Source organism: Callithrix jacchus, chromosome 11 (genome assembly GCF_049354715.1).
Source record: "Callithrix jacchus isolate 240 chromosome 11, calJac240_pri, whole genome shotgun sequence".
Taxonomy (NCBI): Eukaryota; Metazoa; Chordata; class Mammalia; order Primates; family Cebidae; genus Callithrix; species Callithrix jacchus.
The window spans coordinates 46522667-47676099 of record NC_133512.1 but is presented as its reverse complement, the minus strand read 5'-3'; the positions used below and the strand labels follow the sequence as shown (position 1 = coordinate 47676099).

The following is a 1153433-nucleotide window of genomic DNA, read 5'->3' as shown; positions in this document are numbered from 1 at the left end:
AAAGTGATACTGGTGATCAACTTGAATTTACAGAGGTCACTGATAACCTTAACAGAAGCATTTTTAGTGGAGTGGTAAGGATAAAATCTGACCAGATTTGGGTAAAAAACTTGAAAGAAGTAAAATTCAGTACAATTATTTTTATTTTTTAATACTGCTCTATTTTGAATGTATGCCCCCCGCAAACCTCATGAAATTTGATCTCCACTGGGCACAGTGGCATGTGTCTGTAATCCCAGCTACTAGGAAGGCTCCGTGTGGAGGGTCACTTGAGGCCAGGAGGCTGCTACTTACTACATTTGTGCCTTTGAATAGCCACCGCACTCCAGCCTGGGCAACATAGGAGGACTTCATGTCTAAAAGTGGCAGGGAAAAGAAAAAAGAAATTTGATTCTTAAAGATGATGCTTAATAGGAGGTGTTTGGGTAATGAAAACAAATCCCTCATGAATGGCTTCATGTAGCCCTCTCAGTAATTAGTGAGTTCTCACTCCTATTTGCTCCCAGAAGCTGGTCATTAAAAAGAATCTGCCACTTGCCCCTTCTCTTGTTGTTGTCTGTGTGATTTCTGCAAACACCAGCTACCCTTGCCTTCTGTCATGAGTGGAAGCAGCCTGAGACTTTCGCCAAATGTCCAATCTTCCAGCCAGCAGAATCATGTGCCAAATAACCCTTTTTTCTGTATAAATTACCCAGTTTCAGGTATTCATTTATAGCAACATAGACTAACACAAGTACCTACTGGGAAGCATCTGTAAATTCGGAAAACTGCAAATTTTCAAATACATGTAAATGCTACCTGATGACATCTGTATTTAAATGCAGCTTTGCCTGCTGACTTCATTAACATGAGTAACCAACAAGGCAGTTCTGTTTTCTAAATAAATACGCACAGTAGGGCAAGGTTCGGTGGTTCATGACTGTAATCCCAGCACTTGGAAAGGACAAGACAGGCAGATTGTTTCTGGTCAGGAGTTCAAGACCATCCTGGCCAACGTGGTGAAACTGTCTCTACTAAAAATACAAAAATTTGCCAGGCACCTGTAATCCCAGCTACTCAGGTGGCTGAGGCAGAATAGCTTGAACTCAGGAGGCAGAGGTTGCAGTAAGCAGTCAGCCGAGATCATGCCACTGCACTCCAGCCTGGGTGACAGAACAAGACTCAAAAAGCATAGCAAAAGCACAATTCTAAACATTCAAAGTAAAAAAGAGCATGTTATCTTTCTTGGCAGCATTGATATCTGATGCATTTCTAAATGACAATTTCTTTGGATTGCCATTGAAGTTTCTTAAATAGCAGTAATAGTTTCTTCATTAAGACATACCATAGTTCATGCTAAATTTAATATTTATCCTTACATTGCAAAGTCCAAGCACAGACACAAAACAGAAGATACTACTCTAAGAATCTTTAAGGATCCATAAAATGATCCTCAATACTAGAAAATGTTATTACTAATTTCTTTTTTTTTTTTTTTGAGATGGAGTTTCGCACTTGTTACCCAGGTTGGAGTGCAATGGTGCGATCTTGGCTCACTGCAACCTCTGCCTCCTGGGTTCAGGCAATTCTCCTGCCTCAGCCTCCTGAGTAGCTGGGATTACAGGTGCACACCACCATGCCCAGCTAATTTTTTGTATTTTTAGTAGAGACGGGGTTTCACCATATTGACCAGGATGGTCTTAATCTCTTGACCTTGTGATCCACCTGCCTCGGCCTCCCAAAGTGCTGGGATTACAGGCTTGAGCCACCATGCCTGGCCCTAATTTCTTAATGTAGCATTTATTTGGAGTTGCTTAATAAAATGTTTTTCAATTACGTGAAAAACATAACACTGTTTCTTTACACAATTTTAAACTTTAAGGTCAGCAATCTGTGCCTGAGCATCTAGAATAATTCTCAATAGAGGTAGGAATGATGCAATTTTGCCCACCAATGAACATTTGGTAATGTCTACATTTTTTTCATGGCCTATGGGATTAGAGGGGAGTGCTTCTGGTCTGTAGTGGCAGAGCCCAGGTTAGCTGCTACACGTTAAAACGCATGGGATGGTCCACTAAACAAAACTGCCTTTTAGAAAGTCAATAGTGGCAAGGTTGAGAAACCCTGCTCTTAATATACTGAAATTATGCATGACACATAGGAGCTAAAAGTATGGAATCTGGTAACTGAAAACACTCTACACATGCTAAATTCAGGACTACATGGGTTCAAATATCCACCATTTGACTAACAGAATAAATCCAAATAGTTCAACCCAAGCATAAACATTTCAAAATTTTTGAGATAATCCACGTAATTCAAATACTTAGTTCAATTCCCAACATTTAAAATGTGTTCCGACTACATTGTAAACATTTAACTGTATACTTATATATTAAAATCCAGTATCAATGTCACTGAATTCCTCAGGTTTCTATGATGTGATGACTTACATACACCTATGTGAAAACTTGCTATATTCCCCACCTTAAAATTATGAATATACTTCCTGGTCTTTGAAAACCTACACCAGGATTCAGCGCAATGGCTCACACCTGTAATCCCAGCACTTTGGGAGGCTGAGGAGAGCAGATTGCTTAAGCTCAGGAGTTCGAGACCAGCCTGGGCCACATGGCAAAACCCTGCCTCTACCAAAATAAAAAAGAGAGAAATTAGCTGGGCATGGTGGCACATATCTGCAGTCTCAGCTACTTATGGGACTGAAGCAGGAGGATCACTTGAGCCAAGGAGGTTGAGGCTGCAGTGATCCATGTTTGTACTTCTGCACTCCAGCCTGGGTAACAGACTGTCTCAAAAATTAAAAAATAAAAATAAAAAAAATGAAATCTGCACTAAGACTCAGCAGCAGAAATTCTCAAGATCTCTTGACCACAGCACCACGGTTAACAGTGATAGACTCAGATCTTCAATCCTAGGAAACGAACAACTAATGACCTTGAAAATCACAACAAAGAGAATGTCAAGCAAAAACCATTGTTAAAAACTGCACACACTTTAACAACAGTAAGAGAAATTCAAAGGTTTCCATTTTGCCAGAGGCTTGAGTGTCCTTCCCAATTTACTTTTAATTTCCAGTTCCAGTTGTTATGTATGCTCTAGTGAAGTTACCAATGGTCAATACGCAAAATGGAAGCTTTTTTTTTTGAGACAGAGTTTCGCTCTTGTTACCCAGGCTGGAGTGCAATGGCACGATCTCGGCTCACGGAAACCTCCGCCTCCTGGGTTCAGGCAATTCTCCTGCCTCAGCCTCCTAAGTAGCTGGGATTACAGGCATGCGCCACCATGCCCAGCTAATTTTTTTTTGTATTTTTAGTAGAGACAGGGTTTCACCATGTTGACCAGGATGGTCTCGATCTCTTGACCTCGTGATCCACCTGCCCCGGCCTCCCAAAGTGCTGGGATTACAGGCGTAAGCCACCGCGTCCGGCCAGAAGCATTTTATTAAAACAGCTTAAAGTCATATTTTCAAACTACAGAAATTCAAGAAATTCTTATAATTTCCTGTTCTCTAGTAATTAAGTTCAGCGCAGATTTTCAGCATAAAAAAGTGACACATATCAAGTTTCAGTTATTTATTAATCAGTGTAATCACCAATAGATTACATTAACATGATTTCATGCATTTAGAGAAGAAATATTTCCTGGTTCAGTAGAAAATTGTGCGGATGGCTTCTGGAAGACCTTCATTTTAAAGCAGCTTTACATTCCATTTAGAAATCTGGACGTTCTTTCTTCAGTTTGCTGTAATCCACATTCACTGAGTAGAACTTGGAACAGAAAAAAAAGATACGTTAGGTAATCTCAAATACACAGAGATGGTACAAAGGTTTTCGAATTCTTTGTATTCGGTTTTCTATAGTAACAATTACAAATATAAATTTCTAAAAGAATATTTAACAACATAAAAGTCATTCACAGAAAAATACTATACCTAAAATTCCAGCTTTCAAAGATAGTTTTAGCAAGGTAAAAATATTCAATTTACTTAAGAAGAGCAGTGTTCGTACAGTCTACTACTTGGAACCTATATGGAAAATTTTCCTATTTCAAAGTGAGTAAGAATTCCTTCTCATACATATTTCCAATTTGGTAAGTTTTCATCTTAACTCTACTAAGTACATAGAAGAATTGCCAACAAAATAGAGGAATAACAAGAATTAAATTCCCTACTTGCTGAATGAACTGCTGTAATTTAGAGGGAGAGATATTGCAAAAAAAGAGGCTAGTAATATAAGATACTGCTTTGTTTTGTGGCTTATGTCACTTTTCAGATATTTTCACTCTCTCAGTAATTTCCTAACCCACGCTGTATTCAATATCAAACTGACACTTCACCTCTGGCAATGGCTTTAAATAATATGGTACTTTTGCTGTTTAAAGTTTCCCAAAATTTCTTTATACTCAAAATTAATTTTAGAAATAAATCTTACTGTGATTGCTTAAGAAAAAAACTGTCTCTTATTCCCAGTAACTTTAAAAACAAAAATGATGTATTTGAAACTGGTCCAGAATTTCTAAGGACACATTAATTCTTGCACACAAGCCCAAATAAGGGTAAAAATCTGGGGTTTACTCATTCTTGTGCCAAAGAATGCTAAAGAGGTTGTGCTATAATTTCTCAAAGACTATGTTATTTATCTCCAGAAGAACCACAATTTCAGAATGATACACAACTTCAGGGTTTTTAAGCAAGACGTTCACAAATCTATATTCATTATTTCTTCGAATGCTTTTATTTCTTCAAATATATCCTAACTTATTTATTTCTAATTGAAAAACTCATTTTATTCATTAAAAAAATTCTCAGGTTGTAAAGCTTATTACCAAGTTATCCTTGAGATACAGACAGATACAGGCTTTTATGGACAGAAAATTATACATAAGCCATAAAGCAGTGTTCTTTGTTCTGACAGAGTTCTCTTAAGAAGCAATTAACCTAGACAATGAGATTTAAAATAAACTACTTGTGCTATCCTCTAACATATTAACAAAATATTAGAAATAATTTACAGAAGGGTCTGCAGATACATATAAAGGAAAGGAAAATAAACATTTTTGGGCTCCTGCCCAGGTACTGGGCTAGATGCTTCATGTATATCTTAATTATCACAATAACTCTTCTCATTCTTAATTTATAAAAGAGGTAATTAAGATCAAGTTCTACAACTTGCCAAACACTAAATAAAAAGCAGGATCAAGGCCCTACACCCAAGCAGAGTCGAAAGCACATATATGGTATTTTTGCCAAGTTTCTTAAAACTAAGCAGGCTTCTGATTTATTTGCTTTATATTCAAAATTCTCTCTAGAATTTTAAAGCCTGCTTTCAATTTCTCTGCCTCTATTCTTTTTCTCAGTTTAATGCTGGCTACCTTGAGTCTCTGAAACAATAGTTGGGAAGGCACAACATATTCTGATCTTAGCTTTGAGGCACTTCAACTGTTATTCAGTTGCGAAGTGTTGCTGGGCCCTTAAAGCTCAAGTCTTACTTTGGTCCTGTCTCTTGATGTTTTATTCATTAGCTTTTGCTAGATTATAGCATGGCAACAAATAACCCGCTGCTATGGACTGAATGTTTATGTCCTCCCAAAATTCATGTTGTAACCCTAAATGCCAATGTGATGGTATTTGGTAGCTGGGCCTTTGAGGGGTAATTAGTTCATGAAGGTGGAATACTCATGATTAAGGCCTTTACAGGAGGGTTGACTCCTGTCTTTCCATCTTGTAAGGACGTAACTGGGTTGGGCCCTCATCAGGAACAGAAGGGTTGCCACCTTGATGTAGACTTCCCTGCCTCCAGACTGTGAGAAATAAATTGGTTGTTTAAACCACCTGGTCGATGGTAACTCGTTATGGCAGCCCAAATTAACACACTCAAATCTTAGTGGCTTACAATAAAAGTTTACTTTTCACTCACATTATATGCCATTTGTATGTTGATTGCTTCATATTTTTCCATTCCAATTCTAAGGTGAATGGGTAGCCCTTTGTCAATTTTGGTCTCATGAGATGTAAAGGAACAGAGGAACCACACAATGGTTTAAGGGTGGTAAGTATCATTTCCTCCAACTCATAATTTCCCAGAACAAGTCACAAATCAAATCTGATGTCAGTGGGCCAGAAAAACAAATTCTCCGAGGTGAGACATTGTGAATGATGGAGATAATCTAGTCTACCTCACTGAATGGTTTTAGGAAAAGTAGTAGGTAGGTTTCATTCACTCCAGGTTCTCAAGTTTCTGGATTTGCTTCCTCTTCATTTCTGTCATTATATAAATGACACTCTACATCTTTCTGGACTCCGATATCAGTGTCATAGCTATTAACAGCCCAGGTTAAACCACACACATTAGGTTTTTGTTGCAGTAACATTTTCAGTTTCAGTTCCCAAGACCTCATAGTGGCATGTGTTGTGATATTTCAGAACATTAGCAAACTGGCTGCGTTATCAGAGTCATCTTTTTTACTTTTTGAACTACACATACCCACAGACTCCAATACATTCTTTGGTGGAAGGACCAAAGCATGTTAGTTTTTTTGTTTACTTTTTAAAAGTTTCTTGTGTGTGGAATTATTTTCTCTCGAATGGACTGAATTTAAATAAATTCTTAAGACAAGAATAAATGAGGATATCCGTTTATCTTTTTTGAGGCAAAATGTAACACACAGATGAGACAGCTGTTTCAGCTTAGCCAGCACATTTTTATTTTCTTCTTGTAAGGAGATTGATTTAGGGATTTAGAAGCCAAATTATAATCAGGTCAAGTGGAAAACCTGCATCAGCAAGTGGTGATCTTAAAAGTTCCTATCAGGCTGTGGGAACAGTGGCTCACACTAGTAATGCCAGCACTGGGAGGCTGAGGCAGGCAGATCAACTTGAGGCCAGGAGTTCAGCCTGGTCAACATGGCAAAACGCCATCTCTACTAAAAATACAAAAAATCAGCATGTCTGTAGTCCCAGCTACTTGGGTGAGTAAGGCACGAGAATTGCTTCAGTATGGAAAGCGGAGGTTGCAGTGAGCCAAGATCACATCAATGTGCTCCAGCCTGAGCAACAGATTAAGACTCTGTCTCCAAAAAAACCAAGCTGCTATGAGTAATGATAGTCCATCACAGATGTATATATGCCAAGGAGTGCTGGACATACTGACTGGGGACCCTGTTCTTGAGAGTGATAAATCAAATAACCACATACACTTTTTTTGATGAAGCAGGTTGATATTGTGGAAAGTGCATGAGTTAGTGAGTTATAAACTTTAAGCACGTAAACTGTGTGGTATGTGAATGGTACAGTATCTTAATGAAGTTGCCCTTGGTTTTTTGGGGTTTTTTTTTTAGAGTCTTGCTCTGTTGCCCGAGCTGGAGTACCGTGGCATGATCTTGGCTCACTGCAACCTCCACCTCCCAGGTTCAAGTGATTCTCCTGTCTCAGCCTCCCTAGTAGCTGAGATTACAGGTCCCTACTATCATGCCCAGCTAATTTTTGTATTTTCAGTAGTGATGGGGTTTCACCATATTGGCCAGGTTGATTTCGAACTCCTGATCTCAAGTGATCCTCCTGCCTCAGCCTCCCAAAGTGCTGGGATTACAGGCATGAGCTTCCACCCTGACTTGGCTTTGGTTTTGACACCATGCAGGGTCTTTGTATGCAAAAGCTTTTACACATAAGGAAGGTTATGTTTGGGAAAATCAATAAATGGTCTCAGTCCATGAAATCATTCTCTGGAAGGGTAGTTCCACAGATCACTCTAAATTCTCATTTTCCACAAGGGACCAGCTGAATCAGAATCTCTGGGGATAAGTGTGAAGAATCTGTGTTTCAAGCTCTATGTACAATGAAGTTTGAGAACACTGTGTTAGACTATCTAAGAACTAAGAAAAAGGTAAATAATATCTATACTAGTTTTCCTTCTTTTCTTATACTAGCAATACAATACCTAGGAAAAGGTATTTATTACAGCAATATAGCATTTTCACTTCACAGACTACCTAACAGCTCTTCAAAGTTCAATATTATAGAATTTTACTCATATATCCAGTTTCAAGAAAACCCATGACAAAACTTATTACAACACAATTTTCAACAATTTTAAATCGATTTTGTAGTTTACCTTGTATTGATCATTGGGACCCAGTTTGTTCCAGGGCTCTGGGTTATTCTTTTTGTCCCAACTAAAATAAACAAAACATTATGATTATTATAGTAATAAATCACTATTTAAAATAGTGTTTTGCAGTTAAGAATACATTTTTTAATAGATCGATGTTATTTTCTGTTAGACGAGTATGGTGTCATTTCATTACAAAGTTGAAACAAGAAAAGGATCTATAAGGGGCCGGGCGCGGTGGCTCATGCCTGTAATCCCAGCACTTTGGGAGGCCAAGGCGGGTGGATCACGAGGTCAAGAGATTGAGACCATCCTGGTCAACATGGTGAAACCACGTCTCTACTAAAAATACAAAAAAAAAAAAATTAGCTGGGCATGATGGCGCATGCCTGTAATCCCAGCTACTCAGGAGGCTGAGGCAGGAGAACTGCCTGAACCCAGGAGGCGGAGGTTGCAGTGAGCCGAGATCGCGCCATTGCACTCCAGCCTGGGTAAGAAGCACGAAACTCCGTCTCAAAAAGAAAAAAAAGAATAGGATCTATAATAAACAATTTCATATAATCAATTAGAAAAAAGGTAGCACACAGAACCTCTTGGAGCATTTCTTCTTATCCCTCTCCCTATCACAAGATACTTTTTACCTGGCTTTCACAAAAGCTTTCCATTTCAGTAATAAAGTGATAAGTAGAAAAGTACATAGAATAATAATGAATCAATCTTTTAATTGTCTATTGTTTTTAACTACAAATGTGGAAGTGCAGGCAAAAAGCATTTACATGTGCCGAGAACCAAGATTTTATAAAAACTATTATTATGTCAATCCTCAAAACATTACAAGATTTGGTATTAGAAGTTCTACTTTACCAAAGAAAAAAATGAGACTCAGAGAAATTAGATAATTTCATGAAGAAAAAAGTAAATGAAAACAGCAGAGTTGAGATGTGAACTTATTATATGACTATAAATGTTTCTTTCTACTATCTGATGTTATCTTCCTGCAATGACTGTGGCTCCTACACTGTCTTGATAAGTAATCAAAGTTTTAAACATCTTTTTATTTTTTACTTTTATTTTTTTTTTTTTTAGAGGTGGGTTTCACCATATTGACCAGGCTGGTCTCGAACTCCTGACCTCATGTTCCACCCACCTCGGCCTCCCAAAGTGCTGGTATTACAGGCATGAGCCACTGCCCCGGCCAGTTTTAAACATTCTTAAGTACTTACCAAACATCTGGATTGAACAATGCCAAACGCAAGAGATACAGGGCTGCTCCACCACCTCCAGCTCCAATAAATACAAACAGGGGGATCAACTAGAACCAAACACAAAATAGAGTTAATAACCATCTTCAAATGGTTATTAACATTAAGACACTGGCCAAAGCGAGATTACAGTAGTTTCCACAAATTGATTTCCAAGTCTCAAACTGCTATTGTGCTATTTTGTATTAAAATTTAAATAAAGGTAGATCTCACATTGAGGTAAGATTTCCCATAAGCGTGTTCTAAAAAAAAGTAATGGAACTTGGAAAGCATATTAAGAGGATTATGGTTTAATTGTCTTATTTTTTTAATGTGGAGTAAATTTTAGGCACATTTTTAAATTTCTAAGAAAACGTATCAAGTCTTCACCTCTCTAATATTTACACGCCATTCCCATTAAATTTTCTGGCTTCCTTTATCATGAGGCTTGAAAAACAAATTCTTTGCAAATACTTAAGGGTGCCTCCATAAAGATGTATGAAAAATAGAGTCTGAATAAGCAAACATAGCTATTACAAATACTGGCTTTAAGCATTATCTCTGAAAACGTATTGCTGCCAATGCTTGCTGCGTATTTAGGGAACTGGATTTAAGACCGATTAAAGATTACATAGACTTTCAGCTCTACTATACGTTGGTGTGCTGGGGGGAAAATGAGATGCGAAAAAACTTAACTGCAATTAAATTCCGCACTACGACACTTCCCCAGATGCAACGACGTACAGACAAAGTGAGGATCCCAAGATTACGGACCCCTCTTATTTACCAAAGGGCCTGGTGGTGCAATAGGGTAAATACAAGACCCTTAAGAAATGGTATAACACATAGGGAACCTGACCTATGCTAGTCTCTGACCCACACAGCGAACATCTATCTCTCCTGGACCGCACAACCCGTCAAAGAGCGCGGCTACCAGACTGTTCCAATATTCACTAGCTTTTTTTTTCCTGGCAGTGTCCCTCACCTTCTGCCTACCAGACAAAACCCCACCATGTATGGCAGAGGTCACAGCTCAGAGGCCTGGGGCAACTAAGATGACACTAGGAGAGGCAGGATCTGGTCTGACGGACGGTAAGTTACTGTAAATGAGGACGCTCCCAGGGGACAGAAGGAGGCGCACCCCCACACGAGAAGGATAAGACATTAGAAGAGAGGTCAAGAACTTACGCTCGGATGCTTCTTGGCCTGACCTAAGATGTGGCGGAGCATGTTTGTGGCAGAGACCTCAGATTGGAAAGAAGAAAATGAGCCCAGCCACCAGGCCCCGGACTAAGTAGTATCTGCACTGACACTGTGCGGACTTCCAAAGTCACCTAGGACCTCCTACCTGAAGGACCCTTGGCTGGGAGGGCAGCCTGCGACAGGAGGGCCCGGATGCGACTGTCCTTAATAGTGCCTGCTTAGATCCAACTACTCATATGTCCGTCCTGACCTGGTCGGACTATCATCATTCCACTTCCTGGAGAAAAAAGCCTTCCGTGCCGTGCTATGCATATTTCTGAGGGGAACGTTTTTGTTAAAACGAGGACCCTTCCATTGACGAGACAGGCACTTTCCAAGGGGGCCATGTATTGAAAAATGCGGCCGACGCCAGGGCTCACGGGCCGCGCGCTCAGCGTGTGGGGTTTTCTACCGCGGCGCCTGAGCGCCCGGTCCGCGCGCCGAGACCCTGGGGGCGCGCGTGCTGGGCGCGCGCCGGCCGGCTGTGACTGCCGCTGAGGGAGCTGCGCGGCGCCTCTGGGAGCCGAGCGCCGGTCGCCTGGAGGGCAGGTCGGGTCTCTTCCCTCTAAGGTCAGCGGCTGCGGTTTGATAGACTGCAGCTGCTTCCTGTCTTAGGCTGTCGCAGACCAGCAGAAATTAAAAACTAGTAAATGACTTAAAGATGATAATAGTCCTGGCAGTGTAATTTCTAAACCCTAAGATCCTTGCCCTCAGGTGCAAGTTCGTAGCCACAAAGACCTTTGCAACACGCCACTATCCCCTCTCCCTGGTCCCAAATTGTATCCTTAAAATGTGTTTTCAGTGATCCTATACCTACAGATAATCTTTCCCACCACCCCAATCCAATTTTCATTTGTCTTTTTGTTTGTTTTCTTTGTTTTGTTTTTTTTTTTAACCCGAAGGTCTTCCATAGGACAGGCTTTATGGGGGGCCCTTGGGATAAAACGTACACTCTGAACCCTCTCCAATCTCATACCTAGCTAAAAGCCTTAATCAAATAATCAAGCAAGTATTAATAATTGGGACTAGAAATTACAGGAGAAGACTCCACCGGAACTTACAGTAGATCTGAAGGAGGAGTAAACATTAAACAGGTGAAAATGGAGGATGCAGGTGTACAGGGCGGAGGTAGTACACGTGAAGGTCTGAAGCTAGTGAAAACTTCCAAGGAGCTGTATGAGGTCTGGTGTGGCTGTAAGAGGGAGAGCAAGGTGGGGATCAGATCTGCTGGACCAATAACCGCTTACACATCATGGGTTTTATGTTGAGAACTTGGGAAAGTTGTGGTTTGAAATGATCGCTTTGTCTATGAAGAATGGATTAGAAGGCATAAGCATGAAAGGAGAGGGACCTATCAAGGGGCCATTGCAATAGTCCATAGTCTGTGTGAGAGATAATAGTAGCTTGAACTAGTGTAGAGAATGTAATGATGAGCAAAAAAGATTCCACAGATATTTAGAAGGTGGCACCAGCAGGACCTGGTGGTTGGTCATCAGGGAGTGAGGAGAAGGGAGTTAATAATTTCAGAGGTTCAGTTTTGAGAAGCTCTGTGGTTGTTGATGCCAGTTACTGAAATAAGAAGCCATAGAAAATGATGTGTAAGGGCCTATGTAAAAATTCAAGTGGATTTCTATGGGGCTGAAGAGATCCACACGCGAAGTATCAATTTGGGACTCAGTTTATTCATAAGAAATGAAGCTACATGACTGAATGCAATTACTTAGGGAGAGAAGGTTGAGTGAGAATTTAGAGGACATGGAGCCAAGGAATTTCAACTTGTAATCCTTAGAAGAGGAGGTGTGACCAGTAGGTAGAAAAAAACAAATAGATGGTGGCTGTTGAGGTGATATGTCAGGAAGCTTATCAAGACTGGTGTCTTTTTTCATTCATTCAGCAAATCTTCCTTAAGTACTTACTCCCCACTAGGTACTGTTCTAGCCACTAGAGTTACAGCAGTGAAGGACAAAGTTATTCTGCCCTAATGGAGCTTACATACTAATTGAGGAAGACAAACAATAAGCAAATGAGGTAATTTTTAGTTAGTGACAAGCCAATAAAACAGAATAATGAGGCAGAAAATGACATGAAAGAGGTGGAGGAGAGAAGGTTACTTTTGGTAGAGAGGACAGGGAAGGTCCTTCTGAAGATATCTGAGATGAATCTTAAATGAAAAGAAGGAGGTAACCTGGTAAAGATCTGGGAAGAACACTTCACTTGGCAAGATAAATGATTTTAAAATTTAAAAAGGAAGAAGAAAAGAGTGCTCAAAAAAGTATCAGTGTGGCTGATCCATAACTAAGGAGACCAAGAGAGAAATGAGAGCAAAAAGTAGAGTCTGAAGGTCCATGTCCAATTCTCGGACATGCACCTTATAGGCTATAGTAAGGAGCATTACAGTGTTAAAAGATCAGCACAAAAACATGGCAAATACTTAGACATGAACAAAGAAACCTTAGCGAGTGTAGATAGGCTTTCAGCAAATAAATTGGGAGAAGAGAGATCTCTTCTTCCAATATTTTATTTTGAGTAATAATGATAATAAAATAGGCATGTAGAAATGCCATTATTAAGACAGTAAAATCCAGTGACTTACTTTTTTTTTGTAATGACTAAAAATTCAAAACTTACCTGGGTGTAGTGGCATGGGCCTGTACTCCCAGCTGCTGAGGAGGCTGAGGCAGAAGAATCGCTTGACCTCAGGAGGTGGGGTTGCAGTGACCCAAGATTGCACCACTGTTCTCCAGCCTGGGCAACAGAAGAAGACTCTGTCTCAAAATAATAATAATAATCCTAAAATATGAGCCAGGCACATGTGCTTACACCTGTACACCTGTAATCCCAGCACTTTAGGAGGCCAAGCCAGCCTGGCCACATGGCATACCCCATCTGTACTAAAAATGTAAAAATTAGCTGGACACAGTGGTGCATGCCTATAATCCCAGCTACTTGGGAAGCTGAAGCATGAGAATCGCTTGAACCCGGGAGGCGAAGGTTGCAGTGAGCAGAGATCGCACGTGAGTAATAGAGTGAGACTCTGTCTCAAAAAAAAAAAAAAAATCCTAAATATATGGTATAGGATTTAGGTCCTGGCAATAGGTGACAAAATAACTATTACCAGAGACTAGAAGGATGGCTATCTATATATAATGCAGTATTGGAACATTGTAAAACACTTATTTCAATTAATTGGAAGACAGTTAATGTTTCCAGTGAGCTGGTAGCTTTCAGTGAAACAGCACTGGCAAAGAGTATGTTAGCAGCACGTATCAGTTACTATTGGCTACAGTTGACAAGTTAGTACAATAAAGAGATGGACTCAAAATAATTGGTCCGTTTGTAAACTGCAATGATGGAATAAAACATTCATAAATTTAGGGACATGCAGAGTTAAAAGATCTGATTAATTCTCATCTCTAGCTATCTAAAATAAAGATGGGAAAGTATTTGGGCTACACGAGTCAATTCATAGGAAGATAATGGCCCAATCAAGAATGTGGCTATCATACCTTTGTTAAAACATCTTAGTAAAATAAGATGCCTTCAGTAAATGCTTTCAGCTGAACAATTTTAAAGTCTGGATAAATAGGTAAGGATGTAGCTCTCCTACCAAAATGTGATAGGATTGGGGTGACTGACATTAAGTCTAGAGAAAGACAGAGGTATGTCTCAAAAAGAATTGTGGCTGTGGCACTGGTGCATGAAGTTGACTGAAATCAAATAGAAGTAGAGTAAGCACTGTGAAAAGAATGATCAGCGTTGGATTAAAGAAAATGTAATGGTTTGAGAGGTGAAGAGACACAGGCTCCTCCATCTTTTGCAGCTAGGAAGCAGGTAGAGAAACATACTCATTTAATGTCTTCCTTAGATGGCTCTCTAAGACAAGACCTCCTAGAGCTTGGGGCAAGAACCACAGCGAAGATTGGACTAGAACTAATCTCAAAATGGCAAAATCAGGGCCTAGGAAAAGAATATTCCCCACTTTAAGTTGGCAGCAACTTGAAGGCAGTGAAATTTCAGGACCATTCTTCACTTTCCGAATAGTATCATTTATTGTAGTTACCCAGTTCCTGTTCCACCATTGTATTTTGGGTGTTGTGGGGCAAATAACTTGTCTTTGTTCTTCATGGATCTCCACATCAAGAGGAGATACATCGAGAACAAACATAAAGACTATGGCATTATTCATATATTATCGGCTCTGAGCAGGAAATAGTAATAACAATATAGGGCTTTTAACTTATCTCCACTTTGGCAAGTGTATTTTGAGGGAGGAAAAAATATCTGAATGATTGTAATCAGAAGGACAGACTGTGGTAGATTTTCTTTTGCTTGCAAATATGTAATGTTTTTACTGGTAAAAATTCTATTTTCTCTCTCTTTTGACACCAGGCTTAATCAAGGTGATTTGATTTGAATAATAAAAAAAAGTAAAAATATTGATAATACAGAGGCCAGGTGCGGTGGCTCATACCTATAATTCCAGCACATAGGGAGGCCAAGGTGGGTGGATTACCTGAAGTCAAGACCAGTCTCGCCAACATAGTGAAACCCCATCTCTACTGAAAATATAAAAACTAGACAAGCATGGTGATGTGCACCTGTAGTCTCAGCTACTTGGGATTCTGAGGCAGGAGCATCACTTAAACCTGTGAGAGAGAGGTTGCAGTGAGCCGAGATCATGCTACTGCACTCCAGCCTGGATGACAGAGCAAGACTTTGTCACAGAAAAAAAAAGACAAATACAAAAATTGATAATACAGAAAGAAGTAAGACTATGGGGCCTGTGAAGAGTTTAATGAAGACTGTGGCATTGTACTGGACTGTGTAGAGTGATGAGGCCAAAAAAGAACGAGAATTGCATTTCATACAGATTAAATAGTCTGAACAAGGCAGAAAAATGAAAGTTCATAATATAAGTGCATAGTGTGCGGAAGAAATTGAGGTGAGTTCAGTGTGATGGGAGCGTGGATTCCATAGGAAGTAGTTGTAAGAAATGAAACTGAAGCCATGCACAGTGGCTCACGCCTGTAATCCCAGCACTTAGGGAGGTTGAGGCAGGCAGATTCCATGAGGTCAGGAGTTCAAGACCAGCCTGACTAACATAGTGAATCCCTGTCTCTACTAAAAATATAAAAATTGGCCAGGTGTGGTGGCACATGGCTGTAGTTCTAGCTACTCGGGAGGATGAAGCAGGAGAATTGCTTGAATTCGGGAGGCAGAGGTTGCAGTGAGCCGAGGTTGTGCTACTATGGTCTAGCCTGGACAACAGAGCAAGACTCCATGTCAAAAAAAAAAAATAGATTTGGGGCTTTATCCATTAGGCAGTGAAGACTCGTAAAACATTTTTATCTAAGCACAGAGTAAAACAACTGCAGGATATAAATTGGAGATATCTTTGCCCCATCTCACTCTGAGACTTGTGCTCTCTGGATTTATTCTTCTTGTGTTTGATTTACTTTTGTCAATAATTTTAAGATACAAAAAATATGTAAATATTAGTTGTTCAAATTAAATGTAAGATGTGGTGAATAACTCTAAAAATCTTGTGCAGTATATCAATAGCACCCAAGGTAAAGTATTTTTCTTACATACTTTTCCTCATGTTTCAGGTCTAGAAAATTCTACAAGGTATAGTGATTATGTGTTGTTATCAGTGTGTGACAGTAAGGAAATAGTTTCTGTAGAAAGAAGTAATTTGATAAGTGAGCCATGGTGTATAATTATATTAATGCAAATTAAGGACAGAATCTTATATTTTTATTCTGTTTGCATTTAAGCATTTAATTATTTTTCTAGTAGATAAATTGACAACTGGTTGTTTTACTGATAACACAAATACAAATTATACCTTCACTTGTTAATAAAGATTCTACAGCTATCCTTAATCTAAAAACAAATATGTTCTTCCACTAGTATTATGGTTATTTAGCATAAACTGCATTTAATTATAAAATTTCTCTTAGAAAAATGAAAACATTTTTTGGTCTGTGAAAGTTTACTTCCACCATCATAAATCTCAAAGCTTCACATACTGTCATCAGTTTTTGAATTAAATACCTGAAGCACTTTATGTATAAAATTCAATGAATACTAAAAAGCAGAGAGACTCTAGCAATTTTAAATAATGCTTACTTCTTTCACTGAAACCTTCTGGTTAAATAATATTTTAGGAAAACAATGTTTATGAATTTTGGAGTATTATACCAAAGACCTAGGTCTTCAATTTATAGCCTTTTTAGATTATCTATATCCTATTCCTCTTCTATGATGCCATTTATTTCTCTGCAATCTTTATCTTTTTTAAAAAAATTCATTCATTAGATTATTTGTTCACTAATTTATTCATGAAACATATGTTGAGTGCCTACTATATACTGTTCATTATGTTGAGTGCTCAGGATAAGGAGATTAACTCACTGTTGTCTTCCTTCAACACTTTTAGTGGAGAGGTACATAAATATTGCAAAGGTTTATGATAAGCCCTGCAATAGACACTTGTATATGACTTAGATTATGGGTATATAGTGGTGCTACTTACCAAGATCAGGAATATGAAGTCATTTTTTGAAATCTTGAGTCTATGAGAGCTGTGGAATATCCTCAATTAGAGATACTCTGAAGGCAGGCAGAAGCGTCACTGGAGCTCATGAGAGAAATTTAGGCTGGCGGTACAATTTAAACATAAACAGCATATAAGTGAGAGTTAATCCAATGGAAATTCATGAGCATGTCTGTAAAGAATGTGTGAAATGGAAGGTAAGAAGGGAAGAGGCTGAATGCTCAAACTCTAGATAGAACATGAACAAATGAGACCCAGGCTAGGAGGGAAGAGTCAGTAAAGAAAAGTTAGAACAAGTCAGAACTGTAAGCACTTATGTTAGTTAGGACTCAACCAGAGAAGCAGAACTCCTAGCATGTATACATATATAATAAGAGATTTACTATAAGGGATTCATGTTATGCAATTGTGGAAGAAGTGTTTCCTTTACAGCCGGCAGTCATTAGGGGACATAGTCAAAAAGGGAAGAGGCACATAAAACAAAGGATCAAAAACACATGAGAACCTGTGAGGATGCTGGAACACATTAAGACATGAAGACTCCATGAGTCTCTTGTTACTTTCACACTCCCAACCTTCTCCTGAAGGATACCTAAAATTGACTGGCTTGAGGAACCCAAAGTCATCAGTCTCAACTTCCAGTTAAATGGAATAAATGATGTATCTCCTAATAAAAGCATTTCTTCCTTAAAACTGAGATTTCTAGACCAGCAAAGCCCAAAGTTGCTGGGTTGGGAATTCCACAAGTGAATCACTAGGAGTAATAGTAAGAAGTGCACTGCTATATATACTCCTTGATTCTCCTGCTATTTTCATTGAAAGTAGCAGCATACATTGCTTACAGATTTACAGTATACACCATATACTAGAAGTTACTATTCTGACTCTCCAAGATGTTGCTCTCAACTGGCACTGTAACTGAGCCTTCTCAAGGCCATATCACCTATTCTGTTAGGTCAATTGTTTCAGAGTGGTGGAGCGTGTGGTAAGACCAGTGAATGAGTATAAGTCCATCACCATATTACATCTGCTAGAAATTGAGTTTGTTAGTCAGAAGAAATACTATGTAGAATATTATTATAGTAAATCATTTTATAAGTCAATGGATGCATTGCAGGCAAGGAAGGCAAATTCATTCCTGAAGTGTCTATGCCATCGACAGCAAAACATTTTGCCTTCAATGATTACTCATATCTTCTCTACTGCAGCAGCTCTTTGATGAGCATCCATTTGGAATACAAATATCCTCACATACTGTGCCAATTCAGAAACATCAATCCATGTATCTCTTTCTCAGATCTTCTTGTTACCAATTTTCCAGTTATATTCCTTCCGAATCCCTGGTCATCCAATGGAAATATTAGCCGCCTACAAATAAATGTAGAGCCATACCTCTGGCCATCCTTCCTTCCAAACAAAATGAATACCGAGGTGAACTGCTAAAAGTTCCACCTCTGGGATGATTGTCTTTTGTTACTATCTTTCAGCGCCAATCCAGAGTTGGACTATAGTGCTACAGCTGTCTACTTTGGGGTATTGATAACATTTCATACAAAACCATCTGTAAACCAAGTTTATATATTGGTTCTTCAATTAAATGGAAATGGAGAACACTCCATGGAATCCTCATGCAGGCTGAGAGGGGAGCAGGCACTACTGCAGGAATCTGGACCATAGGCATTTGTGACACTTGCTCTTGCAACTTATGCCTTCAGGACCTGCTCAAATCCTCATTTCTGCTATTTCTAATTGGTGATATAGTGTGGCTGTTCACATGCAGTCTTAAACGGTTTTGTCAGAAAAGACCCTGTTCCTGATGAATGGTAACTTGCTTTAAGCACCAACATATATGCTCTGTTATGTATCACAGTTGAAGAGCAATTTGCATGGCAGCCTAGACTTGTTGCAGATCTTTGTTTTGTTCTGGGTCCCATCCAAAACCAGCAACTTTTCAGGTTGCTCAGTAAATGGGTAAGAGTAGCACACTCAATGAAGTAAATGTTGCCTCCCTAATCCAAAGAAGCCTAAATAGCACTATGCCCCTTCATAGTTAATAGAAGCCAGGTGCAATAACTTGCCCTTTACTTTAAAAATATATAAATACATATATATATTGGGCCAGATGCAGTGGCTCACACCTGCAATCCTAGTACTTTGGGAGGCCGAGGCAGGCAGATCACTTGGGGTCAGGAGTTAGAGAACAGCCTGGTCAACATGGTGAAACCCTGTCTCTAGTAAAAATACAAAAATTAGTCGAGCGTCTTGGCACCCACCATAATCCCAGCTACTTAAGAGGAGACAGAAGAATCACTTGAACCTGGGAGACGGAGGTTGCAGTGAGCCAAAAATCATGCCACTGCACTCTAGTCTAGGTGACCGAGCAAGACTCTGTCTCAAAAATAAATAAATAAAATAAAAATAGTAAGGACATATTGACATGTTCCAGTGAAGCAGGTCAGGGTCACTGGTCTTGTCTAAGGTGTTATCTGAGCAGGTCATCTCCTGATCAAGAGAATTAAGAAGGTGGACACAAAGGGTTAGGTTGGAGTAAAAGTTTAATAAGTAAAAGAAGAAAGCTCTCTACAGTGGGGGAACCCAAGAGGGTTGCTATTTTTACAGTTGAATTCAAAAGCTTTTAAAAGAAACTCTTCTCTCTGTAGCTGTTTAACTTTTCTTATATGAAAATCTATCTGCACAATTCCTCCTTATCTATATAGTTGTGGGTATGCCTCTAGGCAAGCACAAAGTGCTGTGTCTCTTGTTTGTATAACTGCAGGTTTGTTTTAGGTGAGTGCTCCGCTCCCTGTGCAAGTTCCCATTAGAACCCATGATGGGGGCAGGGCGCGGTGGCTCAAGCCTGTAATCCCAGCACTTTGGGAAACCGAGGCGGGTGGATCATGAGGTTAAGAGATTGAGACCATCCCGGTCAACATGGTGAAACCCCGTCTCTACTAAAAATACAAAAAAAACGTTGGGCATGGTGGCGTGTGCCTGTAATCTCAGCTACTCGGGAGGCTGAGGCAGGAGAATTGCCTGAATCCAGGAGGTGGAGGTTGCGGTGAGCCGAGATCGCGCCATTGCACTCCAACCTCAGTAACAAGAGTGAAACTCTGTCTCAGAAAAAAAAAAAAAAAAAGAACCCATGATGTATATGCCTCAGAAGGGGAGGAAGCTCCTTCTGGGAACCCGCTAATCACACAAAGAACAAAAGGCCACTATGTTGGACTTGTCTGCCCTGCCTGCTTATATTTGCAGGTGCAGTCTGAGTTTGCCTCAGGCTGCTCTATTTTTGCCTGTAACTGTGATTTTTCAGGCAGGCTGCTTCTCCAAGGACCAGGCTTAACTGATTTTTCCTTTTCTTCTCCCTCACTAGGCCAGTGGGACTGTAGACATTTCATTGAGAAGACAGAAACCTGATTTTTTGTTAGACTTGTTTCCCATCTCCTGGCCCCCATGTATTTTACCAACATGTCTACAGTAGTTGTTAATGTCTTTCTTACTAGGTTCTATTAATGTCATAAAGACATACCCGTGACTGGGCAATTTACAAAAGAAAGAGTTTTAATGAACTTACAGTTCCAGATGGCTGGGCAAGCCTCACAATCATGGTAGAAGGCAAGGAGGAGCAAGTCATATCCTACATGGATGGCAGTAGGCAAAGAGAGAGAACTTGTGCAGGGAAACTCCCTCTTATGAAACCATCAGATCTCATGAAACTTACTTACTATCATGAGAACAGCTTAAGAAAGAGCTGCCCCCATGATTCAGTTACCTCCCTCTGGGTCCCTCCCACAACATGTGGGAATTCAGGATGAGATTTGGGTGGAGACACAGCCAAGCCATATCAATGATGTCATCCATGTAACTGGCCAGCATGATTTCCTGTGGAATAAAGAAACAATGAAGGCTCTGCAAGAGAGCCTGATTGGCATAGTGCTGACGCTAGACGGTCAAGGTATGTTACTAATCAACAGCAAGCAAACTACTTTTGATGGACCTTAATGACAGCTATAGATAAAAGTCTTTGCCGGTGAAATTATTAAACACCAGGAGCCAGGGTGTGTGTTGATTTTCTCTAGCAATGAAACCATATCTAGAATTGCAGCTGTAGGCCTGGGCATAGTGGCTCATATCTATAATCCCAGCACTTTGGGTGGAGGCAGGTGGATCACCTGAAGTCAAGAGTTTGAGACCAGCCTGACCAAGATGGTGAAACCGGGTCTCTACTAAAAATACAAAAATTAGCTGGACATGGTGGTGGGTGCCTGTAATCCCAGTTACTCAGGAGGCTGAGGCAGGAAAATTGCTTGAATCTGGGAGGCGGAGATTGCAGTGAGCTGAGATCATGCCGTTGCACTCCAGCCTGGGTGACAGCAAGACATCATTTCAAAATAACAACAACAACAACAAAACAGAATTGCAGCTGCAATGAAAATTGTCACCTGATTAAGCTTACAGTAATTCACTGTCATTCTCCAAGATCTATATTTCTTTTCCACAGCCCCAATAAGAAAGTTAAATGTGGTCAGCCGAAGAATTGCCACCCAGTGTCTTTTATATTAATGATGGCAGCAGCAGTCCTTTCAATCTTCCAGTATTAAAACTTTCTGTCTATACATCAAGACTTTCATAGGTTTACCACAAATTTTGGTTCTAGAAACTCCACAATCAATTAGCCAATGCCATACATTTTGCAGCTACTATTCTTATTACTGCTTTGGTTCTGTTGCCTAATACAATAACCATGCCTAGCTTGTATTTAATAATTTTTGTGTCACCACGTGGTACCTACCACCATCTGATCTCATCAATGGGAGTGATTCCTCCACTGAATTCAGAGAGCCTAGTCCAGGGCTTCTTTCACAAATCATATTTCTCAAAACTTTGAGTGCCCTCTGGATCCTCACAGGGGAAATATTCAGTGGATGGGCCAGCAATTTTTACATGTCCTGCATGATTAATCCAATTTATCATTCTAGTATTCCTGAGTCTTTTGGTTTGTTTGTTTTTATAGATTGAGAGGGGTACAAGTGCAGTTTTGTTATGTAACAGCAAAGTTGAGGCTTCTAGTGTACCCATCATCCAAATAGTGAACATTGTATTCAATAGGTGATTTTTTAACCTTCATTCCCCCACTCCTTTACCTTCCCATCCTTGAGTCTCCAGAGTCTATTATTTCACTCTCTATGTCCATGTATGCATTTATTTAGCTCCTACTTATTAGAAAAAGCATGTGGTATTTGAGTTTCTGTTTCTGAGTTACTTCACTTAAGATAATGACCTCTAGTTCCATCCATGTTGCTGTAAAACATTAATACATGAGTTCATTATTTTTAGGGCTGAGTAGAATTATATTTTCTTTTCTATAATTCCTATGGCTAAAAGATATAAAGATTCCATGGAGACACACACACACACATATATATTTCACATTTCTTTATCAAAGTATCTTTTGTTGGACACTTAGGTTGATTCCATATCTTTCCTATTATGAATAGTGCTGCAATAAACATGTAAGTGCAGGTATCTTTTTTTTTGAGGTGGCATTTCATTTTTGTCAGGGTGAAGTGGAATAGCATGATCTTAGCTCCATGTAAGCTCCACCTCTGGGGTTCAAGCAATTCTCCTGCCTCAGACTCCCAAGGAGCTGGGATTACAGGCACCTGCCAGCATGCCTGGATAATTTTTGTATTTTTAGTAGAGATGAGGTTTCACTATGTTGGCCAGGTAGGTCTCAAATGCTTAACCTCAGGTGATCTGCCTGCCTTGGCCTCCCAAAGTGCTGGGATCAGTGTACCTTGGCCTCTCATGAGCCACCGCATCCAGCCACAGGTATCATTTTGAGGTAATGATGTATTTTCCTTTGGGTAAATACCCAGTAGTAAGACTACTAGATTGAGTTGTAATTCTATGTTTAGTTCTTTGAGAAATCTCCATACTCTTTTCCATAGAGGTTATACTAATTTATATTCCTTCTAACAGTGTATAAGTGTTCCTTTTTCTCCTCTTTGCCAATGTCTCTTATTTTTTGACTTTCTATTAATAGCCATTCTGGCTGGTATAAGATGATATCTCATTGTGGTTTTAATTCTGATTTCTTTGATGATTAATGGTGTTATTTTTTTCATATAGTTGTTAGCCATTTGTATGTCTTCTTTTGAAAAATGTCTGTTCGTGTTTATTGGCCACTTTTTAATGGTACTATTTGTTTCTTTTGTTGTTGAGTGCCTTGTAGATTCTAAGTAGTGTTCCTTAGCCTTCTCATAATGTCCTTTCTGTAGCACCAGGAAAGTTTTGGCAGTTCAACTCCCTTAAGTGTAGGCTACCATTTGGCCCAGGTTTTAGTTAATCAACAAATAAACTGTTAGAGTCACTCCGAACCCCCTAGACAAACACACTAAATCTGGACTCTCTGCTAGAGAAGCCATCTTAATAAATTCAGTTTAATCCAGCTTTATATTCCCTCCAACCTGATACCACACTTTTAAGATCCATTCCCATACAGGTTCACCAGTTTTTGTCCCCATAAGTTGGCAAAATCAATTATTTTAGTGTGTACTGATGCTCCTAACTTTGTGTCTCACACATTGGAGTCTACTTTGACCTGAGTCTGATAATAGATTTAGAAGTAATGATTGTCAGAATGAACAGTAGTCCCTTGTAAAGCAACTACCTCAGGGGAGGCTATTATAGTTCTTCAGGCAGGGATAGACTGACAACCTGCCAGAATTTTGAGTTCAAAATTATCACCTTCATCAGAATCTGCTTGTATGTCCCCATCCCAATTTTCAGGGATATCTTAATTTTATTAGGTTGATGCAAAAGTAATGGCCATTTTTGCCCTTTAAAATAAGGTCTACAAGGCTGGGAATTTAATTTGCAATGTTTGAGCCATCCATAGAATTTAATTTTGGTTTGGTTAGATTTTCAGTTTGGTTTTCTATAATATAATTCCTTTGGCTATAAGATATAAATATTTCTTTTAGAAAAGTGTACAAAGATTTCACTTATGGAGCCCTTGAGCCCATTATTTCTTACTTCTGAGTACTGGCAAACACATAAGCAATTCCATCATAGCCTTTTATCCTCTAAAATGTTCTATGACAGCATATAGTTGGTCATTCAATTAAGGGTAAGGAAGACACCACAATAAGGTAAGGGTAATAAAAAATAAAGCTACAGATAAATCCTCATAAAAACTGAGTGGCTGGGCATGGTGGCACTTGCCTGTAGCCTAGTAAACTCAGGAGGCTCAGGTGGAAGGATTGCCTAAGACTAGAAATTCAAATCCAACCTGGGCAACATAGCAAGACCCTATCTTAAAAAAAAAAGTAAGTAAATGAGTCTAACTAACTTATCTTAAAAAAAAAAACAACTAAGGAAGGGATGGTATAATAAAAGGTACAGAATACATTTTTAAAAATTATGATGCATCTAATGACATTTTTATAAAATAACACTTTTATAAGAAAATACACATAAACATAATTGGTCCATGGTGAGGTTAGATAAATTAAATCAATAATGGAAGAAATTGAGAACACTGTCAAATAATAATGTTTCTTAAGAGTATTTGTCAAAATGGTTTTATAAGCAAAGTGCTGTATCTTCAAGGTATAATTTCTATGCTATTAAATCTATTTTAAAACATTGAAAAAGTAACTTTCCAAATTCACCTTACAAAGGTCATAACAAAACTTGACAAGAATAGACAATATATGTTTTTCTACTTTCAACCAGATTAGTTGTAGCAGTTTTATCAAAGAAATACCAGATCCCTCAAAATGTGAGGCCCTATGAAATACTGTGATTTATAATTACTTGATTTGAAAATGCTGCACAGACTTTCACTTTCAGAATTGGCAGACTTGTTTATTCAAATGGTTCAGACCATGTTTTTCTGTTCAAAGACATGGGAAAGTATAATAAGTTGAATAGTGTCCCTCCTATATTTATGAACTCCTAGAACGTCGGAATGTGAACTTATTTGGAGATAGGGTCTTTGCATACATAATTAATCTGGTAAATTCAACTAGATTAGCTTGGGCCCTACATTAAATCACTTGGGATTCTTATAAGAAGAGGAAGGGACACACAGACACAGAGACACATGGAGTGAAGTGAAGGCAGAGGTAGAGACTAGAGTTCTGCTACCACAGCCCAGGAACACCAGAAGCCACTAAGAACTGGAAGTTACAAAAAGGGTTCTCCTCTAGAGCCTTAGGAGGGAATGTGCTCCTGTTCATGCCTTTGTTTCAGATTTTTGACTTCCAGAACTGTGGGAAAATAAATTCCTGCTGTTTTAAGCCACTCGGTTTACAATAATTCTTATAGCAATTTGTCCTAGAAAACAAATGTAGATTTTGGTATCAGAAGTGAGATGCTGCTGTTAACAGATATCTAAAAATGTGTTGGGAGAAATATAAATGTTAATGTGCTTCTGGGAAGGTCTCAGAAATAAATGGACATGTTGTTGGATGCAAATTTGAAAATAGGCTTAGAGTCAAGATAATGACTACCTTTAGGCAAGAGGGGGCTTGACAGGCTTCTTTGGTGTTGGTGTGGATAGTGTTTATAAGGGTATTTGCTTCATGATTATCATTTTTTAAAATTATTATTATTATTATTTTCCCAGAGTTTTGTTCTTGTCACCCAGGATGGAGTAGTGGTGCCATCTCGGCTCACTGCAATCTTTACCTCCCAGGTTCAAGCAATTCTCCTGCCTCAGCCTCCTGAGTAGCTGGGATTACAGGTGCATGCCCTCACACCTGTGTAATTTTTGTGTTTTTAGTAGAGATGGGATTTCATCATGTTAGTCAGGCTGGTCTTAAACTCCTGACCTCAGGTAATCCACCCATCTCAGCCTCCCAAAGTGTTGGGCTTACAAGCTTGAGCCACTGTGCTCAGCTGATGATGATTATTTGATCTGTACATTTACTTGTTTTTCATTTTTTTCTCTGTTATATTTTCCAATAAATTTTTAAAACTGTGTCGTGTAGGTTTAGAACAATGTTAATGACTTTGCTTATGAGTTGTCACTTAGAGATCTGATTGATTTAAAAGAGCCGAAGGTATTACTATGCATTTTTGTTTGTTTGAAAGCTTCACCACCTTTTGAGTTGATGGCATGAAACCTCCTGTTCCTAACTAAACTTATTTGTCTGTCTAACATATAATATTGTATGCTTTATGACGTTGCTCTACTGATGCTGTCTTTGCCCATCTGTTTTGCTTTCTTGGGACTTGCCCCTGTGAAAAATAGCTCCTAAACCTGCCATTCATATGCACTGAAACATGAGTAAATACCTCAGCTTGTCTAAAAGAGCTGTCTAATAAACAGCTATTGTGACAAACTTTGAAGTACTCACTTCCCACTTTTGTTTTTCCTCGATGCAGAACAAATACTGATGCCATCTGACAGCATTGTGTTCATTTAAAAACAAGTTATATTACAACATGGATGATACATGGAAACATTATGCTAAGTGAAAGAAACCAGACATGTAAGACCACAAATTTTTTATTTCATTTATATGAAATGCCTAGAATAGGCAAATTCCTCGAGACAGAAAATAGATTGGTGATTACCAAGATCTACGTGTAGGGGAAATGAGGAGTAACTGCTAATGGATATGGGGTTTCTTTTGAGGTTGATTCAAGTGTTCTGGAATTAGATAGTGGTGATGGCTGTACAACTTTTTTTATATACGAAAAACCACTGAATTGTATACCACAAATGGGTAAATTTTATGATATGTGAATTATATCTCCATAAAGCTATTATGAAAATTCAGCCGTGAGCCAAGCATCTTAAAAAATAAGCCAATCTTGTTATATCTATAGAGATGACTTACTGGCTAGGGCACAAAGGTTGAATGAAAATTTAGTTTTCATGGTACTCTTTTATGCATTTAAAATTTTTATACCATGGGTACATATTATCTATAAAAATTAATTAAAACATTTTTCAATATTATCCATTTGTTAAATATATGGAAAATTTTTACTCATATAATACCAAAGTCAATCCATGTTACCTAAATATTGAAGAAAATTCTGTAGTCAGTATTTTTTTTTTCTTTTTCCATCTTTTTTTTTTTTTTTTTGCACTGGGTGTGAAAAGCAAATGAGAGGAGAAACTTGCAAATGGGGATAAAGGATGCCTAATGGTTCAGAGCGCTCCCTCCTGCCAATGATGTTGCAGCTGCATTTTTTTTTTTTTTTTAGGTGAGGAACTAGGATGTTGAAAAGTTAAAAAGGGAGAGAAGAAGAGGAAGAAAGAGGAAGAAAAAGAGGGAGAGAGAACAGGAATATTGCTTCATTCTAAAAATGGGTATTAATAATGGCTGATCAATATTTTGTGTATTTAAAATGGAGAACTCTATAAATATTTATTGAGTTTACTTGTTCCGGATCTGAGTTGAAGTCCTGGATATCCTTATTAATTTTCTGTCTTGTCGAGTCTAAATCTCGTTATGGGTCTTATGTATCTGGGTATTAAGATTTCTTATTGTTGCACTGATCCTTTTACCACTGTATCTTTGTCGCTTTGAAATCTATTTTATCAAATGTGAGAATTGCAACTCCTGCTTTTTGTTTATTTATTTATTTTTGCTCTCCATTTGGTTGGTAAATTTTTCTCCAACCCTTTGTTTTGAGTCTTTGTGTATCTTTGAATATACCGTTAGGTTTTGGCTGTATCTTTTGATTGGGGGATTTAGTTGATTTAAATTGAGGGTACTGCCATTTGATGTTAACTGGCTATTTTATCCATTCGTTGATGTACATTCTTCTTTATGTTGATGCTCTTTACTTTTTGAGAGAGATCCAAGATGGCTGATCACTAACAGCTCAGGATTGTAGCTCCCAGTGAAAGCTCAGAGAACGAGAAGACGCCACACTTTCAGATGAACTTTCGTCACTCACGGACCAGCAGATTTCTAGTGGAGGAGCCCCACAGGTCGCCAGCGTGACTCCTGTGGCCAGCGCGGCAGCTCTTCATGCAGAGTAAATGGGACTGGTTCCCTTACTGACCGGTGTTGGAGCTCCGGGAAGGCAGAACCGCTTGTTGCGGACTCAAGAAGGAATCCAGACCAGAGATTCCCGGGCAGAAGAGCACCATCAGTCTTATCGCTGCTATTTTGGCCGGCGCAGTGGGTTGCTTGAATCCCAGCACTGGGAATCAATAAATTGGACGTCGACTCAGAAACCTAATTAGAAAGATGGTAATTGTAAAGACGACAGATGGATAAATTTATACTAAAGGGAAAAAACCAGCCTAAGAAGGCCGAGCATACCCAAAATCAGAACCCCTCTCCCTCTACAGGGGATTGCAGTTCCTCATCAGCAATGGAACAAGCCCTGATGGAAAAGGACTGTGTTTCATTATCTGAAGTAGGCTTCAGAAGGTGGATGATAAGAAACTTCTGGGAATTAAAAGAACTTGTTCTAACCCAATGTAAAGAAACTAAGAACTTTGAAAAAAGGTTTGAAGAAATGCTGAAAAGAATAGACAATATAGAGAGGAATATAAATGAACTAAAGGAGTTGAAAAATACAACACAAGAACTTAGTGAAATATGTGCAAGTTTAAATAGCAGAATGGATCAAGCAGAAGAAAGGATATCAGAGGTCGAAGACCAACTTAATGAAATAAAACGACAAGACAAGAATAGAGAAAAAAGGATGAAAAGGAATGAGCAAAGTCTCCAAGAAATATGGGACTGTGTGAAAAGACCCAATCTATGTTTGATTGGTGTACCTGAATGTGATGGAGAGAATGAATCCAAGCTGGAAAATACTTTTCAGGATATTATCGAGGAAAATTTTCCCAATCTAGCAAAGCAGGACACTATTCAACCCCAGGTAATACAGAGAACACCACAAAGATATTCCTCAAGAAGAGCAACCCCAAGGCACATAATCATTAGATTCACCAGGATCGAAACGAAGGAGAAAATACTAAGGGCAGCCAGAGAGAAAGGCCAGGTTACCCATAAAAGGAAGCCTAATTAGACTTACAGCAGATCTCTCAGCAGAAACCCTACAAGCCAGAAGAGAGTAGGAATTATCAATGATTCTTTATTAGAAATTATTATTATTCTAATAATAATTCTTTATTAGAAAATATTGAAATGATTTTAGAAGCTGCCAGGCATCCAGAGTTGCAGTTGAGAATTCTGATTCCTATTCCTTTGTAAATATCCTGATTTTTCTTTCTGGGAGTATTTTGGATATTCTTAAAGTTCAGAAATTTCAGCACAATGTTTTCTTTTTTTTTTGAGATGGAGTTTTGCTCTTGTTACCCAGGCTGGTTTTCTTATTTTATCGATATTGTTTTCTCTTGGGTATCTCTGAAAATATTATCTACAGCAAGATAAAATGAGCCATTCTCCATAACAAAGGATTTATGATCTCTTTAAGTAATCATAGTGACAGCTGTTTGGCTAACTGCTTACTTCCGTAGTTTTGTTTTATTTTCTAGAGACAGGGTCTCATTTTGTCATCCAGTACGGAGTTAAGTGGTACCATTGTAGCTTACTGCAGCATCAAACTCCTGGGCTCAAGTCATCTTCTCACCTCAGCCTCCTGAGATTTCAGGTAACATGCCTGAAATTAAAATTTTTTTTTTTTTTTGGTAGACACAGGTTCTTGCTATGTTGCCCAGGATTGCTGCCATACTTTTGGATTGCCAGGTTAACTCTGCAAGGTAAGAAGGAATTCTTCCGGATAATGCAGGAGTCTTTTTAAAATGTATATCAGTCAAAGTACAGTGTAGTAGAAACAAAAATCACTGTTTTTGAACAGAAAAAAATTTAGTAGATGGAGTTAGATATAAACTCAATAGAAGGCCTGGAGAAGTTAGGAAGCTGCTTCCTGAATTTTGGCTCTAAGGCTTCACAACTGTATTTGCAATCCAGATGTCAGGAAGCTGATACCGTTATTGTTTTTGTGGCTGCCCATACCATCACCAGCTAACAGCCACAACACTCATATATAGACACTGAAAAAAGTTAACTGGTCACTCCATATTGGAACTCAGGCCTATTGGAGTTTGTTTGTCCACATCTACAACTGCAGCAAGTTTGCTATTACCTCCCTTCTACTCTCTCAATGTCACAGGTTCCATTTGTATTACCTCACCAGCTGGAATCCTCTATGGCCAGCAGCAAGGCAACTTTGCTTTAGTTTTGCTTATGCCTGCTGGGCTTACTCTGCCCATTTGGCCTGGCAGACTGCACTCAGCTTGTGCTACTGGCTCAGATCCCATGCCCATCAAGGGTGAGCCAGGCACAGAGTTGTGAGAGGTATGTGAGGGAGTAAGTGCAGGGTCTGGCCACTGCACACAGCCAGGCATACCAACTGCAGCATGTGGGGCAGGCAGCTCCAGGTGCAGGTACAGGCGCCAGCTCTGTGTTAGGTTGTAGATGGACCAGGCATACTGCAAGTGGCTTCTGCTGTAGGCACCAGCATCTGGGCATGGGGAATGCAATGGTGCTCCAAAACTCAGAGATGCCAGTAATCCCAGAGGCCCAAGGAGTTGGGAGGGAACGTTAAGATCTCTCATTCCCATCATCCACGGCATGGTGAGTCAGCCAGGAAAGTGTTACCGCCATTCGGTGAGTTCCGAATTCTTGTCTCACATCCAGGTAGAATGAGGTTATGTGGACAACTGGAGGGTAAGCAAAGCAGAGAAGAGCTTTATGGAGAGACAGAACAGCTCTTAGTGAAAAGCAGACCTACAATGGGTAACTCTCATCCTTAGGCAGATAGTTCTGAGATCTGGCTGAGTCTGGGGTTTTTATGGGCTCAGAATGTAGAAAAAGCATGCTGATGGGTCTATGGTTGGGCCCAGAATAAAGCACCATCTGATTGTCTGAAAGGCATCAAGGATGTTCTCACTCCTAGTCATGGACTCTACCAGGAACGGGCAGCCCGGCCTCCAGGCTTCAGGCCATCCCTGGCTTGAAGGTTGGGCCTCCCTGGGGGCCCACCCTTTCCCACCTGGGAACTTGTCTGCCTCCTGCCACCATCAAAACCTTGAAATCCCATCATATTGGTGGAAGCTAAATCATATCTATATTCCTAGTTTTAAGTGAGACTGAGAAGTGTACTTTTTATTCTAACAGGATCTGTAATACAGAGGAAGAGGTGAGAATGAAAGTCACCTGCTATTGGACAATATCCAGCCCAACTTTATGCTTTGTCTACTCAGCAGCCATATCTACCCTTCTACACATAAACCTCCCCACAACAACAATAGCAACAAAACCGCTACCACCAAATATAAGGTAACTCTTCCTAATATAAATAATAACATCATCTCCTTCTAGATCAGAATTTGTCCTTGCCTCTTGGAACATACTGGGCTCTGATTTCATTAGTAGGGATGTAGTGAGGGGATGCAATAGAGATGGACATGAGGAGAATTAGCATCCCTTTGCAAAGTAATGAACTCAGGTGAGTCCATTCATTACAGTGTCTTCAACAAGGCAGGTAGCTTCATCAAGACAGAAGGATCTAATTCTGCTGAAAAAACGAGGCTCTGAGATTCTGAGGCTTGATTTTTAATTCTTAAGGTACCATTCTATACCAGTAAATATCCTAAACTCTTATAAAGCTGCCTAAAATCTGCCACTTGTGTATTCTGATTTATCAGTTATTAATTCAAGTAAGTATATTACCACTGCATGTCTTGTATTATTAATGATAAATTATTAATATTAATGATATCAGCCCTATGATGACATGAGATGAAATTAATTTATAGCAGGTGAGTAGTAGTGGTGCCATTGTTGGTGGTGATTTTACTCCTCAAGGGATATTTGGCAATGAACAGATACATTTTGGGTTGTCACAATTTGAGTTAGGGAGAGCTGTTAGTGACATCTAGCAGATAGAGTCCAGAGTTACTGAGATATCCTACAATGCACAGGACAGCCTTCCTCACCCTTTTGCCACAGGGTCAAAAAAGTGTCTGCCTCATCAGTAGTGACAAAGATAAGAAATCACTGAAGCTCTCTGTGTGTTGGAACAAGTTTTTAGTCAAGAAGTTAAAGCCAGCTGGATGTAGTCACTCATACCTGTACCCCAGCACTTTGAGAGGCTGAGGCAGGAGGATCACTTGAACTCAGGAGTTCAAGCACAGCCTAAGGAATATAGAGAGATGTCATATCAAATTTAAAAATTAAAAAAAGTTCAAACCCTGTGCTTGTCGTCATTTTTCTCTAATTTTTCAAAGGCTGTCAAAACTGCCATGTTAGCCAACCCCAGCCCATTTATTTCTTATTTCTGTTTTAGTATTCTGTCATAACAAACAATTGCTAGCAGGTCTTATGTTCAACAGGCCCCTTATTTCAGGTGATGACATATGATAATTCAAGTAAGTCTATTACCATGGCATGTCTTAGACTACCAATATCTTACTTTCCACTGATAATCAAGACATTATTGCCTTTAAATCCAAACTGGGTCAAATAATAAATATCAAATTCCCAGTGTTAAAGTTTCCTTTATTTTTTGAACATCTTTATATACCAACTACTGTATCAGATTAAATTAGTATAGCAAATAGAAAACACTGTATATATTTGATGCTGAAAAAAATTTGGTATGTACAAAATCATTTGAAAGACTAGAGGAGTGAAAGTCAGGGATTCAAGGAAATTTTCAGTTTTAAAATCATATAACTCTAGCTGTGATCTAGAGGTCAGAAAATTAGTGTAGCTGTTGCTGCAAACCCTCTCTGCAACTGCTCTTCCTCCTGGTCCTTATACCTTTGAATGAAGCTAATGAATATGGATTCCATTCTTATAGATGATGGAGCTGATTTTGCTGCTGTTACAGCTGCACAAAGATGGCCTCTGCCTCCCTTCCATTTTCTAAATATCAAGATGCCCATGAGAGACCTAATACATCTGAATTAAGTTATTGTTTAAAGTTTTAAAAAATTTAGTTCCTCCAATGTTATTAGTTTATTTAAATATTTAATGATTTTTGGTGGTCTCTGTATATATTTGTGTTCATAGTATACAATATGTGGTGTTGGTGGCCAGAATTGATATACTTCATCCAAATAAGAAGCCCTGTTCATCTGGCAGAGAATAAATGCAAGTTTTCATTATAGGTAGACTGGTTCCCATGGTTGTATGTTTGTAGGCTTAATGAGGAAGTTGGTGGTATAGTGAGGGTACATGTGAATATGTTCTTCTGTATGATTTATGAGTATTTTCTATGCTGGATCTTCCTATTTCAGCTTTTAAGACAGCTGAAAGTCAGTGGGGTTACTATCAGTTTCCTTCCTATAAACCTACTTCCCATTCTGCTAATCCTTAGTAGAGCTGTACTTTAAGTTTTATTCAAGAGAGAAACTGTTTTCAGCTCCTCTGACAACAGAATTACTATGTGGCTCTTTTCCTTCTAATGAATTATCCAGCTTACTGTCCAATTCTCAGCCCTTCTCACAACCCTCATTGTCTCTTACCTAAGTGTGATGCAGAGACTGTATTGGAAAAACTCACTTTAGTGATTCTTCTCTTTGATGATTCATCACCTGGATGAATTTACTAGCTCCTTAGTCTGTTGGATTTTGTTGGCAATTTGAACCTACTTTCAGAACCGTCAAAATTCCTCCATAGCCCTCAAAAGTCTGCTGGTGACATTCCTCCTAGGTTCATAGCATTGCTATGGTTTTATGGATTTATTTCTATTTGTATATTTCTTCTGTGATTTCTGTGTATTTTGGGGAGGGTAGTGAGGTAATTCACATGTTCAATTAAATTAGTTCAATTAGTTGTGAACTAGCACTACTATCCTTAGATTTATAGCAAGCTAAATTTTACTTTCTTGGCTTTTTTTTTTTTTTTTTTTTTTGTATTTTTAGTAGAGACAGAGTTTCACCATGTTGGCCAGGATGGTCTCAATCTCTTGACCTCATGATCTGCCTGCCTCGGCCTCCCAAAGTACTGGGATTACATGCTTGAGTCACCGTGTGCAGCCCTTTCTTGGCTTCTTAAAAAAATTAATCAGGATCTGCAGTTTCTCTCTTCATTTCTTAATTTCTCTTATTTTACTTTCCCCAAGCACTCCTTCTCTTTACCCCCACCTCTTGGATTTGGTTATAATCATTCATAATTATGACCCCTCTAGGTTGCATATCGTCGCTTAATAAAATTGTGTTAAATTCCACAATCTCAGTATCAACAATTATTCACAATTAATTATAACTGTTATTTTCTTTTTCTCTTTTATATTTTTTTCATTGCATGTCCTCTAATTTCTTGGATTAAAAATTTTTTTATATTAGAGTAATTTTGGAGATACTGCAGATGTTATCTGCTTCTCAAGACGGGTTATTAATATTATTTCCAGATTCTGGGTGAAGAATTGGAGGCTCAATGTTGACTTTTTTAAGGTAACACAAATTCATTGGCAAAGCCTAGACTCAGATTCAGATCCTCAGACTCTAAGTTTACTATCTTTTATATACATATTTATTTCATTATAGTAAGTGTCTACAACAAGCTGTTTATTTCACTATCTTTTCTTTTGGAGTAGTTTGAAAGACCATTTCTAAATATAAATCTTCTGCTTTGTATAATTCCTGCTGATGCTTTTACAGTCATATTCAGCTTGCTTAGTTAGATAGAATTGTGGACATTAAGAGTGAGTACCATTCGGCAAAATCCTACATTAAAGCTGTTAGTGGTTGCTGTTATTTGGAAGTAATTATGATTATAACATATGATTCTTCTTCGTGTAGTCATGCACAAATATCTTGAATTTGAATACCTGACAATTAGAATAAAAAGAGAAACATGATGGATTACATAACACAAATATTCTAGTAAGAAGATGGCAGAACATTAGGAGACTCCCGTGGTGGCTCATATCTGTAATCGCAGCACTTTGAGAGGCTGAGGTGGGCAGATCACTTGAGGTCAGGAGTTGAAGACAAGCCTGATCAACATGATGAAACCCCATCTCTACTAAAAATATAAAAATTAGCCAGGCATGGTGGCAGGCACCTGTAATCCCAGCTACTCAGGAGGCTGAGGCAGGAGAATCATTTGAACTTAGGAGGCACAGGTTGCAGTTAGCCGAGATCGCCGACATGCACACTCCATCCTCGGCAACAGAGCAAGAGTGTCTCAAAAAAAACAAAAACCTGACTTAAAAATGCCAACAGTAATTTATCATGCATGCCTTAAAGACGTTCAGAAGAATATTATTGGAGCTGTTATTATAGCCAGTTCATAACTAATAAAGACACATTCTTTATATGACATAAAATACAATTTCCTTTATGAATATGGGTGCAAAAATGAACAAAATACTAGCAAACTGAATCTAGCAACTATAAAAAGGTTTATACATCATGACTAAGTAGAATTTATAGCAGAAATGCAAGGTTTATTCAACAAATAAAAATCAAGCAACGTTAACAATAGACCATATAGAAAAAATTAAGTACAAAAATCACACAATCATCTCAAAAGACACAGAAAGAGTATTTAACAAAATTCAAAGCTCTTTCATGATAAAAACAATGTGCAAACTAGGAACAAAAAGAAAAGTTCCTCCACCTGAAAAAGGAAGGAAGAAGGAAATTGGCTGTCTGTAACAAATCAGGCTGATTGCAGGCTAGTCTTCCTTTGCATAGAGATATAACTTTGTAACTTCACCCTAGCCTCTGATTGCATGCTTTTTGCATCAATGTTTGCACAGGAGCCTGACCTCGTAACTTCACTTCAGTCTTTGGTTGGCTGCTTTCTGCAAACAATCAGCTTGATTGCGGGTTACCGCTTCATTTAAGCGAGGTGAGCCTGAAGTGGCCAATGGGAAGCTTCTAGAGGGTATTTGGACCCCAAAAGATTCTGTACTCGGGCCTTGAGTCGCTGCTCATGTCCTCCCACATAGAGCGTACTTTCATTTTCAATAAATCCCTGCCTTTGTTCTTTTGTTGCTTCATTCTTTTTTTACTTTGCTGGGCGTTTTGTCCAATTTGTTCAAAACGCCAAGAACCTGGACAACTTTCAGTCATGACTCTATACCGGTGACAATATCATTTAGTTATTGGTAGTGGCTTAAGGTAGCAAACGTCCCTTTGTGGTACGTTTACTCCGTGAAAATCCTTAAAAAACAAATCAGAAACAAAAACTGGCGTCCCAGGGATTTGGATTCTGGAGCAGAATTAGGCGCGGAAAAGGCGGAGCCTTTGGGGTTTGTGGGCGGAGCTGCACAGGATTTGGCAGGGATCTCTGCTCCCGCTTGGCACTACGCGGCTCCCCTCGGCTCCCTGTCGGCTTCCACTCGTCTCTGTTCGGCTCCTGCTCCGGAAGGGTGCGCGGGGGCGAGTCCTGCGCATGCGCCCTCAACTCCTACTGCTCTCAGGGCTGCTTTTAGCTTCGTGTTTTCACTTCCTTCTCCTCAGAGCTGTATCCGGGTCGCTGCTTTCTCTATTGTCTGAGGAAGGCGGCCTCGCGCTGTGCAATTTCTGGGTATTTTGTTGCTTTTGGTGCAGGCTAATAAAGTTTTTCTTTCTTTAATTTTTTTCTTCTAGTTTTAACGGGAGAAATTAACTCCCTAGAGCCGCCGGGGATTGGCCGCGCTGCCTGAGCCGGAGAGCTTCTCCGGCCGGGGAGCGCCGTGGGAAGGGGCTCGAGCGACCAGGGCCTGGCGAGGCCGGGAGTGTGGGATGGGGAGGGGGCGGGGGACTTAGGGGACGGCGGGGCTACTCTTGGGAGCGCCCCTGTCCCGCTGGCGGCGCGCGGGTTTTAAATAGCGTCTTTCGGACTTGTCTCCGCGGCCGCAGTCCCCGACCTCGGCGCTGCCTGGGCTCCCGCAGCCTCTCCCTAAGTCTCCAAACGACCACCTCACGGATTCCTTAGTAAGTGTGTACGAGGCCTCTGCGGCGAGAGGGATCCATTTCTGCCATTCTAGAAGTTAGGGCCGCGGGGAGCAGGGCAGGGGTGGGAGAGCCCTGCGGGAAAGGTGGACCCTTGGTGGATGCTCCCTCTACACTGTCCGCCGGAATGAACCCCGCTTCTTTTATTCCTTGGGATTTGCGTTTTTTATTGACTGTTACCATGTTTAAGTGGGGGATTAAAAGGAAGGTGCAGAAACATCTGGAAAAGATGCCCAAGGGGGTCGGCTTCGATTTTAGCTGATCTCATTTGTCGTCGGCATCATCAGGGCTGGAGCTGCCTCTGAAACTGCCCATGGAGCTGTCCGGCCCTCCCCAGACCACTTCTGAACCCCACTTCTCCTGACCCCTTTTGCTGATAATTAGGCAAAAATTCCTTGCGTGAGGTCATCTTTATGTTCTCTTAGCACCACAACTCTCTCCTGTGTTTGGTGTGATTATGAGTGACAATGTAATTTTTTTCTTAACAGTGGATCGCAGCTCCAAGAGGAGGCAGGTGAAGCCTTTGGCAGCTTCTCTGCTGGAAGCTCTGGATTATGATAGTTCAGATGACAGTGATTTTAAAGTTGGAGATGCCTCAGGTAAATATTTCCTTCTCTCTTCCCCTTTCCCGGCTTTCTGGAGTTGGGTTTGTTTTTAGACATTTCTTTTTTTAATCGGTTTTGATTAAAATGCCAATTTTAAGTGAAAGCACATATACTTCATTTATTTTGTCCGTTTGATTTCCCATTTGCCTTTATATCCTGTCACTAGACCTATAATTGCTTCTGTTTTCCTCAGAGATAATTAGCAGTCAGGGGAAGAACTTTTTCCAAAGATATAGAAGTATTTTCTCTATTGTACACCTTAAAAAATGTTTATGTTATAGAGAAAAAAACTGAAAGATATCCTGAAGTAGAAAAGTATCCTGAGAGGTGTGTGGACCATGAATAGTTCTTGAGCAGGGTTCTTCTGTTTTCCGTTCACTTGGCATTCTCTGAGGGGAGTTTTCCTTTTTTGTTTATTAGCTCTTTTACTAGAATAAAATTGACCAGAGTAAGAGTTGCACTTTAAATTATAGTAGGTGGTGGACCTTGTGGATTGGGCTTTTCAGAAATATCTGAAGTTTATGTCATGCATGCTTGCTCACTGTATTTAGTAATTTTTAAAACTTTTTTTAAAGGTCTTATAATCACATTTTACTAAATAGGAAAACAGAAAATTATGGTTTTCCTTTGTATCTTCTGTTCAATGCACCTGATGTGTATAATATATACAGTTTCAATTGAAGGAATCTGAGAAACATAAGAATTATGTTTAAGTGTTTATGGGAAAAAATACTGATATATGAACAATAAAAATTATTTGTAATTCCACTTATTGTGAAAATTTAAAGTGAGATGAAAATTTAAATAAAGTGATAAAAGCCTTTCCAATTTCATCTCTTCATCAGTTTTTAAATATCTTTCCAGAGAGTTTGCTGTGCTTAGTCACATCTCTCCTTCCTCTGGTTTTCCCTACTCTTTTTCCTGCCAGGGATGGTAGGAAGGGTGAATTAAATTGTGTTGTATTACTGTTGCTACTTTTAGTAGCATCAACAGCAGAATTTGCATTGTGATTTACTGATAACTTTGTTTGCATAGTCTCATTTAATTTTCACAGTAAATAAGTGAAGGAGATACTATTTTTTCAGGTAACAGGGGTATTGAGTTTACAGAACTGGCTTGAGGTCACTAAGTCAGATCCAATGGACTTGTCTTCAGAATTTAGTCTGTTTATCTGCTTAGATGCTAAGAGTTGACTGATTGAATCTTAAACAGAAACTTTGGATATTTGGTTACCAATTGAATTCATCCCTAGCAATCTAAAATTGATAAGTTTATCTTGATTAACTGTTTTTTTTTTAACCTTTGCTTCTCAGCTCTTTATCTCCCATTTAGTTGGTTTGCTGATGTTTGGTATTTCCAAAGAAGGGAAGGGGAAAGGAGAGGAGGTAAAATTTAAATCTTAGTTCTCTTGGTAAAGACCTTGGCCGATAAGAATATTCTTGGCTAGGAGGTAGTTTTGGTTTGTTATCGTTGTGGTTGTAAACTTTGACGAACATAGTTGGATCTCGGAAGTTATGAACTCTTTGAATATCATTGTGGGAACAATTCTAAAACTTATATTAAGTGTTACATATTTATGTGACAATATTGACTTTATGGACAGTTTGTTTTTAAGATTTGTTTGTTGAGATGGAGTATTCACAGGTATCACTTTTTCAAGTGGGAAAACAATCTGACATAAACATGAAGTATTTTCTGAAAATATTTTACGATATCAAGCTAAGTATTGACCTTTTTGAATCCTAATTATACTTGAAGAGAACTGTTATTTGTGAAAAATGATAGGATGAGTTTTGTTAGGTTGATATATCTCTGTATCCCCTAAATACACTAACATTATTTGCTTCCTCGTCCCTCATACAACATCTAGTATGCTGCACTTAAAATTTACCTTCCTGGCCCCTGGGGAGCTTCAATTTGCGACCTGTGGTCTCAGGTCACAAATTTATATGTATAGTTCTTGGTATTTATTGTAAAAGTGAATTTAGAAAAAAATTTTATTTAAAATGATTAGTAGTCAACAGAAATTGAATCATATTTTTGACTCGTTTTAGGTGCATTGATCTCCTCATAGCTGAGATATTGGCTTACTCTAGATTACCATTGTTTTCCATTTGAATCTTTTCTGTGCCTGAGATAGTATATATGTAATCGGAGTCTTATAGAAGATAAGACACTGGTTTTCAAACAAGTTGAAGTGAAGTCCTATTACTGGTTTTCAAACATGTTGAAGTGAAGTCCTATCACTGGTTTTCAAACATGTTGAAGTTGTGCATTCCCAGCCCTACTTATGAATAGGAGATTAAATTGGAAGTAGAGACATGGTAACTAAACATTTGTCTGATCATATCTTCTTTCAAAACAACTTCTAGAAATGACTTACTGAATGAACTATAGACTTCCTTAGAAGTTAATATTAAAGTGGTTAGATTGGTTGGCCTTAATTTTGGCTAACTGGATTCTGTGGATTAATTTCATCTTACCTTCATCTTGAAATCTGAAATTCTGACTATAAAACTTTTTGTATTGGTTTGGTTTTAAGAATATAGAAAACATTTAAAGATAAACATAATTTAACTCTATTGTAAAATGGAAACAAATCAACATTGCTAAAGAATGACCCACCAATAAGATTGGCACGTGATTATTGACAAAGTTAATAATTATGATCCTCTACCTTTAGAAAATTATGAAATAAAATGTAAACAAAAATAGTTTATATTTTATTTTTAATGCAAAAGTAAAAGTAAGTTTCTCATTTCTGATTGAAAGCAATCAATAAAGTTTGAAATGAGTAAGTCCTAAAATAGGGTATATATGTATTAGAATTATGGTGATAACCACCAGAAGAACCATATGTAGAAATGTTAGGTTGAACCATATGGAATTACCAGTTTTGTAGGTCCAAAACATTCAAATATTGGCAATTTTGTGGTTTGACCTAGTTAAAGTGTTTGTTTACATTTGAGGACTGGGGGTAGGGTAGGAAACTTATTTACATTTAGTTATCTGCTACATCAATTGAATATTTTAAAGAATGTTTACGTCTTTTTAAAGATGCAGACATGTATTACTTTTATTAAGCAGATGATTAGCCATGCCCTCTACCCCATCCCCCACTAGCCAGAATAAAATGGGGTTGGTTTTAGATCTTGATCAATGGTTTAGTTAGGTCATATTGCCAGGAAATAATTTAATGAGAAGAGTCAGCCTGAGACTTTGGTGGTATTTTATGCTTAATCTGACTTTGCATAAATGGACCAAGATGTGTTCATTGACTATCTGTAGTTTAACCCTTTGCTAGATGTTATGGTGAATTTACAAAACAATAGTAATAATACTAGAATAAATAAGTAAAATAACATGTAAGTAAAATAAAAATTAGAATAATTAACTAAAATAATTGATACAAAGGATGATTGATCGCTTGTATAGTTCAGGTCTTTCATGGGAAATGGGATTAGTTTAGATTGATGTAGAACAGTTTCATTGAGGACATAAGAGGAACTATGAACAGAAAGAGATTTAGATAAACAGCAATCTTGGTAAAGGAAAAATTAAAACTATTGAGACTTGGAAATGTTTTTTATATTTGGGGATCAGGGTTGAGTTAAAGTAGAAGAAATAAGCCTGGAAAAGTAGAATAAGGTCAAATTGAGGCCTTGTGTACGAGTTGAGGATTTCTCAACTGTGGCACTATTGGCATTTTGTGTTGGATACTTTTTTGTTGTGGAGGCTTGTCCTGTATGCCAGTAGCATCTTTCCTACCTGCCCCAGCCTCACCTCTAACCCCACTGCCACTCTTTTGGCAACTGTTGTTTCCAGACATTGCCAGATGTCCTCTGGGGAAAAAATGTCCCCATTTGAGAAGCACTGGCTTAGATTTACCCATAAAAACCTAAGTTGACATAGCTGGAACTAGATTCAGAAGTAGAGGATGAGTTGTGTTGACTGATTATCTGTCTTCAAGACATACACAATTTTAATCAAACATAGCCCCAAGATAGCCCTTAGTAACTAGGAGAATAGTGATTGGTCTGTTATCTATTGTGTATATTTATAGTATTAATACTGTTGTACCAGATCAATGAACAGAATTAGATTGATGAAATTGATGAGCAAATTTATATTGCATATGTTGTATATTAACATAAAACAATTAAATTACATTGAGTTTGTTATGGGGAGAATATTGGATATAATGGTATTGATGGTTGATATTAATTTTTATTTTATTATTTATTGTAAAGGGATTCTTGAAGATTGGTTTTTTAAATTCTTATTTTAAAGTGTATTTTATTTTTGGCCATTACCACTCAAAGGAGTTTTTAAAAATTCTGTAACTAAAAAATTTCTTAAGTGTTAGTTGAAATAGCTATTGCTTGGAGAGATTCTGATTTATTGTATGTTTGTAAAAGGTTATTTTTTATTTAAACAAATGGGAAGTAGGATTTAAATTTTAAAGATCTTTTTCAAATATAAGAAAGGTTTATTGTAGACTTGAAATTAACTCTGTCTTTCTGCCTGAGATAGCTTTATTTGAAGTATCTGGCCCATTTCTCCAGTCTATTATTTTTTTTTTTGTTTATTTATTTTTATTATTTTGGAACATGGCACAGAGTCATTCTTTGATTTTATAGTAATAGGAATTATTTTGTATGCCTCTTGTGAAAAAAATAGCCAAGGACCTTGATTTTTCTCAGTTTCGTTATTAACCAGCTATGCTTATAATAACTAAATGTGGTTTTTATCTTCATCCCTCCAGTGCACATGTACAAAAAAGAAATAATGACTAATCAGATGAAGAAGTTATTTTTCAGAGATCAGAGAAAGATAAAATTTGATGTATTGCTGATCCCTGTAGTTGGAGTCTAAGTAATGTACTGTATTTGGAGAATGAGGGGTTAGGTAAGCTATTCGGACTTGGTTTTGCAGAAAAATGTCCATTTTTCTAATAATAGTTAACAAACATGAAACATTGAAATATTAAAAATTGCTTTTTATTCAGCAGTATTATAAATCAAAAACAAATCAAGGAGTCTCAATTTACCTCTCATTTGAAAAAATAATTAATTAATTGGCATTGGCAACAATCAAAACAAAATTATAAAAATTTCTGACATTTTGTAAAATTTATCAAGTAATAGCAAATTTGGATTGGTCTGAATTTTGATCAGCTACCTATTTTTACCCCAGTTAATCTTGTGTCTATCATCAAGTTTTGATTGTTAAAAAGCCTTCTAGAAGGTTGATCCAGAAGAAAAGTACCTTTTCTTTCATCTTGATTTTCTAGCTCTTTTAATTACGGCATTGCTTCCATTCTAGATCCTAAGGTGTTTCAGTTTTCTTCAGTCAGTGTGCATAAGAGATCCTTCTGTGTCTTAGACGTGTTTAGTCAACTCTGGTTATTGTTTATTAAATCATAATTTTAAAATGTCTAGAGGTTATTATTATGTTATTTTTACCAGATGTGATTTTTCTTGGTAGGTTGGGTTAAATTGCTTGAATGGTTTACAAAGTCATAATTTTCTTAATGCTCTGGAGACTGGAAAGAAGTCAGTCGTTTGTGAGTAACACTGGGTCTGCACTCTTGAAATTCAAGAAGCTCAAAAATCTAAGTGTTTTGTAAGGTTGACACAAAGTTACTTGATGGCAAAACCTAACAGAAACTGATAGGAGTTTATTTGTATTATTTATTTCTCATACTCTGTAAATATTTGTATTTTTCTTTGCAGAAATAGTGTGTTTGATTATAATACCATAGACTTCACTGAGGGTATTAGTGTGACATATGGTGCATGTGCCATGTTACCCTTTGAAAATCTGAGAAATTATGAATTCTGAAACACATCTGGCTCTTAAAGCTTCAGATAGGGAATTGCTGACCTGTGTGATACTGCTCTTATGTCCCGTGCAAGGTTGTTGAGGATGGGTGTTTTTTTTCAGAACGATCCCAAATAAGCTATGGATACCTACATGAGAGTTGCGAGATTGGTAATGATTTCTTAGAGTGAGTCAGTATCTGTTAAATGTTAGTGTTTATTTTTTATGTAATTTTACTTGCAGGATATTTTTGTTATCAGTCATTTGTATATGACTTGTGAGGTTCACTAGATACCAGATACTAAGTACAGACAGCTTCTTTTAGTTTTAATGCTCAGTTAATTACAGAGGTTAAGCCTAGTTGAGTTAATAGAAATCAAAATTATGTGGAAACACTACTTACTTCACCATTTTATCATTACCTTTTTCTTGGCTTTAAGTACAAAAAAGTTAATCATCATGTGGATTTAACTATTGGTATTGGCTAAGACTTGACATGTTTCTTCTCCACCTCTTCCTGCTCCCTGCCCTCTTTCCCTCCTCCCATTTATTTCTCTCTCCAAATATTTTAGATTGTTACTTATTTGATTGGGTACAAAGAGAATGATTAGAAGGTTACTGAGTAGTGTTAGGTTGAGAGGGACTGGGCTGCCTTAGGTAGGAATGGAAGAAACTTGCTAGAAAGTTTATAGTCCTGTGTGAGCTCTTTAATGTCCTCAGCCTGACTTTTCAGTAACCTCTTTGACTACTCATTTTCAGGATGGATTGCTTTATTCATCAATTTCTTCCATTCTAGAGCCTATAGTAGTTACTGTCTAGAATTTTTGAAAGTGTAGTGACCCTTATTGATATGAAGAGTGTTCTAATAAACAGGAAAATTGATAATTTCTCTTGCAACTTCCTTTTTCTGTGCCATTGCTATTGTCTGTTTTCTCTTTGGGCCTGTGTTCTTGGTATTCCTAAAATCTGTTTGGTATATTAAGGATCTGGTATAAGTTGACTTTCATAAATAACTATGCTCATTTTGCTGGGTAGAATAAAATAAATGAAGCAGTTTAATGGGTGAGATTTACCTTGTTTTGGTTGTGTCTCAATACTTGTAAGTCCATATAGTTTATAAAAGATGTTTAAGGGAGGAAGAATTTTGTCTGTATTATATCAGTAAAATTAAAATCAAGTGCCCAATCTTAAAAGAAGCACGTTTACATTAAAAAATAATTGCCTCTTCAGTACCAAGCATTGCCATATGACACAAAATAGTGCTTCTCTTTTTAAAGCATATTTTAATTTAGGGTTATATATATATTCATCTTCATTAATGCTATACTGAACTAAAACCATTGTATCAACTTCATTGATTTATTATTTGATCAGGTTGGGAATGTCTACCATTCTTTGACTTAAATTTGTTTATATTGTTTTACAAGTTATTCACAAATTTTGGTGGTTTCATTTGTGTCAGCGTTGTGTGTGTGTGTGTGTATGTATATACATATGTGTGGTTTTTTTTTTCTCATATTTTCAACAGATTCTGAAGGGAGTGGTAATGGAAGTGAAGATGCTTCAAAGGACAGTGGAGAAGGTTCCTGTAGTGATTCTGAAGAAAATATTTTAGAAGAAGAACTGAATGAAGATATTAAAGTAAAAGAAGAACAACTTAAAAATTCTGCAGAGGAAGAAGTACTATTATCAGAAAAACAATTAATTAAAATGGAAAAGAAGGAGGAAGAAGATAATGGAGAAAGACCTAGAAAGAAAAAGGAGAAAGAGAAGGAAAAAGAAAAGGAAAAGGAGAAAGAGAAGGAAAGAGAGAAGGAAAAAGAAAAAGCAACAGTATCTGAGAATGTGGCTGTTTCTGCTACTGCCACCACACTAGCCACAAGTCCTCCTGCTGTTAACACATCCCCTTCTGTTCCTACTACAACAACTGCTACAGAGGAACAAGTCAGCGAGCCAAAAAAATGGAACCTGCGACGAAACCGACCACTTCTGGATTTTGTGTCCATGGAAGAACTGAATGACATGGATGACTATGACAGTGAGGATGACAATGATTGGCGACCTACTGTAGTGAAGAGAAAAGGGAGATCTGCATCTCAGAAAGAGGGAAGTGATGGAGACAATGAGGACGATGAAGATGAGGGAAGTGGGAGTGATGAAGATGAGAATGATGAAGGCAATGATGAAGATCATAGTAGCCCTGCCAGTGAAGGGGGTTGCAAAAAGAAGAAGAGTAAAGTTCTTAGCAGAAACAGTGCTGATGATGAGGAACTGACCAATGATAGCCTGACCCTATCTCAAAGCAAGAGTAATGAGGTAGATCAACCCAATTTTTATATCTGTCTGTCTGGGGAAAAGGGAATTCTTCTCTAAATCACTCTACACATTGTATTAAGTGGCTTCCTTGAACTCCTATTTATAGACGGCTGTGGGAGTGAATGAGCACCCTAACTGTAACACTTTTTCATTTGGTCAACAGACTTTTATTAAAAATCTACTATTTGTCACCGTTCTCAAGGAGTTCACAATCTTTGTCCTCAAGGAGAAATATTTAGAGAAATATTTTTATATCCTTAGACTTGGGAAATGACAGTTTTCCATTCTCCTTTTTATCCCTTTACTCCTTTGTTCACAGGACTGCTGAATGGTGCTGAGTGGATTATGAAAACAAAGGACACCTTTCTTTCAACTTGGTTAGGTCCATATCCACATTAAAATGTAGGCCTTCAGAATACCTTAGAGCAGGGCAACAAACAGCCTGATGATTTTCTCAAATTTGTAGAGATTCATTTTAAAGATTAATTCCTTTACCAGTTGTAGTGCTCATCATCTTTTTGCTCACTAAATCTTTGCTTTATGTGTATGGGACATACACATAAGTATGAACTATTTTTACATATGTTTAGTAATTAAGTTCTCTCTACAAAGAAATGGAAAAAAAAACCCAAACATTTCCATCATAAAACAGACATTTTTATAATAAAACTACAGTAATGACTCAGTGTTTCTACTTGAAGTTCTGCTACTGAAAGTTAGGTATATCCATTGATCTCAGAGATGCATCTTTCAAGACTCTTCAGTCAAACACATTTGTGTCTCTTTGTCTATGTGTTTTTGTATATGTTTTTCTTCAAAAGAAAGATTGAGTTGTTGTCTTACATGTAGATGTATCTGTTACATCACATGTAGAACTGTAATTATTAGTTGTCATTTCTGTTAATGTGTTTATAGTCACCAAAATTTATTTCTTTACCAAACACTTACTTTTTTCCATATCATTGAAGTAAGTTAAACTGATATAAATTTTTTTTTCTCTTATGCTTTATTTGTTCTTTCACATTTTTCTACCTACAAATTTTATATAGCAGTGATTATCTCTTTTGTTTTGCTTAAAAATACGGCGATCTTCTTACCAGAGTTATCTATAGCAGGCTGTGAGGTTATCAGTGGAGATGAGACAGCAGTTTATATTTGGATTATAAACATTGCTTAACTTCTCAAACCGATATATTATATGAAAAATGTTGCCTGCCTTCAGTGCCATTCTAATTCTTATCTTTAAAGGAAAGTTGTCATTTGGGAAATAGTATAATATTTTTAATGAGATAGGACAGGCACTTCCATTATTGTCAGTGCTGTCTTAAAGAACCAGGCATGGAAAAATCTAATTGTTTGGATTTAATTTAGGCATGCATTCAGTTTATTTTACAGCACTTAGTACTCTATAGCTAATGAATAAGTTTACTTTTGACAACTTCACTTCTTCATTTTTATTAGGTTGATACTCTTAGAAGTAGTCTAGCTAATGATGGAGGCAGCGTGGATTAGATTAACGTCAAAGTGTGGGGAACATCTGCATATATTTAGAAATTTGCCATGTAAAATGTGTACAGTATTTGTTTATTAAACCTATACTTCGTTAGTACTGCTGAAGAGGTTGTAGACTAATGTTTATGATGCATTTAAAGTCTACATGTTGTTTAGTTTTTTTTCTCATTAGAAGACACTTTAGTAAATAATGGGACCTTTTTTTTTTTTTTTTTTTTTTTAAGATTAAGTCTTGTTCTGTAGCCCAGGCTGGGAGTGCAGTGGTGTGATCTCGGCTCACGGCAACTTCTGTGTCCCAAGTACTGGTTCAAGCAATTCTCTTATCTCAGCCTCCCCAGTAGCTGGGATTACAGGCATATGCCACCATGCTCAGCTAAATGTTGTATTTTTAGTAGAGATGGGGTTTCACCATGTTGGCCAGGCTGGTCTTGAACTCCTGATGTCGTGGTCTGCCCACCTCAGCCTCTGGGATTACAGCTGTGAGCAACCATGCCTGTCAATAATGGAACCTTTTATGTTTAGGTTAGTAGTCACAAACACAAACACATTCCAGAAATGAGATTCCAAAGCACTTAAAAGTGCACATGTAGAAGAGATCATAAAAAGTTAATTTTTCTCTTAATTTTCTACTTAAAAGCTTGAGTCATTTTCCCCACAACTCTATTATTTAAGCTCTACGGTAATTTTTTGGTGATTTTAGTTATTTAAATTATGTCCCTCAAATTAGATAATTACATTTTAATTAAACTAATTGTGACTATTATATATTTAGATTTCTTATTTTTATGATCTTGATTTTGTAAAAAGATGATTAAAGCTAGTCCTTGTTGCTTGTGGCCAGTGTTTGGGTTTTAATCTTCCTGGTTATTTTAGCTAGTTATAATTTCTGTATCTATACATAGTTAAGTATATATTTGATTATATTTGAAGTTTGATTTTTCCCTTTTTGTTTTCAGAAACTACTTTGTAGAGATAGCTGAAAATGTAGTTTTAGAAGTTCATAATAGAAATATATAATTATATATTATATATTATATCTATATAATTACACCATATTTAGTTTATAAGCAGGCAGACATTTTTCTTGGCTGCTAAGTTTATTTGTAGCGAAATGATGACCTGAAACTTTCATAATTTTGAAGTTTATTTTGAAGATATTTATTTTAGCAGGGCCCTCTTATAATTATTGCTCTTAATTGCTTTAACATACCTATGCTGCAGACTCTGAAATACTCTAGAGCAGTGATTCTCAAATTGTTGGTTTTTTCTTTTTTTTTTTTTTTTTTTTTGAGACACGGTCTCACTTCATTGCCCAGGCTGGAGTATAGTAGTATGATCTTGGCTCACTGCAACCTCCACCTCCTGGGTTCAAGCAGTTCTCCTGCCTCAGTCTCCTGAGTAGCTGGGACTACAGGTGCATGCCAGAATGCTCAGCTAATTTTTGTATTTTTAGTAGAGATGGGGTTTCACCATGTTGGCCAGGCTGTTCTCCCAACTCCTGACCTCAAGTGATTCACCCGCCTTGGACTTCCAAAGTGCTGGGATTACAGGCATGAGCTACCACAGCTGACTTCATTTTAAAATTATAAAAAAAGTTTTTTTTTTTGAAACAGAGTCTTGCTTTGTTGCCCAGACTGATGTGCAGTGGCGTGATCATGGCTAACTGCAACTTTGACCTCCCAGCCTCAAGCAATTCTCTCACCTCAGCCTTTGGAGTAGCTGGGCCTACAGGTGTATAATCACATCTGGGTAATGCTTTTATTTTTATTTATTTATTTTTTTTGTAGAGAAAGATCTCACTATGTTGCCAAGGTTGGTGTCAAATTCTTGACCACAAGTCATCCTGCTTCAGCCTTCCAAAATGTTGCGATTATAGGTGTGAGCCACCACACGTAGCCCCTTTACAGTTTTAAAAACTATTGAGGACAACCATTAACATTTATGTAGATTATATCTGGTGATATTTACCATTTCAAATTAAAACTGAGGAAGCACACAGATTGTCAAATCCCATTTCATGTAGTGTCTAGAAAACTTCACGTTACTCCCATAAGAGAAAGAGTGAAAAAAACAATGTCTTAGTATCATGAAAGTAGCCTTTACCTTGTATACCTGCTGAAAGAGAGTTCACTGGACCACATCTTCAGAACCGCTGCTCTAGAACTGGGCATTAGATAAACTGCATTTTCTGCAAATGGCCACCTGTTTTTGTCAATGGCCTTATGGTATTTTTTGAATTTAGTACAGTCTGAAGAATCCCCTTGAAATACGGTTATATGTCTTTTTCAGCCATTAATCTTGCAGCTTTGAGATTCCTTAACATCATCTTGCCCTTTAGTTTTCTGAGGTATGTTTTTTTGGGGAAGGCAGTATAGTATTTTTAGAAATGGTTCCCATTTTCAAGATTTTGAAACTAAACTTTCGGATGAGAATTAATACATGACAAAATTATGTCAATAGAAGTGGCATTTTGATTTGTAAAAGAAGAGCTCTTTTCTCACAGAAAATATTTAGTATCAGAGACAGTTTGGATTTTGGATTACTGCCTTTTAAATGTCACTTTATGTTCTTTGCTGAGTAGAATTTTATTTTCCATTAAAGCCTCCATTAAAAGTATTAGATGTCATTGCCATTAAGAAATTCACCTGATTTTTGTGAATTAAAATGCACAGATTTTACCAAAATTTATAAATGTCCACATCTATTTGGGACTTCAGACTTATTAATCAGTTGCCTTTTTACACATTGCAAAGTGAAACAAATTGCTCTGAGTCCTAAAAAGAAGTCAGTTCTGTAACATTGTGTAAATATTGAGATTCATGAGTAATAATCTTTTCTCAGAACTTAGAGAAAGCATAATTGGTCAAGCTTTTTGGTATAATTTTTTCTTTAGGACAATAGGATTCTTTTAATTTTGATTTTACAGGAAGCATGCTGGAATTTTCTTGTATTAAACATGAGATTTAGATAAAATTTAGCCTCTTGTATATATCATTTACAGTCATACATGGAATATATATATAAATGAACAGTAAGCATATTTTAGAGCCTGTGGAGAACATCGATCAGTATTATCATTTTTAGGGGAAGTTTTAAATCCTGATGGAAAGAATAAAATAATTTACTTTAAGTAACGATTGGTTTATTCATGTAGTATCATTTATTCTGATAATTTTATTGATTATGTTAAATTATTCCATTATATTAAAGTTATTTTCTAGGTGGTACTTTTTACCATTCAAAACCAATTTTTCTGATTTCTATTTTTACCTAAAACCGTATTTTAGAAATTTTGTTAAAAACTTCAGCTTAACTACTTCCTCTAAAACCTTGAAAGATTATATGTGTCTTCAGAAATATACTAACAACAGCTGATAATAAATCAGTTTTGTACTGATATTATAAGTGTGCTTAAACCTATGTTTGATCTGTTAAAAGAAAAGTGAGATCATTTTTTTTAAGGAGGGTACATTAGATTTTCCCATTGAAACACTGTCTGCCAGCAGTTTGGTTAGGGAAATATCGTAACTAACTTCCCCTATTTCCCTGTTTGCCTTACATTTCTTTCTTTTTTTTTTTTTTTTTTTTTTTGAGATGGTGTTTCGCTCTTGTTACCCAGGCTGGAGTGCAATGACGCGATCTCGGCTCACCGCAACCTCCGCCTCCTGGGTTCAGGCAATTCTCCTGCCTCAGCCTCCTGAGTAGCTGGGATTACAGGCACATGCCACCATGCCCAGCTAATTTTTTGTATTTTTAGTAGAGACTGGGGTTTCACCATGTTGACCAGGATGGTCTCCATCTGTTGACCTCGTGATCCATCCGCCTCGGCCGCGAGTACAGGCTTGAGCCACCGCGCCTGGCCTTTGCCTTACATTTCTATTAAGAGTCTCAAGTCATGAGGATCAGAGGGCCAGAAACATTAGTTAATGTTGTTTTCTTTGCCTCTAAATGATAATAGATTTGGAGAGAAATTGCCGTAGAGATATGATTTAGTAATTTCTGGTTTTTCTGACCCAAATGGAAAAATAGGAAAATGGAATTAGAACTGTATCTTGATACAACTTTTTCTGACACTTAGAAATTTACTTGTTTCCCATATGGGTAAACATTTTTTCCAGGGCTGATTAGTTATAATTCCACCGGGGAAATTATTGCACAGTCCACAAAGACATGTAGCATCCTAACTTTCAAGCTCAGATTGTTTGCTGTGTCATTTTCTAGTCTGTAATTTTTTTCTTCAACCTAGATGTGATATTCTAAGGAAAGACTCTTTTGGACTTAGCATGGGGGTAATATTTGAAGTAGCAGTGCTCATTGAGGCTCACAACTTTTCTTTGGGGAATCCAAGGAATTATCAGTTGATGTTCCTTTTTTTGGACCACCGTAATAAGAGGTACAGAGGAAAGGAAAAGGGAATGAACGTTTATTGAGTATCTTGTTTGTGCCAGGAACATTCTTGCCATGTATTGTTAATTCTTATAACCTCATGAGGTAGATACTATTTTTATCATTGCCATTTTGCAGATAAAGAAATTACATCTTCGAGGTTTAGTAGCAAATAAGCAAGAGGTGAGAAAGAAACTTAAGAATGTTTGATTTTAAGTAAACTTTGAAACATGACTAGCAGTATGAAAATCTGGACAGTTTTTTGTTTGCTTACTCTGGTACTATAAAACCAGATGACTTTTTTTTTAGGATGTCTTCAGTTTTATTTGCAAGCCATTTGTGAGCCCCAAAGCTATTTTGTTTGGTTTTATAACAAAGAGAAGCAAAATATAGGACTTTAAAATACTAGAATTCTTAAGAGAAATGATACTGTATTCTTGTTGACTTCTGCATTCTTTTCTGATTTGTTTCACAAATCTGCTGTTGTACACAAAATATATTGAAGGGATTATTGTGACCTTCAAGTGTGTTCAAGTGTCACTTATAAATTGCTGTTGAAATGATGTCTCCAAATGTTATTTTTGGATATTGATTGAGTTTAAAAGAATCTAAAAATATAAAAATAATAAAATATATGAAATATATTGTGAAACAAAATAAATTTAATGAGTATGGTATGAAACTAATTTATTAAATTTATTTCTGAATATTGTTAGGTTCATAAATAAAAACGTATGGCCACAAGTACCATCTTTTATTATATGTAATGTTAAACATAATCTATTAAATATGCAAGAATCATTTTCTGGTTAACTTATTTAAAGTTAAAATCCATAATGCAGGTTTAAATTAAAACAAGCAGATCCTCTTTTTCTGAAAGTTTATCTTTAAATATTTGTTTATTAATATATCTTTTTGTTTCTTTCTTTCTTTTTGAGACAGGGTCTTGCTGTGTGCCTCAGGCTGGAGTGCAGTGGCACGATAATAGCTCGCTGCAGCATTGAATTCTCCCACCTCAGCCTCCTGAGGATTTGGGACTAAAGGCATGAATCACCATGCCCAGCTAATTTTAAAATATTTTGTAGAGACAGGATCTCACTGTGTTGCTGAGGTTGGTTTCAAGCTACTGGCCTCAAGTGGTCCTGCCTCAGCCTCCCACAGTATTTGGGATTACCAGTGTGAGCTACTGTGCCCATCCTCTCTTTTTATAGTATCACTAGCTAATGTCTATATTACCAGTTTACACTACATATTTCTTAATAGAAACCTAATTAATAGAGTACTCTGACCCTCCTAGCAGCTAGTCAATCTGGATTCTTTTTCAGATTATTTTCTGTATCTGTGTATATTCATATACTTAGGCAGGCTCTCATGGATCTTACAGTAGTTTGATAACCCTGTAATTTCTGAATTCCCCAGAATTTAAAGGAGTATAGAGTACTTAAGTCTGCCATCACATACACACTTGCTTGTATGTTATTTTGAATTGATTTCTTCCTATTTTGTATATGTGTGTCTTGTCTCCTCTAGGTAGGATTGTTAAGTTTCTAAAGTGTAAGAACCATGTCTTATAGTTTTAAAACAAATGTATAGGATCAATGATTACTTTGATTACTTGTGGATTCATTTTTCCTTTCTCCTAGTTTTTTTTTTTTTTTTTTTTTGACACGGAGTTTCACTCTTGTTACCCAGGCTGGAGTGCGATGGCGCGATCTCAGCTCACCGCAACCTCCACCTCCTGGGTTCAGGCAATTCTCCTACCTCAGCCTCCTGAGTAGCTGGGATTACAGGCACGCGCCACCGTGCCCAGCTAATTTTTTGTATTTTTTAGTAGAGATGGGATTTCACCATGTTGACCAGGATGGTCTCGATCTGTTGACCTCGTGATCCACCCGCCTCGGCCTCCCAAAGTGCTGGGATTACAGGCATGAGCCATTGCGCCCGGCCCCTTTTCTCCTAGTTTAAGGAGAAAAGCACAATGGCAAAGCAGATGAATGGTTGTTAGTTGCATGCCTGCTTTTTCAGATCCTAGAGGATAGATAGAGAGTATGGAACTTGCAGAGAAGTGAAAAATTAAATAAGAGGGTGTCATAGGGTTCTTTGACAAAGAGGTCAAATATGTATTTCTTAATAAAAATGTACTTTGAAGTTAGTAAAATAATGGAAAACAAGGCATAAATTTGGAAGTGCAGAAAATAATGTTTAAGAAAATTTTAGTGATTAATTTTTTTTACTTTAAAAGTGATTTTCTGATGTATGTTAATATTTTAATATTAGGACTCGCTGATTCTTGAGAAGAGTCAAAACTGGAGTTCTCAAAAAATGGACCATATTCTGATTTGCTGTGTTTGTCTGGGAGATAATAGTGAGGATGCTGATGAAATAATTCAGTGTGACAATTGTGGCATTACAGTCCATGAAGGTAATGTTGCTTTGTTTTCTCTCTTTTTAGAAATGGCTGATTGTGGCTCTTTTGCCTTTGAGCTAAGGTTTTTCTGCTGTATTTCATGGTGTTTCAGTTGAAATACTAAGTTATGAAATTATGGGTGCCATTTTTAGGTTATCTTTTGTTTTGTTTTTTTTTGAGACGGAGTCTCATTCTGTTACCCAGGCAGGAGTGCCATGGCACAATCTTAGTTCAGTACAACCTCCACCTTCTGGGTTCAAGCGATTCTGCTGCCTCAACCTTCTGAGGAGATGGGACTATAGGTGCCCTCCACCACACCTGACTAATTTTTGTGTTCTTTTTTATTTTGATTTATTTATTTATTTTTCGAGATGCAGTCACGCTCTGTCGCCCAGGCTAGAGTGCAGTGGCGTGTTCTCGGCTCACTGCAACCTCCGCCTCCCAGGTACAAACTCTTCTCCCGTCTTAGCCACCATGCCTGGCACTGGCACTAGTGCGCACCACCATGCCTGGCTAATTTTTGTATTTTTAGTAGAGATGGGATTTTACCATGATGGTTGGGCTGGTCTCGAACTCCTGACCCCATGATCCACCCACCTTGGCCTCCCAAAGTGCTGGGATTATTTTTAGTAGAGACAAGATTTTACCATGTTGGCCAGGCTGGTCTCAAACTCCTGACTTCAAGTGATATGCCTGCCCCAGCCTCCCAAAGTGCTGAGATTACAGGCGTGATCTGTAATCTACACCTACCTAGCCCCCAGGTCATCTTAATTAAAAAAATATTTTACACTGCACGTACCTAGCCCCCAGGTTATCTTAATTAAAAAAAAATTTTAAATAAGAAAATAGAAATATTGTATGGAAGTCAGTATTTCTTTGAAGGTCAGTGTTATGATATTGTATTTTATGGTACTATTTAGTTCTTTTTTTTCAGTTTTTGAATTTTTTTTTTTTTTTTTTTTGTAGAGACAGGGTGTTGCTATGTTGCCCAGGTGGTTCTGGAACTTTTGGGCTCAAGCAATCTGCCTGCCTCTGCCTCTCAAAGTGCTGAGATTACGGGCATGAGTCAGTGTGCCAGGCCTTATTTCCAGTTTTTAAAAATTATTTCTAGTTTTTAAATAAAATTCAGAAGTAGGAAAAATTTGACTATTTTAGTCTGATAGAAAATATTCTTTAAAAACTTCTATCAGTTTTTTTTATAGCTTCTTCTTTTGTAGTTATACTTTTTTTCTTTTTGAGACAGAGTCTTGCTCTGTTGCTCCAGCTGGAGTACAGCCACATATTCTCAGGTCACTGCCACCTCTGCCTCTCAGGTTCAAGTGATTCTCCTGCTTCAGCTTCCCGAGTAGCTGGGATTACAGGTGCCCGCCACCAAGCCCAGCTAGTTTTTGTAATTTTAGTAGAGATGGGGTTTCCGCATTGGCCAGGCTGGTCTTGAATTCCCGGTCTCAAGTGATCCATCCAACTCAGCCTCCCAAATTGCTGAGTTTACAGGTGTGATTGACTGTGTCTGGTTGACAGTGTGTATTTCTTAAGAACAGGGGACTGGGCGTGGTAGCTCATACCTGTAATCCCACCACTTTGGGAGGCCAAGGCAGGTGGATCACCTGACATCAGGAGTTCAAGACCAGCCTGGCCAACATGGTGAAAACCCATTTCTACTGAAAACACAAAACTTAGCTGAGTGTGGTGGCTCATGTCTGTAATCCCAGGTACTCAGGAGGCTAAGGCAGGAGAATCACTTGAACCTGGTAGGTGGAGATTGCAGTGAGCCAAGATTACCTCTGCACTCCAGCCTGGGCAACAGAGGGAGACTCTGTCTCAAAAAAAAAAAAAAAAAAAAACCAAACCAAAAAAGCCAAAAACAAACAAAACCAAAAAAAGGGCATTCTCTTATATAACCACAAAATTACCAAAGTCAAGAAGTTAGCATTGATGAAATACTGTTAACCTAATCTACAGATTGTATTCAGATTTTGCCAATTGTCTCAACAATGTCATTTCTAACAAAATAAAATCCAGGATTATGTATTGCATTTAACGGTTATGTCTATTTAATGGTCATGTTTCTTTAATGTGAAACAATTTGAGTGTCTGTGTTTTATGTTACTGACATTTTTTAATATAGACCAATTTTTTTGTTTTGTTGTTACATATGATTAGATTTGGGTTATATGTTTTTGGCAGGAATACCATAGAAGTTATGTAGTATTCTTGGTGCATTGTATTAGGAAGCACATGATATTTATTTTTGCAGTTACTGGTGATATTACTATTACTTTTCTCAGTTTTGTTGGCATAAGCCTACCAATTTAGAATACTGGTAATACTATTTTGATCACTTGTTTGAGACAGTGTCTTTCTGTTTTGTCTGTGGTAAAGTCATTATTTTTTCTTACCAATTAATTATTATTATTTTTTAAAATTAGGGTTGTGACTACCAAAGAACAGTATTTGTATGGCTTTTCTCTCACCTGCCTTTCTGGTATTATAGCTCTTGTCCCAAGTAATTCTGGGAGTCTGCTGGGCTTGTGGGACTTGGCAGGATATGTGATTCTCTAGCTAATCCTCTTGTCTTCATGTGGAGCTGTCCTTTCTTGCTGCTAACACTTGCTGTGGGAATATCTCCTGTTATTGTTATTAATTAATTTATTTATTTAGTCATGCTTGTTGAGTACCTTCTATGTGCTTGGTATTCTGTAAACTTTATGCACAGGAGATAGAATGTACGAATTGCTGACCTGGTGGAACTTAATGTCTGGACAGACAGGCAGTAAACAAACCAATTAATGTCTCTCAGGTGGTGGCCCAGATTCTGAAGAAAAATGAAGTAGGACAAGGAGTATAGGAATGCTAAGCCTGAGGGTGGTTGGGTGAGTTGCCAGAAGTTTGTATTTATAAAAGTTGATAAGGAACTTGGCATGGTGGCTTATGCCTATAAATTCTAGCACTGTGGGAGGCTGAGGTGAGCAGATCACCTGAAATCAGGAGTTTGAGATCACCCTGGCCAACATGGTGAAACCATGTCTGTACTAAAAATATAAAAATTAACTGGGTGTGGTGGCATGTGCCTGTCATCCCAGCTACTCGGGAGGCTAAGGCAGGAGATTCACTGGAACCCAGGAAGAGGAGGCTGCAGTGAGCCAAGATTGCACCAGTGCACTTTGGCCTGTGTGACAGAGGGAGACTGTCTCAAAAAGTTGATAAGGGAAGTCCAGTCCGCTCTGATAAGAGGATATTTGAGCAGTGAGCTGAAAATAAGGAGTAAGTCATATAAATCTATCAGGAAAGAGCACTGCAAGCAGAGGGAGTTGTGAATGTAAAGATCTTGGCCAAGCAGAGTGGCCCACACCTGTAATCCTAGCACTTTGGGTGGCTGAGGCGGTGGATCACTTGAGGTCAGGAGTTCAAGGTCAGTCTGCCCAACATGGCGAAACCCCGTCTCTACTAAAAATACAAAAAATTATCTGAGCATGGTGGTACGTGTCTGTAGTCCTAGTTATTCAGGATACTGAGGCAGAATAGCTTGAACCCAGGAGGTAGAGGTTGCAGTGAGCTGAGATTGAGCCTCTGCACTCGAGTCTGGGCAACAGAGTGAGACTCTGTCTTCAAAAAAAAAAAGATCTTGAAGTGGTAACATGTTTAGAGTGTTTGTATAATGTTACAGAGGTTTGTATGGCTAGAACTGGGTGAGAAAGCTGCTTAATGGTGGGAGTAGAGATTGGAGTAATTCAGCTGGGGTTTTGCAGATTATGGTACAGATTTTAGATTTTATTATGATGCATATAGAAAGCCATAACATGGATTTTGAGCAGAGGATTAATATGGTTTGATTCATGTTTTGGAAGGATCACTCAGAGTGCTGGGTGGGAGCAGACTGAAGTGGCTCTAAGGTGGGAAACCAGGAAACTATTTAGGAGGCCATTGCAGTTATCTAAGAGAGGAATTGGTTTTGAGGAGATAGTAAAAGTTTGGTTTTAAACTGTGTTTATGTGAGATGTTAGGACTGGAAATATAAATTTGGGACTTACCAGCCTGAAGATGTTATGAAAAGATGTAAGGCTAAATGTTTGTAACAAACATCATCCTAGGGCCATAGAGGACATGGAGAACACATAGCCAGTGAGATATGAGAACCATGGGTGATGACCCAGAGAAAAATGTTTCGAAAAGGTAAAGTCAGTAATGTGTCAAATAGTGTTTTGAAGAGTGGGAAATCACCCTAATTCAATGCTGGACTTCAAAAGCACCACCAAGCAAGCTATCCCAAAGGTTATTGGGAAAAAAGCTAACTGATAAAATGTTTATATCACATGGTTCATTAAATAAATATACACAGAAGCAAAGGAAATGATAGAGGATAAGTTAATACATTTACGCTGGGGTTTAAGTAGGATAGAAGGACCGTACTGCCTAAATTCTGGGGTACATTGTGTTTACATCTTTTGCCTTATCAGCATTCTTTGCCAGTGATGCGGTTGTGAGAGCTAGAGCCCACATGGTAAGTGCCATGGGCCAAAGATACACACACTTTTAGGAAGATACAGGAACAAGTATGCCTGGTCATGGCGTTAGCTTTCCATCTGCTGGACAGTCATAGGTGTTATTTGTATTTGTTAGTCAGTGCACAGACTAGGTATCACTAATGTGTAGCCACATTAAGGTCTCACAAATACTGAGTTCTAAGTATCTCATGTATATTTAATGTATTCTGACTCTTTGGTGCCTTTTGCATATTTGCCTCAAGAATATTAGATAACTCTTGGTCCCTTTTTGTCTGTATTTAATGTATACATGCTTTGCTTACTTTTTATCTGTACCTAACACATACAAGCTTAATCTCATTTAGTTTCTCTTTAGTGGAATTTAATATCCTTGAGCAGAGCAAATTGAGAATATATCATTGAATTCAGTAATATGATACACATTTTAATTGAGAATATATCATTGAATTCAGTAATATAAGAGTCATTGGCCTTCTTGAACTGAGAGAGTTCAAGTGAGAATAAAAGAAGGGAAAGTGCAAAAAGTGATTAAATGGAATTCCTATGATGAGTGTTTATATAAAGAGAAGCCAGGAGATGGAACCTTAGCTAAAAGGGATATGAAATTGTTGGAGGATTTTTCTTCTTCTTTTAGATGCTGTATTAGTTATCTGCTGTTTTGGAACAAATTATCTCAAAACATAGCAGCTTAAAGCAACAAACGTTTATGATTTCACATGATTTCTAAGGGTTAAGAATCTGGGAGCAGTTGGTTGGGTTGTTCTGGCTTAGAGTCTCATGAAATTGCAGATCAAAGCCATAGCCTGGGCTGTAGTCACTGCAAGGTTTGGCCTGACCTGGAGGATTTACTTCTAAGCTAAGTCAAATAGTTGTTGGTAGGCTTCAGTTCTTTGGTGGCTGTTGACCAGAGACCTCAGTTTCTTACTACATGAACCTCTCTTATAGGCTGCATAAATGTCTTCATGACAGGGCATCTGGCTTCAGAACAAAGAGAAAGAGATGGAAGTAATTGTATCAGAATGCTAGTATATTTTATAATCTAATATTGGTAGTGCATATAACCATTTCTGCCATATTCCGCTGTTCAACCCTAGTCAGATGTAGGTGGGGACAATCTAAGAATGTAAATACCAGGAGGCACTGATTATTAAGGGCTATCTTAGAGGCTGCCTAACACAAGTGCAGAGATTATATAGCATGTTGTATGCTGATGGAAGTGACTCAGTGGAATGGGAGAATTGATGATATAAGGAAAATAAATAAGGAAAGAAAAGGGAACAATTGCAGGAACAGAGGCTTTGAGTGCAATATTTGAGGGAATGAGATCCAATATCAAGTGGAGAGATTCAGTAGATAAGAGTAACCATAGTAATTAGCGAAAAAAGGATATATGGTTCCAGATGTAGGCAGGTTGTTAGATGTGGTGGTTGGAGCATGTGTAAGTTATATTTAAAATGCTTCGTCTTTTCTCAGTGAAATAGGAAGCAAAGCCATTAGCAGAGAGTGGGGACAGGGAGGAGTTAGAGATTTGGCGAGAGAGAGGTATGTAAAATTTATTCATATGAATGAATACGATATTAGTGGTAATGAGAAAAGTAAACATGGTTGTATGTATGTGTATTTTTCTTCTCCAGGTGTGGTTCAGATTCCTGGGAGCAGGTAAAGAATATATTAACTCAGGAGTAGCAGCTGCTCTGGCATAGTTTGTTATATGGATCACTGATGATCACAAATATGTTACTACTGCTGCTTATATCCATGAATATTGCTGATGTGTGATACAGTCATGATGGGTTCTGTTAGTTTTGGTGATTCTCTACTGATGCTGAAGGCACTGTCTCTATTTTTCCCTGCTTCATTGTAATGCTGAGTACCATCTCTACTGCTTAGATCATTCTTAGGTCTACTTGTTAGGTTGTGGTCATTGACTAGGGATGTATTCTTTGAGGCCAGGCAGTAGTTTTAAGTAATTGAATTGGTTGCTAACATTTAGACATTGGGAAATCTTACACATTCAGTATTTCAAGCTTCTTTTGTAAAGTTCTGGCAGCACTAGGATTTGTTGTTGTTGTTGATGATGATGATGTTTTCAAAGTGATGGAGTGTCCCAGGCTTGCCTCAAACTCGTGGGCTCAAACAGTCTTCTTGTTTCAGCTTTCTGAGTAGCTGCGGGTAAAGGTATTAAAGGCATATGCCTGGCCTTGCAGTAGTTTTCACTTTCTTCTAGCACAATCTGCTGGAGCTTAATAAGGCTGCCCCCTGCTAGTAAGGCCTGTGGTCTCCAGTTCACCATAGTCCTCTGTCAACCCACTTACTCGTTTTTATTAGTTGCCTAGTCCCTGGAGGTATTTGAATATATAGTTCCTCATCTGCTTTGAGTGTACTGTCTCTTCTTGTTGATACTTGGGGCTTCTGATGCCTTGCGGTCTCAATGTCTCACATGTATAATAGTAAGCTACTCTTTTACTGTAGCTTTTACTTTAGGGCACAAGATTGAGTCCACTGGGGACCAGTTCCATGTAAATTTCAAAATGAACCTTGCTCTCTGTTCTGTTGTTTTTGAGTTGTGTTTTGCTCCTTGGACTCTTAATTTAGGATGAATTCATTACCAGTAGATTCATTGTTCAGATGAACATAAATTTCTGGAAGAGTACAACATTAGTCTCACTGACGTGCTTACAGCTATTACAAGTTCATAATAGGACCCCTGCTTCAGAGGCATATCCTCAGTAATAGAAAATCTACGTTCTTTCTAAGATAGCTTTGATTTTCAGAAATATTTAAAAAGTCTGAGTCAAGGCAGACAAATAAGATGATCAAGCTGAGTGGTAATGCCAATTAAGTCAACAGGATGTTGTATCTATATAAAGTCATGTAACAGCTCTTCTTGTGTAATTGATTTAACTGGCTCTGATGGCAGTCCAAGTTATAAATGTTTTGAGATTTTGGTAATGAATACTCATTTAATTCCTAAAACTAATTTATCAGAATTGGAGACCTATTTTATTATAGAGAAGGAAGAAAGTTAGATAAGGAGAGGGAATTGTTGCTCGGGCGTATGAGGCTTTGTAAGCTTTTGGAAAGCTAGCCTATATATGACTCACAAATAGGGAACCTGAATAGTTTTTCACCTCTAAAGAGGTGAATCTTTATGTTGTATAATTAATTCGTTGGTAGTAATTTGAATTCTGTGAACTTTATATATGTTCAGAGTAAAGATGCAAATTATAAAACAAGGTCAAAAATAAATGTTGACTTAAAAAAATTATGCTCCTATTTTCATTCTTTTGTATAAATCATTTCCCATTTCCCTTTTTAATTTTGGAGTTTCTGCTGTATTATTGATTTTGTATGTTGTATGATTGGAGTTTCTGTTGTATAATGTGGAGTATCTTTTCATATGTTTATTTGCCTTTCTTTTTTTTTGAGATGGAGTCTTGCTCTGTTGTTCCCGCTAGAGTGCAGTAGTGCGATCTTGGCTCACTGCAACCTCCGTCTCTCAGGTTCAAGTGATTCTTGTGCCTCAGCCTCTTGAGTAGCTGGGAATAAAGACACACACCACCACACCCAGCTAATTTTTTATTTTTAGTAGAGAGAGGGTTTCGCCATGTTGGCCAGGCTGGTCTCGAACTCCTGACCTCAAGTGCACTTTGGGATTACAGGCGTGAGTCCCTACACCCAGTTTCATTTGCCTTTCGTATATCTTCATGGATGAGGTGCCTCTTCAGATCTTTTGCCCATTTTTAAAAATTGGATTGTTTTGTTAAGTTTTAAGAGTTCTTGTATATTTTGGGTAACAGTTCTTTATCAGATAGGTCTTTTGCAAATATTTTCTCGCAGTCCATAGCTTTTCTTTTTATTCTCTTTATATAGTGTCTCTCACAGAGTAGTTTTATATTTTAATAGAGTCCAGCTTATAAATTATTTTTTTCTGGTTGATTATACTTTTGGTCTTATACCTAAAAAGTTGTTGCTATGCCCAAGGTTATCTAGATTTTCTCCCATGTTATTTTCTAGTTTTATAATTTTTTTAATTATAAATTTTCTTAATTAAAAATTTAAAAATTTTTATAATTTGCATTTCACATTTGGGTCTATCAACCATTATGAATTAATTTTTTTGAAGAGTATAAGGTCTGTCTCTGAATTCATTTTTTGCATGTATGTGTTTAGTTGTTCTGTCACCACTTGTAAAAAAAACTTTCCTGTACCATTGTATTACCTTTGCTCCTTTGTCAAAGATTAGTTGACGGTATTTATGTGGGTCTTTTTCTGGGCTCAGTTCATTCATTGACTGACCTATTTGTCTCTTCTTTGATTACTACATTGTCTTGATTACTGCAGCTTCATAGTAAGTCTTGAAGTTGAGTAGTGTCACTCCTTTGACTTTTTTTTCTTTCCTTCAATATTATGTTGGCGCTTCTGGATTTTTTGCCTTTCTCTGTAAACTTTACAATTAGTTTCCAATATCTACAAAATTACATGCTGGATTTTTGAGCGGGATTGTGTTGAATAGATCAAGTTGGAGAGAAATGACTTCTTGACGACATTGAGCTGTTTTATTCATGAATATAATAAACATTTATTTAGGTCTTTGATTTTTTTTATCAGAGTGTTGGAGTTTTCTTCATAGAGATCTTGGCAATATTTTGTTAGATTTATATCTAAGTATTTTGTTTTTTTGGGGGGTGCTAATGTAAGTAGAATTTTGTTTTTAATTTCAATTTCTACTTATTGATTGCCACTATATAAGAATGAAATTGGCTTTTATATATTCACTTTGTATGCTACAGTCTTGCTATAATTGCTTCTTAGTTCCAGGAGGGTTTTTGTCCTTTCTTCCAGATTTTTTGTGTAGACAGTCATGTTATCTGAAGCAAAGATAATTTTATTTCTTCCTTTCCAATGTGTATATTTTTATTTCCCTTTCTTGTCTTATTACCTGTTGTTGAAAGCAGTAGTGACAGAGGATATCCTTGCCTCATACCTCATATTTGTGGACAAGCTTCTAGTTTCTTACCATTATGATGTTAGCCATAGGTTTTTTGTGGAGTTTATGCAGTTGAGGAAATTACTAGTTATTTCTGTTTGTTTTTTTGTGTGTGCTTGTTTTGAAACAGTCTCACTCTGTTGCCCAGGCTGGAGTGCAGTAGCAAAATATCAGCTTACTGCAACCTCCACTTCCTGAGTTCAAGTGATTCTCCTGCCTCAACCTCCCCTAATGTGTATCATTTTAAAAGGTACCTCAAGATTCCCATGCAAGAGATGGGGATGATCATCCTTTGAGAGACATTGGTTTAGAAGAAAGCAAACATGGGGAGACACAGAGAACTCTACAGTGTGGATGATGTCATGCTGGAGCTTAGACAGCCACAGGCATAGGTCATGGGAGGAGCCAGAGCAATGTAGAATAAAGTATGGTTTCTGGTATAAGGCAAGTATCAGATTCACAGTGAGATTTCTAAAAATTAAGACTTTTTATTCCTCTTAATAATGGTGAGGGCAAGCACAGGAAAGAAGAGGAAAAAATGAAATGCTGATGACAAAGGTAATGGTGTGAGCGCCAGTAGAAGGTTAGTGGTCCATGCAGATGGAAGCTTGGGTAGTATTGCTAAATAGATGTGCCTCTTCTTACTCCAGCTCCTCTAGTGTCTTCAGGGGTGATTTTTCTGAAGTGCCTATCTGTTTATATTATTCTCTGCTTAAAATCATTCTGTCCCTTAAAAATGAAGTTCAATAATAGCAAGACTCTCTGAGATCCCATACCCTGATCATTTGAATGACTTGTCTTTTTCTCCGGTGTCTGGGGACTTTCATATATGCTTTTTCATTTACCTGGATTCCTTATGTTCCACAAGTATGACCTAACTACATAGGCATTAAGCCAGTGTTTACCAGTTTTCTTTCTATTATTTGGAGATTTGAAAAACCTTTTTTAAAATTTGATTTAAGATTTTGTTGTGTATATATTAAGGTATACAGTGTGTTGTTGTAGGATAAATACAGATAGTAAAAAGGTTACTGTAGTGAAGGAAATGAACATATCCATCATCTTACATAATTACCCAATTTTAAAAGTTTACTGAGTCTATCCTTCTGCAGAAATTACCCATTTTTTTGTTATTGTGACAAGAACAGCTAAAATCTACATTGAGCGTGAATCCCATACACAGTACAAGTTTATTACCTTGAAAAATCTTGATTAAATTTTAAAAAAAATTATTAGTAACATATAAGTAGATGTGTAAAATAGTTATGCTGTCTGTCTCAACTCTACTTCTCTTTGCATAGGGAAAGAGAAGTGATGGTTAATTACTGTTAACAACTTGGTATGTATCTACCCCATCTGCCCCTCGTATTTTTCCGCCTTGTGTACAGGGTTTTTTTTTGAGATGGAGTTTCGCTCTTGTTACCCAGGCTGGAGTGCAATGGCGCGATCTAGGCTCACTGCAACCTCTGCCTCCTGGGTTCAGGCAATTCTCCTGCCTCAGCCTCTTTAGTAGCTGGGATTACAGGCACGCACCACCATGCCCAGCTAATTTTTTTGTATTTTTAGTAGAGATGGGGTTTCACCATGTTGACCAAGATGGTCTTGATCTGTTGACCTCGTGATCCACCCGCCTCGTCCTCCCAAAGTGCTGGGATTACAGGCGTGAGCCACCGCGCCCGGCGTGTACAGGGGTTTTTAAACTTTATTTTATTATGTAGATATATGTCCATTGTAGAAAACATCAGTATAAATAAGCTAAAAAAACATCAGTCTAAATAAGCTAAAAAAACATCTCCCGGTTGGGTGCAGTGAGTGGCTCACGCCTGTAATACAAGCACTCTGGGAGGCTGAGGTGGGTGGATCGCTTGAGCTCAGGAGTTTGAGACCAGCCTAGGCAGGGTGGTGAAACCCTATCTCTACAAAAAATAAAAAAATTAGCCAGGTGTGGTGTCTCGTGCCTGTATTCCCAACTACTTGGGGGGCTGAGGCAGAGGATCGTTGAGCCAAGGAGGCCAAGGCTGCAGTGAGCCAAGATTGCGCCACTGTACCCCAGTGTGGGCTATAGAGTAAGGCTGTCTCAGAAAAAGAAAAAGAAAGAAAAGAGAAAGAAAACATCTCTTATAAGCATACTACCTAGAGGTAAATATGTTTAAAACTTTAGTGTTCGTTATTCCAGGCTTTTTTTTTTTTTTTTGGCTTGCTCTTACACATACACAAATAGATATTTTAAATTTAATAACCAATATTATGCACACTCTTCTTCAAATCCCTATACCTCTATTATCACTATGGTTTCTCCACACCCCACAGGATCCATTTAGGTACCATGAGTTGCACTTGTGTTATAGCTCTTTTGTCTTTATTAATCTAGAACAATTTTTCTGCCTTTTTGTGGCATTCATGATATTGACATATTGAAGAATCTTAGTTTTTATAATGCCATGTTGAATGTCTCTCAGTCTGGATGTATTTGATTGTTTTCTTGTGATTAGATTTAGTTTAAAACTTTTTTTTTTCTTTTGGTAAGAGTACCGTATTAGTGCTAGTGTTTACTTCCCATTATATCACATCAAAAGATGTATAACGTGGCTGGGCATGGTGGCTCATTCCTGTAATCCCAGCACATTGGGAGGCCAAGGTGGGCGGGTCACTTGAGGTCAGGAGTTCGAGACCAGCCTTGCCAACATGGCAAAACCCTGTCTCTACTAAAAATACAAAAATTAGCTTGTAATCCCAGCTACTTGGGAGGCTGAAGGGCAGGAATCACTTGAACCTGGGAGGTAGAGGTTACAGTAAGCTGAGATTGTGCCACTGCACTCCAGCCTGGGCAACAGAGCGAGATTCCATCTCAAAAAAAATAATGTATAATGTCAGTTTATTGCATTATTGGTGATAATTTAGGTGGTGTCAACCACAAACCTTTTACTTTTGAGGGTTTTTTTTCTTTTTGTAGTTAATGAGAAATCTGTGGGGTACTAACTTTGAGACTTTACATATGCTATTCTCTGGGAACTTTCCACTTAATAGTTCTAGCATCCTTGTCAAAGTCACTGATTAAAGTTACACTGATTGCATATGTGGGCTGTAGGATGGAGATTTTCTAATTCTGTGATTCCTCCTACATTTATTAGGAAGCATTTACTGTGCAAAGAAATTCTCTTGCCCTTTTTTTCCTTTTCAGTATTACTGTGAGATGTGTTATAATCTATTATCTGATTGCTCTTTCTGATAGTTACCTTGTCCAAATTTGACCAGTGAGAGTCCTTTAAGCAGGCTCTTGTATATACACAAACACTTCTCTCTCTCACACTCCTTCTCTGTATCTCTCTCTCTGTTCTATCCACCATTTTTCTCTCTCCACCTTTAAATAAATGGGATAAACCCCAAAAATATTTTTCTACAACTTGCTTTATTTCACTCATCTGTTAATTCTATAATTCTTTTCATGTCAGTGTATGTAGGACATTTTATTCTTATATGTAATGGCTCAACCATAATGTATTTTTTTGTTTCAAGTTCTTCACTTATATATAGTGCTGACAAACATGTGCCATGTATATTTATGCAATAATTTCTGTGAGATAGATACCTAGGAGTAAAATTTCTGAGTCAAAAAATAAGTGTATTTAAACTTTTAAAAACCATTTCTAGATTGAGTACCAAAAAGGCTGAACTAATTACCAATAATGCACAAACTGCTTGATAACATTGCATATTTGTAAACTTTCTTTTATTCTTTTGGATATGATCTCTTTATTATGATGTGCATTGACCTTTTTATGACTGAAGTTTAGTATCTTGTGGCCATTTGCATTTTATTTTCTGTTACTTGCCTGTCATTTTCTTAGTCATTTCTCTTCTTTTTTCTTTTCTGGTGAAAACATATACATATATTTTGAATTAGCCAGCTGAACTGTTTAGATGATCCCGATTTTATTGGCAACATCCAAAGCATTGTAATCAGGAGCCAGTTGAACCTATGCCTTCTTCTCTCCATCAGGCTGAGTCAAGGTGTTGAACTTGGCCACATCACTGTCATAGAGCTCCTACACAGCCTGTTTGATCCAGTGCTTGTTGGCTTTAATGTTCACAATGAATACAAGTATGTTGTTGTCTTCTGTCTTCTTCGTGGCAGACTCAGTGGTCAGTGGAATCTTGATGATAACATAGTGGTCAAGCTTGTTTCTCCTGGGGGAGCTCTTCCGAGAATATCTGGGCTACCTCCAGAGTCTCAGTATCTTGGGCTGCTGGAAGGTGGGTGATGTATGGATCTTTTTTTTTTGTGGCTGTGGACACCTTTCAACACAGCCTTCTTAGCCTTCAAAGCCTTTGCTTTGGCTTTGCCTTTAGTAGGTGCAGGAGCTTCCTTCACTTTTGGCGCCATCTCCTGAAAAGCATATTTATTTCTTGGCCAGGTAGGTGGCTCATGCATGTAATCACATTACTTTGGGGGACCAAGACATATGGATCACTTAAGGTTAAGAGTTTGAAACCAGCCTGGCTAACATGGTGAAACCTTGTCTGTACTAAAAATACAAAATATTAGCTAGGTGTGCTGGCAGGCGCCTATAATCCCAGCTACTCAGGAGGCTGAATCAGGAGAATCGCTTGAACCCAGGAGGCTGAGGTTGCAGTGAGCTGAGATTGCACACCATTGCACTCCAGCCTGGGCAACAAGAAAGAAACTCTGTCTCAAAAAAAAAAAAAAAAAAGTAAAAGAAAAGCTTAGTCATTTCTTAATAGATTCTTTTTGTTTTTTTCTCATTGACTTACTGAAATTCTTTTTTTAATGTTCTTTGTTATATGTGTTGCAAATATTTTCCATTCTTGCAAATATTTTTTATGTTTTCCATCCTGTTTCCTTTAACTTTGTGCTTTTTTTATTGTTTATAATTTTCTATACAGTTAATATCTTTAGATTTTTTTTCCCCTAACTCTTTTGGAACAAGTTTTTAAGTTTCAAAATGAATTTTTATCTAAAACTCAATCCAAACAAAGGGAAATTTTTTTTTTTTTTTCCCCAATCAGTTTGAGCTTATGAGGTTGCTCAGGTTAGCCTTGAACTGATGACCTCGCCTTCGTGAGCGCCATGACCTCCGGCGGGAGCCACTTTGGACCCCCACAAAGAGAAATTTTTAAAAGTGTACTAAGAAGCTAGTGTTGCTAGAGTCTTCCATTTTTAAATTCAGGTGCTTAGAGTCACAGACTTCCGTATTGTAATTCAGCTGTTCAATTTTTAAAAAACATCTCATGGTTAAATGTGAACTCCATGAATAGTTTATTTAGAGAAAACTATTTGTCCCTCGTAATACATGAATGTTAAATAAAATGTGGAAAACAGAACAGAGAGAAGAAAAAAACATTTCTAATTGTCCTGATATCCAGACAGTCATAGTATTTTGTTGGATTTTCTTTTTATCTTCTTCTTTTTTTTCTTTTTTTTTTTTTGGAGAAATATGCTTATTCTCAAGTAATGGCATATGTAAAGTTTTTAAGATTTTGCTAAAAGGTTGTTTGCCAAATTTTGCTTATTGAATTTATAGTTGTATACTGTAATTACTTTTCAGAATGCTCATGTCATCTAAATCTCTTTTCATTTTGAAATTTGAGAGCTATAATGTGTCACCTAGTATAAATATCTTTGTGGCAAGATCTTCTAATATTAGGGTACTTCTGATGCTGTATCACTTATCCTGACATCCTGATTGCAGTGTGTCTGAAGGAAAATATCAGCTATATGTTAGTACGTGTCAGAAGTTAGGTAGTGTACTTACTAGTAGTTGCCCTCAGGTTTAGTTGCTAGTCATTAAATGACAGAAGGCTTATTAAGAGATGTTCCCCTCCTATTTATTTTTCAGTTTACTGTTAGCCTAGCCTAAGGCCATTTTTTGTTTTTTAGTGTATACAAAAAGACATCCTTAGGAGAGTTTATTGGATAGTAAAATATGTTCAAGTTATAACCATTCGGTACTTTACTTCTTTCATGCTTTAGGACAGGGGTCCCCAACCAGGTGGTACTGGTCCTTGGCCTATGAGGAACCAGGCCTCACAGCAGAGAGTGAGTGGCTCGTGAGCAAAGCATTACAGCCTGAGCTCCACCTCCCATCAGATCAGTGGCAGCATTGGATTCTCATAGAAGCGTGTGCACTATTGTGAACTGCACATGTGAGGGATCTAAGTTTCATACTTCTTAATGAGAATCTGATGCCTGATGATCTGAGGTAGAACAGTTTCATCTAAAACCATTTCCCTGTTCCATCTGTGGAAAAAATGTTTTCTGTGATACTAGTCCTTGGTGCCAAAAAGGTTGGGGATCACTGCTTTAGGATATATTTCTGACATGTATCATGCATGTTGTAAGTACTTTATTTCTCTTATTACTGATTTTAAAATCTTTTTTATTGATAAATTTCATAGTCATAGGTCTATGACAATAATAGTGATATATTAAGTACAGAAAAAGTGTTTTAAGTTTTTAAAAGGCAACATTTATATACCTGTTTTATAAATACTGAAATATAATTAGGGTAGATATAATTAAACACATACTGCAGATGAAGTAACTAAGCTTTAGAGATTTGGTGTGTTCAAAGTTACATAGCTAGAAGGTGGAAGACTGAAAATGCACTGGCTCTTGTGTGAAAAGCTGAATTTCCACTGGTTTGAATTGTCCATACCTTTGGACAACTCAAAACAATTGTGAGCACATACTGTTTTTTTTTCTTAATTATGATTTGTGTACATTGCATATGTTAGTAAAAAAGATCAATCCTAATTAAATAGCCATTGAAATGTGTCTTCTATAATACCCATTGGAAATACATTGAGCACTTATGAAATGAGTTTTTCTTTTTGAGACAGAGTCTTCCTCCGTTGTCAGACGCCAGGCTTGGAGTGCAGTGGCGCGATCTTGGCTCACTGCAACCTCCACCTCCCGGGTTCAAGCAATTCTGCCTCAGCATCCCGAGTAGCTGGGACTACAGGCATGCGCCACCATGCCTAGCTAATTTTTGTATTTTTAGTGGAGACAGGTTTCACCATTTTGGCCAGGATGGTCTCGATCTGTCGACCTCGTGATCCGCCCTCCTTGGCCTCCCAAAGTGCTGTGATTACAGGTATGAGCCATTGCGCCTGGCCATGAAATGAGTTTTATATGTTTATACCTTGTTTATTTTGTTTATCTATCTGAAAAAGAAAATATATTTCCCCATATTCATGTTTAATATGGAAGAAAGAAAGATTTTAGAACATATTTAGTCATCAATTAAAATGAATTGAAGCAGATATACAGTGCTAGAACTTTGGTCTAGAGCTCAGTAAACCCAATGGGTATGACAGAGAAATATGGGATAAGTGACAGTTAAAAGTGGCAAGTAAAGAACTCTATAACGGTAATGACACAGTATGGATCATTTTTTAGGGATAGTGAAGCTGAAGAAGAAATACCCACTTGCTGGTTGTTGTTTGAGCTTGCACACCAATCTTCCAGATTACAAAGGAAGAATTTCCTGGGAATGGGTCTCAGAAATCTTTCCTAAGCCTACTTGTAGGAGGTTTAAAACTCTGTGCACATGTGCACATTTGCCACGTGTGTGTGGAATACTCTTTAAAAATATAATTGAAAATTGTCTTTATTCTAAAAATGTGAACTGTAAATTTATAAATAAATTGGATAGCTCCTTAAGGGCTTTATTCTCTTGGTAATTGCCTACTTGTGTGAAGGCAGATTTTATCTAGTTTGAATTTGTTTCAAAGGAACATTGTTTTGTAAAGAAAATATATTTTTTTCCAGTGTGGTATTGCATAGCACATTGAGAAAATAGATTGATGATATATATTGTTTCATTTTATGATTTTTCTTTTATTGGAAATAAAACTGCTCCCAAGAAGAAAATTGTATTTCCTTTTAATTTTGTGATAGTGCATTTAAACTAATGTATATCTTGACAAGGTGATGAAGATGATTGACAACCACAATTTAATAACACTAAAGAAATTAATGAGTTTTGATTCCTTTGCTTATCTTGTGTGCTATGGTCTAGATCCTTTTTTTGTTGAGATGAAGTCTTACTCTGTCACCCAGCCTGGAGTGCAGTTGTGATCTTGGCTCACTGCAACCTCTGCCTCCCAGGTTCAAGCAATTCTCCTGCCTTAGCCTCCTGAGTAACTGGGATTACAGATGTGTACCACCACATCTGGGAAATTTTTGTATTTTTAGTAGAGACGGGGTTTCATCATGTTAGTCAGACTGGTCTCGAACTCTTGACCTTGTGATCCGCCTGCCTCTGCCTCCCAAAGGGCTGGGATTAAAGGCGTGAACCACTGTGCCCAGCCATGTTTAGTTCCTTTTAAGTCTTTTCTTTGATGTTTTATATGACTTTCAGACTGTGTGTGTATATATATGATATAAATAATTATGTATTAAAGAATATTAAAATATTAATTACATAAAATTAAGTTATAACTTAATATTAACTATAATTAGCATAACTATTAATATGGTATATATAAAATAAATCTATATATTATATATATATACATGCACATGCATAATCTGAAAATACATGCATACTTTTTAGAGATGAGATTTTGCTCTGTTGCACAGGCTGATTCACTGCACTCTCCACATCTCAGGCTCAAGCAATTATCCCACCCTAGCCTCTCTAGCAGCTTAGACTATGATGTGTGCCAGCGTACTTGGCTAAACTCTTTTTTGTATTTTTTGTAGAGACAGGGTGTCACTATGTTGCCTAGGTTGGTCTCAAATTCCTGGGCTCAAGTAATCATCCTGCCTCAGCCTCCCAAAGTGTTGGGATTGCAGGCATGAACCACAAGGCCTAGTTGACTTTCAGATTATATTAAAATTCACTGTTATAAAAACTTTGAATAGCATAAGGATAGCAAACAGTTGCTTGAAGCAGCTTGTGTAAGTCATAGTTGCAAACCAACATTTTAGGTTTTTTTTTTTTTGCTTACTATTTTTTTTTTTTTTTTGAGACAGAGTCTCACTGTGTCACCCAGGCTGGAGTGCAATGGCACAATCTTGGCTCACTGCAACCTCCACCTCCTAGGTTCAAGCACTTTTCTTACCTCATCCTCCTGAGTAGCTGGGATTACAGGCACGTGCCTCCACACCCAGCTAATTTTTGTATTTTTAGTAGAGATGGGTTTCAACATCTTGGCCCGGCTGGTCTTGAACTCCTGACCTTGTGATCTATCTGCCTTGGCCTCCCAAAGTGCTGGGATTACTGGCATGAGCCACTGTGCCTGGCCTTTTTGCTTACTATTAGGCTATTTTAACTATGATCTATATTAAGTCAATAGTATATGAATAAAATACTTAAATGGAACTGTTCACATGTAATGACATCTAGGTAATTAACGTTGATGATTTAAAATTATTTACTAATTGTATATGGCTGTTTTTCTTTCTCGGGTGATTTGTTTAACTCAGTATTTATTCATTCAATTATTTATGTACTGTAGTTATTTATTTATTTTAGTTTTGAGATGGTTTTGAGAGGTCACGTTCCAATTTAGCATCCTAGTTGTCTGGTTAGTGTTTACCAGTTCAAATAATCATGTGATCTTACAATGGTTTTATATATATATATATAAACTTACTTGTGAATATGTATATGTGGTGAAGTCTTTTAGTCATCATTAGTGATATATGTTTCTCAGCATGGCTTATTTAATGTAATCAGTTTCCTGGGGGTTACTTTGTTGGGTGCCCCTCAGAATTTGATACCAAGACCTACCCTCTTAGAATAAACCTGGTCAAAATTATGTTGGGATGATTGTTATTTTATCTTTAGAAATGACCCGTCTTGAGATGTGTCTTAGAAGACTGGAGAAATGGCCAGACCTAAAGGTGATACATTAAGACTAGAATTAAGTTATGGTGTATTCATTATTATATATGCTTTCAATTGTTTCTTTGAAGGATGTTTTACATAAGGGCAGTGCTTACTTTTTAAAGGAAGGGAAATTTGATAATGAGAAGTTAGTGCGTGTCCATCGCTGTTTGGGAAAAAGAAATCTATTTAGGAGTCATGACTATCATCAGTAGAGAAATGTTCTTTATTGTTGGGTATTGTCAGTAAGTAGTTCAGCATGGTTTTTTATAGTCTGAATGAAATACTCTCAGAACTTTTCAATTTCCATTGATCAGATTCGATGTTTATTATGCTTTGTTGGTAGTAATACAAACTTGTAGGCATCTTGATGCTGAGAAAGAGTTATTTATGATTATGAATGTGACATTGCTTACTAACAGATTTTGTTGGTTTCTCAGGTACTGACGGCCTTATCAATGCTGAGTTTGTAGGCAAAATTGAGTTTTAGGGAATTTTAATGATCAAAACCTGATTTACCAAGATATTGTCAGTGAAGTCCTGCCTGAATTTCTTACTGCAGCTTTGATAAATAATCCACTCTTTTAAATTCAAAATCAAGGAAAATATTTCAACTTAAGAAGAATTTTAGGTGGATCTGAAAGCCTAAATAGTAACTTTAAATATACGTTATTCCTCAATATACCTAGGGGATTGGTTCCAGGACCCCTGCAGATACCAAAATTAGCACATATTCAAGTCCCACAGTCGGATGTGGGAAACTTGCGAATATGAAAACTTGGTGCTTCATATATCTGAGTTTTGTATCCCATAGCTGTATTTTCACTCTGTGTTGCATTGAAAGAAATCCGCATGTAAGTGCATCTGACTCGTTCAAACCTGTGTCCCATTGTCAGCTGTAACTTTTAATTCCAGACATGTATATAAGGAAACTTTGCCTTTGATAATTGGAGTGCAGTTGAATTGAAGTATGACATGTCCTACTCTAAAATGTAAAGAACAGTGCCAAGTTATCTTGTTTGTTTTAAGGATTTTTATTACATTAGCTGCCTAAATAGAATGACAAAATCCTCCCAGAATATTGAGTTTTGTGAATAAGAAGAGGAAAAGGATAATGACCGATTATTTTTGTTCATTTCAGTAATCAACAAATTTTCACAGAAGACAGAATAATTTAAAATTTTTAAACAGATTAGATACATCATATAGTTAGAGATTGGCTTAGCTGTGCCTGGAACTCAGTCTAATGTTACTCTGAACTTTTCAAACTGTTCTATAGCTTTAGGTGTGTAACTTTGCCTTTACAGTTGTATTATACCTGTTTGTGTAATCTGCCACCTCTAAAATTAGATCAGAGACTTTTTTGTTTGTATGTTGTTTTGCATGAGTTTGGTCTTTTATATATATATATTTTAGTACCTGGTACAAAGGGAGCTCAATAAGTATTTACCAATCAATAATTAATCTGAATTCTTTAATGACAGCTTGTATTTTTTATATTTTTTATTTTTAATTGTTTATGAAATGGAGTTTCACTCTTGTCACCCAGGCAGGAGTGCAATGGCATGATCTTGGCTCACTGGAACCTCTGCCTCCTAGGTTCAACCTGTTCTCCTGCCTCAGCCTCTTGAGTAGCTGGTGTTACAGGCACCTGCCACCATGCTTTGCTAATTTTTGTGTTTTTAGTAGAAATGAGGTTTCACCTGTTGGCCAGGCTGGTCTCTAACTCCTGACCTCAGGTGATCCACCTACCTCAGCCTCCCAAAGTGCTGGAAATACAGGCATGAGCCACCGTGCCCCGCCCATTTTTTATTTTTTAAGTTAAAAATGTATTAAGTGTTTTCCTACCGTTAATGCTTTTGCAGTAGGACTAAAACTATTTTTAAAATGTCATGTGTCATTATATATACTACATTAGGTGAAAAAGGATATAAAATAAGTTTATTTCTGTATTTTAATACATTTCTTATAAATCACTGGTTTTTCAGATCTTTTTCCTCATCTCTTCCCTTTGGTATTGTTTTTCTTTTGTGATTTTATGTGACATTAACAAAATAAACAAAATTTAATTATATTGTTTTTCTCTGTTTTTAGGTTGTTACGGAGTTGATGGAGAGAGTGACTCTATTATGAGTTCAGCTTCTGAAAACTCCACTGAACCTTGGTTTTGTGATGCCTGTAAATGTGGTGTTTCTCCTAGCTGTGAACTATGTCCTAACCAGGATGGAATTTTCAAGGAGACAGATGCTGGAAGGTTGATGTCCTAATTATGTTGGTTCATGTGTTTGCTTTATAATGTGTTTGCTTTTGACTACTTTGTTCTTCTGTTTATGATACTTCGGGTTTCACACATTCATTTGATTGCTTCTTTGTATCTTCTTGGCATAGACTAAATGACCAGTGGGATACAGATGGAGAAGGACGAGAGGAAAGACCAGTTATCGAGTACCTGCATTGGCTTTTATATCCATAATCTTATTTAATCTTAATAATTGACCCTATGATGAGGCAGGTGGTAAAGTTTCCTGTTTTATAGGCGTAATACCAAGGGCTCAGATTATTTAAATAACTTACTAGTTTAAGAGCACAAACTGGTGAATGGTCAATTTTGAACCTAGGTCTGTGTGACTTTTTATCAAGAGATAGAACTTAATAAGGTGATTTAAAAAGGAGAAATTTAGTGCAAAGAATTATTAAGATATGATAAAAGAGTCGCTATAAGGTATTAAAAAACTCTAAAGGGTGCTCTGGGGTGGAGGGAGATTATCCAAGGAATGACAAAATTGGAAGGATGACCTCTTACCCTAGGTAGGGTTCAGGCTTTGTTGGAGAAACTATAGTTAAACCCTACTGGATGGAGAGAAGTATGCAGGTTATAGCCTAAGCCACATTTTGTCTTCAGTTTGTGGCAAGTAGGTGACTGGTATAGTCTGCAGGGAGAACTGGGGCACTGGTTTGAAACCTGGGGAGTATGCTATCTGCACTTAGAGGGCCAGGGAAAACTGATACTCAGTTTGAGCCAGGGCTGTATGGTCCCTGAGGGACTATGTATATGGTTGGACAGAGCACAGGAGGATGTACTCTACCAATCCCTGCCGAAAAGCCCCCTCCCTTCTACATGACTCTACCACTGAGTTTATAGTTCCCTCTACCATTGAGTTTAGTGTCATACTCACTATAAGAAGAAATGCTGAATAAATTCTGTCCATTATTGCAAAGTAGATATGGAAGCATGCATGAGAGGCAATTAAATTGATAAGTGGCACAAAGACCTGTGTTCTTTTTAATACATCCACACTCATGTTTGTTAACACATTTGAGCAGTTGTCATCATAATTGTGTTGACATCTTTCATATTTATTTATTTATTTATTATTACAGGAGATTACCATCTAGGGTTGGTGACTAAAATTAAGAATGATTTTCAACCTTTTGTATTTTGTGGCGATCACTCTCTGCCTCTTCCTCTCCAGTATAAGATGGGGGATACTTAAATTTTTATTCTGTCACATAAGGATATTTCAGTATTTTATTAAGCATTGTTTATAGTAAAACCAAAAATAACAATAAAGCAACCTATATACATTATCACCATCATTTCCCATATTTTAATATCAAAAAGGTAGGCTATATTATGTCCTAAAATAAAGGATAGACTTTAAAATTTAATAAAATTTACTCTAGTAAAAAATATTTGTCTTATTTTTCTCATTTTCACCTCAATTGGTAGACTGATCCTTGGGAAATGTTGCCATAGAAGATTGCTGGGATAGCATAGAATCTACCATGGAATCTTGGAGAATCCCATGTGTTGTTGTTCAGGACAAATGACTAAAGAATCTTACCTCTCATTCTTTGTCATCTATCCAAAAATAAAATATATAACAAATGATTTGATGTATTGACATGAATCTGTGGTCTATATCTTTGGTGTAGGTATTTAAGTTTGGCCTGACACTGGTCTAGTATTAGGAAGTTTAGTAAGCATTAAAAGTGTGTACTTTCAAGTTGGACTGCCTGTTTTTGGATTCTGGTCTTTTTTTGTTTGTTTTTACTAGCTATAATTTTAGGCAAGTGATATAATTTGATATAATTTTAGGTAACCTTTTTATGCCTCAGTTTCTTTAGCAGTGTTGAGAGGACTAAATGAGATGATTCATGAGAAACAATAGCAGGTTTCTATAACACAATAAGTAGTCAGTAAATGTCTCCTTACTTTTACTCTGCTGTTACAGCTACTACTAGTGCTTTCTTACTACTATTTGCTCTAGGTAATCAGGGAGTATTAGCTGATCCATATATATAGTGTGTGTGTGTGTGTGTGTGTGTGTGTATATATATACATATTTTGATAACTCTTCCAGTCCTGAGAATTGAAATTTTTAGTTATAAATTGTAGTGAATAAGTAAGGCAGCTTTGGAAAGACAGAACTTCCTTTTAGGGAAGAGAATTTATTTTGTTGTTTTTCTTGTTAATAATTTAAAAGTTCTGTTAGAACACTGTCAAGTAGTAGTAGTTACTTCATGCTGTCATAATAGACAAAGCAACTGGCAAAGTTGTTTCTGAATGAAGAAAACCAAGGCCTCTTTACCATTTAGGTTTACTGAGTGATATTTGTTTTGCCTTCTATGACACTCCATAAATAAGACACCTCCTGTGATGGTACAACCTGGCAAAATTCTTTTATGTACTATTTGAACACCTTACTTGTGCTAATGTCTACACTCACCTGTAGGCTGTACTGGGAATTATAGGCCTTGATAATATTTCTAAGAACATAAACTAGTTTGATTCAAGGTATAAAAGGCCAAGAAAATTTGACAAGCCTTTTAGTATGTGAGCTTTAAATGGAAAACAGGAGAAAAGAAAGAATAATGTATATAAAGAATAAATAAGGTTTTGAAGTTCCCTATCATATGAGATCATTTAGACTTTTTCCTTCTTTCTTGTTAGGAGCCGCAAGTTCTATGTAGAAAATGATGTGACTTAATGTAACAAAACCATCAGTATGTTCTTGTCATTAAATTTTTATTTTATATCTTACAGAGAGTAAGACTACTTATTGAGTAGTCTTATAAACTTGACTGTGGGAAATTTTTATGCATGATCTCCTTTTTCATTTTTTTATTTATATTTTTACTCTTTTTGAGTACGTAGTAGATAATATATATTCGTGAGGCACATGAGATGTTTTAATATAGGCATGCAGTGTGAAATAAGCACATCATGGAGAATGGGGTATTCTTGTCTCAAACATTTATCTTTTGAGTTACAAACAATCCAGTTACACTCTTGAAGTTATTTTTAAATGTGCAATTTAGTTATTATCGACTGTAGTCACCCTGTTGTGTTATCAGACAGTTGGTCTTACTCTTTCTATTTTTTGTACTCTACCCTTCTCCCACCTCCCCCCACCATTTCACCCTTCCCCTGCACTAGCCTTCCCAACCTTTAATAACCATTTTTCTACTGTCTGTCTCTATGAGTTCAATTGTTTTGATTTTCAGATCCCACAAATAAGTGAGAACATGTGATGTTTGTCTCACTGTGTCTGGCTTCTTTCACCTCACATAATGATGTCTAGTTCCACCCCATTTGTTGCAAATGACTGGCTGTCATTGTTTTTTATGGATGAATAGTACTCCATTGTGTATATGTACCACATTTTCTTTATCCGATCCATCTGTTGGTGGAAACTTTGGTTGATGCCAAATCCTAGCTATTGTAAACAGTGCTGCAACAAATAGAGAAGTGCAGATATCTCTTCAATATACTGGATTTCTTTTTTTGGGGGTGTATACCCAGCAGTGGGATTGCTGGATTATATGGCAACTTAATTTTTAGGAGCCTCCACACTTTTCTTTATTATGGTTGTACTAATTTACATTTTCTGCAACAGTGTGCAAGGGTTCCCTTTTCTCCACATCCTTGCCAACATTTGTTATTGCGTGTCTTTGGGATATAAGCCCAGTTAAAATGGCTTATATCCAAAAGACAGGCAATAACAAATGTTGGCAAGGATGTGGAGAAAAGGGAATTCTGACATATTATTTCATTGTAGTTTTGATTTGTGTTTCTCTGACGATCAAAGATTTTGAGCTCCTTTTAATGTGCCTGTTTTGCCATATGAGAAATGTCTGTTCAACTCTTTTGTCTATTTTTAATCAGATTATTAGATTTTTTTCCTATAGAGTTGTTTGAGCTCCTTATATGTTCTGGTTATTTATCCCTTGTTAGTTGGGTAATTTGCACATATTTTCTCCCATTCTGTGGGTTTTCTCTTCAGTTGGATGATTGTATCCTTTGTCCATGTTGTTGTGATCCCACTTTTTAAAAAATCTGATATGTTGTCTTTTGTCTGTTTTTGCTTTGGTTGCTTGTGCTTGTGGAGTTTTTCTCAAGAAATGGTGTCCAGAGCACTGTCCTGGAGATTTTCCCCAGTGTTTCCTGTAGTATTTTCGTAGCTTGAGGTCTTACATTTAAGTCTTTAAGCCGTTTTGATTTGATTTTTGTATATGGTGAGAGTTGGGGTGTAGTTTCCTTCTTTTGCCTACAGATACCCAGTTTTACCAGCACCGTTTACTGAAGAGACTGTCTTTTCCCTGATATATGTTCTTGGGACCTTTTTCAAATTAAGTTCACGTAGGTGTGTGGATTTGTTTGTGGATTTGTTTCTGAATTCTCTATTCTGTTCCATTGTTCTATGTATCTGTTTTATGACAGTATCATGCTGTTTTGGTTACTATAGGTATGTGGTATAATTTGAAGTCAGGTAGTTTGATTCTTTTTGCTTAGGATAGCTTTGACTCTTCTGGGTCTTTTGTGGTTCCATATACATTTTAAAATGTTTTTTCTATTTCTGTGAAGAATGTCATTGGTATTTTGATAGAGATTGCATTGAATCTGTAGATTGCTTTTTGTAGTATGGACATTTTAACAATATTGATTCTTCCAGTTAATGAACATGGAATGTTTTTCCATTTTTGGTGCCTTCAATTTCTTTCATCAGTGTTTTATAATTGTTGTTACAATAGCGATCTTTTACTTCTTTAAGTTAATTCATAGGTATTTAATCTTACGTGTGGCTATTGTAAATGGGACTATTTTTAAAATTTCTTTTTCACATTATTCACTGCTGTCATATAGACATTTTTGTATGTTGCTTTTGTCTTCTGCAACTTTACTGAATTTATTGGTTCTAATAGTTTTCTTGTGGAGTCTTTAGTTTTTTCCAAATATAACATTACATCATCTGCAAACAAGAATAATTTGACTTCTTCCTTTCCAATCTGGATGCCCTCTATATCTTTCTGTTGTTTGATTGCTGGAAGACAGGGCTTCCAGTATTGTGTTCAGTAACAGTGATGAGAGTGGGCATCCTTCTTGTCCAGATCTTAGAGGAAAAACTGAAAGTTTTTCCATTCAGTGTGATACAGCTCTGGGTCTATCATATATGGCTTTTATTATGTTGAGGTATGTATTTCTGTCCCCTGTCTTTGGGGGCTTTTATGATGAAGGGATGTTGAATTTTATCAAATGCTTTTTCAGCATCAGTTGAAATGATCATAGGGGTTTTATCCTTCTTTCTGTTGATGTGATGTATCATGTTGATTGACTTGCTTGTGTTGAACCATCCTTGCATCCCAGGGATAAATCCTACTTGGTCATAATGAATGATCTTTCTAATGTATTGTTAAATTTGGTGTGTTAGTATTTTGTTGAGGATTTTTACGTCAATGTTTACCAGAGATTCTGGCCTGTAGTTTTTTTTTTTTTTTTGATGTGTCTTTGTCTGGTTTTGGTATCAGAGTAACACCGGCCTCATAGAAGGTGTCTATTTTTTTGGAGTAGGTTAAGTAAGATTGGTATTAGTTCTTTAAGTGTTTGGTAAAATTCAGCAGTGAAGCCATTAGGTCCCAGGCTTTTCTTTACTGGGAGACTTTATTATATCTCCATTCTCACTACTTGTTATTGGTATATACAGGCTTTGGATTTCTTCATGGTTCAATCAAGTTAGGTTGTATGTGTCTGGGAATTTATCCATTTCTTCTAGATTTTCTACTTTATTGGCATATAGTTGCGCATAGCAGCTGCTTTGAAATGATCCTTTGAAATTCTGCAATATCAGTTATAATGTTTCCTTTTTTATTTCTAATTTCATGTATATCTTCTCTCTTTTTTTCCTCAGCCTGGCTAAAGGTTTGTCAGTTTTATTTACCTTTTCAAAATACCAACATTTTGTTTCATTGATCTTTTGTATATATTTTTTCATTTCAAATTTATTTATTTCTGCTCTGATCATTACTAATTATTTTCTTCTAATTTTGGGTTTGGTTTGCTCTTGCTTTTCTAGTTCTTTAAGATGCATCATTGGATTGCTCATTTGAAATTTTTTATTTTCTTTTTGGACTAGGCACTAACAGCTATAAACTTCCCTCTTTCTACTGCTTTTGCTCTACATCGGTTTTGGTATGTTGTGTTTCCATTATCATTTCTCAAACTCTTCTTATTTATGTCATTTGTTGGGTATTCTCCCAGCTATTGTGAAATGAAATATGGCTCTGAACTAAATTCCTTAATTTCTAAAAACAAGCTTTATGTTGTAATAAAAGGCAGCATCAAAATGTTTATGTCTCAGTTCTTTCTTTTTTTTCCCCTTGAGACAGAGTCTGGCTCTGTTGCCCAGGCTAAAGTGCAGTGGCACGATATTGGCTCACTGCAACCTCTGCCTCCTGGGCTCAAGTGATCCTCAGTGGAGTGATCCTCCCACTGAAGCCTCCCGAGTACTTGGATGTACCACCACACCCAGCTAATGTTTGTATGTTTCTGTAGAGACAAGGTTTTAGCCTGTTGCCTAGGCTGGTCTTGAACTCCTGTGCTCAAGCAGTCCTTCCATCTCACCCTCCCAAAGTGTTAGGACTACAGGCCTGAGCCACTGTACCTGGCCAGTTTTTTCTTTTTCTTTTTCTTGAGATAGGTCTGGCTTTGTTGCCCAGACTGGAGTGCAGTGGCATGATGTTGGCCCATTGTAAACATCCACCTCCTAAGCTCCAGCAATCCTACCTCAGCCTCCCAAGTAGCTGGCACTACAAGGGCCTGCCATGACACCTGGCTAATTTTTGTATTTTTTGTAGAGATGTGGGTTCACCATATTGCCCAGGCTGGTCTTGAACTCCTGAGCTTAAGTGATCCTCCTGCCTCTGCCTCCCAAAGTTCTGGGAGTACAGGCATGAGCTACTGTGCCTGACCAGTTCTTTATTTTTTTCCTTTAAATTTCTAGACTTGGTAAGTCTTAGTTCTGTCCCTTGCTAGCCTTGTTATATTTGGAATCGGTTAATCTTTCTGAAACTAATTCTTCACATGCAAATGAAAAATCTCCCATTCAACAAAAGCTTTTAGGCTTTTGTTTTCCTTGTAGTTAACATTTCTTGAGTGAAGACATTGAGCCACATTCTGCTGTAAGCACTTCACATACATCTTTATAACTACCTTTATGGTGCTCTACCCCTAGCATACACTTAAATTGATTACTGAATGAAAGAATGAAAATAACATACTTGATATGAATTTGTTTTACATGCTGTAAAGGCATTACTGATACAGAGCAGCACTTCAGACTCCAATTTTATTGATTAATATAGTTTTCAGTCTTTTTTTTTTGAGACGGAGTTTCGTTCTTATTACCCAGGCTGGAGTGCAATGGCGCGATCTCGGCTCACCGCAATCTCCGCCTCCTGGGTTCAGGCAATTCTCCTGCCTTAACCTCCTGAGTAGCTGGGATTACAAGCACACGCCACTATGCCCAGATAATTTTTTGTATTTTTAGTAGAGGCAGGGTTTCACCATGTTGACCAGGATGGTCTCGATGTCTTGACCTCGTGATCCACCCGCCTTGGCTTCTCAAAGTGCTGGGATTACAGGCTTGAGCCACTGTGTCTGGCCAGTTTTCAATCTTAAATGAGTCTTTTGAGAAGTATCATTCTGCTTAGTCTGCTTTATTAAAATATATGAATTTAAAATAATCTGTTAATAGTTTGTGCTAGGATGACAGTTCTGACTCTGTTTTCTGGTGGCTTTATGTGGTGCTTGTTTGGTGTTCCTTTCACCAATCCATATCTGTCATAATGCTCCAAGCAAAATCAGTGGTAAGGTAACAAGGAAGATGATTATTATTTTTTAATTTTCAGGTTTTATTAATTGCAAAGTTATTAATTATATGCATCTAAAAAAAATGAACATAAAACTACTTACAAATGGCATTAAAAGGTACCATAATGGTCTCAGCCATGATTTTCATTGACTTTGATAGGTATTGTAATAAGGATTCAAATTGGTATCCTCACATGAGTGGGAGAAATGATATACTTATGTGCCAGTCAAACTGTAATGGCAGTTTAAATATGTAGTACTTGTGTACTGCATTTTAAGAAGGTCAGTATGAAGCAAGCAGCCAGCTGTTAGGTTTATCAAAGATAAACTGCTACAGAGTATAGCGACATTTAATACATCAGTGGAGCATGAAAAAACTGAACAAATTAAATTGAGAAAGCAGCTGCTTGTCGAAGATGTGTATTTTTATATTGAACTCCACAGGATGCATTTGGGAGGTTGGATTAAAACGTTCTATCAAGAAAATCTCAAAACCTTGGCTTTTTCCCCAATAAAAAAGACAATTTTTAAAAAGATTTGGAACTATTTTTCCCAGTTCCTCAACAGAATGATTTTTAGTCTTAGTTCTTTAAAACTCACAATGCACCACAAAACCAGAACCAAATAGCATGGCATAGCCTCTTAAATTGTGATAAAGCAGAATTTGTTGTTAATATAGTCACAGGGTTAATTGAGATTTGCTGTCGCATTTTTATCCTCTTTCTTAAAAAAGTGATAAGATCTACTTTTAAATTTTGAAGTTAGTAATCCCACATTTTGTTTTGTTGTAAGCAAGCTGAAAGGGTACCTAATATATTAAAAATGGCTCAGAGTAGATTTTAAAAAATGAAATTAGAACTCCAATTTTTTTATCAGTGTACTGAAACTGTGAGCATTCTTTACGTCTTATAGCATCATTCAGACTTTAACAAATATTTATATTTGGAGCATATAAATTTTAGTATGTAGGATGTACAATAAACAAATAAGATGAATGAAAATGTGACTTACTTATTCTGTATGTTTTCCCAGAAGTTTTAACCTGGAAAATAAGTTAAAACTGTATACAAAAATTGTTGTAAAATATGTCCTTAAAGATTATCCCAGCAGCTTTTGGAAAAGAGTAACAAGAAAGAGAAATTTTACTTAATTACAGCAGAATGACTTCACAGTTATTAAATTAGGATCCTTAATTCTCAAAGGGCTTAAAATAATGAATGTGACTACCTTTCCTTGCGTATGAAAGTGATGTTTTGTTTCATTTGAATAGTAGTTTTATGTAAATATTTAAGAATAGTAGATGGCCGGGCGCCGTGGCTCACGCCTGTAGTCCCAGCACTTTGGGAGGCCGAAGCGGGTGGATCACGAGGTCAAGAGATCGAGACCATCCTGGTCAACATGGTGAAACCCCGTCTCTACTAAAAATACAAAAAATTAGCTGGGCATGGTGGCGCGTGCCTATAATCCCAGCTACTCAGGAGGCTGAGGCAGGAGAATTGCCTGAGCCCAGGAGTCGGAGATTGCGGTGAACCGAGATTGCACCATTGCACTCCAGCCTGGGTAACAAAAGTGAAACTCCGTCTCAAAAAAAAAAAGAAAAAAGAATAGTAGATAAGTGCAAAGGGCAGTAAGTGAATTTTAAATGAAAGACAATTATAGTTGTTAGCTCTCAGTTTTGGCTAAGCTGCTGGAAAAGTAATTTCAGTCCCTTTTTTGTAACTAAGTGTTATTCTGTAGGGGGTTCATTTTTTTTTTTTCTTTTTTGAGACGGAGTTTTGCTCTTGTTACCCAGGCTGGAGTGCAATGGCGCATTCTCGGCTCACCACAATCTCCGCCTTCTAAGTTCAGGCAATTCTCCTGCCTCAGCCTCCCGAGTAGCTGGGATTACAGGCACAAGCCACCATGCCCAGCTAATCTTTTGTATTTTTAGTAGAGACGGGGTTTCACCATGTTAACCAGGATGGTCTTGATCTGTTGACCTCGTGATCCACCCGCCTCAGCCTCCCAAAGTGCTGGGATTACAGGCGTGAGCCACCGCATCTGGCCCCTCATTTTTTTTAATGATGTGCCTGAGATTAGGAGATTTTAACATTTGATCACAGAATTCTCTCAGTAGTATTTTGAGATGGCATGTGTTTTATATATTTGTTTTTTGTGTGGGAATTTTGTGAAAATATTTGATAGAAAAATCATATATTCTCTCCTTAGATGGGTTCATATTGTTTGTGCCCTGTATGTTCCTGGAGTAGCTTTTGGAGATATTGACAAATTACGACCAGTAACACTAACGGAAATGAACTATTCCAAATATGGTGCCAAGGTAAGACACAGCATTTTTGATTGCTTAAAAGATAAAGTTTGTGCTTGTTAGTTTACATGGCTTTTTATTTGCATTATTGTTGACTGCAGAAATGCTTACTAGGAATTATTCCATTTAGCACTAAATCATTTATTATTGATAGTAGTTTTCCTAGAAAGCCAATAATGTATAAATTCTTCTATACATTCTTAATTTAGAATTATATATGAGGTAAAATGATAATTGGTACTACTACCATTTCCCTGGCACTGTTCACTATGCCTAACATGTAGACCAAAACCGTATTTACAATTAGTCGGATCAAATATAAGCCTAATTTCTGCTTTACTTTTGAAGTGGAATTTGTCAAAATTATGAAAAAGAATGTTAGAAGTGATTTTTGACACTGTTATTGTAATTGTTTTGTGGTGCTGTTAACATTCTCTCTTAAGATGATAAACTTATTTAAGTTATGTGTGTTCTGACTGCTTCACCAACCTAGTTTCTCCCTGACTTGGAGGCCTCTCTGTTCACTGAAACCCAGTGATATTGAAATTTGGCTAATTAGGGATGGGTGCGGTGGCTCACACCTGTTATCCCAGCACTTTTGGAGGCCGAGGGGGGCAGATCACCTGAGGTCAGGAGTTCGAGACCTGCGTAGCCAACATGGTGAAACCCCGTCTCTACTAAAAATACAAAAAATTAACCGAGCATGGTGGTGCCTGCCTGAAATCCCAGCTACTCATGAGGCTGAGGCAGGAGAATAACTTGAACCTGGAAGGCGGAGGTTGCAGTGCACCACAGCACTCTGGCCTGGGCAAGAAAGTAAGACTCCATCTCAAAAAAAAAAAAAGAGAATTTGGCCAATTAATAATTTACAATGGCTTCTTAGTGTTCAAGTTGAAGGAATAGTCATACATTTCTCACTTTAAATTAAAAGCTAGAAATGATTAAGCTTAGTGAGGAAGGCATATCAAAAGCCGAGCTAGGCCAAAAGCTGGGCCTCTTCTGCCAAATACCCAATATGTCAATGCAAAGGAAAAGTTATTGAAGGAAATTAAAAGTGCTGCTCCAGTGAACACATGAATGATAAGAAAGTAAAATAGCCTTGTTGATATGGAGAAAATTTTAGTAGTCTAGATAGATCATAGCAGCCACAACATTCCCTTAAGCTGAAACCTCATCCAGAGCATGGCCTTAACTGTTCAATATTGTGAAGGCTGAGAGAGGTGAGGAAGCTTCACAAGAAAAGTTGGAAGGTAGCAGAGATTGGTTCATGAGGTTTAAGGAAAGAAGCCATCTCTGTAATATAAAAGATGAAGATGGTGTAGCAGGTAGTGATGAGAAGCTGCAGCAAGTTATCCAGAAGATTTAGCTAAGACAAATGATGAAGATTGCTATACTCAGCACAGATTTTCAGTGTAGGTGAAACAGCCTTCTTTTGGAAGAAGATGCCATCTAGGACTTCCATAGCTAGAGAGGAGAAGTCACTTTCTGGCTTTAAAGGGCAGGCTATCTCTCTTCTTTAGGGGCCAGTGCAACTGGTAACTTTAAGTTGAAGCCAGTGCTCCTTTACTATTGTGAAAATATTAGAGCTCTTAAGAATTATGTTAAATCTACTCTGCCTGTGCTCTGTAAATGGAAGAACAAAGCATTGATGACAGCACATCTGTGTACAGCATGGTTTACTGAATATTTTAAGCCCCTTGTTGAGACCTACTGCTCAGGAAAAAAGATTCCTTTCAAAACAGTACTGCTTATTGACAGTGCACCTGGTCACCCCAAGAGCTCTGATGAAGTACAGGGAGATTAATGTGTTTTCATGCCTGCTATTGCGACAGCTACTCTGAAGTCCATAGATCAAGAAGTCATTTAGACTTTAAAGTCTTACTTTTTTAAGAAATACATTTCATAAGACTATAGCTGCCATACATAGTGATTCCTCTGATTGATGTGGGGAAACTAAATTGAAAACCTTCTAGAAAGGACCACTTTTCTAGATGTCATTAAGAATGTTTGTGATTCTCGGGAGGAAGTCAACATAGCCATATGAACAGGAGTTTGGAAGAAGCTGATTGCAGCCCTCACGGATACCTTTGAGGGACTGAAGACTTCAGTGAAGGATGTTACTGCTGATGTGGTAGAAATAGCAAGAGAACTGGAATTAGAAGTGTAGCCAGAGATGACTGGATTGCTGCAATCTTATGATAAAATTTGAACAGATAAGGAGTTACTTCTCATGGATGAACAAAGGAAGTGGTTTCTTGAGTCTACTCCCAGTAAAGATGCTGTGAACATTGTTGAAATTACAGCAAAAGACTTGAAATATTACATAAACTGTATTGATTAAGCAGCAGGAAGGTTTGAGAGGATTGACTCCAATTTTGAAGGAAGTTCAGCCCTTGGTAAAATGCTGTCAAACAGCATCACATGCAACGAAGAAATCTTTCATAAAAGGAAGAAAGAATCTTTGCAGCAAACTTCATTGTTGTTTTATTTTAAGAAATTGTCATTCCAGGGGTGGTGACTCACACCTGTAAACCCAACACTTTAGGAGGCCGAGGTGGGCAGATCACCTGAGGTCAGGAGTTTGAAATCAGACTGGCTAACATGGCAAAACCCTGTCTCTACTAAAAATACAAAAATTTGCTGGATGTGGTGGCACACACCTGTAATCCCAGCTACTTGGGAGGCCAAGGCAGGAGAATTGATTGAACCTGGGAGGCAGAAGTTGCAATGAGCTGAGGTTGTGCCACTGCACTCCAGCCTGGTGACAGAGTGAGACTCTGTCTCAAAAAAAAAAAAGAGACATCCACTTTAATATCGTGAGCATCGGGCTTTTATTGGCTGAATATGGAACCAAAGTAAAGTAATTACTTAAATGGCTACAACTGTGTATTTCTATACAGTTATGATTTAATAGAAAGTTTCCAGTTATATTGTCTAATGTCTACTTGGCTGTTGTTGAAGCTTGTTTTTTGATTTTTTTTGTTTTGTTTTTTTAAAATTTGGTTTATTATAAGGAGTTTTTCTAAATTAAATTTCATTTGTGTAAGGTTCTGTGTACAGAAACAGGTCCATGCTAATTTCCTCTTGTTTATTTTGCTTTACGAAAATATCACTGGGAGATGGAATTGAAAATTAGGTACTCTCTGGCTCCTCAGCAAAATCAGATACAATGTTGTGAATTATGACTGGGATAGCCTTCTAGACCACATTGTCTACTCGTTTTACAATCTGAATTATGTTCTCTCTCTGTGTTCTCAGTTGCTTGGTTCACTAGCATTTTAAATGATTCAGGCAATTGAGGAAGATTCTGTTGTATTTGATAGATTGTTTTATAGTCTAATATGACTGTCAGGAAATTTTTCCTTGTATTCACTCTGAAATCCTTTGTGCAATTTTAACAATTTACATGAAATTACCCGCTCAGAGAATTATCCTAAACAATATCTTTGTTCACAGTGTTGACATCCTTTAAATAATTTAATTTCTTTTTCGCTCTTAATTTCATATTTAGATTGTTTGCCAGTATATTATACCTTTTATGTTCTACTGTTACTGAAAAAATTCTTTTAACTAGGCAGTAGAATGCCAGGATTTGACTACGGAAATTTTTAAATTTTCCTTTTATTTGTTTCCTTTTATGTTGTTCACTTTGAATACTTAAACAATTTTTTAATTGTCCACTGTCAGTCTTTTATAATTTAATGTTTTTCTTTTATGAAGATTTCTGTTACCAGAGTTGTTTAAATTTTTAGACTAGCTTTTCTGCCCTTTTAAGAGATAGTTAAAAGAATAAAAAATAAATCTGAGAGGATTTGGAGTAATTTCAACATTTCGTACCTTGGTTTTATAAATTTTCCCTTTTTATACAGAAAAGAATGTTAATAATTGGCTGTATTGTATATCACAACTAGTTGCACCGAATTGTTTACCTAGAATTACTTTTAGTTGTCTTAAAGATATTTAAAACATGTATGATTTCTAGGTTGTAATGCCTAGATTATTTATTGGATGTTCTCTGGTCTCTTGTTTCATTTACCAAGCAATTTTTTAATTGTTTAAGAATTAGTGTAGCTTAATGGTGGGTTTAAAGTAAGACGGTCCTGATTTGAATCCTTTCATTTATTATCTTTGTTATTTTTGGCAAGCAGATATCTTGTCTTTACCTCAGTTTTCTCATGTGTAAAATGTGAATAGTTATAGTACCTCTTCTTCATGGTAGTTGTATTTAATGATTATATATATTTATACACATAGTCCTTGACTTGTAATGGGTTTACATTCCTGATAAATCCATTGTAAGTTCAAAATATTTTAAGTTGAAGTTAATTTAATACACCTAACCTACTGAGCATAGCTTAGTACAGCCTACCTTAAATATACTTGGAAAACTTACATTAGTCTACACTTGAACATAGTTATCTAACACAAAATTTTATTTTATAATAAAATGTTAACTATCTCATGTAATTTATTGAATACTATACTAAAAATGGAATACAGAATGGTTGAATGGGTACTGAAAGTGTGGTTTCTGCTGGGTGCGTATCGCTTTTGCAACCTTGTAAGGTCAAAAAATTACAAGTGGAGCCATTGTAAATTGGGGACTGTCTGTATGTGTGTAGAGCTTAGAATAGTGACTGGCACATAGTAAGTCCTCGAATAATTTTAATTATGATTATTATTTGTTATTAAATTAGTTGAATTTTTATTTATTAGAACCTTATAGGTAAAATTACCTTTTTTCATATAAACTCTTGGCTTGCCTACAATTATTATTGGTACATAATTGGGTCACTGTTTCTATTTAGCATTTTAATATTTAGTGAATTCTTTGTATGAGAATGCAGTCTTTAGTCTGGAAATGTTTGCTTTGAGAAGTTTTCTGTTGTTTTGTTGCAGGAGTGTAGCTTTTGTGAAGATCCTCGCTTTGCTAGAACTGGAGTTTGCATTAGCTGTGATGCAGGGATGTGCAGAGCCTATTTCCATGTGACCTGTGCTCAGAAGGAAGGCCTGCTTTCAGAGGCAGCGGCAGAAGAGGTAGGTTTATTTAAACCCATAGTTGTTGAACATGTTCACAAGACATGTTTTGATTCTATTATCCTGTAACAGGTATAAATAATAAAAGAAATTTTAACATTTATTCTTAAAGTGTTGCAAGATCACTGTTGTAAAACTTTAAGAGTAAATATCTTTGAGTTTTTTCAGTCTTAAAGCTAGTCAGACATTTGGAATACATTAAAATTTTTATAGTGAGATCTGACAGATCAAATGAAAGAAAATCCAAGTTGTCTTAAATCATTAAAATGCCAGCATTTCAGCCTCATCAATTATGGTTTAAAAAATAACATATTTTATATGAGAATCTGAAACTGTATTTGAGTAACCTTGCTCTATATTTCTTTAAGTAAAATCATTACTGTGTCTTCAATATCTCTATTACTATCTCTTTACTGTTATTTTAAATTCCATAATATTCCTTTCAAATCTATTGGCTTTACATTAAACAGTCAGTTGTATTCAATGTTTGGGGGACTTGTTACGATTCATACAAGTAGTCTGAATTTAAAACTATTTTTATTACAGTATAAAAATGTTACTTACTTTTCTGAACTCTGTTCTTTCACAAGTATTAGTGGAGACTTCCAGAGATTACATACAGTAGAACCCATTGAATATAGAAACAATTTTGAGAATCCGGCTACCTTTTTTTTTAATGTCGGTTATCTAGACATTAAAGATATTTGCAAAAATGTAAAACAGTGCCACTCTCGTCACTTAAATTTTTTTGTGTGTGTGAATTGTATTTATTTTAGTAGAAGAGTTTACTTCTTTAATGGGCCCATTATTTAAATTAAATTTAGGAATATTACAAAAAAATTCCAATTTTAATTTCTAATGTGTAGATCCAAGATGGCTGATTGCTAGCAGCTCAGGATTGTAGCTACCAGTAAAAGTGCGGAGAATGAGAGGACACCACACTTTCAGACGAATTTTTGTTACTCACCGATCAGGAGATTCCCAGCAGAGGAGCCCCACGGGTCGTCACCGTGACTCTGGTGGCCGGCATGGCAGTTTTGCCGGCGCCTCGGCCTGGTGGTTCTTGGTGCAGAGTAAACGGTACTGGCTCCCATTTTGGTCGATATTTGGAGCTCTGGGAAGGCAGAGTCACCTATTCAGCTGATTAAAAAATGGACTCAAGAAGGAAGCCAGACCGGAGATTCTCGGGCAGAAAAGCACCGTGAATCTTAACACCACTCTTTTAGCTGGCGCAGTGGGTTGCTCAGATTCCGGCACTGGGAATCAACAAGTTGGACGTCCACTCAGAGACCTAATTTGAAAGTCGGTAATTACAAAGACGACAGGTGGATAAATTTACAATGATGGGAAGAAACCAGTGTAAAAAGGCTGAGAATACCCAAAATCAGAATGCCTCTCCCTCTACAGGGGATCACAGTTCCTCATCATCAAGGGAACAAGGCCCGATGGAGAACAAGTATGTTCCATTAACAGAATTAGGCTTCTAATTCTGGATAATAAGAACCTTCTGTGAGTTAAAACAGTATGTTCTAGCTCAATGTAAAGAAACTAAGAACCTTGAAAAAAGGTTTGACAAAATTCTAAAGAGAATAGACAATTTAGAGAAGAATGTAAGTGAATTAATGGAACTGAAGAATACAATACAAGAACTTTGTGAAGTATGCACAGGTTTTAACATTCATATTGATCAAGCAGAAGAAAGGATATCAAAGGTGGAAGACCAACTTAGTGAAATGAAACAAGAAGACAAGATTAGAGAAGAAAGAGTAAAAAGGAATGAGCAAAGTCTCCCAGAAATATGGGACTATGTGAAAAGACCTAATTTACATTTGATAGGTGTACCTGAATGTCATAAAGAGAATGAATCCAAGCTGGAAGATATTGTTTAGGATATTATTCAGGAAAACTTTCCTAATCTAGTAAGGCAGGACAATACTCAACTCCAGGTAATACAGAGAACACCACAAAGATATTCCTCAAGTAGAGCAATCCCAAGACACATAATCGTTAGATTCACCAGGATTGAAATAAAGGAGAAAATTCTAAGGGCAGCTAGAGAGAAAGGTCAGGTTACCCATAAAGGGAAGCCTATCAGTCTTGCAGCAGATCTCTCAGCAGAAACCCTACAAAGTAGAAGAGAGTGGGGGTCAATATTTAATATCCTCAAAGAAAAGAATCTTCAACCCAGAATCTCATATCCAGCCAAACTAAGCTTCATAAATGAAGGAAAAATAAATTTTTTTGCGAACAAGCAAGCACTCAGAGATTTTGTCACCACCAGGCCTGCTTTACAAGAGCTTCTAAAAGAAGCACTATACACAGAAAGAAACAACCAGTATCAGTCATCCCAAAAACTAACCAAAAGGTAAAGAGTATCTCCATAATGAAGAATCTGTATCACCTAATGGGCAAAATAACCAGTTAGCATTGAACAACAATATTAAACTCACAAATATCAATATTAATCCTAAATTTAAATGGATTAAATGCCCTAATCAAAGACACAGACAGGCAAATTGAATAAAAAGTCAAAACCCATTGGTATGCTGTATCCAGATCTATCTCACAAGCAAGGGCATACAAAGACTCAAAACAAAGGGTTGGTGGAAGACTTACCAATCAAATGGAGAGCAAAAAAAAACCAGGAGTCATAACTTTCGTCTCTGACAAAATATATTCCAAAATATATCTCACATATGGTAACTGTCTAAAATATAACTCACATAAACTCTTTAGAGTCCTCAGTAATTTTTAAGAATGTTAAGGAATTGTGAGCAAGTTCAGTTGATTCTTTAAGCTCATATAGTAATGAGTGTTTATTTAGTAATTTTTATTGTATATTCATGATGGCTTTAGGGTAGTAATCTAAGCCTCTCCTTGTTTTTTTTTTTTTTTCTTTCTTTTATTGGGTAAATTTTGTTTGTTGTCCTGGGATTTTATCTTATTCCATTTATTTCATTTCTGGAAAACAAGCAAAGATACTCTGATGAAGAAAATTTGTAGAAAAAAATTTGAAGGATGTATTTTATTAATAAACAGATATTACAGGAGTTGTGTTTTGATACATGTAGCTGTTTTTGACAGATATAGCTGTTACAGTCTCTTCATTTATATGGATGTTTCAGTCTCTTGATTTTGAGGAGTTGTACTTTGATTAAGGCTACTAGATGAACAGTGAGGGTCTTCTCAGCTACTAGGTAGACATAGAGTTACAATTATACAGTAGGGTAGTATGGATTCCTTATAGCTACAACTCAGGATGGTGGACAGAAATACAAGAGGGCAATACAGGAAAAACTTAGAGGACCAGATACATACTAGGTAAATACTTGGATTAGGTAATCTATAGGGAAAGGTTAGTTGTCTACTTCTGGAAAACTTTGAGCTTTGTGGTCAGTAGGGTTCCTTTGCAGCTAGTAGATAGCTTTCTTTCTTTACTGTGGTGGTTTGGATTCCTTTGCACAGCATCATACACCATGATTTTTGGAAAGATAGCAGTTAATTAACAAAAATGTGTTAAGCTGCCACATATGGGACAGTGGGGTATAATGGAGTTTGTGGGATTTGGAGAGTGCATCTCCATCTAAAGGCATTCAGATTAAGTGAGACTAAATATAATATTAAGCTAAATAGTTTACAGTTTGTGGTCTGCATATCTTATCTGTGAGCCAATTTGGGGAAATGTACAGGGAAACATACATTAGGATGTGAGAACTGGCCCTGAGGCATCTTCCTTGCCTTGCTGTGACTCTTGATTAATTAGGTGGGAGCCCTGAATGCTGGAATAATAAAGTGGAACTTTTCTCCCTATTCACTACCTTACTCAGTGTGCTGTTGTTTTGTGGGGGAAATCACTTAAAGCATATTTACATATATATGTTCCTGGTTTCTTGTTATAAGCAGGGAATTAGAAAATTCTAAATTTTTCTGAACAATGTTTCAAAACCCAGGATATTACATGAATCAATGTTAATGAAGTTTGCATTTGACAGTAATAATTCTATTAAAATGAAGGTCTTCTCTATTTCTAGATGATTGTACTTGTGTGTATGAGGCTTTATATAATGTAATAGCTTTTAAAATTAAGAAACACATTTTAAACTAAAATAGATCTATGTTTGTGAGCATATCTTGCCTTCTATTTCCATTTTATTCTCTTTAGGCATTCTAGGAAACTTTTTTGAAGACTATGTTAAATTGAATTTACTACTTTTTCATGGTTGTTTTATATAGGCTGTAAAAAAATGTTGAAAAATAGAATAAACATCTCAGTTTCATCTAATGACATTGTATACCTTTCTGTATTTTTTATGACTTTTTATAGCTTTCTGTGATATATTGCTTTATCTGATTGGTGAGAATCCATATGAAGTTTCTATTCTTTTTCATCTCCTTTGTGGTTATTCCAGATTTATTTAGAAAAGTCAAAGCATGTTATGACACAACATGCTTTATTAGAAGGATATTTAAAACCATGTTATGATACAACATCTTGTTTTTAAAACTGAGCTGTAGAGCTGGGAACAGTGGCTTATGCCTGTAATTCCAACACTTTGGGAGGCCAAGGCCAGAGGATTGCTTGAGGCCAGGAGTTTGAGACCAGCTTGGGCAACATAGCAAGAACCTATCTCTTAAAAAAAAAGTTAGCTGGGTATGATGGTGCTTGTAGTCTCAGCTACTGGAGAGGCTGAGGCAGGAGGATCATATATACCCGGGAATTCGAGGCTACATTGAGCTATCTTCTTACCACTGCACTCAGCCTGGGGAACGGAGAGAGACCCTACCTCTAAAAAGTTTAAATAAATAAATATTTTAAAAAACTGAGCTATTGCACAGGCTCAGTTATGCTGACTAAAACTTATGTTACTATGTTTTACATTATATGGTCTGAAGTTGCTTATAGTCCAAGTAAGCCATATGGTAGTTCCTTCTGTAATTAAGGTATAATTTGGTACTATTGGACATTGCTATACTCTGTTATATAGAAAATTATATTTGAAACAACATAAAACCAGGTGCAGTGGCACACACCTGTAATCCCAGTGCTTTGAGAGGCCAAGCCAAGGAGGATCTCTTGAAGCCAGGATTTTGAGATGACCCTGGGCAACATAGCAAGACCCTATCTCTACAAAGAATGTAAAAATTACCCATATGTGGTGGTGTGTGCCTATAGTCCTAATTGCTCAGGAGGTTGAGGCAGGAGGATGCTGACCCCAGAAGTTCAAGGTTTCATTCTGAACTTGAATGAAAATATCTGTGGGGTGAATAAGACTATTGATAGTGCATAATTGAAAAGGCAAGTTTGATAGGCCGTTAGGTTATTATTGTCCTTAAATGTTTCTGGTTTCAGTAAATACATTGATTTTATTATTAAGATACCAATAAAGCATATGTACATTCTTCAAATACACGGTTTTTACAAGTGTGAGGTGGTTCTCAATGTACAAGACTGAAGTGGCTTCTTTCAGTTTATATAACTTTGATCTACTATGTCAGTTTTACCCAGGGGGTTTTGTTTACAAAAAAAAAAAAAAGTATTTTAAGATTCTAGACCAAATCATGCCATCTAGAAGCCCATAAGCTAGACTTAATCCACAGATGCATTTTGTTGTTTAAAAATAGGGTTAAAAAAGACAACCTTGAATTTGAATGCCTTTATGAGGCATTCCAGTTTTCCATAAGCTCTGAGTTCTCACAGATCCCACCATTTACTAACTGCCCCTCATCATTCATTTTTGTCTTAATGTTTTTCTAGCATCTTTTAGGTCTCCTTTACCCACTTATATTGCCTGTTACTGTTTCTCAAGACATTTGCATTTCAGGCCCTTGCCTTAGATCTGCTGAATCAGAATTTGCAGAGTTGGGCTTTAGTAACCTCAATTTAGAAACCTCCTAAATGAATCTGATGACAGGTAGTGGTTACGGAAGATGGATCTTACATACTGGATATAGGTCTTGGTTCAGCAACTTAACCTCTCTGGTTTTTGGTTTTCTATCCATAAAATTGTCATTAAAATGGTAGAACCCACCTCCTGTGGTAGTGGTGAAGGTTAAAGAGATAGTATATAAAAAAGGACGTGTGCTTATTTCATGGTAAATATTCAGAAATCTGTTTTTCTCTTTCCATTTTCCATTGGGAGTAGGATTTTGAAAGCTCCCTTTCTCTAAGCAGGTTGAAGGTATATTCCATGTCAACCTATGTATTAATTAGGATACTATTTTGACTGGTTAAAAAAAAACAAATAACAAGTTGTTTAAACTAGGAAGAACTGAGTTCACTCTAATATATGATTCCAGGCTGACTGGATACTGAGGGGAGTTTGGTTCCAGGATTAGTCCCCTTCTTCTTGCTTCACTTTTCTTTAGTCTGTTGCACTCTTCTACACAATCAAAGATGGTTTGTCACCATCTTGACTGGATTCTACCTCATTGGAAGTAGGAAAGAGGAGGTTAAGAGTAGACAGCTACTTTTCAAGTGCATGGTCTGGGAATTTCATACAACTCATTGGCCAGAACTTAATCACATGGCCACTTCTAGCTGTGAGGAGGCTGGATCAGATAGTTTCTAGGGAGTAGCCATGTGCCTGGTAAAAACTCATAGGGTTCTGGTACTAATGGGAAGAAAAGATACTGTAAGACAGTTAGTAGTTTCTGCCATGGTGAGTATTGATGTTTTTCTTAAACCAGAATCTTGGTCTAAATGCTTAACTCATCTACTTAAGCATGGACCTATCTCTAATAACTCAATTTCAACCTCATTTACTTTGAAACTGGAATAATTATCTAGATCTGGGCATTTGGGCTGAGGTTCAGTATATTCTTTATTTCCATTAAACATTTCTGTCACTAAGATTTAGAGCATGTCATGAGAAAGCAGATGTTTGTATGTGTTAATGTAGTCGCCTAAATTTTTTTGTATTTTATTTTGAAAGCTATATGAAGTAATTATAAGTAAACGCTGTTTTACTGATGAGGTATCTAAGGCTCAGAGATGTTAAGCAGTTTTCTGAAGTCGCATAGCCAGTAAATGGGAGAGCCAAGATTTGTATCCAGGTTTTTATGTCTCCAAATTCTGTGATACACAGTGCTATACTGTGACATCTATAGATACCACACTACAGAATTGCCTCATATGCTTTTTTTTTTTAATACTAAGGACACATTAGATTTCTTTTTCTTTCTATTCTTAGATGTCTCTCCTTGGTAGTGTGTCATTTCTCTTCATGTTGTAAAACTCTGCTTTACTAAGAGACACTTTTATTTATTTATTTATTTATTTATTTTTAAATTTTTTATTGCATTTTAGGTTTTGGGGTACATGAGCAGAACATGCAAGACAGTTGTGTAGGTACACACATGGCAGTGTGTTTTGCTTCCTTTCTCCCCTTCACCCACATTTGGCATTTCTACCCAGGCTATCCCTCCTCACCTCCCCCTCCCACTGGCCCTCCCCTTTTCCCCCCAATAGACCCCAGTGTTTAGTACTCCCCTCCCTGTGTCCATGTGTTCTCATTTTTCATCACCCGCCTATGAGTGAGAATATGTGGTGGTTCATTTTCTGTTCTTGTGTCAGTTTGCTGAGAATGATGTTCTCCAGATTCATCCATGTCCCTACAAATGACACAAACTCATCATTTCTGATTGCTGCATAATATTCCATGGTGTATATGTGCCACATTTTCCCAATCCAGTCTATCATCAATGGGCATTTGGGTTGATTCCAGGTCTTTGCAATTGTAAACAGTGCTGCAATGAACATTCGTGTACATGTGTCCTTATAGTAGAACGATTTATAGTCCTTTGGATATATACCCAGTAATGGGATTGCTGGGTCAAGAGGAATTTCTATTTCTAAGGCCTTGAGGAATCGCCACACTGTCTTCCACAATGGTTGAACTAATTTACACTCCCACCAACAGTGTAAAAGTGTTCCTTTTTCTCCACATCCTCTCCAGCATCTGTTGTCTCCAGATTTTTTAATGATCGCCATTCTAACTGGCGTGAGATGGTATCTCAATGTGGTTTTGATTTGCATCTCTCTAATGACCAGTGATGATGAGCATTTTTTCATGTGATTGTTGGCCTCATATATGTCTTCTTTTGTAAAGTGTCTGTTCATATCCTTTGCCCACTTTTGAATGGGCTTGTTTTTTTCTTGTAAATCTGTTTGAGTTCTTTGTAAATTCTGGATATCAGCCCTTTGTCAGATGGGTAAACTGCAAAAATTTTTTTCCATTCTGTTGGTTGCTGATTCACTCTAGTGACTGTTTCTTTTGCCATGCAGAAGCTGTGGAGTTTCATTAGGTCCCATTTGTCTATTTTGGCTTTTGTTGCCAATGCTTTTGGTGTTTTGTTCATGAAGTCCTTGCCTACTCCTATGTCCTGGATAATTTTGCCTAGATTTCCTTCTAGGGTTTTTATGGTGCCAGGTCTTATGTTTAAGTCTTTAATCCATCTGGAGTTAATTTTAGTGTAAGGTGTCAGGAAGGGGTCCAGTTTTTGCTTTCTGCACATGGCTAGCCAGTTTTCCCAACACCATTTGTTAAACAGGGAATCCTTTCCCCATTGCTTGTTTTTGTCAGGTTTATCAAAGACTGTATGGTTGTAGATATGTTGTGTTGCCTCCGGTGCCTCTGTTCTGTTCCATTGGTCTATATCTCTGTTTTGGTACCAGTACTCTGCTGTTTTGATTACTGTAGCCTTGTAGTATAGTTTGAAATCCGGTAGTGTGATGCCCCCCGCTGTGTTCTTTTTGCTTAGAATTGACTTGGCTATGCGGGCTCTCTTTTGGTTCCATATGAAGTTCATGGTGGTTTTTTCCAGTTCTGTGAAGAAAGTCAATGGTAGCTTGATGGGGATAGCGTTGATTCTGTAAATTACTTTGGGCAGTATAGCCATTTTCACGATATTAATTCTTCCTAACCATGAACATGGAATGTTTCTCCATCTGTTTGTGTCCTCTCTGATTTCGTTGAGCAGTGGTTTGTAGTTCTCCTTGAAGAGGTCCCTTACGTTCCTTGTGATTTGTATTCCAAGGTATTTTATTCTTTTTGTAGCAATTGTGAATGGCAGTTCGTTCTTGATTTGGCTTTCTTTAAGTCTGTTATTGGTGTAGACGAATGCTTGTGATTTTTGCACATTGATTTTATATCCTGAGACTTTGCTGAAGTTGCTTATCAGTTTCAGGAGTTTTTGGGCTGAGGCGATGGGGTCTTCTAGGTATACTATCATGTGGTCTGCAAATAGAGACAATTTGGCTTCCACCTTTCCTATTTGAATACCCTTTATTTCTTTTTCTTGCCTGATTGCTCTGGCTAGAACTTCCAGAAATATATTGAATAGGAGTGGTGAAAGAGGGCATCCTTGTCTAGTGCCGGATTTCAAAGGGAATGCTTCCAGTTTTTGCCCATTCAGTATGATATTGGCTGTTGGTTTGTCATAAATAGCTTTTATTACTTTGAGATACGTTCCATCAATACCGAGTTTATTGAGGGGTTTTAGCATAAAGGGCTGTTGAATTTTGTCAAATGCCTTCTCTGCGTCAATTGAGATAATCATGTGGTTTTTGTTTTTGGTTCTGTTTATGTGGTGAATTACGTTTATAGACTTGCGTATGTTGAACCAGCCTTGCATCCCCGGGATGAATCCTACTTGATCATGATGAATAAGTTTTTTGATTTGCTGTTGCAATCGGCTTGCCAATATTTTATTGAAGATTTTTGCATCTATGTTCATCATGGATATTGGCCTGAAGTTTTCTTTTCTTGTTGGGTCTCTGCCGGGTTTTGGTATCAGGATGATGTTGGTCTCGTAAAATGATCTGGGAAGGATTCCTTCGTTTTGGATTATTTGGAATAGTTTTAGAAGGAATGGTACCAGCTCCTCTTTGTGTGTCTTGTAGAATTTGGCTGTGAACCCGTCTGGACCTGGGCTTTTTTTGTGTGGTAGGCTCTTAATTGCTGCCTCGACTTCTGCCCTTGTTATTGGTCTATTCATAGTTTCAGCTTCCTCCTGGTTTAGGCTTGGAGGAGGACACAGGAGTCCAGGAATTTATCCATTTCTTCCAGATTTACTAGTTTATGTGCATAGAGTTGTTTGTAATATTCTCTGAAGATGGTTTGAATTTCTGTGGAATCTGTGGTGATTTCCCCTTTATCATTTTTTATTACATCTATTTGGTTGAGAGACACTTTTAACATAACTTAGAGAAAAACTAATAGCTTATGTTTACTGTTCCACCTTGGGATAGACATGAAGAATGAACAACTTGTTGTTTTTTAGCAATTACATTGAAAATTACTTTTTTGGACTACATCTTTACAAGTTGTTTTTGATAGAATAAATCCTCTTTCTGTACACTACTTTTTATGAATGAAAAATGTACTACTATTAGGCTATGATAGAACTGTGTTTCCGTTTGAGTTTTTAGGGAAAGAGTTAACGGATATAATGTAAACTTTTTAATCGACAGGGCTTGGACTTCTTAATTCTGTTTTTTTTTTTTTTTTTTTTGACAGAGTCTCACTCTGTCACCAAGGCTGGAGTGCAATGGTACGACCTCAGGGCTGCTATATAAGTACACCCAAATAATACAACATCTGCCTTTTGTGTTAAAGTGATTCTCTTCCCTCAGTCTCCCGTGTAGCTGGAATTACAGGTGCATGCCACTGTGCCTGGCTAATTTTGTACTTTTAGTAGAGACTGGGTTTTGCCATGTTGGCCAGGCTACTTTTGAACTCCCAACCTCAAATGATCTGCTTGCCTTGGTCTCCCAAAGTTTTGGGATTACAGGCATGAGCCACCACTTCTGGCCCTTAATTCTGTTTTTATCCTCTGTAAAATCTGTCCATTGTTAGCCAGTTGGAAATGCCACACTTACCTTGTTGGCTAGTCCAACATTGTTTTGCATAACTTTAATATTTAATGATTATTTCTAAGATAATTAAAATCCTTTTTGTTTTAAACAGTGATCTTTTGAAAAATATAGCCAGCCCTTCATGGTTCATGGATTCCACATTCTTAGATTCAGCCAACTGCAGATTGAAAATATTTGGGAAAAAAAAGCATGATTAAAAAAAATAAATAAAAAACTAATACAGTATAACAACTATTTGTACAACATTTACATGTTTCGTATTATAAGTAATGTAGAGATTACTTAAGATATTTGGGAGAATGTATGTAGACTAGATGCAAATAGCATACCATTTAACATGAGACACTTGAGCATACACAGATTTTGGTATCCTTGGGGGGTCCTGGAACCCATCTGCTATGGATATTGAAGGGCTGCTATGTAAGTACACCCAAATAATACAATATATTTGATTTCAGTATCTTTAAGCCCACAAGCCCTTAAAAAAAAAAGCTGTTGGTAATTTGAAGTTGATATACAAGATCAAGTTTCTAAAGCAGTAATTTTTATCATTATGTATAAAAATTATTTTTGTAATTTATTAGACATAACTAGCACTAGTAGATTCTTTGAAAAGAAAGTAATATTCTTTTGTATTAGGTTTTTTATGACTCTTTAGAGTACAAATGTTAACTATTTTTCCCTGCTTTTTTTTGTATAGGACATAGCAGATCCGTTCTTTGCTTATTGTAAGCAACATGCAGATAGATTAGACAGAAAGTGGAAGAGAAAAAACTACTTGGCTCTACAATCCTATTGTAAAGTGTCTTTGCAAGAGAGAGAGAAGCAACTATCACCAGAAGCGCAGGTATAGGATTCATGTCAAAACCCACATGTTTTTCTTTTAAGGTTATATATGGATTTTACATCTCATGTGTGTTTTCTAGTGACATCTGAAGTATAATAAGAAGTTCCGTTAGTTGCCTAGGAGGTGGATTGTGATTAAGGTTAATAATAGTGAGTATAATTTTTGGCTGAGTACGGTATTCCTCATTTAGTCAACAGAGCAGTCCTTATAAAGTATAATTTCACATTGAAAAATGTGGCTGTGAGGAAATTACTCTATCAGTACAATATAGTTGCTACATCTTGTTTCAGTCTATTCAAAAGATTTGGTCGGTTTGCCTATATTTAAAATATAATTTTATATATGTTTAATCTATGGAAACAATAGCAGCTATTAAGAAGAGAAACTTCAGCTTAATGAAATTAGATTCTCAAAATACTGATTATAAGTTAGGACAATTGTTGATGGGGTAGATCTAGTTTATTGTAACTCAAGAATTACACAGTATACCTTAAGGATCATTCACACATATAATTTGCCTTGATATAAGAAGTTTCGATTATCTTTCTGTAAACATGGGAATAAAAATCAATGTAAAAATCATAAGGAATATGTTCTATTTTATTATCTTTTAAAATTTGAATACATTTCTTTTATAGGCAAGGATCAATGCCCGACTTCAGCAATATCGTGCCAAAGCGGAGCTAGCTCGATCCACCAGACCCCAGGCCTGGGTTCCAAGGGAAAAATTGCCCAGACCACTCACCAGCAGTGCTTCAGCTATTCGTAAACTTATGCGGAAAGCAGAACTGATGGGGATCAGTACAGATATCTTTCCAGTGGACAATTCAGATACTAGTTCTAGTGTGGATGGAAGGAGAAAACATAAGCAACCAGCTCTCACTGCAGATTTTGTGAATTATTATTTTGGTCAGTATAGACATTGATACATGCACACTTTTACTGAGAACAATTTGTGAATGAAAATATTGGTAATACTGTTAATATTTAGAAATGTATTAGCCATGTTACATATATCATAGAGGAATGTTTATTTTCCTAATATGTTGTGAATTTTTACAAAATGCTAGGTTCATTTCTTTGTGAATATACTTTAAAGTTTTAAACTATGTAGGTTTATCAATGTGGGCATCTCTATGGCTAGTTTCTTCCTATGTCAGCTCTTACTTCTACTAAAGTAAATTTGGATATTTCATTTAAATAGAGAGAAATATGCGCATGATTCAAATTCAGGAAAATATGGCTGAACAAAAAAATATAAAAGATAAATTAGAGAATGAGCAAGAAAAGCTTCATGTGGAATATAATAAGGTAAGTTGGCTACAAAATATGCAACATAAAATAGATCTTACTGATGATTTTTTTGTGATTGTATGGCATTTTTTATGTGTTATTTTTAAATTCTTCTAGAGCTTTTAGGCTCTTCCCTATAGCTCCTACTCCTCATTAGCTTCATTATCATCACTGTCTCTTACTGAGTACTTTATGTGCCAGGCATAATTATGATCTCTTTACATGCATTACCTCATTTAATTGCCATCTTAATATGTAGGTTATAAACATTGCTTCCATTTCCAATGGAAACTGAATCCTGAAGAGGTTAAATAATTTGCCCAGGTTCACACAAGTAATCAAGTCACAGAATGGGGGTGTGAGGCCAACTCATCTGACTCTATTCTTTATTTCTAACCAATAAACATTACTATAGAGCTTCACTTTCTGAGTTTGTAGAAAGTTTAGAAAATTTTATTATTTATTTTGAATTATATTTTAATATTTGATTTAAAAATTTCCAAATTTGAATTTTCATGTACCTCTTCATCCTAAAGATAAGAAAAATCAAAAAGAAATATCTTACAAAAGCACAATGTGGTAAAAATATGCCAAGTATAACTTGAGCACATAAAACAGGTACTGACTTATTGTTAGAAAACATTTTAAGTCATAAAATATTACTAGGAAGTAAGTTTCCAATAATAAGCTACATTGTGTAGTAAAAAGAGTACTTGGAATTAAATTCAAAAGACCTGGGGATTCTTGCTAGTTCTGTGATCTTGGCCAACTCACAAAGACTCTATGATCCTTAGTTTTTTTCATTGGAAAAATAGTAGAAATATATCTTGATGGAGTCATAAGGATTAATTAGCAGAATGTTTATGATGTTATGTAGCAAACTCTAACAGAAGGTATAAACGTAATCACTGTTAACAGCAGAAAACAAAATGCTTACAGCAGCAAATACTGCTGAGTAATTGGATAGCCTTGTCTCTCAGTGGTATTGTGGCTTGAATATATTAAAAATATATGGAGGCTGGGCGTAGTGGCTCACACCTGTAATCCCAGTACTTTGGGAGGCCGAGGCGGGTGGATCACGAGATCAAGAGATGGAAACCACCCTGGTCAACATGGTCAAACCCCATCTCTACTAAAAATCCAAGAATTAGCTAGACGTGGTGGCAAGTGCCTGTAGTCCCAGCTACTTGGGAGGCTGAGGCAGGAGAATAGCTTGAACCCAGGAGGCAGGGGTGGTAGTGAACCGAGATCATGCCACTACACTGTAGCCTGGAGACAGAGTGAGACTCCATCTCAAACAAAACAAGACTCTGTGTGTGTGTGTGTGTGTGTGTGTGTGTGTGTGTGTGTGTGTGTGTTTGCGTATATGTATGTATATATAGAGAAAATAGAAATGTAGATATTCTTGGATACTTATTGATAAATTACTTAAATTGTCAGATATTTTAATGAAGTTTACTAATTTGACTTACTTTGTAGTTATGCGAATCTTTAGAAGAACTACAAAACCTGAATGGAAAACTTCGAAGTGAAGGACAAGGAATATGGGCCTTACTAGGCAGAATCACAGGGCAGGTTAGTTTCTTTCCAATTGTTATCTCCGTCAGTTCTTGCTCTCTATATGATTTTTGAAGAATAGATTTTTGATAACACTGTTGCTTTACTAATTGAAGAATTCTGTTTGATCAGGGCCTAATCCTTTGGGATAATGATTTCTGCTTGAACCACATCTAGAGCATTCAAAGTTGCCTACTGAGAACCTCTAGTTTAATTTGGTTGTTTAAACAGCTCTCTTGTGTGCACATTTTTTTCATTTGCTCTAACTGATTGACCTGTCATTTGTGATGAAGCTAAGACTTAAAGCATGAGTTTTTCCTACTACATTCTTCTTTTAATTTAGCAGTTTTAGATTCCTTGCCACATTTTTTTTTTCTTTCCTATTCTTATGCTGTTTTACTTTTTCTGTTCTTTGGATGTGTAATTTGAAATTTAAAAGGCAAACTAGAGAAATTTGTTTTCATGTTAATTTTGTTTTCAGCTAAGAGATGGTTTTTAAAGCTTTAATGTTAAAATGCATTTTTTTCCCCTTCAACAGTTGCTATGATTGTAGTTATTAAAAAAAGGAAAAAAAACTTTATTCATGAAGACCATTAGTCTATTAAAGTTTTTGGTGTTGAAAAGAATATTATTGTTAAATGGATTTCTTTGAATGACTTTTTTAGTACTGTGTATGTAATTGATAAATTAAGATTTTTTACAAATAATTTTTATTATTTTTTTTAAGGATGCTGGATACCCACTGTTAGTGGTCCTTTCACATAAATAAGTAGTTTTATTTGCGAAGGTGCTTTTCAGAGAACAGATTTTTTTTTATCACACTTGTTTTAGATGTTTATGGAGAGTCCAATTCATCACAGAACTTGTAAAGATATTTTATGAAGTGATACATACTGATTTGTACTGTGCCATACTAGCTTTGAAGATGCTTTATGTGATCAGAATGCCTGTGGCTTATATCATAAAGAATATTTTAAGAGGTGAGAATTAGTAATTGCCTCTGGAAGGATCAGCCTTTGTTCCTGTTAATAGGTTGGTTGATGGATTTTTGGAAGATTATGGTGTTTTATACTTAATATTTAGAGAGTTAATGTTGACTATAAGGCTTTAGTTTATTTGCCAAGTTAGCGTTATCTTTTGGCTTGATTTGCAAGTTTCTCTCAAAAGAATCTCCTGTTTAGTGTAAAATATTATCTACTGTAAAAGGCATTTTCATTTATTAAAAGACCTTTAACAGAGGTTTGCAAATTCCTTTTGCAAATGTAAAATACACCGCAGAAGTAGAATTCATTTATATTGTTTGTATGATACTTTTTTCAGTTGGTTGAACAGATGTGGGCCCACCAGGCTATTGAGAAGTGACTTTGATAGATGGTTGCTGTCTGAGAAGCCAGCATACTACAGATTAGTAGAAATGCAAAGAGAATCTCACTTGCTTTGTTGGAGAGTTCGGTTCAATAAGATAATTTTTCTAATTAACCTATGGAGCACCAATATAGCTGGGGTGCTGAAGAAAATAAATGGACTCAATATTCTTTTTGTCAAGTGTACTGTGTTATTTTTTTTCAAACCTCCTACATATGTGTCTTTGTCTTTCAAAGCTGAAGTAGTTTAATTTTCATAATGTTTTAGTTTACCACAGAAAATTGATGAAAGTCTGTAATTATAGATTTGTAATGGAAATAGAACTATTAGAAAAAAGCTCCCTTTAATCCTTTTTGCCAATGTAATAACTGGTAAAGCAGATTTTTCCCTAATAATTCTACTATATTTTGTTGGCTTGAGTGGCAGTTAGAGGAAAATGTTGCTTTTATTTCTTCCTTAAAACCATATATACTACATTTGTTCAAATCAATAGAAGTTGAATATACCAGCAATTTTGCGAGCACCCAAGGAGAGAAAACCAAGTAAAAAAGAAGGAGGCACACAAAAGACATCTACTCTTCCTGCAGTACTTTATAGGCAAGTAACAAAATTAATAATGATAGAATAATACTGTGTATTTTTTTAACTGATACTTATTAGAAAGAAGATACCGCAAATATTTGAGAATAAATTATGTCTATACTCGAATTTAAGTGCATTTGAAGTTGATTTTATCAAAGGTATATTCCAGTTTGAATGATAGAGGAGATTTTTTGTTGCTGTTATAATAAGATAAATGACTTTTTGTGTTCTTTAAGTTTAGGCAGATATGTCTGCCTAAACTCTGTGGAAATGAGCAGTTCTCTTTGGGGAGCTGGAAAATTACTGTAGATAATATTACGATTATTGTCTTAAATAATTAAAATAATATAACAGATGAGTGTTTATACTTTATTTTACTTGAATAAATTGTAGAGTTTCTATTTTAGATAGTGATGGTTATCATATACTTACATAGAATGAATCTCTTGCCTTTGGATAGTGGATAATAAAGATAAGTTTTAGATTAGAGTTTCTACACTTCTTTCTCTTGCTGCTGAGTTGCAGTCACTTTGTTTGCCTAAGTATTTTTGTCTTTTAATTTCTTTGCTCAGTATTTTTAGTGTTCACCATTACAGTAATTTTATTGTTGTAAGGACTTCTTTCAGTAAATAAATAGGTTGCGATCTCACTTTTTCCTGCATAATTTATATTGATTAAGTGAGAGAAGTTTAGAAGATGCTGGTGTTTTTGTGTGTGTATGTATGTGTGTGTATATATATGTATCTGTGTATATGAAGACATATATGTTATAGATGTGTAAATACATAAATATTCTTCTCAAAACCTTTTTCTCAGAAATAGTAGCAATAACAGCAATATCAGTCTCCATAACTTCTTGTGGTTTTTTTGTTGGAGACTCCCTCTACAAGTAATAGCAAATAACTTCCTTGAAATGTGGGAAAACCCCACATTGTCTTAGTGTGCAATGTGAACATTAGCATATTCTCAGGCCAGCTTTTTCAAAAAGCACTGTTGGTTCATTTGGAACTATCATACATTACCACTGTGCTTCTGACTTTTATGACTATAATTCATTTTTATTTCAGAATATATTTTAAGTGATTTTCCTTTTTTACTGAGACCAGGCACTATTTAGTTATTTATTTATTTAAGCTTTTTAAGTGTATGTGTGTATACAACTTTTTTTTTTAGGAGTTAAAAAAAAAAGCCTAACCATCATTGCTTTCTGTATATTCTCAATATAAATATGCTTTAGATTTTCAGGTAATGGTACTTATTATGTATGTAGGTATGGTTGAATTACCTTTTTGCACAAGAGAAGTTAGATTTCTGAGAAACAAACCAAAAAATCCTGAAATACTAGTAACAATCACAAAACTCCGCAATCTTTGCAATAACTGTCAATTGGGGTGTGTGTGTGTGTGCGTGCGCGTGTATGCGTCTGTGTGTTTTTTGTCTATCTCAACAGAAGAAATATTAAGTTAAATCAAGACGAAATTTTATAATTTGAAAAATATGCTGTAAGTAAACTGCATATTTTTGAAATCTTTATTTGCTCCCTTTATTAAAAGTTGTGGGATTTGTAAGAAGAACCATGATCAGCATCTTCTTTTATTGTGTGATACCTGTAAACTACATTACCATCTTGGATGTCTGGATCCTCCTCTTACAAGGATGCCAAGAAAGACCAAAAACAGTTATTGGTGAGTAAAATCAGGAGATTTAAATGTTTGGATTGATTTACTCTTAGTTTCATCAGTAAAAGCTGAAGTATTATATTTGTTCATAATTAAGTATTTGGCATGTTTTAAAATTCACTGTCATCAATATTTTATTATAGCATTATTTGACTAAATCTATAATAGCTTTTTGAGAAATGAATTTTTTATTAACTGTGGCTATTGTCTTAGCAATAGATTGTTTTTTAAGGCATGAATTGTGTCCATTGTTTATAATTCTCTTGTTTTATTGTTAAGAATTTCTCAAATGCTTTATTGTTATTTTGGAATTGAATTAATTTGTCTAAAATTTGCTATCATATTTATGGTTTTACTTGCAATTTAGTATTTTCGGATTAGTACCAAAGGCTTTACTTGGTATTTGTGCTAGTTATTTAAATTCTACCATTCTTTGAAATCTAAAAACATTTGACACACATTTCTGAATTTTTTTTAATTTGGCATATCAAATCACTACAGATAATTTGATAAAGGTTACGGTATCTATAATGAGTTTTATTCTTTTCTTAATTTTACTCCAAGAAAGGGATAGATGTTCAAATTTCAGTAGAGTGATTTCTTATAGGAAGGAGAATATAGGAAATGGAAAACTTTGGAATGAACATGAATATTCTTTTTCTACAAGTTACCTTTCCAGTTTCAGAAAAGAGTGAACCTTGAATTTTTAAATGGTAATCTCTACAAGAGGTTGTGTGTGTTCCTCAAATACATTAGGCATATATTTCAACCTCATTGTCTTATTGCTTAAGACTACCTCTGTTCATTTGATCAGGAAGCTAAAATATTTTTACAATTTTCACAGGATTCCTTTTTTGTAGCTTTCTTTTATCAATTTGTTTTGAGATATTCACACTGGCCTGTTCTTTTGAAATGCTTCAGAAACTGCTATAGCATATCCAAATGCCAACAATGTTAATAAGCATCCTGGGTGGATTTTAAGTAGAAAGCTAGTTTGGTAGTCTCCAGAACCAGGATGTTTTGCCATGAACTTATATGGAGATAGGCAGTTTTCTCCTTAAATGAGGTTATGGACCCTCCTGATACTGATCTGCCTGCAGAGCTCTCATTTCCAGTGTGTGAGAGTTTCTGGATGTACTTCAGATGGAAGTCCATATCCCATGCACTCAAAAAAAAAAAAAAGAAAGCACGTTTTTGTTAGCCACAAGGAGGGAGCTGAAGGCCATTATCCTCAGTGAATTAACCCAGGAACAGAAAACCAGATTCTGCATGGTCTCACTTATAGGTGGAAGCTAAATACTGGTTACTCATGGATATTAAAGTTGGGGCCTACTAGACTGGGGAGGGAAGGAGGGATACTCATGGATATAAAGATGGTGCCTACTAGAGGAAGGGGAACAAGGGTTGAAAAACTGTTGGGCACTATACTCTCACTACCTGGGTGACCATTCATATCTCAAACCTCAGTATCATGCAGTATGCCCATGAAAGAAACCTGTACGTGTACCTCCTAAATCTAAAATAAAAGTTGAAATTATTAAAAACAAAATAAAAGAAATAATGTACATAGCCTGAGGTGTTTAAGTGAGAGCCCTCCTAAAAGAGCCTAAGCAATTTAGAGCCTTTTCATTGGTGTTAGTGGTTTTTAAATAAAAGTAGAAGTTAATGTTGGAGCATAGTGATGTCTTTAATTTCTCCTTGTTTCTAGTGATCACATTTCCTTTGGCCTCTAACATCAACTTAGCTTTGGTTAGCAGTTAACTGGGTGTATTAATTTTGGAGTGTGTAAGATTCAGAGAATTCTATTTTTTCTTTAGTGTGCCTCAGATGTAGGAGAGTTTTTACTCTTTGCTTTTTAAGATGTTCCATTTATTACTGAAGTTACATTACAGATCATAAATATTCAAAACTTAACACTTCCAAATGTTTTGCTACATTTTACTGTTACCTATGCTTTCGAAGTTAGTGAAGTCTGTTGTATCTGGATGGTTGAAAAAAAATGATGTGCAGGTTGAGTATCCCTTATTCAAAATGCTTGGGACCAGAAGTGATTTGGATTTTCTGTTTTTGTTTTTATTTTGGAATATTTGCCTTGTATTTACTGGTCGAGCATCCCAAATCTGAAAATCTGAAATCTGAAATGTTCCAGTGAACATTTTCTTTGACTGTAATGTCAGTGTTCAAAAAATATTTGGATTTTGGAACACTTAAGATTTTGGATTTTTGGAATTGGGATGCTCAACCTGTAATAGTTGCTACTACGCACCCTTTTCCCATCCTACATTCTGTGATGCCATGTTAGTAATTTGAAATTGCCATGGTTAGGAGTATTTGTACTATAGAAATTAGTAAATAATTAGTACATAGTAGGGCTTTCCTCACAGAGGGTCAAGTGTTAGACATTTACTAGCATATTGCTGACTGACTTCTGCTTTAGACTCTACCTTGTTCTTACTAGTCCTTTTATTTGGGAAAAGGTCCTTTAATTTCTCTTGGTTTCTGGTGATCAAATTTCCTTTGATCACTAGCGGCCTGTTACTGGACCCTTATTTGATGACTGTACTTAAACTTCCACAGGTCCCTCTGGTATATAATTTCTAAATGGCCAATTTATTTTTTCTATCTTTATGTTCTGCACGCCTGTGGTAATACCCTTACTACTAAATACCCTTTAAGCAAACTGTATGTAAATTAATATACAATCCGTTGCCTTTTCAGATATCATTTCTACTTGAATGACTATTTTAAGCACTTGCTATCCAGCCTTTTCTTCCAGTACCAGTACTGTTTTCATGGAGACACTAGTTCTAGATTGGGATGTTTTCTGTTCACTCCATCCCAGAGGTCATTGGGCTGTGCTGGGCAGGTTAAGACATGTGACAGTAAAGAAAAGATGGATACAGATACAGAAATAATTATTGGTGGAGGGTAGGGAAATTGAGTAAATTCACCTTGGACAGGCTTAGACATTTCAGTGAAATAGAAGGAGTCTATTGAGAAGGAAAAGACCTGGGATGAAGATGGACACTTGAAAAGATAGCAGATGGTTGATAACAACTTACTGTGGAAAAATCAAACTTACTTACTGAGGCCGTGTAGCAGTAATGTTTAGTGCATAAGTAAATGTGATTATTTGATTTTTCTTGAATTACGCTCTGCTGCCCAGGAGAATGAGAGGGGAAAACCTAGGGGCTTCTTAAGTTGGGCTAGGGATGTGAAAAGCTAGTAAAGAATATTAACAGGTGAGTGAAGAATTCTACAGGGAATAGAGGCTAGTGATGGTGTGATCTAGGCTCTATTTTGTTTGTATTTCTTTAAAAGTATTTAAAATGCATTTTGTCTTATTTTTAGTTTATGTTATATTGGTTTTTGTCATTGTTGTTTTTAAACATCTTCACACTGCCTTAAATTCTAAGACATGTTTGGTAGGATACTAATGGTAAGTGCTTGATTTATTAGAGTAGCTTAAATAGTTAATATCGCTTAACTTTTGAAGATTAATGTTGTGTTTTTTTCCTGCACTCATTTGACTGGAACTTGTGTTGCCTTTTCAATTGTTTGAAGAATATTCTGAAACACATTATTTGACAGAGAATTGAGTAATATTATTATATCCTTTTATTCCTTGGATATGTCATTGTTTATTTTGTGACGGAAAGAAAACATAAACCCTTCTGGGAATAGTTTACAGAGGTTTATTTTCCTTTATTATTCTTGATAATTTATTAATTAAAATTTTTTTATTGCCTCCTCTTGCCATTAACTGCTGGTAGGAATTCCAGCATTAGAATGGAGCATTTTTACTGTACATGAAATAACAGATATAGATTTGTTATTAAAGTTTTATGCAGGTGTTACAACTACAAAAAGAATAACATTTACTAATTTAGTTAAATGTTGTTCTCTGCTCTTCAGAGAGACACCCATAATGCAGAAGTAGGGGTGCACTGAGGTGTTACTTAACTGAGAAGAATGATATTTGAACCACCCGTTAAACTTTTATATAGGCGCTTGTCAAGCCTGTCCTCTAAATACAGGAGGAAACATGGCCAACAGCTTAGATAAATCTGGTGTGGGATTCTGAGTTCTTGGTGACTGAAAAGGATAATTTTTGGAGGAGAAAAAAGTAAATCATGAATTATTTGGAATACAGAATGTTACTAGATTTATTGCATTTAAAGATTCATAAAATCTTTTTCTTTAACTTACACAAATAAAATTCTCTAAATTAGTACACTTTCTTGTCTAAGCACTATTATACATTTTTCTTTAGTAACTAAGATTTTGAAATTCCCATTGGGTCATCATTCTGATTATAGGTTGTATTTGTATGGTGCTAGAGATGAAAAAGGTATAGAAAATTGAGAAAAGGCCAGACGCGGTAGCTCAGGCCTGTAATCCCAGCTCTTTTGGAGGCTGAGGAGGGCTGATCACTTTAGGTCAGAAGTTCAAGACCAACATGATGTAACCTTGTCTTTACTAAAATCATGAAAATTAGCTAGGAATGGTGGCAGGCACCTGTAATCCCAGCTACTCAGGAGGCTGAAGCAGAGAATCACTTGAACGTGGGCGGTTCAGGCAGTGAGCTGGCATTGTGCCACTACGCTCCAGTCTGGGTGACAGAGTGAGATTCTGTCTCAAAAAAAAAAAAAAAGGAAAGAAAGAAAAAGGAGGGAGAGAGAGTGGAAGGGTGGGAGGGAGGGAAGAAAGGAAGGTAAGGAGGGAGGAGGGAGGGAAAAAGGAAAGGAGGGAGGGCCTTTCTGTAATATAATTTGATAACTTTTGTAGCCATCTCTGTTTTGAAGGCTGTTGTATTTATTACAAGTTACTAATAATATCTAACATTTCTGGAGTTTCCACAGTTTAGTTATGTTAATAAATTCAGAATATACTTAACATTTCAATTCTGAGATCCTGTAAGGTGTGTATTTCTCTTACCAGTCCTTGATGTTTTCTTATAGGACAAATACAGGAGCAATTTAGTATATTCATTTGGTTGTATTTTTGTTTGATGGTAATCTAACAATCTAGGGAATAAAGTGCTGGCTATACTTACATGAAGTGTACCAATAGATACATAAAAGTTTTCTGAGTAATACATTATTATCTACATTTTTATTTTGCTTTCACACATCAGTTTTTTTGGTGCTAAAATTTTTGCTAACCTATTATTAAATAATTAGGAATTCTGAGATACTTAATTTAATTTTTATCTTGGGAATAATATCTTTGCATTAACAAAACAAGTGGTACTTTGTATTTAACTCTTGTTGGAGTTCAAAATTTAAAACTGTCACTTTGACAATTAAATATTAGTTTAATAAGTTGACAGTTTTAGTGAATGAAAGATGTGAATTTTGATGGAGCATGAAATCAAATCAAATCTTTGAAAATACTTGCTATGAGAATTATAAGCTACTTTTAAAGGTACTGATATAAACATATATAAACTAAATATAAAATACAAGTTTACAGATTATAATCATTTTTATTAAGAGAATACTGTCAAACTTTTGGAGAATTCGCTTTTGATTGTTCTTTTACGTTTGAATAAAATATAAATAAAAAAATAACAATGGTTTTAACTTTTTGAAATGGGCCCTGACTGGCAATATGAAGATTTCCAGCAGTCATTGTTTAGATTTCTGCTGTCTAAATGTTAGCCACTAGCCACATATGGCTATTTAAATTTAAATCAATTAATATTAACATTTGAATTTTTCTCAGTGGTATTTGCCCCATTTCAAGTGCTCAGTAACCATCTATGACTAGTGGCTACTGTTCTGGACAACGCAGATACGTAGGTAATCCTACTATAGAAAAGGTTCTATTGGATATCACTTGTCTAAAGTTTTAGTTTCAATTAATTTTTAGTATTACGCATATTAAAATTCTTTATAAATGCTGCTTTAACAAATTTCTTTAGTAAATAAATGTATATTTCTTTTTTTAGAAGTAGTAGGGGCCACCAACTAACATGACCTTTTTTTCCCCCAACAATTCTTAGAATCTGTTTCTATAGTTCCTTTTAGTATATTCAGCACAACTTGTCGTTGACTACAGTTAAAAGATATGATAACTGTGACAACGAGTAGTGTTAGGGTCCATGAAGGGCTTCAATTTTTGGATATCACAGTATATGTTATTTAAAGAGAAGTCATGCTTTCTAAAGGTAAACTGTTATTATTATTATTATTATTATTATTTGAGACAAGGTCTTGGTCTGTCACCCCGGCTGTAGTGCAGTGTTGCGATCATGGATCACTGCATCCTCGACCCCCTGGGCTCAAGTGACCCTTTCACCTCACCTTCCTACTCAGAAGCTGAAGTGAAAGGGTCACTTGAGCCCAGGGCGGGGATACCACCATGCCTGGCTAATTTTGTATTTTTTTTTTGTAAAAATAGGGATTCATTATGTTGTGAGCAATCTTCCTGCCTCAGTCTCCTGAAGTGCTGGGATTATGGTTGTGAGCCACTGCAGCTGGCAAAATCACCTTTTTAATCAGTGTTGAATCTCATCTTTGTTCACTTATATAGCATTGTTAAATGTGTTCTTATACTTACAAGGATACAGTAATTTGCCTTAAATATTATATTCACAGTAGTCATTCTTAGAGGAGTATTTCTGAATGTTTATTCATTAGGTACCCTGTAATCACATTACCTGTGTATATTTTTATATATTCTTCTTACATACCTGGATTTTGTATTTATAAAAACATAGCTAAAGCTGGAAGATAATAATAAATACATGATTTTAATTTTTCCCCTTTATGTAGGCAGTGCTCAGAATGTGACCAGGCAGGGAGTAGTGACATGGAAGCAGATATGGCCATGGAAACCTTACCAGATGGAACCAAACGATCAAGGAGGCAGATTAAGGAACCAGTGAAATTTGTTCCACAGGATGTGCCACCAGAACCCAAGAAGATTCCAATAAGAAACACGGTAATTTATTTTTTATTTATCATAAGCATCACATAATTCTGAGGCCAAAATGTAAGAGATAATGGCCTCAGAATTCAAACATATACTCAGGGCAAACATATAGTCAGCAGTTAAAGAAAAAGACATGTATATTATATGTAATATAGAAAAATTTATCTTTCTATATTATGAAAATATACCACATGCTTGCCTGAGTGTTTGTAGTTTATATGTTGTTGAAGGCATAATAATAATGAACACACCAGCACATCCACCACCCACCTTAAAAAATGGAATATTCCCAAAGCTCTAGAAGTTTCCTTTAAGTCCCTCAACAATCTCATCTTTATCTGTCTAGTCCAGAGGCCACTTCTTTTCTCAGCTTTATATTTCTCATTCACTACTTTTTCTTTATAGAAGATATTTACACTCCAAATTTATGTATTTATAAATAATACATGGTTTATTTTTGCAGTTTTTGAATTTCACGTGAATAGCATCAAATGTTTTTCTCTGATAATTTGATATTTTGACCAAAATTATGTTGATTTGATTCAGACATGCTGATTCATGTAGTAGTAGTTTACTTCTTTACTCATGTATAGTTTTCTATTGAAAAAAATAGATCATTACCTGGTTTTTCTTTTGCTTTGTTGTTGGGCAATTAGATTGTTTTCATGTTTTTCTGTTCTACACAACTTTGGTGTATTTTTTATTTTTATTTTATTATTATTTTTTTTTGAAAGAGAAAGAAAAAGAGGGAAAAAGAGGAAAAAAGAGGGAAAAAGAAAAAGAGGGAAAAAGAAATATTACTTCATTCCTAAAACAGGTATCAATAATGGCCGATCAATATTTTGTGTGTTTAAAGTGGATAATGTATATTTTGTGTGTTTAAAATGGAGAGCTCTATTGAGTTTATTGTTCTGGATCTGAGTTCAAGTCCTGGATATCGTTATCAATTTTCTGTCTCATGGAATCTAAATCTCATTATGGGTCTTATGTATCTGGGTATTAAGATCTCTTATTATTACATTAATCCTTTTACCACTGTATCTTTGTTGCTTTGAAATCTATTTTATCAAATGTGAGAATTGCAACTCCTACTTTTTATTTATTTACTTTTGCTCTCCATTTGGTTGGTAAGTTTTTTTCCAACCCTTTATTTTGAGTCTGTGTATATCTTTAGATATACCGTTAGATTTTGTCTGTATCTTTTGATTGGGGGATTTGGTCGATTTAAATTTAGGGTTACTGGCATATGATATTAACTGGCTATTTTATCCTTTTGCTGATGTAAATACTTCTTTATGTTAATGCTCTTTACTTTTTGGTGTATTTTTAGAAAGGCTCATACTGGTTGTTCCTTTCTATATATAATGCTTCTTTTAGAAGTTCTTGTAAAGGAGGCCTGGTAGTAATAAAATCTCTGAGTACATGCTTGTTCCTAAAAGATTTTATTTTTCCTTCAATTGTAAAGCTTAAATTGGCAGTATATGAAATTCTGGGCTGAAAGTTCTGTTCTTTAAGTATATTGAATATTGGCCCCCACTCTTCTTCTAGCTTGTAGGGTTTCCGCTGAGAGATCTGCTGTAAGCCTGATAGGCTTCCCTTTATGGGTAACCTGATCTTTCCCTCTGGCTGCCCTTAATATTTTCTCCTTCGTTTCGATCCTGGTGAATCTAACGATTATGTGCCTTGGGGTTGGTCTTCTTGAGAAATATCTTTGTGGTGGTCTCTGTATTGCCTGGGGTTGAATAGTGTCCTGCTTTGCTAAGTTAGGAAAATTTTCCTGGATAATGTCCTGAAAAGTATTTTCCAGCTTGAATTCATTCTCTCCATCACATTCAGGTACACCAATCAAACGTATATTAGGTCTTTTCACATAGTCCCATATTTCTTGGAGACTTTGCTCATTCCTTTTTATCCTTTTTTCTCTATTCTTGTCTTGTCGTTTTATTTCATTAAGTTGGTCTTCGACCTCTGATATCCTTTCTTCTGCTTGATCCATTCGGCTATTTAAGCTTGTACATATTTCACTAAGTTCTCGTGTTGTATTTTTCAACTCCATAAGTTCATTTGTATTCCTCTCTATATTGTCTATTCTTTTCATCATTTCATCGAACCTTTTTTCAAAGTTCTTAGTTTCTTTACATTGGGTTGGAACAAGTTCCTTTAACTCCCAGAAGTTTCTTATCATCCACCTTTTAAAGCCTACTTCAGATAATGGAACACAGTCCTTTTCCATCAGGACTTGTTCTGTTGCTGATGAGTCCTTTTCCATCAGGGCTTGTTCCGTTGCTGAGTCCTTTTGCATCAGGGCTTGTTCCGTTGCTGATGGATTCTGATTTGGGGTATACTCGGCCTTCTTAGGCTGTTTTTCCCTTCATTGTAGATGAACCGCCTTTCCAATTAGGTTTCTGAGTCGATGTCCGATTTATTGATTCCCAGTGCTGGGATCCGAGCAACCCACTGTGGCCGCCTAAATAGCAGCAATAGGACTAATGGTGCTCTTCTGCCCGGGAATCTCTGGTCTGGCTTCCCTCTTGAGTCCGCAACAAGCGGCTCTGACTTCCCGGAGCTCCAATCTCCGGTCAGTAGGGGAAGCAGTCCCGTTTGCTCTGCATGAAGAGCTGCTGCCTGGCAAAACCGCTGTGGCGGCCACGAGAGTCGAGCTGGCGACCCGTGGGGCTCCTCCACTGGGAATCGGCTGATCTGTAAGTGACGAAAATTCGTCTAAAAGTGTGGCGTCGTCTCGTTCTCTGAGCTTTCACTGGGAGCTACAATCCCGAGCTGTTAGTGATCGGCCATCTTGGATCTCGTCTCTTATTTTATTTTTTAAACCAATTTTGTGATTTTTATTGATGGATGACAACTTTATACTCCTAGGCATCACTGATCTGTGTACAATTAGGGATGCACCATTAGAGAAGAGCAGACAGCAGGATTAAACAGACCAGACTGAAGAAGAGATCAGTCTTCATTATTTGCCCATTTTTCATTATGTGTACACAGAAGCATGTATGCGATTTGAAACCTTTTAATGGCAATAAAGTAACAATCACCCATCTATGTAGACTAACATTTTAACTCCAAATATCTGATCTGCAATGTGTATATAAGCAGTTTCTTTTCACACAGTAATTAAAATTTTTCCCTGTTAGGGACCAGCAACTTATTTTTTATGTTTATTTTTCTTTTGAAGTAAGTATTAGTTCTTTGATAACTGGCTAATTTTTCTCATTTATCAAAAACGAAAGGTCAGGGAAAGAAAAGTGTGATGGACTAAAAAAATTCTTTTTTAAGGAAAGGTAAAATTCATTTTCACAAATTTACAAGTGTTACTGGTGCAGGATTTATTCTACTAAGCAATGAGACTGGGAATCAAATGCAAGACTGGGACTCTATTCTACACAATTTTGTTTTAAATATTCTTATAAATGTCTCCTGCAGCATGGTAACAAGGTGTTTGTGTATGTATTAAGGTATAGATTTGCTAAGTTAGAGACTATCTGCATCTTCAGTTTCGCTAGATAACTACAGTTGTTTTCCAAACCAGTTCACACTCATACCAGCAATGGATAATGTTTCTGTTGCTTCACAAACTTGTTGTCCAGTGTTTTAATGCTTTCAAATGTGATGCAGAGAAAATAGTATGTTGACATTTTATGTTGCATTTCTCTCAGTATTAACGATTTTGTGCATCTGGTTATATATTTTTGGTAATTTATATTTCCTTTTCTGGAAAATATGTATGCAAGTGTTTAACCAATTTTTCTTTAAGGGTGTTTACCTTTTTCTCATTGCGAATTCTTTGAGGCCAAGTTTTAAAGAGTTTCTTCCGGAAATCATTTATGTTCATTTTTACCAGGTACTTTGGAAGGGTCTCTACCAACTTGAGAATTTTTTTTTTTTTTTTTTTGAGATGGGAGTTTCGCTCTTGTTACCCAGGCTGGAGTGCAATGGCGCAATCTTGGCTCACCACAGCTTCCACCTCCTGGGTTCAGGCAATTCTCCTGCCTCAGCCTCCTAAGTAGCTGGGATTACAGGCGTGCGCCACCATGCTTGGCTAATTTTTTATATTTTTAGTAGAGATGGGGTTTCACTGTGTTGACCAGGATGGTCTCGAAGTCTTGACCTCATGATCCACCCGCCTCGGCCTCCTCCCACAGTGCTGGGATTACAGGTGTGAGCCACCGTGCCCGGCCGAGAATATTTTAAATAAAAGTTTGGTGTGTATGTTTTCCATTACTTTCGGAGTGTAAATTTTAAACCTTTAAGTACTGGCTTATAGTTATGAATTCTTAGGACAGACATATTTTACTTTCCTGGCTTGAGCTGAGGCAGGCACTTTTCAAAACTCTTTCTTTCCACAAGGGAGATGTAAAGATATTTTTAGGGTTAGTTGTCATCATTTGTTTTGTTACCTGTTTCATTTTAAAGAGTCTTCAATTTTTTTCCTTAAAGTAACAGTTTTCTCAAAAAAAATTTTTTTATCTGTATTAACCTCCTATATTATAGTCACTTAACAGATCTCATTTAGGAGAATTCACCTTGATTTTTTTATTCAGTTTTGTGTTATGGGCTCATATAAAATTGATGAGGCAAATGTGGGAATTGTTATATCTTAGATAATTGAAATAGTTTATTTTGGGTGTGCTAAGTAGATAGACTTGAAATAGTTTTTATTTGTAGTTTCCACTATTTACAACTCTTTTTTAGGCTTCAAAATATATTTTGTTTATAAGGGAACTAGAGAAAATTTTTCTTTGTTAAACAAGTCTGCTAGTTTCTGTTTCTGAAATATTTTCTATAATTGTTTGAAAATGGTAACTACTGTTATTCTTAAGATCTTAGAGAAGAGTTATTATTTCATATGTCTGTGTCTACAAAGATTATCCCCTTATGAAACCCTGTTTTTCCAGTTTCTTTATTGTTTCAAGAAAGCCTTGTCACCAGTATTATCATCCTTAACGTTGGAGTTATCATATAGAGGAAAATTATGTATATTATGGTAATATTTATGTGCCCCTATTTCAGTATTACTTGAGATAAAAGAGAACTCTTTAATATTAAAGGATCCTTCTATATTTTTCTCTCCTTTACCGGTCTGCATTTTTTATCCTAGAATTATGAGGAAGCTTTAAAATTTGCTAGTATAATCCCATTCCTTTCATCTTGCTCTTTGTCTCTAGTTTTCTTGTTTAAAAGTTTTTGGTTTATTTCAGATTTTAGTGAGTGAAATACCTGGAAAAGAGTCCATAATGGAGCCAGTAATTTTAGGAAATGTGGTGTGATTGTTTTTTTACTTGTAGAAATTCAAATGCATACTGAAGCTCCAAGATAAAAATCTTTAATATTTGGAAAAATGATTACTTTTATCTATTCCTTTTCTTAACTTGTTTTTGTCAAAAAAGCATTTTTTAAAACTTTTTTTTTTTTGGTAGCATAGAATACTGTGAGGTACCAAGTTTGGAAACGATGCTCCAGAGTCCATGATTACTTGCATTAGTATTTGTTGAAATGTAGACTTTGGACCCACCCTACAGCTATTTTTGGACCATTCTAGAATTAATGAATTCGAATTTAAGGGGTTTGACTAAGCAGATTTCTTAGCACTACACTTATACTAAATAAAAGTTGAAAATAACTACTAATGGTGATTACCTTCCCTCTTTCCCTCTCAACTTTTCTGCCTGCCTTCCAAAAATCCATTCAGAAAACAAGACAATTGGTGTAAGGTATTATACTAAACTGTTCAAGGAATGTAGGAATAAGAGATACAGAAGAAAGTGATCAGTTCTTTTGATCTTCATCTTATCCTTTATGCTGAGTTCCTATTGTTACCTTAAGTTTTTTCATTTCTATTTCAGAGTTGTGTTTATCTTTTTTAATTAATAGGTGGTATGTTAAAAAATGAGGTGTTGTAGTTGTGTTTCTTAGCACAGTGTTAATTATGAGAGTCCAGGCATACAGCAGTCTACTAAATACCTTTTGTATAAATACCTTTTGAAATATGTAACTGATTTTTCTCTCTCATTGTTACATTTTTAAGTCATTGCTCCTAATGTCCTCCTACTTACACTTTTTATTTTAGCACATATATTACAGTTGGGAATATTCTGTCTTGAAATACATTATTATAGTATTTTATTTTTGTCAGTTTTTCATTTTTCCTGCCATTAATTGATCAAAGTATAATTTGTTTTAATGTTAGTCTTATTCTATCATGATTCTGAAGAAAATTTTACCTTCATCACATATATAGGGCAATCATGACATACCCCGAGGTCATGGACCTGCACTCCTGGCAGACAGCAACTTCCCTGCTTACCACAGAGGAATGGGTCCCATTCTTATCGTATTTCATCAGTAAAACTATAGAATTATTGTAAAGGCAGCCTTAGATAGCTCTGTTTAAGTACTTTGTTATTTAGAAATTTTTTCTGTATTATTTTCTATGTGGAAACTTTTTACTTCCTTTTAGGCAAGGAAATTAATTTTGAAGAAAATAAAAATGAGCTTACCCATATCCCTTTTGAAGTTACTGTAAAATTGATGTTCATACTTTGGGCATATTTTCTAGAAACTCTAATGTAACTTGAAAGCTTTCAGATTTTCTTTTGCTTTCTTTGCACTTTATGTCATATAGTGACTTTTCATCTTTTACAGAATTGCCAAAGGACTTATTGGGACCTGTCTTTCCATAGTTTTCACACACATGCATCATCATCTACTCTCTTTGAAGTTCAGAGATCTTTTCTTCTGACTTACAAATTCTGGTTTTGTTTAATGTATTTTCTTTTTTGTAAAATAATACAATAAATAGTCAAAGTACTTTTTAGCAGCTTTAAATGAAAACCATACTGTTTTTCAGGATGTATTATTTCTTTCAGATCATTTTTTTAGAAGGGGATTTAAACACGTTTAATTGTTTTTCCATCTCACTTAATGTAGCCGCTAGCCTGTTCTAAGCGGCAGTCTTTATTTGAGAGATAATCAAATATCTTAGAGCCTACTTTTATTACATTTATGGTTTTTTTTTTTTTCGAGACGGAGTTTCGCTCTTGTTACCCAGGCTGGAGTGCAATGGCGCGATCTCGGCTCACCGCAACCTCTGCCTCCTGGGTTCAGGCAATTCTTCTGCCTCAGCCTCCTGAGTAGCTAGGATTACAGGCATGCGCCACCATGCCCAGCTAATTTTTTGTATTTTTAGTAGAGACGGGGTTTCACCATGTTGACCAGGATGGTCTCGATCTTTTGACCTCATGGTCCACCCGCCTCGGCCTCCCAAAGTGCTGGGATTACATACATTTATGTTTTAACTAATTTTACACATATAAAAAGTACCTATTTAATAAAGTTTAAGCTTAAGTCTTGAGAATCTGAAAATATGAAATATGTTTCATATAAATATTTTTTAGATGCTAGTTTAGCAAAAATGTTGAAGCATTTGGATTCAGTTCTGTTAAAATCACTAAAGGTTATTATACGTTATGTCCATATTTATTTTACTTATACTAACTGTTTGAATTATGACAGTTTGGGAAAGAAGGTTATCTGTGAGGGCTTTAGATACCAGAATGTTCTATTATCAGACTCAAGGTGACCTCTCAGGTACTAGTCACATTTTATAAAACCTCTGTCTGTCATAGATTCTTAGAAGAAACCCTTGCAAACAGTTTTTGTAGTGAATTAGAATATACTTAATCACTTTGGCTACTTGGAAGAGATCCACTGTGGGTGCCCTTAGCTCAAGTAATCTCTTTTTTTGAGACAGAGTCTTACTCTGTTGCCAGGCTAGAGTGCAGTGGTGCAATCTCAGCTCACTGCAGCCTCCACCTCCCATGTTCAGGTGATTCTCCTGCCTTGGCCTCCTGAGTAGATGGAACTACAGGCGTGCTCCACCATGCCCAGCTAGAGACGGGGTTTAACCATGTTGGCCAGGATGGTGGTCTCAATCTCTCAACCTTGTGATCCTCCCGCCTTGGTCTCCCAAATTGCTGGGGTTATAGCCTCACTCAGCTGCTCAAGTAATCTTATTCATAACCCCGAGACTCCCATTTTGCTTTTTGCCTCTTGGAAATCCATCACTTTTATTTATTCCTGGGAGTATGAAATAAAGATAATAAAGAATAGGTGGAGCTTCAAGGTTTTACTTATTTTTGTATATACCATTATGAATACATATTTTATTATAAATTGTTAGACCCCTAGTTATTTCCATTTATAGTGGTAAAGACAAATTGGTAATGATTTTCTTTTCATCCTCATATATATTTTCATAACCCTGTTAAGGTAAACTAAATTAGATAGAAACTCTACAGCCAATGGACTAAAGGGGAAACACTCACTTTTGGTGACCACCATTCCATCTGTTGTTTATTGATACCCAACAGAAACAGATGACACCTTGTTCATAACTTGTTTTTTGTATATAGCAATTTTCTTTGAATATTTCATGAACTTTAACTTGTTTTCAATATAGTTTCATAATTGAAAGACAAATATTTTTAGGGATTCTATATATGTATAATTTTATATTTTTGGAAATTATATATATTATTTTATATATAATAGATACTATACTATAATTTTATATTTTTAGGAATTAAATATATATCTATATATATTAGAATAAATTTTATACTGGAGCATTTTTGAATAGCTGCCAGAAAGCGACTGGCATTCTTCTCCAGCATAAATCTAATGCTATTTAGCTTAACAGAAGTTTTCAAAGTTTGACTTAATTGCCCTAATTAACATTGATTTTGGAATTTTGCTTATGAATAAGCATGTTCTCTTTTTACATATAAATTACAGAGGAAGGCATTTCTTAATGATTCATCTAAGCATATGTGACTTACTTTAAATTAATCATTATTTGTATAAATGTTGATTTGTCAACAAAAACCTAAGTGTTAAATTTAGTGACGTGGCCACAAGTGAATATATGAAGCGCAGTTTAGTGATATCAGAAATGTTAAGGTACTCACTCTTTTTTTAGTTTTAAATTTAGTTTATTTGCCCAATGAATTATACATTTGACTTACTTGCAAATTAAAATAACCTCATCTTTAAAGAATAATTAAAATACATTACATGTTTTTTAGTCCAAATGAGAGAGAAGTTAGAGAAATATTTAATTATATGTGTTAGATTAATAAACTATTTATTTATTTTTATTTTTATTTTTGAGATGGAGTCTCACTCTGTCACCCAGACTGGAGTGCTGTGGCATGATCTTGGCTCACTGCAACCTCTGCCTCCGAGGTTCCAGTGATTCTCATGCCTTAGCCTCCTAGGTAGCTGGGATTACAGGCGTGCGCCACCACGCTCACACCCAGCTAAGTTTTGTGTTTTCAGTGGAGGTGAAGTTTGTCTACTAACCTTGTCTCTACTAAAAACGATGAGGCTGTTGGCCAGGCTGGTTTCGAACTCCTGACCTCAGGAATGCCATGCCAATCTCTTCTGTGGATGTTTTTAATCACCTCTTTTCAAGTACGTTTATCATAGACAGATTAAGAGCAAGGTGATGTAAGCAGCTCAGGTTGTAATTGTCCTCTAGGCAAATCAAGTTCCTAAAAAAATAACAAAACAAAAAAATTGGAAGGCGTCAACATTTGGAATGAGTTTTAAACTTTCATTTACTTCTAATAGCTTAACTACTGTCAAAATGAATCACAGTTTGGAATTGCACCCTTTATTCATCGTGGAATTTCCAAGTAACGTATCTGTGTTGCATTCTAAAGCACATACTAAAAAAGTAAAATTCTTACTTCTTCCACTTATTATTTTTACCCCACTGTTTTATTGTTGCTAAAGTAGTTTCAGCCTCAAAATATATTATAAAAAGACCACCCAGTTATGTATACTTCTATTTAACTGAGATGGGACAAGCTCTTGGATAATTGAAATTTATCAGAGGGCCCAAACTTGTTTTTGTTTTTCTTCGTGCTTTTTTGTATCATTTCTCCCTCTTTTAAGCTCTGCTTATGTTTTGGGATTTATTCAGGGACACTACTTTTAAGATACCTTGTCTGTTGTAATATTAGGCAGTTATGAATTTTCATAGTTGCTGCCACTTCATTAATACAAAGAAAAAAAAGCCCATAGCTTTTAACATTTTCTTGGTTAGAGGACTTGGTATTTTGTATAGTTACATTTGGATCAAATTCTTATTTTTTTCTTTGGAAATATTAGTAATGTGATAAATGCTAAATAAGAGTGCTGTAATTACTTTGGTAATGGATCAAGTTAGTATGTAGTATAGAGCTACCAAATTAGGGAGACTGTAGTGCCAGTTTGAGTTTCTTCTTTATTGGGTATATATAATTCTCCAACATTATTTGAAATGTAAGAAATCTTCATTGGGCATCACAGTGTTACAGTTTAGTTTAAATATATTCAAGCACAGTAAGAGATTTGCATTCTTAATGATTGTGCTCATCTTTATTTGGGATTAAATTATTAATCTTGGATTAGCCATGCAAGAAAAGTCACAGAAGTTGAGATAATTGAGTTTAAGGTAAAGGTTTACCTCAGAAACTTACCAGCTGTGTGATTATCAGCAAGTCATTTTTTCTGGATTGCTTTTTCAGAGCTCTAAGATGATACTATTTTACATTTTTATAGCAAGATTGTTTTTATAGATGGAAATTGTTTATATGTCTTGTGTTATTCAAAATTATTACATGAATACATCAGCAATTACTGTTTGGTAATAAATATACTTAATTTAAAGTGACTATTTTAGATAATTAAAAATATACCTAACACATGAGAAGAAATTTATAAATATAGAGAAATGCAGCCATACCATTGTGTGATAATTGGCATTATACCATGTGATGTTAATTGCTCTCTGGGTATGAAGACAGTTTAAATTGATGGAGTCATAACAGATGTTTGAAGATTTAAATTATTATCAAAATGGTAAATAATTAAACACCTTTAAAAGAGTTAAAAATATGAACTTACAGTATTAATATATATACTTGAAAAATTAATTCAAAACTAGATGAAACATTTTTTAATTACCTAAAAGATGAGTGGAATGAAGAATATGTGGAAATGTATGGAAGTCTTTTGCACATTGTTTAGAAGTTTATAGAACGCAAATGAGTAATTTGAATATTTTCCACTTGATATTGATTACTAATTTGTAGTACCTTATTGAAATGCCCTGTAGGCCAGGTACAGTGGTTCATGCCTGTAATCCCAGCACTTTGGGAGGCCAAGGCGGGCAGATTGCTTTAAGTCAAGAGTTTGAGATCAGCCTAGCCAACATGGTAAAACCCCTTCTCTATAAAAATGCAAAGATTAGCCAGGCATGTTGGTGCACACCTGTAATTCAAGCCACTTGGGAGGCTGAGGTATGAGAATCACTTGAACCTGGGAGGTTGCAAATACTAATGTAGTTACAGTTCTTTTAAACATTTGTATGCATTCTGTCTAATGATAAATGTATTCTGAATTATAGGATGTGAATTTTAGCTAAATTCGTTTAAAATGTCATTTTAGATGGCATTTTAATTAGTTTTATGTTAACTAGGACTTTGGATTGTGAGACCTTTTCTTGTGCTCTTTTTGGCTGCTTAAAAATTATTTCTTTAAATAAACATGAATGCACATGCATACATGTAGGCAAACAATGTATGTAATATGATCCCAGGTTTAGCATTTCAGCTATAAAAGTCATACATGATAAGTTATAAAATTTTAAATACTGAGTGACAGAGGGAGATTCTGTCTAAAAAAAGTAAAAAGCCCTGTAAATATGCATTATGCAAATTAGATAATAGATTACCAAGTTAGGGAAAAATAGGTTAAACTTTTTGTCAAATTTTTATTTTTTGAGACAAAGTCTCATTCTGTTGCCCAGGCTTGGAATGCAGTGGCTCTATCATGGCTCACTGTATCCTAGATCTCCTGGGCTCAAGTTATCTTCCCACCACAGCCTCCTGAGTAGCTGGGCTATAAACACTCACAACCATGCCTAACTGATTTTTTAATTTTAATTTTTAGTAGAGATGTGGTCTAACTGTGTTGCCCAGACTGGTCTTAAACTTCTAAGTTCAAACAGTCCTCCCACCTTAGCCTCTCTAAGTGTTGAGATTATGGTCATGAGCCATGGTGCCTGGCCCATCAGTCAAATCTTTTAATTTGTGTTATATAGAGTCATCATTTATTAGTTTTGATTTAACCACTTATTTTATTAAAACAAGTTAATTGAGTCTTTATGTCATAAGCATTGTGTTAAGTTTAATTTAATAAAATAAGTTGGGTGTAGAAAGATGAATTAGATATGGTCCTTACCAATTTGGTGATGAATTTTTTAAGAGGACAGAAGATAAAGCATTAGGCACAGAAGGAAAAAACATGAATGTAGAAAGTACTAGCCGTAAGTTTTCAGTTAGAACTTGAATAAGTGTTGTTAAGGACCTTACTACACTGGTGTCCTTAAACCTATGTGTATGTGACCTACTTGGGATTCTTGTTAAAAGACAGATTATAATTCGTGTGTCAGAGTAAGCCTGAGATTCTGCATTTCTAGTAGGCATTCAGGGCATGCCAATGCTCATGGATCATGATTGATATTTAGAGGAGCAAGTCTCAATACTGTTCTTTGGAAGTAAGAATTGTAAATGTAGGATCTGCATTTAAAGACGTTTCCTGGATATAGTCTTCATTTTTCATCCTAATTACTTCCAAAATGTAATTAAAACACACTGGCAATTTAAATTTAAATAGATAGTTCATAAATTTACTTGTTTTGAATGACCAATTTAGTTGACTTTTGGTTATCTAGGGACAGATTAAATGGTATGCAGTTAGCCATGGTATTAAATAAGGGTGGGTTTGGTATCATGAAGAATTTAAATTACAGTAATGTAAGAAAACATTAATATATTTATACCATATTCTGTTTAGAATTACTTGGTACCTACTCTAGCTTGGGAATCTTCCTTGATCTCAGCTGTCCAAGTAATATTTGGGAGCAGTGCCTGCTTTCTAAAACTTCCAGTCTCTAAGGAACAGTGGGAATTACATATGGGAATTACAGAATCTACACAGAGGCTGTGTTGTGGTTGGTGGAGATTTCTAACATATTGGCTGCAAATACAAATGTAGTTACAGTTCTTTTCAACATTTGTATGTGTTCTTTCAAATGGTAAATGTATTCTAAAATATAGGATGTGAATTACAGCTGAATTAGTTTAAAATGTCATTTTATATGGCATTTTAATTAGTTTTACGTTAACTAGGACTTTGGATATGTGAGACCTTTTCCTTCTGCTCTTTTTTGCTGCTTAAAAATTATTTCTTTACCTAAACATGAATGCACATGCATACATGTGGGCAAACAATGTATGTAGTATGATCCCAGCTTTAGCTATAGAAGTCATATGTGATACGTTTTGAAAACTTACTGAGTAAATCATCATTATGGACAATTATGAAATGTTGAGAAAATCCTTTAAAATAATTTTGTAGAGTGCATTTTTTTCTATCAGATACATGTTTATTTAAAAGTAAAGTACTATAAAGTACATTTAATCTTTTACTTTTTATTTCCTATGGCATAAATGGTAATAAAATGCAGTGGTCCAATACAGTATTAATTAGAAATAGCTGATTTTTCAAGTACCTAACTTAAGCAATAACATTTAACATAGGAAATTTATTTTTATCATTCATTAAACATTATATATTGTGTGGATTTTTTTTTTTTTCCAGAGAACCAGAGGACGAAAACGAAGCTTCATTCCTGAGGAAGAAAAACATGAGGTTGGAATAAGTTAAGCACTTTTACACAGTCTTAACTTTGAGAAATTTTCTTGCTTAAAATTGTTTCCCTCATATCTTTATTTTGTTTTGTTATGTTTTATTTTATTATCCCTTGTATGGCAGGAAAGAGTTCCTAGAGAGAGAAGGCAAAGACAGTCTGTGCTGCAAAAGAAGCCCAAGGCTGAAGATTTAAGAACTGAATGTGCAACTTGCAAGGGAACTGGAGACAATGAAAATCTTGTCAGGTAAGTTGTATGCTAAAACCTTGTCTTTAGGGGATTAAGGTTCCGTGTTTATTATTTTCTCATCACAGAAAAAATGTAAAAAAAATTGCAGGGTAGGACCTTTCTTAAAATATTGTTTAGTGGAAACAGTACTTCAGAAACAGATTTCATCTACTTATTAACCTCCCACGCATGGTTATACTCTGGATTTAAATGTAAATAAGAGTGATAATCTGCATTTTTAACACAGGAAATTATTTTTCTCTTCACAAGAGAAGTTGACAATGGTCTCTATTTAGAGGCCATAAAAGTAATTTGATCTAAACACTTTGTACTAAGATTATTATATTTTATGTCAAAACAATTAAGTTACTAAGCTCTGTTAGCATATTCTAAATGTTGAAATTAATAAGCAATGGTGAGAAGACAGACTTTTTGTTGACAAGAATTTAATTAGCACTTTCTTATTGCTTATTAAAACAAATGTGTTAAATGCTTCTCCCTGACGAAATAAAGAAAGGTGAAAAGATGGCCTAGGTAGATTTTATTTTTTGTTTTGTCCTTGTTTCTTTGTTTCGTTTTGTGACTTTTTTTTTTTTTAAATCAGACATAATGCTAATCAGGAATCTTGGCTGATGCTCCACATTGGGTCTTCCCAGCAGTCCAGAGATTGCTAATTTTAGCTGAAATGAAGAAATTGATCAAAGTTCTGGGTGAGATGGGGGAGTGAGTAGGTGAACAAAAAGAGAGCTGATTTAAAAGAGGCATCAGACTTCCAAAGGACGGTGGCACAAAGGTTCCTACAATTCTTATAGGGACTTTGTAAGGGAACCCGTTCTGATTTCTTTAAAAAATTGTCTTCTGGTTAAGCCCTGTTAAATTAACTGAGGACATAGAAATTAAACATTTCAAAAAGAATAAGCATATTGATAAAACAAATATGTTAGTATTATGTTTTTAAATATTTATTTCCACATGTAATCTATTTCTGTCATTAAGAATATAATTTGTCTTCTTTCTCTAAGAAACACATGAAGGCTTAAATTTTATACCACCAATGAGAAAGATAAAGTAAAAATTACAGTAAAGACAAAGTCCTTCAACAAAGTTAAGAAAGTTTATAGTAATTGGCTAATGTTTTTGAGGCAGTTCATAGGAGCTATCCTGAAGATTAAGTTTACTAAAATTTAGGGTGAAGTAGTAAGTAGTTCCAAGTTCAGGAGATACATGTGCATAATTCTGACTGCAGTAAGATTTTTGCAGTATGTCAGAAATGAAACCCCAAGCATAAGCATAACATAATGGAGTAAAGGAAACAACAAAAATAAAAAAAAAAATAACAATCTTACGTAATGAACAATTTAATTCAGGAAAATTCCCTTGGGGTTGAAGATGGAGTTGAGGGCTATGATTAATTTGAAACAGTAATTAAAAACTTAGAGAGCTTGTGATCCTCTTATTAATTATTTGAACCTATATAAGTATCTAGTGTATCTTACTGATTTTTTTTTTTAAATACAAGATTGATTGAGGCCTTTTCACTGGAGGACCTATAAGTTTTTGTTGTGATTTTGTCATATGTTTGAAATTAGGAACCCGAAAAATAAAATTTTTATTTTAAAAACCAGTTTATGATACATATCTAGCCTGTCATATTTTAGTTGTTTAATAGAAAAAGTACCTTCTAATTTTGATATTTGATTAGTATTACTCTATATTATTTATTTCTTTAGTTTCTGTTATAAAATTTTTATTTCTAATTGAGTTATTACAATATACCAATGTCTGGAATTTTATGAAAGTCTTCTGTAAGGTAAAGATATTTTTATTACTCTGAAATAATGGATATACAAAGTCCCCTTCCTTAGTTTTGTTTTATTAAGAAGATAGCATCATATATTTTCTGCAAAGTTTTAAAGAAGTAATGTAGAGGAAATTAAATGTTTTATTGATACCATATTTTAATATTTTTAGGACAAGATAAACTGGATATAAAGCAATGTCATAAAATATTTTTGGACATAATGTGATCTTTAAAACAAAATACATTGTTTAAGTACTATTCGTCTTGGGTTAAAGAATTTTATATAAAATAACCTATGTTTAATAAAAGCAATCTTATAAGCCAATATCTGCCATTTTCCTTGGCATCTCATATTTTGAAATTGGCACTGTTACTGTTTGAAAATCACCCCCAAAAGTCTACACTTTTTTATTACATCTTAAATATTATTTATACATACTATTTTTTAAACTTTCAAATAAGGTATTTTAAATAAGGATTTTTTTTTTCTCTAAAGATATATTTCAGTGCTTATTCAGAGATATGTGTATGTCTGTTAGGTTCTCTTTTAAAATTAAACTTCATGGGTCACAGTCTTTTATTTAATATACTGTGTTTACTTTCTCAAGTTCTTTTAAACTAATGTTTACATCTCACTAGAACCTGCTCTTCAGCAGTTTTGATTTTTGAAACCACACTTCTCTATGTAATTCAGGCTATATAGAAAATTCCTTCTTAATTTTCCTTGCTTTTTAAGTTATTTGTACAAGTTTATTTGTGAATATACATGTATCCTTTTTTATAACATTGAAGAATTGCATGCAATTTGTTAGTAAACTGTAATTAGTAGGTTTTGACTCTTATTTTCTGCTTTGCCTGTTTTTCTGGGGACTTCGGCAAATATTTAGCATTTCTGTGCCTTGGTTTTCTCCCTGTTGCACATGATCACAATCATACTGTGCTTCATTAGGTACCTTATGAAGAACTGCTGAGTGATAGTAAGGTTCTTTTCATATGAAATGTTAGAACAGTAGTATTATTTAGTGACACATAATACATGTATATGTGTCACAATTGGTAAATATGTTTCCAGTTATAATAAATATTTATTTTTTATGTCAGAAATGTACATGTCCTGTTTTTGTATATAATTTTGTCTAGAATCTAGGAGACAAAAAGAAATTTGTCATTATATGTTTTCTAAAATGATTAGATTGAAGGTTTACAGCATCTCAGGGAATTTTATTTCATTTTTTTAAGTGCGCACTTTTGCCATCTGCTTTTAAAATTTAATTAGAAATTATCTGAGAAGTTTTCAACTAAATATATATTTCTTTAGGTTATTTAATGCAATCTAAATGCTAAAGGCCAAATTGAAACTATTTCATGCAAGGTCTTTTTAGGCTCTGTGATAGGTCATTGTTGGACGTATTTATGGAACTACTTAGTCATACCTTATTTATTTTTGTTTCCACAGTTCATGGCACATTCAGTACTCAGAAAATGCTTGATAAACGAACCCTACATGAGTAATGACTGAGTATTCTTTTGCTGAATTTAAAAACACCTGTCACTATTATAATTCAATTCTAGAGCAAATTGAGTCATAAAATAAAATGTTTGATGAAGATATCTAAGGGCTTAATAAAGGATAATTGACTTTTGCTGCTAAAATGTAGTGGATAGTTTTTCCTCCCCTGTATTTTAAGTAAATACATAGATTTGAGATTAGTTGATGCATCTGTGAAAAGTAGAAATGAAGTGATTCCTTGAAAGGGAAGAGGGCCTTTATTCTCCCTCAGTCTTTATCCAACTACCAAATTAGGAATAACACCAGACTTCTAAACCTCAAATTTTATCTTAACTATATAAACTCAGTGTGGCACATTTTATTACTTAATCAGAGATAGGAGAGAGAGAGAGAAGAAAAGTTTCCTAAAGCTAAGAACCCTGTAATCCATGAGCCCTGTTAAATAGCATCTTTAATTTTATTTTGTATTGTGGCCATAATTCAGAAGCATTGAGGGTAGAAAATGATCTATTAAGCTATTTCACTTTTATAGCTAATTCTACACTATTAAATGCTTGCCACAGACTCCCCTTTATTTGAGTATATTGCAAATTATATAGGTATTTAACCATTTTGGTTACAAGGGTAGGTTGTCAATTTGGTCTCTAAATGTTGTTGTTAACACTTTTATTTATTTCACATTTAAAAATCTGGCTTGTCAGTGCATCCTCACAAACTAAATTTGATTTTATTATAAATTATTAAGATGACCAGCGAAAATTTATGTATATTACAGTTTAATTTCAAATACTAGTCTCTTATTTTTCTGAACCTAGAGTTTTCATTGTGGAAAAGTTTTTGATAATAAATTCAATATTTAGAACAAATATTTTCTTTCATTTTGTGTTATTTTTGGTAATCTGTTTGTTTTTGTTTGAGACAGGGTCTTGCTCAGCTGCTTAGACTGGCATGCAGTGGCACGATGACAGCTCACTGCAGCCTGAACTCTTAGGCTCAGGTGATCTTCTTTTCTCAGTCTCCTTAGTATTTGGGACTACAAGTGCCTGCCACCATGCCCAGCTAATTTTTTTTAATCTTTTGTAAAAATGGGGTTCTCACTATGTTGCCCAGGCTGGTGTAGAACTTGTGAACTTAAGCAGTTCTCCATCCTCAGCCTCCCAAAGTGCTGGGATTACAGGCATGAGCGACTGTACTCAGCTAAACTGTGTTTTTCAAGGAATGTATTGATGTCATGTCATTTGCTAGTTGCTTCTTTCTTGTGTGTCAGCACCATGGTTTTTTCTTTAGTCATCCTGGTCTTTTCGGTGTTCACTGTAACTATTTGCGTGGGACTTTTCTGCTGTCTGTAATGTATTTCAGCATATTTTCTTCTTCCTTCTAAGCCTACGTCAGTGTTTAGTTCCTTCATGTAGTCTTCCTGACTTAAATGGCTTCATATTGATTGTCTTGCATTGATTGTCCTTGGAACCCTCATAAAGTCCCATGTCATGCTGTGATCCATTTTGCTTGTAAGTTGTGTTGTTATTTCTGTCAATTAATTTACTTTTCCATGAGATGAGTCTAGCATCTGTGCCTTCCGTTTATTTCTAATGACCCTGATAGTCTAATACAATATGGCTCAGGCAGTTAATTCAGAATAAATGCCTGTTAATTTACTGATTACACTGCCATATGTACACCTTTGCAACTCTATATAATTAGAATAGTTTATAATTTCTTTTTGGGCAGGGACATTTTTTAAAATAGTTCCTGATTGATTTGTTTTATTTTTGAAAATTTAAAACTTTAAAAATTACTGAGTACAAAGTTAAAAAGAGTGTATGTTTCTTGAAACAAAAATAATAGGTGACAAATAATGGTTTTTGCTTAACTGATAACCTTTATTTTTGTGGTAGTTGTTTACTGCACTGAGAGTTAGGAAATCTCAACTAGTTTAAGCTTGTCACCTGCCCGTTTTGTAATTTTAAGCAAGTCACTTAATCTCTTTGAGTTTCACTTTTCTTATTTTAGGAGAAGACCTTAGGCTGTAACCTCTCTGAAGCCTAGTACACTATGTCTGATATTCAAAGATTATATAATATTCCATGTTCTCTAGTCCATGCTACCTCTTTATTTACTTTTGGTCACAGTCTCCTGTGTAAAAACATATTCTCAGTAGCATCTTCTTCCAGGCTACTCTTTGATTATGTATTATATGATTATTCTTATTGATTAAATATCTTAGAATGGAAGCCAGTTTTCCAGTTGCATTTTCTCTCATTTACCTAGAGTAGTAGAAAATAAGTCAGTTTAAAACACATTGATAAATAGCACATATTTCCTTTTTTAAAAACAACTCTAGTGGAATCTAATTTTCATTCCATTAAATTTTACGCATGCTTAGTGTAGCGCTTAATGGTTTTTAGTACATTTTTTATTGTTCAACGATCATTACAGTCCAGTGTTTAGATTATTTCATCACCTCAAAACTACTATGCCTGTTTATAGTCAGTCATAGCCTCCATCTCCAGCATCAGGCAACCACTGCAAATGTTCTTTTGTCACTGGTTTTTCATAGTCCTGAGAAATACTTCTCGTTATATATGTTAGATTTTGTTTCCACAAATAATTTAATGTAATAAGAAAACTTCTAATTAAAGAAATATTAAAGTGTCTCTAATATGAAAAAATTACACTATTTTATTCATTTTTCAACTCAGTACTTTTAATTTTGGATATTAAAAAAGTGAGCCTGCTAAATTTATATTAAGAACCTAGATTCTATTAAATTTTAAAGTGTCTATTATTTTGGGAGGTGGTACTCTAAAATGAATGCTTAAGTATGAGGATTTATAACTGTTCTGCTGAGTTGTATTAGTCCATTCTTGCACAGCTATAAAGATATTCCCAAGAATGGTAATTTATAAAGAAAAGAGGTTTAACTGACTTATGGTTCTGCAGGCTGTAAGGGAAGTATAGCGGCTTTTGCTTCTGGGGAGGCCCCAGAAAACTTCCAGTCATGGCAGAAGGCAAAGGGGGACAAGGCGTATTATGTGACAGGGGCCAGAGGCAAGAGAGAGATGCGAGAGATGCTGTGTACTTTAAACAACCAGGTCCTTAGAGAACTCATCATCATGAGAACAGCACCAAGAGGATGATATAAAGCATTCATGAGAAATCTACCCCTGTGATCTAGTTACCTCCCATCAGGTCCCATCACCAACACTGGGGATTATAATTCAACATGAGATTTGAGTGGGACACATATCCAAACTATATCATGGTTTTAAACCTTCTTTTGTTATTTGTGAACTCTGCTTTTATCTTCCCTGTGCTTTACCTTCCTTATCTATAAAATAGCAATAAATAGTACCTACGCCATAGGTTGTCTGGATGATTAAATGATACTGTACAAGTAAAGGGCTTGGCACGGTGGACAAAAAATGGTAAAGGCCAGATACAGCAAATAACATATAAAACATATATAGTTTTATAGTGTATGTAAGTCTGTTTACATTGTTATAAAGAAATACCTGAGGCTAGCCAATTTATAAAAAAATAAGTTTATTTGGCTCAGAGTTCTGCAGGCTGTTCAAGCTGCATGGAACTGGCATCTGCTTCTGGTGAGGTCTCAGGAAACTTACAGTCATGATGGAATGTAAAGGGTGAACTAGTATATTGCATAAAGTGCACAACAGAAAAAAGAGGAGAGGCCAGATTCCTTTAAACCACCATCTTTCATGTGATTTAACAACAAGAATTTGCTTATTCCCATGGGTTGAGTGCCAAGCATTCATGAGGGATCTGCCCTATGGCCCAAACACCTCCCACCAGGCCCACCTCAAACATTGGAGATCACATTTCAGCATGTTATTTGAAGGGGACAAACATCTCAACTGTATACCTTCACCCCTGCCCCCCCAATTTTATGTCCTCCACATTGCAAAATACAATCATCCTTTTTTAATAGTCCTCCAGCATTAACTCAAAAGTCCACAATCCAGTGTCTCACTGGGGACTCAAGGCAAGTTCCTTCTATCAGTGAGCCTGTAAAATCAAAAACAAGGGCCAGGCTCAGTGGCTCATGCCTGTAATCCCAGCACTTTGAGAGGCTGAGGCGGGTGGATCACAAGGTCAGGAGATAGAGACCATCCTGGCCAACATGGTGAAACCCTATCTCTACTAAAAATACAAAAATTAGTCAGGTGTGGTGCCACATGCCTGTAATCCAGCTACTCGGGAGGTAGAGGTAGGAGAATCACTTGAACCCAGGAGTCGGAGGTTGCAGTGAGCCAAGATTGCACCACTGCATTATAGCCTGGCAACGAAGCGAGACTCCGTCTCAAAAAAATAAAGAAAAGAAAATCAAAAAAAGTTATTTACTTCCAAGATACAATGGTGGTATAGACATTGGGCAAACATTCCCATGTCAAAAAGGAGAAATTAGCCAAGAGAAACAGGCAGTAGGCCCCACACAATTCCAAAACCCAGCCAGGAAGACATTAAACTTTAAAGCTTCAAAGCAATGTCCTTTGATACCATATCTTGCATCTCAGGCACACTTAATGCGATGGGTGGTCTCCCAGTGCCTTGGGGAGCTCTGCCGCATGGCTTTCCAGGGTTCAGCATTCTTGGCTGTTCTCATGGATTGGAGTTGAGTACCTGTGGCTTTTCCAGGCTCAGGATGAAAGCTGCTGGGGGCTCTACCATTCTTAGGTCTGGAAGCCAACAGCCTCCTTCCCACAGCTCCACTAGGTAGTGTCCCAGTGATCATTTTGTGTGACGGTTTCAACTCCACATTTCTTTTCCACACTGCACTGGTAGAGGCTTTCTGTGAAAACTCTGTCTCTGTGACAGGCTTCTGCCTGGACACCAGGGTTTTCTCATATATCCTCTGAAATCTAGGTGGAGGCTGCCGAGCCTTTTCACTCTCCATTCTGTGCACCTGCAGGCTTAACAGCATGTGGAAAACACCAAGGCTCCTAGAGTGGTGGGCTGAATTGTACCTGGTGTTGTGAACTGTACCTGGGGCTCTTTGGGCAGCAGCTGGAGCTGGAGCAGCCAGGATTCAGGGAGCAGTGTCCTGATGCTGAGCAGGGAAGCAGGGCCACAGGCCTGGCTTCTGAATCCATTATTTTCTCCTAAACCTCTGGGCCTGTGATGGGCTGAGCTGCCTGGAAGATCTCCAGAATGCATTCAAGGCCTTCTTTCCCTCGTTGTCTTGGCTATTATAATTTGTCTCTTTTTTAGTCATGCTAATTTCTTTAGCAAATGGTTGCTCCACAACCACCTTGAATTCCTCTTCTGAAAATGCCTTTTCCTTCTTTACCACACAGCCTGCTACAAATTTTCCAGATTTTTGTGTTTTGCTTTCCTTTTGTTTTTATTTTTGTTAATGATCAGCAGTTGAACATGGATGCTTCCCTTTTAAACATTAGTTCCAACTTTAAGTCATTTTAAGTCCACAATCCAGTGTCTCATTGTATCTAATCATAGGCTGTTATAAGCAGCCATGCCATACCTTAAATGCTTCACTGCTTACAAATTTCTTCTACCAGAAAACTGTGTTATCAGTCTTAACGTCAAAATTAAGATCCCAAGAGCGTGGACAAAATATAGCCAAGTTCTTTGCTGGGGAATAATACGGGTAACCTTTACTCTAATTCCCAGTAAGTTCTTCATTTCTATCTGAGACCTCATCATCCTGGGCTTCAGTGTCCATATCTATCAGCATTTGGTCACAACCACTTAACAATACTCTAAGAAGTTCTAAACGTTTGCTTGTTCTATCTTCTTCTGAGTCCTCCAAACTTCCAGCCTCTGCCCATTACCCAGTTCCCAAGCTGCTTTCATATTGTCAGATATCTTGTGTTTTTTTGGAGACTGAGTCTCACTCTGTCGCCCATGTTGTAGTGCAGTGGTGCAGTCTTGGCTTACTGCAACCTCTGTCTTCCAGGTTCAAGTGATTCTTCTGCCTCAGCCTCCTGAGTAACTGGGACTATAGGCACATGCCACCATGCCCAGCTAATTTTTTGTACTTTTAGTAGAGACAGGATTTCACCGTGTTACGCAGGCAGGTCTCAAACTCCTAAGCTCAGGTAATCTGCCCCGCTTGGGGATCCCGCAGTGCTGGGATTCTAGGCATGAGCCACCGTGCCTAGCGTTTCAGACATCTTTATAGCAACACCCCACTTCTTGGTACCAATTTTCTGTTAGTTGGTGTTGCCATAAAGAAGCACCCAAGGCTGGCTAATATAAAGAGAAAAGGTTTATCCATCATTCTCAGCAAACTGACACAAGAACAGAAAACCAAACACTGCGTAGTGAGTGTTGAACAATGAGAACACGTCGATATTGGGGTCTGGGGATGGGGTGGGGGACTAGGGGAGGAGTAGCAGGGATTGGGGGGATTAGGGAGGGATAACTTTAGGAGAAATACCTAATGTGGATGACAGGGTGATGGATGCCGTAAACCACCAACATGGCACGTGTATACCTATGTAACCTGCATAATCTGCACATGTACCCCAGAACTTAAAGCATAATAACAAATTCAAAACAAAAAAGAAAAGAGGTTTATTTGGCCCACAAATCTGCAGGCTGTATAAGCAGCATAGCACCAGCATCTGCTTTTGACAAGGCCTCAGTAAACTTACAATCACAGCAGAAGGCAGTGGGGAGCTGGCATATCACGTAGTGAAAGCAAGCAAGAGAAAAGAGGAGAAAGCACCAGATTCTTAACCAGCTTTTGCTTTGAATTAACAAGAACTCACTGATTCCCATGGAGAGGAAAGAGGTTATTTTTATTACTATTATTATTATTATTACTATGTCATTCATGAGGGCTCTGTTCCCATGACCAAACACCACCTACCTTCTTCCAACATTGGAGGTCACATTTCAACATGAGATTTGGAGGAGACAAACATCTAAACTATGTCTGTATATATCAGGCATTTTATGTGCATGTATTAAGTCATTTAGATACCCTATGAAATAAGAAATGTTAATATCTCCTTTGAATTGATGAGGAAACTAAAGTATAGAGCTTAAGTAACTGCCTAAAAGTTGTGTAGCTAGAACATGTTGGAACTGAGATTCAAATTTAGTCAGTCTGGTTACAGAGTCAATGGTTTTAACCTCTACAGTCTCAGCATAATTTACATTTGAACAGTATGGTTGGTAAAAATTTATTTAATACATCTAATTTGTTAAAGGCTAAATGATGGCATCCCTTTCATGATCATACCTGATGTTTTATTTTCTTTATTTTGTGGTTTTCAATAATACGTTTGATGTTATTTGAGGCTTCAGTGCTACAATCTCTTTTTTTTTTTTTTTTTTTTTTTTGAGACGGAGTTTTGCTGTTGTTACCCAGGCTGGAGTGCAATGGTGCGATCTCGGCTCACCGCAACCTCCGCCTCCTGGGTTCAAGCAATTCTCCTGCCTCAGCCTCCCGAGTAGCTGGGACTACAGGCACGCACCACCATGCCCAGCTAATTTTTTGTATTTTTAGTAGAGACGGGGTTTCACCATGTTGACCAGGATGGTCTCGATCTGTTGGCCTCGTGATCCATCGGCCTCGGCCTCCCAAAGTGCTGGGATTATAGGCGTGAGCCACCGCGCCTGGCCCAGTGCTACAATCTCTCTTCTCTTAAGCTTGCTGTTTAGTTTTATTTATTCTTAAATGGTTTTATTAAAATGCACCGACTGCTTTTTAACTTTAGATGTCACTGGATTTTTTTTTTTTTTTAGATGGAGTGTTACTCTGTCATCCAGGCTGGAGTGCAGTGATGTGATCTCAGCTCACTGCAGTTTCTACCTCCTGGTTTCAAGTGATTCTCCTGCCTCAGCCTTGCCTCAGCCTCCTGAGTAGCTGGGATTACAGCTGGACACCACCACACCTGGGTCTCATTTTTGTATTTTTGGTAGAGATGGGGTTTTGCTATGTTGTCCCAGGCTGGTCTTGAACTCCTGGTCTCAAGCAGTCTACGTGCCTTTGCCTCCCAAAGTGCTGGGATTGCAGGCATGAGCCACTATGCCCAGGCTTCAGAGATATATATATATATTTTTTTGGCGGGGGAAAGACTTTATCTTTTTCAGATAATTCTAAGATACATTATTATCTCAGTGGTATATAAATATAATAATAAATTTAATATAATAATAAATAATATAATAAATAATAAATATAATAAATAATAAATATAATAAATATATAGTTGTACTTACGTTGTGTGTGCACAGGTTAAAATGCCATGTGTCATATTTAATTCATATATACTACATTTAATACTATATATTTATTGAAGTTGCTGTTTGCGAAATTTATAGTGTGTTACCATCTATACTTTCACTCTTTTGGTCATTAGTAATTTCATTATGGTCATCTGTTTACTAAATACTTTTGTATTCACTTTTTCTTGTCTTAAAGATCAACACACATTAATGCTCTATTTGTAAATTGAAGAAACCTCTGAATATACAGGCATAATTATGTAAAATATTAGAAAGGTAAGTATTTGAATTAACCAGTAGGGTAAAAAAAAAAAAAAAAAAAAAAACAGATTAGGCCAGACGTGGTGGCTCATGCCTGTAATCCCAGCACTTTGGGGGGTCGAGGTGGGTAGATCACTGGGTCAGGAGATTGAGACCATCCTGCCAGACACTGTGTCTCTCGTCTGTAATCCCAGCACTGTGGGAGGCTGAGGCAGGCAGATCATGAGGTCAGGAGTTTGAGACCAGCCTGGCCAACATGGTGAAACTCGTCTCTACTAAATATACAAAAATTAGCCAGACATGGTGGCAGGCACCTGTAATCCCAGCTACTCCGGAGGCCGAGGCAGGAAAATCACTTGAACCCGGGAGGTGGAGGTTACAGTGAGCTTAGATTGTACCACTGCACTCCAGCTTGGCAATAGTGCGAGACTCTGTCTCAAAAAAAAAAAAAAAGGAAAGAAAAGAAAAGAAAAGCCAGATTCAAGCACATTGTATTTGCATTTTGTGAATATGATTTGGAGAACAGATATAACTCATACATAGCCTCTTGTTTGCCCGTGATCTTAGAGATTTTTTAAAATTATTATTACTATGTTTTGAGAGGAGGGATCATTTAAATGAGTGGAGTAATACAAGGTAATAGAGAAAGAATTGCAGTCCCTTGAAATTTAGTAAGCTTAGCAAGTAAGAACATCGTCTATTTCAGAATCTTCATAAAATAAATGTGTTTTATCCTCATTTGAGAAGTTTTGTACACTAAGTTGTTTCTCTATACAGTATGCATGAAACTGAGGCTTAAATTTCAGGAAGACATAACCTCAGAATTACATAACCTTAGAGTGATCTTTCCAAGTATAAAAATGCCTGGGTGTATGTGGCATGTGGGTATTTTAGTTAAGGCTGTGATATTTGAATAGAAATGCTTTCACATTTTTGTTTTCTGATGAAGGAGAAGAAAAGCAACCTCATTTTTTCCCTCATATATCCTTCTTCACTTATTCTCTAGATGGGATGTTTGTCATTTATTTCACCTTAATATTGCTGACATACATGGAGAGGTTTGTTAACTAGGAAAACCAGGATGATTATCCTGCCTCTTTTCTGGGCAGTGGTAATGCATTTAATATTTTAGTGAATAACAAAAAATGAACCTCACTTGAAAATTCATTCAATAACTAGGAAGAATGGTGGGGAGAGGGCATAGAGCTAAAATTAAGAGGTTGAAATTTTGGTTTAGTTTCTGCTAGGGAGAGGCTGTATAACCACAAGAAATGCAAATAACCTTTCTGGGAGCCAGTTATCTTATTCATAGAATGAGCAATGCATTAGGTTGATTTAAAAATCCCTTTTCATTTTCAAATTTCATGATTTTGTAATGCTTCACAAGTGAGGCAGAGAAATTCAGAAATGCAAAATATTCAGGTGTAAGGAATTCTGAGTTATTTATAGAATTTGCCTCACCCAACAGTGCTGTTTTTAATTGTATTGTTGACCCATCATATTTTTAAAGTTTCGATCTTTCTTATGTATTTTTTAGAATATAGCTATCAAAAATTAATTATAAGGCAGTCACTTTTCATTTATTACTAATTGAGATAAGTTTATAAGAAACATTTTGTAGTAGAAAATGTTTTATTTTAATCTGAAAAGTTTGTCCTTTTCTTTCTATAAAACAAAATAAATTGAGCTTTTAAATGGAATAAAATATATAGCTTAATATGAGTTATATTATCTGCATGTGCTTTTAGCATTTCTCATTTATTCTCTGTGTAGCTACTAATGTATGATAGATGATTGCTTTTTAATTCTTAAGTGCCTAAATTCTTTCTGTGAAACAGTTTCAAGGAGCAATTATATTTATCCTAAACTGAGATGATTTAAGTTTATCATTTTTTGAATTAGCTCTTCCTATTACAATGAAGTTAAAAGGATTTAATTTAATTTATATATATATATTTAATATATATTTAATATGCTTCCTTTCAAAAGGAATTTTTTCTAATTCTTCTCTCTCTCTCTCTCCCCCTCTACTGACCTCATGAATTATTAATCAGATATCAAGAATTAGGTTATCTTTGTGAGATGGCTCGGTAGCTGGCTTTTACCATTGCATATAAGCTGAACAGTTATTCTAAATCACAGCATTACTTTCAGCCAGATAACTGCTAAAATTATCACACTGTGGTTTCCTGAAAATGCCATAATCTTTCAAATGCCACATTAAACCTAGAGGAAAAAGCCATTCATAGTGCCTGCACAGTTATGTAGAAGGATGAACCATACACCAAGTGAAAAGATGTTCTGGAGGAATAGTAACCTTTCCCTTGATGTGTGTATTTCCTATTACATTTTTTGACATAAAATTTTGCAAAATGATTTAATGGTGGCATTTTGTTTTGCTGACTTTCTTTTTCTTCATTAAAAAGAATCTGAAGTTAGGATAGGAGTGTAGGGGAAGAGTGACCAAACATTAAATTTTGTAATTGAACTCTCTGTTTTCAAAATAAATTAATAAAGTGTGTTAGGAACATGGGCTTTTCCCCTTTTACATTGTATGCAAATTGTGATTAAAAATTATTTAACTCTCCTATATTGTCAAAAATGATCTTGTTTGTTCTTTATAATTAATTTTTTTCTCCATTGTCATCATCTTCTTTTTTTTTCTTAGAAACCATTGATCATAAATGACATATCAATAATCCAGAAAGTTTTATGACATAGAAATTATCAATTGCATGTAACTCAGAAAGTATCCTACTTTTGATTTTCACTTTTGTTGAATATTACTAGAGCTAATTATACAAAGAAAATAATCTCAATAGACTCAGTGGCCTAAAAGATTAATTCTTGTCATTTAAGAGGATACATTTTTATTACGAATCAGTGTCATAAAGTTATTCCATGCAAAATTTATTTGCACCTATGAGCTTATACCAAGTGCAGTTGGATAGAGGAAGTAACTTGTCCAAATAGACTTTCTAAGAATTTTGTAGCATTAGGTTTTCAGTTTTAGTGTTGATGTGGATGGAGTACCTGTTATTTAAAAATTATCACATCATTATTTAAAAAACAGTAAATTTTTTCAAAAACCTGATAACTTATATTGCACATGCGTATTTGTTAGCATCTCACTAAAAATGTATTGGGGACTGACTAAATGCGACTTTGGCTTTTATTTTCCTCAGAATTAGAGGATTTTTCATAAAAGTTGCAATTTCAATTAAGGGAATGGAAACTAGGCTTGAAGTTTCTCAGACAGTATGGTATCAGTAGCTCCTTTTCCCCCAACTAAGTTAACTTTTTCAGTAGATTTTATTGTTCTTTATGGAACTCTGTGAGTGTAGATTAGATTTAGTTTTTAAATTAAGATTAACTCTGCTGGTTTTTCTCCCTGATGTCTTAAAATAGAAGGGTTTACATTTAGTTCAACAATTCTTTGTCTTCATTTTATCTTATTTAATTTTTTGCAAACAACTCTTGTCTGGATCAAAAGAACTATTCAGGACATTCATCGGTGTGGATATATATCCTAATGGTTTCAACTAAGAATGACTAAAGGACTTTGTTAGTGATGTGATTGAAGCATGTCCAATGAGCAGGTGCATTAGAGGGCCGTCAAGCATAAAGTCTTGAATTTTGAATATAGCAGAAATAGCTACTTAATATTACTAATCCATGTATTTATTGTGCTACAGCAGTAATGAAGATAATGTCTAACAAACCGTTGTCATTTTAGAGTATTGATGGTGATTTGGCCTAAGGTGATAGACTAAAATCTAAGACTTCACCATTATAGTTTATTTATGTAACCAAAAGCCACTTATACCACAAAAACAAATGAAATTACATATGTAAATGTGTGTGTGTTTTTATTTATATGTATATATTTATGTGAATGTGTGTGTATACATACATATATACATATATATGTGTGTATATATATATTTATATGAAACTATAAAAGAAGTAATTGCAAGAAATGTGTCATTCTAGTTTGGAAAATGAGATGAGCACAGAGAAAGTTCTAATACCCTTTTACCCCAGTAGCAGAACATTAAAGTAGTAAAACTTTTCTGGGGAATAATTTAGCAATGTGAATCAAAGGCATTAAGCATGACAGTACTATTTGTAAAGTAAGAGCACTTGTAGGACTCTTTCCAGAGGAATATTCTGAAATTAGTACAATTTTTATCTAAGAATATTCTTTATGGTACTTATTATAATAGTGATAAATATTTGGAACAACACAAATGCCTGGTATTAGGAGAATGGTTAAATAAAAATATACCATAAATTTTTTTCCTCTTATTTAACCTCTTATTCAGCCCTTTAAAAAGAGTATTTCCTGTATGGGAAAACCATCATTTAAGTTAAAATTATCCCATATTTCTTTAAGATTTGTGATCTTTATTTTTTATAAATATTTTTATTTTATTTTAAAGCTTTTCTCTATAGGTTTTTGATAGTGAAAGTATCTTTTATAACCAGAAAACTGGTTTTTAAAAATGGTATACATAGAATTCTAATAGGAGACTTTGGATACTAGATAGCCTTGACTGCCTTTAAAAAATCAATTTGGCTGACTGCAGTGGCTCATACTTGTAATCTCAGCACTTCGGGAGGCCAAGATGGGAGGATTGCTTGAACTCAGGAGTTAAAGAGCAGCCTAGGCAACGTATCAAGACCTCATCTCTTCTAAAGTTTTTTAAAAAATCAGCTGGGCATAGTGGCATGTGCCTATAGGCCCAGCTACTCAGGAGGCTGAGGTGGGAAGAAAGATTGATTGAGCTTGGGAGATACCAAGGCTGCAGTGAGCCATGGTCATGCTACTGTGTACTCCAGCCTGGGTGACAGTGAGAGTTCATCTCAAAACAAAACAAAACATCCATTTAATAAAACCATAATGGAAGGGCATGAAATAAAATGAATTCTGTTTTAGTTTGTCCATTCTAAATTAGCATAACAAGTTTATAAATTTTCTACCCTCACAGTTTCAGTGTTTATTTTGCATTATTTGCAGATAAGCTGCATTTTCCTTTGATATTTAACTGTTTATGGTTTCTGATTTATAAACTGAGTTCAGTGCCTTTCTGATTTAATGACATTGAATTGTTCACTTATACTTCCCAGTGTTCCTTATATCACAATTACTAGGAGATAAAGAGTTGGAGATCACTAAATATACTCAATTTATCCTGATCAAATAGGTATTTCCTCATTTCCTTTTTTATTACACATAGTATTTCCACTTAGTGATGTCGCTCTTTCTCCCTGCACCCCATCCCATAGCGTCATGACTAGAAAGCCACAGAAAGTTGTTATATAGAAATAATCTGCTTTTCCTAATTTTTTTTTTTTTTTTTTTGAGATGAAGTCTTGCTCTGTTGCCAACTGCACTGCAGTGGCACCATCTCGGCTCACTGCAACCTCTGCCTCCCAGGTTCAGGAAATTCTTCTGCCTCAGCCTTCTCAGTAGCTGGGATTACAAGTGCTTGCTACTGCGCCGGGCCAATTTTTGTATTTTTTGTAGAGATGGGGTTTCACCTTCTTGGCAGGCTGGTCTCAAACTCCTGACCTTGTGATCCACCCGCTTTGGCCTACCAAAGTGCTGGGATTACAGGCATGAGCCACTGCACCTGGCCTGCTTTCCCGAATTTTACCTAATGGGAATTCTTATGTGGGATATAATCACTTAGCAAGATAATTATAAAAATGAGTGGTTGCCAATAAAAACCAGTGGGGCTGTATAAAAATGGGCTAGATTTAAGCTAGGAGAAAATAATGGAGGAAGGCATTTCAGAGGAGGAGAAGATACGACATCTGTTTGGAGCAATAGGTAGATTCAAGCAGAGGTTTATGGAGAACTTGATCTGAAACAGCACAATTTGTGGTGGTTTTCAATGGAGTATAACATTACATAAGTAGGATATGAAAAGATATGTTGAAAGATACTATTTTTACAGGCATTAATATCTGTTTATAGTAAAAATAATTACAGAATTTCAAAGTATTTACAGTCATTACTATTTGTTTAAAATAGAGTTAAAATAATTTTAGAATGTAAACTTCAAAATACATACACACACATATTCTGAAAAAATACTAGAAAAGCAAATGTTTCAGCATATACAGCCTTTTATTTTGAAGATAATGGTGACTAGAACATAAGTATTAACTTACTGGATTTATTTGTAAAGGACCAAGTGTTATTCTTATATCCTCTAAACCTGTACCTTTGAGGGCACAGGATTACTATATCATCATCCATGCTTCTTTCCTCTAAGTACAAATAAAATATTCAGAGCCTACTGGCTGGTCTCCTCTTTCCATCCCATTCTAGCTATTATAGGGTTTACTCATGTTTTTTTTTTTTTAACTTCACAATGCATAATGGACTGTTTTTCAGTAAATATAGAACTAAGCCAGTTTTTAAGCTACAAAATATATCCTAATTTACTGTAATATTTCCTGAATTTACTGAAAATTCAGGAATTTACTGAAATAAAAAAATTTATTTTTTTCTATTTCTATCTCAAAGTAAGTATGCTAGGCCAAAGTTATATTCATATTTTACATTTTAATGGATAATATTATTTTGTTACCCCCTGAATATGAATGTGTAATGATGTCATAGCAGAGATTTTTGTCAATTTGATGGATGAAAATTCGCATTTTTGTTGTATTTTGTAACAATGAGGTTGAACATATATTGATGAACAGTTTGGATTTTCATATCTGTGAATTACCTTTACATATCCTGTGCCACTTTATCTTTGGAGATTTTTTTTCTCTTTTAAAAATGAGTTTATTACATATCTTTGTATAAGTTGCAGATATTTTCTTTGAGGTTGTCAGGGTTTTTGTTTTTGCTTTATTGCTAATGGTATGTTTCCAAATTGAAATTTATCTTTTTCTGTGTTGTGATATTTATGTCTGAATGAATAAAAACAAATTTCATATGTTACGAAATAGGCAACAGGTACATTAGCCAGGAAAGGCAAATTGTCTGTCTTAGCCCTGTAGCCGATTTATGTACAGGTTTTCTTGATGTGTTTTAAAGATTTACTGAGATACTGTGTCATCTAAAAATTATTTTTAATTACACTGTGATATAAGCTTAATATAAAAATACTGTTTGCTTTACCAGAATGTCATAATCTTCCATTGATTTAAAACAATTGATTAGTTTTCAGAGGTTCTATTTTGTTAATTTTTGAATATCAGGACTGAAAACATGTTGAAGCTATCATTGATGTAACTTTTTGTGTCATGTGTTAGATCTTGAGGTTGTTGTATACTTGTTTGGTGATTAGTTTTAAAGGCAAAAATCATTGTTTCTGTTGTAGACATCAGTGGTGAATAATGAATTGCTAAATTTAATCGTTTGTTAGTTTTCTAAATACTCATCCTATTTGGCCCAATTTCAACATTAAATATTGGTGACCAACCTTCCTCCTTAAAACACTACTTTTTCTTTTCTTTTCTTTTTTTTTTTTTTGAGATAGGGTCTCACTGCCATCAGCCAGGCTGGAGTGTGGGAACTGCAGATGTATGTCTGGCTAATTTTTGTGTGTTTCTTTTTTTAAGAGACAGAGTCTCACTGTATTGCCCAGGCTAGTCTTTAACTCCTAGATTCAAGCAGTCCTTCTAGAGTACTGGGATTTGCTACTGATTAGTAGTTTTTTACCCTGGTTCTTATCAGTAGCCGTGATAGTTTTAAAAAAATAGTGGTTAAATGCTTGAATTCTGGAGCCTAGTTATTTGGGGTCAGATTTTCACCGAGCACTTACTAGTTGTAACTTTTCTAGTTACATAATCTTTGTGCTTTATTTTCCTCAAATGTAAACTGAGGACAATAATCATTTTTACCTGTAGAATTGCTGTGAGGATTAAATGAATAAAAATATATAGTGCTTATTCTTCTTCATCAATTCTCTCCTAGACTGTTGCAATAACCAACACCTTCTCTAGTTTGAGTACCTCTAGTCTGTATCCGGTTGTCTTACTAAAGCATGAATTTGGTACTATTGTACTTAAATTTGTCCAGAGGCTTCCCATTTCTTGCAAGGTAAATCTAGACTTTATAGCATGGCTTATAAGGCCCTCCAAACTCAGCTTGAGTCTGTCTTTTTTCCTTTCTAAAACTATCCTGTTACTTTTATGCCATCTTGTTTTTATTATACTTTGTGTTATACCTTCTGTCTGAAATAACCTCATCTTATTCTCTGGGATGAGGGCTTCTCAGTCACTTACAACTGTAAGTTGTATGTCCCAGTCAGTCTACAATTCTTAGTATATAAGCACTAATTTTTAATAGTTAAATTAATTTTAATGTTCCAGGTCCCAAGCCAATGCTTATCACATAGTATCCCCCCAGTACATAACCAAGTTGAAACAAGAATCTTTGGATTTAATTAGTGCTACTTATTTAATATTTTAAGAGTTAGAATGATCAGCTATTAATGGGATCTTGGCTTAGCTATGTTATTTTTATATATAAAACATTGAAACTTTGGTTCGATTGGAATGGTAGTTTTTGTCATCCATCATTTTAATATAATATGTATAGTAATTTAATTCATTGTGTTCATGGCTTTGTTCTACATGTACGATACATTTTAAATTCTTATTTGAGTTTTATTACCCTTAATTGTCAATCCTCTTGGGTTTCGAAGAATAGTACCTATTTCATTGAAATCTCTGAGTTATCTTTAGTCTAAAAATATGTATGTACTATTAGTTTTTGCTAATTTTCACTGTTTGGGTAATATCAAGTCAGTTAAATTAGATCTCACTACATCTTAATCCAGTTTTGGGCAGCATAAAAGAAATAAGGGTATACTTTACTTTGTTAAGTGCCTGAGTCCCCTTTTCACTCTATTCTGAAAGAAATGTGTTAACTCCTAACTTAGCTTTCTGGGATGATTTTATGGTAATAGAAAACACTGCCCTTCTTTCTTGACCTCGTTTGTTGTTGTTTTAGATATAGGTACTATGATATTGGGCCATAATCTTTGGCTTTGTTCAGATGATTGACTTCTAAGGAGTCTTTACCCATGCAATTACTCTTTTTACTGACTATTGCTGATTATATTATGGATTATAACCACAACTACTTATTTGACTCCCAGTGGTCTTCTCACTTAATAATCTCTATGTGATTTTATTTGGCTCTTACTTCATATATGTGTGTTGCGTGTGTGTGATACACAGGGACACATGTATGAGACTGTCGCTTTTCTGGCATCGAGTAAACATTTGGAAATATGTAATAATAAAGAAATAATGTAGGAAAATTATGATTTTTTTAAGAAGTTGAATGGGGGCACAAAGATTTAAAAATGTATAACTTGAAACTAACAAATAAAAGTTACCCAAGGCAATTATTGTTTATAAAACATAATTTTACAAGTTCTGATTTGTAGAACAGTCTACTTTGTTTCAATCAGTATAAAATATAACTTTGCAGAGTTATCGTTATTACAGTCCTCCCTCCACATCTGTGGGGCATTGGTTCCAGGACCTCTCCTGGATATCAAAATCTGAAGATGCTCAAGTCCCTTCTGTAAAATGCCATCATGTTTGCATATATCCAATGCACATCTTCCTGTATGCTTTAAATTATCTCTAGATACTTATTATACTACCTAATACAATGTAAATGCTATGTAAATAGTTGTTATACTATATTTTTATTTGTATTATTTTTTATTGTTGAATTGCTATTTTTTATTGGATTTTTTTTTTTTTCAAATGTTTTCCATTCATGGTTGGTTGAATCCATTGCTGCAGAACCCACAGATATGGAGGGCAAAATTAACTTCAGAAGATAATGTGTATTGTTCACATACACACACATGCTCATAAACACTCTCTGGCCTATTTCCCAACATGAGAACTTGTCAAATTTTTATACATTAATAACTAACGAAAATAACAGAGTATTTTTCGTTTTCAGCCATTTCGAAATGTCTTTCATACATTTAATGTATTTCATTTATAATCCTGCTTTTTCATTTTAAGGAAGATTTCAGTTTTCTTACTGTTTTGGTCGTGAACATTTTTTTTTAACTCATAATAACCCTCCACCTGGGAATTTATCATGAAGAAGTAGTCAAAGAAAGAAATGCTAATATAAAAAGACATTTATAGCTATAGTTATAGTAGGAAAATTATCCCCACCAAAAACATGTAACTGCCCAGATAAAAACAACTGAAAATATTGTATAGGAGAGAGTGATGAACTATAGCAAATCAGTATTACAAATTATGTAAGTTTTATAGATTTATAGGTTATAAGATATTTACATAGGAATGAATCGGTTTTATGTCATAAATATATGCCACTAAACTGTTACATATTAAGTGGCTAGAGATTAGAAGGGAGCAAAAATGAGCATGGTATTTTAGGATGGTAGGAGTCTGAATAAAATGAAATTCTTTAACAAAATTTTAAGTACGTTAATCTCATGAATGTAACATCTAAGTAGAGCTTCATTTTGACCACAGACATATGCAAGGGTTAATTAATTAGATATAAATAACTTTTAGCCAACTACAGCCGATAAAAACCCAAGACAAACCTTTTATCAGGAACAACCACTGAGTAGGGCAACTCATATTCAAATGAAATAAACATCAAATCTCTTTCTCAAAACAACATTAAAGTTATCAGCTTTTTGTGTATGTAATTTCAACTAGTTATGCATTATACTAAATAAGGTATAAGGATATGTTCACTGAGGCACAAACAATTCATTGACATTTGTATATGTATTTCCCTTTTTTTTTTTTTTTTTTTGAGACAAGAGTCTCACTCCATCACCAGGCACCAGGCTGGAGTGCAGTGGCATGACCTTGGCTCACTGCAACCTCCGCCTCCTGGATTTAGGCAATTCTTCTGCCACAGCCTCCCGAGTAGCTGGGATTACAGGCCGCGCCACCATGCCCAGCTAATTTTTTGTATTTTTAGTAGAGACGGGGTTTCACCATGTTGACCATGATGGTCTCGATCTCTTGATGTCGTGATCCACCCGCCTCGGCCTCCCAAAGTGCTGGGATTACAAGTGTGAGCCACCACACCCAGCCCGACCCCATCACTTCTTCTCTTCTTCCTTCATGCTTAACAAATGACCTTAGCAACTTCACATAGGAAACAGAGGTCAGCAGATAGAAATGTATACTCTTTGTGACATCCATAGGCATCTGTCTTCCACCACCCTTCCCTCTCCTTTCTTGGTGATCCTGTTTTCTTTGTAAAGCTAATCTTTCTACTAGACCTCTGGATTCTATCCTACTTTTTTTTTCTTTTTTTTTGCCTTATCATAATATATTTGGTTTTTTTGTTTGTTTTGAGACAGAGTTTCACTCTTGTCGCCCAGGCTGGAGTCCAGTGGCACCATCTCAACTCACTGCAACTTCCGCCTCCTAGGTTCAAGCAGTTCTCCCGCCTCAGCCTCCCTAGTGCCTGAGATTACAGGTGCCTGCCACCATGCTCGGCTTATTTTTGTATTTTTAGCAGCGACAAGGTTTCTCTATGTTGGCAAGGCTTGTCTCAAACTCCTGACCTGAGGTGATCTCCCTACCACAGTCTCCCAAAGAGCTGGGATTACAGGCATGAGCCACTGCGCTCGGCCATTTCTTTGTTTTTATGAATGTTTTTTATACTGGTTAGCAGTCTACTTGTTTCATTTAATTAACACGAAACTGCTTTTAAATGCAATAGCAGCCATTAAAATATTCTTTGAAAGTACACCACATTTAGAAAAACAGATAGATAGGTTAGGTAGGTAGGTAAGTAGAGAGGGAGATAGGGAGATAGAAAGATAGATATACAAAATGATACTTTTAAAATGCTTCCTTGCTTAACCTGCAGATCTCTAGAATAAGGAAGAATAGATTTGGAATTAGATTGTCACTGCCTATGATTATTGTTTTTATCACTACGATTTTGGATTACACTAAATTTATTAAAATTACACTGATTTTATTAGTGTAACACAAATGATTTACCAGAAATTTTATAAGATTTATTTAGTGTCACCGGGATGTTTTTCCTTAAAATCCTATAAATTTTCAACAAAAAAAAAAGTTCTTCTTAAATTTGTTTTCTTGGATGTATTATCTGAAAATTAAACTACCAAGTCCAGAATTTATCTCTTCCCAATGCAATTCCTTTTTCATTTATCCATATTGATTATTATAATAATCATTTTATTAAATACATAAATGATATGGATGTCATTTTTCCGTGTAATTGTCATAATATTTAATTCTATCCAAAGCAAAGATAGAAATAAAGAATCTCATGCTCTTATTTAACCAAAATTTGTTTTTGCATCCTACCTTTAGTTCTTTGGTAAAAGCAAGAGAAAAAATTTAGGGACAAAAAAGTGAATAATCCAGTTTTCTCTGCCTTTCATAGATCCTGTGTTCTTAATTCTTACGGTTTTCCTTTGGATTGTATTTCAACACATCATGGTTTCTCTAAAAGGTGAAATTCAGCTGGGCATGGTGGCTCATACCTGTAATCCCACCACTTAGAGGGAGGCAGAGGTGGGAGGACAGCTTGAGCCCAGGAGTTAAAGACTGCCTGAGCAACATAGGGAGACCCCATTCTTCACAAAAAAGAAAAAAAAAAGGACATAAAAAGTAAAAAGTACAATTCAGAACTCTGGAAACTTTTTTAATGAGGTACTTAACATGTCTATATTCTTAAAATATAGACAAGTTTGAGAAAAGTATTATGAGTAGAAGAGGAAAATATTAGAATGGTTGATAATTGCCTCATGAATATACTATTAAAATTGTGACTTTAGTGTAGAATTGTTCATGCATTCTTTTTTTTTTTTTTTTTTTGAGATGGAGTTTTACTTTTGTTGCCCGGGCTGGAGTGCAAAGGTATGATCTTGGCTCACCTCAGCCTCCGCCTCCCGGGTTCAAACAGTTCTCCTGCCTCAGCCTCCTGAGTAGCTGGGATTATAGGTATGCAACACCACACCCAGCTAATTTTGTATATTTAGTAGAGATGGGGTTTCTCCATGTCGGCCAGGCTGGTCTCGAACTCGTAACCTTAGGTGATCTGCCCACCTCAGCCTTCAAAAGTGCTGAGATTACTGTTGTGAGCTGTCATGCCTGGCCTGTTCATGCATTCTTTATGTGTGTGTCATTTTTTTGTACTTAAGATTATGCATGAAGCCGTGGACCTTAAGTATGATTTAATTCATAAATAATTAAATCATACTTTAATTATTTATGGTGTTTGTTTCTTCTCACCAGATTTACTATTGAATCTATTTCATATTAAAGATACAAAAAGACATTCACTTACTCACTAAATTGTTATGTAGAGGGTCTATAAGAGACAGAAGAATTCAGAAGATCATGGAGTCATTCCTAAAAGGATGAAGGAGAAGTCTTCATATAAACCAAGGTGACAGGTGAATGAATCTTGAAGTGTGAGTAGGTTTTACGAGATTGAGTTAGGAGGTAGCAAATGCTTCAAGGGAATAAACAAATGTGAATAAAGATACAAGGTGGGCCCATACGAATCATGTGTGATGTAGGTTTAAGAAAACAGGTAGACTGGGGCCTTGAGTACAAGCTAATGATCTTAAGAGGTCTAATGGAAAAGGAAATCATGTTCTGTAAGAACTGAACACCTGAAAGAATTAAGTACTTGTCCTTGGTTTATTTGAGTCACAGGCCAACTCAGAGAAATTTAATTATCATGTAGCAGAGCCTAAAGATGAGATTTTAATACTCTGCCATTTTTAAGCTTTGTTTTGCTGACCGTAATATGTGTGTATGAGTAATACTTATCTCTGCTTAGTTGTATATCAACTGATTCACTTTAAAGTTGTGTAATAATTGTGATTAGTCTTTTACCCTCTTTATCTGTTTTGTATTTATTTCTATTCCTTTTCCTTTGTGGTTACCTTCATCCCAACAGAATTTGCTCTATTTTAAGACAGTAGTCCTTGAACATTAGGGTACATTTGAATCACCTGAAAGTCTTGTTAAAAGGGTTTCTGTTTTAAAATTCTGAAGTGGTGACCAAGAATTTGTATTTCCAACAGTTTCCCAAGTGATACAGATATTGCTGGTCTGGAAACTATACTATGACAATCACTGCTTTATGCATAAAGCCCTTTAAGTTAAAGTCCTAAGAGTGGTTCTCAGCTTGGCTAGAGATGCAAAAATATCACCTGTAGAAGGAGTTACAGAAAAATAAGCAAAAACATGCCTGGATCTCATTCTTGAGGATTCCGAATCAGTAGGTGAACAATTTAGAAATGCTACCTCAGAGTTTTTAAGTATCCTGTGCCGTTTTTGCATGTGCCCCACATATAACTCATCTAAACCCAACAAATTGCTTTTTGAAGTCTCTTTTTGTTGTCCTGATATGAAGATGTCATGAGACCAAGAGCTCCATTCTTTACTAGCTGAACCTGATCATTGACTCTCAGAGCCTTTAGAGAGGAGATACAGTTGTCTTTGCCAAAATGATATTATAAAATGTTGAAGCCTAGGTTGCTGATAAACTGAAAATTATTAAAAGCTCTACATGTAAAATAACAGACCAGTTAAAGGGTGTTTTTTCCCCCCAGTAGTGACCCGTGAACCAGATTGGCATAGCAACATTCTAGATTGCTCTGAAATAGCACTGTATCTATTATCTCCCTGAGACAGTGATCTCTGTTTTCACTATAGTCAGAAAGTGTGATACAGCCCTGCCAAGCAAAACTAGTTTTCCGGCTTACTTCTCATTTTCCTTATGACTTTCTATTTAACTCATAGGTTATTTAGAAGTATATTTCATATCCAAATATTGGAGGATTTTCCATGTATATTTTTGTTAATGATTTATAGTTTAATTGCAACTCTAGTATCTCCACCATCCCAGAGTTTGTTCTGCTGATTGCTTTGTTTCTTGACAGTGGACTTTCTTTCTTTTTCATTTTATGTCCCTCATAACTTTTGTTTGAATGTTGTATATCATGAGTTGAATAGAATACTTATGCCTGAAAAGGCCACACCTGTTCTTTTTCAAGGCTTTTAGTGTGGAGGAGTTGAGTCAATTTAATCTAAAGTTGAGCTAGGCTTATATTTTCTTGTTGCTCTGCTTACCTCAGGGTACCACAAGGCTTCAGATTTCTTTACTCTTGCCTTTGTGAGGTTGTAATGCCAGAGTGCTTTTTGTTATTTGTATTCCCCTGTTAAATTTCATCTTTTGGCTGGGCGCGGTGGCTCACGCCTATAATCCCAGCACTTTGGGAGGCCCAGGCTGGTGGATCACGAGGTCAAGAGATTGAGACCATCCTGATCAACATGGTGAAACCCCGTCTCTACTAAAAATACAAAAATTAGCTGGGCACGGTGGCGTGTGCCTGTAGTCCCACCTACTCGGGAGGCTGAGGCAGGAGAATTGCTTGAACTCAGGAGGCGGAGGTTGCGGTGAGCCGAGATCACGCCATTGCATTCCAGCCTGGGTAACGAGCGAAACTCTGTCTCAAAAAACAAAAAGACCTCATTTCTACCAAATTTCACCTTTATCTGTATGCCTGTGCTACTGAAGAAGCCCCATTCCACTATCTTTCCTCTTACTTAGCGGTAGACTGCTGTCACATGTTACTCAGTGCTTACTGGTCTGGTGGTATTAGCCAAGGGTGTTCTTAGTTTTCCTCATTCAAACTCAGTCTTCAGCCTCCAAAGAATGACAACCGTGGTTCTTGAGTTAGGCATTTTTCAGTGTTCCTGGCCCATTTTCCTGTGGCAGCCTTATTCTGGCTTGTGTCTGGCAAATCTTGTTAGAGAGTTCCCTTCTGACTGTCATGGGTAGGATGCCTTTAAAGGATATAGGTGTAGTATACTGGGCCCAGAAATTGTTTCCTGTCGTTCCTCTAGGAGTAGAGGATTTTTTTTCCTCTTATATATTTTTTTTCTGTTCAAAGTGAGATTGCTCTGTGCCCTGTGTGGCAACAAGGTTTACAGCCTTTCTTTTAATGACATAATGGCTTTTATTTCTTAAAGGAGAAGGGTCTGGGTGAGAGTTTGGGTCTTTCCCACTATAGTGGCTGCTCCCCTTCTCCAGGTCTATACCACCGGCCAGTGAATGCTCTTTCTAATAACCCACCTTGTCTGAATCTTTTTCTTGAGTACCTGGTGGAGATGTCTGTTAGTTTTCTATGACTGTTGTAACAGATTACCACAAGTTTGGTAGCTTAACACAAAATTTTTTCATAATTCTGGAAGACATAAGTCCAAAACCAGTTTCAATGGGTCAAGGTGTCAGCAACGCTGGTTTCTTCTAGAGTATTTGAGGGTATAACCCATATTCTTGCCTTTTCTAGCATTGGATGTGTTGAGCACTCCATGGTTCATGATCCCTTCCTTGCATCACTCCAACCTCTTGCAGCTATATAGTCACATCTGTTTATCTCTCTGATTCTGACTCCTACTTCTGTCTTATAAGGACTCTCTTCCTGTGAGTATATCAGGCCCACTGGATAATAGAGAATAATCCCCTCATCTCAAAATCCTTAATCATATTTGCAAAATCTCTTTTACCATACAAGGTAACATAATCATAGGTTCAGGGCATATAGAACATGAACTCTTGGGGATTGTTATTCAACCTACCACAAGGTTCATGGGAAAAAGTTTGTGAGTGAAGGTAACCATCCTAGGGGCTGTGGCTCCCTAGGCTTCTGTACTCTGATATTAGCCAAAATTTGATCTTGAGGAAACCTTTAAAATTTATAACTGAATTATTCTGACTCACTTGTATAGTGCTGAGCATCTCTTCCTCTCATGCTCTGCCACAGGTGATGCAGAGCTTGGATCCATCTCTCGTTTATGGAACCTATCTTTCCTTGGATTTCAGGCCACTTGGTTGGCCTGGGACCTCAGCTCCCTGATGGCTTCAGAAGTTACAGTTGTGTAGTTTATCATGTTTTTTTCTTGTTTGGATAGAAGCATTGTTATTTCCAGTTGTTTTTGTCGTTATTGTTTTTCCATTCTAGCCAGAATCTGGTTAAAGAAACTTCAGAAAATCTACTGAGCCTGAGGGAACACAAGTCAACTGCCAGTAATCACTGTCTTCAGCTTTATAGTAATAGCTGTAGTAGTAAAGTAGAAAAAATTATAGTGATAGTAAGAGTAGTTGTACTTGAACTCATAGTGAATATAAGTGTTTATACTAAGCACTTACCACAACCATATGCCAAACATTGTTTTAATTATTTTATATACTTATTTAATCCTTAAACTTTATGAGGTAGTTACTATTTTTATTTACATTTATAAGTGAGACAACTGAGGCACATGGAGGTTAAGTCATTTTCCTAAGGTCTCAGGCCGATACTAAAAGAGCTGGGATTTTAGTGTAGGAACTACTTCTCCAGAATCTGTACTCTTAAGCATGAGGCTGTGCTGCTTCTCCAAAAATAATTTGCCCTAAAGATATGATGGCTCATTATTCTGTAGTTAATTCAGTTTCCTCTGTGAACTTTTGCCGAAATATTTCCCAGTTTTTTTTTTGAGAGTCAGGGGCATTCCATTTAATCCTATATCCCTAGAAGTGGATGGAAATTAAGATAAGCTTTTCTCAACCTGGATTTCCTGGGAGAATTAATTCCTAATACTCTCAGGCATCCATTGAATGTAATGAATAAATGTGTTTTCAGTTCATCTTAAATTGTATTTGTTATCTACTAAATTGGGAGAAGTGAAAAAAATTGTCAAATAATTTTCTATTTTCTGTGTTTCAAATGAGGCATTCCTCTAATAACCTGCAAATGATAATCCCTATATAATGTAAATATCAAGCATCATCCTGGACATCTCAACTGGAGTTTGAGATAAAACCTCACCTTGAGTCTGTAGATTTTTTTTTTTTCATCCTACTCCCATCACCTTTGAAATTGGAGACTCATCTTTTTCTAGTTGTTCTTTAGTCAGGGGATATATCTCTGCCTGTATATAGAAGGTTAGCTTTGGGGCTATACCCTGAATTCATAACTTGGAATTCTATTTCAGAGTGCTGTGATGTTTAGCCCACTGAGAATCCCAAGAGATTTATATCTTTGTCAGAATGCTAACTTTTAAATGTGTATTTTAAATAAGGAATAAAGAATTCTTCCTTCATTACATGGTCTTCCCAGTCATGCAAAGTTCATTGAGCTTTTATTCTTTTTCTGCGTCTGAGTGTATGAATGCATGGATATTTGCATGTAAACTTCAACTGGGATTAAAACCATTTAGGGCCGTCCATGTATTTTATAAAGAAGATCATCCTGCATAATTGGTCCTCATTAATAACTATCATCAAATATATTTTCACTTTAGGATATTCTTAACCTAAAGTTTTTTAATGCTCATATGGACCTGACAGTTTCACTTATAGGAGAAAGAGAATTTTGTAAAGAAGATCATCCTGCATAATTACTCCTCATCAGTAACTATCATCAAATATACTTGCGCTTTAAGATATTCTTACCCTAAAGTTTTTGAATGCTCATGTGGACCTCAGAGCTCCACTTACAGGAGAAAGGTGAATGGATACCATTTCCCAGTTCATTTACAGGTATTTCATATTGTATATTGTTTTAGCATGGGACAGAGCCCAGCACCCTATTAACACTTTATTAAAAGCTCTATTTGGTTGTTGCCAATTATAAAGCAGATTTGGAAAAAAAAAAAATGAAAATGATAAAGCAGATTTGAAACGTAGTTTTTTTTTTTTGTTTTTTTTTTTTTGAGACAGAGTCTTGCTCTGTCACCCAGGCTAGAGTGCAATGGCACCATCAGGGCTCACTGCAACCTCCACCTCCTGGGTTCAGGCCATCTCCTGCCTCAGCCTTCTGAATAAGTACGATTACAGGCACCTGCCACCATTCCCGGCTAATTTTTGTATTTTTAGTAGAGATGGAGTTTCACCATTTTGGCCATACTGGTCTGATCTACCCACCTTAGCCTCCCAAAATGCTGGGATTAAAGTAATGAGCCACTGCGCCCAGCCGAAAAGTGGATTTTTAAGAATTGTTTGGATATATGGGGCTTTTACAGTCATTCAAAAAGAACTCACGATAATCTTCCCACAGGATAGTCATGGTGATTAATAAGGAACTACATAGGAAGTAAAGTTGTTTCTTGAGTTTCCTACTTTCTGCTGGTGTTTTCATCAAAAGATTTTTCTGGAATTTTGACTTATCACTGTATTGTTGGCGGTGGGTGGGAGAGGGAAACCTTATCTTCAGATGATTTCACCCAATTCAGTAGATTTAATCTTAGTACCTATTTACTTCATTGATCTTGCCCCAACGATAGTAGATTAGAAATTTTTTAATGTGTTTTATTCATATTGCCACAATGGAGAATTATTTTGACACCTAAAATAGATAATTTATCAAAAAAAGCTAGTGTTGATGACTATTCTGTCATAGGTATTGATATCAGAATCTCCTCAGTTTTCTAAATCATGACCAGGGATAACCATTAGGCATAGTAGTAGGCCTTTATTATTTGAAATCACAATTTAATTTATTTGTGAATTAGAATTCAAGGGTAGGAGAAATTCGAGATACTCAGCTATTCAAAGATTTGCCTAGCTTTTGAACTTCATCAGCAGTATCCCCACCATGTTATTATGCAGCTATTGTTTGAATACTTCCCTTACCACAGTTAATGCTAGAGGCAGGGTTCAGGCTAGTTCAATACTCATCTGAAAGTTTGCCTTCACTTCCCATTCTCAGAGTTCATTGTCTAACTCAGCAACTTGTTTAACATCATTGTACTGCATGCGAATCAATCAAGTGCACACAGTCCCAAATCTTGTTTGTTCCTTCTTCTATCTTCTCCTTCATCTGTCTCTAGCTCTGAGCTGTCAAACTGCCCATGGTTGGAATATGAAGACTTCAACATTTAAATTTAATGGAAGGGGTATGTGTGTGTAGGTAGGAGGGAGTGTATCTGAATCTATGTATTACTTGATTTTTTTCTGTAAATCTAAAATATTCATTTAAAGAAGTCTTTTTTTTAAAAGTTAAAGGACTGTGAGTAGAAATTTTTTTATTTTAGAAGTTTTTGTTCATTATAAAAATTTATATACAAAAATATAAAAAGTTTAAATCACCTATAATCTTACAGTATATCAATGTATTTACTTCAGTTCAAACATTTTTAAAGATTCTGTTGAACACATTTAAACTTTATATACAAAAATATAAAAAGTAAGTTTAAATCACCTGTAGTCTTACAGTATCTCAATGTATTTACTTCAAAAATTTTTAATGATTCTCTTCAAAACATTTCTAAAAATTTAGCCTTGGATATAATTTGAAAGCTGAAAATATCAGAAAATTTTGGGAACAGTTTTCTATTACAACATTTCTTGACCCATTCTCTTCTTTTCTCATTCCTGTGGCTTCCCTGAGACCTTTTACAGTATCTGGCCTCTATTTTCTGCCATATTATTTTGTTTACCTTAGCTTCTTTGCTGTTTTCTCTTGCCTTCTTTCTGTTTCTCACTTCTGATTATCTCTCCCTGGGTTCCCACTCTATCTGCCTTGCCTCTCCTCATTTTTATTGCTAGTGTATAACGGTTCTGCAGCTCTACTATGTCTCACTTCCTCCAACCTTGTGGCTTGTTCTCTCGCCTGATAAAATAAATGGCCAGAACTTGGACTCCTGTCATTGTGGAAAGTCCACCATTGTCCTCACTAATATCCAGAGCAGGGCATGTGTTCTCTTTCTTCTTTATTCCCCACAGCACCCTACTGTTCTTCACTTCGTTCTCTAAATACCGTTATTCCAAGGCTGTCTTAGATATTTTCTGAACAATTTAACAGAGGCCTTATACACAGAACAGTCTAAGATTGAAAATTAAATGCTTTGCATTCTTGTTCATAAAAGTTACTTGGCCATCTCTGTCACTGTTTCCTTTTTGCGTTAGACCTCGCTTTATGAAAAGCAGTGATCAGTGATTTAAGATAAATATCTTTAGACTTAAAATGCTTCATTGTATGTCATGAAAATATTAGATACTAAGGAAGGAATTAGAAAATTGTCAATTTTGTGCTATAACTTTTAAAAGTTCTTTTCAGAAATGCTTTTCTATTAGTAAAAATTGGGGAAGAGAAGTTTAATTTTCAAAATATTCATTTTTGGATAATGAGTGTAGCTCAGCTACCACTGAATTTTTATTATTAAAGTAGTATTCTGATAAAATTTAAATTAAAAAATGTTTACCGCTGGTATATTTTTTCTATAATTAAGTTGATTTGCTGATTTTGTTAGACATGTAGAATGGCTAACCTGCCTAACATGTTTAGTATTTATTGTATCACATTCTTTGACGTTAAAATCTGTATTAGAACATCAAACCTTTAAGTGCCTTTGTATTATTCATAAATATTTTTGGTTTATGTTTCTAATGTTTGGATTTTTAAATTTTGAAAAAAAGTTTTTAAGAGATGTAGTATATGCAAGTAATTTGTATTAAAAGAAAACAGAAGCCTGAATGTCATGTATATTACATAGTGAAGTGTGGTATTTATGGGGTACATAAATAAATTTTAGAGTAATAAACATAATTTCCAGCACCTATAGCAGTGAAATATTTTTCGTTTTATACATGTGTTTCTGTAAGATTTGTTTTTGCAGTTTTAACTCATCTTCCATTGCAGTGTGTTAATATTGTTAAATTATACAAGGGAAGCATTATATATTACATACATACCTAAGCATTTGGAAAGACTGAGACTCTCACCACAGTTCCGCTATTGACTAGATTAATGACCTTGAATCAAGTTACCTCTAAGGTCATTGTCTTTAACGTGAAGGCACTAATTTTATTTTTTCTCAAATTATATAACTGAGATTTCAAAACAAATATACAGTTTCAAAAAAATTATAAAGTCTGTAATCTCACCATTCATCTAACACTTGATTTATCTGCCTAGACTCACTACTAAGCAGCAGGGAACGAGCTTTGTCAGGGATAGAGCTTTCTCCCTCTTGGCAGGAATTATTGGCAATTGACTATTGACAATTTCTTTAAGTGAGCTGATGATGTCTTTACTTAAAAATTTCAACCCTTGAAGTCATACAAAACAAGTATAATCCAACTACTAGTTGAGAAGCCAGCTATATTGTTTTTGATTTTTCTTTTATTTTTAAATTAAGTATTCTGTTTCATCTGTTACTTTTATAGCAAGGTTTTTATTTGTATTGATTTTATATTTTTTGGACATGTGAAATAGACATTTGAAATAGGCATAATAATGAAATGAGGCGAAATGAATTTGAAAGTAAGACTGGATACAAATTTTGGAATTTGACAGATTTCCCCAGTGAAATGTTATTTTAAAGTCATTTTGGCCTGGGAATTATATGTCCCAGGCTATGTTTTCTGATCTTTGGCTCTATTATCACATTCAGTTCTTACAACAATCCTATGAGGTATACATATCTCCATTTTAGAAGTGAGGTAACTGGGGTACATAGACGCTAAGCAACATGAAATAGAAATTGATCCAATTATATATTTAAATCATATAATGTAAATTAAGCTTTGTATTAGAATATAATTTTTTTCCCTCCATAAAAATACTACCATAGTGTATGATAAAATCTACTGGTCTTCACATTAGTTGCCAAGATTTGTTGAGGGCTTATATGCCAGTCAGTGTGCTAGTGCTTTCCACATTTTATCTCATTTAATCCTCACAACTGCATAAAATAGATGATTTCATTACTATTTTATAGGTGAGGAAAATGAGAAGAATTATTTACCCAAGATTATACAACTAGAAAATGGTGGAATTGGAATTTGAGTCTAGGCAGTCTTAACCGTACAGTTCATGCACTAATCATTAGGCATACTGCCTCACTGCACTGCACTGCTTTAGCATACTCCGACTTTGTTGGGGCAAGAGAAGTAGATACTTCCTGTTGACAGGTAATTCCAACTATATAAGATATAAAATATATTGATAGTTTCTGGTATGTGCATCAGTGAAGCCCTTAGAAAACAATTTTTTTTCTGCAATAATTTGCTTACTACCTGCATATGAAATAAATACAAAGCCCAAACTTGATCTTTGATTTGAAATACTGTGCAGTTTTTTGTCCTGGGAAGATAAGAGCCAAGACAAGTCATGCTACTTATTCTAGCTTTAAGGGAAATTTGGAATATTAAATAAAATTTAGGATATTTAGGGATATTAGCAGTAGCTCTTTAGCTTTTGTCAAATTTCACTTATCAACTTGTATTTAATTGGGGTTTAAAGCAGATTTCCATGATATCTAATGTGTCTATATTCAGATGCATTTGAAAGTCAAATATAAATATGTATTTTCAGTTGTCTTCTCCTCTCCATTATTTGTGTATGTAATTTAGAGTTAATTGTATTACTATTATAAATGATATGGTTGCTTCCTCTTGCATTATACTTTTCCAGTAGTAAACTACAGGCAGAATATCTCAGAATATCAGATTCAGAATGTGCTCAAAAGCTCTTCACTTAGAGACTGAAGCACTGAAAAAAGTTAGCATGTGTGACCTTACTATTTAACAAGTGAATTCAATTCTATTGTTTCTTATATGTTAATAAATACATCATTTCTTTGAAAACTATGTTTCATATTTGTATTCTTTTATGGGGGGATGGGTTACAATTTTGTTTTTACTTTCTTTGGAAGTTATTCAATTTGGCATGATGGCTCTCCTCAGTAATGCCTTATTTGTCTGTGTGCCACTTTTCACTTTCTTTTTCTCAATGGAACCTGGAAGCATTAAACACATCTCTCTAATTGTTAATATTAAAAAATGAACTTTTTCTGTGGTGCGTGACTCCTTGGCATTTTTACCTCATCTTCACAGATCTAAATGTTTGAAGGAAATGATTAATTTTTATGTTTACCCCAGTCAAAAAATTTTAGTTCTAATTACCAAAATTTGTTCTCTAAAAACAAAGACACAACGGTAACAAATAATTGTAACCTAACATATTTCAAAATAGTCTTTTTAAAAGAAAGTCAGCATAGGTACAAAGGATAACAATTATTTGAAAATTTCCTCCCTGAGACTCTGTATTTGAGTATAACCATCACTGTCACATACTGATTAGATGTGCTTGTTTTCAGCACAGTTGCATGCTTTCTTAAGCAGTGTTAAATTGCCATATTTGATGAAAAAATAGCAAATTGCAATTTTAAAAAAACATTTATTGATCAAATGTTTCCTTTTATAAGTGCTTCATCATTTTAATATGTATATTTTTTGCTTTAGAAATATAGTTTTATTTTGACAACCCAAAATAATAATAATAATAATAATACAAGAGGAGGCAACTCAGTGTTTCAAATGATAAAAATAGTTCAATTTTAACCAATAGGAACCTACACAAGATCATGGCATTTAGGTTTAGGGTATCTGTCTCTTTGGACCAGATCATATGTTATTTGAATCTACTGTGGTTTGTTAGTATGTTTCATAAGACATAGTGCAGAGCTGCTATGATCTTTAAATGTTAATGTTCTTTTCTTATCACTTTACTGTGTAGATACCCTTCATGAGACCCAACTCTGCCACAGCTCATCCACGGAGGCAATCCCGGAAACCTCTTTTATAAGTGTGATTTTAAAAATGTGGATTAAACTCTCGATAGAGTACATAAAGTAAAGGAGAACAGCTATCTTGTCCTTTCTATAAGCTTATCACTGCAAAAAGTTGCCTTTTGCTTGTCAGGTTTGGATAGCATATAATTGATTGGTTTGTTACTTGGACTAACAAGGCGATAGATTTGCCTGTGTGGATTTTTTCCCCTATTTTTCTTCTTTTTGTGCACTAATCAGAAATATTTGATATGTGCATTGTTGAAAAAAACTGGATACATGACTTACCAGAATTGTCCTATAAAGTAATGTCTTTCCCTCTTGCTTCTTTGGCAAATGATGATACACAGTGTTTGGACTTACTCAAGAGTCACTAAAGCCTGTGGGACTTAATAAATACAATATGCTACTCCCTGTTGTTGAACAATACAAATAACAAACAAGAAAGACGATACATTCCATTAATCTGCTATTCTGTTTCCTTCAACTTAATACATAGATTCATGTATGAAGCCCTGCATTGTAAAACAACTATAGACTCTTATATTGGATGTTATTTCTATTTATAGTATTCAGCAAAAGTGAAAGACTTATGAAACATATGACATTCTATTTTTGACTTATTAGTCCTAGTGTGAAATCATTAATATTATTAGCATGAAATTTTTACAATTTCAGATTTTAAGCTCATGAATAAAAATATATCTGTGTTAATCTCTAGATATTTTCTAGTAATTCCCAAATATATTCAGTCCTTATTGTTTTAATATAAACTTTCTGTGTTCAGTATAATTTTATTTTTCTCAACGTTACATATGAACTTAGGAAATAAGGAGGGAGATACAAAGATTATTGACTATACAACCTACCAGCCGAAAGAAAGATCTTCATCAACATCTGTATCTTTCCAGAGGTATACTGAATTAAAATTTGATCTTCAAGCTTTAATGATCCAGTTTTAAGTCAACGGCAGAAATATGTTGAATATTTCATCACTCAATCTTGAACTGACTTAGAAGAGACTCTGCTGAAATTGAAATGCACATATACATGTAAATTGTCAACATGTAATTTGGAATTTTCTGATTAATAAATGTGGTTTTGGACTTTTTTTTGGGTACAGTGACAGTGGAAAATAGTTTAAACTTTAGGAATAGAGTAGGTGATGTTATTATCAAAAGCAATTATAATTGTAAAGCAGCTGTAATCCAGTAATCTCTGGTTACAGTGAGGAACCCTATGATTAGATGAAATGTTTGATAAAAATAAAATGTGTATGAAATTACATATAAACAGATTATTAATTTACTGAAAGATCTCCTATCATTGGGGGAAAATATTCATAATCTTTAGCAAAACTAGTAGACTTTTTTTTAAAGAATAAGATAGGACTAGTTATCACTATATAAGCTTAAGGAAATGTTGGTAATTATTACTTTTGCTGAACTCTGACTGATTTTAAGTAAATCGACAGATTGCCACTTTCTAAGTGGAATATACTAATATATTAGACCATGGCCCTTTTTAAATATTTAGTGAGAAATTACTAGCAGTTGCTTTGTTTTAGGTTTTTTGAGAAATTGTTAGGCCTTGTTTTGGTATCACTGTTAATCAAAATCCTTTTCACTTTGATTCTAATTAGAATACTGTATTATTCTCCATCTTGCGTTTTTGGTAGTGGTGGATATGCTGTTCCACATTTGGTGCTAGTGCTAGTCTTAAGAATCTTTGTCACATGTTTTACATAAAAACTGCAAAATTCATAAGATATAGGTCCTGCAAAAAGTAAGTTGAAATAAGAGAACTTTTGAAGTAACTAGAATAGAGTGCTTTCTCCTAATTAATCTCTTAAATGCGCTCATAGCCACAGTATAAAGTTATTCCCTGTCCATAATTGCTCCAACTCTTATAAGGAGAAAATTGATATGTGCTTAAGAAAATGTGTACTAAGTGATTCATATTTCATAGTTGAACGTAAGAGAAAACGGCACATCAGGTAAACGATGGTTGTTTATCACACAGTAGGGAAAGGAAGAAACATTAACATATCAGGAAGGAAATGAATGTCTCTGAAATACAAGAAGAATGACATAATAGTAAGTAGTCGTTCTCAAACTTTGTGCATCAGAATCACAGGAAAATTTGTATCCTATTCCTCTCCTCATCCTCCCTCCACCCACATTACTCCCTCCTCATTCCCCCTGAGTTTCTGATTTAGTAGAAAATTTGCAGTTCTAGCAAATTCCCAGGTGATGGTGTTGCTGCTGGCCTGTAACACCACATTAAGAATTATTTTTAGGTAGTATTTTTATTTGTTGTGTTCAACATTGATTGACAAAGAATGTGCTTTTTAAATCTCCTTAAAAGGGCCCTTAGATTTCCTCTAGATTCCTCTAATTTCTTCTAGAAATTGGTAATTCCATCTTCAACCCGTGCTTTTTTTTATTTTATAAATTTAAATAAATGTTTGTTTTACACTGACTATGGAAACAGCAGTATTTTAGATACAGAAAGAAATCCATAAACGTAGCTTGTGTTCACAATTCACTAATCCTTTTGTTATAAAGACTTGAAATTAAGATTATGTGTGAACGTGAAAACAAAACTTAGCCTTTATCCATCTTAATTTTAGAAATTATATTTATGCATTTTTTACAGATCATTGTCATTCATTGTTGCTTGAGTGTTCATCCGATTTTATATTTATGATGTTAAAAATAGACTGCTGACCAATAAATAATAAAAATATTTACACTCTATCCTATTTCCCTGTATTCACATCCTATTACTTAATGAAAACCACTGTTTTTAAACGAAGTTACTTATTTCATAAAACTCACCAATATTTTACTTGATTCTCAATATGAGAATATTTTATGAATATTTCACTAAAATCTATTCGAGGAATTCAGAAGGACTCTCCTGCAGAGCAGAATATTTACATTATTAATTTTTTTTATATTTTAACATGGCAATTGAAACTTGTTTAAGAGACTCAACTTGGAACTTGATGACATATGAAGGCAGAATCATTTTTCTACCTGTCTGAATCAGCACTTTGTAAGTTTACATAAAATTAAGGATTGTAATTTCTAAGATAGGCATGCTTTGCAAACATTTCTCTATAAAAATGGAAGTCTCTTTCCCATAGTGCTAACTGTAAGGCCTTCTGTAGGCCTGCTGATAAGATTCACTGCTGTTCAGTACATAAGATGTAATGAAATTGGAGGCGCATGCTGGGCTTTGTAAATAAAATGAGATTGACCCCCAGCAATTATCTCATTTATCTGATTTACATTGTAAAATCAGGATCTACGCTATTGATTAGAACATAATTAGTTAATTATGAACAAGGAAATACAAAGTTACTTGGAGCTTGAGCACAGCAGGTTATACTGCTGAAAAATTTCCAAGGGCATGAACAGATGGAGATCAGTTTATTAAAGAACAAAGCAGACATGTTTCAGGTATGGAAATGTCTAATCCTCTCATGCTGTGGATAGGTACTTGACCTGACTGGGTATTTTTATATGAATTATTTTGTCTCATCTTTCATTTTTTTGTTTCCTATTTAATCTTGTAATTTGGCTGCTGCAGACCTAGCTAACTGAATTGATCCTACTCTTGAAGTGACTATTAAATATAGATTTGGATTCCGATACATTTCCAATTTTTTAAAATTAATTTTTATGTGTACTTTTATGTGTAAAGAATATTTGTGTCTTTCTTACTACTCATTCATTTATTATTGGCTGATAGAGAAATCTATAGTGGTATTAATGAAACAGGTTCAAGTCCTCCACGTTAGTCTTATATTTGTGAAATGATTAAAAAACATTTTCTAATTATTTTGTATAGAAACTGCTCATGTAGGTAATTTGCACTAAAATTGTTATAAATTATAAGGAATAGTATATTGTACTTATTGATACTAAATGTTATTCAATATCAGTAGAATACAGAATTTTGTGCAAGCTTGTATTATTTGTAAAGTGATTTAAATCATTGACCACAATTTGTATTTTCTCCATCTTTTAAGATGTTTAATTGAAATAATTGGCCACTATTCAATGAAATAATCACTACCTGTTAATAGATTTGCATAGATGTTTGAGATGTTAGTGTGATTTTTATTTAAGTAATGATAATATTCAAGACTAATATTCTTGAATGTTCTTGTGTGGAATTTTTACACAGAAGTGAAAAAGTTGGGAAATTCAACACAGTAATTATCTGGATAATTTTTTTAAGTGGAAAGACGTAATAGTCTATATTTTCAGAGTCCATTTATTGTTTTGCTTTATGTAAGCTTAAGGGGCTATAAGTAAAATGTTCCATTGGCGTAAAAAATAGTTAGATTATCACAATCAACTTGATTATAAAAATGTATTCCCTTGTTCAAGTCAATGTTATGGATTTTGCTTCTTTCTCAAGTTTAGCTTATAAGTGGCTATAAATTATTTGCATAGGAGGTGCACTTAATTTTTTCAGTTAGGTTTTAAAAAGTAGTTTCAGTTTACTCCTCTAATGCAATTATCCATTAGAAATTAGATATGTTAAAGAAACCCTTTGGAACACTGACTTTTGGCCTGTCTCTTAGGCATAAGATGAAATAAATCAGCTATTGCTTTTTACTTGTTTGCATATTCTCAGTAGGCAGGTAAACACCTGACTTAATTGCTTGTTATATGGATCATAGCACATATAAAGATAAATCATTTTTCCCTCTTCTTTGTTTAGGGTGCTATTCTTAATCATGTACTAAGTAAGTATTTACATGCATATAGACTATGTTTATTTGGTCACTGCATTTTAATTAATGTGTAAAAGACCATATATAAACTACCTGTTATTTACATCTATATTCATTATTAATCTGATGTCTAGGAAGTTGCATTTAGTAAGAATCTAATTAATCAGGTTTGCCTTTATCTTATAGTTGGGATTCCTTTATGCCCTGTAGTGTTACTGTGTACAGTGTTTACTAGAGACTTAAATGATACTTCTTTAAGCATCCAGTTTTCATTTTATTAAAAAATATTAGTGTTTCTTTACAGGTTAGTTTTATATTCTCTTTTAATATTTTAAGACATTGCTTTCCTATTTAATAATGTGCTGTTGCCATAATAGTCTGTTTTTATTACATAGACATTTGTGTTATTTAATAAAGTATATTGTCTTATATCACTATATTTTTGTGGGTCAATGATTGCTTTTGCAAAAGTTTTTTAAAACATTGTATTCACTATTTATTTTGATAAGTTAACTATGTCCTGTATTATGTGCTGCATGTATTTCCAAGTTTATGTAAGAAATAAAGGTAGAAACCTTAAATAAAATTGGTCAATAACTACTTTAACTCCATTGCAGCTTTTCAGTAGCAGATGATTATAGACGCTTATAAGTTTTGGGTGTTAGAGTTTTTTAAATTGTCTAAATTTGCAACATAGCCAGAGTTTGTTGTGTGACAGAATTCGATAAAGATTACAAAGTGGTATGTGTGCATAAAATTAATAAGCTACTATTTTGGCCATCCACATTGTTCTTTGATTTCTTGGGTTCTTAATAGTATCTCTTACATTTGTCTGTAGTTTATTAATTCTTGCAAGTTCTGCTAGAGTTCACTTGTGTTTATCATTTTGTTTCTGTGATTAGCACATAAAGCTATAGATTGTTTCAATTCAATATTCTAACATAGAAGCAACCAGATTTTTTCACATTGAAATAATTTGAGACCTCTTTACAAAGAGCTTATATTTGTATATTTATTTATCAACAAAACTATCGACTTCATGATTGGCTCATTTTTTTCCTCTTTTTTGGATTTTGGCAGTTCCTAAGCTTACTACTTCTTTTTGCTACTTAGTCTTGAAGCTGCAGCTTTTATTTACTATTGAGTTAACTAGAACTTCAGGGAGCTTCCCTATTATCCCTGATTCTGACAAGCAAATTCTTTTTCCTTTGGAATGCATTACAAATACATGAGAGTTGCACATGTTGACTAAGTAATTCTGAAAGGTATCACTAATGAAGGACTCAGTCAGCAAGGAATAAGTCATTTCTAAATAGCGTATATTTGTTATTGTCTTCTGATAAGCTAGTATATAAAAACTTTCTCTTCCTCTTTTCATTAGTTCTGGAGCTGAAAGATAATTTGATTTTACAAGTAGTTGAAATCAGCAACAGATTGGAACTGGATCAGTGTAGCAAACTTGTTCTTAGTTTATCAGCTGGAGTTTCATAGCTATAGAAACCAGAATTATTTATGTACATTAAGGTGACAAATAATGAATTATGATTCATATTCATTATATTTGCCTCAAGTTGTACACTAGAAATCATAATTTGAAAATTATTACGACACAAAGTTATAAAGAAAATGCGCAATAATTAGGTAGTAAATAGATATGAACTAGGAAGACGCTAATACTTCATCAAGAACTTTGATTATTCGCAGTATGACCTAAATAGCGCACTACCCAAAAACCTAAAGTTAAGGAAAAAGACTATAGTTAACAAACAAAATTGAGCCCATTTACTTAGTAGAAATTCTCATTTTCATGTATTTCTACTGTCCTTTTACATAGCCTCATAAGTTTTAGTGGTCTGGTTTTTGAATCCATAACAGATTGTTTTTGGGGAATTTATGCTTAGCCAAACACACTTACAATATCAGAAAGCAGTGGCTGATAGTTTTCAAGCAAGTGAGGACTCTGAAAATCTATGAAAATTGAATACAAGAATTCAAATAGATCAGCAGACCTACTGGTCTACATACCAAGGACAAAAGGCTGACACACTGTTAGACGTGTAGCAGCATATGTTATTCTTACTGATGACCTGAGGTGACAAATATAGATTATATTAAATACGTTTATTTGATGAAATAAGCAATGTGATTAGTTTTAAACTTCTTATCAAAGATGATTAAAACACAGGTTTTTATGTATGAAGGAGTACATTCTCAGTTATTTACAAGTCTCAATCTTCTCATGAACTCAGGAATACTTTGAAGGTTTCTATATTCATATGTTTAGTTGAAATTTTGACTAATGAAAGGTAAATATGTTGTATTGAGAAAAAAGAGCATAAAATTATGTGGGCTTGCCAGTTAGTCCCTTGATGTCACATTTAAAGTTATATTATTTGTTATTCTTACTTAATGCCAGAACAACAGATATTTGAACATTTAAATTGCTTTCAAATATATTTTTAGTTATGTGATAAGGTCATCATAAGTAAAGTACTGTTGGTCCTATTTGACTTTATCTGTTCCTGTAGCTAGAACTGTCGTCGTAAGCATTTTTTAAAGTCTTGAGTCTAAAAAGTCTTTGGAAAAGTACTTAAGCTTATTTTATTCATAAAGAGAAAGTTGTAGAGGAAGAAATACATAAACTTAGGGCATTCAATTGCATTTTAAACTTCTTTATACCTGAATAACTTAGCTAAGTTGCTTAACTTTTCTGAAACTCTCAGTCCCCAAAGGAGTTTTTGGGAGATTGAATTTTTGTAGCATAATATGAAATTTCTACTAAAAAATGTAGATTTACATTCCCTTTTATTATGACGGTTTCTCTAAGTTAATTGTTTTTCTTTGTGTGTTGTTTATGTAAGAAGAGCTTCTGCCTCTTTTTTCCTAAAAGGTTATTGAGTAGTAATTTTCAACTTTATTTGAGTAATATATTTCTATAAATTTTTCCTCTTCGTTTTTTAATCATAGATTTCTTGACATTTGAAGTTTTAAATTGGTGAAACATAAATAATAAAGAAAATCTGACAGATTGGTTGAGAAAGTGTTATTGTTTAATTTTTTTTTCAAGTACTGTGAAATGAGGAATGCAATCCCTTTTATTAGGTGTATACTCTTTGTTATTTGTTGTTAAATTTTGGTCTTGTTATTCCAACTGATGCAGAATTCTTTTTACAAAGCACTGAAATAATACAGATTTTTCTTCATTGTCAGCAGGATGAGATTGTCTGAAACGAAGAATAGGTATGGTAGTTTTCTTAGATTTTGTACATCATAGGTGGCAAATATACCATCAAAACATTTATTAAGTTTTTACATGCACTAGGAAGTACTTTGTAAAACCAAATGGTCTGAAGAAAGTGACAGGTAAATTGAGACAATAAAACTCAATTATTGGGGTAGTTTCTTACCTCTTTGTATATTTAAATGTTCTGTGATTTAACATGTAAAGGTTATTTTTATTTGCTATAGATTGTGTTAGCATGCTATAAATGTTAGAAAGTTCATTTACAATCTACTTTAACTGGGAGAAAGAGAAAAATTGGTGTAAATTGTATAGCATTAATTGCAACCTAGCGTAGCCTAGTAGAATTTCTGAGTTTTACAATATTTTAAATAATCGAAATGTATATTATTGGATTCATTTCCTTGAATTATCTGTATATCTTATTAAACATTTTTAAAGTATTTAATGGGCAAATGATAAAGTTCACAATTGAAATTGTTGCAGTTGTTTTGAATACATATGATTATATATGTTGATTAATATGCTCTTAATAGTTCTACTAAGTGTTCTAAATATTTGTTGCATTTGTTGATTTTATTGTTTCTGTATTTTGTTTTTGCTAAAACATTTATTTCAGGTTTAGTTTGCCTTTATCATAATCATTAATTTGATGATCTTGTGAGCCAAGGATAAAGTTAACAATGTTGAAGTTGAAATATACAATAGTTTGTATTATTGTCTTTGAAGTGTTTGAAGTTGAAATATTCAATAGTTTGTCTTTATGTCTTTGAAGGTTTATATGTTATTTAGATACACCTACCTATAAATCTGTTTACCCTACAGGTGTGATGAATGCAGACTCTGCTACCATTTTGGCTGTTTGGATCCTCCTTTGAAAAAGTCTCCTAAACAAACAGGCTATGGATGGATATGTCAGGAGTGTGATTCTTCATCTTCTAAGGTAAGGGGAGGAGTCTATAAGAAAAGGAATTGTTTCCCTTCTTTTTGATAGCTTTTCCATGTCACCCAATCAGCTTCTTAACTTTAAAGATAATTGGATTATGAAAGACCAACATTTCAACAAATACATCTTAAGAATATATTGCTATGGTGATTTTCTTGCCATGGTGAAATGCCATCTCTACTAAAGGTACAAAAAGTTAGCCGGGTATGGTGGTGGATTCCTATAAGCTTAGCTACATGTGTGGCTGGGGCAGGAGAATCACTTGAACCCAGGAGGCAGAGGTTGCTGTGAGCCAAGACCATGCCATTGCACTCCAGCCTGGGCAACAGGCCAAGTCTCCGTCTCAAAAAAAAAAAAAAAAATATATATATATATACACACACACACACACACACACACATTTGTAAAATGATTATTAAAATATAATTGTGTATATTTTATTTAATAATCAAGCATTTTAACCTAAAATTATAAACTATATAGTAGCAAGAATTATTTTACAGGCATTTTATTAAGGCCCAGATTTTAGAGAGAACATACTTAGTTTTAAAAATTTTATTGTATAGTTCAAAAATAGTTCAAAAATGTATTCCCAAAATTTCATTTAAATGTAAAAACAATGAAGCACTATAGAGTTTAAATTGTTGTCTTATGAGTCTCTTTAATAAGTTTTTTTAAGTGTATTTTTTAGTTTGGGATTTTCTCCTACCTTCAACAAACAAGTTAGGAAGGCAATTTTTGAAATAGGATTTCCACCTTTTTAAAATATACCTTTTTGCACATATTCTTTTGAGAAGGCTCAATACTATAAATATGTAGTATCATATGAAATGTTAAGTTATATAGTAATCTTGTTAATGAATTGAAAAGGCAAGGGGGCATATTTCAGATTTGTTTGAAATCGAGCATACATTTTGTACATGCCATAGGTGCCAGTAGCCATTGGATAAGCTTTTAGTTTTATTTTCTCCTCTACTACAGAATGGGTGTTTGGACTCTGAGTGGAAATAAATTAGGAAGGCACATTGTTAAAAACTTGCACTGTATTTGCTGTTACGGTTTGACCTGTAGTTGAATATCAACATAAACACCTAACATTTTCAAAATTTCATCAAATATGGTTTCTAATTTTGGAATATCACAGCAGTTTACTGTAAGGAATGAAACAACAGTGAAATGGATTTGTATTTTCGTTATAACTATATACTATTAATGTATTACTATTTTCCAATGAAAATTAAACAATATAATATTTAAGCTGGAACTTATAGAGACTTAATTCATTCCCTTGAATATTTGTGCCACATCAGTTGTTTTTCTTACTTTAGAAGAATTCCATTCATGACCAGTGGGTAGTAAATTTCTGTTTACATTCTCTACTGAAAGATGTTTGCTAGTATTAGATCCTAAGAGTAAAGCATTGATAGATAATGTCATGCTTTATAATTTAGTGAATGCTGCAGAAGCTTTTACATTCAGGAAGCTGTATGTTATTAACATCCAAGTCAAGAAAATTAGTAACGTCTTAGGACTTAAAAGAATCTAGAATGAAAGTTCACATGCATTGCCTATCCCTTGTTCTCCTACATTTGCTTTGGTAGAATATTATTTGCTAGGTAGCACTGTGTATGTTTGCCATATTCATATATTTTAATGAAATGAAAAGCTAAAAGAGAAATATTTATTGCCATAAGAAAGTAATCAGTTGCAAATAAATTTGTATGGTAAAATTTCTTCAGCGTCTTTCTCTGCGCTAGTTATGTTGTTAAGCCTAGCAAGTCGTCACTTTTATTTGAAATTTTGACTTGTATATAGAAATTATTTGTTTTGCCTAGAAGTTTAGATAATACAAAGCAAGTATTTGTATTCAACTATACAAAGTGTGTATAGTTGAATATTTGCTTGAAAAATGAATTGCACTTTAACATTTTGTCTAAATTCTGTGGACCAGGGGAAACTCTAAAATATTGCTATTTATACTGTCAGCAGCTATTTATTTATTACTTTGTCTTTCAAGTAACTGGTTGTTGATCTGGGGTTGTATGAGGGCAAAAATTTCTATCTTTATCCCTGCCTATTATTTTTATAGAAATTTCATAAGAGTCTAATAAGATTCATCATATCTAAATTTATAATATTTTGTTTTAGCACATGAAAGCTGAAATGCACCTATTTAGTTTTAATAATATTGATTTAATAACAATTTGCCTAAAAGTAGAAGAATGTCATTTTATTCTACTCAAACCCATGAAGTATGGCATGTTAAGACTTTCTGTGTCTCATCAACTCTTCATAAACCTAGATAGTCATTTTGAGTTTCATAAAAAATGGCCAGTTACATGGACACAAACATATCTACGTGTATGTACATACATGGAGGCACAAATATATACACATACAGATACACGGAGACACACACACTCATACACAAAACACATCTTCTCCCACAGACTATGCTTCAAAGCCATTGACTAAGACAGCAGCCATCCGTATAGTACACTATGCTTTTATTCACTGGAGCTAGTTCATTGCTACCTGTCACAATGCATTAAGGCTTTTTTTTCTTGCTCTTTACTGTGTTGTGAAAATCTTAATGTTAATAAATGCTACATGCCTGGAAAAGAAATGTATTTTCTTCTTTCTTAACCCCACTTTTATTTTCTTTCGTTTCTGCTTCCATCCATTTATCCAAGTTCCATAACTGAAATCATCCTCAAGCCTTCCTATCCTTATCTCAAATAGCAAACCACTTCCTGAGTCCTATAAAAGTTTTCTTCCTTAAATATTTCTCCAACCTGCTCTTTGCTTCGTTTCTCCACTCATAATAGAATGAGAAAGAGTTAGGCACTCCTGTCTTGAGATAGTGCCTAACTCTTTCCCAATCTATTATGGTTCTTCCTGTTTTAGAAGCTATCTAAATAGGTGTGCCAGACTTAGCCCTTTTTATCCATTCTGCTCACTAGAGGCCTCTAAATGAAGTGTTTGCAACACAGTAGATACACAAAATGACTCATTAAATTAACTTAATTCTGTATAACATCTATTTTAATTTTCATGTCTGAGTCTATTTCATGATTTAAATATGCTAGTACTTTAGAACAGGTACTAAAAGTTCACATATATATATATTTATGTTGAAGTGCATATTTAAAATGTTTTTACTAATGAGATGTATCATCAAAAATAACTTTCTGAAAATGTAGTTGTCATATCTCTGCTTTAAATCTCTCAGTGTTTTTTCATTTATTTTTAAAAATCAACCAGATTAGAAAACTAACATTGATATATTATTACTATCTAATCCTCAGATTTCATTCAGGTTTGGCCATTAATTTCAGTAAGGTTTGGCCATTAATTTTAGTAAGGTAAGGTCATTTATGGCAAAAGGATTCAGTATAGAATCACAGGTTACATTTAGTTTTCATGTTTCTTTTGTCTTTAATCTGGACAGTTCCTTAGTCTTTCCTTAACTTTGATTAGCTTGTGACTTTTGACAATTACAGAGCAGTTACTTTGTAGAACGTACTTCACTGTGCATTTTCCAAATATTTTCTTGTGGCTTAAATTCATCGTAAATCTTTGATAAGAGTACCACAGATGTGATGCTGTGTTCATTCTACACAAAATTTTTATTTGAATTGTAGATAATGATGTTATATCTTAGGAGTTGTCTGCCAGTTTTCTAACTAATTAGTGATTTGTGGGGCAAAACCTTGAGACTATGTAAAAATATTCTATTCCTTACCAAACCTTAATTTCCTGTTTTATTCAATGGTGTTATATTGAATGTTACTGTTTATTTGTTTTTTAAATTGCTCCGAATTTGGCTAATGAAAACCACTTCAAGCTGTCTTCTATATCCTTTGACATGATTCCACTAATCTTAAAGAAATTTCTTGCTGAAGGTCTTCCAGGCAGAAACCAAGATCTGGTGTGATCGTTGCTACTGGGATTTGTTCTTCCTGGTTCTCTGAGTAGACAAAGCCAAGGACTAGGCTTAAGTAGGCATACGTAGTCATACCATAGCCACACTTACATATATTTTTTTGTTTTTATAGATATTGAAAACTAATTTTCTTCCTTTTTATTTTTGTAAATAACTCCTTGGTAAATCTCCAATAGAAAACTGGCTCCCATTTTCCTTAATATATATATATATATATTCTCTTATATCATTACTCTCCTGACATGAAACCAATCTCTTATCACCCTCTACTCCTACCCACATGGATACCTGCTTTGCTTATCATCTGGTAACTTTTAAACTGAATTGTTCAGGAAGAGGAGAGAGAAGGGATAAGGACAGACATTTGTGTTTTTTACAAGTTCTACAGGTGATTTTAGGAGCAGTTAGGAATAAGAACTACTGTTATATCTAGTTTTTAGAAACTTCAGTTTTTACAAAGTTTTGAACCCAAAAATTAACTTTTTGGAATTTTAAAACAAGTACACAATGTGTATAACCCAAGTCAAATGTCAACAAATTGACATTGTAATACTATGTTGTATATAAGATATAAAGTAGACAGTATTGTAGTTAAACAAATAGGACATAGTTCATGCATCAGTCTTTTCCATTATATTCTTGATAAAGATCTCAACAACTTGTATCTGCTGAAACACTTAAAATGAAGGTAATTTGTCTTAACATTGTTAAATGAACATGTATAAATATTTCTTTTAAAAGTGCTTCCTCCAAGTCATATGTATTCAGAAATGTCACTGAGGATATAAATATCCATTATGTACGTCACAGTGACTATGTCAGTTACTATTCTAGCTTTTCATCTTTGTTTAAGCTCTGTTTCTGACTACTATAACATGAGCTGTCTTAGCTTGGAGACTTCTATTTGGTTCACTCTTACTTGATTTTTCTAGTATGCTACACTTTTTGAGTAGTAATAATTCATGAATTCATATGCACAGGAATGTTATCCAAGTCCTTATGGGAGATTTTCTAGAACTCCAAATGTGCGACAGATGAGCTAAGGCAAGTCATATTTCTCCATAATCATTTGTATTAAAAAATATTTAAGTAGAGGACATACAGTATTTTTAAATTTTGGTGTTTTTTTATATTTTTTGCATTGAGGAAATACTATACCTATGTCAAAACCACATTTAAATACATATTTTCAAGTAAAATAGTCATTAAGAATTGTGGCTCTTTAAGAACAGAACAGTCTTTTCAGGAGTATCTTGCCACAATACATTAAACAAGCACATTTAATTGAACTTGGTAATATTGGAAATTGAATGTCTGAATTTTATGCATTGAGAAGATTTATGAAAAATATAAAATTAAAATGAATTATCCTTTAAAGATCTTTAAAATTTGAAGCATATAACTGATCCATAAAAAAGGGACTTCTGAATATTTTAACTATTCATTTGACCTCTGGGATTTTTTCTGACATTAGATTGAATTTTAAGTTTCTGGATTTTACATGGCTGACAAAGACGTAATTTTTAGGTAAAATATATATCACTCGGGTATGTAAAAAGTGTGGAAAAAAGTTGTTTGTATTATGTACCATATTAGAATTAAATAGAACAAATCTGTAGTGTTTTGTAGACTTACTAAAAGTATGAGAATTAAAACTGTGGTGTGTGATTATCCTTAAAGATGGTTTAGTTTTGTATTAAACCTTAGATTTCCTCTTTGTTGGAGGGTAGGATAAAGCCCACAGATTTCCAGTTGATCTTCTACTGTAGAACAAGGTCCTCAACTAAATTCAGGCTGTTTCCAATTACTTCTAGCATGTTACCTGGCAAACAAAACTGTTCGTATAAATGTCTTTTAATCCCTTAGTTTCTAATTGAGTACTGTGCTTTGGGGCTATTAATAATGACTTGCTTAGCAATCCCACTAATTATAGTTGGTACTTGGCTTAAAAAAAAAAAAAAAAAAAAAAAAGAGAGTGTGTTATTATTTATACTGAACATTTATGTCCTGAATTGAAATTATTCATTATTGCCTGGTCAAATAGGTAGTTTTATTAATACGTGATTGTGCTAGACTTGTTTTCTGAAACCTCTTTGTAGACAATGCTTAAAAATGCTTAAAAATCAGGTAATCATTTTTAGTAAAACATAGGTTGTTTACTAGTCATTTTTAATAATATTAATATAATTGGAATCAGCACTGATCTGTTTAGTTCTATAACCTAGGGCAGTTTTCATAGGAACCATATAATACACATTAAGCATATCTACTTCAGTAAATTATTTCTTAAGAATCTTTTTGAAAATATGATTTATTAAGATAATTTGTCAGTGTTTATGATACACATATTTTGATATATTTAAATATCAAATTCAAAGAGGAAGGCAGATAATTAGAACTTCTAAAAATAGACCATCTTTTTTTATACTAATAATTTACAAAATTGAAAAACTAAGCCACTTTCTAAATTATGCTTACTACAAGCTTGAAAAACTAAGCCATTTTCTAAGTGGCATGTAGCCTGTGCATTTACATACCATACTGTGCAATACCATATGTGATGAGAAACTAAATGATAACTGAGATAATTAATCAAAGTACAGTAGGGTACCATACATATAAATGTCTTTCAGAAATCACAAACCTCATATTGTCCTTTAGTTTAAAATTTCTTTGAGTTTTTATATTTTGATATTTTGTTATTTCAGCTACTAAAAAGATGAGAGGAGAGTTAAGATAAAGGATATTTTATTAAAGCTTTAAAAAAGTTAATGAAAGTATTTCTGCCTTATTAAATCAGTATTTGAAATACTAAATTGGGTTATATAATCAACCAATAGATCATAGATCATACTGTTATGAAATTCAGAAGTGGTGTGGAATATATTAATTATGTAAGTTTTTATTCTAATTTTTATTTATAGTGTGAGTGTGAGAGACATGTTCATTGTGAAAAGTTAGTCCTTGTGGAATTAAACTAGTCTGTTCTCACAACTGGGAAGTATCACCTAAATAATAGAAAAGGCTTAAATACTGGCTTCAAAAAAACAAAGTGAGAGTGCATGCATTGTAGATGTAGATATAGTGAGAGTAATTTGGTTCCTGTAAATTACTCAAATAAATGTCTAATAAATTAAACATTAAAATTAGTTCTAATTTTGTAAAATTACTTATCTGTTAAAAAATGTTCCTTCTAACCTACATATTGTGGCTTAGGAAGTGCTCTTTCGCTGATGACTAAGAGACTTCTTCAAGACAACCTTCAAATCTAAGCCAAGAAAATTCGAAGAATGAACTCTGATAGTTAATGGAATTGAGTTCTTTGAAATCAAATATAGTTAAGCATTCTAGTTTTGATTTTCTGATGGAATCTTTATTAGGCATAAGAAGTTGTAGATTAGAGGTTAGAAACATCAAGTGCATTATGCTATGTTACTTGCATTTTAATATATTTATTTTTTGACATTTCTGAAATTAGATTGTTTATCTATAAGCAGTTTTTGTCTTTAACTGATAATAGTGATTTTTCTCAAAAAAAATTACCATTAAATTGATAATTTTATGGCAGTTCTTATAATCTGAAGATGAAAGCACTTTTGTGAGTTTTGAAAAGAAACAAACTGGGTTCAAGTCTTAACTATTTACATTACTTGTCAACTTCAGCACGTTGTTTCACTTGAACTTTAGGTTGCTCATTTGTAGAAGGTTGAATGGCAATAATGGGAAGTGTAGAGGTGCTTAGTAAGAGAGGAGCATTTTAAGCACAGAAAGAAACAAAATCAGTGATGATATTCTGATTTTCAAATGCTAAGAAATGTTTCTTAAAAGTAACCTCAAGAGTAATTTTCTGTTTCATTTTCTGCCTTCACACACATCAAATGTTTCTGTCTTATCAAATCTTTCCTGTCTCAGAGTTTCACATAAAACAGCAGAAGGTCATGTCAAACATTTTCATGCAGAAAAAAGTCCATTTGTTACAATTTCTTGGTAGAGTTAAGAGGCAATGAAAGCTATCTTTATAATTAATGTATTTTTAAACTTAATGAATTTTAAAATTTAATGAATTTAGAGGTGTTCATGGCTCTCTAAATTTTTTCAATTACATGCTATTCTATCATATTTTTTAAATGTAGTCTAGATAATTAGCAAATAGTACTTTTAATATCGATGGAAATTCATATTTCACTTTAAACATAGAATTATGGTCCTCTGTGAATCATGCAGAAGATCATGCACTAATATATTTATTTCCTAAGTAGAGCATGTGATATTTAGAAACAAAAGGTTTGTTTTGTTTAAGCCATATTTAAGCCACTGGCTCTGCCTTGTATGAATAAGAAAAGACCGAACTCATATGGAGACTTGTTTTTAACTAAAGACATGTTTTAGTAACAAGTGAAGAAATATCCCAAGATATTTTTTTAGACTATAAAAAGGCATATTTTTTCTTTGTCAAGGTCATTAAAACTGTAAACTTGAAACTGAAATGAAAATACAAAGTAAATAAAATAAAATATAAACATAACAAACCACTGAAGACAGTTGTAAGACAATTTATAAATCCACTCTGTCAAGGTGTATGCAGAACATATATACACCTATGTTCATTTCCAAGTCTAGTGAATGCCTTTTAACAGGTAAATATCAGTGACACATCCTTTTTATTATATATACATGTGGATTCTTTTAAGGATGGAAATGTTGGAAAATCTGTGCTAGCACTTTCACATGCTAGTGGAGCCTGGAAGTTAAGGTTTTTAACTTTTAGAGCATATTGTGTAAACACATTTAGAATTTCAGAACGTAATTATGTGCCATCAATATGCCTTATAGCATTTATGCCAAAAGAAAATCTTTCTTAATTAAGGACATTTGTATTAATTCTCAGATGCTACTAATTCTTTTATTTATGAAAAGTAGAATCTCAGTACAGTAGCCCCCTCCTTAATTGCAGGGGACATGTTCCAGGACCCCTAGAAGATGGCTTAAGCCATTTATTTTTTCCTATACATGTCTTTTCAGTGAAAGGAAACATGGTTTCTCTTTGGCATATCAAAATTGTTAGCATCACTGCTTTTGCACTTCAGGGTTGTTATTAAGTAAAATAAGGGTTACTTGAACACAAGCCCTGCAATACTGTGGTGGTTAATCTGGTCACTGAGATGCCTAAGTGACTAATGAGCAAGTAGCATATACAGTGTGGACATATTCTGGGCAAAGAGATGATTCATGTCCCAAGTGGAATCTAGTAGGACAGCATGAGATTTCATCATGCTGTTCAGAATGGTATGCAATTTAAAACTTACAAATGTTTATTTCTGGAATATAAATATATATATATTTTTTACTATAAGTTCTGGGATACATGTACAGAACGTGCAGGTTTGTTCCATAGGTATATATATGCCACAGTGGTTTGCTGCACCTGTCAACCTGTCAAGGATTTTAAGCCCTGCATGCATTAGGTATTTGTCCTAATGCTCTTCCTCCCCACCTCCTGGGAGGCCTCGGTATGTGTTGTTCCCCTTTCTGTGTCCATGTGTTCTCATTAACATGTGGTGTTTGGTTTTCTGTTCCTGTGTTGGTTTGCTGAGAATGATGGTTTCCAGCTTCATCCTCCCTGTTAAGGATATAAACTCTTTCTTTTTTATGGCTGCATAGTATTCCATGGTATTTCTGGAATTTTATGTTTAATATTTTCAGATCATAGTTTACTATGGGTAACTGAGACCTGGGAAAGCGAAACTACAGTTAAGGGGAGACTACTGATTGTACTTTATATATGTTTGAGTGTGTGTGTGTGTGTGTGTGTGTGTCATTGTCAGACAAAGGGTAGTGATTCATACATGTAAATTCTTCAAAACCTTTTCTTTATGCCCTACAATTCTTTCCCTTTCTACCACCTGCTGGCCTGATTCCCAGTAGAGGGAACCTTAATCATAGCATATGTTTTGTTATTTGTTTCCCATCACATTACTTAAAAATTGAATTATCTTTTTCTGGGAATACCAGATATGCTGTTGTTAACACATTTTTCACTGGCAAAATGTCGTTAACAAATAAGGCAGATTATAAGAGTATGGTCCGCGTTGTCCTTTCACTGCCCCGTAGTTCCAGCTTAGTCCAGTCCTGCTGTATCTTAAATTAGTAGTAGCTTCAGTAGTCACCAATAAAACATATTCCTTGGTCACCAAGAAAACATATTCACTTTCTCTTTCCAAGTTCTGAAATTGCCCAGCTGCATGTCCAGTAACTTCTCTGAGCTGTAAATTCAGTTTGTCTGCATCAAGAATCTTCCTTTATTATTCTGTGTTATGTTTCATTCGCCTTGTTGGTAATTTCCCCCTTTTGAAAATACTTCTTTCTTGCCTTCAATGAACTATGTCTCTCCTGCTTTCTCTTTTTCTTAGCCAACCATTTCTTTGTTTTTTTTTTTTGATAGGCTTCCCTAGGTTGGTTTCACAGTCTTTTTTTTTTTCTCACTGCAGTTGATAGCATCTATACGCAAAGCTCAATATCCACCCATTTTGCAACAGGAGATCTTGGGATTTAGGATTTAAGTGATCCATCTACTTTCTCCAAGTTAATGTTCCTCGAGAGAGACTTTTTGCCTTTTAAAATATCCTTTTGTCTAATAAGACAATTAACAATAAGTTTACACATAAGGTGTAATTGGCTGTTTCTCTAGTAGTCCCCTTTTCTAAGTAGTTTATATTTACTTAAGTAGAAGAATCTGTATTAATTCACTCTTCAAACTAAATATTACTCTGAAGATATAATTAAATGTGCTGTAATTAAAGTTTTGGACTCTTGAGTTTTGATTAACTTTAAGCTAGAAAGTGATAATCCAAAATAGGAATTTTGTTTTATAAGACAAAATTGATATCCTTTATATAAAATATTGCTTTTAAAAAAATACATGCTTCTCACTGTTTTTCTCCTTTTTCTTTTCTTTTTTCTAATTCCACTTTTCTGAAAAATGTTGATATCAGGAAAAAATACACTTTGGGGTTTTAAAAGTATTGTAAAGATAATACATGGTCATTGTTGAATATTGGGAAAAAAATTTAAACATAAAGAAGAAAAATATTTTAAATTATCTGCAGTTTAGCACATAATGATACTACCTTTCTGCTCATTGTTTTTAGAATGTCCTACTATAACCTGCTTTAAAAAATTACAGTTATATCATATTTCTGGTTATATAATGGCCTTTTAAAAAATATAATTGTATGTATGGCAGTTTACCGTGTTGTTAAATACTCTTAAATAATCTATTTTTAAGTGCTGTACAATTGTTTTATATAAATATACTTTCAATGTAATGACTAGCTCAAACAATACAAACATTTTTAAAATAAGGAAGTACCATAGTACTACTAATAATAGAAGTTAACAAATTATTGAGCATCACTATGTGCCTGGCATTATCTAAGCACTTAAAATGTATAATCCTATTTAATCCTCACCACAGCCTTTAAGGTGGTTATTGTTTTTTTGTCTCCTTTCCACAGATGAAAGAAAGAAATGAGGTTCGGAGAACTTAAGGATTACACAGCTAAAAAGTGATGTAACTGACCTCCCTGACTCTAGAGCCTGTGTTATAGAAAATAGATTTTATATATTAAAATAGGTATTTTCTATTACTCATTGCAAGAGATTCTCAAATTAGATTTTGTCGTAAAGTCATTTAAGATTTTCATGATGTGGAAACTCAGATAATTTTTCTATCATAAATAAACATGACTTGTAATGGGAAAGGGAAAAATATTATTAAGTGGGATCTGTTTTTGTCTTTCTAATGAATAGGGGAATAAAACACAAAAATACTGTAAAACAAATAAGTTGACAAAGATGGTGCTGTGGTACTGTGTGCGAAGATGAATGTGGAAGATGATATAACTCTTCAGGGCCCTTTCTTCATGAAATTCAATGAAATAAGATCTGTGTTAAGGGAGGTACCATTTGACAATATGGTTAGTTTCTGTAGACCCAGCAGAAACTAATCTATTGAACTTGGAGGGAGGTAAGGGAGAAGGATCTAAACGTGAATTTTTTTTTTGTCAGACACTAAGCACCATATTTTAGCTGAATCAAACCTTACTTTTTAATGTTTGCCATGAGTTGTGAAGTTTGAAAACCTGTATTGTGAAAAGTAACTACAGCCAGCCATGCTCAATCTCCTTGCAAGGAGAATATTCTCATTTGTGTAGTGTCAGCTATCATACTTTGTGTAAACTGGCAGTTTTTGTATGTTTTTATCCTAGTATCAGCATGCTTTGCAGTAAAAGTTTCTCTTTTTCAAAAAGAATACTTGCTTGTAAGTAAAGTATAAATGAGTTTAGTTTACATTCATTTGTGTTAATTTTTTTGCTGTCAGTACTTTTTTAAAAATTCTTTTGTTGTTAAACAAGGAGTACAAAGTTATTACCTCACCTATAAAAATTTTAGAAATGGTTCTTGCCTTATTAACAGATAAAGGTCTTTATGTAATTGTTTTTATTTTACTATATTTCTACCTGTGACCTAGCTCTGCCATCTCTTTTTGTGATTTCAGCCTTCTTCTACAAGTTGTTATAGGTTTAATATATTGTTCTCTTTTTTTCCTCTGGACTGTGTTCTTATGTTAAATCTAATCTCTGGTCACCTAAGATACAACGTATTTTAATGTTTTCTCTGAAGGTTTCTTAAAGGTTTATGTTGCAGTGTTATACCTTTCATTGAAGTTAAGTTGGTTTTTTGTTAAATGTACCTTCAATAATGGTTGCAAATGATTATGTGCTTCACTGGTTTGAAAACTCTTTAAAGTATGCTTATAGAGGTTAATATTTTTAAGAATCACTTTGAAAAGTTCAAGCTATATCAAAACACTTTTGTCAGCAATATGTTCACTTTTGTGTTCTTGAGGGCTGGATCATTCTCTAAGTTTTTTAAAGATTAGGTAGTTTTTATATTCTGTTTCTAAGATCAGATGTCAAAATTTAGATGGCTAGGTATTTGTAAAGCATTTTTGTAAAGTACAAGTGTGTTGGTAGATTAATGCAGATAATGAGTATAAGGCATTTCAGCATTATTTCTTTATTTTAATGCAGCAATTTCAACAACCAACAACAAATTATTACTTAATGACTGAATTTAAAATTTATCCTATTGTCTAATCATTTGCTTAATTATTAATTTTTACCACTTAAAGCAATTTTCAGAGTGTGAGTGAAGTACGTATTTATAGAATACATTATTTAGTCTTTTATAAGCAGGCTATGTGCTGTAAATGATAGATATTTCTTTACCTTTCCTCATGACAATGTTGAAGCTTTAATTACAGCATGAAGACTGTATTAAGTACAATCTTAATCTTTAATTTATTTTTGAGTATTATCAAATTTACTACATATGAACCTAATTTTTGCAGTAAAATAAAGTATCTTTCTTCGCTATTTTGCTGTTTCAAAATCCCTAACTTTTCTCTTCCTGTCTACTCCTTTTCTCCTTCACATATCCAGGCAATATTTGGAAACAAGACAGTATATTTGTCAAGTATGTTTATGTTCCTTTTTAAATAAAAAGCTTCCTTAAGATAGCAATATCCCTAATAGGGTAAAATATAGTTCATTATATTTTTTTTAACCTCCTAATAGCAGTATGAAAAAAAGAAGTGCTACAGTCTGAGTTTGACATCATTAAACAAAAACTCTTCAAATTAAACAGTGTAAAAAGAGACAAAAAGTGATTTTATTTATTCTTCATATTAAATGCCTTAAGGATTCTCCAGTGAGCTATTTTTAAAAAGCCTAATCTTCCATTTTCCAATTTAAGTAACTTTTGCTCTTGATTCCAAGACACAGTACAAACAGAAATCAGCTCGATTCTTTACATTCCAGTGCCTTTAAACATGTTCTCTTGGAGCTTCCTTTTTACCTCAGTGACTCTCAGACAGATCTTATGGCTTTTCTCATCCAGCTGAGAGCTTCTCCTCTCACCAGCTCAGACCTCCTTTAAAGTGGGAAACCGGAAACCTGTAGTTTGGAAGTGGGGCATTCTAGATTGTGATTCTTGTCTCTCACTCGGGTGTTTGTTTGTTTGTTCATTGTTTTATTTGTTGTTGTTGTTTTTGATTTTTAATGACTCATTGCTAGAGATTTTCTATGTACAGGTTCCTTGATATGAGGGATGCCTTCTGTGGGTTACATGTGACATCCTTTTCAGAACTTAGGTTTTTTTTATTTCTTTGATTGGCAATATTCCTATCCCACCAACGATGTTTTCTCTTTGGCTAGATTCTTTTCTAGAATGTTGCTCTTTTTTTTTAATTTCATTTTAGGTTTTGGGGTACATGTGCAGAACATGTAAGATAGTTGCATAGGTACACACGTGGCAGTGTGATTTGCTGCCTTCCTCCCCTTCACCCACATCTGGCATTTCTCCCCATGCTATCCCTCCCCAGATCCGCCCCCCTCGCTGTCCCTCCTCTATTCCCCCCAATAGAGCCCAGTGTGTAGTGCTCCCCTCCCTGTGTATTTTGTCCTAGGGGAAACACACAACCCCTTGCCATGGCAAGCTCAGAAGGAACAGTCATTCCCACTGCAACCATGCATCTTTGCTTTGCTCCTACAGACAGACAGGCATGTATCGTCACCTAGTCTTTGTCCTCCAAACTCCCAGGGGACAAACTCTGAGTAATTTTTAGAAAATTCCTCTTCTGAGAGGGACTTCCTTTAACGTATGTGTTCTAAAGAAATCCTTACTCTTCAGTTTCACCTTTCCTCATTCTTCAGACTTCTCCTTTAATGAGTTACCATATCAAATTTCATGTGATACTGAAGAAAGTATTTTCTGAAGTATTTTGTCAGTTCATGTCTTTTAAATGAATATCTTAGACCATTTATGAGAGATTAAGAGAGAAAATTTCACTCACTCATGAGTCCTAAATCAAATATCCTATTACCATGACTTTTTTCGTAATTACCACTTCTTTCAACACTTTATACCAGACCCTGAACTCTTCTCAAGACTTTTAGGCCACCGTTTACTCTCCACCTTCTTAAAGTTATCACTTGGCATTTTAATATGCACTTTGTAAAACTACTAGAGTCCTCCATTATAACTTCCCAACTTCTCTAGATCCACTGTGTTCATTTATCTCAACTGTTTCTTTTTTGGCCAGAAATAACAGAAATTTATGGACTTGAGTTCACTACAAATTCATGCGTTCTAATTTAAACCAGACCTCATTGCTATCTTTTGTGAGCTCCTTATCAGATTTCTTATAGCAATTATTTCAAATGTTTGACACATAGATCAAGTCTTCAGTTTGATTCCCAGCACACTTACTTTTTCAAGATGACCTTTTCTCAGGATCACTGAGGAGGGTGATAATTTTATCTTTCTCCTCCCAACCTTAAAAAAAGACTTTGTTACTTTCCCTACTTCAGTCTATTTCCTGTCTCAGAAAATAAAAGTGCCACTACCTCCTCTGTTCTTTATTCCAAACATCTCCTTTCTCTTCAGTACCTGTTTCTGTTATCATAAGCCATTCTACACGTTATCTTGTCACTCTTCTGGAAAGATCACTTTTCAGATTTCTAGGTCAGAAGATCCAAGAAAGAAAGGAAGAAGCTTTCCATTGTCTATACTATAGGATAGACATCAGGGTTTTATTCCTGACATTCAAGGCTGGTTATAATCTAGTCTCATTCTAGTATTTTAGATATAAATGAGTCTCCCCTCCTCACATTGCCTCCCTCCTGTTCTTCCGTCTCTCCCATTCTCCCTTCTCTCTTTCTCTCTCCCTCTTCTCTCAGTACTGTTTTGCAGAAAGCCTCATATATTGTCAGGTTTTTTTCTTTTTTAATTAAATGTCCAGTTTAAATTCTAGTTTTCTAGTTTCCCTATAATCCTTAGGCCTAGATTAAATTTCTTTTGTACTTTTTTACTATTCATTTGACATTTGGTAGAGATTTTTTGTCCTGCTATTGATCTTGTTATATCTGGGTTACTTTTACCAGCTAGATTACCAACCCTCTTATAACAGAGGATATTGCTGTCATACTTTCTTAAAGACAAGGTACCTGGATGTTGTACATTTTTTCTAAGATAGATTTAAGATTGTTCCTAGTAGTTCTCCCCTGCTAGCCTATTTTCTATTAGTTGTTATTGAAATTATTTTTTAAACCTTTATTTTGCTAAATGGCAGTAGAGGTGGTACAGGTTCTAGTTTTTGCCTTAGAGGCCCAAGGCTATTTATTGAAACATCAAATGATGTTTGGAATGTAAATTTCTGGCAGCCATGACCCAAATATGCAAAAAAGAGTAAGAGACTTAAGAAAATACCTGTTCAGCAAGTTTCAAATAATATTCTTTCTTAGAACAAATTATTTTCTTATCTAGTTCACTCAGCATTTCTGTTAACATTTATTAGTACCTGTTAATTATAGCAGCTTTCTTTGGAATAGAGATAGTTTTAAAAGGAAAGTAAGTTATCTCCTTCTGAATAAAGAACACTGTGATTGCCTAAGAGTGTAAAATGAATCTGAATGAAAATGCTTATTCTTTGCCTTTTTTTCTTTACATAAAATTTAAGAGACAGTAAACCTTTTATTTATCAAGATATTTTTTTTCTCTTCATGGACCAACCAATATATTAGCAATAGGAGTCTTATTTTTATTGGATAAAAATCTGTATAGTATTCAGACATATTCCAGTAGGTGCTTTAGATGTAGTAAAATAAGAGATAAATCTTGCCCTTAAAAAACTTAGATTCTAGTGGGATAGATAAAGCGTGCTTTCAATTATGATACCAAATGTAAAGTGTTAAATGCCATTAGGAAGTATAGATAAGGTATTCTGGGAATTTTGAGAATAGGAGGATTGCTTTCAGGACCAAGCAAAAAGAGATTGGCAAATAATATGATGTTTCAATAGAATTATAAAGCCTAGTGGGGTTTGATAGAAATGTTAATTAGGATATGCTAGATTATGCAGCAAACAAAAAGAATCCCACATTACTAGTCGATTAACACAAATTGATTTCTCATTCATTTTACATATCAGTACAGGTTGACAGAGCAACTCTGCTCATTATAGTCACTTGGGGACCCAAGCTGATGGAGGTTTTATTTCAACATATGTGGTACACAGCATAGTAGCAGAAAATGCCACAAATGGCACTGACTTTTAAAATCGAATCTGGAATTTGATACATACCACTCAAGACCACAATCCTCAGATGACATAGTCACACCTAACTTTTAAGAAGTCAGGTAAGTGTAATGCTACCACCATATGCTACCATACTTCCCAGGCCTTTCTGGGATTCATACCAGGATTCATGGAAATCCTTGGAGAGAGACAGAACATACGTACAATTTATATAGAGGAAATTAAATAATAGTTTGAAACATAGTAATTGTTGTAGTAATAGCTGCTAATGTGTTGTCTTCATTTTTTTCTCTTTTTAAAAAATAGCCTTTTGGGGATATTTTTGATTATTTTGTTTTTGAGCAGTTTTAGGTTTATAGAAAAATGGAGTTAAAACTACAGATTTCCCGTATGTCCCCTCCTCCCTACTTCCTTCCTCTAGTTTCCCCGTTACCATCTTGCATTGGTGTGGTACATTTGTTAAAAATTGCTGAGCTAGTATTGATACATTATTATTAACTAAAGTTTGTACTTGACATTAGACCTTATTTTTTGTCTCACACATTCTGTGGATTTTGACAGTTGTATAATGACACGTCCACCATTACAGTGTCATACAGAATAGTTCACTGCTGTAAAGATCTACTGTGCTCTGCCTATTCACCACTCCCTCTCTACTGTCAAACCACTGGCAACCTCAGATCTTTTTGCTGTCTCCATGGTTTTGCCTTTTATAGAATGTCATATAGGTAGAATCATATAGTATGTAGCCTGTTCAGTTTGGTTTATTTCCTTAAAATATGCATTTAGGGTTTGTTTATGTCTTTTCATGGCTTGAGAGCTCTTTTTCTTTTTAATCAATGAGTAATATTCTGTTGTATGAATATGCTCCTATTAAAGATGAGAGAGTATGTATAAAATTTGTTTTGTACACAACAGTCTTGTTTCCAAGTTTTGACAACTACGTATAAAGCTACTGTAAACATTCAGGTGCAAGTTTTTAAGTGGATACCAGTCAACTTAGTTGGGAAGTACTAAGGAGTTCTATTACGGGATTATTATGTTAAGACTATGTTTAGTTTAGTAAGAAACTGCCAAACTGTCTTCCAAAATGGCGGCACCATTTTGCATTTCATCTCACAACAATGAGAGTTGTCGTTTCATATCTTTGCCAGCATTGGTGCTGTCAGTGTTTTAGATTTTAGCCTTTCTTACGTGGGAAATGATATCTTGTCATTTTCATTTGCAATTTTGTAAGGACATGTAGTGTAGAACATCTTTTCATATTCGTATTTGCCATACATATATCTTTCATGAGGAATCTATTCAGATCTTTTGCCTATTTTTTAAATTGGGTTATAAAATTGTTTAATTTTAAATAGTTATTTGTATATTTTGAATGCTAGTCTTTTATCAGATATGTGTTTTGCAAATATTTTCTCCAATTTGCAAAATATTACCACTGTTTTTTGCAGAGTAGAAATTTTTTATTTTAATGAAGTCCAGCTTAATTTTTTTTCTCTTAGTGAATTATGCTTATCAAAACTGTGGTCACCTAGATTTTCTCCTGTGTTATCTTCTAGAAGTTTTATAGTTTAGCATTTTACGTTTATGTCTGTGATTCATTTTGAGTTAATTTTCATGAAAGGTGTTAGGTCTGTGCCTAGGTATTCTTTCTTTCTCTCTCTCTCTCTCTCAGCCTCCCTCTTTTTAACATTTGGAGGACCATATGGTCCAGCACTGTTTGTTAATATTGAAAAGTCAGTTGCTGTCTTATGTTACAGCAGTGGACTACCGGAATTTTTTTCTTGTTGGGTTTTTTGGGTTCTTTTAAAAAAAATTTTTATTGTGTATATTTAAGGTATACAACATGATGTTATGGGATATGTATAGATGGCAAAAAGGTTACTGAAGTGCAAGTTAGCATATCCATCATCTCACATAATTACCAATTTTTTAGGGGAGGATTGTGACAAGAATAGCTGAAATTTAAATCTATTCATTTTGCATGAATTCCAAATACAGTACAATTCTATACCTGTAGCCCTCAGGTTATACATTTTATCCCTAGACTTTTCAATCTTATCTATCTGCTGCTTTACATCCTCTGACCTCTACTTCCCCATTTTCTTCCCACTAATAACTGCCATTGTATTCTCTGTCTCTATATAATTGAGATTTTTTTGTTTAGATTCCACATAAAAGTGAGATCGTTAAATATTTTTCTTTTTGTGACTGGCTTGTTTCACTTAGCCTTGTGTCCTCCAGGTTCATCTGTGTTGTGGCAGATGGCAAGATCTCATTCTTTTTTAGGGATAAATAATACCCCATTTATTATACCACAATATTTTAATCTGTTCATCTGTTAATGGGCAGTTAGGTTGTTTTTGTATCTCGGCTATTGCAAATAATGCTGCAGTGAACATGAGAGTGCAAGAATCTTTATGAGGTAGTGATTTCATTTCCTTTGAGTATATTCCCAGAAGAGGGATTCTAGGTCATATGGTTACTCTATTTTTAATTTCTTTAGAAACCTTTATAGTGTTTTTTTATAATGGTATAATGGTAATACCAACTTATGTTCCTACTAATGGTGTACATGAGTTCCCCTTTTCTCCACACGCTCACCAACATTTGTTATCTTTTTACTTATTAATAATTAGCCATCCTAATGAGCATGAGATGGTATCTCATAGTGGCTTGTATTTGCATATCCCTGATAATTAGTGATGTTGAGCACCTTTTCATATACCTGTTGATGATGTTTATCTCTTCTTTGGAGAAATGGCTATTCAAGGCTGAAACTTAAAACATAATACCATTTGATTTGGACCCAAAAAACACATGAAATTCTTAGGTATGAATCTAACAAAATATACACAAAATCTGTATAAGAGAAACTACAAAATTCTAATAAAAGAAATCAAGAACTAAATAAGTAGAAAGCTATTCCATATTCATGGATAGGATAAATTAACATTGTCAAGATGTCAGTTCTTTTCAACTTAAACTATAGATTCAGTGCAATCCCAATCAAACTCTTAGCAAGTTATTTTGTGGATTTTGATAAACTGATTCTAAAGTTTATATGGAAAGGTAGAAAACCCAGAATAGCCAACATCATATTGAAGGAGAACAGTCAGAGGACTGACACTACTCAACCACAGCTACAGTAATCAAGACAGTGTTGTATTTGTGAAGGAATAGACAAATAGGTCAATTAAACAGAATAGAGAGCCCAGAAATAGACCCACAAAAGTATAGTTAACTGATATTTGACAATAAAGCAAAGGCAATTTAGTAAGGAAAATATAGTCGGCCGGGCGCGGTGGCTCAAGCCTGTAATCCCAGCACTTTGGGAGGACGAGGCGGGTGGATCACGAGGTCAACAGATCGAGACCATCCTGGTCAACATGGTGAAACCCCGTCTCTACTAAAAATACAAAAAATTAGCTGGGCACGGTAGAGCGTGCCTGTAATCCCAGCTACTCAGAAGGCTGAGGCAGGAGAATTGCCTAAACCCAGGGGGCGGAGGTTGCGGTGAGCCGAGATCGCGCCATTGCACTCCATCCTGGGTAATGAGCGAAACTCCGTCTCAAAAAAAAAAAAAAAAAAGGAAAATATAGTCTTTTCAGTTATATTTTTATTGCAAAATGGTTGGGCATTAGATTAAGACCATATCATAAAGGGTTGTAAATATCATGTAATTAGTTTTAAAACACTGAAAATCTGTTTGGGGCCCTTTAGTGGATGTTAGGGATCAAAAGAGGACAGGAAAAACTAATATTCATAGTACTTCCCCTAGGAAGGCACTCCTTTTTCAAAATAGAACATGCAATATGAAGTTCAGGGTAGTGTCTCTACTTTAAACTTTTCATCTCCCCACAGTTCTGCTAATTATACACTTGGATCTCCTCAACAGCAAACACATCTTTATATTATATTGCACATATTATATCATAAAACAATTCCTCCTGGATGCTTATCTACAAAACGCAACAATTGCAGCGTGTTAGAAAACGTTTTAGTTTATGGAGGAGTTTGTGGGAAATAATTTTGGAGTTTGAACTTTTTTTAAGGGAAGGAGTAACCTGGATCAGGAACCAAGTGAGGGATTTAAGGATATTAATCACTTAAGTAGAAAGCTACTAAGTAGTAAGAGGTGTTGACAAATTAGTCTTCCCACTTTAATTCCTTATCAAAGAGTTATCTAGTTCCCACTTTAATTCCTTATCAAAGAGTTATCTAGTTCCCACTTTAATTCCTTATCAAAGACTGTCTAGTGCCTGGGAAATTTCTCTTGTCAAGAGTCAGAATTTGAAATAGTCCTTGTGGTGGGGCTTTAACTCATTTAAAAGATTTTTTGGGGCAATGTTTTAAGTTTAAAATCATGAACTTTCCAGTAGACTTGTAAAATGTAAGTTGATTAGAAACCGAGCACCGCCTATATTTTCAATTCAGGAAAGACCCTAAAATCTAGTTTATTAGTGAACATTTAGCTATTTTTTAAAAGTCGTATCTTTAAATCTATCAGAATTATAGAATTGAATAGCTAATATGGACCTGAAATATCATCTAGAGACTTGCAGACTTTTTAAACAAAACATTCCTTTTATATTGTTTGCTTGTATAACTTTAAGATTTCATGGAGTAAAGCATGCTGATAATTTTTTCTCTTTTATTTTTAGATTTAAAGAGTTAATCAGTATCCACTAAATTGATTTTACTGACCCTTACATGGTTAGATAATTTGAAAAATACTGATCTAGTTCAAGTGCTTTATTTTACAGATGAGGAAAGTGAGACCCAGAGAGATGACCTCAGAGTAGCCACGGGTTACACAGCTTTTTAACAGCTAGTTAATGACAGAGCTGTGACCAGGTCAGTTCTGGTCAGTGTTGTTTCTGCCATCATTTATTGGTTTGATCTATCATTAAGCACTTCAGAAATTATCATAATCTTGTCATTAAATCTATTCAGTAAATAAAAACAAATTTAGTGCTGAAAAGTAATATGTAAAATCATTTTGCAAAAAATTGTGAGTAAACTCTAAAGGATACACAATGAATAATGAAGTAGAGAGCAACACATAGATCACCAAGTGAACATTTTGTCAAAAGAGTGAACACATTCTTATATGTGTGTAATATGAATACTTGCACATAAACATGCTGATATATTTGTCCTCTGGCAATGAAACCCACCCCTTTCTTCACTGGACAGACTCTTCTAAGGTCTCTAACTTCCCGTCAGCAATATCCCTCATTGCGTCTGATACAAGATGTTTTCCTGGGAAGTTAGTTTCTTAGATGTATTCAGTGTCCCTGTATTTTAGTCAGATAGTCTCCTTCAAGAATGCAGACATGGAATCAAATTATTTAGGTAACTGTGTAAACTGGAGCAAGTGACTTACATGCTCTGTGCCTCAGTTTCCTCTTGTTAAAATGGAGACAATAATACTTATTAGGGCTTGGGGGTGGGGTGGGTTCGTTTGTCTGTTTATTGTAATCTAGTGATGATGACAGTAAACCTGACCAATACCTAATTCGCTTTTCTGTTTAGTTGCACATGTCCACAGGGAAAATAAATGAAATGATATTCATTAAGATAAAGGTAAAAAATATGTTTGTAAATAGTTTAATACTTCTGAAGCACTGGAAATAGCACATCTATTGTGTTTTTATTTCTTTCTTTAAAGACCATTTAAAATTTTTTTGATATGCTGGCTTAACTATAATTTTTGGAGATGCTCTGTATTTTAAATTTAATTTTAATCAACGTTAATTTTTCCATATGTTTTTTTACAGTAAAGGAGTGTCCTTTTTTTCCCATTGAAATTCCATCTTCGTTAAGAAGCAACGATTTCCTGCATTGGCAATGTTCAATGTAACTATAGCTTTCAATTCACTGTAGCTTTCAATTCATTGTAGCTTTCAATTCATTGCCTCGGTTATGTTTTCAGAGCCTGGTGTAGGAGATAAACCCATTACAAATGAAGACAGTATTCATTTTCCTTCTACCTTGGGCCACACAGAATTGATTGGGGTAATAAAATGACAGTACCTTGTAATATACTGAAGGCTCTTTAATTCGAAAACCTGTTCTAACCTGATTCAAAGCTTGTTTAAAGCTAATTTATAGCTTACATAATTTTCAGCTGGCTGACCAAGGTAAAGGATGATGTATGAAAACTGATAAAGAATTAACATTCAGACATTTCTCGTTTAAGTCAACTGGTATTTAAAAAGGACAGAGAGAGAGAAGAAAAGGTAGAAAAAAAATTGGTAAGCTTTTGCTTTACATAAGTGACATTGTTGAAAATAGTTTACACATCTGTCTTCTTTCAAACCTAGCTTCTTGTCCTTTCTTCCTAAGATGAGTTCTATTTGCATTTCTTACATGGTAAAATCCTTCATTTCTCATCACATATTAAGGTCAGTATAAAGCTGGATGCAGTTAGCAGCTGTTGTAACTTCCACACTACCATATCTATTGTATGCCATATTGGCAGTGATGCTGTTAAATAGTTCTGGTCTGTCAGATTTTAACTGTAATTTTTTTTTCAAGATGCAAACTGAAGGTATTCAGAACGTTTCCTTTTTATTTGAGCTAAAACATCAGCATTAGGTCTTTTGCCTTTGGCTGTTTTTATCTCTTTATTTTAGCATAGTTAATCATTTAACGCACAAATAATATAATTACCAGAGTAAGTATTCTGTACTATGAATGAATACAGATTTTCAGAAATTTTATTTCAGCATTCACAAGTAAGAAATGAATTACATGGCTGGGTGTGATGGCTCACACCTTGTAATCCCAGCACTTTGGGAGGGCAAGGCTGGCAGATCACAAGGTTAGGAGTTCAAGACCATCCTGACCAACGTGGTGAAACCCCATGTCTACTAAAAATACAAAAAAGTACCTGGCAGTGGTGGTGAGTTCTTGTAATTCCAGCTACTTGGGAGGCTGAGGCAGGAGAATTACTTGAACCTGGGAGGTGGAGGTTGCAGTCAGCCAAAATCACCACACTGCACTCAAGCCTGGGCAACAGAGTGAGACCCTGTCTCAAAAAAAAAAAAAAAAAAAAAAGAAGTACATTTTCCTTTTTTATGTTTAAGTCTTTTGCGTAGTTACTCCTTTTCTACCTTAAAAGAAGTGGAGTATCGGCATGTCTTTTGCCATATTCTATTCTAACATCCTAGAAAGTGTCAAAATTTTCAGAAATTCATTTGTAGTTCTTAATCATGTGTATTTTACTTTGTATACTATGAATGTTTTAGATATGTAGGCTAAAGAAAAAAGTGAATAAACAAATGTATAGAAACATAAAGTTAGTTATACCAAGAAATTCTGTAGTTTTAAAAAGACTTCTCTAGATAGTTAGATATTAAGACCAATCATTTGTGGTCTAATTATGATGTCTACAGTCAACATGGTCATAATTATTTTAATTACTTTAAAAAAATTATAAAGTAGCACATGCTTATTTTAGAAAATTGGAGAACAATTAATATGTAAAGATAAAAATATTCAAGAAATAACCACTACTAACATTTTGTTAAGAACTTAATATTATAAGACATATGCTGTGCATTTTCAATGGGGGCAAACACTGGTTCTTACAGGGGCAAAAATGCAAAATTACAATGGCTTGTGACTCCACAGCTAAACCCTTCCCAAGAAAATGTTATTCTTAATATTTAATCTCTCAGAATTTTTTGTGTATTACACAAGCATTACTGACTTTGAATCCATGGAAAATACACAAAATATATACAAAATTAATGCTACAAAACATGACAAATGACTGTGAGGGGAGGACTTTTTATCAATTGCTTTGTTTAAAATTATTTTAGAAGAGGTGGTTAGTGCCTGCCAATTGGCTGCCATGTGAATACTTCTTATGCTTGATCTTAAGTACTTTTGTGTCTGACAACTTCACATGTTACTCTAGTTAAGAGTTACTCTGTCTTACCATCCAAAAGTTTAAAAAGTTGAAATTCAGCAAGAATGATTTTTAAGACAATAATTCAGTTTTTTTCATTTACTTTAGCTGGAACTACAGTTTTATTGGTTTGAATGATTTTTTAAAACTTGATTTTACTTTATTATTCTTATGTTTACATAAATTGATAATGTGTATATGTAATTTGACATATCAATTTATATAAATAAATCATATTTAAAGTTATTCAGCAAATTTGGTTCTAAAGTGAAATAGTAATCTCTTTTACATTTTAACTTAAAAATTGCATTGAGTTATTCTTTTTTGGGGGGGACAGAGTTTTGCTCATTGCCCAGGCTGAAATGCAGTGGCACAATTGTGGCTCACTGCAGCCTTTGTCTCCTGGTTTCAAGCAATTCTCCTGCCTCAGCCTCCTGAGTAGTTAGTGTTACAGGTGCCCACCACCATGCCTGGCTCATTTTTGTATTTTTAGTAGAGATGGAGTTTTGCCATGTTGGCCAGTCTAGTCTCAAACTCCTGACCTGAGGTGATCTGCCCACCTCAGCCTCCCACAGTGCTGGGATTACATAGGCATGGGCCACCATGCCTGGCCCTATTGAGTCATTCCTAATATTGTATTAAACAAAAAGTTAACCTTTATACTTAGCTCTTTCCGTGTATAGAGTACAACTATCCATATAAACATAAACAGATCAGCAATATACCTGTGGCATTAAAATTTCATGAGGAGACAGTCAGGGAAAAATAGACTTCTTGGAAAATGACAATGAAACTAAAAACAGTTGAGAAACAATGGCATAATCAGCTTTTACATTACTTTATCCCTTATTATTACATAGTAAACATTAAAAATTATTTTTAAGCAAAGCCAGTTTGTGCCCTGCACACAACGAGCATACTACTACATTAAGAAGTAAACAGTAGATTCACTTGTGTTAACAGCATCAATTGTGATAATTAAACTAGGCAAGAAAATATTTGGCAGAATAAAGTAAAACAGTAACATAATATGTAAATCATATACTTAACATATTATAACAAATAATATTTTAATTTCTAAAGTTTATTTCACTTGCATGTCATTTGTGCAAGTTCTTTGAAGAGAAAAAAGATCGTGAAGATAAGTACTCAAAGTCTTAACATGAGGAGTGGGAATAGTGGATTTTTCATTGTATTTTCCTTGTTACAATTTGAAGACTTCTGTTATTTTATACTCAGCTTCATTGTCATTTGCTTCTCAGTCAGTAAAATTTAAACTCATTGACTTGAATCATAAAATATTTACAAATATTTTTAAATTTTTACTTTTTTTTAAATTTAGAACCCACATAGCTTAGGTGAACTTGGAACTCAAGTAACCTATCCAAACATGAACAGATGGTTGTTACATTTTTTACCTGTGTTGGTAGCTTGGGGAAGAAGATGTTTCTAAAAACATTGTCTTTTTTCTTTTTTCCCCCTAAATGAGTCTTAAAATAGCTAATAAAAGCTAAGGCCATGGAGATATTGTAAAAATCTCAGGGAGCAGGGAGGTCTGCAAATGGCATTATTATTGTTTTCATATTCACAATATTCACATTCATATGACAAATTTTTACAGCAGAAAATTTAAAAAATATCTTATAGTTTCACTGAAATTGACAGTAGTACGCAATTTTGAGTAATTTAACTCAAAATTTGTCAGTATCATAGAAGTAAATTATTTATAATTTGTTTTAAAATTTACAGATTTATTGAGAGAAAACGTTTAAATAATTTTGGTTGTTGTTTCGAAAAAGTAGGCATTTATCTATCTTTCACCATCCAGAATCACTATTTATTTCAATGTATTCTCACCTGTTTCTTCGGATATTTGGGAGAGTTTAATACATGACTTAGTGTCATTTATATTATATAAGAAGATTAATTTTACAAGTTCTGTTGTCAGTTTGAATTACTTTACATATTGACATATGTAGGAACATAATCAAGTTAGCCTAATGGAGTTAACTAATTGCCACATTTTGATGAATTTTATATTGTGAGAAATTAAAGACAAACAAATAATCAGCCTTTGCTTTGAAATCACATTTAAAGGATTTTACCAAGTTATATTATATTTTAATGAAGAGTATATCTATTTCGCATTAATCCTAAAGTATTGGAGGTTTAAAAGGGAAGTCAAGTATGTATTATGTGTCAGTAATTTACCTTGGTTTCTGAAATAAATGAAAAATAAATAACAAAAACTAGAAAATACAGACAGGTAACTTTTGATACTTTCTAATGTACAAAAAGTAAAACTTAAGGTAAATGTTTATAGAATTGATGAGAATTGAGTAAAATTTTCCATAGGGTATGACTACTATTTCTAATAATGTATTAATCCATCATTGTGATCAGCAAGTTCATATAATAATGACATTGACTTTGAGATTCTTGTCAGAGTAGTGGGAATAACCCAGCCGAACAGGCTGGTTGGTTGGAACAGTTACTTCCAGAGATCTTTGACTAGAATACACAGTAAGAAATACATGTTACCCCATCACGTCCTACATGTTTCTACACAGTATTCTGTACACATGCCTAAATACACCTTTATACACATTTCTATACATGACTACACATAATTCTATGCACAAACCTTCTCATACCCCTGCACACACCTGTACATATGTCTCTACAAACAACTCTACACATATTCAGAGACAAACTCCTACATAGCCCATTATACAACCCTACCATATACACATATGCATACCCCCCCTACACTGAAAGAAAACTTTTTTTATCCTTACTCTGTCTGATATATCCTGTTTTATTCTACCTATTCAGTTTCACCTTTAAAACAAATGTTTTTCAAAACTCAGTAAATCTACACTTCGTTTAGGCTAGTGTGTACTGGCCATTGTAGTACATTATGACTGATATGTAGGTCTATGTCTTTTTTGCTAGGTATCTAGGTATATGAATGCATTTATAGAAGCAAATATACACAGTATAGGAGAAAGTAATGTTTTGCCTATATTGCTAATTTTGTGTAGGGTTTTTTTTTTTTTAGGCTTTTGCGATAAGATCTTTCATTGTTCAACAATAATGAGCTATGGATTTATAAATTTCTTGGTTTTCTTATACAAAGAAATATAACTGCAAGAATTTACAATGCAGAAATATTTAAAGAGGCTAGCATTTCAAGCAAAGAAGTTGAAATAGGACTTTAACATGGTCAAATAGTAGGATTGAAATTTCTATACTAATGCCAGTACAATGCTGGCTTTATCTGAAATTGTTCACAAGTACTTACTGACATTGAGAAATGTTTAATTCCTGCGAGGTATCTTTGATATATGATCAGTTTCTTCATATAAATATCAAAAAACCAATACTGTTTCCTGTTTGTTAAATTTATTATATCTTAGTTAACTTCCTTTTTTATGTCTGTTTCCATGAAATTAAATTTAAGTAAAATATGTTCTGAGGAACATGAAGTTTATAGTAAGACAGACTGGATTTGAATATCTACTTCTCCACTTACTCTGGGAAAATTCCTTTACCCTCCTGAGTTTACATTTCCTCATCAGGAATGAGTTGGTTCTCCATGGTTGGTTGAGGAAAATACCAATCCATTTACATCTTAAGTTTTACTTGTATTTCTCATTCATTTAGCATAGTTGAGATTGTATAATTTAAATTTAGATCAACTGGCCAAATTCTGTTAGATCTTGTTTCCCTCAGTGTTATCTCTGTAATTGAGAAATCCAGAGTTCAGAGGAATTGTAAATGAATTGTCTGGACATACATAATAAGTAGACGCAGGCCTAGATAAGGACTTTGATTTTCTGTCTCCAAGTCTAATGGTCTTTCCCCTGTATGGTACAGAAGTCTAGTGCTCATTTTGTGATTAAATCTCTCTTTTTTTTTTTTTTTGAGACGGAGTTTCGCTCTTGTTACCCAGGCTGGAGTGCAATGGCACGATCTCGGCTCACCGCAACCTCCGCCTCCAGGGTTCAGGCAATTCTCCTGCCTCAGCCTTCTGAGTAGCTGGGACTACAGGCGCACGCCACCATGCCCAGCTAATTTTTTGTATTTTTAGTATAGTCGGGGTTTCACCCTGTTGACCAGGATGGTCTCGATCTCTTGACCTCATGATCCACCCGCCTCGTCCTCCCAAAGTGCTGGGATTACAGGTTTGAGCCACCGCGCCCAGCCTAAATCTCTTACAGTGCCCACACAATTCCGCAGAAGTATATATATCTTAGTGTGATTATGCTAGTTGGGTTTATTGTTTGTTATATGCAGAAAAAGTAAAAATATTTTCTCATTGTTTGATATAAAGTAAGTTATTTTAAACTGTTCTTGGCATTGTGTTATATAATAGGCCAAGTTTCATCAAGAGTGTAATTTGGTAGACGTTCCCCACAGGGAAGTTTTATCTTATGTACAGATATCATTCCTTGAAATTATTAATAGTTTTATGTTACATCAGTGACAGTGTGTAACTCTCTACCTGATTATTGATATTTTGTGTTTCATTTTTTAAACCTAGTCTGAACTTGTAACAGCTGTAAGTTTTTAATACTTACATGGTTTTATTATTGATATAGATGTTTTTAATTCCTACTTGATACTGCCTTTTTCTTACTGTTTCATCTATCACAATTGAAAATAAATACTGCTTGGTGAGAGAAAAGAAATACTAGCTTATCTTCCTCAAATTATTAAAATATGAAAAGTATTATTTACAGAGAAAATTTCAAATGGCCATATTTTGAATACCTACAAATCAGAAAATTAAATAAATAAGCAAATAGCTACACAGTTTAGATTAGGATATCTTAAATTTCTTAGGGGTTTTTGTTGTTAGTTTTGCTGTTGCATATGCTTTTCAGTTAAAGCAAATAGTTTTACTGAGTTTTCTCCAAAATGTAGACAACAGTGTTGAATTTATTATCAGTGAAAAATTATGAACCACAAACACATATTATTCCAAACATCTAAAATTACAGATTTTTTATTTTCTCGGTAAACTTGGGTATCTTAAAATTTAAAGCTGGTAGAAATATTTGATGCCCTTTTCTGTTTTTATAATGATACACCTAGCAATTATTCACTGCTGCATTATGGATCATTTTTATCTGCATCTTGTGCCTGTTCTGTTTATATAGAATAAATATTTATGTTTTCTCACTTTTCTGGACTAGGAGATACAAATAGAGTAAGTTTGAAGTACCAGCTATAATTCATTGCTTGAAAAGAAGTGCCTTACTCTGATACTGTGTAGGAAAGAAAACTATCTAAATCATTTCAGCAACAAGCTTATAACAAAGATAACATCCTATTTTCCTTCTTGAAAATGTCTTCCATATATTAAAGTAAAAAAGCAGTATTTTATTAAAAATGTTTGTGACAAGTTTAACCTCTTATCATCACAAACTTTAGCATAAAGAAGATCCTGTTAGATTTGATAGGGGAAAAAATGATGGTAAGATTTTGCTTTAGTCACATGTTCACTATGCAAGATTTTCACAAAACTCCTAAAATGCAATAAAATATAAATGAAATAGTTCTTATATTACTAGTTTACAGTCTTCTCCCGTGAGTTTTTAAAAACTAATTGTTATTCTAAGTATACAGGGATAACACTCCTTTAATGACTTAATGGTTAATTGGCTAATGTCATACAAGATACCAGTCTAAAGAATCTAGAATTTTCTGCCCACACAGCAATTGTAGCCCTATAATTTCTTGCTTGGATCTTGTTGTACAGTGAAATATTTATATAGAATAGGAAAATATAATCTGTTATTTAATCCACATCACTTAAAAATTAGGAATATAAAGCATAAATAATATAAAGTTTTGTCAGAATTATTTGCCTTGATTTGGGAATCTATATTTCTTTAATTTTGCTTGGTAATTGGCCTTTACAACAATGAAAAACAAAATTATATTGAACTATGGTTTATAGTACTAAAATGTGTACTTAGATAATTGTTTAAAGATAATAGGCTATAATAATTTGTAAATAAAATATATAAATGTCATTTAGCATAAATGTTTTCTATAAATAACCATGAAGGATTAATTTATTTTTATTTTCTTAGAGACTAGGTCTCATATGTTGTCCAGGCTGGTCTCAAACCCCTGGACTCAAGTGATTCTCCCAACCTCTGCCTCCCGAAGTGCTAGGATTATAGGCATGAGCCACCATTCCCAGCCAATTATTTTTTTATATTGTTCCTTATCTATGATTTATTTAATAAGGATTTAAATGACAGATTAAGATATAGTACACTTTTGACTGTATTATTTTCATTATATATGTGATGCATGTTTATTGTAGATTATTTGGAAATGCAGAAAAATAAAGATAAATAAAAGTCATGACCTACCTTGCATAGATTACTGCTGTTTGCACATTGGTATATGTTTTTCTAGCTTTTCTTTTTACCATTATTTAACAAATGTCTACTAAGCTTCTTATAAGTGTAATGTGCACTAATAGTTTGGGGAAGTACCCTGGTATTCTTGCAGTTCCTAACCTCTATCCTCTTGATGTTTATGGTCTATAAAATGTATCTAAACAAGTGACATGAAAACTATGGAAAAAGAACCCAAGGTGCTCTTAAAACAGGTACCAAAACCAAAAATAGGCCAATGGGACTATTTGAAACTAAAAACCTTCTGTACAGCAAAGGAAACAATCAATAAAGTGAAGAGACAACCTAAAACTGGGGGAAAAAAGTAATTGCACAGTATTCACCCCTTAAATGTTCTGTAGAACATAGCAGGAACTCAAATCAAAAGCAAAAAACAAACAAAAAAAACCCAATTCGTTTGATTTTAAAAATTATCTGAATAGAAATTTCTCAAAAGACATACAATCAATAAGTATATGAAAAAATGCTCAACATCACTAATCATCAGGGAATTACAAATCAAACCATGAAGAGATATCTCATCCCAGTTAGAATGGCCATAATAAAACAGATGAAAAATAGCCAATGCTAGCAAAGATGCAGAGGAAAGGGAAATCTTGCATACTGTTGGTGGTAATGTAACTTCATGCAGCCATTATGGAAAACAGTATGGATGTTTCTCAAAACCTAAAAGTAGAACTAACTTATAACCCAACAGTCACACTACTGGGTATTTATCTAAAGGAAAGGAAGTTAGTATATTGAAGAGATACCTGCACCTCCATGTTTATTACAGAGATACCTTACCCCCATGCTTACTGCAGCATTAAAATTTATAAATTAGCATCTGTACCCCATGTTTACTGCAGCACTATAATTATATGATATAATTAAATGTAATATATATTTATATAATAATGTATAATTATATTTCCTAATGTTCCTGATATATTACAGCACTGTAGGTTGAATATGGTTAACAGTAATTTAGATTTTTAAAAAGCTAAAAGAGGATTTTGAATGTTCATAACACAGAAATGATAAATGTTTATGGTGATGTTGGTGATGTGGCAGAAAAAAGGAAGGAAAATCTGAGATGTACTACAACATAAGTGAACCTTAAGAACATTATGCTCAGTAAAATAAGCCAGTCACAAACAGATACTGTATAATTCTAGTATGTGAGGCAGTGAGAGTAGTCAAAAGTCATAGAGACGGAGTAGAATCATGGTTGCTACGGGGTAGAGGAAGGAGGGAATGAGATATTTTGTGTGATACAAACATAGATACATAGTTTTAGTTTTGCAAGATAGCATTATGGAGATGAATGATGATGATGGTTTTACAATAATATAAATGCATTTAATACCACTGAACTGTATACTTAAAATGGTTAAGATGGTAAATTTTTATGTTATATATATATTATGCCACAATTTAAAAAATGATAAAAAGAAAAAACCCTCAGAGGAAGGGTGCAAATGGCACGGGAACTAACCTGGTTTGAAGGATCCCAGCAAAATATTCTCAATATTTTTAGAATGTGGTAGAAGTCTGACTTCATTTCAGTACTATTATGGGCGTATGTCCTCACTTGCTCTCTTTTTCTCTCTTATTTTTTAAAATTCCATTGGCCATTTCATTGAGGCTGTAGGAAGACAAACAGTTCCTCTTAGAATGCGCGTATGTCCTTCATATCTGAAAAATTCACATTTTAAAAAAAGTCACTATGATACAATTATTGCTGCTAAAACTTTATAGACTGAAGATGAGCAAATCTCCAAATTCTTCATTAGTCAGTTACTTCACTATGGGCGGAAAAGAATTGAGAATTTCTAAATTATTTTTATAATAGAAAGTTGCTGATTCACTTGTTACAATTATGAAGCATTTTTCCAGTTTTAGCACTATCATTGCCCTAAAGCAGCAATTTGACAGCAACTTTTTAAAAAAATTATATTAATATATTTAACTTCATCAAAGTATTTAAGGAACTACTTTTCTAATCAAATAACTGCATTGTACCATAAGGAAATATACTAACAAGCATGAAAAGTAACATGCATTATAGATATATGGAATATTCTTATAATCTTATTTTACAGTAAATTAACATCATAGATGCCTAAGCCTTTTAATTTTTTGCTCTTTTACTTCTATGCATTGCACATTGTCATATATTATACTTGTTGGATTAGTATTGGAAAGTAAACTGAGGAAAATGTAAAAGCATAATTTATATTCTCATTAATTTTTTTAAAAAGCAATGGCAGGTAACTTGAGTATGTTGAGCTAAATTTATTACAAACTTATTAATTAAATTACATTATTAAATGTTTTATTGGAAAAATCTATGCTGAAGACATTCTGTTCTATGAGTTTCTGGTGCTTAACAATGAAAATGTGAAAATTCCTTTAACAGAATATTTCACATATATTTACATATATTACAAATATATTCACATATACTTAGAAATTCCAAATTTTATTTTGAAATAAAATAATTTTAGTAATATCTAAGACTTTATTTTTGAGACTAATACTACAGGAATATCAGATGGGAAATATCTTTGTTCGTTCAAGAGGAATTTCTCCTTCAGTATTTTCTTTGACAAATATTTTAATAGTTTCCATTCTTCTGAGACTCTAACCTTGTCCTTATTCCTTCTCCAGCTGTTGTCCCACTTCCAGACTATGGCAAAATTTCTAAATAGTTGTCTGTACTCAGGACCTGCATTTCCTCACCTTCATGTCTCTTTTTTTTCATCAGAATTGGAAATGTTTTAAGAAATAAGTGAAAGACTACGAAGTGTTATACACATCCTGATTGCAATCATGTAGAGATAATTCTCAGGACACTAAATTGAAATTGAGAGATTTGAATTTGAGTATCTATGGTTGGGGGTATAAGGCAATATAGATGTACATTTTTACAAAAGCATTTAGAGAACTCTACTATGTTTGAGATTTTCCTTTCATACATACATTCAGCTTTATATGGTCATTTCCAGCATAACTAGAGCATGTAAATATAAAATCACATCATGAAACATGTTCTGTTTACAATAAATGCAATAGACTCACTTTTGTGCAAATCAATGATACAGCTTTTTTGCTTTTTATTTACTTATTTAGAGACAGAATCTTGCTCTGATACCCAGGCTGGAGTCCAGTGGTGCGATTGCACCTCACTGCAGCCTCAACTTCCTGGGCTCAAGCAATTCTCCCTCCTCAGCCTTCTGAGTAGCTAGGAATACAGGTGTGTGCCATGGCACCTGGCTCATTTTTTTTTTTTTTTTTTTTTTTTCAGTAGAGACTGTGTTTCACCATGTTGCCCAGGCTGGTCTTGAACTTCTGAGCCCAAGGGATCTGCCCACCTCAGTTTCTCAAAGTGCTGGGATTACAGGCATATGCCATCACACTCAGCCTATTTTTTATTCAAACTGAAAGCTGAGAAACTAGGATAAAGAACCATATGTGTTTGTGGAGGATGTATTTTTATGCTGCAGGAAAGGTTTGACTAAATATAGGACTTGTAAAATGTAACTTTAGAAGTTCAGAGATAGCAGTTCAAGGCTATCAGGAGTGATTTTTACTGTGATTCTTTTAGTCTTTCCATTATGGTTCAAAGATGGCTGCTACAGTTCCAGTTAGTATCCATGTTTCTGAAATTAAAGAGGAAGGGTGAAGTGCAAAATAGCATCTCTCATTCCCTCTTTAAGCTGTTTTGACCAGTCTTTGGTCCCCATTACTCTACTACAATGGCTCTTGTTAATGTCACCTACCATCTCTTTCTTGTCAGACTCAATAGTTAATAAGCCTTTGTCTAAATCTTACTTGACTTCTCAGTGTCATTTAACAAAGTCGACCATTCCCTCTTTCTTGAAACATTTTCTTTTCTTGGTTTTGTAACTTCTGATTTTCTCTTTGTAACCAACAGACCCTTCTCAGTCTTCTTAGCTCAATTCTCCATTGGTGCTCAAGTTGTGTTACTAAGGCTTGGTCATTGCGGCTCTTCTCTATTTGTATGTTCCTGGGCAATTGCATGCAATTTTATTTGTATCTGGGGGACTTTTAAATGTGTAATACTATCCCCAAACTCTTCTCCCAAGATCTAAATTAATATATGCAAATGTTTGCCTGACATTCCTACTAGATACATAAAGATTGGCTCAAACTTAATGTTACCAAAATAGAATTATTGGTTTCTTGATTCTTCTCTATTCCCATCACAATTTAGTTCTCCCACAGTCTTTCCCACCTCAGTTTCATCATTTTTGAGAATCAAAAGCAGAGTAGTCATTCCTAATTACTTTCTTTTGCTTACGTCCAAAGCCTATTATACTTCTTTCTATTGTGACTATATTAAGTACTCGAAGTACCATCATTTCTGATCTGTTGGCAATTGCCTACTTCCTTATCTCTGTATTTGTGTTTTTTCCTAATTTTTACCCATCTTTCTCTATACTACAGCCATAATAAGCTCAAAACCCAAAAGCAAACATGTTATTTAAATTCTTAAACCCTCCAGTGGCTTCTCACTGCAAATCAAATAACCATTATGGGCTATGTCGTCATCAACTTCACTTTTCATCTTATGCTAGATTTCCCAACCTTTCTGCTGCTCATACATGCTTTTTTATTTCTACTTTAGGGCCCTTGCCGTTGTCCCCTGTCCCTGTACCTTCTCTTCTCACAGATCAGTACATGACTGGTTCCTTCAAATCATTCAGATCTCTGCTCAAATGTCAGCTCTTTTGTAGAGGGGCTTCCTTGACTACCTTACCTAAGAAAACATGTGTTCCCATACTTTCTGTTCCTTTACCCTATTTTTTTCACTGTATCAAAATATGAAATTCTTTTTATGTTAACAGTTCTTTGCCTGTTTCTTTCTATTGAAATTTAAGGGCCATGAGGATGATATGTGGTTTTTCACCACTATTTCTGCATCTCCTGAACAGAACCTGACACATAACAAACACATATATGTAGGTTCATAAACAAATAGGAACATTTATGTAAACTTAATTCTTAAAGTAATTCTTTTCTAAACTTTTAGAAAAGGAAGCAAAAATGTTTATCTTAATTTTAGTTAGAAGAAAAAGCACTTTCACCAACTGTGCATCTGAGCTCAACTTTGAAGCACAATTTTTGGAAATATATTTTAAATTTTATAATAACTATAGCTAACATTAGGGTATCTACTTTTACTGTGTTATAAATATTTTACTAGCATAATTTGCCTACATCATCATTTTTGTTTTTTTAAACCCAAAGTCATTCTTTGAAATAGGGTTTTTTTTTTTTTCTTTTTTCATTTTACAGGTAAGAAAACTGAGACTGGGGTCATGTGCCTTTCACAAAGTCAAACCAATAGTAAGTGCCAAAGCAGGATTCAAAAAAGATTTGTCTGACACCAAAGGCTGTACATTTTCTGCTGTGCTCATGTAGATGTTTTAGGTAAGGCCATCACAGTTGTTTTTAAAAGACATAGGGTGCATACACACACACTTTTTTAAATACATGCTTGATTTGTCATCATTTGATCTAAAGTCATATTGACTCATTATGGTCAGTACTGACTCATCATGGCAGACAATTCCTGACTACAACTTAGGAGACATAAATTCAGATTCTATCAATTGGCTATGGGACTCTGGGGAAATTCATTATGTATTCTGGGAATGGCTTTTCTATCTACAGAATTTGTTTTAAATGGATTGAGTAATTTTTAAATAAAATACCTTCTAGCTCTCAACTCTTACGGCTCTTTAAAGAAAAATAGTCTAGAAATCTGTTGACAATCTGTTGCAACTTACCTTGGCGTCTAATTTATCTTTTGAATGCAAATTACTTATATATCAATTTGCTCTTCTTAGAACTATACTTGGTGGCCAGTATTCCTTTTAATCAGTCTTGAAATTTAGGCAGATAAATAAAAGAATGCTGATATGGAATTTAAAAGTTGTCTTGAATAATCTGTAGTTTTATTTTTTGTTATCTATTGATGATTTTCCTCATGTGTGAATAGAGATCCTCACTGAATTATCTTGTTTATAATAGTGTTTCTATTGATTTTCTTGATATTTCTAAGTATACAACAGATAAGGATAGTTTCACCTCTTATTTTACAATTTTTATACTTCTTTCTCTTTTCTGCTTGTCTTGGCTAACACTCTAAAACAAGATCAAATGATAGTGATATATTTATTGTTTCTTTAACTGGAATGTTTCTAGTGTGTGATGCTAGCTTATGAGATGAAAAACATACTAAGTATAACCTGGATAAATATATACATGTAATGGTGAAAATAAATTACAAGTTACAGAAGATTTACATGGCATCATACATTCATATGAAGTGTTGACGTATAGCAATATGCCAGGGAGTCATTAATATTCAGTTTATTGTATTGGTCACATCTGGTAAGAAGGAAGGGAAGACGATGGGATGGGGAAAAAACATCCAGGAGAGTTACAATAAGCATTAGAATGCTTGTGGTTATTGTTATTGTTTATAGTTAGGGTTATTGTTGTGCAGGAAGCATTTTTCTTTTTGAGATGGAATCTTGCTCTGTCACCCAGGCTAGAGTGCAGTGGCACAGTATCGGCTCACTGAAACCTCTGCCTCCCATGTTCAAGTGGTTCTCCAGAGTAGCAGGGATTGTAGGTACCCGACACTGTTGCTGGCTAAGTTTTGTATTTTTAGTAGAGAAAGGGTTTCACCGTCTTGGCCAGGCTGGTCTCAAACTCCTGACCTCGTGATTCACTTGCCTTGGCCTCCCAAAGTGATGGGATTACAGGCGTGAGCCACCGCACCCGGCCTGTGCAGGAAACATTTTATAACAAAATAATTTGATATGCTAAAGAAACATAAAGGGTTCTTTCTAAGTTTGCTGGTTATGAAGAAGAGAGGCATAAACTGAACACAGGTTTGCCTTTCAAATGTATCATTTTCTTGAGAATGGATATCACCTCTGTTTGTTCTCCTCCCTGTCCTAAACATATGGTGCATCATACGAATTCACTACATTACTATCAAATGAATAAAAAGAAGAAAGAAGGAAAGGAAGGAGCTAGGAAGGGGCATTTTTAAATTTCTTATTCTTTCATTTGCATCATTAAATTTTTAAGTAAAGCTTAGTTTAAATACTGCATAAAGATTTATTTGTACATTAAAATCCTGTTTTTTCCAGAGAACATGTTACCAAGTTTTCTGTACAGCTTTCTAGAAATCGGCATCTTGTTCAATATTTATTGTGCTTTTTGTGGTATGTGTGAAACGTAACAAATTAATTATGGGGTGTATCATTTCCGTACTGAGTCCTCTGACAGTTATTTAGACTACCTAGATTCTAAGAGTTCAGACTGGTATCAAAGTCTCAAATGTCTGCTGTGGTTCACCTGTATTCCTGCTTTCATCAGTATTTTGAAATTCAGTATGTCAGGATTTCAAACAATCCTGAAAGTTTGAATGTACAAAGATTCAAGTACAGTTTATTTTCTACTTTAAAAGAAAATTAAAAGAACTACACTGTCTTTATGGGTTTTCTCTTTACAATAAAAGATTATACAAGTAATTTTAAAAATAAGAAAAGCAAAATAGAATTTTAGACCAGAAAAAAAAAAACCTGTCATCATGCAATGGAGAAATATAAATTTAAATTTTCTGAGAAATCGTTGAACGTCTATATTATGAAAAATAGCACTTTCTAAACATTTAAAATATTTTTATTGAACAATGTGTTTGCCACATAATGTCATTATGAAGTCATTAACTTTTAGGTATTTTCTCATTTTTATATATTTTAATTTATAACTTCAGGCCAGGCACAGTGGTTCATGCCTATAATCCCAACACTTAGGGAAGCCGAGGCGGAAGGATCGCTTGAGGCCAGGAGTTTGAGACCAGCCTAGGCAACATAGTGAGAACCCCATCTTTACAAAAACTAAAAACAAATTAGCTGGTTGTGGTGGTGCACACATATAGTTTCAACTACTTGGGTGACTGAGGCCAGAGAATCATTTGAGCCTAGGAGGTTGAGGCTGCAGTGAGCCATGATTGCACCACTGTCTGTCTTATTATTATATAACATTATTATATACTTACTATATACCATTTTTTTTTAATCCTGTAACTGCCCAATTTTCCCAATTTCAAATATACAGAATATGAAATGTTAAAAGTAGGTGGCTTTTCTGTTACTTAAAGAATCCTTATCAATTACAGTATTGGCATCTTTCTTAAATTTCTCCTAGGTCTATGAGTTTTTCCCCCTGTTTCTTTTAAATTCTTTTTAATGCTGTCCTTAGAACTCTGCTATCCTTTGAGAACATTGTCTGGAGATGGCTTTAAAGGACCGTAAATGCCAACTACTTTATGATGACTTCCCATTTATATCTTCAGCCCTTAATCTATACCATGCTCTAAACTCACATATCCAACTGCTATTTGTCTTCACTAAACTTTTAATAAGGACCTTTAAACATACCATGTATGAAGCCAAATTCTTGATTCCCATCCCTCAACTTCCCGTACCCCGACTAAAATAGCCTTATACCTCTCTTGGTGGTTATAGGATTAATTAAAGAAGGTTTTTGTTGTTGTTTTCTCACATTATCAGTGTGTAGCCTTTTAACCTTAGACTTATCCCCATGGCCACAAGATGGCTACGGGGTCTCCAAGTATTGTATCCTCACATTATAATGCATAGTGACAAGCCTGTGAAAGTGATCTCTGGTGTGTGTGTGTGTGTGTGTGTGTGTGTGTGTGTGTGTGTGGTTTTTTGTTTGTTTTTAAGAATCAGGAATATTTTCCCAGAGGCTCTCCTATAAGCTTCCATACATGTCTCACCCAGATTGTTTATGTCTCCAGTAGGGTCTACCATGATGATAATAGACAAACACATTTGAAAGAAACTGATGGATTTAACCAGGTTATTTATGTGGAATCTTCATTGCAGTGAAATTTCATTTCTGTGACTTGGAATATTTATTAAATAATTACTATTGTATTTGTATTAAAGAATAGTGATATTTACCATTTATGTATACAGAGCTGCTCAATTTAAAACCATATCCACTTGAGTATATGTGTGTTTATCTGTACACTTACATATATAAAAGAAAAACAAAATGTAAACATCATTTCAAGAAGTTGAATTAAATCACTTTTAATTTCTCTTCCAATTCCAATAGTCAGTATATCTAAAAATCAAAGATTCAAAGATCAAAATGCTTTGTATTTGTAAGAATATGGCCTGCTTTTTTTTTTTAAGGAACTATATGCCTAAAAAGGTCAAGTCAATTTAATAAACTATATTTGTCTAATTTCTGTGGTAATTAGACAAAATGTATATAATTGTTTATATACCTTTGTTTTAAGCAACTAGCACAGTGCCTGACACATGCTCAATCAGGGAGGAATGGATAGATAGATGGCTTGTATAGCTTGCTGGAGATCTGTTTTCAAGTAAGATATTTTAAAATTTCATTGTATAAAATAATTTTGTTCTTAGGTGTTATAGCTTAAATTATGAAATATTGGGAAATATTTTATAATTACAGAGTAATTAATAGGTCATAGAAACCATTGGCTAAATGAATGCATTTTCAGGCAAGCTTTGTAATTGATTTGATACTTGCCAAGTAGTCTGTTTTGTGAATCATTTAAGTACGTATCAGTGGTGGTTTTCATTATGGTAACAGTTCAAAACAATCTTAAACATTTAATCATTCTTTAATAAAAGCGAAGTAGTAGCTAAGAGATACAACCAGTAAATTTAAGGTGTGGAAATAGTGAAAATAGGGATGTTATTTTTTATACTGATTATAAAGTGCCACTATTGAGGAAATTTTTTGTGTGGAATTTTCTAAAATAGCATTTTAAATTTTTCTTGAAGCAAATTCAACTTCTTTTTCATCCATGAAAAATTAATGTGCCATAGGAGATGTGTTACTTAGATGTCTAATGAGCTATTAAGTTCCAATAAAACTGCGAAGATTAATGAGTTCACTCTGGGGAAAATAACATTCAATTTGAAATAAGGATATTTGAGGCAACGTAATCTGTTCACTTGGTAGTAAAGTTTTAGAAATTCACTTTCTACACATAAGTTTATTTCCAAACTATATAGTCATTGATGTTGAGTTTACATTGAAAGACGAGTATAAGTTACATTGAGAAGTATTTGTTTTAAAGATTCACAATACTCATTTTTGGGCATGAGGAAGTGTATACTTGATGTCATAACCCAACTCTGTAGCATATTAATCATAAAAATATTGTGCTTATATATTGTCATGATTCACTTATCTTTATCACCTCACCTTTCTCAGTATCTGGCACACAATCATTGTTCAATAAATTTTTGTAGGAGGAAGAAAGGAAGGATTCCAGGAATGGAAGTGACTTCAAGAGTTAATATCATCTTAAAAAGATAAAATGTCTAATATATATTCCAAACTCTTCTAATATGAGAACAGTACAACAAAGGCTATGAGTGGGTTACCAAAAAAAAAAAAAAGGTGTGAATTGCCATATATTTTCACTTTGTTTTGACGGTTTTTTTGTTTTTGTTTTGTTTTTGTTTTTTTGAGACGGAGTTTCGCTCTTGTTACCCAGGCTGGAGTGCAATGGTACGATCTCGGCTCACTGCAACCTCTGCCTCCTGGGTTCAAGCAATTCTCCTGCCTCAGCCTCCTGAGTAGCTGGGATTACAGGCACGCGCCACCATGCCCAGATAATTTTTTGTATTTTTAGTAGAGACGGGGTTTCACCATGTTGACCAGGTTGATCTCGATCTCTTGACCTCGTGATCTACCCGCCTCGTCCTCCCAAAGTGCTGGGATTACAGGCTTGAGCCACGGCGCCTGGCCTGTTTTGACATTTTTTTTTAAATTTTTAATTTTTTATTGTGTTTTAGGATTTGGGGTACATGTGCAGAACATGTAAGATAGTTGCATAGGTACACACATCGCAGTGTGTTTTGCTGCCTTCCGCCCCTTCACCCACATTTGACATTTCTCCCAGTGCTATCCCTCTCCAGCTCCCCCCACCGCTGCCCCTCCCCTATTCCCCCAAATAGACCCCAGTGTGTAGTACTGCCTTCCCTGTGTCCATGTGTTCTCATTGTTTATCACCCGCCTATGAGTGAGAATATGCGGTGTTTCATTTTCTGTTCTTGTGTCAGTTTGCTGAGAATGATGTTCTCCAGATTCATCCATGTCCCTACAAAGGACACGGACTCATCATTTTTGATTGCTGCATAATATTCCATGGTGTATATATGCCACATTTTCCCAGACCAGTCTATCATCGATGGGCATTTGGGTTGGTTCCAGGTCTTTGCTATAGTAAACAGTGCTGCAGTGAACATTCTTGTGCATGTGTCCTTATAGTAGAATGATTTATAGTCCTTTGGATATATACCCAGTAATGGGATTGCTGGGTCAAATGGAATTTCTATTTCTAGGTCCTTGAGGACTCACCACACTGTCTTCCACAATGGTTGAACTAATTTACACTCCCACCATCAGTGTGAAAGTGTTCCTATTTCTCCACATCCTCTCCAGCATCTGTTGTCTCCAGATTTTTTAATAATCGCCATTCTAACTGGAATGAGATGGTATCTCAATGTGGTTTTGATTTGCATCTCTCTAATGACCAGTGATGATGAGCATTTTTTCATATGTTTGTTGGCCTCATGTATGTCTTCTTTTGTAAAGTGTCTGTTCATATCCTTTGCCCACTTTTGGATGGGTTTTTTTGTTTTTTTCTTGTAAATCTGTTTTAGTTCTTTGTAAATTCTGGATATCAGCCCTTTGTCAGATGGGTAAATTGCAAAAATTTTTTCCCATTCTGTTTGTTGCCGATTCACTCTAGTGACTGTTTCTTTTGCCATGCAGAAGCTGTGGAGTTTGATTAGGTCCCATTTGTCTATTTTGGCTTTTGTTGCCAATGCTTTTGGTGTTTTGATCATGAAGTCCTTGCCTACTCCTATGTCCTGAATGGTGTTGCCTAGAGTTTCTTCTAGGGTTTGTATGGTGCCAGGTCTTATGTTTAAGTCTTTAATCCATCTGGATTTAATTTTAGTGTAAGGTCTCAGGAAGGGGTCCAGTTTCTGCTTTCTGCACATGGCTAGCCAGTTTTCCCAACACCATTTATTAAACAGGGAGTCCTTTCCCCATTGCTTGTTTTTGTCAGGTTTATCAAAGATTGTATGGTTGTAGATATGCTGTGTTGCCTCTGATGTTTCTCTTCTGTTCCGTTGGTCTATATCTCTGTTTTGGCACCAGTACCATGCTGTTTTGATTACTATAGCCTTGTAGTATAGTTTGAAGTCCAGTAATGTGATGCCTCCTGCTGTGTTCTTTTTGCTTAGGATTGACTTGGCTCTGCTGGCTCTTTTGGTTCCATATGAAGTTCAAAGTGGTTTTTTCCAGTTCTGTGAAGAAAGTCAGTGGTAGCTTGATGGGGATAGTGTTGAATTTGTAAATTACTTTGGGCAGTATAGCCATTTTCCTGATATTGATTCTTCCTAACCATGAACATGGAGTCACAACATACAAGAATCTCTGGGACACATTTAAAGCAGTCTCCAGAGGAAAATATATAGCAATAAGTTGCCATATGAGAAGAGTGGAGAGATCCAAAATTGACACCCTGTCATCAAAATTGAAAGAGCTAGAGGAGCAAGATCAAAAACACTCAAAACCTAGCAGAAGACAAGAAATAACTAAGATCAGAGCAGAACTGAAGGAGATAGACATGAAAAAACCTGCAAAAAATCAATAAATCCAAGAGCTGATTTTTTGAAAAGATCAACAAAATAGACCACAAGCCAGACTGATAAAAAAGAAAAGAGAGAACAACCAAATAGATGCAATAAAAAATGATAAAGGGGAAATCACCACAGATTTCACAGAAATTCAAACCATCATCATAGAATATTATAAACAACTCTATGCACGTAAACTAGTCGACCTGGAAGAAATGGATAAATTCCTGGACTCCTGTGTCCTCCCAAGCCTAAACCAGGAGGAAGCTGAAACTATGAATAGACCAATAACAAGGTCAGAAGTCAAGGCAGCAATTAAAAGCCTACCACACAAAAAAAGCCCAGGTCCAGATGGGTTCACAGGCGAATTCTACCAGACACACAAAGAGGAACTCTTACCATTCCTTCTGAAACTATTCCAAATAATCCAAAAAGAGGGAATCCTTCCCAATTCATTTTATGAGACCAACATCATCCTGATACCAAAACCTGGCAGAGACTCAACAAGAAAAGAAAACTTCAGGCCAATATCCATGATGAACATAGATGCAAAAATCTTCAAGAAAGTATTGGCAAGTCGATTGCAACAGCACATCAAAAAGCTTATCCATCATGATCAAGTAAGCTTCATCCCGGGGATGCAAGGCTGGTTCAACATAAGCAGGTCTATAAACGTAATTCACCACAGAAACAGAACCAAAAACAAAAACCACATGATTATCTCAATTGATGCAGAGAAGGCCTTTGACAAAATTCAACAGCCCTTTATGCTAAAAACCCTCAATAAACTCAGTATTGATGGAACGTATCTCAAAATAATAAAAGCTATTTATGACAAACCAACAGCCAATATCATACTGAATAAGCAAAAACTGGAAGCATTCCCTTTGAAATCTGGCACTAGACATGGATGCCCTCTCTCACCACCTCTATTCAATATAGTACTGGAAGTTCTAGCCAGAGCAATCAGGCAAGAAAAAGAAATAAATGGTATTCAAATAGGAAAGGAGGAAGCCAAATTGTCTCTATTTGCAGACAACATGATAGTATACCTAGAAGACCCCATCAGCTCAGCCCAAAAACTCCTGAAACTGATAAGCAACTTCAGCAAAGTCTCAGGATATAAAATCAATGTGCAAAAATCACAAGCATTCCTCTACACCAATAACAGGCTTAACAAGAGCCAAATCAAGAACGAACTGCCATTCACAATTGCTACAAAGAGAATAAAATACCTAGGAATACAACTTACAAGGAACGTAAGGGACCTCTTCAAGGAAAGCTACAAACCACTGTTTTGACATTTTAGACTTAATTCAGTTAGTCCTGGATCAAATAATGCTCATATGGAAAAATTTCTTAAGCACCTCTTTTTTCCTTATATAATAGACATTATTTTGAAACCCCTGATTAAACTTTGAGATAAAATGCTGGTATTAATACGGACATCTACCTCCCAAAGAAACCATGGCTGAAGAAATAGAAACTGATTATATTACATTTTACCATATTACAGTTGAATCATTCTCTAATGGTTCTTAAAATGCATGAATTTAAAAACATGACAGTGAATTTCATGTGTTAGACATCACTCAGTGTTACTGAATGACTTTATGATTCTACGAGCTGGCAGTGAATACTCATTTATAGTGTAGAGTCTGTCATGAACTGTCCATATCATGGAAATGCTGAACCCCGTTTTCCGTAACTCTGCCTTTCCATATTATTTTGGCAGGTAGCTTTATAGTATTTGAAATCAAATGTACTTCTAAATCATCTAACAAAAATTAGACGTTTCTCTGTTTTTATTTTTTGTTGAGACAACTTTAGAAGAATTGTAAAAGTAGTATGGAGTGTTCTGATATACCTTTTACCCATCTCCTCAGGTTAACATCTTACATAAGCATAGAACAATTCTCAAACCTAAGGAATTAATCTTAATATGATACTGTCAAATAAACTATAGAACTTATTTGTATTTTACCAGTTTTGCCACCAGTATTCTTTTTCTGGACCAAGATTCAATCTAGGTTCTCCTGTTTCATTTTGTCAGTATGTCTCCTCAGTCTCTTCCAGTCTGTGGCAATTCTTTACTTTTTCCTTGCCTTTCATGATCTTGATACTTTTGAAGAGTACTATAGAGTTATTTTGTAGAATGTCCCACTATTTGAGTTTGCTTAATATTTTCTCATGATTAGATTGAGTTTGTGCCTTAATGGGAAAGCTACAATAGATCATAGGTGATGTCGCTTCTCTGTGAATCACATCAGGGGAACATGATTTCACTATATATACTATACATTACTAGTGATGTCAGCCTTGGTCGATCAGTCAAGGTAGTATTTGACAGTTTTCTTCACTATGAAGTTACTTTTTTTATTTTGCCTCAACAAAGCAGTTTTAAATTATTTGAGTTTGGAAGATAGTTTGGGGAGTTGTCGGATTTTTAAGTTACTAAGCAGTTTTAAAAGTCTGGTGAAATTGACTTCATATTTTTGTCAATCTTGTGGTATTTTCATTCATACAATGGGGATTTAAATAAGATATCTTAGGACTCTGTCACCTTTCATACTCTATGACTTGGTATCTCTAAGGAGAAGTATAACACAATACGAGAGATGTCCCCTTTATATCAAAGCGGCTTACAGATTAGCCTGAAGTCCATCTTTGAATTTGATTGGCTTTTGAAATGAATGCTTTTACACTATTCTGCTTAACAAGGGTATTGTACATTGAAGACATCTTATATTAAAATAGTTTTTGAATTTCCTAACTGAAAATCTATTATCTAGACATTTTATTATTTAGATACTAAGTTGTTTCTTAGTCTCAAAATTGTCAGTTTATCTGGCCTCAGAAGTAATAATATTGAAAGATTTTTAAGTATTGAAATATTTAAATCAGGCTATTTTATATCTTAATGCAAATTCAAGTTTTCACTCTGAATCTTATGAACTTGAGTTAGTGAAATCAAGTTCTTATGTAAGTAATACTATTTTCCTTCAGAGAATTTGTGTTATCTTTCATTTTTTGAATATCTCTTCTTATTATAGAGTGACATTAAGATAGTTATAATGCCATTTATATAAATTCTATTTGTTTTTAGTTTTTGACAGTGATATGATCTGAAACTATTTTTTTTTAAGTTCTGGGGTACAGTATGTACAGGTTTATTATATATGAAAATGTGTGCCATGGTTTGCTTAGAACATCAAGACTCAGCAAAGGAAATATAAAATATACTTAAAATCTTTTATACTAAAAATATAAAAAATGTATTTTTAATATTTTCTACTGCTTTTTATTGTGATGTCAGTTAAAATGGCCAAAGATGATAATTAGTATTTTTTTAGTTTTTTTCTGAAAGAAAAAAATATATATTTAATACCTATGAAATGATAATTTTCTTAATTTTCAAAGAAAATATTCAAACCAATCATAATAGAGACAATTACCACAATAGAAAAGTGGGCAAAAATTAGGAAAACTACATTCTTGACTATATCAATGTGGGTATCTTGGTTACGATGTTACACTACAGTTATGCAAGATCTTACCATTGGGGGAAACAGAGTAAAAGGTATAAGGGATTGCTGTATTATTTCTTACAACTTCATGTGAACTACAATGATCTCAAAATTAAAAGTTAAATTTAATTTTTGAAAGTGCAGAAAACTGGCCAGGTGTGGTGCCTTACACCTGTAATTGCAGCACTTTGGGAGGCCAGTGTGGGCAGATCATGAGGTCAGGAGTTCGAGACCAGCCTGGCCGATATGGTGAAATCACATCTCTACTAAAAAATACAAAAATTAGCTGGGTATGGTGTTGTACACTTGTAATCCTAGCTACTCAGGAGGCTGAGGCAGGAGAATCAGCCTGGGTGACAGAGCAAGACGTCATTCAAAAAGAAAAATACAGAAAATTTAGGAAAGGCAATTTATAGAAAGAAAAAAATTCTAATACCTAATAAACAGATGAAAATATATTTATTTTTATTCAAAATGCAAATAAAAAGGGAATAAGAAGCCTCACAAGTAGTTGGGATTACAGGTGCATGCCAACACACTTGGCTAATTTTTGTATTTTAAGTAGAAACAGGCTTTCACCATGTTGGCCAGGATGGTTTTGATCTCTTGACCTCGTGATCCACCTGCCTCAGCCTCCCAAAATGCTGGGATTACAGGCATGAGCCACCACACCAGGATGATTTTTTTTTTTTTTTTAAATAATGGCAGGATAGAAGTTAGTTTTGGTAAAATTTAATTTTAGAGTCTGACTAAGCAAAAAAATGTTTTTCTCTCAATAGTTTTAAGTTTCATATAATGAGCTGAATGTTGTATTAAAATTTTCATTGTCCAGTGAGAAGGATAAACAAAATGCTGTCATGTGTTATTAAGGAAAGCATTGCTTTCACAATGGCCAATCTTAAACAATTCATGGTTATTGTTTATATTAATGAATAAGTAATGTTGTGCTGTATATACTTTTTTCCATGTGTATGACAAACTTAGTTATTGCTGAGTAATTTCTAGTCATTTATGTCTGAAAATTTTAATGGGCCAATCATTGATTTTTATTCAATCTGAAAATCTCCTGAGTATGGAACTGTAATTTGACTAGTGATCTTGCCTCTCTTGAACATTTTTAGATATTATTTTGGCCTCATTTTAATTCAGTAGATTTTTTTAATTTCTGGGAATTTAAACTTGTGTGCATATTTAGGTATAAAGTAAAACAACCTAAATTTAGAAATATCGTTTCTCATTAAGTACCTATTTGTAACGTATAAGCTTAGGTGTACCATCTTTAAATATTGGCTCTTTTTGATTTTTTAAATGCTACATTTAATGCATAAGAGATGATTTATGTAAAAATATTTTCTGAAGACCCCTTTAAATATCATGTCTTAGTACACCATAAACTTTTAATTAGTATATATTGGACATGTGTTGTTTTCATTTGAAAATATATTTGTGTTGGCCCATTATGGAATTTGAGGGGGCTTTCTGGTTTTTTTCTATAATCACTGCTGACTGTCTACTATTTTATCAACCGAAACACTTCAAAAGCAGGTAATAACTTTGAAATAAAAAATACATAAATGAAGGAAAGTTACCAATGTGGGAGCCTGTAGTATAGATTTCTAGCATTATACTTCCATGCATATTCCCAAATATTATTAGTTTACTACAGAAGGAAAATTTTATGTCATCAAGACTGAGTTTGTCAGTTATCAAACATACTCATCATAAGAGAATTCACCTGTAAGAAAAGGCTATTACAGTATTCTTAGCCCCTTCAGATTAGCACCATATCTTAAATATGTCTCTCTCTCTCTCTCTCTCTCTCTCTCTCTCTCTCTCTCTGTGTGTGTGTGTGTGTGTGTGTGTGTGTGTGTGTGTGTGTGTATGGGGGAGAGAGAAAGAGAGAACCGGAGTCTTGCACTGTCACCCAGGCTGGAATGCAGAGTGGTGGCTTGATCCCGGCTCTCTGCAACCTCTACCTCCCGGGTTCAAGTGATTCTCACGCCTTAGCCTCCCGAGTAGCTAGGACTGCAGGCATGAGCCACCACACCTGGCTAATTTTTTTGTTTTTTTAGTGGAGACAGTGTTTCCATACTGGCCAGCCTGTCTCAAATGCCTGGCCTCAAGTGATCCACCCAGCTTGGACTCCTAAAGTGCTGGGATTACAGGCCTGAGCCACCACACCTGGCCAGATATGTCTTAAACACCTAAAAATTTCCATTATAAAAGTTCTAGCTTTTCATGTTTATGGAATATGTAAATTTATAGAATTGGGATTGTGCCCATTAAGAGTCTACCCTAACTCATTCTTATCATCCATCATTTATTTCCTTTCCTTATCCTATTTTGCCACTTCCACTTTTCACACTGATCTTTATTGCCTTTAGTGTAAATATTCACTCTTCAGATGGCTATGCCAATCCTTAGGGCCTTTTTTCCCAGATCAGAGGGAGCTCCTCTTGATCCTAAGTCATACATGAGAAATTCATTCTTTCTCTGGGGGGCGGGGCAGGGGAGGAGTTTCACTTTTACCGCCCAGGCTGGAGTGCAGTGGCGAGACCTCAGGTCACTGCAACCTCTGCTTCCCGAGTTCAAGTGATTCTTCTGCCTTAGCCTCCTAAGTAGCTGGGTTTACAGGCGCCCACCACCACTGACTCATTTCTTTGCTACCAAAAGCTGCCACAAAGAAGTAAAAAGTGACAGAAGATGCTAAAAACTTTACTCGATCTGCTCCTTAATCATGTAGAGAGAAGTGGTTACTCAAGAAAAAAAATAGTTATTTATGTATTCTCATACATGAAATTAGATATTTGTTACTGTCCTTTTTCTATCTTATTTGCTATTAAAAATGAAGAATGTGGTGTTGTAGTATTTAATAAAGGGAGATTTCTTTGATTAACTATCTTTGAATCACTAAATAGAGAAAAAAGGTAAGGTTTTAAACAGCTCTATTCTACTTAATGATATATGTGTTTGAGCTGAGTTTACTAAGAACACCGCAAGTTACTTTAATTTTATAATATAGCCTTAGAATTTCTAATTAAATATGTAACTTGTGTCATAAGAAAAAAATTCTTATGCTTTTTACAGTAAATTTAATTAACCATTTCTTGTAAGTTCATTTCAGTATCTATCATGGCTCACTAAAGTTGGAATTCAGTTGTAAAATGGTATATTAATTGCCTTTTGTATTAAGTGAAATAAGAATCTCAAATATGCAAAGTCAGGAGATTTAATTGTGGTCTTCAATTGCTTATTCAATGCATTGGAAAACTGAATGCAGAAGTATCGAAAAAAAGGCCACAGGTTGTTAAATGTAGCACATCCACACATTTTGCACTTTACTTAATGATCCAAGTGTTTATTACTATGAAGTAAATGCACCATTTAAAGAATTATGGTGGAATTGTAAAACGTTAAAAACTCTAATTAATTTCAGTCTGAAGCATGCAGTGTGCTCATTTTGCCTAGAACATTTTCATTATCGTCAGTATTTTTCAGTTATTAAGATAAATTTTTTCTTCATTGTGCAGCACTAGCATATTTTCTGTTTTAAAAACACAGTTTTATGTGCTGTTGAGACTTATATATCTAGCATGTTTTTAGATGAATGAAAGATTGTAGTTTTTGACCACAGATTGAAACGATGTAGTATATTTGCTTTTCTACACTTGTTCCATAGCTACCAACAGTTAGAACAGGTTGAGTGTGTCCACATGTTTTTTTCCTAAAGGCTATATATATACTTATATTTTTAAAAGAACCATTATTAAGGTATAGAGATAATACTGACTTAATTTGGATCCAGCTATAATAACTGTTCCCTTCTCTGATTAGGAACGTGAATATTTAAAATCTAAAGAAAATATCATAAGAATATAGAAACATTTTAAGTGAGTGCCTGTCTGTGCCTTCTCACTTCATTTTACTGTTGCACCACCATGTATGTTTGCTTGATGTGAATAACATACTTGGTAAAATAAAAATAACTGACATCTTCTTTTTGTAATCATAGTGTCTTGTAACTTTTACTTATTTCTGGAAATAGTGTGTTCATATGGCCAAATTATAAAGAGACTTAGCAAACAAAAGCTCTGTTTTCTGATTGCGAAAGTAATCTATACTCACAATGGGAAAGCAAGAAAATGTGGCAAAGCGCAGATAAAAAAATAAAAACAGTATCACCATTATGAACATTTTAGGTACTTAGGAATTTGGAGTAGAACAGTGGAAAGCAAACTATCAATTATAGCTGTAGCTTTCAGTGTAGAGGCTACAGGTGCCTTGCACCCCTTTCCTCATAAAATCTTTGCCAATACATTTTACTAACTTTATTTGAATTTAGGAAAATTTCATTAAGTAGCCATTTTTATTTTCTGTTTCTTTAGTCATTTTACTTTGAAATAACTTTAAATATATAGAAAAGTTGCAAACATAATATAGAAATTTCCCATTTGCCTTTTATCCAGTTTCCTGTAGTGTTACCATTTTATATAACCATCGTACAATTACTGAAACCAAGACATTGACTTTGAGAAGCTACCACTAAGTACCCTATGAACCGTTTCAGATTTGACCAGTTTTCTCACTAATGTTCATTTTATAGTCCAGGATTCCTCAGTGCTTCAATCATCATGTCCTCTTAGTCTCCTCCAAGCTGTGACAGCTCCAAGTCTTGTCATTCATGACCTTAAAAAAAAATTTTTTTTTTTTGAGACGGAGTCTCCCTCTGTCACCAGGCTGGACTGCAGTGGCACAGCCTGGGCTCAGTGCAACCTCTGCCTTTTGGGTTCAAGCGGTTCTCCTGCCTCAGCCTCCCAAGTAGCTGGGTCTACAGGTGCATACCATCATGCCCAATTTTTGTATTCTTGGTTGAGACTGAGTTTCACCATGTTGGCTAGGATGGTCTCAATCTCTTGACCTCATCATCCTCCTGCCTTGGCCTCCCAAAGTGCTGTAATTACAGGCATGAGCCACCATGCCCAGCTGACCTTGACACTTTTGAGGACTACTGTTCACTTGTTTTATAGTGTTTATCTGATGTTTGCTCATACTTAGAATTAGGAAAGTTCCACACTGTTGGAAAAGGTGCCACAAACCAGAGGTGATGTGTCCCTTTTAGTATATCATTTCAGGGTATTAATATATATTATTGGGGATATTAACCTTGACCATTTGGTTAAGGTGGTGTTTGCCATGTTTCTCCATTATAAATGTACTTACATTAACATCTATAAAGATATAAATAAGTAATAGGGAGAGTTGCCCCTTTGTACAATCCTTTTATATAAAGGATTATAAGATTTTAAGAAATCTTTTAAACTTGGCAGTCTACAAAGTATATATAAAGTTATTTGTATTCATAGAGTGTCATTTGTATTCAGTTATTACCTGAGCGATATAAATTCCAGATGCTAAAATAGTTGGCCATCAACTCCTAAGAGGAAGGAAAAGAATGGATAGGTTTTATTTATTAGCATCAATGCTTTGAACTACGATCTAGAACTAAGTCGCATTTATAAATAAAGAAAAGCAGTGGGGCTCCTCTGTCACAAATGGATAGTGCAAGCTAACATTTAAACAAAATCTTGCAAGTTTTATTTAGTGATAAGATAAACATGGCAGTGTTTTTACTTAATTTCGCTGTTAGAATAACTCTTAGTCTCATATTGCCACCTGGAGTATCAGGCCATTATTACATGGTCCGTCTGTGCCTAGAAATTACCATTCTCACTGCAGCCTCTGTCAACGCAGAAAGAACAAAGCTAAGGCACCAAATTTTGTTATTTGATATTATGGGTGTTACTGTTAATTGAGTGCACATTCTTGAAATTCCACATATAACTAGCAGATGTACAAGGTTGTTAGTCAATGAGTGTTTTAGAGTATGAATTAACAAGTGTAAATATTAAGAGGTAAGCCTGTCTACTTTCCAGTAGCCTCAAAGGGTACATTTTCTTCATGACTGTTTCAGAACATTGCATGAAACAAATGTCAAACTTATCAGGGTTGTCACTAAGAAAATGATCCGTGTAGCTAGGGTCTTCTTTCATTGGGAAACAAACAGATGTCTTATCTCAGCAGAGAGAAGAAAACTTCTGCTATATATCAGAAGAAATTTTTGCTTGCGGATAGTATCCAGTAGTAAAGAAATGCTTTGGTAAAAAGCTTCCTTTGCAATTTTATTTATTATGCAGTCATTTTTCAATGATACTTGATTTGCTGTCTAAGTAACTTTAGTGATTTAATTAATCTGGAACTGCATGTAAAGTTCTTACAAAAATTGACCTGCAGTGTTAAAAAACACAAATTAGCACTTCTGAAGAGACTTTCTTAGAGCTTTATTAGATCAAATTTTAATGCTTTTATTTATGATAAAATCTATTATTATTATTTTGATGATGTTACAGCAATTTTAATATTATACTCTAGCAATTAGAGTTGAATGCCTTTTTCACCCCTTCATAGTCATTTTCTGCATCTGGGTCACATCTATCCTTGTAAAAGGAAGAAAGAGAATGGCTCTTATTTGTTATAAAAGTGACTTAGCATAAAAGGCAAGATATTTTAAGACAAATCCTCAACATAAAGAAAGGTGTAAAACAGTTATTTACCTGTCCTGAGCAGCAGGCAGTCTTAGAAGGCATGCGTTTATAAACGACACTTTATGACTAAGAAAAATTCAGTAACAAAAGACCAACATTATATTAAGAATGTTACTTAACTGGCATATATATATATATATATATCTTATACATATATTAAAACATATTCAAATTAATGGAAGTTGCAAATTTTTATTTCACTTAACTGTGTTCCAGTAGCTCATATACATAGTTAAATATGAAAGCAAAGTATTTAAGTACTTCCTAGTCCTCGGGGTTATTATTGAGTCTTTACATTTCTGTTTTGACTTAGTGTAGTGTTGAAGGTTGCTAGAGAAAACTAGATAAACCAAGCTTGTTAAACCAGGAAGTTATATGGTGCAGAAACTTAGTAGACTGTTTGTGTGATTAAGGCTCCATCCTTCTCTTAAATTAAAGGACATGAGCTTGATAATTGCTGTTTTGGCTCATGTTGCTTCAAACAGTTTGGCTTATTTTATTTTCAATGCTATTATAGTAAGTCAAGATTTCTAGAAGTGTGAGTACTAGCAATCTTAACTTACTATGGTTAAATAAGAACAACATTATGCTTTTCCAAATTATGTAATAATGCAGGCATGCCTTTTATTCATTATTCCACTGTTTCACATAGTTCAGAAAACATTGATTGGACTACAACTGTATACTAAGTCCTGTTAGATGGTAGGACTTTTTTTTTTTTTTTTTATTGCAATGTAGTTAAAATGTAATCTCTAGGAAACTTTGTCTAAAAGTGGAAAGTACGTGTTCATTAATAAATTTTCAAGAGTCAAACTTAATTGAATTTATCTATTCACTGGAGATAAAATAGGGAAAAAATGAAATGACACAAAGTGGCCATCATACTTGGAAAAATGTATCAAAGTTACATTGCCAAAATGATACTCAAAACCCCATTCTTGGTGTTCTACATATCCATAATGATTCAGATTGGTTGATAATATTGATAATTTCTCTACTTTCCCAGTGTTAACAAAGTCTAAATCACAGATTCTGTTGAGTTTAGAGAGACAAAGTATATAAAAGAAGCTTTTTTCTTTCACCTTAATGATTATTGGCAAGTGTGTAGTTTCTCATAGAAAACAAATATGTACCCTTTGGTTTGCTTTTACTTAATAAGTCAATTCATGAAGTAGGGCTCAACAATTATTTAATTCAATTTAATTTGGTTTCATTAGGTACAGAGTGGTATGTTTGATGATACTGATATTTATTACTGTTGTCTAGAAATACTTAAAAAAATTGATGTTTATGCTTTAATTAACTCAGAAAAGAACGAGTACCTTTATGCCAGTTAATAGAAGTAAATAATCTTATGTGATAAGTCAGAAATATTAGGAAAATAAGACTGTTTTGCAATTGGGTATTGTTGAGGGAACATGTCTGATGAGATGGGTTATAAATTATAAGATGAAATATTTTTCCTGACTCTCATTATTTATACTTTGAAGGTTACCATTTAATATTGAACACAAGATGCACTTCATTTCTGTGGAAGCAGACATTATGATGTCACTTCATCTATTCACCATGTTCCACAGGAACCTGCTTTGAATTATGAGGCCACCACTTAGAATCGAAACTGTAGAAGATTGTAAGCATTCTACAGCCTGACATGCATGTGCTTCCTATTTTAGACCTCACTGATCTTCAGATAACATATGGTGGTACAAGTAATTGGAAAATTGGCACAGCTATCAAGAAAATATACTAGATGGGACAAAAAATGCCATACTGGAGCACATGAAGTGTCTTAGAAATTAAATTTATTGTTTTTTATAAAGCAGTGAAGTAAAAATATCTGTTTCATCCCCTGCAAAGAACACTTTTCAGTGGCAAGTGTTTCCAAAGTAATTTTTAGGGCATTGATAAAATTGGTTGCTTTTAAAAACATACAGCAAATTTTAATGTGTACTATAAAACAAAACCTGTAAATATTTAAATGTTATATTATTTTATCATTTGTGTTTAGGATTAATGGAATCATAGTAGTTCATAGTTCTACAGATACAGTTAAACTGTGTTAAGTATAGCTGATAAATGCCCTAAAGTTTATATTTTAATGTTTTTTAAAATTTATTTCACAGGAAGATGAAAATGAACCTGAAAGAAAAAATATATCTCAGGAGCTCAGCATGGAACAGAAAAACCCAAAGAAATAAAAGATTTTCTGTAGTGTTTTTGAAATGTTTGCAGCTTATGTAATAACAGATAAAATTTCTAATTGTAAAATGTTAAATTGTAAAGTCTAATTTGCAAAATGTTCTCAATAAAGTCATTCAAAATGAAATAGGAGCTTGTGTTTGAAATTCATATATTTTAGAGTAATTTTGACTTTTTTATTTAAAAGCTGGACCTTTAAAAGTTTTTAAAAGGAGAAAAATTCTTAACTCAAATTTGAGAAGAGAGAAAGAATTTTATTTTTCTGTAACCTAACTGTTAACACATCTAAATGACCTAAAAGAAAACTCTGAAAGTATTTTTTCTCCCTACTAGACTCTGTGTTCTTCTTTAAGGTCCTTAACAGAATTCTTTTTATTAATATAAATTAAAACCAACATAGTTCAAAAATAAACAGGGAATGCTTACACATGAAAATGTTAAAACCAGTGAGAAGTAATGCCATGGTTTATAATTTATAAAATATTTACTAAGGACCTGCTGTATGCAAGGTCTCATACACTTTTCCTGGACATTTCAAGGATAGTTCTTCTATGTATTTCTTTGGCTTAGGAATTTTTCAAAATTCCTCTGACCCCTGTCTTTATCAGAGTTCTCAATAACCAGTTCTAATTTCCACGCTGCTGTTTGTCAGTGACAGGAAGAGCAGTGAATCTGCTTGCTATTTGCCAAACCAAATGGTTTTGGTAGATGTCTTTGTTTGATTATTTAAGGCAGCGTTCCTTAAAATGAAAGGGAGAACTTTGGGAGGCTTTTAAGAGAATGTGAGAATAGAATCAGTGTATTTGCCTTGGAGTCATATAATCATATGCATTCAACAAGCCCAATAAATGTGTGACAGTAGGACACACTGGCAGCTATGATGCAGTGGACTAAGATGGAGGAAACAGAGTAGTTAAGTCTCAAAAATCAGAAAGATAGTCTCAAATAGATCAGTATGTATGTCAGGAAAACATCTAGAGCCTACATATGGGCTCTCTAGACTAATGGATTCCCTGGATGAATTTTGGAGCAAAGACTTTAAGCCAAAGAGAAGGTTGAGATGGCAGTTCAGAGTCTGCAGGGAGCCTTTGCAATAAGCAAATATGAAAATTAATTTGACATTTTCCCCACATCAATTTATTTCAAAATACCCACATTCACTTAGATTTGGGTTATATCAGTAGTTTCACTTTCAAAAAGAAGAAATAATACATGAGTTACGTAAAGGCTAACATATTGAATGGGCACAGTGGCTCATGCCTGTAATCCCAGCGCTTTCGGAGGTCGAGGTAGGAGGATCATGAGGTCAAAATACCGAGGCCATCTTGGCCGACACAATGAAACCCTGTCTCTACTAAAATTACAAAAATTAGCTGGGCATGGTGGCACACACCTGTAGTCCCAGCTACTTGGGAAGCTGAGGCAGGAGGATCACTTGAACCCGGGAGGTGGAGGTTGCAGTGAGCTGAGATCGCACCACTGCACTCCAGCCTGGTGGAGAGGGAGACTCGGTCTCAAAAACAAAACAAAAAAAACCCTAAGATTATGTTTCAAGCACTATGCTAAATGTTTAAGATGTATCATGCCTCTTAATTAGGAACTTAGAGGATAGGGACTATTGCTCTTGCCGTTTTACCAAAGTTCAATTGGAGGCTTAGGCAGGGGAAATAGATTAACCAAGGTTATGTAACTTTAAATTGGCAGAGTAAGAGTTCAGACTCAAGCAATGTTACCACTAAGAATCACACTTAATCATTGTGTAATACTAATACCATACCTCATTTGTTCCACTGTCTTTCCTAAAAATGTGCAGTCTTATTAGCACTCCATTCATCACCTGCTGCATCTTCTTTAGTTCTCTTCTCCAGTCTCTTAGCTATGCTTTAATTCATTTCGAAGACTTTGATTTAAGTGAAGTAAATGAAACGATTATACCCACTATTCTATGTGCTCCATATCATGCTAATCCTGCTTTATTGTTTGTTTGTTTGTTTTTTTGTTTGTTTTGTTTTTACATCAAGTTATGATGGAACAAGTATGAAAGCACCTATTGCTTCTCTAAGATTTTTCAAGAAATTTTTGGCTGGGTGCGGTGGCTCACTCCTATAATCCCAGCACTTTGGGAGGCCGTAGTGGGTGGATCACAAGGTCAAGAGATTGAGACCATCCTGGTCAACATGGTGAAACCCCGTCTCCACTAAAAATACAAAAAAAAAATTAGCTGGGCATGGTGGCACGTGCCTGTAATCCCACCTATTCGGGAGGCTGAGGCAGGAGAATTGACTGAACCCAGGAGGCGGAGGTTGTGGTGAGCCAAGATCATGCCATTGTACTCCTGCCTGGGTAACAAGAGTGAAACTCCGTCTCAATACAAAAATAAATAAATAAAATAAAATAATTAGCTGGGCATGGTGGCACATGCCTGTAATCCTAGCTACTCAGGAGGCCGAGGCAGAAGGATTGTCTGAACCCAGGAGGCAGAGGTTGCGGTGAGCCGAGATCGTGCCATCACACTCCAACCTGGGTAACAAGAGCGAAACTCTGTCTCAAAAAAAAAAAAAAGAAATTTTTGGCCATATTTTTCAGTAGATTGATCAGATTATAGTATGCTGTTATCTCATCATTCAACACTTGCATTTATGAAATAAAACTATTCATGTGAATCACAGTGACACTTAGCCACCGTGCACACATTTCTTTTTAAAATCTATTTTATTGATGTTTAGGTTCTGGGGTACATGTGCAGAACATGCAAGATTGTTGCATAGGTACATACATGGAAATGTGGTTTGCTACTTCCATCCCTGTCGCCTATATCAGGCATTTCTCCCCATGTTATCCCTCCCCAACTCCCTACCCTCTGCTGTCCCTCCCCTAGTCCCCCACAACAGACCCCAGTGTGTGATGCTCCCCTCCCTGTGTCCATGTGTTCTCATTGTTCAACACCCATCTGTGAGTGAGAACATGTGGTGTTTGATTTTCTGTTCTTCTGTCAGTTTGCTGAGAATGATGGTTTCCAGATTCATCCATGTCCCTACAAAGGACACGAACACATCGTTTTTTATGGCTGCATAGTATTCCATGGTGTATATGTGCCACATTTTCCTTGTCCAGTCTATCACCGACAGGCATTTGGGTTAATTCTAGGTCTTTGCTATTGTAAACAGTGCTGTAATGAACATACATGTGCATGTGTTTTTATGATAGAATGATTCATAATGCTTTGGATATATACACAGTAATGGGATTGCTGAGTCAAATGGAGTTTCTATTTCTAGGCCCTTGAGGATTCACCACACTGTCTTCTACGATGATTTTTTTTTTTTTTTTGGCTTGATTTGGGTTTTTTTTTTGCATTTTTGGTTTTGGGCTACATGTGAAGAACATGCAAGATTGTTGCATAGGTACACACTTGGCAGTGTGATTTGCTGCCTTCCTCCCCTTCACCTATATCTGGCATTTCCCCCCATCTATCTCTTCCCAAATCCCCACCCTGCACTGTCCTTCCCCTGTTTCCCCCCAACAGACCCCAGTGTGTAGTGCTCCCCTCCCTTTGTCCATGTGTTCTCATTGTTCAACACCTGCCTATGAGCGAGAACGTGTGGTGTTTGATTTTCTGTTCTTGTGTCAGTTTGCTGAGAATGATGGTTTCCAGGTTCATCCATGTCCCTACAAAGGCCACAAACTCACTGTTTTTGATGGCTGTGTAATATTCCATGGTGTATATGTGCCACATTTTCCCTGTCCAGTCTATCATTGATGGGCATTTGGGTTGGTTTCAGGTCTTTGCTATCGTAAACTGTGCTGCAATGAACATTCATGTGAATGTGTCCTTATAGTAGAACTATTTATAGTCCTTTGGATATATACCCAGTAATGGGATTGCTGGGTCAAATGGAATTTCTATTTCTAGGTCCTTGAGGAATCGCCACACTGTCTTCCACAATGGTTGAACTAATTTACACTCCCATCAGCAGTGTAAAAGTGTTCCTATTTCTCCACATCCTCTCCAACTTCTGTTGCCTCCAGATTTTTTTAATGATTGCCATTCTAACTAGTATGAGATGATATCTCAATGTAGTTTTGCTTTGCATTTCTCTAAATACCAGTGGTGATGAGCATTTTTTCATGTTTGTTGGCCTCATGTATGTCTTCTTTAGTAAAGTGCCTGTTCATATTCTTTGCCCACTTTTGAATGGGCTTGTTTGTTTTTTTCTTGTAAATCTGTTTTAATTATTTGTAAATTCTGGATATCAGCCCTTTGTCAGATGGGTAAACTGCAAAAATTTTTCCCATTCTGTTGGTTGGTGATTCACTCTAATGACTTTTTCTTTTGCTGTGCAGAAGCTGTGGAGTTTGATTAGGTCCCATTTGTCTATTTTGGCTTTTGTTGCCAATGCTTTTGGTGTTTTAGTCATGAAGTCCTTGCCTATGCCCATGTCCTGAATTGTTTTGCCTAGATTTTCTTCTAGGGTTTTATGGTGTTAGGTCTTATGTTTAAGTCATTAATCCATCTGGAGTTAATTTTAGTGTAAGGTGTCAGGAAGGGGTCCAGTTTCTGCTTTCTGCACATGGCTAGCCAATTTTCCCAACATCATTTATTAAACAGGGAATCCTTTCCCCATTGCTTGTTTTCATCAGATTTGTAAAAGATTGGATGGTTGTAGATATGTTGTGTTGCCTCCAAGGCCTCTGTTCTATTCCATTGGTCTATATCTCTGTTTTGGTACCAATACCATGCTGTTTTGATTACTGTAGCCTTGTAATAGTTTGAAGTCCAGTAGTGTGATGCCTCCTGCTTTCTTCTTTTTGCTTAAAATTGACTTGGCTCTGCAGGCTCTCTTTTGGGTCCATATGAAGTTTAAGGTGTTTTTTTCCAGTTCTGTGAAGAAGGTCATTGGTAGCTTGATGGGGATAGCACTGAATTTGTAAATAACTTTGGGCAGTATGGCCATTTTCACGATATTGATTCTTCCTAACCATGAACATGGAATGTTTCTCCATCTGTTTGTGTCCTCTCTTATTTCGTTGAGCAGTGGTTTGTAGTTCTCTTTGAAGAGGTCCTTTACGTTCCTTGTTAGTTGTATTCCTAGGTATTTTATTCTCTTTGTAGCAATTGTGAATGGCAGTTCGTTCTTGATGTGGCTCTCTTTAAGTCTGTTATTGGTGTATAGGAATGCTTATTATTTTTGCACATTGATTTTGTATCCTGAGACTTTGCTGAAGTTGCTTGTCAGTTTAAGGAGATTGGGGGATGAGCCAATGGGATCTTCTAAATATACAATCATGTCTTCTGCAAGTAGAGACAATTTGACTTTCTCCTTTCCTAATTTAACAGTCTTTATTTCTTTTTCTTGCCTTATTGCTGGCTAGAACTTCCAGTACTATATTGAATAGGAGTGATGAGAGGGCATCCTTGTCTAATGCCAGATTTCAAAGGGAATGCTTCCAGTTTTTGCCCATTCAGTATGATATTAGCTGTGGGTTTGTTGTAAATAACTTTTATTATTTTGAGTTATGTTCCGTCGATACCTAGTTTATTGAGAATTTTTAGCATAAAGGGCTGTTGAGTTTTGTCAAAGGCCTTTTCTGCATCTATTGAGATAATCATGTGGTTTTTGTCTTTGTTCTGTTTATGTGGTGGATTACATTTATAGACTTGCATAGGTTGAACCAGCCTTGCATCCCTGGGATGAAGCCTACTTGATCGTGATGGATAAGCTTTTTGATGTGCTGTTGCAGTCGGTTTGCCAGTATTTTATTGAAGATTTTTGCATCTATGTTCATCATGGATATTGGCTTGAAGTTTTCTTTTCTTGTTGAGTCTCTGCCAGGTTTTGGTATCAGTATGATGTTGGTCTCATACAATGATTTGGGAAGGATTTCCTCTTTTTGGATTGTTTGGATTAGTTTCAGAAGGAGTGGTACCAGCTCCTCTTTGTATGTCTGGTAGAATTCAGCTCTGAACCCATTTGGACCTGGACTTTTTTTTGGTTGGTAGGCTATTAATTGCTGCCTCAACTTTAGACCTTGTTATTAGTCTATTCAGGATTTCCATTTCTTCCTGGTTTAGGCTTGGGAAGGTGGAAGTGTCCAGGAATTTTTCCGTTTTTTCCAGGTTTACTGGTTTATGTGCATAGGGTTGTTTATAGTAATCTCTGATGGTAGTTTGTATTTCTGTGGAATCTGTGGTGATATTCCCTTTATCATTTTTTATTCCATCTATTTCATTCTTCTCTCTTTTCTTTTTTATTAATCTGGCTAGTGGTCTATTTTGTTAATCTTTTCAAAAAACCTGCTCCTGGATTTATTACTTTTTTGAAGGGTTTTTTGTGTCTCTGTCTCCTTTAGTTCTGCTCTGATCTTAATTATTTCTTGTCTTCCACTACCTTTTGAATTTGTTTTATCTTCCTTCTCTAGCTCTTTCAATTTTGATGAGATGGTGTGGATTTTAGATCTTTCCTTGCTTCTCATGTGGGCATTTATTGCCATAAATTTTCCTCTAGTCACTGCTTTAAATATATCCAAGAGATTCTGGTACATTGTGGCTTCGATCTTGATGATTTCGAAGAACATCTTTATTTCTGCCTTCATTTCATTGTTTATCCAGTCAACATTCAAGAGCCAGTTGTTCAGTTTCCATGAAGTTGTGTGGTTCTGCATGAGTTTCTTAATCCTGAGTTCTAATTTGATTGCACTGTGGTCTGAGAGACTGTTATGATTTCTGTTCTTTGCATTTGCTGAGGAGTGATTTACTTCCAATTATGTGGCCAATTTTAGAGTAGGTGTGATATGATGCTGAAAAGAATATATATTCTCTGGATTTTGGGTGGAGAGTTCTGTAAATATCTATTAGGATTGCTTGGTCCAGATATGAGTTCAAGTCCTGGATGTCCTTGTTAATTTTCTGTCTCATTGATCTGTCTAATATTGACAGTAGAGTGTTAAAGTCTCCTACTATTATTGTGTGGGAGTCTAAGTCTCCTTGTAGGTCATTAAGAACTTGCTTTATGTATCTGGGTGCTCCTGTATTGGGTGCATATATATTTAGGATCATTAGGTCTTCTTGTTTCATTTATCCTTCTACCATTATGTAATGCCCTTCTTTGTCTCTTTCAATTTTTGTTGCTTTAAAGCCTATTTTATCAGAGACTAGGATTGCAACTCCTGCCTTTTTTTGCTCTCCATTTGCTTGGTAAATCTTCCTCCATCCTTTTATTTTGAGCCTACATGTATCCTTGCACATGAGATGGGTTTCCTGGATACAGTACACCAATGGGTTTTGACTTTTTATCTGATTTGCCAGTCTGTGTCTTTTGATTGGGGCATTTAGCCCATTTACATTTAAGGTTAATATTATTATGTGTGAATTTGATCCAATTTGATGCTAGCTGGTTGTTTTGCCCATTAGTTGATGCAATTTCTTCATTGTGTCAATATGCTTTACCATTTGGTACATTTTTGGAGTGGCTGGTACTGGTTGTTCCTTTCTGTGTTTACTGCTTCTTTCAGGAGGTGTTGTAAGGCAGGCCTGGTGGTGATGAAAACTCTGAGCAATTGCTTGTTTGTAAAGGATTTTATTTCTCCTTTGCTTATGAAGCTTAGTTTGGCTTGATATGAAATTCTGGTCTGGAAAGTTCTTTTCTTTAACGATGTTGAATATTGGCCCCCACTCTCTTCTGGCTAGTAGGGTTTCTGCTGAGAGGTCCACTGTGAGTCTCATGGGCTTTCCTTTGGGGGTAACCCGACCTTTCTTTCTCTCTGGCTGCCCTTAGAATTTTTTCCTTCATTTCCACCCTGGCAAATCTGATGATTATATGCCTTGGTATTGGTCTTCTTGAGGAATATCTTTGTGGTGTTCTCTCTATTTCCTGTACTTGAATATTGGCCTGCCTTGCTAGGTTAGGGAAGTTCTCCTGGACAATATTCTGAAGAGAGTTTTCCAGCTTGGATTCATTCTCTCCATCACATTCAGGTACACCTATCAAATGTGGATTAGGTCTTTTCACATAATCCCATATTTCTTGGAGGCTTTGTTCATTCCTTTTTACCCTTTTTTCCCTAATCTTGCCTTCTCATTTTCTTTCTTTTAGTTTATCTTCAATCTCTGATATCCTTTCTTCTGCTTGGTTGATTTGGCTATTGAAACTTGTGTCTGCTTTGCAAAGTTCTTGTGTTGTGTTTTTCAGCTTCATCAATTCATTTATATTCTTCCCTAAGCTGTTTATTCTCATTAGCTTTTCATTAAACCTTTTTTCAAGGTTCTTAGTTTATTTGCATTGGGTTAGAACATGTTCTTTTAGGTCAGAGACATTTGTTATTACCCACTTTCTGAAGCCTGTTTCATGTAGCCTTTTTCCCTTGCTAATGAGAAGTTGTGATCCCTTGGAGGAGGAGAAGCATTCTGGTTTTGAGTATTTTCATCTTTTTTGGGCTGGTTTCTTCCCATCTTTGTGGATTTCTTTACCTGTGGTCTTTGCAGTTGGTGACTTTCGGATGGGATCTCTGAGTGGATGTCCTTTATGTTGATGATGAAGTTATTTCTTTTTTTTTTTTAGTTTTCCTTCTAACAGTCAGGCCCCCCTGCTGTAGGACTGCTGAGGTTCACTCCACACCCTGCTTGCCTGGGGATCACCTGCGCCGGCTACAGAACTGTAAGCGTTGCTGTCAGTTTCTTCTTCTGTTATCTTTGTCGCCAAAGGATACCTGCCAGATGTCATCCTGTGTTCTCCTTTATGAGGTGTCTCTTTGGATATATGGGGGTTGGGGAGCTGCTTGAGGAGAAAGTCTGTCCCTTATAGGAGCTCAAGTGTGGAGCTGTGTGCTCTGTTTTTCCATTCAGAGTCTGCTGCAGTGGAATTCATGACCGCCTTTTTTTCCCCCGGTGCTCTGTCCTGGGAAGGTGGGACTTTATTTTTGAGTTTCCAATGTGCTGCTGCCTTTATTCAGAGATGCCCTGCCCAGCCAGGAGGTAGCCTAGTCACTGTCTGCCAGCAGAGGTATTGCTGAGCTTTTGTGGCCTCTGCCCAGCTCCTGTGTGAACTTCCATGCAGTTTTGTTTATAGAGGTGTAGTTAGAACTGTCTCGATAATGGCAGTCTGCTTCAGTAATGCCGGACTGTCTCTGTAATGGTGGACTGCCTCAGTAATGGCAGACTGCCTTGGTAATGGCAGATGCCCATCCCCCTACAGAGCTGGACAGTCCCAGTCCATGCTTGCTGTGAAACTCTCAATCCAGAGCATTTGAGATTGTTGGTCTTTGTGGGGGTGGGACCCGCTGAGCCAGATCACATGGCTCCCTGTTTCAGCCCCCTCTTTTCAGTTAAATGGGTGACTGTGTCCAAGGCATTCCAGGCGCCAGTTGAAATGGCTGCCCAGATTTGTGTGTTTGTGTAGAGACCCACTGCACCAGCTGAAAAAGCTGTGCTGGAGATTTATTGTGCTTTTTCCCCTGGAATTTTTTGGTCTGTGCGCAGTAAAAATTAGTTTGGAAATGTAGTGATCACTCACCTTTTTCATTCTCACTGGGAACTGCACTCCAGAGCTGTTCCTATTCAGCCATCTTGGATCCCACACATTTTAAATATTAAATTTAAATGGTATCTTTGATCATTTAAAACCCAGTTTTCATTTTCAAAAAGTTTCAAAACTACATACCCTTGGTTTAGGATGATGGGTAATAAAGTAAAATCAATTTACATTTCCTTTAGGAAAAATCTGTTTATGAATCACTCCGATTTTTAGGGCTCATACCTTTATGTTTTATGTATATACATAAAAGCCCTATAATGCTACAAGATTATATGACTGTGATTAAGCCAGTCACTTCAAGTCAAATTATGCATATTTTATATTACATAGGATGTTTTACATATTTTTTTATTTTTATTTTTTAGGAAGGGAGGAAGGCAGGAAGGGAGGAAAGGAAGAAGGGAGGAAGGAAGGGAGGGAGAGAGGGAGGGAGGGAGGGAGGAAGGGAGGAAGGGAGGTAGAGAAGGGAAGGAAGGAAATCAAGCAATGAGAGAGACTAGAGGTCTACAGTTGATTTTTTTTTTGTTTTTTTGAGAGAAGGAAAGAAAAAAGGAGTGAAGGAGAGGAAGAAAGAGGAAGAAAAAGAGGGAGAGAGAATGGAAATGTTGCTTTATTCTAAAAAAAAATGGGTATTAATAATGGCCAATCAATGTTTCATTTGAACCTATGAGTAGGTATAATGTGGTATTGACAAGAATGTATATTTTGTGTATTTAAAGTGGAGAGCTCTATAAATATTTATTAAGTTTACTTGTTCCGGATCTGAGTTTGAGTCCTTGATATCCTTATTAATTTTCTGTCTCATTGAGTCTAAGTCTCTATGTATCTGGGTGTTAGGATCGTTAGCTCTTGTTGTTGCATTGATCCTTTTACCACTATATCTTTGTTGCTTTTACATCTATTTTATCAGATACAAGAATTGCAACTCCTGCTTTTTATTTATTTATTTTTGCTCTCCATTTGGTTGGTAACTCTCCATCCCTTTGTTTTGAGTCTTTGTGTATCCTTGCATATGAAATGGGTCTGGATGTAACATGCCGTTGGGTTTTGGCTGTATCTTTTGATTGGGGGATTTAGTCGATTTAAATTTAGGATTACTGTCATTTGATGTTAACTGGCTGTTTTATCCATTCATTGATGTAAATTCTTCTTTATGTTGATGCTCTTTACTTTTTGGTATATTTTTAGAAAGGCTAATACTGGTTGTTTCTTTCTATGTGTAATGCTTCTTTCAGAAGCTCTTGTAAAGCAGGCCTGGTGGTAATAAAATCTCTGAGTACTTGCTTGTTCGTAAAAGATTTTATTTTTCCTTCAATTGTGAAGCTTAGTTTGGCTGGATATGAAATTCTGGGCTGAAGGTTCTGTTCTTTGAGGATGTTGAATATTGGCTTCCACTCTCTTCTGGCTTGTGGAGTTTCTGCTGAGAGATCTGCTATAAGTCTAATAGGCTTCCCTTTATGGGTAACCTGGCCTTTCTCTCTGGCTGCCCTTAGTATTTTCTCCTTCGTTTCGATCCTGATGAATCTAACGATTATGTGCCTTGGGGTTGCTCTTCTTGAGGAATATCTTTGTGGTGTTCTCTGTATTACCTGGGGTTAAATAGTGTCCTGTTTGCTAGTTTAGGAAAATTTTCCTGAAGAATATTTTCCAGCTTGGATGCGTTCTCTCCGTCGCATTCAGGTACACCTATCAAACGTAAATTTGGTCCTTTCACATAGTCCCACATTTCTTGGAGACTTTGCTCACTCCTTTTTATCCTTTTTTTCTCTAATCTTATCTTCTTGTTTTATTTCATTAAGTTGGACTTCGACCTCTGATATCCTTTCTTCTACTTGAACAATTCGAGTGTTTAAACCTGTGCATACTTCTCGGCGTTCCTGCATTGTACCCTTCAGTTCCATTAATCCACTTATATTCCTCTCTAAGTTGTCTATTCTCATTAGGATTTTGTCAAACCTTTTATCAAAGTTCTTAGTTTCTTTCATTGGGCTACAACATGTTCTTTTAACTCACTGAAGTTTCTTATTATCCATCTTCTGAAGCCTGATTCTGTTAATGGGATGTGCTCATTCTCCATCAAGTCTTGTTCCCTTGTTGATGAGGAACTGTGATCCTCTTTAGAGGGAGAGGCATTCTGATTTTGAGTATTCTCAGCCTTTTTACGCTGGTTTCTTCCCATCATTGTAAATTTATCCACCTGTCGTCTTTGTAATTACCAACTTTCAGATTAGATCTCTGAGTGGACTTCCAAGTTGTTAATTCCCAGGGCCAAAATATGAGCAACCCACTGCGCCAGCCAAAACAGCAGCGCTAAGACTGATGGTGCTTTTCTGCCTGGGAATCTCCAGTCTGGCTTCCTTCTTGAGTCCGTAATAGGCGACTCTGCCTTCCCGGAGCTCCCAACCTCGGTCAGAAGGGGAACCAGTCATGTTTACTCTGCACCAAGAGCTGCCATGCTGAGGTGCCAGCAAAACCACTGTGCTGGCCTCAAGAGTCACACTGGTGACCCGTGTGGCCCCTCTAAACTTCGGTCAGAAGGGGAACCAGTCCCGTTTTCTCTGCACTGAAAGCTGCTGCGCCGAGGTGCCGGTGAAACTGCTGCACTGGCCACAAGAGTCGTGCTGGCAACCCGTGGAGCTCCTCCACTGGGATTCTTCTGCTCCATGAGCAACCAAAATTTGTCTGAAAGTGTGGCGTCCTCTCATTCTCTGAGCTTTCACTGGGAGCTGCAATCCCAAGATGTTAGCAATCAGCCATCTTGGATCGTTCCCCCTGTTTTACATATTAATCAGCTCAGGCTGCCATAACAAAATGCCCGAGTGGGCGACTTAAACAACAGGAAGTTCTTTTCTCACAGTGCTGGATGGTGGAAGTTCCAGATCAAAATCCAGCTGGGTTCAGTTTCTGTTGAGGGCTCTCTTCCAACTTACAGATGGCCTGCATCCAACATGGCCTTTCCTTTGTGCATGCACAGAGAGAGGGAGGTCTTCCTATAGGGGCATTGATCCTATCAGATCCGGGTCCCATTCTTATCATCTCTTTGCCTTAATTCCATCCTTACTGCAAATACAGCTTTATTGAGAGTTACGGCTTCAATGTAGGAATTTCTGTGGGGTGGTGAAGGAGGAAGACATGCAGTTCATAATACATTTAAATAAAGTTCAAGTACCTCTGTTATAATAATTCTGAGCTATGTTAAGGAGTACTGGAGCAAAATCCTAGTAAAATGTCTATGGCAGTATAGATAATATGTATTCAGGGAAAGCCCTTGTAAATGTTAATAAACTGAGCTGTCTATACATTGGTTTCTAAAAAAGACAAGCCACTAAACAAATATGGCTGTTTTGTTTGCCTCTTTATCCCTATTACATAGCTTATTCTTTGGCCTTTACTAGGTTTAACACACAACTGTAAGTTAGCCTGTAACTTCCAATGTAGAATGCCCAAAGAACAAGAATTCCTTTATATGTTATGATGCCTGTATAATTTTTACCTACTGAACCAAAATATCTTCTCTTCATGCTAGTTATAGGAGTTGTATTTCTTCGTGGCTTCCAAGAATTTAAAAATGAAAGAACTTTAAATGAGTATTGGTTTCTATAATATTTAGGAAAAATGTTTTTTAAAAATTGTATCTGGTATTATACTCTCCAGTCTAGAGAACAAATAGCAGAAGCAGGAAGGGATATTATGCTATTCTTGAATGGAAGTTGCTGGGTACTAAGATGCTCAAATTTTAAAAATCATTCAACAAAGCTTTACTAGGACCTACTATAAGTTATATACTGTTCTGCTTATCACTGAGGACTCAATGACAGACAAGCTTACTCTGCTGTTACAGTCTTGAAATTCTTAACTTTTGAAAGAGAGACCCCATGTTTTTACTTTTCACTGACCTCGCAGATTGCATAGTAGGTACCACTAATGTTTATACTCTTTAAATCAATTTTATTGGAGTATATAATTTACATAAATTGCACTCATTTTGAATGTATAATTCAATAAATTTCAACAAATATATATATCCATGTAACCACCTCTCCAAGATTATAAAGCATTTCCATCACCCTAAAAAGTTCTGTCCTTCAGTTTTGCAATCATTTACTCACCTCTACGATAACCACTGATCTACTTTCTTTATTCGTTTTTCCTGTTCTAAGACTTTATACAAATGGAATTATACCATACACATCTTTTGTGTCTGCCTTTCTTCATTCAGAATAAAGTTTTGAGATTCAGCCAAGTCATTTCATGACTTTATTCCTTTTTACTGTTGAGTACTTTTTCATCTTGTAAATATACTGCACATTTTAGTGAATATTGCTACAATGGAATATATACAAATGGCCAACAAGCACATGAAAATATATTCAGCATCATTAGATATCAGGAAAATGCAAATTAGAACCACAATGAGTTACCACTGTATACCCACTAAAATGTCTATAGCTCTGTTATCCAGTAGAGAAGCTATTAAAAATATGTAGCTATTGAATACTTGACATATGACTAGTCCCAATTGAGATGTATAGTTAACATAAAATATACATCAGATTTTGGAGCTAGAGTAAAAAATAAATGGACAATATCTCCATAGTTTTTATTCTGATTGTGTGTTGAAATGGTAATAGTAATATTTTGAATAGATTTGATTAAAATATTAAAATAAATTTTACTCTTTTTTTTAAAATGGTGGCTACTAGAAAATTTGAATTTATATGTTATGGTTTCCATTGTTTTCCCACTGGACGGGCCTCCTGGGCTATAATTTGAAGGCTGGTAATGAAATATTGGTAAGATTATGAAGGAACTGGAGCTCTTATACGTTGTTGGTGGAAGTCTAAAATGGTAAATTATTTTGGAAAAGAGTTTGGAAATGTTTTATGAAGTTAAACATACCCTTAATACATGACCTAATAATTCCACTGATAGATATAACAAAAGAAATGAAAACATGTGTCCACACAAAGATGTGTATTTGAATTTTTTTTAAGATCTCTCTGTGTTGCCCAGGCTGGATTTCAATGCCTGATTCTCCTATCTTGGCCTCCCAAAATGCTGGGCGTACAGGCGTGAGCCACTGTACTCAGCCTTTTACATGAATAGTTTTAACAGTTTTATGTATAATAGCCCAACACTGGAGCAAATTTTTTTTCTTTTCAAGTAAAAGTCACACTTGATATTGGTTATTCTTTTCAGAAACCATCTGTCACACTAAGCTGTGTAATGTGGTTTGCAAAATTCGAGATTAATCCTTGATCTTTTAGGATGGAAATTTGATGTGTTGTGTAATAATATTTATAGCAACAGTATAAACGTTAGAAGGAATCACTGTCTATAAAACATGCTAATGAAAGACTAAAAGAAGTGCAAATAATATACAATTTTTTTTTACAAATTCAACATTAAAAAACTAATCAGTTCATATCTAGAGGCAAAAAAATAAGAATAAAAATAGTTGGCATAATATATTATTTGAAAACATTGAATGAGTTAAAGTTTTTAAATGATTTCACATTGTTTTAAATGTTTTTGAATGACCTTTGCAGTCAGAAATACATTTAAACTTAATTTTAAAATTATAAAATTATAGTTACATCTTCTGATAAATTCTATCCACTTTCCTTGGGGTTAGAAAGCTTGAATGAGAGGAAAAGCAGAGATGTGTTCCCTGTTGCTCCAATTTTAAGCCTATGAACAATTTTGAGTCTATGAACGGCTTTAAGGTTCATTTTTATATATATTATACCAAATAGAACATGCTCTTCTCAGGATATAGTCATTTCATTTATGACTTCCTAATCATCCAGAAGGAATGAGGTGAGTCTGAGTAGTTTTGTTCCTCTAATGTTTTTGAAAGGAGATAATGACATTCTTATTGTTCATTTTGTATATGTATATTCTTTTGGTAAAATAATCTGTTCAAAGATTTTTAAACAAATGACATTATTTTATACATACCTTTTGTATTTGGCTTTCTTCACTCAGCGTAAAGTTTTGAGATTCATCCAAGTTATTGCATGACTGTAATTATTCCTTACACTAATGATTTTCCTCTAAGCTTAAACAATTGAAGGCATTTGATATGTCTGTACTCTCCTACATTCATTATAATTTGTCTAGTTTTTCCCAGATTCCCAGATGCAACGAACTATTCCTTTTTTTTTTTGAGGCAGAGTTTTGCTCTTTGTTGCCCAGGTTGGAGTCCAGTGGTGTGATCTTGGCTCATTGCAACCTCTGCCTCCTGAGTTCAAGCGATTCTCCTGCCTTAGCCTCCAGAGTAGCTGGCATTACAGGTGCCTGCCACCACACCCTGCTAATTTTTGTATTTTTAGTAGAGACGGGTTTCACCATGTTGGCCAGGCTGGTCTTGAGCTCCTGAGCTCAGGTGATCTGCCAGCCTCAGCCTCACAAAGTGATTACAGGCATGAGCCACCATGCCTGGCCCAAACTATTTCTCTTTAAATTGAATGTATATTAAACAAAAAAAGGGGGAATCTTTCCTGCAAGTGCTTCTTACACATGGCTGCATCAGATTTATTTTGAAGCCCATTGAGAAAGAAGAAATAAGTTCATTTAATTGCTTTGGCATTTCCCCAGTGCCTTGAGTCCTTGAGGCTTGCACATATTTCTGTTGGTTGTGTGCAAACACTGCTTGGGACTGAAACAACATACTTCTGATATTAGGCTAAATAAGATTCACTTTGAATAGCGAAAGTTGATTAGAAAACTTCTCCGTTTCTCATTACCTCGAGAAAACAATTTTTACATAGCCATGAATGAGCAAATTTCATCCCATCCCAGACTATCCTGAGCATTTATAGCAGGTAATAAATGTCTCCCCATGGTGAATTCAATGTGAAGTCCAAGGCTTTGTTATCTAGAGAGGAAGTTAAGTGCTAACAGCAACAGCATGAAAACGCATGCAGCTATGGTGTAATTCTGATTTGTTTTAGAAAAACTGTGAATTTCCTTGTTACAAAGCCAAGTAAGAACAACCCTTTAAAACTGTTGAACCATGAAAGCCATTTTCCTAAAGGGTTTTAAATTTGGGAACAGAGTCATGAAATTTATAGCTTTGATGAGATATTCTTTGCCTGCAGTCAAGATGAGAGCTAGATCATTGGTTTCCCAGCATGACACCTATGTGTTCTTGTGTGCACTAGATATCATTAAGCTCATAATAACACAGCCAACATCACATTTAACGTTTGAAAGATTCACTTTTGTCTCGTAGTTTACGTCTTTCATTTACACCTACTGCATGCTAAATATCTCACTCTAGAAAATGAGATACACTCTACCTATATTGTTACTGTCGATGGAGTAAAAAAAAAATTACTATTTTCATATCCATGGCTTTCAAGCTGCAAAGAGTCAGCAGGTAATGACTTCCAGAAACAACAGATAATTGAATCAGATGTTACATGTGTAAATATGAATATGAAAATCTTCCTTGACATATAAGGAACAGAAAATGTGAATCGCCATGACGCATGTCTGTTCCTACTGTTATCATTTTTAATATTATGTCTAATTCTAAAGGTAATGCAACATTACTGTTTCTTTTAAAATAGATGAGCACTTTCAGGATATTCAGATTTCAAGGCAATGAGGAAGGCAGCTTATTTAGTACCTGATGATCAGAAACAGATAATAAACACTGCAGGAATCTGTCATTGTATGTTATATGATGAAATAACATGTAAAAAAAACTCTGAAGAAAAGAAAACTATTGTTTTCAAAATATAATTATTATTTTTTGACATTAGGCAATGAAATTGTGATTAAGGAACCTATTTCTGCAAGCTGTTTTCTTACCTTTGTGCAAATGATTGAAGGCATTTTATCCATAAATTTACAATTCCTTTACCATTTATTATCAACAATTTCAAATATGTACAAGGCTAGAGAGAAGATTACGATGAATCCCCATGTGCTCAGGACAGAGATGAACAGCTATTAAGATTTGTGTCATGCCTGCCTTATCTGTTCTTTCTTTCCCTCTCTTTCTACCAGGTTATCTTAAAGCAGATCCCAGACTGCCATACTTTTTAACATGCGTGTTTTTGTCAATCCTTTATTGTTAAAGATATTTAATATATACACTTTTTTCCAAGGCAGATGTGTATTTTGTTTTTTAATAATGTAATGCAATCAATAGATTAATATATAATGGAAGATTGGATGACAGTATATTCTGCCTCATGTACTTCAGACTACGTTTTTAGTGAGATTCAAAAGATTTTTGTTTTGATATTTTTAATGGTGATGATGTACGAAGCAGAAATTATACAGACTCTTAGTTCACATTGGCATTTTTTGCACCTTAGGCAGAAAAGCAGAACTAATCAGAGCTACAAATCATAAAGGAGAACACATTTCAAGCTCCAGAGCATTGTGGAACTGAGATATGTAACTTACTGATTATACTAACAAGGGGCAAAAGTAGTACATTCAGCAACGCCTTCAAAAATGTTCCCCTCTTAGTCAAAATCAAATTAACAAATAGAGCATCTGTTTGGGGTTAGGATTCTTTCTCTTAGGGATTGGGTTTTTTGAGACTATATACTTTTGGCAAGTATTGATTTGGGATTTATATATTTGATTAGGTCTAACTCTCGAAGTCAGGAATAGTCGTACAGAAAATGTTGAAGTAGGTTTCCTTCCTTGTTCCTAGACACATCACATTTGGGAGTTTCTTTTTTTTTTTATTGTATTTTAGGTTTTGGGGTACATGTGAAGAACATGCAAGATTGTTGCCTAGGTACACACATAGCAGTGTGATTTGCTGCCTTCCTCCCCTTCACCTATATCTGGTATTTCTCCCCATGCTATCTCTCCCCAACTCCCCATCCCCACTGTCCCTCCCCTATTCCCCATCAACAGACCCCAGTGTGTGATGCTCCCCTCCCTGTGTCCATGTGTTCTCATTGTTCAACACCCACCGGGAGTTTCTTATTTCCTCATCCCAGCTCTGGTCTACCTTCCCTGGGGAACCATTTCTGATCAAGACCTTCCTTCACAACTGCATCTTTTCTAGACCCCTCTAACATCAACTTCTTTTTCCTTCTCCCTTCAAAACCCAGAATCTCTTTCCCACGGATTCCACATCCTACTTTGAGTTATGACCCAAAATAGCTGAAAAATATGGTGAGTAAATTCTTCATGAGTGTATTGGTCAGGCTAGACTAGGATATGCTATGAAAACAATCCCTGGCATCTCAGTGGCTTAAGCCAACAAAAATTTACTTCTCACTCACTTCACTGCCTCATGCGAATCAGCAGGCTCTTTCTGGAGAAGAACTGCCTTAAGGATTCATATGTTCATATTGCAACTTTGCCGTTTCAGTGTTTGTGGAGAGCAGTAGGGCAGGACTGGGGTGAGATTGAGAGAATGAAGAATCAACTCAGACTTCATTCCTCAGACTCTGCTGCGTCACTTCCATTCACACATCTAGTGGCAAGAACTGAGTTCCATGGTTCCAACCTTCCTAAGGATAAGGGAAGCTAAAAAAGGTAAGGTGGTCTTGGCTGTGTGCCCGGCAAGAGGCAACACTGCTAAACACAGAGCACTGATCTTATTTGTCATTTGAAAACTGTTTTAAAATATTTTCCCCTCTACCCAGAAGCACTGTAATATACGGCAAGACTTTTAAGAACATAGGCTTCTTTTTTAAAATTTTTTAATTTTTTTGAGACTGAAAGTCTCACTCTGTTGACCAGATTAGAGTACAATGGCATGATCTCAGCTCACTGCAACCTCCGCCTCCTGAGTTCAAGTGATTCTCCCGCCTCAGCCTCCCGAGTAGCTGGGACTAGAAGCACCTGCCATCACGCCTGGCTAATTTTTTTATTTTTAGTAGAATAAAATAAAATGTTGGCCAGGCTGGTCTTGAACTCCTGACCTCAGGTGATCTTCCCCCCTTGGCCTCCCAAAGTGCTGGGATTACAGATATGAGTCACCACACCCAACCTAGAGCATAGGTTTTGAATTAGAGCAGCCTGATTTTCAATCCCAACTTCAACACTTCTTGTGTTACCCTGTGCAAGTGACTCAACCTATCTGAGCTGTAGTTTTCTGGACTGTGAAACAGAGATAATATCCAGGTTTCATGCTTTTCTATTTTCACTGTGGTAAAAACACATAACATAACATTTACCATCTTTACCATTTTTAAGTGTTCAGTACAGTCATGTTAACTCTATGCACATTATTCTACAACATATCTCTGTAACTTTTCATTCTGCAAAACTGAAACTTTGTGGCCACTGAACAAAAGTCTGTTTTCCTCCCACCCCCCAGTTCCTGGCTACCACCATTCTCCTTTCTGTTTCTAAAAGTTTGACTACTTTAAATACCTCACATAATGAAATCATACAATGTTTGCCTTTTGTGACTGGCTTATTTCACTTAGTGTAATGTCTTCAAGGTTCATCCATGTTATAGCATATGATAGTATTCTCTTTTATAGGCTGAAAAATATTCCATTTCACACAAACACACACGCTCCTTTTTTTATTCATTCGTCAACAGACATTTAGTTTGTTTCTACCTTTCGGCTATTGTGAGTTGTGAATAATGCTGCAATGAACATGAGTGTGAAAATGCCTATTCAATTATTTTAGCTTCAAACCCAGAAGTGACATTGCTGGATTATATAGTAATTTAACTTTTAATTTTTTGATGAACCTCCATGCTGTTTTTTATAGCAGCTGCATCATTTACATTCCCATTAACAGTGGATTCGAGTTACAATATTTCCACATCCTTGTCAACACTTACTGTTTTCTGTTTCTTTGGGTAGTGGCCATCCTAACAGGTGTGAGATGATATCTCATTGTGGGTTATGTTTGAAAACCACATACCTGATTTACATATAATTGTAATATATAATAATCTATCATATATTATCATACATAATATACTATGTCATACATAATCACATATAATATAGTATGTCATAGATATGATATGTTACATATTTATTCCATTCTGAAGGTTGTCTTTCACTCTGTTGTTTCCTTCGATGTGCAGAAGTTCCTAAGTTTGAAGTAGTCCCATGTAGCTCTCTTTGCTTTTGTTGCCTGTGCTTTTGGTGTCATATCCAGAAAAGCATAACCTAATTCAGTGGCATAAAGATTTTCTCCCATGTTGCTTCTAGGAGTTTTATAGTTTCGGGTCTTGTGTTTGAATCTTGGGTTCATTTTTACTTGATTTTATATGTGTTATAAGGCAACGTTTTTGCATGTAGATATTTCAATATATTTTTTTTTTTGCCTGCATCATTTGTTTAAAAACATGCTTTTCTTCTTTATCCTGTTTTTCTATCTTGGTTCATGAAGCAGGAACTTCTTTCAGAACTTTAAAACTCTCACCCTCTTGGGCAATAATTAAGGAAAGGACTCCGGCCTTTCTCTTTGCCTATTTCTAGCTGCATTCCATCGTAAAAGAGATTTTTTGGATTACCGTTTACATTTCACACTGCTTACTTCACTCCTCAGCCATCTGATAGCCTTATATCAGAACTCATGTGAGTGAGACAGTATAATTTAGTGGCAAAATTGTACGTAGCCTATTTTCAAGTACAATCCAGCTTTAACAGAAATAGGCTGATGTCATATTCTAAATTTCCACTTGGCTTCTTTGTATGCTTCTCAGTTGGTTCAGAACCCAGGGAGAATAGGCAGTAAAGCAGTAACCAGGGTGCTCGAACCTCAAACAAAATTTTTAATAACGATTTAAAAAGATGATATTTATAAAGCACTTAGCACTGTTTGTTCCATCATGTATACTCAATAAGGGCCCTGACTATTTGGGCGTCTGTCAACTCTACTTCTTCTTTCACTGACACATTCTTGGATCACTACTCTGGCTTTATTACTGTTCCCCAAATGATACCATCCATTGCAACCATTCTTCTGCTTTTTTTTTTTTTTTGAGACGAAGTTTCACTCTTGTCACCCAGGCTGGAGTGCAATGGCGTGATCTCAGCTCACCGCAACCTCCGCCTTCTGGGTTCAGGCAATTCTCCTGCCTCAGCCTCCTGAGTAGCTGGGATTACAGGCATGCACCACCATGCCCAGCTAATTGTTTGTATTTTTAGTAGAGATGGGGTTTCACCATGTTGACCAGGATGGTCTCGATCTCCTTGACCTCGTGATCCACCCGCTTCCGCCTCCCAAAGTGCTGGGATTACAGTTGTTAGCCACTGCGCCTGGCTTCTTCTGCTTTAATATTAATGATTGTTTCTTAACTCACTCATCAAACAGTCTCTATCATGAGATACACACTGTGTGGGGCACTGTCTCCGCCCTCAAACAGCTCCTAGTCTGGTAGGAGAGACATAACTACACAAAGTTGTTACAAGCAAGCACTCGATAGAGCTTGATAAAGGGTGCCATAAAACATAGAGGTGAGGGAGCTACATAAACCTGGGGGTGGGAAAAACATTCCATATGAAGGATACTTGAGTCTACCTTTGAATGAAGGAATTTCATCAGATGTAGAAGTGGGAATACTGTTTTAAATACTGTTTCAAAAACACTGTTTCAAAATATCAACACGCAGTGGTAAAGAGTTTTCAAAGGTGAAAGATACTTATGTGCCGGGATCCAAGAAACTGCCAGGCAGAAAGCACTAGGGGCAGAGTCTGGAAATAGAGATTGGGACTTTCTTGTGACAGGCTTTGGGTTTCAGGCGTGGTGTGGTGTGCCTGTAGTCCCAGCTACTTGAATTTAGTTCTGCAGAATTGGATACATATTATAATCACCCAGGGCTGAGCAACTAGCTATGATGGCCACATAATATTGTAAACGTAATTAATGCCACGGAATTGTACACATAAAATGATTAAAATGGCAAGTTTTATGTTGCATATATTTTACTACAATTTTAAAAATCGATAATGGAATATGCCAAAACACACTGAATTGTGTACTTCAAATAGGTGAATTATATGATATGTGAATTACATCTCGATGCCGTTTGAAAAAAAGATTTGGCCGGGCGTGGTGGCTCAAGCCTAAATCCCAGCACTTTGGGAGGCCAAGGCGGGCGGATCACGAAGTCAAGAGATCGAGAGCATCCTGGCCAACATGGTGAAGCCCCATCTCTACTAAAAATACCAAAAGAAATTAGCTGGGTGTGGTGGCACGCGCCTGTAGTCCCAGCTACCTGGGAGGCTGAGGCAGGAGAATTACTTGAACCTGGGAGGCGGAGGTTGCAGTGAGCCAAGATCGTGCCACTGCACTCCAGCCTGGCACCTGGAGACAGAGTAAGTCTCAAAAAAAGATGTATAGCCTGGACAGTGTAGTGACACCCCATCTCTACCAAAAATTAATTTAAAAAAAAATTAGCTGGACGTGGTGGTGCGTGCCTATTGTTCCAGCTGTTGGAGAGGCTGAGATGAGACGATCCCTTGAGCTCAGGAGTTCGAGGCTCCAGTGGATTGTGATTGCACTACTGCACTCCAGCCTAAGTGACAGAAGATTCTGTCTTGGAAAAATGATTTAAAAAATTAAATTTTAAAATAATAAAATTGCATGAAGAGCTTAAAAAAAAAACAAAAAAAAAACAGCAAACCTGACACTTGATTTCCACCCTCTGACACTTGAGCTAATTACATTAGCTCCCTCAAGGTGGGCAGAGCACCTGGCACCTTGAAAAGTATTCCAGGTGGTTTTAATGTGCAGTCTTGACGCAGAATCACTCCAATAGGCAATGGTAAACCAGTGACAAATTTTAATCCAGAGAACAAGATGATCAGGTTTGCATTTTGAGCAATCTAGTCTGTCAATTGTGTGAATAAGAGTTCCCGGGCCTTGTTGCTCAGACCTTTCAGAAGCCACGTGAATGCTTACAGAGACGTTACGCATAGCAGCCAAAGCATAGAAACAACTCAAATGTTGCTCAGCTGGCAAGTAGACAAATAGACTGTGGGATAGTCATACAACAGAATGCTGCTCATCAATAAAAAGCTCCCACTACCTTGGCCATATTAACCCTGTGTATTTCTAGTGCCTCAAACTATTTGCCGAGGCAGAATCTGCCTTGTTTTTTTTGGCTGCCCTGCCAAGCCTATGTCTATTATTGTTATTATCATTATTATTATTTGTGATCGTAACTTGTTTTGTTGCCCAGGCTGGAGTGCAGTAATGCAATCATAGGTCACTGCAGCTTTAAACTCCTGGGCTCAAACAGTCCTCCCACCTCAGCCTCCTGAGTAGCTGGGACTACAGGCACACATCACCACACCTGACTCATTTTGTATTTTTTTTTTTTTGTACAGATGAGGTCTCACTATGTTGCCAAGGCTGGTCTCAAACTCCTGACCTCAAGTGACCCTCCTGCGTTGGCCTCCCAAAACGCTAGGGTTAGAGGCATAAGCCACAGCTTCTGGCCCCAAGCTTTTCTATTCACCTCAGCAATATCGCTCTCCAGTTGTCACCCAAGGCAGAATCCTCATTCATGTTTCTTTAATTTATAAGTTATGATTTACATATAATAAAATGTATACTTCTAATGTGTAGTTCTGTGTGTTTTTGCAAAATGCACAGTTGTGTAATCATTACCACAATTAAGACAAAGAAGGGTTCCATCATGTTCAGAATTTCCCTCGTGCACCTGTGTAGTCAGCTGTCAACGCCTCCTTGGTGCCCCAACCTCAGACAACTACTAGTCCATTTCCTGTCCCACACTTTTGCCTTTTTCAAAATAGGGTATAAATGAAATCATACAATATGTAGCCTTTTGAGTGGGCTTCCTTCACTTAAACTAAATCATTCACATTGTTACATCAGGCATTCATTCCTTTTTATTGCTGAGTAATGATCCATTGTATGGAGGTACCACATTTTGTTTACCCATTCACCGGCTGAGAGGCATTTGAGTGGTTTCCAGTTTTTAGTGATTATGAATAAAATTGCTATAAACATTTGTGTAAGGATCTTTGTAAGGGCATCATTTCTGTTTCTCTTGTAAGAAGTATATATTTAAATTCATGAGATTCTGTAACAGCTTACATTCCCACCAGCAAGGAAAAGTGGGCCGGGCGCAGTGGCTCACGCCTGTAATCCCAGCACTTTGGGAGGCCGAGGCGGGTGGATCACGAGGTCAAGAGATTGAGACCATCCTGGTCACCATGGTGAAACCCTGTCTCTACTAAAAATACAAAATATTAGCTGGGCATAGTGGCATGTGCCTGTAATCCCAGCTACTCAGGAGGCTGAGGCAGGAGAATTGCCTGAACCCAGGAGGCGGAGGTTACGGTGAGCCGAGATCGCGCCATTGCACTCCAGCCTGGGTAACGAGAGCGAAACTCCGCCTAAAAAAAAAGGAAAAGTGGTTACAGTTGCTTCCCATCTCTAGCACCTGGGATTGCCAGTTCTTTGGTTTCAATTTGCTTTGCTTTGTCTTGTCTTTATTCATTCAAAAGAGTTTGTGGTGGTAATTGATTGTGGTTATAATTTGTATTTCCCTGATGACTAATGATATTGAATAGCATTTATGCACCTATTTGCCATCTCTATATAGTCTCTGCTGAAGCACTTGCTCAAATATTTTGTCCATTTTTCTATTGCGTTGTTTGCTTTCAGAGTCATTTTTTAATGTCCTTGAGTCCTTTTGTCTATGACTGAGGCAGCCAGTTGTTTTTTCATGGTAATAATCTAATTTTTTTTTCCCCCTCAGGTTTCTAGAACTAGTAGCATCCTCTTGTTATATTCAGTTGCCTTTCTTTCTTTCTTTGAGGCTATTCTCTCACAAAGTCGATGTTTCTAAACACCATCTAATGAAGCTTTGAACTCTGGCCTTTAACTTCTTCCTCTGGATAATTCAGACTTCCTCATTAATACACAAGGCTCCAACCCTGCATTTAACTGAGGTTATCTTGCAGTGTCTTCTCTCCCCTATTCTCCCAAATATACTTTTCTCCTCTTTCTTGCCTTTTGAAAGGCTCCAGTAGGGAGTAATGGTGTATTATTCAACTCCAGCTATTTCTCTCTTCCAGAAAATCTGAGATTTTTTTTCTGCTAACCTGCCTCAAGGTAACCTCATCTCACCACCAAAGGAATTCATGTCTACCAACTAACAACCCAGGCTAGTCTATTCAACAGGGCCAGACCCACAACGTGGACTGTGGTTCCTTGCCTGTAATCCTCCATCTGTGATTCTTTTCAATAGCAGAGTCCCCTAGTGCTTTACTCTTATTTAATTTATTTAAAAATATATAAGACTCTTCAGGAACATGTCCATTATGAGAGAGAAATCCCCAAACAGAAGTGATTATGATAAAGATGAAAGGATGAACATAAATCACATATGTAATTATGTCACATAAGATGGTAATGCCTGGCTGGGTGTGGTGGCTCATGCCTGTAATCCCAGCACTTTGGGAAGCCCAGGCGGGTGGATCACTTGAGGTCAGGAGTTTGAGACCAGCCTGGCCAACAGGGTGAAATCCTGTCTCTATTAAAAATACCAAAATATTAGCTGTGCATGGTGGCGCATTCCTGTAGTCACAGCTACTCAGGAGGATGGGGCAAAAGAATCGTTCGAACCCAGGAGCCAGAGGTTGCAGTGAGCTGAGATCGAACCACTGCATTCCAGCCCGGATGACAGAGTGAGACTCTGTCTCAAAAAAAAAAAAAAAAAAAAAAGATGGCAATGCCTGTTTTGTGAAGACACTTGTTATGGTCTGAATATTTGTGCCCTCCCCAAATTCATAGGTTGAAATCCTGACCCCCAGGGTGATAGTATTAGGAAGTGGGGACTTTGGGAGATGATTAAGTCATGAGAATGGAGCCCTCATAAATGGGATTATTATCCTTGTAAAACAGACCCAGAACGCTGTATCATCTCTTCTACTTTGTGAGGACACAGCAAGAAGGCACCATGTGTGAACTAGAAAGTAGGCCCTCTCCAGACACTGAATCTGCAGGAACCTCAATCCTCATCTTCCCAGCTTCCAGAACTGTGAGAAGTACCTTGCTGTTGTTTATAAGCCACGAATTTATAATATTTTGTTGTAACAGGTTGAAAAATCTAAGCCAAGACTCTCTGCTCATTTACTGACTTTAATGAAAGGACACCCAAGTGGCAAGAACTGAAGGAGGCTTGTAGGAACTGGGGATGGCCTCCAGCCAGCAACCTGCAAGATCATGAGGCTGTCAGTCCTACAACTACAAGGAAGCAAATCCTACTGACAACCTGAGTGAGTTTGGAATGCATCCTTTCCCAGTGGAACAGTCAGATGAGATGCATCCTTGGACAATATTTTGATTACAGTCTTGTAGATGACCGAGCTAAGTTGTGCCCAGACTCCTGACTCACAGAAACGATAAGTCAATAAATGTGTGTTGTGTTTAGCTAAGTCTGTGGTAATTTGTTACACAGCAACAAATAGCTGAAACAGTTGATGTTCCAAAAGCAGGTTCAGCTGAATGCATTCCCATATCATCATGAACTATGAGAGGAAAAAAAAGTTTTCACATCTTTCCATATCCACATCAGTTTGGGAAATATTGCATTCTATATTCTTTACCCCCTTAGAGAGGTGCAGTGTATTCTGAGAAATACAATAAAGAAACCTCATTACAATGGAGTTGCTCCAATATTTTTCCATTATGAAGCCCTATTCAGTTTTTTTTTTTAAACTTCTAGTAATATCCTATAAAACTAGTTTTCAAATTAACTCACCACAAAGTGGTGGTTGGAAAAAGTAAGTGTTCAAGCTGGAGAGAGCATTTCCCCGAGGTACAATAAGACCTGCAAAACACACTTGCCCATTGTAGTTTTAAGGGAATCAATTTCCAGATTCTCAACTTTCTTACATTTCCTTTCCAAACTGATCTGCCAAGAAAACTCCTGGAAGGAGTCTTCAAACAAGTTTTTCATTTCTACTTTACAAAAGCATCTTCCCTCCCTTCCATCCCCAATAAACCTATAAATGACAATCAAAAGGACAATTTGAAACACTGCTTCCGTACTGAGAAAGTGAATGACTTGAAGCCTGGGCATTGAATCCTTTCACAAACCAGGTTCTCTCTCTCTCTCTCTCTCTCTCTCCCTCCCCCCGCTTGTTTAAAAATCCATTTTTATTTTAGAATCAGTGGGTACATGTACAGGCTTGTTACAAGGGTAACAGACTATAATGCTGAGTTTGGGCTTTTGTGATCCGGTCACCTGGATAGTGAACGTCCTACCTGTTGGTGTCCCCAGTGTCTACTATTCCCATCTTTATGTTCACGTGTACCCAGTATTTAACCCTCCCTTATAAGTGAGAAAATGCAATATTTGGTTTTCTGTTCCTGCGTTAATTCACTTTGGATAGTGGCCTCCAGCTACATCCATATTTCTGCAAAGGACATTATTTCTTTCTTTTTCATGACTTTTTAGTATTCCATGGCACATATGTACTACATTTTCTTTATCCATACACCTTGTTGGTTCTATGTCTGCTACTGTGAATAGTGTTGTGATGAACATGTGAGTGCATGTGTCTTTTGGAAGGACAATTTGTTGTATTTTCCTTTGAGTATATATATCCAGGAGTGAGATGGCTGTGTCAAATGGTGGTTTTCTTAAAGTTCTTTCACAAATCTCCAACTGCTTTCCACAGTGGCTAAACAAATCCCATCAATAGTGTATAAGCATTTATTTTTTGCAGTCTTGCCAAAATCTGTCATTTTTTGATTTTGTAATAATATCCATTTAGACTGATGTGAGATGGTGGCTTATGGTGGTTTTGATTTTCATTTTTCTGATGATTAGTGATGTTCAGCATTTTTCCATGTTTATGGTTTGCTTGTATGTCTTCTTTTGAGAAGTGCCTGTTCATGTCCTTTGCCCACTTTTTAATGGGGCTATTCTTTTTCCTTATTTGATTAAATTCCTTATAAATTCTGTATATTAGTCCTTCTTTGAAAACATAGATGAACCAGATTTCCTCTTCTTTACTTATAGGATGGGAGGAAGTGATGTGTCTCCTCATAGATAGTTAAGGTAAAATGAACTGTGTCCAAGGATATATCTAGGCACATCATTCACAACAGAGTAAAACTGAAAGCTCTGAGCTTCTCTTGCTGAAGGCTGCCTGAGTGTGGCCATCAGTCATGAGTAAAGAAAGAAGCTGAATAAGTGCTGGGGTTCGTGTATACCCTGAGTTAACTCTACTGCAAAGCAGGGAGGGAGCAGGTAATGAGGGAGCCTAGCTCCATGCCAAACCTCTTGACGTTGAATCCTCACAGCCACTGTAAGTGTTAGGTGGACTATTATCCACAGTTTTTTTTTTTTTTTTTTTTTTTTGAGACAGAGTCTTGCTCTGTTGTCCAGGCTGGGGTGCAGGGGCACTATCTCGGCTCACTGCAACCTCTACCTCCCTGGTCGTGTTCAAGCAATTCTCTGCCTCAGCCTCTTGAGTAGCTGGGATTACAGGCCCGTGCCACCATACCCAGCTAATTTTTGTATTTTTAGTAGAGATGGGGTTTTACCATATTAGTCAGGCTGGTCTTGAACTCCTGACGTCATGATCCACCTGCCTCAGCCTCCCAAAGTGCTGGGATTACAGTCATGAGCCACTGTGCCCGGCCTATTACCCATGTTTTATAAGTGTAGGATATTACATTTTGGTGATTTGCAAAACTAGAACTTGAACCCAGATTTGGGGCTCTGTGTCCAGTGTGCTTTTAATATCGTCAAGTGAGCTTTCCCTACTACAGCAGGCAGGCAGCAAACCAACCCATTTTCTTTTCCTTTGTAAGGCAACACCTTAGGTTCCTTTTAGGAAGGTTTTCCTTCTCCAAGAGATCTGGAAAGCACTGGGCGCCCAGAGTGATTTAGTTGCAACTTAAGTCTCTGAGGTGTAAATCTGTTCAATTACATACTTAACCTGGAAGAATAATGGCAAGGTGTTTTTTTTTCTTTTTTTTTTTTTTAACCCCATGAGAAGTTTATAGAAAGAATGATGGGATTTTGGTGATCAAAAAGTATTTTTCTTTTTCTTTTTCTTTTCTTTTCTTTTTTTTTTTTTTTTTTCAGACAGAATCTTGCTCTGTCACCAGGCTGGAGGGCAGTGGTGCAATTTCGGCTCACTGCACCCTCCGCCTCCTGGGTTCAAGTGATTTTCCTGACTCAGCCTCCCAAGTAGCTGGGACTACAGGCATGCACCACCATGCCTAGCTAGGTTTTTTTTTTTTTTGTATTTTAGTAGAGATGGGGTTTTACCATGTTGGCCAGGATGGTCTCGATCTCCTGACCTTGTGATCCACTTGCCTCAGCCTCCCAATGTGCTGGGATTACAGACATGAGCCACCTCAGTAGGCATTTTTTTTTTTTGGATATGGAATCTCATTCTGTTGCCCAGGGTGAATGCCGTATTGTGATCTTGGCTCACTGCAACCTTCACCTCCCAGGTTCAAGCAATTCTTCTGTTTCAGCCTCCCGAGGAGCTGGGAATACAGGTGCACCACCATGCTGGACTGGTTTTTGTGTTTAGTAGAGATGGAATTTCACCATATTGGCCAGGCTGGTCTCAAACTCCTGACCTCGCAATCTGCCTGCCTTTGCCTCCTAAATTGTTGGGATGACAGGCGTGAGTTATTGCACCCTGCCAGAAAATATTTTTCTAATAAACGATGATGTAGCTGAGAAATATTTACAGAAACTGAAAAATACAATGTTATTTAAATAATGTAAGTCACTATAAGGACTGAGACACACCAGCTTAATTTATTATGACTTTGTTTATCCATGCCTAAAGTATATTCAGTATTTACATAGCACATGAACAAGTTAAATAAGATACCCAAGTGCAGGTGCTTCATTGCCTCTGAATGAAATATACCAGAAAAAAACAATGAAAAGAGACATTGTGATTTTCTCTGGAATTTCTCATATAAGATGAAATATAGGGGCATATATAATTTACCTATATAAATTTATCTCTCTATAGCTGGCCTATTCTGCAAGGAAGGATAAATGGCTTATAAAATGCACATAACACAATAGAAGAAAATAAAAACAAATAAGTAAAATCAGGAACAGATAAAATAAAAATTTGAATCCAAGGTTAAGACTGGAGAAACATAGAATGCAGACTGGTAAGTCCTACTGAGTTATTAAAGTCGAGTTGTAAATTTGGCTCTGGGCTTCCTGGAGGCTAAGCAGCTAGAAATTAATGGATAGGCTAACAGATTTTGATATGTTATCAGTGGGAAAAATGTATTTTCCATTAGCCGTCTAATTCTTTAATACTTCACACTAAATATGCTTTGCAGATAAAGTTTAAAAATGGAAATTTTGTGCAAAATAAAGGGTTTGCTAATTAAAAGGAAATGTATAAAGAAACATGTTTACAGAAGTGTTTCTCATTATGAAAACCGATGGTTTCAAAAAACATATTGTGATAAGGAGGAGAGTTTCAAAGTGTTCCCAGGTTAATCGGGAGAAAAGTAACCAAAAGCCTGCTGCTTTGAAGGTTTAATCCAAGATGCTTATCCAACCTCTTTGTTGAACAAAAAGGCCTTCTCAGAAGATTCCAGCATATTCTGTGGGAGCTTGAAATGTCAGCAGAACAGCTTCTCTGATGATATAATGCAGGCATAACATCCTAACAGTTGGGGTGAGGGTGGAAGCGGAAGATAGCAAAATCGTTTCATTGCCTGGTTCTTCTGCTCTACTACAAATCAGCTTTTCTGGCAATGATGATAGGCGTAACTTAAAGGGAAAACAAAATAAATAAACAAAAGAAAGAAAACAACAAAGCTTGACAAGAGCCAGCCACACAAATCCTTAACAATTATGGGTGTTAACGAAACATTTCAAAAGATGATAGAATTATGACTCTCATACAGATAAAAGCCAAATGCATGTTAAAGATTTTATTTAACTCCTTGTTAAAGAAAGAACTAGAGAGATGTTACAATCAGTTCGAAGGAGAATCCAATGAGCAGATACATTTATAGATCAGTAATACTGAAATGAATTTTAAGATGGACCTGTAAGTGGCTTTTCCACGGAAGAGGACTGTTCCTCCACCAGGCAATTCGGTTGTATGTTCATTGACATTATGATTTGCTTTGTCATCAGTTATACAATATCTCTAAGGTAATGAAAGACCAGAATTAGATAACCCAGGAAAGATATCTATAAATGAGGCACCATTTTCCACTGGAAGTACCTAGTAATGTCAAATGTTTGCTCTGAATCTCCTTGTTCTGGTAAGTAAATCTGAACTCCATCCTGGACACTCCATTGGTACTAGTGAGACAGCCAGTGGGGTGGGGCATGTCCCTGGAGAAATTCCAACCAGCCTGCCCACTGGGTGCAGCCTCCGGAAGTTCCTTCCCTTTGCAGCAGGGAAGAGCCTGTCCCCTCCTCTTCCTGCGTGGAACTTGGGATTCAAACTGCTGGGCGGGAAGCATTTTAGCAGAGGGACTCAGGCCTTGTGAGAGTCCTTGTTTTCCCATTTTTTCCCTTTTCACCCAATAGAGTCCTGCTTTACGTACCCTTTAAACCATCTGCAAGCCTAAATTTTCATGGCTGTGGGACAGACAAGAACCCCAGCTTTAGCGGAACTAAGGAAAAGTCCTGCAACATTTCTGGTGCCCAACGTGGGGCTCAAGAAGTGATGAGTAAAATGGGGTATCAAAACTGTTGATTCTAAGCCTTTGCATCCTCTGACTTCTAAGGGAGGGGAAACCATGCCCTTGCCCACCCCCCATGGCTCCCAGGGCTGTTCATAGCCTTCCATTTTCAGGACCCACGGGTGAGCAGCAACTTCCTACTGCTCCCCACTCCCTGCCGGGACTGGGACACATGGCCCAAGGGTCCCACAAGGCAGGCGGGCTCGTTTCCAGCCACCGGTAGCTGCACGGTCTTCCCCTTCCCTGGCCAAGGGGTTTAACTCTATTGGACACTAATTAAGCTTAAACTTTTCTCCCTGGTGGTGGAACCACTTGCATAAGAATAAGAGGTTTTCCCCCAGGTATTTTTATACCTTTTTTTGGTCCTCTTCACCCCATCAGCAGAAAAACCTTTTAAGTTTTTTTTCCCCTTTTACTAGGCTAGGCCCCCAACTATCACTGTTTATAGTTTCTGTAAAACTTGAATTGTGAAAAAGGATTTGTGCGGCTAGTTGGGCTGTGGCTGATCTGGTTTGCTTTGCAAGTCTTTCGGTTTGCGCTGCCAGCCTCCAGCTTGTTTTACATCCAGGGGACATGTCCAGTAACCACCTGGCAAGGCTTTGCTTAGCAACCCGCCTTAAGGAGTGAGCCCTCTCTGGTTTGATAGCAGCCTGTTTTTCTAGCCCTGTCTCTTAAAGGGCTCCTGTCTGTGTGTGTTGTGTGTAATGAAGAGACGGCATTAGAGAGGCTGTGCCTTGCTCAAGAGTGACACAGGCGGGAAAGGGGATTTGGGTCTGCGGATGTCCATTGCATTTTTCATTATGTTTCTAGCCTCACTTTCAAAAGTGTATTATTAGCCATGCTTCGAACTGCTCTTAATTTAACAACTTTATTAATAGGCTGTTTTTGACCTGCATAAGTAGTCCTTAGTTTAATTTAGGCTGAAAGGAATCATTCATCATTGTAAAACCATTGACCTTCGCAGCTGTGAGTACTGCAAGTTCCTGTGCTGTTTTGAAAGCAATGCTGAGCTTCGTGGGTAGGGGTAAGGGAAGGCCGGCTCCCTAGGCTGAGATGTGGAGAATGACTGTGTTTTAGGCCATTTTTTTTTTGAGACGGAGTTTCGCTCTTGTTACCCAGGCTGGAGTGCAATGGCGCGATCTCGGCTCACCGCAACCTCCACCTCCTGGGTCCAGGCAATTCTCCTGTCTCAGCCTCCTGAGTAGCTGGGATTACAGGCACGCGCCACCAAGCCCGGCTAATTTTTTGTATTTTTAGTAGAGACGGGGTTTCACCATGTTGACCAGGTTGGTCTCGATCTATCGACGTCGTGATCCACCTGCCTCGGCCTCCCAAAGTGCTGGGATTACAGGCTTGAGCCACCGTGCCCGACCTAGGCCATTCTTGAATTGCTACCCAAAAAAAATTACCTAAGGCTGGGTAATTTATAAGAAAAGAAGTTTAATTGGCTCATCGTTCCGCAGGCTGTGCAGGAAGCATAGTGCTAGAGTCTGCTTCTGGGAAAGCCTCAGGAAACTTGTAACTCATGGAGGAAGGTGAGGCAGGAGCAGGCACTTCACATGGCAAAAGGCAGGAGCAAGAGAGTGTGGGCAGGGAGGTGCCACACACTTTGAAATGACCAGATCTCATGTGAACTCAGATGGAGAGCTCACTTATCACCAAGGGGATGGTCCAAGCCGTTCATGTGGGATCTGCCCCCATGATCTAAACACCTCCCACCAGGCCCACCTCTAGCTTTGGGGGATTACATTTCAACAAGAGGTTTGGGTGGGGACGAATATCTAAACTCTATCAGACTGCATCGGCTTTGAGCATGCCACTCCTCTTTCTACTGTTTTCCCTGAACTTCTACAATTACTGATTCCAAAGCTTTTGTGTCAACGTTGCAGAGCATGTGAGTGCATCCCCAAGAAAGCAAAATAGATAAAGACACCCATTTTTTGTTATCCTTTCATGCTCAGCCAGATTTTTCCACCCCTGTGTAAATTTAATATCCCACTCACAGCATTGACCTGTACAGACTTACTCCATGACCTGTCAGAAAGCTTGTTCAACTTGCATTATCACAAATAATGACATTAAAAAAAGGCAGTGCCAGAGGTAAAGTTGTGGGTCTGCTCCATCCTTAGGAGAAGGAGGGAGGCAGGGAGGCAGATCCCTGTGTAGTTCTCCACTTTGTAGGTTCAGACCCAATTTCAGTCATTATCTTTGGGACCATTGGGCATTAGCATAATTAGTTCTAGGTAAACAAAGGCAGGGATGCTGATTTTCTCTGTCGAAGGATGTACCCGCATCCTCCGAAACTTTGGAACAGGATTCTTACCCGTCTCTGACCACGTGAGCCCACACTAGACCAATCATTGTATTTCCTCCCTTTGGCATCTCTCACAAATGAGCATAGAATCTCAATCTGAAGAATAAGAAGTATGCTTTAGTATTTCCTCTGCTGGAATGAGCAAAATCACTTTTTTTTTTTCCATCTTCCTTCCGAACTATAAACTGTGACCTCAGAGCTGCCAGCAGCTTTTCACACATAGAAAAGCCCCAAATAATAAGAGCAGTATGTGGAGTGCTGGCTTCCATAGCCTGCAGGCCCCAAGGCAGCTCTGGTTCCTGATATTCCTCCTTTGCAAGCCAAACTAATCATGTTCCAGAAAACTTCTTTGTTTAGTGTAGGTTGGGTTCATGTAAAATAAAGAGTCCTGACTATGCACTGTGTTCCCAAGAGTTTGTTTTATAAACTAGACTGTCAATTTAAAAATGTATGCTAAGAAATAACTGCTAAGAAGAGAGGGGTATTACTGTAGGCTGGGTACCTCATTCTCTTCCCTAGAGGACAGTCTATGTGGGAAACCAAATTAGGATGAAAGGTTGCTTTGCAAGCGCACTGTCGGGATAAAAGGAGTAGGACAATCTCAAGGGGCACTTTAGACAATCTGTGGCACTTTAGGGACATAATGCCTGCTAAGTAGGGCAGAACAATTCTGCCAACGGAACAAGGCCCTGCTCCCTTGCTTAGTTCTTAGAGGCACACTGATGCTTCCTTCCAACTTTCCACTTTAATATTTCTCATCAGTCATGAAATGATGTATACCTCTGGGACTTTGCCCATTGCCCTCACCACCCTCCCCTCACCCAAAGCCCCTTACTGCCACCCACCTCTTTTCTCTTCTCTGGAGAAATTCACCTTAGTTTTTGAACCTGACAGACTACACCAACTCCTCTGTGAGGCATTCCTGTTTCTGCCCAAATAGGAGTTTAATCCCACCCTCTCCTATGCTTACCTTTAGGAGCAAATTGTGGGCATTTTGCAGTATTGCAAGCAGTGGACGTGTTGTGTCTTCTAGAATATGAATTCTTTGAGGACTGGGATAATGAGTTTAATCTTACACATTTCTCTGTGATCCCCAGTTTCTAATATAATTCACTGTAAATAGTAGATGCACAAAATACATGTTGAGTGTTTCATGTTGTAACATAAATTAGTGTAGTTTATTATTTGTTTCATTCATTACAGAGTGTTGGGTTGCTCAGGACGTTTTGAGTAACAAGTGACAGAAAATCAAACTAACTTAAGAGTTTGGGGTGAAGACCTCAGAAGCAGGCTTGAGCAGCCAAATGACAGGAAGGGCAGGGACACGGTTGAGGCTTGAGGACAGCTGGTCCCAGGATTGTGGACACGCTGAGACTTTCTGTCTTTTGTCTCCGTATCTCTCCATGTACTGGGAAGACTGTCTTCCTGCTCACATGGGGAAACGTGGATGCTGACAGGCTTAGAACTTAACGTCTGTTAATGTTTGCTACCCACAAGGAACAGAAAACTTTCCCAGCTTGAGATGAGAAATCCTGAAGGATTAGAGGGAATACAAAGTAGATTGTGGCATTGGCCCCAAATCTTTATTTCTCCCTGAATCTTTATTCTTTGATTTTCACTGTGAAAGTTCTCCCCACAAGACAGGCTACATGTCCCACCTCTTGACTTCATGTTTGGATCAAGTGCAGGCCACAGAGTGTCTGGCCTCAAAGACCTCTTCTGCTTCTGCCTTGCTTTTGTTCTTTGGCTATTTCATGAGAAGGACATGCCCAGGCCAGCTCTCAGGTCCCAGGATGGGATAAGAGGCATGTGGAGCAGAGCCATCTAGCTTGGTCCAGGCTGCAGATGCTGACCCGAGCTCACCTAATTGCATGAGCGAGCTCAGCCAAGATCATCAGAGCTGCACAGCTGAGTCCAGCTGCCACTCATATGACCCCCAGACCAGGGAAAAGAAATGATTGTTGTTTTTAGCCACTGAATTGTAAACCTAGAATTTTTGAGGGAATAATTAACTGATATAAACTGATTCTCAGGTTTGTGATTTCCTAGGTACCTGGCATTGGGCCAGGTGCCTACCCATCTATATTTCACTCTCTACCTCTGTAAAATGGGGATGGTAACAGCATAGAATTGTGAGAATAAAAGTTGTTGCCGGGCTCGGTGGTGCACACCTGTGATTCCAGCACTTTGGGAGGCCAGGGTGGGTGGATCATGAGGTCAAGAGATCGAGACCATCCTGGCCAACATAGTGAAACACTGTCTCTACTAAAAAATACCAAAATTAGCTGGGCGTGGTGTGCACCTGTAGTCCCAGCTACTAGGGAGGCTGAGGCAGAAGAATTGCTTGAACCCGGGAGGCGGAGGTTGCAGTGTGCTGAGATTGTGCCACTGTACTCCAGCCTGGCAGCTGGCAACAGAGCAAGACTCTGTTTTTTTAAAAAAAAAAAAAAAGTTGTTAAATGTATAGCATCTGGCACATAAAAAACACTAAGGTATTTTAGTGATGATGATGATGATGATGATTACTCTTTCACATGCCCACTCACAAACAGTTGTTGCCAGGGAGGTAGGAGGAGTCCTAGGAACTGACTTTGCTTGGGCAGGTGTCATCGCTGGGTGAATCCAGTGAGGACAGAGGAGTTGAGTTCTGCAGAAAGATTGCAGCTGGTTGGATGTGGTGGAAGAAACACTCCCCTGAAGATGTGAATGCAGATGCTACATTAAGGAGAGAGGAAGTTTGGGCAGACAAAACAAACCAAAACATGCACTTTGAACATTTTAGTTATTTCTAAAATCATAGTTTTGTTGGAAACTCTGGATCACGACAAATGACTTCAGACACCTAACATAGAGCAAGGAGCCTGAGTGCATCCCATGTCCTCTGTTTACTAGGCGTTTAGTCTTAGGGAAGCTTGGATGAAAATAATCCCCGCCTGTAATCCCAGCACTTTGGGAGGCCAAGGAGGGCGGATCACGAGGTCAGGAGTTCAAGATCAGCATGACCAACATGGTGAAATCCTGTCTCTACTAAAAAAAAGAAAAATACAAAAATTAGCCGGACATGATGACACATGCCTGTAATCCCAGCTAATGCTACTCAGGAGGCTGAGGCAGGAGAATTGCTTGAACCTGGAGGTAAATGTTGCAGTGAGCTGAGATTATGCCACTATACTCCAGCCTGAGCAACAGAGCAAAACTCTATCTCAAAAGAAGGAAAAATAAAAAAGGAAAATAATAATTCCCATCTCCCATTAGGAATTAAGTGAGATGGTGTATGTAAAACAAGTGGTCTAGTCCATGACGTATAGCAGGCACCCAGTAAGTGGTAGCTGTTGTTGTGGCTGGTATTTGCCCCTCTGTGATAGGTTGTTTCTCATTAGCTTCCATTAAAGGAGGGGAGCCTTCCTGACCTTGCCTCTTGCATTTCTGGGGTTCTTTCCATTGACTGCAGCCTAAAGCACATGATGTTAAAATTATGTTTATGAAGCCCTAACATGAGCAATGTGCATCAGTTCTAGCACAATTAATGTTGAACATGTCCACGTCTCTAGCTTTTCAAAGATGACAGGCTCAGAAGAAACCCTGTGATATCTGACCTGGAAATCCTTTTTGGTGCAGAATCTGAATTGCAAATCTGTTATTAAAACCTGCAAATGATCAGCAATGGTAAATGGGAGACATTAACTGCCTCTAACTCTCTTTGTCTCTCCTTGGCTGACACTCCTGACTGATGCTGGGAAAATGGCAAGCAGCTCGCTATGCTGGGCTGTAATTAGTGTATGCCTGGAAGTGCAGACATTTTCATAAACAGAACTTTGCAGGGAATTGCTCATTGTTCCCATGATTTTAGGAAATAAAGACCCCAGTTAGTTTTCAGTCTCAAGAAAGAAAAAGAAGCAACAAGCAGTTTTCCTCTGGCAACAAAGAGAGAGAGACAGAGAAACCCTGGTCATACCCAGGGTTAAGTCTACAGGAATCACAGTCTCATGGAGTGGATTTTTCCCTTCTCAGCCCCATGCAAGGCAGCAAATAGACACAATCTCCATCTTGCCCAGAAAAAGATGAAGATGTGTCTTAATAGGCTGGCATTTCTGAGCACTAAAAGTGATTGCCTTTTGTGCTGTTACCAGGAAACTGGAGAGGAGAACCGTTAATAGTGTTTGAATGAAAGGCTTTACCTTGAAGAGGAGATGAACAAAGAAAATGTCTTATGTCATTATGTGGAGTTAAACAAACTGCCATTCATAATTGTAGATACATTCTTTGGATAAATTAAAAAGTTTTCACCATGGTAGGTATATGTTTGAACATGGGGAGTTATAAGTGGAGCCCAGTGGGCTAGAATGTTCTATTGTGTTGCTGAATTTCAGGAAAGTGGAATTGTGCACAATGGGTTGTTCTGGTACTTGGCCACTAGTTCATCAGAGGCGACAGAAAGACATCAGCAGGCTCACGCATCTCAGCGTGTCCATAGAAATGCCACTGCACTTGCTGTCCTTCAGATTAATTGGTTAATTCTCAGCCTGGGAAGGGGCTTCAGTGAACTATAGAGATGTTGTGATCACACAGCACCAGTGGTCCCTGCACACAGGAGTTTATTCCAGTGGCTCTGCAGGGAAGACGTGATCAATGGCAGTTTTTGAAAGATCTTGATTTTAAGTAAATTTACTTTCCCATCATGAGTGCCATGCTATCAGAAAGACAAATTAATTTAACATGAGTGACTTGCTGCTCCCTTATGAATTACTTTCCAATTGTTTTTAATAGCATCTCTTTATCTCTAGCTCAAGAAAACACAGTTGACCTTTAACAGCCTCTTTTATAAATGAACCCAATTGCAGTTCAGCTTTTCTGCTTTCAGATCTTTATCTCCTGGCACCTTGGATCCAAACTCATCTGGATGCAGGTCCAGCTGTCTCTCTAATGGTATCTATCCATTAATTAAACACTCTGTGCTTAACAGCTTGCACACCAGCAGCTGTAGAGGATGAGAAGGCAATTCTCCTTTAATCTACAAATATTTACTTTCTTTGGGAAGACTGATTGGGAAAAGATTAAGTGTATAGGAGGATGACCAGCTTATGGAAAATGTGTGTGTTTTGGTGGAAGTTTCCTGCCGAGTCACATCAGGTGCAGTTTGTAAGTAGGGAGGCTGGCTTCTAATCCCTGCAATCGTAAATTATGAAATACTAGTTAAAACAGGCATCTGGACTGAGGAATGTGTCTTTGTTCTCTCAGTATTTTAATGAATGCATGTGAATGAGTTTACAGGGAAGAGCGAATATAACTCAAATGGAATTGGACTCTGATATTTATGGGCTCCTGTCTGCACAGGAGCCGGGTCATGGCTTGTATATTCTTATCCTGCCACAGTGCATTATGGGGGCTTCCTTAGTTCGTTTACCTTTTCCTGTGTTTCTCAGATTCATTCATCACTGAATTGTATGGAAACTTCCCTGGAATAGCCAAATAACAAGCTGAAAGTTAGGCATGACATTAGCTTTTTAAAAATATAATTTTTAATACAGAAGGAGTATATGTGTATGGTAGAATATTAGAAAACACAGAAAAGTAAAACAGAATAAATAGATTATATTGCAAACGCCTGAAGACTGAACAATGGATACATCTTCCCAGATCACTTTTTGTGTCTTTGGGATATATATATGTATATTATGTTGGGGATAATCTGTTTTTTCAGTTAACAATGTCTATTTTTCAATTCAGTATTATTTTACCTCATTGATACCAGGCCATATTCACATTTTTATAATTGTCTCAAAAATGTTGCTTGTTGCATTTAATTGATATGTCTCTTAGACTCTAAGATCTCTTTCAGTCTGGCGTGATACATTGTTTCATGCACTAATATGTCAGAGAGAATGGACCAGTCATGCAGGAGGATGAGTAAACTAAACTAGGCCCCGTGGCTTTTAGTTTCCCTGGAAAGCTGAGCCTGAGATAAGGACTTGGCAGCAAGTAGTTTTGGGAATGTGATCCCATGAAGTAGAAGTCAAGGAGCAGGAAAACAAACAGAAAGAAGGAAATGTTCATGGGGAGATGTGTTATTAAAGTTGCCATTGTATGCAGTGGGGTTCAGTTCTGCCAGGATCTCTGCCCACCCAGACTGAGTCTGGGAAGGAAGATATGAACTATTCTCTGCTTTGAGCTGTGCTTGTACAGGCCTAGAGCTTACAGGGTATCAGAGAACATCTTGAGCAAGAACATGGAAATGCTCACCCAGCATCTCTCCACTCTAGCTGCAATTAGGGGTGGGCCAAGGGCATGTGATGTGGGCACTGGAGCCCGTGTTATAGATTTGTCTGAATTTTTTCCTTCATTGTTCTTGGTTTATTGCAGTATTCAGCTTATTTCTCAATGGAGGACTTTCCTAAAAACAAAAATTTATCTAAGCCTTGATATAAATTAACCATTTCTGAAAACAGAACGGTTTTGATGACTATTATTAACATATCCCTACAAAGATGTGCTGATACTTTTGATTTTATTTTCAAGACATTAATTCATCAAATAAACTTTTACTGAATACCACTGATATGGTTTGGCTGTGTCCCCACCCAAATCTCATCATGAATTGTAGCTCCCATAATTCCCATGTGTTGTGGGAGGAAACCAGTGGGAGGTAACTGAATCACAAGGGCGGTTTCCTCCATACTGTTCTAGTAGTTGTGAATAAGTCTCACGGGATCTGATGGTTTTATGAGGGGAAACCCCTTTTGCTTTGCTTTCATTCTCTTTCTTACCTGCTGCCATGTAAGATGTGCCTTTCACCTTTTGCTGTGATTGTGAGGCCTCTCCAACCACATGGAACTGTGAGTCCACTAATCCTCCTTTTCTTATAAATTACCCAGTCTTGGGTTTGTCTTTATCAGCAGCATGAAAACAGACTAATCCAACCATTTATTGAGGTTTGAGGTAGGCGCTGATGAAATAACCCCACCTTTAAGTTTGACACGTTTTGTAAAATAAACTGTGGTGGTGCTGTTGTAGAAGTCCCTGTGGGGAGTGGGGTTGGGTCAGTGGAGGAAGTGACCAATTCTGCCAGGGTAGAGAGGGAGAGAGGCAAGTCTGCATTGACGTAGTGATGCTTGCCTGGGTTTGGAACTGCAGTTAAATAGGGAGAAATGTTTTCAAGGCTGGGTTATATTATGGCAGGATTATAAGCATGTAAAACAAAAACATATTTGGGGAACTGAAAGTCATTCAGTGTGACTGGTCAGTGAGTAGGCACAGGTGTAGCCAGAGCTGGAAAAAGAGGAAGAGAGAGATCATGAGCTCTTGTACCTCATGCTAGATATTGAATATTGTCTTCATTGCTGAATTTACAGGGAAGATTCCTGTTAGGAACACAGCATGCTCAACTGTGTTCACATTTGTGAATTTTAGAATACACAAAACTGCGATTAGAAACAACTCTGCCTAGAAGGCAAATCCAGAAGGTTGTTACAATTTAGTAAAGACTTTCTGCATAAGTCTATCTTTCACATGATTTACAGAATGCAGCTATGCATGTAACTTTTTTTTTGGCATCATAGCATTGTATCAGACATTAAATGAGTGATATAGAAGCAACTTAGGGGCCGAGTGTGGTGGCTCACACATGTAATCCTAGCACTTTGTGAGGCTGAGGCGGTGAATCATGAGGTCAGGAGTTTGAGACCACCCTGGCCAATATGGTGAAACCATGTCTCTACTAAAAATACAAAAATAAGCCAGATGTGGTGGTGCATACCTGCAGTTCCAGCTACTCAGGAGGCTGAGGGAGGAGAATCACTTAAACCCAGGAGGTGGAAGTTGCAGTGAGCTGAGATCACGCCGCTGCACTCCAGCTTGGCCGACAGAGCGAGACTCCGTCTCAAAAAAAAACAAAAGGAAGCAACTTAGGAGAAGGACTGATGAGCCAGGAGGGTTGGAGCCCCCTCAGCCTCTGTTTGCAAGAGTTGATGGGCCTGAGTGGATGTGAACTTCAGGAAAGCCTGGAACAAGGGCGGAGAGGTCCAAGTCAGGTTTGCTGCTTTGGGTGGCCCAGTTCCAGCCACTTAACTCTGAGTTCTGTAAAGAGGGATTAGGGACTGAGACTGATGGAGCTGTTTCAAAGGGAGGGAATGTGGGGCAAGAAGCATGGGCAAAGCTGCTCTTGTACCCAGGTGCTGCAGGGAGGGGAGCATGCTTCTGCTTCCTCAAGGAACACAGGGCCACACTAGCTCCTTAAAGGTTAGGAAAAAATCAGGAAATTGATCCTGGAAAGAGACCTTCAAGTTCTTATAGACAACGTGGCTAGGAGGGCATCACCTTCGAGTGCCTTTGCAGGTAGCAGTTACAAAGAAGCAGACTGAAGAGAGCATGGCAGGTACTGCAGTGTAACTTGGGAATGACATGACAACTGGGTGTGGGAGCGCATTAGGATGATCCCCTGCAGACTCCCCAAAATAATTCAGTCAGACTTTTTAGGGGATTGTATAAATAGGTGAAATTAATGCCATTGAAATTAGGGTTCATGTAGATATTGTGAATCTCATTTCTTTCCACATAAGAGTAAGGCCTAGAAGATTTGAGTTACAAATAAATCATGATAGAGCCAGAATCACATCTTGCTGGGCCTGGTGGTTCAGGGCTCTTAGCCTGTACCGCAAAGCCTCTCTGGCATGTGTTTATAACACCGTCACAATACTGTCTATCTTGTGGTCATATCCTCCTAAAATGTGGAGTATTATTACGGGTTACACTGTGGAGGTTAGAAACCCCTCAAATGTGACACATAATTATGGGAAGAGCCAGTCCTATTGCTCTCGCCCACCCTTTGCTGGCTGGCTTATCTCTGTGTAGGGATTGATCACCTCTGGGAGAAAGGTTGTATATTCAACCCCTCTGCCAAAGTGAAGAGATTTATCTGAGTAGAAGTAATGGAAGGTGGCAGGAAGAGGGAAAATATGGCCAGGAATCAGCTACATTCGATGAGACAGTGATGTCTAGAGGAGGCTGTGACAAAAAAAGAGGAATATCAGAGCATTGTCACTCTTTGGAGCACAGCCAGCAGCACCTGCAGGTGATGTATGATGATACAGGCCCCCGTGTGCTGCCTTCCTAAACTGGGCTATGTCAGCCTCTCATGAACAAGCAGATTTATTGTATTGTCATTGGTGCATCAGCAAGCAAGGAAGTTGCGAGGAATTGTGGGTAATAGAGTTTTGTTTTTTTCTGGTTAAAGCCAACAGCCTATATCTCCTTTGTCTCAGCAAGCAGGGGATTCACAGACAGAACAAATTGGAATTTGTACATACATTGATGATATTCCTATCCTTCCATGTTTTGTTATCATATGTTTTTGATTTTTGTTGTTACAAAATCAAGGAAAATGACACAAATTATAGTAATCTGTAATATGTGAAGAATCAGCTTTATCTTCTGTCTTTTCTATATTTCTACAAATTATCCATGATTTTTATATTTTTAATAATTGTGAGCTAATAATAAAATACTCCTGGGGAGAGTTTGTGAAGGTGGAGAGGGAGTGTTTGTGTACTCTTGGTGGCAAAGTCGTTGGGTGCATTGTTTTAGGAGGCAGTTTGGAAATACGGAGTAGAATTTAAAATGTGAATTCTCTTTGTTCATGCAGTTTCACTACAAGGAAAACTCTTCTACTGATATGCTTATGTAATCATGCAAAGAAAGATGAAGGATGATCACAGAAGTGCCCTTTAGAAATGAGAAACTGAAAACAAACATTGATCAGTAGAATTGATTACATAAATTATAGGGCAACTTCATAACAAAATATGACTCAGCACTAAAACAAGTGGTGTGCATTGAAAAAAGCAAGTCTTAGAACAGTTTGTGGTAGACAGTTCCATTCTAAAAATATATACATGAGTGGAGCCCAGTAGAGAACACCTGCAGTCCCGGCTGCTAGGGAGGCTGAGACGAGAGGATTCCTTGAGCTCAGGCATTCGAATCCAGCCTTGGCAACATAGTGAGACTCTGTCTCTAAAGAAGAAAAACAAATTATGCACACACACACGTATGTATGTATATATGATTATATATACCTGCAATATTTCTGGAAAGGAATAAAATGTTGGAACAATCACTCTGGGAAATGTAACTGAGGGGTGGTTGTGGAGGTGAAAATTAGATACTATCGTACAAGGTGAAAATATATTACCAGCATCTTTAACTTATGTAAATTGTAAACACACTAAAAAATAAAAAGTGAAAGGGGGTTTAATTACCGTCAGGATTTATTTTTTTGAGACGGAATTTTGCTCTTGTTACCCAGGCTGGAGTGCAATGGCGCGATCTCGGCTCACCGTAACCTCCGCCTCCTGGGTTCAGGCAATTCTCCTGCCTCAGCCTCCTGAGGAGCTGGGAATACAGGCACACGCCACCATGCCCAGCTAATTTTTTGTATTTTTAATAGAGACGGGGTTTCACCATGTTGACCAGGATGGTCTCGATCTCTTGACCTCGTGATCCACCCGCCTCGGCCTCCCGAAGTGCTGGGATTACAGGCTTGAGCCACCGCGCCCGGCCACCTTCAGGATTTTCTTTGAACGCAGACTGCCTCAGATAGGTAGGTGGCCCAGATGACGCATGAGGAACACCCTGTCGTGTGATCTTATCCCCACTGAGTAGGTGTTTCCTTTCCTCTTTTTACATTCAGTATGATCCTCAGCAACTGCAAAATATGTCAAAAGGGGGAAGAATAAATTGAGTAAAAACAGTTGTATGGAATTAGGAGAAAACACCTATAAATGGTAGGAAAAACATCCTTGTTGGCAGTCATCTACCAAGAAGAGCGTACCATCTACTTTGCATTTTTTTGATTTAATTTTTAATTTTTAAAATTTGTTTTGAATGGCTGGAGTTCTGGCAGCCAACTTTCTACTCTTAACTGCCCTTTGTGACTGACTGGGTTTGTATGAAGCTGCTGACAAGGCTATTTTGAATGAACTCATGGTTATTTCAACCACATTTAGTTCTCAAGAAGTAGAAGTTCTTGCCAGGCGCGGTGGCTCACGCCTGTAATCCCAGCACTTTGGGAGGCCGAGGCGGGTGGATCACGAGGTCAAGAGATCGAGACCATAATGGTCAACATGGTGAAACCGTCTCTACTAAAAATACAAAAATTAGCTGGGAATGGTGGTGTGTGCCTGTAGTCCCAGCTACTCGGGAGGCTGAGGCAGGAGAATTGCTTGAACCCAGAAGGCGGAGGTTGCGGTGAGCCGAGATAGTGCCATTGCACTCCAGTCTGGGTAACAACAGCGAAACTCCGTCTCAAAAAAAAAAAAAAAAAAAAAAGTAGAAGTTCTTGTAAATATTCTTTCCCATGTAAAGCTGTTGCTGATGTTCTTGCGGGTGAAGGGGAGCCGGATTGTTGAGAAAGAAGACTATCTCTAGTTCTTGGAAGAAGTTTGAGCTGTCACCACTGTTTGATATTACTTAAAAAAAAAAAACTGTTCAAGAAGCCTATACATAACTGGTTAAAGTGAACTTTTTGATTGAATATTTTATTAAAATGACTACTTCACTGGCATTGTGAAGCATTTTCTATGTGTTAGGGCCTGCTAGACACTGGAGGTATAAAGATAAAAGTGCTTATTCTTATGAACGTTACAGTCTAGTTGGAGAAGTAAAGATATGATCCACAAATTACAATACAGCATGCTAATTGCAAGGAAGTGAGTAGGTACAAGATACAGTTAGCAGGAAACACACATGCTGATAGTTATAACTGAAAAACACATGGTCACTTCAGCTTATTAATTAGGCTGGAAAGAATCTACTGTATAGAAATCATCTTAAGCATTTCCTAGGAGGAGCGATATGGTGTTGTAAAATCAAAACCTAATGTTGGGGATGATGATCCTGGAGAAGAAAAATAAAACATAGGATTTCATGACTGTCCGTTTATGTGGAAGTTCCTCTGTTTTTCCAAATAATGTTGCTATTAAAAACTCAGTGTCGTTTTGAGTAGTTTTACAACTTAGATAATTGAGAAAAATGTTCTTTCTGAATTTTTTACAAGAAACAGACAATTAGATTTGCATTGTTCACAAAAACTTAGGAAATTTTGAGGCAAAAGTTTTAGTTACCAATGAGTAAACAAGAGAGCTTTTGACATCATTAAAGACCACTGGATTCCTCCTTTCCATTTTAAAGCCTTCCACACTTGTCAATTCGATTTACTTTTAATCACATCATTGTGAATAAATCACACGAAAAAATAATAGGTCTGGGTACGTTAATTACATATTGAAAGACAAGTAGCTCTAGCCGATGAAACGGAATAGAGTAAGTGTTTAGTGATTTTTGTTTGGCTGTCTGCTCTAAGAAGAACCACCTAGATTTACTGTAGCCTGCAGAATTAAGAGAGGAAAAGGAATGTGATAGGTAATTCTAGGACTGTGTTGAACTGGAAAAAAAAAAAAAGATCTCCAAGGTGTACTGTCTAACAGTTCTTAGTTCTCTAGTTTGGTGTTTGGGGCCTTTCAGAATGAGTGCGTTCTAGCTTTCTAGAAGGCTTCAGAGTTAGCCTTGCGCCATCTGCTGGATCGTGTTAGTGTTTGCATCTGCACTAACGGTGTTGGAAAGACATTCAGATTCACACTTAATGTCTCTTGCTACTGGCCATGGCAGAGGACCCTTTGCTTTTTTTTCCAGCTTATAGCATTTTCCTCTGAATGTGCTTTATCTTCTCTCTGTCTTTGCTGCCAGAAAGATGCACCTAATTAAGTGAATTCCATTTATTTTTCAGGCACGATGGGTCTAAAATATGGCTTCTGCAAACAAATGAGATGTAGAGGACAGTGGGTGAGTGCACGGATGTGAGCTCCCCACAAATGCTTGCTTGCATGCTTATGTCTGTAGGCAGGGGCCAAAAAATACAGTCAGATAAGCTGAACTACTCATGTCGTATTCTTTCTGTTTTTATAAAACATCGTGTAAATAAAGGTGTCCTCATTAGGTTTTATTCTGGCAAATGAACTCTGTCCGATATAAGAAACAGGGAAATGTTCTGGTAAAGAAAAAAGGAATTGCTAAAACAATGAGCATTTAAGATACTAGGTTTACGGAAAGATCAACACTTGAAATTGTGACTGATAATTTCTTTATTATTCTCATATAACTAGACTGCTTTTGAAAAGGAATCATTGCCTAAACAATTAATGAAATTCTGGCACAGAGTGGGATGAATTCCAAGACAGCTTCGTTGTTATATGTAAACAAAAGCAAATAAGCAATGCTACAGAAAAATGCTCAAAGGACATCTTCTCATTGGATAAACACATGTAGTCTGATTGATCAGAGGTTAACTATTTCATGTATTTTAGTTTTTAAATTGCTGGAGCGCTCACATGGGAAACAAGTATAGCCACTGATTTAATGATGAAGATTTTGCCGTCATTTCTTTCTTGATTCTTGTGTCATTTTGTGTGCATTGTGGTACTTGTGGTTGAGTGTTACTGGTATTTCTAAGTGTGCTGTAAGCCCCCAAAACAGCAGTGTTTCCCTCTGACTCACCAGTCCCCATTTAACATGTTAGGAAAAGAAGTGAATTTGAGGCACTGAGATCCTGTCTTACAAATTGTGGGATCTCATAGAAAATAGCAAGTCAGACAGCAAGTTAGCATTTTATTCTTTTAGGATAACAGCTCAGCAGGAATGCAGCACAGGAGAAGGTGCAGAGGTCCAGAGACGAGGGACATGAAGAACTGACAGCTTGCTGCAGGCTTGTTATGCAAGATCAGTTGTTCAAGAGCAGATCTGTTAAATCTCACATTTAATTCTTGTCTGTCACTGGGGTTGGCCACTCAGCAGATGCAGATGACAAGAGGAAGGCAACTGTAACAGAACAGAGCCTTGCATGTCATGGAAACTTCTGTCATGGCCCATTTTCATTTAACCTCCGCCCTGGGTCCCATTAGAGGAGCCCTCTAAACACCTCTCTCTCTGTGAGCCGCTTTGATCTGGAAAGATTGAGTTTCATGTAACTTGGGGAAGAAATAGAAAGTATGTATTTGAATAATTATGGGTGAAAAGTCTTGAATGAGGCCACTTCCAAAAGACATCTGTTACGCCAGTGATGTTTGACTTATGCAGGAGACTAATAGAATAGAGTAACAGCAATGGAAATATACCGGAAGTAAATTCCATTATTACTAAGTAAACAGCTGCCATCGGCAACTTTTTCTATATAGTCACAGTACCTTTGAAGGCTCTCTATTTGCAGCAACAAATGACAGGAATGGAAATTTGTCCCTTCCTTCACCATATATGTGCTGGTGATCCTTGTTATTTCTGGATTCTGTATGTATGAATGTTACATATTTGTGACCGTTGGGGAACATGGAAAACTATAGTTTAAATGAAGTTCCAGGTGATTCCTGCATTACAACATTTGCAAACCTAATTGCAGACTCCAAAAGCAGAAGTTTGTGTGTGGACAAGCTGTGGTCGCCTGGGAAGCGCACTACAGCCCCCTGTGTCTTCCCCGACCTCTCATTCAAATGGGAGACCCTTGTAATGGCTGGAACTTGGCAGGTTTATGGACCTCTGAGTCAAAAAACAGACAAAACACTGGTGAGTTCTCTTCTTAGAAGTCGTTTTGGATGTTCTAGATCTCGTCTTTGGAAAGGCCTAAAAAGTCACAGGTCTGAAGCAGACAGAGTTAAGTCACTAACAGCTACAGTCCCTTGGGGTCATGGTCTTTATGCCTCCAGGGCTCTGCTTCATGAAGACAGATGGAGAACAATTTAGCACATTCAGTTCAACCATCACCCCGTACCTGGCCCTTCCAGATGTAGCCTCTAGCCTTCACCTCTAGCCTTCTCTGCCACCACTTTCCTCTCACTTCGCTCCAGCTGGACAGGCCTGCTAATTGATCCTTGAATACAGCGCACTCATTCCTGCCACAGATCCTTTGCACTTTTACTTCTCTGCAGCTTCACATGCCTGGTGAGACTCTGAGACTCTCCCTTGGTTTAGCTCTCTGCTCATACGTTACCATTCAAGAGGCATTTCCTGAATGCTCTGTCATTCTCCTATTACGTCGTTTTATCCTTTTTGTTCCTATCTCTTACTAATATTACATGGTTATTTTAACATTTCTTTCTGCCCCACCACCCTTCTCTTCAGAATGTAAACTTCATGAAGAAACTCTCATTTAATTCCTTATTCTTTACCTGCTCCCAAAATGCTTGGCATATTGTAAATCCTCAATAAAATAACAGACTGACTGAATAAATATCTGTCCATAAAGTGTTCTTTGGAAATCCCTTGGCCCATTATCATTCCTGTTCTCTTGGAAAAAGGAACCCAGAATTTGATTAAACAAATCAGTTTATGTTACATTAACACATGTTCACATTTAGAACACATTATATTTAAAATTAATAGGAAGATTCTAACACAGAATAAAAACAGTGCAGAGCACATCCGTGAATGCCTCCTGGGAAAACATCCTGTTATAGGGGGTCTTGTAGAATGTACAGTAGCTCCATATATCAATTTGGGGGTTCTGTAAAGGGTCGCAGGGCACCAGGAAGCAGGAACAATATGAACAAAAGCGGTATGTTTTAGAAAACTGGGAGTACTGCCGGCGATGAGAGATAAGGATGCATGGGGAGAAGTGGCAAGAGATGAAGGTCCAAAGGCAGAGGAGAGTTATGAATAGTTTTGCCTGTTGTGCAAAGTACTCTGTTTAATTTTGAAGAAATGAAAAACGACAAAGGATTTTAAATGCAGAAAGCATAATCATGCCTGTGTTTTAGAACGATAGTGCCAGCAGTGGGTGGTAATGGATCAAAACAGTTAACGTTGGAATTAGTGAGGAGAGTTAGGAAGCATCAGGGAAATACCCACAGAGTGCGGGGGCGGTGGCAATGAAGGAGGAGAAGGAGAAACGCTGAAGCAGAATCAGTGGGATTTGGAGATAGTTTGGATGTAAAAAGAATGGACAAAGGCAGCTATTCAATAGTCGTCCTTTCCTTTGGGTATGAGATGAGTGGAGGGCCCCATGAAACAAGGAAATGTTTTAGAATCACCAAAGAAAGGAGAAACCATAGTTTTCAGTCTTGAAGGGTAAAAGTGGAAGTACAGAAAACTAGTTGTTAACATATCACTGCCAAAGCCACAGAACATATGATTATTCAGGTACCTGATTGTTTCTCTGGAAGAGATCCATGATAAAATGTGTATTGAGCAGACATTTATAAAAAAAAGACAGATGATAATTAAATACAATGAGAAAGATATGAAACAAATAAAAACTAACAGGAAAAGCTGATTTAAAATATGCATTTATGTTATAATAAAAGTACCTTAGAGAAAGAAATAAAATATGCATTTATACCAATTACCAATATATACCCATTCCACTTTCATTAAGTTAATTATTGTTAAGAATACCTCCACTCATCTAGCCAGAGTTTTTTAGTTTCTTCCTTACTCACTCAGATGTAGCAATAGAACTGAGCATTCAATTCTAGGTACTTGCAAAATAAAAAACGAAGAGAGACTTATTTGGTACATAGTGGCTAATAGGGGTAGCAACTACCTCCTTCACTCCCTGTCCCTTGGCCAGACATTCTGCATTCAAGGCAGTTTCCACTGGAATGAATGAGGCTCATTCATTCATGTGAAGGATGCAGGCTTAAAAGTACCTCCTTGACTGAGACTCTACAGCAGTAGGTGCTAAGGATCCTGTTCATGAGGGAAAGGGAGGGGCACAGAGGAGCAGAGCTGGGTTTCTGGACACTTGTATATAGCATGTTAGTTGCAATAAACTCAGCCTTCAATCTTCTAAAAGCTTGCCTTCTCAGCTTCTGAATATCAGACATATGGGTTTATCTCTCAATAGTTTATTCACTCTTAAGAGCTACTCAGAGAAAAGAAGATTCTACTGATTTATCTTCCTAAGGAGGACAAAGACGTAGGTACCTGTGCTCACCATTTTTTTATGGCTAGGTTGTGCTCATCATTCCAAACTATCTGAGGTTCACCATATATTTTTTTTTTCACTTTTCTTTTAAATTGCATTTTAGGTTTTGGTGTACATGTGAAGAACATGCAAGATAGTTGCACAGATACACACATGGCAGTGTGATTTGCTGCCTTCCTCCCCTTCACCTATATCTGGCATTTCTCCCCATGCTATCTCTCCCCAACTCCCCAGCCCCTGCTGTCCCTCCCCTATTTCCCCCTGATGTGTGACGCTCTTCTCCCTGTGTCCATGTGTTCTCATTTTTCAACACCCACCTATGAGTGAGAACATGCGGTGTTTGATTTTCTGTTCTTGTGTCAGTTTGCTGAGAATGATGGTTTCCAGGTTCATCCATGTCCCTACAAAGGACATGAACTCATCGTTTTTTATGGCTGCATAGTATTCCATGGTGTATATGTGCCACATTTTCCCTGTCCAGTCTATGATCGATGGGCATTTGGGTTGGTTCCAGGTCTTTGTTATTGTAAACAGTGCTGCAATGAACATTCATGTGTATGTGTCCTTATAGTAGAATGATTTATAATCCTTTGGATATATACCCAGTAATGGAATTGCTGGGTCAAATGGAATTTCTATTTCTAGGTCCAACCATATATTTTAAACAAAAATAAGCTCAATATCCAGAACAAAATATGTTTAATATGACCTTCCTTTGTCTCTTGTATCTTTCCTGGTGAGGTAATTGCATCAATTCTTTAGAAAGTTCTTCTCCATAATTAGACTGATTTCACCTTTCCTTTTCTCACTTTCCCAGTTGAGATCATCACCAGTAAAATCCTGAGAATCTCCCTGTATGATGATTAACTGTTACTTGCATCTTTGAGAGGCCAAATACAGTGTGTGGAGTGTGAACTGGAGCTTTCAACTTCAGTTTTTACATCAAAGTTTTCTCAGAAGACTTGTTTGTTCATATCACCTGACCTTTACAAAGTACATGCATACTCAATTGACTCTTAGGTTCAGTGATTTCCAAGCCAATCTCCTTCATCTTTGGCTTCATAAAAATATGCTCAAGTTGCCAGATAGCAATCAAATAAATCTTTTGGAATTGCTCTTCTTTATTTGATTGTTTCAATAATTAAGGTTTAAGCTTCTACTCTGAAACATTAGTTTAGAAACACTGAAAAACCTTCTACCTGCATGCATTAAGAGCTATCTATAGTTCCCCATTTTCATAATGATTTAGTGCCTACTTTACTCAGTATAATCACAATTGCTAACAGAATTCCAAATGTATGAACATAAATTTAGCTTCAAATTATATAGGAAGGTTGTGTTGAGGGGTTTGGGAAACATTAGATTGACTATAGAACTATAGCTTAGAAAATAAAGGATTGAGTTAGGTCAATCCTAACATAACCTAGGATGTATATCAACATAACTTGGGATGATAGGTTACATTTGTCTAATTGAAGTCTGATCATATTGGTAAATCAAAACCATTTTATAAATTATTCTATTGCTAGAAGTCTTAAATTATAGAGAATTTAGAACAATGAATACCATGTGCCAGAGGCAAAGTGGGAAAAGGCCCATTTGCTACCTTGTGAATCTTACTATTCAGAGGGACAAGAGACTTAGACATAACAGACTCTAGTAAGAATTGGGGGGTTGTTATTATTCCCAAAGGAGGGATGAACAAAGGGCTATGAAAAGGTAATAGCAATTCTGAGCAGGGTCATTAGGAAAGGCTTTATGGAGAAAGTGGCATTGGAACAAGGCTTTGAAAGACAAAGTAAGAACGGAGAATGAAGGAGCAGCACAGCTATTATATCACGTCAGAGGTAATGAAGGGCAATCATCAAAAGTGTACTCAGGGAATATTCGTAGTTTTATGGGGTTGGAGTATGGGGTATCGATGACTAGATGTTTTATCTTATTTGAGAGGAAATTAGAAGCCACTTCTGGGTGCCAAGAATGGCAAAGACAGGATCAAAAGCATGACTTTCTGTAAATCTATTTAGCTTTATATTTTACAGTTTCATGTCAACACACGAGGTTTTGCTTGACGACACTGAATAATTTTCTGACCCCCAGCGATTCTGTAGGAAAGTATCATTTCACATAATTGTGTGGCATTTATTATCAACATCCATCTCCTTCACATTTTTTTAATTGAGTGGCTGTTAATTGCTCTTTTCACACCAAGGTCCCAGGTATAACCACGAATGATTGTTCTCAGTCATCAGTAATGCTCACTGTATTGCAGTGAATTCGTCCACGAACATTTTCTGAAGCTCTTTATTTATTTCTGTATTGCACTGGGAAGACCAAAACCAAAAATAGGTGTTTTGCCTGAACAGCAATCATTAATTTTTTCTTATTGCTAGATTTCTGACTCTGACTTTGTAAATTCCCTACATATTACCTTCGACTTAACCATGGTCTGAGAAGACATTAGAAAGATCAAGATCCACAATGTGGGGGGATCCATATGCTCTCACTGTTATTCTTTGTACGATTGATAGACAGGATGGTCATCCCTTACTATCAGACATCAGGTTCTGTTTAATAAATATGTTGAAATTATATATGGCAGTGGGAGTAGAAATAGAAAATAAAACTGTTCCTCACCAAAGCCATGTGGCCATTGTGATATAGCATCAGGGAAAAGAACTCATTTGGGGTATTGCTAAAAAAGACACTCAGGGCCAAGACTAAGGGTAAAGGTAAAGACGAAGTCAGAATGGGTTGAAAGGCCTTTAGCTAAGCCTTTTGAAACAATTAAGGTGCCTACTATGTACACAAAAGGATTTCTAGAAAGATTAAAAGCTTGATTTTATAGAACCTGGAAATGTCCAGTGTATCTGTGATTGAGTATCTAAAGACAGATATCTCAAAAGTAAGGATGAGTGTGGCTTTGGGGGCCTACCATATTTGGAACTTAAAATGTTTTGGAAAAAGCCATATTAGAGAAAGCATTGCCAGGCTGTCTTAAAAGACTGAAATCATTTGAGGTAAGAAAAAGTCTCAGGACTCCCAGCTTTCCTCCAGCAGGGATCAAGCTGGGAAAACTGCTCAATGTCCAAAAATGGTGTATTCTCCAAGGCTATCTCCTGCAGTAGCCAAGGAGGATGACAGAAAAGGAGGACATTTCCAGAAGGCAGTGGTGTGGAAACCAACAAGATCACTTCCAGGAGCAGAATCAGAGCCGCATCAAGAAACATTTCCTACCCGCAGAGGAGTGGGGCCTGGCAACCTTTGACCAGCAGGATCTCATCTTATCTACAAGGCAGTCACTGTGGTGTGACTCCCAGACTTCCCCTTTTGCTAATGGGACTATTTATCACTTTTATCCTCTTCCTGTTCCACCTTTGTATGTTCAATTTGTGTTGGGCAGATAACTTCTTCTTTAATTAAGAGGTCTCTGGATTAAGATGAATTACATTTGGACCTGATGTAAATCACAAGATCCTAAAACATGAGGCTATGATTAGATGAGACTTTGGTGGGTCTTTGGCTGGGGATGAATGAGTTTTGCATATGAGGAGGATATGAATAAATATAAACAAGGGAATAGTCTGTAATAGGTTGCATGATTATTTAGCAGATACTCCTTTCCCCTTCCCACTTCTCTGTCCCATTGATGCCTGACTTGGTCATGTGATTTGCTCTGGCCAATAGGGTATTAGTGGACATAACAAGCAAATACTTGCAAGGTGCTTGTATGGTGGTGCTTGTATCATTGCCCCGAGAAGAACACACGCCAGGGACCCTGCTGGTCCCAGGATAAAAAGATGCATAGGTCAGCTTCCCTACACACCTGCAGCTTGAAATTTTCACCCTATAAGTATGAGAATAAAATCTTATTGCTGTCATGCCAGTGAATTTTGGGGTTGTTTGCTGTATACCTCAATAGCTGTCTGATATAATGCTATATCCTAAGCACTATGCTCTGTACTTAATTATTCTGTCAGCCTTGTGAAGTATATTATTAGCTCCATTTTGCAGGAAACTGAGGTTTAGAGCTGCAGAGTAATAGCACATAGCTTATAGCCAGGACTTTCCGATTGCATGCCTTTCCATGTTCTGGAAAATTTAGTTTTGATTTTCTTCACCCACTCCCTCTGACCCTGCTTGTAACAGAGTTCCTGCTTCTGGATGGATATACTCAGTGCATAGGACAAGAAGTCTCTCTCTTCTGAAGAATGGCACAAGCCAGGCGTGGCTGAGGGCTCTTTTGTGAAGCTGGCTAAAGGTCATCTGGGGCTTTGCAACTGCCTACTTTATATTGATTTTTTTTTCTAGTGACATGGACTACCCTTACCCTTCAAGTACAAGTTTTTTTTCTGAGTCCTCAAATCAAAAAGAAAAAATGTGAAATATTTACTTGGTGAAAGAAATTCATGAGCACTGAGTGTTCTTGATCCTAGTGTCTTAGTCCATTTAAGCTGGTATAACAAAATACCAGAAACGGGTGGCTTATCAACTACAAATATTTCTTTCTCACAGTTCTGGAAGCTGGGAAGTCCCCCAGCAAGGCACCGGCAAGTTCAATGTCTGGTGAGTGCCTGCCTCCTTACAGATGGCCGTCTCCTCACTGCTTTCTCACATGGCAGAAAGGGCAAGGAATCTCTCTGGGGTTTCTTTCATGAGACCACTAACCCCATCCGTGAAGGCTCTGTTCCCATGACCTAATCACCTTCCAAAGGCCCCACTTCCAAATACCCTCATAATTGGGGATTTGGTTTCAACATGTGAATTTAGGGGACACAAGCATTAATACCCCAGCATCTAGATACTTGCTTTTAATCTTCAAATGTGAAATTTTGGCTGGCTGCAGTGGCTCAATTACGAGTGCTGTAATTCCAGTACTTTGGAAGGCCAAGGCAAGAGGATGGTTTGAGACCAGCCTGGGCAACATGGTGAAACCCTGTCTCTAGAGAAATACGAAAATTAGCCCAGCATGGTGGCATGCGCCTGCAGTCCCAGTTACTGGGAGGCTGAGGTGGGAGGATTGCCTGCGCATGGCAAGTCGAGGCTGCAGTAAGCTGAGATCACATCACTGCACTCCAGCCTGGGTGACAGAATGGAAAAAAAATGTGGACTTTTTAGGTTTGTATTCTCTTAAATACATTTGAGGCTGATGAGAGAAGCTTAGGAAGACTGTAGGAGCCTGTAGATTCCTGAAATACTGTCATAAATAAGTCTAGCTCTAATGGGCAGGAAGGAAAGACAAGAAAGGCGGGGATAGATAAAACAAAAGAAAGAACGAAATGTGGATATCAGCTTACTGTAAGTGACAGACACTTCACATATGCTCTGGTGTAGCGTGTAGCCCACTCACACAGAAAACATCCCGCTAAAAGATCTTAAGAGGTAGCACAAACCCATTTCAACTACTTTGGAAAGTTGAATTTTGGCTGAAATTGTCAGACAGGGCTCTCTCTCATGCAACCCCCTTTAAGAGGAGAAAATAGCTTGCAGCCATTCTTGAATAAAGTTTTTTAATTTGTTACATAGCAAACTATGCCTTATATTAAATAAATTTTAAATTTCTGGGTTTTTCTTCATCAAGGAAATGTAAAAATCATTACCCAAGGAAAAAATTTCTCCGAACTTTGTTTGGGACAGAATCTTTTTGTGCAATTTTAATTCATGACCTCCTTCTAGGAAGATATTAGCAGAGCTGACCAGGCATGGTGGCTCAAGCCTGTAATCCCAGCACTTTGGGAGGCCGAGGTGGGTGGATCACGAGGTCAAGAGATCGAGACCATCTTGGTCAACATGGTGAAACCCTGTCTCTACTACAAATACAAAAAATTAGCTGGGCATGGTGGTACACGCTTGTAATCCCAGCTACTTAGGAGGCTGAGGCAGGATAATTGCCTGAACCCAGGAGGTGGAGGTTGAGGTTAGCCGAGATCGTGCCATTGCACTCCAGCCTGGGTAACAAGAGTGAAACTCTGTCTCAAAAAAAAAAAGATATTAGCAGAGCTAAAAAATGCTAAGCAATTTTCAAGTAAATTTCATGGGAAGTAGCAGGACTAAAATTTGTTATTGGAAAATTTGTTATCCATTCTTTCAAGAATCTAGTGATTTTTTGCAGTTTTTTCTTTTTGTATTTGGTTTAACAAGGGTTAGTCAACCTTTCTCTGTTTCTAAAAATGTCATTACCAAGACTAAAATTTTCAGCTGGCCTCTGAACGGTGAAATAGTGAAATAGTAACCAAACATTTTCTTGTATGTGTCAACAGCAAGATTATAACCAAAAATGTACATATAACTAAATTTTTAAAATCAGAAGATTTTTAACATTCATCTGGACCAGTTCCTCCTCCCGTTGTGCTGTGTAAGGCCCCTCCCCTCTTCCGTGGTTCACACTCTTTTCGCAGGCTGGCATCTTGGGGTGGGGTGTGCTCAGTTCAGCCTTAATGGACCCAGTGTTACATGATATTTGCAAAATGCCTGGCATGAAAGAGTTACTCAGTTGATGTTGATTTTCTTCCTTATTTTCTCTTCCTTTCATTTCTTCCTTTTTCACTCCCTCTGTTCAGAGCTAACACGTGTCAAATGGTTTCAGATCAAGAAGTTTTCCCCCAAACATCAGGCATATCCTCATTCTCTGCTCATGACTTCCCATGATTTCCACTTTAGAATTGCCTTTACAAATTGTTTCTTAACAGAAATTTACACCTCCAACATATATGCTAATCACAGCATGACTTACTTTCTCTCTGTCCATGTGGCGGACACTGCAGGTTGTTCTTTGTTGAAATGCAGCATGCTTTTTCCTATTCTATGGGTGGAGCGTGCATCTGTGTGGGGATGAGACAGGTGTGGGTGTTTTTGTTCTAATGCCTTCATCTCAAAGAACTTAATGGCTGAGGTCAAAGCTGAGAATAGAGCCCTCCCTACTGGGCAGAGACGTGGGGGCCAGGACACTTCCTGCCCCACATCATTAAAGCTTACCCCTGACAGCAGAGGCCCAGGGTTGTCCTTTTTGCTTCATGCCTCCTATGGTCTGTGCAGGCTAAAAATCACACTAATCACTGCAGGAAATCAGAAACATGGGGACTAAGATTTCTATTTTGTTGAAAGAAAAGCTGGTTCTCAAAGAGAATAGGTCAGTTTTCCCAAGGACATGTGCCCAGTGAGTGGTGGAGGAAGACTCCCACAGTCACTGGCTTTGGAGAACATGTGCTCGCCACCATTCATCTCTGTACCTCCATGCCTAATGTGCTACCTAGGACCTTGCTCTGCAAAGTACTGTCTGCAGACCAGCAGCACTGGCATCTCCTGGAAACTTGTTAGCAATATGGAGCTCAGGTCCCACCCCATAATACTGTATCAGAATTTTATTTTTAATAAGATGTCCAGGTGATTTGTATGCACATTAAAATTTGAGAAGCATAGAGATAGGACATACTCTGTAGTTAATAAATAAAGGCATGGAGAATATAAAAGAAAATAAAAAATGTAAGGATATCTCAGGAAGTTCCAATACTAGTCAATTAGGAGATCTAGAAAAGACCAGAGAGAACAGAGGGATGGCAACATGCAAAGAATAAAAGAACAATTTCTTGGCATTCAATGTCACATTGAAAGGGCTCACCGAGGATTAAGCAGGGTAAAGGGAACAATAGCAGCAACTCATACCTAGATCAATGGCAGAACATTTCAGAACACTTAGATAGGATAAGGAAAAAATCTGCAAAAACTTCTAGAGAGAAGGGATAGATTAACACTGCAATGAGGAACAGATCTATAAGTGCAAGAAAAAAAATGGAATGATATGAAAATCCTGAAGGAAAATGTATCTGAATCTCTTATTTCAATCCAGTGAATCTGTTATTCACAGACAAGGGCAATGTAAATGTTTTCAAATATTAAAGTTGATTCAGTCAGGATTCTTAGTGACAGAGCATAGATAACCTTGTATTTATCAAGGTTAAGCACAAAGGGACTTAGAAGGCCAGGTACAGTGGCTCATGCTTGTAATCCCAGCACTTTGGGAGGCGAGTCAGGTGGATTACTGTGTCAGGAGATCGATACCATCCTGGCTAACATAAGGAAACACTGTGTCTACTAAAAATACAAAAAATTAGCTGGGCATGGTGGCACAGGCCTGTAGTCCCAGCTACTTGGAAGGTTGAGGAAAGAGAATCACTCGAACCCAGGAGGCAGAGGTTGCAGTGAGTCAAGTTGGCACCACTGCACTCCAGCCTCAGTGACAGAGCGAGACTCTGTCTCAAAAAAAGAGAAAGGGACTTATAGAAAGACTCAGAAAGCTCACAGAACCTTTTGGAGGGCCAGAGAATGAGGTTAGCAGGCTCTACAGCAGGAACAACACCATTAGAAGCAGGGGACTCACCCAAACCACTGGCAGAGCCATCAAAGTCCCATGATTGTGGCCATTTGGTGCTTATCGCCTATGATGCCAAGAACTACATACACTGAATTCTGCCACAGCCCCCAGAGGAATTAGGTACCCCGATCATTGTTCTTGCCCAAACGTCAGCTCTCTCTGCACTTGGCCTTCCCTTGTGGTTGCACATTGCTGTCCTGAGCATCATGTGGTGCATCTGCTTGGTAGAGTTGAGGTCCCATGTAACCATCCAGTTTCTGGGAGGTTGGAAATACAGTTTGGTAATACAATTTCTAGGGTGACAAACTCAATAGAGCAGGAAGACAAGCTAGAGAAGGGGTGGAATTAGAGTTCAGTGAGTGAGACAGTAGTATCTAGAGCAATCCAACAAAAGATCATTGATTAAAATGATTAAAAAGAATCATTGAAAATTGGATGCATAAGAGAGGAATAAATCTAAACATATTGGTAATCACAATACATGTTAGTATATTAAGTTATTGACTATTTATTTATCCAGTAATGGCTATAAGCAAAAGTTTATTTATTGAACAACAGACTTGCAGACTTAAAAAATTAGCCTCAGAAGTTTCCAAAAAAGGAGCTATTTAAAGAAGTATGAGGCAACTGGTTACAAAAAGAAAGCATGTATAGTAATTGAAATAATAGATAAAATAAATTCAAGGCGGAAATCACTAAAAGTGGAAAAAAGGACAGCTCATATTAATAACAGAAATAATCTACCAAAAAATATCTAAGCCTTTATATTCTATATCGTTAATTACTTATCTAACTAGTTCTTAAACTAGGAAGCATCTGTAGAAAATTATAGCACTGAGGGCTCAAATGAAAAAACGGAACTTAGTCTAGAATGGCAGAATTCTTTTTTCTGTTTAGAGAAATATGTAATTATTGGGCAGACAGGCAGAGCAGGAAGTCAGGAGGAAAAAGGCATAAAGCAGACGGAACAAGATCACATATCGAAACTGACTGTGGACTCTTAACAAAAAAGCTCAAACTGCAGCTGACCTGAGCCAAGCAAACCGAGTTTTCCAGAAGAGATCAACATAACTTGAGCAGAAAAAGAAGCAGCAGGATCATGCAGTGAAGAGAACAAGACATTTATACAAAAACTTTGTTGTGTGGCATTTATGCCGTACTGTCTCTATTTGTGCTTTAAGCTACTGTATGGAAAATGTATTTAGTTTGTATTCCAGAATGTAACTTCATTTTCCTTAATCAGTAAATAAAGCTATCATTAAAATTGAACAGTGCCTTTTTAACCCATCCAAATACTAATTACCAATTACATGATTAAATAAAAATTTTTTTTCTACAAAAAAGGATGTAGTGTAGTCAGACTTAATTTTCTTTTTATTTAAAACTTCTTGCTTCACAAATGTAGCTAAACACCCCTAGGGTCAAACTGGAATTGGCAATCATTTTAGCAGTTTGATATTTTGATAGGAAAAATAACATTTCTCAAATATCATGTTATACTTGAGAAGTTCAGAGACTGTTTCTGTGCTTCTGGTTCTCAGAGCACCCTTGTCACCTAGTGGAATGTTCTGCTTACTGTTGATAAAAGGGATTGGTTCAGGCTGCAGGGCTTCATTTGAGCCTCTTCCTTTAGGTTACTGTTTGAAGGTCTGCCTTTTAGGGAGTCACTGTGATCAAGGGTCACAATTTAGCATCTGCTAAAAATCAGAGCTAGGTAAAAGTTCCAATTTCCATTCCCTTCATTTGAGGGCAACTGTGTTTTACAAGTCCCTTGTAAGATGTGGCAGGTAGCAGTTGAAAGGATGCCTTCCCTTCTTGATGCCAGTTTTACTAAGGTAGAGTTGACAAATAATTATTTCTCAATGTATACATATATCAAAATATCACACTGTATGTATGCTCTAAACATACATACAGTGTGATATTTTGATATATGTATACATTGAGAAATAATTTAATCAAGCTAATGAACACATCCATCACCCCACATACTTATTTCTAAAGATCTAGTCTTCTAGCAAATTTCAAGTATTCAGTCCACTGCCATTAATGATAGTCATCATGCCAAATAATAAGTCTCCAGAATTTTTTGTCAAGAGAATGGGTTTTAAAATAACATACACTAGCATTTTAATCTAGGCTCTGGTACTTTGTGGCTGTATACATTTAATCAAGTCATTTACTTTCTCTGAGCCTCAGCTCCTAGTCTGTAAAGTAGACGTAATAACAAGAGTTCAATTGGCAGGATCAGATAATGAGATAATGAGTGTAGAGTACTGGACACAGTAGCTATTAAAATGAAATAGCTATAGATGTCCTTGAAAATAATTTCTTAAAAAGTTAGCTGGGAGATCTCCTAAATATCTTTATAGTTGTTTATCTGTTGATGGTGAATGTGGAGCCTCAGGGATCCAATGAGAGAAAAAATAAAATTGAGGATTAGAGAAGTAAATTGGAGCCATTCACGGTAAGGACCTTCCTACTGATTGTAGATTTCACCCTGAGTATTTTGACAATATGAATTTAAGCTTTAAAGCTGAGCCTTTAGAGGTAGCAATTCCCCTTCCAAGAACTTTTTCAAATGAGTTAATTATTTGCTATGAACCAGGTACCCTCTACACTCTTGGGACATATCAATATATAAATTAAGCCAGCTAAATTGCAAAGATGGATTACAGACATCCTTGTAGTATAATTTATGAGTCCAGCCTGAAGTACAAATAAAAGAGAGCTTTTATTTTTCAAATACAGTCTAATTTGATCACTTCTATGATTAGATTAGCAGCAAATGCAGTAAATCTTTAGTGGGGAGGAGGCTGGTGGGAGAGTTTCTCTTTCTTCTAAAATGTTTAAGAAATTCATAGGTTTAGTCAGTCAAAAACGGCTTTTATTAACTTCCCAAAACCTTGTAGAGAAAGAACCTGAAAACATGATCTGTTTACAGAGATTTTTTTAGCTGCTATTGTTACTGTTTGTCTCCTGTGGTGATTCCCGACTCATCTCCTAAAAGGCATAGTATCAATCCGCACAGCTGCGGTGATGATGATGACGTCGGCGGTGTCAGTTCACATCCTTGTGTATTCCTCATGGTTCTTCATACAGGGCATCAGTTCACACAGCCTTATTCACAGTGAATAGTGCTCCATTAATACCGCTTTATCTCTAGGTCCTAGGATTATGGATAGCTTCATTTTTTTCTCTTTGCTTATCTGAAATTTCTAATTTTTCTCTAAGAGCATGGATTACTTGTATTAATATTTTAAGTCAAGAAAAGCCTATTTGAAAGTGAACTTTATCAGTTACATTTAATGTGAAATTCCTCTTCTAGAGCTGATCAAGGAAAGGAGATTAGACATGGATATTCAGTTTAAAATGGTGAGATTAAACTTTTCCTTTCTGCACTAGTCTTTTATTCAATAAGTAATTTAAAGCACAACTTTTGTCAGTGTGAAAATAGCTGATGGGGAGACCTGGATATAAAAGGGACATGACCCTATACTCATAGATTTATAGACTGGTCACTGGGTGCTGGTGAAACATGAGGACATTTCATTTGCTAACGCAAGGTGGAATGATGACTTTAAACTCTGGTCATGGTGGCTCTGCCATTAGACACTAAGTTCCAAATGGCAGTAAGTCAGGCAAGGAGGAATCCCTGAACATTCATGGGTGTTACGGAGAGAAAGAGAGGCCTGGTGGAAGATGCAAGATGAGAGTCAGGCCTTCCTGGGCCCTGATTCTCTGCTCCTTCTGTCTGTTAATTGCCGAGTGACCTTGGATTAGTTACTTAATTCTCTCTTCATGGCTCTGTTTTCTCATCCTCAGGTAGAGAACCCTAATAATACCTACCTTGAAGTGATGATATAAACTATGTGACAGAGTAGGTGCTTCACACAGAGGGTTAGAACCCACATAGCTGCCACCTGGAACTCCCTGCTCATCTAAGGGTTGAATCTAGACTCTGGGTGATTTGGGAAGGGTGGGTTATGTCCATTCCCGAGCTGGCCTGTGCCACCGCAAGTTTCTATTGTCTCCTGACAATTGGTCGTCTTGCTGTTATCTCCAGAAAGCTTCACACAGAACCCTCCTCTCACTTCTCAAACCATCTTTCACGTAAGACTGCTCTGTCTAACAGACATGTACACATGATGGGAGTAGCATATGGGGAACCCAGCAATGCAGCAGAATTTAAATACATGACATCACTTTTGTTAAAAATTCCCAGGTCTCACTGGTAGCAGGGATTTCTCTCTGTGACCTTTCTCCATGGATTTCTTTGCTCCCATGTTCCTAGGCTTCTTTTCAGCCAGTACGTTTTTCCTATTTCCCCAGCGGTCTCGCAGCAAATTCGGTTTCTTTATTATACAAAACAATTTGCTCTTAATTGAGATTAAGCTCTTTACATGTCTAAAAAACCCTAATGACTTTTACTCAACAAAATAGTCAATCCTTAAGTCAATCCTTCATTTCTCCCAGAATGTGAAAGTGGAGGCAGAAATTCTTTTCCTTTTTTAATCTAATTTCTCTCGTCTGTTCAACCAGCTATTGCTGTTGTTAGTTCTGACACCAATGAAACTGGATTCTCAGAGCAGGCAACTCGAAAACAAGTTGGTAAACTGGCTGCACTCCTCCTAAGCCATTTCTCTAACTGTGCTTACACTTTGAGGTGAAACTCTAAACTGCTTAATTTAATTGAGCTTAAACATTTGTTTCCCCATTATTTATTTCTCCATTGATTTTTGTCCAGTGGCTTGCAGTGTTTTCACAAAAGAACTTCATAAATTTGGTTTGATTAATAACTTCCATAGTCCTCATAGGCATCAGGGCTGGAAGATAAATAAACCTCAACACAGAATGGAAGCTGTGTTTCAAAGGACAATGGTGGTGGGAAGAGGAGTGACAGATTACTTTGAATGGTAGTGCCAAGATTATTTCAACAGCTTGAAAACAGCTGATAAACACTGTAGAAAAAAAAAAATGGAAGTCCTTCATTTAGTGAGAACTGCTTGTCCAGATAGGGTTGGGTGGCTGCCAGCTGGTGAATCAAATGTCAGTTGGGTTTACACCATAGGAGACAATCTGTTCTAGCAGTGCTTGGACTGGAAGAAGGGAATGAATTGGTAAAGAGCTGTTCTACAGGATGCCGATCTTGCAAGGAGCTGAGGAAAGCCCGTGGAACACCACATTATTACAGGGTCAGGATTGTGCCATTTATCTGTTTGCAGGCAGAAGAGTAATTATTCTCTCAGCATTAGGGATAAGCTTCTCAGAAGAAGACTGTCAGGATGAAAAAATGTATGAAACAGATACATGTGTTGGAAACTCGGTGACAAGATTTGTGTAAAACTCATTGCTTCTGGGTTTCTGGTATGAACCTAGGGGAATACTGGAAAATAACCAGTAGATTCCTTAGCTTACTTATTTCAGATTATTTTTGAGGCCTTAAAGATTCTCATTTCTTTGTGAATGAAACTTTCCAATTGTAACAACTTCAAAAATGAACATAACTTGATATTTTGTTAATATCCAAATAAATGCTCATATTTGAAAAAAGTTTTCACAAGAAAAAACATTAAAATACAAAGAAAAATTACTTATAACTTGTTATCCAGTAAAATTACTTCCAGTTTTACTTTATAATGTGTATCTTTCCAAGTGTGTGTGTGTGTGTGTGTGTGTGTATAGTGAGGTGTCTGTGTGTGCACTTTACTTACCAAATGAGATCCCATCATACATGTTGCTTTGAAACATGTATTTTTCTCTCACTGTATCATGTCATCTTTTGATGTGAATAAACGTGTGTAAGTACTTTAATGACTGAATAACATCCCATGTATGAATGTACAGTAATTTAATTAGTTAATTTCCTATTGGCACATATTTGGGTTATTTCTAATTTTTGCCCATTATAAACAATGTAAAGACATTTTGTTGTGGAAACATTTATGTCTTTGGGTGATGATTTCATAAGGAGAAATCCCATAAACATAAGATAAATACACATTAAGAATTTTTTAAAAATTATAGTCAAATCCATGTAACATAAAATTTACCACTTAATAATTTTTAAGTGTATAGTTCAGTGGCCCTAAATAAATTTTTGTGCTACCATCACCACCATCCATCCACAGGACCCTTCATCTCACCATACTGAACGTCTGTCTCCATTAAACACTAACTGCCCCTCCCCCCTTCCACTCCCTGACTACCATCGTTCTGCTTTCTGCCTCTATGACTTTGACTGTTCTAGGTACCTCATATAAATGGAATCATACAATTTATGTCCTTTTGTATGACTGGCTTATGCATCTTAGCATAACATCCTCAAGGTTTATCCATGTTGCAGCATGTGTTAGAAATTCTTGTCTTTCAAAAGCTGAAATAATATTCTATTTGATGTATGTGCTACCTTTCATTTGTCTATTAGAGGACACCTGGGTTGCTTCCACCTTTAGGCTATTGCCAGTTATGCCACTGTAAACATGGATGAACACTATTGCTTCCGGTTTCTTCTTTTAATTCTTTTGGATATATCTGGAAATAAAATCACTGGATCATATGATAATTCTATTTTTAATTTTTTGAAGAATTACCATACTGTTTTCCACAGTGGCTCTGCATTCTCACCAACATTGTACAAGTTTTCTAATTTCTCTACATCCTCACCAATACTTGTTATTAATGGTAGCCATTCTAATGAATGTGAGGTGGTATAATGTCCTGGTTTTGATTAGCATTTTCCCAATGATTAATGATGTTGAGCATCTAATACACAGATTTTTAACGCTTTTGATTTGCATTGCCAAATGGTTCTCCGGAAATAGTCTACCAATTGAATGTCAGCAAATAGTGCTCATTTGCCTTCTCTGACATCCAGTGGTAATGTTTATTATGTAACTTTTAAACAACACTGTTCATAGACATAAAAAATGTTGCTGTAAGTTCTTTAAGTTAGATGGTGCTATATTTCTTCAAGATTACACACAGCGTTAGCAGGCTAGGCACTAAAAATACATTTACTGACTTGAAAGCTGTGTTTTTCAACATATAATTGGTCCTTAGGAAGCTTACATAAGGTTAAATAACTGGTTTGATTCTTTTATATCTCTGTTCTCTCCTGCTCCTTAGCTGGACTCCCATGCTAAGTCCTGCCACCTCTAGTTGCAGCTTCCCGTTTCCCTAAGGATTCCTTGATGATATTTCAGTTTATTTATCTAATCCCTGGTTTATTTTACTATCCTTCTGTCACCATAACCAATAAACAGCAATTATCCTCTTATGAAAAAGAAAGAATAGGAAAGTGCATTCTTCTTGAGTAAGCTCGCATTTCTTGAACAGTGGCCCAAGAATTAATTGACACAGCACCCTTTCATCATATTTCACATTTCCCTTTTTCTAGCCCATTGACTCTAAGGGTGTCAAATCTACTAATAAAAATGCTTCCCTACTAATATACCTTTCAGTTACGGGGGAGATGCAGCTGAGCTTCTTGCTTGTATATTATCTCCTCAATATCAGATTTTAGTGACTCTTTTGCTATTTCTGTGGCTTGTTGATGAACACAATTGATAGAGGAGGCAAACATCCAGATTCAGACCTTACCTGAGAAAATGTCTTCGTTTGTGTGGAAATTGGAGATTTCCTTTTCACTGAACCCTATGTCCCACCCTGACATTTTGTGTTTTTCTAATCAAAACAAGGAATACTCATTGAATTTCTTCCGTTTTCAGGAATATAAAATAAATTAAAAGTACACATGTTTTACTGGGACAAATAGGAAGCCATAAAATTGCTTAGCCTGCAGTCAAACATAAAACCATAAAAAATAGAACAGCAAACAAATATAAGCCTTAGAGAGGGCATTTAGAGAATAATCCTGTCCACTTTCCTATAAGAAAGAAAAGGAAAACGTTCAGAAAGAAACTCGGTGGGTGTATATATGTATATATATGTATATATACACACACACACACACACATATAAACTCCTACATTAGGTATAGTATCAACAGGTACTATATACTATTTGTGTGTATATATATATATATATATATATGCATGTATATAAATTAGATAAGTATCAACAGGTACTGTATACTATTTGTAAAAAATATATATGCATATATATACACACATATATATATACATATATATGCATATATATTCCTTACAAATAGTATAGAAATATATATGCATATATATTTACAAATAGTATATAGTACCTGTTGATACTATATCTAATTATTTGCTAAATACAATATAATTTCAGTTGTTAATATATCAGTAATATTAATATATACTTGTAGTAGTACAATATATATTCAGCATCAATGAACATATATTGATATTGCAACCAGGGACAAATAAAACACATTTCTTGTCAGTAAAGAACTCCTGATTTAGTAATGGAAACAGGTACATAAAGAGATCAGTTTAATATGATGTCAGAAGCACAGACAGAAAGTTGTACTGGGTGTCGTTAGGAGAGGCTTTGCCGAGAGGCTTTACTGCAGGGGTGATGTCAAATGATGGAATAGTGTCAGGCAGAGGCCCAGTGGGAGCAAAAAGCACGGGACTATAGCATTGTGTGTGGAGGGGCAACCACAAACTACAGTTGGATGTTGTTTATTGATTATGTGAAAACAGACAAGGAGTAAGTCAGCAGAAGCAGGATCACCTTCGGTGCGTGGGCACTTCTGAACCACATTATGGAGCTTGGCTTTTGTAATACAGGCATGGATGGTCCCTAAAGCCATTTAATCTGGGCAGCACCACAGTCATTTCTGGTATCACACACATCACTTGGTGGGATTTGAGGGAATGGATTTGCAGGGGTGGGATGAGAGCTGAAGATAGATATCCTGCTAAGAGCCCATGGCACTGGTCCAGGAGAGAGAACATGAGGGCATGAGCAGAGCCCATGGAAGAAAGATGGAGAAAAGGTACAGCTGAAAAATTTTTAGAAAGAATTGCATATTAAAGAGCAGGTGGAGGAGGGGAGTCTGTTGGCTTTTATTTTTGCAATTAATTCCTATATCCCTCTGGAGGACATTGAAAAATGTAGGTGTTTTCTCATGTAACTCTGGGTTTCCCCCTTTTGGAAGCTTGGTGGTAGGGCTACATCTCTAGACTATTCCCATGCCAGGATGATTCACACCTTCAAGACGTCTATTTTCTGGCATACATACCAGAAATACAGCACAGATCTTCATTGCTCTTATATTCAATTTTGTTGTATCATTCTCCCTCTCCCCTCCTGAGGAAGCTGGGGTGCCTGGCTTCTTCTCAGCAAACCACACTACCAAGGAGTTCCCAGGAGCCATGGGCAACACTTATGATTGGCAACTTTCAGAGGATGACATGTACAAGGACCTAGGCGAACTAGTTTTCCAGAAACCAGAAATTCTAGAATCTTAAAAGGAGGATTAACAAAAGTTGCAGTTTGCCCAGGACAGTTGTAGTTAATGGCTATCATCCTCGTTTAATTGTTTATATTTCACCTTGTCATTCTAGAAGATTTCCTCATTCAAACAATATATACATGGTCGATCTGTTTATAGAAAGAAATATGATCACACTTGTAGATTGTTTAAGCCTTCCTTCTCTAAGGTTTCTTCCACAAATTGATGACAAGAAACAGGCCTGGGAGGCACCGTGGAACTGTAAAAACTTGTTTCTACTTAAGAGTTGATAGATTAGGTTTGTGGGAAAGTTGATAGGCAGGTACTAAACAGATATTCTTGAATTCATGGGCTCAGTGTTTCTTAAAATGTGTATAGAATAAACTCTTTCCTTTCCTGTATGAGCTCATTGTCCTTTCCAGAAATTATGCCTTAACTACATGTCCCTTGCTGACCAAAACATTGCTTGCTTTCTGAATCGTATTTATCTAGTTATATTTACTTAATTTGATAATGCTCAGGACATGCTACCCCAAATATGACATGTTGGCATTTGAGAAAAGAGCAGAACCAGCAAAGTCTCTCTGACTCCCCATCGTGTCTCTTCTGGTGCACACCATAGAAGACTTCTCTGACCTTCCTCTAACTAAAGTAGGTCATTCCAGAGGCACTCTCCCTACACCTGGAGTAAAGGAACATTCTTATCTCTGAAGACCCTGGGAGGCAGAAAAGAATCTGAACACACAGGCCTTGGTAAGTTCCTCCAAGTTTATTACAATTAGATCTTACATTGTTTAATTATACTTCTGCATTACTGTCCACGTTATCAGATTTAGCATAAAAATATACAGGTTGTCCTGATTCTTTAGGTCTGTATTTTTGAAAGCTCTTGTGTCAAGTTCATATTGTCGATGAAAAGAGTCAACTGTTTAGTCAAATATTTATTCTGAGACAAATCTGAGCGACCCTGGCCCATGACAAAACCCCAGGGGATCCTGACAACATGTGCCCAGGGTGGTCAAGCTACAACTTGGTTTTATGCCTTATTGGGAGACGTAAGACATCAGTCGAAACATGTAAGATGTACGTTGGTTTGGTCAAAAACTAAAAGCCCCACTCGAAGTAGGGGCTTCGAAGTTCTAGGTGGATTCAAAGACTTTTCTGATTGGTAACTGGTTGAAAGAGTTTAACTAAAGACCTGGAATCAATAGAAGGCAGTGTTTGCCTTAAGATAAGGTGTTGTGGAGACCAAGGTCCTTATTATGCAGGTGAAGGCTTCAGTTAGCAGGTTTCAAAAAGAATAGATTGTAAAGGTTTCTTATCAGACTTTAAAAGGCACCAGATTCTTGGTCAATTCTCTCCTGGATCTGAAAAAGACCTGGAAGGGGAAGGAATTTTCTAAAGAACGTAGATTTTCCCCACAAGAGACAGCTTTGCAGGGCCATTTCAAAATATGTAAAATATTTTGGGTTAAAATATTTTGATTTCTTTTAGGGCCTGCTGTCTGTCATGTTGGTGTCCTACTGCTACGAAGAGTCTGTTAGTCTGAAGGTCTCTGTTTTAATGGTAATGCTGGTCAGCTGTGCCAAATTGCAAAGGGAGGAGGGTTTATTGAGGTGTGTTGACCAATCTTTTACACAATAGTCTGAATTAGTGTTTCAGGTTTACTTTGGAATTCCCTTGCCAGAAAGGAGGGCTGGTTGGAGGCTTAGAATTTTATTTTTGGTTTATATTCATAAATATCTCAGTTATGAATCCAGCAGTGAGTGAGAAAATGAGTTTCTTTCCTTCTAAATTCATCTGTCCCTACCACAGAGCATATTCTCCAACAATATATTACTCATTCTGTTAGCCGTGGTAAACCAGTACAGGCAACCTCAATTCTTGGGCATAAGTTATCAGGTAAGACTGAGGCAACTTTTAGAGCAGGAGTGAAAGCTTATTAAAAAGCTTTAGAGAGGAGTGAAAGGAAGGAAAGTACACTTGCAAGAGGGCCAAGTGGGTGACTTGAGAGATCAAGCGCACAGTGTGACCTTTGACTTGGGGTTCCACATGTAGGCATGCTTCCAGGGTCTTGCCTCCCTTCTCCCCTGATTCTTCCCTTAGGGTAGGCTGTTTGCATGAGCAGTGGCCTGTTAGTATTTGGGAAGGAACACGCACAGTGTGTTTACTGGAGTTGTAGGCATGCTGACTTGAGGCATTCTTCCCTTACCAGCCAAATGTTCCTAGAAGGTTACACACCAGTTAATCTCCACAATTTTGCCTCTTAATGTGCATACTTGAGTTCATCTGTCCAACTCCAGAGATCATATCGAGAAGTGCTGACCACCAGTTTTAGGTTTTTTCTATCAGTTGGGAGGCTGCCCTTCCTCGATGCTGGTGGAGACCAATTACTATTTTAGAGAGATAGTTAACATCTGCCTGCCCCGTCACCTGATGGTTGCCTCACATTTCTGGTGTGTGCGTAAATGAGATAAATGCAGGGGTTGGGGGTTTTTGGGGGATTGGAGGGAGAGTAGTCTTCTGACTTGCTCATGTCTGGCTAGCTGCTGTTAACTCCTGATACGAAAAACTTTCCTCCTGATAGTGAGGAAGGAGACCCAGGTATTTGGGATCAACTGCATTTCAACAGAAGAAAAGGCTGGGCTGCCAGTGCCTCCTGACTCACTTCCTGTAAACAACAGGCTTGGTATTGGGGAAACTCTCCAGAAGACACTGTTTTTACTTAAAACAAGATCAAACCCCCACCCCACTTCTCCATCTGGAGACCAAACTTTTTCACACGTGATTTCTAAAACTAAACTGAAAACCTTTTCACTGTAGACCGGAAACCTTTTCACATGGTAATTCCTAAAACTAAACTGAAAACCTTTACACTGTAAGCCAGAAACCTTTTCACATGTGATTCCTAAAACTAAACTGAAAACCTTTTCACATGTGATTCCTAAAACTGTAAACCCGAAGCTTTTTCACTGTAAACCAGAAACCTTTTCATGTGTGATTCCTAAAACTGTAAACGAGAAACCCTTTCATATGTGATTTCTAAGGCTGTAAACTTAAGATTCTTCCACGTGTAATCTCTAGAGTATAAGCCAGTATAAAGGCAGAACCTTCCTTTGTTGGATGAGTTGAGTTTAGACAAATTACAGCTCCGCTCCCGGCCATAATTGTAATAAACCCTTTCCTTCTACATTCAATGGTCAAGAGCTCTGTTTCTCGAGGCCGTTCCTGCTACAATAGTACCATCCACCCCCTCCTCAGCATGTGTTATATGTGTCTTTCTACAACGTTATCTTACTATAGATGGAACTAACATGTGAATCTTTCTATATCCTTCTCTCCTGACTAGTATTATCCATGAACACCAACATGCATATACCATTACCACTGCAAATGCTACTGAAATTCTAACAGTCTATTGCCTGGTTTGACAGTTGATAAGATTTGGCTATGCTCCCCCACCCAAAATCTCATCTTCAATTGTAATTGCCATAATCTCCATGATTCCCACCTGTCAAGGGAGAGACCAGGTGGAAGTAATTGAATCAAGGGGGCGGTTCCGCCATACTGTTCTCATGATAGCCAGTGAGCTCTCCCTAGGTCTGATGGTTTCGTAAGTGTTAGGAAGTTACTCCAGCATTCTCTTCTCTTTCCCGCCACCTTGTGAAGAAAGTGCCTTGCTTCCTCTTTGCCTTCTGCCATGATTGTAAGTTATTTGAGGCCTCCCCAGCCATGTCAAACTGTTGGTCAGTTGAACTTCCTTCCTTTGTAAATTACCCTGTCTTGAGCAGTTCTTTATAGCAGTATAAAAACAGACTCATATGTAGTTACTCTTGCTTACGGTCGATATCATTGGCAGTTTTTACTAAGTTAAAATTTCCCTGTGACGTGTCTCTTTGAAAAAACAAGAAGACAAAAATGGAAAAAAAAAAAAATTGTGGCAGTGAGCTGTAGGAGAACAGTGGAAGGGGTCAGAGAGTCTCAACTAGTTTGATAGAACAGACCTAACAACAGCAAATTCAAAATGGCATGAATGTGTATTAGATGTTGTTCAGGAGAAGAAAGAGGCCAAGGAAACAATCTAGAGGGAAAATATGTTTCTGAGGGATGCAGGTGAGTTGGGACAATAAGCAAACCTTAGTTTATCAATATTGGCAGGTGGTAGATATAGAAGGGCAATCTGTAGTTTTTTTTTAAAAGAAAAGTTGAATACTTCAGGTACCTTATGCTGTTGTGTACAGTTTCTTATAGTACTAATCTATTTTACTTAATAGTCAGATTTTATGAAATATGAAAGTTAGATGTTTGAACTAAAAAAAATTGTCTCTGCAACAGATTTATAGAGTATCAAGCTAAAATGATTTGCAATGAGGTATATTTAGCTGTATTATTGGAAACAATATCATTATTGGATTGTTGGTTGCTATATAGGAATGTTCATAATGAGTTGAAGCTGCTGGCAGCATTTAATGAGGCTTCCTCTTTTTCTTTCATTTGTTCAGCGTTTAGTAATAGCAATAAGGCTCATTAGATTTTCCAGGAGAAACCTGTTTCGGGGGCTGGAAACAGTTGTTAGGAAGGAGGAATGCTGCAAGGCAGCTCCGGTCCTAAAGTGCTGCTACAAATTGTCATAAGCATTTTAGGAGCATTTCTTTATTCATTCCAATTTTTTTTTCTCTTTATCCTGGTGTGTTCTTGGTCATAAATGATAACATTGAATTTCTTGTTGTTTGCTGACAACTTGCCAGCTAAGCACTATGTAGTGTTCCAGGGAAACCATGTACTTTCTTTGAAGTATTTGCTTCACAATTTTTCAAAGCTTAATTTTCTTTCTGGCTGCCTCTTCCACCTCTCAACTTTGTATATATAGAGTCTAGGATTAGAGAATTAATAAAAACATGATTACTATCTGGGCACCAATTTAATTCCATGTATCCGTCTATCCTGCTAAGACAGTAAACTAAGTTTATAAAACATTTTCATTATCCTTTAAGATTTCTGAGCCATGTGTTCACAGGAGCATGTATAGGTTCTCAGTTATTGAGTACATTAAGTACAAGGTCAAGAAAATGGTGTTTCCTGTTGACATACAAGAGTTTAACGTTTCATGGAAATTATATGCTAAGCCTAATGGATTTAAAGCAACATTCTGAGTAAAATGTGTAATTATTGCAAATGAACTCTGAGAACCCTGTGATTGTTTGCTGTGGTTAACACCATAAAGCAAATTACCCTATCTTTTGTTGTATATAGTTTGCATCACAAATTATGAGGTAATTGCATGCTATAGTCTCTCCCTAGAACAATTAATATCACCACTAATAGTAGCAGTTAACATTGCTCTGATTGTCTCCAGCTTTTATACAGTTTCTCCTTATTAAATATTTTGATCATGACTTCACCAATTTTAGTCTTTTGTTGAAGATGAGAGGAAAATTAAGTTGTTTCCTTTGGCATTCCTTAGAGCCTTTCGGGATTTGATTTCTCTGCTATGTTAAAGATAGTTTGTTTTAAATTCCATGATTTGCATGTACAAGTTTTCCCTCAGCCCCTTTTGAAATTTGCATTAGATTTTCCAGGAAAAAATTGAGGTAAATGCTATCAGTAAAATGATACTTTTAAGTAATTTTCTCCCATGCTGTAAATCTGTCTTGTTTTTTTTTTTGAGATGGGGTCTTGCTCTGTCACCCAGCCTGAAGTGCGGTGGCACAGTCTCAGCTCACTGTAGCTTCCGCCTCCTGGGTACAAGTGATTTTCCTGCCTCAGCCTCCCAAGTAGCTGGGACTACAAGTGCAATGCCACGACACCTAGCTAATGTAAATCTGCCTTGATCCCCACTTTGCCCCCCTGTCTTTCCACACTACATCTGCCAATGGGTCAGCAGATACTTCTGCCAGGGCCGTGACTACAGGCTCCTTCCTGGTTTTGCTCCCTATGTTTCACTCTCCTTTATTCAGTTATCTGTTCGAATGTCACTTCTTCAGAGAGGAATTCCCTAGTCTCCCAATGGAAAACAGCACCCCATGACTCTTCCCCATTACCTTGCCTTATTTTTCTTTGGAATACATATCTGTCAGTATTTGAAAATATGTTTATTGATTCTTTCCCCCTTAGAATATAAACTACATTGGTTCATGGTTTGTTCTTTTTTTTTTTTTTTTTTTGTATCTAGAAAAGTCCCTGGCATATAACAGTCAATTAATAGACACTTGTAATTAAAATAAATACTGGTAGTTATCAATGGCTTAACACATTTTTATTTTTAGGTGAAAATTTAAATTGTGTATAGTTCTAATCACACACAAAACAAGAAAACTTTGGTTAGATAGTTGATTTATCTATGTTATCAAATGACAGAGGCCCACGTAGTAAAAGGCATATTTACAAAATAGGTAATAATTTTCATTTTAGTAAACATTTTTATTAGTCCAGACAAGAGTGTTTTATATGTAGGTTTATGCCTGTAGTTCTATATTAATTTTCTTGGTAATGAAATATTTATTGAGCTTGCTAATTCATATAGTGCTCTGCTAAGTATATGGCACAGTATCTTACATTGTTCACCAACTTCATTGTCATGAATGAAGGGAGTGATCATACATATTTTTTATTTCTTTTAGAGAGAGGATCTTGCTCTGTTGCCCAGGCTGGAGCTCACTGCAGCTTTGAACTGCTGAGCTCTCAGGCCCTCCTGCTTCAGCCTCCCAAATAGTGTGATTATAGGCATCCATTACCATGCCCAGCTAATTTCTGTTTTTTATTAATAGAATTTAAATTTTTTCTGTTTAAGATATTTATGAAAATAATTCTTCTGGATTATCACAATTTGGCTGAATCCCTACCTGTTGTTTCACTTCACTTCTCTACTAAATTATATGACACTTTTTACCATAACACTTGATAATTTATCTTTTATATGAATTTTCCCATCCATAGGCCTCTTGATGTTTTATGCTTAGGTCTGTGAGATTTCTCACAAAGATTATTAGGCATTATGATTTAGTTTATTTAGCATCCTTTACTGATAATTCAAATATAATATTTGGTGAAAAACTTTTAAGTTTTAAGAAAAATTACTCTATTTTCTAGTTACAATTTATTGTAGTTTTTAACTTATAGCTGCCCTTAGAATTTCTGACAACTTTATTTTTTTTCTTTAAAGGATGTCTACTCAAATAGATGTTTTTGTAAGTTGAATCTAACTCAGTGTAAAAGCTTACTCGGGAAAATATAAATATAAGCACTTTCCATTAGGAATTCACCTAAAACGTTTTTCCAACCAATAAAATCTAGTGAAGAGATACTGTAAGGAAGAAACCGCAGATACTGCAATACATTCTTCCCGTGAATGATTTAATTACTTAGTTATAAATGTATTGTATTTCTCAGCCTTTAAAGACTTTATTTGTGGTGTTATCTTGCCAAATTAAAGTATTTTTTTTTTGGAGATAAAGTTTCATTCATGTTGCCCAGACTGGGTGCAATGGCGTGATACTGGCTCACTGCAACCTCCACCTCTTGGGTTCAGGCAATTCTCCTGTCTCAGCCTTCCTGAGCAGCCCAGATTACAGGTGCCTGCCACCAGGCCTGGCTAATTTTTGTGTTTTTAGTAGAGATGGGGTTTTACCATGTTGGCCAGGCTGGTCTCAATGGAGTGTATGAACATCAGATGATCTGCCCACTTTGCCACTTGGGTCTTCCAAAGTGCTGGGATTATAGGCGTGAGCCACCCCACCCAACCCCAAATTAAGGTTTTAGTGAGATATGATGTGATTATTTCTGTACTTGGCACTGTCATTTGCCCTGTCGTTCAGTCCTCCATTTCAATATGAGTCAAATCATGACTTCCACTTTTTGCCAAAGTAATGCAAATTGAGTTACTGGAACAAAAGGCCACCCTACACAAGTATCTTCTAATATTGCAACTGTGGGTGACAGAGAGTTTTCTTGGTCATTCACCCATAATCGTAAATCTGAAGTTAGCATCATAGGAGTTCGGTACTCTGAATTCAATACTTTTGTGTAAATCAACTTGTAGCTAGATATTTAACAATAAAATAAAACCCCAAATCATTTTGTGTTTATCAAATGAAGCAAAGGCAACACTATTGTGAATTCACAGATGCTTGTTTACAGTTCAGTTTTCTCCCCAGTTTTCAACTCTTGGCCTGCTTTGTCCCCAGTTATTCTGCTTTGTCCTACAAAAATCAATGAGGATATTTTCTGCTTACAATTCAATTGACTTTTGGGATGACAGCAATGCTTTTCTGAGAAAAGTGATCTGATGACAGTTTTACTAGCCTGGTTTTATTTGTGAAACAGAAAAATAGCCCGTTTCCATCCTCCTTTAATTTTTCTTTGGATAGGTGAGAATGCTACATGATAGCTGTCTGGACTAGGTTCAGCTTTTCACATTGAGAAAAATGACTAATGGACCCTCAGACGAAAGCGCTGCTACCATTTCAATATCACAATAGTTTCCCTCCTGCAAAAAGCACCAAAGCAAGCATGAGCCACAAGAAACTGGGAACAAAAGGAAATTTGGTTATTTTATTTAACAGGTAAAATTAACTTCAAAGTTTAAAATATTTTTTAATGACTGAAATAAAAAAGGAGAGTATCAGAATCTAAAAGGGAGACTTGGCAATGGAGTGTATGAACAACTGTAGCTGGAATCAAAGGTATTGTTCATGTCCTCAGTTTCATAATTTTTCTCAATATATCCTGTTATCAATGATGACTAGTAATAGTAAAAAGTAATAATTCTTAAATATCTACCTTGTACCAGATATATTTTAGAACACTCTTAAAAACACACTTAAATGAAACCTATGCAACAGATATTATCCCCCCTGCCTTTTTTTTATATCATCCCTTTTTACTGATGAATGTGCTGGGTCTTAGAGAAGTTAAGAAACTTTGCCTCTGATGACACAGCTAGTAGTAGTAGAGCTGATGACTCAACTATGGTCAATCTGAGATAATTTAACAATTACATATATCAAGCTAATATTTATTTTGTACTAAATAGCTGTCTGAAACTTAAAATCTATAAAATCAGGTTGGGGTTTTCTCTTATTGATAATATATTTATTTTTAGCTCCATTAATTAAGTTTTGTTGTATCTGTTTCAATGATAATCTTTGATGATTCAAGGGAATTATATAAAAGAGAATTACAAGCTGAATTGCAAGTGAAATTTGTTTTTTTAGATCATGACAAGCATTAAAAGACAATCTGATATTCTTTGTGGTAACAAAGGCAAGATATGTCATTGAGCCCATGAAGCAAAAGTCCATTCCTGTACTCGGGGTCTATGTTAGCATTGGAAATGAGTGATTCAGTGGAGCATATAAGGGTCTTTTGTCCACTGTATAGCCACTCAATGAAGTGGTCACAGGAGCACTGATCACTCTGTATCTGTCTCTAAAATCTCAATTGTCTTTCTTAGAGATGTCCAATTGCCTTCTAGAACATAGACATCAGTTGTCTCTTTCTAGTAGGGTGGAGGAACAATGCCAAAATCATTCACCAAAATAAATATAAATGTTATGTTAACCACACTTTTACTATTTGTTTTAAAGTTGTGATCAAATGACTGTGGTTCTAGAACAGTAAACTAAAAAGACTGCGAGATCCACAGAGATCTTGTTCTAATCACATGAAAGCTTATATTTAAGGATATACATGAATATGGTTTGGCCCATGGTAATTAGGCATAAATGTAAGACAGTTTGCATAAATAAATAAGTCTCGTGCTTCTTTCATGTAACCAAATCAAGATTTCTGAGTCTATGAAGCCAACTTTTCAGCGTATATATTTAATGTTTTCAGTGTTGATGGTTTCTTTGCATATTGTTATACTAGTTAACAATCTCTGACCACCTGGGACACCTGTTCACTTTAGAACACTAGAGGTCAGCCTCCAAGAGTGAGAATTTCTTTTCCCTAACTTTGAAGCTCTTTGTGGTCTATTATTGAACATATCAACTCTTCCACTTGTATTTTTCCTACCTCAGAGTTCCAAAATCTCACGTTCTGAAGTGATATATGCACAGTTTCTGCATAAGCATCAGTGTCACCTGAGGAATTGTGTAGAAACATGAAGGCTTGGGTCCCTTTCCTGAACTACAGAATTAAAATCTGTATGTGTGGGAGAAATGTTAAACCAGTTTTTGGGTGTGTCTGACCAGAGCTTCTGAGTCAACTGTGTTGTGTTGGAGGTCTTGAATGCACAGACAAATTATAACATGGACCTGAGATTTTGAATGTAATATAAGATATTATAAAACCCAGACCAATGAGGAAAATAGTGAAAAACTTCAGAATTTAACATTCTGTAAATCACACATTCTCAAATTTGTAATAAAGAAATATGAGGGCTGTTGGGTATCAAGTGTGGTAGTGGACACAAAGCATATAACATGTATTACCAGTAGGAAGTGCTTATTAGTTATGCCTTTTATATTCATTTATTAATTCAACTAATTTTAAGTGCCTACAATGGTCAAGCCCTATGTTAAGCAGTAGGAATACCAAGATGAGCAAAAACAACCATGGCTTTCCCTCAAGGGGCGCGCAATGCCACGGCAAGGAAAAACATTAAATGTATAAATACAAAACGAATATAAAAATAACATCCAAGACAAACACTGGAAAGAAAGGGAAGAGAGGTAGAGTTATGGGAACAGGCATACAAGGGAAATTTGTCCTAAGCAAAGAAAAGGAACAGAAAACGTTTTCCAGGGAAATATGAAGGAAGAGTAGAAGGGTTGGAGAATTGAAATATTATAGGCAAAGAACATTGTGTGCGTTAGAACCCAGTGTTTACTATGAATGCCTACTATGTTCAATGACTTTTGCCTCTTAAGTCTATAGATAAGGTATCAATCATCCTTTCATAGAAGAGAAAAACTGAAGCTTAGAAAAATTAAGTAATGTGGGCAAAGTCTCACAGGATTCAGCAAGTGATAGGTTTACAATTAGAAATTCCATTGGTTATATTGGAAGGCTATGATCTTTTTTAATTTGGACATTAAAATATTTCAAAGGGCAAATGACAGAACTCAGGATTTGCTTATAGAAAGGTGTTAGAAATCAGGCATTAAGTCTATAAAGTTTGGAGTAAGGTTCAGAAGGGAAAGAAAAGAAAACTACAAAGATATTTTATTGCATCCCAATTTTGTTGTAGGTTGAGAACCACTGGGTGTAAATCCCATTATGGTAGAAATGCTAAACTGGAAGTCTTTGGAATTTCCTTTTTCTTCCATAGAGTAAGTCAAAATCGGCTCTGTTTCCTTGCAGAAATTATATACGTTAATATTGCCATGAAAGGCTTGAAAGATGAAGATTAATGATTCTTATCACATCCCTAGTTAGATTAATGCAGAAGACAGATGTATTTTGGAGAATGGTGGTGGATTATTATAAGCTTAATCAGGTGGTGAATTCAATTATATTTGATTTTCTTGATAAGGTCTCTTCACTAGAGAAAAATCATTACAGTCCTTTGAATCTGTTATGTAGCTCTTTAACTGATGAATATTTCCCTCCTTTATTCTGTAAATAAGACATAGCAGAAGCAGTTTGTTCTTACCTGGAAGGGAAAACAGTACACCCTTACTGTTCTGCCTCAGGATCTAATCAGTTGTCCAACTTTGTATCATCATTTTGTCTAAAGGAAATTTGTCCATATCACTATTTCACAGAAAGTCATGTTGGTTCACCACATGTATTGCATCCTGATAATATGAAGAGAAAAAGAAATAAAGCCTGGAAGCCTTTGTAAGATGACTGTGTCAGAGGAGGAAGATAAATATCTCAATACTATGGAGGCCTGTCAGCTCTTTGAAATATCTGGGCAATATCAAGATTTCTACTTCAGATGAAAAAACAGATAGCTATTCACTGACCCTGTATACAATCCTTTGGATTTTTTTTTTTGATATATGTCTGCTTTAGAGTTGACATATTTCATTTCTGTGTGTGTTTCATGACCCCAAAGGTTTCCAGAATGAGAAGAGAGCTCTTTAGCTGGGCCAGGCAAGCAGCTGTGCCACTCCGCTTTAATGACCTGGCACATCTAGTGATGATGAAGGCATCTGTGGCAGACTGGGAGGCTGATAAAACCTACATCAAGCTACAAGAGGAGACTGTAACAGAGGGCCCTGAATGTTAGAAAAAAAATAATTCTTTCTTTGGCAAGTAACTATACCATTTTGAAAAGCAGCTCTTGTTTGTAACTGGTTCAGTAGAGACCGTAGGACTGGGGGAAGAAGTGAGCTGAGTCACCCCTCAAAAATGCTATCTTAGCTGTCTGGCAATTAAATTGAGGGTAAAAAGCAATAAGGTGATATTTTAGATACTGTTTAGGGAATCCGACAACAATACAGGGTCATTGCATTGCAGGCAGTTTGGAATAGATGGCAGAAGCACACTTGGTCTGTTCAAGAAGCAGCAAGGAGGCAAATTTGACAGCAAGCAGGGGAACAAGTGGAGGAGGCAGAGGCCCAGTCATGGAGGGTCCTAGAGACCATGGTAAAGATGGGATTTCATTCTCGCTGAAATGGGAAGTAAGTTTTGTTGGAAGAGTGACGTGATAGAACTTATTTCTGAAAAGGGTCACTTGGAATGCTGTGTTGGGGAACAGACTATAGCGAGTGACTGGGAAAGAAGAAAACAGGCTAGGAAACCATTCATTGCTTCAGGAAAAGTAATGATGGATGAGGCTATAGTGGTCATGGGGAAAGTGGTGAGAAGTGGTTGAATTCTGGATATGCTTTGCAGGTAGAACTGACACAATTTGCTAACAGATTGGATATGGATATGGGGAAAAGATTGGTGTCAAGGTCTGAGCAATGGGAAGGATAAAGTGGGCATTTGCTGAGATGGGGAACACTTTATGAGAAGGAGACTGTGGGATAAGACATAATTTTGGGGATATATTTGTTTTGAGAGTCCAGTTAAATAAATGGAGATATTGAGTAGGTAGTTACATGGGTATGGAGTTTAGGGAGGAGGTCTGGAGTGGCAATATAAAGGTGAGAATCCCTAGCATAGAGGACATTTAGAGCCAAGAGATTAGATAATATCATCTCTAAAGGGAATTAGGGAGGGAAGAAATATCTAAGGACAGACCCCTTGGGAACTACAGTGATTAGAATTTGGAAGTGGAGGAAGATCTAACAAAAGGACAGGAGGAGTGAAGTAGGGAGAAATGGGAGAAACAGGGTTCCCAGAGGCCAAAATAAGAAAAGTTTCACAGGTAGTTGAGGAGGGTTCACTAGGATGTGGATTGATTACTGACCATTGGATCTGGCCAAATGGAGGTTTTTAATTACCTTAAAAAGGGTTCTTTAAGACCAGACATGAGTGTGAATGCCAGACTGGATCAGAGTAAATTGGAGGCAAGGAAGTGAAAATAACTAATACTGAAAGCTTTTCTGAAGAGAATAAATAGGCTAACGAAGACAGTGATGATGTGATGATAGGGATGGGGCTTAGGTATCAGTTCAACAACATGTATTCTTTTCTTTCTTTTCTTTCCTATTCTCTCTTCTCTGCTGTGCCCTCCCCTCCCCTCCTTTCCCCTCTTGAAATGGAGTGTGGTCTTGCTCTGTCATCCAGGCTGCAGTGCAGTGGTGTGATCTCGGCTCACTGCAACCTCCACCTCCCAGATTCGAGCAATTCTCTGCATCACCCTCCCAAGTAGCTGGGATTATAGGCACCTACCACCACACCCAGCTACTTTTTGTATTTTAGGTAGACACGGGTTTCACCATCTTGGCCAGGATGGTCTTGAACTCCTGACCTCTTGATCCACCCTCCTTGGCTTCCCAAAGTGCTGGAATTACAGGTGTGAGCCCCCTTGTCCTGCCCAATATGTACTTTTTCTTACTGTAATTAGGAATCTGACTACCAAAATTATTTAGTGCCCTCTTGTCATTAGAGGGTCCAACATGAAGTCCCTGATTTGATACTAAACGAGAAGAGACCTGGCATTTACCTTATAGCAGTCTGATTTTCTTGGAAACCTTCCATCTTGGAGAAGGCAGCAGTTTGCCCTCATTGGGATAGATACGTATTCTATATTCTGGGTTCCGGTGAATTTTTCTCCTGCATCAAGCTCTTGCCAGCACCATACCCACCATACCTCCTTCTCCCCCTGAACACTTCCAAGAAATGACTGAATGTGGTTTATAGTATCATATTCTACACAACATTATTTCTTCCTAAGGAATTCATATTAGAGTGAAAGAAGTAAGGAGAGGGGACGCTGCCCTGGGATTTGCTGGTATTATTACGTACCCTATCACCCATAAGCAACTGGCGTACTAAAAACAGTAGGATGCCTTGTAGGATAAAATTCTTTCTCACACTATACAACATACTTTCTGAATCAACAACCAGCATACGGTGCTGCTTCTTACATAACTGAGATTGATGGATCCAGTCCCAAACATGTAGCTGCTTTCACATTTTAACGGACTCACAAAATTTTTACTTTCTTTTTTTCAGACTAGTTTCTGAGTTTAGCTTGAAGTAGGACAATGCTTCTAGAGATACCGACTGATTTATTTAATTGGAAGTAGATTTGGTCACCTGCACATTTCATGCTGCTCAGGTAATGAGGAGAAGGGCTACAATATTTGGCTAGGGTGATTGATTGTGATCAGGAAGAGGAAAGAAGGTTGTTGCCTCTCAGTGTGGAAATCCTATGGGGTACTCCTGGTATGAGCAATTTCAGCTCAAATTAACATGACGATGAGAGCAACCCTATATGGGCAGAATTATAAACTTTTTCTGGAATAAACATTTAGGTTATGCCACTGGGTAAATCATAAAGTGAAAATTATTTTTTTCTTTGAGACACATTTTGATTAAAAATCCCAATTTGAAAGCATTATATATAGCCTAAATTCGTTGAACACAACATATTTTCTACTGCTTAAGAAGGAAGAATATTAATAATTTTTTAAATTATAATTTAGGGAGCAATGATACTTTTTAAAAATTAAATTGTTTTTCTCATGGATAATGAAAAAGGGTTTTCTGAAATTGTACGTGTAATATATCACAAAGCAAGGGAGAAATTATAAAAAAAAACTATGATTTTTCTATGTTGGAGTTAGAGAAATGTCTGATTTGTTGAGTTGAAGCAGACAGACCAGAATTTTCATCCTGAGTCAGTTTTTAAAAAATGTTTTGGTATGGAGACACAGTCTGAATGAGATCTCAAAACTGAAGCATGTACTTTTTTTGTGCTTTAATTTTTCACAATCCAAATAAGGATAAAGCTTATCTTCCTTATTTATCATGCCCACAATTACATGCATTAGCTTAAATAGTTTATTTAATCCTAATTTCACAATTGAAAGAATGTTTTAATATTATGACAAGGAATATCTAACACAAAATCTATAATCTACAGGTTTTCTTTAAGATAGTGATAAACACATAAGTCAACAACATTAAACATTCTCTTTTCAAATTTCACATTAAAAGGCTTTTTGTAGGCTTTTTATGCAACACTTTCAGTGGCAGGAATGTTGCATCTTTTGCTATGGTTGGAAAGATTAGAATAGAGATGACTCGATAGGTAGACCCAACCGTGGCATGATTGTATCATTGGCTTTCCCTTCTAATTTCACTGCCTCTTAAGAGAACTTCACTATACCAGTTAGATAGACAATTTAGAACTGATTTAGCATACAAAGTATACTTTGGAATATTTTATTTTTTAGCAAAATATTTAGAGATACTTGATGGTGAGGTAGAAGGGAGGTGAGGATGAAGTGACGGAGTAAAGGGAAGTAGCATCTGTGGAGTGCTTCCTGTTCATGAGTTGTCCTAGCTCTGTATTACAAATGTTCTCATTCGATCTGGTGAGAACTCTGCAAGAGAACTATTGCTGCTTTCAGTTTATAGGTGAGGGAATGGAGACTAACTAATGTTAAATAAGTTGCACAACTTACAAAGTAAGTGGTAACTGTAGAAGTTGAATTTAGCTCTCTAAAATAATCAAAGGGAAAGAAAGATGATGAAAGAAGGCATGAGTTTTAAGCACACTATGGAATCTTACAGAACTGATTAACTGTCCAGCTAGTAATTCTTGGTGTATTAATTAGGTGAAAGGTGAGCCCCCAACTCACAGAAAGATCCCGCCAAGTAAGGTACTGCAAAATACTGAATGACTAATTCTCCAAACAAGATCTATAAAGTTTATTGATCTACGTGTGTGTGTGTGTGCTTAAAAGAACTGAGTATTAAAATGCGTGCTTATTTGACACATGGTTCCTCAACTATAAGGGCTTTGGGAATGTTTAAGTCACCAGCCATGGATTTGAATGAAAGACTTTACTTGTCAAGTATGATTCTACAGAGATACATTTTCTATAGAAGAATAGATATTCAAAAGCATAGCCTATTTCATCATTGTCATGTACAAAGATGGGAAAATAAGACGAACATAAGATACCTTAGAAGTTTCTATTTATATAGTTGTATGCATTGAAAAGTATCTGAGCAGTCTGACCAAAGAAACTGATTTAATTATCCTGGATTCATTCTTTTTTTCTAGTTTATTTGATCAAAGAACCGTTTAACATTAAGAATATATAAGCATTTCAGAAAAAGCAAATCAATGAAGTGCAGTTCAAGGAATACTCTCCTAGGCTTGTGACTTATTTCAAATGCTTTTAAGAACGTCCTGTTAGTACGTAAAGCAAAGCTCATATAGGAAACTAGGTACTTAATGTAACAGCCAGAAAGGCAATCCTGACACAGTCTGTTTTCCAATATAGACTACAGTCTTTAGGGTATAGTAGTTTATTTTGCAGTCATTAATTTTCCCCACTTCTCTCTCCTTATGTCTCACTTCTGCTTATTTTGTTGCAGTAATGAATACATGAAAGGAAAAAAGAAATTTCAGTGTACATGTCTACATAAAATGGTGAGTTTTGTGAATATTAGGTATCAGATTTCTCTGACCTGTTTTTGTTATCTCCAAGTCTGGATTTTGGACAGGGAGGAAGACATGAGGGGTTGGTGGGGGATTCACGTGTAATAGGCAACTGAATTTCTTCCTGTGCACTCAGGGAGAGCCTTCTGCTCAGGATGCTGGAGGGTACTCATGTAGGCTACAGGACATGGCAGCAAATGGTTAAACAGCATGGGGGAGATCAGAAGAATATTCGTGCAATTGATGATACCAACCAGTGATTTCTTGGTCAAAATACATGGCCAGAATTTTGAGAGTATGTTGACAAAAATTAACCATTGATAAAGACTATGTTTAAACTTTGCAGACCCAGAACTCAAAGGTTTTTAAAATATGTATTAACATAAAAAAACACACTTTCTAGTTTAGATGTTATGAATCAGATTGATAAATCAGAAGAAATAGAAAACTTGGATTTTATTCTTTTGCTCTACAAATATTTATTAAGCATTAATTATGTTGCTGCCATGTTTCTGGATATTAGTCTGATCTCTGTCCCACAGGAACTTACCAGGAATAACAGACAAAATATGAAAGATCAGATAGGCCAGGAGCATTTTCTTCAAGCCGCACATTACTGAAGGAACTGGAAATGAAAACTAGACAGGAATTGTAGAATTGTAGATTGTTGTATATATTTATTCATACAAATATTTAACCGATGAAGTCTTCACATGTAGGGCAATGGTTTAGATTAACAGAGGTTAGGTGTACAGATGCTGTAGCCAGAATGCCTAGTTCCCATCTCTTGTTTACTGCTTAACAGCCATGTCGCCTTGGGCAGCACCTTGTCAGTCAAATGGAGACAGTACTCACACCTACCTTGAAAGGCTATCCTGAGGATTAAACGAGCTAGTGCCTGTTAAATGTCAGAATGATACCTGGTACACAGGACACGGATGATACATTTTGCTACCATTGCAATTTTAACATATTGTATTTGCTATTGGACAGCCCAGTTACTTTAAATTCTTTGTTGTCATTTTAATAATGTTATTTAAAGAACTTTCTAAGTTCCATCATATGCTCAATTTTTTGGGTGGTTTTGAGGTGTGAAGGGATTTTTGAAGTGCTGTGTGTCTTTTTTAGGCAGAAGCCTTTACAAACCAGTGTCCTAGTTGTCATTGTCACATCCTTTCTCCTGAATTGTGGATTGTGGATACAAGGGTTCACATGGTGTCGTGTCAGCCCCAGCTGGCCCCCACTGGCCATATATCATGAGCCAGAAATAAATCTTTGCTGTTTGATTGAAGTGTCTGAGATTTCAGGGCTATATTTGTAACATTGACTCATATATCCTGACTAATACATGTGGTATAGGCCAGCACAGAGGCAATGTATATAACATGATAATGATAATATATAGTGCATTGTAAGTGTCTAAAATTGTATTATTTTATGGTTATTATCAGGATTCTGTTATTTGATCTGAGGAATTTCTCATGAAGATAAAATGGCTCAAATTTGCTTATATGATTAATTAGTAAAATATTCAGCCCAATTTTTGTTGTATTCGATTAAGTACGGTCTCTCTCTTTTTCCCTGCAGAATTGATCGGTCAGTGTCTATCAGGCCCTGTGCCTGTGTTATAAAATGTTTGTGAACCCCAATATCTTCACTCTTGATCTACTGAAAATTGTCAATTAGTTCGGTTAAAAAGCCCTTGATTGAGCACATGTTATGTACCAGGAACTAGGTTAGGTGGCAGTTAGAAAAACCTGGTATTAACAGAAATCATTCTTAGGAAGCTTGTGATGAGGTATATTTTGCTTAGACTCAGAAGAATAATGTGCACAATGCTTGATGTTTTCCCCATACCATGGCATTATTAATTATGGGGTGTGGCTACACCCTGGAAGTCTGGGGTAGAGGACTGGAGAGGAAGCACAAAGACCTGGAGAATCCACCTGGGTAAATTGTGAAGTATCCGCAGAAAAAGAGGAGCTTGGGGATGAGAGTGTGCCTGAGGTTGGGAATGAAGCGAGCAAGATACACTTTGCTGATTTTCAGTTGCAAGCCTCGTTGACGGGAAGAGAAAAAAAAAAACCCTGTAGAGTATGTATATTATAAACTTGTTATTTTAGTCACCGTTTATACTGCAGTTATAGGTTTTAAGATGAAGGGCTTAAGAATATAGGAAAACTATCATGGTGCAATGCTTTCCATTCTGCCATTTTTGGTCCCATTTGGAAGTCATGATGGTCCATTTCTAAAAGCTGGTACATCCTTTAAAAATGTTTAAATTGCAGTTGATTGCACTGACCTAGGAATCTCCTAATATCTAATTCTTGCATGAAAATGTAACTAGCAAGATGACTCCTGCTGGCTTATAATATGCTTATTACAAAAAAGCCCACTTGTCAGACACAGAGCCTTGATGTGGATATTTGAACATTATGAAAATGAATTCATATGCCAAATCCGTCTGTTAGATGTGTTTAATTTAAATGTTCTGATGGGTGATGAGACTCAGCATGAAGGCATCCAAAATTGTCTTGTAAAAGAAAAAAAAAAAAGTCAGGGAAGAAGAAGGCTAGAAGAAATTTGACATTTAGTTCAAATTAGTTCATTTGACATTTGGAATTTAAAGTTTCTGGTCAAGAACAGTTTTGATTTTCAAATTTGGACTTTACCACTTACGATTCAAGTGTCATTCATTCCATTGGTGTTTTTTTCTTAAATGACTGAGGTTATGTATTTTAGCACAGATCACCTGTGGAATGCTGGACAGGTCAATTCAGTAATGATAGAAATACTCTTTCCAGAGCTTCTGGGGTGAACAGTGCTACAAATTGCACTTTCTAAATAAATACAGGTAGCTAGAGGTCATTCTAAGTGGAATATTAAGCACAGTTCTTTCCCGGTGAACTTCTTGTGTGGCACGATGCTCTAGTGTGCGATCTTCTACTTGACAGCCGTGCTTTACTGTAGCTCCTGCGTAGACTCATATCCAGGCTTCTTGCTCATGTTGAGTGGCCCAAAGCTGTTAGGAGGCCCACAGCCAGATGACTGTAAACTCTGGCCCACCTGCCTCAGTTCAAGGCTTAGAGGAGCTCACTGTTGCTGCTTTTCTAATTCCTGCAGCTCAGCTGCCCTGTCATCATGACAGTGACATCCTTCTTAAGACCATCAAGTATGTGCAATAGAGAAGTAAGTAATTTGTTTGAGGAAGTGAGGATGATAATGGTGCAGGTTGCATTTCAAATTAGGCAGTGTCAATGTATAGCACAGATTTAGAAATCAGTTCTGCACATGGGTTCTTGGTGCTTCTTTACTTTGGATCTTTGTCAGCCCTCTGAGTTTAGCCTTATTCGTAACTTTGACATTGCCCAATTTCTCAAGAAGCCTTTCCTTGATCATAGGCTTTCCTGAACATTTTCTATAACCTCTTTCTCCCACTTTTTTTTTGTTTTACTTCTCAAAATATGTTAAAGTATTATTCAATGCGTTTTTTTTTTTTTTTGTAGAGCTGTTACTCTGCAAAACTAGGCACTGAATGAAAGGTAGGATTAATGAAGCATAAACTAGTTGGGGCTATTAGATTTACATGTGTGGAACATAGAAGTAGCATGGCAGCATCAAGAACTGTGAAGGGTTTATATTTTACCTTATGTGTAAACTTACAAGTAGGCTTGTCAGTTTCACATAGCCTGGCAGAAGACACAGACAGCTCAGCTTTTGTTACTTACAGAACAGCATGCTACATAAGCATTAGCATGTTTAAGTCATTTCCCCTTGCCTCTGAGTTCCACAGAAGAGATGCAGGGAGGCCAGGCAAATGGAGAGAACACCATGCATAGGGAACCTGAATTTTTTGTAATAGGCAGTAAGCATGCCTGCCTTTTGGCCTAGAAGGAGACATTATATCTTCCAGGGCTGTTTATTATAAAAACATCCTTGAAAAGATAGTGTTGAACAAAGGGCAGTTCTGCTTATAAGACGTGGAGAAATGCAAAAGACCGATGAAGAGTTGTCTTCTAATAGGTAGCATCTTGCAAGGTAGGTTGCTAGAGAAATTCAGTTAAAGGAAATATAAACTTGATTTTCAATTCCAGACTCACACTACTATAGTTATTTAAGAAAGATTTTTATAGAGAATTTTAACATTAAGAAGTCTTTGGAAGATGGGAAATATTTGAAGGGATGAAGAAGATGTTAATGGGTATTTTGTGAAAGGTAGTATGAATTGGGGTATACTCATGGCTGTGATGTTATGAGGATGCACTGGTTCAGCCTCTAACTTCTTAAGCATCTTCATCCATGCTGGTCAGTGTCCTTGTACTGATTGTTTAGGTTTTTGAATGGTAATTATGGCATTTGTATGGCTTGAAAGTAGTATGGTGGTGGTTTTTCTTTTTCTTTTGTGAGACAGTCTAGCTCTGTTGCCAGGCTGGAGTACAGTGCAACCTCGGTCTCCTGATTCAAGTGATTCTCCTCAGCTTCCCAAGTAGCTGGGCTTATAGGCACGCACCACCACACTCAGCAATTTTTTGTATATTTAGTAAAGACAGGGTTTCACCATGTTGGCCAGGATGGTCTCGACCTCCTGACCTCCCGATCCACCCATCTTGGTTTCCCAAAGTGCTGGGATTACAGGAGTGAGCCACTGCGCCCACCTGAAAGTAGTATGGTGTTACTGTTGCAGGTGGTTACTCTTCAGTCAAGGTTGCCAGGTAAAGTCCTTTATTTTTATTTGCTAAGTCAGGCAACTTTATCTTCGGTACGGTTGGGCTAGGTCTCCACAGTGAAAGAGCCTGAATCTGACTGGCATCCATTCTCGTAGGTAAGGGGAAACCATTAAAGGCAGTTGAGCAGAGTTATGTAAAAAGAATTTAGGTCGGGCGCAGTGCCTCATGCCTGTAATCCCAGCACTTTGGGAGGCTGAGGTGGGCGGATCACAAGGTCAAGAGATTGAGACCATCCTGGCCAACATAGTGAAACCCCGTCTCTACTAAACAATACAAAAATTAGCTGGGCATAGTGGTGTGCACCTGTAGTCCCAGCTGCTCGGGAGGCTGAGGCAGGAGAATTGCTTGAACTCGGGAGGCAGAGGTTGCACTGAGCCGAGATCACACCACTATACTCCAGCCTGGTGCCTGGCGACAGAGCAAGACTCTGTCTCAAAAAAAAAAAAAAAAAATGTGTTTTAGCAGAATAAAAATGATAATGGTGTGCTGGGATAGATGATGAATCAAATCTTTCTGATCATCAGGATGATTTCCATATCTCTGGCTTTGAGAAGCAGTGGAGAAAATTTAAAAGATAAGCTTACATTTAGAAGATAAGCAACTTGGTTGGGCTCGGTGGTTCACACCTGTAATTCCAGCACTTTGGGAGACTAAATCTGCTTTCTGTACTAAACTAAAACTGTGTTGGTTACATATAAGTCAGTCATAGTAAAAGGATTAAAAAAATTCAAAAAAGAAAGTGAAAGGGGCCAGGTGTGGTGGCTTATGCCTATAATCCGACCACTTTGAGAGGCCAAGGCAGATGGATCACTTGAGGTCAGGAGTTCAAAACCAGCCTGGCCAACATAGTGAAACCTCATCTCTACTAAAAACAAAAAACAAAACACAAAACAGCCAGGCATGGTGTCATGCACCTGTAGTCCAAGCTACAGAGGAGATTGAGGCAAGGAAATTGCTTGAATTTGGGAGGTGGAAGTTGCAGTGAGCCAAGATCATGCCACTGCTCTCCAGCCTGGGCGACAGAGTAAGACTCTGTCTCAAAAATAAACAACAACAAACAAAGGAAGATAAGCAACTTAAGATTGGGCTTCATGAAGACAGAGAGTGGATTCTATGGATATGGTATAAATAATATGGGCATCTGTGACTCAGAACATGTGTATGACATGAGTGATACATAATTGTTTGGTGTGGACTGCATGCACTAGTGACCCAGCTATGCAGTGGAGAAAGAGATACCTGGCTCTCTCTCACTCACTAGTCTCTGAGTCAAAACAGTCAGAGGAAGAGAAAACTTTATTAGAGCGGCCAGTAAGGACTAAATGATGTGAATGCATTGTTTAATATATGTTAAAAGATGAAGGAAAAATTGGGGTAGGGAGGCATTTTCACATATTAGGATGCAGATTAGGATGAGATTTCATTAATATAAAAGAGTAGTGGACTTTGGTGCCATGGGATTGATGAGGGCAAGTCCGATGGATAAAGCAGTGGGTTGGCTACTGGAAAGGGGGATGTATTAACAGAGGGAGTGTTAGGGTCAGGAGAAGAGTGTTGAGAAATCAGGATGTCTGATCTGGTGAGAGCAATTTACAGAGCAGTGGGTCAGGAATGCTGAGGGGATGAGGAATCAGAAGGCAAGTAGGCAGGCCCTCCTTGATAATCTCAAAGGAAAGTTGGCACGGCTTCACTGAAACAAAATTGTCATATCTGGGTTTCAGTGAGGACACTTGGATGGAATTTAGGCTCTTCGTGGACACCATTTGGAGAAAGTAGATGATTCTGGGTAGTAAGTAGAAGATCAAACCAATATTAAGTCAATGTTGTTTTTTTCTGATTTGGTTTATTTTTCCCTTGACAGAGAGAGCAGGTGCTATAAATTACACTAATGGCTGACACTGGGGAATTCTAATGGACCCTCTAAAGGTCATGGGCATAAAAAGAGGAAGGGAAACATTTGAAAAGGGTGTTGTTATGGAAGCTTTAGTTGAAATGCTGAGAAAATTGATAACATTTCAGAGTGAGATACACAATCATGATACAAAACTTTGAGAGGAGATATCTGTTCTAAATTTAATGCAAGATTGAATTTTGACCATTACACAGGGCCGAATAATCTAATTACTGAGATTATGTCATGAGACTTGAATGAATTATGGGTGTTTTTATTACCCTAGAAGTACCAGAAACATCAAGGATGCCAAGAAAGATCTAGTCTATTAGGGTGGATTTTAAGAGATAGTGGGAGATACAAATAAATTTGGGAGATAAAATGTGGGCTAGAAATAACTTTTGCAGAGACGAGCTCATCTAGAAGTAGATTAAGAGGAAAGCACCAATTTCCAAGGACTGCAATACTCTCTGCAATGTACTGAATGTTTACGTCCCCTCCCCTACAAAGTTATATGATCAAATCTTAACTCCTGAAGTGAAGGTATTAGGAGACAGAAACTTTGAGAGGTAGATAGCTAATTAGGATGGAACTCTCCTAAATGGGATGAATACTTAAAAAAGACACTCCAGAGAGCTCTCTCATCTTCTTTCTGCCATACAATTAAAGATATCCATCTGCACCAGTACCCAGTCATGCTGGCACCTTGATCTTAGACTCCTTGTCTCCAGAAATATGAGAAATAAATTTGTGTTGTTCATGAGCCACCCAGCATATGACAGTTTGATATAGCACGAACTGACTCCAACACTCTCCAAAGATATCAATAGGTGAAGCTTAATTTTTATAAAGAAAAATGATTTATAAAATTGGCTGTTGTGTATGACATTGGCATTCAGGGTTTAAAATATGCTAGACTGAACTCAAAAATATCGTTAAGCAAAATGAAAAATATAAAAGTATTAGTGGCCACCATTTACTCCAGGCATATAAGGTATAAACTTAAGGCAAAATTGTACTTCTTTCTCTGTGCATAATACGTACTGAGGACTTCTACCAAATATAGGGCATGGAGAATTCTTTAAAAGGAATTCATTGAACAGAATGGAAATGAATGGAAATGGCACTCTAGCCTGGGTGACAGAGTGAGGCCGTCTCAAAAGAAAAAAAAAATGTTCTGTATTTTTAACTTTTCCAAGATGCAAATGTATTGCTTTTAAATTAAACCTGAAAATATTCTAGATTTCTTTTTCAGCATGAGGAATGAGGGGATTTGTGGTGAGCTAGGAGCATGGGCTGACATGATGGCTGGTCACTTTTGAAGCCACGACTGATCCCAAAGAGGTAAATGACTCTCTGTGCATGGTCAGCGCTTTCTTTGTCTGAAGAAATACATTGCTGGGCTTCTCGAAAAAGGAGTGCAGGAAAAATGATCTGGTATGGATCCCCTTTCTCCTGTATGTCTTGACGGGTGGTGACAAATAAGACTGTGCTTCAGCTACAGGGAAAGAAGGAGAAGACCAGCAAGAGGAACGGCAAGCTGGGGAAATCAGAAAACTAGGCTAAGTCACAGTGGTTTGCCCAAACAGGTGGCAAGCAAGCCACCCAGCAAGTAATGTGGCCTCCGCTGTGGTGGAATCTTTAGAGTGGAACACCAGCACCATGCCCGGAACACAGAGGCTTTTTCAGTTGGAGTCCAAAATGAGAGCATCTGTCACTGAGTCGCTTATAATTAATTCTGCCTTTAAATTAGCAGCTGTCTCAGGACATGTTGCTGGTGGGAGGGTTGGGGACAAACATAGATTTAGAGTGTAATGGATTTGAGCTTGTCAGCTTTAGGATGGCCATAGCATCCAAGGTTGCTCCCTTCTGAGGGCTGTTCATGTTGATAGCAGTGGTAATGATCCACTTTTGACATCTTTAATATTTCCTTGTCAAAGACAAGAGAGATAGCTATTTCATTTCAGAATTTGCACCATCAAATTCTCTTGATTCCTCTTTCCTTTTTTTCTTACAGCTTGCATTCATATAATGTGACAGAACCTGATTTGATTTACAAACGTTGTCCAATAATTCTACCAGTTTTGGAAGTAATAGATGCTTATTTTTTTTTTCACATATACCATTTGATCTACCGTAAAGCAGAGATAGTCGAGCACTGTTTAATTCAGGGGTTTGCAGTTGCAGAGTGGAAGAATCTGGTGGTCATGGTGAAAAAGGGCCACCTTTAAATTCTTATTTATATTATTAAAATACTGGTTTATTTCACATGGATATTTTTGTCTTCCCATCATTTGCATGTCTGATGACCGCTACTTTATCTATAACATTCCATATGTACTTAAAACCATGCAAAGGCTGGAGTTTTATCTTTAAAAACCATCATTTTGGACAACACATTTTTGGCAATGGAAGCTAGACAACATTTATCAACACAGTAGGGAAAGTTCTCACTCTGCGTTATAAAAAGGACAGCCAGATATCAACTGTTACAGAAATGAAATAAGTCAGAAAATTTTAACAAACTGTTTAAACTACTTTCCTTAAAGAGACTTCATCTACTGTCAGAGACCTCAAATAGCCTCCTGGTCAGTCATCCAGAAGCAGTTCTTCTCATAATTGCTGCACTTGGCTTCCACTTTGGGAAGAGAAGCCCCTTTTATATAGTCGCTTGCATTTTTGCTCTTTCTACAGAACAAGATCCTTTTGGTGTTTAAAAAATTTTTTTTTTCCTGCTTTTTTTTTTTTTTTTTTTTTGAAGGGTTCTTGACCTTCTGATCTTGGTGTTGATGGTGTTGAGTGTTTTCCCTTCTAGTTTGATGTTTGTGCATTTGTGGCTACAGTATCTCACAGAGATTTCTTCACTGAAGACTTTTCTTCAGTTTCCTCATAACTAAAATCATCATCATCTTCAACTTTAGTATCATCTCTGTTGTCATCTTCATCAGCAACATGTTTTATTTTTTTCTGTGAAACCTCACTACTACCTCTAGGGGCAGATTGCTTTCCAGATATATTTAAGAGCTTCATATTCTCCTCCTCCTCATCTTCTGACTCTGCATCTTCATCCGCAGCTACTAAGTGCTGTCTGCTAGTAGGCACCGGCTCTGAACCACGCTGCAACCATAAGACCACGGGTGGTGGTTTTTCTTTTTTTTTTTTTTTTGAGATGGAGTTTCGCTTTTGTTACCCAGGCTGGAGTGCAATGGCATGATCTCGGCTCACTGCAACCTCTGCCTCCTGGGTTCAGGCAATTCTCCTGCCTCAGCCTCCTTAGTAGCTGGGATTACAGGCATGAGCTACCATGCCCAGCTAATTTTTTTTGTATTTTTAGTAGAGAAGGGGTTTCACCATGTTGACCAGGATGGTCTCGATCTCTTGACCTCGTGATCCACCCGCCTTGGCCTCCCAAAGTGCTGGGATTATAGGCGTGAGCCACTGCGCCTGGCTGGGTGGTGGTTTTTCAAAACCCCCAAGGGAAACCATTGGCTATACAGCCATTTTCGAAGTGCCAGTGTTATTTTAATTGGATGACTTTTAGAATTCATTGCCTCTGCTTCAGCAGTGTGCAGTTCATCCTATGTACCAGCCCCTAAACTGACTATTCTTAAAGATAAATGTAGCTTTTTTTATCTTTATTCATATTCAAGTGACAAACTTGGTCAGCATTTAGTTCATAAGCAAAAAGATAGTTCTGGGGCATTGGGGGTTCATGTTCATGTCCATTGAATCTTCCACTGGGATGGGGGCAACCACATAGGTGGGAGAAAAGGTAGACAGAGGTAAATTACTACTACTACAGAGAACAGTCGTGTAGGGTGGAATCACACTTGCACGAGAGGGCCGTTTTTGCAAACTTCATAGTAAAGAGGCAATGTAATAGTTTCCATTGCCCTTTGCTTCTGACGGTCCCTCCTATTCCGATATAAATTATTTCCAATATTATGTGTTTAGATATAATTTGCTGGATTAATATTTGGTGGCTTGAGTTTCATCATTGGGTATATCTCATTTTATTTATTCTTTAGAACATGATTTGAAGCTTGAACACAGTAATACCTCATTTATTCAGTGATAATAAATAGTCGTTTTGCAAATTTTCCCAATGATAGTAATGCAATTGTAGTCAGGATTTTCTAAGATGGCCCCCAAGACCTCCACCTTGTGCAATTCATGCCTTGTGTAATCCTACCCCCTGGAGTGTTGGCTGGATTTAGTGACTGTGAGATGATAAATGTTTCCTCTTTTCAACCACTAACTTGTGGGGCAATTTTTTACGCAGCAATTAACAATGAGTACAACTTTAGATACAACTTCAAATACAACTTTATCGTTTCATTCACACAACAATCCAAATGAAGTAGGTATTACTGTGTTCTCATGGGCTTCCATGGCATTGCCTCAACTTTCAGGCCCTCTGCTTCTCTCTCTGCCTCCTCCCAAGGCTACATACTTAAGGTGGCCCTTCCTATTTCTGACTGTTCTTAGGACTACTTGACCTTCCTCTCTCTGTCTCTATCCAACTGCCTCTTCTAAATTAGCCCCTTTTTGCTGTTGATTCTCCCTAGCACTCAGAAATGTAGCAGAAATCATTTTCTCCCTCTTGCTGAGTTGTAAAATAACCAACTCCTCTTTATGATGATGCCAGCTTAAGATGTTCCCTGGAGGTATCTCTATGCTTCAAGCTGTATTTTCCCCACAACAAAGGCATTAGACAGTTACTCTTAGAATAGTTTTCTGCTTTCATGTGTTTTTAAAAAATTCTCCTGCTGTTGAACCATTTTTCTTACAACTTGGGGTGGATTGCATGATTTGTATGCAAAATGAAAATCAATAGACTCTGAGTCAAGGCTGAGGGCCACTTTCTGTGCCTGTGCATTGTGGCCATTTTTTCCTAGCACAGGTTCACAGCTTTGTTTTGGGTAACTAGGGCTGCTAAAAGTTAATTTCTACCTAAGTTAGGTATTATTCTAGCTTTTCATTTCATATTATTTGCAAAAAATGGACACATTCTTATTTTATTCCCAGTTAACTCCAGCAACCTTATAACTCACTCATTCTGCCAACATTCTCTTCCTCTCCCATCTAGCCCCTCCTTGGCTGCTGATGAGCGTTTCTAAAACCCCGCTTACATTGGGGTGTGATTGATGATTGGCTTCAGCATATCTCCATTAAGTACTCTGGGGACTCTTTCTGGGATTAAATACTGATTGTTTCAAAAGATGAAAACTGAATGTTTAGAGTGAGGAACTGGCTAATGAAAGCTGGACTTTGCCTATTAAAAATTATGAAATAAGTTTATGATGATTAAACCACTAATCCTGATTTATATTAAATTACATTCAAGTGTGAATATGAGTAGGAAAAAAAAAGCATGATTTCTAATTGAATGGTAACCTCTAAAATAATGAAAGTCATTTAAATGGAACATAGATACTTCTAATTAATATATTATATTGCTTGAGGTGTATTAGTAGCGATGGAAGCCACACTGGTGGTGGTGATAGTAGGATACTGACAAGCGCCTTAAACACATTGTTTCTTTCAATCCTCAAAACCCCCCATACTATAGGTACTAATACCATCCCACAATGTATAGCCTTATCTTCATTTCACAAATTAGCTTGCTCCTTTTCTCCTCCCAAATTCTAACTTTTGGTCCTGTTTTTATCAGTCAATAAAATTTCATGTTTCTTGTTCTTCTCTTATAAGCATGTATAATACAGCAGTTTAGGGAAATGAAATATTTTCTATCATGAAATATTATATTTCTCTAAATCAAAATTTATTATAGCTGTTTGAAGCATCCACCTGGGGGAATTTTCTGTCATACAAGTCAGATAGCTTCTATTTGTTCTGCCCAGTTTAGCTTTTCTCTCTACTTTGCTGGATAAAATAAAAAGATGTGACAAAAGGAGACATTAATATCCACAAATCCATCTCCTCACAAGTGAAAATCGGTAGCTTTTATGATTCCTTCGGCAAGGAGCTCCTTTTGGAAAAGGGTAGTAATTATAAATAATACTAATAGCTGCTGGCTGTAGTGATAGTAGTCCATTTGTCTTAGAACTCTTTTATGCACTTTTATTTTTCCAAGTGAATCAAGCTAGAATAAAGTTTGTAGTGTCTCTATTAGGAAGAAAAAAAGATGTAAGTAATTTTCTTGTCTATTATAATGTACCATAAGGAATTATCAAGCATCACTCCAGTTGTAATGCTCTTAAAATTCCTAAGTCTCTCTTTTTTTCAAACTTGTTTAATTTAGAGGAATGACCTTGGTGAGCAGGGTGGCTCATGCCAGCTACTTGGGAGGTTGAGGTGGGAAGATCACTTGAGGCCAGGAGTTCGAGACCAGCCTGGACAATATAGTGATACTTCATCTCTAAGAAAGTTAAAAAAACAGAAAACAAAAAAGAATGATCTTAGTAGGCAATTTTAGATAACAAACAGAAAAAGAGAAAAAAGGTAAGTAGGCTTCAAGCTGTTACAGTGATTACTTTTGAAAATGTGGTCAAGTAAAAGCCAGTCCTCCCAAAGCATCCTTAAAAAACAAGTCCTTATGTATTTCTTATTGGAGGATTATGTGTTTAAAATAATTTAAAGAAAGCTCAACAATTGTAGTGTGACAAGTCTCCCACCAGGTTACTTAAGAGTGTATGTCCACTGTTTGAACCCTAGAGACTGGGCAGTGAGCCATGGCCAGGTGCCCAGCCTAAGAGTGGGTGTCTCTGAGAACCCAAACATCCTGGAGCATAGCAGGGAACAAACCAATGAAAACAGTCTCATTACACATACACAGTAAGCAAAGAGCCAGAAAGTTAGCTTAAAGGTGGCTTAGAGACAAGGTGAATCTTAGAGCTGTCCTGCTGCCATCAGGGAGCACCCTGAATAAGTCCTAATAAACTCATCTACTGGTCAAGCTGGACATGTCTGACTTTGGTCTCTTGGCTCCTTCCCAGCTTGTTAGGGGGGTGGAGGGATGCTACAGTCCCAGGATTTTCTTTCTTTCTAATTTTTTTTGAAAAGGAGTTTTGGTCTTGTCACCCAGTGGTGTGATCTCGGCTCACTGCAACCTCTGCCTCCTGGGTTCAAGTGATTTTCCTTCCTCAGCCTCTCAAGTAGCTGGGATTGCAGGTGCCCACCAGCATGCCCAGAGATTTTTGTGTTTTTAGTAGAGATGGGGTTTTGCCATCTTGGCCAGGCTGGTCTCAAACTCCTGACCTTAGGTAATCCACCCGCCTCAGCCTCCCAAAGCACTGGGCTTACAGGCATGAGCCACTGCACCCAGCCCAGGTTTTTCTCATAACAATAATTTTGGTTAAATATATACATTATTTTAAAGGAACCAACAAATTCTGTACCAGTCAGTATGCTGTTGGTTCAGTCACTTTCTTTGTTTGGGTATACTATATAAAAATAACATGGGTGTTCACTTCGGCAGCACATATGCTAAAATTGGAACAATACAGAGAAGATTAGCATGGCCCCTGTGCAAGGATGACACGCAAATTCGTGAAGCGTTCCATTAAAAATATAACATGGAATAAGAATGGAGTTTTGGAGAACTGCTGATTACATTTTTAAAAAGTTAAGATCAAGGTTAATCATACATATTGTAAGAAATTATATCTAATCAAAGGATGCATTCCAATGAAAACCAAACAAGTAGTTCATGTGTTTTGTCACAAAAATAAAAATGCGTATCTTCTAAGGATAAATGCCTTTAGTAATCTCTTTGCTTCTACATATTTACATTTGCCCAATTACTTGGAATATTTGTGATCACCTCTGAATAATCACTTCATAGTAAGTTATTTAAACTAAAAGCGGACATTGATTCAAGCTAATAGATAAATATTTCCAATAAATAGCAACTTTTCAGGGATTTTGACTGTGCATACTGCTCTAATGCACTTAATACATGTGGTGAAGTTAGCAAATAAGAAAACTCGGACTCCACAACCCTTTACACAGTCTTGATATCTTGTTAATACTGTTGTTGACTTAGCAATGGAATTTAGCATTTTACTCTTTCAAATTGGCTTTCTCTGCAATATCTGTATTAATGGTATTTTTAGAAGGTAATTTAGAAGGACTTCATATAGAAGTGATAAAATCTGGCCCTTCCTATTTCTGGCTGTCCTTAGGAATACTTGGCCTTCTTCTCTCTGTCTCTATCCAGCTGCCCTCTTGTAAATTAGACCCTTTTTGCTGTTGATTCTCCCTAGCACTGAATGTGCTATGGAGAATCCCAATGTCTATGGAGAAATCCCAATGTCTATGCCTGTTGAAGGCCTCTTCACCTCCTCAGATCATTTCAGTTCATAAGAATCTTTCCTGCACTTGAAGTCAGAGTGTCTCATTATCAACCTCATTGTCTATGCTCTGCTTTAGGATATATGTGTCTCATGTCTCTCCTTTGAGCATATTTTAGAGCCCTTTAGACGGCATCTAGTTTTTTTTTAAAGTAGTCAAATGAAGCTACTTAGAAGAATTGAATACACTAAATTTTATTATGTCAAGAGATGTGCTGTGACACTACTTCTGCCTTTCTCAGACTCAAGTTCTCTCAACTTTCTGAGCTATATGGGTTATGGCACTCAGGTTCTGAAGATTTTTGTTAAAAGAACATTTCAACAGAGACCTTGGTTCTACAGGTCTCTCTCTCTCTTGCTTCTTTAGTCACCACAGTATGAATAGCAAGGACAATACTGTTTTGAATAAATGTCTATGGAGCAGATTAATCTAAAATTGGCAAAAGATCAGAGGCTATAAAGAACCAGATTTGGGGGGAAAATCTGTTATGAAAGCTAAATTAATGAACCTATTTTGTTTATTTTGCAGCTGTAAGTAGTAGCATTAATTTTTTTCCTGGACTTTTATGGTTTCATTTGCTCTGGGCATTTTATTTACTAAAAAAAAATCTTTCAGATGGTCTCATAAATTATCAATATGTTCCAGAAATTTCAATATATCAGAAATTAAAATTATATTCCTTAAGTGTAAATCACTTCAGCCATTGTGAAAGACAGTGTGGCAATTCCTTAAAGACCAAGAGGCAGAGAAATACCATTTGATCCAGCAATACCATTACTGAATATATTGTCAAAGGATTATAAATCTTTCTATTATAAAGATATGTGAATGCATATGCTCACTGCAGCATTATTTTCAATAGCAAAGACATGGAATCAACCCAAATGTTCGTCAGTGATGAACTGGATTAAGAAAATGGGGTACATATACACTATGGAATACTATGCAGTCATAAAAAGGAATGAGGTCATGTCCTTTGCAGGGACATGGATGGAGCTGGAAGCTGTTATTCTCAGCAAACTAACACAGGAACAGAAAACCAAATACTGCATATTCTAATTTCTAAGTGGAAGCTGAACAATGAGAACACATGAACACATGGGGGGAGCTATGCACACTGGGACCTATTGGTAAGACTTAGGGTAGGGAGAGCATGGGAAAAAATAGCTAATGGATGCCAGGCTTAATACCTAGGTGATGGGATGATCTGTGTAGCAAACACCATAGCACACATTTGCTTAGGTAAGACATTGCACTTCCTACCATGTACCCCTGAACTTAAAAAGTTGAAGAAAAAAATACGTATCTTGTAGATAACTACTTACATGTGGAAAATATTTGATCATCTGCATATATTCTTTAAATAAAAAAATATTGTCTATACTGGTCCAAAGGGCTCCAAACGGACCAGATAATCAGTTGATTAAAATACAGACTTAAAAATACGTGTTTTAAAATAGCTCTGAATTCACTTGGAGCTGAGGACCTAGACCTCAAACAAAGATGTAATAGAGAATTGCTTTCAGTTTAGAAATTGTATTGGCTAAAAATGTCTCATTCCAATAAGTTTAAGCTCCCATTAGTTTTGGAATTGGGACAGTCTGAAACAGTAAACCATAAAATAACATGGAACATATCATTTTCTGAGAGAAAAATAGAGATAATGTGATATACATATTAAAACAAAGAGTTTTTGTTGCTTCACTGGCTGTCAATTTATTTTGAAAGCTTTCCTCTGAATGGCTAGTGGGATGAGGGCAGGAGGGAAAGAGGTGTCATCATACAGGGTAATGGAAACGAGCTTCTGGAAGATAAACTAATCTATGTTCCTGGCCTGGTCTTGCCATGTAACAGATACATCACCTTGGGAAAGCTACCCAACTTCTTAGCATATCTCCTCATTTACATCTCCTCATTTTAATATTTCCTTCAGTGAGATAATGAGGATTAGGTAAATTACATAGCATGGTGCCTGGCACCTGCACACTTAATAACCATTAGCGCCTTTCCCTTCTATTGGTAATAAAATATAATCTAGTTATAAAATCATATTGTGGAAAATAAGAATTTTATTTTTTAAGAACTAGGTATTAGTAACAGAATAATAATGTAATATAATATATAAATGTATGACCACTTGCTCCCTCATATTTTTCCAATAGAAGTATAACATAAACCATATTTGTAATTTTTAAGTTTCTAGTAGCTGTATTAAAGTAAAAAGAAACAAGAAATTAATTTTAATAATTCTTATTTAACTCACTGTTTCCAAAATATCATTTCAACATGTAATTAATATGAAACATTACTAAGGAGATATTCCACATTCTTTCATTTTTTTGCACTAGGTCTTTGAAATTCAGCATGTGTTTCACACTTAGACCACATCTCAATTCAGAATAGCCATATTTAGAGTGCTCAATAGCAACCTATGATTAGTAGCTATTTTAATAGACTCTGGAGACCTAGATAGATTTTGTGGAAGTAAAAAAAGGAGGGCAGAACTATGAAAGACTGAGGACCTACCTGAAAGGCCTTGTTTTTCTTTTTGAGTTTTTATTTTAGAATTGAGGTATATGTACAGGTTTGTTATAAGGATATATTACATGATGCCGAGGCTGGGGGTATGAATGAACTCAGGTAGTGAGCGTAGTACCCAATAGCAATTTTCCAGTCCTCTTTTGCCGCAGTAGTTCATAGTGTCTATTGTTTCCATCTTTATGTCTGTGTTTACCCAATGTTTACCTCACACTTAAAAGTGAGAACCTGCAGTATTTGGTTTTTCATTCCTGTGTTGTTTGCTTAGAATTACTGCCTTTAGCTGTATCCATGTTGCAGCTAAGGAGATGCTTTTGTTCTTTTTTTATGGCTGTGTAATATTCTAGGATGTATATGTACCACATTTTATTTATCTAAACCATTGATGGGCACCTGGTTTGATTCCATGTCATTACTATTTTGGATAGTGCTGTGGTGAACATATGCATGCATGTTGGTACAATGCACAATGATTCATTCTCCTTTAAGTATATACCCAGTAATGGAATGGGTAGTTCGAATGTTAGTTCAACTCACTTCTTTGAGAAATCGCCAAACTACTCTCCACAGTGGATAACCTAATTTACGTTCTCACCAGCAATGTGTAAGTGTCCCTTTTTCTTGACAGCCTTACTAACATCTGTTATTTTTGGACATTTTAACAAAAACGATTCTGACCAGTGTAAGATGGTATCTCACTGTGATTTCGATTTGCATTTGTCTGATGCTTAATAATGATGAGCATTTTTTCACATGTTTCTGGGCCATGTGTACATCTTATTTTGAAAAGTCTCTGTTCATGTCCTTTGCTCTCATTTTAATAGAGTTATTTTCTTTTTCCTTGTTGATTTGTTAAAATTTCTTATAGATTCTGCATATTAGACCTGTTAGATGGATAGTTTGGAAATACTGTCTCCCATTCTGTAGGTTGTCTGTTTATTCTCTAGATGGTTTCTTTTGCTGTGCAGATGCTCTTTAACTTAACTTTTGTTTTTGTTGCAATTGCTTTTGAGGTCTTAGCCATAAATTCTTTGTCAAGGCTGATATTCAGAAGGCTATTTCCTAAGTTTTCTTCTAGGATTTTTATAGTCAGAAGACTTACATTTAAATCTTTAGTCCATTTTGAGTTAATTTTTGTAGATAATGATAAGAGTGATAGGTAGGGCTCCAGCTTCATTCTGCTGCACATGGTTAGCCAGTTATGCCAGTATCATATATTGAAGAGGAAGTCTCTTCCCCATTGCTTGTTTTTGTTGAGTTTGTTGAAGATCAGGTGGCTGTAGATGTGTGGCTTTTTTAGTGTTGTGTTAAACTGACAGGAGGGTATTCATGCTGACGGAAGCCAAGACAGTGTTATTAAACAACGTATTCATCAAGATTCTTACCTTCAAGCAATAAAATGTTTGGTTAATTTAAGCAGAAATGAGATTTTAAAAGGCCATTACATGGTTCACAATCTCTGAGACTGCTGGAAAACTGGACTTGGAGGCTACATAGGCAGAGACAAAGTACAAATCATTCTGCAGAGCTTGTCCATTAAGACAGCAGTACTGAGAATGTGTATTGCCCCTGGAGGTGCCCCAGAGCTCAACGGTGGACAGTAGAGACAAGGCCAGAACTCTTTCACTTGTTGCCACCTTTGAAAAATGGATGCAACCATTTCCCTTATGGCCGATGTTGACAGACTGTATTCTGCACACCTCCTGCTTCTTTGCATCCCGGCTTCCAAGCCCAGGCTAGTGTAGGTGCATCTTACTAAACGAATGTAGGTCATGTGATGTAGCTACAGGAAACCTCCAAAAACAAACAATGACAACAGCAAAAAACAAAAACAAAAACAAAAAACAACAAAAAAACAGGGCTGGGGGTGGGGTGGAATTTTACTTCTAAGAATGGGTAATAATGAGAGGCAGAGCCTCTCATCAAGATTCATGGAGTAGGGAATTCCCCACATATGGAGCTGGCTAGGGAGTTTGTTATAGTCCAAAAAGAAGACAGCCTTCAACTAAGAAGCATGGGTTTTCCAACTATCCAGTGGAATGGAATGGGGCTCCTAATAATTTAAACATCTAAAAAAAATTAGTTTAAAAATTTAATTTATGTATATGTAATGTTTCCTTCCCAACATAAGTATAATACCCATGAAATAGTGACTATGTTTCATGCCAGAAATATAACAAGCTTTTTATAAAAGCTTTGAAAGGATGTTTAGTTGACCTTCATCGTTTCTGGAAAGATAAAGTTCTAAAATAGCATTTAGAAACCAAAGGATATTCCAAGAGCAAGTACATAAGTGTTGAATGTTCCCATTTTGATATTTAAAATAATTTCAGTACCAGGACGATTGCAATGTATAGGAATTTGAGTAGGCTAATAAATAACACCCTTATTTTCTGCCTGAGTGTAGAACCATTTGAGAAATAGTTACATAAGTCAGGCAGATGAAGATGAAAATACCATTTCTTTTATTGCTGGTTTGAAGAATGTGGCTTAAATAAGAGGAACAAATGAGGTTGCTGATGTTGCTCTACCCGGTATCACTGCCTCCCACTTACTGGTTTGGATGGCTAGGGAAGACTAGGTCCTCATTGTTTAAGAGACATATAAGGAAGCTCCATCTGGTTTGGAAATCTGATCTAATAGTTTCTCCCACCAAATAGTGGGTGAGTAGGGGTTGGTGAGCAGTGATGAAATAGTGGTGCAAAAGTGATATGGTTTGGGTCTGTGTCCCTACCCAAATCTCATCTTGAACTGTAACCACCCCACATGTCAAGGGAAGGAGGTGATTGGATCATGAGGGTGGTTTCCCCTATGCTGTTCTTGTGATTGTGAGTGAGTTCTCACGAGATCTGATGATTTTATAAGGCGGTTTTCCCTACTGTCATTCGCACACTCTCTCTCTCTCTCACCACCGTGTAATATGTACCTGTTCCCCTGTCCACCATGAATGTGTGTTTCCTGAGGCCTCTCCAGCCATGTGAAACTGAGTCAATTAAACCTCTTCCCTTTATACATGGCCCTGTCTTGGGTATTTCTTTATAGCAGTGTGTGAAGGAACTAATAAAAAAAGCCTTGCCCTACTTGGAACCTCTCCACAGGGAATCATGCAGAGTTCCTTATCACATACCCAACTTTTTGTTTTGTAAATTGGCCTAAAAATTGGTGTCTGGCTCTGCAGGCCTGTGGGTATAGCTCCCATGTATTATGCTAGTACTCTTACCCTCATGGCACCATTCTCTTAATTCCAATGAGGCACTGATGTGGAGCCTTCCCAGTGTGCTGGTGAGCTGTGTAGGCTTTGATATGTAAGGCTTTAAAAATGAGTGAAAATGGCATGTTACTTAAATTAATTCCAGGATTTTGCTTAGAGGTCACTGTATTCTATTCTCTTCTCACATTAGATTGAGACATGTGGTCTCTTACAGCTCACCAGAGGATATGCAGTGAGATTAGATGACAACAGAAAGCTATTCCAATAAAAAAAAATGCCACCAATATAGAGGTGGGCCACATCCGAATATCTGTACTGTTATCAAATTGTCAGAGAAAAACTAAAGTTCAAAGATTAAAATCACAAAGAAATTAAATTCCAGAAATCTTAAGTTAAACACCAAGACATTTAAAGTCCCAAATCAAATTATCTTATGCCTGTGAGTTATAAATCTAAATAATTAAATTTTTTTTTCTCAACCAGTTTGTATACAATAGAATTCTTTTAAAAAACATAACCTTAAGGCCCAGTTGGTGGATATCTCTTTATACATCTGTTCCAGGTCCAGAAACACTGGCCCAACACAAAGTCATGAACTTCTTTCAGGGGAGAACCTGTGGTCAGTGACATGATGAACAGTAAGTGAGAGCAAGCAACTTCCAGTCACTCCTTGTGAATAAGTCTTGTAAATGGCACATCGTTCTATGTTTCTGAGGAACTGGGAATCTCTTCCCAGTTAAAGTGAGAGAAGTCAGTCTATCATCTAAAACAATGACTGTGCCACCATTCTAGGATAGCCTCATGCTCCAGAATTTGCCTCCAATATCCAAGGGTGCTTGAGCCACTCACAGTACAACTGGTGCAGCAAATACCAGCTGCTAGACTGAAATTCTGGCCTGAGCTTTCTTGAGCAATAGTTATGTTACAGGCAATATCACGCACAAAAAATGGTACAAACCCAGTAAAATTTCCCAGGCTCTATGTTTGGTAAATTGCTCTCCTCAAATTCTAGGTCTTCTTTTATGTATCCTAATATCTACCACTGAATTTAAGGGGTTATTCAGATTAACTCTTCTCATTGCAGTAATCTTGTCCCTTTGGATCAAATTCTTACATGACATTAAAAGCATCCCATTGCATCTCCGTGCAGGCTCACACACTTAAAGGAAACCAAAAATATTTACCCTGAAATATACCTCTTTGGCATCTTTTGAGACAGCTATTCAGAGGGCCTGCAGACCGGACTAGTGTTGCCAGGCTGCCTTTTGTGGAGCATATTTGCATCTGTAGAGCAAAATCCAAGTTAAGGAAATAAACAGGCATTCTTTTCGGCCCCTCACTTGTCCAGATATAGGAAAGATTAACTTAACCACAGGCTACCATCTATTCTTTCTGAGAGCTGCTACTGGTGAGATTTTGTCTATCATAAGACTGCCCTTGCTAGCTAGGCCTTTCCTCTTCTCTCCTGCCCATAACCTGCCTTGCCACACTCCAAGCCCCTATTCTTTCTATAATCTCAAGATGCTATAAAATAGTCAACCATCTGGCCCACCCTTTGAGTTTTCACATTTTGTATGACTCCCGTGCATACATGTGGATATTAACAAATTTGTATGCTTTATTTCCTATGAATCTGCCTTTTGTCAGTTAATTTTCAGCAAACCTTCAGAGGATGAAGGGGAAGGTCTCCCTTGGCCTCTGTATGCCCCAAGCCACGCATAAATCTCATGGAGTGCTCTGATGTAAGACGCATACTGGATTATTTGAGTGGCTCCTATACTTTATGTAATTGTACATTCTTGTACCTTTATTTTGCAGTTCAATAAATTTTCACAGCCACAGTTCAACATATGATCAAGCTGTTCTTGAAAAATTCATTTCATAATATTTATATGTTCCCTTTTCCCTTTTAGTAGTGGTAGAGATCAAACTGTGCAGTACTTGAAATATTAATTTAATGATCAAACTAATGAACATTACAGAACTTATTTCCCACTTAGTTACAGTTCTCTCTTTTTAAAGACAGAAAGCAATGTCAGTTACAGTTTTTCCCCATATATTTGATACAAAAACAGCTGATGAGCTCACAGTACACATAAGATCAAGAAGTGTACCTATCTCCAGAGGAGACCAAGTTTAAGGCCCTGAAGATTTGAATCTCTTCTCTGAACAGGTGTCACCCAATCTGGGGGCACATTTACAAATGGCATCCTGCTGTCAGCTCATGACGCCTGGTTGTTTTTTCTAATCTTCATGGGAAAGGTTTCATCCATTGGGATAATTGTAGCTTTTTAACACATTTCACTATAATTAGTGAATCTGCATGTCAGTGTTTTCTAGCATATTCCCTGATTGAATTGGAGACCGTTTTACTTCTCCCCATGACCCGTCAAAGATAAAGAATTTGTTTACTGTAAATTGCACACCATTCACTCCTATATGCCATCTGCCGCACTTAACTGCACACTGCTACGATTTTCTAATAATGTCTCTTTGAACTTAAGAAAAATAGTCAGAGGTGTTAATCGTATCTGCTAAGGGATGATTATTTACCTCTTTATACCAACATTTTACATCTTAAGGGGATTTTCATTTTAGTGTATTAAGATGGCATGTACTTATGTCAAATAGTGTACAGCCAAGCAGGGTTTGGAGATTTCCCCTAGTGGCTGTCATCTTGCAAGAAAAGATAGAAAGTTTGATTATACTTCAGAGAGTTTAGATTTTTAACATGGCCTTTGTGGTCATGTCACAGGTTATTTCTGTGCAGTTTACCTCTGGACCCCTCTCATCTCCTTGTTTACTGTTTTCTCCCCTTTCCTTCCTCTTTTATAAAAACTGTAGGTAAAGAGAAAGTCAGTATGCAATGTTCTTGACTTCTTCCTCACATCGTTTGTTATTCCAAATGCTTGTCCTTAGCTGCCATATTGGAAAGGGTAATAAAGTTACTTTAATGAGTTATTAAGCAATAGACCTTGAATGTTAATAGAATGTTCCTATAGCACAAGGCCTTCCTTCAAAGAAAAGAATTGCTGACTTTTACCTACCAGTGGTGACTCTGGATGGGTGGTAGATGGCTTCATTGGTTAGAAGTGCTCTGTGTCCCTAATACTGTAAGAGCTGCCTCAAATGAGGTATCTGTTCTTGTAGAGTCAGAACGATTCATTTTTTCTTTATAAGATAAAATAAAACAGTAACAACAAAACCACTCCCCTTCAACAAAGGACTGCATTCCATTGCTTCTTGAGAGTTTTGTTCTTTTCGTTAGGATAATCTTGCAGAGGACACTGCATGATGGAGGAAAGCCAGCTGGCTAGACTTGAAGGACAGGTTGAAGCTCTTTTTCAACATTTAATATTTATGTTCTCACATATATACCCAAACATTTGAGGATATCGATGTTACAACTTTCGGGTGTTATCTCTGAGTCATTGCACTGCCAGAGCCCTCATTTAACTAACTGTGATGAAAGAGCATCATAGATCGTCTGCCCTGCAGAGGACAAGCTGTAAACTTTTCCTTTGAAATTTATCTTTTGTACTTTGATATTTTCGTTACCAAATGTCTCCTGTGCTTTATAAGCCTGTGGATAGAATGGAATTGCATTTGTATTTATGACCAAATTTCAATGACTTTAAAACCTCAGCCATTTTACTTGCAAGGTTTCTATTTCCACTGACTTGCTGGGACTGCTTACACATAACCGTGAGTCAGTTATTTTAGAAGAAACAGAAATTCATAGCTTTGGTGTGAATCCTACTAAAGCTGATACCCAGATAACTTTATCTGTCAGGTATATCCCATCAGGTACTTACCAGTTCGTTGGAGCCCAGTCTCCTTAAGTGACTGTAAGCAGCCTCAAGTGCCCCAGGAGATTCACAGAGATATGACTTATTTAAAATTTCTGTTTCTCCCAGTCCATTTGCTTCCCTTGCTGATTTCATCACTATCACTGCTATTTTTTGCACTGGTTTTGTCCACCCATGAGGTTTCATCTCAGTGACGAGGAGAACATGTCTTTCCTCTGTATAACACTCAGAAGGAAGAGACCTAGGATAACATTACTTGGGCCCTCATTTTTATCAGTTACAATAGTTTAACTCTCTGAATGCTACTGTAGTTAGTTCAGGATTCTATAACAAAGTACCATAGATGGATGGCTTGTAAACAACAGAAATTTGTTTCTTATGCTCCTGGAGGCTGGAATTTCAAGTTCAGGGTTCCAGCATGGTTGAGTTCTGTTGAGGGTCCTCTTCAGGTATGCAAGTGTACTTCCAACTTCTTGATCTATCCTCATGTGGTGGAAAGAGGACTAGAGAGCTCTCTGGGGTCCCTTTTATCACTAATCCTACTCATGAGGGCTCTACCCGCATAACCAAATTACCTCCCGAAGGTCCCACCTCCTAATACCATTGCCTTGGTGGTTAGAACTTCAGCATATGAATTTTGAGGGAACACTAACATTCAATCTATTTCAAATGCACGTATATAAAGCTATTTCTCCAGACATGCTCAGAGTGCAAGAGTGATTTAATAAGGATGAGTTTCAAGTCTGACCAAATATGGGATCCAGAAGCAACATTCCTATCTGGAACACAGGTCAAAACCCCTTCTTTATTATGGTAAATTTTCAGCTGGAAGCCCTCATTGTCCTTTGTGGTAAAAAGACACAGTTACATAATTTTTTAAAAATTATACTCTTAAGTTCTGGGATAAATGTACAGAATGTGCAGATTTGTTACATAGGTATACACATGCCATGGTGGTTGGCTGCATCCATCACCCTGTCATCTACCTTAGGTATTTTTCCAAATACCCTCCCCTAGCCCCCCACCCACTGACAGGCTCCTGGAGTGTGATGTTTTCCTCCCTGTGTCTGTGTATTCTCATTGTTCAACTCCCACTTATGAGTGGGAACATGTGGTGTTTGGTTTTCTGTTCTTGTGTCAGTTTGCTGAGAATGATGGCTTCCAACTTCTTCCACATCCCTGCAAAGGACGTGAACTCATCCTTTTTATGACTGCATAGTATTTCATGGTGTATATGTGCCACATTTTCTTTTTCCAGTCTACCACTGTTGGGCATTTGGGTTGGTTCCAAGTCTTTGCTATTGTGGACAGTGCTGCAATAAATGTGCATGTGCATGTGTGTAATTAGCACTCTCTTTTTAAAATTGCCCTATTTTCCTTCTTTCTCAAGCATTTTGATTGCTTGTTTGTTTCAAATGGGGTGTGCAGAAATGAGAACAACAGCCACTTTCCTTCGGTTGTTCACAGAATGGTGGAGATGAAGAGAAATATTCAGTCAATTACAATTTACAAGGATAAGTTCTAAGACAGAAGAAACTGCAAGGTGCTGTGGTTAGCAAACCTGATTCAGATAAGCTTATTGTTAGTGAATTTTCAGAGAAGATAATTATTAATTTGGGTCTTGAAGAGTGAGCATGGGGTACCTAGGAAAAGAATCGGTAGAAAGGAGGTGGTGTAAGTCAGACCAATCAGGGGCTTTATGTGCATGCTACAGAGTCTGGATTTTATTCCACTTGGTAACACAGAACTTCTGAAGGAAGTTTATCAAGAAATGATATCACTAGATTTGCATTTTGAAATGATGACTTTGGCAGCAATGTTGAGAATAGATTGAAAGGAGAAACGCTGGAGACAAAGAGGTCAATGAAGACATTGTTACCGTGACCTAAGGAGGAGATTGATGAGGCTCTGCCACATCATTAGCCTACAGACAAAAGAAGTGCCTGGATAACAGCAGGGAAATCAATAGTGTTGGTGAAAGATGGGGAAAAGTAGGAGTGAACATGGATGCAAAAATGACTCTCAGATTTGTGGTTGGACAACTGGGTAGATGAGCTGTCATAAAACAAGATCCAAAGAAATAAAATTTGGTAACAGGATTGAGATGAATTCAGGTGTTGACACGCTGTGACTTAATTATCTCTGGATCATCTATGCAGGCATGATACCTGGATTTGGACATATAGATATGGGAACTCTATTTGGCCTTTTCATTGCTAAATCAGTATTTATTTTAATTTTCCATTTCTTTCTGTGGCCCCTTTTGAAGTCATCATGCTCTGGTGATGGAGAGAAAACTGCAAAGCATTTTGGGCTCTCTACTTCACCGAGCACATCTTTCTCAACTGAATGCTCATACACCTAATGTTAGTTCTTTCATGTAAATCTTTGCTTTGTATTGAATGTGACTTGAAATTATTGTAAGGTTCACATATTTATTTGCAAAGCATTTAATTCAATGGTTCTATATCATGAAAATGTTTCTTTAATACATCTGCTTTTCTCTTCTCTGTTGGAAGTGGTTTGATGGTTTGGCAAATGTGAATGGCATTCTCAGAACTCTATTCAGTTTGCTCAGTCTGTTATACCTGAAAATTGTCGATTCGTATGATGACAGAAAAAATAGTTTCGTTCTTTATTACTACTTTCTGTTTGCAGAATTTGGTTTCTATGTTATTTTTATTCAGTATGAATTATTTAAGAATAGGATGTATCAGTGAAAGCATTTTGTATACTTAGAGAAAAGAATGATTTTTGCTTTTCATTTGATATTCACCCTTTGCTCCATGCTGTACAATTAAGCTTTAACAATTGTACCTTAATGTTACTGGTAACTTAGGTTCTTCTTCGTCCCTTATAGTATGCTGACTAGTGAGTACAGATTTATTTATTTACTTATTTTCATCTTTTTGCAAACAGAGTGACTCTAAGTAGATATAGAAAAATGATTTATTTCCATCAAAGAAATGAAACTTGATGCCTCAGTTTTGATTTTGAATCAAGTAAAACATAAGTCACTGTTGATAGAAAGTCAGGACTGAGAGGGATTATGAAATCAAATTACCTCTATTTACACAGGAAAAGTTTAGGAAATTTAAGCCTCCTCCTCAAGACCCCAGGATTAACTATTTTATCTTACCTTATTATATCATCTCATTTGGGTAAGCTATCTCCTTTCTGTTTCTGTACCTTTTTGCAAATCACATTAAGTACAGATCAAGTGGCCAATATATGCAATGCCCAATTCTCACAAAGCACCAACCATTAATACCTTTTATATTTGCCTTGGGGATAAATCTAGCCATCATCTTCCCTCCTATTACTTCCAAGTCTTAAAAAGCTTGAAAAGCTCCACTTATTTTCTGATGGTTGGAAAACACATGTTCTACACAGTTAAACAAGTCTTCTCTAAGACAATTTTCTCATCTGGATACATGAAACATCTCTCTATTTATTTAGTTTTTTATGTTTTAAATTTTTCTTCATCTAGGTCCTATACTTCTAGTTGTATTTTCCCTAGGTTATTGATAATTATTATTGTAAATGGGATAATTTGGGGGTCAAATTTCAAAGTGGTTTTGCTAATACATGAGAAAACGATAGTTTTGTAGTTTGATCTGCCCCTGTAAAAAAAAAAAACCTTACTTTATTACTTACTAAAATTTATTCTCTTAAATTTTTGAGGTAGCAAATCATATTGTTTTGACTAGGTGTATTGGTTCGTTTTCATGATGCCAGTAAAGGCATACCCAAGACTGGGTAATTATAAAGAAAATGAGGTTTAATGGACTCACAGTTCCACATGCCTGGGAAGGCCTCACAATTATGGTTGAAGGCAAAGGAGGAGCAAAGGCACGTCTTACATGGTGGCAGGCAAGAGAGCATTTGCAGGGTAATTGACTTTTTATCAAATAATCAAGTCTTGTGAGACTTACTCACTATCACCAGAACAGCATGGGGAAAACCTGCCCCCATGATTCAGTTATCTCCTACCAGGTTTCTCCCGTGACATGTGGGGATTGTTATAATTCAAGGTGAGATTTTGGTGGGAAATGGCACCAAACTGTATCACAAGGAGAGTTTGAGTTTTTCTTTACATTTTTAATTTCTAGTCCACTGTTGTAGGGCAGCAATGGTAATTGGTCTCCTTGTCTTTTCCCTGATGTTAGTAGAAATGTTTCTAATGTTTCACATGTAGTGTGTATGATATCTTCTCTGTGATTCTAATTGATACTTTTTATCATGTAAAGAAATATTTGTCATTCTAAATAATTTGCCACTATCTGAAATGCTCTGCCTTGATCATTTTACTTAAAAAAAATTTGTCTTTGTTATTGAATAAAATTTCTTTGAGGTCAAGAACATTATCTTACTGACTACTTTATCCCTAGCTCTAGAATAATAGATAATTTTGGTCTTCAAAGTGAAGTAAAAATAGTCCACAGGGGACATAAACATTGACAGTTTTAAGAGATACTCACTTCCAGTTAAGCTTCCATTACATACTCTTTTCTAAAATTGATCCAGTTGAGAATCCATCATTGAGATTATTCCCCATTCCCCTTTAACAATAGTTTCTATGGCTTAAAAAAAAAATCAAACCCCGTTTCCTGCTTAATACCATGCATTTCTCTAAGGTATAAAAACTTCTGGTGGACCAAAAAAAGGATCAACTGGAAATATTAGTAATAAAATTGAGAAAGTGAAACACCCTTATCTGGATAACAGTTAGTCCTGTGAATCAATTGGTTTGCAATTAAAAGCTTTCAATGTAAAAAAAGACTGATTGCAATTAAGAATTATGAATCCATATGCAATTTTTTCTTGCCACGTAACTCAGACACCATTCAAAGAGTTGGATGGCTTTGTCATAACTCATACTTTCTATTTACCTCTACCCTTTGACTTTGGGATCATGTGTTAGTTCTGCCATCATTTTAGAAACAAGACTGAATCAATTTTTAAAATCCCTAAAATTGAAAACAAATGGAAACCAGTGGATTTAAAAGTAGATCTTGTTTGTGAGAAGTATGTATCTAGCTAATTTACTTAGTTAATGACTTTGGGCAATGCCATTTGCTGATGTATGTGGCAGCACAGACATCTTGTTAAGTGGGAAGTGGGTCTCAATTTTTAGAGTCTGAGGGTAGCATATGTCTAAAACACAGGCTAAGTACGAGAGGGAAAGAAAGTTTAGAAAGCAGAATTGAATAGGACAAGTAAAACAGAAAGTTTGTATAAAAGTGAATTTTTGCAAACTCAGATATACAATAATGCATTACTTAATTGTATCTTAATATCTGTTTTGAACCCACCCTGCCTAAAACCAGGAGATTTTACCTGTCATTCTCAAGTTAACTGAATAAAGCTCAGAGATGTTTACATCTTTTCTGGTAGTGAGGATGTATTTACAGTTTCAGCCCTCCTTCTCTTGAGTTATATTTATACTTCAAGGGGCTTGGATTTATTTTACATCTTGGGGTTGGAGTTTGGAGAGGAATATCTAGTTTCCACTGTCCTCTGTCCGTTCAGACCTGTTTGTTTGTTGGAATCTGGCATCTATCCCACTACCATCTGCTGCTGCTGCTTGCATTCCCAGCCTCTGTCATTACCTATACCACCTTTGCTGACAGTACTCCTTTGTGGAAACCATAGGATCCCTTTATGTTTTTCTGTCTTCTCTGAGTCTTTGTGTTCATCTTGGGTAAACAGTAATAGCAGATGCTCTCATACCCGTCTGTGGCCACGGCTACTTAGGAAGCTGCTTCAGTTATCATGTTTTGGGACCTTACCTGCCATCATTTCTGCTTCTGGCTGCAACACTGTGTTGGTGCAGGAAAGAATTCAGAATCCCTTGTGTTCAGTTTTTAGATCGCTCAAAATTTAAATAGAGTTTCTATGTATGCCAGGCTTCCAATACATTGAGATGAGTATGTGTGTGTGCTGATTCTTCCTGATCAATAGAAAATAAAGTTCTACTGGTTAAGGGATTGCATAGCAGGTGGAGAAGAGAGCAATGAAATAAACTGCCAGTGGGAACTTCAGCATAGGGAACACACACATGCACATGCAATGGAAAGCCCTGACTTTCAATAGTTCTGTGACTTTCAAGATCCAGGAATGTGATTCTTTATTCTTGTATGTATTCCATAGTGAGAGATGGTCTCTAGAATTCAGCACCCTGACTGATGGAGAAAGATAGAGTCCAAGGAAATGAGTACAGAGTATCCATTAATTATCAACAAGAGGGCAGAGGACTGGCCAGTCTCTGACAGGCAAGGAGAAGTTTCCAAATGAAATTGCTAGGTTTAGTTACAAGAAATGTAGACCAGGTAGAAAAGGTCATATGCAAAGAAGAGTGACCTAAGTTTTCAAAAGAAGGCTGACAGGTGTGGCATGCATTTTGGAAGAATAAGGTATAGAATGAAAGGTGGAGAGGGCAGAGAGCCTAGAACAGTGCCACTGGGTTTTGAATGTTGACACCGTGGTAGGCGTGTATTGTCCTCAGCCCTGCTTTGATCCCCCTTCTTCTTTGAGCAGGTAGGAAGACGTTTGATCAGAGTAAATCCTGTAGGTGCCTAGGGCTGGGAATTGCAGTCCAGGCAGAGAACCAGGGTCTCACAAAGTTCTTGCTTTCACTTTCCTTGTATCAAAGAGAATTTGAGTCCCCTGAACACACATGGAGCAAAATGGGTCCCTAAATGAACTCTCTGCTACAGTTTATTCTTCTTATCTGAGTTGTTATTTTTTATGCTAACTCAGAGCCCAGGGATACTCATTGAGAGTTCAGCCACACTAAGGACTTACCACATCTATCCTAAACTAAAGATTACATGATATGATTTGGGGCTGGTAACCTCTAGGTAATACACTTTTTTACCCTGTTGTTAAGGGTAAAATATCTCCATAGATATATGTGTATATATCTATATATATACATATATATATATATAAAATATCTCCATAGATATATGTGTATATATATATATCTCATATATATCCATATATATCTATCTCATATATATCCATATATATCTCTCTCATATATATATATCATATATATGGATAGATATATATAAGAGAGCTATGTATATATCCCATATATATCTATCATATATATCCAATATATATGGTATATATATATATATATATATATATTTCATATGGATATATATCTCAAATATATGGTTATATGTATAAGATTGTATACCTGTATATTGGATGTGTATATTAGCAGAAAAAGCTGAATCTATAATCTTCCCCTACTTTTTGACCCTCTCTTTTATCATCTGACTTCCCAAATGTTTGTAAAGACTTCTCTTCTGCTTTCATCTCTATGGTTTGCAAGAGACAAGAAGAATTAAGACTTGGCACAGCATGTTGGAAAAGCTGTAACCAGTCCCTGGCCCTCTTAAAGGTGCATTGTAAGTTTTCATCTGTTATATCCATATGTCTTGTCTATATTTTTAAATAGTGCCTGGCTTATTTTTTCTACACTGAAGTTAAGCATTCTGTTGTTCACTCTGACATTATATAATTTTTTCATGTGATGTGAGTTGTCTGCTCTTGGATGACTGTAATTTTAAAAAACCTCAGAAGGAAAAAATATAGGTGTGTATGTTACATCAAATGGTTTGGGATTTTTTAGTAGTAACTGAAAATAAAATTTGGATAATTTTAGTTATTGACAGTCTAAGTAGATGTTTATGTCCCCAGAGTAGGGCCATGATTGCTGAATACTTCGTAAATATCTATGCACATGCTTAAACCTTTAGGATAAATCATAACCTCTATGTTGTAGAAGTGGGGGCACAGCAGATACACTACTTGTATTCTGTCTTACTAAGAAGTATTTCCTTCCTCAGCCCCTATGTTTATGTGACATGCCATCTTCTGACTACTTTCCTAACCACCCACATCAGTGTGTTATATTTAATTCTTCCAGGGACATTTAACACTATTCATTTTTCCTAATTTCCTCCACTCACCAGGAATTATTCATTGTTCTCCTTCTCTCCCCTGTTCAGGCATGTGTCCCATGTTACCCCAGGGGTGGCTGTCATGTCACAAGATGTTGTTCCTGATGATCTTGAAATTATTTCCTTGCCCCCAATCTGGGCCTAATGTAGTGAATTTTTCAATGTGCTTTTTCTTAAGCAATAGGAATGCAGTTTATCTTCAACATTGTCTTTTCTTTTTTTTTTTTTTTTTTTTTTTGAGACGGTGTTTTGCTCTTGTTACCCAGGCTGGAGTGCAATGGCGCAATCTCGGCCATTGCTAGTTGTATTCCTAGGTATTTTATTCTCTTTGTAGCAATTCTGAATGCCAGTTTGTTCTCGATTTGGCTCTCTTTAAGTCTGTTATTTGTGTATAGGAATGCTTGTGATTTTTGCACATTGATTTTGTATCCTGAGACTTTGCTGAAGTTGCTTATCAGTTTCAGGAGATTTTGGGCTGAGATGATAGGCTCTTCTAGATATACAATCATGTTGTCTGCAAATAAAGACAATTTGACTTCCTACTTTCCTATTTGAATACTCTTTATTTCTTTTTCTTGCTGATTTCTCTGGCTAGAACTTCCAATACTATATTGAATAGGAGTGGTGAGAGAGGGCATCCTTGTCTAGTGCCAGATTTCAAAGGGAATGCTTCCAGTTTTTGCCCATTCAGTATGATACTGGCTGTTGGTTTGTCGTAAATAGCTTTTATTTTTTTGAGATACGTTCCATCAATACCTAGTTTATTGAGGATTTTTAGCATAAAGCGCTGTTGAATTTTGTCAAAGGCCTTCTCTGCATCAATTGAGATAATCATGTGGTTTTTGTCTTTGGTTCTGTTTATGTGGTGAGTTACATTTATAGACTTGTGTATGTTGAACCAGCCTTGCATCCCCGGGATGAATTCTACTTGATCATGGTGGATAAGCTTTATGATGTACTTTTCCAATCGGCTTGCCAGTATTTTATTGAAGATTTTTGCATCTGTGTTCATCATGGATATTGGCCTGAAGTTTCCTTTTCTTTCTCAGTCTCTGCCAGGTTTTGGTATCAGGATGATATTGGTCTCATAAAATGATTTGGGAAGGATTCCCTCTTTTTGGATTGTTTGGTATAGTTTCAGCTCCTTTCTGTATGTCTGGTAGAATTTGGCTGTGAACCCATCTGGACCTGGGCTTTTTTGGTGTGGTAGGCTTTTAATCACTTCCTAATCTTCAGCTCTTGTTATTGGTCTATTCAGGGTTTTGACTTCTTCCTGGTTTAGGCTTGGGAGGGTGCAAGTGTCCAGGAATTTATCCATTTCTTCCACATTTACTAGTTTATGTGCATAGAGTTGTTTGTAATAATCTCTGATGATGGTTTGCATTTCTGTGGAATCTGTGGTGATAACCCCTTTATCATTTTTTATTGCGTCTATTTGGTTATTCTCTCTTTTCTTTTTTATTAATCTGCTAGTGGTCTATTTTGTTGATCTTTTCAAAAAGCGTGCTCTTGGATTTATTGATTTTTTGAAAGGTTTTTTTGTGTCTCTATCTCCTTCAGTTCTACTCTGATCTTCGTTATTTCTTGTCTTCTGCTATTTCTTGAGTTTTTTTTTTTTTATCTTACTCCTCTAGCTCTTTCAATTTTGATGATAGAGTATCGATTTTAGATCTTTCCTTGCTTCTCATGTGGGCATTTATTGCTATATATTTTCCTCTAGAGACTGCTTTAAATGTGTCCCAGTGATTCTTGTATATTGTGTCTTTGTTCTCATTGGTTTCGAAGAAGATTTTTATTTCTGTCTTCATTTTATTGTTTATCCAGTCAACATTCAAGAGCCAGTTGTTCAGTTTCCATGAAGCTATGCGGTTCTGAGTTAGTTTCTGAATTCTGAGTTCTAACTTGATTGCACTGTGGTCTGAGAGACTGTTTGTTATGATTTCCATTCTTTAGCATTTGCTGAGGAGTGATTTACTTCCAATTATGTGGTCAGTTTTAGAGTAGGTGTGATGTGGTGCTGAGAAGAATGTATATTCTGTGGATTTGGGGTGGAGAGTTCTGTAAATGTCTATTAGGTTTGCTTGTTCCAGGTCTGAGTTCAAGACCTGGATATCCTTGTTAATTTTCTGTCTCATTGATCTGTCTAATATTGACAGTGGAGTGTTAACGTCTCCCACTATTATTGTGTGGGAGTCTAATTCTATTTGTAGGTCATTAAGAACTCGCTTTATGTATCTGGGTGCTCCTGTATTGGGTGTATACATTTTGGATCATTAGTCTTCTTGTTGCATTTATCCTTTTAGCATTATGTAATGCCTTTCTTTGTCTCTTTTGATTTTTGTTGCTTTAAAGTCTATTTTATCAGAGACGAGAATTGCCACTCCTGCTTCTTTTTGCTCTCCATTTGCTTGGTAAATCTTCCTCCATCCCTTTATTTGAGCCTTTGTGTATTCTTGCATGTGAGATGGGTTTCCTGGATACAGCACACTGATGGAGTTTGGCTTTTTATCCAATTTGCCAGTCTGTGTCTTTTGATTGGGGTGTTTAGCCCATTTACATTTAGGGTTAATATTGTTATGTGTGAATTTGATCCTGCCATTTTGATGCTAGTTGGCTGTTTGCCCATTAGTTGATGCAGTTTCTTCATTGTGTTGATGGTCTTTACCATTTGGTATGTTTTTGGAGTGGCTGGTACTGGTGGTTCCTTTCGATATTTAATGCTTTATTCAGGAGCTCTTGTAAAGCAGGCCTGGTGGTGATGAAATATGTGAGTACTTGTTTGTTTGTAAAGGATTTCATTTTTCCCACACTTATGAAGCTTAGTTTGGCTGGATATGAAATTCTGGGTTGAAAGTTCTTTTCTTTAAGGGTGTTGAATATTGGCCCCCACTATTTTCTGACTTGTAGGGTTTCTGCTGAGAGATCTGCTGTGAGTCTGATTGGTTTCTCTTTCTCTCTGACTGCCCTTAGCATTTTCTCCTTTTCAACCCTGGTGAATCTGACGATTGTGTGCCTTGGGGTTGCTTTTCTTGAGATATATCTTTGTGGTGTTCTCTGTGTTTTCTGGACTTGAATATTGGTCTGCCTTGCTAGGTTGGCAAAGTTTTCCTGGATAATATCCTGAAGAGTATTTTCCAGCTTGGATTCATTCTCTCCCTCACATTCAGGTACACCTATCAAATGTAGATTAGGTCTTTTTACATAGTCTCATATTTCTTGGAGACTTTTCTTATTCCTTTTTATGCTTTTTTCTCTAATCTTGCCTTCTCGTTTTATTACGCTGAGTTGGTCTTCCACCTCTGATATCCTTTCTTCTGCTTGGTCAATTCAGCCGTTCAAACTTGTATATGCTTCACGAAGTTCTCATACTGTGTTTTTCAGCTCCATCAATTCACTTATATTTCTCTCTAAGTTGTTCATTCTCATTAGCATTTCATCAAATATTTTTTCAAGGTTCTTAGTTTCTTTGAATTGGGTTAGAACATGTTCTTTTAGCTCAGAGAAATTTCTTATTACCCACTTTCTAAAGCCTGATTCTGTCAATTCATCAGACTTATTCTCCATTCAGCCTTTTTCCCTTGCTGGTCAGGAGTTGTGATCCCTTGTAGGAGGAGAGGCCTTCTGGTTTCGGGTGTTTTCCTCCTTTTTGCGCTGGTTTATTCCTATCTTTGTGGATTTATCCACCTGTCGTCTTTGTAGTTGTTGACTTTCAGATTGGGTCTCTGAGTGGATGTCCAGTTTGTTGATGATAAAGTTATTTCTTTCTTTTTCTTAGTTTTCCTTCTAACAGTCAGGCCCCTGTGCTGTGTGATTGCTGAGTTCCACTCCAGGTCCTGCTTGCTTGGGGATCATCTGCAGCAGCTGCAGAACAGTAAGGGTTGCTGCCAGTTTCTTATTCTGCTATTTTTTTCCCAGAAGGATACCTGCCAGATATCAGTCTGAGCTCTCCTTTATAAGGTGATTCATTGGATATATGGGGGTCAGGGAGCTGCTTGAGGAGTCTGTCCTTTATAGGAGCTCAAGTGCTGAGCTGTGAGCTCTGTTGTTCATTCAGAGCTGCTGGGCAGGTAAGTTTAAGTCTGCTGTAGCAGAACTCATAACCCACCCCCCCCCATTTTTTTTGTTTCCCAGGTGTTCTGTCCCAGGGAGTTAGGACTGTATTTATGAGTTTTTGTTGTGCTGCTACCTTTTTTCAGGGCTGCCTTGCCCAGCTAGGAGGCAGCCTAATCACTGTCTGCCTGCAGAGGCTTTGCTGAGCTGCTGTGGGCTCTGCCCAGCTGCCCTGTGAACTTCTCTGAAGTCCTGTTTATACAGGTATAGTAAGAACTGCTTTGACAATGGCAGCCTACCTTTGCAATGGCGGACTCTCTCTGCAATGGCAGGCTGCCTCTGCAATGGCGGGCTGCCTCAGCAGTGGCAGACTACCTCCGTAGTGGTGGAGTGCCTGGATAATGGCAGACGCCCCTCCCCATAGAGCTGGACGGTCACAGGTTCAGCTGTGCTTGCTGTGAAACTCAATCAAGAGCATTTCTGATTGCTGTTTTTTTGTGGGGGTGGGACCAGCTGAGCCTGATCACCTGTCTCCCAGGTGTTCCAGTCGCCTGTTGAAAAGGCACTGGGATCTGTGTGATTTCCTGTGCTGCGACCCACTGTGCTGGCTGAAACAGCCGCGCTCAGATTTGTGGCGCTTTTTTGCCCGGGAATCTCCTGGCCTGGCTCACTGTTTCAGTCCCCCTTTTTTTTTTATCAGTTAAATGCGTGACTCTCTCCCAGGAGCTCCAATCACCAGCTATAAGGGCGCCTGGACCCGTGTATTTTGTATGGATAACTGCTGTGCTGGGATGCTGGCAAAACAGCCGTGCCAGTGAAAACAGTCGTGCCAGCCAATCAGCTGCACAGGCCAAAACAGCCTTGCTAGTGACCCGTGGGGCTCCTCCGCCTGGGAATCCCTTGGTCTATGGCCCGTAAAAATCCATCTGGAAATGCAGCGTCCACTCACCCTCATGCTTTCACTGGGAGCTGCAACCCTGAATTGCTCCTAATTAGCCATCTTGGATTCGTCCCCCAATTTCATCCTTTTAAAATGAATAATAAGAAAAACAAATGAGTTTATAAGTAAACAAGACTATGTCAAAAAAATTAATTGTATTAATACTATTGGTAGTATCCTTACTTTCCAAGTGTTACATCCTCTGTTGCAAGGACAGGTTTCTATTTAACTACTTAAACATTTCCAAACCTTAGTTCTTAAGGTTAATTAACTCTGAAGTCTTAAATTTAATTAAGAGACTTAAAATACAATTTAAGCTGACACTAAAGAACAATAAATCTACTTGGTATTAAATACTTATCCCTAAAATTTTACTCACATAAAGGTAATTCTGTGAGTTTAGTAATTTGTAGCATTGGTTGAAGTTTACAGTAATGTTTAAAGATGTTCATTGTTTTAACTCAATATAGTTCTATATTGAGTTCTATATTTATATCTCTGCAATCTTAATATTTTAGTATAATTAATTATCACTTATCCATAAGACAAATGTGAGTTGTCTCCCATTAGTTAGGCTTCTTGTCAGAACATAAAGTGATACATGAATTAAAATGTTTTCATTTTCTCCCACACTATGAAAATGTTTAAGTATTTACTATAATTAGGAGTGTTAAATATTGTAGCTTTATATAAAGTATTATATATATAATATTTCTTTATGAGTGATTAAACTATATACTAGAATAAAAAAAATTTCTTTGAATAATGTTAAAATCCCAGTAAAAAAAGGGTTTTAAAGGATGGCTGGACACCAAATTTTTATCTTTTTATTTTTTTTATGTTAATGACCAAGATTCTATCCATTAACTGAAATTCTGTTCTTTCCTCTTTGGAGACTTTTTTTTTCTGTGAGAAGAACATAATTATTGTTAGAAACAACTGGGGAAAACTACCCTTAGAAATAGAATTAATGTAGAAATTGTTATTTCCATATAAGCATTCATTTTTTTCAGTGATCTATTTCTTTGCAAATATTAAAGTGAATGTAAAAGGTCTGAAATGTATTGAGGATTATGAAATGAATTTGGACAAATTCAGGCATCTCTGAGATCTCCGTATTTGCATGTGTTTTCTCCTCGTTTATTTTTGTAGATTTCTTACTGTCTTTAAGATGTTATGTTGGCAATGTTCTGATGTAGCCTGAATCCCCTCCAAAATGGTGCCAATTAGCTTCAACTTTTGACTAAGCTTTCAATTTCAGAATTCAGGTCATTAAAAAGTAGTGGCTAAAATGCTGCTCTCATTTTATTAGGATCTCTGAACCACAATGTTATGTAAATAACTAATAAAGCCAAACTTGGTAATTTGCTGTTGCTTCTCCAGATTTTTTTGTACCATTTTATATTTTGGTTCATGATAAGATAACTTAGAGTCTATTTTTAATAGCAATTTACAAAATGATTTTATTGAATCTTTATTTTAAAATTATTTGTCTTGCAGAAATGCTATAAAAATTTTATGAAGATTCTTTATGTACCTTTCACACAGGTACTGCAAATATTAACATTTCAATCATATTTGCATTATTACTCTTTCTATATATAAAAATATATCTAAGCGTTATTTTTTTGAAGCATTTGAGAACAAGCTGAGGATGTGTTACCTGATTGCCCATAAATACTTAAGTGTATATTGCATATAAATGACATTCATTTATATAAGCAAAGCACGAATATCAAAATGAAGAAATTAACACCAGTACAACTTTATTAACTAATCCACAGACCTTATTCAAATTTCACTAGTTTTCCCACTGTCCTTCAGACAGCATAATAAAATAGCACTTTTGTTTTTTTCTAGTACAGGATCTGATCCAGGAACACGTGTTGTGTTTAGTTGTCACAAATTTTTAGTCTCCTTTAATCTGAAAAAGTTCCTTAGTCATTCTTTTTCTTTTACCCTCTTGATATTTTTGAAGAGAGCAGTCCAGTTATTTGGTAGAATCTTCCTTAATTTAAGATTATCTGAGGTTTCATCTTGATTAAATTTGGACTGTGCCATTTTGTCAGGAATGCCAAGGAAGTGACATTGTTTGTGTTATTCTCAGTGCTTGATATCAGGAGCCACGTGATATTTAGTTTTCCTTTTACTGGAAAAGTTTATTTTGATCACTTGGATAAACAAGTTTAACCAAGTTTACTTGTAAACATGTTTGCCAGATTTCTTCCCTTAAAACTTTCCGTTTCCTTTCTGTAGTTAAAAAAGTCTTTGAGGGGAATTTACCCTGAGATGATATAAATATATTTTTTCCCATCAAGCTTACACTCACTCGTTTTAGCACGTAAAGATGGTTTTGACTGAAGGAATTACTAATAGGGGGCTGCCAAATGATGATTTTCCAATTCCAATATTTCTTCTATTTTTGTTACTTGGCATTCTCCTGTAAGGGAGAGCAGTTTTCCCCTCACCCACATTCGTTTATGAATAGCAGTATAAACTCATGTGTTCTTATTTAGTGCTTCATGATCCATTACTGTCATTATTTATTTTTGATACTCAAATTGTCCCTTATTTGGCTAGTGGGAACTCTTATGCTCTTTTGCTATGTCTCCATTCTTCTTTGAGCACTTGCTTATAAGACAATTGAATTAAAGTATTTTAAACAGACTTTATGAGAGACTTGTGCCATCTTACGGAGAATATCTTATCCCCAACCTATAGGGTAGACACTATGAGAAATTTTTTGACTGTTTGAATCTAAGATGATTTATTTTGTTCATATTAAAAAATACTTTCAGTGACCATTTGTGATGGATTAAATGTGGACACAGAGCATTTGCAGGCCCTTCCATTAAGCTTTGTGACTTGTCTTGATTGATAGAATGGGCATCTTCTACTTTCACCTTCTTGGAATTTTGCCCTGAGATTGCCAGGTAAATAAGCCAGGCTAGCCTATTGAAGGATGAAAGTCTACCTACAGGAATACCAAGGTACCCAGTGACAACAAGTTCCAACTGTTCTGCATGACAGTAGAGCCATTCTTGATCTTCCAGCATAGCTGCCCTCCAACTGAGTGCACCGCATGAGTGAGCTCAGGCAAAATCAGACGAAGAACCCTTTGGCAAACAGACTGCACTGCAAAAAAGGCTAATTAATCTTCTAAAAAAATCCTTTAAATTTTGGAATCACTTGTTACCCAGCAATAGTTAACTAATGCACCATTGTAAATTCAAATTATTTCTAGTTTAATGGTTCCATATTCTTAAGTTATTGAGAGCTTTTCTGAACAATGCATGAATTGTTAGAATATTCTCTTGCGTCTCCTGAGGTGGTCAGTCTATTTGTTTTGAGTTAGATAGCCTTATGGTTACAAAAAGGATAAACCCTGAAGTGTGACTCTTGACTTTTGGAGATGTTCTAGGCTAAATGATTTCAATGTGGGTGAGAGATCTCTGGAGTTCCTGAGAGATCTAAAAGGGCAAAACTATTTTAAAAATAATATTAAGATACTGTTTGCCTTTTTCACTGAGGTGGCATAAGGCAGAAGCAGTGGTGGGTAAAATTGCTCCACCAAACTGTTCTAGTATTTGTGTTGCTAGATTTTATTCATAGTAAAAAAAAAAATCTTAAGAATATTCTTAATGAGGCAGTACAAATGATAGCTATCATTAAATATCGACCTTGAATATTCATCTTTTTAATACTATATGTGTCAAAATGGGAAATATGTGTATAGCACTTCTGTTGCATATGAAAATATGATGGCTGTCTTAGCAAGAAGCACATTAGAAATTGTTTGAAAGGTAAGCTCAACTAGTAGTATTTTTTATGGAACAGTATTTTTACTTGAAATAATAATGAAGGTTATTTAGAATTGGGCAGGTGACCAACACTTCTTTGAATATGATGAAGCATATCTTTCACTTCAAGAAAAACATCTGCTGGTATTTGTTGCCAAAAATATATTTGAACTTTCAAGTAAAAGATTAGAATTTTGGAAAACTTGTATCTGCCAACGGGAGGTTCATAGGTTCATAATACTCATTTGATGAGATCAGTGATGACATTGGGTAGTTTTTTTGTTGTTGTTTTATGAATGAAATTTGTCAGCATTTGGAATGTCCTCATAACTCAGTAAATCAGCATTTTCTAAATGCTAAATGCATCATGTTACAAAATCAGGTGTCTAAAAAACTTATTCAAGCAAATTAGAACAATGGATTTTAACATAATAGTATACATATGGTGTTAGATTCCACATGCCAACTAACCTCTCAAAAACTGCCACTTGTTGAATTTTGGTGTGACTAAAGAATATCCACAGTGATCTGAACGAATATTTTAATATTTCTCTGTGTTTCAACTATATATCTTTGTGAGGGCAGATTTTCTTCATTTCTTAAACCAAACAACATGTTCAACTGATTGAATGCAGAGGCAGGATGAGAATATAGCTATCTACTATTTAGTCAGAAGAGTTAATCAAGAGTTTTGAGTTAATAAAGAGTTAATGAAGAGTTTTGTAAAAAAGTAAAACAATGCTGTTCCTTTTATTAAATAGAATTTTGTTTAGAACATTTTAGTTATTTTTAAATAAACATTTGATGTTAATGACATTTTTATTGCTTTAAAAGAATAAATATAATTTTTCTTAGTTTTAATTTGAAATATGTTAAATATCAATGGGGATACTCCCAAAAAATGCCAAATGGAGTCCTCAACTATTGTTAACACTCATAAAGGAATCCTAAGACCAGTAGCTTGAAAACTGCTGCTCTGAGTAAATGGGCAGCAGTGTTTATTCAAGGTTCTAATAGACTCTATGTGTAAACACAAAGGCCTACAAGCAGCTTTTTTTTTTTTAATGTTTTTTTTTCCTAAATTTTGTTTTTGTATTTTTTATAGAGGTGGGGGTCTCTCTATGTTGCCCAGGCTGGTTTTGAACTCCTGGCCTCAAGCAGTCCTCCCTTGTCAGTCTCCCAAAGTGCTGGGATTACAGGTGTGAGTCACAGTCCCTGACCAGCAGCTTCTTAAATTTATACACAAACATACAGAAAATCCTGAAGGAACTATATTCTAGCCAATGTGACAAATGTGTCCCAAAATACACACTACGGGCAGAAGACAATATATAGTCACGATTCCTCAAACATTCCTAGAATTCCTTAACATAAAGGATTGACCAGAACCATATGGTACCATTTCTAGTTCTCCTTCCTGGGAGAATCTGACACCCCTACATATCAAATCACCTTTGCAGATGCTTTCTCTGAAGGAGGTCCCTGAGGACCCAAACTGCAGACCCAAACTTCCTCTCTGACCTTTACCTTGGATAGAAAGATGTCTCAAAAGCAATCATCTTTTAAAATGGCTGATGCACAATCATCTTTTAAAATGGCCATATAATAACCCCTAAAAGATGCCTACTCCCTAGTACCTGGAATCTGTGAATATGTAAAAGGAAAAAGGCACTTTGCAGATGTAATCAAGATTATAGCCCTTAAAATGAAGATTATTCTGGCTTTCCTGGATGATAGAATCCAATAAACTCTTAAAGGCAGAGAGTTTTCTCAGACTGGAGATAGAAGAGATGTGGTTGAAATGGAACCCAGAGAGATTAAAGTGTAAGAAGGACTTGGTAGACTGTTGCTGGTTTCAAGGTACAGGGAGCAATAGAATGGAAGAGGTGCAAGCAGAATTAAAGAGCTGAGAGAAGCTTCCAGCTGACAGCTAGCCAAGACAGCCAGTCCCATAACCACAATGAACTGAATCTGGCCAGCAATCTAAATGAGCTGAGAAGGGGATTCATCCCTAAAACCTCCAGAAAAGAATGCGGCCTGGCTGGCGCCTTGATTTTGGTCTTGTGAGCAGAGCAACTGGCTGAGCCACACTGTGATACAGGAGGTAAGAATAAATTATGCAGGCAGATAATAAGAGTATGGGACTCCTCAGTAAGGCTTTTCTTCTTGATGAAAAGCAGCCCCACATCATTTTCTAACAAAGAGCTGCCTGTAAAGTCGAGCTGCAGACATAGACAAGCAAGCTGTGAGCTTGCATGTGTGAATGCCAGCAGGAACTAAGGACTAGACATGATCAAGATGGTGGCTCCATCTTTCCTTCTCTTTGTCAGCCACTTGTACAGTAAGAAGCAGACAAGATGGTACCCATCAACTGGAAAGGTCATTTGCATAATAAGATCAGGGTGGGGCAACCTGCCTTCCCGTGCCCTACATAAATGTCATACCTGATAGAACCAATCTGTGAGCCCTGTGTAAATCAGACACTGCCTCCTCAAACCTGACTATAAAATTCGACACATCTGCCACCTCCAGTCTTTTCTCCTCAGAGCCTCTTTCTCTATAGAGATAGTTGTTTCTCTTTCTCTTCTGCCTCTTAAAGCTCAGCTCCTAAACTCCTCATGTGTGTCCGTGTCCTAAATTTTCCTGGTGTAGGATGATGAACCCCACATAGCTGCTTCAATTGGACCTGGACTTCTGATACAAAGAACCCTAAAATAGTAAATTTGTGTTAAGAGGTGAATTTATGATCATTTGTGATGGTAGCACTAGAAAACTAATACAGTGGCCATTGGCTTTTGACATAAGAACCCTCTGAGAATGAAACCCATATTTCACATGTCTGTGAAGACTTCCAGGAAAAGCTCAGGTACTAGAAGACTGGGGTTACACAAAGCATCTCAGTGTGTTACTGTCCTGCTCTTTAATCCCCTCCACTCTGGTGGATCCTTGTGAAAAGCTAATCCTGATGAGTCTTCCAAAACTGCTATGTAAACTTTCCTGACAATGATTGTGAGTTTATATCAATATTTTAATGTAATTTTGTTACAACTGAGATACCTCTCACAGGCAATTCAGAGATTTCTCTCAGTAGTGGTATTTATAGAAAAAACAGGTGATTCAATAATTATGGATGGACAAGACAGAAAGAGAAATGAACATCTGGTTAAAGGTCGACTGACAGTCACTTGGCTTACAAGTTTCCCAAAGAACCCCCAAAACAAATAAAATCTATCAGAATATTGCTTAAGTATTTTACTAGGCATGCTATTCCTTTCCTGACATTATTGTGAATTATATTACACTAAAAGTTCTGTGTAAGCCAATCAAGTATGGGACTTTATTTTCAATGTTTCTCCCTTTCATGAATTAACTCCTATTCATACTTTTTATCTCATAGGATGTGCTACCTCCCCACAGACACCTTATGTGACTTTTCTAATAATTCCTTGCTCTCTATTATGCACCTACAATGTACTGAAATTCCCCTTATCGCTCAATAACTCTTATCACACTTGCAGCTTTCCATTTGTTTCATTGGTTATGTAAATAATGCGTCTCTCACTTACTAGACTTTAAGCTCCCTATGGACAAGGATCATGACTGTTTTTGTTGATTATTAGCTTCTCAGAGTTTAGTAGTCTGAACAGTAAGTGTGCGGTAAATATTTTTAAATAAATAGGTGAGTACTATATCATTTAAATAAGGTAAAATACACGAATATTCTTAATAGAAAAATTGTAGAGCTTTCTTTTTTTTTGAGACGAAGTTTCACTGTTGTTACCCAGGCTGGAGTGCAATGGCACGATCTCCACTCACCGCAACCTCCGCCTCCTGGGTTCAAGCAATTCTCCTGCCTCAGCCTCCCAAGTAGCTGGGACTACAGGCGTGCACCACCATGCCCAGGTAATTTTTGTATTTTTAGTAGAGACAGGGTTTCACCTTGTTGACCAGGATGGTCTTGATCTCTTGACCTCATGATCAACCCGCCTCAGCCTCCCAAAGTGCTGGGATTATAGGTGTGAGCCACCGCGCTTTCACAATGGTTGACAGCCATATGGGAGGGCTGGTGAGAGGTACAGTGTCAACATTTGAGAACCATTGCTCTAGTCATAGTATTAAAATGAAATATTGACTGGATTTAGAGAAATTTCGTTCTGGTTAGAAACCGGCTCATTTTATAGTTGAAGAAAATTTGGCCTTCAGCAGGTTTACTAAAATCAGATAGAAAATTCAAGGTGAGAGAATATTCTTAGGTTTTTCATCTATTATTTTAATGAAAGAAAAACATCCCTAGGGAAAGACATAATTTTTGACAGCAAGTAGCAACTGCAGGATGATAATAGCAATGGGAGTATGTCTGTAAACTGAAAATTTATTTTTTGTGACTACAAATAAGATAACATACCTAGCAGTTCTACAAAACTCATATAGGCAGGGAGGATTTTCTGAAGTTCTTTGTTTCAGTGGGTTTCTATTCAGGATATGAAATATTCATCAAGCCCACCATGACTTCTTCCTTTCTTCACCACACTCCATTCTCCTGTATACCTAGTGTCTTTTAGTGAATAGCTGTAAAATATCATGGTGCTTAGAAAAACCTCTTTGTAAATGCTTTTCATTGCTTCTTTAGCCAGAAGCCAAAAATATCATGTGCTTCTGTTTTCAGAGTATAACAAAAAGGGCTTGTGAAAATATGGATGGTGTTGCTGAGATAGGATGGCAGTATTTTTTAGAAACACGTTTTTATAGTACCAGATGGTCTAGCATATTCTCAAACAAATATGTCACCTATAATTTGATGAATACCTTCCAAGGTAAAATAATTTTTTTCAGTAGATAACAGATGGCATCAGTCAAAAGCATATCAAGACACTTTAAGAAAAAGTTGATGGCTCGAGTGATTTAACCAACAAGAATTTCTCCAATGTACCGTGCATGTTTTAAGGTCTAAAATTTGTCATCTGCAGATATTTCAGCCTCATTTCCATACGTCACTCCATAGAGAATTGAATGCAACATGTTTTATATGCTGCCTATAAAAATAATAAGAATTCCAAAGTTGTTTTCTGGCTCTGGTTTTTTCAAGTATCTTTTATATTATGCTTCAAGAAAAGTGAATTTCTAAATGTCTTTAAACAATAAACCATATATGTTAAAATATAAAAATATTTGGATGGAATTAAACCAAATTTTACCAATAATGGTGTAAGGTTATATCAGCAGTGAACTTTTGTTAGTGCTTTTCTTAAAGCTGCCAACAGATGAACATAATAGAAAAAAAAAAGTATTCTGAAGCTGGAGTGTGAGTTATTAAGAAATATTTAAAATATGAGTCATTATTTTTGCTCTTGTTTTTGGAAAATGATATTGTAACACAGCCATGGGTTAGAAACCCCAGCATAGTGTTATATTGATAGTAAATCTAATGATATACACAAGCATGAGTAGTGAGAAGTTACAAGAAAAAAAGAAAAAAAAGGTTATCTTTCTGCATGCATTCATATTCATTTATAAACTGTGTTAGAACCCTATAATTAGCCATTTAACCTGGGATATGTTTATAAAAGGGGGCACTGCTTGTAATTATAGAATAATTGTAGATATAGACTCAGAGTGTTCTGGGAAAATTGGAATAAATGTTCACCCCAGGTATACACAACCAGTGCCATGATAAAGGCATACAATGCTTTCTAAATGGCATGTTTTGGAAAGTGACCACATCTTGGCCACTTTGGACATGAGTTAGTAGGTAATGTCAATGATTTTGTGTTTTCTAGAGTATCATTATTGCTTTCAGACTTTTGTTCCAATATGATAGACTAAGGACTTGTTTTAAAGATTATTTACAATTCCCTTTCTTAACACAGACCTCAAATAATTAAATATATGTTAGTTTAAATGTAATGGGATTGAAATTCTGCCTGCAAGTATGATATAATAGGTCATGGGAAGGCACTGAGCTCACAGTCCCCCTGTAACAGATTTAAAAACAAGATGAGTGGAGAGATAGCATGGGGAGAAATGCCAGATATAGTTGAAGGGGAGGAAAGTAGCAAATCACACTGCCATGTGTGTACCTATGCAACTATCTTGCATGTTCTTCACATGTACCCCAAAACCTAAAATGCAATTAAAAAAAATAAAAATAAAAAAGATGAATTGAAAACTCATGTTTTAAAAGATATTTGAGAGCTATGTAAATAAGAATAGATGAAATAAAATTCCAGAAACCAAAGAGTCTTTCTTAGATGAGTTCATGTTTACTAGCTATATTCTTCTCAGGAAGCTTTTACCTGCATAGTCTGGAAAAAGATGGGCCTTCGTCTAAAAAAAGAATCCTACTTAAAAAAAAAGTTAGAGCTTTTGATAATTGTACAGGCTAGTATGATTGACTGAATCCAGAGAAAAGTCAAAAGTACAGTTCATTTTTCCTATAAGAAAGGTTGGGGACTGGTCCAACTTTAAAAGGTAGGCTGAAGTTACTTTGTTTCTTTCTGCCTACAGACAAGGTTCTGCTAGAGGGATGAGGCTAGACATTGCCCAATTTTCCCATTAAAATATTTGACACATTAATGTATTTGTATTTAAAAGAGGAAACTCAAAATCTTAAATAACTAAAGGACCTAAACTCAAAATCTATCAAGAAAAGAAATGAATCACCCACAGTTTTTAAAAAATGAAGAGAAACGATGCTCTTAAATGTCCCCATACTGGAAGAAGGGAAGATGGCGCTGTAGGACCAGCTCAGGATTGCAGCTGCCAGTGAAAGTGCAGAGGGTGAGTGGACACTGCACTTACAGATGGATCTTAATTGCCCACAGACCAGGCAATTCCCAGGTGGAGGAGCCCCACGGGTTGCCAGCATGGCTCTTTTTGCCGGTCAGCTGTTTCGGCCGGTGGCGCAGCTGTTTCGGCCGGTGCCACAGCGCAGCAGCTATCCCTACAAAATACACTGGTCTGGTTGCCCTGTTAAACTGGCAATTAGAGATCCGGGAAGGCAGATTAGCACATTCATCTTATTAAATGGGACTGAAACACAAAGCAGGCCAGGAGATTCCTGGGCAGTGACATTGTTTCAGCCGGCGCAGTGTGTCGCCACTGCATGGGAAATCACACAGATCCCAATGCCCTTTCAGCAGGTGACTGGGACACCTGGGAGAGAGTCAGCTGTTCAACTTATTAAAAAAAGGTCTTTGAGGCAGGGAGCCAGTTGATCAGGCTCAGCGGGTCCCACCCCCACAAAAACAAACAAACAAACAAACAAACAAAAACTGCAATTGGAAACACTCGGGGTTGAGAGTTTCATGGCAAGCACAGCTGAACCCAGAATGGTGCAGCTTGGTGGGGGAGGGGCATCTGCCATTACCAAGGCACTCCACCCCTATGGAGGTAGTCTGCCATTGCTGACGCAGTCTGCCATTGCTGACGCAGCCTGCCATTGCTGAGGCAACCTGCCATAACAGAGAGAGTCCGCCATTACAGAGGTGGGTCACCATCACCATGGCAGTTCTAATCACACCCATATAAACAGGACTGCAGGGAAATCCACACGGCAGCAGGGTGGAGCCCACGGCAGCAGGGTGGAGCCCAGAGCAGCTCAGCAAAGCCTCTGCAGGCAGGTAGTGACAAGGCTGCCTCCTTACTGGGCAGGACAGTGCAATGGATACTCATAAATAAAGCCCTAACTCTCCGGGACAGAGCACCTGGGGAAAAAAAGGGGTTTTATGAGTTCTGCTGCAGCAGACTTAAATGTACCTGCCTAGCAGCTCTGAATGAACAATGGAGCTCACAGCTCAACACTTGAGCTTCTAAAAAGTACAGACTGTCTCCTCAAGCAGTTCCCTGACCCCCGTATATCCAAAGAGTAACCTCACACAGGACTGATCAGACAGACATTTGGCGGGCATCATTCTAGACAAAGATAACAGAAGAAAAAACTGGTAACAAACCTTACTGTTCTGCAGCTGCTGCAGGTGTTCCCCAGGCAAGCAGGACCTGGAGTGGACCTCAGCAGTCCTACAGCAGAGGGGCCAGACTGTTAGAAGGAAAACTAAGAAACAGAAATAACTTCATCATCAACAATCTGGACGTGCACTCAGAGACCCAGTCGGAAAATCAGCAACTACACAGACGACAGGTGGATAAATCCACAAAGATGGGAAGAAACCAGCACAAAAAGGAGGAAAACACATGAAACCAGAACACCTCGCCTCCTACAAGGGATCAAAACTCCTCACCAGCAAGAGAACAAAGCTGGATGGAGAATGAGTGTGATGAAATGAGAGAATCAGAATTCAGAAGGTGGGTAATGAGAAACTTCTGTGAGCTAAAAGAACATGTTCTAACTCAATGCAAAGAAACTAAGAACCTTGAAAAAAGATCTGAGGAAATGTTAACAAGAATGGACAACTTAGAGAGGAATATGAGTGAATTGATGGAGCTGAAAAACACAACATGAGAACTTTGTGAAGCATGCACAAGTCTCAACAGCCGAATTGACCAAGCAGAAGAAAGGATATCAGAGGCCGAAGATCAACTCAATGAAATAAAATGAGAAAGCAAGATTAGAGGAAAAAGTGCAAAAAGGAATGAACAAAGTTTCCAAGAAATGTGGGACTATGTGAAGAGACCTAACCTACGTTTGATAGGTGTACCAGAATGTGACGAAGAGAATGAATCCAAGCTGGAAAATACTATTCAGGATATTATCCAGGAAAACTTCCCCAACCTAGCAAGGCAAGCCAATATTCAAGTTCAGGAAATAAAGAGAACAGCACAAAGATATTCCTCAGGAAGAGCAACAACAAGGCACATAATCATCAGATTCACCAGGGTTGAAATGAAGGAGAAAATGCTAAGGGCAGCCAGAGAGAAAGGTCGGGTCACCCACAAAGGGAAGCCCATCAGACTCACAGCAGATCTCTCGGCAGAAACACTACAAGCCAGAAGAGAGTGGGGGCCAATTTTCAACATCCTTAAAGAAAAGAACTTTCAACACAAAATTTCATATCCAGCCAAACTAAGCTTCATAAGTGATGAAAAAATAAAATCCTTTGTGAACAAGCAAGTACTCAGAGATTTTATTACCACCAGGTCTGCTTTACAAGAGCTCCTGAAAGAGGCACTACACATAGAAAGGAACAACCAGTACCAGCCACTCCAAAAATATGCCAAATGGTAAAGACCATCAACAAAATGAAGAATCTCCATCAACTAATGGGCAAAACAGCCAGTTAGCATCAAAATGGCAGTATCGAATTCACACATAACAATACCCTAAGTGTAAATGGGCAAAATGCACCAATCAAAAGACACAGACTGGCAAATTGGATAAAAAGCCACAACCCATCAGTGTGCTGTATCCAGGAAACCCATGTCACATGCAAGGATACACAAAGGCTCAAAATAAAGGGATGGAGGAAGATTTACCAAGCAAATGAAGAGCAAAAAAAAAAAAAAAAAAAAAAAAGCAGGAGTTGCAATTCTCATCTCTGATAAAATAGACTTTGAAGCAACAAAGATCAAAAGAGACAAAGAAGGACATTACATAATGATAATAGGATCGATACAACAAGAAGTGCTAACGATCCTAAATATATATGGACCCAATACAGGAGCACCCATATATATAAGGCAAGTTCTTAATGACTTACAAAGAGACTTAGACTCCCACACAATAGTAGTGGGAGACTTTAACACTCCACTGTCAATATTAGACAGATCAACCAGACAGAAAATCAACAAGGATATTCAGGACTCGAACGCAGACCTGGAACTAGCAAACCTGATAGACATTTACAGAACTCTCCACCCCAAATCCACAGAATATACATTCTTCTCAACACCACATCACACCTACTCTAAAATTGACCACATAATTGGAAGTAAAGCACTCCGCAGCAAATGCAAAACAACTGAAATTATAACAAACAGTCTCTCAGACCATAGTGCAATCAAGTTAGAACTCAGAATTCAGAAACAAACTCAGAACTGCACAGCTTCATGGAAACCGAACAACTGGCTCTTGAATGTCGACTGGATAAACAATGAAATGAAGGCAGAAATAAAGAAGTTCTTTGAAACCAATGAGAACAAATACACAACTTACCAGAATCTCTGGGACACATTTAAAGCAGTCTCTAGAAGAAAATATATAGCAATAAGTGCCCACATGAGAAGAGTGGAGAGATCCAAAATTGACACCCTATCATCAAAATTGAAAGAGCTGGAGGAGCAAGATCAAAAAAACTCAAGAAATAGCTGAAGACAAGAAATAACTAAGATCAGAGCGGAACTGAAGGAGATAGAGACACAAAAAAACCCTTCAAAGGAATCAATAAATCCAAGAGCTGGATTTTTGAAAAGATCAACAAAATAGACAGACCACTAGCCAGACTGATAAAAAAGAAAAGAGAATAACCAAATAGATGCAGTAAAAAATGATAAAGGGGAAATCACCACAGATTCCATAGAAATTCAGACCATTATCAGAGAATATTACAAACAACTCTATGCACATAAACTAGTAAACCTGGAAGAAAGGAATAAATTTCTGGACAATTGTGTCCTCCCAAGCCTAAACCAGGAGGAAGTAAAAACTATGAATAGACCAATAACAAGGTCTGAAGTCGAGGCAGCAATTAAGAGCCTACCACACACAAAAAAACCCAGGTCCAGATGGGTTCACAGCCAATTTCTACCAGACACACAAAGAGGAACTGGTACCATTTCTTCTGAAACTATTCCAAATTATCCAAAAAGAGGGAATCCTTCCCAAATCATTTTATGAGACCAACATCATCCTGATACCAAAACCCGGCAGAGACTCAACAAGAAAAGAAAACTTCAGGCCAATATCCATGCTGAACATAGACACAAAAATCTTCAATAAAATACTAGCAAGCCAATTGCAACAGCACATGAAAAAGCTTATCCACCATGATCAAGTAGGATTCATCCCGGAGACGCAAGGCTGTTTCAACATACGCAAGTCTATAAACATAATTCACCACATAAACGGAACCAAAAACAAAAACCACATGATTATCTCAATTGATGCAGGGAAGGCCTTTGACAAAATTCAACAGCCCTTTATGCTAAAAACCCTCAATAAACTCGGTATTGGTGGAACGTATCTCAAAATAATAAAAGCTATTTATGACAAACCAACAGCCAGTATCATACTGAATGGGCAAAAACTGGAAGCATTTCCTTTGAAATCTGGCACTCGACAAGGATACCCTCTCTCACCACTGCTATTCAATATAGTACTGGAAGTTCTAGCTAGAGCAATCAGGCAAGAAAAAAAAAATAAAGGGTATTCAAATAGGAAAGGAGGAAGCCAAATTGTCTCTATTTGCAGACGACATGATAGTATATCTAGAAGACCCCATTGTCTCTTCCCCAAAACTCCTGAAACTGATAAGCAACTTCAGCAAAGTCTCAGAATACAAAATCAATGTGCAAAAATCACAAGCATTCGTCTACACCAATAACAGACTTAAAGAGAGCCAAATCAAGTATGATCTGCCATTCACAATTGCTACAAAGAGAATAAAGTACCTAGGAATTCAACTAACAAGGAACTTAAAGGACCTCTTCAAGGAGAACTACAAACCACTGCTCAATGAACTAAGAGAGGACACAAACAAATGGAGAAACATTCCATGTTCATGGTTAGGAAGAATCAATATCGTGAAAATGGCCATACTGGCCAAAGTAATTTACAGATTCAATGCTATCCCCATCAAGCTACCAATGACCTTCTTCACAGAACTGGAAAAAAACACCTTAAACTTCATATGGAACCAAAAGAGAGCCCACATAGCCAAGTCAATTCTAAGCAAAAAGAACACAGCGGGAGGCATCACACTACTGGACTTCAAACTATACTACAAGGCTACAGTAATCAAAACAGCATGGTATTGGTACCAAAACAGAGATATAGACCAATGGACCAGAACAGAAGCATCAGAGGCAACACAACATATCTACAACCATACAATCTTGGATAAACCTGACAAAAACAAGCAATGGGGAAAAGATTCCCTGTTTAGTAAATGGTGTTGGGAAAACTGGCTAGTCATGTGCAGAAAGCAGAAACTGGACCCCTTCCTGACACATTACAATAAAATTAAATCCAGATGGATTAAAGACTTAAACATAAGACCTAACACCACGAAAACCCTAGAAGAAAATCTAGGCAAAACCATTCAGGACATAGGAGTAGGCAAGGACTTCATGATCAAAACACCAAAATTATTGGCAACAAAAGCCAAAATAGACAAATGGGACCTAATCAAACTCCACACCTTCTGCACAGCAAAAGAAACAGTCACTAGCATGAATCGGCAACCAACAGAATGGGAAAAAATATTTGCAGTTTACCCATCTGACAAAGGGCTGATATTCAGAATTTACAAAGAACTCAAACAGATTTACAAGAAAGGAACAAACAAGCCCATTCAAAATTCGGCGAAGGATATGAACAGACACTGTACAAAAAAAGACATACATGAGGTCAACAAACATATGAAAAAATGCTCATCATCACTGGTCATTAGAGAAATGCAAATCAAAACTACATTGTGATACCATCTCACACCAGTTAGAATGGCGATCATTAAAAAATCTGGAGACAGCAGATGCTGGAGAGGATGTGGAGAAAAAGGAACACTTTTACACTGCGGGTGGGAGTGTAAGTTAGTCCAACCATTGTGGAAGACAGTGTGGTGATTCCTCAAGGCTTTAGAAATAGAAATTCCATTTGACCCAGTAATCCCATTACTGGATATGTATCCAAAGGACTATAAATCATTCTACTATAAGGACACATGCACACGAATGTTCATTGCAGCACTGTTTACAATAGCAAAGACCTGGAACCAACCCTAATGCCCATCGATGATAGACTGGACTGGGAAAATGTGGCACATATACACCATGGAATATTATGCAGTCATCAGAAACGATGAGTTCGTGTCCTTTGTAGGGACATGGATAAATCTGGAGAACATCATTCTCAGCAAACTGACACAAGAACAGAAAATCAAGTACCGCATGTTCTCACTCGTAGGCGGGTGATGAATAATGAGAACACATGGACACAGGGAGGGGAACACTACCCACTGGGGTCTGTTGGGTGGAATAGGGGAGGGACCACGGTGGGGGAGTTGGGGAGAGACAATATGCGGAGAAATGCCAGATATGGGTGAAGGGGAGGAAGGCAGCAAATCACACAGCCATGTGTGTACCTATGCAACTATCTTGCATGTTCTTCACATGTACCCCCAAATTTTAAATGCAATAAAAAAAAAAAAATAAATGAAAAAAAAAAAGAGAAAGATCTTTCAGGGTCTACAGCAAAAGACCAAGATGCCCATGCCGAAGAAACTTTGGAACAAGTGGTGAGCTACCTTTTATTAAAACTGCAGTCTAGAGCTGACTTGGTTAAATCTATGATTGGACTGAAGTAATCAACTTTTCACTTTAACTGCCTAAGGGGGAAAAGAATAACCTTTATTTCAGGAAAATAATACCACAAGCAGGTGTTATAATTATTTTTTGCACAACGTCTAACATGTAGTGCATGTTAAATGTAATATAGAAATATAGGAAATATGAAATGCAAAATACTGTGAAAAATAAGAGCCAAAACAGCCAATGTAAGTAGACTTCCAAATAATTCAGGTATTGGACATAAGAAATACTTTAAAATAAATATTTAAAACATATTAAAACATTTTTAAAGAAGATATGTTAAAAAATTTTACTAGTTTTTTTTAAAACCACAAATTCCAAATTTAAATTTAAAAATGTAAAAATACTGGTAAAAAGACTCAGTAGTTTGACATGGGATTAGTATCCATTAAAGAAAATAATATTGACATTTATAAGTAAAAATATAAAATCTGACATTAAGAATACTTTGGGAGACTTACCAGCAAAATGGGTGAAATGGAAGACAGTATTAGTGAACTTGAAGAGGGGCCAATAAAAGCTACTAAAACTGAAGTGAAGAGAGGAAAAAAAAAATGGAAAGAACAGATCACAACACAAGAAACAAGACAAAAGAAAAGCTCTCACGTATATATGCGTGGTATCAGAAACAGGGAATTGAGAAAATTGGGCAGAAGCAGCATTTGTAGACATAACACTTGGGGCTTTTCCAAAATGAAAGGGAGATATCCACTCAAGACACAAGAAACTTGATGAACTCCAATGAAGATATGTATAAAGAAAGCTATCTAGGTACATGATATTAAACAGCTTAAAACCACGGTAAAAGAAAAAAGCATCTTAAAAATCAGTCAGAAGTAGAAAACATACGTTATCTTTAAAGGAGCAGCCAGCAATGAGGCTGATGGCTAAACTTTCAGGAACTATGGAATCCTGAAGACAATTGAATGATATCTTTAAAGTGCTGAAAGGAAAACAATTATCAATAGAGAATTTTATGCACAGTAAAAATCTTTAAAAAATGAAGATGCTAGGTGCAGTGCATTATCTCAGATTGGATCCTGGAACAGAAAAAGAACATCACTAGAAAATATGGTAAAATGTGAGTCAACTCCATAGTTTAGTCAATAGCAGTGTTCGTGTTTTAGTTTTGAAGTATACCATGGGTATATACAATGTTAACATTAGGGGACTCTGGGTGAAGCTATACAGAAACTTTCAGTACTTTCTTTGTAAGTTTGATTTAAATCTAAAATTATTCAAGAAAAGGTTTGTTTGAAAAATAAAGTGACATAAAGGATTTATCATAGTTGTCACCAGTAGAAGCAGATTATAGAGTATGCTAAAGGAAATTCTTATCACAAGAAAAATGATGCCAGATGAAGCTTAGAATTACAGGAAGAAATAAAAGACAATGGAAAGTATAAATATATGAGCAAACATGAAAGTATACCGGTGTTTTAAAAAACAATGGAAATATTTTGGGGTTTATACATGGGTAGGTGTGAAATATGTGACTAAAATGGCACAAATGTCAAGAGATCTGTAAATGGAATTGTAAGATTTTTGTGCTATAAAATAATAAACATACTTAATTTTAGGAGCATTGTATGATGGTAGAAATGCATGTGATGATTTACAGGGTAATCACTAAAATTAATACAAAAAAGTATAACAAACAAGTTAAATAAAAAAGAGTACATTTTAAAAATTGATTAATTCTAAAGAAGGCAGAGGCAGATGAAAATAGGAACAAGCCAGGTGCAGTGGCTTATGCCTGTAATCCCAGCACTTTGGGAGGCTGAGGTTGGAGGATCATCTGAGGCTAGGAGTTCAAGACCAGCCTGATTAACATGGTGGAACTCTGTCTCTACTAAAAGTACAAAAATTAGCTGGGCGTGGTGCTAGGCTCCTGTATTCCCAGCTACTCTGGAGGCTGAGGCAAGAGAATTACTTGAGCCCAGGATGTAGAGGTTGCAGTGAGCCAAGATTGTGCCACTGTACTTTAGCCTGGGTAACAGAGCAAGACTGTCTGGAAAAAAAAAAAAAGAAAAACCAGATGGTGCAAAGAGAAACAGTTATTGAGAAGTTGTTAAGTGCAGCTACATTAGGTATTACATAAAAATGGATAAAACATGATTTAAAAGACAAATTGGATTTTTAGAAAATCAAATATATACTCTTGAAAGAGACATACTTTATAGATAGAGACTGCAAATAAAAAGATGAAAGAAGATAGACCATACAAATACTAACACAAAAAATTCATGGAGGGCAGGGTGGCGCAGACCTGTCATCCCAGCACTTTGGGAGGCCGAGGTGGGTGGATCACTTGAGTCCAGGAGTTCAAGATCAGCCCTGACAATGTTGTGAAACCCCATCTCTAAAAAAAAAAAAATACAAAAATTATCCAGGTGTTGTGGCACACATCTGTGGGCCCAGCTATTCAGGGGGTTGAGGTGGGATGATCATCTGACCCTCAGGAGGTCGAATTTGTATGCTTACTTCTGTCTAGAATTCAGAAGAGCTTAAGATTGGCATTAATAGTTTGAGCCCTTGCTCAAAATATCTGAAAATTCAGTATCTGTTTGGTTATAATCTTATTTTTCTGGAAGTATGCCATGGGAAATTATTCTTTCTCAAGAAAAATAGAGAGACATAGAGTTGGTATCTTCTCATTTTGAAGGGACATGTTGAGGCCATATGATTCCTGAAAGTCATTGCTTAGGAAGTTGTCTTGGTTATAAGCCTACCAACTTCCTTGGTGCTGTGTCACACTGAGATTTGCAAGTCAATGGTTTTGGTCTGGACTCCTACAGAGCTTAGTGTTTCAGCTAAGGAGAGCTCTCCATCCTCTCCTCCAAGATGCTGATTCCTACTCTTGAAATCTCTTTTCTTTTTATTGTTTTGTCTCTAAAGGACTATCCCTCTGGTAGCAGTAGAATTAAACATTTTTGGTACATTTAGTTTTATAAGAATCTACTGAGCTGTCTTCAATTCTCTAGAGAAAGAAGGTTCTGTATGTCCCACTGTGTTATGTACATTGGGTGCTATATCAAAATTCTAGGCTACTCACTTTTCGTAGCTCAGGATGGCTTTAAAGGCTATATTCTACTATTATATTCTGGAAGTCTTCTGAGTTTAGTATCTTGTTGGCTTGACAGTCACCGCCTAATAGTTTTCTATTGTTCATTGAAGGAAATACATATGTATTGAAATCTAGGAATAAGCCTAAGCATCCCATTTTTTTCTAGGTGAAATGTGCAACCTGAAATACAGGATAAAAAGGAAATCTACCTTACTGATTATAATCAGAATATCTTGAGCACTTTAAACAGCATAGGGCCGGTTATGGTGGCTTACGCCTATAATCCCAGCACTTTTGGAGGCTAAACAGGTGGATCACCTGTGGTGAGGAGTTCGAGACCAGCCTGGCCAACATGGTGAAACCTCATATCTACTAAAAAATGCAAAAAATTAGCCAGGCGTGGTGGTGTGTGCCAGTAGTCCCAGCTACTCAGGAGGGTGAGGCAGGAGAATTGCTTGAGCCCAGGTGGTGGAGGTTTCAGTGAGCGTAGATCATGCCACTGAACTCCAACCTCGGCAACAGAGTGAGACTCCATCTCAAAAAAAGTAAAAGAAAAAAACCAAAGAAAAAAACCAAAAAACAACTTAAGATAAATTTGTAAGCTTATTTGCTTTTTCGCATTACTTCAATAATATCTTAACTTTTTTGTAGTTTCTTGTCCATGATTCCTAGTGTAGGATCATTCTCCTGGTAGTCAATAATTTCCACATTTCCTTGAGGAGAAATAAAATTATTAGAATGCAAAAAAGGAAGAATCAGTAGCTGTTCAGTTTTTGACTTGCAAAATAGACTCTTGAAACTCACATCAAAATCACTATTTACAAAGCCAAAGATTTTGCTTTTTAAGAACAAATTAGGCACATACTTCAGGGCTACAATCATAAAATAGAAAGAGAACAGAAAGATCCAACTCTTCTTTTCTGTCTCCTCCCTCTAGGACATTAGATGAGCCACAATTGGTATATTAGTTGAGAATTACATTTGCATGCAACAGTAACCAGCCGTAAGTGCCTTAACCAAGCTCAGGTTAATTTAAGAAGAAGCCTAGAAAAAGGCATTCCAGGCTGGCATAGCAATTCCATGGTGGCACTATTCTAGACTTGGTCTTTCTGCTCAGTTATCCAGTTATCTCTCTTTGGTTCTCACTGGCATGACATGATTGCGTGATCACAAGATGGCTGCTCCAGCCTCATGTCTGTGTTCTGGGTAGCCAGAAAGAGAAGAGGAGGCAAGCAAGAAGGAGGACGTGGGAAAGTAAAACACATCTAAAAGTATACCAAGTTTTTGTAATCAGCGTTGGCTTTGCCATACTTAGTTACAGAGGAGTCTGGGAAATGTTTTGTTTTATTTTAGTTTGTTTTAGTGTGGCTTTCCCAAGGAAAGAAAAAGCAACATCAGCTTGGAGGTGGAGGGACAGAGGGTTAGATGGATTGCTACTTGACCTTTTGGCTAAGATCAAATGCGAGGGTTAGATGGAAAATAAATTAAGAGGAGGTTGGTGAGACTTGAGACATGTGGTACCCTCTCTCTGAGGGTAGGTATCACATGGAAAGAAGGTGACTGAATGTCATTGCGCTAGTGCCTTGAGCTCCATGTAGTCTTTGTAAGGAGTCCTCATGGCTTGCTCTTTTTAGGCCAAGGGAGGGCCTTCCGTTGACACCTGCCTGACGTTTTAATGGATTGTATTTGAATTGTCCCTTCTTTTCTTCCTCTTCTACTTTTACTTTAGGTTCTAGGGGTACATGTGCAGGTTTTTTACATGGGTAAATTGCATATCACTGAGGCTTGGTGTATGAATGATCCCAACACCCAGATAGTGAGCATAGTGTACAGTAGGTGGCCTTCCATCCCACGCCTCTCATGCAGTCTCCAGTGTCTATTGTTCTCATCTTTGTGTACATGTGTATTCAGTGTTTTCCTGCCACTCATAAGTGAGAACATGCAGTATTTGGTTTTCTCTTCCTGTGTTAGTTTGCTTAGAATAACAGCCTGTAGCTCCATCCCTGTAGCTGCAAAGAACATGATTTCCTTCTTTTTTATGGCTGTGTAGTATTCTGTGGTGTATAGGTACCATGTTTTCTTCATCCAATCTGGTATGATTGTGCATCTTGTTGATCCCATGCATTTGCTATTATGAATAGCACTGCTGTGAACATGCATGCATGTGTCTTTTTGGTAGAATGCTTTAGTTTCCTTTTGGTATATACCCGGTAGTAGGATTGTGGGGTCAAATGGTAGTTCTATTTTAAGTTCTTTGAGAAATCTCCACAATGCTTTCCATAGTGACTTAGCTAATTCACTTTCCCCTCAGCAGTGTGTAAGTGTTCCTTTTTCTCCACACCTTCACTGGCATCTGTTGTTTTTTGACTTTTTAGTAATAGCCATTCTGACTGGTATCTCATTGTGGTTTTGATTTTGAATTTCACCCTTTGGAATTGGCCTTTTCAATGGTCAAACACTCACAATCAGTGGGTTTCATGGCACTGAAAGATGGAGGAAACAGTAGAGGAAACAGTAGAAAGGAGAACTCTTAACCCTTGAGCAAGTGTTGTAAGGGTAAAATCTCCTCAAATTCACCTCTCTGCTAACAACCTATGCACAAATGTTAATATCTCTTCTGTGATTAAACATGTTTTCTTAAATTCTTTTTATCTTCAATTTCACTTTTTAGAAAATTTCAGAGATAAAACAATTTGGGGAAGAAATGGGTAAGAAAAACACAAAGAAAATTTCAAATAAAGCTGTGCTTGAGCTAAATATGGCAGTAAATTCAAGAGACTTCCACCAACTTATCTCACTATGAAAGCACTTAGAAATATTTTCAACTTTTAGGAATGACCTTCATCATTGCTTTTAACCTGTGTGTCTGTGTGTGTGTTTCCCATTACCCTTGTTTGATTTGTATTGTTACCAAAGTTATTGCCCTTCTATTGCAGGGGCATGCAATAATTGATGTTTGTGGCCTTACCATTTCTTTGACTGTGGGCAAGCAAGGTGTTGCCTGTCCCAGACTTTCCTAGGGAGAGCACATTGTAAATGAGTTATGCCCCTACAAAGAGAAGGGAAGAAAAGAAGTACAGATTTGTATAAATAAAAATGCTTTTTATTTTACATGCATAGTTTCAGAAGAGAGAGACTAGATATTCTTTCTCCCCCTAAAATGCATTAGATGGATACTTCCAGAGGTGTGAGCTTTTATTATGCTATTCATTTGATTCATGATTCATAAAGCACCTTTGTAACGAAAGCTGGCCAGCGTCTAAGCCAACATACTGACTTTAAAGATAGGCTTCAGCCATAATTCTCTGTGCTCTGGCTAGAGCAGCAGGGAATGCCAACAGAATTTAAACTCACAGTCTTTCAAAGTAGAATTTGATAAAGAGAGGCTTACTTAAAATATTGTTGGTAAAAATAAAAGGAAGGCAGTAACTAGAGAAAAAAAAAGGAAACAGAATTGTTCCCTTTGGAGCTGTATTTTCAAAGAAAAACTGTTAGTCTTTTCATTCATGCCATTAAAGTATTTTCCTCCACCTTCAGAAAAAAATAGCGTTATCACTACAGAAGAAAGGGGTAGAGGGATGTTTTATTTTTAGGTAGAACCAAATAGAGTGATTCTGATTAGTTGTCGCAAGTTTCAAATTCTGAGAAACTCATTTGAACCAGGGACTCATGTGGGCTTTGGTGGATGGGGAATCTGCCTGTTTATATTCTTCTTGACACAATCTGCGAATGCTGGATTCCAACAATCACAGGAAATTCTGCTCTCCATTTATTTTGATGAGTAGAGCCATTTATACAATGGCAATAAATTCTACAGATAGTTTTTCTTACATAATGTGCTTTTACTGTTTTTGGTGACATAATCAGAGAGGTAAATAACAGCGGTTAGAGTAGAATGAAATGGTGTAGCCAAGGGCTGAACTTACTATCACTCTTAGCATTCTATCCCACTAGAGTTAAAAAACCTTAAAACAAGTGTTTATTTTTTCTGTTAACCACTTATTTAAATTTTTTCTAGTAACAAAAACAGTCATCTTAAGGTGTGTAAGTTTTATGTTTCACGTATATTGAAGAGCTTTAAATATGTACTAAGAGATGAATGAGGGAGAGAATATTTTGTGTTTAAGATAAGCAAAATTCTTAGTGTTCTATATCCGGAGTCTTGGTTAGCAGTTGACATTACTGATGAAGGACAGGAAATTGGAAATAATAGATCTACTGTACTTTGCTACAACCTGTTAGGAAATGTTGCCTCAGCCAATCTGTCTGTCTTCTGTTTTTCTCTCCCTGACTTGGGGATTAGGTATATGTAAATCATATAATCTGAGGCCCTTCTTAATAATGTGGCAATGGCTCTTTTCTTTACTCATGTTTTTCTTCAAAATAATAACCACTTTTCTTTTTTTCTTATTTTTTTGAGATAGGGTCACTTTGTCACCCAAGCTGGAATACAGTGGCATGATCTTGGCTCACTGCAACCTCTGCCTCCTGGGTTCAAGCGATTCTCCCACCTCAGCCTCTGAGTAGCTGGCATTACAGGCATGCACCACCACGCCTGGCTAATTTTTGTATTCTTAGTAGCGATGAGGTTGGCCTCGTCTGTGTTGGCCAGGCTGTTCTCAAACTCCTGACCTCAAATGATCCGCCTGCCTCTGCCTCCCAAAGTGCTGGGATTACAGGCATGAGCCATGGCACCTGGCTCACTTTTCAATACACAACACTTTTGTCCTTTAATTCTCACAACAGTAGCTTATGATGATCATTGTATGTGGTACAGTCATCCTTCCTTATCTCTGGGGGATGTGTTCTGAGTCCCCCAGTGGGGTGGATACCTGAAACTGCCAATAATACCTAACCCTTTTCTCATCTTCACAACTTCATGTATAGAAGACTGGTTCTTTCCATAAATCTTAGCCACCTCAGCATACAATTTTTGTCTTTCCTTGTTAAGTTGAGAACATTTACCTTTTAGCTTAAAGGAAGCATTCTATGGCTTCTCTTTGACAGATCCAAACGGCCAGCATCACTACTCCCGTGCTTTGGGACCATTACGAAGTAAAATGAGGGTGACTTGAACACAGGCACTGCAACACTGAGACAGTGGATCTGATCACCAACAGGGCTAGTAAGTAACTAACAGCTGGGCAGGGTACACAGTGAGGAGATGCTGCACACGGTGATGATTCACATCCCCAGTGTGGTGGAGTGGGAGCCATCATGATACTCAGAAGACAGACAAAATACAACTTAGAAGTTATTTCTGAAATTTTCCATTTATTATTTTTGGGCCATGAGTATTGTCCACAAAAGTTAACCACAAGTAACTAAAACTGCAGAAAGGGAAATGCTGGATAAGGAGAGCCCACTGTATTATTCCTGTTTTGCAGATGTTTAGGAACTCTTAAGATTTGAATCCTAGAATGTCTAACACTAGAGTGCCCTAAAATCTGTAAGCTCTTTTTGCTGTTGTTAATATTGCATAGCTCCCTGTGCCAGCCAGATTGAATGACCTCCAGAAATGAAGTGAGCCAATGCCCAAGATGCCAGGCCAGTTGGCTTGGTTTCCAGACTTGGTTGAGCCCAGCTGCTCACTCTCCGCCCTGGGGGTGGGGGACAATAACTAAAAGGGAAACATCTGACTCCTATCTGGAGCTCTGTCCCTCTTTCCTGTAGCATTGGCTGTTGAAGAATAGGGATCCTGTGTTCTGGTGTAGTTTTATGTCTGACACAGCGTTTGGGTAACTATTGAATGCAAGGTCTGTAGAAAAAGAGGAGGAACAACTCACGTATCTCTGCAGTGCTCAGATCATTCTGCCAAGAGTAAGTGATGCCTAATTGCATGAAGACTGCTACAAGGAATAACTAAATTACATTCACACATGATGCCAAAGAGTGAAGATAGTAGCTACGTATAATATTCAATTAAATGCACCATTCAGTGTTTTTACCTTCCCTGTCCTAAAGTTCCTGTGTTGATAAAAATGACTTTGTGATATTGGGGGCCCATTTCAGAAAGAAATGCTCTATATATTGAGAATATTTTCTATTTGGTTAATGAGGTGCTAATACATGTAAAAGAAATTAAGAAAACTGTTAAGTGGGCACTCTGAATGAAGAGACTCCCTAAACAGGCTTTGTGTGAGCAACATGGCTGTTTGTTCATCTGGGTGTGGGTGGGCTGGGTCCAAAAAGAGAGTCAGTGGAGGCCGGTGGGATAGGAGCTGGTTTTATAGGTTTGAGGTAGGCAGTGGAAAGTTACAGAAATTATAATTCAAGGTGGTTTTTGCAAGCTGGGAGGGGGTTGTAGTGTCTGGAGTCACTAAGTTGACCTATCAATTGAGCAAGGTGGGTTTACTAAGTCCAGTTGTCTTATCAGTTGAGGCAGGAATAGGGAACAATTAATCAAAGTTAATTAGGCCCTGCAGGGGTTGGTCATTCTTCTCCTTTTTGTGGTTTTCCAGTTACTTCAGACTTTCTAGTTCCAGGAACTCATCTGAAGGTGTATGTGCAGGTCATAGAGGTAACCATGTGGTCCATGGTATAGTGTCAGCCTGGAAGACCTTACAAAAACCTCATTAAGGAATCCAAAAGAGTACTATTTTACAAGTAGTAATACCATCAAATAGTATCATCTCAGTGTTGAAAGAACATCCTTGGATGTTTCCAGCATCCTCCCCATGTGTGAATTCCCTCTACAACATCCTGAATGCACTGTCTGCAGCCTCTACTCAGATTCAAACATGGACAAAAACACTTTTTTTTAAAACCACTGATTAGAGTCTTGGACAGCTATAATTCTTATACTCTTTTCTAATACTGAATTGAAATAAACTTTCTCTAGTTTTCACCATGCTGGTTGTCCTTTTTTTCTTTTCTTTCTCTACCCTTCTCTCTCTCTCTCTCTCTCTCTCTCTCTCTCTCTCTCTCTCTCTCTCTCTCTCTCTCTCTCTCTCTCTCTCTCTCCCTCTCTCTCTCCCTCTCTCCCTCTCTCCCTCTTTTCTCTCTCTCTCATAAAACTGCTCAAAATTTGCTGGGTTGGATCTAAAGTTAAGTTGAAAAGCTGGTATGTAGTGTAAGACATAGTATTTAATTTAAACATACTCTGAATGGTTTTTTAAATTGGATCTTTTAAAAGATGCAAAGAGGTAAAAAAGAATAAATACACTTCATTCTCTCCTTATTTGTTCTATTTTTGAGCACCTCTATCACACTATTTCACTCACCTAAGTGAAATCAAGATCTTAGTTTTGGACTAAACTGGAATTCAGATGTGTATGAGCATGTTTGTTATTTAGTTGGGTGGGTTCATGAGGCGTTTATTTTGATTTTTTAAAAATTGAAGGGCTCTGGATTTTTTGGTGCACCTGAGACACGAATTGAGATGAAGACGGCAGCGTGTGTCTGTCCACCAGTGTCTCTGCTTGAGACTACACACTTGCAGCCGGAAAGCAGAGGAATACTTCACAAAGAACTCCAAGAGATATGAGAAAAGTGGGAGTCCTCTGGCTTTACTGTAGGTTATAAGCTATAGTTCAGTCAGGGAGAGAGGCACTCTCCCAGGAGTTTCTGTTGAGTCTCTGAGGGTTTGTGGTCCTGGGAAGATTTTGGCAGTGAGGATGTGAAAAATTTGCACTGCAGGAAGGAAAACAGGCAAGGAAGACTTCATTTAAGACTCTTGCAATAGGGAAGACAGAACGCAAATCTGCTGAAACGAGGTGAGAAGGCTTTTAAATGCTGGGCTAGACTTGTAGAAAAGTTCTAAAGGACAGGAGGGGAGAGGCTGGTCGTGTGATTAGGCCATCTGTTTTGGCTAATCGGCACTAAAGGAAGTTAGGTTCCTATCCTCCCACAGAGACTGGGAGAAAAGAGTGCTATCTTTCTTGATGATTGCATTTCAAAGGGATGGCTCTCAGGTCTTTGAGAAGGACATCCCTGGACTGTGAAGCAGGAGACTAGAAGATTTACATCTCAAAGGGAAAGAGTAAAAAATTGCAATTGTAAGCTTGTAAAGCTTCTGAAAAAGGGGAGGCCAGGGGCTTATACCTTCAAGAAGTCTCTCACAAGTTTTGTCAAGCTTAAGGGCACCTTAAGACTGTCTTGTTCACACATCGGTGTTCTCCCATGGCTGTAGCAGTGGCACTGAGAGGCACTGTCTTCAAGTGTTTTCAAAGTGATGGTGTCACTGAAAAGCTAAAACATTCTGAGAAAATACCTCATGAGAACTCAATGAGATACTTCTGGATCTCCTGGAGGCTCTCTGAGAGGTTTGCAAAACTCTGAAAGTGTGTGCAATATAGTTAGGGGCAAGACCAGTGGAATTTGAGTCATCACCATTAATGTGATCCCACAGACAGCCAGTGACTGGCATGACTGGGAAAGTATAGAGAACAGAGGTGAAATGTTTCAACCTGACTTTGAACGTGTTATACCCTTCAGTCGAGGGATGCATGCACTGTGACATTTTGCTGCTTTGTCCTTCATAAACTGAGTGCTGTGGTAGAGTGAAAATAACACTAGACAGGCAGCTAAAAGACCTAAGTTTGTTTTTCATTCTACCAGTTACTAGCTAAACTGACTTGGATGAGCCACCCATCCCTCATGGACTTCCTTATGAGGAATTGGGATAATATATCTACTTCACAGGGTTGTTATCAGGATTAAATCAATATATATGCCATCCTTTGCAAAGTACTGTGAATGACAAATCAGAGGCTTTTCTTTTGAATTTTAATGTCTCATCCATTACTTAACTGGTAGCCTTAATGTGACCTCAGTTGTACTCTCTTTGGGGTGGTGGTAACTTTTCATATTCAGATTATTCTTTCTGTGTACTTTTTGGGAAACTTTATTCCAGTTCTCATTCATTTAAATGGCATACAATGTTTTACATTAAACTTTTATCTGTATTACATCTGTCGTGTTTTTCTGTGTTGTAGCTCTTCAAGTCTTAGACTTGGACTTCCTTTCTACAGCTCTATCTCTTGGGAGAACTTTTGTGATAAAATGGAGGCCAGTAGAAATCTCGTCCCCACACTATCGAAATTCACATGTAACAGCTGCATTGCTTACAACCACCAAAATGCTTCAGTGTTTGGTCCAGTGGTTTTTGAGTTCTAAATTTATACATCTGTTCAAATCTGTGTAAATTGTACTCTCTAACCATAAGTTGCTTGATATCAATATCTAGACATAATAAACCAATTAAGTTTGTAGAATATCTGAAGAAGATGCCAGAAAAATTTTGTACTCTTTGATAGAAATTGTGGGTGTTGATTAAAAGAGAGAAAGAAATCAGCATTTAATGGGATAGTCAAACATTTGTTTACCAGAAAAAAAAAATAAATTTCTAAGTTAGAAGGAATTGCTTATTTTTCCATTAAATATTCAGAACAAAAAAAAAAAAAACAATTTTGAGAGGGCAATCTAAAGATGCAATAGTGATTACTTTGGTATTTGGCCCTTGTTCCGTAGTAATTTAGTCTGAACAAGACCCAAGTGTGTGCTATTGTTTGGCTTTATAGCCCTCTAACCATAGGTGCTGATGGAATTCATGATTTTGAATTAAATAGGGCCAACCCTTGTCAGTAATTTGTTAGAAAATTCCAACAGAGATACCTATGGTGCTGCTGAACAATGATGTTGGTAGCGTGTTATTTTGCTTTAGGAAAAGCTACTGCATTCCAACATGGGGTTTAATGGCTGGTTCTGGAAGCCTCTTCTCTATTTGATATAAATTAAATCTTCTGTACAACTGCCTGGTATTGAAGTTAGCATCTGGGTCCTGACCAAATTCTAACTTGTGAAATTGCAGATTACTTTACCACTGGATAAGAAATGTACTCCATCATATCTCAGCTTTGTTATATAATTTTTGCCTGTGGATGTTAAATCACTGTTGTATTTTGTGACTGTGTGCAACCAGTGGGCTTTAGAAATTTTAGCATGAAAGGCTCTCAAGAAAACATGAAAATCTAAACATAAGGTTATCTCCAGGAGGCTACATTTTTGGTTTACTTACATGATTGTATTTGAACAAATGCATTTTCTTTAGTTCTACTTAGTGTTCTTTTCTCAATTGATGGACTTTCACAATAGGTTTTCGGGTTTTGTGCTTTCAATATTATTTTTGGGGATGTGGAAGTTTCAGAGTGAGATATAAAGTGATTTGTGAGATTAAAAATATGGTCATTGACCGTAATTTGGTGATCTGAATTTTTTCTGGAAATAGCAAGAGAAAGCTAATATTAAGTAACAGAAAATAAAATTTTTGAAGACAGCTACTGGATAGTTGAATATTTTATTTATTAATGATATTGTTTAGATTTTGAAGAGAGTATTAACTGTGGTGCAATTGGGTTAGTTGTGAGATGGCAGTAAAAAACTTCTTGGTTTACACCAGGGGCAGCGAACTACACCTTGCAGGCCAAATCAGGTCTACCACTTGTTTTATAAAGAAAGTTTTACGGGGGCATAGTCATGCCCATTTGTTTATGTGTTTTCTATGCCTGCTTTTGTAAGAGACGATGTGGACTGTAAAGCCTACAACATTTACTAACGTGACCCTTTCCAGAAAAAGTTTGCTTACATCTGCTTTACATCATTAACTTTACCCTGTGGAGTCAGAGCTGGCTGTGTACATCCTCTAAACCAAGGGAGAATCAAACTACATACTTGAGAAATGGTTAATCCTAAGATTTTCCCATCTCTTGGATTCTAGCTAGACATCTGTGGCAACCACAAGCTTCACTTTCTCTTTTCTTCCTTTTTCAAGGTGCTTTTATCTGTAACTGTGGCACCCACAGTTTGGTTTTGTAGACTATAATATTGGATTGATGGTATTATATTTTTTACCCAAAGCCTTGGAGTGAGTTTGTTGTTGTTTTTGCAGCTTCACATTTTAGACTATCTGTTTATAACAGCCCTTGTGCAACATGTGCTCTTATACTATAAAGCGTGACACTATTGGCCCAATCTAGTCATATAACCATTACTAAACAATTATTGTAGATTAATAAGAATCTGTATCTAGATTTAAAAATATATTTTTTTGTGATGGGATCTTTGTATGTTCCCTGGGCTGGTATTGACTTCCTGGGTTCCTGCAATCCTTTTGCCTAAGCCTTTCTAGTAGTTGGGATTACAGGTCTGCTCCACAATGCCTAGTTTACACCTGGAATTTGAAATAGAGTTTTTACTCTTGCATTGCTTGGGAGAAGGATGGACACCAGGATTGGTTACTCTCCTTTTGCTACTGTAGAGCTAACCATTGTCTGCCTATTTTATTATGGGTTTCCCCCAAAAGAAGAGCCTGAGAAAAGGGATGGATGCAGATAAATAGCTTATTTGAGGAAGTGATCTCAGGGAACAGGAGTCAGAGGATTGAACATGGAAGCTGGTAGTGTGTTATTTTGCTTTAGGAAAAGTTATGGCATTCTAACTTGGGGTTCAGTGGCTGGTATTAGAAGCCTCTTCTCTTTTGATACAAATTAAACCTTGAGTACTAGGACTAGTGAAATGGAGAAGAGATAAAGATAATCCAGGAGTGGAGTTATTAAGACTGAATGTTAGTTGCTACTATGGGCAATTGGGGTTCAGTTACATTGAAAACCCTCCGAAGAACGGTATAGATCCTCCCTCAGACTTGTTTGCTCATGACATGGAAAAGGGTATATTTATCTACTTGCTTCTAACTCCAGTTGGTCAAGGCTTGCCCCTGGGGCTGCTGTCTTCCTTGCATGTACAGTCAGAGTATGCTGCAGAATAAGTAAGCAGTCTAGTCTTGTCTAGGTCTCTCATGCAGTGGAAACAAAGAATTTCTGAAGCACAAGACTCATTTCTGCAGCTAAGGTTAAGATTCTATTGCTTCAGCTGGTTGCTAAAGCAATAATAGTCAGAACAAATTGGTGAGCCAAGAGGATGTGAGACAGGGCATTGAAAATATATGTCTCCCGGCCGGGCGCGGTGGCTCACGCCTGTAATCCTAGCACTTTGGGAGGCCGAGGTGGGTGGATCATGAGGTCAAGAGATCAAGACCATCTTGGTCAACATGGTGAGACCCCGTCTCTACTAAAGATACAAAAAATTAGCTGGGCATGGTGGCGCGTGCCTGTAATCCCAGCTACTCGGGAGGCTGAGGCAGGAGAATTGCCTGAACCCAGGAGGCGGAGGTTGGGGTGAGCCGAGATTGCGCCATTGCACTCCGGCCTGGGTCACAAGAGCGAAACTCTGTCTCAAAAAAAAAAAAAAAAAAAAGAAAATATATGTCTCCCTGTCCTCGATTTGCTCCGTACCTCAGGGGGCTGACCTTTGTAGCATAGATCATCTGAGCTTCCTTTCCATCTGGCTTCTCAGTGAGTCTTGGTACCAAAAGAAATGGTAAGAAATCTGGAGACAGGGGAATAGAATGGTTTCAAGTACTTTCCCCTATCTTCTGTCCTTCCTGCATTGCCACAGTGTTCCCCCTGGCTGCAGCTCCTACGGGGTGATTCTGCTTCCACGACTTCACCATTCTCTCTCTACCAAAGGGCACAGTTCCTTCTAGGAGGCCTTTTCCTGTAGTTATAGCTCTGCCTTAGATTGAGTAACTGCTTATTTCTCTTTTCTTCCAGACCTGGAGTAGGTTGTGGTTTTCTGCTGTTGCTAATTTTTGGACCCTGTTCAAACCTTTTGCTGAGCTTTTATCTATTAAATCTTTTGATTGTGGCTTAATTTACTGCCCAAATGAACTGGTGTTGTGTTAGCAGTGAATATGGGAAAACATTTTGGGGTTAACATATAAGGTGTCTGCTATTCCTGTTATGGGGCCAGGACCAAGTGAAAGCTTACCACCAGTGGAATGGCTTCAACACACTTAGAAAAATGGCATAGAAATGAAGTTCCTCTTCTGAATAACATTCAGCTTTAGTGGCCTACTAACCCCATATTTTGGGTTGCTGCACTGGTAATGCTATATTTTAAAGTTACATTGCATTTTTTTTCTTTAAAAAGTTTTCAGTTACAGGATTTAAGCAATATAAAAGGCATAAACACAGAAGTGAAAATCTTTCTTGATTAAACTCCTCAAAGATAAATATTGTTAACATGTTGTTCTTCAGACTATAGATTAAAGGCAATCAGCATGTTGATTGTGTTTGGATGGAAGACACTCAGTGTAACAAGGTGGATGGGATGAGAGGAAAGAAAGATAATTAAGTGTAAGGTTGGCACAAAGTCTGGATATATATCCTATTATTTAAAGATGATATTCAAATGAGATTAAAAATAAATGTAAATAGAAGAAAAATAGAAAATGAAAAAACAAAAGTCTGTAACCAAACCACCCCTAAAAATAACTAAATAACCAAAGGAATACCAGGCTTTTTAACAATTCCCCGTGGTTAAGTACTTGTAATAACTTAAGTGTCTATTATGAGGTAGTAGAAAAATATATCATCATTAATTCAGTTAGCAGAATTCTCTGTTGTTAGTAGAATGTATAGAATATTATATGCTAATATAAACTTATCTTCAAGATATTTTAAGAAGAATCAAGGCCTCTGTGGTACCATTTATATTAAAACCAGCACAGATACACATTTACATGCTCGAGTATAAATAAAATGTTTCTGGAAGGAAATGAGTAACTATTAGCAATGTTTGATTACAGAAAACAGTTGTATATTTGGCCATAAGAAGGAGATTTGCTTTTCATTTACATTTGTTTTTATCATATTTAATTTTTTTTTGTCCACGTATTACTTATTCAACTAGAAAAGATTTACTAGAGGGAAGGTCATTACATCTTAATTGTGCACTCAACTTTAAAACAACATCAGAATCCCTGAAATAAGGGAAGAAAAATGACATTTAAAAAGTCAAAAGTGGTTTTCTACATAGTTGCAAGTACAAAGTGAATTGGCAAGAAAAATTTACATTGTAAAGGAATTAAAATGTAATGAGGAAATCAAAGTCTGTACTGGAAGCAGTTACTGATAAGAGTCATCTCTTTAGAGATGTAACCAATAACTTGGAAGACACTTTTCAACAATTCTTTTAGAATTCATAGCATAATAACAAATAGAAGAAATTAATGAAAAGAAGTAGATAGAAATAAAAGGCAAAGAACTGTTCAGCCTACAGAAAATTGATCAAGAGGAGAGAACAAATTGAACAGAGCAAGCGTCAGGAACTAATAGTAGAAAACTTTCCTGAAATGAATAATATCCTTAGGCAGCACATGAGACAAACTGGTTAACAGGAAAACAACACCTAAACACGTTCTAGTGAAATTTTTGAATTTCAATAGTAAATAGAGAATCCTCTGAGCATCTAGAAAAACAAAGTAAAGAGATCAGGCTGATCTCAGTCTTTTCCTACATAATGTTGAACATTAGATGCTAGTAAAGCAACATTTGTAGAATTTTGAAGTAAGTTAAAATAATTTAAGATCTAACCAGAAATTCTGTTTATTCACATTATTATTCTTGTGTAAAGGAATCAGAGAAGCTTTGTGTTTACGATCTACTCATAGATTTATATAAGCTATAAAATATATATATTCCACATATTAGTCTATGAAAAATTTCTCAAAGATACACTTTAATAACACTTTTTATTTTTGTTATTAAAGAAACTCAGAAATTCTGCTCTTAGGAAGATGAATTAAATGTATTGTTCTTTACTCTTCCCACTGAGTACAACTAAAACCTCAGACTTACATATAAAAGAAGCATAAGAATACTCTGAAAGGCGAAGAGAAGAAGATGGACTTGCTGGAGATTTTAAGACTCAAGGAATAATGCAGTAGTAAGTTCCTTAGATTTTCTTTTTGCCTAATATACCCCAGACTTGTAGCTGAAGAAGTTGGCAGCCCAGAAAAACCAACAGGTACACATTTTCAAAAGTCTCAATAAAAAACTCCTTCCTCTAGCCAAAGGAAGAAAGGGGCAGGCTAGAAAGACAAAACACAACAACAGAAAAACCCTCTTGATGAAGAAACAGCACTATAGGCAAACACCACAGAAAGTTTGTGATTCCCACCCTCATCTACAATAACAAAGACTGAATGTGAATCTAGACTTCTGTCCTCACCAGAATGTGACAGGGTGCATCATCATCCCTCGTAGGGTCATGTTAGGGAAGGGGAAGGTCATACCTACCAGGAAGTTAGGAGGAACCACCCACTCTGTGGGGATCTTGAACTCCCAGTCTCACCTGGGAGTAATCAGGCATCTCTGTTTCTCCTGGATAGTGGCCTAGAGGGGTGTCAGGACTTTCTTGACTTCCCATTTGTGGAAAGACCACTCACTCTCCCCATATGTTAGTAGAGGCCACAGAAATGATTTCACACATAAATTTGACACCTTAGATGAATGAGTCAATTCTTCAAAAAACACAAATTACTACAACTCAGCCAATATGAAACAAATAATTCAAATAGCCCTGTAACTATTAAAAAAAATTGAACTTATTACTTAAAAACTCTCAAAATAGTGATATCCAAGCCCAGATGGTTTTCCTTGAGGTAATTCTAGCAAGCATGTAAAAAAGAATTAACATCAACTGTATACCAAGTCATCCAGAAATTAGAAGAGAAGGAAATACTTCTGAATTCATTTTATGATGCTAGTATTACTCTGGTACCAGAAAATTAGACAAAGTATAAAAAAGATGACTATAGACCAATATTCTCCATAAACTTGGATGTAAAAATCCTCAAGAAAACACCATCAAATATAATTCAGCTAAAAAGAATTAGACACCATGAACAAATGGGACTTATTCAAGGAAGGTAAGGCTAGCTCAGTATTTGAAAATAAATTAATGCAATCTACTGTTTTAGCCTGGTAGAGAAAACAGTATTACGTTCATAGCAAGCAATGCAGAAGAAAGCATTTTACATTTACCCATTCATCACAAAGACTTTCAGAACAAATAGAAATAAAGGGGAATGTTCTCAATCTGTTAAAGATTATCTATAAAAACTTCACAGTTAATATTTTACTTAACAGTGAAAGATTAAGTGTTTTCCCCTAGGACTGACAACAAGTTAAGGCTGTTTGCTCTGATTATTCAACATAGTGCTAGAAGTTCTAGTCAGAACAATAAGACAAGACAGGGAACTAAGGCATATTGGTTGCAAAAGAAGAAGAAAACCTGTTCCTACTTTCAGATGGCATAATTGTCCAAATATACATTCCAAAGAATCTATACAAAAATTCTTGGAATGAATAAGTAAGTTCAGTAAAGTTGCAAGATTCAAGATAGGCATATAAAAATCTATTTTATTTCTACACATCAGCAATAAGCATGTAGAAAAGCCACAATTTAAAATACCATTTAAATATGCTCCAAAAAAGAGAAATACTGAGGTGTAACTATATCAGAACATAAGAAAACTACAAATAGTGATGAAACTACAAATACTGATGTAAGAAATCAAAGACAATCTAAATAATTAGAGAGACATACCATGTTCATAGATTGGAAGAATCAACATAGTAAAGATGTTAGTTCTCCAAAAATTGATATATAGGCTGACTGCAACTCCTATAATTCCAGAAAGATTTTTTTGTGTATACATACAGAAGATTATTCTAATGTTTAAGTAGAAAGTCAAAGAAACTAGAGTAGCTAAAACTATTTGAAGAAGAATAAATCTACCTAACTACTACAGTAACTGAGACTGTGTTATTAGCAGAAGGGTAGACACATAGATCAGTGGACAGGATAGAAAATCTAGAAGTAGACCCGCAAAATTATGCCTAATGAATTTCCTTCAAGGATGCAAAAGCAATTCAATAGATGAAAGCTAGCATTTTCAACAAATTATATTGAAGCATATGGATATCCATAGACAAAAACTGACCTCATATAAAAATTAACTCAAATTGGACCATGGACTTAAATGTAAAACTATAAAATTTTGGAAAACAAATATAGAAGAAAATCTTTGAGGTCTAGGCTTAAACTTAATACCAAAAGCAGGATCCTGAAAGGAAAATTGATAAATTGAACTTCATAAAATTAAAAAACCAACCTTTTTCTCTGTGGAAAACCCCTTTAAGTGGATGACAAGGTGAGATACTGACTAGGAGAAAATATTTATAAATTACATGTCTGATGAAGGATTAGTGCCTAGAATATGCAAAAAACACTCAAAACTCAACAGTAGAACAAAAACAAGAAAATAGGCAAGTGTCAAGAAGAGATATTTTACTGAATGAAAAAAGCATACAGCAAATAAATGTGAAAATATTTCCAACATCATAAGCATTAGGAAAACCAAATTAAAACATTAGTATTCACCTATCAGAATGGATAAAATAAGAAACAATGGCCAATACCAAATTAACTATGAATTTGTATCTCATTACAGCTTTAATAATATGCCATTAATTTTCATACTTAATATTTTCCTTGCTATTGTTTTTCTTCATAACCGACTTGAATTTTGTTTTCTTAAGAATTTATGAGAAGCTGGTTTCTGTATTTGTTTAATATAGAATGTTTAGAGATATTTTGCTTCTTTAAAAAAATTAATGAATTGGCTCAAGAAATGATTAAAGGTATAATCAAATAACATGAAGTTAAGCAGAGAATTAAATTTATACATGAGAACGTAAACCTTGTCTGCACTTTTCAGAACTGTGAGCCCAGGGCTGTGTCATGAGTCTAGACCAGGCAGTCAGTAAACTTATATTAAATTGATATGTGAATGATCAAATAAGGGAACGAATAAAAACAGAACTTTTGGAATAAGAATAATATTAATATCAGTACCATGCTGTTTTGATTATACTAGCCTTGCAATATAGTTTGAAGTCAGGTAGTGTGATGCCTCCAGCTTTGATTTTTGCTTAGGATTGTCTTGTCTATGCAGGCTCTTTTTTGGTTCCATACGAAGTTTAAGGTGTTTTTTTTTTTTCCAATTCTGTGAAGAAAGTCATTGGTAGCTTGATGGCGATAGCACTGAATCTATAAATACCTTTGGGCAATATGGCCATTTTGATGATACTGATTCTTCCTAACCATGAGTATGAAATGTTTTTCCATCTGTTTGTGTCCTCTCTTATTTCCTTGAGCAGTGGTTTGTAGTTTTCATTGAAGAGGTCCTTCACATCTCTTGTTAGTGGTATTCTTAGGTATTTTATTGTTTTTATAGCAGTTGTGAATGGGAGTTCACTCATGATTTGGCTCTCTGTTTGTCTATTATTGGTGTATAGGAATGCTTGTGATTTTTGCACATTGATTTTGTATCCTGAAACTTTACTGAAGTTGCTCATCAGGTTAAGTAGATTTTAGGCTAAGATGATCGATGGGGTTTTCTAAATATATAATCATGTCATCTGCAAATAGAAAAAATTTGATGTCCTCTCATCCTATTTGAATACTCTTTATTTCTTTCTCTTGCCTGATGGCCCTAGCCAGAACTTCCAGTACTGTGTGGAATAGGAGTGGTGAGAGAGGGCATCCTTGTCTGGCACCTGTTTTCAAAGGGAATGCTTCCAGTTTTTGCCCATTCAGTATTATATTGGCCATGGGTTTGCCATAAATAGCTCTTATTATTTTGAGATACCATCCATGGATACCTAGTTTATTGAGAGTTTTTAGCTTAAAGGGCTGTTGAATTTTGTCGAAGGCCTTTTCTGCATCTGTTGAGATAATCATGTGGTTTTTGTCTTTGGTTCTGTTTATGTGGTGGATTACGTTTATAGATATGTGGATGTTGAACCAGCCTTGTATCCCTGGGATGAAGCCTACTTGGTCGTGATGGATAAACTTGTTGATGTACTGTTGGATTCAGTTAGCCAGTATTTTATTGAAGATTTTTGTGTCAATGTTCATCATGGATATTCGCCTAAAATTTTCTTATTTAGTTGCGCCTCTGCCAGGTTTTGGTATAAGGATGATGTGGGTCTCATAAAATGAGTTAGGGAGGATTCCCTCTTTTTGTATTGTTTGGAATAGTTTCAGAAGGAAGGGCACCAGCTCCTCTTTGTATCTCTGGTACTTGTACCAAAACAGAGATAAAGATCAATGGAACAGAATAGAGGCTTCAGAAGGAATATCACACAACTTATACTGTCTGTTGATGTTTGACAAACCTGACAAAAACAAGTCACGGAGAAAACATTCCCTGTTTAATAAATGGTGTTGGGAAAATTGGCTAGCCATATGCAGAAAGCTAAAACTGGACCCCTTCCTTATACCTTATACAAAAATTAACTCAAGATGGATTAAAAATTTAAACATGAGGCCTAACATAAAAACTCTAGAAGAAAACCTTGACAATACCATCCAGGACATAGGCATGGCCAATAACTTTATCACTAAAACACCAAAAGCAATGCCAATAAAAGCCAAAAGAGACAAGTGGGATCTAATTAAACTTAAGAGCTTCTGCACAGCAAAAGAAATTGTCAATAGAGTGAACCAGCAACTAACAGAATGGGAAAAAATTTTTGCAATCTACCCACCTGACAAAGGGTTAATATCCAGAATCTACAGAGAATTTAAACAAATTTACAAGAAAAAAAAGAACAACCCCATCAAAAAGTGGGAAAAGGATGTGAACAGACACTTTTCAAAGGAAGACAGTTATGCAGCGAACAAATATATGAAGAAAAGCTCATCATCACTGGTCATTAGAGAAATGCAAATCAAAATCACATTGCGATGCCATCTCATGACAATTAGAATGGCGATCATTAAAAAGTCAGGAGACGACAGATGCTGGAGAGGATGTGGAGAAATAGGAACGCTTTTACATTGTTGGTGGGAGTGTAAATTAATTCAACCATTGTGGGAGACAGTGTGGCCATTCCTCAAGGATCTAGAAATAGGAATTCCATTTGACCCAGCAATCCCATTTCTGGGTAAATACCTCAAGGAGTATAAATCATTCTGTTTTAAAGACACATGCACATGTATGTTTATTGTGGCACTGTTCACAATAGCAAAGACTTGGAACAAACCCAAATGTCCATCAATGATAGACTGGATAAAGAAAATGTGGCACATATATACCATGGAATATTATGCAGCCATAAAAATAAGTTCTTGTCCTTTGCAGGGACATGGATGAAACTGGAAACCATTATTCTTATTGCATGAAATAAGAGGGAAGCTTGCCACTGTGACAGGCTAGTAGCACTGCAAAATGAACAAACAAACAAAAAACTCTTACTGTTTATCCTGGAAATCCTTTTAACATGTGCCAAAGCCTTCCATTTCAACACCAAAATAAAACCTTTGCAGTAAAAAGTGATATAGGTTTATTTTGAGGTTTGTTACAGGCAGCAGACCTTTTCCTGAATGCACAGTTTTATATAGGAAAGGATTGCTGTGCTGCTGGGGACTGAGAAACTGAGGAGACGGAGGGTTTCACTGCACAGGGAAGAATGTGGGATTGTTAAAGACTCATTTTGGTGACTTCATACATTTTTCCCAATATTGATTTTTTGGAAAAGAGAGTAATAATTAGAATCTCAAGCTAGGGACACAGTACTGGATAGATGGACTGTAGAAAAAATCATTTTTTGTGAGCCCTGTTTCAGGTGGTTTTGACCGGCATCCTTCACTTCTGTGTGTGCTATAATCTGAATGTTTGCACCTCTCCAAAATTCATGTATTGTAACCTAATCAGCAATGAGATACTATTAGAAGGTGGGGCTTGGGAAGGTGATTAGATCATTAGAATGGGACTAGTGTCTTTATAATAGAGGCTCCGGGAACCTGCCTTGTCCCTTCTACAATGTGAGGACACATTGAGAAGGCACCATCTGTGACCCAAAAGCGAGGGCTTACTAGACATCAAATCTACTGAGACCTTGATCTTAGACTTTCCAGCTTCCAGAACTGTGAGAAATTATTTTCTGTTGTTTATAAACCACCCAGTTTCTACTATTTGGTTATAGCAGCCCAAACAGACTAAAACAATGTGCAACGTCCCTGAGTCTTCTGATGCTGAAATGAAATGATACTTCTTTCTCCATTGTCAGTCTTCAGTCCGCAGAGTACTTCCATTTTTTATGACCTGTGGAGAGATTAATCAAATTGAAATAGAAGCTTTCAAATTTTATCTGTTGAATACAGCAGATAATTAATGTTTCCTGTCATGGCTTAGGCTAAAGTCCTACACACTCTGGCCTTCCACTTACAACAATCCAGCATGCTTCTTTTTAATCAGATAGTAATTCCCAAGATGCTGTTAAGAATCCTAGCCAAACCTCCTTACCATTCAGGTGCCTCACACAAAAGACTGATTTGCTTTTTTGCTTTTGTTTGGAAGGTCACCTTTGTCAGGGCTGTAATTAATTCTTGCCAGGCTAATAGTGTTCCCTGTGAATCACACAGGTCTTGTGGGGAGAAAATTGATAATCTAATAACCATGGCAAAGTGAGACATCGTTACCTTCCAGACCATGTATCTGGCTCCCCACTCCCCTTTTTGGTGGACACAAGTTGGTCTGTAGTTATGGTTGCTGCTTACTATAGAGAAAATTCAAAACACAAAACCCAGTTTCTTTGACTTTCCTTCGGTTAGTTGTATCTTCTGCCCCTGGTTTCAAGTACAAAGGCAGATTCTGGGCCCATCCCCTCACCTGGAAGCAGACTTTTCATGCAATAAGATACAACAGCTTAGCTTGCATGAGGTTTTGGGAAAAGGCCAAATATTCAAAAAACCATCTGCTTGCACTGCTCATAAATCACAGAAATGATTGCCCTTGATCTGCAGCCATTCTCCATTATAGAGGATATTGGTTTCCAAAAGATGTCACAGCATATTGAAATGAGATGGTCTCTTCCAAGCAGAAAATTCCTCTTCACCATTACATTATAATAGTTGAGTAGAATTATGTCATGTTAGTCCTCAAAGGCAGATAAGATCTCAGAGAAGATGCAAGTGGAGGGGTGGTTGTAAATTTTGCAACTAGCATAAAGGACAAGCTGCTAAAACTTTTTTATGCTTTGCTCCAATCAAATGCTGTGAGAGTTTGACATGATTGGGAGCAGGGAGTTCTGTTTCTGAAGATGTCTTTTGACTAGATGTCCATCTTCTCACCCGTAACACTTTTTCTCACCAAGAGCCGAGACAATGGCAGTTAATAGAATGAATATAAAGAATGACTGTACAGCAAATAGCCCATGAAAATTAGACACTGTTATTATTTAGCACTTGTGGAACTATCAGCAGTATACTTGGCATTGTACAAAGTACAGGGCATGACAGGATGTCTGGCCAATGGCTTTTATGATCTAAGTGAGACACAACCTTCTGAGGAGCTAGCCTGGCAAATGCAGACTCTGCTCAGTTACACTCTGTTGTAAGACCCAGTGAAGTGTCAGGTCTGAAATTCACAAAGCACTGGGAAATTCCCAGAACATTCTTTGACACCCAGGGTTCATTCCAGCTGGGTTGATCTGACAGCATGTTGCCGGCTGACCTATAGGGAGTTGGTTGCAATTACAGGCTCATATGCGGTGTCTTTGTTCAGAGAATGATTACAATAAGGGCTCTTTCATTCTGAGTTTACATTACCATCTGTTTGAAATCACAGAAGGGCAGACTGGGTGAGGGGTGGACAGGAGCTCTCTGTACTGTGTTTGCAAATGTTCTACAAATCTAAAACTTTTCTAAAACAAAACACTTATTAAAAACACAGTGACAGTGTGCTATCTGGCAGGTTCTTCTCTAGGTAAAATTTGTACTTATTAAGTTATATTTTTGCTAACATGTAGCCATGAAATAGTGTGCATCACATGATTAAAGCCCTGCACCGCTATTATTAGGTGGATGGATGGTGGGATGATGGCAGGGAGGGTAGGGAATAAAGGAGAATATAGTAATTAAGTAAAATATTTTGGTATTTTACAGACCTGGGTTTGTATTCCAGTTCTACTTTCCAAATGTATTACTTTGGGCACATTATGTAACTTCACTCAGACTAATTTCTTTGTTGATAATAATACTGCTATGTCATGAGAATCTTGTTAGAACCAAAAATGTATATATTTTCATGTATATGCATGCAAACATGTTTGTATATGTGTATATATGTGTGTATGTTTGTATATATGTATATATGTTTGTATATGTCTATGACTGTATCTACAAATTGATGGATACTTGCTCAGGACAAAGTGTGAAAGATCACGCTCAATAAAACATAGCTTTTATTACTCCCACTCAAGAAACTAACAATTCCAAAACACTTTGGTAGAATAAAGAAGTTAGTGCTGATACAGCAGTGAACAACTGAAGTGAAGGGTGATCCCGTAAGACTGGGCAGGCCGTTTCCCTTAGCCTCAACTGGTTGTGTGTTTCACCAGATTCTGGGAGGGACAGATGGAAAGTACACGTTGAATCAACACCAAGCATTGTGTGTATGTGTGTGCCTGCATGTGTGTGTGTGCGCGCATATTTTGGTTTGCAAGAAAAAGAAATAGGCTCACTTACCTCAGGGATGATGATTTATTTCAAGGAAACATAAGAAATATAGAAATATAAGGATCTCTTTGCAGCTGCATTGGGCTTCAAAGCTTAGAGTGAGGTTCTCATCTGCTTAGGTTACAGCAGTAGCTCAGTGACTGCTGCATAGATGAAGACTCAAACATCTTCTTACCCCTCAGAAAGAGATGCCCATTACTGACTCCCATCCCTACTCTAGTGAACACAATGGTCTCAGCTAAAGTTTGACTTTGCTTGCTTCAGTTGACTTTTGAATTACCTTGTTTTCTGGATTCTATTGCTTCTCTCCAAAGGCTGCATCTCCAGTGTGTATGGCATGGTCTTGCCTCCCTGGTATAGCTGATTGATCCAGGGGTGGATACGTAGCCTTAGTCAGAGCAATATTGTTTTTTCTCGCATTAATTATAAAATCAGACCAGATAGCGAAGGAGGAGCAACTGGGTTTTGCTAATGGCCACGTTCCAGAGCAAGGTTTCTCAGCCTTGGCACTATTGACATTTTTGGCTGGATAATTCCTGGTTGTGGAAGGCTGTCCTGTGTGTTATAGAAGGGTTAGCTCTATCTCTGGCCTCTACACACTAGATGCCAGTAGCATTCTCCATCTGTCCTCCTCTCTCATTTGCCCCAGTGTGACAATAAAAAATGTATCCAGATCTTTCCAGATGTCCCCTCAAGGGAAAAATCTTTTCTGGTTTAGGTCCAGTACTCTAGTGTGGTGCTATAAAAAGTCTGGTTTATGGACCGGCAGCATCAATATCATCTAGGAGCTGCTTGAATCAGAATCTGGTGATGGAATTCAGGAATCTGTGTTTTCACACAGTTTGCAATGACTACTATGCGCATATGCTAAAGTTTGAGGGCCACTGCTGTAGAATTTTGCTAGTCTATATGTGACTTCAGGATCAGCAGCCACAGAACACACGAGAGTGTTAGGATGGCAGTAGCTCAGGCCTCACCCAGACCCAGGTGCAGCGTCACCTGGAACTTTTTATAAATGCAAATTATTTCTCACTGATTTTATATAAATCAGAAATACGGAGATTTAATAAGCTGTCCAGGTGATGCTAATGCAGCTTAAGTTTCAACCGTGCTACTAACTGGAATCACCTCTGAGATTTTAAAGGCTATTGAGTTCTTGGTCCCATTTCAAAAGATTTTTGTTTTAGATTATCTAGGGTTAAGAACTGTACGTTAGCAACAGGACTTTCATAATGCCTGTGTGATTCTAATGTGCGGCCAAACTTGGGAAACTCTGCCAGAGTTAACATCTAGAATCTCTGCTATAAATGTCCCTGGAGGTTTTGTGATTTCTTCACATTTCAGACCTTCACTGTTCAACTCCTATTTTAATTGTGAGCCACTCCTATCATCTTATAATGATGTTTTAAAGTAGGCTAACCAGAGTTCATTTCTGCTGCTCATAACCCTAATAACCTAAACAAATACAGTCATTATATTGGGGAGAGATTTCAGGCAGTAGACGTGCAGGAAATGTGGGAAGCGAGGTATTTGAAATTGGTTTTGGAGTGTGTGTTTGTGTATGTGTAGGTAAGGGGCACTCCTCTATATTCCAGAATGAAAAACTAGCAGCCTGTTGGTCCCTAAATTTGCCATTAGGAACCCTGCTCAAAAAGGCTCTTCCTCATGTAGCCTTGAGCAAAAGACTATAGCTATGAGTCATTAATACATAACACTTAAAGCATCTGGAGGCTGGTGCAGTTTGAGCAAACCCCCAAGAGTCTGTATTATGTGGGTTCTATTGTACTATTGATGATGTCAACATGACGGACCTGGAAGAACAGGAACTATGAACAGGAGTTACCCTAGACGTTTCGGTTCAAGGGGTAGCACAAAAATTCTAAAATAATTCTGAGGTTTGATACTCTGAAGTTTCCAAGATTTTAATGGTTTAGAGTATGTTGAGATATTATTTCCAAATTAAAAGATGAACTAATCTACCTGGTGTCCCTTAAGAAAAAGGAGGCACAACACATGGCAAAGTGGTCCTCTTCAGATTTCAGAGACAGTTTATAACACACTTTGAAGAAGCATGTCCGGCAGTGTCTCCGACCCATATACTTTCACATATTTGTCTGCTTCCATTGGGTTTTGCTGTAAAAACCTCGATAATCTCAGTAGCTTACAAAAACAAACATTTATTTCTCCTTTAGTTGCATTGCACATTGCCCCTGGAGCTCTAATTCAGGCTGCAGGCAGGGTTCAGGTCTGCTCCAGGTGTCTTGTCTTTCCAGAGTCCAAGTTGAAGCAGTTCCACCTACTCGAGATATGAGTTTCTCTCCGTGGAAGGCAGGGATGCAAGAGGGCAGCCAGGAATTGGAATACTGGCATATTCTCCCACACTTCATTGATCAAAGCAAGTCATATGCTGGTGAAGCCCAAAGTCTATGGGACAGGGAAATAGACTGTATCCACAGTGAACCTTGCCAAGAGAAAGGAGGAAGATAATTATGAAACTATCACCTCTGGGTATCTGATAATCTCCCAGAGCAACAGAAGCATCTTTAGTTCTTCCGTAAGAAAAACAAAAACAGGAGAGATCCAAGATGGCTGATCACTAACAGCTCAGGATTGTCGCTCCCAGTGAAAGCTCATAGAACGAGAAGACACCACACTTTCAGATGAATTTTCGTCGCTCATAGACCAGCAGATTTCTAGTGGAGGAGCCCCACGGGTCACCAGTGTGACTCTTGTGGCTGGCTCAGTGGTTTTGCCAGCACCTTGGCGCGGCAGCTCTTCATGCAGAGTAAACGGGACTGGTTCCCTCACTGACTGGTGTTGGAGCTCCGGGAAGGCAGAGCCGCTTGTTGCGGACTCAAGAAGGAAGCCAGACCGGAGATTCCCGGGCAGAAGAGCACCATCAGTCTTATTGCTGCTATTTTGGCCGGCGCAGTGGGTTGCTTGAATCCCAGCACTGGGAATCAATAAATTGGACGTTGACTCAGAAACCTAATTAGAAAGGTGGTAATTGTAAAGATGACAGATGGATAAATTTATAATAAAGGGAAAAAACCAGCCTAAGGAGGCCGAGCATACCCAAAATCAGAACCCCTCTCCCTCTACAGGGGATTGCAGTTCCTCATCAGCAACGGAACAAGCCCTGATGGAAAAGGACTGTGTTCCATTATCTGAAGTAGGCTTCAGAAGGTGGATGATAAGAAACTTCTGGGAATTAAAAGAACTTGTTCTAACCCAATGTAAAGAAACTAAGAACTTTGAAAAAAGGTTTGACGAAATGCTGAAAAGAATAGACAATATAGAGAGGAATATAAATGAACTAACGGAGTTGAAAAATACAACACGAGAACTTAGTGAAATATGCATGTTTAAGTAGCAGAATGGATCAAGCAGAAGAAAGAATATCAGAGGTCGAAGACCAACTTAATGAAATAAAATGACAAGACAAGAATAGAGAAAAAAGGATGAAAAGGAATGAGCAAAGTCTCCAAGAAATATGGGACTATGTGAAAAGACCCAATCTACGTTTGATTGGTGTACCTGAATGTGATGGAGAGAATGAATCCAAGCTGGAAAATACTTTTCAGGATATTATCGAGGAAAATTTTCCCAATCTAGCAAAGCAGGACACTTTTCAACTCCAGGTAATACAGAGAACACCACAAAGATATTCCTCAAGAAGAGCAACCCCAAGGCACATAATCATTAGATTCACCAGGATCAAAACAAAGGAGAAAATACTAAGGGCAGTCAGAGAGAAAGGCCAGGTTACCCATAAAGGGAAGCCTATTAGACTTACAGCAGATCTCTCAGTGGAAACCCTACAAGCCAGAAGAGAGTGGAAGCCAATATTCAACATACTTAAAGAACAGAACTTTCAGCCTAGAATCTCATATCCTGCCAAACTAAGCTTCACAATTGAAGGAAAAATAAAATATTTTATGAACAAGCAAGTACTCAGAGATTTTATTACCACCAGGCCTGCTTTACAAGAACTTCTGAAAGAAGCATTATACATAGAAAGGAACAACCAGTATGAGTCTTTCTAAAAATATACCAAAAAGTAAAGAGCATCAACATAAAGAAGAATTTATATCAACGAATGGATAAAATAACCAGTTAACATCAAATGGCAGTAACCCTAAATTTAAATCGACTAAATCCCCCAATCAAAAGATACAGCCAAACCTAATGGTATATCCAAAGATACACAAAGACTCAAAACAAAGAGTTGGAGAAAAATTTACCAACCAAATGGAGAGCAAAAATAAATAAATAAACAAAAAGCAGGAGTTGCAGTTCTTACATTTGACAAAATAGATTTCAAAGCAACAAAGATACAGTGGTAAAAGAATCAATGCAACAATAAGAGATCTTAATACCCAGATACATAAGCCCCATAATGAGATTTAGACTCAACGAGACAAAATTAATAAGGATATCCAGGACTTCAACTCAGATCTGGAACAAGTAAACTCAATAAATATTTATAGAGTTCTCCATTTTTAAATACACAAAATATTGATTGGCCATTATTAATACTCATTTTTAGAATGAAGCAATATTCCTGTTCTCTCTCCCTCTTTTTCTTCCTCTCCTTCTCTCCTTTTTTTACTTTTCAACATCCTAGTTCCTCACCTCTACTCAATACATTCCTCTGAACACCTGATTCCTTGTGATTCTCCCGTCCCACTGAAACCTCCAATCAAAAATAAATAAATAAATAAAACTAAAAATAAAAACAAAAACAGATAGTTCTATTAGACCAGTACTGCCTAAGTACTTGATTGTCTAGAATATAATTATAAGATTAGGATCCAAGGTATGGTGTAAGTGGGCTCAGATTGTCCTCAGATTACTGAACATTCAGCTGGGGTTTAATAAGCATCCAACTGGTCAGACAGAAAGTAACTTTACTGTGTTGTTCTTTTATATAGTAATAGAACAGAGTATTCTCAAATCTTTTAAAATTATTGTGGAAATATCTTCACTTTTTGCTAGTAATTAATTTTCTGTTTGGTTCTCCACTAAAAATATATATAAAAAGAAAAGAAAAGAAAATTTACATTACTCTTTACTCAGCTCTTATGACCCAGAAGTTTTGAAGGTGCTGTATGGAGAATAGAATGTACTGTGGAGTCTGTGACAAACCCTCATGGGACAATTGAGTGGAGTCAGAGTTTCAGCAGAGTCATCCTCTTTTTCCGTATAACTCTCTTTCACCTTAGAATCAGTCTCAGCTTTTTAACTGACTCTGGTGAAGATAGAACATCTGGTCTTGGACAGCTACAGGCTCTGAGCTACTCAAAAGCAACTCACGCTATGTGATATGTTATTATTATTATTATTTTTTGAGACAGAGTTTCACTCTTGTTACCCAGGCTGGAGTGCAATGGCACGATCTCGACTCACTGCAACCTCCACCTCCTGGGTTCAGGCAATTCCCCTGCCTCAGCCTCCTGAGTAGCTGGGATTACAGGCACACGCCACTATGCCCAGCTAATTTTTAAAATATTTTTAGTAGGGATGGGGTTTCACCATGTTGACCAAGATGGTGTCGATCTCTTGACCTCATGATCCACCCGCCTCGGCCCCCCAAAGTTCTGGGATTACAGGCTTGAGCCACCGTGCCCGGCCTGATATGTTATTTTTAAAGCTACATATAACTAGTAATATTCTCTCATTAAACTATATCATAAATATATCAATTATTTGCTTAATCAGGTCACATTCACTTCCATTGTTTATTTTGAAATAAATTCCTCAATTCACACCTCAGATGGCCTCATGGGTAGTTTCCTATGGCCACTTAACTAAAGAGGAAGCACTTAGGCCTGGCTCTCTGTGAAATGCTGACATGAACTGGAAATGGTCTCCAGTGCTACAGTTCCAGATATGAGTGGCCCTGAAAGATAGTAGAGAAGGTTAAGTCTCTTTGTGACCAGAACACAGAGCATAACAATTTACTGTTTATTTTGCTAAAAGGAAACTTAGCCTTAAATCATAACATATACTAATTACTAGGTAACAGTTAGTGTGGGGAAGATCAAAATTGGAATATTGGTGACAAAAAGGTTAAGGGATTGGTTGGTGTGGATGGATCTCTCAGAATGCATTTAGAGGATGAAAAGAGTTGTATCTTATGTATGCTTTTCAGAAGACTTTTGCTATAGAAGAGGCCCTTAGTAGACCAGGTAGGCAAAATGACCCATAGTTGTGAGTCATTTCCCTTTATTAGACAGTAAGGTATTTAATCAGTGGGCTCATGAACAAGGCAGGCATGGTACAGAGATGTTAGGCTCAACTGCATCAATGTCTCCTCACTGGGCCTGACTTGCCTAGTACCATTGCTAAGTGCCCAATTTTTCAAGTAAAAGAACCCAATTCTAAATGCCAATCTAACACCAAACCTCAAAGGTGCTTTCTAGATGCCAGGTAATTAAATCAACGAAATTGGGTCATTCTCATCAGTGAGGAAATCAGAATTTTTTTCGCTATTGGAATAGTTACGCATAGTCTGATTTGGATTTTCTTATCTTCTCTTTATTCCTCTGTATTGCCATGTATGAGTTTACTGAAGTTCATATACTCTGTCAGAATAAACATATTACCTCCAAATTCACTTTACAGCAGAAGTGGCAAGGCAATGGAATGATACCCAAAGGATTAATGGACACAATCATATACCCCATCATTCAGAAAATGCTGGCCTTATAGGATGATTCGGTGACCTAATAAAAATCCAGCTGTGACATGAGCTGGCAGTTATCACCTTCAATTTTAGAGTGCTATTTTATGAAATGTACTGTGTGGTCGGTACCTGTTATTGGCAGATTTGTAGAGAAAAAGTCCAAAATGTCTCTGGAGCAGCCCTACTTTCTTTTCTTTCTGAGAGAAGTTATTCAAACTTTTCTTCATTTTATAAAATTCCTTAGTTATATGGTGAAGATCTCCCCTTTTCTGCTGGAGTTTGTCATTTGGTTTAGTTGCTATAACCAAAAGAATCCTAATTCATGTCCTTTGTCTGCTTTTTAATGTGGTTGTTTTTTTCTTATAAATTTGCTTATGTTCCTTATAGATATTGGATATTAGACTTTTGTCAGATACATAGTATGCAAAAATTTTATCCCATTTGTAGGTTGTCTCTATTGATAGTTTCCTTTGCTGTGAAAAAGTTCTTTAATTAGATTGCATTTGTCAATTTTTCCTTTTGTTGCAATTGCTTTTGGCATCTTTGTCATGAAATCTTTGCCTGTGCCCTGAGTGCTATTGCATGCATTGTCTTCCACGGTTTTTATAGTTTTAGGTTTCATATTTAAGTGCTTAATCCATTTTGAGTTAATTTTTGTATAGGGTATGAGGAAGGGGTCCAGTTTCGATACTCTGCTTATGGCTAGTGAGTTATCCCAGCACCATTTATTAAATAGAGTATCCTTTCCACATTGCTTGTTTTTGTCAGATTTGTTGAAGATCAGATACCTGTAGTTGTCCAGTCATATTTCTGGGTTCTCTGTTCTGTTCCATTGGTTTATTTGCCTGTTCTTGTAACAGGACCATGCTGTTCTGGTTAATGTAGCTCTGTAGTATAGTTTGAAGTCAGGTAGCATGATACCTCCAGCTTTGTTCTTTTTGCTTAGAATTACCTTCACTCTTTGGGCTCTTTTTTGATTCTATATAATTCTGTGAAGAATGTCAATGGCAGGTTTAATGGGAATAGCATTGAATGTATAAATTGCTTTGGGCACTATGGCCATTTTATTTTTTAATTTTTTATTGGATTTTAGGTTTTGGGGTACATGAGCAGAGCATGCAAGACAGTTGCGTAGGAACACACATGGCAGTGTGCTTTTCTTTCCTTCTCCCCTTCACCCACATTTGGCATTTCTCCCCAGGCTATCCCTCCCCACCTCCCCCTCCCACTGGCCCTCCCCTTTTCCCCCCAATAGACCCCAGTGTTTAGTACTCCCCTTTCTGTGTCCAGGTGTTCTCATTTTTCATCACCCGCCTATGAGTGAGAATATGTGGTGTTTCATTTTCTGTTCTTGTGTCAGTTTGCTGAGGATGACGTTCTCCAGATTCATCCATGTCCCTACAAACGACACAAACTCATCATTTCTGATTGCTGCATAATATTCCATGGTGTATATGTGCCACATTTTTCCAATCCAGTCTATTATCAATGGGCATTTTGGTTGATTGCAGGTCTTTGCTATTGTAAACAGTGCTGCAATGAACATTCGTGTACATGTGTCCTTATAGTAGAACGATTTATAGTCTTTTGGATATATACCCAGTAATGGGATTGCTGGGTCAAATGGAATTTCTATTTCTAAGGCCTTGAGGAATCGCCACACTGTCTTCCACAACGGTTGAACTAATTTACACTCCCACCAACAATGTAAAAGTGTTCCTTTTTCTCCACATCCTCTCCAGCATCTGTTGTCTCCAGATTTTTTAATGATCGCCATTCTAACTGGTGTGAGATGGTATCTCAGTGTGGTTTTGATTTGCGTCTCTCTGATGACCAGTGACGATGAGCATTTTTTCATATGATTGTTGGCCTCATATATGTCTTCTTTCGTAAAGTGTCTGTTCATATCCTTTGCCCACTTTTGAATGGGCTTGTTTGTTTTTTTCCTGTAAATCTGTTTGAGTTCTTTGTAAATTCTGGATATCAGCCCTTTGTCAGATGGGTAAACTGCAAAAATTTTTTCCCATTCTGTTGGTTGCCGATCTAGTGACTGTTTCTTTTGCCATGCAGAAGCTGTGGAGTTTGATTAGGTCCCATTTGTCTATTTTGGCTTTTGTTGCCAATGCTTTTGGTGTTTTGTTCATGAAGTCCTTGCCTACTCCTATGTCCTGGATAGTTTTGCCTAGATTTCCTTCTAGGGTTTTTATGGTGCCAGGTCTTATGTTTAAGTCTTTAATCCATCTGGAGTTAATTTTAGTGTAAGGTGTCAGGAAGGGGTCCAGTTTCTGCTTTCTGCACATGGCTAGCCAGTTTTCCCAACACCATTTGTTAAACAGGGAATCCTTTCCCCCTTGCTTGTTTTTGTCAGGTTTATCAAAGATTGTATAGTTGTAGATATGTTGTGTTGCCTCCGGTGCCTCTGTTTTGTTCCATTGGTCTATATCTCTGTTTTGGTACCAGTACCATGCTGTTTTGATTACTGTAGCCTTGTAGTATAGTTTGAAATCCGGTAGTGTGATGCCCCCCGCTGTGTTCTTTTTGCTTAGAATTGACTTGGCTATGCGGGCTCTCTTTTGGTTCCATATGAAGTTCATGGTGGTTTTTTCCAGTTCTGAGAAGAAAGTCGATGGTAGCTTGATGGGGATAGCATTGATTCTGTAAATTACTTTGGGCAGTATAGCCATTTTCACGATATTAATTCTTCCTAACCATGAACATGGAATGTTTCTCCATCTGTTTGTGTCCTCTCTGATTTCGTTGAGCAGTGGTTTGTAGTTTTCCTTGAAGAGGTCCCTTACGTTCCTTGTGAGTTGTATTCCAAGGTATTTTATTCTTTTTGTAGCAATTGTGAATGGCAGTTCGTTCTTGATTTGGCTCTCTTTAAGTCTGTTATTGGTGTATAGGAATGCTTGTGATTTTTGCACATTGATTTTATATCCTGAGACTTTGCTGAAGTTGCTTATCAGTTTCAGGAGTTTTTGGGCTGAGGTGATGGGGTCTTCTAGGCATACTATCATGTCGTCTGCAAATAGAGACAATTTGGCTTCCACCTTTCCTATTTGAATACCCTTTATTTCTTTTTCTTGCCTGATTGCTCTGGCTAGAATTTCCAGAACTATATTGAATAGGAGTGGTGAAAGAGGGCATCCTTGTCTAGTGCCAGATTTCAAAGGGAATGCTTCCAGTTTTTGCCCATTCAGTATGATATTGGCTGTTGGTTTGTCATAAATAGCTTTTATTACTTTGAGATACGTTCCATCAATACCGAGTTTATTGAGGGTTTTTAGCATAAAGGGCTGTTGAATTTTGTCAAATGCCTTCTCTGCGTCAATTGAGATAATCATGTGGTTTTTGTTTTTGGTTCTGTTTATGTGGTGAATTACGTTGATAGCCTTGCATATGTTGAACCAGCCTTGCATCCCTGGGATGAATCCTACTTGATCATGATGAATAAGTTTTTTGATTTGCTCTTGCAATCGGCTTGCCAATATTTTATTGAAGATTTTTGCATCTATGTTCATCATGGATATTGGCCTGAAGTTTTCTTTTCTCGATGGGTCTCTGCCGGGTTTTGGTATCAGAATGATGTTGGTCTCATAAAATGATTTGGGAAGTATTCCCTCTTTTTGGATTGTTTGAAATAGTTTTAGAAGGAATGGTACCAGCTCCTCTTTGTGTGTCTGGTAGAATTCGGCTGTGAACCCATCTGGACCTGGGCTTTTTTTGTGTGGTAGGCTCTTAATTGCTGCCTCGACTTCTGACCTTGTTATTGGTCTATTTATAGTTTCAGCTTCCTCCTGGTTTAGGCTTGGGAGGACACAGGAGTCCAGGAATTTATCCATTTCTTCCAGGTTTACTAGTTTATGTGCATAGAGTTATTTGTAATATTCTTTGATGATGGTTTGAATTTCTGTGGAATATGTGGTGGTTTCCCCTTTATCATTTTTTATTGCATCTATTTGGTTGTTCTCTCTTTTCTTTTTAATCAATCTGGCTAGTGGTCTGTCTATTTTGTTGATGTTTTCAAAAAACCAGCTCTTGGATTTATTGATTTTTTGAAGGGTTTTTCGTGTCTCAATCTCCTTCAGTTCAGCTCTGATCTTAGTTATTTCTTGTCTTCTGCTGGGTTTTGAGTTTTTTTGATCTTGCTCCTCTAGCTCTTTCAATTTTGACGATAGGGTGTCAATTTTGGATCTCTCCATTCTCCTCATATGGGCACTTATTGCTATATACTTTCCTCTAGAGACTGCTTTAAATGTGTCCCAGTGGTTCTGGCATGTTGTGTTTTCGTTCTCATTGGTTTCGAAGAACTTCTTTATTTCTGCCTTCATTTCGTTGTTTACCCAGTCAACATTCAAGAGCCAGTTGTTCAGTTTCCATGAAGCTGTGCGGTTCTGGGTTGGTTTCCGTATTCTGAGTTCTAACTTGATTGCACTATGGTCTGAGAGGCTGTTTGTTATGATTTCAGTTGTTTTGCATTTGTTGAGCAGTGCTTTACTTCCAATTATGTGGTCAATTTTTGAGTAGGTGTGATGTGGTGTTGAGAAGAATGTGTATTCTGTGGATTTGGGGTGGAGAGTTCTGTAATTGTCTATCAGGTTTGCTAGTTCCAGGTCTGAGTTCAAGCCCTGGATATCCTTGTTGATTTTCTGTCTGGTTGATCTGTCTAATATTGACAGTGGAGTGTTAAAGTCTCCGACTATTATTGTGTGGGAGTCTAAGTCTCTTTGTAAGTCATTTAGAACTTGCCTTATGTATCTGGGTGCTCCTGCATTGGGTCCATATATGTTTAGGATCGTTAGCTCTTCTTGTTTTATTGATCCTTTTACCATTATGTAATGGCCTTCTTTGTCTCTTTTGATCTTTGTTGCTTTAACGTCTATTTTATCAGAGATGAGAATTGCAACTCCTGCTTTTTTTTGCTCTCCATTTGCTTGGTAAATCTTCCTCCATCCCTTTATTTTGAGCCTTTGTGTATCCTTGCATGTGAGATGGGTTTCCTGGATACAGCACACTGATGGGTTTTGAATTTTTATCCAATTTGCCAGTCTGTGTCTTTTGATTGGTGCATTTAGTCCATTTACATTTAGGGTTAATATTGTTATGTGTGAATTTGATACTGCCATTTTGATGCTAAATGGCGGTTTTGCCTGTTAGTTGTTGTAGATTCTTCATTATGTTGATGCTCTTTAGCATTTAGTGTGATTTTGGAATGGCTGGTACTGGTTGTTCCTTTCGATGTGTAGTGCCTCTTTTAGGAGCTCTTGTAAAGCAGGCCTGGTGGTGACAAAATCTCTGAGTACTTGCTTGTTCGCAAAGGGTTTTATTTTTCCTTCACTTCTGAAGCTCAGTTTGGCTGGATATGAAATTCTGGGTTGAAAGTTCTTTTCTTTAAGAATGTTGAATATTGGCCCCCACTCTCTTCTGGCTTGTAGTGTTTCTGCCAAGAGATCTGCTGTGAGTCTGATGGGCTTCCCTTTGTGGGTAACTCGACCTTTCTTTCTGGCTGCCCTTAGTATTTTCTCCTTTATTTCAACCTTGTTGAATCTGACGATCATGTGCCTTGGGGTTGCTCTTCTTGCAGAATATCTCTGTGGTGTTCTCTGTATTTCCTGCATTTTAGTGTTGGCCTGTCTTGCTAGGTGGGGGAAGTTTTCCTGTATGATGTCCTGAAGAGTATTTTCCAGCTTGGATTCATTCTCTTCGTCCCCTTCTGGTACACCTATCAAACATAGGTTAGGTCTTTTCACATAGTCCCACATTTCTTGGAGACTTTGTTCATTCCTTTTTGTGCTTTTTTCTCTAATCTTGGTATCTCGTTTAATTTCATTGAGTTGGTCTTTGACTTCAGATATTCTTTCTTCTGCTTGGTCAATTTTGCTATTGAATCTTGTGCATGCTTCGCGAAGTTCTCGTATTGTGTTTTTCAGCTCCTTTAATTCATTCATATTCCTCTCTAAGTTATCCATTCTTGTTATCATTTCCTCATATCTTTTTTTAAGTTCCTTAGTTTCTTTGCATTGATTTAATACATGTTCTTTTAGCTCACAAAAGTTTCTCATTATCCACCTTCTGAAGTCTAATTCCATCATTTCGTCACAGTCATTCTCCGTCCAGCTTTGCTCCCTTGCTGGTGAGGAGTTTTGGTCCTTTCTAGGAGGCGAGGTGTTCTGGTTTCGGGTGTTTTCCTCCTTTTTTTGCTGGTTTCTTCCCATCTTTGTGGGTTTATCTGCTTGTCGTCTGCGTAGTTGCTGACTTTTCGATTGGGTCTCTGAGTGGACACCCAGATTGTTGATGATGAAGTATTTCTGTTACTTGGTTTTCCTTCTACCAGCCTAGCCCCTTCGCTGTACGACTGCTGAGGTCCGCTCCAGACCCTGCTTGTCTGGGGTGCACCTCTAGCAGCTGTGGCACAGTGAGGGATGCTACCAGTTTCTTTTTCTGCTATCTTTGTCCCAGGATGATGCCTGCCAAATGTCAGTCTTTTGGATATAGAGGGGTCAGGGAGCTGCTTGAGGAGACAGTCTGTACTTTTTTGGAGCTCAATTGCTGAGCTCTGAGCTCTGTTGTTCATTCAAGGCTGTTAGGCTGCTATGTTTGATTCTGCTGCAACAGAGCTCATTAAAAAAACCCTTTTTTTCTCAAATGCTCTGTGTTGGGGGGTTCGGGCTTTATTTTTTGATGTCTGTTGAGGTGTTCTGCCCAGCTAGAAGGCAGACTAGCCACTGTTTGCCTGCCGAGGCTCCGCCCTGCTGTTGTGTGATTCGCCCTGTTCCTGCAGGCTCTGCTGTGGTCTCCGCCACGCCCTGCGGTGGAGTCTCTTCGTTGTAGCATGTTGCCTCAGCAACGGCAGGCTGTGTCAGCAGTGGGCGTGTATCTCAGTAGGGATGGGTTGCCTTGGCAACGGCATGCTGCATCAGCAGTGGGCGTGTATCTCAGTAGGGACGGGTTGCCTCGGCAACGGCTGGCTGCGTCAGTAGTGGGCATGTATCTCAGTTGGGGCGGGTTGCCTCGGTAGTGGTGGACGCCCCTCCCCCACAGAGCGTCTCGGACCATCTGCTCAGGATAGTTTGAAATCGCGGTTTTGTTCGTCCCACTGGGTCCCCCAAATGCTCTGTCCCTGCAATCCCCTGGGCTGGCCTACTGTCCAAGTCTCATTCAGTCTCAAGTCCAGCCCTCTCAAGTCTCAGGTTGCCGGTTCAACAGGGCACCCGGACAAGCGCACCCTGTGGGGATTGCTGGGTAGGGCCGGCCGCTGCCGACCCTGCTGCCGGCTTCACCAGGCAGACCTACTGCCTGGCGTCCCATGTCTTTTTTATGCTTGGGAGTGTCCCTGTTCTGTGGGCAACAAAGATCAGTCTGGAAATGCAGCTCAGACTCACCTCTTTGTGGATTCAACGAGAGCTCCAATCCTGGGTTGTTCTCACAGCGCCATCTTGAGTCCTCCCCTATGGCCATTTTAATGATACTAATTCTTCTTATACATGCACATGGAAAGTTTTTCCATTTATTTGTTTTATTTCTGATTTTTAATTTTTATTTTTTGAGCAGTATTTTGTAGTTCTTGTAGAGATCTTTCATTTACCTTGTTGTATTTCTAGGTATTTTGTTCTGTTTTGGCAATTGTGACAGGGAGACATGCATGAGGCCAACAAGCATGTGAAAAAAAAAGCTCAACATCACTAATTATTAGAGAAATGCAAACCAAAACTACAATGAAATACCATCTCACACCAGTGAGAATGGTTATTATTTAAAAGTCAAAAAATAACACACTGGCGAGGTTGTAGAGAAAAAGGAACACTTATACACTGCTGGTGGGAGTGTAAATTAGTTAAACCATTGTGGAAGGCAGTGTGATGATTCCTCAAGACAGAAATACCATTTGGCCAAACAACCCCATTACTGGGCATATACCCAAAGGATTAGAAATCATTTTGTTTTAAAGACACATGCATGCGTATGTTCATTGCAGCATTATTCACAATAGCAAAGACATGGAATCAATCCAAATGCTAATCAGTGGTGGACTGGATAAAGCAAATGTGGTACAGATACACCATGGAATACTATGCATCCACAAAAAAGAACAAGATCATGTTCTTTGCAGGGACAGGGATGGAACTGGAGGCCATTATCCTTAGCAAACTAATGCAAAAACAGAAAACCAAATATGGCATGCTCTCATAGGTAAGAGCTAGATGATGAGAACACATGGACACACAGAGGAGAACAACACACACTGGGACCTACCAGAGAGTGGAAAGTGGGAGGAGGAAGATGATCGGGAAAAATAACTAATGGATACTAGGCTTAATACCTGGGTGATGAAATGATCTGTAAAATAAACTCCCATGACGTAATCTGCATATCCTGCATGGGTACCCCTGACCTTAAAAGTTAAAAAATAATCTTCAAATCTAAAGTTTTCTTTAAAAGTCTGCTTAAAGTGAAGGTTATACAAGAAGCCCTAATGATCACTTCATTGAGGCGAAGAAAATGGTTAACAGTTTTTCCAAGTGTTTGACAGACATTTGAGTTGTCTCCCTAATATTCATGATCCTGTGCTTTGTTTCTAAAAGAAATTCTGATGTTTTTTAAGAAAGCAAGTAATCAGTTTTTTTTTTTTTTTTTTTAAGATGGAGTCTGGCACTGTTGCCTACGCTGAAGTGCAGTGGCGCAATCTTGACTCGTTGCAACTTCTGCTTCCTGGGTTTAAGCAATTCTCCTGCCTTAGCCTCCCAAGTAGCTGGGATTACAGGCACACGCCATCACGCCCAGCTAATTTTGTATTTTTACGAGAGATTGGGTCTCACTATGCTGGCCAGGCTGGTCTTGAACTCCTGACCTCATGATCCACCTGCCTAGTCCTCCCAAAAAGCTGAGATTACAGGCATGAGCCATCATGCTGGCCTTTTTTTTTTTTTTTTTTTTTTTTAATACTACCTTGGCCAGCCTCTTTTGCAGCTGGAGATATCTAAAGAGGGACATAGTTCTAGCAATGTAATGTGAGTACATGTTGCTTTGAGGAAAGCCTTTGAAAGGGATTAATGAACGTTTGCCCTTTGCGTTCATCTCTTTTTCCTGGTTAGAATGCAGAGTGAGTTGAAGCTAGAACTGCTATCTCATGCTATGGATCAGCAAAGTAAAGGAGAGCCATTTGTGAGGATGACACAGCAGAAGAATAGGAGTTGAGACTTACGTCATTGTGAAATCCTTGCACTAACCCCGGATTGCCTACATCTGGACTTACTCTAATCAAGGAAGAGTTTACCCTCTTTCATTAAATGATTACAGCTTGAGTTGTGTTACACTCAGCTGAATGCAATACCGAACTGACACACAGCTTGTCTTCTATTTATTATGGTTTCAAAACAGAACAAACATCTTTGCATTTCCATATGATGACAGAACTAAGCAGATGATTTGAAGATTTTTAAAGCACAATTTATGGCCATACTTACAAGGATTCAAATATCTAGCAACTTGTTAGAATTGCTATGATTTTAGCCAACAAAAGGAACACAGATGAGGAATTTAGGGCAAAATAAGTTTTGATGTACCGATTGTAGGCACATTTGTTTATCTTTAAATTATTTCCCCAAACATAAACATTACTTTATTCTTTTAAAGTGCTATTTTTCTCTATACCAGCAAATTCTGTCATCACCAGGGAATGTTTTTCTCTCCAGTGGTGCTGATAGATTTGTGTTTTACTTTCAGCTTTGCAGAACTGTCTCCAGATTTCCTTGACAAGACCCTTATTCTCCTTCTTATTAAATAATCTCAGAGATTTTGTACATGGTCACCTGGGATTTTCCATTTTAGTAGTTGTGGATTTTGTGTCGATGTATCTACCATATCTAAACTAGAAACGTACACTGCAAAGTCCCAGGAGTTAACACTGCAAAATCTAGGCCGACACCAAGACAGAGGTTTGAGCATAATGGACTCCTAAAGCTGGAGGGACCTTTGGGATTGTCACGTACACCCTTGTGTCAAGGTGTCTAGACAAAAGCTAAGAAGGTAGAGGGCCTGTTCCACACTATAATCTGAGGAGCGAGCTGGGAACAGAACCTTAATTTCCAGTTTAGTGCTCTTTCTAGGCCTTTGTACTTCTTTCTTTCCTCTGGATAGGTCTTCCCCTCTGATACTTGGTTTTTCTTTGAACTTCCTCTCAAGTGACCATTTATAGTCTTCTTTTGTATTGAGGTCTCAGAGTCCTAATAACAATTCCCTTTCTGGCATTGCTACCCCTTCTTGTATTTGATTTCATTTATTTTACATATTTTATTATTACTATTTTGGAGATGGAATCTCACTCTTTTGCCCAGGCTGGAGTGCAGTGGCACAATCTTGGCTCACTGCAACATCTGCCTTCCAGATTCAAGTGATTCTTCTGCCTCCGCCTCCCGAGTAACTGGGATTACAGGCACCCACCACAACGCCCAGCTAATTTTTAGTAGAGACAGGGGTTTCACAATATTGGCCAGGCTGGTCTTGAACTCTTGACCTCAGGTAATCTACCTACCTCGGCTTGCCACAATGCTGGGATTACAGGTGTGAACTACCACACCCCATCCCCTTCTTGTATTTTAAATAATTACTAAATTAGATTCCTGTGTCTTCTGTAATAGAATGCCACAAACTTGATAGCCTAATTATGCTCTTACAGTAATGGAGGACAGGAGTCAGAAATGGCTTTTACATGAAAAAATAACAACAAACTCCCAAAAAAACAAACAAACAAAATGGCTTCACTAAACTAAAGTCAGTATCAGTAGGTCTGTGGACTCTCAGGAGCTCCTGGGAATATGTTTCCTTGTGCATTTCAGTCTCCCCTGTTGCTTGTCTTGTCCTTTCGTCCTCCATCTTCAAAGCATGTCCTTCCAATTTCGGCTTTTATCTCGTCTAAAACTGAATTTCACTCTGCCTGTCTCTTATAAGGACACTTGTGATTATCTTTAGGGCCCAGTGGATAGTCCAGGACCCTCTTCCCATCTCCAGAGCCTTAACCTAATCACATCTGCAGTTACTTTTGCCAAATAAGGTAACAGCCACAAGTTCCAAAGATCAGGGCCTGAATATCTTTGTCAATTATTATTCAGCTGATGACCAGTTCTCATTCTGTGTTTTGACCTTGTCTTGGTCACCATGTTCCCATGTGCACTGACATGTGAGTACATCTTCTGAACACATTTTGTGTCCCCAAATTAAGATATTTGTATAGGCCAAAGTATTTGTCTGCATTTTAAAACTTGTTCTGAGGATAATTCTGTCTTCGTCAAGATGACAGAACCTATACTGTATAAAATTTAGACCACGTAGGGATTGCGTTTTTCTGCCATAGGAATAGAGAAAATAATGTCAGCCGAGAGAGAAGCAGGGAGATAGAGATAGAGAGAGGAGGGGAATATGATTGAAGAACATGCAGCAGAGATGAGGCGGGAGTCCCACCATGATCCTGGTTCCGTTCTTGAGGGCCATCTGCCATCTGAGTTTCTGCCCTTACCTTGGTCTGCTGGTCAACTCTTCTTTAGTTTCTGTAAGATGTTTTCATATCTTAACAAAGAAATTTTTTTTTTTTCTCTCTTGAGCTTGATTTTGTTCCTCTCAATTAAGAGCCTTAGCAAATCTAAGAATAAAGATACTGAGAGAGAACATGGCTGTTACCAGTTTAGGAAGGCCAAGACTGGTAGGTAAGCATCAAACTTTGCATCCCTTGACACTGGGTATTGGGCAGGCTTGGGGCTGACAACTGAGAGGCGAGACAAAGCTTCCAGGATGCTTTGTGAATGTAATAGTTTGGCTCTTGTAAATTGTTTAGAAAAGTCTAGGTGTTATCTGGTAAGAGCAGGTGATTTTGACAACCAAAAAGTTGGGAGGGAAATACTGTGGCATTAACAGAATAGTTTTTTTTCTGTTCCTTAAAGCATTGTGACTTAATCAATGTCTCAGTTAAAGGTATTTTAGCAAAAGGACAGGTATTTCATTAGGAAAAGCCTGTTAAAGAGGAAAACATGCAGAAGCTCCTAGCCTCCCTGAAAGTCCTTAATCGCAAACAACATCCTTGGGGTTGCTTGGGAGATTTTATTTAGAACTCGGGTAAGCAGGCTTCCAAAGGCCATATGGCAGAACTTTCTTGATTCTCACTTTTCAGTTGCAAACCTGTCTGAAAATGTTTCCAATTTAAAATGATGTTTATAATCCCTTCACTGGCAACAGATGGCCAGCCAGAGGAAGAATGGGGAAGAAAAGGTGCCTCAGGGAGAAGGGGCTGACAAAGGTGCCTCAGGTGGTGGAGGGGGCAGTGACAGGATTCCCATTCCTATGGTTTTGTCTAGGGTAGACTGCCCCACTTATAACCATTTCATATGTCTCATGCCCAAGGATGGAAACCTGTATTCTTTCAAACTTGATGAATAGCAATCAAGTTTTGTTTATAGTGCATAGAGTCTACCACTTTAGTGGGACCTGAAAGACTTCTGAATTGAAGAGGAAAACTTAGCATAGCTAGTATCAAGTCTGGGAGTACGTATGACATCCTTCTTAATGCAAGAGCTACCTGATTTATCAATGTCTAACTTTTCAGATTTCTCAGGAGTCAATAATCCCCACCGAATGCAGAATGAATTATAGCATCTAGGACACTGGGAAAAGAAAATAAATGCTCTCTTATGAATACAAAGGGTGGAGAAGATGGCCAAAGGGGTTGGGGGCCATGCCTGTGCAATGGGGATGCTGGTGGTGCAGGGTGAGGGGAGGGGCTGTGACAAAGAGCTCAGGGCAGTGAGAAGAGGGAACATCCTTTGAACGAAATGGCATGACAGCACACTACATTTTCCCTGGGAGAAGGCTGATCCTCCTTGCCGCATAGAGCAATTTAAGAGTTCCACTTTTCTTCTTGTTTCCTGTGAGGGATGAAGACTGCTCATTGCTGGGGTTACATTATAAGTGTTAGCTCCGCTGACATGGCATCTTTTAATAAGGGGCAAGTCCTTCATGTATTTTTGATAGTGCACCAGTGACAAAATCCCTCCCAGTTTAGCAGAAAAATACCACCAGAGTAAATTGTCAATGACAATATCAGTGTACTCACTGGGCTTCAGGGATTAAGTGAATAGCAGCCACGGCCAGACCCTGACGTGGCTTCGGGCACTTAAAAAAAAAAGCAGTCAAATTAAAGCCACATATATGAGGGGAGGGAAGCCCTCCTACCCCAGCAGGGAGATACCTTGATTAAAGCTCAGTCTGACCTTCCTGCTTCATCTCCACAGAAATTGAGACACATTTCCTAAATGGCAGGACTTTACGGAATCATAATGAGCAAGGACCAGGATGCTTTGCGTTAAATTTCCATCTTCATTCCTGGAGCAGGCAAAGGAGAAAATAAGAGAAGGTCTCTATTATTTGTTATCAAAGGAACAATGCAGCCCTCCCCTGATTCTTTTGTGCAGAGATAGAATCATCTGTGAAACAAGTAATTCGTTCCTGGCCCCTTTAGATAGCTTTTTTTTTTGCACAGCTGAATTCTTAGGTTATTACTACTTCGTGGATGCCAATAGTTTGATGGGAAATCTCCTTTTTCTAGGGTAATAGGTATTAGTAAATAATTCACCCTGGAAAACAACCCAAGCTTCGGGGAATTTAAAACAAAAACAAAACCCAACAAAACAAATCTGTTTTTAGGTAATAAGGGTCAAAAACAGGATTTTACTTTTAGGTTCTTTGATGTTTCATTAAGTTAAAATTACTTAAATTACAAAATGCTTAGGTCATCTGTGCAATCAATAAGATTTGGGGTTAAATGATTTTTACCAATTTGGAAAATATGTTCACGGCAAAATTTTTCTTTTTGTGTGTTAAAAACACTAAAAACTGAATTTTTGTATTATTAATACCCTCCTAACTTTATTTCCATATGAACTATAGAACCTGGGACCTTTTTTGTACTCAGTAAAGATGAAAACATTGTAATGTAATATTTTCATGGAAGCAATATCCTAAATTGTATAAATATATTTATTTTTATGTTGAAAACAGTACCTCCATTCATCATATGAAACTCACACAAGAAAGGAAGATAAATTTTCTAAAGGTAAACAATGCTTAATAAAGAGAAAAATCCTACCAGCTTGTATAGAATAAGATTACATAATCTCAAACAGCTCTTCACTGTCCCATTGTCATTTAACACATTCTTTATGCCGCGTCAGGTCTGTGTTCTTGCAAATAGTGAGCATGTGTCCAGGAGAATCTCCCCCGTGCCTAGATAGACGAGGAATGTCTTATGTTCACCCCAGTGTTCCCAGGTGAAGCCAGACATATTTGTGTTTAGCAGCCACTGGTATGAAAGGAAAAAAAGAAATCTAGAGTGGAGAATGGAAGCAAAACACGCCAGTGTACTTTTCAAAACTGAGGACACGCTGCTCTCTTGTGGAAATCTGTAGTGCTAACCTGTCAAGCCTGGGCTGGGAGGCTTCTGATTTTCCTAGACAAGACCTGGTTGAAAGCGGTCTACTTTGTCAGAATCTCAGAACAATATCAGAAAATTTGAGTGGCATCCATACACAGGATTTCAGTCACCATCTTGATGCAGAATCAGATCTCCACCTAAAGGCTAGACTTGACCATCGTTCTTTGTCTACAAGAGAGTGTCTGTTCTTTTCCTTAAACCAGCTCCTCTTTTACCTGGCGTTGGAGTTTTTGAGTTATTGCGAATGGAGTTTAAGGTCAATGCAATAAACTAGGGAAATCTGGACTTTTTTTTTTTTTTTTTTTTAAAAAAAACATGGTTAACTCGTGTACAAAAATCAAAATAAATGGTAGGCAAGTAAAGTTTAAGAAAATTGTAGCCAACAGCTGAGGAGATGCAAAGAAAATGAAATGACCTTCTTAGATTCCCCCCATTCCCGCCCGTGCCTTCAACTGTTCTCTTTGACCTTTGCCTTCCTCTCGGCTCACAGAAGAGCTGTGGTTATATTTATATGCTTTGCCCTAACCTGAGACTTGCTGTGTATGTTCTTTGCCAATTTTTCTTTTTTTGTTGTTGGATAATTTGTGTTCTTTGTATATATTCTGGATTCTAATCCTTTGTCTTGTAGGCACAATGGAAATACTTTCAATCTCTCACTTATATTTTAATTTTGTTATGATGCTTTTTGCAACAAAGTTGTAAATTTTAGTATTGCCAAAATAACATTTTCCTCTATGCCTTTTAAGAAGACCTACCAAGTCCTTAAGAAGATATCTATTGTCTTATATTTTCCATATCAAATTTCTTAATCCAATATTTTCATTCATTCTGTTCATATTGTCCCAATATTTGCTTGTATGAGCACCTCTGTTTAAGTACGTATGTATTTATTTTATAGATTTATTGTACAGTGGATTTATCGTACACTGAATTTCAAAACGTAATACATACAGATTCTTGAAGAGGAAATTTTCAGGTACAAATTCAGTACAATATAGAAGGACAATTTGGATGGTAAAATAGGTTATTAACGTTCCTTTGAAATGAATAAAAATGTTTGATTAGGTAAAAATAGTCACTAAGTTTTTGTAATAGGCTATGTGATGATGCTGGTCTTCTATTCTGCATTATTTCTCATGATGGCTTTTTTCTTTTAGCATTTTGGCATTTGAGGATGATCTACATTTTTATCATCCCAGGTCACTCTTTGGTAAAGTTAGAAATTCATCTCCTAAAATTCGGTCTGACATTCATAACGAGACAGTCACCTGACACCATTCTCCTTCTACACCTGTGGAGTCATCCCGGTTTACTAATCAGGATTACAGACAAATACTGTGCTTGAAGAATTCTTGAAAGGGCAGACTAAAGAATTAACAGTGTTTGTAAGAAAAAAATAAAGAGCCACTATCCTTCTTGACCCAGTAAATGAATGCCATTAGGTGATTTCTACTCAGTCTTTCCACCAGCAAGTCAGTCTCATTAGTGATGATTTTAGTGGAAGGATAAGGACCAATTATTAGAGACTCAGTAATAGTTCTTTCTCCTTGGGTTCTCAGGTGGTTTCGTGCTGCTGAGTTCATCTGTGGCATTCCTGAAATAACTGAAGGCTTAATTCCATTTCAGAACCAGCACTGAAAAGAGTAAGGGTCCAAAGAAGCAAAAGTGTAGAAAGCCACATTAAGCAGTTACCTGCAATGCCACTGCCTTATGAGAGGCGTGAGGTACTGTTACATGTTCTCTCCATTCTGGGCAAAAAGTGTTTTTCAGTTTCAACGCTTTGCAGGGCTACACTTCCAGCTTTTACTGCAGTCAAAAGAATCAGTGACATGGTCTCAAACTGTTGGGATTCTGAAATGGCCTAATTTTAATTCAAAGTAGTTTTCTTTGGTATAAAAAAGCCGAATCATTCAGTTAGCATAAAGTGGCATCGTGGGAGGGATAGGAACATGGTCCATCTTCCATCTTGCATTGCTGACTTGTGTCTATTTATCTTCCCTTCCTCTTCCATTGCAGAGGGGCAAAGCAGTTCTGTTCTCTTTAAGATCCCAAATTTTGCTTGCCATGCACGGGAGCCATAAGCCAGAGATGATTATCACAAGGCCACATTGAATCTGGTCCACCCACTGGTGGGGATTGGCTTCGTGAGGACTTGATTAATGAAAGCAAAGCAAGAAAGGGAGTGAGCTATCTGAAAAATGCATGCTTAATAAAGATAGGAGAGTCGAGTCATTTTTTGTTTCCCCTTATCAGTCTCAGCTGTGATTCCTAAATCTTTCCACTTTGCTTGCTTATATTTCCATATTGTAGCATTTTAAAGCTCGTTTTACCCACCCATGGCCTTGTTTTTTCTTAGTCTTTTGGTTAATGTTCAGAAATACACAATTTTGTTACATGTAGCGTCTTAAGACTGCCATCTAGTGGAACAAATTGGTCACGACAACTTTTTAAATAGTGATTGTTCCCAAAGTTTAAATTGGGCACGGTGTTGCTTGAAATAGAAGTTACTCCTTTCATCAGAGTTCAAAGCAATGTCTGGACTCCAATTTATCAAATTTGTGTAGTGAAACTGAAAATTGCGTTTAATTGTCTAAAATGACTGCTGGATATATAATCATGTTTGCTGTTTTATTAAGTTCTGCAGAGCTTCTGAAGAGTTGTAATATTTGCTGTGAAAAGTGAGATGGTGAAACTAATGGAAGAAATGATTTTAGAAGAAAGGCTGAAATTAAGTGCAGCTGTCTTTCCTGGGAATCATTAAAGATCACAAAGCCATTTTGTCCCAGGAAAAATTTTCAAAAATATGCCGTTAACCTCCTCATTAACTGTATTACATGGTGTATTTTCGCTGTGACAGATGCTTTTTGAAAAGACTAAGGGAACATGTAGCTGTTCCTAATATATAATATGGTATCAGATGATTTTATTTATGTCATTCACTCATTTTTTGCGTAGATGAATATATATAATTATACAAGGGGATATTTGTTTTTTTTTTGATCATCAATTAGTGGGGTTTTTTTTTTTTTTTGGAAGAAATTCATCCTGATTGAATTCTCTGATTTTAAAAATATAATTCTTGATTATAAAAGTAGCACAAATTCATTATAGACAATTTGAAAAAATTCAGAAATATTTAAAGGATAAACAAGACACCTATAAATTGTTCTCTGAAAAACACTTTTTTAAAAAAAATCAGCTTTATTTATTTTCCTTCTTCAGCCTTTAACCTCTTCATAAATGTAATATATTTGCAGTTTTTCTTTGACAAAATTTTAATCAGTTTGGTTCTAATTTTAAAAATTGATATTTCAGGATAGATATTTTCTCTACGTGATTCAAGAACTAAATTTTTATTGAGTCTAAAATAGTTTTTATAGTTATATATGAGATTTCTTTAACCAATTCTAGTTACTAAAAGTAGAGTTATTTCTAAATATTTTTCTCTTGCAAATACTACCACCTTGCACTGATGTGTATTTTCATGAGAATTTGATTATTTTCTGGTGAAAAATTCCCTTGAAATTTAAGGCTTCGACATTAAGTATTTTAAAGCTTTTTATTTAAATAACAAAGTTATCTTTATAAAGTGTAATAATTTTTATTCAGGCTAGCATTGTATGAGAGGATTTCTTTCATCTCATCCTTGCCAATGTTGCTATTTTCATTTGATTAAATTAAAGTGTAAAGTATATCTCACTGAATAATAATTTGCATTTCTTTGATTATTAAACAGACTGAATTCTTTTATGTTTACCAGAAATTGCATTTTTTATGTAATTGTTTGTACTTTTTTGTTTTTTCTTGTGGCGTTTTTTTTTCTTGATTGTTAGAGTTACTTATGAAGTTAAGCATTAATTATTTTTGATCCTATGTACTGCTAATCATTTTCCCAGTTTCCTTTGTGTTTGTGAGGTTTTAACTTTGTGTGTGTACTAAAGTACACCAATCTTCTCCCTCCATTTTCAGCTTTTATGTTTAGAAATGGCCCTTTCATTCTCCACCATTACCTGTTTTTGCTTATGCTTTTCTGTTTCCATTTCCTAGAAGCTATGGCTTTTTTGTACCTTTTTGAAGATATACTTTAGAAATAAGAATCATTTTTGGTTCTTTTATTAAATCATTTCTCCGGGTAATTTTTTTCTTCATCTTTGGGAGAAAGGAAACAGCATCTTCTATAGGTCATAATTAGTGAAAATTTCTTTGTTTGTAGAAAAATGTTATTACAGTTAATTTACAGTATTATTATTAGAGTTTTCTTTTTTTTTTTTTTCAAGTTAGAATTTTGATGGAACACTGGGAGACACTGGGTCATAAATTCTTTGCCAGATGCCATACTAAGCCATACATCTGTTTTATATCTTTTCTTCAGTAAGGATCAGGAGAGAGGGAGAAATGAATGAAAGCTAGGATTTGAATGTGCGATAGTAACAACACAGATATGTATGACTTTTTGGTGGGATCCTAGTTCAGGACAATTCCTTTGATCACTCAAATATAGATCCCAAGGAAATGCAGAAAGTCAGAATGGCTTATGTTTTGACCACTTAAATATTTGTCTCATTCACATCTTCCTCAGCGATTACTAAAGCATGACATCTGATTTTTCTTTAACCCCTACTTATGAAAGTGACAGGTAAATGAAATTGAGCAGTACAACATTGCAATAATACATGTATGGTAAAGCAAAAAAAGTCTTTAATCCATCTTGAGTTAATTTTTGTATAAGGTGTAAGGAAGGGGTCCAGTTTCAGTTTTCTGTGTATGGCTAGCCAGTTTTCCCAATTATCGAACAGGGAATCCTTTTTCTATTGCTTGTTTTTGTCAGGTTTGTGAAAGATCAGATGGCTATAGATTTGCGGTGTTATTTCTGAGGCCTCTGCTCTGTTCCATTAGGCTATGTATCTGTTTTGGTGCCAGTACTATGCAGTTTTGATTACTCTAGTTTTGTAGTATAGGTTGAAGTCAGGCAGTGTGATACTTTGAGCTTTGCTCTTTGTGCTTAGGATCGTCTTGGCTGTATGGGTTCTTTGTTGGTTTCATATGAAATTTAAATTATTTTTTTTCCAATTCTGTGAAGAAGGTCAATGGTAGCTTGATGGGATAGCATTGAATCTATAAATTACTTTGGACAGTATGGCCATTTTCACAATGTTGATTCTTCTTATCCTTGAGCATCGAATGCTTTTCAATTTGTTTGTATCCTCTCTTATTTCCTTGAGCAGTGGTTTGTAGTTCTCCTTGAAGATGTCCTTACTATTCCTTGTACATTGTATTCCTAGGTATTTTATTCTCTTTGTAGCAATTGTGAATGGGAGTTCACTCATGATTTGCTCTCTGTTTTTCTATTATTGGTGTATAGGAATGCTTGTGATCTTTGCACATTGATTTTATATCCTGAAACTTTGCTGAAGTTGCTTATCAGGTTAAGTAGGTTTGGGGCTGAGAAGATGGTTTTCTAAATATACAATCATGTCGTCTACAAATAGAGACAATATGACTTCCTCTCTTGCTATTTGAATACGCTTTATTTCTTTCTCTTACCTGATTGCCCTGGTCAGAACTTCCAATACCATTTTGAATAGGAGTGGTGAGAGAGGGCATCCTTGTCTTGTGAAGGTTTTCAAAGGGAATGCTTCCAGCTTTTGCCCATTCAATATGGTATTGGCTGTGGGCTTGTCATAAATAGCACTTATTATTTTGAGATATGTTCCATCAATACCTAGTTAATTGAGATAAATAAACTGCATCTGTTGAGATAATCATGTGGTTTTTGTCATTGGTTCTGTATGTGATGGATTACGATTATTGATTTGCGTATGTTGAATCAGCCTTGCATCCCAGGGATGCAGCCGACTTGATTGTTTTGGATAAGCTTTTTGAAGTGCTGCTGGATTTAAATTTGCCAGTATTTTATTGAGGATTTTCACATCGATGTTCATCAGGAATATTGGCCGGAAATTTTCTTTTTTTTGTTGTGTCTCTGCCAAGTTTTTGTATCAGGATGATGCTGGCCTCATAAAATGAGTTAGGGAGGAGTGCTTCTTTTTCTATTGTTTGGAATAGTTTGAGAAGGCATGATACCATGATAACAGCTCCTCTTTGTACCTTTGGTAGAATTTGGCTGTGAATCCGTCTGGGTCTGGGCTTTTTTTTTTTTATTGGTAGGCTATTCAATTTCAGAACTTGTTATTGGTCTATTCAGGGATTTGACTTCTTCCTGATTTAGTCTTAGGAGGGTGTTTGTGTCCAGGAATTTATCCATTTCTTCTAGATTTTCTAGTATATTTGAGTAGAGGTGTTTATAGTGTGCTCTGATGGTAGCTCCTATTTCTGTGGAATCAGCGGTAATATCCCTTCTATTATATTTTATTGTGCCCAATTCATTCTTCTCTCTTTTCTTCTTTATCTGGCTAGCATTCCATCTATTTTGTTGATCTTTACAAAAAACGAGCTCCTAGACTTATTGGTTTTTGAAGAATTTTTTGTGTCTCGATATCCTTCATTTCTGCTCTAATCTTAGTTATTTCCTGACTTTTCTGCTAGCTTTTGAATTTCCTTGCTCTTACTTCTCTAGTTCTTTTGGTTGTGATGTTAGGGTGTCGATTTTAGATCTTTCCTGCTTTCTCCTGTGGGCATTTAATGCTATAAATTTCCCTCTAATCACTGCTTTAGCTGTGTGCCAGATATTCTGGTATGTTAGGTCTTTGTTCTTATTGGTTTCAGAGAACTTATTTATTTCTGCCTTAACTTCATCATTAACCCAGTAGTCATTCAGGAGCAGGTTGTTCAGTTTCTATGTAGTTGTGTGGTTTTGTGTGAGTTTCTTAATCCTGAGTTCTGATTTGGTTGCACTGTGGACTGAGAGAATGTTTGTTATGATTTTCATTCTTTTGCATTTGCTGAGGAATGTTTTACCTGCAATTTTGTGGTGAATTTTAGAATAAGTGTGATGTGGTGCTGAGAAGAATGTGGAATTGGGGATTTGGGGATTTGGGGTGGAGAGTTCTGTAGATGTGTATTAGGTCTGCTTGGTCCAGAGCTGAGTTCAAGTCCTAAGTATCCTTGTTAATTTTCTGTCTCATTGATCTGGCTTATATTGACAGTGGGGTATTAAATTCTCCCACTATTAATGTATGGGAGAATACATTAATACATAAAGGACTTGATTTATGTATCTGGGTGCTCCTGTATTGGGTGCATATATATTTAGGATCGTTAGCTCTTATTGTTGCATTGATATCTTTATCATTATGTAAGCCATTTTTTTGTCTTTTTTAATCTTAGTTGGTTTAATGTCTATATTCTCAGAGACTAGCATTACGGCCCAGCTTTTTTGCTGTTTTTGATTTTTTTTTTTATCTTTTGCTTTTCATTAGCTTAGTGAATCTTCCTCCATCCCTTTATTTTGAGCCTATGTGTGTCTCTGCATGTGAGATGGTTCTCCCAAATACAGCACACCAGTGGGTCTTGACTCTTTATCCAATTTGCCAGTTCGTGTCTTTTAATTGGGGCATTTATCCAATTTACATTTAAGGTTAATAATGTTATGTGTGAATTTGATCCTGTCATGACACTAGCTGGTTATTTCGCCTGTTAGTTGATATAGTTTCTTCATAGCATCGATGGTCTTACAATTAGGTGTGTTTTTGCAGTGGCTGGTACTGGTTGTCCCTTTCCATGTTTAATGCTTTCTTCAGGAGCTCTTGTAAGGCAGATGTGGTGGTGACAAAATCTCTCAGCATTTGCTTGTCTGTAAAGGATTTTATTTTTCCTTCGCTTATAAAGCTTAGTTTGGCTGGATATGAAATTCTGGGTTGAAAATCTTTTCTTTAAGAATGTTGAATATTGTTCCCCACTCTCTTAGCTTGTAGGGTTTCTGCAGAGTGATATGTTAGGCTTCTATTTGTGGGTGACCTGACCTTTCTGTCTGGCTGCCCTTAACATTTTCCTTCATTTCAACCTTGATAAATCTGACAATTGTGTGTCTTGGGGTTGCTCTTCTAGAGGAGTGTTCTCTTTATTTTGTGGCATTCTCTGTATTTCCTGAATTTGAATGTTGGCCTGACTTGCTAGGTTGGGGAAGTTCTCTTGAATAATATCTGAAGAGTATTTTTCATCTTGGTTTCATTCTCCCTGTCACTTTCAGGTACACCAATCAAACATAGGTTTGGTCTTTTCACATAGTCATATTTCTTGGAGGCTTTGTTCATTCCTTTCATTCTTTTGTCTCTATTTTCTCACTTTATTTTATTAAGTTGATCATCAGTCTCTGATATCCTTTCTTCTGTATGATCAATTCAGCAATTGATCCTTGTGTATGCTTCACAAAGTTCTTGTGCTGTGTTTTTAGCTTCATCAGGTCATTTATGTTCTTCTCTGAACTAGTTATTCTAGTTAGCATTTCCTCTAACCTTTTTTCAAAGTTCTTAGCTTTCTTGCATTGTGTCAGAACATGTTCCTTTAGCTAGGAGAAGAGTGTTATTACCCACTTTCTGAAGCCTACTTCTGTCAATTTGTCAAACTCATTCTCTTACCAGTTTTGTTTTCTTGCTGGTGAGGAGTTGTGATCCTCTGGAAGAGAAGAGCCATTCTGGATTTTGGAATTTTCAGCCTTTTTGTACTGGTTTTTCCCCATCTTCATGGATTTATCGACTTTGGTCTTTGATGTTGGTGAACTTCTGATGGGGTTTCTGTGTTGACATCTTTTTTGTTGATGTTGATGCTATTCCTTTCTGTTTGTTAGTTTTCCTTCTAACAGTTGGGTCCCTCTGCTTCACATCTGCTGGAGTTTGCTGGAGGTTCACTCTACACCCTGTTTGCCTGGGTATCACCAGTGGAGGCTGCAGATCAGTCAAGATTGCTGTCTTTCCTTCCTCTGGAAGCTTCATCCCAGAAGAACATTTGCTGATGCCAGCTGGAGCTCTCCTGTATGAGGTGTCTGTCGACCCCTGCTGGGAGGTGTCTCCCAGTCAGGCAGCATGGGGGTCAGGGATCCATTTGCGGAGGGAGTCTGCCCCTTAGCACCAGTGGGAGATCCACTGGTGCTCTCTTGAGAGCTGGCATGAAAGAATGTTTATGTTTGCTGATGCTGTACTCCCAGCTGCCTTTTCTCCCAGGTTCTGTGTCCCAGGGAGATGAGAGTTTGATCTATAAGCCCCAGACTGGGGCTGCTGCCTTTCTTTTAGAGATGACATGCCTGGAGAGGAGGAATCTAGAGAAGCCGTCTGGCTACAGTGCCTTTGCCAAGCTGTGGTGGGCTCCGCCTGGTTTGAACTTTCTGGGGTCAGGCCTTTCTCCTGCTCAGGGCTTAGTATTGGTAGATGCCCCCCTGCCCCACCAAGCTCCAGCCTGCCAGGTCAACTTTAGACTGCTGGGCTGGCAGTGAGAATTTCAAGCCAGTGGATCTTAGCTTGCTGGGTTCCATAGCGGTAGGAGCTGCTGAGCTAGACCACTTGCCTCCCTGGTTTGAGCCCCCTTTCCAGGGTAGTGAACTGTTTGTTCTGTCTCACTGGTGTTTCAGGCACCACTCAGTTGGAATTGCAGAAATCACCTGCCTTCTGTGTTGATCTCACTGGGAGCAGCAGACCAGAGCTGTTCCTATTTGGCCATCTTGCCAGCCATCCAGTTCTTTGTATTTCTATATAAATTTTATAATCAACTTGTCAGCTTATTAAAAAAAAAAAGCCTGGTGGGCTTTTAATTGATATTAGGTTAACTTTATGAATCAGTTTGGAAAAAATTGACATCTTAATAAGTAATATTGATTTTTCTAATCCATAAACATAGTATATATGTTCATATATTTTGATCTGTAAAAATTTCTCTTAGCAATATATTGCCGTTTTCAGTGTAGATAACTTAAATTCTTTCATTAAGTTTATTCTTAAGTATTTTATTTTTTGATACTATTATCACTGATATGGTTTCTACATTTAATTTTCTATTTGCTTGTTGCTTATATATAGAAATGCAATTAAATTTTATAATTACATGTGTATTCTTTGACCTTGTCAAATTTACTGATTATTCCTATAATCATTTACATTGATTCCCTAGGAATTCCTATGTAAACAATTTTATCATCTGAAAACAGACAACTTCACCTCTTCCTTTCTGACCTTTATGAATTTTATTTTTTTCTTATCTTATTGCAATGTCTAAAATATCTAATACATGTTAATAGAAGTAATGATTTCAGATATCCTAGCCTTGTGCTTTATCTTAGGAGGAAACTATTCACCGTTAAGTGGAGGTTTTTTAAGGAAGTCCCTTTATCAGTTTGAGGAGGCTTCCTTGTATTATTTTTAATTTGGTTTAATGCTTTTTCTGCATCTATTGAGATAATTTTGTAATTTATCTTTTTTAGTCTGCTAGTATGGTGAATTGTGTTGATAAATCAACCCATGTTGAATAACCAACATTGCTTGTTTGATATCTTTTAATCATGGTATAAACCTGATTTTTCCATGCTGTATTATCCTTTTTATATGTTTTGGGTTTGATTTTCAATTAATTTTAAAGGATGTTTACATCTACATCATAAAATATAGTGATACTGATTTTGAACTTTATTTGCTTTTAATATTCTCAGATTTTTATGTTGGCTTAAGATGGTCTTATAAAAATTAGTTTAATGTATCCTATCCTCTGATATTTTCTGAAAGAGTTAGTGTAAGATTGGTATTATTTCCTCCTTAAATATTTTATAGAATTTAGTGATGCCATCTGGGCATTCAGTTCTCTTTTTGAGAATGTTTAATTTAAAAGTCACTTTAGGTGCAGTGGCTCATGCCTGTAATCCCAGTACTTTGGGAAGCTGAGGTGGGCAGATTGCTTGAGCCCAGGAGTTCGATATCAGCCTTGGCAGCATGGCAAAACCCTGCCTGTACAAAAAGTACAAGAACAAAAATTACCTGTGTGTGGTGGCACACGCCCATAGTCCTATAACTGGGTGTCCCAGGTTCTTGGCCTCCCCTGCCCCAGGAATGGGGAAAGAGGCCCTGAAGTTGCAGTGGGCTTACTGTTAGTATAAATATCATTCATGTTCTTGTCCAATGAGAAGATTGCCCTCCAGCCTGGGTGACAGAGGGAAAACAAAAAACAAAAAAAATAACAACAGCAAAAAAACAAGAGTCACTTTCTTTAATATATAAAGGAATTTTAAGATTTTCTATTTATTTTCCTGTAAATTTTATCAGCAACCTAGATAAATGTGTTCATTTATTCATGGTATAAACCTAGATAAAATGTATTCATTTATTCATAGTATAAACCTAGATAAAATGTATTCATTTTATGTAGGTTGCTGAGGTTACTGGCATAATGTTGTTTATTATATTCCCCTGATTATCTTTTACCATCTAGAGGCCCTGCAGTGAAGTTTCCCCTTTCATTTCTGATATGGAAAATTCATATTTTTCTTTTTAAAAAAAGTTTGATAATTCTGGCTAGGCTTTAAAAACTTGTTTTTGATTGTACTGCCTTTATTGTTTGTCCATTTCTATTGCTGTCTGCACTATTTTTTTAAATTACTTGTGATTTAGTTTACTCTTTACTACTTTTAAGTTCTTTACTATTTTTAACTTCTTATTGTTGTAGTTGAGATCATTGTAAGAATTCTTTCTTATTTCCTAATATTAGCATTTAAACCATAACATTTTCCCTAGGCTCTGCCTTAGCTGAATGTTGTGAGTTTTGGCATGCTGAAGTTACTTTGATTCTCTCCCTACCTTACTGTGAGCTGTTTGGGAGGAGAGGCCATATCATATTCATTATATCTCCAGCACCTACTGCAGTGCTTGATAAATATACTTAATAACTACTATAATAATCAATATCTTTTTTTCGGTCTGTGTACTCTGCTCGCAGGACCCTTCTAATAGCTGCTTTGTCAGGGAATCATTTTCGATAACATTGGTAGCATTTACAGTTCTCTCTGTGCACAAAGGGCCTAGATTAATTTTAGCTCATATCTCCTGTCAATTATTCAAGGGATTCTTATTCTTCATTTGCCCTGTCAATTATAAAAGACAAGATAACTAAGACCCCTTTTTAATCAGCAATGCAAAGTCACTCTTAGGAAACATCCACAGCTGTACAAATGAAAAATTAAAAGCAGACAATAACATAAATTGATTGCTCTTATGGGGTTTTTTTTTTAGGCCTTTGTCCTAAGAAAATATACAACCTCCTCATGATCCAGGTGATTTCATTGACCGTCATAGTGAACAGACTTATTTCTATACTGTGGAGACGTAATTCACCTCTCTGAAAAAGTGGAGCAGAGAAATATATTACTCTCCATTGAGATTTATCCGAATTAAGAACAATAGACAGAAACAAAGAATTCACATTATGTGATTAATGTTTTTCTTAACATTTTATGAAATCTCCTTCTAGCCTTACTTCACATTTCACTGTTAGAAAAGCTCAGCGTTGTGTTGTTAGATCATGAATTCCCTAAGAACTGTGCACAGAACAGGCTCCTTAATTTCTAGATGTACATGATATATCTGCAGCTTCTCAAACATCAACTAACAAAGGCCCCGTGGCAGTTTTATTATGAAGACCCCAAATGGATCCTCTGGTTTTTCATTTAAGTCAATTGCCCATTTTTCTGTTAGAGCTGTTAGGCAAAACAGGCTTGGCAAGTTTATCCTCAAAACCATTTAGAGTAATTTGTGAGAGAGATTGGAGACACTTCAGTTGCTTCTTTGCAGTCAGCCTCCATGGTGGAGGCAAATTAATTCCATGGCTTTCTCTCTGGAGAAAGCTTTGTGCAAACAGCCTTGTCCAAGAGAAATGTGATGGCTCTGAGTTATATTAAATAGAAGTGTAAGCAGTTTTAAACTAGACAAAACTCTATTGCTTCTTACAGGTGATTGCCAAACTCGCCTTGAGATCTGGAAATACTGAGTCATCTAGCTCTTAAAGGCTTGGAATTTGGACTATGTCCACACAAAATATTTGGGGTGTGATAATGCCAATTATAATGTTGCAGTTTGCTAAAGAAGTTCTTGACATTTTATGTGCAAAAACACAATTTTTAGTAACTCAGGCAACTAAGAGAGGCTTAAGATTAAGTCAATTGACTCTATCATATGAATAAGCATATTTTACAATGCAGTGGTTTTATCTCAGAAAACAGGAAGGAGCTCAAATTTCACAGTTCAGTCCATCCCAACCTGAAATACATATTTATTATTTATTGGTGATTTTCCATTGTTCTTTGAAAACTTGACAAAAATTTTTGGACGTGGAAGAAATACAGCTGGAATAGGCCAATTTAGCTCACAAATTCTCTGAGTTGTACTCCCAGATAAGTCCTCGTTAAGTCTGTACATGGCACAGACATCTTTGTTTCTTAAATAACACTTTTTACTTTTAGAATGATCCTTCTTATCCCCCCCAGAAGGCTTTATGTGAAGACAGTAGGAATTTTAGATTCAGTGCACCATGCTTTGTGTTCGAGGAAAATAGCTCAATGAAGATCAGACTGCAAGCTTTTCTTCTTGTGATCTTAATGACAAGTAGGGCATGAGCAGTTTAAATTCCTCATCCTGCAGGATGATGATAATAGCCTGAGTTTGTAAGTATCTCATTTGATCCTTGCCCCAGCTGGTAGGAAAGGCAAGGCAGAAAGTAATAGGCCCAGTTTCATATAAGATGGCATGATGAGGTCACATGACTAATACGTGACAAAAGAACTCTCACTTAGACTTTGGTGTTTTGCTTCTCCCAAACTGCATTTTTGTCTTGTCTTTTCTTCTCTTTCTTTTCTCGTTTCCTTCCTCTCTTCTCTTCTTCACCTCTGCTACCTTCTTGTCCCCTCTCCTCCTTTCCCCTTCGCTCCCCTCCCCATCCCTTCCCTTCCCTTCTAGGAAAAGAACAGGTGCAGAGATTTACTGGAGAGACTATAGAATCTCTGGACTAAGTGTTTCTATAAAGGCATAATTAGGAATGGTTATGTTTCAAAAATTGATCATAAACATATTTACAACTCTTCTTACTATGTCTATACATGACATAGTAAGAACTAACCTCTCATCTGAAGTTAATTTTTCAAAGAATTCAAGATATAAAATCAAAAAATTATGTAAGCCTTTAAAATAAACAATTTCTATAGATTTTTCCATTTTGGGATTTGTAAATATATTGGCAATATCTCTATAGCTACTTAATAAGAGCATATTTTAAATATGCTGGATGTAATAGACTGAATATGTCCCTCCCCCAAAAAGATCCTGTTCTAATCACTAGAATCACCAGAGATATTATGTTACATGGTAAAAGGAACTTTGCAAGTATGATTAAGTTACAGATTTTAAGATGGGGAAGTTGTTCTGAATTTTCAGAGTTGGCCCAGTGAAATCACGTGGGAGGCAGGAGGATCAGAGATAATAGCAGGAAATGTGACAAGGGAAGAAAGAGACTAAAGTGATGAAGGGAAGGGGCCACAGAGTAAGCCAAGGAGGGAATGCAGGTGGCCTCTAGAAAGTGAAAAAGGCAGAGAAACAAATTCTCCCCATGAAGCGCTAGAAGAACTGCAGCCTGATGTTGATTTTAGACTTTTGTTCTGCAGTGTTTGTGTTGTTTTAAGCCACTAAGTTTGTGGCTTAAATAAGAATTTTTAAAATAAATCATTAAAATTTATTAAAATAAGATAATTTGTTACGGTAGTATTAGAAAACAAAAACAGTGACACTTTGTCTTTGTTTTCAATCCAGAGCATCTTTTTTTTTTTTTAATTTTTTATTGCATTTTAGGTTTTGGGGTACATGAGCAGAACATGCAAGACAGTTGCATAGGTACACACATGGCAGTATGTTTTGCTTCCTTTCTCCCCTTCACCCACATTTGGCATCTTAGTCAAGCAAGTGAGTATCTAGTTTGTTAAATTAAAGACAACACTCTCCTTTGCTACATTGTTTTATATAAATTTATGATATCTTAATTACTTGCCGAGGTTCAAGTTTTATTTAGTTGATATTAATCTTTTCAAAGGAACATTTCATTTTTGTTGTGAAAAAACCTCCATCACAACAAACATTACTCAGAAATGAGTTTATTATTTTTAAATGAAAATGTTCAGTTTTCTCGTTATAAAAATAATGTTTATTCTCTATATACATTCAAGTAAATAAAAAGGCATAAATAAGAAAGTGAAAGTTGTCTGTGATCCTCTCATAACCAGGAAATGCTGTGATGTCAAATGCAATGTGATTACCTTGTTGGGGGTTCCCTGAAAGGGGTAGGTGCTTCCCCAGCTGCTCAGAGAATGAAGCCTGCAGAAGTAGGCTTTGCACTAGAAGGTGAGCTTGGGGATTGAGGGAAGGAGCACTAACAAGTATCAAGGATCTGGGTGGAATTGCTCTAAACTGTCCTGGTGAGCAATGGACCAGGAAAGGGGACTCTGATAAGAAACCCTGAAGATACAGCTGAGCTTATGCCTGCTCTGTGTAGCCATAAATAATGCTGCTTATAAACATTGCTGTTTCCCTCCTTTGCCTCAGAACCTTCTGTAAAGTCTTGGTGAAATGTATAGACTGGTTTCTTTTGTTTTCTGGGTAATTAATTGAAAATGTGCCATTGGGATGAAGTCATGGAGGTGAGCGTACTTTCCATTCCCTGGAAACCTGGGTGTTACTTGTAGTTGAAGTAGGAGACACTTGGTGTTAAGAGGCTTCTCCTAACACTGGGAAATGGTCCTGCTGCTGCAGAAGCACCAAGATGCTCTGCTAATCAGCCATTCAGCTTCAGTTCTCAAACCTCGTTTCTACACGGTCATTTCTCTTCCAGGGTACAGTCTCCAGAGTCCTCAGAGATGAACTGTAGGGACCTCCCAGCACTGGAAAGGCTTCATGCTTGCTGTGTAGGTAGTACAGAGGCAAATACAGTGGGAGAGCGGCTGGATGCTACGTGGACCCCAGCACTCCAATTAGAGAGAAAAATCATATTCTTTTTTGGGTTTCCTGTTATGAAATTACTTAACTGTCTTCAGTGCTTTCCAGGAAAGAGAGGCAGAAGGAAGCCCGCGTGGATCTAAGTCCCATGGCATTTACCTTGTCTTGTATCTCATCAGTGGAGAAACGCATGGGCAGTAGGCACTTCAGAGGTACTTGCCTGACCCGAGTTTCTGTTATCCTACCCAAACTCACAATGGTGACCAGCTGAGGAGGCAGCAGCAGGATGGCCTGGTGGAGAAGCCAGAGCTAAAGCCTGTGAGGCACTTGTGTCTAAACTATCTGTGATAGTGTCCTGGAGATTTAGAAGTAGCTGGTGTTCACGGCGAGGAGGGGTTAATTTCCGACAGGCGATGGAAGCTCAGGTGCGTTCACTAGGACATCAAATATAAAGTGATGCCATTTGGAAGTCGGGGGTTTGCATTTTATCCTGGCAAGTATAATTTTTATATTGGCGGGTTGTCATCCCCAAGGGCAGCAGTGGAAAATCCCTGTGTCAGGTATAGTTGTAAGTTTAGAGGGAGAAAGGAAACACCTGCTGGACTGCCTTGTATGGCTGCTTAGGGTTTGCTCTGTACAGTTTCTGTCTGTGATGTACACAACATTCCCTGGAGTTTCACAGTGCAGCTGCCCTGCCGCCTCACTTCTCTGTGTTCAGGTATTTGAAGTTCAGTGTTGTATGAGAATTAATTTGCTTGTCTGACATGATGTATCACACACTTCAGTGTTAAAGCCCTCAGGGGCTTGCCATTGTCTTAAAAGACATTTGATGTCAATCTGTGTAAAGATGAGACAGCTATGAAATGTGTGTGTTTATATGTGTGTGTCTGTCTCTGTGTGTGTGAGACAACATGACCAGCTTTGTTTTAAGAGACTTTCCTGGAACTCAAATCAAGACACAATAGTAAACACATGTATAATCAGTTAGATTCCCTTCTACTGTTTTTGAAAAGGGCCAGGCACGGAAATGAACAATTAAGAGGTGCTAGATATGGCTCTTTTGTAGATGGTTGGGGTGAGAGAAGGGGTTATATGGCCCTAATTAATCTTTTCAAAATTTAAGGCATTTCATTATGTGTTTTGGGAAATACACATTGAAGTTCCATGGCTCTTAAAATTTCTGGATGTTGATAACCTCTTGCATTATATAGTACTCAACCATTGATTTAGAAAGGAATGGTAGTAAAATTAATCCAAAACATAAAATAATCCAAAACAGTCTTTATTTAATGCTGGAGTGCAAAGTAGCAGTTTGGTGTAGTGGCTCTAAGATAGAAAGCTGACTTCTTCAGAAGCTGGGCTGTGAAGACCTCTTGCAGGTGTCACACATGGCCAGTTTCCCTTCAACTCTTAACACTGAATGTCTCCTGTGATTTCACTCCAGGCTGAGAATCGGTAATCCTGACTCTGAAGTGGGTGGAGAGCATTGTGCAGCTGAGAGAAGACAGGTTGCCAAGGCCTGGTCATGGCTTCAAGAATGCCATTTTTTTCTTGGCTTATATGATTTCTCAGGTTCTACCCCAGGCAGTGCAAATAACTAGGTAAGGAAAAAAGAAGGTGGATTTAGCTCCCGGTTGTTTCTCTTGTTCTTCAACAATATCCACCTAAAATTTGGCCAGTGTGGTCTATGTGGAATTGAGAATCCTCTAGGTCACAGGAGCTTAGAGCAGGAGCACCCTGCTTCTTTATTAGGCTGAGACAGTGTGTGAGAATGTCGGCATTTATGGGCCTGCCTACTACCGTATGAAGGATTCCCAGCTGGGCACTAGTCCTGTGTTCTCATCCCCGCAACTATGCCTGCCAAAAAAGTAAATCTAGTATTCAACTTACTAGGGGAACAAGATTTACCAGTGAGTTTCAGCGGCCTTTGTTTTTGACTCTCCAGCTAACAGAAGTGAGCACTATTCCCATAGAGCCTGCAAAGCAAATAGCAGCTGAGTTTAGTGTTGCTTGCTGTTGCCACACATTCTTTGTGCCAGACTCTGGTTGTTCCCATAATATGTTTTTTCCTTCATCCAGAGACATGGCTGATCAATCAGACACTATATTCCCAGCCTGCCTTGTGGCTGGGTATAGTCACATGAATGAATTCTTACTGACAACTTATGGGCAGTACCAACAGGTACCAGGAAGCCAGATCCTTGATGATGTAAGTGAGCCAGTGAGCCAGTCAGTCCTTAAGTGGTCTTGGTTTCCCTGCCATACACAGTAATATATGGCTTCACTCCTTAAGCAATTTGAGTTAAGTTTACTTGCAGCTGAAAGCACACAAATGAAAACCAAGGTCAACAAGTTTGTCTCTGAACTTCTTGTCAGGATTTCCCCCTGAGCAACTGTAACATTTATGCAAGCTTCTCAGAACTTCCCAGTTTAACTTTCTTGCCAAATGTGTTTTAAATTTATCCTGTCTCATTCCTGCTGCTGTTTAAGCATGTGTTTTATTGTCCTATCAGAGGAGAAAAACTCTGGGTGATTTAGAATTATTTGGCAAAGCACAGCCACTTCTATTTCAATGTTAATTAATCTCTAGAACTTTAAGACTTTCTTGACAGATCTCATTTTATAACCCTGTAAATTGGACCCAAAGCAGCTAATTATATTCTAGTCTAATTGATCTCTTTTTCTCTTCCTTACATTATTTTCACTTAGAGATTCTATGTTTCAAAAACATGGGGGAAAATCATGGTGCTAACATGACTTACAAGGTCCACAATTAGCATTATCTGAAGATAGAAAAAGTCCACTTTAGCTTCATCAGCAAATATCCCAAGACCCTGCGAGCTTCCACCTGCTGCCTTGTGCCAAAGCTAGTGCCACATGTTTTAGGTGTTTGTAACTTCTAGGAATCAAATTTTGTTTCAGTTCTTTATTGCTGCATGATAAACTGTATACATCTTTGTGGCTTAAAACAACAGTCATTTATTTGGCACACAAACCTGTGATGTGGCATAGTTTGGTGAGGTCAGCTCATCTCTGAAGTTTGTTAAGATGGGTGGGGTGTCTTAACTTTTAAGACAACTTACTCATCTTGTCTGTTTCATTAGTTTTGGCTTTTGGCTGGTAGCTCAGCCACTGTCTGTGGTTGGAGACTTGGTACTTTTCCATGTGGTGCCTCCACGGAGCTACTTGAGACCTTACAGCATGGTGGCTGGATTCCGAGAATAAATGCTCTCAGAGGGAGAAAGTGGAAGCTATCAGTCTCTTAAAAAACACGGAATCCTTCTGCCATATGCCATTGATCAAGTGGTCACAGTTTCTGCCCACTTTAAAAGGGTAGGAAATAGCAGGAGTAGAAAGACTTTATTGGATTGCTAGTATGTGGTGGGGCATCCTTCAAAGCAGTCCTGACTAAAGGCGAGGAGTAGTTGGAGTTCTTAGGAAACAACCCAAGGAAGAGGACTGCTTTTATTTTCTAAGGTTGTAGAAACAGGTAACCTGGTCGGTATGTGAAAGCAGTTATTTTCTTCACTTTGGGAAAATATCAATTTTAGTTTACTTAAAAGAAATTAATGCTTTTTAAAAGTTTATTACTTTTCCTACTATCTTCTTGAACCAAAAATACATTTTAAGTTTTTAACTCTTTTGATTTTCCCAATTGATTTTATAAAAAAATGAATATTTTATTAATTTTCTTTATTTTTAACATTAAGCATCAACATTTAATCAGAGAACAATTCTTCTATTTTGTCTCAAGTAATCTTTCTCTTGACAAAGTATGGATCTTGAGTCCCATTAAGAGAGGGATTATGAGTCCCCAAATCCACGGTATCATTCTTATGCCTTTGTATCCACATAGCTTTGCTCCCACCTTGGAGACGTAGGCAAAAGGGTAAGACGGGGGTGAGAGATAAAAGACTACAAATATGGTTTAGTATATACTGCTCAGATGATAGTTTCACCACAATCTCACAAATTGCCACTAAAGAACTTACTCATGTTACCAAATTCCACCTGTGACTCAAAAACCTACAGAAATAAAAAGTCTTCTAAAAAAGGATCATAGTTTTCCATCGCTGGTGTCTCATTGTGCATCTAACATATGCCAGCACATGGCTTGCCATATGTTAGATGCACAATGAATCTGTGAATGAATGAATGAGTAAAGGAATGTGCTGTCTGTGGTTGTAAAGCCAGATTTTTGAATTAACATTTCTGCTAGGAATCAGTGTATTTGACTATGACATTTCTTTTTTTTAGAAAAGTTGTTTAAGTATGAAGAAATGTTTGTTTTAAAATTAGGAAGGGAAATAAAAAGTAAGCAAATGACAATGCCATTGAAATATTTGTTCAAATCACAAAAGGCAAAACTATGTTGCAACATTATAATATTAGAGGCAAAAGTTTCTGCCACATGCAGACTAGAATCACAAACTGATAAAGGAAAAATAAACACTAAAATAAAACTGTAAAAATAAACCTTAAAATTATTCAGGGTTTTTTCCTCCAGATGATTGTTAGTTGTCTTTATACCACTACTTATTAAATAATTACTATTTTCCTTACTTATTTGAATTAACACCTTTATTATAAACTAAATGTGTCTGGATTTTTGAACTGTGTTCTGTTCTGCTGTACAAATTATACATATTTAGCTCAATGTGTAATCCTAATGTGAACCTCTCATTTAAGCACCAGTAAGATAATGAAACAGAACATTACCACTACCCTAGAAGCCTTGTTTTTTTTTTGGTAGAAATGAGATCCCACTATGTTGTCCAGGCTGGTCTCAAACTTGCCTCAGGTGATCCTCTGGCCTTGGCCTCCCAAAGTGCTGGGATTATAGGCATGAGCCACTGTGCCTGGCGTAGAAGCCTTTTCTTGATAAATATTTACTGAATGAATGAATGAACTAATGAATGACAGTCTCTGAAAGGCATTCAGAATCTGTTGTCTACTTTCAAATAGCATGAATGTATTGGATGAAGACATAAAGGTGCTCATTAAACCCACAAAGGGCACAAAGATGGGAGACAAATAATACAATGGATTATAGACAAGTCTCCAAAATTTCTTAAAAGTCAGAGACTAGAAAATGAAATAGATTGTGTAATAGATAAATGGAAATGATGGTATATGATTAAAAATTAATGAACTCTGTAATATTGTAATAATATAATGTAATATGGAAAAGAATCTATAACTTTCCTTCATGAGAATAGGACAATTTAGGAGTTTTAGTTTGAAAGAAGACTATGTACCAAAAAGTATGAATATAATCTTAGTGAGCTTTTATTGGTATTTTGTATCCAGAACGAGGATGGTTCGACATCATCTGGTGTGTCATTTTTAGTTCTGGGCATTTCATCTGATGCCTGGAATTATAGGAAGTTTGTGAACCTCAAATCTTTGTGTATAAAAGGTAAGCTTAGATAGTAATAAAAGTTGTATGAAGAACCATGATGGAATCAGGGATATTTTTTTTGAAAAGAAGGTGTGGGATATCTTGGGAACTTTTCTTTAAATATTTAAAGATTAATAGAGTTTGAGTATTCCTTATCTGAAATGCCTGTGACTAGAAATGTTTTGGATTTTTGATTTTTTTAAAATTTTGGAATATTGATATTATAGAATTGCCAGTTGGGTGTATCTGATTTGAAATGTTCCAGTATGCATCACATTGACATGCAAAATATTTTGGATTTTTGAACATTCCAAATTTCAGATTTTCAGATTAGCACTACTGAACCTGTAATACAGAAAAAGATGTATGAATTATTCTCTTTATTTCTAGAAGAGAAACTGAGACTCATGTAATATTTTTTAGGCTGTAGACTTCAGCTCAATAAACTCATAATTGGCACAGTCCAGTGGTTAAGAGGACAGGCCCTGGAGCTGACAGGCATGTCTGCTTTGACATCCAAGTCTCAATATTACCATTTTACAATTGATGTTATCTTACCTCATTGAAGCATTGTGACAATGAGATGATGATGATGCATGTTAAACGCTTAGTTCAGTTAATGGAGTAAACTCAAAACAAATCATCGTACCTTTAATAGCAACGGTCTCCTCCTACCTTCTATACTGAACCACATGGATTTTCTATTGCTCTCTCATGTATTTCAGTTATTTAGGGAGACATCCTATCTGTCCCACGAGCCAACACTCTCAAAAGAACTATTTTTAAAATGTCTTCACTTCCTGACCTACACCTTTCCCTTCCACAAACTTCTGTATTCACCCAGTCTACTCACCCAGTTCTGAAAAAAGTCAGCAATGACTCAAATGCCCAGTATAATACATTCTAGTCTTCATCTCATTTCGCCTTGTCTACAATATTTTGACAAATTCTTTATTTTTGGCCTTTATATCACTCCTTGTTCTCTTCCATTTCTGCATGAACATTATGCTTTGCAGATTCATCTCTCTGCTTTCATCCATTAAATATTGGTGTTTCTCAGGGTTGGCTCTACACAGCACTCTGAGTGATCTTATTGAGCTGAGAGCTGGTGACTTACAAATTCTGAATCTAAATTTTGAACTTCTTTATTGAATTAATGTTTATTATTTTTTTGAGACAGGGTCTCACTCTGTCACCCAAGCTGGAGTGCAGTGGCACATTCTCGGCTCAGTCAACCTCTGCCTCCGGGGTTCAAGTGATTCTTGCACCTCAGCCTCCTGAGTAGCTGGGATTACAGGCGGGTACCACCATGCCCAGCTAGTTTTTATTTTTTGTGTTTTTAGTGGAGACAGGGTTTCGCCATGTTGGCCAGGCTGGTCTTGAACTCCTGACCTCAAATGATTCGCCTGCCTTGGCCTCTCAGAATACTGGGATGACAGGTGTAAGCCACCGCACCTGGCCTTCTACTGCATTTAGACTCCAGTGTATAGTTTACTCCTTACATAGGTCCACTTGGTTGTCTCACAGTCACCTGAAACTTAACAATTGCTCCCAAATGCAATCTTTATTCTACACCCTCAGTCTTCGTAAATGCATAAGTAAGCTGGCACCTGGGAATTACCTTTTTATCAGTCTCTTTATCCAAAAGGTTATCAAGTGCTACCAATTCAAACTCATTAACATATCCTGATGAAATCCTCTTCTCATATCTATTACTCTTTCCTTTATTCAGCCCTCATTTTATTTTTTCTGACCAATGCAGTAGTCTTCTAATTAGTTTCCAACCTTGCCCTGATGGCAGCCAGAGTGATTTTTCTATGTAATTTTCAGCATAAAATGCTTTAATTTCAAACTCTGTGGTGTAATATTAACACTCTCTAAAAATGTTTAAAGGAAGATTACACCGATCATAGCATTTATAAAACATATTAAATGTATTCATATTATTTTGTTTTTATTTATAATTTTACAAGGAAGGCAGAAGTGGCATTATTCTCTTCCCATTATATAGAAGAGAAAACCAAAGTATAGGGAGGCTCAATGACTTGCTGTCAGACACCAAGCTGATAAGTGATGAGCATGAGCTGGAACCCAGGCCTTCTCTTTCCAAGCTCCTGTTTACATTACATTATGGCGTGGGCCATGCTGAAGTATATTTTTACCGTGTGCAATGTTTTGTATCCTGCTTCTTTCCCATGAACATTATAAACCTTTTCTATGTCAAAAATTCTTCACTAACATAAAACTGAAAATTAGCATAGAATTTAGAATTTTCATTGTTTCAGTATGAATGTAACATATTTCCTCTAACATTCCCTAAGGTTGAACACACACACACACACACACACACACACACACACACACTTCATAGTTTTCTCTTTTTAATTCAAAGGGAACTATCCAAATAACAGAAAGATATAGTCACAAAGGATAAAGTACAAAAATAATTGATTCAAAACTATACATTAAACTTTATATATTTATAATTTGATACCAATTCTATTAGCAAAGAGTATAGAATAAAATTCTTTGTGACAAAGAAGAGCAATTTTTTTTTAAAAATGAGGAGTATATATAATGGATGAAGGATAGCCAAAACTTGCCATATACAGTTAGTAGGGAAATCTCAATGATTAATACTTATTTAATCACAGAAGATTAAAAAGTTATATAAAATCAATCTTACCTATATATTAAAATTGATTTCAATTTACCCATGGGTCCAACACCTTTTTAGATGGAAAAATTTTTATTAACTGACGTATGAAAAAAACACTACCTATTAAATTTATGTACTATTGCTTAAAGATACCTACAGAATTCTTACCTGAATGTTTCCTTGCAATAGAAGTAGAAAACTATAGACTAGAGACCCTGGTAAGCAGAATATGTTTATGACTTACATAACATTTCATCCATGTGCTTTTTTGAGCATTATACAATATTTAATTTACATCAGGCTTTCCAAGTTACTTACATTTATGAGATTTCTTTCCAGTGGGTGTTTCCATATGACTTTTAAAATAACTGTTAAAATTAAAACTTTTCTGTTTTTGCAAACTACCAGGTTTTCAATCAAGAGTATATTCTTGTATTTATGAGACCCACCTTAAGTGTACATTATCATCTCCTTTAGAGCATCTGAAATAAATGTATTACCACATTTTATACATTTATAGATTTTATTCTCAGAAATACGTTCTTTGAGGTATTCAAGAACTAAAAACACAGAGGCTATTCCCCCATTTTTTACACTCATTCGGTTTTCCCTCCAGTATGAATTCTATAATATTTTCCAAAAGAATTGGAAAAATTGCATACTTTCCCACATTCCTTAAATTCATAGGTTTCTCTTAAATATGACTTTTTTATGTGTATGATTGAACATATACTTTCAACCAATATCTGTGATGTTGCAATCAATTGCATAAAAGTTTGCCAGTATTGATGAATTAGGATCGCTACACTGGAATTACCTGGTTAAAGGGCACTGACATTTTAAGACTCGATATATATTGCCAGATTTCTTGTATGTCAATATCTTTTCCTTATTAACAAATCTGCATACTAGAATTAAAAATATTTCTCAAACACTTTATTGCCTCTGATTTCTAAGAGGATAGATACAATTTGTTTTTCTTTTAACATTTACAGCATTTTCCCAGACATGCCAAGAACATTTTGATATATTTAGAATAGATACAGAGATGTTTCATTATGGTAATAGAAAGTTGAGATGGTTCTGACTCTGGAATCTCAGTTTTCTCAGACTAGCTTCTCTCTCTCCATGAAGTTTCTGAGGATGATCATGTTGCATAATATCTAAGGAGATGATGGAGGAGGTTTTGCTGTTGAGCAATCCACTATTCTTAGGCAGAATTTTCTCATCCAGTTAGGATTTGTTGTATAATTCTATAAAGAGAAAATCATGAACCCCCTTCAGAGGCTTTTGCACATGTCCTCACTGCCTGACACCTCTGTTCCCTCTCAATTGTCACATCCTTTATATTTCTTCTTAATGCACCCAGATCAGCATGACTTCTTCTTTCATGTTCTAGCACTCCTTATCATTTTTACTCTACTTAATTTTTCTCAATGGCATTTTCCCACCACAGTATATTTCTTTATTCTCTTTCCCCTCATTAGAATGTATGCTCCATAAACACAAGTTTTGTCATTTTTCATTTCATCTATGTCTTCACAGCCTAGGATGGTGTCTGGCGTATAATAGATACTCAGTAATTATTATGAAATGAATGAATGGGTAGAGATGCATACCACATGCCACTGCCTGTATTCAGTAAATACTTACACCACATCTTTTCATTTGAGAGGAGATAGTTTTCTCAGACTCCTCACTTTAATTGTCTGCAATTCCCTCCACACTGTAGTAGAAATGTAGTTTGCCAGAAGTTTATCAACATTAGTGAAACAATTAAGGAATGTTAGAAACTAAGTCTTTTTATGTGATGAATAACCTTCTCATTATACCTGTCCTTGGATTGACCACTGATACTAGGTTTCCCGTATTTTTCAACTTCCTCCAACTATCCCTGGATGAAAGATGAAAGCTTCTGATGTGTTCATTGTTCTTGTTCTGAATAGCCAAGTTCTAACAGGATGTTTTGGGAGATACGTAGCAATGATGCAATTAGGCAAGCATTTGTTCTATTTCCCACCCCCAGAGGTCTTTGATGTACATTTTCCCCCTCCTTACTTACTAGCTTCAAAAGTTGAGGCTGGATATATAATCAGAAAGACAATTACCAGTTCTCTGAGCTTCCAAGTTGATGTTTTATGGTTTTCTAAGTCCACATAAGCTGCAAAAGTTTTGTTCATTATTTGGTAAGCACCGACCAGAAAAGGAACTTTTTTTTTTAGCTGTTCTCACTAATGTTGCAGAAACCTTTTCTTTCTTTTTTTTTTTTTTTCATTTCATTAAATTTAACTTCAGGCAATTGCTAAAATGTAAGATAACTCCTTTTTTTATTATTCTTTGGCACATCCAAAGTACAGTTTCACATTAGCAACAATGAGCCAGAGGGTTAAAAAAAAAATTAGTTACTTTGGAAAGGGACTTAGGCAGAAAAAAGGTCCATTCCAAAAGGACAAATATTTAGCTTCATTTTTACTTTTATTTTTACAGAAGGACCCTCATTTATAATTGCTTTTTAAATTGGCTTTGTAAGTGCATGGTTAGGAGGAAACATTTTGAGTTTTATATTACATTAAAGACCCTGACTCTCAACTTCCAGTCAATAGTTTGTTTCAGGCAGGGTGTGGTCGCTCATGCCTGTAATCCCAGCATTTTGGGGGACCAGGGTGGGTGGATGGCTTGAGCCCAGGAGCTCAAGACCAGCCTTGGAAACATAGAAGGACCCTGTCTCTACCAACAACAACAACAAAACATTACCCGGGTGTGGTGGTGTGCATCTATAGTCCCAGTTACTTGGGAGGCTGAGGTAGGAGGACTCCTTGAGTCTAGGAGGTCAAGGCTGTAGTGAGCTTTTTAAGCCATTGCACTGGGCACATGGTAAGACCTTGTGCTGATGTAAGACATTAAAGATAAACAGCTTGAGGACCATTTAAAAAAGATAACTAAGAAATATTTTGTGAATATGTGTGCTGAGATTTCTTACCAATGTTAGCAGTCCCCAATTCTGACAAATTAAAGACAGAAATAAGATCCTATAGACAAGATCTTGTGTTACTTAGTTTACCTTCCCATCCACAAAACACAGTGGACAGTGTTTCTGTCTACTTATATTGTTTTCATACTTTAGCAAATGCTTCAAATATCCTTGTACTATATTATTGTGCATATTTTATATTAATCATTTATCTGTCACTCCTCTATTCACACATACACACATGTACATATAATACACAAAATCTTTATCATCTGTCATTCATCTGTCTACTTCTAGATATTGGAGTCAGTTTTAGAAGTGGAATTACTAGGTTAAAGAGTATTTTTATTTATAATTAAAAATAGTTTTACATTGCCCTTTATTGACTTGTTTGTCAATTAATACTTCCTCTATTAGAAATAAAAAACAACAAAACTTTTGTTTTTCTTACATACTTGATAAGATAGCGGATTGTCACATTTTAATTTCCCCATCTATTGTATCATTGTTTTAAATAACATTTCTTTAATTATAAATGCTCATGAGAATCTTTTTGGTAAGTTAAAAGCTGCTTATATTTTCTTCTTTGTTCTTCTGGCCCTCTTCCATATCCTGACAGAAAATGAAACAGAACTTTCAATAGAGGTGTTTAGTCCTTTCTTGGTTTCCTTTTCTTAACAAGCTTTGTAAAATATGCAGGATCTGACCATTGTCAGAGGTAGGTACTGCTCTTAATACTTGTATAGCAATGGACCGTGCCTATACTTGGCATTATAATCTAAGTAAGATAATATACCAGTTTATTGCTCCATCTACTTTCATTATAAACCCATAATTACATTGAAATGTTTCTGGCTAGGAATTGTTGATTTCTGAAAGCAATATGATGCCTGTTCTGAAGAGAATAGCATCAAAGTCCTCTTTAGTTTTTATGACTGAACAAATATTGCCATCATGTTTTTGCAACATGCATTTCTATCACAATCACTTCCAGACATGGCCTCAGTCTATCATTGCAGGAGACATTTTAATTTGATTTTCCTGTAGATATTACATATAAAGATTAGAATTCATGACTATATCAAAATTAACTTTAAGGATCATTTATATGTCTCAGATTATAATTCTGTCTACTATACCTCCTTCTATAGCCAGGATACTTTTCTATTCAACTTATTTTATGAACCAGTTTTTCCCCATAGATAGCAAGGTGGTGCCATCAAAAGAAAAGACATATCCTTTGGCAAACAAATTGTACAAAGTGATAAACATTAAAATAACCACTCCCCAACAGACAAATATTGTAAATGAGTGAACCTTTCATAAAGATACATTGTGAAAGGCACAGTTATACTTCAGCTGTTAGCATGGCTGCTGGAGGGTCACTGGGGATGTGGCTTGACAGGATTGTCACTAAACTCCCTGTGTTTATAAAAGACTGGGACACAGGTCCACACTGTCTCCTAAGATGTTTGCTTTCCCCTCTGTAGTACTTTCTGGACTTACTGGCTGATTACAATTTTGAAATTCCTTTTACCTCTCTAGGAAATCAAGACATTGTTTTTGACAAGAAAAGGATTTTAAATGGTCTATTAATGTATTAATATAGTTGCTGAATGTCCTCCTCTATCGTTCCAAAGCAAATTATGAGAATTTGGGAAGCACTTTGAATTGTTACTCTTTTCTGTTTTTTTTTTTCCATTTTATTTCTGCTCAGAAGGAAATAGTATATAATTTGATTATTACTGACATCATAAAATCAATTAATGTCATTTAGGATTGAATAGTATAATCAGACTGCTTTTATATCCTGGATCAAAGGCTTTTCAGGAATTTGAAATTGTCCTTTGCTTAATGTTCCAGTATTCCAACCTCTCTCACCTACTCCCCCTGGAATAATTTCCCATTAATTTAATTTAATTCACTTAAATTCCAATTGAGTGAAAACTACAATAGGATTCTGTCTTTTACAGACCCTGTTTTTCATATAGTATTGTAAATCTCATTGCCCACATCTTACTCCAGTATCCTTAGCTATTTAATATCACGCCTCTCTGATGCCAACCTCAGTTACTGTTGTTCTGTTTCTCTTTATTTAACTGCTCGGTCACTGTTCTGTTCTTGTCAGCATTGGGCATTATCAGTGTTTAGGGTAACATCTATCTGGCTAGTGTAATGAATGTAAGATGTATTTATGAGAGTACAGTACCGACCGCTTTAACTAAGGATGAATTAGTTGCTTTCTTAACCCTAGTGGCCTCTTCATAATTGATGTGCTATTTATTACTATCTACTCTTTAGTCATAAACCTTGCGGTTCACTAATTCTTTTGGCCATTTATCCACCCAACAAGAAATCATAATTCTTACTATGTGTTGGGTACTATTCCAGGCAATGAACAAAACAGATAAAGACCTGGCCTCTTTCATTGTCTGGGAGAGAGGAAAAAACTAACAATAGAAAGATATGTATGTTGGGCGCCATAAAGAAAACAAAAGAAGGGCAGGATAACGGAGAGTGATGAGATGGTCAAGGAAGGCTTCTCAGAGGGTGGCGTGTGAGCAGAGACCTACACGAAGTGGGGGAGCTGCCGTGCCTATATCAAGGGGAAGAGTTTCTAGGCAGAGGTGGTAAAAATGGCAAAGCTCTGAGGAGACTGTGTAGTTTAATGCAGGGTTGGGCTCCAGCTTCATTACTTCCATTAACACTGTGCTCAAGGGTGAGCTTGAGTGGGAATGAGTGGGCATAGGGGCTCGCTAGGATAGAGAAAGAATATCCAGCCTCCCAGCAGGGAGTGGGGCAGTGGGGCAGTGAAGTAGATACGGCCATGGCCAGGGAACCTCTGCCTGAGATAAAAAAAAAAAAAAAAAAAAAAAAAAAAAAAAAAAAAAAAAAAAAAAAAAAAAAAGATTGTGGAGAAATAGAATCCCCAAAAATATTTTTCATTCTTTACTGAAAAGTTAAAATTTAGGGTTGAGTATGGTGGCGCATTCCTGTAATCCCAGGCATGGGATTACGTGAGAATTTGGGAGGCTGAGGCAGGTGGATCACAAGGTCAGGAGATCAAGACCATCCTGGCTAACACAGTGAGAACCCGTCTCTACTAAAAGTACAAAAAAATTAGCTGGGCGTGGTGGCACACACCTGTAGGCCCAGCTACTCGGGAGGCTGAGGCAGGAGAATCACTTGAACTCAGCGGGTGGAGGTTGCAGCAAGGCGAGATGGCACCACTACACTCCAGCCTGGGTGACAGTGCGAGGCTCCAACTCAAAATGAAAAACAACAACAACAACAATATTTAGGTGATGGTCTAAAATTAACAACCATATTGGTATCATCAGAACTGCTTTTGAAAATTACATGTAATAGAAGGTCAAATCTAAATAGCCACACCTAAATGAAAAGATGAAAAGTTGCTCAAGTTTGCTATTAGTCAAGGAAGTGAAAGCAATGAGAGGGACTGATGTTTGATTAGCTTGGATTGGAACTCTGATAACTCTTACTGTTACCAAAAAGCTATAGAATTTGCCTTAGGTATTGCCAGAGACAGGATGAAGGACATTTTACAGTGTTTGAAAACAGTAATGGAAAAAAATGAAGTTGTTTCTCAATTGTATCTACCAGATTCACCCCATTTCTCTCTTACTCTCTCACTCTCTCCCATCTCACTCCCCACTACCATCATATTTATAATGTCATATGATCAAGGAGAAAAATATGACAGGACACATATCAGATTGTTAACTTGAGTTAACTTGGCTGGGAGATGCTATGGAAAAAGGTGAAAGGAGAACAGGAAGTCACATAAAAATACTACAGTATCAGAAAGCCTGAGTACATTTATGCCTTTTTGTATGTGTACACTATCTTTTCAGAGTAACTGGCACTGATGGAGGTATAAATTGAAGTTTGCATTATAGAATATATACAGACTTTAATGAAAGAATCACTAGGGACACGGCAGCTACAAAAAGAAAAAGTAGACTAGTCATGTTCATATTTGTGTTTGTAGGGCATGAATTGGAATTGTAAAATAAATGAAGTTAGATATTTGACTATGAAAGTCCAGATAGCTAGAAAAAAATCTGTGTGATACACTGAAACATTTTTTCACCTAGTTTCACTTGTAGTGAGTATACAGGAAATAAAAGGACTAGAAATCACCATTTTTCCATCAAGCATGGGAGGCTAGCTACATGTTCTGAGTGGTTCACAGATTGAGGGCTTAAACAGCTCCCTATTTACTCATATTTTAGCAAATGGCTATTTCAGGAAATGCTTTAACTGCAAACTACCCTGAAGTAACTTGTCTTAAGCTGTGCATCCCTTCCTGAATTTGTTCAAGTGTGAGCTTCTGCCTTGACTTTTCGGTTTGTTTTCTTGTGGGTAGACACAGGGATAAGAGACAGTGGGGGTGGTGGGGGGCCTTGCCTTGTGATTGACTGGGTGAGAAGAGCTGTACTCTGTTGTAGAGGGTTTCACCATCCTCTGCTGCTGCCCTTTTTGAATTGACTGGAAACTAGGAAATCCTTTATCCATGATTCACCTGGAGGCCTCAGTCAACTTTCAAAGTAAAAGTTAGCATTTCTTGAACTTTCTAAATCCGAGTTGTTACAAGACCCAGAAAAGGGCAATACAGTAGTAAAAGGATTTAGATATTCACTGTAAAAAGATTTTAATCCATATTTAAGAAGCAACTGATGCAAATCAAAACACCGATACACATGATTAGAATGAAAATGATTTCCATGTTTATGTTTGTCAGCAATATATTTACAAATAACCCATATGAAAATGTAAAAAAGCATATTACATCTTCACATGCCATCTGTATTGACTGAATAAAGCTTAGTGACATTATTTGCAAATCTGTAGTTAATTGTACATAAACATTTTGTGCGTTAAAAAGAAAATGTACATAATTTAAAATAAATTACATTACACAATTTACAAAGTAATATTAACAAAAATTCTTAGACAGCTGCCTCCTTATTTGAACAAAATAAATATTCAGGTAGTTAAATTAACATAAAATACACATTTAGGGAATAATTTATAGAAAGACAGATTGCAAATTTAATAAAGTTATATTTTACAGTGATAGATACTGATCTCTTCAAATCTCTGTGATACAAATGGGAGAAAAAAGTACTAGAAAGAGGGAATCTAAATGTTTGCTTTCTAAAAATAAACACAAACAGATTTCTGAAAAATAGTTGGGGAAAGTTTAATAGTAGCTAATCTAGAAACTATGTGTTAAAAACAATAAATCTACAAAACACAACAATAAGACTGACAGTTATATTAAATAATGTAGAGATTTTTGATCACTGAGAGATCTGACTTGGTAGAAACAAAAAAATTAAAAATACAAAATTAACTGTTTAGTATGTTTTATTCATTTAATAATCTAGACATAACCATTTTTCAGTGTCCCTGCTAGATATAGGATTATCATAACACACTGCAAGTCATCCTTTTTATAAAAGAATAACTGTTTGCTTGGCCCACACACCAGTTTCTGATGCCTGAAATCCTGTCTTGCAGCCAGGGCTGCCTGAGGGCAGAACTGGCGGAGACTCTTATTCCCAGAACAAAATGTGGTTCTCACAACAAAACTAGTCCCAGGAAAGATTACATTGCAACAGGATTCCTCACAGATTTGCTCAAGGACTACTTTTTTCAACACCCTCAATCTTAGAGCAGAAATAGAAGAGGAACCCACACTAGAATTAGGTAGTATTTTTATAAATAGTGAGACCAGATCATTGGGGAATCGTGCTTTGCATGCACTATCCAGACCCACTTCAGCGTTAGAACACTCGCCCTTCTGTTTGGTACGGAAAGGTACAGGCCTCCCTCACTGTCTTGTGGTGTGGAATGTGAACGAAGACTCGAGGTGGAGACAGGAGGATATGGGGTGATTTAAAGCAAGTGTAGGTGTGGACATTTTTACAGAAAAGGGCTTTTTTTTTCTTGCATGTCTTCCACATTTTTCCTTCCCCCTTTATTCATTTCCTTGACTAGTGAGTTTGGTGTGTGTCAGGATATTCACACTCTGAGTGAGTGACACTTTGATTCTAATAGGGAAGGAAATACAGGAATTCTCTTCTTTTTTTTAAATTGGACATATTGAGAGGAAAGTGATTCTGAGGGAAATAGGTAAGAATAGCTGTTGAGAGTACAATGAGACCAAGCAGAGAAAAATAATCAGAAAGGATGAAAGATAGAGGTTGTTGGGGGAGGTAAATAAGTATGTGAGAGGTGTACTCAATTCCTGTAGAAGTAAGACGTTAATTTCTCTTGAAATGCCCAGGAACTGAACAGGGGTCTGATTAAGCTACAATGTGACCACTGCCACCTACCTGAGGGTAGCGTAGGGAAAAATCAAACTCCTAACACTATGGCCTAAAGACATGTATGTTACATATGGAAAAATATAAACCCCATCTAAAACCAAACCTAGAGTAAAAGTCAACATGTTTAAGTGCTATCTTTACTCATTAAGCATTTTTTCCTTCTTTTGGACTCTTAAGTATCTATGTATACAAAAGCCATTACTAACTTTTTTTTTACAGTGCTTAGCAGAGTGTCTTACATGTGAATACATATTTGCCTTGTTATAAGTAATTTGTGCTTTGTTATAAGTAATTAAAAACATGCTTTTATGCACTCTTTTTCAATTGACTTAAGCCACACCATAGTGTGCTCAAAAAAAGCTTTGAACTAGAGATTATAGTTAATATATTGGATGAGGTACTGATGAATAAGCAAATCAGCCCCTTTTGAAAGAGATCAGTTAGTCTTCATCTATATGGTTTCTATTGAAATAGTCAAGCAAAATCATATAATACTGTGTTAAACTTGTTCCGCTCTTTTCTTTTTAAAACCAGTAAGACCTTCATACTAGGGAACAGCAGTTCTACATCTTTTTAGCCTCACAGACCATTTCCATAAGGCAGAAGTGTCAATAGAGAAGTTACTACTATATTCCTCTCCCAAATTTTTAGAAGGAACAGGAAGAATAAGATTTTGATGAAATTCCAGTAGAATATTTAACTCATTATTGACTCATGCCAGAAACAAAAATAAGGGCATTTTCATGTTATAAACATAAATATAATAAACTTCCATTTGTCCAAAATAGCCAGATTGCTACATTCTTTTCACCTTTCTACCAAGAGGTTGTCCAGTATTTATTTATCCTAACAGTGATCTTCCATTATGTTCTCTAATGTTAGGTCATGTTAAACCTAATTTCTTCTGTCTCGTGTGTGTGTGTGTGTGTGTGTGTGTGTGTGTGTGTGTGTGTTGTAAAATCCAATCAATTTATGAATAAAATGTCTTGTATTTTTCATAACATTCTGTAATTTGGATTTTCTAATTCTTATAGGTGGGATGATACTAATTTTTTCTGAATTAGTGACATTTTGTAATATCTTAAGTATACCTTTAGTAGGAACAGTATTTGAATTCACATTTTAAAATTATAAGGTGTTGCAAACATTTCATAAGAGGGTTAGTTGAATTTTTCAAGTAACCACAATAGATTCTTTCTTAATCATTTTGGACAAATGGAGTTTATATTATTCAAAGACATCAACTTGAGGATTATCTGGAAGACCCCTGAGTATAAACATTGACAATCACAGTTATAGAGTAACAATATTATTTTTTCTTCCTCTTTAATAAGACAGATAAAATGGATTTTGAATTTATATTTTTTGTTTGTTTAAATCCTTGGTTTAAAGTAAAATTCTATCTTCCTGACTACCTGTTCTCTTTGAAATGATTTACATTGGCTAATATAGTGAATATTGAGTAAGAAATTAGTGCTTACTGCATTTAGTTCTTATTGAAAGACAAATATTTTCATTTTGGGGACAACGACATTCTAACATGATGTCTTTTGTAAGCTTTGCAAATACTCTAATGAACAGCAGGGGGAGTTCACACTCCAGTAAGAAGGTAAAATACCTTCTAAATCCAAACCGCTTTTACAGAACACTGCTGTTTAAAATAAAATAGCATGTTATGCTGTTTTTCAAAAAACCTGAAAAGCTAGTGTCCTCCTCTCTTGCAGAGGTTGTTGCAATAATGTTGCCTGAAAAATGGTATTGCTTTTTAATGGCACCTTCTGAATTTTCATATGAAAGAAGTCTGCTGAGTTAAGTATTGTTCCACTCCCGGGGCTACATCTTTAAAAAACATAGCTACTTCTGATACAGTGGCAAATGTGATGACTGCAAATTCTCACATCTGAAATTAAACACTGAGCATAGTCAGTGAGTAAATGAATGAAAAAAGAAAGATGACACCATGGAGAGTTAGCATTAAAAAACATCCAGACCAGGGGTCAGCCAAATTTGACCTGCAGAGGTGGCCTACTGGCAGTTTTTGTAAAGAAAGTAATATGGGAAAACAGTCATGTTCATTTTTTTTTATTTATTATGGTTGCATTAGCAGAATGGAAAAGTTGAGAAATTGCAACATAGACCTTGCTGAAAATAGTTTCTATATAGTCCTTTACAGAAAAAGTTTGCCACTCTTGGTCTAGAGATGTAATGAAGTCTTGGACAAGATATTTATTCTTCTCTTTTAAAAATTTGAAATCATACATTCAAAAGATGACTTCAGATTTTGTCAGTGAGAAAGACAAAAGACTATGGATTTAAAAATACTGCCTGCAAGACAGACATTCAATCTGAAACTGAAAAATCAAATTAGAGAGAAAGAAAAATCAACATATAATTTTAGTTACAAAAGTCATCGATACATTATTTTCTCCATCTGCTCAAAATTACAAAGACATCCAGTTCCTTTTTTTCTTTTCTTTTCTTTTCTTAACAAAGATAATAAATATAAAAATCTAGTCATAAACAGCCTTCAAAGAACAATTACAAACCAACTAGAAGAATCCACCTTATAGAGGGTTAAGGGGTAAGGACTTCAACACTTAAATTACCACCATGTTGTCAATTTCACAATGGCTGCAGTGATGAGGAAGTGTGTGTACAGCAGGTATAATAGCTGATTTCATCTTGCTGCCATCCAAACTGAACTTTACTCTCTTCAGGATACAAGAACTTGCTAATGTCTTCATGACACTCTTGGCACAGATGTCTTCATCCCATATGAAAAGAGGCAGTTTATATTGGCAATACTGGTTAAGTGCCTATCATGCTGCACTAATATAGTGCAAAAATGTGCCTTCCATGTTACAAAAAAGATGCAGGCAACCAGTTTGAAAATCAGGGAAAGTAGAAACTTATTAACACAAGTAAATTAGTTTTCCAGACAATAACCACTATAAAATACTGAACTTGAGGACTCTTTCTTCTAAGACACTAGTACTTGTCCAGCATTCTTACTTTGGAGAGAGACAAGAATGGAGTCTTAAAAAAGAGTCCTTGTCTCTTAAATGCAGGTCAATAAAATCTACCATTGACCACCAGGATGCTGAATTTATTCAATGGGTTTTCTGCTTAGCTTAGAGCTTGTTAGGCATTGTTAAAATTGCTTATTAACAAGTACATAATCTGACATAATGTGTATCTTTCAACTGAGTACACATGTTGTTAATTTAACTATAGTATTGTTGAGATCTTGGTAGAAGCTCATCATGCTAGAAAGTTTTATGGATTAACACTGCAGACAGTCTTGTGTCAGGCATCCTACCAGGTCAATCCCACCATTATTTTTTAGAGATGAAGGTGGTTTTTCGGTTGGTAGACTTCAGAAAAGATGACATAAAACTTTCAGAATGCAGCATGTATTCAACTAAATCTCCTATAATTCTCACAGTTGATGTATGTTAAGTGGTACTGTCTTGAGTATCTCCAGTGGCAGTATGATTTTCACTCTTGTCTTTATGACGCCCTTTTTAAAAGTTAAAATGTATTTTAATCCACACAATTTGGACATGTTGTGGCCTCTGGACATCTACTATGAAGTCAGAAAGCCGAAACTGGTTGTTGCCAGGAGAAGTTATATGTTACATGTCAGCATCTCCATCATAGGCTAAGGTTAAAGGTTTCAGTCGGTTGTTTTGCCTTCGTTGGGGTTTCTTTGGCTTTTTGCTGCAAAACAATTAATTAAAATTGGGAGAAAGAAAATCAGTCTCTAATTGTAAATTTGACTGCTTTAAGTGAAAAAACGTAAAAATAAATTGATAAACCGAAATTGCCTCATTGGCTACACTGCCTAAAGTGCACTGTGGAATTTGATTTTCTGATCTCCCTGAATTTCAGTTTTATGCTTTGAATAAACTCTAAGTAAACTTCAAGTGTTTAGCTATCCTACAAAAGATAAATTATCCAAGTGGAATTATTTTAGTATTAATAACAGAAATAATATAATAATCTAGTCATTTTCCTTTGGCAAGAAACCTTTATAAATAATACATAATTTGTAAATAATACATGTTTTAAAAGATAGTTGAATATGATTAGGTATTACTATAATATCTTTCTCCGTTAGTAATTCAATTTAAAAATCAACAGTTCACCATAACCAGTACAAAGCAATTCTCTTAAAAGTATGCAAGAGAATATACTTGAGAAGATGACCTGCAGCAAGTTCTTGCTCATCTTTAGATATGAAATGGCTCACATTTGGTAGCTTTTAGCTCATCTAAGACTAAAGCCATGTTTATTTCGAAATCATGTGAACACTAGATAAATGTAGAGTACTTATTTGAGAAATTAGTTTGCTGTTTCTCTGTTAGGATTAACTGAAAGTGTTTGCTCTGAAATTGAGATGTTATGTATCTCTTTGGGTTTTTAAATATTTAAACACTCACCAAGCAAGATAAATCATGGAGACAATAAAGAGGAGTAACACAAATGCCCCAGCTGCTACACCGTAAACCCAGGTCTTTAGTCTCCCATCTAAGAAGAATGATATTAGTTATTAATTTACATTAGTCTGGTATACATGAGGCAGTCTTTAACTATGAACAGTGACCAATCACATATGACCAATTTCTTTCAAAACTCAAGAGAGTTATCACTTCAACAGTTACTGATTAATGCAAAGCTGCTGCTATGAGTTAGATATTTACTGCTTCATTAAAGATAAGTTATCAAAGAAAATTGAATTGAAAAGTTATAATGTTTGACTTCATATTTCAAGTTTCTTTGTCTGAACTTCAGCTACCTTTCATCTCAGTTTTACTTCAAACTCAATACATATGTAATGCTATATAAACATTTTCTTCGGATTTTCAATCTATTTTGAGAATTGCAATCATAAGAAAAGATGAAAAATGCCATTTTTAGAAAGTTCTACAACCACAAGTTAATGCAGATAGGTATTTAGACAAAAGCTTCATCATTTTCATTCCAGGAAAAATGAAAGTGAGTATATTTAACATCTTATGGAATTAATAATCTTTTATCTATTCTGCACTGACAGTGTGTTTTAAAATTGGCTTGACAATGTCATTTACAAAAACAACTAGTTTGGTTAACATCTAAAAGGATCTATAAGTCATTTTTTTCCTTTTCTATTATATGGAGTCAGATGTAACAGAAACTTTAGTAATTCGGGTTTCTGCTCTCATTTTCTTTGAACTCCTCAGTTTTATGCTCTGAATAAACTTCAAACAAAAGATGTTATTTATGACATGGCTAAAATAATTTTATCCTCACATCAACATATATTTTCTGTTGCAATTAAATATTTGATCTTAGTGTCAAAATTATAGATTAGGCAAAATTGACCTCATGTGAACTCTGGTTTATTCAATATTTGAAAGGCATCAAATGCAAATTGGTACTGTGGAATATTTTTGCCTGGAGCCAGATCAAGTGAGAGGTTCATTTGCTGGAAACAAACTAAATTAATATTCTAAATATCTTTTCTTTCTAATCCTAAGGATTTTTTTTTATTTGAGCTGAGTTTAGAATCGAAAGAGCAGTTCCATGATTGAGCTTCTCTACACTTTGAGTTTCTTCAACAAATTTTTTTTTGGGGTTTTCAAAATCAAAGAATATCCAACTATAAGTTTTCAGAACATGCACCTCTTAAATATATTATCATTTTCACTTTGGGGAAACTATATATAAAATTAAAAATAATGACAATTTTTTTTTTTGAAAAGGACTGATTCTGATGTGAGGAGATCTGCTTCATTTGTTAGTAAAGATCAAAATTGCTACTGGCAGATATGCTAGTCCGTTGTCTTGAACACTGAGGGAAGAGCTTCCCATGCTTACACAGACAAGTCAGCTTTGCAAAATAACTCGTACTTTCAGCTAAAAAGCCAATTTAAGTGGGAATAATGTGATTAAAAGCAAATCACCCAAACATTTAAAATATCCTAAAAATCCAATATTTATTCTCCAGTAAGGGAAGTGTTCAGACTTAATGCATTAGCAGCGGAGACATGCTAGCTGTGCAGATTTCTTCTGTCTTTTCTCATGCTTCTAATGGCGTTTTTAAGTAGACTATGCCTGGTTCTGCCTAGAGAGTTCCTTTGCCTCATGGACTAGGAGTTCCTCCAGGGAGTGAGAAAATGTGGCATGATACGAGCTGTTTTATAACCATGTAGCGCATTTTCAAGCACCAGGTTAGTTCTAGGGATGAGCACATGATTAAATCCAACAGAGGAGAGAAAGCGTGCAGAGTAGAGGATAGCATTTCATGAGGTCTTCAAGCAGTTGCCTGTATGGGCTTTGTGTTTATTACTAGATACGTTAAGAGCTATCTGTTTAATGTGAAAAAAAATTGGGTTCATCCCATCCAGAGGGGAAGACTCCATTGTTGCCCCTGTGTATCTGACACTAGTACAGATTCTCAGTATTTGAGTATGCTGACTTGTAGGGCTAATACAAATTGGTCTAGCTACCAAGTGTTCCCTGGCACAGAACTGCGTGACTCATGTTATGATTAAATTACAAATTCTGGAATGTCTTTATAGTCTCCTTTATCCTAGTTCTGAATGACAACACATTTTTAAAAATTCATATTCTCATCTTTGTTCAATTTGAAATTATACTTGTAATTTTTGGACTGGAATTGAATTGAATCATATTGATACTAAAATTTTCTCAGAAGAAAGTAATTTCATTTCTGTGAACTTCAAACATGAGTTATTTTCCATAATGATAGTAAAAATTTGGGAATAGATGGCATTGTCAGAATAAAGACATGTAGATAAAACAATCAATAACTCATATAACAATGCTTGCTCATTCTTTTAATCCTTTGGCATTGCCTAAATGCATAACTAAAGGTTTCGACTTCAACACTAGTCTAGTCAGTTCACCTGGCCCAAACGGCTGTAGAAACCAGGTCCTTCCCCGTCCTGCTTGGTTACTGGAGGGCTGGGTTGGATGGACAGCCCGACTGGTTTTCACATCTCCTCTTTTGTCCTCCATGGTGGGTATTACCACCACGGGGATAAGTGTGCATTGCTCAAGGGTGCTGTTAGAAGACATGACTTCAGTGTACCCTTCTTCACAATGGCATGTTTTTGTCTGCAGGAGAACAAGAAGATTTATACTAGCCATGTAAGGAATCTTTGAAAGTCTAACAGACCTGACTTGAAGAGAAGGCTTTAAACAAGAATTTTTTTTTTGGGGGGGGTGGGGGGAGGGAATTAATATACATAATTCCTGTAATATTTTTAGCTACATAAAAATATACTTTTGGTATCACATATAAATGTGTTCTCAAGGTGAAAGCAAGTGAATTCAGGACTTTTTAGATTGATAAAAGGAGATTTATCTAAAATGGGATTTGTCTAAAATGGGATTTTTATGCCTCAAGACATACTTTCTTTGGAGGGAGATAAACTGCAAGAGACAGTGGGGTGACAAATGATGGAGCTGGCTTGTCTGCCCTGATGAATTTGCACATACCTCGCTACAGTACGAGTGGGGTTGGCTACACGGTGGGTTACAAGACCTGTCGGCATCAGGCTGGCTCATCATCAAGCAACCCCCTGTAGAACAGAAAATCATGTTTTGACAAATAATGTATCTTGCTATGATGAAAATACACTGTTAGTGACTTGTGTTTGAATCTTGAACTACTTTTGGAATCCCAGGAATTTTTCTGTCAGTGGTTGACTGTGAAATATTTGGTTAACCTTGAGCACGTGTAGTGACTCCAGGACCTTCTTACGCAGGGGAGGTAGCACAGTGCCTGCTTCTCAGCAGGTATTCAACAAGCATTTGAAAGAATGATTCTGTAGCTGCTATTTTGAAAATACTAATTGCACAAAAACTTTTACTATCAGGAGCGCCAGAAGCCAAGTCCAGCAATTAAAAAGCTGATTTAATTTTTTTTCTAAGGGTAAAATTCTTTCTTGGAGATTCAAAACAATAGTTTTCATGTCCTTTGAAATAACTCTTTAGCTCTTTATGTTAAATAATTTTTTAAAAATAATGCATTTTTCTTTTTGAGAAAAATTACAATTTCTGCTAATTCAGGGTGTTTTTTGGATATAGAGAAGAAAACAAATGTATCTACTAAATCATTTGTTTTGAACTATGGTTTTAACTTGATATTACAGCTGTTTATCTCTCTCTTGTTTATTTTCCAGTGTAGTACTAACTGTCCCTAAGTTGTTTCAAATGAGGTTTTAAGATGGAAATAGAGGTCATAGAAAACATTGGTGATACAAAAGGAACCCATATATTCAAACTATACTTGTTCAGTTTAACAGAATTTTAGCAAAGCAAAATTTTTTCTTTATTGAAAGAATTGACGATCCTCAGGAATGTAATCACATGTGCCTATTGCTAATTCTCTGTTTTTCTCTCAATACTACAATCTCAAAATACTCATGGAAAAATTGTTACAGAAAAGCAGTTAGTCATTGCAAGGCAATTGCAGTTAATTGGCCATATTGAAGTTATTATCATTAAACAAATACATACACGAAAGGAAAGCAGTATTTTGAGTTCCTTAAAAGGACAATTTAGAAATTAAAGCAATTGATCAAGATAGGTAATATACTTTACATGCTTGTCTATTTGTCATAAAGAATGTCATCTCTCCTAAAAGATGAAAGAAGAATGCATATAGAGTTTATCACAGATGATTTATACATTGGCTTTTTGGTACTGAATAGCATTAGAAATAATCCATTGCACACTTCGCTGAATTAAAAATACGATTTTACAGGTAAGTCTTTTAAAGTTTGACTTACCTTTGCATTGGGGTAAGAGCCCTACATGCAGTAGAAAAAGAGTTTTTAATATGTAGAAGAAAAGTCAGGCAAACATTATTTGCATCCATTATTGGAAAAAAAACTGCAAATTTATAGGATCATTTAGAGAAGTGGTTAAATTTTCTTTGAATAGTTTGGCAATAAATGTATCCATTCATTTTGAATCTGTGAGCTGAATGGATAACTTCTGTAACACCTCCTCATTGAGAAAGCCCATCCGTCCCTGTCCAGGGCTCTTCTTACTCCATACTTCTTGGAGTGAGGGGGTTGAAGCAGATTTTTCTCCCAAAAAATAATACAGTGAGACAACCAAGGGTTTCTGTTAGATGTCTTTTTGTTGTTGTTATGTATGTGACCACAGGGAGTTGTTATTATCAAGCGTTTCTTGATAGACCTTTCTTACGTATAAAATCATATCTTCACAAGAAAAAAATAGACATCCTGATCTAGCTCCCATAAGGGAGGAAATTAGTAATTGGGTTTCAATGAATCCATGTAATTTAAAATTCAATATAAAAATGGATAGTTTTCAAAAAGCATATTGATCCTTGCTCCTTTTTCTTACTGTATATACTAAAGTTAAATTTATAAATGGACATTACTCAGAGGCATCCAAATGCACACTCCTTATTTCCCCCCACAGCAGGGTTAAAACACAGCAGCAAGTAAGCAGGTCTGCCTGAGCAGTTAACTGTCAAGACTCCTGCTGTTGCTGTGCTATGGCAATTCCCATAAGTTGTTAGATTTATAAAAAGAAATTGTTTATGGAAAGGCATTAGATTTCTGGGTCCATGTGCCTGAAATTAAGGTTCTGGTTCTGACTTTCGTTTATTTTTAGGAAATGTGCTTGGTGGTTCACTATGTATCTTGAGCCAAAATCTCTTCCTCCTTCAAGGGATCCTTGGGATACCTCATGTTTACGGGCTTTGGATAGGCATTTAGGAATTGCACACTAGAATAGTTCTTTGGAGGTATATGTTGGTTGAAGTACAATCAAAAAAAGTTATTCCTTTGGATTTTTTCTTTGGATATATAGTAATTTGGGGATGTGGGCACAGTAGGTGAGCTGCTCAGATGGTCTGGGTTTGAAATTTACCAATAGGTCTTTCCAATTAATTAATTTAAAAAAGTCTGAATCATAGATTTCTAAATTCAAGCAAGATGTTTGGATTTGTATAATCATACTCCCTTGGTGGTATTTTTGGTCTGCATATATGTTGCCTTCAAGACACAGAAGCAGAAAGTAAAAAAAAATTGATTATTTTTAAACATGTAGAAAGTTGCTCATATATAAAATTTCTAGAAAAGATAACTTGAAAAGTATTTATTTATAATAATTATTAGAATTAGATAGTATTAAATGTTTTGGCAGTGGTACCTAAGAGGGCTAGGTGAGAGATAATTTGAACCATTATAAAATAAAATAATTTGTCACTGGTCGCCAGATGGGTGTAACCAGCTTAGGCAACCTGAATCCCTAACAGGCTTTGAATACTGAAAGAGTAACTTCGTTTCCTTAATTATTTTCTTCAACCAATCACATGTGTGTTATAGGAAGATTTTCAAAGAACAAAGAGAAACTGGAGGTTTACCTGTGACATTTATACCGTCTGACCTTTGACACCACACTGTTCGGGAAGAGCCCTTCCAAGCACTGGCCATCCATTTATATTCATAGCACTGTCCATCTGCAGGGAAACAGTAAACAGGAGCAAAAGCATTCTGTTACACAGAACAACAATCATGGGGGTAGAGTATTAATCACATATTTATGAACAACTGAAAAGTGATCAGAAGCCCATCTCTGATGATTCAAATGTCAATTTATTGTCCTGAAGTTGCCAAGCATATGTTAAAATTGCAGCTATCCCACACTACCTGGTGGGAACCTAGGTTTGTAATTTAATTTTTAAAGAGTGTTATGCAATAAATATACAGTCAGATATGGAGAATAACTATATATATATAGATAGATATACACACACGTGTGTGTGTGTGTGTGTATCTATCTATCTATATGTGTGTGTGTGTGTATATCGAGAGAGAGAGAGAGAGAGAGAGAGAGAGAGAGAGAGAGAGAGAGAGAATACCTGGAGAATATATATAGAAGGAGAGAGAGTGAGTGTATATATATGTAAATAACAATATATAGAGAAAAAAATATATATTCTCTCTATATATAGAGAGAGCTCTCTTTCTCTATAGATCTCTATTATCTATATATTCTCTATGTATTCTCTCTCTATATAGAGAGAATAACTCTATATATCATACAGTTCTAACAAATATTCTTTATCCATGCTTGTTGATGAAGAAAACATGAGGTAGAATTGTATTCTTTCCTGCTCTGAACACCCTCCCTGTCCGTCCAGCAGTTCATACTATTCTGAAGTAGATGTATGACTTTGTTATGCTTTTAGTTATTTCACTGTATGCACACACACATAATTACTATCTACAGAAATGATATATGACTTTTTTTGCAGTCATAAATTTTAAAAAGTATCCTATTCTATGTAGCATTCTGAAACTTAATGTTACAGGAGAAATATTTCTAAGTGATTTTTAAAAATGTAGTACAGTCAGTTTATTTTAACTGCCACATAGAATTTCATTGTAATACATAACACAGTTTATTTAGCTATTGCTTCTATTAGGTTATTTTTAATTTTGTTATTCAAACAATGCCTTGAAGGTAAACCTTGTGCAAATATCCTGGTGCTTCTTTAAGTTATATATCTAGAAGGGAAATTTCTGGGTATCACTGTATGAATAGCTAAAACTTTATTAAATATTGCTCATTTTTTTCCTGCAAAAGGTGACAATTTACAAATCCATCAGCAGTGCATAAAGATTGCCATTCCTTTAAACACTCATGAAAAGTTATAATAGCCGGATTTAAATTTTTTTTGGTTAGCCTTTTGGGTATGGAAAGTTATCTTGTCATTTTAAATTAAAGTTCCTTGATTAATAAAGTTAATGAACAGTAACCTAAATGTTTTGGAACATGTGAATCTCCTGTTATGCAAACTACTTATTTAAACCTTTGGCCTTCCCCCCACCCCTACTACTGACATCTATGTTTTTTCTCACTGAATTGTAGAAATTCTTCCTTCTGGAACAGTGATTCTATTTTTTTTTTAACATATTTCTATTTTTTTTGTATTTTATTTTATTGTATTGTATTTGGGCTCTGGGGTACATGTGCACATCCTGTTTCCTGCAGCGTTGTTGCATAGGTACATACATGCCATGGTGATTTGCTGTCTCTATCTCCCACTCCCCCATTGCCTACATCAGGCATTTCTCCCAGTGTTATCCCTCCCCATCCTCCCCTCCCCTGCTTGCTGTTCCTCCCCTCCCCTCCCCCTCATCCCCCCATCTAGCCCTGCGAGTGTTGTTCTCTTCTCTCTGCCCAAGTGTTCTCATTGTTCATCACCCATCTATGAGTGAAACCATGCGGTGTTTGGTTTTCTGTTCTTTTGTCAGTTTGCTGAGAATGATGGTTTCTAGATTCATCCATGTCTCTACAAAGGACACGAATTTGTCATTTTTTATGGCTGTACAGTATTCCATGGTGTATATGTGCCACATTTTTTTTTGTCCAGTCTATTATTGATGGGCATTTGGGTTGGTTCCAGGTCTTTGCTATTGTAAACAGCACCACAGTGAACATATGTGTGCATGTGTCTTTATAATAGAATGATTTGTAATCCTTTGGGTACATATCCAGTAATGGGATTGCTGGGTCAAATGGAATTTCTATTTCTAGGTCCTTGAGGAGTTGCCACACTGTCTTCCACAATGGCTGAACTAATTTACACTCCCACCAGCAGTGTAAAAGCATTCCTATTTCTCCAGATCCTCTCCAGCATCTGTTGTCTCCTGATTTTTTAATAATCACCATTCTAACTGGTGTGAGATGGTATCTCAATGTGATTTTGATTTGCATTTCTCTAATGACCAATGATGATGAGCATTTTTTCATATGTTTTTTGGCCACATATTTGTCTTCTTTTGAAAAGTGTCAAAAGAAGACAACCACTTTTGAATGGGGTTTTTTTTTTTTTTTGTAAACCTGCTTTAGTTCTCTGTAGATTCTGGATATTAGCCCTTTGTCAGATGGGTATATTGCAAAAATTTTTTCCCATTCTATTGGTTGCTGGTTCACGCTAATGATCGTCTCTTTTGCTGTGTAGAAGCTCTTAAGTTTAATTAGAGCCTATTTGTCTATTTTGGCTTTTGTTGCCATTGCTTTTGGTGTTTTAGTAATGAAGTCCTTGCCTGTGCCTATGTCCTGAATGATGTGGCCTCAGTTTCCTTCTAGGGTTTTTATGGTGTTAGTTCTTATGTTTACATCTTTAATCCATATGGAGTTAATTTTTGTATAAGGTGTAAGGAAGGGGTACAGCTTCTGCTTTCTGCACATTGCTAGCCAGTTTTCCCAACACCATTTTTTATTAGGTCTGCTTTGTCCAGATCTGAGTTCAAGTCCTGGATATCCTTGTTGACTTTCTGTCTCATTGATCTGTCCAGTATTCTCAGTGGAGTGTTAAAGTCTCCCACCATTACTGTGCAGGAGTCTAAGTCTCTTTGTAGGTCATTAAGAACTTGCTTTATGTATCTGGGTGCTCCTGCATTGGGTGCATATATACTTAGGATTGTTAGCTCTTCTTGTTGCATCGATCCTTTTGCCATTATGTAATGCTGTTCTTTGTTTCTTTTGATCTTTGTTGGTTTAAAGTCCCTTTTATCAGAGACTAGGATTGCTACCTCTGCTTTTTTTTTTCTCTCCATTTGCTTGATAAATCTTCTTCCATCCCTTTATTTTGAGTCTTTATGTGTCTTTGCATGTGAGATGGGTCTCCTGAATACAGCACACCAATGGGTCTTGACTTTTTATCCAGTTTGCCAGTCTGTGTCTTTTGATTGGGGCATTTAGGCCATTTACATTCAATGTTAATATTGTTATGTTTGAATTTGTTTCTTCCATTTTATTACTGGCTGGTTGTTTTGCCCATTAGTTGATGCAGTTTCTTCATTGCATCATTGTTCTTTATCATTTGGTGCATTCTTGCAGTGGCTGGTACTGGTTGTTCCTTTCCCTGTTTAGTACTTTCTTCAGTAGCTCTTGTAAGGCAGGTCGTGTAGTGACAAACTCTCTCAGCAATTGCTTGTCTGTAAAGAATTTTATTTCTTCTTCCCTCATGAAGCTTAGTTTAGCCTGATATGAAGTTCTGGGTTGAAAATTCTTTTCTTTAAGGATGGCCTCCACTCCCTTCTAGCTTGTAGGGTTTCTGCTGAGAGATCTGCTATGAGTCTGATGGTCTTTCCTTTGTGGGTTACTTGGCCTTTCTCTCTGGCTACCCTTAGCATTTTTCCCTTCATTTGATCCCTGGTGAATCTGACAACTATGTGCCTTGGGGTTGCTCTTCTTGAGGAATATCTTTGTGGTGCTCTCTGTATTTCCTGGATTTGAATGTTGGCCTGCCTTGTTAGTCCGGGGAAGTTCTCTTGGATAATACCTTGAAGCGTTTTCCAGCTTGGATTCATTCTCCCTGTCACATTCGGGTATGCCAAACAAGCATAGCTTAGGTCTTTTCACATAATCAATAGTTCTTGGAGTCTTTTTGTTCATTTTTTTCACTCTTTTTTCTCTAATCTTGCCTTCTCATTTTACTTCACTGATTTGATCTATCTCTGATATCCTTTCTTCTGCCTGATCGATTCAGCTGTTAAAACTTGTGTATGCCTCTCAGAGTTCTGGTGCTCTGTTTTTCAGCTCCATCAAGTTGTTTATATTCTTCATTAAGCTGGTTATTCTAGTTAGCATTTCTTCTAATCATTTTTCAAGGTTCTTAGTTTCTTTGCATTGGGTTAGAACATGATCTTTTAGCTCAGAGAAGTTTGTTATTACCCACCTTCTGAAGCCCACTTCTGTCAATTTGTCAAATTCATTCTCTGTCTTTTTTTTTGCTCCCTTGATGGTGAGGAGTTGTGATCCCATAGAGGAGAAGAAGTATTCCAGTCTTTGATGGTTTCATCCTTTTTGCACTGTTTTTTTTCCCCATCTTCATAAATTTATCTCTCTCTGATCTTTGAAGTTGGTGATTTCAGGAGGAGTCTCTGAGTGGATGTCCTTTCTGTTGACATTGGTGCTATATCTTTTTTGGCCTGTAGAGGCATTGCTGGGCTCTCTCAGATTCTATCAGGTTGTTGGGTGGCTGGTCCTTCCCTGGAGTTTGCAGGTGAGATTGGCCCCACTTTCCCAATAGTGTCTCTCCTTCCCTAAGCTCAGTCTGCCTGGTTGGGGTCAAACTGGTGTATTTGCTGCCAAGCTCTCTAGTGAGGGCTTCAGTTTGAGTTCTGTGGGGGTGGGGCCTGCCGGCCTTATGGCCTGTTTCCCTGCTTTCAACTCTGCCTCCCTCTGTGGGACAATCCATCCCACTGGCGTTAGTCCAAACTTCCGCCCAGGTCCGTGTGACAACTTGCCGTGCCCGGTAGGAGCCACAGCTCAAATCTGCATTGACAACCCACAGCACCCTTCAGTCTGGCAGAGCTCTCATGGACTGTGGGTTGCAGGAGGGATGAGGTAAGCACAGGATCCGAATTGGAGCACTGAGGGGGTGAAATTCCACCCCTGCCAGATCCTCTTAGTTGGCTGCCCTGTCTTGGTCTGTACCCCTGGGTGGCTCCCACCCTGTGGCTCCTTCCCTTGGCTGTTTTCAGTGCCCTATTAGTCCCACAGAAATGAACCTGGCACCTCGTTTAGAATTGTGAAATCCTCTAGACCTCTGCGTCTCATTCGCTGGGAGCTACATTCTGGTGTTGGCTTCTCTCAGCCATCTTGCCCCCTCCCCCAGAACAGTGATTCTTAAAGTGCAGTTCAGAGACTGGGAGACGTTGACATTGTTTTATAGTTTGCGTGAGGATTTCCCCTTTACAACTACAATCTGTGTAAGGTTGGATTTTCTTAATTTACATAAACTAAAATAAGGTTGCAATAAATTAAATGCAGAAGCAGGTAAGAGAATCCAACTGTCTTCCTTAAGTTACATTCTAGAGAGATTTGCAAGAATTCAGATAAGACCACTCTTGTCATTAAAGTTATTTTTCATTTGTTATGGTGAACTTATTTTGCAGGAAATTTATTTACAGTAATATGCAATTTTGTTTTTTGATTATTTAAAATAAATTGATAAACATTAAAAAAGTAATACATTTTCTATTTTTTTAATTATACATATCAGAAAAGAAAAGCTCTTTTGGGTCCTCAACAATTTTAAGGTTATTAACTTGTTTTGGATCAAAAAGTTTTAGATTTGCTATTCTAGACACAAATCCTTTGAAATTAATTGGCTTTATAAGCGTATTTTCCAAGTTCATGGCTGGTCGTAACCTAGTTTGTGATCTCTTTTACTGTGTAGAAGTTTTAAATTTTAATTTAAAGAAATTTAAAATCCTTTCCACTTTTGTTTGTGCTTTTAGTGTCATATTAGGAAATCCTTATCTACCTTGAGTTCACAAAAATATTCTCTTATATTTAAGTATTTTACAGTTTGCTTTTCATCATTAGATCTATAATTTATCTAAAATATAGTTTTGTATGATGTAAGCTGAGGATAGTTTTAAAACTTGATATGGATAACACATTTTGGCAATATTATTCATCCACTGGTTCTCCCACTGACTTTCCCTCTGTCACTTATCTATATAAGAATTTGTCACAGAGATGCTCTTTTCTATTCTTTTAGTCTAATGGCTTTATTGTAGATCAGTTACCCTTTTTAACTATGACGCTTTAGAGAAAGTCTCGATGTAAACTTATGTAAGTCCCTTGAATTCTTCTCCTACTTTTCCTTCTTAAAAACATTCTGGGATCTTCTTGGCCTTTAACTCTTCTGAGTTAATTTCTGAGATTACATTAATTTCCTGTTCAAATTACATACATTTTATAGGTAAGTTTGTATAAAATTTACATGTTATAATATTGAGGATTTTATCCATAAGTACTGTTTCACTAATGTTTTAGTTTTTTCTTTACGTCTTCCAAAAGATTTAAAAATTTTTCCATACCTGTCTTACATGAGTTTTGTTAGATTTATTTTTTTATAGTTTTACTTTTATTGTCATACATTTGTTCGAATTAAATTTTATAACAGAGTTTTGCTGGTAAAAAAGTATTTAATGTATTGGTTTTAAAACTGTACAATGTTTCTGAATTTTCTTCAAAACAGGGGTCTATAAATTATCTTGATTCTCTAAAACATGAAATTCATATACTATGAAAATAATTTAATTTCTTAATTTTCAATTATCTATTTATTATAATTTCTGGGGTACCGGTGCAGAATGTGCAGGTTTGTTTGTGTACATGTGCCATGGTAGTTTGCTGCATCCCTCACCCGGTCATCTACATTAGGTATTTCTCCTAATGCTTTCTCACCCCTAGCTCTGTATCCCCCAACATTCCCTCGTGTGTGATGTTGCCCTCCCTGTGTCCATATGTTCTCATCGTTAAACTCTCACGAGTGAGAACATGCGGTGTTTGGTTTTCTGTTCTTATGTCAGTTTGCTGAGAATGATGGTTTCCAGCTTCATCCATGTCCCTGCAAAGGACATGAACTCATCCTTTTTATGACTGCATAGTATTCCATAGTGTATATGTGCCCCATTTTCTTTATCCAGTCTATCATTGATGGGCATTTGAGTTGGTTCCAAGTGTTTGCTATTTTGAACAGTGTCACAATAAACATATGTGTGCATGTGTCTTTATAATAGAATGATTTATAATCCTTTGGGTATATACCCAGTAATGGGATTGCTGGGTCAAATGGTATTTCTATTTCTAGATCCTTGAGGAATTGCCACACTGTCTTCCACAATGGCTGAACCAATTTACACTCCCACCAACAGTGTTCCTATTTCTCCATATCCTCTCCAGCATATTGTTGTCTTCTGAATTTTTAATGATCACCATTCTAACTGGCGTGCCACGGTATCTCAATGTGGCTTTGATTTGCATTTCTCTAATGACCAGTGATGATGAGCATTTTTTCATATGTTTGTAGGCTGTATAAATGTCTTCTTTTAAGAAGTCACTGTTCATGTTCTTCACCCACTTTTTGATGGGGTTGTTTTTTTCTTGTACATTTGTTTAAGTTCTTTATAGATTCTAGATATTAGCTCTTTGTCAACTGGGTAGATGGCAAAGGTTTTTCCCATTCTATTGGTTGCTGGTTCACTCTGATGATAGTGGAGTTTGATTAGATCCCATTTGTCTATTTTGGCTTTGTTTCCCATGCTTTTGGTGTTTTAGTCATGAAGTTCTTGCCCATGCCTATGTCCTGAATGGTACTGCCTAGGTTTTCTTCTAGGGTTTTTATTGTGTTAGTTCTTATATTTACATCTTTAATCCATCTGGAGTTAATTTTTGTATAAGGTCCAAGTAAAGGATCCAGTTTCAGCTTTCTGCATATGGCTAGCCAGTTTTCCCAACACCATTTATATGTTTAAATAGGGATCCTTTCCCCATTGCTTGTTTTTGTCAGGTTTGTCAAAGATCAGATGGCTGCAGGTGTGTGGCATTATTTCTAAGGCTCCTTTTCTGTTCCATTCATCTATATGTCTGTTTTGGTACCAGTACCATGCTGTTTTGATTACTGTAGCCTTTAGTAAGTTTGAAGTCAGGTAGCATGATGCCTCCAACTTTTTTTTTTGTTTTTTCTTCTTCTTAGGATTGCCTTAGCTATGCAAGCTCTTTTCTGGTTTCATAAGAAATTTGAGGGGGTTTTTCCAATTCTGTGAAGAAATTCAATGGTAGCTTGATGGGGATAGCATTGCATCTATACAATACTTTGGGCAGTATGGCCATTTTCATGATATTGATTCTTCTTAACTATGAGCATGGAATGTTTTTCTGTCTGTTTGTGTCCTTTCTCATTTCCTTGAGTGGTGGTTTTTAGTTCCTCTTGAAGAGGTCCTTCACATCCCTTGTTAGTTGTATTCTTAGGTGTTTTATTCTGTTTGTAGCATTTGTGAATAGGAGTTCACTCATGATTTGACTCTCTGTCTATTACTGGTGTATAAAAATGCCTGTGATGTTTGCGCATTGATTTTGTATCCTGAGACTTTGCTGAAATTGCTTATCAGCTTAAGGAGATTTTGGGCTGAGACAGTGGTGTCGTCTAAATAAACAATCATGTCGTCTGCAAATAGAGACCATTTGGCTTCCTCTTTTCCTAATTGAATACGCATTATTTCTTTTTCTTGCCTGATTGTCCTGGCCAGAACTTCCAATACTCTGTTGAATAGGAGTGGTGAGAGAGGGCATGTTTATCTTGTGCCAGTTTTCAAAGGGAATGCTTCCCGTCTTTGCCCATTCAGTATGATATTGGCTATGGGTTTGTCACAAATAGCTCTTATTATTTTGAGATATGTTCCATCGATACCTAGTGTATTGAGAGTTTTTAGCATAAAGGGCTGTTTAATTTTGTCAAAGGCCTTCTCTGCATCTGTTGAGATAATCATGTGGTTTTTGTCTTTGTTTCTGTTTATGTGATGGATTACATTTATAGATTTGTGTATGTTGAACTAGCCTAACATCCCAGGGATGAAGCTGATTTGATTGTGATGGATGAGTTTTTGATGTACTGTTGGATTCGGTTTGCTAGTATTTTAGTGAGGATTTTGGCATCAGTGTTCATCATGGATATTGGCCTGAAATTTTCTTTTTTAGTTGTGTCTGTGCCATATATTGGTATCAGGATGATGCTGGTCTCATAAAAAGTTAGGGAGTATTCTCTCTTTTTATATTCTTAGAATAATTTCAGAAGGAGTGGTACCAGCTCCTCTTTGTGCCTCTGGTAGAATCAGGCTGTGAACCCATCTGTTCCTGGATTTTTTGTTGTTGTTGTTGGTAGGGAATTAATTGCTACCTCAATTTCAGACCTTGTTGTTGGTCTATTCAGGGATTCAACTTGGTTAGTCTTGGGAGGGTGTAAGTGTCCAGGAATTATCAATGTTTTCCAGATTTACTGGTTTATTTGCATAGAGTTGTTAGTGGTATTCTCTGATGTTATAGTTTGTATTTCTTTGGGATTGGTGGTGATATCCCCTTCATCATTTTTTATTGCATCTATTTGATTCTTCTTTCTTTTCTTCTTTATTAGTCTGGCTAGCAATCTATCTATTTTGTTGATCTTTCCAAAAAACCAACTCCTGGATTGAATGATTTTTTGAAGGTTTTTTTTTTTTTTTTTTTTTTTTTTTTTTTTTTTTTTTTTGCATCTCTATCTCCTTCAGTTCTGCTCGTCTTAGTCATATCTTGTCTTCTGCTAGCTTTTGAATTTACTTGATCTTGCTCCGCTAGTTCTTTTAATTGTGACACTGAGGTGTTGATTTCAGATCCTTCCTTGCTTCTCCTGGGGGCATTTAGTGCTATAAATTTCCCTGTAGACACTGCTTTAAATGTGTCCCAGAGACTTCAGTACATTGTGTCTTCATTCTCATTGGTTTTGAAGAATATCTTTATTTCTGCCTTCATTTCATTATTTATTCAGTAGTCATTCAGGAGCAGCTTGTTTAATTTCCATGTGGTTGTGTGGTTTTGAGTGAGTTTCTTAACCCTGAGTTCTAATTTGATTTCACCGTGGTCTGAGAGACTGGTTGTTATGATTTCCATTCTTTTGCATTTGCTGAGGAGCATTTTACTTCCAATTATGTGGTCAGTTTTAGAATAAGTATGATGTGGTGCTGAGAAGAATGTATATTCTGTGGATTTTGGGGTGGAGAGTTCTGTGGATGTCTATTAAGTCTGCTTTGCCCAGATCTGAGTTCAAGTCCTAGATATCCTTATTTTCTGTCATCATGTTATCTGTGTAGTATTGACAGTGGGTGTTAAAGTCTTCCACTATTATTGTATGGGAGTCTAAGTCTCTTTGTAGATCTCTAAGAACTGGCTTTATGTATCTGGGTGCTCCTGTATTGGGTGCATATATATTTAGGATAGTTAGCTCTTCTTGTTGCATTAATCCCTTTACCGTTATGTAATGCCCTTCTTTGTCTCTTTTGATCATTGTTGCTTTAAAGTCTGTTTTATCAGAGACTAGGATTGCAACTCCTGCTGTTTTGGCCTCCATTTACTTAGTAAGCCTCCTACCACCCCTTTATTTTAAGCTTATGTGTGTGTTTATATGTGAGATGGTTCTCCTGAATATAGCATTCCAATGGTCTTGACTCTTTATTCAGTTTGCCAGTCGGTATCTTTTGATTGGGGAATTTAGCCAATTTATATTTAAGGTTAATATTGTTACGTGTGAATTTGATCCTGCCATTTTGATGCTAGCTGGTTGTTTTGCCCATTAGTTTATGCAGTTTCTTTATAGTGTCAATGGTCTTTATAATTTGGGATGTTTATGCAGTGGCTGGTACTGGTTGTTCCTTTCCATGTTTAGTGCTTCCTCCAGGAACTCCTGTAAGGCATGCCTGTTTATGACAAAATCTCTCAGCAGTTGCTTGTTTGTAAAGAATTATATTTCTCCTTTGTTTATGAAGCTTAGTTTGGTGGGATAGAAAATATTGTGTTGAAAAATTCTTTTCTTTAAGGATGCTGAATATTGGCACCCACACTCTTCTTGCTTGTAAGAAGTCTTCTCAGAAGAAACAAGTTTTCTTCCAGGAGATCTGCTATGAGTCTGATGGGCTTCCCTTTGTGGGTAACCCAATCTTTCTCTCTGGCTACCCTTAACATTTTTTCCTTCATTTCAACCCCAGTGAATCTAATGATTATGTGCCTTGGGGTTGCTCCTCTTGAGGAATATTTTTATGGTTTTCTATGTAATTCCTGAGTTTGAATGTTGGCCTGCCTTGCTAGGTTGAAGAAGTTCTTCTGGATAATAACCTGAAGAGTTTTTTCCAACTTGGTTTCATTCTACCCATCACTTTCAGGTACACCTATCAAATGTAGATTAGCTCTTTTTACATAATCCCCTATTTCTTTTGTTTGAAAGAAACAAAAGAAGTATTTCTTTTGTTTTATTTCTTTTGTTTGCTTTGTTCATTTCTTTTTACTCTTTTTTCTCAAATCTTGCCTTCTCACTTTATTTCAGTATGTTGATCTTCAATCTCTGATATCATTTATTACCCTTGATGGATTCAGCTATTGTGCTGTGTTTTTCAGCTTCATCAAGTTGTTTATATTCTTCTCTGTGCTGGTTATTCTAGTTAGCATTTCATCTAACCTTTTTTCAAGGTTCTTAGCTTCCTTGCATTGGGTTGGAACATTCTCCTTTAGCTTGGAGAAATTTATTACACACCTTCTGAAACCTGTTTCGATCAATTCATCAAACTCCTTCTCCATCCAATTTTGTTCCCTTGCTGGTGAGGAGTTGTGATCCCTTGGAGGAGAAGAGGCATTCTGGTTTTTGCAGATTTCAGCCTTTTTGCACTGCTTTCATCCCATCTTCGTGGATTTATCTACCTTTGGTCTTTGAAGTTGGTGCTGTTTGGATGGGGTCTCTGAGTGTATGTCCTTTCTGTTGATGTTGAAACTATTTTTTTTGTTAGTTTTCTTCTAACAGTCAGGTCCCTCTGCTGCAGGTCTGTTGAGTTTTGCTGGAGGTTCACTCCAGATCCTGCTTGCCTGGGAATCACCAGCAGTGGCTGCAAAACCAGCAAAGCTTGCTGCCTGTTCCTTCCTCTGGTAGCTTCATCCCAGAAGGGTCCATGTCAGATGCCAGCTAGAGCTCTCCTGTATGAGGTGTCTGTCAGCCCCTGCTGGAAGGTGTCTTCCTGTCAGGATACACAGGAGTCAGGGAGCCACTTGAGGAGACAGTCTGGTCCTTATGAGAGTTAAAGCACTGTGCTGGGAGATCTGTTACTCCCTTCAGAGCTGCTGGGCAGGGAAGTTTAGGTCTGTGGAAACTGAACCAACAAGCATCCCTTTTCCTGCGTGCTCTGTCCCAGGAAGGTGGGGCTTTATTTATAAGTCCCTGACAGGCTGCTACCTTTTTACAGAGATGCCTTGCTCAGCAAGAGAAGATGCCCTCTACCTTGCTGAGCTGCTGTGAGCTCCGCCCGCTTGCTGTGTAAGCTTCCTGGTGACTTTGTTTACACAGGCAAGGTTAAAACAGTGTACACAAGCCTCAGCAATGACAGACGACCATCCCTACACTGAGCTTGAACATCCCATGTTAAAAGTCCAGACTGTTGCACTGGCTGCGAGAAGTTCAAGCCAGTGGATCTTAGCTTGCTGGTCTTCATGGGGGTGGGACCCACGAAGCCAGATCACTTCCTCCCTGGCTTCAGCTCCCTTTTTTAGAGGAATGAGCAGTTCTGTCTCACTGGTGTTCCAGGCATCACTGGGGTATGAGAAGAAAAAAGAAAACTGCCATGGCTAAAATGGCCACCCAGTTTTGTGCTAGAAACCTGGGGTGCTGGTGTTTTATACACTGGAGTGAGTCTCCTCATCTGCGGATTGTGAAGACCATGGGAAAGCCTAGTATCTATGCCAGAGTGTCAGGAAAAGTCCCTAATGGCTTCCCTTCGCTATGAGGGAGTTCTCTGGTCCCTTGTGCTCCTCGGGTGAGGCAATGCCCCAGTATGCTTTGGCTCACCCTCTTTGGGCTGCACCCACTGCATCTCACCTAGTGAGATGAACCTGGTACCTCAGTTAGAAATGTGGAGATACCACCCCTTCTGTGTTGCTCTCGCTGGGAACTGTGCACCAGAGTGGTTTCTGTTTTGCCATCTTGGCGGAAATCCCCTCAATTCTTAAACTTCTGATTACACTTGGCTGGAATCTCCTTTATTTGGTTGAAAATAAGTGGCAATAGTGGCATCCCTGTCCTGCTACTGATTGCAAGAACCTGCCTCTAATATTTCCCCATGTATAATGTTTGTGTAAATTTTGATAAACCTTATTTATTGAGTAAAAAGATTCTCTTCTAGTTTGTTTGGTCTGCAAGTTTTTATTGTGAAGGTGAACTGAATTTTAAAAATAATTTTAATGCGTATTAAAATCACATCTTTATTTCTGTTAATGTGACAAATTATATTAATAGATTTTACTAATATTTGGTTGTTTTGCATTTCTACAATGAACTATAATTAGTCATATTAATTGTTGAATATATTAATTTGGTTAGCTAATATTTTATTTTTAGGATTTGGTGGCTACTTTCATAAGTAACTTTTTTTTAAAATTGTCAAGGTTATACTCTCATTGTAACTAGGGGGAATTTTCTTCAGTTGTTTTTCCCCGATTCAACTGTTTTTTTTCTTTTTCCTTTCAATATATAGATCCTGGATCAGAGATGACCAAATAGGAATAGCTCCGGTCTGCAGCTTCCAGGGAGATCAATGCAGAAAGCAGGTGATTTCTGCATTTCCAACTGAGGTACGCAGCTAATTTCATTGGGACTAGACAGTAGATGCAGCCTACCGAGGGTGAGCCAAAGCAGGATGACGTGTCTCCTCACCTGGAAATTACAAGGGGTTAGGGAACTCCCTCCACTAGCCAAGGGAATCTGTGAGGGTCTTTGCCAGGAGGAATGATGCACTTTGACTAGATACTATGTTTTTCCCATGGTCTTTGCAACCTGCAGACCAGGAGATTCCTTCACGTGCCTACACCACCAGGGTCCTGGGTTTCAAAAACAAAACTGGGTGGCTATTTGGGTAGACACCGAACTAGCTGCAGTTTATTTTTTCATACCCCAGTGACACCTGGAATGCCAGTGACACCATTCACTCCCCTGGAAAGGGGGCTGAAGCCAGGGATTCAAGTGGTCTAGGTCAGTAGATCTTACCCCCATGGACCCCAGCAAAATAAGACCCACTGGCTTGAAATTCTTGCTGCCAGTACATCAGTCTGAAGTCTACCTGGGATGCTTGAACTTGGTGGAGGGGAAGGCGACCATCATTACTCAGGTTTGAGTAGGCAGAAACAAAGCCTCCAGGAAGTTTGAACAGGGCAGAGCCCACTGCAGGTCTGCAAAGCTACTATAGCTAGACTGCCTCTCTAAATTCCTTCTTTCTGAGCAGGGTATCTCTGAAAGAAAGGCAGCAGCCCCAGTCAGGGGCTTATGCATCAAACTGTCATCTCCCTGGGACAGAGCAGTTGAGGGAAGGGGCAGCTGTGGGCACAGCTTCAGCAGACTTAATGGTTCCTGCCTGCCACCTCTGAAGAGAGCAGTGGATCTTCTGGCACAATATTTGAGCTCTACTAAGGGATAGACTACCTCTTCGAGCAGGTCAACTGACACCTCCTACAGGAAAGCTGTAGCTGGCATCTGGCAAGTTCTCCTGTGGGATGAAGCTTACAGAGGAAGGAACAGGCAGCAATCTTTGCTGTTAGGTAGCCTCTGCTGGTGATACCCAAGAAAACAGGGCATGAAGTGGACCTCCAGCAAACTCCAGCAGACCTGCAGCAGAAGGTCTTGACTGTTAGACAGAAAACTAACGAAAAGGAATAGCATCAACAGCAACAAAAAGTATATCCACACAGAACCCCATCTGAAGGTTACCAACATCAAAAACCAAAGGTAGATAAATCCATGAAGATGAAACAAAACCAGAATGCCCCTTCTCCTCCAAAGGATTACAACTCCTCCCTAGCAAGGGAAGAAAACTGGATGGAGAATGAGTTTTACAAAATGACAGAAGTAGGCTTCAGAAGGTGGGTAATAACAAACTCCTTTCAGCTGAAGGAGCATGTTCTAACCCAATAAAAGAAAGCTAAGAACCTTGATAAAAGGTTACAGAAACTGCTAACTAGAATAACCAGTTTAGAGAAGAACATCAATGACCTGATGGAGCTGAAATACGCAGCATGAGAACTTTGTGAAACATACACAAATATCATCAGAATCGATCACATGGAAGAAAGGAGATAGAAGATCAAATTGATGAAACAAAGTGTGAAGACAAGATTAGGGAAAAAAGAATGAAAAGGAATGAACAAAGCCTCCAAGAAATATGAACTATATGAAAAGTCCAAACCTACATTTGATTGGTATACCTGAAAGTAATGAGGAGAATGAAACCAAGTTGAAAAACACTCTTCAGGATATTATCCAGGAGAACTACCCCACCCTAGCAAGGGAGGTCAACATTCAAAATCAGGAAATACACACCACAAAGAAGAGCAACCCCAAGGCACATAATCCTCAGATTCACCAGTATTGAAATGAAGGAAAAAATATTAAGGGCAGGCAGAGAGAAAGATTGGGTTACCCACAAAGGGAAGCCCACTAGACTAACAGCAGATCTCTTGGCAGAAACCCTACAAGAAGCGAGTGGGGGACAGTATTCAACATTCTTAAAGAAATCAGAATTTCCTATCCAGCCAAACTAAGCTTCATAAGTAAGGGAGAAATAAAATTATTTACAGACAAGCAAATGCTAAGAGATTTTGTCACCACCAGGCCTGCCTTACAAGAGCTCCTGAAGAAGCAGGAAATCTAAAAAGGAAAAACCAGTACCAACTACTGCTAAAACCTACCAAATTGTAAAGACCATTGACGCTATGAAGAAACTCCATCAACTTGTGAGCAAAATAACCATCTAGCATTATAATGACAGGATCAAATTCACACATAACAATATTTACCGTAAATGTAAATGGGATAAATACCCCAATTTAAAGGCAAAGACTGGCAAATTGGATAGAGTCAAGACTCATTGGTGTGCTATATTCAGGATACCCATCTCACATATGAAGACACACATAGGCTCACTATAAAGAGATGGAAGAATATTTATCAAGCAAATGCAAAGAAAAAAAAGCAGGTGTTGCAATCCTAGTCTCTGATAAAACAGACTTTAAAGAAACAAAGAAGGGCATTTCATAATGGTAAAGAGATCAATGCAACAAGAAGAGCTAATGATCCTAAACATATATGCACCCAATACAGGAGAACCCAGATACATAAAGCAAGTTCTTAATGACCTATAAAGAGACTTAGACTCCCACACAATAATGGAAGACTTTAACACCCCAATGTCAATACCAGACAGATCAATGAGACGAACATTAACAAGGATATCCAGGACTTGAACTCAGATCTGGACCAAGCAAAGCTAATAAACATCTACAGAACACTCCACACCAAAACCACAGAATATACATTCTTCTCAGCACCACATCATACTTATTCTAAAACTGACCACAGAATTGGTAGTAAAACACTCCTCAGCAAATGCAAAAAAACAGAAGTCATAATCTCTCAGACCACAACACAATCATATTAGAATTCAGGATTAAGAAACTCACTCAAAACTGCACAACTACACAGAAACTGAACAATCTGCTCCTGAATGACTAATGGGCCAATAACAAAATTAAGGCAGAAATAAATAATTTCTTTGAAACCAATGAGAACAAAGAAAGAACATACCAGAATCTCTGGGACACAGCTAAAGCAGTGTTTAGAGGGATAGTTATAGCACTAAATGCCAACAGGAGAAAGTGGGAAAGATCTAAAATCAGCATCCTAACATTACAATTAGAAGAAGAAGAGAAACAAGAGCAAACACATTCAAGAGTTAGCAGAAGATAAGAAATAACTAGAGTAGAACTCAAAATACAGAGACAGGAAAAACCCTTCAAAAAAAAATCAATGAATCCAAGGAGGTGGTTTTACAAAAAGATTAACAAAATAGACTGCTAGCCAGACTAATAAAGAAAAACAGAGAGAAGAATCAAATAGACACAATAAAAAATGATAAAGGGGATATCATCACCAATCCCTCAGAAATACAAACTAGCATCAGAGAATACTGTAAACACCTCTATGCAAATAAATGAGACAATCTAGAAGGAAGGGATAAATTCCTGGATACATAAATACTAAACCAGGAAGAAATTAAATCCCTGAATAGACCAATAACAGGTTCTGAAATTCAGGCAGTAATTAATAGCTTATCACCCAAAAACAGTACAGAACCAGACAGATTCACAGCCAGATTCTATCAGAGGGACAAAGAGAAGCTGGTACCATTCCTTCTTAAACTATTCCAAACAATATAAAAAGAGGGACTTCTACCTAACTCATTTTATGAGATCAGCAGCAATCTGATATCAAACCTAGCAGAGACACAATAACAAAAAAATTTTTAGGCCAATATCCCTGAAAAACATTCATCAAAATCCTCAATAAAATACTGGCATACCAAGTCCAGCAGCACATAAAAAGCTTATCCACCATGATCAATTCAGCTTCATCCCTAGGATGCAAGGTTGGTTCAATATACACAAATCAATAAATGTAATTCATCATATAAACAGAAACAATGACAAAACCACATGAATATCTCAATAGATGCAGAATAGGCCTTCAATAAAATTCAACACCCCTTCATGGTGCAAACTCTCAATAACTACGTATCGATGGAACACATCTCAGAAGCTATTAATGGCAAACCCACAGCCAATGCTGTCGTACCATATGGGCACAAACTCGAAGCATTCTCCTTGAAAACCACCACAAGACAAAGATGCCTTCTCTCACCACTCCTTTTCAACATAGTACTCAAAGTTCTGGCCAGGGCAGTCGGGCAAGAAAAAAAAGCGTATTCAAATACGAAGACAGGAAGTCAAACTGTCTCTGTTTGCAGATGACATAATTGTATATTTAGAAAACTCCATCATCTCAGCTCAAAAGCTCCATAAGCTGACAGGCAACCTCAGACATTAGTGTTTCTGGTGTGGGCTCAGAAGGAAATTAAGAGTATGTTAATGAAAAATAGAAGGCCATTCTTGTTATATAATGGCAGAAATGTAGCTGAACTGTGTTCTACATTGTGTGAAAGTTTCTTCATGCTTTTTATAGTAAAATGCAAAGGGCAGGCAATAAAGTAGAAAAAAAAAACAAAACCATCATCTCAGTCCAAAATCTCCTTAGGGTGATTAGAACTTCAGCAAAGTCTCAGGATACAAAATCAATGTGCAAATATCACAAGCATTCCTATATAGCAGTAATAGTGTAGGAGATCAGTCAGGGTGGTTGGAGAAGCCACAGGGAAAGATGCAAACCTTCTTGAAAAGACAGAAGCTTTTGTATAGCTTCAGGGGAGAGAATAAGCTATATGCAGCTGTTCTGTTACCCTGAGGCAAAGGGTATGGAGTAGAGGAGTTTGTCTAAATAGGCTTGTTTGCTTAGGTTGTCCAAAACCAACCTTTCTCCCTGCAAGGCGAATAACAATATTAATTACTCACAGATTATGTTGGCTCCAGGCTGTCTGCGTTATGTCTGTACTAAATAAAAGCTAGGAGCTCCAGCTTATTGAGATTGCTCAGTCTGCCAGTAGCCCCTAGCAGCTCTTTTACTGCATACCTATGTCTGAGTACTCCTTTCATCCATTGCTCGGCTGATGTCTGCAGGACAGACCTGGCAGCTGGTGCCCTATGTGAGGAATGCTGCAATGGATTGCAAAGAAACCCTCGAAAACGAAGGTGAACAGACTGTGCAGTCAGTAAGTCATTGGTGCCTGCTCAGGATTTCCAAGTTTGGGGGATTTTTCAAACTAGTATTTATTATGGGACAACAGTTATCTGCTCAACAGAAACAGTATATAAAAGTATTGGAACAGCAGCTTAAAGATAGTGGAGCCTCCATTTCCCAGGCTTAATTAAGGGACCTAATGCAAATTGTTGTCTCCCATAACCCATGGTTCCCTGAAGAAGGAATGCTATACCTAGAGCTCTGGGAACAAGTAGAAGTAAATCTTAAACGTCATCACATGCACAAGGACAACAGGTCCCAGTAACATCTTTAACATTATGGGACTTAGAGCTGCTTTGGCCCCACACCACATAGAAGAGCCTAAAAAGGGCAAGGAGGAGAAACCACCACCTACCCTACTGCCTTGTTCTCCTCACTCAGCTTCACTGTAACTGGGTAACTATACCAAAGAGCAGACAGAGATTTTCCCTCAGCCACCTCCCCCAATAAGTTGGAAAAAAGACAAGGGATACACTAGTTATGGGACCCTGTCTTAGACAAGCAGCATTAGAAGGGGAACTCCTGGCCTGCCCAGTGGTGCAAGATCAACAAGGCAATCGGGTATATGAACCCATTACTTTGAACACTTATAAAGAGATTAAAGAGATGAGAAAAAGCCTTAAAGAAAACAGAGCCACTAGTCCCTTTATGAAAGGATTAATTGAAGCCATAGCAGACAACTTCCATGTGACCCCAGGGGACCGGCCAGTGCTAGCTAAAACAACTTTGGATGCCAATTGATACCTCCTATGGAAAGCAGAATTCAATGAATTATATGAACAGCAAACTCCTTGCTAATAATGGCCACTGTTGTTATTCTTCCCATAATCCTGATGTGCTTTCTCAAGATCGAATTTGGGTAGAACAGTAACCTTTAAAGGGAGAGAAATGACAACCAGCCCATAAATTAGTTGAGGAACAATTAAGAGCCAGTCATGTGGAACCATCATATAGCCTTGGAATTCACCCATTTATGTTATTCCCCAAAAGTCTGGTATGTTAGGACCAGCCTTCCCTTCCCCCTACCACAGTCAACTGGAAAAACCCCAATGACAGTGGGAAAGTACTACCATTAACGTTTAGCTAGGTTCCCATATGAGCTGGCTGCAAGACCCCACCCCCTCCTTCCCTTATCGCGGCAGGCCTCGAAACCCTCCTTTGTTAGGAGATGGCTGATAAGCCGCAAGAAACTCCGCCTGAGAAAGAGCACGTCCCCTCTCTTGCTCAACGGCAGTGGAAAATTACTGCAGCCTCCTCTACCACAGTATAAAAAAGCCTGTCTCCCATTGTCTGCGCACGGCCGATCTATTCTCTACCCCGGTGTTTGGTCCACCCGGAGCCCTCCCCAATAAAGCCTGAATGCCTAATTCGTCTGGTCTACTCATTCGGAACACGAGCAGTAAGGGGTGGTCGGACTTATCAGACAAGTGGTGCCGAAACCCGGGAGAGGGTCGGTTGACCTGCCCTGGGCCTCTGAGGCCGGGCGACGGTCCCCCGTCTCACCCCCATCCGCCCATCTACCCTGCCATCGGGTCGCCATCGCAAGACTCCAGACAAGGTAAGACTTTTACTTACCTTCTACCCCTTCTTCTACATAAGGCTAAGGCAACCAGCTTCCCGGCGCCAGTCCACACGGACTCCTCGCCCTAGACTCAGCCGAGCCGAGGCAGTCATGCATCCGACTCCTGGAGTCTTCCAAAGAAGGGAGTAGCCAGATGGGGACGCCTCTCTGACTGCTCACTTCACTAACCTAACCCTAAAGGGAATGCAACGAGAAGGGATGCCTCCTCCTTGCCTCTTCCCTCCCTGGCACCGGCTAGCTTTGCAAGCCATGGGGAACTCAGAGTCTAAAATAGACCCTAACACCCCCTTGGGGTGCCTGCTCCGAAATTTCTCAAAATTAGGCTATTCTCAGACCCTGCAGAGAAAGAAATGAACATTTCTCTCTCAAGTCGCATAGCCCCAATATAATCTTGACAACCGGCCACCGACTGGTACTTTCGATTTCAACGTACCTGGGACCTCAATAATTTTTGCCGCCGCACTGGGAAAAACTCTGAGATCCCTTATGTCCAGGCATTTTGGGATCTCTGTTCCTGCCCCGATCTCTGCTCCTCCTGCTCCACCCACCAGATCCTTCTAGCCCGAACCCCCCAAAAAGTTTCCACCACAACCGCTGGCCCACCACCTTATTCCCCTCTGGACGAACTCCCTGAACACCTTTCTCCACCTGCTAATCCTGGCAGTCCCCCTCCACCTTCCTCCCCGGATGCCCCCAAGCCCTCCGCCCCAGAAACACCTCCCCCCATGACTTCCCCCGTATCTGCCCACACCAGATCTCATAACTCATCAGTAATAGCACCCCTCAGGGAAGTTGCAGAGACTGAAGGTTTAGTAAGGGTCCATGTCCCCTTTTCACTCCAAGACCTGTCCCAAATCGAGAAACGTTTAGGATCCTTCTCAGCCGACCCATCCACCTATATTAAAGAATTTCAATATCTCACCCAGGCATACAGCCTCACATGGCATGACATTTGGGTAGTTTGCACCTCCACCCTCACAGCTGAAGAACACGAGCACATTCTCGCTGCTGCTTGGCATCAGGCAGATAAAGACCATACTATAGATAACCAGGTCCCCCTTGGAGCTGAAGCTATTCCTAACGAGGACCCCCAATGGGATTATCAGGCAGGCCTAGGGTCCGACATACCCCGCAGAGACCGCATGGTCCAATACCTCCTCAAAGGCATGGATGTAGTGTCCAACAAAGTAGTAAACTATGACAAACTAAGAGAAATCACCCAATTACCAGATGAAAACCCTGCCCTCTTTCTAACTCACTTGCAAGAAGCGTTAGTCCGCTACACCTGCCTTGACCCAGCCTCACAAAACGGAGCCAACATTCTAGCATCACACTTCATCTCACAATCAGCCCCTGACATTTGGAAAAAACTAAAAAAAGCAGAAGACAGCCCTGAAACCCCTATACAGGACTTGGTAAAAATGGCTTTTAAAGTCTTTAATGCTAGGGAAGACACAGCCGAGGCAGCCCACCAAGCACATATGAAACAAAAGGTCACTCTACAGACCCAAGCCCTAGTAGCAGCCCTTCGGCTGGCAGAAAATATCAAGGGTAAAGCAAATACCTGCACCCCTCCCGGGGCGTGTTTCAAATGTGGAAAGGAAGGGCACTGGTCAAAAGCCTGCCCTCAGCCATGGCCTCCTACCAAGCCCTGCCCTATTTGTCAGCTCATGGGACAGTGGAAGTCGGATTGCCCTAACTCACCTCAGGCCTCAGTTCCTCAAAACTCTGGCACGAGGGGGCAGCAGGGTAACATCCCCCGGAGCCAGGCTTCTGCCTCAGCTAGTCAGGAGCCAGGCATTCAGGAATCTCCAATCCCAAAGCTGTTAGGGTTCATGGATGATTAATGCGGCCCTGGCTCCTCAACCTCAGTTACCCTTGCCGAGCCCAGGGTCATGCTCCAGGTAGCGGGTAAGAGTGTCTCCTTTTTAGTGGACACGGAGGCTACCTACTCCGTTCTTCCCTCCTTTTAAGGCAAAACCACCCCTTCCCAGGTCTCTGTTATAGGAATTGACGGGTCCCCCTCCACCCCTCAAAAAACTCCCCCACTAAACTGTCTATTTGGCTCTTCTTTATTTACCCACTCCTTCTTAGTTATTCCCTCATGCCCTGTACCCCTCTTAGGGAGAGATATCCTAACGAAGCTCCAAGCCACCATTATCTTCCCATGTACTGAAGCCTTCCTCATGCCCCTCATTACCGATCTGCCACCCTCTTTCCCTATTTCAAAACTCCTTCCCAACGTAAAACCTGAAGTATGGGACACTGAAACCCCTACTATAGCCTCACATCACCAACCCATCGTCATATGCCTAAAAGACCCCTCCTCATACCCCTCCCGCCCTCAGTTCCCTATCTCCAAAACTCACTGCCTCGGACTCCTTCCATCGTAACCAAACTGCAAGCTCAGGGCCTACTCATTCCCACCAACTCACCATGCAACACCCCCATCCTACCTGTTAAAAAACCCTCAGGACAATATCGCCTCGTCCAAGACCTCCGCCTCATCAACGCTGCCATTATTCCGGTCCATCCAGTAGTCCCCAACCCCTATACCATCCTCTCACATATCCCACCGTCCACAACCCACTTTTGAGTCCTAGATCTTAAGGATGCTTTTTTCTCTATCCCGCTACACCCCGACTCCTACTTCCTCTTTGCTTTTACCTGGGAGGATCCTGTCACCAATCTGTCTCAACAGTTAACGTGGACGGTCCTCCCTCAAGGCTTCCGGGACAGCCCCCACCTGTTCAGCCAGGCCCTGGCGACAGACCTGCAGCAATGTAACATCTCCCCTTCTTCCTTACTCCAGTATGTCGACGACATCCTCATTTGCTCACCTTCATATAACCACTGTATAACTGCTACCACCACACTCTTAAATTTTCTTAGCAGTAAAGGTTACCGGGTGTCTGCTGCCGAGGCCCAGATAGCAGCCTCCTCCATCACATACCTAGGGCTTAACCTCACTCCCCAACAGCGAGCAATTACCACAGACAGATTCCAAACTCTAAAAGCCCTCCAACCTCCCATGTCAGCCAACGAGATCCTTTCCTTCCTAGGACTCGTAGGATTCTTTAGACACTGGGTCCCCAACTTCGCAATACTTGCCAAACCCTTATACCTTGCCGCCAAACAATCTCCAGTAGGCTCACTCACTTCTCCAGGCACCGTAACCCAAGTCTTTTCAGCCCTCCTTACAGCCCTCTGCAAGGCAACTGCCCTAGCTCTACCAGACCCCAGTAAACCATTCCACCTCTACACAGATGAAAAGCAACACGCAGCCGTCGGAGTGCTAGCCCAACCTGTTGGACCCATCTTACTGCCCGTTGCCTATCTTTCCAAACAGCTAGACCCAACCACCAAAGGATGGCAACCCTGTCTACGGGCCCTCGCCGCCGCAGCAGAACTTACTACCGAAGCCCTAAAAATCAACCTACACCAACCGCTCCACGTCTTTTCAACCCACCGACTTACCGACCTACTCTCTCACCAAAATCTCGCACACCTCGGGCCTTCTAGAATCCGACTCTTCCACCTACTATTCCTCGAAAATCCTACCATAACCCTGTCACACTGCCCCTCTCTTAACCCAGCTACTCTCCTTCCCTCCCCATCTACCCTAACAAGTGAGCATTCCTGCATAGAAATCCTCCAACTAAGCCAATCCCCGTGGCCTGACTTAACCGTCCAGCCCTTAACCACCGCAGCCATAAACCTATACATAGATGGAAGTTCCATCATACAGGCTCCTAAGCCCAGAAAAGCTGCCTATGCTGTCGTATCCAACACTCAGGTCATCGAAACCCACCCCCTACCTGAAGGCACCACCTCCCAACAGGCCGAACTTATCGCCCTAACTAGAGCTCTCACTTGGGCAAAGGGTTAAAGCTGTTAACAAATACACTGATTCCAAATATGCTTTCCTCATAGCACACTCACACTGCACGATCTGGAAAGAACGAGGCTTCCTCACCACCAAAGGAACCCCCATTCTTAACGGAAAACTTATCTCTCAGCTTCTCCAAGCCATTCAACTACCTGCACAACTAGCTATTATACGTTGCAAAGGACATCAAACCACCAACACACCTGTAGCCCGGGGCAACGCCTTTGCAGACTCCATAGCCCGAACCACTGCCCAAACTAGTCCACCCCTAGCTTCCATTTATTTTCTCTCTATGACCTACAAACCCCAGCCAGTATACCCCGGAAGAAAACACCGAACTGTCTTCCTCCCCAGACGTCAAGTTTAAAGACGGATGGGCCTTTAAACAGAACCTCCTCATCCTACCCCAGAACCAGCGGCACCAGATTATCACAGACATTCACAACTCCTTACATATAGGACCAAAAGCCCTGTTTCACTTTCTCACCCCTCTCTTCTATCCTCAGGGCCTCCTTTCCACAATAAAAGAAATCCACTCTAATTGTATAACCTGCACTAGTCAGGGAACCAATAATCAGGGAGCCTGTCACCCGCGTCGTTCGCTCCATCAGTTACGCGGCCACCTGCCAGCCCAAGATTGGCAAGTTGATTTTACACATATGCCAAAACACAAACAATTTAAATACCTACTAACCCTGTTTGACACCTTTTCAGGCTGGATCGAAGCTTTCCCCACAGCTTATGAAACCGCAGGAGTTGTAGCCAAGCACCTCGTCTGGGACATCATTCCCCGATTCGGCCTTCCTTCCACCATCCAGTCAGACAACGGACCTACCTTTGTTTCCAAGATCACTGCTGCAGTTTCCACATCCTTAGGGATCCAGTGGAAACTGCATGCGGCCTACCATCCCCAATCCTCGGGTAAAGTAGAACGGGCCAAAGGCCTCATCAAAGAACACCTTACAAAACTTGCCCTCGAACTCCACCAGTCCTGGGTTACCCTACTTCCTATCGCTTTAACAAGGCTCCGAGCAAGCCCCCGGGGCCCCTCACAACTCAGCCCTTTTGAGCTGCTATACGGATGGCCCTTCTTACTCTCCTCGCCCCTACCACCAGACCCCCCTCATCTACCTACCTGCCCTATTTCACCCTCCTCCGAGCACTTCTCCAAGAACACGCAAATACCTCCCTACCCCGGCCCGACTCCTCTTCTGACCAAATACAGAAAGTTTCCCCAGAAGACCTGGTCTTTATAAAGTTACTCTCCCCAAAGCCATTAACTCCCAGGTGGGAAGGCCCATACACAGTTATCCTCACCACACCCTCAGCAGTAAAAGTCACCGAAATCTCCGCGTGGGTACACCTAACCAGAGTAAAAAGAGCACCCCATGTGCCTCCCGAACCCTCCTGGAATGTTACCTCTACTGGTCCTCTATCTCTTAAGCTTACCAGAACCCCACAACACCTCCAGTAACCCTCTGATATGGAGATTCTACCTAACTGAAAATTACACAAAGACCACACACATTTGCAACACCCCTCCCTACAACCACAACCACCTCCTCACCACTCTTGACTGCCCTCCTACAGGATGCAATTCACCCATCTTTCTAAACTTCACCAACTTCAACAACATAGACCGAGCCTCGTACATCTTCATGGGTTATAATCCTGCCCTCTGTTTTCTTTATGATCAGGAAGGCGCCTGCAAAACATCTTCCTACCTAAATTGCATGGGATGTACCTGGTCTAGTTGTACCATACACCCGAGTCTCCCCAACAGAAACCACAGGAACTCCAAACTAAAATACCACCGCACCCCCAACTCCCTCGGCTATCCCTATCTCTCTCTCCAAATCCCTGACCCTTCAAACTCCCGCTGGACCACACTCCAAAAACAGCAGTATACGATACAGTCTCCACCGGGTACCCCTCCTCCCACCTCTATATCTGGAAAACCTTAATAGCTCTAGCCTCTAACCTTAAGAAAATTCACTCCTTCATTCACACCCGAGAACAAGCGCTAACCCAACAACTTCAGCCATCCTCCCAGCCTTTCTCATGGCTAACCCTCCTTAATGAAGGCCTAAAAATAACTAACCAGCTTGCCAACCGAACGAGTCTACCAAACCTATCTTCATGCCTCATGTGCGCCACGTTAGGACAAACCCCTTTAGTTGCAGTTCCATCTAACACTCACGCCAACTCCTCTATACCACCTTCCCAGGCTACTCCCATAGCAGATGTAGAAGTCTATCTACCCCCAAACCAGCAAATACCAGTCTGCTATGGGAACAGCTCACCCACCTGCAAACGAACTATACCCATAACCACCAATCTCACCGCTCCTCATGGAACCTTTTTATGGTGCAACAGAACACTTTTCAAAACCCTCCATCCCTCTACACACTCCCGCAGCCTGTGCCTACCAGTAACCCTCATGCCCCGGTTAACTATTTACTCCCCAGCAGAGTTCCAACAACAATTTATACATCATCGTGTACAACGGGCCACCTTTTTACCTCTAGCAGTAGGTCTCTCTCTCGCCGGATCAGCCCTAGGAGCTGGACTAGGGGGAGGAGCCCTGGCCCACTCCCATCAGGCTCTAGCACGTCTAACTTCTCAGTTTCAGGCCGCCATTGACAATTCTGCAGAATCTTTAGCCTCTCTCCAACGACAGATCACCTCAGTGGCACAGGTCGCCCTACAAAATCGCCGGCATTAGACCTCCTTACCGCCGAGCGAGGAGGAACCTGCATCTTCCTACAAGAAGAATGCTGCTACTACATCAATGAATCCGGCCTAGTAGAAACCCGGATTGAAAACCTTCAGAAGATCAGCACAGACCTACGCCAACAAAAATTCTCAACTGAAGCCACCACTTGGTGGACCTCCTCTATGTACACCATTTTAACTCCTCTATTAGGCCCAGTTATTGTAATTGGATTAATTTTACTAATTGCTCCTTGTTTCTTACAGTTCCTTCAATGCCGCTTCCAAGAACTAACCTGCACCGCAGTGAACCAGATGCTCCTACAACCCCTCATCCCAGGAGAAGCCGAAACTAACATAACCTAACTCTTTATAACTCCTCCCCGCAACGCCCCACACCAGCAGGAAGAAGCTAAGAAAGACAACTACGCCCAAATTCCATAATAAAGAATGAGGAATGTTAGGACCGGCCTTCCCTTCCCCCTACCACAGTCAACTGGGAAAACCCCAACGACAGTGGAAAAGTACTACCATTAATGTTTAGCTAGGTTCCCATATGAGCTGGCTGCAAGACCCCATCCCCCTCCTTCCCTTATGGCGGCAGGCCTCGAAACCCTCCTTTGTTAGGAGATGGCTGATAAGCCGCAAGAAACTCCGCCTGAGAAAGAGCACGTCCCCTCTCTTGCTCAACGGCAGTGGAAAATTACTGCAGCCTCCTCTACCACAGTATAAAAAAGCCTGTCTCCCATTGTCTGCGCGCGGCTGATCTACTCTCTACCCCGGTGTTCAGTCCGCCCTGAGCCCTCCCCAATAAAGCCTGAACGCCTAATTCGCCTGGTCTACTCATTCGGAACACGAGCAGTAAGGGGTGGTCGGACTTATCGGACATGGTAAATGAAGATTTTTGTATGACTTACAGACTATCAGTGCTAATTTGCAACCTATGGGGCCCCTTTAACAGTGTCTCCCTTCCAGCATTGTGATTCCTTGAGATTGGCCTATAGTCATTACTGACTTGAAAGACTGCTTTTATACTATTCCCCTTGCAGAACAAAACAGAAAAATTTGCTTTTTCAATACCAGCTATTAATTATGAAAGGACAGCTCACTGATTTCCTTGGAAAGTACTTCTCAAGGAAGGCTAAACAGTCCTACCATGTGTCAGTATCATGTAACTCAGGGTTTACTCTCCAGTAGAAAAGAATTTCCTCATTGCAGGATCATCCATTATATGGATGATATTTTATTGGCAGCCCCAATAGAGTCAGTACTTTTGCATTTATATGCCTCTGTGATAAAGAGGCTTAATCATAGCACATGAAAAGGTACAGTTTTCCTCTCCTTAGAAATATCTTGGATACATACTAAGTTCCCAGTCAAAAGGTTAGATTGAGTACTAACAACTTACACATCTTAAATGATTATCAAAAATTAATGAGTGATATTAACTGGTTTCACCCCACCTTGGGTGTAATTACTGATAAATTACAGAACCTGTTTTCTATCCTAAAGGGCAGTGCAGCCCTGCACTCTCCCCAGCATTTAACCCCAGCTGCAAAAAGGAAAATTTAGGAAAAAGAGCAAGCTATTTCTCACAGGCAACTTGATTGCATAGACCCAGGATATTCAGTCCAATTGTTTGTTTTTCCTACTAAACATTCCCCAATAGGATTAATAGTACATATGGCCCCAGAGCTATGCTTCCTAGAATGGGTTTTTTTGCTCATCTACTGTGAATAAAACACTATCCCCCTATATCCAGCTAGTTAGTAAAGTCATCTATGCAGGCTGCAAATGATGCAATCAATCGCAAACTTATAACTCTGATGTCATAAAAACCATATGATTATCTCAATAGATGCAGAGAAGGCCGTTGACAAAATTCAACAGCGCTTTATGCTGAAAACCTTCAATAAACTAGGTATTCATGGAACATATCTCAAAATAATGAAAGCTATTTACGACAAACCCACAGCCAATATCATACTGAATGGGCAAAAACTGGAAGCATTCCCTTTGAAATCTGGCACTAGACAAGGATGCCCTCTCTCACCACTCCTATTCAATATAGTATTGGAAGTTCTAGCCAGAGCAATCAGGCAAGAAAAAGAAAAAAAGGGTATTCAAATAGGAAAGGAGGAAGTCAAATTGTCTCTATTTGCAGATGAGATGATTGTATATTTACAAGACCCCTTTGTCTCAGCCCAAAATCCCCTGAAACTGATAAGCAACTTCAGCAAAGTATCAGGATACAAAAATCAATGGGCAAAAACCACACGCATTCCTAAACACCAACAACAGACTGAAAGAGAGCCAAATCAAGAATGAACTGCCATTCACAATTTTCACAAAAAGAATAAAATACCGAGGAATACAACTAACAAAGTACCTCTTCAAGGAGAACTACAAACCACTGCTCAATGAAATAGGAGGTAAACAGATGGAGAAACATTCCATGTTCATGGTTAGGAAGAATCAATATCATGAAAATGGCCATACTGCCCAAAGTAATTTACAGATTCAATGCTATCCCCATCAAGCTACCAATGACCTTCTTCACAGAACTGGAAAAAACCACCTTAAACTTCATATGGAACCAAAGGAGAGCCTGCATAGCCAAGTCAATTGTAAGCAAAAAGAACAAAGCTGGAGGCATCACACTACTGGACTTCAAACTATACTACAAGGCTACAGTAATCAAAACGGCATGGTACTGGTACCAAAATGGAGATACAGACCAATGGAACAGAACAGAGGCCTCGGAGGCAACACAACAATACAACCATCCGATCTTTGACAGACCTGACAAAAACAAGCAACGGGGAAAGGATTCCCTGTTTATAAAGGGTGTTAGGAAAACTGGCTAGCCATGTGCAGAAAGCAGAAACTGGACCCCTTCCTGACACCTTACACTAAAATTAACTCCAGATGGATTAAAGACTTAAACATAAGACCTAATACCATATAAACTCTAGAAAACAATCTAGGCAAAACCATTCAGGACATAGACATAGGCAAGGACTTCATGACCAAAACACCAAAAGCATGAGCAACAAAAGCCAAAATAGACAAATGGGACCTAATCAAACTCCACAGCTTCTGCACGGCAAAAGAAACAGTCATTAGCGTGAACTGGCAACCAAAATGATGGGAAAACATTTTTGCAATCTACCCATCTGATAAATGGCTAATATCCAGAATGCACAAAGAACTAAAACAGATTTACAAGAAAAAACAACAAACAAGCTCATTCAAAAATGGGCAAAGGATATGAACAGACACTTTACAAAAGAAGACATACATGAGGCCAAGAAACATATGAAAAAATGCTCAGCATCACTGGCCATTAGAGAAATGCAAATCAAAACTACATTGAGATACCATCTCATGCCAGTTAGAATGGCAATCATTAAAAAATCTGGAGACAGCAGATGCTGGAGAGGATGTGGAGAAATAGGAACACTTTTACACTGTTGGCAGGAATGTAAATTAGTTCAGCCATTGTGGAAGACAGTGTGGCAATTCCTCAAGGACCTAGAAATAGAAATTCCATTTGACCCAGCAATCCCATTACTGGGTATATATCCAAAGGATTATAAATTATTCTGTTATAAGGACATGTGCACACAAATGTTCACTGTAGCACTATTTACAATAGCAAAGATTTAGAACCAACCCAAATGCTCATTGATGATAGACTGGACAGGGAAAATGTGGCCCATATATACCATGGAATATTATGCAGCCATAAAAAACGATGAGTTTGTATCCTTTGTAGGGACATGGATGAACCTGAAAACCATCATTCTCAGCAAACTGACACAAGAACAGAAAATCAAACACTGCATGTTCTCTCATAGGTGGGTGTTGAACAATGAGAACACATGGACACAGGGAGGGGAGCATCACACACTGGGGTCTATGTGCCACATTTTCCCTGTCCAGTCTATCATTGATAGACTGGACCACTGAAGGTCACCCAGGAGCTGAATAAATTAGCTTTTCACTTTTTTATGCTTGCCTCAGTTTCCTCATTTTACCTCAGCAGTAAATCTTACAAACATATGAAAAAAAAGCTCATCTCATCACTGGTCATTAGAGAAATGCAAATCAAAGCCAAAATGAGATACCATCTCATGCCAGTTAAAATGGTGATCATTAAAACGTCAGGAAACAAACAACAGATGCTGAAGAGAATGTGGAGAAATAGGAATGCATTACACTGTTGGTGGGAGTGTAAATTAGTTCAACCATTGGAAGGCAGTGTGACAATTTCTTAAGGATCTAGAACCAGAAATACCATTTGACTCAGTATTTCCATTACTAGTATATACTCAATGAATTTCAAATCATTCTGTTATAACAACACATGCACACGTATGTTTCTTGCAGCACTGTTCACAATAGCAAAGATTTGGAACCAGCCCAAATGCCCATCAGTGATACACTGGATCAAGAAAATGTGGCACACAAACACCATGGAATACTATGCAACCATAAAAAAGGATGAGTTCATGTCCTTTGCAAGGACATGGATTAAGCTGGGAACCATCATTTTCAGCAAACTTACAAAGAAAGAGAAAACCAAACACCACATCTTCTCATTTATAAGTGGGAGTTGAATAATGAGAACACAGGGACACAGTGAGGGGAACATCACACACCAAGTCATGTCGGGGGTGGAGTGTTAGGGGAGGGATAACATTAGGAGAAATACCTAATGTAGATGACAGGTTGATGGGTGCAGCAAACCACCATGGCATGTGTATACCTCTTTAACAAACCATCACATTCTGCACATGTATCCCAGGATTTAATGTATAATAAAAAATAAATGAATAAAATACAATAAATGTAATTCAAAAAAACAATCTTATAAAAAAGATTTCAAATAAATACGAGTTGTCTATTTCTTTATGTTTTGGTTTAACTCATAACTAAAGCCATCTAAGTTTTACTTTGTGTGCATGTGTGAATATGTATTTGATAGGTTTAAAAATAGTTATATAATCGGTGATGTGGTTTTTTATTACTCGATAAAATATTCTAAATTATAAGACATGTTTACATTTGTTAGAAAACACTAGTTTTATTCTATTTTTCTACACTTCATTTATGATGACTTCACTGTTTTTTCTTCATTGATGTTAACATGAGCTGATCTATTTTGTCAGTTTGCTCAAAAACAATCTATTGATTTCGTTGATTATTCTTTATTTTCTATCTCATTGAATTTATGCTTAGCTATGTTGGTTGCATTCTATTTCCTTTTTCCTTTTTTTTAATTGCAAATACTCTTTTCAGAATTCAGAATTATCCCTTTACTTTAGTCCTCAGCCTTAAGTGACATCCTAGTAAATTTTAAATTTACTTATTTGTTTTTTTGTTTGTTTTTGAGATGGAATTTCACTCTTGTTGCTCAGGCTGGAGTGCTATGGCTCTATCTCATCTCACTGCAGCCTTCACTTCCTGGGTTCAAGTGATTGTCCTGTCTCAGCCTCCCAAGTAGCTGGGATTAGAGAAACCTGACACCATGTCTTTTTAGTAGAGTCGGGGTTTCACCATGTTGTCCAGGCTGGTCTCAAAGTCCTGGCCTCAGGTGATCCACCTGCTGTGGCCTCCCAAAGTGGTGGAATTATAGGCGTGAGCTACCACACCTGGCCAAATTTATTTTTAACAGATTTTTTTTTAATCTTATGCTTTTGCTTAAGATAGAGTATATGAACAGTAGCACTCACCATCACATGATCTTGTTTCTAACATCTGCTCTGGGCACAGATGCTGATTCTCTAGTTCTTGTATAATCACCGCTCTGGATCGGACCTGTATTCCACCAAAGCCTAGATCCTCACCATTCACACAGGTCAGCTGACACAGGCTCCAGGAAGACCAGTCCTTCAAATAACAGTCACCTGAAAAACACAGGTTTATAATTTACACTCATATCCACAGAGAAATCCAGGTAGATATTTGTTTTAATTCCAACCCCACTGGGCAATGTTTTTAGGTATGCCAGTCATACATAATGTTTATAAGATTTAAGTAAGCATTTAATGTTTGTAATTTATATGTTTTGTATAACTGTCTATAGATATTGTTATTTTCTGCATAGCGATTACTGGTCTGTATGTTGCTTAATGATATCAAAGGTAAACTGTGACGGACAGAAGCTCATCCACTATAATTCATCCCTTCTTAGGATACAACAAACATTTTATCCAAACCTACCGCCACTCTTGTCATGATCATAATAAAGTGGTTTATTACACGTGAGGTACACACAAGCCTAAATATAAACAGAATTTGTCTTCTAGGTATTCACAATTTTCAAAAAGTTGTAAGTTCAAGACTGCCAAAGCTGGCTTTATGTTTCATTTCTATTTCTTCCCAGAGGAGTGGTGGTGAGAGAAGCAATCGAGCAGTTGCAGTACTGGAAATAATACTATTTCCTTTGATCTACATCTTGAAACCACTTCTCTTAAGTATTTATTTAAGTTTAATAAACATGTTAAATGATCAGATATCATAGATGCACAGATAGCTGAATTTCGACAATCTGATTATGTAACATGTGATGAACACCCAAATCAAGGAACAAAACATTCCCAGGATCTCAGAACCCTCCCTCGTGTCATATATGAAATCATACCATATGTACTTTTTTGTGTGTGCCTTCTCTCATTTATGTTTGTGAGATCCAGCATATATTTATGAAGTTCCAGTTTGTTCATTCTTACTACTGTACTTTATTCCATTGTGTGAATATATCAGAGATTAGATACCCATTCTACTATTGATGGGCATGTGGGGAGTTGTTGTAAATTTCTCCTATCATTGTTACTGTGAACATTTTAGTACAAGCCTTTGGATGAACTTATATATGCATTTCTGTTGGGTATGTAACTAGGAGTGCATTGTTCATCCATGCTTCCAACATCTAAGAACAGAAAAGATTTGATGAAATATGCCCTTTCCATTAACCCATTCATTTTTCAGAATGACTACTTAGTAATACTCTTCAGAGTATACAGTTAATTATGATAGACACAAATTCACAAAGGTTTATTACTTATTTATTCTAGCCATGTCATATGAATAATTCATATTGCCTTATATTATGCTGAAGGTGACTGATATTAGCACAAAGTTGCCTGGAGATGTGATTAATGGAAAAACTTCTTGTGTCATGCCTAAGAAGTCCTGGTAAGACATGAATTATTGACTAAAAGATACATTCATAATAGTAAAATGGAGTGATTTTTGTAGACTTTTATTAAAGAATGTAATTGGTACTCCTGAGGTATAGATGGTTCTAGTAAATTTTAGAAATGCAAAGGAAAAAGCAACTAGAAAGAATTTCTAAGTAGTCTGAGAAAGTTTTAGAAACACTACCATTTCGTAGGAAATGTCACTTTGGGGTTACACAGTTTTTAATGATATAGGAAAACTGCTAAAGTTTAAAAAATTCATATCAACATGAAAGTAATATAATTTTACCTCAGTGATTGAAAACTACATGGAAAGAAAACATATCTTTTTACCAACAGGCTTTATCTCTGTGGCAGTCCACATTTAGCGTCATTTATTTTGCAAGAAAACTTAATAAATCTTTTAATGATATATTGTGAGTTAGTAATTATCTCCCCAAAGTAATACATGTTGGGCTTCAAAGATTTAATAACAGCAAATGAGAGTGAGATACTTTCTTGTTTTAAATACACTTTTCTATTTTGACCATGTAAACCGTTGTAATAACAATAAAATTACCCTATGCCTGCCAAAGATATGACAATTAACACATGAAATGTATTTCCTAATTCAGTATTCGAGTCTTTAAGGCTTATTAGTACACATATTGCTAGCTTTCAAAACCCATCATTAGAGAAAACTAGCAAGAGAGGAACTGAAATGAATAGATTGTAATTTACAAGAGAAGAGCAGCCTTCTCCTAGATTTGCAATTACATTAATTAAAACAGTGTGTTTGTCCTGTTCTGTATTATCATGGGATCCTGTAATTTTCCTTCACATCATTTACCACAGATATTATAATCTTATGTTTATGTCACTATTAGATTAACAATTGTTCCTTCCACTAGAAAGTAAGCCGTACAAGGACAGGGTCTGTTGGTCTTCACTGTATCTCTGGTCTCAAGTCCAAGGCCCGATGTATAATTACATTTGATAAATAACTGGAATGAGTGGGTGATTCTCCTGCAGGAAGTATAATGAAACCACGTGGGGAATGTCTATAGTAAGGCATACGTACACCACTATCTGACAAGGATGCCAGTTCTGCTCAATGGTGTGGATGTCACCACAATCCTATTATTATTGGTGCTGGAGATTTGGTTTTGGAACAGGAAGGCCTTACAATTTTTAGCCTTGGTCACTTTTTGTTGCCTCTGTAGCCATTCAGTACATCGAGGTCAAAAGGTTTAGTCCTTGACCTTGCCTGGAGGTCACCTGCTGCTACAGCCTCAGGCTGGATCTGCAGTGAAGCAAAGTGATTTTATTAAATTGAATCGTTTGTGAGATCTTAAATGATATCAGACCAGTTTCAGAAGCAGGAAATTAAAGAAGGGAATTGCTGGATCAGCAAAAGTTTATTATTGGCAGGTGTGGGAATGTCTGAACAGCAACACTTTGCCTGGCTTTAGGAAGTCAGGATTTCTTTTTCGTTTTTTCTTTCTTTCTTTCTTTCTTTTTTTTTTTTTTGAGAGGGAGTCTTACTCTCTCGCTCAGGCTGGAGTGCAGTGGGGCGATCTTGGCTCACTGCAATCTCTGCCTCCTGGGTTCACGTGATTCTCCTACCTCAGCCTCCCAAGTAGCTGGGATTACAGGCATCCGCCACTAGACCCAGCTAATTTTTAGTAGAGATGGAGTTTCACTATGTTGGCCAGGCTCGTCTCGAACTCCTGACATTGTGATTCACCTACCTCAGTGTCTCAAAGTCTTGGGATTACAGGTGTGAGCCACTGTGCCTGGCCGAGAGTCAAATTTTCTTTTCTTTTACTTTTTTTCACATTTTACTTTTTAGTGTAATAAGACCATTTAATATGAGATCTACCTAATTAACACATTTTTAAGTATACAATAAAGTATTGTTAACTACAGGCACTATGTCTAACAACTGATCTCTAGAACTTACCTTGCATGCCTGAAACTTTACACTCATTGAGAAGAAGCTGCTTTGCAGATTTTTGGTTTTTAAAAATAAACTTTATTTCTTGACATGAAGTAGATGAAGCTATCCATGTGTGCAAAGACCTATACAATAGTTGGATGTTCACAGAGACTTAGGGGGCTTGTCCTCAAAATAACCCCTATCAGAGCTTATTTAACTGCTCTGTTCAATTTTATTCTGTTAATCTTAAACTATATCCTACCATTTTTATCATCTCAAATGACTTTTTTAACTAAGCAATATGTAACTCAATGAGTGAATGAAGAAGTAACCCATGTTGTCAGTTTTTCCAGCTTTTAGGGACTCAATCCCATTTATAAATTTTTGTTAATATGCTATTCACTTTAAAAATTTTCTTAAATTACATGCTTTTACCTAGAAAATGTTTTATGCTCCATTATCTTTCTGCCAAATCCTTAATTTTTTGAAGTCTTATTCACAAAAAAATAGTTTAAAAGAGATACAATTTTTACATCATAATTATAAGCAAATTGGGAGAATATAAATTTTCTATTTGGTGATAAAATACAGGTAATTCATTTTCAATCTGCTCATTTCCAGCCCACTAATAAGTTGTTGCCCCATATCTTTTTCAAGGATGGGTTTTCGGGCATATTTGAACATTAAATTTCCCCTCCAATTCTCTGCATCAAGCCCAAAGTCATAACTATTAGCTTATCACTGTCTTCCATTTTTCCTATACTGTTTGATATACAACATTTCTTCCTACATTTGCTGCATGCGCCCATTGTGTCTAACACTGAAGCAGAACAGCATCTTTCAGTTGTTTCCTCCATACTGTTATTTTGTCTTCTAGTTGTAGATAATCTCTTTTTTTTCTCACTGAAGACTTTACTAATTATTGTTCTATATTTTACGTTTTAACTACATTTATCTAGGTGTGAGTTTGTTGTTGATTCTACCCTGAACTCAGTTTAAGCTCTTATTATGAGGACTTAATCTGTTTTTGGCCATTAAGTGTTTAAACACTGGTCTCTCTTTATTCTCTTCTGGAAATCCCAAATAGGTTATGTTTTATCCTTATTTTCTCAACTTTTATTTCATGCCTTTCCTGTGGACCTTGGGCTTGATGCCTTAATCTCCGTCTCCCGCATATGTTACAACTCCAGAGGGTGTTGAGAGAGGCCACATGGGAGGCCTGGACTTCATCCCTACCTGACAGTAATGAGGCAGTGCCCCTATCCCCATGGGCATAGTGTTCAGCTGTTGGCATAGATATTACCAAATCAGAAGACTCTTGACATCCTGTATCTTATACTTTATATGCAACCCTTCATGGGCCTTGTCCTAGGAAAAAATAATCAGATTATGAATTCTCTTTTGCTGTTGTTACCTGGGCAAGGCTGGGTGCAGGTTTCCTCCAGAACCATGTTTTTATTACCATCTATAATGAGTTCAATGTCAGCACAGAATTCCTCATCCACCACTTTGCTGAAATCATCTGCTGACCCATCACTTACTACACAAGAAATGTTCCTTGTTCTGGTCCCTTCCCCACACTGGGCCTCCTGGAATGGAGGAAGAAATAACTAATTAGAAAAAGAGAAATAATACCTTATTAGAGAGCTCATCACTTAGTCATCTCTGCACCATTGACTTTGATTTATGATGATTTAGAGAAGCATTTGAAACCCTAGGGAAGAAGCCCTATAGGGCACTAGCAGTAAAGCATACTTTGAACAATTTATTTCTTTTCTAGCTAAAGGCAGGAAAACAAATTTTTATTAAAATGAAACAGTCTCCAAAGGATTTTAAAAGTACAGGATGGAGTGTTTGTCATCAAAACTAATTAATTGGTTATAAAATGGCAAGCCACATAAAAATTTTAAGAAGCTTGTCATCTGTAAGCTCTGAAAAATATTTCTGAAACCAAGTCTCTGCAGATAAAGAGTACACACTTCCTTACAACTTCTTGAGAATTTATACCTGCACTTGGCATGGAGACCACTGGCCGTATTGCCACCGATAACAAGGCTTCACTGGGCAGGGTTTGGACTGGTCCATCAGGGAAGGGCATGGTCTTCCATCACCCTGAAAGGGCTGGGTCACTGTTCGTCTTCGGATCATTTTTCCTTTAAGACATACAAAGTGATGCAACTTTAATGATATGTTATGGTTTTGCAAGCATATATCTCATTGGGAGAAGGCATCACAGGGATATCTCCTGAGGAGATCCAGGAACAAGTAAGGCTTACATATTTTGGAAAGAAAGACAACCAATTCAACCTTTCTGAAGATTATCTGACATGGCTTAAAGCAAGATGGATATTGTATTTCATATTCCTTGACCATTAGCCTAATATGAGTAATGGTACAAACCTGTGAGGCCACATGTTTGAGAACATTCTGACCAAGGAGACCAATCAGAAAGCTGACAGTTCACAGGGCATTCCACCACGCAGGTCGTGTTCATCTGCCAGTTTTTCTCCAGGTGCAGCTGGAAGAACAGAGCTAGATCAGTATGTATATTGTAAATCCGGAGAGGGAGTCAGAGAATGAGGAGACAAGAGAGAAGAGAGAAAGGGAGAAAAAGCAAGCCACATAACAGAATAAAATGGTACCTGGAGGACAAACATCCAAATTATTAAAAGTATAAAGTGGCTGGACCAAGGAGAGTGAAAGTTAGGGGCACAGGATGAAAGAAGGGGCCCATTGACTCTATTCCAATAAGCAATGAAAAAAAGTAGATTTAATCTCCAAATTGGTTGAATTTCCCTAAATGGAGAACAAATAAATATAAGCATAAATACTTTGCATTAGCTAAACATCAATAATATCAATATTTTGATCTGCAATTGCATCTTAAAATTCTATTTATTTTTATGTATGTTAAACTGAAAGTCAAAAGGAAAAGGTTCTAAACACAAAATCCTACTCAAAACTAATGATATTCACGAATTGAAATAATATAAACTATTCAGCTATATTTTTAATAAAGAAATATGGGTCACCAAAGTTTTTTTGATTCTGAATATCTTATGTGAACTTTTTTAAAACAAAGAGGTTCACTTCTAAAACTTAACAAATAACTGTGGTATAATTCAGTCACTTTGGTGTCAAACCCTCTCATCAGATAATAATGTGCTATTTTGTTGGCATTTGAGTTCCATTACTGATCATATAAATATTCTGCTTTAAAAATGTACGATGGGTTTCAAATTCTTCTGCTGTACTTTCCAACATTTAAAATGTCTAAGGTACAAAGTATCATTGAAATATGAAAATGTCAGCTGGGTGCGGTGGCTCATGCCTGTAATCCCAGCACTTTGGGAGGCCAAGGTGGGCAGATCACCTGAGAGCAGCCCCAGCATGGTGAAACATAACCTCTACTAAAATAAGTTAAAAATAAAAAATTAGCTTGGAGTGGTGGTACATGACCATAGCCTCAGCTACTCGGGAGGCTGAGGCAGGAGAATTGCTTGAACCCAGGAGGTAGAGGTTGCAGTGAGCTGAGATAGCGCCACTGTACTCCAGTCTGGGCAATAGAGTGAGACTCTGTCTCCAAATGAAAAAAAAAAAGAAAAAGAAATAGAAGAGCTTATTAGGAGAATATGAATTTTTAAAACTAGTAATTATTGGAATTTCCAAGACCTTTTTTATTTCTGCATGAAAGAGATGTTTATGTTTTCTAATTTATACAGCAGATAATGGCAAACGAGAAATTTTTTTGAAACATGTTATTTCAAGTATAGCTTTTAGCTCTAAGTTACCCGTGGAGAGAGGATCAGATCAAAGCTTTGTGTAATACATCTCTCTGCAGGCACTCCCATTATATTCTATATGAGTAATACTTGACAAAGCTGAGTATTTGGTATGAAAACTTTCAACATATCACTCAACTGAAGCCTCATAAAGCCTCTTAAAAGTCATGGGAGGTAGGAGATAGGAATCTTAAGGTGATATGATAAAAACAATATGTTACATTTAAGGTAAATAATAGTTTCATGGGGAGAGTTTGAATCACAGAATTCAATTATTACTGACTTGTGTATCTACTACTTAGACATTTTAGTCCTGTACTACTTTTTTCCTTACATTGATTAGCTCTCTCTTTTAATTCTCTCTCTCATTTACCTAACCATACGTGTCTAAATAAATTAAAGAAGAAATCTATTCAAAAATATAAGAAATAGGAAAGAAGAAACCAATTTCTGGGTATCCAATGAGTAAATGTCTGAAAAACACTAAAGATAAAAATACTACATAAAGGCTAGTTGGGTTTAACTCTAATTTTCCTCTTTGTCGGATAATAATGCCATCTTTCTTTGTGGCTGTCAGGGAAGTAGCAAGTGTTACCTACTGCTGTGGCACTGAATGCAGGGTTCACGCAGTCAAATTTTAAGTCTTGAAGACAGTGTTTGCTAGAATGTTACAACTGGAGTCCCTAATTGCCCTGAAGCATTTAAATATTATAATATTTGCATGTGAGCTTAATATGTAGACTCCCATTTAATTAAAATTAGTTATTTCCCAGCTGTTTACTCATATTTAAGAAATCAAGAATCCTGTTTACAGCTTTGTCCTTTAGTCATATGAAAGAGTTTAAAATTGGTCATGTATGCTTAGGTTTCAGTGTTTACAAAGCTCTGAGTTATTTTATATTTCATCCTACCAAGGAGGGCATTTATATTTGCAAAAAGAGGATGTATGAATCAACTAGAAGTAAAGCTCTCCAGCCAGTATATGACTATCATCTTCATTAGTACTGCTGCTATTCTTATAATGGTTATATTGCTTCAATGTTATTGGTTACAAAACTCAAATGATTCAAGTGTGAATTATTCAAATGTAAATAATGAATAGATTAAGTTTTAAGGTTATAGCAGGAGGCATTTATTAACTAAACAAATTTGTGTTTTCAATATAAGTGAGTGCTCTCATGAACAGGGATGTAAGAAAGTTAGGTCTGCATGATAAGTCTATCAAATGAATTAAAATATTTCTGTTTAGAATTTTCCCCTAGGTGTTGGAACAATTCACTGTGGGCTTATAGTAACCCCAGGATGTGTAGACAGAAGACATGGTGACCGTGTATATTAAACTCTAATGAGGTTACAAACTCCTTCTCAGCTATTCCAGATCTATTAAGGCTCCTGCTTATCTTGGTTGGTATATGACCCAGGGAACTCAGATGCATGGAGAGTCAATATTTGTCATGTTTTTGGTATAGAAATCAGACAAAATTATTAAAACATGAAGTGTAGCTTCATAAAAACTAAGAAAGGCCAATGACTATGTGTTCTCACATTTCAGAAGCTCACATCTAGATATGATGACATTACTTTCAACAATTAGATAATTACCAGTTACAATTCTCTGTACCAAGATGATAGTAATGACAGACTTCATTCCTTTGTTTGAATTTGAGGCTCTCAATCAGACTGGACTGCTTAGATGCACACAGCTGGGTATTAGATCCTAATATCAAAATCTGCTATGAAACCACATGTGATCAATGTTTAGCAACAAAGAGAATAAATGATGGACCTTGGCAGGTGTCCCAGGCACTACACAAAATTCACATCAAATTACAAAAGATGATAAGGGTCTGATTAAGATTTATTGCTTTTATTCACCTTGACTACTTATTGTTCCCTAAGCATTTCTTTCAGAATAGGCTAATTACTAGGCTACCTTTGGGTGCCAAGCAGAAGAAAATACAGAAAATTATATGTAGGAATCAGTAGTGTTAGGCATTGCGTCTTTTCAAGAACATACTTAGCAGCCCACGAATAGTGCAGAAAAACATCTGCTGGCAATGAGCTGCATGTAGCACGGGTCACTTGGCTCAGCATGCATTGAAATTATTAGGGAAGAATTTACTCACAAAAATATAACACAGCATCCACCCACCTCTTCACAATATTTCAGGTCAACTGACTTGCCATCACTTCGAACACAATCCAACATCCTTGTTTTAATTCCATTTCCACAAACTGCCTTCTCACTCAGCTGACATGTACTCCAGTCTGAAAAAAGGAAGCCCATCAGAACAGAAGGCTCAGTATGAAACAGATTTCAAATGAAACTCTGATGACCCAAATCCCATATTTAATTCACAACTGCTTCCTAAGCCCCATAATCAATCATCCCCCATGCAGAGCATATGGGTCTCAGCTTTGAACATATCAGGAGTCAAATGGAATTGCTGGGGTTGCACATAGCTATAGGGTTTATTCTTAAAGGCAGATGTCTACTTGAAAATCTTGATAGCCGTTTAGTGACATTGACCTGCAGATCAATGTCACTTAAAAACTTTTTTCCCAATAAAAATATAATTTAAAATATTTGCATTACTTCTATTTTAGCAAAATAATCATAATCGTGACAGATGGTACTTTAACTATGTAATTATATTCAAATAAAACATTATATATTTTACTTCTTGTCTATATTTATAATGCATAAAAATGCATACATTTATTAGAGTGAAAAAAATCACTTTGGCTGTACTTATTTCTCTTACATCTTTTGCAAATAACTCTTTCATCTCTTTTCGCTGGGTAACATCCCTGATAACTTTGATTTGTTTTGTATCATCAAAGGAAATTGAAGAGAAAAACCAAAAGAAACAAAAAGCCGGTGTGACCTTTAATGTATCATTGTACAGTCTCTTGAGTTTGTTTCAGAGTGAAAATTACTTGGGAAAAATTCCAAAGTAAGCTTTGGTGTTGTCTCAAATCATATGAACTCTTTCCTAGAGTATGCATCTTGATGGTATTAAATGAGATTTAGGGGAAAAATGCAAATAATAATAAACTTGTTTTTATGAAAATACTCATCTATTTTTCTTTATCTGTACCTTTTATAGCATTGATTTATAATCTTTGGTACGTTTAAGATTGCTGACATTTTTGTATCAAACTAATCATGTTTATAATCTGCCCACACCTCAAGAATCATTGCCCCGTATGTTTTAAACAATGAAGCATCTTCTGAAAAAGATATTTTTGAGTAAATCTGATACCTGTGCCAAAAATATTTCTTTTAGATTCACCTCGTCATAGTGAGAGGTTGTCTTACGTAGGAACACTTAGCATATTCACAGCCTACTTTAAGGGCTAATGTCTGTGAGACATTTTTATTTCCTCTATCTTAGTGTTTACTAAAAAAACAGATAAATATTTGTCATTTAATAAGTAATTATTTCTGGGACAGTAAGCAGCATGTCCAAAAGGCACACAGATGGAGATGAACTACACTGACAGGAATGGTTCAGAGATAACAGGCACGGAATTTGGACTTAACTCTGTGATTAGATGACAATCCATGTACCTGTTACATTATAATCATAGTGGTAGCAGTTTTTGTTCAGGTTACAGGGTTCCTGCTCAACAGCATCAGGGCAGGATCTTCCTTCATCAGCTGGTTGTCTGATGGGATCAGCTGACCTTTGCCGGAAACTGCTTTGATTGCAAGGCTTAAAAAGAACATTACAAATTCTCAGAAAGGTGAATACTCGGCTAAACAACTATTATATTAGAGACAGCACTGGATCAGGAGTTAGAACATTCAGGCTACTGGCTAACACAGACAAGTCGGTCAACCTCATTATGCCTCAGTTGGTCAGTGTATAAAAGGAAGGTGTTGAATGAGATTTTGATGTACCATCTAGCTCTAAGATGCCATGTATCAAATGCTAATACACACATCACCTCATATCTGTACAAATACACACATATGGTGGTCGTATTATTACAGAATGCGAATTATATTAAGTTCTATGTATATTATATAGATATATAATTATATGTTTGTGGATTATGTATAGTCTTTTGGACCTTAAAAAATGACATTTTAAGAATAACTTTAAATGACTAGGTCTCAGTAAGTTTTCTTTTCCTGATGTACATGTATACATGCACATAAACAATTCTAAATTCTAATTTTAATTATTAATTTAGAACTTAGAAAAAAAAACATTCTAAGCCCTGCAGCTGACCAAATGGACCCTCTCTTGGCCATAGGAACCATAGAGAAACCTTGAAAACTGAGATCTTGGCATTTAGGCTTTCTTCCTTGTGGGTTATACAGAAACCAGACCTTTGGAAAAATGCACTCCATACCTCATCAACCAATTGCCTTGAAACTGCCTTTGCAAAAATTATAACAGTAAGAAAATTATGGCAGTAAAAGTGATCTGCTCTAACCCACCCTCCTCATTTTGCTCTTTCCTTAATTATTCCTGGGTTTGGGGGCTGAACTAACTTCAAGAAATATTTAGTTTATAGTTTAAATGATAACAGGCCTTTCTGCAAACTCAAGTGCCATCAGGCTGGGAGAGGAGAGGAATCTGAATTCTGCTAAGGTGTAGACATAAATGACTTCTAGCAATTCCTGCAGACAACACCACTATTGTAGAATGGCCTTTTGAGATATCCTTTCAGGTTTTTTGCATGTCTAACACACAGGGCTCTACCTGGACCTGCCAACCCAGTTCCTGTGGCCCCACCCAGAAGAACTCAGCTCGCGGGAGTTCAGCTTTGACCACCTGTGATTTCATCTCTTCCCCAACCAATCAGCAGCAAGTACCCATTACATGGCAGCCCCACCCCTTCCTTCCCCAAAACTGCCTTTGAAAAACCCCTACCTAGGAGCGTTAGATGAGACTGATTTGAGTACTAACTCCATCTTCCATGTGGCATGGCTGGCCTCATGTCTATTAAACTCTTTACTGTAATACCCTGGTCTTTATTTGTGCAGCAGGCAGGAAGAACCCCTTGGGTGGTTACAGCCTGACCCTACCTCTCCCTTTTATGTTTGCAACAAAACAATCAACCAGCATTTCTTCCTAATAAGAAACGACTGTTCATGGAGTGGTTCTGGGGAGTCCATGGAGGATGTACAGTAAGGGTTTCTGTGACCTCTCTTTCACCTTTTGACATGAGAGCACTGAAAACCCACCCTTGGATCATGCTAATGCTACCATTTTTGGTACATGGGACACCTAAGGGGGGCATAAAACATGCATACTTTTCTCTGTTTATAAATATTCATGACTCCTCATATAACTCATTAAATACATATATTTGGCCACCCTGGTCAACACAAATTATTGTTCCCTTTGCCATTCCCTAGAAGTGTCTGTTTCGAGCTTCTGGTTGGCTGTATCAGAGTGGCCACCTTGCAGTCTACAACGCTTTATGAGATGTAAAGGTCTCCTTTCCAAATTTATGACCTTGTCATTCTTCAGTTGACAACAATCTAAAAAGACTGGCTTGCCAGTCGTCTACTGGTAGTTTTCTGAAAACAATTGGTTTCTAAGGACAGGAAGAAACCAGGAGCAAGCCTCCTTGGACTTTTCTTTTTTTTTTTTGAGACGGAGTCTTGCTCTGTCGTGCAGACTGGAGTGCAGTGGCGTGATCTCCGGTCACTTCAGCCTCCGCCTCCTGGGTTCAAGCAATTCTCCCGTCTCAGCCTCCTGAGTCGCTGGGACTATGGGTTCACACCACCACACCCAGCTAATTTTTGTAATTTTAGTAGGGACGGGGTTTCACCATGTTGGCCAGGGTGGTCTCGATCTCTTGACCTCGTGATCCACCCGCCTTGGCCTCCCAAAGTGCTGGGATTACAGGCATGAGCCACTGTGCCCGGCCCGCCTCCTTGGAGTTTTTAAGGCCTAAAATAATTGCTTCCTCCTCCCCTACTTCCATTGCACTTTGGTCACACCACTGGAATAACATTGTCTTGACATAATGTGCATTACATAAAAGTCTTGTTCCTTCTACAGTGCACTAGGAGAAGACTTTCGTTTTAGATATCTGTATATTCTCCCTACCTAACACACTTCCTGATAGACAGTGAAAGCTTAATCTGTATCTGTTTAATGAAGTCCGGAGAAGAAACAAGGTGAGTTAAAGGTAAAATACGTCAAATTAAATTTAGGCTAACGTTGCCTCCTTACATAATTTATGTTCATCCTAAAGATTTCTTCATACATAGTTAACTGTACCCTATTCGGATGTGTAAACAGATTATAACCTGCTTTTGTGCAATCACCGAGTTTCAGACAGATGTAGCCCATTGTTCAAATCGTGATCAAATATGACAAATGTAAAGGAAAATTTTTAAAATATCTCAGGATCTCAAACTCCCTATGCAAAAGGGAAGGGTAAGCCTGGAGGCCATCTTGCAGCACTCTCTTCCAAATGAATAGCTATTGCTATATTATGCCAGTTTGCCATGGAAAGGTAAAAGGCCTCAGGCATCTGGGAATGACTCTCCCATAGAACATTCACAGGTAAATTCCTTTATCGCCTACCACAAAAAAAGAGCATATCAACTGTAACTTTAGGTCTATAGTCTAACTCCTAAAACTGAAGTCTGATTCCACACTGACACTCTCAATTGCAAGCTTATTTTCCCAGGTTCAGAACAAAAACAAGAGGAGATCTGTCATACTTCCATCTACCCAGAGATGTCTGCATAACTGATTCTTCCTCTATTCCCCTTTCTCTTTAAACATTCCCCTTATCTTATGTAAAATGTAGGTTTACTAGGCATTAACTAATGTCTCACAGGAATATAACTATTCACTGTAATGCCTATCTGCCTCTCTTCCTACCTGCCTCCCCACATTTAAGTGAATGTATAAACATTAAACCTCCTGAACACCTCTTCTGAAAACCTCACTGCTTCTTCCCGGATAAGTTCTAGAGCTGGTTTATTAAACCTCGATTGATTGGAACTTTTGACTCACTCATTTTGTTTGTCACACACGTTGAGCTGTAACCAGTCTAGCTGTTTCTGAACCTCACTTCTGTCTTCTGTACATCATTTTCTGGAGGTCATTTATCTTCTTCTGCCCAAGAAACCTTTTCATCCACGTGGCAGTGCCAAAGTCTCTCTTAATCTGTTCTGGTTTGGGAGGTGGCTCAATTTCTGAATGGTTCTTTGCTCAATTAAATTCTGTTAAATTTAATTTTTCTAAGGTTTTTCTTTAAAGAAATAAAAAGCCTGGGAAGCACAGTCTGTTCACCTCATTGAATTTTATTCTTACCCAAACATTCCTATTGGCAAACTCCCAGGAACACAAAATATGCTTCACCAACTCTTATATATATAATAGAGCCTCCATCATTCTTCTAAGATGATTATCCTTGGTCATTTAATACAGAAACCTAATGGACAAAGTTCTAGTTTAGTGGTTCCTTTTATTAGAACCCCTATTAATAAGTTTAAGAAGAGGCCTGGGTTCTATATTTCCTACTGTATAAAAATGAAATCTTTTCATATTACCTGACTAAAAATTCTCACTATTATAAACATAGTTAGATATTGTAGTATGCAGCCCAGTGACTTGATGGAACTTCAAATCTGATGCTATGAAATTAGAACAGAAAATCAATTATACACCCTTGTGAAAAGTTGATTCATTACTACAATTTAACTTGCCTTCCAGTCAACTGCCATTTTTGTTTTACTCCTGCTATGTCAGTTTTCTGCCAATCAGTATCTTTAACACTGAAATGGAGTATCAGTTTCTATTTGGAAAATATGCACCATAAAACTCTTCTTTGAAACTGGTTTATATTGTATTTCAATAAAATAATTCCATATTAGTTATTTTTCTCATGCTTTTCATGCTGTTTTTGAAATGTACAGTGTTTCAGAGGTGCCCATGGGTAAGCCAAATGTCCTGCATAAGCAGCCAGTTCTGTTTCAAATGACTCTCTTCCCAGAGTCTCGTGGATGAGCCCCTACTGGCTGTTGAAACATAGAAGCTTCGTGTGATCTGAAACTCTCAGCTGGCTTTCCAGGCCCAAGGAGACATAGAGCCAGTGTGTAAAGAGAGATTCACTGATGCACAGCTTTATTCTTTCTACTTAGCTTCTTACCCAGGATCTCTTGCTTTTTCGTGTTAATACCCCTGCTGCTGTGTTCCCACTGTGTGAGAGATTATTCCTACCATTTAAATAAAAGGTATTGGGCAAAAAGCAAAGGATGACAATAACCTGACACCATTAAAGTACCTTTACTTCATTCATTTCCCCTTTACCTGGAGGGAATCATTATCACCACTGTAGTTTTTAACATGCTGTGTATTTTTAAGGCAAACTGAAGGCCTTCTGTGCTGGGTTAGGATGATGGGCTGAGTAAGGCTTGCAAGCAGTGGAGCTGTTCTCGTGTGAGAGGAAAGATTACAGACTTTAAATAGCACAGTTGTAGAATGAAGTGGCTGAGAAAACACACCTTACTTTGGTAAATATGGCCCAAAAACAAATTTTACATTGAAGTTATTATATTTTATAAATAATGTCTTTAAACTGCAGTGGCAAGGAATTAAATAAACTCTACATTAATAAAAATACTAATCATCTCACCAATACACATCGGGTCCATGGACCCCATTCAGATATCACACAGTCCTCGGGGCATGGTAATTTGCACTCTCTGGAGCCCAGAGGCATCTCTTCTGGGTCACAGAGGTAATCCTCTACATGTTCAGAAGGGCCATCTGCTGTATTCTGCATACATCTAGAAAAGAACATAAACAGATTCTAGGAAATACATATATATTCTAGAATAGAAGAAAACACAACAGTTAGAATAATGACCAACCCACAGGACAGATGGTTCTCCTTAAGACATTGCTATGGGGGTGGGGAGTAGGAAGCTTTGTTATCTAATAAGTAAAATTCTCCAAAATGAATACTTAACAGGATCTTTGCCTCTCCTAATTATCTGTAGTGCTTCTGCATGATTCAAAAATGTATGTTTGCATTCATGAGTCTTTGAATATAAGAGACACTGAAGATATGTAAACTCTGCATGTTAGGTGAGTTTCCTCTGAAAGTAGAAGGTCATTTATACTCATATGAAACAGAAAATATTGAGGAATTCTTCAAAGAACTTCATGGAGAGCTTATAATTGGGCATATAATGCATTTATTCTACCCAAGAAAATGATGGATTCCACAGAGAAGGTAGAATTAGTATTCATTTGTGATGAAAGACCAGGCACACTGAAGTCTCTAAGTGGGCAATTTCTGTAAGTGTTTTTGAAAATAACTAGAGGCATTTATCAATTTGTTTTGCCATCTTAGAAGTAATTTTAGCCTCCTTTCTGCTGTGACTCTTAAAGTGACAAGCAAAAAGACAATTATAGTTGGTATAGAACAGGTTCTCTAAATGTGGGTATTTAGATTTTTCTACCACTTAAAAAAATTGTTAGTTTGTATTCCATTTTATTCTCTTGTAAGTAGTCAGGAAGGCTTCTTTATTCATCTTTTGGAAACTTTATTAATGTGGCTAGTATGAGACTTCACTTTTACCATAGTAAATAATCTCTCTGGACAAATTTTAAGTACTACAGTAGGAGAGAAAACCCTTTATCTTTCATGTATAACTTGGAAAAGGTCAGCTACCTTAATAGATTTAGGAAGAGAACTGCATTTCAGGAGGTGAAAAGGAAGGCTTGACTCTCAAGTTTCTCAAACTAGCGTAAAGTTTTAAAATATCCTTTGAATTATATTGCCAGTGATACCTGGAATCCCAGCTTTTCTCTGCTGTTGGTCATGTCTTAATCGGACTTGTAGCCCGAAAAAATACCCAAAAAATGCTTACCTACCTACGCATTTTTTGTATGCTAGATAAATGTGTAAAAAGAAATCACAAAAATATGCAAATTAGATTTTGATACAGTTTCATTGTTGAAAGAATAAATCAAATTATGAATATTTTTAGGATAATTTTAGTTTTCCAGGAAAAAGTTCTACCTTCAATATCATTTAAAAAATATTCTGTTGACAGCAGGTTAGAGAAAACATGCTGCAGACAGGGCATTTCAGTGCTCAAAGGTTGGATTTGCTCCTAAGAATAGATTACACTGGCGGTAGGTACTGTCACTATATATAAGGATTAACTTGTAGAATTACCTATTGATCCAGAGTTAAGAACAGATATCTAACACTCTATTCAGCAGTTATGTACATAAATAGTTTCAAAGATTTCTCTTGATATGATTTGGATCCGTGTCTCCACCCAAATCTCATGTTGAATTGCAATTCTCAGTGTTGGAGGAGGGGCCTCCAACACTGATATCACTAGATCATGGGGGCTGATGTTCCCCTTGCTGTTCTCATGACAGTGAGTGGGTTATCATGAGATCTGATGGTTTAAAAGTGTGCAGCACTTTCCCCTTTGCTCTTCCTCTCTCTTGCCACCATGTGAAGATGTGCTTGCCTTCCCTTTGCCCTTATGCCATAATTGTAAGTCTCCTGATGCCACCCTAGAAACAGAAGCCCATACAATTCACAGAACCATGAGCTAATTAAACCTCTTTTCTTTATAAATTACCCTGTCTTGGGTAGTTCTTTAATAGCAGTGTGAAAACAAATACAGAAAATTGGTACAAGAGAACTGAAGCATTGCTACAATGATACCTGAAAAGGTGAAAACAGCTATGGAACTGGGTAATGGGCAGAGGTTGGAACAGTTTGGAGGGATCAGAAGACAGGAAGATGAGGGAAATTTGGACCTTCCTGAAGACTTGATGAATGATTGTGACCAAAATGCTGACAGAAATATGGTTGGTAAAATCCAGGCTGAGGTGTTCTCAGATGGAGATGAGGAATTTATTGGGAAGTGGAGTAAAGCTCACTTTTGCTATACTTTAGCGAAGAGATGGGTGGCATTGTGCCTGTACTCTAGAAATCTGTGGAATTTGAACTGGAGAGAGATAATTTAGGGTATTTGGTGGAAGAAATTTCTAAGCAGCAAAGCATTTAAGATGTGACCTGGTTGCTTCTAAAAGCATACACCCATTTGCATAAACAGAGAAATGACTCCAAACTGGAACTTATATTTAAAAGGGAAGCAGAGCATAAAAGTTTAGAAAATTTGCAGCCCAGAATTGTGGTAGAAAAGAAAACCCCATTTTCTGGGAAGGAATTCAAGCCAGATGCAGAAATTTGCATAAGTAAAGACCAAGTGTCACTAACCAAGACAATGGGGAAAATGCCCCCAAGATGTTTCAGACACCTTCATGGCAGCCACTCCCATCACAGGCCCAGAGGCTTAGGAGGGAAAATTGGTTTTGTGGGATAGGCTCATGGCTCCACTGCTCTGTGCAGCGGTAGGCCATGGTGCCCAGCAACCCAGCCTCTCCAGCTCCAGCCCTGGCTAAAAGGAGCCAATGTACAGTTCAGGTTGTTGGTTTAGAGGGTGCAAGTCCCAAGCCTTTGTGGCTTCCACATGGCATTGGGCCTATGGGTGCACAGAAGTCAAGAGTTCAGGCTTGGGAGTCTCCACCTGGATTTTAGAGGATGTATGGAAATGGACTGGATGTCCTAGCAGAAGTCTGCTGCAGGGTGGAGCCTTCAGTACTAGGTCAGTGTAAGGTGGAATTGAGGGGTTGGACACCCTCCATAGATTCCCCACTGGGGCACTGCCTAGTGAAGCTGTGGAAGTAGGGCCACCATCTTCCAGACCTAAGAATGACAGATCCACTGACAGCTTGCACAGTGCACCTGGGAAAGCTATAGATACTAAATGCCAGCCCATGAAAGCAGCCTTGGGGACCCAACCCTGCAGAACCATGGGGGTCGAGCTGCCCAAAGCCTTGGGAACCCACCCCTTGTGTCATTGTGACCTAGATGTGAAACATGGAGTCAATGGAGATAATTTTGGGACTTTAAAATTTAATGACTGACCTGCTGGGTTTTGGACTTGCATCGGGTCTGTAGCCTCTTTGTTTTGGCCATTTGGCATATGGAATGGGAGAATTGTGTCCTGGAAGTAACTAATTTGTTTTTGATTTACAGCTTCATAGGCAGAAGGGACTTGCCTTGTCTCAGATGAGATTTTGGATTTGGACTTTGGAGTTAATGCTAGAATGAGTTAAGGCTTTGGGGGACTGTTGGGAATGCATGGTTGTGTTTTGAAATGTGAGAAGTAGATGAGATTTGGGAGGGGCCAAGGTGGAATGATACAGTTTGGCTCTGTGTCCCCACCCAAATCTCATGTTAAATTGCAATTCCCAATGTTGAGGGAGGGACCTGGTGAGAAGTGACTGGATCATAGGGCAGATTTTCCCCTTGCTGTTTTCATGATAGTGAGTTCTCATGAGATCTGGCTGTTTGCAAAGTGTGTGGCACTTTCCCCTTCACTCTTTTTCCTACTGCCACATGCTTGCTTCTCCTTCACCCTTCTGTCATGATTGTACATTTCTTGAAGGCTCCTAGCCATGTCTTCTGTACTGCCTGTGGAACTGTAAGTCAATTAAACCTCTTTTTTATTTTTTGAGATGGAGTCTAAGGCTGGAGTGCAGTGGCGTGATCTTGGTTCACTGCAACCTTTGCCTCCTGAGTTCAAGTGATCGTTCTGCCTCAGCCTTCTGAGTAGCCGGGACTACAGTCTCATGTCACCATGCCCAGCTAATTTTTGTATTTTTAGTAGAGACAAGGTTTCACCATGTTAGCTAGGATGGTCTCAATCTCTTGACTTTGTGATCCATCCACCTCACTCTCCCAAAGTGCTGGGATTATAGGCATGAGCCACCACTCCTGGCCAAACCTCTTTTCTTTATAAATCACCCAGTCTTAGGTATTTCTGTATAGCACTGTGAGAACAGATTAATACATCTCTCTTTTATTTTTTGTTATACAAGTAATATATTTCTTTTAAGAAATCAGAATAAAAATTTCCATAATTTTATCAGAGATAGCCCACTCATAACAGACTATATTTATTTATTAATAGAATATTACTTCAAATATATATTTTCATTTTACAAGATAGAAGCAAACTTTGCTATCTGTAACATTTTAAAAATCTACAATATATTATGAACATCATGTCATTAGCTATTTTTCTAAGACATATTTTAATGCCTGCATTTGAATTCCATGGCTTAAATGTGCCAATTGCTAGAAAGTCCCTATTGTGAAGGCTACTATCCAGAATCTACAGAGAACTTAAACAAATGTACGAGAAAGAAACAAACAACCCCATCAAAAAGTGGGCAAAGGATATGAACAGACACCTTTGAAAAGAAGACATTTATGCAGCCAACAAACATATGAAAAAATGCTCATCATCACTGGTCATTAGAGAAATGCAAATCAAAACCACATTGAGATACCGTCTCATGCCAGTTAGAATGGCGATCATTAAAAAATCAGGAGATAACAGATCCTGGAAGGATGTGGAGAAATAGGAATGCTTTTACACTATTGGTGGGAGTGTAAATTAGTTCAATCATTGTGGAAGACAGTGTAAACCCAACAATCCCATTACTGGGTATATACACAAAGTATTATAAATCATTCTAGTATAAAGACAAATGCACATGTATGTTTATTGCAGCACTGTTCACAATAGCAAAGACCTGGAACCAACCCAAATGCCCATCAATGACAGACTGGATCAAGAAAATGTGGCACATATACACAATGGAATACTATGCAGTCATAAAAAAGAATGAGTTCATGTCCTTTGCAGGGACATGGATGAAACTGGAAACATCATTCTCAGCAAACTGATACAAGAACAGAAAACCTAATACCACATGCTCTCACTCATAAGTGGGTGTTGAACAATGAGAACACAAGGACACAGGGAGGGGAACATCACACAATGGGACCTGAGGGGTGAGGGGCTAGGCTAGGGCAGGGTGTGGGGGGATTGGGGAGGGATAACATTAGGAGAAATACCTAATGTAGATGATGTGGCCATGGATACAGCAAACCACCATCATGGCGCATGTATACCTATGTAACAAACCTGCACGATCTGCACATGTACCTGAGAACTTAAAGTATAATTTAAAAAAACTCTTAAGAGAAAAAAAAATCCACAAAGAAGTCCTAGGCTGAAAGTTTTCTCATGTGAAATATAAACCACTGAAAACACAGAGACTAAAATTATCTTAAAGCAAACATTGTGGGCTGGGCACGGCCCTGTAATCTCAGCACTTTGGGAGGCCGAGGCGGGTGGATCACGAGGTCAAGAGGTCGAGACCACCCTGGTCAACATGGTGAAACCCCGTCTCTACTAAAAGTACAAAAAATTAGCTGGGCAGGGTGGCGCGTGCTTGTAATCCCAGCTACTCAGGAGGCTGAGGCAGGAGAATTGCCTGAACCCAGGAGGCGGAGGTTATAGTGAGCCGAGATTGCGCCATTGCACTCCAGCCTGGGTATCAAGAGTGAAACTCCATCTCAAAAAAAAAAAAAAAAAAAAAGAAGCAAACATCGTATTTGATATTAAAAAATTAAGTAAAATTACATTTAGTAAATCATCAAATAAAGTTACTGTTGTGGCATTTAGACTATAGGCTTTGTGTTATTTTGTATTAAAAAGTTTTATAATCACCCTAGAATACAAAATAAATATTTGGATCAAGTTTTGAGCACAAAGGAAGGTGCTTTAAATTCCTTTGCTTTCTTCTAATTCTTGGTCTTTCTCCTTTCTAAGGAGCAAGAATTATGCTATGAGGAAACTGACCTGTATTAGAGATACATGGTGTAGAACCAAGTTGCAGGTAAACGGTGGAGTCAGAGGCCCATCACAGATGTGGTAATGTGTTTTTTCTGCGTATATTTAAAAAGCAACAATAACTAGATTTCCCTGCTTTCTATTATCACCATGTACTGGCAATTCTAAAAAAAGTCATGAAAAAAAATCCCTCCCTACTAAGGCAAACCACTTCTACCACCACTCCTTGATAGGCCATAGCAACCTTAAAGAGGAAAAGTGTAATTGAATAAATTTAAACCTGCTTTTTTATAGACCCATCTATCCTGAATGTCACCCAGCACTTGTATTGAAGCAGGACATTTTGACCTTCATTAGCAGAGGATAATGTACGGGAGGCGTACTTAATCAGTAACAAAGAGGAACATCATTATATGATTAGAGATCGCAATCAATACTGACCTCTTTTCTCTATTTGCATTGAAGTTGTTTACTGAAAAAATAAATTGATCTGAAAGTTACTTTGCTTAGAATCTGTTTGGAAATGATGAGAATATCTATTTCCAAAGCAAAAAAAAAAAAAAAAAAAAAAAAAAAAAAAAGTAACATGTCCACAGATAGTTGAAGGGAAGGCTGAAAAAAAACAATCCAGTAGTTCTTTTACTGTACTTTTTTTTTCTTTTTTACTAACTAAACAACCAACCTGACCAAATTCTTAATGTAAGATTATTTAATTTTTCTGTGTCTCTACTCATTACCTCCCTCCTCCTTCCCTATTCCCAGTCCACCTATATTAAGATCCTGAGAGAAATAAATTGAGAGTTCAGATGTGCTTTTGAAAAAAGAAATATAAAACTTTTTATTAGAAACAAAGTTATACATAGGTGTATATGCAAAAGTTTTATATGGTGAAACAAATAGTAACTTGTTTCGCTTTCTAACTGAAGTATATTTAAAATCGTCAATCTAAAATGCATGAAAGTTTACATTACGGGTAAGAAGGAACTTCTTCATAACATGGGTTGTCGAGTGCTGGATGTTTTCACATTTGTCTTTCTGGGTGTCACCGAGAAGGGTTAAAAGAAACCAGTGTTTTTTAAAAGAGTGACAGGAGACTTGGGTTTGAATGCCAGTGCTGCCACTTTACTAGATGGGTGTTCTTGGTATATCATTTAGTACTTGGGAATATAATCTATAATACGGAGGTGATGAAATCTCATGCACTTGTTTCACCAAGTTCTAGAGCCCTTAAGCGTCACATGATAGATACTGTATGGAAAATGTAGTATCAATCTTGTGTGAGGCAGTAGGGAAATCCTATGACTATGATGGGGTCTGTGTTTTAAGAAATTTATAAAGTTTTATGAAGGGGACAGACATGAAAATGTGTCTTTTCAACACAGTAAGGGGTATATGGGGTGTTACAGAACAACCCTGTCCAATGGAACTTTCTGCTGTGACAAAAATACTGTATCTGTGCTGTCCAACAGATAGCTGCCATCCACAGGTGCCTATGGAGCACTGAAGTATGGCTAGCATGACTGGGGAGAGGCATTTTAAAATTAATTTAATCTAAATGTGTTTTAAATTGAGCTAGTGTGGCTAGTGGCTATCCTATTGAACATTGCAGCTACGGAAGAACAAGTGACAGGCAGGAACCAGCTGGAGGTTTCAGAGAAAGTTCTCTGGATAAGAGGAGAATATTTAGTTAGCCAATTTGATACAAAAGAGCAACAGTTTAAAACAGATTATTTACAAAATGACCTTGGAAATATACTTGGCCTTTAAGCGAAAAAGTTATTGGGGTTGAAAATCTGCATTAGATCAGATTGAATGTGCTGTTCCTTCTCTTTAAGGGTATTTGAAGTGAAGATTTCTAAATCAGAAGGCCAGAATGTAATAAACTGCTGCGTGAAGCAGATCCTCTTAGTTTTCCATGAGCACAGATTCCCTAAAAGCAAAACCACAGACTCTTTTATCCAGAATCCTGGGGAGGATTGAACAGTCATTTTGGCATGTGTGTAATTGGGAGATGGTTTTGTGTCTTGCTTCTCTGTGTAGTTAGGCTTTGCCTTACCTCACTTTTCGGGTTTGCACACCCTCTCCACAGTTCTCCCGCATATTCACAAAGGTCACCTTGCAGATGCTCCAGGGCTCTGTGACCCACAGGTACTGGTTGCAGTCACTGTGGCATGGAACAACCTCATACACCTGAAACACACATAGTTCTCAGCAATCTCAGGGAATCTGATAAGAGTGATGGGAGGACTTCCACACCATAACAACAATCATTTCACAGTTAAGCTACTTTCATTCCCCTCCTTTATTGCTTATTATTCTAATGTAGCAATAGAGAGAATGCAAGAGTTCTAGCAGTAGAGGACAGGGCTAAACATGTTGTACTCTGTTGCTCTGCTATGACATTGCAAGTCTTAAATCTGATCCACTAGATTAGATGTTACATATTTTCCTGTACTGACCCTTAACACACTGTATCGTAATTTTCTGGACGGTCCATCTCATTTACGCTTTCAGGTGTCTTCAAGACTAGCCCTGGGTGCTCACATGTTAGGCACTCAACAGGGAATTACTGAATGAATGAATGAAAGATGACTTGATGAACTAAATAAGTAGACAAACATAGCTTTTTTCCAAATAAATATGTCGGCCTGTTTTCCAGATAAATATATATAATGATGAGAATTTACATTTTTTTTGGTATCATATGAGAAACTAAATTAAAAAGATAATATGAAATAAAGCCATCTTAACACTAATCCTCAATCATTTAAGGCTTAGGAACAGTCTGGTCTACAACCCTAAACAGCAAGGGCCACACGAAACAAAGCAAATTGTCTCTGTTCCAGTGTCCGTAAAGGCTTTTAGTCCCACATTTGGGGTGGTGTGCTTGGTTTCAGGGTTTTTAGTACAATGAACCAACTATATTCTTTTTTCAATGAGAAGAATGACTAAATAAAGGAAATAAATGGCACTCAATCAAGAGCAACCAAGCTGACTCAACCATTAAATCATTTGAAAGTATTTTTCTAATCTATGACATTCCAACTCTGTTTCTTATTTTACACACACACATACACACACTCACACACCCAAAGAGAAAGACAGAGACAGAGAGAAAGAGAGAGAAACTACAGCATAAAAATGTTTTATGAAATGAATTCTAGAAAAGATAGATTTAAATAGCCCTTTGGAGCCATTATTTTGTCCCAATTTTAGTGAACTAAAAACCCAAGTAAAATGAACAACGTGGACTTGTTTTAAATAGGAATAATAAATGCACTGGTGGAGTCAAATTCTGCAATGATTGCCATAAGTTGATTACATTCACACTTAGGTGCTGTATTAAAATAGAACTAAATAGCACAGGATAAAACACTACCCTACAACACATGATGAAGGGAAAACCCAAAGGGGAAAACGCAGTTCTTCCTAATCCTTTGATGGCTTTTATTTAATCTCCTGTATTGAAGTGAATACCAGCCTCTTCAGAACAATCTCCAACCCACCCATTTTCAGTGTACTTGCACCGGTTCCTTCTCCCTCTGAAAAGCTCAAGACCATTAATAATGGCTGTCACTGCCTGTCAAGGTTAGTGGAATGAAACTTGTTCTCCCCAACTCTTGTTCACCTCAGTTTTTGATATTACAATGAAGGATATGAAAATGAAGGAATACAGGTAACTATTCTAGAAAATAAAAAGAAAACAGGTACAGAAAAAAAATCTTTAATGGAAAATGTGGTATTTCCTCCCTGTAGAACATACAAGACAAGGCAAGAAGAGAAATGCATTCTCAGAAATCAGATTTTTTTTAATAGAAGCATTCTATCAAGAACCATGAGGTTTAAGAGTTCTTACCTGTGCCTGCAGTGACGTTCAACAGGAATGATGAAACGGGAGAGAAACAAAACAGGTGAAAATGTCAGTTTGTTATGAGAAGAACTCTTGGTAAATTTCAAGTATTATTACTTATATGTAAAACCTACTTTTTTGGTCAAATATTAGAACATTTTTCTTAAGTATTAGGAGATAATATGTAACTACTTATTGTTGATAAGTAAGATGCACAAATTAGTATTGTGAATAGCACAATAGAAAATTAGATGGGTGGGATGAAGAAATCTTAGAAAACGGGGTTGACCTCACAATACATAGCATGGGGAATTGATATATGACACAAATAACTTGTGATCCAACATGTCAGTGGATTATTGTCTATCAATATATTTATAGAATGATCTACCCGTTGATTTACCTTCATCAATTCATATGTTTTGTAGAAAATGAAGATTTGAGGACTTCCTTCCTCAGCTAGAAAAATAGAAGCTCAGAGACCATTTTCAAGCCAACGGGCTTCTGATTATTTTACTGAGAAATGTATAATTGTAGTAAACATCTATGTGACTTATAATTTTCAACATCAACACAAAACTATACATCTTCTTTATTTTCCCTAAGTATCTTACTAATTCACAAATTCACAGAACTTTCTATTTTTTGTAAAACATTTATGCTCAAATGTTCAAAAATTTTCAGTTTTAGATTTCATTTTGTTAATGCCTCAATAAGCCTTCAGTAAACCAATACTAAGTCACAACACCAATATCAAGCTGCATCAGAATATACCAGTGTTGGAGAGTGACAGAGAAATGGCTAGGAATAAACCCTAGGAATAGCAAAGACAACTTGGCCTAAGGTCTTGAACCTTTGGAAACTTACTCTTAAGGAAAATCTGAGGAAACACAGCTGATTTTAATTGCATATCTGACTGGGTATACACATACAGGCTAAAGTAAAGTAGCTATGAGTATGTGTAGAATTTCTCTTCATTAGAATTGTGAATCATACATAATTTATTAAAATTTAAATTTGCTACTGAATATTCAAGGTTTCAAAATTTGTAGAGAAATATGCTTTCGTATTGTGAACATTTTAGTTCAGTTATTCTGTTTTACAGTTATATAATCAGAGTTGTGGAACTGATTTTTCTTCTTTGGAAATTTCCGTAGCATCTTGGAAATGCAAAATGCTCTGTGACAGGGAGGCTAACCTACCAGTAGATGGCAGCATGGGAGTGTATTATTTACCCTCCTTTGCACCTAAAGTCAGCAACATCAGTTGGGGAACGATCAAGACTCTTTAGAATACTTTTTATGGAATTTAATTCATCATGATCTTCACCTTAATTTACTTAATGCTAAAGTTATTTCTGTTTTCTCGACGATGTACTTTTATTATGAACAAAGTTATGTTAATCTGGGAAGGAAAGTATGTGTATACCCATGAACAGTGTGTTTCGAGATTAAAATTAGTCTATGTATGTATGTATGAAACAATTCTACGTATTTAAGGACTTGATTCATTTGAGTGTGATTTAAATTCAAATACACGCCTTAACACCCACACATAATGTATGAAATTATTCTTTGTTAATTCATATGTAGGCAAACATGGTCATAACTGTCTGTTTTTGTTACATTTCATTTAAATTAGTCACACTTCCTCCATTAGGCTTTTTACTATTCATCTCTAATAGAACAGAAAAACAACTAGTAACAGCAGGTCAGAAAGAACGCATCATTCAGTGTTGCAAATGAAACTGAAAATGGTCAATGACTAAATTGACAACATACAGTGACTTTGAAGCCATCTTTGTATTTTTTTCTCAATTTGTTTTATAGCAAACACATTTAAACAAACAGTATATATTTTTCCTAATTTTAGACCCAAATCCATATTATTTCTTTGATCTTAATTTAAATAGTTAGTAATTGAGATGTCTTTTCTGACAGTCTGGGGAAACTTTAAGAATAAGATAATCTTGGCCTACGTGTTAAGATACAATTTTATGACAGATTAAATATCTTGACATTATTTCAAAGATAGGTGTCATTGTTCTCTCCACTGAATTATATACATACTCATATACTTGCAGGGTATAGAATCTCTAGAGAATACAGAGATTATGCCTAATTTGGGATTTTAATAACATAGATGCATTTACTAAGGCATTCTAATGGTAAAAATGGATCAGATTTCTTATTCAACAGCTATTATTTACTCTTCTATTTGGTAAAAATGGGTCAGATTTCTTATTCAATAGCTATTATTTACTCTGATTTTGGAGAAAAAAAAAATCAGATCATTGTGAATCTAAACAATACCTTCAACTCTGAATGACAGAAAATACCTGGTTGACATGGTCCAGTTTGGGGCAAGGCCTTCCTCCATTATACGGTTTTTCACGCAGCCATTTAGAGCGAACTTTCACACCACTCCCACAGGACTTGCTGCAGCGTGACCAGTTGGACCACTCACTAAGCTTGCAGTCCGAGGGGCAGGGGATGATACAGGCCTCTTCAATGTAACCTGAGTGGAGGCAAATGAGACAACAATCATCTCCTCCACTTGTCACTCTCCCACTACCACCCACTATTCTAGCTCATTTAAAAGGTCCAAGGCTGACTTGACAGCAGCATGCAAATGCAGAGGTGTCTCCGTTGTTAGGGACTCAAATTAAATTCTGCAGGAAAATGACACATACATACAGCGACTCTGTTAAAATAACAGCTGAGTAGCTGCCACGTGATCTGCTTAGGATCCATGCTCACCATATTTCAACATTTCTGACTTTCTGACAGCTCACATTTAATTGACAATAACCTGTCTGCTGCCATATCATTCTCATGCTGACAGAATGATACATTAAAAAATTATAACAGTTTTCTGTAGAACCCTATCTGTTAATGTCACACGAGTACAGGGCTCTGAGTCCATGCAACCTTCTTTCTTAAGAAAAAATCCCAGTCCCTTTCACTCAATACCCAAAAGGAACCATTTAACTTAGCAGCTTGTGTTTCTCCTTTGAAAATCAATTCTGAAGAAAAATGAAGGATGTTAAGTAATGTCTCATATTTTACCATGCTGTCACTTTCAAGGCACCTTCATATCTTATATCCATTCGATTCTCTTGAAAATCTTATATATGAATTGTGCAAGTCTTGATATTCTAGCAGCCAGTTAAGAAAACAAATGCAGAGTGATGACTGACTGAGTCTAAGGTTACACAGTAAGAGATGGGGAAAGCTTCCTGAGGTCTAATCCAGTAGTCATTCTGTCAGATCACCCAGCCAATTCAGTTAATAGTGCACAGATTTGTTTTGGGAAATGGGAGCATTTTCTTTGAAGTTCTTAACTATGAACTTGCCATTTCATAGTATCAATTAAAGAGTATTATTCTCAAGGCAAATGTGAAAACAGCAAAATTTCTCTGGTCAAGAATGAAATATATGGTTGTCCTCTATGTTACTCTTTACTCTGAATGTGGAGAGAGGGTGTTCTTGGTACAAGAAAACACTGTGCCTTCCCATTTTATCTCAACAGCAGAGATTCAATTTTGACAATGATTATAATGTCAACAATTGATACTAGGCTACTCCAGGTATATTTTAAAGAATTTATGGAGATATAATTCATATGCCATTAAAATAACCTCATGTTTTGGTTTTCAGTATGTTTGCTAAGTTGTGCAACCATCATCACCATCTAATTTTAGAACATGTGTTTTACCCTAAAAATAAACCCTATGGTTACCAGCAGTCACCTCCTATTTTCCCCTTCCTCATCCTCTGCCAATGATGAATCTACTTTCTGTAGCTATGAATTTGCCTAAGCTAGACATTCTGTATAACTAAAATAAAATATTATGTGATCCTATTTCTTTTCTTTTTTGTTTTAGAGTTGGTGTCTCACTCTGTCTCCAGGCTGGAGGGCAGCGGTGTCATCATAGCTCACTGTAGCCTTGATCTCCTGTACTCAAGAGATCCTTCTACCTCATTTACGTAGCTGGGCTGGGACAAAGGGTGCACACCAAGCTATTTTTTATATTTTTTATAGAGATGAGGTCTTACCGTGTTGCTCAGGTTAGTCTAGAACTTCTAGCCTCAAGTGATCATTGGCCTCCCAAAGTACTGGGATTACAGGTGTGAATCACCATGCCTGGCTGCCTTCTTTCACTCAGTACAATGTTTTCAAGATTCATTTATGTTATAGCATGTATCATTACTTCAGTCCTTCCTATGATCGAATAATATTCCACTGTATGGACATTTCACATTCTGTTTATCCACTCATCTGTTAATGGACATTTGAGTTGTTTACAGTTTTTGTCTATCACGATTAATGGTGCTATGAACATCTGTTTACAAGCTTCTGTGTGGGCATACATTTTCAGTTTCCTTTAATATATATATTATGTATATTTCAATTCCCTTTAATACATATGAAATTGCTCAGTCATATGGTAGCTCCTACTTAACTTTTTCAGGAGTGTCAAACTGGTTTCCAAAATGACTGCACCACTTTATATCCTACCAGATACGTATGCATGTCCCAATTTCTACAAATTCTTGTTACACTTGTTACTGTCTCTTTTTAAAATTTTAGTGTTCGTTGAAGAACAAAAGTTTTAAATGTAAATGAAGTCCAGTTTATCTTTTTCCTTGGTTTTTAAGGCTTTGGTATTATATCTAGGAATCCACTTGCTAAGCCAAGTTTATCTAGGTTTACAGTTGTGTTTTCTCATGAGAATTTTATAGTTTTAGCACTATAACACTTAGGTAAATATTTCATTTTGAATTAATTTTTGTTTATGATAAAAGGTAGGGGCCCAATTTCATTCTTTTACAAGCGGTTATTGAGTTAAAATGTTCTCAGTTGTTGAGAAAATGATTCTTTTCTAACTGAATTGTTTTGGCACCCTTGTTGAAAATCAGTTGACCATAATGTAAGGATTTATTTTTGATCGGTGAATTCTATTCCATTTATCTCTATGTCTAGTCTCATGATAGTACCACATGGTCTTCATGACTGTAACTCTGTAGCAAGTATTGAAATCCGGAAGTGTGAGTCTTCCTACTTTGCTTTTCCTTTTAAAGATAGGTTTGGCTATTTGGAGTCAAATTCCTATATGCATGTTAGAATTAGATTGTCAATTTCTGCAAAAAAAAAAATGCAGCTAGGATTTTGATAGGGATTATGTCAAATTTGTTGTTTAACTTGGGAGTAGTGCCAGCTTAATTCAGACACACCCAATTTACTTCCACTTTTATAGATCTTTAGTTTTTTTCAATGATGTTTTACAGTTTTCAGTGTATAGGTCTCAAACATATTTTGTTATATTTATTTCTTTTGTTGTAGGAAAATTTTAAAAAGAACCAACAAACATAAATTTTTTTTCTTTTTCCTTTTTTTATCTTTTTTGAGACAGGGTCTCACTCTGTCACCAGGATGGAATGCAGTGGTGCTATCTCGGCTCACTGCGATCTCTGCCTCCTGGGTTCAAGCAATTCTCCTGCCTCAGCCTCCCGAGTAGCTGGGACTACAGGCGTGTACCTCTACACCTGGCTAATTTTTTGTATTTTTAGTAGAGACAGGGTTTCACCATGTTGGCCACGCTGGTCTGAAACTCCTGACCTTGTGATCCACCTGCCTCAGCCTTGTGATCCTCAGCCTCCCAAAATGCTGGGATTACAGGCTTGAGCCTCTGTGCCTGGCCAATTTCTTTAATTTAGAAAAATCAGACCACCTTTAAACCAAAATGGCAAATTTAATCCATATGATTGTGCTCAAACTGTCCTGTATTGAAATAGTGATAAAATACTATTTAATTTACTATACAGTATTTACTAGCCTTGCTTAATCATAAATTATCTGAGACACATGTTAAAAGCATAAGCTTCCACCACTCTCAAGTTATTGATGATACAAACCATTGCACTTACTCAGGTTTCACAAGTTTTACTTTTACTCATTTGTGTATGTGACTGTATTGGACTTAAGTTAGGAAATGTTACTGTAAGATACAGGCAGAACCAAAACAATGGAAGATAAATAGATTTTTGGCATATCTTTTTATGTAGTATCTTCTATACAGTTTTTTAAAGTTCGTATTGTAGTCTTCATACACAAAAGTGCATTTTTCTATAGATGTAAATTTCATTGAACACACCCATGAAATCAATAGTCCAGAATCCTCCTCTGTGTTCCCTTTCAGCCACTACCCATTCTTACAAGAGCAACAACTGTCATGACTACTCACAGTGTAGAATAGTTTTACTTTTTAAAAATTTCATGTAAATGGAATCATATAGTGTATATCCATTTGTGTTAGCCTTTTCACTCTACATTGTGATGTGCATTTCATCTGTAGAGGTGCATATTGCTGAAGACTGCTTATTTTAGTTGATGTGTAGCATTCTATTGTGTGAACATACTATGGCTTATTCATTCTGTTGTTGGTGAGCATTTAGGTAGTTTTCAATATGGGGGCATTATTAACTTTGCTGCTATGAATATTCTAGAATGTGTCTTTGATGGACATTTGTACGCCTTTCTGTTTTACGTACTCCTAGAAGAGAAATGGATTGATTAGATGGTATGTACAATGGATGGTATCATCCATTGTAAATATAGTATAAATTTTAAAAAATGGGATCACAAATTTGGCATGAAGATTAGGATGCAATGAAAAGTTTTGAAAGTGGGGATGTATCCCAAATAATCTTCTGGAGAGCAGATGTGGCAGAGTCGGGATTTTGTTTGTTGTGAGACATAGAAGAGAGAAAAAAGATGGCAGTGCTAAGTTTCTAATGTACTGCTGATACTCAAGATGACTTTTGGAGTATTGATAATGATCTGAGGAAAGTCCAAGAAAAAACGAAAGGAATATTTCATAGAGTGTTACTGAAATTTTAAAATAGATTACAGTGATCTACTTAAATCTTACATTTTGACTTTAGTTATGCTTTGAGGTAGAGAAATAAGCTCCCTTCATGAAGTTGACATATAATTCAAATTCTTCCCTTTTTCCTATAGCTATGAGATGCCTAAAAAATAAAGGGCCAGTAATAATTTGTTTTCTTTAAAAAAAGTAATAGTTTTTCCAAATTAATGGCATTATGAACAAATTATTGAATAATATTTGTATGACTACAGTGAACTAAAAACCATCCGAATTATTTCCAAATATCATCAATAGCTTTGGCAAAAGAGGACTAGTATTTCAAAGATAATAAATTACTGAAATTTTTAAGAAGAACTGCATTCTCCCACATTGATAAACTACAAAATATCTCTCAAAAGTAAACCTCTCACCTTTCTTTAGCTCAGTAATTATAACTGAAAATAGAATCACACGGTAGTCTTTCATGTCACTACCTCACAGAGTAACAGATAAATGGAATTTTTTTTGTTTTTGAAATATTATGGCTTTAGTAAGATTTAACATGTACGACTTTGGACTGATTCATATTGTGTTATTAAGGAAGGAGATATAAAACTTTTATGTCTGATTTTCCAATAGCATATTCCAGAAAACATCTCTCAAATAAAATTCAACCTATTAAACTGTTAAAAGATACAAATTAGGAACTGAGATAAAGATGAAACTGCAAAAGCATATATTGCCTACTGTCTCAATTTTATTTTCCAGTGTCTGACAACATTCAATAATTGCCTGTCATGTTTATCTAGCACCATTAAAATCCTTAATGGTACTACTGAACTGCTAGATAAGCATTCCCCTGCCTTCTCTGCTCAGATCATTTTTTAGGGCAATTAACACCAAACAATCATGGGGGATGGAAAGTTAGAGAAACATTTGGAGTGTTTTAAGCCTAAATAAACTGCTGGCATCTTGTAGCAATGTATAGTTTCTGAGGATGCTGAAATGAAAGAAATGACTTCACAATTAGGATATTAAAACTTTCGGCAGTTCAACACAGAATTTGACACTCGGAAAAATTAAACTCTGGACTTCCGATTATATTTTTGACTGCTGCTTTCTGACTGCTGCTTTCAGGCTGAAATAAATACAAAACATCAGCAGGCTTACAGTGGCAACTGGAGGACATATTGCCTTTGAGATATACACAATCACTCATTCATTTGAATTATGAATGTGGAGATAAAGTAGATTTCAACAACCTTCACAATTACTAAATTGTGCTGTTGAAAGGAGCACTGTTGATGGATCAAAGAATTCATTTTGAAAGCACATGAAAAATACTGGGTGGTTCTGATTTACAGCTATGTGAATGAATAACTGGCATTCTCTCTGAAACATCTGGATTAATTTCAAAAGCAACCTCAAAACTCTCTCCTACTTAAATGTGTATTATGTGCACTTGACTGCAACTGGGAATGAGAAAATGTAGCTAGACTTTTATCTATTGTGGTCCTCATAGGCTGTAAAAATTTGAAAAAAAATCACTTTGCAAAAACTTTCCAAATGGGCAATATTCTTGAGCAATTATATATTAAAAACTGGTGATCTGATACCTGAGGCAACCAAATTGCTATGTAAATATCCAAACACCTATATTCCAGTGTTCTACCCATCATATATTTGATGGATGAAAAGTTATAAATCAATATTAGGCAATTAATTATCATAGTGAAGTACCCAGGCAAATGTATAGAAGTATAATAAAATATTATTTTAATTTTAATCATGTTTATTAATTTTATATACATTTGAAGGCATAGGTGTTCATACCTGCTAAGTATTTATAAATTTTCTCAGAAAATTTCAACAACAGTATGAATGGCTGTGAGGTTTTGTTATTGTTGTTATTTTAATACTGGGAGTTTACTCAATGACCATGCTTTTTCAGATTCATTTAGTTATGTCTATGTACAATTTCATTACCAAGGCCATTTCTTATCGCAAACTCAAAAGGCTACACTTTTATAATAAGAAATTTGGCTGGCCCTTGTCCCTCATTCCTGGAAGGCAGGTCTCTCAGCCCTGAAATTTTACTAGGGATAGAATTATCTATGTTATTCATGGTAGACTCTTTAGACCACTTAAGATTTTACGCTCTAGGGATATCTCAAAAAGGGCTGGTCACACCAGAGAGACCAATCATGTGATTAGAGAGTTGGAGCTTTGAGCTACATGTTATCTGATACACCTCTAAGAAGGAAGAGATTCATCAGTCATGCTGTGTAATGAAATCCGAATAAAAACTCTGGATACCAAAGCTCAGGTGAGTTTTCTGTTTGGAAACACACATCAGTGTGCTAAGAAAAAGATGCCTCCTGACTCCCTAAGATGAATGCTTAATGTTTTAGATGCTCCCACAGACCTCAGCTACCTGTCTTTTTGAGCTGGTTCTGATTTGTATCCTTTTGCTATTATAAAACTGCAGTGGTAAATATAGTGCCTTTCCAAGTTCTGTCTGCCTTACCAAGTGGCAAATATAGTGCCTTTCCACGTACTGAATTACTGAGCCTGGGGCAGTACTGGGAACTCAGAAATTTGTAGCCAGCTTGTGAGAAGTAAGGTTAGCTTGGGGACTCGCAAACTTGCAGCTAACATGTGAAGTGAGAGTGGTCTTGCGGAGTACTGGGCCTTTAACCTCTGAAGCTTGGCCTGGCGCCAGGTAGTTAGTGTCAGAATTATACCATACTTTCAAATTGATATTTTATTAAAAAAAGAAAATAAACTTATATATGTAAGAACCTGTATCTATATTTTACTTATTCAACCATAATAACAAACCTTGGGAATAATTACATATATGAAGGCATTGACTTTCTCCTTATATTCAACACTTATAATTTTAACATGATGTTGAAAATCAGAAGCAGACTAAGCCCTATTGCCTTACTTTAGTAACAGGGCTTTGTCAAGAATACAAACATATGTAATAGAGTGTTCAGACTGTGAAGATAAAGTAATGAAAAATGTATTAATTCTGAAGCTTATTAGAATGATTTATTTTTAACCTGTTTCAGTGTAATGCACTATTCTTTCAATCAATGGAAATCTAATATTGCCATGAAAGTATTTGCAAAGGACGACCTTTAAACACTAGTTTATTGGATTCTAATAAGTATTAAACATAATTTTAACCAAAAGCATTCTGTGGTAAATTGAAAAACTGCTGCATTAAACTAGGTTATACAGGTCTCTTTACCCTGGACTTTCTCTTTTGGGTCATACAAACTGTGACTGTCTAAGAGAATGACTCAGATACTGTATTCCCATAATTACTGACTTTTTCACATAGCATCTCACTGGACCAGAGAAATAGATCATCTAGACAGATTATAATTGAAATGCTTTAAAATTGAAATCATGCTTTGAGCCATTTAGAATTTAAAATTTTTAAAGTAGGTTTTTTAAAATGTCCATTTCCAGATATAGAAGAAAATACAAAACCAAGTAACCAAACAAAAATGCCAAACACTTAAGAAAGTTTCTTCTTTCCACATTATTTTACATTTTACAGGTTAAAGGTCAAACATGGATAAGCTGGCAACAAATTAGTTTCATCAAAGGGAAGGGAAAGTGTTATTTGAATTAACTTCCTGTTTTTTTAAATATCTATTTAAAAGATCAAATGTGAGTTAATTTTGTTTTATATCCAGATTACCTAAAATTTCCTACACTGACAGAAATTGCTGGTAAAGGCAAAATTCTAATTTTTCTTCTTTGGTTGTTGCAAATAATGAATTGTTCTTGGCAGTTAAGTTTATTTTAAGCAATGGAACACTTTATTCCAAAAAAAAAAAAAAAAAAAAAAAAGAAAGGAAAGCTGAATAAGGACACAGGATCTATTGGAGGCTGTGTTTGACAGCCTGGCCTGAGGGGCTCCGGGAAACCCAGTTTGAAAACCATGATATAAAGTAGGCAATGACTTGAGGTGTTGGGACATGAATACACAGAACTATCTGATAATGGCACATGCTCTTCCATCACACGTGACAGGAATGGCAGATGCAGGAAAATCTGCAGCTAGTCTCTTCCTCATCTGTGCTCTACCTCCACTGTGCTCCCTGAGGGAGCTTGTGTGAGCTTAGTGCTGATCTCCACACCTTATTTAAATTCAACCCTAGGCAACTGCTTTCTATTTGTGCCCAAGTATCCTTAGATGCTCTTTCCTTCTTTCCTTGGCTCTTCAAACTTGCAACTGGTTACCTCAGGAAAAGTTTGTCCCTCATCCACTACCTGTCTTTTACATTTGAAAGGAGAAACATATTCCAATTGTGAATGGTAACTGCAAAAGCAGCACTAGCTCTACCTATGCTATCAAATGAGACACTGAAATTCTGAAATGAATTAGACATTAAATAAATTCTACCAAGTGGTAAAACTCTTTGGAAAAATTAGGGCTCAATTGTGGGTTGTTTACAAGACTATTTATTGCTCTTTCTGGCTGGTTTATTTAAACATGTTCTTCCCATAATACGAGTATCTACTATGATAAGGAACAATTTCTCATCCAATTTTGTTTCTAATTAACTTCTAATAGTGAACCTATATAATCTTTGGTAGAATCCTATTCAAAAAGTAATACACTTCAGTTACTTTATGGTTGAGTGGTCAGGTGGGTTATTCTCTACCCATATTCATGATTATTTTTATTAGTTTTATCTTGAGTTCCATATTACAACTTAAAAACACAAACTCTTAAACTAAAATCTATTTGTAAATTGGGTATTGTAGTTTTCAAAATTAATCCAGGACGTATTCCTTTTCCAAGTTTTTTCCCGCTTTGGAATCACCTGTGTCAGAACTGTGAGAGGCTGGTGGAATAAGCAGTAGACTACTTAGGCTATTAGGCAATAATGTTAAATGTTGCCACACAATGATATAGTATTCCACACACATATTTATAATATAAAGATATTCTATTAAAAGATTTTTCCTTACTTGTGATATTTGTAGAGCCTTCTTTTTATTTTAATAATTAGTGCTACAGTGCTAACTGGTGTGAAGCAAATTTTTAAAGAGTGCCTTTGGGTGCTAGCAAAGCACACTTTGAGTCCTACTGATGCTTGTAAAAAAGCAACTGCTTACACTATTCATTAATGTCCAGAAAGTCCTCTGTAATATCATTCACAAGCATGCTAGGCAAAGACAGAAAACATGGGAGACTCAATACAAATCACTCTATTTAAAAATTAATGTTAAAGAGACACTGATTTTATATTAATAAGGCATTAGACAAACTATTCTGAAGTATTTAATTGTCAGTACAATTAGAAGATAAATGAACCTAATTAAAGTGACCTACAAAAATGTATTTCAGCTTTCTGAATGCCAGTATGATGTCCAGATGGCAGTATCAAGGCCTGGTAATTTTAGAGCTGTTAGAACACAATTCTTAGCCCTCAAATATAATGTATTTTGTTTGACAATGGGGCAGTAAATAAACCTAGAACTCTCTCTTATTTCTCTATATGAACTGAAAAAGGCTTTTTTCTTCCTCAATTTTAATATTTTGGCTGATATAATATGTTCCTGTAATTTTCCTAATTTTTTTCTTTAAATACAAAAAGTCTTATAGTAAAATAAAACTATTGAGCTATAAAATATGGAATTGTTTTGCTCAATAAAATTCAATTAGTATGGAATTCCTTCAGCAAAAATATGACTATTTTCAAAGAAGAAATCTGAATTGGGCTTTGATTTTTTAATAGTTTCAGCACCAATTTTCCATTAAGCCTTAATACTCAATGTATTACATAGGGTAACAAAACTTGATAAAGAAACAATGTAAGTATATTAGAATGTTTTATAAGTAAACCTTATTTTATTGGACTTTGTTTTGCTTTGCAGATCTTGCATTTTTACAAATTGAAGGTTGTGACAACCTTGCATCAACAAGTCTACAGATGCCATTTTTCCAACAGCATGCGTTTACTTTGTGTCTCTGTGTCACATTTTGGTAATTCTTACAATATTTCAAACTTTTCCATTATTATTGTATCTGTTATGGTGATCTCTAATCAGTGATTTTTGATGTTACTATTATAATTGTTTGAGGGTGCCAAGTTGTGAATGCAAAGAAAAACTTCTTGAAGGAATTCAAAGTGCTATTCCAGTGAAAGCACAAATGATAAGAAAGTGTAAGAGTGTTATTGCTGATATGCAGAAAGTTTTAGTGGTCTAGATAGAAGATCAGACTAATCAGAACATTCCCTCAAGCCAAAGCCTAAATGAGCAAGATGCTATCTTCAGCCCCGTGCAGGCTGAGCAAGGTAAGGAAGCTGCATAAGAAATGTTGAAAGCTAGCAGAGGCAGTTTGGATTTAAGGAAAGAAGCTGTCTGTAGCATAAAGTACAAAGTGAAGCATCAGGTACTGATATAGAAGCTGTAGAAAGTTATCAAGAATACCTAGTTAAGATAATAGATTAAGATGACAACACTAAGCAACAGATTTTTCAACATAGATGAAACAGCATTCTGTTGGAAGAAGACAACATCTAGGACTTTCATAGCCAGAGAGGAAAAGTCAATGGCTGGCTTAAAAGCTTCAAGGTACAGGTGGACTCCCTTGTTAGGGGTTAATGCAGCTAGTGACTTAGAGTTGAAGCCAATGCTCATTTACTATTCTGAAAATGCTAGCGCCTTTAAGAATCAAGCTAAATCTACTTTGCTTGTGCTCAATAAAGAAACAACAAAGCCTGGATGATAGCGCATCTGTTTATAGTATGATTTACTGAATATTTTAAGCCCACTGTTGAGACCTACTGCTCAGGTAAAAAGATTCCTTTCAAAATATTAGTGCTCAATGATGATGCATGTAGTCATCTAGGAGCTCTGATGGAGAAATACAAGGAGATGAATGTTGTTTTCACGCCTGCTAACACAGTATCTATGCTGCAGCCCATGAGCCAAAGAGTAATTTTGACTTACAAGTCTTTAAGAAATACATTTTGTAAGACTATAGCTGCCATAGTTATGCCTCCAATGGATCCAGACAAAATATACTGAACATCTCTGGAAAGGATTCATCAACCTAGATGCCATTAAGAACATTCATGATTCATGGAAGGAGGTCATAATATCTACTTTAACAGGAGTTTGAATGAAGTCATTTCTCATGGTTGACTAGGAGGGGGTTCAAGACTTCAGTGGAGAAAGTAATTGCAGATGTCGTGGAAACAGCAAAAGAACTAGCATTAGAGGAGTCTGAAGATGTGACTAGATTCACACAATTTCATGATAAAATGTGAACAGATGAGGAATTACTTCTCATGGATGAGCAAAGAAAGTGACTTCTTAAGATGGAATCTGCTCTGGGTAAAGATGCTGTGACAATTGCTGAAATGACAACAAAGGATTTAGAATATTACATAAATGTAGTTGATAAAGCAGTAGCAGAGTTTGAGAGGATATACTTCAATTTTGAAAGAAGTTTCATGGTGGGTAAAATGCTATCAAACAGCATTTCATGCAACGGAGAACTCCTTCATGAATGGAAGAGTCAATGGATGCAGCAAAATTCATTACTGTCTTATTTTAAGAAATGGCCAGCTGGGCGCAGTGGCTCATGCCTGTAATCCCAGCACTTTGGGAGGCTGAGGTGGGCAGATCATGAGGTCAAGAGATCGAGACCATGCTGGCCAGCATGGGGAAACCCAGTCTCTACTAAAAAATACAAAAAAATTAGCTGGGCGTGGTGGCACACACCTGTAGTCCCAGCTACTCGGAAGGCTGAGGCAGAAGAACTGCTTGAACCCGGGAGGTGGAGATTGCAGTGAGCTGAGATTGTGCCACTGCACTCCAGCCTGGCGCCTGGCAACAGAGCAAGACTCTGTCTCAAAAAAAAAAAAGGCCACAGTTACCTCAAAATATAGAAACCACTACCAGATTAGTCAGCAGCCACTGGCATCAAAGCAAGACCCTCCATCAGCAAAAACAGAACTTTTATATGTACTGGGAAACAAAAATATTTGTGTGACTTGCTTTGTTGTGATATTTGCCTTATTGCAGTGGTCTGCAACAGCCTGAGGTATGCCTGTATGCTTATGCAACCCTTCATCACAAGAGAAAGAAATAATCCTCAATTTTTTTTCTATAATGAAGTCCCTGTAGTGAAGCTCAGCACTTTCCTCAAGGTAATCATTAAAGTGCCAATATAGTTTCCAAAGAATGTTCTATTGACCCTTGCTTTGAAAATTGTACTTTAATAAATTTTTACCTTTTGAAGCTGCATCTTTATAAATATCAAAGTTTCCAAATTCTCTCTTCCCCATAACTGGTAATCACTATTACATGGAGGTGTTGATTGTTTTACAGAAGACAGCACCATCCTGAGGTTCTGGAGGAGGGACTCCCTCTATGTGTATCTATGTGCAAGATACAGTAGAATCTTGCACATTAAAATATTGTCCAAATGCAGATTCTGACTCAGCAGTTCTATAATAGGGGCTGACTTTGTATATTCTCAACAGTTTCCCAGTGATGTTCACACTGCTGGTCTGTAGATCACATTTTGAGGGGTTTAGATCCCAGATGCTAATAACAAATAGCCCAGGCTGGTAGGCTGTTTTGTAAATAAAGTTTTACTGGAACACAGCCATATCCATTTGTTCATGTTTTGTCTATGGCTGCTTATATGTTCTAATGGCAGGTTTGAGTAATTGTGACAAAGATCTTTTGGCCCACAACTCTTGAAATATCTGTTATCTGGCCCTTTAAGAAAACATTTTGTGATGAGTAGTGTAGCCTAACAGCTAATTCTTGAGTTACCTCATAGTCTCCCCATGTTGGCAAGTATTTTAAAGGTATCAGTAGCAATATTTCACAATATTAGGCAATAGGAGAGCTATTAAACATATTAAACAATGCATATTAAATCATGTGGGCTCTGGAAGAAATATAATCAAATAAGACTTTCTGCTTGATAACAGATGATGAGGCATTACAAATATAATTGAATTTAGAGTATTTGTTGATAGTGCCTTATGGTTTACATTGCTTATGTGAAATAGCAAAAACAAATTTTCTGAGGGTAAAGGTTTAAAAGAAGTGTATAGTAGGAATTATATAGTTCATAGAGCTCAAGATTGGAGCCTCTGGCTTTTTTTTTTTTTGGAGACGGAGTTTTGCTCTTGTTACCCAGGCTGGAGTGCAATGGCGCGATCTCGGCTCACTGCAACCTCCGCCTCCTGGGTTCAGGCAATTCTCCTGCCTCAGCCTCCCGAGTAGCTGGGACTACAGGCGGGCACCACCATGCCCAGCTAATTTTTTGTATTTTTAGTAGAGACAGGGTTTCACCATGTTGACCAGGATGGTCTCGATCTGTTGACCTCTTGATCCACCCGCCTCGGCCTCCCAATGTGCTGGGATTACAGGCTTGAGCCACCACGCCCGGCCGCCTCTGGCATTTTACACTTTATCCAACTCACCTTCAAAGTATACCTTTTAACTAAATCAAAGAGAGATGTTATTCCTTATTTTACCACAAATGAAAACAAAGAGAGTTAAAGAAATATCCCAAACACCAAATAAAGTTGTAAACATAGAAAGTTGTCACAATTACTAATATGAACCATGAGGTTAAGCTGCTTTTCAAATCCAGTATGATACAAATCAGACCATTCAGAACAGGCAGGCTTAAATGGCAACAAAAGAGACCTTCCAATATTGTTGTTACTAAACTTACTCACTGGAATGGGTATGTAACTATTATTCCTTCTTACATCTAGTAGAGATAAACAAGAATATATGATTAATATCATATAGAAAGTATGTGGCATGTGTAGCTCTTATGTGTTAGTTACTCTCAAGGATTTGATTATTTCCCAGAAATGTGATACAAAGGGAAGGATATTATCCAGAGGAGGTAAAGTGCCTTAGCCTGACTGTGGACCAACCGCAACTCCAGCAGGCTGCATGTAACTCTTTATCTGGAAAAAAATCATTCTCTCCAGCTTTTTATCTGTCCATTCATTCTACCAGTTTTGTTGAGCACCTACTGTTCTAGGTATTTAGGATACATCAGTGAATAGGATAGTCTTAGATATCCTCATCAATCTCTATTCTTGAATGGGAGATAAAGAATAAATAATAAGCATAATAAGTAAATTAGATGGTATGTTATAAGATGATACACACTTTAGAAATGCAAAATGCTGAGCAGGATAAAAGGATTTGGGAGCACTGGATCAGGCTGAGGGGCGGCACAATACAATTCCATCCTTTATATTCAAACAGTAATCTGGTATCTGGGCTACCTCTAAGATTCTTTAGGTAAGCTGGGCTACCTCTAAGATTCTTTAAAATATGAAGATTAAATGATATAATAAAAACATTCCAAATATTCTGCTCTTTGTTTTGTAACATTTTGACGATGATTAACTTGAGCAGTACCTAGTACTGGGAAGGCTCTCAATAAATTTCTAATAAACTAATCAACCAATATCTCAGCGGAATCTCGTGATGATTTTGATTTTTGATTTTTAATTTAATTTTTGAGTGATTAAAATTGTTGCAGCAATTTTAATCACTCAAAAAGTCGAATTACACATTTTTTAGTCATCATGAGATTCCTCTAAGATATTGGTTGATGAAGCCATCATTCTCAGCAAACTAACACGGGAACAGAAAACCAAGCACTCTATGTTCTCACTCATAAGTGGGAACTGAACAATGAGAACACATGGATACAGGGTGGGGAACATCACACACTGGGGCCTGTCAGGGGATGGGGGCTAGGGGAGGGATGGCATTAGGAGAAATACCTAATGTAGATGATGGGTTGATGGGTACAGCAAACCACCATGGGTTGTGTATACTTATGTAACAAATCTGCATGTTCTGCACATGTATCCCGGAAGGTAAAGTATAATTTAAAAAAAAAAATTAAAAACTGCTAAAAAAATTGTTGCTGTAGTGATACAATCCAAGATTTCATACCGAGAGTAAATATACATAATTTGTATTATGATTTTAGTACAGATAAATGCCATAAATGTGCTTATAAATCAACATCTGTGCAGTTACTATATTTAATACCATGCATCAAGATGAACATTTATGTGGCTCCCAAAGTATACTTTAACATCTGATTTTGGCAACATAGTTACATCACTTTTCAGCACAGAGTCTATTATTACACGGAAGTTCAAAAATAAAAGAATTCTGCCTCAACTTTAAGACATTAAAAAAAAAAATGACCCAATGAGAAACAGTCTACAATAATATAATTAAACTGGTGAGAAGTCAAGCTGCTTTGTGAATAAATGGTATTATGATCCACAGATGGACAACAGTGATTAAACAGAAATACCCTAAGGTCACTATTGAATAGGGGATTATTGTCATTGCACTGCACACATATGGGGATCAATTTTATCTTTAAACTGAAAGCAGGAAGAGACTTTTTCTCGAGAGCCACTTAAAAACCATTCATCTAGAAAGCTGATTTGGCTGGAAGAAAGCAGTTGTCACAGAGATTACAATTAGGGAATGACTGGGAGAGAGTGGCAAAGTCGGAACATTCCACAAACACCAGAATTGACGGTACATATTTAAGGAAAGTAAGAATTTCCAAAGAAATGAGGCATTAGAGATTCATTTCTCCAGACTTTACTTTGAGTAATTATGTTAGTAAATGTTAAATATCTCATTGGACATCCCATCAGATACCAGATTGAGACAGCAATGATGCAGGACATACAGAAAAACTAAGCAAGAACCATACACTTTGTTAAGAATCTTTCTTAGATACTTTCAGAATCCTTGTGAAGTCAACGTCATCATGGTTTCATCATTTTTCTATAAGAGCATTTCCCTAGAATACAGTTCTGCATCATTCATGCTGTGAATTGACAATGCTAAAATAAGAAATGTATACTGCCTTTGGGAAATTTCAATTATTTTTGTTCTTTTCCTTTTTTGAAGTGATCAAACATTTCTGTGAGGGTCACAGAATATTTTAAATGATTTTTCTAAATATAAGATTGACTGAAGTAGCTTGCTGATGCTCTCATGCATCTAATTAACAGATCAAGGCAAAAGTGAGAAAATATGAATGTTATTCTGGAAGTTCACAGGTAGTGTTAAATGATTGTTTTATTGATTCACTATGCATAAGAAGCTGAAATCTGACCACTTATATGCTGCCTTCCACAAAAAACACATTTTTAAAGTGATCTTCAATTTTGTATTTTAATGGCTAATTATGGTTTTCTATATTATCACCTCAAAATAGAAAGGGAATTTAGATTTTTCTTGGTATCTAATTTATAATGTTTATTTTCTTGGTATCTAATTTATAATGTTAATTTTCTTGGTATCTAATTTACATGTTATTTGATGTAGAGAATAAAATATTCAATTACTCTTTGAGATGTTTCTCAAAGCATACCGATTATAAATATTAAATTCCCTTTACTTTTATAGTTATTGTTCTGAAGGCATGTGATAATCTTCAACTCAGCAATGCACATATATTAACCTGAAAAATACTTATATCTAGAGCTTCAATATTGTGGAGTCTTTGGGATTCATACCATTAGACTGTTTTTCTTTACCTTAACTATACACAAAATTTATTAATGGATCTGGAGATTGATTGCCCAACATCGTGATTGTACTTAACATTACTGAACGATATACTTAAAGATGGTTAAGATGGAAATTTCAAACATATTATGGGGTACGTGTGATATTACAGAGTATATACTTGTAATGATCACATCAGTGTAACTGAGATACCCATCACCTCAAACATTTATCATTTCTTTGCATATCATTAGACTTTGATACACTAGGAACTATGTGATAAGGTAAAAACAAAAGGGCAAGACTTCTAGAAACTTCTTTGTAGGGAGATGTTTAGAAGATTTCAATAACTACGTCACCACAATACCTTGATTGTTTATAAACGTGAGATGGTTTTATTAGTTAATGTTGTTTTCTGAACCATGTAATAAAACTAGAGCAGCACTATTCCAATGGCAGGAGTTACTAATATTTTGGCAAGGTTGGAGGATAACTGCTATGTACCATGCTCCTAGCAATTTAACTCATCTTTTTGGGTCACTTCTATCAAGTAAGTAAGAGATCATTCTCTAGTGTTTGCAAATATGTGGTATCTATGTTTCAGGCTGCCCCACTGTGAACTGCTTTCATTCCATTGTAAAAAGACAAATGTGTTAAAATAAAAGAATAATGGAGAAAATTGCTTAATACTGCCTATATTGGGATTAAATATATTCTGGTTAAAGATGGCAATGTTCACAAACTTTTGGCAACACAATTATTACTGCTGCATTTTTGCTTTCTTTTTTGGTTTAGAAAATAAAAGTGGGCACAGTTTCCTAGGAGTATGTACACTTTCTGTGTTTTGTGTATGTGTGTGTGTGTGTGTGCCAATTTGAACTTAATGGAGAATTAATAAATGTTTGAGTTTTCACCATTTACTAGTTTCCATCTTCTCTGCTGGTTAATGACATTTTGGGCACATGGCAAAGCTTGCCAGTTTGGTTGTAAAATGTCTGTTTAAATCTCAAACAGATTGAAATCTTACTTCCTCCTTACTCCCTTTCTATGCACAGACTTGTTGGGGATTGTTGAGTATATCCAATGTACAGGCTCTTGATAAGTTCTGGAGGACCTTTCTGGCACCAGTTTTGCCTACCCTTTGTAAGATGTGGGCCCCATCAGGCTTCCTGTCACCATCTTTGGGACTTAAGTTGTCAACTTCTGGACAAAGAGGCAATGCCACTGAATGTCCTGTTATATATAAATGATATATGTATAGTATGGTGCTTCAGAGTTTAATTTAGAACACACTTCTTTAAACCTTCACTTCCATTCTACTATGATACATGTGCCTCTTCCCTCCACACTCATGAAGATAGCAAATATATAACAATAAAAACTGACTTACCATGGCTGTTACATCTGGATGTTTCCACGAGTCTGCCATTTTGATCATAGCATGCCATTGCTTGGTAACGATATCCTTGTCCACATTCCTTGATGTCTCCTTGTACTTTCATTCCCAACATCACTTCCACTTTTCCCTCTGGTAAAATACAGTCTGACCAGTTCCCCACAGGCTGTGCATTGTATTTGTCACAAGGACAATACTGAGTCTCAATCAGGGGATACAAATGGGAATTTTTACATTTTTCCTTCTTTTTACTTTTCCCTGTGGAAGAGAAACAACCAGACAATTTAAGCTGGAAAATATCATTATTAATTTCACACATCCCTAAATACTCTACTTTCCTAATTTCCTTTTCTCCATTTTTAATCCTATTTAACAGTAGCCTATAAATCCATGCTATTTTCTCACCCCACAGTGTTTTCTGTATAGGCTCTTGTTGGTATTGTGTGCTTTGCATAGCAAAATTTGCATTGTTCTTTCAGAACACTCTTTTTCACATACTTTTAAATTATACTACATATAACTAATTACATTATATTTACCTCTCACCTTCATAAGCTGTGTTATATAGTTTTTGACAGTCTTCATTATATAGGTGGTTCATTTTTTAACTTAAGTGCTGAATAGTCTACTAGCACCAATATTTTTAGGTTTCTTTTGCCATTGGCAATACTTCAGATGCACCAAGCTTTAGTTCTTGCTCATTATATTCCTGCTTTTAGTCATTATTATGGCTTAAAACACAGTTTTCAGATGCAGAATTAATGCTATATTCCCCTTTCTAGGTGAGAAAGGATAATCTGAGGCTCTGACAGTGAGAATGGGTTAAGTAAATAAAGTAGCAACTTTCTCTTTTGTCCCCCAAAGACTTTGCTACAAGCACTTTACAGTCTGCAGGTGGTCCACTAAACGATCATGTCTACATTGGAAAATAATCTACCGCACATTATATCGGGAGTCAGAGTTCAATTCTCAAGGCTTCCTTTTCTTTCTGCTGAAAGAACATAATGCTTTTATCACTGCCAACTGAATTTAAAATACACATCTGAATTCACTGGTATATTATCTTTCAAATACATTGTCAGAACTATCTTAGTTTGACTTGTATTGTGTTTCTATACTTTGACGTGCACTGGCTTTGATGTCCCAATTATTCTTACCAACAAGAGTACGCTTTCTGGTTCTAACTGCACCACAGTCTCCATTGCATGAAGAAAACTTGGACCAGCTGGTCAGCTGACAGTCATCCTGGCAGGGGATCTGGCAGGTTTGGGTAAGAGCTGGCACAGGGCCTGCATACTGCAGGCACTCATGGATTCCAGCCTGTCCTCCATCTTGCTTGCGACAAGTAATGGCTAAAAGAAAAACATAAAACTGTTATAACAAATTCAAACATCTGATTTCTCTATAATTTAGAAGCTAACCTAACATTTGGTTAAGCAATCAGAGAAAGCCTCTTTTAATTCCTTCCTTATGGTAGAAATCTTGTAGGAGTATTTCTAATAATCGCATTTGCCATTATATTGGTTTTATAGTTTTTTTGTTAATAAAACATAACCTTGAGTGATTTTTGTGGCACAGAAAAGTGGACACATGCACACTTGGCATTTAGCAGTTTTAATTATATGTATTCCGGGTTTCAATTGATGTCACATGTAGGATATTTAGAAATAAAGTTTTAAGAATGTAAGGCAAATCATACATGGGTTCTGATAATAATAGTTTATGTTGAGCATAGGATGTTTGCAGAGGGACTGGAAGACACCAGGTACCTCTAATATTGTTTGATATCATTGGACATCCTAGAATATCTAAGAAAATGTGTTTTAGTGGCCACAAGCTGATTGGTAGGTTGAGGTCAGGAAGCTGTGTTTATAGAACTTATCATGAAACTGCAATGGCATGGAAAGTATGTTCACTGCAGTACACTGCAAGTTTACTAGGATGGGTTGGAATGACGAATAGATGGGCAGTGTCAAAGTCCTCCATCTCCTCCTTCTACAAGTTCTTCACATGCACAAAACTCAACCTTGCACTTAAAAATGTTCAATACTCTTAATTCATTATATTAAAATTTATATTTCTTGAATTACATAAAAATTCTTAAAAAATCAGTTTCAATAGATAGAAATTATTTCTTCTAAGATATTGTTCTACTGACTTAAAATAAAAAATAATATTTTTATTTATTGAACACACACACACACACACACACACACACACACACACACGATTGCCTTATGGTAACAAGTCTTAAAGAAAAAGAGCATGTATGTTTAAAGTCCATTTTCTCCCTAAGCCATTTTCTTCCTATTGGTTTTAAAAACAACTCACTTATTAATTGAGGAAGCAGATAAAACATTTAAACCTTGGTCCTAAAGTTGTCTTGACTGAATTATCTTAAATGGCCTCATTCAGAGTGATTTACATGGCTTTTTCAGGTTTATGGTCTAGGCTGAAACTGCAGCTGATCTCTGCCCTCTTCAGGATTCCATCACCATGAAATCAAGGTGAAGGAGCCTGATATTTTTGACATTTCTACACCTGCCATTTGGAAGCAGGATTGACCCTTTTAAATACCTAAAACTTAGTAAGTGCTGATGGCTCATGGACAAAGCTGCCAATGGCACAGAAGGCCTCAGGTTAGACAACACTGTCTGGATCTATATACTAAAACCTCATGCCTAGGAGTACAAGGCTTTGTAATAGAGTGTGTAAAGGGACATAACTAGCAATTTTAGCAAGGCCAGATGTTCTCTGTGTAGTTGAACACAACTTAACGCAACTGCTTTAGTCCTAACATAAAAGACCCTTCTACATTGTTCAAATGTGGACATACTTCCCTATTTCTTAGCTTTAGATGTGCTTTTCATTAAGTGCACACGACTGTGGAAGAGACAAGTTGTCAGAAAAGAACAGGGACCTCTAAATTTTTAAAAATATGAAAATCCTGGTTGGTAGGGTGAACAGTTGTGGCCTTGATAAATATTAGATGACAGAAAAAAAATCATTAAGTGTCTCAAAGAGAATCTACCCACTTGAGGGAGGACACATCTGGCGATCTGTGTTTATCACAGCGGTCTAAAATAGAGGTTCTTAGGTCTGGCTAGAGATTATAATCCCCTGGATTACTTTTGGAAGATACCTATGCCCTTGCTAAACTCTAATATTCTGATTTCCCTGGTTGAGGTTAGGGTCCTGGGAACTGCAATACTTTTTAAGCTTTCTGATAATTTAATTACGCAGGCTATATGAGAACCACTGCTCTAGTAGGTAACGTATTTCCACCTGCATCAGAAACACCTAGAATGCTATTAAATTTGAAGATCCCTGGACCCAAGAAAAGTTCCATAATCTGGACCCATCCAGATAATGAGGTATCTGTTATGGGGTCAAAGAATATGTACTTTTTTCCCAGATGCTCAGGTGATCCTTATGCACATTCAAGTTTGAGACCCACTAGCTTGAATATTCAAGGTACAGGAAGGGTTCTGGCAAACACGTATGGCTAAGACAGAAAGTCCTTCTTTGGTACCTAATTGCCCTGGTACCATGCTAAGCTTTGGGAAACAATGGTTGAACATTGTATGAACTAAAAGAGCTCTAAACTTGGAGTGCAAAGGAAGGACATGACAGAAACATAGACAGGGACTAGATTAAAAAAAGAGCATCCAGATAGTTTAGAAGAACATCTGTAGCATAGTATAGGAGAAATCCCCAAGATGCAGGCTATAAATGAGCTGACGTGATTCTGAAGTTCTTTCTACACCTGTCATTTGGAAGTAGGACTGACCCTTTTAAATACTTTAAACTTAATAAGTGCTGATGGCTCATAGACAAAGTTGCCTCAAGGATGCTCAAAAGAAAGAATTGATAACCAGAAAAATATTAAACTTTTTACTATTCAGGACATGCCAGAGCCTCAAGAATGATGTATTTGGGGGATAAGACATGTGATCATATGAGAATCCTAACTGTGAAGAGGGTTGAACTGTTTATAACTAAAAGACAACTAAAAATTACCAAACTAAATTTGGGTTCTTTGAAATGAGACTTTTACCTATTTATCCAATTTAACTATTTGAAACAGACTTGAATATAAATCTTTTGTGTAATTAGATAAAACTGACTTAGGTTCTCTATTAAGGGTCTTTCTTACAAATTTTATTTCAGAATTGCTCCAACCGCTATCCTATTATGTGACACCAAAAAGAAAAACAAAATGAAATAACACTTCTACCAATACAATTCCAGAAATGATTTATTTTGTGCAGATATACAGTATTCACATAAATTGGAATCCCTTTCCCTATATACCTGTACTACAAAAAACTTATGTACTTCAGCTAGCTGAAAAGAAAAAAAAATGTGTAAAATTCCCACAGCTATTCTCAGTAACCCACTCAGCACTTTACACACCTCATCTGAGATTTTAGACAGCATACTTTTGGAACAAATTACTCATACAATGTTATCCAAACAAGTAGCAACAGCACCATTTGTACAATAAATACATTCTCCTACATCTCAACTTGTTTGGAATCTGACTTAGAGGAAACACAATTCAAACACAGAAATGCAATCTGAAATGAACTTCCCACTATTAGGGCAAGGAAAATACAAATGTTTGGAAAGGAAACCATCTGGTCTCTCAACTTTATAAATCTTAAAAATCATTTCTAAAACAATGAAAACTGGCTGGTTTGAACTGTAGAAAAGACTGATCATACTAAGAGCATAGCTTCTTAGCACACCAGAAAACACATAAACAGACAATTGAATCTGTATTTAGAGGTGAAGCATGTTTATGTGATATCTAATGATTACACATGCTCTCCTTTGAGCTGAAACCTTGTTAGCAAGATGGGGCAAAAACCATATTACCCTACAGATAATTCACCACAAAAGCTTCTCAGTGAGATCAGTAAAAATCAAAATGATTATTTTAAAGTAAGATTCTATATTTAACTCCATGTTGATTATATCCATTTACTCCATTTATTTTATTCATATAAAGCACAACAATTTTTATATAAGTGATACAGGACAGGCTGTTCCTGGCAGGTTGAAAGCATAGGAGGAATCAATATGACTGATTTGTGGGTTACATATGAATTAAGTTAAGCAAGCTTAGCCCATCAATATTGGGAAAATGGTGTAAAGATAAATTAGAAAATTTCTTCAACAAATAAGTGCTATGAAAAAAGGTGCTAGAACTGTTGTTAAAGTGACCTAAGAAATACACGAACCAAATGCAATGTGGAGACCTTTTTGAACCTTAATTTGAACAAACTATGCATAAACATTTTTGAGACACTGGAGAAAAATTAAACAGGTTCGAATATTAGATAGTTGGAAAGAAATGTTGATTTTGTTTGATGTAATAATAATACTATTGTTATGTTAAAATGCCCAAGTATTTATGGATGATATGTATTTTACTTGGACGTTGCATTAAAATATTCTAGCAAAATTCTTTTTATGTGGAGTGACAGATGATCAAGAATAGCAATATATTAAGAACTGCTAAACCCCAGTAAATGATGACTACGTGGCTAGTACTCATTATATTAGTCCCTCTATTTTTGTGTATCTTTGAAACTTCCCATAAATTTAAAATAAAAGGTTAGTACGTTGAATAAGTAGAATTAATTCTAGAATGTTTCCATGTAAATTGAGTTTTAAGATATGTTTTAAAGAGAAAAATAATAAAGGTTCCTGGACTGAAAGGGGATTGATAACATGGGCTGAGCTAAGAGGACATGGATATCTGTGTTGTGCATACATGAGTGCGTAAATGGAAGGCTACTGATGCAGCTCTGAAGCACATCAAAATGGAATTCTGGGTGTAATTGCTCATCTTCATTTTTGAAGAGGAATGAAATTTCCTTATTATTCAAGTCTCAGAAGAAGAGGGAGTTCTACTGGTCAGTGAATTACTCTTCAGCGTGTAAGGCCATGCACTCATTTTGTCTGAATAATCAGAGTGAAATAAATTGCCTGATCTAAAATGGGCACATAGAAGTTCATTACAGAAAACTGAATAGGATCAATGCCGTAGTGCACTGAAAGCTGTGGGATTATATGTAGCAAATGGTTCAAAGAGTTCTGTGACCTTATTTATTAGATTGAACAATATGAAAAAGGTTTAAACCACTGCACTAGTGTCTGAGTAGCATTAGAGACAGAACATGATCAGCTGATTGAGTAATTAAATGAGTGATTTTTTTCCTATAGTATTGGGAAAAAATGGCAATAATGAGAATAAATCATGTAGAAATGAAGAAAAAGCTTAATGTGAGTCGGGAGCTAGTTTCCAAGAGACCTAATTGTGCTTAGAAATACGATCAACCCTATAAATAATGCAAGAGGGCTCCAGTTGTTTACTAGGTAGATAAAATGATCCTGGTCTTTCTCTGCGTAAAACAGATTTTCACCGAGAAGTTTGCCAAATTATAGTTCCTAATTACAATTTGTGACTGTAGCCCTGGCACAATAGAAAGAAATGGACTTGTATTTTTTATTGATCCTAAATAGTTACCAGTGATCCCTAGTCTCATTGATGTGTATAATATATGTGAGAATACTAGGATGAGAACTTACTAGGAAATAATCAGTTCCCAGTGGAATAGCTCAGACTGAGGTTGGCTAAGATCTCCAGTTGGGATCTGGGAAGGGTTAATGAACAACATCACAACACATGGGGCATCCAAGAACAATCACAGACACAGGACGGTGCCAAGCTTATTTTACGAGCTACTATTTACAAAATGGCAAATGTTAATATGCAGATCTCCCAGAGACATATAAAACACAACCCAAATCCCCAAATTAACCAGGATGCTATTATTCACAGGAAGTTAGAGATAAACATTTTAAAATATAAATAATTCTAGAAGTTTTAAATAAGGGTGTACATATAAAGTACAAAACCTGGGTAATAACTAATAAATACATCAGCCAAAAAAGGGAATAAAAATTGTCTTGATAAAATTTCCTTAAGGCAAGCTCCTTCTCTCTTTTCTGCCTCGTTCTTCTTCCACTTCTTTTCCTTTCTGTTGCAGAATTCTCTTTTGAAAATTAACAGATGAATGTGCCCTGCCAGGATAAACTGGCCTGGATACTATGAGCCCAACCTCAATAAGGCCTCTAAAAAGCAATCTTTAAGGAAAGAACAAAGTGGATCGGAGTTTTCAGCAGAGGCTGATGCCAAGTCCATCAACATAGATTAAACCATGTAACTTAAGCATATTTGTTCACAAATAAATAAGAGCGTAAAATGGAGTTAAATTATTATATTGCAAATTCTGCATTTAGATTTAACTTTGATAGGGGAAAATTAGAACTTTCTTTTACTTTTACTTTCTTAAAGACTTTTATAATTTTTAATCAATAAGTGACAAAGGATGAGGACTCCCAGGGCCAGGAGGGCCTCTTCTAAGCAAGGTCTATTATTGAAATATTTATCCTTTTTTGTGGTCTAGATTTGAGAATGCATCCAAATTATGTTGGCTTCCATCTAAAGAGACTGATGTCAGATCTTAGTGACCGGTGACATTACAACAGATGTTCCTTGGCCAGCAAGGAAACACAGGGGCTGGTAGATTAGGCTAGACTGGGTAGATCCTGGAAAATATTAACCTTAGTTCCATCTAATCTACAGCAAGTACACTTGGCAAGATGATCAACGTGGAGATTGAGCAAGAGCACATTTGCTGTCATTTTTATGATATGTCTACTTTGAATTTCTGCAACTTTTAAAAATTCTACTTTTGGTAGAAACATGTCACAAAGTAGTAAACACTAGAATGATACACACATATCTAGAAGTAGTCATTGACATTGCTTCTTAGGGCAGTTATAAAGAAAAAAAATCAAAGCATCCAAAACTGACATTATTATGGTCACATATTTTATTTCTAATGCAAATTTCATGGTAATTCTATCTACAGTTATTATGGCTAGGTTTCAATTATATAGCCACTGACCAAGCAATAATTTAGCCTTCTAAATACCATCTGAACTGTATAAACAGAGAGAAAAGACAGTGGAGGTAATAGTTCTATTAAAAGTTGATACACTAGTGACTTGAATAGTATGAAGCAAATATAAGCTGTCTATTCATTTAAAAGTTAAAATGAAATGTGGCCAGATTTTGTGTTACTTGCATATTTCTCTTTTATTGACAATATTATAGGGAAGATGCCCACTTCAAAAGTGCTCTAAAATTTCCATATGGAATTTAACAAAGATTCAGATTTTACAGTTGCCAAATCCTGTCAATTTATTCTTTAAATATCTCTTTTTAGTTCTTATGTCATTAGAAGAAATTTCCTGGAACATAAATTTGTAATACCCAAAGCCTTGTAAAAATCCTTCACTACTTTTCTTTTTTTAATAATAATAAAAAAATCTATCTTTGCCCCTTGCCTCTAATTCACTCAGAGGAATCCTAGGCAAACTGGTCAGTGAGCTGTTCCTAAACATAAAGATTTTCCTTCTCGCCTTTTCACTTGAGTCATCTTATATTTAAAGGCTGTTTCTCTTTATGCCCTATCAGTGATTATCTTTTTTTTTCAATTCTTCAGTGGTTATTGTGTAAATACACTACTAATGTATGAATATGACTTGTAACCCAAGTCATATACACATATATTATATTTTCTGCCATGCTAAATTAAATGCATCTATTTGTTATACTTTTTTTTTTTTTTGAGACAGAGTTTCACTCTTGTTTCCCAGGCTGGAGTGCAGTGGTACAATCTCAGCTTACTGTAACTTCTGCTTCCCAGGTAGAAGCAATTCTCCTGCCTCAGCCTCCCAAGTAGCTGGGATTGCAGGTATGTGCCACCATGCCTGGCTAATTTTGTATTTTTTCTAGAGAAAGGGTTTCTCCAAATTGATCAGGCTGGTCTCTAACTCCCAACCCCAGGTGATCTGCCTGCCTCGGCCTCCCAAAGTGCTGGGATTACAGGTGTGAGCCACGGCGGCTGGCCTTATTATACATTTTTAATATCTCAAGAGGCTGGTCCTAGTACCGTGAAGGCAATGTGAAATATGTAGCATGCTTCAATAAATATTTACTTTATGAGATAATGAATTATAGTCACAAAGTTTGGATTGGTTTTTAGACACCTGAGTTACCTGTTTTCATAGCTTTCTGAAAGAGCATATTAACAAATGTACAGCTCTGTAGACTAAGATGATATAAATTTTATTCAAAAGCACAGATCCTGCACTATTGCTATATACTGAGTTGTTTCTCCCACAAATTCACATGTTGAAGTCACCAATGTGATGGTGCTATTTGAGGCTGTGGTCTTTGGGAGGTAATTAGGTTTAGATGAGGTCGTGAATGTGCAGTTCTCATGATGGCATTAGTGCTCTTCTCAGATAAGACCAGAGAGCACTCTCTCTCTCTCTCTTTCTCTCTCATGCTTTCCCCTTGCTTTCTCACTCTGCCTTGTTCCTTCTCCTCCACGTAAGGCACAGTGAGAAAACGGTTGTCTGCAAGTCAGGAAATAGGCTTCGCCTGGAACTGACTTGGCTGGCACCTTGACCTTCACATGCACCAGAACTGCGAGAAATAAATTTCTGTTTAAGCTACTTGATCTCCAGTGTTTTGTTATAGAAGCCCAAGAAACCTGATGAAACTATCACCACAACCTCTTAAGCGTTTGTTTTATAAAAGATATCTAATGTTTCCACAGAAATACTTGATGAACTTAAATAAAATGCCCAGTATGTAGCAGAGTAGCTAATCCAATTTAGAGAACACTGGGCAAAAATTACTGGTGATTCTGGCAATAATTGATATGAAATCCTGCTTCAACATTATGTCACTTTTCCTTTCAGTGTAAAGGAATTGGGTCATAAATAAACACATTGGGAGTGTATAAATTTTCTTTTAAAGCAGTTTGTGTTCTAATATATCAGAAAATCTTTTCATATAGTTTTGACATATATAAAATACAGATTTTTATCAAGACTGCATTTACTTGATTAGAAGAAACTCTACATATATTCTTCATATGACTCATTTCTGGGTAAGGATAATTCCAACAATTTTGCTTTACAGTGAATGTCAGTGCTGAGATTATAAGTAGTTACAGTTTACATTTTTTTCTTTCCCCAGATGCTCTAGGATTGATACAGTTTATAATTTTTAAAGAGACTCGGGAACATAATAGCTTCCCAAATCTTTTGAAATATGTCATGACAGCTAGTTCCTCCAATTGGAACAATTATGCTATTAATAGTATTAATAATAAAAATAAAAATCTATCTCTAAGGTCCACTTTATTTTATTGTTAACAGGTTGTTAAAAGTAGGTGTAGGCCTAGAAAGCATTTTGTTATTTGTGTTATATGTTTCTATTAATGTGGAAGGTTACAGACATTGGAGAAGAACTGAATCATAATAGGTGACCTTTTAAATGTTGTGCTGAATGGCACATGTTATATGAGAGACACACGTTCTCTCCGTTCTGTGTGTACTTAGTAAATTAACTGAATGTTCAACTTCTGAGTATGATTTATCGTGTTCTAATCAAAGGAATTTTGAGGTCTGGACTGTTTTTCTCTCCTATCTTCCATAGCCCATGCATTTTCTGATTTCACATTTAGCTCCTTTTTAATTTTTAGTTTTACTACTAAAGTTCTTAGAGCCAACATTTTATTCCTAACCACCCCCTAACAAGAATGCCACAATTTCATCCTTAAAGGCAGATATTTTTTTTTTAATTTTTTATTGAATTTTAGGTTTTGGGGTACATGAGCAGAGCATGCAAGACAGTTATTTTACCATTGTTCCAGTCTTTAAAGTCTGCTACTTGCATAACTGTAAAATAGTTCCTTTATTGCTAAATTGAATTTGTATAGGAATAGAATGTGTATACTTCTTCCCAAGTGACAAGATAAATTCCAGGGATTTTTCTGAGCCTACTGGGTAATGACTATTCATTAATAATTAATAATTTATCTAATAATATTCAGTAGTATTAGAAATTGTGACCATATCATTGGTTACATGGCTTTTGGGTTTAGATCAAGGGTCAGCAATTTTTTTCTGTAAAAGACTAGATGGGGCCGGGCGTGGTGGCTCACGCCTGTAATCCCAGCACTTTGGGAGGCCGAGGCGGGTAGATCAACCGAGGTCAAGAGATCGAGACCATCCTGGTCAACATGGTGAAACCCCGTCTCTACTAAAAATACAAAAAATTAGCTGGGCATGGTGGCGTGTACCTGTAATCCCAGCTACTCAGGAGGCTGAGGCTGAATTGCCTGAACCCAGGAGGCGGAGGTTGCAGTGAGCCGAGATCGCGCCATTGCACTCCAGCCTGGGTAATAAGAGCAAAACTCTGTCTCAAAAAAAAAAAAAAAAAAAAAAAAAAAGAGAGACTAGACGGTAAATATTTTTGGCTCTGTAGGCCATATTATCTCTTTCACAACTACTCAATTTTGTCTTGTATCATGAAAGCAGCCACAGGCAGTATGTAGAAAAATGGTTGTAGCTATGTTCCGATAAAACTAATTACAAAAAACAGGCTGTGGGCTGGACTTGGCTCATAGGCGATAGTTTGCTGACTGCTGGCATAGACAAATAGATTGATAAAAGCCCTGCAATAAACATTTCTATCTCTAGAATCACACAGTGGTAAAGTTAGCTATCTCATATCTTAGTTACATGATATTGTTCGAGTGAGAGTACAAGTAAGGACACAATAATTTAAAGTCAATAACATTTAAGATAAATTCTTTAAATTAAAGGAAATGCTTAAAGATTCAACAAATACAAACTTTTTAGAGTAAAAAGAAATCTATTAATGGTAAGGTATAATTGCTTTTACTCATATATATAATACAAGTTGTATTTTAGCGCTCTTAGCTTTTTCTGTAACTTCAGCAATTCACTCTATGGTAGTGTTATCCTAATTTCCATCTGCCATCCATGCTGTCTCTACAGCTACATTTCTACATTCAAGTGCATACCTAGATATTTCAACTTGGCTAACCTTACCATGACCTCAAATATAAAATGTATAAAATAAGTTTTCCAAAATTAGCTCTACTTTAAGACCCAGGAGTTTTCACCAATATAACCATTCTTAAACTATAAATGTTGGAGCTAAAGAATCATATGATCAACTTTGACTCTTTTATTTTTCTCTCTTATCTGCTACTAAGTCCCCAAAACATTTCCCTCTACAGTATGTCAACTATCCATTTATTTTTGCCTATTTTTATTACTGTTGTTTCTCTGACTTCAACCTTGCATTGCTACAGCAGCATTCTAGCTGGCATTCAGGCCCATGTGTCTTATCTTTCTAATTTATTCTGTGCACGCTGACAGATAAAACACTGCTTTCATCAGGTCCTTGCTCATATCACTTATTGAACAAGGTCTCAAATACTGATCTTGCCATTTATAGCCTTCCACAAAATCACCCCAGGCTTCAGATCACATCTGCAGAGCCTCAATTCACCCACTTTTTTGTGAACACATTTAATGTTTTTGTTTTTCTTACCTCAAACACTTAGCTTAGAGAATTGATCTTATTTTGTGTTCTTTTATCCTCTCTACTTCTTCTAATATTATGGTACAGGTCAAGTTCCAACACACACTTTAAGTCTTTTCTCAGCTCCTTAGCTTCAAATGATTGGCCTTGCAACTGATAAGTTTCAGTCTTTAATTCTTATTTTTTGGGTGACATTAACACTGATCTAATTTTCCTAACAAATAAAGCTCTCTTGTTTAAACATCTTCATTCTTTCCTAACATTTACAGCTTTTTCTATAGTCTTCTGAATGTAGTAACCGTGGAATAAGCAATTGAAATTAGAAATTCTGATGCACTAGTGGGGACAGAGAGTGGCTTCTCTACAGTCTTTCCCGTCTGATTTAAAGTTTAATGTATAATTATTTTTGTCATTAAAAAATAGCACAAGTTCATATTTTTTTTATTTAAGTCTCTGACTACGTAAGTAAGGACAAAAATGAAAACAGCAAGAATTTGGCAGCTTAATAATATGGAGTTCTGAAACAGCCATGACCATCAAAGGGAGAAAATTTTGCCTTCTTGCAATAAGGAAAATATATTTTTCCACTCTTAATTTTCTCCATTTCATGTTTCTATAGAAATATAAGCTGTAAGAATCTTTCATCTACTCAGGCAACAAAGAAAAAGACTGTCTTCATATGGAAGTTAAAGGGGTTGTTATGAATATATTTATGAAGAAATCACTTGCTATAACGCAACTTTCTCTTCCCAGATACCCTGAAAATAGATAAGATTGCTGAGGTACAGCAAGTTGTTTGACAGGTATGCCAAGATTAGGAAGCACTATGTAAGTACAGGTAGAGAAAGAGACACCAGTAATAGGAAATCAAAAAAAGACCAATCAGAAAGATAGGAGAAAGCAGCACTGATGACGCTAAAGCCCCTTTTATCTCAGAGAGAGTAGGTAACAAGTATTTGATACTACACGGTGGGCATCCAGGATGAAGAGTAAACAATTTTCCAATTTGGAAATGAAAAGGTTCCTGGTAATCACAGAAAGAATAGTTTTTGTACAGACCACTTGTCAAAACCCAAAAGGCCCATATACATACCATCAGTTGGGTTATGAATGCATGGGAAGAGGGAATAAATTAACCTTTAATGAAGACAGCATGTTCCAAGTGCCACAAGGCTTTTCTGTTCTTAGTCTTAAAGGGATCATCCAAGGTTGTGCAGCTTATACATAACAATTTGGAACTGAAGCTGCTTTCACACATGTGTGGCTTCTACTCTATTGAGTATTTCCTCCAGTTGTGTGCTTTTTTTGTTTTGTTTTTTGTTTTGAGACAGAGTCTCACTCTGTCGCCAGGCACCAGGCTGGAGTGCAGTGGTGCAATCTCAGCTCACTGCAACCTCCGCCTTCTGGGTTCAGGCAATTCTCCTGCGTCAGCTTCCTGAGTAGCTGGGATTACAGGCACGCGCTACCATGCCCAGCTATTTTTTTTTTTTTTTTTTTTTTTTTAGTAGAGATGGAGTTTCATCATGTTGGCCAGGATGGTCGCGATCTCCTGACCTTGTGATCCGCCCACCTCGGCCTCCCAAAGTGCTGGGATTACAGGCATGTGCCACCGTGCCCGGCCTCCTCCAGTTGTGTTTTATAAAAATATAGCTTTCGCCAGACGCAGTGGCTCACGCCTGTAATCCCAGCACTTTGGGAGGCCGAGGTGGGTGAATCACGAGGTCAAGAGAGCGAGACCATCCTGGTCAACATGGTGAAACCCCGTCTCTACTAAAAATACAAAAAATTAGCTGGGCATGGTGGCGTGTGCCTGTAATTTCAGCTACTCAGGAGGCTGAGGCAGGAGAATTGCCTGAACCCAGGAGGCGGAGGTTGCAGTGAGCTGAGATTGCGCCATTGCGCTCCAGTCTGGGTAACAAGAGAGAAACTCCATCTCAAAAAAGAAAAGAAAAGAATATAGCTTTCATCTGCTTTACCTAATTTTATTTCACATTTTGATCTCTGGGTATTGTTTGTGCATATATTATGAAAATTTGAATACTAAAAGATTATTTGGGCCAAATCTTTTCTTTTTTTTTAATTTAAATAGACTGAGACCCAGAAAGGTGAAGGGATGAGTAAAACACACTATATTTATTAGCAAAAAAACTGAGACTAAAACTTTTATATCCTGATTCCCAAACTCATGCTCATTTTCATTACAAACTCTACATAGAACCCAAAATGGGAGATGATCCAAGATGGCCGAACAGGAACAGCTCTGGAGTGCAGTTCCCAGTGAGAATGCTGAGGGTGAACAATCACCACATTTAAAAATAAGTTTTACTGCCCACAGACCAGGAGATTCCTGGGTGTAACAGTGCCATGAGTCTCCAGCACAGCTGTTTCAGCCGGCGCAGTGGGTATCTGCAAAAAAATTTACATAAATGTGGGCAGCTGTTTCAATGGGCACCAGGAACGCCTGGGAGACAGAGTTGCCCATACAACTGAAAAAAGGGTGCTAAAACAGGGAGCCAGGTGATCTGGCTGAGCAGGTCCCTACCCTCCAAAGACCAGCAATCTGAAACACTCTGGATTGAGAGTTTCACAGCAAGCACAGTTGGACCCGGGATGGTCCAGCTTTGTGGGGGAAGGGCAACCACCATTACTGAGGCAGTCCACCATTACTGAGGCAGTCCCTGATTACCAAGGCAGTCCACCAATATCCAGGCAGCCCACCACTACTGAAGCAATCCACCATTACCGAGGCAGTCTGCCATTACAGAAACAGTTCCCCATTATTGAAGCAGTTCTATCTGTACCTCTATAAACAAAAATGCAAGGAAGTTCACACAGCAGCTGGACAGATCCCACGGCTGCTCAGCAATGCCTCTGCTGGCAGACTGTGACTAGGCTACCTCCTCGCTGGGCAGGGCATCTCTGAAAAAAGGTAGCACCATGTCACAAACATATAAACAAAGCCCCACCTTCCCAGGATAGAGCACCTGGGAAAAAAGGGTGGTTATGAGTTCCGCTGCAGCAGACTTAACTGTAACTGCCCAGCAGCTCTGAACAGAGCAACAGAGCTCAGAGCTCCACACTCGAGCTCCTATAAGGGACAGACTGTCTCCTCAAACAGCTACCCGACGCCCATATATCCAAAGAGGTACCTCATAAAGGAGAGCTCAGGCTGACATCTAGTGTGTATCCTTCTGGGAAAAAGATAACAGAAAAAGAAATTGGCAGCAACCCTTATTGTTTTGCAGCTGCTGCAGATGATCCACAGGCAAGCAGAGTCTGGAGTGGACCTCCAGCAGTCCTATAGCAGAGGGGCTTGACTGTTAGAAGGAAAACTAAAAAACAGAAAGAAATAACTTCATCATCAAAAAAAAGGACATCCACTCAGAGACCCCATCTGAAGGTCAACAACTACAAAGACCACAGGTAGATAAATCCACAAAGATGTGAAGAAACCAGCACAAAATGATGAAAACCCCCAAAACCAGAATGCCTCTCCTCCACCAAGGGATCATAACTCCTCACCAGCAAGGGAACAAGGCTGGATGGAGAATGAGTCTGATGAGTTGACAGAAACGGGCTTCAGAAAGTGGGTAATAACAAACTTCTCTGAGCTAAAAGACCATGTTCTAAACCCAGTGCAAAGAAACTAAGAACCTTGACAAAAGGTTTGATGAAATGCTAATGAGAATAAACAGCTTAGAGAAGAACATAAATGAATTGATGGAGCTGAAAAACACAACACGAGAACTTCGTGAAACATACACAAGTTTCAATAGCCAAATTGACTAAGCAGAAGAAAGGATGTCAGAGATTGAAGATTAACTCAATGAAATAAAATGAGAAGGCAAGAACAGAGAAAAAACAAGTGAAAAGAAATGAACAAAGCCTGCAAGAAATATGGGATTATGTTGAAAGACCTAATCTACATTTGATAGGGGTACCTGAATGTGACAGAGAGAATGAATCCAAGTTGGAAAACACTCTTCAGGATATTATCCAAGAGAAACACCCCCAAACTAGCAAGGCAGGCCAATATTCCAGTCCAGGAAATACAGAGAACACCACAAAGATATTCCTCAAGAAGAGCAACCCCAAGGCACATAACCATCAGAATGATCAGGGTGGAAATGAAAAAAAACATGCTAAGGGCAGCCAGAGACAAAGGTTGGGTTACCCACAAAGGGAAGCCCATCAGACTAACAGTGGATCTCTTAGCAGAAACCCTACAAGCCAGAAGAGAGTGGGGGCCAATATTCAACATCCTTAAAGAAAAAAAATTTCAATCTAGAATTTCTCATCCAGGCAAACTAAGGTTCATAAGCAAAGGAGAAATAAAATCCTATATGAACAAGGAATTGCTCAGCGATTTTGTCACCACCAGGCCTGCCTTACAAGAGGTCCTGAAAGAAGCACTAAACATCGAAAGGAACAACCAGTACCAGCCACTCCAAAAAAGTACCAAATGGTAAAGAGCATTGACACAATAAAGAAAGTGCATCAACTAATGGGCCAAATAACCAGCTAGCATCAAAATGGCAGGATCAAATTCACACATAACAATACTAACCTTAAATGTAAAAGGGGCTAAATGCCCCAATCAAAAGACACAGACTGGCAAATTGGATAAAAAGTCAAAACCCTTTGGTGTGCTGTATTGAGGAAACCCATCTCACATGCAAGGATACACACAGACTCAAAATAAAAGGATGGAGAAAGATTTACCAAGCAAATGGAGAGCAAAGAAGAGCAGGAGTTGCAATCCTAGTCTCTGATAAAACAGACTCTAAACCAACAAAGATCAAAGGAGATGAAGAAGGGCATTACATAATGCTAAAGGGATCAAAGTAACAAGAAGAGCTAACTATTCTAAATATATGCACACCCAATACAGGAGCACCCAGATACATAAAGCAAGTTCTTAATGACCTACAAAGAGACTTAGACTCCCACACAATAATAGTGGGAGACTTTAACATTCCACTCTCAATATTAGACAGATCAATGAGACAGAACATTAACAAGGATATCCAGGACTTGAACTCAGTTCTAGACCAAGCAAACCTAACAGGCATTTACAGAACTCTCCACCCCAGATCCAAAGAATATATATTCTTCTCAGGACCACACTGCAATTACTTCAAAATTGACCACAAAATTGGAAGTACATCACTCCTCAGCAAATGCAAAGGAACAGAAATCATAACAAGCAGTATCTCAGACCACAGTACAACCAAATTAGAACTCAGGATTAAGAAACTAACTCTGAACCATACAACTTCATGGAAAATGAACAACTGGCTCTTGAATGTTGACTGGATAAACAATGAAATGAAGGCAGAAATAAAGATGTTCTTTGAAACCAATGAGAACAAAGACACAACGTACCAGAATCTCTGGGACACATTTAAAGCAGTGTCTAGAGGAAAAATTATAGCAATAAATGCCCCCACGAGAAGCAAGGGAAGGTCTAAAATCGACAACCTATCATCAAAATTGAAAGAGCTAGAGGAGCAAGATCAAAAAATCTCAAAACCTAGCAGAAGACAAGAAATAACTAAGATCAGAGCAGAACTGAAGGATACAAAGACACAAAAAACCCTTCAAAAAATCAATAAATCCAGTAGCTGGTATTTTGAAAAATCAACAAAATAGACAGACCATTAGCCAGATTAATTAAAAAAATAGAGAAGAATCAAAGAGATTCAATAAAGAACGATAAAGAGGATATCACCACAGATTCCACAGAAATACAAACTACCATCAGAGATGATTACAAACAACTCTAGGCACATAAACCAGTAAACCTGGAAGAAATGGATCAATTCCTGGACACTTGCACCCTCCCAAGCCTAAACCAGGAAGAAGTCGAAACCCTGAATAGACCAATAATAAGGGCTGAAGTTGAGGCAGCAATTAATAGCCTACAAACCAAAAAAGCCCAGGTCCAGACAGGTTCACAGCTGAATTCTACCAGACATACAAAGAAGAGCCAGTACCACTACTTCTGAAACTATTCCAAACAACCCAAAAAGGGGGAATCCTTCCCAAATCATTTTATGAGACCAACATCATCCTGATACCAAAACCAGGCAGAGACTCAACAAGAAAGAAAAACTTCAGGCCAATATCCATGATGAACATAGATGCAAAAATCTTCAATAACCTACTAGCAAACCGACTGCAACAGCACATCAAAAAGCTTATCCATCACGATCAAGTAGGCTTCATCCTGGGGATGCAAGGCTGGTTCAACATACGCAAGTGTATAAACATAATCCACCACATAAACAGAACCAAAGACAAAAGCCACATGATTATCTCAATAGATGTACAGAAGGTCTTCAAAAAAATTCAACAGCACTTTATGCTAAAAACTCTCAATAAACTAGGTATCAATGGAACGTATCTCAAAATAATAGAAGCTATTTACAACAAACCCACAGCCAATATCAGACTGAATGGGCGAAAACTGGAAGCATTCCCTTTGAAATCTGGTACTAGACAAGGATGCCCTCTCTTGCCACTCCTATTCAATATAGTATTGGAAGTTCTAGCCAGATCAATCAGGCAAAAAAAAAAAAAAAAAAAAAAAAAAGAAAGAAAGAAATAAAGGGTATTCAAACAGGAAAGGAGGAAGTCAAATTGTCTCTATTTGCAGATGACGTGATTGCATATTTAGAAAACCCCATTATCTCAGCCCAAAATCTCCTGAAATTGATAAGCAACTTCAGCAAAGTCTCAGGATACAAAATCATTGTGCAAAAATCACAAGCATTCCTATATACCAATAACAGACCTAAAGAAAGCCAAGTCAAGAACGAACTGCCATTCACAATTGCTACAAAGAGAATAAAATACCTAGGAATACAACTAACCTATGATATAAAGGATCTCTTCAGAGAGAACTACAAACCACTGCTCAAGGAAATAAGATAGGACAGAAACAGATGGAAAAACATTCCATGCTCATGGTTAGGAGGAATTAATATTGTGAAAATGGCCATACTGCCCAAAGTAATTTATAGATTCGATGCTATTCCCATCAAGTTATCTATGGCCTTCATTACAGAACTGGAAATAGCCACCTTCAACTTCATATGGAACCAAAAGAGAGTCTGCATAGCCAAGTCAATTCTAAGAAGAAAGAACAAAGCCGGAGACATCATGCTACATGACTTCAAACTATACTACAAGGCTACAGTAATCAAAACAGCATGATACTGGTACCAAAACAGAGATATAGACCAATGGAACAGAAAAAAGGCCTTGGAGGCAACGCCATACATCTAAAACCATGTGATCCTTGACAAACCTGACAAAAAGAAGCAATGGGGAAAGGATTCCCTGTTTAATAAATGGTGTTGGGAAAACTGGCTAGCCATGTGCAGGAAGCTTAAATTGGACCTATTCCTGACACCTTACACTAAAATTAACTCCAGATGGATTAAAGACTTAAATGTAAGACCTAACACCATAAAAACCCTAGAAGAAAACCTAGGCAAAACCATTCAGGACATAGGCATAGGCAAGGACTTCATGACTAAAACATCAAAAGCATTGACAAGAAAAGCCAAAATAGACCAGTAGGACCTAATTAAACTCCACAGCTTCTGTACAGCAAGAGAAACAATCATTAGAGTGAACTGGCAACCAACAGAATGGGAAAAAATTTTGCAATCTATCCATCTGACAAAGGTCTAATATCCAGAAAACTACAAAGAACTAAACAGATTTACAAGAAATAAAACAATCAAACCCATTCAAAAGTGGGAGAAGGGGCCGGGCGCGGTGGCTCAAACGAGCGAAACTCCGTCTCAAAAAAAAAAAAAAAAAGTGGGAGAAGGATATGAACAGACACTTTTCAAAAAAGACATATATGAGGCCAACAAATGTGAAAAAATGCTCATCGTCATTGGTCTTTAGAGAAATGCAAATCAAAACCACATTGAGTTACCACTTCACGCCAGTTACAATGGCAATCATTAAAAAATCTGGAGACAACAGATGCTGGAGAGGATGTGGAGAAATAGGAACACTTTAACACTGTCTGTGAGAGTGTAAATTAGTTCAATCATTGTGGAAGACAGTGTGGCAATTCTTCAAGGACCTAGAAATAGAAATTCCATTTGACCCAGCAATCCCATTACTGGGTATATATCCAAAGGATTATAAATCGTTCTATTATAAAAACACATACACACGTATGTTCATTGTGGCACTGTTTACAATACCAAAGATCTGGAACCAACCCAAATGCCCATCAATGATAGACTGCACAAGGAAAATATGGCACATATACCACCATGGAATACTATACAGCCATAAAAAAATGATGAGTTTGTGTCGTTTGTCGAGACATGGATGAATCTGGAAACCATCATTCTCAGCAAACTGACACAAGAACAGAAAATCAAGCACTGCATGGTATCACTCATTAGCGGGTGTTGAACAATGAGAACACACAGACACACGGAAGTGAGCATCACACACTGGGGTCTTTGGGGGGACTAGGGAAGGGATAACGGGGTAGGGATTTGGGGAGGGATAACATGGGGAGAAACGCCAGATACAGGTGAACGGAATGGAGGCAGGACAACACATTGCCATGTATGTACCTATTCAACAATCCTGCATGTTATGCACATGTACCCCAGAACCTAAAGTGCAATGTAAAAGATATATAGAACCCAAAATGTAGGCAAATCTATGCTTGATTTAAGAAGGGATCAGCAGGACAAGAAGATCTCATATCAGTCAGTCTCTCAAAGAATGATTTGAAATTTGAGAACAACTTTCAGTTCTGTATACCTAATAATGCCACATTCCTATAGCTTCTGTAACTATAAAGGGAGTCACAATTACATTTTATCCTAAGTTGATGGTGGGAGATACATAATGAGAATTATGTAAATAAAATAAAATTCTAAAAATTACTGCAACTAGGAATTTAAGATTATTGGAAACTTAGTTTTATGTTTCAGATGAAGACTTTTAAAAGGAAGATTATAAAAATAGGGGAATTTTTTTTAACAAAATAAAACCTTTTTTTTTTTCCTGAAAAAGGTAGTTTTTTCACTGTATAGAAAATGAAGTCCTAGATAAAATCATCAAAAACTGGAATTCTGTTCTGTATGTTCAAATTTTTATGTTGACCTGAAATATATAACTACACATGGGAGAATAAAATATGTTTTTTATAAATTAAATACAGTTTCGTATGTATTCAATTACATGTTAAACTACATTTTAAGTATACAGCAGGAGCTATATGCTAAGAGCCAATATGTGTAAAAATAATCGTGTACTCTTTAAAGACCGAATTTGTTATGCCTGGAAGAAACAACATATTTCAAAGCTTGAGATTTATACATTCCCTATACTATCTAGTAAACAAGCTTGAAACATTTTCATTATCCATTTCTGCAAGATTCCATGTTATTTAGTGCTGCAGATTGCAGATAAGTAAATAAGTGTGCCATTTAAAAATCAGTACTAAATATGAACAGAATGTGGATAGCCATGAACATGATAGGAATGTCATTCTGAGAACTTCTGAAAAAGTTAATAAATTCTATTACATAGTATATATGCACATACACAATGCATATAGACAAGGAGGTAAAAATCATACTGTTTTTAAGGTGGCAAGCAAAGTGCTATGGAATACTTCCATCTAAAAACAAGCCATAAGCTTCAGTGTACCATCTATGTCATAACTGAAAGTCTGGCCTGACTTCCTTTCAGATATAAATGAGAGAAAAATTCCAGAGTTATGAGCTAATGCCATAAAACAACGGGGACAATTTAAAAAGACAAGTTTCCATGTCCTGATGTTTTGTGGAGTCGCTCATAGCAGATTTATGTCTGCTTTGCTCTGTTTGCTAAACATGGTGTCAAAGTGACAAATACATCAAAACAGTAGTTAAACTAGTGATGTTGGAGAAGTGAACTGTGGAATGGGGCTTCCCACCTCTTGCCTGTCGCCCAGGCCCACAGCCTTCCTGTGCTCCAGGGCTGTCTTGTTGCACGCTCCAAGGGACTAATTGGCATCTGCGCCATTTGTGGGTCTTCCACCTAAAAGACAAGAACAGAAGTCCGATGGAGAAGCAGCAAAAATGCCAGGCAAATCACAGACACACAGCAGCATGGAAATATGCCTGACTACTGTAACAGGAATTTATTTAACAATGCTCAGTTCTATCTAAATATAATTTAGATCTCCATCAAGGCTTTTAGAAGTAGTGTTAAATACAAAAGTGCTTTCTCTGGCAGTGAAGACAAGAGTACATCATTGTCAAGTTCTACAGGACTCTACAGAGAACTTTTAGACTTTGTAATAATTAGGACTGCCAACAGATGCACCAGACGGCCCCAGAAGTGATGCATGCCATTTAAATAAAGTACATTTATTTTATTCAAGTTACGAAACTGTATTCAAGGCATGAGTCTTTTGTATGGTGCTCTTTTGAGCGGCACTGTAGGAGTATCTCAGCGACTGTAATTATAGTACACTTTATATATAATTATAGTACACTTATATATAAATATAGTACACTTTATATATAATTATAGTACACTTAGCTCTAGTGACAAAATTAACTTACTCGTAAGTTAAGGAAAAAAGTGTTTACATGATCACTATTAAGGGCAATAAAATTTATATAGATATAAGGTAACTGCTGTTGAAAAGTGTAATTTCAGGCCTGGTGACATAGAAATTCACCTAAGCAGATGAATGCCTATAAGCATTTAGTTCAGTGCTTCTCAGACTTTTCCACCAACGCATCCCTGACAGCAAAGGAGTAAATGTATAATGTGAGGACTAGGGATATAGCCTGAAGTTGCCACATGCACAAGATGTCCCATTAAAAAAAAAAAAAAATATATATATATATATATATATATAGTACACTGTATAAAAACAAATTCCAAAAAAAAAAGGTTGAACCAGTAATTGTCAATGTTCATGGTGTAAACATGATAAGTATTTGTCATCTCAGAATTAAGGCTGATATATTAAGATTGCAAATTTGACAATAATGTCATCTTAAGTAATTATTTTGGGATTAATTGATGCTGTAATACTTCATTTACTGTCTGGACTGCAAATATATACTATGTCAGATTTCTAGACATTTTCTGTCTTAATCATGAGGAGGTAAACTTTCTCTAATAAGTTATCAAGATGATACATAGCCTCAATAACTATGATTTTATTTGAGGTGATCACAAATGAACACAACAGACATCTTATTAGCATCACTGAGATACCGTTGTCATTTCCCAAGCCAGAATACCAGCATTTACGAGAACAAACAGGTGCTCTTTGGAGCCAGAGGAGAAACACTTAGGCTATTCTTCTAAGTGAAAATGAATTGCTTCCTAAAGCATATATGTTTCATAATTATTAATCACGTTCAGCATTTCTTATACTTTCTTCCAACATAAGACATTTCCCTAAACTACCGTACCTAATATCACACCTTGGAAATGTATACAAGTATTTGTCTCCTTGTATAGCAGAGCAGCTCTCCTGAAGATGAAGAGACAAGAATAGCAGCTACAGCCACAAACATCCCCAACTCCACTGAGCCTGTGGAAGCGTGTTGACTTCCTTTCCTTATTCTAGGAAAGAAAGTGGAGTTGACGTATTTGTTCAGCTCCTCCCTCACGATGCATTTCTCTAATCCTACCTGTAGCTTTGGCACACTTGAGGTGCCTCGCAGGCCTTCTCTTCATAGAGGGGATCTGTGCAGTCTCGGCCCCCGTTGGCCGGCAGCTGAATGATGACCCGATGCCTAGACTGCTTCCTGATACCGGAGTCCCCTGCAATGAAGCAGCTTTTTAACCTCTGTGCTTTGCACTGATAAGATAATCTCTAAATACCAGTCTGTGTGAAGAAATTACACCTCCTCCAGCGACATGCACTTTGACAAACCTGAGAGGCTTCACCTGGTCTAAACATTCACCAAATTCTCCCCAAGAACATTTATATCAAAAACCCAATAAATTTATATTTAAAAATGGAGAAAATGTGAAGAATGGAGAAAACAATTCTGCAGTCAACTAGCCTTCCTAAGGTGCAGTTGCAAAGTAATTGCTTTTTTGTATAATTCTTTCCCTTGAGGAAAATGACAGATCTAATTAATTTATTTTCCTCTACCTTAAGTTTACTTTCATGCTTTTCGCCTAGCCCTGTTTACCACAGGGGACTCATACACATGTAATGAATCTTCTTCAGGAGAATATATTCAGTGCTATAATGCAAAATTGCATTTCTTTGTTATTCATTTAATTTGAAATGCGTAACCTGTAAATTATTCCGGTCATTTATTATTCATGTTAAAAAGTCTAAGATCTTCAATTCAGGTCACATTCTAAACATCAGGGATCTATAGTAAAGAAGGGGTTTCTTAGAGGCAGACACAGACTTTTTAAAGAAGCAGTCAAAATAGCAAAAATTACTATAAATAAATAACTCCAAAGGATATTAAAAATGGAAGAAATGAACATATACTTTCAATAGAGTATCAATTTGACAGTATGAGTGATATAAGGATTCCAAAATCTTCTAGTATAAAGAGCATATTGTATATACAACTTGTCAACTTTAATATACTTCAACTAACATTATATATACTTTAAGGATTAACAGCTGCATGGTACAAAGTTTTACTTACAGAATAATTCTCTAAAGAATCATGTTAATATAATCCTCTTGATGCATTTACATTATTTTGTAAGATCTTCAAATATTTGATACACAAACTACAGGAAAAAATATTTTCAAGGATTTGCAGCTCCTAACAAAGTTTAATCAGAAACCAAATGAAAACTTATTAAGATACTGTGGTAGTGGAGAATGTATGATTTGATGATTAGAACATTCCCATAATGGAATATCTTTTCTCATGAAGTCAAGGATATTCTTCAGCATGGTCTGGGCCACTGACTCGCTGCCATGTTTAGAGAGGACTCCTGTATTGGATGGGAGAAAGGATCAGATTGGTGATTTCTAAATGCCTGACTTCATAAGAGAATCTACCACCACCACCAACAACAACATATTTCTGGGCCTATACCCAGAACTACTAAATCAGAATCTGGAAGCTGGGTTTGGGAATATGATATTCAAAAATCTTGCCAGGTAATTGGGACAAAGGGCTAGGTTTGAAGTCTATTGGAATAAATGACCTTGTATGTCCTATTGCAATTTAAGATTCTGGCCTTACATTTAACTTTTCAGAATTATTATTCCCATTGTGGGGTGTAATCTGTGCTATTAATGATGGCATAACTGTATTAATGAATAAGTGGAATACTACAGGTAATGGAGCAGGGAATAGGGGGCTAGAAGTACTGGGCAGCAGAGAATTAAAGTATTTGAAAATACTATCATGGACTTTTAATTATAACAGTAGTAGTTTGAATGCCAGCTGCAGTTTTTACGTGTTAAATATGATTTATCTAGGGAAGTTCTAAGAAATGTCAATAGGACTTTTAATAAATTGCTAATGCAGTCTCCATCTATTATACTGTCCAAATGACCTGTATTTTAGGGCCCAGGTGATAAATTCCTTAATAATTCAGAGATAGGGAAAACTTTGTTTCCCTTGACAGTCTGTTAAGAATCCATTGTACTTCTATTTTTTGCTTTGGTCACCAGAATCTCAGAGCTAATTTCCTTCTCAACTGCAGGAGCTTGCCTCAGCTTTGATTTTTTAGTATAGTTTTCCTCTTCTTCTTCCTTTTACCCCCTCCCCTATTCACTACCTGGCTTTGCCCTTCTTTTACAATATCTATTACTTTTTCTTTTGTTTTCTGTTTGTGATCTGTCCATAATCTTTTTTTTTAATAAGGTATACAAACTAACTAATTAGACTAATCATTTGTTTAGCATTGGGGAAAGCAGGGAAGTTTCTGTTTGCTTGTTTTTAACAGGGACATAAGATGTAAAGGGCTCAAATGGGTTTTTGTTTCCCTGTTGGTCAAAATTTTTAGAGGCAATTATTCTCCAATCTGCAGATAGAAGACAGACACAGGATTAAGACCAAGGGATTTGGGGACTGGTGGAGACAATGAGCTCAGCATTAGTGTCACCTCATAGACTAAAGCTCCTAGTTAACTATCTAGATGGCACCTGGTACATAGACAGGGCTGGTCTACTTGAGGACGCAGCTACCAAACATTAATGTGTCAATTCTATTTTGTTTGTTGATTTGAAAGAAAAAAATGTCACTTAGAATGCATTTCTGAAACATTCTCCTAGCACCTTCTCATCACAAACTCCACAAATTAGTACAAGATATATAAGACTATGATGACTTTTTCACATCCTTAATGGATTCCAGAGTGCCAATCCATTTATTCTGATAAAAAGCTCAAATTCCTTAACCTGGTACAGCCCAAAGGATAGAGATTGTAACCTGATTAAAGCGGAACTCCTCAAAGCCATAACACCCAGAGAAGAAGTTTAATGGAGTTACACAGGAAGTGTCATGACATCCATGTTTTCACTCACTGGGAGGTCTGTTTCTTCTTAGATTGCAGTTAAGAAATTGCTTGTGCACTCAAAGTTACAGCACTGTAGAGTTCTGCAAGGTTATAGAGCCCTCAGATCAGAGAGCAGAAAAAAGGAAAGCTATACAGCATACATTAAAAACAAAAAACAGAAGTTTCCTCTCTAATAACTCTGGCAAACTTGGAATTTTATACCTTTCATCATCCCCTGTTTGTATGTATGCTAATTTTATTATATGTGGTTGATATATATATAGCGTTTCTATTCATCTGTGTGTTTTATACCTGAGACAAGAGTCACACATAGTGAATGCTTAATAAATACTTGCTGAATGCACAAACACATTTCTTTCACATCTTCTCAACTGGATTGTTAGTTAGCACCTTCTATTTCTTTCCAACTATTCCTTTATAGTAGTAAGAACATGGCAACCAACGTTGTGCTTTGAAGATTAATAAAAATAAGCTATCATCTTCTTTTCGTTGGAAATAATAGGTATGGGAAAAAAATAAGCATACCTGCCTGCGATGTTTATGCTTAAAATGCTTATCTAGGATGGAAATGGAGAAAACAGATTGTACATCTAGCAAATAATTATGTAACAATGTGGTACATAGATTCAGAAGGTATGTAATTTCTCACACAGTTACAGCATTTTTCAGATATCTTAAGACATTCAAAATAAATTTCACTAGAGAAATTACTTGATGAAAAGGATTTAAAGGGCAAGAAAAACGGATTCATTAAACTGGAAATGGGATAAACTGCAGGTTGGACCAGCAGAGTGATAGGAAATTGAAAAGGATGGGGAGGAAGGCAGCGAGTCACACTGCCATGTGTGTACCTATGCAACAATCTTGCATGTTCTTCACATGTACCCCCAAACCTAAAATGCAATTAAAAAAAAAAGAAAAAAGGAAAGGGATACATTTTATGCAAGAAGGAAAATGTAAAGGTAGTATTTATATCTTCGGTGGTAATTCTAGTGTTCTAGTGATTTAGGACATGAGGTAGAAGAAGCCTCTGCAATATTCCTGCTATCTCTCAACACAATAAAGGCAGTGAGAAAAAAAGGAGCAAACCAAATTTGAGAAACCAGATAGATTATTTGATCAAAAGAATTGTTTTTTTAAAAATGAGAGGTACAAATAATTTATGTGCATAAATTATTTATATTTTTTAAAGTGCCCTTTGTTAAAATTTATGAAAATTTAAAAAAATTAGCAAATCACTGGTCTAAGGATTAAACTACATTCCACTCAATGCTGATCTTTATCAGCACTGATATGTCAAGGGGTATTTTACGTGAAGGCTGAATGACATTTCAAACAACTCTTTCAGTTCTTCCTGGAATCCTATTCTGTTTTGTTTCCTGTAATAGTATTGTGTATTTTACTCCTTTAAAGTGCTTTTAAAAAGAAGGTTGGTCCTGCACTGTAATAAGCCCAACATCCTTGTAAAATTTAGACTTTACTTGCAGAATTAAGTGAAAAGAACTACCCCATTCTTGAATTAATATTCTGCTGCTATTACCTCTCCCTGAACATTCAACTTTGTTTAGCATTTTTAAATAGTATGTGTAAGTTGGTGTAATTTCAAAGTGATGCTTGGATCTTTTCCATTTCTTACCAAATAATGAAAAAAAACTAAGCTCAGTCATTGCTTTATTTTCTTCACAACAAAAGGCTAGCTTTCTATAACACCACTGTCTATTCTCCATGACAGCCGTCTCCAGGCAAAACAGAAAAGGCTTCTTCTAGAGCACAAAGCATCTTGGCACTGTTATTTAATAACAACCCCTTCTATCAGTCCCCAGACTGTAAAAAATTTTTATTTCCTCAATACACAATTGTAGTGATTCTTTTAAAATCGAAGTGCCTAAGTTTAGGGTTTCCAAGACCTTTTTTGTTCTAGGAGACACAACATAAGTTGCCAAAGAAAACACTCAGCTATCATTCCTTGCTCCGGATGACATGACCTGTGTTCAGGGAAACACTGCTCTGCCTCTTAGACAGCCTCTTGCTTCCAAGAGATTGATTCCCAAGTTGGCATTTTTTACTCCTCTGCCACCACCATCCCAGGAACCCCAGGAGAGGATAGTATCCTAGTGGCACCATGCATTTTTACTTAGAGGTTTCCTACCTTACCCCAAGAGACCAACCCAACTAAAATCATTATGCCTCACATGCCTGTCCCTCACCACAAGAGCCTTTCCCAGCTCAAGGTCATTTATCATCACCCACAGCACTACCTACATGTATAATATGATTCAATTTCTCATTCCTTTACATCCCCTAGCCCTTCCACCACTGCACCCACTGGAACTCATCATCACCCTCTGGTTTCTCATCTTCAATCTCTTCTGGGAAAGTTTCCTTTACATCCTGGGCTCCAGTGGGCTGCTCTTTCCAAAATCACATCTTTCTCATGGTTATTTAACGCTTTCCTGATGTTTCTTATCCCCGCTTGGAATTCTTTCATGTTTCACTTCAATTCAAGAGATCTTCTTGAGTTCTGAAGAACTCTTACCCCTCCTTTAAATACAATTTTCCTTAATATATTTGCTCTCACATGATTATTCCATTCTCTTCCTTAAAGCTCTTTCTGTTTTACCACTAACTCTTGTTATTGAACCATGTAAGTCTTACATTATCTGGGCTGTGCAGAAACATTTTATATGTTAAATGTAATTAAATCTTCCTTGATGTCAGGGACTGTGATTTCTCTACAAGACCATTTGTGTGCTAGTTATATACAGGAATCAATAAATAAGTAATTAAATAAATATTTATGCATATATACACACTTAAGTACTGACTCAGTTAAGACCTGTGTAGCATTCACAATCTATTCATTCTTATCTACCAACTAAGAAGTTTTCTTAAAGTATCTTATGTGAGTTATCACCGTGTGTTACATTTTTTATTTTATAAATAATTGAACAGCAAAGAGTAAATAATTTTCTTCATACTGTAAAAATCACAAATTTAAAAATTATGCTTTTTTTCAAGTACAGTATTTTTATGAGTAAGAAACCTCTATGTTTTTCTTTCCTTTCTAGACATATATAATAAATAACAAAATTGTAAATGCATTTTTAAGAACTTAAGAAAAAATATGCAGGCTACTTAAAATGGTCCAAATTTCTGGATACATTCCAATATCCAAAATTATTTTGAAATAAAGATCTAAAGAAATTAGAAAAATTCTGTTCTGTTCTTTTTTTAAGTTTTACTTCCTTGAAATACTTTATATCAAGTCAACTTTTTTAAAACAGTATTTTACACAATACATGAAAATATCCAAAATAAGAGAAAGGCAAGTCTTTCCACTGTCAAAATTTTTAGTTAAAATTTGTTTTAGACTATTAATAATTTGGTTATAAATGTAACTGCACGTTTTGGAATTATTAATAAATGAGCATATTTATATTAACACAAAAGATCAAGTATAAAGGCATCAAGAATAAAATTTGTAAATGTATTAATTCTATGTAATTAACAATGCTTTTTAACTAAATTAATAACCAACAATTACCACCTATAAGAAACTGCCATTATAGGTAAAATATTAATCTATAACAAAGTACTATTCTTTTGTGAACTATGCCCAGTGTTATTCAGCTTTTAAAAAATAAAGGATTGGGAGGCCAAGGCGGGAGGATTACTAGGTCAAGAGACTGAGACCATCCTGGCCAACATGGTGAAACCCCGTCTCTACTAAAAATACAAAAAAATTAGCCAGGTGTGGTGGCACGCACCTGTGGTCCCAGCTACTTGGGAGGCTGAGGCGGAGGAATCGCTTGAACCCAGGAGGCAGACGTCGCAGTGAGCCGAGATTGCGCCACTGCACTTCAGCCTGGCGACAGAGCAAGACTCCGTCTCAAAAATAAATAAATAAATAAATAAATAAATAAATAAATAAATAAATAAATAAGTAAGTAAATAAATAAATAAAATAAAGGAATAGGAGAAGAAAACCTGGATCAAAATGTCACGCAATGACATTGCATAGCAAGTTTATGCTATCAACATGTTTATAAAAGTTAATGCTTACATCTCCTTTTAATTTGCCGTAAGTTATTTATATGCCTTAAAAGACTCTTAAAAATATTTGCAGTGGCTTATGTCTGTAATCTCAGCATGTTGGGAGACTGAGGTAGGTGGATCCCTTGAGACTGGGAGTTCTAGACCAGCCTGGCCAATAGGGCAAAACCCTGTCTCTACTAAAAATACAAAAATTAGCCAGGCATAGTGGCACGTGCCTGTAGTCCCAGTGACTTAGAGGCTGAGGCACAAGAATCTCTTCAACCCAGGAGGTCGAGGGTGCAATAGGCCGAGATTGAGCCACTGTACTCCAGCCCGGATGACAGAGTGAGAGACTCTGTCTTAAAAAATAAAAATAAATAAAAATAAAAAAAATAATTTTCTACCTCTTTTCAGTTTGTGGTTTAATATTATTTGATATGTCAAGGGTATTAAATAGAAAAAGCATCAAAAGAAACTCATGTTTCAACCACATCAATTTATAATAACACAGTAAAAGTATCTATTGTTAAATTTATAATCCATAGAGGATCTGAATAAATTTTGACAATTTAAAATACCTGTTAAGCTAGAAGCTGATTCTTAATTGAGTCTCTCCAGTATTAAGAAACATGAATAAAATAAAAGCATAAAGGGAATTTAGAAAAATATTATCTGTATTTGTTGAGTGAATAAGATAAGAAATAGGAGACAGTGTCATTCATAACACTGCAGGGAAATTTGCTCAGTTATTGTATAAGTCACCTGGAGGATGTTGATACCTTTCTCATCAGCAATGAGAAAAGACCCTGTCTTAGAGGGTAAAGAAAGAATTATCAAAGTGTTTGGCTTGGTACTAAGGAGTCTTTGTCTGTAAGTAATAAAAGCAAAACTAAACCAAACTGGGGATAAATACTCATAAATTCCTCCTGACACAGCATATGTTGGCAGAGAAACAATTTGGCCATTTTTCCCTTTCTTTTATTCCTATTCTTGTAGCTGCATAATTGAATCTGTAGCAAATCTATTCACATGTCATTTCTTTATATTAAGTAGGTTGAAAGCCATGTGTACAGATAAAAGCACTGTATATCCTTTTAAAATACACAAACCACTATATATTCTTTCAGAAAATGTGAAAGTAAACATTGTTAATACAATAAGATTTAGAATCCTTCACTTCAATCTATATCATAAAATTTCAAGTCAGGCTTTGGAATAAAGCTCACTTGTTTGGTTTTCTCAAGCTATGTTATTTTCTAGAGGGAAACTAAAATTTTATGGCATCCATATCAAATCAGGTTTACATAGTCCTGTACAAAACTCACAAACAACGCTAGGCCAGAAGACCTCAGAGGTCTACTGAGGGGGTTTTCTAGGTGAACCGCCTTCCTAACTCTGCAGACCATACCTTCTTTACATGAAGAAGGGCATGATGTCCAGTCACTATATGGGGTCACAATACAGTCCTTCTTGCAAGGAAGCAGACAAGGCCTTACAGTTTCAGGTCGAAGGCTTTCAGGACATCTATGAAAGCAAAGAGAAATAATTAGGCTTCAATAGAAAGGCAGAAAATCAGATAATTTAATTTCTCTAGAATTATCACTGATAAAATCACAAAACAAGTCACTCATCTGTATTATTTAACTTCCAGGAGCCTTTCTTTCTGCTACAGGCAAGAACTATACAATTAAATTGATTGTTTCAAACTGGACCTCAATAAAGCTTCTCAAGGCAAGATGTGCAGATTTACTAATAGCAGTGGTGCTACTGAGAACCAAATATAACAACCACCCCTTATCCTCTTATAATAATCTCTCCATTAATAAATATTTATATGCTAATGTATTTTATGAGAAATTCTGTGGAAATTTAAATTATGAATTTAAGGATCTAATTCTATAATATATATTTGTGTGACTAAATAGGCTTTTTGCCTATTATAAGTTTCCAGGTAATTCTACACTTTATTTTTACAAAATACATATTGTATAAAATGAATTTACAGTGGAGTATTTCTTTACACAGTAGTCAAAATACAATACAGTATTAAGAACTACATATTTAATAATAAATAAGAAAATAAAAGTGTATTAATCAATCTGATAAGCAGTTTTTGCTTTATTCCTGGTTTTATTTAGTGTATCTATTTGTGTTTTCCATTAGTCCCTGGTTTTGAATCATGGGATTTAATATTTTTTATGTTTTTATAAGCTACAGCATCTTTTTTGGAACAAAAATAATGAATATAAATACAATAAAGGTAGTAAATCAGTAGTTTAAAGAAAAATGAAATACTATATGCTTGATATAAATTGTGGCAAAATTATTGTTTTCAAAATAACAGCAAAAATATATTATTTATTGGAAATACAAGAGAAAGATAAACATGAAGAACATGGAAATGTCTAACTTCATATAAACTTTCGCTTATTAAGAGATAATAGGAAGCTATGCACAGGTTTAAAATATACTGTCTTATTCAAAATATACTTATTATATAATTTTTTACACTTGATCTTAGCCAAAAGGCTGAGAGGTAATAATTTTTATATTTCCCAATTCATCTCTGCATTTTCATGATCTGATGCTACTACTGCTATAGGTCAAACACTGATCATCAGCCTTAACATAAGAAAATGATGTAGCTTAGAAAACTAAAATATAATAACATAATTCATATAATTAAAAGTAACAACTTAGATTCTGATTACTAAGCAATTCTCTTTTGAAGTCATATAAATCCTTGCCATGTAAGCTAATAGGCAATGAAGAACTAATCTAAACAACTAGTATAGTTCTTGCTAAAATAAACTGGCAAATCAGATTCTAAAATACTATATAAAAGATAATTCAAATATTTTGTAGTTCAAGATAAATTGTCTTTTGTCAAGTAAGTTAATCAGGTTTTCAGAAGTGAACTATGAGTGAAAAAATCAACATGAGTAATATATTACCCATATTTTTATAGTATTTTGCTGATACTTCATTTTTGACATATCTTGTATTATAATTATTTATGTCCATTTTCTTTCTCATAAATATTTTGCTTTATTCAATGATATAGATCTATGTTCTCCTCTTTTACTTGAAAATCCTAGTGTATGTTTGGAAGTGAATTTTAAAATATATAGAATCCAACATTTCAAAAATAATCTTTTTGATTTATCTTCAGGTGGAATTTTCCTAATTTCTATGACTATTCAAAGTTATGGACAACAAAGAAATTCAGATTTGAATTATAGAAGTGAATGTATTATTACAATTTAGACTGTAAATCACTAGAATTATAATTAAACTCCACATATACTTCAGTTAATTCTTTCAGAAATATGAAATTATTGGTCAGTAATTATTACTGTCAGCACTTTGTTTCAACAAGGCAATTTCATAACTTCAACAATGACAGAGCGTTACTCAGTTGCATGCTCCTCAGATATTAGCCCTGAATAAATCAATGGAATTTACAATGTTATCATTGACAACCTCCAATTATTCTGTTTTAGTTGAGAAATAGTCACAGCAAGATACTTGGCTGACTGTGGAGAACAAAACTACAAACAACAAAGTTGTTAAATGAACACACAAAGATAAATTATACAGCCTAGATGACATCCAATAAAATGAATTTGGACTTCCTTTGGTAAGGCAATTGGTTCAGTCAACATGCTTCTTTTATCCTTTGTACTGTTTGTATTCAGTATTTATGGTTTAAATCAAGGAATTGATTTTCCCCCAAATCTTATTCAAGGTCAAATTAAACAGATGTGATAGGAGCTGAAGTTTGTTACTGGGAGGATAGATAAGATCAATAACATTGATTTTACCATTGCACAGTAATCTGTTTTATTAAGAGAAGTTTAAAACAAATTTTCAATTTGCATTTTTTGGTCCAAATACCTAGTCCTGGAAACCATTCACTAAATTTAACCTAGCATTTAGTGAGAAGGACAATAATGTTTTCTTTTGATTCACAGTATTTGCTTGATTTCCTAGAATTTTAAAGACAAAGTACATCCATTTGATTTAACAAGTCTATAGATGTATACAGGTCATTGAATGAAGGCTGCAAGGGCGAAGCAAATTTTTATTGAATTACTGTGGTAGTGTGATGTGGGGCTTCAGAATACCCTTCCCACTGATTTAATGCTGTTAATTCAGCAGGCTTTTTCACATATAGGCTTCTACATATGCACATCCACTACTTAGGTAAAATATTTTGTAGCTTGAAGAAGTGAGGAAAATGTCAGCAGCAACACCTGGAAGATGATTAACCATGGGACAGGAACAGAATGAGCTTACTGGTGGAAGCTCAGCACAGTAACCCTCATCCGGTGCCACACAGGTTGGGCCTGTGCCTGGGTAGTGAATACCTTTATTCTTATTCCACAAAGAATCAGAATCCTCCAAGACTTTGGACTTCTGCTCTTGTTGTTACTTTTGATTTTAATACAATACACATTAATTTCCTAAGATTCATCACTACTTTAGCATAATTTCTATTAAAATACAGGTTTGAGGCTACCTGTTAAACATGTGAAACAGTCTTTTAATTTATTCAAATCACTGGCATGTTTTCTGTTTCCTAATTTCAAGCAATATAAATCCTGGGGCAAAATATCCCTAAGGTCTGGAACCCTGGCCAGATAAAAACATCTCATAATAGGATTCTTATTTATCTCCCTGGAGTTTTTCATACATCAGAAACATTTTCATCTTCCTGGAACACTAAGGAGTAGCTAACATTCTTAAGAAAGAAAGAACAATTTCTAACATTTATTGAGTATTTGGATTACTATTATATTTTTCATTAAATCCTTTCAACAGACTTTGAAAACTGTTGGGCAGAATAAGTTAGGTAGCATGCTGAATATTACACACAATATTTCACCACTTGGCTGAGTATTTTGAAAAGATGAGGCTTTTAAACTAATGCAAAAATTGACTCATTTACCATTTCATATCTCACACGGCTAAAGTGATTTGAATTTTTTTTAAGTATGCTGTCTTAGATTTGAAAAATAAAGAGGATTTTCCCCTCAAATTTTTAGAGTGGATTTATTAATTTTCTCTATGCATTGAATAGCTCAGCTATGCCACTGTTTTTCTTTATACTTCTCACAAGGCACATATAATACGCCAACTCTCTGGTTCTTTGTTCTCCCCTCCAGCAAAGTGTTTTCCTTGTTATTACAGTACTCATATCCACCCTGAGAAACTGATAGTTTTTCTACTTATAATAACGCTCATCCTATCCCAAGGCTCTGTCTTGAAAATAAATGGTTTTTATTCTAACCACTGAAAGATACAGTAACTATGCTTCAGTATTTTTGATACAACGTTTTTTAGGGGAAATGAAAGGCAGATCATACAAGGCTTCTACCCAATTAAACTAGATTGGGCAGCCTCCATAGCCTACGGATATACAGGAGGTCATAGATGACCCACACTGCCAGAACTTAGTACACTGTCATTATTGATCAGCCAGGCTTAAAGCAAGCACTTCTTTCATTGCCTCACTAGCTTAATAAAAGCAGAAAGTGCTACCATAAAACACAAAGTAGCTACCAGATAGAAAGATTTCTATGGAATTTATGGCTCCCCAGTACAAAACTCAAAGCTGTTACAGTTTTATCAGTGGCTGACTTTCAAAACAAACAAATCTTCCTCTTGAGGACAGGTATGACAAGCATCAAAATGCTCCATTTCATGAAGCCAGTGAAGCCTGAGCCAATCCTCTGCACAGTTGGCAACAGGATTTAGTGTTCTCTTTCTAAAGCTCTTACTTTTTGGGTCCCACTTGGCCCACATTGACTCGCACACAGATGACTTTCCTCGTCTGCATGCCGACAGAGCAGGAGACCTCCCCGTTCCAAGTCGTAGTTGTGTTGAAGGACGACACGGAGGTGTCCTCAATACACTGGCCCCAGGGACCAGTCTGCCAGTGGTACACAGTGCAAGGATGCTCATTACAGCTTCGCACTTCTTGCAAAGCACTGCTATTTGGACAGTGAATTCCACCTAAAAAAATGCACAATGACAGCAGATTAGATATGGTGCCAGCAGGAACCTGACCATTCTCTGCTCTTTGGAATTAACAGGGCTGACAACAAGATCCACCACTTATTTAGCACACAGCCTGTGACCTGCACACTGCTAGGGAAGCAAATTATGTGTTAATCTGACCTCAGTGGCATAGCATGGCTTAAAATATAAACTCTGTAGTTACATGACACTTGCTTTAGGAGGCTATGGAAGACCTTAAAGAAAGAGGCCATTGTCCTCCAGAGAAAGTGAAAATGAGGTACAAATGAGGCCTAAGTTATTGCTGACCAGGAGAAACATGGGTATTGAGACTTGGCAGATGGAGAAAACCAAGTGTATTTTCAAATATTATCCCCCAATTTGAAAGTCTTAGTTACAGGTTTTGAAATGTTGCTTAATTTAATGTATTAGGTTTCAGGGTGATTAGAAACAGGGATATTAACTGTGAATGACATATTATGATGCTCCAAAGCACTACTGGGAAGGACACTGAGTAACAAAGTATCATATTTCTTCAAGTGTAAGTTGTATTGACGGTGCAATCCACCATCATTTCACATGTCCCAAAGGAAAAGAAATGGCTGCAAATTAAAATATGCTTTCCAATAAACTCTAACTTATATTGTGTGCTTATTAAAATAGATTTTTATGACTTAATAATATAGCTTTTAATATTTCTCTTTTGTGTACATTAAAAGGAAAGGTATTCCTAAAACTTATTTACATTCAGATCCCGATATTTCAAGTTCGTTTTTAATTCACACCCATTGAAGTCCGTGTTTTCCTCCTACACAGTATCAGCTTCTGTGATGTCAAAAATGCTGATGTAGGGTTTCTCAAAAAAGAGTTCTCCTTTTTCATCTCTAGAATTTTCTTCCAGAATACTGATACTCATCTCTAAGTTTTGATGTTGTAGCATTTTTAATTGCCCCAGAAGGTATCAATGCATTTTTTAAGCAAGCAACTGGGATTTATTTTCTTTCCTCAAATGGTCCTAGCAGTTTTTGTCTGTTTTGTTGCAGAAGCATCGTGGAATTGCTCCACCAGGAATAACAACAATTTCACATGTACAAGAAATGATGACTGTGCCATAACTGCTGCTTGGCCACAGAGGTTTTAAAATGCATCCAATGTGAGATGCCATTATTCCAGAAATGTTAATGGGTAAAACAGATGCAGCTTCTTATCAATAGTACATGGTGTCAGAGTTATTCTGGACTTTTAAAATATGTGGTAGCCCCATAAGAAGTACTTTGTAGGTGGCATTTTATGTTCACAACTGTTCTATGAGTTAAAAATTATTAATTGGATGAACCCAAACAGCTTTAACGATGTGACCATAGTAACAATGAGGAATTTATGGAGGCCAATTTGTTACTTCTGTGCTATTTTCGATGACAATTATGAAAACACAAATTCTTACGTTGTTAAAAGCAGGGTATTGGAAGAATTTATTGCTCACTTTATTGACAGTTTCATCTATTGGAACTTAGGCAGCCTCTGAATTTCATCTTAGACTAGAAAAGAACTGGTTGTTCTTTTCTAGTTTAAGATGTGGAATGGTGGGAAACCTGAGTACTCATCATACACATTAGCAATATAGTAAATAGAGGAAATGTTGAATATAAAAAGAGGAGGGCTTTAAATCTTAGGAAAGCAGGCTTCAGAAAGTTAAAAATAAATAACAAAAGGCCATTCAGTAGCTAGGGACCCTAACATGGAAAATGGCTCAAGAAGTGAGATTTGGATGACAATCAAACGTAAAGCCAGGGGCCACACCTGAGCTGATCTTCCAGTATCACTTCACTTATGATTAAAGACATCGCTTTATTCAGCAAATAAGTCAGTGAAAAGTTTATGTGAGAGCTCAACTGCAATTTAGAATCATTTATGCAGTGCTGAACGTTGGTTCGACCTCAGAATAACCCGCATTAAACAGCATTTCATTAATGATCTCTGCTTCATGACGGTGGAAACATCTGTCACAGTTCATAGCCCATCCTCTGTCACACAGCTCTGTGACCCTGTGAGCCTCTGCAAAGAAGTTTAGGATTTGATAAAAATGAATCCTAAAACATACTAATTGGGCTGGGGAGATAAATGAGCTCTCTGATTACCAATTCTTCAAAGATTTATCCAATCTTAACTCTCAGACAAGCCAGTTATAAATACAATATATATGTAAATTTATATATAATTATTTTAATAATGTCTTTGTTATTTAATAGGAAAAGTACTGATCTTCCACAAAGAATATGCTTCTTGACTTACTTCATTTTCTCTGTGAGTAATAAGTATGCTGTTTAAAATGTGATCTTAAAACTTCAAATTGTTTTTGGCATTGGAATTGATTGGTTGGCTTTGGAATAAAATAAGAACAAATCTTCTACAATATCAGCATAACATGTTGAGAAACTGCGAGATAGCAGCTAAGTTTACAGACATAAAGGTTATTTATATGCTTGCCCCACTACACATTAAAGCTACATCAGCAGTTTTGGTCTGATGTCAGGGTACTAGCACAGATAAGCCCCAGTGTGATCTTAATCATAAAGAGAAGATGGCAATTTTGAAAGTATGGTTTGTAGTAATTAGTCATTGCAGCATCATCATGTTGTTTGGGGAATAATTTTATGGTAGAAAAGTTGATAGGTATAATATTGAATTTATCTATTATTTACAGAAAGATGTAATTTGAGACTTCTGGGAATATTTCCATAGTATTTGGGAAATTATAAAATGTGATTTATGACAAAATTAGTCATAATTTTAAAAGTCATCTTAAATAGAAATATATATTTCATATTAATACCACAATTGAGATTTTTCCATTATTCCATTAAAGGGAATAACGTTATAAGACTTTGAAAAATTCTGCTATGTAAATAAACTCCTATGGTCATATAAAAATACCAGCTATTAGGTGAAACTTCTTAGAAATAAAAAAGTGACTTTTCCTCCCCACATCAAGTTCATGAAAGCTTTGTTAGGAGGCAGTTGTACAGAGCTATGGTGTTTCTGGTTCTGGCATTTATGCCCTTACAATTTAGATGATAATTTATTTTTTAAAAAGAATCTTGTTTAAAACAATAAGTAAATGCACATTCGATGTTTATGTGAGATGCTTCAAGAAATACCTAGAGGGATTAGAAACAGTTCCTGCTACTCTTAAGGATCTTATAATGTAGTGGAAAAAAGCGGCAGGGGAGATAAGCATACAAATGAGTGTAATTCTAGATAGAATAAAATAATTATATTATGGGGTATTTAATATAACTGGGATTCAAACTGTACAATTTCACTACTTTTTGAGTTTGAAAAATGTCTCAGACTGAAGGAGGCACTGAGAAAATTTTGAAGGAGTAGGATTTTAACAAGTAGAATTCTGGGAAGGGTCAGAATGAAAAGAGAATAGTATCTAAGTAGAAAAATAAATAAATAGAAGCAAAGGCATGCAGGCAGGTGTGACCTTGGGCATTACCAATACTGACGTAGTCAATTGGAGTGTAGAGTTCACATCAGAAAATAATTGGCAACAAAAATAAGAAAGTGGATGGGGCTTATGAAGATATTAGTGTGAATAGCACTATTATCATAGTACTATAAATTATACATTTAAGGTGCTTCTAACTTTTCCTGCTATTGCAGCCTGAATATCTTTTACAGCAGACCATTGCTGGGTATAAAGCGCATTGGCTAGGATATGCTTTGGGGTATTAATTTGGAACAGCATTAGCTGTGGGGCACCTCAGGAGATTCTGCTGCAGCCCAGCCCCATCCCCCAGTTTTTCTTTGCAGAAAGAGTCAGAAGACTGTCCACCACGCAGCCTGCATAAATCCTGCGTGGTGGTCAAGTAGCGACAGATTGAAGCAGAATTCTGTTTTCAAGGTCAGTAGTGGGAGAATGTGGAGGTGATAGAATTAACTTAGAAATCAGAGTTATAAGTATATATATACACATACATGTAATGAAGCCTGCATTTTTCAAATTTTTCTAAGGAATATGGCTATTACCTGGTTACTATAATTAAAATCATTTAGCTGTAAAAACCGAACAAATTAAAAATATACACCCCAATGTTTTTTTCATTGTAAAATATGACTTTTAAAGACTATCATTTGAGAAAAAAAAATGACAACTTATTTCAATCTGCATCTATCCTCAGCTTTATAAGACAGGTGTAAAGACACTAAGATTTGGTTGATGATGTCCTATCAGATCATTTTGAACTTAACAAAAACAAATATTCTTTCCTTTTTCTTTTTTTTTTTTTGCTTTATAAGAATAATTAACTATATCATGAAAATTAACAGAAATTGTCATGCCCAGTGGGAAACATTTTTAAAAATCACCTTTTCCTTTTTAAATGAAATTTGTTAGGATCTACAATACAGATTCAAAACACTGAGAAAGCTAAAAATCTAACATTAATTTTAAATTTTTGTTCAAATTCAACTTACTACTATTTATATTTAAAAATAGGCCAGAAGTATTAAAAGGCTGCCTACATTTAGAATTTTCTAACATAACTTTAAAATATTTTTTGAGGCAAATACTACAGTTTATACAATATTTATACCTTAAAGTAAGAATATTAAAAAGTAAAATGCCAACTTTATTTAACCAGCTGTCAAGCCTCTGGAAGAAACACACACACACACACACACACACACACACACACACAATTTTTTTTTTAAGTGTAAAGAACTAATTTTACCTTCTCCAGTAGGTTAACTATCATCAGTTGCCAGTACTTGTGATCTGGTTTTCAAATGACATTACAATAATTAGCATTTTATGACAATGTTTTGCATTGATGATAATACGTTATAAGTTACTCAAGATAATATAGAAAGCACCAGGGTCTTTCCCGCTTTGTTCTGCTCCTTAACACTCATTGCTAACATGCTCTATGTATGATTAGTTGCTGACTGTCTTGCCCCATTTGAAGGGGTCAGTAAAGGCAGGGATTTCAATGTTTCTTCATGGCTGTATCTTCAGCACCTTAAACAGTGCCTGGCTCATAATGGGTGCTCAATAGCTGCTTATTGGTTGAATTAAGAAATGAAGAAAAATAAAGGTGAGGGGAGGATCTAAGATGGCCAAATACTAACAGCTCTGGAGTGTAGTTCCTGAGAACAGTGCAGAGGGTGAGTGCTTACCACATTTCCAAATAAATTTTCAATGCCCACAGACGAGAAGACTCCTGTGCTGAAAAGCACCACAGTGCAGCAGTTTCAGTTGGTGCCGGGTGGGTGCACAGAAACTTACACAAGTATGGGCGGCATTTCGAATGGCATTTGGAATGCCTGGGAGACAGAGCCACTTATTCAACTGAAAGGGAGGGGGCTGAGACCCAGAGCCAGGCAATCCGACTCAGCAGGTACCACCACCACAAAACAAGCAATCTGAAATGCTCTGGATTGAGAGTTTCACAGCAACTGCAGCTGGACCGAGGACTGTCCACCTCAGTGGGAGGAAGGGCATCCCCAACTACCGAGGCAGTCTGCCACTACCAAAGCAGTTCACACAGCAGCTGGGCAGAGCCTGTGGCAGCTCAGCAACACTTCTGCTGGCAGACTGTGACTAGACTACTCCGTCTGGGGCAGGGCATCTGTGAAAAAAGGCAGAAGCATAACAGGAACTTATAAATAAGCCGACCTTCCTAGGACAGAGCACCCAGGAAAAGAGGCAATTATGAGTTCAGCTGCAGCAGACTTAGAGGTACCTGCTCAGCAACTCTGCATGGAACAACGGAGCTCCCAGCACAGCATTTGAGCTCCTATAAGAGACAGATTGTCTCTTCAAGTAACTCCCCAACCCCTGTATATCCAAAGAGACATCTCATAAAGGAGAGCTCAGGCTGACATCTGCTGGATACCCATCTGGGATGAGGATAGCAGAGGAAGGAACCGGCGGCAACCCTTCTGTTCTGCAGCCCCCCATAGGAGATTCCCAGGTGAGCAGGTTTTGGAGTGGACCTCCAGCAGTCCTGTGGCAGAGGGACCTGACTGTTAGAAGGAAAACTAAGAAACGGAAAGAAACAGCTTCAGCATCAACAAAAAGGACATTCACTCAGAGATCCCATCTGAAAGTCACCAACTACAAAAACCACAGGTAGATAAAACCACTAAGATGGGAAAAAACCAGTGCAAAAAGGAAGAAAACACCAAAAACCAGAACGTTTCTCCTCTAAGGGATCACAACTCCTCACCAGCTGGGAATCAAAGATGGATGGCAAATAAATCAGATGAATTGACAGAAACAGGCTTCAGAAGGTAGGTAATAACAAACTACTCAGAGCTAAAAGAACATGTGTTAACCCAATGCAAAGAAACTAAGAACCTAGAAAAAGGTTAGATGAGATGCTAACTAGAATAAACAGCTTAGAGAAGAATATAAACGACTTGATGGAGCTGAAAAACACAGCACGAGAACTTTGCAAAACATACACAAGTTTCAATAGCCGAATAGACCAAGCAGAAGAAAGGGTATCAGAGATTGAAGATCAACTATGAAATAAAATGAGAAGGCAAGAACAGAGAAAAAAGAGTGAAAAGAAAGGAACAAACCTCCAAGAAATATGGGATTCTGTGAAAAGACCTAATCTACGTTTGATAGGTGTACCCGAATATAATGGGGAGAATGAATCCAAGCTGGAAAAAACTCGTTAGGATATTATCCAAGAGAACTTCCACAACCTAGCAAGGCAGGCTAATATTCAAATCCAGGAAATACAGAGAACACTGCAAAGATATTCCTCAAGAAGAGCAACCTCAAGGCACATAATCATCAGATTTACCAGTACTGAAATGAAGAGAAAAATACTAAGGGCAGCCAGAGAGAACGATCGGGTTATCTACAAAGGGAAGCCCATCAGACTCACAGTGGATCTCTCAGCAGAAACCCTACAAACCAGAAGAGAGTGGGGGCCAATATTCAACATCCTTACAGAAAAGAACTTTCAATCTAGAATTTCATATCCAGCCAAACTAAACTTCATAAGCAAAGGTGAAAGAAAATCCTTTATGGACAAGTAATTGCTAAGAGATTTTGTCACCACCAGGCCTGCCTTACAAGAGCTCCTGAAAGCAGCACTAAACAAGGAAAGGAACAACCAGTACCAGCCACTCCAAAAATGTACCAAATGGTAAAGACCATCAACATAATGAAGAAAACGTGTCAACTAATGGGCAAAACATCCAGCTAGCATCAAAATGGCAGGATCAAATTCATACATAACAATATTAACCTTAAAGGTAAATGGGCTAAATGCTCCAATCAAAAGACACAGATGGGCAAATTTGATAAAAAGTCAAACCCTTTGGTGTGCTGTATTGAGGAAACCCATCTCACTTGCAAGGATACACATAGACTTAAAATAAAGGGAAGGAGAAAGATTTACCAAGCAAATGGAGAGCAAAAAAAGAAAAAAAAAAGCAGGAGTTGCAATCCTAGTCTCTGATAAAACAGACTCTAAACCAACAAAGATCAAGAGACAAAGAAGGGCATCACATAATGGTAAAAGGATCAATGCATCAAGAAGAACTAATGATCCTAAATATATACACACACCCTATACAGGAGCACCCAGGTATATAAAGCAAGTTTTTAATGACCTACAAAGATACTTAGTCTCCCACACAATAACAGTGGGAGACTTTAACACTCCACTGTCAATATTAGACAGATCAATGAGACAGAAAATTAACAAGGATATCCAGGACTTGAACTCCGATCTGGACCAAGCAGAACTAATAGACATCTACAGAAATTTCCACTCCAAATCAACAGAATATACATTCTTCTCAAGACTGCATGGCACTTACTCTAAAATTGACCACATAATTGGAAGTAAATCACTCCTCAGCAAATGCAAAAGAACAGAAATCATAACAAACAGTCTCTCAGACTACAGTGCAATCAAATTAGAACTCAGAATTCAGAAACAAACTCAGAACCACACAACTTCATAGAAAATGAACAACTGGCTCCTGAATGTTGACTGGATAAACAATGAAATGAAGGCAGAAATAAAGATGTTCTTTAAAACTAATGAGAACAAAGACACAACGTATCAGAATCTCTGGGACACATTTAAAGCAGTGTCTAGAGGAAAATTTATAGCAATAAATGCCCACATGAGAAGCAAGGAAAGATCTAAAATTGACACCCTATCATCAAAATTGAAAGAGCTAGAGGAGCAAGATCAAAAAAATTGAAAAGCAAGCAGAAGACAAGAAATAACTAAAATCAGAGCAGAACTGAAGGAGATAGAGAAATAAAAAAATCCTTCAAAAAATCAATAAATCTAGGAGCTGGTTTTTTGAAAAGATCAATAAAACAGACCACTAGCCAGATTAATGAAAAAGAAAAGAGAGAAGAATGAAAGAGATGCAATAAAAAATGATAAAGTGGATATCACCACTGACTCCACAGAAATACAAACTACCGTAAGAGATTACTACAAACAATTCTATGCACACTAACCAGTAATCCTGGAAGAAATGGATAAATTCCTGGACACTTGCACCCTCCCAAGCCTAAACCAGAAAGAATTTGAAACCTTGAACAAACCAGTAACAAGGGCTGAAGTTGAGGCAGCAATCAATAGCCTACCAACCAAAAAAAGCCCAGGTCCAGTTGGGTTCACAGCTGGACATACAAGAGGAGGTGGTACCATTCCTTCTGAAACCATTCCAAACAATCCAAAAAGAGGGAATCCTTCCGAAATCATTTGATGAGACTAAAATCATCCCTATACCAAAACCAGGCAGAGACTCAACTAAAAAAGAGCACATCAGGCCAATAACCATGATGAATAGAGATGCAAAAATCATCAATAAAATACTGGAAAATGATTGCCGCAGTATGTCAAAAAGCTTATCCATCACAATCAAGTAGGCTTCATTCTGGGGATGCAAGGCTGGTTCAACATATGCAAGTCTATAAACATAATTCAGCACATAAACAGAACAAAAAACAAAAACCACATGATTATCTCAATTGATGCAGAGAAGGCCTGTGACAAAATTCAACAGTCCTGTATGCTAAAAACTCTCAATAAACTCTTTACTGAAGGAACATATCTCAAAATAATAAAAGCTATTTATGACAAACCTACAGCCAATATCATACTGAACAGGCAAAAACAGGAAGCATTCCTTTGAAAATCTGGCACTAGACAAGGATGCCCTCTGTCACCACTCCTATTGAATATAGTATTAGAAGTTCTGGCCAGAGCAATTAGGCAAGAAAAACAAATAAAGTGTATTCAACTAGGAAAGGAGGAAATAAAATTGTCTCTATTTGCAGACGACATGATTGTATATTTAGAAGACCCTATCATCTCAGCCCAAAATCTCCTGAAATTGATAAGCAACTTCAGCAAAGTCTCAGGATACAAAATCAATGTGCAGAAATCACAAGCATTTCTATGCACCAATAACAGACTAATAGAGAGCCAAATCAAGAGCAAACTCCCATTCACAGTTGCTACAAAGAGAATAAAACACCTAGGAATACAGCTAACAAAGAATGTAAAGGACCTCTTCAAGGAGAACTACAAACCACTGCTCAAGGAAATAAGAGAGGACACAAACAAATGGAGAAACATTCCATGCTCACGGTTAGGAAGAATCGATAATGTGGCCATACTGCCCAAAGTAATTTATAGATTCAATGCTATCTCCATCAAGCTACCAGTGACCTCCTTCACAGAACTGGAAAAACAACCTTAAACTTCATATGGAAACAAAAGAGAGCCTGTATAGCCAAGACAATCTTAAGTAAAAAGAATAAAACTGGAGGCATCACACTACCGGACTTCAAACTATACTACAAGTCTACAGTAATCAAAACAGCATGGTACTGGTACCAAAACACAGATATAGACCAAAGGAACAGAACAGAGGCCTCAGAGGCAACACAACATATCTACAACCATCCAATCTTTGACAAACCTGACAAAAACAAACAATGGGGAAAGGATTCCCTGTTTAATAAATGATGTTGGGAAAACTGCCATGTGCAGGAAGCAGAAACTGGACCCCTTCCTGACACCTTACACTAAAATTAGATGGATTAAAGACTTAAACATAAGACCTGGCACCATAAAAACCCTAGAAGAAAATCTAGGCAGAACCATTCAGGACATAGGCACAGGCAAGGACTTCAGGACCAAAACACCAAAAGCATTGGCAACAAAAGCCAAAATAGACAAATGGGACCTAATCAAACTCTACCTCTTCTGCACAGGAAAAGAAACAGGCTTTAGAATGAATCAGCAACCAACAGAATGGGGAAAAATGTTTTCAGTTTACCCATCTGACAAAGGGCTGATATCCAGAATTTACAAAGAACTAAAACAGATTTACGGGAAAAAAACAAGCCCATTCAAAAGTGGGCAAAGGATATGAACAGACACTTTACAAAAGAAGACATACATGAGGCCAACAAACATATAAAAATATGCTCATCATCACTGGTCATTAGAGAAATGCAAATCAAAACTACACTGAGATACCATCTCACACTAGTTAGAATGGCAATCATTAAAAAATCTGGAGACAACAGATGCTGGAGAGGATTTGGAGAAATAAGAAGACTTTCACACTGTTGATGGGAGTGTAAATTAATTCAACCATTGTGAAAGACAGCGTGGCGATTCCTCAAGGACCTAGAAATAGAAATTCCATTTGACCCAGCAATCCCATTACTGGGTATATATCCAAAGGATTATAAATCGTTCTACTATAATAACACATGCACACAAATGTTTATTGCAGCACAGTTTACACTAGCAAAGACCTGGAACCAATCCAAATGCCCATTGATGATAGACTGGACAGGGAAAATGTGGCACATATACACCATAGAATATTATGCAGCCATCAAAAATGTTGAGTTTGTGTCCTTTGTGAGGACATGGATAAACCTGGAAACCATCATTCTCAGCAAACTGACACAAGGACAGAAAATCGAATACCACATGTTCTCACTCATAGGCGGGTGTTGAACAATGAGAACACATGGACACAGGGAGGGGAGCAGTACACACTGGGGTGTGTTGGGGGGAAATGGGGGGGCATGGGTGGTGGGGAGTTGGGGAGAGATAGCATGGGAAGAAATGCCAGATACAGGTGAAGGGGAGGAAGGCAGCAAATCAAACTGCCAAGTGTGTACCTATGCAACTATCTTGCATGTTCTTCACATGTACCCTAAAACCTAAAATGCAATTTAAAAAAAATGCAAAAAAAATGATAATTACAAGGAGTTATCTAACCTTCCGTATTGTTTAATGGTGGCATTCTGATTAAGGGAAATGGAAGTACAGGTTGGAGCATTTATTTCCTAAATTCCAGATCTATTTTTCACATGGACTTATCCTACATGTTATTTCACTGGAAAAATCACATAATTTCTTGTCTAAACACTGCATATATCATTCTTCAATGTGGCACTTTCCTTTAAAGTTATCACTATCAGTGTCTGATCCACAGGAATTTAAGAACATTTATGACACGAAGCACTAATTCTTGAAGAATAATAGAAAGACCTAATTTTGTGTAGAATTATAAAGGGTTATCTAAGCAACAGGGAAACATATTTTGAAACTTCCTGCAGACACTGTTTCTAAATCATTAAAAATAAAGTTCAGAATTAGAAAAGATTTATTTTGAGTAACAGAAAATGTGTTTCAATGTCCAACAAATAATAGGTACTAAATAAACAGGCTTTGAAGTTTAAATTTCTCATAAAATGTGTTCCAGTGTCCATCAAACAATAGGTACCAAACAAATAGGCTTTGCAGTATCAATTTCGTATAATTATACCAGCTTTTATAAATGTTAGTAACAGAGGTAAATAGCAATAGAGACAAACATCATTAACAGAGTTTCTTTCATGGCTTCCATTTAAAAACATGTTTTATAATAATGTATTATGTATTTCAAAATAGCTAGAAGATTCTCAATGCCCTTGCTAAAAGAAATAATAAATATTTGAGGTGATGGATATGCTAATTACCCTGATTTAATTATTACATAATTTATGTCACACTGTAGCCTATAAATATGTACAATTATTATGTATCAATTAAAACAAAACTTCAAGAAATAAAATTATGTTCTGAATTAATACCCTTATGATTTACTATATAAACATGTATAAGTTTCCAGCTCAACTTGCTTATAATGCAACTACTGAACTTAATTAAAAATTATCGAAGACTTGCCCTTTCAAACTTAGTGGACAATGCATATCAAAGAGCAATCACAAACTTCTGCCTTTAAAACATTTCATGACCTTTCAGTGTGAAGCAACATGTCTTCAGGAATAATGATCTGGTGAGTTCTGCAAGCATAGCAAAATCCTTGCCATGTGACTTACGGGGTGAAAAGTCACTCATTACTAGTCACACAGCAAGTGTCTTCTGGGTATAATGAATTTACAGGAAGCAGGATGACCACAGATCTAATTTTAATGAAGCCCAAGACAGAGTCTGAGCTGATAGAGTTTGAAGTCTGCATACAATCTTCACAAGGTTAGAGTCATTGTTGACAACACAAGAAACAGAATTTTCTTTGTAGAAGGTTCTATTTTTCAATAGATACACTTTTTTTGTAGCAAAGAGTTAAGTATAAAGATGGTAGGAAAAAGTTTCTGAACATTATAAAGAAAATCTAAAATTTGACATAGTTTGGCTGTTGTTGTAAAATGTTTGTTTTACTCATGTAACACTCATGTGCAAAGACCAAGGTAGTTATGTGTTTGCATAATTATTACACGCAAAGAAAATTTGACTGGGAAAACTATCATGTTTCTATCACTAAAATACTTCATAAACAGAAAATCAGAAAAAGGTATAGGCAACACAAAACTCCCCCCAAATTATCAATTTGAGGAGAACATAAAATGTTACACTTATTACAAACAGAAATAATTATCTACTGGTGCTAAATGTGAACAAAGAATCATTTAGCTTGATAATGTTTAAATAACATATACATATATTCTTAAGAACATGCCTTGATGTGAAAAAACTTGATTTACTTTTATGCTTTTCTCACTCCTGTGTTATTTTTCAGAATGACAAGATTAAGTATGACATTATATCACCCAGCCACACAGAGGCCAAATTAGCATTTGGCTATCATCTTGAGAGACAATTACCAAGAGCCTTGTATTTCTTGGCAATAAAGCTTGCAAGTGAGGTATGAATATGTGACAAACATGCCTTATTCACCCTATAGGGTGAAGTGATTTAGGAGCGACATATTTTAAAAATGAACAAGATTTACTTATGAGATTTCTGGATCTCAGAGCCTATATTCGAGAAACTGAAAGAAACTGAAAACTGCAACTTTCAGTCTAACAGTAGATATTCTTGTGGTGGTCTTAAATAAACTTTATTATTGGACATGTATACTTATTTATGAAAAGGTAGAATACGATTTCAAAGGATAAAATGGACTTTTGAAATTCAGAAAAAACAATGAAACATCTGGAATTTTGAGAACCATTCTCAGATGTATTCAAAGGCTTAACACTTTGGCTTACAAAGAACTCTAATGACTGGGAGGCTGGGAAAAAGCAAAATGAGTTCACTTTTAAAAGTCTTCCCTCCGTTATTAATGATCCATTTTCAAGATCAATTTTGGGGAACAGAATCATATTTCTCTACATATCAACAGATACTAAATGTTAAATGGCTGGATTTCTGGTAGTTGATTGTCATAGAATAGCATCTTATCCAGGCTACACAAAAAAGATGCATACTAACTTTTGAAATGAACCTAGATGGCGTCTGAAGCTGGTGACTCACCTTCTTCACCCGCATAGGCCAAAATAGATCGTGCTCGTATCTGTTTCCCTTCTGTGGTTTTCCCTGAGCAGGTGTGAGAGCAGGAAGACCACGTAGACCATGTGGTGAGCACACAGTCTCTCGGGCATGGGGCATCACAGGCCACAGGGATGGGGAAGATGGCATCTCTGCACAGCTGTCTTTCAACTTCTTCTCCTGGGGAAGACATGACCATCAATGACCATCAACAGCTATTATTAATTCAATGTAAAATGAGCAACTGAAACCAGACGGGTACCTAGATAAGTTTCATTAGCTTTCTTTTGGTCTTACTTAAAAACAAACAAACAAAAGACACACACACACACAGACACAAATACAAAGCCAATAGAGGGATTTCCTACTATAGCCAGATGTTAATAGAACACCAGGAACAAGCATACATACACCCACATACACTCATGACCCTAAATGAGGCTTCTTTCATTCTCAGGAGCATACATGGGTAGATCAGGCACAATGCTGAGATGATTCTTATGACACAGATACTTGCCCATTAAGTATTAATTTTTGTACTCATACTATTGAGTTGTAATAAGGAGCATTAACAAAGTATGTCCCCTCTTTATTTTTTTATTGGAGATCAGTCATGATTTACAAATAATGACTCTATCCATAGCATCTATCTTATGTTTTCATGAACCAACTAATAGGTGTCTATTTACAACTCTATTGTGTCTCTCAGGGTAGTTATTTTCATAGAATTGGCAAACTTCTTTCAAAAAAATTGTTAGTTGGAAATAGACAGAAAATGTATGATAGGATAACATTATAAAGTCACTGCTTAAGGTGATCCCAATTGGAGAGGGAGGGAAACGAGACCAAACAAGCAAACGGCAGAAGTAACATGATGTCACTCCAGTGCTCAGTATTTTTCATTAGTTTCCTGTCACTCCTAAGATAAAGGTCAGATTTTTCAAACATTTATAAGACCGCAAATGACCTTGCTATGCTTCTCTTCCTAGTCTCATCTTACTCCACTCCCTCACTTTACCCTTGACACTCCAGAGGTTGACCAAAAAATTGACATTCATTTTTGCTGAATGAGTCTTTGCTGAATGAGTGAAATGAGACACATAAAAGGCCAATGAGAAACAAAATATTGTTGCTGTTAATAAATGCCAAAAACAACCAATGGAATAATCAAAACGGGGTAGAAGAAGAACTCTGAAATCTGGTTTAGTTGATTAACATAAGTGCTAAATGAGGTCAATGGAATGGAACAGATTGAAATGATACACAATCAAACAAAAATTGACCTGCTATTTTCCCACAGAATAAAATCATAATTCTGGATGAATATATAAAAAACGTGTGCCTTGCATTAGGCATTCTGGTGAGAAAGGGTGACTAACCTTCCCATTTCTTACAGTGGCTACTGAACAAAATACTCCAAGCTGATTCTCATTTGGGGAGTTAGAAACATCATTTTAATGTATTCATATATTTTAAAAACAAGACAGAAAATCAGGAGTCAATTGGGAAAGCTTTAACATGTTAATAGCTACTAGCTTGCAGAGCCTTTAATCATTAGACAAAATCAGAAGTCAATTGGAATATACCTACATGTTAATAGCCACTACACGGCGAGGCCTTAAATCATTAGACTTACTCACAAGTAAGGGAGCCTCATTAAAAGTACAATTGAGTAAATGTTATGTTATTCATTCTTAGTTAAATCATTCTAGTATGAGGCCTTTCATATTTTACACTTGACATAATAATGAGGAGTCTTCTTTTACTAGGCTTTTTCTTAGGGCAAGGGGGCCTCCCTTTGATCTTGTTTCCTTCACTGCTGTCTTTTATTGTACCATCTATCTTCTCTCACTTTTGAAATTTCCAATACGCTGTGGAAAGCAAGAAAATTTTGGGACTATAGTCCATATTTAACAAAAGTTATAGTTTTATGTCTCCTCTAACAGCTACCCAATCTTTTCTATTCAGAAAAATATACTTTATTCTGTGGCAATGGAGTTTGCTACAAGGATGCATTCGATTAGCTTGCCTGGCATAAGTAATACATTTTCGTTTGTTGTCATGTAAACCAAAGAAATGTGCGATTTTGACCTTTCTTCTCTTCTAAGTTATGCTTCTCCCTGCAACTCCCCTCCCGGCAATTTGTGTCCTGTATCTTATTTTAGCTCCTTTTCAATCATCTTGTTCTGCTCAGCCAGGTGTATTTTCCACCACCCTTAATCCTCTGTGGCGCTGTTAAAACCCATCTAAGAACCAACTTCTGAGATTTCCCTGATGGTTTCAGAGTGACTTCGGCACCACGCCCAGCTCTTCCAGGTATGATCTTGTCCCTTTTTACTGCTCTGATCACGGTCTCACATTTAGGTTGAAGCATTATGTTCTGGCCACAATGCCTTTTCTCGATTTCCTTCACAAATCAAGCCTACTGTTGTCTCAGCAGTATTGTACTTGCTCTTCACTTCATATGAAAATTTCAGGTCTTTACACAGAAGCCTGTTTCTCAACATTCAGGTTTTCAATCAATTTTCTCCCTCCTAGAGGAGACTTTGTTGACCATACACACTCTTCCAGCCACTTCAGTTTATTTTTGTTGTACTTTTAGCCTATTTTAATTAGTTGGTTAACATGTTTATTGCCTGACTTTACCACTAGACTAAATGAGAGTGTTATCCATTTCTGACTTGGTTGCTGCTTTATACTTAGAACATAAAATAGTGCCTGAAACATAGAAAGCACTAAATCATTTCTTGTTAAATAAATTTTAAGTTGTGCTAGGAAACAGAATATGGGTCTAGACAAAAAGAGATCTAAATACAGCATTTCTTGTCATGCATTCAAATGCCCTAGGGCCTTGAGAAAGTACATTCAGTGGACAGCAACATATGGACTCCCTAGAGTTTTGGAGTTTGCTGGAAATGCAGCCTCTCAGATTCACCCACTGAATCACAACTTTATTATTTTTTTTTGAGAGTAAGTCCTGCTCTGTCATGCAGGCTCAATTGCAAAGGTGCAATCTCAGCTCGGCTCACTGCAACCTCCATCTCCTGGGGTCAAGTGATTCTCCTGCTTCAGCCTCCAGAGTAGCTGGGACTACAGGTGTGTGCCACCATGCTTGGCGAATTTTTGTATTTTTAGTAGAGATGGGGTTTCACCATGCTGGCAGGCTGGTCTGAAACTCCTGACCTTGTGATCCGCCCACTTTGGCATCCCAAAGTGCTGGGATTACAGGCATGAGCCATTGCACCCAGTCTTAAAATAAAATGCATATAAAATCTAAGAAAATGCTCTAGAAATTTTCTCCATTTATTGTCTTCTGGTTTGATTAGAACCAGATTGTCTCTTGACAGGAAGCTATGTAAAATGAATTAATCTAGACTTCAAACCTCATGGCATTTGCTTCTTTGTGGGGATTCTCTTTATTCTTCTCTTCATACAGAGTATCCATGGCTGAAAACATTTATTCAGTGCATAGTTGCTGAATGCCCACCTTCTGTCAGGCACTATGCTAAGAATGTATGAATGTTGTATACATCACCTCAGCTAATTCTCACAATAACCTTTTGATATCAGTATTATTTTTACTTTAAAAGAAATTGAGACTCAACAAGGTTAAGTTATCTTTCTCAAATAGCAGAAGTTTGACTAAAGGAAAAGAGATTTGAAATGAGTTCTGACCAATACCCCAATCTACTTTTGAACTAGATTGGGGTTCTTCTTGGTGGAGAACTCAAGATGCCAAGGCACTAAATAATAGATAAGCCTTTGCCTCCAAAGAAGTCAAGAAACGGGCACTCTCAAGTTGTCTGTCAACACAGTGATGCATGGTGCCAGCCACACAGTACTACAAATACAAAGATGTGAACTGCTGACGAATCAAGGGTGGCACGTTTTGGCTCACAGTCATTGAACAAACAGCAATTGATCTATGAGAATATGGAAACATTCAAATATTTGATTTTGCTTTCAATGAATGCTTTAATGAACTGAGCTAATTGGAACCCTTAGGAGCTATCCTCTTTTTAAGCTAAATCTTCAGATGCATAAATCATCTGGGAAGCCACAGGCAAATAAACAAAAAAAAAAATAAAATAAAATGTTGGGTCGATGGCTATCACAGGCAATTTCACAACTTGTCAGTTCTAGCCACTTTTTGAGGCTAATTTTATCTTACTTAAATGGTTAATTTTATCTTACTTATAGATCTTACTCTACTCTTAGGGTCTTATAAGAGTAGGAGAAGATAATTTTATCCCTCGTTCTCACATGAAATCTTGTTTCGGATTGGTACACTTTTTTTTTGATTGTGATTTGTTGTGTGTAACATTACTTCAGTACATTAAACATGCACATATCTAAATATCAAGTTACTTTATACTCATATAGAGAGAAATGTATGTTTTGCTGCTTAGCGCTATGGGAATTCCACTTTTTCATATCAGCAGCCCCACAGTTAGGACATATTCATCCAGCAGATGTCCCCACTATAAAACTACCTGAGACTTTGATTATCCAAGTGTGCATCTTATTAAATCTGGGCAGACATGTCTGATTATCACTACTGTGATTTATGTAGTTCTATCACTGGTGTAGGTACAAGCCAATGCAATTTGTTTTAGTTTCTCTGAGGACAATTTCTTAGCTAGATTTTGATCGTGATGTCATAAACATTTAGAATCCTCCCCATGCTTGCCTTTGTGTACTTTATTAAATATACTATCTTTTTTGGCATATATTTGCCAACATAAATGGTTTCAAAGGATTGCTTTGCATTTATATAACTTTGTTTTTCTCACCCACAAAGGTCTAGGCATTATAACCAAACCTGCCAAGATACATCAAATTTATAACACAGACTAAATAAGTGAACCATTGTCTACATTTACAATTTACACCTTACTTTGAAGCTTTAACTGAAGCACATACTATTTAAACTTGTTTGAAATACCCTACGCAAGAGGCTGAGATATAAAATGAAAATGCTTCAGTTTATTTTTGTAAACTCAAAATGAGATTTAAATGTTTATATCCACATTCCCCCATTTAATTTTTCTTCACAAATGTAATTAAAAATATTTTTTATAATTTACCATTCTAATAAACTTAAACATGTATTTTGACATTTTAAAGTCACCCCTAAATGTTCCCTGCTTTGGTCTATTTTCATGAATGCCATCATACTCTCATGAGCTCTTCCAAAGTATTCCTTTTTATTCTACTGTGTCTCTTATTATCATGATAAGAGACTAAAACATCTGCTTGAGGTAATTACCATAAAAATTCATGAAAAATTCCATAGAAACACAAAATGAGAATTGAGATCAGTAGATAGCCTTTTTTTGGGGGGGGTATATATGACTGTTTATTGCATTTATTGAGTTAGAGCCTAAAAAATAATAAAAGATAAACCATGGTTTATCAAGGTTTTTATAGTTTCAACATTTCTATGGTTTAGGAATTGAGTTAAGAATGCAAAAATTAATACATTAAACATATCATCAATGTTATTTTAATGCAAAGCATACACATATTTGTGTTAGTCCGTTTTCATGCTGCTAACCAAGACATACCCAAAACTGGGTAATTTATAAAGAAAAAAAGTTTTAATGGACTGAGAGTTATGGCTGGGAAGGCTTCACAAATGTGGCGGAAGGCAAGGAGAAGGAAAGGCATGCCTTACATGGTAGCAGACAAGAGAGCTTGTGCAGGGGAACTCCCATTTATAAAACTATCAGATCTCATGAGAATTATTCACTACCACAGTATAGGGGAGACTACCGCAATAATTTAAGTATCTCCACCTGGCCCACCCCTCACACATGGGGATTTTTACAATTCAAGGTGAGATTTAAGTGGGGACACAGCCAAACTATATCAATATTCTGCCTATTCTCTAAAAGTTGCTTAAATTATTCTGATATTTTTTCTTAAATCACAGAAATGTATAGCACTATGGTTGATTTTAACAGTCACAATAGTGCTATGTGCAAAACACCTCCCCTGTAAAATTGAAACTCATCAATATAATAGACTTGAAAGCAGGTAAGCAGAAAGGAGAAATTGAAGCAGAGAGAAACCAGACACAGAGCCAAGATTAAAAAGCACATTATTTAGAGACCTTAGGATTGTAATTTAGAGATTAGATTTCTCTTGCCAGATCTATATAAAATCCACAGTAACTCTGATAATTATTACTATTTTTGATATGTTTTGTGTTCTTCAGAAATTATCTTAAAAATTCACATTGACTTTTGGTAGTGAGACTTTATATATTTACTTCTTTATTGATAACAATAAAAGTTTTAAAAAAAATTAAAGAGGGAAAAATGGAGTCTCATATTTGCATAGACCTTTCTAGAAAACATTTTCATATAACTATCTTATCTGAACTCTTTAACAACCATAACGTATGTAAGCCCAGAATCACTCTCAGCTTACTGAAGAAGACCCATTAATTGAGACTTATGTGTCATTCTTCACTACCCTTCTCAAAGTGAAGCTACGTATCACTTCATTTTAAATGGAAAGTTTCCAGGTCAATTTTAATCTCTGCACTATTTTTGCTACCATATCCAGGTAATGAACCCAATTTTAAAAATCTTGAATCCATTTTATCTTCCAGATCATTGCACACTTTCCCTGAGATTCTGCTGTATCTCATTTCCCTTGTATCCCAATGGTATGTTTCTAAAACGTAATTCTGAATACTATAGTCTCTTCAATATATATTTGCTGAAAACCAACTTCCTTACCAGAGCAAAGAAAATCAAATCTTCTATCATTGCCTCGTGTTTTCCCTACATTCTATCCACAGAAAGCTATTCATTTTTTCATGAACTGACAAGCTACTTTTTGATTTCTCTGACATTTTGCAAACACTATTCTTCATGTCTGGTGTCCCCATCTCTCTCTGTCTTCGTTTAGGATTCAGTTTTCTTCCTCTGTGAACTTTCAACTCTCTCAAATTCCCCAGATGGAGTTGTGCTCTGCGCTCTCTGCTCCCATAGCATTGCAGACGTATCACTTTTAAAACTTTTTGTCAGTGCCTGTTTACTCACCTTTACTCCCACTAGCCTATGAGAACCTTTTGGTCCGAGAGTCTGTCTTATTCAGTATCTTTATATCTCAAGTCCTTGATGTAGTTACTGTTATTTTAGAGTTTCACAGTAAATATGTGTTGGATGAGGGGAAAAAGTGAACCTAAAGTCCCAGAACATATATGGCTTTTCTGCAAAAGAAAAACATCCTTGAGTTTATGCATTTCCAACTGTTAGCTTACTAGAACCTAACCAAGAAGGTCTTGAAATTCACTTCAGTTCGATTAAGCATTAGGCAGATTTCTTCCTGATTATAGGTCCTTGACCTCTTTTTTCTTAAAGGATTTATTTTAGAACACTTGCAAATGTACGTTCCTTTTCTGCCCCTTTGTAATGTAGGTAAATCTTCTCCCAGCCTCTTGCCAGTTTTGCAACCCAGGAATTATCTTTCTCAAGGAAATAGGAACCGTGTCTTTGAAATTTAAACACTGAAGGACATAGTGCTCTGATTTCCCAGTCTCTGTAGGAGGGTAGGTACCTAGCTTCTACGAGCATCAATTGGCAAACACAGAGGGCCTAGTCATAGGGAAAAGCATTTGCAAAATCAGGAATAACCCACTGTGCTTGGCATATCCCACTGTTCACCCCACCCCCTAATGTTCTCTAGTGCTTTTTCTACTAGGTCACTCCAGTATTTAAAAACATTCCTGCAAGAGTCAAGTTCAGTCTCCTATTTTAATAATCTCAAATACAGTTTTCTTTGCTGGTTTAGTTTGTCTGATACAAGTTTTACTTTGACAAACCCTTCATATTCAATTTATAATATATGCATTATCTTTAGGCTTCTCTTTCTTTTTTCCCACATATATATTTACCTATATCTTTAGGAAACCTGGGTGTCTTCACATTATAATACAATTACTTTCAGGGTTTTTTTTTTAATCATTTTCAAAACCCCTTTTATTCACAATTAAGTTTGTCTATTATGTCTCTACTATCCTTTCTTTCCTGCCACTTTTTAAAATCTCAAGTTTCTGTTCATATTTTTATGTTCTTATTTTTCCTTCATGACCCTAGCAAAATGAATAGGTGATGCTGGGGTAAAAAGCTGTCTTCCTTCTTCTGATAGCATCCACTTCCCAGTCCAGGCCTTCATGTAATCAATAATATCTCATTTAAATTCATTTTGGAGATAGAACCCATTTTAACCATCCCTCCCATTTTAGCAAAGTTCAGTAAATAATACGACTTTTAAATACATAATGAAAATTTAGGGCTAAATCCAACCATAACTTGCATTTTCTTATTTTATTGAATTTAACCCACTGATGATATAAGTTACCCACTTAGTAAGCAGGGCATTAGGCAAAAAATTTTTATTACAACGTCTATGACTTCTCTTCCTAATAACTCTGGTTAAGGATTTCACTTGAGGTTAGACAGAAAAAAAGGATATGTGTGTACTCTGTTAAGTTTTGACGTGAGACTCACGACTTCTGCTCCTGTTTAATTCCAGCTATCATGGTACGTATGCATGGTCTCTGAGTGTGCAATATGGGTATAACTGAATGCACATGTATTTTGCAATAAAGGTGTGATAAATGTTTTATTCCTTTTTTCCCCAGTTACTCATTTCATATTTTCATTCTTGAATAGTTCTTTCTTGTGATTTCATTCCTCTGCTGTTTTTAAGATTGAAATGAACTACAATGTTATTTTTCATATCCTCCAAATTTAGTTTTTTAGTAACTAGTTCATATTCTGGCTTCCCACTTACTAATAATGTGCCCCTGAGCATACTATTTAACTATTCTGAAACTTACTTAATCTTAATGAAAGCTAATAATAGTACTTAGGGTATTGCTATACATATTAACTGAGAAAAATTTTTATTGGCACATAGGTGAAGATTGCTCAATATGAAGTAGCATGCCTATTTTCATCACTCACCTGTGGAGGAGCTGACCATCCCTCCCACACTACTATGGAAATGAATCTGCTCCATCCTAAACCCCACTGTGTTCCAATTCACTTAATTTGATATACTTAATCTTTTTTTTCCTAATTTTGCTTATGTGTGGGCGTGTGAAAAGTTACAGGTATATACATCGTACTAGAGTCAGAGTATAATCTTGATCAGTTGGGAGGAAGTCCAAGAGCCCTAGGAAAAGCTAATTCATGTATTTTTGATTATTAAATCTTATAGTCATATTTTATAAATTATTTAGAGTTGGGTTGTAAAATCTCTTTGGGCTTCAATTAAAAATTTTGACTGAAAGTCATACTACACCATATTTAGCTCACAGTGATCAGCAGAGTACTAAGACACATAACATTCTATAAAGTTCCTTTAGTCCCCTTTCTTCCTGTAGACTACATAATTAACATGAACTTTTTAAAATGGTAATTTAAACAGCTATTCTTTCAGTCATTGAGTCTTCTCAGGCATCTTCTAGCAGGAAGAAAGACAAAGACTTTCTGGAAGTGCTATGATGCAGTTACACTGAGCTACATTACAGTAGTAAATGAGAGGAATTGCACTACTAAATAAATTATATATTATGGTCATTTTGAAGAGTTGATCAATACAGTCACCCAAATAGTCACATTTATCAGAATCTATCGGCTTAATTGATTTAAGAGCTTACATAAATAGATGGTTCCACATCAAGTGCTTCAACAGAATTCCATTTACTTGGGGATGAAATTCAGCTCCTGTGTTGATCTCTCCAGCTTTGCCCTCCATCACACTAACGCAGATCATAGGTCCTAATCTTGAGTCAGGAACCTTGCAGTGCTCTTTCTGGGTGAGCCCTTTGAGTGGCTTTTTCTTTCCTCCTTTCTATTCTTAAGCCGTGGTTGTCTCACATTTTTTTCTCTGAGGGATCCTCATACTTCCAATCCGTCCTGCAAATTATCAGCCAAATAGCCTGCCAGCCACACTCTGTAACTACATTACACCCTCTAATGACTCCCTGTGGTCCTCCTGATCAAGGATGTATTCATGTCTGTTGTGTTTTAAAGACATTCTGCCATCTGCCCTCACTTGACACACCTTGTCTAGCCAGTCCATTTTCTATCCTCTGAGTACAGTTGCAACCAGAGAAGTGCAAAAGACCCCACAGCCTGGAAGAGGATGACTCTGTGCCTTTACCACCTCTTTAGGGCTAGGTTAAAAGCCAATTTCAGTTTGTGAAGTTTCTTGCTTAAAACAGTAATTACTGCCTTTCTTTCTGTACTCCTACAACTTGGGATTTCTTTCAGATTCATAAAAATAAAAAGGGTATTTTTCCACATATTCCACAGATAGTTATTACAAGATCATAGTGTACAAACAAGTCTACTGGGGAATAGGGGAATTATGAAACAATTTAAATATACCTATATTTGAATTCAGAATCTTCCAGGATGAGTAAGAAAATGACTAAGACATTCTATATTTATCACATAAAAAGATGCACCAGTAAACACAGTGCAAAATTTTGACTCACTGATGGAGACTGTGGATTGATGAAGTGATTAGAGATGGCACAGTTCATAAAGAAAAAGACTTTTAAGGCAGTGAAATCTGAACAACATTTGGAGAGAACAGAAGGTAAGTGCTTGTAAATGAGGAAGAGAGAACAATATAAATGTAGGAGATTGGTCTATATAAGAAGGCTTTGAAGCAGAATCTAATCCAAAGAATTAATCATCACCATTAAACTTTTTCAAGACTTCCCACTCTGTCTTCTATGCCTCCCATATAGAAACACAAAAAGTTTGAAACATAAAGACTAGCCTAAGGCCTACAGCTGAGTAAATCACAGTCTGATCCTTTAATCTTCATAGCTGTCTGCTAGGAAATCACAGGAAAAGAATCCTAGGGAAAACAAAATTTCAGCGATGGAGGAAGTGCTCTATGAATTGGTCAGAAGTGGTTCTCTTCCACATTGGGAACCACACATAATGTTAGGAATTCCCAGCCATTTCATCAACAGTTAGCACTTATGAAGAATTGCTCAGGGCTGTCTCAGCGTTATTAACAATTACAATAATTTGTATAGCTGATATAGAAAGCATCATCAGCTTGGCAATTGAGAAAGAAAGTGTCTATTAATGAAGCTAAATCAAAACACGGTTAATGAGTAGTTGCAGAAAACAAGACTGAGATTTCTATAAAGTGTTCATATCTGACCTGGCAAAGAGTTGGTGAGTCCGGAATGGGCCAAGATGAAACTGTGGAACTAGTCAATACATGTTGAAATTAAAGAACAATGAGAACAAGAATATTGAACAAGATAGAAGAATTAGTCTAGCTCACACATTTCGAACCTGATGGGAAGTTTCTGAAAATCCTATCTTCAGTTTCCATCAGAGAACTACTCAATTGGGTGGACAGAGGAAGATATTAGGATTATTCATTTTTAAAAGGTCCCAAAATGCTTCCAATGCACAGTAGTTGGGAACCACTGTCTCTGGTCATTCCTGTTTAAATTCCAATATGTAAGAAGAAAGAGTTGATAGTTCAAACCAAATTCTCCTAGTCATATTTGTAACTTGAATTCACATATGGTTATTTAATTGAAAGTAAGTAATATTGACCCATTGCACCATTTTAATTTATCTCAAAGAGTTCTTTTTTGTCGTTCATCTCATGAACTGAGTTGAAGCAATTACTTAAGTATTATAAAAAGCCATAAGTAAAGCAGACTGGAGTCTTTTTTGTTTCATGGTCATCTATGAACACACAGGGTAATGAAGTTTTATAGTAATGGTAGCCTAATAGAGACCTTTGGGGATAATATCATCTAGTTTATAAGGTATTTTGATGAGTGGTAGGAGGACTATTTAATTATGATTCAATACAATACAAGTGCTACTCTGAAGAAACACACACACACACACACACACACACACACACACACACAGATTTATACCAATACACACTTAGTATAATTTTACCTGAAATCTAAAAACAGGTATAGATAAACAGTGAGAGTTTTGCTTCCACAGAAGTAAAAAATAGTCTCTAAAATCGAAATAAAGTTAGATTAGGCCACAGATATTATACAATCTTCTGATGCCAATATGGCACCAACAGTCACTTGATGTGTGCTGGTTTGCACAGATAAAGGCATATTGAGTTTTAAAAACAAAACAAATTAGTCACGACATCTCTTCTGATTGGTCAGTGCCTGTGTCTTCATCACTAAATACTTTGTTAAATGCTATAAATAAAACCTCCAGGAGTAATCAACCATTTTTTTAAATAAGTCCTCCTCTCTTAATTCCCACTGTTTCTATTATAATTTCAAAACAAACCAAACAAAAAATACAAAAAACCCCCAAATGACAGAACTGACCTAAAGAGACTCAAACATCTTCCCAATCTAAATCAGCCTATGACTGAAATTTCAGGTAAAATAATCTGACATTCTTTTAAAATGTTGTTTTAATGTTTAAAAATCTATTAGTTATACACTGATTATTACATCCAGGAAAGAAAATAATCCTTATGAATAGCTACTGTGTCCAAGCATGATAATATGGCAATTCAAATGGGAAATACACTTTTAAAGTCACATTTTACAGCATTTGAAATAGATAATCAGAAAGAATTATTTTATCCTTGCCTGAAGTTACCAGCTATTTAGTGGCAAAGGCAGGATTTTTAGCCCACACTCCCAGACTCCAAAGTCTGTGTTTTCTACATCATAACATGATAACTTCCAGGTACAAGCATCCTTTTATAGGCACTTCATAAAAGCTGGTGAAATAAATAAGCTTATATTTTACTTAAATCTTTATAATACAGCATTTTCTAAAATATATTTTTCTTTTTCTTTCAGAGATAATCAATGCTTAAAATGTATTAATTCTATGTAGCATATTAAAATTTGGAAATAATCAAAAGTATAAGTTTGAGAAATGAAATTGCAGTACAAAGATGACTTTTCATAAATGGATGCTTAATATATTTGGAGGTTTATTCTTCTGTCCTGTGTAATTGTTTTTGACATTTTGGTAATGCTTTTATTGGCAACATGACCTTTGATGCATTTCTTTTTTCAAACTTGTGGCTTGATAAATTGCCAGAAACATTATATTCATTAGAAAAGTTTAAAAGTCTATCTTACAAATCACGGCTTACTGAAATAACATTTCTTCTGATTCATAATTTAACTTTATTTAAAAATATTTCATACATTATCCCTCCTTTTACTTGTGCTCACCAAAATGGGTTTTTCTTTCATCTTTGCAAATTCACTGGTAAAAATATCATAATAGTTGTTTCAAATGAAGGTTTTTAATTGCAAGTAAAATTGAGCATGCTTAAATAAACATCTCCATTTACAATTTTTAGTGTGTATAAAATGTCCCATTATAGTATGACATTGGAATGTTGTATTTTTATATGATTATATGATAAATATAATGCCTTATGTGTCAGATATGTTGCAAACAATCCCAAATTATTTATATGCATTTTGTAGTGACTTCATAATATCCATAAACCTTATATTTTTAATCCAACAAAAAACCAATATTTAACACCTTGCATATATATGCTGTTTTATATCATACCTTTATAATCTGTGGCTCAGAACAAATGCAACAACTAGGTAAACTTTAGAAGACCCTTGGCCATAGATATTTATGAGAAAAATGTTAATAATAACTAGATAAGCAAATAAAGAACAGAAATAAACAGTACTTGTACATGAATGCTTTTGCTAAAGCAGCTAAGGAAATCATAACCACATTCACTTACAGACTGACACTTTTATCTTCCAATTCTGTAGTAGGTGCTGAACAGTTTCAATGAAGATAACATAAAATCAATTTGAAGATTTTATACTGTAAACTCTATCTTCTAGCACTGTATGCCAAGATACTCCTCTCCAGAAGTTATTAAAAAAATCAAAACCACTATTGAACTAGAAAAATCTTAAAAAGGGTTTGGCTTATGTGCACATTTTAAAGATAGAATAGAGGCTGCCTATGTGATCAAACAAGGAGAGAAGATGCAGGGAGAATGCTTCATAGATAATGTGCTAAGACTTTTGAAGTCTTTATCCTGAGGGTACGAATAAGAAGCTACTTTGCTTGGGTTTGGATGGACTTATGAAGCCGGGGGGAAAATGGATGAGATGAAATACACAGAATCAAAATAACAGGGGATTTGAAGAGTTAAGATTTTTAGACAAGTTAAGTTACTGGGAAGTCAACGGAAAGAATACTAATCCAGACCCAAATGGGAGAATATTGTCAGCTAGTCTTCTAATATCATGAATTTTTAAAGTAATATATTCTACAGAATCATAACTATATAGAAATGCTATGCTTATACATGACTATAATGTTCCCGAAATCTAGTCTTAAAGTCATGAACATAAAATCCTAACATGGAACTAATAATTTCTGACTTTCATTGTGCATTGTTATGTGCCAGGCATTAAGTGCTTTATAGGATTTAACTGATATAATTTTCCAAAAACTCTTTGAGGTAGACATGATTATCATACCCATATTACAGAGAAATAAAAATGAAACTAAGCATGGAAGTTAATTAATGTCCCCAACTTTATACTATGTTGTTCCTTCTTAGTATGAGAGACTTGCTTGATTTATTTGTCTTCTCTTCTGATTTTTCAGTGGAATACTGTTGTGTGTGTGGAAATAAAATATATGAGAAGTGACCTAGTTTAAGGATTAGGAAATGAGCCCCATAGCAGAGAAAATACCTGCACAAGGTCACACAAGTTGATGATAGAATTGAGTATTCAGTTACCATATGAGTTGAGGTTTGGGGCTGAAACATTTGTAATTTTTTTCATGTGTGAGGCCAAATTATGTTACAGAGATTACAGATATTTCTCTATAGCATTGTGCTCAACTATCTAATGCACCAAGGAAACGCAAATACATTACACTTCTTCCAAGGGCTGGGAGCCTGTGGCTATTTAAGCTGCTTACACTAATTTTTAGAAGCAGGGAATATCTCCCGTCTACAAGTAAGAAAAGTATACAGATGAAATGTAAAAGCAGCAAATTTCACTCAAACATATAAGGGGGAAAAACATACAATGAAATGTTCTTGAAACAAAATAAAACAAAGGAAAACATTTAGTCAACCAAGAGTAGAACCAAGGTCAGCAGTCATTGAATCTAGGTAAATAAAGACACTGAGGCTAAAAAATTGTGAGACTTTATTATAGCAAACAACATAGATGTTGTGAATCCAGAAGTTAAACCATCCAACATAAATCAAGGTATTAGTTTGTTCTCAGGCTACTATAAGGACATACCCAAGACTAGGTAATTTATAAAGGAAAGAGGTTTAATTGACTCACAGTTCAGAATGGCTGGAGAGGTCTCAGGAAACTTACAATCATGGTGGGAGGGGAAGCAAACATATCCCTTTTCACATGGTGGCAAGAAGGAGAAGAACAAGAGTCAAGAGAAGGGGGTAGACCTTATAAAACCATCAGACCTTGTGAGAACTTACTCACTATAAGGAGAATAGCATGGGGGAAACCAGCTCCATGATTCAATTATCTCTCACCAGGTCCCTTTCACAATGCATGGGGATTATGGGAACTATAATTCAAAATGAGATTTGGTTGGGGACACAGCCCAAACCTACCAATCAATAAGGTAATCAACACGTATCTACTGAGATAGGCCAGATATTTTGGTGCATCTCTCAAATATAAAACTAATGATACTGATAAAAATGTATCTTATTCCATTTTTTTTGAGGGGGAATTAGAAATAAGGTAATCTCTGTGTAAGTAGTTCAAACAAAGCCAATTACCAATCCAATGTTGTTCCAAAGATATGGTAAACACTGATTTATTTTTTCTTTTGGTAAATACATTTTTTTGTAGTATAATGTACTGTCAATAGTCATTAATATGGTATGGAACTTTCCACTTGGATAATGTTTATAACTGTAGATTAGTAGCCAAGATGGCCAACTGGAAGCAGCTAGTATGCTAGGAGTGTGGATCTCAGGGAGAGGAACAGACGGGGCAACTAAATACAACACCTTCAACTGAAACATCCAGGTACTCGCATTGGGATTAATCAAGGAAACAACTTGACCCACAGAGAATGAAGAAAAACAAGACAAGACAATGGCTCTCACCTGGGAGCAACATGGAGCCAGGGAAGTGATGAGCGAATGAACGATCCTGGGAAACCATGCTTCCCCTACAGATCTTTGCAACACTTGGGTGAGTAGATCTCTTTGTGAACCCACTCCACCTTTACTCTTCCGTCTGACAGACAGAAATATGATGAGTCTTGGCAGAACAGGCATGTGTGGAGATCTTGGAGGCTTAGATACTTGGGCATTCCAGCAAAAGGAGCTGCAAATCTGGCAAAATAGGAGGTTAGACTCCTGTACATACCCTAGGGAAGATTTCAAAGCCATGGGGCTGAGCCACAACGGCCCACAGGCCCCATTTTATGGCACATCGTAAGATAAGAACCTCTGTCTTGGAATCCCTAAGAAGCAGCTCTCAGGGAAAGGGGTGGGATGCCATCTTTGCTGTTTGGGTGCCTTAGCCATTTCAGCCTTCAGGCTTTGGAAAGTGTAAGCCAAACTGTGGTGAAAGGTATCCCCCAGCAAAGTTTAACTGTGCTGCCAAAATGTGGTCAGACTGCTGCTTTAAGCAGGAGCCCAACCAATCCTGTCCATCTTCATTGGGTGGAACCTCCCAACTGGGACCTCAAGCCATTCATGCTGGAGTTCTGCTGCAGTTGACAGAGATCTGAATTCTCCCTGCGACTGTACTCTCAGAGGAAGGTGTGAGCCACTATCTTTGCTGTTTGGGTAACTTAGCCATTTCGGTCTTTGGGTTTCAGAGTATCTGAAGTGAAGTGGACCTGTAGTACAGCATAGCTGCTTTATCAAAATATAACCAGGTTGCTTTTTAAAGCAGGTCCTGATCCTACTTCTCCTCACTGGACAGGACCTCCCATCTAGGGTCTCCAAACAATTCCTGCAGATGCCTTTGGGCACCAAATAGGTCCCTAATTCCCTGGGACAAAGCTCCTAGAGGGAGACAGAGGCTGCTATCTTCACTGTTTCATAGCTTTCACTGGTGATACCTCCAGGTTCTGTAAAATCTGAGTTGACTGGGGACTGAAGCAGGTCCCAAGCAAACCACAACAGCCCTATGGAAAAGTGGCCAGATTGTTACATCGGCACCCATTTCCAAATCTCCTTACTGGGCAGGTCCTACAAGCCTGGACCTCCAGCCACCCTGCACCACTGCTATCTAGCCAGTACCAACTCAGCAACTCCTGCCTCCAAGGGCAATTGAAAGCCTCTGACACTGCCTCTGTAGTGGAATGGCCCTTGCCACCCTCATACTAATGAAGGAGCAAAGACCATATGTGCCTTATCCACACCTCCAACAAGCTGCAGTTGACCAAAGGAGGGGAGGCCAGTCCAACTCTCTTGGGACCCGTACACCCTCCATGGCTTTGTCACCAGACAGGGAACCTCTGGCTTCGGCCCACACAAACTTTCCATCTGGGCTGACTACAGTGAGCATGACATGCTGACTGCACATCTCTCTGACTCCCAGGAGTCAAGCAAGTGACTCTTGACTACAACCACTAATAAGATCTCTTCCTCTGTTATCTCTAAGCTGAAGAAGAAACATGGACACCGAGATTGCCCCAGAGCTTCAGTGGGCAGCCCAGGAGTACCAAGTTGTTCTTAACCAGACTGAACTGACTGGAATGACAAAAATAGAATTCATAATATGGATAGGAACAAAGATTATTGAGATTCAAGAGAATGGCAGACCCCAAAGAAAATGAAACTCACAATAAAGTGATACAGGAGCTGAAGGACAACATAGCCAGTATAAAAAAAGAACCTAATAGGTCTGACAGAGCTGAGTAACACAATATAAGAATGTCACAATGCAATCACAAGTATTAACAGCAGTATAAAACAAGCTGAGAAAAGAATCTCAGAACCCGAAGACTAGTTCTCTGAAATAAGAGTCAGACAAAGTAAAGAACAAAGAGTCAAAAGTAATAATCAAAACATCTGCAAAGTATGGGATTATGTGAAGAAGCCAAATCTCTGAATCAGTGGCAATCCTGAAAGGGAGGGGAAGAAAACAACTTGGAAAATATATTTCAGGATATTGTCTATGAAAACCTCCCCAACCTTGTTAAAGAGGCCAACAGTCAAATTCAGGAAATTAAGAGAACTCCTGTAATATTCTACACAAGAAGATCATCCATCACCTAGACACCGAATCATCAGATTTTTCAAGGTTGAAAGAATGTTAAAGGCAGCTAAGGAGTAGGAGAAGTTCATCTACAAAGGAATCACAATCAGGCTAAGAGTGGACCTCTGAGCAGAAACTCTATAAGCCAGAAGAGATTGGGTGGCTATATTCAACATTCTTAAAGAAAAAAGTATCTTCAACCAAGATTTCATATCTAGCCAAATTGAGCTTCCTAAGTGAAGGAGAAGTAAGATTCTTTTCAGACAAGCAAATGTTGAGAGACTTCATTACCACACGAGAGATCTTGAAAGGAGCACTAAATATAGATAGGAAAGACCACTACCAGTGAATACAAAAACACGCTTAAACACACAGACCAGGGTCACTATAAAACAACCACACAAACAAGCCAACATGATAACCAGCTAACAGCACAATGATAAGGTCAAATCTACATGTATTAATACAAATCTTGAATGTAAATGGGTGAAATAACCCCATTTAAAATGCACAGAGTGGCAAGCTGGATAAAAAAGTGATGCCCAAAGGGCATGCTTCTTCAAGAGACCCATTTCACATATAATGGCATGCATATGCTCAAAATAAAGAGATGGAGAAAAATCTACCAAGCAAATGGAAAACAGAAAAAAGGAGTTGTAATCCTAATTTCATATAAAACAGATTTCAAATCAACCAAGATTAAAAAAAGATAAAGCTGGGCATTACATAATGGTAAAGGGTTCAATTCAATAAGAAGACCTAGCTATCCTAAACACATAGGCACTCAACAGAGGAGCACGCAGATTCATAAAGCAAGTTCCTGAGACCTACAAAGAGACATAGACTCTCACACAATAATAGTGGGAGACTTGAAGACTCCACCGACAGTATTAGACAGATCATGAGGCAGAAAATTAACAAAGATATTCAGGACCTAAACTCAGCATTGAACTCAATGGATCTGATAGACTATAACAGAAATCTCTACCCCAAAACAACAGAATATACATTCTCATTGCCACATGGCACATACTCTAAAATTGACCACATAATTGGACATAAAACAATCCTCAACAAGTGTTAAAGAACCAGAACCATACCAAACACACTCTTGAACCACAGAACAGTAAAAATAGAAGTCAACACAATGAAAATTGCTTGAAACCAGACAATATGCAATAGAAATTAAACAACATGCTCCTGAATGACTTTTGGTAAATACTGAAATTGAGGCATAAATCAAGAAGTTCTTTGAAAATAATGAGAACAAAGATACAACATACCCGAATCTCTGGGAAATAGCTAAAGCAGTGTTAAAAGGAAAATTCATAGCACTAAAAGGCCCACATCAAAAAATTAGAAAGTACTCAAATTAACGTAACTTTACAACTGAATTAGAGAAGTAATAGCAAATAAACCCTAAAGCTGGCAGAAGATGAGAAACAGTAAAAATCAGAGCTGAACTGGAGGAAATTAAGACACAAAAACCATTCAAAATGTCTATGAATCCAGGAGTTTGTTTTTTGAAAAAATTAATAAAACAGTTTGGCCACTAGTTAGACTAACAGGAAGAAAATAGAGAAAAGCCAAATAAACACAATTAGAAATGATAAAGGGAATCTTACCACTGACCCCACAGAAATATAAATAACTATCGGAAACTACTACAAACAACTCTATGCACACAAACTCTAAAACCTAGAAGAGATAGATCCATTTCTGGATATATACACCATCCCAAAATGGAACCAGGAAAATATCGATTCCTTGAAAAGATCAATAATGAGCTCTGGATTTAAATCAGTAATGAACAGCCTACTAACAACAACAAAGCCCAGGAGGATCTGATCAATTCATAGGTGAATTCTACTAGACGAATAAAGAAAAGCTGGTACCATTCCTACAGAAGCTCTTCCAAAAGAATGAGGAAGAGGGCCTTCTCCCTAACTAATTCTATGAGGCCAGCATCATCCTGACACCCAAACATGGCAGAGACACCACAACATCGACAAAAACTTCATGCCAATATCCTTGATGAACACTGATGCAACTAATACTTAGCAAAATACTTGCAAACCAAATCCAGCAGCACATCAGATCTCATGAGAATTTACTCACTGTCATGAGACAAGCATGGAGAAAACCACCCTCATGATCCAATTACCTCCCAACAGGTCCCTCTCTTGACACCTAGGGATTACAATTCAAGATGAGATTTGGGTAGGGACACAGAGCCAAAAAAAAAAAAAACTGCATTACAAAACAGGTTAAGGAGAAAAGACAATTCTTCAAAGAAGAACCACAATGAGATGCCACTTTACACCTGTCAGAGTAGCTATTATTAAAGGCAAAGACAAACCAAAAACAACGGGTGAAAAACAAAAGACAACTGTTGGCGAGAATATGAAGAAATTAGAACCCTTGTACGTTACTGATGGGAATACAAAATGGTGTAGCTGCTCTGAGAAATAATATGGTGGTTTACCAGAAAATCAAAAATATAACTACCACATGATGCTGTAACCCCATTTCTGGATAATTATCCCTAAAAGCAGAAATCAGGCTGTCAAAGTGATTTTAGCACTACCATGTTCATTGAAGCATTATTCACAATTGTCAACATATGGTAACAACTTAAGGGTGGTATATATATACAGTGGAATAACATTCAGCCTTAAAAAAGAAGGAAATTCTGCAATATGCAATAACATGGATGAATCTTGAGGACATTATGCTAAGTGAAATAAGCCAGTCACAGCAGTATGAATACAACACAATTCCAATTATGAGATATATAAAATAGTTAAATTCATAGAATCAAAAAGTAGAATGGTAGTTGCCAGGGGCTCCAGGAGAGGGAAATGCAGAATTACCAACTAATTGGCATAAAGTTTCAGTGAAGCCAGATTTATAAACCCTAGAGATCTTCTATATAACACTGTACCAGTAGCCAACAATAATGTATTAACTTTCAAATATAACTGTAAAGTGTAATGTTTCTAGCTTTCTATATTCCATTGCGAACCAAACAGTTTTCTTTGGGGCTTTGATATGGATGTTTCACTTTACGGCATGTAACCAATGGCATGTACTATAGCAGTGATGAACTGCAGTCATTTCAAGACACAAAGATGGTTGATAAACGGACATATAATATAAAGTCAAAAATTAGACATTTTCTTTATGCATTCTCATCCAACAAAACTGTTCTAGATTTAGCTACTACACAATCTGATTTCAAAGGTTAGAAATATATTGAACTGAAATAAATTTTTAATGCTTTTTGTTTCTACATATGTAAATTAATATGTATAATTTACAGATGATACACTTTAACAGTGCAGTTACAAATCTTAAAATTAAGAGACAACATCTGAAGAATCAGAAATAATTTAAATGACATTTAGAATGTGAAGATTGGAAGATAATCAGCATTACTATTCTCACTGCAAATAAATGAAAAGTGTTTGAGGTAAAGGCTATGCTAATTACTCTGACTTGATCATTATACAATGCATACGTGTACCAAAATATCACACCATACCCATAAATATATGCAATTAATATGCATCAATCAAAAATAAAATATAAACAAAGAAACATGAGAGTCTGAATAAAAACAAAACTACCCACCAACCACAAATAAGCTACTTTCTTTGTAAATCAGAATGGTTATATCTAGAATATTTTATCATTCTATCTATCTATATGTGTGTAAAATTTATGCGTGTGTGTGTGTGTGTGTGTGTATATATATTTATTTATTTTTTTTAAGACGAGGTCACTCTATTGCCCAGGCTGGAGTGCAGAGGTGCAATCTTGGCTCACTGCAACCTCTGCCTCCTGGGTTCAAGCAATTCTCCTGCCTAAGCCTCCTGAGTAGCTAGAACTACAGGCACAAGCCACCATGCCCAGCCAATTTTTGTATTTTCAGTACAGACAGTGTTTCACTATGTTGGCTAGGCTAGTCTTGAACTCCTGACCTTATGATCAACCCACCATGGCCTCCAAAAGTGCTGGGATTACAGGCATGAGACACTGCTCCTGGCCAATGTGTTTCTTTAGAACTTTATACTAATAAATCTTGCTCATTTCCAAAAACTTTTTAGAGTTGTCCATTGCACATGAACCTTTTCGAAAGTAAACCTTTCAGAATGTCTTTTGTTTACATGGTCATACAATGATATGTATTGTGTTTCATGGAGAGTATATAATAGCAGCTATTTTCATAAAAAATACTCAATATTAATTTAAGTATTAACACTAAGAATTAATACTATTTATATCATATATTTCTCATGTTTATATGGGATAGATCAAATTAAGTTACTGAATGCTTGAACATACACTCATTGTTCCTTCCTATTTTGTTTGCTGTACATCTGGTTTGAACACGTCTCCAACTTCAAGTTGGTGTAATTGTTTTGCTTCATAATTTTTATTTGATGGAATTTACATTGAAAGCAAACCTAATAAAAATAAAAATATGATTGAATGAGCAATAAAAAAAAGTTTATATATCAAAACCTAAAACTGTTAGCTTAGAATTGTATGATTTGGAATGGCCTTGGCAAGAACAACAGGGTGAACATTCTCTAGCAAGGTAATCTTCCATGTTCTCACAGTGATGCCGGAGTGAAAGAGTAACACATGTCTACATCACATGTACTCTTCTGATAGTAGTTATTCGTTTGCATTTTCCAATACTTTAAAGTTGTTACATTGTCATCCAGCCCCTGTAATTTCTGATGAGAAATCTATAGAAATTCAAATTGCTGATGTTCTATATGTAAAGTCTTGGCTTTCTATGGATATCTCTAAGATTTTTCTTTTATTAATTGGATTATGCTATGTCTGGGTGTGGTTTTGAGTTTTTTTATGAGAATTTTTTTCAGCCTTTTGAATCTGTACATTTATATCTTTCAACAAATTTGGAAAGTTTGCAATCACTATTCTGCAAATATTTATTCCCCTGTATCAATCTCTTTCTCCTTTTCCACAGGTCCTTTGGACCTATTAACTTTTTTGAGTATTTTTCCCTCTCTGTTCGGCAAATTGTATGATTTCTTGATCTACTGTCAAGTTGTGTATTTTCTTTGTGACATTCATTTTTCTATTAAGACCATCACAGTAAATTTTTAATTTCACATACTGTGTTTTTCAGTTATAAAATTTCTAATGAGTTTTTTAACATTTAAAAGCTTTCCTCCAAAATTTTGGCTGCAACTTTGTGAGATGAGAAACCCTGAACTCAAATTATACAACTCAGCAACTCATATTCCTGACCCTTAGAAACTGTGAGATAAAACTTTTATTGTTTCAAACTGATACATTTGGGGTAATTTGCTGAGAATTTCTACCTTTCCATGATAAGAATATTCTCACTTTGAAACTTTTTTTTTTTCCTATAAATCACAGCATTTGGACAATTTTGGGTTTGGCATCTGTTAAGTGGGTTTTCCCTTGAGAATGGATCAGATTTCTCTGGTTCTTTGCATAACAAATATTTTCTTTTATTGTGGACATTTTACATGTTTTGTTTTGAGACTCAAGGGTCTAGCAAAATTCTCTAGAATGTTTGTTTTGTTTTTAACAAGCAATTACCCTAGTCGCATTTTGACTTCTTTCTGTTTTTGCTTTCTGTGGGCAGAAGTTTCAATGTCAGTTGCTTTCTCAAAGCTTTAGCTATGTTAATTGTGTCTGTCCAGCATGTATCCCACTCAGAGTTTAGGCCGTCAGTTGGACCATAGTTTATATGGTAGTTCAGTTCTCAAAGCCTTTACCACCTTTTCTGAGTCTCTTCTGCATATATGGACAGCTTAGAGATGATTCTGGTACTCATCTGGGTTCCTGCACAGTTCTCTCTTTTCTGGAATTTTTCTCCAAATCTTGCAGAGATGTGAGCTAATTTTTCTGGTCTGAAAGATGAGACTGTCTTCAAGCTTTAGCTTTCTGCATTGTTTACAGTTCTAAATAACAGGGGCTGCCTTAAGGAAGAAGCAGTAAGAAAAAAAGAAAGAAAAACATAAAACAATGATCCCCCTGCCCCATCTCCTTACAACAGAAGCTTCTTTTCCTGTTTACTCTGGACAGAGAAATTCACTTTTACGCCTTAAGGCACCTACTCTGTTATGTAAAAGTCTAGCTCTGTGACTGGCGCTGGCATCAGAGCAGGGATGGCAAACAAACAAAACAAAACATAAAACCCCCCAAACCTGTGGATATTCCAAACACTCTCTGGCTGCCAGTGGTCATGGAATCCTTTGCAGGGTCGCTGCTAGCAAGAGGTCGCTTCTCCTAAAGTTTTTGGGTCAGTGCCCAATGTGAAGTTGTGAGACTTGACTTATACTGAGGTCAAAGTCAGGAGACAAATGATAGCAAAAATGTGAAACAAACACCCATTATAAGTTCTTATTCAGGTTTTAGATTCAGGCCTCAGTCTGCCTGCTACTGGTTACTTTGCAGAGTAGCCATGAAGTTGCTTTCTGTATGCTACACAGTGCTTTTCTTGTAACCAGTGAGAGAGATAGAGTTACTCCATCTTGGCTGGCACTGGAAGTGTCCTATATTCTATTCTGAACCTAGCGTAGCAACTGGAGAGATTCTTTAAATACATAATGCAAACCATGTCACTCCTTTGTTCAACGTCTTCCCACTCTTTCTTAATTAAACATAATGTGCTTAACTTTCATGCATCAAAAGACATTATCAAGAGAGTAAAAATATAACCTATAGAATTTCTTAGAAAGTATTCGGATATCTGATAAGAGTATCTACTATGCAGAATACACAAAGAACACCATGACCCAATAATAAAAAACAAACAATACAATTAATAGGCAAAATAATAAATAGATATTTCTTCAAAGAAAACAGGTATTTCTTCTTTGTACACCTTCAAAGCCAATCAGCATGTAAAAAGATGTACAATATTAGTCATTAGGGACATGAAAATCAAAACCACAATGACATACCATTTCACACCCACCAGGATAGTCATAATAATAATTGCAGAAAGGAAAAGAACAGGTGCTGGTGAGGATGTGGATATACTGAAACCCTAACACACTGTTAGCAGGAAAGCAAAGTTGTGCAGCCATTATAAAAAATAGTTTGGTGGTTCCCCTAAAATCTAAATGAAGAATTACCATAGGACCCAGCCATTCCACTCTTGGTGTATAACAAAGAGAACGAATAACATATGCTTACACAAACACTTGCACACAAATGTTCATAGCAGCACCATTCAAAATAGTCAAATGGATTTTGTCGAATGCTTTCTCTGCATCCCTTTATGATTAAAACCCTTAGCAAAGTCAGCATACAAGGGACATATTTTAATGTAATAAAAGCCATCTATGACAAACCCACAGCCAACATAATACTGCATGTGGAAAAGTTGAAAGCATTCCCTTTGGGAATGGGAACAAGACAAGGACGCCCACTCTCACCACTTCTCTTCAACATAGTACTGGAAGTCTTAGCCAGAGGAATCAGACAAGAGAAAGAAATAAAGGGCATCTAAATCAGTAAAGAGAAAGTCAAGTTGTCCCTGTTTGCTGACAATATGATCATTTACCTTGAAAACCTTAAGGGCTCCTCCAGAAAGCTCCTAGAACTGATAGAAGAATTCAGCAAAGTTTATTGATACAAGATTAATGTACACAGTTCAGTAGTTCTTCTATACACCAAGAGCAACCAAGCTGAGAATCAAATCAAGAACTCAACACCTTTTATAATAGCTGCAAAAAATATAAAATACTTAGGAATATATCTAACCAAGGAGTTGAAAGACCCTCTACAAGGAAAACTACAAAACGCTGCTGAAAGAAATGATAGATAACACAAACAAATGAAAGCACATCCCATGCTCGTGACTGGGTAGAATCAATATTGTGAAAATGACCATACTTTCAAAAGCAATCTACAAATTCAATGCAATCCCCACCACAATACCATCATCATTCTTCACAGTTAGAAAAAAAATTTAAATTCATATGAAACAAGAAAAAAAGCCTGCATAGCCAAAGCAAGACTAAGCAAAAAGAACAAATTTGGAGGCATCGCACTACTTGATTTCAAATCGTACTATAAGGCCATAGTCACCAAAAGAGCATGGTATTGGTATAAAAATAGGCATATAGACCAATGGAACAGAATAGAGAACCAAGAAATAAAACCAAATACTTAACAGCCAACTAATATTCAACAAAGCAAACTAAAACATAACTGATCTTTGATAAAGCAAACAAAAACATAAAGTGGGGAAAGGACACCCTTTTCAACAAATGGTGCTGTGATAACTGGCTAGTCACATGTGAGAGACTGAAACTGGATGATGAAAAACCCAAAAGAAAATGCAATAAAAACAAAGACAAATAACTGAAACCTAATTAAACTAGCTTTTTGCATGGCAAAAGAAACATTCAGCAGAGTAAACAGAAAATATCACAGAGTGGGAGAAAATCTTCATAATCTATACATCTGACAAGGGACTAATAACCAGAATCTATAACAAACTCAAATAAATTAGTAAGAAAAAAAACTAAAAATCCCATCAAAAAATGGGCTAAGACTGTAAGCATTCCCTTAGAAATCTGGCACAAGACAAGGATGCCCTCTCTCACCACTTCTATTCAATATAGTATTGGAAGTTCTAGCCAGAGCAATCAGGCAAGAAAAACAAATAAAGGGTATTCAATTAGGAGACAAGGAAGCCAAATTGTCTCTATTTGCAGATGACATGATGGTATATTTAGAAGACTCCATTGTCTCAGCCCCAAATCTCCTGAAACTGATAAAAAACTTCAGCAAAGTCTCAGGATACAAAATCAATGTGCAGAAATCACAAGCATTTCTATATACCAATAACAGAGAATCAAATCAAAAGTGAACTCCCATTCACAACTGCTACAAAGAGAATAAAATACCTAGGAATACAACTAACAAAGAACGTAAAGGACCTCTTCAAGGAGAGCTACAAACCACTGCTCAATGAAATAAGAGAGGGCACAAACAGATGGAAAAACATTTCATGCTTGTGGTTGGAAAGAATCAACATCATGAAAATGGCCATACTGCCTAAAGTAATTTATAGATTCAATACTATCCCAATCGAGCTACCAATGACCTCCTTCACAGAACTGGAAAAAACCACTTCAAACTTCATATGGAACCAAAAGAGAGCCCACATAGCCAAAACAATCCTTAGCCAAAAGAACAAAGCTGGAAGTATCATGCTGTCTGACTTCAAACTATACTACAAGGCTACAGTAATCAAAACAGCATGGTACTGGTACCAAAACAGAGATATAGACCAATGGAACAGAGCAGAGGCCTCAGAAGCAACACCACACATCAACAATCATTTAGTCTTTGACAAACCTGAGACAAACAAGCAATTTGTTTTAAAAAGATTCCCTGTTTATTTATTTATTTATTTATTTTGTTCTGTGCTATGCTGTCTGCTATACTGGTAAAGCCTCACAGCAAAACCTTAGTGCAGTGCTCACCCAAATGCTCCACTTAGTTACCCATCTGTACTTCACAATCATTCTGGCTTTTTTTTTCTTGGGACTAATAGTAATTTGTATATAGTTTATTCCATAATATAGGTTCAGTCCTTCTAAATGATTTTTGTTTTTGTTATTACAAAATTTTGTTCTTACGAAACAGAATTTCCTGTTTAATAAATGGTGTTGGGAAAACTGGCTAGCAGTGTGCAGAAAGCAGAAACTGGACCCCTTCCTGACACCTTACACTAAAATTAACTCCAGAGGGATTCAAGATCTAAACATAAGATCTAGCTCCATAAAAACCCTAGAAGAAAACCTAGGCCAAACCATTCAGGACATAGGCATAGGCAAGGACTTCATGGCGAAAACACCAAAAGCAATAGCAACAAAAGCCAAATTAGACATATGGGATCTAATTAAACTCCAGAGTTTCTCCACAGCAAAGGAAACAATCATTAGAGACAACCAGCAACCAACAGAATGGGAAAAAGTTTTTGCAATCTACCCCTCTGACAAAGGGCTAATATCCACAATCTACAAAGAACTAAAACAGATTGACAATAAAAAAAACAAAAAAACCCATTCAAAAGTGGGTGAAAGATATGAACAGACACTTGACAAAAGAAGACATATATGAGGCCAACAAACATATGAAAAAATGCTCATCATCACTGGTCATTAGAGAAATGCAAATCAAAACCACATTGAGATTCCATCTCACACCAGTTAGAATGGTGATCATTAAAAAATCTGAAGACAAAAGATGCTGGAGAGAATGTGGAGAAATAAGAACACTTTCACACTGTTGGTGGGAGTGCAAATTAGTGCAACCATTGTGGAATACAGTGTGGCGATTCCTCAATGTATATATTCCTCTAGAAATAGAAACACCATTTGACCCAGCAATCCCATTACTGGGTATATACTCAAAGAATTATAAATTGTTCTATTATAAAGACACATGCACATGTATGTTCACTGTGGCACTATTTATAATATCAAAGACCTGGAACCAACCCAAATGTCCATCAATGATAGACTGGATAAAGAAAATGTGGCACATATACACCATGGAATACTAGGCAACCATAAAAAATGATGATTTTATGTCCTTCACAGGGAGGTAGATGAATCTGGAAACCATCATTCTCAGCTAACTGACACAAGAACAGAAAACCAAACACAGCATGTTCTTAGTCACAGGCGGGTGTTGAACAATTAAAATATGTGGACACAGAGAGTGGAGCATCACATACTGCAGTCAGTTGTGGGTGGTCTAGGGGAGGGACAGCAGAAGGTGGGTGGGGTGGGGATGGATAAAGAGGGGAGAAATACCAGATATAAGTGATGGGGGGATGAAGGCAACAAACCACCTTGCCATGTATGTACCGATGCAACAATCCTGCATGATCTGCACATGTATCGCAGAACCTAAAGTACAATAAAAAAAAAGTGGGCTAAGGACATGAATAGACAATTCTCAAAAGAAGATATACAAATGGGCAACAAACATATGAAAAAATGCTCAACATCACTAATGATCATGGAAATGTGAATCAAAACCAAAATGCAATGCCACCTTACTCCTTCAAGAATGGCCATAATCAAAAAATCAAAAGAACAGTAGATATTGGCATGTATGCGGTGATCAGGGAACACTTCTACACTGCCAGTGGGAATGTAAACTAGTATAGCCTTTAAGGAAAACAGTGTGGAGATTCCTTAAAGAACTAAAAGTAGAACTACCATTTCATCCAGCAATCCCACTACTGGGTATCTATCCAGAGGAAATGAAGTCATTATTTGAAAAAAATATGTGCACATTTGTGTTTACAGCAGTACAATTCACAATGGCAAAATCGTGGAACCAACCCAAATGCCCATCAGTCAATAAAGGGATAAAGAAAATGTGATAGATATATATCATATATTATTAGTGTCATATATGCTAATACTATAACATATACTTATGTATTATATATCATATACCTATATTATATATCATATACATATTATATATTATATAGTATATATATCATATCACATATATAGTATATGTCACACATACTCTAGTGATACATATCATATACACACTATATATAATGATATAGATATATCACCATCACAATGTATGTATATACACACACACACACACACATATATATACATATAACGAGGTAGTCAAACTCACATGGACACAGAAAGGGGAGTACTAAACACTGGGGTCTATTGGGGGGAAAAGGAGAGGGCCAGTGGGAGGGGGAGGTGGGGAGGGATAGCCTGGGGAGAAATGCCAAATGTGGGTGAAGGGGAGAAGAAAAACAAAGCACACTGCCATGTGTGTACCTACGCAACTGTCTTGCATGCTCTGCTCATGTACCCCAAAACCTATAATCCAATAAAAAAAGAATCATTCACTGCTTTTCTTCTGTCCCTGCTTAAATGTTCCACTTCAGAAAGGCTCTCCTTAACCACTCAAAAACAAAACAAAACAAAACAAAACACTCCCATCTCTTTCAGCCTGTGTTATTTTATTTTTCTCCATTAACACTTATCATTGTTTGGCACATCATATTTTATGTGTTTACTCATTTATTGTCTGTTTCTCTTCTAGAATGTAAGGTCCATGAAGACAGAGACATTATTTAAATCCAGTTATATCCTCTACATCTAAAATAGTGCCTGGCACAGAGTAGGCAGTCAGTTAACATTTGTTGAATAAATGAATGTTATGTATATAAAGTTCCAAAACAAGTCAACATGATATGTTTAGACACACACATATATATATGTGGCAAAGCCATAATGATGAACACAAAATTCACTTAGAGATTCACTCTGGAGAGGGGTTGAGGACGAAAGAGAAGGAGGAGATCATGAGGAGTCTAGGGAGCTTCAAATTTATGAGTAATGTTCTAGTTATTTAATTGGGTAGCATTTTAGTAAGTGTTTATCTTTATGCTTCATGATATACGATACTGCATGTAGGTTTTAACACCCATTAAATATTTCACAAATTTTTTAAACAGTTTAACAGCATAAGCATTCAGTAATATTAAAAAATACTAAATATACTTATTTTATTATTTGTTTAATTAAAAAATACATTACTGTACTTGCTTTCTTCTTTCAAGATGATTATCCTTTGGAAGAACATAGAGACATTTGACTATGACTGCACGAAAGCTCCAAAACTAAGAATCACTAACATTCGTGGGGTGCTCCACCTTTAGTGACAGTGACTTCTGTTACCCTATTTCTAACTGAAGAGGAAGATGGATTTTTCTGTTCAGAAGATCACCAGTTGTTTCAAATTTATACTCATTTGAAACCATCTTCTTTTGCTTTGAGTGGCATAAGTGATAAATGATTTTATAAAAATAAATTTTACATGTATCTAATCAGGAACACATCTGAGCCCATCGCATGAAAAACAAGTAAAATACATGCTTTCATCTAAAAATGGAAACATTTCACTGTGATTTTAGTTCCTGTTTAAACAATGAAATTTATTCATCAGACCCTGTATCTACCTTTATTAGCCTCTCAGAATATCAACATTACTTGCTAGGTATATGACACTTTAACTAAATATTCACAGCTTCAACAAGTTTGTTATGGAACAACTGTAAGTGACTATATGTTGGTGCATTTAGCCCATTTTTCAACTTGTTATTTATTTATCTCTGGTTGGCCTTTGACAATTTCCAACTCGACTACAGACAACCTATGTCTTTTAGCTGAAAGTAGACTCTATAAATGTACAAGACAGATAATTTAATAATCCATAGTGCCATAAATAGGCACAATATCAATAATTAAATATGATCTATGTATATACAAATTTAACTCATCATCTACTGATTATGAAAATAACACACTGCCATTGCATCTAGCTAGATTCATTACCAAACACACAACTGTTGCCATAGAAAATTAAAGCTACAGGGATCATATATATATATGTTTTTAGAGATGAATAAATTAAGCTTGTGATGGGGAGAAAAGACAGCCCATGTTTTATAGTAAGTGGCAGAACAAGGCCTAGACTTTAGGTCTCACATTTTAGCAGTCTTTTCTGTACACCTGTGCAATGATTTGCATATATAATATCTTGGTTGTATCTTACTATCCAGGTATATAAGCTCACAAGTTACCGAGAAGAAACAAGGACTACTGCTTTGGCTAAGTGAGGTGTGACTTCATAACTGTGGCTGTCCAAACTCAGTTAAGAGCCTGTCAAAATACTTCAAGTAGCAGCATCAATCACGATTTAAAGTATTCTGTGAATCAGTAAGTAGTGAACAAAACATGCTTAAACTATACAAATACAAGAACTTTTGGTTGTGATCATTTTTAAAAGTTATTTTTCCATTTTTTTTTCTAAATATGAGATTTCTAAGAGCTATGATTTGTGTGCATCTTTATTTTAAGCTGTATTCTGGCTGTAATAAATAAAATAAAGCTATAATCAAGTATAATACTTACATGCTTAATTTTCTGAACTTACTACAAGTAAGTTCGAACCCCAAAGTTAAAGTAATTGCACTCTTAAAATATATATGTACATTAAATACTTAAAATGCACTTATAAATTGAGAAATTTTAAACTAATGCATTGACTCGTTTTTGAAACAAGAAAAAGCACAATCAAAGATAAGTATGGTAACCGAGTAAGCTAATGTCCCTGTACCCTAAGAATGATTCAGTGAGAACTCATTCATGATTCTAGATGACCTACAACTGATCTGTTAGCTCTGCCAGAAGAAAAATAACTGAAGTGTACTTCACGGATGTGTTTCAGTGCCTCATCCCTATCTTCCTGTAAAAGGAGGCTCACAAAAGTCCACTGACCTTGCCTGTGTGCAGAGATGAACTTGTTTGTATAAAAGTCAATATCCGTGTCCATCTTCAGTGTAAAATTCTGTAACTAACATTTTGATTTTAAATTCTTACCTGTAAAACTTTCTATTTTTTAAGGAAAAAAATTGGCTATTTGCTAACAACATAAATCTCCCTAAAACTAGCCTTTACAGAACAGCTGAATTTAAATTGCATTTTTGAAAGATTAAATATAAAATTTTATTTGAAAATAACAATATATTTAATAATTCCTTAGGAGGCACCAGGTATATTAAATAATGAGCTTGAATTTAGAGATATGGCACCAATTTTCATGTAATGCCATTAATGCTTTTGGTAATAAGAAGACATATATATATATATATGTAACTATATTGCTAAAACTTACCAGAATTACAGTCATGGTCATGTACACAGAGTCTTTACATGATGCAATGAAATAAAATAGAGAAAATAATGGTATTCCTCATACCAAAATAATTGTTTTTATATGTAATATGTATATATTCATAGATCCAATTGTTTAAGCAAGAGAAGATAGAAATACTTCCATATTATTTAAAAAAATCACAAAACTGTATTTTTAAAGAGATTTAAAAAAGTTTGCTCTCCAGAAACAGGAAATGTCATTAAAAATAGATATACCACGTACAACAAAGTAAAGCTATGAAGTAAAAAATAATCACAAGAAAATCAGATAAGAGCAAAAGAAGAAAAGCCCAGTATATCATAATATTTCAACATCAGCTTTTGATTGCTATTTCACCTCAAGTCTTTCTTAGTTCCTTCTCTTGATCTGAGCAGTTGGTAGACAACTACATTTTCAACACAACTCAATAGAAGTCCTTATAGAAAGCACATTTTAAAGCTGCATGCAATGAGATACATCAAAGAGAATTTTATGGTAGGTTTGTTTTTCTGATCCCTTATGAAAACCGACAGCCGTATCATCTCTATATGCTAATTTGCATTCTTCCCACCTAGAATTAGGTGCCTTTCAGAAAAATTTAACATTTGTAACTGAAGAACCAACAGAGTATTCAAATTTACAAATCTTTCTGGACCACATATGTGGAGGACACTAGGCAAGGAGCTGTGAGTGCCAGAGGTAGGACAGACACACTGTCTGCTCAGGAGGCAGCATGGAGAGGTAAAAAGGGAACTGCCTGCAGAGACAGAGGGACTTGGATACGGACAAGAGCTTGACTGCTTGCTGGATGGGTCACTCTGCCCACCGTATGTAACTTCTGAGAGCTAAGACATCTTCCTCTTAGAGTCTAGGGCATAGTACCTATTTAAAACATTTTAGTGCCTGTTTGTTAACCCCTTGCTTTCCCCACATTATGTACTATCTTACAATTTAAGTTGGAGACACAGGTATGTACACAACTAAGTATAATAGGCAGAAATCATCAGAGATGCTACAAAAGGGATACAAAGAAATTGCTTCTGATATGCAAGGGGAAAGCTTCTGATTGGGACTAGGAAGAGTAAGAGACTGTAGAGAAGATTGTTCAACTTGGCTTTAGAGGAATGGGTAGAATTTCTGTAGAGAGAAGGATAGGAGATTGTATTCTAAGTGGTGGAAAAGCAAAACTGGGGCATATATGAATGAATGCTTGGCAAATATCAGTCTTCATTCATTACATGCTGGCATTGTTCTAGGTGCAGTGGATACATGTAGTAAACAAGGTAAGACAAGCATTCTTTTCCTGAAAAAGTGCAACAGATTATTCCCATAGCTGCAAAGAAAACAGAAACACACACACACACACACACACACACACACACACACACACACACACACACAAATGTATCAGATTCTTTTCCTGGAAATTGTATTACCCAAAAAGCATTTGCTATGCATGTGCTATGGGCTTAGACCTTGGTGCTCTGGAAAATTAAAAACCAATTAAGTATGGCTAGTGGTTTCAAGACATGTACAATCAAGTCCAATAAATGAACACAAGTGAAATAATAAATTATCAAAATTTGTGGCATGGACTATAAATGAAATCAGAGTTAAGAATAGAGGATCATATGGAAACATATTTCATTCATGAACCTTTACTGATACTTTCATTTTTACTGTTTATTAATATAGACTTCCTGACATATTTGTTTACCAAATTTGGAGCACTGCCAGCAGCACTGAACCAGACTGCATATCACAATCCTTCTGTTTCCCCTTCTCTTCTCCCTAAAGGTAACCTCCATTCTGACTTTTAACTCAGTCATTTAGTTTTGTCTTGTTTTGAAATTCATGTGAATAAACTCTGGAAAATTTGAAATCTTAAAATATATTGAGACTTGTTTTAAGTCCCATAATACTTAAAGATTTCATGTGTTCTGAGAAAGACACTCAGTGGTTATTGGATATAGTTCTTTTAGGTAAGATTTGTTAATTGTTTTTCAACTTTTTGCTATCCTTACTAATTTTTTGTGTGATTGTGTGACTGTTCTATTGTTATCTCACATAATATTTGTGTACTTGCTATCCTAGACCATTTTATCCAGTTCTTAGGGTAGAGATAATTTGAAGTTGGGTTTCAGACTGTCCGTGTATTGGTCTACTTTTCATTCATTCTTTGGATTTGTCCTAGGGTTAAAATTCTTGATGTTTCATCATGAGGACTGATGATTTTACTAGAACCCTCCTCTTCCTGGGTGACTCTAGTTTTTAATTCTATAAGTTTTATTTTTCACTGAGACATAGGAATTGTACATATTTATGGTATACAATGTAGTGTTTCAAAATGTATACATTGTGCAATGATCAAATCAGGATAATTAACATATCACTTTAAATCCTTATTGTTTCTTGTAGTAGGAGTATTCAAAATCCCCTCTTCCAGTTACTATGAAATATACATTATTGTTTATGCTCACCTTCTGTGCAAGAAACATTAGAACTATTTTCTTTTATCCAACTATAACTTTGTACCTGTTGGGCAATCTTCCCCTATTGTCTTCCTTCCTCACCCTCTGGTAATCACCATTCTATTCTCTATTTCTATTTTTAGATTTTACATGGCATGAGCAAGGACTTCATGCCCAAAACACCAAAAGCAATGGCAACAAAGCCAAAACAGACAAATGGGAGCTAATCAAACTTAAGAGGTTCTGCACAGCAAAAAAAAAAAAAAAAAAAAAAAAAAAAAAAAAACTATCATTAGAGTGAACTGGAAACCAAGAGAATGGGAAATAATTTTGCAACCTACCCATCTGACACTAACATCCAGAATTTACAAAGAACTTAAACAAATTTACAAGAAAAAAACAAAAAACCCCATCAAAAAGTGAATGAAGAATATGGACAGACAGTTCTCAAAAGAAGACATTTATGCAGACAACAAACATATGATAAAAAAGCTCATCATCACTGGTCATTAGAGAAATGCAAATCCAAATAACATTGAGATACCATCTCACACCACTTAGAATGGTGTTAATTAAAAAACCAGGAAACAAAAGATGTTGGAGAGGATGTGGAAATATAGGAACACTTTTACCATGTTGGTGGGAGTGTAAATTATTTCAACCATTGTGGAAGACAGTGTGGCAATTCCTCAAGGATTTGGAAATAGAAATACCATTTTACCCAGCAGTCTCATTACTGGGTATATACCCAAACAATTATAAATCATTCCATTATAAAGACCCATGCACACGTATGTTTATTGCGGCACTGTTCATGATAGCAAAGACTTGGAACCAACCAAAATGTCCATCAATGATAGACTGGGTAAAGAAAATGTGGCACATATACACCATGGAATACTATGCAGCACAGAAAGGATGAGTTCATGTCCTTTACAGGGACATAGATAAAGCTGGAAACCATCATTCTTAGCAAAATGACACAAGAATAGAAAACCAAACATCACATGTTCTCATTCATAAGTGGATGTTGAACAATGAGAACATATAGACACAGGGAGGGGAACATCACACACTGCATTATTTTAAATACTTCCTAATTCTTTTCTCTACTTCTATGAAACATTCAATCTATCCTCCATTTCTGTCAGACTCATACCAATACTAACACAGTGTTCTTGATCTAACTTTTGATAATATTGTACTTTTCCCAAAAAAGTTTTCATGTAACTCTAGTTCATTCATGAGCAAGTTCTAAACCGTCAGCTAGCATGCAAACCCTTCTATACTCTTACACTGCTGACCCTGCAAATTTGTTTTCAAATTACTTTCATATGAAAATTCTGTCTGGACATGCCAGTATATTTAATTTTTCAGAATGCATGTGCTTCTCTTCTGTCTTTACACACTGACTTGTTTCTTTCCTTTCCAACTTAGAACCTTGTCTTCATTCTCTCAACTTATTAAAACCCTTTGTACCCTGAGAAACTGAATTAATCTGCAGCATCTCTGTCAAAGCTTCCTGATGGTTACAGCTGGAGATAATCCCTAACTTCTGAAAATCTGTAACATCTTCTGAGATGCAATATGGTGCCTGGAGAAACCACAGGCATTTGAGACAAATGGAGGTGAGCTTTAAACTATTTGCAAGCTGCACAATCTTAAGTTTCTTGATCTCATGATGCTAGTTCTTTGTCTGTAAAATGGAGTTAATACTAAATCCTTTGGAGGGCTGTTACAAAAATTAGACACAGCATAACAGGCCTGACACATAATAGTGGCCAAAATAAATGGAGGCTATTACTTTTATAAAGTTTGATAGAACGACTTATTTAAAATTAATTATAAAGCTTTTTCTTAACAATTATCTCTTATGCATATATTCTACATATCCCACCAGGATATAAAATCCTTTAGACTAAGAATCACATACTTATCTTTACATGTGCCTCAGTATCATGCAAATATCGGGGGCTTGAAAGGTTGATTGATGTCATATTTACTTTGGAGTATATGTTATTTTTAGAAACATGCTTGCTGAATATTAAATTGACAAGAGGTCACAACTGTAAAACATCTTCAAGTTTTGATATAATCTGACTAGAACTTAAATCACTCCAGCTTTCATTTATGAAGGTAGTCACTGTAAGGTCTATAAAATCAGTGAAGACAAGCATATTGATTGTACTCAACCACAGAACACCATCTTCTGTTGGATAATCCAATCAAGCGTCATTTTGGCATAGAGAAAAAGTAAGTTAGCTGACAGGCCAAGATCTCAGAGGTGGTGAAATCAATTTTAGTCATGGAAACAAGAGGGATCAATATGCAGACCACCAGTCTACAAATATACTAAAAGGTCTTATAGGAAATCAGAATGCTGACTGTGCTATTCAAAAAATACACAAATATTGCTCTTCAAAATGTTATCATTTAAAATGTATGTACTTTTATTGAAGAATTTTAAAAACACTGCCAATCAACCTGATTAAAGAAACGTAGTGATAATAAATGTAGTATACATTCAGACCTTTCATACTTCTGAACATACCCACACATACATATAGATATGAACACATACATACTAAGAGAAATATGAAAGAGTCTTCAACCTGAGTTACTCTATTAGAAGTATTTCTAATTACAAAATGTCATCTAGGTCACCTTCCATTCCCTTAGAACTTTTTTTTTTTTGTTTTTTGGAGGTTTCAGTGGGATGGGAGAATCACAAGGAATCAGGTGTTCAGAGGAATATATTGAGTAGAGGTGAGGAACTAGGATGTTGAAAAGTAAAAAAAGGAGAGAAGGAGAGGAAGAAAGAGGAAGAAAAAGAGGGAGAGAGAAGAGGAATATTGCTTCATTCTAAAAATGGGTATTAATAATGACCGATCAATATTTTGTGTATTTAAAATGGAGAACTCTATAAATATTTATTGAGTTTACTTGTTCCGGATCTGAGTTGAAGTCTTAGATATCCTTATTAATTATCTGTCTCGTTGAGTCTAAATCTCGTTATGGGTCTTATGTATCTGGGTATTAAGATCTCTTATTATTGCATTGATCCTTTTACCACTATATCTTTGTTGCTTTGAAATCTATTTTATCAAATGTGAGAATTGAAACTCCTGCTTTTTATTTATTTATTTATTTTTGCTCTCCATTTGGTTGGTAAACTTTTCTCCAACCCTTTGTTTTGAGTCTTTGTTTATCTTTGGATACACTGTTAACTTTTGGCTGTATCTTTTGATTGGGGGATTTAGCTGATTTAAATTTAGGTTTACGGCCATTTGATGTTAACTGGCTATTTTATCCATTCGTTGATGTAAATTCTTCTTTATGTTGATGCTCTTTACTTTTTGGTATATTTTTAGAAAGGCTCATACTGGTTGTTCCTTTCTATGTTTAATGCTTCTTTCAGAAGTTCTTGTAAAGCAGGCCTGGTGGTAATAAAATCTCTGAGTACTTGCTTGTTCATAAAAGATTTTATTTTTCCTTCAATTGTGAAGCTTAGTTTGGCAGGATATGAGATTCTAGGCTGAAAGTTCTGTTCTTTAACTATGTTGAATATTGGCCCCCACTCTCTTCTGGCTTGTAGGCTTTCCACTGAGAGATCTGCTGTAAGTCTAATAGGCTTCCCTTTATGGGTAACCTGGCCTTTCTCTCTGGCTGCCCTTAGTATTTTCTCCTTTGTTTCGATCTTGGTGAATCTAACAATTATGTGCCTTGGGGTTGCTCTTCTTGAGGAATATCTTTGTGGTGTTCTCTGTATTACCTGTGGTTGAATAGTGTCGTGCTTTGCTAGATTGGGAAAATTTTCCTGGATAATATCCTGAAAAGTATTTTCCAGCTTGGATTCATTCTCTCCATCACATTCAGGTACACCAATCAAACGTAGATTGGGTCTTTTCACATAGTCCCATATTTCTTGGAGACTTTGCTCATTCCTTTTCATCCTTTTTTTCCTCTATTCTTGTCTTGTCATTTTATTTCATTAAGTTGGTCTTCGACCTCTGATATCCTTTCTTCTGCTTGATCCATTCTGCTATTTAAACTTGTGCATATTTCACTAAGTTCTCGTGTTGTATTTTTCAGTTCCATTAGTTCATTTATATTCCTCTCTATATTGTCTATTCTTTTCAGCATTTCGTCAAACCTTTTTTCAAAGTTCTTAGTTTCTTTACATTGGGTTAGAACAAGTTCTTTTAATTCCCAGAAGTTTCTTATCATCCACCTTCTGAAGCCTACTTCAGATAATGGAACACAGAACTTTTAAGAGTTTAACATGCCCAACTACATTCATTTAGCTGTATATTTACAAAGAACTTTGTAACCACTAATTTTAAAGAGAAATTGCTAATTTGCCACTGTGATTTCTATTACAGAACTCTCTAGAGACAATGAGGTCACAAGCTTAGGGCACCAAGATAGGGCCACATGTCTGAAAGTACTTATCCTAACACAGATGCATTCACTGTATGACTTTTCCTTCAAATGGCTGATTGGGGGCAGACAGAAAAGAGGATTGCTAAATAGTGGGTATTCACTATCCTTTGAAGTTACCTCAACTTCAATATGCCTTTTCTGATAGTGCCTTCAAAACAGGCACAATTCAGTAAAACAATTCAGTGTAAACACCACTGTATAGAACATCTTAGAATATGTTTTCCTATAAAAATAAATTATATCTGATCATTATTTTTTAAAAGGGTTTTTATAAACTGTTCCTGATATAGGGTTGAGCTAGATTTCTAATATTAAAATTATGAGCTTCTAAGCTCATTATATCCTAAATCCAGACGAGCAAAATTAGGGAAAGTAGAATTAGGGCCTGATAAAAATATCCATAGTAGCTTCCTTCATGACTGTGTGAGGGAAAAACTCAGTTGAGAGTGAGTGGTAAAGAACAGAGCTATTTGCCAGAGTGAGAGCATTCATAATAACATATTCATTTTCCATCTTACTCCTTGGACAGAATTCCTCCTTAGAAGTCCAAAAGCCAGAGCCTGCTTCCCCACCTTTCTTGTAGAAGTGCATGTTTCCCCAAGACCATGGGCAACTTTTGAAGTAGGCAACTTTTGCCTAATTAGGAAATAGTGGAAATCAATATAACTTAAAATGTTCTTTGGGTAAATATTTCATTGCATTGATTTATACAAGTTTTCCTTCACATACTCTCGTGTTTATAAATGAGATTCAACACAAACTTCTTTGTGTTTGTTTTTAAGCACTTTGCTTATTTTCCTGCATGTTTTATTTTTTCGTTTGACTGCTTTTTATTTTTGGTTGCTACTGTATTAGACAATCTGACATAAAATCTGTGGCTGACAGCTAAAGAGTAATTTTATCCTTTTTAGAGAATTTTATATCACTAATTATAAAATAAAAGGTAAAATAAGAATCAATTTAATGCAAATATATTGAAAATAAGAAGCAGATACATCAAGGCTGTGGAAATAGTAATACGATAGCTCTTTAAAATTCCTGTCAATGCATTGCTTTTACCTTTGTTATGGGAAAATATTTATTGTGGTAATATTTCTTTTGTTTCTGCTACAATAAGAAGATACTTGAAAAATAAAAATGTCAATTTATAGCACACATTTAATAAAAATCAACAGGTACATATAATATTTTATTTTGTGATACTTTTATAGTCTTTCACAATTATCTCTCCCAGGTCATTTAAGACATTTTATAAGTGTCTGTAGAGTTTGAATTCAAAGGAAATAAAATAAGTATTGTAGTAAACAAACTCAAATTAACTATCTCAAGTCACACTATAAAGAAGAGTTTTAGAAAAATGGTGTTTTATTAATAGTCACACATATTTCACCAAAACTACTATCTGAAGACCTAATAATACATAACATATAATTTTTAGTTCTATATTGATTTTGTACTTTGGTGAATAAAAACATTCAAAGTTCAATGCATTATATAAAAATGATTTACTTCATAACTTAAAAATCTGGCTTTCTGATCTTTGATCTGTAAAGAAAAAGTCTTTATAGTAATACATAGACTTTTGCTTGAGAAATGATTACTAAATGAGAGACACAGGCACTAGAAAATACAAGTAATAGCAAAAATCATACAACCCCATTCCTTTAAGAATTTCTTTGTTCCAGCTGACAAAATGTTCACATCACCACTAAGAAAAATCAAGAAAAACCTGACAAATAATGGAGGGAGCGACATACTGAACTTGGGATGGAGAGATTATGTGTGGTTAAAGATGTTAATTTTCCTAACAGTATTTAGAATTTCCATCATCCTGTCAAAAAATTGCAAAAAAAATGTGAGTCTGCAGCTAGGAAAAATGACTAATGAATGAATCTTTGAAAGTTAAGAATAGAGAAGGAAGAAAGGCTTTAGTAACTAGTAAAGTAAATGATCAAACAACAGAAAAGTGGTCTGGATCTGGTGAAGGAATAGAAGAACTGACAGGAATAACTGACAGGGAGATCAAAAGACCTGGTCTGTTGTACATAGTAATAACTACAACTAATAGATTTTAACTATCCAAAGACATTCTTACTGTTCTCCACTTTTTATTTTCATTCTTTCAGGTCTTCTTTTTCAGTTACTTCATTCTTCTCCCTTTAGACATATTGTAGACAATTTTTTAAAATAAGAATCCACATTTGGGGTATGATTCCTTAGAAAAAAATACTAGACGTGGCATAGATTATTATATTTGAGGTTTATAACATGTTGTTAAACAAGATTTTAAAGATAATAATTATTCATACTTCCTACTGTTCTCAAAAAAGTTTCTGTTTCAAAATACTGGATGTTTTTAGTTTATTGCTTTTACTATACAGATGGGGGAAAAGATATATTGTCCCATCAACTTGTATTTCCTTGTTACAATGTTCTTGTATGTTTAGTAACTACCTGTAATCCTTCTTACACTAATTATACCCTGGTTCTGTGGTAGTACTCAGAATCTAGCCTGAAATGAAGGCTTGAATGCCAGTGTATTAGACAGGTCCAGGGGCACTTGGTACTGGCATACATTCTAGATGTATACTAATACTGGTGCACAACTTCCCAGACTGGCCATGGGGCTCTTCGTCTCTGTCATGTTGTCTATTAGTAGTATAACAGAGCTCGGTATCTTCCTGACTGCTTCAGCTGGAGCAGGGTTAAGATATGTACAGTTTTTAGAAAACAGACAAATCTCCATTCATTTAGAATAACATTTAGGCATATTTCAGTGAACCTTTAAGTTGAAATTAATTCCCTCCAGATGAATAGGTTTTTTTTGGATGGTGTGACTTTAAAAGACTGATGAATATTTAAGGTAGGTAGAGAGGCCATTTAGTTGTGGAAATGTTTACAGTCTTTATATGTGGCTAGTCAGCTGGAAACATAGCTTCACAGGGTCTGGGCTTTCCAGGGTGCTTTGAATAGTCCCAGAACTTGATTTTCCTCCTCTACACACATGGGCAGTCAAACCAGAATAATGGGAACCATTCTACATCAAAAGAATTCCTGCCATTCTCTTCTCTGAGGAAGGGTAAAAGTGGAAAAAAGATCAACACACACTTAATTCAGGATATATGATTAATGTATACTCCAAATCAACATGAAATACAATTTTTTAAAGGAAGAGTTCAAAAAAAGAAAGGTTCTTTATTTGTTCTTTTTCCTGAATTTGACTATATAATTATGGGACTATTTTTAAAAGAAACAGCAGAGAACCTGCCTTGCCTTTCTTAATTTTAGCAGGAGATAAACACTTTCATTTCCTGTGGATGAAAGGCACACTCCTCATACACATTATGTTTTTCACATTTAATATCAACCTTTCTATTGACCAAAGCTACATTTTAAGCCATCAGCAAATCAATGTTTAAATGCTTTTATCAAATTAGAATAAGAGGATATTACAGAGAACAAAGGTGAAGCCTTGCTTTATGACTCAGACGCAACTACGGTTTCTCATTTTCCCCTAACTACAAACAGTAGATCCTGCCTGAGTACAGTTCATCCAAAGACCACTGAGTTATCTAACTTAAATTCACCCTGCCATGAAATACTATAAATTAATGTATTAAAAATACCATAAAATAGATAAATATCATAATGTTCTTCATGTCAAATTGAAAATAAATGAAGACGTTTTTTAAATTAAGAAGGTAAGAACAATTAGTAATTTATCACTGTAAAGCCATAGATCAATTTAAAAAACGTGAAGCTTAAATAACTTACTACTTGTAAGTAATGGAAAGAATACAATTAATTATACTATTCATTTTTGAGTATTTCTGGCACATAAAATACATTTAAAAGTTACAGCTTTTCCCGATACTATTATGATATAGCAATCATTTGCACCTTTATGTAGATGTCAGAAGTAGATACATATAATACTTGGGTATAAATTTTCCCAATAATTCTAAAAGGTATTCTTACCTACAGCATTCTACATTTCAGAGAGACTATAAAATAAAGAAAAAATAAAGTGTACAATTTGACTTCTATTGTTATTAACTTGCTAGATTATACTCATTTGGAGCAGTTCTTTTTATTAGTATATAAACCCTTAAAAGGTCTTTCACATAAAACAAAAACTCTAAAACATATGGATATACATGTCCATGTTCTAAATGTAATGTGTGACTAGAGAGCAAGAGAGCATCAACAGCACTGGGTGAGAACAGATTTCACTGCAGTAAAGTTAGCTGGATTATTCCTAGACCAAATGTGTTTTGTAGCCAGAGTTTGTGGTTTCGTCTAAGAAAGAGAGCAAGTGTGTCTGTTTCAACCTCCCTTCGTTAAAGCTGTGGTTGGAGTTCTATATCTAAAGGAGCTGATTATACCATTTCCCTACCAGAATACTTTCCATTTCATTTGCATGAAACAGAGTCTCTTGAACCTGGCTTACCAATTCTCTCATGATCTGGTTTTATCCCCAAAGATTCACCTCCTCCAGCTTTTTAAACACGAACTGTGCAGTAACATGCCCAACTATTTGCAGTTTCCCAAATATTCCAAGTTCTTCTAGACATCTGTGCTTTACATAATCATGCTATTTAACTTAAAATATACTGACCTTCTTAATAATATTTTCCCATCTTCAACTAGATAGCAAGTACTGATGGGCAGGGGCTGCTATTATTAATGCAGGTGTAATACTTGCAACATAGCCGGCATAACAATGTGCCTATAACATAGCAAGAGCAATAAATGTGTATATAATGCCAGTAAATAGAATGTAATACCTAAGACATAGAAGGTAATGCCTAGGATACAGCAGTTTTGATGATAGCTGATGGCTTTAAAAGTGTTTGACAGTTTCCCCTTTGCTCTCTTTCTATCTCTCTCTCTCTCCTGCCAAGTAAGATGTGCCTTGCTTCCACTTCGCCTTCCTCCACGATTTAGGTTTTCTGAGTGAGGCCTCTTCAGCCAGGTGGAACTGTGAGTCAATTAAACCTGTTTCCTTTATAAACTAGCCAATCTCAGATAGTGTCTTTATTGCAGTGTGAGTATGAACTAGTACAGTAAGCAATAAAATTCTTATCTGTAACCAAATTAAAAAAAATGAAGTTTCTGTGCTCAGGTAACTTTCTCTCTATTGAGCTCACTTTATACACCAGCCACAGCAAATGTGAAATGAAAGAATGAATGAGCTGAGGCAGCAGACTGAGAAGTCTAACCAATGATTAAACCAATTTGTTTATAATATTTACATGCTGTTTATAAGGTCAGAACTTTTCTCAAGTGTTCTAGCTCTCTCATGGAATGCATACCATAGCCATTTCCTAGGTTGTGTATCCTAGAGAAGACGAGACTAAATATCCAGAAGGCTCTCCATATATATACATTCCCTATTTTAAAGTTTTGTATATAGTTCTGAAACAAAGTTAACATTTTTGAATTTTAATAAAAATATCAGTAAAATATTTTGCGACAGCATGCCATTTCTACCATATCCCAGCAGCTATGATTTCTAGCAATGCAATGTTCTGTCCAAATGGAGTTGAGAATCAGGGGAAAAATAAAATAAAAGCTGTGCTGAGGCACTTCAGCCACTCCACTGTCTCTCTGTTAGGCTACCTCTGCTTTTGTAAGTACATTTGAGTTTTCTTAACTAACTTCACATGCTATACAAAGATGAAACCAGTTCCTAGAAGAATCCTCTTCCAACTCGATTTTACTTTGCACTCTTTCTACCAAGAAATCTTCTATAGACATTAACTTGTTTTGAAAAGCCATGTTATATCTTTCTTTAGTATAATCTAGGGGTTTTGCAAATGTGTTCATTGACACAGTCTTAAAAAAATGTAGAGTAAATAATTGGTTAGGCGTAAATTTTAGATATATCTGTGTGTCTAAGCCTAGTAGCCACTTATTCAAAGCAGGAACTTTCCCTCTCCACTCTTTATATATCATTTAGACCTTTCTGGGATAAAAAACAATAAAGAGACTTTACTGGTTTAAGTAATGGCTATAGGTAAGAATTAAACAGGGCTTCAGGCTGGACATGGTGGCTCATGCCTCTAATTTTAGCACTTTGGGAGGCCAAGGTGGGAGAAATTATTGATCCCAGGTGTTAGAGAACATCCCAGGACATAGAGTAAGACTTCAACTCTACAAAAATAAAAAATAAAAATTTAAATTAAAACAACTAGCTGGGCCTGGAGGTGCACACCTGTTGTCCCAGCTGCTTGGGAGCTTGAGGCAGGAGGATCATTTGAGCCCAGGAGTTTGAGGGCTGCAGTGAGCTATGGTCATGCCATTGCACTTCAGCCTGGTAGACAGAGACCTTTTATCTAAAATAAATACCATTAGAGAATACTACAAACACCTCTATGCAAATAAACCAGTAAATCCATAAAAAATAGATAAATTCCTAGACACTTACACCCTCCCAAGATTAAACCAGGAAGAAGTTAAATCCCTGAATAGACCAATAAAAAGATCTGAAATTGAGACATCAATTAATAGCCTACCAACCAAAAAAAGTCCAGGACCAGATGGGTTCAGAGCAGAATTCTACCAGAGGTACAAAGAGGAGCTGGCACCATTCCTTCTGAAACTATTCCAAATAATACAAAAAGAGAGAATTCTCCCTAACTCAGTTTATAAGACCAACATTATCCTCATACCAAAACCTGGCAGAGATACAACTAAAAAAGAAAATTTCAGGCCAACATCCATAATGAACATTGATGTGAAAATCCTCAAAATAAACATTGGCAAATCGAATCCAACAGCACATCAAAAATCTTACCCATCATGATCTAGTCGGCTTCATCCTTTGGATTCAAGGTTGGTTCCACATACACAAATCTATACACGTAATCCATTACATAAACAGAACCAAAGACAAAAACCACATGATTCTCAATAGATGTAGAGAAGTTCTTCATCAGAATTCAACAGCCTTTTATGCTAAAAACTTTCAATAAACTAGGTACCAACAGAACATATCTCAAAATAATAAGAGCTCTTTATGACCAAACAACAGCCAATATCATATTGAATGGGCAAAAACTGAAAGCATTCCCTTTGAAAACTGGCACAAGACAAGGATGCCATCTCTCACCACTCCTATTCAACATAGTATTCAAAGTTCTAGTCAGGGCAATCAGGCAAGAAAAAGAAACAAGGTATTCAATTAGAAAAAGAGGAAGTCAAATCGTGACTATTTTCAGATTACATGATTGTATATTTAGAAGACGCCATGATCTCAGCCCAAAATCCCCTTAAGATGATAAGCAACTTCAGCAAAGTCCTAGGATACAAAATCAATGTGCAGAAATCACAAGCATTCCTATACACCAATAAGAGGCTTAAAAAGAGCAAAATTATGAGTGAACTCCCATTCACAAATGCTACAAAAAGAATAAAATACCTAGGAATACAACTAACAAGGGATGTGAAGGACCTCTTCAAGAAGTACTACAAACCACTGCTCAAGGAAGTAAAAGAGGACACAAACAGATGGAAAAACATTCCATGCTCATGGTTAGAAAGAATCAATATCATGAAAATGGCCATACTGCCCAAAGTAATTTGTAGATTCAATGCTATCCAATGCTATTCCCATCAAGCTCCCATTGACCTTCTTCACAGAACTGGAAAAAAAATACCTCAAACTTCATATGGAACCAAAAACTGCCCACATAGCCAAGAAAATCCTAAGCAAAAAACAAAGCTGGAGGCATCATTCTACCTGACTTCAGACTATACTAGGAGCTTACAGTAATCAAAACAACATGGTGCTGTTACCAAAACAGAGACATAGACCAATGGAACAGAACAGAGGCCTCAGAAGTAACATCACATATCTACAGCCCTCTGATTTTTTACTAACTGGACACAAACAAGCAGTGGGGAATGGATTCCCTGTTTAATAAATGGTGTTGGGAAAACTGGCTAGCCATGTGTAAAAACCAGACCTCTTCCTTACACCTTAAACAAAAATTAACTTCGGGTGGATTAAAGATTTAAACATAAGACCTAATACTATAAAAAACGTAGAAGAAAACCTAGGTAATACCATTCAGGACACAGGCATAGTCAAGGACTTAATGACGAAAACACCAAAAGCAATGGCAACAAAATCCAAAAGAGACAAATGGGATCTAATTAATCTTAAGAGCTTCTGCACAGCAAAAGAAACCATCATTACAGTGACCCGGCAACAACAGAATGGGAAACAATTTTTGCAACCTACTCATCTGACAAAGGGCTAATATCTAGAATCTACAAAGAACTTAACTTTACAAGAAAAAAACCCATCAAAAAGTGAGCAAAGGATATGAACAGACATTTCCCAAAAGAAGACATTTATGCCACCAACAAACATATGAAAAAATGCTCATCATCACTGGTCATAGAGAAATGCAAATCCAAGCAACGTTGAGATACCATCTCATGCCAGTTAGAATGGCTATCATTAGAAAATCAGGAGACAACAGATGCTGGAGAGGATGTGGAGAAAAAGGAACACTTTTACAATGTTGGTGGGAGTATAAATTAGTTCAATCATTGTGGAAGACAGTGTGGCTATTCCTCAAGGATCTAGAAATAGAAATATCATTTGACTCAGCAATCCCTTTACTGGGTATATACCCAAAGGATTATAAATCATTCTATTATGAAGACACATGCACATACATGTTCACTGTGGCACTGTTTACAATAGCAAAGACTTGAAACCAACCCAAATGTCCATCAATGATAGACTGGATAAAGAAGATGTGACACATAAATACCATGGAATACTATGCAGCCATAAAAAAGGATGAGTTCATATCCTCTGCAGGGACATGGATGAAGTGGGAAAACATCATTCTTAGCAAGCTGACAGAACAGAAAACCAAACACCACATGTTCTTACTCATAAGTGGGTGTTGAACAATGAGAACACATGGACACAGGGAGGGGAACATCACACACTGGGGCCTGTTGGGGGGTTGGGGGGATTAGGGGAGGGATAGCAGGGGATTGGGGGACTGGGGAAGGATAACATTAGGAGATACTTAATGTAGGGGGGATGGATGCAGCAAACCACCATGGTATGTGTATACCTATGTAACAATTCTGCACAATCTGCACAAATACTCGACAACCTAAAGTGTAATTTTTTAAAAAAGAAAGAAAGTGTGGCACATATACACCATGGAATACTATGCAGCCACAAAAAGGATGAGTTCATGTCCTTTGCAGGGATATGGATGAAGCTGGAGACCATCTTTCTCAGAAAACTGACACAAGAACAGAAAACCAAACATTGCATGTTCTCACTCATAAGTGGGTGTTGAACAATAAGAACACATGGACACAGGGAGGGGAACATCACAAACTGAGGCCTGTCGGGGGTTGTGGGGGCTAGGGTAGGGATAGCAGGAGTTGGGAGGATAGAGGAAGGATAACATTAGGAGAAATACCTAACGTACATGACAGGGTGATGGATGGAGCAACCACCATGACGTGTGTATATCTATGTATCAGACCTGCATGTTCTGCACATGTACCCAGGAACTTAAAGTATAATAATAATAATAAAATAAATGGTTATGAAAGAAAAGACAGCTTTCAAGTAAACTTGGTGAATGCTACAGACAAACGGAGTAAAAGCAATTGTGAAGATTCTAAAATTCAGGTGCCTAAATGACTTGGATAATAAATGTTTGCTCATTAAGAAAATGACACAACATATATACTACCATACAATCTTTGATAAACCTGACAAAAACAAGCAATGGGGAAAGGATTCCCTATTTAACAAATGGTGTTGGGAAAACTGGCTAGCCATGTGCAGAAAGCAGAAACTGGACCCCTTCCTGACACCTTACACTAAAATTAACTCCAGATGGATTAAAGACTTAAACATAAGACCTGGCACCATAAAAACCCTAGAAGAAAATCTAGGCAAAACCATTCAGGACATAGGAGTAGGCAAGGACTTCATGACCGAAACACCAAAAGCATTGGCAACAAAAGCTAAAATAGACAAATGGAACCTAATCAAACTCCACAGCTTCTGCACGGCAAAAGAAACAGTCACTAGAGTGAATCGGCAACCAACAGAATGGGAAAAAATTTTTGCAGTTTACCCATCTGACAAAAGGCTAATATCCAGAATTTACAAAGAACTAAAACAGATTTACGAGAAAAAAAACAAACAAACCCATTCAAAAATGGGCAAGGGATATGAAAAGAAGACAAACTTTACAAAAGAAGACATACATGAGGCCAACAAACATATGAAAAAATGCTCATCATCACTGGTCAGTAGAGAAATTCAAATCAAAACTACATTGAGATACCATCTCACGCCAGTTAGAATGGCGATCATTGAAAAATCTGGAGACAAGAGATGCTGGAGAGAACAGATGCTGGAGAGGATGTGGAGAAATACGAACACTTTTACACTGCTGGTGGGAGTGTAAATTAGTTCAACCATTGTGGAAGACAGTGTGGCGATTCCTCAAGGACCTAGAAATAGAAATTCCATTTGACCCAGCAATCTCATTACTGGGTATATATCCAAAGAACTATAAATCATTCTACTATAAGGACACATGCACACGAATGTTCATTGCAGCACTGTTTACAATAGCAAAGACCTGGAGTCAACCCAAATGCCCTTCGATGATAGACTGGACTGGGAAAATGTGGCACATATACACCATGGAATATTATGCAGCCACCAAAAACGATGAGTTTGTGTCCTTTGTAGGGACATGGATGAATCTGGAGAACATCATTTTCAGCAAACTGACACAAGAACAGAAAATGAAATACCGCATATTCTTACTCATAGGCGGGTGATGAACAATGAGAACACATGGACACAGGGAGGGGAGCACTACACACTGGGGTCTATTGGGGGAAATAGGGGAGAAACAGCAGTGGGGGGGGGAGCTGGGGAGGGATAGCATGAGGAGAAATGCCAGATGTGGGTGAAGGGGAGGAAGGCAGCAAATCACACTGCCACGTGTGTACCTAAACAACTATCTTGCATGTTCTGCACATGTACTCCAAAACCTAAAATGCAATAAAAAAATTAAAAAGAAAAAGGAAATGAAAGGCATTAGAAGAAATTAATTCAGACACAAGTTATAATATTTTCATGATACAGTTTGGCTATGTCTCCACCCAAATCTTATCTTGAACTCTAGCTCCGAATAATCCCCGTATGTCATGGGAGGTATATAAAAAAAAAAAAACAAAGAAGAAAACTCAGGGCACAGTGTATGACAGAAGAGAATGAAAGAATGTTGAGAAGGCAAGCAGCATAATGTATATTAATCTTCTATAATTTTATATCAATTCAGCAATTTTAGTGTAAGATTGAAAATTTAAAAATTTTAATGAGTTAATTTACTTAAATTCCTTACCCCTTTTTAGCCTACCAGCAAAACTGAAAGCTAGGAAATGTACTGTACTAATCTTGTGGCTTGCTATATCATATTCCCTGTTTCAACCATAGGTGCTCCTGAGATAAGAAATCTCAGCTTGAGAATCACAGCTAAGCAGTATTCTTCTTTTCCTTCCTAATGTGGGTTCCTGGTGACTTTTTTTGAGGATATCTTCCTCACCTTCAACTTAACACAGGGCTAAGTACCAGAAGTCTTTTTTTTAAATTGCATTTTAGGTTTTAGGGTACATGTGAAGAATGTGCAATATTGTTGCATAGGTACACATGTGGCAGTGTGATTTGCTGCCTTCCTCCCCTTCACCAATATCTGGCATTTCTCCCCATGCTATCTCTCCCCAACTCCCCAGCCCCTGCTGTCCCTCCCCTATTTCCCCCTGATGTGTGGCGCTCTTCTCCCTGTGTCCATGTGTTCTCATTGTTCAATACCCACCTATGAGTGAGAACATGCGGTGTTTGATTTTATGTTCTTGTGTCAGTTTGCTGAGAATGATGGTTTCCAGGTTCATCCATGTCCCTACAAAGGACACAAACTCATCGTTTTTGATGGCTGAATAATATTCCATGGTGAATATGTGCCACATTTCCCTGTCCAGTCTATCATCGATGGGCATTTGGGTTGGCGCCAGGTCTTTGCTATTGTAAACTGTGCTGCAATGAACATTCGTGTGCATGTGTCCTTATAGTAGAACGATTTATAATCATTTGGATATATACCCAGTAATGGGATTGCTGGGTCAAATGGAATTTCTATTTCTAGGTCCTTGAGGAATCACCATACTGTCTTCCACAATGGTTGAACTAATTTACACTCCCACCAGCAGTGTAAAAGTGTTCCTATTTCTCCACATCCTCTAAGGTCGAACATTACTACAGCTTTCTTTTAAAAATTATATTTAACTGTTTTTCTACAGCAATTATATTTAATTGCTGTATTTAAACAACTGAGATTGCTTGTATATAAGTCAAGTAAAGTCCAATTTCTGGCCTCAGTCAGTAACTTGTTATCTTCTAACAACAAAACTACAATTCTAGTGTGATACATTCAGTGCAGTTCTTATGCTATACAAATAAAAAACATGCACTTCGAATCTACTCTAATATTAATAACATTGTTACCATCATTTTATAAGTTTGATCAAACTCACATAATATTGTTTGATTCAAAAGAAATTAGCTCAGGGTCAATTCAGAGGTCTGTTTCTCTGTAAAACAGGTGAAAATTCTTTTTTATAATTTTTCATATATTTATTTTCTAATTGCAAATAGTGTAGGCACTCATTTATTTAAGGCCATATATATGTGCTTTGAAAATGAGGTCACTTACCTGATACGTGTGTTATGAATATAAATGAGCTGGGTTGCAAACCATGTAATCAAGTATTTGTAAGTAGTACGGTTTGGCTGTGTCCCCACCCAAATCTCATCTTGAATTGCATTCTGAATTGTAAGCCCTACCAGGCAGAGACCTCATGGGAGGTATTTGGATTATGGCAATGGATTCCCCCATGCTGTTCTCATGATAGTGAGGGAGTTCTGACAAGAGTTGATGGTCTTTAAAAGTGTTTGGCCGTTCCCCCTTTGCTCTCTCTCTCTCTCTCTCCTGCTGCCATGTAAGACAAAGGTGAAAGGCTTCCCCTTTGCCTTCCACCATAACTGTAAGTTTTCTGAGTGAGGCCTCTTCAGCCATGTGGAACTGTGAGTCAATTAAACCTCTTTCCTTTATAAATTAGCCAGTCTCAGATAGTATCATCATAACAGTGTGAGGATGGACTACTACAGCAAGCAATAAAATTCTTATCTGTAACCAAATTTTAAAAAAAGGAAATTTCTGTGTTCAGCTAACTTTCTCTATATTAAACCCACCTTAGAGGAAATAGTAACAACAAACACTTAAATAGCATAAAGTAGGAACAATTCCTAGCATTTAGCATTTATTAACTCCTTTGTACTACAGAACAGCACTGTAGACAGGTAACTGTATTATTCTTATTTCACAGATAAGGAAACTTAGTTATAACAGATTTAAGGAACTTGCCAAAGAAAGTGGGAAAGTTAGCATGTAAACCTAGAGTCAGTACTGCAATGACTGACCTCCAGAAAGTTAAGTCTCAATAAAACAGGGTCTAATGATAAAATGCTGTGAGAGGAATCCTTCAAATTTCAAGTTTTTCTCTACATTTATTTTTTCTTCCCATGAAAATACAGTAGCTATTTTGCTCCAGCAACATGGGACATGAGACTAATGGAATTTGAAGGCATATTGAGATGTTAATAGGGTATGCAATTTGATGTCATGCTTTATTTGACATTTGGTAGGCAAAGTTTGAATGTGCAGTGAGGGCAATAATATAAGTTTACTTAAGGAGAAATTACGTGTCTTCTCTTGAAAATATGTGATGGTTAGGGATAAAAGGAATACAGAAATTAGTGATGGTTCAAAGATTTATTAACAATCTGTTATGTGGAGCAGAGTGCTAGGAAACAGGCATACAAAATTAATTAAGACATGATGCCTACCCCACAGTAAGCAACAGCATAGAAGAAATAGTGGGGAACAGTAAACTGTAAATGACTGCATTCCAAATTCCATAAAATGTACAATGTTGTAATGAAGGGAGGGGCAGAAAAGGCAAGCAGTAAAATGGACAGGATTAGATTGGGGAGGACATTCTGTGATTCCCAAATGAACTTCATGCAGAGGGCAATAGGAAGCGAGTAAAAGATTTCTGTCCCAGCGCAGTGGCTCATACCTATAATCCCAACCATTTTTGAGACCAAGATGGGCAGATCACTTGAGGTCAGGAGTTTGAAAGCAGCCTGGCTGATGTGGTGAAGCCCCATCTCTACTAAAACACAAAAATTAGCCATGCATGTTGGCACATGCCCGTAATCCCAACTACTTGGGAGGCTGAGGAAGGATAGTCACTGGAACCCAGGAGGTAGAGGGTGCAGTGAGCTGCGATCACAACACTGTACTCCATCGTGGGTGGCAGACTGAGACTCTGTCTCAAAAACAAACAAACACAAAAGATTTCAAGCAGCTGAATGATGTGATCAAGAGAGGATCTATGGTAGAGACCTGTAATAACAATATAAGGAAAACCTGATTCAAGAATGCCAACATCTCGGCTTGCTGCCCTAGTTTTCCCTAACTAGTGTAATTCTTTTAAATTAGCACTGCACCCTCCACTGCTGCAACCCTTATCTAAGTCACACTGTCATCTCTCATTGGAATTATAGCTGAAGCTACATCCACCTCACTGCTGCTTCTCTGCGCTCCCTAAGTTTGTTCTTAACAAAACAACATCAGCGATTCTTTAAAAACAAGTCAGTTCTGCTCCCTTGTTTCAAACTCTCCAACACATTCTCATCTTAGAATAAAAGGCAAAGCCCCTGAATGGTCTCAAGCCTCTGTAACCTCTTTAAATTCAACACCCAATAATCTTTCCCTAACACAGTCTACTCTAATCACGCTGGCCACCTTGTTGTTCCTCAAATATTCAAAGCATCTTGTACCTCTGGGTCTTGCATTTAATGTTCCTTCTGCCCTAAATGTTCTCTTCTCAAATTCTCATAGGGCTTACTTTCTCATCTCCTTTATGTCTCTTCACAGATGTCACTCTATCCACAGGATTGAGGATTGAATAAATTGTAGTGTTGTGGACTAGGTTGGAAAAACTGAAAGAGAAACTGAATTTGGAGAAAAGATGATCAGTTTGACTTTGGTACACAGGGAGTTTAAAACGCCAGTAGGGTTTTTCTGGCAATTCCAGGTATGGCTCTAAAGCAGGCAGTTGAAAGGAAATGTAAACTTTTAAGAAAGGATCAGAGAAAGAATCTGGCATAGAGCTAACAGAGGAAGTAGCACGTGCTAGATTCAGTAAGTCCACAAATCTGTCCAGGACTTCTCATCAGAAGGTGTAATCTGTTCCACGATTCCCTGAGCCTTGTTAGATTTGAGACTTGCTTTGACCCATAGAATGTGGCAGAAGAGATCTTACAGGAGTTCAGAACCTAGGCATTAAATGGCCATTCAGCTGTTTTTCCCTCATACAAAACTGTTTTGAGACCAGCTAGAAAAGCAGCCAGTCTAGTCCACTGGAACATGAGCGGACACCTGGAGATAAAATGAGGCACCTTCACTGAGATTAGTGGGGCCAACTTGGGCCATTCCACCCACACCAGCTCTCCAGCTAAATGTAGCGGCAAGAGTAGCTCAGGCAGAAACAACACAGGAACTGCCCACTCAACTAATAGAATTGTGACAAACAGAATAAAACAAACACAAAAAATTAAGTCCGGGTTAATTTGCTATGCCGTACACAGCTGGTATAGAACTGAATATGTAGCAATAAGATGCTGCTTTAAGAAAACCTAAGAGTAGCAGCATTGGCTTGGAGACTTGGTGTGGCTAAAGGCTGAAAAGTAGGCAAGACTGTTAGAGAAGGATAGAGACCGATATTAAAAAATAAATTATTTTCCATAATTCTCCCATCAAAAGGCAGAGTCTATTTTCCCACCCAATGAATCTAGAATGGCAAAAGTAGGTAAGAAGATTGTTAGTGAAGATTTAGTTCCATAATGTACATATTACATCATGCAGTGATAAAAAATTGGCAAAACTGTTTCTTGGGGAAGCTTAGATAGAAAATGTATGCATCTAGATAAAGAAATTCCCAAAAAGAAAATTTAATGTTTTCTTTTTCTTCCAAGAATGATATGGTATGAGAAAAGAAATAAAGTAGAGAAGAAATAATTCAATTTGCAATTGGAATTTAGAAGATGCCACAATGAGCTATTATAAAATGAAAAAAATTAAACTATTTCTCATCAATACTTCTCTGGGAAAAAAGTAAGAAATGACCTAAGGTAAAAAAATCAAATCTGGGATCTAGCTAATAATTCTTTTATAACACCACAGGAAGACTCAGGTGATTCCTAGAAGACCCTCTCAACTAGACTAAAGGGCTTATAAGAATCTTAGAAGCATTTCCTACAGCAGACTCGCATATAGCCCAAATTAAAAAGAAAGATGTTTGCAAAACAGTTATGGTTATGGCTTTTGGGGCACAAAGTGATACCCAATGACTTATGTAGAAAACTTGAAACATTTTAAGGGTGCTGCACTGGTAAAACTTTGCCAGCTTAGACTTGGAGAAATTCAGACAGTTCGAAATGAAAAAATAAAGTCCTTTGGCTTCTCTAATTTCCATGGTCAGGAGGCCAACTGAGAAAGTTTCTCTAGTACAAATCTAAGCCATTTCTATGGCAAAGGAAAGATACTTTAGGGGAAATTTCAAGAGCTCAGAATGAAAGAATCAAGAAAAACAGTGGAGTAAAAAGCGATTCCCAGAGAACAAAAGTAGAGCCTAATCAAGGAACTTTCTCTGTTCCTGTTATAAGGTGAAAAGGCTGGATGTGTATGTCTACTGCAGCACTATTACAATAGCAAAGACATGGACCCAATCCAAATGCACGTCAATAATGGACTGGATAAAGAAAATGTGATACATATACACCATAAGATACAATGCAGCCATAAAAAATGAGACCATGTTGTTTGCAGGGACATGGATGAAGCTGAAAACCACCATCCTCAGCAAACTAACACAAGAACAGAAAACCAAACACCATAGGTAGGAACTGAACAGTAAGAACACATGGAAACAGGAGGGGAAACAACACACACTGGGGTATGTTGGGGGGGGGCAGAGGGACAGCATTAGGACAAATAGCTGATGATGCAGGACTTTAAACCTAGGTGACAGGTTGATAGGTGCAGCAACCCACCATGGCACATGTATACCTATATAACAAGACTACAGGTTTTGCACTTACTTGGAACTTAAAGTAAAATAATAAAAAAAGTTGTCATAGGGCAGAAATGGCTGAATGCTTCCTGTTTTTCCCAGTTGTGAATACAAGAGTGATTTTCCACTGAAAGGAAAATCACAATAGTCTATGCTGTATATGTGAAGGGTATTAGTGGAAGATATCTTGTTCTTTTCATTCACAGACCTCTGATTCAAGAGTAGTTACATCCATATTTGAAACAGATGCAAATCATCATTGTAAACTTTAAGCCTGATGATGTAAGTGCATGAGAATTTTAGTGGTCTTGGGTGGGGAGGGTGTATATTTTACATGTGACAGGAATGAAAATAATTGTGACCAGAGAGTAGACTGTAGTAAATTTTTGCCATAATTCCTTGCTATATATCCCATCAAAAGGCAGAGTCTATTTTCCTACCCATTAAATCTGATTGTCATTTGTGACTTGCTTTGACTAGTAAAAGGTGGACGAAGTGATACTGTGTGAATTCAAGACGACTTTTCAGCTTTTGCTTGGTCCTCTTGAAATGATACCAGAAAGCCACCATATAAGAAGAAGCTGAGCTAGCTTATTGGAGGATGAGAGTCCATGTACCAATGGGGTACCAATGCCCAGCTGACAGCACCAACAGCCAGATACATGAGGGAAACCATGTGGACCTTTCAGCCACAGCCCAACTTCCACAAGAGAGCTCAGGTGAAACCTGAACAAGCACTTCCGCATCGTCATGACTGCAGTCACTAAGTTTTGAGGTGGTTTGTTACCTAGCAATAGTTAAATGATACATGGTCTGAGAGGTGGGAAGAGAATAATTGAAGTCATGGGAAGACAACATTTTACAGAGGAGGTGGACATAAAGGGAATCAAAGAAGCAAACAAGCTAACATAAGAAATTCATTGGGTTTCATAATTAAATTCCTGCCTAATTTAACTGAAAGTTTCCACTGTCTGTACTGGCTTTGGCCAGGCACAGTGTCATGGGACTGTCGCCCCAGCTACTTGGGAAGCTAAGTCAGGAAGATTGTTTGGACGAAGGAATTTAAGACCAACCTGGGTAACATAGTGAGACCCTGTCTCTAAAAGGAAATAAAGAGAAAATTGATTACTCTGGGTTGTGTTAAGGCACTCACCATCTATGACAAAGTAAACAGCTATTTTATATTTGCCATTTGAAGTGGTAGCTAACATTCAGTGGGAATTTGTATCACTAAGTGATAGATAAATAATTACTTAGTTTTTATCTGAGATCTCTGCTGAATCTACCCTACTTTTAAAATTAAATAAAATTATTTAGAAAATGCTACTCTTTGCTACAACATTGCCATTCAAAATAACAAAGAACATTGGCTAAACTCCGATGGTTTTCTTAAAAAAATAATTTTTACTAACATATCCAAGTATATTGTAATACATACACAGACACATATACCAATATGCAGCAGAGAAATTAGGGTATCTGATGCCAAATTTCTATAGTCTAAGATAAAATTGTGATTACTACACACCAACACTGAAGGAAAACTTATTGACTTAATTTTTCTAAAAGGTTATAGTGACTTTTATCTTTATGACAAATTGAATAGAGAATCTCAACCCAATTATAGGAACCAGACTCCTACCAATAGTGTTAGATGATTCTACTTGTAAGTAAGAGACCTTAGATTTAATATAACATCCAACCTAATTATATTTCAAACACATTAGAAGGCATACCATTCTACAGGAAGGAAATTTCTTAGTTGACTTATTGCTTAAATTATGGAAAAACAATTCAGTTACAGGATGGATTCTTGCATTTAAAAGAAGGTTTTTGCACAGAATGGCTTTTTAATTTGTGTTAAGAAGTAGATTCCAGTTCCAAAGAATGATCATGCATTTGAAGTTGTGTTCTCATCTAATTCCATAGACATTTGAATTGATCTGGACTCAAAGTTCTCACCAAGGTTTCAAAAGCAAATCTTATTTAGGTCGTTCCATTCTATAAACACATTTTAACTTTTTGTCTAGCACTCCCTCTTGTGTATTATGATGTTCAAATTTATCACTGATAAATACTGATAAAATATGAAACAAAAGCTATTTCCCTGACAGAAAGGCACAAAAATATTTATAAATGTGCTCTTCCATTTTAAGTTCCTAAAAAGATATTCTAACATTTCCCAATATTAAACAATCTGAATGTCTGCTACTGGGAGTCTTTAGGTTTTCCAGCCTTCTGAAGCTCCTTTTTGCATTAAAATTCAAATAAAATTATTTCAATTTCATTGGGAATCCAGGAACCTCCTAAGTGGCAGTGGACAAAAAAATTGCATATTCTCATGGGCATAGAAGATACTGTACAATTGGGTCTTTGGTTCCTTTTCGTTTATACAACATTTATATTCCTAACCACATAACTGGATTTCCTTTTGTAATGGACAGGGTTGCTGGCCAGTTTGGATCCCATGGGTTACCTTTCACCGGCTCTTTGCACCCATCTTTCAGATTCTGCAGCTGCAGCCTAATTCCTGACCTCAGACTGATTGTCCTTCAACATTAGGGTTGTCTGGCCAACGTGGATAATTGGAAGTTTCTGGGACTCATCTTTTCTCTGGACTTTGCCCCATGTACCTTTTCCTTCTCCTGATTTTGTTTTGCATGCTATCATTTTAGTAAGTCATGCTTATAGATACGAATGTAAGGTGAATACTGCTAGTGAGTCACTAAACCTGGGAGTGGTTTTAGGAACCCAAGACCCATTGTCTTTTCTCTATTTTGCTTCTTTATTCCCCCTTTTCTTACTGGTTCATACCAGGAGCACATCCTTAAGCTCCATGCATCTTAATCCTTGACCTGACCTTTGCTTCTAGAAGAATCTATGAATATTCTGAATCATTCAAAATATTAGTCTCAACTATGAGTGCTATAATTTCTTTTTCTATTCCTGGCATGCTTTGCTCCCAATCTTCTACCAATTGTCCCACTTACCTCTTTCCCTCTTCAAATTGTTACTTTTTAATAAATATGTGTCTGGAAAAAATTCCATATTCACACAGTTTATACACTGCTTACAAATTGTACTACAGGACTTAAAATAGGGCACCATCTTTCCCCATTTCTTTCCACAATGAGTCCTGTTCTCCAGTTGTATAAATTTTCAAAATTCTTATATTTTCTTCAAGATATGGAAATGATATGCCCCCATATTCCTCCTAGTGCTGACTACATGGAAACAAAGAAGTCTGACATGAACTACTTGGGAAAGAAAGAGTGGTCAAGTCTTCCGTTTCCTCTTCTTATTGGTGGTAAAAAGTTCAGAAATATTAAGCAGTTATATGGCAAGCCAGTGCCCTGGACACTAAAGTCAATGATACAGTTTAGACTTATATCCCCACTAAATCTCATTTTGAAATGTAATCCCCATTGTTGGAGGTGGGGTCTGGTGGGAGGTGACTGGATCACAGGGGTAGATTTCTGATGAATGGTTTAGCACCATCTCCTTGGTGCTGACCTTATTTATGATAGTGAGTGAGTTCTTATGAGAGCTGGTTGTTCAAAAAAGTGTGGCATCTCCCTCTTCACACCCTCCGTTGCTCCACTCTGCCATGTGAGATGCCTGCTCCCACTTACCCTTCCACTGTAAGTAAAAGCTTCCTGAGGCCTCGCCAGAGGCCGAGAACCTAACACACCATGCTTCCTGTATAGCCTGCAGGACTGTGAGCCAATGTAACTTCTTTCCCTCTTTTCTTTATAAACTACTCAGCTTCAGGTATTTCTTCATAGCAATGCACAAATAGCCTAACACAGTCGACTTCCCCCAAGTGTTTTCAAATCCAGTTCTTTTGACACTTTTGATGATATGCAGATATGTTCCCAAAAGAGGCAGAAAACTTGCTTGTAGGTCTTGCCTCAGTGCTCATCTCCACATGTGCTTAGTCGCAGGTCTTCTTCAGCATTACTAGAATCCAGCCAGTCCGGCAGGGTGCTGAGAGCCTTTGGATAGCACAGTTAACTCGCATTCAAGAATGACACAATATCCAAGGATGGGACTAACTGGTGCCCTTCATTACTCTTATACTGTATCATTAATAGCTGAGTAATGATGACTGGCAATGACTTGCTTCCGTAAAAGTATGTATTGGCTTCTTAACAATCTGGGTCAAGTAGGAAACTGAGTTTTCTATGCCCATGTAATTGGTTATATGATAACTTATATTAATGTGGGGGTAAAAAAGGAAGGTAGCACACAACTTCAGGTATTTGAAACCACTGAGGTTTACTGTTTTATATAATAATGCCAAAAACCCCAAAATAACCTAACTGGTTTTTGAAATTCACATAGAAAAGTGAATTTTTTTTATACAAAAGTTTATTCTTAAATGTACAACAGCTCCAAGACAACACTTAATTCCAGCTATAGGTGGCAAAAGATGCTATGGCAGGGAATACAGATGTTTAAATACTAATGAAATAAAGGATCACCATCTCCTCAGGGACAAGGAACAGCTTACGTTTTGCCAGATTTCTTAATTCCACCTGTGGCCAGGGGCTCCTTCCCTGCGGCCTTTGTTTCTAGCTCTTCGAATATATTCTGCTCTTCTTTTTGTTTCTGCTTGAAAGCCTTATCTCGTCCATTTCCTTGGCCTGCCTCTTGGGCTGTTTCAGGGGCTTTTTCTCAATATCTGAACTAGCACATATGATAGGAAAATACAGACAGCATCTTTTTTTTTTTTTTTTCCAGAGGAGACAGAGTTACGGAAACAATATCTGATTTACACTCACAAATGTAAGGAATAAGAAAATAATTTTTTCCCTTGCTCCAGTCCAATAGCCTTGCTTTGTTCAGTTTCTAGCAAGCCAATTTAGGAAACAAAATACTCTTGCCTTGCCAGATTTACATGTTTAAATGAAACATATCCAAATAGCCAAAATATTAAAATCAGGCAGCTTTTGAATTTTTCAGTAGTATAACACCCTCTGATTCTCCAAACCACAGATTTTGAAGTAGGTTCCTGTATTTGTGTTTGGACATCTGGAATTGTGTTTCTGACGATCTTTAAATAATGAGCAATATTTGTTTTATTACATTGAAATGTTGATCTCTTTTTGGAGAGTCTAACTGTCTTTTGTGCTCTCTTTTGTCTTGCAACTCTGTTACCCCCTCCCCCCCATGCCTCCACCCTGTCTTCTCTGACAGACACAGAAGCTATGTAAAACTCCTCCTGGGGTCTCTCACAACCCTCCCGTGAACCTCCTCCTTAGAAGGCAAATGGAAAAACGAACAGCAGCAGCAGCAGCAAATGTTAATCATCACTGGGAGCCTTGACAAAGAATATTTCAGAAAACAAATAGAGATTTTAAGTGTTTTGAGGTCATTAACAGAGTTGTGAAATCTGTGAGGAATGTGGGAACAAAAAAGTCTTTTTATTATTTATTCTTTTCACAGGCTCTAACGCTTCATGTCCCTAGTCGAGCTTTAACTTAATTATAAAACAAAATGTATAGCTGCAGCCCAGGCCTAGAGGTAGTCTGCACAATGAATCCACTTTAATTCCCTGGGCCCAATTTAATTACAAAACAATGCTTGGTGCAGCTGCTAAACACCTACCAGGTGACTGCACGATAATATCGGAGTAGTACTTACAAGTCTCCAGCTTTTGTATTATTCTATCAGCCGAATTATGTCTCAGGTTATACACAAATTTGAGCGGGTTTTAAGATTTATAATAAAAAATAATTTTCTTGATTTTACACATCCCTGTAATTGAAACAGCGAATGTATTAAGTAGTAATAATTAATTACAACTAATTAAGGTCAGGAGGTAAAATGTAATGGTGGAAAACATGTCCTGGTAAAGGACAGTAACAGATTGAATATTAGTTGCATTCTTATCTTTCTAAAAGTCATTCTGTTTGTGAGGTAGACAAAGTGAAACCAGCTCATGTGTTTTGTCTCATCAATTTGTTTTGTAGGTTATAACATATGCTACCAGTACAACTACGAACATCTAACTCATAGCTCTGCTTGTTTTCTACTGTTTCTTCACAAGACAAGCTAGGAGGTAATTATTTGCATTGTAAAATAAGTTTTACTTAACAAAATTAAACTAAGCCACTGGTAATTTTTTAAAATAGCTGGCTCCTTTAGTTTATATAAAATAAATTCAATTTGCACAACAGGAAGAGGGTTGCACCAAGTGGACTAGATCTCATTTTTCGTTGCATAGCACTGAGGCAGAAGTGCCATGCAAAAGTAACTTTTTAGCTTTCTGTTTTACTCAAAAATACTTTTTCAAATACCTGAGACCCTAATTCCTCTGTCGGTCTATGGAAGGGCGAGAACAATTATTTGAACTGAGAAAAATGATGAGGGAATTCAATATGATCCTTACTGTTTTTGCAGCAATTCAGAAGATAACATAGAGTATTGTATGATCCAAATTAGTATTTCAAGTGTGAGTAAAAGAGAAACAGGACATGCTTCTTTTGCTTTCTCTTCCTAGCTGCTGATCTCTGAGTGTTACTTCCCTTTTTTCCACTCTTTATTGAAGAATAAGGAAGAGCTAAAGAGAGGATATATCACAGCTAATTATGCTTATCATGGCAAAAAAGCAGAATATATACAAATCATCATAAAAGATCTGGAACAATGATCTCCTTCTTCCCTTTTCAAACTCAAGCACTGGTTCAGACTGTTCTGCATGACTATATTAGACACTGGACAAAGAGAAAAGGCTAATTTCTCAGTAATAGCAGTGTCTGTCAGTCTCCCACCCCAGAGAGTGTCCTCCTTTATGACTGAACAGTGACTGAATCACAGGAGGAAACAATTCTGCTTGCTGGAAGAAAATAGGATGGAAGGAATTATGACGGTTACCAGATGTTCCAGTACCCCCGGGGGCACCAGAATGTTTCTGCATATGCTGTAAACAGCATAAACTGTCAACCATGGGACCCTGGGGTTTAGCACTCATGCTTCTCTGATGTGCAGAGTCATAGGATTCAAGAGATAGGGCAATCTTACAGATGATCTTGTCCAGAGGTTTTAAACTACGTCTGGGGAAGTCCTGTGGTTTGTGTGACTCAGGGATGATTTCGAAGTAAGGGGTTCTCCCCAGAACAGTAGCGGTACTCTTATGAAGGAACCTAAAAATCTTTTATCAGAGCTAACATCAAGACATCATATTTTATCAAATAAATACTAGTTATAAAAGTCCAAGGTAATTCCTGTGGTTGTGGAAAAGAATCTTCTGGAAAGCCATTTTCCAGTGCTCTAGGACATTCCTAAATAGGGAACCCCTAGAGAACAAAGGTCAGTTCAGGAACTCTAGTCTGTCATAAGCCTGGAAATTAAATAACACTAAGACACAGTATCAGGCAGGTTAGAAGAAAAGACTTTGAGTCAAGTCCGCCAACACTTACAACCCTTCTTTGTTTACATTTCATTTCCTATAACAGTTTTTTTTAAGGCACTTTAAAAAGTTACCTTTCCTTGTTATTGTTAAATTTGGAAACTTAATAAATCACGGCCCTAATGATAATTTAATTCTTATACTGTATCATCCGTTCTGTTTTCACATTTAACAATATCCTGTTACTATTCATGGATCCTCTCCACTGCCACCATTTCCTTAAGAACATAAGAGACAGAGAGAGAAAGAGAAACAGGGAAAGAGAGGGAGGGAGGGAGGGAGGGAGGGAGGGAGAGAGAAGCAGCTATTTCTACATTTGTAAATGGAACCAGTTGTAATGAGAGAAGACAGGATTTCAACAGTAAGTAAAAACATATACACAGGGTTGGACATCCATAAAAACATAATAGATGCGTTTGACTCACCATCACTGTTGATACACACAACCTCTTGCACTTGCGTGCCTGGACCACACTCCTTTCCATTATCCGGCTCACAGTCTCCGAGTCTCACTGCTTTCCAGTCATAACAGGCAGGCTCTTCACAGGGAATGGCTTCCAGTAAGTGAGGGCAGTTCCCAGTTCCACCAGGGCCTCCAGTGGGCTCGTTGGTAATGCGCCGCTTCCTTAGTTTGAAGCCTGAATTATGGGGGAAAGAAAAACCTATTGTTATCATCAAAGGTTGAGTATTTCAGAAAGTTGAATAAAGCCTCAGGGTGAAAGTTGGAAGAGTGGAGGTACAAGTTATTTTTATTTTGAATCACTAGTGTATCCCCAAATTCTAGCTAATGAGAAGTCATGAACAATTCATTAAATGAGTGAGTGAGTAGATTAATGAACAGAATGAAAAAAAATGAGAACTTTAGCTTACTACCACCAAGGTAAGGCTAGAAATATCATATAGTACCCATCTCCCTCATACGGCGTAGAGGAGCAGGGTGGGAACAGAAAGAGATAAATCGTGGTTAACTTGGAAAGTCTATAGCTAGAGAATATTCAAAGGAATGAAATTTCTAGCTATTCAGAAATATTGATGACCAGATCAAAGTGCTATTATTCTTAAATCTTCAGCGATGTCACATGATTAAATTTGGAAAATGAGCCTCTAAGAAGTTGGATGGTTCCAGAGAAACAATTTCTTTGAGCTTCATTTGATTTTAGACCCGCTGGAAAATTGAATTAGGAACATAAGCCATGAGGGCTCTAGTGTGGAATATTCAAAGTCCTGCTTTGTGCTTTAATAGCACCTAAGTCTTGTCCTTCCTGACAGTGTGTAACAAAATTAATAAGTCTATTTTTTACCGTGTAAACATACTAGAATCACTAGAAGACTGCCCTTTGAAACAAAACAGAAAAATGTTTTCAATCATAAAGTCATGTGAAAATTAGCTTGCCACGTCCACCACAAGAAAATCATTGTATTTATTCTATTCCTCTATCGTTTGCATTTTGAAAGTAATACAGTTTATACACTTTTGTCTTTAAAGTAATAAGCAGCTTTATCTATTGGGCACTAGATATGGGGCAGGCACTGAAACATAAGCACTTTATGTTTATCTCATTGATTCCTTAGAGACAAAGTAGATGGCAGATATTATTACCTCCCTTTTACAGATAAGGGGACAAAAATTTAGACAGTTAACTTATCTAAACAGTAAGAGACACAGTACATTTTCCAGTCCAGGCCTGACCCCACAGCTCATCTTAACCATTGCACTAATCTGCCTAAGATATTCTCCACCATGTTGTCCAAATTAACAAGCATTTATGCCTATATTCTACTGTTTTAATCTTCTGGTACCATCACTGGAGTAGGCTTACTCACCTTTTCAAATTAATTGTCTTTAGCCATTCTGGAAAATACCACAAACACAGAACATAAAAGACCATTTTAAAAATAGTTCGGCCGGGCGCGGTGGCTCAAGCCTGTAATCCCAGCACTTTGGGAGGCCGAGGCGGGTGGATCACGAAGTCAAGAGATTGAGACCTTTCTGGTCAACATGGTGAAACTCCATCTCTACTAAAAATACAAAAAATTAGCTGGGCACGGTGGCGCGTGCCTGTAATCCCAGCTACTCAGGAGGAGAATTGCCTGAACCCAGGAGGTGGAGGTTGCGGTGAGCCTAGATCACGCCATTGCACTCCAACCTGGGTGAAAAGAGCGACGAAACTCCGTCTCCAAAAAAAAAAACAAAAAAAAAAATCATGATTTGATGCAATTGGTGGGTATAAAAGGCGTGTCATGTTACCTACCTTTTTTTCCTTGCTGATCATTACAGTTTTCGTAAGTACAAGGTCCCCAAGCTGACCAAGGTGAAACTTCACATTCAGTTGGACAAGGAATGTGGCACAGCTGTGTAGTATTAGGGACAGGGCCAGTGCACAATTTCAAGTCCACTGGTTTTGAGGCTATTTAGAGAAAAATAGAGACACATCTTAAAAATTAAACAAAAGGAAAATAAATGGTCAACAATATGATTTTTCTGTGTGTTTGGAAAACGAAAATCCTTAAAGAAATGTAACCGAGACATCATTCCAATGCTTCTTAGCCACATTCTGAGAATAAAAAGAGAATGAATGGAAATTTAAAAGGTAGTAGAGTGTAGTCAAAGGAAACTGAAGATGTCTTTCCAATTGTCTGATTACCAGTTTCACCACTAACTGGTCATGCAACTAATGATGCTGAATGTAACTTTCCTAGTCTGTAAAATAATCCTTAAGATGAGATCTAAAATCCTACAGCAGTATTCTAAGAAAGGAAAAGAAAACTCTAGAGGACTGAAAGCAATAGGAGGGGCGCTTTAGCTTTAACATATATGGAAAAAATATCCACTGAATAGTTCCTGGTGGCGCACTCTTCCATCTCTTGGTTCACAGGGATTAAGAGGTACCAGGTGAAGATGACGAAGCAAGATCTCAAATGGGGTTACTCTCTGTACCCCCAGCTGCAGTACTCACTGAATTCTTTACAGAACTTCTAAATAATATATTATCTGCATATGTGACACAATTCTAATAATCACTAAGGATGCCAATTTATAATTTGCTATATTTGTTTATAACTGTGGATAAATGTTGCTTGTCCTTGCATTTATTTTAATGCTTGTTGTTTGGCTCTTTTGTATATATTTGACAGTTAAGGTAAATATATGTCCATAGTTCTGGACATAGAACTAGTTAAAAATGACTAACTGTTGAAGATATGTAAAACTATACGCACAGAGGAAGAGAATCAAGTTCACATGTATAGCATCAATCAATCAATCAATCAATCAATCATTTATCATCTATCTCCTGACAGCCACAGTTGCTTTTGTTGTTAAAAAATTTAATAGGTGTCTGGGTTCACACCTGTAGTTCCAGCACTTTGGGAGGCCAAAGTGGACAGATCATGAGGTCAAGGGATCGAGATCATCCTGGCCAACATGATGAAACTCCATCTCTACTAAAAATATAAAAATTAGCTGGGCATGGTGGTGTACACCTGTAATGCCAGCTATTTAGAAGGCAAAGGCAGGAGAATTGCTTGAACCCAGGAGGCAGAGGTTGCAGTGAGCTTAGATTATACCACTGCACTCCAGCCTGGCAACGGAGCAGACTCACCTCAAAAAAAAAAAAAAAAAAAAAAAAAAGGTAATTTTCTTGGTTACACATTTCCTGAATAATAGCTAGTTCCTTTGTTGCTGATAATATGGTAAGTCCATGCTTGCAGAAAAATGACTTAAATAATGGATGCTTAGCTAGCTCTCATTTGCCTATGTGAAAGGACTATCAAATTCCAGTTGCATAGGATTGAATGTATAAGCTCATAGAGAAATTACAAAACATTAAACTGTATTTTCCTAACTTTAAAATGAAAGTACTATGTCTGTAGCCTAAACTTGAAGACAAATTATACACACTTGTACATCCTGTACATTTTCACACACACAAGCACATAGTCATAAATGTTCTCTAACGCCTATGGCATTGGCTCTCTTACTGCCACAGTTTTTGTTCTGAAAACTGTTCTTCGAATTTTATGTATCTTTTTCTCCAATAGTCGTGCTTCTCTCTCTCTCTCTCTCTACATCTCCCACCCACTTCTCCACCCTCACCACTCCCACACTCGCCACTACAGTGAAAATAAATAACTGGGCACTAATTGGCTTAGTATGAGCACAGTGAGCATCTCACTCAAGTTCATCAGGATTCCTGTTTATGTGCATAACAGCAGCCAAAGCCAAAAATGATTAATTTTATTGCTTTTCAGTAGCAAAAGTGTTTGGCACACTAATGACAGAAAATATAGAAATAAATGGTTCACTCTCTGAATATAAAAATAACTTGACATCAATGATACATAATTCACACAAAAGTGGATTCTTTTAAAGACATGTATAGGCAGAAGAGTCTACATTATGTAGCAAAATTAGCTGCAAATTAACATAGGCAATTACTTTTATTTATGGAAACTTTCAGAGCCTCTAATTTAAAATGAGAGGTTTTGAGTAAAAGACCTTAAAATCTTCATTTTTTTTCTTTCAGTTGATTAAAAGTCATTTTAAATCTTGGTGCTATTATTTTGTTTTTAAAATAATAATTTTTATAAAATAAAATTTACTGGGTATGCAATTGTGAGGAATATTGGAGTCTGAATTAATTATTTTTTATGTAAGTTTAAAAACTTTAGGAAGCAAACATCGTTTTACTAAGAAAAGAGGTTAAGCAAGATGACTCACAGGAAGAGCTTCTCCCACCAAGAAACCAGACCATTAAGAAGACCAGCACTCTCCAAGCAGATCTTCAGCAGGATGACATTGAACATGGACAGAGGGAGAACACAAATCCTGGGATAAAAGAAGAGGAAGCTGGGAACTCTGCACTGGGCTACTGAGCACCAAGATTCATTCCTGGCCCTGAAGGGCTCCTGAGAAACGGGTGAGTTAAACAGGCATGGAATGGTCCACTCTTGCCATGGACCCCAGAATCCTAGCTGCAGGGGAACCCATAGAGACATGTGATTTGGCAGAGAGCGCTTATCAGAGAGTTATCAGGGACAGGACTCCAATCTGTGTAGAATCCAGGGCATCTGGCAGAGAAATAGCTGCAGTAGAGCACAGCCAGAGATGCCTATCTCCAAGCACCACATTCTTCTAGGTAGCTTTGGCCTTTGTTAACTGTAAGATCTGAATAGATCAGGGCTTTCCTGCCCATGGCACCCAGGCTCAGTCTGACCTGAGCACTCCATCTTCCAGCCTGTACCAGGGTAACTGCCTGGACTTGCCCACTTGTAGTACAGCCTTGGATGCCTAATGGGGGTGCTTTCCAGTATCTACTACTCTTAGCTCCTTCATTGGCAGGTACCACCTAACCATTAGAGAGCTTCTGCAGATGGACCCTCTCCAGCATGCACCTGGCTGTAGCCTCCCCCAACCCCGTATCAGGGCCCACCACCCAACTACTGCTCTGCTGATGACACACACACACACACACACACACACACACACACACACGGACCCTGCCACACTGCTGCCCTGTAGTTGATGGCATGCATGCCCAAGTAGGGACCCCACTGTCACCACCCCAATGAAGTGCTTTTACCAGCACTCTTCATGAGAGTGTCACTGGCAGCTGACTGGAAACATCTCAGCCCTGGCAGCACAGCAGGTGCTTACTGTTGAGAGGTCAGAGAATAAAGCCATGGGCCTGGTCCCAGGCCCAAAGTATACTGAGCTGAGAATGGGCCATCTGAAATCACCCAGAAATGTAGCCAGTTCACTGAACCCAATTTATGCCACAGTCAAACCTTCAAGGACACTGAAGAATATAAAAGCAATAAGCCTTATCAAAGGACAGCAGCTCAAAAGATTTAAGGAGCTTCAGCCCACACAGATGAGAGAAAAACCCTCACAAGAACCCTGGAAACTTAAAAAGCTACAGTGTCTTATTACATCCAAATGACTGGAGTAGTTCCCCAGCACTGGTTTTTAATCAGGCTGAAATGGCTAAAATGACAGAGATGAAATTCATGGCCTGAATGGCAATGAAGATCACTGAGATTCATGAGAAAGCTGGAACCTAATCCAAGAAATCTAAGGAATCCAGTAAAACAATACAAAAGCTAGATGAAATAGCCACATTAAGAAAAAACCAAACTGCTAAAAACCCTCAATAAACTCGGTATTGATGGAACGTATCTCAAAGTAATAAAAGCTATTTATGACAAGCCAACAGCCAATATCATACTGAATGGGCAAAAACTGGAAGCATTCCCTTTGAAATCCGGCACTAGACAAGGATGCCCTCTCTCACCACTCCTATTCAATATAGTACTGGAAGTTCTAGCCAGAGCAATCAGGCAAGAAAAAGAAATAAAGGGTATTCAAATAGGAAAGGTGGAAGCCAAAATTGTCTCTATTTGCAGATGACATGATAGGAAAATACCTAGAAGACCCCATCGCCTCAGCCCAAAAACTCCTGAAACTGATAGACAACTTCAGCAGTCTCAGGACATAAAATCAATGTGCAAAAATCACAAGCATTCCTATACACCAATAACAGACTTAAAGAGAGCCAAATCAAGAATGAACAGTCATTCACAATTGCTACAAAGAGAATAAAATACCTAGGAATACAACTTACAAGGAATGTACGGGACCTCTTCAAGGAAAACTACAAACCATTGCTCAATGAAATAAGAGAGGACACAAAAAGATGGAGAAACATTCCATGTTCATGGTTAGGAAGAACCAATCTCATGAAAATGGCTATACTGCACAAAGTAATTTACAGAATCAATGCTATTCCCATCAAGCTACCATTGACTTTCTTCACAGAACTGGAAAAAACCATGAACTTCATATGGAACCAAATCATGAACTTCATATCAAACCATGAACTTCATATGGAACCAAAAGAGAGCCCACATAGCCAAGTCAATTCTAAGCAAAACGAACACAGAAGGAGGCATCATACTACCAGACTTCAAACTATACTACAAGGCTACAGTAATCAAAACATCATGGTACTGGTACCAAAACAGAGATATAGACCAATGGAACAGAACAGAGGCATCGGAGGCAACACAACCTATCTACAACCATACAATCTTACATAAACCTGACAAAAACAAGAAATGGGGAAAGGATTCCCTGTTTAACAAATGGTGTTGGGAAAACTGGCTAGCCATGTGCAGAAAACAGAAACTGGACCCCTTCCTGACACCTTACACTAAAATTAAATCCGGATGGATTAAAGACTTAAACTTAAGACCTGGCACCATAAAAACCCTAGAAGAAAATCTAGGCAAAACCATTCAGGACATAGGAGTAGGCAAGGACTTCATGAACAAAACACCAAAAGCATTGGCAACAAAAGCCAAAATAGACAAATGGGACCTAATCAAACTTCACAGCTTCTGCACGGCAAAAGAAACAGTCACTAGAGCGAATCGGCAACCAACAGAACAGGAAAAAATGTTTGCAGTTTACCCATCTGACAAAGGGCTGATATCCAGAATTTACGAAGAACTCAAACAGATTTACAGGAAAAAACAAGCCCATCCAAAAATGGGCAAAGGATATGAACAGACACTTTACAAAAGAAGACATACATGAGGCCAACAAACATAGGAAAAAATGCTCATCATCACTGGTCATTAGAGCGATGCAAATCAAAACCACATTGAGATACCATCTCATTCCAGTTAGAATGGCGATCATTAAAAAATCTGGAGACAACAGATGCTGGAGAGGATGTGGAGAAATAGGAACACTTTTACACTGCTGGTGGGAGTATAAATTAGTTCACTAATTGTGGAAGACAGTGTGGCAATTCCTCAAGGCCTTAGAAATAGAAATTCCATTGACCCAGCAATCCCATTACTGGGTATATATCCAAAGGACTATAAACCGTTCTACTATAAGGACACATACACACAAATGTTCATTGCAGCACTGTTTACAATAGCAAAGACCTGGAACCAACCCAAATGCCCATCGATGATAGACTGGACTGGGAAAATGTGGCACATATACACCATGGAATATTATGCAGCAATCAAAAATGATGAGTTCATGTCCTTTGTAGGGACATATATGAATCTGGAGAACATCATTCTCAGTAAACTGACACAAGAACAGAAAATGAAATACCGCATATTCTCACTCATAGGCGGGTGAGGAAAAATGAGAACACATGGACACAGAGAGGGGAGTACTACACAGTGGGGTCTATTGGGGGGAGTAGGGGAGGGCCAGTGGGGTGGGGGGAGCTGGGGAGGAATAGCCTGGGGAGAAATGCCAAATGTGGGTGAAGGGGAGGAAGGCAGCAAAACACACTGCCATGTGTGTACCTATGCAAATATCTTGCATGTTCTGCACGTGTACCCCAAAACCTAAAATGCAATAAAAAAAAGAAAAAAACAAACTGATCTAATGGATCTGAAAAACTCACAACAAGAATTTCATAATACTATTGAAGGTATTAACAACAGAACAGACCAAGCTAAGGAAGAAATCTCAGAGTCTGAAGATTTATCCAATCAAATACGACAGACAAAAATAATGAAAAAAGAATGAACAAAAATCTCCAAGAAATATGAAATTATGTGATGAGACTAAACCTATGACTTGCTGACATCCCTGAGAGTAAGGAAATCAGTTACTACCAGACCTGCCTTGTAAGAGGCCCTTAAGGGAGTGCTAAACATGGAAATGAAACTGTTACTGACCACCACAAAAACACACATAAGTACACAGACTATTGTCACTCCAAAGCAACTCCAAAATCAAATCTAGATAACAACTAGCTAATACAATGACAGAATAAAATCTTCACATATCAATATTAACCTTGAATGTAAATAGGCTAAACACTCTACATAAAAGTCACAGAATGACTTTTAAGATAAGATGCAAAGCCGAACTATATGCTGTCTTGAGACCATATCACATGCAATGACACTCATAAGCTCAAAATAAAGGGATAGAGAAAAATCTGTCAAGAAACAGAAAACAAAAACAAACAAATCAAGAGTTGCTTTCCTTATTTCAGTCAAAGCCAGCTTTTAACCAGCAGCAATCAAAAAGTGGAAAGAAGGGCATTACCTAATGATGCAGGGTTCATTTTAATAAGCTGAATTAACTATCCTAAGTATTGATGTGTTCAACATTGGAGAATCCAGATTCATAAAACAAGTTCTTAGAAACCTACAAGGATACTTATACAACCACATAATAACAGTGGGAGATGTCAATAACCCACTGACAATATTAGAGCAAAAAGGTATAAAACTAACAGATATTTGATAAACTTCACACTTTATCAAATGGAACAAACAGACCTCTACAGAAAATTTGATATAACAACAAAATACATATTCTTCTCATCTGTACATAGAACACACTCTAATATTGATCATATACTTGGACATAAAGCAATTCTTAACAAATTCATAAAAGTTAAAAACCAAATTATATCAACCACCCTCTCAGACCACTGCACAATAAACACAGAAATTAATACCAAGATGATCTCTTGAAAGCACACAATTACATAGAAATTAAAGCAACCTTCTTCTGAGTGACTTTTGGGTAAACAATCAGATTTAGGCAGGAATCAAGAAGTTATTTGAAACTAATGAAAACAAATATACAACATACCAGACTTTCTGGGACACAGCTAAAGCAGTGTTAAGAGGAAAGTTTACAATACTAAATGCCCACATCAAAAAATTAGAAAATTCTCAAATTAACAGCATAACATTACACTTAGAGGAAGTAGAAAAACAAGAAGAAAGCAACACCAAAACCAGCAGTAGACAAGAAATAACCAAAATCGAAGCTGTGCTGTAGAAAATAGAGTAATAAAAACCTAAGCAAAAAAATCAACCAAACCAAAAGTTGGCTTCTTGACAGAATAAATAAGATTGATAGATTGCTAGCTAGACTAATAAAAAAGAGAGAAGATCCCATTAAATACAGTAAGAAATGACAGAGTTGACGTAACCACCAACCCCATAGAAACACAAAATATCCTCAGAGACTATTACGACACCTCTATGCACACAACCTAGAAATCTTATAAGAAATGGACAAATTCCTAGAAATATATAACCTCCCAAAATTGAACCAGGAAAAAACTGAAACACTGAACAGAAATATAAGAAGTTCTGAAGTGGAATCAGTAATGAAAAACTCCCACCAACCACAAAAGGACCTGGAGTGGATAGATTCACAGCTAAATTCTACCACACATATAAAGAAGAGCTAGTACTAATCTTACTAAAACTATTCCAAAAAATTAAGGAATCCTCCCTCCTTATCTCAGTCCATGAGACTAGCATCATTTTGATATCAAAACCTGGTAGAGACACAACAACAAAAAAGAAAACTTTAGGCTAATATCCCTAAAGAACATAGATGCAAAAATCCTCAACAAAATCCAAGCTAAGCAAATCCAACAACACATCAAAAAGCTAAACCACCACAATCAAGTAGGCCTTATTCCTGGGACAAAAGGTTGGTTCAACATACACAAGTAAATATGATTCATCATATAAATAACTAAAAACAAAAATCACATGATTATCTCAATAGATGCAGAAAAGTCTTTTGACTCAGCATCACTTCATGTTAAAAACCATCAACAAACTGTGTATCAAACAAAAATATGTATAAAAAATAAGATCCTTCTATGACAAACACACAGCCAATATCATACTGAATGAACAAACCTGGAAGTATTCACCTTAAGAACTAGAACAAGAATAAGAATACCCACTTTAGTGAACAGACAACCTATAGAATGGGAGACAATTTTTGCAATCTATCCATCTGACAAAGGTCTAATATCCAGAATCTACAAGAAACTTACCCAAATTTACAAGAAACAAACAAAAAAACCCAACCTCATTAAAAAGTCGGAAAGGACATGAAAAGATACTTCTCCAAAGAAGACATTCATTTGGCCAACAAACATATGATAAAAAGTTTAACATCACTGATCATTAGAGACATGCAAATTAAAACCACAATGAGATATCATCCCATGCTAGTAAGAATGGGTGTTACTAAAAAGTCAGGAAACAACAGATGCTGGCGAGGTTGCAGAGAAAGAGGAATGCTTTTACATTGTTGGTGGAAATACAAATTAGTTCAACCATTGTGGAAGAGAGTGTGGTGATTCCTCAAAGATTTAGAACCAGAAATATCATTTGGCCCAACAATCCCCTTACTGGGTATATACCCAAAGGAATAGAAATAATTCTATTATAAAGACACATGCATATGTATGTTCACTGCAGCATTATTAACAATAGTAAAGAGGTGGTGTCAATCCAAATGCCCATCAATGATAGATTGGATAAAGAAAATGTGGTACATATATACATGGAATACTATGTAGCCATTAAAAGGAATGAGAGCATGTCCTCTGCAGGGATATGGATGGAACTGTAAGCCACTATCCTCAGCAAACTAACGCAGGAAAAGAAAACCAAATACTTCATGTTTTCACTTATAAGTGGAATCTGAACAACGAGAACACATGGACACAGGGAGGGGAACAACATACACTGAGGCCTGTTCGGGGAGTGTCAGGGGAAGCATCAGGAAAAATAAAATATGTTGGGCTTAATACCTAGGTGATGGGTTTGTAGATGCAGCATATCACCATGGCACATGTTTACCTATATAACAAAACTGCACATCCTGCATATGTACCCCAGAATTTAAAACAGAAAACAAACAAATAAATGCCCACTCTCACCACTCCTATTAAACATAGTATTGGAAGTTTCAGCCAGCACATTCAGGCAAGATAAAGAAATAAAAGGCATCCAAATAGGAAGAAATGAAGTTAAAATATCTCTCTTCACACACTGTATGCTTTTATACCTAGAAAACCCCATAAACTCTTCCCAAAGGCTCTTAGACCTGATAAGAGACTTCAGCAAACTTTCAGGATACAAAATCAGCATACAAACTTCAGCGGAATTTTCATACACCAATAGCATCCAAGCTGAAAGCCAAATCAAGAATGCAATTCCACTCATAATAGCCACTAAGAATAAAATATGTAGGAACACAGCTAACCAGGGAGTGAAAGACCTCTAGAATGAGAATTACAAAACACTGCTCAAAGAAGTAAGAGAAGACACAAACAAATGAAAAAATATTCCACACTCTTGAATAGTAATACGGTTTGTTTCTGTGTCCCCACCCAAATCTCATTTCAAATTGTATTCCCATATGTCAAGGGAGGAACCTGGCAGGAGGATATTGGATCGGGAATACTTTCCCCCATGCGATTCTCATGATAGTTATGAGTTCTCACGATATCTGGTGGTTTAAAAGTGACAGTTCCCCCATTGCTCTCTTTCCTGCCATCTTGTGAAGAAGGTGCTTGCTTCTCCTTTGCCTTCTGCAATGACTGTAAGTTTCTTGAGGCCTCTCCAGTGATGTGCAACTGTGAGTCTATTAAGCCTTCTTTCTTTAAAAATTACCCAGTCTCAAGCAGTTCTTTATAGCAATGTGAAAAAGTAATTCAGATAGAAAGAAGCAATATTGTTAAAGTTGCCTTCTGCCCAAAGCAATTTACAGATTCAGTGCTATTCCTATCAAACCACCAAAGATATTTTTCACAGAATTAGAATAACTATTCTAAAATTAATATAGAACCAAAGCAATTGAATAGCCAAAGCATCCTAAGCAAAAAGAACAAAGCTAGAGGCACCAAACTCCCCACTTCAAACTGTACTACAAGGCTGTAGTAATCAAAATAGCATGGTACTGATTCAAAAACAGACACATAAATCGATGAAACTATGAATCCAGAAACAAAGGCACACACTTACAGTCATCTGATCTTTAACAGGTCAACAAAACAAGCAATACAGAAAAGACTCCCGATTCAATAAGTGATCCTGGGTTAACTGGCCAGTCATATGCCAAAGATTGAAACTCCACCCCTTCCTTTTACCATACATGAAAATCAACTCAAGCTGGATTAAAGACCTAAATGTAAAATCCAATACTATAAAACTCTAGAAGAAAACCTAGGAAATAACATTCTTGACATAGACCCTGGCAAAGATTTCATGATAAAGACTTCAAAATCATTTGCCACAAAAAGGAAAATTGACAAGTGGGACCTAAATAAACTAAAGAGCTGCTTCTGCACAGCAAAAGAAACTATCCACTAAGTAAACAGAAACTACAAAGTGAGAGAAAATATTTGCAAAGTATGCATCTGACAAAGATCTAATATCCCAAATCTGTAAAGAACTGAAACAAATTAACAAATAAAAAAAATTTTTTAATTAAAGAATGGGAAAACTATAATACATGAATAGACACTTCTCAAAAGGAGACATACACATGGCCAACAAACATGAAAATTGCTCAATATCACTAATCATCCGAGACATTCAAATCAAAACCATGAGATACCATCATACACCAGTTAGAATGGCTACTATTCAAAAATCAAAAAATAACAGAAGCTGGCAAGGTTTTTATGAAAAGAGTACATTTATACACTGCTTGTGGGAACATACATCAGTTCAGCCACTGTGGAAAGCATTTTGGAGATTTCTCAAAGAACTTAAAACAACTACCATTCAACCCAGCCATCCTACTACTGGATATATACCCATAGGAAAATAAATATTTTACCATAAAGACATATGCACGCGCATGTTAATCACAGAACTACCCACAATAGCAAAGACATGGAATCAACCTAGATGCCCTTCAACAGTGAAATGAATTTTAAAAAGTTTGGTACAAAAAGGAAGGAAATCATGTCCTTTGCAGAAACATTAATGGACCTGAAGGGCATTATCCTTATTCAAATTACTGCAGGAACAGAAAACCAAAACTGCATGTTCTCACTTAACAAGTGGAAGCTGGTAAACATGGACATGAAGTAGGGAACAAGACACTGGGGCCTACTTGAGGGTGTAAGGTGGGAAGAGGGTGAGAATTAAAAAACGATCTGTCAGGTACTATGCCCCTTACCCAGGTTATGAAAGAATCTATACACTAACCCCTATGATTCCCCATTTACCCATGTAACAAACTTGCACATATATCTCCTGAACTTAAAAGGTGGAAAAATGAAAATATAAAACACTCCCAATTCTTAAGAGGGAAAACAAAACAGGTTAAAACGCTGTGCTTTTACTTTGTGGCTATTTTTTTAAGTTTCATTTTAGCTTTTGGTGTATTTTAAATAAATTAAATGGAATAATCAGCCACAAAATTTTGAGCTACAAAAGGACGAATGTGATGAATAAAGGCTTAAGGAAGTATTGATACAGGAGTTAAGAAAAAATTACTTAGGCAGATAGTCAGGGTATGGAAGTCCTTGGTAAGGTTTTGCTTTTAATGAAAAGCAGCCCCAAATCATTTTCCTTTCTAAAAAAGAGCAGCCTGTAAAATTGAGCTGCACACATAGATGCTGGCAGTTGTGCCAAACAAGTCTAAAATGGTGGCCTCTTCTTCCCTTCTCTTTATCAGCCACCTACCTGTACAGTAAGGAGCAGACTAGATGGCACTGATCAACAGGAGAGTTCATTTGCATAGTAACATTAGGGCTGAGTGGCCAGCCTTTCTGCAGGCTATATAAACATCATACCTAATCAAACCAATCTGTGACCCTATGTAAATCAGACACAGCCTCTTCAAACCTGGCTATAAAATCCTGCCCACAGGTATTTTCCACTCGGACACCACTCTCTTTTCTATAGAGAGAGCTGTTTCTCTTTCTCTTCTCTTCTGCCTATTAACCTCCACTCCTAAACTCCTTGTGGGTGTCTGTGTCCAAAATTTCCCTGGCATGAGACAACAAACCCCCAGGATATATACCCAGACAACGTAGCTGCTTCAGTATTGCTAAAACAAAGTGTTCTTGAGGGGTGCTCAGCTCCTAAGCCCACCAAATCAACACTGAGATAATATAATTCTTGAAAAATGATTGCTACTCAACAGTTGTCTCTATGTATATGTAAGTTTTTTTCATTAATCAAGGAAATATAGTGAATAACACCTGCTATGCACAATTCCATTCCTTTCGTGATTTTCATTATAGGCCTTCTTCAAATAGAGTACATATTAATTAATGTAAATCACAGATCCTACCTGAGTTCCTCAAAAACTGTAAGATAATTACATCTCTGCAATTGCCCAAGAGTTATTTGGAATCAGTGTGATTCAATGAACAAAGTAAAGGACAGACCTGGGAGAACTTACTGGGTTTCAGTTTATGCCGAGATTTCAATTTTCTAGAATGGCCTAGTTCTTACTCCTATATAATTTACTGCTTAAGAAATGGCTCTTCATCCAATAAAAATTCCAAAGCACTACATATTAGACTTCAAGAAGCCTTCTCGTTGATGTCTCAAAATAATGGAGAATTTTTATTGTTCTCAAGTAATTTAAAGGGGATTCAAATGAATGTATATTGCATGCTTTACAAGGTCACAGAAGAATGTCTAAACTTTTCTAGGGTTACCAATACACATCTAAAAATGAGCCTCATGCATTTCTGCAGTTCTGAAATGTTTTCTTGTTTTGAATGTTTAGGATCTACAAATAAAAAAATAAAAATAAAAATAAGCTTAACACTTCTTTTTCCATCAATATGGCCAATGAAGTTTCTGAAGATATACCTACTATATAATCTCTAAAGATAGTATATATATTGTATAAATTATATCTATAATTTTTAAATAACATGTTTTATTTTGAGATAATTATAGATTGACGTGAAATAATAATTTGACAGATTCTATATATCCTTTACCCAGTTTCCCCCATAGGCAAGACTGCACAAACATAATACCATATTACAGCCAGAATACTGACATTATTATAATCAGTGTACTCAGGTGTATAGTGTTCTTGCAAACTTCATGTCTACCGGAATCTCCACATATAACCTTATTTGGAAATAAGGTCTTTGCAAATGTAATTAGTTGATGAGGGCTTACAGGATTAAGATAAGCCCTAAATCCAATGGCTGGTGTCCTTATAAGAAGGCCATGTGACGGTAATCAGAGAATCACCATGGTTAACAGAGTTTGAAATGATGTAGCCACAAGCCAAGGAACACCAAGGATTGCCAGTAGCCCATTTGTTTCAGTGTTAGGGGATAAGCCTTCAGTCTTCCACCACTAAGTATAATGTTAGCTATAGGTTTTCTTAGGTGTTATTAAGATGAGAATGTTCTCCTCTATTCCTATGTTTTTTCTGCAAGTTTATTAGGAATAGATGTTACATTTTGTCAAATAGGTTTTTCTGCATTGATTGACTGTATGTTTTTAGTCTGGTAAATTGGTGGATTACATTGACTGACTTTTTAAATATTGAAGTAGCCTTGTATCCCTGAAGAAACTGCACTTGGCTTTAGATTTTAATTATTTATATATATTGCTGAATTCTATTTGCTAATATTTGTTAAGAATTTTTGTCTATGTAGGAGGCATTTTAGTCTGTAGTTTTCTTTTTGGTCAACTGTCTGTACCTTTGTTGCTTCTTTTTTCTGTGTAGAATTGGTCTATTTTATACTGGATGAGTTGTGGTGGGTTGCATGTTTTTAATTTTGATTTTATTTTTCCCATTTTGTCTAAGTTGTCAAATTTTCATGTATCGAGTTGTTTGAGGTATTCCCTGGCTATCCTTTTGATTTCTGTAAGGTGTGTAGTGATATTCACTGTTTAATCCTGGTGTTGGTGATTTGTATGTGTGTGTATGTATTTTTTTTTTTAATCACCCTTGCTAGAGGTTTAATGATCTATCGAAAGAACCAGCTCTTTGTTTTACTGGTTTTCTCTATTTTTTAATTTTCAATTTCATTGATTTCTGTTATTATGTCTATTATTTCCTTCATCCTTGCTTCCAACTCATATTGAGTTGAAAGTTTTTTGTATTTTAGTATTTTTAGTAGAGATGGGGTTTCACTATGTTGGCCAGTCTGGTCTCATACTCCTGACCTCAGGTGATCCACCTGCCTTGGCCTCCCAAAGTGCTGGGATTACAGGCATGAGCCACCACACCCAGCCACTATAACAATTCTTATAGTATCTCTCAGATAAATGTCTGATAGTTTTCCATGGGATATACCTAGAAGTATGCACATCTTTTCAACCATACTAGAACATTCCAAATTATTTACATTGTGATCAAAACAAATTCCCATCAGCAGCATCTGTTTTGGCTGCCTTATGTCTTCTCCAGCACTTAATATTATCAAACTTTCAAATATTTTGATAAACTAGTGGATGTGCCATTTTAATATTTAGTTTCCTATTCAGTTGATAATGTGGCTGTTAGTGGCAAATTTAAGCTTTTTACATTCATTTCTTCCATCTTCTTTTATTCTTTGTTTTACTTCCTTTGCTTCTCCTTTCTTGCCTTTCTTAAAATGTATTACAACAGTTTTGTTATCACACTGCTTCCCATGGCTCACATCATACATCCTTATCTTATTTATATATATTATATAAATATTTTTTTTACATATATATAAATAGAGTACCTTAAATTTTTAAGGTGGAGTCACAAATAAATATAATCTGTAATTTATGTATTTACCTTCCTAAGAATATTTCACTCTTATCACCCTCCACCAACTTACATATTATATAGTCTTGTATTTTAGTTCTATCTTGCAACTATTATAATTGTATTAGTCCCAGCTACTTGGGATGCTGAGGCATGAGAATTGCTTTTGAACTCGGGAGGTGGAGGTTTCAGTGAGCCGAGATTGTGCCACTGCACTCTGGCCTAGGCAAACGATGGAGACTCTGTCTAAAAAAAAATTATTAGTGTATAATAGCATTGTTTATAACAGCAAATACCGATAAATAACTCATGTCCAATAAAAAGGGAATAAGTATTAAATAACAGTATGTCAAAATTATACAGAGGTGGAAATAAACTGGAGCATAATCACCAATAAAATAAAATCTAAATGAATGTCAGAAAGTGAAAACGCAAGTCAAAGAATATATTTTTAATTAGAGCATTCATATAAAGCTTTATGTTATTTTTAAAAAGAAGCATTATCATAAGGTTTTGGTATAAATGCGTACATTTGAGAAAGAGGAAAGCAGTCATGAATATCAGGGACCTGACCTGACACTTTCAGCAAGACCTGATGCTTTTAGGGGTTGGCCTGGCCCTCATACCTATGACATGATATTCTCCTGTTTAATATGAACAACTTCATAGGGCATCATTTAGCTTATTCTGTGACTATGATGGAGACAAAATTAAGACTACTTCATAATTTGTCTAAGCAAAAACAAGATCACTGTGAGAGCCCCAAAATATCACATCTTTCCTTCTACCAGATAATATAAATGAGTTCTGCTTCTTTACGAATTATAGCTTTGGTTGCCTTCCAGTGTTTTCTCCTTCCAGATAAGGTTTATTTGGATACCCAGTCAAAGAATTATTCTTGCTCCCTTTGGCAGTCAATCCATGCAAACCCCACTTATTGAAACTCCTTAAAAATCACCTAATACATTATTTATAAAGTAATTTCTGATATCCTTACTAAGATGCCCATGGTTGCATTCTCCCTAGCTCCAATGAGTAATAAACCCAGTTTGTTCGGTTACAGGTATGTTCCTGATGGTCTGTGCTAAAAACCATTGACAAGCCAAATATATAACGAAAAACAAGGAATTGTAAACAAAGGTTTAGAAGACCTTTAGAAAGGTTTCCACTTGTGAATGGAATGAGATGTAATTTATTTAATAACAAATGGATGATGGAAATGCCAGGAAATGTTACACTGTTCCAAGTACTTAACAGCTATTAAGTCATTTAATTCTTAAAAAACCCATGAGGCAGGTTTTGCAGTTATCCCCGGCTAGGAAAACAAAGTATGAAGTTGCCTTAATTACGCAGCTAAGAAAGTAGAGATTTCACATCCAAGCAGTCTGGCTCCACAGTCTTCAGTATGTTTACACCTCTAATTACTACTCTACATAATCTTGGAAGGGTGCATGAGGGGGTTTCAATAATACACTACTAGCTAAATAAACAGGCACATGCACTAGCACATCTATTTAATATAGGTCATAATGAATTAAAAATAAATTTAATGAGGGTTGGTAATATGGCGTATGTCATAGTAACACAATAATATGATTGAGGCTATCAAGATAATCAAATATCAACCCTAGTAGTCTATCAGCGAATATTATTCCGACTTTTGTGCTCCAATTAGAGATGAAAACTAAATTTTTCTTCTGCTAGATATCAAGAACTACCTGTCTCATTGAATTACTATTAAAAGGAATAATCTGCACTTATACTGATAATAGTAAGCACTTATATGGCACTTACTAAATTATTTTAGTCCTCACAGAAATCTCATGAAATAATAGGTACAGTTGTAATCCACATTTAAAAATTAAGAAACTGAGGCCAGGTATGTTGGCTCACACATGTAATCCCAACAACTTGTGAGGCCAAGGTGGGTGGATCACTTGAGGCCAGGAATTCAAGACCAGCCTGGCCAACATGGCGAAACCCCATCTCTACTAAAAATGCAAAAATTAGCCAACCGTGGTGTGGTGACACATGCCTGTAGTCCCAGCCACTTGGGAGGCCAAGGTACAAGAATTGCTTGAACCCGGGAGGCAGAGATTGCAGTGAGCAGAGGTCACAGCACTGCACTCCAGCTTGGGCAACAGAGTGACTCTGTCTCAAAAAAATAAATAAAATAAGTAAGAAACTGATATTCTGAAAGATTAAGTAATTTTTCCCAGGTCACGCAGTTAATTAGTATTGGCTGAAAACTGACTTACCCACTATACTATAATATGGTACTTAGTAGAAGGCATGTTCTTCCCCCAGTTCCCATCCAACTCCTGGAAGTCTAATACAGAGAATAGTTGGACTAGAATGATAAAATAAGCTTTCAAAACAGACTATTTGGTTATCACTACCAGAGGAGAATCTCTGAAAATGAATCCCTAGTATTTTACTTAAAACACAGTTTATATTCTCATCCATTTTAAATATCTAATTTTTCAAAACTAATATTTTTTGTTCTAAGGCTCCCAGATCTACAAATGTATATTTAAAAATTTTTTCTAAACCATAAAAATACATCTTTGGATTCTCAGAATATTTTGAATCAGAGATCAAACACAGTCTACTTGAGACCAATTTGTATAATAATATGCCTTTTCCATAGTCATTCAAAAGATATATTGGGGCTTAAAGGTTGAGTAAAATGCAATAAATTAAATAACTCATTCATCCATTTAGAAAAACAGCTGAGCATTTTAGACACTCAAAACCTCCTGATATTGTATTTTGTACCACTGTCTTCCCTGTAAGTCTACCTTTTCCTTAAATTAGCATTTTATAGCCTTAAATGAACTTACTTGATTGCTAATTCACAGCTATGAGGAAATTTTCTTGGATTTAAATCTTAATTTCTGTATAGGAACTGATAAAACTTTATTATTAAATATAAGAGTGCCTGATAACCTGATAACAAAAGACATTCCAAAGACTGACAAATGAAACTAGTTACAAATGGCTTTCTGTTCCCTTTTTATTCTGTTTTTTATTTTTCAGTAAGTTGAAATAAATATTAAGTGCTTACTCTTTGCAAGGTCTTACCATTATGTTAGACATTATATACCAAATGGTGCCTTGGTGCCAATGGCATTAGTGGTGAGTTTTTGAAGTTTTGTCTGAGTTATTACAAGTATGTGGTAGTAATTTCAGGTATATTTTACCAAAGCAGTTTTAATTTAAAGAAGGTTCTATGGTGATTTTCTCAAAGCTTACTTAGACCTTAGCTAGAGTCACTAAAAATTTACTCAGCAATTGGTGTCAAGTGAATAAAGCCTTTATCCTGAAAATTAATAAAATTCAATGTTACCAGTGATTGCTCAAAGCTTTTTGGAGAATGTTCCTGTACGAAACTTGAATTATATAAATTTACTTTCTCTTGTCTTTCTCAGCCTGGTTAATATAATGGTGACATAAACCCCAGCACACTTAAAAAAATAACATAGCATATTGTTTTCAAAGCTCACACATTTATACCTCAATCAATTTTGAGCCATATTTAGAACAATGCTTGAAAATTATCTGTTGGTATTTAATGTGCTTCAAAACTTACTTCCTGTCCTTTTCAGCTATGATAACTCATTATTGAGTTATTATTTAATTTTATTTTTGAGATGGAGTCTCCCTCTGTTTCCCAGGCTGAGTGCAGTGGCGTGATGTCAGCTCACTGTAACCTCTGCCTCTTGGGTTCAAGAGATTATCCTGCCTCATCCTCCTGAGTAGCTGGGATTACAGGCAGGCACTACCATGTCTGTCTGATTTCTGTATTTTTTAATAGAGATGTAGTTTCACTATGTTGGCCAGGCTCAAACTCCTGACCTCAGACGATCCACCTGCCTTGGTCTCCCAAAGTGCTGGGATAACAGGTGTGAGCCATGATGCCCAGCCACGCCACTAAGTTATGGTTTTTGATTAGTCTTTTGTTCTTTTAAACCAAGACATTATATAGTTTATTTAAGAAGCATACTAAATTGTGTTTGAGTTCATTTTATGCATCATAATAAATATCTTTGGTATCCAATCGACTGACTCTGTGTAGTTAATGAATTGATAGCCATATTTTCATCCCTGGCCATTCTGCTTGATCATAGGTCGCATCCTCTTTGCATGTGTTCATGCTTGCTGCTTGGATAACCTCTTGAACTGTGGTGAGGTCACAAATCAGATTTTTAAAAAAGTGTTGTTTTTTCTTACATTAGACTATTTCAGAGTTAAGCCGTTCATTGGTGTGGTCACTGTCTTTGGAATCAGAATATGTTTACATAGGCCTGTTGACTTCTACATTTATTTTTTTTTTTTTGGAGTTAGAGAAGGTCTAGGCTTGGTCTATTTTGGTTTACAGCCAAGTGAAAGATACACTGTGCACATTTCATAAATTTAGATAAGTTTCTTCCCAAATATTTGAATAAAGGATTTTTAGGTCTAGACTGAGACCAGATCGTTCCTTTTTCTTTTCTCCACAGCTTTATATTCTAGTTTTAACTTCCCAATGGTGGATGTTGAGGAGACTGCTGGTGGGAAGGGAGCTAGCACGTGGACACTGACAGTGTTGTAACAGGCAGGATAGATCTCCAAGAAAGCCTTCTTTTCTACATAAAGGACTGAAGCTACCTTGCAGCTGATCTGCTGCAATGCGTCAGCAAGTTAGGAGGATATTTGAGTGATGGGTCTTATTGCCCTTCAGCCTTCACTGTGCTGAGCTAGGATGCCAATGAGCCTTGTCAGGGTCCCTTCCTAATTCTCTTAAGAATATTACTCAATCTCACAGGGGTTGCTGCTTTGCCTTAGTGTCTCTGTTCCTTCAGTCTTACATAAACACCAGCTTAGCATACAGAAACTCCTCCCAGGGTCTAGTGTCTAGATGGGCTGTCTCCTGATTTCAAGGAAAGGTATAGGGTTTTCTCTATTTATATATTCATTGGTCATTTTAGGAAATTCTAGAGAAAGGTCCATATGTCTATGTCCATAATGCCATATTGCCTCACGTCATGACTCAAATAAAATAGAACTGTGCTATTTTTAAAGTATTTATAGAAATAAACGTATATTAGATAATTTTTCTCACTGACCTTGTTTCATATAAGAACACTTAAAAATAGTAGGATTGTCCAAAATGTACATTTTCCTAACAATGTCATCATTGTTAGAATTTAAATTTCACAAATTGTATCAACAGCTTGATGGGGATATGACTCTCCTACAATGGGGATGTGCCATCTGTTGCAACACTGCAAATATGGAGAGTCTTTCCCTTTAAAAAAAAAGTAGGACATGTTGTAGAATAGTGTACATAAAAATCACACAGAAATCTTCCAACATACCATTATTGACTCAGATTCTCACAATGTCCCTAAATACAAAAACAGCATTAGCCGATATTGTAAATTAAAATAAGAAGTTTGGAATATGTATGTTATCCAAAATATAATAACAAAACTGAAGCATTTAGAATTTGGAAAATGATAATCCTTGTTTCAAAGTATTGAAGAAGAATTTGAATATCTAATTAAACAAGTTTGCAACCAGATCCACACATTTGCTGAGCTACTCCAAATATAATTATTTATCACACGAAAAAATCTGCAGACTATGTGGCTTAAACAAAACAACGAGTGACAGCCAGAATCCAGATTCAAAATGATGCTCAGTCATTAGGTGATGAATTGATTGTGCAGGGCAAGGTACTCAGAGATACCTGTTAGGAGACCATTCCAATAATACAGGCAAGAGACCGGGCTTAGACCCAAAGTTCATAGCGAAGGTGAAGGGGTCAGACAAATATTGAAAGCAGACTCAGGAAAATTTCCTAAGAAAATTGTTGGCTGAGGGGTGGGTAAGAGAGAGAGGAATCAAGTATGGCTTCAAAAATTTGAATTCAAGTAAGTAATATCTAGTTGTTGGTTGACATTACATTGTTTTCCCTTGTTCTTGAATCCTAGACCATGATAAGTCTGTTTCCTCACACTGCTTTTTAGTTGATCAGAGTCCTTTGCTCTATGCAAAATTGCAAGTAACAGCAATCATCCCAATTCCTCCTTCCTGTACCTCCATTCCTGGTTTCCTTCACTCCATGTACCACTAACCCACCTGTTTCTGCAATTGCCAGCTGAATTGGCAGGTCTGAATTAAACTGCTGGGGTTGACATTTAAAAAATGGAGTTTTCAGTCCTTCTGGATTCTCCTTTTATTAGCCATGAAGGCTGCTAATATTCACTTGACTCATCATTAGACACATGATATCTATGATAAGGCTCCTTAAATAGCAGCTAGCCTTCTGGGATTACTTAAACTACCGAATATATTTCTTAAAAGCAAATATGAAAGGTCAAATGTTGCTGCGTGTCAACATTTCCCGGTGAAACATATCCTGATGGAGCTTTCTGGAATGTGGCAAAGTTATGGTTTCCCAGCCTGTGATGCATAAACATGATTTCCACGACTATTCTCAACCTTATAACAGTAACTTTTAAATTTTCATTATATGTCTCAATCACTGGGAGTTGGGAGAAGTAGGAGTGAGAGAAGGGATGTTTAAAGGAAGCAGATGCCTGGGTTCTATTCTCAGAAATTCTGATTCACTACCTTCGAGTTGAAATCTAGAAGTATAAACTAGGGATATGGATTTTTAATGTGTACTTCATTTGATCCTGATGCAGTACTGCTTAGATCACCCTTTGAGAAACACAGCTATGAAGGAGTAGAGCTAAAGTTAACCACAATGTGCTCCACAGTTCCATGGCACTCCATGCATACCTATTAGAGATTTCAGAACAGAGCTGCATGCATGCTAGTAAACAATTCTTTTTCAGTGGTATTTTATTTTCTCTACTGGTGATATGTTCCTGAATATTTCGGCGAGTTTAAGTCCCCGTTTTTACTTATGGCAACATATAAGCTGCACTGGAATACTTCTCTGAAGCTTACAGTATCTATATTCTTTTAAATAAAACTGCTTAGGAGAGTGACACTAGAAATTCAAAATCATCTGTCATTGACGGCCTCACGTCTTGCTAGAAAATACTTCTGGATGTTTGATATTAGTAAACATCTTGACTCTTGTGGGCTGATAAAACTGAATCTTAGGCAAAGTGGATCCAGCTGTGGTAGAGTGGGGGGGTGGGGCTGACCAACAAAGATTCCTAAAGCTGCTGTTTCTGTTCATCTCTAAGGACCAACTCGAGGTTTATTTAAGTGTCTCCCTCCAGTCCTAACTTACTAAGTAAAACCTAATAATCTTTTAGTGCCCAACATTCCATGTACTATTCCTTTTCCATACTGCTATAAAGTACTGCCCGAGCATGGGTAATTTATAAAGGAAGAGGGTTAATTGACTCACAGTTCAGCATGGCTGTGGAGGCCTCTGGAAATTTAGAATCATGGTGGAAGGTGAGGAGGAAGCAACGCAGCTTCTTCCCGAGGCAGCAGAAAGGACAAGTGAAGAGTAACGGGAAGGAGCTCCTTATAACATCAAATCTCGTGAGAACTCACTATCGTGAGAACAGCATGGTAAAAAAAACCCCTCATGATTCAATTACATCCACCTGGTGTCTCCCTTCATGCCTGGGAATTAGGGGGATTACAATTCAAGATGAGATTTAGGTGGGGACACAGAGCCTAACCATATCATTCCACTTACTCCAGGAAAAAATTTTATTGCTCTCTGCCTTCTTGATGTTCACCACAAACAGAGCAGTAATTCTTACCCTTGGCCATACAGTGGAATCACCTGGAGAGGGTTTAAAACTACTGATGCCTGGGTTTCTCACCAGGACATTGGATTTAGGGTAATTGTTTTCAGCTAAGGCCTGAACTGCAGGATATTTAAGAGCTTCTTGGGTAATTCAAAAGAACAGATAAGAATACAAACCACAGCTCTACATGGACCCTGTTACCTCAACATGGAATTCACCACAGATCAGACCAGTTTCGCATACTGTGACCCCAGCTCACTCCAGGTCTCCCAGTGTCTTACTCTTATTTTTCTTTTTTCTCCCTCAAATCTTTAAGCTCTTCCTATTCTTAAAAAAAGTTCTCCTTATAGATTTTAAACTATTTTACCCAATTTTGTTTGGTAATTATTATTAAATCCTTCTTACATTTTATCTCACCGAATTTAACTCCAATCTCAGCACTATGTTTTTTACATTTATGTTTTTTGTTGACTTCTGACCTGCTATAGTCACTCAAAATCTTATGTTATTTTCCTGATTATTCCTTTGTTAATTTAAGTAGTATATTAAGCATCATACTTATTACCAATTACTTTTTCTCTTAAACTTTATTTGCAGTTCAACAACTTTAATCCTTCTCTGTTGTATTATTATTAAGTTCTCTGTTCTCAGACATTTCAGATTGTTTTCTCTTGTGGACAGAAAAGATGAGAGAACCTACAGCAATGTATGTGGGATGGGATGTTCTTCACTCTGCTGCCTTCTGCTTATTCCTGTAGTGTCATTGAATATTTTCAAATGTCACTTAAAATGGAATGGATTTCTTTTCCTTAAAAACTGGAACAAGATAAAGAGGACTACCTTAATCATTCCTATTCCATATAGTATTGAAAATAGCCACAGCAATCAGGCAAGAGAAAAAATAAAAGGCATCCATATTGGGGAAAAGGAATTCAAACTGTCCCTCTTTTCAGATGGCAAGATTGTATATATAGAAAAGCCTGAAGTTTCCACCAATAAAACTCTTAGAACCGATAAAAATACAATTTCAGTAAAGTTGTAGGATATAAAATCAATATACAAAAGTGATGGCTTTTCTATATGTCAAAATATACTTATTGAAAAAGAAATCAAGAAAGCAATCCCATTTACAATAGCTACAAAAAAAAGAAACCCAATCAAAAAGTGGGCAGAGGATATGAACAAACATTTCTCAAAAGAAGACATTTATGCAGCCAACAAATATATGAAAAAAGCTCATCATCACGGGTCATTAGAGAAACATAAATCAAAACCACAGAGAGATACCATCTCAGGCCAGTTAGAATGGTAATCATTAAAAAGTCAGGAGACAACAGGTGCTGGAGAGGATGTGGAGAAATAGGATCACTTTTACACTGTTAGTGGGAGTGTAAATTTGTTCAACCATTGTGGAAGACAGTGTGGTGATTCCTCAAGGATCTAGAAATGGAAATACCATTTGACCCAGCAATCTCATTACTGGATATACCCAAAGGATTATAAATCATTCCATTATAAAGACACATGCACACATATGTTTATTGTGGCACTGTTAACAATAGCAAAGACTTGGAACCAACCCAAATGCCCATCAGTGATAGGCTGGATAAAGAAAATGTGGCAAATATACAACATGGAATACTATGCATCCATAAAAAGGGTGAGTTCATATCCTTTGCAGGGACATGGATAAAGCTGGAAACCATCATTTTCAGCAAACTGACACAAGAACAGAAAACCAAACAATGCATGTTCTCACTCTTAAGTGGACTGTGAACAATGAGAACACATAGACACAGGGAGGGAAACATCACACACCAGGGCCTGTCAGGGGGTGGGGGGCTAGGGTAGGGATAGCAGAGGGTGAGGGGATAGGGGAGGCATAGCATTAGGAGAAAAACATAATGTAAATGATGGGTGATGGATGCAGCAAATTACCATGGCACATGTATGCCTACATAAGAAACTTGCATGTTCTGCACATGTATCACAGAACTTAAAGTAAAATAATAATAATTAAAGAAATTACCTAGGAATAAACTTAATCAAAAAGGTGAAAGACCTCTACAATGAAAATAATAAAATGCAGATGAAAGAAATTGAAAAGGACACAAAGAAATGAAAAGATATCCCGTGCTCATGGATTTAAGGAAGGAATAGTGTTAAAATGAACATACCACTTAAATCAATCTATAGATTCAATGCAATTACTATCAAAATACCAATGGGAATCTTTAAAGAAATAGAAAAAATTCTAAAATTAACGTGAAATCATAAAAGTTCTGAAATAGCCAAAGCAGTGATGAGCACAAAGAACAAAGTATACTGCAAAGCTACAGTAACCAAATCAGCATGGAATTGGTATAAAAAACAGATACATAGACCAATGGAACAGAATAGAGAACCCAGAAGTAAACCCAAATTTTACAGCCAACTGATTTTCAACAAAGGCACTAACAGCACACATTGGAGAAAGGACACCTCTTCAAGAGATAGTTCTTGGAAAACTTAATATGCATATGCAGAATGAAACCACACTCCTATCTCTTACCATACACAAAAATCAGCACAAAATGAATCAAAAACTTAAACATAAGACCTGAAACTATAAAACTACTAGAAGAAAGCAAGAAAATGCTTCATGACATTGGTCTCAGAAACAAAAATAAACCAATGGGACTACATTAAAATAAAAAGTTTCTGTACATTAAGGGAAATACCACAGTGAAGAGACAATCTCTGAAATGGGAGAAATATTTGCAAATTATTCATCCAACAAGGCGCTAACATCCAGAATATACAAGAAACTCAACAGTAAAATAATAATAATAGTAATCCCATTAAAAAGTGGGTAAAGTGAATAGACATTTCTTAAAAGAAGACATACAAATGGCCAACAGATACATGAAAAAAATTCTCAACATTACTAATCATCAGGGTAATGAAAATCAAAACCACAACAAGAGATCATCTCATCCAGTTAGAATGACTACTATTAAATTGAGAAAACACAAGAAATGCTGATAAGAATGAAGACAAAGGGAACCAGAGTTCCCTGTTGGAATGTAAATTAGTGACTTTGGACAACAGTATTGTGGTTTCTCAAAAAATTCAAAACAGAACTACCATACAATCCAGCAATCCTAGTAGTGGGCATTTATCTAAATGGAAGAAAATCGGTATATCAAAGGGATACCTGCACCCCCGTGTTTATGGCAGCACTATTCACAATAGCCAAGATTTGGAATTAACCTAGGTGTTCACCAAAGCTGAAAAGATAAACAATATTTGGTACAGATACATAGTATATGTACCAATAGTACAATGGTACACGATTCATCCATACAAAGAAATGAAATTATGTCACTTGAAGCAACATGGATGAAACTAGGCTGGGCACAGTGGCTCACACTGTAATCCCAACACCTTAGGAGGCTGAAGCAGGGAGAACACTTGAGCCTAGGAATTGGAGACCAGCCTGAGAAACATGGTAAAACCTCATCTCTACAAAAGATACAAAAATTAGCTAGGCATGATAGTACATGCCTGTAGTCCCAGCTTCTTGGAGACTGCATTGGGAGGATTGCTTCAGCCCAGAAGGTTGAGGCTACAGTGAGCTGTGACCCTGCCACCAAACTCCAGCCTAGGTGGCAGAGCAAGACCTTGAAAAAAATAAAGAAAAAAGGAAAGAAAAAAAGAAAAAGAAAGAAAGAAAAGAAAAGAGAAAAAGAGAAACCGGAGGTTAATATGTTAAGTGAAATAAGCCAGGCACAGAAGGACAAATATCACATGTTCTCACTCATAAGGTGGGAGCTAAAAAATATGTTAATCTCGTGGAGGTAGAAAGCAGAATGATGGTTACCAGAGACTGGGAAGGGAGGTGGAAAGAGGTGGATGAGAAGAGGATGGTTAATGGGTACAAACACACAGGAGTAAGTTCTAGTTTTCAAAAGCACAGTTGGGTGACTTTAGTTAATAATTTATGGTATATTTCAAAATAACTGGAAGAGAAGATGTGAAATGTTCCCAATGTAAAGAAATGATAAAGGTCTTAGGTGACAAATATCCTAAATACCTTGCATTGATCATTTTACATTGTATGCATGTATCAAAATATCGCAGTACCCTATAAATATGTACAATTATTTTGTATCAATAAAAATGGCATTGCTTTTTAATATTTTACATCAAAGTTTACATAAAGAACTACCTGTTTTAGAATCCTTTTAATTGGACACAAAGAACCATTGAACATGCAGGAAAAAATGTCAGCATTGCTACCCAGCCAAGAGGGTCTGTAGGGAGACAGTGGCGGGTAGGGGTGGAGAAGGATTTAAGCCTCTATTTTCCCCTTGATAAGGGACCAGATGGCATAAAATGTGAAAAGAACTCTTGAAAGGATATTTAGAGATAGATTCAAAACAAGGTATCTGGTATCATATGTATTCCACTTAGTTCTTGAGTTCTTATTTTGGGGTTATTTCTGTCTGTATTCTTTTTTCTGTTTTTTTTTTTTTTGTTGTTGTTGTTGTTGTTGTTGTTTGTTTGTTCTGTTTTGTTTTAAGAAGGAGTTTCACTCTTGTTGCCCAGGCTGGAGTGCAGTGTTGTGATCTTGGCTCACTGCAACCCCTGCCTCCTGGCTTTAAGCAATTCTCCTGCCTCAGCCTCCCAAGTAGCTGGGATTACAGGCATGCGCCACCACACCTGACTAATTTTTTGTATTTTTAGTAGAGACGGGGTTTCTCCATGTTGGTCAAGCTGGTCTTGAACTCCTGACCTCAGGTGATCTGCCTGCCTAAGCCTCCCAAAGTGCTGGGATTACAGGCGTGAGCCACTGGACCCTGTCTGTCTCCATTCTTGATGGAGCCCTCTGGGGACCTTCTTGCCTGTCACTTTTCTTAGCTCCTTTCCCTGGTTAGGAGAATGTTTTTCAATGGGCTGAGCTGCATTTTATTGGGAGAGCACATCAATTTGTCAGGACTGGTATTAGATTAGCTGGTACCAAACAGATATGAGAAGTCACAGACATGAGAAGGGAAGGTGATCTCTCTTCTAGACCATGGGTTTTGGTTCCACCATATGAGGCTTTCTGGAGCTAAGGAGATGATGGAGGTTCCACATAAAATTGATATATTTTAACTGAATGTGAGTTTTTTTTGGCCATGATTTCTTCAAAATGTTTTCTATCAGATCATTCTCTTCTCTCTCTGGAATATCATTAATACATTTGTTAGACACCATGGCACTATTACACTAGTCACTGAATCTATGTTCACTTCTATTTTTAATAGAAATGGGGTCTTGCTATGTTGCCCAGGCTGGTATCCAACTCCCAGGTTCAAGCAATCTTCCCACTTTGGCCTCCCAAAGTGTTGAGATTACAGGCATGAGTCACCATGCCCCACCCTGTGTTCACTTTGTTTTCCCTCCAAGCTTCTCTCTTTAGATCTATTTCTGTTCATCTGTCTTCAAGATCAATAACCTTTTATTCTACTCAGATCCAATAATTTATATTGATTTGTCTTCAAGATCACTTAGTCTTTCTTTTTGCAGTCCTCAATTATTAAGCCCACTCAGTATTTTATTGCAGAGTTTGTACATTCTTCAATTTCCACATTCTTATAATGCCTGTTTTTCTCTTCATACTCCCATATGTTCACTCCCCAAGACACTTTTCCTTTATGTCTTTGAACATACGTTTAGTAGTTTCTTTTTTGAGGGGCGATGGCACAGTGTCTCACTTGTTGCCCAGACTGCAGTGCAGCAGCACAATCACAGCTCAGTTAAGCCTCGATATCCCAGGCTCAAGTGATCCTCCCACCTCAGTCTCCTAAATATTTGGGACTACAGACACCAGCCACCATTCCCAGATAACTGAAATTTTTTTTGTGGAGGCAGGGGTCTTACTATGTTGCTCAGGCTGGCCTCAAGCAATTCTCCTGCCTCAGCCTCCCAGACTGCTGGGATTCAAGTCCTTGTATGTTGATTCTTATATATGGGCCAGCTCATGCTATGATTCTTTTGACTGCTTGTTCCTCCCTCAATAATGGGTCTTTTTCTTCTGCTTTTTTCCATGTGTCATAACTTTTTGTTCTAGTTTGAATTTTGTGAACAATATATTGTAGAGAGCCTTGATTATGTCATCTTCCTTTATAAGGTGTTAACTTTTGTTCTGTCAAACCCTTTAATTATTGGCAGATCCTGTTGATTTTTTCAAGTTTGATTTTGTTTGCATTAGGGCTGGTTCTTTTCGTGTTTGAGCTGTTCCGTGACAGTGTGGTCCTCCTGGGACCATAGTCTTTCTGAGACCTGAGGTGCTCAATAAGTATTCTTCACTCTCACAGGACTAGAGCTCTGCATCTCTCAGCATGGTGCTACCTATACTATCACCTTTCACAGCACAGGACCTCTGCTAGACTCCAGGGTATCATCTGCATGTGTTCAGCCAAGCTCTGGCCAAGGATTCATGGTGTAACCACACAGAGACTCTTGTACTCTGTCCTCTCTCTCCAGTGCAGATTCCCTTCTCTGTACCTTGTCCTAAAATTTCCAGCCAACTCTATAGCCAGGCACTTAGATTTCTGACTCCTCAGCTAGATCCGACACTATGCTTGTCTTCACCTCCCTCTGTAGCAGGAAAGAGCTCCCAGTAAGAGATCGAGGCGATTTTGAAGCTCCATTCACAGCTGCAGTCACAGTCTTCTGAGGCTTCTTGTCCAACTCCTAAAAACAATTGCTTTATATCATTTATCAAATGTTATAGTTGCTCTTATGGAAGGGTTCCATTTATTCTCTTACAGATAGGAACAGAAGCCTGAAAATATGTTTACTTTCTGATTATTTTAATTATTTACCTGCTAAGCTTTGTAATTATTCCTAAATATACAAGTTTTAGGCCTTTCATCTCTCTGGCTATCAGAGAAAGACATTTGCAAAAGGTTAGTCTGTAATCATATTTATCGACCCTTAGGTTTATGACTGAGTCCGTTTATTTACTTATTCAATAAATATTTACTGAACACATTATGTGTCACCTAGTCTGTTAATATTTTTTCCCCTAAGTTGCTTTAGGAAATTTATATGAACACATCTATTCAATAAATCAATTCAAGATCATGGAGCTTCTACTATTCAGAAATATGTACTCTGATGTTATAGTTAAACATGTATTTTGCCATTATAAGGGCGTATGAAGGAAAAACAAGCATACCTGTGTGTTATGATTAGAGATGTCAAATAGAAAGATCAATGCAAGTTTGTTTCTCAGGGGAAAATGCTGGGCTAGATATAAAAATTTGGGAATCCAAACAAATCCTGGTGATCTAAATAACATTATTATTCAGTTATTCTCTTTCAAAGAACCTTATTTTTGATTCTCTGTATAGTGCTTATTGCTACTTGATATTTTCTTATTTGTTTTATTTCTTTGCATATAATTTTTTTCCTTCTGTCAAAGTGTGAAATTTTGACAGCAGGTATAGTGTTTGTGCTGTTTGTTTCTCTATTTTCAGCATTTAAGATAGTGCCTAAGACATAGAAGACACTCAGTAAACATTGGTGCAATGAATAGATGTATGGATATCTTTGTCATAGAAAAGAGAAACAAAAACATTACTATACGTGTGAAGTGCAGTTTTATTGTCATTAAATATGAGTAAACTTAATTGGCAATTAGCTATGAGTGTGAAATACTATTTCAATGAGAGGCACATTTTCTAAAACCAATCATCGTTTAAAGGTAAGATAGCTTTTCTCTAGCATAAAACTGGCTTATGAGTAGTAACCCTATACTCTATGGCACAGTGGTTAAGATCACTGGTTTTGGAGCCAGACTTTGATTCACAATTCTGAGTATGATATTTACTAGCTACATCCCTTAAAAAAATTATGTAAGCTCTTTGTATGCCCATATTATATTATAACAGTGCTTACTTCACAGGATCGGATTGAGGGCCTCATAAGGAAATAAATGTAAAATACTTAGAATATCGTCTCACATCCAGTAAGCATCTATTATCTTCCTCATCCTCTGCCTCATTATTACCTCAAATTAACTCATTTGGTTCTATATACATATATATATATATATATATATATATATATATATAAACTTGGTAATTATTTTTTTGTTGAAGGAAATACTAGAAAGCAAACTTGCTTTTTCTAAGAGATGGCATTATTTTTAATGCTGGGTCTTTTTTGAATATTTTTCAGATTTTTTGCTATAGGTTACAGTCCAGTGAGTAGATTTAAGGACTTTTGATTTTCCCTTTATCTGTGCCTGGATAAACTTTTTCTTTGCCCCTCATCCAGTTTGGCCTGGATCCCCTGTAGAAGTGGGATAATATTTTATTCAAGATTATGTCTTGTCAAGCCTTTCTGTTTTCATTTGAGGATGCTAATCCTATCCTCACTGAGATGATGGTTGGAAAATGTGTCTCTGCATTTCACTGCACCTAAGTAGCAACCAGAATAGCTGTACTCCAGATACTTGTGTCAGGGGGTAAAAGGGAACTCTCTGCCTCTATCAAAGCTCAGAGGAGGATTGCCTGAGGGAATAGCTGTACATCCATTCATTTAGTACATCCATTTCGAAGTGTATCCTTGGGTTATCCAGCTTAGTGGAGACTTATAAATCTGTACCATATCATATTGACCCCCACTTATTTCCCTTTACTGAATTACACTTTGATATTTACACTAGTGGCCTACAAAGAAGAAAACTGCTTAAAGAAGAAGCTTCCTTATAAAATTCATTGTGGTGTTTATTGTAAAGATGTGAATAAGGTTGTAATTCAACACAGTTACAGTGTCCTTTTTATGAAGGCCCAGTGGTGAATTTTCTTTCTGGCTCTAGAACCAGAAACTGTGATGCTTCTCCACATCTGGTTTCTATTGTCTAATGGGCACTACAGATTTCATAATTAATGCAGTGCTCCTTTCTACATTGGTTATTACAAGCTTAGAGCCAGAAGTTGTGGTCTATTTCAAGAAATTCACAGAATCTCATGATACACATTTTACGTATCATCTTTATTATATTCATTATTCGATTGATATCCGCTTTCTACTAGCCTTTTTCTTTTGCCTCACACTCCTCATCCATTTATTCTTAAAATTACTTTATCTCACTTATTGTCCGTACTTATAGACAATAAAGTGAGACATAGTATTAAAAATCACGTCACTGAATGCAAGAGATTTCTTTTCTAACTGCACATAGACAAGGCTTGATGAATTCCAGTCACTCTGAAGCCATCAGTTTGAGTTATTTTCCCATAAAGAATATCTACTATGAGGAAATCTACATATTTTTACAGAAGTCAATCATTGCCCTATCTAGAGAACACTGCATATAGCACAAACGCATATTGTTCACAGGGAAAGAGTCACTACGATTCATAGCTAGCTGGTCTGGGCTTGATTCTGATAATACCAAGTCTGGGATAGAGAGTAATTTATACCAGGTGAATTGATACAATATATCAAAGCTATGTTTTCAGATGAACCATATGAAAGTGCCCCTAATTGACAGCTCTTGACCTACAAAAACAGCAATATCATATGGTTCAACATAATTCTGGTTCAAATAACTGTGAACAAGACTCCATATTGACCTTATTGAATCATGTCACAGAATGAACTTAATTGTGTTGGCTCCTATAAAGGGCTTAAGTTATACTTTTCCCTTCTATTTTTTTTTATGAGTGCAGATTTCTAGGGCTTTCTGTTTATTTTTGCAACAGAAATATCATCAGGTAGTATGATGCACTTCTGATGATTTTGATAAACTTGTGAACAGCTACTAAAGCCAGGGCATTTATTCTGAAGCAAATTCACAGGACAAGGGAGTCTGTCTGGAATTAGTTTAGACTTTAGAGTCAAAAGTAAGGCATTGAGTCCGTGCTTTGTCAGTGATTATATCAGTATGTCTGAGAAAATTATTCTCTAATTATCAGGTTAGTCACACATCAATGGGAAAACACTATCTACCACAATATGCTTGGTACTTTTCTTACCCCCCGGTATAGATTTTTAGAGGGCTTTGAGAAATAAGTCAATAGCTTTCCTTGTTAAAACATAACTGTATTTTCAAAGTACTTCTGGGATTCCTAATGAAGTAGAAACTTAATTGATCCAAGGCTTTCTAAACAGATCTAGCTGAGCACATGTAAAACAATAAAAGTGTTTTCTAAACTCTATTATTATTATTATTATTATTTGAGACGGAATCTGCTCTGTTTCTCAAGCTGGAGGGCAGTGGTGTGATCTTGGCTCACTGAAACCTCTGCCTCCCAGGTGCAAGCAATTCTTGTGCCTTAGCCTCCTGAGTAGCTGGGAGTACAGGCATGTGCCACCACACCTGATTAATTTTTATATTTTTAGTAGAGGTGGTGTTTCACCATGTTAGCCAGGTCGGTTGCGAATTCCTGGCCTCAAGTGATCTGCCTGCCTCAGCCTCCCAAAGTGCTGGGATTACAGGCATGGGCCACCATGCCCGGCCTCTAAATCTTATTTTTTATGTATCTATTTGCTACAATTATTATTTTAACAAGGCTTAAGTTTTCCCAGGCATAAAGCTGCCTATCCAAGGGCATTTTAGATCCCTGGAAATTCTGTGGGATATAAGGTGCAGATGGATCAGTGTGGCATTCCAAGGTTGAGCAATGGTGAAAGTGTTTTTAGGGTAACCTAAAAATCCTAGGGTTACTACAAGCATCTTCTTCAGAATTTTTCAGCAATGGAGTACTGCTTAAATTTCTCAAGGCTGCTGAATCACAAAGGAAGGGAAACTGTAATTATCCTGACTACCATAACTATAGAAGTAAAATTAATTATATTTATTCTTATTCTAAAATAATACAAAGAAAGCTTTAGAAAAGGTCTATTTTTTTTTCCAAGAAAGGAACAATTTTTTATATAATGTTGGTCCATGGAAAGACTTTAAAACATACTGTAAAGAGACAGTATTATCTGCTCTCCATTATGTTTCTGAACTAGCAAGCTAGTATACAATTAGCCTTTATTGCATGCTAAAGATTTGGAGTGAAACTGTTATTTTAAAAAATTCTCTTTTCTCAATTAAACCAGAAAAGTAAACACATAAACAAAAGCAATTAATATTCATTTGGCATATAATAAATGCAAGGCCTTATGCTAGGAAGTGATTTACATATGTTACATATGTCATCTCATTAAGCCTTTGAAGAGGAAAGAAAAGCACAGGAGATAAAGAATGAATTAGTGCAAAAGATGGGTTAATTCAAAACAAAACCTTATAAATTAAATGTCCAGGAAGTCAACTTACTCTAACCGAAGACCTTTCTCTATCCTTGTAAAAGATATTTCCAAAGGATACAATTAGCAAATGTACCCAGACCTCTGCTAAGAATGATAGCTTGTACTAAAGAAGTTTAGAGAAGGAGAAAATACTATGCCCTCTCTCAGAAGCTTAAAATCTTGGGAAATTGGCATGAATAGAATCGAATCATATAAAATGAAATGGCAAATTATGAAATACAGCAGAAGAAGGCTATATGGGTTTTGGATAAAGGAAGATGAGTAAGGTCTTACAATTTGAAAATGGTTCCTTAAAAGAGGAGATACTTGGATAATTGGGACAATGGTTGAAGGCATTTCAAGGCAGAAAATAGAGAATAGCAAGAGAAAAGGAGCTGAAATAGCACTGGTTTTTGCTGCAATGGATAGGTGATCCTTAGCTTAGAGAGAGTTCTTGTGTATCCACAGATACAACACAGCCTCTGACACTGAGGACATGTAGCTTTGTTGAGTACAGAAAATGTAAAATTGTAAAGAGGTACAACCAGTGCATATAATTACAAAAGAATAGATTACTACTTGAGTTCCTGAATTGCATTAAATGGGCAATTTTTTTTCTTAAATTAGCTCCCCCAATAAGAGACATTTTTAGTGGATTTCAAACTAAGAATATGAGCTATATCCTTCTATTTTGAGCATATTTTCTGTGCAATAAATGATGAGACCTTTCCAAGATGAATCTGTTATGGCCTTTTTCTCCATTGCTATTCTCCTTGGTTTATTTCCCTTTTTATTGCCCATTGCTTTTAGAAGGAATAAATATTAATGAGTTCTACAATGTAGTTTGCACTCCTCTGTTAACACTGGAGAGAGTAGCTACTCCCTATTGAGCAATCATCAGCAAGGCAGGGAACAACCAGCCCTAGCCACAATCCATTTCTTTTACATCTTTAGATAGCAGGACTGTGCCTCTGTAAAAACACTATTCATTCACCGGTGCACATCCCTGAGTGCTCATTTCAAAATTCCTCCTGGTGCTATCATTTATCTGCAACGAACTCGATGAAATAAGTGCTTAAGGGTTACAAAAAGCGCACATACTACAATCACTTGATAGCGTCAGGTTAGATAACATCTTATCTACCACCTTCCTTTCATTAATGGAAGGTCCCGTATTAACTGCTGTGGCTTCTTTCCATCTCAGGTTACAGGTAGGAAGTAAGATGAAACAGTATCTGTCCTTCTTCCCTAATTTCCCAGTTTAAATACTAGCAAGGTATTGTGAGTTTCTAGGAATTTACAGCTCAGGGATCTATAACTGGAAGTCAAAGAATACAGAAAAGACTAATATAACTGAAAGGTCCAGTTCACTTTGGAAAATATATAGTGACTTTTTTCTAGTCATTCCATTCTTCCCAATCGTACCTATAGAACCATGGGGAAAACAAGGCTTTTCAAGACAGAAATGCATGTGTTACTCTTTCTCATCTTAAAGTAGTCTTTCTCATTGGCTATAACAGAGGCCAAACATCTGTGTTAGAATTGGGGGGTAGATTTATTGAGAAGCCTATGAAGCTTAAGATTTGGGGCTCTTCTAAGGGCCTGGCAGAGATGTTAGTCAGTGATTTTGAATTTGGAATTTTGCAGTCTGATTCTTATTTTTTGTAATAGTTAGAGTTCTCTAAATCGCATAAGCTTTGGGTCCCTAAAGACTCTCAGCTGTATTATAAAATCGACTCCTGGTTATAATCAATGATAGTCCTTATAAAACACAGATTCCTGCCTCATTCAAGACCTACAGAACTACAACCCCAGTGTGCAATATCCAGGAATATTTGTATTTTTTAATGCATCTCGGTGATTCTTAAACTACATTTTGAGGACATATGCTTTAGAGAAAAAAATTCACCTGAAGAATAAGGGCACAGATTGCTATTAAGGATGGACCACGGTGTAGTGCACTCCAGGGGATTAATAAGACAGCCCCAAACTGACAGATCCATAGAAGTCACCCTATGTCAGCCTTGTGAAGGGTCAGTCTAAACTCCAAGTACACCAAGCTATAACTGCAAGGCTGTTATTAGGCTATAAGCTTCCTGATGACAGGTGTCAAGTCTACTCTTTAAAAAATCACCATGGAATACTATGCAGTCATTAAAAGAATGAAATCATGTCCTTGGCAAGGACATGGATGGAGCTGGATACCATTATCCTTAGCTAACTAAGACAAACAGAAAACCAAATACTGCATGTTCTTACTTACAGGTGGGAGCTAAATGATGAGAACTTGCGGACACATAGAGGAAACAGCACATACTGGAGTGTTTTGAAAGGTGGAGGGTGGAATGAGGGAGAGGATCAGGAAAAATAACTAACTAATAGGTACTAGGCTTAATATCTGGGTGACAAAACAATCTGTACAGCAAACCCCCATGACACAAGTTTACCTGTGTAACTAACCTGCATTTGTATCCCCAAACTTAAAATTTGAAGAAAACATAAAAAATTCTATCTTCAACTTCAAAATCAGTGATGTAACCTAATAATTGTTCAGTAATTGTTTGTTGAGTGAAAGAAAGAATCACAAGTGAGATAGGGAAATTTGCAACCCTTCCTCTGCTGTAATTGATGTTCAGAAAAATAACACTTGGGAGAATGAACACAGAATGAGTTTAGCATTAAATCCTTGCAAATGTGTGTTCCTGGCATACACATTTAATCTTTGTCTTAATAAATGTAATTAATATTGTCATTATCATCATCATTATGACTACTTATTTATAGTGGCATTTGCAAACAATAGGAAGCATAATGAGTACTTAATTTCCTATTGTTAGCAAATTAAGTACTTATATATAAGTACTTATAAAAGTACTCATTATACTTCATATTGTTAGAGATATTCTATTGTTTGTAGCATAGTAAAACATTTCGGTGTCATGAGATTATCAACCAATGCTTTATTATTAGCTTAATATTTCTCATATACTTTATTAGTACATCATCTATGACTTTGTACAAGACACCAATATACACCATTAATTTTATTATCTTGTCTGGGTAATAATTTATTTGCCAATGTCATTTTTGCCTTTTCCATTAGCAATTTGGGAAAAACTAGAATGATAAAAAGACAGAGAGGTTTAAAATACTTATAAATTTTCATGTTTCTATCCTTCAGTTTTAGAAGTTGGCAATTGCTTTCATGCTTCATTGAACAGTATCAATTTGGCAACATGATTTTTCTTGGATTTTACATTTGTAAAGATAATCCTTCACTCTCAAAATACTGGAGGAAATTTGGGGCATTTTTTATTATCTCAGAAATTGTTCTATCAAATATCATATAATTGATCTAACCTCTTATTCTCCTGAATACTTTTGACACTGTACACATATGGTAAATTAATCTTATGTTATTTCCTTGATAAAATATGATTTTTACCTGTGCTTTGTATATAAACGTGGCATTATTGACTAGAAAATATTAATACACTTCTGTGATGTGTTAGTCTGCTTACATGTTTTCCAGCAGTGGTGAAGTCCACACCCTTATGTAAACATGTGTAATAAGCCGATTTGTCTCACAGATGCAGTTTACATTTAAAACAAAATGATTTCCTGTAATAATCTTTTACTCTGACATTTTAAAGCTTCACTTCTAGTCTTTATTTGGTATTAGATAATCCACGTAAAAAAATTGGTAATATTTTTTCTTTAGTACTTCTACGAAATTGATTAAATTTTACCCAGCTTCTTTTATTTCTTCTATTGGATTGGAACAGTATATATGCACATTACTTAATTATTAATACTTCATTATATTATTGTATAATAATATATAATTATACAGGAATATATTACTAGTTATTGAAACCAAAATATGTATTATTACTTAATAATTATGATTAAATAATTAACATGCATAAAGTTAATAAAATATAAGAGTGTTCAGTATTTCTACATTTTTCCTAAACAATATATTCCTTATTGCTTTCTGCTATCATATTTGTGTTCATCAACTGATTGCACACTACAATATTAGTACTGCTTCATACATATGCATGCTTAATTAGACTATCCATGTGTTTACCAAATTCTTTGCTCAACTTCAATCAATCTTTCTTTGTACAATTCCTTCTTCTTCTTCTTCTTCTTTTTTTTCTTTTTAAGACGGAGTTTCGCTCTTGCTACCCAGGCTGGAGTGCAACGGCGTGATCTCGGCTCACTGCAACCTCTGCCTCCAGTGTTCAGGCAATTCTCCTGCCTCAGCCTCCTGAGTAGCTGGGATTACAGGCACGCGCCACCATGCCCAGCTAATTTTGGCATTTCTAGTAGAGATGGGGTTTCACCATGTTGACCAGGATGGTCTCGATCTGTTGACCTCGTGATCCACCCGCCTCTGGCCTCCCAAAGTGCTGGGATTACAGGCGTGAGCCACCCCGCCCGGCGATTCCTTCTTCTTAAATATACTTTGGCAATCTTTCAGAAAGGGTTTATTAGAGGCGATCCCTTTCACCTTTGTCTAAATTTTGCCCACACTTTTGAATATTAGAAAGCTGGGTAAATAACTCTAAGTTGACAGTTATTTTCCTCTCAGGACTCTGAATATATAATTAGTGTTATTTTGCTTTTTTGTATCTGCTGAGAATTTCACTGTTAAATTGCTAATTCCTTTGTAAATAATCTTTTTCTTCTCTGTATTCCTTTTAACATATCTTTGTAGTTGCTGAGCTGAAATCTCACTACATTGTCTCTAGGTGCGGGTATTTTATTATCCGGCTTAAAAATGTTTGTTTTTCCTAATTCTGTATATCTGTGATGTTTTTTTACCACTTCTGGAACATTTTCTCTCCCTTTCTATTGATTCTTATATTCTGAACCTTCCTGTCCAACTCTAAATGATTATTATTCTCACTTTTATTTTCAACTTCTATTCTCAGCGTTGTTTATTGAATAATTTCCTTATGTTTGTCTTCAGTTGACTAATAACTCTTTAGCTCAATCTGTCCAACATACCTCCTTACTTGTTTACTTCCTATGAATGTGTTTTTCAGTTCCAAAACTAGTATTTTAAAAAATATGGTCTTTTAAATTATGACAAGTTATTTTTAATCTTGTAAAGTTTTTCCTTTAAATCTTTAAAAAGTTTTTAACACATGTGTGTTATGGTCTCTATCTGTTGTTTTGTTTGTTTTGAGACAGGGTCTTTCTCTGTCACCCAGGCTGGAGTGCAGAGGGGCAATCTTGGCTAACTACAATCTCTGTCTCCTGGGCTTAAGAGATCCTCCTACCTCAGCCTCCTATGTAGATGGGACTACGGGTGCATGTCATCATGCCTGGCAGTTTTTGTATTTTTTTGGTAGACACAAAGTTTCACCACATTGCACAGTCTGGTCTTGAATTCCCAGACTCAAGCTATCCACCTGCCTCAGCCTCACAAAGTAGTGGGATTACAGGTGTGAGTCACCATGCTTGGCCTCTATCTGCTATTTCTAATACAGCATTTCCAATCTTAGGAGTCTAATCTTACTGTTTGTTAGGCCTTTTAAATTTTGTTTATGATGGATTATTTTCCCTTGCATAATTCATAATTGTGGATGGTGCAGTTTGCAGGGGCAAATCCTGTGCCATAGGTTAAGATATTCACATCTAGAGACTTTTTGCATTTGCTTATTTCAGGCATTCTAGTAGTACCAGTGGAATGATACAGTTTCTTATATTAATTTCTCAGCTTTGCAGTTTTTGGACTCACGGAAGTAAGCATAAATTTGAAGCTAAAACCAATATGAAAACAGGCCCATAATTGGAATTCTTAGTGAGAGTCTCATTTTTCTCCTAAATTAAAGCTGAGGCTCACCTATTTCATTGTTATCTCCCTCTACAGGTAAGTTGAGTTTCTCTCTTTGAGATTAATAAAGTATTGCCATATTTCTGCCTGTATTCTCTTTCTTTGGCTAAAGTTTCCGTATCATGCTTTTTATAGGGTTTACTCCTCCTAGATTCTCAAAATGTCTAATCCTTTTCCTGTGCCATCCCCACCCAAGGGCAACCACAGAAAGCATCAGCCCAGCCTTGCTGGTTTGTTCTGGGGAATCATTTAGTTAGTCAAGACCTCAGTTCTACCCTTAAGAAGATTTAAAGCAACACTGGAAAATATATATATGATTGATTACATTACTGTATAATAATACATAAGTATATAAATAACCATAAAAGCATTTTATACATTATAATTATGTTACAAAAGACATTATAATTACATACAAATTATATAATTATATTATGTATATTACAAAATACATTATAAGTATATATGACATATATAATTATATATTATTATAGTATTTGATTATATTACTGCATAATACATAATTATAGAAATGTTAGTAGTTATTAAACCAAAATATGTATTTTACTTCATAATTCCCCATAGATTTTTAACATGCATAATGAGCTAATAAAATATAAGAGTGTTTAATGTTTCTACCTTTTTCCCCAAACAATATATTCCAAGTGCGTGAATCTTGACTAGGTGTTATATAAAGGATGTTTTCTTATGTAATCTAGTCTGTCACAGAGCTTGACTAGGAAGAGAAGAGTAATTTATAAACAGGTTTCTTCAGGCAATCAAAGGAAAGTAATGTGCCTAAGAATACACGGCCAAGCAGAAATGAAAACCAGGTTTCCTGATTTCTATCTGGGGTTCTATTGAAAATAGCCTTAAGATGAAAAGTTCAAAGACTTTTAAACTATATACCATAATTAGAAAAGATAATATAAATAAAAGATATTCTCTTAAATTAGTATCCAAACTGAAAACAAAGTGTGTGATCTTGATCCATGTAATTTGATCTAATGAGTAGATCATGTGTCCTCTATTCAAATTCAGAGTTGCCAACAGTTCCATATTCAGAGATAAAAGGCAGTCTGAGTGTGAATATAGCCTCTTTGTGAAAAATAATTTAAGGTAGTGGGGGTAGTTATTTGAAATATTCAAGAGACAATTTTCAGACAAATTGAAAGAGATTGTACCATTTTATAAAGGTGACAGTAAATATGTCAAACAGCAAATGTTCACTAAAAGCCTACTAAGTCAAAGGTATAAAGCACAGTACTCATGTTTATCTGACTTCTGAGCTGCCTCATAATATGTTTCTCTGATTGCCTTTTTGGTTGAATACTTCTGAATTCTCATCAGTAAGCTGTTTCTGTGATAAAAACTCATATGTTACCTCTGGGTGGACCACTAACTACCTTAATCTAATTCCCGGCATGAGTTTTTATTACCTTTTACCCCAGTGGCTGAACCTCTTGACATCTCACTTTCCATTTTGTAATCCACTGATCACAGAGAAATTTCAGAGGGTAAGAGCTGTTCTCTCCCACAAAACATACAGAAGACTAGTTATCAAGGAGGCTCCAATTCCTTTGGGGATTCCTATGTTTTAATTACTACATCCAGTAAGTCCTCACTTAACATAACCAATAGGTTCTTGGAAACTTTGACTAATCATTATTAAAAGAGAACTCATTTCTCCATAGGCTAATTGATATAAACAAGAGTTAAATGCCCATGGCATACTTCTGGTCACAAAAAGTCACTAAACTTCTAAATAAAAGCCAAAACACTTTTAATATTAAAGACTGAAATAAATCTAAGCTATACATACACTTAAGAAATACTAAAAACAAGTAAGATCATTATTTACCTAATTATTTCAGTCCAGGGTCGTGAGTGGCCAGAGCCTATTCCATCAGTGTAGAGAGCAAGGTGGGAACCGTGGCTGGATAACATGCCATCCCATCTCAGGGTGCACTCACACACACACGCAAACTCACTCAGACAGGGACTCTGTAGACATCCCAATTCACCTGATGTGGAGATCTCTGAGACAGTGGAGGAAATCAAAACACCCAGAGAAAACCCATGCAGACATAGGAGGAACATTTGAACTCCACAGAGACAGTGGACTCAGCTGGGAATTGATTTTTTTTTTTTTCTCATCAATGTTATAACAAAATGTTGGACAAAATAGCATTATTTGAAGAACTCCTGTATTATTTTCCAGTGCTTTTTATATTCCACTGTATCTACAATGCACTGTTTCCAATCTGTAGCCATCATATGTTCTAGTTCATTTTTCTTTATAAGACAGGTTTGATATATTTCTAGCAAAATAGAAAGTAAAAATAAACCACTCCTTTTCCTAAATGGCTTAAGGATTGCATCTGGGACTCTATGGAGACTCTCTTAGGTGTCAGTGACCCACGGTTCTCTGATAAACCTTCAGGTGGAACTATCATGTAAAATATTCTTACCTGCCTTTTGTTTCAAAAGTGAGGAATAGGAAAGATGCAGCACTAGACTTCAACATACTCTGATATTTTCTTTTCTTTTTTTTTTTTTTTGAGACTGAGTGTTGTTTTCTCGCCCATGCTGGAGTGCAGTGGAGCAATCTCGGCTCACCGCAACCTCTGCCTCCCGGGTTCAAGCAATTCTCCCGCCTCAGTCTCCTGAGTGGCTGGGACTACAGAAGCATGTCACTGCTCCCAGATAATTTTTTGTATTTTTTTTTAAGAAAAGACAGGGTTTCACTGTGTTAGCCAGGATGGTCTCGATCTCCTGACCTGATGTTCCGCCTGCCTTGGCCTCCCAAAGTGCTGGGATTACAGATGTGAGCCATCGTGCCCTGCCTCTGATATTTACTTTCTAAAATAACAGGGAAATAGCACCATCAACATAGCCTTTCTTTTCTTTTCTTTTTTTCCAAAAAGCTTTTATTTGTGGAAACTGTGGATAAAATACAGTAATAAATAATTTATTTTCCATTTACAATGGTGTGACCATTTTATTTTCTGATTTCTATGTTGAACATGAAGGAATGTGAGTTCTTTACTTATCCTTCCATCTATCCATTCACAGTTCAATCATCCATCCCTCTATCTTCCCGTCGATCCTCCAATCCTTTCTGCTGCTACATCTCATTCTGTGTCATCATAAAGTCTTACTATCTAGGCTGCCTTTTTTAATAACCCCCAATTCCACAGATGATATACAGATTTTAGTGTGGATTTTTAATATGTTTTCTACAGAGGAGTGCTCTTAAGTTTCCCCTAAGTTACTAAGCTTAATGGTGACTTATAACCAATACTTTAAGTTTCTCTCATTTAAAAACATGTTCAATCTGTACTAAATAAAAGAATTTCTTGAGTTACTGTAGGTAAAACCCACTTTCATTTTACTTTGAACTCTAAAAAAAATCATTTTACTTCCATGCATCCAATGATCAGCAACACGTTCATCAGCTTTCTAGGAGTCATACAGATAACCTCCCCACAGGCAAGGCTTCTTCCTGTCATATTCTGATAAGGGTAGATTTAATGCCAGCATTAGCTGGACATCCTTCACAGCCTACTGGAAATCTGATCAGCTGGCTGAACAGAGCCTGTCAAGGGTTTTACTACTGACACTCTCAGTAGGGAACTTGTCAAGCCTTTCTTCTATGGAAATGATATAGTGGAAATTCTGCTTGCCTGAATATTGTGGGAGAATAGTTGTCAGAATTGGGAGGGTTACCTATAGCTAACAGCAGGGCAATAATATAATATAGACACTCTCCAGTGTCAATTAGATATATTTTTCCTATTGTTTACAGGGGCTATCTCCAACTTAGAATATATTCTGATGATATAATTCCACTGATAAAAATAGCATACCAATTGTGAATATTATACTGAAGACCTTGTGAGTACTTTAAAAACATACATTTGATATTCTGGAAATTAAATATATTAACTCCAAGGATAAGAATTTTTCTGTCCCTATGGTGTGTATCAGTTAATAGTAGGGAATATACCAATGAATAAAGTCATGAATACCTCCTGCCTTTGTGCTAAGCTAGTCATTACCAATCCCCTGTGTGACACAATGCACCAAGTTAGTAAAGGAGGTTTATGTGAATTCCATATCCCTTCCTTTTAGTATTTTTTGTACTAAACAATTTTATTTTTGGGTTAAAGTGTTTTCTTTTGTGTTAGGGTCTTTTTCACATACTGGTTATATGTGAAAACAAGTCATCTAGAGAACACATGGTGTGAATCTGCAAAAAGAACAGTGTAGATTGTTCTTCAAATTAAGTAAACAGGAGATGGTCATAGTGCAGGTTTTTCATGGTTACAAAGAAACGACTACTTGAAATGAGTTTCTTCTTCTTAGGTGCGGGAGTTGTTGTGAGAGATTTCTCTCTCTTTCATAAGATAAGCTTTCATTCTTCCAGATGATGACTGAACATCCATTGTGTATAATCCTCAAGCCCACAGCCTAATTGTTCTCCCTTCACACACATTTATAGACTTCGCATGTCACCCCTGGGATGCAGGTATACTGAATATGTTTCCTATTGGGAAATGTTAAGTGCTCCCAGAGAGAAACTAACAAGAGTCTAAACTTGGTGGAATAAAAGCTACATTTTTAGAGAGAATCAACTGTTTTTGCAAAGACTTTAAGAAGTTCATTAGTATTCTTCATACTTGGTATGAAAGGACACACATTCCTAAATTATTCATGTTACATGTTTACATGATAAATATTAATTTTAGGTGAATTAATTACTTCCATCTCTGTTGACCTTTGTTTTGGCATTTGCTTCAGTCTAACAAATACATCTTAATAATGATATTCTTTCAGTTTTCATTCTTTTTCTATGACTTCTTTTTGGTGTCTGTTGTGCTTTAGCAGTGGTCAGGGGTGCTCTAAAAGAAAATGCTTTAAAAAAATACCCAGTTGCAGTTCAGAATTCTGAAGGATCTTTGGAAAGTAATAACCTACAGGACATAATTGACATTCCGAAACGAAAATCTGATCTACCTCTAGCAATGAAATTATACTACTCTGGAAAGACTGCTATAATAAATCTACTTAAGAGTGTTAAAATGCAGCCATTAAAGTGGCCAAGAAAATATTAATGTACTAACATTACATGTTTTATACTACTTCCTTATAACCTCAAGATACATTAGTAGTAAAATGTATCCCTAGGCTAGAATCCTAAATGAGTTTACATGCTGTGTAAAGTTAGTGGATACAGAACAATTAAATGTTGAAAGTTGCATCTGCAAAACTTGTTTTTATCTTTCATGAGTTTCTGGTCACTGGTGTCACTTCTTTCTGGGAGGGACAGAGAAGCCATCTCTTCTTTTGGTTTTTAAGGCATTCATTTCTCTTGGTTCTTTACCTTATTTTCTGATCATTTTCACTCCTGTTCCTTCCCACAATATTCTCCTTTGTTGGTGTTTCATTTGGTGGTATTGAATAGGGTCTTTATTCTTGTACTTTTTCTACCAAGGTATTGTCTACGGATATAGAATCCTTTCGTTTCATCTCCTCTCCTCCCCTCCCCTCTCTACAACTTGCCAAATACAACACATTCATCTTTACTGGTGAGATTTGTCCTTTGTTTTTGCTTTTTTTTAGCATTGTGCATTAATACACACTGTTCCCTTGCCCGAAATAAAATTCCTCATGCACTCTTGCCATACTTACCTGTAAGTAGTGTCTCTGACACCATTCAGCTTAAGTGTCACTCCCACCATAAAGGGCTCTGTTTCCACTACTCCCCTACGCTCATTCCGAAACTTATTGTACGGCATAGCATATTGCATTTTAATTACTGGTTTATCTACATGCTCTCTTGATGACTTTGAGGACATCCATGACATGCAATCTGTACTGATATTTATCCTCACTCTCTTAAACAAATTGTATATGCTGATATATGTTCAACGGGCCAGTGAAAGAAGTCCTGCTATTCCTCAGACAGAAGGAGAAAGACTGCTTACATTACTGCTTAAATATGTTCGTTTTTGTGTGTGTGCTTAAGATCCGCTAATTCAATGTACACTTGATCCAGTGATTATGATAGTTTTAGAGTCACACTACTATCTAAAATATATACTTTTAGCTTGGGCCATGTTGGATTCACTTTTTCTTTTGTACACTTACTACATCTGGTCTGGAAACAGATTTAATTGAAAAAAAAAGATATGATTGCCAAATTATTAAAGAGTTTTAAAAAATGCCTTTGGGTTAAAGATTTCTTTTACTGTTTTGATTCTGTACTTATTTCATTTAAATTCTAATGGATAATTTTATTCAATATCATAATGAACTTATTTTTAACCACATTTTATCCAAATAAGTTTTTTTTTTGACAAGCAGGTTTTACTTCTTATATAATTTTGGAATTCAGACTACACATTTGCATGACATGTGTATACTTACAGATAATTTGTTATTCTAGTTTTAAAATGATTCCTGCTAGAGTTTGATGCAGACTTTGAATTGAGAAGGCCTTTAAGTCAAAATTTTAAAGAAGTTTGTTAGTAAACCAGAACTGACCAAAGATGGAGCTGTATTAACTACCTTCACAGCCACAGGGTGGATTACTGTTTACTGTAGTGAATACCGCCACACTGTGAACAGAAATGCAGCTCTCATGCCCCAGATGGCCGTGTATATATCCATTCAGAGGATGCCTTGAGAAGAAAGCAAAGGTTACCTTCTTTGTTCTTGTGGGTATTTAACTGTGAGAGAAGGTGTTCGTTGGCCTGCACGCAGTACACCTCTCGGGTCTGGATGCCCCCGCCACAGAGGGCTGTCTGGTTGCCACGCCTCTTGTCCTGCTGACTTAGCAAAGGGTCCACACGGCACTCAGTCCACTCCGTAGTTCTCCAGCCATACCTAAATAAAGAAAACACAGCAGCAGCAACCATATTTATTGAATACCATGTTTACCTACTCCTCTCATACTTTGTTCTAAAGAGAATTAGTCTCAAAAGCGTTTTCCTAAGGAATCTGTCATAGACTACATCTATGGTGCATATTTGGTTTCAGCTCCCTCTTTATGCTCTTGTAGCACTCCATTTAATGAGGGGTTAAATTTAGGGTGATTCTGCTTTAATTGCAATTACTGGAAGTTACTTATAAATATTTTATGAAAAGAGAGCATAATGCTGAAAACATGAAATTTTATGTTCAATTAAGCTGAACCCAAGCTTGCCCTTTCTTGTTGCCTATAAAAAAGAGGATTGAATATGAAAATGGAAAATATTCTGAGTGATGATAAACCAAAACATTTGCTTTTCCTTTATCAAAATGAATGAAAACTGCACAGTGTAGCAAAATTATAATTGTGTATTAGGATTAAAAATTATAAGAGAATAATTCAGAGTTTACTCTTTATTGTCAAGAATAAGATTTTTTTTTTTTGGAGCATGGAGCATCCCTAAGGAGTGCTGATGCGTGATGCAAAGAGCTGACACTTCTCATCAGTGGAGCACAGGAAAGAAGATCTATGGGTCTCAACTAAAGCTCCAATCAAGATTATGATGTGAGAGAAATGTCAGGGGATTGTCAGTCCAACACTTGATTGAAGGAGATAGCTAGGGAACCATTTCCTGATGCCACTGAAGATAGGAAGAGATGGCATTTCTCCACCTCAAGGAAAATGGATACTCTAAAAGCACAAAGAAAATGACTCATGTAGCACTTTGTGTCACTTTAAGCAACATGCTTCCTAGGTAATCAGATAAACAGCCAACATAGGTGCAAATGGATGTGCTAATGTTCATCTGCATCAGGCAGAAGGTTAAACGGCCCTCAGATGTCTGATCTATATGCTTCACTCTGTCAATGGTAAGGTTGCGTGACAGTAAAGATGGACTTCATGCCTGTTTTTGATTTCTGTAAGTGGGTATCTGTTGCTTGACAGAATTGTAGGACTGGGTCATGAAGAAACACCACATGATGTGAATTTATAAAGGAAGAACAGCACTCAGGTCAACTCTAGAAACACAGATAATTGATGCCTGGTTTCGGGGTTTGGGGGAAGGAAGTAAAACCAAACAGATCATTTGTCAAGGGAGTTACAAGTTAAAAAAAAAATAAATCAGAGATCCAATTTAGCTCAACCCAAAAAGTCCAATGAGAGGAATAGTCTTTGAACAATGTAAACTGATTACGCGTACTGTGAAAAACACTACCCCCCAAAAAGGCACGGAGAAAGATACTCAAGGATATTGTGTTTGAATACCTCAGAAAAAAAAAGAATAAAGGACCTAGTTTGCAACAAAATAGAAGAATCTCATAGGAGAGAAAACACAGGAAATTCTGGCAACTTTCTTGAGCCCATTATGTGGAGAGGAACCAGAAAAATCAGTGGGGTAGGCAGAGACTTTGGGGAGTAAATTCCCTGTGGAGGTTTTGTCACTTTTTACATTAGAGCACAGTGGTTGGGTCCAAAGTGCGGCAGGATTACATATCTGGTATAAAACATTACTCATTTTATTGCTGTTGTTATAGTTACTGTAGCAGTAGTAATGTGTCCTCAATGGTTCATTAAGATCTAGATATATGCATGTTCTTTAAATGTTTGTGATGATCCAGAGATGCTCTCAATGAAATTCACTCATCTCTATTGCAAAACTAACATAAGTTACTTTATAAATATCCTATATGCAGATTAAGCTGAAATATTGTTATTACAAACTAATTCACAATAATAACTTGGAAATGATATTTTAATACTGTTATACTGCCAAATGTTTCAGAATGAGTCTTACCTAATCTGAATTCACTGAATATTTACTGAACACTTACTTTGTACAAGGTACTGTGATATATGCTAGTAATTAAACAACAAGTAAACAAGCAAAAAACCCAACCCCTTTCTCAATCTTTGTCCTCATGAAACTTAAAGTCTTGTTATTTTGATGCATTCTTTTACTCTATTGTTTAGACTTTGTTATACACAGTACAAAATTTTAATAGTTAACAATTATCTATTATTTGGAAAGTTTATTTTACATTGTGGAATGGAGGTTGACAAACTGTGGCCCAAGAACAAATAACCTGCCACCTTTCTTTACTAATAAAATTTTATTGGAACTCAGTCACACTCGGTTGTTTCCATATTACCTATAGCTCCAATAGCAGTGTTGAGTCATTGTAACAGAGACGTGTAGCCTGCAATACTTAATGCTTAACTACCTACCCCTTTACAGAAACATTTTGGCAACTCCTATTACAGAAGATACATAAACATAGAATTGGTGCTAAAAATTTCATTGAGGTTTAGTTTGTCAAAGATACTTTTATTCTGTAAAATCTTTTTTTTTTTTAAGGATACTGTTTGTAAAGAGATATATTTTTTATGCAAAATTACTGTTGCTCAGCATACTTGTCAGTCAAAATCACATAGCGGAACCAATGCCATTTGGGCAGACACTGTACTCTTCTTTAGTTACTCACATGGCACAGGGGGCAACTCCATCTCCTTGAGACACACAGGGTTCTTTTTCCTCAAGTTCTGGACACTCCTTTTCACTGCCAATAGGAAACTGCCTGATGGTACGTGTCCTTACACGAGTGCCTGCAGGGGACACCATGTCGTGGCATGTTTTTGAGCAGGGGCTCCACTCTGACCATTCGGAAACCTGGCACTCTTTGGTGATCACACAGGACTGGAAGGTCATTGGAAGCTTCTCTTGCGGACAAAAGCTGTAAAACAGCATTGATATTCTCATTACAGACTCACAGGCAGTTATGAACTTTGTCTTCTACACTCGAGTGAATCAGCTTGGGCATTTTTATTTCTACTTGGAGGTGTGCTTCCAATTTCATTGAAAATACATCGACACGATGTGGAAAAACAGTTATACTCAAAGCTAACATTTGCATATTCTTCCATTTTTTTCTAAGAGTTGTTAAACCATTCATAGGAAGTAGAAAATAAAGAGAATTAAGTAAAATTAGCTAAAACTAAGTTTGCCAAACTGTTTATTTGACTCATTCCAGACTTGTTTTAATTTAGAAAATGAGAAACCAAGAACTGTTAACATATGCTAATTTCCAGTCTGTTTAGGAATCAAATAAATATGGCCAGACATCTGGGATGGTTAATACTCAGTGTCAATTTGACTGAATTGAAGGATGCAAAGTATTGATCCTGGGCATGTCTGTGAGGGTGTTACCAAAGGAGACTAATATTTGAGTCAGTAGGGTGGGAAAGACACACCCACCCTTAGTCTGAGTGGGCACCATCTAATCAGCTGCCAGCACGGCTAGAATATAAAGCAGTCAGAAAAACGAGAAAAGACTAGACTGGCCTAACCTCTCAGCCTACATCTTTCTCCTATGCTGGATGCTTCCTGCCCTCTAACTTTGGACTCCAAGTTCTTCAGTTGTGAGAATTCGGACTGGCTCTCCTGATCCTCAGCTTGCAGATGGCCTATTGTGAGACCTTGTGATCATGTGAGATAATACTTAACAAGTTCCACTTCATATTTTATTTATTTATTTATTTATCCTATTAATCTGTCCCTCTAGAGAACCCTAAGACAATTTTTGGTACCAAGAGTGGTTCTAAAGGAACAGAATATTAAGGATGGAATTCTTTTATTGGTTTTGGGGTTTCTGGAGTTGGCTACTTAATATTAGACCCCAACATGCTAAGGACTCTACTTCTGATAGAATGGAGAACACTCATAGTCCTTGGCATGAACTGTTTAGAGTGTTATGCAAAATAAATGCATTTGACACTCCTGATTCATCACTCATAAGAAGCAAGGAGTATAGTGACTCTATACATAGTACCTTTGATCATATGTGGAGAACCAAGGAACATAATGAAGCTAGTTGGTTGCTCCTAAGTTCAGTGGACAAAGTGATGAAAGAAAACGATAAACTCAGGGATTCTAACTCCTGGCTTCAGAATCAGATACTGAGCCTCAAATCTACTAAGTTTGTTCTGAGTGAGAGACTTATCTTCTGTGAAAAAAAGCTGAAATTGTGGAAACCTGGACACAAGCTCTTATCATGTTAGTGGCTGGCTTGCAAAAAAAGGTGCATGCACAGTTTTGCCAGGTGTCTACTATTACAGTTAGAGCATTGATTGGAAAAGAATGGGATCCTGAAACTTGGAATGGGGACATGTGGGAGATGAATCTGGGGGTGACCCTGATGAAGCTGGGGACACTGAGTTTGTAAATTCTGATGAATCTTTTCTTGCTAGAAGAAACAGCTTTCCCATACCCAGTAGTGGCAACATCGTCTCCACAACCCATGCTGCCATCAGCCTTTCCACCTGTTTGAGGAGTTAAACCCTGTGCTGCCTGAGGCAACAGTGATGACTTACCCTGAGGCAGCTGCCAGGCAAGACAAAGTTGATTCTCCTTAGGAGCCACCCCCAACACACCTGTTTGCTTCTAGACCTATAAATAGACTAAGGTCCTGGCAGGCCCCTAGAGGTGAGGTTGAGAGTGTGACCCATGAAGAGGTGTGCTACACTTGAAAAGAACTGCTTGAATTCTCTAATTAATACAAACAGAAATCTGGAGAACAGGTATGGGAATGGATGTAAAGAGTGTGGGATAATGGTGGAAGGAACATAGAGTTGGATCAGGCTGAATGTATTGATTTGGGCCCATCAACCAGTGACTCTGCATTTAATGTTGCAGCTTGGGGAGTTAAAAAAAAGAGGTTCTAATAGTTTATTTGCTTGGTTAGTTAAAATATGGATAAAAGATGGCCCACTGTGACCGAGCTGGATCTCTCTTGGTTTAATGTCGTGGAAGTGATCCAAAGGCTTAGGGAGATTGAGACGGTGTGGATTAGTCAATTTAGACCTACTCTTCCCAGCTGGGAGGGTCCAGAAGATATAACCTTGACCAATGCCTTACAAAACAGATTCATGAGGGCAGCACCTGCATCTTTGAAAAGCCCTGTAATTGCTCTTATTTGTATATTGGATCAAATAATGGAAACCACAGTCACTCAATGACAAAACTTAAATACCATGGGAATAATTGAATCCTGAGGTGGCAAGGGCCAAGTGGCAGAACTCAACCATCAAAATCAAGGTGGGCACAACTATCGTAATGAACAGCAGAGGCAAAGCAGCAATCAGAATAGTCTGACACATGTAGAGCTCTGGCATTGGTTAATTAATTACAGTGTCACCAGAAGTGTAATTGATAGGAAGCCTACTGCAGTTCTACTTAATTTATATAGGCAGAAAACTTTTAGGTCAAATGAACAAAAGACTAATTTGAATTATAAAAACAGAGAATCATGGCCTCTCAATCAACTTCCAGACTTGACACAGTTTACAGACCCAGAACCTCTTGAATAAAAGGAAGCCCATGTCCCCTTGGGGAAGGACCCCACTACATTACAGACAACTTTTACTCTTGGTCTTTCTTACATTTTTTTTTCCATGGAAGCCTCTAGCTTTTTACCTGTGTAACTGTGCACTGGAAAAACGGAAATGATCAGATATTTTGGGGACTACTGGACACTGTCTCTGAGCTGACACTGATTCCAGGGGACGCAAAACACATTGTCGTCTCCAGTTAAAGTAGGGGCTTATTAGAGGTTAGGTAACTAATGGAGTTTTAGCTCAGGTCCAACTTACTGTGGGTCCAGTGGGTCCTGGGACTCATCCTGTGGTCATTTCTGCAGTGCCAGAATGCATAATTGGCATAGACATACTTAGCAGTGGGCAGAACCCCTACATTGGCTCCCTGACTGGTAGGGTGAGGGCTACTATGGTAGGAAAGGCCAATTGGAAGCCAGTAGAGCCACCTCTTCCTAGAAAAATATTAAATCAAGAACAATATCTCATCCCTGGAGGGATTGCAGAGATTAGTGCTATCATCAAGGACTTGAAAGATGCAGGGGTGGTGATTTCCACCACATCCCCATTCAACTCTCCCATTTGGCCTTTGCAGAAGACAGGGATCTTGGAGAATGACAGTGGATTATTGTAAGCTTAACCAAGTGGTTACTTCAATTGCAGCTGCTATACCACATGTGGTTTCATTGCTCGAGCAAATTAACACATCACCTCATACTTGGTATGCTTTGGCAAATGTCTTTTCTCCATTCCTGTCTCTAAGGCCCCTCAGAAGCAATTTGCCTTCAGCTGGTAAGGCCAGCAATATACCTTTACTCTCCTACCTCAGGGGTATATCAACTCTCCAGCTTTGTGTCATAATCTCATTCAGAGAGACCTTGATTGCTTTTTGCTTCCACAAAGTATCACACTGGTCTATCACATTGATGACATTATGCTGATTGGATACAGTGAACAAGAAGTAGCAAAGATACTGGACTTGTTGGTGAGACATTTGTGTGTTAGACAGTGGGAAATAAATCCAACTAAAGTTCAGGGACCTTCTACCTCAGTAAAATTTCTAGGGGTCCAATGGTGTGCAGCCTGTCAAAATAGTCCTTCTAAGGTGAAGGATAAGTTGATGCATCTGGCCCCTCCTACACTACCAAGAAAGAGTCACAATGCCTAGTGGGCTTATTTGGATTTTGGAGGTAACACATTCCTCAATTGGGTGTGTGACTCTGGCCCATATATCAAGTGACCTGAAAGACTCTCAGTTTTGAGTGGGGTCCAGAACAGGAGAAGGCTCGGCAATCAGTTCAGGCTGCTGTGCAAGCTGCTCTGCCACTTGGGCCAAATGACCACCCATATCCAATGGTGCTTGAGGTGTCAGTGGCAGATAAGGATGCTCTTTGGAGCCTTTGGCAGGCCCCTATAGGCAAATCATATTGGAAGCCTCTTGGATTTTGGAGCAAGGTCCTGCCATCTTCTGCAGATAACTACTCTTCTTTTGAGAGATAGCTCTTGGCCTGTTACTGGGCTTTGGTGGACACTGAACATTTGGTTATAGGTCATCAAGTCACCATGTGTCCTAAACTGCCTATCATGCACTGGGTGCTGTCTGATCCATCTAGCCATAAAGTAGGTCATGCACAACAGCATTCCATCAACAAATGGAAGTGGTATACACGTGATCGGGCTAGAGTGGGTCCTGAAGGCACAAGTAAGGTACATGAGGAAGTGGCTCACAACTCATGGTATCCACTCCTGCTGCCCTGCCTTCTTTTCCCAGCCTACACCAATGGCCTCATGGGGAGTTCCCTATGATCAGCTGACAGGAAGAGAAGACTAGGGCCTGGTTCACAGGTGGTTCTGCACGATATGCAGGCACTACCTGAAAGTGGACAGCTGCAGTACTATAGCCTTTTCCTAGGACATCCGTCAAGGACAGCAGTGAATCTTACCAGTGAGCAGGACTTTGAGCAGTGCTGTTGTGCACTTTGCATGGAGGGAGAAATAGCTAGATGGGTAATTATATGCTGATTCATGGGCTGTAGCCAATGCCAATTGTTTGTCTGGATGGTCAGGGACTTAGAAAAAGCATGATTGGAAAATTGGTGACTAAGGAATTTGGGGAAGAGGTATATGGATGAAACTCTCTGAGTGGTCAAAAACTGTGAAGATATTTGTATCCCATGTGAGTGTTCACCAACAGGTGATAGCAGAGGAGGATTTTAATAATCCAAGTGGATAACCCTTTCTGTGGGCACCACTCAGCCTTTCTCCCCAGCCACCCCTGTCATCGCTCAATGGGCCCATGAACAAAGTGGCAGGGATGGACATTACGCACTGGTTCAGCAACATGAACTTTCACTCACCAAGGCTGAGCTGGCTATGGCACTGCTGGGTGGCCAATTTGCCAGTAGCAGAGACCAACACTGAGCTCTTGATGTGATACCATTCCTTAGGGTGATCAGTCAGCTACCTGGTGGAAGGTTGATTATATTGGACCTTTTCCAACATGGAAAAGGTAGAAGTTTGTCCTCACTGAAACAGACACTTAATTCGGATATGGGTTTGCCTATCCTGCATACAGTGCTTCTGCCAAGACTAACACTAAGACAGAATGTCTTATTCACCATCATGGTATTCCACACAGCATCACCTCTGACCAAGGCACTCACTTTACAGCTACAGAAGTGCAGCAGTAGGCTCAAGCTAATGGAATTCACTGGTCTTACCATGTTCCCCATCATCCTGAAGCAGCTGGATTGATAAAATGGTGGAATGGCCTTTTGAAATCATAATTACAACATAAACTAGGTGACAATAGTTTGCAGGGCTGGGGCAAAGTTCTCCACAAGGCCGTGTATGCTCTAAATTAGCATCCAATATATGGAACTGTTTCTCCCATAGCCAGGACTCATGGGTCCAGGAATCAAGGGATGGCAGTGGAAGTGGCTCACTCACCATCACCCCTACAGATCCACTGGCAAAATTTTTGCTTCCTGTTCACGCAACATTATGTTCTGCTGGCCTAGAGGTCTTGGTTCCAGAGACAGGAATGCTGCCACCAGGAGACACATCAATGATTCAATTAAACTGGAAGTTAAGATTGCCACGTGGATACTCTGGGCTCCATCTACCTTTAACTCAACAGGCTATGAAGGGAGTTACAGTGTTGGCTGGGGTGACTGACCTGGACTAACAAGATGAAATCACTTTATTACTCCATAACAGAGATAAGGAAAAGTATGCATGGAATACAGGAGATCCATTAGGGCGTCCCTCGGTACTACCATGCCCTGTGATTAAGGTCAATGGGAAACTACAGCAGCCCAATCCAGGCAGGACTACAAATGGCCCAGACTCTTCAGGAATGAAGGTATGGGTCATGCCACCAGGAAAAAGCCACAACCTGCTGAGGTGCTTGCTAAAGGCAAAAAACGCAATGGGTAGTAGAAGAAAGTAGTCATCAATACCAGCTACAACCATGTCGCCAGGTGCAGAAATGAAGTCTGCAATTGTTATGAGTATTTCCTTCCTCTCTTATTAAAAACATGTTTGTTTATTCATACACCTGTACTAAGAAAATATCTTCATTTTGCATCCTTTTTCCTTTAGTATGTGACATAAGATTTACTGACTTCATATCAGTATTTAAGTATCAGTAACGTTGTGTAATAGCATTTGGTTTGGGGATTGGTGTTTCCAGTGGTACTAACGATAGTTGTATTACATTAGGCATAATTATGTTCTTACTATTTTCTTTATTTTTAGATTACGTATCATCTCAGGAGATTTGTATGGGTTGACAAGGGGTGGACCTATGAGGGTTAACACTGAGTGCCAACTTGATTGGACTGAAGGATACAAAGTATTGATGCTGGGTGTATCTGTGAGGGTGATGCCAAAGGTGATTAACATTTGATTCAATGGGCTAGGAAAGGCAGACCCACCCTTAGTCTGGGTGGGCACCGCCTAATCAGTTTCCAGCTAGGCTAGAGTATAAAGCAGTCAAAAAAACATGAAAAGACTAGACTGGCCTAACCTGTCAGCCTACATCTTTCTCCTGTGATGGATGCTTCCCGCCCTCGAACATCAGACTGCATCTTTCAGTTTTGGGACTTCGACAGGCTCTCCTAGCTCCTGGACTTGCAGATGGCCTATTGTGAGATCTTGTGATTGTGTGAGTTAATAATAAACTCTTCTTTATATACATAGCCTATTAGTTCTGTCCCTCTAGAGAACCCTGACTAATATAATAACACAGTATTGTTTTTCATAGAAAAAATAATTTAATATGTGCCTTAACATTATTTTTAATATCACTTGAAACTTTAGATCTGATTTATAATTATAATGTATACTTGTTCAAGTATATCCACTTTTCCATTCAAACTCTGATACATAGAATACATGTGGGTTTCCTAATTAAATATAACATAAGTATTAGAAATCCACATCTATTTACCTATAAACTACATATACCTTTAATATTTATTTTATCAGTATTTATGTTCCAACTTTTATCTACTTGTACTTCAATTAAAGGGATGGTGGATTCTGAATTATAATATCTACATGTGAAGATGAAGATGATGGTGTGGATGTCATCAATTGGTGGTACATATACTTTGAAGAGTTCTCCTGGAATTGGATGAACTTGCATTGATTCCTAGTTTAACTCTTGCTCATTCTTGATAATCAATAGTGTATATTTATAAGACACAGGCAGCTCTCACTATGAAGAGCCATCTGATGCAAGGGGAAAATGCACTGATTATTCTGCCTCATCATTCAGGTGCTATATTTAACTGTGGTAATTAACCATAGAAATGTTGGTCCATTTTAATGGAACAACTCACATTCAATCTTCTTAATCCTACTGGCATATGTACAAAAATTGCCTTGCTAGGAGACAATTACAGCTCAAAGCATCACAGTCAATTTGTCTGAGTTGAGAGGTTTGGGAAGAAGATCATTTGAGGGTGGTGGTAAAAGGGGTCTGTGAGTCAGCTCTGTTTTCCATACAGCAACAGAGACCAAAATCCCGTTTCTACTTAATGTCATGTATTGACAGGCTAACCATGAAGCAAGACTTTCTCTTTGATGAACAAGATTTCACTCTTATACTTAAGAGTTTATCAATAAAAATCATGTAATGACTGACACCTATAACTCCTCTCTTACAAAATTATACATATTTCATTCCCTTTAGATACATTTACCCTTTCTGATATTTTTTTGCATATTCATATGCATATATTATCCTCTTTTTAATGCTTATTAAACTCATATTCCATGTGCAGAGAAAAGATTAACAATCTCAGGTTTTTGTAGAGAATATGACCATTGGTTAACTGCCTCCTGTTAGTCACTCTGGTAACCTGCTAAAACTAAAATTAACTCCAGATGGATTAAAGACTTAAACATAAGACCTGGCACCATAAAAACCCTAGGAGAAAATCTAGGCAAAACCATCCAGGACACAGGAGTAGGCAAGGACTTCATGAACAAAACACCAAAAGCATTGGCAACAAAAGCCAAAATAGACAAATGGGACCTAATCAAACTCCACAGCTGCTGCACAGCAAAAGAAACAGTCACTAGAGTGAATCGGCAACCAACAGAATGGGAAAAAATTTTTGCAGTTTACCCATCTGACAAAGGGCTGATATCCAGAATTTACAAAGAACTCAAACAGATTTACAGAAAAAAAAAAAAAGCCCATTTAAAATTGGGCAAAGGATATGAACAGACACTTTACAAAAGAAGACATATATGAGGCCAACAATCATATGAAAAAATGCTCATCATCACTGGTCATTAGAGAGATGCAAATCAAAACCACATTGAGATACCATCTCACGCCAGTTAGAATGGCGATCATTAAAAAATCTGGAGACAACAGATGCTGGAGAGGATGTGGAGAAAAAGGAACACTTTTACACTGTTGGTGGGAGTGTAAATTAGTTCAACCATTGTGGAAGACAGTGTGGCGATTCCTCAAGGCCTTAGAAATAGTAATTCCATTTGACCCAGCAATCCCATTACTGGGTATATATCCAAAGGATTATAAATCATTCTATATAAGGACACATGCACACTAATGTTCATTGCAGCACTGTTTACAATAGCAAAGACCTGGAACCAACCCACATGCCCATCGATGATAGACTGGATTGGGAAAATGTGGCACATATACACCATGGAATATTATGCAGCAATCAGAAATGATGAGTTTGTGTCGTTTGTAGGGACATGGATGAATCTGGAGAACATCATTCTCAGCAAACTGACACAAGAACAGAAAATTAAACACTGCATATTCTTACTCATAGGAGGGTGATGAAAAATGAGAACACATGGACACAGGGAGGGGAGTACTAAACACTGGGGTCTATTTGGGGGAAAAGTGGAGGGCCAGCGGGTGTGGGGGGGAGCTAGGGAGGGATAGCCTGAGGAAAAATGCCAAATGTGGGTGAAGGGGAGAAAGGAAGCAAAACACACTGCCATGTGTGTACCCATGCAACTGTCTTGCACGTTCTGCACATGTACCCCAAAACCTAAAATTCAATAAAAAATTAAAAAAAATATTAGAGTTAATATAAGAATTTAGTAAGATTGTTGGATAAAAATAAAAATTTGTTGTATTTCTAAACATTGGCAACAAGTTGTTGGAAAATACCATTTATAATAACAACACAAAATGTAAAGTACCTGGGAATAAATGTAATAAAACGTGTGCAAGACCTGTACAGAAATTTAAAAAATAAATAAATAAATAAAAATAAAAGAATGCCAACTCATAAGTTATATTGTTCATGATAAAATATTTCCTGAGATAAATTGCACCTGCACTGTACTTATTCTAGCACAAATTTTAAACTGTGAATGCCTGGTAAGCAGCCACAGCTTTGGGCTGCTCTGCATGTGGCAACTCTTAGAACAGACCTTTCCTCTTGTGGCGACCTTGTAGTCTATGACTGTAGGATCATTTCAAGAGATACAGCTCTTGTGGGAAATAAAATTTTTAAGCCAGGACAGCTCCTGAACCTGCTGGATGTGGAACTCATCTTGCATCTTAACTGTGCTGCATGGATATCTAGGAGAATTCCAACCCAGTGAGGAGTATGTGATACCACAGTTACAAATTCCAGTTCCTACGCTGTATCCGTCTAAGCAGACTGATACCTGTGTGACTTATGGTAGATTTCTGAGCCTTGAGAATGTTTGTTAGAGCCTAAGTTTAAAACAACTCACAATGCCTTGTTTGATACTCTCAATAATCTTTTTATCTGGACATCACTATTAGTTCCATTTCATAGGGTAGCAGCCTTCAGGAGGTTTGAAAACTTGGTCAAGATGGCATAGAGTAAGCAGGTGGCTGGAATTTGAACTTGGATTTCCTAAAAGCAAGGCCTATTTTCTTAACTCCACTTTTCACAGTTTAAACTGGCTATATATCCCAGTTTGTTAGAGCAACTGCTTTTTCAATCAATGCCAAAGTTACTGATACATTGTGATCAACTAGTATCACTGTCTCATAAACACAGGCTTCATACTATCCATGCACTTTGCAAATGTGCTGCTTGTCCAAAGGAGAACTTAGTAATTATGGAAAGCCAAACCAAATACTTTTTCTAATAAATATTAGCAATTTTCAACACAGGTACTAAATATGAGAAATGAGTAGCATAAAACAAGAAAAATATGATATATGATTATATAATTATGTATGTGCATATGTATGTGTGTGTGTGTATGTAGTTTATCTTTTCTACAATTTTTTAATACCCCAATCCTTTCAACAAATATATATTAAGTAACTCTACTTACTATTGGGTTCAGAAGTACAAAGACAAGATTACAGCAATTAAGTTGGAAGCATGCAATTTTTGCTAGGGGAGACACAGAATGTTACATAAAGTTATAGGTTACTATGGTGAATTTTAAACTATGTATTAGAATTAGTCATGTTGAGATGAAGGTAATTAATGGAAATATCAAATAAATAGCTTTTTTGTTGTTTGCTTATTTATTGGTGGGTGGGAGAAAATAGATTTTTTCTTAGACTCAATTTAGACAGTTTTTTGTGAGCACTGAAAATAAGAATGGAAATTGAAGGCCTAAGTCTGATCCCAGGCTATCATGTAGGTCTTAGTTCAACCATTGTGGAAGACAGTGTGGTGATTTCTCAAGGATCTAGAAATAGAAATTCCATTTGACCCAGCAATCCCATTACTGGGTATATACCCAAAGAACTATAAATCGTTCGATTATAAAGACACATGCACACATATGTTCATTGCAGCCCTGTGTACAATAGCAAAGACCTGGAACAAGCCAAATGACCATCAGTGATAGACTGGACAAAGAAAACATGGTATATATACACCATGGAATACTATGCAGCCATAAAAAATGATGAGTTCGTGTCCTTTGTAGGGGCTTGGATGAATCTGGAAACCATCATTCTCAGCAAACTGACACAAGAACAGAAAGCCAAACACCATATGTTCTAACTCATAGATGGGTGTCGAACAAAGAGAACACATGGAATCAGGGAGAGGAGCATCACACACTGGGGGCAGTTGTGGGGGATAGGGGACAGACAGTGGGGGGTGGGAGGGAGGGGAGGGTGGGAAGGGATAACATGGGGAGAAATGCCAGATATAGTATGCACCTAAAGTAAAATAATAATAATAATATTATTATTATTAAAAACTTCCTTTGGGTGAGAATGCCACTGAAAGCTGTGGCACTAAAAAAGATGACATTTGGATTTTACACAGATTCTGTTGGTGAAGTGTGAGAATCAATTATTAGGGGACAAGATTGAAGATAAAACTCTCATGATGATGATAACATTAATATTTCAATAAACATATATTAGCACTTACTGTGTGTCAGATACCCTGCTAATCTACGTGTATAAAATGTATTGAATTATTAATCTGAGATTTACTTCAGAACAGTTTCATAAAGTAGGTATTATTATTATTATCTCAGCTTTACTGATGAGGAAATTGAACACAAGGAGGTTAAAAAGTTTTCCCAAGGTCTTGTTTAGAAAGCAGTCAAACTGAGTGAGGTGTGCTGATGAATACAGGTAATCCATCATTAAATGTCTACAAAGAACCAGGTACTGTGTTGAGTTTTACCTAGAATATCTTAGATAATCCTCAAAACTACTTTGGTAAAGCAGATATTCACTCTGTTTTTTTATTTTTAATAGTTCCTTCCAGGAACTATTCTCTAAATGCGTCATTTTAAAAAAACATTTTTTTAATAATTAAAGCTTTCTTTAACATTACAATCTTTTAAAAAATGTATGTGTGTACCTACGCAACTGTCTTGCATGCTCTGCTCATGTACCCCAAAACCTATAATCCAATAAAAAATTTAAAAAAAAATGTATGTGTCTTTTAAAACCAAACACCACGTTTTCACTCATAGGTGGGTGATGAACAATGAGAACACTTGGGCACAGGGAAGGGAACAACAGTCACAGGGCTAGGTGGGGGAATGGAGGGGAGTGGACGGCGGGGACAGCAGGGGGGGCGGGAAGGATGGGGAGGGATAACACTGGGAAAAATGCCTGGCGGTGGTGGGGGCGGGGGCAGATGGAAACAGCAAATCACCATGGCATGTATGTACCTATGCACCTATGCAACAATCCTGCAGGATGCAGGATGTGTACATGTACCCCAGAGCCCAAAGTACAATAAAAAATAAGTAAATAAATAAAAATAAAAAATGTGTCTTTCTCCAGATTTACTGAGACATGATTTATTTTTACAGACAAGGAAAGGAAATTTAAATGTTTTCTCCAAGTCATACAGCTAGAAATTAGCAGGCATGGGATTCAAACTATATTTTCTGCTTATAAGAGTTTCAACAAAGGCAACGGTAGTAGAAACTAAAAGCAGCTGTAAACTGCAAGCGAAGAGGAACAAGGGACTATAAGACCCGGTGTTGTAAAAGAATTAAAAGAGAACCAGCAGCCAGTGAATAATTCATATGTTTATAGCTTTGGCAGTCTTGTGATCAACAACGCAGTTCTCTGAAAAGCAGAACACAGAATGAGAAGCAAATTTCTGGGAGTTTATAAATGAGATTAACATTAATATCTTGACTTGTGGATCTATCAAGCATATATCGAGTAGGCAGAAATGTTGAGTAGACAGATGCAGAATTAAGGGCTGGAATTTAGTTGAAAGCTCAGGATGGCATATATACTTCTTAGAAATCACAAGCATATCACAGTTCAAAGCCAAGGCCACAGGTGTAGATTAGTGCTCACACACTGGGACTCATTTTATGGCTGAATCATATACATATGGACTTAAAGTGGACCTCGATAGGACCATGAGTACTGTGATGTTCATTTCTTTCATTTCGAAAATGGGTATGTTGCATATCTTCACTAACGTGGCAAAACCTGAACTGTTACCTGTAAATCATGTTTGAAAACTCTGCTTAGAATTGATTTTTTAACCTCTCTCCTTTATCTCTCCTCTCTGTATATATGTATATGTATTTATGTATCTCTCTAACTATATAGATACAGATATACGAAAAAATGATTTTTAAACTTTGCTTTTTAAAAAGGAAAAAGACAAATGATGGTTGTATGTTGAATGTGGCCATAGGCCCACTGCTTCTAATCCAGGGAAAGTCGTGAAAATGGTCCCAATATTTTCTCATCATCTTGATGAAGCCTAACATCTGCCATCTAGGGCACTGGAGTGGAAGTTGCTCCTAGAGGCTTAGTCTAATCTAAAGTTTTGCTAATCAAACCTGGGCTGTGGACCAGCACCATCAGCATTAACTGTGAGCTTATCACAACCCCGCTCTACACTACAAATCAGAATCTGATTTTACCAACATTCCCAGAAGATCCATACTCACAATAAAGTTTGAGAAACACTAGTCTACAGCTAAGTTCCCCAAATCAAAATTTACACTTAATCTTCATCAATGTAGCCCTGCTTCTAACAGACAACAGATTCAGTGTATAACACAGATAGAATTTATTACCAGATATTAGGCAATTTAACAAATAATTGGATAGGCTGGAGGAAATAGCCCTAAGCCAAGTTCCCAGAGCAACTTCCGGCCCTCGGAATTGCACTGCTATTTCTCTAAAGCTTTTTCATAAAGCTCTTTTCTGAAGCTACAGGAAGCTACGTTGCTGCTGGCACAAACTGCCCCATGAAATGGGTAGTCTGCCTCTCCTATTGACCTCAGTTCAGAATCTAAGCCCAGAACCAGAACATGTAATTGGTGGAATCGAAATCACATCCAGGCACCTGCCTGCAAGCAACTTTGGGAAATATCAATTGTAGTTTCCTGTCTTTGTAGCTCAGGAAGTCCCACTAGTGCAGTGCTAGTCAAAATGTGATCCATGAATGAGGGCAACTGTTTGTTTGGGTGTGCAGTGAGCTAAGCACAGGAATTGAGAATAAATACCGAGGCAATTTTATGGCAATTTCAAATTGCTGTGATATCCATGTGCATGATCAGTGGACTCAACTCGATGAACAGGGTATAGGCCAGCTTTGTTACTGTTGAATTCTCTTTTGAGAGTCATGTGACATGAACTACATAATAGACATCCACAGTAAGACCGTGTTACTGGAAGAGTAGAAAATCAAATGAAAACAAGCAACCAAAAATGTGACTCTTTGCCCCAGAGAGTTCAAGAGGCTCTGCACTGGTGGAGTTGGATGATTGATGATCCCAATCTACCTATGGGTCCCTCCTAAACCCAGTTCAATTCCTAGTCCCTTTATGAGGCTTATTATACTGTGATCAGCTTGTATCACTTTTTGTATATATAAATCATTTTAGCACTTAAGAATACATTATCTATAAAGAAGATCCATAGCAATATTTCATTTTTAGTCTCTGTAGAATTAGTCTCTAATAAGCACTTATAATATCTTACTGAGTTACTGAAAATGTTTTCTTCGTGTAAAGATGCAAGTAAATTTAATAATACTTTCTATATAAATGATATTACCTGACATCACTTCACGACATTAACCAATCTCCCCAATGTTTGTAATGTAAACTTACAATTTAGTGTTCAGAGTAGAGTAAAATATTCATTTTGTTTGTGTAAAGCAAAATATATTTGTAGGCTTGTGTACTTTGTAATGACAGCATGGCCACAGATTTATTTAATTAGATAATTTGTCCCAAGAATGAAAATGGCTGTTCCAGTACTGGCCTTCAAACTGTAAGAGTAATGGGGCTTAAACCGTATGCAGAGTATTACTGTCACTCTGTTGACCAACTGAAAAAAGACATGAGAAGCTTTTCAAGGTGGATGCGCTTTTCACATGTGCTGAGACAGCCATCAGCCAATTGACAGTCAGGTCTGTAGTCCCAACTCTTACGCTTTCATGTAAAAAGATTATATTTAAAATTATACTCAGATTTAGTACTAGAATACAATGGTAGTAGGAAATATATACATTTTCCTACAAATCTATTGTTTGCTTTTTTAATACTAATGAATGGGGTAGGAGGATTTCTCAATTTTTCTGAGTCCCTTACTTATAGCAAGACAGAGAGCGATGACTGCTGTGCTCATAGTCAAGAGATCTAAAATATTCCTAAACTGTCGCCCTTGAATTCCACTACCCTGAGTAGGTAGTAATCATTCTGTACCACAGATTTTATTGAAGAAAGGGATATTATTGTAAAATATATTTTAGCAATATTTTCTAAATATTGCTAAAATATTTTACAAAATGATATTTAACTAAAAGATCAGCAATATCTCTTTCTTCAATAAAATTGTACAACATTTAAATTTTTACAACTTAATCTGTCTAAATTCTGATTGGCTTGTGTTTTCAGATTGAATTTAAAAAAAAAATAGACTTTTCCATTTATAATTGTGTTCAAGTCACACTCCTTTCCTGAACACAAAATTAAATTTCTCGTATTTACTTATTGACTCAAATGAGCAATTTTACAAATTCCCTGAATGAATTTTACTCTCTAAGTGTGCCCATTCCTTCATAGAATTCAGAAAGTTAGAAGCAAGAAGGCAAAATGCACACACATATTAAAGCCATTTTCCCTGTAAAAACAGAGGTCTTTTCCCTTGCTTTGATATTTGAAAGTCTTTTGTTGAGCTGCTGGGGAACATTGCCAAACAGTGTCACCTGCCAGCTGGAGTGATCATATGCTCCCTGTGAGAGCTGAGGGCCATGTTCCTGGTCAGCAGCTGAATGTGAGGATATCAGCACAGCACATATTTAGTAATGGGATAAACTGCCACGGTAATGAGGCCTCCCTGAAAGAGCCAGTGCATAGATTTTCTATCCTTTCTCACAGCGTATGCTTGCATAGAGCTGCTTCCTTATCACCCATGCTGTTCCAGGTAGTGAACCATGGTGAAAATTCGGGGCACAAACCCAAATCTACCTCAAGTGAAAATTCGAGATTGGTTTATGAGACAGAGTAAAAATCACCTACCATACTTCAAAAATGATGCTAAGTGGTGTGCTTGATTTTGGTAATTCTTTTCATGAAAGGCATTTTTCAGCATTATGGAATTTTTGCCTTTTAAGAGCTCTGTTTTTACAACTTGAATTAAACAAGAAGGTTAGGAAAAGGTCATCAACAATATTTTAGGTATCAATAATTTAAAAGGAGAATTACCAAGAACCAATTCAAAAATTGATTAACTGTCACATACTTCTGTTGAAAATGAGAGGGAATGAGAAACTGAGTCTAACGTATCTGCATTAAGGGATAGAAGTTAAAGGCAAGAACATTTTGGGGCAGTAATGAAGATTGGAAATTCTTCTCTATATTGACTAAAACATTGGATTACGTTAACATTCACCTGACCTGACCAACTCCCCATTGCTCCAGGACAACCTGGAGGTCCAGTAATTACTCTATTACAATTAGTTTAGAACCTAATCATAAAATATAATTTATAATTCATAAAAATATAGGAAAAACAATGCAGTTATCATTAAATAACGCCTTCATTTCCTGCTCCTGATTAGCAAATTCTAGGCTATTCCCCTGGTCTCCTCTCTTTTCTAACCTTTCATTCCCTTAGATAAACATCCATAACATGACTTCCACTAAAATAACTATAGAAGTGTTTCCTATTTTGATTTTAAATCCAATAAAATGGTTCCCAAATAGAATTCAGCAACTTCCCTTCAAAATGACCTGCTGCACATCTTTCCTCTTTCTCTTCATTCTTCACTGTCAACTCTCCTCTATGTAATTTAGCAACGAGTGCTTACAAATCATTACACAGAACATTTTTCAAATCATCTGGTGATCTCCATTTCCACTTTGATAGCTCCAAGTATTCTACGTCTCATCATAGGATTAGAAGGATAAACTGCCACCATTCTCTAATTTGCCCTTGAATATCCCGTCTCACATTGCTCGGTCAGAATGAAGTTGCTGACACATTTATAGTCATCCCTGCTCAAGAAACTACAATGACAGGCTTAGAGTCAACTTCATCCAGTGGGAGTCCTTCCTCCTGACTTTCAGTTTCTTTACAGCATCCTTAGCTTCTTACAAAGAGGAAAACAGGGCATGCCGAGAACATCATTCAATTTACAGCTCCTGGATCCCTCCCTTTCCCTTTGACTATATAAATCTTTAAAAAGCCTGCCCCTGCCCATGAAACCTTCATGGGACACTGAATGTAATAAGAGAAAATCTAAAATATTAAATTTGAATGAGGAAATGACACACATAGAACTGGGAAGACACGGTTTAACAGCAATCTATTTGACAAGAGGCAGAGCTGTTCCTTGGGAACAGCGGATTACCAAGGTGACAAAGAGTGGTGAACTGGTTTAGTTTAGATGGAACTGAGGGCAATTCTATTTCACATGAAAGAATTTCTAAATATTATTGTTGCTCAACATAAGAAGAGCTGCTTAAAAAGAAATGAAGTCTGGAAGAACTGTAGCAGGGTCTAGGTGAATATTATCAGGATACCGTATCGTGATCACAAGCAGGAAGGCTGAAGGGACTTTAGTAAGCAGCACTCCTAGATACTCATCCCAGGTCATGCAGAGAAGCTTATTTAATCTGTTTAAAAATGTACAGGTGTGTGTGTGGGGAGGTGTTAATTTTCAGTTTTATTGAATCAAATGTTATGCTGCTAAAATCATTTTTTTTAATCAGTGGAAGAACAGGAAATAATTGGCCTGGAGAGAGTAAAAAGACCCGCATAACTGTCCTTTGTTAAATGATCTTGAGAAAATCACTGACCCTCTCTACATCTCTAAATTAGGGTGAGCAGCATTTCAATTTTCCATTTTATAACAAGGTTGTGAAAATTATTTGAGTAACTGACATAAAAACAACTTGAAAATGGTTAATGCCTACAAATGTTTGATATGAAGATAACAGCAAGTTTGAGATGAGAAAATATAAATATTTTAAGGTTTAATAACTTTTTTAGTAGTAACTTTCTTCTCTGAAAGTCACCAAAACTGTTAATAACCTGAAACTGAAATAGAAAGTGACACTTGATCATATACTGACATAGAAAGTGACACTTGATTATACAGTGACTCTTGTTCCTCTGTTTTTGCATGTGTAATCTATTTAGTCCCTATCAGACTTTGACTCCCCCAAACTGGAGCTTTGTCTTACTTATTTATTTGTTTATTTTGCCTCAATACTGATCAAGAAAGATACAACATACGTTCATTTGATAAGCATGATGTAGATAACCAAACAGGAAGAAAATATCAATGTTGTAGGTAAAGTTAGCAAAGACTATTTTATGTGTAATAAAACTAGAGAAGCAGCTCTCAATTAATGACCTAAAGAGTTCATGAGAACTAGTACTTTAAAAGATCCTATCCACTACTCAATAACCTCTTAAAATAAATTCTTGAAATATGCAGAATGTAGGACAAACACAATTTGCCTAGTGCTTTCTGCACTGAGAGAAATGGGAAAGCTAAAGAATTTAAAAGAAGATAATTCTATTTACTATTCCATAATGTATTTTCAAAGGCTTCAAGGCTCAGGAAGAAACAAAGAAACTCAGAAATAGGTCTTAAAAAACCAACATCTTTAGATAAAGTGCAACAAATAGGAAAAATGAAAACTCGTTACAACTATATGGAATTTCTGCTAGAATATTTGTTCAACTTAATGGAAAAGTATCCACTGTGGGCTATATTTTTTCTCATCACACTTTTCACTATGTTCCAAGATGTGTACTTTACAAACTCAAAGCTGTTTCTCTTTAATGGTGGAAATCTTCTTTGTTAAATTTACAAGGAAGAGGATGCTTAAGGGATATCAATACAAAGGAAAAGCCAGATTCCCTGTTTAAATACTTGTTTGACATGCTCTGAGACAAGCAGGAGTTGAAGTTATAAATTAAGGTATAAATGGGAAATAACCACAGATGTTAAGGGACCTTGCTTCAACCACTATTTTACATGTTTGTCAATACTATGATAATCTGGAAAGACTTTGTTTCAATTAAAATACAGTTTTCTTTTATTGGAAATCTACTTCAAGTATTATGCAAGATCTAACTAAATCAACATTTAATGTGCAATAAAATAAATGAATGCAATTATTTTAGAAGAGGGAAACAATGTACTAAGCATATGCAGATGGCACTTTTAAATATATGGATTTTCATTTTGGGAAGGGAAGATCTATTACAATGTATTCTTAAATCATGCTACATATTCTATAATAACTGCTTAATAAGGCTATTCTTCAGAGTATACTAATTCTAATATTAATGGATAATTATGCAATAAGGCAAGAGATCTAGTATTACCTGTGAAAATAATTATATTACATGTTTACAAAGTAATAAATATTAATGGTCAATTTTGTTAATATTAATATAGCCCATTATCATTGATTTAATGGTTTGTTAGGCATTAAACCTCATTATTAGTCCAATAAAGCTACCATGAATACTGTATTTATACTCAGGCATTTATATTTTAACTTTTTATGTTTCATAATATAATTTACTAGGCTTTAAACTTTTTATAAAACTAAGTAATATATGAAAACATAGGAATAGGTTAATCCAGAATGCATTGCTACACCTGGTCATAAAGTACCCTAAACAAATACAAATTTTAGAGATATACATTTCCTGCTCCCCTGAAAGATAAGGTAACTGAGATCTAGAAACATCAAGCAATAGTCCAAACTCATAGAATCGTTGCTGCTGGCCTCTAGCTTTATAATTGCTTCCATTTGGAGCTCTCTGAGAAGACTTGAGCCCTTCATGACATTGCCCCAACTCCAAACTATTATATCCTGAAAAGCCTAAGGCAAAGAGTCCAGATTCTGGTTTCTGGGATTCCATGTCCCTCTAAAGGTTCTACTGAATAGCATCTATGAAGACCCCATGCAGTTCTCCCTCTCCATAGCATGGCCTAACTGATTCTGATGGTCATGACTGACCCTGACAGTGTAGCACCCATGCTGCAGGCCTCCCAGGGCACCGCAAGCTTAACTGGCACCACCACCACCAAAGTAACTATCCCAACTCTCATCCTCTGGGTTCCCAGAACTCAGGAGGTGAAGAGGTCTCATGGAAAGTCTCCTCATTAGGTACAAGTAAAGAACGCAGAAACAGTTCTCTTCAAATAAATCATGTCACAAATCCTTTCTCAGCATTTTGCCTCCTTTTTATATTCTTGAAGTGGATATGACAATCGAAATCAGTCACACAAATGACCAGATACTTACTTTTGAATTATGAATGTGTTTCCTTGAGACACATTGCAAATCTTCAAAAATAAACATTCTTAGACATTAATATTTATTTAAATTCATGTATATAAAGCATTACTGGGAAAGCATCAGAAGTGATGTTATTGAGTCTGTTATTTTAATATAGCATATTTTTAGCAGTATTACCATATCATCTTCCAATATGGCAATCTTAGTTTATATTCTGATCAGCAATGCATGAGTCTCCGTTCATCATAACCTAGCCAAAACTTGATAGCGTTACGTATATATATATATATTTATATATATAAATATATATATTGATGTATATATAAACAATGTATATATATTGATGTAATATAATAATAAATATATATATTAATATATATATATATATACTTTTAAAACTGGAAGGATGATAAGTGGTTCACTCTTAATTGCCTTACTTTGCATTTCTCTGATTATTAGTAAGGATGAGTATCTCATTATAAACCAGTCGGCCTTTCGTATTTCCTCTTTGCTTTCACATAGTAAGGAGTGCAGGACAGTTTCACTGTCTTACCTTTGGGCTACATAACTCTCTTTGTCACAGTTTCATCTACGGGGATTTTGTTCATGTCATTATCCCACAGGACATCTACATAAATGTCAGTATCTCAATAAAAATCTCAAAACTAGAAAATAGTAAGTTCCCTAGAATCTTTGGTGAAATACTTGAGTGTTAAAACTGGGAAAAAGATATGATAAAAATTTGGGGGCTTCTTACCACATTGAGTTTCCTGGGTATCCCACAATCTTGGACTTACTACCTTCAAGTAAACTGTGATGGCTTGCTTCTCCTAACACTAAGAAAGAGATAGAAAATTTGGTGGAACTTTCTGAATTTGAGAGAGGCATACACAACATTTAATTGTTTTGATCTGATCATTTACAAAGTAAAAATTGGCAGTCTTGAATGAGTATCAGAGCAAAATGTACTATGCAGTTTCAGCTCATTTAGGGTTTAATACCAGTGTCTCTGAACCTGGCTGTTATGGTGCAGTGGAACTCACAGTCATGTGATAATCACATATGGTGCTTTCAGGTTTTTGTGCAAAGTCATATCTTTTCTTTATTTCTGAACTATGTCCCTCACTCCTGTGAATGTAAGTCAGTTTATTTCTCTGGTCACTTCGGTGTTTGATCATGGAAAAGGTAGTCAGACTAGTAAAAATGAAGATTTGTATGGGCGCCCAAAACATACACTTCCTTTTACCCAAGTCAACTGGATACAATCATTCTAAGTGTTAACCCCATCAGCAGCAAAAGATAACCTTGAACTCTGCCACAGCACCACACTCTGGGTAAACAATTCTATGATCAGCAGTAAAATGAGCATTGAACTCCTTTGTCCTAGAAGGGGGAGTAGTTTGGTCTAACCTGAAGGAGAAATTATTTTGCTTATAGAGTTGCCTATTATGTCACTGCTTCTGCCAGTGCCACCCTTATTCAAAGCTTTTTCTCAGTCATGATGTTGTATTGCTTCTGAATACAGAACTTATTTGCAAATGAACAAAAGCAATAGGATAACCACAATGAAATTCACTGGTCTTAACACATAATCCATCATCCAGGAGTAACTGACTCTATCGAAAGATAAAATGGTCAAAAGAAGTTTCAGCTATGGTGCCAGCTGCAAGATAATTAGTGAAGTAGCGATGTTTTAACTGTACCATCAGCAAATATATGGTGTTATTTTTCTCAGAGCCAAATGATATATTTCCAGGAATCAAAGGGTAGGATAGGGAGCTAACCTTGTAATTCTTGATTGAATTCTTGAAAATTCTTAGTTGCCTATAACTGTTACTTGGGACATTCTGCTTAAGAGATTTTAATTCATAAATGATGAATGCTTTTACTGGGAGAAAATAGTTCTAATACTTTGAAAGCTGAGGCAGCCAGCAGGCTGATTGTGGTTCTTTGTGCCACTACATCGGACGGCAATAAAAAGGGGAGATTTAGTCATTTGGCTGCTGTGATTGGTGCAGATCATCACAGGCAAATGGAGTGGCTGCTCCAGAATATGTGTGTCTCTTGGGACTGCGTAGCTGGTATTAGGAAGGCAGATCTACAAGCTCAAATCAAAAGGGCATTAAAGTTTTGGATCACTTCCCAAGATAAAGAATATTGGATAGCTGATATTCTAGCTGAAGGCTTTATTATTCTCAAGATAAAGAATATTGGAAAATTGAATACACACTGAAATAATTATGTATTATCACAACTCTGGACTTGTTATCAATTACAGAATTTGGGCTTGTGCTAGCTTTTCTTATTCTAGTATGTATTTATTATTTTTTGTTAATTACATTTTTTTACTCACTATTTCCTATCGTATTTTATATAAAGCCTGTTTGTGGTGAATAAATAAGGCATATTAAGATGAATTTTGGATTATGGCCAAGTTAGAGGAGAAATAAGAGAAGAGATAAAATGCAGTGACTAGTGAGATTTTGGGGAGAAGATGAATATATTTTCCTTTGTAAAAAAGAAAGTGAAATATCAATAGCAGCTTGATGCTATTGATATTTGAAATATTGGATTGGAACCAATGTTTTGTAAATACTGAATATCCAAAGGAAGGAATCAATTATGGCAAATCTCATAGACTGTCTTATTGCATCCTATTTCAATCTCCTTGGAGCATGTGTTATTATGAATCACAGGCTGGAAAGATGAAGACCACATATCTCTGGCTCCCTTGCAGCTTGAGTTCTATATGTGGCCTCAACTTCATAAGGTGAATGCAACTTTATGTATCTTGGAAGGGATGTAAACACAACTTTATGCAAGAAAGGGACTTGATCATCCTGACATGAAGACAAGCATCCACAGAGGTACTTTACCACACAGAGTGCAGCCTCTGGTTCTAAAGATGTTGAACAGTCAGTGGTGAGCAGAGGCATATGACCTCTGCTGGAGCTGTCTCCTAGGAGAGCTGGGCAATTATCCCAACTGCATTTCTTTTGGCTATGTGGCATCCACACTTGTTTCCCTGCCTTACCCAGGAACTCTGCACTTTGCCTATTCCTAGTAATAAGCCCCTTTCTGCTTTAAAACTAGCTGTTGTGTATTCCGTTGCTTGCAGCTAAGAAAACTAACCAATATACTAGCCTTCTAATAAATTCACTTATGTCAATAATTACTGCTTTGGCCAAATTCCACACTATATATTTTGATAAATGGTGTACTCATTTTCTATTATTTATAAGTGGTGGTCAGCTTTTTGGCTCAAGCCCCTCTATAGTACAAGAGTATGCAATGTTTTATATCATTTTTTTACTTTTAATTGCCAGTTTCCAATGACAATGTGCAATTGTAGTACATGTGAAATGTCTGAAATAAGTGGAAGAACATTGATTTAATTCAGATCTGCCTGGTCTCACACCATGTATTTTATCTACAAGGTTATACAATTTTGCCCTCTGTAATCTCCTCTACTGTCTTGTTTTAATGAAGGAAACACACTCAGATTTAGATATTTATTTGTGTCTTCTATTTTCTTCCATTATTTTACATTTAAAAGATATCTCACTGGTATTCATTTTGTTTTATTGTGTACAGAGGAAGGTTCTAAAGTAATTTTTAAAACCAATTCTGTCACTAATTTTTTATATATTATATACATTATTTTAAATATATACAATTCTGTCACTAAATTTTATACATTTTGTATAAAATATTATGTATTTACTAATGGTCATAGTATATTGATTGAATGTTTTCCTTTATTTACTGGCTTATGATACTTCCTTTGTTATATACTGAAGTTTTAAGTAGATAATATTTTCTAATCCCTTAATTTTTATATACATCTCTGTACCAGTGTAGGCAAATTTTCAACATATTAATGTTTCTGTGACATTTGATGCATTTGCTACTCTTCACAAAGTTGTTAAGGTTCTCAATTTCTCTGCTTTCAGGAGAAAGATGCATTTTCACAAAATGCACCTAACATTTCATTCAGACTGTTGTGCTGACTTCATCTTTGACCTCTTCCTACGCTGGACATATAACAAAATCAAGTTAAGAGGACACAGGTTGGAACACCATTAACTGATTAAAGTACATGTCCTATAACAGCAATAGGATCAGACAATTTCGATTCAAAACTATTTAGAGAGGCATAAGGAGATTTTTTGCAGTGTATTGCTTTACCCAGACCAAGAATAATTTAATATATAAATGCATAACTAAAATGGAAAATTTCCTTCCTAGCAGCACTGACTAAATTGAGTTTTCTCTTACTTAACTGCCAGGAAGTAGTTCACTTTCAAATTCTGTTAAACCTTTCTTCTTGGTTCCTTGTGCTCTCCTGTTCTCACTTTGCCCAGCCCTTCCTTAGCTCTCCCCAGTGTCTTGTTTGACCATAACCCAGCAACTTTTGAGAAGTCTAGCTCTTTTCTTGCTCCAATTGTTTTTCTTGAAATGGCACATCCTGTGGCTTTTCCCCTTATTCTAATTAGAAAAAAAAGTGGCAAATAGTAAAAAAAAAAAAAGCAGAGAAAATTACTAAATAGTCAAAAGGGCAGAAGGTGATTTCCAATCCTCACAAGTTTTTTAGTTTATTCTGTACAGAATCATTCATTTAAATGTTTTTATTTTTAAAATGTAATTATCTTATTCTTCAAGGACAAACAGAAGAAAACTTGTGAGTAAAGGCCATAAGCAATATTTTCAGAAATACCACAGTGATGCTATATTTGTGCTTTACAAAATTACAGTAAGTTGTATACACAGATATATCTAAACTTAATAGTCTAGGAACAAAGATTTCATCAAACCAAAAGTAACGTTTTATTTGGATGGTCCATAGTACTTTGGCTCCTCTTGAAATGTTTTACAGAACTAGTATATAAGCTTATGTTCTCAACATTCATCAGAAACTGACAGAAAACAAACAATATATGCATAACACACATACACATTTTAAAGACAAATAATCCTCATATTTTGTATTTGCTGCTCAGGTATATCAAGCTAACTTTTGTTTTCAATTACTATATCCCTCCTCCGAAAGTGCTCCTAAAACTTCTTCATATCTTCTTTCCCCTCATTTTATTAATTGCACTTATATTTGTATGTATATATGTATGTATGTATACATCTATGATTCATTATTTATTTCATTCATTCATTTAGCTTTATTGTTATAAATTACCTCCAAATTCTTATGAGAAGTACAGACATTTTGACTGTACTACATGAATGCTAACAGAAACCTAGAATAGATAAATATATTTCTAATGTTTTTATTGCTGGCAAATAACACTATTAATAGTTCACACTCTTTAGCATTTTATTTACACAGGTTATCAACAATCATCAATTCCTTTGTTGTTAGTTAGATTTACCTTTTATTAGATGTTAATGTCTCATCTAATTAGGACATGGACTAGGATAAAGGAAAATCAGTCACGAAGATTTGATTAAATACTTAACTTATTCTTCTCTAAGCAACAGGCTATTTAAGAGATCCAGAGTTAATTGAAAATTGCTATTATCAAGAGTCTCTCTTCAATTAGCAATCAGAGAGGAAGAATATGTATTGTTGTATTTGAAAACCAATAGGTCTCACTGCCAGACATGGGCTCCAGTGGGAATGAATGGAGCACAAAGTCTAAACTATTAATGCTTTGCACTTTCTTAAACAGGATTTAATTTGTGTAGATTCTATAACAAAGTCAATGTTATAAAGTTCCTTATCTTTCCTATTTTTAATAATAGATTAATCTCAGTCTGAAACAGAGTAAATTTGAAGTTTTCTAATTATTTGCAAGCTTCTGAAGATAAAAGAAAGCTCAAATACTATATTACTATTCAAAAAAATATTTCATTGACCTTAAATGTACCATTCAGGGAGAAAAATTTATTAATTGCCAGCTATTGTTGAAACTGCTTTGTTCATCCAAGTAAACATATGCTGGAAATGAAACAACTGATGGAAACATTGATCCATATAAAGGTGAGGGCAAAATATCTTCTGTTAGCACTGTTATTATACATTCTGAAAACTCAAGAGACTCTAATAAACATTTGTGAATTAAGAGAACTCGCAATGTGGATGGATATTAGTTAAATATAAAAAATTCAATAGCTTTACCATAATAATAAACATCTAGACCAGAAAATGTTAAAAAAAAATTTTTATGTCAGCAAGAAAAATTACTTATAAAATATTTAGAAATAAATGCAGCAAGAAATATTCAGGATCTGTGTAAAAGCTTTAATATATTATTTAATAACACAACACCCATTACAAGAGCAGAAGAAATAGAAAACTGTAAAGATTCTTCATGAAAACTTATTTATATTAAATATAAATTATTTCATTTAGAATCAAAACACAGTTTTCCTTAGAATTAAATATAAAGATTCGTGTTATAACAGCTAGAAAATTGTAACAAAGAAGACCATAGAGGGAAGCACTGGTCACTGAAAATATACTATATAGTCACTATAAAGAAATCTATATGATGTTGTACAGGAAAAGACAGATTGGTGAGCCATGTAGTATAGAGAATTCAGAGTTAGATTCTGAAAACATTGAGAAATTGATATTGTAAATAAATGGAGAAGATGTGATCTATTTAAAATCGTGCCAGTGCAGCCAGATAGCCAAAAAATACAATAAAAAATGAAGCCCTGTCTTACATTTGCACAAAATAAAGTCCAGGTAGATTAAAGACATAAATTGAAAATTAAAAAAAAACCATAAATCTTTCAAGAAAAAATTGGGAGGCTAAATATATAATTTATGTTTAGGAAGACCACCTTAATCTCAACTGAAAATGCAGACACCATGGTAGAAAAGCAAGAAATATCTGATGTTTAAAAAATTTTAAACTTATGTTAATAGAGTAATGACAAATTTGATGTTTTTAATGAATATTACAAATATTTCATTCTATAAAAGGATAAGATTATAAATTCATAAAGAATAAAAAGAAAATACATATCTTTGTTCATCATATATTCAGATGTTTAAAAAAAGAAATCCAAAGGACCACATACAAATGTGATAAAATTCTCAGATTCATTCTCGGACAAATGGAAATTAAAATAAAAATACAACATCACTTGACACGCATGAGGCAGTAACAATGAAAAGCTCTTGTTTAGGGGAATGATAGTAAAGGGGTACTCAAACATTTGTAATGAAAATGTCAAGTGTTATAACCTTTTGTGAAAGTATTTAGAACTATCTTTTAAAAATAAATTTGACCCAGTAATTCCCACACCTAGTAATATGTCCTGTAGAAATAAAAGCGCCAATTAATATGGACATTTGTATGTGGATATTTACTGTGGGCCTGTTCATGGTAATCATAAGGCAGAAATAAATTAGTTTCCATCAATAAAGAATTTAAGAAGAATGGATTAGAGCGATTCTGTATAATTTAGCCAAAAATAAGATGGAGATGTATATTGCATACACATGTATACTGTATAAACATCTATTGTATATACATGTAAGATGCATATTGTATACAATATAAACCCTTTTTAAGAAAATGAGCAAGAAAAGTTGTATGTATGTGTATAATCAGTGTGTGTAGGTTGATATGAATACAGCTTATTAACATAACTTACATGGGGAAATGAGGATGTGCTTGATGTTTTAATATAATGTAAGAAGGAGAAAAATGAATGTAGTATTAATATACAATCCAATTTATGTACACTTATATGTCTTTACATACATAAGGCAATGCATAATCAACTAATGATCATAGTAGTTATTTCAGGGTGGTAGGATTTTAGGTGGCTTTTATTTTCTTTATATTTTAATGAATTGTTCTCAATTTAAAGATAATCAAGATAGTAATATATAAAATTTAAGTAATTCAAAAAATAAGTCTATTTCCATTGTGTATAAAGAGTACACAATGTTTAAAAACATTTTTAAACATAATTACATTAGGCAATATTTACATCTAATCTAGATGACAAAGATGAAGAATAATCAGCGAATAAGAAACATAAAGAAACTGGTTACATTTGTTACTAAATACTAAAATACATCGGATTTTCAAAGCTTTCAGATATAAATGTGAATGTGATTTTGTACATCAATGACTGCAAGAAATACTCGGAAGTGATTTAACTATGATCTTTGTCTCTAAGCTTTAACAACTAGGTTTCCAAGATAAATCTTGATATGATCTATGTGTTTTATCTAAACTTTTAAATTAAAATAGCCATATTAATAAACAGTAATTTCTTTTCTTATTGTACTTTTTTTTTTTTAAGAGACAGCATCTGTCTGTTTCCCACGCTGGACTCAGGACTCATGTGGTGCAATCATAGCTGACTGCAGCCTTGAAATCCCGGGTTTAAAAAAGCCTCCTGCGCAGCCTCTGGAGCAGCTAGGACTATAGGCATGTGCTCGTATGCCCAACACATTTTTTATATTTTATTATTATTGTTGCTGTTGTTGTTGCTTTGTAGAGATAAAGGTCTCAATATGTTGTCCAGGCTGGTCTAGAAATATCTTTTAAAAATAAATTTTTAAAAAGAAATCCAAAGGACCTTATACAAATGTGGTAAAATTTTTAATTTAACTCTTGGTGTCGAATGATTTTGTTGCCTCACACTCCCAAAGTACTGGGATTACAAGCATACACCACTGCAACTTGCCCAACCCATGGGCTTGAAAAATGATAGACAGTAGGAAGAAAGGTAGAAAGAAATTTAAACATCAAGTAGTCCTACTGTCAAAGTAAGTTTAAATATTTATGATTTTATCTTTATAGTTGGTGTTTAACTCTGCTACCTCTCTAGGATAACATGTCAATTTTGCAATTATTTTATTGTCCTAACTTCACTTAAAAATTCCTGATACAACAGGTCTCTATCAGGTGCTAGTCATCTTTAACATAGAGCAAGGCTCTAGTTGGGTCTGAAATTTCCTTAGTATCTAGTCTACTTCTCTTAGATAAAAAGAGTAAGTTGGCAATAATAAACCATGGGATTGACAAACATGATCAATAATGTGATAAATTTTTTCAAAAACCTAGGTAATTAATTAATAATTTTTTTCTTACTTCACAGCTTTGCTCCTCTACAAATACCCTAAATTGTATTTTTTTAATGTTCAACAATCATTTTCTTTCTTTGAAGTAAATTGGCCTCTTACTATTTTTTAAAGCATTTTTTGTAAGTCCAAAGTATTTTCTTTTAATCTATTCTGCCTTTAAAAATATTTCTGGAAAAAATTCACAAAATGTTTTAAAAAATTACTAATATATCTATGGCATTGCAGTTACTGTTGCAGATTAATTTATTTAATCATATGTAAAAGTACTATCACTCATTTTTCACTAATAAAATAATAAATGCAATGCCTTTGAGGGGGTTACAGGTATAAAGACATAACTGAAATTCCAACTTTAAAAGGAGACATCATCAACATGATCATTTCTAATAGAGATGACCAACACAGAGCAATGGGTATAGTTTCACAGGCTGTATTTCCTTGGTATTGAATGACAACACTCCTCTCATCCTTGGTAACCACCAGTGGCTGAGCCGCTCCTCATAGTCCTCTCAACAGTGGAAGAAAGGGCACAGGAATTAGAGAGACAATCTTGAGTTCAAGGTCTAAACAAAATACTACACATGAATGATATGAAACACATGCTTATTATCACAATCAAATTAGTCTAGCACAACTGAAGCACTTCATTTACCCCCAACAGGGTAGAACTATACTGTTTTTTATTCAATCTGTACTTTTCCATCAGGAACTCTCAGTAAATGTCCCTGATAGACAATAAAAGCTCACTATGGACTATTCAGCTCTATCCATAGCAATAATGTAGGACAACTGCCCTCACTCCCAATTTATTCTCAGCCTCACTTGTTCCTCTGGCTCCCTCGGTTCCAGACTGCCAGCCTCATAATGAAAAGGGAGGTAAAATGAAGCTTTGCATAGATATGTCACCAGTGCACTCTTACCAAGAAACTTCACAAATTACATTAGGCAATGTTTTCTTTTCAAATGGATTTATCTCACAACATATTGCTTTGGTTGTTCAAATGCAGATTCAGAAATCAAATTTGCAAGTCTAACATTAAGATGACACAGCCCAGCACATGCATCATTCATGATGATTTCACAGTGTTTCCTAGTCTGATTTACAGTTGTCAAAATTAACCTTACATGACATAAACCATTATACGTTTCACTCAAGACTGCATTTCCAAATCATGATATTGTATCCCATTCATGACAGTATCTTCAATTTAAACTAGTTCCTATTGATTTTAATTTCTTTTAGCTACTTTCTACCTTTTCCTTTCTTTCTGGTAAGCTAGCTTATAAACTTCATATGATTTTTATTATGACATTCCTTTAGTAACTATTTCTCCATAATTTCTAACACAATCCTCATTTTCAAATTTTATTTTTAAATTGCAGATTTGATTTACCTTACTTCTCTTTCTGATTCATCTTTTTTATTATATGGAAAACCTCACATTATTCTGAACTTAAGTCACAGAGTTCAGTCTTTATTATAGGATTCCTGTAGACACAAATCCTTGACACTTAAAGAAAGAAGCATAAACAAAGCATCTTCCTATCTAGCATTATTCTGAATGCAGTGTCTTACTAATTAGGAAATAAATTATTAATAATTAAGGATAAAAATAATTATAAAATTCTGCAGCCATAAGTGGTTTTGTAATGGAAAACCAGGATAACAATAATTTTCTCTCCAAAGAAAGCTCTATGATTTTTTTGAAGATCATAATACTCAATGACCTTGGTTGTCACAGACTTGTATTGGATTTGTTGGATATCACAAATCATACAAAACTAATTTTCAAATATGTTTGTCATAATGACATGGCTTCTACACAAGGACAGTTTTATTTTGTGCTTTGGATGTGGTTAAAGATAACATCACATTAGTGATATTTGGATGCGTCCAGAATTTAAAGCACTTTTTCTGACTAGTGTGAATAGAAAAAGATTTTGCAAGGTTAGTGGAAAGAGGTATTTATAGTAAAATGTATATATTTACAAAGTAAACATTTATCTTCTTAATACTGGTCTTGTCTTAAAATTTGAAGGGTACATAGATCTAAAAAGGGTGTTTAATTTTCCAAATTTTATATATATACATATATGTATATCACATATACATTGATTTTTCTTTACTATTTATTTATTTATCAGAACTGCAAAGGTTGGAGGCTGGTTACAGGCTGCCTTTTCTGAAAGAGATTTAAAGAACTTAAGAAGGTAAGAATTTTGCTCTTTCTTTGTTTTCAATTATCTTTACTATCTAATTATTTTAAAGCCATTTTTTAGTGTTAATAAAATTCATGTTTTCTTGGCATTATCAGTTTACACAGCAATTTTACATTCCTGATTTTTTTGTATCTTCACAATAATCCTGACATATAGATAAAGCAGGGATTTTATACCTACTTTAAAATTAAGAAACAAGTTATCAAGTTCCACCTTTAATCCAGGCCATCTGAATCTGATGCTGGTGTTATGTCATATCAGTTGTGTAAAACTATTCTTCTAGTGTCAAATATGACTTAGTTTCTAAGCTCCTGGCAGATAAGCACACTACTGCTTCAGACTACCCGAAAGATCTATCTTAAATAGGACCATCAGGGTTTCACTTGCCTTATTCTCTCTTTCTAACCTGGCAGAATGTCTAAAATGGTTCTGCTTAATATTAATTTATAAAGTAACACAGTGAAGGGCCATGTATTATTGTCATGAATTGATTATATAAATTGTTTTGCAAGAGTAAATAACCAGCAAACATAGAGGAACAAAATAAAAGCCAAGTTAAGTTTTGACTCAATAAAAGCTCTAAAATATTATAACATAGAAACGTTTTAGAGATATCTTCGTAGTTGTGGGAGAAAATAAAGGCACAGGGTTGAAGGCTTAAATATTTTCCCACAAGGGAAGGTGTTTAAACTCAAAGGAAAAGTAATTCATAATTCTGTACCTGTTCAAAATTCATCCTTCAGTGCTTTATACCTACCTAAAATATTGCTAGATTCGTGGACAATCTAAATTAGAAGGTAGCAATCATCCAGGTCAGTGCTAATAGGACTTAGGAAAGAAAAATTAAGTACCTAATAGATGATTACTAAAAATTTGCTGAATAAATATACAGAAACAGATAGCGAAGTCTTTGCAGGGAGAGAACATGAGATTCCTCAGTCAACGAGCCATCTCACTCCTCTTCCCACTTAGGGTGGAACTAGGAAAAGCAAAGTATCTAGGAATAAAATTCAAGAAGGAACTTGCGTGACCCTGGGGTGAGTGCCTCATTATATTTTGTATCTCAGTAGCATCTCTTGCCTCTTACCCTTTTCCCACCCACACCAATCCGTATTATGCCTTGATTAGAAGTCCTCCTTCCTTATTCATCATCTAAAAGAAAAAATTGCCAAGCCACAATCTCACGGCAGATTTCCTCTTGTGAAATAAAAGAATGCTATGCCACACCCCATGGCAGACTTCCTCTTCTATTCAGTTCAGGATTAGAGAAAATAAATAAATGTGAGGGTGGGGGTAACTAGAGTGAAGTTATTATTTAAAAATATTCTTTCTCACTCATCTCTCCCTCTTCAGCAAAATCAAACCTGGAACATATAGAGTTTGGCTAGCAGATATGAGCATAAAAAGTGAAATACGTGTCTATGTTGAATAAGGAATACAAGGAAACATCATTTGTTAGCGTCATGAACGATTATAACTAACACAGCCTGGGATTAGCTTTAGTGTTCTGATTACTTGAAACCATCTCAGCGTGTCCCTGACTTTGGTCTATTGATGACGTGGGACTCAAAATAAAATGGCCAATTAAAAAAGTCTCTATGTTATTTGATACATATTATTTGAGAAAGATAAAATAACAGAGCAACAGAATAGAAAAGGCAACTTCTTTCCCTTCTGTTTCTAGTATTTGCCAGCACTAACCAAATCATCCTAGCATTTTGCCATTTATTTATCAGAACTCCAAAGGCTGGAGCCTGGTTACAGGCAGACATCAGAAGATACAATTAAAGTGTTAAATTAAAACTGCCGGCTGGGCGCGGTGGCTCACGCCTGTAATCCCAGCACTTTGGGAGGCCGAGGCGGGTGGATCACGAGGTCAAGAGATCCAGATCATCCTGTTCAACAAGGTGAAAACCGTCTCTACTAAAAATACAAAAATTAGCTGGGCACGGTGGCGCGTGCCTGTAGTCCCAGCTACTCGGGAGGCTGAGGCAGGAGACTTGCCTGAACCCAGGAGGCAGAGGTTGTGGTGAGCCGAGATCGCGCCATTGCACTCCAGCCTGGGTAACAAGAGCGAAACTCAGTCTCAAACAAACAAACAAACAAAAAACTGCCAGGGTTGAATTTCCTCTCGAGTTGATCCTGTGTTGTCTCTCTGGCCTCAGTGTTTCCACGGTTGCTACTTTGATCCAGATTCTCCTCACCCCATTCTTGGATTATAAACATGACCTTACTTCTGGCTGTCTAAACTCTAAAATTTGACCCTCCAATCCATTCTGCATACCACTCCTGTTCATGAACAGAATTTTGTCTCGGGTTACTGAAGAAAAGGCCAAATTTTTCTGCCTTACCATCAAGGTCATTGGGGTCCTTTCAAGAGTTATTTACTGCTCTTTTGCCACCTGCTCCTTTCATTCAAGTCATACCAGCATCTTCACTGCCTTTTACAGACAATCTACTCAATCTCCTTCTGAGAGTTTTATTTTTAATGAGGTTTGACTTGGAATGCTCAGTCTTTTCACCACACCCTACTTAGGTAAGTTCCACCCATTTTTTGGGGGAACTCAGTCAAATTCTACTGCCTTATCAAATGACTCTAATAAATATAGGTGCAGTCTTTCTCTCAAAAACTTTAGTCATTTTTATCTAAGACTTATTCTTTCATCAATGATTTATTTTTACCAAGTAAGAACTCTACATTATTCAACTCATAAAAGATACAAAGTCGCTGGGCCAACCCAGAATTACAGTAATTTAAAGTAATTTTATTTATTTATTTTTCTCTTGTCTTTCATAAACAGAATTAAAGGCATCAAAGGTTGGCATAAGGCTTTATACAGAGTTAGAACTATGCAGTGCCTACTATATTCTCCTTCACCAATTTTGTAATTAATTTCATTATATGGGATCCTTGTTAGATTAGAAAGCCAGAGAAGTATATTTTTGATATTTGAACACCTTTTTACAATCCAGTGTGTATCAGTATATCATATATTGTATAAAATTCAAATATATTCCAATTTTACACCATTCAAAATAATTTCTGACAAATTCATATCTGTTATTTCAGAGTTAGGATGTGCATCTCTGTTTCAACATCATTCTCCATTCTTACCTATCTGTTAATGGGAATATACTTGTATTCATATTTATGTAGGTTTGTTTATATGTAGCCTTTTGAAAGCTTAAAATGATTTTATTACTGTTGTTGTTGCATGATCTCAAACTTAGCCGGAAGTTTTCTTTTTCAAAAACTTGCTTTGTTTATTCCAGTATGTTACACTGTAAATGCTTGTGTCAATATTCCAAGATCCTTACAGAACAATGGCTTCTTGTATTAAGCACAGCAAATACTACCCAAACAAATTTTTGACCACATCTTTTTTCTAATATCACTGATCACATATTTGAACTAAGTAGAGAAGAAAGCATCTTCCAAGGCAACTTTTGGAAAAAAGCTAGATAATCCCTTTATAATACAATGATATAAGATTAAAAAAAAAGAGAATATAGCAAAGTGAAAGTATGAGGAGAGGCCTAAAAAGAAGAAAATAAGATAAAACACATGGAATTACGAATATAATGTATTAGCAGACTCTAAAGGAGTGAGCATGTTCTTAATTAGATTATACAAACAATGCATGAATGATTTATTCAATTCTCTTTTTGATGGGAATTTGGATTTTCTTTTGAAAGTATTTCCTCCTATTTAAAACTATTCTGGTTCAAGTCAGAGGGAAACTCAATACTACCCACATCAAGCCAGTAGAATTCCAGCAAACACATGAAAACAATGGGCAATATCACAGTTGCTGCCAAGGAAATGCAAGGTCACTGCCCCAGTCAGCAGCCAGGCTCCCATAGGAAATTTGCTCTCACAGTGTCTCAAGCAAGAGAGCTAAATAGAACAATTAAATGGGAGTTATTACTAAAACTCCCAGGAAAAGTGATAAAAATGATATGAACCTTATTTCAAGTTCATGTGGAGGATGATTAGGCAGTGATGTCTATTCCATGTCTTACAGTTAGTCCCTTCTCCAAATCCATCAAAGGTTTAAAATACTACCTAAGACCCTCTTTTATTTAACTGTACTCGCTGAAAACAGAAATACCCAATAGTGGATTGTCTACCTCAATTTTCCTAAGAGGGTAGGTCTTATGTTAGGTGTTCTTACAATGCAAAATAATAAAAATATTAGTAATTATGGAATAATAATAAAAGGGGCAGAAAGAAACCTTTGGAGGTGATGAATATGTTTATAACCTTGATGACTTCATCAGCTATTCAAATATATTTCAATTGACGATTTTAAATTTAGTGACTATATCAACGTCACATTCCCAAACTCCTTGAGTTATATATTTTTAATACGTACAACTTTTCATATATCAAGCACACCCCAATAACGTGATTTTAAAAATACTCCTGAAAAATAAAAGGAAAGGTGAAAACATCCTGTCCATGATAAGATAATGATACCTTAGGCTGTAAGAAGTGACCCTGGTAGTTTGAATTTGTTAGAAGTTTACAAGCGGACGTGGACAATATTAACCCTTAATTTGCCATCACTGACACCAACTAATTGATAGTGATGAACTTTGTGGCTTCAAGATGTAAAAACAGGAGTGACTGACATAAGTAAGGACACTTACAAATGGGCAAAAAACAACATAAAATTTAAAAATTCTCAGAGACTACTGGAGTACATTTATGATATTAATAATGGTGTATTTTCTCATTTACAAAAAATATGGCAACAACAATTATTTAGTGTTAACCAGGAACAATAATATTGAAATAATTTTCTCAATGATGTTTCCTGAATTGAATCAGTATAAATCTATATTCTCTTAGTTGAATAGAACATATCTTTTGAGGATATTCTTTTACATGTTCTGGTTATTTATTTTTTTCCTAACCTTAGAAGGTTCCATTTTTTCATTGGCTTCAGTCGAATTTCTATTAGTTATTAAAAGACTCAAGTTTAAAACTTAAAGATTCCCTTAAATTTTAACACTGTAACTAACATTTACTGAAACTAATTATGTTCTAGGCATTGTCTTAACCTACTATAGGCTATTAAGGTCAACATTGTGTCTTTCTTAGAAAGATTGATAGAGGCAGCAAACTACCATGGCATGTATACCTGTGTAACAAACCTGTACGTTTTGCACATTCCAGAACTTAAAGTAAAATGAATAAATAAATAAAAATCACATTTACTTAAAAAAAGAGTGTGTCTAGCTATTTATCTATTGTTATCACATAGATTATAAATGCATACATATAAATATATTTGTGTTGTATGTAGTCTTACATAATATAACACAAATTTCCTGAGAAAATCTTCACATTTTAATAATTTTTCATGAACTCTTGGAACTGACATACTATCAATGAGTTATTCAGTTTTTTAAATGCAAAGTAAGTTTTTAAGGAATAAAATTGAGGAAAGAAGCAGAAGTAAACAGAAACAAATTTGGGTAATAACAGGTGAATGGATCAGAATAGGGAATGTGCATAAACTCAAGCATAAGTTTGAAGATAAAGATGTCATAGTTAATGAGAGATGTTTAATGGAATTTAACAAAACAGAAGTCTAGTTATTTTTGAATTATAATTTTGGCCAGACCAGCTGTCTTAGGTTTCAATGCTGGTTTAGTGAGGAATATGTTCTGACTGTCCAGTTGCTCTATCACTTTGAAATAAATATAAATCCTTTTGGTAGGAGCAAGAAAATGTATGTGCTTCCCTTTAACTGATTGTAAAAAGAGAATTAATTTTTTCACATAATAAAAATAAACTCCTGTAGATAAAATAAACTAAAATCACTATCACTAATAATGTACCTCCTCATGAATAATTTGCTTTACAATTCTAGGTAAAGATAATATAAAGCCATAGTGATTAGGAAAGTATTATTTTCTTATTTCTTTATGTTAAAGTTTTAATTATTGTGATTTTAAAATGTATACAGATTTTCCACCTAGGAAGATGGCGCGGTAGGAGCAACTCAGGATTGCAGCTCTCAGTGAAGACACAGAGGGTGAGTCCAAGCCATATTTCCAGATGGATCTTTGTTGCCCACAGAATGGGGAAATTCCCAGGTGTAGGAGAGACACGGGATGCCAGCACAACTGTTTTGGCTGGCGCAGCCATTTCGGCCGGCGCCGCAGCACAGCGGCACTCTGCACAAAACGCACTGGTCTGGGTGCCCTGTTAAACCGGCAATCTGAGATTTGTGAGGGCAGATTAGCATATCCATCTGATTAAACGGGACTTGGACAGTGAGCCAGACCAGGAGATTCCCGGGAAACGACGTTTGAGCCAGTGCAGTGGGTCGCTGCATGGGAAATCACACAGATCCCAGTGCCCTATCAGTAGGCGACTGAAACACCTGGGAGAGAGTCAACCAATCAACTTAAAAAAAAAAAAAGGGCTATGAGGCAGGGAGCCAGGTGATCAGGCTCGACAGTTCCCACCCCCACAGGGACAAACAAAACAGAGATTTGAAACGTTCGGGGTTGAGAGTTTCACTGCGGGCACAGCTAAACCCAAGACAGTACAGCTCAATGGGGGGGGCTGTCCGCCATTACTGAGGCCTTCTGCCCCTACTGAGGTGCACTCCCATTGCTGACACAGCCTGCCATTGTCAAGGCAACCTGCCATAACAGAGAGACTCTGCCAACAGAGGGGAGCCCATGACAGCAGTGCGGAGCCCACGGCAACAGGGCAGAGCCCACAGCAGCAGGGCGGAGTTTACAGCAGCAGGGCAGAGCCTTGGCAGGCAAATAGTGACTACACTGCCTCCTAGCTAGGCAGGACAGTGCAACAGTTACTCATAAAGAAAGCCCTAACTCCCCGAGACAGAGCATCTGAGGCAAAAAGGGGGTTGTATGAGTTCTGCTGCAGCAGACTTAAACGTACCTGCCTAAGAGCCCTGAATGATCAATGGAACTCACAGCTCAGCACTTGAGCTCCTATAAAGTACAGACCACCTCCTCAAGCAGCTCCCTCTCATATATCCAGAGTCACCTCAAAAAGGACTGACCAGACTGACATTTGGCGGGCATCATTCTGGGACAAAGATAGCAGAAGAAGAAACTGGTAGCATCCCTCACTGTCTGCTGGTGCTACAGGTGTACCCCAGACAAGCAGGGCCCGGAGTGGACCTCAACAGTCATACAGCAGAGGGGCTAGACTGCTAGAAGGAAAACTAAGTAACAGAAATACTTCATCATCAACAATCTGGGCATCGACTCCGAGACCCAATCAAAAAGTCAGCAACTACTCAGATGACAGGTGGATAAACACACAAAGATTGGAAGAAACTAGTGCAAAAAGGAGGAAAACACCCAAAACAAAAACACCTCTCCTCCTACAAAGGACCAAACCGCCTCACCAGCAAGGGAACAAACCTGGACAGAGAATGAGTGTGATGAAATGATGGAATCAGACTTCAGAAGGTGGGTAATGAGAAATTTCTGTGAGCTAAAAGAACATATTCTAAATCAATGCAAAGAAACTAAGAACCTTGAAAAAAGATTTGAGAAAAGATTTGAGGAAATGATAACAAGAATGGACAACTTAGAGAGGTATATGAATGAATTGAAGGAGCTGAAAAACACAACGCGAGAACTTCACGAAGCATGCACAAGTTTCAACAGCCGAATTAACCAAGCAGAAGAAAGAATATCAGAACTCGAAGATCAACTCAATGAAATAAAACAAGAAACCAAGATTAGAGAAAAAAGCCCAAAAAGGAATGAACAAAGTCTCCAAGAAATGTGGAACTATGTGAAGAGACCTAACCTACGTTTGATAGGGGTACCAGAATGTGACGAACAGAATGAATCCAACCTGGAAAACACTCTTCAGGATATTATCCAGGAAAATTTCCCCAACCTAGCAAGGCAGGCCAATATTCAAGTCCAGGAAATACAGAGAACACCACAAAGATATTCCGTAAGAAGAGCAACCCCAAGGCACATAATTGTCAGATTCACCAGGGTTGAAATGAAGGAGAAAATACTAAGGGCAGCCAGAGAGAAAGGTCGGGTCACCCACAAAGGGAAGCCCATCAGACTCACAGCAGATCTCTTGGCAGAAACTCTACAAGCCAGAAGAGAGTGGGGGCCAACATTCAACATCCTTAACAAAAAGAACTTTCAACCCAGAATTTCATATCCAGCCAAACTGAGCTTCATAAGTGAAGGAAAAATAAAATCCTTGCAAACAAGCAAGTACTCAGAGATTTTATCACCACCAGGCCTGCTTTACAAGAGCTCCTGAAAGAGGCACTACACATAGAAAGGCACAACTAGTAGCAGCCATTCAAAAAAAATACCAAATGCTAAAGAGCATCAACAAAATGAAGAATCTGCATCAACTAATGGGCAAAACAGCCAGCTAGCATCGAAATGGCAGTATCAAATTCACACATAACAATATTAACCCTAAATGTAAATGGACTGAATGCACCAATCAACAGACACAGACTGGCAAATTGGATAAAAAACCAAAACCCATCCTTGTGCTGTATCCAGGAAACCCATCTGACATGCAAGGATACAAAAAGGCTCAAAATAAAGTGATAGAGGAAGATTTACCAAGAAAATGGAGAGCAATAAAAAAAAAAAAAAAAGCAGGAGTTGCAAATCTCATCTCTGATCAAATAGACTTTAAAGCAACAAAGATCAAAAGAGACAAAGAAGGTCATTACATAATGGCAAAAGGATCAATAAAACAAGAAGAGCTAATGATCCTAAATATATACGGACCAATACAGGAGCACCCAGATATATAAGGCAAGTTCTTAATGACTTACAAAGAGACTTAGACTCCCACACAATAATAGTGGGAGACTCTAACACTCCACTGTCAATATTAGACAGATCAATGAGACAGAAAATTAACAAGGATATCCAGGGCTTCAACTCAGACCTGGAGCAAGCAAACCTGATAGACATTTACAGAACTCTCCACCTCAAATCCACAGAATATTCTTCCTCCTCAGCACCACATCACACCTACTCTAAAATTGACCACATAATTGGAAGTAAAGCACTCCTCACAAATGCAAAACAACTGAAATCATAACAAACAGCCTCTCAGACCATAGTGCAATCAAGTCAGAACTCAGTATTCAGAAACTCACTCAGAAACGCACAGCTTCATGGAAACTGAACAACTGGCTCTTGAATGTTGACTGGATAAACAATGAAATAAAGTCAGAAATAAAGAAGTTCTTTGAAACCAATGAGAACGAAGACACAACATGCCAGAATCTCTGGGACACATTTAAAGCAGTCTCCAGAGGAAAATATATAGCAATAAGTGCCCATATGAGAAGAGTGGAGAGATCCAAAATTGACACCCTATCATCAAAATTGAAAGAGCTAGAGAAGCAAGATCAAAAAAACTCAAAACCTAACAGAAGACAAGAAATAACTAAGATCAGAGCAGAACGGAAGAGATAGAGACACAAAAAAACCCTTCAAAAAATCAATAAATCCAAGAGCTGGTTTTTTGAAAAGATCAACAATATAGACAGACCACTAGCCACACTTATAAAAAAGAAAAGAGAGAACAACCAAATAGATGCAATAAAAAAACAATAAATGGAAAATCACCACAGATTCCACAGAAATTCAAACCATCATCAGAGAATATTACAAACAACTCTATGCACATAAACTAGTAAACCTGGAAGAAATGGATAAATTCCTGGACACCTGTGTCCTCCCAAGCCTAAACCAGGAGGAAGCCGAAACTATGAATAGACCAATAACAAGGTCTGAAGTCGAGGCAGCAATTAAGAGCCTACCACACAAAAAAAGTCCAGGTCTAGATGGGTTCACAGCCAAATTCTACCAGACACACAAAGAGGAACTGGTACCATTCCTTCTCAAACTATTCCAAATAATCCCAAAAGAGGGAATCCTTCCCAAATCATTTTATGAGACCAACATCATCCTGATACCAAAATCTGACAGAGACTCAACAAGAAAAGAAATCTTCAGGCCAATATCCATGATGAACATAGTTGCAAAAATCTTCAATAAAATACTGGCAAGCTGATTGCAACAGCACATCAAAAAACTTCTCCATCATGATCAAGTAGGATTCATCCCAGGGATGCAAGGCTGGTTCAACATACGCAAGTCTATAAACGTAATTCACCACATAAACAGAACCAAAAACAAAAACCACATGATTATCTCAATTAACACAGAGAAGGCCTTTGACAAAATTCAAAAGCCCTTTATACTAAAAACCCTCAATAAACTCGGTATTGACGGAACGTATCTCAAAGTAATAAAAGCTATTTATGACAAACCAACAGCCAATATCATACTAAATGGGCAAAAACTGAAAGCATTCCCTTTGAAATCTGGCACTAGACAAGAATGCCCTCTTTCAGCACTCCTATTCAATATAGTACTGGAAGTTCTAGCCAGAGCAATCGGGCAAGAAAAAGAAATAAAGGGTATTCAAATAGGAAAGGTGGAAGCCAAATCGTCTCTATTTGCAGATGACATGATAGTATATCTAGAAGACCCCATCTTCTCAGCCCCAAAACTCCTGAAACTGATAAGCAACTTCAGCAAAGTCTCAGGATACAAAATCAATGTGCAAAAATCACAAGCATTCCTATACACCAATAACAGACTTAAAGAGAGCCAAATCAAAATGAACTGCCATTCACAATTGCTACAAAAAGAATAAAATACCTAGAAATACAACTTACAAGGAATGTAAGGGACCTCTTCAAGGAAAACTATAAACCACTGCTCAACGAAATAAGAGAGGACACAAACAGATGGAGAAACATTCCATGTTCATGGTTAGGAAGAATCAATATTGTGAAAATGGCTATACTGCCCAAAGTAATTTATAGAATCAATGCTATCCCCATCAAGCTACCATTGACTTTCTCACAGAACTAGAAAAAACCACCGTGAACTTCATATGGAACCAAAAGAGAGTCTGCATAGCCAAGTCAATTCTAAGCAAAAAGAACACAGTGGGAGGCATCACACTACCGGACTTCAAACTATACTACAAGGCTACAGTAATCAAAACAGCATGGTACTGCTACCAAAACAGAGATATAGGCCAATGGAACAGAACAGAGACATCAGAAGCAACACAACATATCTACAACCATCTGATCTTTGACAAACCTGACAAAAACAAGCAATGGGGAAAGGATTCCCTGTAATAAATGGTGTTGGGAAAACTGGCTAGCCATGTGCAGAAAGCAGAAACTGGACTCCTTCCTGACACCTTACATTAAAATTAACTCCAGATGGATTAAAGACTGAAACATAAGACCTGGCACCATAAAAATCTTAGAAGAAAATCTAGGCAAAGCCATTCAGGACATAGGAGTAGGCAAGGACTTCATGAACAAAACACCAAAAGCACTGGCAATAAAAGCCAAAATAGACAAATGGGACCTAATCAAACTCCACAGCTTCTGCATGGTGAAAGAAACAGTCACTAGAGTGAATCGGCAACCAACAGAATGGGAAAAATTTTTGCAGTCTACCCATCTGACTTTGTGGCTGATATCCACAATTTACAAAGAACTCAAACAGATTTACAGGAAAAAAACAAGCCTATTCAAAAATGGGCAAAGGATATGAACAGACACTTTACAAAAAAGACACACATGAGGCCAACAAACATATGAAAAAATGCTCATCATCACTGGTCATTAGTGACATGCAAATCAAAACTACATTGAGATACCATCTCACACCAGTTAGAATGGCATTAAAAAAATCTGGAGACAACAGATGCTGGAGAGGATGTGGAGAAATTGGAACACTTTTACACTGTTGGTGGGTTTGTAAATTAGTTCAACCATTGTGGAAGACAGTGTGGTGATTCCTTAAGGCCTTAGAAATAGAAATTCCATTTGACCCAGCAATCCCATTACTGGGTATATATCCAAATAACTATAAATCGTTCTACTATAAGGATACGTGCACACAAATGTTCATTGCAGCGCTGTTTACAATAGCAAAGATCTGGAGGCAACCCAAATGCCCATCGATGATAAACTGGACTGGGGAAATGTGGCACATATACACCATGGAATATTATGCAGCAAACAAAAATGATGAGTTAGTGTCCTTTGTAGGGACATGGATGAATCTGGAGAACATCATTCTCAGCAAACTGACGCAAGAACAGAAAATGAAATACCACATATTCTCATTCACAGGCAGGTGATGAAAAATGAGAACACATGGACACAGGGAAGGAAGTACTACACAGTGGGGTCTATTGGGGGGAATAGGGGAGGGACAGCGGTGCAGGGCCGGGGAGGGATAGCCTGGGGAGAAAGGCCAAATGTGGGTGAAGGGGAAGAAGGCAGCAATACACACTGCCATGTGTGTACCTATGCAACTGTCTCACATGTTTCGCACATGTACTCCAAAACCTGAAATGCAATAAAAAAAAGAAAAGAAAGGAAAAAAAGATAACCCACAGGACCAATATGAGAACAACAGAGAAAAAAATAACTAAATAAAAAATAAAATGTATACTACATACTTTTATCATAGCAAACATATATAACTTATAGATAAATAAATATACATATATTGGGGTGTGTTAAAAACCCTGTTACTAATAAATGAGGAAATATTTAGACCCATAGGATATAAAAGACCAAATATTTAAACTTGACCTCCAAGATATGTATAGGTTTCCAAGACCTTTGTAGGTATTCTCCATTCTCTTCTAGCCTAGTTCTTCCTAGGTTAGGCTGTAATCTAACCTCGAGAGGTAGAAACAACCTACAGAAACAGTATTTTTCCACCAGGAATCCTTACTGCTTCAAATCTCAGTGCCTTTGCTCTTTTTGTACCCATACTCCTTGGCTGTCTCCATCCTAGACCTGGCGCATGCTTTCTAATCCTTAACTCTAGCAGCATTTCCTCCAGGAGGCCATTCTTGATCCTTTAAACCTCCTTCCAGTAAGAATGTATTACCTCTGTTGTTATTTGCCTGCACTTTCACTTTCTCTCTAGATAAAAGATAGCACCTCTAACATTTTATTGTTCCTTTTGTGACATTATTTCCATAATAAAATATAGATCCTTGAGAGTATGATCTTAGTTTTGTCTTTTTGCCTGTATATTCTAGTGCCCAGAATGTCTTGATGCTTTTAGTTTTGTTGAATGAAGAAGTAAATAAGTTAATAAATGCATAGTAAATTAATTAGTTGATTAGTAAACTAACAATGACACAGGAGCAGTTCTCTGATAAATAACATGTCTATTATTTATCAGTGATAGCCAGCAGAAAACAGAGTGTAAACTCACATGGGTTAATTCAGAAGAGTTCCATAAAAGGATTATTAACAAAGTTGTAGGCATCGAGGATTTGTACAGCACCTTGGAGCTATCAACTATAGGAAGATTATTATGCTACAGCAGAAAAGGAATCAAGAGAAAGGGTTTTACTAGAATCTGAAATACACCTATTGCTGAGGAGAGGACTCCTGTACAGGGGCAGGAGCCTTAGCTAAGGGAATTCAGCCAGAAACAGACAGGAATAGTCTCTCTTCCCACCTTCTGATATACTGCTGCTTTCTCGCATCAGTAGAATCCAATGAGAAAGAAGGTTCAGAAGCCTATGAATGCACTGCTCAGAGATAGCCTCTGGACATACAAGCAAGATGGGGATGGGGTAATAGTGCACTCTATCTAAGGTCAAACATAACGTACTGCCTGATCAACTTGACATTTTGAGAAAACTGAAATGTTCTTTTTAGCCATCTACTGTCTACCAAAGAATATGGGCATATTGACTCTGTTTAGTTGGGTGTGGCCAACAGGCAGCCGAGGCAAGCTTGGGAGACACGATGATCAGTATCTGGCAGGCAACTCGACACTTTGGATATAACAGAAAGTTTGAAGATCTAAAAGCCTGCTATTTAGAAGTAGTAATTTTATAAATGGATTCTGAACAACGTAAAAGGAGTGTTACTTTAAATAGTGGGCAATTTTCTCCCTTCTCTTTGGTAAGGTTAGGATTAGATTTGCAACTTTACTGATTCACAAAGTCAGCTGTAGTGTGGGGATGGGCACTGAGGAACCACATAGCTCATCAACTGAGTGGTAACCTTGCAGTTACTCCCAAGACTGCTGAGAGCTGTGTTAGTCCATAGGCACTGCATAGAAATTCACCCCGATGTTTCAGTATGAAACATTTGTAGACCATGTTGAAAATTAACTCTCTGCCAACAAATATATATAGGATTTTATGTCTGCAATTTTAGTTACAGTTTTTCTTCAGGGTTCATTAGAATCACAAAAGTTGAAAGGCTTTCAGAGATTTATATTTAGGCTCCCTCCCTCTCTCCCTCCTCACTGCCTATCCCAGAACACGTATGGTTTAAAGATGAGAAAGCTGGGTCCCAGAAAGCGTAAATGACTTGTTCGATACTCTTAGCCATGAGTGCATAGGTTTACTGTTCTTATTTTTTATTTATTTCTCCTATTATCCATTACTTAAATTCCTTTCTTGTTGATTCAGCCAGCTCTGCAACTGTTATAAAGCAAGTGCTTTATATTCATGTTTGATATCACCATTCTGGAAAGGAATCCTAAAACAGAAGGTTGGAGTAATTAACAACTAGTGCCCTAAGGTAAAATAAGAACCAGGCATAAAGAGATAAGTCGTGTTGAGAATAAATACAATTTTCTGCTCAACAGTTTTAAATCTGAAGACGAGAGCTTAGAAAACAAAAATCAGAAAGCCACTTTAAGAAGTAGTAATCATTACTATCTGAAATGCTAAGGCTGAATTTATATAGTGACTTAAAATGAAAAATGAAACAGAAATGAGATGAAAATTCACCTTTAACAAAATAGAAGTCAAGTTATTTTTGAATGATAATTTTGGCCAGACCAGCTGGTTAGTATTTCTACAGGTTAGTATTTCTACAGGTTATTAGATTATGCACCCCTTCATGTTTTACTCAGTTATGTTTATCCTACGTATTTTTGCCTGAAGTATCCACTTTATGGAATTATCTAGAAGCTGGATAGTTCTACCTTCTTTTGGCTTAGCCAACAGAAATCTGTTTTAAATCCTAATTCTGTCTTATTCCCTCAGGAATTCACTGGGCTGGATTTCCCACACTTTTTGAAGTGCTTTTCCTGGAATTAGAATTACCATTAATTGTCCTTGTCAGACGAAACAAGGTGGGTTCTAATGGAAGATACTTGCAAAAGTAAGCATGACATCCATTAAATATTTCTAGTATTACTTAGAGCAAATTTCATCCTTGTTCTTTGTTCTTTGATATGCACATTTGGTTCTTTATTTGAGGAGAAGGTGAGCTGCATCAGGTAGAGCATTCTAGATGTGGGGATGCAATGGCAATTGCAAGCTGTGCTTGCTGTAGTCTGGAGATGGCTGCCTCCTCTCCCCACTCCTCCTCCACTCCGCCTTTGACAGCTTCCCTCAGCCAGACGTCCAGAAAATAATATTTCTCCAACAGCTTAATTTCTCTAACAGCTACACTGCTGTGATTCTAGGGTGGGGAACAGCTCTTAAGAGACCTTCCCCAGATTCCCTGTGCCTTTTCTTTCCCCCGACCAGATTGGATTATACAATAAAAAGAGCCATGAATAAGCTTCATGGATTGTGCCACGGGGTGCTTTAGAGGACTCTCTTTCATGCTTCAGGTACTAGCTTCCTCTGTCCTTGAGGCATATATTTGTCATATGGACACTTCCTTTTTTCCAGTTTTCCATTTTTCTTTTTTTTTTTAACTCTATATTGAGTATTTCCTTGATTAGGGTTACTGGTTGAGTTCAAGACAGGGGAGTAGAGTAAAATTGCCTTTATTTCCTCATGTTTAATTTCAAATGTGGAAATAACTGTATGATTTTCTCTACGTCAAAAGAAAAAAATTATAAGAAATTTAAATATGTTAATAGGTTTAATCTGCAGTTATAGAATTTGGCAACACTTTCGTCCACAAGTTAGAATGAATATTCCCATGAGCTCAGCAGAGGAGGTTGATTTTATAGATAGTAAATGGCTGAGGAAAGCAAAACAGAAAACAAAACATGGATTTGTCATTTCAAAGTTACCTTTCTTGTAAAGATTACAGCAGAAAAAAAAGTCCTTATCATGTCTTTAGGACTGGCCTATTATCTCTCTCTCTCTCCTGCTTTCTCAGAAGGTCAGATAAATAACTTACTTTCATCTTGGTGCCTGGAACTTTTGTGTAAGCAACACCATTTTGTTTTGGTCTGTTGGGCCTGGTGCAGGAAGATGAGGGTCAATCTAGACCAATGGCCTCCTATAAATTTTATTTAACACTCATAAGAGTTAGTACAGTAGGCTGAGACTTCTATCCTTAGAAAAAAGAAGACATATATGAGGCCAACAAACATATGAAAAAATGCTCATCATCACTGGTCATCAGAGAAATGCAAATCGAAACCACACTGAGATATCATCTCACGCCAGTTAGAATGGCGATCATTAAAAAATCTGGAGATGACAGATGCTGGAGAGGATGTGGAGAAATAGGAATACTGCTACACAGTTGGTGGGAGTGTAAATTAGTTCAACCATTGTGGAAGACAGTGTGGCAATTCCTCAAGGATCTAGAAATAGAAATTCCATTTGACCCAGCAATCCCATTACTGGGTATATATCCAAAGGTTTATAAATATTCTATCATAAAGACACATGCACACATATGTTCATTGCAGCCCTGTGTACAATAGCAAAGAACTGGAACTAACCCAAATTACCATAATAATAGACTAGACAAAGAAAATGTGGTACATAGACACCATGGAATACTACGCGGCCATAAAAAACAATGAGTTTGTGTCCTTTGTAGGGACTTGGATGAATCTAGAAACCATCGTTCTCAGCAGACAGACACAAGAACAGAAAGCCAAACACCATGTGTTCTCACTCATAGGTGGGTGTTGAACAACGAGAACACGTGGACTCGGAGAGGAGCATCACACACTGGGGGCAGCTGGCGGGGGTAGGGGAGAGACAGCGGGGGGTGGGGAGGGATAACATGGGGAGAAGTGCCAGATATAGTATGTGCCTAAAGTAAAATAAATAAATTTTAAAAAAAGGAAAAGAAAAAGAAAGTCCTGCTTGAAAGGTTTGTCCTTGGCTGGTATCTGGGAACTAATTGGTAAACAGTTCCTTACACAGATATAAATTTTTCTGTAAGTGATAAGAGTGGCTATGCCAAATCTGTTTGTATAAATATAATTTATTACAATACTTGTTACCATTATTACCATAGAGTGTAATGCACTTAATTACCTTGTGGAGTTAGCCTTTCCCCTCTCTTTATTTATAAGTATTTTCCTGGCCGGTCTTGTATGTCTATTTTTCCTTGTAAATTTTACAGTGACAATGTACAGACAGTTGGTATATTTACTAAATGTTCTAGACAAGCACAACTACATCTTTTTCTATTTTTCCAAGTCTAGTGTTAAGCACAGAAATTTTATAGTTAAGCTTATTTACAGATTTAAGTGTTCATTTTGCAAATGTGATACTTTAATCTTTTTCCCCATTATAATAATTTTTAAGCATCTAGGGAATATATTGATTTCTGGATATTATATATGTCTACATCAAGCTTATTGAATTTTTATGGTTTATAATTTCAATTGATTAGCTGGAATATTCCAGAATTATAATATCTGAGGGAAAAGGTCTTATTTTTGCCATCTCCTGTCCAATTTTCATTTCCTGCTCTTTGCAGGTACATTGACTCGTCGTACTTACTGATCAGTGTTAACTAATAGTGGAGATAATGTGCTGTCCTGTCTTATTTTTTACTTTAAAGAAAATGCTTCTAATGTTTCACATTTGAGCACTGTCTCGCTTTCAGTTTGATGCCTCTTTGCCTATCTCTCTCCATAAAAATTGATCCATATTAGTTCTCCCATCAGGTCATTATTTCAACTTCTCCTTGCAGAGTATTAGTCTTGTACAATTTCGATGTGTGAATCAAGGTCTTCTTTTAATTTCAGGAAAGTCTTAGCCTTGTATTTTGTTTTATTTTCTCTTTTAATTTTTCTGGTTCTATCTTCAGGAACATCAGTATTTCATATAGTAATTTCCTTTCTTTGCATATCCACCATCTTTTAAAAAATTACTTTATTTGATGTTCTCAAACTGTTCTCCATGTCGTTGACTCTTTTTGCCACCAAATATTTTTCCATCTTTATTGCTTCTAATGTGAATTGCATTTCTGTTCTTATTTTATAACTCTCCTCCATCTCTTTTTTGAGCTCTGACAGACTACTTTTAAACTCCTTGTGTTTTCTTATCTCTTTTTTGAATACTGAAATTCTTTCTGTTTTGCATCAGAAAACCATATTTCCCTTAACATCTTTGGTTTCCTGGAGAAACACTTGGGATACTTTTATACCAACTCTTGGTCATGGTAAGATTCTACCCAGCCTGGCTGGAAGTCAATGGTTTACAGGGATGCTTCCAGTATCCTAGTGTGTGTTTAATAATTTAGAATTCTCTTCCACTAGTTGTCAAAACTTTAACCCCTCAGTCTGTCAAGCTGATAGTCTTTCGTTAGCAACAATGGCATGGTGGGCTTCGTGTGTTATGCTATTTTGATTTTAAGCAGAACTCAGCTCTGCTTCAGCAGCCCTTTTCACTGACACAGACCATGTCATACTAAGGAAGTATCACTGGGTTGTCTCCACAGAAAGCTGAGGCTACTCTTGAAGATTCTGAGTGTTTATGAAAGCTGGTAACATATAATGCCATTCTAAGTTTCCTTCCTAAGTTATGTCTAATTTCACCACATTAGCCCAATTTCTGTATCAATTGTGGTTTGGGACTTTGCCTGTTTCCTGCTGTCATAAAAGAATAGAGTTTTGTGTTTTTCATTCTCACTGATTTTGGTCTTTTGGAAAGCGGAAAGCAGGGCACATCTACCATCGTTAACTTAAACATGTTAGCAGCAATTCTGCTAAAATAATCTTTGTCTGTGATCTGCTTCTCCAGATTCTTAGGTTTATTCAGTTAAACTTATGCAGTTATTACAATATAATTTTTAGCCATATTAAATTATTTGTATTCTCCTACATGATAAAATTGTTTCTGGATTGGACAGAAGCTAAAACATTTAAATTTGATTGCTGAGTTCTTGATCTGTGGCTCTGTGGTTTGGTGATGTCATTGATTCAATCTTCACTTTATTGGCCTCACTGATATCATGGGATAATATCTGAGCAGGACACAGGTCAAAATACCTGATTTTGTCTCTTCTTCACTAGGACTTTCTTGATCACACGTTATAATTCATATATAATAGGAATATTAACAATCAATTTATTTAACATAAAGTTTAACCTATACTGTAATAAGTCAGAACATATATGCAACTATCAATTTATTGAAAGTTATATATGGTATTTCTAATGGGACATAAATTCCTGCCAAATAACCTTCCATTTTTAAGTATGTTTAATTCAAATAACTGAATTCTCATTATGTATTATTCACTCAAATAACTCATAATCCCCACTCCCAGAGTGCTGGGATTATAGGCGTGAGCCTCTGCATCCAGCCCAGATATATCTTTCTTATAACATAATGTCACCCTTTTGTGATCCCTTTAGTAGTTAACTACCTTTTACAGTTAAGAATACTTTATATGACAGGTTGCTAGTCAAGAGAATTAGGCTCTATGCAATGGCACTACTATCCTAATTACACTTTTAATTGAGTAGTCAATGTTAAATTAAATGTCTACAGCATGCTAACTCAGTGACAGCAGGAGACAACTCAACTTGCCTTGGAGGTTCATTTGATTATTTGATGTGAGCCAAGTAACTAACAAACTGTAATATACTTTGGAAAAAGGGATAAGGAAATCACCAGAATAAGGATGGGCAGAAAAGAACTAAACAGGAATTGAGTTGAAAATATGCATGTTACTGAATCAGAGGTACACACACACACACACACACACACACACACACACAAACACACACACTCTCTCTTAAGGAGTTGTAGGAAACCTAGAGAATAAAGGCAGAACAAACAACCTTCATTCAAGGACCAGAACTAGAATGGAAAAAGAGCAAATTACTGTACAGCTGAAATAAAATGTAATCGTATCAATACAAAGAGGGGAGAGAGTAGCAAAAATTCTAAAAACAGTAAGGAGAAATCTATAATGGGAGAAAGTTATTGTCTTAGACCAATCAATTTTTGTTTATCTATTTAAACCATATCATTTTCCAAAACACTTGAAACCAGATTTCAAAATCATTTTCAAATACATAGCAAAATCAGTAGATAAGAATAGGTCAAAAAAAAAATAGGATGAGAAAAAAGATAAAGCTAAATAAAGCTAAAGCTATGTTAATAAACAACAGGCATGCCACACAATTCTATTTAGGTTCTTAACAGAAGTAAACATGCAAATGTTTTCTGTTACAAGATTTCCACGGCCATAAGAAAAGCAATCCAGCTGCTCACCAAAAGCAGAGAGGTTGAAACTTCAGGGAAATTTATCTTATATGTTTTCAATCAAGAGAAAAGACTGTGTGATAGAGTTGATGACACCTTCAATGCTATGCCTACAATCAATCTGATATACAATTCTTACTGATGTTTCTTTAAATTCTTTCAGTTCAATCCAAATCATAACTCATAAATATTTCTGAAAAAGCAATTATGCAAATATCCAGATAAGCCACTCCCAGATGGTCTGGTTTATCCAAGAGCAAAATTTAAAATAGCCAGAGAACATCATGTCTTTCAGATAATCCTCAATGAAAATTATTTTCACAACATTATAAATCACACATAAGATAGTTTTTCATAATATAGTCATTATGCACCCAGATAATTTGTCAATTAATTTATGTCTAGAAAATGAAGATAATTAGTTACACGTTTCCTGAATGAGGTTACTCATGACCCAATACCCTCTACTTACCTTATTTTTGGCTGGTTGCTGTTTTCTTTTCTGAAGGGAGTAATTCCATTATATACAATGTGCAAGAAAATTATTCTTAGATGTAGCTCCCTGGGTTGTTGTTTAGAGCAGATTTGTTTATAGGGTAATTCTGAAAATGCTGTTAACTTGGAGAGATTATAAGTATGCCTTTTTCTATTAACTGACTAAAATAAGTATCTGAATTTAAAATCCCAATACTCCAGCCTCTAAGCAAATTTTTTTTCTATTATAGGGAAACAGCACTGTCTACTTATAGAGAAGAAGCAGTATCTTTTCATGAAGAATTGCTCCTGCTCCGGACTTTGAAAGAAAAATCAAAATAACTTAAGTAGTACATGGCCCAAACGTGGACACATTAGAAACAATACCGAGAAACTCACACAAGCTCAGAAGCCTTACATTTAGGGGTAGCTCATCCTACGTTGCGCCTATATGTAATCTAGAAGTTATTAAATAGTACAGGATGTCAGAGGTACTCATGATCTTGACAGGCCTGTGTAGTTAACAGAAATTAAAACGTTACCTCAAATCAGCAGCTTTCCCCGTCTTGTTAATACACATAACCTCTCTGGTCTGATATCCAATCTGGATGTCCCAATATTTATTCTCTTGTCTGTTCTGTCTGTTTCTGTTTCTCTTTTTCTTAATAAGTTCGCGGGCTTCTGGGTCCCTTACTCCTTTGCTGCGGTCCTTTTCCCGTTCTTTATTCTTCCCGCGTCTTCTTGCTTGTCTTACTTGTCGGGAGTGGGGCATTGAGCAGGTGCTCCAGGGCCCCACATGCAGGCTGTACACGAGCTCTTCGGCCTTGCAGGGGCTGGACTGGCACACTTGGAACTCCGTCAAGTTTGGACAGCCAGAGCCTCCGAACTGTGGGGGCGCCACCACGTGACGTGTCCGGTGCTGGAGCCCGCTGCCGCAGGTCTTGGAACATTCGGACCAGGCCGAAAACTCAGACACAATGCAATCTTGCTGGCAAGGAATGAGGCAAGCCTGCTCCAGGAGAGGCTTGGGCTCAAAGTACTCACAGATGATATCCTCCGCAGGAATATCTTTGTCTTTCTGGATGCACACTATCTCCCGCACCTGAATACCTTCTTCCCCCTTAATGCACTCAAGAGGTTTCTCTAAGCTTTTTGAAATCACAGGCTGACACTGATTCCAGGGTCCCAGCCTCCAGTCGTACAATTCCTTGTGCCAGTCGCAAACTTTGAAACAATTCTGCTGGTTATTGGGTCTCTCGGCCTGCTTACAGTTAGTATGCAGCGTCGTCCATCCCTCCACATGAGCGCACCACACAGCCCTCGTTTGGATGCCTCCTGGACCACATTCATCTCCCATGCATCGGCCCCATGGACCTGCAAAAATTGCAACATAAAAATTAGCAGTGCTACTAGAAGAAAACTACGTTACTTCACATTCCAGAAAGACCTTTCAAGACCTAGTACATTAACTTCCCTGAGGTGTTATAAAGTAGGTCTCTGTACACGACTGTTGGAAAGTAATGATCTGCACTAAGAATTTCTGCAAAAGGGGAACTGTGTCACAGAGTCTATATAAGGTAACTGCTGGGACAATTTCTCTTTGGGTCCTTTTGGGATTACTAAAAGTTTGGTTTAGTTCATTTCCTTTATTTTAGGTAGTTAGAAATCCTTGCTGATAAAGGACATCAGAAATTAGTCACAGGGAAAACTCATTACTCCTGCCTCACAACCATCAAATCGATTTCAGTAACTGGCAAAGAAAATGGCCCCGGGTGAAGAACTTCTTGCAGGCATTTCTCTTCCTGGACAATTACCTATTTTGTGAAACTTGTTCTCTCCTACATCATTTTTTATCTTTGTAGACTATGACTGCAAGGGTCTAATACTTGTATATTACGTGTGCTGGTAGACTTTAAAGTGTTCACTTTCTGGTTACCAAAGCTAGGGAGCAAAAATCTTCATTTAGGTGTGTAAATGTCCCTTTAAATTTACCAAATTTATTTTTTCCTATTTCCCCAATGAAGTATAGAGCTGGGTAAGGGAATTTAAATTTAACTAAAATATTTTTGCAATTTTCTAATCATTGAGTGGTTACTTGGGGTCTTATTTATTTATTCATTTCTTAAACATGAAGTATTTGGTGTTATAGAGGTGTTTTATGGAATATTTATATCAGTGGCTTTAATATGAAATCTGTCTTTTTTCTGTGAAATCCTTCTTAGAATATATTTAAACCTTATATTTGCACATATTATTTTTTTCTAAGGTAGATGCTATGATTTTCAGTGCTTTAACAGATCCCAATTTATGAAATTGAGAATTGCATTATTTTGGAATCATAAAGAAACTTAAAAATCATATGATTACATGATTTTCAAAAAGTATTCCATGAATTTGAGAAATTCTTTCATGTGCCTTAGAGCCATTTTCTATCTGTTGTGTGGGAAGCTGAGGACCAACATGTGGGGTGAGCTCTAGTGCCCCTCACACCCTTACACTGGTGCCATCCTCCCTCATTGCTGCTTTTGTAAGAAAAACTATTTGTAGTATTCAGTTTTATTCACGTGGGGATTATGCATAAGATTATGTCTGCAAGAGGTTTCTACTGTGGAAAAGTGTAACCCACTAAAGTAGGTAGGGATTCATTCTCTGGATGAGAAAACAGAAAACAAGAAGGAAAAGTAATTTGCCAAGTTTAAATATTTAGTGAATAACAAAGCCATTCAGTATTTTAGATTACAGTTCCAACTTTTAGTCATGTAATTTATCTTGGACGTTAGAGCTGTAGCCTCTGTTAGCTTCTTCTGTACAAAACAACTGTTAATATACAAATAAAAAAATAAAGAATGTGCATATTATAGTTAATCTAAACATTTAATTTTGTTTAATATGAAAGACGTTTAAAATTTGTAGAGAATTTCCCTACAAATGTCATTATGGAGTTGTTAATAGAATAGTGACTTGCTGTAAATACTGTTCTAACTAATCATTATTGCATGAAAGTAAATATTAGATACTTCGCATACCCATATCATTCCTTTATGAAGTTTCTATATAAAGAATTATAAGGATGTAAAATAGTCATGCTTATAAGGGATGTAACATACTTAGAAGGGATATAAAATACTCAAGGATATTGGGGAACAGTCTTCTTGAAGTGTTAATACTGAAACTTTATGGGCTTAGAAAGCCAGTGGGTTTGTTGCATCTGTCAAAATGCAATCCACCTAATAATACTTTAATCTTATTTTTAATTTGTTGAAAAATATATGTTCACAAATCTGGTGATTCTTTCTTAAAGATTTTCTAAGTACTCAAAACTTAGGACACTTCTTAATAAGAGAAACTAGTAATATGTATAAAATTTTAGAATTAATTCCATGCATCCTTGGCATTTATTCCCCATCCTCACTGTGCTTGAACAAAACATTGGTCCTTATTTTCCACCTGAAGACAGCATATAAAAACATATGTATATCAGACTCTCAAATCAGGAGTAAACTATCTGCCATTATGTCTGAATTTGAAAATATAAGTATCTTGTACTAACTTAGACTCTAAATCCCAGATGTAATTTAGTTAAACTTCCTGATATATTATTGTTTTCTAATTTTTGAAATTAATTATGAAGTTAGATTGATTAATCAGATTGTGGTTATTAAGAAAAAAATTAGTCTTTTATCCTCAAAGTGTAAATAAATGAATTTTTATAATGGACTTACGAGTTGTCACTTAAAAAACATAATTGTACATTTTTGGGAAGGCTTCACTATTACTAATAGATGTGATTTACTAATTAATGTAAATTAATGTTTTATTACAGAAATCTGAGTATATTAAATGTGAACTAACCTCAAGTCTGTATGTAATTGCTGAGAAAAACAAACATATTGAAAATAACTTTTTTTCCCTAAAACGACTGTGAAACAGAACTACGCTACACTAGTCAACTCTTAAGTCTGAAAATTACCCTTGACAAGATAAGGACTGGTGAAGATATTAAACTTTTACAAACCAAAATTTAGCAAAAAAATATGGCTTACTTCTAAGTTCATTCTAAAATAAAAGTAGAAGATGGTTGCTTTGAAAATGATTCATAGTTTACTTACATCAAATTATGGAGAGCTCCCTTTTTACACACCTCCAGAGCACCATGTGTGTTTCTCACATGTTTAAGTGTTTAGTCACACTTTAAGGTAGTATAATTAGTAATGTTTATCAAATATTTAATATCTGTTTATCACATTAGACTGACTCTATATATGGCCCCTTGAGGACAGGCCGTTGTCTATCCTCTACAACAAATGTAGACAGAACACGTAGAACAAGTTTAATAATATTTTTGAATGAGTGAATAAAATCAGAAACCAAATCAAGAAAATAATTCCAATCAATTTATGATTCAACAGATGCCATCTGAACAATTAATTGTGGATAAAGATAAAATGTGCTTTTCCTTTAAGCCTTTCCAGTATCTCATTATCTAGAGATTTCTGATTTGTATCTAATTATTGAAAACACAAGCAGATACTAGTGACATAACTTTACAGATCTATATTTAAAATACAGATCTATATTACATTCAGAACCAGTGTAATCTTGAGAACCTCTAATTTTTCCATGTTACCCATTGTAGTAATACCTAAATGTATATAATGTTTTTCTGAAATTAGCATTGTCTTAGAGGCAGATTTCAGGTGATCATGGGTGTCAACTACAGTATTTCTTACTAGACTATTCTCTTGCCTTCAGAGCTAGTTAAAAGCACATATTTCTGCAATGATTTTCAGCTACATCTAAAAATATAATATTTTATTTCTACTCATGATGTATAAATGCCTTAAGAAATAAAACAGCTCATATAAAAGTTTAATACTGGCATCTTACTTATAACATCATGAATCAAATGTTCTCTTCCCACTTTATAAAAAATAAAAATGCACTCCCTAAAGGGGTCAGGGAGTATATTTTCATTCTTTTGTTTTGAGAAACTAAATTTTCTCAGCCAAGAACATTTGTAATCACCTAGTTCTCTATTGATTTTTCACAGTGCTGGTTCCACTACAGAGGCTGGTTAGTCAATGAAAATAATTTTTTATTAATTAATATAAAATTACCATTTGCTATATAGAAATATCGAAGAGTGTTATCACAAATTCAAATTCAGAATTCATCATAAAAGTAAGATAGCTCTTACTTAGATGTTCCTTACTGAATACTAGGAATATCACATGCATGTGTGTGTGTGTGTGTGTGTGTATCTTTTACATATGCTTAGTTAGCTAGTTATATTTGTAAAAGCTTTTCACTTCTGCTAATTTAATGGAATAACCAATTACATTCCATAGTTTGAACATGTCACTTAATTTCCATGGCTTACTTTTGGATAAATTGTCTCAATAATTTTGTTAAGAAAGGAGAGAAATTAGTTTACAGATCTTAATATCCAAGGCATTATATTTTTAATGTCAATGCCAGCAGGAATAAATGATTAAATTCAATAATACTATTATATATAGAAAAGGCACAATAATTGTTAAAGTTTGCTTAGATAACTCAGAAAAGCATATGTTATAAATATAAATATATTTAAATTCCCATTTTAATAGTATTATCACAGATTTTTATTAACGAGCTACTCACAGATAACACTGTGGAATTAATTTTATTCCAATTATATTTACACAGAACCAGCAGATAACATATCCTGAGAAAACTTCATGGAGATGTATAAAAATACCTACTGAGGCTAAAGGAAAACAATAAAATGCATGAAGGCACCAGCAAAAGCAGAGGAAATATAATCATGATTTAACCTAAAAAAAAAAAAAACCTCATCCACCTTGTAGGCTTTAACTGCTCTTATCTTTTCATTGCACCTTGGGTATCACATGTGTGTCCAATTAACCAACCTCTTGAAAGATCACGATCTTCCCCACAGTACACACAATGAAGGGCTGTCTACTTCTGCCCTCCAAGCAGTCTTGACACAAGTACACACTGAAAAGGGACCAAATTGAATAGAAATGGACCAATCTTAAACTTCTCTTGACTACTGAGAATTGTTAACCCAATTAGTTACCATGTTTCGAGGGGTGCAAATGAAAGCCCAATATGTAAACTCTATCAAGGAAAACATGAAATCCTCTACCAATTAAAATATGACAATGTGCAGCAAATGTCTCTGCATAAATGTTAAAATTCAGCTCTGCATCTTACATTACTAAGAGTGGGAGGTAGTGGTAGTAGAATATCTGGGGGAGTAGTGTTTGGTTTTTGAAAAGAACAGTAAGAATTATCATTGGTTCAAAACTTGCTTCTTTTATTGTTCTTGTTTGTGATCATTTAGAAGGAATTTGGAATCTAATTGAGCAAAATAAAGGATAGACAGCTTTCTATTTGAGGCTATGGATAACACCCCATGTGAATGGAAATGTATTCCTGCATATAGATTTGCTGGATGGTGTTTACTCAGTATCACAAAAAGCACTTCTACAATGTGGGTCAATAAATATGTGTAGAACACTTAGCTTGACAGATTTTATGTAAATCCAGAGGGAAACACTGGATGTCTTACATCACTAAAAGGAAATTAAAGCAACTGTTTTATATGCCCAAAACTTGTGTGTAATTGATAGACTCACAATACAAATATTTTCACTTGGAATCAATGTAAAATTATGCAAAATTGTGGTAAAAACTTTAAATGAATGCTATTTGGCTCAGTTTTTCTAAGGCTAGTGCTTTAAATATAATTCTGCACTAACTTCACCAAACTGTTGATAAAATAATGAATTTATTTTTAGTCCTGTTAAAGAGGATTTTATAACATGCCTATTCTCTTGATGTCATTCAAAACTGTCTCTTTATTTCAGTCTACAAAAGACGGTCTTCTAAATTTAAAATTACTATTTCCCCACCATATTCAACACTGACTTCTCTAAGACTGCTTTTTATATGTGAAGGGCATGAGAACAATAAAAGGTTGAGTCTATAAAAGGCCACATTATTGACAGGTGGCCAGCAACTGTTCCAAAGCGCCTTATAAAAGAGAAACACCATAAAAGGAGCATGAGAAATTATGCAAATGACTTTTTGTTCTTGTTTGCTATGAAACTCTCAAATGAGCCAGTTTCTTGTTTGACTAAATATGTTTGCATCCTTCAAATGAGATAGTGTGTTTTCCCCTCCTGGATTTGGTTACAGAACAGCATGTCCTACTTTACTAAGATCAAGGAGTACACAAACAGCTTAGTAATATACTAAATTCTGTCTCTTGAATGCTACGCATTCTATTTTAAAATTTGCAATTGAAAAAACTAAAACAAAATTTCTATTTGCTTTTACCCAACGAAATCACTGTAAAAAGATTAGAAATTACTGTTAAATAATAGGAAAGAAAAGTTCCTGATAAGTTCCATAAACCAAAGATAACTAATCTTAGTCATCATATTTTACTGTCATTCTTCTGAGCAATTAAAATATAAATTTATTTAAAAATAAATGTAGAATTGTGCTATCAATTAGCTGTTTTATGATTTGCCATTTAACTCACTATATGCTACACAAATAATACAATTTCAATAGATACACCACACACACACACAGATTGAACCTTCTAGACAGATATATAATCTCCTTTGCTCTTCATATTTTCACATTTCGATCTATATTATGTTTGTATAGTTCTTTGTTTTATCAATTTACCATGTGTTTTTCTAACTGATGTTCTATCAGTGGACATGTAGGTCTTTCCTGATTATTTCCAATATTGTAAAGAATGCTATAATTAAACTCCATTGTTCTACCTCAGTCAGATAATTTGGTGAAAGGCTTTTGCACACTCTCCAGCTTTTGATACATGTAGTATTGCAAAAATACCCACCAAAATATGCCAGGTTGCCCTTCCAACGCAATTCCTGAGGACATTTCTCTAATATTTGCAAATTGCTGTTCCTCCAAGTGTGAGCTTCTATTGGGGAAATCCTATGAGCTTATTTTCTTGGAGATTCCATTATTTGACTAAAAAAATAGTCTTAATTTGTTTACCTTAATTCTTTTGTATATTATGGTTTCCAGAAAGATGTCAAAGCTTCTGAAGAATTCATAATATCCTTCCATGTTTTTCAGCATCAAAACATCTTTTTGCCTATTTTGTATTCATTTGGTCATTTTAAATGATTTTTTGCCATAGATAGAAGCAAACATGTGGCCTTAAATGTTTGTCTTAAAGTAGTCCCATAGACTGGTGATCTGAATGCCTAGCATACTGTCCCCTTCAAAATTATACTAATTGAATTGATTTAATTATACATATGTGCTCTGCCTCGTAGAACCCTTTGTATGGATTTGTGAATATACAAAAATACATTTTGAATATTTTTTATCTAAATTAGATTTAAATTTCTTTTGGAGGAAAAACAAGAGGAGAGCTTGTAGCTTCTTTGACTTGAGCTTTAATTTAATTTTAATTTAAAACATAACTCTCAAATGACAAATCAGTTTGGTGAATAAGGAGAGATCACTGTGGCTGTCAAGCTGAGCTTTCATCTTCAAAAATTAATTAAACTTTAATAAGAAATTACATAAGAATGTCAAATTACATGTACAAAATTAGAACAGACTGTTTAAATCTGATAAGAAAATGAGTGAGGACTCAGTGACTCGGGTAGCTGATTTTACAATGCTAAACACAAGAATCTATTTTTAGGATCTATTATGTTAAATATTCCTTTGAAATTACTTAACCTCTTTGCATTCTAGTTTCCTCATTTTAGGAATGAAATATGAACCATGTCATTAGCTCCCATCATTTCCTAACTCTACCTGAACCATAAGCTAAGTACCAATATTATGAGAAATGTTTGTGATACAGTTGTGAAGTGCCTTTCTGTCACACAAAAAGATTCACATTTTCAAGTGACAGTATATTAAAGTCTGCTTGTATCAGTGACAATTTCCTTAGGTTACACTCCATTAAAGTGAAAACCTGAGTCAAAGCATTTGACAATTTTAAGGTTTTAAAATACCTGTTGCCCAATTGAGTTTTCAAAGAACCTTGTAGAAATCTATATTCTATCACTACACTCTTCTCAGCTCTGGTTTTTATAATATTTTCTTTTGTTAATTTGATGAATATGCCCAAATCCACCATTGTTTTAGTTAAATCTTCATTATATATGACTTTTAACATAATAATTTCTTCTCCTATAAATATTTGTTTAATTGGTTTCTATATTTCCAGCATTCTCATGGATGTTTTATTCTCAATATATTTATTTGAACTGTTAACATTTTCTCTGACCATTAAAGTGTATTTCCTGTCAGTGTTTTGTGTTATTTTGTGTATAATACTTTCTGTTTTTCAGATACAGACCCTCACTAACACAATAGTATATTACTTTCATTGATTTTTAAGACTAAAACATATTTTTAAATACAGAGATTTATAAATACACACATACATTAAAAGTTTAATCTTCTTTATAGATTTATTTTATTAAATATGTTAAATCCATCAGAAGGTTATTTCAAGTTTGTTAGAAGGCAAACTTCTGACTATTTTGTTTTCTACAGTTAGGCAATTTTATCAGGAATGCAGATGCCTATGGTTTACAGGTACTTTTCAAACAGTCTCAAAACATCTCAATAAGAGGTGTATTAAATACCACATCCCTAGATTACATTGCTATATTTTATTTTTTGCTATATTTTATTTCTTATTTATATAGAAGTGTATTTTCACATATTTTATCTGATTTCATCTTTGCATCAAGTAGTAGATATGAAAAACAAACAAGATCAATTTTGTTATTCTGTCCAGTCTGTAAATCTGTCCAATCTCTGTAAATCTGAAGAAAATATAAAACCATCACATCCTCAAATAGTTCTGTGGTTTCATTGGATGCATTTAAACACCCTGCAAAAAGTAGTTAATATAAACCATACTTGAGCAATCCAGTTAGAGAGTTTATGGTGCTATAAGGAAAAGTTCCCGACTTTTGAATAAAGTCTCATGCAAATAAGGAGATGCAAAAACATTTTCTTAGAGATAATTCTTCTTTAAGTTAGCAGATTGCTAAGTCAAGGTTTTCCTTTCAAGCTCATAAACTCAGAAAAATTTGAGATCGTTATAGTCTTGATTTCAAAATAACAAAATGTGATACTAACAGCCTTAATGCATATGAAAATTTTTAAAAGACCTGTTTGAACAGTTACACTGTCAATCTACAAAACAACACAAACTTCCTCCTTACCCCACTTTCCAAATAATTACAACAACCAAAAAGCATAAAGCAAACTTGAGAGTTATAGAATATTTCAGCATATATGTGATTGGCAGCAGATCATTTATGAAGTAAGGATAGAAAGGGTTGATCATAATAAACATATCTCAGTGGACATGACAAGTCTTCACAGGCTGCTTTAGAGAATGATTGAAGGTAGCAACTAGCAAATCTAGTAAATGCCTATGTTTGTGAATGTTTAAAATAGGTTGTCTTAAAATTGGTGTCAAAGCGTAGCACTAAGAACCGCATAACATTTCCCTCAAAAATAGAAAATGCACAAAACTTTCTACCCATATCAAACTACAGATCTTCCTTTACAATTGTCCAAAAGTGAGCTGTCTTCAGAGAATACATATTCAACAGTCTGACCTGATGCTAAGGTATTGGAGGGAAAGGAGTCCTATCACAATCCTCACTCTATCTCAGGGAAGTTTGATAAAAATAGTCAGTGAAATCTTAATCAATTTAAAATCATACCATCTTGTCTTGGATTACCCCAAAAGTTCTACTTTTTTTGGTCTAGTTTATTTTAGAAGTAGTTCTATGGAGTAGGGCTAAGGCACAAAAGAGTAAGTGAAAGAGAGATCAAGGGAAAGCCAGTGCAAGGATATGTAATACAATTGTCCACTGCTATAGGTGCCTGGTTTTGACTTCATGGGATCTTCTGAGGAGACTTACAAAATGCATCCCAGATCTGTCAGTCCGGAGAATAGAATGATTAAACATTCCTTTTTTGACTCCTGTTCCTCACTGCATAAAATTGCTTGAAGGAGCACATAGGCCTTTCCTGATATAGTTTATCTTTTGCACCACTCAGATCCACTTATTCTACCATTAATCACAGACTCTCTCTCTCAATACTATGGCCAGTTCAATGTCTGCAAGTATAGGTTTTCCCCTCTAGAACTACATCCTCCAGTTCAGCAGTTTAAGATTGTGAGTACAGACAGCACAAATTCCTGAAGTAATTCGTGGGAAACAATAGAAAGCGGGCCAATACTATTTTGCCTGAGAGTTTTAACCCATATTTCTTATATCTTGGCTTTTATGGAACAGCACCATATTTTGCTTACTGGCTTAGCTCATCCTGGAAAACATTTCTCCAATCATGCAATTTGTTATTTTTCCGCTTCAGCCTTTAATGGGCAATACTACTATTCAAATGAAAACAACTACTTTTGGGTAATGAGGTATGTAGAAAGTCCAGTGGATTTCACTGTCATTGCTGCTTGTCATGTCCCTTTATTACAAGTTACATTCTTTTGGATGAAGCAATATTATACATACTTAGAATATAAGACCAAGGGACTGGACATCTGCAAGTCCTCTAATTATGGTGTGGTAAAGCCACTGTAGCCATAGAAGACAAACGCAGGTCCAGAGTTAGTGTCAATTTTGATAAGAATGAATTGCTGTTACATTCGTGGTAGGAAGTGTGTGATATAACCAATTGGCTGGCTGCTTCTTACAGGTTGGTTCTTAGCAATTGAAGTAGTTTGACCAGCCTTGGTGAGAAGAAGCCTATACGAACTACTGTGTCCATACATAGCACCCATCCCTGATACAATGGCCAGTCTGAAGCAAAAGGTTCGCTGACATCCACAGGTAAAAATTTCTTGCCTACCTAGACACTCAGTTATGCCTCTAATGCAGATGTTCCCTGACGGGTATTAACAAAGTCCACAAAGATCTACCCTTTGGATCCACTGTCATTTAACACTCATATGCAATTTCTCCAGACTTCTATGTTTCTAATCAACTAGATAAGCCATTTACCGTTGCTTTGAAGTCCACGTAAATCTGTATTTTAGGCTACTCATCCCTTGGTAAAGAGTAAAACACTAAATGTAAACTCACAGCTCTGTCCAGTAGGACAATGCCCCTCCATCATTATCCTGTAGAGCTGTAACAAGTGGGGCTGTTGCGTTGCAGCTGTCCATTTACAAGTAGCGTCAAAATATTGTGCGAAGCCTATCAAGCCTGAAGTTTTAATTCTTTTTTTTTTAAGCTGGTCTTAAGAAATCCCTTATGAGCCATGAGTTGAGGAAAGGTCCTCCATGTAAAAGTAGGTGCCATGGGAATCTGGACAATGTGTTTATGGAATTTACTTTTGTTTTTTGGACCTGTGTGGGCCTGGTCCCCAGTGCTGTTTCTGTTGTGCAATGGATTTTAGCTATGTGTTACCAAAAATTTTACTGGGTGGGCTTCATAATGTCTAGCTTAGAATAGACAACTCCAGCTAAAAAGTTAGCTGGTGTCCAGCATACAATATCTACTAGGACCTGATAGTTTGTCAGGATCTATTTTGTGGTGTGTATTTGTGTGTGTGTGTGTGTGTGTGTGTGTGTGTGTATTATGCTTTTATTTTCTTCCCCTATATGTGAGTAATTCTCTTTTCCTAAAGGCATAGCCTTACTCCCATATCCTAAGCGTCTGGGCTGCCAATTTTCTATTAGGGATAGGCAGAGATTCCTCATAGCCATTTTGTCTATCTGAAATGTATCTCATGATATCAAATATTCTGGGCCACTGTGATCTCAGTGATTGAGTTGCTTAAACCAATAAATAGACTGTGGCAATATTCTGCAGTGCCATGTCTGATGCTGTCAGAATGCAGAGGCTGTGGTAGGTAGCCAGCCGCTAAGATGATCTCAATCGTCCCTGCTTTCTGGTATTCATGCCTTTTTATAGTGCTCTCTGATATTGCATTGAGATGACCTATGTAACCACTGAAATATTGCAAAAATATTTGTGTATAACTTACAAGCCTAGATTATGAAAGGTATGTGGCTTCTGACATGCCCTCTCTTGGTTCATTCACTCTGGGGGAAGCCATCTATGATGTCATGGAAATACTCAAGCAGTGTTTTGAAAATGAACTGAGACCTCACAACCATGTGAGTGACTCATGATCTTGGAAGCAGATGCCTTGGCACCAGTTGAATCTTAAAAGTGCTGCAGGACTGGCCAATATTTTGACCATAAAATCGTAATAGACCCTGAGTGAGAACCACCTGGCTAAGCTGTTCCTGCATTTTTAATGCAAAGCAACTATGGGATAATGAATATTTATTGGTTATAAGCTGCTAAATTTTGAGGTAATATTATATGCAGCAGTAGATAACTAATATAGATTATAGTACCTGGAAGAGATATGCTGCCATACCCAAAAATCTAAAACATGGGAATGGCATATTGAAACTGGGCAGTGGGCAGCAGCTGGAAGGACAATGAGGAGTGTATTAGAAAGAGCCAAAGGTACTCTGAGAGGCAGCTTGAAGCAGCCTGATGGCCCTAAATGTGGCTGCCAGTAAAGACTTAAAACAAGCGAGGAGGATGTTGTTGGAAACTTGAGGAATAGAGACGTTTGTTATATAATGGCAGGAAGTTTAGCAATACTGTCACCTACAATAATGTGGAAGTAGAAATTATACCTAATTAACTGAGTGATCGAGCTAAGATTTCCATGCAAAGTGTCAAGGATGCCGCCTTTCTTATTAGGCATCTCTAATACTTGCCACTTTCTAGTCATCAAATCCAACTGGTATGATGTCATTCATATAGTGGACCAGCGTTCTGAGGAATGTCAAGGCAATCAAGATCTCTGACAACTATAATTTGACAAATGGCAGACGTGTTAATTTGGCCCTGGCCTGAGGGAGAAAATGTGGACTGCTGTATATATTAAAAGCAAACAGCTTCTGATGCTTTTTACTAATGATACTGAGAACAAAACTCTGTATTTGCTAGATTAGTATCTGCATATCAAATGTCAAAGGCTGTGTTGATTTCTTCTAGTTTAGATACAACTCATTCATAACAGCTGCAATTGGGGCCAACATATGATTAAGTTTATAGTAGCTTGATGTCATCTTCCATGACTCATCCAGTTTTGTTCCACTTTTATCAGGGAAAATACAAGCAGATCCTTTGGCAGAAGTTAAATCTTAAAAGGACTGCATAACCGGCCAATGTTTTGATCATACAATCATGACAGACCCTGGGTCAGAGCAATCTGACTATTCAGTTGAACAGGAGTATAATGTGATGACCTCTCCTGCATCTTCTGAATTTTTGATGCAACAGTAATTTCTGGAATTTGTCCAAATATATTATGCTAGAGCACAAGACAATGTGCTTCACTTCCCATCTATAATGCATCCCAAGCTACAAGAGTCTTAGTAACTCTGCACGGGAAGCTACTCTATTTCTAGCCAGTGGATGAGAAAGCAAAACATTTATCTACTTGCTTCTATTACTCATTGACCAATGATGAGCCCAGGATCATTAACATTAATTCTCTCACAATTTCAAGTTGTGCATGAGTGAGTGCTGAGTGGGTTTCTGTAGGTGTCTTGCACTACCATGCAGAGAAACTCTGGAAAGTAGTTTGCTCGGCCTGTGGTAAGTTGCAGTTTGCACCTGTGTGAATCTGATGAAGCTTGTGCAAAACTGGAGGGCACAAGAGTGAGCAGAGGAGGAGATGAAGCCAAGAGGATGTAAAATAGCGCAGAGGTAGCATCACACAAGGAACTTGTGGTAGAGGTATTTGTTTTGTTTTCTAAAAATGCTTTCTTCTGAAAGGCATTTGCTTTTCTATGAACTGATAAATGTTAGGAAGAAAACTGCTAAAGGTTAAAGATGTCTGCATTTTTATCACATTTATTTACTTACTCAAAAGACAGTGAGGGCCTACAGTGTGCTACGTGCTGTGATAAGCAAGCAAAACTGACATGTATTAAGATAAGAAAGTGCTACAAAAAGTGGAAACAATCCATATGTCTAATAATAAAAAAATGTGATATACAAATAATGGAATATTTTTTAGCCTTAAAACAAAATTCTGATGCTACAACATGGATGAGCAAGCGTGGAACATTATGCTAAGTGACATAAGGAAGGCATGAAAGGACAAATGCTGTAGAATGCCACTTACATGAAATATCTAGAATGGTCAGATTCATAGAGACAGAGATAGAATGGTGCTTATGAGAAGAATAGGTGAAGAGCAATATGGGAAATTATTGGTTGATGGGTACAGAGTTCCAGTTTCGGATGCAAAAACATTCTAGAAATGGACAGTGATGATGGTTGCACAACAATGTGAATGCATTTAGTGCCATTGAATTGTTCACTTAAAAATTACCAAAACGGCAAATTTTATGTTTCCTCTACCACTCTGTCTGGCACTACAATGAACTTTAGCCTTTTTCAGTCATAGCTATACTATTCTGAAACTTAGAGAATACTTCTAAATATAGTAGTATTACCTCAAGGTTCTAAGGAGTTAATGCCAAGTTCAAAGCCTTGGGGAACTTTTAAACTCCTTAGACCTAAAGGCAATTTATTTGAGACCATCAAGCAAAAAGTGAAGGGCCAATTATAGATCTGATAGCTTTTCCTTGTCTTATTAAACATTGAAAGAAGAAAATCATAGCTCAGAAATGCCCATTATCATCTTAGTTTTAGTGCCTAGTATATTAAATTGATAGTTGTTACTAGAAATAATATATTCTAAGTTCATCTTCTGATATCATTATACTGTCAACTGTATACCTCAAGAACTGTAATATCATTTTATCCAATAAATAATAAATTGTGGAAATGATCTTCTCAGAATGGAACATAAAATAAAGTGAAGTTAATCTTTTGACTTACAGAATGATTTTATTACACGTCTAGAAGCACATTTTATTCCTTAATTCTTTAGGACACCTTTGCCTATATGCTGGTTAACAAATGTCTGCATGGCTGTTACTTCTTCTTTTTTAATCAAAATTATTTACACATGCATATTAAATTTTACTATTTCCCTGCATCTCATAAACTACTCCAGCAAATCTTTATCCTAAAGTTGTATATCATTTAATCAGGCTAAAGAAAAAAAGGAGAGAAAAAAATGTCAGTTGTTTCCTTCTGGCACCAGAGCAGGATTGGCATTACTACAAATAATTATTAAGGAAAAGAATAAATTTGGTTTTAGAAAAGACTACTGTGATACAGTTGACAAACTAAAATGTATGACTTATTTACAAGACACTGCAGATACTCGAAGCCTTCCTTAATGCAATGGCATTGATTATGCATTGCTATATATATTTTTAATTTCCATATAATTTCTATCCTATAAGGACCGAAAGGATTACAAGAGTAATTCAGGCACCTGAAACTAAATTTCCAACATGTGAATTGGTATGTAAATATTTATAAATATACTTCTACATATTTATTTTTTAATGTATCAAAATTGGTTCATTTATTATAATAAATATACCATATTAATGTAAATTTTTAATAAAGTTGAAATTATAAGTATGCTTTTAAAATCAAAGTGGTTTTTGCTTCCAAAATGCATCATCTGAGGGTGAGGCAAATGCCATGTGTCTGAAGAAACTGAATATATGGCTTAGGGTAATAATTTGCATCATTAGTGACTTGGAAATGTTTATTAAAACATTTCCTATATTAAATGGAAACGTTTTCTATATTAAAATTTCCTATATTAATCAAAGAACATTTCCTTTGATTATTCCTATAAAGGGCAAAAGTCAAGTGAATTTTGTTAGGTTAAGCATGAACTCCAAACCATGGGGTTCCAGGAAAAATAATCAGTAGATGATTAGTTAACAATCTAAATGGAAATGTTTAATTTCCAAAAAAAAGTGAATTGAGGAATATCTTAGTTTTTTTAGTAACAGTTTCCCAACTTATTTACTATAAGCAAGAGATTTATATGACATTTATTGTATATGTATTCTACAGAAGACACTGTATTGAGTTTCTACAAATTTATGACCATCTGCATCTTTCAACAACCCTGCCATACAGGTTCTAACTATATCATTTTAATAGTTATATTTTATAGTTATGGTATTTTTGTTTTGTTATTTTATTCTTTATTATTTTGATGATTCAAAATCTGAGAATTTAGGAGGCCCTGCTTATTGTCCACATAACTAGACCCCATGTTACACAACTCTTTAGTAGTAGAGGGAGGTTTACTAGCTCAAGTTGTTTGACTTCAGGGCTGTGTCCCCAAGCCAATTTGCTCAAAATCATTTCCTCTTCTAAAGCTTCCAAGCTCAGAGAGGAACACTGAGATCCACTCCCAGATACGTGTGTGTGTGTGTGTGTGTGTGTGTGTGTATAGAGTCAGATGTGTGTGTGTGTGTGTGTGTGTGTGTGTGTGTGTATAGAGTCATGTTGCCCACGCTGTAGTGTAGTGAGCATTCACAGGTGCAATCATCGCACACTACAGCTTGGATGTCTTAGGCTCAAGCAATCTTCCCGCCCCAGTCTCCTGAGTAGCCGGACTACACGCATGTGTCATCACACCTAGCTTCGGTTATGTTTTTGAGTAGGGCAGCACCCAGTCAGTTTTCTACACACAATGAGAAAAGTAACCTCTTCAACAAGCACAATAGCAGGATCAGCTAAAGTCTAGTTTATATTAGTCTTTTGTCAAGAAAACCCATCATAGTCATGTGCTCTAAAGTAAGTATCAAAAATTATTAATGCATTTACTTTTCTGTTTACTTCTAAGAATGTTAATATAAAAATACAACGAGATTGAGTTTTTTTCTGCTTTCACTTGAATTAATAGTCTATTGATTATTATTGTATAAAAATATTCACTAATATATAATATTATAGTTAGATTGTCTTCTGTGTTCTTGCTAAATCACTGAAAATTGAGGAGAGCTCAATAGTCCAAGGTATTCTGTGTAGGGACTCAAGGTTGAGAGAATTTTTCTTCTAAGAAAAATCTCTGATAATGAATAATCTGAATTCTAGGGTTTCGGATTGTACAAAGAATTTCTGGGACCTTGATAATTAAATATAATCTATAAACATGCAAGTTTCTTAAGAAATAGATTCTTTGATCAGTGTTTTTCGCACAATAATTTTAGCTTAGAAACTATGGCAAATATTTTCAAAGTAGTATATTAAGTTCAAAATATAAGGCCATAATTGGATTTGATCAATGTTGAGTATTTCTAATTCTGATGAAAAGATGTGGTCTCTATTAATAAAATCAGATAATCCATTTTAACTTCAAAGGAATGTCACCCAGAAAAAGCAGTGTTGAAGATGCATATAACTGTGTTAATTGTTCTATAATAACCATGGACACTACATTTTATCTTTTTTTAAAATTGTACTTTAGGTTCTGGGGTACATGTGCAGATCATGCAGGATTGTTACATAGGTACATACATGGCAATGTGGTTTGCTGCTTCCATCCCTCCATCACCTACATCTGGCATCTCTTCCCATTTCTCCCTCCCTGATCTAATTAGAAAAATCTCCTTTTAGCCTGAAGCAATAGATTTTACTCAAAATTAGGGAGTCAGTAATTAACATCCATCTTTTTATTTTTGTTTCTACAAACACATACTACACTACACAATATGTAGTAAGGATATACATTTCTCCTTAGATATTAAATTTGTATGTGTAGGAACTGTGTAGGCTGACAAATTTCACAAGTATTAAAGAGCCATAGTCTTAAAATTATATTAATATTGGTTTGTGTGGTCAATCTATATTTGAAGACACATCATTAGTCTCTTTGAAGACAAATGCAGATGCATAATATCTTTCTTTTGCTTGATTAAAAAATTACAGTAAGGATGCATTTTAAATGATAATATATGTCAACTGAAATTTAACTCAGGCATTAATACACATGGTTTACTAAGTAGTTGGTTCCAAGAATATAATACAGAATTAACTTAGGTAAGGAATATGAAAGCTGACAGTTGCATATTCATGGAAATTGTAAAATTTAAACCTGAAAGACGTCTTGATGATGAATAGTGCAACATTTCATAGCCAAGATATACTGGCCAGCAGACGTTAAATACAAGTAATACAGGCATTATCTAAGCCAGGGTCAGAACCCTGGTGTCCTGACATCCCAGCTTAGCAGTTTTTCATTCAACATTAGGAGCCTATAATTCAGAGGAATAGCTCACAGTGGGACTGTATTTATTCAACTGTATTTTGTAAATTATCAAAGTGCTCCTGGGGTTCCATAAAGAATTAAGTACATCATGATAAAATTATTACTAATTTTAGAAGCTGTGATTTGTAAGGATCCACAGTATGCTGTCATACAGTCTTTCTGTGTGTCACTGAAAGATGCTCTTTCAGACTGAAATACTTCTGGTAACAGAGCTTATTGTTACCAAACTGGCTGATTCTGTTGTTGGACAGTTTTACTGCTAGAGATTTCTTCCCCAGATGCCTATAAAATTTTCTCTAACATTTCTAATTTAACCCATTCCTCAAAGCTTTTCAACTCTTAAAAACCTCCAAACTAAATACTTTTCTTGGCCGGGTGCGGTGGCTCAAGCCTGTAGTCCCAGCACTTTGGGAGGCCGAGGCGGGTGGATCACGAGGTCGGGACCATCCTGGTCAACACGGTGAAACCCCGTCTCTACTAAAAACTACAAAAAATTAGCTGGGCACGGTGGCGTGTGCTTGTAATCCCAGCTACTCAGGAGGCTGAGGCAGGAGAATTGCCTGAACCCAGGGGGCAGAGGTTGCGGTGAGCCGAGATCGCGCCATTGCACTCCAGCCTGGGTAACAAGAGCTAAACTCCGTCTCAAAAAAACAAAACAAAACAAAAAAAAAAACAAAAAACAAACTTTTCTTTTAGTCCCTAATTCCTAATAAAACTTCTTGTCTATTCATTAGACATGTAGCTTTTCTGGGGCATTGTTAGATTTTACAATAATATCATAGAACAACCTGAAAACTAGAAAAGAAAATAAAACAGAGTAGACAAACAATGAATACATAAGATACCTGACCATTTCCATGTATCTTTTATTCTTCTTGAAATGAAAAAGACAAATATCCTTATATCCATCTCAACATGGTAAGTCTCACTCCAAAGATCTCTAAATGCTCTGCTAAGTCATCGCACACATTCTATTGAGGTTCACAATGCCTTGATTTACACTGTGCTGTGTAGTAAATTTACTTACCATGGTCATTCTTTTAATAATTGCTTGGGCAACTCAGCCACATAAGGACAAAGACACATTAAAAACCCTGTGCCTGAGTACCTATTCCTTCAACAAACCCTATTCAGAGGCTGACTCGAGGAACTAGATCTTCGTTTCATCTCTGAATTCTTCCAGATTTCTTAGTCAGTAGCCTTCATTGATACAGGTTCTTGAGGCACCATGTACTGTTATCACACCCACAAAGATTTCCCCTCAGGAGGCTATAATAGTCCATTTCATAGTTCAGAATTGACAGCATTTAGGTTAGATTTGAACATAAATACCCATTATGTTTTTATGCTTAGATATGGTGTTGTACACAATGCTACGAAGGAATAAGAGTGAATGCATGACAAATGCTTCATATATTCATTTGCACCATTCAGCATTCTCTTGGTGGAAACAAATGAAAATTATTTAAACCAAAATTGCACTCACAATGAGTTAAATTATTTTTAAAGGAATCAATTCCAGTGCTAAAAATGTTGTGGGCATTCAGTACCAAATGCTCATTATTTGCTAGGGTACAGAGGTCATAGGGTCTCACAGTTCACAGATGGTCTCCAGGCTAACTAGGACACACCAGAGAGACAGCAAAAGCCTGTATTTGAATTATCTGGATTGTGTTCTCTACTGAAATTTAGTTTCAATGTTATCTTTCAGGTAAATACACCTTAACTCTAGGCATTAGTTTAGATCACTTGTGTTTTTAAAAACCAGGCTTTAAATAAAAAATAATTAGTACCTACAGCCCATTCATAACAATATCTGGTTAATTGAACCATTCCATTTGATTTAATAAATATTATGTGTATCTAGAATTTTAAACATCAACATATCGTTGCTCATCCAGCAAATCAGTCAGAATTACTTCTTTTATCATTTACTCATTAACTTTCTGAGTTGAGAAATACCTGAAGCTGGGTGATGGGTTTGTAAAAGAATTTTCTTCCATGTATGTCATTATTGTAAGAAAACTAAAATTGTTTTTAATATAGAAAAACAAAGGCAAAGATTTGTTATTTTCCTTTTAAAAATATGATGAAGAGAAAACAATTAGCTATTGATTATCCACAGCAAATTCTGAAGTAAATTCCATGGTACTAAATTGTTTAGACTGCCATGTATTAAATTTTACATTGTGTTCTATGGTCATGCTTTTGAAGAGTGAGGACAAGAAGACAAATGCCTTAGCAATTTAGCCTTAAAAATGTGCTTTAAATTATAGCTCTTTGCCATATAACCTATTAATGTTGAACACATATGTAGTAGTGTGAACTTTGTGATTCCAGTCAGAATGGGGGAAAATGAGTATACTGAGAACCCAGAGAACAAGACATTAAATCCTTAGTGGAACTCACAAGTTGGTGGAAATAATATTTGTGTTGGATAGGTAGGAATGAAAATCATAGGACTTGAGGTTGTTTAAGTACAATTTTGAAGGTAGAAATTCCAGGAATAGGGACGGACATCAACAAAAACAGGAGGTACAGGCTGTGTAAGTAGGCAGTGGAGCATAGATATGGGAAAGAAACAAGGACCCTGGAATCAGGTTCTAGAAGGCATGGACCCATTTCTATCTGTGCATCCTTGACTAATGTACTCTTCAATGCCTGACTGTAAATATAACCTGCTCTCCTTCCATAACCTGCTCTAATTGTGCTCACTTACACTCTTCCCATGTTATGTAGGTTCAAGAGGATTTCTCACATTATCAGTCCCAAATGTTTTGACCCATAGTTATATTGTGTCCTCTTATTGATCACCAAGTATTTCACACATGCAAATGTATTTCTCTATGAGTTTCAACCATTCACAGACAGGAGCTTTGTCACGTTCCTTTTGTAGTCCCACCATAGTGCTAGACTGACAACAAAAATAGTTATGAGAGCACTTTTTAAAGCACATTTAAGACATAATTGGTATTGTTCCTTAATAAATACTTGGTGAACTGTAAGAATAAGCAGAAGATGGCTGTTTTGAGAAATACTCAAGGGAAAAGATTCTGAATTAAAAATAAAAAAGCACACAAAACACACAAAAAATAATATTTTTACATTTCTGTATGAATTATCAAGAGGCTAGAAAATCTAGTACCTGAGCTATGGAGGTCAAGGTTATATAACACTGAGAAAGTGACAGTAATCAGAGTCAAGTACTAGTTGGTATGCCATCCTGCTAGCTTCAACAAGGGACCAGCAGTCAGTGAGCTGAACATCAAAAATACATCCATCACAGGGCTAATTAGTGAGAAAAATGAACACATAGGTTCAAGAAATTTGTGCCTGAAAATGAATCCAAGACTCAAGCAGCTGCTAAAGGGCATTAGGCAATTCAAATATAATGTATAACTACTTTTTTAAGAGAGTCACCTATTATTGCTGAAAATGAAAACATAACAGCAAGCTTTAACATGATTTTCCTACTGCTTTCTTTTCCCAAAGATTGTCATCAGAAAGATGCAGTCTATCACGTGTATTTTATTTTAGATGTGTTTGCCACTTGCTAATACTCTTGCAAAGATGACTGCAAGAAGTGATGGAATACAAATTGTTTCCTCCAGATAGGCCTTTTTTCACTTGGATGGTGTTAATGGTTGATTCATTATTTCAATGGCATTTTCTTCTGTGTCACAATGTCTCTCTGAGGGTGTCACGTTTTCACAGCTTTTATCCTCCTAAAGCATCCTGGCTTCTCCATGTGATAAACACCATCCTGAAGATTTGAAATTTACTGCTCTCACAAGAAACCTCAGTCTCCTAGGGGACTCTTTGCTTACATTTCTAAAGACTGAATTTTTATATGTAGATAAGCAGATTTTCAGAATTTTATACCCTAAATATTCCAGTTTTATGTTCTTTCATTTCTTGCAGTTTTCATGACATTAGGAATTCTAAAGCAGAGACTTCTAGTGTGGAAATTCCTTTGTCTCTTACATATCTGTAGCTTCTGGATTACATGGTAAGTTTTGTCTCTCTCTAAAAGAAAATGAGCACATGTAAGATGGATTGTATTTTAGATTCAGAGCAGAACTTAAAATAAATACAGTATATGCTTAAAAGGGTGAGTGAAAAGAAAGGGAAGAATTATCAACTGTGGGTATATTTCTTTGACTTGAACTACACATTTAGAGGTATTTCTGAAAGAAAAATACATGACACATTTTCGATTTTTAGCTCACTTAAACACACAGACACACAGACACACACACACACACACACACACACACACACTATCTTTCATTAATCTTCAACTCTTCCAGTTATTACTCATTTGTTACTGATTCCCTTATCATGTAAATACTTAGCCATGAGTGGCTTAGATCCCAGTTACACATTTCATTATAGTAGTTTATTAATGTGCTAAAAGGCACTAGAAGAAAATATCTAGACTTTTAAAACTGCAAACTACCTATTCACTTCTGTCCACTTCTAATCTGTACTCTACACTGAGCAGTTAGAGAGATCTTTTCAGCATGCAAATTTCTTCATGTCCCTTTCTTGCTTAGAACTCTGATGCCTTCTCATCGTTTTTAGGTTAAAGGAAATCTTGTTAGTACGACCTATAAATTCACCATGTTCTGACCTGTACTTCGCTCTCTGAGCTTATATTGTATTTCATTCTCTGGATATTGTGTTTTGGTGCAATTGCCTTCTATACCATTTTTCTCTCAAATAGATCTCTTCCCTATTATTATTTATAATTTTATATGTTTTATTATTTTAAAACAAAAATTTATAATTTTATATTTTTTATTTTATTTTAATAACAAAATATTTTATTTTTATTAAATTATTATTTTATTTATATTTATTATTTTATTAATAATTATTTTATCAAAATTATTTTAATGAATAATAAAATAAAATATATATAATTATAAATATTATATTATTTAATTATAGCACTTACTGTGTTGCAGTTATCCGTTTATGTCTTTTACTAATTAGATTATTAGTGCCTTGAAGGTGGGTACATTCTTGCTATTTTTCCATTTCCAGTGATTAGGATGTTACAGATCACCTGTTAATTGGTATTCCATAAATATTACTAATGAATGAGTTAAATGAATAAAATGTCCAACTGTTTAATTAGAAAAATATGTCACTGTTAAAACATTAGTGAGGTGAAATCTCTTCTGATGAGCACACTACCTTAATTCAATTATAATATAAATTTTGCTAGATGTTCTAAGAATCTAGAACCTTCTATTCAAAGAGTGATCTAGTGACCAGAACACGACAATGCACAAGAACATATTTAAAATGCAGAATCTCAGGCCCAACCTCAGACCTAATGGTTAAGAACCTACATTGTCGTACAGGCCTCCTCAATAATATTACATGCATGTTAAAATTGAAGAAGCCCAGATAATTAATGTACACTGACTTATAAAAAATATCTTCATGTCAAGATGAATGGAAACATTTAAGCTTCTAGATGTAAAGAAGTAACATAGCAAGAAAACCAATTTCTCCTAGAAAAATTTACAAAATCATTTCTGCTTTCAACAAAAAGTGAGTAACAACTATATCAAATACTGTGCTAGGCACTGGATATGCTATGATGATCAAAAGTGATATAGTTACTGACCTTGTACAGCATTCCAACTATTTGGAAGATTAGCTTAAGTAAGGAATACAAAGTTATTATGCAATAACAAAGCAAAGATTTGCAGAAAATTCAGGTTGATATAAATTAAATAAAAATGGTAATAAAACAATTCTGGAAGATCTAACATAAACATTACAAACAAACCAATAATATAGAACCTCGTATGATTTAATATTGTGCCATATTTTGATGTCATGTGAACTAAAAATGTAACACCCAAGAAAGAATAGAAAAACAGTTCAAGAGAGCATAATAAAATAACCAGAAACACATATATGTATATGATAAAAGTGATACTTTATATTAATGATGAAATGAAACTGAATAAAAATTAAATAACAATACCAAAATTCTCAATAAATTTTTGTCTGAAAGAAGTTAAGTCTCTAGCTGGCCTCATATACCACAAAAAGGACGTATGGATTAAATAGGTGAATATAAAAATGCAAACTTATCATAACCAGAAGGCAGAAGAATATAAGTGAATGTGTTTTTAAAACAAAAGAAGTCTTTTATTTCTAACTGTGGCATACCAGCTTGTGTGAGATCAACCCTCCCAAGGAGAACAATTAGGAAAGCTGGAGAAATTTTCAAAAATCTATTTTAAAACACCAGTCATATTAATGCAGCCAGGACTTGAAGAACCAAGATCTCAGACAAAAATGAAGTGCAGAAGAGTGATGTGTCTCAACTTTTACCCTGGAGGTACTTCCCAATTATTAAACTATGGCCAAGAAGTGAAGAAGATGAGCAAAACTTTTACCAAGAGGATGCACCTTGAAAGGAAATATGATGTAGTTGTTTCAGGAAGGAGAAACCATGATAAGTAACCCAGGCCATCAGTTATAGGTTTTAAAAGGCTATACTTGTGGATAAATAAAAGAAATCATTTTTTATAAAGACTAAAATTCAGCTTCTAATCAGTTGAATTTCAGAATAGGTTAAGATGATCTCTCTCTAACTTAGGTAAACACCAAATACAAATATAAATTTTATCTGGAAGATTATATAAATTATACAGAATGCATTCTTATTTATCACAATGGCTCAAATTCAGGCTAAAATGCTAAGAATACAAAGATATAGGAGAGCTAGATATCAGGAGTTATCAGCTCTGTACTTTAAAGTAACTGTGACTATTGTTTTCCAGAAAAATGGTAAACATGATGGAGAATTTAAGCAGAGAACAGTAATCTATTTTAAAAATAGAAAAATGCTAAATTTATGACTATAAACACTGTAACTGAAGTAAAAACTTAATAAATAGGTTAAGCACCAAGAGAATTGGAGGACTAGGAGAAAATCCAGTTCAGAAATCTCCAGAACGATGCAAAAAGAACATATAGGGCACCATAAAAAATTTTAAGATACAATTGAATTAATGAGAAAAAAGAAAAATGTCCATGAAGATAGTATTCAGAAAGAAATAAAGACTGAACAGATAAATCTCAGAGAATATTGAATGCAAAAAGCAATGATAATATGACTCATGAGGTTTAAATGTGTATAGAATTAAAACACACAACACTAAGAGAATTATCAATGGAAGACAATATAAATAGAGGCAGAGTTTTAAGGTCCCTGCATTTTCTGGGATATGATAGAATTACTAATTTAGAGTTGACTGTAAGAAGGAAAGCTAAATATAAACCATTAAAAGAATAATCAAAGGATGAGCTGTTACAGGAGAAATAGTTGCTAATAAAAATAATCAGAAACAGAATTGAGAGAAAAAGATAAGTAGAAGAGATGAAAATGATAGAAAGTAAATAATAGTACATATACTGAAACCAAAACGCATGAATTTACATCAAATGTAAGTTGAATGAATATTCCAGGTGATCAGATAAAGGTGATCATACTGAATATAAAACCAAAACCTAAATCTATATTGCTTATAAGAATAAAGAAGCTGATGAAGATATATTAATATCAAAATATATTTTAAGAAAAAAAGCATTAAAGACGGACATTTGATACAAATTGATGAATTTTAATAAAATTGATAAAAGTATCAGTTCACCAGTAGGATAAAACATTACTAAATTTATATGCTCCTAATAACATCTGATCTCAAATGTATTTTAAAATGGACAGATTTATGAGAAATACAGAGAGATATACAGCAATTATGACAAGATACTGTAAGACCTCTCTCATTAATAGAAGTAGAGAAGGTATTAGTAGCAATTTAGAAGATCTGAACAACATGATTAACAAAATGACATAATTGGCATGCACACACACACACATATAATTACAAAACTGCATTCAATATTGCATAACGAATACCATTTATTTTGAATGCATATGAAATTGACCAAGATTAGTCATCTGCTGGCTTTAAAGTAAATCTCAACAAATCTCAAAGGACTGGAATTAGAAAGAGTATATTCTCTGACCACATTGGAACCAAGCTATAAATCAATAAATAAGGGACAAGTGAAAATGTTTTGAGTGATTAAAATTAACAGCACACATTTAAATACACATGGATCAAAGAAGGAATCACAATTGATATAAAAATATTTGTGGCATATGAAAATATAAATGTGCCACATTAAAATTTGTGAGATAAAGCTAGAATAAAAAAATTATAAATTGAAATGCTTAAGTTATATGTACTTGAGAAAGAAGGCTGTAAAAACTACAATATAGGTATTAATTAAAAGAGATTAGAAGAGAATAATAAAGTGATCCAAAGAAAATAGAAAGAGAGGAATAATAAGAGTAAAAACAGATATTAATGAAATGGAAATCAAATATACAACAAAGTTGTTATTTTAAAAGACTGATACTGATAAATCTAATTGATAATCTACTAATATTAATAAAGTTTAGCCAAGACTGATAAATTTAAAAAGAGAACATTAACAAATGACTAATATTAGAAATAAAAAGGAAATTCTTCTCTAACTTATTCTTCAGACACAAAAAACAAGAGGGTTATTATGACAAATCTTATGCCAAATAAGTTTGAAAAGTAAATGGAATACATTTCTAGACAAATACGACTTGTCAAAAATGACATTAGGAGATGTAGAAAATTTAAATGTTCCCCTGTCTATTCAACCTAAAATGAAAACATGTCTTCAAGAAAAATGTTTGGCCTTGATAACTCAATTGGTTAATTCATCCCAAAATCCAAAGGATGAGAAAACCAAAACAAAGCCTTTGTGATAATTTAACTTCAAAATATTCCAGAACATAGAGAAAAAGGGAATCACTATTAGCTTATGTTGTAGAGTCAGAAATAACCTCGTCCCAGTATCTGAGAAGAACACATTATAAGAAGAGGAAAATGAGAGGCCAGTCTCTCTGGCAAACAAGGATGCAAATTTTTTTAATGCAGTCATAAAGTCAATATAACAATACATCAAAAGTATAAAACATCACAACCATCTGGAGATTTCTCAAAGAATGCAAGGTTGGCTTTAACGTTTGAAAAAATCAGTGTTGTAAAATTAGAACTCTTCAACATATATTGTTGGGTAAAAGTACAGGATATAAGACTATATATATAGGAATCTCATTTTTTTTTGGTCAAAAACATAACTGGAATGACATTTTAAAAAGTGCTAATGGTACATAGTTAGGCCTCATGGTAAATTTTAATTTTATTTTCAATTTTGATATTTGCCCCTTAATTTAAAATAATTAAGATAAATTCATTTAAAAAATATGTGTAGCATGTTAGAGTGAAAATAGAAGTGCTCCAGCTTGCTGGGATCTTTCACTTCTGAGTAACATTATGTCCAGAATCTGAATATTCTTTGCCTTTTTATCTATGCTTTTCATGATATTGATATTCCTCAGTCCCTATCACCCACAGCCTTTTATGAAGGATTCAATAAGTTTTCTAATAGAAAATATTTCAGGAAGGTCAAGAAATTAGGTGTTATAATAATTAATAGGGTTCTTGAAGTACCTCAAAACATATGTGTTGTCCTGGCTTATAACAAAATACAATCTAGAGCAATTAGAATAATAGAGGGCTGAGAGTAGAGTTGGTACTAGATGTATCTAGTTTTGTCTTTTTCTTACTATACTTCCTTGGTTTGCTTACATAACTCCTGTAAGCACCAATTTCCTTATTTTCATGAAGAAGAAAGGAAAACATACCTCATAGGGATGTTGTGTATATTATAATAAATACATCACATGCTTAGTAATATTTTTACTTAAAGTAAAATATATTATTACTAAATATATTCTAGAGATAAGAAATCACACTTGACATTTTAAAAACTCAGTAAAGAGCAGCAAATAGCCATTGAAACAGATGCAAACTTGTATATGGCTATCAACTATAATATTGTAAGCAGCTTTGCACATAGGAACATAAAAGATGAGAGATACAGGCTTTCCAAAGCACTTAAATTACTACCAAGGAAAGAGGAGCAGAACAGTTTCTCAAGTACATGATGGTAAGCTTAAGATGTTTTCTCTAACCTCTGAATACTGTCCCTTAATATCATTTACTGAGACCCCAGACAATTCTTTCCTTTAGACACCATCCATGGATAACCTTGAGAGCCTCCTATCTCTGTCACATTTTCGTTTTCCCTTATCTTCTCTTTCAAGGGTTGAATGGAATCAATAAGACAGTGTCACTTTCTAATAAGATGGATGCAAATCAAAGACAAGGAAAAGGGTGACTTAGGTATTAAATTAACTGGCCTGTTACTTGTAGCAGAATTTCACAAGACGGGAGCTATCAATACCAATTCACAGGTAACACACCATCAAAGGCTTTGTCTGTGAGGTCAAGCAGGGTTTACTTGACTGCTTCTTGATGGAATAGGCATGTTTTCATCCAAATAAAGAAAGAAAAAAATTCTCAGTTCTTTCTGCATAAACAACATCATGAGACAAAGCATAATTCTAAAGAGAAAATGTGAACGTTGGAAGAGCCAACTATCTGATCTAGTTATTATGCTATGACGCCAAAGGATTTTTTAATTTCCACTGAAAATGTTCCTGCCCATTAATGTTAATTGCCAATAATTTTCAGACCCTGCCAGCTGTAGAACAGCTTTTCAGGCATATAAATTCAATAAATATGGTACGAGTAGAACTAATAAGTGGTAAGGTTGAGACCTAAAACCCCAGAGGAAAATAAGGCAAATGTGAGTTGGGTTTTTATTGTGTCCTTAATTGAACCTCACTCCATCTGCCTGCCACATATATGCCACGCTCAAAAGCTGTTCCCATCTATTCTCAAAGGTTTCTATAGTGTGACAATTACTATCCTCCACCATATTGGGAAATAAGGGGTTTGGAACACTTATCTCCTTTTGTAATCTTTAGCTGTTTACACATAAAACACCCTTTACTAGTGGGAGCTCTCTAAAATTGTGAGGCACAGTGGATAAAAGCACAGTCTTTGATGAAGATTGCAGTCTGGCTTAGTCACCTTTTAGCTGCACAAACAGATCCAGGTTGTGTGGGACCAAAAGCTTGTACAATTTATGGGCCCACTCTGAGAAGAAAGAACACTAAGTTACTAATACAAAATATGGAACAAGAATGAATGTGTATACAGAATGATAAAAATAGACACAAATTACAAGTTTTTAAAAAGACAACATATACTAATGTATGCAATACAGAGTGTTCCCCTACCCATGGCTTTAGCAGGTGTCTGTGGAAATGGGGGGCTTTATTCTCTTTAAGGTAAACTCTCGTCAAATTACTGACTAGGAGTGACAGGTAATTTACTACATTGATTCTCAATTAAGTGTTTGTACCTCAAAAGGTTGTAAGAAATAAATTAAAAAAGAATATATTTAGAAATTGTCCTGGACAGTGCCTGTAGGTGTTCAATACGTTTCAGGTATTAATATTAGAGGTTGAATATTCCTTATCTAAAATGCTTGGAGCCAGAAGTGTTTTGAATTTCAGATATTGTTGGATTTTGGAAAACTTTCATACAAATGGTGAGATATCTTTGTAGTAGAACCTATGTCTAAACATGAAATACATTTATATTTCATATACACCTCACACACATAGTCTGAAGGTAATTTAAAACAACATTTTGAATAAATTTTTTCCATAAAATTACATTTGTGTACATTGACTCATCAGAAAGCAGAGGTGTTAAATGTGGAATTTTTTTCTTGTGGCATTATGTCAACATGCAAAATGTTTTGGATTTTGGAGCATTTTGGATTAAGGATGCTCGGCCTGTATTATAATTTACCTTGTACTCATTTATTTTGTTTTACTGCCTATTACAGCGATGGATATTGGAGACCACCACCATTTTATTTAATAAAATTTTACTATGAATTTATTATCAGAATAATAAATTATATTATCTTAAATAATATACAGTATAATTGTTCAGTGATGATAAAACTGGTTTTTGATTCCTTATGAAGTTATGCTAATATATAGTACACATTTTGTTTAAAATGTATTTATATATGATATAAAACATAACTAAAAGCATATAAAGACTTTTTAAAATATTAAGGCTGACATTCCATTTTATAGCAGCAATCAGATCATAATTTAGCTAAAGGAGACATTAAAGCATTTGAAATTTTATTAGGATTACTGCATTTAAAATATTTTCCTGATGTAATGAGAACATATTAAAGTAAGTTAAAAAAACTAAAATGTATACTCTCATCCAGTGAAATCTGAATAGCACTCTTTTTTTTTTTTTGTTAACAGATCTTATAACAAGTACTAATTGTATTAGTTTGTTCAGGTTTATTCACTGAACGTTGAAGGTAAAACATCCTTAGCTTTGTTCACAATTCTTTTTATTTTATTTCAATAGTTTTGGGGATACAGGTGGTTTTTGATTACATGAATAAGTTCTTTAGTGGTGGTGATCTCTGGCACTTAATGCCCCTCATGTGAGTAGTGTACACTAGACCCAATTTGTAGTCTTTCATCCCTCAGCCCTCTCCCAAAACCAAAGTCCATTACATCACTCTTAAGCCTTTGCATCCTAGCTTAGCTCCCACTTATAAGTGAGAACATGTGATATTTGGACTTTCATTCAATTGTTTACAACTATACCACTTCTTGTCTGTTCACAATTCTTTTAGATTTTCTTGTGAAATCAGTATTGCCTCAACCTACAACACAAATGTTTGTACTGTTTATAAACTTCCCGTTTATTTCGTAGTCATTTTAAATCACATATTCTTTTCTAGCAAAAATTTAGCCTTTAAATACTGGCGATTATAATATATATTAAATTACCATTAAAAAGTACAGCAAGTTGAAAAAAAGAAAAACATCTGTGCTCTGTAAAGCAATTGCAGTGCTTCTAGACTATGGCCACATTACAATAAATAGATTTCTGATGAAAGAGAGGTTCTTTCTGATTCCACAGTTTAAATGTCAATACATGCTAATGTCTAGAAAAACATTTTGTTATTAATGATGGATCTATATATAAATGTAAGAAATTGAGAGTTACATATGATTATCATGATCCTTTCAGAATGCCCTGTAAAAGTTGTATAAAGAAACCTCAAAAAAAAAAATCAGAAAAGAATTGCTCATCTGCTTTATTGAAAGGATTTAGAAAAACATTTCAAGTAATGAAAGTATATAAATTAGCATAAAACAACATGCACAGGAACATTAATAATAAGAGATAAGAAAAGGCTTTAGAGACCAGTGAACTCAACACATCATTTTGTGTACACACAAACCAGAGGGCTGAAGTGGTATGTCCAGAGTTAGGCTGTGAGTCCTGATAGCAAACTGTGCCAAGAAGTATCTTTTTAAGCCTAGTACAGTGCTCTTTTTACTCTGGATGTGAAACCTATTATTTTTTTCCTCAAAAGAAATGGAAGGCCAGGCATGGTGGTTCACGGCTGTAATTGGGAAGCTGAGGCGGGTGGATCCCCTGAGGTCAGGAGTTCAAGACCTGCCTGGCCAACGTGATGAAACCCTATCTCTACTAAAAATACAAAAAACTAGCTGGTTCTGGTTTCGGTATCCTGTAATCCCATCTAATTGGGAGGCTGAGGCAGGAGAATCGCTTGAACTAGGGAGATGGAGGTTGCAGTGAGCCAAGATTGCACCATTGTACTCTGGCCTGGGCAACAAGAGTGAAGCTCCATCTCAAAAAAAAAAAGAGATAAAGAAAGTACTGGAAGCATTATGTTTTTTAAGCTTTACAATAAATAAGCACAATTAAGCAAAAATAAATGAATCAAACAAACAGTGAACGTGCATAAGAAACAAGTAGGGGTAAATGGGCCTGCCCTAGAAAGACTTATAATTTTTGGTGACAGTAAATGTAAGTTGTAAAATGGAAGAATGAAGAATGGTGGGAGCACAGAATAAATCTCATGTAATACAGTTTTCTGTCCTGAAAACTGTGAAGTTATTTCATTAAAAACAACTAATTCCTTTAAACTCAAAGAATGAGGCTGGACATTACTGGTTGTTATATATATGGTGGAGAGATGTAGTCTTTCCTCACTCTGCCAAGAAGTATTTTTTAAGCCTAGTACAGTGCTCTTTTTACTCTGGATGTGAAATCTATTATTTTTTTAGATTGAATTCTCTCCCTAATTAACCCAAGACTATCAGTTTCAAAACAGCAGACTGGAATCGTGTTTCTAGTTGAGTGTGCTGTTGGCTGTTACATGGTATGGCTCTCAGCATTGTTGCCTATAGAGTCAGTTTCTCAGTTCAAACTATTTATTACTTAGTATGTTTATTTTTCTAACCCACATACCATTATATATATGGAGAGAGAGATATAGGGTCTCTGCTATAGAAATGCCCCACAAGGAATGTGAAAGAGCAGAATAAAAATATGAATTTATTCATTTATCAAGGAAATCATTATTTCTGAAGGTAATACCACAGAAAACTCACTGCACCAGAGGAGAGAAAAAGATCTTTATCTCTAGCCACTCCCAACAGGAAATATTTCTTATTGTGATAGACACATATTGTATATAAAAATACTTTATTTCCAGACATCAATATTTAAATTATTAATTATATATATATATTTTTTCTTTTTACTTGTATTACACCATATGCTAGAGAAACAAAGAATAAGATGCTTGGCCTGTTTTTTGAGTAACTCACCAACTGGTGTAAGAGCTTTTCCAGATACTTTATAGTATGAAGATAGCTATTATTGAAGAGAGTATAAAGTGTGTAGAGAATGCCAATAAAGGAATAATGATTGTTTGGGGAATTAGAGAAAACACAGACCACTATAGTTTTTGATTGTGGTTTCCTTGTAAAATTTAAAATTTTTTATTGGTTTTCAAAAATATCAAATTTTTGCTTTAAAAAGTTATATCTGGAGATTATAGTAATTTAAATTATTAAGTCAATTAATAACTTATATAAATTACTGAGTCATAACCAGAATCTAATTATCTTGTTTCCAAGACGCAATATTTCTAAATTTATTTCTTGTCAATGTAATTCTACAGACATTAAGAAAAAGACATGGTCCCTGCCTACATATATAATCCTTCCTCTAAGAGTGAACAGTATCCTAACAATTTCATCTTGGACTTCCAGAACTTTGTTGCCTCACTGAAGCCATATGAACCATTTTCATCCATGATAAAACTCCTACAAAGTTTTCATGTCTAAGTACCATTGCATTTATGTGTGTATGGGTGTTTATGTGCATGCTTGTGCTTGTAAATATGTGTGTGCTATAAATGAAAACAATATAAGTTACAATGTGTGTCATTCAGCAGGTATGCAAAAAAAAAAAACAGAAGAAAGGACCCTAAATAAAGCAATTAGCACAAAGACAGGCAAAAAGCAGATCTTTGGATTAATATACGACTGAAGAGTTCAATTTGGCTATCATGGAGGGATAGAGAGTGGGATATAAGATTGGAAACCTAGTTTTACACCAGATTCTGGAGAGCCTGGAAAGCTGGGGTAAGGAGTTTAACCTTTAGGTCCTATGGAGTAGTCAACGGAGATCCTTTACACAGAGGAATCTTCCATGTTCGGGCGAAGACCAAAGGTTTAAGGGCCTGTGGCTGTGTAATGGAAGAATGAACCAGGCATTTGGCATAAGAAAATCTGGTTGGAGCCTGAGTTCTGAATTTTCATATACATAAAGCAGTAGAATATTTGTATTCAACAGTTCGCCTTAGGGCTCAGCTAGTCAGCTAAATAAACTGATAAACAAATGCAACGCAAGGTTAATGAGTAATAATAAGTTGATATTTCACTCTGTTTACTACTGTATTACCTTAGCCCTGCTGGAAACAAACAGACTTTAACAAATACATGATGGCTAATGTGCACATTTCCAGAATTCTGATGGTTTAATAAAGTGATCCATTGGGATCACAGTGCTGTAGATGGTATTAACTTATTCTGCATAAGCACATATTTCAAAGCGTTTACTGTAAATCTATTCAAAGATATTTCACCCCATTTTTTGAGGATGCTTCCAGAGTATATTAATCTAATAAAAATACAGGTTTCAATGCTGAAATTATCCCCAAATATTTCTGCCTCTTTACTGATATGACATTAAGCTAACACCTTTGGCTAAATGCTTACATTTTCTTGACAGATCAGCAAGCAACTGGTTTTGAATGTCAAGTCTCCTTGATTTCTGTAAAGAAATGCTATTTTCCATAAGATTTTACAAGTCTGCTGATATTTCAACTTTGATGAGAAGTTTTATTGTGAGCAGTTCTGGAGGCTCATAGTAGCTAATGAAGAGCTCTCCTGTCATGTCCGTGGAATACCTGAAGGCTACAAGAGAACATTAATAGACCTTCAAGGGTAAACAGTGGAAATGGAAAGGAGAAAATGCTTTTAGTTGCTTTTCTGATGCTCCCAGCACTAGTGAAATCAATCTTCAAAGAGAGACAGAAAGCTAATGGCCAGCTCCTTTGATAGCTTCTGGTTGTGCCTCTGGCTCTGTGTGGTTTTGTTTTTTAAAACATTACAAACTCCTAGGATAAAAAAGTTTAGTTTTTAGTCCCAGGCACAACTCAGGACTATAAATTGTTTATTAGTAATAATCAAACACCTCATTATTTAAATGATAGGCAGAGCAGTTAAATGATTTTATAGGCATGTGTATTTTGAACTCTGTAAGATATTCCTCTTGCTGAGAAACATTCTGTTGATCTGGCCTTGTGTTCATTTATTATTCATTGCAATTTGCAGTTTGCTGAATTGTGAAACCCGTTTAGAGTTTTATACCCCCTTTAAAAGACGGTTACATAAAATCATCTTTGTTATTTCTATTTTCTAATTTAAGATGTTAGCTTTATTTATAGGTAGATAGCTAAAAGATATAAAATGTAATGTATTAAAAACATATACAGAAGGTTCAATTAAGAACATATTTCGGGTTATCATGAAATCTTTCTAGAGCAATGAAACCCAATATATACATTTCCTCTTACAAATGGAAACACGTAATCCAAACAAGGATGATTAAAATTGTCCTAGCAATTTACATTTTTTCATTCTGTGATTATCTATTAGTAGATTTCCAAAGGGAATATGTGAGTTTAAAATAAATAATATATTGAGATTCTGATAATTAAGTAATATTAAGAAATAACACTTTTTTTCGCTTTTTGCCCTCAGCTTCTTTCTTCATTTCTCTTACTTTTTAAAATAAAATACTGCCAACTATTATGAATGGCATTCAGTACAATTTGGGACAATTTAAATATTAACTTTTATAAACTTGCTCTTGTTACAAGCTGATAAAATATTGCAAAGCTTCTGGCACAGTTGACATCACAACTTTGAAGTTGTGCTCATTTACTGGCTGTGTACATTTCTAGTTAGATAATCCCCACTCTTACTCCATTCTTTCAGATATTCTACTGGATAAGCATTCACCTCCTTATGGGATTTTTTTATTTGCTGACTCAGAATGTAATTTCTCATTTTACTTTTTGCTTGATATATTATTTCTATTTTCATTGTTTGCTATCAAAGAATAGTTTGTACAATTATTGCTATTTAAAACTGACTGCATTAAAAAATTGGCTAATTTGTTATCTAGGCATTAAAATATACCTTTCGCTCTATTATCAAAACCATCTCAGTGGATTATGTTCTATAATAGACTAATATAAAGGCGTTAATCTTATAGTTATTATTCATTCTATTATTCTTGTGTTTTGAACATGTTTTGCATATTTATATTGGTATATATTGTGTGACATTTAACAGCCCATAAATGTCAAATCCTTATTATCAATATAATATAATCATCTTTATCTTACTTTTAAATTTTGCCTAGAATTTTAATTTGATTTCATAGTATCACACATTTACTTTTTTGGAGCTCTTAAATCACTTAATACAAAAAGTTCTTATATGCATCACAGTGCTTTATGCGGCCAGGTTGGAACCGGATGTATAAGGAAATATGTGGACTCTAGCTTTTACAGAAGCCAATTAGTCAATCGTTGTTTTCCAAAGTCTACTTCCATGTTTATCTCATTTTGAAATGAGCCAACAGAGACATCTGACAATTTCTCTTGATCAAGAAACAGTCTGAAATAATTTTAATCAGCTTCAGCTGAAGTAAAATTATGATTAAATTCTGTTTTGTGACTAATTAAGTATTTAACATAAGGTTTCTGGGGGCAAGATGGCCAACTGGAAGCATCAATATGTTGGTGCCTCTTCCACAGAGGCACCAAAATATTGAAAAACCCTTTGCATTTCAAACAGATCATTTGAGAGAAAACACAGAGGACTAATAATTAGATGACACAGACACAACGGTCGAAGGAGGAAGCATGGCAGCCTGCTTGGAGTCAGTGCGCACCTGGACTGGCTCCTGCACCCAGACTGGACATAAGGAAGAGGTGAGTGACAGAACTCCAGGGCACCACATTGCTGTTATGGACCTCTGAGATACTAGCTACAGGAGTTCCCATCACCCTACAGACATTTAGATTGGCAGGGGCAGACAGGTGGAGAACAAGCAGAGGTATGGTTTGAACCCTCATGGACTCCAGGACTTCTCTGGGCTGTGCCATTGTAGTAAAGTGCAACCACCGGTATCCTTCTTCCAAGGCTCTCCATCTCTCACAGTGGGGTTGCAGCTCCTGCTGTCTGCAGGCTTGGAAATGGCAGGGACTGGACATGTTCTTGTGCCCAGGACAGGCCCCACCACCATTGCCATGGGACCAAGGTTCATCTGATCCACATGCCCTTGCCTCTAGGCCCCTCCTAAGACTGTGTGCCTGGCTACTCCTGCAATAGGATGCCCACAGCACAGCCTCCACAGCCCCACACAGAAGAGCAAAGTGCAGGTTCTAGTGCTGGCATGGGAGCAGGGTGCTCCTCCCTTCACAAAACTGGACTGGAAAGGGCATGGCTTGATAGTCATGGCTTTTCCCTCAGGAATCCCACTCTTGAAACACCGGGAATAGCTCAGCAATCTGAGTGCAGGCTTGGGAAAAGCCTAGGCAGTCCCGCCTGCAGCCGGGGTGGATGTTGGAAAGTGATACACCGGGTCAGGGGAGCGTGAGCTGAGCAGCCTCCATGGCCACCTGCTAGGCTGAAAACTGCAGGCTGCGGGAGTCATACTGCTTGCACACACGTGGCCATTGCCCTGCCCAGGGATCTTCCACTTCTGAGCCACTGCATCACCAGACCACCTGCAGACACATCCAACAAAATGACTCTACAAGCACTAGACACTGGCAGATCACTCAGGAGTTGCAGGTCCCCTGATGTTCTAACCCCGACGTAGGGGAGAGTGAGGTCCTAAAGTAGGGTAGAGCGAGGCCCACTAAAGAGCCCCCTGGGACAAAGGAAACGTGGGTGCACCTCTAGTCACTGAAGTGGGCACCATCAAAGCCCAGGAATGGATATGGAAAGGGAGTTATCCCTCACCCCCTGCCTCCTCTACCCAGTGCAATGTCATGGATAGGGAGCAGCTCTTCTAGCTAGGGTCAAGTAAGCTGCACTGGAAGTGGCCACTTCTCACAGATCTCCAGACACTCCACCCGGGCTGAAGATGAGCATGAGCTGGGGGAGGGCACTTTTCACCCTTCTCTGTAGCCTCAGAGGGTGAACACAGCATTGTCTATCTGCTGGCTCTTAGTCTCAAGTGCCACCTACTGGACTTCAGCCTCAATTACACACACAACAAAAACAGCTGCATAAAGCACAAACTGAAAATCTCCGAAGAAGCCTATCTGCAGCAAAGGAACCTGTACAGAGCCTCAGCCCTCTGAAAGCACCAAGACACAAAGCCAACTGATTATACGCAACATACACCACACTCACACTCACACTCACACTCACAAGGGAGACAAGAATAAAAAATCAAAAACTCCATCCAAGTAATGACAAATTCAAAAAGAGAAGAAGAAACATCAGCTCTCTCAGATGAGAAGGAATTAGTGAAAGAAATCGAGATACAAAAAAATCCAGTGTGTGGATTTTTTTTATCTTGATTTAATCACCTCCAAAGGATCGCACTAGCTCCCTAGCAATGGACTCTAACCAGATTGAAATGTCTGAAATAACAGATAGAGAATTGAGAATCTGGATAAAAAGGAAACTCAATGAGATTCAAGAGAAAGTTGAAACCTAATCCAGTGAAGCCATAAAATGTATCCACAATTTGAAAGATGAAATAACTGTGTGAAGGAAGAACCAAATTCCTGGGCAAGATTGCCCAGTAGGAACAACTCCTACCTATAGCTCCCAGCAAGAACAATGGCATTGATTTCTGCATTTCCAACTGAGGAGCTGGGTTCATTTCACTGGGACTGGTTAGGCAGTGAGTGCAGTTCACAGAGGGCGAGCAGAAACAGGTTGGGCGTCACCTCACCCCGGAAGCGCAAGGGGTTGGGGAACTCCCTCCCCTAGCCAAGGGAAACCATGAGGGATCCTGCTGTAGGGGACAGTGCTATCCACCCCAGACACTATGCTTTTCCCATGGCCTTCACAACCCACAGACCAGGACATTCCCTCAGGTATCTACATCACAAGGGACCTGGGTTTCAAGCACAAAACTCAGCAGCCAGTTGGGCAGACACCAAGCTAGCTGCAGGTGTTTTTTCATACCCCAGTGACACCCAGAACCCCAGCAAGACAGAACCACTCACTCCTCCGTAAAGGGGGCTGAAGCCAGGAAGCCAAGCAGTCTTGTTCAGTGGATCCAACTGCCACGGACCCCAGCAGGCTAGGACCCACTGGCTTAAAATTCTTGCTGCCAGCACAGCAGTCTGAAGTCAACCTGGTAGGCTTGAGCTTGGTGGGGAGAGAGGCATCCACCATTACTGAGGCTTGAGTAGGCAGTTTCTCCTCACAGTGTAAAAAAAGCCACTGGGAAGTTCAGACTGGGTGGAGCCCATCTCAGCACTGCAAAGCCCCTATGGCCAGATTGCCTCTCTATATTCCTCCTCTCTGGGCAGGGCATCTCTGAAAGAAAGGCAGGAGCCCCTCTAAAGGGCTTATAGATAAAACTTCCATCTCTCTGTTTCAGAGCACCTGGGGAAAGGGGCAGCTGTGGGCACAGCTTTAGTATACTTAAATGTCTTTGCCTGCTGGCTTGGAAGAGAGCAGAGTATTTCCCAGCACAGCAGTGGAGCTCTGCTACAGGACAGACTGCCTCCTCAGGTGGATCCCTGACCACTGAGCCTCCTGACAGTGAGACACGTCTCAGCAGGAGTTGACAGACACTTGATACAGGAGACCTCCAATTTCTACTTGGCAGGTGCCCCTCTGGGACAAAGCTCCCAGAGGAAAGAGCAGGCAGCAATCTTTGCTGTTCTGCAGCCTCTGCTGGTGACACCCAGGCAAACAGGGTCTGGAGTAGAATCCTAGCAAACTCCAGCAGACCTGCAGAAGAGGGGCTGGAGTGTTAGAAGGAAAACTAACAAACAGAAAGTAATAGCATCAATACCAAAAAAAGAATGACCAAGCAAAACTCCACACAAAGATCACCAACATCAAAGACAAAAGGTAGATAAATCTACAAAGATGAGGAAAAAACAGCACAAAAATTCTGAAAATTCCAAAAATCAGAACGCCTCTTCTCCAAAGGATCACAGCTTCTTGCCTGAAAGGGAACAAAACTGGACAGAGAATGAGTTTGATGAATTGACAGAAGAAGGCTTCAGAAAGTCGGCAATAACAAACTCCTCTGAGCTTTAGCGTGTTCTAAGTCAATGCAAGGAAGCTAAGAACCTTAATAAAAGGATAGAGAAATTGCTAACGAAAATAACCAGTTTAGAGAAGAACATAAATGACCTGATGAAGCTGAGAAACAGCACAAGAACGCTGTGAAGAATACACAAGTATAAACAGCCAAATTGATCAAGCAGAAGAAAGGATATCAGAGACTGAAGATCAACTTAATGAAATACAGTGTGAAGACAAGATTAGAGAAAGAAAAACAAAAAGGAACAAACAAATCCTCCAAGAAATATGTGACTATGAGAAAAGATCAAACCTACATTTGTTTGGTGTACATGAAAGTGATGGAGAAAATGGAATCAAGTTGAAAAATAAACTTCAGGATATTATCCAGGAGAATTTCTTCAACCTAGCAACAGGACAACATTCAAATTCAGGACATACAGAGAACACCACAAAGATACTACTCAAGAAGAGCAACCCCAAGACGCATAATTGTCAGATTCACCCAGGATGAAATGAAGAAAAAAAGATTAAGGGTAGCCAGAGAGAAAGGATGGGTTACCCACAAAGGGAAGGCCATTAGACTAACAGCAGATCTTTCTGCAGAAATCCTACAAGTCAAAGAGAGTGGGGGCCATATTCAACACATTGTTAAAGAAAAGAATTTTCATCCCAGAATTTCCTATCCAGCCAAGCTAAGCTTCATAAGTGAAGGAGAAATAAAATCCTTTACAGACAAGAAAATACTGAGGAATTTTGCTACCACCAGGCCTGTCTTACAAGACTTCCTGAGGGAAACAATAAATATGGAAAGAAAACTCTGCTACCAGCCACTGCAAAAAAAAAAAAAAAACCCAAAATGTAAAGACCATCAATACTATGAAGAAACTGCATCAACTAATGGGCAAAATAACCAGTTAGCTAGCATTATAATGACAGAATCAAATTTAGATATAATATTAACTTTAAATGTAAATGGGCTAAATGCTCCAATTAAAAGACACGGACTGGCAAATTGGGTAAAGAGTAAAGACCCATTGGTGTGCTGCGCTCAGGAGACCCATCATTTTATATGCAAAGACACACATAAGCTCAAAATAAGGGATGGAGGAAGATTTACCAAGCATATCGAAAGGAGAAAAAAAAAAAGTAGGTGCTGCAATCCTAGTCTCTGGGAAAACAGACTTTAAATCATCAAAGATTAAAAGAGACAAAGAAAGGCATTACATAATGGTAAAAAGATCAATGCAACAAGAAGAGCTAACTATCCTAAATATATATGCACCCAATTCAGGTGCTGGATTCATAAAGCAAGTTCTTAGAGACCTACAAACAGACTTAGACTCCCACACAATAAAAGGGTGAGACTTTAAAACCCCACTGTCAATATTAGCCAGATCAACAAGACAGCAAATTAACAAGGATATTCAGGCCTTGAACTCAGCTCTGGACCAAGCAGAACTAATAGACATCTACAGAACTCTCCACCCCAAATCAACAGAATATAAATTCTTCTCAGCATCACATCGCACTTATTATAAAATCAACCACATATTTGGAAGTAAAACACTCCTCAGCAAATGTGAAAGAACAAAAATCATAACGTAGCAAACAGTTTCTCAGACCACAGTGCAACCAAATGAGAACTCAGGATTAAGAAACTCACTCAAAACCACACAACTACATGGAAACTGAATAACCTGCTCCTGAATAACTACTGGGTAAATAATGAAATTAAGGAAGAAATAAATAAGTTCTTTGAAACCAGTGAGAACAAAAATACAATGTACCAGAATCTCTGGCACACAGCTAAAGCAATGCTTAGAGAGAAATTTGTAGCACTAAATGCCCACGGGAGAAAGCAGGAAAGATCTAAAATTGATACTGAACATCACAATTAAAAGAACTAGGGAAGCAAGAGCAAACAAATTCAAAAGCTAGGAGAAGATAAGAAATAATGATCAGAGCAGAACTAAAAAAGATAGAGACATGGAAAACCCTTCAAAAACATCAATGAATTCAGGAGATGGTTTTTTGAAAAGATTAACAAAATAGACCACTAGCCAGACTAATAAAGAAGAAAAGAGAGAAGAATCAAATAGACACAATAAAAAATGATAAAGCAGATATCACCACTGATCCCACAGAAATACAAACTGTCATCAGAGAATACTATAAACACCTTTATGCAAATAAACTAGAAAATCTACAGGAAATGGATAAATTCCTGGACACATACACCCTTCCAAAACCAAACCAGGAAGATGTCAAATCCTTGAATAGACCAATAAGAAGTTCTGAAATTGAGGCAGTAATTAATAGCCTACCAACCAAAAGAAGCCCAGAACCAGACAGATTCACAGTAAAATTCTACCAGAGGCACAAAGAGGAGCTGGTACCATTCCTTCTAAAACTATTCCAAGCAACAGAAAAAGAAAGACTCCTCCCTAGCTCTTTTCAATGAAGCCAGCATCATCCTGATACTAAAACCTGGCAGACACAACAACAAAAAACAAAATTTCAAGCCAATATCCCTAATGAACATCTATGCAAAACTCCTCAAAAAAGTAGTGGCAAACTGAATCCAGCAGCACATGTAAAAGCTTATCCATCACAATCAAGTCAGCTTCATCCCTGGGATGCAAGACTTGTTCAACATACACAAAACAATAAATGTAATCCATCACATAAAGAGAACCAATGTCAAAAACTACATGATTATCTCAATAGATGCAGAAAAGGCCTTTGATAAAATTCAACAGCCCTTCATGCTAAAAACACTCAATAAACTAGGTATGGATGTAACATATCTCAAAATAATAAGAGCTATTTATGACAAACCCACAGGCAATATCATACTGAATGGGCAAAAGCTGGAAGCATTTCCTTTGAAAACCATCCCCAGACAAGGATGCCCTCTCTCACTGCTCCTATTTAAGATAGTATTGATAGTTCTAGCCAGGGCTATCAGGGAAGAGAAAGAAATAAAGATTATTCAAATAGGAAGAGAGGAAGTCAAATTATCTCTGTTTACAGATGACATGATTGTATATTTAGAATATTTCTCAACCCAAAATCTCCCTAAGCTGATAAGCAAATTCAACAGTCTCAGGATGTAAAATCAATGTGCAAAAATCATAAGCATATACACCAATAACAGATCAACAGAGAAGCAAATCATGAGCAAGCTCCCATTCACAATTGCTAGAAAGAGAATAAAATACCTAGGAATACAACTTATAAGGGATGTAAAGGAACTCTTTAAGGAGAACTACAAACCACTGTGCAAGGAAATAAGATGGGACACAAACAAATGACAAAACAATCCATGCTTGTGAATAGGAAGACTCAATATCATGAAAATGACTATACTTCCCAAAGTAATTTATAGATTCAATGCTATCCCCATCAAGCTACCATTGACTTTCTTCATAGAATTAGAAAAAACTACTTTATATTTTATATGGAACCAAAAAAGAGCCTGTATAGCCAATACAGTCCTAAGCAAAAACAAACAAACAAACCTCTCCAAACAAACAAACAAGAAACAAAGCTGGAGGGGTCACCTTACCTGTCTTCAAACTATACTACAAAGCTACAGTAACCAAAACAGCATGGACCAGTACCAAAATAGGTATATAGACCAATGGAACAGAACAGAGGACTCAGAAATAATGCACACATCTACAACCATCTGATCTTTGACAAACCTGACCAAAAAAAGCAATGGGGAAAGGATTCCTTATTTAATAAATGGTGTTGGGAAAACTGGCTAGCATGCAGAAACCTGAAACTGGACTCCTTCCTTACACCTTTAATTTAAGATGGATTAAAGGCTTAAACATAAGACCTAAAACCATAAAACCCTAAAATAAAACCTAGGCAATACCTTTCAGGATATAGGCATGGGCAACGATTTCATGACTAAAACACTAAAAGCAATGGCAATGAAAGTCAAAGTTGACAAATAGGATCTAATGAAAACAAAGAGCTTTTGCAGAGCAAAATACACTATTACCAGAGTGAACAAGCAACCTACAGAATGGGACAAATTTTTCAATCTATCCGTCTGAAAGGGCTAATATTCAGAATCTACAAGGAACTTAAACAAATTTACAAGAAAAAAACAAACAATCCCCATCAAAAAGTGAGCAAAGCCTATGAACAGACACTTCTCAAAAGAAGACATTTATGTGGACAACAAATATATCTAAAAAAAATTTCAAGGCAGCATTTTGCTATGCTCTGATTGTTCCTTAAAAGACCACATATGTTCTTATGAAGAGGCATTAAGCAAAGGGAAAAAAGAACTCTATATATGTATGTATGTATGTACATAGTTTGATATGCATATTTTACAAACCTGTCCTTGATATTAGTGAATGTGCCAAATAAGGAAGTTGAAACCAGAATGTGTAATGAAAATTTCATAGAAATAGTAACTTTGAAAAGTAATATTATAAAATACAAGATTTAAACCTTTCCAAGTTGATCATGAAACTTTCTCCCACATTATACAGTAGATGGTTGTTTATGACATTTATAAAACATTTTGGTGAATTTCCTCAATATTTCATGAATGTATATTTTTAAAGTCCTTATGCTATTAGCCATTGTGTAGCTTAAGGAGTCTGAAATCTGCCTTTAAAATTGCACTTTTAAGCCAGGTGTGGTAGCATGTGCCTATAGTCTCAGCTAGTAGGGCGGTGGAGGTGGGAAGATTATAAACAGAGATTTTAGTTAAGATTTTACTTTTAAAATTTATTTAAAATTATTTTTTATTAAATACTTTGTGATTGTCTATTAAGCTTTAAAATTAATCAGTGTGTAAAAAAAAATCTCATCACCACTGGTCATTAGAGAAATGCAAATCAAAATCACAATGAGATACCACCACCTCATGCCAGTTAGAATGGGGATCATTCAAAAGTCAGGAAACAACAGATGCTTGAGAGGATGTGGAGAAATAGGAACACTTTTACATTGTTGGTGGGAGTGTAAACTAGTTCAACCATTGTGGAATAAAGTGTGGTGATTCCTCAAGGGTCTAGAACCAGAAATACCATTTGACCCAGCAATCCCATTGCTGGGCATATACCCAAAGGATTTTGAATCATTCTATTATAAAGACACATGGACATGTACATTGATTGCAGCACTATTCACAATAGCAAAGACTTGGAACCAACCCAAATGCCCATCAATGTTAGACTGGATAAAGAAAATGTGGCACATATACACCATGGAATGCTACGCAGCCATAAGAAAGGATGAGTTCATGTCCTTTGCAGGGACATGGATGAAGCTGGAAACATCATTCCTAGCAAACTAACACAGGAACAGAAAACCAAACACCGCATGGTCTCACTCATAAATGGGAGTTGAACAATGAGAACATATGGGCACAGGGAGGTAAAAATCACACACCAGGGCAGTCAGCGGTTGGGGAGCAAATGGAAGCATAGCATTAGGAGAAATACCTTATGTAGATGATGGGGCAATGAATGCGGCAAACCACCATGGCACATGTATATCTATGTAACAAACCTGCACAGTCTGCACATGTATCCCAGAACTTAAAATTTAATTTAAAAATAGAAAGAAAAAAAAAAAAAACAAAGAATCAAACAGAACCTATGGAAGGGAAAAATTTACTATGGAGATTTCAGAATACAGATGGAAGCCCTAACAATAAACTAAGCCAAGCAGAAGAAAGAATTTCAGCGCTCAAAGATCAGTCCTTTGAATCACCTCAGTCAGAGAAAAATGACAGAACATTTTTTTTTAAAGACCAAAGTTTCTGAGAACTACAGGATGATGCAAAGTGAGCAAGCTTATGACTCACTGACATTTCCAAGAGAGAAGAGAAAGTATACAATTTCAAAAACATTGTTCAGGATATAATTCATGAAAAGTTTCCCAACCTCACTAGAGAATTTGACAAGTGAATAAAAGAAATTTAAAGTCCTGTGATTTACTAGGCAAGATAACTATCCCCAAGACACAGTCATCAGACTTTCCAATTTCAACATGAAAAAGTCTTAAAGGCAGCTAGAGAAAGGGTTCATATTTCTTAAAAGGGAATCACATCAGAATAACAGCAGACTTCTCAGCAGAAACCTTATAAGCCAGAGAGACTGGGGCCTATTTTTAGCAATCTTAAAAAAAAAGAAATTCCAACCAAGAATTTCACAACCCACCAAAGTAAGCATCATAAATATGGAGAAATAAAGTCTTTTTCTGACATCACTAAGGGAATTTGTCACCATCAGACCAGCCATGTAAGAGATGCTTAAGGGAGTTCTAAACATGAAAATCAAAGAATCATACTTGCTGCCACGAAAGTACCTGTAAGTGCATAACCAGCAAACCCTATAAAGCAACTACATAACTAAGAGTACAAAGAAAGTAGCTAGTAACACCACAACAAAACTAACACCCTTAATGTCAATATTAACTATGAATGTAAACAGCCTCAATGCTCTACTTATAAGATGTAGAATGTTAAACTATATTTTAAAAAAGTCAACCTTCTGCTCTCTTTAAGAGATCTATCTCAAATGTAATGATGCCCATGGGCTCATAGTAAAGGAGTGGAGAAAGATCTATCATAGAAATGGAAAATTAAAAAGAAGCAGAGGTCATTATTCTTGTATCAGATAAAAGAGGCTTAAACCAGCTATAGTTAAACACATACATACACACACACACACACACACAGAAACATATTACATAATGATAAAAAGATTTAACTATCTTAAATATTTATAAGCACAACATTAGTGCACTCAATTTTATAAAATGATTATTACTAAACCTAAGAATAGACACAGACAGTCACACAGTAATATTGGGGGACTTCAATATCTCATTGACAGCATTAGACATATCATTGAGGCAGAAAACAAGGATATCCTGGTCTTAAATTTGAAACTTGACCAACTGGACCTAATAGGTATCTAGAGAATACTCCACTCCCAACTACAAAATATACATTTTTCTCATCTGCATATAGAATATATTCTATGATCGATCACATGTTTGGTCATAAAACAAGTCTCAACAAATTAAAAACCAATTGCCAAGGTGGGTGAATCACAAGGTCAGGAGTTCACAAAATTAGCCAGGCATGGTGTCAGGTGCCTGTAATCACAACTACTTGGGAGGCTGAGGCTAGAGAATCGCTTGAATCCGGGGGGCAGAGGTTGCAGTGAGCCGATATCTTGCCACTGCACTCTAGCCTGGGTGACAGAGTGAGACTCCATCATAAAAAATAATAATAAAATAAAATAAAATAAATAAAAATCAAGCCAGGCTGGGCACAATGGCTCAGGCCTGTAATCCCAGCACTTTGGGAGGCTAAGGCAGGCAGATCATGAGGTCAGGAAATCGAGACCATCCTAGCTAACATGGTGAAACCCCATTTCTAGTAAAAATACAAAAAATTAGCCGAGTGTGGTGGCACATGCCTATAATCCCAGCTACTCAGGAGGCTGAGGCAGGAGAATCACTTGAACCTGGGAGGTGGAGGTTGCAGTGAGCCGAGATTGTGCCACTACACTCCAGGCTGGGAGACACAGCAAGACTCCATTAAAAAAAAAAAACAAAAAAAAAAACATGGAAACTAAACAACTTGCTCCTGAATGACTTTTAGGTGAACAATGAAACCTAATTAATCACAAATTAACAACGTAATGTGATATCTGAAGGAACTAAAAAACAAGGACAAACTAAACTCAAAGCTAGCAGAAAAGAAATAACTACAATCAGAGCAGAACTAAATAAAATTGAGACAAAAAATCTATACAAAAGATCAATGAAACAAAGTTACTTTTTTGAAAAGATAAACAAGATCAATAGAATGTTAACACATTAACAGAAGAAAAAAGAGAGCATATACAAATAAATACAATCAGAAATGACAAACATGACATTATATCCAATCCTGAAGAAATATAAAAGATCTTCAGATACTACTATTAGCATCTCTATGCAGACAAGCTAGAAAATTTAGAAGAAATGGATACATTCCTGGAAACAAACAACCTCCCAAAATTGAACCAGGAAGAAATAGGAACCCTGAGTAGTCATGAAATTGAACGAGTATTAAAAAAAACTACCAACCCGAAAAAGGCCTGTACCAGATGAATTTACAGCCAAATTCTACCAGATGTACAAACAAGAGCCATTACCACTCCTACTGAAATGATTCCAAAAAATTGAGGAGGAGGAATTCCCCCCTAACGCATTGTACAAATCAATATCATCCTGACACTAAAATTGGCAAAGACACATTAACAACAAAAATACTTCAAGCCAATATTTCTGATTAACATAGATGCAAAAGTCCTTAACAAAATATCAGCAAACTGTGGCAACACATCAACAAAAACTATCCATCATGATCAAGTGGGTTTATACTTGGGATGCAAGGATGATCCAATATACACAAATCAATAAATGTGATTCACCACACAAACAGAAGTAAAAACAAAAAACTCCATGATCATCTCAAAAGACAAAGAAAAAGAAATTCAGTAAAACCCAGCCTTCCTTCACATTAAAAATCCTCAACAAACCAGGCAGCAAACAAATATATCTCAAAGTAATAAGACCCATCCATGACAAACCCACAGCAAACGCCATACTGAACAGGCAAAAGTTGGAAACATTCCTGCTGAGAAATGGAACAAGACAAGAATGTTTGTTCTCATGACTCCTAGTCAATGTTGTTCTAGAAATCACAGCTAGAGCAAAGAGCCACACATACAAAAGAAGAAATAGAAATTGAAAAAGAAAAAAAAGGAAATAGAATCATCTCTTTTTGCTGACAATATAATTCTATACCCAGAAAGTTCTAAAGATCCCACTGAAAGACTCCTAAACGTGATAAATGCCTTCAGTAACGTTTCAGGATACAAACTCAATGTAGAAAAATCAGTAGCATTTCTATACACCAGTAACATTCAAGCTGGAAACCAAATCAAGAATGCAATCCCATTTACATTAGCCCATACAAAAATACCTAAAAATACATGTAAACAAGGAGGTGAAATATCTCTATGAGGAGAACTACAATCCACTGCTGAAAGAAATAGATGAGACAAATGGAAAAACATTCTATGCTCAGGGATTGGAAGAATCAATATTGCTAACATATCTATAAGGTCCAAAGCAATCTACAGATTCTATGCAATTCCTATCAAATTATCAATGCCATTCCTCACAGAAATAGAAAAGCTATTCTAAAATTTATATGCAACCAAAAAAGGGACCAAACAGCCAAAGTAATCCTAAACAAAATGAACGAAGCTGGAGACATAACATTACCTAACCTCAAATTATACTGCAAGGCTATAGTAATCAAAACTTAATGATACTGGTAGAAAAACAGACCCATAGACCAGTGGAACAGAACAGAGAACATAAAATGAAGATGCACACCTCCAACTAAAAGATTCTTGACAAAGTCAGCAAAAATAAATAATGGGGCAAGAACACACCGGTTAATTATATGCAGCAGAATGAAACTTGACCGATACCTCTCATCATATACAAAAATTATTTTTAGATGAATTAAAGACTCAACTGTAAGAACTCAAACTATAAAAATCCTATAAGAAAACCTAGGACATACTCTGCTGGAATTTGGCCGAGGTGAAAAATGTGTGACTTGGTCCTCAGAAGGAAATGCAGCAAAATCACAAATTGACCTATTTAAACTAAGGAGCTTTTGCACAGCAAAAGAAACTATCAACAGAGCAAACACAACATACAGAAAGAGTGACAGTAATTGCAAACTATGCATCTGACAAAGGTCTAATATCTAGAGTCTGCAGGGAACTTAAACAAATCAAGAGGAAATAACCCCATTAAAAAGTAGGCAAAAAACATAATGGGACACTTCCCAAAAGATGATACATAAGCAGCCAGCAAACATATGAAAAAGAGCTTATCATTACTAATGATTAGAGAAATGCAAATAAAAACCACAATGATATACCGTCTCATACCAGTTAGGATGGCTATTATTAGAAAGTCAAAATAACTGATGTTGATGAGGTTATAGAGAAAAGGGAATGCTTACCCTACTGGTGGGAACATAAACAAAATTAACCCCTTTCTCAAATTCCTTTTGAGAAAGCAATTTGAAGATTTCTCAAAAAACTGAAAAAAGGATTACTATTTGACCCAGCAATCCCATTACTGGGTATTACCCAAAGGAAACTAAATTGTTTTTCCAAAAAGACACTTGTTTATTACATGTTTATCACAGAAGTATTCACAATATCAAATACATGGGACCAACCTTGGTGCTCCTTAATGGTGGACTGGATACAGAAAAGGTACATATACACCGTGGAATACTACACAACCATAAAAATGCAATCATATCCTTTGCAGCAACATGGATACAGTTGGAGGCCATCATCCTTTCTGTGTAGGCAAACTAACACAGAAACAGAAACCCAAATATCTTATGCTCTTATTTATAAAAGTTAGAGCTAACCACTGGGACATTTGGTCATAAACATGGGAACAATAGACTGTGTGGACTCTTAAAAGTGGGGAGGAAGAGGAAGGGACAAGGGTTGTAAAACTAACTGTTGGGTACTATTGTCACTATTTGGGTGACAGGATTGATAGAAGCCCAAACATCTGCACCACTGTTAATACGCCTTGTAAGAAACCTCCACATGTAACCCTGAATCTAAAATTTTAATAAAAGAAGCTACTAAAATTTTTAACATAAAATAATGCTGTTTAGTATTCTTTTCATCAGCTATAATGTAATGGAGAAAGTTGCTCTTTAAAAGATATATAACATGTATATAAGGGTGCATATCTTACTTTTTGCTTCAGAGTTTGATATGGCTCAACCTGCCAATGGTCTTTAAGAGACATGCACTTGCATGTTAATAACAGCACAATTCACAATCACAAAGACACGAAATCAACCTAACTGTCCCTGAATGGTGGAATGCATAAAGAAAATGTGGCACATACACACTGTGGCACACTACACAGCCATAAAAAAGAGTGAATCATGTTCTTTGCAGCAACATGAATGCAGCTGGAGGCCATAATTCTAAACAAATCAATGCAGAAACGGAAAACAAAATACTGCATGTTCTTACCTATAAGTGGAAGCTAAACATCAGGTACTCAAGGACATAAAGATGGCAACAATAGGAACTGAAGACCACTACAAGGAGGAAAGGGTTAGAAATGTAACCATTGGGTACCATGTTCAGTACCTGGGTGATAGCATCATTCACACCCCAAATTTTGGCATTATACAATATATCCAGGTACCAAACCTGTGTATGTATCTGCTGAATCTAAAGTGAAAATTGGAGAAAATAAACAAACCCAAATACCTTTCAATGAATAAAAAATATATACCTGGGAAAAAGAAATTTTGATACTTTATTCATAATTTTTACATTCATTTTGATTTCTAAAAATATTCCATTAAACATTATAGCTTTGACTACTGAGTTTTTTGGCACCCCAGATTAAATTTGCACTGAGGTGAATGCCTCACTAGCCTCATCTTAGTTCTGGCCCTTATATAGGACAGAATCACCAGTCTTGACAAATAAAAATGTGCACTAAAACAAAATAGTAAGTAAATAAAATGTATTTTGCTGATCACCAAGAAGAAGACATTTACATATTCAATTTAAAATCATTCATTTTATTTGTAACAAGTCAGAATGACTGCCTTATGACAGATACTGGTTTATGTCACTAGTCATCTATGGATTGATTCCGATGGATAAGAAAAATGAAATATACATGCACACACACAAACACCCACATCTAACTTATTGTCACACATGGCTTCTGTAAATATGAGCTGAGACAACCTTAATACATTAAAACATTCTTCTCAGTAGAAGACTGAAGAAAAATCTTGCTTCTATTACTGGAAAGGGAATCAGGATAGTATTTTATTATTATGTTCAGAAGAGTTATTAGGCTTGCAAGCACTTTTTTCATTTCGAATTTTAGAGTGTTGTTACCTGAGAATATTTCTGTCATCTCCAAGTAGTATTTTGACAAACAAAGAAAACTGGAATGCCAGTGACAAATATTCATTTCCTATAGATGGTCATTCAGGCCAAGCTGTGTTCCAGTCACTGATCACATGTGGCTAATGAAGTTAACTAGAGCCATTATGCAGCTCCGTGAGGGAGCTTCTCAACTCTGCTGTGAGTTCAAATCATCTGAGGTGCTTCTAAACAGTACTAACGTCTGGGCCTCACCCAAGATCAGATACTGGGAATTTCTAGCTAATGGGACCCAAGAATCAGTACCATTTTAAAGCTCCTCAGATATTGTAAAGAGCAGCGTGGATTAAAACTAAGTTACAGTCTAACAGAGAGAACACCAACACTGCGTACAACCATTTATCCACACGTTCAATATGAGATGACGCCATGGGAGAACAAAGGATACTGCTTTAGAAAAAAAGAGAGACTTCCCAAACAGAATACACAGAGTGACCTTTCTTAAATCGAGACTGAAAAGAGCCAGCAGCTTTGTAAGGGGCAGGAACCGAAGATTTCAGATAAAGGGGAAAACACGAGCAAATGTTCTGAACAGGAGAAGAAGGAAATGCATGTAGAGGTGTAGGAACAAGAAGAGAGTAACAAGAGGTGTAGGTAGGCAGATCTTAAGTGAGAGGTAGTGAAGGAGGAAGGTGACAAGGAAGTGGTTAGGCTGCATTTCATCAAGTTTACTACTCTGCACTTATCTTGCATTATCTCAATTAATTCACATAGCAACCATTTGGGACTTGTAGTAAAGTAAGTTAAATTTAAAAGTTTAAGCTATAAAGAAGGATACGATAAAAATAGACTTCACTGGGATTTGTATAGATAAATAGAAAAATAAGTTTCTGTTTCTCTTCCCTATTTGTTTTCTCAAATGGGAAAGAACTTTTACAAGCTTTCCTATTTTTTAAGATTAAAATATGGATAAGAATTTCTATGCAATATAGAAAAATATTTAAGATTTGACAATGACAATATAAGCTTTAGACACGATAGACCTAAGTCATAAAAGGCTTAGATTCTGAGCCAAGGAATCCTTTATTTGAAAAAAGCATCTGCCCAGCAATTATAACCAAATTGGTTAAAGCTGCTAAAATGATAACTGTTATGTAAGGTCAAAGCACTTGCTGGTTCATCGACTGCCTTAGACATCACAGTGCTCAATAAAATGCTTTTCCCTTAACTGTCATTTCCTCTAATTTGATTGAAATAGAGAAGTAATTTTTACTGGAACAGAATTATGACTTTGAACAACTGACAGTACAGACAGTAGAAATGACTTCTGTGACCTTGGCCTTGTCACAGTCTACATGGGAAAGGTGTTGAGGAGCTGTTTGAAAGAAAGAGTCCATATACCTCACTTTTCCTTTCATGTCAGTTGAAAAGGAAACCATGTTTCTTTCTTTTATCAAACCAAGTAAATGATGTTATCCCCTTGAGAGTCACACGTTAATGTCAGGAGCCGTTTTCATCCCACGTCTTTGGTCATGTTACTTTAGAAAATGGAAATGGCAATCCCAGGAGCAATCCTACCCCAGGCAAGAAACTTAACATATGATTTCAAAAAATATAAGAGGTCGGATCTTTAGACATCCATAGTAAATGGAGTGAATATAGCTTTTTATGTTTGGCGCCTACTCCAATTAAGAAAACTCTCACCCATTTGGAACCAGTAAAGAAAAAAAAGAGGCAAGCTTTGGACAAAGATCACCAAGCATTTCTGCCAAGCAAGGCTCTAGAGATCTGCATCTGCCCACGTTAAATTCAAATCTTTAGTTGATACTAAAAGGCGGCCAAATTATAAATTTCATTTTATTTTAAGAATATTATGAGACTTTAGCATCAAACAAAAATTCATATTAAATAGCTAATATGAATCTAAGTACTCAATATGACCATACTGAGTATGGAGAAAACAACACTTCAAATTCCCCTGCTAAGTGTATTTTAATCCATTGTTTTAAAGGATACATTGTTTGTCTATTTTAAAAGACCACTATATATCTTTCTATCTGACTTTTCAGGGTCCAAAAAGTAACCAGACTTGGTAAATATACAGAAGTAAAGCACATACTCACTTTTCTTCAGAGTGTCAGGTAGTCATGTATTTTGGAAGTGTTTTTCTGAAAATTAAATTTGTATGGTAGATTGATATTACAGGAGAAGTATAATACAAATATTAATGTAAGTATAAATTAGAACTAAGGCATAAAGTAGGTTCTCAATTTGACAAAGTGAGCCTAGTTATCTTTCTTTTCTCAAACTCTAACCTAGGTCTGACTGGTAGTGACAATTTATTCCACTGATTCTTTGGTATTTTATTTCCTGTCTTGAAACCTGTGCTGAGGCTAGTGTGTATGTGTTTTCCTCCTCAGCTCTGCTATTGAAGAAAGTTGTCCCAGTATTTTGGAAGGTATATGTTCACAACTCTTGCTCCACGGAAGGTATCCCGATTCATCTTGAGCTCTTCTGGGGGGAGATTAGCACCATGAAGGCAATTATGCCAGTCCCAAAACAATCCAAACTTCCTCAAATTTCTTCCTTGAGGAAACTGAGTCAATTTCTGTACAAGAATATTCTTCATACAGACTAAAATTAAACATATATTTTTGCTAATAATACTGTGTTCAAGTGGTAGGATATTTGGATCACACTTCCTTCAACAATTTTTAGTTTTCTTATTTTTTAATGATAAAATGTTCAACAAAGTATGTAGGTATTAGTGGTAAGTTTAAAGAAAAATACTGAGGTGCTGAAAAGCAATGGCAATGAAAGCCAAAATAGACAAATGGGATCTAATTAATTTTAAGAGCTTCTGCACAGCAAATGAAACTATCATTAGAGTGAACTGGCAATCAACAGAATGGGAAACAATTTTTGCAACCTACCCATCTGACAAAGGGCTCATATGCAGAATCTACAAAGAACTACAACAGATTAACAAGAAAAAAGAGGGCAATGGATATGAACAGACATTTCTCAGAAGAAGATATTTATGTAGCCACCAAACATATGAAAAGAAGCTCATCATCACTGGTCATTAGAGAAATTCAAATCAAAACCACATTGAGATATCATCTCATACCAGTTAGAATGGTGAGAATTAAACAATCAGGAGACAACAGATGCTGGAAAGAGCGTGGAGAAATAGGAACACTTTTACACTGTTGGTGGGAGTATAAATTAGTTCAATCATTGTGGAAGACAGTGTGGCAATTCCTCAGGGATCTAGAACCAGAAATACCATTTGACCCAGCAATCCCATTACTTGGTATATACCTAAAGGATTATAAATCATTCTATCACAAAGAAGCATGCACACGTACATTTATTGTGGCACTGTTCACAAAAGCAAAGACTTGGAACCAACCCAAATGTCCATCAATGATAGACTGGATCAAGAAAGTGTGGCACATACACACTATGGAATACTACGCAGCCATAAAAAAATGATGAGTTCATGTCCTTTTTAGGGACATGGATGAAGCTAGAAACCTTAATTCTCAGCAAACCAACACAAGAGCAGAAAAGCAAACACCGCATGCTCTCACCCATAAGTAGATGTTGAACAATGAGAACACATGGACACAAGAGGAGATCATCACACACTAGGGCTTGTCGGAGTGGTGGGGGCTAGGGGAGGGATAGCATGGGGTAATGGGATTGGGAGGGCTAACATTAGGAGAAATACCTAATGTAGATGATGGGGGGATGGATGCAGGAAACCACCATGTCACATGTACACCTATGTAACAGACCTGCACGTTCTACACATGTACCCAAAACTTAAAGTATAATGCAAATATTACTAAAATAAAAAAGAAAAATACTGAGGTGCTAAAGTCACAGAATTTTTAAGCAATTCCTCATTGTTTTTAGAACAGGGAGCTGACATTTTCATCATATTGTTGGAATAAATATAGGAAGGAATATGATTTACATATGAATGAAAATGTCTATAACATGTTAGGTTTCTGTAGGCTTTAAAACATGGGATTAAGGTAACTCCAAATGAGGGAAATAACTCACATTCATACATGTTTTTTAAACTTATCAAACATTTATTTCTTGAACCTGGTGGGCCCAGTGTGAGAATACTAAAGGTACAATGATGATCAAAAAGATCCTCTTGTCATTCTAGAACTCACGGACAACTAGGGAGACAGACATTAATCAAATATTCATAAAAAAGTGCATGGGACATTGCAATTGTAATAGGCATTATCGAAGAGTGGCATATGATATCATAACAGAGTACAACAGAGGTATTTAACCTGGTTCAGGGTGTTGGTGGAGACTTCTTGAGGAACCAAGAGTGCAAACTAACAGAAAGACTGAATAGAGGTTAACTGGGCAGAAAGAAGGCTACCTTCCAATCAGGAAATACTTGCCTTAGAGATTCTTCCAAATTTGATATTTTGCTAAGTCCTTTTACAAGAGTTATACACAAAAATTGTAATTCTCTACCTTATAATATCTATATATCATCCATAACATCTTTATGTATATATAATAACATCTATGATATTATGATTTTCTATCTATAATATTCTATGTGAAATTCAGAGGTAGTAATGTACTTTGTATGAGTAAATATGTTTATTCAATATTTCTCAATTACATTGAATGATTTAGACAAGTTTAGTAGCTATTGAACTCCATACATGAGTAAAAGTTTTGATATAAAAATGATACTAAAATAGAAAAATATATGTTTCTCCTACACTTAGAGGCATATAATAAATTATAGGATATACCATTCTCAGGAAGTAACAACAATCAGATACCAAATTATAATTCAAAAATAATGTTTAAACATCACATCCTATCTGTGAGTAAGCAGAGATACCAAAGTAAATTATATAGTAACAAAATCCAATTACAAATAGATTGTGTTAGTTATAAAGACACAAGTGTCAAGGCAAACACCATGTTAGTTTAAAAGAGGCTGCTTGTGTAGGGTGAAATGGATCCTACATATAAGTTCCAGCTTAGTACAAGAGGAAGGGGTCCAGAATGACAACCAAAACCTGTGAGACTAGTATAGAATCTGGGAGTAGAAATATTATCTACAAAATTTGTAGCCTGAATAAAATAGAGTATTTGGATTGGATATAATTACAGTCCTGAGAGAATGGCTTCACATGCTTCCTATGGAAGCATGCATTTACAGTGTTCTGATTCACTAAATAAGCAGCTAACAATTTATGTAAATAAAATAGATACATCAGTCTCTATAATTAAGGGAAGGATACATTACTTCAAGAGCAATTCTCTGTCATTTCTCATGGAAAAATAGGACAGTTTTATTTTAGACTGGTGATTTTAAAATATTGTTGTTTGGTCTTAGCAACCTAATATTAAAAAATAAAAGAGAACTTAAATAAAATATGAGGCATTGGCAACAAAAGCCAAAATAGACAAATGGGACCTAATGAAACTCCACAGTTTCTGCACGGCAAAAGAAACAGTCAATAGAGTGAATCGGCAACCAACAGAATGGGAAAAAATTTTTGCAGTTTACCCATCTGACAAAGGGCTGATATCCAGAATTTACAAAGAACTCAAACAGATTTACAGGAAAAAAACAAACAAGCCCATTCAAAAGTGGGCAAAGGATATGAACAGACACTTTACGAAAGAAGACATATATGAGGCCAACAATCATATGAAAAAATGCTCATCGTCACTGGTCATTAGAGAGATGCAAATCAAAACCACATTGAGATACCATCTCACGCCAGTTAGAATGGCGATCATTAAAAAATCTGGAGACAACAGATGCTGGAGAGGATGTGGAGAAAAAGGAACACTTCTACACTGTTGGTGGGAGCGTAAATTAGTTCAACCACTGTGGAAGTCAGTGTGGCGATTCCTCAAGGCCTTAGAAATAGAAATTCCATTTGACCCAGCAATCCCATTACTGGGTATATATCCAAAAGGCTAGAAGTCGTTCTACTATAAGGACACACGTACACGAATGTTCATTGCAGCACTGTTTACAATAGCAAAGACTTGGAATCAACCCAAATGCCCATTGATGATAGACTGGATTGGAAAAATGTGGCACATATACACCATGGAATATTATGCAGCAATCAGAAATGATGAGTTTGTGTCATTTGTAGGGACATGGATGAATCTGGAGAACATCATCCTCAGCAAACTGACACAAGAACAGAAAACGAAACACCACATATTCTCACTCATAGGTGGGTGATGAAAAATGAGAATGCATGGACACAGAGAGAAGAGTACTAAACACTGGGGTCTACTGGGGGGAAATGGGGAGGGCCAGTGGGAGGGGGAGGTGGGGAGGGATAGCCTGGGGAGAAATGCCAAATGTGGGTGAAGGGGAGAAAGAAAGCAAAACACACTGCCATGTGTGTACCTATGCAACTGTCTTGCATGTTCTGCACATGTACCCGCAAACCTAAAACGCAATAAAAAATTAAAAAAAAAAAGTAAGTTTCCCTTTGATCATTGTGTAGAAGGAGTCTCATCACCCCGCTTCTTGGCAATTGTATGGAAACCACCTGTGCCCACAGCCCCTTCCTCTAACTGCTTTTCTTCTTCCGTAAAATTCCGTTTCAACTAGGTACTCCCCTTCCCTACCTAAATCAAGGTATTAAAGATAATCAGGCCCCTTCCTCGGGGCCGAGAGAATTTTGAGCATTTGCCATCTCTTGGTTGCTGGCTAATTAAGAAAGGACTCTTATCTTGGAACTCAGAACACAGCACATTCCTTCTAACTTGTTCAGTTACAACAGTAGTCAGAAGAGTTTTCAGTTTGAGATTTAAAATGTGCAGCTATAAAAAAGTATGAATGAAGATAGTGAAGTAGTTTTGTCACTCTTAGCTACCTGCTATTACCCACTATTTCCCAGGATCTCATTTTGTTGGATCTCTTGGCTTGACTCCAGTTTATCAGTTATTTCATTTTCGACTTTTTTTTTTTACAATGTCACACCCTTGGTATGTCATTTCCAATAATTGGTGTTTGCCTCCATACGTTAGAAGCAAGGGTGAAATGTGGCCCGACTGTGTGCTTTTCCCAGGCCACCAGAAGCCACAGCTGGGCCTGTGCGATCGACACTCTCCATAGAATGTGAACATGACTCAGATACAGTACCCTTCATTTTTATTCCTGTTACATGTCAGCCTCTATAATTCAAGAGCTACAGTATCTCCATTGTAGAGTTTTCAACTTAAACAGATGACTGAGATTATTCAGACATAGGTTAGAATACCAATGAAAGTGCTTAAACAAGTGATGCTGCCTTGCAGAGAGAGCAGCTGACTGTGATACCACCAAATCAATATAAGGTGAAGCTTTTATAATTTTGAAGGGTTGTTCATCATACTGCTCACAAGATTTGTTAAATACAATTCATAGCAATCAGAAAAGACAGCTGGGTTTCTGGTTCACCTATTGGGTGAAAAATTAATTCTGAATATAGCCATGATACTTGAATTATAATATGTAATATGCTTCCTATTCCATCATGTTTAACCTAAATGCAAGAGCATAGTACACTCCATCTCTTACAAATATAAATTAATTTATATGTCTATCAAGAGAGTACGAGCTCAAAATATAATTCTGGAAGGCAATTCCACAAAATATAGCATATCTATTTCATATTGTAATGATGTGATGAGTCTAGAATATAAGCCTAAGGTAAAGAATTGAGTATTAACTTGCTATATGGCAGAATTCTTACCTAGACTGTCTCATTTAATCCCAGGAATAATCCTGCAGCCAGAAATTATTTTTTATATTTTACAATGAGAAAACCGAGGCCCAGTGAATGAGTAAATTTCTTGTGATCTCATAGGTAAGATTTGAATGAAATGAAATATTAAACCAGCTGTATCTGACCTTAAGGTTCATATACCTTTCATCACAGAATTATGTCTCCTGTCCACCTCTTGCTGACCACATTATACTTGAACTAAAAGAGAATACTAGCAAAAACAGATAGTATACCAAGAATAGCAAGGATAACAAGATTCTAGAATGTAGGATGTTCTGAGAGTCTTTAACCTAGATCTAGTAATTCATTCATTATGTAATTTTCACTTAATGAGTATCAAACATGTGCCAGCTTCAATGGCCAGATTGTAGTCATCAAAAAATTATCAAGATATAATCTGCATCCTCAATAGCCTACTTAGTATTGACAAAGGAAAACAAGCAAATACTGACTTCCAAAAGACAAAATTGAGTATCTAATCTGTCTTGATTGGGGTGAAACAGAATGACCCGACCAATGAGGTATTAATTTAACTCATATTACAGGACCTGAGGAAATTAAACTGTCAAATGAGAAAAGATGAATGGAGAGTAATTTATTGATAGATAATGTGGAAAACTAAATGGAGTAATTGGTTCAATGATAGAAAGTAAGAACATTGTGGTAAGTGATACTGAAAAGTAGGTGGAAACAGACTCTGAAACAGAATCGAAATAGTTTGGACTTCATCTTGAATATGGTGATAAACCAATGACATTTTTTAATTTGGTGAGATAGCATGAAGAAATCCACATTCTAGAGAAAACCACTATATCTGGAAGCAATATAAATAAAAAATCGAAGTGGACATGAGTTAGGGGGGCCTGGGGAATTAGGAGACCATTGCAGTGGTCCGTGGTAAATGATAACGAAGGGTTGAAATAAATTTAAGTGCAGTTTTGTATTTGCTAAATGGGTAAAGAGTGTGATGTCGTGTGAGAAATTTAGGAACACTTCTAGATTTCTAAACTGAGTAATTTGATGAATGCTAAGGTGAGATTCTAGGCTAAGAAGTAAAACCTGATTTGGTGGGGGTGAGGGATGTTGAATTCAGCCCCAATATAGGTACATTGTATTTGAATTGCTGTGTAGGACAAAGCTCTAGAAATGTTCTGTAGGCAGCTGGAATAATGAACTAGCAACATAGTTGGAAACTAAATCCACAAATGAGAGTAAAATTTCCAATGGATAATATGTGGTTTTAAAGGTTTACTATAGTGAAAAACAGTACACTTCTCATGTGACTTCATTAAGCATATTTAGGACAAAAATACAGTTGGAAGATACAAGGAAATCAATTATAATTCATTACAAAGAACTCTTAAAAACCTTTTTTTTTTTTGTTCTTTTGGTTAGTTGTTTTTGTTTTTTAAGTTCTGGGATACATGTGTTGAACATGCAGTTTTGTTACATAGGTATACATGTGCCATGGTGGTTTGCCGCACCTATCAACCCATCATCTAGGTTTTAAGCCCCACATGTATTAGTTATTTGCCCTAATGCTCTTCCTTCCTTTGCCCCCCTACCTCTGACAGGCCCTGCCAAATCATGGGTGAAGTTGCATTCACAATTGCTACAAAGAGAATAAAATACCTAGAAATACAATTTACAAGGAACATAAAACATGTTTTAAAACATCATGGGGCTACCTCAAAAAGCAAAGTTTTAATTTATGGATGTTAGACCAGGGTGTTCCTGTATCTTACAGAACAGGATTTTCAAACCCATATACTCATAGGCACTAGGCAAGCAACATAAATGATGAATAGAGTAAGTAGTAATATAATATAGAAATAATATACCTATAAGAGAACATGAATTCAGTTCTAACTGTTTATGGCCATGAGAGAATATGAACTCACTATTATTGTTCAATTAGAAGCTCAAGAAAACTGGAAATAAGAACTTTATGGGAAATATCAAACCTTTAAATAGTGGCAATGGATTCAATATCTTTGAATTTGGCCAGGCCAAATTTATTGCTATCCCCTTGAATTTAATAATGGATTTTGATGACTTTCCCTAATGTAAGATTTATGGTTCTTTCAACATATGAGCTCCAAATAAATATTATATTTCTCATTGTTTTAATATATAACTTAGTGTTTTCCCACGTTTAAATTTAGTTGTATTATTTGCCATTTGCCAACCTATCTTTTGCCTAAAATCCTCCAAAACCTCATTGCCTTACATTTTCTATACCTGAAATAACCTCTCCACCTTACTCAGACTGTTGACTACCTATTAACCCTTTAAGGCTTAACTCATGCCCAGAAGTCTTCCCAAAATATTCTCATTTTTAAAACTCTGCAATGATTTTTTACCCTTTTATATGGTATCATATTCCACAACTACACACTACTTCAGGCTACTGATGACTTACACAATTGTATGTGCTACATAGTATTTTGCATAATATTTAATATGGAATAAATATTTCTTGCATGAGTATCAAGACTAATATTGAGAGATTATACAGATAAAACATTTTATATCAAGACCCAAGCAGGCATGTAGAATGCTTGTTCTTGAGCTGTTTATTAACTTCTAGAATATACTAATCATTTATATTTTATAGTTTATAAATTGCTTTCAAATGTCTCCTCTTTTATCCCCTCAGAAAAGCTCTTCATGATGAGAGGAGCAAGTGTTGTTATTAACCTTCTACCTAGTTAAAGATCTATGTGCAGAAAATGCAAGAACCAGTTCAATAAGAAGAACCTGTCCATATTGAAGGTCACCCAGTTTCCATTCTTAGGCACCTTCCTAGAAACGGAAATAACAAAGTTCCTTCATTAAAAACACCACCAATTAAATGCACGTAAATAGGAAATGTGCAATGCCATCTTTTAATAAACTGCTCAAGTATCTGATACTTGGTACTTCAACTGCAGGTTAATTATACAACTGCCCCAGTTGATCTGGAAGCTGTTGGCTGTTTTTATTGTATAATTATAGTACTATATTAGCCCTCTGTAGACTCTGACACTTAATATTGTGGATCTGTTGGCCTGATTCTGTACAATTTCATTCTTTGGAAAAAAATGGCAATTTGTTGAATGTAGAAATCTAAATATGATATGATTATTTATTTGTAAAATAGTTTCATAAAAATTTGCAAATCAGAAAAGAATACAACCTGCCACAGATAACACACATCTGATTTTTGAATCAGAAAATACTATCATGGTAGTTAGGAGCTTCTTGGTTGTGGAGAATTTAAATAGTGAATCTAAGTGGTGAGGTTTTTTTCATTCTTTCAAATTGCATGAGTTGGCAAATACAATACAGTATTTCATTTCAGCTTTCATATAATTTATTCACTGTTGCAAGGAGACAAGACCCTCTGGGGAATGTCCCAAATCTATGTAATGTTACCTCTTACTATAGTTTCCATTTAGCTACAGCTGACAGATGTGACAAAATTGCAAGTAGCCAGGCAACTTCCCCACCTGGGCCTACAGAAGCAATTCCCACAGCTGCACAGAAGAAAGACTGCAAATTATTCCACATTCAGGTTAAATTATTTCAAGTTAATTTGCACTTGAAGTTCTCTCTCCAAAGACACCTTTATTCCTCAACGTATCACAGAGCTGTTCTGGGCTGATTCTATTTAGGTTAAAAACAACACTTCAAATTGGAAATCATCCAACATTGAAAGGAAGTACAGAGATTAGGGAATTTGCTGATTTCAGAAATGGTAATGTGAAGAGAGAGCAATGTTAATTATAGAAACTAATAGTTCCCATCATTCTAAATAGTTACGTAGAAGTGGAGAATCAGATCAGGCTTTGGATAAGCTATGTAGCACAACTTTATTTCTTATTCTTTATAAAAATGATTTAAAATATAAGCATAGCCGTATGTAGGTGCCTTGAAATGTTACTGAAGTTTTTTTTCATTCACAGTGTCAAAGCACCTTATTGCCAAGAGGCAGATAACTAATTAAGAGCCAGAAAAGTCCAATACAGCACATTTTTGCAAAACAAATAAATGAACCACCATCATACAAATAAGATAGTGTGACTTCTGTGTTCAGTTTAGTTAGATGTTAACCTTGAGGCATGGAATTCCAGCTTCAATTTAAATACTACAAACTAATTCTTTAAAAAGCAGTGGCTTTTGTTCATTTTTAAAAAAATTATCACCCTGGGCCAAAAGAGAAAATGAAGTATGTAAGTATATTTTAAAGTAAAGTTTAAGCCCTTATTGTCCTAGAATTGCTCCAATTTATATGCTACATTTTACTTCTTCTCCTTCATAAAACTGGGAAAATCCCACTAGACAGTGCCTTTGTAGTAAAAGGTCTTAATTTAAGCTGTGTATCTTTCAGCATACCAGCTATTTATTAGCATTGATTATTAATTTTCTTATCAGTTTGTCTTTGGTTTTCTGAATTTATGACTACTAAATGCTTAGTTCTATATACTCAAAGTATAACAATCACAAATAAAACAAGAAAAATGCAGAAATCATTCATTAAAATTGAGCATGGGTTACCCTAAAAGTTAATTTATGATGATGAAAGTGTGTCCTAAATAAATTAAAAAATACTGCATATACATTTTTTAAGTTGTCTTCAAACTTACACAATTAGAACATGCCAGTTTTGCTATTTAATAGCAAGCACTTCTCCAGGGTGAAATCTTCAACTTTCCACCTACATAACTGAAGTGTCACAGTTATCACATATCTGCCTTCCTGAATCTCGTGTAAGTGGAGTGTGCTATAAAGCGACTATAATTTGCATTGATGGAAATGTCAGGGCAAGGCACTGAAAGTGTGCACATAGACGGTTGCTCGGTCCCAGTATGTCTTGTCTTACTCTGGATAAAATCTAAAATGAAATCTTTTCACTTATTTAAAAGCAGAGTCAGAATCAGAACAGTGTGTAAAAAAGAATATACTTGAAGTTATTTGGTAATAGAATTAATTTAAAATTGTATAAACAGTTATATTTCTTTTCATTGTTTTTAATTATTAAAGATTTACTATTTTCATAAAGTGACTACTTTCTGAAAGCGACAAAGCATACAACATACTAAAGATATGAGACTCTATTTGCAGGTGGACTCTGATGGCTGAAGATCAGGTTAAATAGATACCTCTTGTTAGATCAGTTTCTACCAGGCTTCCAACTTGGGATAAAAGGAGGAAAATTGACTAAATAATGTACACTCTTATTCTACACTAATAGTACAATAACATAGTTAAGGGCACCCATTTCAAATATATCCCACCACATGATACAGGAAATGTTATAACTTTTGAAAAGTGGTTGACTTTTAGGTAATTCTATTTTTCCCTCCTAAAAATATCCACTTAAAAAGAAAAGATATTCAAGTTAATGCAAAAATTAACTCAAATTAACAATTAATACCTATATGGTGAAAAAACTAATTAATACATAATTAGTGAAAAAACTAATTAATATATAACAAAATGACAGGATCTTTACATGTACAATATTCACTGAAAATTATCTTACCGCTAAAGTTGTAGTTGGAGTGTTTTCATGTTTTGTATAGTGCCTTCTGAAAGTAGATGTAGTACTAAATCATCCCTCACAATCATGTCTAAAAATTGTAACAATTTATCTTGATCTTAACTAAAATCATATTTGAGATTGTTGAGTTCTGGAATTTACTGCTCTTTGCTCTTTATTGCCTTATCTATCTAAGTAATGATTCCTGTATTCATGATTGCTCCACAGCCCAAGAAAAATAATAGACATCATCTCCATGTAATTCCAGCTTCATATTGCAAAAAAATTGTTAATTAAAGAACTATCTGTATTTAAATGTATATATATGAATATGTCGTTTGGAAGGTCCTCTTTAAAGCCAACAGATATTTAATTTTATTAATTTTACTTTACAAGAAGACAAAAAAATCCTCTTTCTTTGTGTACTAGTTTAAAAGAAAATTCTATTTGTAATTCTAACTACTTTTAAAAATAAGTTTGCATGATTTAAAATACTGAGATTTGCTTTAAAATTTCAACATGTATTCAAATTTTTCTAGCGCTTCAGTTGCATTTTTCAAGTTGTGCACAATATCCAAACTACCAAAAAACATAAGTGTGTGTGTGTATTTGTGTGTGTCTGTTTTATGAGGGATGTTACACACCAAGGCATATCAAACTATGCAGCATACAGTAAATACATTATCGGAGCTTTTATTTACAATTCATTTGAAATCACACATATATTTTAAATATGTAGCTCTTTTTTAAAGATGTGTAAACCATTTGAATATTGAAGCTCTTTCTAAGTATCATTTTCCTTCTTAGTTTTGCAATTCACTTGTGCCATCCTTGAATCTTTGTGTGCCTTTTCTAAGCCATATATGTCACTATAATTTATCAAAAGAATTTTCAAAAATAGAAAATAAAAAATATTTAAAATTCTAAGTTATTTTTGCCTTAGCTACATTCTGCTTGGAAACTGTTATGCAAAAATTGCGTTAGATTCTAATTTATAAGGTCTAGGACAGAAACTGGCATTCAGCATTTTTTTTTTTTTTTGAGATGGAGTTTCACTCTTGTTACCCAGGCTGGAGTGCAATGGCACGATCTTGGCTCACTGCAACTTCCACCTCCTGAGTTCAGGCAATTCTCCTGCCTCAGCCTCCTGAGTAGCTGGGATTACAGGCACGTGCCACCATGCCCAGCTAGTTTTTTGTATTTTTAGTAGAGACAGGGTTTCACCATGTTGACCAGGATGGTCTCGAACTGTTGACCTCGTGATCCACCCACCTTGGCCTCCCAAAGTGCTGGGATTACAGATGTGAGCCACCACGCCTGGCCCACCTTCAGCATTTGTAACAAGTACCCAGGTGATGTAGATGTTGATGTTTAAGCCACATTTTGACTTACAAAGCTCTAGCTGACATGTTCATACATTTTTTTAATCTACCTCTCAAATGATTGTAAACTTTCACTAAAATTGACTCATGTGATTAAAAATGGGCTATCATGAAATCCAGCTTCTCAATCAGTCTCTGCACCTAACTCTCTTTCCTAGGACAGGAGTATGCCTGAGAACACTTTTCCCCTGTAAATGATTTCTCATATCAAGCGATTGACAATACCTCGTTGCCTGGCATCAACTCTGACTACAGCCCCAGTGTATTTCCTGGGTGTCAGGTTTGTTCCCAGTATTTGAATCTATCTTCTACTCTCATAGAGCTTAGCAGTTAGGAGCATGTGCACTCAGTAAGTTTATGACTGTAGTTTTCTATTGCTTTTTAACAAATCACCACAAAAAGGGCTAAAACAGTACCCATTTAGTAATTCATACTTCTAAAACTAGAAGTATAATATGGCTGGGTTTACTGCTTTGGGTGTCACAGGGTTGAAATCCAAGCATTGGTTGGATTGAGTAGTTGTCTGAAGGTCTGGGGAATAATTCACGACCAAGCTCATTCAAACTGTTGATAGAATCAAGATCCTTGTTGCAGTGTGACTGTGGTTTCTGTATTCTTGCTGGGTGTCAGTAGCAGGTAACTCTCTGGTCTTTGCCAGTGATTTCCTTCATGTCAAGCCAGGAATGACACCTCAAATCCTTCTCATGGTTTAAATTTCTGGCTTCCTTTTCTGCCACCAGCCTGAGAAAAGTTTCTTCCTTTAAAGAGCTCATATGATGTTTTTAGGCCGGACCACCTGGATAATCTTCAGATCATAAATCAATTGAATGGAAATTGTAATCATTTTTACAAAAATCCACTCACAGCAGTAGCTACATTATGGTTTGGTTAAATGACCAGGAGCTGGGAATCTTGGGAAGCCATTTTAGAATTCTACCTGAGCAAATTAAATAATTATTTGTGTGTCAGTCCTTTCATCTGTAAATGAGGATAATGTGAGTACCTACCTCAGAAAATCTTCACGAGAATCAAAGTATTGTATGTAAAGTATTAAGAACACTACCTGACTCCTGTTCAGTACTCAATAGATATTTGTAGTAATATGGTTGCTGCTCAGACTTCTTCCTGCTTCTTGTGCAAGGCTAACTTAGTATTAATCCTTTAGCTTTGTAAGACAGAAACTTACAATCATGTCTTTGCTCAGTCTTCCGGAAACTCTGAAGAAGAAACTCTTTTAAACGACTCTCTGAGGGAACATGCTCAAAGCTAAGCAGTTCTTTTGGAAAATATGCAGTCAGTCAGTCATTTTCTCTTGGCAAGATCAAGCTCTCTAAAAGGCTCTTGCTTCAGTTTCAGGCTTCCTGAGTGAGCTGTCATGTGTGTTGTTGCTTACAACAATTCAAACATCCTGGCAGTTTTCAAACTCCAGTGTTGGAGAGGCTAGAAAATATTTTTTTCCCAATCTCTCTTAATTTGCCTAATAACAGACATAGGAGCATGTCTACAAAGTATCAGAAACAGTTTCAAATAAACACACACATAAACTGTGCCTGTTATTTAGTATATCTGCTTTGCAGTTTGGGAATCTGAGGATCAGAGATTTTATTTGAGTTCTATACCCAAGAAGCGGCAGCATCAGGATTAAAACTTAGGTCAGTGTAGATCCAATGTCATAGCTTTGTCATTGTATTTCCTCTCTCAATAATCACAGTTCAGAAGTTTCTATTCTTCTGGAATTAATATTTGTCTTTACCTTAAGATATTTGCATCTCTTAAACTTTTACAAAATCTACTGCTATGTACTAGTGCAATGCCTGGCACAGTATCTTAATGCAGCTGGCATTTAATACATTCTTTGAGAGAATATTAAAATTAAAATATACAATGTGGTATCTGACTGTACTTTGACGTACTCTTTTCTTTTGATTTAACATAAACCCATTATATATCTCTAATGCCCCGATCAAATAGACTTGGATGGACAATAGAACCTATTGAAATTCACTGAGCAAATTAACATGGTTCATATAGCTTATCATTTTTGAAAGAGGAGCAAAGCTAGAAGATCAGAGAAGCTTCCTTTAAAGACATCCCCTCTATCCAGTACAGTGAAGAAGGAAAAAGAATTTCTCACACTGAAACTGGAATTAATTGGATTATAACTGGCAACAGACACAGACGAGTTGAAAACAAAACAGGTTTCAGAATACATTAGATTATCACTTAATTAGTGATGTCTTTGAAATATACACCAATCTTTATACTGATGCTATACACAGCAAATATTTAATTGAGAGGAACAGAGCCTTGAAAGTTCTCATTAGAGCTCTTTAATACAAATGGAAAAAAGATAGTTTCTACCTACAATAAGTTATTTGAACTTTCAATCAAATTTTAAAGCAAAACTACAAGCAATTAATCATAGTACACCATTACTCCTAATATTACAAGGCTGCCTGAAATCCAAAATCATCAGCATTTTTATATTGAATAGAGGAATTAAAAGGTATTAAAATATTATTAAAACATAATAGATAACATACTTTGGTATATATACTTAAATATTTCTTACTGTTGATGGAATTACAATGTTTTCTTTCTGAGTCATGTACAAGATATAATTTAAGTGACATAATCCTGCAAGCAATAGGGATACAGGTGGAATATTGTCTTAAAACAGTATCTCTCCTACTGAATTCCTCTGGTAGACAAGGAGAAGAATCATGTTAAGAGCCAGAGATTCTTCAGAATCTCATTGTGAATAGTGTTCAGTGCTAGGCAGTAGCTGTATAAGGGCTCCATAAAGGATCATTTTTACCAAGTGACCTTTTGAGAGTATTTCTACTGATCTTATTCATCTTATTCACTAGAGTGTAGTTTGTAACCTGAGGCTAACTTGGGGTCCATGAATTCCATGTGACTGTATAGATTTGCTTGTTCTCCACCCAAACTACTTATAGCTTACAGTCTATTTATGGACAACCAAGAAAACAGTAAGAAACGATTCCTCTACAGCTTCTGAGATATTTTAGGGCATATCTCCAGGTTGTGTGGTATTTTGAGAATCATATGATGTGGCACCATAAAAAATCAAATAACTTAGCATGCATCATGTAAAGTAGGTCTCCAAAGAAGAAGTGTATCATCAGTGGTTGCTTCACCTAATCGATGTTTAATAACTGCATCATATTTCAAATGCTAATCATTAGTTGACATGTCAGAACGAAGTGCCCTTTAAAAATATATACTCCAAGTAGTATGACTGATATTAGGAAGTGATTAATTTCTCATATATAAAGAGGAATAATAAAAGTACTATTGGGCTATTGCATATAATTTGAAAGTATCTGTCATTGTTAAACTAACAATTTGAGATCATTGTATCAATTTGATTATTTAAACCTACAGATATAATGCACTAAATTTAACAAAAGACCTTATTATTATTGTATTTACTTAAAGAGAGTGCCAGAAAGAGTTAAATAACCTAAAAGCATGCTTAAGTTACCTAGGTAAGGAAATAAAACAAACAAAATTCAAAAGATGGCTAGTAGAAATTGCACTAATTTAATGTAAATGCATTATCCCATTTAAATAAGCAACGTTGAGTCTCTACTATTACTTCAACTTCTACTTAGTTGACTGAGTGATAGCCACTTTTGTTGGGTGTCACAGTGATTCTAAGAATCATATTTCGCTGTACCTTCTATTTGTTCTTCACTCTCCTTTCTCTCAGCCTATTTCAGCCTATACCTTGTTTCATACCTGCCACACAAAAGGACAGGGGGAGAAATGTTCTCAAGTTGGAAGTGGAGGGATGTAGGATCATTTTTAGCAAAGAGAAGTTTTTAGGTGTTATAATACATTTTGTACTATCTTTTAGCTACACTTCACCTAACTTGGTTTAGTGGGCAAATTATTCTTTAGCAGGGGAAAATGTTTTTGGAATATCACAACCCATTACAAATCAGTGTTTGTGAATTAGCCCATAGGTATATTAGAGATTGCCAAAATCATTATCTTTCATGTTCTAAAAAATCTATTTTTCATACAGTTCTGATATTGATGTTATTTAGTGTTTCAACACCTATCACAAAGAAGGCTTCCAGTTAGACCTTAATATAGGTTGTTTGAATAAAATCAGTGATCATATATGTTACAACAATAATAAATTCGTATATTTATCACTAATAATATTTCTATTAGAGTGTCTATGCTACACAAATGATTTGTGTTATACTTTCGCTAACAGACTGTGAAACCACATCTATCTAGTTCTTACAAAATGTTTCAGAATTACAATAATTTTTCATTTGAAAATTTATTCAAGAAAGTTTGCTATTCCATGTAGATAATATCTCAATGTTGTAATATCAGACATCACGTTTTCATTAATATGTACTGCTACAAAGGCACCATTTTGAAGTTTGCACACAATCTCCTATTGATACAGCTGGAGCCACAAGTATATTGTCCCATATCAACCCAAGGGCTGTGGTCTTATCTGCGAATGCATACAATATGTTTATATAACTAAATACTATTTTCATTCACATGCAAATAACTATTTCAAGGAAATACAGACTGAATTTGCAAGTTGCAAAAAACATAATGAGTCTTAAGAAAGTCAGAAAGTAAATAAATATAACTATTCACTTTCAAAAATATCATTTACGGTTTGGCAACTACACAATCTACTTTTGTTCAAAAGGCTAGTCTATTAAGTAAGACATGTGTTTGTGTTCTATAGTAACAACCACACTTAAAATATGTCAGTCTAGAATTTTCTTTATAAAACTTACCACCACTTAGGTTTTCAAAATAGACTAAAAATTTTAACAATGTGCTTAACATTATTTTTTTAGAAATTATCAACTGTTTAGCAAGAACACATTTGCTTCTTAAATCATGGTACATCCACAAACCAGTTGAACTAATAGAAAACAGAGGAAATGTGTTCTAATCACTTTCAAAGATTAAGCCCATGCTTAACAGAAAATCATTAAAGTACATTTATCAGAGTCTAAAGAATGAATGACTTATTGGCAAATGAGTCATTAGTCATCTTCTTGTCATTATCTGAACTCTGCAGATACCAAACAATCCACTCAGCTCTGATTCAGGGTTTTTCAGCTTATTATTTGCATGTAAGAAGAGTTTGTCATTGATGTAATTTTTCCTTCTTTCTTTTTTTAAATCTGAAGAGGTAAACTGAAGAGTAGTCTAGAGAAAACTTTTTCCAAAAAACATTCAACTTGTTTAAATATAAAAAGGAATGAGTTTCCAAAATGATTTAACCATTAAAGTAAGGAGTCATACTGAATTTAGAAAATGAGATATCCCTTTCTCTCCCTGAGTGCAAAGCAACCACTTTCAAGTAAACCTCTGAATTCCCTTCTTTAGCCATAATACCAGTAATATCTCTCATTCCTTCCATTGCTTTTCTTTAAATTTAATCCCAAGTAGCTGTAAATCACAGCAGTCACAGTATTTGTCTTTGCAAGAGGTTATCACAGTATTTGTTATAGTTAGAAGGTAATCACAGTATTTGTCTTTGCAAGAGCTTTTTTTTTTTTTTTTTTTGCCCTTCTGGTTTGATTGCTACCTCTCAGTTATGGAGCTATTAACTTTTTACAGAGCTTCTGTTTACCACAGCATCCTGTCTAGTGGGCCAAGTGTGTTGGTTGCTTGCTATATATATAACTCTGTTGGGTTTCGGAATCATGGAAACCCCTGGGCATTTATTATTAAAGGGAGCCCCAACTGACTTTTGTTTTGCCATGTGTTAGTTAAAATCAATACATTCTATCATTATAATCTCTGCAAAACCTCAGATGTGTGTGCCTGGCAGGCAAAACCATCAGAGAGACTAAGATCTTCCCCAGACGGGGAGAAAACTTATTTTTATTTTTAATTAATATAAAATGCACATCCAAACCAGCAGCTTCAAGACCCAAAGGAATCTGTTCTAAAGCCTTCAGTAGTGTGCAGTACACTCTCGTTTCCGTATCTGCATCCTTCAATGCTTATTTGATATTCCTTTGAAATTCATTTGGCTCAAGCCAAAATAACACTGGAAAATGAAAGAAACTTACGTGACAAAATATTTTGTTCAAGGATGTCTATCTTTTCTATTTTGTTTTTGGTTAATATGTTGTCAAAAGTTTGAATATGCATCTTTTATCTATTTGCTGTCCATTTCTTAAGCTTTACAAAATATGCCAATGAGTCAGCTGAGGAACACCAACGTGTCTAACAACATATTCCTAGCAATGTTCCTCCTTTATAGTCTTCTGCACTCAACTTCTCCAACCCAAAGAGCATTCTGGTTTCTCTCCCAATCATGCCTGACTAATCTTCAAAATATTCAGCTTAAATTCTAGACTTAAAGCTAGCCAAGCAAATATTTTATGTATTGCAGATAAAATATATAGACAAGATTTACATTTTAATAATGCTAAATTTTTATAATTATTCCTTTAAATCATATAGAAATACCTGTAATAAATCAGTAACAACTTTATAATTATAGGTACTTTGAAATATAATTAGTTTTTAAAAACAATAAATGGATTTTGTTCATGTTTTTCATAGGTTTGATAAAGTTCCCATACGTTTGTAAAACAAAATAACCATCGAGGGTTAGAAGCCATAAATATTTATTGCTTGCTTTTTAATATATTTGCCAGAAGAACAACATCTCTGCATAAAGAACTTCTAATAAAATCAATAGAAAATTAGCAACTGGAGAGAACAAAGTACAGATCAACATAAAACTGCATGACCTTGAAAATAAATCACTTAATCTTTTGGGAATTAGGTTTTCTCCACTGTAACACGGAAACTTTTGAGTAGATTATTTCTAAATTCCACCTTAGCTCTGAATTGCTGTGACATTACATTTTCTCCACTCACTGTAGCCCAAGAATATCTGCTTTCTCCCAATTCAAAAGTTTTGGACCATTCAGCTGACAATGCTCTGCTATGTCTCATTTCTGGTATTATGATCAAATATACCAAATTCTAATATGCTATTTTCACAATTATTGTCAAATACTATTATGGATCAACATTAAGTCCTTAAAGAATTTAGGTGTATAGAGTAAAATTTAATAAGAATACCAAATGTTTAGACATTGTATATGGGCAAATAAGGCATACCAACATAGGAAATATAATACAAATCTAAGCAATAGATGGTCAACGCCACAGGAGTGGTTTGGAAAACAATTATAAGAAAATTTAAAAAAGGGAAGGCATTGAATAACCTTAATTTATTTTGAAATATGATACACTAGAAACTGGAAAAATCAAAATGAATATAACCCTGCTCTTATGGAAATCACTCATATAATCCGAGCTAGACTATGAACAAGGCAAGGCTATAGGGTTTCTTAACAATATTTTTTCAGCATATTTAGGGCCCTGCTTTGTTGTGAGCTCTCTGCTCATGCTGTATACATTCAACACAAGATTTATCTTGATATTCTCCATAGTGTCTTCTACCTAGTAAGTACTAGGTAAGTACTAGGTAGAAGACACTATGATACCCAGTGGATATCCCTTGAATGATTAACTCTCTTAAGGACATGAATTTATACAAAGAAATACCCTACTACACTCAGATCAGCCTGAGTTAATAAAAATCTACTGGTGTGATTTACACACTACCTGAGTGTCAGGGACTGCTATGCTTTCTGACTTAGCAATCTCATAATTTGGCCTGGTAAATGAGTGATGGTGAGCGGAATCACTTATGAATCAGGTTTGCTTTTGTGACTATAACTCAGAGATTATGGAAGGAACCAGGAGTCCTTTCTCTACTCATCTCCAACTGCTGTCTTTCTTGGTTTTTATTTCAGTCAGTACCTGATATATTATTTTAAATACAATAAGGCCTTAACAGACATATATGTAGTCATTTAACTTAACTTTGATTATGACATATTAAACACCTAGAAGAAGCTAGTGCTTGAAAATTAGAGAAAATGGTCTCTTTATCAACAGAAAAATAAGTACTTATATTTAGAAGGTAAATCATGACTATGCAGCCACAGAGAATACAGCAAGTTTGTCTGTCAAGAAATGTACACTTTCCCGCTAGTTAAAGCTTGTTATCTTTCCATTTGAGATAAAAGCAGAACGTATTCTGGCTTCCAAATGAGGTCACTGCAAACATGCACTCCTGCTTGCACACAACTTCATGTAGGCAGTCTTGCTGACTGCTAACTCTAAAAAGGGTAGATCAAACATATGGCTAATACCCATGGATTTAATGCCATTATCTTAAGACTCTTGTGGCTTTTTAAGATTAATTTTTACAATCTGATGTTATTGGAAACACAAATGATTGAATAAATGCTATTTAAAAAAATGAGGGCTCTGTTATATGCATCAAAGCAGTGGTTTCTATAAGTACAGAGTAAGGCCTAGGAATCTGCATTGTTAACATGTTCTTAAATGGTACTGGTGCTTGTGAGCCAGGGAAAAAGCTTTGAGAATCAGTGCATCAAGGATAAACTAAATACACTTTACAAGAAAAAAAGAAAAGAAAATTAGAGCTATTGCTCAGTGACTTTTCTAATTTCAAACACATGTTTGAAACTGGAACTCCCATTTCTTTCAGACCCTTTGGGGAACCTGAGTTAGATTCCTGGTAACTCTAATTTTGTTCAATCCACTCATCAAAGCTAAGTCTCACAAATAAAATGTAGCCAGACATAATATAAGTCTTCCTCTGCAAAAATACGTTGCAAAATTTTAACCTGAAAGTCCCAAGGAAGTAGAGGCCAGAATTATTGGCGAGTAGCCTCAAAAGCCAGGGTAGATATCCCCTGCTGGATTGTTGAATGCAGAATTAACAAGCACTTCTTGAGCTTTAATGCAGAGGGACTCTGGATGCTGACCTACTTCTCGGGAAAGCATGATTGATCAAGGTTTGCAAAATGCTCTGAGGAAGAGAAGTGCTTTATTATTTTATCCAAGAAACCAAAAAATATTTTGAATTTTTAACCTTCAGTGTGTTACATATCCCTATGTACAGTCTATCATGTACTTTTTAGATCATCAGCAGCCTACATCAAAAATGGAAGAAGAGGACAACATAGAGTTGAATTTGAGTAAGTTCCAGGATCTAATTGCTCCTGTTGGCTTTTCAAATGATAATTGTATTTGCTACCTATTTGCCAAAATAATATATACAATAGAAAGTTTAAAAAGAGCTGAAAAAATGCATTAAATGATTTTAAGATGCATCTATTAAATAATGTGTGTATTAAATCACTTTGAGTGAGCAAAGAAGGAAATGCATATTATTTCCTTTGTAGATATAGCTTAGGGATATTCCCAATAGTGTCTTCTTTTATTTTCCAAGGACCACTAAAAAGTACTGGGAAAGCTGAAGTAACATAAATTAATCAGAAATGAAAATGTTCTTTAAATATTTAGTTAAACACGCAGGCAAGGAACTTTTGATAATTTTGTGTCACAGTCATTTCAAGTCATAGGTTTTGTCTTTTATTGTATATTCCATGTGCTATAAATGAAGGAGCTTGTTGGAGAGCAGGAAATGTCCTTTCTTGGAGTCATACAGGCCTGACTAAAAATCTAGGCTCTATTGATTATTTGTTGTACCAATGCCCCCAGGTTAACATGCCATTTCTATCCCCCAAGTTAAGTTTCAGAAATGCTGTTTCAAACTTAATTTGATATCTATCTGCTGACACATTAATCTCTCTATTACATTTATTTGCCTTTACGTATAAATCTACACTTGCAATTTTATGTTTTTAACATCCTCAATTTCCTTATCGGGAACCTGGCATTCTTATTAGCTATCAGATAAAATTGTTATGGGGATCACATGAGATGATGAATGTGAAACTCTAACACTTGGCACAATGTAGGTACTGAGCATGGTAATGTTTTCTCTAAGGAGAAAAAATTCAACTGGTTACTTCCCCTTGAGAACTGGCAGAAGTATGTAACTTCATAGACAACATACTCATCAGTTGTACTTCAGTTTCATCGATGGGTAATCATGTTGCACAAGAGAAGTATGGTCAAATGCTAGTCAGTCTATAAACGTCCCAGTTGACATAAGAATGGTTACTTATTGTCTTTGCATCCATATCCATAAAAGCCTCAAGAGCATGTTGGTTTTTTGTTTTTTTTTTGAGGCGGGGTTTCGCTCTTGTTACCCAGGATGGAGTGCAATGGCGCGATCTTGGCTCACTGAAACCTCCGCCTCCTGGGTTCAAGCAATTCTCCTGCCTCAGCCTCCTGAGTAGCTGGGATTACACGCATGCGCCACCATGCCCAGCTAATTTTTTGTATTTTTAGTAGAGACGGGGTTTCACCATGTTGACCAGGATGGTCTCGATCTCTTGATCTTGTGATCCACCCGCCTTGGCCTCCCAAAGTGCTGGGATTACAGGCTTGAGCCACCGTGCCCTGGTGATCACTTACCTTGTTTGGATTTCTCCTATTTGAAGTTCTCTATTTTGTCACCAGAAATGGCCTATTTGTATAGTCCTCTAAGTGGTACAGAACAAAAAGAAACAAAAACACTCAGCTGAAACTTTCCTCCCAGCTAAGAAGTCATCAGATGAAAATAAATGTTCAAAAGAGGCCCACATGAAAAAGACCATGTAAATATGAATAGGAAAAAACTACAGCTTTCTGTCAATGGTATATGTTTCCAGGTTATCCTCCAGCTCATTACTGGGGCTAGTACAAACCATAAATTTGCCCAGAGAGAATGATGACAGCATCATGCAAAGTTACACGTCCATTGACTATATCCTACTTTTCTGGGTGATGGGCTGACCCTACGTATTAAACACTAATATTACATTTCATAGCCTAGTACTATAGGTAGAGATTATTCATCATTGGTTTGTGTTTAGGTTTGTAAGCAATAAATTTGTGATCATAAGGCAGGGAAAGGAACATGTAACTTTTCCTCTCTTTATCACAGAAAATGCCATTTTGCTTTGGAGTTTACAGATTATACAGAAGTCACCTAACCTTTACTGAAATCATTTACCTCTGGAAAAGGTCGACATTTTGATATGGGACAAACACAATCACTAACCTAGACTTTAAATATTTTCCCCCAAAATATCAGTAATAAGTTTCATTTCTATTGAGGCCAGCTATTGGCCATCTTAGGTATGATTGACACAAATGAACTTGGTGTGAGCAGAATCTCAGATTTGTTGCCTCAGCCTGAGATTCTACATTTATTTACTTACAAGTGTTTTCTACTTAATCCTAACATCAAATCTCACCTTCAAATAACAGTGGATAAATTACATATGTGGCTTATTGTATATCATTTTAGTAATGAAACTGTTTTGTTTTCCATGTAGAAATCATCAATATTCTGACAAGTTTTCTTAAAGTGTAAGTAAAAAAAAAAGGGTATAATTCATTCCCAGAGCAGAACTGAATATTAGATCCTAGATGAACTTAAGTATCTTTCAATTAAACATTCCAAGCCTAGGAATAAGTATCAAAGTTCTTGCTCTTTTTAACTTCCATGGCATTACATCTCTATATGACTCATCAATTTTTCATCTTCATGTGACCATGCATATATAAAGAGTGATTGAATGGACAGCTAGTTTTCTCAAGTCTATGAAACACAGGATGTCTTGCTCTACAGCTCCAAAGCCATGGCTCATTAATTAGCCCAGTTCTGCATAGCACTTTGCTGCTGAACCAGTTAGCAGCCAGATAAAGAGATGCCAAGTTCAACTTCTGTGGCATTTTATATTTCCCTCCCATTCCTCAAAAAGATAAAGACTAGAAGTTAGGAATAAATAGGTTCAAAAAACTAAAGCTAATTTCACTTTACAAGGTTTATATTTATAATCTTTTCTTCTCCCAGTGGATCTCTTAGCTTGGCTAGGATATGCCATGTTACAGTGGCAACTATCATTTAAAAAAGCCCATCGACTGCTAATCTTTCCATCATAAATAAGGCTCCCTGCTCATGCATGCTCTGGGAGAATAGAACTGAATTTACTGTCATCCTGCCCTGTTGGCAGATTACACATGGAGGCCTAAGTAGATACACACAGAATACAAGGAAATGCCCTATCCAGAGTAAACGTCTGAAGTTCATTACATATATCAGGAAGTAATTTTGTATGTTTCTTATGCCTGTGGAATTCTAGCTTTTGTTTAGGATTAAGGAAATAAGTGGACCTCAATCTTACTTAAAGAGGTCAGATGATCATGACAGTTGAATTGTAGAGCTCAATGTGGCTTAGTCTCTTGGCAAACTTCCATAAATAGGTACACTGAAGCTAGAAGTTCTTAAAATGACTCACATTTTATTAAATAGAATATTAGTAATACAGTCTTTTTTCAGTTGGTAGGAAATAACCAATAGGTGAATCAAAGACAGTTCTTTAAAAACAGCAAATAGAATAGAAAGATAAAGAATGGAAAAAAAAACAGAGTTCATCATATCTAATAATCTTTTTCTTTGTTGAAAATTTAGGTTAAGTATGTGTCTGTACATTGGGTCACAATTTTAAGAGTATTTCTTAATGAAGGTCACAGTCAAAAAAAGTTTGCAGGAAAAGGATGTTCCCAAGGCACTCGTAATAAGTGATGTTATAATCTTGCAGCATTGAAACCTCTAAATGTATTAATAAAATACTAGAATAATAATTTAATTGTATTATAAAAGTGTTTAAAAGTATGTGCTCTGTAACAGGCAATATTCATAGTGAATTATGCGTATTTTATTAACTAGTCCTCACATTAACCCTATGAGATGTGTATTCTTAAATTGTGTGCTCTGTATTTTAAATTTTAATGTACGTGCTCTGTGCCAGGCAACAGTCATAGTGCATCATATGTATTTTGGCAATTAATCTTCAAATTAGCCCTATGAGAGATATATATTTTTACTTTCCACTTTGTGTAGATTGAGCTACTGTGATATTTCTCATGAGCTCTTGTAATATTTTGATGGAATTAGTGTAAAACAATGCATGATTTCATAAGTTGAATAAATGATTCTGACTCTAAATCTACTAGAACACACTGATAGTGGAATTAGCCACCTTTCCCACCTTATGCCTCTTGTTTTTTTTAAGGAAACACAGAAAGCATCTTCTTAATTAAAAAAAAAATCACAAGAGAAAAGGCAGTTTTCCAAAATTACAGTCAAACCATGGGAATATTTTCAGTTAATAAAAGCATTTGACTAAATTTTCCAGAAAACACAGCATACACGAAGTACTCTTTCTCCTTATTCTCTGTGGTGATGTTTCTCTTCTCATTTGGCTCTGCTCTACCAAATTTAAGGAATTCCAAGCTTACAAACCACAACAGATTGTTCAATGAGGCCATTAGAAGAGGCGTATCAAGTAAATACAGGAATAATCAAATAAAAAGGAGAGGCACAGGAGAATGTGCTATTTTTTTCTCTCACACTGGGATGCACATGTTTGGCTAAGTGGCTTCCAGGGTTCTCTCCTTCTTTAGAGCAAAGGGAATTTGTGTTGAATAACAACTCTTCCAGGTCAATAGAAGTTGTATCAGGAGTTGAACATTTTCATTGTTTAAGAAACAAAAAAGAAGACCTAGGTGTGAAATAAGTGGCTAATTATACTGAAGTGTTACCAGTTACATTCCATGAAGAACAGTCAGATTGTCTTCCTTTCCCCTGAAAGCTGAGAAACACATTATTACATCACAATGAAGCTTCATTTGTGAGGAAATGAAGATTCAAAGATCTTCTTGGAAATAGAGATTCCATGGTTATATATGGAAGACTATTCTCTAAGGAAACTCCCAAACTTAGTATTTGTGAATTAAAGAGTACAATAGCAATTCTAAAATATGGAGGAAAAAAATGAAGAATGCTTAAAAATAATTTTAATGTCTCTCTAAATGGTTTTACTCAGCTTAATTAACTGCTAATGAGTGTTCAAACCAGTTAGAAATAGATGTATATGAAACATAACTTATATGCACACAACCTGCTGTTAAGATTTTTTTCCTTCTGTCTCTCAAAGCAACAGAATTTTGATTTGAGAATTATATTTTTATAGTCTCTTGTTTAAAATGGAATTCTATCTTTGCTTAAAAAATGTCTAACTTTTTCTGCTTACCTATGCTACTCTAAATCTTGTTTGATTTAGAGATATTTGGATTTAAAATTTCTGCAGAAGCCCAGACTCCCATCCTTATTTCACTGTCCATAAGAAACCACAAGGGTCTATTTTACTTCCTTACTCCTCATCCCTGAACTTTCCAGAGGGATGAAAAATAGTAAATAATGGATGATTTATTACATGAAAGCCAGTTTGTAAATATCAAAAGGCAAATCAAATTTCTCTTTGTTCTGCAACCATAGAAAGTGAGCAACATTTTCATTAAGATAGGAAATAAAAATCTGGGAGAAACTCATATACCCTAGAGTGATCTAAATTGAAATATTAAGATTCTAGAAAAAGGATAACCCATCAGGACTGGATAATGATGTCAGAGAGACAGCAGAGGAACACTCCCTGAAAAACCTCTCAATTAGCACATTAAGCTAACATCAACACTACTACCTTTCTTTTTAGCCATACCTCCTGCCTTTTCCATTTTCTCCTAAAATTCTTGCTGTCTTGCAGCATGTCACGCTTTTCTACACACAAGGATTTGCACATGGCATTCCTTCTGCCTGGAGTATTCTTCTTCTAACTCCCTCCACCCATCTTGAACGCCCCTGTGACTGTTCCAGTCCCCATGCCATGTCTAATTCGTATCTCTGGTGAGCACATAGCAGATGATAACACTTAAATAGGAATTAACAGGCAAACAGGAAATTACAGTGTAGGAATTCAAGGATGATGATGGCACCACGCAGAATGTGATAAGCATTCTGCCTGACCCTGCCCTGTGGTCCTTGCAGGCATTCACATTCCTTTAAGCCACAGATTCCTGCTTCCCTACTTTATTCTTCCAGTTTCTGGGTTCCGGGCTTTGGTAACTTGGAACTCAACTCTAACCCTGGAAAACTTTTCTCACTAAATTCTTCAACAAAAGAATCAGAGAATCCAATCCACTATTTAGTAGGTATCTTTTAACTCTTTATATGCCTCATGTTATTCAATTCTTCTTATTGCCATTCATCTCATATCATTACTCCTTGCCTATGACATCTCCAAACTGGTTCCTGTTCCTCTATTTCTTCCTTACTCTACCAGTTCACGTTATGTATATAGCTGTCCTATTTGCCTTTCTGAAGAAAAACGCTTTTCACATTGTTTTTATACTAATAATAAGAAAAGCAATAAAAATGTAAGACAATTACATAAACACAGAACCCAGAAAACAAAAGCACGAAAATACCCTAAGTGGTAATGAAGACCCTTTATGAAACAGTACTGGCGTTCTTACCTTACATTCTATTATTCCTATCATAAACTCTTCAAATTTCTTCCTTCCAACAGCAGCTCACTCCTCCACGAGGTCTGCCTGCTAATTCTTCTTCTTAGAAATGTGACAAGGGAGAGCTAACATTTATTAAACACTGATCATTTGCAAGTATAGTGCTAATTGACTTTATATACTGAGACCCACACTTGACTGATTCAAAGGTCTGATTGTAGGAACGCTATGAAAGCAATAAAGGTGATAGCTCTCAGGTAGAGATAGCTGTGTGAAAGGTGGCCTCCTCGCCGAGGCTAGACTCCAGCCTGTCCTTTGAATAACCACATGCACTGGGATTCTCCCTTAAACCATCTTTACATTTTCTCTTCCTTAGGAACTTCATCTGCTCCTCTTACAGCACATTTTCTTTCTTTAGCCTTCTGTTTCTACCTGGTGGCACTTCCATTATAAGCGCATTCTTACCTCTCACCACTCCTACCCCCACCTCACCCTCCATTTTGTGCTTTCCCTGAAGAAATAAGTAAATTTAAGTAATGTAAGACCTCTTTTTCTTTATTGGAACCTGCTTTTCAGCAAAACAGAGGACATCTGTCCTGTGACATCTGGCCTACCTCTGTGGAGATGTCAATTCACCACTAGGAGCATATATCTGTCTAATTCCACATCAAAGTGTGAGGGGTCCATTGTGCCTGTACTTCCCTTCATCCACAAAATCAGAACTTCTCTCCCTACCTGTTTGATTCTTGTCTCTAATTTGGTTCCAAACTAAGAGGTAGATATGAAATATTAGTTTTTGACCCTTTCCTTGACCTAAACTTCCTTGTCTTCAACACTTTCATGTCAAGGACCCCAGATACCCCTCCTGGGGATATGGTTTCTAGGATATTTTTTTGTAAAGGGCTGAGTACTTCAAGATAATCCATTCTAGGATATTTGTTTAGTCTGTAATTTCCAAAATCCTAAATTTCATCCCCTGAAATTCAAGACCACGACCCGTCTCAAAACTGTTCTCTATGCATAGTCAACTACTATCACAAATATATCTGCAATCATTATGGAAATAATTTGCATGAGAGGAAATGTAATTTCTCTGAACCAGACCCGAAACACCAGTTTGTCGAGAGCATGCTGCATCCTCTCCTGAGAACATGTTAATTTTATTTGTTACATAGCATAGCAAATGCAAAATTCATGAAAAACAAAAACTCTTGTTTCTGCAGCACAATTTGTATGTGATCTGAGGGCAATTTTTTTTAATAAAGGGAAGCACTAAACAAATTTGTGCACATTTAAATTTGTTCCCCCACCCAAATTGCCTATCTACATTGATACATATATGTAAAATTTGATCTATGGTTATTTTGTTTCTTGTGTTAATCTGATAAAATGTGATCAGAGGTGTCACAGGCCACATTATTGGTCTATTAAAATATTTGCAGCTTGAATACTGGTACATTCTATAGTTTTTATAAATCATTTAAAAGTTGCATTCCATGGAACTAGCAGGTAGTGCATTCAGGCTAGTGTGTACAATTCAACAGTGTACAATTTTATCAATTAGCCACATTATTTTTCTTTAAATCAATCTCTGCCTAACTTGCTTGAATCCATAGGTCCTGATATATAATTCCACTACTGAACACATTTCTTTGTTGGATAAGAAACTGGATAACGAGGTCAAGAGATCGAGACCATCTTGGTCAACATGGTGAAACCCCATCTCTACTAAAAATACAAAAAATTAGCTGGGCATGGTGGCGCATGCCTGTAATCCCAGCTACTCAGGAGGCTGAGGCGGGAGAATTGCTTGAACCCAGGAGGTGGAGGTTGCGGTGAGTCAAGATCGCGCCATTGCACTCCAGCCTGGGTAACAAGAGCGAAACTCCGCCTCAAAAAAAAAAAAAAAAAAAAAAAGATATAATTACATAATCCACAGTCCCTTTAAAGTGGAACTTACAGAGCTCTAAAACATGTTTTTAAAAAACAATACAATATACCCTAGCAGCATATTTGGTCACAATTTTGTCCGAATAAGATAAAAATTTAGGCATGCAAAGCTTTGAATTTTATTACAATTTTTTTTCTGTCCCAACATATTTTAAACATTTTACAGATACTGCTGAAACAGGGACAAATATGTATGAAAAACAAAAAAGACATCAAAGAAAGCAAAAGACAGATTTATTACTTTATACAAATGGAGTAATTTTATGGCTGTCATTGAGAAAGAAAGAGCTGGACTATGTATTTTCTGTATAAGCCCATCGTGTGTGTGTGTGTGTGTGTGTGTGTGTGTGTGTGTGTGTGTGTGTGTTCTTTCTTTCTTTTTTCTTTTTTATTTTTTTTAGATGGAGTTTCACTCTTGTTACCCAGGCTGGAGTGCAATGGCACAATCTTGGCTCACCGCAACCTCCGCCTCCTGGGTTCAAGCAATTCTCCTGCCTCAGCCTCCCAAGTAGCTGAGACTACAGGTATGCGCCACCATGCCCAGCTTATTTTTTGTATTTTTAGTAGAGACAGAGTTTCACCATGTTGACTAGGATGGTCTCGATCTCTTGACCTTGTGATCCACCTGCCTTGGCCTCCCAAAGTGCTGGGATTATAGGTGTGAGCCACCTTGCCCAGCCATGCGCGTTTTTCTTAAGTCCGCAAAAGGCCAAATGTCTCACCTTTCATCCCCCAGAAAAGGTAAGCATTTTGATTACCTCTTTAAAACATGAATTAGCAAGTTTCTCTACTTCTTTATTGTCTTCTCTGAGTTCCTTCCATCTTCCTGCCTTAACTGAAACTAGGCTTTTTCATATGGACTCTTTTTCCTCCCACCCTACCTGTTTAGAATTTTCTCAAGGGTTTTCTTTCTGCTACACTTAATGAGCCTCAGTATCTGGAGGTGTCATCCTTCATTGTTCTGATAGATTTTCTATATTGTCTGTAGGTCATTAGTCTTTACTCACTTTCGTAAACTCCCTTGAAGCTCATTCTATCTGGGCTTTGCTGTGACTATTATTTTTTCCAATTTCTTACTTACACTCACTCTCGTTAGTAATTTCCATGACTCACTTAATTTTTTCACTGATATCCTTAATTTTTTCATTATCTGAGGTACTTCCACGTCCACATGCAACACGTGGATCATTCGGTCCTTTTGCATCTACATCCCCAATGATCCCTTCAATGATTTATTTTTCTTCACTCAACTCCACTCCAGTCACTTAGAACTATGGCCACAAACTAGGTCTGCTCCACATTTCGCATAATACAATTTTTAACTTCAAAACTCTGTTCTTCTAGAAATTTCACTTAGTGATTCCCAATCACTAGTTCTTCCATATAGATCAATGGGGAAGAGGCCATATCTGTTAGGTAGGTGTACTATAATGTCCCTGAATGCTCCACCTAAACCTAAAAATAATAGCTGATCAATAAATATTTATTGAATGAATGAATGACCATTCTACTTTCTCCTTAACTATAACTCTGTCTTCTTATCTGTCCCGAATGAGATTAGATTTCATGCTCATAAATATAAACGTTGGTTTATCTTAGAACTTAAACTTCCTTGCTCAGCCATCCTTTTGTCACACCTGCATGGCATGACTCCTCCTAAGCAAGGCTTAGTGCTGTTTGAGAACACAATTCTGACATATCGTTAGGGACTACGGTATAAATACATTTTGAACGTCAATAGATCTTTCACCACTGCCTCTAGAAATCTTATTTTGTCTTTCCACTGAGCTCTCACAGCCATTCTCTACCATAAAACTGTCAAACCATTTCCACAAATCATTTCACCTCCTGAACTTTATCCTCAGTATCTAGCCTCATCTCACCACACAAAAAGTAAACAGAAGCCATCAGATGGGAATCTCTCAAGTTTTCATTGTCAAACCTACTTTCTGCAATGTACCTTCCATATGAGAATGACCTCCCTCACCAATATTTTTGAGACCATCCTTTCTTCTCAGGAATATGAATTTACTGATGATCACCATTACCCCATGCTTAATCTCTTTCTACTGGCTCTTTCCCATCAGCCTTTAAATATACTCAAGATTCTCTCCTCTTAATGAAACAAAACAAAATAAGCAATACTGTCCCTAGTCACATGTTGTCTTTCAGTTTTGCCCTGATTCCTTGCAGCTTAACTCTTCCAAAGCCGCTTTTTTCAATTTCTTATTCCTCCCTCTATAAGGAACCTACCATCAACTGGTTCTTACCCCCATCACTCTCCTGAAACTGCTTGCATTATGGTTACTAGAGACACCTACATTAATAAACAAAGTGGATCCTTTCAGGGCTTATTTGTTTGAATGTTCAACAGTATTAGACATCTTTACAACTGTCTCTCCCCTAAACATTGTTTTCCCTTGTGTTTCAGATTCTCATAGTTTTGACTCTTCTTGCTGTGACTGCTCCTTCTCACTTCACTTTGCTGGCTCCTTCTACTCTACCTATCACTTAACTGATGGTATTCTTTAGGGCTTTATTTGGTTCTCTTCTATTTTTGTTCTGTGTACTCTCCCCTTGAGTGATTTCATACAATCTTGTGCCTTTGATTACCATGCATTTGTTTATTAATTACACATATGCCTCTCAGGTTTCTGATCTAAGCTCTGATTTTATCCGATTAATTTATGAAACTGTTAAAAAAACTCCACTTTCTACTTATAATCAATAACAACAAAATTAGACTTATTTTATCCTAATAATCTAGTCTTAAGGAATCCTGAATTGGGTCATGGCTCTCCATTCCCACTACACTACCTGATATGGTTTGGATTTGTGTCCCTGCTCAAATCTCATGTAAAATTGTAATCCCCAATGTTGGAGGAGACTGCTGGTGGAATGTGATTGGATCATGGGAGCAAATTTCTCATCATAGTGAGTGAGTTCTCCAAAAATCTGGTTGTTTATGGCTGCATAGTATTCCATGGTGTATATGTGCCACATTTTCTTTATTCAGTCTGTCGTTGATGGGCATTTGGGTTGGTTCCAAGTCTTTGCTATTGTAAACAGTGCCACAATGGACAAATGTGTGCATATGTCTTTATAACAGAACAATTTATAATCCTCTGAGTATAAATGGTATATATCCAGTGATGGGATTGCTGGGTCAAATAATATTTCTATTTCTAGGTCCTTGAGGAATTACCACACTGGTTGAACTAATTTACACTCCCACCCACAGTGTAAAAGTGTTCCTATTTCTCCACATCCTCTCCAGCATCCTTTGCAGGACATGGATGAATCTAGAAAACATCATTCTCAGCAAACTGACACAAGAACCAAAAACCAAACACCACATGTTCTCACCCATAAGTGGGTGTTGAACAATGAGAACACATGGACACAGGGTTGGGAACATCACACACTGGCATTTGTTGGGCGTGGGTACTGGGGAGGGATAGCAGGGGGAGAGGAGACATAACATTAAAAGAAATACCTAATATAGGTGACGGGGGGATGGATGCAGCAAAACACCATGGCATGTGTATACCTGTGTAACAATCTTGGAAGATCTGCACATGTACCATAGAACTTAAAGTAAAATTAAAAAAAAAATAAAGAGGAGGAGCAATGAAGGTGGGAAAAAAAAAAAGAAAACAAGAGAAAAGGGAGATTACATAATAAAATAGTAACAAATACTAATTGAGTTCCTGAAACATACACTTTAAATAACTTAATTTACTCTCAATGAATTTTAAAAATTCTACGAGTCATGGAGTACTAACCCAATTTGACAGTTAATAAAGCCAAATAATTGAGAGGTTAGATAAACTTGTTGCATATCGATACAAAATAAAATCGCTTAGTGATTTTATTAATACAAAATAAAATCCCCCAAATCAGAATCTAGCAGTATTAAAATACAATCCAGTAAGAATAACATTTGGTTTGGCTTCATGGACTTAACACAGTTGCTTTTGTGTAATGATTTATCAAGTATTTTCACCAGTTAATAAAAGCAAACACACACACACTCACAAAGAAATTCGGTTGTTTAAAAGTGTGTAGCATCTTCTTTTGGTTTCTTTTCTCCTTCCCCAACCATGTAAGACAAGCCTGCTTCCTCTCTGCCTTATGCCATGATTGTAAGTTTTCCTGAGGCCTCAGCAACCATGCTTCCTGTACAGCCTATGAAACTGTGAGTCAATAAAACCTCTTTTCTTTCTAAGCTACCCAGTCTCAGGTAGTTCTTTATAGCAATGTGAGAATGAACTAATACACTATCCTATAGCAGCCACTGATGCCTCTCATCTGGATCACTACTGATAGAAGCTGCTAACTCTTTCTTACACCTAGTGTTTCTCCCCTTTAATTCATTCATCTTTGCTACTCTTTAATTGTTGCTGTAGTGATATTTCTAAGCTGAAAAACTGTTTTTTACATTTGTATTTTAAACACTGCAATGGTTTCCCAATAATTTTAGGTAAGATCTAAAATTCATATACTATTCCAGGCCTTCCAAATCCAGCCCCACTATATCTCTTCAACTTCATTTGGAGTCCTCCTCTTGCTCTCTATGCTCCATATATACTGAACTTTTATTACATTTTTGCGCACCCCTTCCCAATTTCTTTAATATGCTCTTTCCCTTTCTTCAAAACTTTCTCACCCTCTTGGCCTGGTTAGTTTCTACTCATCATTTCACTCACTGTGAAACCGCCTTTGCAAAATTACAATAACAAAAGAACTCTAGCATGGCTGCATCCATATTTTTTCTAGCCTCACAGGCTGGTTGTCCTTGCTAATACCTGGGCATAGGCCTAGCTAATCACAAGAAGAATTTAGTTTATAGTTTAACTTTGAAGCCAGAATGAAAATGGTCCTTCTCTAAAATTAGCCCCCTCCTTGCTCAGGAACTGAAACCACCTTTGTAAGACTATCAAAAGTCTACAAGATTAGGACTACGGGAGGAGGTGAATTCTGCTAAGATGTAGATACAGTTTGCCTTTCTATAATCATTTACTGTGCCAGATGTCACAAGATTTGTTTCTTCTCCAGTTGTGCCTATGGGTAACATCAGTATTGTAGAATGTAAGATTGGGCTTTTGAGACATTTCTTAGGCTTTTACATTCTGGAAACCAACTGACTCTGCCTAAACCCATGACTCAACTGGTTCTGTGGCCCCCACCCAGAGGCTGACTCAGCCCATGAGGGTCATTTTCACACCACTGTGATTTCATCCACAACTGATCAGCAACACCCATTCCCTAGCCTCCAGCCCACCGAATTATTAGTAAAAACCCTAGTCTCTAAGCTCTTGGGGAGGCTGATTTGAGTAATTACTCCTATCCTCCCACTTGGCTGGCTCTGCAATTATTAAATGCTTTCTTTGCTGCAAAAATGTGCTGTTCTCAGTGCATTGGCTTTACTGATCAGTAGGCAAGATAAAGGACAATTACAATCATTTAAATAAAATTTTGACTTTTGCAATACAGTTTTTTTCCTCCTGAGAAGCCGATGGCAGTATATATTCTGATCATACTCTTTCTCAGGTTTACTAACAGTTTGTATAGTCAAAGCATAAACTGATTGATGTCAGATAACATGGATTATCTTCTCAACACTTACATCATCATGCACAATAGAAATACAAACAACATTGGTTTTATAAAATAGTGGATAAAGTGTTAATGCAGTGTCTGCATGTATTTTTATGCCTTAAACAAGAATAAATGTATATTGCATATACATTAATGAGAACTCTATGAACTGTGTCTAAAAAGTAATTTATGTACATCCTCATGAAAAATATGAAAAATTAGAAAATATAATTTGCCAATTTTTTAAATATAATTTACATTTCTAAGCAGCATACTTCTCTCTCTCTCCTTGCTTTTTTAGTTTCTTTATGTAAGCCATTTAGATGTGCTTTTTCATGACTTTAATAACTGGAAGTTATTCTTCATTTGTTATTTAGATGAACAGATAATTTGAGTTTAAAGTACTGGCCAGGAAGAATAAATAGATGTTAAAATGTTTTTACGTTTGCCAAAACTCTCTTCTAATATCTATACAATTGTTATTTTTATCATCTACCCCAAACATCCTGAATACATTTTTGCTATGTGCAAAAAAATGCATTAATGAAAGCTTTATGTTTGCCATCCCTGTGAATTATCTTCTTGAAATAAATTAATTTGTTTTTTCAAAAAATCTGATTGACTACCTACTATGTATCAGGTACTGTTCAGAGTATCTGCCATATAGCAATGAAGAGAAGAAAAAGTTCCTTTCCTCACAGAATTTGCATTCTAAGGGACAAGGCAAAAACAAACTAGATACATAAATAAATTAAATAGTATGTTAGGTAGTAATAAGTACCAAGAAAAACAAGCAGATATACCAGGCAAATTCAAACTGTGGGTATTATTTATTTGTTGGTTAGTTTATTTCAATTTTACTTGGTGCTATGTCTAGCTGGTTCTCTTTTGCGTGAATATATTTAGGAGATCAGAAGGCTAGCTGCTCATTTACATCAGAGAAGAGCATTTCAGCAGAGGGAAGAGCAAATTCAAAGTTCTGAAAAATAACGATGAGTGGTACGTTTCAATCATAACAACGTCAGTAGGGCTGAAGCAGAATGAGCAAGATTGGTAGAAAATATCCTCAGATGGTAAGTAACTGGGCCAGAGCATATAGTCATTAACAGACACTGGAAGGACATTGGGTCTTACTCTGAATGAAGTGGGAAGCTACTGGATGGTTGCATGCACTCTAGATGCTGAATTGAGAATAGACCCAAAAGCAGTAAGGACGGAATCAAGGAAATCAGTTAAAAGGCAATCGCAACAAGCCAGGCAAGAACTTAAATAAAAATAATAGGAGAGAAGATGGTGGTTAGTTATGGGATTGGGGCTAAATTTCAAACATTGAACTCATATGATTTGTCAAAAGAATATATGTGAGAATAAGAGTGAGGTCAAGAACATCATCAATGTTTTGTGCCTAAGTAAATAAAAGAGTGGAGCTGCTACTTAAAGAGATGTGACATGATACTGAATGCTAGATTGAATATAGCTCTGGAGGTAAACTATATCAATTTCTAATATATGATTCAATGTAGTGCAAAGTCTTCCTGCAGCCAAACCAGGGTAGCTCCATTTTGGCATATGTTGCATCAGTATTAGACATATTTCTTTACTAAACACTTCCAAGTAACTCCCCTTTGCTCTGACTCTGCAGTATTGACAGAAGAGAGCTCTGTACTGATTTTATTGCTTATAATCAGTCATACAGAACATTACTGTGGATCAAGACCTAGGAAAAAATCTAATGAAAAGAAAGTAATATGTAAATGCATGTATCTACACACACATGTATCCTCACACCTATAAAAAAATTTTTTTACCTAAACAATATGTTATCTAAGTATCTAAATGTTGATACTTTGATACTGAGAAGACAAAAAAAAGTTTTGAACTTATTGCAGACATGTAAGAAAACAATTTTAAAATGGCAAATAATGTTTTTAGGTTTAAGAAAAACTGCCATTTTATTTGAAGACCACCATTACATATACCAGAATACACAAATCAGTGCATAAATTCAAGGAGAAACATATGTATAAGTAGATGTTACAGCAAAAAGCCATTGATCAAGCCTGCTGTGTAGGCTGAATGTGGTAATCAAAAGTAAATGCTACTGAGGAGTTTCTCCCAAATCAAACCAGGGAACAAACCTTGTCTCCTCTTTATTTTCTTCCTTTTTTATCCTTAAAGATAACTCTGATGCAAGACCTATTGTAAGGACAATGCACAAATTAAGAAATGCCTCAAATTAAGAGCAGAGAAATAAAAGAGGAAATCCACTTAACTCATCATTTATTTGTAAAGCTTAAAATCCTACTCAAACACAGCTAAATAAGATTAATTAAAAAAAATATATTTACATTTACATTTTAATAGCATCTCTTTGCTCTTTTATAACAAAATGCTAGTTTTAACAGCTAAAATGATTACTTAAAAATAAATCCTACTCTTTAATTCTCAGGGATGCCTGATACCATTTGTTTAGCATGAAATGGAATAGGATAAATGAAATGAACGTTTATACTCTAACTTAAGATGTCCTTAGTAGAACTTACATTGGGATCAAGCTTCCTTATGCTTTAATCACAGTTCCTATGGTAAAGACCTGCACCATACATTTGCAGAAATCATTTTCTGGAATCTTTTTTTGGTAGATCCATAGGTAGCCGAACCTATCTTGTTCGGCTTTGAACGGTAGTGAATCTGCTAAGATTCACTACTTTCTCAAGCTATAAAGTAATTTTCCATTAACTTAGATCTAGATGAAAAAGTGAAATGTCAATAGGACCATATAAAAACAGAAAATGATTCGTAACTTTTATGATTGATCTTCATTTGGTTAATTAGTTTTTTACATAAACTGTCATGTATTTTAAATAGACTTTTATTAGCATATTTTAAAATGTTAATGGTATTTTTCCATGTTTATACATGGCTGTGAAATAGAGATGCTTGTATATATTGTATTGATTTAAACACAGGCAGTTGTGTTAATATGGGTGCAAATCTCTAGCTTTCCCTGAACCAAATTGTAGATTCAATGTTTATTCACTGGGACTCTTAAAGGGGATTATTTATCCTCTGTGGGTCTGTTTTTATCTATAAATTTGTGATAATAATAATTAATATTATTGCAACATTAAATTTTATAGTGTGACTCTATTACAAATATATTGAAAGTGACTTGGGAAATGAATCTTATGAATTAATATTACAAGAAACAAAACTCACTAATTTAAATTGTTCTTTCATTATGTTATCAGTTTTGTCATACTTTAACATTATTTAGAAAAGAATTTACTTTTGCTTTATAGAGAAACAAGATGATGTAAAATAGTTTCTGTAAAAGCTAGAGTTAAAAGGAGTTTGATATAAGCACTGCCAAATACCCTACACATTTTGGCAAAGTTATAGAGTATTAAGTGATATAGTCGATTTTGGCAGCTGGTACCAGAGTTGAAAAGGGAGCTCTGAATAAAATATTTTACTTTATATTTCTAATAGAAAATGAACCTTTCTATTAATAATTTGACAATGACAATCCATCACGTCTCATCTCATCCATAGCTTCTACCACACATCATCATTTTAGGTCGCAGAAACAATGATTAGGGGCAGTTGTAAAACACACTGATTCAAAATGAAAGTTTCATTAGTCACCTAACAGGAGTAACACTAAAGCATTGCACAATGAAATCCAGGATTTCCCTTTTGTCTACTTTTTGGTACTCAATCTGTTTTGGCCTGAGGTCTGTGTGCAGACAGATGCCCAGAATTGATTTTTTTGCACCCTAATGATTCCCTTTCCCCCTTTTGCATTAACTTGATTGAGGTGGACAATGATTGTGCTGATACTCTAAATGGATTGTGACTCCCCCATGGAATACCTGAATCAAGGAAAAATGCAATTTGGACTGACATTTTTTTCGACATTGGCTGTTTTATCTGCGAATACCATATGAATCCTGAGCAAGGTATGAGTAGTGCTGAAATTAACTATTTCCCACTTACATTGTCTTCTGTAGTCTGAAGAAAATAGCACTGACTTGGGAATCATAAAATATAAATACTGCATGCCTAGTGGGTCTCATGTTTTCTAGATTGCCCTTTCAGTCCTTTAAGAATAATTCCTCAGGTCTATCCCAGTCTCTCTCATAATGAAAAGCAGAGGTTTGGGGCACAGCTTTCAACAAGGCTGCTGGAGCTCTGACAGGAGCTATGTGATCCACCCACCACCACCAGGCAGCAAGATTCTCAGGCTCACTTCAGAGGCATCCAAACTATTTTTGCATTTAATCTTATATTCCTGGTGCTGATATTATTTTACATTACAAGTATTGTCTTTCCAGTGAAAATGTAGGCTGTCACAGAGAAGAATACTCTATCTCACCAGCAATGAAGCAGGCAAGGCATACGTATTTGCGACATTGGGCCTTTGAGATTCTTGCTATTATCACCAAGTATTCATCCTCTGTTCTCTTGAACCTCTCATTCATTCCTTTCCCAGAATCTCTTTGCCTTTCCTCCTCATTTGCCATTTTGTTCTTGTCTAGGCCATTTTATTTTTCATTCTCTCTAATAGCAGCAACGCCTTTTCTTGTTCTCTTTTACTACGAGTTTGAAATCACAAAATGATAACACTCATAATAGGGGAAGGGAGAGTTCAAAATATCTATCCAGTGGGGGATAAATTAATATATAAATCACCTATAGAAATACTTATCACAAGATACACATTCATTTACTATACTTTCTTAAAATTCATTTGGGGCCCAAAATGTTAAAATAATTGATAAAAACTCTTACCAACATTGAACAGTAAGTAGATATGGAATACCATATACGAGTTTCTTGTTTCAAAAAATTGAAAAATATCAAAATGTTCAAAAATATACTTAAAGGTACATTTGATATTTCTACTGTTTTAAATAAATGAGAGAGAAACATCTCAAAACAATAATTATAGGTATTCCAGTATCAATATGAATGGTTAACTCATAATAAGATTAGTATTTCTCTGAGGATATACCCATTTTTTTTTTATTTCGATTAACAATGCTAACCGTCTTTTCTTCATTACTCTAAGGGCTTAGTTACTGGTATCTCATTCTTCAGTCCTTAAAATAAACTTGATGTTTATTTTGTCTTTTACAAAACTTTTAAATGACACCACATTGCCTACAGCTGGTATTCAAATTGCAAGCAAGCTTCCTAAGGTGTCTGTAAGAATTTCTGAGGTATTGTAAGAACTTATTATTCTAAGTATATATATATTCTCATATATATTTATCTAGAAAATAAGAACTACATTAAGCAATATTAATTTTTAGTGCACCTTTTGATACTGGAAATCTCACTCAGTTCATTGGGTACATACTATTCCATAGGAAGGTCAAGATTAACCAATGCAAAGGCATGCTCAATCTTTTCATATATTGGAGTTTAATATAGTGAAATTTGCCTATACATTGAAAAAGAAAAGGCAGGAGCATATAATATAGAGTGGCATACACCAATCTTTTCCCAAACAAATTTATGACTCATAAGTATAAAGAAAACATGAATTGAAGATAGGACTAAGGGTGCAAACACAAATGAACAAGAAACTGGCAAAGCTGTTTCCCTTTTTCCTAGTCTAAACTCTCTTTATGCCATATTGTGGGGTAGAAGACAATGACAATCTAGCCATAGCTAATGAGAAATTGATTTAAAAAATCAAATTAGAGAATACTATTTGAATTATGATTTGCATAAACTATTACTATATAAATGCATTTTGTAATTTGAGGTTTGCATTGATCAAATCCTGTTCCCTGAAAATAGTATATATACCAAGAAGACTGAAGGAGGCTGCCAGTATCAACATGTATACTAAATCTTAGTAACACATAATGTGCTTATTTTCTAATAGCTTCAGGCTTCACAGTGAGCAAGACAGTTTAAAACTAAAAATTTTACTAGTAAAGACCAACTGCTTCCACTTTTCTAATAATATTAAATAGCATAATAAACCATCAGTTATCATTTTACAGAAATTTCCTAAAGTAATAATATTTTGAAGTGTATTTTGTAATTTCTGTCTTAAAAATGAAATAAAACCATACCATTAAAGAAACATTTCTTCTGCCATAGTCCAAAAAATGACTGAAATAATATTTAGGCAACACTACCATAAAAACTTAAATAGATTTGTGAATAAACTACGTGGGGGAAGTTATGCAATGTTGCTGAAGAGTTAGAAGAATCAGCATATCAAATTATATAATTTGGGAAGTTAGTTCTTTGTGAGGTGCAAAAACAAACATTTCTATTGTTTTAGCTTATGAAAAACATGATTTGAGCTAGTAAAAATATGTATGGATGAAGTTATGTCTTTAATCGTGTATGACATTTAACAAAAGCGGTGTTTTGTGGTGAGGAATCACCATCTGTTAGCGTAGCCACTAATGAAGTAGATTCTGGAGTAAGGTTACCAATATACACTACCGCAAGTGACATTCTCTCATTATACTCCTGGACAAGGAATGCAGGAGAGAAACCGAAGCAAGAAAGGCCGCAACTGCTATAGGCTATTTTAGAATTACTTAAAAATAAACAAGCAAGAAAACAGAAAACACAATTTATAGTAAATTCTTAACTATACTCTGTAATAATAGTGACAGTGAACACAGGCATCATTTATACTACAGGCTGTCTTACTGGTTTTCTCATGTAAAGAACTTAAAAGAAGCAGATTTAAAGGAACATTGAACAGTTGTCTTTTGTAAAGAAAGAAATCCACATTTATTGCCTTCCACTAGACTGTTACTTAGCAGATAATACCGAAATACTGTAAACACACTTAATCTGGTTTTTCAAGGCAATATTTTAAGCAATTGAACTACCCATGGATGCTATGTACATTTATGTTTGGAAAAACTGTTCACTTGTTTAAAAATATTTTAATAAAGTTTAGTAAGTTTTGATGCATTTGTTTAAAGTTCAGGGAAAAAGTCTTCCAAACAAATTAGTCCTCCAATCCTTTTGCCAAACATCTGATTGACATTAGCAAAGATAAGACATAACTAACTCAGGAAATGTTGAAATTCTCAACATCAACAATAATATCAGGACACTTTCTATAATTGATGAGTACTTTAAAATGACTATAATGATTTAGCAAGCATGGAGAATGAGAACCTTTTCCCATTTGGATTCACCTGTTTTGTTGTGAGATTATTTTGCAGCTAAGACAGATTGCACCAAATTTAACTGAATTCAGGATCAGAACTTTGAAACACTGTATTACAAAATATTTAATCAGAATTATAATTTTAAAATGAAGCATATTTTTAGAAATCATAATTTATAAGTAAATTAATGATTAACAAAGTCGAGTAATATTCTTGTAACATATTTTTGTGTAATCTTCTATAAAGTAAAAAAATAAAATAAATGGAGTTCCTGGGGAATAGTGAATGCACTCTAAACTTCACAATCTTCCTTTTTTCTATTTAATTTATACTTACATTATTGTCATAAAAATTCATGTTTTAAAATACAGTTAATGCATTATTTATATAATGTATTATAATAAATTTAGTTGTGATACAAATATTCTAAACTTACTGTTTGACTATTATTATGTTTTTATATTCTCATTTCCTTAACTTTGGTTGAAAATATGAATATGGGCTATTTTCATCTGCATCTTACTCTCTTCACCCAAACACTTTAGCTAAACAAATATTTATCCACCTGTACACTGATCAGCAGCCACCACTCCTGTTTAGTTCTTTTATCATTGAATGAATGTCCTATGCAAAACTGGCAGCCTTCTGGGGGTCACCCAATTTTAAGGACTATCTTCCGTTGAATATCACCTTTTTATTTTCTTTTCTGTCTCCTGATACTCACTTAATCCACTGATTGTTCCTCAGATTTTTTTTGTAGCCCACCAATTTGTCTTCGACAAGGTGACCTCAGTTGACCCTTTTATTCTTATCTTTTTTTCTCCTATGACAACTTTCAATTCCAGTTAGATACTCTACTGCAGCTTTCCCACCCTGTATCACGCATAGTCTTACTCTGCAGTTTGTTCTACTTCATCCTTAAAAATGCTCTTCTTGGCCTCTCTGCATACAAAAATGTTTTACTTCCTTTAAGACAGTTTAAGCCGGGTGCGGTGGCTCAAGCCTGTAATCCCAGCACTTTGGGAGGCCGAGGCGGGTGGATCACAAGGTGAAGAGATTGAGACCATCCTGGTCAACATGGTGAAACCCCATCTCTACTAAAAATACAAAAAAAAAAAATTAGCTGGGCATGGTGGTGCGTGCCTGTAATCCAAGCTTCTCAGGAGGCTGAGGCAGGAGAATTGCCTGAACCCAGGAGGCAGAGGTTAGGGCCGAGATCCTGCCATTGCACTCCAGCCTGGGTAACAAGAGTGAAACTCTGTCTCAAAAAAAAAAAAAAAAAAGACAGTTTAAATTTAATTTTACTTCTTTTCAATGTACGAAACTTGTTTCCTTTCCTGAAATCCTATAGTATTTATTCCCTATATTGATAATTTGACAGTAAATCCTTTATTACCTTATGCTATATATTGTCATATTGTACTGTTGCCCATTTACATACATTGATTATTTTACTATTTATTTTCTTAATTTTCATAATAATAAGCTTTTGGTATATGAGGTTTCAACTTCCTTGAAGGTAGCTAACTCCCCTGATTATTGTGCATTCCCAAGATTACCTACCATGCTGTTGACAGAGAACTGATTCTTCTTAATAAGAACTTATTAACTTGGAAAAGATTTGTCAAGTGTACATAATATATATGTTTATTTGTAACTCATAAAATTAAGATATTTAACTACTTCATAGTATCTCAGAGTTACTAATAGAAGTTACATAGTTATGGCAGATTGTTAAAGTCAATTGCTTGAGTTCAAAAATGATCTTATTTCCAATATTTCAAGACAATTTTTATTGTTTTATCCTGCAGTGTATTTTATATCATTTGGGGAGTTAAAATAGGCTCTAATTGCCTGATCTAAATAAATAATACAAGCAATGAGCCAGGCAGCAATCAATGTACCTATGAATCTCAAATGTACTGTAGTTGAAATGACGGAGGAAATCAAGGTATAGACTAAATCTCACACGGCCTTTGCAAAATAATCTAATTTGTGTTTGTGGGAACAGAGGAATCTTGTTGCTAAAAGAAGAATTATGAGACATGGCATTCCATCCCTCTGTTTTAGAAACATCATTTGAGATCATTTATATTTGATCATTTTAATTATTATCACAATTACAGAACTACAAATCCAGCTTATTTTAGCATCAGAATCCTTAGTACACTAGTATTTATGGTATGTTTCTATGTGTTCCAGGCATTTTAGCAAAACTAATAAATGAATATTCACAAATTTATGCATATATTAGCAACAATTCTATTTATTACCTAAGGATTTTAAAATATGTTTCTTTAAAAAAAAGTGTCTTACTGTGTAGATACAATATTAGCTGAAAAGAGATAATGTTGTTTACTGAGCATCAGATGCATGGGTAGCTATTAGTTCTTTTGAGAAATGAACATGTATTGTTATTTTAATAGAAGATCCACACAATACCCTTGGGTTATTATACTGGGGTGAGATTTTGAAAAATTTGCCACACATTACTTCAAGTATGAAAATGCCTATTCTTAAAGTGTAAATAGATGAACTACAATTCAGAAATGTAAAATAAAATGATGAAGTGCCACAAATTCAGTCAACCATGTGGCATACTGCTGGACACATAGTGCAAAGTGAGTGAAAGTATGTTAAACATAAAAATAATTCTTTTTCATGGGCTTAATTCTAAAAGGATACTCTTCCAAGCTTGTATATCAGTGTCCTTTTACTTTCAAAATACTTCCAGCATATTTTAGAATGAAATGTATTTTATACTGTGCCTGTATTATATAGTTTATATATAAAACACAAAATAAAACATTTACACATACAGTGAAGACTTTTCAATTATTTATAAAACCACCACTTCAACCACCACTACAACAATAGCAAATTTGTTTTCAACTCCATCTTATCCAGAGTTAATTATCTTTACTGCTTTGAAAGTAGACTGGCAGTGGCCTTTGTAAGATTATCAAATAGAGGTGATGCCATATGAACCATGGCTGAAAGCCTATTTCTTTAGATGATTCATTCCTCAAGTTTGTAACCTATATTCCTCATAGAGATTTTTAAAAAAAAATGCTTTCAAAGAATGTGATTTCAAAGAAACATGTGCATTGGGATGACTTTGGACACACTTATTAGCATTGAACTACCAAGTACAACTATAAACTTTTCATAAACATAGTTTATTGAACATAAATATCAAAGTAGTATTTGATAACGTTACCCAGAAATGTAACTACCATACCACTATGAGGATATGTTGACAGCCTTTGGGGATATTTCTATTATTTAGTCATCAAGTAAGAAGTCAACCCCATCTCATATTCTCAATAATACAGTGATTTCTTCCTCTGCTGGGTCCTGTCCTGTAATGAAAATCAATCAGCAAATTGGTGTTTCCTATAGCAGCAACTGAATGACAGGAAAGAGTCTTACATACCCATGGACTATAGGTGTGAACAACTCCACTTTATACTATGTCAACATCAGCCCTGTTGTTATCCCTATGAGTTTTCACTGAGAGCTCCTAAAGTAAGAAATTACATCTTGATTTATATGCTGTGATCCATATATCATTGTGTTGATGTTGAGGGTTCTTAAGTGACTTTAATGGTCACATTCAAGGAAATATTTATGCATAAGGTGGGTGAAAAAAGATAAGATATATGAGTCCAAACATAATGGAATTTCAAGAGTTCTGGATAACTCTATCTGATCCTTTATTACTTCCATTTAGGTGTTTTGAGGTAGAGAAAAATGGTAACGGGATTGATCTGGCTGATACAATGATGACTGTGATTGTGGAGAAAAGTGCACCCTGTGGTACACAAGAGGCAGCTTCTAAACAAAAGGAGGGAAGTTGCCTGGGTCCTTTGCTAAGTCAGGACTGAGGGTTCTACAACGTTGGGAAAGATGTGGGATCTGAATAAGAACAATTAAGAACAGATAGCTCCACAGAAGGCAGAAAGTAAGCTCACAAACATCTCAAGCAATCTGGTTTCTTTTCATAGTAAGACTGCTCATGATCTAGTTGATATACAAAGATATTTTTGGGTTCATATTTAGAAATAATTTATACATTGTTAATGATACTATGGATTGCAACCTTCTCTCTCTCTCTGAACCTCTTTCCCTCCACCCTCCTATGTCTGGCTACTGTATTATGTTTCTTCTTTTGTTATATTTCCTTTCCAAGACCCTTTTCCTCTTCACCTTCTTAAAGGCATATTTCTCGGGGCTCTATTCCTTGTCTTCCCTTCTTACCCCTTTCTAGGATCTCTTTCTTGGAGACTCCTTTGAGTTATTTCCTCAACCCTTTACTATTGACTAGATGTTATGTCCAATTAGTCCTCAAATCCAAGCAATTTCAACTATAAGATGGTTTGAAAGAAATAGCTCTCTTTCTATTTTTATTTCTCTAGTAAAAACATTCCTTAGTTATTGCTCTCTTTTAAAATTTTGCCTTGCCCCAAACCATTCGCACACCACAGTCAGGTGAATTATTCCTGTTGCGCAACCTGTAATCACTGGAACGAAAACTTCCTGGATCTCTATCACTTTAAAAATAAACTGCAAATTGCTGGTATAAAATTATATGTGTCCATAGTCTCAATTCAAACTATTTAATTTAAAGGATTTTCATGCTCTATACTCCAGCAAAATAAGCACATATGTGGTCAAACTTTTTCCATATCACTTCTCCAAAATATCTGTCTTATGTTATCCTGATAATTAACTATCAAATACAATTAACACTTCCATAATTATTTGCTATTTTTCAGCCTGACACAGTATATCTTGTTCTCTTGAACACCTGTAATATTCTTTTGTTTTCTGTCTTAGGACATTGATAATGACCTTATTTTGTAACTATTATTTGTATACATATTAATTTCTTTTTCAGAACGTAAACTTCTGAAAGAATTTTTTTTCCCCGTATTCAGGGATTACAACTTTTCATTCCATACAGGGCATAACATAGTGATTCACCATGATTCCTGGAAAATATGAAAGCTCAGAAAAAAGGAGAAAGCAATTGAATAAACCCATTTTTTTCAACATTGCATTTTTCAATTGATTTTATAGTCATTTTGTAGGATTTTATTTTCATCAATGAATGTATTACTTAGAGGACCAAATATGATTATACTTTTTTACTGAAGACTGTACTTATTGGACTTGCTATATAAATTGTAACGTTTTACTGTTAGCACCCTCTGCTTCTTCAATTAAGTCTTCTTACATATTCAAATTCCATATCGGAAATGCCTTCTAACTTCTAGTTGATTTTATCAGATATAGTTCCTGCTCAAATTCTCAGTCCTCCATCGGAGTATTTGGGTGGGTTTGCTCTTCTCTTCTATAGTCATAACACCTTACCCCTTATTTGGCACTCAGGAATATATGATGTGGTGAGATTTGTTGGTGTTCTATGGTGTTATAGTAACATAACTTTTTATCTGTATATTAAAGAGGGGAGTGAACAATGTGTTATAATTATAGGCTGAATATTCCTAATCCAAAAAATCCAAAATCTGAAATGCTCCAAAATACAAAGCTTTTGAGTGTCAACATGATACCACAAATGGAAAATTCATACATATGTACTTAACAAACTTTGCTTCATGCATAAAATTATTTAAAATATTGTATAAAATTACCTTCAGGCTATGTGAATAAGGTATATATGAAACATAAATAATTTTTATATTTATACTTGGATACCATTCCCCCAGGAATCTCACTATGCATATGTATGTATTTCAAAAGCTGAAAACAAATCTGAAATTTAAAACATCTCTGGTCATATATATTTTGAATAAAATACATACGACTTGTAATATCCTCTCAAATACAAGTTTTATGAATTATACCCTCTAAACTACTTTTTCTTTCATTTAAAAATTGTGCATAAGAAACACAATTTGAAACAGTCTAATATGCTAAAATTGTTACCATTCATAATTGGGTAATGACAAGTCTGATTTATCGGAAGACATTAAGAGGAGTGCTTTGTTTATAATACATATTGACATACTTAGTAGACATGGAAAATTGACCTATACATTAAAATATTCTGCATTAAATGAAAAATATGTGACCAGAAAAATGAAATCATAACTACCTGATTTATGATACTCAAATGGCAGTATATTTATTTCCAGTGTTATATTAAAAATATTTAAATATGTTGTTTTAAATACCCACATATTAAATACATAGTTCTAAAAGTTCAACAAAGCATTTCTAATATTCCTAATGTATAGTAGATTTTCAGATTCATATCAAGGCAAAGAAGCATGAAATACAGTGTTCACAGACATTAAGTGAATATTTTTCTAAAGATGCATATGTAGAGAGTAAATAAAGATTATTTGGCTGAATTTATAGAAGTGTCTAAGACATTTTGAATGATAATAATAATTAGCTATAAAAATAAACTAGGTCCACATGATAGGAGTAAGGGCAAAATTATTTCTATTTAGTAATATTTAATATATCTGATGGCCAGGCATGGTGACTCACACATGGTAGTCCCACCTACTCTAGAGGCTGAGACAGGTGGATCACTTGAGATCAGGAGTTTGAGGCTGCAGTGAGCCATGATGGTGCCACTGCATTCCAATCTGGGTAACACAGTAGACTTTATGTGTTCATGTATATATAAAATAATATTTTCAAGACAGGTAACAAGTTAAATATAGAACTCAATTACGCTTTTATTTATAGGACTACTTAAAGCTATTGTAAGGCTATAATAAAAAAGTTCTGAATAACATTTTTATCTTTTATGTACACAAATCGTAAGGAAAACCATCATTTTTCTTGAAATATAAAATAAAGGGCTAAGCATATCCACTAATGCTTCTGTATATAAGTGGAAAACTTAGAAGTACTAAATGCCGGAAACAAACAAACAAACACGTTCTGGCTTTCAAAGAAGGTGAAAAACTGACTCTTTGAAACTACTTAATATTGATTGGTTGGGCCCCACCCAAATCTCATCTTGAACTGTAGTTCCCATAATCCCCACCTGTCATAGGAGGAACCTGGTGAGCGGCAACTGAATCATGGGGGCAGTTTCCCCCATGCTATTCCTGTGAAAATGAGTAAATTCTCACAAGATCTCATTGTTTTTTATAAAAGGCTTCCTCCATCTCTGGGCTCTCATTCTTCTTTCTCCTGCCACCACATGAGGAAGGACATGTTTGCTTTCTGCCATGATTGTAAGTTCCCTGAGGCCTCCCCAACCATGTGAAACTGTGAGTCAATTAAACCTCTTTACTTTATAAATTAGCCAGTATTGAGCATGTCATCATTAGCAGCATGAGAACGATGAATACAGTACTTCAGTGTTTATTTCATTTTGCTGACATAAGGAGGAGAACATTTTCAGATCAGACTGAGAGAGGTGGCTGCTTCTGAAGGCAGAAGCTGTTTTATGTGTGGTGGTGGTGAGGGATGAAACTGGTGACACTTCTTTTGGGCTCTACATCAGCTTAGGGGATGGCGAGGCTCTTAGCCAGGCTTGTTGTGTGAAAGATCACCAGGCAAGACGGATGGAGCAAGAGAGAAGCAAAGGACCATGGAAGGCCAATTTGATCTCATGCCTGTGTCTTGTCATAGAACTAAATTTACTACACTCACACAGTTCCTGGAATCAGTAGATATTTTACAGAAAATATGTGCAAACATGACATTTTGTGTTCCGGTGCTTGGGATAACCTGAAGCAGTAGCCAACAATTCACAAACTAAGGAGAGGGATCCAAACTTTCATAGACCATAACTTTGTGTCAAAATTGTCATACTGTCCAAATAGAAAGTTCTGGAAATTTTGGGGCTACGTAAGCATTATAATTTCATCATTTTTGGGCTATGTATTATAATTTCATCATTTCCTATGCATAAATTAAGAATTAAGTTTAAAAATAAACGTTATTTCAAAAGATTTCCAAAGATCTAAGCACAGAAGGTGACTCCAAACATTTCAAATTCTATAAAGTAGAAAACGATGATAATTTTAAAAAATGTTGTACTAATTAGGGCAGCCAGTATGATCCATGAGTATCACTATTTTGTTGTAAGTGAACAATTGAATATAAGCCATGTTCATCAAGGAATCTCAATGTAGTTGGGAAAATGGTAAACTACATGACTTTCTTATTCTTCTAAATGCTATATCACTTTAAATGTATTTCACTAATGATATTTATATATTTTTATTGATCTCTCTACATATCTAATAGTATAATTTGATATGGTTTATTGCGTGTTGGAATCTAAGTTTATTGAATGCTGGAACTATGTTCAATTAAGCATTATACAGATTGAGTATTCGTTATCCAAAATGCTTGGGACAAGAAGTGTATCGATTTTGGATTTTTTTGGATTTTGGAATATTTGTATTATATTGATTGAGAATCCCAAATCTGAAAATCTAAAATCTGAAATGCTCCAGTGAGTATTTCCTTTGAGCATAATGTTGGTGCTCAATAAGTTTTGGATTTTTAAGCATTTCAGATTTCAGAGCTTTCTGACTTAGGATGCTCAACTTTTATTTATAATAGTCCTTAGAGTATTATTCTACAATATATGTAGCACAATAGCATCTCAATGAACACTTGTTAACCCAACATGAATCAAAAGACTATGAGTAAGATAGTACTAGCAACACCTTACTCTTCTTTTGAAGTGGCAGTATGATTAGTTGTTAACTAGGTAGGTTTTGAAATTCTCCACTTAGTAGCTTAATTTTCTTAAATGCATTGTGCCTCAGAGTCCTTGCTCTACTGGTGACACTTGTGGTAGGGAGAATAATGTCTCCTACCCCCAATGTCAGTGTGCCAATCCCTATAACCTGTGATCACAAAGGTCCTTTAAAGTGCAAGGGGCAGAAGAGGACAGACAGAGAGATTTGAAGATGCTATGCCACAGGCCTTGAAGATGGAAGAAAAGGCCACTAAATAAGGTATGTAGGTGGAGTCTAGATGCTAGAAAAGGCATGAAAATGTCCGTTTCTCTAGAGCTTTAAGAATGAACAAAGTCCTGCCTTTACCTTGGTTGTTATGCAGTGAGACCCACTTCATACTTCTGACCTCCAAAACTGTAAGATACTACATTTGTGTTCTTTCAAGCCACCAAATTCATGTTTGTTTCAGGAGCCTGGGAAACAGATATAATACTAATGGATGCATCATAGGAACTTCTAGAGGAATCATACATGTGAAGCATGTAGATTAGTGTTGGCCTCATTAGTATAATTATTTTTATTTGGTGGCCCAAGTTACAAATGTTTAACTTTTCATGAAGAAAATAAACCTTGAAAGACATACATAATTTGACTATGGAGAAAGTAACAGCATAAGAAAAAGTGAAATCCTAGGAATAAGAACATACTTTAAGAAGTAAAGAAAATATAGTGTTCTACGAAACATAGCATAAACTTGGATAGCTTTCATAAGTCCAGTGAATAAGAGCCTTGAAATACAGACAAAGGAATTAGAATTTAAGATAGCATGGTCCTTAAAAACTGGAATAACACAGTTATAAGTATTTTACAAAGTGGGAATAGACCAAAATAAAGAAAACAATTTTGAGGGATGAAGAAAGTGGAAATGGAGAAAGAATATGTTTAACTAAATTAATTATTGATGGCCAGATGAGTACCATTCATTATCAGCCATTACATTCTAAGCCAGCATCATCTCTTTCTCTTTAAAATTCTTTAAAAAATTGTATATTTTTAAATAATAGAAACAGGGTCTTAGTATGTTCCCATGCTGGTCTTGAACTTCTGGCCTCAAGCAATCCTCTCAATCTGGCCCTCAAAATGCTGGGATTACAGGTATGAGCCACTGTGCCCAGATTCTGCATCATCTCTTTCCCGGACTACTTACTTCCTAACTTGTCTTTCTATTTTTCTTCTTACACATCCTGTGGCCTGGTTTCCCCAGAAAGTAGAGGTGGGGCCAAAGCTCATGTGGTTTTCTTGTATCAGAAGTGCAATCCCAAAAACACAGGAATAAGGCAAAAGGTAGGTGAGGCAAGGTAGGTATAAAAGCCAATGGGTGGGTGTGTTAACATGCTAGCTTGGTATCAACAAAATGGATTGTTCATTCTTTGTAGTTCTCTTAAAGTCTCACCTTAAAACTATACCATCTCCCGACAGTCTGTCCTGAGGGAGGAGGAAAGAAACTTTTATTCACTGGCTCCCTTCTACTAATATTCAAAGATGCAACTTGAACACTTTACTCTCCTACAACTCCAGATTATGCTTATAGGGACAGTAGTAAGATCCCACATGTCTCACTCCTCAGTGGCTTCAAGGTAGTCCTAGGTTGTCATAAGGCACAGGCAAGAAGGCAATACTGGGCAATACCCACATTAGTTTGGAAGCCGTGATGACTGGGATGAAATGAGTGGTCAGTGATTGCAAAGACATGGGCACCTGAACATATCTGACGAGGTGCATGAGAAGAATCTCATACTCCTCCCTGCACTCCTCTCTCTAGGTCGCACAGCAATCATTACAGAAGCTAAATGAAGACTGTGTCAATCTCCAGTAGCTCTCTTATATCTGTAATATAATTCAGATCTCTACCTTGATATCAGACAACTCTCCAATGACATCTCCTTTTGGCTTACTATGCTCCAGCTGTGCTGGTCTTTTTGCTATTTCCCAAACATGCTGATCTTCTTTTCCACCTCGGAAGCTGGATACACTGTTCCCCTTTCTGGATATTTCCTGACCTAAGATACTTAAATCTTAGCTTGTCTCCTCTTGGTCATCTGGTCTTTTCTCAAATGTCACTCTTTGAGAGATGCTTTCCCTTTTCCGAGTTTGTATACCTTCTCCCAAACAGTTTACTTTCCATTGTCCATCTTTAGCTTATGCTATAATACGTTAGTACCAGAAATTATATTTTGTGTACATTCGTTTCCTACGTCAGGATCTGCTTCTCTCCCTAGAAAAGAAACTCCATAAGGTCTGGAAATTTACTTGTCTTGTTCCATATTATATTAGCCTGGGAACATAGCAAGCACTAGATAAATATTTGCAATATTTGCTGCATTATTGAATATGTGACTTTAGTTTTACCATAACGCTGTTTATGTAAAAAATACACCTTGGTAGAAGAAAAGGTCTTTCTATGCAGTAAATGGTGACCATATAAATTATTTTTCAAACTGAGACACTGAAGAGAATGCCAGTATTTTGCTAAGTACCTATTAAATCCATGATTATATAATTCATTGTTTTAACTGGAAAAGTGTAAGGGGGAAATGTTAGTTATTACAATAAAATAGCAAGCATACGGTCACGCTGTGTCGTAGGTAGTCCGCCAGGTGTTTAAACGTGTCATAGCGTTTCCTCCTGAAGGTATAAAATGTTTGTTTTCACTATGTTAGAGGACTTTGCTTTGTGGTTTTGACTCAGGAAAAAGCTGTTTCAATAACCTCTGGCAGGAAACTGACTCCCGTTTAAGAGTTCCAAAGGGGAAAACAGATTTCTCTTAATCTAAAAGCATTTATGCCATGCCAAATTCCGAGTGCATATTTATTCATTATACTTCCTGCACTCTGTCCTCTCTTTCATTGGTCAAATATTAAAACATAATGTATGATTAATTTTGTGGGAACATATATGCTCTATATGCACCAAAAAAATAAGTATTAGAAATAAACTCATGAGTGGTTTTTCAGTTAAGTTATTTAATGTTATATTATTTTTATAATAGATGAAATATCAGGTAGATAAGTGAAACTTAAGCATTGTTTTCATTAAATTTATAACTTGTGACCATTCCTTGATTTAAGGAAATTGGAATAAATATTTTTAAATTATAAGGTTAAAACCGTAGGCGGGGAAAAGTATAAAGTAAGATAAATAACTCAATTTTTGAATAACTATGTTGATGACCTAAACAAAGAATATAACTAATAAATTTCCCATATTATCCACAAACTATTTGTATCTATAATTTTGCTCTTTCATAGGCAATCGTATTTAAACACTGCCTTAAGTTTGTATATCAATTAACTGTTTCCAAAGCTCATGTATTGTTTTGTATGGTCCTCACAAACCATCCTCACAGTGGGTGGTACTGGCGTCATTCATTTTTATTTTACAGAGTTAGGTAGTGATCCTCAAGTATAACTGACTTGTCCAAGGTTACACAAGGCTTAATTTAGGACTTAACCTGAGGCTTCCTAAATTCACACTCCTTTTATTCCTTGAAGCAAGGCTTTTAACTTTTAATTTTAGGAATTCTAAAGAAGTGTTACTACTTCTTGATTATAATTCAGTTGTAATTTTCAGGGGGAAGCTGTCACATTCAGAGGCAGTATAAGAACAGAAATTAAATGGAAAATGACATGATCATATTCAACAGTCTGATTATGACAATTAGGGTGAGAGAAAGGAAAAATCACTAAATTTAGGTTTTGCTTAGTCATTTAAAACTTAATTCCTTTTTCAAGTATTAGTAAACACAAACAACAATAACAAAAGATCCTTTGCCTACTGCAATTTTCTTTCCATTTAGAGGACAATAAATTGACAATAAAGTGTCATTTTTTTTTTGTTTTAAGAATACAGCTACTCTAATATAAAATCCTCAATCCAAATCATTATGGTAACAGCTTGATGTGGTGATATAGCATGTTCTAAGAAACTTTACATTGTCTAATTGATGAAGTGCTCAGATGCATGACTCAGAAATGCTGTATCCATTTCTAAGAAATTCTCATAAAAAATTCACATCCTTTTAGCTAAGAAGGAAAATCTTTGTGCATGTCACTTGCAGTTGCTGTGATTGCCAAGAGACTGGGAGGTTGCTATTAATAAGTATCCCTGCTGTTGCTGCGCTCAGTGATTTATCACCTTCACATCTCTAAATGGGAGGAGGTCAGATCAGACAGAGGAAGCCATTCATTCAAAGGTTGGCATTTCCCTTTCCACAGCCAGCACTTTAAAATATAGTAATTCATACTTAATTAATTCTTTTGTGTCATTATGTTTCTGTTCATTGAGGTTTACAATACAAACTGCTACTTTCTAATATAATTATTGAACGATATTACCGTCAAGGTTAGAAATGTACCACTGCCATCAAGAGCCCCGGCTCCTCTCCTTTATTGAAGGAATCTGCTACTACATCAAGGTTCATTCACTGGATGAAGATTAAGGAATCTTGATTTAAAATGCTATGCTACATATTATTGTCTTTCTCAACTCTAATATATAGTCAGTGACAGTTGTTTACCTATTCTTTCTCATTAACATTTACGAAAGCATACAAATATTTTATGGCCCTAATAGATGAGATACTTAGCAATGCATTATTGACTTTTGTTATCTTTACCAGGCAGCTTAATAATAAATAGTTGAGGTGCTTAGAATGTAACATCAAACCTGATTTACCAGTACTGGGTTTTCTTATCTCTTAGAACTAAAATATATAGCAACTGCAAAAAAATTTATCGTCCTCAGAGAATATTCATCTGGACCTGAGACATCAAATATATATGTGTTTTTCTTAGGCATCCCATCAATTTCTTGATAAGGCCAATAGATAGCAATGTTTCTTTGAAGAATATCCAATAATTAAGAAACAAATGCTCCACTCTTTTTTTGGGGTCTAATACTATGCATTCTGGTTTCAGATTGTCTTGTCAATTACTTCATTTTAATATATCCTTCTTAGTACATGACGTGATTTTCTGAGGATATAGCTCCTCTTGGAAACATTATCATTTAATTTTAGAGGCAAATTATCACCAGATCACATGGGGACTGAGTGGAAAGTGATGTGAAAACATATTTATTAAGTTCAGGAAAATATTTCAAGTTGTGTTAGTAAATAGAGGTCTGTCCAATTCTATGCTGTGGTAAAGAATCAATGTCTGAAAGGCACTTAGGAAATTCATCAAAAAAGTACCTTTCATCTATTTTGTGTGATATTCCAGCTGTCCATAGAGAATTCAGGATTCTTGACTTTTTAAAAAGTTTTGGATACCAAGTAATGAATCGTAGCAGCATATTTCAAAATTAAATGAGCTTTGGACATATTGCTAACTTTTGATTAACACTTACCATGTTCTTCCCAATAACGTCACTTGAAATATGGACCAGTGGTTAGACACTTAATACAGACTAGATTGACAATCTTCCAACGCCGTATAGCAATTTGGTGGTTCTTAGGGTATTTTCTTTTAGAGATGCCCTGATTTTTAAGGAACACAAAATTAATCTACAGGCCTTTTATGATTTTTCATACCATGTTGGATACTTATGCGTAAATATTTTCAATGCAAAACTGTTCTGCTAATGACAGTCTAGGAGCTCTCTTTTTTGACCTTCAAGCCATTGACTTGTTGGATTAAAATGAAGCCCTACATTTCTTCTGAGAAACATATTAACTGATATACCAAAGCAGGTGGCAAGAAACTTCAAGAGAAAGCTTTGCTGTTACATTAAAAGATGAAATATGTGAAACATTTATTTATTTTCACATAAAATATGTAGATTACTATGTGTTTGTATCAATTTTTATGATACCAGGTTTAATCAACCTTTTATTTAATTGAAGACTATATTCTCTGGGAATTTTTTATTGTTGCATTTACCTGCATATTTTGTATTTAAATATTTATTTTGGAATAATTACAGAGATGTTGCAAAGATTTATATAGAGTTTCCATATAGCCCTCACACTGTTTTTCCTAAAGTTAACATCTTAGCAAAACTAAGAAAGTAGCAGAACTACGAAACCAACACTGGTATGTTACTATTAACTGAGTTCCGTAATTTATTTGGCTTTCACCAGTTTCTCCACTGATGTCCTTTTTCTGTTCCAAGATCTAATCCAGAATTCCCCATTGCATTTTGTTGTCATATTTCTTTACGATACTCTGTGAACTGTGACAGTTTTACAGACTTTCCTTGTTTTTGATGACCTTGATATGTTTTGAGGAGTACTAGTCACATATTTCATAAAATTTCCTTCAATTTGGGTGGGTTTAATGTTTTGCTAATGATTAACCAGTGGTTACTGGCTTTATGAACAAGTACCCGGGAGATGGAGTGGTATTCTCATCACAATATATAGAGTATATTACATTAACATGACACTACTAGTGATCTTAACCTTAATCATTTGGTAAAGGTAATGCTTCCAGGATATTCCAATATGAAATTATTTCCTCTTTCCACACTCCCTTATTTGGAAGTGAATCATTAAATACAGTTTATACTCTTAAGGGTGGGATAAACTCTGCCTCCTGGAGGGGGAGTATCTAAAGGAAGATTGTTCCTTTCTTCCATTATTTTTAAATATAATATTAACTATAGAACCACTATCCCATAACTGCTACCCTAAAGTGAACATCTTCATTCACATGTAAGCATATTCACATTACAAAGTAATTTGGAATAAAAGTGATTTTGATAGTCTCATCAGTTACTGACCTCTTGAATTTTCTATAAAAGAAAAGATGTGTATTTTCACCTTTGGAAATTACTAGTTTTTATATTTTAATGAAAAGAGGTTGCACTTAAAAGTGAGAATCTAAAATATTATTAGCAAACATGATTATTTGTAATGAGGAAGTCACATTAAACCTGTTAAATATTTTATAATGCTTGGTATCTTTAGCATTTATTAATTGTTCTTCCTTCAAAGTTGCCCTGTGAAGTAGCCCTAGGGATGAAAACAAAGAGGTGTACTTGGCCTGCTTCTCTAAGCCTAGGTGAGTTTACTTGCAATGCTAAGAATTTAAATCCCTCTCCCTTAAGTGAGTTTAAATTAAAAATAAAGTGAATTTAGGAATACCAAAATACAGAAAAATTCAATCAAATTTTAAAATTGGTACTAATTATACTTCCTATTGGAATGTAATTTAGTTTTCTTAATTTGGTTTCTGATGGTTTGTTCATTTATTCTTTTATACCGTAACTTTTATGTCTAGTATAGTACATGTCAAGCTCTGTGCTGGATGCTTATAAATGCATATAGAAAACACAGTCTCTGCCTGTAAGAAAATGGCTATCTTGCATATGTAGAGCGATATATGGCTGAATCAACAGTAAATTGACAGTGCATATGTGCTGCTGTAGAGATGGAAAAGGGTGTTCGTGGGGCACAAAACTAGGAGAGTTTAATTACCTCGGAAGGCCATGGAAAAAGTCTCAGAGGAAGTAATATTTACTTTGAGCCTTGAGGAGTGCATTAACCAAGGACAATGGACAAGTAGACATTCTTGGCAGAGAGCAAAGTACATAAAAAGGTGCAATGATATTAACATAATAGGCCACTTTCAGGGAAATTGAAACAATTTTTGCATCACAATGTGTGTATGCAGGTTGCAGATAAGAAGACAGGAGAAGGCAGCAATGAGGAACAGAAAGTATTCATGCCATGTTGATGAATTTGTACTTTAACCTAAAATCTAAGGAATTCTAAATAGGGAAGTTACATAATATGACTTGTATTTTTAAAGAGCAGTCCAGCACAATGTCAAGACAAAGAGGCCAGAAAGAATGCAACTGCAGGCTGCAGGAAAGAGTGCAAGGGCCTGAGTATCACAATGGGAACGGAGATGATGGGTGAGTCCATTGAAAAATTGTTTCAAAAGACAAAATTGATAGGAGTTATTGACCTGATTAAATTTGAATAGTAATAAACAGGTTTCTCTTTGGGCAAAGCTTGGGTAACAGGAGAGTGAGTGAGGTTTGTTGTAAATAATGGTGACTCAAAGTTACTCATGAAAACAATTAGTAGGCAATTGAAGATAAAACCATCCCCCAATTATGCAAGCTTGTTCTTGAAACCTCTTTTTAGGGAAAAGTATTAAAGCAGTAGAAAAAGCGTTTGTCACAAAAATTGTTAGTATTCAAATAATGGAATATTTCAAAGATACATGTATATATTCTCAATATTTCTGTAATTTAAACTTTATTCACCCTTCCCCTTAAAAAAGCCCACATAACAAAGTCAAAGACATCATGAAATGTTATATAAATGGTGTACAAGATTATTAAAGCTATAAATTTCCAAACTACGTACAAAATATTGTCAGGGTCAACCTCATAATTCACTGACCTCTTTCAAAAAGCAAGAAGTGCTATTAAAGTTACTCAAATATAAATCTTTTACTTTTAGAAATATTTGCTTATAAAATGAAATAGGGCAACAGTGATATATGAATAACAATATAAACTTCCAAGTTGTTAAAAAAATAATCTCTTTGGAGTTGCAAGTTGATATAGTAAAATCATAATACTTTGTTAATGTGATATATTTATTGATCATAAGATTTTTCTCATTTTTCTACTATTTATGCTTTTCTACTTCCTCATTTCAATTAAATTGAAAGCAACATTAGTCCTTTTTTGGCAATGCAAGACAATTTTTAATACTTAATTTTGGATAATTGTTCATTTAGGGAAGAATCCACTGATGCAACTGCTATTAGAACTAAAATTATTTTATAGAGTGTGATATTAAGAACAATTTCGATTATTTTAAAACATAAATTTTAGTACATCTATGGCTAATGATTCAACATTTAGGAGTTTCTAAAGACCCATCTCAGTGGCTTACACCCCTAATCCCAACACTTTGAGAGGCCAAGGTGAGAGGATGGCTTGAGCCCATGAACTCCAGACCAGAGTGGATAACACAATGATACTTCATCTCTACAAAAAATAACTTCAAAAATTCTGTTAGATAGGTGTGGTGGCATGTACCTGTAGTCCCAGCTACTTAAGAGGGTGAGGTGAGAAGATTGCTTGAGCCTGGGAGGTCAACGTTACAGTGATCCAAGATTACACCACTGCATTCCAGCCTGGCCAACAGAGTGAGAGACCCTGTCTCAATAAAATAAATAAATAAATAAAACTTTCTAAAAATATTTAACTCTTTACATAGATCAATTTTACATAAATCTGAATTTGTGTTAATTTATGAAATAAAATTTTAATGTTTCTTCTGAAAATTCCTGTAACTATGGAGGTTGTATAAGAAACCAAACATGGCTTTATGGCATGTATATAATTGAAAATGTCTATGTAATATATCACTGCATCTTCAATTACAGGAAAAATTAATTTAAAAATTATCTCTCTAATCTCTTGGTTCATTTGAAGCTCATATGAAAATTATTTTCCACTGAATGTGTTGATTTTTAAAATTAATTTGCATTTCTAAACTTGTAAATACATGTTTTGCAGTGCTATAGTTTTCAAAATCAGAGATTCTAAAATCTTTTAAAAATTTTAATTACTCCCTGACATACATTACTACAACATTTACTTGTACACTATTCTTTTTTTTTTTTGAGACGGAGTTTCGCTCGTTACCCAAGCTGGAGTGCAATGGCGCGATCTCGGCTCACCGCAACCTCCGCCTCCTGGGTTCAAGCAATTCTCCAGCCTCAGCCTCCTGAGTGGCTGGGATTACAGGCACGCGCCACCATGCCCAGCTAATTCTTTGTATTTTTAGTAGAGACGGGGTTTCCATGTTGACCAGGATGGTCTCAATCTCTTGACCTCGTGATCCACCCGCCTCCGCCTCCCACAGTGCTGGGATTACAGGCGTGGGCCACCGCACCCGGCCTTACACTGTTCTTTTGTAATAACTTATTAACAAAGCTTACTGCCTGATAGCCTGTCCCAGAGCTCAGGCCAGAGTGTTAACATTTTCTGTAGCTTAAACTTAGGGGATGGAAAGTCAAACTGGCCTCCCACTATGGGTCTCAACACTGCTTATACATGCTGTCATTTCTTTCTCTTTGTCTCTGCAGTGGCTGCAACTACTGCAACTATCACTGCTTCTACTACAGCTGTCACCGTCACTACTGTTAATCTGGCTCCAGTTCCCAGTCTGGCTGGCCTGCCTTAAGACCCGAGACCATACATATGGAAAACAGGTAAGAAAGTTGCTATATGGAAAATATTAATTCACTTGCTAAACTCTTAATACAAATGATACAATGGAGAAAGAGAAAGAGAGAGAGAAAGAGAAACATAAATTACCAATATTAAGAAAAAGAATTATCACCTGTAATTTAAAAAGAATTAGATCCAGATTTTACAGTTAATTTACGAATGCCATAAAACACAGTCATAGAAACACAACAAAAACAACAGCAATAACAACAAACTGACCTGTATGGAAAGGACAAAATCTAATTTTCAGAGTTGCCACTTTATATTAAATGGCTATTTTTAACAAAAATAATTAGAAGATACATAAAGAAATTGGAAAGTTTGGCCTTAATATAAGGAAAAAAGCATTCAATAGAAACTATCTCCCAGTAAGCCTACATTTCAGATTTACTAGAAAAATATTTTAAATCATCTATTACAAATATGTTCAAAGTAATCAAAGAAACCATGTCTAAAGAAGTAAAAGTATAAAAATGGTGTCTCTGAAAAATAGAAAATATCAATAAAGTAATTGAAACCATAAAAACTCAAGAGTAACTGAAGTCACGACTCCAGGTAAGGGATGTTATGATTGTATGAAGGTCACAGGTTTAATAGCCTATACCACAATGCAGAGGAAAACTCACAAGTGAAATCACAGAGAAATACACAGTACTGAGTAACTGGTAGATACAAGGAAATGAAGCAGAGAAAATACATCCTTTTGAGATGTAGAAAATATTATAATTGAAGAAATTACGTGTTTACTACACCACCACTTTTAATATGAAACTTTCTTCTGCTTCTTGTCAAGATGGTCCCCTTGGAAAGTGCTTTTCTTAATGTACTTTTATTTCTGCTTTTATAATTTAGGTCATGCAATTATACTTGCCTCGAAGTTTTTCTATTTAAACAAATCCTTGTTACTCTTCAAAATCTGTACAAGTTCTATCTTTTAAAAAACTTTCTGTTTCAATTGTAATGGCCATATATTTTATTTCCTAGGACATGTTTGATTTTAACAGACAATGTAGTTCCTTTTTTTGCCATCTTTGATATTTTCTAAATTTATTATATAGTTTATGTTGAGTATATTAAATTTTTTTATTCCTTAGGCATAAGAATATAACAACAGAACTATATATTAACAATATGCAGATACAGAAACTGACAGGAACAACACCAATTAAATATATGATCAGTGGTTCTTAACCATGGGTCACTTTGCCTCTAATAAGCCACTTGGCAATTTCTAGAGACTGGGGGACCGTGCTATTGGCCTCTAGTGGGTGGAGGAGTGAGGGCTGTTTCTGAACTTCACACGGTTTATAAGATGGCCTTCCAAAACCAGGAATTATCTAGTCAAAAATTTCACCAGTGCCAAAATTGAGAAGCTCTCATATAGGGACACGGTATATGATAAGAAGGCATTTCCTATAAATCCTGACAAAACTATTTCTCAAAATAGCAAACATCTATGTTAAGTTATTACAATACAAATAAAAGCATAAATCTGCAAACTATTTGGTCATAGGCAAAAATCCTAAATCCAAGAACTTCGTAATAAAGTTGTGCTAGTTACAGTCCTCTATGAAGCAGATACCAAGATGTGATTGAACATTGCAAGATAGTTAATAGGGGGATATGCTTATGAAAGCTAAAAGGGAGGGCTTGGAAAGTCAGGGAAGGCCTTTAGACCCTGATGTAGCTCTGTCGCCTGTGACAGAGATAGGAAAACAAAGATTGGGTAGGAAGAACCTCAGACTGCAGCACAGATCTGAGGAAGTCTCTGTCAAGATGATGGGAAGTGTTTCAACCAAAATGCCAGCTGGGAGTATCCCATTTTGAGCAGAATGTCTTGGCTGTAGTGTTCTGGCTGTGCATGGTCACTGGCTCAGAGCAGACCAGGGGAAGTGTTATTCAGTTCACTTGTTTAATATGCAGTTAGACATAATTTTTGATAAGTTTAAATTTCAAAGAAATACTGCTTAGAAACAGATTTAGATGTGTTCACTTAAATACTTTAAAATAAAGCCAAAAGGTAGATCCACGAGGTCAGGAGATTGAGATCATCCTGGCCAACATGGTGAAACACTGTCTCTACTAAAAATATAAAAATTAACTGGGCATGGTGGTGCGTGCTCATAATCCCAGCTATTTGGGAGGCTGAAGCAGGAGAATCACTTGCACTGGGAGGTGGAAGTTGCAGTGAGCAAAGATCGTGCGACTGAACTCCAGCCTGGGCGACAGAGCAAGACTCTGTCTCAAAAATGAAATATAAAATAATAACAAGTTTTAAATACATGGAAAAATATACCATATACATTCTAAAAGTAGTTTTGAAATGATAGCCGCTTTGAAAATAAAATTTTCATATGTGTTTATATTTCTAAAATTCAGCTAAAAAATCTACTTAATGATAATAAAAGACACTTATTTCACAGCAACATTATCATTATATCTGCTTTTAGATGTCACCATATTCCAGTTTCTTTATTTGTACAATGTACCAGGTTACTCATTCTGGATCCCTTTATACCTTCTCTTTCTGCCCCTTCCATATCTATTATGTTATTAAAAGCCTGAAGATCCCACCTTCTTAATTACCCATAAATCCATTAATCTAAACATTTTGATAAGAGCAATGAAGTAATAAATGTTGTGCATGCAAAGATGACCAAAGACTTTGGAAGATGACTTCTAGAGTCAAGACTAGATACATATAGAAAAACCAGGAGCAATAAGCAGTAGTCCCTGTCTAAGGTAATGAGAGTGGAGAAGAGGAAGAGAGAAAGAATGTGGGAAGTACTTGAGAGTAACTGAAATACCTCGGGGAAGTGGGGAGAGAGATTCTCAGAGGAGTGTCTAATGCATTTTTTTCTGAGACGTATCTAATGCATTTGTTTGGTAATTAACAGGTCCTCAGTGACTTTAACAAGTAAGGCTTTAGTAAAACCATGGGGATGGAAAGCAAATCACAAGAAAAAACCTAATTGATAAAGTAAAAAGTAAAATTTTTTTTTTTAAGTAAACCTAATCATGAAGAAAAAGTAGAGAGAGAGATGTGATTAGATAGGGCAAGTGGGTTGCATGGATTAGCTTGTTTCTGTAGGTTTTTTAAACTCTGTAGTAAGCTGAGAATGTTTATATAGTGGAGGAAAGCTGCCTCTAGGACTACAGAGTTGAAAATACAGAAGGGAAAAGCAATAATCAAAGAAATACAGTAGGCAACAGCAAGTAAGAAATTAAATTAAAATAAAATTTTGTTTTAAAGAGGACATTTTTAGCCTGAAGTTGTCTCCAGGGTTTTGAGATTATTTTTAAGGAAATAACATGTTCTTTAGTTACTGCATGCTGAATTCTGGCATCAAATGAATTTAGGTTTTATTTATCTCTGGTGTGCAAGCAGAACACATAAGTTTCTTAAGGCCATATTCTGTCTCATTAAATAGATTTTCCTTTTAACTTTTGGCATAATGCCTTACATCTAGTGGGTGCTCAATAAACATTTATACATCTAGTGGGTGCTCAATAAACATTTATCGAGCTCTATATATGTATTTTTAAATACAAATGCACTGCAAATATGAAGGTTACTGTTTCATAGAAGTACTAAAAAGATACTAAAAGCACAATGGTAGAACAACATTGTAATCAGAGTCTGGAAATAATATTTAGACAAAACTTGGTATTTATCAGATCTATTTTCATGTGTAACCACATTGGTTAGCACATATTTAATGACCACAACCAGAATGAGTTCTGTGATCTGGATGCATAACATTCAGCTTTTCCAAAACAACAATAACAGCATATGTTAAGGCATTTAGCAATGCAACATGAAGTACTTTCAGAATACCTTTGTATACTTTTACAACACTGCCTATGAGAAAGGGCGAATTGCTGATCTCATCTTACCAACTCAAAGTTCCAGATCTAGCCCTGTAAAACCTGCGACTTAACTTCAGATCTTCTGGATACTTACTCATTCTTTAAGTAATACTAACCTAGTGTACCATTAGTACACTTGAAATATTTAAAATATAAAAATACTTTTCTTTTTACTTTTGCAGAACTCTAAACTCTTATTTTGTTATTTTTCTTCTCCTCCAAATAACAACCATATAAAACTCAAAATGAGTAGGTTGACTGCCATTAGAGGTATTTTTAAAACATAACTGACACATTGTGAGTTCCATTTTTTGATTCTCCAGAAAGTTATATTTGTATTCCCTTTGTCCATTGCAACATTACTTATGGTTTAGAGTAAATATCTCTTATGGGCTTTTATAAAGTATTTGTAATACATAAATATTTGATAATTTTTCCCTTACCCTCAAAGGCTAGTCAAGTGTTAATTACTAATGTTCAGATTCTAGAATAAATGACTAGAACATAGGCTTAGTTAAAAATAGAATAGGCCAATACATTAATAATAACCATAATGACTATACAATTTTTTATTAATCATTTACTGTTGTTGAGCATTGTTTTAACATTATATAAACATATGCATTCATATAAGTATATTTCACTCATCATTATAAAACCTTTAATAAATAAATGCATTATCTTTGTTTTAATTGGAGAAAATAGAGACCTAATAGTGATTTAAGTAAAAGCCAAAGTCACATTGTGACTTAGTGAAAATGGTGGAACCGGAAGTGTCTGAAGCAGCCTGAATTCAAAACCAGTAGACTTAAACTATACTAGCTTGAGGGAAGAAGTGCGGTTTGAGATAATCCCTAAAATAGGCTATGCTCTATATTCAGTAACATGGTGGAACTGATGTCTAGAGAAATCATCTTGGTGCAGAAAACCTTTAAATGCTAGATAAAATATAACATGTATATTTTCTTAATGCATGGCTGAGCTGATAGAAGAGGAAAATTCTCAGATGCAGAAAAACAAAAGAAAGTGTAAATGCAGTAAGTAAAGGAAATGCTGAAATCTGCATTTGCCAGAGGTATGTTTTCATTCATCTTGGCTGGTACAGGGTTTGGCTGTAAAAGTTACAAGTGTACTGAACATCTGACAAAACCCTAAAGCAGCTCAAAGTGGGGAGTAAAATTAAGGACATCTATAGGATGCCAGGACTCCCACAAAGTGAATCCATCTGTGGCTAAACTACAGACAGAGGGCAAAGATAATTTTCTGTTTTATCATTGTCTATGTTTGGAAGGGAATAAGCAAAAAAAAAAAAAAGAAAAATTGACAGTTTAAAACCACAAATCTACCTTTAAAGGAATGGATTATATGGCTTAAATGAGTAGTTGTCAAAGTTTTTCTATAAATGACCAGATAGTAAATATTACAGGATCTGTGAGCCATATGGCCTCTGTTGGAACCACTTGATTCTTCCATTGTAATGGGAAAGCAGCCAAGGACAAAACATATATGTAGCTGAATGCCAGTAAAACTTTATTCATAAAAGCAGGCAGCAGGCTGAAATCATTCTGCAGGCTGTAGTTTGCTAATGCAGGTCAAAAATATCTTAAGTAAAAAATTAGCTAAATTCCCTCTTCTGGTAATGATCTAGGGACTTGGAAAAAGCAAACACAAATTATCTGTAGTTAAAATAAGCCCAAAGACTTCAAATAATTCCCATAATTAATGTTCCAAGAAATATGAATTCAATAGGAAAGGAGCAACCATGATTGAAAGTCAGTAAAAACAACACATTACAGTTGAATTGTGCAAAACCAGCAGATAATAGAATTATACAACATTAAACATAACCTACAAAGATTTGTTTGTTTCAAAGAATAGCAATATGTAGTGAAAGTATGTTAAAGGAAGAGGCAAAAATGACCACATAATTTGAAAAAGAACCACTGAAATGATCACAACTAAAAGCTGTGGTTGTTTAGAAATTCAGTGAGAATATTAAAAAGCAGATTAGATACAGGAGAACAGATACTAAGTTGAAACATATTAATCTGTAGAAATCTTTCACAGTGTAGGGAGAGAGATCCAAGATGGCCGTCTAGCAGCAGCTCAGGGTTGCAGCTCCCAGTGAAGGCGCAGGGAGTGAGTGGATGCCAGACTTCCAGATGAATTTTTGTTGCTTATGGACCAGGAGATTCCCAGTGGAGGAGCCCCATGGGTTGCCAGCGTGACTCTTTTGGCTGGTGTGGCTGTTTTGCTGGTGTCCCGGCACGGTGGTTCTCAGTGCGGAGTATGCGGGACTGGGTGCCCTTTTAGTTGGCATTTGGAGCTCCAATAAGGTAGAGTCACTCATTCAGTTAATTGGGAGGGGGACTGAAGCCGGGAGCCAGACCGGGAGATTCCCGGGCAGAAAAGCACCATGAATCTCAGTGCCACTGTTTCAGCCAGCATGGTTGCCACATGGGAAACTGCATAGATCCCAGCACCTTTTCAGTGGGCGGCTGGGGCACCTGGGAGAGAATCCACTGTTCAATTAGGAAAAGAAAAAAAAGGGGGCTCCGAGGCGGGGAGCCAAGTGATTGGGCTCTGCTGGTCCCACCCCCACAAAAAAATAGCAATTGGAAATGCTGATGGTTGAGAGTTTTACAGCAAGCACAGCTGAACCTGGGAAGGTCCAGCCCTGTGTGGGAGGGGCGTCTGCCGAAGGAAAACAAAGAAACAGAAATAATATCACCACCAACAAACTGGACGTCCACTCAGAGACCCAATCTGAAAGTCAGCAATTACAAAAATGACAGGTGGATAAATCCAAAAAGATGGGAAGAAACTAGCACAAAAAGGCTGAAAACATCCAAAATCAGAATGCCTCTCCTCCTTCAGGGGATTGTAGCTCCTCATCAGTAAGGGAACGAGGCCTGATGGAGAATGATTGTGATGAATTGTCAGAATCAGGCTTCAGAAGGTGGATGATGAGAAACTTATGTGAGTTAAAAGAACATGTTCTAACTCAATGCAAAGAAACTAAGAACCTTGAAAAAGGGTTTGACAAAATGCTAACAAGAATAGACAATTTAGAGAGGAATATAAGTGAATTAATGGAGCTGAAAAACACACCATGAGAACTTCAAAAAGTATGCACAAGTTTTAACAGTCGAAATGATCAAGCAGAAGAAAGGATATCAGAGGTTGAAGACCAACTCAATGAAATAAAATGAGAAGACAAGAATAGAGAAAACAGGATAAAAAGGAATAAGCAAAGTTTTCAAGAAATATGGGACTATGTGAAAAGACCTAATCCACATTTGATAGGAGTACCTGAATGTGATGCAGAGAATGAATCCAAGCTGGAGAATGCTCTTCAGGATATTATTCAGGAAAACTTTCACAACCTAGCAAGGCAGGACAATATTCAACTCCAGGTAATACAGAGAACACCACAAAGATATTCCTCAAGAAGAGCAACCCCAAGGCACATAATCGTTAGATTCACCAGGGTTGAAATGAAGGAGAAAATGCTAAGGGCAGCAGAGAGAAAGGTCGGGTTACCCACAAAGGGAAGCCTCTCAGACTCACAACACATCTCTCAGCAGAACCCTACAAGCCAGAAGAGAGTGGGGGCCAATATTCAATGTCCTTAAAAAAAAGAACTTTCAACCCAGCATTTCATATCCAGCCAAACTAAGCTTCACAAGCAAAGGAAAAATAAAATCTTCTGTGAATAAGCAAGTACTTAGAGATTTCATCATCACCAGGCCTGCTTTACAAGAGCTTCTGAAAGAAGCACTACACATAGAAAGGAACAACCATTATCAATCTTTCCAAAAATATACCAAAAAGTAAAGAGCATCAACATAATGGAGAATTTACATCAACTAACAGGCAAAACAGCCAGCTAGCATCAAATGGCAGTATTAAATTCACATATATTATTATTAATCCTAAATTTAAATCGACTAAATCCCCCAATCAAGACACAGACAGGCAAATTGGATAAAAAGCCAAAACCCATCAGTATGCTGCATCCAGACTCATCTCACATGCAAGGATACCCAAAGACTCAAAGGGATGGAGGAAGATTTATCAACCAAATGGAGAGAAAAAATAAATAAATAAATAAATAAATAAATAAATAAATAAAAAGCAGGAGTTGCAATTCTCACCTCTGATAAAATAGACTTTAAAGCAACAAAGATCAAAAGAGGCAAAGAAGAACATTGCATAATGGTAAAAGGATCAATGCAACAAGAAGAGCTAACAATCCTAAATATATACACTCCCAATACTGGAGAACCCAGATATGTAAGACAAGTTCTTAATGACTTAGAAAGAGACTTAGACTCCCACACAATAATAGTGGGAGACTTTGTCAATATCACATTGTCAATATTAGACAGATAAACGAGACAGAAAATTAACAAGGATATCCAGGACTTGAACTCAGACCTGGAACAAGTAAACTTAATAAACATTTGTAGAACTCTCCACCCCAAATACACAAAACATACATTCTTATCAGTACCACATCACACCTACTCTAAAAGTGACTGCATAATTGGAAGTAAATCACTCCTCAGCAATTGTATACAATTTCACAGGTTTAAATGAAATATTGGTTGGCTGCTTGTTTGCTATTTTCCTCTCGTATTCCTTCCTATCTCCATTGTTAAGCACAATTATTGGTATAAAAGAGGTTTCCAATATCCATTTTTAGACTGCATTCTAGCCTGGGCAATAAAGCAACACTCCCGTTCTCTCTCCCTCTTTCTCTTCCTCTTTCTTTCTCTCTTTTATTCTTTTTTCCTTTTTTATTCTTTTTTCTTTCTTTCTCTTTAAAATAAAAAACCATCCTTGACCACCCCAAACACTCTGAGGCTTCCTTCACTATAAAACACCGTATCACATATCTCAAAGCAATATAAGTATTGTTTGTATGTGTTTCCTCTAGCAGAGTCTTAGATCCTTCAAGTCAGGATCCATATCTGATTTTCCCTGTTTCTCCAGTACCTGAACTATAATACAAATAAGTTGACATATAAGATTTGAATGTAAATAAGAGCACCCAGTTTTGCAAGAAAATGTTATGGGGTAAAAACGTACCTTTCATTCTTTATAAAAGTGTTCAAATGATATTATAGTGGTTTTATAGAGGGAAGTATTACATGTTTATATAAATACAGTATTCTATATACATTATACTGAATTCTAGGAAATTACTGTCTCTGCATATTTAATTATATACTACTGACCATGAATAAAGATACTAAGCTGCACAGCTAAAAAGAAATATACTGAAAATATAATAGCAGACAAGAAAACAAAAGAAAAATGAAGAACCATGGAGGCAAATATTGGAGATGTATGTTGGTACTAGTGACTAAAAAAACATGTCATAATAATAACAAAAAAGAGAAATCTTTCACAGTGTAGCATAAAGACATATGAATAGGTGACAGAGAAAGAGTGAGAAGATCTAACTTATCCTATCAGTGTTCTGTGTAGAGAATAGAGAAAGCAAAAGGGAAGGCAACAGAGGAAATAATAATTAAGAATTTTTCAGAATTCATGAAAGGTACCAGTTCTCATATTCAGAAAGCCAAGATAATTTCTAGAGAGGTATATAAACATACATACACATGATTATCTAATCACACCTAGACAGCAGAACACCAAATACAAGACATTTATTAAAGTTTCTCAAAATGCCATGAGAAAAATATCTGTCAACCTAGAATTTTATATTGGGCAAAGCATGCTTTCATAACAATAGTCAACTAAAGACATTTCAAATATCAACAAATTGACATTAATAAATGTCTTTAGTGAACTAAAGACATTTCAAACATCAACAAATTGAGATAATTTACAAATTGCATTCTCTCATTAATAGAACTTCTAAAGAATATGTTGCATAGAGAAGTTGAACTAAAGAAGTTAGGAGAAACAGTACATACATGTGAGTGGATCTAAGACACCATTGACTGTATAAGGAATTAATAAGAATATCTAATATTGATACAAATATACATGAACTAAATATGAGAAGCAATATTATACAAGTTGGGAGGAGTGGTTAGATTTAAAACATTTTAAGGTACTTATATTATTGGGAAAGAAGAAAAAGATGATAAACTTTAGAATTTGTTCCAATAAATATTTCCAATAAAATGCCCATTATATCTACTGAAGGAATTGTAATGAAATGAACTTCCAAACTGGAAGATTAGAAAATTAATGAAATGACATTCGGGAGATTTAGATGGATACAAATTAAGTTAAGTACATTTGCAGTGAGGCAGGAATAAATACAATGTTTGTTGCAAAAAAAATTCAGTAATACTTAATAGATAGTCCTTCAAAAATATTAAAGAAAATAAATCTGTCATGGGTGGAAAAAAAGAAACAGGATATATTTTTGCATTTGATGATAAAGAACAGTATCACAAGTAAGAATGGCTGTTGCTCATTATGTGAATGTTGCTAACACAAAGTAACAGCCAACAAATGTAAACATTGTGAAATCCAATCTTCTTGTTTGCTGAGCTTCCAGGAACAATTGCAGGATGCCAGCCTCACAGGAGGCCAATTATAGCAATATAGCCTCTAGGCTCACATAATCACAACATCTGTAAAAGTCTCCTTCATGGATGGTTTACAGTAAATTTTATTACAGCTTTCATGTTGTACCAGAGGCTTTAGCACATACCGTGTTAATAATGTCAGTGAAAAAATAGTTTAAAATCATATAATCAGAATAATTACTTTTAACAGAAAATGATTTGTGAGGTTTAAATTTGTTGTCATATGATATGAAATAAAAATAAAATCTTAAAATTCGCTTTTAAGAACATTTAAAAAATCAATTATATCATATGATACAATAATTACTAATATTACATATTTTAAAACACAAATAAAAATTACTGGCTATAATATTCTAATTTATAAATCTAATACAAACATATGACTAAGATGATGTTAAGCTATAAATACTATAAATATGTAAAACAAACAAAAAATATTTGGAACAGCCTGAAGATTCACTGCTGTTTCTAAAATTTGAAGACAATTTTGATTACATCAAATATCTTTTAAGATCTTTATATTCAATTTTTTTTAAAGTAAATTTATTTCAAAATACAGAATTTGCCTGGGTTTTCATTATGACATATTCATTAGTTTTTAAACAGATATAAAAATAAATAGTTCTTTTGCGGGAAAGGGAAATCCAAAATCTGTTAATTGAAGACTGAAATAGATATCATGTCATTCACCACTAAAATTCTGGTCAATATATAACACCTTTGCAAATAGAATCACTTATGCAGAAACATACTTTCTTAGAGCTTTATTTTATAAAGATGTTTTCATCATATATATATTTTTTCATAAGGGCATTATTTCATTAAATATACGCACGTGTGTGTGTATATATATATACGCATACATACATACATACACTGTATATGTATATCTAATACAACGTGTGTGTGTATATATATCAATACGTGTAGTGCTTTCATGAGGAGGCTGTCTTAACATGTGAATGATAGTTTGTAGAACCTCTTATCATTTACCACCTATGGTTTCAAATACCTTCCAACAGACTGGCAAAGTATCAATTTCTAACAACCCTTTAATCTTGCCACAAACTCCCTTTTAAACTGCTATTTTGATATCAGAATTGCATTTCTTTGTTTTACTTTATTTAAAGTTGTATTTTAGATATGTGTGTATGCATGCAGGTTTGTTACATGATGGATTGCACTGGGTGATGTATGCATTGGGTGATGCTGGAGTTTAGGCTTCTAGTGAACCCGGTACCCTAATAGTGAACATAGTACCCAATAAGTAGTCTCCTCAACCCATGCCTGCCTCCCTTTTTCTCCACTTTTGGAGTCCTCAGTGTCTATCGTTTCCATTTTTATGCTCATGTTTACACACTGTTTACCACTTTTAAGTGAGAACATGCAGAATTTGATTTTCTGTTTCTGCATTAATTCACTTTGGATGATGGCCTCCAGCATCAATCATGTTGCTGCAAAGGCCATGATTTCATGCTCTTTATAGCTGCGTAGCATTCCATGGTGTGTATGTACCACACTTTCTTTATCCAAGCCACTGTTGACAGACGCTTAAGTTGGTTCCCTTACTTTGGACTGTGAATAGTGCTGTGATAAACATACAAGTACATGTGTCTTTTTGATAAAGTGGTTTCCTTGGGGCAACTACCCATTAGTGGGATTGCTAGGTTGAATGATAGTTATATTGTCAGTTATTTGAGAAATCTCCATACTGATTTTCCTACATGCTGAACTAATTTACATCCCATCAGCAATGTCTGGGCAGTTCTTTTCTTCTGCATCTTAGCCATCATCTATTATTTTTTTACTTTAATAATAGCCATTCTGACTGGTATGAGATGGCATCTCATGTCATTAATTTGCATTTATCTGCTGATTAGTGATAGTGAGCATTTGTTATATGTTTTTTGGCCACTCATGTGACTAATTTTGAGAAGTGTCTGTTCATATCCTTTGCCCAAGTTTCAATGAATGAGGTTATTTGTTTTATTCTTGTTGATTTAAGTTCCTTATAAGTTCTGGATATTAATCTTTTGTTAGATGCATAGTTTGAAAATATGTTATCCCATTCTGGAGGTTGTCTGCTCACTTGGTTGATTTTTGCTGTGCAGAAACTCTAGTTTATTTAAGTCTGATATGGAGGTGAAAGATCTCTACAAGAAAAACTACAAAATATTGATGAAATAAATCATAGATGACACAAATAAATAGAAAAACATTCCATGCTCATGAATCAGAAAATAAATATCATTGTAATGACCATACTGACCAAAGAAACCTGCAGATTCAACACAGTTCCTTTCACGTTACCTGTGCCAGTTTTCACAGAATTTTAAAAAAATCTAAAATTCATATGGAACCAAAAAAAGAGCCACAATAGCCAAAACAATCCTAAGCAAACATAATTGTACTTCTAACATATAAACTAATAAGCCATTTCAATTCTCAGAATTCTTTATTGGGTCCCTATCACTGACCTGAAAAAGACAAAAACTAACACAGCCACCACACTTTGGTAAAGCACAAAAGGCAGTTCCAAATTGTTTTCATACCTTCCTGTCCAAGTATTCCCTTAATGTATATTGTACTTCCACCCCACTGGTAACCGGATCATTCCACAGCCTGACACATACAAATGCTGTTTCCTACACCGGGAATGCCTTCTATCATCTCTGTCCTCATCCACCTTACCAACTTTTTTCAACTGTCAGGTATTAGCTAAAATATCACTTCTCAGAGTAATCCTTTGCTGTCCTTATCTTGACTGAACTAAGTTAGATGCCCTCTTTCTTGTGTTTACATACACTAAAATATTTTTACATTATATTATCTGTACATGTATATATACATTCATATGCAAATATACCCATGTATAAATATATACACATCTATATATACATACAAAAATACATACAGTTACATGTGTGTATATGTATATTTTTACATATAGATAAAACCTAGCATAGCACCTTAAAATAATCAACTCAAAAAAATGAAGCAGACGAATTAATAAGACTACTTAATGTTTCTAACTTAAACAGTAAAAATATCAGGCTAGTTGTTTCACCTTGACCCATTCTTTAATGCCATTTCCCTTAATGATTGTAGCAATATTTGTAGCTGGTTATTAAATATGGTTCCTGCCTTTCTAGGAAAATGATATTTATATTACTTCTTTAACCTCTCTCAAAGCTCTTATTTATTGCTTGTTTCCTCAAGATTTAAAGTTGATATGTTATATAAACACGTATTAGTTGTAAGTATAAGCTAAAATTTCTTTGAGGAGTAAAGTAAGACTATGATTAGTACTAAATGGGGATAAGTCATATTTTATAAAACTCTTAAAAGAACTGAAACTGCTTGATCAGTTATCCAATATATTATTAAATTGCTACATCCCTTTCTCTGTTTCTTGTTTCTTCCAATCAAAAATCAGAAAAAGAATGTAAATATATCCTGGAAATCTTCATAATTATCAATTTATTGTTCTAAAGATTTAATTTTCTACAGTCCAATTATTCAATCCTACCTTAAATTAAATGACTCACACTAAGGCAGAAAGAGTAGGAATTCAACAGGGTCACTGCTTGACAATGTAGCTGTCATCAAATACCAACTATAATAAAATTAATGATATTTACAAATCGTCTATACCATAAAAACAGATAAATATAAAAGGGATGGGAATGAAACTATAATTAACTTACAGAGTCTCTAATGGAAACATAATCAGATCAATAATGTAAAATATTTTTAATATCTAAATTCTGATTTCATAATTTTTGGTAATTATGGGATGAACCAGTTTAGTAAACTAATAGATTATACTGCTTGGAAGACTTCAAGAAGTCAACTTATTCTATTTCAGCCTTTTGGAAATACAGTAATTCAAATAAAACAATACTTTAAAATTGAAGTAAATTTAATAATTAAAAGGAAAAACTAGAATAAGGATTTTAATAGACTAATGTGTCACACTCTAATGTAGGGAGAAATGGTTTGAAATCTGTAAACAGTATCTCTTAATGACAAACCTGAGAGATAAGGAAGATAAAGTAACCACTGTTTAAACACATAAAAATATGTGGGATAACAAATGTATAAATCTTTTCTTAAAAATGATAAATCAGAAAAATCTACCAAAACTGAAAATTCATTTTTATGAGAAACTGATCCTTGAAAATGTGTAAATAAGGTATAGAAAAATAGAGATTCATTCATAGAAAGTAGCTCAGGGACTTACTATTTAAAAGTTCACTATACAAGAGAAAAATAAACTTTATTTCATCATGTTTTTGCACATACATATATGAACTTGTGATGCCAATATTTTTTAAGTTTGCTATCTTAGAATACTTTCTCATATAATTATGGATATGCTTTAAAATTTTAAAAATCTAGAAAAGACTTGCCCATCTTTGGCATGTGTTAATGAGATATACTAGCTGATATCAATCTGCATAGCATTTCCTACCAGTACCATAGGTTATGAGCTGCCTATGAATAATAACAAATTGTAAAAGTCAAAAACCACAAATGTTTTATTACTTGGAAGTCACTTGGACTAGTTGAAATGAATATGAATAGTTATATATACTTTGGATAATAATTTGTAGAGAAAAAATTCTATTAGCAACTTAAATTTTATTTTAGGATTACATTGTCTTTATTCATTTTAGTCACAGATTCTGTCACTAAGTGAGATTATTATGCATTTCACCTGCTTGGATTTCCTGGAAATAGGCTAGTTCCCTTGAATAGTTTCATAGCAGTATATAGTAGTGTATATATTCCATCTCCTTCCCAAACTGATTATGGCCCTTTAGTTCTGTGCATTCCATTCTGCACATACCCTGAACATGTACAGCACTACCAGAAAATAAAACCGATTTTCCTTAAAAATAGGCTAGAACCCAAGTAACTTGGCAGAAAAATAATTATCTGAATTCCCACCTCAAAGAATATACAAAAATTATTTTTTATCCTGTACACAAAACTAAACTTTATAATGACTTACGAAAACATAGTCTCACCTTTGAGTGTACACAGTGTCTATTCAGTAACAGTGAACTCTAAGTAAATAAAGGTGAAAAAGATACAGCTACATATGTGTGGAAGGACACTGAATTTTATAAGGTTTATAAAGTCACATGCCCCTTGACCTTCTCTCATTATTATTGCCTAGTGAACCCTTTCAAGATGAATGGTGTATATCTTTATCTATGACAGTCCATTTAGCAATCACAATATTTCCTATAAGTTAGATAAATTGACCAGTCACTTAACAAGAAGAAAGGCCAACATCAATTGCAGCAAAGGTCACTCAATCCAGTTTTGTTCTACATTAAATTGTCATCAGATCTGAACAGCAATTTCATCAATAACACATCTAACTGGAATGTTGCAAAATTTAGAAATCAACTGCCTTCCCTATGGGATAAATGAAGTAGGTAAATAAGACACAACTCTCCAAGACAAACTCACAGGGTATTGAACCAAAATTATACTTTCCCAAGATTCTCATTTGTCATTTAAACTAAAGATGACTTTCAGAAATAACTCCTGGTTCAAATGTTTATCCTTATAGACATTATGCAAGTGAAAGTCACGTGGATGTGGTAAATATGTTTGACTTTCCTGCCCAGTCAAGCAGTAAATATATGAACGAAGAAAACTATATTCTGATATTATGAACTGAATCTAATAATCAGGAGGCTATCACTCAAATCCAGAAGATGGAGTGATCTACAGGACAATTGACCTGAATTCTTCCAAAGATTAAATCCCATTGAGAACAGAGGCAGACAGAGGACTCAGATTGGAGGAGAAGAGGGAAAAACAGCTTAGCCAATGCAGTAAGTGGGTTTTGGTTTACACAGACTTAAAGGACAACCACAAAGCTAAAAAAGACATTTTGAGGAAAATCTGGGAAATCTGAAAACTGCCACTGAATTTTCTTGTCTTCAGTATGGTAATGATGATGTGGCAGTGTAAAAGAAGGACTTTGTTTCTGGAAAATGCAAATTGAAATGTTTAAGGAGGAGTGCCATGATATTTATAGAAAATTTTTCACATGTACCCCAAAACCTAAAAATGCAATAAAAATAAAACTGAAGCTACAGAAAAGCACTCATCAATATCAGTATTTGTGTTTGTGTGTTCAGATAGAAATAAATCTGGAATCTGGAAAAAAAAGAAAACTTTTAATGATTTGGCAAAGCATGTGGGTAACTGTACATACATGTATGTTTCTGTGTATAAACAGCAACGGTGGGAAGAGATCAACAGTTCATGAACACAGTAAACTGTGTTCCCAGGGAATGTACACTGTACATTCAACTTTTTTGTAGGTTTCAGAAAATTCAATTTAAAAATATCAGAACATATTATTCCTCTACCCCAAACCTTGTACCAGAATCCCATTTTATTCAGAACCAAAGCTAGTCATTACAATGGCCTACATTATGTGGTTCCTCATAATACCTCTAACAACTGTGCGTGCAATTCTTCCCTCGTGGTTACTGTCCTCCAGTCACATCAGCTTTTTTCTGTTTCTCTAACCTATCAGGCATGCATTTGCACTGCCTGTTCCCTTAACCTGAAATATTAACTAGTCTACATGTATTAATTCTTTACTTAAATACACGTTAATCATTAATGAAACCTACTTTAACCATGTTATTTAAAACTGTAACCCTGCTACAACATGTTAACTTGCCATATGATTTTTAATAAAACTTTCAAAATTCTTGTATATTTGATTATACAGTATTTTCATTTATTATTACTATCACCCCACAGTAAGCTCCAACAATAACAGATCTTTGGGTTTTCTGTTCACAGAAAAACCTAGAAGAGTTGCTGGCACATAATAGGTTCTTAATTCTTGTTGAATGTTTAATGAATAAAGAACAGCTCTCCTTGTAGTCAGAAAATAAAAGATCTGAGTGTAGTTTTGTTGTAGAAAACAATGGGTTGAGGATGATAAAGCTCCAACAGGGAAACAGCTCAGCATAGAGAGATATCAGTCTGGGAGAACATTCAAGGAATAAAGAGCTATAATGAGAGATGACTTTCAGATATTATAGCCATTTTCCTACTTTAACAATATGAATGAGGAGCTGAAAAGGGAGTAAAATAAATATATTAACTATTCTTTAAATATCCTGTAATGTAGGGACGATCATTTATGATAAAAGGATTTAGAGTAAATGTAAACCAGTAAAATGTGTGTGAGATATCGGATAAATAATGTGCAAGAAACATTTAACTTGAATTTAAATAAGAAGATCACACTTGGCAGGACTATTCAGTATCCTGATCAAATAATGGTTCTTATGTTAGTACTGAGATTGTTACTTGCCTTCAAAACTCATTTGCAAAAGACCTTGGGCTATTATAACTGCTAGTTGTCCAACGATATATCAGGATATATTGTAAAATGGAGTCATATGTTTGTCATAAGTCAAAACTACCTAATAAGTTCTCCATATTCCAAGAGCTAACATCACAGGGCCATCACAAACTGGCTTGACACCATAGGAAACATATAATCACTGGCATGCAATCTTCGTGGCAATGTGGGGTCATTTAAACAGTCTAGGACTCGACAGAGATAGGAATCTTGAGGTTGAAGGTCATGTAACTGAATGCCTCTTTTCAGGTTTTTCACCTTCCTCTCGCGAGGTGCTATTGATGTATTTAGGAAATTAGCTATGGGGATGGCCAAAAGTAATCTCCAACAATAGTCCATACGATTGTGAGCTCAGGGAGAGACCTCCTGAACTAAGGACAGTGAGTTTATAGTTTCATTAAAAAGGTGTTTGGAAACTTCCCATGTGCAATATATATTTTAGTTTGAAAAGTAAAGATATTAAGGATAATTTATTCTATGTTGTTAATGTATTATATAAAATGTATTGTTTCTGAAGCCTTATCTAAGAATATGAATTTAAATTTAAAAGTACTTTTATTATAATCAGTTGGCTTACAAACAAATTTTCTAGAACATAATCAACCTCAGCATCACAAGCATGCCACCTCTTTATACTTTCAAATATATATCCGATCATAATCTATTTAATGGATTTAAAAGCAATCATCTGTAAAGTAGTTTACTCCAGAAAATTCATTTTGAAGATACTTGTAACCAAGAATAGTTCATTATTAAATCATCAATTGTGTTGGTCCCTTGGCTGGGACTCAAGGCAGTGAGTTTGTAAGGTCACCACTGAGCTGCCATTATATACTACCTTGTGATGATAAATGAGTTTAACTAGGTATTTATCTTTTTTGTTCAGGAAGCTATCTCATAAGGAAGGATCCTTAGGGAAATGCTTTTCTAAGCAAAATTCTGATTATTTTTACCTAGAAGTTTCTCTGGCATCATATCCAGACATTCATTTTTCCCCATGTAATTTTGTCTCACCTGATTTATTAATGTTGGCTAATAGCTACTACTATCTATGAAGTACTACCTGAAGCTCTTCCTTCAGGTATTACTATCTAGTTATATGCAGCTTATTGTCAATAAATGTTTGCCTTTTTAGTTTTACCTCGTTGCAGTTCAATCCTAAATAAGAAATATTTCAATGAGTCCTCTTCTTAAATTTAAAGCAATATGTACAGCAATGATTAATTTCAAGTATCTTGAAAATTAAATAATGAAAATAAGCAACATTTTTGAAAATTGGACGTATAATTTATATTACTCTAATCTTAAATTTCACTTTCTTGTCACTATTGCATTTGAGGTATATCAAAGACAAACATTAGAAGCTGGCTTTGATTAGTGGTGATTCATACCACTATTCCACATGTTCATTCTTGTATCTATTACATTGACACTTAATTCTGTGATCTTTATGTAAGCAGAATTTAAAAACTTGAAAAAATAAACTTTTAGCATAAATTTTTAAATAAAATTATTTCGTTTTCAATCCTTAGTTGAATCATACTCTATTATATTCAAAGATCTATTTAATAAATAAAAGAATCACAGTTAAATCATAATTTTAAGTAGAGTTTAAATAATGTTACACTCAGAAGCCATATCAAATATTTAGTTTGCTAACAGAAAATAATAACATTTCAAGAATTATATGTTAATTGCAATGGCCATAATCTGGTTTAATCATAGATTTGCTCAAAATGTGGTCTTAATGAAACCATTTAATACATAAAATTCAGAATATATTTTCTGTTTTTCTAAAGTCAAGAGTGTACTTTAAAGAACAAGGTGGATTCTGACAGTGAAGCCACATTTAACAGTGTTTCCGAGGAAAAGCGCTAATATTATCAATTGGAAACTGACAAATGATTGTTTCAGTCTAACTATTGAGCTTTATTATTACCCAGATCTTCCTTGAAATCTCTCTTCTACTCCAAGGATTACACGTAGCACAAAAACTGAATCTTTGATAGGATTCAAAATCAATTCTGGATTGTGTGATTTAAACTATTTGTTCTAAACTTCCATTACTTTGAGAAAAATATCCAAAAACACATTAATGCTAAAGTAAGGTAAGTATTTGTGTAATAATATTCCCTAACTTAAAATTTACTGACTATACTGAAATATATCAAGATTCCAGCACTTTGGGAGGCTGAGTAGGGCGAATCACATGAGGTTAGGAGTTCAAGACCAGCCTGACCAACATGGAGCAATCCCGTCTCTACTAAAAGTACAAAAAATTAGCTGAGCATGGTTTCACATGCCTGTAATCCCAGCTACTCAGGAGGCTGAAGCAGAATTACTGCTTGAACCTGGGAGGAGGAGGTTGAGGTGAGCCGAGATCACACTACTGCATTCCAGCCTGAGTAACAAGAGTAAAACTCTGTCTCAAAAAAAAAAAAAAAAAAAAAAAAAAATTCTTGGCTAAATAAAAGTATTTATGGTACAGTAAAAAAGAGAATCCTTTTCAATATATCTTATTTTTAAAAAAATTACAGGTAACAGTTATATGTGAAATGAAGAAATCCATTAATATAGAATGCTTGCCTAATACATATATAAAATTTTAACATGAATGATTTTTTTGAGATATAGAAGACTACAAAAGAAGAGATAATTTCTTCATATCTTATACACTTTCTTTTAAATTTTTTCCCGTAGATTGATTTCTCAACTTAGAAAAATATATACACAAACATTGACTATTAAGAGATTTGTCATAATTAATATATCTTTTGATTTATAATAGAGAATCCAATAGATATATTTATAATTATTCCTCCTCAATTATAAAAAATTAACACTGGAATTTTTTAACTTGGTAAATATTGAATACTAATGATTATGTAGGCACATCTAATTATAAAGATGAATAAATGATCACAACAATCAATAAGCTTTAACACTTATTAGACAAAAATATAAAAACAGTACAGAATATGAAGCCATTGATGTTATAAATACAGACAGAAAAGACTGACATGTGAAAAGTAGGTAGATAATTATAATTAAACACATTAATAGAAAATAAATACAGCCAATGCAAAACACCTAATTTAAATTCATTGATAAATGAAGTAGTAACCATCAGATATCAAACTAAGCAAAACAGCTATTTTAAAAAACATTGATAAATGAAATAGTAACCATCAGATATCAATCTATAAGTTATAAGATTTGGAAGTTTGATATAATAAAGATATCAGGTATTTCTAAATTACTTTATGTTATTCCAATATATACATAATAGGGTTTTTTTTTTTTCTCCTGGAGTAAATAGTAATTGTAAAGTTCATCTTTCTCAAAAAGAAGTCATACACATAGCCAAAAAGCATATGAAAAAATACTCAACATCACTAATTGATATGGTTTGGATTTCTCTCCCTACCCAAATCTCATGTGGAATTGGAAGCTACAGTGTTGGAGTTGGGGCCTAGTGGGAGGTGATTGGATCATGGGGGTGGATCCTTCATGAACAGCTTATCATCATCCTCTTGCTGCTGTTCTTGTGAGAGTGAGTGAATTCTCAGATCTGGTTGTTTTAAAGTGTGTTGCGCCTTTTCCCTCTCTCTCTCTTGCTCCTATTCTGGCCATGTGATGTGTGTGCTCTTCTCTCATCTTCCTCCATGGTGGGAAGTTATCTGAGGCCTCTCAGAAGTAAACCAGAAGTTGCCGGCGTCAGGATTCCTGTACAGTTTGCAGAACTGTGAGCCAACTTAACCTATTTTCTTTATAAGTTACCCAGTCTTTAGTATTTCTTTAAACAATGTGAGAACACACTAATACTCTGAACATTAGAGAAATGCCAATCCAAACCACAATGAGATACTATCTCACATTTTAATGATGATTATTAAAATGTTAATAAAAAAACATAAACAGATGCTAGTGGGGCTCTGGAGGAGAAGGAATGCCAGTGGTGAGAATGCAAATTAGTTCAGCCACTGTGGAAAGCAGTATGGAGATCTCTCAAAGAACTTAAAACAGAACTACCATTCCACCCAGCAATCCCATTATTGGATATATACCCAAAGTAATATAAATCATTCTCCTAAAAAGACACATTCACCCATATGTTCATCACAGCACTATGCGCAATAACAAGACCATGGAAGCAATCTAAATGCCCATCAATACTGACTTGAATAAAAAAATATTGTACATATACACCATGAAATACTATGAAACCATAAAAAAGAAATCATGTATTTTACATGGATACAGCTAGAAGCCATTATGCTAAGCAAATTAATACAGAAACAGAAAACCACAGTCTGCACATTATTATTTAAAAGTGGGAGCTAAATGTTGAGTACACATAGACACAAACATGGGAACAATAGACACTAAGGGCTACTTGCAGGGGAAATGTAGGAGGAGGGTGAGTATTGAAAAATTACTTAGTGTACTATGCTCAATACCAGGCTGATGAAATCATTTCTAAACAAACCTCAGTGACACGCAATTTACCTATGTTCCAGACCTGTCTATACCCTCTGAATCTAAAATAAAAGAAGACAAAAAATTCATTTTGATAAATAAAATCCAACAACAGTCAAGACAATTTTAAACATGGGCAGCAATGGTGACAAAATGTATTCTTTAAAAATACTAGAAGAAAAAAAACAAACTACAGTGATTAATACTGATACTCATGCAGAAATCAATAGTAATATTAACAAAATAGAATAAAGAGCCTAAGAAACCTCTGTGTATCTAAGAATTTGGTATATACTAAATGCCCCATCATATGTTTGTTTGGAATGAAAGGATGAATATTTTTAACACCAGAAGATGCTTCCTTATATATATTGTGGTAACAAAAAATTGCATACTTATGGAATTTTATACATCAATGTAGTAAATATAAAGCCAATACCTGAAGAATAGCAGAATTAGGAGAAATACTAATAATTATGGTGGACAGTGAGAAATGACCCAAAGGAGAAAAAATCAAACATATTTGAGTACATAAGACTTTGAGTTTTGTTTTTTAATTTTTAATTATTATGAGTACATAATAGTACATATTTGTGGGGTATATGTGTTGTTTTGAAATGAGCATACAATGTGTAAAGTAATCATTTAGGAGAATGATTACTCAAATCAGGGGAATTTCTACATGGCAAACTGATTTTAAAAATTTAAAATAAAAAACTGTATATAAGGTGATTAGTAAAAAACCTGTTATTAACAATAAGAAAAAAAATCAAACCCACAGAGAACAAGGAACAAATGGCACGAAGAGACAATTTACAAAAATACACACACAGACACAGAAAAATTGCCAGAAATTATAAATAATCCAAGTTTATCTAATAACAATCAGCAAATTAAAACAGTATAGTTTTTCAGCAATAAAATTAACTAAACAGTAATAATCACTATTGGTGGCATTTGGTAAAAGTGGTGCTTTCCCAATGCTAGTAGGAGTATAAATTAGAGTAATAATTTTGTAAAACAATGTGCCAAGAGTATTATTCAGCCTTAAAAAAAATAAGGAAATTCTAACATTTGTAACAACATAGATGAACCTGGAAAACATTAGGCTAAGTGAAATGGGCCAGTTTCAGAAAGACAAATATTGTATGATTCCATTTATATGAGGTATTAACAATAGTCAAACTAATAGCAGCAGGCAAGAGAATAGCGATTGACAGGGAAAGAAAGAAATGGGGAGCTGGTATAAAGATTAAGTTCCACCAGATAAATCGGTTTAGAGATGTGCTGTGCGTCATAGTGTCCACAGTTAACAATGTGATATTGTACACTTAAAAATATGTTAAAAGAGTAGGTCTCACATTAAACGTTCTTACACACACACCCACAATGACTCAAGAAAAGTTTTGAGGTAACAGATATGTTTATGACTTTAAGTGTAGTCTTGTTACAACAATGAAGCATATGTATTCTTATGTCCAAACTATCAATTTGTATATATTTTGCATGTGTTTTTGTATATCAATTATAACTCGATAAAGTTGTTAAAACATAAAAATCACACAATTAGCTTTGTCTTCATGCTAGTAGATTTCTATCTGAATATGTAACCTAAGAAACTAAGATAAGGCCAGGTGCTGTGGCTCACACCTGTAACCCCAGTACTTTGGGAGGATGATATGGGTGAATCACTCACAGCTGGCAGTTAAAGAGTTCGGCCTGGCCAACATGGCGAAATCTCGTCTCTACTGAGTATACAAAAATTGGGTGAGTGTGGTGATATGTGCCTGTAATTTCAGCTACCTTGGATGCTGAGGCATGATAATCTCCTGAACCTAGGAGGCAGAGGTTGCAGTGAGCCACTGCACTCCAGCCTGAGCAACAGAGACTTCATCTCAAAAACAAACAAAAAAACAAAACAAACAAAAACCTAAAATGTAAGTAAAATATTACTGTAGTTAAAAAAAAAAAAAGAGAGAAAAAGAACACACTCAGTTTGATGGCTTCAAAAAATGTTAACAAATGTTAACAACGATTTGAGGAAATTGGAACCCTGTGCTTTACTGGTGGGAAGGTAAAATAGAGTGGCCTCTGTAAACAACAGTATGGTGATTCCTCAAATTATTAAACATATAATTACCATATTATCCAGCAATTCCAACTTTGGGTATATACTCAAAATAATTGAAAGCAGAATCTGATCTATTTGTATGCCCATGTTCATAGCAGCATTATTCACAATAGACAAAAAGTGGAAGTGCCCCATGTGTTCACTGATGAATAAATATGGATAAACAAAATGTGGTACATACACATAATGAAACATTATTCAGCATTAAAAGTAAGGAAATTCTGATGCATGCTACACCATGAATGAAACTTGAAGACATTATGCTAAGTGAAATAAGCCATCCACTCAAAGGATAAATATTGACTGCAAGATTCCACTCATATGAAGTACCTGAAAGAGTCAAATTTCTAGAGACAAAAACCAGAATGATAGTTGCCAGGAACTGGGGTGATGAAGGGATAAGAAATTATTGTTTAACTGGTAGAGTCTCAGTTTTGCAAGATGAAAAAGTTCTGAAATGGTTGGTGTTGCACAATCATGTTAATGTACCTAATGCCACAGAATTGTAGACTTAACAATGGCTGAAGTAGTAAATTTTGTGTTATGCATATTCTATCATAATTTTAAAAAATAAAAAAGAAATCGAATTAAATATTCCATAAATTACTAACAATTGTGAACATTTAAATAATGAAATACCTATTTTCTAAATGTTCACGAAAATGCTCTCGCTATTATAAAGATACATTTTGTAAGTAAAATAAATGAGATTTGATATTCTTTTACAATGTAAGTTAATAGCAGAGTAGGTTTCCTTTGTGGACCTCATCTGATGTCAAAGCAGATGTTTCCGAAGCCTGGATTGACCCAAGGGAGTTGTACTTTCAATGAAGCAAACTAAAAATGATTTCCTGGATTGCTCCTTTTCGGGGGGATATGCCTCTTTCCAGAACACCAAAGATCTGAAACATGAAAGTTAGGACATATGTTTCATTTTCTCCTCCAGGGCAGTGAACAAATTTGTAGAAGTAGCTATTCTTATCTCACATAAGAAATTTTACCCCAGAGACTGCATCTGCATATGAAATCAGTCCCAGTAATGGAACACATCAAGCTGCTGTGACTACAATGCCTGGAAGGAATATGTTGAAGGCTTTATAATTTTCCAAATTCTCTAGAGAGAAAAAGCAAATAAGAAAAGCCCTACCCTTATTATCTAGTCTCTATTCACAGCCTTACTTGCTAATAGAGAGGGTGGTCCACTATAATCAGGTTTCATTTTCTATTTTATGACTTCATTCATATTATGGTAGATGATGCATTGTATAAGGTTTGTCTTTGGGGATTTTTCTATTTTGATGTTTGCTGTGTTTTATAAAACTTGAACTTTTATCATTCAATTCTTTATACCAGAATTCTAAAATTTTCAAAAAAAAAGCTTCTGAAAATATAGACCTTATATCTACCAGATAAAGTGATAAAACATGGAAGTATTCTGGGAACTAAAGACACATCTTGACAATTAGTAAAATTTTTTTTATATGAAAAATTTAACATTAAAGAGTTTGAAAGTATTCTATAGGTAATTAAAATTATGATACACTAGTTACTAGTGATTCTTTCTCTTCAGACCTTTTATAAATTTGAAGTATTTCAGCCATCAGTGGTGACTGCTATTAGCTTCTGTAACATTGCTGTATATTTTGCAGTTGTTTTAACATCAAGTGTAATGATTGTACATTTGTTCCTTTAGGCATTTATGCAGAGTCTCAATTGTCATAAAAGCATGAAAAGATAGAATTTATCATTTTCAAGAACAAAATAGAAAGTGACGGTTATTTTGAAAGACACAAATGACCAGAGATAATGTCCAAGAGAGAAATACAAAAAGTATGTAAATTGCTCAGCTCCATATCTAAAAAGCCAATTTCCTTCATAGGATGCAAAGTCATATTTGTCTCTACTAGCATAAAGAGACATTTGTGCCACTTGGCAACATTTTCGAGAGATTAACTGTACTTTTTCACAAGGAGACCACAATTCAATAAAGATAATGCTCACATATCCAAAAACACAGAGAACGCTAGACCAATAAACTAACAGGAAAGGCCATCATTTTACCATAATAGTGTAAGAAAAACTCTCTCTCTCTCTCTCTCTCTCTCTCTCTCTCTCTCTCTCTCTCGCAGCCCTGAATTAATCATAGACCAGCCTCTATAACAAGAGTATTTTAATGTAATTTAGAGTCTCTACCCACGTGGACAGATCATCTCCCTTACTGGGGTCTCAGAGTAGGGAAAGGAGATTATTTTTACATGTTACTTATTTTTGTGTCTTCTGAATTCCTATTGTTTATCTAAGATAAATAGTCAAATTCTAGAATTCCCTACAACTTAAAGCAATGGATGAGAGGGAGGCATTGGAAATGTCAGATTCAGCAACTCCATATAAAAGTAATAATATTTAACAGGGATGAAATAAATGCTTTGGCTCACTTTTGAAACTGATGATTATTTAAATTATAACCCTAAATGCATCATACCATGGAGGGAGGTAAAATTGTTCCTACTACTAAAACACGAAAGCCCTTTCCTATGTACCAGACATATAAACCGATTTGGGGTGTCAGGTTCTATGGGGCTTTGGAAAACATCTTTCACTAAGTGGATTCCTATTTCTAAAAGATAAAAAACTTCCTTCTCACACACTTAACACTTTATTAAAAAGTAAAGCCATTAATTGTTTTTTATCATATAAAGCTTAGTTACGATTAACCAAGTCATTATGCTTCTTTAGTGGTTATCTATATTTCATTAAGTGGATTCCTAGTTCTAAAAGATAAAAAACTTCCTTCTCACACACTTAACACTTTATTAAAATATGAAGCCATTAATTGTTTTTTATCATATAAAGCTTAGTTACGATTAACCAAGTCATTATGCTTCTTTAGTGGTTATCTATATTTTCATACATATTTTTAATGAATTATACTTGGTTAATAGTGCCAACAAAAATAAAGCTCTATGTATTGAGTCTCTATTTTTTGAAATCAAACTAAATGGAAATGAAGAATGTAAGATGGCAGAATTGGGGAAGAAGAGAAGAGTAAATTTCTTTTAGAAACTCACCAACTTAGAAATAAAATTATTTTCTATAAACTAATAAAACACTTTTAGAATTATTAAGATTAATATTTATATTCAGGGATCACAGTTAAATCTAGAAAGAAAATTAAAATAAAATAAATGTGGACTATATTTTTTAGAAACTTTTGTCATATTAACTGAATCATATGAATATGCAGTTCATACTCACTTATGAATACAAACTCACATTGAAAATATATTCTGAGAAATATACCAGTTTCTATAAATATATGCACAAATAAAATATATAATATCCTTATTAATTTTCAACACCATGCAGATTCTGCATTAAGAGCAATTTATAAAGCACTTTTATATTTTACAAATTTTACCTTATCTTGTTTTATATAAATTCAATGAATGAGAATATTAATATTCACATACAACAAATATAAACATAATTGGTATTATTAACTTTTTGACCTAGAAGTTCTGTGGCGATTTCCTAGGTTAAGTCTCTAATGGGTTTGAAAAGTAAAAATAAGTGAAATTAAATGATTTGCCAAAGATCATTTTGCTAGCTAGTACCAGAGATAGGTCTGACAACTAATGTGATGTCATTTTCAATATATCAAGCTGTTTTAATTAGAAAAGTGCATTTACTTCATCAATTCTATAATGTACTACCAGGAAGTAGTTCATCTACCTTTCAGAAAAGTATACTTCTGTTTAATGTTAATATTCTCTTGTCTCTCTCTGTCTCTCTCTCTCTCTCTCTCTTTCTTATTTCTCTCCCTCATTCTTCCTTTCATTCACCTTAGTGGTTCCTATTAGCAGTTAATTCCCAAATCGGTCTGTAATTAGGTGCCCTTTCCCTTATTACACATCCAAGTTTCCAACTCCTTTCTGGATATTTTTATCTGAATCTCTTTGTCTGACATATCAAGGTCAAGAGGATAAAAACTGGATTCATTATTTAAAAATACTCTCCGCCCATATGTTTTGCTGTCTTACTCAAGGGCACGTTCTTCTTTGAGCATAGAGAAAAACCCTTGGAATCACCTTCAGTTAATACTTCTAACTGACATCCAAAGTGTATTTATTTAATCTTATGTCTCCTCAATCTTCATCCACCACTCAGTGTCCATTTCTGTTTTCATAGGCCTAGTCCTCATCCTCCTTTAAATGAATCATTATGTTAATTTCCTCATTGATTTCTCTACTTCTAGTCTCTTTTCTTTACAAGTCATCAGTCATTGGGTTGAAGAATTATTATAAAACACAACTAAATAATTTAGGAATGTATTCTGTGATATATAGAAGCAAGTAGAAATGTTGGCTAATTATAGTAAAATATTTCATCAAGTCTATCAGAATATGAATGCGGGAACCAGAATCACAAATGCTTTCAACAATGTATGTTTTTGGGTTTCTGTGTCTGTCTCAGTTCAGGTTGTTATAACAATTGCCATAGATCGGGTGACTTAAACAACAAACACTTATTTTTCATTGCCCATTACTGGGAAGTTCAAGATCAAGGTGCCAGCAGCACTGATATCTGGTAAGGGCCTGTTTCCTGGTTTACAGATGTACATTTTTTCATTGCATCCTCACATGGCAGAGAACAGAGAGAGAAATCAAGTTACTATGCCTCTTCTTGTAAGAAAAGTAATTGTATTCATGAGGGCTCCATCTCATCATTTGACTGCCTCGCAATGGCCCCACCTTCTAATACCATCACATTATGAGTTAAGATTTCAACACATGTAATTTTGGAAAATACATTTAGTCTATACCACTGTCTTTGTATAGATCCTCCCACACTGCATAAGGCTGACCTAACATAACCAATAGAATACTGCAGAAATGAAAATGCATGACTTTCGTGGCAAGACCATAAACTGTATTCTCACTTTTGCCTTTCTTTCCCTTTGATCACTATCTCTTGTAGAAGCCAGCTGCCACAGTTTGAGTTTACTCAAGCAGCCCTATAGAGAGACCCATGCGACAATAATTAAGGTCTTCAGCAGCCAGTCAGCTCTAATGTGCTAAGCATGTGAGTGAGTCACGTGGAAGTGAATTCTATAGCTCCACTCAATCCTTCCGATGACTACAGCCCCACATAACCTCTTGACTGTGTCTTCATGAAAAACTGTGAGCCAGAATCACCCAGAGAATCTATTTCCCATATTCATGACCCATAGAAACTATGTAAAATAACGTGTGTTTATTGTTTTAAGCCACTGAGTTTGGAGTATGTTTTTTACATAGCAGTGGATAGTTAATGCAGTAAGAGCTTTAATTTTATAGAGAGAATTATGAAGTAATAAAATAACTTGGAGAATAAAAAGTTAGATGCTGGGTATGAGGCAACAGACATATATGCTGTGCAAAATACTCCACAAGGTTAGAATATAAAGGGAAGCCAGGTGTAGTGGCTCATGCCTGTAATCTCAACACTTTGGAAGGTGGAGGTGGGATTTCTTGAAGCCAGATGTTCAAGACCTGGGCAACAAAGTCAGACCCTGTCTCTGAACAATTTTTTTTTTAATTAGCCAAGCATGGTGGTGTGTACCCATAGTCCCAGTTACCCAAAGGACTGAGGTAAGAGGTCAGCTTGAGCCCAGGAGTTTGAGGCTGCAAATCACACCGCTGTACTCTTACGTGGGTGGCAGAACAAGACTCTGTCTCAAAAACAAAAACAAAAAAAAAGAAAGGGAGGGGAAGGTCATTCTAAAACCCCCACTTCAATGTAAAAATCCAATTTAATAACTTATTCCCAGAAGTCAATCTTATTTCATACATGATTCATGTGTTTGCTACAAATAAAGTAGATATTATCAAAACTTGGGTAGATCCTAAATTATAAAGATCTGCCAAGTCACATGCCTCTCTTGCTTGTGTGTTCATAGAACATCTGTTTGAGAACTACAAGTAAACAAAGATAATTTAGTATTTGGCTTTGTATTGATAAAAATCTAATTTCTCCTAGTTTGAAAAATAGCTGTTAAAGATTTCTGGCTCCAAAATTTTCCTGCAAAAAGTGTATCTGAATATTTTAAACAACTTTAAATTTAAAGAAAAAAGTGCGAATTTTTCTAATACGTAGACCAGGGTTTCCTGACCTATAGTCTATACATTTCGAGCCAAATAATTCTTTATTTCAGGAGTCTTTCCTCTGTATTGCAGGATGCTGAGCAGTATTCCTAGCATCTATTCTCCAGATCGAATTGCACCCCTCCCACTAAGTCATAATAATACAAAATGTTTGTAGACATTAACAAATGTGCCCTTTGAGGATATACTCACCTTTGGTTAAAAACCATTGTTAGAGGTATGTAGTTGTAATTTTTAAACAGAAACTAAAACCATATTTATTCAACAAGTAGGAATGTTCCCATCTGTTCTGCAGCACTTCATACCTAAGAATGGAATATAAAGAAAATCCAGAACCTCAGTTTGGATTTTCTGATTAAAAAGTCTGAGGCCATCTGCCATAGTTATAATAATCTGACAGATTGTCACAAATGATCAGCTCAATGTTAGGAATCAACAGGAAATAATATTTTTAGAGATGGGCCTATGATGTCCTTATTGCAGAAGATAAAGAAAGCTTTTAATTAACACACGTACATATACACAAACGACACACATACATACACAAACAACACACACATGCACACAAAAGCAGCCATCCTTTCTCAGCAATTGTAGTAGTCACCAAAATGAACTGCAAATTATTTAAGAAGAAAGAAAAGTAATAATCGTTTAGCCCTAGGAATGACAGAAATTTTAATCCAAGCCTCTGTTTCATTGTATCTTTCAAGTTAGCAGTGATCATCACCTAAAGTAACCAAAGGTCTTAAATAAATTGAGGCCAGAAAAGGTTTTAATATTACCTTAAAAGTGGAATATAAATATAAAATAAAGACAATTACATTGGTTACTCTCTCCTACTTATTAAATATATTTTGCCATGAAATGCATTTCACTGTGGCACTATTGGCTACAGAAAGTTAAATGAATGTTTTTGTTTGTTTTTAGCACTAGGGACTTTGCGATTTTTCTAATTATTTTGGAATACTTTACTACAGCATTTGCTGAAAGTATATACCTCTTCTACTTTATTTGAATGTTGACTGTCTATTTTACTTGAATCTTAATCATGAAAACACAAACTGTGTTTTTTGTTTGTTTGTGTCGTTGTTTTGGTAAGTACACCTGAAGAAGCAGACCCTGATAAAATGATTTGAGTGTGCATACCTTATTTTCTGGTGAAGAAAGCACTGGTAGAATGGTGGGGGAGTGAGACACAGAAGAAGAAGCATATTGAAAGCAACCGAAGCTTAAACCCATTAGCGATAACATTAATAATCATTACAGAATACAGATACCCTTCTACTTACCATGGGGTTTTGTCCCAATAAAACCATCTTGAGTTACAAATATCACAAGTCAAAATCCATTTAATACACCTAACCTACCAAAAATCAGAGGTTGGCCTAGCTGACCTATACATGCTAAGAACACTTACATTAGCCTACTGGTGGGCAAAATCATCTAACAGAAACCTATTCTATAATAAAGTGTTGCATATGTCATGTAATTCACTGAAAGTAGAAAAGGAATGGTTGTGTGGATAATCAAAATATGGTGTCTACTGAATGTCTATTACTCACCATTATAAAGTCAAAAAATCTTAAGTCCAACCATCATAAACCAGAATGATATGTATACCATTCAATCATAGGGAGCAACAGAGCCGAGGCATAATTTTATAGATCAAACTCACTGGCCATTGTTTAACGATTGTTGGCAGGAACATTAATTCTATGACACTTAGGCCTCATGCATAGGCAGTCAAATCCCTCTTCAGTGGCCAGAAAAGGCACTTGGGTAAATAAAGGTTTGGGCAGTTAGCAACCAACTAGCTAATTAGCTAGAGGAGATATAGATGAAGCACTGACAATATGTGCTACATATAATTCATAGAAACAATAGTCCAAAAATATACAATAGTCTAGAAATAGGAAGGAAATACTGCCTTCTTAATTAATATACTCTTTGTAGTTGCAATGAGGAAATATTTGTCTCTCCATACCAAAATTATCTTTTACAAAAATACAAATGAAGTTAACAATACAAGTGAAAATCCCCTTGGGTTCATCAGTTCAGTAATTACCAATACTTAGGCTCACTTATTACCTGTTCATATTATATTACATTACACCTATTAGTTTTTTAAATATGCAAAGTTTTTAAAAATTGTTTTTGACTGTAATATTAGAGTTAATAAATTTAAATTGCACAGAAAGTTACAAAATAAAAGTAAACATATCATTCTTCAAAACCAGGTGTCTCCCTACTTTCCCTATAAGCTATTAACATTGCTTGTGATTTCTTCCAGAAAACCATATATACGTACGTTTGTCCATGTAAATGTGTATGTGTGTGAGTGTGTGTTTGTGGATGTGTATGTGTCTGTGTATGAATGTGTCCTTTTTATTCTGCTTGGGATTTTTTATGCTTCCTGAATTTTTGGATGCATGTCTTTCATCAATTTTTGAAACTGATGAAAAATTTTGAATTTTTGAAAATTCCCAAATTATATATTTTTTCAAATATTGCTATCTGAAATCCCAATTGGATGTTTGTTAGTCTCTCATTTTAATCCTCAATGTCTCCTCTTTCATAATTTCCAAATGTCTCTTTTTGCTGCATTAAACTTCATTTATTCAACTTCTTCCAGTTAACTAATTATTCATTCATCTCTAATCTGCCATTAATTTATCCATTGGATTCTTAATTTGAATTATTACTATTTTTTTCTAGGTTTATTTATTTTACTTTCAAATGTACTTGGTCTTCTTGAATAGTATGTTTTCTCTTCTCAGAAGTTTTCATTGCTCATTTAATTTCTTAATATTTTAAATATACTTATTTTATAGCCTGGAGCCAATAATTCCATGCATAGAGTTCCTGGAGCTTGAATAATGCTGTTTGTAGTTTCTCTTGAGCCTCAGTCATGGGACATTTTTGAATGTATATTGATGCAATTTTAGACAGAGCAAATGTTAAGACTATCAAAATGCCTTAAATTCTAGGTGCTTGTTTTGTATTTGCTTTCACCAAATATCCTAAGGAATACTTGCCCTGTGTGAGACAATTATAAATTATCACTTCAGATATGTAGTAAACGTTGCACTTCAACCATCTGAGATGGAGGTCTATGATTATACTGCTCCTCATTACACAAGGGCATAAGCCTTTAAAAGTCTGAACTTTATGTGAGGGGTCTTAATTTCAGCTGCCTGCCTCTCCCAGTTTTGTATTATTGTTTCCTGTCCTTGGATTCCTGCAATAGTTCAAGTCCCCTGATTACTAAATTTATAAACACACCCAGCCAGTCTTAGCTTCACTGTAGATTTAATGACTGACTTTCAGGCATTATTTATTTATTTACTATTCAATTAATTAATTAACTCATTTTTTCAGAGACCAGGTTTTACTCTGTTGCCAAGCTGATCTCTCTCTCCCTCTACACCTAATTGACAAAAATTAAAACATCAAACAAATTATACATGCTTGCTGTCCCTATTTTTTTACCAAACATTCACACAGGTCTATTTTATTTTTGACCCTTCAAATTTCCTTTCCATTTTTGTAAACTCAATCCTACTTTTCATGTTGAACTACCTTTTATTCAGCATTTCCATTTTGTAAAGGGAGGTTTCTCATAATATGTGGAGTTTTATATGTGTGAAATAGTTCATCTGCTTATTCCCATTTTTCACTTGCCTTTAATCCTCATTGTTAATTCTGTTTGTTAAATATCTCCTGTACTCTTACTATATTATGTGCCCCGATGCTTTTCTTGCCTCCATATTCAAGAAATCCATGATAGATTATTAAAATAATGTTCTAATAAACACCCTAAATTCATTCACATGCATTGTATTCACTTTTATACCACATCTACTTTTACACTCACAAACACTGAAAATATCCTACCCTCAATTGAGCTTCATGGGCTGTTGCTATCAGTGTGCTCAGACTTAATGAAGAAAATAATAGGTTAATTCTTTAAAAACTCAAATGTGCTCTTAGGGTTAGTTTGTAATCTTTAATTCATCTTTCACTAAATCTTTAAGATATTTCTTTGCTCCTTGTCTTGCTCTCATCGCCTATTTCAATCTGAAATGATTTTCTTTAAGCTGGTTTATCCATTATGGAATATCTCTTCATAATTAATCCTTTTCTTTCTCCCTTCTCTTATAAAATAATAATTTGTTTTGCTAATCATTCCTTTTTTTTTGAGACGGAGTTTCAGTCTTGTTACCCAGGCTAGAGTGCAATGGCGCGATCTCGGCTCACCGCAACCTCCGCCTCCTGGGTACAGGCAATTCTCCTGCCTCAGCCTCCTGAGTAGCTGGGATTACAGGCACGTGCCACCATGCCCAGCTAATTTTTTGTATCTTTAGTAGAGACGGGGTTTCACCATGTTGACCAGGATGGTCTCCATCTCTTGACCTCGTGATCCACCCGCCTCGGCCTCCCAAAGTGCTGGGATTACAGCATTCCCTTTTATTTTAGATCTTCAGTTGACCCTTCTCCAACAGATCCTTCATCCTGATCTCTAATATTTTGGTTAGTTCTTTATGGTCACTGCTATCCCAGGACCGTGGCAGACACTAAACCTACTACAGCAAAAGCATCGCTAACCCCTTCCTCCACAATGAAGACCAGCAAGCCAATAACTCAACTGTACATTCTCCTTTGGAGTCAGAAATAACTATACTATATGGTTGTGAGCACTGTAACATTGCTAGGAACCCCTGGGGAGAGATTCTGTCATTAAACAAATAGGCAAGCTTGCCAGTAGAAATAACTTGCCTCTGCCACGTCCCACTTTTTCTGCCTGGAATGTGGTTAAGCCTAGAGGAGCAGCTCTGTCTTGCAACCTTAAGTTGTTACCTTAAGAGAAAGCTGTAATGCTGCAAAAGATGAGGTATGCAAGCAAAAAGCACTTGAGACTTTGATATATATTTGTAGCCACAGAACTTCCTAGATGCCTTGCTCTAACTTCTTATGAATGGAATAATAAACCACCATTTAAAAATGAACCATTTGAAAACAAGCAAACAATAAACTACTATAATACGGGTTTTATTACTTGAAAAACCAGTGTAATGCTAATGAATACTTTTGTTTGATCTCTCTCTCCCTCTACACCCAATTGACAAAAATTAAAACATCAAACAAATTATACATGCTTGCTGTCCCTATTTTTTTCACCAACCATTCACACAAAGCAGTAGTCACAAACTGGTGGCCCTTAGGCATTTTAGTGACCTGAGGCACTGTGCTTGGTTCTAAAGAGTTCATAAGTTTGTATAAGCTTCTTTGGGCAATAGTTATATTAATCCAGTTCAGTAACCACTTGTGATCACATAGGAAGTGAATCAGTTATTTAATAACTTCTGGTTGGTTAAAAAAATTATTTGAAAAGATAGTAAGTAGGAGAAAGTATAAAAACCTTCCTGGGTGATAACATCACTAATCATCAAGGATATACAAATCATAACCACAATGCCATATCATCTCATGCATGTTTAAATGGCTCTCATCAAAAAGACAAGGTAATTTTTGGCAAGAGTGTGAAAAGGAGACCTTTGTACAGGGTTGGTGGGAATGAAAATTAGTATAACCACTATGGAAAACAGTATAGAGGCTCCTCAAAACTAAAATAGAAATACCCCATAAAAAACAGTTCATATAAATTTTAAATTAGTTACCAATGTTTAAGCATTGAGAAAATGTTAGCTTTTTGGATTTCCTGTTTCACCAAAAAATAAAAAGATAACATTGAACTGACTTATACTTCCTGAGAGTAACACTCGGATTGAACTGTTTAATGGATACTTTTGACATCGAAGTGAGCAACAAAATAGATAAAAGACAATTTCAACAAATCATCTTGGCACAACTGGACTTATTTTGCAAAAAAAAAATACATAATCTAGACACAGATCTGACACTCTTCATAAAAGTTAACTCAAAATGGACCATAGACCTAAGCATAAATTGCAAAACTATAAAACTCTAGAAAATAACATAGAAAATCTAAATGACTTTGGATGTAGAATTTTTTAAAAAATATAACACCAAAGGCACAATCCAAGAAAGAAATAATTGATACACTGGATTTCATTAAAACTAAAACTTCTTCTCTGAGAAACACACTGCTAAGAGAGTGAAAAGCCAAGCCATAGATCGGTAGAAAATTTTCAAAAGACATAACTGATAAATGACTGTTATCCAAAATATACAAAAAATCTCTTAAAACTCAACAATAGGAAAACAACAATATTAGAAATAGGCAAAACACCTAAACAGCCACTACAGTGAAGAAAATATATGGATGGCAAATAAGCATATGAAAGATGTTTCATATCATATGTCATTAGGGAACTGCAAATTAAAACAACGAGATAACACTACACACTGTTTAGAATGACTAAAATTTAAAACCATGGCAACATCGAAAGCTGGTAAGAATATAAAACAAGGGGAATTATCCTTCATTGCTGGTGGGAATGCAAAATGGTACAGACACTTTGGAAGACAGATTGACAATTTCTTAGAAAACAAAACATACCCTTAACTCCAATTCCCACTACCCTAGAAATGACTTATTCATTTCTCCAAACCTGACCACTCTCAAGAACTAGTTCCATATTACCAGTGCCTGCTGGAATTCCAACTGAATGTTGTACAATCATGCAAAGTTCACATATCCGAAACCCAGCTCACCATGTTGCCTACAAGGTTGGTCTTTTTTTGTGTTTTCCTTCTTCCTCTTAATGACACCACTATCCTACAAGTACCCAATTGCCTTTAACTGATCTTTTGTATTTAATCCTTCCCAACCATTGCTATGAACTCACCATATTTGTGTCATTACTATCACTTGCCTGTGTTACTTCAGTAATGATGCAGGCATTTTTAGTATCTTTCCTCTTCAGTCCTTCTTGATGTTTCTGCCACATTATTCTTACAGTAGAAATTTAATATTGTTATTCTCCCACTTAAATATTAATTCTTTGACTGACTTGCCACTGCCTAATCTTAGCGGGTACATGGTTTTCTGTAGTCTTTCCCAATGATACCCTCCCAGGTTTATATTTCAGAGGTATTCTCTGAGCATTTCCCCCCAATCCTCATGCCCCTATTGTTTCCTGAGAGCCTCTTGCTATTATTCACTACATTGAAAATGTCCTTTCGCCTGCTACTCAAACTGCTTAGGTCCATACAAGTTACACAGGACCTCGAGTATCTTTTAAAATTTTAAACATTTATTTCAATGCAGACAGGGAGGCATGTTCTTTTCTATACTTCAACAAAGACATTCAGTGTAGAGATACTTTGGAGTGTAGCATAGAGTCGTGGATTAACTCACAGGCTCTAAGTTAGATTGCTTTTATTCATATTTAATTTTTATACTCGCTTAGGTTTTTAAACTTGTGACTTGATTTTATCTTCCATAAGGTGGGGATAATAATATAACCAAACATTCAGTGTTGTATTAAATAAATTAATACATGGCTATAGTCACCACTAAGCACAGATTAGGTGCCAGAAAGTAATAGGCAGTCAATAAATGTAGCTGTTATTATTATATTCTAGTGAGGGAAATCAGACAGGAAACAAATAGTTACATAAATAAGTAGGTGTCAAACAGCAATAAATGTAATGGGGAATAGTAAACCGAGTAAAGTGATAGAAAATCTGGGTGAAAAGGCAGTTGGATTGGTAATGTGATTGATAGGAAATCTGGGTTAGAAGGCAATTGGATTGGATGGTCAGGGAAGACATCTCTGAATAGGTAACATTGGAACTCTGACCTAAGTTGCCAAATATAACCAGTCCCCTAAAGATCTAATGTCATGGCCTTCCAAGCAGAAGCCATTGCAAAGTGGTGTCATCGAACAACACAAAGGCCAGTGTGTCCGGAACTTTGTTGAGAAATGGAAAGAGAGTCAAGAAAGTAGATCAGAAAGATGTCCTATCAAGCTGTCATGTAGGCCATTGCAGGGCACGGTTATGCTTTTATTATGCTTTTATTCTGAGGAAAAAAGAAAGGTGTCAGAATATTGTAAGACAGGGTGTGGCATGATCATACTGACTGCTGTGCAGAGGGCAAGAATGGAAGAAGGAAGATCAGCCAGGAGGTCACTGCGGTCAGCCAGGCTAGAGAAAATGACACCCGTCCTCTTGTAAGCCAGAAAAATATCTTTTTTGTTTTAGAAGTACATTTATTTGATTATGAATAAGGTTGAACATGTTTTCATCTCCCTCCCCCTTTTTGTTCTTTTCTGGTAAGAACACTCAACAGGAGATCTACTATCTCAGTACATTTTTAAGCACACAGTACTGTATTTTAAACTACAGACAATATGGTACATAGCAGATCTCTAGAACTTACTCACTTTGCATAATTGAAACTTTACATCTCTTGGACAACATCTTCATTGTCTTTTATAAACTAACTCAAAAATATCTTTTTGTTTGAGAGGACCTCCTGATGCTGCTTTAAATCATTATTTATCTGTACTTTCCTTTTGGCACTGGATGTATAACAACTGTTTTGGGTGCACTTCTTCCTAAGTATCCTATAAGCTGCTTGTAGGCAGGATTTATATGATATGAACTTCCCCATCTCCAATTTTGTGTTCTAAATGTCTTCTGGAGAAAGAACTTTTGTGTACTTGTTTAGAATCAAGTACCAAAAAGGTATAAAACATTGACAGCAAAATATTTGCACTGCATTGATGTATTTCTTTCAGTATTTATTTGAAAATTAAATGTTGAGATAAAATTAAAGGTAAAGAGACATACTTTTTGAAGGTAAAAAATACATATTAAGTATTAATTTAAAAAATCAGAGTCAAAAGCATACATTAACGAAGCTAAAAGGGTTGAAAATTAAATTACGTAGCTCAGCTAATGCTATATTGTTCAGAAAATAAGGTAGAGATTACTTACATTTCTATATTGCTACACTTCTCTATCAATAAGGTAGAGAAAACAAAATAAATATATGCTATATTTAAAGGAAGTGAGTTGTATACTTTGTTTTGCAACAAAGTATACTGTTTTGCAACATTTATACAAAATAAAGAATATGAGCAATTGTAGAGAATACAGCAATTGCTGTAGCCTCAGCAAAGATGCAGCCAGTTCCTTACTTTACAATAGAATGATTTCATATGCAAGCTCTTTAAATTTTTATATGTTGGTTCATTAAGTGTTTTGGCACAACAGGAAGGATTAATGTTTATAAAGTAAGATCTTCTTAATGAGAGATAAAAGTGCATTTCTGCATGAGGAAATCAAAAACTACATTAAAATATTGGATATTTTTGTGCTTAAAAAGGTTTCTTAAAGTTTTTGCTGAAGGACATTTGCCTAATATTGGTAAATATATGATGTGTTTAGCAGTCTAGAAAAGTTGTTATGAAATGGTTTTACTTTAGAATTTTTTAGACTCAGTTACACACATGTAGGTATGTATATGTAAATGTCACACATAAATATAATTACAAGTTTATAAAAATAAAAGACTACAAAGATTGGCAGACAACATTCTGATAAGATAGTGAGACAGTAGGTTATTTTTGTTAATTTTCTAATTTTTACACAAAAAATAAAATTTAAAAGAAACCTTTTTCACTCAATTGAGTACTCACATCTCTCACTGCCTTTATAATTTTTTAAAGAACTAAATCCATTATAGAGATCCCTCTATATTCTATTGTAATCTGCAGTTGTATTCATGATATTGTGAAGAATAAAAAACACAGTGAGAAAGGTTGGAAGTCAAGCCTTGTATAATTTTCTTATCCACTATAACTTTACAAGAGCAAGTATGAAGAAAACTACATTTAAAACTTCTATTTCTGGGAGAGGACATTTGACAACCTTAGTAATATGTATTTAATTGACCTGCTAGCACACAGAATAGTCAATATGCAAACGTAATTTGAGATTACAGTCTAAAATCCCGAAGTCTACATGTTTCATCTGCTTGCTCTGCAGCTGATTATTACCAAAAGCCCTTCATCCAATTTACTTGGCAATTGGCCTTTGTTATCTCCTATTATAGATAGGGAAATTTTATTGGATGCTTCCTTCTTGTACTGATAAACGTTATTCTCCCTACCCCATTGCCTTCTTTTTCTGGGAAATTTCTGGAGCATAAGCAGTAAAATCAGATATGTTTATCCTTTGTTGAGGGTTGAAGGAAAGTTGTAGTTTCCCAAAGTTTAGTTGATCATCATAGTTGAGGTTTTCTGTAAAGTGTATTACATAGTGAGGCCTGATCTTGCTGTTAGGAAGAAAAGTTTTGTGGAGGAAATTCTTTAGTAAATTACAGCAACGTTGGTATTTTCTGTGGACTTCCTTTTAACAATTTACTTAGACAAAAAAGAGAGTATAACCTGTATAGTGTATTCTTTAAATGTTAAATTTTGGCTCCAATGGCCATTTCTTCTTTTACAGAAGGAAATAAAAAACATTTTCTACATTCTAAAGTCACAGAAGAACTGCATAAAATGAGTGCGTATACAGTAACGGTGCATTGCTCCATGTCCTTTCTTCGGATACATCATCCTGTTTCTTTTTGCTGCCTCCTCTTTCTTGCCTACCATTTGCTTTGGACATTTTTTGGGATAATCCACAGAGGCTTTTTTGCTAATTTGACTCATGCTTACTGGTGATCTATTCATTCCATAATTTCACCAAGAAGAGCCAAACACACTTTCAATTCAATATGCCTAAACTGTGAACTATTATTTTCTACTAGTCACTCTCTGTATATTTCCTACTCTAAAAGTAGTCATCCAGACCAGAACCCTTGGAACCGTCTCTTCCTCTCCTTCCATTTCATGCTTTCCTCTTACTCGTCAATATATTTATTCTCTAAATATGACTCTGTCATCTCTCCATCATTATTGCTTTACTGAGGTTCCTTGCCCTTTCTGGCTTGGACTATTCTGAATCAGAGCTGATCATTCTGCTGGTAATAGAAGAGCTTTTCAATTCTACAAAGAGCTTTTTCACAGTCAGCAAAATGATCCGTCTGCCTAAAGCATAAATCTGAATGTCATTTTCCTGCTGAAAGTCCTTGATGGCTGCCCGTTGCAAACTACTTTTCATGGTACATGAGTCCTTAATAATCTGACTCCTAACTCCAAGCTCTATCTTCCTGAGTTTATTACCAACTTTGCTCCCCCCATATATCTTGAAGCAAGCCTTATGGTAGGGACAATCTAATCAAAGCTCCACCACACAGTGCAATCTACTCAAATAAAAATTCCAGGAGCACATTTGAATAGCCTAGCTCTGGTCATTTGTTCAGCCTGCAGAGTGAATGTAATGTCTTCTAACTGAATCAATGAAGCTGTAATTCCAGTAAAGGGTACTGGAAGCTCTTACAGAGAAAAAAATGGATAAGAAGTCCAAAGCAAACAAAACAAAACAAATTTAAAAATATATTTGTCCACTATACTATAGGCCATTAAATAGTTTCTGTAAATAGTTTAGGCTTTTTGATCCATACAATCTTTGTTTAGGCTTTTTGATCCATACAATCAATACAATCCAGTTATTCAACTTTCCATTGTAGCACAGAGGGAGACAGATAATACATAAAGAAATGGATGAAGTCATGTGCCAGTAAAATTTCATTTGCTCAAACAGATGATGGGTGAAATTTGCCTTGTGAGTTGTAGTTTTACAATTATTGCAATATTCCATAGCATTATGATTTCAAAGCATTATACCTAGGGATCAATTAAATTATTGTTATATGTTTAATAAATTATGATTGGAAACAGAAAAATTTATGTAAAACACTTTGATATCTTTCAAACAAATACAGGAATTACATGGTCTCTATGAACAGAAAGGGACAAGTAGAAGGAGAAAGTAAGCTGAAAAAATGAGATAGAAAGTCAATTAAAAGTGGAAAAAAAATAAAGATGAGGTAAACAGTATTTCAAGATGCCACAATTTTAATGAAAGACTTATTGCCTACTTTTTAAGCAAAACAACAAAACATAATTAACAATAGCCAAATCTTCAGCCACAGAAGAAAAACTGCAACTAATTAATTATTATAGTAGGAAATAGAAAAATATAAAGGAAAGATACAACAAAAGGGAACTAGACAGTGAATTCTAAAACATTTCTGCCTCTAAGAAAGAAATCAGAGTAATTTTCTTAGAAATAACATTCAGGCCTTAAAAATAAGCAAACACTAAAGAATCTGAAAATAATGGTAGGAAAATGCACTATCATGTTTTTACTTCTAGAAACACAATCTTAGGAAATAGTGTAAAATTGTAAAAGTCAAAGAAGATACATGTCTTAAAATCAAAAAATAAAAAAATAGCAAAAAGTACAAGAAAAATTATAAAGGGAATATTATGTAGTCATGAAATAAGATGATGCTTTTTAAAAGTCATGGAAATGGTATACTATATTTCTCTCTTTTTTTTTTTTTTTTTTTTGAGACAGAGTTTTGCTGTTGTTACCCAGACTGGAGTGCAATGGCACGATCTCTGCTCACCACAACTTCTGCCTCCTGGGTTCAAGCAATTCTCCTGCCTCAGCCTCCTGAGTAGCTGGGACTACAGGCATGCACCACCATGCCCAGCTAATTTTTGTATTTTTAGTAGAGACGGGGTTTCACCTTCTTGACCAGGATGGTCTCAATCCGTTGACCTTGTGATCCACCCACCTCAGCCTCCCAAATTGCTAAGATTATAGGCATGAGCCACCGCGCCCAGCCTACTATATTTCTCAAGTAAAAAAAACAAATATAAAAATTTTGTACATTAAATTTTAACTATTTTAAAAATTTACCAGACTGAATTAAATAGAATGAAAAGATTTATGCTTACTATTGGCAGGTAGCCTTGGACTTTTAACATGGGTTTTTTATTTCTGATTTCTGTCTTTTTTCAGATTTTTAAGGAAGGAGAAGTAAAAAACAGAAATAAATCAAAACCAACAAAATATGCATATATATTTTCAATCAGGTAATCAAATAATAGAGTATAAAATAATCTAAAAGTTTGGAAACTCTAGGGAAAAAATGAATTTGAGGTTCCATTTCAAAACAAATGTATTTCATATTTGATGGAAAAGAGAGGATGTCTCAAAATGTATTTCATATCTGAGGAAAAGAGAAAGATAACCAAAAAAAACAGGAGTTTCCAGATGATTAAAGATTTTCTTAAGTTCTATTTTCCTTTACTATATTATAGTCTATCATATTTGGTTTTCATTAAAATCAGTAAACACAGAGGGCAGGAGATAAAGAAGTCTGTGAGGTAAAGACACATGTTATACCTCCTACCACTCTTTTTGCCTTCAACATAATACTAAAGGATATACTACAAAGTTGCATAAAAAACAATGTTGCTCAGAACCTGAAAAATTAGAGTCTGTACTTCAGAGTTTATCTAGTAACTTGACAATGTTTCCTTGCATAATTTAATTGAGAACTTCTTATTGAGTCAAATTGAATAGCATCCTCTTGGCCTAGAATTATATCCATATCAAACTTCTGCTCAGGAATTAATGATCATTAGTGATGTCCTTCAGACCAGATATAAAGGCAAGTGAAAATCTCTCCTCTTGTATACATCAACTTCCTTCTCTTCCCCCCTGCCTCTTTTGTATCAGACAACATGATATAAGGATTTAATTCAGGTCAATCTCTTACTAATCCACAGCGTGAAGCGGAAAGCAGCATTGCTAAGGGGTCTGTACCAGTATTTAAGCTTGCTTAATTTTCTGTAAGCTTTAATTTCGTTGCCTAAACCTAAGAATCAATAATGAGGGGCTCATCTTCATAAAGTCACTTGAAACATAAGTCTCTTTGCCATGAGACATGTTCCGGCAGCCCTCCCACCAACTCTACTATTGTACAAAAAGCATGTGCCTTCTTTGCCTTCTTCAAAATAGAAGCAAATTCTTTATGTCAGAGCACTGTGTACAAGAAGTTCACTTTTTTTCAACTGAGCTATATTTAGGGGCAATAACACACAAATGGAATAGAAACTGGATTTCATTTTTCTAAGTATAGAGAACAATGAAATAAATTATATACTTCATAAATACTATCATTGGCTTTTAGAGTTTTTGTCCTCTAAAACAATTTCAAATATGCATAATGTGGGCTGAATTCTATTCTATCTAGAAGTTAGAGGATTTAGTGGTGAGTTGCTTTTTAAATAGATTATATTTTAACAGAATGTCACAAGGTTTTTCGTTTGTTTCTTTGTCTTTAACTGCAGTGGTGTCTAACCAAGAGTTTTGTAAAATATTAGAGAGAAATATTTTTGTTTTCAAGAAATACAGCATTCTAAATGAAATTAGCATCCCAAGATTAAAAATATATACATTTGTACACATACAAACATGCACACTTGTGTGTGCACACATATACACACAGGCATGCACATAATTCTTGTTATTTTAGAGAGAAAAGAAAAAATAATATTAAAACATAAAGAGTCACAGAAATATTCTTATAACCCTGAGCTCTACCCCTACCTGTATCATCAAGTCATTTATGATTTATGATAGATAGTGTCAAAAAAATGACGGTATCCTATATATAGGAAATCACACAATTAAACTGATGTTTTACAAATAACAGATGGCCTTTAATTACTTTTCTGGGAGTGGCATGATAAAAACAAACTTTAAAATATAATACAGTTTGTAGGTTCCATTGATTATAACATATTTAATTAGTCCATAGGTTTATGTTTTATGATATATGATTGAAATAAAGATATTTACTTGTAATTCAAGTATATATTATATTACAGAATAATTTGTATATAATTTATAAATAAATGTACATCTATCAGAGGGTTCTCTGCTGCCCCATGCTTCTGCTTCCTGACAGTGATAGAGACAAAAAATTTGAAAACAGAAGATGAGTGCTCAATGAGCCAATGGAGTAAGAGGCCCTGGGAAATATGATATTTGAAAAGAGACAGGAGCGAAAATGTGGGATCAAGGAAGATCCAAGTGAGGAGTCAGCAAACAACTAAGCAAAAATTCATCAATTTTAAAGTTATATATAAAGCCAAACAATCAATTATTTTAAAATAAAGTCATAATCATGAAAAACTGTAATGCTCCTAATTATGCTTAAGTTGTTTCCTATAACTGTGCTAAAACATGTATTTGGGGTACTTCTTTGAAATTAAATCAGCTATGTATATATATATATATTTGTATCAGTAATGATGTCTACTACAAAGGTGTAATGATGCAGACACTTAGGAAACATTGATTAAACTTTGTCATCATCACATGCGTTCTAGGCTCTGAATCATATGAGTTTCTGTGTATATCGCTTTAATATATATTTGTATATAACTCCATACTCCTTCTACTGATATATATATTTCTATGTTTCTATTCTTGTGACAAATTTACTGTTTTACCTAAAATAATATCCATTAAATTTTAATATCTGGTAAGAAATGTCCATCACTTAAAAAAATGGATATTGGCATTTCTTTTGTATTTACTCTGCATGCAAACTTCAAAATAATTTTGTACAGCTCTCTAGAGAAATCCATTGTTATTCTATCTGCAACTGAATCACCCTTTTATATTAATTTGAAAAGAATTTTTGTTTTTCTAATATTAAGATTTCCATCCAGAATACAGTATATTTTGCTATGTACTTTATGTAGTCTTTGTTTTACATTTTCAACAAAATGTATGTTTTTTTCATTTAGTGTTCCTTTTTTCATATAAGATTATCTCCATGTACTTTATATGTTTATTACTATTGCTATTTTATAGCTGAGAAAGGTAATTTTTCTTTTCTATGTTTACAGTTACTTCAAAAATAAATAACAACTATTAATTTGTATATTTATCTTACATCCACATACTTAGCGAACTTTCCCACTACTGTTAATGTTTCTCTATGTTAGGTTTTGTACAGTCATTTTTCTATACTATGTTAGTCATTTACTATACTATGTTAGGTCTTATACAGTCATTATATTTAATGTTATAAATATTAGGGAAAAAACTATGGTTAGACTCCCCAGACAATCTGGGAATTCTCATTTGAAAATATGCCATTCAAAACAATTCATTGACTAGTGAAATATATATGTATATATCCTTTAAATATGTCTTTCATGTTTATTTTCTTATCTTCTGTCCTCTAATATAAATACAAAAGTTTGTTTTCAAATTTAACCAGTATCATATTTCACAATGCTGTCGTTAATTACAGGTAACTCATTTAAACCACATGACAGTCTAATTTCCACATTACATATTGTGCTTTCTCAATTTTAATTTTCTTTCCTTCCTGCCTTCCTTCTTTTTTTCCTTTCTTCTTTGCTTTCTTTCTGATTTTTTTTTTCTTTTTTATTTGAGACACGGTCTTCTTCTGTTACCCAGGTTGGAGTGCAGTGGCACAATTTTAGCTCACTGTAGTCTTGACCTCCTGGGTTTAAGGAATCCTCCCACCTCAGCTTCCTGAGTAACTAGGAGTACAGATGCACATCACCATGTCTGGCTAATTTTTAAAAAAATTTTTTAAGAGACAGAGTCTTGCTCTGTCATCCAGGATGGTCTCAAACTTCTGGCTTTAAGCAATCCTCCCACCTTGGCCTCCCAAAACATTGGATTACAGGCATGTGCTACTGTGCCCAGCCTCGATTTTAATTTTCTAATAGGAGATGCCTGTGAAATTTCACATTCATTAACATGCTAAATTACTTTCAAAATAAAAATCTAACATCATTTTCAGTCAGGCATCACTCCTCTTAATGGCCTTGGAAAAATAACTATTTTAGTCTTATTTAATGTTTGACTTAATTAATATAGATTCATTTAGTTGAATTTAATTTAGGATGTTGCTTAAGAGATTAATAATATTTTAAATAACTCGCCAGAGAAAATGTCTCAGCCATCTAGAATTTAACTAAAAATCTGAAACACAGACATGTGAGCAAAGTGAAGATGGATAAGGCAGGGCAGGGCAGAGGCAGTGATCAGAAGTAATGCACACTAGGATTGCAAGTTTGTATAGGATTCACCTAACCATCTTTGTTCTATTCAAATGGACACAAGAAAACATGATTATTAGCACTGCATTTATCTTGTTACTATTATCACAGATTTATCTGGTAATTATTAACTTTTATACAAGTAAATATGCAATTCGGGAGGCCAAGGCAGGAGGATCACATGAGGTCAGGAGTTTGAGACCAGCCTGGCCAACATGGCAAAACACCATCTCCACTAAAAATACAAAAAATTCCTGGGTGTGGTGGTGCATGCCTGTAATCCCAGCCACCTGGGAGGCTGAGGCAGGAGAACTTCTTGAACCTAGGTGGGGCAGAGGTTGCAGCGAGCTGAGATCGTATGATTGCACTCCAGCCTGGACAACAGAGTGAGACACTGTCTCTGTACAAATCATGTGTTTTTAAAGAATGCTCACAAAATGAGCACACCTGTGTCACTATTATTTAGGTGATTTGAACAATATTGTCACTTTTTAATGAAATACACACAAGATTGGAACTGAAAAATATGAACATACTTTATGCTGTTAATTTGTAAAGTGAGTATCTAACTGATGATTCAGATAATCCCTTTAAAGTATTTCATTCATTTTTGAAAATCAAGAATGACACCATGCAGATATATTGAAAATGATATTCATATATTTCATAAAATAGTACTCTAAGGTAGGGTATTAAATATTTTAGCAAGTAATTTAAAATCATTTTTCCTGTCTGTTTATCTTTTTAGCAAATGTATTTTGGTTTAAAGTTGAGAATTTAGTTGAACAACTTTTTTTTTTGAGATGGAGTCTCACTCTGTCACCAGACTGGAGTGCAGTGGTACAATCTTGGCTCACTGCAGTCTCTGCCTCCTGGGTTCAAGTGATTCTCCTGCCTCAGCCTCCCAACTAGCTGGAACTACAGGTAAATGCCACCAAGCCTGGCTAATTTTTGTATTGTTAGTAGAGAAGGGGTTTCACCATGTTGGCGAGGTTGGTCTCAATCTCTTGACCTCATGATTCACCCACCTCAGCCTCCCAAAGTGCTGGGAACATGGGCGTGAGCCACCACACCCAGCCTGAACAACTTTTATGATTAAAATCACTAAGAAAGAATCACTGTTTTAGCTGCATGAATACTTAGTATAAGCATATGGATTGGCACAATTAAGTTCTTTAGCTTCCATTGGAGAAACTTCTTCAGCACTGATGTTATTTTTATTTGTAAGGACTTATAATGTAAATGATAAGGATTTTGATTCACATTGATTTTTAGACTATATCATACTCCAAATTATATTATTTCAAAACTTCATTAGTAAAATATTAATACTCACTTAAACCTATTAAATTGTGCATAATGAGAATAATGTATCTAATTAGAAAACAATATTTTTATTCTCAGAGTTTTCATTAATCTACAGTATAGATGCACTTATTCTTTATATCATATTCCTCATTGTCATCCTAAAGCCGTCAACTGTATTTTTTATTGACAGCAAAAGAAGTAAGCATCTGTTGAGTTTTATCTCTCATACTAAAAGTTCCTATGCATATTGACACAATTCGCCTTTTGCTTAATTATTATCATATACAAAGCTAGATCCAATTTACACAATAAAGGAAAAGTTTTGTTATATGAGAAGACATTACAGAATGAGAGATTTTAAGTCTGTATGTAATTAGAGAGAAAAGTCCAAATCACTTGTTTTGATTTTTGAAGCTCAAGTTTACACAGTTAATTAGCAACTGAACTGTAGATTTTGCTACTATAGTGCACACATTAAAAAATAACATAGAAAGAAGCTTTTCTGTCCTTTCTTTGAGATAGGAAAATTCTTAGAAGGCACTTTTAAGTGTAAAGCGCTGCCTTTACTATGGGTTCTGAGATCACAGGAAGAATGTGCAGGAATCCAGAGGAAGAGGAGTAGAGAACGTGAGACCAGCCTAGAGGGAAGGAATGCAGGAGTCAAGAGAAGCCCCTCCCCCTGCAACAGTTCAAAAGTTATGCCGTTGTCCATGGACATTTGGGTTGTGAAATATAACAGCATATCATTCAGTCTTTAAAAGCATCCTATTTGAGCCGGGTGTAGTGGCTCATGTCTGTAATCCCAGCACTCTTGGTGGCTGAGCCAGACAGATCACCTGAAGTCTGGAGTTCGAGACCAGCCTGGTTAACATGGTGAAATACCATCTCTACTAAAAATACACAAATTAACTGGGCATGGTGGAGGGGCGCCTGTAATCCCAGTTATTCGGGAGGCTGAGGCAGGAGAGTCGCTTGAACCCAGGAGTTGGAGGCTGCCGCGAGCTGAGATTGTGCTACTGCACTCCAGCCTGGGCAACAAGAACAAAACCCCATCTCAAAAAACAAAATCCTATGTGCACCAACACTGATGTACTTATTGGACATTATGCTAAGTGAAATAAGCCAGCCTCAGAAGGCATGTATTGTATGATTCCATTTACACAACGTACCTAAGGCAGTCAGATTCATAGAAGCAGAGAACGGAACTGTGGTTGCCAGGGGCTGAGGGGAGAGGGAAATCAGGAATTGTTTTTCAATGAGTATAAAGTTTCTAATATGAAAGATGAGTAAGTCCTAGAGCTCTTCTCTACAACATAGTACCTATAGTTAACATTGCAGTGCTGTGCAGTTTAATGAGAGAGGATAGATCTCAGGTTAAGTGTTGTTACAAAACACACACGCACAAGAACACAAAGAAATTTCGGGAGGTGCTGAATATATTTAGTATCTTGGTAAAGGTGATGGTATCAGGGGTAAATGTATGTTTCCAAACTCGTTAAGATATATGCATTGGCTGGGTGCAGTGGCTCACGCCTGTAATCACAGCACTTTGGGAGGCTGAGATGGGAGAATCTCTTGAGCCTAGGAATTCAAGACCAGCCTAGGCAACAAGGAGACCTCACCTCAAAAAAAATTTTTTTTATAAAAACAAGATGCATATATTAAATGTGTTCCATTTGCATATTAATTATAACACAATGAAGCTAAAAAACAGAAGCAAGTTATGTTGCTGGATGTGATACTAGGTGTTTATACTGCTTCATGACTTCCTTCCTTCCTTCCTTCCTTCCTTCCTTCCTTCCTTCCTTCCTTCCTTCCTTCCTTCCTTCTTTCCTTTTGTTAACTGAGACCTACCCTTTTCTAAACACTAAAGTAAGTCTTTTACATATATTACTTAACCTAATGCTGACAGAGCATGTGTGAAGTATGGATAAGTGAATTGCAGCATAGAGAGCTTGAGAAACTTGTCCAAGGTAACAATGTTAGAAAGTGCCAGAAACAAAATTTTAACCCTGGTGCACATGAGTTCAAAAGTTCCACCACCCCTCAAACTATCATGGATTCTATTGTAGTGCAATTATATTACTAAGTTAAACTTTTAATTATCCTATAAAAGATTAATATATATATAACTTCACATTTATAAAGATTTTCCAAAAGAACTGGAAAAAAACAAATTTTGTTTAGATGTGGAAAATGGGTAGTTTTAAGGTAAAGCCGAACCTCAACAAAAACAATGACAGAAAAACAGAACAATGGTAAAAAAGACAAAAAATCTGTGTGTTGTAATCATGTTTTTCTAATTTGTTCAAGAGTAAAACTTTTAAAAAACTCTGTGTATTGTTCCAATTAGGCATAGCACACCACAAAATTAAAGTAACACATACTTAAGAACATATAGGCATATTCTCACATTGCACCGTTATTAGGACTAACATTAAATCAGTTGACAAATTATTTTACTATTATTTTTACAAAGTGAATATATTTCATTTGACAGTGAGTATTTCACTATGATTTTAAAGGCTATTTACTACTGACAGCTTTTCTACCTATTGTGTAGGATGTAACAATTTCTAACCACAAAATTTCTGTCACAAGACTGATACTTTTCTCAAGGCTAAAATCTCCTGGTTTTAGGGTATAAGAAATTTTCAACTTTATTACCTCCTTGTTCCATACTTAGGAAATCATTCAAAATCTCTTACTTTCCACGTTAGAGTTCCTAGGGTTTAAACTCTCCAGCACTGATGTAGGCTTGACCCGTGGGCCCTGCATTATCACTTGTGAATTTCATATACATTAATACACTTGGGCCACACTACTATAGTATTTAATTAAAATCTCTTGGTGTAAGGAAAAGCGATGTGCGTATTTATTATTTTCTCATGTGATTCTGATGCAGACAGAAGTTTGAGAAACAACATCTGTGTGTTGAAGGCCTTGAGACGGCAGACCTGAGATGCTAAATGTGTGATCACTAAACTGTGGGGAAGCCAAGGAAGGACATGGTAAGAAAGGTCTCTGGATCCTTGGGAATCAGCTCATTTAGATTTAGAAATAATCAGAATAAATAACAGAGAAGAATAAAGAGAGCTTAAGAGTGGGCCAGGAAATAAATTACATATTCTGGTTTTGCTCTTTCTAATTTGTGTGTTTTTAAGCAAGTTAATCTCTTTATGATTAAATTCAGAATATAAAAGTATCTCATTTATAAAATTCTGTGTATATACATCAAATTCCTTGATGTATAACACTAGCACTTAATAAATGTTTATTAAATATTTCCATTAATACATATTCAGTCTTCCATCCTTCAACCCATTTATGCAGATTTCACTATTATCTGCATCCTAAAATGTGTGAAGTTTCATGCTATGTTATAAAAAAGTAATAATGAGAAAACCTAGACACAGTATTTCTTCTTCTTAGACTCTTAGGAAGAATATAGATACTGGTCAAATAATCATACATCTATTAAATAACATCTGTGATTGTATATATATATTAAATAACATCTGTGACAAATCTAGAAGAGGAGTGGTGGATGGAGCCAAGGGATATGTAATAAGATAATTTGATAGGGAGAGGGCAGTAAATGCTTTCCTGAGAAATTTAAAGGAAGAAAAGTTAAGAGGGTGAAGGTGGGATCTTTTCGACAGTCCGGCCTGTTCATGGGCCTTGGGGTTAGTATAAAAAAACTCTTTTGTTTGGGTGACCAGACTGGCTGAGTATTTTATCTTTAATTGTCATTATCTTTTACATTGCAACTTTTCATCAATATTTTAGGCCAGGCCCTGTGGCTCACGCCCGTAATCCCAACACTTTGGGAGGCCGAGGTGGGCAGATCACGCGGTCAAGAGATAAAGAACATCCTGGCCAACATGGTGAAATCCCGCCTCTACTAAAAAAAATACAAAAATGGGCTGGGCATGGTGGCGCGTGCCTGTACTCCCAGCTACTTGGGAGGCTGAGGCAGGAGAATTGCTTGAGCCAGGGAGGCGGAGGTTGCAGTAAGCCAAGATTGTGCCACTGCACTCCAACCTGGCACCTGGCAACAGAGCAAGATTCTGTCTCAAAAAAAAAAAAAAAATTTTTTATAGTGGAGAAAAATGAGGTAGAAAAATGAACTATTATCAAAGTCACATGAAATGTGTAGCAAGTAATAGATCTAAAACTGGAAATTCCATCAGTTCTGTTTCAAAATCTATGCTTATTTTCTCCATTTGTGCATAAATGGGTTTTAGGGTAGAAATGAAACTAAAAGACTCTCCAGATTTGATAGAAGGAGAGTTAGACATCAAGAAGGAGTAAGATTTATGAGATTGAGCAAAAGGAGAAAAAGAGAAAGAAACAGTAGACTATGTCTGCTTAAATATCACCATTTTGCTATGGGCACAGATATACTCATTTATGATAAGTGATCAATTGATGCTATTGAGGTTCCTTATTTCTTACATGGCTATGCTAGATAAGAATCCATGTAAACATAAACTATGACAACAGTGGAATCTTTCATTATATGTCATTTCTCAACCACCACTATATTGTAAAATCATCCGATGAGCTTTTAGAAAAATATATCAATGTCAGGTCCATTCCAAGACAATCTGATTCTTCCAGGTGAGGTGAGGTCTGGATATCAGTACTTTCTAGAACTTCCTCAGTAAATCTAAAGTGTAGTCAAGGACAAAAATCATTGTCTGTCACACATCACACAGTATACATTATAATAGTTTAATCTAGTTATGTACTGAAAGATGACAAATGCAGTTATGCATGACTTTGTATTTTGAATTATCATAATTAAATTATGTTGTTTAGGAGGCAATTAGAAGTAATGGATGTTATTAAAATTATTTTGCTTTATATTTTATACTTCAGAAATATAAATGAATATTTAGATTTAATGATTTTTACAACGTATCTTTTGCCTTACTTATAAAAGATTACCTATCATTAACATAACTTTTTGTCACTATCACTCGTTTTTATTCCAACTGATAAAATGAGGATTTAAAAGTAAATATTTATGTATTCCTGTCTTTTAAATGAAATCTTTAGACATAGTATTATATTAATAATTAGATTCTCCTCCTGTGGGTTCTCTGATTAAAATATTTAACACCAAGTATTAAGAGAAAGACAGTGGATTTCTTTCCTATTTTCCAGAAAACATATGATTTGCATTTTCTAGATCTGTGAAGAGTTTCTAAATTATCAGTTTTCTATAAACAACAACATAAAAAACATATTTCTTGATATAAATACATGCCAAAAAAATAATCTAAATTTTACTCTACACAACTGAAATTTAAGTTGCTTGAAATGCTTTTGGAGATTTGTTAAATGTGATATGCAAAGTGCTATATACAGTGTTCTAAACTGCATGGATTATATTGACCAAAATGTTTATGGCTGATAAATTATATTCTTATGAAATCATGTGACTTTCTAATCCTAGCTAATGATTAAGGCATTACATTTCTCTCTTCCTCAAAGAAAATATAAACCAGGCTTATGCCACCTTTAATGCTTTAAATATTGTTACTGAATTTTAAATACTTCCATTGTTTGCTTAATGAGCTGATTGGTACTGTTCAGTCCTCACACCTGCGGCCTCTCAGTCTCCATCTGCAGGACAAGCCCTGCTTGGTTCTATGACCATTTAACTGGGATGATGGAAAAGTAACAGAATATCTGCAAACATTTGGTGACTCTATAAAGCATCAGCATTAGTCCTGGTAATGGATATTTTTCCTTGTTCATCATTCATGAACCCTCATACTTTCTACCAATTCTGAGAATCAGGTAAAGATCTGAAACCCTGCATTGGTTCCGTATGGAAGGTTGCAATTAGTCTAGGGCTGATATTGTAGTCACTATGTCTAGAGCTATCACCATAGATCCACTTGCCTGAGCTTCTATGAATGCCCTTGAGTACCCAGTTTTTGGTCCATACATCCAAACTTCCTCCTCTTGTTTACTACTGAAGCCGTCTTGAAGCATTCATGTTCCCACTGTAATAATATATTTATACTTCTCATTCCAAAGGAGATTTGAAGAAAATGGGACTGTCTCTTCTATATCCCACTGACTGATCACATGGCTGTCAACATACTGACAGAAACATTATACCTTATTCATTGTTTACCCAACAAAAGTATTCTACTTGGTATTTTACTTGTGGCTGTAATTCTGTATCTTGTTAATGCAATGTTTTCAGACAAAAATACATATACAGAAAAATCTACACAGCTTTATAGTGGTCTATATATTATGAATAATATTCTAATTGTTCCTTAAAATAAAGAATCACAGAGAAAAATAGAGAATAATTATTCTGTAACATTCTTTCACAGCTCTTTAAAGCTTCTTAAAAGAATATAATTTCCTTGTATCTTGAACAGATAAAGAGATTTATTGATATTATTTATTAATTCACATCTCATTATATGGTTTTAAAATGTCAGCTAGTAATTTAGTTTTAATGTAAAAGAAATACAGTGATTTCAACTTCAGGACAAATTTACAATTACATGCAATTTTAAACCTTTTGAAACATCAAAAACCACAACATTTCTATTCAGAAACGCTTTTATAATTGTTTATATTCAACATTTAAAATGCTAAAATATTTTAAAATATAGCTCAGTTATAATATATATACATAAGTCTCTATATTTTACTTGTTGTGACTGTAACTAATGGTTAACATATTTTAAGAAAAGGATATTGTAAATTATGTTTGCCTTACTTAAAGGGTCTCAGATGTTTGTAAGCACAAAATGGAAAACTATTCAGTGATTGATTACTTTTATTTTGACCTTTATTAACAAAAGCAGTTTTAATTGTCAGCATTTTTTGACCTACAATGGTTATCTTCAGGTATTCTCTGTGATAGCTAAAGCACATTTAATTTTTGTAAACAAATTAGAATCTACTTAATGCCCTATGATCAGCTGAATAATTCATACAAGCCTTCCTCCCTGAAGCTAACAAGCACCATGCGGGTCAGGAGCTGTCGCTCCATGCCACGTTTTTAAAACATTGATTTTTAATTGTGCTCAAACCTCTATATTAAATTAAATTCCACATATACATTTTCTTTATTGCCTGGAAGAATAAAAATATTTAAGTAAAACCAACTCCCTAAATTGATTTCAAAAGGTATGTTAAATCCAAATTTAACATTTCATTAAAAAGAAAATCACCAGAAATTAAAATATTTTGTACAAAATTAAACATTTGTAAAAAATAAAGAACTTTTAGATCTTGGACTGTAGAATTCATCTTCCCCAAAAAAATGGTAAAAAGGAAATACATTTAGAGTTATAAATAGGGACTTCGCTTTAGTCCACAGAGTTTAAAAATGGTTGTGAGTATACAATACATATTTTTTAGATAAATAAAAAGGCAGGAGTACGGGAGGACTGCTTGAATGAAAAATATTCTTTACTAAAATAGATCAATGTTTTGTCCTTCAGTTTTTAGGTAATCCACTCATTACTGGTAATTTCAAAAAACAGAGCACTGTTCAGAACCTGAGGCAAGCAGGCAGAAAAGGTTCATGGACACTGGACAGTGAGCCAAAGCTGGAGGAAAGGTGCCCCATACACAGTTAAGAATAAGCAAGTGCTATTCCCAAGCATTCCCCTCTGCTGCTAATGTGTGCCGTTGAGGTCTTCCAAGTTCTTCATCCGCTACCCTTAGACCTTCACGTCCTTTTCTCCACTGTTAACCTCAGACCTCAGATATAATTTCTTATTTGCACAAAATACTAAATGCAACATTTTTTCTTTTGTAGACTGAAATCAATTTTCGTCTCTCTGTCTCTCTCTCTTTCTCCTTTCTCTCTCACTTGTCTTATTTAATATTTGGCATTGACATTATGACATGGACCCAAGTGATCACTACTACTTTTTGACTCTCAAGCGTTTTAACAAAACACTGCATTTCCTAAGGAAGATGTATAGAATCTGTGTCTTCCTCAGTCCTTCTCCTTTGCACGTGGTAACTGAGGGCAGCCATAGGGATCACATGATACAAACCTGGTACTAAAACCTGTGAGAGACAGGGTGTGAAAATGATCAAGGTGGAAATTTATTTGCATCAGTATTTCAAACTGGCAGTGAGCTACTGGTCACAATAACACCCTGAAATAAGTGCTTAAGAGAGGAAGGTATTCCGAAATATACTACTTATTTGGGGTATTAAGAGGGACCATAATTATTTATTATAGTATTAATCAAATAAAACCCTGCTTTCTTACAGATGATATGGAAAGAATATATAAAATTTAAAAAGTAGATGACCGGAGGACTCAAGATGGCGCTGTGAGAACAACCCAGGACTGAAGCTCTCGCTGGATGCACGGAGAGGGTGAGTCGGGGAAGCATTTCCAGACAGATCTTAGTTGCCCACAGAATGGGGAAATCCCCAGGTATAAAAGAGACGCCGGACGCCAGGCAGAGGTCTCCGCTGGCGTAGCTGGCAGCCGGTGCGGCTCCGGCCCGTGCTGGAGCGCAGAGGCACTCCACAGCGCTCCATACAAAAGCGCACTGTTACGAGTGCCCTGTTGAACCAGCAAACTAAGACCCGAGAGGGCTGAACTTGAGACTGAACGGGTCTTGAACTGTGACCCAGCCCAGGAAATCCCAGGGACTCAGCGTTTGGGGGAACACAGTGCGACAAACAAAACAGCGATTCCAAACGCTCCTGGTGAATAGGTTTTTTTTTAAAGCGCAGCTCCGCAGGGGAGGGGCGTCAGCCATTACCGAGGCAATCAGATCCTACTGAGGTACACGCCCATTGCTGATGCAGCCTGCCGTTGCCGAGGCAACCCGGTACAACAAAGAGACGCTGCCGCAGGGCGTAGCCCGTGGCAACAGGGCGGAGACCACAGCAGAAGGGTGGAGCCTGCAGGAAAAGGGCGAACCTCACACCAGCAGGGCGGAGCCTCGGCAGGCAAAAAGTGACTAGACTGCCTCCTAGCTGGGCAGGACAGTGAGGTGGACACTCACAAGGAAAGCCCCAACACCCCCCCAAGACAGAGCATCTGAGGAAAAAAAAGGGGTTTTCTTACGAGTTAGGTTGCAGCAGAACTAAACATAGCAGCCTAGCAGCCCGGAATGAACAACAGAGCTCACAGCTCAGCACTTGAGCTCCTACAGACTGTCTCCTCAAGCAACTCCCTGACCCCTCTATATCCATAAGACTGACATTCGGCAGACATCATCCTGGGACAAAGATAGCAGAAAAAAAAAACTGGTAGCATCCCTCGCTGTTCCGCAGCCGCTACAGGTGCACCCCAGACAAGCAGGGCCTGGAGTGGACCTCAGCAGTCGTACAGCGAAGGGGCTAGACTGGTATAAGAAAAACCAAGTAACAGAAATACTCCATCATCAACAATCTGGGTGTCCACTCAGAGATCCAATCAAAAAGTCAGCAACTACACAAACGACAGGTGGATAAATCCATAAAGATGGGAAGAAACCAGCGCAAAAAGGAGGAAAACACCTGAAACCAGAACACCTCGCCACCTAGAAAGGACCAAAACGCCTCACCAGCAAGGGAACAAAGCTGGACGGAGAATGACTGTGACGAAATGACGGAATTAGACTTCAGAAGGTGGATAATGAGAAACTTTTGTGAGCTAAAAGAACATGTTTTAAATCAACATAAAGAAACTAAGAACCTTGAAAAAAGATTTGAGGAAATGATAACAAGAATGGATACCTTAGAGAGGGATATGAATGAATTAAAGGAGCTGAAAAACACAATACGAGAACTTAGCGAAACATGCACAAGTTTCAATAGCTGAATTGACCAAGCAGAAGAAAGAATATCAGAAGTCGAGGATCAACTCAATGAAATAAAACGAGAAACCAAGATCAGAGAAAAAAGCGCAAAAAGGAATGAACAAAGTCTCCAAGAAATGTGGGACTATGTGAAAAGACCTAACCTATGTTTGATAGGCGAACCAGAATGTGATGAAGAGAATGAATCCAAACTGGAAAATACTCTGCAGGACATTATCCAGGAAAATTTCCCCCACCTAGCAAGACAGGCCAACACTCAAATGCAGGAAATACAGAGAACACCACAGAGATATTCCGCAAGAAGAGCAACCCCAAGGCACATAATCGTCAGATTCAACAAGGTTGAAATAAAGGAGAAAATACTAAGGGCAGCCAGAGAGAAAGGTCGGGTCACCCACAAAGGGAAGCCCATCAGACTCACAGCATGTCTCTCGGCAGAAACTCTACAAGCCAGAAGAGAGTGGGGGTCAATATTCAACATCCTTAAAGAAAAGAACTTTCAACCCAGAATTTCATATCCAGCCAAACTGAGCTTCAGAAGTGAAGGAAAAATAAAATCCTTTGCGAACAAGCAAGCACTCAGAGATTTTGTCACCACCAGCCCTGCTTTACAAGAGCTCCTGAAAGAGGCACTACACATAGAAAGGAACAGCCAGTACCAGCCATTCCAAAATCACACTAAATGCTAAAAAGCATCAACATAATGAAGAATCTACAACAACTAACGGGCAAAACAGCCAGCTAGCATCAAAATGGCAGTGTCAAATTCACACATAACAATATTAACCCTAAATGTAAATGGACTAAATGCACCAATCAAAAGACACAGACTGGCAAATTGGATAAAAAGCAAAAACCCTGGATCAGTGTGCTGTATCCAGGAAACCCATCTCACATGCAAGGATACACAAAGGCTCAAAATAAAGGGATGGAGGAAGATTTACCAAGCAAATGGAGAGCAAAAGAAAGCAGGAGTTGCAATCCTCATCTCTGATAAAATAGACTTTAAAGCAACAAAGATCAAAAGACACAAAGAAGGCCATTACATAATGGTAAAAGGATTGATACAACAAGAAGAGCTAACGATCCTAAACATATATGGACCCAATACAGGAGCACCCAGAAATATAAGGCAAGTTCTTAATGACTTACAAAGAGACTTAGACTCCCACACAATAATAGTGGGAGACTTTAACACTCCACTGTCAATATTAGACAGATCAACCAGACAGAAATTCAACAAGGATATTCAGGGCTTGAACTCAGACCTGGAGCAAGAAAACCTGATAGACATTTACAGAACTCTCCACCCCAAATCCACAGAATACACATTCTTCTCAGCATCACATCACACCTACTCTAAAATTGACCACATAAAGCACTGCTCAGCAAATGCAAAACAACTGAAATCATAACAAACAGCCTCTCAGACCATAGTGCAATCAAGTTAGAACTCAGAATTCAGAAACCAACCCAGAACCGCACAGCTTCATGGAAACTGAACAACTGGCTCCTGAATGTTGACTGGATAAACAATGAAATGAAGGCAGAAATAAAGAAGTTCTTCAAAACCAATGAGAACGAAGACACAACATGCCAGAATCTCTGGGACACATTTAAAGCAGTCTCTAGAGGAAAGTATATAGCAATAAGTGCCCATATGAGAAGAATGGAGAGATCCAAAATTGACACCCTATCATCAAAATTGAAAGAGCTAGAGGAGCAAGATCAAAAAAACTCAAAACCCAGCAGAAGACAAGAAATTACTAAGATCAGAGCTGAACTGAAGGAGATTGAGACACGAAAACCCTTCAAAAAATCAATAAATCCAAGAGCTGGTTTTTTGAAAAGATCAACAAAATAGACAGACCGCTAGCCAGACTGATTAAAAAGAAAAGAGAGAACAACCAAATAGATGCAATAAAAAATGATAAAGGGGAAATCACCACAGATTCCACAGAAATTCAAACCATCATCAGAGAATATTACAAACAACTCTATGCACATAAACTAGTAAACCTGGAAGAAATGGATAAATTTCTGGACTCCTGTGTCCTCCCAAGCCTAAACCAGGAGGAAGCTGAAACTATGAATAGACCAATAACAAGGGCAGAAGTCGAGGCAGCAATTAAGAGCCTACCACACAAAAAAAGCCCAGGTCCAGACGGGTTCACAGCCGAATTCTACCAGACACACAAAGAGGAGCTGGTACCATTTCTTCTGAAACTATTCCAAATAATCCAAAAAGAAGGAATCCTACCCAAGTCATTCTACGAGACCACCATCATCCTGATACCAAAACCTGGCAGAGACCCAACAAGAAAAGAAAACTTCAGGCCAATATCCATGATGAACATAGATGCAAAAATCTTCAATAAAATATTGGCAAGCCGATTGCAACAGCAAATCAAAAAACTTATTCATCATGATCAAGTAGGATTCATCCCAGGGATGCAAGGCTGGTTCAACATACGCAAGTCTATCAACGTAATTCACCACATAAACAGAACCAAAAACAAAAACCACATGATTATCTCAATTGATGCAGAGAAGGCATTTGACAAAATTCAACAGCCCTTTATCCTAAAAACCCTCAATAAACTCGGTATCGATGGAACGTATCTCAAAGTAATAAAAGCTATTTATGACAAACCAACAGCCAATATCATACTGAATGGGCAAAAACTGGAAGCATTCCCTTTGAAATCCGGCACTAGACAAGGATGCCCTCTGTCACCACTCCTATTCAATATAGTACTGGAAGTTCTAGCCACAGCAATCAGGCAAGAAAAAGAAATAAAGGGTATTCAAGTAGGAAAGGTGGAAGCCAAATTGTCTTTATTTGCAGACGACATGATAATATACCTAGAAGACCCCATCACCTCAGCCCAAAAACTCCTGAAACTGATAAGCAACTTCAGCAAAGTCTCAGGATATAAAATCAATGTGCAAAAATCACAAGCCTTCCTCTACACCAATAACAGACTAAAAGAGAGCCAAATCAAGAACGAACTCCCATTCACAATTGCTACAAAAAGAATAAAATACCTTGGAATACAACTCACAAGGAACGTAAGGGATGTCTTCAGGGAAAACTACAAACCACTGCTCAACGAAATCAGAGAGGACACAAACAGATGGAGAAACATTCCATGTTCATGGTTAGGAAGAATTAATATCGTGAAAATGGCTATACTGCCCAAAGTAATTTACAGAATCAACGCTATCCCCATCAAGCTACCATTGACTTTCTTCACAGAACTGGAAAAAACCACCTTGAACTTCATATGGAACCAAAAGAGAGCCCGCATAGCCAAGTCAATTCTAAGCAAAAAGAACACAGCGGGGGGCATCACACTACCGGATTTCAAACTATACTATAAGGCTACAGTAATCAAAACAGCATGGTACTGGTACCAAAACAGAGATATAGATCAATGGAACAGAACAGAGGCATCAGAGGCAACACAACATAGCTACAACCATACAATCTTTGATAAACCTGACAAAAACAAGCAATGGGGAAAGGATTCCCTGTTCAATAAAATGGTGTTGGGAAATCTGGCTAGCCATGTGTAGAAAGCAGAAACTGAACCCCTTCCTGACACCTTACACCAAAATTAACTCCAGATGGATTAAAGACTTAAACATAAGACCCGGCACCATAAAAACCCTAGAAGGAAATCTAGGCAAAACCATCCAGGACATAGGAGTAGGCAAGGACTTCATGAACAAAACACCAAAAGCATTGGCAACAAAAGCCAAAATAGACAAATGGGACCTAATGAAACTCCACAGCTTCTGCACAGCAAAAGAAACAGTCTCTAGTGTGAATCGGCAACCAACAGAATGGGAAAAAATGTTTGCAGTTTACCCATCTGACAAAGGGCTGATATCCAGAATTTACAAAGAACTCAAACAGATTTACAGGAAAAAAACAAACAAGCCCATTCAAAAGTGGTCAAAGGATATGAACAGACACTTTACGAAAGAAGACATATATGAGGCCAACAATCATATGAAAAAATGCTCATCGTCACTGGTCATCAGAGAGATGCAAATCAAAACCACATTGAGATACCATCTCACGCCAGTTAGAATGGCGATCATTAAAAAATCTGGAGACAACAGATGCTGGAGAGGATGTGGAGAAAAAGGAACACTTTTACACTGTTGGTGGGAGTGTAAATTAGTTCAACCATTGTGGAAAACAGTGTGGTGATTCCTCAAGGCCTTAGAAATAGAAATTCCATTTGACCCAGCAATCCCATTACTGGGTATATATCCAAAGGACTATAAATCATTCTACTATAAGGACACATATACACGAATGTTCATTGCAGCACTCTTTACAATAGCAAAGACTTGGAATCAACCCAAATGCCCATCGATGATAGACTGGATTGGGAAAATGTGGCACATATACACCATGGAATATTATGCAGCAATCAGAAATGATGAGTTCGTGTCGTTTATAGGGACATGGATGAATCTGGAGAACATCATTCTCAGCAAACTGACACAAGAACAGAAAATGAAACACTGTATATTCTCACTCATAGGCGGGTGATGAAAAATGAGAACACATGGACACAGAGAGGGGAGTACTAAACTCTGGGGTCTATAGGGGGGAAAGGGGAGGGCCAGTGGGAGGGGGAGGTGGGGAGGGATTGCCAGGGGAGAAATACCAAATGTGGGTGAAGGGGAGAAACCAAACAAAACACACTGCCATGTGTGTACCTATGCAACTGTATTGCATGCTCTGCACATGTACCCCAAAACCTAAAATGCAATAAAAAAAAGAAAGGAAAAAAAAATTTAAAATGTAAAATTATAAAACAAATTATTGATTTTATCAACTTTTTTATTTGAAGATTTATGTAACAGTAAACCAAATTAGAATACCATTAAACAATGCAAATTTTAGTCTACTCAAATCCCAAACTTATTTTGAATAAACCATTTTAGAAAGTACTTGAATTATTAGTAGCACTAATTAATGGCAGTATACTTTTTGTTTTTTAGAAGATTTATAACATCTAAAGCTCAATCTTGTATACTCTATAAAAGATCACCTTAATGTAAGTTTTAAATCAATAATATTTTGCTACAACTAAAATACATTAGCTTAAATTCACTTTTCTTTTTGTCAAAAAGGGTTCATCTGCTGCAAAGCTAACTTTTTAATACTATTTTTCCAGATCTTACTGAGAACCAATTAATTCTAAATTAAGTAATACCAAAATAAATGACACCCAACAAACAAAACTTTGTCAGAGCAATACCGAAACTCACTCCCATACCTGTCTGCTATGTGCCCCACGTTTTCCTGTCCCAAGTACCCCAGAGGGCCTCTCACTGCACCACCCATCTACACATCTTTCCATACACAACTCTATGGGAGTCTCCTTCTCCCTCCTAAGCTGTTCTGATTATGCCAGGGTGCTAATCTCTGCAGAGCAGTTTAGAAAGAAACCACATACACACACAGACACACACACGCACACATACACACAGACATACAAACATTGGTATGGTTTGAATGTGTCCATTCCAAAATTCAGTTGTTGCCAATGTGACAATATTAAAATGTGGGGCCTTTAAGAGGTGATTAGGCTCATGAGGGTTTCTCCCTCATGAATGGGATTAAGGCCCTCATAAAAGAGGCTCCAAAGAGAGGTCTGCTCTTTCTTGCCCTTTTACCTCCCATCATGTGAAGATACAGCATTCCTCACCTTCAGAGGGTACAGCCCTCACCAGACAAATGAACCTGCCAGCACCTGGGTCTTTGACATCCCAGCCTCAAGAATTGCAAGAAATAAATGGTCTGTTCTTTATAAATTACCCAATCTTGGGTATTCTGTTATAGCAGCACAAAATGAATTAAGGCACAACTATAAACCAAAATGAAAAAAATACAGGTTTTTCCATCATATTTAAAAGATACAGCTTTTTTAAAATTAATAATACTGATATAGATGACTTGAGATTTGTTGTGTTAGGGAAGGTTTTAAAATTGTTATGCCCAGTTTGGTCATGTAAACTAGGCTCTTTATTCTTTACTAGTACATGTATAAACTATAATAATTTGACAATCTGTATCAAGAAGCTTAAAAATATTCATCCTTTTAACTAAAGAACTGAACTTCTAGGAATGCACCATAAGGGATAATTCAGAGATGGGCAAAACAGATATACCCACAAGAATATCATTTGTAGCATAATTTCATAATAAAAAAGGTAACCTAAATAGCCAGTATTAACAGAACATTAAATTCTTGAACCATACATATAATAGAAATACATACTATTAAAATAGATCACATTTTCTTGGGATATTTTGTAAAATAAGAAAATTAACGTGTTATGAAGTGAAAAACATGATATAAAATTATGTAATCTAAAGTAATTCATTCATTCATCAGCTATGTACTGATATATAATAGATGCTGAGTAACAAACATGACTAAGACAGCTTTCGCCTCAAGAAGTCCACATTTTAACGATAAGGGTAAGAGACACATAAACAATAAAGTACCCCAAATCATTACCAGTAATTTGGGGGAGGCAGACACTGAAGACACATGTGAAAATAAAGATAGAGTATTGTTGATCAAGTGCTGTCACAAGTCAGGGAGAAAGATCACAAAAGTTTCACAGAGCAAGTGATGTTTGAACTGACTCTTGACAGGAGAGTAATTTTTGGATTCTGTAATCTTCTACTATTATAGCTGTGGCTGTCTGTTGCTTATCTATCAGGCACTTCAAAGCTGCTATTACATTCTACTCCTCACAATGATCTTTCTTTTTTGTGTGGTTTCCTGTGAGTGTATAAAAAAGCATAGTTCACTTACTGTAGGAAGATTTTCATAGCCTTATCATCACAGGCTTTGAAATGTATGAAATTCTATTTTATGTGAAGAGGAGCAGAAAGAATGAGCTATGCTAAATATTCTAGTAAGCACCTTATCTCATTAGGTAAGGCAGAGCTAAAGCATTTTCTAAACTCAAAGGAACTATTTAAAGTAATTTTGAACTGTTTGAACTGGCTTATTTGCTTAATTTCTAGGCCTAATGTATATACTAACAACATATTTCTTACATACAAATATTCACTGGTTTTCCTGCTAAGGGACAAAGTTGAATCTTATATGTATCAAAGCATAAATGATATGTCACATAGTTCAAGAAAAATAGAGCTGATAATTGTGTCTGATATTTGATTTTATTCTATATTTCTGGGCTCAAGTTGAATGTAAGAGTTCTGGAACAGTGCGCTTTATAAGAAAGTTGAACAAACTAACAGTTTGGTCAAATGGCATGAAATTGAGGAACATGAAAAGTATGGGATAGGAACAAATCGGCATTTGAAACTCAAGCAGACAATCCTATGGAGACATTATAAGAGACTGATTGAGGAAATCGAGGCTAGGTAGAAACTAGCCCTTAACATACATCTGGCATATTTAAAAAGAACAAGAGGTAAAACTGGCAAGAATCCCTAAAGTTGAGAGCACCAGCCGGGACTTGTCCTAGGGTTTTATGGGTAAAGAGTGAGCTATTCAGAGTGTGAAAACATTTCATATAGCCATGTCTCTCTGTGCCTTCACCATGTGTGCCCCTTTATCTTTCATCTCTCAGAGTTTTGCACATACTTTGAAGGTCTGTACAAATGTAAATATCAGGCCTCCTTTCTTGGTCCTTCCTTGCCCATCTCCAGCTCAGATAAGCTGGTCACTCCCTTTCAGTGATAGCCCCAATTACCCTGATTACAATTGCTATGTCTACATTTCCTCCAAAGATTTTGAGCTCATACATGTCTATACTTCCCCATAGCTAGAGTTCAGTAAAATGTTTGTGCAGTAAATAAAGGGGCTTAGAGGTCACCACCCCAAAGCTGATATTACTGTTTTACTTGCAATAGATTAAAATAGGGAAACAAGAAGAACAACTTTGCCAGAAAGAAGAAATAGTGAACACTTCGTCTTCACCTCAGATTTAACTTGCCATTTCAGATGCATTAATATGTTGCAACAAATACTAAGAGAAACACCAATGTACATGTAGGCAAAATGATTGATGATATGAGCCCAGCCCCAGGATGTTTTTTTTTTTAATTTTTTATTGCATTTTAGGTTTTGAGGTACATGTGCAGAACATGCAAGACAGTTGCATAGGTACACACATGGCAGTGTGTTTTGCTTCCTTTCTCCCCTTCACCCACATTTGGCATTTCTCCCCAGGCTATCCCTCCCCAGCTCCCCTCCACCACTGGCCCTCCCCTCCCTGTGTCCATGTGTTCTCATTTTTCATCACCCGCCTATGAGTGAGAATATGCGGTATTTCATTTTCTGTTCTTGTGTCCATTTGCTGAGAATGATGTTCTCCAGATGCATCCATATCCCTACAAACGACACGAACTTATCATTTCTGATTGCTGCATAATATTCCATGGTGTATATGTGCCACATTTTCCCAATCCAGTCTATCATCGATGGGCATTTGGGTTGATTCCACATCTTTGCTATTGTAAACATGCTGCAATGAACGTTCATGTGCATGTGTCCTTATAGTAGAACGATTTATAGTCCTTTGGATATATACCCAGTAATGGGATTGCTGGGTCAAATGGAATTTCTATTTCTAAGGCCTTGAGGAATCACCACACTGTTTTCCACAATGGTTGAACTAATTTACACTCCCACCAACAGTGTAAAAGTGTTCCTTTTTCTCCACATCCTCTCCAGCATCTGTTGTCTCCAGATTTTTTAATGATCGCCATTCTAACTGGCGTGAGATGGTATCTCAATGTGGTCTTGATTTGCATCTCTCTGATGACCAGTGATGATGAGTATTTTTTCATATGATATTTGGCCTCATATATGTCTTCTTTTGTAAAGTGTCTGTTCATATCCTTTGCCCATTTTTTAATCGGCTTGTTCCTAGGATGGTTTAATTTCAACTCTCAGAAATGTGGATGTGAAAAATGGTAACAGTTTCCATAAATTTTTGAATGTAGAAAACCATTCAGAAAAAAATTTAAAACATTTAAATATGCCTTAAATGTATACAATTAAATTAGGAAGACTAAAAGACTCCTCAAATCAGGTTTAATTCAGCCTTTGTCAACTAAAAATTTTCCTTCCCCAGTGACTTTTTCACTGTTCTATTATAGCAATAAATTTTTATTCAAAATGAAGATGCTGAACTTCAAACTTCTAAAGACATTTCTGCATCACAATAAGCTGCAGATAAAATTATGTGGCATATGATATTAGTGTTAAGGATATTTTATTAGTTTACAACATTTTAAAACTTGGTCATTTGTGTGTAATGTCTCTTTTGTCCATTAACCAGACTTTGATTAAAAAAAACAAATTTCCTATGCACATTAACCAAGAGAATTATCAAGCATACACACACACACACACACACACACACAAACACACACACACACACACACACACACAAAACAATGATGTGCACTGTATACAAGTTATGTAAAGACCTTCAAAATAGAATATTTCAAGTTTTCCTCTGAGTTAAAATTGCTATCTTTATACTTAAGGAGTAAAATGCTTTGTGAGCTCATGATGCATTTAGGAGTAACTAGTTTTCCTCCTCCTCAAGAGACTTTTTTACATTGGCCCAATATTTAGGAAGAACCAAGCATATACATGAATTCAAATTAAAAATCCTATTCCACTGGTGGTAAGAGAAACCTGCTGTATAAATCCCTGAATACTGACAGTCCTAATTTTCATCTCTTTCATCACATGCCCTAAGATATATAGTATCTTCAGAAAAGTCATTTTTAAAGTACAAGAGACAGGATGAGAATGTTTCCAAAGCCTATTTACTGTAATGCTTGCAAAGGATTTCATTTGAATAAATTTATACTAGTTCTTTTACCTGCAACAATAAATTTTAGCTCATTTCACAGCTGTATCCCATACAGCAGTTCACACTAAATATATCAGCTTAGCTGCCTGCAGACAAATATAATGATGCTTGCAGGTTTTCCCTTTGATTCTTTCTGGGAAGAAAAGAAAAGGAAAACTACAGCTGGAATGCAATTCTTCCTTTAAAGGACACAGTGAAAGTCAGCGTTTTCTATTGTTGATAATATGCCTATTCATGAAATTACATCAGTTTACATACTTGAAAAAGATTTCTTGAAATTAAAGATATACTACAATATTGTATCAAAACACAACACAGGTGGTCAGAGAAGGGAGGTGGGAGGGAAGGGGAAAGCACCACTGAGCATAATGAGACACGTTTGCAGAGACAGTGAAAGAAATCTTAGACTATAAAGGAGAATATAAGTGAGTGTGTGTGAGTGTGAGTGTGAGTATGTGTGTGTAAGAGAGAAAGAGAGAGACGGGAAAAGGGAGAGAGTGCTCTGTTAGGTTTTTTGGGAGACACACAGATGAAGAAGATTTAGAATGTTTTGCTGTGTGGTGTTCAGTTTAAAATCCTGTGTTATACTTTCAATAAAATTCACAGTAAAAATCTATATATCTCTTTACAAAAAGAATTTTAAAATGTAAATATACAGAAACAGAATGTTTACTTATAGCTTGAAGCAGGATTCTCACTTTTAAATGAGATTCATTGCATTATGAAACAATATGGGAATATACTTACATTTAATTATAGAGCAATGGATTGTACAGATAAAATGTGTTATTTATGTTACATAAGTGAAGGAAACTAGAAGAGTAAATAATAAAATCTCAAGAATATTGTAAAGTGATCAGTCAACATATCACATAGTCAAAATACTTTTCAAAACACAAGCCTGTAATTATTTACTCTATCTCCCTATGCTTGTCTGAAAATATTAAAACCAAATTCCTGTTACCACTTATTATTTATACCATATAATGGTAATGTAAATCTTGGAGACTTACTCTTCACACAACTTTTCCCTGACCTTGGCTTCTTCAATCAAAATATTAGAAGCATACTTTAAAGTAATTTATAGAAAATTTCATTTTTTTCTATATCATAACATCAAAAGATACCACAATATATGTCCTGGTTACTAGTTTTATACCAAGAGTGTGGTTTGGGTTAAATCACTTAACTTCATGTACCTGAGTTTATTCTTTCGTTAAAGAAGAATAATGTCCTATATTAAAGAATAAATCATGAGAATTTAGTAATAGAACATGTATGCATGTATGCTTGGAGAATTACGGAGTACCATAAGAATGGAAGGAAGTATTGTCACTCCATCCACTAAGCTGTAAAAAGGATATAGGCAACTTCCAAAACAGATAAGCATTTAAAGTTTTTATTGGAATAATTTAGATTTCTCTGCAACTTTAAAATAATGTGATTAAGTCATGACAGCTCTGCCACCCCAACTACTCTATTTTTTTCTTTATTCAGGTTTTCACCATGTGATCAGATTAAAAACCCAAAAGGAGTTTCTTGTTGGCATCCTATTAAGTGTGTTCATGATTATTTCAGCAGATATTTTTCCTAAATGCGTTTTTATTCTTATGAATCAGGTCCCCTAAAGCACTTTCCTATAATTTTAATTAGTTACCTTCTGATTACATGTTCTTAATGACAATTATATCATAAATGAAATTTGTAAAAAACATAATATGTATTATGCTGTGCTGGGTTTAAAAACTATAGCTCAATCCGGCACAGTGGCTCAGGCCTGTAATCCCTGCACTTTGGGAGGCTGAGGTGGGCAGATCATGAGGTCAGGAGTTCAAGACCATCCTGGCCAACATGGTGAAACCCCACCTCTACTAAAACAAAAAAAAATTACCCGGATATGGTGGCAGGAGCCTCTATTCCTAGCTACTTGCTGCAAGGCTGAGGGAGAGGAATTGCTTGAACCCGGGAGGCAGAAGTTACAGTGAGCCAAGATCATGCCACTGTACTCTAGCCTGGTGACAGAGCTAGATTCCATCTCAAAAAAAAAAAAAAAAAAAACCAAAAAGGCTCAAAGAGTTTGGCAGTTTCTCAAATAATTAGACATACAGTTACCATAAGATACAGCAATTTAACTCCTAAGTATATATTTAAGAAATGAAAATGCATATCCACATTAAAACATGTACATGAATGTTCATAATAGCATGATTCATAATTGCCAAAAAGTAGGAACAACCCTGTCTATCAGCTGAGGAATAAACAAAAGGCAGTATATTTATCCAGTGGAATAATATTTAGCAATAAAAAGAAATGGAGTATTAATATATGTAAAACATGGATGGACTTTGAAAACATGATGCAAAATAGAAGGTGCCAGTCACAAAGGATCATACAAAGTATGATGTCATTCATATAAAATATCCAGACTAGGCAAACAGGGAGAAAATGTAGACTGATATTTGCCCAGGACACGGGTGATGGCTAAGGAATGTAAGATTTCTTTTTGGGGTAATGAAAATGTTCTTGAATTGATTGTGGTGATGGATGAACAACTCTGTGAATATACTGAAAACTAGTGAATTGTACACTTTAAATGGGTGATTGCATGCTATGCGAATTCTATCCAATAAAGCCATGAAAAGAATGGCTCTGTGATAACAATCCCAAGTTTTCAGCATGCGACTAACAAAGGAGATTCATCTTATCTATGATAACATGGCACAAGTGTAATTTTCACTCTAATTTCCACATTTTTCATAAAATACTCAAAATGATTTAGCTTTTAGATGATGCTATCAAGGTAGAAAATTACTTCAAGAAGAATGATCTTGAAACCTCTGAAAACTTTCATCATGATTTTGGGAATCATGACGTTCACGGTTCTGCAGTGCTTGATCAACCAAGGTTGAAGGACCACCTTGTCTGCTTCGTAATATTTATTCTCTTATTGTGGAACTTGCACAGCTGAAGCAGTTCAAAACCAGTTCTCTTATAAAACAAGCCAAGAGAACTGAAGCAATTACATTAAATCTTTCAGTAAGAGACAGGGAGAAAATGTATCTTAGCAGCAGTCAAAGCTCTCCTTATGAATCATTTGATTTCATAAATTCAAATCCATTTTGATGACTCTCCCATTAGAGGTATTCAGTCACCACAGCAAACTCTCAGAAGAAGCTGTTTCATAGAGTGATTGGATCTTCTGATTTTTCCTGCACTTCTGGGATTATCTGTGCCAGCTCATGATGCCTTAATCCTGATCACCCCTGTCTCCACAAGGCCCAAAAACTGATGGGAACAAATGAAGCACAGTGCATAGAAAAATGTTGGCGGGAAATGTGGTGGCTCAGATACTTTAATTTGAAGGTGTTGTTACATATAGCCATTCTCTAAAACTCAAAAAAAAAAAAAAAAAAAAACAACGCCCAATCTTTAAAATATATTTTCCACCCTCCATTTTTAAGCTACATATTTTTGAAGACCTGATAGGACTGCTAAAGGCAAAGGTTGTCAATCAAAGTCCTATAATCCAATTTTGGCCCATTAGATGTTGCATTCAGCCAACAGTATAGTCCTTAATGAGATTTTTTTTTAAGCTGAACCTTATCTCTACCTGATTGCAAGTGATGGACCAGCAGCAGCATAAGGGAGTGGTATTGCTTCTCTTAACCAAGACTACAACAGAGAATAGTTAAGTACAGCCAGCCTTTATATTATACATCATCTGCTTCCCTCATCTGTATTCCCTTTCACAGAACTCATCCTGGAAACAGTACATATATTAAGCTTTACTTATTTTAATATTACTTTAGTTAAAACTGCAAAGGAAAAAATAAAATATTATACCATTTTTATTAATACACCTGAAAGGATGCAACACTATTGAAATTACTGCATTTAACTAGCACTACCTAAGATAGCATTTCTCTTGGAAAGTCTGCAAGGTGAATTATAATAGTTCATTTAAATGAACACGCATATAAAACTCATATATTCACATCTGGCTTACAAATATGTTCTTTCATTCCTGGCAATATTTTATAAATCCAAATAGACATGACCTCCTAGATTCTATGAATCAGAAAGCAGCAAATAAGCTTCATATTATTATGGAAAGACTCTGTCATCCATCCATTCCCTTCTTCTCCAAACTCATACCCACCCTTCTTCCCACCCCAAATTATTCCCTACTTTTTATGACTCCAAACTTCGTTCTATCCCTGGAAACATGCCATTTAATTTCTTCACAACTGTGCCTTATCTGCCTGGAATTCTGTCTGTAGTCTTTCTGTTTATCTTTCAAACTTGAGTCTTATGAAAGTTTTCCTTTCCTGTGTCAGTTTGCAAAAGAATTACTCCCTCCTCCATTTTACATCCATATGTGTTTCTATTTTTGTACTAAGGTCACTAGCCTCAAATAAGTTATTTACACATGATAGAGAACTCCCTGAAGACCTTATGTGCTAGTCATGCTTGTTCCCCTGCACCCAACACAGACCATACCACAAAATAGGTACTAAGTGCCTGCCAGTTTTCCTCAGCTGAATTTTATTAACACACACTGAGGAAAAAAAGGTCATCTGATTCAGATTGTGAATGGAGTCCCCTGAAATAGTTGTGCAATGTGATATACGTTTTTATATAGACACGTGTAATCTACATGATTCCATCTGGGTCTGTTACCATTCTTGTCTTAATGTCATAATCAATGGAAATTATTTACAAGTAATGTTTTAGTGAAATACTGTCTGTGGATATGCTGGCAGGTAGGTACTATTAGAAGAAAAACACTTCTTGGTAATTTGTGCAAGCACTGCAGTTTGAAAACATTGTACAGGCACCAGAGTGGCAAACACAGGAAGACGGTTAGACATAAAAAAGGTCTTAAAATAAAAGCTGTAAGTTAGTGGAAATAATACAAGGACTTGTATAATAGCTTTTAGGAGTGGGTTATTGATGAACAGAAGCTTGGCACAAAACTTTTTAAAATAAAATCTTACCATAAATTTTCTATAATTAATATTTTAGTAAAAATGTTTACAACTGCATACATTTTTAAAAGTCACTACTATAAATACCACATAAAAACATATTTCAGAAGGTGTAATTTTTATATCAGATAAATTATGAAGTCCTGTGTGATAATTTATTCATGTATTATTGTATTATCTGCATGTGCCTATATATATATTCATGTATCTAGATATGCAGGCATGTATACATGTGTGATTATGCTTATAATGATGCATCAAATTATTGTGATTCTGTCACAAGTTTACAAGTGGTACATAAATTTTAGATAATATACAAATAAATGGGTTGTAATGGACATGAAACAGTTGAATAGAGTTGCCTCTCCTTCAAGCTGGGAGACATTTTCATTTCCTTCAGAAGATTTTCAATCACATATATTGAAGTGTGAAAGTAGGATATTCATATATATCAGACACACACACACAGAGGCAATGCATTAATGCATTCTAGGTGAGGAGTATTTAGGAAAGGAAGTCTCATTATTCATCATACACTTCCAATGTCCTTTCACTCACAGCATCATGGGGAGAAAGTCTTGCCAAGAATACTCTTGGGTTTTCCAAGGAAAGAAACTTTGGAACTCACAATCCCACTTAAAGAGTCAAACTTCCAGCATTGCCTGTATGGCTAAGATATGTACAATTACAAGTAAAATTAAAACACTGAGGCGTAATGTCTCTGCATTTAAAAAAAAAACATACTTTGAACAACTTTACAGTAAGGCTGAGCTTTATGATTGATTACACTGTTGACTCTAACCACAGGTAGAGAACAGAGCAATGTCAGACACAGAGAAGCCTGGCATTCATATGCAGATCCAAGAAGAGCTAGGAATCAAAGTAAAAAAGGAAAGGAGGCAGACAAATTCAGGAGACAAACTCTGTATCAGTGAGGAGAACTCAGCAGTTCATACCAGGATTATAGCCAAATAAGGGATAACATTTACTGAGCACTGACTTGTGCCAGGCACCATCTAAATACACTGTAAGATTATCTCAAGCTATCTTTAAAATACTCTGTAGAGGAAGTTGCTAATAACATACCACATGGTATAGCTATGAAATAAAAGAGTGATTAGAAATCATATTCCTAATAAATAACATTTCGTCAAAATTCATGTATGTCTGGCTCAGAAGTTGTCCTTAAACATCTTTTTATTGACTACACACACACACACACACGCACACACACACAGAGGCAAATGCACACAAACATATATTCATTTAACTAGTTCGTGATTAGGTCCTTCTTTCATTCCAATCTATGCATTCAATTCTTTGCAACTAATCTGGAAGTACCTGGATACAGTGGAACTCTGTAACATTTGTAGTCATACTCTAATTTTGGTAGAGAAAACAAAAATAACTTTTAAACAGTGCAAATCAAATAGTCACTATTTGCATTTTGATACCACTTCTTCTCAGGCACAATAGAAAACACACCTCCAAACACATCCATCTACAATACTCAGAATGTCCTGTTATTGCTAGTGCTATCATAGCCCAAGGGAAAACATTTTATGCAGACTGCACAGAACAATTAGAAAGCCCTGTATTGGCCATATACCGTAAGTTAAATTATTTCAGCTACATAATCAATGTCTGTGTCCAATACATTTCTTGGGAAACTTCATTTTCCATCAAGCCGTATCATTTTAAGTTAGCTCTGTTAAGAGTGTACTATATTTCCAGCCTGGTGCACACCAAGTGTCCACTTCTGGGTCATTGTTTACCTATCTCCCTTTTGAGGGCGATCAACAATTTGTGTCAATGGCAAGATCATGGGAGCACTAAGTAGAAGGCTGACTTGACAACTTGGTTTCCAGGTCAACTTACTAGGGCTCTGTCACAGTAAACCTTCAGGGCTTCCCAGAAGTTCAGGAAAATGCTCTGTCTCCCACTTTTTCCCAGACCATGGCTTCCTCGGTGCAAAGAAAGGAAAAGTAGATATGCAGCTACATAATTTAGTAACAATACAAGAGTCAGCTAGAGATACAGGAAGTATGTATTACACTTGAAAATCTCACCAGCTTGCAGGCTTAACTTAATCTTTATTATATTTGCCTATTTCCTTCTACTTCAGGATATCACTCATCACTCCCAAGGTATTCCTCTCAAGGGGAAACAAAGTGTAGGACCATCTACATTTATTCCTTACTTAATTGCTGTGTGGTTTTTTTCATTATTGAATAATTATCACTAGTATGTGTCATTCTATCAGAGCAATAAAAAGTGGAATATGTGCAGCACAATCTGGATGGAGTCTTTGAACTCTGCCCCTAAGAGTTAGCTACCTACTCTTGCTACTAGTACTCATATCATTAACAGCATGCAGATCTACTACCAAAATTCTTTTGGTGGAATATCTGAGGATGAGAAGTAGATGAAAAGATGACAAGCAGATGAAATATCACATCAATAAGGAACTACAAATTGAAAGAAGACATGCATCCATGAGAATGGCTAAAATAAAAATTACTGAAACACGAAAAGTTGGTGAGGAGTGGACCAACAGAAACTCTCATTCACTGCTGCTGGAAATGCAAAATGGTACAGCCACTTTGGAAGGCAGTTTGGCAGTTTCTTATAAAACTAAATATATTCTTGCCATATGATCCAGCAACATGCTCCTTGGTATTTACGCAAATGAACTAAAAACTTACATCCACACAAAAATATGCACATGAATATTCATAACTGCCCAAACTTGGAAGCCACCAAAATGCCTTTAAATAGGTAAGTGAATAAACAAACCATAGTATAGCCAAAGGATGGAATATTGTTCAGCACTCAGAAGAAATGAGCTGTCAAGCCATGAAAAGACATGTAGAAAGCTTAAACACTATTGCTAGTGAAAGATGCCCAACTGAAAAGGCTACATATGGTATGATTCCAACTACATAACATTCTCCAAAAGGCACAAATATGGAGACAGTAAAAAGATATGTCGTTGCTAGGGATTTGGGAGGAGAGAGGGAAAAATAAAAGGAACACAGAATTTTCAGGGTAGCAAAACTGTTCTGTATAATACAATAATGGCAGATAAATATCTCTACATATCTGTTAAAAATTCATAGAATGTACAATGCAAAGAGTGAAACCTAATGTAAACCATGGACTTTGGTTAATAATAAGGTATCAATATTGGTTCAACATAACATAACAAATGTTCCAAACTAGTACCAGATTCTAATAATAGAGGAAAATAGTGGAGAATGAGAACATGAGGCAACTCTGTATTTTCTGCTTAATTTTCTGTAAATCTAACACTGCTCAAAAAATAGTCATTAAAAATAAAGTAATTTTAATCCAAGCATTGCTCTCCCACCCCACACACCAACAACAAATGAGAGAAACAGCTAAAGCCCAATGCATTTTGTTCTGCTCAAGAGCCGGGCCTGAACCCTGGCTCCACGGCCAGCCTCCTCTGTCCAGTGGGAGGCAACGCCACGGATGCCTTCCGTGGTAGTTAAATCTGCATGGCTGGTGGGGGGTCGGGGTAGGATTTTCAGAATCTTCTTGAGGTTCCTCCGTGTAGCTCCTCGCCAGCCATCTTCCCAGAGCCTCTCTCCTCTGGGCAAGGAATCCTAACAAGAGGTGGCCCCTACTCGATTGTGGGCTGTAAATTGTCCTTCTCTTCTCAGTTCTCTGTCCCACTCACCTCATCTTCAATCTCCCTTTCTTCCCCACTGAACTTGTCATGGGCCCGCTTGGGGCTGGGACTTGATTTCCAGAACATGAACCACCCCGACCCCGAGGAAAGGCTCCTCAGCCCGGGCCCTGGCTCACCCACTTGTCACTGCCTGCACCTTCGCGGTCATCGTGCAAGTAACACGTCTTGCTTTTGGGTGTGTACCCTGGGTCTCACTCCTATTACCGAGTTCTTTTTTTGAAAATCGTTGTTGCTGTTGTTGTTATTGTTCCCAGGGCAGTTGCCTCTGCCCCAGCCTCTTCCTCTGGCTCAAAATTGAAAGGTTCCTCAAGCTCTGCCACCTCCTCTTTCACTTGGACCCACAAAGTCTTTGGTTCCAGTCTTGATTTGTCAAAGGCCGTGGTGCTCTCCTCTCTTTCCTCTGTCTCTTCAGTTCTCTTCTTCTGCTTCGTAGGAGTGAGATGACTGGGAGGAAGAGGCGGAGGATCTGGACCTGTCTCTGGCTCTCAGGTCCTTCCTCTGCTTCTTTGATCTTTTATGAGTTTTCTCTACTTTCTCAGCTGACCTTTTCCTCGAGTGGCTGGAGTCTTGGGAATCTATTAATTCTCTCTGTTTACCTCATTGAAGATCTCTCTCCTTATGTTTTCATGACCTTCAATATCAAGGCAGAGGTCAACAGGGTCTTCTTTGTACTTTCCCTCAGCCTTGTAGTCAGGTTCCCAGGTCCATTTCATCATAAGCCAATCCATGGTTTCTGAATGTACTGGTGAAAATGTCTATTCTCCTGTGTCTCTCTGGGCTTTTCTTGTTTTTGGCTGCCTCCTGCTCAGTTCCTTGCTTTAGGTATTTGGTAAAGCGTTCATGTAATGTCACTCTTGAGGACCCCAAGTGATGTTATTTAACATGGTGAACAATGGTCACTATATGCTGGGCAAACAATTCTGTGGAGCTATACTGAGACTGAGCTCACCATATGTGCTGGAAAATGGAACAAATTACTATTAGCAACCGGCAATTTTGCTCTTAATTTCACTTCATTTGGAGCTCTTAAGAGGAATAATTTGATGATTTTCAGTCTCTTCTCCCGTCCTGATTTTAAAAGCCGTTTTTCTCTTTTTTTTTTTTTTTTTTTTTTTTTTTTTTTTTACATATATGTAGTAATATTAGAAGCATTTAATTTGGGAAATTTTGATTCTTTTAAGAGATAACAAAGCATGTGAATAAACTTTGAAGTGTTCACCTCAAAACAAAAAAAATAATCATTTTAAAAGAATGCAGATAATTTGCTTGTTTTCTCTTCTCTTTGTGCTCTTTTTCTCTCTATCAGTCTTTGCAAAGCTTTTCCTGAATTCACTAATGTGACTCCTTCTATGTGGACCATCTCTCTCTGACATCTCCTGTGATTTGGAACCTCCTACAAAATTACCCAACTGCATGTGTCATTTGAAAATTGTTGTTCATATAAGAGAACACATTTGTGCTTTTTCTTTATCTGCCCTTATTTCATTTCTTTTCTCATAGCATAAATTTGACATAATAATATTGACAAAACAGAAACAATACCCCAAAGGTTATGTTTTCACATACTAAACTATGTAAAACTACAACTAGCTCAATGCTTTTTTTTCTGGAAGATGTACTGGCATCTTTATGGTTAAGTCCAATTATACATTGGAAACAACAGTTAGGTTACTTTTTGGTATCATTGCTCTAAGTTTTGCCAAGTTTCCCTCACCCTTTCCCAATATGCTATTTTTAATACAAATTTATAGGGTACCTGTGCTATTTTGTTGCATGCATAGATTGCATAGTGATCAAGTCAGGATTCTTAGAATATCCAACAACCAAATAATGCACATTGTACCCATTAGGTAATTTCTCATCCTCCACCCTCCTCTTACCTCCTAATCTTCCCAAATGTTCATTGTCTACCATTCCATTTTCTACATCCATGTGTACAAATTTTTAGCACCAACATATGAATCAGAACATGTGATATTTGACTCTCTGTGCCTAGCTGATTTCACTTAAATACCTCTAGTCCCATCCATATTGCTCCAAAACACATAATTCATTGTTTTTATGGCAGAATAGTATATTGTGTATATATACACCACACATTTTCTTTGTCTATTCTTCTGTTGATGGACACTTAGGTTGATTCCATATATTTGCTATTGTGAACAGTATTATGATTAACATGAGTATAGGTGTTCTTAGATATATTAATTTTTTTCTTCCTTTGGGTAGATACCCAGCAGTTGGATCAATGATTGAATGGCGATTCTATTTTTAGCTCTTTGAGAGATTTTCAAAGTGTTTTCCATAGAGGTTGTACTAATTTACATTGTCACCAATCGTGTAGTGGATATTGAACATTTTTTCATATACTTCTTGACCATTTGTATGTCTTCTTTTGAAAAATGCCTATTCATGTCCATTGCCCACTTCTTAATGGGATTTTTAAAAGTTGAGTTGTTCAAGTTCTTCCAGTATAATCTGATAAAGAGCATATTCTAATATCTGGTATACCCTAGAGAGTCCCTGATGGATGAATAGTTTGCAGATATTTTCTCCCATTCTGCAAGTTATCTGTTCACTCTGTTGATTATTTATTTATCTGTGCAGAAGCTTTTTAGTTCAATTAAGTTTCATTTGTCTACCTTAGTTTTTGTTACCTGTGACTTTGAGGTCTCAATTATAAATTGATTTCCTAGACCAATGTCCAGAAGATTTTTCCATAGTTTCATTCTAGTATCTTTAGAGTTCGGGATCTTATGCTTAAGACTTTAATCCCTCTTGGGTAGATTTTTGTATGTAATCAGAGATAGGGGTCTAGTTTCAATCTTCTGCTTATTGCAATTCAATTTTCCCATGCCATTTATTGAAAGGAGATTTCTTTCCCCAATGTACGTTCCTGTTAGCTTTGTCAAAGATCAGTTGGCTTAAATAGTGACCTTATTTCTGGGTAATCCATTCTATTCCATTGATCTATGCATCTATTTTTATACCAGTACTATGTTTTGGTTACTATAGCCTTTGGTTACTATAGTAATGTAAATTGGGTAACGTGATTTTTCCAGATTTGTTCTTTTTGCTTAGCTATTTGGGCTCTTTTTTGGGTTCTATATGAATTTTAGGATTTTTTTTTATAATTCTGTGAAACATGGCATTGGTATTTTGGTAGAGATTGCATTGAATCTGTAGATTTCTTTGAGTAGAATGTTCATTGTAACAATACTAGTTCTTCTCATTCATGAACATAGGATGTTTTTCCATTTGTTTGTGTCATTGGCAATTTCTTTCATCAGTGTTTTGCTGTTTTCCTTGAAGAGACTATACATGTCTTTAGGTAAATTTATTTGTAACTATTTTATTTTTGTGGCTATTGTAAATGGGATTGATTTCTTTCTCAGCTGGGTCATTATTGGTATATGGAAATCCTTTTAATTATTTTATCACTTCCCATTAATATAAACCTTTTTACCATTTGGGGACATAGGAACTAAATGCATGGGAACCACTCAAGCATTTGATATTTTGATCCAAGTAACTAAAGAATTCTGAGAACTAATTGTACTATGTACACTGAAAAAAAACAAAAAACATATAAACAGTAGTATTTTTTAAAATTTATTTAAATTATCACCTATGAAGTAAAAACAAAAAAAAATGCATAAAACAAAAAAAAATTCTACTGTGATAACATTTAATGCTGTCATCATTTGAATGCATTTTAAACTATTGGTGTAAAGTTTTGATAAAAAAATATACCTTATGATTCATTGGCACTTCTACCTCACAGTCTACGCTGTCTCTTGTATTAGGAAAGATACATTTTTTTCAAGTGCCACATCCTTAGTGCTTCCTTCATTAAGGGCCAGGGTAGTGTGCCTTTATAGTAATTCTAAGGGAGGCTGTTCTATATATTCACTACACTGAGGGACTTCCAATCCTCCCTTTACAAAGAAACCCCACTATCCAGTATTCTCATTCTAACTCATATCAGAGGTCAAGGAACTTCTATTCCTCCTAAAAGGACCCAAACCACAATCATACTTCACCAATAACCTAGTCAGTATCTCTTTCCTGCACTATCAGGCCAGTCCTCTATGCAGTAATAATGGGCCAAAGAAAATCTGGATTATGTGCCATCCTATTGTACTTTTCATCTCAGCTATGATTGGGGGCTGCCATCATTTTACAAACCAGATAGTTATGTATAATTTTCAGAAGGAGTGACCTAAGTTACCCCAGTTCCATTGAAACAGTAAAGCATCTTTTTTTTCTCTCAGCAAGGCATTTTACTTCTATAGGGGTGTGGAGTACACAGACGGAGCAATGATGGCTGCTGCATGGTTGGACAAGCAGGGAAGGGGTATTTGTGCCTGACATGTGTGGTCACTACTGCTGTATCATCCCTTATTGGCTAGGGTTAGACTGCACAAGCTAGACCAATCCTGATTGGCTATTTTAAAAAGAGCAGGGGTCCGAGCTGGAGGGGCAAGGTAGGTGCATTGGCAGGAAGGACTGTGATGGGCATGTCAGAGCAGGTAGCCAGGAGTGATCAGGTGACCAGGATGAGTCAGGATGGAGCTGGGGGAGGGGGAGCAGATGTGAACTACTGATTAGAACCAGTGGAGAAGATTGTTTACCAGAATTACAAGGAAATTAAATTTTAAAATAGAAAATTAAAGAACAAGAGAGCTGAACATACTGACATACTGATTCTTTGAAGAGAAACTTGAGGTTCACTATAACAACCCCTCATCTTGAATTTTTACAGTTTTTGCTTCAAACTTCCTTAACATGTCTTGGGATAGTTGTTCCTGTTTGTTCTTCTAAAAGTAATCTATTTGAATAGGGTGGAGGAGGAGTTGGGATATTTTAGTAAGAGTTGCATCTACTGGCCTCTGCATGAGTCCTTGGATGCATGCTGACACAACATCTAACGAGAAGTATAATTATCTAATATATCTAGGGCTGCTCTATTTCCTTTGGCCAAAATGGCTAGTGGATCCTAATTGTTCGGCTACTCCTTTGACAGCAGCTTTAGTATAGTTAACAAACTACTGTTGGTTATAAAGCCTCTTAAAACTCCCTGAGAATTTGACTTTTTGATCTAAGCAACCTATATATTTTAATGAATTCTGAGCACTGATGTTGCTACATACACCACAAAAGAGAAAAAAGACGAGACATAAACTGTAGTGGTTTTTAAAATTTATTTAAATGACCACTTACCAAGTAAAAACAAAACAATGTATAAAAAACAAGCAATTATACTGTGACAGCATTTAATTTGGAAGTGATAGGTGACAATGTTAATTTCAAGAAGGTAAAATATCAGATTCTTGAGAAATCCCCTGAGACACAATAATAAAAGAAGTATACGTTCTATTTACATAATTAACCCTAAATTTGATGCTTAAAACATTTTTATAGTATTTGGTAAATGCTGTCTACACACAAATGCCAAACTAATGAAAAATATGTCTATAATAAAAAATGTCTCTTTCCACACTTGCTTTATTTGTCTTTCATGACGTCCTTTGGTTGGAGAAAACAGGTAAGTATGTTAGACTAGTAAAATTTCTGCAAGTTATGTCATTTTTAGGGGAATAACTGGTAAAGAATGGTAAGAGAACTAACCCTTTTTGGATGTCTGCTGCATTTAGGTCATGGTAGTACATATTTTCTATTTACTACCTGCTGAAAAACTTCATAAATGCCTTCTTATTTCAGAACTTGTGTCATCAATCTAAGGTGAAAAACAAAGCCAGAGAATTGATCTAACTTAACCAGTCAGGTGGAGGTTAAGATTTAAACAGTGGATTGTCTGATCTCAAAGTCCGTGTTCTTTTCATTCTATAATGGTGTCTCCCTTATAACTTGGACAGTCTGATATAAATTGATACAGTTAATCAATACAGTTAACTGTATCAATTTATAATTCCTAGTGCATTTACTGGAAAAAAAAAGAGATGCTTAAGAGAAGGCTAATGCACATTATTGGGCTTGTTCCAGGTCATAAACTCAAATAGCTATTGTGTCATCTGACAGAATAATAGCAATAATAAAAACTATCATTTACTGAACTTCTAATATGTGTCAGGTACTCTCCTAGTACATTACATGCATTAGCACATTTAAACCTCAGAAAAATCCTATGGAATGCCTCCCATTAATCCATGTTGGAGATGGAAGAAAAAGATTCAGAGAGATAAAATAACTTTGTAGGTAACATGAATACAATATTTTCCATCCATCTTGCCCCAGATTGATTAAAATTGACACCCATGCTCTGTCTATCCTATTCCATCCTACTCATTCATAAAATGAGAAAACAATGTGACATTCTGAATAAAAGTAAATTGTAAGAACAACTGAAGTTCAAAACACTTGTGTTGGGATAATGCCACCTCATATTATGACTATCTGGAATGATATCCCTCTCTCCTTTTTACTTAAAGTTTGGAAGAATTAAAATAGATATATTTCCATATAGATTGAAGAATATTTTATATGCAAAGTCATAAGTACTGTTATCATAAGTACAAAAAGCAAAAGAAAATGACTTTATTTTTATTTCAAATTCAAGAACAAAGGCATAATTTTAATGTAATTACTGTGTAAAGGACTCAGTGACTGTCAATAACGGTAACATCCTGCATTAGATTAATCCAGTTCAAAAGCTTTTAATGTGAGTATTCTCCTGGAGAGAAAACACATACCTGTCAATACCCTATCACTTGAATTCTGCATTATGGCCATTATGTACATGTTTCTTGGATTTGAGTGTAACTTCAACATTATAAAAATAAAATCAATTACTTCATTAAGATATTTTTGAAAATATGTCTATGACAGAAGTTGATAAAAGTTTATGTGTTCAACATTTTTTTGTCTGATCAATGCTAAGTCAGTGGCATTTTGCTCAATTCATTGACATTCTTAACTTGGAATTGCCAAGTGAATATAACTAACCATAATTATTATAGAAGCAATCTCATATGCTGGAATAAAAAGGGCAAATGTCATTAACACTTGTTGTAACAGTAGTTATTCATCTTTCAGTAATATAAATGCTATGTCTCTTGTGTGTATGAAATATGTTTTCCAATTATTCATAAAAGATAAGCATCTTTGAAATGACTGTGATACAAAAATGTTGAACATTTTAAGTTTTATATTTTATTTATTTAATTAACTTTTAATGACAAGATCTTGCTCTGTTGCCCAGGCTGGAGTACAATGGTGTAATCATAATTGACTAAAAAACTGAACTCCTAAGTTCAAGCAATCCTTCCACCTCGGCCTCTAAAAAGTTGTGGGATTACAGGTGTGAGCCACCATGCCCAACCAACTTTTATATTTTAATAAATGTTCTTAGTATCTAAACTTCTGGGCTTTACCCCCTTGTACAACAACAACATCATACTAAAGAGACTTACATACCACTTAGTTATTCAACTTTATTCATACTGTATCTTTTCTACCATCTTGTTTTTTTTCAATCACTTTTTTATCTCTACCTCCATACCTAAAATGTCCCTTCCCAAAACACTGAATTATCTTACCAAGTCCTCATACTTGATATTTTCTGAAATATTTTAGAATCCCTATCCAATTTTTTCTAAATTTTTAAAATATTTTTTACACAATATCCTTGATAGAAAACCTTCTTCCTCTAGTATATATTGTTATTTGCCCTGTACTTTTCCTGATCATACTTTCTTAGCCTGTTTCTCTAGTTTTTCTCCCAGTATGGCCCTTTATATCTCAATATTCTCTGTAAAACATCCAGGCTTTTCTTTTCAGTATTTTCCTTCCTTTAACAATCCTGCCCACTCCCATACCTTGAAATACACATTTATGTTCAATGATTATACCTTCAGTTTAACTCCTTCTCCTAAACTGAATCATTCATACACTAATTTTCCCATGAGATATATTCATCTAAATATATTGTTGCTACCTCAAGCTCAGTATATTTGAGCTAAATTGAAATTCTTTTCATTACACTAAGAAATCTGTTCTTCTTTTTTCATACCCTGTATCTCCATTACTGGCTTCAGGCATGATGGAAACTTTCATGACCTTAGTTCCTACTTTCCTTGGAAGGCACCGTATCTCCTGCACCCTAAACCGAAGCTAACACTTCTTCAATGTGACCTCAAGCCCTCTTCTGCTCACTCTTCTTTATAACTTTTATGGTTGTAGCTCTGTCCTCCTTTGTCTCTCAGTCAATCCCTCATGCCACTGGCCTTCCAGCTTCTAAACTCATCTCTCTTCATTCTAGACAAACAAAATATCACTCTTCTGCTTGAAGTTTCCAGAGGCCACCACCTGCTTATAAGTGAAACTCCAATGTCTTACCATAGTTTGAAAGTTTATTGATAATCTGGTCCTAACTCACTGGACTGGCATGAAATCTTTTCACTGCTATCCAATATCCTGGGCTTAACCTGCAGGGTACTACTGGGACTTTCAGGATCTAGGAATGCTGTTGTGTCTTTTCATATTTATTTTCTTTCTATTCTCTGCTTAGAATGACATTCTCCTCCTTCCTCAGTCAAAATCCAACTCATCTTTCCAGACTCAGATCATATATTAAATTCTCTTTGAAACCCTTCATACCTCCTTTAACAGCCAAATAACCTCTCTGCTCTTCTAATGTTCAATCCCCGTGTATGGTATGCCATGTTGCAATTGTGTATTTATAGTCTTGTTTAATTGCGAGTTTCTCCTAAAGCTGATAATCAGTTGAATAATAATTTTTTAACAAGTTAATTATGAGTTTCTCAAGAGCAGGGATGGCAATATCCCAATCAGCCTCTACCACAGTGACTACATATTTTAGGTCCTCAATAACTCTCTGTTGTGAATTTACTTAAAAAAGCATATATACATATAAAACATTACATATAATGTATAAGCAATATATGTGTATCTATTATATGTGTACACGTGTGTACAGTTAGTTCTTGAACAACATGGTTTGAACTGGGTGGTTCCACTTACATGCAAATTATCTTCCACCTTTGCCACTACTTAGACAACAAAACCAACCCCTTATCTATCTTCCTCTTTCTCCTCAGCCTATTCAATCTGAAGACAATGAAGATAAAGACCTTTATGAGGATCCAGCTCCATTTAATGAGTACATATATCGTCTCTTCCTCATAATTTTCCAAATGTCATTTCCTTGTCTCTAGCTTACTTAATTATAAGAATATAGCATATAATATGTATAACATACAAATATGTATTAATTGACTGTCCATGTTATCTGTAAAGCTTCTGATCAATAGTCGGCTATTAGTAGTTAAGTTTTGAGGGTGTCAAAAGTTACACATAAATTTTCTACTGTGCATGTGGGTCAGTACTCTAATCTGTGCATTGTTCAAGGGTCAACTTTATATACCCTATGTTTGTTGTATATATGTATTTATGTGTGTACTTATAATTTATGTATTTGCCACCATATATATTCATATATATGAAGCACTTTAGGGGTTAAAAAGGCCTTTAGATATTATTTTATCTATTCGTTGAATATTACAAAATAGGAAACCAAGAACCAAAGTCATTAGTGACTTTACCAAAACTCTATACCATGTTAGTAACATGCACAGTTTGAGTTCCTGTTCCAGATCTTCATCCAGTGTAATAACTTTCACTGCATCATTTTAATTCAATCATCTCACTAGTAATCTGATTCTCTATAATTTTCTTTACCAAGACCAAGCTTACCCTATTGGAATAGCCATTCTGGATGTAGGATACAATAAGTTCCTCTTTAAAGGTTTAGCTTATTAACTTCCTTTAAAATTCAAGAGGGGAAAATCATTAAGTACCATGAGTTCTGAGTTCTTCAAAGAACCAATATGTCATTATGTTCAGCTTCCCTGTTCTTTGTTTTTCATTTTAAAGTTTAACTCCCTCATTCTTTACATTTTCTTGTCCCTGTTTCAGTAAACAATCCCCTCCTAGCCTCTGTCACCTGCTCTGTCCTTAGTCATCCTTAGTCACCTGCTCTATCCTTAGTCATCCTACAACTTACTCCACCACTGTGGCTCATACCCCTGCTCTCCCTAAAACAGTCAATCAGAAGCAGCTTAGACTATGCAGTCCAACCCTAGCCATTAGGGGGAAGAAACAGCAGTAGGTTCTAGCTGCATTATGGATAAGACCCCCTTTCTCTCCCTTGTCCAGTGTGTTCTTGCCATTGTTCCATCCACTAGACACACATTTCTATAGAAATAAGTTGCCTTGCTGAGAAAACTTTCGCTGGAGTGCTATTTTCACTTTGCAGCACCAAGCATTTTACTTCCAACATGCAATATCTCACCTCTTTTCTCTTTCAATTCCCTTCTTGCTTCTTTATTTTCATCAAGTGATACACACTTAATGATTCTGTAACTGCTAAATTTTCATTTATGTTATATCTTTTTTCTTTAAATATTGTCTAGTTCTTTTGATAACTACTTTCAACTCCTTTGCAGCTATTTTAAAGCCTCTTTTCCCTTTGGCAAAAAGTAACAAAGAAGTCATTATTTTGCTTTCCAATTGAATGAACTTAACCAAACCAAGGATCACAATTAAAGAAATATCTTTATCATCCTTATTATACTAGCTTACATTTGCATACAGCTTTGAAGTTTACAAATCACTTTCTCATAACTGATTTTATTTTCACACACTGCAGATACACAGAAGAAGGTATCATCACATTTACATGCAGTTGAGAAAACCAAGAGTCAAAAGTTAAGTGAACTGCCAAAATTCCCATAGCTAGCAAGAGCTGGGACTAGCACTGGAATCAAGGTCTCCATACCATTGTTTCTGAGAGCTTTCCACTATTTTCAGCTGTTTATTGGCTTGTGTTCATACCATGACATTTATGATGACATATATTGGCACCTCAGATGCTGTACAGTGAATGTTGGCTAGGCTCTTTTCCATCTGAATTATTGCTTGGCTCTTGTTACTTTGCTAGCATAAATTTCAACTAGGCAAGTACTATTTTGTCCTACACTGACTTACCTCAGAAGCTCTTCCCAAGCATTTAGATACCATTGAATGGTAAATTATAATCTGATTAATGTGTATCAGTATGAATGCGCTTTTGACGAGTCAAACCCTAACTGAGGCTAAACTGGAGATCTTCAACTCTTTGTTTAAATTGAAATAAATTAGTTTTATTTCATTTGAACTCATTAATCAACTGATCTTCAAACTTAAAGTATTAGCAAGAATAATCTTGCTTTTTAAAATGTATATATATTTCATGCAATATTTTAAGACAAATTATGTGCTTTGATTTTAAATATATTTCTGTTTAATCTCCTCACTAAATTTCTAGATAGCTGCACCGCTTTTAAAAATTTCAGATACCGATATTGATGCAACTGTAGAGTAGATTGAGCTCTCTTCAGCAGTGGTGCAGAGATGGGCTGGAGCAGGGAAAGAGACCCACTCTCTGAAACCAGTTTGCAACCCCATGACGAATACATACTTTCCCTTTCAACTACAACTTTCTCTTACTGTTTGGCCTGACCAAGTTACTCGTAAATTACCCCCTAGCTCTAAGCAACAAGAATAATCTTTTCCCATTTTACTCCTATGAACATGTGAAGTTTCCTGTCCGCTAAAGAATTCTCAATGTTTTTTAATGGACAGAGAAAGCGAGCCGGCAGCAAAAGGGTTGGTAATGCTTCACTCAGTATTGTTTTCCTGCCTGTCACAGCCCGGCCAGGCCCTCCAAGCATTTTGCCAGGGGGTACTGATGGACAGTTAGTTGCTGCTTTTGTTGCGTGATTGAAAAACAAAGCAAAAGAATTCTCAAGGAAGGAAGGAAGGAAAAGTTTGAACCCAGGCATCCTAAGAGTTGTTCACTTTAAAAATCCTCCGATTCACTAGTTATTAATAAGAGTTTTTCAGTCTTTCCGGAGGCCTCACTGGAGCCCCATTTGCCTTTAATTGTTGGAACCGCCCTCATTTGGCTTGTTTCTGAGTATCCCACATATCACAAAGCTAAAGTTAACAATTTCAACTCTATATCTACAAATACCACAAAAGTGAGTATATTGCTCGCCTCAAGAATTAAGACCGACGCTAAACTCTTTGCTTGTTCTTTGCTAGAAGTATGTTTGAGAAACTCCTAGCAGAATGAGAATCCAAAGATTAAAAATATTGCACTTCATTATGGAAGTGCAGCATTGCCCTCATTAACTGCAGAGCTGTGAGAGAAATATTCCAGCGACTCACTGTTGCCTCATAGTTGTTTTGCTTCTCTTTCATAATTGCATCGGACATGACCTATTTGCTTCCTAAGAAATCATACTTTTTACCTTAGGAACCCAGCATAACTGGGCCATCCAAAAGCATAGGAGTCCCGACAGAAGGCCATCAGCTCCTTATCGTGGCCCCAGATGTGAAGATGGGGAAAGGGTAACTTCGTCCCACTTACCAGTCTTCCACAGATAGAGGGTGGGCGCCTCCGCCTCGCCCTGCGCTGCAGCCCCACCGGTGCCCGGGCGCAGCAGCAGCAGGAGTAGCTGCATCGGCAGCAGCTGCAGGACGCCCCGGCGCGGCCCCGCAGCGCCCCGGCTCCCGGACGCCCAGCGCCTGGCTTGCAGCCCCATGCCGCCCGCAGCCACTCCAGGGTCCAGAGCCGCAGCACGCTCGGCAGGGAATTTTTCTCCGCTCTTGGAACGTCTTCCCAAAGAGTACAGAAAGCAAGGCTCTTTCCTGCTATTGTTCACTTCAGATGAGAAGGAGGGAGAGCGCGTCTAACACCAGGGAACAATAGCGTCCGAGGTGGTGGCGGTGGCCGCCGCCGCTGCCTCTGCCGCTGGCGGGGATGCTGCTGCCGCTGCCATCCCGCGCAGAATGGCAGGTCCCGGCGGCTCCGGAGGCAGCTGTCCTCAGGGAGCCTCAGCTGACTGAGCAGGTCTGCTAGGTCTGGGAGGCAGCGCAGCCCCCGCCAGCTGGAGGGGGAGGAGGGGGGCGTGAGCCCAAAGGAGCGAGAGGGGGCTGGAGGCAGAGGGAGTAAGAGTACCAGGGCGAGAAAGGGAGAGAGCAAAGGGGAGAGGGGACAGCCAGGCGACACCCAGCTCCGACATACCCGCCTAAAGAACTCCTGTGCACATGGTGCGATTAAATATGTTTGGAAGGATGAACCAATAAAAAGAATCATCACCCGGCAGGTTTCAGAATGACAAATAACAGGCATTGATATTCATTGTCACCCAAGGAGTCAAATGCTAGATCTAGTGGCATGTTATTCTTAGTACCTATTTACACAAAGCATCGGAGTTTATGATCTATTTTTAAGCCATGACTTCTGAATTACTTTGTGTGGGGAGGAGCTGTGTTTGAGATCAGATATGAAAACATCAGAGCCGCAATGTTTACTTGTCAAAAAAACGCATTTAAACACCTCTTTAAATGTTGTTTTTAACTCAATCTATTCTCAATCAAAATTTTGAGCAATATTGATATTCTGTGACAAACTGTCTTTTAATAGCTTTTAAAACTGAATTAGTATTTAATGAGTATTTCCAATACTACCTAATTACATAAATACAATTGTACAAAAAATAATCTTAACATTAAAATTATATTTCAGGTATAGAGTTCTGTCCCTTCATCTACTTCTCTCTGTCAGAAATATGCTAATTCTAAGTATTCAGACAGTTGTGAGTCAAATTAAAGGCCAAACTGAGTCAGTAATGCTGTCTGGATATCTCAGAATTAGTAAATTCTTCATTTAAAATTTCCTTGACTCCAATTTTTCTTAACTCTTACTGTGGCAAGATGCCTGTCACAATCTAAAGAAAGAACCACATGGGTTTGCATCTTTTGTCTTTAGTGTTTTCACTTTCTTCTACCAGTAGTAATAGAAGAATGTGTGTGAAGTCAGATGTTTTACCCTTCTCCTTCTCCCGTATTTACCCGATAATAATAATTTATTATTAATTCATTTCATAGTAAAGGTAAAATAGTATCAAGGCATTTAGCCATCAAAAACTCAGCAAATGGAAAGCCTAAGAAAACTATTATCTCGTCGACAATTTTCAACCAAATAAAATAAAATTTCAAAAGCAGAAAAACTACTTTTTATGAATTTACTCCAACACAGCTACTCAAGAGTTTAAAATGAGGAAGCTACTGTTTCTGAAAGAGGAAACCTTCCATAAGGCTCCCTTGGGACCCTTGTCATTTTGCAGAGCCTTCCAGACACAGCCCTTCTGCATGCATTAGATTAAAAGCAGGTTTGATCAAATAATTCCCAGGTCCTGCCTGTTTAAGTATTCTGACATCAGAGGAAATTAGCTACGTTGAAGGTTGCAAATTTGGTCTTTGTTTACTTTCCACTCTGTTAGGCCTCTAAGAAGGAATTAAAAGCTCAGAGAGCCCTAGCTCTGTGAGTCTGTGATTAGGAGAGATAAGCTAGTGTGGATTACTATTTCTTCACTGGTGAAAAACAGGCAACAATCAAAAGATTACAGGTTGATAAGGAATAAAAAGGAAGCCTGATCCTAACTAATGTATGGTTTCCTGAAGGATCACTTCTTTCAATAGTTACATCACAGAAGAAAATAAGACCTGCTATTGCTTCCTGGGCTCTCTCCTTTCAGGAAAATTTCCTTGTCCACTCCACAAGGAATCATTTCCCCATCCTTTCTGCTTATATTTCTCAGCTATTGTTAGTGCCCTATACCTCAAAATCCTCTAACTCTGGCACACGGAGAATTTCAAACTGGACATATTCTCCTAACAGCAGCCCATTCTAAGCATTTGTGGGAAGCCCCAATCAATTCACCAAGTGGGAATTCATTATTACAGAGGACAGAGAATCTGAGGACTCAAGTTAATGTGCAAGGTAATTACCTAGCCCTTTGAAAAGCCATCAGACACTATACTTAATAGCTTAATGTCAGAAGAAATTTTAAGATTCTGATCTTTATATTTACCCATGGCAGTATAATAACAACTCAACTTGTCAAGAGTGTAAACATCATAGCTACAAATTCAAGGAATATATAGAGTCAACTTCTAAGTTCAAAGCTGCTACCATTTACAATACTCAATTATGGTAATACATTCCACTGTAGTGTTTGAAAACAGCCAACACTTGGTTCCTTCTTTCAATTTCAATGTACACAAGGCTTAGGTATCACACACACACGTGCACATATACAAACACACAATCATCAGCAAAGACATCTCTGAACAAGGTTAGAGAATCCAAGTCATGTAAACATTTGTCTCCATACCTGCCACACATTTGTTCATAACCATGTCATTATTGCACTTGAGGACAAAAACGTATGGGTCTCTGAGGAGACAAAAGTGATGTATATATTCGGATACATGTTCCGTTGTGAAAGGTATAGTGTCTAGGTAGATAAATCCTATCAATAAAACTGATAGATGGCAAGAGATAGCAAGACGTAGCTATATTTGTTTTCTAGAATATGATATAAATAATACACAAATGTTTAATGACATGATGTCAAAATTTAGTCATGAGAAGTCTCAAGGATGCAGATTAAATTGACCATCTGTACAGCCTGCCATGAAGCAAATCGTTCATCATTTTTCATGGAGAACTGTTCAAATATTAATGACCCAGTGCAATAAAAGTTTTCCAAACCAATGGATGACAAAGGCAAAGCATATTTTTTAATAGTTAGAAATGAGAAAATCTAAACTTATCACCTCTCATGTGATATAGGTGCCTTTATCATGCCTCTATTAATTTTCCTATCATTTCTAAACTCCAGAGGTGAGAATGTGTACATACCTATGCACATCTGTTTTCTCTTTTATTAGAACTGAAGCATATGAATATATATTACAACCTATAAAACTCATGACAATGAGTTTTAATCATTAGTACCTGTATTTTAAAACAATTATGAAATTTTCAATTCCTTGATGGAAAGGGAAACAACTTTTAACATTGTCAGTTTTATAATTATAATAAATAGTGAGGAAATAGTTATTCGTTGATAGTGTTACATATGGAAGTATCTAAAGATGTTTATTTTTAAATAAAAATTTAAAAATAATTCTCCACATAAATGCATCTTGCCTCTTAAAAAATAAAAAAATACCCAAAGGAATTCTATTAGTGCAACCTCTAGGTGGCAGACTTGACCAAGATTTGGCTTAGACAAAATTTATTTTGGGCTTCTTTCTATTCTCTTCCCTGACAGCCACACACCAACTTTATGGGTACATCTCATTTTACTGCGCTTCACAGACACATATACAGATATATGTATATATATGTGTGTGTATATATATATATATAAACATATTGAAGGTTTGTGACAATTTGGCATTGAGCAAGTCTATCAACATAAGTTTTCCCACAACATGTGCTCACTTCATGTCTCTATTACATTTTGGTAATTTTCATAATATTTCAAATGTTCTCATTATTATTGTGTTTGCTATGGTGGTCTGCGATTAGTAATCCTTGATGTTACTATTGTAATTATTTTGGGGCACCACAAACTGTGCCCATATAAAATTGCAATTTAAATTAATGAATGTTGTATATTCTGACTTCTCCATCAACAAGCTATCTCCCTAACCCTCTTTCCCTCCTTGAGCCTCCCTGTTCCCTATAACATACAAATACTGAAATTAGGCTAATTAATAACCTTACAATGGTTTCTAAGTGTTCAAGTGAAAAGAAGAATTACAAGTCTCTGATTTTCAATCAAAAGCCTGAAATTATCAAGCTTATTGGGGAAGACATGTCAAAAGCCAAGACATGCCAAAAGCTAGGCCTCTGGCACCAGTTAGCCAAGTTGTAAATGCAAAGGAAAGTTCATGAAGAAAATTATAAGTAGTACTGAAGTAAATACACATGTAAAAAAAAGCAAAACAGCTTTATTGCTGATATGGAGAAAGCTTTAGATATTTAGATAGAAGGTCAAATCAGTCACAACATTCCTTTAAGCCAAAGCGGAATCCAGGGCAAGGCCCCACCTCTATTTAAATCTGTAAAGACCAAATGAGGAAGAAGCTACAGAAAAGTGTGAAGCTAGTAGAGATTAGTTCATGAGGTTTAAGGAAAGAAGCCATCTTCATAACAAAATTGTAAGGTAATCTGTAGCAAGCTATTCAGAAGATGTAGCTAAGATCATTGATGAAAGTAGCTACATTAAATAATCGATTTTCAACATAAACCAAAAAAGCTTTCTATTAGAAGAACATGCCATCTAAAATTTTAATAGCTAGAGAGGAGAAGTCAATGCTTGGCTTCAAAATTTCAAAGGACAGGTTGACTCTCTTGTTAGAGTCTAATGCAGCTGGTGATTTTAAGTTGAAGCCAATTCTCACTTACCACTCTGAATATTGTATGGCCCTCCAGAATGTACTAAATATACTCTGCCTGTGCTCTATAAAGGGAAGAAGAAAGCCTGAATAACTGCAAATCTCTTTATAACATGGCTTACGGAATATTTTTAGCCCATAGTTGAGATCTACTGCTCAGAAAATAAGAGCTCTAATGAGATATACAGAATAGTAGTGTTTTCATACCTGATAATACAACATTGACTCTGAAGCCCATGGTTCAAGGAATAATTCTGATTTTCAAGTCATCTTATTAAGGAATGCATTTTGTAAGGTTTTAGCTGCCTTAGAAACTAATTCATCTAATGGATCTGGGCAGAGTAACTTGAAAGCTTTCTAGAAAGGGTTCATCATTCTAGATAGCATTGAGAGCATTAATATTTTATGGGAAGAGGTCAAAATATAAATATTAACAGGTCTGAAAGAAGTTGATTGCAAACCTAATGAATGACTTTGAGGGGTTCAAGACTTCGCTGGACAAAGTCAATACAGATGTGGTTAGAAAAGCAAGAGCACTAGAATTGAAAGTGGAGTCTAAAGATGTGATTCAATTGATTCATCATGATAAACCTTCAACATATGAAGAATTGCTTCTTAGGAATGAGAAAATAAAGTAATTTCTTGAAATTGAATCTACTCCTGGTGAAGATACTATAAAGAATGTTGAGATGACAACAAAGAATTTAGAATGTTACATAAATTTAGTTGATAAAGCAGTGGCAGGATTTGAGATGATTGACTCCACTTTTGAAATCAGTTCTACTGTGGTTAAAATGCTATCAAATAGCATCACATATTACACAGAAAGCTGTCATGAAAGGAAGAGTCCATCAATGTAACAAATGTCATTGCTGTCTTATTTTAAGAAATTGCCACAACCACCTTAACCTTCAGCAATTACCACCCTAATTAGTTAGCAACCGTTGTCATTAAGGCAACACCCACTACCAGCAAAAAGACAACAATTTGCAGAAGGCTCAGATGATCATAGACATTTTTTAGCAATAAAGTGTCTTAAAATGGTACTTTTTTTTTAAAAGACACAACACTATTGTATACTGAATAGACTATATAGTTTAACGACTACTTTCATATGCCTTGGGAAACCAGAACATTAGCATAACTTGCTTTATTGTATTTGCTTTATTGCAATAGTCTGAAACTGATTTCTCCATAACTCTGAAGTATGCCTCTTGGTTGGTTGGTTTGGTGGTTAGTAAGTTTATGTATTTCAAATCCTTTTACATAAAATTAATCTTATTGTTTCTCTATTTTATTCATTTAAAAACATTGTGAAAACAAATAAAATCTACTGCAAATGGTTGGACCCCTTGATTTTAGTATCAGGTGAAAATATACAGTATTTTGTTTCAGATCCTTTCAGAGCTGGGGGAATGGACTGCTCACTGCAGGACTTACAGTGATGAAGAATCCCATCCCAGAGGGCATGTAAGGCATCAATTAACCTGGTGCTAAGTAGCAGCAATATTGTTAAACATTTTCTACTAGCAGTATTCTTGTCAAACTCTTTCAAAGAATTTAAGATAAAAACATTCTTCTTAACTCATTCTATGAGTATAGCGTTATCTTAATACCAGACCAAGACAAGGAAACAACAATAAAAGAGACAGCTACAGGCCCATATTGCTGATAAACAAAGATTCAAATATTCTTAACAAAATAATAGAAAGCTAATTCCAACCACATATCAAAAAATAATATACCACAATCAAGTGGGATTTATCTCAAAGATGAAGGATACTTCAACATGTTTAAATCAATTAAGTGGATATCACCTCAACAAAATGAAAGTTAAAAATATATGATCACCTCAAAAGATGCAGAAAGCAGCATTTGATAAAATTCAACATCCTATCATGATAAAAAAATCTGTCAACAAATTAGGTATAGAAGAAATATACCTCAACACAATAAACACATGTATGCTATATATAAGTCAAACCCATAGCTAACATTATACCAACTATTAACTTACTTCTTAGGACTACTTTAGCCAAATCCTATGAGATTTAGTATGTTCTGTTTCCATTTTCATTTGTTTCAAGTTTCTTTAATTTCCCTTCTAATGTCTTCATTGCATCACTTGTTGAGGAATGTGTTAATTTCCATATATTTAAAAATTTTAAATGTTCTTCATGTTATTGTTTTCTATATTCCACTGTGGTCAGAAGAGAAACTTGATATTATTTAAATCTTCTTAAGTTTGTTAAGACTCATTTTCTGGCCTAACATGATCTATCTTGGAGACTACTACATGTACTACTACACTTGAGAAGACTATGTATTCTGAGTGACTCCGTAGCTACTGGATGGACTGTTTTGTATACGTATGTTAGGTCCATTTGGTCTAGAGTACAGTTTAAGTCTAATGTTTTCTTATTGATTTTCTGTCTGGATAATGTGTTCATTGCTGAAAGTGGGGTGCTGAAGGCCTCTACTTTAATTGTATTGTAGTCTCTCTCAGATGTATTAATATTCAATTTACATATTTAGGTGTGTAATTGTTTAGTGGATATATATTTACAATTATTATATCCTCTTGCTGAACTGAGGTTTTTGCCATTATATAATAATCTTCATTTTCTCTCTTTCTTTTTACAGTTTTGACTTAACATCTATTTTATCTGATACAGGTATAGTTACTCCTGCTTTTTGTCTTTGTTTGCAAGAAATATGTTTTCAATCTTTTAATTCAACCTATGTATATTCTTAAGACCCATATAGTTGGGATTTTTCATATAATGTACTCAAACATGGTATGTCCTTTGATTGGAGAGTCTAATTTATTAGAGTCTAACTTTTGATAGGTAAGAGCTTACTACTGCCAAAATTGTTTTCTAGTTGTTTCATCGATCATTCATTCCCTTCTTCTCTTGCTGTTTTCCACTGTGGTTAAGTTATTTTCATTAGTGATATTCCTTGATTCCATACTTTTAATTATTTGTGCATCTACTATAAATTGTTGGTAAGTGGTAACTACTGGGCTTACAAAAAAGTTTTCCAAGCTGAGAACAACCTTGATTGCAAACCAAACAATAATCAACCACCAACTTTGATTTTTTGAAACTGTCACTATATACATAATAATATATATTATATAAAACCCCATCTCTACTAAAAATACAAAAATTAGCTGGGCGAGGTGGTCAGTAATGTAAAACCATCCTTTCTATCCTCTGCAATATGACTTTTCTCATTTCTATGCTTCACCCAGGTGTTGTAACCCTTCACCTGTTTTTTTATTTTTTGCACTTGTGAAGGAAGGTATTTTCATTTATGGATAGTGTTTGAAATTGTTGTTTTTGTGAAAACACAATTGTTGGAGGTTCCTATCCTCCCCATAGTTCATTCATGTTTAGTGTAATTACTTATATGGTTAGACTTATATCTATCATTTTATTATTTATTCTCCATTTGTCTTATATAATTTTTAAATAACAGCTTTACTTAGATATAATTTTGTTTAGGGCCTACAATGTACTGTCTCACAGAGTTGTATAATCATCACTGTCATATTATTTTCATGCTTTTTCAGTAAAACAAAAATAAATTCCAAACCCATTGTTATTCCCATTCTCTCCTTACTCCAGACTGTGACAACCCTTAATCTAATGTCTGTCTCTGAATTTACATGGGCATTTTATATAATTGAATTATATAGTAAGTGGCTTTTGTGAATGGCTTCTTTTATTTAGCATAAATTTTAAGGTTCATTAATACTGTAACATAAATCAGTACTTTATTGCTTTTTAAGGCTGAATAACATTTTGTTGTATGGTTAAACCAAATTCTCTTTATCCATTACTCAGTTGAGGTGCATTTGGGTTGTTTCTACTGTTTGGTTATTTTGAATAATGCTGCTATTAATATCTATTTACATATCATAACTTTTTTGTTCCTCTTTTATACCTTCTTTTTTGTAATGTTTAACATACTATTTTTACCCTTTGGAATTAAAAAAAAATTAATATATTTAAATAGCCATGAACTCCTTAATGGTTATTCTATGGACTACAGTATCTATCTCATTCTTTTACAGCTATTTCAGAATATTATTAACTTATTCGCATAAGATACAGAATTATTTCCCACTATATCTCCCTTTCTTCCTCTCTGTTATGTGATATGTATGCTATAACCTTAACAAAAAAAGTTATAAATATTGCTGCATAAAGTATTATATCTTTTAGAGATAAAAGAAAATATAAATTTATTTATAAAATCTTTTATGTGCTCCAAACATACCATTCCTGACACTATATTTATTCCTGTGGATTAGACTTACTGTCTGGTTTCACTTTCTTTCAGAGCTATAGATTTCCATTAGTATTTTATATAAGTAGGTCTGCTAGCAATAAATTTCTCAGACTTGCTTATATGGAAATTTCTTTATTTCACCATCATTTTTGAAGGATGGGCTTGTTAGATAAATATTTCTTGGTTGACAACTTTTCTTATTTTCAGCACTTTGAGTTTATACTGTCTTCTGACATCTATTGTTCCTGATTATAAGTTAGCTATTTATAATAATGTGGTTGCCTTGCACTTAATGAATCATTTTCCCCTTGATGCCTTATACTATTTTCTTATTATGGTGATTGGAATCTATTCTACTCTGGTTTTTTTTTTTTTTTTAGGTTTGGGTGATTACATTCATATTTACCATCAAATTTATGAAATTTTTGAACACTATTTATTAAAATATGTTTTTTCCTGCCCCCTTTTCTCTCCTTTATTTTTGGGACTTCCATGACCTGCTTGTTGGAATGCTTGATGTGACTCACACATCACTGAGGCTGTGTTCATTTATCATTTTTCCCCACTAAGTGAATCAGATTAAATCTTTTTTATTGATAATATGCTCAAATTTACTTAGTCAACTGTTCCTCTCTCCAAAGAGTCAAAGCTACTTTCATTTTTGGCTTCATATCTCAATATGTGGCCTGCGTGGTTGCCACTGAAAGGAAGAATAGAGCAAGAGAGTTATACCAGATGTTTATATTATCTCTCTCTACACACCTTTGGCAAAACGATATGATATGGCCCCAAACTAATTACAAAGGAAATTTGAAAGCTTATATCCTTATATGTCCATAATGAAGAAATAAAATGGATTTGATTAAAAAAATTAGAATTAACTCTGCCATAAATTTCTGTATTCAGGTAATTGTGTCACCTAAGAGGCTTGTAGGGTTTTGTTTGTTTTTGTCTGCTTACCTGAACATCATAACCCTCCTCATGTTTTTAAGTCAAATTTTTAGGCCTTAAGGTAGACAAAAGTAGATTAGAAAGGATTGAATGTAAAAACTGGAGTTAGTTATCTAGAGGGCCAGCAAGAATTGAGTCAATAATGACGAACCTTTATTAGGGCTCAACTCTGATCAAATAAGGAAGCAAATTCATAATGAAGGGAGGTTACAGCAATCAGATCACAGAAAGGGAAAAATATGCATCTTTAATGAAAGTGGTAGACAGAAGTTTCATGTTTCATTACTCTTTTAAAACTCTATATTCAGACTCAATTTTTAATAAAAGGTTATCACACTTAACTTCATAATCCCTCAGAAATCATTGACAAGGTGAATGGCTCTCCTCGGATTATGCAGCCTAATAGCCTTGCTTTACTTCACCTTCAGAGTATAAAATCCCTCTGATATTTAGGCCTTCTGGATGAATATTTTTGCTATACTCTTTGATGCATCTATAGTCTCAGCTGCCTCCATTTTGCTGAGTTATTTAAAAGTTTTCTCTTGATTGAAAACCTTTTAATTGTTTAAATAAACTCGTACCCCAGAACTTAAAGTAAAATTAAAAAAAATTTTTTAAACAAAAAAACAAAAAAATCTTTAGATACCACTTACTGTATTAGTGCCTCTCTTGTTCTATTTGGCTTTATGCATTTATGTGTTTTAAATTCTGCTGCCGATGTTTAGCTGGGGCTTCAGAATAAAGCAGAGAGAATTCTTATGTTCAACTTACTTAATTGAGAGTTTATATTTTATTTTCTGTTTTCTTGTATATTTTAAAAATCAAATATAAAAGCAAAAATGTTTAACATTTAATTGGTGTTCATTACTTTCACACATAAATTATCAGTTAAACCTATAATAATCAGATGAAATAAATAGGAAAGATACTATTATGTGACAAATGAAAAAAAAATCACCAATTCACATGCCTGAAATGTAAAAAAACTGGTTTTTGATTTACTAATCAGAATGGAAGAGAAACAACTGTGTCCCATTACTCCAGGACATGATACCTATGATGAATTCAAGGTCAACACTTTCCTAGGAGAGTAATGAATCTTGGCATTTATAATTACCCCTAAATGAACTAAAAAAGTGAAGCTTTCCCTTGGCATACAACTTAATATGTAAAAGTTATATTTATTCTAGAAAAAGTGACAAATAATTTTGGCAGTCTTGCTATTAATATTTTAAATTGATTCTTCTTTCTTTGCCTTCTAAGAGACTGGTCTTCCTTATATTTCTGCATACGGGGTGGTGAAAAGAGACGAGCCGTGCAATACATCTTATCCTTTACAAGTACAAGATGCATTCATTCTTGTGGACTAAGAAATACTTACAGCTCACAAACTACACTTTGTAAGTCAATTAAAAATCTGTATTTATGCTGAATTCACCATTTGGCAATGAAAATCAACCTCATTATAAGATAAAAATACAAAAATTTGAGGAAAACAAATGTTAGGAAATTAACTCCTTCCATTGTGCTAACCCGATGTTCACAGCACCCATTGCTAGCATGTTTCTCAAGCTGCTAATTCATGGCTGTTACTGAAAATAACATGAAAATCTTTCTAATTAATTGCTACTGGTAAATCTGCTACTTCCAAAAGTTTTTCCCCTTGAGATACAGATACTAACTTGTCTTGGCATATGACAATACATTGTTTTGCAATTTACAAAGAAAATTGTTCTTCTAGGCCAGGCGCGGTGGCTCAAGCCTGTAATCCCAGCACTTTGGAAGGCCAAGGCAGGTGGATCACGAGGTCAAGAGATCGAGACCATCCTGGTCAACATGGTGAAACCCCATCTCTACTAAAAAAAATACAAAAAATTAGCTGGGCATGGTGGCGTGTGCCTGTAATCCCAGCTACTCAGGAGGCTGAGGCAGGAGAATTGCCTGAACCCAGGAGGCGGAGGTTGCGGTGAGCCGAGATTGCGCCATTGCACTCCAGCCTGGGTAACAAGCGTGAAACTCCATCTCAAAAAAAAAAAAAAAAAAGAAAGAAAGAAAATGGTTCTTCTTTCATTTGTAAATAAGGCACAGAAAATGCTGCAATAGATTTCAGAAGTTGATAAAAAGTGGGGAAAAGGTATTTTCAAAAACTTCTTTCTTTTTAAGTTGGATATCAGGTTAAGAGATGCCAAGATGGCTGAACAATAGCTCACCATCTAAGTTTACTTAACTAAGAAGAGATGAACATAAGTAGCTAAGCAGGGATGTGAATAAAAACAGTTCTTCAAAACTTTGTTAGCAGGAAACACTATTTAATCTGTAACATGTATTTCATTTCCAAATTGTTGTAAGTGCTCAATGTAAATGAGTTAAAACTGCTCACAAAATTCATTATAAACGTGTGTTTCTAAGGGAAAAGTGAGAGAAACTACATCTTGCAAATGTCTGAATATTCTAAAATTGTTAAATTTTTAGTCAAAATTAAAAATAGGAACGTAACACTAACTTAAGAGTAACATCATTAAAATTGTGCATTAAAAAAATCTAGATCTGAGCTCTTTCCAGCGTTTACTGAGTTGTGACCCAGTGGTTGTGGAAAAGTTTATGATATCCTTTTATTTTATCATAGTCCCTATATGATCTTTATTAGGTCTCCCATATCAAGCCTTCAGTGAAAATTTGCTCATTTATTTAATGAATGGAAAATACTTTTACAGTATCTATTATGTGCCAAACACTGTGTCAAATTCTGGAGACACAGAGATTTTCCTATAACATGCTTCATTCACTGAGCCTTCATGAATGCATGACACTGAGCTCGAAACTTTACATGCTAGCCAAACATATTCTTCCACTATAGGACAATGCAATATATATGATTAACATTTTGTGAACAAAGTTAAAATGCAATATGAAGAAAGAGAGAATCAAGAAAAAGGCCCATTAATGTATTAATACCCAGGGTATCACATTGGCATGTAAATAACTAACAGTGAACATTATCCACGATCAATACTTTGCAGAGCAAACTGCTCCAGATAGGCAGCCCCCACAGTGTGTAATGAGCAGAAACTTCATGCTCTCTGTGTTGTCATTGCTGATGTTTGAATCCTGCTGTTTTCACATTCTGGGCTGCTGAGATGACTGTATATTCTTGGCAGCTGAAAGAGAAGCTGACTGTGGGTTCTTCTATAACAAGCAAGAGACAAAACCTATAATCCATCTTAATTTCGCCCCATGTGACTTGAAAGATGGTGTTGGTATAGGTAATAGGAAGCATCACTGACAATAGCTAGTATAGAAGAAAACAAAAATGAAAAGCAAACAATAAAAAAAGTTAGTGGGTTTAAATTATAAGAAATTCATCATGAGTAAAATGGAACATAGGCCCAGATCCAATTATATTTCACCAGCTTATGCAATCATGGGGCTACTAATGGATTATGTCTCCTTAGGAAAAACAAAATAGGTTTCACAGAAAAATGAATAAGTAGAGATTTTTAAATAGGTGATAAGTTGGGGCAGACATTAACACAGATTTTTTTTAATGAATAATAGCACTGATGTATTTCATTCTTTTAGATTATACAAGTACAGAAGAATATCAATCGTGGTTCATTTTAACCATTTACTTAATATATTCTTACAAAACTCCTATAATTCTTTATGTTTATCCCTGACTTAATACAGGCTATTTCCTTAGTTTACCATGAAATTTTCTAAAAACCTGGTTTATATTAATCTTCAGATTAGACCATTAGCACCACATTCTTCAGTCATTAAAATGAAGCATCTTAACCACATAATAAATAAACCTAATGCTTACCTCTAAGCAGTAAGTACTTAAATAGTAAACATTTGCTTTACAGCATGTTTTATCTGTGTAAATTATGATTTTTTTGCAACATTTCTTTAAATGGCTTTCACTTTTATTGCATTGCAAAAGTGAAATCATATTCTTTATATGCACTTCATTATCTCATTTGATTGGGTTTTAATTCCTGCAACATACAGCAAAGGCTGATGTGCCTTTTGCAATTTGAAACAGTGGTTGCATGCTGAGAATAATTAGCTTCACTAAGGCAGAACAAATGATTTCTTTGCAAAACACCAAGTCTGTGTTTCACAAAGATAATCACAGAATACCCAACTTATGTTAGGTCTTCTGGTATAGTGGTTACTTTGTGTTTAACATTTTTGTAATTTTAATTCTCTAATAACTATAGTGATCCGGAGATTATCACAAAGAATGTTAGTTTGGAAATCTAGGGATGGAAGACTTTCCTTTTATAAGTGATTAATTTGTCAGTTTCCATTAAAATATTTATTTATGTGGATAATTTATCAAATATTTGTTTGTAATCATTATTTAGGCAAAATCATGTGATGGTTGGTTTTGGCTACTGGAATGTTAGTGGTCTATCCTTCCTGCCCTCTGTATCCTGAACTTTTGAAGATCTTTTTTAGTCTAATAGAGGAACATTTGTTAGAAAACTAAATAGTAGATTTTTCTATACTCTTTTAGTGAGAAAGTATGAATATGGTAATTAAATTCCACAAATCAAATTGTATTGAAGTCATTTGGTAATAGCAACAACAGAGAAACTATCATAATTTCTTCCAATTAGGAAGCTGATCTTTAAAACCAGCAACATTTGCATTAAGAAGTTAATTCAATTGTCTATATTTTAGTTAAGATCCTTATTGAGTTAATGATTATTTTAGTACCTTGAGTAAAAGTATTAATCAGAGTTCACTGTGCAACAAAAAAGGTCATAAGTGCATACTGCTCTGAAATTAGACTCTCAGCTTTCATATCTCTACAAGACTGCAGTAAACTAAAGTTTCCATCTTCACTGCATTACACAGACCCGGTTAGCCCCTTACTCTTCTAGATACCAGTGGTTTGACAAATCTACTTCCATGCAGGATTCCCTCAACTTCTTTGACCCTGATGGTATAAATAAATTATTCCACTAAAATGTCTCTGGGATAATTATGTAAGCACAAGTTTAAAAGGTTTAAACTTGTAGTCTATATTTAAATCTATGGCATTACTACAAAGCAGATGATGGAAACATAATCAAATTGTTTCATTCTATAACTCTAATTTTAAGCCTATATGTTAACACATTATTGTTATCCTATTATTTGTTTGTGACGTGAGGAATGCTTTAAAGGTCTAAGAAATTATCCTCACTTGGAGACTATTTAAATAATCAAGATGTGTAATAATTTTTGGAATGTTCACAATGGTGAACTCTGAGCACGATTTTGAAATGTAAATTGTCCTTGTAGAATAGGTGCTCTACTAAGCTGCACTTGGTTAATCTAGACACCAGCCCAGTTAGCAAATTCAATGAAAGTATTGAAAATTAGTTGGAGATTATTGATAAAACAATAAAAGAGACCTTAACAAACACAGAGCTGAATTCAAAGAGTCTAAAATTCAAAGAGTAAAATAGTTTGCCAAAGAACATTGCTTAATTTTACTCAACTCTTTATGAAAAGTATTTATCTAATTATGTGTGTTCTTTACAACCCTGAGTGTCCACGGAGGTGTCTAAATTATGTTGCTCAGCAAATCACTTAGATTAGGCTCAAGATGTTATACCTTGTACTATTTAAAATAATAATTGATATTTCATAGTAAGGTAGAGACACAGAACTCATTTTCTCCTAGTATCTTTCAAGTAAAACCTCTCCTTTTTGTTTGACAAATATTCAACTTTAACATTGTGGATATTTTTTCCTTTTTAATAAAATTCCATTACTGCCTGTGTTGGTTATATCAGGTTGAAAAGTGTGTTTATTTCCTGTAGTAACTTTGAATTCAAAGGAGGTTTAACAAAAAGGAAGTGTTCACTGTAATGCCGTCCTGTTGTAGTGAGCGTTCATTTTTGTTGCAAATCAAATTTAGTTGCCTTAGCAACACTTTTATTTCAAAAGTTCAAAGTGAATCAACCCCTTTTAAGAGAATATAATTAGGAGACGACAGCAATTACTAAGAATATCATGGTGTTGAAATAGTTTAATCACTAATTTAGAATTGTTAATACCAGTGACAAATTACAGAGGTTTCATATAAAAGGATGATGGCTACTGTGCAGCAGCAGTTAAGTGACAATAAAAGAGGGATTGCCATCTTTTATATGTGGTGACAGAAGATTAATCTCATTGTGCACCAGTGAAAGGATAAAGCATAGCAAAATATAATTATTGTTTTATCCACTATAAAATAATAAATATCACCAAGCTCATTATTTTTTATATATTACTGAGGTAGCATATCTCGCTACCATTTGAAATTAAATAAATCAACATACTCCTTTATGAAGCATACTATCCCAACACATTATGCTCGACTTGTGGAAATAAATTTGTTTTAAATAAAACAATACAGACAAATCATACTAACTGAGGAGAACATCCTGATTTGATGCTGGATGAGGAGGGAGAGGAGATAGCAAAGAGCTAAGTTGATGTTTGTCAGAGTCATCTTGCCTTTAATTATCCCAAGCCTGGCATCAACAGGGTCTCTGAAGAAATGGGGTTGGCCTGCCATGTTCCCAAATCCAATAATTTTAATGAGAAAGTTTTATTCAGTTTTGTAAGAACTGTGCTATTTAATTTTTTAAAATGTTGTACTCTGTTCAAAGTCTTTAGATAATACATATTTTTTCTTCTTTCCTAAGTTTATTTAAAATTTAATGATTCACATATAGAGTTATTAAAATGTGATTTGAAGTTGCAGGCTTTTTTATCTTGGTCTCATTGAAGCCAGCACAATACTAAGATATACAATAATAACTAAAAAATAACCATAAAATAAAATCATAAGTTAATTTCCCTAATAAATATTGATGCAGAATTTTGACACAAAATATTGGCTAATTGAGTTGTATGATAGATAAATAGAATACATAATAATATTAGAATCATGCCCAGAATGCAAGGATGGTTAGATACTAGCATTTATACTATATATTTTCCCAAATTCGGAGAGTAAAGAAGATACTTTGGAGCTATCATAAGATGCTAAAGATAAATTTGATGACATTTCTTATTAAAAAAATAAAAATAGTTCAATATTTTTATAAATGATAAAATAGTCATGATTTCTATCATGATCATATCAAAGTAGTTATATTTTTCTTATATAAAACATTCCAATATATTCTCACTAAATTATTGAACAAGACAGAAATGCCAGTATTGCCATGAAATTAATATTATTCTAATAATACAAGTAAATACAGTTAGACAAGAGAAATAAGATGGACAAATATTAGAAAAAGGAGTAAAAATAACTGCTAACTAAATATTAAAACATCATATCTCTATGAAATGCAAGGATATCAAAAGAAAAATATCTTTAATGAATTAAAAATTCAGAAAACTGAATGCTTAAAACAAATCAACCAACTTTCTGAAAATTTGTAATAACAGGTAGAAAGTGTAATTAAATGGATTCCTAGTTATAACTGATAAATGAGATAGGCTAAACATACTTAGGAATTAATAAGTGTATAAAATCTATATAACACATTTGAATTCTCCAAAGAGAGATATCTAAATAAAGAAAAATATTTACCTATTTAAATGTAAATATCATTTTCCCTAAATTATTTTGTATGTTTATTAATTCACTTTACATACATAAAGTTTTTTACATTAATCTGTTATTAAGTGGTAGTAAAATATACAGAAGTATATTTCTAAACCAAACAAATGGATTCTAACATTTCTATAGAAATATAGACTTGTGAAAACAGTCAATGTAATAAAGAAGAAATCTAAATCTACTTGGGAAACCTCATTTCAATAGCAACATGATAATGGCAAAAGTGGAGCTATGCAAAGCTGTGGACATATAGACAAGTTACTGAATAGAAGTCCTGAAATAAACCAAAGTTTATAGAATAACTGAGAATATGATAATAGAGGCACTTCAAGTTAGTGAAGAAACAATAAAGAAAACAGGGATTGTTTGGACAAACTGCCATTCATTGCAAAACAAGAACAATGAATCTCTCCTCATAACATAAATTGCAAATGCATCAAAGAGACAATCGTGAATAAAAATGAAACTGTACAAACATTAAAATAAAATGTGGGAGAACATATTGATTAATCTGGGGTGTAGAAGCCTTTCTAAGAAAAATCAAATATTCAGAAGCCATGAAGAAGGCAGATGGTTTCTTTATAATTGCCTCATGTAATACATGAAAGAACTCACCAAAAATATCATATGACAAAAAAATTGGAAAATGCTTTGGCTTTACTTTCCTTAATTGTTAACATGTAAAACCTATAATATGTTAAGAAAAATTTTTAAAAATTTTATTAGAAAGTAAAGTTTATGGATAGGCAATTCACTGAAAATAACATATGATTGGCCAAGAGACATAAAAAAATGTTGAATCCTAATCATAACTTTTAAAAAATAAAATTTAAAATAGTAACGAGCAGCCAATTTTTAATGTATTATATTAGCCAAAATTAATATGTTTAATAATATCTAATAGAGTACCTACATGTTTGTCTGTCCAGCAATCCTCCTGATGAAGAAGCACCCTTCTTAAATTCTACAGTAACCTATCCTATTCTGCTTGTGCATGAATAGTTAGCCCCCGCCCCGTTTTCCCTTAGTTTCGGGAGTACCACATGCTACTATGAGCAATGCTATCGAGAAGTCTGCATCTCACACTCTATACATGAAATCCTAACAAATTTTTTTTTCAGGTTGGCAATAGTCATAAATACTAAAAGGGCAATATAGCCTTAATTCTCTCAAGTCTCCAGGACTTCTTGTGAATATTTAATAAGTAAGATATAGAAGACATTTCTATTTTATTTTTTGTCCTGCAATGACATTTGTATTTTGTCCTTAAATAGGCAAATGACATGTGTATGATGGGAAAATAAAGCTATTTAAAAATGAAAAAAAAAAACCCTGAAATTAAATAATTAACAGTATAATGAAAAATTAATATTGAAAAAGTAAGTAGAATTAACAATGCACAAACAAAATGTGTGGTGCGGAGGAATAATGAAAGAATCATACAGAGAATACTATGAGAAAGATCCTAACTGAAATTCACTGATCAAAGTAATGATAAAGATGGGAGCCAGACGGTGTGGAGCCAGAATAGGTATAACCAGCATTCCAGAGGAGAAATCACAAGTAACTGGAGCAGAATAAGAAATCACATTTAGAAAAGATAGGAAAAAACCCACCAAATTGGAAAAGGAGTCTTCATTTTAAAAAGTCTTGTGATAGTTTCTGCAAAACTATTAGTAGCATGAGATGCACTCATACAAATAATAAACCTAACATGAGATTAGGAAAACAATACCCTCAGCCTTTGACCATTGAATTAAAGTTTACTAATTTATTATATGAATAATTTAAAATGTTGACTCGTTAGACATGCATTGAACTTTCTGTGCTATGTATAGAAAATGTTTTAAATTTTCAGAACTTTATTTCTAGTTTAAAAAGCCAGGAAAGTATTACTACTACTCTTCCTTCCCTTTCTAGTAGTAGTAGAAAGTATTACTACTAATCTTAGAAGTTACTCTCAGAAGTTAAGGCAGAGAGATATGGGGACATCAGACAAAGCTTAGTGTGGAGGTTAGGGACTTTTATGAAATGGGTAGACAGAATAGAACTGCATACTGAATTAGAAACCCTGTACTCTTTCCTTTCATGGAGCTCTCAGAATGCAGGGAGCAGGGTATATATTTTTCAAGAAGAAAATTCCACAGTACTTGACTGATGAATCCCTTCAGCCCCAAAGAAAAGAATAGATAGATTTTCAATAAACAACACTTGCCTATGCTTATGAGTATCCAATTTGACTTTTAGTACTTCCTTCTCAAATGTCAATAAATAATTCATGGAAAGCCTCTAAAATTAAAGACAGGCGCCAAGACATACACATACACATTTTTTTTAAAATAAAGGGATCAGATAAAACAATGAAAGAAAGTAATATCAATAATATGCTCAGAAAAAAGTGTAATCAGAAAAATGTAATCAGAAAACATCAGAAAATGCTATAAAAATGAAGAATCAGAACACATAAAATAACACTTGAAAGGAATATGGCAACTGAAATTAAAAATTACACACGAGTTTTATTAAAGTTGAGAAAAAGAAAACATCCCCGAAGTAGAAGTAAACTGAAAAAAATTCCCCAAAGTAGAATTAAACTGAACTTAAACAAACAAACAAACACACATAGTTTCCAATTGTTACTTTACTGAGTAGTCCTTTAAATCTAAGAAATTGCTAATAGTTTTGCCATGTACAAAAGTCCTAAAAAACTTTCAAAGTGATAAAGAATTGATGAAAACGAGGTTTCTGAAAAGAGAGAGAATAAAAATTATTATGATTAGAAAACAGGCAGGTATCAATTTTGATAGATTATTTTCTTCTTATAGGAAAATAATAAATGTTTTGAAAACTGAACTTATTTTTGATGAAAAATTTTACTAAGGGGTCATAAAATATTGTCTCAATAAACTCCTAAAAAACAATTTCATTTTTCAAGATTTCTCATTTGACAAGATTCTGTGAGTCTTTGTCTAGGTCCTTTGTATAATCATAGCAGCCAAGACTGTCTTCTCTTCTAAAATTTTCTTTAAGGAACGGTTATCATTAGGCTTTAAAACTGTACAAGATATGCTCCACACTTATAACAGGTACTTCCACTTATAATCCACATCAATACACACCAGCAAGTTATGAAGTCTGAGAACCTACGTTATAGAGATTTTCTGTTCATAAGTTCTAGTGCTTTGATAGCTTTAAATCATGTGCAGCAAATGTACCACAAATGGAGAGAAAAAAGAAGTAAGCACTTATCAGATGACAAGATGACAAACATAAATCATCCCTGATCATTATTCCACACTAAAAGACTGAGGCAAAAGAGTACATGATAAACACTGCAGTTTATGTTTCAGAATTCCTCAGTTATTAATTAGGTAAAGCTCACACAACGGGAAGTGGGAGAATGTTGATACTGAGACATCACATTTCAGGAGCAGAATGTGAAACACGCTGCCATTACATACCACCTAAAACAAAAGTCGATGAGTAGTAAGTCTGGGATTGGCATTTGGTCCTTTATTTTTGCAAGATTGTCTTGTTGTCTAGGATCTAAACAAATCAACTACCAAAGTTTTAGACCTGCCAATTATATATAACAAAAAACGTTATGTGCTTTGTAGATTTTTGAAATTTTATTTTGCCACATTTTATTGTTGGACAGTATCTTGAAATGCACATTTTTACAACTCTAAAATTACTCCTGTTGCTGTTATCACAAAGCTATTTCATTCTAAAAAGAGAATAGCTGCAATTCTTCACATTATAATTACATAAGGAATAGAAAACAAGTGTTATCTTTTCACCAACATTTCTTGTTTTTAGTACAAACAATATTTTCTATGAAGTACAGTTATCTACATAATTTTAAGTATTAGTATTTCCTATCTTTTCACTTTGGTGCTATCAGCTCTTCTTCCCTTCAAAAGAGCAACGAAACCCCATCTTTTATTACTCACAAAATACTGTTTTAGTTTTTGGTAAATGGAAGAATATCTATCTGTAAGGCTGATAAAATTCAGATCACGATACACAAAACAGTATGAACTCGTTTGTCCGCAGCGGGTTGTTGCCTAAGAGTTGCTTTAAAACTGATTCATAGGATGTTGGGATATTTCCTCATTACACTTCAGAATGCATTTTCCCCATGGCTCATACATATCCCAGTGTGTTTCCTGATATTCAGAGGGAATGTGTGGCAGTGCCATTACCTTTATAAAAGTAAAAATAAAGGTGATGAAGACACATAACCTTATAGTTGTTTAGCAATTCTGCACAAGTACTGAGATTATAGCCTTTACAATCACATTTAAGATGATTTTTTCAAAGTAATAAACAAAAGAAAACCTCATCTTCACAGACGTACTATCCTCTCTCTAAACGCTGTCAACACAGAGACACAAACCTCTAAGTAAAGGGTTCATTTAGAAATAATATGTGAGAATTAGAATTGCAATTTGCAGTTCAGGGTACACAAGCCAGGGTAGTCCTTACATGTGTCCAAAGAACAAGGAGAAAGGCTGGGATTTTATGGGGTCAAAGAGGAAAGTTAGGACATTTGTTTGAGAAAAGGTTCAGCAGAAAAGTTTCACCTTCAGAGTCATGCAGGACCTGCTCCATTTTGATTGGTGAGTGGCAGCAGTTACTAGGTAAAATGTATCATTTAAATTATAGTTGGAATTTTCAAATGAATTACAAAAACAGTTCTTGGAAAAGAAACCTGGTTGCCCTTCACCATGGCCTTCTGACTCCATTTTAGCTGGGCATGACATGAATGACTCCAGCTGGTATAATCAACTTTCACAACTCCTGTCAAGACTCTTCAATAGATGATCTCTTAAGTTTTCTGCAACTTTGTTATTCACATGTACTGGAAAATGTCTGTGATCATCCAGAACCTTAACTTGTTAAATCCCAGTATTAGATACTAAGGTCAATTAAGAATGAACAGTCAATTTCTCACCCAGACAATGCCGAAGTACATTAGCGAAATTAAACCCTATTACATTGATGGTAGCTAAGGCCAAAAAGCATGACTCACAGCTGGCCTAGAATACCTATCCAGAAATGGCCTTGTCAATTCGAATCCATAATTTATTCATTCATTTTATAAACTTCATTCATTTTACAGACTTCCACCAAAATTCTCTGTAAGTTTCCTGGTAAACAAAATGGCATCATTTCTTATCTCCAGGAGTTCAAAATCTGTTATCTCTGCTCTCAGCCTTTCAGTGCATGCTGAATAATAAAGTCCATCAGGTTTGCTTATTCCACTTTTTAAAAAAATTTTTTCCAAATGTAGGAAAGTGTTTTTTTAGTGCCATCATAAACACCTGTGCACCCACAAGAACTGAAAAATCATTAAAATTCTGTCATATTTACATCAAAGATTTTTATTAAGTAAAAATTAAGGAAAATCATATAACTTAAATTTGTTTTGCAGGCCTGCCCAATTTCATTTCTTTCCCGACTCCTAGCCTATAGCAACAGCTGCAATCATTAATTTAGTAGGTATTATGGTCTTCTCCTATCCCCTCTGACCACTGCTCTGATTCACAACTGCCAGCACCTGTGTCTCTCTGCCTGTGTCTCTTTAACCACTAGAGTCCACCACCTCTATCTGCAACACCAAAGTCTCAAGTAATTAATAACTCTTCCTTAGCTCCAGCAGCTCTTAACTAGTGACTGATCAAAGTAGGTACCTCTGGTCCCTTAAGTGAGATCTCAACAGCATGTGTTTCACATAGTCTTCCAGAGTTCTCTCCGACATAATACTTACTCTCTTTGCTCATGGTTGTGATTCACTTGGTAACACATGCCTTATTGGCTGTTTTCCTTTTTCTTTTTATTTCCCCAGTCTCCTACTAGTGTTCCTTAAAACCACCTCCCAAATAAACTGCCTGCACTTAAAGCCTTGTCTCTGGGTATGCTCCGGCAAAACCCAAACTACCAATCCATGTTTTATATTTTTACATACAAACGTGAGTACCTCTCTGTGATACGAAGTATTTTGGGGTTTTCAAATTAATATAAATGATATCATACTATATACGTAATTTGATAGCTTGCTTTTTCACTCAGTCACATTTTAAAATATAGCACTGTAAACATAGATAACAAATAATCTTTATTTACTTTAAAACCTACTGAATAAACATGACACATATTACTTATGCATTTTGGCAGCCATTTGGATTCATTTCATTATTTTGCTATTAAAACAAGCCTGACATGACAGCTTTGTATATACACTTCCTGTGCACAGATGCAAGAATTTCTTTCTATTAAATACTTCTACATGGTACTACTAGTCACCAGCATGCACATACTTGTCAGATATTGCCAAATTATTTTCCAAATTATTTAACAAAATTTTACTCCAGCAACAGTTGATTTCATAAGATTTTAAATTTTGTCAATTTCATTTTGCTCCATATTTCTTCAAAACAATTCAATGAATCAGCAGTATTAACCATTTGTTTATTGCTTATATCTGAGCTGAAGAAAGTGGAAAAATCTGAGAACTCCATGTTCCCAAAAAACTACAATTTAGTTAAAAGTTAATGTTCACATGAATTAAATAATCTGAAATAACTTAATAGATATCAACATACTTATGAATGTGAAAATAAATACATACATATGTATATCTAAAATCACATAGCCTTATTTTATGTAAAATTAAGTAGTATATGCTACATAATTAGAATATATATATGAATACATATTTATGAATTAATCTATATGAATTATATATCTTTGTTATTAATAATATACAACAAATAGGTCCTGGCCAAGATTATTATTGCTCTTAGATGGAATATGAAACTATAAAATATGATGTCAAAGTTTCATTTCCCTAGAAGTTTTCCTTTTAAAGGCCTAATAGCTTCAAGTATTGACTTGTTTGTTTATACAAAGACTCCTATAGGGTTCTTTCATTATTTGGAAAAGAGGTATAAATAGAAACTAAAGCCAGGAGACTTGAGGATACAGAGGTAGTACTGGGAACTACTGCAAAACCAAAAATCACAGAAGCTATGGCACAGAAACATTGGTGAGTGCAATTGAGAAATAAAATGTCCAAGTTTGTCCAGTTTCAATTACATCCTAAACAATAACAATAGTTCTGTTACTCTACTCTTGCATTTCATGTTTTTATTATTCTGAAAGCTTTTTTAAAATTATAAAAGTATTGCTTTGCTAGAAACCAAAATATCATTTTAAGGAATAATTTTTATTAACTTACCCTTTGTGTGCAAATCAAGACTATTTAAAATGAAATATATCCACTCTTAAGTAGTGATATTTTAAATAAAAATATCAATAAAATTATCAATAATGAATTTGACAAAAGACAAATTGAAATAAAGTTTGAGAAATTTAGGGAATGAATTTTCTACCAACTGGATGCCTTACCTCTGAAAAATGCAGCATGAACATCATTGGAATAATTCTATGACATTTGAAACATATGGTCTTCCACATATAAATATAATAGATGTACATCTTTTATAAGAAACATTTCCAATTTTTAAAAACACTAAATGTCATGAGTCTACTCTTAGCTTATTAAAACCTTAGACTTATTTTTATCCTCAAAACTACCGAGGGCTGATTTTATTAAAAACATCTAGAGTCAGGTGGTTTTATTTGGAATGCCTAAGTGTGGATAATGATGTGATTATCCAATACAGCAAAAACATTCCATGTTATATCCATTTTATCTAAATTTTCAGAAATTTAAAGGTAATCAATCATAACAAGATTTCAGTTTCTTAAAGCTATAATTTTTATTTCACTGAAAATAATTTAAATGAACTATGTATATATAAACATAAAAATTTAAGTATGTTTCATTGTGGATTATTTGTACATTTTAATTGTATGAATAAAAAAACTAAAATTATAAATTATTTGAATCAAAACTTGAACTTAATATATGGGATACTTTTGGATAACATGTACCTCAGTCAAATATAATTTATTCTTCTTTATTAAATATTTCAGTTATTTCCTAAAAGGTGAATGAGAGAGCATAGCTCACTAATACATGAAGATAATTTGCTCCATAACTCAAAGTTTCAAATGTTTATTACACTCTGAAAAATCAACCAGCAAATGTAGATACTAGATAGAAGGAATATTTTGAAAGATCCTTTCAGGAAAATGAAAAACATGTAAGGCAAATAATTATGAAAAAAACATAGAAAATGTTATCAGTCTCTAATGGAATTAAAATAAACTGGATATAAATAAGTTTATGACTATGTATTTATATACACATATATGTTTACATACACACATCTACTCACACATATACGAAGATTCTTGAATATGGGCTTTAAAAACTCACTATTGGGTTTGCCTGCAGTCTTTTTCAGGCTGACTGCTGTTCAACGAAGAGAGACCAGGGAAACCCATTCAGTCTGATCCAATTTAGATATGCAAATTTTATCTTATGTGCTTGAAAGGAACATCATGGCTCAGCATAATTTGCATTTTCAGTTGTAAGATATAATATTTTTAATCTAATAGAAACATCCCTCCATCGTCCATTTTAACCCTCACACAATTTATCCTATCCATGGTTCCCTTTCACTTTTAAAGCATACTTTCATATTTTAAACTATGAAATAGGTTTATTAGCAAATCAAATATATTATGAAAGGCATTCTCCCCACCAAAGACAAAGAAACTTAAGTAGTAATTAATCAGTAACATATATTTTACAAGGAACAGACAAAAAGAGTCCTTGGAAGAAAAGAAATAATTGCATTACTCTATGTCAAATATATTTTTACTGATGTGTCTGATGTAAAGTTAAACTTTGAAATGAGAACTAGGTTTTCTAATTATTGATATATCTTTACAGAACAGCATTTATTAAATTAGCTAAAGAGCTTTGAAAAATCCTTTTAAAAAGAGACTATTGCATTGAGACCTATCTGTAAGCCATATTTTCACAGAAACATTTTTGTCACTATCAAGACAAGTTAGTGAATGTTTACGTTATACTAATGATTATTTGTAGTATTTATAGATACCAATCTTTAGGTAGAAGAAATAAATGGTATGTCTGCTCCCACCTCCATGTTCCTATCTGCCCTTTTACTAATATTTCTGTCAATATCATATCTACATGGAAAAATTTTATATAAAGCCAAGTTTCATTCATTATATAAGACACTACAGGTACTAGATATCTATTCTTAAAGTGGTACGACTTCTACTACTGAGTATCAATCATACTCACTTCCCTCTATGTTTCAAAGCTGGGTAATACAGGAGAAAGAGCTGTTTGGAGAGAAAGAATATACATTCCATTTGGTCATGTATAAATAAGATGTGAGAAAATAACATAAATGAGAAACTGGAGATATAGCTTTGGTACTCAGAATAGACAGTAAAAGTAAAGGCTCTGGAGTTAGAAACAATTGTATTTACAAGAAGTTAATGTTTATATTTCCCCTGTGCAGTAAACTAGCATAAGAATTGCCAATACTCTATTTCTTACATTTTCCCTTTCTTACCCAAGTCAACTTTCATTAACTTGGCTTTGGACCCAGTAACCTCAGAAATGGTCTTCTGCCTTTGTAACACTTCTCTGCAATAGAAGTGCATGCTTCTATTAAAACCGTATTTTTAACACAAACGTCTGATCACAGGTAAAACATGTTTCACTGTTCTCTTTTATGTTCAGGAAAATATCTCAAGATTTTCATAGGATGTCTAAAACCATCATACTATCCTCATTGACTTCAAGAGCACCATTTCTCACTTCTCCCACTCACCCATAACCATGAACTTAAGAGGCTATGGTCCCCCAAGTGCTACGTTTGCTCTCAGACCTGATTGTCTTTGCTACTGATACCTCCTCTTTCTGGAAACATCCTTACCACCTTTGTAATCTAGATTATCTCTACTTATCCTATACAATCCATATTAATTTTTTTTCTTTAGGAGCTTTGGGAGTCCTTTCTTAATCTTTAGACTAAGTTATATGACCCATAACACGCTAAAAATGGCTCATGCTCTGTCTAGTTTCTGAACTGCTTACTTTTAGTTATCTGTTTCCACAGCTAAACTGTGAATTTAGAAAGCAGGAGTTCTTTTTATTATTCTGTATCACAACTCCCAGGAGACATATAATAAGAGCTCTGGGTATTTGCTGAAGTGAGTTGAATTTAGATTTTCATGTTAAGTGTTCCACTGATAAGTCAACAATCAGGAAATAAACACTGCGGATAAGGAAAAGAATCCAGTTTGTTATTGCATTTGTAATTTATTTTTGATTCCCTATTTTCCTTTCCTCATACTACTCTGTCAATTCTCTCTTTACTCCTCTGAAATCCATAAACTAGTAATGCCCATTACTTCAATATTATCAAACCTCATTTACTAAACTATCAGCAAAGGAGGACATTGCAATTAGTCATTAAGTGTTTGTTATCTGGTGTCACTATATGGTTAATATCTTGGCTTCAACACTCACTAGCTGGCATGTTGGCCAATTACTTAAGTGGTTTAAGTCTCAGTTTTCTTATCTCTAGTACGCATTGCATGCTACCTCAGAAAATAATGGAATTAATTCTATTTCCAGATTAAATGAGACTGTGCATTTTCTGTTTATCTAAAGGAATAGAGATAAAAATATTATGCCATACTTATATACTAATATACTTTAATTTAAACTAGGTTGACAAACATGGATACATTTCAAATATATAATATTGGATGAAGTCACAAGGAATTTAAACAGAATTATTCAACTTATATAAAATTTTTAAAAACACAGAGTATTTACTTGATTAATGGTATGTAAAGTTACATACATACTTACAAAACTGATTAAAAATTGGGTAGGCATGACATGCATCAACCTCAAGCTATTTTTATATTTCTGAATGCAGAGGGCTAGAAAAGGAAGATTTTTAAGTGTGCCTGTGGAATTTTTTTAAGTTTTTAAAAAATATGGTAACATTTAACATAATTATATTAGACATACAGGTATAGAGTAACTGCTAATTTTTATGTGTGTACGTGTGTGTGTGTATGTGTTTGTGTGTGTAAATATATTTGAAAGAGTTTATACCTCTGGTTACAAACTAATTAAGGAAAAGCAAAATAATTTATCTCTATTACCTGTAAATACATCATTCTAGATTCAAATAATCTAAAAAAGACTGAAAATATTAGAAAAACTATCATAAATATTTCATATTGGTTTGGATTTTAACTGACAGCACAGAGAGAGATTTGATTTGTATTAGTCTTTAATGGTGAGTTAGCCTTCAAATAAAGTGAACATTTAGCAGCAATTTGAAGATCAATGGCAAAAATGATTTTCAGTGACTCTACACATGCTAATTACTAAAGCTGGAATTGTTGATTCATTATAGAAATCTGAATTGTATTTGTTGGTGTATCAAAAGTGGCTTAAATTAAAATACGATTATTTTAAACAATATTACTTGAAATACAAATCATGACAGGCCACAATTAAAATCCAAATTCACTTTTTAAAACTGCAATATAACAATGTACTTTAAAAAATTCTTAACATTATGCCAGCTGATGTGGTTTGGCAGTGTTCCCACCCAAACGTCATCTTGAATTGTAGTTCCCATAATCCCCACATATCATGGGAGGGACCCAGTGGGAGATAATTGAATCATGGGGGCAGCGACCCCGGTGCTGTTACCATTATAGTGAGCAAGTTCTCATCAGATCTGGTGGTTTTATAAGGGGCTTTTCTGTCTTCTGCTCAGCACTTCTTCTTCTTTGTGCCACCATGTCAAGAAAGATGTGTTTGATTCCCCTTCTGCCTTGCTTGTAAGTCTCCTGAGGCTTCCCTAGCCCTGCAGAACTATGAGCCAATTAAATCTCTTTCCTTTATAAATTACTCAATCTCAGGTATTTCTTCATTGCAGTGTGGGAACAGACTAATACAATAAATAAATTCATACTGGTCAAATTGGGTACTGCTATAAGGACATCCAAAAATGTGGAAGTGACTTTGGAACTGGGTAACAGGCAGAGGTTACAACAGTTTGGAAGACTCAGAAAAAGACAGAAAAATTCAGAAAAGTGAAATTTCCTAGAGATTTGGAGGGCTCAGTAGACAGGAAGATGTGGGAAACTTTGGAACTTCCTAAAGACTTCTTGAATGGTTTTGACCAAATGCTGATAGTGATATGAACAATTAGGTCCAGGCTGAATCGGTCTCAGGCAGAGATGAGGAACTGGAGTAACGGTCACTCTTGCTATGCTTTAACAAAGAAACTGGCAGCATTTTCCCCCTGACCTAGAGATCTGTGGAACTTTGAAGTTGAAAGAGTTGATTTAGGATATCTGGAAGAAGAAATTTCTAAGTGGCAACGTGTTCAAGGGGAAGCAGAGCATAAAAGTTTGGAAAGCTTGTAGTCTGCCGATGCAATAGAAAAGAAAACCCCATTTCCTGGGGAGAAATTTAAGCTGGTTTAGAAATTTACATAAATAACAAAGAGACAAATATTTATCACTAAGACAATGGGGAAAATGTCTCCAAGGTATATCAGAGACCATCAAGGCAGTCTCTCCCATTCACAGACCTGGAGACCTAGAAGGGAAAAATAACTTCCTGGATGGGGTCCAAGGCCCCATGCTTTGTGCAGCCTTAAAACTGTGTCCCAGTCACTCTAGTAATGTTAAACAGGAGTCAGGGTATAGCTCAGGCTGTTGCTTCAGAAGGTGCAAGCCCCAACCAGCCTTGGCAACTTCCATGCAGTGTTGGCATGTGTACACAGAAGATAAGCATCAAGGTTTGGGAACCTCTGCTTAGAATTCAGTGGATGTATGGAAACCCCTGAATATCCTGACAGAAGTTTGCTGCAGGTGTGGAGACCTCATGGCCTCAGCTAGGGGAATGAAGAAGGAAAATGTAGGGTCAGACCCCCAAACAGTCCCCACTGGGGCACTGCCTAGTGGGGCTTTGAGAAGAAGGCCACTGTCTTTCAGAACCCAAAATAGTAGATCCACCAACAGCTTGCACCATGCACCTGGAAAAGCCACAGGTGTTCAGTGCCAGCACCAACCATGAAGGTAGTGGTGACCGGGGACTATACCCTACAAAGCCACGGGGGCAGAGCTTTCCAAGGCTGTGGAAGCCCACCTCTTGCATTAGCATGACTTGGATGTGAGAAATGGAGTCAAAGAATATCATTTTGAAACTTTAAGGTTTAATTACTACCCTATTAAATTTCAGACTTGCATGGAGCCTCTTTGTTTTGGCCAATTTCTCCCAGTTGGAACAGGAATGTTTACCTAATGCTTGTACCTCCACTGCATGTAGAAACTAACTAACTTGCTTTTGATTTTGTAGGTTCATTGGCAGAAAGGACTTGGCTTGTCTCAGATAAAACTCTGAACTTGGACTTTTGGGTTAATGCTGAAATGAGTTAAGACCTTGAGGGATTACTGGAAGGGCATGGCTGGTTTTGAAATGTGAAGACATGAGATCTGGGAGGGGCTAGGGGCGGAATGATATGGTTTGACTGTGTACCCACCAAAATCTCATCATGAATTGTAGTTCTCATAATCCCCACGTCATGGGAGGGATCTGATGAAAGGTAATTGAATTGTGGGGTGATTACCCTCATGTTCCTTTCATGATAATGAGTGAGTTATCACAGAACTGATGGTTTTAGAAGTTTTTTCACCTTTTTCTTTGTACTTCCTCTTTCCTGCTGCTATATGAAGAAGGACATGTTTGCTTCCCCTTCCTCTATGATTGTAAATTTCCTGATGCCTCTCCAGTCATGAAGAACTGTGAGAGACTTTCCTTTATAAGTTACTGAGTCTCAGGTATTTATTTATAGCAGCATGAGAACAGACTACTACTACCAGTCATCTACATCAAATAAAGAAAATGTAATACTAGCTATATACAAACTGATGCTCCAGGATCAAGTTTATATGAGAGCACAAATCAGGAGAAAATTATGTCATTTCTGGCAAGACTCAGTGGCTCAATCTGTATGTAATTCCCAGCACTTTGGGAGGCCTAGTTAGGTGGATCATTTGAGGTCAGGAGTTCAAGATCAGGCTGTCCAACATGATGAAACCCTGTCTCTACGAAAAACACAACAAAATTAGACAGGTGTGTGGCATACGCCTATAATCCCAGCTACTCAGGAGGTTGAGACATGAGAATTGCTTGAACCCAGGAGGCAGAGGGTGTAATGAGCCAAGGTCATACCACTGCACTCCAGCCTGGGTGACAGAGTGAGGCTCTTTTTCAAAATAAAAAGTCATTTCTCAAATCATCACTTAATAAAATTATATTTTATATGAAAATTGAAATTATATTATACAAATTTTTGTAATCCTTTTCCCCCATGACAACATCCCAGGTACTTCTATTTGTTTTAATATTAAGCTTTAACATACTTTTTGATTACTATACAATATTATTGTACTACAACCTATTAAATAACAATCTTAATTATATATTTTATATCCAATCTTATTTGTGTAGTCAACATTTCTATGTACATTCATGTACATTTAAGGTAAATTACTACAAATGAACCACTGGTTTAAAGTCTGGATATTTTTGGATCATTTTTAGACTTTACTTTTTTAAATAGTTCTTAGATTTGCAGAAAAACTAAGTAGAAAATACAGAGCATTCTTATATACTCCACACCCATTTTCCCCTAATATGAACATTTTACATTAGTATGTGATATGGTTTGGATTTGTGGTCGTAGCCAAATCTCATGTGAAACTTTAATCCCCATGTGTCAAACCACATTCTGGTTTCAAAGTGTGTGGCACTTCCCTGCCTGCTCTGTCTCTCTCTCCTGTCACCACGTGAAGAAGGTCCTTGCTTCCCCTTCGCTTTCTGACATGATTGCAAGTTTCCAGAGTCTTTCCAGTCATGCTTCCTGTTAAGCCTGAAGAGCTGGGAGTCAATGAAACCTCTTTTCTTTATAAATTTTCCAGTCTCAAGTAGCTCTTTACAGCAGTGTTATAATGGACTAATATAGAAAATTGGTACCAGAACTGGGTTACTGCTATAAACATATCCGAAAATGTGAAAGTGACACGACACTGGGTAATGAGCAGAGTCTGGGACGGTTTGGAGGGCTCAGAAGAAAACAGTAAAAAGTGGAAAAGTTTGGAACTTCTGAGAGGTTTTGAAGGCCCACAGAATAGAAATATGTGAGAAGGTTTGGAACTTCCTAGAAACTTGTTCAATGGCTTTGACAAAATGCTGATAGTGATAGAGTCAATGAAGTCCAAGCTGAGGTGGTCTCAGATGGAGATACGGAACTGGAGTAAAGGTTACTCTTGCTATGCTTTTAGCAGTGAAACTAGCAGCAATTTCCCCCTGCCCTAGAGATGTGTGGAGCTTTGAAGTTGAGAGAGATTATGTAGGGTATCTGGCTAAAGAAATTTCTAAGCAGCAAAGCATTCAAAATGCGACCTGTTTCTAAAAGTTTACTCCCATATGTGTAAACAAAGAGGTGATCTGAAACCGGAAGTTATTTTTAAAAGGGAAGCAAAGCACAAAATTTTGAAAACTTTGTAGTCTGACCAGCTGGTAGAAAAGAATAACCCATTTTTGGGAGAGAAATTTAAGCATGCTGCATATATTTGCATAAGTAAAGAGGGGCTGAATGCCAAGACAATAGGAGAACCATCTCCAGGACATTTCCGAGACCTTCACTGCAGTCCCACTCATCACCAGCCCAGAGGCCTAACAGGGAAAAATGGTTTCCTGGGCCAGGCCCAGTGGGCTTCTGCTCTGTGTGCCCTTAGGACATGGCACCCTGTGTCAAAGTTGCTCCAGCTCTAGCCATGGCTAAAAGGGAGCAAGGTACAGCTCGAGTTATTACTTCAGAGGGTGCATCCCAAGCCTGTGTATTTTTCCACCTTCACACTGCTGAAGAAGATGTACCTGAGACTGAGCAATTTACAAAAGAAAGAGCTTAAGGACTACAGTTCATGTGGCTGGGGAGGCCTCACAATCACATCAGAAGGCAAGGAGGAGCAAGTCACATTTTACCCAGATGGCAGCAGGCAAAAAGAGAGTTTGTGCAGGGAAACTTTCCCTTAGAGAACCATCCTATTTCCTGAGACTTATGCACTATTACAGGAAGGACTGGCTTCCACAATTCAATTATCTCCAACCAGGTCCCTCCCTCCCACAACATGTGGGTGTGGGATTTATGGGAATACAATTCAAGTTGAGATTTGGGTGAGGACACAGAGCTAAACCGTATTACCTTGGCAGCTTCCATGTGTTGTTGGGCCTGCTGGTATGTAGAAAGCAAGAGCTGAGGTTTGGGAACTTCTGCCTAGATTTCAGAGGATGTCTGAAAATGACTGGATGTCTAGGCAGGAGTCTGCTGCAGGGTCGGAGCCCTCATGGAGAACATCAGCTAGGTCCGTAAGAAGGGGAAAATTGTGGTTGTATCCCCATACAGAGTCCTCACTGAGGCACTTCCTAGTGGAACTGTAAGAAGATGGGCCACCGTCCTCCAGACCCCAGAATGGTAGATCCTTTGACAGTTTGTACTGTGCATCTAGACAAACCACAGGAACTCAATGCCAACTTAAGAAAGCAGCTGTGAGGCTTATACCCTACAGAGCCAGAAAGGTGGAGCTGCCCATGGCCTTGGGACCCCAGTCTTTGCATCAGCAAGCCGTGGATGTAACACATGAAGTTAAAGGTTATTTTTGAGCTTACATTTTAATGACTGCCCTGCTGGCTTTTGTACTTGCATGGGGCCTATAGCCCGTTTGTTTTGGCCAATTTCTCTTTTATGGAATGGGAGCATTTATCAAATGCCTGTACCCCCACTGCATCTTTGAAGTAGATTGTTTTTGTTTTTACAGGTTCATCGGTGGAAGGGAATAATAGCGTTGTCTCAGATGTGACTTTGGACTTGGACATTTGAATTAATGCTGTAATGAATTAAGACTTTGGGAGACTTCAGGAAAGGCATAACTGTGTTTTGAAATGTGAGATGGACATGAGATTTGGGAAGAACCAGGGGAAGAATGATATGGTTTGTATTTGTGGCTGCAGCCAAATCACACGTTGAATTGTAATACCTACGTGTTAAAGGAGAGGCCTCAAGGGAGGTGACTGAATTATGGGGACAGATTTTCCCCATGTTGTTCTCATGATAGTGAGTTCTCATGAGGACTTATGGTTTAAATGTGTATGGGACTTCCTCCCATACTCTCTTCCCCTCCTACCACCATGTGAAGAAGGTCCTTACCCTTCACATTTTACTGTGATTATCAGTTTTCTGATGCCTCCCAGTCACACTTTCTGTTAAGCCTGCAGAACCATGAGTCAGTGAAACCTCTTTTATTCCTAAATTACCCAGTCTTAGGTAGTTCTTTATAGTAGTGTGAGAAAAGACTGATACAATATGGTACTATGTTATAATAAATGAACCAATATTAATATAATATTACAATTCAAGGTAAGATTTGCGTGGGGACACAGCCAAACCATATCACCAATCCATACCCAAATATCATAAATTGAACAAAAAAATATACTCTAGCGGTTTTGGTTTTGTTTGTCAAGTCCACATCCAACAAAAACTCATTCCTCTTTAGCCTCTAGAACATTATCCTAACCATCCTACCCTTTTAGGGTGGTTCCCTTCAAATCGGAAGTATCTTTTTTTTGAGATGAAGTCTCACTATTGTCACTGGGTCTGGAGTGCCCTCGTGTGATCTTGGCTCACTCCAACCTCCACCTCCCAGATTCCAGCAATTCTCCTGCCTCAGTCTCCTGAGTAGCTGAGATTACAGGCACACAGAATGATGCCCAGCTAATTTTTCTATTTTTAGTAGATAATGGGGTTTCACCTACGTTGGCCAGGCTGGTCTCAAACTCCTGACCTCAGGAAATCCACCAGCCTTGGCTTCCCAAAGTGCTGGGATTACAGGTATAAGCCACTGTGACGAGCCATCTTTTTATATAGGTAATATTTTTATTATTTTCTCTCATTTAATCATTGAAAAAGAATCCTAGCTACCAACTGTCCAGTCCAGAGAAGAAATCCAACTATCTTTCATTGTCTTTATTTGATATGCTTGTTTGCAAACACCTCATCAATATGACTTCCCATTAATCTTCAGAGAAGCTCACAGGAATTGCAAGTCAGTGATATTTTAATCTACATTCTATTTAACAATACTCCCTATAATCACTGATAGTTGGAAGGTAATGTTCATATTATCCAATGCTCTTTAAGATTTTGCCCTTTCTTTATTCTTGAGATCAAAAATGCACTATAGTTGAATACTAATGATTATACTACTGACTATACTTAGTCAAGATTATTTTAGTACCATTTTTTAACAGTCTCACCAGCATTGGAAACTAACACAGGGTTTAATTCAAAGGCAATCAATAGACTACACACACACACACACACACACACACACACACACACACGTTCTCATGAGCTTAAATAGAAGGAAAGATTTGACATGGTTCTTAATTCTTTTGGCGTTAAAAATGTAGTTTTTCCCACTTATTCCTATTTTTAAAAGTTTAATAGTAATTTAGCAGAGACAATGTCAAATGCAGTTCAAACTGCTTACAAAAAAGTTAGTGTTCAAATACTCATCTTAAACAGTCTTTTCCCTATTTAAATATACATAGATAATTTAGACTGGCATTAAAACTTTGGGATTAAAGCAATGAGCAGAGGGAAAACAGAAATATAAATTCAATTACCTTCCCAATACCTATGCTAACATACATTCCCAGCTGAATAACTGAACGCATGATCTGAGGACTCTGATGAAAATGCAGACAAAGGAAAGAGAATATGTGCAATTGTGATTCTCCAAAAGAATACAGGACTCATGTGGAAACAGTAATGTCATGTTAGAATGAAGATTGCTGTACACGGTCATGGAAATAAATTTATATAATCCAAAAACTGTTTCAATCACAATGATACAATATTTGAAAATATTCCACACTTCCCCAAGTGTTTGTTTGGTCACACTGTGATGCTTTACTCACTTTTTTTCATAGACTAACTTTTAAAATAAATTTTGATTTTAAACTTGTTTTGAGTATATATCTATTTATTTTTAAATTCCATGTTTATTCTAAACTTTAATGCATGCAATTTACTTGCATGAAGTACTGCAATTTAGGTAGGTAGGTAGGGCAACTAAAATCACAGGTGATGAAATTAAGCTTGGTATGAATGTACAGGAATATTAAGAAGCATCCACTAGCCCCTCATAGGGTTTCCCACCCCTCCCCAAAATGTCCTGAAGGCTTCATTTTGTAGGCAATACCAATGATCCCAGGGGTTCACTACACCACATGCTGGTACCTTTGGAAGTGACATAAAAGCTTGGCTAGTCCCCTGATTATCTCATTGCTTACTGCCTTAACAGAGTGTCCCTGGGCCATAATTACACAGTCTCTTTTTTCTTTCCATGTGAAGAACGTTTGTAAAATATCTATTATACCTCTGTTCCTCTGCAGTATACTTTAAATAAATGGCTAAAATGTAAGAACAGATTATTAGCTCAAATTAACCTGAATTTTTCTTATCGATTTGGCACATATATTGTCATATGTGCTACAAAGTTATGGTAATGAATTTATTCAAGATATGCTCATTACGTGGACCTTCAACTTGGTGCCTAGACCCCTGTACAGATAGAGAAATAGTAATTACATATTTAACCTGTGTCTCATAGGCTGCTATAGCAGTTTGTATGTTTTTAAATTCACTTTCCCTCAGTATTTGAACCTACACTGACACTATCTAGTTCCCGAGCATTTAGCTTTTCATCGTAAAAGTCACATCTTTTCAAGTACAAAGTTTCTTTGCCTTTGTAAAGGGATTAGAATTTATTCTAACAACTATACCTCATCACTGATTTTATCTTAATGAGTTTTCATGAAAATAATTTTTTTTCTACAGAACTAATTTTAATCATCACCACCAGCAAATGTTTCTACATGTGACTTGTTAGTGCCTTTCATTTCCTGACCAGGGTTTTCCTACAAGATTCACTTTCACAGCTGGTTTGTGTTTGAAGCTATATGTTTTCAAAACAAATACTGACTGAAAAAAGAAGCAAACTTGTTAAAATAAAATACAAATCAGCATAATATCAGTTCCCTAAATACTTTCTTATAAAGACTCTCATCAGGCCACTTAAATATATTAAATAAAACAATGTATATTTGGGAAGAAGGAGCATATCTGTGACACCAATTTTTATTAGTTCAATATGGTGCATGTTACGTGCATTTGAAATGAAAATTTGATTCATCGGCCAAGTAAAACATCAACAAAACTGTGATATTTATTTCCAGAAGGTTTGTATTCATCTTATTCTACTTTTGTTTCCTCCGAATGGAATTAGCAATTTCCTGCTTTCCCATGGGAAAAGTTTCAATGAACATTTATGTAGACATGTACTTTTTCTTTAAATCTAAGCATGTAATGCAATTGTATGTGGTTAATGGATAACATTAAGTCTGTTTTTATAGTTTTCACCTGTTATGTCATAAATGGAAACCCTTTTATTTAACAGCTAACAATCAAAACCACTGTAATGCAAAAAACTTTTCTGTTTTATTTTTCCTTATTGAAATTCAGAATTACCAAAGTCTTCAGGATAAATTGCCTTGCAATCCTTGATTAAATTATCTAGGCACAGCTGTATATAGAAGTGTACGCCTAGTAAATATTTGCAATCCATTATATTCTTTGCTTTGGTGATTAACAGTCCATAAAGAGATTTTAAGCAAAGCTATGAGTTTAATCTATTCAGGCTTTACATCTAGGATGCCACACTGAACCAGGCTGTTTAGGAGAAAGTCAATGGTGCAGCCACAATTTCTAAACTACAAGAGTGAATTTTTTAAAACCCTGAGGAATTTCAGGTCCATTTACTCCATCTGTGGTACATGTGGGGTAAATAGGAGCAAGGGTGTGTGAGATTTCAGTTACTGAATATAATGACTCTTCCAAGCACTGAGGGGTAACAAAACACACGTTAGCAAGCACTAGAGGGTTTAGTGTCTTCCACGATGTGAAAGAGAAAGGCTTTTTATAGTTAAATCAAATTGCCTACAGAACTGATCTACTTATCGGCATTTCCAAGCATCTAATATGATATGACATTTTATAAAAATAGTTAAAATTGATGTTTTAAAAATCTAATATTTTCCATAATTAGGAGCCTTAGTTCCATTATTTCCAAATATGCCTTTACAAAAAAAATACACTTATGTAGTGAGAAGAGAATTTGTCAAAATGTGTCTTTATAATATCCAACAATTAAAACTGGGTAATAACAGAAAAGAGCAAATAAAACGGTTAAAGGAAACAGTGTCATTTTCAGATATTCCTTTCAAAACACTAATTTGTTCAAGTAGTACAATAATTAATTGACAGCTATTTAATTGAGGATTCATATCTAAGGCCCAGATGGTGTTCAGGTTTAGCTTATTTAGCAGGTTTATCTTGAGCAGGGCATTTGAAATGTTAAAAAACAAACAAATTAGGAAGCTCTTGAGTAATAGAACATTATGATAGTTACCACATTATTAAAAGAGAAACAGAGAAGGGTTAAAGAATTTTCAGATTTGAGGCATATTAGAAATCATACTTGCTGTTAATTCCACTTAGTCATCTCTTACTTAAGAGTGGCATGCCGGTGGCGCACGCCTGTAATCCCAGCTACTCAGGAGGCTGAGGCAGGAGAATTGCCTGAACCCAGGAGGCGGAGGTTGCGGTGAGCTGAGATCGCGCCCTTGCACTCCAGCCTGGGTAACCGGAGCGAAACTCCGTCTCAAAAAAAAAAAAAAAAAAAAAAAAAAAGTGGCATGCCTATGAAAATAAAATAAAATAAAATACATGGCTAAATTAATTTCAATTTCCCAATTCTTATATTGACACTGTGTCAACACATGAATGTGCTACAAAGTTGTAGTAATTGGTTTTTACATTTCATTCAGGATATGCCCAACATATAGACCTTAATTTTGGGGTCTAGATTCTAGAACTTCCTCCTTTGCCATTTCATTTTATTTCTCCTTTCCAAACTATTGGCCTGAAGGTACTTGTATCTTCACTTGGCTTTTTCTGTATACATGGAGACTTTACTAAGTGGTCTTAGAAGCTAACAAAAATAACTCTATCTATCTATCTATCTATCTATCTATCATCTATCTATTCATTTCTTTGCTTTTCCAATAATTTGAGGTAGATTGAAGTAGTATCCTAAGTGAAATAGGTTTTAAAAAAGGAATGATTACAGAAATTGGGTCAAAATAAAAATAAGAATAAGCAATTTAGATTAATTAAAGCAACATTTCCTGCACAAAGTTTGTGACATAAAGCTATGTATATTTTTAATAAATATTTGAGATTAGTTATAAGATTCTGCAGTGCTTGGAAGACTTTACAAAAGAAATAATTCCCAACAAAGCTTATCTTTTCCTGTTTGTGTGAATTGAGGGAGAATGCACTGGTAAAGTACAACATCACTAAATTGTAACAATAAGTATGATAAACAATCACGTAAGGCTTTTCTTTATAGTATCCCTTATTATAACTTGGTGCCATAATGTAAAAGCACAATGCAGTGTAAGTACCATTGAAAGCCTATAATTTCCAAGTACACATTATCCTAATAGTTAGTATCTTGGAATAAAAGAGATATATTTGAAAACTGAAAAAAATAAATGGAAACTACATCCTTCAAACAATTTTCTATGTGTGCTATTAATTATAATTAAAATTTTATTAAAAATTAAGCAATTATAAACTATAAAAAAGCAAAAATGATTAACAGAAAACTCTGATAGGGTAAGTCTACATCCACAAAATATTAAAAACTATAGATTTAGCTTCAAATCTTTGTTGAATTTGGATATATTTCTACAATATCCAATATGTCCTGAAAACATGACAATTGTATTTCAGCTTTGGTATTCCAAATCCAGGGTTCAAATAATATCTGAAATAGATGTGGCTGATATTATTTACATTTTACAGATTATAATTAAAGTTCCTATTTTTTTTCATTTAAAATTTAATATAAGAAATTGGGTATATTTTCCTAAAAGAAGATAAATTAATTGTGAACACTCCTGAAAAATGAGACTAATTTCAATTGTGGTTAAAGGCTACAATTAATAGCTAAGGAGATTGTTGGGAGGTAAGTAAAAAGTGTGATCACTAGAAAACAGCATGAATTCACTGATAATATCCAGAACACCATCATTTTCTTATTGAAATCTTTCAGTCTTACAAACCAAAGAAAGGTGGATATATAATATATTCAAACATAAGCGAAGTATGTTAACACCTGTTCTTCTGTCTGTTCTTGAGAACAATATGACCAATTATAAATTAAGAACTTTTATAACTACGAAGCTTTAAGTCATATTAAGGGAGTTGACAATCTAAAGTAAGGACTCTAAAGATAATCTTCTGTCTATTCTTTTTAACATTTAAAAAAATTTAGGTGAATAAATTTGATAGGTGTTTATCACAATAATAAATAAAACCAAACTAGAAAGAATATAAGAAATGGATATTTAAAATATGGTGTTGAATTATCAACTGCAGTAGAAAGAATGAGCATCAAATTATGCAAAAACATTTTGCATAAAATCAAAATATAACGATAAAACAAAGTTCAGGAAGTTCTGCCTGGTTGGAATGGAAATTCTAGGACTAAAAACAAAAGAAAGAAACAATAACGAAAAGACATTCAGAGAAGGAATTATTTCCTGCAAACTTTCCAAAGCAATAGAAACAAAGACTTAAAAAATATAAAGTCAAATTGAGTCCTGTATCAATGTAAGAAAATGGGAACAGCAAGGAAGGAAGACACATGCAAACATACAGATGGACTTTGGTAGGAGGAAGTAGAGCAAAATGGTTGAAAAGCAGCCTCCACCAGTCATCATTCTTGCAGAAACACCAAACTGAACAACTATCCACAGAAATAACCATCTTGATAAGAACCAAATTTCTGGGGTGGGCGGCAGTGACCAAAGTCCCTGATGACAAAATAGATTTCAGGAGAAAAAACTATTTAAGCAAAATACAAAGAAGATCATAATGATAAAGGGGTCATTTAAGCAAGACGATATGACAGTTATAAATATATATGCATCCAACACTGGAGCACCCAGATATATAAAGCAAATACTCTTAAAGAGAGAGATAGAGCCCAATATAATAACAGAATAGCTGGAAACAAATGCCCACTCTTACAGCATTTGACAGATCATCCAGAAGAAAATTCAAGAAATAAATCTACTTAATTTGCACTATAGACCAAATGGATGTAGTAGATATTTATAAAACATTTCATCCAATGGCTATAGAGCATACATTCTTCCCATCAGCACATGGCTCATTCTCAAGAATATACTACATATCAGCCCTCAAAACAAGATTTAAAAGACCTTTAAAAATTGAATTATATCAAGTATTTCTCTGACCGTCATGGAATAAACTAGAAATCACTAACAAGAGGAAGTTTGAAAAATATACAGACACATGGAAATTAAGCAAGGTGTTCTGAATTACCATTAGGTCAATCATGAAACTAAGAAGATAATTTAAAAATGTGTTGAAATAAGCAATAATAGAAACACACATACCAAAACCTACGGGATACAGCAAAAGCAATACAAAGGGAAAAGTTTCATGTAAGCAGCTATGTAAACAGTAGAAAAACACCCAACAAACAACCTAATGATGAATCTTAAAGAACTAGAAGAGTAAGAATAAAACAAACCCGAAATTAGTACAAGAAAAAAATAAGGAGTGTAGTAGAAATAAATGAAACTTAAATGAAGTAAATAATATAAAATATAAATGAAATGAAAACTTGTCTTTTTGATAAAATAAAATAAATAAACCTTTAACCAGACTAAGAAAAAAAGAAAGAATACCAAAATAAACAAAATCAGAGATAAAAAAGGAGATACTGAATCTAATACTGCAGAAATCTGGAAGACCATTAGAGGCCATTATGAGCAATGGTATGTCAAAAATTTAGAAAACTTGAAAGAAATGGATAAATTCCTACACACATACAACCTACAAAAATTGAATTATGAAAAATCCAAAAGCTGAACAGATAAACAAATCATAGGAAATGAAATTGAAACCATAATAAAAATTCTCTTTGCAAAAAGAACCTAGTGCCCAACAGTTTCCTTGTTGAATTTTACAAAACATTTAAAGAACTAAAAGCAATCTTGTATTACCCTGTGTTACCCTGTATACCCAGTATTACCCTGGGCTTCTAGTTTGAATGTATTTCCTCCTTCTCTATTTTCTGGAATAATTTTAGTAGGATTCTAGAAGTTCAGTATTACCCAGGTACCAAAACCAGACAAAGATCCCTTGGAAAAAGAAAACTAATGGTCAATATTCCTAATATACTTTGATGCAAAAATCCTCTATAAAATACTAGCAAACCAAATTCAAAAGCACATTGGAAAGATCATTTTTCATAACCAAGTGGGATTTATCTCAGGAATGCAAGGGTGGTTCAACATATGCAAATCAATCAATGTGACACATCAACAGAACGAAGTACAAAAATCATATGATCATTTCAGTCGATACTAAAAATGAATTTAATAAAATTCAATACCCCTTTATGACAGAAACTCTCAAAAATTAATATAGAAAGAACATACCTCTATATGCCAGTTTCTCCAAAAGCCAGTGACTGACTCAAAACTAGTATCATACTGAATATGAAAAAACTGAAAGTATTTCCTCTAGGATCTGGAACATGACAAGAATGTCCACTTTTGCAACTGTTATTCAATGTGGTACTGGGCATCATAGCTAGAGCAATCACACTAGAGAAAGAAACAAAGGGCATCCAAATTGGAGAGAAAAAAGTCAAATTATCTTTGTTTTCATGTGATGTAATCTTATATTTGATAAAACTAAAGACTCCACAAAAAAACAATTAGAAATGATAAACAAAGTTAGTAAAGGTGAAGCATACAAAATCAACATGCAAAAATCAATAGCATTTCTATATGCCAATAGCAAGCAATCTGAAAAAGAAATCAAGAAAGTAATCCCATATACAATAGCTACTAATAAATCTAAACACCAAGGAATTAACCAAAGAAGAGAAAGATTTCTACAATGAAAACTTTAAAACATTCATGAAAGAAATTGAAGAGGATACAAAATAATTAAAAGTTATTCCACTTCATGATTTGAAAGAATCAATATTGTCTATACTTCCCAAATCAATCTACAGATTCAATGCAAATTCTAATAAAATATCAATGATATTCTTCAAAGAAATAGAAAAACCAACCCTAAAATTTTATGTGAAACCATAAGAGATTCAGAATAGTCAAAGTTATCCTGAGCAAAAAGAACAAAACTGGAAGCATCATATTACCTACTTCAAATTATACTATAGAGTTATACTAACCAAACAGCATGGTAGTAGCACAAAAACAGAAATATAGATCAGTGGAACAGAATACAAACCTAGAAATAAATCCATAAATCTACAGTGAACTCATTTTTGACAAAGATGCTAAGAACATACACTGGGGAAAGAACAGTCTCTTTTATAAATGGTACTGGGAAAACTGAATATTCATATGCCAAATAATAAAACTAATTTTTATCTCTCACCATATACAAAAATCAAATCAAAATAGATTAAAGTCTTTAAGACCTCAAAATATAAATCAACTAAAGGAAAACATTGGGAAAAGTCCACAGGATGTTGCACTGGACAAAGATTTCTTAAATAATATCACAAAAGCTCAATAAACCAAAGCAAAAATGGACAAACTGGTACCACATTAAGTTAAAAAGCTTCCACACAGCAAAAGGAACAATACCGTTCATGTGAATGTAAATTAGTACAACCACTATGGAGAACAGTTTGGAAGTTCTTCAAAACCTGAAAACAGAACTACCATGTGATCCAGCAATTCCTCTACTAAGTATGTACCTGTGCTTGTGAGGTGTTTCTCAAGAAATCTTTGTCCAGTCTAACATTCCAGGAATTTTCCCAAACGTCTTCTGTTAGCAGCTTCATGGTAAATGTTGCACATATATATATATATAATGGAGTACTATTCAGCTATTAAAAAGAATGAGATCCTGTCATTTATAACAGAGATGGAACTGTAAGTCATTATGTTCTGTAAAATAAGCCAGACATAGAAAGACAAATTTTGGTATTATCACTTATTTGTGGGAGCTAAAAATTAAAACAACTGAACTCATTGAGATACAGAGTAGAATGATGGTTACCAAAGGCTGGGAAGGGTAATGGTGGGGAAAGAAGTGGGAATGGTTAGTTGGGACAAGAATATAATGAAAGAATGATTAAAATCTAGTCTTTGATAGCAAAATAGCATGTCTACAGTCAACAATAATTTATTGTACATTTAAAAATAATTAAAAGTTAATTGGATTGTTTGTAACACAAAGGATAAATGTTTGAGGTGATGGATATTCCATTTACCCTGATATAATTATTACACATTGCATGCCTAAATTAAAATATTTCATGTACCCCACAAATATATATATATATCTACCATGTACCTACAAAAATTAAAAATGGAGATAAAAGCATGCAGAAGGAACTGCAACATAAAATAAGTTACACTGTTATGAGCAAAAAGTGAATGTATTAAACCTCTTTAACAAATGTCAAAGACTCTCAGAAACAAAAAAACTCTTCCAGTCTGAGAAGAAACTATACACATATATATTCACTCATACTGTTTTCAAAAAATCTAAAATTTGGCAGGGGTGATTAAAAAGTCATCATTTTGGTTGTGCTGATGGTATTATACATGTATACATGTGGTAAGACTTAAAAAATAATCTCCTTTAAATATGTGACAGTTAATGCCTGTCAATTATATCACAATAAAGCTTTTAAAACAAGCAAACATAAAGTCAACTGCACAAATTAAACATGAAGAAATGGTGAACATGCAAATAACCAGTCAAAGTAACTCTATCAATAAGAAAAGTATTGCATGTGACAAGACTTTTTACATTTCTAAAAGTCACAGTCCACAATGCAGATGTGGAACACAGAAAAATGTACAAAATTAAAACTGTAGCAAATAAAAGGACTTTGCTGAAGATTTATTTCCTTTTAGAGTAAAGAGTCAAAACAATTTATATGGCTAAATTACTGAGTGACAAAAATGTTGTGGACAAAAGTTACAGAATTTTTAACATAGAGATTGCAAATATAAGTAGAAAAGAGAGTGAAATAATTCCTTCAAATGATTTATTGATTTGTGAAGGATACAGTAATCTGCTGCTTCACCATGTCTAAATAAAGATAACCTCAGAAACAGGAGAATGGGGAAGAAACTGAACATGTGTGTGTGTGTGCATGCATGTGTGTGCGCATGCATGTGTGTATGTATGCATGTGCATATAAGCACTAAAGCTGCCATTTTAATTAATGGAGAAAGAATGACAATAATTATGCTGGCATAATTGTTGTTTTCCCTCACACAAGAATCCCAAATTATCAAAATAGTAGATACCAAAAGAAGCCATAAACATATTGGGGAAAAAACCACAGAGCAATTGTTGTGAATATCGTTTTATGAAAATGGCCTTACCAAGCATAGTAAAAAAGGCAAGTACTAAAGAAAAAACTAATAGATTTGACTATGGAAATTTTTTAACATTTCTTACAAGAAAAACACCATAAGCAAAATTAGAAAGCAAATGACAAAATAGAGAAATATGATGCAAGACATATCATGAAACAATGTCTAACATTTTTAAAAGAACATTACAAATGAGAAAAACTTTACTTATAATAAATGAACAAAGGATTAGTTTACAAACCACAAAAATCCAGACCTACAAAGTGTTTCTATTTTTTGATTACACTCTAGCTTTTAGGGATGTAGGCTTAAGTGAAAAGCTACGCCATTTAACAAAAATGCTTCCTTTACAATTTTGTTAACAACATAACTGAAAATTTAAAACAACAAATGGGTAATGATAGTAATGACAGTAAAAATATGATACTTGCATGCAGTTGGATCTATTTGTTTTGAAAATTATGGAGTTTTAATTATGTTGTATATTTTCTAATTCACCATGTCTGCTTCTAACAAACTGCTGTACTCAGTGATTAATTCAGGGATGATTTACAAGGATTGATTCAGACACAGTAGTTGATGGAAGGATGGGCTCATGAGGAAAGGCCATAACAGAGACCCAGAGCCAGAAATACTGTTGAAACTATCAAAAAGAAGCATTTTCTTTTCACTGGCATTGTTAATTACAAAAATCATACACGTTTGAAGCTGAGACTGTAGGAACAAACTTCACCCAGAAGGTAAACAGCAAAGTTAACCTGCACATGAATGCTTGAATTTAAAAGTGTTGGATACAAAGGCAATGGTCTACTAAAACGTGTATCTAGCCATTCTGGAAATCTGGAGATGGTCCCATACTCCAATTCCTTCCTTCTTTCCTTCTTCCCTTCATCCCTGCCTTTCCTCCTTCCTTGCTTTCTGCCCTCCTCCTTTCCCTCCTTCCTTGCTTTATGCCCTCCTTTCCCTTCCTCTTTTCTTTCTTTCCTTCCCTTCTGCCCTTCCTTTTTCTTTTTTCCCTTCCTTCCTTCCCTTCTTTCTTTTTCTTTATGCAATTTTCTTTTTCTCCCTTTCTTTTTATCTTTCATTCTTTCTTTTCTATCTTTCTTTTTTCTTTCTTTCTGTCTTCCCCACATATTCCATTTCCTTCTTTTTGCCCATAAGTTGCAACCTTGAGACTTGATATGAAAATATTGTTGATGAACAAAAAGGGCTAAATGTATTGTTCTGAAGCCAGAAGCATTACCCTTGAAAATCATCACAAAACAAGAAATCCTTCTCTCACCAATCCTATTAAACATGATATTGGAAGTTCTCGCCAGGGCAATTAGGCAAGAGAGAGAAAGAAAGGGCATCCAAACAGGAAGAGAGGAAGTAAAACTATTCCTGTCTGCAGATGACATATCCTATATCTGTTTATACCTGATCCACAGTTTCAGCCCCAGTGCTTCTTAAGTTGATAAACAACTGTAGCTAAGTCTCAGGAAACAAAATTAGTGTGCAAAAGTCACTAGCATTACTATACATCAACAACAGTCAAGCCAAGACCATATCAAAAATGTAATCATATTCACAACTGCCACAAAAAGAATAAAATACCTAGGAATACAGTTAACTAGGGAGAAAGATCTCAATGAGGAGAACCACAAAATACTGCTCAAAAAAAAATCAGAGATGACACAAAAAAATAGCATTTTTTGCTCATGAATAGAAAGAATTAATACCATTAAAATGGCATACTATCCAAAGCAATTTATAGATTTAATGCTATTTCTATGAAACTATCATTAAGATTCTTCACAGAACTAGAAAAACACTATTTTAAAATTCATATAGAACCAAAAAAGAGCCTGAATAGCCAAGGCAAATTCTAAGCAAAAGGTATCAACCTACCTGACTTCAAACTATACTGCAGTACCACAGCAACAGAAACAGCATTGTACAGGTACAAAAGCAGTCCAACAGAACAGAATAGATGATCCCAGAAATAAAGCCACACATCTTCAACTACCTGATAGTTAACAAATCTGCCCAAAACAAGCAATGGAAAAAGATTTCCCTATTCAATAAATGGTGCTGGGATAACTGACTAGCCATATACAGAAGACTGAACCTGGACTCCCTTCTTACGCCATATACAAAGGTAAACACAGGATGAATTAAACACTTAAATGCAAAACCCCAAACAATAAAAACCCTGGAACACAACCTGGGCAATACCATTTAGGACACAGGACTGGGCAAAGATTTTATGTCAAAAACACCAAAAACAACTGTAACAAAAGCAAAAATTGACAAATGCAATATAATTAAACTAAAGTGCTTCTGCACAACAAAGAAAAATATTAACAGAGTGAATAGACAACCTTTATAATGGGAGACAGCTTTTGCAAACTATGCATCCAACAAAGATCTAACATCCAGCATCTATAAAAAACTTAAACGACTGTACAAGAAAAAAAAAAACAACTCCATTAAAAATGGGTAAAGGACATGAACAGACACTTTTCTAAAGAAGACATACATGTGGTCAACAATTATTTGGCAAAAAGTTTAATATCACTCATCAGTAGAGAAATGCTAATCAAAACCACAATGAGATATCATCTCATAGCAGTCAGAATGACTATTGTTAAAAAGTCAAAAAATCACAGGGGTTGGCAAGGTTATGGAGAATAAAAAAGCACTTATACACTGTTAGTATGAGTATAAATTAGTTTAGCTGTTATGGAAGACAGTGGGGCATTTCCTCAGAGACATATCAACAGAAATACCATTTGACGCAGAAATCCTACTACTGGGGGTATACACTTAAAAAATATAAATCTTTCTATTATAAAGACATATGTACATATGTGTTTACCAGAGCATTACTTACAATAGCAAAGACATAAATCAACCCAAATGCCCATCAATTAATTGACTGCAAAAAGAAAATATGGTACATATACACCATGGAATACTATGCAGTCATAAAAAATAAAAATGAGATCACATCCTTTCCTGGGACATGAATGTAGCTGGAGGACATTATCCTTAACAAATTATCATAGGAACGGAAAACTAAATAATGCGAATTATCACTTATAAGTGGAAGATAATGATGAGAACACATGGACACATAAAGGGGAACAACACACACTACACTAGGGCCTATCATAGAGTACCAGGTGGGAGGAGGGAGAGGATCAGAAAAAATACCTCATAGGTACTAGACTTATTTTGGGTGATGAAATAATCTGTGTAACAAACCCACATGGCACACGTTCACCTATATAACAAAACTGTATGCCTGAACTTAAAAGTTAAAATTTTTTTAAAAATAATAATGTGTTGTCCTGGTCCTGGTTTATCCACTCCTTTTAGACCACCACAATCACTTTGCTTTCTAGTTCTTTGAAGTATGGCATCAGTCACATTACCAACATTGTGTCCTTTGTGAATTTTGAAAGCACCTCTCTATATTGGTTTCTGATTTTCAAATGTAATCAAATATTCTTCAATCATATGGTGGACCTAGACATTTTCAGTTTCTAAAAGGCATAGTAAGAATTACTAATAGTTAATATTTGTTGACTATTAGTAATGAGTAGTTAATATTTGTTCATGTGATTTCTGAAAGTATTCTAAGAGCTTTGCTTAGATTACTTCATTCAGTCTTTAGCTGAACCCCTGGAGGAAGCATAACTTAGAACATTCATTTTACATGAGGAAGCTGAGGCATGGAAAGTTTAAATAGCTTGCTTGCTGTCACACATCTCTGAGATGGCATAACCAGGAGTGTAACTCATGGTACCTGCCTAGGAGGTACTTATAATATCATTGGGATATATAATATATTGTGAACAAGGCATAGAGATGTGTACATTTAAGACTAATAAATAGTTAATGAAGCTAATAAAGGAAATTTGAGATACAGAAAACAGTGGAACATAAGATAATTACAGTATTATAGGTCACATTTGTGAATTATAATTTGCTCCTCATAGCTACAGTGTGATATTAGTCAGGAAGAGTCAAATGAGGAGGCTACATAAAGGAGCTGGTGATGGGGGTGGGGATACAGGCAAAATCAAGTGACTGCTATGAAGACTGATACTGTGGTATGATAATGGCTCACCAACCTGGCTATAAAGCTACAATATGCTTTTGGAAAGTGGTCACAGGGCTGGTGCCCCTCCTTCAACAGTGCAGAGCCTGAAACTGGAGCAGCTACTTTACTCTCTGTGTAGGAAGCCATGTGTATGGCAAAAAAGGTAGAGCCATCATTCAAGCTTGGGTCCCTGGGTAACTCAAGCAACTGAAACACAGCTTGTCTACCCAAAGCTGGTAAGTGAGAAGAAATAACCTTTTTTCTTATGTAAGCAGTAGTGTTTGCAGCCTTTCTGATAGCAGCTTCTTAATCTATACTCTAATTTATACAAGAACTAATCATGTTTCTATTAATAACGTCATTTGAGAGCTTCATTTATGAGGCTAAAATTCAATTAAAAATGTCATTACAAAGGCTCTGGTATCAGTTATCAACATACATAAATGAACACTTGATTTATGATTTTAAGTATGATAAATATGTGGGGAGTGTTGAGAATACTTATAAGAAAAAATTTAAATGAAATGTTTTGTAAATATATATGATTATCATGAGTAACCTTTTTTGTAAAATATGTTCATTCTACTTTCAAGAGCAACTTAAGAAAAAGTTCAAGAAATAAATTGATACATGGATAAGTCCAATCATAGATCACCTAAGTGACCAAAAGGGGTTACCTACAGGGACTTCAAAAATTTTGAAAAAATAGAATCAAAAGATGAAAATAAAAAAGATAAACTTTTCTTCTCAACATGTGCTCCATCAAAGTCAAGACACTTTCGTAAAAAATAATACCAGCCATTTAGATCATCCTTAAAAAAAAATTGAGGGTCCTAGGAATTTCACCTTGTTGATGCAGTTGTTTTTACCTTATGAACTGAATAAAAATGGGTGCGTTAAAGATGTTTTTAAGATTAGGAAACAAAAAGAATTTAGAAGGAGCCAAATCACAGCTTTAAGCTGGATGCAAATTATTTGCAATCAACAAAACTGACTTTGTTTGACAAGAGGAATGAGCAGGAACACTGTCATGACAGAGAAGGACTCTCCGATAAAACCTTTCCAGGAATTTTTCTGCTAAAGGTTTGGCTTTCTCAAAACACTCTCATAATAAATACACGTTACTGTTTTTTGGCCCTCCAGAAAGTCAACAAGCAAAATGCCTTGAGCATCCCCGAAACCTGTTGTTTTGGCCTTTGCTCTTGACCAGCCCACTTTTGCTTTGATTGAACAGCTTTCACTTCTTGGTACCCATTGTTTAGACTGTGCTTTGTCTTCAGGATTATACTGATAAATCCATGTTTCTTTTCTTGTTATAATTCTTCAAAGAAATGCTTCTGATTTGTTTCTTACTTGTTTAAATTTTCTAATGAAAGCTTCGCTTTTGTCTGTAGCTGATTTGGGTGCAAGGGTTTTGATACTCATCTAGTGGAATATTTGCTCAACTTAATGTGTTAGTTAGCATCATGTAAGCTGAACCAATTGGTAAGTCTTTGGTGTTTGGCAACTGTTTGTGCAGTTAATTGTTGGTCGTCTTCAATCAGGATGTGAGCAAGATGAATTTTGCCTTGCAAATTGATATGGTCGGCCCGTTGCTATGGGTCCCGTCAACACTGTCCCTTCTTAAAAGGGCTTATCAGTTTGTAGACTGATGATTTATTTGTGGCATTGTACCCATAAACTTCCACCCAAGTTTCACCATACATTTAATGTTTTTTCTTGCTTCAATTTTAGCAGAATTCATGTTGCTCTAATGGAAACTGTTATCAAACTAATGTCTTATTATTCTTAGTGCCTCCAATTAGATCCCATTCAGATACATTATAACAAACTATTATGAGTTTATTTGGGTACTAAACATGTTTAAAATTCATGTGGAGTTTTTTTCATAATATTTATTTTCCATAAACTTTTTGAAGACTCCTCATATTCAACAAAGTGAATGTTAAAACTAAGTATTTAATTTGTCTCCATGTTTTCTTGCAGCTAAGACAGAGACAAGCATGTTATATCCTCTATTTTCTTTCAAAATGCTGTAAGGTTTAAGAAAACCTTACACTAATTAACCATTTAAAAATAGAGATTCATAGTTCAAGAACTGTGTGTAAGTTGAAGACAAGAAAACAGATGCTATTCTTCCTAAATTATATTAATTTAGGGAGGGTATGCTAAATGTTAGACTACTCACATTTCTATAATATTAGCATCCTATGCACAGTATTGCACAATAATCATAGCACATATTCTTTAGTCATATTAGAATAGTTTGACAACCATCAAAGTTAGTCTTCATCAAGTCCAATGTACAAGTATTAGGTAAAAGAAGTCAAGATTCATAACCTCCTTCCATTTATTTCAAAGAATAGTGACTCTCAGAAGCAGAAAAATTCCTGGTCTAAAAGAGAGTTCATGTTCCTGGATTTCTAGTTTTGAGATGATGACTGGCACAAATTTAATATTCATTATGAAATCAGCCATAGAGACTGCTATGGATTGGCTCTGTGTCCCCACGCAAATCCCATCTTATAGCTCCCATAATTCCCATGTGTTATGGAGGGACCTAGTGGGAGATAATTTCATCATAGGGTGGGTCTTTCTGCTGATATTTTCATAATAGTGAATAAGTCTCACAAGATTTGATAATTTTTAAAATGCGAGTTTCCCTGCACAAGGCCTCTTCTCTTGTCTGCCCTCATATGAGACGTCACTTTCACCACCTGCCATGATTGTGAAGTCTCCCCAGCCACATAAAACTGTAAGTCCAATAAACCTCTTTCCTTTGTAAATTGCCCAGTCTCACATATGTCTTTATCAGCTGCATGAAAACAGACGAATATAGTAAATTGGTACCACTAGAATTGGGTGCCGCTGAAAAGATACCTGAATATGTGAAAGCAACTTTGGAATTGGGTAACAGGCAGAAGGTTGGAACGGTTTTGAGGGCTCAGAAGAAGACAGGAATTTGTGGGAAAGTTTGGAACTTCCTAGAGACTTGTTGAATCACTTTGCACAAAATGCTGATAATGATATGAACAACGAAATCCAGGCTGTGGTCGTTTCTGATAAAGATGAGGTACTTGTTAGTAACTAGAGCAAAGGTGACTCTTGTTATGTTTTAGCAAAGAATCTGGCAGCATTTTGCCCCTGCCCTAGAAATCTGTGGAACTTTGAACTTGAGAGAGATGATTTAGGGTATCTGATGGAAGAAATTTCTAAGCAGCAAAGTATTCAAGGTATGACTTGGGTGCTCTTAAAAGCATTCCATTTTATAAGTGAATCAGAGCATAAAAGCTTTGAAAATTTGCAGTCTGACAATGTGATAAGAAAGAAAATCCCATTTTCTGAGAAGAAAATTAACTCAGTTACAGAAATTTGCTAAGTAATGAAGAACTAAAAGTTAATCACCAAGACAATGTGGTAAATGTCTCCAGGGCATGTCAGAGACTTTTGCAGCAGCCCCTCCCTTCACAGACCAAGAGGCTGAGGAAGAAAATGTGGTTTCCTGGACTGGCCTTGGGGTCCCTATGCTATGTGCAGCCTAGGGACTTGGTGCCCAACACCCCAGCCACTCCAGCTGTACTGAAAAGGACCAACGTAGAGCTTGGGCTGTGGCTTCAGAGGGTGCAAGCCTCAAGCCTTGGCAGCTTCCAGGTAATGTTGAGCCTGCAAATGTATAGAAGTCAAGACTGAGGTTTGAGAACATCTTCCTAGAGTCCAGAAGATGTATGGAAACATCTGAATGGCCAGGCAAAAGTTTGCTGTACCAGTACTACAAATTGGTACCAATAGAGTGGTGTGCTGCTGAAAAGATAACTGAAGATGTGAAAGCAACTTTGGAAATGTGTTACAGGCAGAGGTTGGAACAGTTTGGAGGGCTCAAAAGAAAACAGGAATATGTGGGAAAGTTTGGAATTTCCTAGAGACTTGTTGAACAGCTTTTCATAAAATGCTGATAATGATATGGATGATGAAATCTAGGCTGAATTCATCTCAGATGGCGATAAGGTCCTCATAGAGAAACTCTGCAATGGCAGTACAGAAAAAAAATGTTGGGTGTTGGATGGAAGCCCCCATACAGAGTACCTACTTGGGCACTGCTTAGGATAGCTTTAAGAAGAGAGCTAATATCCTCCTGGCCCCAGAATGATAGATCCACTGACAGCTTGCACCTGTGTCTGGAAAAGCCACAGACACTCAACACCAGGCCATGAAAGTAGCCAGGAAAGAGACTGTACCAAATCCACAGGTGCAGAAGCTGATCAAGACCATGAGAACCCAGCTCTTGCATCAGTGTGATCTGGATATGAGACATGGAGTCAAAGGAGATCATTTTGGAGCCTTAAGATTTGATTGCCCTGCTGGATTTCAGACTTGCATGGGGCTTGTAGTCCCCCTGCTTTGGCCAATTTCTTCCATTCAGAATGGCTGTATTTACCCACTTCCTGTACCCCCACTGTGTCTAGGAAGTAATTAACTTGCTTTGGACTTTACAGGCTCATAGGTAGAAGGGTCTTGCTATGTCTCAGATGAAACTTTTGACTGTGGACTTTTGAGTTAATGCTGAAATGAATTAAGACTTTGGAGGACTATTGGGAAGGCATGACTAGTTTTGAAATGTGAAGACATAAGATTTGGGAGGGTCCAGGGGTGGAATGATATGGTTTGGCTATGTGTCTCCATCCATATCTCATCTTGCAGCTCCCATAATTCTCATGTGTTGTTGGAGTAACCCAGTGGGAGATAACTGAATCATGGGGGCATGTCTTTCCTGTGCTGTTCTCATGATAGTGAATAAGCATCATGAGATCTGAAGGTTTTGTAAAGGGAAGTTTCCCTGCACAAGTTCTCTTCTCTTCTCTGTCCCCATGTGAGATGTGCCTTTCACCTGCTGCCATGATTGTGTGTCTCCCCAGCCATGTAGAAATCTAAGTCCAATAAACTTCTTTCTTTTGTAAATTGCCTAGTCTCAGGTATGTTTTTATCAGAAGTGTGAAAATGGACTAATACACTCTAACAGGTAAAAAATCAACCAGTATTACTCAAACTTTTATTCACATTGAGAACCATCTTTTCAACATATCAGTTCACTTTTTTAAAGACATTTTGTAGTAGTTAATTTTTTTCCCATCTAATATCAAGAAGTCTTGAGGCTTAAAGTTAAAATTTTTGTGGTTAAAAAAAGAAAAGCCAACACAATCAGAATGGATGATCTCAGATAATTAGATAAGTCCATTTCACTAGAAAGATACTCAATTTAAATACTGTCATGAATAGTATCCAAGTGTAAAAGCACCCTTCAGTTTCAGTAAGAAATCAAGTTACACTGATTGCTGTTCTTCCAGCAAATTATTGTTTTCATTGTTTGAAATTAACTACCAAGTGCTAGAACAGCTTGGTGATTTTAAAACCAATCTGGCAATTGTACTACCATTAATTGGTGCTTGAGACGCATGCAACACAGCCCTATGACCCAACATTAAAATATATTCTCCTCTAAAAGCACAGGAATAACTATTCACAAGCTTAACCTTTACAAGAATTTTTGTTTCACTCTAGAAAATTATAAAACATGGGGATCATTTAACTTACACAACTTTATTTATCTTTTTCCTTTTTCTTTTGGGATATATCTTTAATAGAAAGATAAATTTAATTACAGTGATTCAGACCAGCACAATGAGTGAATTAAAAAAGAATTAACACATGAGTAATTTTAATGGAATTAAAATAGGTATACTTTACTGAGTAAAGACTAGGACAGAATTAAAGTATGACAATTGTCTGCAAATATCTGGATGGTTCCCACGGACGTATAATTTCTTTTGCCTATCTTAAGCAAACTTATCATTGGACAATGTCATCATATAATAGAAGATCATTCGAAAAGGCAGTAAATTTTTTAAAAATATGAAATAGTGATAATTTGTAAAAATGGAGAAATCTGGTTAAGCATTAAAATTATGCTAGGTTGAGGGTTAAATAACACACATATTCATTTACCTATGACTGTATTGTTTTAACTCTCAAAAAAATAATTTCAACTATAAACTCTCATTATTTGAATGTGAATCTATCACCAGGATCTTTTTATAATAAACTTCTGTGAATTTAAAAATATTTGGTTGCATGAAATTTAGAGATAAACTATAGAATTTTAAATAGAAATATTCTACAGAAAAAATATTAAGAATTTTGTTTTTGAAAGCAGAACCTATTTTTGACAATACAGCTCATTAATAATGACAAATGGACAATAATTAAATTAGAGATTAGTCACCAACTTACTTCTCTTTGAGTGATCTAGAATGTATCAATTCATGTGTTTATCTTCAACAAAAATGAAACTTTGAAAGAGTATGTAGAAATCTACACTTTTGAATATCTACAGTTAAAGAAAAGTTGCAATAAAGTATTTACAAGTGTGGGAGAATAAAAATGGTTGTGATAAAGTATTTTTTGCAATATTAAAAAGTTGCAATAAAGTATTTACATGTGTGGGAGAATAAAAATATCACCTACCACATACAAAGCTCTGATCTTGAGCACTTTACAGAGACAACTCATTTTGTGCTCTCAGCAACTTTAAGAGACAGCTGCTTATTAACATAATTTTATATATGCACACATTGAGGCAAAGGAAAGTTGAGTAACTTTCTAAAAGATACAGGAAGAGTCACAGTGAAGGTTTACATCTTGCAACTGGGTTCTGGTTCCTAAACGCTCAACTCCCTATACCAAACTATCTCTTTAAGCTATCTATTAGAATAACTAGAGCCAAATTTTCTTTGGACTACCATCAAAATTGAATTCCCATTAAAGTAATTAAATTAAAAACATTCTGTACAAAAATGATGATATTAGATTGATATTACCCTTTGTCTTTCTAGATATCATTCATAGTCAATGAAAAAAGTTATACACAGAAAAACTAGCCTTGATAAATCCAAGCTGTAGGATAGGCAAAAGGACACAAAACAGACTGCGGCTTTTGTAACACAAAACCAAAATTCCATATACATGGTGGCAGTAATTGAATGCTGACCTATTTTGGATGTTTGTCACCCCCAAAACTCATGTATAAATGTAATTTCCAAAGCTAGAGAGCCTGGTGGGCGGTGACTGGATCATGGGAGTGAATCCCTTATGAATGGCTTAGTGCTGTCTTTATGACAGTGAGTGAGTTCTCTGAGTTTATGTGAGATCTGGTCACTTTCAAGTGTGTGCACCTCCTCCCCTTGCTCTCTTGCTCCTGCTCTGCTTTCCACTGTGAGTAAAAGCTCTCTGAGGCCTCCCTAGAAGCAGAGCAGATGCTGGCACCATGCTTGTACAGCTTGTAGAAAGATCGGCTAATTAAATCTCTTTATAAATTACCCAGCCTCAAGTATTTCTTTATAATAATAAAATTGATAATGAAGAGTGGGACATTGTTATAAAGGTACCTGCAAATGTGAAAACAGTTTTGGAACTATGTAATGGGCAGAGGTTGGAAGAATTTGGCCAGCTCAGAAGAAGATAGAAAGATGAGGGAAAGTTTAGAATTTCTTAGAGACTCATTAAATGTTTATGACCAAAATGCTGATAGAGATAGTGAAGGCCAGGCTGTTGAGGTTTCAGATGGAAGTGTAAACTTTACAGGGAACTAGAGCAAAGGTCACCTTTGTTACACCATAACACAGAACTTAACTGAATTATGTTCATGTTCTAGGGATCTGTGGAAGTTTGAAGTTAAGAGTGTTGACTTAGGGTATCCAGCAGAAGAAATTTCTAAGCAGCGAAGCTTGGATGTGACCTGGTTGCTTTTAACAGCCTATGATTTGATACAAGAGCAAAGAAATGACTTAAAGCTGGAACTTATATTTAAAAGGCAAGCAGAGCTTAAAGTTTAGAATATTTGCAGCCTAGCCATGTAGTAGAAAAGAAAAGTCAATTTTCAAGGAAATAATTCAAGCAGGCTTCAGAGCAACGACTTGCTAGAGAGATTTGTATGACTAAAAGGGAGCCAAATGCTAATACCTAACACAAGGGGGAAAAGGACTTAAAGGCACTTCAGAGATCTTTGAGGCAGCCCCTCCCATCATAGGTCCAAAGGCCTAGGAAGAAAGAGTGGTTTCAGGAACCAGGCCCAAGGCCCAACTGCCCTGCATAGCCTCAAGACACTGGTTGCCATATGTAGGCTTCTCCAGCTCTAGCCTTAGCTCAAAGTGACCCAGGTAAAGCTTGGGCTCCCTTCTGGAAGGTGTAAGCCATAAGCTTTGGTGATTTCCACGTGATCTTAAGCCTGCAGGGGTACCAAATGAAAGCATGATGGAGGCTTAGCAGCTTCCCCCTAGATTTCAAAGAACATATGAAAATGCTTGGATGCCCAGGTAGAAGCTTGTCACAGCGGTGTATCCCCCACAGAGAAGCTCTACTAGGGCAATTCCAAGGGAAAATGCTGTGTTGGAGCCCCCACCAAAAGAGCCCACTGGGGTACTGCCTAGTGAAGCTGTGAGAATGAGACTGCCTTCTTCCAGACACCAGAATGTAGACTCACCAGAAGTTTGCACATGGTGCCTACAAAAGCTGCAGGCACTCAAGTCCAACTCATGAGAGCAGCCATAGGGGCTCTGAAGACAAGTGGGTGGAGTTGCCCAAGTCCTTGGGTACTTATCACTTGTACTAGTATACCATGAATGTACAATATAAAGTTGAAGGTGAGCTTTAAGATTTAATGATCACTCTGCTGGATTTCAGACTCTTGTGTGGTCTATCACCCCTTTGTTTTAACCAATATCTCCCTTTTAAAATGGGCATATATACCCAGTGTCTATATTCCCATTGTACATTGAAAGTAAATAACTTGTTTTGATTGCACAGGCTCATAGGTGAAAGGAAATCATCTTGAGATGAGACTTGTGACCTTATCTTTCAAATGAGTTGTTGCTAGAACTAGTTAGAATTTTGAGAAACAATTGAAAAGTGATAACTATATTTTGCAGTGTGAGAAGCACATGCATCTTTGGGGGCCAGGGGTACAATAATATCATTTGGATGTTTGTTTCCTCCAAATCTCATCTTTAAATGTAATCTCCAATGTTAGTGGGGAGGCCTGGTAGGAGGTGTTTGAGTCATGGGAGTGGATCTCTCATGAATAATTTAGTGCTGTCCTCATGATGGTGAGTGCATTCTCTCTCTGAGTTTACATGAGACCTGGTTATTTAAAAGTGTGTGACACCTATCCCCTTACTTTTTTGCTCCACCTCTCACCATGTGACATACCTGCTCCCACTTTGCCTTCTGCCATGAATAAAAGCTTTCTGAGGCCTCCCCGGAAGTGGAACAGAGGATATTGCCCTGTTTGTACAATCTGCAGAACAATGAGCCAATTAAATTTATGTTCTTTATGAATTACCCAGCCTTAGGTATTTCTTTATAGCAAGACATGAATGTTCTAAAATGGATGCTTGGGCTGAGGATAGTTTCAAACATAAGCCATATTTGAAACCATTATTCTAACCCTATGACATCAGGGCAGAAAGATTTTAAACATTTGCAAAACTATAGTTGCATACCTACATTAGCTTATGGTATGGCTTGCTAAACAAATACACACACACACACACACACACACACAAACACAAACACACACACAATCTCCCTAGGCCATTCACATAAATTTCAGTTATTATCAAATATTCCCTTAGCCCTCTAGAATTAAAAGGAAAAAAGGCACTTCTTTAACAGACAGTTCTAGTTATGGAAGATGAAGAACACACACTACAAAACATTGCCAAGTAAATTAGCTTCCAAGAGCTGCCATAACACATTTCCAGAATGTGATTGCCTTAAGACAGAAAAAATGTATTCTCTCACTGATCTTGAGGCTAAAAGTTCAAAATCATGGTGTTTGCAGGGCCATGCACCATTGGGAGGCTCTCCTTCTGGAGAAAGATACTCCCTTATTTCTTCCTAGTTTCCCGTGATTGCAGACAATTCTTTGCATTTCTTGTCTTGTAGCTATATCATTCCAACTTCCGCCTTGATTGGCACATGGATTTTCTTGATGTGTCCATGTATTCACATAGCCTTCTTATAAGGATACTGGTCATTGCATTTAGAAGCCATCTTAATTCTGTATAATCTCATTTTTAATTTAACTAATTATATGTACAAAGACTCTATTTCCCAATAAACCCACATTCTGAGACTCTGGGTGGACATGAATTTTTCAGGGACACTATTCAATACAGGATATAAAGGAATAGATGAAAATTTTGACCAAAAATTTCTTGATGAAGTTATAAATTGAATGAATATCTTACTTCCAAGAGCACCAAGCAAAAATACAAAAAACTATGGAAAGAGATGACAAGAAAACAGGAGATAAATATAAACTGAAAGAAGTCAGGGAAGATGTGACATTAAAATTAAAACAACAGAAATGAAGGCAAGATTAGGATGAGTCTGACAGAAATAAACAGGAAGTTCTGAAGAAAGAAAATAAAAGTGGAACATAATTAATATTTATAGGTATACAAATAAATAGAATCTTTTTAAAAATTTATTTATTTAACTTTAGGTGTGTACTATATCTGGCATTTCTCCCTGTGCTATTCCTGCCCACCCTCCCTTCCCTCCCCACCCCCTGCTGTCTCTCCCCTAATAGAGTCTTAAAATACAAGTCTATTCTATATTTAGGTAGACAAATTTGATTTTGGAGAAAAAAATTGGCTAAAATGGACAACATGCAAATATATCCTACCTATTAAAGTTATCAGTAATTAGAGAAACTATCATTTGTGCATCTAGACAAATTACTAAATATCATATAAGGATAACATTTTTTCATAGTCTCAGACACTTTCACAAAGTGCAAAGACAGTGGAGAAATTTCCACAAATTTCTAACTGAAACAAGGTATGAGCCAAAAATTTGCACACAGGCAACATGAAAGAGTTTTAAATATGTAACAGTGTTGGACAGACACAACATTTCCATTTCATCCTTGGGTAATAATTAGGTGGTAACTCATTTTTATTTGTTTCCAGAAATTTGAAGCCATTTTCACATCTAGAAAATATTGAGTGTATTACCAATGAATAACAATTTATCTATCACCCAAGAGACAATGGATAGATATGGAATTAAATGTTCATTGAAATTATTTCATTCATTACTTGGCTTGCCTAAGTAAACATGATTACACCTCCTGTGAAAACAACTATAATTTAGCAGGTATCTATAATAGTTATTTGTTTACGTACATAAGCTTCCTAAGCATAACCTCCTTGAGAGCAGGGACCATATCACAGTAGATGTTTTTTTCTTTATCTTGCACAATATACATCTATATGTAATAGCTCTTTATGAATTTTTTTAGTTCAGTTTTGTTTTTTTGGTTCTTTTTTTTAGCCAATAGGCAAAGATATTTCCTGGAAGAAGAAACATTTACTATTTCACTTAAAACAGAGTTAAAATAATTTGACATAAGGAAAACAGAAAGGAGAAGTAAAGTACTCAATTTTTGCCTAGGCAAACTGCCCGATTCTAATTAGGCCATGTGCACATGGGCCTTCCCTTATTTTCATATCTCCTTTAAAGCCCTGGAGATAACAGAACAGTGATCATGGCAGCCAAGCAAACCATATGGGAACCAGTAGACCACAACTTAATTAGCACTGCAAATTTATGCCAATAGTGTCAGCTTCTATTTTTATATTACTTCATCTTCAGAATCTTAAAGTTTCAGTTAAATTTATCATTTTGCTTCTGCATTTATCTTTCCTTAAAATATGTGTTAAATCAAATTACAATGATATTTATCAAACAAATGTATTTAAAATAGAAGCTTAATGTATTATCTATTTAAAGCTTACATACAAAAACGTTATCTGGCTGGATAACAATAATGGTAATAGTCATCTCTAAATCTAGTCACAAGAAGCATACCTAAAACAAAATGACCCAACGTCAAATATTCAAGAAAGGAAGAATGTATATGATGAATGAAAACAAATATTAAATGAAGATGTACTTCCAGGAAGGAGGGGACTTGGTGATCTTGAGCTTTGAACTGGAAAACCAAAGGATGTATTTTTTTTATAGAACCTTAAAATAGATAATAACAAAGATTTTTTTTTTAATCTTGCCTTCTAAAGCTTACTTTACCATTAATATATTTTAAACTTTATTTGCTATCAAAAGTTAACTTCATATTTAAATAAACTACAGTGGTTTGTTGAAACAGGGCATCTGTAATATAAGCTGGTAATAAATATCACAATTAAAATGTTAAATAGAGTCTTGACTCTTTAAATTTTATATCATAGTGTATCATCTTTACAGCATTTTAGGGAGATTTAATATATCTTGTTAAATAATTTTATCACTTAATTGACAGTTACATGATTGATTCCGTGGTAGATTTAGGAACAAAATTGTAGTCAACTGAGTCTCAGTTCAGTGCTCTCTTCCTAGACTAGAAGGCAAGTGAAATGTCAAAGAACTAGATTCCTTTTACTTTATGTCATTATTTACATCTAAATTTCATTAGTTAAAAACACCAGAATAAAGCGTTGAGATGAAATTCCTAAAACATATTAAAAAGCCATATGAATAAACATTACCTTAGTATGTCTATAGGTGACAATTTAATTTACACACAAAAAGGTAATCATAAATACTTTCATGTTTCCTAATTTTAACACTATGTTGTAAAGAAAAAGAAATTTGGCACTCCACAGAGAGCAGATAAATTCAATCAGTAGTTAATAGTTTGGAATTTGTAGTCTCCTAATTAAGTTTATAAAAATGAATGAAATAATAAGCTTTTGTCTTTGATTCCCTCCCCCCCACCACCAAATTCTTTGTTGTACCATCTGGCCTGAAGTGCTGCAAACATTGCTGTCTGGACAGAGATATGACCAATTATGCAGACACGACATCCCAAATATTAACAGTCTTCAATAATTTACTGCTACTACCCGAGTCTGCCATTGTTATCTTTTACTTTTAATGACTTACTTATGTCATTAGTCATCTTGACTGTTTTAAAACTAATTTTAAATATTTTATGTATTTTTATATAAAGACAGTATTTTAAAAAGGTATAAAAGGTTTTCAGGAAGAAAAAGCATTTCATGTAATTAGTTAGTCTGGGACAAAGAAACTGGACATCAGCAACACCAAAACAATGCTGTTAGATTTATATAATAAATTTTGTTATTACAAAATAAATTATTTAAGCAAACTGATTAAAGATAGAATTGATTTAATATCACAAAATTATTTTCTCCTTTGTTTTTATACAGCCTATCTTTAAAATTTCCCCCAAGACATCATAATAATGATTATGAATACCTAATAAGCAGGCAATTAGTATTATAATAGAGTGATATGACAGAATTCATCAACTTTGATGTATTGAAATAAAATAATATTAAATGAAATGCAAATTGAGCTATTGTAATGCCTACAGAAAATAGTCCTTCAGTTTTAAATTTAGGGCCTCCGGAAACTAAGTATACAAAACTCTGAACTTGTCCATTACAAATAAATTTTTTTTTTTAATTACTGAACAGCATGCTGTGATTTCTATTGATCAGGTACTACTAGAGTTCACCACATGTTTATTCTGTGTCTTAATTTCACTTTTGACACTTCATTCTTCAATGTACAGATCTCTGGAGTCAATGACACCAGCAAAACCTTCCTTTGCTCAAGGAAGAAACCTTTGCAAATGGGCCCCAATGGTCCATACAATATTTTCTCACAGACAATAAAAAGCATTAAAGAGAATCAGGATGACAAATTTTGTTCCCAACAGATCCCTAGGTACTTAGACAGAAGTTTTAATGACCAAATAACAAACATAAAGTACACAATTGCTTCAACAAGCAGGCCCTAGCGAATAATGTACTTCTAAATATAAACTGATAGCATGATACAGGAATGACTATTTTGAATTGTATATTGTACTCTTCTTTCATTTATTTGACTTAACTGTTTCGCCATCACTTTTTTAAAATTGAACATGGCACATTAATGGAGGAAAATTTACCAGAAGTGAGTAGGAAAGGCAAAATTCATAGATTTTCAGTTTGTAGACATAAAACCCAATTAATGTAAACCTGTTAGAGGTAGTTCTAATGTAGCAGTTTATTATCATTTCTAAAGTTCACAATAAGATATTTGAAATTCAGAAAATAGCTGTCATATTTTGTAAAGCAAGATGCAATTTTAAAAAAACAGAAGTGATTCTCAGCAGGGACTAACAGAGAATTAACTTGAAAATTAAAATCTTTACATTAAGAAATCTTATTTTCTGGCTACTCTCTTGCAGATAAAAATTGGGATGAATTGTTTAATACAGATGATAAGTTAAATTAGCAAACTGGCTTTGATGGTTATTTTTAAAAAGATTATTTACTTTCACCCTGTAGTTAATCTAGAAATTAGATTTGCTACTCAAGAAGAAATGTGTTCTTTGATTGGGAAAGACATTACCCAACCCTTTCCTTACTTTGCATTCTGTCTGTGGATGGAACAGAATGCTAATTTTCAAGTTTTCTATTGCCTCTGGATGCTGATAGCACCCAGTTCTACATACCCCCACCTCCTTTCTCCAGGGCTCATCAAATGGGCTATAATGATGAATAAAATCAATTACTGATTTCAATGTAATTGCTTAATAAATATGATAAAATTAATAAATGCTAGCTGTTCATGATTATCTTTGCCATCATCTACTAGTATCAAAAATAAATAAGTGAATGAATATAAGGGGGGAAATACACACTGGTAAATATAAGTAAAAATTATCCCAATACAAATAGTTCATGCTTGTAATAACACCACTTTGGGAGGCTGAAGCAGGAGGATCACTTGCATCCAGGAGTTGACAGCAGCCTGAGAAACATAGTGAGACCCTGTCTCCAAACAAATATTAATTAATTAAAAGTACACAAAAAAATTTAAAATTTACATTTTTCTACTGCCAGGGATTTAGGGGACGAAGTCATCTTAATTCAATCAAAGATTAAAAAGACTGTACCTGAGTTTTTCCTTACTGATGGATAGTTTATTTCTTGTTACTATTATTTCTGAGGTATAATCCCTTTGTTTCTCAGTTCAAAACTCAAAATCACAAAGCCCTTCCTTCCAGGAAGGACATTTGCATCTGACATTTAAAAAGATTTGTTATATAAATTATTTCTTTTTTGAATATTTGCTGTATCATTTTGTTTTAGGTATACATGTTGGGAGTTGAATAAATTTAGAAGATAATCTTATTATCTAGTCAGAGAAACTTTTCATAAGGAAGCTTAATCTAGTTATATATATCTTTTATACATATCTTTGAATGTTTTGCTTTCTATTACTTTATTTTTTCTTCTTTATATGATTAATATTTTAAAATTGAAAGTGTGTATTCTTTTTAAAATTATATCACTGCTATCTATATAAGTGTCTGAAAATGATTCATTGCTTAAAATATGTACTTTAATTTCAAAGTCAAGGATTAAGTGGCATGTTTTGTTTTTCATGATTTAAAAATAAAATTGGGCAATGTTTCATTCTTTCCATGCCTCATTACTACATTTTAGGATTCTGAGGACAAATGGTTGTTATTATACTATGAGTTATATAACATGTCTTTTTCACAAAAGTAGCTTTTTGGTAACTGCATGAAATTTTAGATCTTATTCATAATTCTTGTTTCCATTATATCCCCTTTTTTGAGTAAATTTGTTTTTCTTATATCTCAGTTTTAAAAACAGGGCTTACATATTTGAAAATGCCTTTGTTGCCTTCATTCTTTTCTAACAGGTTACAACTTTTTATTTTAAAAACACACATAACTGTATTATTTCCAGGCATTTAATATTGCAGAAGTTACATAGCAGGCTGGTTTTTGTTTCTTTGCAGGTAACTGTTTTCATTCCTTTGAATCATGTAGGAATTTCCTTAAACATTGTAGTTAAGAAATGTGGCCATGACAAGTCTAGGTTTGGAGCATTTTTTGTTGATCATTTCAGGCCACAGAGGTTCCTTTTAATCTGCAATAAAAGGCATTTATTCAGTCCAGTAGAGTTTTATCCTTTCCTTTATTCTTCACTAATGGACTATATCCACGTAATTCTCATTTTTGTCTTCAGTGTCAGTAATATTTCCTTTCTTATTATTTTCCACTTTGAGATACGTTCTCCCGCTTTTTTTTTTTTCCATGTTACAAATAGGTTTCCATTGCAGCAATTTTACTTTTAACTTCTGTTTTTTTTTTTTTTTTTTTTTTTTTGAGACGGAGTTTTGCTCTTGTTTCCCAGGTTGGAGTGCAAGGGCGCGATCTCGGCTCACCGCAACCTCCGCCTCCTGGGTTCAGGCAATTCTCCTGCCTCAGCCTCCTGAGTAGCTGGGATGACAGGCACGTGCCACCATGCCCAGCTAATTTTTTTGTATCTTTAGTAGAGACGGGGTTTCACCATGTTGACCAGGATGGTCTCGATATCTTGACCTCATGATCCACCCACCTCGGCCTCTCAAAGTGCTGGGATTACAGGCTTGAGCCACCGCGCCCGGCCACTTTTGTGGGTTTTACTTCTAGTGTTGGGCTTTTGTTTATTTAATGTTGATTCTGTATTTGTTTCTTATCATTTTTGTAATTCTATATACTCTCTGTACATTATCGCTTCTATTTCAAGAGGTCAAGATTTATTGTACTTTATTATCAAATTACTTTCAAAGTTTTCTTTTTGTTGTTCAGGCATTTATAATAAGATATATATGCTTCCTTTGAGCTTTTCAAATATCATTCTATTTTCTTTGTTCAGGAATAATTTACAAAGTATGCAATGTTCTTTTCCTCTACTTATTCATTCCTCAGAAAGGTGATATTGGCCTACTCTTGTTATATTAATAGTCAAATAAGTAGTTAATCTTTAATCTATTTCTGTCACTTGTTTTGTAATGCTTGTCCAATTCTATGGCTCAAAGTTTGTACAATGCTTCTTATTCCTACCAGATTTTCACCTATGCATCCCTATCCTCCTGAGGCATACAATTTCCTATTACCTAAGACCTAATAAGTTCATCCCTTCTTGATAATAGATTATATTCTAGAATATATTGATACGATATGGGGACTGACTACCTCCTTTAGGTTTACCTATATGTCTTTTATTTTCTCTCATTTTCTGAGAGTGGCAGTCTTTGCCCAGATACAGAGAGATGGCACCTGAGGAAATAGGAACAAAAAAAAAAATCAAGGATTATCTTTGCCTCATGAAGTAGCTCCAAGAGTTATAGAGAAAATAAGTGCCAAGTTCTCCTTTTTTTCATTCAGATTCTGAGAAGAAATAATGAAAAATCATATCCTTGCTTTTATCAGGTATTTTGCTTTATAAAGCAAAACTAAAATAAATTATATGCCAAATATGGATAGATTATACTTAACCCCCTTGCATCTATTCATAATAACAGTTGAGTTTTACCAGAACCTGACATTTGGTTTTCTGTCCAGTCTATTCTACCAGATTATCAGTTCGCTTACTCCATATCTGTGAAAGTATTTCAATGAGATATTGAGAAAAACTGCAACCAGACCAGCGAGCTAAAAACTGCTTTGACTTGGATGACTTAAGTAACATTATTTCCAATTAGTTTTTACTATTAATTTAAAATGCCAAGAACATCTACATAGTTAAAAGCCAATTAAAGTGTGCCACTTAAAGATGTGATAAGTTCTTCTCACAGGATCTGGATTTAATAACTAGTCAAATCCATATATTTGGTTTAAATTGTTTGTACTAAAAGAATGAGCATTTACTGCAGGATTGTTTTTCATTCACAGACCTGCTTCATTAGTACACTCTTTGAGGTTACTTGAAAAGCAAATGGGACAGGAAGAATGACCAAAGCGTGAGAGAACAGTTAGTTATAAACAAAGATTTCTCACTCATGATATATTTCAACATTTTTCACAGTAAAAAAGGGAAAATAATACTGAAGTACACCTCTAAATTCTCCTTCATAGTTCTCAATGTTGGAATTAAAATGTTTAATTCAAAACTACCTTGGATAGTAATAAATTGAAGTGCTGTATCTCCTTATGGGTGTTTAAATACATTTACTTTTTAAGTCTTTTTAACAATATAGATATAATGTATAATATTTAATAATTATGAAATAGAGCAATAATTAGTCATTAAATATAAATATAAAATAATGTGTAAGATTTAATGACTAATTATAAGATATGTCAAAGCACTTAAGCTGTTTATAGACCTCTTTATCATATACTTTACTTGTCATGAAACTGTTCAAATAGATAAAATGTTTTTGAATCCAGGTAGGTATTAACTATTAACTTATACTGTGCCCACTAAAGAATGATATCATAGTATTATTTTTAGTTTTGAAATTGCCTAAAAATAAATTTACACCTAGAATTTAGTAATTCACTAAAAACTTTTCTGGATTTTTATGATGAATGTTGATGATAAATCTTTGCTTTAGGACAGACTATTTTCTTTTAATTATACAGTTAAGATATATAGTCAATTCTTAATTGAAGTATCCATGCAATGTTAAATGAGTGGAAAATCAGGCAGTTATAAGAGGGAAATTCATAGAAACAGTCTTTTTGAAATATCTCTGATATCTCTTGAAGCTAACAGTTTCAAGGAATATTAGTTTCAATATACATATTAAGCCAGCTTTTGTTACACCTAAAAGTTTGTTCAATTTAACCAAGTTTTCAGAATTAGGTAAGCCTCATTTCCAAAAGCGTGCTTCCAAAAAATAGAAAGATCTCACGTAAGCAGCCTAATATCCTCAAAAGACTAGAAAAGCAGGAATAATCAAAACCTGAATAATTAGAAAGACATAATAAAGATCAAAGCACAAATAAACCAAATAGGGACAAAAATAGAAAAAAATAAACAAAACAATGAGCTGTTTTTGTGAAAAGATAAAGAATGCTGACAAACCTTTAGCTAGACTAAGAAAAAAAAGAAAGAAAATCCAATTAAATAAAATCAGAGTTATAAAAGGAGACACTGCAATGGATACCACAGAAAACAAAGGATAATAAGTGACTACCACAAACAAGTATATCCCAGCAAATCAGAAAACCTCCAAGAAATGGCTACATTCTTGGACACAAAAACATTTCAAGATTTAATCATGAATAAATAAAAACCCTGAGCAGACCTGTGAGTAATGAGAGTGAAGACATAATAAAAAGCGTACCATCCTGTAAATCTGCTTGAGTTCTTTGTAAATTCTGGATATCAGCCCTTTGTCAGATGGGTAGACTGCGAAAATTTTTTCCCATTCTGTTGGTTGCCGATCCACTCTAGTGACTGTTTCTTTTGCTGTGCAGAAGCTGTGGAGTTTGATTAGGTCCCATTTGTCTATTTTGGCTTTTGTTGCCAATGCTTTTGGTGTTTTGTTCATGAAGTCCTTGCCTACTCCTATGTCCTGGATAGTTTTGCCTAGATTTCCTTCTAGGGTTTTTATGGTGCCAGGTCTTATGTTTAAGTCTTTAATCCATCTGGAGTTAATTTTAGTGTAAGGTGTCAGGAAGGGGTCCAGTTAAATCTGGAGACAACAGATGCTGGAGAGGATGTGGAGAAAAAGGAACACTTTTACACTGTTGGTGGGAGTGTAAATTAGTTCAACCATTGTGGAAGACAGTGTGGCGATTCCTTAAGGCCTTAGAAATAGAAATTCCATTTGACCCAGCAATCCCATTACTGGGTATATAGCCAAAAGACTATAAATCGTTCTACTATAAGGACACATGTACACGAATGTTCATTGCAGCACTGTTTACAATAGCAAAGACCTGGAATCAACCCAAATGCCCATTGATAATAGACTGGATTGGAAAAATGTGGCACATATACACCATGGAATATTATGCAGCAATCAGAAATGATGAGTTTGTGTCGTTTGTAGGGACATGGATGAATCTGGAGAACATCATCCTCAGCAAACTGACACAAGAACAGAAAATGAAACACCGCATATTCTCACTCATAGGTGGGTGATGAAAAATGAGAACACCTGGACACAGAAAGGGGAGTACTAAACACTGGGGTCTATTGGGGGGAAAAGGGGAGGGCCAGTGGGAGGGGGAGGTGGGGAGGGATAGCCTGGGGAGAAATGCCAAATGTGGGTGAAGGGGAGAAGAAAAGCAAAGCACACTGCCCTGTGTGTACCTACGCAACTGTCTTGCATGCTCTGCTCATGTACCCCAAATCCTATAATCCAATAAAAAATTAAAAAAAAAAAAAGCGTACCATCAAAGCAAGCCCAGGACATGGCTTCACTCCTGAATTCTACTAGCCATTTATAGAAGAACTAACAGCAATTCTACTGAAACTATTTCAAAGTATTGAAAGAAGGAAATATTTCTAATCTTATTCTACAGAGCCAGTATTACTCTGATACTAAAATTAGACAAAGATACAAAAAAAAAAAAAGGACGCTAATGGCCAATATCCATGAAGAATATACATTAAAAAATCCTCAACAACATACTAGCAAACTCAATTCAACAACACATTAATCACTCAATGTGATCAAGTGGGATTCATCCCAGGAATACAAAAAATGTTCAACATATGCAAATTAATAAAAATGATTAATCACATTAAAAAATCAAGAGCAAAAATTACATGATCATTGTAATAAATGCTAGAAAGGCATTTGATAAAATTAAATATAACTTCATGAAAAATGTTCTCAACAAATTAAGTGTAGAAGGAATATACTTCAACATAATAAAGGCCCGATATGAGAAACCCACAGCTAAATCAAACTGGATGGAGAAAAGTTGAAAGCTTTTTCTCCAAGATATGGAACAAAACAAGAATGTGCACTTGTCCCATGTTTATTCAAGGTAACACTGGATGTTCTAGCAAGAACAATTAGGCAGGAGAAATAAATAAAAGGCATTCAAATTGCCAGGAGGAGGTCAAATTGTTCCTATGTGCAGATAATATTTTTACATATATTAATGTATAGAAAACCCTAAACAATCCACACACAAAAATACATTAGAAACAACAAACAAATTTCTATTTAAAATAAACATAGAAAAATAAGTAGCACTTGAATTTATCAACAGTAAACTATCTGAGAAAGAAATCCAGAAAGCAATTTTATTTACAATAGCTACAAAAAAGTATACCTAGGAATGAACTTAACCAAGGAGGTGAAAGAACTCTACAATGAAAACAATGAAACATTGAGGTAAGAAATTGAAAAGAACAACAATAAAAAAATGAAGATATCTCATATTCATGGATTGGAAAAATTAATATTGTCAAAATATTTGTTACCCGAGCAATCTATAGATTCAATGCAATGTTTATCAAAATGCCCATGACATTCTTCACAAAAATGGAAAAAGATTTCAAAATTTATGTAGAAACTGAAAAAACTCCAGACAGCCAAAGCAATCTTGAACAAAGAGAAGAAAGCTGAAAACATTACATTATCTAACTTCAAAATATACTGCAAAGCTATAGTAAGTAACACAGCATGGTTCTGGCATAAAAAGAGACATGTAAACTAATGGAACAAAAATTTAAAAAAGAAGAGAAATCATTCATTTACAGAAAACTTGTTCTTAGCAAAGTTGCCAAGGACCCACATTGAGGAAATGACAGTCTTTTCATAAATAGTACAGAGCGAAACTGAATACTGACCTACAGAAAAAAAATAAAAAACTAGACACCTATCTCTCACCCTATACAAAAATCAACCCTAAATGGATTAAAGACTTCAATGTAACACCAGAAACTATGAAACTAGTAGAAGAAAATATGGGGGAATTCTTTCATTAAAACTGGTCAGCAAGAATATCTTCAACAAGGCCTTGAAAGCACAGACAACAAAATAAAAAATATACAGATTGGATTACACCAAACTAAAAACTTCGGCACAGTCAATAGAGTGAAGAGACAACCTATAGAATGGGGAAAAGTATTTGCCAATTATGCATCCAACAAGGGATTAATATCCAGACTATATAAGGAACTCTTAGCAGCAAAAGAAATCCTAATTTTAAAGTTGTCAAAATAACTGAACAGACATTTCTCAAATGAAGATACTCAAATGGCCAAAATATACATAAAAATATACACATCACTAATCATTAGGGAAATGGAAATCAAAGGCAAAATGTAATATAATCTTGCCCCAGTTAGAATGATTATCATAAAAAATAAACAAAACAGAAAAATCATGAAAGCTGGCAAAGATGTAGAGAAAGGGGAACTCATGCACTGTTGGTGGGATAGAAATCAATACCACCAATAAGTATAATAGTATAGAAGTTCCTTAAAAAGCTGAAAATAGAACTACCATAGAATCCAGCAATCCCATTACTGGGTATACACTCAAAAGAAATGAAATCAGTGTTTCAAAGTGATATCTGCATTTCCATGTTTACTGGAGCACTATGCACAATAGAGAAAAAAAATCAACCTAAATGCACATCTACTAATGAATGACTGAGGATAATGCAGTATACATACACAGTGAAATACTATTCAGCCATAAAACAGAATTAAATAATGTCACTGGAGGCAACATGAATGAACTTGGAGAACATTATGTTAAGTGAAATAAGTCAGACACAGAAAGACAATCACTGAATGATCTCACTCATTTGTGGAATCTAAAAAAGTTGATTTTATAAAAAATATTATATTGATGACCAGAGAATCTGGAGGGTAGCAGGAAAGAAGGATTGAGAGAGGATGGTCGATGGATTCAAAGTTACAGCTTGACAGGAAGAATAAGTTCTAGTGTTCTATAATACAGTAAAGTGGCTATGTAATGTAGTATATATTTGAGCATACCTAGAGGAGGTTTTGATTATTATCACAAAGAAATGATAAATGTTTAAAGTAATAGATATAGTAATTAGTCTCATTTGAACATTACACATTGAAACATCATATAGTACCCAACAAATATGAACAATTATCATGTCACTTGTAAATAAAAATTGATTAAAAAAGAAAATAATACAGACTAAAACCACAAAATAATTTTACATAAAATGATTAGGTCTAATAAGGCTCATGTTTCAAAGATTTTATATTTAGATTATAATCTTCTTCCAAATGTGGGGTGTCATTTAAGTTAGTCAAATTCTTTCACCAAAAACTTTGCAAACTGTATGTGCTGAAAGACCAGTCTTCTACTTTTCTATCCATTATAGATCTATGAATAGAGAGAGATTGAGTGAGTGAGTGAGAGAGAGAGAGAGATTGTATCATCTTGGTTTTAAACAGAAATGCAAGTACAGTGATTTTAAAATGATCATATGAAGCTAAATTCAATGACTACAACATTCCTATAAACCGTACGATTATTAGATATGCTAACCATAGACTATGATAACAACATTACAGATCCTTTGTGAACCATGTTTATAATGACAGGACCAGCAAAGGAATAGGCCTGTATTTGGGCAAATAGTATGATGCAGGTTTGAAACCCTGGCAGCTTCTGCCCAAATCTCTGTTGGATATTGTTAATTGATTATGCCATTTTTAAACCACTTAACTACTAAATAGTGATGTGGTTTCTGTCTTTGCCCATACAGCCTTCCAGACAGCCACTTCTAATTGATTGGTGTTGACATAAAACAGTTTGCCATGGAGAGAAATGAAAATTATGGCAAGAAGAAAACTAATCTGATTTCTGACTTGTTTCTGTCTTAACAATTACATATATGAACATGAAAGCATATAACATTCTTGTTTAAATGAAAAGTTATACTGGACTAATAGGAATGAACACATCATTTCCATCCATAGAAGTAATATAGTGGGACACTGTGATACTACAGAAGTGTGATTACAGAAATAAAAGACCAATTTTTGACTGGAACAGTCAGGAAAGGTTAAACATAGTATAAACCTGGAAGCTCTACTTAAAGAAACTGAAAAGAGGTGGGAAAGAGAATCCAAAAAGCCGGACTCCAGGTATGTAACAATTCAGTTAAAAAGATGTGAATAAAGAAAAACTTGATTACAGATTTTAAAATTAGCACCAAAGATTTAAAAAGGGAAGTCCTTTGGACAAAAGGCAAAAATGTAGTTTATGACTAGTTCTGAGCAGTGTATCTTCATTGTTTCCTAATTCCTTTTAGCCCCAAATCCTACAATGAATGAATGTTACTCATCCCTTCCTCCTTTTTTACAAACCTTTTTCTCACTGCCGTGATGAAGCATAATGGTTTTATTTTTTCAGTTGTGAAATGGCAAAGCTATGGGAATACAGCATGGCAATTTGCTTTGTGTTTAATTTTCTCTCCGTTTTCTCAGATGAAGGTTATATTGTAAATTCCCTCTAAATTTTTCTGTAGATTCAACAAAAAATGTGAAAGTTTTTTTTAGAAAAAGAAATAGAGCAGTTAATTCTTAAACATATGTGAAAATATAAAGAATCTAGAAGAGAGAAACCAATTCTTACAAAAGAAAAAGACTAAGAGATCTTATTCTTTTTCATTTCAAGATTTACTAGATATTTACAGTAATCTACATTGTTTGGTATTGGTCAAAAATAAAGAGCTTAATGGAATCAAGTAGAGTCCAGAAATAAAGCCACATACCCATCACCATTTTATTTTCAACATAGGTACAAACAATTCGATGACGAAATGCTAGCTTTTCAGTGCACTGTAACAATTGGTTATCCTATAAGGAAAAAAAAAAATAAATAAATAAATAAATAAATACTGACTCTTCCATGCACCAGATACAAAATTAACTGAAAATTTATTATAGACTTTTTAATGACTATTATACTTCTTTAAAGTAGCAATTTTTTTTAATGTTTTTCAACTTAGAGTGTCTGTTGTTTTCTCATGAATAGACTCAGGCTATGCATTATTAGGAAGGATCATGCAAAGGTGATGTGTTCTCAGTTAGTCGTATCAGGAAATACATGAGGTTGATATTTGCCTAAAGTGTTATGTGCCTGGATTGTCACCCTATAGTTACTATTTTTTCCTATTTAATTGCTAAATTATTTTGGGGGAGGGAAGGACACTTAGAAACTATGTGAATATTTTGTACCTATATATATTCACTAGTTTTAGCATGCATCAGATGTTGCCTGTGGCAATTATTATTATTATTTATTTTTTGAGACAGAGTCTCGCTCCGTCGCCAGGCACCAGGCTGGAGTGCAGTGGTGCGATCTTGGCTCACTGCAACCTCCACCTCCCTTCAAGCAATTCTCCGGACTCAGCCTCCCGAGTAGCTGGGACTACAGGCACGCGCCACCACACCCAGCTAATTTTTGTATTTTTAGTAGCGATGGGATTTCATCATGTTGGCCAGGATGGTTTCGATCTCTTGACCTTGTGATCCGCCCCTTGGCCTCCCAAAGTGCTGGGATTACAGGCATGAGCCACCGCGCCCAGCCACCTATGGCAATTATTAACGTAATGTTCTAATTGTTGATTCTGTTTCCCTCTTCCGAATTCGCTGACAATAGCGCAGTGGAGATAGAGAGAGGTACCTTATTACTTTCTGAGAAGGATGAAAGTCTAAACTTTTTAAGTGGTCCCCAGTGACACTATGGGGTCTTAGTTACTGAATAGAAAAGATGAAAGTCCCGACTTCCTATTTAACATTGTGTGACACCAAAGCAGTCAGGGAATTGGAGGCACCTTGTTATACCTTGATGAGAGTGCAGTCTATGAACTCTACTCAACTTTGCTGGCATGGGTCAGGGAGGGGACCACAGTTAATTTTCTGTGACATTTGGCTTGTGTAGAGAAGCTATTGTCTAAAAGTTCTCTATTTGGTGAGCCTATCTCTTTTCTGATCCTTTGGCTAGAGAGGGCTTTTCTTCTCTTGTCTGTGACCATCAGTATTTCTAGGTTTCTGGCTTTTGGTCCTATTTTAGAATATTTAAGGCAAAATGAAAATCCAAGCAATTCACCACCACATGTTTTTTTGGGTCAGGGATACTCCAGTGTGTCTGTATTCTTTCCACCATTGAGTTATTTTATATTTGTTTTACGTATAATGTTCAGAGTTTTTAATTGTACTTTATAAGAAGAATAGAGATATTTATGATTCCTTTACCTTTCTGAAATATAAATTCTCTTTTACCTTTTTTTGCTAGGTTGTTTTTTCATTGTTGAGTTTAGAAACTTCTTCATATGCCTGGTTAAAAATTGTTTTTTGTCAGAAATGTGATTTGCAAATATTTTCTTACAGTCTATGTCAAGTGTTTTAATCTTCTGACAGCGTTTTTCATAGGGCAAAAGGTTTAAATTTTGATTAAGGCCAATTTACCAATGTTTTATTTTATGGATTTTGCTTGCATATCTAAAAACCTTTTGCCTAACAAATAATCGTGTAGATTTTCTCCCATTATTTTCTCTAGTTTTATAATTTTTGCATTTTATATTATATTCGATTAATAATTTTTTGTTAATTATATATTAGCTTTCAGTATGTCATGAATTTCTTATTATGTACATAATGTTCAATTATTCTAATATTATTTGTTGAAAACAGACTTTTAGCCACTGAATTGCCTATGCTCTGTTGTCAAATTCAGTTAACTGTATTTATGTGAGTTTATTTCTGAGCTATATATTTTGTTCTATTAATGTGTATATAATCATTACTTACACTGGATTGTCTTGACTGTGGTACCTTATATTAAGTTTTAATATTGGGTAGTGAGTAGTCATACTTTGTTCTTCTTCAAAATTAATTTTGAAACTCTAGTTCTTTTCATTTTTGCACATAAACTTTAGACTAAGTTTATTGATATATATAAGAAAAAAATCAAGACAACGTAGGAGGATGACTTGAACCCTGGAAGTCGTGGCTGCAGTGAACTGTGTATGGGTCACTACACTCCAGCCTGGGCAACAGAGCCAGACCCTGTCTGAAAAAAAGAAAAAGAAGAAGAAAAACGTCTGCTGGAATTTTGATTTGGATTGCATTGCAACTATTTTCAGAGATTTTATGCTTACTTCAAAGTCAACATTGCATCTTCCAATCCACGAACATTCCATGTATTACTGTTTATATAGATCTTTGATTTTTAAAATCAATGGTTTGTAGTTTTTGGCATATAGATTCTGCATGTATTTTGTTAATTTACACATACTTTACTTTTTTGACATTATAATTTTTGTCCAAAATTAGAAAGCTTTAATAAGCTTTCTTTGTAACTCCAATCTCCTGTAGAGAGAACTTGTACCTAGAGTGCAAATGGTTACCAGAGCAAACATTAGTAATTTTGAATTTTGGTCTTCTCTTTGCCCTGTGCTTAGAGAGGGTCTATATGTTTGCTCTAGTTCTGTCATCCTCTAGCAGTATTCTGAATGTTAGGTTGACAGTGGGGAGTGGTGTGCATTGGGGGAGGGAGATATATTAGTCCCTGTTCTTCTGATTAAGCTTCATTGTTAGATGTGCAGCATATCTCTAAGGTGTATCTTTTACAAGTTATCTTGCTCCTCACCCTAGTTTTGGGTTCACTAGGTAATCCTGCCCCTCCAACAGTTAATTTTTTCTTTTACTTCCTTCTCTGAGTTGCAACTGATGTTCTAATGGCAGCAGTACTTGTTCTTAAACCATAGATTACAATTTTCATCCTGAAGGGGAGAAGGCTCCAGGAGATTCTTTCATGTAACTGCATAGCTGCTGCTTTTCCTTGGGGTTAGATCACAATAAATATTCCTTAGGGTTCTTTCCAATGTTTCTAAGTATCCAGTGAAGTTTTCAAGTAAGAGCCTACAAGATGCAACAGATTTGTCCAATTTCTAAATCCGCTGTGGATTTCAAGTTACCCCACCAACCTTTGCTTCATCTTTACCATTTGAATGCTTTGGGAGGCATTTTCCACTATTCTTGTTACACTTTTCTTACTGTAATTCAGCTGCTTCTACTCGAGGCAAACAAATTCTCAACTCCTCTCTCCCTGCAGCCTTCATTTTTCATTAGATTTGGGGCCAGCTGTTTGTACTGCAAGCTTAGTAAACCAATAGGTTGAAAAATATCATGAATTTGAAGTTAGTCTGGCTAAACATTTGTCATAGTACATTTTAGGTGCCACTTTGGATTATGGGATGTCCAAACAGTTGGTGAAACAGTCTTAATACGTCTGGGAGGGTGATTCTGGATGAGAGTACCATTTGAATTGATGGATTCAGTAGAGCAGACTGCCTTCTCTAATAGGGGTGGGCCCTATCCAACAGTTGAGGGACTGAATAGAACAAAATGGCTGACTCTCCCAAGAGTCACAGTGAACAGGATCCTCATGTCTGATTATTTAAAGCTTGAACTTTTCTTTCCTGCCTTTGTATTGGAATTCAAACACTGGCTCTTCCTGGATCTCCAGCCTGCAATAATTCAAACTGGAACTATACCACTAACTCTCCTGGGTCTACAGCTTTCCAACTACAGATCTTGGGACATGTCAGAGTCCATAATTGTGTAAGACAATTCCTTAGAATAAATCTCCTAAGAAATAGATATAGGTATGTAAGTATGTAGATGTACAGATATTAGTTCTAGGACCCTGACGAATACACCTTCCATATTTTATCTTCCTCTTTTCTGATTATTCTACTCATGTTAATCCATATGGATGCTTCAATCCAAAAGCAATTTGTCCTAGTTACAAGATACAAACAGAAACTTGCTCTTCCAGCCAAGAAGCCTCGTTCTTTTCTGGAGTTACTTCCACAAAGTGTTTGTATCAAAACCCTCATTTCTGCCCAATAGCCACATAATATTTATTGAACTATGCAAGAATGGCTAAAATGTCTGGTGAATTAGTAGCCTAGACAAGGCTTGTCAAATCAGTGACAAAGATGCTTCCTGAAAAGAAGCCAAGAAGTTTCCAAATTCATCAAATATGTGTCATCAAGAGCTCCAAGTCCCCTTTTCTACACAATTCCAGTCTATTCAAACGTCTTAGGCTTACACATACAGGCTATATCTTAAAGTGTTATGGTGACTTGACAATTACTCATAATGAATGAATAGACCTAGTTATCAAAGTCTGCACTCTGGCCCTAAGATTAGAGGAAAGCCCCTTCTCCATGATTTAGAAAGCTTTCCTCTATTCCTTTTCTCAGGTCAATAAAGGGATAAGCCTCATTTTCCAGCATAAATATAACCAATTTGGCTGTTTAACAGATTGTCACTGTACTTACAGCATTATCCTTTGGGTACAAAACGAAGTACAAAATAAAGAATGTTTCGAGAGACTTTTTTTTTTAAATCTATATACAGCTGGGCCTTGGAAAATCACTAAAATTCTATAGGGTTATGGCTTAAACTCACAGCACTGAACCACTACTCTCTTTAGAATTACTTCAGGGTGAATCAGCCTTTGTGATAAACTTTAGTTTGTTTTCTTAGTGGGAAAAATCATAAACCTGAACCTTATCTATATAAATGTTTCTTAGGCCAAACAAATCTGTAAAATTACCCAAATTTATTATGCTCTTCAAGTGTGCCCCACTCTTTAATCAAAACTCCAATTGCCCAAATTCCCTGCTACAGAAGAAAAGTCTAATGCAACAATTTATATTATGCTCTGAGTTGCTAATAACAACATCCTAAGAGCATCCTTTCAAGCAATATTTACTTCTTTAAAAACAAGGTCAAATGTTATCAAATTTTAAGGAAATGAATGAGAATGAGGCATATTTATTGGGGAGACTTTTTTTAAGTAGGTGAGACTTCTTAGCCCCTTTTAAAAGATACTGTGAAGAAAACTGCTCACTGTGAGCCTCTTTATTACCAGCCTTGCCTTGGATCAATTCAATCCCACTTCAGGAAAATTTACGATTTTTATAGCTTCAAATGAATTTTGCAAGAAGACTGGGCACTTCGCTTTTGCTGTGGAACTTCAGAAAATCAGTTTAGAATGACTGACCTCTGTAGAATTTTATCTAGTAAAGCTACCAAGGACCACCTTTGATAAGCATGTTTTCTTCCTTATAACTAATTAATCTGGAAAATTAAATGAGATTCTGGCATAAAAGGGATGCTAAGATTTGTTTAACATCTTTCCTGTACTGCATATATTCAATGTATTATCTAATTTAATTACTGTAATAACTAAAAGCATAATATTATTTTCATTTATACAAAATAAAACTAAGATGAGGATATGCAATAGCTTTTGTAGTCACAGAATAAGGAATGAGCTCAGTTTTAAACTCAACTATGTCTTCCCAAAAGGCTGAGCTTTTCAATTGCACATGTCTGCTAAAGAAGAAATCTAAACATGAACAAAAATAGTTAAAAGAAAAAGAGAACAAATGGAAAGTGGAAAAAATCATAACCACATAGGAACACAAAATCTGCTGCAATGCATACATGAAAGTACATTGTACTCTATAAATTACACAATAAAGATAAATCATGCTCTATAAGTAACACAGTGAAGATAAATCATATTTATTTGAGGCACCATAATGGTAGATACCACATAAATGAAAAATAAAAGTGAGTGCAAAAACACATGCTGGCTCATGAATTTATCATGTCCATGATAACAGTTCTCCCAAATGCCAAATAAAGGAATCTCAGTGTATAAATGCAACATTTATGCCAAAACAGCAGGCAACCATCAGTGCCAGAACAGTAGCAGCAGATGCATTTGCAGCAACTGTATCCTTCCTGGCTGGGAATGCAACTGAGCAAGCTGGAAGGAAATATGCCTTAGAGATGGAAGGAAGCTAGACTAGAGACAGAAGCCAAAGAACAAGCAACTAGAAGAATAAGAATCCTACACAATCTGGGCAGGATTGATACGAAGGGCCAGGATGGAAAATAAATCATGGTTTTCTGATTTATTCACACCGATTTACAAGAAAAGAGATGAAATATGATGTGAAAATTATTTATTACTACTTATTTTTCAAATTAGGACTTACAATTCAGTAGGGAGTTTTAATACACCAAACATGGTACAAAATCAGGTAAAAAATGACTGTTACATAGAAAAATACTAATTAAAATGACAAAATTAATTATATTTCTCTTTTGGTGATCTATTTAAAATTTGTGGTGATTTGTATCCCTCATCTGAAAAAGTGTTTTGAATTCTTTTTTGCATATTTCTTTTTTTTTTTTTTTAATTTTTTATTGGATTATAGGTTTTGGGGTACATGAGCAGAGCATGCAAGACAGTTGCGTAGGTACACACATGACAGTGTGCTTTGCTTTTCTTCTCCCCTTCACCCACATTTGGCATTTCTCCCCAGGCTATCCCTCCCCACCTCCCCCTCCCACTGGCCCTCCCCTTTTCCCCCCAATAGACCCCAGTGTTTAGTACTCCCCTTTCTGTGTCCATGTGTTCTCAATTTTTCATCACCCACCTATGAGTGAGAATATGCGGTGTTTCCTTTTTTGTTCTTGTGTCAGTTTGCTGAGGATGATGTTTTCCAGATTCATCCATGTCCCTACAAACGACACGAACTCATCATTTCTGATTGCTGCATAATATTCCATGGTGTATATGTGCCACATTTTTCCAATCCAGTCTATTATCAATGGGCATTTGGGTTGATTCCAGGTCTTTGCTATTGTAAACAGTGCTGCAATGAACATTCGTGTACATGTGTCCTTATAGTAGAACGATTTATAGTCTTTTGGCTATATACCCAGTAATGGGATTGCTGGGTCAAATGGAATTTCTATTTCTAAGGCCTTGAGGAATCGCCACACTGTCTTCCACAATGGTTGAACTAATTTACACTCCCACCAACAGTGTAAAAGTGTTCCTTTTTCTCCACATCCTTTCCAGCATCTGTTGTCTCCAGATTTTTTAATGATCGCCATTCTAACTGGCGTGAGATGGTATCTCAATGTGGTTTTGATTTGCATCTCTCTGATGACCAGTGATGATGAGCATTTTTTCATATGATTGTTGGCCTCATATATGTCTTCTTTTGTAAAGTATCTGTTCATATCCTTTGCCCACTTTTGAATGGGCTTGTTTGTTTTTTTCCTGTAAATCTGCTTGAGTTGTTTGTAAATTCTGGATATCAGCCCTTTGTCAGATGGGTAGACTGCGAAAATTTTTTCCCATTCTGTTGGTTGCCGTTCCACTCTAGTGACTGTTTCTTTTGCCGTGCAGAAGCTGTGGAGTTTCATTAGGTCCCATTTGTCTATTTTGGCTTTTGTTGCCAATGCTCTTGGTGTTTTGTTCATGAAGTCCTTGCCTACTCCTATGTCCTGGATAGTTTTGCCTAGATTTCCTTCTAGGGTTTTTATGGTGCCAGGTCTTATGTTTAAGTCTTTAATCCATCTGGAGTTAATTTTAGTGTAAGGTGTCAGGAAGGGGTCCAGTTTCTGCTTTCTGCACATGGCTAGCCAGTTTTCCCAACACCATTTGTTAAACATGGAATCCTTTCCCCATTGCTTGTTTTTGTCAGGTTTATCAAAGATTGTATAGTTGTATGTATGTTGTGTTGCCTCCGGTGCCTCTGTTTTGTTCCATTGGTCTATATCTCTGTTTTGGTACCAGTACCATGCTGTTTTGATTACTGTAGCCTTGTAGTATAGTTTGAAATCCGGTAGTGTGATGCCCCCCGCTGTGTTCTTTTTGCTTAGAATTGACTTGGCTATGCGGGCTCTCTTTTGGTTCCATATGAAGTTCATGGTGGTTTTTTCCAGTTCTGTGAAGAAAGTCAATGGTAGCTTGATGGGGATAGCGTTGATTCTGTAAATTACTTTGGGCAGTATAGCCATTTTCACGATATTAATTCTTCCTAACCATGAACATGGAATGTTTCTCCATCTGTTTGTGTCCTCTCTGATTTCGTTGAGCAGTGGTTTGTAGTTCTCCTTGAAGAGGTCCCTTACGTTCCTTGTGAGTTGTATTCCAAGGTATTTTATTCTTTTTGTAGCAATTGCGAATGGCAGTTCGCTCTTGATTTGGCTTTCTTTAAGTCTGTTATTGCTGTAGACGAATGCTTGTGATTTTTGCACATTGATTTTATATCCTGAGACTTTGCTGAAGTTGTTTATCAGTTTCAGGAGTTTTTGGGCTGAGGCGATGGGGTCTTCTAGGTATACTATCATGTCGTCTGCAAATAGAGACTATTTGGCTTCCACCTTTCCTATTTGAATACCCTTTATTTCTTTTTGTTGCCTGATTGCTCTGGCTAGAACTTCCAGTACTATATTGAATAGGAGTGGTGAGAGAGGCATCCTTGTCTAGTACCAGATTTCAAAGGGAATGCTTCCAGGTTTTGCCCATTCAGTATGATATTGGCTGTTGGTTTGTCATAAATAGCTTTTATTACTTTGAGATACGTTCCATCGATACCGAGTTTATTGAGGGTTTTTAGCATAAAGTGCTGTTGAATTTTGTCAAATGCCTTCTCTGAGTCAATTGAGATAATCATGTGGTTTTTGTTTTTGGTTCTGTTTATGTGGTGAATTACATTTATAGACTTGCGTATGTTGAACCAGCCTTGCATCCCCGGGATGAATCCTACTTGATCATGATGAATAAGTTTTTTGATTTGCTGTTGCAATCGGCTTGCCAATATTTTATTGAAGATTTTTGCATCTATGTTCATCATGGATATTGGCCTGAAGTTTTCTTTTCTCGTTGGGTCTCTGCCGGGTTTTGGTATCAGGATGATGTTGGTCTCATAAAATGATTTGGGAAGGATTCCCTCTTTTTGGATTGTTTGAAATAGTTTTAGAAGGAATGGTACCAGCTCCTCCTTGTGTGTCTGGTAGAATTCGGCTGTGAACCCGTCTGGACCTGGGCTTTTTTTGTGAGGTAGGCTCTTAATTGCTGCCTCAACTTCAGACCTTGTTATTGGTCTATTCATAGTTTCAGCTTCCTCCTGGTTTAGGCTTGGGAGGACACAGGAGTCCAGGAATTTATCCATTTCTTCCAGGTTTACTAGTTTATGTGCATAGAGTTGTTTGTAATATTCTCTGATGATGGTTTGAATTTCTGTGGAATCTGTGGTGATTTCCCCTTTATCATTTTTTATTGCATCTATTTGGTTGTTCTCTCTTTTCTTTTTAATCAATCTGGCTAGTGGTCTGTCTATTTTGTTGATCTTTTCAAAAAACCAGCTCTTGGATTTATTGATTTTTTGAAGGGTTTTTCGTGTCTCAATCTCCTTCAGCTCAGCTCTGATCTTAGTAATTTCTTGTCTTCTGCTGGGTTTTGAGTTTTTTTGATCTTGCTCCTCTAGCTCTTTCAATTTTGACGATAGGGTGTCAATTTTGGATCTCTCCATTCTCCTCATATGGGCACTTATTGCTATATACTTTCCTCTAGAGACTGCTTTAAATGTGTCCCAGAGGTTCTGGCACGTTGTGTCTTCGTTCTCATTGGTTTCAAAGAACTTCTTTATTTCCGCCTTCATTTCGTTGTTTACCCAGTCAACATTCAAGAGCCAGTTGTTCAGTTTCCATGAAGCTGTGCAGTTCTGGGTCGGTTTCTGAATTCTGAGTTCTAACTTGATTGCACTATGGTCTGAGAGGCTGTTTGTTATGATTTCAGTTGTTTTGCATTTGTTGAGCAGTGCTTTACTTCCAATTATGTGGTCAATTTTAGAGTAGGTGTGATGTGGTGCTGAGAAGAATGTGTATTCTGTGGATTTGGGGTGGAGAGTTCTGTAAATGTCCACCAGGTTTGCTTGCTCCAGGTCTGAGTTCAAGCCCTGGGTATCCTTGTTGATTTTCTGTCTGGTTGATCTGTCTAGTATTGACAGTGGAGTGTTAAAGTCTCCCACTATTATTGTGTGGGAGTCGAAGTCCTTCTGTAAGTCATTAAGAACTTGCCTTATGTATCTGGGTGCTCCTGTGTTGGGTCCATATATGTTTAGGATCGTTAGCTCTTCTTGTTGTATCGATCCTTTTACCATTATGTAATGGCCTTCTTTGTCTCTTTTGATCTTTGTTGCTTTAAAGTCTATTTTATCAGAGATGAGAATTGCAACTCCTGCTTTTTTTTGCTTTCCATTAGCTTGGTAAATCTTCCTCCATCCCTTTATTTTGAGCCTTTGTGTATCCTTGAATGTGAGATGGGTTTCCTGGATACAGCACACTGATGGGTTTTGGATTTTTATCCAATTTGCCAGTCTGTGTCTTTTGATTGGTGCATTTAGTCCATTTACATTTAGGGTTAATATTGTTATCTGTGAATTTGATACTGCCATTTTGATGCTAAGTGGCTGTTTTGCCTGTTAGTTGTTGTAGATTCTTCATTATGTTGAAGCTCTTTAGCATTCAGTGTGATTTTGGAATGGCTGGTACTGATTGATCCTTTCTGTGTTTAGTGCCTCTTTTAGGAGCTCTTGTAAAGCAGGCCTGGTGGTGACAAAATCTCTGAGTACTTGCTTGTTCGCAAAGGATTTTATTCTTCCTTCACTTCTGAAGCTCAGTTTGGCTGGATATGAAATTCTGGGTTGAAAGTTCTTTTCTTTAAGAATGTTGAATATTGGCCCCCACTCTCTTCTGGCTTGTAGTGTTTCTGCCGAGAGATCTGCTGTGAGTCTGATGGGCTTCCCTTTGTGGGTGACCCGACCTTTCTCTCTGGCTGCCCTTAGTATTCTCTCCTTTATTTCAACCCTGTTGAATGTGATGATTATGTGCCTTGGGATTGCTCTTCTTGCGGAATATCTTTGTGATGTTCTCTGTATTTCCTGCAATTGAGTGTTGGCTTGTCTTGCTAGGTGGGGGAAATTTTCCTGGATGATGTCCTGAAGAGTATTTTCCAGCTGGGATTCATTCTCTTCGTCCCCTTCTGGTACACCTATCAAACGTAGGTTAGGTCTTTTCACATAGTCCCACATTTCTTGGAGACTTTGTTCATTCCTTTTTGCGCTTTTTTCTCTGATCTTGGTTTCTCGTTTTATTTCATTGAGTTGGTCTTCGACTTCAGATATTCTTTCTTCTGCTTGGTCAATTCGGCTATTGAAACTTGCGTTTGCTTCGCGAAGTTCTCGTATTGTGTTTTTCAGCTCCTTTAATTCATTCATATTCCTCTCTAAGGTATCCATTCTTGTTATCATTTCCTCGAATCTTTTTTCAAATTTTTTTCAAGGTTCTTAGTTTCTTTGCATTGATTTAATACATGATCTTTTAGCTCACAAAAGTTTCTCATTATCCATCTTCTGAAGTCTAATTCCGTCATTTCGTCACAGTCATTCTCCGTCCAGCTTTGTTCCCTTGCTGGTGAGGAGTTTTGGTCCTTTCTAGGAGGCGATGTGTTCTGGTTTCGGGTGTTTTCCTCCTTTTTGCGCTGGTTTCTTCCCATCTTTGTGGATTTGTCCGCTGGTCGTCTGCGTAGTTGCTGACTTTTCGTTTGGGTCTCTGAGTGGACACCCAGAATGTTGATGATGAAGTATTTCTGTTGCTTGGTGTTCCTTCTACCAGTCTAGCCCCTTCGCTGTACGACTGTTGAGGTCCGCTCCAGACCCTGCTTGTCTGGGGTGCACCTCTAGTAGCCGTGGCACAGCGAGGGATGCTACCAGTTTCTTTTTCTGCTCTCTTTGTCCCAGGATGATGCCTGCCTAATGACAGTCTTTTGGATATAGAGGGGTCAGGGAGCTGCTTGAGGAGACAGTTTGTACTTTATAGGGGTTTAATTGCTGAGCTGTGCCTCTGTTGTTCATTCAGGGCTGTTAGGCTGCTATGTTTGATTCTGCTGCAACACAGCTTATTAAACAACCCTTTTTTTTTTCTCAAATGTTCTGTGTTGAGGGGTTTGGGCTTTATTTTTGGATGTCCGATCAGGTGTCCTGCCCAGCTCGAAGGCAGACTAGCCACTGTTTGGCTGCCGAGGCTCCGCCCTGCTGTTGTGTGAATCACGCTGTTCCTGCCGGCTCTGCTGTGGTCTCCGCCACGCCCTGCGGCGTTGTAGCGTATTGCCTCAGCAACGGCAGGCTGCGTCAGCAGTGGGCGTGTATCTCAGTTGGGGCGGGTTGCCTCGGCAACGGCTGGCTGTGTCAGCAGTGGGCGTGTATATCAGTTGGGGCAGGTTGCCTCCGTAGTGGTGGACGCCCCTCCCCCACAGAGCGTCTCGGACCGTCTGCCCGGGATAGATTGAAATCGCGGTTTTGTTCGTCCCACTGGGTATCCCAAACGATCTGTCCCTGCAATCCCCTGGGCTGGGCTACTGTGCAAGTCTTGTTCAGTCTCAAGTCCAGCCCTCCCAAGTCTCAGGTTGCCGGTTCAACAAGGCACCCGGACAAGCGCGCCCTGTGGGGATTGCTGGGTAGGGCCGGCCGCCGCCGCCCCGGCTGCCGGCTTCGCCAGGCAGACCTACTGCCTGGCGTCCCGTGTCTTTCCACACCTGGGAGTTTCCCCGTTCTGTGGGCAACAAAGATCAGTCTGGAAATGCAGCACTGATTCACCGTTTGCGGATTCAACGCGGGCTCCAATCCTGGGTTGTTCTCACAGCGCCATCTTGAGTCCCCTCCCCGCATATTTCTTAATGAAATTTACTTATAGAAAACATGTAAAATCCAGCATCTAATAAAACTGATAATAATATATACTTTAGCAACACAGATAAAATTTATCTTAGCACTTCAAATTTTCCTCATGTGATGTGAGCCCCATAAATAGCTGACTCGTCAATTATACATTATCATTTTTTAATACTACTTGATTCCCTTCCACATACATCACTCACTTAACTGAATTAAAGACAGTGAACACTAAGAGAAACGATCTGGAATGTTTAATTTACCAAAACGTTCCTAGACCCAAATAAGATCTTAGTCCTGACAACACTTAAAGATAAAATTGTGAGAATCTTATGAATATACAAAGGCAGAAAGACCCGGGAGAGAGGGGTTTAGGGGAACATATGGATGAAACTCACAATACCTTCTTCTATTTTTAATACCTTTCTTTTCTAGATTCTTAATTTTAAAGAATGCTCAATGATAAATTTTTTATCCAGTTGGCAAATACATACTGTAATTCCAAAAAAAGGGAAATATGGAAGACATCTACTAGGTACTCAAAAGTGGTTAAACAGAAGTTTCTTGGTAGCCCCTGATACTGCAAATCTATCTTTTTACATTTATCAGTAGTAATAGCAACTCAAATGGACAGTAGGAGATTCCCAGAGAATGAGCAAGAGTACATACCTGCTAGCCTTTTCTTTCTTTTTTTTTTTTTTTTTTTTTAAATTGTACTTTAGGTTCTGGGGTACATGTGCAGATCATGCAAGGTTGTTGCATAGGCACTTACATGGCAAGGTGGTTTGCTGCCTCCATTCCCCATCACCTATATCTGGCATTTCTCCCAAGTTATCCCTCCCTACCCACCACCCCAACTGTCCCTCCCCTAGCCCCCACCAACAGATTTCAGTGTGTGATGCTCACCTTCCTGAGTCCATGTGGTCTTATTGTTCAACACCCACCCATGAGTGAGAACATACAGTGTTTGATTTTCTGTTCTTGTGTCAGTTTCCTGAGAATGATGGTTTCCAAATTTATCCATGTCCCTACAAAGGACATGAACTCATCATTTTTTATGGCTGCATAGTGTCTTCTCAACTTACTGTGCCAAAATACAAGATTTTCTTTTGAAGAATATTTACTAAAATTGCCAAACTTGAAGTATAATATGGTTTCTGCTCCTTGCCTTGGAAGATATTCCAGAATAGATTGGTTTATGAAATTGCATTTGTGTTAAGTAACTTCTCAGAGAACAGTTAATACATGATCGAAGTTATTTATTGTTAAAGGACAATATAAAACTTCTGCAATACAAAAATAATTCTAAACTTATATCTCTATTTTTTCTTAAGAAAAAAATTTACAAGAGGCTGGGCGCAGTGGCTCACTTTTGTAATCCAAGCACTTTGGAGGCCAAGGCAGGCGGATCACCTGAAGTCGGGAGTTCAAGAAAAAAATTTACAAAGAAAAAATAAAATTTTATGAAAGTATAAAAGTCTCAGGACCCTTGATATTCACTTCTATTTTGTACTTTATTCAGGAATATATAAAATATATGACAGAATACAGATTTCTTAAATGGAATAATCTGAGATTATAGTATCAATTAAGATGTCAATTATATTCAATAAATAATATTTTGGAATGAGTAGAAATAAAAAAACAATAACAATAATAAAATCTAGTGTCTGGGGACAGAAGTTTTCATCGTATCAATAAATTTTACCAAATTATTTTGTGATAAACAATATTGTTCCCATTTTCGAATGAAGACTCTATAAGAAAAATATTTAAGGATTTTATTGTTAAAGGTTACTAAGTTTGAAAGTGCTAAGAAAAGCTAGTTAGGAGCATTCTAAATTCTCCAAGTGTCATCAAGACTGAAGATGCTATTGAAACACAGAAATTTCTAATGTCAAGCTCTACCTCTAACGCTGAATAATTATTTTTCTATTCATTCATGTACATTATACAACTTTAACTTGCTGCTGACAGATCTTTTATTATTGAATGTGTAAAATGTAACATTAGCCATCTGTTAAGATCATCTTTCTACCTTTTAATGAAAATATTTTATTAGCTAGTAGAATTTCTCCATTTCCCTGGAATAAAGGACGTAGAAACTTCCATTGTTCAAGCTGACTAGGCTGCAGATAGAAACCTCATCAGTCACTGAATTGCCCTTGAGCAGCACAGTTTATGATATTTCTAAAGAGTCCGTTTGCACCTGAAAATGTTCTTCCATTTAAAAAATGCAGTCTTGAAGTAGACCCATTTTCTCTCTTCTATTTTCAGTAGATAAAAAAGGGTATTTTTCTTTACTGCCTTTGTTTTCTACAAGCACATTCAATAAACTGTTCTGTCAAGGGAAAGAGCAAAGGGCTCAATTCAATAAAAAATTGCCGTGATTATGCTATGTGATTTTGCTCCTGCTACTTTATCACAATTTGCCATTCAAGTGGACACTGATGTGCTTCCAGCTCTAGAGGGGGGAAAAGCCCCATCAGCCACTGCAAGGTCATTTTAGACTAAAAGACACTAGTTCAATATGACAAGAAGTCTCAAGTCAGATTGCCAGCAGTCTTTGTATCATAAACCAAAGTCATACATTATGCAATACAAAGCAACCAAAACCACCATTATCAAATAATATTTATTTAGATAATTTCAGGATCTGAGATAATCCCTTGCTCTCAGATATGAAGCTGCAGTTCTTTTAGGCCTAAAAGGTATATCTAACTGCTTACTGCTCTTCTTTATCACTGCTCCAACTGAAAGCCATTTTAAGACATGGGAAAAAACTAGGAAGGAGCTCAGGCTTGGAAAGATTCTTCAGTTACCTTGTTGTCTACATAGACTTGAAAGAAGCAAAAGTAAAATGATAGTCTCTATCTTTCAGGATGATGTAGGTGTACTTTAACCTTGGCTGTCTTGCTGAAAACTATGTGCTCACAGAACTTATTCAATATTAATGAACATATGTAGTAATGATTTCTACAAGCACTTTTTTTGTATGTGTAACAAGTTGCAGCATACTTCTAGCTGCTATGGGTCAGTATGCTTAAAAAGTGTAAATAAAAACTTGAAGGTGGAAAAGTAAAATATATATGACAAACAGAATGGGTTACAGTATGCCTGAAGGTGACTTTAAGAGGACAGTATATGGGAGCCAGTATAAAGGCTGTTTTTTCATAGTAAATGAAATATAATGATGGACTAAAACAGCAATGATGGCACCAGGAAAGAAAAGTGAGTACTGAAAACAAAAAGACATTGGAGATCCAGACTTAGGAGGTCTTTGGAGTCCAACCAAAAGCTTAATAGCAAAGAAATTTAGATATTTTGACCTGTGAATAGAGAAAAATAGGGTCACCATAAACATATTGGAAATGGAAGAAAATGTAAATCACTAAAGTAGAGCAAAAATAACCAATAATACCAAGTTTGGGTATCTTAAAGTTGAGAAATCACAAAATAAATAAGTTAATGGAGATCTTTGACAAGACTCTGGAGGGGTAGAATTGAAGCTCATGGTATATATTATGGTTGGATTACACAACTGGGAATTCTGAAAAAGAAGTAGCTGTTGAAATTGTGAAAAATGACAGGTTCCATATGTGAGCAATAATATGTTGAGAAATAAAACAATACAGCTTTGAAGAATAACATATACAAAGTCTAAGAAGACTAGAAGAGAAGAGTGAAAAGATAAAAGGGAAATTAAAATAAGAATGCTATTTACCTTAGTAGTTCCACTACTAAGTATGATTCCTCAGAAGTTATCAACAAAATCTTAGTTTGAGGACTTCCAAGAATATAATGAAGTAATTAGCTATCCTCTCCATTTACGTACGTTATCACACCATCATGGAAATGTTCACACAACCCTCTTGACCCCGTGCAAACCCTTGATTCTAGAGCAATAGCCACATTGTGCCCACCTCACCCCAAGCACAGCTGAAAGCTCGGCCAGGAGCCAAGAGGGATGCCCTTGGGCACAGCTTCACTGACTGGAGAAAAACAGATTAAGAGGATTGGGCAGCATTTGTCACTGAACAGCCCTTGCCACCACTAAGGATCCCACAGCCTTGCCCTCGGAGGATCTCTGCAATCTTTGCCAACGCCAGCCTCAGCTGACAGAGCCAAACAGAGACTACACTGCTGCACAGTCACCTCAAGCCAGAACTACCACATTCCACCCAATTGGTGCACTTTCACCTGACCTTAGAAGAATCTTTTCCCACTGAAAACAAATCCTAAAATACAGAAGATATTATTACTCCATCATATTTGCAGACATCAATGCAAGGCAACCATGAAAGCATTAAAAAAAGAAACATAACACCACCAAAAGTACCTTTCTAGTAACTGACACACACACAGAAAATGAAGATCTATACATTTTCTGAGAAATATTTCAAAATAATTTTTTAAAGAAAGCTCAACAAACCATAAGGACACACAGAGAGACAATTCAATTCAATCAGGAAAATAATACATGAACAAAATTTAACTGAGAAACTGAAATCATACAAAGGAACCAAAGAGAAATTCTGAAGATGAAGAACACAATGAATAAAATAAAAAATGCAAATAGAAATTGTCAGTGGCAGAATTGATCAAGAAGGAGAAAGAACCTATGAACTTGAAGACAGGTAATTTGAAAATATTTAGTCAGAGATAAAAAAAGAGAGAGAGACTAAGAAGGAATTAAGAAATCTTATGCTGAGAGGCTGAGGCAGGTGGATCACAAAGTCAAGAGATGGAGACCATCCTGGCTAACATGGTGAAACCCCGTCTCTACTGAAAATACAAAAATTAGCCGGGCGTGGTGGCACGTGCCTGTGGTCCCAGCTACTCGGGACACTGAGGTGGAAGAATCCCTTGTACCCAGGAGGTGGACGTTGCAGTGAGCCGAGATTGTGCCACTGCACTCCAGCCTGGCAACAGAGCAAGACTCTGTCTGAAATAAAGAAAAGAAACAAAAAGCAAGAAAAGAAATCTCACAAAATGTATGGGACAACATCAAGACAGTTAACATTTGCATTATAGAATTCAGGAAGGAAATGAGTGGGAAAACAGGACAGAAGGTTTATTTGAGAAAATAATTGTTTAAAACTTTCCAAATCTGTAAAAAGATATAAACATTTAGGTATAAGAAGTTCACAGGTCTGCAACCAGATCCAACCTAAAAAGTATAAATTTATCAAGACATATAATCAAACTGTTAAAATCCAAAAATGAAAAGAGAATTTTGAAAGCAGCAAGAGGAAAAATATCCTCACACACAAGGGGATGTGATAAGGCTATCTGTGGAGTTCTCCGCAAAAATTTTGTATGCCAGAAAGAGAGAGTGTGATGATATATTCTGTAAGAAAATCAAAAAACAAATGAAAAACTGCCATGTAATCATAGTTTACCAGGCAGAATTGCCATTGAAAAAGGAAGAAAATACTTTACCAGACAGAAAAGAAAGCCAAGAGAGTTTATCACCACTAGACCTGCCTTACAAGAAATGCTTAAGGAAGTTCTTCAAGCTGAAAGAAAGAATGCTAATTGCTAACATAAAAACACATGAAAATACATTACTCACTGAAAAATGTGAGTACATAGTCAAATTCAGACTACCATAATATTGTAATGGTGATGTGTAAATTAGTAACATTTCAAATATAAAGGTTAAAAATCATTAGAAATAACTATAGGTATAATAATTTGTTTAAGATACAATAAAACAAGATATAAGTTGTAACATCAGAAATATCAAATATGGTGGAGGAAGTAAAAGTGTAGTGTTTTTTATCCAAGTTAAGTGGTTGTCAGCATAAAGTAGCCTATTTTAAGATACTTAATGTACACCTTATCATAATCATAAAGCAAAACCATATAGCAGATACAAAAAAGATGAAGAAAATACAATTATAGAAAATCATTAAACTGCAAAGAAACAGAGAAAAATAAATAAAAGATCTATAAAAAAAACAAGAAAAATTAACAAAAGAGCAGTAATAAATTCTCACCTGGCAATAATTACCTTGAATGTAAGTGAATTAAAATCTTCAGTCAAAAACAGAGAATGGTTGAATAAATTAAAAGAAAGAAAAAACAAGGCTCAAATACATGCTGTCTACAAAAGTATCATATCAGTTCATGTGTAAGGACACACATGGACTGAGAGTAAGGGGATGGCAAAAGACATTCCATGCAAATGGAAATCAAGAAGAGTAGACAGAGCTGTATTTCTATTAGCTCTCTCTAATAGAACTCTAACGGAACTCTAATTAAGAGAACTGAGCAACATTAGTCACTAAACAACCCAACAGACAGCGCCTTGCCACCACCAAGGATCCCACAGCCTTGGCCTCGAAGGAGCTCTGTGATCTTTGCCAACACCAATCTCAGCTGACAGAGCTAAATGGAGACTACACTGCTGCACCCTCACCTCAAGCCAGAACTACCACATTCTACCCAGTTGGAGCCCTCTCACCTGACCTTAGGGGAATATCTTTTACCACCAAAAAAAAATCTATAAAAATAGACAAAGAAGGTTATTACGTACTGACAAAGAAGTCAATTCATTTAGAGGAAATAATAATTATAAATATATATGCATGCAACATTGGAGCACATAAATATATAAAGTAAATATTAATAAATCTGAAGGGAGAGATCAGTAGTAGGAGATTGCAAAACCCTACTTTGAATAATGCACAGGTAATACAAACAGAAAGTCAATGAGAAAACAGCAGACTTGAGCTATACTTTAGATCAAATGGACCTAACAGACCAGAGATACAACACCTTGCACTCAACAGCAGTGTAATAAAGATTCTTCTCAGGCACATACAAAATATTTTCCAGGATAGATCATATGTTAAGCCACAAAACGAGTCTTAACACTTTAAGAATATTGAAATCATAACATGTATCGTTTCTAAACACTATAGTATAAAACTAGAAATAAATAACAGGAGGCATTTGGGACAATTCACAAGTATATGGAAACTAAACAACATGATCCTGAACAACCAATGTGTCAAGAAGAAAGAAAAAAGGAAGTTTTAAAAACTAGAGATAAATGAACACGAAAACACAATAAACCAACACTTACAGGGTACAGCAAAAGCAGGTCTAAGAGAGTAGTTCATATCAATAAATGACTACATTCAAGAAAAAAAGAAAGCTCTAAAATAAAAAAAAAAAAAACCCAAGGAATTAGAAGAAAACCAAACTAAGTCCAAAGTCAGAGAGAAGAGGTTATAACAGAGATGAGAGCAAAATAAATAAAATGCAGACTGGAAAAATAAGAGAGCAGATCAATGAAATTAAAAGTTGGTGTTTTGAATAAACAAAACTGATCAACCTGTAACTAGACTAAGAAAAAGAAAACAAGATTCGAATAAACAAAATCAGAAATGGAAAAGGAGACCTTATAAATGATCACAAGTATCTACTATGAACAGAAATACAAAGGATTATCAGAGATAACCGTGAACGATTATATGCCAATAAACTGAATAACCTAGATGAATCGATAAATTTCTAGAACATGTAACCTACCAAGTTTGAATTATGAAGAAATAGGAAATATGAGCAGACCTAAGTAATAAAGTATCTTTTGTTATATTACAGCCCAATAGCATACATCTTCACAGGTGAATTCTCCCAAACATTTAAAAAGAATTAATACAACTCATGCTCAAATTTTAACAAAAAGTTAAAGATCAGAGAATACTTCTAAATTCATTCTATGCATCCAGCATTAAACTGATACTAACAGCAGATAAGGACACCAAAAGGAAAGAAAATCGCAGGCCAGTATTCCTGATGAACATAAATGTAAAATTCCCAACAAAATACCAGCACCAAATTCAATAGCGTATTTAAAGGAACAATCATGATAATCAAGGGGGATTTATTTATGGGATGCAAGAATAATTTAAGATATGCATATAAAAAGTGTGATACATCACATTAACAGAATGAAGGCAAAAATTGTATCATCATTTCAATTGATACAGAAGATGAAATGCAATATTATTTCATCATAAAAACAGTCAACATATTAGATATAAAAGGCATGTCCCTCAACATAATAAAAGCCATTTATTTCCCACAGTTAACATTATACAACAGCTAAAAGTTGAAAGTTTTTCATCTATGATGAGGAACAAGTCAAGGATACACACACTTACCACGCCTATTCAACACAGTATTAGAAGTGGTAGCCAGAGCAATCGAGAAAGAGAAAGAAATAACATGCATCCAAATACGGAAGGAAGAAGTTAAGTTGAGACATAAACTTACATATAGAAATCATTTAAGACTCCACCAAAAAAGTTGTTAGAATAACAGTAAAGTTGCACAATATGAAATCAACATTTAAAAATCACTTGCTAAGGAAGGAGAACAAGGAATGAAGAGATATTGGTCAAAGGGTGCAAAGTTCCAGACAAAAAGAGCTGGTCCAGGAGATCTTTTATACATTATGGTGACTATAATCAATAATGATATATCACATACTTCAAAATTGCCAAAAGCATGATCTTAAATGTTTTCATGTAAAAAAAGAGAAGTACATGAGGTGATGGATATGTTAATCATCTTGATTTAATTATTACACAATGTATACATATATGAAAACTTCACATTGTACACCATAAATATATACAATTTTTATTTGTCAATTAAAGCTTCAGGAAGCTAGGAAAAAGTACGTATATACTATAAGGGAAAATGTGACTCTTTTCATGATCTCCTTGATGGAGGCTCTATTTTTTAAATCTTTTATAATGGTCATGTATTCTTTTCATAATGAGATAAAAATGAATGCTTAATTTGACTATATAATGTTGTAGTATGTACAAATAATATCATTCCTTACATATAATTAGAAATTCATGGCTTAAAATACATGGTACTCATTCTAGTAAAATAAACAGAAACATGCCGTGTGCCATCTACACAAATCAACTATTAAAGTGACTGTTTCAGAAAGTAAGCTTTAGCTAATTAACAAAAATGACTGTGTTAGAAATAAATGCATTTATATGACAACACACTATTCTAAAAGATTTCTGGCCTGGCACGGTGGCTCAGATCTGTAACCCCAGCACTTTGGGAGGCCAAGACAGGCAGATCACCATGTCAGGAGTTCAAGACCAGCCTGGCAACATGGTGAAACCCCGTCTCTACTAAAAATACAACAATTAGCCAGGCATGGTGGCAGGTGCCTGTAATCCCAGCTACTTGAAAGGCTGAGGCAGGAGAATCACTTGAAACCAGAAGGCAGAGGTTGCAGTGAGCTGAGATTGTACCTCTGCACTCCAGCCCGGGCAACAAGAGCAAAACTCCATCTCACAAAAAAAAAAAAAATTTCCTTAGTGCTTTTTTGTTTTTATTGTGTGTGTAAAGTTTTAGATAAAATTCTTAGATGTCTATTTCTAGTCCCTGTTGAGCATTCTGAAAAATTATGAGCAATATACATATATAATCCACTTTAAATATCAATTTATTTTCACTTGTACTTCATTAACAGCAAGCAAAAAACCCCATTATGACCAATTTAGGAAAGAAAAGCACATATCCAGTTTCAAAAATATTTTGGATTTAATTCTTAGAATGCTAACATTTTAAATATCTAGGATTTAAAAATAATTTCATTATTGAAATGAAATGTATAGGAACCAATTAGAAAATAACAAATTATCAAAGCTTACTTGTCAAAATTTTGCTTGCCACTCTGTCATGCCTATTCCATATACAACAATTATACTGACTGACATACTAATGAGTACTTGTGGAAGTAAAACTAATAAGGGGATATTCACCTTTAAGGTAGACACTTTAATAAGTGTCTTGCAGAGCACAAAATACTATCTTTTCACTTTATCCAGTTTATAGATGACTATAGCATGGATGGCATTGTTTCAGAGCTTTCTTCCTGTTATTTTAATTATTCAGGGCCTGTTCATAGAAACTTGTATATGTAGGAAATCAATAACCAAAAAAGGAAAATAAAAAAGAAAATAAAATTATACATTGGTGCTTAGCAGGAGAATTTTTTAAGACTTACAAATCAACAAGCTGTTCAAATAAATAATGAATGCTGCAGCTGGCTCTTACATGGACCTGAGCGTCCAATAGCAGCAGATGTCCCAGTTCTATAAATGTGCTAGCAGAGGAAGGTCCTAAATTGAGATGGAAACAAATTGGGATGCAAGCTTACAAGTGAGCATCTGATTATAGAATTAATCGAATGTATTTATTCTAAAAATTTCTACAGGTATAATAGTAAAATGTCTTTTAGATAAAAGATATTAAAATCTCCTGTAGTCTCCAAAAGAATGAGCTGATCCCTCATGGAATTTTTTGTTTGTTTTAGATAAGCTTTCTCTGTTATACTTAAAATAGAAAGTAATTGTTTCAGTTTAGAAATGTATTTAGAATTTAGAGGGATAGCATTTGAGAAAACTGACATGGATCTATCAGCAATAACAGTTATTTAGTAATTATTTGATGAGGACCTGCTTTGGCAAAGTCAATGCCAAGATGGACCCACTCAAACCGAATATTTAGTGAAAACATTAAAGTGTGAAATGGACCCTGTCCTCAAGAATGTTCACCTAATGAGGTAAGGAAATTTGAACAAATAATAAAATTCTAACTCCAACAAGTGAAGGTCATGCTTCAAGACAAAAAAAAAAAGAGTACGTGTGAGCATAGATGAATAATACTATGAAGGTGAAAGAAGTTCTTGAGGTTTTGATAGTCATTCACTAAGGAAGCAACATCATGGCAGGGAAAAATATTCTAGACAAAAGAAATAACATGTACAAGTTCTAGAGTAATTGAAGTATATAGTAACCAGATTTAGAGTGACTGAAACACAAGGTAGAAAGTAGAAGCAGTATTTGGAAAAGAAGGCAAAAGGGTCATAAATGATTTGGACTTAATGATTTGGAGTTTAGATCTTATCCTGTAAGAAATAAACACCCAGTTAATTTTTTAGAGCTGGAGGAACATGTATTGGAATTTTTGCATTAGGAGGCATAAGCCTCCATTTCCATGGATCATCAGTTCTGATCTTCCCCACCTGGGTGTTTCTTAAACTCAGCCACTCATTTTTATCTAGCAAAATTAATCATAGCCCTTTTTGGTGATCACTTCTGTTTTTTTTTTTTTTTTTTAATCATAATTCCTAGAACAGTATGTTCCACATGGTAGAGCGCCAATCAATGTCTGGTGAATCCAGTTGACTCTCTTGTCTCAGTACCTGAGAAAACTGAAGCTCAGGACAGTTCACCTGTTACTTTAAGATCAAACAGCTAGTCCATGGCAAAGGAAAGGGTAGAAATCAATCCAGGACTAAATTCCCAGACTGATTTATCCTTGACTATACTATGAGATTCTTATTTGTAACAATCAAATTGCTTTCACCTTGATTTTTCTCCAGGATTATAAACTCAGTGGAGTTATATCCAAATTAATTGACTTCTGCCTATTTCCTATGACCCATGCTTTTGCCTGTATCTGTTAGTTAACAATGACATGTCATCTATATTTAAAACATCAAAGTTAGCTTGAATTTATCTATCCCTATCTACAACTTCAATTACTTTGGACATTCTGTCAGTTTTACCTATGAGGTGCTTCTTGAAATAGTATCTTTTCCATTTTACTCTGCTTTTGACGTTGGAAATAAGTTCCCAACTGTTCTTCCTATTGCGAATAACTCTTCTCTTCTTCCAAGGTATCCTATATGATTATATAACTTTATGAATACTCTTATGTCTTGAATTTCTCCTCCTTTTTTGGACCAGCCAGAGAAAACGCTCAGCTTTTAATGGGCTCTTGTGACAAGGATATGCCCATCTGGAATAAACTCCCTTTCTTAAAGTCAAGTATACTGTACAAGATAACATAACCATGGAGTAATAGCTCTTTATCTTCATATGTTTCATACAATTTAAAGGGAGGGAAATATGCAAGGGCAAGAGTCAATGTTCTTGATCATCTTAGAATGAATGTCTTCAAAACTGATTGTAAAATTAAAATAGGACGCCAGTGACGTGGAAACAGGAAAAGAAGAAAGGCCAAGAAACAGGTCTGAGTATATAGAGGAAATTAATACATTAAAACAGAACATTTAAACTGAGTGGAAACAGAACGTCTTATTTAATAATGATGACTGACAGGCAATCTTATTTGAAAAATATGGACTATCAAAGGTACAAAGTGCTTCTTAGATTTTGAAGTGACCATATCAATTACCCAGTTGAATATACTGAAGTTCTGGTGAGAGGGTAAGCCAAGAAATATAAATTTGAGAGCAATATACAGTTATATTGTATTTTAAAGCATCAAATTGAATGATGTCATGCAGGGAACACTGCAGCTAGAGGAGAGAAGTCTCTCTGGCATTTCAAGTAGGTTAGAGAAAGAAGAGCTTCTTAAAAAGATATTATTTGGCATTCTTTTTAAACCAAAACATGCTATTATTAAGCATTAATCATCATAGTTATATTATGAAATGGTGGATGGACTAAAGTAACTTGGCTTTATCATAGCGTGTGAGGTTGGTGACAAATATTTTTTTTTTCAAAGAATAAAAGCAAACAGACTACTAGGCTTTCAATAAATTCACACTGTCTAAAGAAAAAAGGGCCAGGTCCTCCCATATCTGGCCCCTCATCTTTCTGACAAATTGCAATTGAGTTGAAGAGCAAAGACTATATTAAGTTCTGAGCCTCATCTTCTTCAACTGCAAAATTGCTGTAATAATTAGTACATAATATTGTTGTAAGTGTTAAATAATCTAGTATCTATAGAAAGTCTTGGCACATGTCCTTGTATATAGCAAATAATAACTTACAGAAATTATCTATTATCTGTTGTAGTCCTTGTCAACTTGCCATATTTTCAGCCAGATTCATTTATTGCCTAATTATGCCCTGTTCTTTTCCAATTCTTTACCACTGTTCATGTGATTCACTTCATCAGGAATATGCTTCTCCCACTTTATAACATCTCTCCATGGCCATGTCCTATCCCCCTTTCAAGATCCTGTTTATAGATTTACAAGAAAAAAACAAACAAGCCCATTCATAAGTGGGCAAAGATATGAACAGACACTTTACAAAAGAAGATATACATGAGGCCAACAAACATATGAAAAAATGCTCATCATCACTGGTCATTAGAGAAATGCAAATCAAAACTACATTGAGATACCATCTCATGCCAGTTAGAATGGCGATCATTAAAAAATCTGGAGACAACAGATGCTGGAGAGAATGTGGAGAAATAGGAACACTTTTACACTGTTGGTGGGAGTGTAAATTAGTTCAACCATTGTGGAAGACAGTGTGGCGATTCCTCAAGGACCTAGAAATAGAAATTCCATTTGACCCAGCAATCCCATTACTGGGTATATATCCAAAGGATTATAAATCGTTCTGCTATAAGGACACATGCACACAAATGTTCATTGCAGCACTGTTTACAATAGCAAAGACCTGGAACCAACCCAAATGCCCATCGATGATAGACTGGACAGGGAAAATGTGGCACATATACACCATGGAATATTATGCAGCAATCAAAAACGATGAGTTCGTGTCATTTGTAGGGACATGGATGAACCTGGAGACCATCATTCTCAGCAAACTGACACAAGAACAGAAAATGAAATACTGCATGTTTTCATCCATAGGTGGGTGGTGAACAGTGAGAACACATGGACACAGGGAGGGGAGCACTATACACTGGGGTCTGTTGGGGGGAATAGGGGAGGGACAGCAGGGGGTGGGGAGTTGGGAAGAGATGGCATGGGGAGAAATGCCAGATATAGGTGAAGGGGAGGAAGACAGCAAATCACACTGCCACGTGTGTACCTATGCAACTATCTTGCATGTTCTTCACATGTACCCCAAAACCTAAAATGTAATAAAAAAACAAAAATAAAAAATAAAAAAATTTTTTAAAATATCCTGTTTATATATGTGCATGTATTTTATACAATGTATACTTTTTTTGTTTTGTTTAAAGAACAGATGTGGGGTTATCCACTTTTATTTTTCTTGGTAAGAATAAAATAAAAGCAGCAATATCATCCACCATCTTCTAACACCAACACTGCACACATGCACAAAAATTTAACCTGAAGTAGGACATGGTCTTAGAATTTAAAACAAGCTATGTACAACATTTTATTAAAATCCTTAGCTTATAAGAATACCTTTGTCTCAAGGCAGTTAGGCTAATTTCTTCAGTTTTTGAGTTTACATTCCCATGTCCCCAAAGGCCTGAGCTATACCCTTTCTACTTTTGTATTTCCAGCACCTAGTACACAATATTGTCAGGGAATGGTTACTATATATTTCCTTTCATTATGATTACTTGGGACTTGTGGTATTTTGGACTACAAAATTCATGAAAATGAGAATTTTCTGCTTGAGTCTATCATAGTACTTGGCAAATTAGCTGACAAGCAAATACAAGCTACCAAATTAAACTGAGACATAGCGACAATTTATGTGGCTGCAATTTAGCACTAGAATTTTATAATCCACATTAAAAATGGGAAAGGCAAAGAAAAATGATAATGCTTCTTTCATCTAGACTGTGTATAAATATCTGTGACCAAGGGCTGGTTTGCCCAAATGTGTGACTAGAATGCTAATTTTGAAGAATATAAAGAGAAAGAACACACACACACACACATACACACACACACACATACACACACACACACACACACACACACAAGGTTTTGTCTTAACAAAAAATCTTACAAAACTAGGAAGTGGAAAGATTCTTGAATAAAGCCAATATTCTGTATCTCCCCTTTGCCTCCTTTACCATTTGCCCAACTACCCAAGTACCGTCTCACATTCATCCTTAAACCATAAGATACTTCTTTATCTCTGTTTATCAAGAGCATCAATATACTGCACCGAGGTATGCAGTCCCAATGTACACTCAGACTGGGATAAGACAAGGAGATATTTGAGAGGAGGTAGTGTCAACCAAACAATGTAGAGTCATTCTCAGGCCCGTTTCTTGATCACCAAATTTGCATTGAGGGTTGATGGTGCAGGAAATAAATTTCAAATCTGCTATGTTTTCTCATCAGGAAATACTTCACCCTGACTCTTACCGGATAAGTCAGGTACCGGATAAGCAGCGCAAGCAGAGATAAAATCCAGCATGGGAAGCAAGTCTGGAGCAGAGCCCAGGCCACTGGATGGTCGAAAGGCAAGAATCAAAGGACTCGCCAAGCTACTATTTTATCTAAGTTTCACACCCATGCCCTAATTCTCAAAATATTTTTATAGTTTTAACAACCTTCAAGTCACCTTGTTCAGTGCAAAAATATTAAAGTGCTTTCCTTTGGGGAATATTTAGAGAGAGAGAGACTTCTACCTCTGCAGTGCACTCATTTTGAGAACAGCATTGGGCTTAGAATATATTATTCTAAACATATGTTTTTATATGTTTTTTTATACAGTTCAGGATGTTTCCTGAGAAAGTGCCATATGTATAACCATGTTTTAGGTAGTACCTATATTTTCCTCTAAGAGGAAGAATATAACATGCATTTGATTACAGACAGCTTTTAAATTGAATGCATTTATGCTTACACAATATTATGATTCAAAATATGTGGATCTAGTGGGTAGCAACATTTTGAAAAGCAACTTTAATATTATGGTTTTAGATTTATAAAGCAATTGTTATTTTTAGGAACAAGAGGCAAATTCACAAGCACCATTAAAATAGAGGTGAACCATTATTGCAGTTAATACGTCTAAAAGACAAATAATCAATTGGTAAGTTATAATCTATACATGATGCCACCAAATAAGTTGTTCATTAAGAAATTACTAAGTGATGCTATCCGTAATCATGTTCAATCACAGAAAGGTTTTCATCCAAAATGGTCAAATCCTTTGAAGAGGAACTTTAAGGATATGGAGATTCCTTTACAAATCTGATTCTACTTAAAGAAAATTTTTCCATCCCATGAATGCATTTATGCTGCAGGGCATTTCTGTCTAATCCTTTCTATTTTCTAATCCATGTCCTATGAATTAAAATGAGAAGCTTTTGCACTTTAATGAATGCACAAATACAGTATCAATATTTACTCAACAATTTTGTTTAAGTTTTCTAGTGCAAAAGAAAATGGCCAAACTCATTTCCATTGATAATTACTCAGCATGGACTCAAACAGCTCCCTCCAGTGCTTTCCCATCCTTAGTGAATGCAATAGGTTTGAAGGTTCCATGTCTCTGCATGTATATATTTTGTTTCTAATACTCAGATAAGAAATAATGTGTTAAATTTGCTATTTAAAAAAATCAGCTAGCCCGAAGCCAGAAAATTCTTAACACAAGAAGAACAAAACCACAATATCTTAAGAGAGATCTTCCCTTAATAGATGAGGCAAAATAGTTTTCTGAATATCGCAGGTAAAAACAAAGTATTTATCCTCACTTAAAATGAGAGATGGATATTTACATACATTTTCATGACTGGAATTATTAAGGATTTTATTAAATAAAAATTTAATATTTGTCTTTTTCTTTAGCATGGCTAGAAAATGTACAAAATTTAGTAGACTTTTTTTCTTTTGATTTTCTTTCTTTTCTTTTTTTAGTTTCTGAATATTTTATGTTTGCTTTAAAAGCAGCTCAATTCTTCCCTCTCTGTTCTTCAGGGTATTACTCCAGTCTTACATATTTAAAAAATCGCATTAAGTCTTCTAGTCTCTCTATAGAGACCATACCCCTAATCTCTTTTAATTTAAAAAAGCAAAGCAAAATGAAGAAGATTGATATAAGAATTGAGGGTTTTGGGGTGTTTTAATGCAAAACATTGAAGACCCTTACTAAAGCAAATCTCTGATATTTCTTGTTTATTTTCCTGGATGAAGGAATCTTTTTTATAATGAAGAGGAAAGATAATTATATCTAAAGGTCAAAACCAAACAAGGTATCTTCAATTTCTATTTACCAATTACTCGCCTAACTTAATATTCAGAGTCTTCATATATATCTATGGAGGCAAAAGGAGAATTTGTATCTCATATCTAAGAAGTCTGAAATAAAATCAGAAATTTATTCACTTAAGTAACATTTTGGGGTTTGGAGATAGCTAGTTGTCTTAGGTAAATCTACCCTACCCCTGGGTTTTAACGGAAGAATAAAGAGGTTACACCCTTTGTTCTCTTACAATGGAAATATTACAGAAATATAGAATCTTCACTGATCACAGGTATTTAATACATCTCGATTAAATTAATGGTTGAAAATAATAAATCAATGATTGAATTTTTTTTTAAATTAAATGTTGATACTCCCAATATTTTCCATGCTCCTCCCCACTTAGACCTCCCACTTGGAGCATTTTCAGCAGATTCACACTGGTTACTGGTCAGCTTCTAGTGTGGCACTTCAGCCAGACCCACAAAAGTATAGAGTATCTGCAGATAGGGTTTCTAGCTCTATTTTTCTAAGCTGTCAAGGTGATTATTCTGTGGAAACATTAGAGATTTTACCCTTTAAAATATAAATATTAATCCCAAAAAACACTCTGTCATCATCTTTATTGTCTGAGTCATAGTGGCAAGGTATCATAAATAAGATGGGCACTTGGTAATAACTTATAAAATAAAAAGCACAATACTTACTGTAACTGGAGCTTTATATTATTTTTAATGAATTGTTTCTGTGTATTTGAAAGAAAAATCTGTATAGTTGACATCAGCTTTCTAACTAATTAAAAAATGAAATACATTGGTTAATATTAATATAAAGCTGTTTTCAGTATCTATATATATACTTTCTCTCTCTCTCTCTCTCTCTCTCTCTCTCTATATATATATATATATATATATATATATATATTTGTGTGTGTGTGTGTGTGTGTGTGTATATATGAAATTACAATCACTGAAATGGCAATAAAAGTCACTCATTTATCTGTTGTCATCTGGGAAAGTGTTAAGTAGTCTATGTTACATCTGGAAAAATGGATTCCCCATGAGTATAGCTCAATGAACTTGATGCTTATAACTGCTGGTTAATGTCAGCACTCATGTTATTATTAAGTTTCCTGTGGCTTTAACCTGCCTAATTGTGTGAGTGGCTTGAATTTTCTAAAATCCAGTTGTTAAGGACCGTTAGTAAATAAAAGAAGAAATTATATAACAGAGTTCATATTTATTTTGAACTAATCACTTAAAGAAAAAAGTACTGTGGTAACGTGCATCATGGTAGCTTATAAAAATTAGGCAAAACACCTTAATTAATTAAATGTGCAAATATTTACAACCTACACTTACAAGTGATCAACTCTATTCTATAAATGTGACTTTACATCCCTGAATGGAATAACTGTATTTAATGCAAACATGGCTCTTTGCTTAATAGCTTTCTAAGGTTTAAACTGTACTTTATATTAAAAGCCAGCTGCTGCACATATATCAATCAAAACTGGCTTGTATTACTTAAAAATAAATCATGCTGTCTAAACCCTATACTTTCTCTTTGCTCTGATACGTTTGTCCTACAAAATTAATGGCAAATACACAGCTTAAAATGTGGGGTGATATATTATTTAGGGTCATCACAAGTGGCACTGGGGGAAACCATGAGTCTATTACCAGAGATTATACCCATCAGAGCACCAGCCCTCTATGGAATGTCCTGGATGTGGCAAACATTTACAGAAACTCTAAGGTAATTGAGGGGCATCATTCTTTAAAGGTCAGGTTTTTCCCGTGTAGCTAATTACAACTAAAATACATATATTCTTAATCCCCAGAGTCACATTTTCTTCATAGGTTTTCTGAGTTACAAGTATCTTCAAAACAAATTAAATTCCATGATATGCCCTCCTATTTTCATAGGACCTCTCAATGACTAAGCTATATTTATATGCATTTCATGATGCCCCTTTATTAGAATCAAATAGAAATTGTAGTTACAGCCAGATTTTGTTTTGCAAATAGCACATCTTTGTCCTGATCCCAGGGTTTTAAGAATTATATGTTGAAGTCTGTAGGCAGTGTCTCTACAACAATCATCATCTTTTTTCCATTAAAAAATACTCTAAAGAAAAAAATAAAGTAACACAGGAATTCACATGAACATTGTTTTCTTGGTTTTCATCATATTATCTTTCCAACTATCAAATATAACCTATCTCAGACAACTAGAGGGGAAAAAATGGTATCCCCATCTCCTTCTGCTGTTTTTTGCTGTTTCTTTCCTTCCTTTCACCTCCCTTCCTTCCTTTTCTTCTTTTTGGTTCTTAGAGTTAGAAAAATCCTTGTAATTCATGTAGTCCAACTTCTTAATCTCACAGATTGAGAAAGTAAGGCATACTTTTGAAATAATGCTTTCTCTGATTAGTATGCCATCAAAATAATTTTTCCAGTAAGAAAATTCCTTAGCATATAAAATAACCCCATACTTACATTTTTCTAATAATAATATTATAGCATACACTGATATAACATCTAGTTTGGAGTTTAAACTAGCAAGAGAAAATAGTCGTGTTAACTGGAATGCTCACTTGTGAATATGAAATATTTAAAATTGCTAGCAGCATGGATCAGTTGGTTTCAATTCATATTGAACTCATGGAACCAACGAAACTATTATGTTAAGAATTTTGAACTGGAAGTCAAATAGGATAGGGAATTATACTATGTTCGAATGATAAAACATATCTTTGAAGAATCTGTTTGCTATATGTAATAATTCTGATTATTCTATTGCATCAGGTTTGGATAAATTTTTGATGTTGAACAAAGTTGAATAACCCTAAAGATTTTTTAGTTTCATTTCTCTCCAATAACTCAATGAGTAAAGATTTTAAATCTGCAAACACATCTCATTTGGCCTGAATCTTACCTATATTTATCAGTGAATTGAGTAATTGTGCAGAGTAATCTAGAAAAGTTAGGTTAGGTGTTATATTTATAACCAATGGTGATTTATTACATACAGTGACTGGTCTTCATACTCTCCCTTGGCTAAAAATGCTAGACGGGAGATTGGCATCAGGCCATTAAGATGGTCTGATTTTAAAAAGTAATTAAACTTTCATAAAATACAAATGTTTCACCCAGTATGATGATTTTTCCACAAACAGAATCTTTTCTTCTTGGTAAATTAAATTTGAGACATACAGGAAGGATTAGCAATCATTAGCAAGGTTTAATATCAAGCAACAGTGGTTGAAACAAATCTCAAACACATACATATATCCCCAAATGTTCAATTAGCATTCTGAATGCCTAGAATAACATGTGTACTCTTTGCCTTTGATGGTAATTTTTAAAAATTATCTTTTCTTCTGAAACTAAAGGAGAAAGGAGGAAAATGTGTTTGATGTAAACTTTTCACTTGTAATTCAATAGGCTGAGTACTAGTTTGCTACAACTGTTGCAAAGAAGTACCATGAAATGTATGGCTTAAACAACAGAAAAATATTGCATCACAGTTTTGGAACCTAGACAGTCAAAAGAAAGATGTTTAGAAACCAGTCATATTGGATTAGGGCCCACTTTAATGAACTTACTTTAATTCGATTTCCTCTGTAAAGATCATGTCTCCAAATAAGGTCACAGGCTGAGGTAATGGGGACAAAGACATCAATATGCAAACTGGGGGTAGGAGGGAAATGCAATATATTTCATATCATTTTGTAATGATTTTGGATTTTTAGCTAAAATTGACAAAAATCAAATGACTTAGAAACTGTGGGCTACCATTCTTTCAAAATCTTTATCAACTTTAGCCAAACTGTGACTGCTTTCTCTTGTTTGCTGTGATTCCTATTATCTTTATATTTTGCTTAATCTTCTAATTCCTTACTTTTTGTGTCACCTATAAATTTAGGACTATGTAATAATCACTTAATGTCTTTCGTTCTTTGAATAACACAAGAAAATTTAGGCCAGGCACATGGCTCATGCCTGTAATCCCAGCACTTGGGAGACCGAGGTAGGTGGATAATGAGGTCAGAAGTTCGAGACTAGCCTGTCCAACATAGTGAAACCCTACCTCTCCTAAAAATACAAAAAAATTATCCAGGCCTGGTGGTGTGCACCTGTAATCCCAGTTACTTGCGAGGCTGAGGCAGGAGAATTGTATGAACACCAGGAGGTGGAGGTTGCAGTCAGCTGAGATAGCACCACTGAACTCCAGCCAGGGCAACAGTGCAAGACTTCATCTCGAAAAAAATGAAGAGAAAAAAAAAGTTCCTGTTTCAATAGGTCAACAGTGCTATAACTGACAACAGCTAAATCTTGTTTTTTACACCTCCCTTGAGTCCAGCCATCTTTCTGTTACATATGAGGACCAACCATGTGATATGCTTGAATTGATCTATTATTAAATGAACAAAAGCCATTTTTAATGATCACTTAAAAAAATAAACTGGATATAATAAAATTGTATGGTTCACAGGGTCAGGAATTATGAGCCCAACCTGTATGTTGCTTTTGGACTAAATAGTGGACATGCAACAATCAAACAGTAGTAAAAGAAAAAAGAAAACAATTCTAGGGAAAGCTATGAGTGTCTTTTAAGCCCAAAAACCAGACCTAGTTTTCCCTTGGTGGGAACAATGTTGAAGTCATAACATGCCCTTTCAGTTAAAATAATGGCTATCCTGTTATTTAAATGATAGTGATTCAGGTCTTAAACTTTGACAATCCAACACACATGGTCGGGAGAGGAAGGATTAGGTCAAACATTCAAACCAGACCCGAAGTTCGTAGCAGCTTGGAAGAAAGTCTACCTTTTTGATTAGAGATCACTTATGAGTTTCCCAGGTTCGCAATTAAAACAAAAAACAAAACAAATGCCAAGCACACCTTCACAAAGAAAGTGGGCAACATCTCTGAGGAGTGAAGTTACAACACTGATCGGAGTGAAGAGAGAAAAGCAGAGTAGGAAGAAGCAGGCAGGATAGGTGGAAAGAAAAAAAAAAGGAGCCAAATCAGGGCAGAACCCAAATCTCCAATCGGTCACCAGAGCTACTAAAGAATGCAACAGCTACTGATTTATTCTTAATCACAATAAACAAAGGTTCAACTCTTCCTGAGTCCTGCATGCCCTGCTGACGAGACAGCGTTCAGTCTCCTTTGCTCCTCAAGATATCCTTACAATAGAGACCCATTAACTCTAGAAAATTAATCAAGTCTGAATTCTCTGCAGGTAGAAGTAAATTAACAGATGACATATATCTTTTCTGCATGACATTCACATCATAAATAAATGCAGATCATGTGATAAGTGCAAATATGACAATTTTTTCTAGCATATACCAGCTAGATAAATATTACCTTCTTTTCATGACAAGAAATAAATATGGTTCATCTCATTCCATCTAATTATTGCTCACAAGCAATTGCAATAAAAATGCAATTAAATAATTTGCTTAATCCTTTAGCAATCACATCTACCAAGAAATTATGCCACTGAGAAGAATACAAAATTAAGCCCAAGATATTAAAATTATATGTCCAAGGAAAAAACTTTAAACACACACACATACACACACACACACACACACACAGGGTTACATAGCATATGATCTGGGGATTAATTTTTTTTTAAGTTTTAGGCTCATTACAACATGAATATGAAACTTTCATTTTTAATATGTTACAGAGCACAGGCTTGCAAACTACAGCCTACAGGTTAAATCTGGCTCCTCTCTGTTTTTATATGACTGGGGATTATAAAATTGTATCTGAAATTTATTATATAAGGACCTAAGTCATATCCTCAGTTTTGCCTTTTGGCTCTCAAAATATAAAATACTTATTATCTGGGTATTTACAGAAAAAGCTTACCCTAGTTTAGAATATACTGCACCCATCAATAAACTATTTTTAACTGATAAAAATTATTTTACAAATGTATGGAGTACATGTGAGTATTTATTACCTGCATATAATATGTGATGATCAAGTTGGGATATTACGCTATTCATCATCTTAAGAATTTATCATTAGAGTAAAAAGGATAAAAAGGAATGAGCAAAGTCTCCAAGAAATATGGGACTATGTGAAAAGACCTAATCTACGTTTGATAGGTGTATCTGAATGAGATGAAGAGAATGAATCCAAGCTGGAAAATACTGTTCATTATATTATTCAGGAAAACTTTCCCAACCTAGCAAGACAGGACAATATTCAACTCCAGGAAATACAGAGACCACCACAAAGATATTCCTCAAGAAGAGCAACCCCAAGGTACATAATTGTTAGATTCACCAGGATTGAAATGAAGGAGAAAATACTAAGGGCAGCCAGAGAGAAAGGTCAGGTTACCCACAAAGGGAAGCCTATCAGACTCACAGCATATCTCTCAGCAGAAACCCTACAAGCCAGAAGAGAGTGGGGGCCAATATTTAACATCCTTAAAGAAAAGAACTTTCAACCCAGAATTTCACAACCAGCCAAACTAAGCTTTATAATTGAAGGAAAAATAAAATCTTTTGTGAATAAGCAAGTACTCAAGAGATTTCATTACCACCAGGCCCGCTTTACAAGAGCTTCTGAAAGAAGTATTACACATAGAAAGGAACAACCAGTACTAGCCTTTCTAAAAATATACCAAAAAGTAATGAGTATCAACATAATGAAGAATTTATATCAACTAATGAGTAAAATAGCCAGCTAACATGAAATGGCAATAATTTTAAATTTAAATTGACTAAATCCCCCAATCAAAAGATACAGCCAAACCCCATCGGTATCCTGCATCCAGACCCATCTTACATGCAAGGATACATAAAGAGTCAAAACAAAGGGATGGAGAAAGATTTGTCAACCAAATGGAGAGCAAAAATAAATTAAATAAATAAAAAGAAGAGATTGCAATTCTTGCCTCTGATGGAATGGATTTTAAAGCAACAAAGATCAAAAGAGGACATAATGGTAAAAGGATCAATGCAACAAGAAGAGCTGATGATCCTGGAATGTGTACCCACTCAATACAGGATATATAAGACTTGTAAAGAGACTTTGACTCCCACACAGTAGTAGTGGGAGATTTCAACATCAATATTAGATAGATCAATGAGACAGAAAATTAATAAGGATATCCTGGACTTGAACTCAGATCCAGAACAAGTAAACTTAATAAACATTTATAGAACTCTCTACTTAAAGCACACAAGATATGCACTCTTGTCAGTACCACATCACAACTACTCACAGGTTTAAATGAAATATTGGTTGGCCATTATTAAGCACAATTGATGGTATAAAGGAGATTTTTCAATACCCATTTTTAGACTGCATTCTAGCCTGGGCAACTAAACAACACTCCCATTCTCTCTCTCCTCTTCCTCTTTTTTCCTCTTCTTCTTTCCTTTTTTTCTCTTTCTTTCTCTCTTTCAAAAAAAAAAGAATTTATCATTTCCATGTGTTGGTAACATTTCAAGTTCTCTCTTCTAGCTGCTTTGAAATCTACAATACAGTGTTGCTACTTGTAGTCATCCTACTCTGCTATCAAATATTGGGGCTTGTTTCTTCTAAGAGTATGTTTATACCCACTAACCAGCCCCTCTCCTTTTACCCACACTCTTCCCTCTAGTATCTTTCAATCTATTCTCTATATCCATGAGATCAACTTTTTTTGTTGTTTTTTCAAACACCAAGTTGAACCAGTGAGATGAACTTTTTTTTTCTAGCTCCCACATATGAGTAAGAACATGTAGTGTCTGGCCTTTCTGTGCCTGGTTTATTTTATTGAACATAGTGACCTCCAATTCCATCCATATTTCTGCAAATGACATTTTCTTTTATGGCCAAATGATATTCCATTGTGCATATGTACCACATATTCCTTATCCATTCATCCATTGATAGGCACATAGATTGATTCCATATCTCTGCTATTGGGAATAGTGTTAACACAAACATTCTAGTGCAGGTATCCCTTTGATACACCAGTTTCATTTGGATATATCCCTAGTAGTGGGATGGCTGGGTAGTACAGAAGTTCTATTTCTAGAACTTCTATTTCCATAATGTCTGTACTAATTGACATTCCCATCGGCAGTGCATAGCAGTTCTTCTCCACATCCACATCAGCACCTGTTTTACTTTGTTTCATTTTTGTCTTTGTGGTAATTACCATTCTAACAGAGGTATATTTCATTGTGGTTTTCATGTGCATTCTCTTAATGATTAGGGATGTTGGGCATTTGTTCATATATCTGTTGTTTATTTGTATATCTTCTTTGGAGAAATATCTGTTCATGTCCTTAGCCAACATTTTAATGGAATTTTTTTTAATTGAGTTCCTGGTATATTTTGGATATTTGCCCATTGTCAGCTTAGTAGTTTGTAAATATTTTCTGCCTTTCTGTAGTTTGTCTATTTATTTTGTTGATTGTTTTCTTTGCTGTGTATTAGCTTTTAGTTTAATATCATCCAAATTGTCTATTTTTGTTACAGTTTCTGTGCTTTTGAGGTCTTAGCCTTGGAACCTTTACCTAGCTCAGTATCTTGTCAGTGTTACTCCTATGATTTCTTCTGGCAGTTTTATACTTTTGGGTTTTTTGTTTAAGTCTTTAGTCCATCTTCACTTAAGTTTTGTATACAAGGAGAGATATGTCTCTGGTTTCCTTCTTCTGCATTTAGATACCCAATTTTCTCAGCACCATTTATTAAAGAGGGTATTATTTTCTCAGTGTATGTTCTTGGCTCCTTTATCAAAAATCAGTTGGCTGTAAATACTTGGATTTATTTCTAAACTCTCTAATCTGCTCCACTGGTGTCTATATGTCGGTTTTTATACCAAAAGCATGCTTACTTTGGTTACTATAACTTTGTAATATATTTTGAAATTAGGGAAAGTGATGCTCTAGCTTTGTTCTTTTTGTTCAGGGTTACTCTATTTGGACATTCTTTTCCTTTCTTTTTTTTTTTTTGCTTCATATGAATTTTGGAAATTTTTTCTAATGCTGTACGAAATAATATTGGTATTTTGACAAGGATTACCATACTGCCCAAAGCAATCTACAGATTCAGTGCAATTTCTATGAAAACTGACATGTTTTTATAAACTAATAATTGTCATACTTTAAGCTAGACTCTTAATGTTTCAAAAAACAACTAATCAATACCAAGCAATCAGCTTCTCCTTCTTTGGACTGCTTTTTCACACTATACTCACCTGGCTATACTCCCGTCATTCAAAGAGAAGATATAAAATCAGTTATAAACCACTATGATTTTATAAAATATTAGCCATGTATTATTTTATTCTGCAAAACTGATTAGGACTTTTGTAGTGGAAAAAGTAAATTAATAAATGTGCTGTGGGTTAATAGCCAGGTTATTGGCTTGGCCACCCATAACCAAAATAACACCCTCTTCAATAAATGGTGCTGAGAAAATTGGGTATCTAAATGCAGAAGAAGGAAACCAGAGAGCTGTGCACTCATCCAGTAAGAAAATATTGAAAAAGGTGTAAAGCAGGGTTCTAAGATAAATTAAGGTTCTTAGATGTTCCTGAAGCATCGAGGTGGAAAAGCAGGAAAAAATATAATCTAGCAACTCAAGAGGATTATAGCCTGGGAAATATTTCAGAATCATAAACATATACTTAGAAGTCAAAATGTATTTGAAATTAATCAAAGAAAGATAAAGAGAGAACAGACAAAGAATATATAGAAATCAACAGTTAAGAGTCAAGAGTTAAGAGATGACTGAAGAACTAACATATCAGAAACAATATAAAAATTAAAGGGCTGTGACTTAATATTAAGGAGTAATGGTTATCAACGTGGAATAGGGAAGCCAATTAATAAAATGTTTTTATTTAATTTTACTTTTATTTTTCAAGACAGAGTCTCACTTTATTGCCCAGGCTGGAGTTCAATGGCATGATTTTGGCTCACTGCAAAATCTGCCTCCTGGGTTCAAGCAATTCTTCTACCTCAGCTTCCTGAGTACCTGGGATTACAGCTATATACGACCACACCTGGCTAATTTTTGTATTTTTAGTAGGGAGGGGGTTTCACCATGTGGGTCAGGCTAAACTTGAACTTCTGATCTGAGGTGATATGCCTGCCTCAGCCTCCCAAATTATTGGGATTACAGGGTTGAGCCACCATACCTAGCCCAATAAAATGTTTTTAAAAAGTGAGTTTTCATTAAGAGAAAATCTGTAATCTTGGTAGAAAAAGATAAGGGCTATTATTCAGAAAGAAAACAATTTATAGTGTATCAAAGCAAACGTTGCATTGGGCACAGTTAAATAGGCAAGGAAGACTTTATTCAAAGCGATTGCAATAGGAAAGAAAGGCCATACACAGCCTGAATTCAACTCCACTAACACAAAGGACCAGCAAGTTTTTAAGAGCTGAGATCTGGGGATCTTAGACAATCTATGTTTGCTAATTGGCTTTACGCAAAGAAAACATAAATTATTATATTTTTAATTTTTTTTATTGCATTTTAGGTTTTGGGGTACATGTGAAGAACATGCAAGATAGTTGCATAGGTACACATATGGCAGTGCGATTTGCAGCCTTCCTCCCCTTCACCCACATCTGGCATTTCTCCCCATGCTATCCCTCCCCAGCACCCCCCTTGCTGTCCCTCCCCTATTCCACCCAATGAACCCCAGTGTGTAATGCTCCCCTACCTGTGTCCATGTGTTCTCATTGTTCATCACCCACCTATGAGTGAGAATATGTGGTATTTCATTTTCTGTTCTTGTGTCAGTTTGCTGAGAATGATGTTCTCCAGATTCATCCATGTCCCTACAAACGACACAAACTCATCGTTTTTGATTGCTGCATAATATTCCATGGTGTATATGTGCCACATTTTTCCAGTCCAGTCTATCATCGATGGGCATTTGGGTTGGTTCCAGGTCTTTGCTATTGTAAATAGTGCTGCAATGAACATTCGTGTGCATGTGTCCTTACAGTAGAACGATTTATAGTCCTTTGGATATATACCCAGTAATGTGATTACTGGGTCAAATGGAATTTCTATTTCTAAGGCCTTGAGGAATCGCCACACTGTCTTCCACAAGGTTGAACTAATTTATACTCCCACCAACAGTGTAAAAGTGTTCCTTTTTCTCCACATCCTCTCCAGCATCTGTTGTCTCCAGATTTTTTAATGATCGCCTTTCTAACTGGCGTGAGATGGTATCTCAATTTAGTTTTGATTTGCATTTCTCTAATGACTAGTGATGATGAGCTTTTTTTCATATGTTTGTTGGCCTCATGTATGTCTTTTGTAAAGTGTCTGTTCATATCCTTTGCCTGTTTTTGAATGGGCTTGTTTGTTTTTTTCCTGTAAATCTGTTTGAGTTCTTTGTAAATTCTGGATATCAGCCCTTTGTCAGATGGGTAAACTGCAAAAATTTTTTCCCATTCTGTTGGTTGCCAATTCACTCTAGTGACTGTTTCTTTTGCCGTGTAGAAGCTGTGGAGTTTGATTAGGTCCCATTTGTCTATTTTGACTTTTGTTGCCAATGCTTTTGGTGTTTTGGTCATGAAGTCCTTGCCTACTCCTATGTCCTGAATGATTTTTCCTAGATTTTCTTCTAGGGCTTTTATGGTGTCAGGTCTTATGTTTAAGACTTTAATCCATCTGGAGTTAATTTTAGTGTAAGGTGTCAGGAAGGGGTCCAGTTTCTGCTTTCTGCACATGGCTAGCCAGTTTTCCCAACACCATTTGTTAAACAGGGAATCCTTTCCCCATTGCTTGTTTTTGTCAGGTTTATCAAAGATTGTATGGTAGTAGATATGTTGTGTTACCTCTGATGCCTCTGTTCTGTTCCATTGGTCTATATCTCTGTTTTAGTACCAGTACCATGCTGTTTTGATTACTGTAGCATTGTAGTATAGTTTGAAGTCTGGTAGTGTGATGCCTCTTGCTGTGTTCTTTTTGCTTAGAATTGACTTGGCTATGTGGGCTCTATTTTGGTTCCATATGAAGTTCAAGATGTTTTTTTCCAGTTCTGTGAAGAAAGTCCATGGTAGGTTGATGGGGATAGTGTTGAGTCTGTAAATTACTTTGCGCAGTATGGCCATTTTCACGATATTGATTCTTCCTAACCATAAACATGGAATGTTTCTCCATCTCTTTGTGTCCTCTTTTATTTCGTTGAGCAGTGGTTCGTAGTTCTCCTTGAAGAGGTCACTTATGTTCCTTGTTAGTTGTATTCCTAGGTATTTTATTCTCCTTGTAGCAATTGTGAATGGCAGTTCGTTCTTGATTTGGCTCTCTTTAAGTCTGTTATTGGTGTATAGAAATACTTGCGATTTTTGCACATTGATTTTATATCCTGAAACCTTGCTGAAGTTGCTTATCAGTTTCAGGAGTTTTTGGGCTGAGGCGATGGGGACTTCTAGATATACAATCATGTCGTCTGCAAATAGAGACAATTTGGCTTCCTCCTTTCCTATTTGTATACCCTTTATTTCTTTTTCTTGCCTGATTGCTCTGGCTAGAACTTCCAGTACTATATTGAATAGGAGTGGTGAGAGAGGGCCTCTTTGTCTAGTGCCAGATTTCAAAGGGAATGCTTTCAGTTTTTGCCCATTTAGTATGATATTGGCTGTTCATTTGTCATAAATAGCTTTTATGACTTTGAGATACATCTCATCAATACTGAGTTTATTGAGGGTTTTAGCATAAAGGGCTGTTGAATTTTGTCAAATGCCTTCTCTGCATCATTTGAGATAATCATGTGGTTTTTGTTTTGGTTCTGTTTATGTGGTGAATTACATTTACAGACTTGGGTATGTTGAACCAGACTTGCATCCCTGGGATGAATCCTACTTGATCATGGTGGATGAGCTTTTCATGTGCTGTTGCAATCGGCTTGTCAGTATTTTATTGAAGATTTTTGCATCTATGTTCATCATGGATATTGGCCTGAAGTTTTCTTTTCTTGTTGAGTCTCTGCCAGGTTTGGGTATCAGGATGATGTTGGTCTCATAAAATGATTTGGGAAGGATTCCCTCTTTTTGGATTATTTGGAATAGTTTCAGAAGAAATGGTAAGAGTTCCTCTTCGTCTGCCTGGTAGAATTTGGCTGTGAACCCGTCTGGACCTGGGCTTTTTTTGAGTGGTAGGCTCTTAATTGTGGCCTCAACTTCAGACCTTGTTATTGGTCTATTCATAGGTTTGGCTTCCTCTGGTTTAGGCTTGGCAGGACACAAGTGTCCAGGAAATTATCCATTTCTTCCAGGTTTACTAGTTCATGTGTATAGAGTTGTTTGTAATATTCTCTGATGATGGTTTGAATTTCTGTGGAATCTGTGGTGATTTCCCCTTTATCATTTTTTATTGCATCTATTTGGTTATTCTCTCTTTTCTTTTTTACCAATCTGGCTAGTGGTCTGTCTATTTTGTTGATCTTTTCAAAAAACCAGCTCTTGGATTTATTGATTTTTTGAAGGGTTTTCGTGTCTCTATCTCCTTCAGTTCTGCTCTGATCTTAGTTATTTCCTGTCTTCTGCTAGGTTTTGAGTTTTTTTGATCTTGCTCCTCCAGCTCTTTCAATTGGGATGTTAGGGTGTCAATTTTGGATCTCTCCACTCTTCTCATATGGGCACTTATTGCTATATATTTTCCTCTAGAGACTGCTTTAAATGTGTCCCAGAGATTCTGGTATGTTGTGTCTTCGTTCTCAGTGGTTTTGAAGAACTTCTTTATTTCTGCCTTCATTTCATTGTTTATCCAGTCAACATTCAAGAGTCAGTTGTTCAGTTTCCATGAACCTGTGTGGTTCTGAGTTCGTTTCTGAATTCTGAGTTCTAACTTGATTGCACTATGGTCTGAGAGACTGTTTGTTATGATTTCAATCCTTCTGCATTTGCTGAGGAGTGCTTTACTTCCAATTATGTGGTCAATTTTAGAGTAGGTGTGATGTGGCGCTGAGAAGAATGTATATTCTGTGGATTTGGGGTGGAGAGTTCTGTAAATGTCTATCAGGTTTGCTTGTTCCAGGTCTGAGTTCAAGTCCTGGATATCCTTGTTAATTTTCTGTCTGGTTGATCTGTCTAATATTGACAGTGGAGTGTTAAAGTCTCCCACTATTAATGTGTGGGAGTCTAAGTCTCTTTGTAAGTCCTTGATAACTTGCCTTATATATCTGGGTGCTCCTGTGTTGGGTCCATATATATTTAGGATCATTAGCTCTTCTTGTTGTATCGACCCTTTTACCATTATGTAATATCCTTCTTTGTCTCTTTTGATCTTTGTTGCTTTAAAGTCTATTTTATCAGAGATGAGAACTGCAACTCCTGCTTTTTTTTTTGCTCTCCGTTTGCTTGGTAAATCTTCCTCCATCCCTTTATTTTGAGCCTTTGTGTATCCTTGCATGTGAGATTGGTTTCGTGGATACAGCATACCGTTGGGTTTTGGCTTTTTTTTTCCAATTTGCCAGTCTGTGTCTTTTGATTGGTGCATTTAGTCCATTTACATTTAGGGTTAATATTGTTATGTGTGAATTTGATACTGTCGTTTTGATTCTAGTTGGCTGTTTTGCCCATTAGTTGATGCAGATCCCTCATTTTGTTGATGCTGTTTAGCATTTGGTATGTTTTTGGAATGGCTGGTACTGGTTGTTCCTTTCTATGTGTAGTGCCTCTTTCAGGAGCTCTTGTAAAGCAGGCCTGGTGGTGACCAAATCTCTGAGTACTCACTTGTTCGGAAAGGATTTTATTTTTCCTTCACTTATGAAGCTCAGTTTGGCTGGATATAAAAATTCTGGGTTGAAAGTTCTTTTCTTTAAGGATGTTGATAATTGGCCCCCACTCTCTTCTGGCTTGTAGGGTTTCTGCCGAGAGATCTGCTGCGTGTCTGATGGGCTTCCCTTTGTGGGTGACCCGACCTTTCTCTCTGGCTGCCCTTAGCATTTTCTCTTTCATTTCAACCCTGGTGAATCTGACGATTATGTGCCTTGGGGTTGCTCTTCTTGCGGAATATCTTTGTTGTGTTCTCTGTATTTCCTGGACTTAAATATTGGCCTGCCTTGCTAGGTTGGGGAAATTTTCTTGGATAATATCATGAAGAGTATTTTCCAGCTTGGATTCATTCTCTTCGTCACATTCAGGTACACCTATACAAACATAGATTAGGTCTCTTCACATAGTCCCACATTTCTTGGAGACTTTGTTCATTCCTTTTTGCACTTTTTTCTCTGATCTTGGTTTCTCATTTTATTTCATTGAGTTGATCTTCAACTTCTGATATCCTTTCTTCTGCTTGGTCAATTCGGCTGGTGAGACTTGTGCATGCTTCGCGAAGTTTTCGTTTTGTGTTTTTCAGCTCCTTAAATTCACTCATATTCCTCTCTATGTTGTCCATTCTTGTTATCATTTCCTCAAATCTTTTTTCAAGGTTCTTAGTTTCATTGCATTGAGTTAGAACATGTTCTTATAGCTCATGGAAGTTCCTCATTACCCACCTTATGAAGTCTGATTCTGTCATTTCATCACACTCATTCTCCATCCAACTTTGTTCCCTTGCTGGTGAGGAGTTGTGGTCCCTTGTAGGAGATGAGGTGTTCTGGTTTTGGATGTTTTCCTCCTTTTTTGTGCTGGTTTCTTCCCATCTTTGTGGATTTATCCACCTGTCGTCTGAGTAGTTGCTGATTTTTTTATTGGTTCTCTGAGTGGACGTCCAGATTGTTGATGATGAATTATTTCTGTCTCTTAGTTTTCCTTCAAACAGTCTGGCCCCTCTGCTGTAGGACTACTGAGGTCCACTCCAGGCCCTGCTTGCCTGGGGTATACCTGTACCAGCTGCAGAACTGTGAGGTTTGCTACCTGTTTCTTCTGCTATCTTTTTCCCTGAATGATGCCTGCCAAATGTTAGTCTGATCAGTCCTTTGTGAGGTGACTCTTCGGATATACAGGGGTCAGGGAGCTGCTTGAGGAGACTGTCTGCACTTTATACTTGAGGAGACAGTCTGTACTTTATAGGAGCTCAAGTGCTGAGCTGTGACTCCGTTGTTCATTCAGGGCTAGGCAGGTATGTATAAGTCTGCTGCAGCAGAACTCGTAAAGCCCCTTTTTTTTCCTCAGGGGCTCTGTTCTGGGGAGTTAGGGCTTTATTTATGAATATTCATTGCACTGTCCTGCCCAGCAAGGAGGCAGTCTAATCACTGCCTGCCTATAGTGGCTATGCTGAGCTGCTGTGGGCTCTACCCTGTTGCTGTGGGCTCCGTTCTGCTGCCATGGACTCCGCCTTGCTGCCATGTGAAATTCCCTGTAGTCCTGTTTATATGGGTGTGGTTAGAGCTGCTGTGGTTATGATGGCCCGCCTCTGTAGTGGCAGACTTTCTCTGTTGTGGTGGGTTGCCTCAGCAATGGCAGGCTGCATCAGCAATGGCAGCGTACCTCTGTAGAGGTTGAGTGCCTCAGTAATGGCGGACGCCCCTCCCCCTCCAAGCTGCACCATCCTGGGTTCAGCTGTGCTTGCCATGAAACTCTCAACCTCGAGCATTTCCAATTGCTGTTTTGTTTGTTTTTGTGGGGGTGGGACCCACCAAGCCTGAACACCTGGCTCCCTGCCTCAGAGCCCTTTTTTTTTTAAGTTGATGGTTGACTCTCTCCCAGGTGTTCCAGTCACCTGCTGAAAGGGCATTGGGATCTGTGTGATTTCCCATGCAGCGACCCACTGCGCTAGCTGGAACCATGTTGCTGCCTGGGAATCTCCTGGCCTGGCTTTCTGTTTAAATCCTGTTTAATCAGATGAATGTGCTAATCTGCCTTCTGGAATCTCCGATTGTCTGTTTAACAGGGCAACCAAACCAGTGTATTTTGTACGGAGTGCCGCTATACTGCGGCCCCAGCCCAAACAGCTGCACTGGCAGCCCGTGGGGGTCCTACACCTGGGAATCACCTGGTCTGTGGGCAATAAAGGTCCATCTGGAAATGCGGCATCCTCTCACCATCTGCAGTTTCACTAGGAGCTGCAATCCTGAGTTGGTCCTACAGTGCCATCTTCTCCTCTCTTTCTCCAAAAATGTAAATTATTTTCTCATCTTCATAATAGGGAGTAATTTAATGTCTTAAAGCAAGGACTCACTGAAATTAGGCTCCTACACTCCTATAGAAACTGAGAAAGAGATGCCCTGTTTTACATGGCTCCAAGTACCTGACACAGATATTCTTGCACTTTAAAACTAGCAAGAAGCCTTTTAAAAGATTTATATCCCAAAGAGGCAGAGGAAGAACAGACATTTAGAAATGTTCTAAAGTAAATGCTGAGAAAAATATCAGCAACCTAGGATAAGGAAGACGTTTCTCTTCCACTGAAACTTAAAGACAAGGACAGAACAAACATTTTTATAACACAGGTAAGCAGAATAAATATATATAAAATTCAATTAAAATTAACTCCCTTCTGCCAAAATAGAAGCCTGCTATCAGTGGTATCCCACTTTTTTACAACTTTATACTAAAGTTTCTTAAATTCTCTATTTGCTAATACTGTCATTCTGTTGACAACATAGATTTTACTACTTTATTTTCATGCACTCAAAAAAAAAGACTCACAATTGATGACTATAGAAATTATATAATCTCTCTCAGTGCCCTTTTGGCAGAATGACAAGCTGTTAAGAATCACTTGCTGTTTAGAATGAAAGATTCTAAATGAAAAGCTAAATACAATCTTCTTTCGGTTCTGCAAGAAAAATGAAGTTAAAATTTTGAGTTTTTATATGGATGACTAAGTAATGAAAAGTTCATATGACAAAATTAAATTCTACTTAAATACAACTGGTCTCTGGTAAGTAAGTAAACACCTAAATCATATATAAAATTCTGTTTGCCATTGAGACTAGTGGTCGGAAATGTGATTCTGGGATAAAGAACAGAGATAAGACAGAAAGAGCACACCATATTTGAGAAGCAATAGAAAGAATATTAAAATGACATAGTCTTATAAATCAGAATGGAGGTTTTGGGGAAAATGTAAATTCTGTTAGTTATCTGTATTTTATTACATAATTCCATTGGTTTACTTCAATAAAATATTAAAGATAAATAAAATATTAAATTTAGGCTCGAATCTTCAATCTGCAAGAAGACTTTTTTAAATATCTTTATTATATTTTTCAACAATGCCACAAAATGAACCCCAATGAAAAGTACTTACTATCTCAAATGCTTCTCAGTAAATTAAAAAGTTTAAAAATAAAAGTGCATTACTAGTTGTTAGTGTAAAAGATAATATAGAAAGTATTCCTTCTGGAAAAATGACTAGAGAATTATTGACATCTTAACATTCAATAAAATGCAACCATTTAAAGAAATACACAATTTACATTTAAAATTGTAAAGAATATAAAAAGTTTACATAATCCTGGCTATTACTTTAACTTTTCCACCAATATAATTAGAATAAAACTATTTCATTTAAGTTACTAAAAGTTACTTTACTCTAGATCTTCCAGAAAACAGAAGAAACAAAACATATGTAGTATAACAGTAAACAGCTAACCAAAATTTGAAACTGATTTTGTTTTAAAATTTTCAAGTTAATTAACAGCATCTTTGATATTGTTAAGATGTCTAGAAAATAGAATGTTTGTTGTTCTAATAAAGCAATCAAAAGAAACATGAAGGCCAATATAGTCATGGTGACCAAAAAGAGATGCATGATATGCTAACGCATGCCACATAAAAAGCAGAGTGACTACTCAGAGGTGATTTCCTGTATGCGGTGAGAAGTAAGGGATCTACCCATAATTGGGACCAGTGGTTTATTACAGAAGAGGACTATCTTTAACTTTCAACTGGCTCCCAACTTCTGAAAATGAGGATCTATTTTAAAGATTTAATATTTGTTGCATTTAAACCATAGATAAGTGCAGTGATTGATCCCCAGAAATAAAACCTGCATCTCTAGAGAAGCACAGAGCTTTAGGAACACTGGATAGAAATCTTTACTGACATGGTCTCCAGGCTAATTATTTCAAACCTAAATAGCAATGTTTATGATCTATCTATAAGCAGTCAAGTTATTAATTTGCCATGAATAGAAAATGTGCTTGGAATGGAATATATCAAGTAAACTTAATAGAAATGGAATCTCATTGCTTCATTAAATTATACAATATCATCAGTATCACATTCCACTTTCATGGTCAGCTACAATATGCTGTCTACTAGTTTTATAGAAAGATGTGTAGACAAGCAACAATGGTAAAAATAAAAATCACCCACTATTAAATAGCTATGGAAGGAGAAGTGCCCACCACAGTACAAGATTCTGTTCATTGTCGACCTACAATGCAAATATACAGCAGCTGTCTGCACAACTGGCTTTAATGTAGTAAACTGGAAAGTATCAACCACACATAGAAAGGCAAGAGTAATAGAGAAACACAGGCAGATAGCTATATGTGTGTACATATATTTAGATATATAAATCTATATTCATTTAGATACATGAGTAAATAAGTCAAAATATAAGGCAATCTAAAAAGTCATAGTGCATATTTAAGTTTTTAATGTTCTGAAAATCAATTCCAAATATTGAGGCGACATTTTAGCCTGTTAGAAAGCAATAGCAACCAATGGCCATCCATCCTTCTTTACTTGTCTTTCTTTCTCTGCCCTTCCTTTCTCCTTTCCCTTCCCTTCCTCTTCTCCTCTCTCTTCCCTTCTCTTCTTCTATTTCTTCCCTCCTTTTCTTTTTCCCTCCCTCCATTTTTCTTTCCTTTTTCTGTGCTTTCCCCCAATGTTTATTTATGGTGCACCTTCTGTGCCTTGTACCCTTCAGCATTAGTGGAAAAGGATATTTAATTATCTACCTTCTAAAACCTCTTCTGGTGGGAAAGAAGATTTTAAAAAGCCAAAAAAAAAAAGTAAATAAAAACAAATACATACGTGTAATATCGGGCAATGATAAATGCTGTAAGATAAAGGAGAACCAGAGGATAGAGAGCAATGTGGGTGGAATGAGGGAGAGAAATTTGGATTGAATGACAATGGAAGTCTTCTCCAAAGGCATGGCAGAGAGGTAAGTACAGAAGAGTAAGTTAAGTCACAATCCTGCTGAGAGCAGTCCCAGATGAGGAAATCTCAACTAAAAGCCCTTCCCAAAGTGGGAATAAACCTGTTGTGAACAAGAAGGCCAGGGTTGCTTACATGGAGCTATTGACAAGGAGACTGACAGGGAATGAATACGGTGTCAAGGGCACAGAGCTTCTGACCAATAGGACAAAATGCAGATTTTCTTTACTCAGCACGGCTGTTATTCAGAGAATCATGTAATGGGAGACTGATTTTCAGTCCAACTAGAAGTCCAGAGGCAGGTTTCAAATAGAACCAGACTCCTCATTTCATAAATTACATTTGAATGCAGACTTTAAGAACCAGAGTTTACTGAAGTCCTTTTAGTTATATGTGGATATGTAACACTATAACCTAGTATATGTATGATGCCACTCAGCTTATAAAATAATTTTATTATATTACTTGATTTCATACTCACAGTCTTTTATAGTACAGAGAAAATATTTTAAATCTCATCTTACATGTGGTTAACAAGAGGTTAAAATGAATGATCCACAGTCACAATACTAATAGAAAAGTTTAGAATCATTAAATATACAAATAGAAGAAATTAGTCATTAGTAGTGAAAACCATTCTTTATATGAATAAGAAAACAGGAGATATATATATACACATACACACACACACACACATATACATACACACACACATTTACATATACATATATATGTATACACATATATACATATATATATCAACCTCCTTGACATATAATATACATATACATATATACACACACACACATGTGTATGTATGTGTGTGTGTGTGTGTGTGTATCAAGCAGGTTAACTCTTTAGCTTTGTCTCAGTTAATATCCTCCATGGTCCCTTTTGCACTATTCACTGGGAAAGAGCAGACTTTGAACTATTCATCTAAAAGCATTTTATTTAGGGTTGAAAGTATGTATTTAACCCCCATGAGCTTTGTCTCATGGCAGTGTCTAAATCCCTTTGGTTTGTTAGACAGTAATGTGATACATTATTGCACTAACTGCAACTTTTTAAATGAAAACACGGCAATCTTAATGACTAACTTGGACAAATAATAATTGTCAACTTTGAAAAGACAGCAAAGATATTCAATTCTCTCTGCTTCATTATTTTACTCTGCCTGGAAAACCAGTGTGAAGATTCATTGATAATATTAGAAATAACATGACTTTGTGATAATATTCTGCAAGCCGCTTTTAACTCCATTCAGTTTCACAATTCTGGCCCATAAGAAGGCTAAATAAAAGCATGTCTTAGACAAATTATGTTTATAAACTATGGAAAAACAAATTAAGATGAATACTAACATATCCATAAGTTAGTATGACTTTTAAGGAATTATAGGTGTGTATCATATAGATATTTTTATAACATGCTCAACTCTTGATCTCATTAGCAAGTACACACTGGCTTGTAAGACCAAGCAAGTCTTTTTGGCTCTCTCTCTCTCTCTCTGTCTGTCTCTCCCTCCCTCCCTCCCTCCCTCCTTCCCTCCCTTCCTCCTTTTCTCCCTTCCTTCTTTTCCCTTCTTCCATTCCTCCCTTTCCCTTCCCCTCCTTTGGAGATGAGAACATCAGACATAAGAATGAGGACATCTTTTCATAAGAAGTCTTTCTATTTCATTGAAAAGGATATAATTTTTGTTTTCTCTGGAATACTATAAGAGAATGAGCTTTATCATTAACCGATAGATGTGTTAGGTCTAAAGTACAGTCAGGCAACAAATGCTGACATTATGGTCAACAACAGACTTGATAAATGATGGTGGTCTCATTATAAGACCATATTTTTACTGAATCTTTTATGCTTTTTAAGTCAGGGGTACATGTGCAGGATTGTTATATAGGTAAACTAATGACATGGGGGTTTGTTTTACAGACTATTTCATCACTCAGGTATTAAGCATAGTATCCATTAGTTATTTCTCCTAATCCTCTCTCTTCCACCCTCTACCCTCCACCATGTCCCAGTGTCTCTTGTTCTCCTTTATGTGTTCATGTGTTCTCTTCATGTAGCTCTCACTTATAAGTGCAAACATGCAGTATCTGCTTTTCTGTTCCTGTGTTAGTTCTCTTAGGATAATGGCTTCCAGCTCCATCCATGTTTCTCCAAAGGACACAATCTCATTCTTTTAAATGGCTGCATAGGATTATAGGGTATATATGTACCAATCTACCATTGATGGGCATTCAGTTTGATTATATGACTTTGCTATTGTGAATAGTGCTGCTGTGAATATATGTATGCATGTGTCTTTATGGCAGAACAATTTATATTCCTTTGGGTATATATCCAATCATAGAATTGCTGGGTTGAATGGTAGTTCTGTTTTCAGTTCTTTCAGAAATTGCCACACTCTTTCCACAATGGTTAAACTAATTCACACTTCCAACAATGTATAAGCATTTCTTTTTCTCTGTGACTTCACAAGCACATATTTTTTTTTTTAGTTTTTAATAATAGCTATTCTGACTAGTGTCAGATGATATCTCATTATGGTTTTGATTTGCATTTCTCTAATGATCAGTGATATTGAACGTTATTTAATATAATTGTTGGCTGCACGTATGTCTTCTTTTGAAAAGTGTCTCTTTATGTCCTTTGCCCACTTTTTAATGGAATCTTTTTTCTTGTGATTTTGTTTATGTTCTTTATAGACTCTGGTTATTAGAACTTTGTCAAGTACATAGTTTACAAAAATTTCCTTCTTTTATGTAGGCTGTTTGATGACAGTTTATTTTACTATGTGAAAGTCCTTTAGTTTAATTAGAGTCCATTTGTCAATTTTTGCTTTTGTTGAAATTGCTTTTAGTGTGTTCATCATGAAATCTTTGCCCACACCTATGTATAGAATGGTGTCATCGATGTTGTCTTCCAGCATTTGTATAGTTTTGTTTTTTACATTTAAGTGTTTAATCCACATTGAGTTCATTTTTGTATATGATATAAGGAAGGGGTCCAGTTTCAATCTTCTGCATAACAGCTAGCCAGTTATCCCAACACTATTTATTGAATAGGGAATCCTTTATTCGTTCCTTTTGTCATATTTCTCAAAGATCAGATGGTCAGAAGTGTAAAGCCTTATTTCAGAGCTCTCTTTCTTGTTTCATTGGTCTTTGTGTCTGTTTTAGTACCAATACCATGCTGTTTTGCTTACTGTAGCCCCATAGTATATTTTGAAGTCAGGTAACATGAGATCTCTAGCTTTGTTTTTTTGCTTTGGATGGCCTTGGCTATTCAGGCTCTTCTTGGTTCCATATGGATTTAAAAATAGTGTTTTTCTCTCTGTGAAGAATAGCATGTAGTTTGAAGGAGATAGCATTAGATTTGTAAACTGCTTTGAGCTGTATGGCCATTTTTAACTATATTGATTCTTCTTATCTATGAGCATGAAATGTTTTTCCATTTGATTTTATCATCTCTGATTTCACTGGGCAATGTTTTGTAACTCTCATTGTAGAGATTTTTCAACTCCCGGTATTCCTAGATATTTTAGTATTTTTGTGGCTATTGTGAATGGGGTCGCATTCTTGATCTTGTTCTCAGCTTGACTGTTGTTGGTGTATAGAAATACCAGTGGTTTTTGTACATTGATTTTGTATCCTGAGACTTCACTGAAGTTGTTTATTAGCTTAAGAAGCATTAGGGCTAAGACTATGTGGTCTTCTAGACATAGAATCATGTTATGGGCAAATAAGGAATATTTGATTTCCTTTCTTCCTATTTGGATGCCCTTTATTTCTTTCTTTTGCCTGATTACTCTGGCCAGGACTTTCAATACCATGTAGGATAAGAATGGTAAGAGAGGGCATCATTGTCCTTAGCTGGTATTCAGGGGGATGGGAATGCTTCCAACTTTTGCCCATTCAGTATAATGTTAGCTGTGGGTTTGTCATAGATGGCTGTTATTCTTTTGAGGAATGTTCCTTCAGGACCTAGTTTACTGATAGTTTTTATCATGAAGAGATTTTGAATATTATCAAAGCCTTTTCTGCATCTATTGAGATAGCCATGTGGGTTTTGTCTTTAGTTTTGTTTATGTGATGAATAACATTTATTGATTTGCATATGTTGGATAGACCTTGCATCCCAGGGATAAAGTCTACTTGTTGTCATGGATAGCTTTTTGATATGCTGTTGGATTCAGTTTGCCAGTATTTTTTTGAGGATTTTTGCATCAGTGTTAATCAACCATATGGTTCATCAAGGATATTGATCTAAACTTTTATTGTTGTTGTGTCTTTGTCAGGTTTGGATATTGGGATGATGCTGGTCTCAAAGAATGAGTTCGGGAGGAATACTTTCTCCTCAATTTTGTTGGGAAAGTTTCAGTACGAATAGTACCAGCTCTCCTTTGTATGTCTGGTATAATTTAGCTGTGAATCCATCTGGTCCTAGGCTTTTTTTGTTTGGTAGGCTATTTATTACTGATTCAATTTGGAGCCTCTTATTGGTCTGTCCAGGGATTCTGTTTTTCCCTAGTTCAGTCTTGGAAATTCTTGGACAGATATTATCTGAATAGCCAAGCATTACCATCCCCTTGAATACCAGCATCAGACAAAGATGCCCTTTCTTACCATTCCTATCCACATGGTATTGGAAGTCCTGGCCAGAGCAATCAGGCAAGAGAAAAAAATAAAGGCATCCATATAGGAAGAAAGGAAATCAAACTTTCCTTATTTGCCCATAATATCTGTCCAGGAATTTGTTTATTTCTTCTAGATGTTCTAGTTTGTTTGCATAGACTTGTTCATAATATTATCTGTTATTTGTATTTCTGTGGGGTCAGTGGTAATATCTGCTTTGTCATTTCTAATTGTGTTTACATAGATCTCTCTTTTCTTCTTTATTAGTCTAGCTAGCAGTCTATTTATTTTATTTATTTTTCATATTTTTGAGATGGAGTGGCACTCCTGTTGCCCACGCTGGAGTGCAATGGCATGATCATGGCTCACTGCCACCTCCACCTCCTGAGTCCAAGCAACTTTCCTGCCTCATTTTTTTCAAAGAAACATTTTCTGGATTGAGTGATGTTTTGAACACTTTTCATGTCTCAATTTCCTTCAGTTCAGCTCTGATTTTGGTGATTTCTTCTCTTCTACAAGATTTAAGGTTGATTTCCTCTTAGATCTCCAGTTCTTTAAGTTTGATATTAGGTTGATAATTTGAGATCTTTCTTACTCTCTGATATGGGCATTTAGTGTAATAAATTTCTCTCTTAACACTGCCTTAGCTGCGTCCTGATTCTGGTATGTTGCATCTTTGTTCTCACTAGTTTCAAAGAACATCTTGATTTCTCCCTTAATTTCATTATTCACCCAGCAGTCATTCAGGAGCAGGCTATTTATATTCCATGTAATTGTATGATTTTGAGCAATTTTCTTAGCCTTGATTTCTAATTTTCTTGTGCTATAGTCTTAGAGAGTGGTTATGATTTCAGTTCTTTTGCATTTTCTACATATTGCTTTATGTTCAAATGTATGGTTGATGTTAGAGAATGTGTCATGAGGCAATAAGAAGAATATATATTCTGTTTTTGGGTGGTGGTGAGTTCTGTAGATGTCTGTCAGGTCTGTTTGTTCCAATGATGAGTTCAGGTCCTAAATATCTTTGTTAATATTCTGTCTCAATTATCTGTCTAATACTGTAAGTGGAGTGTTGAAGTCTCCCACTATCATTTCTTTGAAAGTCTCCAATAACTTCCTTTATAAGTCTGGGTTCTTCTATATTGCATGCATATATACTTAGAATAATTAGATCTTATTGAATTAAACCCTTTACCTTCATTCAGTACCCTTCTTTGCCTTTTTTGGTCTTTGTTAGCTTAAATTTTATTGTTTGAAATTAAGATTGCAACCCCTGCTTTTTTTCTGTTCTCATTTGCTTGGTAGGTTTTTCTCCATCCCTTTATTTTGAGCATATGGGTTTCACTGCATGCGAGACTGGTCTCTTGAAGACAGGATAACACTGGGTCTCAGTTCTTTATCCAGTTTGCCACTGTATGCATTTTAATTGGGGACATTTAGACTACTTACATTCAAGGTTAGTATTGAGATGTGTGAATCTGCTCCTGTCATCATGATGTTAGCTGGTTGTTATGCAGACTTGTGTGGTTGTTTTAGTGTTACTGGTCTGTGTACTTAAGTGTGTTTCTGTAGTGACTAGTAATAGTCTTTCCTTTCCATAATTAGTGCTTCCTTCAGGAGCTTTGTAAGGTAAGTCTGGTGGTAACCTCAGAATTTCCTCAGTATTTCCATTTCTGAAAAGGATATTATTTTTCCTTTGCTTATGAAACTTAGTTTGTCCAAATATGAAATTCTGGGTTGGAATTTCTTTTCTTTAAGAATATTGAATATTGGCCTCCAATCTCTTCTGGCTTGTAGGGTTTCTGCTGAGAGGTCTGCTGTTAGTCTGATGGGCTTTTCTTTGTGGGTGAACTAGCTTTTCCCTCTAGCTATCTGTAACACATTTTCTTTCATTTTGACCTTGGGGAATCTGAGGATTGTGTGTCTTGGGAATGATCTTCCTGGAAGTATCTTATTGGTGTTCTCTGCATTTCCTGATTAAGGCTGGTCTCTCTAGCTAGGTTAGAGAGGGTCTCATGGATGATATTCTGAAACATGTTTTCAAAATTTCAAACTTACTTTCATTTTCCCTATCTTTTTCAGGGACACCAATGAGTCACAGCTTTGGTCTCTTAATCCCACATTTCTTGGAGACTACTTTTTTCTCTATTTTTGTCTCACTGTTATTTTCGGAAAGCCAGTCTTCAAGCTCTGAGATGCAATTCTCCACTTGGTCTATTCTGCTATTAATACTTGCAATTGCATTATGAAATTATGAAATTCTTGTAGTGTGTTTTCCAGCTCTATCAGGTTAGTGATGTTCTTTTCTATACTGGCCATTTCGTCTGTAAATTCCTATATTATTTTATTGTGATTATTAGCTTCTTTGAATGGAGTTTCAATGTACTCTTGCATCTCAATTATCTTCATTCCTATCCATATTCTGAGTTCTATTTCTGTCATTTCAGCCATGTGAGCCAAGTTTAGAACCCTTGCTAGAGAGCCAGTATGAAAGTTTAGAGGAAATAGAATACTCTGGCTTTTTGAGTTGTCAGAGTTCTTGAACTGATTCTTTCTCATCTTTGCAGGATGATATTCCTTCAATCTTTAAAGTTGCTGTCCTTGGATGGTTTTGTTTTGTTTATTCCCTTATACTATTTGATAACATTGAGGGTTTTATTGTAGTATAACTTTGCTCCAGTCAACTTGCTTCATTTTTGGATGATTTCAGGGGGGCAAAGCTCAGCTCACAACTCCTGGAGTGTATACCCTATCACTGGGGGACTGGTATTGAGCCTTGACTTTTTTCTCTGGCTCCTCAAGGTTAGGAGCCCACTGTGCTGGAGGATCGAGATACTCCCAGACCACTGGTCACCACACTTTGATGGGTAGTGTTAGTGAAAGTATTTTGGGGCCCAGTGGTAGCAGATCAATCCCCATTCTTATTTGCCAGTTGCAGCAGAAACAAGGCAGGGTGCATGCTCATCAGCTTCAGCAGGGTGCTGGCAGGCTCTGAGGTCCCAGCTTTTACACAGGTATTCACAGCAGAGATGGAGGCCACATGTCTTAGAGGAAGATAGGGTGGCCCCATTGGTGACTGTGTGCATGGTCATACTGGTGGTATTAGCATGAGGACAAGGCACTGGTGGATGCAGGTGTGTGTCCACCCTCTGTGTGCATTCATGCATGTAAGGGTGACTCCTCGGAGTGGAGGAGGGTTTGTTATTCTCTGTGCCTAGTTTCACTCTGGCAGCAGTGTTGGTACACAGGTAGCATGCTATGCCTGCCAAGGCCCTGACCGTAACAGCAGTATGGCAAGGGATAGGGAGCAGAGTGAGCTCATGATGGCAGCAGTGTCAAAGCAACATGCATACACATGTGCTGATGGGTTAGGGAAGGTGAAATTTGCCTACATACACACATGTTGGCAAAGTGATGTGCGGTTGTCCATGGCCCTGGGGAAGTTGCAGTGAAGGGAGGACCTGGGTAGGTTCTGCTCTTCTGGAGCTCTCTGCTGGTCAAGTACTATCTGCCACAGCAGGAGCTATGATACAGGCCTCCAGGGCACCTGAGGCTGTACTGAAAGCACGCACAGCCAGGCTGGGCCCTGAGAGAGGCTAGTAAACCAAAATGTGCTTAAGTCAAACTGGTCCTATCAGATGGTCAAGACTCCCCAGCAGAGATCAGATCTGACAGTTCCCCTAGGGCTAAAGTCTCCCATAAGAACAAGTTGAAATTAGGGGGATAGGCATCACTGGCTATACTCTGCTGCAGATGTTTCTACACCATACCCACTGGGCTCCACACTGACTACAGTGATATCCCTACTACTTCTCTGAGCAGCTCTCTCTGCCACTCAAGTAGCCCTGGTTGTTGAGGGATATCCTCCTGCTGGGATTTCAGAAGCCCATGGCAAGAGCAGGTCACTCCTTGCCAGTTTAAATCTCCCATTTCCCTGGCATTGCCGGGGGCCAGGAACAAGTCCCAGTGTGCCGCAGCCTCATGTAGAGTTCCCAGCTTCTTCCTGCTTCACCCCGGCTTCTGTGTCTTTCCTCAGTTTACCCTCAGTGCCTTCCTCTGAAGATCTGTTAGGACCATGCCAGTCATCTCAGTCCCTTGGTGGCAGCTATTATACCTGGCTGCATCTAGTTCGCCATCTTGCCCTGAATTCATTTTATGTTTAGATATGTTTAGACACACAAATACTAACCATTGTGTTACAATCATCTATGGTATTCAGTAAAGTAACATGTCATGCAAATTTGTAGCTAAAAGCAATAGTCTATACACAGCCAAAGTGTGTAGTACTGACCACTCTTCATCAAACCGAAGTATAATAGTACACAGGTTCTCTATGTCTTTGGGCCTTCTGTGTCTGAAGGCTTCTGTGTGACATAAAACTTACATGAAATAAATTTGTATACTTTTCTCTTGTTAATCTGTTTTCTGTCATAGTTACCTCAGCCATGAACCTAGAAAAGGGGGGAAACTAGATATTTTGGTCAGGTCTCCATATGAAAGCCTAGAGCCTGAAAGTCAAGTCCTGCTTGCCTCAGCTAATCATCTCCCACCCGCTGCCTGCACTTGCCATTGTCCCTAATCGCCCAGCAGAGTTTCCCAGGACAAGCCCCTCACCCCACCCTGCCATCTTAACTGTTATTATAATACTCTATCCCACCCACCACTGTAACTGAACTTATGGTAATGTATACTCCTTGCCTCTACCCCCACCACTGTAACTAACCTTACTCTGTAACTTTCCACTGCTCACCCAAACCTATAAAACCAGCTCCTAGCCCATTTCTAACGCCCTTTTCGGTCTTAGCCCACCTGCATCAAGGTGAATTAATAGCCATGTTGCTCATACAAAGCCTGTTTGGAGGGTCTCTTCATTCAAAGCATGCATTTTCAACACTTGTCTTCCATACAATTGAAATCACTTCCAAAAACATTTGGTATACTACACAACAGAGTTTTAAGGGCAGTAAGAGAAGAGTCATTATTTTACAGACTGGCATGGTCATGCTTTACAGAAAAGTGCTACTTGTAGAAACTCTATATTGTACTTTTTTGGCAAAGAAATTGTTACAAAGGAGAGATGACTTTAGGCACAACGGAGAAGTGAGGTGGAAGGTGTTTAAAAATGTCCTTTGGGAACTATTGGTTCCCTCATATTTTTCCCAAATGGCTCATATACGAAGATTTGAGCTGGGTACTGAGCCAAAGCAAAGACTAATATCAGACCTGGGAAATAGAAGTATACTCTAAATGTGGATAAAAATCAATGGGATGACCAAAAATAATTTTAGAAGAAGATAACCTCAACAGAAAAAAAAAAAATGAAAAAGAAATGAAGGGAAAAAATAGAAGTTATAAAAGAATTAATTTCAAAAGATTTCCCAAAATAGATATTTGAGCTTTCACAAATAGAGTCAGTTTTGCCATAATATTTGTTTTAAATAGTAAATTTGTTCAAATGCAACTGGTATATTAAAAAAACAATTTTTACATAATGCAAATTTTTATTTTGCTTATATGTGATTTCATTGGTGAGAAACACTAGTGATTTCAGAAAACTGTATGTAGCTAAACCAGGCACTGCAGGACAATACCACCCCCACACACACACTCCTGCCAGCCACCTCAGTACACAGTATATGTTATGAGTCAGCCCTACCCACATACAGTGTTACAACTTTCTCTCTACCTCATGTAACCCTCCTTCCACTACTGTGAAACAGTTCATGGTTGCAACCCTTCCATCTCCTACTCTACAAGCATATTTTAGGTCTTTTTAAATGTAAAATGCCATATTTATTGTAGTATGTCTATATATTTTTAACCATTTAACATAAGCAAAACTATGGTAACATTTTTTATTAGGTTCTAGTTTTTTTATGTGTCACTGACAAAGATTTTTAGGGTTGTTCTCCTCACCCTGTTTTTCCCATAAGAACTTCTTACTGTTTTATTGTATGATTTTTGCACAGCAAGTGATCCTTAGGAACACATATGTCTATGTTATGCTCTAATAGAACTGACTGCATTGAAAAAATATGTAATTCCAATGCTATATAAACCATTTGAGGAACATTTATTCATACATGAAATATTTGTTTAATGTCTTACTATGTAAGAAACATGGCAAATTTGGCAATAATGTTATCTAGGCAATACTATCAAGCCAATATGATTTTTCTACAAAAAGCAAATATCAGTATAATCACAGATCAAACCACTGACCTGTTGCTCCACTTTAGATATTTGACTCTCCAAATCTCATGCTGAAATTTCATCCCCAATGCTGCACATGGGTCCCAGTTGGAGGAGTTTGGATCATGGGAGCAGATTCCTCATGAATGGCTTGGTGCCATTCTTTTTTTTTTTTTTTTTTTTGAGACAGAGTTTCGCTCTTGTGACCCAGGCTGGAGTGCAATGGTACAATCTCGGCTCACAGCAACCTCTGCCTCCTGGGTTCAGGCAATTCTCCTGCCTCAGCCTCCCGAGTAGCTGGGATTACAGGCACACGCCACCATGCCCAGCTAATTTTTTGTATTTTTAGTAGAGACGGGGTCTCACCATGTTGACCAAGATGGTCTCGATCTCTTGACCTCGTGATCCACCTGCCTGGGCCTCCCAAAGTGCTGGGATTACAGGTGCCATTCTTACAGTAATGAGTGAGTTCTCGAAAATTAGTTCTTATGAGGACTGTTTGCTAAAAAGAGGCTGGCACCTCCCCTCTCTCTTGCTTGCTCTCACCATCTGATTCCTGCACATGCCAGATCTTCTTTGCCTTTCACCATGAATTAAAGCAGCCTGAAGACTACAAAAGAAGACGTACATGGTGCTGGCTGAGAAGATGCCAGCACAATGCTTCATGTACAGCCTCCAGGACTGTGAACCAAGTAAATCTCTTTTCTTTATAAATTACCCAGGCTTCAGCCTTAAGTATTCCTGTACAGCAGCACAAATGGACTAAGACTCCTATAAATTTGAATTTCATAACACTACACAATAGCAAATGCATTAAATTCAAATGTATAGTAAAATAGTTATTTATCACAGTCATGTCAGATAGTATATAGAAAAAGATTAGTGTATTCACTAACGTATTGTTAGGTGTATCATTCTATAGGTATAATTGAGTAAACAAGAAAAGAACAAAAGCAGTGTTATCTAATCTAAATGCTCTTGATAAAATTAAGTACATATTGTTTATTTTTAAGGAAACTTTCAAAGAAAATAATTGTTTCAGAACAAATTTTTTTTTTGAGACAGAGTTTCGCTCTTTTTACCCAGTTGCTGGAGGGCAATGGCGCAATCTAGGTTCACAGCAACCTCTGTCTCCTGGGTTCAGGCAATTCTCCTGCCTCAGCCTCCTGAGTAGCTGGGATTACAGGCACGCGCCACCATGCCCAGCTAATTTTTGTATTTTTAGTAGAGACGGGGTTTCACCATGTTGACCAGGATGGTCTTGATCTCTTGACCTTGTGATCCACCCATCTCAGCATCTCAAAGTGCTGGGATTATAGGCATGAGCCACTGCACCCGGCCCAGAACAAATTTATACTTAATAAAATAGAAATTTTCTGATAATGGCTGAGAACATAATGCTTCACAGTATCAATTATAATTTCATTCTGGAAGTGCTAAAATATATGTATGATAAAGCAAAAATCACAGCTCTCATAATAGGACATTCAGTAAATTTCAAAAACACTTAAAAAATAAAAATAGGCCAAGTGAGGTGGCTCACACCCATAATCCCAGCACTTTGGGAGGCCAACGGTGGTGGATCATGAGGTCAGGAGATCAAGATCATTTTGGTTAACATGGTGAAACCCCATCTCTACTAAAAATACAAAAATTAGCTGGGCATAGTGCTGTGTGCCTGTAGTCCCATCTACTTGGGAGGCTGAGGCAGGAGAATCACTTGAAAGGAGGCGGAGGTTGCAGTGAGCCAAGATTGTACCACTGTACTCTAGCCTGGGCAACAGAGAGAGATTCTGTCTCATAAATAAATATTAAAATAGAAAATGATCACCTAAAAATGTCTATATAATTAATAAGTTTGCTGAATGATTGGTATTTTCAGGTATCACATCAGTGAATTATTGAGTGAAGAAGGGAACCACTAAAAGTAGTAACCAAAGACAAGCAAAATATGTAATGGCTAGTTTGGAATACACTTTTTTAAAAAAGCAACAAACTATACATCTTTATAGAAATGCATGTAGAATATCCAAATACATGAAGAAAAAAATACCATGCTATACAATGGGAACAAATTACTGTAATAACATCTATTGTTCCCAAAATAACATTCACATATACATATACATGAAAAACAAGATATAACTTAAAAATAGACATTTCTGAAATATAACGTTTCATGTGTGCTAAATAAAGCACCAGCCAAATAAGAAACTGTATTGCTTAGTAAATACTAACAGGAAAATAAAGAGCTGTCAGAAAAAAGAATTTTTATTGGTCTTCAAATTTCACAGTACAACAGAATAAATTCTAGATGGATTAAAGTTCTCAATAACTTTTAGAAATTATAAACACTAGAAGAAAGATTTCTAAGCATAAAATAAATTAAAAATATTCTGCTTTTTAAAAAATAGCAAAATAGACTGAGAAATCACTGAGTCCTTAAATACAAAGGGCTATTTAAATAGATTTTTCTAAAGACTAATTTTTATGATTTATTATTATTATTATTTTAGAGGTGGGGGTCTCACTCTTTTACCCAACTTAGACTCAAACTCTGGACATAGTGATTCTCTTGCCTCAGACTCCCAAGAAGTCGTGACTACAGGCACATGCTGCTGTGTCTCATTCCAATAGATTTTTTAAAGAAAACATTAAGGTCACAATGGGTAAATGGGTCAGAGGTTGATAACTTTTAAAAGCACAAATGGATGAATAAATAGATAAAATATAAATCCTTACTACTACTCACTATAAATAGAGTTGAAAACAATCAAAAATAGCTCTTCATTTACTAAATTGTCAAATACTTTATAAATTTTTAATACTGAATATTGGTGATACTGAAATAAGACAGGCCTCTCATGTTATACCAGTAGAGTGTTGTATTAGTTTACTAGGGCTACCATAACAGAGTACCACAGACTGGGTAGATTAAACAACAGAAAATTTATTTCCTCACAATTCTAGAAACTAGAAGTTCAAGACCAAGGTGTCAACCGAGCTGATTTCTTCAAAGGCCTCTCCCCTTGATGGTTGATGGCCATCACCTCCCTGTGTCTCTGCATGGTCCTCTCTAGGTGTGTCCTCATCTTTTCTTGTATGGACACAAGTTGATCATACTGGATAGGGTCCAACCATATGACTTCATTTTATTTTAGAAATCCCCTCAAATGCCCTCTCTCCAACTACAGTCACATTCTAGAGGTGATGGGGGATTAAAATCTGAACATATGAATTTTGAGAGGACACAATTTGATCCATAATACATGTCAAGCAAAAAATGCAACTGCCAAAGGAAGTCTTTGTTTAAGTCTATTACAATACTGTAGAAAGACCAGAGTTCAGTTTGAGCTTAACTGCTCTGATCCAAATGACTGGAGAGTTTTAAGAGTTGGAGTAGGGTATTTCGGCCATCTGTGTTTGTTAAGTGGCTTTACACCATCAAAAGTAAACTCCTATCTTCAGGATGGGAAGTAACTTTGCAACTTGAATCAAGAGCCCATTGAAGGAATGTCAAGTGGCTAGAGTGAAGTGATAATGGTGGAATTATTTACACCATGAACAGGGTCTCTCACTCCAAAATAAAAAAATCATTTACCAGCATGCTCTGCTTTTGGTATGATAATATTTTGAAGCAATCCCTTTAAAAGCAATCAGTTATGTTTAGAAATAAATAAATTTGTCTTCTAGATGCTGTCAAGGCAGTGAAGACTTCAGGAAATCAAGAATTGCAGGCATGAATTCAAAAGAGCTGTATAAAACAGAAGTATCTTGAAGAAACCCAGAGTCACTGTCAGGTTAAAACCTGGTAAAGAGTTAGGGAGAAAAGGAGAGAGGGAGACCAATGAGGTAATTCCAAGGTACCTCTGTAAGGAAATTCAGGGTTCATCAAAAAACAATTGGAAGGGACCAATAGATAAGTGGCTACACAATTCACTGAATCAAAAAATAGGATTATTGGTCTTCCTCAGAACAGTATCACTCCCAAAACCAAAAGAATCTTGGAATTGTCTGAAGGAGCCTTACAGATAATTGTCAAACTGGCTATGGCCATACTACCCTGAACATGCCAGATCTCATCTGATAATTGTTAAACAGAAATGAACAAGACCAAATTTCTCCTTTCCTTTTTTGCAGTGCATTATAAGCCTTTATTGACAAAGAGCTATGTCAACAATTAGAGGAAATAAATCCTGCCTGAAAATAATCCTAATTAACAAATCAATTAAAATAATATTTCTACAATGCAGATTGACTAATTTTTCTCTCAGATCTTGTAGGAATTCAGACTAAGAACTCCCACAAACCCATGAGAAGAGCACCAAGCCATTCATGAGGGACCCACCCCCATGAATCAAGCCACCTCCAACATGAGGGTCAAATTTCAACATGAGATTTGGAGGGGACAAATATTGATGTATATATACATGTATATATGAATTTAACAACCAAAATGAAAAGCAACATAAAACAAATAAAAGAGATTTTAAATTCAAAACAGGATGAAATGCAGCCTTTCGTCACTTCTGAGTGGACTGATTTACCCAATCAATTCACTTCACCATCCACTTCTCCACACCAAATCACAAAACACACCATTCTGCCAACCTGACCAAGCAATATTCCTTATTGATCAAAGGAAAAAAAAGACAAAAACAAAACCAAAAATCCCTGTGGCTAAATATACGCACTTCAATCAAGGATCATTTTTCTTGAGAATGACCCAACACTTAGTTGTGTGTAAATCTGCCTAGCAGGCAATTCCATACATAGTTTCTAATAGTGTGAATGTCTATTACCAGACATCTGTTTTAAACCTATTTTCTTTATTGTACTTACTCCAACTAATTGCATTATTTTGGCAAATAGAAAAACAGTAATTTAAAACGACATTTATCTGAATCAGTCCCAAGCTAATTAGTTTTTTTTCCCTCTTTAAAAGATGTAAAAACAGATGTTTTTGTTCCTCTGCCCTGATACTGCATATTTTTTATTATGGAATCAATTTGTTTACTCTTCCATTTTCTGCTTTTAACTGATATTACCACTTGCAATCTTATACAGAAGTGGTCTTAAAACATTTTCTCTTGCAATCTTAGTTACTTACTTTCAGATCTGACATCTTTTAATGCGAAGTAAGAAGATACAGAAATGCCTCCCATTCAACAGACCTAGCATTTGCATTGAAAGGACTTAAGACTGTGCAGTGAAATCTCTGACAAAATTAACCTTATGGCATCAGATTACTTCTGAAACTTTTTTTTCTCATCTATATGAGAAAAAAATCAGACTAAGTGATATCTCAGTCCTCCAAGTTCAAGTTTAAGACCCTGGACTTTACACATTTTTATGAGTGTTAAAAGACAATGAAGCCTGAATAAGAAAAAGGACATTGAGAGAAAAAGGGAAATGACATTTAGAAAAGCTGGTAGAAAGCAAGAATAGATGACTGTCACAAAGCCAAAAGGGAAGTGTTAAATAATAATAAAAAGTTGTCAAGACTGTCAAGGGATAATCATAATTTTTTTGCATTTACATAGTGTTTTTCAGTTTCCAAATACTTTTTCATATGTTATAACTTATTACCAATGACAAGCCTGTGATGGAAGCAAGACAGAGTTCAGTTTTCATGTTTAATGAATGTTGTAGTCTGTTGCATTAAGAACAACTGAGGCTGGGAAATTTGTAAAGAAAAGAGGTTTATTTAGCTCAAGATTCTGCAAGCTGTACAGGAAGCATGATGCCAGCATCTGCTTCGGATGAGAGCTCCAAGAAGCTTCCAAAAATGGCAGATGGCAAAGAGAGGCTGGCATATCACATGGCATGGTGAAAAAGGAGAGGGAGGGCAGGTGCCAGGCTCTTTTTAACAATCAGGTCTTGCAGGAATCAAGAGTGAAAACTCCCTCAATCCCATGAGAAGAGCATCAAGACATTCATGAGGGATCCACCCCAACGAGTGAAGCACCTGCCAGTAGGCCCCACCTCCAACATGAGGATCAAATTTCAACATGAGATTTGGAGAGCACAAATATTCAAACTCTATCAATGGATTAAGAAATCAAGGTTAAGGATTATCAGAAAAGTCAGAGAGAAAAACATGAATACATACCAATATTTTAGATTTGCATTTATGACTTGTTATATACACCGATTCTGATCTGGATTGCCAGTGCTCCAATCTCAGACCACTAGGTACTTTTTGACCCTTTGACTGCCCTATACCTCAGGATGCCCACCTATAAACTATAAATCCTGACAAAATTTACCTTAATGACTTGCAGTAAGGATTAGATACATATAAAGCACTACAACAATGTCCTCACATTCAATAAATGTTAGCTGCCATTATTACAGTCACTAAGGTGAAAATTCAGCCACAGCTTCATTGCCTGAGGTTACCTTCTTTCTATGGGGCCCTGGAGGAGCTGAGAAGCAGGTACATGTGTCAAGGGAACCCTCAATGAGGAGTGGCCAAGCAGCAACTTAGGGAAGCAGATGACCACAAGTGCGAGGGCCTCATTACCTTCCACAAATGCTGAGCATGCTGAAAACTCCAGGCCTAGGCAGCCTCCTCAAAGAATAGTATGAAAATTATTCCCACTTACAAAGACTTTCAATTACTTCGCAGGGCCAGTGGCCCATACCTGTAATCCCAGCACTTTGGTAGGCCAAGGTGGGCAGATCACCAGGTCAGGAATTCAAGACCAGACTGGCCAACATGGTGAAACCCCGTCTCTACTAAACAATACAAAAATTAGCTGGGCATGGTGATTCGTGCCTGTAATCCCAACTACTTGGGAGGTTGAGGTAGGAGAATTGCTTGAACTGGGACCAGGGAGGCGGAGGTTGCAGTGAGGAGAGATCGTTCCACTGCATTCTAGCCTGGACTACAGAGCAAAACTCCATTGCAAAACCAAACCAAACCAAACAAAGACTTTCTATTACTCTATTGGGGACTTTTGTTTGAAGACAATGTTATAGAAAGTCATAACGTGAATTTAACTCTAGTCTAAGAAATTGTACAAGTGTAAGCATGTAAGTTAATTACCTTTTATGCTGAAGACACAATTAACTTATATAGTAACATCTGGTGGGCCTATTTCCTTTTTCAAATCAAGACAATTAGAACTGACAAAGTACCTTCATTCCAATTTCTCTGTCTCATCACCACCCGCCCCTTAGATCATTTGCAAGTTTGTTTTTTGTTGTGACAGGGTTTTTTCTTTCACTTTACTCAACATCATTCAATTTGTTTTATTTTAAACTTTAGGAGCTGTAATTACTACTAAGAAACTGTTCACAATACAAATGTATGTTATGTTGCAAAAAGCCATCAAAGTATACAGAATTTAGGCAGTCAGTACTTATCATCATTAATATTATTACAAAGTTCTCCTAAAATTTGATGAAAGACAAGTTTCTCTAAGACTCGTTAACATTTACTCTAGTATTGTCAAATCTTAAAAAAAGGACCAGATATATAGTAGTCATTCAGTAATTATTTGTGTCGTGAGAGAATGAATGACTGAGTCAACTATACACAATTTTATAATGCGATATTATTTACTAAAGCATAATTATGATGCCTTTATTTTAGAACTTCTATTTACTATTTTAGTTCATGAAATAATGTTAAATTTATTCAAACATAGATTTATCTTCTTTACATGATAAGCCTTTCATTCTGCACATCCTAAATTTATTACTAGAAAAAGTATTTGCACATAAGAAACTCTATTATTGTATTTATTATATGAATTACTCATACTAAAATTTTATAATGATTTTGTAAACCAACCCTTTGTAACTCATATAATATTGAGGGCATTAGAATTCAGAATACTCGAGTACTCATTCCAGCTCTTGAAAAAAGTCACTTAATCTTTCTGGGCCTGAATCTCAGTGTAAATAGTCATAAACTTATTTTTCTTAGCTCAAGCTGTTGTTCTGAAGATTACGTTATTTTATAATAAAAAGCTAATTAAAATAATCAAATTATAATGTGCTCTAATATATTTAAAATCTTTATACTATTTATTCAGGATGTAGGAGACAGAAGGTACCACCCCTAAATATGACTGTAGAAGACCAGAATATGTCACCCCAAAATATGCTTCTTTATCATATAACCATTATTTTGAGCTGATTATTTTGAGGAAGGGAAGATACAAGAGAAGCTCTGAAACAGAGAAGTCACTCTTTGAAAGGAAAATTTACATTTATAAAGGAAATCTCCAACTTAAATCTGCATAACAAACCTTATTCTTATTTGCCATACTTCTCTTGATTGCCTTTCCATAACTCATTTCTCACACCCTTTTTGCTTTTTGTTTTTAGCTGAAGACGTTATTTAAGCCTGATTTATAAGCTGTTTTTAGTTATTCATTTCCCTGGGTATTTTCTGAGTATATGTGAGATATACATGTTAATAAAGCTCTGTTTTACTCTTGCAATCTGTCTTTTGTCAGAGCCCTCAGTCAAAAAAATAGAAAGAGGAAAAATTATTTTTTCTCCTCGTACAAAATAAGACAAAATATTTTAATTATTATACTTAAAAATCTATATTAAGGTACAAATTTTGTTTACATACTAGAAAACTTACGTGGTAAAAAAAATGGTATTGTTGACCTAAAAGCAAAAAGCTGAGGCAAAGTTAATGTAATTAGAGAGCTACTTGGCCAAACCTGAGGATTCCAACCTAATAGTATAGATTCAAATTTCCCTAAATATACACTCCAATTAGTAGCAGTTGCAAGTAAATTTTTAAAAGCAAAAAAGAGGAAACAGGGAGTGGATTAACACAAAGTTGTTTGTCAGGAATTCTCACTAGTTGACAAAAATTACATTGATTAGTGATTGGGTAGACATTGTTAAGCTATAGAAAGTGATTAACGCCAGGCGCGGTGGCTCACACCTATAATCCCAGCACTTTGGGAGGCCTAGGCGGGTGGTCATGAGGTCAACTGATTGAGATCATCCTGGTCAACAAGGTGATACCCCGTCTCTACTAAAAATACAAAAATTAGCTGGGCATGGTGGTGCACACCTGTAGTCCCAGCTACTTGGGAGGCTGAGGCAGGAGAATTGCTTGAACCCAGGAGGTGGAGGCGGCGGTGAGCCGAGATTGCGCCATTACACTCCAGTCTGGGTAACAAGAGTGAAACTCCCTCTCAAAACAAAAAAAAAAAAGTGATTAACAGCACCCTGTGTGGCATATTAGGTTAATTTATAGCTACTTGTGACAACATCAGACAGTTTCAGGAGATGAACACGGAGCTTAACGGAGGGAGTAGGATGTGATCACTGTCTCACTTTAATATCTCTCTTGGCCTGATATTCAAAAAGACTTGCATTTCTCAGAAAAAAAGTTATATTCTTTAGTGATTTCCACCTTTTGATGAAAAAACTTTTTTCTTAAAAACACAGTCAAAATGAGACTGTGAAGTGTCCCTCATTGCCAGTAAGTCTCACTTGCAGGTAGTCCTTTGAAAGTCATTGATCTACAATTGCTGTCGTTTATTAAATCTTACCTGGTCTTCAAAGTACCATTAATTTAGTTTTCTCAGAAGTAAAATAATGAGATATAAATAGCATTAATAAAAATATAATGCAAACAACTAGTACAATCAAAAGAGACTTTGGACATCTGAATAGGGAAAAAATAATAATACTGTGGAGTCAACTAAAAATATCACAGAGAAAATTAAATCCATATTCTTTTTTAGAGATTTCTTGTAACCCTGAAGTAATTCAGGATTAAGTCCAAATGTAGGTATACAGTAAAGCTTGAAAACAATGGACAAGACTAGACTTTAATAATGAGCGTACTAGTTTTCTTCTAAAACACAATTTTTACTTCCTCCAGCTCTCTATTTTTACCAAAGATAAATTTCAGTAGAATGGATTTATTTGCAAAGTAAGGTTTAGTCCTCTTATACTTGGCCCGATTATTTGCATTAAGTGCAACAAGAATAGTGAATGGACATGTAATCCCTTTTAAATTGGCTTTGCTGGGATTTTTACACAAGAAATATCCGATTCAACTTCTAACAGCCTTGAGGCTATTCAAGGCAAAGATTTGCCATGAGACTGTCTACAATAACCATATAAATTGGGAGAATTCCTCTCTTCTCTAGTTCCCAAAATAACTTGAGGTCCTGGGCCTATCAGAAAGTGACATTCTTTAATTACCACAAGGATAGAAACCTTGAAAGAGAACTACGTATGTCAGACAAGCTACTAGCCCAGTATTTCCAAGGGACTTTTCGTCAGCTCTGCAAAGTCAGTTTTAATTCATTAAAGCATTTTGGTCATATCTAAAATCATGCATCCCAATCAAAATCTTGGTTAAAATAATGAATTATCCAATTGTATCCGGTGACAAAAATAAACAGATTCTTACTGAACTTATGCAAACAACTATACTGCCACAAATTAAGAATGTACAGGAATCGTTTCCAAGTAACGAAGAATCTGAGAGAGAGAGGGGCAAATGTTTCAGTTTGACTCACAAAAGTATACTTCACCCAATTGCTGTAAGCTATCAATGGATCAAAGGGAAGAAAACAATGTTTTCTTGACCCTGGAAAACAAAACATAAAAAGAGCCAGCAATACTTCAAGCAAATGTCATACAAAATTATTTGGGTTCTAAAATTACTAGCTTAGTCCCATGTAATTCATTCCTGTTCTGCTTGACGTTAAGAATCCTTGTGAACATATCAGCTTTTTTATTAGAGTACTACAGTGTTTCTGCCTATTTCATTGGTTTGATCTCCAAAACCATCAATACGTCATTGAAGAGTATTTGTTACAGTCTTTTCCTTAAATGTTCTTTAAAAAAGCAGCAGCGAATTTTAAACTGTAGATTATAAATCCCTTTTTGAAAAAAACAAAGTAAAATAATAATTGTAGATGACAATAGTGTTAGGATAACAGTGGTTAAAGACACAACTGACAAGAAAAATTGGTTAGTTATGTTACATACAATTCAACATAAAAATCATAAAAGTTTTCAGAATCTCATACAATTTTAGAACTATATTAACACATTTATACCAATATAACTCAAAAATAGTTAAAAATAATTTTATAATGTTTTCTATATGATTTAATGTATTAAATAAACCTACTATGTCTCTCTTGGACTTCCAGGGGCACTAAATGTCCAAAAAATTAGTTTGAGATCAAAAAGATTAAATTTAGAATTTGAAATTTTGACTTTGGAAAATTTATCAAATATCAAAGGTTTAAAGTACTTGCTGAAAATATGCTCACAGTTCACTGTAAAAAAAAAAAACTAGTGATTTATTTGGCCAAAGAGATAACTCAAAAATTTTTACAAGCAAAACCTTTGTATTTGAGAAACAGAAGACATGCTTTCTCCCATTATCATAATACCTAATACTGACACCCTAAGACAAACACAATCTTTTACTCCTTTCTCTTTTTCTTTCTTTTTTTTTTTTTACTCAATAGGAAATAAAAAATCCTTTATTATCTCATACATTTTTTTGGGAAACCAAGTTACATTTGTGTCATAATAGTATTAATACTAAAGCTAATTTTAATAAAATCTTATAAACATATCTATCCAATCTCAATCAACTTTGACATACTGAAAAGATTTCCATAAACCTTTTATAAAATCTTGCAATTTCTATTTAAAAAGTAGATCCTTTTTATTTTGACAAAGGGACCCAGGCTCTATCTCTGCATCAGTGTTCTTTTGATGTAGTGTTCAGTTAGAAAATCTAAATAACCCCCTTTTAATCTTAGCCAACTTGATACACAAAACTCTGTTCAAAAAATCAGTTTTACACAAACCTTCTACAACTTGCTTACACCTTCAGTTTTCTCCTATTGCTTTACCTTAGAACAAAAATGTCCTTTCCCTTTCCCCTCATAATTTTGAATACATAAAGTTCTCTCCCACATAAAAGAAAAATTACTCTCTTTTAAACTTTCTCTACTTCTTACTATATATGCTCTATAGACAGACATGTTTCTTTTATATCTAGTGTTTTAATCACATATACTAATTACAAATTTAACTCTTAATAACCCTTATTTTTAGTAAAAAACCAAAGAGGTACACAATTTTAATCATGTACCAGATACAGTACCTAGCACAGGGAACAGAGCTACAAAGACAATGACTGAAAGCTCGAACCCTTTCCAGCATGGCCAAGAGGCACAGCTGGGCCAGGAAGGATAGGGCCTCAGTGCTGTTCACAGCCCTCACTGTGTTTACTTGTCTAGACCCCAGAATTTGAGGCTTAAAATTGAAGATGAGTTCATAGCAAGATGTGCAGAACGCTTTGGAGCAGTCCAATAGTCAGCTCTCGCAAGTTTAAGTCACAACTTAAGCAAATATCAAAAGTACTACAAAAGCAATAGTTTTATGACCTTAAAATAGTTTAGAAACAGCTTAAATGTGTCTGACCAGCAGAGTCAGGCAAAAAGATGAAGATGTCTTTATTTTATCAACTATTTTTTATTCATCAAAGATTACTAGTTACATGAACTTGAAAATTATTTGGGCTAGTTATTTCACTTATGAGCATTAATCTTTAAGTTAGTTTGCTACCATGTGTAGGAAATATGTATTTTCTACATACAAACATGTACAGAAATATACATATATGTAGACACAACATATATATATGTACTTGTGTATGTATCTAAAAGCCATAGAAACCAAGGAGCTTAATGCAAAAGAGAATACAACTTTAGACTTGAACAATCTGCCCAGTTAACAAATCTTGGAGTTTTATGAGGAAAAACAGAGGTTTCTCCCAAAAAGAAGAGTGTCAGGAACCTTTTCTGATTTCCTTAAGGGATCCCAGGCTGTTAGAAATTTTTTTAGGTCCCCTTATGTGGTATCAAGGGTGGTAAGAGGAAGGAGATACTAACAGAAGTAAATGAAGAAACAGACAGAAGGGGCACATATGGTTAACATGGGTTTCAGAAAAGATAAATTCAGTAGATTGATAAGTTTTTTTAGAAGAAGCAGGAGAACAGAGCCCTTAAAAAGATATATGTATGTATATATGTGGTTATATCTGTGTTTATATATATGTATATATATATACACACCCATATGTTTATATATGTATGAATACATATATATCCTAAATATCAGTTTTAATTAAGTTCACATTTGAGTATAGAGCTCTTAAAAACATCCTTTTAAATCTCTTATAAGATTTTATCTGGTACAGTTGATATTCTGTTTTTTGAATTTTTTTAACTGAAGTCCATTCCCAAGTGAAACTAGTAAGACTTAACTAAGGTTACAACTTAACCAAGAATACATGAGTGTCTTCAAAGAGGTGGAAAGTAGTGCTCATGAAATCCAGAACCACCTCAAAGACAGCACAAAGAAAGGAACATTTTGCTAGCCACAGATGAAGCAAAATCCGCATTTCTGGCCATACTTTTTAGGGTCTCGGCTTTTGAGCTGACCATCTACACATAAAAGCCCAAAAGCCTCCTGTGTTCCCCACTAATGAAAGAAGACAGGAAATCAAAAGCTATCCATGGAAGGGAAAAGGATCAATAACAAATGAGCACTCCCAACAGTCAAAAGTGATGCAAATGTCAAATCAAGGGAGAATGATTCCCTGACCAGGAATGGAACCCAGGTCATGGTGATGAAAGCACAGAATTTTAACCTCTGAAGTACAGTGCGGAGGCAGCCTTCATTGTTAATCTCACAGGAGAGCTAAAGCCGGCAGTTTGAGCTTACAAAGGATTTTAACTTTTCTCAGATCTGATCTCAGCTGGAATGCTACTTAGCTAATTCCCTGGATGTTGGCATTTGAACATCAGTGTCAGTCATTAGTCCTGATTGGAAAAAAAGTTGTTGGATCTGCATTTTTATAATCTCAGTGGTGTGGTTTTTATTCATTTCCCCATTTTGGCTATTAATCTTTCAGTTACCTGTTTTATTGCCCTAAGCAACTGTAAGCTAGGAACAAAGGTATATTTTGGAGTTTCATCTTATTCATTGAGTGGTCTTTTTAATTGAGCAAACAACAGTTTGAGAATCAGGCAGCCCAAAGAAGCAGAATTCATAGCTTCTCCAGGAATGCCACAACAGAAATTTCAGGGAGAGGGGTCAAAGACCGGGAGAATTTTCTCAGCTGGTGTGATAAATTTCTTTAACTCCTGAATGGATGCAAATTTCTCAGAATTTCTTTCAGAAACATTTTAGGTACCATTGGAAGTAAATCTCCTATTTAATTTGTCTGGTTCTAAAGCTAGCTTTTTCTAATTGTGCATGCAAACAAGTTATTTTAGGTATTTTTAAATCTCTGTTTTTTGTCATTGTTGTTTATGACCATCCCATTGTTGTTTATGACCATCTGAAGCATATATAAGAGATGCCATAAGTGTTGCACAGAAAACCAGCTGGTGTTTAACTAACAGGAGTTGGTCACAAATGAAAAATCAAGCCTCAATTTCAAAAATAGGAAAATAGCTGTTATTTTTAAAATTATACCATGTAAAACGAGACCACCAGTGCCTAACTGCCAATTCTGTGACCCAAACCTCCAATGAGAGACAGCAGTGGAAAAACTTTGACCTGAACCCTACCCAGAAGCAGAGGTAGAAAAAAGACAGCCCTCTGCAGAGCACTTTACCCTATTCTATCCAAAGGCAGAGACTACAGCACTCACTCTTAAAGGAAAGAGAGGGTCTGAAAAACAGCCAAATCAATTCTATAACTTCGACCAAATGCAGCAGGAGATTTCACCCAAAATGCCAGATGGGACTTTTGAAGATGAAATGTTTGTGCTGCTACCAAGCACCACTTTCAGAAACACCGGGTGGTCAGGTTAAGTCACTGTTAATCCTGCTGACTTACGCCAGATATGTCAGCCTAAAAGGAAGAGTTCAAAGGCAGGGCGCGGTGGCTCACGCCTATAATCCCAGCACTTTGGGAGTCTGAGGTGGGTGGATCACGAGGTCAAGAGATCAAGACCATCCTGGTCAACAAAGTGAAACCCTGTCTCCACTAAAAATACAAAAAATTAGCTGGGCATGGTGGTGCGTGCCTGTAGTCCCAGCTACTTGGGAGGCTAAGGCAGGAGAATTGCTTGAACTCAGAAGGCAGAGGTTGTGGTGGGTCGAGATCATGCCATTGCACTCCAGTCTGGGTAACAACAGCGAAACTCCATCTCAAAAAAAAGAGTTCATTTGGGTCAAACTTGGGGATTCCAACCCCGAAGGATAGATTTAAGTTTCCCTGAATATGCCCTCCAGTTAACAGCAGTTACAGGTGGAATTTTAAAGGCAAAAGAAAAAGGAGGGGCGGAGAGATAGGTAGCGGGATGCTACAGAGTTGTTAGAAATTCTCACTGATTTAGAGAAATAACATTTATTGGTGATTTGCCATACATTGTTAAGTTATAGAGTATGGGTTGCAGTGCCCTGCATGGCATTATTAGGTTAATGTATAGCTATGTGTGGCAATAACAAGCAGTTTTAAGAAATGAATACATAGCTCAAAGTAGGGAGTAGAGCATGATTACTGTCTCATTTTAGTGTCTCTTTGAGCCTGACAATTAAAAGGACTTCCATTTCTCAGAAAATAGTTCATTGCTTTTCTCAAGATTGTACTTGAGTAAAATGAAATAAACACAAGACAATCTACATTATAATTTTCAAAGTCCTCTGAATCTATAAATACACACAAACTTACTAGGTCAATACGGCATACAATATTTTTATCAATGTATAGCCTAAATCAATCAATTCAAGTAATAAATATTTTATACTCTTCACTTTTTTCTATCTTTGTCCACAACTGAGGTTATATTTTCATTAGAAAACAATCAGCATGTCTGAAATTGCTACACAATAATTTTAATGGTTTTTCCTAAATACTAACCTGTGGCAAATATTAAAGAAGAGAACTAACATCAAGCAATATTAAACCTTAAAACATATTTATCACGTTAGTAATACATTTTCACAAATTTCTTATCAATCCCATTTTGTGGGATTAAGTCTGAGTGCAAATAGAAACGCGGAACTTCATCTCTCTTAATTTCTTATAAACATTTGTTTTCCTGTATCATACTTAGTTACAATAACACTAATAATTCTGCTAAGCAATTTTTTAATCTGATGTACCTATTGATTCTAAAATGTCTGTGATGTTGTATACAGGTAGGGGTGAAGAAAATTTTCCTTCCCCACTGAAAGTCTTAATTTAAATCTATTGAAATGAGTTGACAGATTAACAGGGAAGTAAGTTACAAAAGTGTTATTGACGTGCATATAAACCAGAGAATTGCAGGAGAATGACCAAATAACCCAGCAAGGTACAGATGCTTACATACCCTTTTTATATAAGGAAATAAGAGATGGGGGAAATGTAGACATTTTGAAAGGTAGCAAAGAATTTTTAAATGGCATAAATAGGCCCAATTCTCAGACAAATTTCAGTAAATAATTATCTCTGGGAATTGAGTGGGACTGGAGAACAGAATATGGTATGCGACAAAGTTCATCTGGGCTCTAAGTGTGGTATTTAATCTTTGACGTCTTCTGTTAATGTACGGCTTTTAATTTTTTAAAACTGCATTTTTATAATTTCAGTGATTTTAGTTTTTTCTAGTTAATGAAATTTCAGGGAGGGGATCAAAGGCAATTATGCTCCTTTTTGGCAGGTCTGGTTTCTAGGTAGATAATTAAACTCAAGAGAACAGCCTCATCCTGTGCTTTGAGACAGACAGAGGATTGAGAGACGAAGGTAGGTGACTGGAGGGGTTTGGGAAGAGACCTTGAGTTTGCTCTTTATTTGACTATGTCAAAACATATTTTTGGGTATCTCATTCTGATCCCCAACAAAACTAAAAATAATTAAAATAAGTACAATGATTAAAACCTTCTAAATTGAGAAAATAGTTTTTCTATAGTATCCTAAATATAAATATGTACACCAGAGTCTTGTTGAAGGAGTATAGAATATACCAAATATAAATGAACAAAAAGTACACATGGTAGCATTTCAGTAAAAATTTTCTTGAGATTAAAGTTGGAATTTACTCTGCCTTAGGTAACCTAACAACTGCAGAATTTTTTAAATTCCCAATTTATAAAGTATTAATAAAGCAATTAGCATAGAGATGAATGCAAATTGCAATAGGGGAAATGAAAAATTAAGAAGGAAAAATTCAAGCCATTGAATACATGACTGTGTTTCCTATTCAGTACCTTTGAGGATAACTTGACTTGCCCATTAAAAATTAGTGTCTGTCAAAATTGGTGTATATAAGATGTACTCCTGTTTTGAACACTTGTAACAGATGGCAGAACTCACCATAGACCTTTACTTCTAGACTGTAGACAATTTTTACACAAAGCCTTCAGTGCTGCAAAATATCTTTTATTCAAGACCCCTAAAGAATATTACAGTAAAAAATGATGAGGGAGATAATTTATTTCTCCTTAGTGTCTTTCAATGCCATGAAGTAAGTCAGGATTAACAATGACTATGTATAACTCTAGAAATTAGAGAATAAAGTAAGATATTCTCAAGTCACAAAAAAAAAAATTAAAGACTTCCCTTGGCAACTTACCATTGTCAAAGAGGAGATTCTCTAAAAAATTTGGTTGAGTTCATTCTTATAGGCCTTTAATATTACCTAGAAAGAAAATTCTTTGGGCCAGGTACAATGACTCATGCCTGTAATCTTAGCACTTTGGGAGGCCAAAGCGGGTGGATCCCCTGAGGTCAGAGTTCAAGACCAACCTGGCCAACATAGTGAAACCTTGGCTCTACCAAAAATACAGAAAATTAGCTGGGCATTGTGGTAGGTGCTTGTAATCCCAGCTACTCAGGAGGCTGCGGCAGGAGAATTACTGAAACCCAGGAGGGGTTGCAGTGAGCCAAGATCAGGTCATTGCACTCCAGCCTGGGCAAAAAGAGTAAAACTCTATTGAGAGAGAGAGAGAGAGAGAGAGAGAGAGGGAGAGAGAGAATAAAGAAAAAAAAATTTATTTATATCTGCAATAGAATTAAGTCTGAATTTTACAAATGTCTGATTTAAAGTAACCAATTAAGCAAGTTGAATTCATTACAAAAATAATGAATGTTTCACCCTTGATGCCTCTTCTTTTTTAAATGACCAGAACACAGAACAAAAGGGATCTGATGAAAGCAAATGAAAGTAACTTTCTAGTGCACTATTTTTTAGTATTGATGCAATTCTAGATTTCATCACACTGAGTTTAAATGAAGACAAACTTGGCTTCTGCATCTCGTAAGGCTAAAGTAGGTAATTCAGATAATGTTTCTAACCAACGCAATTAGAAAATCTGGGAAACATCAAAATTATCTACCTGAAGGAATCAGGGAGATAATAAAATAGCGAAGAATGATCAGGCCAGAATGTGAAGGAAGGCAAAGGCCCAGAGAGGTGAGCCTAGTTTTGATGTGAATTTCAGAGGTGGTAGATGGGATTCTGAGAAGTGCTCTTAACAGTTCCTTTGAGCTAGGGGGCATGGGATAAAGTACAGTGCCCATATAAGAGTCTTTGCTGAAACCTCGGGCTTTGACTGGAACTGAAAAACAAAGAGAGAAAGAGAGGGGACATGGGGGATGCAATGGACCTTTGAATCATTTCAATCTCTGTAATTGAAATAATGTGATATGAGATTATGGTGATAAACACTTGACAGAATAAAGTTTAACCACTCTCTGGAGAGAGATAATGATTTATCCAAGAATTCAAGACATCTTATTTGTAGAAATATTCAGCAAATACAACATTGGCGGCAAACAAAACAGACAAAAAATGGGCCCTCGAGGAAATAACAAGCAAAACAGATCACAGACACTTGAGATAATAGTTTCAAATCCAAGCTTTAAAATAGCTCTAACTACTATTTACATATAGTTTTTAAAAAAACGGAAATTTTAGTGGAGAAATAATATATTACTAAAAAACAGAATAAAAGGGATAGACTTCTGAAATGGCAGAGTAAGAAGCTAAAAGAAAATCAGTCTTCCATAAAACCAACAAGTACACTGGCCAAAAATGTCAGAATTAAATTTCTGTGAACCCTGGGAATTATCTAAAATTTTGGAAAAATCCAAAGAGTATTTATTCAAGAAAAGTGGCTGAATCTCATTAAGAACAACATGCTTTGTGATGTTTTAATTTAAACATTCCTTTCTCCCCTATTCTCTGGTAACCTGGAAAACCAGTATCCTTGCAATTAGCAGCCTTGAAAACCAGCAACCTAGCAACCACTGGAGGGAGCACAGTAAGTCTGAAGCTCAGCAAATGCCCCATCTCCAGACTGTCATTATTTCTCCTGATAGCTCCATTCTCACGGCTTGTCTTAAATTGAACTGATGTAGATTTTACTGTGCATGAATAGCCCTATCTCTAGGACATGTGTCAAAAAACAAACGATAGCAACTATTTAATTTTGCAGTTGACTGACCTCGGGAGGGGGTTTGAGCAGATGCCAATTAAGGTAACAAGACTTTAAAAATGTTAAAAGGAAAATCAGGGGAATTAGATGTTCAGACAGCACTTTGAAAACCTCTAACCTATTCCTAGAAATCTAGAAGGGCATGCACAGAACTCTGGACATGACCTAATGAGACATGAAAAAAAGGGCCTCCTGTTTTATCTGTAGCTGACCTTGAGGATCTATACAAGCAGAAAGTAAATGCTATGCCAGAGTTGTAAACTTCTTGATGAAAGGTAGAAGGGACACCAGCCACAAATGCAACCTCTGGCAAAGTCTTGAAGACTTATTGGCCCAATGAATTTATGGAAATCTCTGTCTAGTGTTTAGCTTACCACTAAACTAATCTAGCAGAGACTTTAGTGGACAACTAAACAAAGAATACAGACTTTGTAGAATAATTATGGGAACATCACCAAACAAACAGAAGCAGCAGCTAGGAGCAACAACAAAAAGACCTCAAAGAGGGAGACACACAAAGAAACAAGCAAGTATGAGCCACACACAAGATGAAAGCAGGCAAGGGAAACTGGCCCTAAGAAAGTTCAGTTGTTGAAATTATAAGGCAGTTATTATAAACATGTGGAAAGAACAAAAGGAAACTATGTCTAAAGAATTAAAGGAAAACATAACAATGTCTCACCAAGTAAAGAATAAAAACAATAGACTAATTATTAAAAACAACCAAATTTGAGTAGCACAAAAACTGAAAGAAAAGATACAGAGGAACCCAACAATAAAATTGAACTGACAAATCAATCAATGAATTTGAATTTAGGTCAATTTAGAATTATCCAGCCTAATGAACAAAAACAGAAAAAAGAACACACCCTTAAAAACATGATGAAAATCACAGACAGAGAAAGTATATTTGAAAAAATTATAATATCAAGAAATTCTTCCAATTTTATTAGAAACATTAATCTAAACATGCAGTAAGCTCAATAAATCCCATTAGGATAATTCTAAAGAGATTTCTATCTTGAGACATCACAGTTAAACTGTTGAAACGTTAAGACAAAGAATCTTAAATGCAGTGAGAAACAACTCATCTTACACAAGGAATTCTTAATTAAATTAATAGCTAACTTCTCAGCAGAAACCATAGTGGCCAGAAGGCAGTGTGATAACATACTCAAAGTACTGAATGGTGAGGTTGAACAAAAGGATGGAGAGGCAAGCCCAGGGTCAGGTTTAGCAAGTTTATTTTAAACTGCCAAAGCTGGCTGCCTCACCACGGGCAGTGAAGGCAGTAGCATGGTTTACAGACTATGGGAGCTATGTAGGAGGTTTGCAGGTAGCCAAGTGCTATTCTAAGAAAAACCGCATCTTGGTTCTCAGGGGCTGACATTCTGCTTAATTGGGTTAATATCCTGGGTTTGAGACCCGGGAGAGACAACATCCTGGGTTTGAGAGCTGGGTGAGACCACATGCTGGAACCCTGTTTACAAGGCTTGAGGCTGTTTTTGTTATGAGCTAGCTTATCAGGGGAGAATGAGGAGGGAGTCTATGGGCTTGCCTTGCTGTGACCCTAACAACTGGCAAACAAAGACATTATATCCTTCAAAAATATTATTAAAAGCAAAGGGGAAATTAATATAAAGACTGAAAGAATTTATCACTACTAGATTTTCTGTATAAAAAATACTAAAGGATATCCTCCAACTGAAATAAAAGGACACTGAAGAATAAGTCAAACCACCACAAAAATGACAAACATTGGTAAAGGGTAACTACATAAATAGAAAAAAATATAAATATGTCTTTTGGTGATTCATTCTTTTTCTTATGTAATTTAAAAGCAACTTTATAAAATAACATTTATAAAACTATTGATAACTAATAATAAAAAAAGATGTAATTTGGATGGCAATTACGCAAGAGAGAGGGAGGAAATAAATATATATTGAATAAGAATGTTTTTATACTTTTAAATTAATTTGCTATTAATCAGATCTTGATTATTCTTAATTATAATCCCTGAAATAATCCATAAAAATTAATCCTAAGGCCAGGCGCAGTGGCTTATGCCTATAATCTCAACACTTTGGTAGGCTGAGACAGGCAGATCACCTGAGGTCAGGAGTTTGAGACAGGTCTGGCCAATGTGGTGAAACCCCATCTAAAATATATAAAAATTAATATATTTATAATATTGAATATATAAAAATTAATATAAAATATAAAAATATGTTTTAAATATATTTATATCTAAAATATATATAAATTAATATTTTTATACTAAAAATATAAAAATTAGCTGGGCATGGTGGTGTGTGCCTGTAATCTCAGCTACTCAGGAGGCTGAGGCAGCACAATTGCTTGAACCCAGGAGGTGGAGGTTGTAGTGGGCTGAGATTGCACCATTGCACTCCAGCCTGGGTAACAGAGCAAGCCTCCATCTCAAAAAAAAAGAAAAGAGAAAACATAACAAAACAAAAAAAATTACTCTGCCAACCAAGAATACAATATCCAGCAAAGCTATCCTTCAGAAATAAAGGAGAGATAAAGATGTTACCAGACAGGTAAAAGCCCAAGAAGTTTTTTACTACCAGACATGTCCTACAAAAAAATACTAAAGGAAGTTTTTCCAACCAAAAAGAACAAAAGGATATTAATATAATTTTTTCACTTATACTGTAATTGTGGTATGTAAACCACTTATAATTTTACCAAAGCAACTAAAAGACAAATTTATTAAAAATAATAATGAAAACAATTTGTTAAGTGATAAAAAACGTAAAAAAGGGCCAGGCGCGGTGGCTCACACCTGTAATCCCAGCACTTTGGGAGGCCGAGGTGGGTGGATCACGAGGTCAGGAGATCGAGACCATCCTGGTCGAAATGATGAAACCCCGTCTCTACTAAAGATACAAAAAATTAGCTGGGCATGGTGGCGTGTGCCTGTAATCCCAGCTACTCGGGAGGCTGAGGCAGGAGAATTGCCTGAACCCAGGAGGCGGAAGTTGCCGTGAGCCGAGATCATGCCATTGCACTCCAGCCTGGGTAACAAGAGCGAAACTCCGTCTTAAAAAAAAAAAAAAGAAAAGAAAACATAAAAAGTGCAAATTGTCACATTAAAAATTCAAAAATGTTGAGAAGGGAGTTAATGTTTACGTGGTTTTTTTTGTTTTCTTTTTTGCAAAGTTAAGCTGGTATTAGTTTAAAATAATTTGTAATAACTACATCATGTTTCTGTAAGGATTATATTAACCACAAAGCAAGAATATGTAATAAACACAAAAAAGCAATAAAGTAAAATATAGTATCTGAGAAAATCACTTCATCACAAAGAAACACAGTAAAATAGAAAGAAAAAAAATGAAGAAAGGCTTTACAACTGTGAACAAGCCATAAAATTGAAGCAATAAGTCCCTAACTACTAAGAATAACAGTGAATGTAAATAAACTAAATTTTCCAATTTAAAGATGTAGTATGGCAGAATGGATTGAAAAACAAGTCTCAGTTCTATGCTCCTTACAAGAAACTCACTTTACCTATAAAGACACATATAAATTAAAAGTGAAGGAATGGAAAGAGATATTCCATAAAAATGTAAACCCAGTGAAAACCAAAAACAGCAGGAGTACCTATACTTACAAAAGATAAAATAACTTTAAGTCAAAAACTAAATAGAGAAAGAGGTCATTATGTAAATAATAAATGAGTCAGTCCAGCCAGGTAGTATAATAATAGAAAAATATATGTGCCCAACACTAGAGCACCCAGATATATAAAGCAAATATTAATAGATGTAAAGGAAGAAATAGACTGCAGTACATTAAGGGTAAGAGACTTTAATACCCTACTTTCAGCATCAGACAGATTATCCAGGAAGAAAATCAACAAAGAAACATCAGAGTTAAACCACACTCTAGAGCAAATAGACCTGATATAAATTTGCAGAACATTTCACCCAACTGTTGCAGAAAACTCATTTTCCTCATCAGCAAATTCTCTAGGATAGATTATATGTTAGGTCACAATACAAGTCTCAAAAAATTAAAAAATGTTAAAACATTTCAAGTACCATTTTTGACCACAACAGAACAAAAACAGTAATTAATAAGAAGAGGATCTTTGGAGACTATACAAATACACAGAAATTAAACAATATGCTCTTGAATGACCAATAGGTCAATGAATAATTTTGTTTTAATTTATTAAAACAAATGAAAATGGAAACACAACATACCTGAACCTATATGATACAGCAAAAGCATTACCAAAAAATAAGTTTATAACAACAAATTCCTATGTCAAAAATAATAATATAAATTAATAAATATAATATAAATGAACTATCTAATGATGAAACTTAAGGAAATGGAAAAGCAAGAAGAATTTAAATCAAAATTAATAAAAGGAAAAGATAAAAATTATTGTGGAAAGAAAATTAAGACTAAAAATAATTTAAAAGATCAACAAAATGAGAATTTTTTTTTTTTTTTTTTTTTTGCAGAGATAAACAAAATCAACAAACCTTTATCTAGACTAAGAAAAAAACAGAAGAGTCAAGTAAGTAAAATCAGAGATAAGAAAGGAAACATTATAGGCCAGGCGCGGTGGCTCACGCCAGTAATCCCAGCACTTCAGGAGGCCGAGGCGAGTGGATCACGAGGTCAAGAAATTGAGACCATCCTGGTCAACATGGTGAAACCCTGTCTCTACTAAAAATACAAAAAATTAGCTGGGCATGGTGGCGCGTGCCTGTAATCCCAGCTACTCAGGAGGCTGAGTCAGGAGAATTGCCTGAACCCAGGAGGCGGAGGTTGCGGTGAGCCGAGATCGCGCCATTGCACTCCAGAATGGGTAACAAGAGTGAAACTCCATCTCAAAAAAAAAAAGAAAGGAAACATTATTACTAGTGCCAAAGAAGGGAGTTACACAAAAGATTATTATGGACTACTATGACCACCACGAACAAATTAGAAAACCTAGAAAAATAAGATAAACTCCTAAACATATACAACCAATCAAGATTGAATCATGAAGAAACAGAAAACCTGACCAGACCAATAATGGGTAATGAGACTGAAACAGTAATAAAAAAGTCTTCCACTTAAGAAAGGTCCAGGACTTGACAGTATTGAGCTGAATTATACCAAACATTTAAAGAAGAACTAATCTCAATTCTAATCAAACTTCAGAAAATTGAAGAGGAGGAAATACTTCCAAACTCATTCTACAAGGTCAGCATTACCATGATACCAAAACCAGACAAGGACACAACACATAAATAAAACTACAGGTCAACATCTCTGATGGGTATAAATACAAATATCCTCAATAAAATACAAACGAACCAAACACAACAAGTCATTAAAAATACCATCGACATTACATTTATTGATTTGCGTATATTGAACCAGGCTTGCACCCCAGGGATGAAGTCTACTTGATCATGATGGATAAGCTTGATGTGCTGTTGGATTTGGTTTGCTAGTATTTTATTGAGGATTTTTGCATGGACGTTCATCAGGGAAACTGGCCTGAAATTCATTTTTTGTTGTATCTCTACCAGGTTTTGGTATCAGGATAATGTTCGTCTCATAAAATGAGTTAGGGAGGATTCCCTTTTTCTATTGTTTGGAATAGTTTCAGAAGAAATGCTACCAGCTCCTCTTCATACCTCTGGTAGAATTTGGCTGTGAAACTATCCTGTCCAGGACTTTTTTTGGTTGGTGAGCTATTATTGCTTCCTCAATTTCAGAACTTTTTATTGGTCCATTCAGGGATTTTATTTCTTCCTTGTTGAGTTTTGGAAGGGTGTAAGGGTCCAAGAATTTATAGATTTCTTCTAGATTTTCCATTTTATTTGCTTAGAGTTGTTTATAGTATTCTCTGATGATAGTTTGTATTTCTATGGGATCAATGGTGAAATCACCTTTATCATTTTTTATTTAATCTAGTTGATAATTCTCACTTTTCTTCTTTATTAGTCTGGCCAGCAGTCTATCTATTTTATTGATCTTTTCAAAAAACCAGCTCCTATATTCATTGATTTTTTTGAAGGGGTTTTTGTGTCTCTATCTCCTTCATTTCTGCTCTGATCTTAGCTATTTCTTGTCTTCTGCTGGCTTTATAATTTGTTTTTGCTTTTTTAGTTCTTTTAATTTTGATATTAATGTGTTGATTTTAAATCTTTCCTCCTTTCTCTTCTGGGCATTTAGTGCTATAAATTTCCCTCTACACACTGCTTTAAATATGCCCCAGAGATTCTGGTACATTGTATCTTCATTCTCATTGGTTTCAAAGTACATCTTTATTTCTGCCTTGATTTTGTTATGTATCCAGTAGTCATTTAGGAGCAGGTTGTTCAGTTTCCACGTAGTTGTGTGGTTTTGAGTGAGTTTCTTAATCCTGAGTTCTAATTCGATTGCACTATGGTCTGAGAGACTGTTACGATTTCCATTCTTTTGCATTTCTTGAGGAGTGATTTACTTCCAATTAGTAGTTCAATTTTAGTGTAAGTGCTATGAGGTGCTGACAAGAATATATATTCTGTTAATTTGGGGCAGAGGGTTCTGTAGATGTCTATTAGATCCGCTTGGTCCAGAGCTGATTCGAGTCCTGGATATCCTTGTTAATTTTATGTCTTGTTGATCTGTCTAATAAAAATGGTGGAGTGTTGAAGTCTCCCACTATTGTATGGGAGTCTACCTCTCTTGGTAGGTCTCTAAGAACTTGCTTTATGAATCTGGGTGTTCCTGCATGGGGTGCATATGTATTTAGGATAGTTAGCTCTACTTGTTGCATTGATCCCTTTACCATTACGTAATACCCTTCTTTGTCTCTTTTGATCTCTGATGGTTTAAAGTCTGTTTTATGAGAGACTGCTATTGTAACCCCTGCTTTTTTATTTCTTTCCATTTGTTTAGTAAATATTCCTTCATCCCTTTATTTTGATAATACACCACATAAACACAAACAAAAACAAAAACCACATTATTATCTCAATAGATGCAGAGAAGGCCTTTGAAAAAAGTCAACAACCCTTCAGGATGAAAACTCTGAATAAACTAGGTATTGATGGAACATATCAAAATAGTAAAAGTTATTTATCACAAACCCACAGCTAATATCATATTGAATGAACAAAAACTGGAAGCATTCCATTTGAATCTGGCACAAGAGAAGGATGCCCTCTCTTACCACTCCTATTCAACATAGCAGTAGAAGTTCTGGCCGGGGCAATCAGGCAAGAGAAAATATAAAGGGTATTCAAGTAGGTAAAGAGGAAGTCAAACTGTCTCTTTTGCATATGACATGATTGTATATTTAGAAGACCCCATCATCTCAGCCCAAAATCTCCTCAAGCTGATAAACAACTTCAGCAAAGTGTCAGGATACAAAATCAGTGTATATACATATACACCAAAAACAAACAGCCAAATCATGAGTAAACTTTCATCCACAATTGCTACAAAGAGAATAAAATATCCAGCAATACAACTTACAAAGGATGTGAAGGACCTCTTCAAGGAGAACTACAAACCACTGCTCAAGCAAATAAGAGAGGACACAAACAGATGGAAAAATTTTCCATGCTCATGTTTAGGAAGAATCAGTATCATGAAAATGGCCATACTGCCCAAAGAATCTATAGATTCAATGCCATCCCCCTCAAGCTACCAATGACTTTCTTCACAGAATTGGAAAAAAACACCTTAAATTTCATATGGAACCAAAAGGGAGCCCACATAACCAAGACAATTCTAAGCAAAAAAAAAAAAAAAAAAAACTGGTGGCATCATGCTATCTGACTTCAAACTATACTACATGGCTCCAGTAACCAAAACAGCATGGTACTAGTATCAAAACAGTTGTATAGACAAATGCAACAGAACAGAGGCCTCACAAGTAATGTCACACACCTACAATCCTCTGATCTTTGAAAAACCTGACAAAAACAAGCAATGGGAAAAGGATTCCCTATTTAATAAATGGTGTTGGGAAAACTGGCTAGCCAATGCAGAAAGCTGAAACTGAAACTGAATCCCTTCTTTACAACTTAAAAAAAAATTAACTCAAGATGGATTAAAGATTTAAACATAAGACCTAAAACCGCAAAAATCCTAGAAGTAAACCTAGGCGATACTATTGGTACATAGGCATGGGCAAAGACTTCATGACTAAACACCAAAAGCAATGGCAAGAAAAGCCAAAATTGACAAGTGAGATCTCATTAAACTAAAGAGCTTCTGCACAGCAAAAGAAAATATCATCAGAGTGAACAGGCAACCTATAGAATGGAAGACAATTTTTCCAGTCTACCCATCTGACAAAGAGCTAATATCCAGAATCTGCAATAAACTTAAACAAATTTAGAGGAAAAAAACAAACAACCCCAACAAAAAGTGGATAAAGGATATGAACAGACACTTCTCAAAAGGAGGTATTTATGCAGCCAACAAGTATATGAAGAAAAGCTCATCATCACTGGTCATTAGAGAAATGCAAATTAATACCACATTGAGATACCATCTCACCCCGGTTAGAATGGTGATCATTAAAAAGTCAGGAGACAGCAGACGCTGGAGAGGATGTAGAGAAATAGGAATGCTTTTACACTGTTGGTGGGAGTGTAAATTAGAACCATTGTGGAAGACAGTGTGGTGATTACTTTAGATCCTAGTTCTAGGATCTAGAACATGAAACACCATTTGACCCAGCAATCACATTACTGGGTATATACTCAAAAAATTAGAAATTGTTCTATTATAAATACACATACACAAGCAAGTTTATTGCAGCACTGTTCACAATAACAAAGACTTGGAACCAACCCAAATGCCCATCAATGATAGACTAGATAAAGAATGTGTGGCACAAATACACCATGGAATACTATGCAGCCATCAAAAAGGATGAGTTCATGTCCTTTGCAGGGAAACTGATGAAGCTGGAAACCATCATTCTCAGCAACTAACACAGGAACAGAAAACCAAACACTGCAAATCCTCACTCATAAGTAGGAATTGAACAATGAGAATATATGGTCACAGGGAGGGAAACATCACAGACTGGGCACTCTCAGGAGGTGGGCGCTGGGGAGGAACATATTTAGGATAAATACTTAATGTACCTAATGTAGATGACAGGGTGATGTATGCAGCCTACCACCATGGCACATGTATACCTATGTAACAAACTTGCATGTTCTGCATATGTACCCTAGAACTTAAAGTACCAAAAGAAAAAAAAAGATACCATTTATGCTGGGTGTGGTGACTCACACCTGTAATCCCAACACTTTGGGAGGCTGAGGTGGATGGATCCCCTGAGGTCAGGAGTTCAAGACCAGCCTGGCTATCATGGTGAAACCCCATCTCTACTCAAAATATAAAAATTAGCCAGGTGTGATGTTGGATGCCTGTAATCCCCGCTACTCAAGAGGCTGAGACAGGAGAATTGCTGAAACCTGGGAGGTGGATACTGTAGTCAACCAAGATCATGCCACTGCACTCCAGCCTGGTTGACAGAATGAGACTCCTTCTCAAAAAAAAAAAAAAAAAAAATATTTATGTTGCTCAAGAGGGATTTGCCCCAGGAAAGCAAACATGGTTCAATATATGCAAATCAATAAATGTGATACATCATATCAAAAAAATCCAATGACAAAATTTATGATTATTTTAATAAATGCTGAAAAAAGGCATTAGATAAAATTTAACACCTTTTTGTGATAAAAGTCAAAAAACTGGGTATTGATGGAACTTTCTTCAACATGTTAAAGGCAATATATAACAAATCCACAGATAAAATACTGAATGAGAAGAAACTGAAAGGCTTTCTGTGAAAGTCTGGAGCAAAACAACAATTCCCACTTCCACCAATTCTATTCAACGTAGTACTGTGAATCCTAGTCAGAGAAACTGGGCAAGAGAAAGAAATAAAGGGCATTCAAACTAGAAAGGAAGAAATGAAATTAGCCTTGCTTTGCAGACATGATTTTATATTTTCAAAAACCCAAAGATTACCAAAACACTTTTAGAACTGACAAATTCAGCAGAGCTGCAGAATACAAAATACAAAAATATCAGTAGCATTTATATGCACTATCAGTAATCAATATGAAAAAGAAATCAATAAAGCAATCCAATTTATAATAGCTATAACAAATTTTGCCTAGTAATAAGCTTTAAAACAGTAGTGATTGATTCTATATAAGAAAAACTACAAAACACTGTATCTAGAATTAATGAAGAACTGTCAACTTGAACAAAAACGGTCCAATTTAAAAATAGGCGGGCCGGGTGCGGTGGCTCAAGCCTGTAATCCCAGCACTTTGGGAGGCCGAGGCGGGTGAATCACAAGGTCAAGAGATCGAGACCATCCTGGTCAACATGGTGAAACCCCGTCTCTACTAAAAATACAAAAAATTTAGCTGGGCATAGTGGCGCGTACCTGTAAACCCAGCTACTCGGGAGGCTGAGTCAGGAGAATTGCCTGAACCCAGGAGGCGGAGGTAGCGGTGAGCCAAGATCGCGCCATTGCACTCCAGCCTGGGTAACAAGAGCGAAACTCCGTCTCAAAAAAAATAAATAAATAAAAAATAAAAAAATAAAAATAGGCAAAGGATTTCTCAAGAGAATATATATTAATGATCAGTAGACACACAGAAAGATACTAATATAATTTATCATTTGGGAAATGTAAAACAAAATCACAATGAGATATCATACCACTTCACATTCACTATGTTAACTAAAACCAAAAGGCAGACATTAAGAAGTGTCGACGAGAATGTGGAGAAGCTGAAATCCTCATACACTGCTGATGAGATTGTAAAATATTACAGACACTTAAAAGTTTGTCAGTTCACCAAAACATTAAACATGTAGAAACCATATAGCCCAGCTATTCAACTCGTAGTTATAAAACCATATGTGAAAAAGTAAGTTTATAGAAGCAACTTGTGCATGAATATGCAGAGCAACATTATTTACAGTAGCCAAAGAGCAAAAATAACTCAAATATCCATCAACTGACAGATGGATAATCAATGTATTTTATAGCCATACAGTGGAATGTATGGCCATTAACTATGACCGGAAAAATGCTTAGTTTTCTGTCTCAACCTGAGGAATTTCTGCCTTTATTTCTACTGACAGAGACACTTGCTTTTCTAGCACTCTAATTAAGGAATGCTGAAAAGCAGCTTTTGTCTTTTTTTTTTTTTTTTTTTTTTGGAGACAGAGTTTTGCTCTTGTTACTTAGGCTGGAGTGCAATGGCGCGATCTCGGCTCACTGCAACCTCCGCCTCCTGGGTTCAGGCAATTCTCCTGCCTCAGCTTCCTGAGTAGCTGGGATTGCAGGCACGCGCCACCATGCCCAACTAATTTTTTTTGTATTTTTAGTAGAGATGGGGTTTCACCATGTTGACCAGGATGGCCTCGATTCCCTGACCTTGTGATCCACCCGCCTCGGCCTCCCAAAGTGCTGGGATAACAGGCTTGAGCCACCGCCCCCAGCCCGCTTTTGTCTTTTATCCAGAAACTTCACCATCTTTTTCATCAATAGTCCTAAAGAAAAATTAAGGGAACTATGGAATTATAAAAGTAAAATTATGGAAGTTCTTGGGAACCCTCAAACTTCCATGGCCTAAAGCATTATTGTTAGCTTTGATGTTTATATGACCAAGCCATCTGGGACACATAGGTTATCTCCTGATTCATTAATAACAGGCTACCTTAGGTATTTGAAAATTTCATTACCAGTTTTAGAATCTACTCAGTTACAAACAGATATGACTGGTAACTACATGGACTCAGCATACCTCTAGCTCTAGATCGACAGATATGCGCATTTCTAAAACACCCACCTCTACATGATCTATAATCTGAAAATGTAGTCTTCTGGAAAAGACACCAGAATACCTACCCTTGAACCTCAGTGAAAAGGATTTTAACAGGTACTGTTAACAACCGACACAGAGTAAGACTCGAAAGTAGTGATCCTCAGATTCATGTTTCCTACCTCAAAAGATGTTTATTACTTCCTGTATTAGTTTGTTACCATAGACTGGGTGGCTAACACAACAGAAATTTATTTTCTCACAGTCTGGACACTGAGAAGCCTGAGATCAGGGTACCAGCATAGTTGGATTCTGGTGAGGCCTCGATCCTCACTTGCAGACAGCCACCTTTTGCTGTGTTCTTACATCGTCTTTCCCCAATGTGTATGGATGCAGACACAGAAATTTCTCTCTTTCTCGGTGTGGTGGTTCACGCCTGTAATCCTAGCACTTTGGGAAGCTGAGGCAGGTGGATCACCTGAGATGAGGTATTGGAGACCAGCCTGGCCAATGTGGTGAAACCCTGTCTCTACTAAAAATACAAACATTAGCTGGACGTGTGGGCATGCACTTGTAAGCCCAGCTACTCTGGAGGCTTAGCCAAAAGAATCTCTTGAACCTGGAAAGCAGAGTTGCAGTGAGCCAAGAGATGACGCCACTGCACTCCAGCGTGGACGATAGAGAAAAACTGTTTCAACCAAAAAAAAAACAAACAACAACAACAACAAAATCTCTCTCTCTTCCTGTAAGGCCAACAATTCTTCAACATGTTAAAGGCAATATTTAACAAACCCACAGCTAAAAAACAGAAGAAACTGAAAGGCTTTCTGTGAAGATCTGGAGCAAAACAACCATTCCCACTTTCACCAGTTCTATTCAACACAGTGCTGTGAATCCCAGTCAGAGAAATTGGGCAAGACAAAGAAATAAAGGGCATTTACCCTACTCTGTTTGTTTGTTTTCAGAGACAGAGTCTTGTTCTGTCGCCCAGGCTGAATGAAGTGCAGTGGTGTGATCTCGGCTCACTGCAACCTCCACCTTCTGGGTTCAAGCAATTCTTCTGTCTCAGCCACTCACAGAACTGGGTCTACAGGTGCAAGCCACCATGCCCAGCTAATTTTTGTTATTTTTAGTAGAGGGGTTTTCAGCATATTGGTCAGCTGGTCTCAAACTCCTGACCTCAGTTGATCACCCGCCTCCACCTCTGCCTCCCAAAGCGCTAGGATTACAGGCATGAGCCACTGCACTAGGCCACCCCTATTCTTTTGACCTCATTAAACTTTAATTGCCTCCTGAAAGCCCTATCTTTAAACAGTCACATTGTGAATTAGGGCTTCAACATGTAAATTGTGGATGAAACACAATTCAGTCCATAGCACTTTCTCCTCACTAAGGAGCCTTCCTTTAATTTACAAATCTTAAAAAAAAAAATGGGGAGGAGGAGTGTTTGGGAATCATTTAGAAGCTGTTTAGATCCGATTCTTCAATAACCTTTCAGTCTTTCTACTCTGCTAGTGAGCTTGCCTATTATTCCAACATGATGTCTGCTAAAACACTGATATGCTCCCTTTTCTGTTCATCTTATTTTTCTGGCCCCATATGTTCACCTTTTACCACTTAAGGAAAAGCAAAACTCTTATACATGTTTTTCCAGACTATAGCTGTTATTCTAAATCTAATGGATTTCTGGATCTGTCACTTGTTCCTTTAACCTTGCTGATACAATTTAATAGCTATTTCCTGTATTCCCTGAAATACTTCAAAAGACAAATTCTCTTTAACATGACATTCTTGGCACTTTAGCTTCTCTCACCTTCAATTTTGCAAATTGAACCTTGACCCCATAACAACAAAATGCTTCTGCCAAGGTCATTAGAATCCTATCAAGGAGGCCTAGTCAATCAAGAATGGGCACTAATAGTGGGTCTCAGCTATGATAGTTTGTTTCTTCAGAGACAGTTTGGCCTACTTTACAGAAACTAATTCCACTTAGGGAATTTGTCCAACTCAAAGCACATAAATTGACATTTCTGTTGCAATAAATGATAATTATGCTCCTCATACAATGTATACCCCACTGGGATACTATTTCTTATATGAACACCAGGCTTATATCCTTCTAGCACATTCTTACTTATCCCAGATATTTGGAGAAAATGTTAGAAATTTCCAGATGTTGAAAATAATCATTAATAGCATTTGAATGTTTACCCCAAATTTCATGTGTTGGAAACCAAATCCCCATTGTGGCAGTATTAAAAAGTGGCTCTTTTAAGAGGTGGTTCAATTATGAAAGCTTTGCTCCCATTAATGGATTAACTCATTCATAAATTAGTGGGTTAATAAACTGAAGTATGGGAGTGAAAGTGGAAGCTTTTTAAGAAGAAGAGAGACCTGAGTAAGTACATTAGCATGCTCAGACCCCTCTCCATGGGATACTCTGTGCCTCTTTGGGACTCCACAGAGACTCTACCAGCAAAACAGTTCTCTCCAAATGTGGACCCTTGACCTCAGAATTCCAGTTTCTGTAACTATAAAAAATAAATTCATTTTATTTATAAATTACCCCGTTTCAGGCATTTTGTTATAATTAACAGAAAATAAACTAATACAACCATCCCATTAGTGAATTATATTTCCTTAAATATATCACCTAGAAGCCTACAAAATAAAATCAATTCAAGTATTTAAAATTAATTTTAAAATTTTCAGAAGAGATATTCTCTTTTCATGTGTATTCTTCAAGCTATAATTTTCATAAGAATAAAACTAGACAAGGTGTTTCAAAACTACTTTTAGCCTTAACAAAAGTAATAAATTATAGCACTTCTGCTCAGAAAGCCAAAAAAAAAAAAAGTCTAAAATAGATTTACTGAAGTTGTCATAGACAACTGTATAGTCCTTAATTTCCTCTTAGCCAGTCACAGTGGTGTTTATGTCAGAGCAAATACTTGTGGCTACACTTATACAAATACATAGGGCTAACAGAACAGTCTGTGACTATGTTTTCTAAAAAGCCAGTCTCCCTCCCTAAAGCAGAAACAGCTAGATTCTGGGACATTATGGTTGCCTAGGTTTAATAATGTAAGCGGCTGTCTACAAAATCTATTTGAAAAGATTTTTTAAAGTGTTTTTTAAAGACTAAAAAAGCAGACAAAAAGGGATATTGAGTAAGATGGATATTAAAACTATAGATAACTAAAAATCAGATGAATTAAAACCAAAATAATTAATTACTTATATTAAGTGTAAAATAATGAATGTTCCAAGCAACATAAAAAGTTATTAGATTGTCCTAAAAACAAAACAAAATCTTAGCAATAAGGAAGCATATTTCATAACAAGTATATGGCAATTCCCAATTTGTATTCACCCAAGATTATACCCGCAATATTTATGTAGTAAACATTAACAGAAATTTGTGGTTAAATGAACAAATTCACAACTATCTCAGAAGTTTTTCAGCATACTTCTCAGATACCGACAGAACAAGATAAAACATAACAAATACACAGATGATTGAACTATACTTTTAGCAACCTTGACTGAGTTTGGGGGTGTGTGTTTGTGTATCTGTTTGTGTGTATAATTATATGCATAGCAACTGTAGAATTGTCAAAATAAATGTACCTTAATTTCAAGGGAAACAGAACATTTCTAGATCTCCACCATATGTTGTACACAAAATAAGACTCAGTGAATTTCAATGTATTAAAAAGTCTTGCATAATCTAACCTCTGATCACAAAGGAGTAAATCTAGAAATCCAGAACCAAAAAAAATGTTGAATTAATATGTTTGGGAATTAAGAAATAAATTACATATAACCTATTGATCAAAGGAGAAATGACAAACAAAAGTTTTTGAAATATATATTTTTCAAACTGTAAGTGAAAAATATATATAAATGAATTTTTAAAACAGTGAAATATGTATATTTAAAAACAATGGTTTAATAGCACAGGAGGGTTATTATAGTTAAGAATTTACTGTACATTTTAAAACAGCTACAAGATTTAAAATGTTCCTAACGCAAATAAATGACAAATGGTTGAGAGGATGGACATATTAATACCCTGATTTGATCATTGCACATTGTATGTATATATCAAAATACCACATCTACACAAAAATAAGTACAGTTACTACATATTAATAAAAATGTAGAAACCTTGGCTAAGTGCAGTGGCTCACTCCACAATCCCAGCACGTCAAGAGGCTGAGGCAGGTGGATCACTTGTTGCCAGAAGTATGAGACCAGCCTGGCCAACATATTAAAACCTCGTCTCTACTAAAAATACAAAAATTAGCTGGGCATGGTGTTGTGTGCCTGCAGTCCCAAGCATATGGAAGGCTGAGACATGAGAATCGCTTAAACCGGAGAGTCGGAGGTTGCAGTGAGCCGAGATCATGCCACTGCACTCCAGCCTGTGTGACAGAGCAAGACTCTGTCTTAAAGCAGGAAAGTTTTCCTGAACTCTTCATGAGCAGGAACTGGAGTGCGCAGGTGCTGGAACTAGCCAGATGCTTTGGCACCAGACGGGGCAAATTCCACTCACTCGAACCTCCTGCATTCTACTCCTCGTAGAAGGGGGAAAGCAGGTGAGCGGGTACAGGAGCTAGGCCGAGTGCTTTTGGGAGCCCGCAGGAGCGAATTTTGTACGGGCCCCATGGTAGTGTCTAGGGGGATGCCTGCAACCCCTCAAGCCAAAGAAGGAGTGCTGCAGTCAGGGCTCTTTTAGCTTTGGCATCCACATATGGCATAAGTGTCAAGAGCTCAGTTGAGGTTCAGTGGGATAGCCTCTTGCACCTGCAGCTGAGTTCTTTTCGGGCGTCCAGGAAGAATGAGGCTATACGAACAAAATGGAGATGGTAAATGCGGGGGATTTTATTGCCAATGAAAGTGGCTCTCAGTGGGAAGAGGAGCTGAAAAGAGGACAGAGTGGGAAAATAATCCCCAACAGGAATCCTGTCTGAAGCTACACCATCAAGCTACCCCACTTAAGCCAAGCTGCCCCTCTCCGACATCCAACTGCAGTCTCCAACATCCCACGGCTTCTCCTCTTCTCCTTCTTCTGCCCACAGAGCCTGGGGTTTTCATGGGCACAGGGTTTGTGGTGTGGGTGGGCCACGATGGTTTTGGAAAAGGACACCAGTAAGTGAGAAAATAGGAATGTATGTTCTCACTTTGAGCCATGGTTCCAGGCTTGTGGGTGGGTCGCTTGCCAGGGCCCCACCCTCCTCTGCCCAGAATTTTCTGCTTTCTGTCCCTATCAGTCACACACACGCATGCGTGCATGCACACACACACACACACACACAGAGAAAGAGAGAGAGCGAGAGAGAGAGAGAGAGAACATTTTAATGAGGGTAAAGTTAAACAAGAGACACCTATAGCTTTAAAATTCATATATTAGGAAATGAAGCAAAAAATCAGTGAAACCAAATATTGAATGAAAAACCTGAATGATAAATTTTGGTTGAACTTGAAGAAGCAGGCCGAAGAAAATATTAATAATGAGACTAGGAAAAAACATAGAAAACAACAAACTTATGTAACAAAATAACACATCAAAATAGTTCTTTGAAAAAAAAAAACTAAGAAGATTGATTAGTCCAGACTAGAATTATTAAAAAAGAAACAGAGACATAAAACAAAGAAACAGCAGCAGAAATGAAATCAGATTATCATCACAGAGTTCATTACCAAGATGATTTTTGTGAATATTATAAATAACTTTTTAGTATATTTCAAAATCATATATTAAAAAACAACATACCTAAGGAAATCTTGAATAGGACCAAGTGGGTAAATGTCTTCTGTCATTATAAAGGTCCAGTTATTAATAAAAACAATGTTGTTACAAAAATAAACAAATAGACCAATGCAAAAATAGATTTCAGAAACAGACCCACAAGTGTAGACACTTGATTTATGACAAAGACGGAACTGCAAATCATTAGGTAAAGGACAGTCTTTAATAATTAGGATTGGGTCAATTTAATCCACATATATAAAAAACGTGAAATGGCTCCTACCTTATAACATTCACAGAACCATTTTTTCCATTTGAATTATAAATTTCAATGTAGAAAGCAAAGCACTTAAGCTTTGAGTACATTTTTATTATTTCAGAACTGAGAAAACTTGTTAAGTAAGGGAAAAAGAGGCACTGATCATCAAGTCTGTTGATTAAAAGACATTGATGAATAAGGAGTGGGAAAGATATATGGATATCTGTAGCATATGTTAATAGTAACCATAAGGTGCTCAGTAAGGAAAAGACCACACAAAGTTGAAAATCAGACAACATATTTGAAAGGCACTTCACAAAAGAGGATATCCAAATGGCAATAAACATATAAATAAATTTTCTACCAATTAGTCAGTAGAGAAATAAAATTTAAAGTCACATAAAATACAAGTCCACTAAGGAGGCTCAGTTAGAAATGATGAAAATTGCAAGATGTTCAAATCTGAAAAATGTGCCTTGGACTTTATGATAGTGTAAATTCACAAGAATAAGGTCCATTTGCTTCAAGTGTGTTCTGAATCAGTAATTTACTTGCTGCCGGTGGAAGAACTCACAGAGCACTATGTTAATGACAACACATCTTAATGTCACAGAAATAAAAACTGCATTATAGGAAGGGTAGCAGTGGTGTGTTGGATGTGCATATAAATCTCTTTCCCTGCCTTCAGTGAATACATGTTGGTAATCTGAAATCTGCCACATGGGAAAAAATTGACAAATGCTACAAATCAGGGCTGTTTTTCCTTCTGGAGAACTGACAGTTGAACACATACCAGTACACCACTGTAAGAAAGAAATCCTGGGCTGGACGCGGTGGCTCACGCTTATAATCCCAGGCCGAGGCAGGCAGATCACAGGGTCAGGAGTTCAAGAACAGCATGGCCAATGTATTGAAACCCCATATCTACTAAAAATACAAAAAATTAGCTGGTGTGGTGGCGGGCACCAGTATTTCCAACTACTCCAGAGGCTGAAGCAGTAGAATGGCTTGAACCCAGGAGGCGGAGGTTGCAGTAAGCTGAGAGTATGCCATTATACACCAGCCCAGGCTACAGTGAAAGACATCTCTAAATAAATATATGAATAAATAAATCCATCCTGCCTTCTACAGCCTTATAGAAACAGAAAAGCTGATTCAATGAGAGGCTAGGTGCTCTCACATCCAATTTGTGAGCCAAACCTCTCCACTGTAGGGAGAGAACTTCAGAGTATTTGAGAATATCTAACAAACCATAGGAAATTTCCCTTCTTCAGAAAAAAAAAGTCATTTAGAACACAAATTGAAATTTTAATGTGGCATATTTGCTACACCAAAATCATTTCAATTCAAAATTTGGAGTGCTTTTACCACTACAAGTTAAATAACTTCACTGTTTAGTTTCAAAATGTAATCTTCCAAATTAGACAAATGTGAACTACTATGAAGGACATAAAGTTCACATTAAGCTTTTACGATGCTCATCCTCGTTACATGTTTTCATCTGTTCAAAGATCTTCCTCAGATATACACACATAGGGATGATTTTAAATAAACTGATGGCTGATGAACAGAATATTCCCTTGTTTCTATTTATATAGTATAAAAAGCACACGCTTTTACTAATAGCATGTCAGAAATTTACATTTATTTTGTTGAAGAAACAGGGGGATCACTGGACCATTAATTTTCTGTCTATTCATCCCACCGAGATGAATCCATTTTGTTTTGCTCTATTAATTGCACTTTCCCTTGGATTGTATTTTTTCCTCTTGCATTTAATGTAAAAAACAGTATTTTCAAGCATGGTTAATGTCAATATAGTTTATGTCTCAAATTTTTAATGTTCGCTTTTAATTAGAACAAGATCTCTAATATTTTTGCTTAATGTAATTGCTTCATATAATTCCAAAGTTAATTGATAGAAACACAGTAATTCCTGATCTTACCTTTTCGACTTCCCTGTTTAACAAACAATGGAGAAAATAAATCAAAATAAAAACATAATTTGCTCCAGATAGATAACTACTCTCAATTTCAATATCCTCTTTTTCTTTCATCTTTGTAATAGGCTAAGAAATACGTAGGATTTTGACTAATATTGAGACCAGCCATGGTGCTCCTTCATAGTATAGCTCAATTGTATATATTGAGCATAGAATGTAGTATTTTTCTCATTTACACAGCCAATAAATCTGAGGTTCAAAAAGTGAGTAAGCAGCAGAAGCAAGAGCAGAACTGAGGCTTTAGAATATTTATAATCCCCCATTTTATGCATTAAAGTAAAATAGACACTGGCACACCTGCTATCTATGGATTAATTCTAGACTCTCCTCACCTTAACCCATTAAGTCACTTTCATGACTTGGTGCCTGCACCATCAATACCACAGCAAATAGCAACATGTGCTACTGAGCACTTGAATTGTGGCTATTCTGAAATAAGATGTTCCGTAAGCAAAAAATTCACACTGGACTTTGAAGACTTAGAGTGGAAATAAATAATTAAAATACCTCATTTTAAATTTCTATATTGATTGTGTGTTGAAATATTAATACTTGGAATATATAGGGGGAAATAAAATTTTATTACAATTGATTTCGCCTGTTGCTTTTTACATTTTAAATTAGGAACCCAGAAAATTAAAAATCAGGTATGTGGCTCACATTTGAGATTTGCATTATATATTGAATTGACCATACTGCTGTGGATTTTTCTCATTCACATTTCTGTGCTTGGCTTATCCTTTATATTTATGCAACCTATGATTTTCCTGCCTTCAACACTGGCTTCTTAGAACAACGATTATTATTCTTTACTTTGTTCACCTTTGGATATTGCCCATCCTACATTTCCTGATTGAGTTTTGACCATGGTGATGTGCCCATGGCACTCTGCTTCAGCCAACCCTGAAACTCCATCAAAATTGGTAGTGCTGATTCCCTTAGGATCCCTATGAAATGCAGCTTGCTCATAGGCTGGAAGGGCATTCAAGATGCCATCAGCTAAAGAACCAAATACTCCATAGCATCAAGGTCCTTTTTCTTATAGTTAAAATAACCAGTCACTTTTGTGCAAGAACTGAAACTACTTAGTAAGCACTTTTAAAAAGGAAAATCACAAGAGATTATTTAAATACATATATGATGTATTTTTAATATTAATATATATTTTACATATACACACATACATGTGTATATGTAATAAAATAGATATACACATATATATGCATATATGTGTGTGTGTGTGTATTCTAATTTCACCTTACCCAAAGTTAAAAATTAATCTGGAAATCCACACACTTAAAAGGACAGAAGCAAGAGCTGGTCATTATTATAACTCATTAAATGTTAGTAAAAATGAACTTGCAGTTTTCTTTTTGAAAATTACCTAAAATGTTTTATTTTGTTTGGAAACATTAAAAGTAAAACAGATAATTCATCACATCAAAATGATAGAAGAAATTTTTTTAAATTTGCTTTTCCCTTTGATTACAGTTGGCTATTAGGATAACAGAAATCAGACATATACAATCGCAAGAAATAACCACCATAAAAAAGATATATTTAAAGGAGGATCTGCAGGGTCTTAGTAAATTTGTGTCCTGTAGCAAACAAAAACTTTCATTTTTAAAACCCCAGTAAAATATGATTAAGTAGAGTCTATGACACCCACCTAGTATTTAAGGTCAACAAACACAAGGTTGTTTTTATGATGATAGTGCTATACCAAGCTATATGGCTACATGGAGTTGTAGCACCAATGAAATGCTTAATCCTTACCTTTCAGATACTGATAACCATAATTATTGTAGATGTATATTTAATTTTTCCATTTTGTGTCAATCTTTTAGATTTTTTCAACTAAGTTGTTTTGTGCTAGAAAACATCTACTTAGTGAATCATCTTTATAAAAAAAAATCAAGAGAGAATCTAAATTTTTGTCACCAGGAAATTCTAATTAGAATATATTATATATATATACACAGTTGAGAGAACACTAACTCATAAACATTAAAATTGGAGAAAGAAGAAACCCCAGCTTTTAATTTTCTTATTTGAAAATCATCTCATTAAGACCAAGAAAATATACAATTAGGTGATTTTTTTTTTTCATATTTAAGGTTACATTGTTACCTTTAGAAGCAAACAGTGTCAAATGAATAAGTAATTGATTCCAAATTATTATATTAGTTACAAATTACCTACCTACAATTCACAAAAATTATTGGTCACATAAACACTAAGAGTACTCAAAAAAAATAATATTTTTTCATATTAATAAATACAAAACATGTTTTACAACATGGAAGTCTACTCTTCATATATAAATCTTTTTCTTTTCAACTTTTATTTTAGAATTAGGGGGCACATATGCAGGTTTTTGACATATGTATATTACAAGATTGAGGTTAGGAGTGAGAACAAATCTATCACCCAGGTAGTAAGCATAGTACCCAATAAGTCATTCTTTTCAACTTTTACCCACTCTGCTCCCTTCCTCCCTCCTCTTGTATTGCCCAGTGTCTACTGTTCCCATTTTTATGATCATGTACGCCCAATGTTTAGTTTCCACTTATAAGTGAGAACAAGCAATATTTGATTTACTATTTCTGTATTATTTTGCTTAGGATCATGGTTTTTGGCTTCATCCATGCTGCTGCAAAGAACATGACTTTATTTTTTTATGACTATGTAATATTCCATGGTGTATATATATGTATATATATATATATATATATATATATATATGCCACATTTTATTTGTCCAATCCACTGTTGATTGGCACTTGAGTTGATTGCATGTATGTACTATTGTTAACAGCACTGCAATGAACATCAAGTCGCATGCGTCTTTTTGGTGGAAGATTTATTTTTCTTTGGGTAAATACTCAAGTAGTGTGATTTCTGAGCCCAATGGTAGTTCAACTCTCAGGTCTTTGAGAGATCTCCAAACTGCTCTCCACTACGGTTGAACTGATTAATACATTTCCACCAACAGTGTATAAAAGTTGCTTTTTCTCCACAGCCTCACCAGCATCTGTTGTTTTTTGACTTTCTGTTAATAGCCATTTTGACTGATGTGAGATGGTACTTCATTCTGGTTTTCATTTGTATTTCTCTGATGATAGTCATGAGGAGTATTTTTTTTCATATGTTTGTTGGCTAATTGTACGTCTTCTTTTGAGAAATGTGTTCTCATGTCCTTTGCCTACTTTTTGTTGTTTGCTCATTAAATTCCTTATAGATTCTTACTATTAGACCGTTGTTGAATGCATAATTTGTGAACATATTCTCCCATTCTGCAGGATGTCTGTTTACTCTGTTAGTCACTTATCTTGCTGTGAATAAGCTCTTTATTAGGTCCCATTTGTAAATTTTTATTTTTGTTGTAATTGCTTTTGAGGACTTAGCCATAAATTCTTTGCCAATGCCAGTATCAAGAAGGATATTTTGTCATTTTTTTCTAAGAATTTAATAACCTGATGTCTTATACTTAAGTCTTTTTTTTTTTTTAATGGAGTCTCACTCTGTGGTCTAGGCTGGAGTGTAGGTGGGGGGATCTCGACTCACCACAACCTCCACCTCCTGGGTTAAAGCCATTTTCCTGCCAGAGTCTCCCAAGTAGCTGGAATTACAGGTACCTGCCACCACACCTGGCTACTTTTTGTATTGTTAGTAAAGGTTTCACCATGTTGACCAGGCTGGTCTCAAACTCCTGACCTCAGATGATCCACCTGCCTTGGCCTCCAAAAGTGCTGGGATTACAGGCCTGAGCCACCATGCCCAGACTTAAGACTTTAATCTATCTTGAGTAAATTTTTGTATATGGTGATAGGTAGGAGTCCAGTTTCATTCTTCTGCATATAGATAGCTAGTTAGCCCAGGGAGTTTTTTCCCCATTTCTTAGTTTTGTTGAGTTTGTCAAAGATCAGCTAGTTGTAGATGTGTAGCTTTATTTCTGCGTTCTCTATTCTGTTTCATTGGTCTATGGGGCTGTTTTTGTAGCAGTACTATGCTGTTTTGGTTACTGTAGCTTTGTTGTATAGCTTGAAGTCAGGTAATGGGATGTGTATTAGTCCATTCTCATGCTGCAATAAAGACATACCTGAGATTGGGTATAATTTATAAAGAAATAAATGTTTACTGGACTCAGTTTCACATGGCTGGGAAGGCCTTGCATTCATGGTGGAAGAAGGAGGAGCAAAGGTACATCTTACATGTCAGCAGGTAAGAGAGTATGTGCAGGAAATCTCTTCTTTAAAAAGCAACAGATCTTGTGAGACTTATTCACTATTGTGAGAACAGCATGGGAAAACCCCACCCCTGTGATTCAATTACCTCCCACTGGGTCCTTCCCATGATGTATGGGGGTTATGGGAGCTGGAGTTCAAGATGAGATTTGGGTGGAGGTACAGCCAACCGATATCAGATCCAGCTTTTTGGTGGTTGCTGTTTTGTTCATTTTTGTTTTGCTTAGAAGTGCTTTGGCTATTCAGGCTAAGACTCCCAAATGAACTTTAGAAGAGTTTTTTGTAATTCTGGGAAAAAAGACATTGGAAGTTTGATAGGAATAACACTGAATATGTAAATTTCTTTGGGCAGTATAACCATTTTGATGAGGTTGATTCTTCTAATCCATGAGCATGAGATGTTTTTCCATTTATTTATTTTTTTATTTCAAATGTCTTTCAGAAGTGTTTTGTAATTCTCTTCATAAAGATACTTCAAATCCTTAGTTAGCTGTATTCTTAGGTATTTTATTCTTTCTGTGACTATTACAAATGAGACTGCATTATTGGTTTGGTTCTCAGCTTGAGCATTATTGGTGTATATACGGCTATGATTTTTCTATATTGGTTTTGTATCTTGAAACTTTATTGAACTCATTTATTAGCTCTAGGAGCCCTATTGATAGTCATTAGGAGTTTTCTAGGTAAAGAATCATATTATCAAGGAAGAGATAGCTTGACTTCCTCTTTTCCTATTTGGATGCCTTTTATTTATTCCTCTTGCCCGATTGGTCTGGCTAGAACTTCTAGTACTATGTTGAATAGAAGTGGTGAGAATGGCACCTTTGTTCCAGGTTTCAAAGAGAATGCTTCCAGCTTTTGCCTATTAAGTATGATGTTGGCTGTAGGTTTCTCACAAGAAAGAATCAAAAATTTTTTAAAAGTTCATCATAAACCAGGAAATTCTTAAGAAACAGGAGAACTCAGTAGAAGCAGGTAGTCTACCATATTGTAATGATTATTGCATAAAATAATAGAACCATACATAGCTTTCAATTCTTTAGATTTAGTAATAATTTGGAATAAATGAATATAAAGTCAGTATAAATAATATTAATGGGGTTTAACCATTCCCCTTCTGTTTTGATATTCTCCAACTGCCACAAAAATACGTAAGCCATAATATTACTTGCTAACACTGTTATAAGGAAAATTGTGATTTGTATGTGACAATAAAAGTGACTAACAGAGAAATGGTCAACATGACTTCCCAGTGAAGAAGGGACACAGTAAATCTCAGCAAAAACAGATACCATGTGGCCAATAAAGCCTACCTTTAAAGGTTATCATTTCTACATCCCTTCCAAGATCCCAAATGTAATATTTATTGGTAATTCTGCATTGTCCTCCTTAAATTTAAGTCCTAAAACTGCATTAGCCCCAGGCATTACAAAGCCCAGAGGCATACCAGATCCCAAGTCAATGTATTAGTTAATATTTTTTCCAGAAAACATAAAACAAATGCCTATATTTAAGTACAGACTAATAATCAAATTTCATTTATGTCAATGAAAGAGAAAATCTTAAAAATTAGTGCTTTAAAATATTTTCACTACCAATAACCCCTTGAGTTGTATTTTTCTTCATTAACTGATGTTCAATATTTAGATAATAGGGTTTTACAGAAAAACAACATGAGATTGTGGTAAAAATAACTGATTTAAATTATTAGTCTGTCTTACATAGCCTGTATAATTTGAAGTAAGCTATAGTTTCTTTTTCTCTATTCTTATATATATCTACATGATTATTCTAATACGTATTCACATATAAAGGGAATTTTGGTTTTCTTACAAAAATGATATACTAATATATATTATTATAAATATATGTTTTCATTTAAGAAGATGTAACTCTCCAGGCTGAAATTCACATTCACATTTTTAATAAATGCATAGCAAGAATTTACCAGGACAGCCAAAATGAACAACACTGCCATAAACATCTCTCTATAGATAGAGAGACAGAAGAACGTGGCGGGGGGGAGAAAGGAAGAATTGAGATTAAGTGATACAATGTGGGAAAACAGTATAACTAATATTATCACTATTTTGATCTTCAGTTAGAAAACAATATGTCCCTTGATTATCTAATTATTGTTTTAATTGTCAGTGCCTTCCATAAGCGTTCAGTATTTTATGCCCAGATTATGCTATTGTTTTAATATGTCAGATTTGAACTCTTCACCCATTTAATTCATATTTAATACTCTTTTTATAGCTCGAAGTACTTTTGGAAAAGAATGTTCTATTTTGGGAGCTATGTCTCCTAGATTTGAGTTTGTGGCTATTCATGGTTGACATACGGTAAGTTTATTTCATTTTGTTGTCGATTTGTGCTACATCTAAAACAGCAATGCTTCTTTACTAATATGTCATTTCAGATGAAAGAACTTGATGTATTTTTTTCCTACTCATTTTTCTATGTCTCAAGACCGTGAGTGGTGAGAGGCTGTGACAAAGGAGAATCAAAAAAGTTAAAATTTTTAAGATGTTTTAAGTCAGTTCTCCATTCGAAAAACTTTTTGAAATGTCCTATACTAAGACGCACTTGGTGATCATGGGAGAAAGCTCCCCAACTCAGGTGGTTTCCCCCAAATTCAGGGTGTGGCCTTACAGCCTTCTCAGTTGTTGATTTCCCCAAGTCTATTGTTTTCAATTCTCTTTAGGAAGCAGAGTTTCCTTGAGAATATTTTACTTCATTACAATATAATTTCCAACGTTGTTTCCCACCCTTCCCTCATCTTTTAACATACAAATTTTAGCTGTTGTTTTGAATTGCTAGAACCAAAACCTATTCTAGCTACTTGCAGAAAAAAGAAAATATGTATAAGGATAATAGTCTTTCTCAATATCCAATAAGCAGTTGAAAATAAGCCCTTAGAAAAGAACAAGATTGGCTCTGTAGAAGTTTGTGAATCTTCAGTGCCACTACCACGACTGAGACCCAAATTTGAAATTTTCAAATTCTATTATTGATGAAGCTTTAGTATGGCACCCAACCTTGTACTAATCAACGTAGCCAAAGAGTATGCTTATCTCCTACTGACATGGCTACTATGCAGGACTGCTGTGTGATTTTGTACACCCAAGTGCAATATGAAAATGTGAGTTCCCTTGTTCAAAACTTATTAGAAATTTTAAACAAGCCAAAGCAGAGTGTTAAAATATGTGTGGGGCCTTCGAAACTATATAGGTCACATATCTATGAAGAAGCATGGAGATCATGGTATTTGCATAGATGTGCT

The 1153433-nt window shown here is 36.1% G+C and overlaps 3 protein-coding genes, 1 non-coding gene and 1 pseudogene across 23 annotated transcripts; 2 read left to right on the top strand and 3 right to left on the bottom strand.

Annotated features, from left to right (window-relative positions):
• Positions 1 to 3710: 3710 nt before the first annotated feature.
• COXFA4 (cytochrome c oxidase associated subunit FA4) lies at positions 3711 to 10576 on the bottom strand. Its single transcript, NM_001253776.1, has 4 exons — positions 10535 to 10576; positions 9329 to 9417; positions 8109 to 8169; positions 3711 to 3767 (listed from the first exon to the last, which is right to left on the bottom strand). Exons 1-4 carry the CDS (start codon positions 10574 to 10576, stop codon positions 3711 to 3713), a joined length of 249 nt encoding a protein of 82 aa, NP_001240705.1.
• A 408-nt stretch (positions 10577 to 10984) lies between these two features.
• PHF14 (PHD finger protein 14) lies at positions 10985 to 258894 on the top strand. Of its 20 annotated transcripts, XM_078342675.1 has the most exons (22): positions 10985 to 11137; positions 26544 to 26650; positions 27375 to 27480; positions 29789 to 29856; positions 31277 to 31438; positions 37542 to 37652; positions 45010 to 45797; positions 53973 to 54117; positions 75549 to 75708; positions 85813 to 85924; positions 90812 to 90949; positions 102526 to 102672; positions 103311 to 103581; positions 103877 to 103983; positions 105445 to 105540; positions 107381 to 107484; positions 109023 to 109154; positions 115928 to 116096; positions 129813 to 129863; positions 129987 to 130108; positions 175317 to 175434; positions 231920 to 232122. In XM_078342675.1, exons 7-22 carry the CDS (start codon positions 45192 to 45194, stop codon positions 231992 to 231994), a joined length of 2553 nt encoding a protein of 850 aa, XP_078198801.1. In that variant the 5' UTR covers positions 10985 to 11137; positions 26544 to 26650; positions 27375 to 27480; positions 29789 to 29856; positions 31277 to 31438; positions 37542 to 37652; positions 45010 to 45191; the 3' UTR covers positions 231995 to 232122. The 20 variants fall into 20 exon arrangements, with proteins under 20 accessions (XP_078198801.1, XP_078198803.1, XP_078198797.1 ...); XM_078342677.1 differs by lacking the exons at positions 175317 to 175434; positions 231920 to 232122 and adding an exon at positions 166446 to 171856; XM_078342671.1 differs by lacking the exons at positions 10985 to 11137; positions 26544 to 26650; positions 27375 to 27480; positions 29789 to 29856; positions 31277 to 31438 and adding exons at positions 36578 to 37035; positions 174461 to 174490; positions 186898 to 186915; positions 231284 to 231426.
• A 73323-nt stretch (positions 258895 to 332217) lies between these two features.
• Positions 332218 to 332324, top strand: LOC118143913 (U6 spliceosomal RNA). The gene has a single exon (XR_004728398.1). It is a non-coding gene; the product is annotated as a U6 spliceosomal RNA (small nuclear RNA).
• A 119925-nt stretch (positions 332325 to 452249) lies between these two features.
• THSD7A (thrombospondin type 1 domain containing 7A) lies at positions 452250 to 971168 on the bottom strand. Its single transcript, XM_009002347.5, has 28 exons — positions 970745 to 971168; positions 764645 to 765476; positions 711201 to 711449; positions 708451 to 708632; positions 661585 to 661740; positions 659758 to 659970; positions 594655 to 594849; positions 580570 to 580804; positions 576195 to 576310; positions 567931 to 568063; positions 566208 to 566311; positions 544881 to 545075; positions 543718 to 543981; positions 525210 to 525388; positions 522878 to 522883; positions 521078 to 521211; positions 512910 to 513063; positions 507862 to 508006; positions 506440 to 506555; positions 502906 to 503023; positions 502513 to 502658; positions 501920 to 502094; positions 497118 to 497291; positions 464285 to 464380; positions 461377 to 461459; positions 460782 to 460992; positions 458313 to 458400; positions 452250 to 457590 (listed from the first exon to the last, which is right to left on the bottom strand). The coding sequence occupies exons 1-28, from the start codon at positions 970917 to 970919 to the stop codon at positions 457506 to 457508; spliced, it is 4959 nt and encodes a 1652-aa protein (XP_009000595.1). The 5' UTR covers positions 970920 to 971168; the 3' UTR covers positions 452250 to 457505.
• On the bottom strand, positions 958086 to 960222 carry LOC144578300 (thyroid hormone receptor-associated protein 3 pseudogene; annotated as a pseudogene).
• Positions 971169 to 1153433: the final 182265 nt, after the last annotated feature.

Bases quoted from the DNA above. Each gene is read 5' to 3' on its own strand.
- COXFA4 (NM_001253776.1), bottom strand. From the start codon at position 10,576: ATGCTCCGCCACATCTTAGGTCAGGCCAAGAAGCATCCGAGC. The intron at 9,418-10,534 runs GTAAGTTCTTGA...GTTTGGTTCTAG, and splicing joins AGGCCAAGAAGCATCCGAGC to TTGATCCCCCTGTTTGTATT. The intron at 8,170-9,328 runs GTAAGTACTTAA...TGTTTATTTTAG, and splicing joins TTGTTCAATCCAGATGTTTG to TTGGGACAAAAAGAATAACC.
- PHF14 (XM_035253747.3), top strand. The intron at 129,864-129,986 runs GTTGGAATAAGT...CTTGTATGGCAG, and splicing joins CTGAGGAAGAAAAACATGAG to GAAAGAGTTCCTAGAGAGAG. The intron at 175,435-250,877 runs GTAAGGGGAGGA...TTGCCGTTTCAG, and splicing joins GTGATTCTTCATCTTCTAAG to TGTTTGTGGAGAGCAGTAGG.
- THSD7A (XM_009002347.5), bottom strand. From the start codon at position 970,919: ATGGGGCTGCAAGCCAGGCGCTGGGCGTCCGGGAGCCGGGGCGCTGCG. The intron at 594,850-659,757 runs GTGAGTCAAACG...TGTCTTCCCCAG, and splicing joins TGTGTGTATCAACAGTGATG to GAGAAGAAGTTGAAAGACAG. The intron at 580,805-594,654 runs GTGAGTCACCAG...GCATTTTTTTAG, and splicing joins GGCCTATGCGGGTGAAGAAG to GTGGAATTCACTGTCCAAAT.